At 53.0% G+C, this 1,071,821-nt stretch overlaps 5 protein-coding genes, 1 non-coding gene and 1 pseudogene across 37 annotated transcripts; 4 read left to right on the forward strand and 3 right to left on the reverse strand.

Annotated features, from left to right (window-relative positions):
• Window positions 1-1,850: 1,850 nt before the first annotated feature.
• DYNC2I1 (dynein 2 intermediate chain 1) lies at window positions 1,851-57,068 on the reverse strand. Of its 5 annotated transcripts, none has more exons than XM_067041713.1 (27): window positions 56,167-57,068; window positions 55,475-55,550; window positions 48,986-49,660; window positions 40,008-40,061; window positions 38,592-38,979; window positions 35,971-36,062; window positions 33,453-33,833; window positions 29,698-29,753; window positions 28,332-28,386; window positions 25,671-25,736; window positions 23,065-23,142; window positions 22,300-22,519; window positions 20,951-21,053; window positions 19,706-19,835; window positions 18,305-18,416; window positions 17,512-17,603; window positions 16,124-16,253; window positions 14,337-14,509; window positions 13,439-13,601; window positions 10,628-10,741; window positions 10,469-10,530; window positions 10,023-10,074; window positions 8,880-8,940; window positions 6,106-6,205; window positions 5,834-5,965; window positions 3,987-4,210; window positions 1,851-2,351 (listed from the first exon to the last, which is right to left on the reverse strand). In XM_067041713.1, the coding sequence occupies exons 3-27, from the start codon at window positions 48,998-49,000 to the stop codon at window positions 2,177-2,179; spliced, it is 3,228 nt and encodes a 1,075-aa protein (XP_066897814.1). In that variant the 5' UTR covers window positions 49,001-49,660; window positions 55,475-55,550; window positions 56,167-57,068; the 3' UTR covers window positions 1,851-2,176. The 5 variants fall into 5 exon arrangements, with proteins under 5 accessions (XP_066897814.1, XP_066897815.1, XP_066897816.1 ...); XM_067041714.1 differs by having other exon boundaries at window positions 56,551-56,706; XM_067041715.1 differs by lacking the exons at window positions 55,475-55,550; window positions 56,167-57,068 and having other exon boundaries at window positions 33,482-33,833; window positions 48,986-49,167.
• An 84-nt stretch (window positions 57,069-57,152) lies between these two features.
• On the forward strand, window positions 57,153-132,050 carry ESYT2 (extended synaptotagmin 2). 8 transcript variants are annotated; one of them, XM_067041723.1, is made up of 24 exons: window positions 57,153-57,544; window positions 84,594-84,635; window positions 85,480-85,614; window positions 87,933-88,009; window positions 92,146-92,218; window positions 92,465-92,554; window positions 99,366-99,421; window positions 103,345-103,465; window positions 105,490-105,666; window positions 106,507-106,589; window positions 108,024-108,072; window positions 109,153-109,242; window positions 109,667-109,762; window positions 111,285-111,386; window positions 114,678-114,740; window positions 119,565-119,639; window positions 120,742-120,828; window positions 122,471-122,620; window positions 123,844-124,232; window positions 125,581-125,679; window positions 127,041-127,172; window positions 128,390-128,495; window positions 128,864-128,913; window positions 129,002-132,050. In XM_067041723.1, the coding sequence occupies exons 1-24, from the start codon at window positions 57,242-57,244 to the stop codon at window positions 129,045-129,047; spliced, it is 2,691 nt and encodes an 896-aa protein (XP_066897824.1). In that variant the 5' UTR covers window positions 57,153-57,241; the 3' UTR covers window positions 129,048-132,050. The 8 variants fall into 8 exon arrangements, with proteins under 8 accessions (XP_066897824.1, XP_058930645.1, XP_066897819.1 ...); XM_067041722.1 differs by lacking the exon at window positions 57,153-57,544 and adding an exon at window positions 58,090-58,153; XM_067041718.1 differs by lacking the exon at window positions 128,864-128,913 and having other exon boundaries at window positions 57,211-57,544.
• A 9,381-nt stretch (window positions 132,051-141,431) lies between these two features.
• NCAPG2 (non-SMC condensin II complex subunit G2) lies at window positions 141,432-204,200 on the forward strand. 2 transcript variants are annotated; one of them, XM_067041725.1, is made up of 28 exons: window positions 141,432-141,546; window positions 143,821-143,940; window positions 145,550-145,738; window positions 146,274-146,388; window positions 147,856-148,010; window positions 149,634-149,768; window positions 152,472-152,566; window positions 154,914-154,983; window positions 157,560-157,646; window positions 160,272-160,367; window positions 161,007-161,132; window positions 166,120-166,299; window positions 167,603-167,755; window positions 171,908-172,130; window positions 172,346-172,443; window positions 175,209-175,382; window positions 177,287-177,357; window positions 178,323-178,476; window positions 178,573-178,746; window positions 179,444-179,560; window positions 179,646-179,786; window positions 185,957-186,056; window positions 189,918-190,105; window positions 191,228-191,368; window positions 192,906-193,009; window positions 193,856-193,956; window positions 195,087-195,186; window positions 203,738-204,200. In XM_067041725.1, the coding sequence occupies exons 2-28, from the start codon at window positions 143,863-143,865 to the stop codon at window positions 203,787-203,789; spliced, it is 3,417 nt and encodes a 1,138-aa protein (XP_066897826.1). In that variant the 5' UTR covers window positions 141,432-141,546; window positions 143,821-143,862; the 3' UTR covers window positions 203,790-204,200. The 2 variants fall into 2 exon arrangements, with proteins under 2 accessions (XP_066897826.1, XP_058930642.1); XM_059074659.2 differs by having other exon boundaries at window positions 172,346-172,449; window positions 203,738-204,199.
• On the forward strand, window positions 153,450-153,556 carry LOC131763109 (U6 spliceosomal RNA). Its single transcript, XR_009337510.1, has one exon. It is a non-coding gene; the product is annotated as a U6 spliceosomal RNA (small nuclear RNA).
• Window positions 204,201-209,093: 4,893 nt separating the features above from the next.
• On the forward strand, window positions 209,094-906,327 carry PTPRN2 (protein tyrosine phosphatase receptor type N2). Of its 7 annotated transcripts, XM_067041726.1 has the most exons (24): window positions 209,096-209,281; window positions 280,959-281,009; window positions 382,065-382,178; window positions 445,854-445,956; window positions 453,624-453,783; window positions 466,781-467,138; window positions 479,098-479,316; window positions 480,964-481,004; window positions 482,021-482,400; window positions 495,733-495,819; window positions 502,058-502,137; window positions 657,792-657,856; window positions 795,610-795,822; window positions 816,316-816,510; window positions 844,563-844,710; window positions 858,103-858,176; window positions 864,707-864,784; window positions 875,183-875,302; window positions 876,437-876,603; window positions 881,549-881,602; window positions 883,898-883,962; window positions 897,469-897,542; window positions 904,282-904,349; window positions 904,599-906,327. In XM_067041726.1, the coding sequence occupies exons 1-24, from the start codon at window positions 209,173-209,175 to the stop codon at window positions 904,615-904,617; spliced, it is 3,042 nt and encodes a 1,013-aa protein (XP_066897827.1). In that variant the 5' UTR covers window positions 209,096-209,172; the 3' UTR covers window positions 904,618-906,327. The 7 variants fall into 7 exon arrangements, with proteins under 7 accessions (XP_066897830.1, XP_066897829.1, XP_066897828.1 ...); XM_067041728.1 differs by lacking the exon at window positions 495,733-495,819 and having other exon boundaries at window positions 209,095-209,281; XM_067041727.1 differs by lacking the exon at window positions 904,599-906,327 and having other exon boundaries at window positions 209,095-209,281; window positions 904,282-904,353.
• Window positions 635,452-636,019, reverse strand: LOC131762844 (NEDD8 pseudogene; annotated as a pseudogene).
• Window positions 906,328-957,324: 50,997 nt separating the features above from the next.
• Window positions 957,325-1,029,775, reverse strand: DNAJB6 (DnaJ heat shock protein family (Hsp40) member B6). 14 transcript variants are annotated; one of them, XR_010842020.1, is made up of 12 exons: window positions 1,029,334-1,029,493; window positions 1,011,860-1,011,951; window positions 1,009,625-1,009,734; window positions 1,007,422-1,007,481; window positions 1,006,484-1,006,594; window positions 996,021-996,152; window positions 994,490-994,631; window positions 993,947-994,017; window positions 979,006-979,221; window positions 959,958-960,086; window positions 958,144-958,323; window positions 957,886-958,049 (listed from the first exon to the last, which is right to left on the reverse strand). XR_010842020.1 is itself a non-coding variant. In XM_059074672.2 (11 exons), the coding sequence occupies exons 2-10, from the start codon at window positions 1,011,922-1,011,924 to the stop codon at window positions 959,998-960,000; spliced, it is 996 nt and encodes a 331-aa protein (XP_058930655.1). In that variant the 5' UTR covers window positions 1,011,925-1,011,951; window positions 1,029,334-1,029,493; the 3' UTR covers window positions 957,325-958,323; window positions 959,958-959,997. The 14 variants fall into 14 exon arrangements, 13 of the variants coding, with proteins under 13 accessions (XP_058930655.1, XP_066897836.1, XP_066897837.1 ...); XM_059074672.2 differs by having other exon boundaries at window positions 957,325-958,323; XM_067041735.1 differs by having other exon boundaries at window positions 957,886-958,284.
• Window positions 1,029,776-1,071,821: the final 42,046 nt, after the last annotated feature.

Here is a 1,071,821-nt window from a genome sequence, read left to right on the forward strand (position 1 = left end):
AGAAGATGTGGTACATATATACAATGGAATATTACTCAGCCATAAAAAGGAATGAAATTGGGTCATTTATAGAGACGTGGATGGACGCAGAGTCTGTCATACAGAGTGAAGTAATCCAGAAAGAGAAAAACAAATACCATATATTAATGCATATACGGAATGTGCAATCTAGAAAAATAGTATAGATGAACCTATTTGTGGGGCAGGAACAGAGATGTAGACGTAGAGAATGGACCTGTGGACACAGTGGGGAAGGGGAAGGTGGGACGAATTGGGACATCAGGATTGACATACACACTACCATGTGTAAAAGAGACGGCTAGTGGGAACCTGCTGTATAGCACAGGGAAATCAGCTTGGTGCTCTCTGATGACCTACATGGGGGGGAAAGGGGGGCAGGGAGGTGCAAGAGGGAGGGGATGTATGTATACCTACAGCTGATTCACTTCATTGTACGGCAGAAACTAACACAACATTGTAAAGCAATTTTACTCCAATTAAAAAAAAACGGTAATATCTCATTTTATAATTTTAAGATAGTACCATCATATTTAAGAGAATTCTTCTATTCTAACCACTGTACATAAATTAAATAATCCCAATGGATTTAGAGGTTCCGGTCAGTTCGGCTCAGCCCAGTTCGCACAGCCCAGTGGAGCTGGCCTTGCGGGAGGCTGCTGCTGACCCGGGCAGTGGAGCGGACGCCGGGGCTCCGGGGTCGGTCCCGTGTGGCGGTCCGCGCGACCAGGCCCCAGTCTCTGAGGGGAGAGGGGGGCGGGGAGCGTCCCCTGCACGGGGGTCGCCCTCTCCGGCCTCTGCTTTGCACTGTTCACTTCCACCCGTTTCAGACTCTGTTGGTTCCCTGGGAATTGACACGACAACGACGTGACACGACACGACACTCTCATTTGCTGTTTCCCGGGACCGGTCGCGCGGAAGGAGCAAAGGCTTCGGCGGGCGGGTCCGCATGTCCCGAGGACGGAGCCCAAACCTGGGTGGACAGGACCTTGGACCGGACCTGCGAGAAACCCTCGGGGAGCCGCTGGGGTGGGGGGCGGCCACGAGGTGCTCCCACGAACGTCACCCACGGGAGGCACCCACTGGACACCGTCCAGTTGAGCGCCTGGACTCCCGACACCACCCGACCCCTCTTTCCCCCGCGGCACTGGGCAGGAGGCGTGCTGGGCGGCGGGCTCCAGTGGCACAGGACGCGAGCACAGGGGGCCCGCGTGGACCCCACGGTGGGCGGTCAGCGCCCGACGCCTCCCAGCCCACAGGTCGCGTTGCCCAGGTCCTGGTCCTTGGCGGGATCTGGGCAGCGCCGCAGTTCTGAGGTGTAGGCAGGGCGCAGCATCCTACGAGGACGATGGGAAGTTTAGGGACTCATGAGAAACTCGGTGAGCGGCGCCGGGTGCTGGCCTGCTGAGGGGGCCCCAGGCCCTAGGAGCCTGACTGTTCTCTGCCTGGTCCCACTTCAGGCATGAAACTGTCCCATCGCTGGCGAAGCAGCAGCCACATGTGGCCCAGAGAGAACAAACCTGCCCCCCACTGAACGCTCACCTGTCACTGTGTCAGTGACACTGGGTGTAGGCAAAGGCCATCACCCCAGAATTCTCCTGCCCTTAAATCCCTATAACTATACAATTAAGAGGATTTATATATTTGCATCTTTAGACAAAACTAATTTTTAGTAATAAAGCATAGTGCAAATGTGTCTAAACAGACATCCCAACATTACCAGCAGAAGTCCAACAAGGTATTAAAGAAACACAGGTGGGAGGTCATTTCAGCAGAGTCAGTCCTTCAATTTAAACCTGTGAATATGTCATTTTACATATGACTAAGAAAACTGTTCATTAAATACATTTTTATTTGGATTGGTTAAAAATGTACTAATAAATGTTACAATATTTTAAAGCTGCTCTGGAAATCAGTAGAAATATTCTTGGAAAAGAGCATCCTACCTGGCTCTCTGTTGCCTTTTAAATTCAGTATACCCTAAAATGTCTGCTGTTTCCATTCAAAAATAGTAATTTATCTATGGCATACTGAAGTGACATTCTTGAAAAATGAACTCTGGACAGACACACGCTTTCAAATATCTACACGAATGTACACCCATCAGCTGTAAGTAACATCGGGGTCACCGCACGGCTTCCTCGCGGTGTCCCACCACCTACAGGGCTTCCCGCAGCAGCAGCCGCAGCCTCTGCAGCTCATCACCCACCGGGGCCACCCACTCCCGCCGCAGGTACTGGACATCCACGTCACCCGAGGCTCTGGCCAGCACCAGGGCCAGGAAGCCACTGCGGGTCTCCTCTGCTTCACCCACGACAGTCATGGCCACCAGCCTGAAATCGAGAAGCACATGCCGTGTGATCGTGCGTCTCCCAACTACCCCCCTGCCCAGGGGGAAGCAGGAGGAAGCGAAGCGCTGAAAACACAGGGGCTAAGTGCTCCCTGACATCAGTGTGGGGATGATTTTGTGGATCTGACTCCAAAAGCAAAGGCAACAGAAGCAAGCAGGTGGGGATACTAAGCAGCTTCCGCACAGCAAAAGGAACCAGAAACAAAAGGAAAGGGCAACCCACAGAATGGGAGAAAATATTTGCCAATCATACATCTGTTAGGGGCTTAATAACCAAAACATAAAGATCTCATACAACTCAATAGCAAAAAAACCAAGCAATCCAATTATAAAATGGGCAGAAGATCTAAATAGAAATTTTTCCAAAGAAGACACACAGACGGCCGACAGACAAGTGAAAAGATGCTCAGCATCACTAATCACCAGGGAAATGCACATCAGAACCACAGGGAGCTATCACCTCACACCTGTCAGAATGACCATCATCAAAAAGATAAGAAACAACAAATGCTGGAGAGGGTGTGGAGAAAAGGGAGCCCTGCTGCACTGTTGGTGGGCATGTAAATTGGTGCAGACACAATGGAGAACAGTGTGGAGGTTTCTCAAGAATTAAAAATACAGCCACCATACAATCCAGCAATTCCACTCCTGGGTACTTATCCAAAGAAAATGAAGCCACTATCTCAAAGAGACATCTGCACTCCCATGTCCAATGCAGCATTATTCACAAGAGCCAAGACATGGAAACAACCTAAGTGTCCATCAAGGGATGAATGGATAAATAATATGTTATATATATATATATGTGTGTGTATGTGTACATACATATAGATAAATATCCATATACATGTGGAATATTACTCAGCCATAAAAAAGGAAATCCATTTGTGACAACATGGATGGGCCTTGAGGGCATTATGCTGAGTGACATAAGCCAGGCAGAGAAGGACAAACACTGTGTGATCTCACTTCTGTGTGAAACCCCACCTCCACCCTGCGCGCGCGCACACACACGTGCGCACACACGTGCGCACACACACACACACACACACCAGGCTCACAGACGGAAAACAGACTGGTGGTTGCCAAAGGAAGGGGGTGGGGCGTGGACCAAACGGACGGAGGGGTACAAGCTTCCAGTTATAAAATGAACAAGCGTGGGACATAGTGTACACGTGGCAACTATGGTTAATGACAGCATGTTGCATATTTGAAAGTTGATGAGAGTAAATATTAAAAGTTCTCATCACAAGAAAAAACTTCCGGAACTATGTAAGGTGACAGACGTATCATAAGACAATATATACAAACTTCGCATCATTATGTTGTGCACCTGAAACCAGTATATTTTACATTAATTATACCTCAATATAAATAAATAAATGATAGATAACATAATTCTTTGATCCTTAGACTGTTCTGGACTAAATATGAAATAAACACACTTTAAAGTGGTTTTTTAAGATCACTCAAATGTATAAATATAAAACTAATATTTAAATATAAATAACCATACTTTAAAGTATGGTGGCCTTTAAATCAAGTAAGAAAGATCATCAGTGATGCTTCTGCAAAAAAATCACCTAGGAGGGCTCATCCTGAGTTTCATCAGACTTACCTGTCCGGAGAGATGGGCTGTTTGGCGACAGGACCCAAATCGCTCTCCAGGAGGTCCCAAATATACACACAGGATGTGTCGTCCTGGACCAGGAACACAGCCGGTCTCGTCAAGGACCACTGCAGGCCAACGACGGCACGGCCGTGGGTGCTCTTGTCCCACTGCAGGAGCGGGTGCTCGGCCGTCAGCTGGTGCAGCCTGATGCTCCCGTCAGAACAGCCGGCCTGGGGGAGGTGGGGAAACCTTATCACAGTTCTTTTCTCTTTTTTACTCAAGCTCAGTAGCCAAGGAAAATTTTCAGAACATCAGCGTTTTTTGTTGTACAGCAAAAATATTTGGTTTATATTTTGTTTTCCAAACATAAAATCGTAACATTAAATCTTGTCCTCACAAATCACAAAGGTGAGCGTTTGGAGATTCTGATACACTTTGTACCCCCTGCCCCTCCCCAAAAGGGCTAATAATCGGTGAATTCAGTGAACATATAAATAGGTGTTTATTTTTAACAAAGCTAAATATTGCTGATTCAAGTATAGGACATTAAGATTGGCAAGACTGACGTCTTTTTTAAAAAAATCACATATATTTGCACATATAATACGGCTTTACATTCCTTTTGGATTGAAATTTCCATAAAACAAAACGCAGCTGGCCTAGTAAAAGACTAAATGTTTAGCCTAGGAAAAGGAAACTTAATTCCTTTTTACTCAATATATTTAGTTCTTCACATACTGAAGCTTTCAAAAACAGCAGAGGCCAGATATAGCAATCTTGAAAGCTTCTAAAGTAAAGGAACAGATTTATGCATGATAGAGCCAGGTGCCCACTGTTGGGAGGGTGGGGGGGACCCTGGGCCGGCCCGGGACTAGGGTGTGCATGCGACGCCAGGTGGGTGGTGAGTAGATGGAGACCAGAGGAAATCTCGGTGTCGTGTCCTGTACACAAGCACTTCTGACTGCCCAGGCCGTGGTTTCTAGGTATTTTTCTCCTAACGGGAGCCCGGACTCCTTGGAGAAATGGCTGATCCTGAGGGTTCCTGTGCCAGAAAGCAAAGAGAGGCTCCCGGAACGAGCCAGAACCACTTCCGGGGACCCCTTCCCCTGGGGGGAGCCTCTGAGCAGCGGAATAAATGCAGGCAGTGAATCTGAGACGCACTGAGGACAGCGAAAAGCCTCGTGTCCCTGTTTAGACAAGAAATACACACGAAGGAGGAAAGGCGGTCTTCCACCCAGCGACGGCTGCCGCGGAATTCACGACAGGCCCGCAGAACCCGCCTGGTGGCCGGCACGGGGCGTGAGATGCAGCAGCAGCTCAGGGTGTGTGCGTCTCCCCGAGGCCGGCCGGTCAGACGGGGAGGGGCCCAGGGTCAGGAAAGGACGCCCAGGCCCTCTGTGTGGTGCTGAGGCCGGTCCCAGGTGAGGCAGTGAGGAGCCACGGTGACTGGACGGGACGCGTGGCCTGGGCCGCTCGTGGCTGCTCACGAAGGACGCCGTCGGGACAGTCGTGGGCTTGCACGCAGACCCGCAGAGAGCAGGACTGACTCGGGCCGGCCTGGGCCACAGGAGACCGACACCCAGCCCCTGGGGTGGGGCGTCCTGGCCTGGCAAGTGTGTCACTGTGCGCTCGGGATGGTGCGGGGCGAGGGGGAATGCTCCGTGCCGCCCCTGTGACTTGTCTACAGGCCGAAAATGACGTCAGACTAAAACGTCTGAAGAAGAGCCAGACAACAGCCTCACGGAATGAGCTGTGCTGACCACACGATGGGACTTCAGGAGACCAGACCCAAGTGCCGTAGATCCCAGCAGACGCCGCAAAAGAATCGGTGCTTAAAAAGCAGGCGTTCTTACCAGGAATATTGGTTCTCCAAACGGTGAACAGTCAATCACGTTCACCCTCACCGGCCTCATGCCCTGCTGCTGGGGCCTGAACAACCTGGGAGAGACCCTCCCGTCTGGTCTGGTGCCCTGGCCGATGACGCCCTGAAGGGAGAGCAAGGAGGGAACCAGGTGGGGTAAAGGCCTTATTCTTGAAACAATTTAACCAACATTCTGATTCAAGCAAACAGTAAGTTTATCTCCAACGAAGATACTTACAGAATGAAATCTAGACCATTACTCACCATGTCTGTGCCAACAACAAAGCGATTAGGGTCTGAAGGCAGAAATTTAAGGTTCAGGGTTTGTGTGGACCCCCAAAATTCATAACCTTTACGGGAAAGGCTGGAAAACAGCAAAGATGAACAGACGGGCAGCCTTGAAACTGTCAGGGCAGAGAAGACACTCAACACCGTCACCTGCCATCTGCCACTGGACGCGCTTCTAGTTCCTTTCCCTTCGGTCACCAGGCTCCGGGCAGCCCCTTCAGCCCACCCTCCTGCTCACTCATTCTTTCTTCTACTGTCTAACCCACTCTTCCGTTCACAGACTGAAATTTCAGAGACAACAGTTCCATTTCTAGAAACGTCTTTCTGACTGCACAACTCTCTCTCGAACCCTGGTGGGCGTCCCTCACACGGCAGCGTCCGTGACCCTCGCCGTGAGCCTGGCCGTGGACATGCCCGCGCGCAGGCGGCTGTCCCGCTGCTGACAGCCCCCGGGCACTGGTCTGCCCCACACTCACTCCTCAGCTGCGGACCCCTGACCGCACCCCGACTCGGCTTCTGGGATTCTCCCGCTGGAAGGGCAGTGCGTCCCAGGGTCCCCGGCAGGGCTCAGCTCCAGCTCGCTGCCCAGCAGGCCGGACACGTCCCTGGTCCCCACGGGAGCCAGCTCCCAGCCCCCCCACCACCCAAAAGCCTGCAGGCTGACGTCAAGCTCCACCCTTACTCTGGCACTTTCCTCTCCTTTTTAAAAGACTGTATGTAGTGTGTTGTTGGTTTTTTACCTTGCACAGCGTTTGCATCGAAACAACCAGGGCCCAGGGCTGCTCCTGCCACGCTGCCCCCGGTCCCAGGTCGGGGATCTGGCCCCTCAGTCTCCCCTCTCTTCTTACCTCCGGCTGAGATCCCCGCCTCGGGGCCCGCTGCCCTGGTCACCTCCACGCCGGGCCGACCGGGTCCTGCCCCTCCCACCCCCAGGCCCCCTCCTCCCCGCGGTCCCCAGCCGCACGGTGCCCCTCAGCTGAGCTGGACATCTGGGCGAGAGGCAGGCTCTCCCCGGTTCCGGGAACCAGCCGGCCACCAGGTGTGCTCAATCCTACCCTTTACTGAGCCCGGCCCTCCATCCCCACGAGTGCCACGTGGTTCAGACTCTCATCTCGGACCTCGATCCATCCCCACGGCAGCTCCTGAAGCTCTACCCGAGTCCCCTCCTCTGTCCCAAGCTTACACTGTTGCCAAGTTCATGGTTCTAAACTGCAAACAAGACACGCCCCTCCTTACGCAGAGTTCCGAGATGAGTCCCCGTCCCCTTCGAGAGAACTGTCTGAACCCTCGGCGCGGCGGGCCTCCTCAGGGTCAGGCCACCGACTCTAGCCCTCTCCTGACAGCAAACCTACTGGCAGGTCGGAAACCGGCGGCACCTTCATGCCCCTGGGCCTCCTCTGCCCGGGGAGGCTCCCTGACTCTCCTCTCGCCCCCGTCCCACGGCCGTCCCTCCTCCGAGCCCACACTCCGCGGGGCTCCCCCCCCCGCACTTCCCATGTGTGCCGAGCCACGGGGATGAGGGAGGAGACGTGCCACCAGGCCACGCTCAGGGGAGGCCCTGCTGCCCCAGGGGCCAGGGGCACTTCAGCCAAGGTCCCCCTCCTCCCCAGGACGCCCGTGTTCAGGGCCGAGGGAGGGAGGCTCAGGCCTGGCCGGGGGGCCTGCCTCTCAGCACAGCCCCCTCGCCGCCACCCCTGCCAGCCCCCCTCTGCCAGACGCCGACCCCAAGGCTGCAGCGGCTACTGGTCACTTGTCTGCGCTCAAGGGCCCTCCCTGAGGGAAGAGGCACCACGAGGCAGCCGGTAGAACACACTCCGCTCGGCAAGTGTGCGGATACGGTCTGGACGGATGTTTGTTACACCCGGAGCTAGGGGAGGCACTGCCACGCATTTAGCGGGGAAAACCCAACATCAGCTACGGGTGACACTTTCCTTTAAAGAGCATACAGTTAAGTACAGGAGAGACTTATAGTTAAAAGATAAATGCAATGCATGGTATGAAGTGATACGGCCATAATGGAGACGAGAATGGAACGGTCTCACAGAAATTCAGTGAGAGGTCAGAGGGTCACCGCGGTGGGGTCTGCAGAGCATCAGATGAGTTTTTTCAAACATAACTCACTCCTTGTCATAATTATACTGAAATCAACGGCAGGTGATTTACAATCATGAAGCATGTATGAATTCATGGATACAACCCAGAGGTGTTCTGTCTGATGAGGAAAAGTCAGGCTAATATCAAAGCGTTTTCCAGGGTAAATCACAGGCTGATAGCTAGGCCCTGACTGCGGTGAAAAGATGAGAAAAGACATCTTCGGGAAATAAATTAACATGAAATATATAAATACCACAAACAATATTCATACATCTAAGACTTTTACATCATGTTATCTGAGTAAAAACAGAAACCTAATTTCTAAATAAAACTTTCATACCAATGTTTCTAGTTCCTGAAACTTGTCTATTTAACTTCAGGGTTGTATCAAAACTGGATGAAAAAGAGTCAAATCGTTCCAACTCATAAGATAGAAAATATTTTAATCAAAGAAAAATGTTAGCTCTATACCAGGCAATTGCATTTATTACTTTGATTCATTAATAATAAACTAAGTGGCAGATAAACTATTTAGCAAAAATACAATGGGAGAAGTTAGGGTGCTTCAGTGCCAGCCCGGCCGTGCCTTATTACCTGACACTATTTCCTCCCGTGGGAGACGGGGCTTTGTGAGCAGGGATGCGGCACAGACCTACCTGTCGCTCAGCTGAACCGCGGCGCTGTGCACCAACTTTATCCTCCCTCCAGGCAGTAACCCTACAGACAGAGAGACCAGAAACAAATGACCTCTTAATACAAGTTAACCAAAATCCAATTACATTTGCCTGGAGTTATTTCTCATTGCTTTTTAAATATCTGTGTTAGGAAATAATATAAAAATGCAGATTGATGAAGAGTGTCCTGTCCCTCACGCAGGGGAGGTTCCTGCAATTGCCTTCGGATATGAATTAAGAATTTGCAGTTCAGGGCCTTACAGGAAGAGGGTTGGTGGAATCAATATCAAAACGCCTTTACATTTTTAGATTTGATTTAAAAAGGGAAGTACGCTTAAGCAAAAAAAGAAGAAAATCAATATTTAACAAACCTCCAATTCCCCATAGAAACCCTCTCCTGTAAACGTCCACCCGCGCCGGTTTCGGTTCCCCATGCAGGTGGGGAGGCCGCCGCAGGCCCCTCTAGCCCCGTCCTGCCCTGCCGGATGTCCTACACCCACGGCAGCCCCGGCTCACAGGGAGCAGAGCGGATGCTACACGAAGACGAGGCTGAGAAGAGAGGCCCCTCAGGATGGTTTCCACCGCGTCCTTTCTCCAGGAGAGCGGGGGGGGGTCCACAGCACCGGCCCCTCCTCATTTCAAGAAGTCAGAGTGACTCTGGTCCTATTTTCTGGCTGGCTCTACGGGGGTGCCCCCGGCCCAAACAAGGTGAAGGGGCCGGTCATTAAATAAGTGGCTGGAGCTGCTGAGGAAGTGCAGGCGGGCAGCCCCTCGGTGCCCCAAGCCCAGGGCATCGGGACAGCAGACTGCCGGCCGCAGAGCCACCCTCCACCCCGCCCCGGTGGCTCCAGACTCAGAGGTCTTGGGAGGGGGTCACACACACCCAGGCCTTAGACACCGAGTCTCGGGGACGCCCTCAGGGACCACAGGGCAGGCGACACACACTAGCCTCCAGTGACAAGAGCGTCAGGGGCCTGTTCAACAGCCGACAGGTTATAAAATACACAACTTCATCTTCATTTTCCATGCAGTTAATTACTGATTCTTCAAAGCGGTCATCGGTATCTTTCATCTTTATTGATTTTAGAAACCGTTGATTAAACTCAGTTTTTATTTAATAGTTACCTAAGTCACTTATTGCACCTGCAGTATCTGCCTTTGCTAATTCAACCACCACCTGAAATAGAACACTGAAGATGAATATCGACAAGTGTAATGATCGTGAAACAGTCTAAGCAAAGCGTAGCTCTAATTAAGACAGCATGTTACATCACGCACTAAAAATTTAATTGCTCCAGAAAAAAGACTAGTGTTTAAAAGTTATAAATCCCCGTCTTCGACCTGTTTCTCTGCACTCTGTGACCGGTCAATGCCCTGTGCAACCTCTGGCCCGGACACTGCTCCCCTTTTGCTCCCACAGGCATTCCCAGCAAGCCTGTCTCGTCCTGGTTTCCCCGCCGTAGCCGACTGCATGGTCACCCCTGCTCCGCACGCGTCTCCCCCGCCACCCCGACCACAGACCACCGACAGCCACGCAAACCCTGGGGCGAGCGCTCGCACGTCCGACTCACCCACACGTTGAGAACCCCACTCTCGTCCAAGGAAGCGACGTGGAAGGATCGGCCGGCTGGCTCTAGTGAAGACAGAACCGGGGAAGGGCCGGCTCACAACCAGGAAACCACGTCTCACAACTTGAGCTTGGGATTTTACGGAAGTGAAGGGTCACGTACCTTCTTGGGTAGAAAAAGGTGAAAGCACACAGCTCTGTCTTTTGCAGACAGACCCTGCGATGGGCTCTATTGCCTGGAGGGGACTGCGGTGGTTTACAGACGTCAGGACACCGTCTGGGGATGAAAAGCACAGGCACCACATGCACGCAGTGAGTCGTGGAGTACAGTTAACATTGTGCAGGGACAGGCACATCTTCCCAAAGCACAAGGCCACGCGGACCACAGTGAAAGGACACGGGCCGTGGCTCTCAGCATCACCGAGGAGCGGAGGCCACAGAGCTCGTCACACCTGTGAGAAGGGAGGCAGCAGGCACGAGGATGGACAGAGCGGGTGGGGGGCCTCCCCAGCTGCAGGGGGGCGGGGGGCTCACGGCCAGAGCAGCCCCGGGAACGGGCAGTAAGGAGCCGCGGAGCGGCAGGCTCCCTGCCACCAAGGGCAGCGCCTTTAAAGAAACGACACCTCACAGTCCAACGGAACAGAGCTCCTCTGACCCGGCATATCCGCCTACAAAATGCCCAGGAGTAGAAAAGAACAGACAGACTCCACACAAAGCTACCGAAGGAACTCGAGAGAAAATGCAAATGAAAGCATTTCAGCCCATGAAAATTCTCCCTCCAAAAAACAAGCATGAAACACAAGACCAAAATCCAACACTCCAAACTACATCACATCTCTTCAAAAATACATTTGGAAATGTATTTAAAGCACATAAACAAACAAAAACACCTGGAATCAGAAACCCAGAACAAAAATGGATTAAAAAACATCAAGAAGGAAAATGAGAGTTAGGGCTGAACTCAGGAAATAAACTGAAGAAAAAGACAAAAACGGTCACAGGAATGAAGAATAAGTGACAGGGTTTCAGATTCAATGAACTTGAGGGAGGCCCACTGAGGAAGGGGTGTCCTCCGGACGTGAGGTTACTGAAACTTTGAAGGTTTTAATGACAATGTTTAGATGGCAAAAGAAAATGAAGGCAGCGTGTTAATGAAGTAATTAAGTTTAAAAACTTAAGAGTTTTAGTGTTTTGATTAAACACTGTGGTGAATTCAAAGGTTAATTAGTAATATCAGCAGCACTTAGAAAATGCATTCTTTTTTTTTTGCGGTACGCGGGCCTCTCACTGCTGCGGCCTCTCCCGTTGCGGAGCACAGGCTCCGGACGCGCAGGCTCAGTGGCCATGGTTCACGGGCCCAGCCGCTCCGCGGCACGTGGGATCTTCCCGGACCGGGGCACGAACCCGTGTCCCCTGCATCGGCAGGCGGACTCTCAACCACCGCGCCACCAGGGAAGCCCAGAAAATGCACATTCTTAAAAGATATCTTTTCTAACAGCATCAAACCCATAATGTACCTATAAACTCATACATTCTCAATAGTGGCAATTTCACCCCCAAAGGGGCAAAAATTGGTTGTTGGGAGACAAAAGAAACCCTGACCTTTTAGGTATAAAACACAGATGTACTCAGAGAACGTAAAGAGATATGCAGTATATGTGCGGTGCTCCAGGCGGGGGCGATCAGGCTACTTGGTTAAGAGAAGGAGGCACATCCAACACGCCTGACCCAAGACTGTGTCCAGAGCACACGAGGCCTCGAACGACGCAACAGTAAGAAGCGACAAATCAATTTACAAAGGCATGAAAGACCTAAACACACCCCACTGAAGACAGACAGCAAATAAGCACCTGGAGACACTCTGCATCCCGTGTCCTCAGGGAAACACAAAATAAAACCTCGAGACACACTCGCACCCACCAGAAAGGCAGGAAGTCTGCCGGCCCCGCTGATGAGGACGTGCAGCCTGTGGCGCCTGGGATGCAGGCTCCAGTCCTGACCGCCAGCCACGGGAATTAACCGGGAATTAACCAGGAGCCCGCGAGCCCGCCCGCCCGCCAGCGGGCGCAAAACCCACATGGTGCCCAGCAGAGGACCCTGCCCAGAGGAGGAGGGGTGACGTTCTGAGCCCCGCACAGCCGTGACCGCAGGCACGTCTCCTGAAGGGACGGAGGCCAGGCTTGAAGGTCTGGGCCCCACAGGGTCCCATCACTTGCCTTCTGAGAAGTTAAAACTACAGAGAAAAAGCTGATCCTGGGAATCGTGAGGACGGGAAGATGCAAAGCCAGCTGGGGTGGGGGGGTGTCCCTGGGCGGGAACCGGGAGAAGAACGGTGAGAAGAGTCAGGTCTGCGTGCAGGCCCTGCCCCGAGGTCAGCGTGCTCACGGACGAGCCTCCCACCCCTGAGTGCCGGCAGGTGGGCAGAGACGGGTGCCGAACAGGTCTCGTCCACAGCGCACTGAGAGAAAACTCCAGAACGTAAGTGCCGACCCAGCGGCGGGGTGGTGGTCGCGCTTGTCCTTGTTTGTGGTTATGGCTGTGGTTGCTTGTGGTTGTGATTGGCGGTGGCAGCAGCCGCATGGCATGAAGTATTCACAGGAGTCTAACTAGGGGTCCTGGCAGCTCCAGTGGTTCTGGTTCCTTCGACCCCCGGGAGGCCACTACTTCTCTCCTTCAGCCTCCAGCGGGGCTGTCGGAGCCACAGGAGCGCACACACACCAACACACCTCAGACTGGTTTAGAGCTGGGCGTCACCTCGCTGAGGACCTGAAGCCCCCAGAGTTCACAGGACGGAGCACTCCCGTCACCGCTGCCGCTGCCCGAGCAGCTGCAGGAAGGAGGCTGTCTCTCCTTTTTAGCACAGGGCTCTTTTGCTCTTAGGTCAGAGCCGCCCTCTGGGTGACCCGCATGAACAATGCAAAGGGGTTTCGCGGCTGCTCCAGAAGACCCTGGGCTGGCGGGCAGCGTCACTGACCGGTGGAAAAGGTTGCGGTCCTGAACGTCCAGAAGCACCCGCTCAGCTTCACGTAACGATGGAGCCTGGCATCTTCCCTCAGATCCCACACGACCACCGAGCCGTGCACGGTCCCAGCAAACAGCAAGAAGGCTTTAAAGGGGCTAAAGCAGCAGCACGTGACCTAGAAAGACGCACAGAAAGCCGGAGGCTGACAAGTGGAGGCACCGGTGCCCGTGGACCTTCCACCTGGAAGCCGAGGGCGTCTGCGTGCCGCCTCCCCGGGTGACGGGAGGGACGGCGGCTGCGGGGAGTGGCCATGGTGCCTCCATTCAGCCCCATCAGGGGGCCAGGAAGGGCTGAGCCCTCCTGCCACTTAATTTACATCCTGCATCACAGTAAGTTGTTATTTCCAAGCCCCCAAAACTGATACCCATAGAAGTTACCCTTCTCCACAGCTTTGGAGGAGATCGACAGCTTGAGGTCAAGGAGCACATGACGAGAAACACACGTGTAAAAGGGCAGCTCTCCCACTGTACCCGCGTGGTCATCACCCCACAGCCCCGCTAACCAGGGGCAGGAAACGCACGAGGCCAAGGACTTGGAAAATCTCAGGCACGTTAAGAAACCTCTACAATATCTGGAGCAACTGGAGTGAGCCGGGAAGCATGCTCCTGGGATCCCAGGGGTGCCAGAGCCAGTGTTTCCATTGAGTCACAGCCACGACGGTGCTGAACGCCAGGGACTGAGAGGCTGCGGTAACCCGGCCCCTCCGTCGAGCTGGTCCTTCCCACTAGGAGTTTCTGCACCTCGTCACCCTGCACACAGCTGGGGCGGCAGGGACAGAAAGCAGAGGCCGTGGAAGCCCTCCTGGTGCCTGCCCTCCGCGAGTAACACGCACGGCTCTCCCGGGCTGTACCTTCGACTCGCATATCAGGACCTTCTGGGGCCCCGACGGCTGCCAGATGTCCCACACGCAGAGCACGTATCTGCCATCCAGCAGGGGCGCGAAGGCTTTCCCAGGTCGCCCGTGCACAGACACCACCATCCGCCTCTGAACCGGAGAGGCATGCAGGTAGGATACTCTCCGGTCTGAGGATAAGACAAGAAAAATATTTCTGCATTTAGTGATCTGCCAGAATCCACGTTAAACTAACATACTTAAGATTATTCAGATACATTTCAGCTTAATGAAGAAATAAACATGGTCTTTCGAAGATGCCCGCACCTGAAATCGGGGTTTGGACAAATGGCCAAGCTCGACCTGAAAACATCCAAGTTGGCCTCATTTGCTAGAAGCCACCCTCCTCCGTTCGCGGCACAAAGCGGCCTGGGACTCCGCTGTCCATCAGCTACTCCCACGGGCCTGTGGGAGCGGAGGTGACCTGGGTGGGGCGTCACAGCTGCCCCATCAGTGCCTCCTCCTCCGGCAACGGGACCCTGCCTGACACCCATCTTCCTCCTGACATCTGTCCCTCAGACACACTGTCTGTTCCCCTCGTTCGGTCCACTTACAGAGGCAGGATTTCTGTCTGTCTGCCCACTGTGGCTCCAAGGCCTGGGACACTGTAGACACTCCTGCGTATCTGTGGAACCCAGAGAAGAATGAGTGGGCCACCAGCACTGCACATTTCCTGGCGACGGTGGCATCGAGCGGACTCTGTGAGGGTCCCGTGTCACTCCCTCGGAGCTCAGATCCAGGACCAGGCCCAGGTCAAGGACACCTGCCATCCCAAGCTCCTCTCCCGTTAACTCAAAACTCACTTTACTAAAACAAAACACAAGAAAAACCTCCAATCTGCCCACACTCGGAACTAAGGGGCAAGTCCCGGACGGCACCTGTGCATCTTCTGTCTCTAACTGAGGGTTCTGGAACAAGCACAACCCGGCCCCCAGCCCCGGCTCTGTGAAGCCACCATCACTCAACAGCTCCTGGAGGAAAGGACTGCTTTAATTCCTCTCTCTTGGGCTGCAGGGGGAGGTGGTGGTGTGGACAGCTGTATTTTGAATGCTATAGATGCAATGATTTATTGTTTTTCTAATAGGATGACTCTTACCTTTTAAAAACAAAAATACCCTCAAACAACATGAGTTTTTAAGATTAACAATGCCATTTGTGCTAATGGTCAGTGCAGAGGTACGGATACGAATCTAGATCTCTACAGCAGGCAGGACAGAGGAACTTCTAGAACAAGCGGCATCAATGCACCGGGTCACGCAGGCCCAGAAGCACCCAGCAGAGATGACTGCGGGGCCCCTGCACTCCTCGCCCTTCTCCACGCAGACCAGGACCATGGTTGCCACCCAAGCCCTCACCAGCCGCTTGTTTTAAAAGCAAGGAGGCGACTCGCTTAAGCGATTTACACTTGGTCATGCACACGCAGTTTGATTCGTTTATGACCACATGCAGTTACACTCCACGTGTGATGACACGGGCTTCACTTCGGTAGATTTTACGCTCTGTAACCATGGGTCAGCTTAGATGTCAGTCGTGTTGGGCTGAGTTAGCCACATGACTCCCACCTGGACGCCCCCCCGCTGCTCCCACTGGCCCGCTGCCCACGAGCGCCCGTCACGCCTGTAACGCGCACGCGAGTCTGCAGGAGCTGAACCTCCGCTCTCTGTTCGACAGTCCCCCTTAACACAGGGTGTGACAGTACAAGGGCCACCATCTCAACGCCCACGTTCACACTGAGGGCCGCTTACTTTGAAGGAACGGCAAGCTGGTGTCCAGCTGCGCGGAGCTGTCGCTGAAACGCAGGGTGCGGTCCTGCGCCCGGGGTGTCCAGATGGGCTCCAACGCCACCCGATCCTCTTCAAGCAAAACCGCAATCACCTTTCAAAGACACACGAGCAGTCCTTCTTGAACACTCTCAAGTGGACTCATTTTACAAGATAAAACAAAGCACGACCTAATCTTACCTGTTTCTGAAAATAACTGCCTAAGTCCAAGACGTCATATAAACGGACAGAATGAAATTATTTTGTCCTTTCCACACAATAATAGAAACTACCAGGTAAAGTTCCATTCATGTAAACTCCAGAGCCATTATTTAACACTGGATGTCATTTTTCATAGTAAACCTTTTGCTAAAATAACAGGAGTGGGCAAAGGGACCCTCCAGCTTTTCTAGAAGAAACAGGGGCATGGAAGTGCCACCTACAGCACCACGTGCCGCTCACCGGACTGCGGTGAGGACCCAGTGTGACTGCAAATCGCCGTCACTACCCTCATGGGTCGTGGGTCACGCTCAGGACGACAACGGGGACGAGAAAGGCGAGGTGGGCTCAGGAGAGGCGCCCGCCGAGAACAGGAGGGACGGGGTGGGAGGCCCAGCAGTGAGATGAAGCTCTCCGACCCCCGGCCGCCCACCCTTCCTCCTCCAGCCCACCTTTCCCCCACGTCACCCGGCACCCGAGCGTGTGAACTCTCACTGAGGGCGGCTGACTTCACGTGCAAGTGTGTGAAAGCACGGTCGCATCTCGTAAAGCACAGACTCTCCGTGACGCAGCTCGGAGACCACCACCAGGCGTCCAGCACGGGGCTGAGGACAGGCTCGTTCTGAATCTACATGTCAGGTTCACGTGTATTATACTTATCGGTGCTCTGGACTTGAATTCTGAGCTGACGTGGAAACAACACAAGACCACTGAAGAAACACAAACGCCGACCTTACGCCTGCTGGTGCTGAGAAACATTACTGATCCTCTTCCTCCAGGGACTCACATGGAAATACCCGTGGCGGGACCAGGGCGGTGACCGCGGTTTGCTTTGACATAACTGAGGGGCGGGTGGTGGGGCTCAAGAGGTGAAGGGCTGCAAGCTGGGACCTCTGAAGCACGCGGCGGCCACCTGCCGCCCCTCGACCTTTGTATGGACTTCGAAGATTTCCATAAGCAGTTTTTAAAGTCACGAGTTTACTAGTGTCAAATACCCTAGATGTGTGCTCACCTCGCCGACTTTGTATGTCTGTCTTTTAGTCTATGTTCATTTTAAAATGCAAGCAACCAACATGACAGTACAGAATCCAAACACACAGACAGGGCCTGCAGCCACAGAAGCTGCTGGGGTCCCTGCCCAGGGCAGAGCGCACCTGGCAGGCGGCCCGGAGGAAGTTGCACAGGCGGGGCGTGTTGACCTTCGGGACGACGGCGGCAGCAGCAAGGGGGCCGCTCTGCTCACTCCCTGAAAAACAGCACACGTGAAACCAGCCAGCGTGACTCTCACGGTCACGGTCGCACACGTCAAAAGGCGTACGAGCGAACCAGGAGCCCTGGAGGGGAAGCCGGGGGCTCCCATCTCATCCTCTAGATCCCCTCCTGATTTCTCAGGAGTCTGTAAACAGAATCCTACTTAAAGCATCAGTTTATCATGTACGTGTTACATTTAGGTGTGTTATTTTCTTAGGATGAGGTTCTTCCCCGAGGAAAGGGAGTAACAGAGGTGATTCCTCAGAGTGAACAATCCACCAGTAAAGCAATATTTAGCACGTAAATAACCAAGGAGAACCCAGGGCAAGCAGAACTGCATATTCCAGGGGCTTCCATCTGTCTTGATGGGACATACCTGGAAAATGTACTTAAAGAAGAAACTTCTCTAAGAATGAGCACAGACTACCCCGAATTAAGAGCAGAGAGTGTTCTAGAAGCCCATCTGCAAAGTGCCGGTTTGGCGTGTGGGCTCTTTCCTTTCTGTTTAGGAACAAGTGTTGTGAACCCTGATCAGGGCCCAGCCCAGGCCTCCAGCTCTGCACAGGTGCTAAGGGTGGTGTTTGGAAGAGCTCTGGTGTTTGCACAGTCACGTGGTGACAACCACCCTCGAGACAGAGGAAAGAACAAGAAAGGGAGTAAACACAACCCCCAGGGTCGAGAGCAGAGGCTGGTTACCCCCAGACACAGCCGCGCCTTCCCCCGGGTGCTGGGTCCACACTTCCTGAGTCTCAACCTCTTCAGTCTGGACGTCCCTGTCCACGTTATCTTCATTATACTGAACATAGGCCTGAAAAACAAAGCTGGGCTGAATTCGCTTTGGATCTCAACCTCAGAGCCATTTCTCATTACTGAAAACAGCTAACAATTTTTAAGTTAATGATGACAGTCTTCTAGTTTGTCAAAAGTAAGCATCACGGCATAAATAACAATCATGCAAAGACTGGTTGTGTCTTAAATGTTTTATAAATATGGGCCTAAATTTCAAAAGTGTTTTCAAAAAGTCACAACAAACAATTCAGCTGTGGTTTGAAAATACGATGGACCTAGTCCACCAACACCCTATTCTCTTAGAACATAGCAGCTTTGCAAAACCAGACACACATTTATTTATTTCAAAAATGTACATGCTTCAGTAAAGACAGTTTTGACACTAATAGCTTTAAGATGAGGAAAACAAGCAAAGGAGTTAAGATAGTCTGCTCAAGGTCAGAGTGAGTCAGCTGCAAAGCCAGGGTTAATCAGTCAGCTTCTTAAACTCCCTCCTGTGACCTTCTCCCCAGTGCAAGATTACTAACTGCTATATCCAAGAGCATGTTGCTAGGTGCACTGTGGGGACAGAGGAAAAATGTCCCAGGAGATCCCTGACGCCAAGACTTCACTACCTTGGGAGGTGGACTGTCACACAGTCAACAACTGGAAGCACTACAGGGAAAGACAGGGCTGTGTGGGACGTACTGTAGCAACCCTGGAGCCAGAGGACACGCAGTGTCAGTCACCAGGGAGGGGTCACCTAGTTGCCTAGAGGGCGGGAGAAGGACAAAGAGCAACCGGCAGGTGGATGGCGGGAGAGGCTGGGTGGCCTAAGCCAGGTAATGGAGAAAAACAGGTAGATGACAAAGGGACCTGGCAGGAAGGAGCCACAGGCAGGTGAGGGGGGCCTGGCACAGGGCGACCTTGAGAGGAGGGTGAGGAGAATGGAACAGGCAGGAGGGGTGCTGAGGTGAGCCCAGTGTCTTGGGATTTGGGAGGCACTCGGTCGCTGATCTTGGAGTCCCTACGTGTAGGAACATACGTGCAGGGCTCGGAGGCAGTGCAGGATGCTACAGCCCCACAGGAAGCCAAGCAAGTGATCCGAGGTGACGTCCTGGTGACCTTCAGTAAACCCCCCCTACTCGGGGTTGTCCTCGGGGCTTGGGAGCGACCCACATCCGGGCCCCGGAGCCTCCAGGTGACGAGCACGTGACGTCTGCGTCCCTCACCACCCCCCCCAGGCCGAACGTCCGGAACAGGACACAGCGCCACACAGATTCCTGCCGACGCGCTGTACCCACACTCGGTGGATAACCGTGTACTCGCCTGCTTGGCGTTTTTCTTCCCGAAGTTTCTGATGTACGTGTCGTACTCGTTCACTGGTGGGAGGTCCAGGAGGGAGAAGGTGAAGGAGAAGTCCAGGTCGATAAGCCGGAGCAGCTTTGTACTGCGTGTCCTGGAAACAAGATGACGTGACGTCAACCGCGTGCACAGGGAAGCGTGGGCCAGGGGAGGGGGAGCCTCACGAGGAGCTGGCGGCTCCGGCCAAGGCGCTCGCGACGTCCTGTCCCGGTGGGAGCCTGAGATATTAACAGTCGCTAAGGTGGGGGCTCCCGCGTGGACAGTGAGGCCGCGGGGCTGAACCCCGACCGTGCTGTCGTGCCCTCAGGTCCCCGTCCCAGCTGCCCGCCGCCCAGCCCGCTCTGAGAGACTGAGCCCTGGCCCCTCCCGAGGGACACGTCCAGCCGGGTGAGCTCCTGTCCACCCTGACCCCGCCTGCATCGGATAAGACGCTGGAATAGCCGTGCTGCTGCAGAGGTGGGCGGTCGTGAGACCGGGGAGGGAAAGCCCGCTCCCGCCAGCGCGTCTCCCTGGCTGATCCCACTCTCTCTACATCTACGGCATCCGTCGCAGATCTGCGTGGACTCTTGCACCTACTCCCAGATTGTACTGCGTTTAGTACAGCAGACCACGGGCTGAGATTCTGTTCTCCACTTTCATGAATCTAGGAATTTTGCAAATTTCCGAGTTCACAGTCATGCAAGCTTGGAGTCTGACGCCTGGTGGCCCTGGCTGTTCAGAGCTCACATTCACCTCCACCAGAGGTCAACCTGGAGCCTGTGTTTCGTCGTCTACATAACTGGCCTGCGGCACCCACGGAGGACACCAACACAGGAGGCACAGCGCCCGGGCACCCGATGGCAGGGCCAGTGTGGGACTCAGCTGCCTCACGAGAGAAACGGGGCACTGGCTCTGAGTGACGCCAACCACAGGTGCAGGCTGGGCCAGGCCGGCTCTTCGCTCACGGGTTCCTGTGACCCTGCCACAGCCGTGACGTGGGGGCTCCCAGGGCCCCCAGAACTAACACCAATGCCAGGGCTGAGCTTGTCAACAGCACAGCACGCCCGCACCAGGACACAACACCTGGACACAGGGAAACGGAGCACAAATGAAATCACGTGCCTGAACGCCAGCAGGGAAAACAAAACAAGAGCTAATTTTTAAGGGTACGCTGAAGAAAAGTGTATTAAAACTCCCTAATTCCTTCTGCAAAGTTCCCAACACACCTACTTTTGCTTAAGGGCCTGAGTCCGACTCTTCTGGCGGCGTGAGGCTGTCGCAAAGTCCAGGAAAATCCCACAAGCAACGGTTTCAGAGGGGGAAACGTCTGCAGCTGCACACACACAAAAAGCATTTTCGTGACACTGAAACGTTCCTTCAAGCAAAAGAAATCAAGAGTAAACCAACTAGAAGCATGCAAACCAATTAGGTTCAGTAAGGTCTTTACACATAACCAGTGCTAAACATCTTCTACGAGCATTTGCGAACCACTCCAGCTACCGCCATCTAAAACTTTCAGCAACAAAGCAAAACTTCCTACACATGTGCCAATCACACCACGTTTAGAAATATTTAAGAATACATATACAAGGCAGTCCTCCACTCCCGCCCCACTCTCCCCCTCCCCCTCCAAAAAGTGTGTCCTCTGGAAAGGGAGTTGAGATGTGAATGCACAAAACAACTGAAGAACAGAGACAGATGCAAGTTAATGCTGGATCAGCCACTCACTGTGGCAGAGAGAAAACAGGCAGACGCGGGCAGGGGATCGTCAGGTCACAGGGTGCAGAGGTCGTTGGCCTGGTGACCCACCAGCAACTGCCGAAAGCTCCCACCAGGACAGACAGCTCGGGCCCTCACCCTCCCACGCAGACAGCCTCCGTTGCCTCTATCCCCCAAGGATTTCTGTGCTTCCGTGCAGACTGACTCCGTCTTTGTCTACACATTTCAGTTGTATCTTACACTCTGTCTTCTCATTCCTCTTGGAAACAGGTCTGAACTCCTGCAAAGAGCGTGCCCTCTCCTGCCGTCTTGCAGCTTTATCAGACCCACCAGGCACAGCCGGGTCCCTGCCAGGGCACCCGCCTGGAGGCCGCGAGCAGGCTGCTGACCGAGCGCCTCCTGTTTCTCGTCCCTCAGAACACCTGGCACTCTGGACAGTCAGGAGCGTTTATGACAAGAACTCTCCTGCCCTGACAAGTAACCCTATCATACCCAGATGCCAAGAACTTTTGAGCAAAATACATTTCCCATCTCCTGAAGAAAATCACTGGGAGAGGACAGCTCCCCGGGAAACAGACCCTGCGCGCCACGCTGCCCCCCCGACACGCCCGGGCCTCCTGCCGACCCTCACGTTCCCCTGTCAGAAAAACAGCAGCCTGTGCAGCTGATGGACGACGCGGCGCAGGGAAGGGGCGGGGCTGTGCCCAGGCCCCCCGCGCTGAGCAGGAAGCCCCCGCAGCGCCGCTTCCTAACATGAGCCTCCACAGGCGTCCCCAGGGCCCCGAGCACCTGCCGGGCGCCGTCACGGGGCGGAAGGGCTGGGGGCGACGCGGGACCGGCCTGCGCTCACGTATACGTACCCGGCCCCGGCCCCATGCCACGCTCTGTCCGGCCTCGCTTCTCAAACAGCTTCGAGAACAGCTCGCCGACCCGCTCGTTTTCTGCGTGGATGGCCTTCTGAACTTCCTGTACCTCCCTCCTTCGGGCCAGAGGAAGCTCTCCCGCTGTCTCTCCTGATTCAGGCTCACACGCAACATCGTCATTGTCACCGTCACAGACCTCAAAGTCACCCTCGTGGTCCTGCAAACAGGAGCAGACACGCACACAGGACAAAACGCACTCATTGTAGCTCAGGGTGACTTCTACAGCTCACAGATCTCAACATCCTTGAATCACAGATCTGTATGAACTGCTGTGTTTGTTTTTCTGCATCTGTATAAACTCTACAGAACTACGTACACTGAGAGCTCTGAATGAACCATGATGTGCAAACGCCTTTGTGCTGAGAATGGAAGTGTATGTGCAGGTAAACACGTGTGCTACATGTATACTCCGTGTAGACGTACACACATATATGCATACACACGTGCACATATACGTACACATTTGATTGCGTTTGATTGCAGTGCACTAACAATAGCTTAAATAGAAAAACTACTTAATTACGTCATATGGGTCAGCATATAGACATATGGTAGACATATAGCAAACTTTTTATAGGTGCCAGACCCAAATCAAACAGCTATGGAGTATTGAGAGCAATAAAAAGAGAAAAAAACTATTAAGTTACTGATTTTAGAACAAATTATATTTAAGCTGAGAAAATTTTAAATTTTTACACCTACTTCAAAATCATCTTCAAAACTGGCTGCATATTCATCAGCTCCAGCATTTTCTAAATCAATGTCTTCCTTTTCAATTTCCTAGAGGTAGAAATCAAACATATAATTAAAATATTCAATCATAAGTTGACGCTTGCAAATAGGTTGGGAAAATACATGTTTTCTCAGATTCACTTGATGTTGCTAATTTTAAAATGCAAATATTTATAAAACTAACATAACCTAATTACAACTCTTAAAGAAATACTCTAACTTATAAGTATAGCCAGAAAGAGAAAACAGTGAACAATCATCATATTCTTTTTGGGAAACCTCTATAATTCTGATGGCTAAAGACAAAAGGTGTGGTACTTCCCTGGTGGCGCAGTGGTTTAGAATCCTCCTGCCGATGCAGGGGACACAGGTTCGAGCCCCGGTCCGGGAAGATCCCACATGCCACGGAGCAGCTAAGCCCATGCGCCACAGCTACTGAGCCTGCGCTCTAGAGCACGCGAGCCACAACCACTGAAGCCCGTGTGCCACAACTACTGCAGCCCGTGCACCTAGAGCCCGTGCTCCACAAGAAGAGAAGCCAACACAATGAGAAGCCCGTGCACCACAATGAAGAGTAGCCTCCGCTTGCCACAACTAGAGAAAGCCCAACGCAGCCAAAAAAAAAAACCAATGGAACAAAATTTGAAAAAGAGAAAAAGAGAGAAGGTATTAGACAAATAACCCACAGACCGGCACTCAGCACTGCCTTCCGCACTGTGCCTCTCACCCATGATCACAGCCCGGTATCTGCAGTTAAGAACAGACACATACACACACGCGCTCAAGCACACGCCAGCCAGGTCCTGTGTGACCCACCACAGCTGCAGTGATCAGGACGAGCCCACGGCCCTGCCCCACAGCAAGCAGATGGGCTGTTCTGCCCCTGGCCCGGCCATCACTGACCACCGCCAGCCTCCGTCTCTCCCCTGAAGTCTGAGTAAGTCCTGCAGTGGACGTGTGCTCAGTCGTGCTCTGCAGGTCTGGGGAGCCGCACGTGTCACGCTCAGGCCAACCCCTCTGGGTCTGAGGGATGAGGAAGAGGGTGCCGGGAAGACGTCCCAGGTCCCCAGGCCAGGAGGTGGCAGAAATGATATACAGGTTCAGGAAACTCACACTTGCCCCCAAGGCTGTTCCTTCTCTTGTCCACCTCTGCTCCCCCTCGCCCGATTTACTGGTGACACGGTACCTCCACCGTGCACAAGCCTACACACCAGGAGCCTGCCGGGACCCCACTCTCCCCACCCGCCAGCCGGCCCTCCGCCCCAACCCTGCCACCCCCCAGCCTAGCCCCTACTGTCCCTGCCATGTCCCCTCTCGTGCCCTCGGAGTTCAGAGACAAGCTTCTGAGCAGGAAATCTGACCACGCCACACCTGCTTCATACCCACACAGCTCCCCGGCACCCGCGCCAGACACCCCAAGCACCACAAATTCAATCACCGAAGGGGCTTCGTCTCCATCCAAGAGGAAGAAACAAAACATGCCTGGCGCCGGCAGGCAGGACAGACGTGGGGGAGGTGAGACCCGCCCGCAGGGCTGGTGAAGAGGCGGGCACTGCTGATCTGCCCAGGGGCAAGGAGGCGGCTTGCAGGCTTTCGGGTTTCAAGCAAGACAGATGCTGGGGTGGAGAGCAGAGGGTGAGCCTGGGGGGCGTGGACCACCCAGGAGGGGTCCAACAAGCTCGGGGCTCAGGAGGGAGGCGGCGAGGGCTTCGTCTTCTCTCCAGAACCTAGTGCCCTGCTGTGTGCTGACCGAGGCCAGGAAGTCGGCGATCGGAGCCGCAGAGGAGCCAGCTGGGCCTCAAGGTGGACACTGGGTTGTGACCCCGGGGGTGAGGACGTGGCCCTGCGGGCCCGGAGGACCGACAAGGTGCTTGGGGCACATCGTCATACAGAGTCGCTGCGTGTTGCGCGAGCGACACGCCACGTGCGTGATACCAAGAAACAGGACCCTGCTGACTGAGAAGAGAAACTGAGACAAACATCATGCGGGAGTTTTAGGCAGAACTCACAGCATCGCAAGCTCACCACGCGCCGACAACTCATCGCTCGGCAAACAGCCACGGCCTCACGGTGCCCAGGGCGCCTGTCAGGGGCAGACAGGAGGACGGTGCCGAGAGAGTGTGCCTCCACCTCCCACGGGGGCCCTGAGCAGGCCGCCTTCTGCTCCACCCCCAGTTTTGGAGAGAGTGCCTTGGTGTCACCGATGGCCTCTTACAGGAGGAGAGGGCCGTTTCCTTTGCCTCTGGTTTGGCTTTTATTTCTGAAAGTTATCTGCTACGTGGAATATGTCTCACTGACGACGGCCTGAATTGTGTCTCTGTTCAGTTTCTTCCACGCTCCCCAGACCTGCTTTCAACACAGATCAACAGCGAGAAGGCTGAGGACTCCGCCAGCCCGTGCTCCTCAGGAAGCCACACACCAGAGGGCGGCGCGGGGCAAACACGCACCTCCCCCTCTGTCCTAACGTCCTGCTGCCGAAAAGGAGGAGGGATCACCCCCAGAAAACACACCGCAAGAGCCGGGACACGAGCAACAGCGCACGTTGGGACGGAAGCACAGACACGTCCTCTCCTTACCAAGGCCTCTTGGCTCCCTCGCCTCCGGGCCAGCTTCCACGCCGAGGGGCCCTCTTCGTGGCCGTGCTGGGGGACAGAGCATAGCTGGTCAGCGTGGAGGGACGGAGGGAGGGTCCCAGGGCAGCCACAGGGACCATCCCCATCCCATGGGGATGCAGGTCCCGGCTCAGAGGTGCACTGGCCGTGCGACTTCACACAGGAACTCGGCCTCTCTGGGCCTCGGTTTTCTCTTCCAAGAAACGGTGAGAACTGTGAACCTTCTTCCTTGTGCCAGTGAGGTGGCAGGTAAAACGGGAGAAGCTGGCCATCCCGCTGTGGTCACTGGCCCCAGGAAGGCACAGCTCTCAGACGTCACTGCCCAAAACCATTTGGTGCAAAAGAGTGGGGAGTGCACGGCGTATCACCATGAAGAAAATGAGCAGTTTTCCCTGTGTCCAGAAAATCATTCTGGCATATTGTGGGCTCTCCATAAACGCTGAAGAGTGTTGATGCCAAAAAATATATGACCCAATCATAAGCCAGAATGAGCTGGCAAACATCTTCAAAATCACTTCTGGGCTCACTTAGAGGGAAAAGACATCACATATTTTGCTCCTTTGGCAAAAAAAAAAAAAAAGCATGTAAAATGTCTCATTCATAATTTTTTATATCAGTTACATGTTGAAAGAATAATATTTCAGAAATGTTGGATTATATACATTATTCAAATTAATTTTATGTTTCTTTTTTAAGGTGACTATCAAAAATTTAAAATTACAAATGTGGCTCACATTGTAACAATGCTAACACTTACCAAAAAAATTGGGAGACAGAAGGAAAACATTAAAAACTATATATTTTCATCCAATGATTCCAGTTCAAGAAATTCAGGGCTTCCCTGGTGGCACAGTGGTTAAGAATCTGCCTGCCAGGCTTCCCTGGTGGCGCAGTGGTTGAGAGTCTGCCTGCCGATGCAGGGGACGCAGGTTCGTGCCCCGGTCCTGGAAGATCCCACGTGCCACAGAACAGCTAAGCCCATGTGCCACAACTACTGAGCCTGTTCTCCAGAGCCTGAGAGCCACAACTACTGAAGCCCGCAGGCCTAGAGCCCGTGCTCCACAACAAGAGTAGCCACCGCAATGAGAAGCCTGCACACCACAACAAAGAGTAGCCCCCGCTCACCACGGCTAGAGAAGCTCACGTGCAGCAATGAAGACCCAGCGCAGCCAAAAATAAATCATAAAATAAAATAAATAAAAGCCCTTCTCTAAAAAAAAAAAGAAAGAAATTAATTTACCCTCGAAAAGTAGGAGGGAGATCTGTATCATTAGAACTGGAGGGGTTTCCACAACAAATTAGGAAAAACAGTATATGCTGCATGGGGTGTATGTGTATATAAAACAGAAAAAAAGGCATTCAAATCCCCCAAATATATATATCAAAATAGGACTGTGAAAGATAATATAGAAAAAAAGATTATGTGGGGAGAATTATTTGTAAGGCTAACTTTTTTTTCTAAGGTGTGGCTACAGCTAGACAGTAAGGGATCCAACCACTGCCCCGAAATGAATGAATAAAACATCCTCACATCAAACAACACATGCTGCATGACCTGATTTATGAAAGATTACTGTGCTTTTGGGTATGTATATGGGATAAAGACCTGTAAAGACATGGCACAAGATGCTAAGGACAGGTATCTCACAGGCCAGGGTTTCAGACAACTATCAGAGAAAGAAAACGACTATTCTTCACAAGGAACAAAAGCCAAAATCTGCTTGCCACATTATCTGTAATAAAACAAAAGCCAAGGAAGTGGTTTGATAATAATTTTAACACCATAGTATACAATTCTAGAGATACTAAATAATCATTACGAAGACTCTTCTGATGATAATTATGAAAATGGTATAAAAGATGAAGACTGGGAGTTGTGGTGTCCTGAGTGACACCATATCACCGACACGTGCTTCTCGAGTATATACACATGCGCGCACACACACGTGCTCGCACACCTAGTCCAGAACGTGAAACAACTACGTAAGGAGCGGGGCCGTGAGGGCGTCAGTGATAATAACAAATGTTTGACAGGATTAGCCAGTGAGGTCATCTGAGCCTGGGTCGCTTTGTGGAGAGATTTTCTACACTAACACAATTTTGTTGCTAACCACAGATCTACTCAGACTTTGTTTCTTCTTGAGGCAATTTCACCAATTTATATTTTCCAGGAATTTCCCTTTCATCCAAATTGTCTAATCTGTTAGCATGAAATGCTGTCATTCTATTAGTGAAAGTGGGTGCTAAAGTCTCAATCACTGTTGAATTTTCTATTTCTCCCTTTAATTCTGTCAGTTTTTGCTTCTCGTATTTTGTGTCTCTTTTGTGAGGTGCATGTTCATTTATAATTGTCACATCTTCCTGCAAGCTAATTATTTTATTACTACCATACGTTCCTCCCCCTCTAGTCCAGCCACTCAAGCTCTGTTCCAGCTGCTGTTTGATGGCTTACCTTGTCCATCTTTTTACTTTTAATCCATTTGAGTCTTTTAATCTAAAATGTATCTCTTATGTGCCTCCTGGAATCGCCACTCAAATAAGCCATCTGCAAACATGGCCCGCCCTCGGGGTCTGAGTCGCAGGACCACACCCACTGCATAACAGAATCTGTGTGAAGTGTCTTACCTTCCTTCTGGAGTCTTTATGGTTCCCATTATTCCTCTCTAAATTCTCTGCATGCCTAGGAAGCAAATATGATCAAAATCAAAATTAATTTTAAACGAAGACTTGAAAATTTAAACACTGACATCCCAGTGAAGGCTCAGCAATTGATATGATTAAGAATGGCAGTAGTTTGGCATATTTGCAAAGCATGCTATATTAGAACTATGAATACTAAATCCTTTTTTAAACTATTTTTACTATTTCAGCAGTAGTACAAGATAGGAAATATCTTCAGTAGAGAGAGAAGAAACTATGTGTTTTAACAAACTTGTGTTTGTGTATAAATCTATATCCTTATAAGTGTTCTAGAATATTCCTGTAATTTTATTAGAGAAGCTCTCAAATGTTATTTTGTGTTTAGTATAATATTTGTATTTCCAAAAGAAAGATTTATCTTGAAATATGTTCTACTCTTTAATCATATTTTATATGTTTACCCGGGACCTAAAATAAAGGCTTTCAAAATTGCAAGTTGATTCTCAATTTTTGTAACTTACATTCATACCAATTCAATACAGCATGTGTTTAAAAACATACAGAACTAGGCAAAAGCTTCACTGTGCATTCCAGCAGATCTGCAATATAAAATCCAGGGATCTGCACCCCCAGGTTTAAGTACTAACTTTGCTCAACTTGTAAGAATTTGGGCAAGGCGTTTAGCCTGAGTCTCCCTGATCTGCGAAAAAGAATTACCAAATATAGTTGTCACAAAGAACAAATTATAACCCAGAGCGCATATACAAAATGAGGGTTTACACACAAACTCTAACCTGTAATCTTCCTAAACCGCACAAAATAGGTATCATCTGAGCTTCACCAGAAAAGATGAGGCTCCAAAGGGCCACCCAACATCCCAGGGAAGATGCAGATGTGCAGTGGCCAGGCCAACACCCTTGCCTTTGTCTGACTTGCAAACACTGGGCAGTGGGGGTCTGCAGGCATGTCTGCGCTCAGCGTTTAGGGGACGTGAACCACAGGCCGGTAAAAGGTGCCCAACAGCCCACCTGCAGAGGCTCTCCCCTCGCAAAGCGGAGACTCCCAAGCGAGTCGGTCCCCCAGGTGAGGGCGGATGGTCTAATGCTGCATGAGCAAGTATGTAAAAGGCAGAACAGGACTAATGATTCATTGATATAACAAGCTTCCAAGCTCCACGAGTACACCCAAAATACAATTTAGAGGGCTTGCACTGAGAGTAAATGAGGTGTACCTATAATTTATTCTCACTTACTGGCCCTGATCAGGCCCAACAAGAAAAGTTCGTTTTGAAGCACTGTGTGAGAACTGTGCTGTGAACAGAATAATCAAGCAGAGGACCAGCCTTCCTTACCGGCCTCCGGTCCCATCGCTCTTCGAACTTGCGCCGCGATTTCTGCGGTCACCATTCTATCAAAAAAAATTCCACAACCATTAATTAGTATATCATAACGAATGAACCACAATTAGTGAGCTCTGTAAAAGAAGTCACAGGCTCAAAATTTATCAAGAATATCGATGTTACAGGCATCTCTGAACATAACCGTTTTTACAAAACCTCTCTTCAGTCAATAAGGGACTTGACATAAGGGAGATGAATGAGGTACACCAAAAGGCAGTTATTTGTTACCTGAGTAATGTTACCCAAGTAAAAGAAACGTATACTTATCAATTTCAAGTAAATTTCAGAAAAAACACGCTTTCAAACTCTAAACTTGCAAAAACATATGGAACGTGGCTATTTCACAAATCCATGCACCTATAGAAAAAAATTTTAATGACCTTCTCTTGAATTAAGTGAATTTTTAAAAACAAAAGTAAGATCAACGTAGGAAGGTAGGTCGTTTGAAAAGAGAGCCATCTGCTGAATAAGCCCTGGCCAGAAACATGCTTGGAGGGAGGGGCTGAGGCCACCCTGTGACAGGAGGGTGCGGGGAGGCGGCCCCACACCTCCCCAGGGCGGTGGGGCTCCAGACTGGGGTGATCCATGAAAAGCAGAGCGGAGCAGAAGAAGGGCCAGCAAGCAGGGCAAGGAGCAAACGCCTTAAAAACGTTAAAACTATTCAAACACTTTCTGTGACCAATAAATTTTACTTTTAGGAAATTATTCCTAGAAAACAATCAGATATGTATTAAGAGTTTCGATCTGTCATCACAGAATAATTTATAATATCAAAAAAATTACTGACCTTAATGTTCGATATTAGGCTACCTGTAAATAAATGAGGTTATGACCACAACAGAATACCAGACAGTTATTAAACGTCCCAGTGTTAAAAAAGTGTTTCCCAGAATAAAAAGAAAAAAGAGCGTAATTCCAATTTTGCATTTTTAGAAAGCTCACTTATGTACAGGAAAAGGACTGCAACTAAATACACACATATTACAAAATGGATGATCTCTGAGTCTGGGGTCATGGGTAATTTTTACTTTTTTTTCTTCCTGTATTAAAATAATCTTTCCAAAATCAATTAGAAAGAAGTATAATTACATGTTTAACAGGAAGAACAGTCTGGCATCAGTCTATAAAATAGAGTGGAATGGAAAAAGAATTCAATCGGGAGTGCTAGGTAGGAAAAAAATATGATTTAATGGCTATCTAGATATAAAAAAGGAGAAAAAGTAATCAGGTTAATAGTAAGAAATAAATTTAAGTGAAAAAGGAGAGCCAGCACTGGTGGGGCCTGGACCCAGGCTGCACGTGGGCTCAGGTGACACAGCAGGGAGGGCCACCCCATCGGCACAATCCCTGGTTCCAGCTGCATGGGCTGGTGGGCAGGCTTCTGCGCTAGAAGCAGAGGTTCACAGAACATGCGGAGTCGCCTGCCCAGGAGCCCAGGAGCAGAGCAGCACTCGAGGTTCAGGGGATGGCAGCGCCCCAGGTCACGCTGGGTTCTTCCACTAAAGAAGTCAGGCTTGGTCAATGACCTCTAGAAGGCACTCGTTGTATTTATTATACTTAATCACACCCTCTCCATCCCTAATCAAACACTGCAGCAGGCACACATTAAAAGACACATGGAATGAAAGGAATGAATCAGAATTCGTATAAAGTGAGCGCCTGCTCAGGAGAGCACACCCCCCCGGGAGCAGTGTCCGTTCCCGCCTGCCATCCTGGCATCATTAGTACCAGTGCTCCCTGCGCTTTACGGTCACCTCAGCGATAATTACGCCCATCACCAGCCTAACACAGTAACCAAGCTGCAAAGCGTGTTCTGAGCACCTGAAGCCAATGCAAAGAAAATGCTAATTATACGCTGCTCACCAATCACTCCTGACGCTATTCTGTCACCTACTCATTTCTTTATTTCTCTACTGCATGGCTTCTGCGATGGAATGCAAGCCCCATGGAAATGAGAACCTTTGTTCTGTTCACAGCTGTGCCCTTAGCACCTAGAACCGTGGCCGGCACACTGCGGCCCGTCAATAAATATGAACAAATTGGCTAAAAAGGAAGTTTGTCAACCATGCTGGGACTGACATTATGTTAACCCTTATGTAGGAGCAGTGCTGAAGGCATAGGTTTTATAAAGAGGCAGAATAATGTTCTTTGTGGGACGACGTCGTATATCCACCTTTAATGAAAGCCAAAGGTATACACATGACATGTCTAAGAGAGGTGTTTCTGTGGGGAATGAAGCACGTCCTTTCTAGTAACTAAAGTTGATCAAGGGAATATAAAATAGGCAGGTTCAATAAAATGCTAGCGGTAGGATCTAGAAGGTGGAAATTCTGTCAACTCTGCTGGATGTTTGAAAATGTTCTTAATAAAATGTTGGGAGAAAACCCTGAAAAGGTTTTGATCTATGGAAAGAGATGCAAAAGACAAGGGGAATAAACACCTGTCCATGAGGGTCTCGTGCTCAGTCACCGGCCCTCTGCCTGTTGACAAGTCTGTGGTGAGGAACATGAACACGCCGTGTGGCTGATCCAAGGCAGCCCTGGGGCTCAGACCGCGTGTGTGTGTACGTGTGACACACGGTGCTGTCCTAGAGCTGCTGAGAAGCACGACCCACGTCCCGGGCCAAAGGAGGGCAGTGGGCTGTGGGCGACACAGCGGGCTCTGGTCCCGCTGCAAAGAAAGGTGCGGTAGAGGCACTGGGGCTGCAGGCGCAGGATCAACTGGGGGGTCATGAGGACAGGTGGCACCCACAGAGGGTTCTCGGGATCTCCTAACACAGATGTTCCTCCATGAAGACATTTTCATGGACAAGCACTAGCCCATCCCAAGTCCCAGGCTTTGGATGAGCCGCCCACCCTCTGCTGCAGAGGCCCGGGGCTCACAGGGGACCTCCCGGCCCTCACGGGGGGACAGCTTCCATGTGGAAGGCAGCAAATGGGGGGAATGGGCTCACGCCCACTTCAGTCCGGAAACACAGAGCAGCACAAAATGCAGACACAAGAACAGATACACCAAAATGACTGCAGGAAAATATTAAGCAATTACAGTCATTATATGTGGAAGGGAGATCAGACCCTCTGCCATCAACAGTTCTATTTTTGTGTTTTGTTTTTTTTGCAAACTTAAACTACCAACTCCGGTTGAAACGTTTTGCTAAATTATTCCCTTAATTTCCACTTTAAAAAATATCAGTTTCTTTTTTAATGTTAAATTTCAAAATGTTATGATAGATTTCTGAATATATGTTAAAAGTACATTCACAGGGACTTCCCCGGTGGTGCAGTGGTTAAGAATCTGCCTGCCAATGCAGGGGACACGGGTTCGAGCCCTGGTCCAGGAAGATCCCACATGCCGCGGAGCAACTAAGCCCGTGCGCCACAACTACCGAGACTGCGCTCTAGAGCCCACAAGCCACAACTACTGAGCCCACGAGCCACAACCACTGAAGCCTGCGCACCTAGAGCCCGTGCTCCGCAGCAAAGAGAAGCCACTGCAGTGAGAAGCCCATGCACTGCAACGAAGAGTAGCTCCCGCTCGCCGCAACTACAGAAAGCCTGCGTGCAGCAACGAAGAACCAGTGCAACCAAAAATAAATAAATAAATAAATTTATAAAAAGTATGTATATATTCACAATATAATCCAAAGCCTCCACTTCACACCTCCCAGAAGGTCAGTAATCTCCACACACTGATCACGTAATACACACCTGACGCACATTTTCACCACGGTCACTACCTTTAGGCAACGAGCCCATCGCCTGGCCGCGCTCAGACGTGCCTTTCTCTCGGGAGCTGGACGCGCCCGGAAGCGGTACCTTGGCCTCGCCCCTCCCGTGCTGCTGCTCCTCCGCCTCGTCCACGCGGAAGCCTTCCTTACGGCGGTGTTCTTTACGCCGTTCTGCCCCTTCCTTGTCAGAGAACGAGTGGCTTTTTTCTTTTGAATACTTCTCTCTTTTCTCCCTTGTGCTGCTTTTTTCTCGATGTTTCTTTTCTCTGTCTGGCTCTTTCTGCTTCCTGTGTCGTCTTTCACCTTCTTCTTTATAGAGCCAATACTTGAGAGGATTGTCTTTGCTGTCACCATACTGCAACTTTGGACGTGACATTGAAAAACACATGAGTGTGTAAAACAGACGCCTGCTGTCTTAGATACACATTACAGCAGACACAAGGGAAGACACAGAGCTCCCCTGGCTCTCGCTCCCCTGTCCTGCCGCGGGCACCCTCCCATACTCACCTGGCGACGGGAAAGGAAACCGCACGGACCACACACGCGCGCACACACACACACACACACACACACACACACACAGACAACAGACACTGCAGCCGGCAGCCTCGCCCTAAGGAGGAGCGTGTCCCAATTCCTCTGCGTGGTGGACACCCTCGCCTTTCCTGCCGCCCTCCCCTCGACTCCCCTCCCCTCGACTCCCCTCCCTTCGACTCCCCTCCCCTCGACTCCCCCGCGTCCTGAGCGCTACCAACATGCAAGGCCCTCCTGAGAGAGCCATGTGACTCGTCTGGAAGGACATCGGCTTCCGTGGGCGCACACTGCGCCTCTATTCGTGGCACACAGCCCACACGTCTGCCCCCACCCGCAGGGAGATGGTTCAGCCATCCCTGCATTCCCCCAAGCCCCCAGGGATGTCCAGTGACCACGGGTGCCGAGGCCACAAGGCAGCGAGCTGCAAGCTTGTACAGTGGGTCACGAGCGCCCGGTTCGGGGAGCATGACCAGCACGTCTCAACAGGACCCAAACTGAACCGTCCTTCTCCGTTCACTCAGGGCCTCCTCCGCCTCTGTTCCCCGTGGTTCCATCCCCTCCAGCCCCCACCTGCTCTGCTCATGGCCACCAGGATAACCTTCCCAAAGAGAAACGTGGAGAAGCTGCTCAGGTGTGAAGTTAGATTCCTGCACACCTGTCACAGACTGAATTCTAAGGGAATTAAAGATTTACCGTTAAAAAATTATGAGGACCCAGAACAAAACACAGGTGTCTCCTGACATGACACCAGTGTGGGGAAGAGGGCTCTCCAAGCATCACAACAACAACAGGAATAAGGAAAGACAGACCTGACTACCTTAGAACTTTAAACTTCCTTACAAAAATAACGATTGCACAGTAAAACAAACAGAACACTGACATATATAACTAGCAGAGAGTTCATCTTTAAAGTACTCTTAAAGTTAACAATACACCCCACTAGACAAGTAGGCAGACATACACAGGTAGTAACTAATAACAGGACAATAAACCCTTTTATAAAATGCCCTTTGGGGACTTCCCTGGTGGTCCAGTGGATAAGACTCTGTGCTCCCAATGCAGGGGGCCCAGGTTCGATCCCTGGTCGGGGAAATACATATCACATGCATGCCGCAACTAAGAGTTACATGCCACAGCTAAGGAGCCAGTGAGCCACAGCTAAGGAGCCTACCTGCTGCAACTAAGACCCAGCACAACCAAATAAATAAATAAATAAAAATAAGTATTTTTTAAAAATGCCCTGTGCTTCTGAATCAAATTAGCAAAAGTTCAAAATTATGATAATGCCCAGTTGCTATTTAGGACATGGAGAATCACACTCTGATGATATGAACAATTACAGTCTAATGTAAAACAAATGGGGTAACACTTATTTTGATCTAGCAAGTTCACTTCCAGAAATTAATCATAAGGAAATAATTATGAATAAAAGCAAAATGTTTGCACCATGGATGTCTTTACAATACAAGAAAAATTTAGAAGCAACGTAAGTATCCAAAAAAAAGCAGATGTCTCCAGAAAACATCACTGAATACTGTATTATGCAGCCATTAAAATACTATAGAGAGATATGATAGCTTAGAAAAAATATTCAAAATGTATTAAACAGTTATAAAACAGTAAAAATCCAACTTAAGAAAATAAAGTTTCTATGTACATATCCAAACACATACACATATATGAATATATGTACATAAACCTATAGGACATATATCTAAACATTATCAGTAATTATGTTTTTTATTTTTTCTCTTATTATTATTTGCATTTTGTAAATTTTCCAAGATAACCAAGGTTTACTCTTGGAATCGGAGAAACACACTTGCCTGTGAGAACTTAGTGCCTGAGAACTGTCTTAGGTCTTAGATTCTGTTTTACAGTATTTTCCAGAAGCCCTCTAACGCCCCTGCCTGAGCGCCCTAAGCTTTGCAGCTGAAGCCCCTCCCAGGCCTCGCCCTGCATACCTTTCTTTCTCGGTATCTTCTTTCTCTCTCCTCATCTCCTCTCTCAGAGTCTTCATCTCTCCGTTCCCCCTCTGCAATTCTTGCTTTACTTACTACAAAAATAAAATGGACTTTTAACCTTCTCAAACTTTAGCACATCAAAAATATCTTCTAACATCCTACTGCAGTCTTTACTGTAGATATCACACAGTAACACATATGAAAACATATTCTTTAATTAAAATATTCTCCAATCTCAAGAATGGAAAGTTCTAGAATCTAAACTTAAAATGGAATAAAGAAGAAGGAAACCTGGAAAGCGTGTCAGAGGAACGTCTGGGAACCCAAGAGGGGCCCCAGCCCAAACACAGGCATTTGGAGCTCCTGCCCTGAACTGAGATGCTCAGGGAAGCAAAGTCCAGTCCAGCTGGGCAGACTGTTTCATTCATCTGCAGGAAAAAGCCGGCTTCGGATGACTGGGGGTCTGCCCCCTGCCCCGGGTCTCCCACAGCCCCGCTGCCTGGGGCACATGGATGCAGGAGGCCCTGTGATGCAGGTGGGTGCACCCACCCCACCCCACCCCATGATCTCTCCCTGCCACAGAGGAACCCAATAGAGCCACCTCAGTCACTGGTGACGCCTGCAGCCCCATTCAGTAGTGAAAAACTAGACTTTCACTTCTGAATTTGCACCAAGTTATTAGGCTTAAAACTAAAAGAATCCACATTTTTAAAGGTGAGGACAAAATTCAACATACAGAGATCATCGAAGCAAAGTTCATTCACTCCAAAAGTATTCACCAAACCTGACCACTTTCTAGGAGCCTGGGGTACAAGAGATCAAAATAACAGGTGGGGGTCGCCTGGGGGGAGACAGGAGTGAAGGCTGGTTCTGAGAGACTGGAAGAGAAAGAGTGGGGAGTCAGGATGATCCCCAGGATTTCTGACCTAAGGAAGGAAGGGAGGGCCCGGGGATGCAGGGGAGACACAGAGGAGACGAGGGAGAGGCATGGAAACAGCCAGGGGAGGAGGGAGGACCCTCAGAGTCTGGCTGTGCAGTGAGTCTCTCCAGAGCAGCCCACTCAACACCACACTGAAAGACCACATCAGGCAGCAGACCAAAGGACTCATCTGAAACCAAGACAGACTGTATTACTAAAAAGTACCAGGCTTCCCTGGGGGCACAGTGGTTAGGAGTCCACCTGCCAGTGCAGGGGACATGGATGCGAGCCCCGGTCCAGGAAGATCCCACAAGCCGTGGAGCAACTAAGCCTGTGCACCACAACTACTGAGCCTGTGCTCTAGAGCCCATGAGCCACAACTACTGAGCCCGTGCACCACAACTACTGAGCCCACATGCCACAGCTACTGAAGCCCACATGCCTAGAGCCCACAAGCCACAACTACTGAGCCCATGTGCCACAGCTACTGAGCCCATGTGCCATAGCTACTGAAGCCCAGAAGGCTAGAGCCCGCGGGCCACAACTACTGAGCCCACGAGCCACAACTACTGAGCCCGTGTGCCACAGCTACTGAACCTGCGCTCTAGAGCCCGCACGCCACAATTACTGAGCCCGCGTGCCACAGCTACTGAAGCCCGCACACCTACAGCCCATGAGCCACAACTACTGAGCCCATGTGCCACAACTACTGAGCCTGTGTGCCACAACTACTGAAGCCCACGTGCCACAACTACTGAGCCTGCGTGCCTAGAGCCCATGCTCTGCAACAAGAGAAGCCACTGCGGTGAGAAGTCCACGCAGAGGAACGAAGAGTAGCCACTGCCCGCCACAACTAGAGAAAGCCTGCGCACAGCAACAAAGACCCAATGCAGCCATAAATAAATAAATAAATAAATTTTTAAAATAAAAAATTTAATTTAATTTAAAAATACCAAGAACATCAAAATAATAATCCTAAAGAGAGGCAATGGATAGTAAGGTAGTCAGCGTTAAACTTAATTCGAGATAACCCTCTTAACCTCAGCCCTGCCCCAGCACTCGGCCCGGCAGAGATGCACACTCAGGTCCTCGGGGCCTGAGCCCCTGCACAGGAGGGACACATGCCAACAGGGACCACGAACCGAGGTCTTGGTCCCATCGTGTTCACAGCCTGAGGATTCTGAGAGTCACTGCACGCTCTTCTCACACGTGCTCCTTTTTTGTTTATGTTGGCCAGTTTGAATGTTTTTATAGGAAGCAGACACTATTTGCATAATAAAAAATAATGAAGATACTTATTTCCATTTTGGGGAGGAAAAAGTATGTACCTCTACGTTAGAATTCCTAGGAATTTGGACAAATAATATTTAAATACGGCTTAAATCTGACACTTTTGAGGAATTCTTTTTTATCAAAGAGCATTATTTTTGTTTATTTACAACGTGGACTGCTATCTATTGAGGTAATAAACCTAAAATATATTTCAATAGTAAAACTCCAGCAAATCATGAGAAAACTGTTACTCCTTTGTTCACTGAAATGAATTTTTTAAAAATCCGAAAGAGAAGAGTGCAAAGCGCACACGCGCGCACCACCGGGGCCTCAACTTCACAGCCAAAGCCGAGAGCTTCATAAAAACCAGGAGAGAAAAGCAGCGGGGAGGGGACACCTCCACGGAGGAAAGGGCCCCCGAGACACAGACCTGCCCGCCGGCGCTCGGGCCGGTCGCGGTCGCGGCCCAGCAGGCTGGGGTGCACGGCCATCTGCCTCAGCTCCTCCAGCCGCGCCCGGCCGCTCTCGCGCTCCTTCCCCCGGCCGTGGGGCTTCTCCGCGCCCCGCGCCCGGTGTTTCTCCTTTGGCCAGCCCGTGTCCCTCATGCTGTCCCGCGGCCTGTCCATGTCCCTGTCCCCGCGGGCGCGCTCCCTGGCAGCCTGGCCGTCCCTCTCGGCCGCGCTCTCTCGGTACTCGGCGTCACGGGCTGGGGCGCCGGCTCTGCGCTCTTTGCGGTCCGTCCGGTCCACCTCCGACTCCCTCCGCGTCTTCCCGGCTCTGGGCCTCGTCGCTTCCGTGGGACTGGCTGATGGAGCGGCCTGCACAAGAGAAGGACAGCGCGTCTCTAAACCCAGGCTCACGCTCACTGAAGGGCCCTAAGAAGCCCTGACGCCAACTGCTCCCCGACCCGGCAGAACGGGCCGGGACGCAGACTCTGGAACCCGCAGAGGCGGGGTCCGCTTGGCAGCCCGTGCCTGGCAAGGCGTCCACTCACAGGGACATCCCCGTGGGCTGGCAAATGAAACCTAAAGTGCTACGCGGGTCGGAAGGAAAAGAAAGGGGCTGCTGAGGCTGGGCGGGAAAGTCTCCAGGCCACAATCCGCCGGGGCCCCCCTCAAGGAACAAGGACCCGCGTCGGAAACTCTCAGGAGGTCTTTCTTTGGCCATGCTGCGCAGCGTGCAGGACCTTAGTTCCATCACCAAGGATGGAACCCGAGCCCCCAGCACTGGAAGCACGGAGTCTGAAACCCCGCCGGACCACCGCGGAAGCCCCTCAGGAGGTCTTGATTGCAACCCCTCAGCCCCACACACACATGCACACAGACCACACACGCACACATACGCGCACACGCACTCACACACTCACAAGGCCCGAGCTCTGAACGCTGACAGGAGCCCGACTGGTGGGAGGATGGGCCGAGCTGGGACGGAAAACCCGATCCAAGAGGGTTCCAGAGCTAAATTAACCACATGGCTTTATCTGTGCGTCAAACCACCTCTGAAATGAGCCACGTGTAAGCAAAGTTGTGCAGAGCTGAGAACCTGGAAACACTGTGCAAGATTACCATCCAGGGTCCAAACAGACCCCAACTCAAATCTTTAAAATACATTACCCAGGGCTGCCCTGGTGGCGCAGTGGTGGAGAGTCCGCCTGCCGGTGCAGGGTACGCGGCTTCGTGCCCGGGTCCGGGAGGATCCCACGCGCCGCGGAGCGGCTGGGCCCGTGAGCCGTGGCCGCTGAGCCTGCGCGTCCGGAGCCTGTGCTCCGCAATGGGAGAGGCCACGACAGTGAGAGGCCCGCGTACCGCAAAATAAATAAATAAATAAATAAAATAAAATACATTACCCAAAGGTGTTTTCTGAGCTCATCTTCTTTCCAAGTATCATCTTTGGTTCTTCTCTAAAAAGAAAAGCATAGAGTTAGAATTTTTAAAGTTTAAAGTATCTAATTTTTTATGCTCCAGTGAGCTGCTTTTTCATCAGACCATTTTAGTCAACGGCAATCCTCGGTAGGCCAGAAATAACTCTCTATCTACAGGAATAAAAGGCAATACGAACACCGATTTTTAAATCACCCACAAGTGATCACAGGCTACCATATTCTTGCTGCTCTGAGGCTCGGGCCCACCACAGGCACCCAGCCCCACCTCCCCTCGGTGGACTCAGGGCGGACTCCCCGGTGGGATCTGTGCCGGGCAGGTGCCTCTTCAGGTGCTAAGAGCACACAAGCCCACAACACGGGGCTCCGGCCACGTGCACGGGGTGATAAATAACAAAACCCACCAAGGATGGTTTCCCATAGGGAACAAGATAAATCTACCGCGACTACCTCATTTCCCTTTGAGAAACTCTGCCTTAAGGGCACAAATACAGGGCGATTCGGTGTGTTTAAAATTTAAAGCAAATGGAGTACAAGTGAAAATGAAAACATATTCACGGATCAGCCACCAAAAATTTTCCTGTTGATGTGAAAATGAGGGAAGCAGAAAAAAATTCACAACAGCTCATAAACACTCTAAGGAGAAATAAATAAAAAGCAACCAGGTCAAGAATCTACCAAAGTACAACCAGAAAGTGCATCAGGCTCTGCTGTCACCAGAACACGTATTCTTTTCTGATAAATTGGTCGATTTAACAAAAGGGGTCCACAGTAAGACATGGTGAAGATGGTCGGCGGCAGTTAGCATAGCTATAACCTGCAGCTGCTGAACTTTAAAATGTTTTCTCTCTCAAGTTAACTGCTCTTTAGAGAGGTTTAATGTGTGACTGTTTCCAACGGCCCAAACCCAACAGAGCATGCACTGCTTGTGGAGCGGGTAGCCTCTGTGACAAGTGTGTGTGTGGGAAACGGAGCTCTTAACGGCTGTGATTGTATTACTGAGGCCAATAGAGTAAAAACACCTGAAGGCAACAGAGCACCAGAGGCCCCAGGACTTCCCAGCCGCCTCTTCGTTTTCACCAACAAAAACCCAGCTTCGGGCTTTACTTCATCCTGAAGCTTTTCTTTCTTTCCTTTCTTTTTTCTCTTTTAAATTGTTTAAGCTGTAAAATGACACAGAGCTCCTGTGCCATCACAACCCCATGTGTCACACGTATCCCCAGAAACTCCACGCACACCCCGTGTACACACGTGAGACCACAGCACTTCAGACCAGGAGCCCCTGCCCTGTGCCATCCATTCAGCCAGGGTCCTGCCCTGTGAGGCAGGGAGGCAGGCAAGTAAATTAAAATTGACACTCCAAGTAGGCAGGTAGCATTTCCTCCTGGGAGAGGAATAAACCCCACCCTGAAAACAAAAGAAAACCCCAGGAGAGCTGCCTGAACAGCAGAACCTCCAACCTCCTTATCTAAGGGTACCCTAAATACAGACATACCCCTCCCACTTACCTGTATATATAGGTATATACGTGTTCACGCTGCTCCATGTCCTCCCTGATCCAATCACACGACATAGCTCTGCAGTGAACACTCCTTATATAATCACCATATCATAACTGATGACAAACCGACATAATAATGGAGGGATCCCAGTTCAGGCAACAAAAGCGGTGGCCATTGAGGATCTGGTCTCAGACACGAACCTGCACCACTGAGAGCTTGAACTTTTCCTGAACGGCACCAGACCCAAGAACACTACCCGTCATCAGAACAGCACCTGCCAGCTGCAAGGACCACAACCAAGCCCTCACTTCTTCCAAGCTCCAATGATAATTCTTGACAAACAACTCATGTAGCTACCCGTTTTGCCTTTATAAGCCTCCCTCACTTTGCAGCTGAGAGAACACAGTTCAAGAGCTTGAATCTGCGTCTCCCAGGCTGCAGTCATAACAAACGCCAAATAAACACGTTTTTATCTCAATCAAGTCTCCATTTCTAAACTGTTGGTTAACACAACGTTTAAAACATCCTATAGACAAATCACAGAAAACTTAAGTTACGGAATAACTTATGAAAATGTAGAGAGATTGGTTCAAGATGGCAGAGTAGAAGGACGTGCTCTCACTCCCTCTTGTGAGAACACCGGAATCACAAATAACTGCTGAACAACCATCGACAGGAAGACACTGGAACTCACCAAAAAAGATACCCCACATCCAAAGACAAAGGAGAAGCCACAATGAGACAGTAGGAGGGGCGCAATCACAATAAAATCAAATCCCATAACTGCTGGGTGGGTGACTCACAAACTGGAGAACACTTAGACCACAGAAGTCCACCCACTGGAGTGAAGGTTCTGAGCCCCACGTCAGGCTTCCCAACCTGGGGGTCCGGCAACAGGAGGAGGAATTCCTAGAGAATCAGACTTTGAAGCCTAGTGGGAATTGACTGCAAGACTTCGACAGGACTGGGGGAAACAGAGACTCCACTCTTGGAGGACACACACAGAGTAGTGTGCACATAGGGACCCAGGGGAAGGAGCAGTGACCCCATAGGAGACTGAAGCAGACCTACCTGCTAGTGTTGGATGGTATCCTGCACAGTTAGGGGGTGGCTCTGTCTCACCATGAGGACAAGGACACTGGCAGCAGAAGTTCCGGGAAGTACTTCCTGGCATGAGCCCTCGCAGAGTCCGCCATTAGCCCCACCAAAGAGCCCAGGTAGGCTCCAGTGTTGGGTCGCCTCAGGCTAAACAACCAACAGGGAGGGGACACAGCCCCATCCATCAGCAGAAAAGCCAATTAAAGTTTTACTGAGCTCTGCACACCAGAGCAACAGTCAGCTCTACCCACCACCAGTCCCTCCCGTCACGAAACTTGCACAAGACTCTTAGATAGCTTCATCCTCCAGAGGGCAGACATCAGAAGCAAGAAGAACTACAATCCTGCAGCCTGTGGAACAAAAATCACGTTCACAGAAAGATAGACAAGATGAAAAGGCAGAGGGCTATGTACCAGATGAAGGAACAAGATAAAAACCCAGAAATACAACTAAATGAAGTGGAGATAGGCAACCTTCCAGAAACGGAATTCAGAATAATGATAGTAAAGATGATCCATCTTTATAACAATTATAAAGATTGGAGGCAAAGATCGAGAAGATGCAAGAAATGTTTAACAAAGATCTAGAAGAATTAAAGAACAAACAGAGATGAACAATACAATAACTGAAATGAAAAATACACAAGAAGGAATCAATAGCAGAATAACTGAGGCAGAAGAACGGATAAGTGACCTGCAAGACAAAATGGTGGAATTCACTGCTGCGGAACAGAATAAAGAAAAAAGAATGAAAAGAAATGAAGACAGCCTAAGAGAATTCTGGGACAACATTAAACACAACAACACTCGCATTATAGGGGTCCCAGAAGGAGAAGAGAGAGAGAAAGGACCCGAGAAAATATTTGAAGAGATTATAGTCAAAAACTTCCCTATCATGGGAAAGGAAATAGCCACCCAATTTCAGGAAGCACAGAGAGTCCCAGGCAGGGTAAACCAAAGGAGAAACACACTGAGACACATAATAATCAAACTGGCAAAAATTAAAGACAAAGAAAACTTACTGAAAGCAGCAAGGGTAAAACGGCATATAACATACAAGGGAACTCCCATAAGGTTAACAGCTGATTTCTCAGCAGAAACTCTACAAGCCAAACTCCCATAAGGTTAACAGCTGATTTCTCAGCAGAAACTCTACAAGCCAGAAGGGAGTGGCATGATATACTTAAAGTGATGAAAGGGAAGAACATACAACCAAGATTACTCTACCCAGCAAGGATCTCATTCAGATTTGAAGGAGTAATCAAATGTTTTACAGACAAGCAAAAGCTAAGAGAATTCAGCACCACCAAACCAGCTCTACAACAAATGCTAAAGGAACTTCTCTAAGTGGGAAACACAAGAGAAGAAAAGGACCTACAAAAACAAACCCAAAACAATTAAGAAAATAGTCATAGGAACATACATATCGATAATTACCTTAAACGTGAATGGATTAAATGCTCCAACTAAAAGACACAGGCCTGCTGAATGGATACAAAAACAAGACTCATATATATGCTGTCTACAACAGACCCACTTCATACCTAGGGACACATACAGACTGAAAGCGAAGGGATGGAAAAAGATATTCCATGCAAATGGAAATTAAAGGAAAGGTGGAGTAGCTATACTCATATCAGAAAAAAATAGACTTTAAAATAAAGAATGTTACAAGAGACAAGGAAGGACACTACATAATGATCAAGGGAACAATCTAAGAAGAAGATATAACAATTATAAATATATATGCACCCAACATCGGAGCACCTCAATACATAAGGCAACTGCTAACAGCTATAAAAGAGGAAAGCGACAGTAACACAATAATAGTGGGGGACTTCAACACCTCACACCAATGGACAGATCATCCAAACAGAAAATTAAATAAGGAAACACAAGCTTTAAATGACACAATAGACCACATAGATTTACTTGATATTTATAAGACATTCCAGCCAAAAACAGCAGATTACACTTTCTTCTCAAGTGCGCACGGAACATTCTCCAGGATAGATCATATCTTGGGTCATAAATCAAGCCTCAGTAAATTTAAGAAAATTAAAATCATATCAAGCATCTTTTCTGACCACAACACTATGAGATTAGAAATCAATTACAGGGCAAAAAACGTAAAAAACACAAACACATGGAGACTAAACAATACGTTACTAAATAACCAAGAGATCACTAAAGAGATCAAAGAGGAAATCAAAAAATGCCTAGAGACAAATGACAATGAAAACACGACGATCCAAAAACCTATGGGATGCAGCAAAAGCAGTTCTAAGAGGGAAGTTTATAGCTATATGAGCATTCCTCAAGAAACAAGAAAAATCTCAAATAAACAATCTAACCTTACACCTAAAGGAACTAGAGAAAGAAGAACAAACAAAACCCAAAGTTAGCAGAAGGAAATAAATCATAAAGATCAGAGCAGAAATAAATGAAATAGAAACAAAGAAAGCAATAGCAAGGATCAATAAAACTAAAAGCTGGTTCTTTGAGAAGATAAGGAAAATTGATAAACCATTAGGCCGACTCATCAAGAAAAAGAGGGAGAGGACTCAAATCAATAAAATTAGAAATGAAAAAGGAGAAGTTACAACAGACACCTCAGAAATACAAAGTATCCTAAGAGACTACAACAAGCAACTCTATGCCAATAAAATGGACAACCTGGAAGAAATGGACAAATTCTTAGAAAGGTATAACCTCCCAAGACTGAACCAAAAAGAAACAGAAAATATGAACAGACCAATCAAAAGTAATGAAATTGAAACTGTGATTAAAAATCTTCCAACAAACAAAAGTCCAGGACCAGATGGCTTCACAGGTGAATTCTATCAAACATTTAGAGAAGAGCTAACACCTGTACTTCTCAAACTCTTCCAAAAAATTGCAGAGGCAGGAACACTCCCAAACTCATTCTGTGAGGCCACCATCACCCTGATACCAAAAGATACTACAAAAAATTACAGACCAATATCACTGATGAATATAGATGCAATAATCCTCAACAAAATACTAACAAACAGAATCCAACAGCACATTAAAAGGATCATACACCATGATCAAGTGGGATTTATCCCAGGGATCCAAGGATTCTTCAATATACACAAATCAATCAATGTGATACACCATATTAACAAATTGAAGAATAAAAACCATATGATCATCTCAATAGAGGCAGAAAAGCTTTTGACAAAATTCAACACCCATTTATGATAAAAACTCTCCAGAAAGCAGGTATAGAGGGAACCTACCTCAACATAATAAAGGCCATATATGACAAACCCACAGCAAACATCATTCTCAATGGTGAAAAACTGAAAGCATTTCCTCTAAGATCAGGAACAAAACAAGGATGTCACCTCTCACCACTATTATTCAACATAGTTATGGAAGTCCTAGCCACGGCAATCAGAGAAGAAAAAGAAATAAAAGGAATACAAATTGGAAAAGAAGAAGTAAAACTGTCACTGTTTGCAGATGACATGATACCATATAGAGAGAATCCTAAAGATGCCACCAGAAAACTACTAGAACTAATCAATGAATTTGGTAAAGTTGCAGGATACAAAATTAATGCACAGAAATCTCTGGCATTCTTATACACTAATGATGAAAAATCTGAAAGAGAAATTAAGGAAACACTCCCATTTACCATTGCAACAAAAAGAATAAAATACCTAGGAATAAACCTACCTAAGGAGACAAAAGATGTGTATGCAGAAAACTATAAGACACTGAGGAAAGAAATTAAAGATGATACAAACAGATGGAGATATATACCATGTTCTTAGATTGGAAAAATCAATATTGTGAAAATGACTATAATACCCAAAGCAATCTCCAGATTCAATGCAATCCCTATCAAATTACCAATGGCATTTTTTACAGAACTAGAACAAAAAAATCTTAAAATCTGTATGGAGACACAAAAGACCCTGAATAGCCAAAGCAGTCTTGAGGGAAAAAAACGGAGCTGGAGGAATCAGACTCCCTAACTTCAGACTATACTACGAAGCTACAGTAATCAAGTCAATATGGTACTGGAACAAAAACAGAAATATAGATCAATGGAACAAGATAGAAAGCCCAGAGATAAACCCACGCACCTATGGTCAACTAATCTATGACAAAGGAGGCAAGGATATACAATGGAGAAAAGGCAGTCTCTGCAATAAGTGGTGCTGGGAAAACTGGACAGCTACATATAAAAGAATGAAATGAGAACACTCCCTAACACCATACACAAAAACAAACTCAAAATGGATTCGAGACCTAAATGTAAGACCGGACACTATAAAACTCTTAGAGGAAAACATAGGAAGAACACTCTTTGACATAAACCAGAGCAAGATCTTTTGTGATCCACCTCCTAGAGTAATGGAAATAAAAACAAAAATAAATGGGACCTAATGAAACTTAAAAGCTTTTGCACAGCAAATGAAACCATAAACAAGATGAAAAGACAACCCTCAAAATGGGAGAAAATATTTTCAAACAAATCAACGGACAAAGGATTAATCTCCAAAATATATAAACTCATGCAGCTGAATATTAAAAAAACAAACAACCCAATCCAAAAATGGGTAGAAGACCTAAATAGACATTTCTCCAAAGAAGACATAAAGATAGCCAAGAGGCACATGAAAAGCTGCTCAACATCACTAATAGAGAAATGCAAATCAAAACTACAATGAGGTATCACCTCACACCAGTTAGAATGGGCATCGTCAGTAAATCTACAAACAATGAATGCTGGAGAGGGTGTGGAGAAAAGGGAACCCACTTGCACTTTGGTGGGAATGTAAATTGACACAGCCACTATAGAGAACAGTGTGGAGGTTCCTTAAAAAACTGAAAATAGAATTACCATATGACCCAGCAATCCCACTACTAGGCATATACACTGAGAAAACCATAATTCAAAAAGACACATGCCCCCCAACGTTCATTGCAGCACTGTTTACAACAGCCAGGACAGGGAAGCAACCTAAGTGTCCATCAACAGATAAACGGATAAAGAAGATGTGGTACATATATACAATGGAATATTACTCAGCCATAAAAAGGAATGAAATTGAGTCATGTGTAGAGACGTGGATGGATCTAGAGACTGCCATACAGAGTGAAGTAAGTCAGAAAGAGAAAAATAAATACCGTATATTAACGCATATATATGGAACCGAGAAAAATGGTACAGATGAACTGGTTTACAGGGCAGAAGTTGAGACACAGAAGTAGAGAACAAACATACGGTCACCAGGGGGGGAAAGCGGTGGGGTGTGTGTGTGTGTGATGAATTGGGAGATTGGTATTGACATGTATACACTGATGTGTATAAAATGGATGACTACTGGTAACTGACTATACTGCTGAACTGAATGAATAAGCATTTTCAGAACTCTAATGGAAAACTGATGAATTCATAAAAGTGCTAACAAAGGATCAAGATAAAAAAATTAATTACATGGGACTTAGTGAACTGATGAGGATGATTATAATTTTTGTGACTTTATGTTTGAATAAAAAAAAATCCCACAAGGACTCAGAGGCAAAAAATATACAAATCAATTTTCACTGCAAAGTAAAAGAGCTTGTTACAGTGGAGGATGACTGGACTGAATGTCAATATTATGACGTAGTATGAGTGTGTTTCGTGTTTGGTAATTGCAATCATTGCTGCTTTTGTTGTGGTCATCCATTTACAACGCTTGGTGTCACTTTATTTGTCTCTTGTAAAAATAAAATACTGTGTGTGTGTGTGTGTGTGTGTGTGTGTGAGAAAAATAAAATAAAATATATGACTACTAAGAACCTGCTGTATAAAAAAATAAATAAAATAAAATTCAAAAATTAAAAAAAAAAAAAAAAAAGGAAAAAATGTAAGGGGCCGGTGTAGAAGATGACAGCGGTCAGGAAGTTGGTGAGCTTAAAAATAAATGGAGGTTAGCCAGGGCACTAACTTCCTAATCCATATTATTAACATTATAAAAGTGTATGATAGGGGGAAAAAAAGGAATAGGAGGGAAGGTACGAAGAAACGCATGCAAACTAAATTCCTCGTCTTTTAGCGGGAATCCACAGACAAGCAGAACGACTACAGTTCACAGTTAGTGAGTTAATAACACCATTCTACGCACTTTTATTTGTGGAACCTCACCCAATAATCCTACTAGTACTGTCCCGATTTATTCGCTGGGAAATAGACACGTCGGTAACCTTCCCACGGTCGCACGCGCAGCCAGAATTTCAGTCCCGGCCCTGATGCGACCTCCGCCCGCGAGGAGGTGGACGGTCCCGGCGGGGACGGGCCTCGCCGCGCGGCGTTCACACCCACCTTCCCGGACTCCATCGCCGCGCGCCGGACCGGGCGGCCGCGCTGCCCTCAGCAGGGCCAGGCCCCGGGAGGAGACGCCCAGGTTCCCGCACCCTTGGCCGAGCCGGCGTCCCGCCTCCTAGCAACCGGCAAGCTGGACAGACGAGCGCCAAGCGACCGTCGGCCCAGCGTGCCCCGCGGCCGCCCCCATCGCGCCTGCGCCTCCCCGCCTCCTGGCAACTGGTAGGAGCAGCGGAGCGCAGAGCAATCGCCGGACCGGCATGCCCCGCGGCGCGCCTGCGCCTCCCCGCCTTCCAGCAACAGACAGGCGGGGCAGCGGAGCGCCGAGCGACCGCCACCCTGGGTCTACCGGGAGGCCCAAAGGAAGCGGGGGGAGGTGCAGAAGGAGGCTGAACGCTGCGGGGACTCCCGCCGGGTGGGTTGTGTTGTTCGGGGGTGCGCGGTCTCCCGTCTGGTGCGAGGCCCGGCGGTGCTCGGGGCGGGGAAGGAGCCGGGCTGAGGCCGCGGGCTGCCGGCAGGACCGGAGCTGCAGCAGGGAAGCAGGCAGACCCGCCTTTCGAAGCGGAAGCGGAGGGAGCTTTCCTTCCGCGTAGGCTCTCGATCCTCGAATTACTTTGCCCGTGGCTGTCGTTTGGTAGGACACACTCTGCAGGATTGATAGGCATCACAAAGTATCTGAAAAAGTGTTGAAAAACGCAGTTTTTATACAAATCAAGAGACGAGAGGACTGAAATACTAAGACACATGGTCTGCATCTCACACTTATTTTACCACAACTGTTTTCTTTAAAGCTTAAAATAAAAGCCAGCCTTAAACATGCAAGGCTGGAGAGGTGTGGGTCCCACTCCGTTGATGCACGTTATAACTGACATTTAGCCCTGATTCTGCAAACTGTTTCGCGTTTGTTTAGCCTGCAAATGTTACTTAGAAAAGATTCCGCTTACCGTTTTCACACGAGAGAGAGAAAGAAGGCTCTCAAATCGTGTGCTAAAGAGCACATCGGTGAGCGTGTTATTAGGGGTCTGTGCTTTTGATGTCATGGTTTTCCTGTAGACACACTATTTTGCAGACGTTGTGTTTTTGAGTCACATACTATTACGGTTTATGGATCAATCTACTTTCTGCGGATATAAAAGCCATTTACTCAGCTCCTTGCCTTAGAGAAGTTAATAACAGAGCCAATCGTCCTTTTATATTTAATTGTGCTCTGGTTTTGGAGTTTCCACTACTACCTTTTTCATTTTCACTCAGCAGGGCTTAGGAAGAACCAAACAAGAAAGGAGAGTAGGAAAGGTAATTTCAGTGATAGCTATGATTTATTTAGGAACTGCTCCAAAGGAAGCACCAAACTGAAACCTTCCCCTTGGTAATTCATTTAATTCTCATAGCGTCCCTGTGAGATAGGCATGTTACTGTTTTTCAGATGAGGAGACTGAGGGCCAGAAAGAGTAATTCAGTTGCCTAAACTCAGAAAGCTAGGGTGGGGGATTGTGTGACGCTAAAGTCCATTCTCTTAACCACTGGGTCACTCTCTGTCAGCTGTGAAAACAGCTCATATTGGGAAAGCTTCAGACTTGACTAATGACAAAGTCATCAGCCACAGTATTAGATTAAGTCACGGACACGCACGCTGTATGAATGAGCTGGGCTTGGCCCTGGAACCCTCGGACTCCTTCTCCTTCCCCTCCCGAGTGCAGTCAAAACTCGTGTCAAGATGTGTCTTGAGTCTCTTCCTCATTTTTTTCCACTCCAGCCCCACCAATCCATCCTCCGTTGCAGGCAGCAATCCAACAGGTGACTCACCTCCCTGCTTCTGTCTCCACCTGCCTCTCACTCGGTGGCACTCTTTTGTCACCAAACAGAATGATTTAGGGTTCCCCAAATGCACCATATTCACAGGCTATCTCCTCTCTCTCACCATCCCCACAATATTTGCCGAAAAAAATGTCAATAGAGGAAGTTAAAACAATCTCTCCTTGGACTTCTTAAAACAATTATTTTCTAAGTAGCTTATTTGCCAATCACATTTTATCTGGTGATGTTTCTTCTATCATCTTTATTCAATAGATGACTCACAAGTTCATTTGATGACATGGGGACTGTTAGAGTGCTGGAGACATAAATAAAACACTGCCTGGACCTCTAGTCGCTCATAATCGCCAGGAGCGAGAAATATGCAAACAATTATTAAATAATGTGAAAGTGTAAGAGCTACTCTTAAAATGCAGTGCGTGAGGAAGTGGCAAAGTGTGCCTGGAGGAGAGGAATGAGAATGGGAATGGCCTCATTTCAGGTGGACCTTGAAGCACAAAAAACCCAGGCAGAGACCTGCAGAGAACATCTTAGGGGAAAAGAAATATGGTGCAAGTGCAGAGGGAGGGAGAGGTTTGGAGAGTTTAGGAAATGTAATAATTGTATCTGTAACAGTGCTGTCCAGTAGAAATATAATACGGACCACAGGGGTTATTATAAATTACCTAGTAGCCACATCTTAAGAAGTGAAAGGGGCTTCCCTGGGGGCACAGTGGTTAAGAGTCCGCCTGCCAATGTAGGTGACACGGGTTCGAGCCCTGGTCTGGGAAGATCCCACGTGCCGCGGAGCAACTAAGCCCGTGCGCCACAACTACTGAGCCTGCGCTCTAGAGCCTGCGAGCCACAACTACTGAGCCCACGTGCCTAGAGCCCGTGCTCCGCAACAACAAAAGCCACCGCAATGAGAAGCCCACGCACCACAACGAAGAGTATAGCTCCCGCTCGACACAACTAGAGAAAGCCCACGCGCAACGAAGACCCAACGCAGCCAAAAATTAAAATTAATTAATTTAAAATAATAATTTTTAAAAAGTGAAAAACAGATAAAATCAAATTTAATAAAATATTTAACCAAATATATACAAAATATTATCATTTTGTCATATAAAATATATTTACAATATTGAGTTGTTTTATACTTTTTTAATACTGGCCTCGAAATCCGTTGTGTATTTTGTACTGACAACACACCTCAGTTCAGACTGGCCCCGTTTCCTGGGCTCACAGCCCCACGTGGCCAATGGCTTCCACACTGGGCAGTGCAGGTCAGAACACCTGACCACCAGGGATGTCCCTGCAGAGGACCTTTAATTTCACAGCAGAAGCAAAAGAAACAGTTCATAAGCAGGGAAGAGATTCAATCAAATCTGCATTTTATATTGGCCATTTGATAGAAATAGGGACTTTACAATTTTCCAAATAATTTCAAATTTAGAGAAAATATTTGAGTACAAAAGTCTCCATCACCCAGATCATACAGCATGTGCTTCCACTCGCCTGTCCCTGTCTCACATTTATCATCTATCTACACACACACTTACCCATCATCACTGGTCTTTCTCTGAGTCATTTGACAAAGAGCTTCAGATATGATTACTCATCACCCTGAAATACTCCAGTGCCTATTTCCCCAAAACAAGGACAGCCCCTGCTCTACAACCCTCCCAGTCCAGAGGTAAAGATTGATACAACTCTGTTGTCTAATGCACAGACTGTCCTCCAAATATTTCTTTTCCTCTGTGGCCCAGATCTCACTTGGGAACAGACATTGCATGTAGTTGTGTCTCTACAGTTTCCTGTGATCTGGGGTAATTACAGTTCCTCAGTAAGAAAACAGGGGCCCCTAACACTTCACCTGTCCAGTGAGCCCCCAGGCCACACCTGGATCAAGCTTTCTGGCAGAAACGCCCCGACATGCTGCTCTACTCCTCTCAGCTTGTGGAGTCAGGACGCAAAATCCCAACGTGTCCCCAGCCCGCTGGCAATATGCAGCTGGGTCACTCCTGCCAGCTTTTCCCTTTGGGATTGACGAGTAGCTAGTAGCAGTTATTAAAACCTCCACCTACCATCCTTAGCTTCCACTGATAACTCACTCCAGTCCTACGATGACTGCTAAATGGCGATTTTCTGCTTCTGTCACTCCAGTGATTTATTTAGCATGCATTCCTCACTTGCTCATTCACCTACATCGGTATGGACTCGTGGGTTCCTGTTTTACTCACTGGGTTGTGATCTGCCAACATCATCCTTGATTTTGCTGGTCAAATTATCCCAGATTTAATCAGTGGGCACCCCTCCCGTTGCCTCCTATGTCCTTTGGCATCATGTGATTCTTTGATAATTTTCTTACTTTCTGGCACAACAAAATATTTCAGGCTCATCTTGTACTTTCACTGCTCCAGCCCTGAAGTCAATTGTTTCTCAGAAGATCCCTGGCTCCTTTTGCTGGAGAATGATATTTAGAAGCGAGATCTGGAAACTACATGTACATCTACCTGTACACTTACATCAAAACACACGAGTTCATACTCCCTCCAACTCCAATCCAACACCTCAGGGCTCTTTCCAGCCTCCCCCTTTGCATGCTATGAGATCTCCAACAGCAAGAAGCCTGAATTGCATTATCCTGGGTAATGCATTATCCTTGCGTTATCCAGTGTATGTGTCTATTTGCCAGTATAACCAGGCTGACTGGTCACCAGTACTAGGCCTAACACTGTCGCCTCCATGCTGGGGAGCAAAGGTCTCTAGGGAGCTTTTTAAGAGGGCAAAGGTTAAAGCGATACCAATCAATTAAGAAAACGTTGTAGTAATCTGGGCAAGCAAGCAAGGACCAAGCTTTTCCTGATTCCTCTAGTTGCACAGCAAAGAGACCCACTAGGGTGGCTCAGGTAAAGAATGTGTGATTGTGTCACCAAAGAAGCATCTGAGAAAAAGGAACAGGAGTCTTGATGAGTCTGGGAAAAATGAGACTCGCTGGTAGTGCCGACTAAAAATTGTCGCTCTCCATCTGCCTCTACAAAGATGAGGTCACCAGCTACTGCAGTCGCTGGCCTTCCACACACCCTCAAAGGAGTTCAGGGCAGAGATCAGGAATGAGGCCCTCGGTGCTCTGGGAAAACTGGCAGAACAGGTCTTCAGATAGTTAAGATATTTTCGGGAGACCATGTTATGAGCCCAATTTCTTGCGCCTTCTCATAGCTAGAAAAGCACTAAAATCATCAACAGAGACGTCTGCCCCTCGTGGCTAGCAGCCACCTCTGACAAAGCGTGTGCTCGATTGCGTGCACCTCCTTCACCAAAATCACACATATACTGAACAAACTCCGTCCCCTGCCTGGCCCGTTGTTTGGAGCTGTTCCTCAGAACAACTGGAGAGGCTGTCTCCTAGGCTATGGTCCTCATTTTGCCCCCAGTAAAACTGAACTCACAACTCTCACTTTGTGCATTTTTTTTCAGTCGACAGTAGCATGAAAGGAAGGGAGGTGGACTGTGCCCCTCCCCTCTGCACTGAAACCCATGTAGAGGTGCTGGGGAAGGAGCTAGGACAGGGAGAGGGGAAGAGGTGGACGAAGGGTTGATAAGGCCCAGTCCTAGGCAGGAGGGGATCTAAAACAAAGCAGAACGGATTGAACTTAAACTGAAGGCAGCACTTTTCTCTGAAACTAGAAAGGAGGAGTGCAGAGGCTGAACTTTTACAGTTCCGCACTGGAGCACTCACAGTGACGCTCTTCTTTCCTCTGAGAAAGCAGTGCCTTTCATTGGAGATTTGTCTGCAGAGAAGGTAAGGAAAGAGGTAACATGAAGAAGTCACAGGAGATTGGGGTATAGAGTAAAATGTTAGCAAAAACCTAAGAACTAGGCCAGGCCTGCCATTAGACTCAGCAAAGAATGAGATGGGTTCTGCCTGGCTGGGAAGTGGCCGGAATTTCAGTGGGGTCACAAAGGCAGCAGAGGCTGGAGGCTGATTGCTGCATAGCATGGGCCTGTCTCTTCAGTGTATTTTGCATCCCTAGACCCCCCAGGTCAAATGCTTTATCACAGACATGAGGGATTTCTTCTGTGGCTCATGTTCACCCAACTCTTTACCTATAGGATGTGATTCTACAGCTTTTTAGAGGAAGGATCGCAAGAAAGAAAGGCTCATGCTTCTTCCTGTGTTAACAAGGCAGCTACTTGTTTTGAGGTTGCAACTTGGTCTTGAGTGAAAGGTGGCATTAGAGCTTTAAGCTGTTGCGTAGCAAAAGGGGTAAGAATCACCATTTTACATATTTGCAACTCACATAATGTAATTTGAGGGAAGGAAAACCATTCCGTTCCTTGCTTGTGGTTTAGTGCCCTTGCCCAGAGTTGAGTGTTCTAGCCCCTGGAGCAGTGTTTATGAGATTATATATTTATAGATGTATCTCCATAGCCACACACACATATATGCATACATAATTACATACAGACTCACAGATGAGGTGAGGGGAGGTATCCTTTATTCATTCAGTACCTGCTGTGCCAGGCACTGTGCTAGCATGAAGATATGATGATACACATGATACAGTTCTTGCCCTCATAGACTTAAAGCCTAGTTGAATGATTAATGAGACTTTGGCAAAGTTACCAACGCACGCAGATGCTTCCCTTCCACTGCCCCCAAAAGTTCAGGGGAGCAGCAAGTCTTTCACTTACTGCGTCTAACAGGGCTGTGATTGCAGTTGTCTTCAGCTGGTGGTCCTCTTCATCTTTCAGCCTTTCACTCTGCTGTCTGCACAGCAAAATGGTCTGTGGGATATCACTGTTTTGTCCTTAAAATGGCAGTCTTTGCCCCTGCAACTACTGCACAGTTATCATTATTCCAGAATCCCTACAATATGGCAGGGAAGGGCCCATGTGACATGAACACATCCACCAAGAACTTTAAAACATGTAAGCATGCTATATTTCTCTCCAGTAGTCCCTGCCCCTCCTAAAGATGATCATGCAAGGCTCCCAGTAACGTAAAGATGTGAAGAGCGGGCTTCCCTGGTGGCGCAGTGGTTGAGAGTCCGCCTGCCGATGCAGGGGACGCGGGTTCGTGCCCCGGTCCGGGAGGATCCCGCATGCCGCGGAGCGGCTGGGCCCGTGGGCCGTGGCCGCTGGGCCTGTGCGTCCGGAGCCTGTGCTCCGCAGCGGGAGAGGCCACGGCAGTGAGAGGCCCACATACCACAAAAAAAAAAAAAAAAAAAAGATGTGAAGAGCAAGAGAGGGGAAAAAAACTAGCCCTATTGTTACAAACTGAATTTAAATATCCTTGAAACTCACTTAATATGCTTAAAAAACTTAACTAGGCTATCCTCTGCAACTATTTGGCTTTAAGGAAACTATAAAATATATATAATTACCCTGAGTTTAGTGGAAAGCAAAGCGATCAAGAGCTGTCTGTGCGTCTAGAAGCGATTCAGAAATCGCGGGCAGGATGTCAGCGCCCGCAGCAGAAGCTCTCAGGCAGGGACAGCATCCTGCTTAGTGAGCGGGCGCTGGGTCCCCGCTGTCCCGCCGGGCGAGGACAGTTCCTGTCCCATGCGCACACAGGGGCCTATCTCGCGCGCTCCTCAAGCCTCCAGAACCACTGAGAGAGTTCCATCAGGAAAACGTCTGCACGCTGTGGGGGTCTCAGCACAGCCGGGGCCCCACACAACCACTCGGATTTTCTAACAGCTTGGACGTGCCTTTAACAGCGACACCCTAAAACTTGGCAAGTGTAGCGCAAACTCAGGAGCGCGTACTTCTCCTTCCACAGCAGCCCTGCACGAACCGCTACCAAGGTGACGGGGCGAGCTGAGCCCTCTCCGCCCGGGGGTTCCGTCCCAGGAGCCGACCCTCGCCAGCCACAGACCCCACCCCTTGCAGCCTCACACCCTGCGGCCAGTGAGTTCCGCGCTGTGACGTCCACGCACGCCCCGCCCACACTCGCCTCATGGGCGCCCCGCCCTGCATGTGGACGTCCACGCAGGACCCGCCCACCTCGCCTCATCGGCGCTCCGCCCGCCGGCGCGACGACGTCACAAGGTCCCGATCCACCCGCCTCAGGGGCGCTCGGCCAGGCCTGTGGGGTGACACCCACGCCGGCCTCGCCCACCCTGTGGCAGTGGCGCCCTGCCCGTCCGCGCGATGACGCCACACACCAGTCCCGCGCACCCGCCTTCGCGGCGCTCCCGGGTCCTGTGGGATGATGTCCCACGCTGGCCCCGTCCACCCAACATTGGCCGCGCCCAGGCCCGGGGCCACGCCCGACTGCCGCAGTAGAAGCCCCCGACCCCTCGCCGCTGCCGCCCCGCCCGGCGTGCTGACGTCGCACGGCGCCGCGGGCGGAAGCGCGGGCGGGCAGGGCGACTGCGTTGTCCCCTCAGAGAGGCGCTGGCGGGCGGGCTGAGGCGCGTCGTCCCGGAGCGGGCTGGAGCGCTGCGCGGCGGGGCGATGAGCGGCGCCCGGGCCCCGGGCCCCGAGGCCGGCGCCGAACCCCCCGGCGCGGCGCTGAGCGTGGACGTGGCGGGGCTGGTGGCGCAGTTGGCGCGCAGTTTCGCGCTGCTGCTGCCGGTGTACGCGCTGGGCTACCTGGGCCTGAGCTTCAGCTGGGTGCTACTGGCGCTCGGGCTGCTCGTGTGGTGCCGCAGGAGCCGCGGCCTCAAGGCCACCCGTCTGTGCCGCGCGCTGGCGCTGCTGGAGGACGAGGAGCGCGCCGTGCGCCTGGGGGTGCGCGCCTGCGACCTGCCGGCCTGGGTGAGTGGGCGCAGCGGACCCCGACACGCCCCCGGCCCTGACCTTCCTGTCCGCCACGAACCCGCAGGGTCAGGCGTCCCCGCCCGCCCCAAGTCCCGCCGGGTCTGGGGTCCGCTTACGCCCCAGCCCACCCGCCCACGTTGGGGCGTCCTGACCAGGGGCGGCACGTCTGCCTGGGTGGGCGCCGGCGTCGGGCCTGGTCCTGTGTACCTTGCGGGGCCTCGCCGCTGTCGCCGGGCCCAGCCGCCCGACCGCTCTCGGCCCTCGAACCCCTTTGGGTTGGCTCCTTCCCTCCGCCGCGCGGGTCCCGTGCAGGGCCGCACAGGTGAGGCGCTGTGTGCGCTGTCCTGCCTTAGCCACGTCGTCACGCCTCGCTGTGCGGTGCCGTGACTCTCGCCTGCGGAATGTTAGCTCGCGGCCGCCGGGTGCCCTGCGCGGGCCTGGACGCCACTCCCTGCCCCCTGCGGAAACGGCGGCCAGCGGTGTGGGGAGAAGGGCGGTTTCCTCCTTGCCTGCGAAGTCTCAGCCGTTCTTGGTGGTTTCAGGCACAGTTGAGGAGCAGTGGGGGCGGGGAATCCCCCAGAAGATTTGCTGGTACGATGATTGGAGGTGTGTTCCAGTTCTTTGGAAGTAACGTTGTAAGCTGAGTAATTTTTATGTAGGGTGAACTTGAATCCCAGGTGAATTTGGGGGTGGGTGGGGCAGGCGTGGTATTGATCGTTTGTGCCCCAAGTGGTTCTCTGCATATTTTATTTAGGCAGCGTGGAAACTAACGGAGTTGGCTCCCTCTTTCTTTCTTAACCGTGAGTTGGTGCCAGAGTTTCAGACGGTAGGAAATAGTGCTTGTTTTAAGATAAATGATGCTCCTGTTAGGCTTGATGTAAGCTTCTCGGGAAGATGGCCAGCCAGTGAGTTTCAAAAGGGTTGTTTTCTCTTAGAGGAGAAAAGGGCTTGGAGTACGATCCCTGTTTCCAGTCAGAAGACACTTGTGAAGCAAGGCATGGAGTGCATGACACAAGGCAAACAGGTTGCAAAGCAGGAGTGCCCACGGCCAGGAGGAACTCAATGGCTACTGCCTTGTGGTGACAAGTTGCAATTGCAGTAAGAACCTCACCGTCAGGGACTTGGGAAATTTAAAATTCCGTCAGTACGGGGTGGACTTGTGGCACAGGACTACTTGGAACAATCACAGTAACCAGCGTGGTGTAGCTTTTTGCCAGAAGCAGGAAAGAGGAGAGTGGTGTAGAAAACGGGAACTCAGTAACGGAGGTGCGAAAAGCCAGGAGCAGAGGTGCACTTTGGAAACGCAGAAGGGCTTTCAAGTGGTGTCTGGTATCTTGTGTCACACCGAATTAAGTGATTCCAGAAAGTAACAGAGAGTAGGGGCATTACCAAAACAGCAGACATAATCAGGGCAGAGATTCACAGAAACGGGGTGCTGACATTCATAGATGCTTGGTTATGGAGCAGTTGGCTAACATCAAATTTGCTTGTAAAAGCTGTGAAATGCACACTATTTTCACATAATGAATTAACAAGTATCGTTGTTACCATATTGAAGGACAGGGCAAATTATTATGATTATTTTTAGCAGAAGAAAAGGGTGATTAGCCAAAGCTTCCTTCCTTGGGTTTCTCCTCAGTGTGACTTAAACTCATGAACCGTGGTGTTCATCTTGTACAGTAAGGAATTTATGTTTTTTCCAAAATTTTTCACTTGTTCATTCTAAATTTGTGTTTGTGCTCATGTCACACACAGATACATACTTAAATGTGCCTGTATTGCTTAGAAAACTGCTGTGAGGACTCACACGAAACTTGATGTGATCATATCCAGGAAAAGCACTAGGAATCTGGGGTTTGAGGCAGATTTTTTTAATACTTTTTAAAATTGTAGTACCCATGTGTTGTTTTCACGACAAAACCAGTGAATTACACTGTCTAGAAGTGGACTGCTGTCCTGCTGTAGCCAGGGAGCCCGTGCATAAGAAGAGTTAAGTTTTCTGTATCAGTAGTTCTTTGAGTTTTACTGTACATACTTAGGTTCTTGGGGTTCAGAACTTTGGGCTTATATTTCGCTTTGAACAACATATGTTTGTACGGATTTCATAATGTGTCATTGACAGCTGTGATTGACAGCAGGGTAGAAACAGCAAAACTAAGGTGGTGCTCACTTTCTAACCTCACTTTTGAATATGTTCACTGACAATTTTTCTTCTATTTAGTAAAGTAAAAATTTATATTGGCTGTAAAATGAGATGATTAAAAAATATGAATACTTGGAGAAAAAATACATATACTGTTTCAAATTAAGGCTATTAGGATATGAAAAATGGCTCTCAACGTGATAATTCTGTAAGACCTTGATCCTGCAGCTTTAATGTATACCACATTACTATTCATTCTTTACTCTCTCCCCACCCCCCATCAAACAGCCTGCAGGTTTGAGTTGATAGATTGAGGACTGGCCTTTTTGTTGTACCAGTGGTCTCCCCTTGTGAATTGGGCCCTGTAAAATTAGACTATGGTTGAAGAATATTGTTGAAGAGTTTTTATAGATGTGAGTAGGGGTGATTGTCATTGCTATTTTTGTTTATTTGAAAAATTAGAACTTGATGTGAAGTGTGTCCTTTTCCTGCTTTCACTACTGCCAATAAATGCTGATTCCATGGCTGCAAATAAGTAGAGACCCAAACCTGTCATAAACAACAACTGGTCTTTTATTCCTCTAATACTTTGATGATTGAGATTTAAAGCATAGTGAACTTCTGTGTTCTGCTGTTTTTATTATTATGCACCAGCTTTTCTTGGGAGAGCTTTCTTCCCATGGTTCTTCTGGTAAGTTCAGGAGAATTTAACTCTAGCCAAAATTTAATATGTATAGGCTAAGAACCAAATGGACAAAAAAAAAGAATACACTTTGGTCTCATGTAAAGGAAGGGCAAGTACTTTTATTCTCAGTGTTAATCATTGACTTATAGTTTAAAAAATTTTTGTGAACACTTGTAACAGACTTGTGGCTAAATCAGGATCCACAGTTTAGCTGTTTATAAAATACATACGTTGATCCTGTGAAGAACCGATTATGAACAACTGACTCGTAAGTTAGTGTTCTCCTTAGGCCTGGTGAACCTCTTACCTATTTTCTCTGTGGGTTTTCATGATTTCTACATTGGTTGCAACATTTAAACTTGAATGATATCACAGACATTGTGAGTAGATTAAAAACCATTGAATTGTACACTTTATTTTTTATTTTTATTTTTTTAAAATGAAATTTTTCTCTGCTTCTTTATACTTGCTTTTCATTCTGTCTACAATTAATGTATACTATACATTTTTTCTTTTTTTTTTGGCTGCATTGGGTCTTCGTTGCTGTGCGCAGGCTCCTCTAGTTGCAGCGAGTGGGGGCTACTCTTCGTTGCGGTGCGCGGGCTTCTCACTGCGGTGGCTTCTCTTGTTGTGGAGCACCTGCTCTAGGCGCACGGGCTTCAGAAGTTGTGGCACGTGGGCTCAGTAGCTGTGGCTCGCCGGCTCTAGAGCACAGGCTCCGTATTTGTGGTGCACGTGCTTCGTTGCTCCGCAGCATGTGGTATCTTCCCAGAGCAGGGCTCAAACCCGTGTCCCCTGCATTGGCAGGCAGATTCTTAACCACTGCACCACCAGGGAAGTCCCTACTATACTTTTAAAAGCAGAAAAGATGCCGAGATTCAGATGTCCCTCTCGTCCGGTCCCTGTTCGGGCGCCACTTGCCGCCATCCGCGGCGGGTCCTCAAAGTGCAGCAACAATCGACGAGAGAGGGTAGGGAACTGAAGGCACCAAGGTATGGGATCAGAAGGGCACAAGCAACTGATGGTTGCAAGGCTGAATTGTACACTTTAAATGAGTGAATTGTATGGTATCTAAATTATATCTCAGTGCTGTTAAAAATATTATAGACATTGAATTTCTTTTAAAAATAAAGAAGTTTAACAGGTGAACAGTTATAGTACAAAGTAAGCCATACAAACCTCCTTGCTTATGGAATTCCAGCTAAACTGATATAATTTTTAAAAATTATTGTTCCAATATAAATTTGGAGACATTTACATTTTAAAGAATATTTAATGAAAGTTGGAGGGCTTATGAATGAAAAAAGTAACTAAATATTTTTACCTTAAACCTAATGTTACCTTATGCATTGATACTACATTAGCTAAACAAACAAATTGTGCTTCAAAGATATATATAGCCTAAATGTGTGTTTTTTGTGAGTTATTCTAAACTCTTACTTTAATTCAAGTACTGATATGTAATTACAATGTATTTGGGAAATTTAACCTATAAATTGGTTTGTTTTCTATAAATGTATCCTATCATAGCATTATTTAATTTATTTTTTCAAAGGCCCACTTTAAAAAAAAAATTTAAATTTTTATTTATTTATTTGGCTCCACCACTCGGCATGAAGGATCTTAGTTCCCTCACCAGGGATTGAACCTATGCTCCCTGCAGTGGAAGCTTGGAGTCCTAACCACTGGACTGCCAGGGAATTCCCCATAGCATGATTTTAAAATGTACTATTTGTAGTCTTTTGCGTTTTGTTATGTTTTGTTAAATCATTACCTTTTTTAGTTTCCATGACAGTGCTGCCTCAGATGAATTTTCCTTCCCCATTTAAAGATCTGAGGACCCACTACAGAAGTGTTAGAGGTCACCTTGCCTTCATGTGTGTACTTACTTCCCGGTAGATATGAGGTGGGGTGTGATGGCCGAAGAGTGCCCGGGTGGGTCAGAAGGTGGTCAGTGGTGGGGGCGTGCATATAGACACACTAAAGGACATTGAAGAATAAGTGGGAACAGCAAGATAAAAGTGCAGGTTTGGGAAATCAGGCATCTCGGGGTGAAAGTATCAGAGCGCAGTAGGACAGCAACATGGGTACCTGGGCCCTGCCATCGCGAGGGAGCCGTAATGAAGGTGAGGAACTGTCAGCTGGGCCCAGGGGTGAGGAGTAGAGCTGGTCAGACTGGGGCCGGGCCACCTCTCAGGGCAGCACTCGCATTTCTCAGGGAGACCTGGCGTGTTTGGACATAGGAGGAGGGGGACATTGTGATGTACTCAGAACCAATTTGTGAAGTCAGAAAGTGGAAGCTCCTGTGCAGTGCCGATTACTGCTGGACTGCCCTGCTCTACACCCTTGAGGTCTCTGGAGACGCCTGTCCACCTTCCCCAAATAGACTGTTTTATTTTACTTTGAAGAGTCTTACTGTGCCATAAACACTGCGTCATCCCCTGCTCTTTTGAAACTGGGTGGGCATAGTTCTTACATAAACATTGTCAGTAGTTGTGTTGCATGGAACCATTTTTCCATTTAACATGTTTTATTCACAAGTTTTCTCATGGTCTTTTGCCCTCTTAGTGGTTTTTCTTTCTTAATTTTTTTTTTCCTTAACTGTTAAAAAAATGTCCTGTAAATTTTTTAAAGAAAACCATCTATTTTGGTGAATCTTTCCTAGAGTAGATTTTAAGGAACAAGCCCAGCTTACGTGCAGGGATCAAAAATGAGCGTTCATTGATTCATCTATTCACTCAGCCAGTATTTATTGGACCTTTCCAGTGTTCCAGGAACTGTGTTAGGTGATGAGTTAGACAAGGCCTCAAACTCAAAAATTTACTAGCTGGTGATAACACAAATCTAGGGATAATCCTAGTTTTAGTCATAGTATGCACTGGTAGTTTTTTTCTTTTTTTTAAATAAAAATAATACATATTCATTTTTGTTAAATCCAAAAAAAGTATATAAAAACATTATTCATAATTCCAAATCACCCATCATAGTAGTTGGTAAAAACTATAACAACTTTGAATGGAATTGTTACTGTGTATTCATCTATTTGTACTGATAAACCATACTAAAATTCATTTGTTCAGAAAAATATGGTTTAGTGTTTAAAAGTTTTCTAGACTCTTAGCTATATGTGGAAAAAGAAAGGCAGACCTTTATTAGGTCTTTCACTTGGTGAAATGGTATTTTTTTTTTTTTTTTTGCGGTGTGCGGGCCTCTCACAGCTGTGGCCTTTCCCGTTGCGGAGCACAGGCTCCAGACACTCAGGCTCAGCCGCTCTGCTGCATGTGGAATCTTCCCGGACCGGGGCACGAACCCGTGTCCCCTGCATCGGCAGGCGGACTCTCAACCACTGCGTCACCAGGGAAGCCCTGTTCATTAAAAAAAAAAAAACTGTGCCTTTTAGAGCATTTTGTACATTTATTGAAGTAATAGCTCAACTCTTTAAATCAGTGTATTGTAAAAGATTTTACTGATAAGGATCAAAACTTTTTTCGAGGGTTTGTAGGTCTAGCTGTGCATATAAGTTCAGTTTTATGCTATCCTGTCTTTCCTATTTTGTGAAAGGCAGTCTTATGATTACTCATAGTGGACGTGTCTGAGACCTGTAGTTCAGTATCTGGTGTCTTTTAAAAATAAATAAATTAATTAATTCATTTATGGCTGCGTTGGGTCTTCATTGCTTTTGTGGGCTTCTCATTGTGGTGGCTTCTCTTGTTGTGGGGCATGGGCTCTAGGCACCCGGGCTTCAGTAGTTGTGGCACGTGGGCTCAGTAGTTGTGGCTTGTGGGCTCTAGAGCTCAGGCTCAGTAGTTGTGGCGCATGGGCTTAGTAGCTCCGCAGCATGTGGGATCTTCCCAGGCCAGGGCTCGCACCCGTGTCCCTTGCATTGGCAGGCAGATTCTTAACCACTGAGCCACCAGAGAAGCCCTATCTGGTCTTTTTAATGGACTATAGCAGGATGTCCAGAGGAAAGTATCAATGCAGAGTAACAGTACATCTTAAGTGCACCCTATGTGTCAGCAGCAGTGATTCCCTTTTTTAAAAAATGCCATTGTTGTACCTGGTGACTACACTTGAGAATGGGTGATAACCACACAAATGGCAGATGTGGAAGTACTAGTAAGGAAGTTTTTATTATGCTTTCTTTTTTATTATTTGTAAAAATGTCATTGAAGTTGAGCTTGAAGTTCTTTTGTTTGTTCAATCACTTAGTGAACTTATCTTTCTGCTTTTAATGAACATGCAGTCGTGTTTGCCTTTATTTCTTATGTTATGGCTAGACAGGTTTTAAAAGCATGATATTTCTGGTATGAAAAGAACACTTGGGCTTCCCTGGTGACGCAGTGGTTGGGAGTCCGCCTGCCAGTGTAGGGGACACGGGTTCGTGCCCCGGTCCTGGAAGATCCCACATGCCGTGGAGCGGCTGGGCCCGTGAGCCATGGCCACTGAGCCTGCGTGTCCAGAGCCTGTGCTCCATAACGGGAGAGGCCACAACAGTGGCCACAACAGTTTGCCCGCGTACCGCAAAAAAAAAAAAAAGTACACTTGCTCATTGTAGAACATTTCAAGCTTTGGAGAATGAAAAGGAAAAAAGCTACCTGCAATCCTACTAACCAGTGATAGCCGTTATTAACGTTTCGGTGATTTTCTGAATCTTTAGTATGTCTGGAGGTATGTGGATGTTGTATTTGCCTACACTAAGTATTATGTTGTGGACGTTATGTCATTATTCTTCAGAAATATGACTCGTTTTTTGCAGTAGTGTCTATTTCATTTAAATTATGTCTGGTGGACAGAGTCCAAAAATCAGATTGTTAGTTACTATATGTTGAGAAAAGGTAAAACTGGAGTTTGAGATATTTAATTTCTACTCTTTTCAGGTTATAAAAGATTATTTGCTTGAACTATTTGTCAAATTGTCCAGGATATATGAACTATTTTTGAACTCATAAGAGTAGCATGATAATTTTATAAACAGAAGTCTAGCTTTAGGGGGCCAGTGTTTGTTTTTGAATGGTATGGTGTTAAAATAAGCACAGTAGATTTATCCAGATTCCCTCTTACGTAAGTAACCTTTGGAAGAAGAGAGTTCTCCCACGCAGAGTCGCTCTTCCAGTGGCTTTTCTTCCTGTCTGCTGTGTTGGGATGTGAGAGTTGGTTAAGTTGAAGTCATGGCTTTGTGTAGCACAGTGTTGAGATTGCTGTCTGGAGATTGCTGGAAGGCTCACTGCATTGTCCTTGATCTCGTCTGAAAACAGCAGCCGCATGATTGGTGTCGTCAGTGTCACTTGGCAGCCCTTGGGCACTGAGTGATGTGGGCCACCCTCGTGGGTACCCATGTCACACGTGCCGGCCTGGCTGCTTGGGCACACACTCGAGAAGCAGGCTCTGGATCTGATAGATGTAGGTTCCTGTCTGAGACCCACCCACTCCCAACTCCGTGCACTTGGGCCAGTTGGTCATACCTTTTAGAACCTTAGTTTCCTCATCATTAGGTGGGCATTGAAATGAGCCCGACTCTGTGTTGTGGTTGTGAGGCTGGAATGAAGAGAGGCCCAGGGATGTGGCAGAGGTGGCTAGTGGTGAGGTTGGAATGAAGAGAGGCCCAGGGATGTGCCGGGGGTGGCTAGTGCTGCCCTGGTTAGTGATCCCAGCGCTGATGCTTCCTTTCAGCTGCACTGGTGCCAACGGCCAGCTGCCTGCTGCCTGCGGCGCTCCTCTGACTCACCTTGCCACCTCCTCCCCACTTCAGCCGGAGCTTCTCTTTTACTGTGGTTTGTTTATCTGATGTGTTGCTAAGAATTTATCTACCATAATGCTTTGTTGTTAGTCACATTCTAAAGTATTCCATGTAATTTCTTTCTCTTTTTCTCTGTATCTCCCTGGAGTAATTACCCCTCATCCTTGCTGCTTCTTCCTTAAAATAAATTCTGTCCTGAGCTTGTGGTTAATCTCTCCTTGCTCTGCTTGCATCAGCTGCCCTGATGCAGTAGATAATCGTAGTTAGTTCCATTATGACAGTATCATGTTGTAAAATTTTTAAATTCTTGTAGTCATTTCTTTCCTCTTGTGAATAAGTGTTGCTTAGTGACTAAAGTGGGGATTTGAAAATGTTTATCCTATTTCTGGGTCAGTTGTAATAGTTTAATTTAACCTATTTTAGATGTGGAGTTGTTTTCCTTCCCTTTGTATCCGAGGGGTTGAGATATGTTTTAGGTTTCCCAGAGGACGGCGGATCTGCAGAAGATAAATCCAGTAATGTGGGAAGAGAACGTTGTCCATTGTCCATTTTTATTTCAATAAAATTAAATGACATACAATTAACTATTCAGTGTCATTTAGTACCTTCACAGTTTTGTGCAACCATCCTGCCATAAATATTACACTGGAGTACATGTTATATACTGGTTTTTGGGTCTGCCACTCATTCTGAGATACCAGCATGAGATTGCTAAAATTATTCATCTGAGTGATACTTGTACCTTCTGTTTTCTTACAAAACTTTGCTTACATATTTGTTATATCATTTAGTTAAGTATACTTAGTCCTGTAATTGTGTGTAGGATCAGGAGTTTGAAGACAGGGACTTTATATCTGCCATAGCATCTAACAGTATTTGCATGGAGTTTGCACAGTAAACCTAGTGAGTTGTTGGAACACTGAGCTACTAATTGTTTGTTTTATTAGGAGTGTCTATACCCAATTATAAATTGTCATATAATGCCTGTGTTGCCATTATTACACATATTTGAGGTGAGCTGCCTACTGAGATCATTAATTTATTTCATTTGTGCTATAAACATTTAAATGCCTAGCAAGCAAATGCATAAGATCTGTTAACACTAAGTTAATGTCTGAGTACTGGGTTTTTAAAACCAAAAAGCCAAGTGTAATCTGAAACGAAAATGAGAATACAGTCTCAAGTTTTTCACATACATAAAGAAAGGTCTTGAAATTTATCCAGAGCTGTTAGAAAGTGTTGATTTTACTTAGTAGCTTGAATCAGATTGTGGTTTTATATTGGGTGAAATGGAGTGAACACTGCTGTATGTACAAAGGACGGTTTTATTTTATTTATTTATTTATTTTTTGCTTTACGCAGGCCTCTCACTGTTGTGGCCTCTCCCGTTGTGGAGCACAGGCTCTGGACACGCAGGCTCAGTGGCCATGGCTCACGGGCCCAGCCGCTCCGCGGCATGCGGGATCCTCCCGGACCGGGGCATGAATCCGCGTCCCCTGCATTGGCAGGTGGATTTTCAACTACTGCGCCACCAGGGAAGCCCTGAAGGATGGTTTTAACAGGAATTATCTGTAGATTGTATTTCATAGTGGATGGTGCAAGAGGGGAAAGGTAAAGCTCGTCTTTGCTTGCTGCTTGCGCTGGGGCCACTGTAAGAAAACGTGGCAAACTTGGTGGCTTAAAAAACACAAATTTATCATTTGCAATTCTGGAGGCTAAAAGTCTGGAATCAGTTCCTTTGGGCTGAAACCAAGGGATTAGCAGGGCTGTGCTCCTGGAGGACTTTCCTAGCTTCTGGAGCTGCGTTCCTGGGCTCATGGCCCTTCTGCACCTTGAAAGCCAGCAGCTGCTTCGATCATCACGGCACCTTCTGTTTTCTTCCTGTGTTAATTCTGCCTCTGCTTCCTCTTGAAAGGATAGGTATGATTGCATTAGGGCCCACCCAGGTGATGCAGGATAATTTCCCAACTCAAGATCCTTAATTGATCACATCTGCAAAGTCCTTGTTTTGTCTCATAAGGCAACACTCACAGGTTCTAGGGAGCAGGACATGGATATCTCTTGAAGGGCCACCAGCACTGCGCTACATCTTGGAGTACTCAGGAGCCAAGGTGGCTGAACACAGTGATGACGGCTCAGCTTTGTTTCATCAGTTCTGAAAGGCACTTTCCCTCCACTTAACATCTCTGATCTCAGATTCATCTCACAACCGCGTGTGATTCAGTTAGTGTACTCTTTCCTTCTTAGTGGCACAAAAGTGGTGGTGTGTCTTATAATTGATCATTTCTTGGATTCAACACTGTGGCTGTTCCCTTTTTTTGCCATAGCCCTGTGCCTGAGAGTTCCATGTGGTTTTGGAGAGGCAAATGGGGGAGAGAGAGGAGCTGAGCTATTGGATGAAGGGCGGCCCACTTGGGCCAAAGTGTTTGCATTGGGAGATGAGGAGAGGCTCCCGGGGAGGGGCCTTATGCTGTGTGAGGGCAGGAGTTTGGGCTTGATCTGGATGACGCCTGGAAAACACCAAAACATTTAAAAGAGTGGTGTGTCCCAATTTTAAAAAGGCATGTGTAGCAAGGTAAATCTGGCAGTGATGTCCAGGTGGACTGAGGGCACTGAGTGGTGGCCAGATCCAAGCACAAGAAAGGAAGGAGTCACACTGGGAGGATCTGATGGAGTCACACTGGGAGGGAGGGAGGAAAGGGGCAGGATGCGAGAGTAAAAGGTGACTCCAGGTTACTTGCTTGGCTCCTGGGTGAGGACATGATGATATTTGCCAAGAATGATTCTATAGGAACAGTAGTTTGGAGGCCTAGAGATAAGGATGGGAAATTGTTAATGTTGTTTTATAAACATTGAGTTTAAGAACCCTAAGGGAGTTCCAAGAGGAATTATAGAAACAGCAGCCAGCGGCTGGTAGGTGAGATCTGGGGGACACACCCAGACACTTCCAGTTCCTAGGTGACAGGTGGCTGAGATCATGCTTGAAGTGGAGAAATGGAGAAAGCATGTGTAGACAGCATAACAAGACCAGAGGGCCCAGGACAGACCTTTGCACTCTGGAGGAAATCAGGGGATGGAAAATGAGGGGAGGGAATTCCCTGGTGGTCCAGTGGTTAGGATTCAGCGCTTTCACTGCTGTGGCCCAGGTTCAGTCCCTGGTTGGAGAATTAAGATCCTGCAAGCCGCAGTGTGGCCAAAGCAAAGAAAAAGAAAGAAAGAAAATGAGGGAAATGGTTCATTCATTCAGTGCTCACTGTGTGCAGGTTCTCTTCCAAGCACTCTGCGTAGACACCTGTTACCCTCATTTTACAGGTGAGGGGACAGACCACCCTGACACTTATCTTTGGTCTCAGGGCAGAGTTGGAACTGGGAAGTCTCTTGGTGGTGAGGAAGAAACTGGGGATTAGACATTGTCTAATCTAGTTATTTTGTTAATTTCTACTTTTCAGAGGAGGAGGCTAGGGCCCAGGGGTTCAGCGGTCACCGTAGTCACACAGAACTGGAGGCATTTCCGGGCTGGGGTCTTGTCCCTGCCGGCCACGCCCTCTCCACTGCCCCTCAGCCCAGCTCACTTGGTTATACAGTGTTAGCCTAGCTGTCTCAAGTATCGTGTTAGGGTAGGCTGTCAATGTTTTCAGTCTCTATAATTGGGACAAGTCCTTTTTCCGTTTCCAAGTTTTTGTCTGGGATCATTTTCTTCCTGCCTGAAAAACTCACTTTAATATTTCTTTTAATGAAAGTTGGACAGTAACAATTTTTCTCAATTTGTGTTCATTTACAGAAAAATCAAGCAGAGTTCCCATATCCCACCTGCATCTAATTTCTTATATTAGCGTCTTGCATTAGTGTGGTACATTTGTTGTAATTATTGAACCAGTGTTTATACATTATTAAGTTCCCAGTTTATATTAGGAGTCTCTCCTTGTTTGTAGAATAGTTTCACTGCCCCTGCCCCCCCCACCCCCCCTAGTCTTCCCTCCTCCCCATCCTCAAACCTTCTGGGTGGCCACTGATCTTTTTACTGTCTGTAGTTTTGCCTTTTCCAGAATGTCAGAGAGTTGGAATCATACACTGTGTAGCATTTTCACATTGGCTTCTTTCTCTTAGCAACATGCATTTAAGAGTCCTTGTTTTTTCTTGGCTTAAGAGTTCATTTCTTTTATTTTTATTTCAATAAAATTAAATAACATACAATTAACTGTTCAGTGTCATTTAGTACCTTCACAGTTTTGTGCAACCATCACCTTTGTCTGGTCCCCCAAATTTTCATCTCCCCAAAAGAAACCCTGTATCCTTGAGCAGTCTCTCCCAATTCACCTGCACCCACATGAAACCACAAATTTGCTTTCTGTCTCTATGATTTTACATATTCTGGATATTTCATATAAATGGAATCATTACAATATGTGACCTTTTGTGTCTGGCTTATTTCACTTAGCATAACATTTTTAAGATTTTACCCTGTAACATGCTTTGTTTCTTTTTTTATGGCTGAATAATGTTCCATTGTATAGATGTACCCCAATTTGTTTATCCATTCATCCTTGGAAGAACTTTTTGGGTTGTTTCTGTCTTTCTGAGTTGTTTCTGTGCTATTATGAGTAGTGTTGTGAACATTCATATACAAATTTTTGTTTGAATACCTGTGTTTAGTTTTGTAGGGTATATACCTAGAAGTGGAATTGATGGGTTTAACTTTTTGCAGAGCTGCCAAACTGTTTTCCATAATAGTGGGAATATTTTATATTCTCACCAGCGATATAAGAAGGTTCCAATTTCTGCTGATGCTTGCCAACACTTGTTATTTTCTGTTTTTTGATTCTGAGTCATCATAGTGGGTGTGAAGTGGTGTCTCATGGTGGGTTTGACTTGCATTCCCTGATGACTTATATGCATTTCCTCTCAGCTCCACATTTAGTGAGATTTTTTTGGTAGCTCGAAATTGGCCATGGCGGGAATATTTACACCCTGGAAGTTGGCAGTCTCAAAGAATTGGTTGTGAACACGTGCTGGCTATACCACTGCTCTGAACAATGTTTGTTCCCCTCCTTCAGAGAGGGTGCACCCCAATCTCTAAAGGCAGAAGGGGAACAGATCACCTTAACCTAGTAGGGTTTGAGCTGGCCTGAGGGTGGGTAGCAGGGAAAAGCTCTCTCTGTTCTGGACCCATCCATGCTTAGGGTTCCATCCAACAGAGGCTGTAACTGAAGACCTGCCCTGTTGACCGAGTGCCCCCTCAGTCCACCTCAGAGTCCAGGCCATGCTTTCTCAGTGCAGTAAAAGCTCTATTTTGCTTTTATAGGCTAGCTTCTTGCCCTAATAGCTCAAGAATTTGACAAATGCCTGAAGGGAAACTCAGCTGGCTTCACCTTCCCCTCCCAGGATCTGGGCTCTCAAGTCCGGTCACTCAGCTGACCCGAACTCCAGTTCCTGTCTCCCTGCTCTGGTGAGGTTTCTGTAAGCTCAGCTGGCTTCTTAGCCACATTTCTCTGGATTTCTCAACCTCTGGTACCACAGCCATGGGGGAAAAATAGCCACAGAATGTCACACCATTGCCTTGCGGGGGCTTCTGCCCTGTGTTTTCATCGTTCATGCCTTGAGCCGCCCAGTGTCCTCTCGTGGGCTGGTGAGCGGGTCTCATCTGGCTGTTCTCAGCAGAATGGGTTGCTGCAAGTGCTCTGATCATCATAGCTGGAAGCCAGTATTATTTTTAGGGAAAAATAGATTTGAACTCCTAGTGTAGTTCCCGGTGAAAGTTAGGAGAACAGATACTTCCTGTTGTTGAGTGTACACTTTGGAGGGAGAATGGGGAGATAGGTTTAGGAGAAAGAGGGCAGGTGTTGAGTGTTACTTGTATAATTAATTTCAAAATGTTTCCCTGGGTAAATGTTTTAAGTTTAGGTGGGTTTCATGGTTTTGGGCGTTTGTTGCTATTATTGTTGCTTTCAGGAAAATACTATTACTGTTAAACACAACGTGTGAGGTGATTTTTAAATTTTAAGCAGTGGAGCTTGAAGTAAACAGTTATAGAAAAATTCCAGTTAAGGCTTCACTTATTTTACCTGTGAAATGTCACCTGACAAGTCAGGTAAACTCTGGAAATACCTGTGCAACATGACCGTGTAGTGAACTTGTCTTTTTATGAGTGGTGAGTATTATTTGTTTCATTCATTTTATACTTTATAGCTTCAGCCTGAAAACACTGGGAGTGTTATAAATAGAGGAGAAAAAAGGTTTTGAAAAATGGATTTTAAAACTTTTCACAAGAGCCCCCTTCCTGTATAAGGAGGGGCAGGAAATCTGGCGGCCCCACGGGACAGTTTGGCCCAGCACTGCCTCAGGGACCCCAGGAGTTGGCCTGGTGCAGGCTTTAGATCTGGAGTCCGAGGCCAGTCTCAGTGTGGCCACCCATGCTCCATGGCCAGTGCCTACCTCGTGGGACTCAGACTCTTCACCCGCAAAGTGGTGAGGAAGTGCAGTGATTGATCTGTGGGGTCCCTGCAAGCTCTTAACAATAAAACAAAAAGTGAGCCAGGAGCTGGACCTTAAGTGAGGGGTGGGGGCAGGCAGAGTAGCGTACATGACGTGAGAAACTGCTCTGAAGTGGGCAGTGAATGTTGAATAGGGTAGAGGAGACTGAAGCAAGAGATTGGGTGGGAAGGAGTAGGTTGCAGGAGGGACACATAAGCACTGGTCGTTAAATACACTATATCATACGATAGGGCAGTTTATTCACGGAATTTTATGGCCTCACCAAATATTTTGGTTCCGATGTTTATATATAGGTTTTTAATTTCATAAATCATTTGGGGCCCACAATGGCATGACTCTGCTCTTCCTTCATCAGTGAGTGGCCCAGGGGCCCTTTAAGGCCAAATACATCACTAATGTGTCCTTGTTTGTTGGCTTATTGACTAACAGCTCTGAATTGAGCTACTAGTTTACCTCGAGGCCACTGGAGTTACTTATTTGGTCTGTTATTATTTGGGGAAATATCTGATCCACACGAGTGCAGATACTACACGATCCGCGTTTGGTTGGGACCGAGGATACAGAGGGCTGACTCTAGATTATATGTAGATTTTTGGCAGCGCAGAGGGTCAGCTTGCCTAACTCCCGAGCTGTTCAAGGGTCAACTGTATACAATTCAGTGTTTTTGGTATATTCACAGGATTGTGTAACCATCACCAAAATCAAATTTTATAATAGAATGTGTTTGTCCATATGCACTAGCACTCATTCTCCATTCCCTCTACATTCCTCATGCCAACGCTGGGCAACCACTAGTCCACTTTCTGTCTCAAGGCTTCCCTGTTCTGGACATCCCATGCACATGGAATCAGACAGTATGAGGTCTCTGTGGCTTTGACTACCTGTGTGATAGATGATAGAGATTGGTAGATAGGTGATAGAAAATGAGAGAGGTGACATGATTAATAGATACAATGGTGATGGATTGATAGATCGATGACACCCCATCTATCTCCTGCTGTGATGTTGTACTGTAGCTGTATAAGATATAACCATTGGGGGAGTCTGGGTGAGGTGCACACAGGGGCTTTCTGTGCACTTTCGCAATATCTGTAATTTCAAAAGAAAAAAGTTTTGAGGGTGATCTTGTGATCTAATTATTTGTTTCTATATAGAGGTATGCATTTATAGTAAGTAAACTAGTGGGTTTCTAGGAAGAATTGGGAGAGAGTGTGGGCTTTGATCAAGAGATGTGCAAAAATTTTTGTAATTTTTTCCCGAGGTGTACCTTGTTATTATTTACTCTCTTGTATGGAAAACTAAGAAAGATAGTGTAAGCCATAGTGTTTCTCCCTGGATCATCACTGTAACACCAAAACTGAAGGGTTTCTTCTCTGTTTTTGTTGTTGTTTTAGGTATTTCTGTATTGCATGATTACAGTTAATGACAAACAAGCACTATGGGGGATGTACTGGAACCTTGGTCTCAAACACCCAGTAAAGATAAATGATTATATTCAGGAAAAATGTCGGAATGTTTTCAAGTGCCTGATTACCTATTGTTTCTCCATTGCATACAAATAAAGGAATAAAAGGAGAAAACAAGAAGATTTTAGGTTGGTAAATTTCTCTGACTTCGTTCTCATAACTTTTGATATATTTACTGTCTGTGTGAGAGAATAAAAGTAAGCTTTTAGAAATATCGTATAAGCGTATTTCTTTTTTCTTTACTGTAAATCAAAAGATTTATTCATAGCTTTTCTGAATTGCTTTAAAAAAACAAAACCAAAATAAACATTCCCCCCAAAAAAACTCCCACACAGATTCTTTCCAGTATAATTTCTCAGAACTCTTAAGATTTTGCCACACATTACAATGGTAGTTTTTCCCCAGGATAATTCTGTAGGTTTGAAATACGGCAGAAAGTCACTGTATGTTAAAGTTCATTTATAGGGTTGCTTTTTCTCCTTAGAAGAGTATTTTAAAATTTAATAAATATTACATGGTACTAAGCCTATTTCTTGAAAATGGAAAATTCACAGTAAAATTTCAAACGTGATGTGACTTTTGATTCCATGTAAATGTTTGGTAAACCTGTCAGTTCTGTAATCTGTAAATTTAATCCCAACTTAACAGTCTCATACTTCCTCCTTCCTTCCCTCCCTCCCTCCCTTCCACTTTCCCCTCCCCTCCCTCTGCTCCCCTTTTTTATAATAGAACAAAGCTGGGTGGATCCCACATAGTACACAGAATGTGTGCAGTTAATTCAGTGCTACAATTACATCTCTATCTTCTTGTCCATCCCAGTCAAGACCTAAGTTTGTAAATTTGAATAGTAGGATTGGAACTTAAAATAAAAAACAGGGCTTCCCTGGTGGCGCAGTGGTTGAGAGTCCGTCTGCCGATGCAGGGGACACGGGTTCGTGCCCCGGTCCGGGAAGATCCCACATGCCGCGGAGCGGCTGGGCCCGTGAGCCATGGCCGCTGAGCCTGCACATCTGGAGCCTGTGCTCCACAACGGGAGAGGCCCACGTACCGCAAAAAATAAAAAAAATAAAAAACAACCAGATTTTCTTATGTGTTTAGTGAGGGAGATGAGAAGACGTGTTTTCTATTCTTGGACTCATTTCAGTTTATGAGATTGATATATCTCATGCCAAAACCTCAACTTTAAATCAAGACTGTCAAATAATTTCCTTGTGTGATTTTTTTTTTCTTTTAACAGTTACAGAAAGAATGTCTAAATGACTTTAGAATTTTGTTAAAATATACTTCAATACTTTGAAAACTACCATAAACATGCATCTATATGTAAGGCATTAAATAAATCTCTTGGCATTAGTATTTGATGAAGGGATGTCTAATTGTTCTGCTGGGTAGAAGTTAGATGTATCCTTCTTTTGACCCTGCCACTGACTCTTAGTCCTGGTTTAAATTTTCTTTTCATTCTATGCATGCACTGAAATTTAAGTCCACCTTCAAAAATAAATGGATGGATGAATAGTATATCTAACATAGCAGATAGATTATAGAAAGTCTCATAGTAACATTCCATTTTAGGGAATTAGAAGTAAGAATTGGTTTTCACATAATTTGGACAACTTTGTTAGTTATAGAAGGTATGCTGGGATAAGCCTAGCTCCACGTGGCATGCGGGATCTTAGTTCCCCAACCAGGGATCAGACCTGTGCCCCCTGCAGTGAAAGTGCAGAATCCTAACCACTGGGCCACCAGGGATTCCTCAAGGCTGGCTTTTTAAAAAATTTATTTTAGGCTGTGTTAGGTCTTTGTTGCTGCCCGCGGGCTTTCTCTGCTTGCGGTGAGCGACTCTTCATTGTGGTGCGCGGGCTTCTCATTGCAGTGGCTTCTCGTTGCAGAGCACGGGCTCTAGGCGCGTGGGCTTCAGTGGTTGTGGCTCGCGGGCTCGAGCGCAGGCTCAGTAGTTGTGGCGCACTGGATTAGTTGCTCCGCAGCATGTGGGATCTTCCTGGACCAGGGCTCAAATCCATGTCCCTTGCATTGGCAGGCAGATTCTTAACCACTGCGCCACCAGGGAAGCCTCCAAGGCTAGCTTTTAAATTTTTATTTTACTGTTTACCGATTTGCAAAATAGTGGTCATTTATATAACAAAGAAATAGTAAAATTGGGCGATAAACATGCTCTAAACAAGCATTTGTCAACAGTTGTATATAATTATTTCCCCTCTCCTGCCACCTCTGCCATCCTTGAGCCAGGAAGAGCCTCGGGTCCACGAGCTGTGGCTCTCCACTGTGGTTTCAGCCATCTTTCCTCTTGTCAGCAGCCAGTTCTTAGAAATGACAGAAGAAAGCAACAAATTTACCCTCACTCTGGTGGTTTGTAGTGAGCAAGTAGGAGAGGTCCGATCACTCCCTACCTGTGGGTTCAGGTAAAGACGGCAGGAACAGTAGTGCTTCTTCAGACTCCCTAGTGAAATTTCTCATGAACAAAAAAGCACCTTGGAGAGAATTTTGAAAGTGTTTCCTGGTAAGAAAGGCCTTAAACAAATGGCTTTTCCAGTTTTATTTTAATGTCTTTGTACTACAGTGTTCTTCTTGGTGTATCAAATCACCCTGTTACACAGTAATCAAAGTCTACATAAAGCTGGTAACAAACACTGGGAAAATTGTAATGCTGTGGATGTTGAAAAATATAAATTGCTGTATTTGCTGTGTGAATTAATTCATTGCCTACTTTTTATGTACACTAGAAATAGATAAATCCAGTTATTTTGTGCAATTTCTTTTTACCATCCAATGGAGTAATTTGGCCATACTGTTAACCATTTGATAGAGGTTCTAAGAGAAACGTTCCTCTCTCACCTTTTTAGCTTTGAATACTTTCGTCTTTATAGAGTAGTATTAGGAGGAAGCATCCCAGTATTTTAGAAAACATATCCTATCAAGACTTCTTGATCCTATTTTTCCAATTTCCATGCATACTGAGTCTCTGGAGAAGGTGGGAGGTGGCAGATTGGAATTGGGGTTGTGAGGAAAGACGGAGATGATTTAATGGGTAAAGCAATTTTAATGTAAAACAGTCGGAGGGCACAAATTTATGTTGGTGCCAGTTTACATTTGAGTCATTTTCTCCTGACATGCTCACCAGCCAGTCTTGAGGAATGCCCAGAGCTCCCCCCTGCGGGGCCACAAAGAGGTAGCATGGATGCTGCAAGATGCTGGTGGCTTAACATTGCAACTTGGAAGTCTTGTCCAATGTCAGTATTTATTAGTGTTTCTAATGATTTTTTCCCATCATAATTACATAGCATGAAGAAATTGTAAGAGGCTTTCCTCTAAGCCCCATACAGATGCTTCCAGGTCCCCCTAGTTTACCTCAGCAGACTGTATACACATGGTTTTCTGTGTCCGTCATGATTGGAAAGCACTGGCATAGAGAGCTGTAGATGGCCGGTTTACCCAAGGTCAAGAGAGTGAGAACGACTCTCCCATCGTTGACAGCAGCTCCCAAATCCTGGGTTCTCCAGGGAGTCCTATATGTTGGAACCTTGGACTTGCTTTGAATTTTTCTAAGGGCAATTTTAACTGTCTGTGCGTCTTTCCTTTCCCATTTGCATTGATTTTAAGACTAATCCATATGCAGACAAAGGAACATTAAACATTTGAAGCTTTCTAGTTAGTCTCTCCCCAGCCTGTGAACTCTTTGAATGCAGTCAGGTCTGTTTAAGTAAACTGCAGTGTACTTACAGATGAAGGTAGTGTTGATTGCTTAAAGACTTCCTGAAAAAAGTTTCTGTTGTGAGAGGATTAAGTACAGGCTTCTCATGGTTTCATAGAACCTGTGGTTCGACTGTCCTAGTCTTGTCTCATCTATTCTTTTTTTTTTTTTTTTTTTTTTTTTAGTGTCTTAAAAAACACAGTTTTTATTTCTCATAGTTGTGTGGGTTGATGGGGTTCAATTGGCCCATTCTTCCTCGGCCATGCCTCATCTATTCTTATTTTTGAGATGTGTTAATTTTAGACAGGAAAACAAAACTCCTGCTTAGATCTTTTCAGCTTGTGGACTTAGGTAGAACTCTTCGCATAGTGCAGGAAGATTGGTGTTTGGGGATCGACAAGAGCGGGTGTCACTCTGGTGTGCTGGGTGACCGGTGAGGTAGCGCCTGGAGGGCCGGCTGCCCAGCGGGGACCTCTTCTGGGCTCCAGGGCACACTCTGAGCAGCTGTCCCAGATGAAGTGAATTCTGCCACTGGGATTTTTGATGTTGGCCTTTTAGTTTTTGGTTTTTTTTGAGACACTGCCTAAAAGAATGTAGAAATGAGCAAAGCTCAAATCCTTCTTGGAGTAAGGAAGAATATGAACAAGTGAACTTGATTGGGCAGTTTACTATTTGAAGTTTAATGACATTTGGTTTCTAAAATGATCATTTTATCCATTATCTTTTGTATTTTACTTAGACATTAAATCAGTAATGCGTCAGGTGAAATAGATATGTTATCTTCACCTGTATTTCCCAGACATTGACTACCTTATTTTAGATTTCTAAAATAAAGGGATGGGTTAATTTACACTGCGTGTCCCACCGCCACTAGAGGAGGTGGGATTTCAGCAGGACTCCCTGCACCCGCACTTCGTGTAGTTGCCTTAGACTGAGCGGGGACGTTTGCACAAGGGCCAGCTATTAGCAGGGTCTTCAAGGGGAATTCTGTTTAAAGAAGACAGTTCCTCTGTTTAGCTTCAGTTCTAAACATTATCCCGTGTTCAGAAGTGGGTGAAATATGATTTAAGTAGAAAATTTTAGCTATGTATAAATTTGTTCCATCTTTTATACTTTAGGGAGGACTTTAGAGCCCTGTGGGTCTGGGCCTCTTTCCTCTAGCTCACTTATTCCCCTGTGATTTTAACAAATTATCCTTTGGGTGAGCCTGTTTCCTCATCTGTTAGGTGGGGCGTTAACTGTGGACAAGGTGGTTCTGAGGATCAAACAAGACATTGTCTGTAGGTAGGATTCTGGCACACAGCCAGTGCTCTGCCTTTTGTATTTGGTTTATTTTTTCTAAACAACTTTGATAATATCAATAATCATATTAGAATCCAAAATATGCCTTTGTTCTTTTTAAAGAAAAGATTTAAAAAGATTTCTTGGGTAGTGTCAACTCTTAAAAATAATCAAAATTTCAGTACTCATACAATGGTTATTTCTAGTTTGTAAAGATACTATGAATAATAAATATGAAAACTTGTTTCATAATTAGACTTGTAGAGGAGATTTGAGTGGGTTTTTTTGATGTTGTTTTGTTTTTTAGGTTTTGTTTTTCAGCTAAAAAATTAGATTTGAAACCGAAGGACATGTGTTCATCATTCCTGCATGCCTTAGGAACACATTTTGTATTTTCCCTGTACCTCTCTACCTTTCTCTGCGATGTTTTTGCTACTTTAAATTCTGTTTTATGGAACATAAACAAATGTTTATGAATATGTATTAGTGAGAAGCAGATTTTCGACTTAGTGAACAGAATTAAAATTTGGTAACAGATTTACTGTCTTCAATTTCGATATTTTCTTTTTCTTTGGCACTTTGAAACTATCCCTTACAAATTAAAAACCTCAGAATTATTGAATGTCCTGGGATTCTCCACTAAGAGATGCCTTGACTTTCAGAATTCATCTCACATAAACTTCAGTGATGTGAGCCAGTTCACTTGTACTAGAAGCCTTCTTGTGCAGATGGTTTCTCTGCCGTCTCCTCTGGTAGTTCCAGAATACATTTCCTCAAATATTAATCTTACATAATTTCCCTCCTGAAAACTCCAGCGTTGACCCATTGCCAGTAGAACAAAATCCACACTCCTTTGCGTGGCACAGAAGGCACTTCAGGCTGGCTTTGACCTGATTTTTCAGCTTCAGCATCTACCATTCCTCCCTTCTCTTAATCCAGCCATAGTAACTTGCATGCACCATTATTTCTGCTTAGCGTATTCTCTTTGCATGGCAAACCCCAGCTAACCCTTTCAAACCCATCTCACGTACTGTCTTCCTGAGTCTCTCGTGGATTCTTGGAGGCAGCATCAGACCCTCCCCAGCCCTCACTGTTCTTTCTTCCTAGGCTGGTGGTCATACCTCTCCATGACCATCCACCCGCCAGCATGAGCCTCTCAAGGACAGGACCACGTCCAATTCCGTGTCATGTCCCTGGCTTTAGGCACAGAGCCAGACCCAACTAACTGCTCGAAAAATGGCTTCTTCAGCCTGTTTTTCAAAAAAAAACCACTCTATACGTTTGCGGTAGATTAAAGCACAGTGACGAAAATGCAGTAACAGAATCAGAATTCACACCAGGCGAATTGTATTTCTGTCCTGGTGCATGATGGTGAGTAGAGAAGCTCTATTATTACATGTAGGTGACTCGTGGGACTGGTGTGTGTCTTGCCTTAGGTGTGACAGGATGAATAGGAATTGCTGGTGTACTGGCAGACCTAACTTGAGAAATACCGGTGAACTTAGAGAAATCAAATACTGTTAGGGAAGGCGAGTATTTCATTTTGGAATATTTTTTACAGGAGTCATTATTGTTTTTGGTTTAAAGTGTTTGTTTCAACATAGTTGTACTTTACCTTTAAAACTTGATGATTCAGGAAAAAAAATTTTCAAGTCAGATTTGGAGTAGATTACTTGTTATAAGAGTGTCTTGTTTCTAAGTATCATTTTTGCTAATACAATTAAAATGTAGTTTGTGAAAATTGTCACATAATTTTAGTCATTTATTTTATAAAGTAATACTTCTGTGTTAGAAAATTCTTAGTTTTAATCGTAAATTACAATAATAACTAGAAAAGTAGTTTATGTTTCTTACAAGTAATTCAAACATATAGAAATAGAGGAAAATATAAAAGCCTCATTCCCCTCCTTGTATTTTTTTAAAATTAATTAATTATTTTTTGGCTGCACTGGGTCTTCGTTGCTGCATGCAGGCTTTCTCTAGCTGCGGAGAGCGGGGGCTGCTCTTCGTTGCGGTGCTCGGGCTTCTCATTGCGGTGGCTTCTCTTGTTGTAGAGCACGGGCTCTAGGCGTGCGGGCTCAGTAGTTGTGGCTCGCAGGCTCTAGAGCACAGGCTCAGTAGTTGTGTCCCACAGGCTTAGTTGCTCCGTGGCTTGTGGGATCTTCCCAGACCAGGGCTCAAACCTGTGTCCCCTGCATTGGCAGGAGGATTCTTAACCAGTGCACCACCAGGGAAGTCCCCTCCTTGTATTGCAAACTTTTTCTGTACATTTATAAACTTGTATAACTTATTTAAAAGTATATGCACACATACAAACATAACAGTATTTTTAAGAATATATGGCCTCGGGCTTCCCTGGTGGTGCAGTGGTTGAGAGTCCGCCTGCTGATGCAGGGCACACGGGTTTGTGCCCCAGTCCGGGAAGATCCCACATGCCGCGGAGCGGCTGGGCCCGTGAGCCATGGCCGCTGAGCCTGCGCGTCCGGAGCCTGTGCTCCGCAACGGGAGAGGCCACAACAGTGAGAGGCCCGTGTACCGCAAAAAAAAAAAAAAAAAAGAATATATGGCCTCTATTAATAAATTTTCATTAATTGGAAAGTCTGGCAATGTTTTCTATTACCAAACATATTAGTTTCTTGTAATGCTTTAATTGAAAGTAGAAGTTCCTTTGATGGTATTTGCACACATGAATTTGGTACGACGTACCGACTGGGAGAGAGAGGGACTAACGTGGGCCCAGCTGGTAAATTAAATCACTTATTTGGTATCAATAGGAATTCTCTGATGCTGGGAAGATTAGAAAGGAACCACTTAAGTGTGCCAAGGATTTTAAGAGTTGGACTTGGAGGCAGGAGGTGAGGGTCTGCCCCTGCCCATGGTTGTGTAACTCGAGGCCTGTCTGCATGGTTGTGGTGGTGGCTGCGAGGATGGCTGGGCATATTCCCAAACAGGAGCAGAGTGGGGTCCCCTCCAGTGGGGCTGCACTGGGCGCTGGGCAGGGTTGGGGGGCTTGATTCCACCTAGGGCTCTTCTCGTGTGCTCGTTTCTTCTACCCTGTCCCGTTCTTCCCCGGGCAACAGTGTTTTAAGTTTTTGTTCATTTTTTATTAAAAATTTTTTAGTGTACCCCCCCCCCCACCCCGAGATGAATGGTAGCCAGTTGTACCTGCTTTTCTCTATTTGTACTTTCACTTAAAAATAAATCCTGGGAGTTATTCCACAGCAAGTATTCAAACAATTCTGGAAATCGCTGCTGTGGAGCCCCTTCCCACTCCTGTAGCTGCGCAGCACTTCAAGTGTGAGTGCAGCGTCTGTTCCACCCCGCGATCCTGGCCGCTCCTGCCACGGGCAGTGCTGTTGCACGCATCATCTTTCTAGAAGACATTCTCAGAAATGCAATTTCTGTGTCAGCAATTGGTGGTTGGGTGGTTGGATGCACATGGAATTTTGTCATTACTACTTACTAATTCGTGTTGATGGATACTAGCTCTTTCCTAGGAAGGAGTTTGAACGTTGAGTGAAACCAGTCTTAAATCGCTCTCTTCTTAGTCTTGGGTGGAACACTGGGTCTGGTAACAGTGTTTTATTGTCAACTGCTATTGTGTTTGCTGAACTTTGCCATTAGCTGTTTGAGGATTTGTGTAACCTCTGGAATATAGACGAATCACTATTAAACACAAAATCTTCTACTTCTGGCTGGCTCTCAGGACCTCGTACATTTAAGGCATGGAATCGGAGTTTCGGGCTCTACTGTGATCGGAGTGTGTCCTCCTGAGGGCTCGGTGAGCTCCGCGTACTTTCCACACCGCTTAGCAGCAGAGTGGCCAAGAGCTTGAGCAGACCGGTCCGGGGTTTGTCCCTGTCTGTCACTAGCAGCCACCCTGTACGTTTGTGGTAGTGTAGTTCAGGTGTGTAGTGAGAATTAACTCAGATACTACGTGCGTGACCAGCTTAGCACAGAACCTGCTGCGTAGATAGCAGTTTGTACGCAGTAAGTGGTAGTTACTTGTATTATTTTACACAGCATAGTTTGTAGCTTAGGCATGCCGCCCTCACTGATCTTCCAGAAACCTAGTTCAGGGGAGATTTACAATCTGTCCGTCGGCCTTCCCTCTGCATCGGCCGTCCCTTGGTGTCTGCTCCTCTGAACCTTTCAGCTGAAAGGCCTTGAACAGAGCTCGCCCTCATCAGCCACCTCATGCCACGGTCTGATCCTCTTGTGGCCTAGCCCAGCTAGTCTGGTAAGCCCTCCAGCTCTGCCCACCCCCAGGCCCAAATGCCTCCTGCCTTTTGGGGGGAGAGTGCAGTCCAGTTCCCTTGCGGTCGAACCTCTGCAGTGACAGCCTCCAGATCTGAACAAGCTTCGCCAGCAGTCCTTTCCTGAGTCTTTGCTTCTTGAGCGTCATCTTTCTCAACTCTTGAGCCTTTTCTTCATTCTGGAAGGCTGCTATCCATTTGGTTTTGTTCCAGGATGGATTCAAACTGACTTAATTTAGAAAAACTTATTTGTCATGCTAGCCCACCCTCGGGTTCAAGCAAATTAAAAATCCTGCAGCGTAAAGGAGTAGTTCTGCTCGGGCATGTGGACGTGGGGCAGCTGGAACCTGCTGTGGCCTCTCCGTGAAGCTGTGTGACCACAACAGACATGATGACGGTGGCCTCTCCAACCTGGACCTGGCTGCTTCCGGCACCATTCCGTGGTTTGCGCTTAGAGGCCAAGCCTGAGAGTGGAGTTGGTCCTCAAAGAGGCATCTTGGGGACACCCCACCCCACAGTAATATTCCCTGACCAGCTCCTCTCAGCCAGAGGATGGGGTGGGGCTTGTCTTTTACTGGCTACAGTATCTGTGTTACTTAGGAAGGTAGGTGTGGCAGTTCCAGACCACGTCCCAGTCGCGGGTACAAACCTGCCTGAGATGCATCGTGCAGCTGTGCCAGAACTGCAGTTTTCAGGATTAGTGTGGCCAGCGTGTTCTTTCTTAGAGGGGTGGGGGAGTATGGAGCATTTCTCAGAGGAGAACTCCCTGCCCAAAACAGCTTTAGCTTTTTTCTGCAGGGGTTGTTTTAACACCAAGTAGGTTTTTTCCTACCTCTGTGCTTATTTTCTCCAGTATACAGGCCCCATCATAGGAAAACCATTAGAATTCTCATCCTCATGTGGGAGATGGTGTGGAGAGGAGCTGAACATGGAAGATTTGTGCCGGCTCCTTTGGGCCAGAAGGGGAGGGAAAGGTGGGCTTCTGAGGCTCTGAGCCTAGGTGCTGCAGGCAGCGGCCGTGCTGGTGGCGAAGGAGGAGCTTGAGACTGTGCGCTCCGGGAGCCCCTCGGCCCAGCGGCGAGGTGGGCAAGGGCTTCGGAGTGTCCTTAGAGCGTGGAGAGCCAGGGCCGCGCGATTCTGTGTTGGGCTTCCCAGCGGTGGGCTTGAACAGCATTATACAAACAGTAGATATACAGGAAGAATACTAAATGGCCTGCGTGGCGTTTTACTTAAGAGTTGTCAGGAGATTGTAAGTCGTGTGTGTGTTTTTCTCTTAGGTTCATTTTCCAGACACTGAAAGAGCAGAATGGCTAAATAAGGTAAGAGAAGAATACTGAACACCAGATATCAGTAGGAATGAGAGGATGACATGCCATATTTCCGTATTTGGGGATTTGGACGCTGACAGTATGTGTACGCATTTGGACTTAGCGGGTTGGCTTCTGCTCTCAAAGAACTCAGTCATAACTGAGACATTCCTTGTCCTTTTCTAAACAGTGCAGACTGTTTATTTGACATGAGAAAGTTAATGATATATTCATAGTTGGATGTTTGGTCCTGTGTCTTCTTTCCTGATCAGCTACTGCTCAGATCTCTTTTATGATAGTCATAAGCGAAAATTTTGGAACATTATTGTGAAGAGGGAAATAACTTCCAAGAAATCTAGTGGTAGATAATAATCTTTTTTTTAAAGGTTATGTTTTGAGATCATTATACTTTGAAGTAGATTTCTTTTATCTCTATGTTTTATATATCCTTAGAGTTATATAGTAAAAACTAATGTGAATAATGATTACCCAAAAAGTAATCACTAGAAGTTAGTCCGTTGTTAAAGAAAACTCATTAATGTTGAGAATGATACAGTTTTAGAAAGTTTTTTAGCAGTGAGTTGAAATCACAGGATTTTCTGACTTTTTAGCAATGATTAAATGTGCTGATATGATTAAACAGCATATTTAACTAGAATAACTAATTCCTGCAGCATATTGGTTGGTTAATCAATAGTTTACTGTTGTAATACATTTTTAAATTTTAGGTGTATAGCAAAAAGGATGCTTCCCCCTTTGCTTTTCAAAAATTCTGGTAAACTATAGGAGCATAATTTTCCATGATGACTTTAGTACTATACCATCTTGTTTAACCTGAGCTCTTTCTCCTTTTCAGACTGTAAAACACATGTGGCCTTTTATTTGCCAATTTATAGAGAAGTTATTTCGAGAAACCATAGAGCCGGCCGTGCGGGGAGCACACACCCACCTCAGCACCTTCAGCTTCACGAGGGTTGACGTGGGGCAGCAGGTTTGTTTCTTCCTAAGTGTTCTCACCTGTGCACAACTGAAAAGAATGGTAAACTCCCTGAGACTGTCTCTAGAGAAAGCTGCTTTGCGGAGGGCTGGCAGTGTGTGCGGTCCTCCCTAGGTCTGCCTCCCACGGGGCCCTCTCCTCCTCTGCTGGGGCCTCGCCTCGTTCGTCCACTGTGGTCTCTCAGCCAGTCCAGGTCCGTCGGAGGTCCCCTCTGCCCCACGTTCTCCTGTTAGAATTACCTTTGTACAGCTTTCTACCATCTGTCCTGCTGTGTAAACTCACTAAGGATGATGAGACCGACCCGAGCTGGAGGCGCCTGCTCCACCACAGCGTTTATAACAGCAGCTCAGGCTCCAGTGCTGGGCTTGCGGTGTGGCGGTAGTGACACGGGGGAAGGGAAAGGTAGGCTTTGTTGTTGGCATCACATTATATACAAAAGAAAGTCACTAATTCCAACACAAGACCACCCTTAAGGGCAAGTTTCCTTTTTTATTTTTTTAAGTCAGTGTTTACAATAATTAGCAACAGTTGAAGGTAATATTTTTTCTGTTGAGGTGTAATTGACACATAACATAGCATTAGTTTCAAGGTAACATTGTTTTTTTGCCTAATAAAAACTGGGAGTTCAGTAGTACTTTTAAGCTCACACACCAGGACAGAGCCCAACAACCCACTCTCACCACGCACGGCGTCCCGATGTCTGTGCTTCAGCCTGTTGGGGTGCTACTGAGTGTGGCTGAGGACCATCTGACCCCCATCCATGTCACCGCCCCCAGACTCATTGCCATCCCACACCCCCCAGGCTGTCAGTCACCTTTCCCCATCAAGGCCCATTTTCTGTGGGCAGAGAATGCTCCTTCTCTGCCGCGGTGCCTCAGGTGTGTGTGTCCTGCCGAGCTGTGATGTGCAGGCCGTTTGCCTGCTTGGCCGCGAGGTCTGCAACACGCTGCAAGTCGGGGTGTGGGCATCCTTTTGTTTGGGCACACTGGGCCGGCACAGGACCACCATGGGACACTACCTTTAATTTTCACATTACCTCAGTCACCTCAAACGATCACGACAGGTGGGAAGACACAGCTACAAGCTAGAATGCACGTGACTGTGAAGGGTGGGTGGTGACTAGCTTAGGCCTCGACAGCCGTGTACGGTCTCTGAGGCGCATCCTTCCCCTGCCTGCCCCTTCTCCGGCCCTACAGTCACTGTCTCCCTCTGGCTGGCGTTTGTGTCTCCCAGAGTCAGGTAAGCTCATGCTTGTGCAGATCTGGAATTCTCGCTGCAGCTGGGTTTGTCTCAGGAAGAATTACGTTCGTGTTTCACATGTGCTTCAGTTTGATGCTACGTAAGATCATCGTCGGAGGAGACGGCAGGAATGCAGTAGTGCGGGTTCAGTAGGGGAGCTTGGCGTCGCCGTGGCTGCATGGACCTCTTTTGGGCACACAGGACCTGGGCTGTTTGATTGAAGGGACAGAAGAGAGGGGCAGGAGAGCCCGAGCAGAAAAGCCCGGGACCTGGGACGGTAGGAAGTGTAGACGTAGAGTTTCTCCTGCGGCTGGTTGAGGAATAAGGTTTCAGGACACCCACACTGTCAGAGTGAGCAGTAAGACTCCAGAGGTCCGGTAGTTCTTCAGCTTGAGTTTTTCATGCTCAAATGTCATGTTGAAAGCTTTCTTAGGAGGGGTCTCAAATCACTTAATGGGAAAAAGGTTTTGAAATGATGTTGAAATATAGCATTTATTGTAGGTCTGCCTTTTCTTTTTACAGAGTCATTTGATTGTGACCTTGCAGCATGTATTAGGTGTTGAAAATATAGCTAGTATTTTGATTCACTCAAAAGTCCCATTTTTATTAAAATCTTAAGAAAAGGAAAATTATGACATAAAGAAGGAAATGAAAGGAAGTTATATTTTAAACAATTAGTAAGGATGGAGTAGAGGGAAAGGGTCAAAGTCATCTGGAAGAGACAAGGGCCTAAGGGTCCTGGGAAGGAGCGAAGCCGGGTCATAGTGGAGCTGTGTCTGTGGCCCCTGAGCACCTGCTGTGCCAGGCCGTGCTCCTCGACCCTCATGGTCCTGTGTCCTGTAGCCTCACTGTCGCCCATGTGGAGCTGCCCTCCTGACCATGTTTTACAGATGAGAACACTGAGGGACGGAGCTTTAACAACTTGCTGGAGGTGAAACAGCTAGTACCTTGTGAAGCAGAGTTTTCACTCCTGTGGCCTGGTGCTGAAGCTCCTTGTCTCAGCTCTGCCGTGTCACAGGGCTTGGTTTTCTTTCACCCTTCTTACGTTTTCAGTAAGCCAGTTCTTGTTTCAGCCCCTCAGGATCAATGGTGTTAAGGTGTATACTGAAAATGTGGACAAAAGGCAAATTATTTTGGACCTTCAGATTAGGTAAGTTTGTATTTATGTCATAGTTAATGATGCGTGATGTCACTTAGCTGTACCCATAAGGTGGAGGATATAATGAGCACATTTCTTTACCTGCTGTTTGATGGAATTGGACTAACTTCTTGTTGAAGACCTAAATTTATTCACTTTCATAAAACATGTTAAATAAAAGAAAGTAAAGGCACTACAAGAAAATAAAATGACAGGCCCATATCCCTTGTGAACATTGGTGCCACAATCCTCAAGAAAGTGCTAGCAAACTGAATTCAGCAACATAGTAAAAGGATTATACACCGTGACCAAGAGGGATTTATTCCTGGGATGCAAGGATGGTTCAACATAAGAAAAGTGATCAGTGTAATACCCCACATTAACAGAATGAAGGGGGAAAAAACCCTGCATGATTATCTCAGTTGATGCAGAAAAAGCATTTGGTGAAATTCAACACACTTTCACGATAAAAACACTTAAACAGGGGCTTCCCTGGTGGCGCAGTGGTTGAGAGTCCGCCTGCCGATGCAGGAGACACGGGTTCGTGCCCTGGTCCGGGAGGATCCCACATGCCGCGGAGCAACTAAGCCCGTGAGCCATGGCCGCTGGGCCTGTGCGTCCGGAGCCTGTGCTCCGCAACGGGAGAGGCCACAACAGTGAGAGGCCCGCATACCGAAAAAAAAAAAAAAAAAAAAAAACACTTAAACAAGAAACAGACAGAAACTGCTTCAGCATAATAAAAGGCATATATTCCCAGCAAGCGGCATGCTCAGTGGTGAAAGACTGAAACCTTTTCCTCTGAGATCAGGAACAAGAGGGGGATGCCCGCTTTTACCGCTACTGTTCAACATGGTACTGGAAGTTCTTTTAGAGCAATTAGGTATGAAGGAAGCGAAGTGAATGGCATACAAGCTGGAAAGGAGGAAGTAAAATTATCTTTGTACACAGGTAATATGATCTGTGTAGAAAACCTGAAAGATTCCAACCAAAAAAAAGCTTTTAGAACTAGTAAATGAATTTTTAGCAAAGTAGAAGGATACAAAATCAATGCAAAAAAAATATCATTTGCATTCTATACACTAACAACGAGCAATCCAAAAAGGAAATTAAGAAAACAATTTCATTTACAATAGAAACAGAAAGAATAAAATACTTAGAAATTAACTTAACCAAGGAGGTAGAAGACTTGTACAATGAAAACTACAGAACATTGCTGTAAGAAATTAAAGAACACATAAATACATAGAGATACATCCCATGTTTGTGGTTTGGAAGACTTAATATTGATAAAAGTCAACACTAAAAGCAATCTGTAGAAGCAGTGTAATCCATATAATCATATCTGATAAGGGATTGAGATCCAGAATGTATAATGACCTCCTACAACTCAACAGCAACAAAAAAACAAATAACCTGATTCAGAAATGAGCAAAGGACTTGAATAGACATTTCTCCAAAGAAGATACACAAGTGGACACAGGCACATGAAAGGGTGCTCAACATCACTATTAATCAGGGAGAAGCAAACCCAGACTACAGTGGATGCCGCCTCACACCTATCAGGATGGCACTTATCAGAAAACAGATCAGTGAGGATGTGCAGAAATTGGAACCCCTGTGCACTGATGACGGGAATGTAAAAGGTACAGTTGCTATAGAAACAGAATAGTTGTTCCTCAAAAAATTAAACAATTACTATATGACCCAGCACTTCCATTTCTGGTTACATACCCAAAAGAATTGAAAACAAGGTCTCAAAGAGGTGTTTGTGTACTTGTGTTCATAGCAGCTATATTCCCAATAGCTAAAACATGGAAGCAACCCAGGTGTTCATTGACTGTTGAATAGGTAAGCAAGGTGTGTTATGTGCATACAGTAGAGTATCATTCAGCCTTTATAAAGAAGGAAATCCTGCAGTGTGTAGTGTCCATCCTGCTACAACAGGGATGAACCTTGAGGACATTATGCTAAATGAAATAGGATAGTCACGAAAAGGCACATCCTGTCTGATTCCACTCATGTGAGGCCCCCAGAGGAGTCAGAATTACAGAGACAGAAAGTAGGATGAAGGCTGCAGGGGACTGGGGGAGGCCGGATCAGAAGTCGCTCTTTAATGGGTATAGAATTTCAGTTTTGCAGGATGCAGAGTTCTGGAAGTGATGGTGATGGTTGCACAGTAATCTGAATGTGCTTGATGCCACTGAGCCGTGCACTTAAAAATGGTTGCGATGGTAATTTTATGTATATTTTACCACAATAAGAAATAATTGGGAAAAAAATTTCTTAGGAGTCTGCCAGGTGCCTTGCCTGCATGGTAGAGAGGTTTTCTCTGGCTCTTGTCTTCACTGTTCGTGAGCCTTTTTTTTTTTTGCTGTCTTATTGACTGCCAAGATTCCGGCTTTCCCTGAGGCCCCGGCCCAGCTGTGTGCAGGCCGCTGCTGAGCTGCTGACTGACACGTGGCTTCGCAGGGTTTGGTTTGTTGTTTTGGCTAAGGATTTTATTTTATCATGTCATCTTTGAGCTTCTAAAGTGTATTAATATAGTAAATGAACAGTCAGTACCAATTACCTTTATTCTAGAAGGGAGCATAGAATGTTGTGATGATGTAATACGGAAAACTCTGCGTCTTTAACATATTTGGAACTACCGCAAACGCTGCTGCCATCAGTGCAGTAAAAGAGGAAGCTCCGCGTATGTCTTCGGGTCAGCTGCACCCCGGAAGGGCTGTCCACTAGGCTGAGGATGAGCTTCAGGAGCGTGGGAACCTTGTTCTCTTGTTCCGGCACCCAGGGAGCACTTCATACACGTTCATTAAATAAACACTGGAATGAATCTGCTACCGGACGCCATTTTGAAGATGCAGCCTGGCTTTTGTGGTTTCAGCAGACATGACAGCATACTCAAGTTATGCAGCTCAGATATTTATGTCCCTAAAAAGTCTGCATTCTGCTTTTTCCTGTGTTCCAGATAGGGACCGTAACTAGGTTACTGGCCGTGGAGTTGGGGAAGGAGTAATTGAGAGCTATGAGGAAATAAATGATCAAGTCTTACTGTGTGTGGGCAAAAACCTGTTGCTCGCCGTCTGCCTCTACAAGGGTGAGGCCACCAGCCACTGCAGTTGCTGACCTTCCACACACCCTGAAAGGAGTTCAGGGCAGAGATCAGGAATGAGGCCCTCTGTGCTCTGGGAAAACTGGCGGAACAGGTCTTCAGATAGATATATTCAGAAGACGATGTTATGAGCCCAATTTCTTGCATCTTCTCATAGCTAGAAAAGCACTGCTATCATTAACTCAGATGTCTGCCCCTCGTGGCTAGCAGCAACTTTCTGCCAAAATGTGTGCTTGACTGTACGTCCCCCCTTCACCAAAAGAACCTACAGGTATTGACTTTTACATCAAGACTGTGAATATTGGAAGACTTTCATCGCAGATGCCTTTTGTCACTATTTTGCTCATGTGCTTAGACAATCTCTCATGGTTATCAAATTGCCTCCTGATGCTCCAACGCAGGAGTGGGAAGTCCTTCTTCCAAGAGTCAAGGGTGGGAGTCGAATCATTCGGATCCCACGCAAAACGTAGTGGATGTGCCATGTTCATAGTAAAGATGGGTGCAAGTCTTACATTCAGCATCATGCTGTATTCATGTTTGTTTCACATTAATGATTGCAAAGACTTAATCGTTGAGTAAAATTGATACCTCAGATGGATGTAATGTCTTTAACCTTTGACAACAGAGGGCCTTGAGCACTGCTAGTTTCCTCAGTACAGGGAGCTTGGGCACAGCATTCATTTGTGGTGAAATATAATCTCAGCAATTTTTATGTTTTAAACAAGCATAGTTGTTTATAAAACCAATGAAAACAACGCTCCATCAAGAGATTGCTCCAGAGGCTGCACTTTGAGAAGTGACATTTATACCAAGGCCTCTGGCCAGGCTGCCTGCCTTGCCACCCGTGTGGTGGTACTGACTGGTGTCAGTGACCGCTCCAGCGCAGGCACTAGAACACTCTGGCACGGCCAGGCTACAGGTTACAGCTTTGCCTACAGTCTAGTCCTGGTTGCTTTACTATCATTGTATTCAGATTATATAGCTTGCAGGTCTGTGGTGATTAAGAAAATGTAATACAGAACTTTTTCTTTGCTAGTTTTGTAGGAAATTGTGAGATTGATTTGGAGATCAAGCGATATTTTTGTAGAGCTGGTGTGCAAAGTATACAGGTAAGGTTTTTTTAAGTTTCATAGTCTTCTCAAGTTCTCTGTGCTCTATTCAGAAAGAAAATCATGAGGTTTTTATTAACTTAGAATTTCTTTGAAGTTAAGGTTTTGTTTATAGGTTATGCTTGAGAGAAACCTGAAGTCAGATGCTCAGGAATCACTGAGAGGATCCTGCATCCTCCTTCTTGAGTCTGTAACGGCCTGTGGAACTGTTTTCTGTTAACGTTTTGGTTTCCCATTTGAATTTAGATTCATGGTACAATGCGGGTGATCCTGGAACCACTGATTGGAGACATGCCCTTAGTGGGAGCTTTGTCTATCTTCTTCCTTAGGAAGCCAGTAAGTCAATGTTTATATCATTCTTTTCTTCCCATTCACTGACAAGAATGTGTACGTATCGAAGAATAGGCGGAGTGGAGAAAAAGAGCTTAACTCACTTTATTCCCTTTGGTGCATGAATCCTGCGTGCTTTCATCTCTTTGTGCCTTAACAGAGGGCTTCACATCTCTCGATAGACAACTTTTTTCCTCATTATAAAAATAATATGTTTGCTGCAGAAAATTTGAAAGCAGACCTTAGAAAGTATAGGTTGTAACTAACATTCAGCGCCTATCACTGAGTATGATATATATTTACTCATTCTGTCCTCATAGCTCGGTAGTTAAATACTGACACAAAATACTTTTGCCGACCAGGACCTGAGAGTTTGATTTGTCCAAGTCACAAAACCAGTAAGTCTGGGGATCTGCACCTGGACCTGCCCTGATCGGCAGAGTTGCTACCCTCATACTCACCCTAAGTCTCCCTGCAGCCCCCCACCGCCCCCCGCCACCACCACCATTGCCTGCCTCTCAGGCTGTGTTGAATGAAGCACACAGTATGCTGTGTTTTTAAGAGTCACAAAGATTAATTTTGACTAAATTATATTTTAACATTTGGATAAACCATGACATTATTATTTCACATTCCATTTTTGGTTATAAGTCGTCAATACTTATTACTCATTATTAGCCACAAAAGTAAGACAACAAACATGTCACCTACCTAGACTCTCCCTCACTGAGACCCTTTCTTCTCACCGAGGCCTCTCCCCTCATTGAGACTGTCCATCCTCACCTGGGTGGCTGCATTCCTACAAGGCTCCTCATCTGGGCTTCTGCAGCCTCTGCTTGGCTTCCTGCCTTGGCTCTGTCCTCAGTGGACTTCACTGCTAGGGGTCTTGCCCCGGCACACTGACCCACCAGGGGCCGGCTCTCACTTGCAGACGGTCATCTGTCCAGTGCGGTGGTAGTACCACCCCCACCCGCTCCCCCATCGTCCCTTCCACCTACCTCCTTCTCCCTCCCTCCTCTCCCAGAATGCTGCCCTTCCCAGGACACGGGCAGCCAGGTTCCCTCCTTGTCCCTGTGCCTCGTAGCACACTTCTTAATCTTTGGAAGCCACAGCCATATCTGTCTCCATACAGTCCAGTAAAGGTCTGATGAATGAATGGATCTGTTTCTCAGATACCTCTTCACAGTGTGCCGTTTTTGTAACCTGTGATGAGCCCTTTCTGGAGGTGTCATTAACATCATCTGTACTGTAAAATGGGGATATTCATTTGTATAATTTGATTCAAATAACTTAATACAAATTATTGTTGCTGGGTTTTAAAATACAAGTTTATCTATACCAAACAAGTGGTACTTTTCTGAATAAAAACATAAGAAGTAAGTGTCATAATTTTTTGTTACCACTAAAATTATTATTCTCATTTGCTTTTTATTGCTTAAATAATTGGCTTATTTTGAACGTATCTTAATGACACAAAACATGGTAAAATTCGAAAGCTATTAAGGAACATCTGTGTTAAATTTTTATTTATTAAAATTTTGAGAAATGAAGAAATCCGTAAAAGATTCAAAATTCATGGGTTTTTTTTTTTCCCACATACAAGTTGTTGAAAAGACAGTATGTTTAAAAAAATTCCTTCATTAATGAATACAAAAAAACTAATCCTTAGCAAGTTGATAAGTATTTTTAGTTTGCAGGGAAATTTTAACAATTTAAAGAAAGAGGTTTTTTTTTTCAGCTCAGAATGTAACAAAATCCAAATCTTTAAATCTTCCTCAAAACTATGTACTATTCTTCATTGGTTCTTTCTTAGGTATACTTAGTTTAAAAATAACATTGTAGGGACTTCCCTGGTGGTCCAGTGGTTTGGACTTCATGCTTCCACTGTAGGGGGACTGACCAGGGACTGAACCTGGTCAGGGAACTAGGATCCCACAAGCCGTGCAGCCAAAAAATAAAAAATAACATTATAATATTAATTTCCAAATGAAAATTTAGTACTCAGAAAAGCAGGATGAGGCTGTGAAAGGTTGAGGATCACTTGTATCCTTATTTGGTGAATTACAGTCGCCAAGCACAGGCTTCAGAGAAAAGGGACTTTTTCAGTCACTTTCATCTGGAAAATGTAAGAGCAGAATTCCCTGCTGGCTGCCAAGTCCTTCCTCACCCCAGTGAAAAACAGAAAGATTTGGGGTTTTGACTATCCAAATGATTTAGAAGCATGGCAACCTTTAGAAGAATATGAAATTTTCACATGTTTTTTTGCTCGTTGATTTGTTTACATTAGTTCTGTTAATGTGCTACTTGTTTTTAAAAAAAATAACCACAGGTGTCTGCAGTGCTGACCTCGTTGAGCACAGTGGAGGCAGGGTGGATGTACTGTCCCCTTAGTGACAGACGTGAGCGCCACACAGCCTCACTTCCGCTCCCCGTTCTTTCTCTCCTTTGAACTGAGTGCTTTGAACAAATTACCATCTTCTCTCAGTATCCACAGGGGATTGGTTCCAGGACTCCCATGGACCAAAATCCGTGGGTGCTCAAGTTCCTTATTAAATGGCGTAGCATTTGTACATAACCTAACCACATCCTCTCGTATCCTTTAAATCATCTCTAGATCACTTATAACACCTAGTACGGTGTAAATTCTGTGTAAATAGTTGAAAGTCCAATGTAAATAGTTGCCCTAGTGCAGCAGATTCAAATTTTGCTTTTTGGAACTTCTGGAATTTTTTCTTTCCGAATACTTTTGATCCGTGTTTGGTTGAATCTGAGGAGACGGAACTGGAACCCTCAGATACGGAGGCCCAACTGTATTTAATTTCTGTAAGCCTCAGTTTCCCCATTGGTAACATGGGGAGTACACTAATACCTCTCTCAAAAGATTGGAGGTGACAACTAAATGTGAAACACTTGGTATAGCACCTGGCACATAGTGAGTCTTCAGATGTTTCAGAAATTAAATAGTTTCCTATGCGTAAGGTTAACATTCTGGTGTGGTCCCGACAGCAGAGGTTGAGCACTGATAAGCACAGAAGCTTGGGTTAAGGTTCTGGTACGAGCCAGGGTGACCTCCTCTCTGCCCTTGGACGTGTCCCAGGGAAGTGGTGGCCACCCCCTCACGCTAACTTGACAGTTGTTGGGATTGCCTCTGGCATACACTCTTAAGGGTGTTTCAGAATCCTTAGGTCATTTTTAGGTTTGTCTCAGGAGTATGGACTAGAGTAGACTCAGTCAGGAGGTCCTTTCCAGAACTTCTCCAGGAGATGGTCTGGGGCTCACTCTGAACATGTTTATCCTAAAGGGGTCCTCCCAGCTAGCAAAGGACATGCCTGCTGAGTCTTTGATCCAGAGATTGAGTTTCTTCATCTATAAAATGGAAATAACATCTTCCTTTTAGAGTGATGTGAAAAGAAATTGAATCCTACTAGCTAGGACTCCAGCAATTGAGGTACCTTAAGCAAAGGAAGGGGGAGAAGGGGGAGCTTTATTTTAAAACAAAATGAGCATATATCGCTGTCTCATGAAACCCATGCAGGGGCTGCAGTTGGGAGTCAGGAACAGGACGGGATGTGGAGTGTGGACCCCGTGGCCACTGTCTCTTGTGCCTGTTCTGCCTCAGCTTCGTTCTTCTCTCACCCTGAGGCCAGCCTCCTCTGGTCCTTCAGGCCAAGGCCAGAAACACTGGCTGCCGGTGCCCCCAGGAGTGAGCCTCCCAATCTTCCCTCGGTCCTTGCCTGCCCTATTCCAGCTGCATCAGATACAGACCCTTAACCCTGAGACCAGGAGTAGGAAGGTTGCAGCATTCGAACGAGGCTCCCAGAAACTGATTCCTGCAGCCCTGCGTGGGAGGCTGCCATGAGGGGGTGAGGCAGGGCTGGGCTGGCAGGTCCGTGGAGCCCACTGGACGGAAGAGGCCCAGTCTTAGGCCACACATTAAGCCACTGGGGAGTTTGTAGCTGTTTATCCCGCCAGGTGTTCTCTGCATTTCTTGGATCCGGGGTTTGATATCTTTCATCATTTTGGAGCGTCTTGCCCCACCACCATTGTTGTGGTGCTCTTTCAGTGGCCCTGCCCCTTCCCTGTGACTCTGTCTTTGGAAGGTCTTGTGCAGGAGAGAGTGTCACACCTGCCCCCAGCAGTACTGGTCTCTCTGGTCAATGCATAGAGGGTGAATTCTGTTCCTGTCCTCTGAGTGGCTGTGGGCCCTCGCCTCTGGAAGGCAGGGCTTCTGCCTTTCCTGCAGCAGCTGTGCTCTCCCGGGCCCGCCCTATTTCTGTGGATTTCACAGGGTTTACTCTGGCTCTCCTGCTCTGGGACGGCCCTGTCACCTCAGCTCTCCATACATCCAGGAGTGACGCTTTTCCCAGTTTTCTACATCCCAAGTGAAAGCTGGAAGTCCTAGGAGCTTTAAGACATAAGAAAAATATTCGTGACCTTGACCACCAGCCCAAATCAGAAAATTCAGAAACTCTGGAGAAGGGCGGAGCCACCAGTCTGTTTTGTTTTGTTTTTAAATATTTATTTTCTTTTTTGCTGCATCCGGTCTTATTTGTGGCACGCGGCCTCCTCCTTGTGCCGCGCGGACGTCTCTCTAGTTGTGGCGCACGTGCTCAGTAGTTGTGGTGCACGTGCTCAGTAGTAGTGGCACGCAGGCTTCGTTGCTCCGCTGCATGTGGGATCTTAGTTCCCTGGCCAGGGATTGAACCCGCGTCCCCTGCTTTGGAAGACGGATTCTTAACCACCGGACCACCAGGGGAGTCTCCACCAGTCCGCTTGTAACAGACTTCCTGTGTAGGACGCCTGGCGTGTCATCAGTGCTGAAATGAGCAGTGGCTGTTGCCGACTCTCCCGCAACCCGCAGATGGCATAGAGGGCAGCCGGCTGAGGTTCCTGTGAACACATGCTGCGCTGGTGGGGTTCCAGTTGCAATGTGCCCACCTTACTCACTGTTCCTCGGCAGCCCAAAGAGCTGATTTCCTGTCCTTTGGAAGCACATCTCACTGGTTCTTCAGTTTCCCGAAAGGAGATCCCAGTCATCCAGACTTGGGGGAGGGCAGGCACTAATTTTAGCTGCTTTCCCGAAGCGCTGCCTGGATCTGCCCCTCCTGGTGGCTCCCCGCTGTGTCCTCCCTCCCGCCGCCCTCACACCTGTCCACCTGCTCACACGCTTGCTGTCGTCCTCCCACACATGGTTACTCATACTCCTCTCCCACCCCCTCAGCTTGGCTCTTCTGTCCCCTGGCCAGCTCCCCCTTCAGGGCCTTGAACGTGGAGGCCCTTCTGGGGCCTTCTTTCTTTTCTTTTTTTTTTTTTTTTTTGTGGTACGTGGGCCTCTCACTGTTGTGGCCTCTCCCGTTGCGGAGCACAGGCTCCAGACGCGCAGGCTCAGCGGCCACGGCTCACGGGCCCAACCGCGGATGTGGGATCTTCCCAGACCGGGGCATGAACCCGCGTCCCCTGCATCGGCAGGCGGACTCTCAACCACTGCGCCACCAGGGAAGCCCTGGGGCCTTCTTTCTTGCATTCAGATCTCTTCTTTTCAAACTCACCTGAGTCTGTCCTTCCATGCATTCTGCCCCTGCCTCCCAGGCATTTTGTTTCTCTGAATTTGGGTAGCATTCAGGTTTATCTTATCATTTTGAAAAGGGTCCTGCAAGTAGGCCCTCTGTCCCCTGAGAGTTTGTAATCTAGTTATAGTCCCTTCCAGGTGACCGCCCTTTGGGAGGGCCTTTGAGGGCTTCTTTACTCCTGATTCAGCAGGGTGCCCCAGGCTCATGTTAACAGTTTTTGCCCCAGACCTGGAATCAGCCATTTCTTCAAAATCCCCTGTTCCTTTTAGTGGAAAATGCATTTAGAGATCGTTGTCAGGGTGCTAGGGAGTCTTAGGGAGGTTAGTGTTTCGGGACTTTATTAAAGTTGTTGCTTTTGAGTTTTGCTCTGTCCCAAAGAATCTTGACCCTTCCAGTTCATATTTACAACCACCTACTCCCCAGCTTCGTCACTCCAGCTATATGGGCAATAGAGGTCATGCAGTTTCACTTCGCATCTTCTACAGTATAAAGCACAAGTAATTTCATTATGTGCAGTATCCATCTTGACAGTCCACATCCGTTTAATAGAATCTCAGCCAAGTATATAGGAATTATTCTAAGATAAATACCAACGAGAAAAATGAGCAAAAAAATCCAGATGTTGAATGAATGAATGGAACATGTCCCACTAATATCAGGAATATGCAGATGGAAACAGTGATAAAGTACCATTCTTTAACTGCCGGATAGACTGATTTTTAATATAGGTGTAAAATATGATTTTTAATAGGGTGTAAATAAAGGACATTTTATACAGTTTTGACGGGAATGTAAGTTTGTATAATATTAGGGCTATTAGGGCAATTATGTAGCATCTATCAACATAAAAAATGAGCATGTATCTTTGACAGAATTTCCACTTTTTGAATGCTAGTCTCCATCCATGTGTATGTAACAACACGTGTGTACAAAGATACTCACTGATTCATTACTTAAAATAAAAGAGAAATTGTAAATATTCTAAGTGCTCATCAATAGGAGGATGGGTATATCAATAGTTATGATTTTACTGGAGTAAATTATGACATCAAAAGAACAAAACAAGAACAGGCAAGGTATCTATACCAACAAGGGACAACAGCCTTGATGTTTTACAAAGTGAAAAACAAGGTATAGGACAGTATTATGTACTAACCCATTTCATTTATAAAGAAACAAACCTGCATGATTTGATATAATTGGAAATAATTTGCATACTTAATATTTTTGCCCTTTTTTTAAAACAGCTTTTAGAAATTAATTGGACAGGACTGACTAATCTTCTCGATATCCCCGGATTGAAGTAAGTACTCTGTCCTGTCCTGTGGGTAGCTTGCTGGTGGTGTCACGTGTGTCTCCAGTGTCGCGAAGACGACACGGATGTTTGAGAGCTGTGTCTTCTGAGCAGAGTCCATGCTTTCTGGGCGGGCTCTCTTGGGCTCTGGTGGTGTTGCCCCGTCTGAGGCTCTGGGTCAGAGCTGCATGAGAGCCCTGTTAGGGCTAGATGGAGCCTTTTCATTAGTCATGAGGTAGGTGTCTTTCCAGTTTTGGTGTTTTAATATCCCAGAAAATTAAAGAAAACTTTAAAAAGTTTTAAGCTTATATGTTTCAAAACTATCCCTTTCTGGAATCTTTTCAAGCTGTGCTGTGCCTTCCCTTTCTGCCTTCTGTGCCTTGACCCACTCCTCCGTGGAGGGGTAGGTGTCAGCCCTGGACCTGGGAGCTGCATCGTGTGGCTGGGAGGCCCTCATTGTTCCGTGTGCTCTAGTGTCTGAAACACGAGGAAACCTTCCACCACGAGCATGTGAAGCCCTTCAGGGCCTGTCCCGCCTGTGAGAGAAGTGAGGCTTCCTAGTCGCCTCACAGTCCATCTGTCCTCCAAGGTGGAAGGCGGTGGTGGCAGATCTGTCAGCCACCACTGAGCAGGAAGGTCTGAGGCCGCAGCCGCCAAGCCTGGTTTCACTGTTGCATTTGAAGGTTAAAGTGTGTTGCTTGTTGGTTAGAGTTCCATATGTTTCTAGTGGACACTGCTAATCTGTGGGGGAGTTTTCCCCCTAAAATAGCTTAAAAATGGAATTATGAAAGCCTTGGTTTCAATCTGTTTTTTTCTCTCCCCGTGTATTTGTTTATGCCCTTGAAATGGCCATTAGAAAGAATTTTATTTTGTTTCATTATCAGGGAAAAATTAAGACTGCACTGAGGCATAGTCATAACAATAGAAGTCTTTTTTAGGTGCTGTGGTTTTATTAGATATAGAAAAATACTGTTATCTTTAATAGGTTTTTGGAACGAAAGGACCACTTTAAAAGAGTTTTGTTAAAGTGTTGATTAGGATTCTTGCTTGCAACAACAAACCCAACTTACCTGGTCTTCATTAAGTGAGTAAGTAATTGAGTAAACAAATACTGTTTTTTAGAGACAGTCTATTCACTCACCCGACAAATGGGTACGGAGTGCCTGCTGTGAGTGCCAGCCGTGGCCGTGAGCAGAGTGGAGACTGCACCCTCGGCTGGTGTCACCGAGAGCCCTGCGGCCCTGTTGGGTAGCCAGGCACAGCCAGGTGCTGGCATCCACAGGACGGCTCCTGACTCTGCTTTTCTGTATGTGGCTTTGTTGCCAGGCAGGCTCTTGCTGTGAAGTAGCAGCTTCTAGCTTCTATTCCGCACGCTCAGCAACCTCAGTCGGAAACAGAACCTTTTCCCACGAGTTCCAGCAAAAGTTCTAGGGTTGACTTCTGTTTGTCTACCTGTCCTTGGACAGACTCTCCTGGTTCTGAGGATCAGATTGGGCCTTGTGCCCACGCTGAGAGGAGGCAGAGAAGTGCTTGAAGAAGCTCCAGTGAAGGGGGGCGGGGGGCGCCCCAAGGAAGGGCTCCAGAAGTTGGAAGAGAGGGTGATGCTTAGCTGGCAAAAACGACAAATCCCTGCTGTCGCTTAGTGTAGAAGAGTGTGGTCTGCTTTCCTCCCCTCTGCGTCGTGGGAGGGTTTGTGGAGCATCTGCCCTTCAGGCCGTGTTGTGCTGGCTCCCTGTAGAGAGCCAGAGGGTGGGCTCTGCTGCGTAAGCCTGCAGCGCAGCTGGGGGTCAGTCCCAGATCGTTCAGTTAGAAGGGAGAGATGCATGCATGCTCGCACGACGCACACGTACAAATACAGCGCCATTTCATTGCGTGATTTTATATGAAGGCAGGCTCTTTTTGTATAGTAATAACTTCCGGCTGTTGTTTTCTATGTGGGTTTTCATATATACAATATATAAAACCTATTCTTCTATATTCATTATGTATAGGATTGCATTTATCATTAAAAGTATCAATATATACTCATATATTAGAAATACAGACGGAAATAGACACACCATTCAAAAATGAGACTGGTATAAAAGGGATATGGTAAAATACCCCTTTTAAATTATATATATTTATATATGATACATAATTATGTAAATTTTATGTGATACAATATACGCATATCTACTTAACATAAAACTTGGGCTACTGTTTCTCAAAGATTTGTCAAACAACTCACAGCTGTGGCAAGCCTTGTCTTATAAAAATAGATATTTAATAACTTTGAATCTAACATAATGAAATCTTGCTGCAAGCTTTACAAAATGAACATCTACATGCTCTATCCATTGACTACAAAACAGAATCCAAGGTATTATAAAGTAGCAGTGATGCCTGAATCAGTTTACTGTACCACAGATTTTAGCTGTCCTTACCATTTTTCAATGAAGAGCCATAACCTGAGTGTTGAAGGGATGAGGGTTGTGACAGAAACAGAAGTAGGGTGATGAGCAGGGTCGGTTCCAAAGGACCAGGGGGGTGGGACACAGTGGAAGCTGTTCTGTGTGCTGAGCCCCGGCGTAGTCAGGACGAGCGGCCCTGGGGATGCCCGGCCCCATGTGGGAGCCCGCAGATGGGGCCGCCTAGCTGAGCCTTGTGCTGGCACCGTAGGGTTAGAGAGAGAGAGGTGAGGCGGTGGCCGACCACCATAGCAGCTAAGGGGTTCTTGAAACATTGATGTCATCAGTGAGGGGTCTTCTGTTTCGACAGATTTTTCAATATAAACAAAACTGGTACTTCTGCAGGGAAATGCCTGAGGTAAGACTATGCTTGGTATTGATGCTTTGAAGGGCCACCTCATCCTCTGCTTGGTGAACACTGATCCAGTGTCTGCCGGCTTAGACCCTCTGAGTCCCCCTGGACTGTTAGCGCTTGAGTAACTGACCTCTTCAGCAGCAGAGTGGAGCTGTGTGTGGGTGTGTGCTTTGTCTTCTGCCCATGTTGGACTGAAAGGTGCTGCGCTGAGGTTCCGCATCTAGGCCTTGCATTTGGACCCCCAACCTGGAGTGAGGCTCAGTTACCACTCAGTGAATGATGGTACTTTCACTGTGTCCCAGTGGATGTTCCGTGTTTAGTTACTTTACATCTGCGTGTTCATAATGTTAATATGAGAAGTACTGGCAAGAAGTAAGGTTCTTTTAAAACTTTGCGCTTCTGGCTAAAGGTGTTCTTCTATAGCAATGAAACTTGGTTTACGTATGCCTTCAAAAGTGCTGTCACACATACGTTGCTTGATTCTCACATTTACACCAAAGAATAGACAAAAAGCATATTGAAAGTACATTTGTTTCTTTAGCCTCCACAGTTTTATTCTTGCTACTGAGATCTCTGTGCAGTGGTGTATAGTATTTCAAATTGATTACAGTATTCAGTACCCAAATAAAGTGTGAAGAAGGAATGAACTGTAAATTCCTTTACTTCATTGGGACCTCTGCATATTTATCAGGAAAGATAAATTTAATGTAATAAACATGGAATGAGTAAATAAATGGATGCTTGTTTTGGTATTCTTTGTACTTTTATGGGTGTTTGAAATAGTTTATGTTTAAAAAAAGAAATTTATTTAAATGTATATTACTTATTCAATATTAAATCAATGATAAAGTTATGTGGAAATGTATGAGACGTTATTTAGGACATTGTGAAATATAGCCAGAATAGTATCTTGTGTTCTCAGAATAAATCACACATAATTGTCACTGTAGCAGTACTGCATCTAAAGTATTAAACTGCTGGCTTTAAATACTGTGTTAGAGGGATTAGCTCTGTGCTGTCAGTGGGATATTGTGTCATGTCTATGCTAAGTTCACTGTTAACAGGCGATAACTAGTACTGAAGTGTCTGATAGTTGATTGGTTTGTTTTTTACCTCCCACCTAACAGTGGTTTGTCAGATACTATCATTTTGGACATAATATCAAACTACCTGGTGCTTCCCAACCGAATCACGGTTCCTCTCGTCAGCGAAGTTCAAATAGCACAGTTGCGGTTTCCTATACCAAAGGTAAGCATCCGTTCATTAACACTTACAGACAGACTGGAGGAACTCTTCACATACCTGGGTGTTGTGACTTCTTGTATTTCTCCTAACAGCAGCCTTGCCACGTGGATCTTGATGCAGTAAAGGTGGTCTGTCCTGCCCTGTTCCTTAGGAGATTGGCCAAGGGGCATCTGACCGAAAACTTTCAGAGGCTTGAGGACAGTTCTTAAACCTCAGCTGTGAACCTCAGAGCTGCTCATAGGGATTTAATTCTGCAGATATCATTGCAAGTTGTAAAGGACAGCTATGACAACGTATTTATTGTCTCAGAAAGCACTTCCTATTTGTATGTATCAAGATGTAACAGTTCAGCCTAAGCTGGGAGCGTTGTACAAGCCTCCCCTCAGATAGGACAGAACGGGCATCTTTGGGGTCATTCAGTGAGGGATGTGGCAGGCGAGGCGTTAGTGTTACAGCTGCCGTGGGTGGGATGGGAGGGCACGGCTGGGGCTGAGTCACAGCCCTGGGGTTAGGCAGCAACTTCACTTTGGGAGTATATTCCTTGGTGTGTCTGGGCTGCAGTTTCTTCATCTGTAAGCTGGGGTGATGCCCTGCACACAGAGGCGGGTCACACATATTGGAGTCACCTTCCTTCCAGTAAACTAAACAACCTCAGTCTGAGACTGTGAGAGCCTGCTGGCCAAGGACGTGGAATCCTCTGCTGGGCACAGAGCTGGAGGGTTGGCCCCAGTTAGCAAGGGCTTCTCCCCCCTGGGCTTCACCCCACCCGTCTGGTCTGACCGACCTTGGGCTCCAGAAGTGGAGTGGGCAGCCTGTCACATGGTGTCTGGTCCTAGTTCAGTGTTTGTTTCCTGAAGTAGAAGTGGCCAGCCTTCCCCACTGCCCATTACTCTTTCTAGATAAATTCGATCTCAGTGTACAAACCAACAAACGTGCATGAGCATTCCTGTATTTTTTGAAGTAACAACACCCCAGTCATTCAGGCCCAAATTAGATACGTTGTTGGCATTCAGCAGATGTGATGGGGCACCACGTATGAGACAGGGATGTCTTTTTTCCTTAACTTAGGGTTCTCATCTCTGGAGACGCAGGCCTGCCTTTCCACATAGAAGGCCCCATGCTCCTAGGCCATTAGGCTTTGTGTTCTCTGAGTACAGGGGACCATCTAAGCCTGCCCGGACCCAACCTCCCTGCTGCTCAGATACGTTTGTTGCCACATTATCTAAGCTTTAGACCTGTGAAAATATAAGCGGGAGATTTTGTTTTGTTATGGTTTTAAAAGCGTATTTATCTGTAAAAATGTCTATCTTTCTGTGCTGATTGGTTCAGAAATATTACCTGGTAATTTTTTTAAAAAGTGTTTTGTGGTGTAGAATGCTGCCCTCCAAAAGGTAACTTTACAGGTTGTATTTGCCTTGAAAGAAATATGAGTGGAGGTTTTTTATTTTATCAATTAAACAACATTTTTTGGAAAAGATAGCTATGTTAAGTCTGAGTCATATGTATCTCAGATTTTCAGTTTCCTATCCATAAAATAGGTTTGATGACAGTATTTCATAGGATTGTTGTAAAAATTAAGTGAAGTAATTGGAAAGTAATTGCATATCAAGGACTTAGGAACAGTGTCGTGCATCCTGTAGTGCCAGTTATCACTAGTTATCACTGCAGTTACCACTAATGTCACTACTACCGAAACACAGGACTGTTTGGTGACCCATTAGGCCCTGTGCCATCTGACCTCCTGCCGTCCTGCCCTGCCCACGTTGGGCTCCTGGGGTCCCTGGGACACAGTGCCGCTCTGGGACCCCCCGTCCCAGGAGAAGTCTGCAAGAGGTGGTGACTCACGCCAGCTCCTCCTGTCTCTGGCTGCAGTCAGACCCCTGGGACCCCGTCATGCTGCTCCTGAGCATCACGTGTTTGCCCTTTTTGCTCAGGGAGGAGGAGCTGCCTGTTCCCTGTGCACAGGCTTCACTCCGTGTCTGTTGGGTGAGCCCGTGAGCAGTCTGCTCTGTCTTCCTTCTTTCCAGGGTGTCCTGAGGATACACTTTATTGAAGCTCAGGATCTTCAAGGAAAAGACACTTACCTTAAGGGACTTGTCAAGGGGAAGTCAGACCCCTATGGAGTGATTCGAGTTGGCAACCAAATCTTCCAAAGCAAGGTCATCAAGGAGAACCTCAGTCCAAAGTGGAACGAGGTGTACGAGGTGAGGGAGTGAGTGCTGCTGCTGTCCCCCCCTCCACATTCCTGTTCCACGCCTGCTGAGGGGTCGCGATGTGCTAAGTTCAGGGTAATCTCAATTCTCTTTGCTTTCATTTTCCATTTTTAAAACTAGTGTACCTTGTATCCCTCCCTCACACAAAACTGTAAACCTTAATCGCATCAAGCTATCACAGTCAATAATTAGCTCTTAATACATATAAACATATTCCCAAATGAGGTTGATTATTTACTGTTTTGTAAATTTTCATGTAATACATCTGGACCTCTCTACGTGTCAATAAATATAGCCGTTCACTTGAGTAGGTAACCATCATGTTTTTACTCAGATCTGGGCTTTGGGGTTCATTGTAACCAGTGCTGTATGAGCGTCGTGGGTTTTCTGCATTTGGCCAAGTTTTCCCCAGATTACGCTCCTCAGAGTGGAATTGCTGCATCACAAGGTATGCAGTTTGGAAAGAACTGAGAGGTGGTGCAGTTTATACCCCATCAGCTTCCCATCCTCCCAGCCCGGTCTGTTGCCAAATCTGTCAATCTCGGAGTGGTGGTGAGTGGGGCGCTTGCGGCCACCCTGCAGCCAGCACTGACCGGGGCCGCTGCCGGAGTGGAGAGACATCCAAGCTTGTGGCCCCCGGTAACTGGGGACAAGTGCAGTGGCCCGTGGCCGTGTGCGCAGATATTTCACAGGGACCCTGCCATCCAGAAGTGTGTCGGGCCCGGCAGTGGGGACCTCAGTGCCGTGCAGCTGCTGCCGCTGACTGCAGCCACGTACTCAGTAGACACGATACTAGTGAACGTGGGATAACTGTGAGCTGCTACCTTTCAGGCTCTGGTCTATGAACATCCCGGACAGGAATTAGAGATCGAGCTCTTTGACGAAGACCCAGACAAGGACGACTTCCTCGGAAGGTAAGTCTTTCGTGACGAGGCGAGCGTAAAGTCTTTTCCTTTGGTGATCACTGTTAAGTGTGTACTATAACTTCAGAAACAGGATTATGTACACGTCATGTGTATCTTAAAATGGCTCTTAGGTGTAGCGTTGCTTCGCCTTAGATTGCTTAAAACACGTTTTGTTCCTAAAACATTCACATTTAAGTAAGAAAAGGAAAGCTGTTAGATCTGTGTCAGTCATAGCAGCCGCATGTTGCTATTCACATTAAATGGATTAAAGTTAAGCAAAATTTAAAATTCACCTTCTTAGTTGTGCTGCCCCACTTTAAGTGCTCAGTAGCCACGCCTGGCCCCAAATCCAGCCCAGCTCTCCAGCCTTTACACCACACAGGCGGGGGTGCTCTAGGTTATAGAAACAGGTTTTTAAACTTTTGGTTTGATATTGGGTTATGGGGGTGGGGAGTAGATAGTAATTTATATTGTGCCTATATACTGGAAAAGCAAATATTGACTTGTTTGCTTAAATTGAACAACCTGTACAGCTGAAAAAAGTATTAAAAAACACACTGTAGCCTAATCTTTATTATTTAACTGAATTTCTTGTGGCAAAAAAGATATATAAGGATAGATGACATTGGACAGGTCTGGCTTCATCAGGAACGGCCTGTGTGTTAGGCTGTGACCTCAGAATTCATTCATGAGACAGTTTGATGAGGAGCAACCCAAAGATTTCAAGCAAGGCAGTGAACAGGTCAGACTTGCATTCCAGCACAGACACTGTTAGGTTATCAGGGGTTGAGACTGGGGACTGGCGTCCTTCTGGAGGCTATTGGAATAGATCAGGAGAGAGGTGTCAGGTCTGAGCTGGGGCAGAGAGGAGGGGTGGCTGCAGAATAAGGGGATGTCATCGTTCCATCCTGGTCGTCTCTGGCTCGGGGCGCCGGCTCCGCGCTCCCAGCAGTGCAGGATTATGGGGGGCAATGGAACTGGCTGTCGGGGGCTATGCTGAGCACGAGGCAGAGGCCTCTGCAGCCACAGAGACGCTGGTCAGAGCCGAGGAGCGAGCCTGGGAAGGCGGTCTCGGCCTAACTGGGCGCGCAGGAGGCTGAGCCGGAGCGGTGGGCAGCAGCCCAGGGAGAGCGTGCCGGACCCAGGGCGGACTGTGCCTGCACAGCTGGGCTGCGTGTGAGCAGCTCCGTGTGGGGAAGAGCAGCCCTCCCGGCTCCGACGGCAGCTGTGCCTCGCGGGGTGCTCCCCTCCCTGCTCTTCCCGCCCTCGCTGCACTCTCGTGGGTGGAGCCCTGGGGAGGCTTTTGGAGGAAGTCCGTTTCTTGGTAAACTAGCATTTTGCTGCATTTCTGGAGTACTTTTTCATAGACTAATGCTTAAGGTTATTTCAGTTGTAAGAAGTGTGTTTCTGTGTTCTAAAGTTGTTGTATTGTTATTTCTATAGTCTTATGATTGATCTTATTGAAGTTGAAAAGGAGCGCCTTTTAGATGAAGTAAGTTTCCTTTGAGTATTGTTCTATTTCATGAGTGTTGACAGAACACCTGCTACCACTGCCACCTGATGGTCTGAGAACTTAACATCCGCTCACAGACGTTGAGGACTTAGGCCTTCTAGTAACAGCAGAGTGAAAAGAAGTCAGCACCTACCAGACACTTGAAATTCCTGAGGATCCAAACACACACCAACTTTGTTTCAGGCAGGCATGCTCTCCTTCGGAGTCAGGGCAGAATCTGGGAGAAACTCCCCAATAACAGGCATTCTAAAGATAGTTGGAGTTCACAGCAGAGCTGGCACAGTGCAGTTGATGAGAAATTGTCCCATGAAAGATACCCACAAATACAGTGTGAATTGACAGCAACAGACGTACTTCAAGCAAGATATTGCTATCAGAATAAAAAGGATAAAAAAGGAAGTTTGTGGTGGCTTCTAAAAGATGGGTAAGATTTGCATAAGTGAAGCATAATTAACCAAATCACTGCTGAGATCTGCTTTCAAAGTAACATGTTTCCCTTCCCGTGCACATCAGCACACACTCAACGGGTATCTGCAGTTTATCATGTTGTTGTGTGCTGGCTACTGTGGGCAGTGCCGGGCAGAGCAGACAAAGGCTTGCACTCGGGGCAGTCTCTTCTTAATACTGAGTGTTTGGGGACCATCCTCGATTAATTGCTTTGTGGCTTTTAAGCTGAAACAAGTGTATACTAATTATTAGTATATAGTGATGAGGAAAAACAGGCCTGTTAACGTGTCTGATATTGAAATTCAGACTTGGGATCAATGTTATAGTCTCTCTTGGCCCATAAATTCTACGGAAGTCCATACGTAAAAGCCTGACAGTGTTGGGTGGTATAAGAGGACACTTGAGTCCTTGCGTGTGAGTCGGGGCTGGAATTGGGAATCAGTGAGTTAACACGCGAAGCGGCCACTGCTGTCAGTGTCTGGGGCCGGCAGCTGGTTCTCAGGCCTGGAGCTAAAGGTGGCAGGACTCGGGCCTTCTGCATTTGTGGAGACTGTTCAGTGTGCATGTCTGATCCAGGAGGACTTTGGCTGAACTGTCTTGCTTTCTCTGCAGTGGTTCACCCTGGACGAGGTCCTCAGAGGAAAGCTGCACTTGAAACTGGAGTGGCTCACTCTCATGCCAGACGCTTCAAACCTCGAGAAGGTGCTGGATGGGGTCCCGTGACAGCCTGTACTCCTGATCGCTAAGATTAGTACCTTTAAACTGTGCTGCAGCTCACTTAAAAATAAATAACAGCAATAATTTTGACTCCTGTGCTGTAGATCACTACAGTAGCATCAGGGATAAATTAGAGATAATGGAATTTTACAGGTCATTCTCACCTGTTTTATGAGATCTTTAAATTTTGCGCTTGATTATTATATAGGGATTTGAGGAGCCACAGGTCACCTGAGTGCTTCATTTGATTGATCTGAATAGAATCTTATGTTCATTCTCTCCGTATTGCGTATATCAGATGCTTATTTCTCCACTTCTCTTATTTTATTGAGGATTATAGACATAATCAGGAAGAAATAGTCAGGAACCTTGGAAACCCACCTGCTGAAGCTTTTTCCTTTCCTTGCAGGTGCTGACAGACATCAGAGCTGACAAAGATCAAGCCAATGACGGGCTGTCCTCCGCGCTGCTCATCTTGTACTTGGACTCAGCCAGGAACCTCCCGGTAGGTGCCTCCGCGAGAGCCCACCGGGTGCTCGTTTCCTGGCAGTGGATCCAGCTGTGTTCAGCCGTGCCCACGCCGTGTCCCCATGCTTGTTGCCGTGTTTTCACTTCACTCCAGTCCAAGAGAGCAGCAGTGGAGAGGGTTACATGTGCGTTTCCTCCATGAGTGTAATTTTATGTTTACATCTTTTTGGTTTATCCAGGATGGTCAGAATTAACTTACATGTTTTAAGAAAAAATCTCCAGTACATAGGAAAAGAATACACCTAGTAGTTAGAGAAGAAGATTTTCTGTAGAGAATCACTAATTATTAAAATTTAGTGCCTAGAGATGAAAATTGTACCCCTTTGGCGTCATCCTGGAAGTAGCACAGCCGGGTGACGGGGCAGTGTCAGGAGAGCCCTGTACGCGGCTTCTGGCCCAGAGCAGCGCTCCTCCTCACAGGCCTTGGAGCCATTCCGCTCTTAGAAAAAGTGTCAAGGACAGCTTTTATAGGTAACGACTAGAAGCGTGGAGAAGGGTCGATCGAGCCCCGGCGGGATGCTCGCCTCCACACTGAGGGTGGTGTGCTCCTGATCAGTGTTTGTCCGTTTGATGATGTGCCCGTTCGCTTGTTCAGTAGATGGCCTTTCTTGTTCCATTGCACTGTTGGAGGCCAGTTTCGTTGAAAGGAAGACAACTACCTCCAGATGAAGGGTGCTTCCTCCTGAAATGATACTGCTTCCAGGTCACCCAAGTGCACCTGTAGACAGTCCCCCAGGGTGTGTCCTTGGTGCGGGTGGACGTATGGGCATCTCACCTCACTGTGATCGCACCATGCTGTTCCTTTACCTCGTGAAATGCACACCCTGGTTCTGTTTAGCACCTCTCAAGGGTTTAAAATTGCATTACTTGGGCTTTGCTCACAAGCAAAGTCAGTGTATTTTGGGCATCTCTATGTTTTCTTTAAAGTTTTTAACGATTAAAATCTGATCATGTATTTTTTTCATATTGGGAAGACGTAACAATTGTGTGTGTAAGTGTATATAATTGTACTCTTTCTTTCAGTGAAGGTTTAACCTTTCTGCAGAATTACTTGTATGGTAGAACTTTTTGCTTTTAACCACAATAATGTTTTAAAGTCTTTCATAATGCCTGATGGAAGTGAATTTGTTGTGTATTTTAGGATATAGAGGAAAGTAGTAGGGAATTGGCCTCTCTTTAGAACTGTGTGTTTTGTCACATTAAATTAAAATTGAATCATGTCATGTAAGCAAAAGACAGACAGAAAGAAAAGTGATTGTACTAACCTTCTGTTAAAAGGGCACTTTGTGCATGAAGTATGTTCTGGCCGTCAAAGGCAAAGGATCTTTACAAAACCACTGCCCGGTTGGGCCTGTTTCCATGGGAGTGCGTGCCGTCTCCTAGGTGTCTGCGTGATTCTTTGACTCTGCCTGTTGCATCCTGGTTATTAGTGCTCTTGTGCCTTCATTGACCACAATCCGCCATTCTTTGCTTTCTTCTCCCATTTCCATTTTCCCAAGAGTATCTACGAGGGAAACTTTGGGTGTGGCTACTTAAAAGAGAGGCGAGCGTCGGGACTAGTGTTTTGTGAAAATACTGCCTCAGTCTGTAGAGCACTATTTGTGAGTTCCCAGTGTTCTTCCTTCCTCTGTTTGGTGGAGACTGCTGGAATGTGGACTGGAACTGTAATGCCATCTGCCCAGTGGTGGAATGACATGCATGCTTTTTCAGTTTCTTGCATGATTTCAGTTACTGGGCATGTTTCTTTCGTGCTTGTTTTGTGAATCGTAACACTGCTGTAACTAATATTGGTGACTGCATCTGATACCGAGGTGGACAAACCCCATGAGCCATGGAGGAGCCTTGGGCTCTGACGCTGCTCCTGGCCCTTAAAATATTAAAAAAAAAAAAAAAAAAAACCATCTGAGGAAAAAGTAATGAAGTCATAATGATTAAAATGGATTTTCTTATGGTTCATCTCAGTGTGAGATGTAAGTATTTCTTAGCAAGCTTTCAAAAAACTTCCTTAAATCTACTTTCTCCTCCTGACCAAACACAGAAGTGTCAGAGCTTGGCTTTCCATGAAGTCCCCTGTGGCCTTGGGGACAGTCAATGAAGACAGAAACTCACTGCTGCCCTGAAAACGCACCTTCTCCCTCCCCATTTAACCAGAGCTCCTAGGGTGAAAAAAACATGTTGAGTTTATGATTCACTTCTTTTAAGGAACTTAAAGAATTTCCTAGGGTGGATAATTGAGCATTTCTGCCTTTATCTGGGAAGCTGATTTTCATCTCATATGTTTCCCTGAGACCTTGCTCTGGTGCCTTGATTCCTGGCACTGTTCTTGGTCCTTTTAGCAGTTATTTTCACTTGCTTTGGGGTCAGAGAAAGCCACCGATGGCTTAGTCATTAGTCTATTAGTCTAGAAACTAATTATTGAATTAATTCAATAACTAGTGAGATTCTTAAAGTTCATTTGTTTCATTTTAATTTGTTATTTCTATTTCCGCATGCCTTCTCAGTTTATTCTTATTTAAAAAATAAAAAAGAAGGGGGAGAGCAAAACTGAAAGAGTAGGCATTTTGACCCATTTTATAGATGAGGACAGTCAAGCCCCTGAAGAGTGGGTGAGCTGCTGTTGTGTCTCCTCACATCCCCTGCCCACCTGCTGGGAGGTCAGAATGAGGGCAGTCATGCATATCAGCAGCTGTTTTCTGTCACTTCCAGGTGTTTCCTAGTGGAAATCTGTGTTGTAAGCTGCTGTAAATGACAGTCTTGCTCAGCTGCATGAGTTACTGTTTTCTCTAGCCACTTCTTTTAAAGGAAATATTTCTGAACTTGTGTCAGGATTTTTAAAATTGCTTTGTAATATTTAGCTAAGATGTGGCTGGGTTATCCAAACTAACTTTCCTCCCACATTACCAAAACCACATGCTCTGCTTGATGATTCAGGTATAGGAATCAACAAAATGTCCTACAAAATAAATTCGAATAGATTGATCACTTTTCTCCCCTTTGATTGTCAGTGTGAAGTGGGATCAGTTGTCAGTTGTCCCTAAAGGCTGAGCCTGTTGCTATTTCCGTAGAGGTTTTGGGCTGCTGCCAGCCCGTCACTCTCTTACCTTCTGCTGCTGAAAACTCTCTTCATGGTCAGCCTCACCCGTGCATTTCCACCAGTGGTCCCGTCTGGAAGCCTCAGCACAGCAGGACTTTCTCCCAAGCTGGGAATGCCCTCTTTATCCTGTGGCCTTAGCACTCGGCCTCCTCCTCTTGGCCAGAGGAATGAGAGGGTGATTTCTGACCCCCGGAGGCCAGCTTCAGACCCTGAGGCCTACATGACCACATGCATTTCCCAGGTACTTTCCAAGGGCTCTGCGTGCATAGCTCATTGAGTCTCAGGCTGGCAGGGTCCTTTCTCAGATGAGGCGCTGAGATCAGAGACCCAGGGTTGCCACTAGGAAGCCACAGAGCCGGGATCTGAGCACAGCTGTGTGACCCAGAGCCCACATTTTCCACCCTCCTGTCTGGTCCATCCTTGTATAAAGTGAATTTGTTATCACTTCATGAAGTTTGTAAGTTCATAGTGCTGTATATGGAGTTTATCTGAGGGGCGTGGTGTTTGCACTGATGTCCACTTTATACATAAAAACGTTGGCTGTATAACATGGAGACCCTTGGATGTGATGCTTCTAGGTGCTCTGTGAAAGTGATTTTAGCTCTCAGTTTAAAAAAATGCAGGTTACTGTTACTGCCCCCGCTTACAGTGAGCAGCCCCAGAGTGGACGGTGCAGTGATGTCTGGAGGTCCCACGCTGGGCCCTCACTGAGCGCACCTGAGCAGCCTGATCTGTCTCACCCCAGGCCGGTGCGGCTTCCCACGCCCACGCTCACGCTCACAGGCTCCTCTTGCACCCCTAACACCCACCTTGGCTTCTCTCTTTGTTTCACTTCACTTGATGCACTTTGAATAACATGTGCACAGTACAGGTCACTTCCATACAAAGTTAGCTACAGGAGAGGTTCCTTGATGCCCGCAGATTGTCCGTCCTTACAGCTCAGGGCACCAGTTCCCAGCCCGGCCTGGCCCCACCCTCTAGGGGCATCTGCTGGGGCTGGTGTTTCAGGCTGCTTCATAAAGAATAGAATTCAATTTGCAGTTAATTACAACTAAAGTGATCAAGTTTTTCATCTTAAATGTTTATCCTCAAAGGATCTTGCAAAACAACTCAGTCTTGCCCTTTTGAGGGCAAGAAAGTAATGAGTTTTTAAAAGTCAATAAAAGTAGGACATAAAACCTGTAAGAATAGAACTTTAAAGCGAGGAGGAACTTTTGAGGTGATCTAATCAGCCTCTGCATTTTGTGCTTGGAAAAGCATGGGGGACAAAATAGATCAGGTCCCGTCTCTGCTGTGGTTTTCCACTAGAAGGTAAAGTTCAGAAGGAGGAAAAGTAGGATTTGGTGTTATAGGATATGATTTGGTTTGAGAGCAGTTGGGGCATCTGTGGCCCATTCATTTGTACTTCAGATAAAACCTTTAGGTTAATTATGGTTGATATTTTAGGGGTTTGTTCAAGCAAAGGATAGTAAATAGAACCCTTTCCTCAAGTTTCACTCTTGGATTTTTCAAATCCCAAAGACAAGAGGGGTGGGGGAGGAAAAGAATAGTAATCATAGAGGGAAAGGAAATATGTTTTGATATTTATAAAGGTTTAGTCTAAGATAAAATCTTGGGCATAAAGGATACTTTTACAAATGATTTAGACTGTTTCTTTGTGTAATTCTTGGTGGTTTTTGTTTAAAGATTTTGTTGTTGTTGTTGTTTTCGTAAATTTTCATGTCATTAACCTTAACATAAACTCCTCATTGCATGTTTTATTAACCCTTGGTGTATTCATTTTCTTCTGACTTGAAAGAGTAACCCATTAGAATTTAACCCTGATGTCTTGAAGAAGGCTGCAATTCAGAAAGCTTTAAAGGTAAACTAATAGTTTTCCCTTCGGAAGTTAATTAAAACATATTGAAAGAGATGATGCTCTAACCTTTATCGGTTTATTGACAAATTCTTCCCAAAGTAATAGAGTAATTACTTGTTTAGTTGTGGAGAGCCTACTTTTGTTGTCAAAGAATTAGTAGTTAGAAGAATTTAAGTCGATTTTGATGATAAATTTTACAAAATACCAATATGGTAAATTAGACTTCTGTCCTGTTGGTCTTAGGCAGCAATATCTAAGGTGGTTTTAAATCATCTGTACTTTAAATGGATTTGAATTTGTGAAAATAGTGAAATAGAAGTTCTGTTTAAAATCTTAACCAGTTTTTAGATTATGATTAAAACGTCTGCCCGATGCACTGTGACTTTCCATTTAAAAAAATCACCTCTTCCAATATGCTGAGTCAGGGCTGTCTCTGAGTCAGTGACCTCGTGGCTGGCTTTTGGTGCTGCTAGTTTGGGTGAGAGATCTTTTAAGAAGCTTTAAATCTCATTAAATGAGGTATATTGAAAACTAAGCTCCACTCCCGAAAACGACATGACCATGTATTTTCTGGCTAAATTGTAAAGGTTTTCTGTGACTTACAAATGTTTTATTATTTTTTTCTAATTTCTTTGAGCATTTTAGACTTAAATATTTTGGGGGTTGAGGGGTTAAGTGTAGTTGCTTTAAGAAAATTCTGTCCAAAGGAATCAGGAATGGTTTTTAATCAGTTTCATCCAGAAGAATAAGTTATATTTCAAAAGTGAGGAAGACTAGCATTCTGCTTTGATGCGGTATTTAGTAAGCCCTTAACCCCACCCCACACTGAGGAGGTGAGGTGGACCACTCCTTTGGAGTACTAGTTAGTTAGCAGAGTAGTCGAAATACCTGTTCAGATAGAAAGCCCAGAGATAAACCCATGCACATATGGTCACCTTATCTTTGATAAAGGAGGGAAGGACATACAGTGGAGAAAAGACAGCCTCTTCAATAAGTGGTGCTGGGAAACCTGGACAGCTGCATGTAAAAGAATGAAATTAGAACACTCCCTAACATCATACACAAAAATAAACTCAAAATGGGTTAAAGACCTAAATGTAAGGCCAGACACTAAAAAACTCTTAGAGGAAAACATAGGCAGAACACTCTATGACATAAATCACAGCAAGATCCTTTTTGACCCACCTCCTAGAGAAATGGAAATCACAACAAACAAATGGGACCTAGTGAAACTTAAAAGCTTTTGCACAATATTTTCTCCCGAAAATATTTGCAAATGAAGCAACTGACAAAGGATTAATCTGCAAAATTTACAAGCAGCTCATGCAGCTCAATATCAAAAAAACAAACAACTCAATCCAAAATTAGGCAGAAGAGCTAAATAGACATTTCTTCAAAGAAGATATACAGATGGCCAAGAAACACATGGAAGGATGCTCAACATCACTAATCATTAGAGAAATGCAAATCACAACTACAATGAGGTATCACCTCGCACCAGTCAGAATGGCCATCATCAAAAAATCTACAAGCAATAAATGCTGGAGAGGGTGTGGAGAAGAGGGAACCCTCTTGCACTGTTGGTGGGAATGTAAATTGATACAGCCACTATGGAGAACAGTATGGAGGTTCCTTAAAAAACTACAAATAGAACTACCATCCGACCCAGCAATGCCACTACTGGGCATATACCCTGAGAAAACCATCATTCAAAAAGAGTCATGTACCACAGTGTTCATTGCAGCTCTATTTACAATAGCCAGGACGTGGAAGCAACCTAAGTGTCCACTGACAGATGAATGGATAAAGAAGACGTGGCACACATATACAATGGAATATTACTCAGCCATAAAAAGAAACGAAATTGAGTTGTTTTAGTGAGGTGGATGGACCTAGAGACTGTCACACAGAGTGAAGTAAGTCAGAAAGAGAAAAATAAATACCGTATGCTAACACATATATATGGAATCTTTAAAAAAAAAAGAGTTCTGAAGAATGTAGGGGCAGGACAGGAATAAAGATGCAGCCGTAGAGAATGGACTTGAGGACACAGGGAGGGGGGAAGGGTAAGCTGTGACAAAGTGAGATAGTGGCATGGACATATATACACAGCCAAATGTAAAATAGCTAGCTAGTGGGAAGCAGCCGCATAGCACAGGGAGATCAGCTCCGTGCTTTGTGACCACCTAGAGGGGTGGGATAGGGAGGGTGGGAGGGGGGAGACGCAAGAGGGAGGGGATATGGGGATATATGTATACGTTTAGCTGATTCATTTTGTTATAAAGCAGAAACTAACACACCATTGTAAAACAGTTATTCTCCAATAAACATGTTTTAAAAAAAAACGAAATACCTGATCTTCACCAGAACACTGGGAGGAATCATAGCCATAGCCTTCGCTCACCATTTCTTTGATATCTGAAGATTATTGACCCACGGAGCGTGATGGTTAGAATGAAGGCTCTCCAGTTAGGCTAGACTGTCTGGGCTTGAATCCCAGCACAACTGCTTGTCAGTGGGACCTGCAGCAGGCTGCTGGGTCCTCCCTGGTTTGTTACTCAGAGTGGTAGTGATTTCTGTTCTGTGTGGGAGTGTTGGGTACGTTAACTAAGTACATGCGTGTAAAAGTGCCCAGTGTAGTGAGCATAATTTGTATATTTTTAATTGCTATTATATTATTTAAGCCTTACAGCTGAGTTCTGGAAATGGTATTATGCCCATTTTATAGGTATGAAAACTGAGGTTCAAATAAATACGTAGATCTCAGTAATCAAGTGGTAAAAAGCTAAGATTTAAATTCAACAGTCTGACTTAAACGCTTACACTTTCATTATACCTTGTGTGTCTTACTTGTGCTGATGCATTTTGAATATTGCATCCTGATAGAGAACTTAGTCACCGATTTAACCTTGTTTCATAGAATCCAAAACATCATTCATTTTAGGATGCAGGTTTCGCATCCACGGGTTAAACCAACCGAGGATCGAAAATACCCTGAAAAAATCTATAGAAAGTTCCAAACAGCAGCGTTACATTGTGTTTACAACTACTTACATAGCATTTACACTTTATTAGGTATTATATGTAATCTGGAGATGACTTAAATTATACGGAGGATAATTTTATATATGGGTCATTTTATATATGGGATTTGTGCATCCTCGGATTTTGGTATCCTGGGGTGTCTTGGAACCAGCCTCCCACAGATGCTGAGGGGGGACGACTGTACACCATTTTAGACTTAGGATAAACATAGATTTTTATCATGTCACATGCACACACAAAAGGAAAATATAAGCAAAATAAATTGATGAAGGCAGTGATAACTACCACTCTACTGTAATCTGCCCCAAAACAGGCACTTCAAGTCCTCAATTTTAAGTTTCATTTTGTTTTCAGAGATGTTAGAAAGTTTAAAAGGCGGGGGGGGGGTGGGGGTGGGGGGGGGAGATGGGGGGTATATTGAAACTGATGAGCTACAGTAAATCTCTAGGAATGAATGGCTACTTTTTCAGAGATTTAAGTAAGTGTATTAGTTAAACTCAGCTTCTGTATCAAAGACTCAAGAGTAGCAGTAGCTTAAGTAAAGACAGAAGTTTATTTCCCTTGGATGTTGCAGAATTCTGGCCTGTGGCTTTGTGGTGCTCAATGCCTCCAGCCGGAAGCGGGGCAAAGCAAAGGCCAGACCCCCCCAGACTGTTACAGGGCCACACCTGACTACAGGGGAGATTCGGAAATAGAATCCGTGTCACAGAGGATTTGTGCTCAGCTGTGACTCTAGGACTCTCGTGTTAAAGGAAGAAGGAGAAATGGATTTAGGGGGGAAATGAGTATTCTCCCACGGTAGTCTGTAGCCTTGGATTTTTTTTTTTTAACAGTGTTTATTTCATTTTGCAGAATTCATTCACATCAGAAAGATGAACCAGAAACTAGGTTATCGCAGTAGGTTTGGACTAGTAATATTTTATTCCAATAATCATGAATTTCCTCTGTCATTGTTGCAGTGTTGAGGATTGACTCTAAAATTATTTAACTTAAAAACATTTTGTGACCTTCTAATTAATTTCCACTAACACAAATATTTAACAGCATCTTCTCGTGGGGCTAAGTTATAAATAAACCTCATGTCCCGTATATGTTGCATTTTACTATGTATTCTTCTATCAGCTGTCTGTGCTAAAGTATGCTTCTTACCATTTTTCCTTATTCCTGAATTTTTCTCATTGCATTTGTATCTGCTTAAATGCGATTTAGATTGACGTTTATTCTTCCAGTCAAAATTACTTAGCAGCTGGTAAGCAAGGTTTGATAATCTGATAGCTACATGTTTGAACAGAAGATACTAAATTAAGAATGTAAAAATGTGCCTCTGACACGTTATTATTTTTACGATTCCAACCAGAAGACTGTTCTGAATCACACACTCTCACATTTGTCCTTCCTGTGCTTTTCTGTTTCCATTTGTTGCACTTTATTCATTTTGTTACCCTGGTAAAATAAGTTTTGAGAGCTGGAATTAACATTAAAGATTTTCGGAAGATTCCATTTTTCCAAAGTTGCTTGCTTTAAAAAATAAAAGACCTTAACATTTTGAAATTGTTTGCAAATACACGTTTTCTTGATTTGTTTTATGTAGATACAATTATGGCTTTGGGGTGTGTTAGCAATTAATTGTTTTCCAGTTAAATTGTGCCTAGATACTCCCTGTAACTGAAGTATCAGAAGTAAATAGAAATGACTGTTAATATAAGCCAATAATTCCATTTTTAGTAATCCCCATTTCAAGATGTGTTTATTGATTTTTATCTGTTTTTTGTTTTTGGATAGTCAGGGAAGAAAATAAACAGCAACCCAAATCCTCTTGTCCAAATGTCAGTTGGTCACAAGGCCCAGGAGAGCAAGGTAAGGCACCGACAGTCTGACTGGGGCTCCCTGTGACCGTGCTGTCACTGTCACCAGTTGGGGGTGGTGTAGGCATCAAGACCATTGATTTACGAGTCTTTTGTTTTCTCAGATCAGTTGTTTGATAACCAGCTATTTAATTTGGTATCAAATATATTCATTTAAAAGTAACATTAAAAAGTGACATGAATATGTTAATTATGCTTTTGCTTGATTTCATGGGTAGATGACATGGGACAAATTCTGAGTTTCCTTTGAATGTCCTATTAATATTTTGTTGAAAAGACAACCAGCAGTGCACAGTAAGTCCCCTACATACGAACGAGTTTCTTTCTGAGAGTGAGTTCGTAAGTCCAATTTGTTCGTTAAGTCCCACAGAGTTAGCCTAGGGTACCCAGCTAACACAATCGGCTATATATAGTACTGTACTGTAATAGGCTTATAATACTCTTCACACAAATAGTACATAAAACACAAACACAAAAAATAAAACATTTTTAATCTTACAGTACAGTACCTTGAAAAGTACAGTAGTACAGTCCAACAGCTGGCCTCCAGCGGCTGGCGTCGAGTGAATGGGCAGGAAGAGTTACCGACTGGAGGGGGAGAGGAGGGGCCGTCAGCAGTAGGAGACGGAGGGCAGGCTGCAGTCACTCACGCCGCCGCTGATGGCACAGGTTCTGGTTCCTCTCTGCAACCGATACACATTCGCGTCTCTCAAAGTTCACAGCTTGAAGGTTCATATGTGCGGGACTTATGCAACAAATATGATTCGATTCAAAAATTGAGAGAGGGCATTGCTGTTGCTGTAATATGTGCTACTTTCAGGAAACATTTCAGGAATTCCTCCCTTTTTTAAACTGCTAACCATTAATCTAGGAAACTTCCTGACGTGCAGCACTCCGCTGGCCTGGGGAGGTCTCGGAGTGAGGACCACACATGCAGATGGCACATTGTCATGGGGGCTGGGACCCGGGCTGGGAGCTGCTGGCAGGTCATCCGCTGACACACTCCGGATTCCAAGTGCGGTACTCGATAAACACAGTGTGGTAGTGCTTTTCCACAGAAAATATACCGAGCTGATTTTGGATATTTCTTTCAGATTCGGTACAAAACCAATGAACCTGTGTGGGAGGAAAACTTCACTTTCTTCATTCACAATCCCAAGCGCCAGGAGCTCGAGGTGGAGGTAAGTGATTTGCATGTTTACGTGGTTGTGTTTGTATCTGTGTGTCACATAGTCAACACAGGGAGAACCGCCACTGTGGGCCCACCAGGTGTGTTCATATCCTAAGTGTCGTGCGGGGGGCGGTCAGTTTTTAATTTTCAACTTTTGACTGACTGTTACTGGCGTCCAGAGGTGCAGTGGGTGTTGATGTTCACATGTTGGCACCACTGTCAGCCCTGCTGGACGTGCTTATTCTAGTCGCTTCCGTGTGGATACCTCAGGGTACTGCTCGTAATGACACCTCCCTTCCTGTTCCTTCCTTGCTGCCAGCCCGGCCTCTGCGTCAGTGGACACCTTTGCCTCCTTCCAGACCCTCAGGGCAAAGCCTTTGTGTTTCACTTCCTTCTACTCCTGTTGGTTTGCTGAGTGTTTTCGTCCTGAATGGGTGTTGAATGTTGTCAGAGACTTTTCTACAAGTATTGAGATGATCACGTGATTTTCCTTTTGTAAGTTTGTAAATATGGTGAAATGCAGTGTTGACTTTTAAATCTTAAATCTTGCAAACATTTACTGGTTTTCAAGATTTAACATGAGAAAACCTTGCAAACAAACCTTTATTTGGGCATGACCCCACTTGTGATGTAGTATTCTTTTTATGTGTTCAATTTAATTTGCTAAAATTTTAAGAACTTTTGCATCATAAGTAAGCAATAAGGGTATATTGTGCCACACAGAGAACTAGAGCCATTATTTTGTAATAACTTTAAATGGAGTACAGTCTATAAAGTTAATGAATCACTTTTATATACCTGAAACTAATATACTATTATGAAACTAATATACTATTATAAAGTGTACTTCAATTTTTAAAAAAGAATAAGATGGGATAACCTTTAAAGAATTTTTGCACTCCTCTTAAAATAATCTATAGTAACTGGACCTTGGATTTAAAAAACATAATTTTTAACATTCTGAAACTTAGTTACTATCTCATTAAAAAATGCTTTTGCGATTACAGTTTAAAAAATAAGCAATCAGGCTGTTCGGTTTTCACGTGTAGTTAACTTATTTGATCATTGCTGTAGAGCCTTTGAAACCACCAAAGTTCTTGCTCCTTTTGGTTAAACTACCTGTATCGCAGCAACCTAACAGGAGTAATTCCTGTTGCAGAGGCAAAGCTGAAGGTTATTATTCAGGAGGCAGAAATTGTCATGCAGTTAAAGCAGATATTGTACATTTTGAGTAGAGGTCTTAAACTTAGAAGTTGGGTCTTCTCCATGAACAAGTGTCACCACTAGAACTTGGCACACCACTAGGCATGTGTATTGTCACCGTTTTCACAGGACTGAAGACATTTCCTTCTGATCTTCAGATTTGTGTGGACTGCTGCCTCTCAGCTCAGGATCCTTGTAATGGATTCCTCGAGCGGAGTTTTCTCTTTTTCGTGCTCATTATGACTGTGTGATTGGGAGATGACAGGCCCTGTGACATGGCTACGCTGTAGCATCACTTGTTGCAATGTTCTGAGTCTCCCTGAGGGGGTTTCCTACTGCGTTGTGCATGGCGACAGGACGTAGAAGGAGGTGGCCGAAGATGGGGTTTGGGGCCTCCCTGCGTGTTCTGTCTCCGTCCCCAGCGCTGAGCGCTCTGTCGTGTTTGGCAGGTGAAAGATGAGCAGCACCAGTGTTGCCTGGGGAGCCTGAGGATCCCTCTCAGCCAGCTGCTCACCTGCGAGGACATGACCCTGAACCAGCGGTTCCAGCTCGGTGACTCAGGCCCCAACAGCTCGCTGAAGATGAAGCTCGCCCTCCGGGTACTGCCGTCTCCAGAGCGTGGCTGGGGGAAGGGTCCTGGGTGGGCAGTGTTTGGTGCCCACGGTGCTGGACGCAGGGCACGGATGACAGGAAGGTGCTCTATGGGGAGTGTGAGTTTTCACATTGCTGCTGGCTGTGTAGCTCAGGGGAGAGATGACCAGGGCTTGGACTCCGACACTGACAGCAGCAGTGTTTCCAGGTTGCGTGAGCAGGCCTGGAATTGTTCCTTGGGCTTTCACGTGAATCCCGCCAGCCTTTTTTTTTTTTTTTAATCCTTTTGTCCAGAAAGTATTGCTATCTGGATCAATAAAGTTTTCTGCTAATATTAAATTTTCAAAGGTCATTCAGAAAAGAGACTTTAAAAAAACTCTGCAAGACAGTAGAGATTACAGGAAAAATATTGTCCAAAATAGACGATGATTCATTTGTAAGTACCTAAGGAAATACTGAAAACTGGCAAACATATGGGAAAATGCTAAAACTCTCTAATTTTTAAAATGCAAATTAAAATGCAGAACCAGCTTTTTTTTAAAGTAAAACAAACTTAAGTCCGTGGAAGGTGTGGTGGAAACGGCCTCCTTGTGCCTGGTCACAGCCTTTCCAGAAGGGACTTCAGTGTCTTCAGTTGTAAATCACAGAGCCCTTTCTCTGGAAACCTGACTCCTGGTAATAACACAGAACTGGGGGTGTTGGCTGCAGCTTTACTGGGTGAAAGCGGGAAGAAGCTTCAGGCTGTCGGGGTGACCCCCAGTGCGGGGTGTTGACTGCTCGGGGACATGTGCACACTCCAAGCTAATGTGAAAGGAAGCGGAGCGGGGAGGTGTTGCTCCCATGTCAGCCCTAGGAGTCCGGCAGCCTCTCCCTTCCCCGGTCGCTGGTGGAGACGGTAGGACAGGGGTCAGTGTAGGATGGGGTTTGTGGCTCAGGCTCTGCCACTGTCAAGCTGTCACCACTGTGCAGAAGAGTGGCCAGGAGGAGGCTGGAAAGAGATGCACAGAAGTGATGCTTCCACCACGCGGTGCTGTGATGGTCACCTGCGTGTGCCTTTTTCTACACTTTCTGTAATATGGTCAGGATAGCTGAACAGAGAGGCTAGATTGTTTTTCATGTTTTGTGCCAAGCTTTAAAGAAACGTTTGCAAATGAGTATCTCTGAAGCTGTTCATGTATGAGGCTGTTACCAGTGTCACCCGTTTTAATTTTGTATCTGTTTTCCCCTGTAGGTACTCCACCTTGAAAAGCAAGAAAGGTCTCCAGACCACCAGCACTCAGCTCAAGTAAAGCGACCCTCTGTTTCCAAGGAAGGGAGAAAAATATCTGTCAGGTCTCAGATGTCTGCATCGCCAGGCACTGGTGACAGCAGCACAGCCCCATCCACGCCGGTCATCGGGGGCTGCGATAATAAGCCAGGTGTGGAAGAGAGAGCCCAGCCTGCAGAGGCCAGCCCGCAGGGGCCGCGGGACCTGGGCAGAAGCGCCTCCAGCCTCCAGGCCGGCAGCACTGGCTCCCCCAGCCATGTCTCTGCCAAGGAGCCCACCCCAAGCATCGCCTCAGACATCTCGCTGCCCGTTGCCACACAGGAGCTGCGACAGAGGCTGCGGCAGCTTGAGAAGTAACTAGACACCCCTTGCTCTTGCTGATTCGGCGCATGACCCGCGGGCTGCAGGGAGGGAACGCGGTCCTAAGCCAAACAGCTTTCAGGCAGTGTGGCCCTTTCGCTCACCGAGCCTTTGGCTTTCAAAGTAAACCTGCCATTTTCCATTACCTGGTATTTGGCTTATTTAAAGCTTAAGGACAGTGTGTGTGTGGGGGGGATCCTCAGCCCAGGAAGGCAGAGTCTAAAGCTGACCTGACGCTGAAAGGCTTGGTGGAAGCTGAACACGTTTGTCGCATGAGAACAGGCCCTGCTCTTTCATGCTTGGCCCCCACCCGTTTCACCGCCCAGTGGGTTTGTCTGTATGTGGATGTTTGTGTGGATTTCTCATTTATGCCCCGTGAGTCACGGGCGTGCCCGTGGTTTCCTTAGATAAGGACAAAGTCTGCAGTTACCTAAGCTTCCGACGTAAGCCTTTTCCTCTCAGCAGGGGGAGTGGGTTGCCCTTTGGGGCGGTCTCCTCTTTGCTGCCCTGTGGTGTGCTGAGCACGGAGCAGAGGCCGGGGTGTGGAGCCTGTGGCCCGGGGCTCAGCGGGGGCAGACGACCATAACCCATCGCAGAGCAGCTCTCCTCATGGCTGCGATTTCGGGAGAAAGGAAGCAGTCCCTCTCTCTCCCTTGCTCTAGAAAGAGATAGAATTTTAAAAAGCCAGTTTTTCTCAGGAGCTAAATTTGGGGAGAAACCGAGAAGATCTCAGAGCTGAGTGAGAGCCGTCATTGGTTGTCCTGGAGCTGGTGCCTCAGCCTGAGACGGGGATGGAGGGGAGGGGGTGTGACCTCATCAGATGACCCGTGAGGTGCACAGCAAGGGGCTCAGAAAGGAGCGCAGGTTTGGGCAGTTCTAGGGTAGACATAGCTTCAGAAACGCTGAAGAGTTGATGTTTGTAAGGAGACACCTGTGTTTTGTTTTGTTTTTTTTGCGGTACGCGGGCCTCTCACTGTTGTGGCCTCTCCCGTTGCGGAGCACAGGCTCCGGACGCACAGGCTCCATGGCATGTGGGATCTTCCCGGACCGGGGCACGAACCCGCGTCCCCTGCATCGGCAGGCGGACTCTCAACCACTGTGCCACCAGGGAAGCCCAAGACACCTGTGTCTTTTTTTTTCACTTTGGGCCGTGGTTTTTTGTAGTTGGGTTATACTGAACCCTCGGATGAAGTATGAATCCAGCTGGTCCGTTTATACCCAGAAGTTCAGACTAGGTTCACGTTCGTGGGTACCGTGTTTCCCTCTGTCCGAGTGAATGAACGTGCTCACAGCCTCTGTGCTGTCTGAGGACTGTTCTCACTCTCGGCTTTGTTTCCCCAGTGGGACGACCCTGGGACAGTCCCCGCTGGGGCAGATCCAGCTGACCGTCCGGCACAGCTCGCAGAGGAACAAGCTGGTGGTGGTCGTGCACTCCTGCAGGTGGGCCAGGCTCTCGGCTCTCGCGTCACAGACAGCAGTTTGTTTCGTTTACAGACCAGAGCAAGTAGGCGATATTGCAATTAGATACTGTAGTCCTGTTCTTCAGGTTCTTAACCTTGTTTCATAACATTTTCTGTTACTAACCGTTTTGGTTGCTTTGTAACACTCCCTTAAACTGCCGTATTGTTTATAAAACATTCCCTATGGTTGAATGTTTAGAACACGATAATAAGCATAGTTTTCTTTTATTGAAGTGTCTTTTGGGGATTCAGTTTCCAGGAGTAGATTTATAACAGTTCAGAGAATGCAGGCAAGCCGGTGGGATAGTGACAGGAACAGCTGTAGTAGTTCGTGCAGAGCAGACGAGCTCTTTTCCCCACAAGCAGGATGGTTTGTACTGATTCAGTAAACGTAACGTGATATGATGGTGTTGCTTCAGTTTGTATTTGATGAATGATGATGGTGTGGAGCTGATTATTTTCCTTTATGTGACTTGACTGTCTCACTAGTAGCTGTGATGTAAATATGTGATATAAATATTTGGATGTTATAAAAAGGTGTGGAAACAGGAAAGTAAAATTAGTAATGTTTATAAACATGATTATATAAATGTCAAGTTCGCTTCACCACCTATTTATTGAGCACCTTCTATGTTCCTGCTGCCGAGATAATTACTGTGTGAGATTCCGGAGCAGCAGTCTGACTCAGAGGACTCTCCCTCATGCGCTTTCGGTCCATCAGCAAGTGAACAGTTGGAAGGGGTTGCAGGGACAGCTGACCCTTGAACAGCGTGGGTTTGAGCGGCATGGCTCCACCTGCACGTGGAGCTTTTCAGTAGCAAATGCCACCACCCTACATGATTTGCAGTTGGTTGACTCCAAGGATGCGGAACCATGTATGCGGAGGGTTGGAGCCCTTAACCTCCACGTGGTTCAAGGGTCGGCTGTAATTAAATACTAACGTGTTTGGCCCAGTTTTCCGAGGACAAGAGCAGCGTGAAGCTGCATGAAGGAGGTGGGCCTGCGTCTGTGAAGCGTTCAGGTGGACAAAGGGCAGAGGGTGGGGTCTGTGGCCTGAGCAGGAGCCGGGGAGGGGCCTCCCACGTGGCTGACGGCGTCCCCTCACCGGGAGGGGACAGTGAGGCAACGTGGAAAGGTGATTCTATGCGGGTCAGAATATCCCCCAAACCCTGGGCGCAGGAAATGGGGCAGGGGCCACCTCTGCAGAGCCGCTGAACGAAGTGCGTGTGGGAAGAAGGCAGTCCCGGGATACAAGTAAAACCAGGCAGTGAGTTCCAGTGTGGAGCTCCTTGTCATTTTACTAGATTCTAATACCGAGCATTCTCTGGTCTGTGTTATAAGAAATCTCATTGCCTTCTCCGAAGACGGCTCTGATCCCTACGTCCGCCTGTATTTGTTACCAGACAAGAGGAGGTCAGGAAGGAGAAAAACACACGTGTCAAAGAAAACGCTGAACCCCGTGTTTGATCAGAGGTATGCGTCCACTCAGTGGGGTAGACAGTTGTGTTCACCACTCAGGGAAGGCCTCGTGGTGCCTTGGAATGACTGAGGCATTGGAATGACTCCTTCCTGGGACCTGTCCGGCTGATGCTGAACATAATTCAGATCTTCCCCTGAAAAGTTGAGTCGGGGTTGCTTCTTCAGTACTGTTTTAACATTAAATACGCAAATAATCATCATTACACTTCCAACAATTACACATGTTTGCGAGCACCTTGTCAGGTGCTGGCGGCGGAGCGACCATTTGTAAAGACAAACATTCCATTCCCAGAGATGTGAAAAACGCCTCCCGAAGAGCGTCGTAAACTTGTTAACGTAAATAAATAAATAGGCATTTGAGCTTCACATCGTGAATCCTCAGGCCACACTCCACCAGCCTTGGCCTGTGCACATGTGGGGAAATAGTAAGTCAAAAGATGTTGATATCCATTAACTCAGTTACTAGTCTCTTCACATCATGGTTTCTCACCAGTGACTTTTTTTACACGGAGATGAGAAACCGATGGACAGGCACCCGGTCCTGGTGTGGGTGTCTGGCTCAGCCACAGCCTCTAAGAGTTCCTGCAAACCTCGGATTCAGGCTGCTCGCTCTTGGGAAGGCCGGCCACGTCCATGTGTCCCCGCGTCCCCATGAGGCCTCCGACCTTGTCCTCTGCTTTGCCAGCTTCGCTTCTGGAGGCTTTTGTCCTGCAGCATCCGGCTTCAGCCGCCAGAAGGTGCCTGCAGATCCCCTCCTCTGTGAGGCTGCTTCTCGGACACCCCACTTCTGTTCACTTGCAGGCTTGGAGCTCACTCTCTTTGGGGGAGCGGACTGGCCTGGGTTCCCCAGTGTGTCGCACGCCATGGCCCACGTTTTACACTGGGAGTCAGGCGTCGTGTCCACACGGGGGAGCCACAGGGTCAGCCTTTTGCATGTTTAGGATTCCAGTCTCCTCTTACGTTTGGAGAATAATGGAAAAAAAAAACTTTGAGTCTTCCTGAAGGACGAGGCCCCACGTGGTGACGTAGGCTGCGCTGGCCCTTCCTGAAGGGCCAGGTCCAAACATCTAGCAGGAGATATCAGTTTTATAATAAAAAATGAACATCGCATTTGGAATGGTCTCATAAGCAGCAGTGTTATTTTTTAGTTACAGTAAAACAGAGCAAAATTATGGAGAAATTTAAGGATAATGCTCTTTTTTCCACTTCAGCTTTGATTTCAGTGTCTCGTTGCCGGACGTGCAGAGGAGAACCTTGGACGTGGCCGTGAAGAACAGCGGTGGCTTCCTGTCCAAAGACAAAGGGCTTCTCGGCAAAGTAAGTTCGAAAAAATAGAAAAATCCTATGCTTTGTAAAAGTTAAACACTTAACCCAGAGTACTCTTTTTAGACTAGATTTATGTACGTGGATAATCCACGTCAGCTAAGCTGCTGTGTGAGTGGTTTGTGAGCCAGTATCGATGTGAATTATCCCCCCTGGTACTTTGTGATAACTTACTGTCAAGACTGTTGGATACAGGAAGGGCCTCTTGGGTATAATTGACCGTATAGGTCATGGGTGGATCATAAGGGTAGAAAAGTTGGAAAGTGAGAGGCTGAAAGTGAGGGAGAGTGTGTTGCCCGAGAAGATCAGAAGCGATGGTGAGAGGCCTGAAACCCACTGTTGCAGGCCTTTTCTCACCACAGGTCCTGGTCGGTCTGGCATCTGAAGAACTCGCCAAAGGCTGGACCCAGTGGTGAGTGCCCCCCAACAGACAGATGCAGAGCCCCGTGCGTCCATTCAGGAGCGCTTCCCCTGTGACCGCGTGTCTTCCTGTGTCTCAGGTACGACCTCACGGAGGATGGGACGAGGCCCCACGTGGTGACGTAGGCTGCGCTGGCCGAGGAGCCCCCCCGCTGTATCCACCAGTCCCGTGCTGACATGCAGCCCACACAGACGCACCCATGCTCTTTTTATAATCTCATATACTTGGTTACTTGTCCCTTAGTGGTTTTCTAAAACATTGACGTTTTAGGCGTATTTGGCCTTTATTAGCATTAAGTTTTGTATGTTTAATTTCCTCTAGTGTTTGACCAGTTTTTTCGGCGTGTATAGGATAGTGGTCAACCGTTGTGTGCATAAAGCTGTATGTCAGTTGTCTCTCCTAGGAAGCCGATATATGGTTGTGCTTTTTTATTGCTTTGTTTTGTATATCACTGAGGTGCACTATGCTGTGTAAATAGACTATTTTTTATAATCTCTACATGCTGGTTTGAATTCAGAAGAAAATGGATCAAGGAAATATATATTTTTTTTCTTCTAAAACTTATTAAATTCTTATGATAAATAACCGTTTTTGTCTCTGCAGGAAAAAGCTCTCAGTGACCTATTTTGTGCTGTTTCTTTTTAAAAAGAAAAGCTGAAAGTATATTTCTTCCCATTATGAATGATGAAAGAATGTATTCAAAGTATTTACACTTTCATAAATACAAAGATGTATTATTGAGAAGTCAGTTGAAGTGCTTATAAGGAAAAATGTCATAGAACTAACTGAGTTATATAAAATATTAAGAGAGTTGTCATGGTTCATAAATCATAGTGCATTAATCTGAAATTTCTTACATAAAATGGAATGTCTTAAGTTTATTTCTAGTTGCTTGTTGTAACTTATTCATGAAACAGTGCAGATACATAATCATACTTTTCCTGAAATGTAATACAGATGGATTTTAAATGTTAGCAGTTAGTCTGTTGTGAAATTTACAGTGTTTTTCAGCCCGAAAAGAAAGATGAACGAACTCACGTTGTCCCCGTAGAGGCTGTGAGGTGGGTCGGGGTGAGTAGCTAGGAAGTTGCGGCGGGAGCTGATGCCGGCCCGTGATCGTCAGCGTGACGCACACAGAGGACAGAGCCCCCGAGCCGGCGCCAGCCACCAGCGCAGCCCCCGGCTTCCGGCACAGCGGCTGCTGGTTGTAAAGAGCCCCCTGCTGGGTTTCCTCACGTTATGCCATGACTGACCTCAGTATTGGGATATTGTTATACAACTTTTATTGGGGAATATTTTTCTTCTTAGATTATGAAAAGCATGTTTTTAGATACTTAAAGGCCCCAAGCCTCTTAGGAGGTGAGGCTCCATAGCCGTGTGGTAGCTGTGCATGCCCCGAACACAGGGTGCATGTGTGCAGAAAGAGCTTTAAGGATTCTAAGGCATGTGATGCAAATGACTTCCTTAGCCAGAGGGCACCCTACAGTTCTGTAGTAATCCTGGGGGAAATAGAGCTGTGAGATTGAAGACCTCACTAGGGCCCCGCCGCGGACTGACTCCTGGGCGTGACCGGCCTGCGCAAGTGCCTGTGTGGCTCCTGCCCTCTGGCAGGTTTCCGTTGTGTCCGCCGCACACTTCGAACCCTGGGTCTGCGTGTGATGGGGCCTGTAGCCTTGCAGGACGCCTCACGCGGTCGTGCAGACCCGGTGCTCTCGCAGCTTCCTGGGTCATGAAGCTTCTCCGCAGCCCCAGCAGAGACTATCTCCTCTGTCAGCGTGGGAGGGCATTACGAAAGTGGTGACACTCAGGGGTGTGTGCTCGGGAAACACCTAACTCTGGTGTTTCAGCAGCGTGAGGAAGACAGGTAATTTCTAAATCTTGTTACCTGCCCGTCGTATTAGATCTTTGGAGATTTTTTAAAAATTAGGTTTGTTGTGGGAATTCCCTGGTGGTCTAGCTGTTAGGACTTGACGCTCGCACTGCAGGGGCCTGGGTTCGATCCCCGGCCAGGGAACTAAGATCCCACAAGCCATGTGGTGCAGCCAAAAAAACAAAAAAAGTTTGTTGCAGGGCTTCTGGCAGTTGTCCGCAGCCTTTTCGGCACCAGGGACCGGTTTCGTGGAAGACAGTTTTTCCGTGGGGTGGGGGAAGATGGCTCAGGCGGTAACGCCAGCGCTGGGGAGCGGGCCGCAAGTGAAGCTTCGCTCGCTCGCCCGCCTGCCGGCCGCTCACCTTCTGCGGTGCGCCCCGCTTCCTAACCGGTCCTCCTCCCGGGGGTTGGGGACCCCTGGCTCCTGGCGTATTTCTTAAGACAGGAGAAACACTCACTGAAATGTAGCCTACCAGTGATTTCTACCAACATCCCCAGCTTTTGGGTTTTGTAGCCACGTGGTTCACCTCTTCAGTGTGTATTTTACATGGTGGAATACTTTAGTTAAGCACGTAAGCAAAACAAATGCCGTGACAAAGCCAGTTAGCAGCATGACGCCCACCCTCTGTGTGGACGGTGGGGCTGGACACAGAGCCAGCAGCCGGCTGCATTCTCTTTGAAAGGAAAGGGATGATTCTAAGGTCACTGAAATACCTCCCAGGTAGGAGTCTGTCTTGATGGCCGATGGGTGTTTTGGGAACCTCTTGTGTCCAGCTGGGCAGCTGAGAATCAGTATCAGGCCAGACCCCCGGCGGGGCTCCCGGATCCTGGCGATGGACACTCCGTGCTCAAAACCTTCATGGCCGGTGGTTCTGAATAATTGATTCATCTCGGAAAAGGGAACTTTAGCTTTTCTACCTTGAGCCCAACCAATGGAGGGGAAATTAGTGTTGGTTAATTTGAATTGTTACTTTGTTGCTTATCCTGTGCCTTAAAGTAGGAAGTGTGAGGAGCCTTGCAGCTGAATTCACCACAGTTTATTCCTCATCCAGAGGTCAGCCCTCCTTTGTCAAGCACTGAAGCCAAATGCAGTTAGCGCGTGTGTTTATATTGTGGTTGTTGCTTTAACTCCAGTCTTGCTGGATGGCCTGCTGCGGCTGGAACACAGCAGAGGGTTTATTGTAGAATGCCCTTTCCGCTCAACTAATTTTACACGACAGCGCATGTGTTTATTCAATAAAACTTTCCTGTTAGCTCACTTGTGATTTGTTCTTCCTTTGTCTTTTGGAGTAAAATTTTTAGTGTGGAACCGGATAATTTGAAAAGTGGTTACAGTATAGTATTTATATTTGCTAGTTGTGAATTCTTTCATTTTCAAAAGAACTACCTCAGAGCACTGATATTACTCCTCTTGTTTCCATCTTAATTTGACTATTCTCTGCCTACCTCAGACTCTGAGTTTTGAAAACAGCTCTTCTGAAAGATAATCATGAGTAGATAAAACAGTCTTCAAAACCAGAGCACTGAGAAGTAATGGAAGAGGGTCTGGTTTGAACAGGTGGAGGGGAACCACTAGAGGTGCCACTGCTGTTGGCGTCCCCTGCCGATGGTCGGGGTGACTGAGGCGAGGCTCAAGAGTCCAGCGTCCGCTTCCCTGTTAATCAGCTCACTCAGCACCATCACAGTAGCATAATCCCGGTTTAGCTTTATTTAAAACCATTAACCGCCTGGACTATAAGTGTCCAAAGCAGAGGTTACGTGGGTGTTATTTAAATCTTTTCCAATTGTTTATCATTGTTCCTAGCACACAGTTGGTGAATAAATATCAGTTGAATAAAGGATGAATAAACCTGGCAGACCTTAAATAACATTAATTTGTCCTAACAAGTTTCCATTTAAGGAAAGGTAGACACCTATTGATAGTTCTTAGTTCTGGCTAAAGAGAAAGGTACTGGTAAACATAGTAAAGAGTACACCCTATTGAGACAAAGGCCATAGTATGAGAAATAATTGTCTGAGAAACAATTGAGGCAGAAAAGAGGGAAATGAGCCAGGAAGTTTTGTCTGTATTTAGTGTTAATCTGGAAATCCTGGGCAATACGATAGGGAAAGAAAAAGATTATACATTTTGTATTGGGAAAGAAGGTCATTTTCAAATACGAGATTGCCTACGTGAAAAACCTACGAACATCATCTGAAAACTTTTGAGTTGAACAAGTATTTAATAAAGGGTCAGTTATAAAAACATACAAATTTCTGTGGTTTATATACTAATATTGATAGCGACTAGAAAATATAATGGAAAAAATCATACAGCAGCCCTGGAACTCCAATAGCAGTGAAAACCTGCAGCGATTGGGAGCGGGCAGCGTGGGTTCAGCGCTCCCCGAGAGCCCCGCCCCCAGAGAAATGCCACTGTTTGGCTCAGCTGGCTCCTGGGGAAACCATGTGGAAAACAATCAGTGGCAGTGGTTTAACACAGCAGGTCCCTGGGGTGGCGGTACATGTTGGGACAACAGGAGGCTGACCAAAACATTTAAAAGGGAAACCTGGGATTGATGTCCAAAAGGGGCTTGGGAAAACTGGCATTCCTGGGGCTCTAGAAAGATGTGCACGTGCAGGGCTGTGCACGTGTCCAGGAAAGGCCCGTGCGAGTGGGCCCGGACCTGTCACCTCCAGCTGGTGTTGAGGCACCGTGCAAGCAGGAGGTGAAGGCTGAGGCAGAGGTGCTGACCGCCTGATGGGATGTGAAAACAGACCCCTCTCCGCGCGCGCACGCGCACACGCACACACACACACACACACACCAGCCCTCAGGAGATACTGGGAGACGAGTCCAAAGTACTAGAGAGACCTCTGCCCAGTCACTAGCTGACCAGGTCGGCTAACTGAGCAGAGACTTCAGAGGCAGCACAGAGCAAAGGATATAGCTTTTAGGGGACTCATCCAAGAAGGTTACTAAGAGAAAAATATCTAAGTCGGTGGGGAGGTCTCTTACAGCATTGCCACAGTATTATTTTAAATGTTCGGTTTTCAACAACAACAGAACATGAGACATTCATGGAAACAGGATAGTATGGGCCACACACGGGGAAAAAGCAGTCATGAAAAGTGCCCCCAGGAAGCCCAGATGTAAGTAGACAGAGACCTTAAATCAGCTGTTATGTAAGTATGTTCAAAGAAAACCGTGTCCAAAGAATTCACGGAAAGTATGAGAGTGATTTTCAGCAAAATAGAGAATGGCAATAAAGACAAATTATCAAAAGGAAATTAAAATTCTGGAGTTTAAAATACAGTAAGTGTAATGTACATTTCACTAAAGTTCAACAATAGATTTGAGCAGACAGAAGAATCAGCAAACTTGAAGATGAGTCACTGAGACGATCTCATCTGAGGACAAAAAGAACAGAATGAAGAAGAATGAACAGGGCACCAATTTAACACACAGTGAAGTCCCAGAGGGGACGGGGGGGCAGGGCCAGAAATTACATTTAGGAGATGATGGGCAAGCATGCGGGGATTTGACGGAAAACGTTACACATTAAAGAAGCTCAGTGGACTCCAGGTGGGATAAACTTAGGCCCACGCCAGGCACGTTTCAGCCAAAGGGTGGAAAGTCAATCTTAGACCATCTCCCACAAGGATTCCTCGATGAGATACTGCTGACTGCTCACCTGAAACCACAGAGGACGGGCCGGGGGTGACGATGCAATGTGGTGGAAGAGCCCCACCTCCAACAAGACTCCTTCAGAATGAAGGAGGGTGTGGGTGTCCCCAGGTTCTCTTTTTTCACTGTTGCTGGCCCACCTGCCTTGTAAGAACCACTAAAGGGGCAGATGTCTCTGCATCCATACATCTCGTTAGATGTCCCCTTGTTTCTACCTGGAGTGGCCCAGGGGCTAAGAGCGAGGCTCCCAGTCAGACATCACCCACGCTCAACCCGCACCCGCCCCACGTGACCTGGAGCAAGTGCTTCGTACATGCATGCAGGAGTGGACACGCATATGTGTGTTGCGTGTACATGTTGAGTGTGCATACATAAGCCTAGTATTGTGCGTGTGCATGCACATGTGAATATGTGCTTGTGTGCATATGCATGTTGTGTGCACGTGTGTATGTGTGAGTATGCACATGTATGTTTAGCTCCTCCAAGACCATCTTCTCAAACCCAGGGTCCCAGCCTGGATCCCCCTGAAAGTAGAGCCTAAGGCGAGGCTTGGGTGCATGTGGTTATTCGGAATGTGGGCCTGTGAGGGAAACTGTTTTTTGTTCCAGTCTCTGAAACAGTTTGCATAAGATAGTGATCATCTGTTTCTTAAAAATTTGGTGAAATTTGCCTATAAAAATTTCTGAGCCTGATGTCTTTTAAGAGGATTTTGATTACCCATTCATTTTAACATTTTGTATTAGTTTATTTTCAATTTCTTATCAAATCAGTTTTGAAGATTACCTCATGCTTTCCAATTTATTGGAAAACTATTTCTTTTGTTTGTTTGTTTTTTGGTTTTTTTTGTGGTACGCGGGCCTCTCTCACTGTTGTGGCCTCTCCCATTGCGGAGCACAGGCTCCGGACACGCAGGCTGAGCGGCCATGGCTCACGGGCCCAGCCGCTCCGCGGCATGTGGGATCTTCCCGGACCGGGACACGAACCCGCGTCCCCTGCATCGGCAGGCGGACTCTCAGCCACTGCGCCACCAGGGAAGCCCTTGAAAACTATTTCTTATGAATTTAATATCTCTATTATATTTGTAGTTGCATCTCCTTTTAATTTCCTAACATTGTTTGTGTGTACCTTCTACTTTTTTCTTGACTAGACTTGCTAGAAATCCATTTATCTTACTAGTTTTGTAAAGACTTTGTTTATTATTATGTCAATTGTTTTGTTTTTGTATTAAATTCTGCTCTTGCCTCCCTTTCTGTCTTCTTTGGTTTACAGAGTTGAACATCAAACTTATTTTCCATCTTTCTTTTAAAACAATTAAATTCATTTAAGGCTAGAAATTTTACCCTACATCCTGCTCCAGCCTCACCTCCCAAGTTTTGGTAAGTACACACTTTCATCTAAATCTAGGCGTGTTCTAATTTCTACTGAGATTTACTCTTTATTCCTTGAGTTCCGTAGAACTCAAGGAGTAAGTTTCAAAGCATGATGCCCCCCCCCCTTTTTGGTGTTGGTTTTGAATTTAATTGGCACTGAGGTCAGAGAAGATGTCTACACGACATTGATTCTTTGGGGGGAGATTGAGCTCACCTCCTTGCCCCTGTCTTTGCCCTCCTGGCCCCTGGTCCAGAGCAAGTCTGAAAGGACGTTCGGAGACCCCACTCTGTGGGGAGAGTTGAGATTTTGAGATAGCAGTTCCTGCGACCAAATGAGAGGGACTTGACGTGGCTGCTGGTCGGGAGCTGTGTCTGGGTCCGTGGCTCCTGTGCCAGAGGCACTGGGTTTTGAGCCTTTCTGCTGCTTTTCCCGGGCAGGTGGGTCTGCCTGGCCCTTGGCTGCAAGCAGAGAGCCCAGACATGGTCTCGGTCCTCCGTGGGGCACGGCCAGCCCACCTGCCCGAGGAACCACACTTGCTGCGCCTGTCTGTCCGTGGCCTGCACCCCTGTGGCCTCAGGACCTTGTTGTGCATTCCTGTTGCATTTATGCTTCACTGGCACAGAGATGCATTTTCGGTTTTCTCTGTTTGCATCCTGTCTCCCGTAGCCTCTAGGAGCACGGGGAGTGCGCAGAAGCGCGCACTTCCCGCGCGTGGTAACCACAGCGCTCCCCTCTGTGTCCTCCTGTGGGAAAGGAGTCACCTGGCGTCCTGGGCTGGTGACTGACGCCCCTCTCCCTCAGGAGCCTTGGGCCCTCCAGGTGGCGCTGCCACCACTGTGATACCTCGCGGCTTTTAAAGGTTCCCTAAGGAGCCATTTCATTCATTTCTGCGTGTATTAGAGCCAGAAGGAGCCGCTAGTTGTTACAGCTCTGCCTCCCATTTTCCAGGCGAGGAGCCAGGCTCTCAAAGAAAATGATTTGCCCAGTATTTCGTAGCCAATTTTCCAGAGCCAAGTAAGCCCTGCCAGCGTGTTTTACAGGCATCTCAGTATGACAAACTTGCCGAATAAGGAGGCTTCTTCTAAACTAGAGGTATAGCCAAATCTAAATACAACAAAATACTTGCAGTAAAATTATTCTTACAGGATTAAATGGGTCGATGGCCCATTACTTCAGTTATCATTTTACTAAACTATCTCAATATCACAAAAATATTTAGACCATCCCATGAATTTAATTATTCAGTAGCAGCCAATAATTAGTTTCTTTACTTTTTCACAAATGGACTTGTAGGAAAATATCCAATAGAAATAAGATAAACAGAGTATATGGTATGAAGTGATTTAACAAGATAGATAGTTAATGTTAATTTGGATAAGACAAGACTAACCTCTGAGCCGTTTACTGTAGGTGCTCTTAACGTGTGTATTCCTGGAAAAGGCTGTGAAAGGCAGTCCTCACTCTCATGCAGACAAAACGCTGTGCAGAGGGCTCTGCTCCTGACTAAGGGGTCCGAGTCAAGTATTTCATAGAAATTGCTGGCAGATGTAGCTGAGCGTGAGTGACACGTGGAGGAGCCCCCGTAGAAACAGCAGTGCTCAGGGGCCCCTTTCCCACCTCCCGGGAACCGGCCGCCCCGTGCATCTGCTGTGCAGTGAGAGAAGCAGACACAAAATGCCACACAGCGTGTGATTCCTAGGAAATGTCCAGACCAGGCAGATCCGCAGTGGCCTTGGGGCCAGCTCGTGTTCCTGCCTTCTCAACACTCTCCCCTGGGCCCCTGGGTGCACGTGGGACCCGTCCCCACCTCCAGAGAGCCTGAGCGGGCTGGTCTGGGGAGGCCCAGGCTGGGTGTCAAGGACTCCGGGGTGATTGTGGTGTGACTCAGGGGTGAGAAGTACTGTTGCCGGGTGCGGCTCCCTTCCGGAGGCGTCCTCAACGTCCTGCTGCCCGTGAGCGCTGCCCAGGGGTGTGGGCCGTGCAGATACTCCCACACCAGCCCTGCGTTCCCACCCCGCTTAACTCGGATTCGAATCCCCAGCGTGGCACATCTGTGTTGGTACTCACGCTGGTGAAATTTGTTTATCACAGCCTTATTGAGGTACAATTCATGTGCTATAAAATTTGCCCTTTTAAAGTGTACGATTCACTGGTTTTTAGTATGTTCATGAGGTTGTGTGCAACCGTCACCACTGTCTGATCTCAGTTCATTTTCATCGCCCAGAAGGAACCCTGCACCCAGTAGCAGTCACCCCCGTCTCTGGCAGCCCCTGGCAACCCCGAACCCACCTTCTGTCTGTGGATCTGCCTGTTCCGGACATTTGGTACAAATGGAATCACTCTGTACGGCCCTTTGTGTCTGCTTCTCTCACTGGGCGTGGCGTCTGCAAGCTCGCCCACGTTGTAGCCTTTGTCAGAACTTGGTTCCCTCCAAGGCTGAAGAATAGCCCACGGCCTGGATGCACCCGTCTTGTTTGCCCATTTGTCTGTCGGTGGGCGCTGGGTTGTGCCCCCACCTTTGGCGGTGCACACTTTGAGGGGACAGTGATCACGTCCTGTGTTGGACGTCTGGCTGGGAAGGATGCTGGCAGGGTGCCTTCCCCCACCCAGGCCACGCTCGCTCACTGTGGGCTCAGCACTATTGGTTCTATGCTCGCGCCACTCCGGTTTCCTCTTTCTCCATGTTTTCTGCGATCGACTTCTAACCTGCCCATTAGGATCACCTGGGGATCCTAATACTAGTTAAAAACACTAATGCTCCCGCTCTGTCCCCCAATCAGTCTGACTTCATTGGTCTGCACAGGTCTGGGTTCACGGTCTCATAAGCAGCTCACTAAATTCCAAGCTGCAGCGGGGCTGAGCATGCTTTGCTTGGGCCGTCTATCTCGCTCTCCTCTGAGTTACCCATGCAGGAGAACCTACCCCGCCCCCAGCTCTGCGGTGGTCTCCCCGGGAAAAGCTGCCCCGCGCCCAGAGCCGGGAGGAAGGCGAAGGCAGGCAGATCCTTTCCCCTCAGCTTCCCAAGGTCATCAGGGCAGGCGGGCGTGCAAATGGTGCCTTCAGAGCGGCGCTGTCTTCCCGCTTCCCCTGCTCCCCGGCGTTTCCCTCGGGTCTCTCAGTCTGGGGCCCAGTCCCCAGGGTAGGGCAAGGGTAGGCCTCAGGCTTCCAGTTCCTTCTGCTTTTGCTTTCACTGTGGTTCAAATACATCCACGTTTCCCAACCTCAAACTTTTACGGACAGAGACAGTGCAGTATAAAATCACAGAAGGAAGGACGTGTTTCTGCACGTGCCTCCTCTTTAGCCCCGAGCCCGCCCCCTTTGGGCTGTGGCTTCAGAACCGCCTTGTTTTTATCACTTTCTACCCAGGAGACAGGACCACGTTAGAGTGGACACGGAGATGGAAAAAGGGAGGAAGGGGAGCAGGTTCGGCGCCCGGGGTGGGGGGTGAGCGCACGCAGCCCGTCGGGGGTGCAGGCAGCTGTGGGTTCCGACGCGGGAGTGGACGCCTAGGACGGGGTGACCGGCTCCAGAGTGAAGAGGGGGGCCTGAGCTGGGGCGAGGCATTCGGGGACTGCAGGGGAGCCGGGGCTGCGCGGAAAGGCGGCGGGGTGGGGGGAGGCGGAGGGGCGCGCTAACCGCTAACCGCCCGGGGACACGGCCGGCCTCTCCATGCGCCCGGTGGGGCCCTCCGGCCTCACTGCCGCAAGCTTCCTGACAGCCCAGGACCACCCCCAAAGGCTCTGCTTTCATGTTGTTGAAATGACAGTATTTTTGATCTCATGGGTTTAATGAGGCGCGTTAAGTTCATGCCACCTGTTTGTTTTCATTTTTGCTAGCGAGGTCGCTGGGGTCACAGCTGCAGCTGTGGCTCCCGTCATTTTGCCATCGGACAGCACTGGACCGGGCCGGCGGTGACCACCCTCCCCCTCCCCAGGCCGCCAGTTAGTCCAGAGTCCCCTCCGGACGTTTCCAGCCTGAGGGAAGGCAGCTGCAGGGCTGCATCCTCACAGAGAGCGGCCGGGGAGGAGCAGACGGGGTTTTGCTGGCGAGGGCCTGGGGGTTCCAGGGCACAACGGAAGGATTTCTGACGTTGGGGTGGGTGGGGAAGGGCTGGCACGGGGCCTCGTGGGGACCGGGGCTGGGGGGTGGGCTGCAGCTTTGCGTGGCGGCCGGCTTGAACAGGGCGGGGGTCCAGGGCAACTGCATCACAGCCAGGCCCTCACAGCAAATCCCAAAGCCTCAGGACACGGGGTGATGGGCTCACGCGGGACCCCTGGGGACAGTCTTCCTCCAGGCCCTGACTCCAGGTGGAGGACAGGCCTGGGGTGAGCCTGGGGCCTTTGTTCCTTGACCCTGGTGTCCGAGTGGGCCCATGGCCCCCATCTTAGAGATGCATTCTGTATTCCTCAGCAGTTTATAAACAGTTCCCCAGGCTTTTCCAACACAGTTCATTCTGATTTGGCTGATTGGCTTAACGGTGAGGCCTGGATTTATGGATCGGATTGTTTCCATAAACTGAGTGAGTGCAATCTGCAGCTCTTCAAGGTGTGGGAGAAACATAAAGCAAGCAATAGAAGATTTTATTTAAAAAAATTGTATTGGAAAAAGTGCTTTGAAATAAAAGAGTAACTGATATAATTAATAGTAATTCAATGTGTCTGGCTGAAGGTTTTTTGGAAACCGAGAAATGATTTTAAGTGACTGGATAAAAATTCTTTTTGAAATTCAGGTGGTTTCCAAGTCTTTGAACAAAAATTGAAGGAAAGCGCAATCAAGTTATTAGCTGATACAAGTTAAATTCAAAGAAATTGATGATAGATCAGTATGTGATTTTTGGCATTTTATTAAAATACATTCAAGGAATAGGGTACATTGCTATTAATTTTTTTTCATTTCTGTCTGTTTTTGGTGTGAATAAGATTTCTCAGTATTTACATCTATAAACATAAAAAATCAGAATAGAATATTATTAGAAACATAAATTGATTGAAAAAATAGTCTTAACCATAGCATTAAGAGGTGTGTTTCAACAAAATTTTAGTTTTATATTTGATAAGTACATATCAAATTTATAATCAGTTTATATGGCTTTGATCTATTTGTATCCCTAATTTAAAAAAGTGTGAATCTAGAGCATTTTGGTCACGAGATATTAAATATGTATCTGTATATACGTATATATATTTATTTATATATATATTTGCTGGAGACATGGTCCATAGAAGCTGCGTAGCAAAAGTAGATACTACGTTAGGACAGAATTATGTGGGAAACGTGGAATTGACATATGCGTTCACGAACACTCGTCCAATTGCTAGAGAATTCAGACGTCACTTGATATATATAAAGGATGATGTCACAGTTTTATTTTGAGTCACTCTTTATGTCAGAGATTGCATCCATTTCACTCATTTAAGGCAAGACAAATTTTGATGTCAGACTAAAAAATGTCCGGATCCGAGCTCGCGTGTAAGAGGCGGGGCCCGGGCCCGGGCCCGGGAGTGGTGGGCCTTGGGGGAGGGGCTACGGTCGGGGCGGGGCTCGGGCGCGGACTGGGAGGCGGGGGCGCGCGCCCTCCGGAGGCCCCGCCCAGACGCTTCCAGTTCTCGCGAGAGCGGCGTGTGGTGACGCGCGGGCGGGCGGAGCGCGTCGAGGGCGCCGGCGGGCGGGTTTGAATCTGGTCCGAACGCGGGAAACTGCGGGTCCCGGGGACGAGGTGAGCGCTGCGGTGCCGGCCTGCGAAGGGCTTGGGGCAAGGGACCGGGAAACAGCGGGGTCGGGCAGGTCGGGCCCCTAGCACAGCAGCCTCCGCATGGGCCGTGATCTGAGCCCGCGGCCCGGCTGGCGGCTCTTGAGGTGGCCGAGGAGGTGGGCACCGGGGCCAGGAGCGCGCCACGCTCTGCGCTTTCCCTCCAGGACTGAATTTAGGGGATATGCAACCTGGCCCTGGGGCTGACAGCGGACAGGACCCCCAGCCTGGGCTGGGAACTGACCCCGTATGGGACCCTCTGAGCCCTGGACCTAGGACTGACCCCAGACAGGACCCCCCGAGCCCTGGACCTGGGACTGACCCCAGACAGGAGCCCCCGAGCCCTGGACCGAGGGCTGACACCGGACAGGACCCGCGACTGACCCCACACAGGACCCCCTGAGCCCTGGACCTGGGACTGACCTCAGAGATCAGTTCCCTGAGCCTCCGTGCTGTGGGAAACCTGTCCTCAAGTATCTCTCCTACGTCTGAGATGAATGGTTTGCTCCAGGTGACGAGGGTTTTCCATGGTGACAGTGTGACAGGGATGTCTTTTTAATGCTCATCTTAATTCAGTGCCAGCCCTCCTGTGTGGAGAGCACAGTGCCATGGGACGGTCGCTGCATGGTGGGGTGATCTCTCACCTAGAAGGTAGCTCTGGCTGGAAGGGTGAGGTCTTGTGCACATAGTAGCGCGTCACTTTGAGAGAGAAAGAGATGGCGCGTAAGGGAAGAAATTAGTAACCCTTGAAGAACTACAGTCAGAGAGACAGTGGGGAGTGTGACAATAAGTCTGGTAGTCTAGTGGCCGTGGGTTACTGTGGTTAAGACCAACATGCCAGGAATTATACTTGGAAATAGAGCACAGCAGAAAAGTTAGCAGAATCACAAAAAATCAAGGACGGTCCCCAGTTTAAGGTATATGATTCCCTGCAGTTGTTTGCACCTTTTTGGAATATTGTTTATTTAAACTCCTGAGTTGGTACTAGCCATTATCACTCATCAGGCTTTTTGCTGGTGGCCCTCCTGCCCGCTTAGCCAGTCGCAAGTTATGCTCATAGCTCAGGCATCTGAGTTGAGGGATGCGGTTGCCACACTTCAGTGGTACTTATGTGGAGAAGTTATTTTCTATCCTTGTTGGTTTAATTTAAATGCTAAGATCTTGGGGTTCTGTATTTAAGATGACTCTATCCCCATAATTATTGCCGTTGGTACCAATAATTTTCCATATTGCTCTCCTTATGACTGCAGGAGGTTTTCACTTATTTTTAAAGTGAGCGTCCTGTTACATACGTGTATGTTCCATCGTTTTGCTTTTACTTCATTGGGCTGATGTCTTTCAAACCGGGGACTGCTAGCACTAGGTGGTGTGAATGGAAAATAGGATTCGTTAGGGGAAACACGGGCAGGGAGGCAGGTTGCACACAGTCCCTGAGCTCCGGCCCCGCAGGGGTGGGCAGGAGTGCGCTGTGTCGAGAGCTCCTGATGCGCACCCTAACAAGCTCCCAGGTGACCCCGGGCCATGCTCTGCATAACAGTGTGCCTGCAACAGGGATTTTCTTGACGGAGGAGGTGCTCCAGGAAGGGAGAGTCTTCAGGATTTGGCAGCTGGGCTTGGTCTGCTCTGCGCTGACTCAGACCCGAAGGAGCATGCTGCGAAGGTGCTGAAAGGGGGAGGAGGGGAGCCTCCTAGAGCTGTTGGGGCTCTCTTTCCTTAGCTGATAACTTCGTTAACATTCGAAAGAAACATGCTGTTATGCTGATACTATTCTCAGTAGAGAAAATATGGAAGTTTTTTTTTTTTAATTAATTTTTATTGCAGTATAGTTGATTTACAATGTTGGGTTAGTTTCTGCTGTACAGCAAAGTGAATCAATTATACATATACATATGTCCACTCTTTTTTAGATTCTTTTCCCATATAGATCATTACAGAGTACTGAGTAGAGTTCCTTGTGCTATATAGTAGGTTCTTATTAGTTATCCGTTTTATACATAGTAGTGTGTCTATATCAATCCAAGTCTCCCAGTTTATCCCTCCCTCCCCTTTCTCCCTTGGTAGGGAAGTTATTTTTTAGATATTATAACTTGTTTATGTCAGAATATTGTTAGAAACTGTCTATCATAGGTGGTACAGGGATTTTCTTGCAGTTTTGGATACTAACTAATGTACCAAATTACATCTTGTAGGAAGAGGTATATTTGCGAACGCAAGTTTCAATATGATTGTGTTTTTTACTAGGGTTACAGAATAAATGCCATATGAAAAACAGTTTGATCTGCCATGGAAAAACGTGAGACATTTGTACAAGCAGTGTCTAAGGAGCTGATTGGAGAATTTTTGCAATTCATTCAACTTGATGTAAGTTTTATGTTTGTGACTGTTAATGTAAGACATTTTCCTAAAATCATTATATTCACAAATGAAATATAGTCATCTCAGTGAATCCGTAGGGACCGAGGTTTATTTAAAAAAGTAACACAAAACTATACTCAAATAGACCTGCTGATGGGCAACTACTCCCAGATGGTATTCCCTCCTTTCTTTGAAGAGGGTTGCTGTAAGGATGCTAAGTGGTGTAACGCAGTGTGCTTCTAATTACTTAAGTCTTTATTGACCTCTTGCTACGTGCGTGGCACAGTGAGGAAGACATCCTTTTTGTCCTTGGTTGTCTCCCGGGTTGTGGTGGATTCAGGCGTGAAACTACAGCAGGGTAAGGGCTAAGCTGGGACAAGCCTGGGGAGGGACAGGGTAGTTTTATCAGGGATCTGAATGGGCTGCGTGGAGACTGGGGGGGAGAATTGTGGACAAAAGGGAAAGACAGAGCCCCTTGAGCAGCTCTGGTGAGCGTCCTGAGAGAGGTGGCTGGTGGGATTAGGATGGAGAAGTGGCCTTGGAGGGCCCTGGGGGGCTGCCCTGCCCCCTGCCTAGTGAGGAGCCCTGCTAGTTCCCACCTGCCCCTCCTCTCCAGCGTTCTTAGTCTTCTCGTATTCTTTTTGCATCATTGGAGAGTCAGTTGCAGGCCATGTCTCATTATCCCTCAGTATTTCCCTGGGTTTTCCTAGAACATAGACACTGTCCTGTAGAGTCACAGTAAAACCTTCAAAGAGGGAGCTGGACTGTCACCTGCAGGGTGTTTGCAGGTCTTTTTGCCCAGTCCCGTGTCATGCTCTGTGCTCCGCTGTCTGACTTAATGGTCTCTTTAATCCAGAGAGTTTCACAGCATCCCTTTTCATGACTGATGGTCTTGAGAAGTGCAGGCAGCAGTTCTGTGGTCTGTCCTTCCTTTACCCTTGTTTGATGATGTGGTTAAGTTTGTTTATGCGTTTTGGAAGAACAGCGTACATAAGTGGTGTTATGAGCTCCTCACTGGGTAGCAGTAGTTGATGATTCTTGCCTGAATCGATTATTACTATGATAGCTACAAAATTGTGATTTCCCAGTCCCATATTGCTTCTGTATTTATTCGTTGCTATTATCAGTATGGCCTCATTGATTCTTATCTTATTCAAAGGGTTATTATCCCTTACTGTTGCTATTTTGGTGCTCAGATTTTACCAGATTGGATTCAGGGACAAAGTCATGGCCCGAGTTAGGTTGGAGACCAGAAACTTAGCATGCAGTCCTTGGCGTGGATGCGTTATGATCGTTGTTGCTTTTGCTATTACTTTAGCTACAGCATACTTTTGTAACCTAATTATAGACGTGGAGATGGTGGACATCGGGATGGATTCATTTCAGGGAGGGTTTTTGCTAAGTGGGTGAAGATTAGTTTAGCAGGACTGACTAGGGGGAGGAGGAATCTGCTACTTTCTGTCTGATAACCCCTTTACTTTTCCCTTTTAAGAATGGACTTTGAAACCTACAGCCAAACTCTTGAACTTGTAACTAAGTTAGTGCATAAAGTTTTCCCCAAGGATAGAACTAATTATTTGTATTTGGAGTGTAACTGTTGCTATTTATTTTGCAGAAAGATGCTTCTGACCCTTTCAACTTAAGTGAATTGCTAGATGAATTGTCAAGGAAACAGAAAGAAGAGCTATGGCAAAGACTCAGGAAGTTATTAACAGATGTGTTGGTGGAGAGCCCGGTGGACGGGTGGCAACCAGTGGAAGCCCCCAGTGAAGGCAGTATGGAAACAGAGCAGGGGTCAAAAATGGTAGCACTGGTCTTTCAAAAATCAATTTCCTTTTTCTTTGTTAAAAAATAATTGTTTTGGGGCTTCCCTGGTGGCGCAGTGGTTGAGCGTCCGCCTGCCGATGCAGGGGACACGGGTTCGTGCCCCGGTCCGGGAAGATCCCACGTGCCGCGGAGCGGCTGGGCCCGTGAGCCATGGCCGTTGAGCCTGCACGTCCGGAGCCTATGCTCCGCAACGAGAGAGGCCACAACAGTGAGAGGTCCTCATACTAGAAAAAAAAAAAAAAAAATGTGTTTTGTGTATAATTGAATTTAAAAATTTAAAGGTAGAAGTCAAGAATATCCGAAGGCTGTTTAATGTAGCTATACCCTTTTCTGATCCTAGCACCATTAATCTAGTATTCAGTGTTGCTGTTTCAGACTGCTGACTTGTGTTCAGCTTTAATTCACTTTTTTAGAATAAGTGTCAAATATGGCTTGATTTTCTTTTACGTTTAAAAATTAAACTTTAAGTTGATTTTAATTTACTTGTACTCTGATTTTTTTTTCATTTATAGAAAAAAAACATAGAAATAATTCATGCAATTACATCTGTGATTCTTGCTTCTGTGTCTGTTATAAATGAAAGTGAGAATTATGAAGCCTTACTGGAGTGTGCTGTTATATTAAATGGTAAGTTGACTTAGCTACAGTGTGGCGTGTGTATGAGTGGTGTCTGAGTGACACTTAGACACCTTAGTGGTACAAGGGAGCCCTCAGCAGTGGAGAAGCAGAACTTTGCAGTCAAGCTCTTGTACTTCAGCTAAAAAAAAATGAGCAAAAGAGCATTCTTTTAGGGGCTATCCTGAGTAATTATTTAACGTAAGCCACATATAAATGTTTCACATGGTGAAAATGTGCGTTACTGAGCAACTGACTGCTGTTTAGGGGCTTTTAGAGATGTCTTATTTGACCTTCAGGACCAAGGATAAGAGCTGATAAAGGGGAAGCAGTCTGATGATAAATTTCTCAGCTAGCGATTACTGCGACATTTCAAGTTAGCCCAGCATTTGTGACATTGCATGTTTTTCTTTAAGTATATTATGAACATGACCTGAGGAATAATTGTTGACTCTTAGGGAAGTTTTACTATAGTAATATTTATATCATAGTACTTTTCAAATTTTAACTAAACTATAAAACTGTAGTTATTAATTTAGTGGGAACACTAGTCTGAATTAATGAGAAGATCTGATTTTGTAATATTATATGTGTAAAATTATAGATATAAAAGATGCAAAAGTAACTTTTAGTAATGTTCTTTAAGAAAAATATCCCAAGTACCCTCACTTCCACTGTGTGAATCTGATAAGTTCCATGTGACAGATTCTCAGCGCCACTTGGTTTATGTATCTGTTTAGTATGCTGTTTTATTAAGAATTCTTGTGTTGAAATAATGTGTCTTATTAAGAAGTTACCCTAATCAGTATGAAAGTAGCTCCCAAATGCTTGTGGGTGTTACCACCAGCTTATCTTCAGTCTCCCTACATGCTTAATAAAAGGATGAGCGCTAGTATTGTGCATCAATCCCCATTAATTCAGGAATTCTACCTCAGAGTAATGGCATTCGGATGTCTGTGGATTACAGTTATGAGCACATTATCAGTATTTAAAATTAGCTCTTGAGCTCTTCTGTTAATAACAGTACTGTAGCTTTTGTATTCATTATAATAGTTGCTTTTACTGTTTTTCACCAGTGAGCCAGAACTTGAGGCCAACAGACTGAGGGATGGTTGTAGTGTGTTGCTGGTTACTAGGCGGGGCCTTGCTCTACTGCTGAGTGTTGCCCTGGGTGTCTCTACGCTCAGATTTGGAGCCCAGTGTCTGCCTCTGGTAGATTAGGAGTTTGGACAATAGGCCCTCTCTGGGTCTTCCAGCTCTAAAATTCTCGGTTCTATTGGGTCTGCTTTTACAACAGTGGAAGACAATTTTTTAATTAACACCATTTGTTTCCCATAAATAATGTGTACAAATCTTTGGCCAGTTAAACATAAACTAATATTTGCTTGGCAAAGCTTTTAAGTCATAGTGCTCTACACGGTTGAATATGGACTAACACTGGTTCACTTTACTCATCGCGCAATGACTGCTCCATCGTAGGTATTTTGTATGCGCTACCTGAGTCTGAACGAGAGCTCCAGGGCTCCATCCAGGATCTGTGTGTGATGTGGTGGGAGAGAGGCCTGCCTGCCAAGGAGGACATGGGGAAGACTGCTTTCGTCATGCTGCTGAGGAGAAGTCTCAAGACGAAAACAGTGTGTTTGCTTTCTAAAGTACATGCTGCGTGTTTTACTTGAAAGTGCAGGTGTTTATACCAGTCAGTAATTGTGCTTGCTTGCGAGAGGCCTGGCCCAGTGGCTTCAGTTAGGGTTTTGCCCTGGAGGGTGTTCAGAGGCGGGCAGTCGAGCATGGGCAGAGGCTCCACGCGTGGTCGTACGCAGGCTTCCTCCCCGCCTTCCTCGGCATGTGGCCTTTGAGAGGCTGTCCCCTGGTGGGGATCGCTCAGGGAAGGACAGAGGGGGTGGGGTGGTCAGGGAGGGCCTGCAGACCCGAGGGGGCGCTGGGCAGGAGGGTAGCCAGTGTGGGGCTGTGGAGGCCTGAGGAAGCTTCAGCGGGGCCATGGAGGGCATGGTGAGGGTTGGGTGTAACTTGGGCTGTTTCTCATCCTTCAGTCTTTGGTATACAATTCAGAAATCCAGAAAAAGAGCAGTATTTTTCCCTGATCAAACAACGGCAGGTACTTATGTTCATCTTAGAAAATTGGGCAAATGAAGAAGAGGGAAAATGAGGAAGAGAGAAATCGTCCATAATCCCACAGCCAAGGTGACCCTTGTGATTCTAGGGATCTTTGGGGATTTCTCTTTGACCGCCCGCCTCACATCTTTACTTACTTGTCACAGCTTCCTACAAAGGCACCTACAAAGTGAAATTTGTAGGTCAGTGGCTTTGAACTTGGAGCTCTTGGTACGCAATTGCCAACAGCTTTCTATAAAGCTCCCAGCTGGTCACGTTCTTACCACCCATGGGAGAGTCCGTCTCACTGTGGCCTCCCAGGAGCAGTCAGTTTTATGGCAGAAAAGAATCTTTTTGGCTATGTCCTCAGCTAGTGCTCTGACTTTCTCTGCTGGCCATAGGAGTGATTTGAAAAATCCTCGTTTGGACTTCTCTGGTGGTGCAGTGGTTGAGAGTCCGCCTGCCGATGCAGGGGACACGGGTTCGTGCCCCGGTCCGGGAAGGTCCCACATGCCGCGGAGCGGCTGGGCCTGTGAGCCGTGGCCGCTGCGCCTGCGCGTCCGGAGCCTGTGCTCCGCAACGGGAGAGGCCACAGCAGTGAGAGGCCCGCGTACCACAAAAAAAAAAAAAAAATCCTGGTTTGTGTCAGAACTTAGCCTTAAGCCATCATTGGTTTGCCTTTTTAAAATCCATTTTTCACTGCCCTTTTTGTTCAGCTTTTAAATCAAGACTCTATTTAACGTCTTCCTTATGTTCTACACCTGTGCCTTTACCACAGTAGCCGCTAGCCACACAGGACCATTTACATTTCAAGTTAAGACAGTTAAAGATTTGTTTCCTCGGTGGCACCAGTCCCATGTCAGTTGCTCCATAGTCTGGCGTGGCTGATGCTCCACACCGGTCAGCATAGACTCCTCCTCGTCGCACAGAACTGGTGAACAGCACTGTCTATCAGCACCTCTGCTTGCTTTTGCCTAGGTTTTAAGAAAATGTTCTCTAGAGCTCCATTTGCAAATTTTAAGATGTTTTCTCTTGTCATTATTTCTTTTTTTGATGATATAAATAGCCTCATAGTTATTTTGAAATGCGACCTTACCGTTTATAAAAGAAAAACTCAGACGTTTTTCTTTTCATGTCATTCCCAGGGTGCAGACATCTGTCGGCTCTGGAGTATCCATCAGGCTTTATATTGCTTTGATTACGATTTGGAGGAAAGTAGAGAAATTAAAGACATGCTGCTTGAGTGCTTCATAAATGTTAATTACATCAGAAAAGAAGAGGTAAATGTTTGTTCTTTTTTGGTGTGTTTGTGAACTGCTTTTTAATGGAAGCTTTTCTTATGTTCATGTGTTTGCTGTTTGCATCATGCTCAGTGTATTAATAAAAGAGTCAGCTTAACTATCAAGAGCTATTGTATTTTTTGCAATTCATTTTTATTGCATGGCAGTGTTAAGCAAACGTTTTTCAAGTCCTTGCGTATTTCATCATTAAATCAGAAGGTAACAGGTGGCTGTGTGAATCCTGGGGGAACCATGATTGCATTTTAAATTAAAAATGAGTAAAAATAGGTTGAGCAAGCACTTCCGCATGGATCTGACCCTCTGCCCTAATTCCAGGTTAATTGGCATATAACTCAAACCCATCATCACACAGTATTCTTGGTTTCTTTTTCCTACCCATCCAATAAATCCAAAGAGAGAATTCCGGCCCAGTGCTACATTGTCCACTGGTGGTGACTCCCACATGTGGCTATTGAGCAAGCTCGTGAAATATGGCCAGTCCAGTTGTGGCCTTGAGTGAAAAGTACACACGAATTTGAAACTTAATACAGGAAAAGAATGTTAAATATCCCACTAATAATTTTTATATGTTTATTGCATATTTAAATGATATTTTGGGTATATTGGACTACGTAAATATATTATTAAAGTTAATCTAATCTTTTTTACTTTTATTAATGTGGCTACCAGAGGATTAAAAATTGCAGAGTGGCTTGTCTGGTTCTCTTGGACAAGTTAGTCTGTTGTCTTAGAAGTTTTCTGTAGTTGTTGTAGATCGACTGTATTTCCATGCCGGGGATGCAAAGCACATTTTTAAAATTATAGAATGGAGCCTTCTTCTGATTACTGTGGCCTGGCAGACCTGATTGGAGGCAAAAGGAGGCAGTTGTCACCCCCCGCAAGGATGTGTGGGGAAGGACCTCCCAGAGGAGGGGAGGGCCTAAATGAAGAGTTCGCTCAAGGTTTCACCCTCCTAGCTGGCCAGGGGAGCGAAGGATTTGACCCAGTTTGCCCACTCCCCACGCACAGTCTCTGCTGGCGAGGTTAAAGGGCTGTACCGGATGACTGGTCACACTGGCCAAGACCTTCAGCTCTCGGGGTCAGAAAGGCTGTGTTCAGACCCCTGTTTGTCCACTGAGTAGGTGGTGACCTTGATCACACTCCTTTGAATCTCAGTATTTCTTTCTGTAGAATAGGAACAGCAGGTGCCCTCCCGCAGGATTCCCTTGAGCGGCACACGAGGCCATTCATAGAGCTTTTAGTGCCTGCAGGACAGGAAGTGCCCTGACTGTGCTCTTGCTACTCTCCCATCATCATTGTTGGGAAGACGCTGGATGCATGGCCTCTGCCCTGAGTATCCCAGGGTGGGTGTGAAATTTGGGAGAGTAAAGACGTTAAGAGTGGATTCAGATAAATAAACTTTATTTATATTGACTTATACATAGCAGTGGATGAAGCGTGCTTGTCTCACACATACATATGTGCAGGTGTAGACATAAATATACACGTGTGTGTCTTAAAGCTCTCTCCTTTTTTAAATTCATGTGCTCTTTTGAATTTAAGATATTGAAACTTAGTTTCCTAATCAGTCATTAATTTGGTCATGTCAGTTTCCAGTCATTCTTGGTAAACAGTAAATCTCTTCTATACTCTACTGGCAAGTTACTTACAGTAAATACTTTTTTTTTTTTTTTTTAAATTTATTTGGCTGCATTGGGTCGTAGTTTCCACAGGCGGGATCTTCATTGCCACATGTGGGATCTTTAGTTGCGGCATGCATGTGGGATCTAGTTCCCCGACCAGGGATTGAACCTGGGCCCCCTGCATTGGGAGCACAGAGTCCTAGCCACTGGACCACCAGGGAAGTCCCAGTAAATACTTTTTAAAAAACTTACCTGTTGCAAGCATGGTGACCCTGCCTTTTGTATCAGAGTGTGTTGTGCGTCTGTAGGACTCCAGACACTGGTGTGCTGGTGAGCAGTGAGGTGATGGTGCCCTGCACAGGGAAACTCTGGGCAGATGTATTTTATTACCCCCGGAGAGAGTAAATATAATCTTTCTTTTTAGGTTCACATGTGTAATCTAGTAGTATGCATAAAAATTAATATTACATGGTATATGTATGACATTTATAACTACATAAAATATTTGGGGACTATATGTATTTGAAAATTCTACCTTGGCAAATACTTAGCCTCTTAACTTCACAAGCCCTCGGTTTTGTCTTTTATAAAAGATGAAATGAAGTGACGTTCAGTTCCATTCCTACCCCAAGATGCTAAATTTCAAGCATTCTTTGATTTTCGGTTGTGGAGACATCAGGACAGAGCCAGAGTGAAGCGCTGATGCACCGTTTAGCTTGCCTGCTGGGCTGTCGGGTCGCTCTCTGGGTCACCGTGTGGTCGGACAGGAGTAGCTCAGAGGCGCCTGCGGCCCGCCCTCCACGGGGAGCCTCCCACCTGCTGCTGCCCAGCTCAGTCCCTCTCGGCTCCCGCCGCCGTCCCCACGCGGCACTGCCACCCGAGCACTGTGCCGAGCGCAGCTTCAGTGTGTGCATTCTAACTTAGAAGTACGGACGCTTCCTTGTTGGGTGTGGCAAACCTTAGTGTTACTACACTTTCAAAGAACGTTTGTTTTTTGGTTCCTGGGAACTTTTTCTTTGGTTGCAATTTTAACATTCTATTCTCTTTTTTTAATTTATAGGGGAGAAGATTTCTTAGTTCTCTCTTCAACTGGAACATAAATTTCATTAAAATGATCCATGGGACCATTAAAAACCAGTTACAGGGATTACAAAAGTAAGTATTAAGGGTAATTAATATTTTGTGCTTAGTGTGGTTTTGAAAGCTTCTATGTGACCTGACTTTTAAATTATATTAATGTATTAGAAGCTTTAAAAATTATCTCTTAAACTGTTACTTATTATGTACTGTTGTATCACTGGATATTTTTTTTCCTTGCTATAGGAAACCATTTTTTTCCCGTAGTGACACTGAAATTAAGATTTGACTTTGTGGTAGTTCTTTACATAGTCCAATTATTTACCAGTTAAATTTCAGCTTCAATCATAGTAAAGCCCGTGTCACTAGCACTTCTGATACCTTTGGACGTAATGTGCGCCGTGCGATTTCCTGTGGACTGAGCTCTGTGCTGGGCGGGAAGAGCCCTGGGGAGGGGCTGGGAAGATGCTCTTGCCCGGGCTCCCAGCCCCTGGGCCCTGACAACACTGGGCGCTGTCTGCTGGATTCACGGCCAAGTGCTCGATCTGCTCCGGGGCTGAAGGAGGCTGCATTTTATTTATTTATTTATTATTCATTTCTAATTAATTAATTATTGGCTGCATTGGGTCTTTTGCTGCACATGGGCTTTCTCTAGTTGCGGCGAGCGGGGGCTACTCTTCTTTGTGGTGCGTGGGCTTCTCGTTGCGGTGGCTTCTCTTGTTGCGGAGCAGGGGCTCTAGGCACATGGGCTTCAGTAGTTGTGGCACACAAGCTCAGTAGTTGTGGCTCTCGGGCTCTAGAGCACAGGCTCAGTAGTTGTGGTGCATGGGCTTATTTGCTCCGCGGCATGTGGGATCTTCTCGGACCAGGGCTCAAACCGGTGTCCCCTGCACTGGCAGGCAGATTCTTAACCACTGCACCACCAGGGAAGCCCGAGGCTGCATTTTAAAACCGAATCCTTGTGTTTGCTTTGGCAGCACATATACTAAAATTGGAACGATACAGAGAAGATTAGCATGGCCCCTGTGCAAGGATGACACCCAAATTCGTGAAGTGTTCCATATTTTTTACAGATTGCCAACAAACACATGAAAGGATGCTCAACAACAGTAATCATTAGAGAAATGCACATCAAAACTACAGTGAGTTTATCACCTCACACCAGTCAGAATGGCCATCATCAAAAAATCTACAGGGCTTCCCTGGTGGCGCAGTGGTTGAGAGTCCGCCTGCCAATGCTAGGGATGCAGGTTCGTGCCCAGGTCTGGGAAGATCCCACGTGCCGCGGAGCGGTTGGGCCCGTGAGCCATGGCCGCTGAGCCTGCGAGTCCGGAGCCTGTGTTCCGCAACGGGAGAGGCCACAACAGTGAGAGGCCCGTGTACTGCAAAAAAAAAAAAAAAAAAAAAATCTACAAACAATAAATGCTGGACAGGGTGTGGAGAAAAGGGAACCCTCTTGCACTATTGATGGGAATGTAAATTGATACAGCCGCTATGGAGAACAGTATGGAGGTTCCTTAAAAAACTACAAATAGAACTACCATACAACCCAGCAATGCCACTACTGGGCATATACCCTGAGAAAACCATCATTCAAATAGAGTCATGTACCACAATGTTCATTGCAGCTCTATTTACAATAGCCAGGACATGGACGCAAGCTAAGTGTCCATCGACAGATAAATGGATAAAGAAGATGTGGCACATATATACAATGGAATATTACTCAGCCATAAAAAGAAACAAAATTGAGTTATTTGTAGTGAGGTGGATGGACCTAGAGACTGTCATACAGAGTGAAGTAAGTCAGAGAGGAGAAAAACAAATACCGTATGCTAACACTTATATATGGAATCTAAAAAAAAAAAAAAAAGAAATACCGAATCCTCAAACTCTTGAGGTGGGCCTGGTTATGTCAATGTAAGTATTGAGCTGGGATGTGATTCGGATCTCTGATTGTTTACTAGAATGCTTTCTCCTTTTCCTTCATTTGCAGAATATTTGGGTTGAACCTGCAGATTTTCCTAATTATGATTTAAGTCAGCCCTGGTATTTTATGGCTCCCTGTACCTAAGCGAATTAGTCCGAAAAGTCCAAAATGACTTCAATTCAAAAAGTGTACTTATATTTAAAGGTCTTTTACTTAAGAATTTGGTTCTGGGCTATGTGTCATAGTTTTATAGGAAATAGTAAAGTTCTGGGGAAGCCTGACTGAGAAGGAAGAAATGGTTTGACATTTCAGTCCTCCTTCTCCGGACTTTTGTTTTCTACTTTCTGCTGCAGGTGGATAACATATCTCTGCTTTGCAAAGCCCTAGTCCAAAGCAGTTTCTTCTTCCCTAGGAGAGGAGAGTTCCTGAAATGATATACATTAAAAATATAATTCTTCTGACTTGCATTAAAATATTTTGATTTTTTTCTTTTAGATCTTTGATGGTACACATTGCAGAAGTTTATTTCAGAGCTTGGAAAAAGGCTTCAGGGAAAATATTAGAGGTATTTCCTTTTCGTCTTATGAAATGTTAACACGTTTTTATTGTGTTCTGGTTACTGAATAAGTAGCTACCGTAAGTAGGGCCATTTGAAACCTGTGCCGATGCTTGTCTGTCACGCTGCAGCCCACGGTGAGTGTCCTCCACGCGCACACAGGGTCACGTCCGTTCCCGAGCACAGCCTCAAGGTGCCCGGGACTCACTGTGCGTGTATTTTGAGCAGAATCAAGACTTCTGCCCCAGGCGTTTTGGCAGCTCTAGACCTGTAGTGCCCAGCCGCATGTGGCTGCCGGGCCTCTGAAACGTGGCCAGTCCAAACTGAGATGGGCTGTAAATGTAAGAAACTCACCAGACTTGGAAGACAGTGTGGAAAAAGAAGAATGTAAAATATCCCATGGTTATTTTAAAAAGAATATTGGGGCTTCCCTGGTGGCGCAGTGGTTGAGAATCCGCCTGCCGATGCAGGGGACGCGGGTTCGTGCCCCGGTCCGGGAAGATCCCACGTGCCGCGGAGCAGCTGGGCCCGTGAGCCGTGGCCGCTGAGCCTGCGCGTCCGGAGCCTGTGCTCCGCAACGGGAGAGGCCGCAACAGTGAGAGAGGCCCGCGTACCACAAAAAAAAAAAAAAAAGAATATTGATTGCATGTTGAAATGATGGTGCGTTGGATATATTGGGCTAATCAAACTATAGTATTAAAACAAGTTTACCTTTTTCTTTTTCCGTTTGTGATGTGGCCTCTAGAAAGTTTAGGGTTGTGTCTGTAGCTTGCGTTCTGTCTCTTCTGGCCAGTGCTCCTCGGGACCCTCAGGCTGCCTCTTCAGCAACATCATTTGAGAATTTAAAGACTGTGTTTGAAGACAGCTAGCCTTTAATGACTATAGCACCTACCTTCTGGCTGTGCAATTCACAGTCACGATTAAACATTCACAGGCTCTTTGGGAAAAAAATCAAAAGAAAGTGTCTTTGTCTGATATCCCTTATGTTTTTCTCATGCAGGTTCTTAGATGTGTTTTTTTCCTTCTGAGGGGAACATTTTTACTCTTAAGTCATAAAGGGGTCTTTCCTCCTGGGGGAGCAGGCCCTGGACTGGTGGGGGTGGGGAGAGGGGAGGTTAACCACCGGATGTTTGGAGTTTATTTCTGCCCACGCTGCTCTCCTTCCCAGCTTAAGCTTTGGTTACCTGTGCTGGGCTCTGTCACTGACATCTACTTCTAGAAAACTAAAACTTACCACTTCTATTCCCCTGTTGACGACTTGTAGAATAGTTTAACAGTGTATAATTTTGGGGGGAAATGGCAGAAGTGGGACATTGTTATGCATTTTTTTGCATTGCTTTATTACTGCATGAAACTTGTTCACAGAAAGGAGTATTTTGTTCCCCTTTTCTCCAATAGTGGTTTAAAAAATAGGAGTTTGTAATTTAAAATTTAATTTTGACTAGATCTGTACCAAATTAGTACTAGCAATTTGTACTTCTCAGTTTCACTCCCTTCCCTCTCTTCCCTCTGTCCCTTCAAGTTTTTAAAGCAAATTCCAGACGTGACACTTTACTTATATGTACTTCAGTATGCGTCTCTAAAAAGTATGGTTATACAGTGCCATTATCATACTTCACAAAATTAACAATTCCTGGGTATTTAAAAAATTAATTGGGTCCTATTTAAATTTCTCTGCTTTGTTTAAAAAATGTCTTTTTATAGTTTTTTTGGAATCAGGATCCCACAAGTCTCCCAATGGCATTTGCTTGTTACAGCATTCAAATCTCTTAGAGCGTTCTTCCCTCTTCTCTTTACAAACAGACGTCTGCCACTGATACTGCTGAAAAGCCTGGGTCAGTGGCAGGGTGTCCGCGTTCTGGTAGTTAGCGCTCAGGGCTCAACTTTTGTGGCCCCGACACTTGACTGGCAGTGCCGCGTGTCTCCTATGTCGTCTCAAGTCAGACAGTTCAAAGTTAATGGAGGAGAGGTAAAAATGTCAATAGCAAGTGTTCCTTATATCCTTCCCTAAAACCATGGAATCCTGGGTATGGAAGCAGAATGCAGGCTAACACACCGGGCCTTCACTGCCCTGGCTTGAAGGAGGAGCTGCCCACATCCCTGCCCCTGCCCCGCCCCTCTCTGCGGCAGCCCTGAAAGGTGGTGTTTTGGTTCAGTTTGGAATCATGGCCCCCACCTTAGAGGTAGTTCATTGTCAGTTCTCGGGGTGGGGCTCTTGGAACATATCCAGTCTTCTGAGATTATCAGGATGACTCAGCAGAGGGCGCTGCCCGGTCCCTTTTAGTCTCTGAGCCCTGTCTGGCTTGAACCAGGCTCCAGTGCCCTGCTATTTAGCACAAATGTGATATTTCATCAAACAAGACAAAGGAAACTAAAAGTTCTCTTTGGTATATGAAGATGAAAGGAATTCTAAGAGGTGTAGACTTAAAGTCGAAAAGCTCTGATGAAAGGATCCAGGCTTTTTCCCTCATGAAATAGAAGATGAACAGATCAAACGGTCCTTTTGTGCTTTAACGGCTATACTGCCTGTCCTGCCGTCTGTGGGAATGCGCTCACCAGGTTCTCGCCTTGGGGTGTCGTTGCAGGCCATCGAAAACGGCTGCATCCAGGACTTCTTGTACCACGGGGTCCACCTTCCTCGGAAGTCTCCGGTGCACGCCAAAGTGCGCGAGGTGAGCCACACTCTCACGGCACTTTTGAAAATCATGCCTCATCTTCTTTGTTTTCAGATAATTGTGTTTGTGAGATTGTGTTAAGCTCTCACAGGCATCCGTTAAAAGGATTTCTCAGAATCTTGATACTTGGAACCTGGGACTTTTACCCTGCCACCAAAGTTTTGATTAGGAAAACAAAGGTCTACTGTTAAGACGTCAGAACTTTATTCAAACAACTTTAATTTATTCGACATAAAAATGTATAGAATCATCACTTCCTTACTGCCACTACCACTGTTTTCAAAAAAAGAGGCTATTCAAGATTATTGTTTGTTATTTACTCTCACACATTACATTTCCACTTTGTATTCTGCAAACCAAATTGAGTAAATGTTTTGATAGTTTCTCTTGATGCAATTTTATTTTTAAAAGGTCGTCTCAGAATTTGGATATGGATTTTATCCTCATGTTGTACATGATCTGACTAAACAAGACTCTGCTGTCAGTGTGGTTATTGTACTGATAGGAGTTGGCTAATCACAGTGATCCTGGAGAAGGAACTGGAAGGTCTGGTCTGTGGTGTTGATCAGTGTCCTAATCCAGGGGCGACGCCTTCTCTGCTTTCTGTTAGTTTTGGCAACTGTGTGTCAAGCTAAGGGAAGAAAGGCTACCTCTTTACTTTTTTGTATAGTGAAACTATTATTTGTAGGACGTACATGTACTAATTATATTAAGTTTGAATGGACAAAAACCATTTCTTTTATGTTTTTGATGATTTACTTTGCATTATCCAAAGATAAAGAACCAGGGATAAATATACCCACGTGCCCCTTCCACCCCCACAGCACACACACAATCCCAGGTGCTTCGTAAGCTGTAGGACAGTTGGGGTCACGTCCTTCATGTGTATGATTTGGCGTTTCAGATTCTATGTAATGGTCAGGAATAACGTCATGTTAAACTGTACAGATGTGTGATGTAGTTGCTTCACTCTTGAACCAAATAACTAAAGACTTTTTCATAACTGATTTTCTGCTGTGATAGTGTGAGTGATTAAGGTGTTGTAAGTGTAGGTATCATCATTTGTTAAATTTATGGAAAAATGAACAGAAGGAATTGAAAGGCAGACTATTAGATTTCACTTTTCAAATGAAATGTATTTCTGGACTCCCAAGTAATTGTTCCTACTGCTTATAACACATTATAGCTTCGTTTTCAAATCCTTTTTTCGATAAATGTCAAATTTACCTGATAAGTCATTTTATTGCTATATTGAAAGAAGCTTCAGGAAATACCTTAGGAGTCATTTGAAAGTAAGAAATCGTCATATTGTTGATGAAAATCTAAAATTAGGTAGTAGAAAAGGTTGCACAACTCTGAATATACTAAAACCCACTGAACTATACACTTTAAAAGAGTGACTTTTATGGTATGTGAATTGTATCTCAGTACAGCTGTTTAAAAGCTTTCTATGAAGTGAGTATACCATTGATAACAAATTAATATTGTACACAGAAAAACAAATGATAGACTAAAATCTCCTAAATGAAAAATTAGCAAATCAGAAAAAAATAATCCCCAGATTGTAGTTATTTTAGGGCAAAATTGATTCAAGTGTGCTTAAAGTATAATCTGTAGTTTTATAGCCTAACTTAAAAATTTTTTCCATTTTTCATTCATATAATTTTAGCTCCAAGAGTTGTGAATTAGGGAAAAAGGCAACATTGATTGTTGTTGGGGACAGGAGTCCGTGAAGAGTTGCCGGAAGATTCTGGCTGGTTAAAAAGGGAGTAGAAGAGAACAAAGGGATGGAGCTAAAAGAGCAGTGTGTTTTCTGGTTATCCTTAAGTTTGGGGATGTACTTGACATCTAAGTTAGGTTTCTACTGGAGGGAAGGATCACTAGGCAGTGACACCTATTTGAGATAAAGTCACCCCTCGGGATCTGCAGGGGATTGAGTACCAAATGCACGGATGCTCCAGGGCCTTATACATCCTCGTAAACTTTACATCACCTCTAGATTACTTACAGTAACTAATACAGTGTAAATAGTTGTAAATACTATGTAACTATTATGTAAATAGTTGCTAGTAAGCAGCAAATTCAAGTTTTGCTTTGAAACTTTCTGGAATTTTTTTTTTTCCAAATATTTTCTATCCAGGCTTGGTTGAATCCACAGATACAGAATCTGTGGATATGAAGGGCTGACCGTATATCCTGTTTTTGAATGCCCAGTATAGGTTCTTAAAACAAAAGACGGTTGTAGCCAGTGCATTGTAGAACCAGAACGGGTTGTAGAAAGCACTTAGGCTGACTCCTTTTTCATTTGACCCTGAAGGTCAGAGGTGTAAGTGACTTTTTATGAGGTTTTGTGGCTACTGGTAGAAGAGTAGAAGCCGGAACCCAAACCTTTGTACAGCCCAAGGCCGTGGGTCTTTCTCTCCACCATCGATGGCTTTTGCATGATTTCCATGTTCCGTGCTGTCAGCATGTCTTTCCACTGTGGTTCCTGTTAGAAAGAATTGTCAAGACTTATGAATAAGGTGCAGCCTATGCTCCCTGTTGTTTCCTCAAAGTAGGATCTTAAATGCTTTTTTGAAAACACCAATGTTACCATTCTTTTCTTCTTTTCTTGGCTCTTAGGTGCTGAGTTATTTTCATCGTCAAAAGGAAGTTCGGCAGGGAGTGGAAGAGATGCTTTACAGATTATATAAGCCCATCCTTTGGAGAGGATTAAAGGTACACCTCTTAAATAGTCTCTCTCTGTTGAGAATGCTAATTATGCTTTTGAGCTTAACATACTCTAATTCAGAATTGCAGTAAGGCACTAAAAGTAAGACTCGAGGCTGGGAATGCTGTGAGATTTTGGGTGAATATTTTATTCTTTTATTAGAAGCATTTCTTAAATTGGGAATCTGAATTGGTTTAGTGCGGGCTGCACAGCTGGAAGGAGGGTAGTCATGCTAAGTCAACCGGCAGAGCTGGGCTGAACCGTCCTGGTCCTCAGGACCTCCTGCTGGTGACCGGGGGACAAGGTGACGGCTCTCTGAGGAGCGGTCAGATGAGCACACGGGGAATTTTCAACATAGGTGACTCTGCTGTTGGGAGCGGGCCATGATGGTCACTGTTTTTTAATGACACAAGATGGGCTTTGAAGCAAGGAAGCATCTTTTAGTATCTGTCGACGTGGAGCTGGGCGTTCAGCTTCTCTTAAGGAAGGTCTCACAAGTTTGGTTAGTTTAAACGTTACAGTTGTCTTTAATTTGTAGATAAGTCTGTATTGAGACACCAGAAGCATTACTTTAGGAATTCTACACTGAAGCCTTTGAATGTCAGCTCTTTCTTTGGATTCTGAAACTCTTCTTTCAACTATTCCAGGCCAGAAACTCGGAAGTCCGGTCCAATGCTGCACTGCTGTTTGTTGAAGCCTTTCCTGTTAGGGATCCAAACTTTAATGCCATTGAGATGGATAGCGAAATTCAGAAACAATTTGAAGAACTCTATGTATGTATTTCGTGTGGTGGAGCTCCTTACGCCTTCAGCTCTGTCTGGGCCTCGTGTGGGTCCTGGCCATACCCCCGTAACTGCCCTGTGCTGACCCCAGATGGCAAGCTTTCCAGATCTTGACATTCTTCAAGGAAATCCGTTCTCTCCCTGGTACCTTCTGTGACAGTGTGGACTCGTAGTCTGTTTCCTCTTCGTCGCAGTCTCCTTTAGAACATCTAATCGTTTATTGTGTGTAGTTATAAGCGTCTTACATGTATCCCTGTCGCCCCAGCAGAGAGACAGTGTAACAGGGGTGAGGACAGACCACAGGTTTGATTCCCTCCCTCGTTTGATAGCTGTGAAACTCTGGGCAAGTTTGGGCACTGACTTTTCTGTCTTTATCTGTGAAGCGGGCATGGTGATAGTGCCTGCTGTAAAGTGGTGTGGCAGCGTCGTGAACAAACACACACTGGTTATGTTTTAAGGCACGTAACGCCTGTTGCAATGGATTTTCTTCAGATGACTGATTTTTCAAATGAGATGTTAGGACATCAGGATGCGACATTTATTTCCAAGGGGTATCTCGAATCTTTTCACCTGGTGGGATAGTGTGAGCCTCTGCTTCTTTCTCTACAGCCCTTTACATTTGCAGGGTCTCCTGACACAAGCTAAGAAATATTACTTATTGTCCTAGTTAGTAGAATAATATTTTAGGAAGTGATAGCAAAAATGCCACGATAATGATGGTTACCCATAGCAGTCCTAAAAACTTCCTTTGGTTTGTTTGTTTTCTGATCTCCTATGAAAAATCTCAGACATGCAGAAAGTTGCAATAATAGGATAATGAGTATGTGTCTACTTACCTCTTCACATGCATTCACATACATGCATTCACATATACATGCATAAACACCCAGCCACACACCCAGCCACACACACCCCTAAAATGAACAGTCATTCGTATTTTGCCATGTGTGCCTCATCTACATGTATGTTTATTTACAAGTCCCTTTGAGGATCATGGTTAATTTTGTGGAAAGATGTTGTTGGGCAAACCAAAACTAGATTTTGGTAGCTTTTAGCCATAAAACTATGAAAAAAACTTTTGCTCTTTTTAACGCAGGTGTCCAATCTATGAACCACCTCTGTTTTTGCCTGAGTGTGTAAGTCTCTGCATCTGAATGCAAAGATGGAGTGTGTGGCGGTGGCCCAGCTACCACCCCTCCTACGTTGGACCCGTTGTGTTACTTGCCTACAGCGATTGCTTGGCCCCAGCTGCTGACCTGACCGTATACGAAGAAGACGTTGCGGGACTGGGGTCACCTGTCAGCCCGCAGATGGCACTTTGTACAGTGATTTAGCGTGGGGTCAGGCATTTTGTTCTGAATGCCAGTTCCCACTTAATAAGTCTGATCTCGTTCCAATTACTTAATCTCTCTCTAGTCCTGGTTCTTCTTTAAAACTGGGAATAATATTTTATAGGATTGTGTTGAGGTTTCAGTGAAAATCTGTGTATAAAGCATTTAGCTCAATCCCTAGCCCTAAGATGACAGTGGTTATGACTGTACAAAAGGACATTAAAATATGTAAAGGGTTGTAACTGTCGCACAGAGTCCTCTATAACGCAGAACAGTCTATATTCGGATTAATCATTGTTAGTTTTGTATTTGTTTTATTAACTATTTAAAAAATAAAAATTATTGCATGCTATTTTGTTCGAATTTAAGGAAAGAAAAACACTAAAAGATTGTCGAAGTCACTTAAGTGTTTTTTTTTTTTTTCAGAACAAGAAATATTATATTCTAAATAATTCCTTTAAATTTAAAAAATGGTAGGTTGTAGAAAACATTGACGTTATGGTTATTTTTTAAAGTTGCATATGTCTTAGTGGAGATAGGGTTATGTTTTTCAAGTAGCAAAACTTAGTCAACAATCTCAGAAGAATGAGATGTCACTGTCAAAACAGATTTGAAACAGCAGTAACAGAGTTTCCACTCTAAGTCTTGTTTGGGATGAAAACTGACAGGGAAAGGCTCATGTGTAAGCAGCAGGTCCTCTGGAAGCCTGGTCACCTTCGGGGGTGCAGTGGACGTGTTGAGGGGGCGATGGTAGCCGGTGAGCGAGAGAACCGAGAGAGTCTCGGTGGGTCCTACCGTGCCGCAGGGCATCCTTGGGGAGGCAGGTGCCTCTAACTGTTTGAGCCCTAAAACATTCTTTATTTTTCTGTGACAGTTTACAGTTGGTCCAGGTCGAGAATCTTGTATTCAAAAGCATTTTATTCCAGGACTGCCAAAATATTTTGTATTGTTTTCTGGTGTCGAGGGTATCTGAAACTTTTAAGGATGTTTTTCTTTATCTTTTGATTTTTTTCTGCTGCTGTAGCGTGAAATTCAGTCCATTGGTTTGGATCTTAGACAAAGGAGATCTTCTTAATCTTTTTCTTTTCTACTTTCCAGTGTCTGTTTGTTCCTGACTTCTAGGAAGCAGGGCAATGTAGTAGTTAAGTTAGTAATGATAGTAGTTAAGAGCAGGAGTTGTTTCTGTAGAGGACCAGACAGAAGTGATTTTAGGTCTGCGGGCCACGTGGTCACAGCTGTTGTGTCACAGCTGTTCCGTCTGCCGCTGTGGCACAAAGGCGGCCACACGTGTACCGGGAGGAGCAGGGGTGGCTTGTTACAGTGAAACCGACCCACAGACGCCAGAGTGTGAATTCCATGTAATAGTCTCGTGTCACAGACAATTTTTCCTTTTTCCAACCATTCAGGAGTGAAAAACCATTCTCACGCCCTGTGGACCACACAGGGCCTGGCATGGGCCAGTCTGGCCTGCGGGTTGGCGGCGAGTTCATGACGCTGCTGGATCAGGGCCTGAGTAGGTGGCAGCGAGTCTTGTGGGGTGGACGGGGTAGGGGGAGTCCAGGAAGTGAGGGCAGCGTTGACCCCGTGTCCTGCAGGCTTTCTGCTCTGCTGTTTCTCCAGCTGGAGTGGAGTGGAGGGAGGCCTTGTTGGAGGTGGCAGATCGAGGCCTCCATGCATGCCTGTGGTTTGGGAGGTGAGGTGCAGTGGTTCTCCTCATAGAAACCGCTTTACGAGTCAAGTGCCCTCATCTTGGTGACAGCATGATTGATTGGAGACACAGATGTGGCCCTGACTCCTGTGGGACTGTGTGTTGCAAGGTGATTATCCAGAATTATTTCTGAGGAATAATGTTGGAAGTAATTCATAGAAAACAAAAGCCTTAAAACCTGTGAATTCCTAATGTTCTCTTCTGTTTCTTATTCTATTTATTTTATCTTTTTTCCTCGCTCTTTTTTTCCTCAAGTGACCTGTCGTCTTCACTTTTCCATCCCTAGTTTGAATAAAGGATTGGGTTGAAGAGGCAGCTGGCCTGGGTTTTCTCTGGTAGTGCAGAGCTGAGTATTAGTAGCTTCTTCCTTGTCTGCTGAGTTGGCCACGGTTTTGCATCCATGCACAGGGCTTGTCAGAAGACGGGGCTCCCCTTGGGCTCTGCGTGAGGAACAGGCCAGCTGGTGTGCACCGCCCCGGGTGGGGAGGGAGGGGTCTTTCCTGCTGCGTGGCATCCTCTCCTTTCTTCTTTCTCGTGGAGGTTTTGGAGTTACTGCTGGCTCTCCTGTGCACCTGGCCCCCAGCGTCCGTTTCGAGACCTTCCCGGCAGGTCGCTTACGCCCGAGCTGCCCTGTGTCCGCCGAGTCCTGGCCCTGGGCTGGGGCTGGTCTGAGCTCTGTGTGGGCTCAGCAGGGCCCGCCTGCAGCCCTCTGCCTTGCGGTACGTGGAGCGGCCCCTTGCTTGCTCTTTCCCGCAGGACCCCTTGGTGTTTGCAACACCGCCGGGGAGGAGAGGAAGGAAGGAGAGGAAGGAAGGTCCCCAGCTGGACCTTCTTTTGGTCTAGTAGTGGAGTAAGGATTATTTTTGTTTTTAAACTTGGAATTAGAAAGTTTCACACGTAGCAGTAGAGGCCTTGTACAGTGAACCCCACGTGCCCCCAGACGGTCCCGGTGATACTGACCTGGGCCCACTTGGTTTCTTCTCCCCTGTTTTGAAGCAGATCTGAGCAAGCATTTCCACTCTAATTACTTCAGTAGGTGTCCCTAAAAGACAGGGGCCCTTTTGTAAAGCATAATCCTACCACTGGCACAACGAAAGTAAGATGAGTCGTGATTCTTTGATGTCATCAAATGTCCAGTCATTGTTTTTCAGTGACATTTCAGTGATGTTTTTTCCAGTTCTGTTTGAGTCTGTGTCCGGATGAGACCTGTGGTGGGTCGGCCAGTGTGTGTTCATCTCTTAGACGAGCCGTTCCCCCGTAGCAGGCACCCCTTCTCCCTCTCCCTTTTGTTCTTTCTATCTTGCTTGCTTTTGTTGTTGTTGAGGAAGCCCGATTATTCTCTCATTTCCCCCAGAGCCCAGCCTGCCTGTCCCTGATACGTGCCTCTGCCCTTTGTATTTCCTGTAAGTTGGTTAAACAGAGAGTTGACTGGGGTCACGTGTGTTGTGTTAGATGCTCCACGGCTGTCGTGTCCGTCCATCGGGGGTGCATAATGTCGTCGCCACTTATGTTGCTAGCAACCCCAGACGCCCGCTGCCTGGATCGGTTCTTTACAAGCAGGGTCCCTTTATTCTGGGCTTAGTGCATTACAGCATTTTGGAAATTCATGAGAGTGGTTTAATAGGGTTGCGTCTCACAGGACTGACCGAAGTCCCTGAGCGTCCCTCTGCGTGGCGGGGCCTGTGTCGGGGGCCCTGCTGTCAGCAGAGTCCTGCAGACGGGGTTGGCAAGTAAGGTACCACCGGCGTCTGGATGTCCTCCTTAAACACTCGGCTGCAGAAGCGACAAGAAACTGAAGATCCCCGAGTCTGTGTGTGACTCTATGACTTGAAACGGCTGTTAGGTTGTGACTTCCCACTGTGCCCGCATGTAAAGCCAGTATTGATAAAAAGTGAACTAATTTAAGATAATTAAGGCTTTTTCCCTCTTGTACTTATAGAGCCTTTTAGAAGATCCCTATCCGATGGTCCGTTCCACAGGGATCCTTGGTGTTTGTAAAATAACTTCCAAATACTGGGAGATGTTGCCTCCGACCATTCTTATTGACCTTCTCAAGAAAGTAACTGAGGAACTGGCATTTGATACAAGCTCTGCTGACGTGCGCTGTTCTGTCTTTAAGGTAAGGTTTTACATGATATAAGCAATGCCTATTTATTGTAGAATAGTTCTCAAATACAGAGAAAGAATAATTTAAAAATCACCCAGGGCCTTCCCTGGTGGCGCAGTGGTGAAGAGTCTGCCTGCCAATGCAGGGGACCACGGGTTCGTGCCCCGGTCCAGGAAGATCCCACGTGCCGCGGAGCGGCTGGGCCTGTGAGCCATGGCCACTGAGCCTGCGCGTCCGGAGCCTGTGCTCCACAACGGGAGAGGCCCGCGTACTGCAAAAAAATTAAAAAAAAAAAAAAAAAAAAAAAAAAAAAAAAACGAAAAAATAAAAATCACCCATAGCCCTACTCCATAAATATAGCATTATTGACATTTTCGTTGTAGATCCAAAGTAACCTTTTAAAAAAACAAAAGTGTTTTCTAAAAAAATAGTCTACTTGAAATAATACTAGTTTTTAGTGTATGTGTTGGGGGGAGGGCATAGTGTTTTAGAGTAGTAGCTGCATGTATTTAAAATTTTTTAACGTTATTATACATTAGAGTGGGCTTTTAGTGTGTACTGTGTGTACTTTAAATGAGAACTTACAAAAATATTCTTTGTCCGTCATCCAGTTTCAGCAGTTCTCAGGGTACATCCACTCTTGTTTCACTGTAGCTGCATCCGTCACCCCACACACACCATTACTTTGACGCAAATCCAGGACATTTATCAGCTCATCTGTAAATATTTCAGTGTGATCTTTAAAATATAAAGTCTCTTATAAATGTATATCCTAACAGCTGGAAAGAGAAGGTGGTGGGGTGCATCAGCTCTTCAGACATGCGTTTCTGGTCTGAGCTTGGGCCGGTCTCTTGGGCGCCCGCGTGAGGTGTGGGCACAGCCGCGCGGGCCCTGTGCCCCTCGTTTTCATGCAGCGTCGAGTCAGGAAGTACAGGGAATCTGTGGGATGTTAAGAGAACCTAAAAGGACTCTTGGACTCCAGCTTTGGGGCCTCTCCACCCGGGTCCTCTGGTTTCTTTCAACTCTAATAAAACCCTTTAAAGTGTAGTTCAGAGGAAGCACTGAACAATTATTTCGTAACCGCTTCAATCGTGTTTGAATGAAGCAAGGGGTGAGCTGATTCTCAGGCACGGAAGCCATACTAATTCATTAAAATATGCTTTTTATATGAAGAGGTGTTAGAAAGGAGGTATTTTCTGTGGGTATGTGTATTTCACTAGTAGTTTTAGTAAAGATGGAATTGAATTTTTCTTACCTGAACTTTTCGTGGTTTATGTTCTAATTTTGAACTGTTTATCTTTCTCCTTTCTTGTAGTGCCTGCCGATAATTTTGGATAATAAATTAAGCCACCCGTTATTAGAGCAACTTTTGCCAACGTTAAAGTACTGTCTCCATGACAATTCGGAGAAAGTGAGAGTGGCTTTTGTTGATATGCTGCTGAAAGTTAAGGCTGTGAGGGCTGCTAAGGTAAGGTGAACAGAGGTTTTCTTACTTAAGACACGAAATAAATAAGTACATTTATTTTCAACAACAAAAAGACAAAGCAGTTTTAATTCCAAGAGTTTCAGTGACTGCATTTTAAACCATTTGGTGTCTGGTATATTCTACTAGTTGTTTGTGTCGTAAAATTTTATTTGTTTTGTCAATGTATGTTTTCTTTTTGAAAGACATTAATGCAAGCAGCCGCCACCTTAAATTATATTTTTATCCTATACATGAAAGTTTTTGTTGAAATATTTAAATGTTTGGCACACAGTAAGCACTTAAAATATTACTTGAGAAAATGGTGAGCATGAGACCCCCATCCCCCCACATTTTCAGAAGGAAGCAAGGAGGTATTTGTTGATTTGTGTGCATTTTGGTGTAAACTACTGAGGGGAGAGTGTTTTCCCTTAACTCTAGTTCTGTTCAGCTTTTGGCTAAAAATGTTAGTTATAAGGTTCTGCATTATTATTTGCTAACACTGAATTTTCTTCTCTGCACAGTAGCTCTCTGAAATTTACTTTAAAGTGCTGTTTGTGTCGAGGCCCCGGATTTGGAAACAAGCTGACACGTCGGTCAGCGTAGGGTCAGCGCATGGCCCTGGGGTGCACTCGTGCCAGGAAATGCTTCCATGCGGCCACAGAGAGGAGCGCACTTAGGAGGAAGGGCCGCTCAGCGAGGCGTGTGGGAGCGAGTGCAGACGAGCTGCAGGGTCTGCCGGCTCCGTAGGACGGGGAACATATGTGTGCATTTGCTCAGCTACGGCTCACACATCCCTGGGAGAAAACAGGAACTCGGCACCAGTCTCTGAGGCGAGGGGAGGGGACTGGATGTCTAGAGACAGGGTGCTGGGGAGGCCTTAGCACTGCAGAGGTTACGCATTATTTTACGCTTTTCAAATTCTGAACTGTGAACTTTTTTCATGAGAAAAATGGAATATTTTACATGGCCCACGTGGTACAGATACCCCACGTCACGCCCAGTCATACTGCCTTGGTACGTTTGTTGAAAATCAGTTGCTTGTGTGTGGTCTCTTTCCGGGCTCTGCCTGTCCCTGCTCAGGCCAGGCCGCACTTCCGAGCCCACTGCACCTTTGCAGGAAGTCGTGCGGTGTGTGTCCTCCCGCTCTGCTCCTCTTTCAGGGTTCTTGGTGGTTTGGGGCCTTTGTATTTCCATATGAAGTGTAGAATCGGCGCGTCAATTTTGTTAACCAAAAGGCTGGCTGCAGTTTTGGTTGGATTTGTTATAACAGCCTGTTGAAAGTGTAGTTCTGAATCTGAAACGGGAGTTTCTGCTTAGTGTTTGGTTTGAAGTGTGCACCTGCTCGCAGAGGATCGCCGAGGTGATGGCTGGGGAGGCAGTGGACAGAGCAGGTGCTCTGAGGTTTGTGGGTCTTCCCAGGAGAACAGGGAAGACCTGGACAACATGTCTGACTGGAGAGTTTGGGGTTCGGGGGAGCAGCAAGGGCAGAAGAGGAAGAGGGTGCTTCTTTCATGTCAGCCCTTGGCTTGCACAGCAAGGCAGAGCGCGATTTAGCTGTGAAATCTCTGCAAAGGTTTGTTATGGGCGCACCAGCTCATTCTCCTTGGAAATCAAGGTCAGAGATTGACAGGCCTGTGGAGGGGCAGCTAACAGGAAGGGGGGCTGATCGTCCAGCAGGTTGGAGTGACAGGCAGTGTGCCACTGCGCTGTCTGGCGCCGGCCGTGCTTGTGTTAGTGGCGCACGTTGGCACAGCCTGGCCTCCTACACATTGCTTTGAAGGAGCGAGGGCTGCACCTCTTTACTTTCCTTGGTGAGCGCTGGCAGGGCTGCACTCAGGATCTAGGAGCCACATCTGCTTTGCAAAGGCCCTGGGCACGATGACATGGTAGAGAATTAAAGCTGATTAGATGAAATTATGTCCTGTGGCCAAGGGGCAGTTACCAGCTTAGTTAATTAGGCTTCTGTTTATAATTTTCATTGTCAGTGCTAGGAGTTTCAAGTTGTTTACTGTTTGTTTTGAAATTCTACATGTTTAGTACTGTATACCTGAGATTTAGGCCAAATCAACAGTTACTAATATTGAAACATCATTATTTTTAAAAATGGGGGTTTCTTAATATGCAGTTATTTTAAAATTTATTTTATTTATTTTATTTTTGGCCACATTGGGTCTCCGTTGCCGCGCACGGGCTTTCTCTAGTTGCGGCGAGCAGGGGCTACTCTTCACTGCGGTACGCGGGCTTCTCATTGCGGTGGCTTCTCTTGTTGCGGAGAACGGGCTCTAGGCGCACGGCTTCAGTGGTTGTGGCTCGCGGGCTCTAGAGCGCAGGCTCAGTAGTTGTGGCGCACGGGCTCTAGAGCACAGGCTCAGTAGTTGTGGCGCACGGGCTTAGTTGCTCCCCGGCATGTGGGATCTTCCCGGACCAGGGCTTGAACCCGTGTCCCCTGCATTGGCAGGTGGATTCTTAACCGCTGCGCCACCAGGGAAGCCCCTATGCAATTATTTTTAACATTAGGAATGAAACACCAGTTAGCAATTTTGTTTATGGTCTTGTCTGATGTTAATATCAACCTGTGGGTAATAATGGTTAGATAAAATAAAACCTCAGGTAATTGAAGAACCCTAAACTAATCAGAATTGTTCTTCATTTTATTTTAGAAAAAGTGAATCAAAGAAAAATAGGTTAAGATGGGGAGTTTCTCGAAAGGCAGACTTGCGGGGAATGTTCACTGCAAGAAAAACCTGTGGAACCTCGGCATTTGGTGTAAGTGCCGATCGCTAGTTTCCGTTCAAGGTCGTCTGGTCTCCACGAGGGCTCAGGAGCCAACCTTTTCAATGTGAAAACCCTCTCTTTTAGGCACTGCCCCTCGATCCAGTCTCAGTGCTGTGACCTACAGTGTTTCTTGGGTATATTGGTTTCAGCAGGTCTGAACTCTGCGAGGTCTTGAGGCTTGAGAAGGCCCTGCTCTCCTGAGTGCCTCGGTTTCCCTCTTGGGATCTGTCTGTCGCTGTGCCGGCCGCTCCAGGGTCGACACTCAGCTGGTGGCATGGCTGTCGGGCGGCACTTGTCTTTACTACAGTGACAATTTCAGAAACATCAAGTGTGCGCGTGGAAGTGTTCCGGGAGCATCTGGGGGAACAGTCGTAGTGTTGGATGCTCAGACATTTCCTCGGGAGAGGGGGAGTGTGTTTGTCTGAATGCGCGAGGTCCTTCTGACCTGGAGGCTGGACGGAGGTGTCGTGGGAGTGAGGACGGGGCCAGGCGGGCAGCTGGCGGGGGGCGGTCCCTGGGTGGGGGTGGGAGGGGGAGGAGGCGACCGGGGAGCATACTTAAGTGCTGATGAGAAAGGTCCCCTGGAAGTCCTGGAGAAAGGGGACGGTCATGAGAACCAGGTCCTTGAGGAAGGTCTGTGTCAGTGGTGCTGTCCCCTTTACCCAGATGAGCGTTGAGTGTTTGCACAAGTGACAGAGACAGGATTTGAACACCGCACCGTCAGAGTCTATTTTATTTCCATTATTCTGTGGTGTTTCCCCTTGTTTTGAATCTCTTGCTGAGAAGTTCGGCCCTTTTCTGTGGGCAGTGGACGACTTTCATGTTTTTTCGCTGCCGGGCAGCATGACAGTCCTACCGTGTGCAGGTGTGGGCAGTGGCTGTGAGGCGGCTGGAGGAGGCCTGCGGCCAGCGGGGCAGCACCGAGGAGAGGGCGGGAGGGGTGACCGTGAGGGGCGCCCCTGTGTCCGAGGTGGGAAACCGGGGACTCGCTTTAGCTTTCTGTGCCAAGCCTGTCGTAGGTGTTTAAGTTCGCTTTTCATATTAATGGGCCCAAAGTTGTGGTGTTTTAGGAAATTTTAAAATTATTAGACTGATAATCAAAGCTGTCATTTGAGGGTCCGCTGAGGGTCCTGATGGATTATATTAGTCCCAGCAGCCTTGTGCTTCTATCTGCCTTACGTGTCAGTGCTTTTTAAAATATGGCTTTATTTTAATTTGTCTACAGAAGTGTCACAGATTCTGGTATAATCATTTGGGAGGAATTTCCTTGAATGTAAAAATTATTCCTTTTTGATTATACTCTGGAAATTTTGCTTGGAATGTGTTCAGGGTTGCAGGAACGACTGATGGTTTCCTTCTGCACATGTGCTTTATCCACAGTTTTGGAAAATATGCCCCATGGAGCACATTCTGGTCCGTCTGGAGTCGGACTCTCTGCCCGTCACTCGGCGCCTGGTGGGCCTTATCTTCAACTCCTTCCTGCCCGTCAACCAGCCCGAGGAGGTGTGGTGCGAGCGCTGCGTGACGCTGCTGCAGATGAACCATGCGGCTGCGCGGAGGTTCTACCAGCACGCGCACGAGCACACGGCCTGCACCAACATAGGTGCCCCGCCCCGCCCCGTCGCCCCGCCCCGCCCCGTCGCCCCGCCGCCCCGTCGCTCCGCGTCGTGAGCCTGGCGTGTTTGCTTTGAGCTCAGAGGGGTTCTTAATGAGTTCCCGTAAAGTAACACTTTAATTATTGGGGATTATAGTTTCACTGTTAGAAAATTTTGTTGCAGAAACACGTAAATTAATTATTGGTTGTCTTACACATTTTAGCAAAGCTGATTCATGTGATTCGCCACTGCTTGAACGCCTGCATCCGGAGGGCTCTGAGTGCATGCGGGGAGGGCGATGAGGAGCAGGGGAAGGAGAACGTGAGCGTGAGTCGAGCCGCCGCCAGGCGCCTCCTTGGGGCCACGGGGCCGGGGTCGGGGCCACGGGGTCAGGGAATGGGGCCACGGGGTCAGGGAACGGGGCCGGGGACCGGGACGGGTGCTCTTCCCGCGGGAGAAGGGCAGGGCAGCGAGACACAGGTGGTATTTCCACAAGCTGTTACCTTAGCGATATTTTTATTTTCCATTTATTCCTTTAGTACTGATACCTCACCTAGTTATTTTGGAGGATCATAAGCAGTTTTCTAGAAAGAATTTCTGTGTACCCTTTGTAGTTCACTGTGGAGTTTGAGTAGGATTTAATACAAAGGAAAAATTGTTATTGGTGACACTCTTTTCCCAGTTTTCTTCACCTTAAGCTTCTGTATATTTTAATTCGACCTGGGGTTGGCACAGGTGGGTTGGGTCTGGACGTTACCGTATTTTACAACTAGATGGGTGGTGGCGCTCTTAAGGATTTATTCACCGCCACTGCCCTAAGATTCTACTAGAAACGTCATGGGGTTAAATTTTTGGGAATGAGCTTTATTTAGAATTGTCTTTGAAAAAGTAATTTATCAAGGAAGCTATACAGCTGGTATTTCTTCAGAATCCAAAATGAGCAATTATATCATTAAAAAAGGAACATTTAAGACTTAGACACGTATTACTTATAAGCAGTATCTTAAGCTTATAAACAAACTCTCATGCTTCTGTGTACCTCTAAAGTAAAAATTTTGGGTAGTTTTGTGGTGCTATGTAGATTAGGAAACTGGCCTTTAAAAGAAAGTCACAAGATGTTGAATATACTTCCAATTAAAACCAAAAAAAAAAATGGAAATCACAGAAGATAGTTTTGCCCATTTGATGAAACGTGGTGCACGCTGGCTGCAGGGTGAGGCTCCTGCGCGGTCCGGCCACCCCTGCCTCCGCGTCCACGCCCTGGATGCAGGCCCTCGGCCCGTGAGAGCCAGGAGCCGACAGGGTCGCCCCGCGCTGAGGCTGGGGCTGCACCGGCGGGCTGTTTGTGGGGCTCAGTCGGCCTGCCCCTGGGGGGGCTGGGGGGAGCACTCCCCGGACCCCCCCGCCCCCCGCTTCAGCATTCCCTCTCCTGTCTGTCCACTGGGGTAGAAGGGGGAGGAGAGAGAAGAGCCTGATGTCGTCTTAACGGCTGAGTCTGCCTAGCAGATCCATCAGTTCACAGGCCTTGTTCAGCCTGGGCTTAGGAAACCCTCAGCTGGGCACATCTGGAGCTGGTTCTGCTTTCTTGGTGGGATTTGAGTTCCTCTTTTCAGGGTTTTCCCCTCAGTATATGGGGTTGGGTGGGCAGGATTTTTTAGGAAAGTGATCCTGTAACTTTAGAAACCCTCACTGGGATGCCAGCTCCAGGCTCACGGGGCCCTGCGCCTCTGGACCACCCCTTCACACTCGTGCTGATGGATGGTGGAGGTGGTTTCGCCAAAAAGCAAAAACTGTTACAGTTCTTAAATACTGAAGGAACCCTCCACTGCCTTAATGAACCTAGACATTATTGAGAAAGCTTGCACTTTACCACATTTTAGGTCAGTTTCTGTACCGTTAGAAAACACAAGGTTTAGAAATATGTAGCTCTGTTGTAACCAGTAGTAGAAAAAAATACAATTTGCCGTCTGGATATTGTCATTCTAAGAATATTTAATGGCTAAAAGCATAATTTTTTGAATTGGTTCTTTTAGCGTTTCACATTGCTATCTACTAAAAATCTCTGCTTTCTGCTTAATGAAATCTGACTTAGGAACTTAGCATATTTTTGTAAAGGAGAAGTGGTGGCTTTCTCAGGGTACTTTAATGATAACAGTGCTATGCTAATCATTAGAATGTAAAAAGTAAAATTAAATACAGATTGAAGTTTTGTCGATTTGTTATCTATATGATTCTCATAGTAGTGTCTAAGCTTTTAGTAGTTTCATTGCTTTTTAAATTTAGCCATGTCATTCCAGGTATTTAGTGCCTATTGAAAAGTCTAACTTTATGTAGCAACTACTTTTGTTTTTTCTGTGTGCCCTCATTAATTAATTTGTTCGCTGTATATTTTCCCATTACATCTGAGTAGCACAAAAATACCAACACCTGAAATGAATCCTGCTTTGCATCTCAAGGTAGCCCCTTAGGGCTTCCCTGGTGGCACAGTGGTTGAGAGTCCGCCTGCCGATGCAGGGCACATGGGTTCAAGCCCCAGTCCGGGAAGATCCCACGTGCCGCGGAGCGGCTGGGCCAGTGAGCCGTGGCCGCTGAGCCTGCGCGTCCGGAGCCTGTGCTCCGCAACGGGAGAGGCCACAGCAGTGAGAGGCCCGCGTAACGCAAAAAAATAAAAAAAATTAAAAAAAAAAAAAAAAGGTAGCCCCTTCCAGGAAGTGGCCTATGTGGCAAGTTGTCAGTTTGTCACAGTCACCGGACAGGGCTGGCATCTGAAGTGCAGTGCGCGCAGGCGAGCGTGTGGTGCTGGGGAGGCGGCCCCACCCCTCTGCGCAGACAAGGAAGGATTCGCTAGAAAACACTCAGGCACCTGGTGCTGTCAGTCCCTGCGAGCCCACAAACCAGAGCAGCCCACGGTCGAGGGGGAGTTGATCCCATCAAACATCACACCACCGTCTTAGGGCTTCTGTCTGCCTCTCCTTCCATCTCTGCCTTAGGTCTGGAATTCTGAGATGTGCTTTTAGACACAGTGCTGTTCTCTTGAGAGTTATTATGACTTGATTCTTTCACAGTACAATTTTTTTGTATCTTAGACCCTGGACCAAACGCTGTCAATAAGCGATGCCGCGTCCATGGCGGGTTTGTTAGAGATCGTTGTGATTCTTTGGAGAAGCATTCACAGGAGTATGGAGAATAACAAAGAGGCCAAAGTGTACACCGTTAGCAAGTTCGCCTCTATGCTGCCAGAGTACATGAAAGCGTTTAAGGTAAGATGGGCCACCCTGCTAAAGCAGGTGCGCCAGGTCACGTTTGTGCAGGACCAGCCTCTGGACCTGCTCCTCATCTGCAGAGTCGGGGGCTGAGCCACCTCCCACCCTGCAGGACGCTCGGCCTCTCTCCCTTCACGGGGTGAGGCTGCGTGTCCTCCAGCCTCCATCCCAGCACCCAGAGACTTGTCTGGGGGAGCACTGGTTTTCTATCTCTAATGGTCTGACACTATTTTAGAATCTGGTTTGATTTGCTGGGAATTGAGAAAGAGGAGTCTGTGAACATCAAGATGTAGTAGCACCTTGGTTTTGGGGGCAATTTTAGGCATTTGACGGCATCCGGCAAGCACATGTTTCTGAAGTATCTGAGTTGTGTCTGTGTTATTGAGACAGACAGAACTGTGTGCGTAACTTCTGTTTGGAGGAAGGAAACCTCCTCATTCCTTGACTTTCTGTTTCTGAGCAAAAGACATATTTCAAAACCAATGGAAATAAAAACTGCTATGTAGAAATGCAAATTTATTCCTAATTATGAAGAAAGTGTGGCTTAAATATAGAAAGGTCATAGGTCTTATGAATCACCCTTCTCTTGGTAAATTTTACTTTTGGTTCTTCTACAACTGCTTATGTGACCTTGGACCTCTTAGCTTTTCTGAGCCGTATTTCTGTGACTGTTATGTCTCCGAGCTCCATCCTGCCTCTGAAATGCAGACGTGACCTGTCTGTGAAGGTAAATAATCGAGGCTGCCCAAGTCACTAGGACATTTCAAAGCTCAGCTAATCACATGGGGTTGAGAATTAGAAGATAAACACAGAGGCCATAGGATACTGGACAGGTGAACAGTGCAGCCTGGGTGTGTCCAGGAAAAGGGAGGTGGTGAATTAAGTCTTTAATCCCGAATTATTCTGGCCAGAGAGCTCTCTGCCCTCAGTGCCTCCCAGAACCCTGTGGTCGGCCCATAAGTGGGTAAGGCATCTATCTGTAAGCCATACGTGAAGTAGAATCAGGAGTAGCTGCCAACCGACTGTTGTAACATCAAGAAAACATTTTCTTTATTGGGCGTCGGGGGTGAGGGTGGGTTCACTCTGACTGAATGCAGGTTAATTACAGGCCAGATTGTGACATTGCACCTATTTCTGTTTCATGTATATGTTCAGGAAAATTGTTTCTTTTCCTTTTAGGGCCCATCTTCCTTCATCCTCTCATCCAACCAAGGGTATTTCTTATTAAGTGATCTTGATGGAGTCTGGTCTGTCTGCTCTGTTACTGTGATAATACTAGTGGTGGTGATGTAGCTGCAGTGGGGCCCGAGGTGGCTTCCTCATTTGGTTCCTGCCAAAGCCCCGCCCCCAGAGACCAGCCCTTCTCCGTGTGTTGTCCCAGCTGGTTGGGGTGTGGGATCTCATGGGACTTGGGTTTGGCCAGGTAGCTCCATTGCACTGCACTATCTTCCTAAGGTGTTCTGATTATTTTACTTGGCGACTTTTCTGACTAGTTTCATTCCCTTGAGTTTTATACTCAGGACACACTGAGTGTATAGAGTTGGTTTTTTTTTTTCCTTTCATCGGTATTGTTTTTCAAATACCAGTCGGTGCCTTGACAGCAAGGACTTTTGTCTATTCTGGTTACTGCTGTATTCCGAGGATCTCGTGGTACACGGTAGGTGCTTAATAAATATTTGCTCAAATAATTCATCACAGAAAGTAGTAAAGTGTCCTCTAAAAGTTTGAGAAGACTTATCAAACCTAATGCTCCCCAAGGGGTTAAGTCTTCCTGTTGTGTGTTGAGAGCATCGCTCCAATTCCTACCAAGCAGCTTTGAAAACGGGCTCCTGGGAGTCGTGGGGCCCTCAGGATCCCATTGTTTACGTCCCCTGTTGCTGTGTGTCTTTTCATGCTTTCAGGATGATCGCTGCAAGACCCCTCTGGCCGTGCTGGCCTCCCTGATGCCGGCCTCGGCTGTGCCCGCCTTCAGGTGCCCGCCCTCTCCGTGTGCTCCTGGTCTCACTTGGTGACGGCTGCGTGACCTTCAAGCCCCCAGTGCTGTGCTCCCTGCCCCTGGCCTCCTCCTGCGTGGCAGGGAGAGCAGGGGATGTGGCTTCCAGGGCTCCGGGACTGCTGAGGGACACAGGAAGCCACCACGGGAAACTGAGAGTCTGGCGTTGTTCAAGTGCCAGATGGTGAGACGTGAGCCATCCCGCCGTCCACCATGGAGCCTTGGCCACACGTGACTCTGAGTGCTTAGAATGTGGAGGCTGGGTTGGGGCGAGCTGTGTGTGCATCCTGGTGTGATGCAGACTCGGGGACCTGGTGTGAAAGAGGGATGTAACATGTTTCATCAGTAGTTTTCTACAGTGACCACATCTTAAAGGATGTTGCGGGTAGGCTGGGCTAAATAAGATACATGATTGAAATTAATCTTGCCTTTTTAGACGTGGCTACTAGAACCTTTATCATGACACACGTGGCCTGCTTTTGTGGCTCACATTGTGTTTTTTATTGGGCAGTGTTGCGCTAGGTTGTTGGTTATTAGCTCAGTAAAAATTACTTATTTTTATTCATATTTATAAAAAAAGAGAACGTTTTGATGCTAAACAGAAAGTACTGTCCCCAGATTATGGATCTTTACTCTAGAGTCTGACAGAGGCAACACAAACAAAAGGCCAGAGTTTGTAAGTGCCTGGTGTGTCCTCGGTGCCTCACATCTAGGGGCCCCTGATGCTGCTTTCAGAGTCAGCATTTTGTACTGGACCTTGTCCTGCGTAGTAACTGTGGGAAAACAGTGTCTTTTTCCTGCGGTGGAGAACGTCTGAGAGTTCCCACGATAGGAAGGGCTTATGTACCCTCAGCTTTTAGCTTCTTCATTTTCTCCGCCTTTTAGAAATGTGAGAAATTGCTGTTGAGATATTAGATATGATTTTATATATGTGGCATTTTCAGCTGTGGTGTGATTTCCACACTAAGAAACCAAGAGGAGGGAACAGCTGACAAGAGCTACTGTATTCTGTTAGACTGTCTCTGCTCCTGGGGGCAAGTGGGACACATCCTGGAGCTCATCTGTGACTCGCTGCCGGTAGAGCAGCCTCAGAGCCAGGTACACCTGTGTTATTTTTAAAGTTTGCTGAAGGAGGGAAGCTGGGTGCCAGAACTCCCGTGCTCTCCTGCTATGCGCCTCTCTCTGCGCTTTCAGGGTAACTCTGCATCTAAGCGGAAAGTGCGGGTCCAGGACCCGCGCCCAGTCAAACCCGGGCTGGCGCTGGTCTACATTGAGTACTTGCTGACCCACCCGAAGAATCGCGAGTGCCTGCTTTCCGCGCCCCAGAAGAAACTGAACCGTCTTTTGAAAGCCCTTGAAACATCCAAGGTAACTTTGTAGAACAGATGCAGATGCCGTGGAAGTTGAGTGATAGGGTAAGGTCTAAGATTTCCACATTTATAGTGTAAAATTTTCACCTGGGGGTGGGCTGGGACTGGGGTGAACACTTCCAGGCCCTGGTCTTTCTAGCAAGTCGTGTTCAGAGCCCAGTGTCCTGTTGAGTCCAACTCTGAGGGTGAGCTGGTCTGTGGGAACGGGCCCGACGGCAGGAAGGCTGCCCGCCACCCCAGGTCCCCTTGCTCTAGCCCTGCTCATCGACGAGGGAATTCTAGCCCCCTGAGTCCCGGGCAGGCTTTTCTAGGGCCCTTTGGAGAGCGAGTCCTGTGAATTTCCCATCTCCTCTCCCCCTCCTGGCTCTTCGGCCGTCTCCTCCGGGCCAGCCCTCGGAAGCAGCCTGTTACTGCACTGCTGCCAGAGGCTCCCACCTATCAGCACCAGACGTCGGATGTCGGCAGGGTGGAGTGGGGAGCGGGGGCTGCAGGGGGCAGGGGCTGGACGAGCTTGATCCTGAGGGCTCCTTGAGCCGCACCTATGGAAAGTTGTCTTCTTGTCCCTTTACGGGAGGCTTGGAGGAGGGAGGACACTCGCCCTGCTGCTCTGGCAGCCCTCTCCCGGTGCAGCTGTGTCCTCACCTCATGCCTGCCTGCTGAGCCGGAACCTGACCTGCAGATGTCCTGTTTCACAGGTGGATCTGGAATCGCTTTTGCAGTCACCAGGTGGGAGCCCTCACCACCTGAGTGAAGGCACTGCCCTGCAAGCCTTCAGCCTCCACTGTCGGTTGAGTATCCATCTTCAGCACAAGGTGCATCTGCCAGCTTGGGTCAGAGCACGGGGCGTATCGGCGCAGCGGCTCTGTGACTAACCTGTCTTCTGTTGTTGTTGGACAGTCCTGCTCAGAAGGCAAAGTTTACCTGTCCACTTTGGAAGACACTGGGTTTTGGTTAGAAAGCAAAGTTTTATCTTTTATACAAGATCAAGAAGAAGAATATCTGAAGCTTCACAGGGTCGTTTATCAACAGATTATCCAGGTAAGATGTCTTAAGACACAGAAACCCTTCTCCAAATTGTGATGTGCTTCCGGGTTTTATTTTCTAATTTAAAGCTGTAACTTTAGTCAGTAGTGCTGCTCTTCTGAAACACTTACAGTGGCATCTGACTATCTAGAGTTTATCTTTTATTTTGTATGTTTATTTATTTATTTTTTTCTTAGTAGTCATCCATTTTATACACATCAGTATATACATGTCAATCCCAATCCCGCAATTCATCCTCCCACCCCGCCCCACCCCCGCCCCGCCGCTTTCCCCCCTTGGTGTCCATACGTTTGTTCTCTGCATCTGTGTCTCAGTTTCTGCCCTGCAAACCAGTTCATCTGTACCATTTTTCTAGGTTCCACATGTATGCGTTAACATACGATATTTGTTTTTCGCTTTCTGACTTGCTTCACTCTGTGTGACAGTCTCTAGATCCATCCACCTCACTACAAATAACTCAATTTCGTTCCTTTTTATGGCTGAGTAATATTCCATTGTATATATGTACCACATCTTCTTTATCCATTCGTCTGTCGATGGGCATTTAGGTTGCTTCCATGACCTGGCTGTTGTAAATAATGCTGCAGTGAACGTTGGGGTGCATGTGTCTTTCTGAATTATGGTTTTCTCAGGGTATATGCCCAGTAGTGGGATTGCTGGGTCGTATGGTAGTTCTATTTTAAATTTTTTAAGGAACCTCCATACTGTTCTCAAGAGTGGCTGTATCAACTTTGCTGGGTCGTATGGTAGTTCTCTATTTTTAGTTTTTTAAGGAACCTCCATACTGTTCTCCAGAGTGGCTGTATCAACTTACATTCTCACCAACAGAGCAAGGGGGTTCCCTTTTCTCCACACCCTCTCCAGCATTTGTTCCTTGTAGATTTTCTGATGATGCCCATTCTAACTGGTGTGAGGTGATACCTCATTGTAGTTTTGATTTGCATTTCTCTAATAATTAGTGATGTTGAGCAGCTTTCCATGTGCTTCTTGGCCATCTGTGTGTCTTCTTTGGAGAAATGTCTATTTAGGTCTTCTGCCCATTTTTGGATTGGGTTATTTGTTTTTTTAATATTCAGCTGCATGAGCTGTTTATATATTTTGGAGATTAATCCTTTGTCCGATGATTCATTTGCAAATATTTTCTCCCATTCTGAGGGTTGTGTTTTTGTCTTGTTTATGGTTTCCTTTGCTCTGCAAAAGCTTTTAAGTTTCATTAGGTCCCATTGATTTTTATTTTTGTTTTCATTAATCTAGGAGGTGGATCGAAAAATATCTTGCTGTGTTTAATGTCACAGAGTGTTCTTCCTATGTTTTCCTCTAAGAGTTTTATAGTGCCCCGTCTTACATTTAGGTCTCTAATCCATTTTGAGTTTATTTTTGTGTATGGTGTTAGGGAGTGTTCTAATTTCATTCTTTTACATGTAGCTGTCCAGTTTTCCCAGCACCACTTATTGAAGAGACTGTCTTTTCTCCATTGTATATCCTTGCCTCCTTTGTCATAGATTAGTTGACCATGGATGCGTGGGTTTATCTCTGGGCTTTCTATCCAGTTCCATTGATCTATGTTTCTGTTTTTGTGCCAGTACCATATTGTCTTGATTACTGTAGCTTTGTAGTACAGTCTGAAGTCAGGGAATCTGATTCCAGCTCCTTTTTTTCTCCTGAAGACTGCTTTGACTCTTCCAGGTCTTTTGTGTCTCCATACAAATTTTAAGATTTTTGTTCTAGTTCTGTAAAAAATGTGATTGGTAATTTGATAGGGATTGCATTGAATCTGTAGATTGCTTTGGGTAATATAGCCATTTTCACAGTATTGATTCTTCCAATCCAAGAACATGATATATATATATCCATCTGTTGGTATCATCTTTAATTTCGTTCATCAGTGTCTTATAGTTTTCTGCATGCAGGTCTTTTGTCTCCCTCAGTAGGTTTATTCCTAGGTATTTTATTCTTTTTATGCAGTGGTAAATGGGAGTGTTTCCTTAATTTCTCTTTCAGATTTTTCATCATTAGTGTATAGGAATGCAAGAGATTTCTGTGCATTAATTTTGTATCCTGCAACTTTACCAAATTCATTGATTAGCTCTAGTAGTTTTCTGGTAGCATCTTTGGGATTCTCTATGTATAGTATCATGTCATCTGCAAACAGTGACAGTTTTACTTCTTCTTTTCCAATTTGTATTCCTTTTATTTCTTTTTCTTCTCTGATTGCTGTGGCTAGGACTTCCAAAACTCTGTTGAATAATAGTGGTGAGAGTGGACATCCTTGTCTTGTTCCTGATCTTAGAGGAAATGCTTTCAGTTTTTCACCATTGAGAATGATGTTTGCTTTGGGTTTGTCATATATAGCCTTTATTATGTTGAGGTAGGTTCCCTCTATGCCCACTTTCTGGAGAGTTTTTATCATAAATCGGTGTTGAATTTTGTCAAAAGCTTTTTCTGTATTTATTGAGATGATCATAATGTTTTTATTCTTCAGTTTGTTAATATGCTGTATCACATTGATTGATTTGCATATATTGAAGAATCCTTGCATCCCTGGTATAACTCTCACTTGATCATGGTGTATGATCTTTTTAATGTGTTGTTGGATTCTCTTTGCTGGTATTTTGTTGAGGATTCTTACATCTATATTCATCAGTGATCTTGGTCTGTAATTTTCTGTTTTTGTAGTGTCTTTGTCTGGTTTTGGTATCAGGGTGATGGTGGCCTCATAGAATGAGTTTGGGAGTGTTCGTTCCTCTGCAATTTTGGGGGAAGAGTTTGAGAAGGATGGGTGTTAGCTCTTCTCTAAATGTTTGATAGAATTCATCTGTGAAGCCATCTGGTCCTGGACTTTTGTTTGTTGGAAGATTTTTTTTTTTAAACAAATTTGTAAATATCCAAATTTCTTTTTTTTTAAATTAATTAATTTATTTTGGCTGTGTTGGGTCTTCGTTTCTGTGCGAGGGCTTTCTCTAGTTGTGGCAAGTGGGGACCGCTCTTCATCGTGGTGCGCAGGCCTCTCACCATTCGCGGCCTCTCTTGTTGCAGAGCACAGGCTCCAGACGCGCAGGCTCAGTCGTTGTGGCTCACAGGCCTAGTTGCTCCGTGGCATGTGGGATCTTCCCAGACCAGGGTTCGAACCCGTGTCCCCTGCATTAGCAGGCAGATTCTCAACCACTGCGCCACCAGGGAAGTCCCTGTTGGAAGATTTTTAATCACAGTTTCCATTTCATTACTTGTGATTGGTCTGTTCATATTTTCTGTTTCTTCCTGGTTCAGTCTTGAAAGGTTATACCTTTCTAAGAATTTGTCCATTTCTTTCAGGTTGTCCATTTTACTGGCCTAGAGTTGCTTGTAGTAGTCTCTTAGGATGCTTTGTATTTCTGTGGTGTGTGTTGTAACTTCTCCTTTTTCATTTCTAATTTTATTGATTTGAGTCCTCTCCCTCTTTTTCTTGATGAATCTGGCTAATGGTTTTTCAATTTTGTTTATCTTATCGAAAAAACAGGTTTTAGTTTTATTTGACCTTTGCTTTGTGTTTTTTGTTTCTATTTCATTTATTTCTGGTCTGATCTTTATGATTTCTTTCCTTCTGCTAACTTTGCCTTTTGTTTGTTCTCTTTTCTGTAGTTCCTTAAGGTGTAAGGTTAGATTGTTTATTTGAGATTTTTTTGTTTCTTGAGGTAGGCTTGTATAGCTATAAACTTCCTTCATAGAACTGCTTTTGCTGCATCCCACAGGTTTTGGATCGTCGTGTTTTCATTGTCATTTGTCTCTAGGTATCTTTTGATTTCCTCTTTGATTTCTTCAGTGATCTCTTGGTTATTTAGTAATGTATTGTTTAGCCTCTGTGTGTCTGTGTTTTTTACGTTTTTTTTCCCTGTAATTGATTTATAATCGCATAGCGTTGTGGTCAGAAAAGATGCTTGGTAAGATTCCAATTTTCTTAAATTTACTGAGGCTTGTTTTGTGACCCAAGATGTGATTTCTCCTGGAGAATGTTCCATGCACACTTGAGAAGAAAGTGTATTCTGCTGTTTTTCGATAGAATGTCCTATAAATAGCAATTAAATCTATCTGGTCTATTGTGTCATTTAAAGCTTGTGTTTCCTTATTAGTTTTCTTTTTTTTTTTTTTTTTTTTTTGCGGGCCTCTCACTGTTGTGTCCTCTCCCGTTGTGGAGCACAGGCTCCGGACGCGCAGGCTCAGCGGCCATGGCTCACGGGCCCAGCCGCTCCGCGGCATGTGGAATCTTCCCAGACCGGGGCACGAACCCGTGTCCCCTGCATTGGCAGGCGGATTCTCAACCACTGTGCCACCAGGGAAGCCCCTTATTAGTTTTCTGTTTAGATGATCTGTCCATTGGTATAAGTGAGGTGTTAAAGTCCCCCACTATTTTTTGTCAGTTTCCTTTTATAGCTGTTAGCAGTTCGTTGCCTTATGTATTGAGGTGCTCTTTATGTTGGGTGCATATATATTTATAATTGTTAAATCTTCTTAGATTGATCCCTTGATCATTACGTAGTGTCCTTCCTTGTCTCTTGTAACATTCTTTATTTTAAAGTCTATTTTATCTGATATAAGTATTGCTACTCCAGCTTTCTTTTGATTTCCATTTGCATGAAATATCTTTTTCCATCCCCTCACTTTCAGTCTGTATGTGTCCCTAGGTCTGAGGTGGGTCTCTTGTAGACAGCATATATATGAGTCTTGTTTTTGTATCCATTCAGCAAACCTGTGTCTTTTGGTTGGAGTATTTAATCTATTCATGTTTAAGGTAATTATCGATATGTATGTTCCTATGACCATTTTCTTAATTGTTTTGGGTTTGTTTTTGTAGGTCCTTTTCTTCTCTTGTGTTTCCCACTTAGAGAAGTTCCTTTAGCATTTGTTGTAGAGCTGGTTTGGTGGTGCTGAATTCTCTTAGCTTTTGCTTCTCTGGAAAGTTTTTGATTTCTCCTTCGAATCTGAATGAGATCCTTGCCGGGTAGAGTAATCTTGGTTGTAGGTTCTTCCCTTTCATCACTTTAAGTATATCGTGGCACTCCCTTCTGGCTTGTGGAGTTTCTGCTGAGAAATCAGCCGTTAACCTTATGGGAGTTCCCTTGTATGTTATTTGTCATTTTTCCCTTTCTGCTTTCAATAAGTTTTCTTTGTCTTTAGTTTTTGCCAATTTGATTACTATGTGTCTCAGCATGTTTCTCCTTGCATTTATCCTGTATAGGACTCTGCTTCCTGGACTTGGGTGGCTATTTCCTTTCCCATGTTAGGGAAGTTTTTGACTATAATCTCTTCAAATATTTTCTCAGGTCCTTTCTCTCTCTCTCCTCCTTATGGGACCTGTATAATGTGAATATTGTTGCGTTTAACGTTGTCCCAGAGTTCTCTTAGGCTGTCTTCATTTTTTTTCATTCTTTTTTCTTTATTCTGTTCCACAGCAGTGAATTCCACCATTCTGTCTTTCAGGTCACTTATCCATTCTTCTGCCTCAGTTATTCTGCTATTGATTCCTTCTAGTGTATTTTTCATTTTAGTTATTGTATTGTTCATCTCTGTTTGTTTGTTCTTTAATTCTTCTAGATCTTTGTTAAACATTTCTTGCATCTTCTCAATCTTTGCCTCCTTTCTTTTTCTGAGGTCCTGGATCATCTTCACTGTCATTATTCTGAATTCTTTTTCTGGAAGGTTGCCTATCTCCACTTCATTTAGTTGTTGTTCTGGGGTTTTATCTTGTTCCTTCATCTGGTACATAGCCCTCTGCCTTTTCATCTTGTCTGTCTTTCTGTGAATGTGGTTTTTGTTCCACAGGCTGCAGGATTGTAGTTCTTTTTGCTTCCGTTGTCTGCCCTCTGCTGGATGAGGCTGTCTTAGAGTTTATCTTTTTACAAAGCATAAACTGCATAATTTTAATGTAATTTGACACACTGCACGTAACACATGTTCAGTAATGTTTTTGGAATTACATAAAATGTGTTTCTAGATTTCTTATGGAAAGAGAAATGAGAATTAATGTATCTTTATGGAAATTCCTTTTTAAACATCTTTGTAGACATCTGCTTTATGAGACCCCTAGTGGTACCCTTAGATATTAGGAGCTTTACCATCTGGATGTCCCCTCTTGTCTCTTCTGTGGCCTTTGTTGGGAAATCACATCATCATGTCTACCTCTCTTACAGACCTACCTGACTGTGTGCAAGGATGTCATTGTGGTCGGCCTTGGTGACTGTATGTTTCAGACACAGCTTTTACAGCGGAGCCTGGGAATCATGCAAACAGGTACTTTGTTTATTAAAGGACTAGTTTAGAGCAACTAGCAGTCAGAACCAGCCCCTCTCTCGCTCCGTCACTTCGTTGGTCAGGACTCTCGTCTGTAATTGATAGATGTGTAGCACAAGCTAGCTTACACCAAAAGAGGAATTAACAGGCTGAGGCAGCCGGGAAGTTCAGAGGTGTTTCTGGCCTCGGGCGTGACCAAGTGCAGAGTTTCTGGCAAGGTCTTGGGATTCTCCTCCGGTGGTTTGTGTGACTGCGGCTGCTTTGCTGTGTGGTCGCCAGCAGGGCCCCAGCCTGTCTGCTCCCTGTCATCGTCTGCGTGCAAGTCAGGAGCTGTTCAGTGTCGTCCCCCCCGCCCCCGAGACCACTGGGAAGTTGCTGTCACCCCAAGGACAGAATCCCTGGTAGCTAATACCATGGCGTCCACACAAGTTAAATGTGTTCAGTGAGTGAGTGAGAAGTTGGCCTTCTTCCAGGTGGGCTGGGCTTAGGGATTATCTGGAGCATCACATCCAGGGGGGCCGGGCCAGATCCTTGCAGCCCTGTCTCATTGTGGGTGGACCCGGGATGCCTCCTCTGCCTTGAGTCATGGGCTGGCTGAGAAGGGCACCGCTGGGCTGTGAGCCCTGCCTGCCGCCTCCCTGGGGCAGCCGAGTCGGCACAGAACACCCCGATGCTACAGTTGGTTCTTCCTGAGATCCCTAGAAGCTTGGAAATGCATAATTTGAATTTCTTTAAGCCTAAATATTTGCTAAAAGAGATTGAAAATATCATCATTTACCAAATTCAACATTAAATTTGCAGTTAGCGGGGCTTCCCTGGTGGCGCAGTGGTTGAGAGTCCGCCTGCCGATGCAGGAGACACGGGTTCGTGCCCCGGTCCGGGAAGATCCCACATGCCGCGGAGCGGCTGGGCCCGTGAGCCGTGGCCGCTGAGCCTGCGCGTCCGGAGCCTGTGCCCCGCAACGGGAGAGGCCACAACAGTGAGAGGCCCGCGTACCGCAATAAAAAAAAAAAAAAAAAAAAATTTGCAGTTAGCTCTCTGGGGTCTTTTGCTGTAGTCTTGAGTATCGTCGTGCGGACCCTGGGGAAGTCTTGGCCACAAGCCCCACAGCTTCTTTCTTTCATGGTCTGCCCCTGAGGTTGGCACTTGGCCTGCATGGGAGCTGGGGTGGCAGTCACTGTGCTCTGCTGTCTCAAGTGCACGTGTCCTTCATCTGTAATTACAAGCAAGATTTTATATTATTTGGCTACAGTATCCACAAAGACTAAATATTAAATAGAACAAATGTTTTTTGTTTTAAAATCTAACTTTTTCCTTTGTTTAAGTCTTTATAACTCTCACTTTCTATTTTGAAAATAGCGTTTTAAACTTAAGCTTAATGATTGAAACATTAAACACTATTTGCATTTTTAAACTCAATTTATCATTTAAGAATGATTTTCCCCTAAGGATTGAATCTATTTTTAGTATTTATAAAATTTTCCAAGGAGCTAATAAGAATTTTAGATCTCCAGTGTAGCCAGTAAGCTACTGACCTTACCTTCAACCAAGCTGAAATGATCTTTGTATTTATACATTCTAACAATTGGGATTTCCCAGGGGAGAATCAACTGTGTGCTCATTCTTTGTAGTCCTGTTGCAAACAGGATTATACTTTGCAGTTTTGCTAGGTAAGCTCAGAGTCTGTTCTCTGGACTTGTTCTACTTGAAAGAGTCCTAATAGAACATTTAAATTTAAAACTCAGTCACCTTTATGTTATTAACATTTGAGTGTGGTGTTCTCCATGCTGAAACGTGTATTCTGGAAGAGACGTCCTTGAATACAGCTGAGTTCCCACACATAACCCAGATGTAAACAGCTCAGTTCACAAAAATGCAGGTGTTTCTGCTATAACGCAACATGTGTGTTTTGAAAAACTCTGTGTGTTCTGCAAAATCAGGCACTGGAAGTGACAGGGCTTGTGAGAGAAGATGCCTGCGGTGGCCTGTGGGCCGGTGCCGCTTGACCGCACCAGGAAATGATAATGCCCCAAAAGTAATTAGCACGGCTACGAGGAAGGTTGAATTCCTAATAAGTAAATATTACAGTAGATAATGGGCTTTGTGGTCAGTGCAAAGGTAAAGGGGGATTGATGGGGACCACAGCCTCCTGTGCAGAGCTGGGCAGGAGGGGCTGGCAGGACAGCACAGCCGTCGGAGACAGAAAGGGGCCTGGGTCCACGGGGTTCTCCGTGGCTACTGCCCTGGGCTGGGCTAGTGAGCGTCTCTTTGCGTACAGACTGATGGTGGCCTGAGATGCTGACCGTCAGTGCTGGGCCGACGTGACCCCCAGCTTAGCCATCCCTGTGCACTTGTCACTCTAGGGAAGCAAGAACTTCCAAAGTGAGGGCCTTCTGTTTCCCATAGCTGCAAATCCTGACCTACCTTAGTAACTTATCATAGTTTACTTAACCACTACCTATCTATAGTTGGTTATAACGCACATATGGCTTGAATATAATGAAATAACTTTCAGTTAAAACTTTCAACATTTCAGGTTTTTGTCAGTAGTAAAGACACTATTTAGTGTGAGGTTCTCCCACTGCACCAGGACCTTGAGGGCGGATGCAAGGGGACAGGCCCCCTTGTCCTCAGAGCCCCGTCACCCTCAGCGTGTTGGCCTCTGCTGAGCTGCTGCCTCACTGTCTGCTTCACTGAAATGACTGATACGTGGAGAATGTATCTCTCTGCCTTCTTCTAGATACAGAGATTTGTTTCTTGAAAGTTTCTGTTAAGTTTGCAAAGACTCTCCAAACTTTGTGTTGATTCTGGCAGTGCCGTACACCTTTTGAGGGGCAAACTCAGCTGGAACATGACCATTTCTTTTACTTACTTTAGTAGATAAATTTGGATTTGGGGTTAGTTTCTTATTTCTGTCTCAAGCAGAACTTATATTTCTATTAATCTCTTTCATAAATCAAGGAGCTTCCCTATTAGGGCCACATGATTCCTATGTAAGGTAGGAGAGGTCATAACGCTTTGTCCCCTAGATACTAATCTTTTTTAACGAGGAACATTATTTCTGTGCTTTTCTATGTGACAGGTTTTTTAAAAAATATACATGTATAGTTTATATAGTATATACTTTTAAATGTACATAAGGAAGAATCATGGTTCCGGCCCAGTCCAGCAGGGATGCAGCGCTGCATACAGACCTGAAGGTTAGTCAGTGCTGGGCAGCGCAAGGAGCAGCCTGGGTGCAGCGTGGGGCAGGGGCCCGGGAGGGCGTGGCCGCTGGCTCTGTTTGCAGCGCCGCTCACAGGCCAGTCTGGGTAGAAACAAAAAAGAACATTGAAGGTCCTCGGGATGAGTTGTAGAATTGCGTTCACACTGTGAGAACATTTTACCAAATCGTTGCCACACAGGAAAGGAGAGAAAGACACCAACAAACTACACAGTGTTGGGGGTTTAACAGAGTCGGCCTCAGAGATTCTTAGGTCATAGTTGGAAAGCTCGAGGGCCTGTCCTCTCGGACCTGTCAGCGACGTCACCATCGTGTAAGAAAGTAAGACACATCCTCCACACAGGTGTTCCGGGAACCACGTGTCCACACGTGTCCACACAGAGGTAATTGCTTCCTAGTGCCTGAGCCAGGTGGGCTGTTACTGTTATTGAAGGCATTGCCTTTATAAATTTAATAAAAGGAGCAAGTCGTAGGTACGTATGTCTGTTAGATTTTATATTAATCTGACCAACCTGGTATTGCCTCACCAGTAACACTCTCTTTTAAGTTACCGTAATATACGTGTGTTAAGTGAAAAATGTAAAAATTTCAACTAAATTGTGTGATTAAATAACTGATTTTTTCAACTTTCTTTCCAGTGAAGGGATTCTTTTATGTTTCCTTACTTCTTGGCATTCTGAAAGAGGTAACCAGAAGCTCCTTGACGCAGAAAGCAGATTCAGAGAAAGAAGTCTCAACGTTGTTTGATTTGGTGCAGAGAGTATTTCAGCAAATGTTGGAATGTATGGCGCGGAGCTTCAGGAAGCAACCAGAAGAAGGCTTGCAGGTACTGGCGCCTCCCCAGGGCGGGACAGAGGAACTAGAGGGACAGCACCCAGCTGGTGGACCAGGGTGCGCGGAGCCAGGCGTGCTCACATGCTGGGGCCGTCGGGTGGCGAGAGGTGCCACACAGGCCGGAAGTGGCTGCCAGCTGCCACCTTCAGCTGGTGCTGCCCGCCCTCTCCCTGGGGTGGAGGGAGGCCAGGGGCCCACCTTGGGCCCCCGGTCTGGGGACAGTGTTGGTGTGTTCAGGTCAGTAGGCCAGCGGCCCGCGAGCTCCTCTGCCCAGCAGGACAGAAGCAGAGCATGAATACAGTAGCTCGTGAGTGCCCAGCTGTTAGTAGTAGTAGAGATTTAAAAAATGCTTAAATGGGAGGATGTTTATGAACTATGGAAACTTTCAATTTTATCCTGTTTTAGCTGGCAGAGGTAATTGAAGGTTTTTGGCCATATTTTCTGTAGCCTAGCTCATATTTGAGTTAATTTGAAATAGTCCTGTTTTTTTTTTTTTTTTTTGTGGTACGCAGGCCTCTCACTGTTGTGGCCTCTCCCGCTGTGGAGCACAGGCTCCGGACACGCAGGCCCAGTGGCCATGGCTCACGGGCCCAGCCGCTCCGCGGCGCGTGGGATCCTCCCGGACCGGGGCACGAACCCGTATCCCCTGCATCGGCAGGCGGACTCTCAACCACTGCGCCACCAGAGAAGCCCAATAGTCCTGTTTTTGATGAGTTGGTTCAAGTGTCTGTGATCTATTTACGGAATTTGTGCCAAAACTTTTTTCTTTTCTCACCATTGTCTGTGCAGCTTCATTCAGAACACGTGGCCTCATAGTGGGTGTCTTCCCTTAATGTCAGTGATGTTTCTTCATCTTCCCTTTTGAAAACTTTATTAACGTTACTGATACTCCTATTCTTGGGGATTTTTCTTTGCTCTGGGGAAGGAGTGTCACAAAGGTCCTTCCTGGCGGGCTTCAGTCCTGTGTGTCGCCTGCTGGTCGTGGTGCCCGTCAGCTGCAGAGGGGAGGGCAGGCAGGTGAAACGGGCCCCAGGCCCCCGGGGGCCGCAGGAGGGGGCCTCATTCTTGCAAGTGGTCTTTTAAGCGCTGACAATGACTGATGTGTTTCTCGTAGCTCCTTTATTTTGTTCAGACTCCTCTGCATGAATTTATCAGCACCGTGCAGTCCTGGCACGTGGACACGCCTGTCCACCGGGGCGTGCTCACCACTCTGATTGCCGCGTCCGTGGCCGAGATGAGTCACCGGCTCCGAAAGGTGAAGTGTGTTGTCCTGAAACTGCTGTGTCTCGTTTTGACTATTCAAGAGGCTGCTTTTGGCTGGCAGCACATTTTTATGTTTTTCCAAGTATCTTTTCAGAACTCAGGTGTAGCGGGAGGTCTGCTTCTCCCGCAGCTCTGCCTCACGGTTCCGTGGCTGGTTTGTGCTTAGAATCATGTGACCGTGGGGGGAAACGTGCTAAGGATGTTGTCGTTCTTCTTTAAAACCAAGCTGCTCCTTGCATCTTGAATACTTCTTGTTGCCATATTTTAGAGGTTTAAGCGAGTTGATACATTTCTTAAGATTCCCCTCTCCTGGCAAGCAAAGGTGGCCATGGTCAGTGGTTAGCAGCGTGCACGACTGCTCTTGGGCTGAGTTTCTGGAATAATTCACATCTCTGCCTGCCTTGCTATACATAAGCCTTACTTTTCTTTTTCTTTTAAGCATAGGAAATTTGAACCTCTGATATCAGTTTAAACAGATAGTTTGTTTGCCCCTGCTCTATAAAGGACTGGCCGTTTTCCTAGCAGTAGCCTATTTTATATGATTAGCCTACTTGGTTCAAGATTGACATAATCAGGATGGTAATTCAGGTCACAACAAAAACCACTATTTCATGGCATGGAATCCTGGTGGTAGCAAGTGAGGGCGTGGAAGAATGCCTTAAGATAGTTAAATAATTTTTCTCAGTATGTTTTCTCAGCATGAAAAGCTGAAATCTGATAGGAGATAATCATTGAAATATACAAATGCAAACATATAATTTGTATAAATTTTGAATTATAAAACCAGAAATATAAAAAATGTTGACAAAATTCTGAGACATTAATAGAATTTAAGGCCCTGCTGAAAGCTTGAAGGGAGGTCATTTTGGTTTAGGAGCGTGATTCCTGGACTATACACAGCACGAGAACTGGAAGCTTTTCAGGCCTGTGAGCTGCATAGCTGATGACGATGAATCCGTCAATGACCTGTGGGCCTTCATGGCCCACTGTCTGTTTTTGTAAATAAACATATTGGAAAAAAAAACAAAACAAAAAAACCCCTTACATTGGAACATGACCAAGCCCATTTATTTACCTTTTTTCTACGGCTGCTTTGTGCTGTATGTAACAGCAGAACTGAGTAGTCGTGGCAGAGATGGTTTTGCCCACAAAGCTGAAAATATTTACTCTTTAAATATTTACTATTTTACTACTTTATAGAAAAAGTTTGAGTTGAGAAAACCTGATCTGGACTAATAAGAGTAATGAGTTGTTTGCTTAGTTTAGAAACACTTTCTTTACAGAAGGTAATCTAATTAAAGGGTGTTGACAGAAGGCTTGTTGAGTGACATGTCTTCTTTCTTCTCTCCAGTTGATTGAGACCACTGTGTATAGTAATAGGTTAATCATAATTATGGTAGGCATTGCAGCAATTAATAAAAATCATTGTTTTGAGTTCCTGGAAGAAAACCCAGGGAAGTGTAAAATGAGTGATTAGCGCAGTCTCAGTCTCAGTTCATGTTACTGACTTTACTTTTTTTTTTTTTTAGGTTTCTGATAGCAAAGAGCTTACTCCCCCAGAAGGTCTTTCAGCCCTTCCACCGTTTTCAAGGTGTTTAATAGGAATAATAATAAAATCTCCCAACGTAGTCAGGTAATCCCTTTTTCTTTGCTGTTCTCTTAATCCTGTTGTGGCTGTAAGCTCTCAGTAACTTTAGCTCTATTCCTTTTACTCTCACCATTTCTCAAAAGTGCATTTTTTCCTAAGAGAAAAACATTCCATACAATTCCCTCTCATTTTATCAGAGATTAAAAATATCAGCATTATACTTATACAAAGTGAAATTCTAACTTTCTGAAAGATATTTTCATCCAAATAGTCTCTGGTTATGCTTTATCGTAACTACAGTTCATTTAGAGGGAAACATTTAAAATTTTAATGTCACTGAAATACTTCCTACAAGGGACACTTTCAGAACACTTGACTTGGGTAAATGCCATGCGATTTTCATTCGGCACACAGCTGTTCCTCATCTCTCCATGCTGTGTGTCACCTGACCTGCTCCTAGGGTCTCTTGTGGCACATGCAGGGCTGGTGGGCTACGAAAGGGATAGTTTTGCAGATACCTGATACCTGTGGAATTTTAATAGTAGGTATATGTTCCTTGAAAACTTCAAAAAGCATTGTTTTTAACAGCTGTGAATTATCTTTCAGTAGCATTTCAAATCTTTCTTGTGGGCGTTACGAGTATGCAGAGTGGCTTTATTCACTAACCAGAGCAACCCTGTTCTCTTTCTAGCAACGCCTTCTGATTTTAGTGTCTCACCTGTATGATCTGGCACGCTTACAGCGAAGTGTATGGGAAGAGTTCAGTCAGCTTCCCGTGTTACCTAAAAACTAGAATTCATGGTGGTTGATGAATCTTGGCGATATTTCTCTTTCTACAAAGTATTAAGGTATACTATAGAGGAATTTCAGTTGTTTTTTACTTTCTTGCAGGTCATTTTTAGATGAGTTGAAGGCATGTGTTATTTCTGATGATATTGAAGGCATCGTGTGTCTCACAGCGGTTACGCACATTATCTTGGTTATTAATAAAGGTTGGTTAAATTTTCTATGGTATCGTCTGGGACATTGCTGGGTGCATCTTACACAGAACTGTTGTGGAATGTTTGGGAGTGAATCCCCTGCTAGTTGGGCTCTCACGGCACTTTCCCCCAAGCTCTCCACGCGCTGCACGTGTGCCGTCTGTCTGGGAGTCTGCCATGTAGCTGCCCTGTACCAGCTTGAATAATGGTAGCTTCTTAATGCAGCTCCTGTCCACTTTCCCCACTGGACCCATTACATCTCCCTCTCTGTGCCTTAGACTAAATTTCTATTGATTTGTCATTTATTACCTTTGTCATGTACATTTTAAAATCTGAATTCATTTTTGCTAATGATGGTGTGTTTTGGTATTAATATTTAATGTATCTGTCTTTTGCTTAGCTTTAACTGTGCCTATTCTGGGTATCCCAGCCAGTTGAAATAGTATTGGAAAAATAATTGGAGATACCTATGAAATGCTTACCTAAGTGTAAAATATGGTAATGTCCCTGCAGATGGACTACTGTTAAGTTTCTATATTTTTTGACCAGTTTAACTAATGTTGAAATTATTTTCTAAGATGTTATTCATAGAGTGTTCCTCTCAAAACAAGCTTTCCCCATAAGCATGAATGCATAGTATGGCTGTAGATTCATGACAGGCATTTGTAACTAGTTTGACAAAGCATCAGGAAAGACTTGCCTGGGGCAGTGTGTCCTGGGGAGACGTCCGTCCGCAGGAAGAGGGACGTCCTCCATGTGGACGGTGTGAGGCTGGAGGTTGGGGTGCAGACGACCGCTGTGTAGTTAATAGGTACTTAAATATTTGCCAAACAGATGATGGCTCTGAAATGTGTTAGTTCCGTTACTGTTGAAGGTGTTGGTGAGCATCAGGTCTGGTGGCATGGACAGAACTCACGGATCACGGCCTCGGGAACGACCTCAGAGCCAATGAGGCGTTTTGTAATCACTCACTGGATCTTCTAACATCCCTGTAAAGGGATCATTACTGTTCCGCAGGTCAATATATGCACTGACTCAGAGGGGAGGGGAGGAGGCTCTGTCTTACTGAAATTGAACCTGCATTGACAAGAGTGTGTGTGCTTTTTGTGTGGTTGTGTTCAATATTTTTCTGTCTTTAACAGGTAAACATAAGAGTTCAAAAGTGATGGGTGTTGCAGCTACTGTTCACAGAAAACTGAAGACCTTCATGGAAATTACTTTGGAAGAGGATAGCTTGGAAAGGTAAAGCACTAGATACCCACCAGGTGTGATTATCTGAACACTGCTAGTTATTCCTTAGGTATGTTTTAGATCACGTTTTCATTGCTGCTAGTTACAGCCAGGTAGAAACTGGGGATTGAAGGGATAGAAGTGTTTCTGTTGGCAAGACCCCTTGAGCATATGTTTTAATTACTTCCTCATTCTGTCTTTAAAAACAAAAACAAAACTGTCACTTGCAAGATTCTGCCCTAGAAAAGGAAGGGTGTACAAACTCATTCTATATGGTTTTATTTTATTTTATTTTTTATCTTTTATTTATTTATCTTTGGCTGTGTCGGATCTTAGTTGCAGCACGTGGGATCTTTCCTTGCGGGCTTCTCTCTAGTTGTGGTGCACGGGCTCCAGAGCGCGTGGGCTCAGTAGTTGTGGTGCGTGGGCTTAGCTGCTCCGTGACATGTGGGGTCTTAGTTCCCCGACCAGGGATCGAACCTGTGGCCTCTGCATTGGAAGGCAGATTCTTAAGCACTGGACCACCAGGGAAGTCCCATCATTCTATATGGTTTTAAACCTAGACAAATTATATTTGGTGGTTTGCTGTATTTTTGAAACCATGAACATTCATTCCTGGGTTATAATTACCAGTTTACAAGTATCCATGTTGGCAATGGGAAAGGTCCCTCCAGAGACTGAAGAAATATGCACTGTTTTCTACTTTCCAGGTAGCCTGTTGCTGCTGCAGGGACTGCTGTCTAAGAATGTGTTCATTGGGCTATTTTTCCAGCCAAGGTGTTTTTGCTGCTGTATAATGTTTTTGACATGCTGTGCAATTTCCTGTAGATTCTTTTCTGAATTGTGTTTGACTCTCAGACCAGCCACAGAAATAGTGTTTTTCCTGCTGTTTTCTGAACACCATACAGTTAAGTGTTACAGAGCTTTGAACCAGGTAATTCATTTTATATATGCCTGGGAAATAAGCCACTTTCCATAGGTACTTTCTCCTTTGGAGAAAGGCTTTCAAAATCCTAAATTGCTAACTTATGAACAAGGACAGTTTTATCTCTTCCTTACCAATCTGTATACCTTTCTTTCCTTGTCTTATTGCATTAGCTAGGGCTTCTGGTACAATGTTGAAAAGGAGTGGTGAAAGGACATACTTGTCTTGTACATGATCTTAGTGGGAGAGCTTCCCATTTCTCACCATTAAGCACAGTGTTAGCTGTAGATATTCTTTATCACGTTGAGGAAGTTCCCCTCTATTCCTAATTTACAGATAGTTCTTATCATAGTGGATGTTGGATCTTGTCAAATGCTTTTTCTGTATCTACTGACAGGGTCATAGGATTTTTCTTCTTTAGCCTGTTGATGTGGAAGGTTACATTAGTTGATTTTCAGATGTTGAGCCAGCCTTGCATACCTGGGATAAATCCCACTCGGTCATGGTGTATAATTTTTTAATACAATGTTGGGTTTAATTTGCTAATATTTTATTAAGTATTTTTTGCATCTATGCTCATGAGTGAGATTGTTTTGTAGTTATTTTTTCTTGTAATGTCTTTGTCTGATTTGCTACTAGGGAATTGCTAGCCTCATAGAATGACTTAGGAAGTATTCCTTCCCTTCTTCTGTCTTCTGAAAGAGACTGTAAAGAATTGGTATAGCTTCTTTCTCAAATATTTGGTTAGAATTCACCAGTGAATCCATCTGGGTCTGGTGCTTTCTACTTTGGAAGGTTATTAATTATTGACTCAATTTTTTTTAATAGATACCTATTCAGATTGTCTGTTTCTTCTTGAGTTAGTTTTGGCAGATTGTGCCTTTCAAGGATTTGGTCCATTTCATCTAGGTTGTCAACTTTGTGGATATAGTATTCCTTAATTGTCTGTTTTTTAATGTCCATGGGATCTGTAGTGATGTACTCTCTTTCATTTCTGATATTAGTAATTTGTGTCCTCTTTTTTTTTTTTTTCCCAGCCTGGCTAGAGGCTTATTGGTTTTATTGATCTTTTAAAAGAACCAGCTTTTGGTTTCATTGATTTTCTCTATTAATTTCTGTTTTTCTAATTTTTATTATTTCTTTTCTTTTGCCTGCTTCGGATTTAATTTGCTCTTTTAAAATTTTTCTGGTTTCCGGAAGCCTAGATTACTGATTTTAGATGTTTCTTCCTTTCTAATAGTCAGTGCTGTAAATTACCCTCTAAGCACTGCTTTTCTGCATGGCACAAGTTTTGATGTTATGTTTTCATTTAGTTAAAAATATTTTAAAATTTCTCTTGAGATTTCTTCTTTGCCGCATGTGTTCTTTAGAAGTGTGTTATTTAGGGCTTCCCTGGTGGCGCAGTGGTTGAGAGTCCACCCGCCGATGCAGCGGACACAGGTTCGTGCCCTGGTCTGGGAGGATCCCACATGCCACGGAGCGGCTGGGCCCGTGAGCCGTGGCCGCTGAGCCTGTGCATCCGGAGCCTGTGCTCCGCAACGGGAGAGGCCACAACAGTGACAGGCCCGTGAACCGCAAAAAAAAAAAGAAGTGTGTTATTGAATCTCTCAATTTTACAGTTATTCTTCTGCTATTGATCTCTAGTTTAATGTCTGAGAGAAGACATTGTATGGGTTTCTGTTCTTTTAAATTTATTAAGGTGTGTTTTATGGCCTAATATGTGAGCTATCTTGGTGAATGTTCCATGAGATCTTGAGAAGAATGTGCGTTGTGCTGTTGTAGGGTGAAGGAATCTGTAAATGTCAGTTGTATCCTGTTGGTTGATGGTGTTGAGTTCAGCTTGTCCTTACTAATTTTCTGCCTGCTGGATCTGTCCTTTTTTTTTTTTTTTTTGGTGCTAGGCAGGCCTCTCACTGCTGTGGCCTCTCCCGTCGCGGAGCACAGGCTCCGGACGCGCAGGCGCAGCGGCCATGGCTCACGGGCCCAGCCGCTCCGCAGCGCGTGGGATCCTCCTGGACCGGGGCGCGAACCCGCGTCCCCCGCGTCGGCAGGCGGACTCCCAACCACTGCGCCACCGGGGAAGCCCGATCTGTCCATTTTTGACAGAGGGGTTTTCCTTTATATATTTTGTAATCCTGATATTAGGAGCGTATGATTTTAGACCTATTATATCTTTTTGATGGATTGACCCTTTTATTTTTATGAGGGGCCCCGCTTCTTCTCCAGTAACGCTTTGCTCCGTAGAAGCCATTTTGTCAGGTATGAAGACGGCTCCTCAGCCTCCGTCAGTGAGCGTTTCTGGAGCGTTCGTGGTGTCTTCGTCAGGAGGCGGAAACCCCACAGTGACGGCACAGTGTAAGCTCCAAGTCAGGAGCTCCCATCAGGGCGCTGGTGCAATGGACGGGGGCTCGTGAGGGTCGCGCGAACTGTGAAGGGTGGGGGAGCGGCGGATGCGAGCAGCACGACCCCTAGGGAGGACGCATACCCCAGGCTGAGCCTCTCCCGGGGTGGGGAAGTCCTGAGGCCTCCGGGGGGACCGCTGGCTGCCCAGCCTCCAGGGGGCGGGGCCCGTCCATGGGGAGGTGCGGGGGGAGCTGCTGAGCCCACGAGCCCCCCACGGGTCAGGCAGCCGCCCCGTGGGGCCTGGGTGCTGCCTCTGCTGCCCGCGCCCCCCGCAGAAGGCTGGGTCTTGTGGGAAGCCCTCCGGCGCCCCTGCTGCCGGGGCTGGCGCTGTGCCTCATGAGCCCCAGCGGGGCCCTGGAGCGGGGGCTTGCTCGTCCGCGAGCCAAGGACATGCGTTCGATTACAGGCTTTACTGCAGAGACTGTTGACTATTTCCTATGCAGTTTAGGAAGGGTCTTTGAGGGAGAAACCCAACAGACTCTAGGGTTACGAACTTGTTTAATTTCTAGGTATGTGAGGAAGAGGGAAGTGAACTTCTAATCTGGAGGAAACTGAGGAGTGTTCGTATGTTTCTGAAAACACAGCTCAGTGCAAATACTAAATAAGGCCCTCAGAATTACAAACTAGGTGAATAATAGGTTATTGTCATGGGACATGGTCATAACCTCGGAAATGCAAGCATTTTACAAGATTTCTCTGTTAGAAATACCATCTGTAAGGACAGTTTTTTGGAAGAGAATGGTATGAACTGCTCTGAGGGTGTAAGGAAAGAGGGACGTTTGCACTTGTACAGAGGTTCAAGGCGAGTACTTGAATTGTGTTAGTTACATTGACAGAAAAAAAGGCCTTAGAAGTTCGGAACTTACTCCATGGAAAAGAAAAGGATATTCATAGAAATTAAATGCAGGGCATGTAATATTTTGTTTCTTCATTGTTTCTACAACTATGTAGTTTTCTGTGCTAAGGTGATACACAGATGGCAAGAAACAGTTCTTGCCTTTAAGGAGGAAACATCCTAAAAAAGTAAATAGGTAGAGACTGAAATACTGGCTTCTTACTTAAATATGCAAGAAGCACACTGTACAAAAACCAGTGTCTGGAAAATAAAAAAAAAAGAAGAACCTAAAAAAAAATTGATGAAACAAAAAAAATCAATCTAATGGAAGATAAGCAGTTAAGATTTAAGACTCTATTTTAGAATATTATTTATTTTTGTTGGCATAGTGGCGTTAAGGCAAGTCTGCATCTTTAAGACTCTTGGGACCCTTTGGTCCAATGAATATTTTAGGAAACGGGGCATTAATTTAGAAGTGAATGTTTTCTTAACAAATACACTAGCTTTCTCTGTAGCAGGGTTATTAGTATTTTGTTGACTGGTCTGTTGGGTGCTGTCTCATTGCACTCTCAGTGCCTCACCTGGCATAGCGCTCTGTAAATTCTGTAAATTGTGTAAACCAGACTGTTTTCTCAGGAGCAACAGCATGCATTCACCAATGCACTCATGCATTTAAGTGTCAAAGAGTGTCACCTTTAATACTTTCGTACATAGTATATGAGGGGCTTCTCTGGTGGCGCAGCGGTTGAGTCCGCCTGCCGATGCAGGGGACACGGGTTCGTGCCCCGGTCCGGGAAGATCCCACGTGCCGCGGGGCGGCTGGGCCCGTGAGCCGTGGCCGCTGAACCTGCGCGTCCAGAGCCTGTGCTCCGCAACGGGAGAGGCCACAACAGTGAGAGGCCCACGTAACGCAAAAAAAAAAACCAAAAACAAAAACATAGTATATGAGTAGCACTATAATTAGAGATTATTTCTTAAGGTTTGTGTTATATCATGAATTTTTCCCACTAAGTGAACTGGAATCATATTATAAGCAAGCTCTAATTACCAGCATTAACTGTGTTTTGGCAGCTTTGGTGGTGTGTGTGCATCCCCAGCGTTAAACCTTGTGATTAGACTTGAAGCAAAGGAGTTCCCTGAAACAGTGGCCTCTTTTTTATTATCAAGTATTGATACGTAATATCACCTTATTCCACTGCATGTAATTTTCATAGTCTTTTAAAAAAATGAATTTGAGGCTGGATGCTTTTTGTAGCTCATGTAGAAGCATGCATCAAAACCTAGGGACCTTGGTGTGGATAATTAAAAACTACTCGTAAATAAAACCCTTCTTTAATTAGAAAACATACGTTGCTTATCTTACCGATTGTTTTTCTCCAAAGGCTGATATTGTGCCTCTCCTGTGTTGGCGTCTCCAGCCGTGAGCACGGCCGACCTCGGGCCGTAGGAGCTGGAGGTGGGCGGGTCGTGGGGAATCAGAGCCCAGTGGGCGACATGGGGGACCCTGGAGCAGGGCTGCCACTGTCCCTTCCAGCTCTGCGATTGTGTGCTCATTTATTTTGCCCCTTAATCATTCTGGTCCCTCTGGTCTACACAGTGTATCCAACCCTCTCCCCAGGTAATAGGAGAGTGTGGCCAAAGTCACAGGAGAGCGGAAGAGCTTGTTGGCATCCGAGCCCCGTGGGGTAGAGTCAGAGGCCTGGCTTGCACCCACCGCACCTTTGCTGATGCTGGGGTCCCAGGCAGGTTGCTTTGCCTCTCAGCCTCGGTTTCTGGCCTTGGAAGGAGAAGTCAGGTTGCCCGGCAGCCCGGGACTGGCCTGGTGCTCGGTTCAGAGGTGACCAGAGTCTCAGACTGGACTTAGGCCAGCATGAGAGGCTGATTACCCTTTAGTAAGTAATTTAATAAGTCCTTTTGCCAAGGTAACCTAACATTTTTCTTTAAGGGTTTTAAAATTCTTACATAAGGAGACAATATTTTTGAGTGATTACAAATAAGTCTTAGATTCTGGGGCGTTGGTGACTTACCGTGTCCTGTGTCCCTCTGTCTCGTTTCCTGGGTGGGACAGTGCTCCCTCCCTCTGGCCACCAGGGGGCTGGGGCCTGGCTGGCATGTCGGCCCTTGCAAGCGTCCTAGCCTATGGCTCTCGAAGAGCTGATGCAGAAGGGTGGTGCCGTCGGGCACTGATGCCGGGAGACCGGAAGGGATGGGGAGCGTCCGAGTCTCCTGGCGCTTCTCCGGATGCAGACACCTGCTCGCTGCTGTGATGGGGCGGCTTCCGTAGGCTTCGTGCTTCCCACCGTCTGACGTCTCTGCTCAGCCTGAGGCGTCCGTGGGGCGCAGACAAAACATGACTGCACACGTGCGGCAGTGGAGCGGTGAGAGAGAAACAGGACAACTGTTAGTAAAGCAGCAGTGCTGGGCCAGCCAGACCCTTAATGACAAGAGTCTTCAAAGAAAAATCAATCGTAGCCCAAAAGAATGATCTGGAACTAAAAACCTTTGAGTTGGAAACATTGCTGAGGCACTGGAGCCTCAGCTCCCAGGTGGTCCAGAAGGTCGCCGTGGAGGGTGCCCCCGAGCAGGACAGACACCGATGAGGAGGGTCCTGGGGGAAGCAGACCAGGGAGAGACCCAGGGAAGCAGCGATCCAGCCGCCGACGGGAGAGGATTTCCTGGAGCCAAAGAGATACGCAATTTTAAAGATTCATTTTTTGTTCTTGTTTCTTTTTTGTTTCTTTTTTTCTTTTGAAGATGTTGGGGGTAGGAGTTTATTAATTTATTTATTTTGGCTGTGTTGGGTCTTCGTTTCTGTGCAAGGGCTTTCTCTAGTTGTGGCAAGCGGGGGCCTCTCACTATCGCGGCCTCTCTTGTTGTGGAGCCCAGGCTCCAGACGCACAGGCTCAGTAATTGTGGCTCACGGGCCCAGTTGCTCTGCGGCATGTGGGATCCTCCCAGACCAGGGCTCGAACCCGTGTCCCCTGCATTAGCAGGCAGATTCTCTACCACTGTGCCACGTGGGACACCCTGTTGTTGTTTCTTTAACTAAAGTTTAGATGGGACTGATGAAAAAATATCACACATAAGTCTGAATAAAATTCCTGAATTTTGAGACAAAGAGAAAAATATGAAAACTTTTCTGGATCTGTGTTGGCTCCTACGGGGCCCCTTGTGACGAGTGGAACAAGTGAGTGTGACTCGAGATGTGGCCCAGGTGTGAGGACCCACAGGCTCTGCGGCTGGTGTGCAGAAGGGCTGTGAGATACGTTGGTGATGTTTTTGTGTTGGTTACAGGTTGACTTATTTTGGTGTGTGGGGTTAAATACAATACACTGTTGACTCTTGGACAGCACAGGTCTGAACTGTGTGGACCCACTTAAATGCAGACATTTTCCATAGTAAATAGCCCAGGACTGCACCGTCGTCGTTGGGTGACTCTGCGGGTGCAGAACCGCAGATATGGAAGAGCTGCATTCCCAGAGGGCCCACTAAGTTATCCGCAGATTTTCAACTTTGTGGAGGGTCGCGTTGCCCCAAACCCCTGCGTCGTTCAAGGGCCAACTGTCTTAAGACGAATTTCCCCCATTCTTTTCACCTCTTTGAACGTGGCTACTAGAAAATGTAAAGTTACCCCATGCTTGGGTTGATACTGGACAGGGCAGGACACGGGCAGACCTGAGTGCCCACAACAGCTCCAGGCTGAAGAGTGAATCAAGCTGAGAGGCCGTTTGGGATAAAGGTTGAGGTTTGTCTTGGCAGGAATTCAAAGGTTGGCTGGCCCGCACACCCTCTGAGGGGAGCTCGGGGGATGGAGAAGGAGGGGAAGTGGGTGCCGGGCTGCCCAGCCAGTCTCGCCGGGGGACAGGTGTGCAGGGGGTGGGATGAGAAAGTGAGGTGTGTGTGCGTGTGCAGGAAGCGAGTGAGCATGCTCGCAACAGTGCGTCATGGGGGTTAATGGTTGTCGTTTACCTTGTGCTCTCGCGAAGGAGGGAGACGAGCTAGCGATTGTGGGCGTGGGAAGAGGGGGCGTCCGGCCGTACCCGTGAGCCTGCCGTGCGTCTGCGCAGCAGTCTGGATCCTCCTAGAGGAGAGTCCTTGTGAGTGAAAGAGGAAGCACGGCCAGGCGAGCACCTTTCACTGAGAGGGTCTTCTGTTCGTGTTCCTTGGGGACAGAGGACGCCTCCGGTCACGGATGGTTCTGTCCGTGTGCCGTGTGTCGCGCTAAGGTTTCTGCTGATGGCGATCCATAAAGCTCCATTTACCTTTGAGAAACAGCGATTACTTCAGTTTTCTCTTTAAGTGTACTCTGTTGCAAACCATTTTTAGATTTATTCTGTGAAATGTAAATTTGCATGATTCAGTCACATTTTTCGGTAGCTAATTCTTTCTCTGTGTTTCAGGTTTCTCTATGAATCATCATCAAGAACTTTGGGAGCACTTTTGAATTCATAACCAAGCCAACATCTTGGCCATTAAAAATAGAGAAAAAGGACTTGCAGCAAGCTAGATGAATGTGTATTTTCCTAGTGTTTATAATGTTAATAACCCATATAGTAGAGAAGGGGTAGGATTTATTTTGGGGTGGGTATGAGTAGAAAACTCAAAGGTTCTTACATTTTTGCCCAGCGCCTGCATAAATGATATATTTATGTAACAGGCTCCAGGTATGAATGGTGCAGAAACCCACAGTGCAAAGAAAAAAAAAAGACACCTTTCTAGCAAACCCAGTTGTTTTAAAAATGACCTTTATATATAATATTGCTTGCAAGCTATGAGTAATAAAGCAATGACAACACCTGTTTGTCTACTTGATTTAAAAATATTAGTACAAGTTCTCCCCTGTAGGAACGAGGGCTGAGTTCTGGGCGGGCCTGCCTTTCTACCAGGGGCAGAGGTGTAAAGCGCAGGGAGCGCGGCTGGGTGGGTGCGGGGAGAAGGGAAGGGCCACACGCGGGGCCCTGTGGCTGTGAGTGCCAGGACACAGATCCAGTCATGCAGCCTGAAGCTGAACCACCTTTTCTTTCCGAGAGCTGTCCCGGCTGACGGAGGACTGGCCCCCGGCTCCCTGGCTGCATCGTCCTGCGTCACCACCCCCGTTGCCAGAGTCTCCACGTTCAGATCCCGACGACCACGGCCCAGGTCGAGGCCGTCAGCATCCTGCCGCCTGGGGTGCTGCTTCAAACGCACGCATGTTCTGTCTCAGCCCCCCAGCAGGAAGGAAAGAAGTGCCAATGTCTCAGTGCCTCTGTTTCTCGAAGAAGGTGCCTAAATGGACTGTGCACCGTGGTCGTGAGCATTTGGCGCGAGGTTTTACCGAGGGATATCCGAGGACTGGGAGGTGGGGGGTTGATTACTTAGCTGGTTTTGAACATAAAGCTATCTAAACATCTTTGCTAATTAACTAAGCCGTACTTTGTATTGGTGAATTTTTTTTTTTCTTTTTTGCCCTTTCCTTGTTTGATTTAGTTTCAAGAATAGGCAAGCCTCATAAAATGAACTGAGGAGTGTTCTGTCTTTTGGTATTCCTGGAAGAGTTTGTGCAAGATGAGAAGTAGTTCCTTGGATTCGTTGTAGCACTCTAAAATGGAGCTTGGCGTTTGTTTCCCTTTGTGGGAAGAGGTTAATTGGCTTTTTAATTTACATGTACGTTTTTAGGATAGTCGGGTTTTCTTTTATCTTGTGTCAAACTTGATGGGTGAAATAATCCAATTTGTGAAAAAATATAATTCCATTTTTATTGGGTCAAAATAGTTCAGACCCTCCTGCTGTAGGCATACACCCTAGAGAAGTCCCTACACATGTGCACGGGGGACCAAGCGGGCTGCTCAGATGCGGAGTGGTGGGGCGCCGGGGCTTCACGAGGGGAGCAGGTTTAAGGCACGCAGAACTGAACGCTGTATCGCCGACGCTTGCGTGTGTGATGACAGTGTGGCAGAAGAGGAAAGAATAAAGACGCGCCTCCAGTCTAGTCCCCCCCACCCCTTCCTGCCCACCCACTCACAAAGCCCTCCGCTCCGTCATCACACACGGAGTAGAAGCAGGGTCTCCTGGCGAACAGGCAAGGGTCCCTTCGTGGGGTGGGCAGGGGGTCTCCATTCCCAGTGGGGAGGCCCTCCTTGAGATTTCCATCCTCCAGGTCTCCAGAATCCTCTCAGTGTCCTGCAATTGAATGTTCACCCTGATTCCTCCAAGCTTTGGGGTGCAGCTCCTCCCTCCCCGCTCTGGGCTGTGCCCTGGAGTCAGGCGGCACTCGGTGTGGGACAGAGCTGTCACCCCGGGGAGAAAAAGGGAGGCACGGTGTACTCGGGAGTAGGGGGTGGCGGGCGATGTCCCTGTGCTGAGTGAGGGCAGCCACGTGGGGTCCTGGCCTCTGCAGCAGTGGGATGGGGAGCCCTCTAGAAGGGGCTCCGTGAACGTCACAGGCTAGCAGCCGAGGGCCCATTAGAGGCCCCTTTCCTTGGGGTCTGGCAGCCCACTTTCCCTCCTGGGTGGAACTGGGGCCATCAGATGTCCTGATCAAGTGGAAATCCAATGGGCATTCCAGCCTAGCACACCGGGCGTCCACCGACATGAGGACACAGGCGGTGCTGCTGACGCGGTAAAATCCTCGGCATCTGTGTCTGAGCCTGTCTGCCGCCGGCTCCCACGCCCACTGCCCCAGTTGAATCACCTGCCGCTGGGCAGTTTTTTTCAGCACAGAGAGTGGCAGCCCAGCTCCCCCATTTTGAATACTTTCTGGTCCTAATGAGATGTCACAGATATTCTGGTCAGCCCCGAGGTAATCCAGAGCACTGACAGTCAAAACCATCAGGTTTGCCAACGGTTTGACCTGTCACCACTCAGGAGCAGGAAGGCCGCAGAGCTGGTGCACACAGGGCTGGGATTTGAGCCCCACCTGTGTCCTCGTTGGGAGTTTCGCTCTGCTCCCCCCTCAGGTGGACAGGAGGCCCCTGAAGGGACACATGGCTCAAGGGTCTTGAAAATCTCCTTGAAAGAGTCATTCCTTGACCTGTGGCTGCAACTATGTTCTCACCGTGAGCCACAGGATGGCATCACATACAGACCCTGGCATGCTACGGCTGCCTACCGTACGTATCGGCAAGGGTGACAGTAACGGACTGAATGATTTCGTAAGGAGAAAGGCACAAAGCATCAATCCATGCAGGAGGCACCCAGGCCCCACGCACAGGGCTCAGGGAGGAATAAGCATGTGTTTGGGTTTGAATGCCGTGCACACAGTGGACAGATCCATGTGTCTCCGTGCCTTGTGCAGCATTCAGACATGTTCTCACCCACGCATACAGACACGCTCCTGTGTACACACACGCACACGTGCGTGTCGGGGCCCAGCACTGGGGATTCCCACCATATGCCCACGTACCCGGCCGGAACTCGGGAAAGGGCCGTGCACAGCCCTCCCGCCCATCAGAAATCTGGGCTGCCTCTGGAACGGCCCTGTCCTTCCCGCGTGAGATTTCCTTTCCTTCCTTCCTCACGCTCCAGTTCTCCCCCCGTGAGCGTCCTCTGTCCCGTCAACAGAACTCGGCCGCGTGGCAGGCAAAGCAGAGGCCAGCACGCTCTGCTCGGCTCCGAGCCGGGCAACCTCCTGCACCTCCTTGTGGGTTTTGTGCTTCCCCCCACACCCTGTTGCTACGATTTCCTTGCGGTCCCTCCTGTGCCTCTGGTTCCCCACTTTCCCTTTCTGGGGTGTTGCCCTCTGACTGTGCTGTGACTGACAGAGTCCTGGAGCTGGGGCCCAGGGGTGACGCAGGACGTGGTTCCGGAAGCCACCGTCAGCAGCAGCCAGGCAAATAAGGAAAGAACGAAACCCTCCGGGCTCTTCCTGGGGCCCGTGTATCTATCGATGCCCGGGAAGGAGCCCCACAGCCCCAAGCGGCAACAGTCCTGCAGGGCGCGGGCTCAGGAGGGGCCTGGCTCCTCTGGGTCCTTCACCAAGGCCAACCTGTAAATGCCCTCGGATTTGCCTGTCAGGCAGGTATCTGACGACGGAGACCTGCGTCTACAAGAGGTGGATTTAGGCCCTTCGGTATCACACGGACTGACGTTGCTGGGCGGTTTCCCGCCCCTCCCTCGTGCTTCTGAATCTCTTAACAGCCTGTCATGAATGAGCTCTACCTTCTAGCCCACCCCGGTCTTATTCCCTGTCTTTTCCTGTTGTTTCCGGCAGCAAACGTATCACCAGTCAGCTCTGTGGACATCAGAGGACAGACGTCCTGTCAGCCTCAGGCCTTCACCGGGGTGGGTCTCATGCCCAGAGCGCACGTTTGGGGTCAGCCCCATGGGCTTCCATTGCGGATGGCGGGGTGCTCAGCGTGGCTGAGGAATGAGCCTCTTGGAGCCTTTCTCAGACGAGTCTGGGGCTGAATCATCTCAGCAGTGCGTCCACTCCGGGAGGCTCGTATGCTTTGAGGGGAGAGCAGCATGGTGCTAACGCAGGTCTGGCTGCGGGGAAAAACGCAATGAACAAGTCGTGCCCTGAAAAGCCCACTCGCCAATGCTTTTCCCCAACCGATGGGCCACCCTTTGTGGGGTGCAGCAGGAGGAGGAAAGGGTGCCGTGGGACCACGATGGATGGTGGCGGCTGCCGCATCCTGGGGAGGGACGGTTCCCCACAGGGTGGACAGCGCTTTCTCTGGGGGGCGGTCCCCTGGGCCGTTGGGCCAAAGAGAAGATAAAACTCCCCACCCACCTGCCTGCTAGGCCAGGAGACAGGAGGAGGAAGTGTTCGCAGGTGCTGCGGCACGGAGGGTGCCAAGCAGGGTCGGGGGGTGGACGGGCCTGGGGTCTGTGGGACAGTCAGGCCCAGTGTTTAGTTCCACATGCAGGTGGGCTGGCCGAGCTGTCACCCCCAGCCCCAGCGTCTGGGCAGCCCAGCCTTTTCTGGGGTGGAGAGGCCGCAGGAAGCCTGCCTGGATGAGGGCCCGGCAGGAGTAGGCACAGCTGACCCTGGGGTCCGCCACACCAGCCAGCAGAGAGGGGTGACTGAGGGGATCAGCCAGGGTAGGGTGCGGGGGACACCCAGCTCAGCCCCGCACACGCACACACACCCCTCCTCTCTCACACACACACAGCCCCCATCTGCTGAGGGACCCCGCGCTATGCCCAGGTCTTCAGGGAGTGGGAGTCTCCTGGGGAGGAACGCAAGGGCCCCAGCGCCCCTTGCTGGACACTCGGACGGTGGCCCGTGGAGGGCGGGCTACAGGGAGCAGGGAAGGACCCCCGCTGACCCCACCTCAGGGCAGGGTCCCCACTGTGGAATCCTGGCCCCGCTGGCTGGAGTTCAGGGCCGCAGGCCCTGTCCCCGCTGACCCCGCAGGTTAGGCTCCTCCAGCCCCTCCTTCCCAGACTGAGGACCCCCCACACCCGCAGACCCTGCGCGGCTGCAGCCCCTTCCTGGGGAGGCCCGCACTGCCCGCTGCAGGTGCGCTTCCGACTCAGGCCGTGGGCCGGCGTGGGGTACGGGGTGGGCGGGGGCTGGGCGCCCGCAGGGGCAGAGGTGTCGAGGAAGCCGTGGGACGCAGGCGGACCAGGGAGGCTCGGCTGCCACAGGGCAGCAGGTGGCCAGGGGCGGGGCACGGGGTGCTGGGCGCCCGCGAAGACGCGGCGGGGTTGGGGGCCAGGAAAACCGGAACACGTTTCGCGGACCGCGCCCCGCGGGGGGCGGGGAGGGGCGTGGCCGGCGGGCGGACGCGCGGCGTGTCGGGGGCGGGGCCGGGCGTGTCTGGGCGGGGCCGGCGGCGCTGTCCGGTGCTGAAGCCGCGGCAGCGCCGGGAGCGCGGGGAGGGGCGGCCGCCATGGACTGAGGGCCGCCGACATGGGGCCGCCGCTCGCGCTCCTGCTGCTGCTGCTGCTGCTGCTGCTGCTGCCGCGCGCCCCGCCCGCCGCCCCCGCGCCCCGCGCCCGCCCGCTCCCGGGGCTGCTCGGTGAGTGGGGGTCGGGTCTGGGTCGAGGTGGGGGAGGGGCTCCCGTGTGACTGAGGGGAGCGGCGGAGGGCCCCGAGTGGGGGCGGGGGTTCTTGGTGCGAGAAGGCGGTGTCGGGGGCGCCTGGGAAATGAGGGGCGAGGGGGAGGAGGTGAGGGAGGGCCGCGCGGGCGTCGCGGGTTTGCGGCCCCCTCGGTTTGCGGCCCCCGGCGGGCGCGGGGCGGTGGGAGCGCGCTCTGCGTGGGCGACCCCGCGTGGTCGTGCCGCGTGCGCCGCGGGCCGCACCGGGGGGCGGGCGGGGCGCCCGGGGGCGCGCTGGGCCTTCTCTCTCCCGGCCTCGGTCCCCCGCGGGGTCCTCCCCGCCCCGCGCGGCCTCCTCCCCGCCGCCGGCGCTCGCAGCCGCACGGACATTTTCCTCCCGTGACGGGCGTGGGGGGGCGAGGGTGGGGGAGCAACCCGAATCGCCTTCCTGCAGGCGTGGCCTTTGACCCTCCGCCCCGGGAGCAGTCGGGCCCCTCCCAACCGCCGCGCTCATCTTTGTGTGCAGGAGGCCTTCTACCCGCCGGCGTGCCCGCGGCTTCGAGGCCGGAATAAAAGCTGCCGCAAGACTGAGCGCAAATCCAGGGCCAGGGTGGTGGAGGGGGGCCTCGCTCCGCCGCCCGCCCCGCCGCCTCCTGCCTCTGGTCTCCTTGGGCTTCGCTGTCCCAGGCAAACGGAAACTGCAGCGAGCGGTCTCCCCAGACTCCTCGCTAATGCGGCCACTTGCCCCGAGTCCCTCCCTGCTTTCCGGGTCTCCACACGCACTCCCTGGCCTGGTGGGCCGCGTGGCACAGTTGGAGGCAGAGCTGGGTCCGGGAGGAGGTCCTCGCCTGCCGGGGTGGAGTCCTGGGGTGGAAGGCTGTGTCGGGTTGGCCACATCCTGGGGTCCTGTTGTCAGAGTCACCTCGGGCCCTGGGGGCGCTCCACGCACAGGTGAGCCCTGCCAGGGGAGCCCTGCTTGGGGAGGCTTCGGGGCCTGGCTCACTCTGCCTTGAGCTCCAGGACCTTGCCCCGGATCAGCAGCAAAGGCCTAGCTGCACGCCGGTCTGCTCTTGCTGGGTTGTTCCCTCCTTTGTCGGGCCGGAACTGGCATATCTCCTCACGTGAGAGCTGTTTGCTCAGCTCGCCAGACGCCACCCTCTACATACACACACGGTCAGGGAGAGCCAGGCCAGCTGACACTGGCCACGCAGTGTTGCAGGGAAGGCAACAGCTTCTACGAGATGAAGGGGAGGCTGGTCCCCGACTACTCTCTTTCCGTTGTCATTGCCAGTTCATAGCATTTTTCAGAAATCGTAGAGAAAGGAGGAAGTGGGGAGGTGGGTGGTAGCTGAGGCAGGGAGCAGGGAAAACCCAGGGCCGGACACATGTGAAGAGAAGAGAATTGCTAAGCTGCCCAGGACTGCACTGCCCGAGACAGCAGCGGAGTTCCGGCTACAAGCAAAGTCGAGTCGTATAACTGAGAAGGGGTGACTTATTCCCCCTCTGTTCACGATGTGGCCCAAGGGAGCCTTCTGGATGCAGTCTTGATGCGGGACAACATTAGGGGCCCAGACGTTGTTAGAACTGTCTCAGGGACTCCTGGTGATCCGTTTAACCTGCTGTATCCAGGGATGATTGGACACTGCCATGGCAGTGTATACAGGTAGTGAGATAGAAGTGTGGTCTTCCCATCTGGGGCCCCAACCTGGGGCTGCATGTAGCTGTGTCTACCTGTGTACGCTCCCAATGTTCTGTTCACCCAGCCTCATGTCCGCGCGCCGTCCTCACCAGAGGGCTGCTGCCTTATCCTCAGGATTCACGTACACAGTCTCCAGAAAGTGCACGGATGAGCTACTATGTTTCTCTTTCTCAGCCATCTGGATCTTGTTTGTTAGCGGTCACGCCAACTACAGTGTTCCAAATAATGATGGACAGGGAAAGATGCACCCAGAGACCTTTGATCTGGCCCCAACCATGTCACTTGTACCTATTTGTTTACTTAGCTCTTCACACTCAACTTCACGTTAAGGCCTGTACAACACATGGTTCAAGGAGATAACACGTTTTTGCTCCTCACTTGCACCATAAAATTGTAGGTTAGAATGAAGGGTCAAATGTCACCAAGACCTAAGACCAGTTCTTTTTGCACCAGATGCCTTGCCTTGAGCGAGGGGCCTCTTCACATTTAGACAGTGAAGGAGCTCTTGTTGAAACCCTGGGTTGACAAAACTACCATGTGTGAGTTTAACTCCATTGCTCTGAGCCACATGCCATGGCGAGGCCTTATTTCCACGGCAGGCAGCCGATGGCAGCTTCCCACTGACAGTGGATGTCGCACCTCTCCCTTTCTCTTCAGTGCACCCTTTCCACCTTAATCACTTTAGCTTCCTGACCTTGCACCACCCATGCTGCCCATGTCTTTCTGGTGCAAAAGGCTCCCTTATGGCACATGGTGTCCCTTTGTTTGCGACACTATTATCAGAGCTGAATGGGGCAGGAATAAGGCACCCCTTCTCAATGATGTGACTCAACTTATTTGTAGCTGGAACACCGTTGCTGTGTCGGGCGTTGTTGTGTCGGGCAGCTGAGTGATTCTCTTCGTGTAAGTCCGTCTTTGGGTTTTCCTTCTCCCTCCTCTGCCTTTCCCGGTGATTTTCCTATGTCCTTTTGTTCAGGTGCTCAGTACTTTTTCCATAAGGCTGATGCGAACGTGAGCCTTTTGTCTTCAAGCCATTCTTCAGTTACAGGGAGGCCAGTTTGTGAACCTGCTTCGGCAGCCTCCACTGCCGGAGGGCAGTCATGTTAAAGATGCTCCTCTTTTGCTAAAGAAAAATGAATTTCCTTTGCCAAAGGACAGAGTCAATCTTTCGTGCAAATTTTGCTTGGAGAATCCAAAGTCAGACCTACCCAGTGCACCTGGCTTTGAAGATGGGCGCCTGTTTCCTTTTTCTCCTTTGTTTTTGCCTCTCGATTTGCCCACACGCATTTTTCATTCACTAGTGAGCCGGCAAGGAGCTGAGGAGAGAGCTGCTCGGAGCAGGAGTCGGCTTGCTTTGTCACCTAGATGGCTTGATGTTTACTTTTACATCAGCATCCTTCCTGCCGCAAAAGCACAAATCCACCTTTGCTTCTTGGGGTCCGGAGCTGTTGATTTTGTTGGTTGTATGGTGATGAGCAGCCTGCCCCTCCCCCCGAGAGAGCCCTGCTGCCTTCTCTCTGGCTGTGGCCTCTCTCTGCCTGTTGTTTCCTCCTCCTCCTCTGGCTCCTGCAGCCTCAGGTGCTGGTTGATGTCCCCATGCAGGATTGGGGCACAGGGAAAACCCCAGGCTTCCGGGAAAGGGAGGTGCCAGACAGTGGGCTCACCTAGGGTGGAACTGTGGTGCAGCTGTGTCCTGTGTCCAGAGACGGCAGTTAAATGTGTCAGACTCAGGAGGAATGTGTAGGAATTACAGAGGTTTTGTAGATGGCTTCCTCTCTGTGCTAAGCTTAGCTGTGCATCTCAGCATCTCGCATCTCTTCTTTTAAAAGCTGATCTCGTTTTGCACCTGGTTACCAAGATCACCATCAGTGGTACCCACCAAGGAGGTGCAGGGGGTGTGCTGATTTCGTAGTAGTCTGCTTTCTACTTTCCTCTCGGTGGTGGTGCTGGTCTCCGCTGATAAATTTTGTACGCCATGAAATGTGCAGACTAGTTGGATTCCTGGCTTCCCGTGAAGAAGGGCTGTAGCAGCGCAGTGAATCTGCAGCTCAGGCAGGATGGAACCCAGGGCTCATCACCCCAGGGCACATGTTTTGATGAACTCTGTGGCAGTCGTTGGTTCTTTTATGTGATAATAATTTATGCATTCTGAGTTTATTTTGTTCTGTGTTTTACATGCAATATTACCTAACTTGAAAATGCTGTTATTCATCCACTTTTCTTAGCATTTCTGAAAGTTAGGAATATGGGGTGAGGACGTGGAGTGAAGTATGGAGAGATGGGGTCAGCTGAGCTGTCATTATGCATGGTCTTATTAAAAAGGGTTTCCATTACCACGACCTCTTGGAGCATTACCTTAGAATTTCAAGATATTTTATGAAAGGGTGTTTGTAACTAAATGTGATCCAAACTAAAAAGAACCCTCTGGCTTTGGGTGGTAGATATTTAAGATATGCCTGGTTATGTGCAAATATTGCTAGTTTAAGGATTCTTTATGTGTGGAGAGGCAATAAAAAGCTTAAGAAGTGGACAAAAACGGTTTTCATCTAGCTGTATCCCAGTAGACGCAGGCCCGGTGAGGCTCAGCTAACTAAGAACCTATCTTATCTCTTCTGACAAGACGTTCCATTTCCTGAGAAAGCAAACAGTTGAATTCATGGCAGATAACTCTCTGTGCCACATAAAAGCACCTGGCAGCTGTTTTCACATTAGTCTAAATTGACCTTCGTAAATGTAGACCCAGCTGGACATATTTTTCAAATCTTGGTTGATAGGAGGCCAGAGAACTGGAGGAGCAGAAAACAGTCAACGCCCTTTTCTTCTGGCTGGAAACAGAGTTTGTGGAAGGAAGAAGGAAACTTTTTCTTTTAGCTTGTGCTCTCTCTAACAACTTGGCCATGATCACTACTTACGTATCTAGGGCAGGAAGTGAAAAGAGGTGCGGTTCTCCTGGAAACACTCACGGCCACATGTTAAGTGACATTTTCGTTTGTTAGTTGTGGTAAGTGGGTGACTCCCATGTTAGCCGGAGAAACTGAACTTTGGGCTAGAGGTGCTGACGCGTGAAACATCAGGGCCTATAATACGGCCTCCGTGTGTGATGTGCAGAAATAAGGAAGCTGTTGAGGGTTTTGTGATGATCGCTTGGCATTACCTCTCCTGTGTGGAGGTGGGTAAGAGGGCATTTGGTTGACTTATTTTGTGTTTATCTGTTCTCTCCAGTCGTATTGACTGTGATTCAGAAAACACAAACACACGCCCTCTCAGCCTGTGTGGCTAGTAATGGTTTCCGTGAGGGCAGTTGGAGGGTGTGATGGGCTGGAAAACAGATTAGGGTGATTTCTCTTTTTAATTTAATTAAAAGTGATCACAGTGAAATGGAGTTTTCCTTTTGGTATATGGTTCTACGTACAGATTCCAGTGACAGGAGGTAGCACAGTTCCATAGCCCCAGCAGTGCCCCGTGCCCTCCTCCCTCTGTCCCTTGAACCCTGGCAACCCCTGGAGCACTCTACATGTGGTTACGTGTGCGACCCCGAATAGCTTTGACAGGTAAGCGTTTCTATCTCCATTTCACAGATGGGAACACGGAGACTTGGAGTGGCTAAGAAGCACGCTGTAGGACGCCCAGTGCTGGGATTGGGTCCGGGGTCTCTGACCTTTTCCAGCAGATGACCCCGGGATGGGGCAGGGACACCTCTGTAGGATGCAGGTCCCAGCAGAAGGGTTCTATGTGCTGTTAGAACTCGTCCCTCCAATTGCACAAGAACAAGGACATCTGGGGCGGGGGACATTGATATTCCACACTGGGATTTGTTCTGAGTGTCAGATTCAATTATTTGGTTAGCTGTTCTGGGGAATTTTGATGTTTGGAAATGGATGACTTGTTTCTGGACACCTTTAGCCTTCCCAGGATGGCAGGAGTGCAAGTGCCACCGTAGCATTCACAGATTGATGTGTCCATAAACTCTGTTCAGAATGCCTCTGGGTTTCCATCAGATTTTTAAAATGTAGTAATACAAACACCAAAGGAGCTAGCTCTCATTTGAGACTTGTTACACCAAACAGTGTACTTCGGAGTAAGGCATGAAGGAGGGATTACTTTCATAAGAAAAACTTAAGAGTAGGTTCAGTCTAAGCTTGACATTTAGAGTGGCAGACAGGCAAGGGATGGGGGTTCTGGTCACTCGAGATTCTTCCCTGAGCTGTGCTGGCAGGTGAGAGAATGAAGCTTCCCTCATGTGACGTGAGCAGTCTGTGTCACCGTGCGGTCCTAAAAGCCCGTTTTGCAATGTCCTCTGTACAGTACAAAGGGTGTGTTTAGAAGTTTGTGGGGCGGAAGGAATTTTCAGAAGAAAGGCTGACCTGGCTGCCATAGGGAAGAGGACTTTACATTAAAGTGCAAGTCAGTTCTGACTCTAGCAGTGAAATATAGTCAACCTGTAAATGGATGGAGCAGCCACTAAAGTTGGCCCTGGGAGGCTGATGCTTTTTCCATCTGGGGCTGTGGCTTTAATCCAGCTCAGAGCAGTAATTAACCTGAGGTACGGCTCGAAGCCAACTCAGTGATATGTATGTTCTCTGAAATAGCTGGTATTTTAATGGCACCAGACGAGGCAGACCAGCGAATGAAAGCAGTTTCTCCATGGTGGGTGGGAATGGGAATCTGGAGAAGAAGCGGCGCAAGTTGCCGTCCCCCAGCCTTCCCCTCTCAAGCCATCTTCTGTCCTGCAAAGGCACGTCGCTTTTACCAAAAGATACTTCGGGTCTTCTTGAATCTCCTTTTCTGTTTTTGCCTGAAAATAGGCCGAGGTTCAGATCACCAGACTTCCATCTGAGTTAAGTGTTGCCTAAGCAAAACACAGGGAAGTCCCAGGGTCAGCTCCGGGAGACCGAGGCCCAGCCTTGTGACTGAGCCTCCCCCGCCTCACACCTGCCTCCCCGGGGCGTCCTGGTCCCGGATTCCATGACATGGTCCACGTTGAACCAAGAGAGGGTTCTGGTAGTTTCCAAACACGTGGTGGGGACTGAGTGGATATGGGTCCAGGACACAAATTACATGAGAAAAGATACCATTTCAGGGGGCACGTGACTGAGGGCCTGCCTCATGTTTCCATCTGGTAACCTTTACCGTTTGCACGCACAGTAGGGGTCAAGAGAAATGAAAGTACTTCACCTAAACCACTCTGAATTTATACCACGAGAAAAATACCAAATTCTTTGTGTTTTTGAGAAGATTTTATGAGACGGTGGGAGAGCCCTTGGTAATGGCAGTCCTAATTGTAACCCTGCTTGTTTTTAGAAGCTCCAGGTTTCTCCAGCTTGGTGGCCAGACAGGGTGGAATATTGTTATTATTGAAAACAGTGTGACTTTGCTGAGTCCCAAGTCTCAGCCGAATTGACTACTGAGGTTTTTGCAAAAGCATTACCATTTAAAATAGTAATATTGGGACTTCCCTGGCTGCCCAGTGGTTAGGATTCCGTACTTTTGCTGCAGAGGGCCTGGGTTTGATCCTTGGTCAGTGAACTAAGATCCCACAAGCCTTGTGGCACGGCCAAACAAAAAAACCCCCAGAGTCATATGATTTATGTTTCTTATAAGCATATTTTAAAAAGTCACCAGCCCAACTAGAATGCATTCCTCATTATATTGTAACAATGAGAACAAATAATGGTGATAACACATCTGCAGGTTATGTCATCCCTTCAAAGAGCTTAAGGCCCTTGAATAAAAGAAAGAGGGCTTAAATAAGTCATACGAATTCTTACACGTTTGAGTGGAGAGTGTAATAAAAACGGATGGTCCATACTCTTTTTCAAACACAGTAAACACTTTCTTTTAAATAATATTTAACTATTTGATATTTGATAAATGCAGAAATCAGAGCACTTTTGGGGGGTATATTTGACATGCCTAGTTGGCACTGTTTTTAAGCGTCTGGAGTTTTGTCTCGTCACCGAAGCATAAACATGTTTGACGGTAGAGACTGAAGGCCTCACGTATCTTGTAGAAGCGTTGGGGGCCACGCGCGGCACTCGGGACCCAACGTGCTGAGCATGTCTGCCTTCTGCGCCTGACACAGGATACGGCGGCCGCCCTGCGAGGGCACCGCACGCAGCGTCCACGGCAGCCCCTTAGTGCCCGGTTCTCGTGGAGAGAGGGCTCCCCCAGCGCAGGGCTCCCGAGTCCACCGCCGCCTGCGCCGCGCGCCTGGGGATGTTCTGTGCCGCACGATCTGTCGGAGAAGAGGCCGCCGCGGTGACCATAGCGCGCAGCGGGGGCCTCGCTGCCCCCGGGGTCCGACTCCGCTGTGTCTCTGCTGTGGGACCTGGGCTCAGGCCTTCGGATCTGGGGCCCGGGGTGCGTGGTCCTGGCACCACCAAGTCCCCTCTGGTGTCCGGCGGTCACTGCAGGCTGCCCCTCTCTGCTTGCCTGTGTGGCGCTGCGGGCCGCCCCCCCCGCCCCCCGCTCTCCCGAGGGGAGCTGTCGGATTCCGGCTGCGGGGTATCTGCTGGGCGCTGGTCAGTGCCCCGTTCCTGTGCTTTGCTCCCCAGTTCACCCTTTCTCCCCGCAGCCTTTCTCTCGGAGGAAGGATGCCGGGGACGGGCGCTCCCCTCGCTCTCGCCTGCTTGTCGTCAGGCTCCTCAGGTACTGGGGACCCGGCCCACCGGTGGGGCGGTGGGAGGTTGGGAGCCGAGCTGGCTGTCTTCCACCTGCCTGACCGTTTCTGCCAGGGACGAGCCCCGGGGCCCTGCAGGTGAGCTCGTGTGGCCCGTGGCTCGCCGCCCCGCCCAGAACCCTCCCCCCGGGAAGGTCCGACTTTGCCCCCGTCCGCGGTCCCTGGTCTCCACTCCAGGAGCTCACTCCCAACGCTCTCCAGGCTGCACCGCGCTCCCGTCCTCGCCGGGGGGCCGCCGCGCATCCCTCCCCAGAGGAGGCTCCAGCGCACGTCTGTGGGGAGGGGAGGCAGAGGTGCCAGCGGGGTGTCCCGTGGGGTGTCCCGTGGGGAGCAGATGGCGAGGCTGGGATCCTGGTGGAGCCCTCCTGGAGGGGCACGTCCTGGGCCTCGCCCAGCAACGACTCCACGTGCTTCGCGCAACTTCTGTGTCACACCCGGGGCCTGTAGTATGCTTTAAAAAAAGGCTTTTGGCAGAGTGTAGGTGGACTAGGGAAACTGGTATCAGAAGCCAAGGCTTCCAACTCCTGCAGAACCAGGTGTGGGCTGGATTTCTCTCTGACAGGAGCCAGGCAGGATGCCTGTGCAGGGCGGCCCAGCCCCCGGCTGTGCCAGCGTCTGTTTCCCCGGTAGTGGCCATGCCAGGCCTTCGGTCTCCTGTTTGCTTTTGTCTTGTTTGGGGCAAGCACTTCAAAGGGCACGTCAAGTGCGGATGCTGAAAGCCCAGAGAATGCTCTTTTACATGAGTTTTTCATCACTGGGAGTTTAAGCAGGAGGAAGCATTTGGATGACATGAGTAAAGAAACCTTTTTTAAGTGGGCAAATTATTTTTCAGAATAAAGATTAGATTCTTAGTTTAGTCTACTGGGAAGCCGAATTACTTGTTTTCTATCTGTGACAATTTCTTTTTTAAAAAAAATTTTTGCATTTTATTTTATTTTTTTATACAGCAGGTTCTTATTGGTTATCCATTTTATACACATCAGTGTCTACACGTCACACCCAGTCTCCCATTTCATCCCCACCCCACCCCACCCCCGCCGCTGCTTTCCCCCTTTGGTGTCCATACGTTTGTTCTCTACGTCTGTGTCTCAGTTTCTGCCCTGCAAACCAGTTCATCTGTACCATTTTTCTAGGTTCCACATGTACGCGTTAATATACGATATTTGTTTTTCTCTTTCTGACTTACTTCACCCTGTATGACAGTCTCTAGATCCAGCCACGTCTCTACAAATGACCCAATTTCATTCCTTTTTATGGCTGAGTAATATTCCATTGTATGTATGTACCACGTCTTTTTTATCCATTCGTCTGTCGATGGACATTTAGGTTGCTTCCATGACCTGGCTATTGTAAATACTGCTGCAGTGAGGGGTGCATGTGTCTTTCTGAATTATGGTTTCCTCTGGGTATATGCCCAGTGGTGGGATTGCTGGGTCATATGGTAGTTCTATTTTTAGTTTTTTAAGGAACCTCCATACTGTTCTCCATAGTGGCTGTATCAATTTACATTCCCACCGACAGTGCAAGAGGGTTCCCTTTTCTCCACACCCTCTCCAGCATTTGTTGTTTGTAGATTTTCTGATGATGCCCATTCTAACTGGTGTGAGGTGATACCTCATTGTAGTTTTGATTTGCGTTTCTCTAATAATTAGTGACGTTGAGCAGCTTTTCATGTGCTTCTTGGCCATATGTATGTCTTCTTTGGAGATATGTCTATTTAGGTCTTCTGCCCATTTTTGGATTGGGTTGTTTGTTTTTTTAATATTGAGCTGCATGAGCTGTTTATATATTTTGGAGATTAATCCTTTGTCCATTCATTTGTTTGCAAATATTTTCTCCCATTCTGAGAGCTGTCTTTTCATCTTGTTTATGGTTTCCTTTGCTGTGCAAAGGTTTTAAGTTTCATTAGGTCCCATTTGTTTATTTTTGTTTTTATTTCCTTTACTGTAGGAGGTGGATCAAAAAGGATCTTGCTGTGATTTATGTGAAAGAGTGTCCTTCTGCTAACTTTGGGTTTTGTTTGTTCTTCTTTCTCTAGTTCCTTTAGGTGTAAGGTTAGATTGTTTGTTTGAGATTTTTCTTGTTTCTCGAAGTAGGCTTGTGTAGCTATAAACTTCCCTCTTAGAACTGCTTTGGCTGCATCCCATAGGTTTTGAATCGCCGTGTTTTCATTGTCATTTGTCTCTAGGTATTTTTTGATTTCCTCTTTGATTTCTTCAGTGATCTCTTGGTTATTTAGTAATGCACTGTTTAACCTCCATGTGTCTATGTGTTTTTTACTTTTTTTCCCCTGTAATTTATTTCTAATCTCATAGTGTTGTGGTCAGAGAAGATGCTTGATATGATTTCAGTTTTCTTAAGTTTACTGAGGCTTGATTTATGACCCAAGAGGTGATCTATCCTGGAGAACGTTCTGTGCGCACTTGAGAAGAAAGTGTAATTTGCTGTTTTTGGATGGAATGTTCTATAAATATCAAATCTATCTGGTCTATTTTGTCATTTAAAGCTTGTGTTTCCTTATTAGTTTTCTGTTTAGATGATCTGTCCATTGGTGTAAGTGAGGTGTTCAAGTCCCCCACTATTATTGTGTTACTGTCGATTTCCTCTTTTAGAGCTGTTAGCAGTTGCCTTAGGTATTGAGGTGCTCCTATGTTGGGTGCATATATATTTATAATTGTTATATCTTCTTATTGGATTGATCCCTTGATCATTATGTAGTGTCCTTCCTTGTCTCTTGTAACATTCTTTATTTTAAAGTCTATTTTATCTGATATGAGTATAGCTACTCCAGCTTTCTTTTGAGTTCCATTTGCATGGAATATCTTTTTCCATTCCCTCGCTTTTAGTCTGCATGTGTCCCTAGGTCTGAAGTGGGTCTCTTGTAGACAGCATATATATGAGTCTTGTTTTTGTATCCATTCAGCAAGCCTGTGTCTTTTAGTTGGAGCATTTAATCCATTCACGTTTAAGGTAATTATCGATATATATGTTCCTATGACCATTTTCTCAATTGTTTTGGGTTTGTTTTTGTAGGTCCTTTTCTTCTCTTGTGTTTCCCACTTAGAGAAGTTCCTTTAGCATTTGTTGTAGAGCTGGTTTGGTGGTGCTGAATTCTCTTAGCTTTTGCTTGTCTGGAAAGTTTTTGATTTCTCCTTCGAATCTGAATGAGATCCTTGCTGGGTAGAGTAATCTTGGTTGTAGGTTCTTCCCTTTCATCACTTTAAGTATATCATGCCACTCCCTTCTGGCTTGTAGAGTTTCTGCTGAGAAATCAGCTGTTAATCTTATGGGAGTTCCCTTGTACGTTATTTGTCATTTTTCCCTTCCTGCTTTCAATAAGTTTTCTTTGTCTTTAGTTTTTGCCAATTTGATTATTATGTGTCTCGGCATGTTTCTCCTTTGGTTTATCCTGATGGGACTCTCTGCGCTTCCTGGACTTGGGTGGCTATTTCCTTTCCCATGTTAGGGAATTTTTCAACTATAATCTCTTCAAATATTTTCTCAGGTCCTTTCTCTTTCTTTTCTCCTTCTGGGACCCGTATAATGCGAATATTGTTGCGTTTAATGTTGTCCCAGAGTTCTCTTAGGCTGTCTTCATTTCTTTTCATTCTTTTTTCTTTATTCTGTTCCACAGCAGTGAATTCCACCATTCTGTCTTGCAGGTCACTTATCTGTTCTCTGCCTCAGTTATTCTGGTATTGATTCCTTCTAGTGTATTTTTCATTTCATTTATTGTATTGTTCATCTCTGTTTGTTTGCTCTTTAATTCTTCTAGATCTTTGTTAAACATTTCTTGCATCTTCTCAATCTTTGCCTCCATTCGTTCTCGGTCCTGGGTCATCTTCACTATCATTATTCTGAATTCTTTTTCTGGAAGGTTGCCTATCTCCACTTCATTTAGTTGTTTTTCTGGGGTTTTATCTTGTTCCTTCATCTGGTACATAGCCCTCTGCTTTTTCATCTAGTCTGTCTTTCTGTGAATGTGGTTTTTGTTCCACAGCCTGCAGGATTGTAGTTCTTCTTGCTTCTGCTGTCTACCCTCTGGTGGATGAGGCTGTCTAAGAGTCCTGTGCAAGTTTCGTGACAGGAGGGACTGGTGGTGGGTAGAGCTGACTGTTGCTCTGGTGCGTAGAGCTCAGTAAAACTTTTAATCTGCTTGTCTGCTGATGGGTGGGGCTGGGTTCCCTCCCTGTTGGTTGTTTGGCCTGAGGCGACCCAACACTGGAGCCTACCTGGGCTCTTTGGTGGGGCTAATGGTGGACTCTGGGAGGGCTCACGCCAGGAAGTACTTCCCGGAACTTCTGCTGCCAGTGTCCTTGTCCTCATGGTGAGACAGAGCCACCCCCTAACTGTGCAGGAGACCGTCCAACACTAGCAGGTAGGTCTGCTTCAGTCTCCTATGGGGTCACTGCTCCCTCCCCTGGATCCTGATGTGCACATTACTCTGTGTGTTCCCTCCAAGAGTGGAGTCTCTGTTTCCCCCAGTCCTGTCGAAGTCCTGCAATCAATTCCCACTAGGCTTCAAAGTCTGATTCTCTAGGAATTCCTCCTCCCGTGGCCGGACCCCCAGGTTGGGAAGCCTGACGTGGGGCTCAGAACCTTCACTCCAGTGGGTGGACTTCTGTGGTCTAAGTGTTCTCCAGTTTGTGAGTCACCCACCCAGCAGTTACGGGATTTGATTTTACTGTGATTGCACCGCTCCTACAATCTCATTGTGGCTTCTCCTTTGTCTTTGGATGTGGGGTATCTTTTTTGGTGAGTTCCAGTGTCTTCCTGTCGATGGTTGTTCAGCAGTTCGTTGTGATTCCGGTGTTCTCACAAGAGGGAGTGAGAGCACGTCCTTCTACTCTGCCATCTTGAACCAATCTCTGTGATAATTTCTAATGGTTGTTTATTCCTAACATATCATAATGAACTTAGATTTTAATTTACCCTCATCATAGAAGATGTGGACGCACATATTCAGATGTATAACCAAGATGGTGTAAATGACATTGCTGGTGTGCTGAAAACCATTGTATGGAATTCGTATGACAACCAAATGTCTAGGAGAATGGACCAATGCAATATCAAAGGAACGTCTGGGAATGAAAACCTTGTTAATAAAAAATATAGTTAAGTGTGTATGGGATAAAGAGTATCAATACTTAGCAATGAAACTAGATCCTGCTTGGTTACATCTGTTTTGTCTCTGAGAAGAAGTAATTCTGAAAGAATATCTTGATTTAGTGCTATTCTGAGAAGATAAAAATGTGCAGTCGAGCTGAAAATTTGTATATTTATGTAGATATGCCTGTTGTTATTCTCCAAAGGTTTTGAGGGAGTGAAATGTAGATGTAGAACCCATTTTAGGGCGCTAGGAGACTGCATTATTGACATATCAGTCCATTAATGAAGCAGTCTATTGGTGATGTTAAAAAGTGATATGTTTGGTCTACATTGATACTGTTGAAGAATATGTAGCATTGGTTTAATGATTAAATGTTTCCCTTAGGAAAGAACATCAGCTTCCCAGGGTACATTTAAAGTCAAACACCGGGAAAGAAAGAACGTTCCAGATTGTTGGAGGTGATCTTACATAAAATAAGATGTTTCACAAAGAATGTAGAAGATTAAATGGGTACTAACTCCAGTATCAAAGCCTTATTTTGAAAGATTCGATGTGGGTATGGGTGTAGGTATTCCAAATGGTGTAATAGTTCCTCCAGTATATCAAAGGCTGCTGCTTTGCTGTGTAAAATGAATGAAGGGGGAAGAGTATGTCCTTTGGAAAAAGGCAGTGGGTGGTTTTAACTTTCCCCTGGACAAGGGGGTGTGCAGTGCCTTTATGTAACCCAGTGGTTCTCCACTGGGCTCTCAACTGTCTTGGTGACATTTTTGGTTGTCCCAGCTGGGGTGGGAGGTGTGCTGCTGCTGGGACCTCTAGAGAGGGGGCTGAGATGCTGAACGAATGTCCTGCAGTGCACAGGATGCCCCCACCCCGGAGGACTGGCCAGAAGGTCAGCCGGGCTGGCTGAGGAGCCCCGATGCAGATGGGGGGTGCTGGGGAGGAGTTGCTGTCTGTGTGCTTACCTGCAGGAGAGGGAGAGGAGGGCTGATGGGGGTGGCAGAATAAAGTGTAACAGAAAGAAGTCTTGTCTCCTCTGCATGCCCTCCAGTTCTGGTGCAGTGACCAGGGACCGCCCCGAGAATCTGACCCTGTCACTGTTCTGCTGGAAACCTCACCTCATGGACGTGGCCCACGCCATGTGTATGTGTACATGTAGAGGTATACACGTATGTGTATACATATTTGCAAATTATCTACATGCTCTGCTGAACTAATGCTTATTATAAAACAAATTAAAAATAAATTTAAAAGAATGAGAGATTAAACATTGCCAATGATTAATTATTATTGTCGAAGGTACAAAAACTTTTTGTACTCACTAAAATTATTAATATTGTTTCAGATGCTTACTTTTTAAATGTCTTTTCAATCTCAGAGGCTTCAGGGTGTAACTACTGTCTCAAGGCACAACATGCAGTTAGAACAGTGTCCACCATTAATGATAATATATGTAAATCCATATTTGAAAAAGTCTGGAGGATGATTTTTAATTTTTTGACTGCTTTCTTGCTGGGTCTGATTGAATTGCCGTTCCTTTGACCTCATGGTGTCTGAAGAGCTCCCACTAGGAGAAGTATCAGCTCACCCCATTTTCTGTGTTAGTGTCATCAGTAACAACCCGTGGTTTCTTTGCAAGAATCCCTTCAAATCTGATTCATGTTGTGTTTAGTTAAAATGGATCATAAGTCACGTCACCGGGCACACGTGAGCAGCAGCACGTTGAGAGGACCAGTGGAGGGTGGCCCACCCTCCTTCACGAGGACTCACGGGCCTGTTTGCCGCGGACCTCGGGCGGCTGCAGAGTGAGCCCATATATCAGAAACACTTAGTTTTACGTCAGTGTAATGGTGGGCATATCTGAATATATACACTCAGTCGTATTTGCTGGATAAATGAATGAGCCAATTATAGACTTTCAGAGCTGGAAAAGATGCCCTGGTCCAGTTTCATCAATTTATAAATAACTTCTAAGTAAGGAGATTCAGACATGGGGATGTGGTGATCACGAAGCCTCCCAGACTGACCCAGACAGAGCCTGAGGAGGGATACGGGGGGTTCTCTTGGTCTGAAAGTCTTCTCGGGCACAATAAACATAGTCATGAAGTGTGGGCGAGCACTTGCTGGAAGTCGGGACACTGGCCCAGTTATTCTTCCAGACTCCCTTCCAGTTACTCTGGGATTGGACTCCTTATTTTCAAAAGTGATACTGGGGGTTTCCCTGGTGGCGCAGTGGTTAAGAATCCGCCTGCCAGTGCAGGGGACACGGGTTCGATCCCTGGTTGGGGAAGATCCCATGTGCCGTGGAGCGACTAAGCCCGTGCCCCACAACTACTGAGCCTGTGCTCAAGAGCCCACGAGCCACAACTGCTGAGCCCATGTGCCACAACTACTGAAGCCCGCATGCCTAGAGCCCGTGCTCTGCAACAAGAGAAGCCACTGCAATGAGAAGCCCGCGCACCGCAACGAAGGGTAGCCCCCGCTCTCCGCAGCTAGAGAAAGCCCGAGTGCAGTAACGAAGACCCAATGCAGCACCCCCGCAAAAAAAAAGAATAACTATTTTTCACAAATATAGATAATCTTATTTTGAAAACTTCTTGACTATCTGAACATCTCTTCTGGCCTCATCAGCGCCCAGCGTTGATGTTTTGTGCATTTCTAGGAAGCAGATGCCCTTTGTGGTTCCCACCCCACTTCCCTGGGTTGGCATAAAAAGCCAGTGAAACACAAAGGACTGTTGATTATCTGATGACTAATTCCCATCAACTAGTTTTATAAAAGTGGGGCGAGGGAAGGGAATACATTTCTACATTATAAGCATCAGATTTTCTTGCTACTATTCATTATGCATCACTCTAACCTCCAGAATAACACTTTATAAAATTCAGATTCTCATTCTAAGAACATTTCAAAATGAGTGAATGACTAGTCTTCAGCTTAGAAAATGTCAGGAAGTGAGGTTTGCTTATTCAGTTGGAAAAAAATGTAAATCACTCAGAAAATATAAACTCACATGTGGGAGCTTCCTCTACCGGCACCAAGCAGTGGGCTGATTAACCCATGCCATGCTCTCATCTTCATTTAGAAACCACCATTTTCACGTCAGCCTAATTGCTTTCTCCTGAAGACCAAAGCTAAAGCTATTTCAATGCCAAAGATTCCAGAGGGAGTTCTGTGTCCATTAGTGGTGGACTGAGGCGCTGGACTAACCCACTAGAACACGAGAATCTGGACAAGGGGTAGGAGATGGAAAAAGAATCAGAGTGAAGAGTTAGGGGTGGACGGATCAGAACATCAGCCAGTTCTGGGGAGGGCTCCCTACTTCCCAGGCAGGGGTCCCTGGAGTGTCTCTGAGGTGCCATTTGGGACCCAGTGGGCTGTGGACAAGAAACGGTTCAATGGAGAGAGGACAGGCCTCACCGGGACGGAGGTCCGGCTGCGAACCATCTTATCCTGGCTGGATAAGGCTATCGGGGCCCTCAGTCCTTAGTCACCAGACAGAAGCCAGAACCAGGCTTCTCTGGAGGAAGGCGACATCCTTAGAGCTTAGAGGTAGCGCCACAGTTCACATCTGTGCCCAGGACTAAACTAAACGACAGTCCACCCTTGAATGGCATGGGTTTGAACTGTGTGAATCCACTTACATGTGGGTTTTTTTCAATTAATACGTTACACTACAATCTGTGGTTGTTTGAATCAATGGATGAGGAACCACAGATACAGAGGCCCAAACGTGGGACTTGAGCATCCGTGGATTTTGGTATCCATGGTGGGTCTTGGACCCAATCCCCCATGGATACCAAGGGACAGTGGTACATTTTGAGGAAAATTCATATCCTTTGTCAGGTTTCTCTATTCTCATGAACAAAAAGTGTCAGTTTTCCTCTGAACTATACACTTAGCCATGTAGAAAAACCTCTTACCGCTGCAGTGGACTGAGCACGTACTGTGTGCCAGGCCCTATACTGGGCACTGGGCATGCAAACACAAACAAATCAGTGTCTCCCTGCCCTCCAGAACCTTCCCTGCCTTCCCGAACTGTTACCACACTAGGTTCAACCAAAATGCTGAGATGCTGAGGTTGGCAGCAAAGAGGGTTTATTTGCAAGGCAGTCCTCTCCGAAGGCAAGGGGCTCGGGGGTATCTATGGGATAAGAAATAAAGAAGGAGGGCGGTCCGAAGCCTGGGAAGCATGGGGAGGGTGGGGAAAGGTGTTTGGGAAAAGGGGCGGGAATTGTAGCTCTGCGCAGGTGTAACTGGGCTACAGGCCTCTGCATGTTCAAAAGGTCTCTGAGGGGACACTCACGCAGGCCCAGTTGGAGGGTTGGTGGTCCTGTCTCAACCAGCTCAGCTCAAACTAGGCGCAGCTGATTCCAAGTTCCTGGAAAACAACTCAGGCAAACATCTTATTGTTTAGTCTACGTGCTGCTTGGAGGACATGCAGATCTTAAAACGTGTTTTAAAACTGGATTAGTGAAGGTGGGTGAAATGGATCTGACTAAGTACCCATGGTTTCAGAGCCTTCCCTGTTCCCAGAAGCTTCCCTGCTTCCAGAAGATCACCAGGGCCTCTTTCCTGTAAATTCCCTAGTGCTTGTCATATAACGGAATTTTATTAAGTTAATTCACTTAATAACTGGAGAATTTTTCATGCCACATACATATTGTTGGTTTGGGAAGTCCTTATCTGGAAAGGGCTTCCCATGTGAGAAGACCTTCATGTGTAAGTACTACATTTTTTTATTCCATGGATATTTATTTTGTTGTGTTTCCTAATTCCTGCCAGGAAATGGAAGTAGCACTTACGAAGTTGACGTTTACCTTTTGGGACCCTGAAGAAATAGATGTTTCCCGTGTTTTCCATTAGCTGCGCTGAGGAGCGTGGGCCTTACTAAAAAATAACAACAGCCAAAAGAAACAAAAATCCCAAGCCCTGCAGCAGGCGGAATAAACGAAGTGAAAGAGGGACCCGATTAGAACCGGAAGACTCTGCAGGTGGAGTGTCAGGTCCGGCTTGAAAACACACCTTGCAGAACGCTTTTGTATGAACGTGGGGGCCCCAGGGCGGGCATTTGGAAAGGCAGGGCTCCTGTGTCCTGGCCTTCCTCCGCACCTCCTCGCCCTTCATGGCCTCTGTGATTTGTTGTCTGGGCCCTTTGGGGGTTTGCCTGGGTAGCTGCTGGGGTGAGAGAAGAGAGCTCTGCTGTAAATCCCTAACAGAGGAGCCGTCCCTAAAAAGATATAAACGTCTCAGCTTCTGCGCTATGAATTGTTTCCTTAGCCACGAACTACCATTGACCTCAGTCTAGCAGTTTATAAAGTGTTCCGTGTATCAGCACTGAGTGGCTAAAAGGTGACCCATCCTCTTTAGGTGCCTCTGCTGACTGGCGGTGAGTTCAAGGGCCTGTAAGGATATTCTCTATTTCTCTGCTCTGCGCTCTCTGCATGGCTTGTGTTTGGAATTGACCTTCGGCTTCTCTGGGCTGTGTCCTAAATTAACAACTAGGAAAAACTGAAAGTGAAGTGTTTGTGGAAAGGAAATGAGAGTGAGAAGGAAGGGTTCTTGTCTAGATTTGCACACTTGGTGGTGTCAGCAGGGGTGTGAGCGCTCAGTTGTCTTGTCCTGACCGCACAGGCCGACGTGTGATGCTCGGCGAGTCGTGACCTTCTGGTCCCACGGCCCAGGCTGTGAGTGGACAGCATCGGAATCTGCGGTAGATTTGTAGCCCGGAGTTGTGAGCTTCCTCTCTTTGACGGCTCTGGTTTGACTCAGAGGCTGCCCCTGTTTCCAGTACGTGGGGCTCCAGGTCTTGGGGCAGCACCCCTGTGATAAGACCTGGCGGAGCAGCCCGGGTCCTGAGACCCGAAGACAGTGAAGCCAGAGAGGGAGGCAGGGGTCAGGGCAGACCCGGGCCTCCTGCTTTATGAGTGAAATGCCCTGGAAACGGGGCTCATCACACACTGTTTGCAGCTCTGGGGCAGGAAGGCAACAGTACTCTGAGCAGCGGCTTCCTTATCTTTTTTTTTTTTTTTTTTTTTTTTTTTTTTTTTGCGGTATGCGGGCCTCTCACTGTTGTGGCCTCTCCCGTTGCGGAGCACAGGCTCCGGACGCACAGGCTCAGCGGCCATGGCTCACGGGCTTAGTTGCTCCGCGGCATGTGGGATCTTCCTGGACCAGGGCACGAACCCGTGTCCCCTGCATCGGCAGGCGGATTCTCAACCACTGCGCCACCAGGGAAGCCCCTTCCTTATCTTTTGAAGCGGGCTTTCCCCATCGCTCTTGTCCTGGCCTTCCGCGTTTGCGGGCCTGGTGCTCTGAATTTTCTGACAGGTGAGGTGCAAGGTGGCATTGGCGGGCTTAGAATTCAGACCGACCATGTGTGCTTGCTGCTGGCAGGAAGGGGGACAGCAGCATGGTTTTGGCCAGTGGGAAGGATGGCCGGCACCTGAGGGCCTTCACAGACGGTGCGGCCACCACGGTGTCCTGGGTCTCTCGAGAGGACCCCTCCTCTGTAGCGAGAATGGCGGAGGTGTCAGCATCAAGTGGGCCTCTCCTAGTCCTCCTCCTGCCGGACAGGGTGATTCTATTTCTCCTGCCACTGTCAACAGCCAGGCACATTGTCCGTGGGCAGCGAGCTTAGGTGGGTGCGTGCGCGCACACACACACACCATTCAGTGTTCCCCGGTGAAGATCCAGTTCTTGGAAGTCAGTCCACACTCCCTTACAAAGCCCTATTTATAGCCCGAAACCTTGAGAGGTCGGGGGCCGTGCGCCCCGGGAGTGACAGCCGTGGGTCATTTCCCCTGGGCTGCCCCGAGGACCGGGTCTGAGCACCTGGTGGGGTGGAGCAGACCTGACGTCCCTGGTGCCAGAGGGACGACAAGTGACTCGTTTCCATCAGGTCAGATCTATTCACTTCGAAAGACTTAAAAAATTTTATTATATTCTCTCTTTTTTTGTTAGTGATGTTTCTTTTAAGAAGTGATTGTGGTAGCAGGTGGTTGTGTTTTTTTCTCTAAGCATTTTAAAATTGGAACTGTAAAGATTTGGCAACTTTGTATCAGTTCCCCAAATTTGAAAAAAATGGTTACTAGTTTGCAGGATTAAAAGAATACAAACGGCTATTTTAAGGAATGTTTATTTTTTGCAATTTCAGTTTTATTGAGATACAGCTGACATACAGCACTGTGTAAGTTTAAGGTGTACAGCATAATGACTTGAGTTACATATATTGTGAAGTGATTACAGTAAGTTTAGTTAACATCCATCATATAGATAACAAAAAAAAAGGAATAAGAAAAAAATGTTTTTTTCCCTGTGATGAGAACTTTTAAGATCTATTCTCTCAACAACTTTCAAAAACACCACACAGCAGTGCTTCCTAAGGTCAGTGCGTTGAAGCAGTATTTCTGTGAAGTGTGACAGGTGAATGATCTGCTCCAGAAGCATTTGTTTAGGTATTTGTGGTAAGTATCCCAAATTGTGCAGTGTAAGTCAGGCCTATGATCGACACCAATATTTGAAGATCTCCTTTCCCTGCAGATTCCCTCGGTATGTTGGAAAAAGGAAATCTAGACTAAAAGTTGTTTTTTCTCCCAGACCAAGGACCCCAGAAGGAGTTATTTAATGTCCCTATCATTAAATTATCTGTGAGTAACAGAAAAAAAGTCAGAGGTTTCACGATATTATGAGTGACCAAATTACCTACTTCCTCTGGACTTCAGCTTCCCTGTCTATATACATGTAATAAGGAAGTTGAACTCGATATATGTATAGTATAGAACTTATAAACACTAGTTTTTGATAAGTGAAGGGAGTCACCTCTCCTGCACCCGTCTGTGGCAGAGGCACGGGCGTCGCCAGCAGCGGGCGGCTCGGCTCTGTGTCCAGGATGACCTGCATACCCACCCTGCACATCTGGGCTGGGGCGTGGCGCCTGGTCCTGGGCCGGGACCTTTCCAGAGCCACCCCTTCCCCGAGAGCCCCCGTGTCTCTGCTCCTCCTCTTCGGAGCGCTTTCAGCATGAAGTGCCCGCCTCTCGCCTCCGTCCTGGAGGCCGTCCTTCCCCCAGAACTTTCATTGGTTAATCAACTTGGATGTTGGGTTGCTGGCTTTGTGGGGTGGGCCAGGCCGCTCAGCACAGGGCAGGAACGTGTGCGTGTGTCAGATAATGAGCGAGCCTGCAGGTCTGGCGGGTGCCCACGGAGCCTCAGCCCTGACATTTTACATCGCCGTAATGAAAAGCCTTCCTAAAATAAATGCTGCTCGGGTAACGTCTGATCTATTCTGTTTGGAGGGGGGAAATGCAACCCGTAGGCACAGCGGCCTCAGCCAGCCTGTTTGTCACAGTGACAGGACAGCCTGGCGAGAGCTCCGGAGTCTTCAGGCCTAGAAGAGATGGGAGTAAACACCATCAATATCCAGGGAAGCACAGGGCAAGAGACATTTCCTTCATTCAGCTGGATGAAGGCCATTTGGCTTCCGTTAATTTTTGATCACTTTCACGGTTTCAGTGTTTGCTAACGGACCGGCCATGAATAGGACCGTCTGGTCACCTGCGAAGACCAGGGGAGTTCTGCCCTCCTCCCACCAGGAGAAAACCGTGAAGATGAAAATCCTTTGCTCCTTTGGAGACGTTTGAAGGAAGGAAACCCAGAAGCTCAGGAAGGACCCCAGTTTTGCTAGTCCAGGGCCCCCACCTTTGAAGGTCACAAGCACAGGAATCAGGTGTCCTGGAGTTAAAGGCCGGGGCTGCCCGTGCTGGGCGACTGGCTGGGGCTGAGGAAGGGAGGCGGGCGGTGGGGCTGCGCGCTGACCCGGACAGGGCTCTGCAGCGTCACGGGTGACCCCCCGTCTGATGTTCTTGTCTTGAAGACTTGAGGACCTAGCGGGACCTTCTGACGGCCGTGGTTGATCTTCAGCGGCTTCAAAACGGTTTATAATCCCAGGGAGAGGTTTTCAAGAGGAGGAAATGGCTCAGACGAAGGAAACTTCTTAGGGGATGGTGCTGTGGTGGATGCCCGGGTGGGGGTCACGTGAGGAGGAGGCCCTTAACCCCTCCGTGCTCAGTCCGCTGTCCTGTGAGGGGGACTTGGTGCTGAGGCAGGAGTTGCATTGTTGCCGTTTGTTGTGCGGAGTCCTGACATGACAGAGCAGCGGCAGGGCCCCCAGTGGCCAGGTGTCTGCTCCCAGGGGCTCCACCTGGACTCTCGGCTGAGGCCGGGGAAGTCTGGCGTCCAGTTAGGGGCCCTCCCCACACTGGACTTCCAAGGGAAGCTGCACTTCCGTGGACATGGCCATTTAGTGCCGGGCCAGGTGGAGCCCGATGGCCCGTGGGGTGGAGATGACCGGTTGGGTGGGGGTGGCTCTTGGCCATCTGCAAAGCTCCCCTTCCGGATGGCTGGATTGGAAAGTTGCTTACTTAGCTGTTTTGACAATCTGTGTCATGTAGCCACAAATATTGCCTGTATGAACTGCATATTTGCAAGTAAAAGTTAACCATCTAAAAGTTAACCCTCGCTACATGTACAGTCAGATTCTGTTCCTCAGACCGGATGCAGCGTGGGCCACCTTCTGTCCTGGGAACCTCGTGGTTTTAGAAAGGGGGAGCCTCATGCCTGTTTGGTCAGGCCTCGCATCTCTCCCCATGATACGGGGTTCCAAGCCCTGCACAGCCCCAGGGCTGCGGCAGACAGGACGGGGCTTGGACCTGGGTCTCCCTGTGGTTTCTCCCGAATGCAGATCCCACAGAGAAGCAAGCACTTGCACACAGGCACTATGTGGGCCCCACTTGCTCCACGCCTCAGGTCTTCTTGGGTTTGCACTTGCTTCTCCTTGCTCCAGCAAGACCCTCATTCTCCTTCATGTTCCTGGCTGATTTAGGTCATGGAGCCTTTCCTGGGGCTAAAGGATTGGCGGCCTGCTGCCTGAGCTGGTGCTCTCTGGGCCTTACCTGCCCTCTAAACAAACATGTGCCAGGTGAAGCTAAAGCAAAAGGGTTCTAAACGGAGATGGGGGACACAGTGGGAGGTGAGGGGATCAGGGCAGGTGCCCCCAGGGGTGCTCAGCTGGGACGGGGCAGGGCAGGAGCCTGGCAGCCACACACAGCCTGGCTCCCTGCTGACTTGTCCCCCTGGGCTTGGGTGCTACTCATGTTCTTGTTCGGTCTCCAAGCCTCACACAGCACTGGGGTGACTGGCGGGGGCATGGGTGCCCCACCCTCATGCCCTCTTGGTGGGAGTAGAGTTGCTTCAGCTTTTGCAATGATGTTTGTGCAAGGATCTTCACTGCTGCATTTTTCTGTTACGAAAGGATACTAGAGGGACTCCCCTGGTGGTGCAGTGGTTAAGAATCCACCTGCCAATGCAGGAGACACGGGTTCGAGCCCTGGTCCGGGAGGATCCCACATGCCGCGGAGCAACTAAGCCCGTGTGCCACAACTACTGAGCCTGCGCTCTAGAGCCCGCGAGCCACAACTACTGAGCCCTCCTGCCACAACTACTGAAGCCCATGCTCCTAGAGCCTGTTCTCCTCAACAAAGAGAAGCCACTGCAGTGAGAAGCCCACACACCACAACGAAGAGTAGCCCCCGCTCGCCGTAACTAGAGAAAGCCCGCGCGCAACAACAAAGACCCAACACAGCCAAAAATAAATAAATAAATAAATTTAAAAAAGAAAAGGATACTAGAAACAACTTACTTTTTCATAATACGCGACTGGTTAAATGTATGCTCTATTCATACCACAGAATCTGCAGCTGTTGGAAAGAATGAGGTGGATGAGTCTTTGGAGCTTTGGCGAATGATACGCGGAGTAACAACCAGCCCCCATGGAGAGCTTGCTGTGCGCCTGGCGCTGCTCTGCCCTGCACCCTGGTCATCTTGCTTAGTCCTTGCGACAGCCCTGTGATGGAGGGGCGATCCTGATGCACGCTTCATAGACACACTCAGGCACTGTGGCTTTGGGCCCGAGTTCTTAACCATGATAGTAAATAGCCAGGTGTAAAGCACGACCCCATTGGCAGGTTTTAAATATATATACATATGGCCTGTAAATAGCAAAGACTGTTCATTAAAAAATAGGAATCTTATGAAAGATGTCACCGTCTTTTCAAAGCTTATTGGGGGATGAGATGTAGGGAGGTGAGACTGGGCCTCTAGAGTCCCCCAGGGTCTCAGGCCCCCTTCTCCTTTCCCTGCCACACTTGGGCCTGCTTCAGGCCACGGGGCTCGCAGAAGGGGTGTGGCCCAAGCTGACAAGGATGCCCAAATGTTGGAGACAGGAACGCACGTCCGGTGCTCCCGTGCAAGCCGCCGGGAGCAGCTGAATGCTGTGTGATTAGCTCCATTCGGGAGAGGCGTTCGTTGTAATCAAGTTGTATTTCCAAGGGTTTGCAGCCCAGTTGTTTTTCCAGCTTGCACCAGCTGGGTGTTGGCACTGCCTCACCCAAACTTCAGATTACGAAACATCACGGCCAATTTGCAAACTGCTATAAGAATAAGCCTTACATTTCATTATGTTTTTGGTTCTTCCTGATGCACCCTGTGTCTGTTATGTTTGAATCCTTCCTGTGTCGAACTTCAGGAAAAGGGCATTGGTGAATAGTTATTGCTGGATGATCAGTCAGTGATTCTGCCTTTTCTAAGAGGCCACTTCAGGATACAGCGCCCTCCCCCCCCCCATGCTGCCCCCAGGACTTTAGCTGTGAGTTTGCAGTTGTGCCTTGGTGGCAGGGATTTCAGCTCTCGGGTCACCCCATGCTGGGGGCGCCTTCTACCTTGCCTGCATGAGGCAGAGGGGGCTCTCTGTGCGTGAGGGTTTGGCCATGGTGGGCAATTCCTCTGCAGCGAGGAGGACCACTCCCTGCCCCAGGAAACAACTGCTGTGGGAAATACCGAGCTACCAGTGTTTCCAACCCAAGCTTGGGTCCACTCACCAGACGCGCAGCAAAGCCAGTCTACTGACATGCGGTTGTAATGCAGGGAAATAACAGTGTTTACTGCAGGGCCAAGCATGGAGAACAGGCAGCTAGTGCTCAGAAGACCCAAACTCCCTGATGGCTTTCAGGGAAGGGTTTTAAAGACAAGGTAAGAGAGAGGGTCACAGGGTGTGTGATCAGCTCGTGCACAATTCTCTGATTGGTTGGTGTTTTGGAAATCTCAGTCATCAACCCTCTGGTTCTAACTGGTCTGGAGTCTGTGGGCTGGTGGTCAGCAGTTAACTTCTTCCACCTGGTGGGAGTTTCCATATCTGCAAAACAGCTCAAGGATATGGCTCAGGACATTATCTATAGCCCTTGGGAAGGAACTGAAGGTCGTTGACTTCGTTTTATGGCTAAACTCTTATTTTGTCTTGCTTGACTGTTTTTCTTTGTTTCTGCACTTTCTCATTTTGCTCTTTGGAACTTGGGGAGGGCCTAGGTGGCTAAGCCTTTTTCATAAATGAGGTGGGGGACACAAGGGGGGTGGTCTGTCCCCAGGAAGGCCCCTCAGGGTCCTGTTTGGTATCACCAGCCTCTGCCATCCACTGATGCTGAGACAGATCAGGGAGAGATCCTGTGCTTTTGAAGGACATGGTACTCAGTATAAAGAAGGCTTTTTATACTTTTTATACTTTGGCTCGGTATTTAGTTAATCTACTCCATCCACATATGTGATTTTGAGCGGGGTCCCACCGCGTTCTGGCGCGGGCCCTCTGCAGCGTTCATCACGTTGTCGATCCTGGATTCCTGCTGCAGGCCTTCCAGCCCCGTGTAACCGGTGGGATTGGCGGTACAACAGAGGACGTGCTTCGTGAATTATTGAGCCGGTGGTAACTGAAGAGCTTCCGTCTCACGGTGTCCGTCAGCACACTGTCCTTCCTCAGGCCTCCGCGCAAGTGCCAGAACGTGCGGGGAGGATTGGAGGGACTGCTGTCAGCGCTAAATGACTGTTTATACGGGAGACTTTACCCTAACGCTGGCTTTGTCTGTGGGAGGTGGAGGGGGTGGCCTAATGCAGACAGGCTCCGGGTGCGACCGTGTTGACTTGGATTTTGTTTGCTGTTGTTGCCAATTTCATGATCACGTCCCGTGCGAAGGGAAAGTGGAGCCCGGCTCTACAGCCTCCCCCCACTCAGAAGACGGGGCTGGAAGTCACGCACGCCCCCTAGAAGACTCGTGTCCATTGGCCTCTCTGCTGACGCCCTTGGCGCTAGGTTTGTGGTCGCAGGTCTCACCCTGCTGAAATGTGTCCGTGGAGACTTCTGCCTGTGGGCGACCTTCAGGCTCCTTTCTCAGTGACCACGCTCACCCAAACCGTGGAGTCCCAGCCGAGCTTGGGCAGCGGGGAAACCAGTGTGATTGCGGGCGTGGCATGTAAGCCACACGTAAGCAGCATCTGGTCTCACATAGGTTCTCGAACCGAGAGGTGATTGAGTCACTGGGGGTGGTGTTAGAATGCGGCTGCAGGTTTGCACCCTCTGGGGCCACACTTAGAACGTGAGGTCCGAATCACCGTTGAAGCAGTGGGCTAAGCAAGGAACCCCATGTTGCTTGGGGATCCCGAGAAAGTTTGCTTTAAAAGAGAGAAATGAAATAACACTAAAACTTGCTGGACCACTTGGTCTTTTCTTTAGAAAGTCTGGTGTGCTCAAATAAAGCACACAGATATTGGAGGTTGCCCACGGTCAGCAGAAGCAGAAAGGAAGGGCTGAGAGCCCCTCCCCAAACAGCTGTCAGGGGCTCGTTATCTCTCAGACCTGAGGCACTTTGCTCTTCTATAGCAGTAGGTGTCGCAAATTTGTAAGTTTGAAAAATACCCTGAAGTGTTCATCAGAACTGTCGTGTTGTTCCTTTTGGAACCTTTGCGGTGTTCTGGCTTCAGGGAACTACGGCAAAGCTTGACACATGCCCCGATCCTCATAATCTTTCTGAAGTTTTGAGATGTATTGACTTGGTCAAGTTTACAAGGGGGAGAATTAGTAAAACTAAAACCCAGGGCTCCTGACGCCCAGACCTGGGCCTTTCACCACTCAGCTCCCATTCATGGAACGCCTAAGTGTGCGGGGATTTTACTGACAAGCGTCACAGTGAGCCTTCTTGACGTGGATGAAGGGGAGCGTTGAGCGGAAGCTGGCAGCTGCACTTGAGTCCTTCAGGGCAGGGCACTTCTGGGAGTGAGAGGCGCCATCACCGGCGGTTTCACTGCGGTTGGGCAGCACTGCGTGGTGTGGCCAGGCCCCATGGTTTTGTCCACTTGCTCCAAGGCCAGCTGTGTTATGGGGCTTCAAAGGTCCACTGTTTCCTCTAGCACTTCCTTGACAACAGCATCCGGGGAACAAACCCGGGGGAAGTCACAGCACCTGCCAGAGGCCGTGCAGGGCCCGAGAGGCAGGGCGGCACACTTGCTGGGGCATGGCGTGGGACCTGGGGTCGGGGTCACCTGGTGCCGCAGGGGCCTCTGTGGGGGACCCTGGGTGCAGAGGGGCAGGAGCCGCAGCAGCCCGTGTCTAGGGTAGAGCGAGGACGGCCTCCTTTTGAATCACCACCATTGCCCGTGTTCTCCCCGGAAGCCCCGTAGCCGGTGGGCTCCACGCGGACGTGGATGAGTAGTGGCGGGCCTTCCCCCGGGCCTGCACGGCGAGCGTCCGAGCAGGGCTTTATCTGCGGGGCGCCGGGCAGGGGCGGGCTGCCCGGCGCCTCTGCCGGCCTTAAATTCGGCTCAGTGCTGTTGTCGTAACTGACGCCAGGCACGCGTTTTGTGCCCTCTGGGTTTCCTTCCACTGGAGTCTGTAGATCTGCTGGCCTTCGTGAATCTGCTGCCCTTGCATTATTTGCGGAGGAATTGGATCCACGGAGAAAGTTCCTGGGGGAGGAGCGACAAGTGTTGGTCGTGGGTCTCTCCCTTCCGAGAGCACACCCGAGGTAAACGGACAGTTTCATTCAGGGACCATGGCTTTCCCAGGGGGTCGATTAGCCTTTACGTTTGTTGCTGCGGACGGTGCGTGGAGCCAAATACAGCCCTTGACAAGTGTCTACAAAACGCTGTGGATGGGCCAGGGCTGTGGGTAGACTTACGGTTGACGGCTCTGAAGGTGGACAGAGAACGTTAGGGTGCAGCGTTGGGGTGAACTCGGTGTTCCCAGAGCTCTGCATTAAGGGTCCTCCGTTTCCAAGGTGAATCTGCCGTCTGACCCATTAGAAGACCGCTCTGAGGGGCTTGGGTGTTCCAGAAAAGGAAGCAAAAATAAACCAATAGGAAGAAAGTTAATTTGCCTGCACAGAAGTGAACGCCCTGGGATGTCTGCTGTGCGGTGAGCAGGACGGGGGACTCTGAGGTCCGCGGAGGGGAGAGCGGGCGGTTCTGTGAATTTCCGGGCTGCTTAGCGGCCTGCCTGCCTGCACTTGCTTGGTGGCCTTGCCCTGGGGGAGGAGGGCTCTGGACACGCCTGGGCCTCTTTCCCGCTCAGCCCGTGACCACCCACCGCACACGCGTCCTGGGGAATGATGGTGTGACCAAGTGGCCGCGACGGTGGGAGACACACAGGAGCGCTTCTCAAGCCCACACCCTCCCGGCTGCTGGCACGGGGGGGCACTGGTGGGGGGTGACAGCTGGGGCTTCCATGCAAGGTCATTCTGGCCTATCTCCTTCTTCCGCATTGGCCCTCTGAGCACGTCAGAGATAATTCATTTCTCCGGGGACAGGCTGCCTCTGTCCAACGAGCACGTGCTTTCAGAGAGTGACACTTGGAGGGCAGCCAGCTGGACTCCTCCAGGGGTATTTATGTGTTGCTGGCAGCGATTTGTTAAAAGGTCCAAAGGTGTGCTCAAAGCTTGTGCTGCAGGAACCCCCATCTCTGATGCAGGTGGGACTCTCAAGATGCTGGAATGTTCTCTGTATGTGGAACTGAAGCCAGGTCCTCTGTGCCTCTTACCCAAGGGGGTGCAGTCAATGGCTGAGACTCCTTTTTGCTTTCTCACTCCAGGAGGACATACCCAGTCCCCAGATTTCCTCATTTCTTGTCACTGTGCCCTGTTGGCATCTCAGAGTTCCCCTAGAACATGACGCAGGCTGGCCTGAGCCTCTGGCTGTGTTGCTGTCCAGTTTGCTGTGGGCTCTCCCTGTGTGGTGGTGACGAGCTCAGGCTTGGCTCTCCTGATCTACTGGACATTGTGGTAGGACCAGGAATTCCTGCGAGAGTAAGTGGGTGACATGCGCCTTGTAAGTCTACATTTCTGAGTCTCAGTTTCCTCAAATGTGAAACGGGCAGCGCAGTGCCTAACCCATAGGGCTGGGAGGAGTAAATGAAATAACGTGGAGCACGTGGAACGCTGATGGCACTCAGTGGTCTAAATTTATCTCTGTCCTCTCACTCAGCAAAAGCTGGTCAGCTGGGGCTCAGTTGCCAGCTGCTCGGGGTCAAACATTTTGGCAGAGGCCCAGAGTGCACATGTTCCAATTAAAATGTAAATGCTTTGCTAACAGAGGTGACACAGTTATGTCTTAACATTAAAGTGAGTGCTGAGCTTCCTGGCAGACAAAGCAAAACCAAAAACTCATCAGATCACACGATTTCTATTCGCCGATCAAAGGAAGCTTCGCAAAGACATTGAACGTGCACCTTTGTTTTGGCAAAGGCCCCACCCCGGGCATGGGAACCACCTTTGAGCTTCTCGTGGGAAAGAGTTCACTGAAGTGACCTCAGGTCAGAGCTGGGCCCTGAGTGGGAGAAGTGCATCCAGCCGCACAGAGAAGGACAGGGCGCCAGAGGTCCAGGTCCAGCATCACCGTCCCGCTGCTGCGTCTAGCGGAGCTTGCGTGGCTCAGGTGTGTGTGGGCGTCTGACCGGGCTTGGTCTCCAGCTGTAACTGCTGCTGAGTTATGTCTTGTAAAATCGGAGGGTCTTGAAGGAAAAGGGGGCGCGATGAGGCCCGGAGGGGACAGCATTCGGGAGCAGCAGAGAACCCGCTGGTCGCCTGCTCCTTGACCGTGGCTCCTTGCTTCCCCTCGGGGGCTCTTGTGTGGGGTCTGCACCACTGCAGTAGCTGGTGCAAGGGCTCAAGAAGCAGTCCCCTGGCTATGTTTCGAAATGGCCCCAATTTGAGGCCCCACAGATGCCTCTCTGTGATGGAAGGTGACCGTGTCAGTCCTGGGAAGGGTTTAGGGAAGAGGAGGAAATGACACGTGACTTTTACTTGGAAGGAGGGTTGATGTAGGCACGAGAGGTTTTCTGGGCTTTGCGTGTGTTCTAAGCGGTTTCTTTGGAAGATAGAGTTTGATGGAAGCACCGACATGGCCAGTGGCTGCACCCCACCTGCCCCCGCTTCGGACCTTCGTCGGCTCCACCCGGCGTTGCCTCGGGGTTGCCAGGGGCCCGGGAAGGCTGGCAGTGGAACGATGCGGGCACCGCCTGCTCCTCTCGCACCTTCTGGAAACATCCTCACGTGGGTCCCCGTGACGTGACCAAGGCCAGGCGGGAAGCAGGATGGTGGTTCCCCCCAAAAGCCAGACGTTTCTATGTGTCTAACTGCCCCTCGATGTTACTCAGCTGGGTAGGGGGTTAGGTACTGAGATTTGCGGAGTTAAACTCTTCCTGTTTGCTTTTTTAAAGTTAAAAAAATCATGTTAAGTAAAATCTGAGAAAAAGAGGAAACCATCAAATTCCCAAAGCTGACTGGATAATGAGGCTGCTGGCTCCAGCAGTGACAGACAACAGCCAAGTGTCTCTGGTGGAAACGGGCTTTCTGACCGTGACACACTGAGCTGCGTGGCAGGGCTCCGCACGCTTCGGACGGCGCTCGTCTGGGCTTGGTGATTGTTCTGCGTGGGTTTGTGGGGGAAGGCGGAGCCCCCCAGGGTCGCATCTCTGCACAGCCCCACCCTTAGTGTGCCAGGCTCACAGCAAGCCCCTCGGTGGATGACGACACAGCCACGGCCCTCACACGCCTCCCCGAATCTCGGGACCTGGCGTGACGAGCTGGGCTCTGGTGCCTGGTGAGGAGCACCCCTCAGGGAAGGAGAGAGTTCCCCCCCCGACCTGTGGAGGTTGGAGGTGGGTAGGGCTCCAGGTACGTCAGCCACAGTCCTGGCTGCATTTTTGGCAAAGGACTGGGAAGCTGTTAGCTAGGAACTAAAACTGGCTCTTCAAGTTAAGGACTGGGTGAAGGACACCAAAGATCTACCCTGCAGGGTATCCAAATGTTTCCTTCTGATGAACCCTCTGAGGTCACATACAGATTCAGCCTGGGAGGGTTTGTCCCCTCCCCCTGTGGCAATGCTCAACCCCACAATCACAAGGCAAGGCAAGCTGGGGCTCAGGCCTGTGTGCAGGGCTCCGAATGTTGGTCTGTGTTAAGTATTTCCTGGCACTCACTGCGTTTGCAATTAGGCCTCACACATAAGTAAAGTGTGGTTTTGGATAATGCTGAATTAAATGTAAGATCATGTTTGTATCTGCACGTGCCAAAGTGCAAATATTATAATTTCAAATGTTCTGCCATCTTGGCAGGAGGTTTTTTTTTTTTTTTTAAAGATGATGCAGTTACCCTCAATCCTGTTTTTCCATCACATACCAGGGTGTTTTTAGTTATCATAAGAAGGGAAATAAAATACAAAAAAAGAAATCGAGCTATTTGTGGCATGCTGACCTTTCTGAGGGTTTTATGAAACCGAAACAGTGATGAGAGGGATAGAGTGAGTGGCTTTGCTCTGGCTCTATGCGTTTCTTCGCCGACCTTCCCGAGCGGCCTCCGCGGGCTGTCAGGGTGCAGAGGGCTGTGCCCGGTGAGGCCGACGGCAAAGCTCCCACCTTCCCTGCTCAGGGCTCTGCTGTGGCTGGTGGCCGACAGCAGCTCTTCCCTCAGCTCCCTGGGTCTCAGTTTTCCTGTTTGAGAAGTGAATGGATTGAACAGACCAGTATTTTTTTTTTTTTTTTTTTTGCGGTACGCGGGCCTCTCACTGTCGTAGCCTCTCCCGTTGCGGAGCGCAGGCTCCGGACGCGCAGGCTCAGCGGCCACGGCTCACGGGCCCAGCCGCTCCGCGGCGCGTGGGATCCTCCCGGACCGGGGCACGAACCCGCGTCCCCTGCACTGGCAGGCGGACTCCCAACCACTGTGCCACCAGGGAAGCCCCCAGACCAGTATTTTTAAAGTGGGAGAATCTTTTCTTCAAACGCAATTTGACAAAAGCGTTCACTAGGAAAGCATGCGCATTGTTCTGGGCCGTGCAGGGGCTGTGGAGGGGCCCTGGCCCTCACCCACCGCGGGTCGCCTCCCGGCAGTGCCCGCCCAGCAGTGACCTTCAGAGCTTGGGGATCGGCGAGCCTGGATCTGCCGTGAGGGCCCGGGTCCCCTGTTCCTGGAGGCTTCAGAGCAAAGCCTCGATAAATAAAGAAGGAGCCGTCCTCTACACACAGAACCCAAAGGCACAGATCTGTCGTCAGCATGTATTAGCGTTGTATAAAACGTAATTTTAGAGATTTCCATCATTAATATCTGAAGAAGAAAAAGAAGGCTTGCAGGCTTTCTGACAGACAGAGTGGGGTTTCGCATGGAGCTGAAGGGCAGCGGGGCTGGCGCGGCGGTTCCTCCCCGGCTGCGTGGGAAAGCGGCCGTGGGCAGCCGGCTGCTCTGCGCTCTGGTCTGTCCGCCCCAAGAGCGACACTCCCTCACAGAGCCAGAGGACCGCCCGCCGGCGAGTGTGGGTGTGGCTCTTTGATGCCCCAGAAAAATGCCCCAGAGAAGTCAGTATGAAGTAACAAAAATAAGGGAGCTGGTTTCTTGGGACTGATGAAAGATCTGGAAAACATGTCCAGTTTTATTTTTTAAAAGAATGTAGCTAAAGCCAGACAGACACATTTTTTGGTCTCCTATTCTTCCTTAGGGACCTTACGTTTTTTATATATATACATATATATATGTATATGTATATATAATATGTATATAACATTTATATATATATAAATGTTAGTAATTAGCATATTAATTGGTAGTTTGAAAGTGGATGCTTGTAATAAAGCAGTGTTTGTGGTCTCAAGTAGGTTAGACCAGTTTGCTTCATAAATCAATTTAACAAACCACACCTTAGCAACAATCCTAAATTCTGTGCAAATGCCGTGTGGGAGTGAAGCCTTGCTCTTTCTTTGTGTTCTTCTGTCTTTCTTTTAGTTTCTCCAAGTTGGCCCCCTTCCCCTTCTGACGCGGTCTCCTTTTGTAGCACTGCAGCCCTTTTTCATTCTCAGCTGTGGCAAGCTTTAGCAAGTATTTCGATGTTCTTCAATTCACTTAGCTAAATCTTAAAAAAAATTACCTACTGTTCACAACTTGGTAGAATTATAGCCAGATTTCGCAGAGAGCTTGTGAAATGGCAGCCAGATGGCCGTTCAGTCTGAGTCTTACTCTGGAAACCGTAGCAGGTTTTCTGTCTTGATGACGTTCTGTGTGCGAGCTCACCTGGCTTGGGGGCCCGACACCCCGTTTGTGGCAGCAACGCTTGTGTCACACAGTGGGATGGAAGGAGGGGGCACCCAACCCTGGGGTGCATTGGGGCAGGACTGGGCAGGACTGAGTGAGTAACTGCTGCTTTTCTGGTGTTTGGACTTGAATTTTAGAAAACAAGTTGTGCTTGCAGTGCTTCTGGGCAGATCAAATCCGGTGGGTTACCTGCTGTCGCAGCCCTGACTCTCAGGACAATGCTGCCTGCCAAGCACCAGCTAAGGCTGTAGGCACTTCAGGTGGCACATGGTGACGGAAAGCCCGACAGGAGCCCACGAATGTCACTTCGACATTTACAACAAAACTCTGCCCTCCATCTTCCAGAGGAGACGCTGGCATATGAAGTACCATAGTGCCAGGCACTCTGACGGTATGGTTTACTCGGGTATTTTGTGACCTTACAACCAGGATCAGACCTGGATTCCAGTCCCAGCACCAGTTATTGGCTGTGCAGCCTCAGATCATTTAACCTCTCAGAGCCTCAGTTTCCCCATCTGCAGAATGGGAACTTCTATTGCTGGCTGTTGTGAGGATTAAATGAGGTCATTTATGGAAAGCACTCTGTGGTTGGAACTCAAGAAATACTTGATAGGGACTTCCCTGGTGGCGCAGTGGTTAAGAGTCCGCCTGCCAATGCAGGGGACACGGGTTCGAGCTCTGGTCCGGGAAGATCCCACATGCCGCGGAGCAACTAAGCCCGTGCACCACAACTACTGAGCCTGCGCTCTAGAGCCCACGAGCCACAACTACTGAAGCCCACATGCCTTGCGCGACAAGAGAAGCCACCGCAATGAGGAGCCCGCGCACCGCAACGAAGAGCAGCCCCCGCCCTCCGCAGCTAGAGAAAGCCCGCGTGCAGCAATGAAGACCCAACGCAGCCAAAAAAAAGGGAAATACCTGATAAATGTGACGTACTATCACTAGATGTCAGATGGCCATAACTGAAGGTGTAACCTTGTAGATAGATGCGGGCACATGATACTTGTTTGGTTGATCTGGATGGAAGGAAAAACTCGTGAGATTTTAAGGGTGGAAGAGGCATCAGTGGTGGGTAGGTGTTTGAGCACCCCCAGGGTGCACAGGGAGGCCTGGGGCCACCACATCACTGCCCCGAAGTCCCAGGGTCTGTGCTGCCTCCATCCTGGAGAAGGGAGGGCGCTGTGCCAGATGTCCCCGAGCCCTGCACTTGCCAGCCCTCCTCAGGGCACGGTGGGGAGGGGCGCCCTCCTTAGAAATCCCACCGCACGCAAGCCCTGTTCCCTGGATGATGGAGGGGGCATGCAGCCCAGCTCCTCACCCACGAGGCTCCACCTGCGGACATGCCTTGTGTTGTAGACTCAGGCAGGGAGCCAAGTGCCTTCGCAGCCCCAGGGACACTTGGCTGGCAGCCTGAGCTCCAGGCCGAGTCGTCTGTTTGAGGATGATGTCAGTGACTTAGGAGGCTGAGGCCCTCTGCAGGGAGACAGCAGGTGATGCTGAAGTGGACCCCGCAGTGTGAAGGACCAGCATGGAAAGGCGGACTAGGGCAGGCCCCGGGCAGCCAGACGAAGTGCAGCTGCAGCGGGGGCGGAGTGCCCATGGGCACAGCTACACGCAGGCTGTGGTCCTGCCACACCAGGCTCCGTCACATTTACCCCAGCCTGTGGCCCGGCGGCGGGCGCTGCGGGCACTGCAGGTTCAGGCACAGATGGTGCAGACAGAGGGGCCCCGCCCAGATGGAGAAGCCGCTGCCCTGACCCTGCACCGGAGGCGCCGTTCTCTCCAGTCACACATCACGGCTGTGCCCCCTCCTCCTCCTCAGGGGTGGCCCTTGGATGGAGATGCCTTCTCTTCCCTACCCCAGAGGCTGGAGCTGAGTGCACTCCTGGGTCCTCAGTCAGGGTGAGCTCTGTAGACTCACCGGGAGTCTGCAGTGAGACCACAGAGAGACGGGAGCCGTGTCGGCCAGCTTCAGGGCTCCCACTTGTGGTGCTGAGCTGCTCACACGTACATCTCTGTGGAAATAAAACGCTTGCTTTTTTGTTTTGTTTTGTTTTTAAAGCCTTTGAGTAATTAGTGTATGAGACTGAAGTAGGACTTTTTTTCTTAAACCCATACACTTAAAACAATTATTTATTTATTTATTTTTGGCTGCATTGGGTCTTTGTTGCTGCGCACAGACTTTCTCTAGTTGTGGCGAGCGGGGGCTACTCTTCGTTGCAGAGCACGGGCTTCTCATTACGGTGGCCTCTCTTGTCGCGGAGCACGGGCTCTAGGCGCGCGGGCTTCAGTAGTTGTGGCGTGCGGGCTCAGTAGTTGTGGCTCGTGGGCTCTAGAGTGCAGGCTCAGTAGTTGTGGCGCATGGGCTTAGTTGCTCCGCGGCACGTGGGATCTTCCCGGACCAGGGCTTGAACCCGTGTCCCCTGCATTGGCAGGCGGATTCTTAACCACTGCGCCACCAGGGAAGCCCGAAATACTTGCTTTTAAAGGAGCAAACCCCAGGGTGTTTAAAGCAGGCCCCTTGCCAGTTTGGGGGGGTAAATCTATGTTAATTAAATGTGCACAACCAATATTACTATTAGTTGTGGCTAAAAGCACTGAAAATGTGAATAAGATAAATAGTAAGTCCACACCTTAGTTCATTTGAGTATAAATTTCGAACGATTCTCAGGCTCATTTGAATTCACAGTCATAGTTTTAGATGCAATTTGGAGAAATAGTTCATGGGAAAATGTGCCGGTTTACTAGCTCATCACCAGTGTAGGTCTTTGCAGTGTCTAGCTATGCAGAATTACAGCTCACAGCCAGGAGCATTATTTTTCTTGGGACATTTCTGAATCTGTAATTTAGTTCCCTGCAGAGCTTTGGGAAGGAAAAGGGTGATCACCCCACTGGGTTTGGAAAGACTGGCCTGCAGGGGTGGGCCTAGGTTTGGGAGTGAGACGTAAGGTAGCAGGGCACCCAGGTTGCCGCCCCCTCTGTTTGCTCACCTCTAAAATGGGAGTAGAATGCTCCCATTGAGTACTCGACTCAATGCTGAATTGAGTAGAAATTCATGTAATTGTTTGAATTACGAGATGATGAGGTAAAGCACTGGACTCAGTGCCCACACGTGGTCAGTGTTCACAAATGCCAGCAGCCATTCTTCCCAGGCCCAGCCTGGCCTTTCTGCCTGGTATCCTCCTTTTGAACCATGCAGTGGACACAGGCATGTCCAGCAGGTTCAGAGCAGCAGAGGGCCTGCTCTCGTCTTCACTGCTTAGGCAACGACGAGGTCCACCTATGGGATTCCAGGGAGCACTGCAGAGCTTATGGAATCGGTCACATCTATTAATTGAAGCAAATATGTGTGAGCCGTGCTGGACTCCTGGAGACCTGCGCATCATGACCGTGGCATGTCGCTCTTGTCCTCTGGGAACTCGAAGTCGTGCCCTGATTGGTGTGGAACACACAGGACAGTCAGACACAGATGCGAGGTGTCCACTAGTGGGATTCCACAGGACGACTTCAGCACAGGAACGATGCGTGGCTAGGAGGGAAACCACTGAAAATAAATGTTTATAATTGCTCTCATCACTCACTTGGTAAACAAAAGAAGACCCTTAAAAACAGTTTCAAAATGAGATGTGGTTCACAGTCCTGGCCGTGTGCTTTGTGAAGTGTGAAAAGAAAGCAACTTAATGGGGCTCCCTAAAAAACTGACACTGATCCAGAACTGCCTGCACTGTGGTGTTTAGTCTCTGTCCAAAGCAGACTTTCACCATCGCCCCAGGGGGAATATGAAATTCCCTGGTGTTTTTAGTCATTGCAGCTCTTGGAAAGCCAGAGTTTTGCTTCCAAAGCTAGAAGAAATAAATTATGAGCAAAACCAATTATTTTCTCTCACCAGCTCTAAAATGACGGCTTTTCAGCATTTTGAAAAGTTCTGCTAGAATTTGAAACCACAAATTAAATTTATGAGGTTCAGGTGAAACTAGGAAATGTAACAAGGGAAAGAACATTTGTAAACAAAAATGAAGAAGAGACGGTCATTGATCAGAGAGCTAAATAAGGACTTAAGCTGAGAGTGCTGTCAGGCGAAACTGTTGGTGTAAGGGCGACGTAGCCCAGTATTCAGATTTTTATGCAAGAAATAGAGTTCGGCAGAGGGGCCCAGAGCAGGCTGGTTGCTTTGCTGGCAGGACGTGGCCTGGTGTTCTCTGTCTTTCCAGGGGTGCTGTCTGCTCTCCTCATCCTGCTCAAGCCACAGGCTGGGCTCGCGTCCTGGCAGCTCCCTGGCTAGTGGCCCTGGTCCACTGGCAACGGGAACCCAGCAGGCACTGAGAAAGGGCAGGGGTGTCTGGGGTTTCTTCCTCGGACCCCTCCCAGTTGGCCCTGTCCCGGGTCTGCAGGTCACTGCCCCCCCAGCGTCTTCATCTTCTGGGGCCTTGGACGCTGACCAGGAGCTCCCGCGGAGCCCCAGTGGTTCCTTGCGTCCTCCACACACCCGTGTAAGTGGTCCCTCTATTAAACCCTCTCCACGTGATCTTACTTTGGCTGAGCCATCTGTCTTAGTCCCTCTGGGCTTCTGCGACACAATACCATGGACTGGGCGGCTTAAACAGCAGGCACTTGCTTCTCATACTTCCGGAGGCTGGGAGTCCAAGGTCAGGGCGAAGGTGCTGCACATCTTATCCGGTGAGAGGTCTCTTCCTGGCTTGCGGACAGCCGCCTTCTCGCTGTGTCCTCATGTGATGGAGAGGGGAGGGAGAAGCAAGCCGTCAAGATTTTTCCTACAAGGGCACCAATCCCACCATGAGGCGCCCTCCTCAGACCCAGTCCTCACCTCCTGACGGTTATCACCTGGGGGACTAGGGCTTCAACATGAATTTGGGGCACACAGCTGTGCTGGCCGCAGCTCGGCTGTCTCTTCTCCTCCCTGAGGTCTGCTCAGTTCCAAGTTCCGGCTCAGTTGGCGGTAGAGCTGGAAGCCCACGACGAGTCGACTGCCCAGCTGGTCTCATACGTACCTGGTGCAGAAAACAGATGTCACCCAAGCAGGCTCACTTATTTTGTTTCTTCTTGTTGTTTATTTGTTTTTCCTGACAGTGTCATCAACGTTATGAACCCATCAATGCCTCAAAGGTAAAATCTTCAATTTCACTCGGCAAGCTTGTTTACCCATCCTTATCTGGACCCTGAGCCGGGGTGAAGATTTCCAGCAAACCTTAACGAGCGTTTCAGACCTCCCTATTTTAATTTTCATGTCGAATTTATTATTTTAATTGATTGGGTCAGTGAAACTTTGGACACTGCATCACCGCAACCACAACAAAAGTTGATTGGGGGCTGGGATGGATGTGTAGTTGCTTTAGAAGATCCTAGCTTGTGAGTGTCAACTGAAATCTTATTTTCCCTGTTCATCTTACCTAGGGCTTGGCCTTCTAGATTATTCATTTTTGAAGTGTTTTTCTGAAATAAAAATAACACAGGATCATGGTGGAAAATTTAGACCTTCTGTAAAGAATGAAGACGAGAAAAGTGATACTACCAAGTATAGCCCCTGTATTAAGATTTGCCATCCTTCCCTCCTGTGTGTCCCGCGTGTCCAGTGCCTGGTGTGGACCCATAACCGCCCCAGGCCCTGGGCTCCGGGCAGGGACAGCTGTGCTGCGGTGGACGTCCTGGAGCTGCCGCTGCACTTCTGAGAGGGGCCCTGCCCGTCCTTCGTCCTCGCGGCCTGGCGCGTCCGGGAGCTGCAGGGCCACTGCCCAGGCTGCCCGCCACAGCCCCTGCCGGGACAGCCGGTCGGAATGCACGGCTGGAAAAAACCACGGTCACGGCCGTGCTTGACGTACAAGTTGTACCCCGTTTTCTTCACTTTGCATTATGTAAGCAGAAACCTCTTTAGAACCTCATTTTTAATGTTTGCCTGAGTATTTTCATACGTTTTGAATAAATAACCACCTGAATTCCGTGAGAGGGAGTCACCTGTGCCATGATCTGGTCCCCAGGGAAGCCCTAATCACCCCTCCGGCTTTCTCTCTTTTGTGAAATGTGCATTTGACAGCCGTTCAGCTGCTGAAGGCAAGGTTTCAAGTGCAGTTATGTATGGGGAGAGAGGCAAAGCCAGGCTCCCAAGTCAACTGTTGTGCAGGTTCTCCCCGGCGCCCACAAGGTAGGCATCGCCCGACCCCCATTTCACAGAAAGGAGAACCGAGGCACAGTCGGTGTAAATAACCTGCCCAGGCTCTCACGGCTGGAAGAGCTGGCGTGGGGGGTTAAATCAGGTCCATTTGGCCGAAGCCCACGGTTCCCCACGGTTCTGTGTTGCCGCAAGTATCAGAGACCAAAGCTACTGTTTTCTTTGACAAGACTGTGGAAGGAACACGAACTGCCTTTTCTACAGGGTAACTTGGAACTGAGACCCTTCCTCGGATTAGCTGAGTACGAGTCACAGGAGTGAAGCCCCTGCGTAGCTGACCCTTCCAGGTTGGGAATCGCTGGGGTGACGGTGCAGTAGGAGCGGGGCCTCGAGCAGCCTGTGGGTGTCTCAGACCCCGAGGGTGTGGCGTGGGGCCTGAGCTCTGAGAGGGGCTTCTGTTCCGAGCCGACAAGTCCCGCCTCCAACGCTGGCGCCTTCTGTGGCTCAGCCCGTGGGTGGCCTCTCGACGCCCGTCTGCCCGGAGCGTGCAGAGTGGGAACCGGTGCGCGGTCTCTGCTGACCCAGCAGCACGTCTCTGTGGATAAGCTGCCTGGAGCCACGAAGCAGGTGCAGAGCGTCTTGTCCCCAGAGCTGAGATCAGACGCTGCGCTGGGAAGGCGACCAGCGAGCCACACCCCTGAGCTCTGGCCAGGACGGTGAGGGCCAGCGTGGCAGAGCCGGCTGTCCCGGCAGGGGCTGTGGCGGGCAGCCTGGGCAGTGGCCCTGCAGCTCCCGGACGCGCCAGGCCGTGAGGACAAAGGACGGGCAGGGCCCCTCTCAGAAGTGCAGCTGCAGCTCCAGGACGTCCACCGCAGCACAGCTGTCCCTGCCCGGAGCCCAGGGGCTGGGGCGGCTATGGGTCCACACCAGGCACTGGACACGCGGGACAGGCAGGGACACAGCCTCCAGGCACGTCTGGGTGAGGCTTCCCTCCAGCAAGGCCCGCCAGCAGGGGCAGCCTGGGACTCAGGCAGCGGGAGGGTTAGCGTTGCCCTATTGCTTGTGTTCTGTTCGGTTCATTCGGCGTCCGTGTCTTGACGGGAGATCCCTGGGACTCTGTGGAGAGCCCATCGGGGCGCCTTGGAGAGCTTGGTAAAGGCTTCGTGGCGGGGAAAACAGCACCCATTGTAGGTGGGGGCTTTCATCATCAATGGGCTGATTGACATTGGCCTGTTCTCCGTTCGCCTGTGAGCCTCGGCGCTCCCGTGCATCTGCAGGCTGGAAACTAGCCGGGTTGGGGTGAACTTGGCCCTTTTTCCTTCCGGCTTTGTGGTCTGTGTGCGGTTTTAACGCAGCAAAAACCTATTTTAAGAACAAAATAAGCAATGTTTTATTTCTGGTGGAATGAGAGGACTCAGACTGCTGTGGCCTTTTGCTCCCATGTTCTGGAGAACAGCCAGCCGGGACACCTGGGCTGTCACGCTTACCTAGGCGCTCACACCTGGGCTCTCACCTAAGATCTCACGCCTGGGCCGCACACCCAGGTAAATGTGTAGGCAGCCGCTTTGCACTGGGGAGCTCAAGCTTGCAGGTGATTCTGCAGGGGCAGGGACGGTGCTGTCTGTCTTACGGTGTTACTTGGCGTCACGTATGAGTGGGCGCATGTTTATGTAAGAGTGATAGGAAGTGCACTCCTGCACAGTTGTATCCCTTTACTCTCTACCCGAGGGTCGGGCAGCAGGTGGTGGAACTGAGGCTGGTGTTTGAAGTTGGTTTCATGGGATACACTTTTCTTAAGTTATTTCTCCGAAGGTGGTATTTTAATGGTTCATTGCTTTTATTTTTTTCCCGAACTCTCTGAAGGCTGTGCACCTCTTGGCCAGGACAGTTTATTTTTATCTGCTGTTTTCCAGGAGGCTGTTTGTAAAGTGTAGCTTCCACTCACCCGCAGTGGCTTTGTGGGGAGCCTTTGCCTGCTGCTCCCCTGGGGCCTCTGTGAGTGGGGGGATGGGGGTGGGAGGCTGGGCCTGGGCTGGGCGCTGTGGGGTGTGGCTGGGGGTGCGGCGACGAGTGGGTGGGGGCGTCCCTGGGCCCGCGGTTTGACCTCGGCTCACAGACATGCATCAGGACTTTTTCCTGCCCCCGCGATCGCGATCGTTCCCGGAGTGGCTGCCACCCGTGGGTGTGACTAGACTGTCACAGACCTGAGCAGGGTTCCGGGCCGGCCTCCTGAGCGCTCCTGCCGCGGGATGTCTCTGGTTTGGAGCACAGTCTTTTTTTTTTTTAACATCTTTATTGGAGAACAGTTGCTTTACAATGATGTGTTAGTTTCTGCTGTATAACAAACTGAATCAGCTATATGTGTACGTATATCCCCATATCCCCTCCCTCTTGCGTCTCCCTCCCGCCCTCCCTATCCAACGCCTCTAGGTGGTCACAGAGCACCGAGCTGATCTCCCTGTGCTATGCGGCTGCTTCCCACTAGCTATCTATTTTACATTTGGTGGTGTATATATGTCCATGCCACTCTCTCACTTTGTCACAGCTTACCCTTCCCCCTCCCCGTGTCCTCAAGTCCGTTCTCTACGTCTGCATCTTTATTACTGTCCTGCCCCTGGGTTCTTCAGAACTTTTTTTTTTTTTTTAATTCCATATATAAGTGTTAGCATACGGTATTTGTTTTTCTCTTTCTGACTTACTTCACTCTGTATGACAGTCTCTAGGTCCATCCACCTCATTACAAATAACTCAGTTTCGTTTCTTTTTATGGCTGAGTAATATTCCATTGTATATACGTGCCACATCTTCTTTATCCATTCATTTGTCGATGGACACTTAGGTTGCTTCCATGTCCTGGCTATTGTAAACAGAGCTGCAATGAAGATTGTGGTACATGACTCTTTTTGAATGATGGTTTTCTCAGGGTATATGCCCAGTAGTGGGATTGCTGGGTCGTATGGTAGTTCTATTTTTAGTTTTTTAAGAAACCTCCATATTTTTCTCCAGAGTGGCTGTATCAATTTACATTCTCACCAACAGTGCAAGAGGGTTCCGTTTTCTCCACACCCTCTCCAGCATTTATTGTTTGTAGATTTTTTTTGATGATGGCCATTCTGATTGGTGTGAGGTGATACCTCATTGTAGTTTTGGTTTGCATTTCTTTAATAATTAGTGATGTTGAGCAGCTTTTCATGTGTTTGTTGGCAATCTGTATATCTTCTTGGGAGAAATGTCTGTTCAGGTCTTCTGCCCATTTTTGGATTGGGTTGTTTGTTTTTTTGATATTGAGCTGTATGAGCTGCTTGTATGTTTTGGAGATTAATCCTTTGTCCGTTGCTTCGTTTGCAAATATTTTTTCCCATTCTGAGGGTTGTCTTTTTGTCTTGTTTATGGTTTCCTTTGCTGTGCAAAAGCTTTTAAGTTTCATTAGGTCCCATTTGTTTATTTTTGTTTTTATTTCCATTTCTCTAGGAGGTGGATCAAAAAGGACCTTGCTGTGATTTATGTCATAGCATGTCCTGCCTATGTTTTCCTCAAAGAGTTTGATAGTGTCTGGCCTTACATTTAGGTCTTTAATTCATTTTGAGTTTATTTTTGGGTATGGTGTTAGGGAGTGTTCTAATTTCATTCTTTTACATGTAGCTGTCCAGTTTTCCCAGCACTACTTATTGAAGAGGCTGTCTTTCTCCATTGTATGTTCTTGCCTCCTTTATCAAAGATAAGGTGACCATATGTTTGTGGGTTTATCTCTGGGCTTTCTATCCTGTTCTATTGATCTATGTTTCTGTTTTTGTGCCAGTACCATACTGTTTTGATGACTGTAGCTTTGTAGTATAGTCTGAAGTCAGGGAGCCTGATTCCTCCAGCTCTGTTTTTCTTTCTCAAGATTGATTTGGCTATTCAGGGTCTTTTGTGTTTCCATACAAATTGCGAAATTTTTTGTTATAGTTCTGTGAAAAATACCTTTGGTAGTTTGATAGGGATTGCATTGAATCTGTAGATTGCTTTGGGTAGTATAGTCATTATCAAAATGTTGATTCTTCCAATCCAAGGCCATGGTATATCTCCCCATCTGTTTGTATCGTCTTTAACTTCTTTCATCAGTGTTTTATAGTTTTCTGCATACAGGTCTTTTGTCTCCTTAGGTAGGTTTATTCTTAGGTATTTTATTCTTTTTGTTGCAGTGGTAAATGGGAGTGTTTCCTTAATTTTTCTTTCAAATTTTTCGTCATTAGTGTATAGGAATGCAAAAGATTTCTGTGCATTAATTTTGTATCGTGCTACTTTACCAAATTCATTGATTAGCTCTAGTAGTTTTCTGGTAGCATCTTTAGGATTCTCTATGTATAGTATCATGCCATCTGCAAACGGTGACAGTTTTACTTCTTCTTTTCCAATTTGGATTCCTTTTATTTCTTTTTCTTCTCTGATTGCTGTGGCTAAAACTTCCAAAACTATGTTGAATAATAGTGGTGAGAGTGGACATCCTTGTCTTGTTCCTGATCTTAGAGGAAATGGTTTCAGTTTTTCACCATTGAGAACGATGTTGGCTGTGGGTTTGTCATATATGGCCTTTATTATGTTGATGTAGGTTCCCTCTATGCCCACTTTCTGGAGAGTTTTTATCATAAATGGGTGTTGAATTTTGTCAAAAGCTTTTTCTGCCTCTATTGAGATGATCATATGGTTTTTATCCTTCAGTTTGTTAATATGGTGTATCACATTGATTGATTTCCATATACTGAGGAATCCTTCCATTCCTGGGATAAACCCCACTTGATTATGGTGCATGATCCTTTTAATGTGCTGTTGGATTCTGTTTGCTAGTATTTTGTTGAGGATTTTTGCATCTATGTCCATCAGTGATATTGGCCTGTAGTTTTCTTTTTTTGTGACATCTTTGTCTGGTTTTGGTATCAGAGTGATGGTGGCCTCGTAGAATGAGTTTGGGAGTGTTCCTCCCTCTGTTGTATTTTGGAAGAGTTTGAGAAGGATAGGTGTTAGCTTTTCTCTAAATGTTTGATAGAATTCGCCTGTGAAGCTTTCTGGAGCTATCCTGGACTTTTGTTTGTTGGAAGATTTTCAATCACAGTTTCAATTTCAGTGTTTGTGATTAGTCTGTTTATATTTTCTATCTCTTCCTGGTTCAGTCTCAGAAGGTTGTGCTTTTCTAAGAATTTGTCTATTTCTTCCAGGTTGTCCATTTTATTGGCATATAGTTGCTTGTAGTAATCTCTCATGATGCTTTGTATTTCTGCAGTGTCAGTTGTTACTTCTTTTTCATTTCTCTTTTCTTTTCTTTTCTTTTCTTTTTTTTTTTTGGCTGTATGCGGGCCTCTCACTGTTGTGGCCTCTCCTGCTGCAGAGCACAGGCTCCGGATGTGCAGGCTCAGCGGCCGTGGCTCACGGGCCCAGCCGCTCTGCGGCACGTGGGATCCTCCTGGACCGGGGCACAAACTTGCATCCCCTGCATCGTCAGGTGGACTCTCAACCACTGCGCCACCAGGGAAGCCCCTTTTTCATTTCTTATTCTGTTGATTTGAGTCTTCTCCCTTTTTTTCTTGATGAGTCAGGCTAATGGCTTATCAATTTTGCTTACCTTCTCAAAGAACCACCTTTTAGTTTTATTGATCTTTGCAGCTGTTTCATTCATTTATTTTTCATTTATTTCTGATCTGATCTTTTTTTAAAAAAATACTTATTTATTTATTTATTTATTTTTGGCTGTGTTGGGTCTTCGTTTCTGTCTGCAAGCTTTCTCTAGTTGTGGCGAGCAGGGGCTACTCTACATCGTGGTGCACAGGCTTCTCATTGTCATGGCTTCTCTTGTTGTGGAGTACAGGCTCCACACATGCAGGCTCAGTATTTGTGGCTCATGGGCTTAATTGCTCCACGGCATGTGGGATCTTCCCAGACCAGGGCTCAAACCCATGTCCTCTGCATTGGCAGGCAGAATCTTAACCACTGAGCCACCAGGGAAGCCCCTCTGATCTGATCTTTAGATTTCTTTCCTTCTGGTAACTTTGAGGCTTTTTTGTTCTTCTTTCTCTAATTGCTTTAGGTGTAAGGTTAGGTTGTTTGAGATTTTTCTTGTTTCTTGAGGTAGGATTGTATTGCTATAAACTTCCCTCTTAGAACTGCTTCTGCTGCATCCCATAGGTTTTGGGTCATTGTGTTTTCATTGTCATTTGTTGCTAGCTATCTTTTGATTTCTTCTTTGATTTCTTCAGTGATCTCTTGGTTATTTAGTAGTGTATTGTTTAGCTTCTGTGTATTTGTATTTTTTACAGTTTTTTTTTTCCTGTAATTGATAGGTAGTCTTATAGCATTGTGGTCGGAAAAGATACTTGATACGATTTCAGTTTTCTTAAGTTTACCGAGTCTTGATTTGTGACCCAAGATATAATCTGTCCTGGAGAATGTTCCATGAGCACTTGAGAAGGAAGTGTATTCTGTTGTTTTTGTCCTGTAAATATCAATTAAGTCTATCTTGTTTAATGTCTCATTTAGAGCTCATGTTTTCTTATATTTTTTCATGTTGGATGATCTGTCCATTGGTGAAAGTGGGGTGTTAAAGTCCCCTGCTATTATTGTGTTACTGTTGATTCCCACTTTTATGGCTGTTAGCATTTGCCTCATGTATTGAGGTGCTCCTATGTTGGGTGCATAAGTATTTACAATTGTTATATCTTCTTCTTGGGTTGATCCCTTGATCATTATGTAGTGTCCTTCTTTGTCTCTTGTAATAGTCTTTATTTTAAAGTCTATTTTGTCTGATATGAGAATTGCTACTCTAGCTTTCTTTTGATTTCCATTTGCATGGAATATCTATTTCCATCCCCTCACTTTCAGTCTGTATGTGTCCCTAGGTCTGAAGTGGGTCTCTTGTAGACAGCATATATACGGGTCTTGTTTTTGTATCCATTCAGCCAGTCTGTGTCTTTTGGTTGGAGCATTTAATCCATTTACATTTTAAAAAATAAATTTATTTATTGTATTTATTTTGGGCTGCGTTGGGTCTTTGTTGCCTTGTGCGGGCTTTTTCTAGTTGCGGCGAGCAGGGTCTACTCTTTGTTGCAGTGCATGGGCTTCTCATTGAGGTTGCTTCTCTTGTTGCGGAGCAGGGGCTCTAGGTGCACAGGCTTCAGTAGTTGTGGCACAGGGGCTCAGTAGTTGTGGTGCACAGGCTTAGTTGCTCCTTAGCATGTGGAATCTTCCTGGTCCAGGGCTCAAACCTGTGTCCCCTGCACTGGCAGGCAGATTCTTAACCACTGTGCCACAAGGGAAGTTCTTATCCATTTACATTTTAGGTAATTATTGATATATATGTTCCTATTACCATCTTCTAAATTGTTTTGGGTTTGTTTTTGTAGGTGTTTTACTTCTCTTGTGTTTCCTGCCTAGAGAAGTTCCTTTAGCATTTGCTGTAAAGCTGGTTTGGTGGTGCTGAATTCTCTTAACTTTTGCTTGTCTGTAAAGGTTTTAATTTCCCTGCCGAATCTGGATGAGATCCTTGCTGGGTAGAGTAATCTTGGTTGTAGGTTTTTCCCTTTCATCACTTTAAATATGTCCTGCCACTCCCTTCTGGCTTGCAGAGTTTCTGCTGAAAGATCAGCTGTTAACCTTATGGGGATTCCCTTGTATGTTATTTGTTGTTTTTTCCCTTGCTGCTTTTAATATTTTTTTTCTTTGTATTTAATTGATAGTTTGATTACTATGTGTCTTGGCATGTTTCTCTTGGATTTATCCTGTATGGGACTGTCTGCACTTCCTGGACTTGATTGACTATTTCCTTTCCCATATTAGGGAAGTTTTCAACTATAATCTCTTCTAACATTTTCTCACACCCTTTCTTTTTCTCTTCTTCTGGGATCTGTATAATTCGGATGTTGGTGCATTTAGTGTTGTCCCAGAGGACTCTAACACTGTCCTCAATTCTTCTCATTCTTTTTTTCTTTATTCTTCTCTGCAGTAGTTATTTCCCCTATTTTATCTTCCAGGCCACTTATCCGTTCTTCTGCCTCAGTTATTCTGCTATTGATTCCTTCTAGAGAATTTTTAATTTCGTTTATTGCGTTGTTCATTATTATTTGTTTGCTCTTTAGTTCTTCTGTGTCCTTGTTAAACGTTTCTTGTATTTTCTCCATTCTATTTCCAAGATTTTGGATAATCTTTACTATCATTATTCTGAATTCTTTTTCAGGTAGACTGCCTATTTCCTCTTCATTTATTTGGTCTGGTGGGTTTTTACCTTGCTCTTTCATCTGCTGCGTATTTCTCTGTCTTCTCATTTTGTTTAATTCACTGTGGTTGGGGTCTCCTTTTCGCAGGCTGCAGGTTCATAATCCCTGTTGTTTTTGGTGTCTGCCCCCAGTGGGTGAGGTTGGTTCAGTGGCTTGTGAGGCTTCCTGGTGGAGGGAACGGTGCCTGTGTTCTGGTTGGTGCAGCTGGATCTTGTCTTTCTGGTGGGCAGGGCTGTGTCTGGTGGTGTGTTTTGGGGTGTCTGTGGACTTAGTATGATTTTAGGCAGCCTCTCTGCAAACGGGTGGGTTTGTGTTCCTGTCTTGCTAGTTGTTTGGCAGGGGGCATGCAGCGCTGGAGTCTGCTGGCTGTTGAGTGGAGATCTCTGGGAGAGCTCTTAGCGTTGAGATGGAGGTCTCTGGGAGATCTCTCGCTGATTGATATTACGTGGGGCCAGGAGGTGTCTGGTGGTCCAATGTCCTGGACTCCCATCTCCCACCTCAGAGGCTCAGTCAGGCCTGACACCAGGCTGGAGCACCAAGACCCTGTCAGCCACACGGCTCAGAGGAAAAGGGAGGAAAAAAAGGAAAATAATTTTTTAAAAAAATATTTAAAAAATAAAAAAAGAAGAGAGCAACCAAACCAATAAACAAACCCACCAATGATAACAAGCGCTAAAGACTATACTAAGTAAACATAAAAATCAAAGAAAGCACATTGGGAGGTCAAGTGTGCTCCCTGCACTTTACATGGAGTCTGAAGATCATGAGATCCATGGAGCCCAATGAGATGGTGCCGGAGATCAGTCAGATACTGCAAGAAATCAGCCGTGGGTGGGAGCTGAGCTGCTGTGGGTGCATGGCCCATCCTCGAGAGGACTTTGTGCAGTGGAAGATGGAGGTGTGCAACCTTCCTGGCCTTCACTCACGGGGTTCAAATAAGAGGATATCCGGCGTCTCTATGACCTTCGAAAGCATAGTCTCCAAGTTAACTGGCAGCTCAAAGGACGGCCATGGGGCCACTGGGGAGACCAGAGGAGAGGACCCTGGCCAGAGCTGCAGGCTGGCCGCTCCCCCACACCCGGGTGAACTTCCGAGGCTAGACTGTTACCCCACCACCGGCATTTCTCCTCTTCAGTGCTCTTCTCCATCCTGTCTTCCATGTTTGTGGGGAGGGGAAATGACTCGGTAGGAATAAACACAATAAAAAAAAAAATCAGAAGTCAGTCTCAGACAGCAAACCCCAATCTACAGTTGCTCTCAAAGTCCACCGCCTCGGTTTTGGGATGATTCGTTGTCTATTCAGGTATTCCACCGATGCAGGGTATGGTCAGGTTGATTGTGGAGATTTAATCCGCTGCTCCTGAGGCTGCACGGAGAGATTTCCCTTTCTCTTCTCTGTTCGCACAGCTCCCGGGGTTCAGCTTTGGACTTGGCCCCGCCTCTGCGTGTAGGTCGCCAGAGGGTGTCTGTTCTTCGCTCAGACAGGACGGGGTTAAAGGAGCCGCTGATTCGGGGGCTCTGGCTCACTCAGGCCGGGAGGAGGGAGGGGTACGGAGGCGGGGTGAGCCTGCGGCGGCAGAGACCGGCGTGACGTTGCACCAGCCCGAGGCGCGCCGTGTGTTCTCCCGGGGAAGCTGTCCTTGGATCCCGGGACCCCGGCAGTGGTGGGTGGCACAGGCTCCCGGGAGGGGCGGTGTGGAGAGTGACCTGTGCTCGCACACGGGCCTGCCCCTTGGTGGTGGCAGCAGCAGCCTCAGCGTCTCATGCCCGTCTCGGGGGTCCACGCTGATGGCCGCGGCTCACGCCCGTCTCTGGGGCTCCTTTACGCGGTGCCCTTAATCCCCTCTCCTCACGCACCAGGAAGCGAAGAGGGAGGAAAAGGTTTCTTGCCTCTTCGGCAGGTCCAGACCTTTTCCCGGAGTCCCTCCCGGCCAGCTGTGTTGCACTAACCCCTTCAGGCTGTGTTCGCGCCGCCAACTCCAGGCCTCTCCCTGCGATCCGACCGAAGCCCGAGCCTCAGCTCCCGGCCCCTGACCTGTCCCAGTGGGGGAGCAGACAAGCCTCTCGGGCTGGTGAGTGCTGGTCGGCACCGATCCTCTGTGCGGGAATCTCTCCGCTTTGCCCTCAGCACCCCTGTGGCTGCGCTCTCCTCCGCGGCTCCGAAGCTCCCCGCCTCCACCCGCAAAGGGGCTTCCTAGTGTGTGGACTTCTTTCCTCCTTCACGGCTCCCTCCCACTGGTGCAGGGCCCGTCCCCATTCCTTTGCTTCTGTTTATTCTTTTTTCTTTGCCCTACCCAGGTACGTGGGGAGTTTCTTGCCTTTGGGGAGGTCTGAGGTCTTCTGCCAGCGTTCGGTGGGTGTTCTGTAGGAGTTGTTCCACGTGTAGATGTATTTCTGATGTATCTGTGGGGAGGAAGGCGATCTCCGCGTCTCGCTGCTCCGCCGTCTTGAAGGTCCTCCCACAGTCTTGTTTTTGATGTGTCTTTTAGTTTGTTGTTGGCCTTTTGGTGGCAACTAGAGTTCATGTGAATTCCAACGACGAACTTCCATCTGGCGGCAACGCTGACTTTTCTTTGAGGAAAAATGAGAGGGAAATGAGCTCTGTCTGCAACTCTAAGGCTCCTTATCGGTTTTCCCTTTATTTTTTCCTTTTTAAATTAAAACAGCTGGAACACAGAACAACTGCAAGTTCTTTGACTTCTGGGTTCTGCTTGTGCCACTCAAGGAAATATTGGTGCTTAAACCACAGAGACTCGATTGTAAATATCTTGCGTGTGCACATAAAGTTGGTTGTTCCTTTGTGCATTTCCCCTCCCCCAACACATGCCCTCACACGCACGTGCACACGTGCATTTATGTTTCAAGGTGACTTGCCCACTCGATCACCCACTACCACCATAACACCCACACTGTTCTGAGTGAACAGAGGCTGCGTCAGGAACTGTAGGGGCTACACCACCCTCAGAAAGGGTGAAGAAATGGGGGTTTGGGTGGTAAAATACACCTCAGGAGCGTGATGTTCTTTTTGCTTTGCTACCAACTCTTCACGGTGGGTAATTCCAACCCTGGCTCTGCTTTTCCATACATTTGCTTAAACCTGCACACACACCCTGCCCACACACATGCACCCATACTCACCGCGTGCACGCGCGCATGCACACACACACACACACACACACACACCCGCACTCCCTGTGGCTGTGTCCCTGCCTTTCTCTCCCGACTCTCGCTGTCAGCCCAGGGGAGGTCTCCCGCCCTCTCCTTGCACCCCTTTCTCTTACCCTCCTCCTCATTTACACTGTGAGCTGCACAGCGCCCCTCATAGCCAGTAAATGTGAGAACAGCGCCATTGATTCAACCCATTGTGAGGAAAAAGGGTAAGATGACGAGAGCTGAAGTTCAAGGTGGAGTGAGCCGTGTGCCAAGCGTTGGGGACTTGCGTTCGCCCAGAAGGTTCAGCAGGACCCCCGAATCTCTGCCCTGGTCCTCAGCCTGTTCTCCCTGAACTGTCTTCCTCAGGTTCTCGAATCAGCACTCAGTACGAATAAACATTTGTTGGGGGTTCAATTCAATTGTTTTTGCTTAATTATTGTTACAAAGAGCTGGTTTTCCATTACTTTTTATTGCAAATATGTAGTATTTAAAGTGTATTTTGGGGGCTTCCCTGGTGGCGCAGTGGTTGAGAATCCGCCTGCCGATGCAGGAGACACGGGTTCGTGCCCCGGTCTGGGAAGATCCCATGTGCCGCGGAGCAGCTGGGCCCGTGAGCCATGGCCTCTGAGCCTGCGCGTCCGGAGCCTGTGCTCCGCGGCGGGAGGGGCCACAGCAGTGAGAGGCCCGCGTAACACACACACAAAAAATAATAATAAAAAATAAATAAATAAATAAATAAATAAAGTGTATTTTGGATTAAACAGGTTTCGTGGCAGATCACTAGTTCTGAGCTCCAACTATGTGACTGAACTCTACTTCTTTGTTGGGGACAGTATGTCCTTTGTGCTCTCTGTTTCCTTCTTGGCTGCAACACAACCTCTGAGGGGTGTGCTTGCGCGTGTGTGCGCGCGTGTGTGAAGGGGCTGGGGAAATGACGGGAGCTCGTTCCATGTTTCTGCTCAGTTCCTTACCTGCCTCCTTGGCTCCCTTTGGCCAAATGGTCGGGAGCCCCATGGAGACGCTGAGTGGTGTAAGAGTGCGTCTCCAGGGGTGAGAGGCCCCCTCCCACGTTTGCATGTCCTCACGTCCGTCAGAGCCGCTTGCTGTGCAGCTTCCCACTGCCGCCCCCCCCCATCTGATTCCCTTTCAGCCAGAAGACACAAAACCCCTGACATAGAGGACTCAGGTCGTTCCAAAGGCCCGCGGCCCCTTCGGGAAAAGTGAACTTGCAGTCATATCCAGGTGCGGTGCTGTGAGCATCCACGTCCGTCCCAGCGTCAGCTCTCAGTCATCCGTCCGCGGATTACCTGCGGGGAGGTCCGCGCTCCTGCCCGGCTCCTCCTGGGCATTTCCACTTTGTTTCTGCTTGCCTGGTGGGCAGATGAAGGTGTAGGCGGGGCTGGTTTCTCTGAGGCCTCTCTCCTTGGTGTGCAGCTGGATGTCTTCTCCCCGTGTCCTCACGTGGTCACCCCGTGTGTGTCTGTGTCCTGATCTCCTTTTCTTATCAGGACACCAGCCATGTTGGATCAGGACCCACTCACGACCCATGGTTTTAACTTAATCACCTCCTTAAAGACCCGCATCTCCAAATGCAGTCACATCCTGAGGTCCTGGGGTCAGGACTTAAACATACAAACGTTGGGGGACACGGCTCAGCCTGTCGCACCCATACATAGGAAACGAGGTCAGGAATGCAGGAGGACAGAGTCAGTTTTCCGAGCCCTGGTGAGGCCCCCAGAAGTGGAGAAGCAGGAGACAGAGGAAGGGCGAGGCCAGAGCCAGGTGGGTTCAGAGGCCTCTCAGCAGCGGCAGGAGGGGAGACACTTTCTCCCGTATCGGCGGGTGACTTTCAGGAGCGCGAGTCTTGCCGGATCACCTCTGGGGCATCGCGTGGGAAAGCCCCTCTGGGCTCTCGGGGACTCTGCATCTGGGCAGCTACATACCCCGGGGAACCCCCTCTCCCTCCAGCAGAGCCTGCGCCCCTGGTGCTGGCAGGCGTGCGACTGCTGTTGCAGGAAGTCACGTCTCTGCGCCCGTGTCTGTCTGGGGCCCCGCTCAGAAGTTTCCAGAAGTTGTGACCCCCTCAGGGACTCAAGGACACGCTTCCTTGCCCAAAAACCCGTGCAAGCCTGGCACAGGAGGGCCGTGTCTGTGCCTTTTGCAGAGCAGTGGGTCCCGAGCAGGGCCTGGGTTGGGGACCTGCAGGCTGCGTGGGGAGCCACGTGAGGAGAGGGCGCTGCTGCTGGGCCCTGAGGAGCCTCCGGTTTCACACCACGGAGCTGTGGGCCCTGAGGTGAGGCCCGGTGTCAGGGTGGTTCTCGGGGCACTGTGTCTCCGCGGGGCTCCCTGGAGGCCTTCTGTGAGCCACGGCCTCGGGCTTAGGAGACGTGCTGGTGGGGAGCGATCAGAAGAGCGTTTGCCTGAGACTGGGGGCAGGATGAAGGCACCTGCCTTCACGGGGGGCCTCTTGGAGGAGTCCGCGCTCACGGGTACATGCATCTCTGAAGCTCCTGTCATGCACGGAATTACGCTAAGTAAGGATTACGCGTTGCGGCGGTTAGCCTTCAGGGCCCTGAGGACCCGTAGCTGAGGCTCTTCTCAGCAGGGACAGTAGAGCAGGTAGTGCTGCTTCCGGAGAACAGACACCCTGGGCTGGCGGGGAGGCCGACTCCCGGCAGCTGCAGAGAAGCAGAGCTTGGAGTGGAGGAAGTTCAGTCTGCGTGTCTGAGATTCCTTTTCCTCTTTCCTTTCTAAGCCCGTAAGGGGCCCAGGGGCCAAGCGGGCAGGGAGAGGGTCAGTGATCCGAGGTCTCAAAGTGGGAGCTTCTCCTGGGGCCGGCGGGAAGAAGCGCATTCCAGATCCCCGGAGTAGCGTGTACCAAAGCATGGAGGATGCGGCTGCTCAGAGCTGCAGGCAGCGGGGCTGCGGGGGAGGCGGGAGTGGGTGGCGACAACAGACCCCACGAAAGGGCCCTGTGGCTTTTTATAGGCCCCGTCACTGGAGGGCTCTCTGCACTGGATGCAGTTCGTTTGGTGTCGTAGAAAGTTTCTGGTTGCAGAGAGAAGAGCTAGAAGGGCGGTGGCTTAAAGCAGAGGGACTAGTTAGTAGGCTGTTGAGGCAGAGGATGGGGGGTGGATGCGAGAGGAGGCGGAAGAGGGGCTTTTAGCAGATGCAGCCGACGTGGGCGTGGGTGTCACTGGTGAGTGAGCCGGGGCAGCGGATGAGGAGTCCAGCATGGGACCACCCAGGAAGTGCTGCTCGTGCCACAGAGGTGACAGTGTCCACAGAAGCTCGATTGTGCATCTGGAGCTCTTGCAAGAGTTTGGACATGTGTTTAGGACTCAGCACTGATGCAGGCCGTCCATGTGGAGAGGGGCCCGGCGAGGAGTGTAAAATGTGAGAGGACAGAGCCCCCAGTGAAAGCTGGGTAGACGCGGGTGTGTCGGGGGTGTGGAGAAGGGCCCCGGGAGGGCCGGGAGGGCCGGGACGGCCGGCTGCAGGAACGGGGAGAGCCGCTCAGGCCGGCAGGGCGGCGCGGCGGGCACCGGCGCAGGAGCCGGGCAGGCGGCGATGGAAAAGCCGTCGGAGGCCGCGGGCGCCGTGGGGGCAGCAGGTGAACAGAGTGGGAGGAGGTTCTTCCTCGTGTCCAGACGCTGTTACTTAACAATTAAACCCGTGGGAGGGAGCAAATCCGCGCGCGCCAAGTGCCGCTGCAGAGCCGGCGGCGGCGGCGGCCTCCTCCCCGGGCGCGCTCAGCGCCGCCTTGGCGCACTGGCCGCTGCCGCGCTTCCCGGTCATCTTCCGTGCTTTCAACGTTCCCCGAAGGTTATCTGGACAAGAAGCGGTACCGCGGTGTAAACTGAAGTGACACCGGTGGCTGGTTTCCTTTGCTTCGGGTGCTTTTCCTCGCACTGTCTCCTCAGAGCTTTCGTGGTGAGAGAAGGCAGGCCCGGCTGGGTCACCAAACCAGCCGCGCCAGCGGGACTTAGGCGGGTCGGCGGTCGTCGTTCCGGGAGGCGTCGGCCATGTGGTCACGCTTGTGACGTCGTTTTCTGTCCCTATTTTCCTTTTAGAAAATATTGTATCAACTTTGAAAGGTAAGTTTCAGAGGGAAATAAATATCTTTTAACCTTGAAATTCCACAGAAACTGTTCTTGTTTTCTTTTTAATGACACAGATTAGGGCAGATCTGTCCTCTACTACTTTCTTTTCATAAATATTTTCCAAATCTTTCATCAGCTTTCAGTGAGGAAGAAGCAAACTCAAGCAGACAGCTGCTTCCACATTGGTGGGTGCTGTGTTCGGGTGTCGGCGGTGTGTTTGCGTGTCGGCGGGTTGGAAAGTGTTTGGAAAGTGCGTTTGGTTCCTGCCTGTGTTTCCTTTGACCACCCTCCGGGCACAGGGGAGGAGGGGTGGCTGTTACACACATGTGAGTTCTTGCCGATGAAATGATGACTCTTCTGTCCGTCGGAGCCCTCATCTTGTCCTGGGGTGCGGTGGTGTGTTGTGTCCCTTGGGGACACCCACAGCTGGACACGGCTGAGACTGTCTCCTCTGGGGCCACGTGGGCTTAACGACTTCGCCAGCGCGAAGCGGCACTGTGCCAGGCCACCCTGCTGGGGCTCACAGCCCCGAAGGCCCCCCCGACTGGCTCCCACCCATTATTCCAGGCTCTTCCCACCAGCTGTGTGTCCTGTGCGTGAGCCCTCCCCATTTACTGGTATGTGTTCAAGAGAGCTCAGCCCGGAAGCCCCGACATGGCTGGGGTGGGGTAAGGAAACCCTCGGGGACAGAGGAAGGCTTAGGGCCTGTCGAGTAGCCCTTCTTGGAATCAGTCTTAGGCGGAGCATCGGGAAGGTAATGTGGTCACAGCTCCTCTGTTCAGGATATGTGTTGTTCAATTCAAGGTTTGTTGACACAGGGTTCTGGGCATTTTAAAGATGAGCCAGACCTTCTGGTTTTCTTGGGGTGATGTGCTGAGCGAGTGAGCAGTCAAAACCACTTTCAAACTGTGAAGAAATCAGGATCGCTTCCTCAACTTCTTTTATCCAGTGACTTTTTGTAAATCCAGTAACTGATAACCTGTAGAATGTTTCATACTACAAAGGCAGTAACCTTGAAAAACACAGATTCACAGAAAAGAAGAAAATAAAATGGCAGTATGTTCCCACTGCCAACGTAGGAGCCTGCTGTGGACTTCAGTGCCACCTTTACGCCCTTTCTGTTTATAGCTAGCTTCTTACAACTTAACATAGCGTAAGCCTGTTATTATGTTAAGGAATATTAACTTATAGAATGTTTGGTGGTTTCGTATATTCCATTGTGTGGCTGTTACTATATATGTGTATGTGTGTGTGTATATATGTATATATATTTTAAATTTATTTAAAAACAACTTTTTAAAAGAACAGTTTAAGATTTACAGAAAAACTGTGCCAATGGTACAGAGAATTCCCGTATACCCCACACCCAGTTTCTCCTTATTAACATCTTACACTAGTACATATATTTGTTACAATTAATGAACCACTATTGACATGTTACTGTTAGCTAAATTCCACACTTCATTCAAATTTCTTTAGTTTTCCTCAGTGTCCTTTTTCTGCTCCAGGAGCCCCTCCGGGTACCATGTTACGTTAGTCGTCAAGTCTCCTTAGGCTGCTCTTGGCCATGACGTTTCCTCAGGCTCCCCTTGTTTTTGGTGACCTTGACCTTGAGGAGTGCTGGGCAGATATTTTGTAGAATGTCCCTCGGTTTGGCTTTGTTGATGTTTTTCTCATGATTACACCGGGGTTACGAGTTTCTGGGAGGAAGACCACAGAGGTAAATGCTGTTCTTGTTACATTACGTCAAGGGCACGTGCTATCAAGATGACTTATCCCCGTTGACGTGGACCTTGATCTCCTGGCTGCGGTGTGTTTGCCAGCTGTGTCCATGTGAAGTGACTCTTTCCCCTCCCACACTGTGCGCTTTGGAAGGGAGCCGCTATGCACCGCCCACATCTAAGGGGTGGGAGCCGTGCTCCCCTCCTCGAGGTGGAAAGTCTACACAGTTATTTGGAGTTTTCCTGCACAGGAGATTTGTCTCTTTTCCTCATTTATTTATTCACTAATTTCTTTTTTTTTCTTTTTTTTTGGCGGTACGCGGGCCTCTCACTGTTGCGGCCTCTCCCATTGCGGAGCGCAGGCTCCGGACGTGCAGGCTCCGCCGCCATGGCTCACGGGCCCAGCTGCTCTGCGGCATGTGGGATCCTCCTGGACCGGGGCACGAACCCATGTTCCCTGCATCGGCAGGCGGACTCTCAACCGCTGTGCCACCAGGGAAGCCCCACTAATTTCTTTTATACTTTGGATAATAATCCACTACTACTTTATTTTTTTGGCTCAGATTTTTCCAGCTTTGGTCATTAGGAGCTATTTCAGTTGGCTCTCTTTGAATACTTCCATCTATATGGCTGTTTTTTTGAGCACTTCCTTACTTTCTGGCACTACTTGATGCTCTAGGCTCATCTGGTGTGTTTCCTGCCCAAATCTTAGAATTAGCCATTTCTCTAAGGAATCTTGATGCCTTTTATTTGTGAGTGGGATTAGAAGCCAGGATCTGAGCACTAGGTGTGCTCATTGCTACTGTGGTGTCATTGCTTGTGGACGTCTTAGCTAACAGCGTGAGGAGTCACATGTGCGTGCACTAATCATACTTATAAATATTTCTGTCTGTGACCATCTGTATCTGTATCAGGCTAAACAGCAGCTCTTATCAGTGTCTCCAACCCTAGTTCATTGCCACAGGGGTCCTTCTGTCTCCTGCCTTTGCTTCTGTAGTCTCCAGCTCCCACAGTGAGAGATCCGGCCCCCACCAACTGCCATCTGTTGACTTAATTGTTGGATTTCAGTGTCAGAACTGCTAGTCTGTGCTCCTGGTGGAACTTTATCAACTAGAACACAGAGCTCAAGCACAGTCGCTTTTGCCAGTAGTTTTGCAGGCGCTCCTCATTCCCAGAGTTACTTAGGTCAGCACCTTTCCCCCAGCCCCTGAGAGGTGGGGGTTTCTCGCGTCTGTAACACGGTTAGAGTCTTCTGTCATACAGTCTTCGTTCCATCCCGGGCTCCTCCTGCCGCACTCTTGATTGTGGGTTAAATTTGCATACATTTAGGTTCATCTTTGTGCTGTAAGTTCAGTGGGCTTCAACAGGCATGTAGAGTCACGTGTCCACAATCACGGAGAAGTTTCACTGCTCAAACAGTGCTCTGCGCTTCACCCAGTCAGCCCTCTCTCCCTGGACCCCTGGAAACCACTGATCTCTTTCCTGTCTCCATAGTTTTACCTTTTCCAGCATTTTCAGACTGGCTTCTTTCACTTACGGGCGCCTTCTTTTTCAATACTGTGATAATGACCCTGCTCCGCCCAGGGGCCCGGTGCGCAGAGGCTCCCACCCCCGTGCTTGCGCTGGTCCCCTGGCGCCGCAGAGACATGCTGCTTGGCACACGTGCGGGGACTCGGCGTGTGATCCGTGGGGCGAGGCTGGGCGGCGAGACTTGCCCGTGGGAGTTTTCCTTTCTCTTCAGCAAGGCCGTGGGTGTCTGTTGAGGTGTGTTTAGGGGACATGGGCAGCACCCTGTTTGTATGGTCTTTCACGTGGCTACAAGATGTGCACGGTTTAGAAGAGTTGGAGGAACAGATCATTCTGTGATCTGTGGGTTCTCGTACCTTCTGAATTCTACGTAAATGGATGTAACCGCCACGTCCATACCTCAGTGTGTAGCCTTTGTGCAGCCACTTAGGTGGAATCACAGAACCGTGCCGCTCTCCGTGGGCCCGGGGGCGGGGCGAGCCGGGGGATGCTGACCCTGGACATGGGCCTTGAGGCGCCGCCGCCGTCCTGGCGCATCAACTCGCTCCACCGCCTCTTTGTTTTTTGAGGCCAGGCGGAAATGAAGAGAAAACGTGTTAGAGGGTAGGGAGGAAGGAGGCTCTGCAGTGATTTGCACCCAAGCAGAGGGTGTGGAGTCACAGACACCAGAAGAAAAATTAACCTGGCGTTTTCTGCTGCCCCCAAGTCCTAGGCAACTGTTTTCAACCTTTCGACTTGAGAAAAACACATTGAAAACCGTGCATCAACGGCACATCTTATGCTGGTGAGATTCTCTGCAAACTGCATACGGCCTCACATGTGCGAGAGAGTAAGGCTTGTCGTGGGAGGGCTCACAGACAGCAAAGTGCCTCGGTTCTCATGGCTACTGCTGCCCTGTGCACAGCGACAGGGACCTATCACTTTCTCATTAGGTAACTGTCTCTGAAAAGAATCCAGTCGCATTCTATCAAAGTGTTCTTTGTATCCTTTCTGGTGGCTTTTCACATTCCCATCTGATCTACTCATGATTGTCTTTCTCTTGTTCCTTCTCCTCCTCATTTTTCTAAGAATGTGGTTGCTTCTTCTACATGGAATTCCAGTGTTTTTCATCAAATGGGAGAATTTCCGATGTCTCTGAACTGCTTTACTGTTACCACAGGAAAGAAAGAGCCTGGGCTAGAACAGAAGGGGGAGTTACAGCGGATGCGAAGAAGGGTAGAATTTTCTTTTTATAATGAAATCTTAGAAAACATAAAATAACCTTATTCTGAACGTGTGAGACTGAGAAGGGGGGAGTTGGAGGGCGTGAGGCTCTCATGGGGTGAGAGTTGGAGAAATCACTCACTTATTACTGAGTAAATGCAGCAGAACTTTTAGTTCCTCTCTACTGAGCACCTGCTCTGGGTTGAGTAAGCGAAGCAAACTTTCGTCAGCGCACCGGGGACATCCGAGTTATTCTGTGTCACGGGGGCTGCGGGGGACCCCAGAGGGAGAAGCTGAGATGCAGAGTCATCGCATTGAAAACATCCAGCGTTCCCTCTGAGAACCCGGCCCAGAGGAATGTTCCCTAGCAGGCACAGGACAGGGCACATTTTCTGGCCTATGCCCTTGACGCTTTGGAGATGGAGGCCCTGAAACGTGACTGGTGGTGGGTCATCATCACCGACGGGAGGTACGCAGGTGCACTTCCCTTAGTGGCTTCTGGGGATGGGTCTCTGTATTTCACTTGTGTCTGTCTGTGTGGCCCATAAGCGACCTTGAATGGGTGCTTGCTGAGTGGAATTGCAATTTAAGACGCCCCTAGTTGCTCACAGCTAGGCATGGAGAAGGAGGTGGGCACGTCACCCATCCCTTCCCCTGTGCAAACCTGTAGGCAGCTCTGCTGGCGTGTCACTGTCAGTTCTCGCCATGTGTGGCCACCCAGGGCCTCAGGCCAACCTGCCAGCACCAGACAAAGACAGGGCTCATCACATTTTCCTCGCGGCACCCTGCCCACGAGCTCAGCCATGCCTGCTGGATGCTGGCTGGCAGTTTGCCTTTTCCTATAGTGTGTTGTCGGCAGAACCCATAATATAGATGTAAATGAGGCCGTGGAGACTAGAAAGAAGGAAAAGAAATCTTGAGAGTTGATTTCCCCCCTCATGCAGTTCTGGTCCTGCTTTTTGAAACAGCACTCAACTTTGGTTTTGTGTCACCTTGACCTTTTAACTCGGCTTGATAGAAGGGGGAAATGGGTTGGCTGTTGGGCCCATGAACGGAATCACAGGGGTGACTCCGTGAGGTTCATGCAGCCCCTCCTGGGCGGGGGTCAGGCTGGCGCACTGACCACAGTCCTGCTTCCTTCTCTGGAGGGAGAGTCCCGGGCCCGCCGCACAGGGTCAAACAGCTGTGGCAAATGCAGAAAGAAGGCTCGTAGGGGCATTCGCTGCAAGCTTTTACCAGCCGCGTTGGTGGTTAGCCAGCCCTGGACATGGCCCCAGGCCCAGTGCAGAACTCAGTTGACCCTGCCTGTCCAAGACTTAGATATAGATGGGAAGGACGGACTGGTTTATTAAATCTGCACAGGATGCAGAGGGGAGGGCTGGAGAGAAGCTGGAATTGCACAGGCAGAGTCCAGAAGATTTAGGCTGCGGCTACGACAAGTGTGACTTCCCACGAGGATGAGGACAGAGTCCTGTTCTGGGGTCGAGAGGTCAGTGGTGGGAATGGCCCAGGACGGTCCAGGCTGGGTGGCTCAGCAGTGAATGTGGAAAAAAACCAGCTTGTGTTCTGCGGTGAACTTGGAGTCCATGGCGTCCTGGGACCCTGGAAAGGCCCACATGCTCTTGGGCAGTGCAGTCCGGGTTTGGGGGCGTGTGGCTGCCCCTGTGTGAACTGTGCTGGGGCCGTGAGGCCACCTGACGTAGGCGAGGCCAGCCTTGCTCTCCCTGCCAGCTCTGAGCGGCGCCCCGAGGACCGTGCTGGGCCTGGCTGCTGTGGAGTCCCACGGGGGTGGCTGCGTCCCTCGGGCTGTGTTCGGGAGGTGTCCTGTCTTGGTTCCCGCCTGTTTTTTCAAGCCCAGTTTCTAACCTCCTTTTGGTCCCATGAGCAATCGGCTTTCCTTCTAAGGGACTGGGGCCAGCTCATTTTTCTGTAAAATAATTGAGGCTTTTCAGGCCCATGGTGTCTGTCACAGGTATTGAGCTCAGCTGTTGTAGGAGAGAAGCAGCCATAGATGAGGTGTAAGCAGGGGGGTGGGCTGTGTCCCAGTAGCGCTTTACCTGCACAAGCGTGTGGCTGTGCTTTGCGTGCCCCGGGCACCCTGAAGCTCCTGGGGCTCCTCTCTCTGACCCCCAGGTGGCTTGATGGGCTCCGGCTCTGGTGAGGGGAGGGGAGAGGCGGAACCGGGGAGAGGCGGAACCGGGGAGAGGCGTGTCCACCGCTGCAGGTGGCCTGTCGCTCCTGGTCTCTTTTCACTCCTGAACTGTGTGCCTCACTGGAGACGGGGATAGACGAGAGCAGGGAAGGTAGACTGAAACCTTGTCAGCTCACGTTTTTCAAGTGTCATGGCCCCAACCCTTTCTGAATAAAGCGTATTAACGTACCGTGGCCTGTGTCCTATGAGATGTCATTGCCAACTGGACGCTGCTCGTTCATATCACTAGGACACAGTTTTCAGTCATTTTTCTTCTCTGTTCTACTATGTAATCTGGACCTACTGTGGACAGCAGGATGCAGGAGATCAAGGATGCTGAACTACAACAAGTTAAAGAGGAGGACAAAAGCAATTACTGCTCAGATTCACCCAGACCCTCTTCCTAGCCCTTCATCCCCATCCTCTGTAGTGTGTCTGCGTGTCCCCAGTACTTCAGGTGTCAGTGGTAAAAGGATGTGCAGAGACAGTTGTCTGTTTGGGATTTCACGTTTGCATGAAGATTACACTTAGCACCATGCTGCTTCTGTGGACAAGTGCTCACAAATAGCAAACATTCTTATCTCATCATTTAAAAACAAAACCAGAAAATCATCTGAAAAACACGTCTGATGTTTTTGAGCTCGTAGTGTGAGAATTCTAAACATCAAGCCATAGGAGCACTTCTTGCCTTTTAATCCTGATGAAAAAAATATATAAATACGCATCTATCTTCAAATGAAACCTAAGATACTCATACATGTTAGTTGATGTATGAATTTTTTCTTTCATAGCTAATACAAAATAATTTGAATAAGGCATGTCACTTGATGCTTGGGAAAATACAGAATTTGGATCCAAAAAATGAATCATAAAGAGTTTGTTCAATTTACTTTATAATACAATCTTTAATAATATGCTGATTCAGAACTTATTGATTTATTTTTGGGAGGCGATGCTGCTATTTATTTATTTATTTGGCTTCGTTGGGTCTTCGTTGCTGCACGCAGGTTTTCTCTATTTGTGGTGAGCGGGGGGCTACTCTGTTGCGGTGCATGGGCTTCTTATTGCTATGGCTTCTCTTGTTGCGGAGCACGGGCTCTAGGCGCATGGGCTTAGTAGTTGTGGCACGTGGGCTGTAGAGTGCAGGCTCAGTAGTTGTGGTGTGTGGGCTCAGTAGTTGTGGCTCGTGGGCTCTAGAGCGCAGGCTCAGTAGTTGTGGTGCACGGGCTTAGTTGCTCCACGGCCTGTGGGATCTTCCCGGACCAGGGATCGAACCCGTGTCCCCTGCATTGGCAGGCGGATTCTTAACAACTGAGCCACTGGGGAAGTCCTAAAAATTTTAAATTAAAATTATTTCTACATGTTGTGCCCTTGCTTCTTGTTGGAAATGCAGAAACTTGGGATCCACTCTGGCCTCAGGAATCAACATGGCATTTTATCAGGACCCCGGTTGATTCATGGGCACTAAAGTTTGAGAACTGTGTGTTCTATCATGTGACGATGGCAAAATAAGATCGATTTCCTAAGGAGTGTCCTGAGATTTTATGTGACTATCTAGGGGCCCCGTGCATCAGGAATGGCTGAGAAACTGAACTAATCTTTCCCTCTTTCACCTGAGACCCGAGGCAGCCCAGCACTGCGACAGTCCCCAGGCCATGCATCCAGCCCATCCGCGGAAGGCGGAAGGCTGGGTCTGCAGCGCACGTGCACCATACCCGCAGCCCTACTTTTGTCTGATCTCCGTCAGTTGTTCTCACTTCCACGCTGTTCTTTCACGGGGAGCTGCTGTGTTTGGCCTGGCTCGTGACTGCGCCAGTTGGGGGGGGGTCTCTGGGGTTCCATTTCTTTCTCCTAATGCAGTGTGTATTTGCACCCTCAGTATTTGACATTCAAGGCTCCTTGTTAAATATTTTTTTCAAAGCTTTTCTTTAACTTTGTATCTATGGAAACAAGGTTAGAAATGCTTTGTAAATCCAAAAGAATAATTCAGCAAATACCCTTTTTGGGGAAAATATTATTGCATTTCAGAAAACCTGTCTGGGAACAAAAAGCAAAGAGACAGTTAAAATGCCACTCAGAATACACCTGGAGCGGGAATGCATGGGGCTGATGTTACTGAACCCGGTGCGCTTTGCCCACCGTGCAGCAAGACGCCCAGGTGTGCAGCAGAGAGGGGTTCGCTTGGCCGTGGGGTGGGAGGTGTGGCCCTGGCAGAGCCCACATCTAACAACCTGGGAAGGTGAAGGTGGATGTACAGGACGTGAGGACGAGGGCTGCCACCCCTGAGCCGCGGGCTGGCTGCAGGGCTTTGTTCCTATCTCCGCCCCTGCACCGTCCCTTTTGTGGACAGAGACATGCTGGTGGACGGCTGCACACAGCAGAGGTGATGCCCGCCCCCCTCTCTCCAAGGGGAGGACGGGCCTGTGACGGGAGCTGCTTCTCCTTCTGGGGCGTCCTGGGGGGCGGGCAGCCCCGCTCCTCCCTCTCCCCCCTTTCCTCCCCACTCTCTTTGAGGTAAGCGCCAGTTTCGGATTACGCAGCCCCTGGGCTGGTGCCCTTTAATCTCCTGCTTGCTTTTCAGGGTCTTGTTCCAAGAGAAGTGGGTTTTTAATGTGGAAGTGGTTTTCTGTTGCTGCCTGGACACCCTGCCCTGAAACATTTTTGCCTTTGATCTGATGGAAACATCCAGGCACAGCACAGTGGACGCAGGGGACCTCGTGGTTTGTGTGGTCTGTGCCTGGGGCGCGGTGACGTTGACAGTAGTGCCGGGGGCAGGGAACCCACCCCCTCACCTCGGAGAAGACCGAGTGGAGCTGGCCCGTCCGCTTCCCCTTTGGGACATTAGAGATGAAGACGGCTTTAAAGAGAACCTCTCTTCACTCTTACGCCGTCGTTGCTAATGTAGTTCCTAGAAAAGGGCATAACGTGACCCCCAGAATTCAGGGTTTCAAGCCCTTCGTGTTTCTGTGGGGGAGACAATGAGAAGTTGATGAGGGGCGGCCGGCGCCGGTGCTGCCGCGGTCACGTACCCGGGGCCGGGAGCAGCGCGCACTGTGCCTGGGCGTCTGGTGCGGTCCGGAAGAAGCCAGGGGAAGGCGGGGTTTCTGTCACGTGACCTTGCCGTAGCTGTTTACGTTGTGACGTCCGCCGTGCGCCCCGTACCAGAGCCAGTACGGCTGTGGCGTAAAACTCCGTCGCAGACGCCATGGCCACGAGGGGTTGAGTGTCTGTCCTGAGAGGCTGCCTTCCGTGCTCGCACGACTCCGTCCGCCCCGTGTGTGTGGCAATGGGGGCAGCACTGGGGCTTCGCCGGGTTCCAGCCTCGACGTGGGCCGCGTGGAGAGCGGCTCGGGCGAGGGTGAGTGCGTGCGTGCAGGCCCCCGCCGCGGGCCTGAGGGAGATACGCACAGCCTGGTGAAGAAGCAGGTGACGGCCTGGGCCCCGCGGTCCACGTGACCGCCGTCTCTGGTATCGCCCAGCCCCAGCTGACAGCCCGGCTCCTGCTCCAGACGCCAGCTCCATTCAGCCCGGCTTGACAGGCGTCTGTGAAATGGGCCTAATGCCGGACTCGGAGCTGCCTGTGCACCCCTGCGGCCGTCAGGGAGGGAGCCGGGCTGGGCCTTCCCCCCTGCCTCCTTGGCGGGGCTTCTCTGCTCTTTTAGGAGGCGGCCCCCCGGCTGGAGAGCCCGGCAGTCGTGGTGGGAGAGGGGCCTGTCGCCCCCCGGCCCACCAGCCGCCCCTGCCCTGGACCTCTGCCCCGTCAGGAGGGGCACCACCTGCTGCCGAGTGGGCCGGCCAGGCACTCGAGAGACGTCGGGCCCCGGGCGTGGACGGTCACGGGATGAGGGTGGTACGCGCTTTACCACAGGCCTTGTCCCTGTCACGTGTGTTCTGACACCACGTTTCCCAGTAAAGGGCACGGCTGAATCGGAAGAGCCACGTGCTGAGTGTGGACGCCTCACGTGTGGAAGCTCTCGTCCGGCTCCCTTTGGCAGCAGAGGAGCGGCCCCTCCCACGTGGGCTCGCCCGACTCACCAGGCGCCGGCCCTGCTCCCGGGAGGGCCTGGCGGGGGACAAGCAGGGCGACCCCCGCGCGCGGGGCACTAAGAGGAGCCGCGGGCGTCCCAGGGACCCCAGAGCCATCCCGGCCGTCCTGGCACTCGCCGGGGAGGTGGCCCTCAGGACCCACAGCCGCAGGGGCCCCCTAGCCTGCAGGCACTGCGCTGGCAGGGCCTGCACCGCTGCCCCTCGGGTCCAGGGGCTCCCAGCTCGGTTCAGGCACGAACCTTCGTGTTCCAAGGTCACACATACGCAGCTTCTGGGTTGCTGCTGCTTAGACACGTAGAGCCAAGGAGTAGCTCCCGGGAAAAGAGAAATGGTCCAAATGAGTGGAGAAGGAGCTAAGTATGACAAGTCAATACCAAAACCAAAGCCTGAAAAATTCACCAGCCCCAAATCGCTGTCTGCCCATCTGCCGGGCTTTCCTGGGGCGCCACCAGGTGGGGCGCTGCTCCTGCGCTGGTTTCCCCTGGTTTCCTCTGGTTTCCTCAGCTTCTGCTTCGAGACCGGCCTCAGGCCGGTGCCTCGGTGCTCAGCTCACAGGGACGGGGTCTGCCACAACTTCCCGTGTCTGCAGGGGCTGAAACCCCGAGTCCTGCTCTCTGTGAGCGGCTTCCCGTCCCTTCCTGCCGGGCTGCGGGCTGCTCCTGGGGCGCTGGGGCAGTGTGTCGGGGCCAGGAGCAGAGCCGAGGCAGGCGCGTCGCCGTAAGGGAGGAGCGCGCGGCTGCAGGGCCTCTCCGAGGGTGTCGGGGGCCCTCTTGCCCTCCCTCCAGATGGCAGGTCCCTGAATAACACACAGACTGTCCTCTCCTTCCCCCAGATCTGCTCTGCACGCACAGGAGAGAAGGGCTGCAGGTGAAGGGGGAGGAGTGTAGGAGTGAAGGCCAAGGCCTGGCCGCGCCGCTCCATCAGCTGGAAGTCCGGTGGCCTCGCCCCTGCCTCTCTCTGCTCAGGTGACCTTGGTGAACACACACCCTCTTACCCGGAACAGCGTGGAATAGTGGGGAAGAGCATCTCTGGGGCAGGGACAAACCAGGCTTTTGGCTGTGGACATATTGTTCACCTTTTTGGGGCCTGGTTTTCCTCATCTATGAAATGGGAATCAGTGCATTGCAGGGTCATCGTAGGACTCAACACAGTGTACAGAAGGCACAGGTCAGTGTTCAGCTGGCAAGCTCAGGAGCGCAACTGTACAAGGTAGCGGTAAGGTCGCTACATTGTATTGTACTTGGGACAAGTGACAAAGTAACGGAAATCCACGGATGAGAAGACATTTTGTGGAAAGTTGCCACTGGGAAAAGGAGGACATACTTGTCATTAACACACGCCATGTAGTCCTTGTGCTGCCTGGATATCGCCGTAGTTGTATCGGCTATGATACTAAACCATTCTTGGCTTAGTAGCATTATCAGCTCTCAGTTATTATTTTTTTTTTTTTGCGGTACGCGGGCCTCTCACTGTTGTGGCCTCTCCCGTTGCGGAGCGCAGGCTCCGGACGCGCAGGCCCAGCGGCCACGGCTCACAGGCCCAGCCGCTCCGCGGCACGTGGGATCTTCCCGGACCGGGGCACGAAGCCGTGACCCCTGCATCGGCAGGTGGACTCTTGACCACTGCGCCACCAGGGAAGCCCTCAGCACTCAGTTTTAACAACATTGGGTGAGACTCCTCTTGGTTTCTGAGAGTCTTCCTCTGACCTTGTAGAAGATCCCAAATCACTGCTCTTGTTCTTGTGGTCCATCTGAGAGGGAAACTATTTTATTTCTGGTGAGAGAGTTCACTTTACATTCAGCTTTTTCTTACATTATTCAGTCACAAAACCTCTGTATTATGTTAGTGCATGTTTATGTCTGTCTCAGAACTTTTGCAGAAGCCCTGAGGAAGGGGAGGGAGTTCTTTTAATTCTGGTTTGTCAGGCGAGAAGACCAGACCCAGGTGGGTGAATGGCTCCACTGTGGCTGGTTGGAATGGAGGTGATGGAGTTGGCGGGGCGGGGCCTCTGGCCGCTGCAGCAGAGTCCCACCTGCAGGGACCCCCAGGAGTGGAAGGGACAGGTTGGGGGCAGGTGAGGGTGAGTCTCCAATCGACAGGGCGGCGGGGTCCGGCTCACATGGACTGTTTCCACCACAAAATACAGAACCCTTTCTGAACGCCTCTTGGGAGTGGTGGGGTATGAGAGGCAGAGCCAGCCTGGCTCCTCTCAGAAGAGCTGGATCCATTTTGATTCTGAAAAGGATAAGAAAAAAGAGGCACCAAGATGGTGAAACTGTACCTCTCAGTATTCAGAGAAAGTAAAGAGGAAGGAGATTTTGAACTAAAAAAGCTCAGGAGGGGCTTCCCTGGTGGCGCAGTGGTTGAGAGTCCGCCTGCCGATGCAGGGAACACGGGTTCGTGCCCCGGTCCGGGAGGATCCCACGTGCCGCGGAGCGGCTGGGCCCGTGAGCCGTGGCCGCTGAGCCTGCGCGTCCGGAGCCTGTGCTCCTCAACGGAAGAGGCCACGACAGTGAGAGGCCCGCGTACCAAAAAAAGCAAAACAAAACAAATGCTCAGGAGTGTGTGTGTGTGTGCGTGTGTGTGTGTGTGTGCGTGCACTCCTTGTCTTCATGGACAGTGTGGACCATACCCTTAAGTCAGGAGTTCCAGTCTGAGCACTGGGCCCCAGGGGATTTAGGGTAGATGGCCGGCTGTGGCTTTATTCATGGATTTAACTCTTGCCTTCAGAGCGGCATTTGGACCCGAGACCATCCATGCACTTGACCTGAGGTAGCAGCGTGAGTGGTGACCACCCAGGGTGAGGGGGCAGTGCCGACCTGGGGACGGGACTCTGTCCCAACCAAGCGCTGTCAGACAGATGTCTCTTTCCTTCTCTCTTGATGGTTTATGGCTGATACTTAAAATGAAATATGGTCTTTCTTAATTTTAGTGCAAATAACAACACAAGTAAATTAGCAGTCAAATTATCATGCTGCCTGGCTGGGTGAGACGTGCACAGCACTTGCAGCTCTGGCTGTAAATAACTTGACGTGCTGCCGGTGGAGGTCTCTCTGACGCATTTTCTCTAGCTCCCTGGGGTAGAGCAAGCCAGGTGGACACTGATAGCACACTGGCGTTACCAGGTTGGGATTCAAGAGTGAGTCGTGATGCACATCCCGTTCAGATCGCATCTCACTGTCAGCTGTGATTAGAGCAGGGCGGGAAGCGAATAAAGCATTTTCCTGATGCCTTTTCTAGCAGTGTCACCTGCCGCTTCCACGTGACAAGGACAGAGTTCTTACTGTGAGCGAGTCTCTGGCCCGAGCTGTGCGGCCGCCCTTGCCCCTCTGTCCTGCCTTCCTCCGAGGTCTTCTGCGATCGTCCTGGGCAGTAATGGAGAGCAGCCTCCCCCTGAGGGCCAGGGCCGTGGGAGGGGCAGCCGCGGCCCCGGTCCCGGCCCCGGGCTTCTCGCGAGACCCTTGGCGGTTGCTTCTGGTCACCCGGCCGAGGGCGTCTCCCTCTGGGTGAATGAACAGAGCCTTAGCAGTCGGCTAACCTGGCCCTGATTTCAGCGCTCACGATGCTGAGACCAGAGGGGCCAGGTGACCTCCTCGAGGTCACTGATTTGGGGGGAACCAGACTGGACTCAGTCTCCCTAAGTCTCCCTGTGCCAGGCTGTCTCGGGGGGCATTCACGCAGCTTCCCTCTTAGGGTGTTTTCCCCCTGTTCCGCCCTCGGCCTGGCTCTGGAGGGAGGGAGGAGTGGGACAGGAGGCAGCAGCTGCGAGAAGAGGGGAACTGAACACTGGGGTCAGCTCACGGTAAAGGAGGCGTTGAAAGTAGACTACAAGAGAAGTGCTGTTTCTCATGAGGTCATGAGGTTTCAGGAAGATGGAACCTCTGCTTAGAGCTGAGGCCCAGGGCGGTGTCCAGCTTGCTGTGGGTCTGCGCCCTGGGCCTGCCTCTTAGGGCTTCTCCTCTGGAACGAGGGCACTGTAAGGTCCGGCTCTTAAAGTTGTCACAAGGGCAGGGTGAGACTCCTTATTCTCACGAATTTGGGCAGTTCCCTCCTCTGTGAGACTCTCTTCCTTGGTTCTGGGACCGTATTTTGCATCCTCTGTGGATCCGGGTTCTGGGCCTTCCTCAGTCCTTATCTGTGTAAAGGAATGAGTGCTTCAGCTGTAGCATCTTAGAGCAATTCCCCGATTGGAAACTTTACAGTGACCCTGGGGGTGAGTCCCTTGAGATTAATAACTGCCTCTATTTGTCATCCTCTGTCACTCACCTGTTTACTCTGGAGCACCTGCTGTTCGCCAGACACACGGGTGGCCATTCGAGAAATGGTAGAGGATAAACACATACATTTCTGTGGCTCCTCACCTTGAGAATCTCATATTCAGCGAAGTTATGCCCTTAAGTTGACATCACAGTACAATGTGGAGAGTCCTACAGCGGATGCCTGCGCACAGCTGATTGGCCAGCCTAGTCAAGGGGTTTCCAGGGGGCACTGTTCACCTGGGTCTGAGTGGGTAAATAGGAGCTTGTCAGTTGGAGGAACAGGAGTGCAGGCATTAGGCTTTGAAAGCAGCGTGTTCTCTGCGTTGCTGAAGGGCGCGTGTGTTCAGAATATACGTGGCGTTTGTTGGCTCCCGGCCCCCGCGGGGGCAGGTGTGATTGTAGCGTGGGGGCCCTGAGGACCGCTCTGACTCCTGTTCCCCTTGTTCACACCCTCAGCTGACCGGATCACCCCACCGGGGATGGATTTTCTCTTGCCTTCTCCCTGCCTCGCAGATGTACTGGAATGCAGGGCGGGAGGTCCACCTTCTGTGCCCTTCCCCCGCCCCCCGCTCGCGGGTAAACTTGTCTGGCGTCGCACTCACCTCACGTTCTGGCCTCTTTATGGAGCGCGTGCCGTTCTCCCTCCTCTTTCTCCATTCCTTGGCCACAAACGCAGGCTGCCTGTCCACTTCGGGCGTGCACGTAGGGGGTGTTAGGATGTTTGAGAGAGGGACCCAGAGGCGCTGCCCGGATGATGATATGCTCACAGAGCCCTGTGGGCCTGGCCCTGACGGGGAGCCTGCCACGGAGGTGTCTGCCTGAAGGGCCCACCCACGCGCTCCCTCTCCTGCTAACCAGGAAGGTCCCCTCGGGCACATGGCCCCTCCTTGTTGCCAGGAGGGACAGGATGATTGTGATCATCCTGACGGCGAAGCTGGGCCCGCGTTTATTCCCTCTCACTGACTCAAGCCGGGGGCATGTTGTTCTGGCTTCCAGATGATGCCACATCATCTCAAAAAGGCCGAACCCACAGAGCCCGTGCAGGTCTGCACTGTTTCTCTGGGACGCAGGAGTCAGCAGATGCCCTGGCCCCGAGGGCTGCATTGCTCGTCTTGAGGCTCTGACTCCTTTCTCCTTTGTGTTTCCTCCCCAGGCTGCTTATTCGAGGATGGCCTGTGCACACCCTCTGAGACCTGCGTGAACGGTAAGTGCTGGTGCCACCGGACACGTGGCTGAGGGTCTGGGTTTGCCTCTATACCACCAACCCACTGTGACTCCAAGAGTGGCTTCACTGGGTGGAGCGAAGGCTCTGGCTGAGGCTGATTTTGTTTGATTCTTCCGAAGAGCGTCGTGGAGCTGGAACTTCTCTGGACACTACTAACAAGAGAGAAAATGGAAAACGAATGGAAGTAGAACAGGTTTCTTTCTATGAACGTATGTTTATGTGTCCGTATCTTTATCTGTACCTGTATCCCAGTATTTTAAGCTGATTCCTGAGAAGCTTTGCAACAGTAAAGCTGTTGATTTGTATTTAAAAGAAGTTACAGGTGATTATGCTCGGACTAGTGTCAATGAAAGTAGTGAAGGCTTCATGAAGCTAGAATTCCCGAGTAAGGCTGGTTGATGTGGGGACTCTCAAGTTCTTCCCATCTTTCCTCTAACGCAGCTTCATCCTTTCGGCCCCCTCTTTTCCTCTCTTATTAGGTGGAGAAGAAGACGTCTGGTGCTTTGTGTTTTCAGGTAGGGCTTGTAGCCCACAAGCGGGGGACCTAAAATACCAGAGCAGGGTGTCTTCCCAGGCCCGGGCTCTGGAGCCTTTGCTCAGAGGGGCCGCCCCTCAGAAGAAGAGCCAGTGTCTTGTTTGATGGGCAGCAGACCCAGGCAATGCACACATTGATTGTGGCCCAGCATGAGGCGGGTTCTCTTCTCCCTCACTGCCCGTCCCCGTCGTTAGATTATGCGTGTGTTTGGGGTGGATTTTGTGCCTGCCTGGATCCCGCCGGAGGCGCTCACCACCTGACACAGGCGTTCGGGCTCCACCCGGCTCTCTGTGCAACACAGGGCTCGTGGGTGGACCTGACTTGGGAGGCCGTGCGGCCCTGGGACCCTTCTGTCCAGTGCAGTGAGGCCCTCGGGGTGAAGGGGCCTCTGCCTGACCTTCGCTGAGCTCACTGGTCTTTGCCAGGCCCACGGGGTCACTGTTGAGGGGCTGAAGGTCAAACACCAAGTGCGCCAGGCGTTCCGGGGTGAGTAAGTCCTGGGTCGGAGAGCGTGGATTTCAGGGCTGGGAACAACTTTATGCCCGTGTCCCGGCAGCTCGCGTGCCCTAGGGACGAACTGCTGAAGGGCTGGATGGTTCGGTTTCCTGTCTTTGCTGGGGGTGCGGGGGTTCTGTTCAATCATGACAAGCGGAGGCCTCAGCTGGGGTGTGGCCTCTGTGACCAGAGCTGTCCCGGTTTGCGATGCTGCAGGGCTGTCCGGCCTGAGTGCCTTGGGGTGCAACCTCGCGCGGCCGGGCCTCTCTCTGGGTCCCACTGTGGCTTCTTGCAACGGCACCTCCTGAAGCTTTTATTTGGAGGCAGCTTTAAAAATAATTTTATTTAAAAAATATGTCATCTGCCCTGACTTGGTGAAGTTGGATTATAAAGGAAACAGGTGTGCCTGTTTAATTTAATGGAGACTAGGGTGGCACCAGCAGGATAAAAGCTGTAGCTCTGTTCCCTCCCCTTTCTCCTTGACAAAAAGCAGGCCTGGAAGTCACAGCTCTTCTCAGAGGCTTTCCTTCCCTAACCCCAACTGGCCTCCCTGGCGTGGTATTACATTAACATTATATAGCATAATAGCTTTGAGTTCTTTGGAAAAGGAAAGCAATTTAAATGTAAGTATAAACACACAGGCCTTGATTTATGGATACAGACAATATTTGATATGTTCTCTAGTACGGTTAAGAGCCGGCTGTGAAATGGCAGAGTGGGGTGATAGGCAGTAACGAAAAGAGGTGCTGTCCTGGATCTGTGCTTCCCACGAGTGACTGCATGATTCAGCCTGGCAGCAGCTGGATGTGGGCCAGAGAGGTGTGGCCTGGCAGCCAGGACACCACAGGGGCTGGTGTGTGGAGTCCAGAATGTTCTGCGATCAGACTCGGTTCCTCCCTCCCTCCCTCCCTCCCTCTCTCCCTCTCTCTCTCTCTCTCTCTCTCTCTCTCCCCCCCCCAACTCTCCCTCCCCCTCCCCCTCCCCCTCCCCATCTCCCTCTCCCTCTCCCTCTCCCTCCCCTCCCTCCGCCCTGTCTCCCTCTCTTCTCTTCTCCCTTTTCTTGGGATACAGGTAGAAATATATGGTCCTACTAACCTTATATATATTTTCAAAAAGCCTAACAGGCCTTGTTAAGCACAATTAAAATGCTTACATGGAATAAGATACTTTATAAAGAAAAGTCAAAAGAAACAGATTCACCTCCTCACATCTATTATGATGGCTACTATAAAGAAACAAAACCCAGAAAATTAAAAATGTTGTCAGGCATGTGGAGAAATTGGATCCCTTGTACACTGTTGGTGGGAATGTAAAATAGTATAGCTGCTGTGGAAGAGAGTATGGTGTTTCCTCAAAAAATTAAAAATAAAGTACCAATATGATCCAACAATTCTACTTCTGGGTATATACTCGAAAGAAAGGAAAACAGGGACTCAGATATTTGTACCTCCCAGTTTACAGCAATGTTACTCACAGTAGCCAGGAAGCAACCCAGCTGTCCACTGATGTGAATGGATAAACAAAATGTAGCTCATCCATACACTGGAATGTTATCCAGCCTGAAAAAGCAGGGAAGTTCTGACACGTGTTACAGCATGGATGAACCCGGAGAGCATGATGCTGAGTGAAATAAACCAGTCACAAAAGGACAAATACTTAATGATTCCACTCATGTGAAGTCCCAAGAGGAATAGATTAATAGAGACAGAAAGTAGAATGGGTCGGGGGTACCAGGGGCTGGGAAGGGGGATGGGGAGTCGTGTTCAGTGGGGACAGAGCTTCCGTTTGGGAAGATGAGAAAGTTCTCAAGATGGATGGTTGTGATGTTGCATAGCAGTGTGGATGTACTTAATGCCACTGAACTGTACACTGAAAACTGGGTAAGATGGCACATAGTATGTAAATTTTGCCACAATTATAAAAAAGATAAACAGATTGGGAAAACCATTAGCAACATGGCAGACCAAGGGTTTGGATTCTTAACTACAAAGAACTCTTACACATTATAAGAAAAAGGCAAAGAATTCCATAGGAAGGTGGGTGAAGATGTGAATAGTAATTTACAGAAGAGGAAATGAAAAAGGCCCACATACTATGTGAAAATATGTTAACCTTCAATAGTAATGAAGGAAATATAATTATAAACCACACTCATCCGATTGCTAAAAACTGAAAGATGAATAACATCCACTGCTGGTGAGAACACAGGGAAATGGGCACTGATGTACTTTGCTGGTCAGTATGTTTGGTGACATTCTTTCAGAATGTAATCTGGTAATATTTACCAAATGAAAAATACACTGATAATTTGATTTATTTTTGAGATTCACACATATAAAAGCAAAGGCATCCAACAGTATTTATAGTGGCAAAAACCCATGACAGCCATAAGTCCAGTGCTGTGGGAATGGTTTATGGTAATGGTTTCATAAATTATGGTGGATCTATGGTGTGAAATATTACAAAGATACTTAAAAATGAGTAAAATGTCTATTTTCTGACCAGGAAAATGTCCATTATATAGTAAGTAGAAAAAGTAAGTTGCAGAGCAGTGGTTATAATATGATGTAATTTTCTGGGAAAGCCCATCTATGTATCTGCATTTCCCCCTCCCTGTAATGACCAGGAAGAAGGGTGTGAAAAGGACCACTGGTATCTTTTTGGGGAACTAGAGACAGTTTGGAGTGGGTGTGTATGGGGGGGGATCATTAACTTACGTTTAAGTACTTTTGCATTGTTTCATTTATTAAAGCAATCATGCGTTACTTTTGTAATAAAACTAATCTTATAAAGACATTTCAGAGTCTGATTTAGAAAGGCAGATCTTGGACTTCCCTGGTGGCACAGTGGTTAAGAATCTGCCTGCCAATGCAGGGGACACGGGTTCGAGCCCTGGTCTGGGAAGATCCCACATGCCGCAGAGCAACTAAGCCCGTGTGCCACAACTACTGAGCCTGCGCTCAGCAACAAGAGAAGCCACCGCAATGAGAAGCTGGCACACGCAACAAAGAGTAGCCCCCGCTCACCGCAGCTAGAGGAAGCCCACGTGCAGCAACAAAGACCCAGCACAGCCAAAAATAAATAAATAAGTTTGTAACAAAAGAAAAGAAAGGCAGGTCTGGTTAAGGCCTGCTGCCTTGGGTGCTGCCTGTGCAGGCCAGGACTCTAGCCAAGCCCCTAGCTCCCATGCAGAGGGCAGCCCCGGGGGAGGCGTGAGACCCCATTCTGGCCTCAGATGGAAGCTTCTTGGTGGCAATGTCTTGGGTGTCTGAGGTGTGGGCAGGAGGACAGGTGGTACCTGATGGTCTTCAGGTGGGTTAGCACTGGGTGGGCAACTGGGCGAGAACCTGGGCACAGAACAGCCCCTAAGTCCAGCGATATGCACTAGAGGGGCCAGAGGTGGAGGAGCAAACGCTGGGGCTGGGGAGGGGACCTCTAGGACGGCCGCCTAGCTCCCCTAAGCAGCATCCATTGTCACAGCAAGAGCCTCACCGGGCCCGGCTGGGCCGGCGGGCCTCCGAACCTGGAAGAGGCCTGGGGTGAGGTCCCAGGCCACCCACTGCCTCTTTCTTGAGTTGGCCCTTCTGGGGTCTCAGAAATGCAGCTGCCGGCCCTCCCCAGCACAGGCCCCTGGGCCCCGAGCATGTGAAGGAAGCGTCTTCCCTCCTCCCTCCCTTTTTCCTGCTTTTCCTTCTAAAGCTTTCTTGAGGTCTGAAAGAAGCAGACCAAATCAGTATTTTTGTTGGAAGCTCAGAACATTTTTCTTTTTTTTTTTCATTTTCGTGTTTAGCGACCACAAGCTGGGTTTGTCAGCTGCTGGTTGTGATCTACTGGCGTACCCAGCATGCCATGGCAAATTTGATAAACGGAGCTATTCTGTTTTATTGCACTGGAAAAAATAGAATAATAAGATGCTTTAATTTGACAACTCAGAGACTATGAAAAAGTACAGTCAGTTTGAAAAGGAGATTAGGTAACAGCAATAAAATCAACGCCGTATGAGTCATGGGCCACCCGGAGAGCCTGAAAAGGCCCATGTGATCTGGACATTCTGAGGCCGCTGGCTGAGGAGACTCTGCCCTTGGCCGCGGCTGGCTCTGTGCCGAGGGGCTGCTCCGAGGGCGGGCTCAGCATCCTGGCTCTTAAGGCCGATTTCCGGAGCTTAATGGGATTTCCATGGAATGGCTTTACAAAATCCACTTTGTGAGAACCATTTTCACCACCTTTCAGGGAGGTGATGCTCCTGTTGTGGCTACTGCTGTTTAGGTAATAAAAGCAGCACTGAGGAGTGATCAGATTACTGGTTCTTCACTTGACAGTAATATCCTGATCGGGCTTCTAGACTCCAAGGAGGTAGAGTCTGATAATAGTTTTGTCTGGATAAGTCTCACGTTCATGGTGCTATAAATCTTGGATAAAGATGTTGAGGACATGGATCGTTTTATCAGCAAGATGTAGAGGCCAAGTCTGTGGGTTTTGGTCTTCACCGGTGGGCCATTCTCTTGCTTCTCTTGGGCTATTCCAATTCCTGAAGCATGCTCTTGGGAGTTAAGCTGCAGTGTTTGCATGTCGGCCTCTGCGCAAGGCCCTGGGGGTGTGTCTGAGGAGGTCCTTGTGCTGGGCAATGAGGGCCGGTGGCCAGTCACCCCTCCTCTTGTCCACTTTCCCACAGAAGCCCTCGCTGAGCTTGCTGTGGTGGAGGCTACCGATGAGACCAATCACGCGGCTCCAAAGGATCAGGAAGAAATTGAGGATTTGCATATTCTGAAGTCCGGCAGTTTGGGGGCAGCCCTGGTGCTTTCTGTGATCCACGTTGCTCTGGGTTCACTGAGCAGGATTTTCCTTGAAAAATTCCTGAATCCTGGGAGAGAAGTTGTGTCCTTCTGTCTGTAGTTTGCCCAGATGGAGGGGCCGCCATTTGTAACCTGGGGGAGTTTTCTAGTATCCTGGGAGTCCATTTGTCTGCATCAGAGAAGCGATTCCTTTAAGGAAGCACAGTTCTCCTGCTGTGTCCTCGGCCATTCAGTCTTATCTCCTCACTTCACTGTGCCCTCAGTTCTTGATGAGGTCCTGCCCTTTCCGTGGAGAAGGGGCTTGGGGAAGATGGTGTATCCCGGCCGCAGGAGAGCTTTGTGCGTGGAGGAGCCCCCTCCTGGGGGGTGAGCCCCAAGTGGTGTCGCGGCCACTTCCCAATGAGCGGCTGCTTTTGCCATGACCACCCGGGTCCAGAGGGAAGTCTCAGTCCCTGCAGCAGAGCCACAGACTGCACGCATACCCGAGCTGGCCCGGGTCACTGAGCTATGGGAATGTTGTCATCGCAGCGCGCCTCGGCCTTGGCCGGCTGACCAGGGAGTGAACAGGTGCAGTGGTTGCCTGCCCTTGAGGTTTCCCCGCCTTCCCCGAGCAGAGACGTGAACGTGCCCCGCTGGGTGTGCGCGCGTTCCCACGCCTCTACTGGGAGCGCATCCCGCGCTCCGGTGCCCCTTCTGGACCCCCGCCCTCTTTCTCCTTCTTGATTTCTGTAGTCATTTCCTCCCACTTTCCTTCTTTTAATAGAGACGGGCTCATATTAAAAAGTTTGAAAAGCAGAAAATATGAGGAAAGTAGAAGTCACTGCCCAGGGAAAACCTCTGTGTTAATAGTTTAATGGAATTTCTCCAGCCTTTTTTCAAACTGTGCAGATTTTTGCATAGTCACCAGCATATTAAACCTATAGTTTTGTATCCTGAGCAGTTAATAGTCTAAACCTGCATTTTCTGATGCTACGAATAACTGTTTGCAGACCTTCTCTTTTATAGCTGCCTAATATTTGAATCGTGTGTGTGTAACATAACTTTAAAGGGCATTTCCATGGTTTTTAATATTTAGGATACACCCGCTGTTGTTTAAATTAATGTAAGTATCATAGCAAAGAAGAGCTTTGTGCCTAAGGTTTTCGGTAGTCTTTTCCTAGAATATATTCTCACAGCCAGAGTACTGACTGGGCCATGGTCTGTGGGGCTTTGGAGGCTCGCGGCGTGTGCTGGCAAACCGGTTTCTGTCACGCGGTCTTGACTTGTGCCCCCACGGCAGGCGTGAAAGCAAACATCTCACTTCTCAGCCGAAGCACGATCTTTTAAAAATCTTTGCAAATTTGATTTCCTTTTTTCTTTATATATGGAGTAGTTGATAATTAGACTTTCAGAATTTATTTTTAGGATATAACATCTGTTTTTTGACTGTTTCCCATTTCGAGTTATTGGCCATGGAATCAAATGTACTTTCAAAAAATTTGGAAACCTGCTTTCCTAATATTTAGTCTACCTATGGGATTACACCTAGACTGTCTTTTCTGTAATCTGTTCCAGGATGACATAATCTCTTTCTCTCAAGAGTCACTTTTGGAACACTTACATTTGTTCTCTAATGGCCAAAATTATTTCAGTTTGCTCTTTAAAGTTGTCCTTCTCGTCTGTCGCCCTAGATCTAAGGGGCCCCTCGTGCACAGCGACCCCCAGCCCTGCCAGCTCTCCGTCTGCAGTATCTTCTGATTGTCTGGTTTTCATGCCCACAAGGACCCGTGCTGCTGCTTTGCTGCGTTTCACTCCTGACTGGTGGGCCTGCCCCGCCTCCCCTCCGCCTCCGTGCGACCCACCTGCTTCGGCTGTGGTCCTCAGTGCCTCTCTTCCCACAGAGTTGCGTCTAGACCCCTACGGCCAGTGCGAGCTTTTGAGGTCACTTGTCACGTGGCTGCCGCCGCCGGGTACCTTTAAGGTGACCTCCCGTCACCGGGTTGCCTTCCGCGTTGTCCTTGAGCTCCTTCCTTTCCCGGGCCCTCTTCCCTCGTCCAGACCGCCCCCCCCCCCAACCCCGCCTTCCTCCTGCGTTCCTGCACCCGCTGATCTTTCCCTCCTGCTCTTCACCAAAACACCTACCTTGTCCTGCCACGGATCTCAGTGCCTGGAGTTTTCTTTAACTTCCCTTCTGGGCTGAAGTTTTTCGAGGAGTCTTGAAGTACTGCCTTTCCTCTGCTAGGGGTCTGCTATCATGGGCATGCAGAAAGCATTTACTGATTTCTGGACAGTTTGCATCCAGACATGGAGGCCTGTTGGAGATGAACAGTGGCGGTCCATTGAGTGAGGGGTCCTTTCCTGATCCATGCAGTTGCTGGGAGCACAGCACTTCCTCTTCAAGGACATGCCCTGGGCCCGCGGGGGGCGCTCGTCTGCTGGCATTGGTCGTGGGGTTAGCGCCCAGAGCACCCCTGCCCACCCACCCGCCTCCTCGCCTCTCTCGTGGGTTTCTGCCCAGCAGTGCCCACCTGCCTTGGCCCCTGCTGGCCTGGCCTCCTCTCTTTCTGCCCCCAGCTGCGACCTCCATCCTGGCCACGGACAGGCACCGCGCACGGGCTAAGTTGCTGTGCCGAGTCGGGGCCTCACTTGGACTCGCTGCTGGTTGGGGTGACCCACAGGACTTGCGCTCGTCCCAGAAAAGGTATTTCTGGAACCTGCTCAGGGGCCTGCCTGCCGCCTGGGACCAGACCCTACCACGGGTGTGAGCGCGGGTCCTGCAGGCTGTGGATGGGGAAGCAGAGGGGGTGGGGCTTGGAGAGGCTGGCCAAGTGCGGCTGGACGCAGCGGTCGGCGGGGGAGACGGGGGGGCCTCCTCTCCCCCACCCCCCGCTGCAGGGTCTGCCTCTGCCCTCAACAGCCCTCCCATACCCCCTGCTCCAGCATTGGATGCCGTTTTACGCGTCTCTTGAGCTTTAAGGAGAGAAAGTAGGGCTCCCCATCCAAGCTCAGTTTGTCCCGCTGGAGGGTTTTCATGTGACACGTGACCCCAAGGCGAGTCCTCTGCAAGCAGCATCTGGATGTAGCTGCATCCACACCTGCTGCGTGGACCAGGCTGCTGCCCGCCTGTGATCGGAGGGGCAGCGGCAGGTGGGGCTAACCTGCCCTCCTTCTCATACAGCCTCGAGGGTTCTGGGTGGAGAGCGTAGGGCCATTCTGGTCGTCCACGGGCGTCCCTGGTGACGGGGAAGAAATGAGGGGATGCCCACATCTGAGTCGGTGCGTTTGAGAACCAGAGCTGTGCAACGAGGGGCTGTGCTCCTGTAAAAGTCTGTCCAGAGCCCTTGAAACTTACAGAAAGGACGCATTACTGAGGGCGAAGATGTTTGTCTGTTTTAGTTTTGCTTCAATGGAGAGTTTGGCACCTTTTCCTGAGCCAACAACATGCTTACTTATGTGTGTTGGTTTAAAGCTGAATAGCTGTTTGGAGGGTAGAAAATGGGAACCAAATATGTATTACCCATAAAATGTAAATGGCGATGGTTTCCAGAACTTTCTAGTGTACCAGTTTTTGCAGAGACATACTGTCAGGTAGTAAAGCACTCCCAGAGTCCTTAAGAAGGATACCATGCTGTGAAGCTTATTTAAAACAAAGCTTATGAGAAGTAAAATTGTGTCTTTTGTCATTTTCTAGTGGACATACACCATTTAATTGAATGTTAGTGATGACACCAAAAATCTCCTCTTCCAGGAAGTCTTCCTGGTTGATTTAGAACCCCCTCCTCCTCTTCCCTGAGCAGGGTGCATGTGCGCACCTCTCTCACCACAAGCTCCGAGGTCGGGGGCCAGTGTGTCACCTGACACACGGGCGTCGTCTGTGGCAGTTGGCAGAGTGAAGGGGAGATTGTTGGAGATCGAGGAGGAAACGGCAAAGTCTAATTTTGCATTGGGTCACAGCGTGTAAATTCTCACTGCTTATGTTCACATCTGTTGAGTGGATTTTTAAAAATAAAGACTATTTTTCCTGATTATAACTTATAAAATCCGGAAATAAACAAAAGAATAAAGGACACAGTAAAAATTCCCCCGAAGATAACACCACAGCTCCATTCTGTTTCTTCCATTTAAGCAATTCTCTTTTCTCTTTCTCAAGTTTTCACACCGTGCATGGTGTGTGCACACAGGACAGTGGGCAGCGGTCAGCACTCGGCTCCCGTGAGAAGCAGAGCATCACTGTTACTCCTGAGCCCACTTCTGCATTATTGTGATGATAGAAGATGGCAGCAAAGTCTTACTGTATAAAAAAGGAAAACGTTAGTTCCTGGAGTATTTACCTGCTTTTCTCTTTTTGGCTTATCGTGTATTGATTCAAAGTGGATTATACTGATAATAACTTGGATACATTCTCATTAAAAATGAGCAGTTTGAAAATATGTAGAATAAAACGTGAAGCGTTTTCTCCACACCCCCTCGTCCACCACATCTCAGCCCACCGAGAGGCAACGGCTTTTACCAGTTGCTGTGCGCCCTGCCAGACTGTTTCCCGTGTACGATGATGTGGAACGTGCCCGGCGTTTCCTCAGGAAAAAGATCTAGCAAGGAGCATGCCTGAACGGTCTCACCGCCTTTGTCCGGTGCTGGGATGGAGCCGTCTGTGTCATCCGAGGCTGCTCTGTGGGCAGGACCACGGCCCCAGCTGCAGCCCCGGAGCCCAGAGGTGTGGGACTGCATCCCTCGGCATGGCCGGGAGGCTTGTTCCGCTCCCAGATCCCAATTAATCAAAACTCAGAGGGAATGGGAATTAATTACTGAGTTAAATGGTGTGAAGCAGAGTTTAATTTGGCATGTTAACAGGAGAAGAAATGCAATTTTGAGCCTCACGTGAATGACTGGAGATGAGTTAAAATTGATTCTGCTCCATTTGCGTGCCCGCCGCACGCACACGCATGCTCAGAGCGCAGGCACGACCGGAGGCGCCCAGGCTGGGCTCCTGCAGGGGAGGCGGGAGGGGCAGACCCGGGCTTCTCTCTCCTCCTCTTGCCCCCTTGCAGCTCGGGAAGCAGGAAGCTGCACCTGGAAGTGACCCACTTTCTTCCTCTCCGCTCCAGGGCGGTTGGCAGGTCACCAGGCAGCAGTCATGTTCGCACTCCCCTTCCCCTTAGCGGCTCTGGGCCCTGAATTTCCAGGGAGATACGGGCCGCTTCTTCCTGCACCTGGGCTGGAAGTGGGGGGGGGGATTAAAAGACATTCATATGTGGGAAGCTGAGGACTCTGCTTCTTTGCGTCTTCATGGGGCGCCGCGTCAGCATCATCGATGCGACCCTAATGTGTCGTATCTGGTGTGGCTTTGTAACTACAGTAATCAATACTGGGAAACGACAGGGGTGTTTAATTCTGAATAAACAGTGAGAGGGTACACGTGCCCGGGAGTGAAAGTGTAGCTTCAGGCCCAGCTGTCTGTGGTCTTCCCTTGAGTCAGGGCGTTAAGGAGGCAGAGTCCTGGGGTTCGTCCCTGCACAGCATGGTTCTGAGCGTGCCGGTCGGCGCACCTCTTCCCCAGCAGACTGCCCGACGGCGCCCGACGGGCCTCGCTTAGCCTGTCCTGGGCGCCCTCCGCCAGACTCGGTTAGGCTCAGCTGAGTGCACCCAACTCCTTGGAATTTCGGGGTAAGGGTCCAAGGCCCCGTGCCGCGTCCCCTGCTCCCCGGGCACAGAGGTGACCTGCTGCAGTTCCCAGTTGCCTGATCATCGCGCGTCCACAGGGAACAGTTAAGCTGTCCCCCTGGGGGCCGTCGCCTCACCAGGCCTCTCCAGGACGTCCTCCGGCAGGACTCACCCTCCAGCCAAGCAGCCCGTCCTCCCGCCGGAGCCCCGCTGCCGCCTTGCCTACCCATCCTCAGGTGTCGCCCGCCGGGGGTCTTCGCCTGCACTTGGTGGGTCCCCCCCAAGGAGGGACGAACAGGAATGTGAGGAGGTGCCTCCATTTTACAGACGGACCAGTGGCTTTGAGGACAGCGCCCCAGCTGGGGATGTGTGCGTGTATGAAGGCGCTCTTGCAATATTCTTCCCTTTTGTCCCTGTTTCTAGATTGATTTACCAGTTACTCAAATTAACCCTTCAAAATCTCTAATTGCGAAGACAGTAGAGGATAATGAATCACCTAGTAGATGAAGCCTATTTTCAGGTTTCCTGTTATATCCAAACCAGAGCTGTTGAGGGCTTTCTCTGGGAGAAAGTTAACTCGAAGGGCCAGTTATGGACAGTGTCTCTTACAGGGTCCAGGGTCCATGGATCCGCCGGTGATCTCGGTGTGTAATAGCTTCTTGATGAATGAGCAGGTTCCATGTGAGGAGTCCGGAGGCCCTGTGTCTCTTCCCCTGGGATCAGGGTTTGCTGTGATGAACGGCCAGCTGCCAGTGGGCAGCGCTGCCTGGCTGTGCAGGTGGGCGGGGGCTGAGGGGGTGGGAACCCACATTCGCACCCCGGCACCCGCGCTCACCAGGGCTTCCTTTCTGGCCTGAGTCTCTGCTACTTTGTTTATGCTGCCTTTGGGTTTGGGTCTTGTGAGTACTAGATCTTGTGCCTGCCTAAGAATGTCAGCAATGTAAAGAGGAGAGCTATTGTACAGGAGCATCTGGGGCCTGCGTGGAATGACTTAAGCCAAGTAGATTATATCAGAGCCAAGAAGTGTCACTATTTGAGGTTTATATTGGACTGGTATTTGCTCTGCAGTTTTTTTTCTTTTCCTTTCAAGTGCCTAAAACATTTGGTTTTAAAGATATTTATGGCAACCTGTTTTTTTCTACATTAATATTTAAAACAACGTTTTTTTTTCAGTTTATCATTGTCAGCTGTTAGATAGTTGGTTGGTCTGAGCTGTCTTTGGAAGCCAAGATTGGAGTTTTAATGAGCTCGTTTCAAACCACCCTGGATTTCCTGAGCCTACGACTGTGCCCTTCTCTGGAGCCCTGCACCTGGGGATGCATTTTTGCACTTTAGGAAGCATCCCCTGCTCGGAGTTGGGAACCCTTTCCTCTCCCCGGCCCCATCCGGTCGCCATGGTGATTATAAACGTGTCACCGGTGGGGGCAGGGCTGCAGCAGTGTGGTCCAGTCTGCAAGGTGCGGCCTTCTCCCCGCTGCAGCAGCCCCCGCTGGGCGCAGACCACGTGGTTGCATTCGCCCTGTCTGCTGTGGGGCGGGATCGGCCCAGCTCCACGCAGCTGTCCCAGGAGTGGGCTCCCGCCTGCCGGCCCTGGGGACGCCCACACCGCAAAACAGCTCCTTACGGACACAGTTTCTTCAGGGGACGGACGTGGGTTGGCGGCGGGAAGTTAAAGCTTTAACGTATTCGTGGGTGCTCCTTCTCTGTTAGTAGGGCTCTGAGTCTAGAGTCGCTGCGGTCCTGAGAGAGATGTGCTACGTCCTCGTTCGGATTTGGTTCATTTTGCTGGAGGCCTTGGAAGAGATTGGGAGCTGGCGTTGGGGGTCACGAGCTGTTGATGTTTTCAGCCACGACCAGAGACTAGATGAGCAAAATTTTATACTAAACTTGAGTTCTAGAGATGATACATTTTAAAACCCTTTTTTTTTTCTTTTTTGATCTCTAGGTAACCATGTGGGGACTAACTTCAGTGGTTCAGCCAGCGGTATGTTGGTAAATGTTCAACAACCAGCTCTGGCCGGGGGTGTGTTGATTTGCTGCCAGTTTCCACGGCCTAAATGTTGCCCCTGGGCTGATTTCCGGCCAGCCGGCTCCACCACAGGGGCGTTGGGCAGACACACGACGGTCAGCTCTCAGGAGCCGGGCCGCCCCAGGGTGAGCCTCTGTTTCAGAGGTGCCGCCTGCCCGTCCTGGGACCCTTGGGCACACAGGTTCCGCAGGGGCGGCTCTGTTGAGTGTCAGTTGACGGCTGCGTGACGGCAGAGGTCTCTGCTACCCTCAAACTCGGGTGATTTTCACGAGGTCAAGCTTGGCGTGGGGTTGTTTTGAAACATGTCCTGCCTGGTCTGTTCCCCGGGCTCAGAGCTTGTGACAGAGTCCAAGTGGGTTAATGCCCCACATGTGTCTTCTGTCATTGAAAACAGGGTTACACGGTAACAATGTGTTTGCATTGGGTTATGTACTTTTCTGGGTGTTTTCACACGTTACCTTCTTGGATTTCTGCACTGTTCCCGAGCGATTCTTTTCTCCTGAGATAATTTCGTTCTCGTTTAACAGGTGGTAAACTTGGTCACTTAGATGTTACACTGGGTGAATGCGGCAGAATCTAGACCCAGGGGTGGCCCAGTGTGCCTCCATGCGAGCCCATCATTTGCTTCCCGCAGCTGCACAGAGCACGGGGGCACCTCCATCGTGGGCCTTCAGGGGGCGAGTTCTCGCTTTGCTACTTGTGAACCCCTCATGATGCTGGCAAAAGTGAGGAAATGGTGGCTTATGGTGAGACGGGTGTTGAGGTGAGAATAACCGCGTGGCGAGCACCTTTGCAGGAGCCGGGGCGGCCGCTGGCGGCACCAGCTGGGCGAGCTGGTGACTGGTGGGTGTCTGTTTGCTCTGAAGACAGCTTCCAGTGACAGAAGGAGCCACGAGTCTCACGCTCACCCAAACCCTGGAGAAATCCTGGGCCAGGGTACCCATCAGCTGAGAGGCTCTTGGTTGCTGTCTTTGTCGTGAATAAGAGAAAACCATCTGTGGAGGGGCCTCCCCTTGATTCATCTGGCTCGAAATCAATTTTGTTAATGGGTTTTATACTTGTTCTCAGCATTGGGAGAAATCCCAGAGACTGGAAACTGGGGGTGCTGCGTGTGGGTGAGACCCTGTGGAAATCAGGCCGTGGCCGGCCTGTGGGCTTTCTTAGGAGGGCGGGGGCGGGAGACGGAGGCTGGCCCTGTGGCCAAGGAGAAGGTTCTGCTTTCGTCTCCACGGAGAAGGTTCACCGCCTCAGCCATCTTCCACCATGGGGGAGGGCTCTTCCTCAGCTTCCTGCTGTGAGGTTTGACAGGAGGACCGTTTGCTTTTCTGTTTTCTTCCTCCATTTTGGAAAAAAAATAACAGCTCTGATTTTTGCTTAGAATAGAACTGATCCTCTAAGAGTGCTTGGAGAGAAAGAGAGGGAAAAGCGTGATTGCCTGAAGGGCTCTCAGGGGTAGAACTGGGCTGGACTGGCCTCAGGCCCCCCAGACCTCCCACTGCTCTGGGTCTGTAGAAGTCAGGCCAGATCAAGGTCAAGAGTCCAGGTTTTTGAACAGCGTAATGTGGTGAAGAGATTGGAAGTAGTACAAGATTAATGGATGCATTAGAATAGTGATTACCCGGGCTGTGGTCCAGGCGGGGACCGGCCTTACCAAGATGACCAGGGTTTTGTGTCCTTGAGGGGCCAATCTGACAGAGTTGGGGCGGGGGTCTGGTCACCATGCAGGTCCTGGCCCCTCCCTGCAGTGCTGCCCTGTCCTCAAGAAGTCCCTGGCTGCCCGGTGGGCTCACCTGAGGCTGGAGCAGACCCTCCCCACCGCCATGCCTCTCTGCCCACCACCAACAGGCAGCCCACCCCTTCCTAAATTCTGTGTGATGCATAAAAATCCCCCGAGGTACGCACTCAGGGTGGTGTGTCTCCCTCTCTGTATGCTACACCCCCAGGTAACGTGGGGTTCTGAGCTTGCTCTCCACCTGGGCCGTGCGCACCGCCCGTCACCTCGGCCCTCTCTGGCCCACACCTCCTGCCTCAGACCTTTGTTCCTCTGTTGCTGAGTCCTGTTCTGTCGATGAGTGGGCCGTGTTTGGGTTGTTTCCAGTGTTTGGCTGTCGTAGGAAGGCTGCTGTGAACACCCTGTGTGGGTGGAGGAGGAGGAGGTAGGGCTTGTCTTGGGGTGCCTACCTGGGAAGTTCCCCTGAGTCTGGTTACTTGAGATTCTGGTAAGATGCAGAAATGTAAGAAATGAAAATAAAGAAATAAAAGACAGATTATCCCACGTGCCACTAGGAAAACACACAGTTAGGAAAACACACAATAGGATTGCCTACTGGTCAGTCTTAGTTCTTCAGCAAAATGGAATAAATTTTATGTTCCCAGTTGAAATGAAACACCATGACCTTATTTGATATAACCTATGTCCAAATGGAATTCTTCCATCTCTACTTTATTACTTTCCAATATGTCGGACCTTATTATGATGGTAGGAAAAATCCCTGTTCCTTATGTTTTCCTTTGGCTAGAGTTTCTCTCTCACTTGCCGAGTGGCCTGAACAAATTCTATATGGCAACTGACCTGGTAGGATTCTGTTGTTCTTGTTTCAGTGAACAGAAATGCACTCGAGCATTATCGAGACCCCCGTGGGTCGTGGGGTAGGGGCGGGGGCCAGTTGTCAGCCTCACATGTCCAGATCCCAAGTCATCAGAGCCCTATCTTTAGTCTGATTGTCTCTGGCCTCTGTGGACTTCAACCACCAAGTCACGTTTCTCCTTCTGGCCCAGTCAGGTTGGGGGTTGGGGAGTCTTGAGATGCTTACACCCATTGTCTCAGCAGGGTGGTGGGCTCTTCTCTGCCACAAACAAAGGTGCATCAACAATTTGTATTTTGTTTATTCACTCTTTAAAAGGAATCACAAACAAAACAACTAGACCCAAACTTTACACATTTGGGGTCTGCTCACTGTGGATTAATGTTTTCATTTTCTTAATCTGAAAGCCCGATGCCATTGATTCATCTGGCACGTGCGCGCGTGCGCCGTCATTGACACAGCGTGGTCATGATATCGGAAGCACGAGCATATTGGACTGAAAGTCAGAAAACTGAAAGTCAGAAAGTCAGAAAATTGGACTGAAAGTCAGCCAGTCTAGGCTCTACCAGCAGACATTTCCTTGACTTTCTATTTAAGTGAATTCTCCATGGAAGGAGCCAGTTTTCTCACCTGTAAAATGAGGAGTTTGGCTACATCAGGGGTTACAAACCGTGGCTGCCCATTAGAAACACCTGGAAGCTTTTAAACAACTGATGGCCAGGCGTCGCCTCGCATAGTCGAATCAGAATTGGGGAGGGGGCGATCGGCATCGGTGTTCTTTCTTTTTCTTCTTTTCTTATTTTTTTTTAAGCTCCCTGAAGTGATTCTAATGCACAGTCATAGTTGAGAACCACTGGGCCAGATGATTTCTAAGAAACCTTCCAACCCTAAAAATTCCATGCCATCTACACTAAAATGCCAGCTGTGCTTTGTGCAGCAGAGCCAAAGGTATGGAGAGGGAGTTCAGTCTCCTCATTATTGCTTGTATAGTTTGTTAGAAAGAACATCATTAGCATAGAAGATATTTCTCTGTGGACATGCAAATCAATGCAAATGACTAATCTGACATTTAAGAAATTGCAGGTTGCAGCACAAAACTGTCTTAGGTAAATAACCCTAGTCCAATTAGTTGACAGTATTCTATACTTCGTTATTAAGGATATTTGTCAAAACACAGAAGACTGTAAAAATGCTACAAAATATTATTAATACCTGCACAGTGTTTTACAATTTATGGGAGATTTCATATACTTTATTTCACTTGAGCCACAACATTCCAGTTGCACCCTAGACTGACTACTTGTCTGGCTGTTTGGTCAGGTAGAACTAGGGCAGGGCATCAAGGAAAGCAGGCATGTAGACAGTTGGCAACAGCTCAGTACAGCCCAGCCCAACAAGGCCAGATCCGGGGTGGGGGCGACCAGGTCTTTGGCTGTAGAGTTACTTAAGTTTTGGAGGCCAGTGACTTACGCACATGCCATGTAAAGTGAGGGTGTGAATTCTGCATTTGCTTTATGTGCCGTCCTTTTTGTTGCTGCACAGATGCAGATGCATCATGCAACAGAAAGACCGCCGGGCGAGAGGGCAGGGGATCTGGGTTCAGGGTCTGCAAGTGGGTCCCCAGGTGAGCAGCTTAGCACATGTGACCCTGGGAGCTCTATGCTGTAGACTCAGGAGGTCAGAGACCATGTGCCCAAGTCCAGCAGGTGCCTGGCATGTGACTGGGTCTTAGCAGGCATCTACAGGAGGCCATGTATTAGGGCAGTGTCTGGCGTGTGGCATCTGTCACCAGTCTGGATGCTAGTTATGGCTTACGGTCTCTCTGCCCCTGGAATGTGAGCTGAATGGGCAGGGTCTTGACTGTCTGGCTAATTGATGTTTCTGGGCATCTACAACAGTGCCCACTGCAGGGCTGGCCGAAGTAGAGGTCAGCATTTACTTTGTGTTTATGGGACATGGTGCTTTTAACTTTCCCTCAGTTAACTTTATCAAAGCAACGTATAGACGTAGTTTGGAACACTCAAGTAACGCGAGGTTCCAATAAGAGCGGAACAGCCGGCCCCCTCCCCAGGCTGCCTGTCCAGGGAGCATCTCCTGGCCGTCCAGTCTGCGGTCTGGCAGGTGCCTCTGTGTATTCACGCTGTGCACTTCCACCCTCGGTCACCGTGGTCCCTTGGTTCCTGTTGTAACAGAGCAGGACCCTGTGGGGCCTTCCCAGGACAGACCCCCCCCCCATGTCCTCTGCCTGCCTTTTGTCTGTAGGAAAACTTTAAAGAATAAACTTAAATAATTTAATCAGAGAAGTCAGAAAATGCAGAAGCAAAGGAAAACAGTGAAACAAGCAAAATAATAATAGTTTAGCTGTTGAAGTCAAGGCCCTGCAGTTCCTCCTTAGGGCCGCAGATCATATTCTGAGCCACGTCCTGTGAGCTGCTTTGTAGATCCTGAAGCGCCCCCACTAGGTTCACTACGTGACGACCAGATGTAGCCGTGACACAAGCTGCCACAGTTCCGAGAACTGGCCTTGAGGAAACAGCAGCAAACTGCCCTGGACCTGAAGCCTAACTGTATTAAAACAATCGAGAGGACGCCGGGCGGACCGTTGCACGAGCAATTTCAAGGTGGCCCTGGGAGCTGTCCGAGCTGCCCCGCCATGTGTCCCAGCAGCGGGGCAGGGCGGACAGGCCGCAGGCGTCCCGCGAGGTGGGGGATGGAGCCAGGAAATCGTCGTGTTCCCCACCCAGCCCCGCCCCGAGGTGGGAGATTCCTCTTGTAATTCCTCCGCGACTCCTTGAGGGTCACACACGGGCTTCTTGGGATCAGGCTGAGCCCCTGTGGAGCGGCGCTGCCCCACCGAGGGGCAGGGCGCCTGGCCGGGCGGGCACGCGGGGCCGGTTCACGCAGCACGCAGTGGGGAGTGTTTCGGGCCTGACAGCTCTCTCGCCGGTTCTCGGGGTCCCGGCGGGGCACGGGGCCTCACGCCCGCCTGGCCAGCTGCTGGGAGTGCCCGAGCCCTGGACGGCCAGGTGTCCTCGGACCCCTGCTGGGCCCTCTCGCAGGTCTCAGAGGTGCTGCCCCGGGGAGCAGGGGCGAGTACCGCCCTGCATGCAGCCCGTGGGCAAAGCCAGCTGCTGGGGCACCGCTCGTGGGCAGCCCTGCGTGCAGACAGCGTGACCCTCCCCGCGACCGCGCCTGGCCGAACGGGCATGAGGCGGTCCCCGCATGACCTGCCTGAGCTCCCCAGAAAACGAAACGGAGCCGTCCGTTCTCACATCCACGCCGCGGTGCCCTCAGATCCTGGTTATCCAGGGCGCGGAGAACCCCGAGTCATGACGCAGCGTTATCTCATGTTTAAGTGTAGGTGCTTTATAGCACCTCATAAAATGTAAGTTAATCTACTAAATAAACATTGTCAGTGACAGTGAGGATGGCGTGGAAAAAGGCTGGATACTTGAGTAGAGATGGATCCAGTCAAACTCGATGAAAAATTTCCACAGATATTCCTCTGGGCAGAAGTCGGTTAAAAAAGGCATAATACAGACTAATAATTACTAAAAGTCATTCAAGAGTGATTCTTATTCTGCGCAATCCTGTTCTCAATTTTAACTGATTCCCTTAAGATCAAAGTTTTTAAAAATGTACTTCGGTTTTCTCCTTCCTTTCCTTTATCCCACGACAGGGTCCCTCTCCAGTCGCGGGTAGAGGCGGTCAGCCTGCCCTGCAGGGTGAGGCCTTGCTCCCCGGGACCCCGTGCCTGCCGGGCGGGAGTCACAGCGAGTCCCTGAGGGCTGCGGTGTTGGCGCGGTGGCCTGTAGGCATGGATTATTTTAAGCAAAATGTGCTGCCTGGTAAGGCCCAAAGCGCAGAGTTTTATGGAGGTTCTATTTATTTTCCATTCTAAAAGCAATATTCTTCATTAAAGAAAAATTGGGAGGAAGACGAGCCCGTGGTCCTGTCACCTGAGACAACTTAGTTTTTATCTCTTTTTTTCTGTGTTTTTCCTACATTTGGACACGTTTTATGCATTTATAAACATATTGTTACTATAATTCTCTTTTGAATTTATACATTATGTATTTTCCTATCTAATTCATTCTCTTCCTAAATATAACCTTTAAAAGAGTAATAGTTTTGGGCCCTAAAATTAATATCAAAATCACAATCCCTCTTTACTGCTTAGGAAATCCCATTTGTTCATTAGTTCATTCACTCACCGTTTTGTGAAGGGACTTTCATTTATGAGTGTCAGTGCCAGAAACTGACTGGAGCTGGGGTTTCACACCACCCTAAGCATGCAGGGATGTGGGAAGGCAGACATCTGAATAATGGTAATGGGAAAACACTCTCCCACCCCAAAGATGGAGCATCTAATCCCACCTCGTCGTGGGAGAACAGGAAGGTCCAGGCTCACAGGTTTAAGGATGAGTAGCATTGTGGAGAGAGAGAAAAAATTCTAGGCAAGAGTTACTAAGTTTTTCCAGCTGGTTTAAATGTCGCCTTTTCTCTGAATCTTCCCTGATCTTTCCTGGTGGTTGTTTGTACCCATTTTCCTCCCCCACGGGGAAGGGAAGTTTTTGTATCACCCGTGACCCAGTGCTGGCACATGTGAAGCGTCAGTGTGTTTAGTCCATTTGGCGACACTGACCGTCTTCACTTACGCAGTGTGAGGAGAAGGGAGGCTTTCCCGTGGGCTCAGCTGCTGTCCAGACGGACCTGCATCTCCAGGAGGGCTGCGTGTGGTACCGCTGCCCGCCCATCCGTATATGTGTGCATACGCGTGGGGGGGCTTTGCCTTAAGAAGTCTGTTTTAGAAGAAATGAACAGTAGAGAGCAAGTTATTACAGTGACATTGTTTATAAAAATACCACCTTTCTATCTAACTTCCAAAGCATTGATAAATCCAGTGGTAATTAAGCAGCTTTGGAGCATAACACACAGAAAACCTTCAAATTCTCTATTACAAAACAGCATTGGTACAAAAAGCTGTAAAAGATAGCCCACAGTCAAAAAAATCACAGTACAGTACCCCTCAAACAGTCTTATACACATCCTAAATAAAATATTACCAACATAATCCAGTAGCACATGAGAAGAATACTATGTCAGAGTCAGTTGGGGCTCATTCCAAGAATGAAGAATAAGTCCATAGCAAGGAGTTAATATGACTTACCATATTAATAGGTTAAAGGGGGAAATACATGTATTTATTTGCAGCGTACCAAAGTGAGATTTGAGAACCTTTAACATCTATTCTTTAACATGATAAGATTTATAGGTAGATAGACTGAGTGTCAAAACCCAGCTTAACTACGTAGATTTCAGCATCCACATGTATGTGCATACCAGCTGTACACGTGACTTTAGTGCTGACACTGAGCACGGCGTCAACAGCACCAGCCCAGGGCTCTCAGCCTTGCCTCTCATGAATGTGACCTGGGGGCATTCAGGGGCTTCCGTTGTCTTCATTCTGGTCCAGATCAATGGAATCAGAGTTTCTGTATTAGCTAATCACATAAATGTGAAAAACATAAGAGGTATAAAACCAAAAGGAAGAGACAACCTGATCAGTGTTTTCAAATGATATGATTATTTACCTGGAAAACCTCAGTGAACCCATGCGAGAACTACTGACAGTATTCAGTGGGGTGACCGGCTACATGATTAATATAGAAATGAAGAATTTTCCTAAATACCAACAATCAACAGAAGACACAGTGGAAGAAAGCAACAATGAAAGAAGTTAAACCATCTGGGAATAATCTGAAGAATGTGCAGGTCGTTTATGAAAAGCCCCTCAGGTTCTGCTGAGCAAGTTTCTGCTTCTGAGTGGGATGCCCAGTCTGCAGCAGACCCATTTTACCTTAAAATGAATAGAAAAGCTGGATAAAGTAGAGAAAACTTCCAGCAGAAGACACCATGGAGTTACAAAGACAGCCAGGTCTTGAAGTGCCAGGGCCACAGGAAGAGGAGCCAGTTGAGGCCAATAAATAATCGATGCTCTCAGAGGGATGGCAAGAGAGAAAGCAGACACTCAGAAGCAGTTTTGTGGACTTCTGGGGGCTGGAGGGCTGTGGTTCAGGGCCTGCCAAAGTGCGGGGAGCCTGGCGGGCAAGCTAGACTTTCAGTCAGGGCCCCTGAAAGGCCGTGAGTACAGCGGGAGAACCGCGGATGGAAAATGGCCCAGTCTCTCAGCCCAGCCCAGCCCACGATGCATCCAGGCCCTTTGCCCTGCACCGCTGGCTGCGGAAGCTGAAGAAAAGCCCTGTGTGGGGTAAGATACCAGTGAGAGCCTATTCCACTGTTCACACACGCTGGGTCAGCATTTGGTCAAAACTGCCTCGCATGTCAAGTGACAGGACTGAGAGAAGACAGGCAGACGGTACAGGCAGATGCGAAGTGGTGCAGGTATCGAAGTCATCAGCCTTTGACACTGAAATAACAATGATTCAGGTGTTTGAAGCAATAGTTGATAAGTGGAGAATTTCAGAGAAGTACAATCAGCAGAAAAGAACCACGTGGAAATTCTAGCCCTGAAAAATGCATGTACTGGATTTAGGAGCATAATCAATGGGTTTAATAGCAGATCAGACCTAGTGGAAGTGGGACTGAGTGAAGGAGGTCAGAAGACCATATCCAGAGAGAATAAAGGATGGAAAATATAGAGAGAGGAAGAGACCCATGAGCACTGTAAGGAGGTAGCTTACTGTGAATTACAGTCCACAGAGGGGAGGACACGGAGAATGGGCAGGAGCAGGGTTTGAAGGGGGGACACCAGGAGGTTTCCAAAACGTGGGAAAAACGTCAAACAAACGTTCAAGAAGCACCACGAATCCCAAGAAGAATATGCCCGCGTGCCCACCTGCGCACACGCGTGCGCGCACACACACGCACTCCGGGAACAGTATAGTGAAGTTGTTGAAAATACAAATTTAAAAAAGCCAGAAAGGCCAGAGAAAAGACGTGTAACCTCAGAGGCTCTAAGAAGGCTTCAGGGAAAATGGCAGTGGGTCCCAGGTCTTCCTCTTTTCCTGCATTCGTGCCCTCTGCCAAGCAGCTCTCGTTACAGATGGTGCCTGTTCCCCGCTGCCTTATTCTGGACCCAGCTGCTGGCTCACCCTGGTCAGCCAGACGAGGATGGAATAATGAGGTCCTGACACGGGGGCCTCTCTTGCTTCTCCAGCGTTGTCGTGAAGCTATGACTGAGCCACCCCCTGGCCCCAAAGGAGGAGGAGGGTCACCAGGAGCACAGCCACCCCTAGCTGACCCCTAGCTCATTCACAGACTGATGCGAAATTGCCTGTGGTTGTTGCTTTCAGCCCAGGGGTTTTGGGAGTGTTTCCTTATGCAGTTGACAGCAGCTTTGACAGAGTTGAGGGTGGCTAGAAGATAATAGAATGATATCTTTAAAGAACTGAAAGAAAATAACTGCCAAACGGAACTTCTATACCCAGAGGAAGTATCCTTCTAAAAGGAAAGGGAAATTATGACATTTTCAGGCCATCAAAAAAAAAAAAAAAAAAAAAAAAAAAAGAGAGAGAGAGAGAATTTATTGCTGGCTGGCCTGCCTAGAGAACCACCACCAGGAGGTCTTCAGGCAGAAAGTTTGTGACCCCAGAGGCAGCAGAGGGAGAAGGGCATGGAGGCATTGGGGAAGGCGCGTACACAGCCAGTCTGGACTCTACCAAACTCAGGCTACAAAGGGGCGAATTGCTGGGAAGACAGTACTTCTGGGTAGGAAGGTTTGACATGATAGCGTATCAGTTCTTTCTGAATTAACCTTGATGTTTAAGTGAGCACAACAAAACATTAACAAAATTTCTTTTGAAACTGAGCAAACTAGTTTTAAAGTTCATGTTGAGAAGTCATGGGAAGGTCGTGAAGCAGGGAAGTTGTACGGGGGCCGTCGACCATCCCACACCTGGCGCTCTGAGATGATGGAGTATTTACACCCGAGTGGCCGTGATCATGAACAGACAGACGGATTGAAGGAAAAGAATAGAAAGCCTAGAAATAGACCCAATGCATATGAGTATTTAGTATATGATAATGATGACATTTAAAATCAGTGGGGAAAGATGTATTATTCAATAATGATTTGGGGACAACTGGCCTGACATTTGGAAAATATATAGCTGGATCCCTCCCAAATTTCTTACCCCAAAATAAAATCCAGATGGCTCAAAGACGTAAAAGTATAATGGGACTTTATAAGTACTAGAAGAAAACTTGGGGGAATTTTTAATAATTTTGACAGGGAATTAATTTTATAAAGCAAGACAGAAAGCCCAATATCTAAGAAAATGTAAAATGCACGTCCTTTTAGCTCAGCAGGCCTACTCCCATGAAAGTCCATGATGAATATGCTTAAGTATGTTTGTAAAGAATTAAATGTAGAATGATTCTTTGAAAAATTGGAATAGAAAAAAAGCATGAGCATCCTAACTATCCTTCAAGTTATGGTTTATCCGCAAGACGGAGTGGTATATGTGCAGATATAGAAAGATCTGAAGATATTTTGAATGAAGATGCAGAACAGCTGGAATCCATATTAGAAAGAATGAAATTGGACCTAATTTCTTTCATATCGGTCAACTCCTATATACTTAAGTGAAAACTGTTTTTAGATGAGAACATAACATTTTCATGACCTCAGAGTAGATAACGTTTTTGAAACAGGATTTAAAAAACACCAACCACAGAGTAAAAGATTCATAATTTCAGCTACATTAAAATCAAGAACCTCTCTTAATAAAGACAGAGTTAAGACAAGCGACAGTCTTGGGAGAAGGTGAAGTACGTGCACCCAGAAAAGGCCTCACGGTCAGTAACATAAAGACTCCCAACGAATCTTTAAGGAAGAGGCAGACAACCAAGAAAAAATTGGAGAAACACTTGAGCAGGAACTTCTAAGGAGGAAACGCAGGGACACGAATGTATAAGATGGTGTTCAACCCGGTTATTGAATCAGAGAATGAAAGGGAACCACGTGACACACAGTGGACCACTGACTAGATGGTCAGGAACTCCAAGTCCGCCAGTTCTGGGTGCTGCTGAGAATGCAGAGCACGAGAACGCTGGCCTGGTGGTGGAATAAACACCACCCGAGCTCCAGCAGGTCCCTGGATGGCGGCAGGCAGCGCCCTGGGGCGCCGAAGACGCGCCCGCAACAACGTTCATGAGTGGGGTTGTGTGTTAGCTTCCGGTCTGGAAATCCTCAAATGTACTTCAGGGGCAGAAGAGATGAAATAAATATTTCATACAAAATCTATGTATTTTGTATATTGTATGAATATTTTTCATATTCACGAATGTAAGCTGAATATACTGTATATTTGTTACATTCGTACAACAGGAACATCCCACAGCAGTGAAATTGAACAAACCATGATGACCTGGATCACATATAAAACTGAGTGAAAGAAGGAAGGCACGAGAGATTCCATGCCATGCGCGTCCAGTTCTAAGAAGGGGAAGACTAGAGTACACAGCGGCCACCTGGGCAGGTGTGCTCGGCGAGGGGGCTTCTGGCTGCTGCAGGATTATATTTCTGGACCTGGGGAGTGATCCTATGAACATTCACTTAATAATTGTTTGTTATATATTTTTGTGCACATTTCTCTATGTTCATTACATTTCACAGGAAGACTGAAAAAAAATGCAGGAAGAAATCCCTGTTGTGTTTAACCCATGTGTGTGTGTCCTCATGTGTGGGAAGACAGTCTCTGAAGGATGCCAAGAATCAGCTGGCATCTGTAGGTTGGGGGACTGGAATAGGAAGAAAATTTATATTCCATTGTTAATTCTTCTTTATTAATTTTTTAAATGAAAAAAGAAAAAACTCATCTTAGGCTTCTACGGTGCATGTGAAAACCCTACAATTTCAAAAAAATTCACCAACATGCAGCTTTTCGGAGACCGTATCTAGTTTGTTCAGATACGAGGGACGCGGGGCAGGGCGAGGCTTGGGCGCGCGCGCTGGGGCTGCCCCTGGTGATGTTTCTGCTGCGGCTCGAGGAGAGCTGCTGCCCAGGTGGGGCGTGAAGGCACCATCTGCTTAAAAGTTCTGCTTGTGGCAGAACTTTTGGCACGTGTCCTGAAGGCCGTAATGTGCAGGTGTGATCATTCCGACAGGGAGGCAGGTGTGCCCGGTGTGGACTCAGGCCCCCCTCCCCCTGGAGGGAGGACGCTTCCACCCGAGCATCCACTGTGCTCATTTCAGCGCCCTGCGCCTCCTAACTTCTGCGCTGTCCGGAGTGCCCTGTCTTCCCTCGTTTTCACCAAATGAAACAATTTATTTAAAAGCCCTCCTGTTTCAGCGTGTTCAGCAGACAGTAATTAATATCTTTCCCATTCAGCGATAGTTTGTACCTAAGTTTCCCTTCTTGCGGAAGAAAAAATTAAACTCAAGGATATGCTTGTGATTTCATTCTATAAAGTGGCAAAACTTAAGAAATGAAGGGTAGAGTCATCCTCAACGTGAACGTTGCTTCAAAAGCTGCGATTGGCTGGGGGTCACTGACAAATGACAAGATTGCCATTTTAAGAACAAGTTCCGGCTCTGAGGCGGGAGGGGAGCTGGGGCTTCAGCGCCGGGCCCAGCGGCTGGAGGCCAGACTCACCACGCACACCGCTCTCTTTTGAAAGGGTAAGAAAAAGAAGAGGAAGAGAAACTACAGGAATCTACATCAGTTTGGAACTGAACCTGTAATGTCTCCAACGTCTGCCTGTTCATATTTTTAATGGATTAAAATTTCAAAAAAGGACCAGAAAGCAGAACAAACATAGAGTATGGGAATATTAGCCAGACAAAAGCACAGAAGAATGGAATGAAAGACAAACCACACTGAAGTGCAAAATTGGACAAGTGTTGCCATTAAAGACAATGTGAACAATCATCTGCAGACTTGGATATGGGAGTGCACAGGTTCAAGAACCCCTCTACAGGCACATCAGGCCAAAGCTCAGTACGCTGGGTCCTTCTTTGCCGCTGTGTGCCGAAGGTAAAGTGGGAAGAAATACTAGGTCTTGAAGGGAGCTGACTGAAGTGATGAAATACATGGGCAGTATAGCCTGTGGTGAAAGAGAAAAAGATTTTAATTCTTTTGTTCCGAGGTGAATGTTTATAACTTGGACGTGAGATTACAAAGCCATGAAGCAGCATACTAAATGAAAGGATGGTTCTTTGATTCTTACAGATTTTCAAGGAGAATAGAGATTGTGATCTTTTAAAGGATTTGTGTACGTTTTATACTTTTTCTAAAGTGGAAATTGGGGCCTAATCTCTTTATGCTCCTTGAAGAATTGTGGTTCTGTGAAGTTTGCTTAACTTTCTTCCGTCACATTCTTTTTAACTTTATGTTCTTCAGAATAATTTCATGAGCTTAATTTGGCCTCATAAATACGTTTCTTCTAATGGGAAAGGAATACATTGATGGGAAACAAGAGGAGGGTTATGTAGGTAGTTACAATTCCCATGGTAAATGAATATATGGACCTTCTCTGTAACAAATCAGTGTTCTGTGAATTTGGTAGGTCTATGGCAGGCTATTAGGGCCTAATAAACCCTTCAATCGTGGAAAAAAAGACTTGAAACTGAGGTAATTAACTCTAAGACTTTTAAGGACACGGATATATGCCACCAAAGGAAATCTGTGCATGCAGATAATCTGGGATTTGCAAATATAAGCTATGTTATTCACTATTACCTTACATTGGTTCTTGGATACTGTTGAGGAGACGTGTTGACCTTGGCATATTAGCAATGCCCAAAATGCAACACAACTAACTTAACAAAATGCAACTAGCTATATGGATTATTATTAATAGAATCATTGCTATGGGCACTAATTAAGATGAAAATTAATTTCATGACCTGGTATAAGAAAACATCTGATCACATAAATTGTCACCATTCTAGAAGACTTTGCCTTAAGAAGCCACATCTTTAAAAGGGTGGGAATAAACCACCGTATAAACATTGTTGATCCTAGCTATCTAGTCATTGTCCTTGAATACATATTAAATGCTTATGATACTTCACATGACGTATGGTAGGGCTAACAGTGATGCAGAGGTACTACTTAGAATGCTTTTTCAAGATCTTTATTTCAACTAAGTGGAAACCTAAGGAAATTTTGTACTGTATTATCACAATAAACTTTTCTGCACACGCAAAAAAAAAAAAGAGTAGCAAGCTCCGAAAGGCCGCAACATCGTGGGTGCAGCGCTCCCTTTCCTGACGGAGCGGCGGGAGGCGGCGTGTCTTGGCCGCCCAGCTTATTGCCAAGCGCGCCCTGTCCTGTGACTTCGGCCACGGCCCACTGTCACCCTGCGGCGCTGAGGACCAGTGATGCGCGCTCCTCGCTTTGCCGCCTGCCTGGCTGCCTGTCCTCACCTGTGTCACTGCTCGACTCGGGCGTCCAGGTGACCCCAGGAGATGGCTGTGAGCATAGGAGAGAGACACACAGATGTCCTCCTTTCCTACTCCTTGCTCTGGAGTGTACATCACGGCAGCAAGACACCGGAACACTGGTCACGTCAGCAATTCCACCGCCTGCAAAAGGCTGGGAAGAGGAAGTGCTCCGTAAACAGGTGTAACGTGAATGAATCGGCAATGATCTTCCTCTTGTGTCACCAAAGGCTGTTGAAAGCAGAGTGGAACCACGTGGCTGGCTTCGGGAGCCCCTCTCTCTTCAGACCCCTGGAGAGAACGTGCTCCTGTGTGAACTGCCTTTCTGCGGGTGATCATGTGGGCAGTGCACACGCCCACCAGCCTGACTGTTGACAGACGCACAGCCAGGAACAGTCTCCCCAGAACCCAGCCCAGGGCTCTCCCTGGGACACAGCTGCCCGAGGATGGCTCCCGGGTGGGCCACCTGGTGCCCTCTGTTGCCTCCCAGCCTCCCCTCTAGACGGTTGAGTTTGTTTGAGACCAGGCTGCGTAACAGGCAGCATGACTTCATCATACGGTGTCTTTCCTGTAAGCAGACGTATGGGTCCAGTGCTGAACGGAAGGAGACGAGGTGAGACCAGGGCTTGAGTGAAGAGGGGCCGCCTGTCGGCACCAGCCCTCAGGCCCCCCGAGTGAGCGCCTTCTCAGCTTAGGCCAGATCCTCCCTGCTGCGTGGGCGATGATCTTGCCAGATAAACCCGAGTTTATTCCGAGTGACGTGGATAAAGTTGATGAGTCGATGTGCAGTGAGCGAGAGGGAGAAGGGAGGTGGCAGATACGGGCTGCAGTCGCTGTGGAACCGCAGGAGCGGGGTCTCCCTGCTTGTGTGTCTGGAGGGGGCACTAGGGGGCGTGGGCCCTTGCACGCAAGCACAGTGCTCTTGTCTACGTTTCTGCCTCCGTTAGAGCGTCGTTTCAGGTTGGCCCTAGCTCTGCTGTCTTCCTTTTAATACCAATTATAACATGATTTTGAAAAGAAGATACTTTAGGAATAAAAGGGGGTTTCGTATTCCTGTTTGCTGGGAAAATCGCAAAAGGTTACTTGATTACAAAGATGGATGAAAGGCCACAAGTTACATGACTGCTGAAAACAGCATGACTTGCTAATGGTTTCATTAAGATGCTCTAGATGCAGTGGTCAGGCTGCTGAGATGCAGGGGACAGAGCTCTCAGCTTCATGCTGGTCTGCTTTCCCACGTTGACGGTGATGTGGGTGAGTTCAGAAAGGACCGAGCAAAAGCCTAAGCCCTCAGCGCTTTCACTGCTACAACTTGAAACCTCTTAGTTCAGTCCCGCTCAGCTGGCAGTGCCCTGCGTGTCTCTGTCCATGGGCACCGGCCCCGTGGGCTCACCCCTCCTTCGTGACCTCGGGGACGTTGCTGTCCCTGGGGACGGTGATTCCCTTTGCCACGCCCCAGGTGGTGCGGTTCCCTTTGGAGCCTTGCTGTTTGGGGATCAGGAGGTGAACGGTGCGAGTCACGGTGGAGCTGGCACTGGCCCTTCTGCGCGGGGGCGAAGGGGGAGGACCGATCGTCGGGTCCCTGTGGCTCTCCAGCCAGCGTGCTTTTGAAGCGACACTCATTTGAGCAAACCGAGCGTGTCATGAAAGTGTCTGTTGGAAGCTGTGGTCCTGTCAGCTCAGCCGGCGCTCACAGCTCTGGAAGATTCCTGTGAGTCGAGTGTGTGAGCTCAGCTTTGGACTGGGGTAAGTTTCTCTTACTGGAGACATGCCGCCCACCCCCATGACCTGGGCGACGCGGGGTTCCTGCTTGTTCCCCTGCACTGCTTAGTTGGGAGGAGAGAAGAGAGGGAGCTGGTTTGTTTCCCCTTCTGCGTGAAGGTTCCTGGACCGTGAACTTGCCCCGTGGGTTGCCAGGAGGTGTGGGGGAGGGTGCAGGGTCAGGCGACTCCTGGTCACCTGGGTTTCAGTCCTGCGCACCACGGCGCGCCCACGTGTCTCTCCCCGACTGCGGACACCCAGAGCGTCCCCCCCGGGTCCTGAAAACTAGTCCCCTCGTTCACGAGAGCTTGAAGCGCGGGCGAGTGCGGCCGTGTGCGGCCGTGTGTAGTGGTGGAACCAGCCCCAGGCTGACCGGGCGGGCCTGTGAGGCTGTGACCTCCTGCCCAGATGCAGAGGCCAGAGCTCCTTCCCTGGGGGCTCCGCCCTGGACGCCCCCCCACCCCCCCCCCCCGACAGCGGGAAGCACAGCAGCTCAGGCCAGGGGCGGGACTGGTCTCCTGCTTCTCGGCACCAGGGGGAGGAAGGGGATGGGGGAGGAGGGTCACCTGAGGGGGAGGGTCACGGCGTTTCTGCCCACGGCCTGGGAGGCAGCGGTCAGCAGGACGACATGACGTCTGTCCCGGGCGTGCAGCTCTCGGGCGGATGTAAGATCAGCTTCAGAGGAGGTCACTGTGCAGTAGCTGAAGCTCCGGCTGGGCCGGGACAAGGGAAGGAGGGAACGACCGCAGCCTGCGTCTCTCTAGGGAAGGGATGGCCGAGTAAGGGGTGCCGGAGGGCCGGCCTCCAGGGCTTTCCACGGGAGGCCCAGCAGCAGGGCTGGTGTGGAGCTTGGCTGCAGGCCTGCCCTGGGCAGCTGTCCCCGGCCTTCGGCCCCAGGGCACCTCCCAGCAGACCCCTCTCTTCTTTAGCACCGGCCAGTGCGGCGGGTGGGAGGAGGGTGGTGCCTGATGGCGACGACGGGCACCTCAGAGTCCGGGAGGCGCGGCGTGCGATGCGGGGAGACGGGTGCCCCTCCAGGAGCGCTTCGCGTGCCCCACCCCCGAAGGCTGCCAGCTGCCCCACCTGGACGGGCCCCGCGGGGCCCCGCCGAGCGTTGGGCTCTCACGGTACCGGGTGCTCTGCCGTGGGGACCGTCTCGGCTGAGTGGCACTTGTAGGAAGGGACCCTGTGGGCGCCCTCAAGGGAAGAGGGTGGCCCGCCCCGAGGGGACAAGTGGCCGCCATGCCCAGCGAGGAGGAACTCGCCTGAGTGTGGCCTGCCTTCCTCCCCTCCCCCAGGGCCCGCCGGGCAGCTGGAAGCGACACAGGCGCTCAGAATAACGAGCTCCCCTGCATGGTTAACCGGGTGGGCAGGAGCAGGCCCACAGCTCTTAAAGATCAGTCCTCCATGGACTCGCTTTATCCTTTCGGAATACATTGTTTGTGTATCGATTTGATATAACCCACCCCCGCCCCCGGATTCACGGACAGCGCAGGCAAGAGGAGGTGACTCTGAACAAAGCCTTAGGTGCCCTTTGCTGAAGGTTCGCCCTTCGGGCTGTGGCTGCAGCCACAGGTGAGCATCTGGGAGGAACTGCGGTGTTGGAGCATGCTCTGCGCGTGGATGCTTTCCGTCCCCACCTGTCCAGTGATCTGGCACCCCTCAGGTGGGAAGAGGGGTTGGTTCTGTGCTTGTTGACCAGGATTAAACGGAGCAGAAGGTAGTAAAAGAAAGAGGTACAGCTATGTCCCTGAAAGGGCTCTGTCCTGCTTTTATACTTACCTTTCTGGAAAGCCTTTGACATTTTGTATTTTAAAAAATTTCTTTTAACTGACGAATGTGGTCAGTTTGCTTTGGGCTCCTTTCCTCTTCTTATCTCCCATGATTTGGGAAAAATGGAAGTAGATGGAATCTGTTTTAATTTTTCCCAAAATTGAAAGGTATTATTTAATTTTTTGATGAAAAGGAAATATAAGGCTATTTCCTTTCATACCTTTTTCATATACGCATTTCCCATAATATTTCCCATAATTATTCCCATAATTAAAGCATATATGCAATAAAAAAAGAAATATGCTAGATGGTGGACCTTTGGGTTGTACAGAAAGGTGTAAGGAATAAAACAAAAATCACACACTTATTATCCTAAAACCCCAAAATAATCATCATGAAGGACACTTCGGTGAATAGCCTTTCAGATGCTTTTCTGGCACAAAAACGGAATCCTGTAGTTCTGCAAATTTTTCTTGTCACTTTATCAAAATACAGACTCTCTTATCCCAGTTTGCTGAGTCATATTCCACTGGTGGGTACTGACAGGCAGTGCCCATTGTAGGGAAGTGCTGTTATGTCTTTAACTAATTCTCTAGTGATGAAAACTTAGCTTTCAGTGTTCTGTTTCAGCCCCTTTAACCCCTTCATTATCATATGAAGATATTCTCAGCTCAGGTTTGGGGAATCCATTACTTTCAGTTTTTTGTTTTTTGTTTTCTTAAACCATGTCAGGTGCTCAGAGAATGGTCTTCTGGTCACCAGCACCACCACCATCATCATCATCCATGTTGAGTAAATCTGGCTGGAGCTATGTTAACACCCTGAAAGTGCCCGTATGAAATCTGTGACCTTTCACAGGCACCAAGGCCTCCAGTATAGGGCCTTTCTGGAGAGTGTTGAGCTCTTGGGGGCTGGACCTGGAGGTGTTTGGCATCTGACTGTCAAGCCCGTGGAGCATGTGTTTGAGGTGGTGTCTTTGCCTACAAGGAGACAGTTTCTAGTGTGGTTCTCCACCTCTGCGGCTGTGGCCACCCAGGCTATCCTGGTGGGGTTAATGCATCGGTCTCTGTTCTTACAACTGAGCTTGGGGGGAGTGTCTGATCAGAAGTGGTGACACATTAGAGTGAGAGGCCAGGAAGTTGGTAGGACCCAGTAGGACTCATGTGAGCACATAGAAATGAAGCTATTTTCTAAGTGATTTAATTAGTTATGTCCAGGAAATGCAGGTGGTGTCTCGGAATGACATTATAGAACCTGAAACCAGCTTTCGCTTGGTGTTTTCCTCAATGGGTCTGGTCAGTCCCAGTTACTCCCAGGACTCAGTATTTCCACTTTGCAAAATGAGTTCCGAAAGACCTAGCCTCCCTGTGAACATTGTGAGATGTACCACCTCAAATAAGCCCAGAAGGGTCTGCAGACCCTGTAGTCCTGTTGTTGGTCTTTGAAAGACATGTCTTGCAATTAGAGCAAAATTATTTCTGTGTCCTACACTTTCTATAACTAATGTATTTAATATATAATATCTATATTAATATACACTAAGAATTCACATTGAAAGAATGAGAGATGGGATAGAATAAGGGTTGGCAAACTGTAAATTATCAGATGATAAATATTTTGGTTTTGAAGGCCATGTAAGGTCACTGTCTCCTCCTTCTCCATTTCCTCCACCTCCTTTTTCTTCTTCCCTTTAAAAATGTAAAAATCATCCTTAGTGTAGAGGCCCTATAAGGAGAGGTCAAGGGCAGGGTTGGGGCTGAGGGCTCTAGCTTGCTGACCCTGGTCAGAGTCTCTCCCACGAAGTTACTGGTAGCCAAAGTTCTACTGAGCCCCATGTTACTCAGCTGTACATCCAGCTCAACCAGAGTTTTAAAGGATGGTTTCACACAGCAAGTATTCATATTTGTCAATTTCCAAGAAAATTTACAAGAATCAGAAATGAACTACAGACTTCTCCTCTTGGCCATGATGAGCAAGTTTGCAGCAGATCAGATTTCCTGCCGAGAACAGCTAGAAAACCTGGATAAAATACATAGGACGTCTGTTTGAAGGCATTGGGCAGCTTCTAAAGCAGCCAGGACTTAAGAGGCCAAGATCCCACAGAGAAGGGGCCAGAGGAGGACTGGTGCTGTGCTTCTGGGGAGAAGAGGCTGAGAAACTAGGCAGGGGTTGTGGGGAAGAGGCATGGAAGAGAGCAAGAAACCAGTAGGGCATCCTGCCATGTCACACAGTTGTGAAGTCCTGTAGCTCGCAAAGAGAAATAGGTACAGAGAAGAGAGGCCAGGGCCTGTGGCTCTCTCCTTCCAGGTTTTTGCCCAGTTATTGGGTTGCAGGGCTAAAGTCTGATCAGAAAGGAACAGAGAAGCAGAGCAGAATTTTTGGCAGTCTCATATATCCAAAGAGACAAGACTGGAGTTCAAGGACTTCTAAGGAGGAGAGGTCATAGCCCACACCCAGGCCTCAGTTGAGACTCCTGATGAGTTGCACCCCAGGCGTGTGTGTGTGACCCCAAGGTAGAATGGCCCTTGACAAGATGACAGTCCTGTCTTGTTGGCTTAGTCCTTGACTGGATTAAGTGACCTGCCCCTGGTCTGGCTGCCTAACCAAGGAGGAAGGTAAGGAGATAAAATGACCCAGAGCTGCTGTAGTTTCATACATGATATCTGGCATTCAGTTGTCAAGAATGAATGACCAAAACCAATCACAAAAATAGGTGATAGAAGGATGTCCACACACAGTTACTGTACTTATCACACTTAAATTTTAACATAACTCTGAATGATATGTCCAAGAAAATAGATGACAAGATGTAAACTTTTACTGAAGGAATGGATTCTAGAAGTAAAAGAATCAAATGGAAATACTTGGACTGGATTGAGGAACTTCATGATGGTGTAACAGAAGATTGGACACAGCAGAAGAGGGGATCAGTGAACTGGAAGTAGGTCAGAAGGAAATAACCAGGCAGAGCAAACTGATAAAAACTACAGGAAAGAGTGTATGAGACAAATGGGATATGTTGGAAGGTTTGCTATACATGTAACTGGAGTCACAGAATAGGAAAGAAAATGGTGCAGAAGCAATACTTGAGGAGGTAATGTCTCAGATTTCTTTCCAAAACTGAAGAAAGACACCGAAACTTGGATTTTAAAAGATTTACTAAATAGCCATTTTGCAGGTAAAAAAGGTTGAATAAAGGCAGTGTTTTATGGTTCAGCCCCATAGAATGAATATAAAGAAAACCACACCTCTGAAGACTGTAGTAAAATTAGTAAAAACTAAAGTTGAAGAGAAAATCTGGAAAGCAACATTACATTCTGTTAGTTTTACATTCCATTCCATAGTTTCTGTTCTGTTTGAACAGAAACTGTGGAAACCAGAAGGCAGTGTAAAGACAATTCTGACGTGGTGAGAGAAAGAGCTCTCAGCCTAGACATAGAGTATTCTCTGAAATTATTGTTCAGATATAAAGGTGGCGTAATTATACGTCGAGACAAACAGAGCTGAGAGACTCCATCAGGAGAAGACATATAAAGGGAGTTCTGCTGACAGCGGGATGTGAAAATGAGGAGGTTCAGGAAGGAGTGGGGAGGGGCCGGTGGCAAACACACGCAGACATGGGCCTCATGGGAGGTAAGGTGTCCTCAGGTTCTAGCACCACCTGGGACATGATGACCATGCCGCACTGTAGTGAGTCAGGGACCATGTTGTAATTCTAAGGAGACCACAGAAAGAACAGCTAGCAAGCTGAGAAGGGAAAAAGGAATAATAGAAGTACTCAATCCAAAAGAAGGCAATAAGAGAGAGAAAAAAAGGATACCTAGAGCAGGTGGGACAAATAAAAAACAGTGATAAGGTGGTAGGTGCAAACCCCAATACACCAATAGTTGTGTTGAAAATAAATGGGCTAAATATTTCAATTGAAAGTTAAAGATTGTCATTGAAAAACAAAACCCTTTTGTATGTTGCTGATTACCACTTTAAACTCAGGGATATAAAAGATTGAAAACAAAAGAATGGAAGAGGATACCATGAAAATACTCACCTAAGGAGAGCTGGCATAGCTATACTAAAATACAAGCAGATTTTAAGGTAGGAAGCATTTTTAGAGTTAAAAAGCTCATAATAAAACATGAGGGTCAGTCTGCCAGGAACATGCAGTAATTATGCATTTGATGCCCCTGATGATATAACTTCAAAATACATAAAGCAAAAATTGAGAGAACCAAAGGTAGAAAAAAATGTATAATTAACAGATTTTAGCGTATTTCTGTAAATAACTGGTAGAACAAATGGAGCAAAAAATAATCCATGAAGATAAGAAGATCTGAAGAACAGGATGAATGCACCTGACCTAACAGACTCATGTAGAACCCTGCACCCATCCAAATAGAATACACACTCTTTTCAAATGTATGTGGAATATTATCAAAATTGATCAGATGTTGGGCAAAAAAAATTTCTAAAGATTGAAATCACTCACAGTAGTTCTATGACTTAAGGAATTAAGCTGGAAATCAATAAAGATAAGTAGAAAATCCCTAAATGTTTGGAAATTAAGCAGTACTCTTCTAAATACCCTGTATATCAAAGAAGAAATATCAATAGAAATTAGAAAATATCTTGAGCTGAATAATAATGAAAACACAACATTGTAAGATTTGTGGGATACAGCTAAAGCTATGGTTGGAAGGAAATTATGATCTTAAATGCTTTATTAGAAAAGAAGAAAAGTTAAAAATAAATAATTTAAGTATACATCTTAAGAATTTAGAAAAAGAGCAGGAAATTTAACTTAAAAAAAGAAAACAGAGGAAGGAAATAATAAAGAACAAAACATACTGTAGTAGAAAAGAGATGTACAGCAGAGAGAATGCAAAGCCAATAGTTGGTTCTTTAAAAAGATTTTGATGTTTATTTCTGGCAAGACTAATCAACAGGGCTTCCCTGGTGGCACAGTGGTTAAGAATCCTCCTGCCAACGCAGGGGACACAGGTTTGAGCCCTGGTCCGGGAAGATCCCACACGCCGTGGAGCAACTAAGCCTGTGCACCACAACTACTGAGCCTGTGCTCTAGAGCCCGCGAGCCACAACTACTGAGCCCACGCACCACAACTACTGAAGCCCGTGCGCCTAGAGCCCGTGCTCCGCAACAAGAGAAGCCACCACAGTAAGAAGCCCGCGCACCGCAACGAAGAGTAGCCCCCACTCGCCACAACTAGAGAAAGCCTGCGCGCAGCAACGAGGACCCAACGCAGCCAGAAATAAATAAATAAAATAAATTTTAAAAAAGACTGATCAGCAAAAGAGAGAAGGACCAAATCACCAATATCAGGAATTAAAAAGTGGACATCACTATAGATCCTACAGACATTAATAAGACAATGAGGGAATATTGTGAACAACTTTTGCCTGTAAATTCAGATAAAGTGGCAAAGCTAGGTATATAAACTCTTCCCCCGTGATTCAGCAGTTTCACTCCTAGGTAAATATTCCCAACAGAAATGCATACTTAATTGTACAAAGGACATATACAAAGATGTTGCATATCTGTGAAAGCTGAACATATTTATCTCTTATGGTCCAGTAATTCCACTCCAATTATATGCCCAGCAGATGGTGACCGAGTGGGGCAGCGCGTGCTCTGGATTATGGGTCTGTGTCTGAGCGTGTTCGTTCATTCTGTGAAAGCCGTCAGGCTGGGCGCTTCTCATTTGTGCACTCTTTGGAATGCATGTTATATTTTAATAAAAAGTGGTTTGTTTTCATACCACTTTAAACATATGCCAGGGGCCTTAAAATATATTGTCTCAGCTGAAACTCACAAAGAACCTTCATAGGAGCAGAGCCCGCACTAGCTTACAGTCCGTGCCGTATCATGGGAACCTACTCTCGCATCTGCTTGCGTTTTAGCGAAAAGCCTGTAACTTTAATGAAATACCAGGAAATGAGTCTGCCTGCATCTTTTCACATATTTGCACGCTGATTGTTCTGCCCTAGAGCATTTTTTCTCAGACAGGACTCTGCTGTTTGGAAGGCTGTTTGTGCACATCTGAGCGCTGGGTGAGCCGAGCCACAGGTAGCCAGGACTCCAGGCCAGGAACGGGTGAGCCTGTGGGGACTGGGTGGACCTAAGACATCTGTAGAGCTGAGGAGCTGGATGGTGGGAAAACCACGGGAGCCAGCGAGCACTGGGGGCTCCCATCAGCCTCCCACCTGTGCTCTCTGCCCACACAGCTTTCCCTGGGGTTTCCTGGTGCCCCATTTCTTCACGGGTCTGCTAGAATGTGCCATGGCTCCGCTTTAAACCTGCCCTTCCTGGAGACCCTGGGGCGCCCGCGCTGTGGAGGAAAGTTTGAAACTCAGTCCTGGGTGCTCTTGGCGCTGACGACCAAGGGCCCGGGGAGCCGCTCAGTCGGGCGTCCGTCGCCCGTGGACAGAGTATTCTCCAGGAGCAGAGCAGTTGTGAGAGCGTTACGAGTTAGTAACTAAAAGAGCCAGAGCTAGGAGTCAAAGCCTTGAGTGCAAGCCCCGGCTTTGTTGTCGACCAGCTGTGTGCCCCAGAGGGAGCCGTCGCCCTGTTAGAATTTGTCAAGCGCTCTCTCTCGCCTGCAGTGAGGGGTGCTGGCACCAGGGGGCCGGGCACACAGCGGCCGATGATGGCAGGTCAGCTTGTTTCACCGTAATAGCTCCTTTTATTGCTGTAAATTCCCATTGCTGTAAAAGAAAATAGCTGTCTCTATTGGAAAGAATTCTGAAAGAAGTGACTAAATAAAATATAAATACATGGGCGGAACTTTCTGAGCAAGATCAGGATGATAGTTGTAATCAAGTTGTAACTCCCTTCCTGTTGGATTTTGTTTGCTGCCCGGCCCTGCAAATCTGCCACAGTCCACTCAGAGGACGTGTGCTAACTGGGAATGACCTTCCTATGCAAAGGAGAGGCATGGTGGAGTAACCAGGAGCAGAGGGTGGCTGCTGTGTGCCATTAAAGTGACGTTTATGAAGAGCTTTCTAAGGACAAAAGGAGCTTCTTGTGGCGTAATGCTGAGTGAAAAAGGAAACTGTACAAGTGTACAAATAACGTGACCTCAACTATGTGAAGAAAGCCTGAATGGAAAGAAAAGGAACTGAGCCAGCTGTTAACAGCAATTCCTCAGATTGGTGGGGTTGTGAATACTTTTACTTTTCTTCTTTACAGTTTTCTGTGTGTGAACAAAAATTCTTTAAAAGGACAACCTTTGACAGGACTTTTAGGAAAGGCTTCCTTAAGGCTCTCACCACCTCTCTCTCTTTCTGAGCCATAGGGAATGGACCCTTTTTCTCTTGGATGCTCTGTGAATTGCACTGCATCTTGTATGCACTTACCACCTTACGCTACCCTATTTGAAAAATGACTTTCTTTCACTTTGGCCTAAAGCGAAGTGTTCCAGCTCCCGTGTCCCTCTCTTAGGAGCCGGTTTCATATGTGGCCCCAGGTTAGAGATGGGTTTGTTGGGTTCCATAACACCTTCTTTTGAACACTTGGTTATAGGTTAAGAGAACCACTGAAATTTGGAGACTAAGCGGAACTTAAGGTCTAGGCAGAATTAGATACTGAGGCATCAGCCTCTCTCCTGATAGCACATCAGACAGGACTTTTTCAGTGTATCATTCCAGGTTCTTAGCTGCAACCAGCAGGTGGGATCTGCTCTCCGAAGCCCTTTTCCCACATACTTCTAGCAGCAGGCAGCACGGCCCGAGGGGGTGCCTGTCTGCCTCCACCCAGCCTCCCTCCTGTGTGGCGTCTCTAGCCCGCACCCGCTCTGTGTGGATCTGGACCTCTCCCTTTTCCCCTGCTGTGTCCGCTTGGTCACCTAGTGTGTCCAGCCCACCTTCCCAAGAGCACCTCTCTGATCCCAGGCTCACACTGACAAAGCCTCTGACAAAGCGTCTCCTCTGCACCCCGAGCGCTTGCACATACCCCTGGGTCATTGCCTGCCTCGTGACATTTTGTTGTAATGGCATATTTGCACCTCTCTCTCTCTCTCTCTCTCTCTCTCTCTCTCTCTCTCTCTCTCTCTCTCTCTCTCTCAGCTGCTGTATTGTGCGGTTTCCAGAGATGCAGAATACACTCTGTGCGTGTGCGTGTGCGTGCAGATATTTATCTTAAGGGACCGGCTCCTGTGTCTGTGGGACTGGCCAGTCCATACTCCGAGCGGCAGGCCTGAGGCTGCAAAGCCCCGGCAGGAGGCAGGCTTGAGGCAGAATTCCCGCTTCTCAGGAAACCTCTGTCCCTGCTCTCCAGGCCTTCAGACGAATGGATGAGGCCCAGCACGTTGTGGAGGGCCCTTTACTTACGGTCAGCGGATTGTGGATGGTAATCACATCCACAGAAACCTTCACAGCCACACCTAGGTTAGGGTCTGTTTAAAGAGCCAGTGCGGCGGGGGCGGGCTGGACCTGCACAGGACCGCGCGGGAGCCCCTCCAGTTGCCCGGGGCGTACAGGGCTGTGTACAAGCGCTGCGCTCACGCCCTGCTCTCAGCCCTGCTCCTGCTGGAGGAGGTCTCCTGACAGTGGCGTCGCACTTGCAGACGTGTGTGCAGTCTGTCCTGTGTGCTCGGCGTGTGCTTACACGTGCTGAGACCCGTTGAGAACGGAATCAGGAGGGTCGGTTCTTTAGTCATCTCTGTCTCCGGCGGTCCTGGACCCTCTGCTCCCATGCAGGATATGCCCGTAGGTGCTCTGAGCCGAGGTTCCAATCACAGACTCAGGAGCAGCAAAGCGTTCGGGGCGGCTTCTGACAGTGTTCCCCTACTTTGCCCCTTGACTGAGTCCTTTACAGCTGAGAGGCGTCCATGCGACTTGCTGTTTTGCCCCTGCTTTTCTTCCGCTTCCCAAAGCCGAGTGGAGAACAAGAAGCCCGGTCGGGAGAAAGGGCGATGCCGCACACCCTGCTGCCCGGGCCGTGGGCTCCACGTGGGCGGGGACTGAGTGAAGGTCACAGGGCCCCCTGGGCCACGCGCACGTGTGCACCTGCGCTCGGGAGAACCGTTCAGCACCGCGGGGTGGGAGAGCCGAGCAGGGGTCAGCGTCACCTTCCTCACTGACAAAGTGCCAGTGAGAGGAAAGTGTGAGAACGAAGTGAAACAGTGCAGCCTGCTGAGCACAGGCTCAGTGCTGCTTTCTGATTAGATTCCAGCTTGGCCCTAATCCTCGGTCAGGTCTCTGCTTCCCGTTTCCTCATCTGGAAGAGGAGGGGTCAGACAGGCCCGTTTCTACGACCCCCGGGACAGTCCTGGGGCTCAGTGAGGCCTCGGGGGTCCAGGGAGGTCCTCAGGGCCTCGCCACCCGGTGCTGGACATCCTGCGGATTTGCTGAGGCCCCGCCAGCCTGCAGCCCGGGGTGAGGGGTGCCTGTGGCTCCCCCACCCCTCCCCTCTGGGCCGCTCGTCTGAGTGTTTCCCAAAGGCTCGCTTCATCCAGCTGACCCTGCTTGGCCTTTCCTTTGTTACCTTAACAAGTGCCGGTTTTGAGACGCATTTGCACGTGAGGGGCACTAGCCTCCGGTTTTCTTTCCTCACTGCTTCGGGCCCCTGAGCAGAGCAAGGGGCCTGTGGTCCTGTTCCGTCCGGGGCGGCGGTTTGCGCCGTCGCCTCCTCTCTCGTTTCTTCTTTGGGGACAGTCAGGAGCTGTTCTGTCCTCACTGCTGCCGCGCAGGGAGTGTGGGGCGGAGGGCTCCAGGCCGGCGGGCTCGGGAGTGACCAGCCCGAATCAGCACCGCCCGGAGCCTGAGTCGGCCACGGGCCCGCAGGCAGGGCTGCAGGTCACGGCCGTGCAGGTGGCACCTGCTGCTTCGCGTTGCGGTGGGGGGGGGGGCTTTTCTTTTGTTTTCCATCTTTTTTTTTTTTTTTTTCTTTTTTTTTTTGTGGTACGCGGGCCTCTCACTGTCGTGGCCTCTCCCGTTGTGGAGCGCAGGCTCCAGACGCGCAGCCTCAGCGGCCATGGCTCACGGGCCCAGCCGCTCTGCGGCACGTGGGATCTTCCCGGACCGGGACACGAACCCGTGACCCCTGCATCGGCAGGCGGATTCTCAACCACTGCGCCACCAGAGAAGCCCCTGTTTTCCATCTTCCTTTGCTTTTCCTTTCTTTGAGACGTGCAAGAGTAAGTGTATGTCTGTGACGTGAGAACCGGCAGCATGCAGTGTCCCGCCCGTGCCTGCGTCCGGGGCTGTGGCTCAGGAAATGAGAGGCTGCTTGGCAGCTGCCGGTGGCGGCTGGCGGGGCCCTCACTGCAGGCACTCCAAGTCTCCCCCAGCCGAGGGGGCCGGAGTGCAGGCCCGACCCTCTCTCTCCCACTGCAGGGTGCCGTCTGTGAAGCAGCCCGCCTGGGACTGGGAGTCTGTGCATTTTTACATGTTGTGGGTTCTTCTTGGGTGCGGGTGGGTTTCCTTGGAGACGGGCTCTGTCACGGCTTCCATCTTGGAGGCAAGATTCAGTAACTTGTGAAATTAATGCATTCCTGTCAATTTGCATTTGAATGACACGTTTCTGTAGGTGTTCTTTGAATGGTGGATTTTATTGAAGTATTTCTGTGATGAACCCTGATTGCTAATGAGCAAACTTCCTCTTTAACAGTGAAGTGGCCTCCCTCTCAGCCCCTCTCTGGAGATGATTTTACAGATCTGACAATGAAGGAAAGGAAACCTAACTGTTGAGAGTTAAGACAAACTTTGTTTTTTTATACCCAATAGTAATTCTCTATTCCCTCACAGCTATTGATGAATATGTGGCGTAAGTGTTTGATCGCTTCTTCTAAATGTAAAAGGTTTCAATTTCAGTTATATCCCACGTATATCAAACAGAGCATATGGCCCTCAACGCAGCACAGAACATGTTGGAGAGAAAACCAGCGACTTGCTCCACATTCAGCTTCATTTTTCTTTCACTTTCATGGAAACCATAGATTGTTTCTGTGTTTCAGATCAAACATGTTTTTGAGCAAAGAGTACATTACCCAGCTGTCCTAAAAGCCATTACTCGTCACTGTTCAAATTTAATCCAAGCCATCTGTTACACTTCTTTCTCTGCATTTATTTTTGAGGCACATCGCAGGAAAGCTGCTTCTTGACATATCTCACTTGGAGAAGTTACAAAAAGGAAAATATGTCAGAAACTTTAGGTATCGTTTTGTCAACGCATTTTTGCATAAATAATTAAGTTATATTTCACTTAGGGTTCCGAAACCCAGTGCTGTTGCCCCAACTTAGAAATAAATTTGAAGACTCCATGAAACAAAACACATCTTATATTTCTTAATGGGGTGGGTCTCAATAATATGCAACAGGTTAAATTCTTCCTTTTAAGTGTGATTCTGTTGAAATTTCTATCTGAAGACTTGAGACTGAATGGTAATTAGTGTGTAATGTATATACTAGTGTATTCGTAATTGATCGTGTACCTGATAAATGGGTGTAACTGGTCTGTTTTTATTCTGAAGCCTGAAATAAAGATCTGAGCCTCAGGGGCTTAAGGAGGTATGCGTCATCTCTCCAGAAATGAACTTGAGCTCAGTCGTGTCATCAGATGACCTTGGCGGAACTGGGCGAGTGGTTGCCTCCTGCATCGGCTTTGGAAACGACGGGAGGATGAGGGTGAGGTTCTCCGCACGGCTCTGCTGGAACCTGGGCTGTTTCCTTCCCCGGGGCTGCAGTCCCTGTGGTTTCCCGCTCTGTGACTCAGCCACACTGGGGATGTGGACCCGTCTCATTAACCAGGACAGGGAGGACGTGAGTGCCCGGGTCACGACGGCTGCCGTGGTATTACACGCTCCAGGACGGGATGTGGGACGAGGGAGATGGAATCTGTTTTTCTGGAAGCCCGTGTGGTTTAGAGTGAAGACATTGTTTTCCTGATTCACGTCCGTGACAGCCTGTGTCTTTGGGAGGGAAGAAAAGCACAGGAGCCGCACCTCCGTGTGTAAATTGATTGTATTACATTGGTTACGTCTCCCCTTCCTGGAAGTACCTCTCGAACTGAGAGCAAAAGACAGCTTTGCAGGTGTGCTGCTCTCCTTTGCCTTCGAGGAGGAGGGGAAGCTTGTGCGGACCCTCTGCCGAGAGAGGTCCTGGGCTGAACCCTCAGGAGGGCAGGCCAAGGGCCCGAGCTCTGAAGGGAGCCCCTGGGCACGCAGGGGGTGAGGAGGCCGCGGGATCCGCCGCGGGTAGGCCGTGGGCCTGCTCCTCCGATGGCTGTGTCTGAGCCCCAGCAAGGCCGTCGCCGTGCCGTGCCATGGACTCCTTGCCTGCCTTGGGAAGGAAGGCCGACAGTGGCTGTATCGGGAGCGAGGTGGCTCTCGCCGTTCTTTGCCCTCTTGCCGAGTGCTCAGACCCAACCTGGCGGAACCCGTTACGATGTGGCTTATTCCCACTTAGGCCTGGAGGTGGGACGCATGAAATCATGTGCAGAGAGCACGACAGTCGCTCACGCTCGGCCAGTGTTTGCTGAGTAAATGGCAGAGGTGGTAAACGTCTGTACAGCCCGCTGCACGCTCTGCTTCCGGTGGGCTCCGTCTCACCACTGGCTCGCCCAGGCCTCCCTCCGGAGGGCCTTTGAAACAGAGACCACCACCTGCCTCTGGACTCGGAGGTGGTGGAGGGATGGAAAGCTGAGCTTCTGGAGACATTAAAACATTATTTCTAAGCAGCCTCAGAAGTCTCTTGGTGGGGAACATTGGTACAGGAAGGAAACCGTGGGCTTGTTAATTGGGCCGTTTACCCTCACATATCATTTTAATTCCGGTCGGCAGTACGCTGCCAACTGGCCTCTTGGCATGAAGCGGAAGAGGAAGGTCTGCACCGATCAGTATCAATCCCTGAGGAATAATGATTGGGAAGGAAAGAGCTGACGCGCATCTGACTTGCCGCTTTAACAGTGTTTTTGTGAAGCTGTGCACTTTAAGGGCTCCCTGATGCACTTGATAAAGACTTCCTAAGTCTATGATTATTCATTAAAGCAGCGAATGGATCCTGGCGTGTACTGTATGTAATGTTTGCAAAACAGCCATTTCCTAAAGTGGGGCCTTCTTGGCCAGAAGGACTTCCTGTTAGAAAATAATGATCAGGCCTGTGCTGTCCTGCCGGTAACATTTTGGGAAGATGGATGTGCCCGGAGGTGCTCACGCTGGTCAGGCAGAGGAAGCAGGCTGCCCAAGACACAGGCTTTTAGGCCGGACGTCCCTCTCCACGCCTGGCGGCGATGCTGTGGCTGTGCTGAGCAACGTGCTCGAACGCGGAGGGCACTCACGAGACCAGGGCCCACGGTCCCCACTCGGCACGGAGGCGCAGGACCCAGACGAGGCCCCGCCAGGCTAACCCGGGACTCAGGACCACTAACCACCAGCGCGGAAAATTACGGTGGTTCCGGCACCGTTACATTTTTTTGGTAAAAAAATGAAGGAGTCTCTTAATGCTGGTTATGTGTGTATAAATGGAAACAGAAACATAGATGTTGATTGAATGCATGTAACTTAAAACGTCAGACACATTGAGGGTCAGCCGTCTTAAGTCTGGTTCCAGCAGTGCTTCCTTCTTGCGTTACAACTTGTGAGAAGGAGGGGGCAGCTGTTCTACGACTTGGCGACTCGTCCTGCACCTTTCTGAGTTTAGCTCAGCTTCCAGTGTTCTATCCTTTGAATGTCCGACCTCGTGAAATATCTCCGAGTGTTCCTCGCTGTGAGCGTTGCTGCCGGCATCACCTCCCCCACGCCGCCCTTTTCCTCACAACCACATCCCTCATTTATGTGGATGAATGGCCTTCGCCCCCTTCCTGGGGCCCCGAGTCCGGTCCCGCAGACCGTGGCCGGCTCCCCGTGCCCTGGTCAGCTGCCTGCTCCGGGACTCAGATTTCACTTCCAGCCCTACCTGCTGTTCCTCTCTCTGCTGCACTCCTGTCTTCCCTGGTCAGTTGTCTGTCTCGATGACCCGTTTCTGCGAAATGTTCTGTGGTTTGTCTCCGGGAGCCAGGGCGCCAGCACGCCTGTGTGCTTCGCTGACAGACTTTGGAGGAAGAGCCGTGAGTGGTGACTGGTCACGATGCAGATCTGTCACGTACGCGGCGATTCGTGGACTGAGGACCTGGCAGCAGACTTTGTCCTTTAGGCGACCGTGACAGTTACCGTCCTGTGGGAACTGAAGCGTGAGCGTGTGCCTGGGGACGGCGCTGTGTCACGAAACGAGGAGGTGCAGCCGGCACGGCCATCAGCCCGTCACAGACAGCAGGGCCTCGGACCCGGCGATTACCGAGTGGAACCGAACTCTGGTTTCTGGGCCCCAAGGCAAACCTGCCAGGTCGTGTACATGCGTGGAAACGCTCTCAGGCAACTCTGACGTGCAGTCAGCTTTGGGGGACACTGACAGGCAGGGTTCGGTGTCCACGAAGGCCCGCCACAGTCAGGCGTGGCAGAGAAGCAGGCCAGGCTCGGTCCGCAGTGTTGCTGCAGAGGGCGGCCTCGCCGAGATGGAGGCCAGGAGGCTGGCCCAGGGCGTGGCCCAGAGAGCACTCCGGCGGGCTGGGAGGCGCACCTGTGGGGAGGTCAGCTGACTTTGGGTGGGGGGCCCCGACCTCCGTGGGTGAGTCCTTGCCGAGGGCCCAAGGTGGGCAGTGTAAGCCTGGGAGTTGGTGTCCCCCCCGCCATGGACTCTAGTGGATCCGCAGGTGGCCGAGTGTCCCAGTGTGAAGTGACGGCGCTTTGAGCAGTATAAGGCGAGGGACTCAGTGCTGTTCTCTGACGGCGGCCGTTGCTACCAGGGGACTCGCCTCGTGGGAACCAGAAGGGGACGCATGGGGTGCCTTCCTCAGGCGCGCTTGGCCCCCGGGACAGACCGAGGGTGATGACGGCAGAGCTCCTGGTGCCCTGGCGGGAACAGGGGAGAGACTGCCGGGCCCCCGCAGGAGCTGGGGCTCTGAGCACAGTCCACGGGCCGTGCAGAGCCCCATCCGAGGTGGGGGGCCGACAGCAGCCCCTGCTGCCGTCCTGCAAAGGGGACACTGACATCCGCCAGCCTGGTAGAGAAATAGACTCTGTAATTTAAAAAAGAATGAGCTTTGTCACTCCGGACAGGAGAGTTTATTAACAGGCAGTGCACGAATGAGTGCCAGGCTCCAGGCCTGAGGACAGCAGTTGGTATTAGAAGGTATTGAGCGATGATGACAAGTGCAGGCTTCCCGGCAGCGGCTAATCCGAGACATGTCGAGCCCCGAGGGACGGTTCCTGATCGCACCAGCACTGCTGCGAGTTCCTCCCTCGCGGCTCAGGCCCGTGGCTCCTGGTCCTGAGATGGACACGCCCGGAAACACGTGGTTGCACACGGGGCCGAGAACATAGGGCAGGCGTTTCAAGGGGCAGGTCCCTCGGGGGCTCTTGCTGAGCTGCGTCCCTCCCAACCTTGGGGAGACCAGGGAAGTGTGACCGTTGAACCCAAGCCTGCAGGGGGCTTTGAGGGACCCCTTGGCGAGCTGAAGTAGTTCCCGCAGACGCCGAGGACTGGGCCTGTGGAGTGAGGTCTCCCCCCAACCCCCAGGGCAGGACAAGCTGCTGTGGCTGTGGCTTCCTGTGGCCCCATGTGCCGTGTGGAAGGGAGAGACGGTGAGGGTCCGGAAGGGCACGGAGACCTCGGTGGGGTGTGGTCGGGTGGAAGCAGGAGGCCTGCGGCCGCCTGAGAGGAGCTCGGGGCTGACCGGCTTCAGGCGGAGGCCCGGGGCTGCGCACGTCTCCCGGCGGGGTCGGAAGAGACAGGCCCTGTGGAAACGCGCGTGAAACTCGGGGAGCTTTGATCACGGTGATGCTCTGTGTTCCCTGGTTCCCCCACCTCCCTGGGGTCCATCTGGTGTCCGCTCCGTGAGAGGCTGAGCTGCATGTGAGACACAGTTGGGTCCTCGCCTCGGGGAGCCGGCCAGTGAAGAGGAAACTCTGCCCAGACCCCCGGCCTCCTCCCTGTGCTCCGTGTGCATCTCTTCTTTTGCAAGGACCCCAGGCATTGGGTTCTGGGCCCACCCTAAATCCAGGATGAACTCATCTTGAGGTCCCTAACTGATAGCATCTGCAGAGACCTTGTTTCCAAGTACTGTCGAGTTCTGAGTGGACATGCATTTTGTGGGAACTCTGCAACCCATCACAGGACCCTATTCCCAAAAGGGTGAAAAGCCACGGGCGTTTTTGCTCTCACTTTAGGGCCGAGGAAACGGCTGCTCGGAGAGGATGGTCTCGCTCAAAAGCTTCAGCTGATTCGGGATGCCCTGGGAGCCTCTGCCCCCTGGTGCCCACAGGGCCTCAGAATCCCGGAGCTTTGGCAGGAAGGAACCTTGGCTGGAGCTGGAGGTCAGCTTAGAGAACGTCCACTCCGTCACCTTCCTTCTGCAGAAGTTTGGGGTTGGCTGGGTAACACCGGCAGGACCGTGATGGACCCCGCTGCTGTGACCTCCGTCTGTCCTCCTCCCTCACCGCACCCCCCGCAAAAGGAAACCACGTGCGTGTCCTCATCGCTCTTGATGAGGCTGATGCTCTGGGGATGGGGAAGGAGCTGCAGGAAGAGAATGGGGCTCCTGGGTGGGCATGTGCCTTGGTCTGTGCCTGGAGCTGGGACCAGAGGGCATCGGTGCCACAGAGGTGGGCTGCGTGTTTCTTAACCAGCGCTAGAGAGGGAGGGTGTCCAGAGACCTCGGTGCATCAGCAAGTACTCTCGAGTTCTGCTTGCAGCCCCTGGAAGATTTCGAGGGCGAAGTCCAGACCCTGGGGGGAGTCAGGAAACCGCTCTGGAGGCGAGGTGAGCATCTGGGTGGGAACCACGTGGGTTCCCTGGGGACTTGGGAAAGCAGGTGCATGGCATCTACTCGGAAAGGCACCAGCTTTCTTTTTAATACTGGATTTTTGGACAGGTGATGTCAACACATTTTTCTTAGCTCTTTACTTCAGTCTTAAAATACTCCTCAGATCCTGCAGGAAATATTCAGAATGTCTGCACGTTTGTAAGACCGCCCTGCTCCCCAAGCCTTGGGCGGGCGAGGTCTAAAACCAGCCAGGAGTTACCTGCTTTTGGGGCCTCCCGTCAGGCCCTCACCGGGTCAGCTCTCCAGTGCTTCCTCATCTGCGGGGACCGCTGTCCGCTCTCTGGACATCTCCTATGTTTGGAACGATGCTCTGTGGGCTTCCGCACTTTGCAAGCGGACGAGCCTTGGTCCTGCGGATGAGGGCTTCCTGTCCGGCCCAACGTGGCGGCAGCGGCTTCAGCACAGAGGCCGGGGGGAAGCGCTGCCTGACCCCATCTAGTCCAGCCTCCGCCCAGCGTCTCTCTTCTTGGAAAGGAGGTCCAGCGGCTGAATCTTGGCGAATCCAGCTTAGAAACAGAGCCCCCCACGTGGAGAGCAGCCACGTCATCTCCTTCCAGAGCTGCGACAGGGTTTATTACTGATGACTCCGTGAGGGCCACGGCCTGAGCCGCCTCCTCAGGTGTCACGACTTGTGTCGAGGTCGGCGGGTTTTCCCTTCTCAGCCGGGGTGGCCCTGCTCATTTCTTCAGAAGCCGCAGTAGCCCAGACATCCAGGGCCTGGCTGGAGCCGCAGGGGCGTCGACCCGGCGCAGGCCGGGTCAGGAGGAGGGCCCGCCGCGGGGGTGGGTGAGGGAAGTGGGGGGCTCCAGCTGCAAATGCCGACGGCTGGGTCTGCAGGATCCCCCTCTGACCACGCCAGATGCTGGGCGTGCTGGCACCTCCCCAGCCGGTCATGGTGTTACCAGCCCTGCAGCCTGTGGTAACTGAGATCCAGCCTTGCCTGCAGAGCGGGGGCTGCACTCCTGCCTTGGTGAGATTCGCACCGGGCTCTGGGTTCCCCGCTGTTCTCACTGCCTTCCAGGTTCACAACCAGGAAAGGAGCGGATGGGGTCAAGCCAGGCTTTTGAGGGCAGCAGGCACTTGGATCATTTCAGCACGAAATACAAATGTCCACAGTCACGTTAGGAGACGGTGGGGTGTCTGTCCAGTGTCAGGCGCCCCGCTGGCCTCTGGGGTGACCCGGCCATCGCCGTCCAGCGGGGCTGCCGAGGAACGTGGCAGGACGGCCCAGCGCTGAATGTGGACAGTAGGACTGGCCTCAGGTACCACAGTGGCCGGCAGGGAAGCAAGCTCCGCACGGCCTGTGACGGCGGGGACGTGAGCCCTGGGAGCCGCGATGGCGTCGCCGCAGGAGTGGGCGTCACCCAGGAGGAGGAGTGGCGGCAGGGAGAGAGACACTGGGCCCTGGGGCCACGGCGCACGTCCAGGGAACCGAAAGCGTCCCCTGAGGCCGGAAAGGAAACCTGGGATGGACGGACGCTCTTCCACGCCTGGAGATGCCCCTGGTTCATCTGTGAGACGGGAATCACTCCTGGGGTGCAGCAGAAAGTGGATTCGATGGTGCTTGGTGAGGGGGCAGGGGTGATGACCCTTTGATGCGTTTTACAAATTAAAGAGGGTAAAGTTATTACCAGAATGGGTGGCAAATATGGGAATTAACTTTGTTTCTTTTAGGGTAACATTTCCAGTAACGGAGTTTCAAACTGTGTTTGGAATCTGTAGGCACAGACAAGCAAACACACACACATGTTACTGGGGAGGTGCCATGTCTGTGTTACAGGTATTTTATATAAACATATTTGACTTTGACCAACTTTGAAATTTCGATTGGGCCTCCCGTCTTCTCCGTGGGTTACAGTTACCACCGCAGTCAGATTGAAGGGGGTGGGTACTCGTATGTTTGAGTGTATTTCTGCAAACTCAGGGGAAACACATATACCATGACATCACCTTTTCTTATGACTTGGAGTTTTCTGAGCCCACTGAATTGCCCATTTTATTAATTTAATTTTGACACACACGGTAATAAGTATCACTTTGCAGAAGGCAGTGATGAATATCTACTTTCTCCTAATCTCACTCCTGTGAGAGGCTCCCGAACGCCCAGCCTCTGTATTTGCGGCTCTCCCTGGAGGAGAGAGGTCTCCTGGGTGGTGCCCGCCGGGACTGACTGCTTCCCCCTCCTCTGCTTGTTAATTTCTGTCTGAGAGGCTCCACTGGGCGCGGAGCTGCTCCAGTCCGGCTGTTAAGAAGCTGCGGCCCAGGAACAGGAAAATCATGCCTTATTCTTTTGGTTCATTAAAATGAAAAAGGCATAAAGATGTGCTCTGAATAATTTCTTTATTATTTTATTAACATTTTTGACTGCCTCTGGTGGTGTTTGCTTTCAGCCCCAAAGAAGAGGTGAAGATGTGTCTTGATTGTATGTGTGTTTAGATCACGGAGTGAGAGACCACCAGATGTCAGTGTAACTTAGGGTGAAATCTCGAGGCCGTGTTGCTCTGTCAGGGGGTCTCTGCTGACCCGAAATCGGGAACTTTGGGGACCGTGCACACGGCCCTGCAAGGACTCGAGTCGTGGAGAGTTGCTGTCACCCCTGCTGAGTTTCTAGTCCACCTCCTTTGCTCTCAGCAGCACGGTGCTCCAGATCACGAGGGCGGCCCCCGAATCAGGGCCAGGGGGGTTCAGTCTGGGTCTCGGGGTCTTTGTCTGAACTTTGACCTCCTCAGAGATGCTCCCCGCCCCCCGAATCAGTTTTCACTCCAGGGCCCTTGCTTACAGCCCGAGGGTGTACAGGCCTGTCGAGGGTGCGTGGGCTCCTTTTCTTTCCAGGGCTGTGGCTGAGTATTAACTCTGGGTGAACCCCTGTGCTCTGTATGCTTTGTCCAATTCATATTTATAAGTTTCTCTCCACATTTCGTAGTTGAGGGAAGTGAAATAAAGTCACTGATCTGTCCGGTTCAGAACCTTGTTGTCTAGGCTCTGATTGCTCTCAGGTGAGAGAAACAAAACTAGCTGAAACACAAACCTAAAAGAGACCCCCCACACACATCAGGAGCGTGTGTCGAGTACAGAAGGTGTTCGCGGAAACCGGGTGAGGAAGTAGCCAGCTGCTTGTTCAGCAGGACGGTGGGTGAGAAAGTGGCCTCCTGAGGGCCACCGGCAGGACAGGTCCTGGGAGAGGAGTCCAGGCTCAGGCAGGAAGCCGCGGAGGGAGCGAGCGGGGTCCCGACGGGGGCTGGCAGCCGGACCTCTGCGGGAGCTGCTGCCCTGGCCACCGGGGGGCGGGTGGTGAAGCCCCTCAGGGCAAGCGGCGTCCCCCTCCGGGTCACAGGGGCCGCCCTGTGGTTCCCCATCTCAGCCGGCCATCTCAGGAGCCCTGTCATCCTCGGCCTCAGTACACAGCCTCCCCGCTTTGCCGTTACAGAGGTTTTCCAGGCTTTCTAAGGAGAGGCTTCACAGAGGAGTTTCACTTTCTCAAGCATGGGAAGAGCGCAAATTTGGTTGAGTTCAGAAAAGTAGGTTCTGAGTACGTTCAGGGAAATACTGGCTACCACGTAACTGGATAAATCTTATTCTGCAGTAGGGAGAATTGTGTAGGTAAAACACTATTTATTACAAACTCTTGCCGTTTGTGGCCCGTCACCTGCCAATTAGGAGGACGGATCAGACGCCTGCAGCTTGTTTCGTGTCCCTGTTCAGCGCAGCGCCAAGCAGACGTTTCCCGCAGAGGTGTGTTTTGGAGAGGCGAGCTTCGCAGAGGTTTGGATTAGGAAGTCCTCAGGCCTTCTGGACCAAGCTTTGCTTTACAGCCAGAGGCTCCAAAACCTCCGTGGCCACGTCCAGCCTTCACTTCAGCGTCTGTTGTTCGATTGTTCTGTAGTTCGACGCTAGCATCAGGCATCACATTTATAGTCAGGAAATTTGACATTTAAAATTCTTGAGGGGACAGTGCACTCTGAGCAAGTGACTTTTATAAAATTAATGTTTGTTTCTTATTGACACAGTGATGGCTTTTAACCTAGAAAGTTCAGAGGATACAAATGATCGATAAGAAGAAGGTCTAGGTCACGCCAGTATTCTATTACTGTCCTGTCAGTATTTTTCTTTGGTAGGTGCGTGAGTATTCGTAAAAGTGAAATCATCATGTACTTTGTGACTTCTAACCTGCATTTAAAATTTTGTTACCTTGATTAGTTGAATTTTTACGTTCAGCTAAGAGGTAAAGCAAATATCCATTTCCTCCCTTTCAACAGTTGTTGATTTTTCCAAAGTGTGTTATCCTAGCATCAGCTTCAGAACTCCGGCGAATCGAAATGAGGTCTCGTTCAAAGGGACTTCGGTGGGCGTAGGGCTCCTCCAAGCGGGTTGTGGCCAGTGTGTGTGATTCTCAACCTGCCACGTCGCCCTCACCCCAGTTAGTCTATTCAAGTGTATCTCTCCGTACTGAACGAATCCTCTGTCTGGAGTTTGGGCCTCACGTGCACTTACTACTGGGCCCTGGTTCTCAACCTGCTGCCCGGGAGAACTGCCTGGCAGCCTGACTCATCGTCTGGGGCCTGGTCTAATCGACCTGCACCTCCCCATAAAAGCCCTCAGTGGACGCCCACGTCCAGCCAGGATGGAGAAGGACTGCTCTAGCTCATACCCTGGGATGATTTTTTAAAAATCGTACAAGAAAGGAACTACCATTTTTGTGTCACTGGCTTCTTTGGCTTAAGAGGTGGCTTCTTTGGACCTCTGTTAGCGGAGGCCCGCCGGCCCGGGCTCTGCGCTTGGCCCTTTGCTGCTGCAGGCCTGTCCCTGTCACGTGGCTGGATGTGCTTTGCCTCACACGCACAGATCGTGAAAGGCACCACGGCGCCTTCGTGGGGCTTTTACCGAAACTCCTGAGCTGCCTCCAAACCGTCTAATCAGGAAGGGGTGTAAGTCCATGCTGGCCGCCTCGGGACATCCTGAGATGTGGGAGGTGTACAGGGGACAGAGCGCCAGGAGGTCTCCAGGGCCCGCACGCTTGGAGAGCAGCACAAGATCAGGAGGCACTGAAGAGCAAAGCGGACCAAGAAGTAGCTGACCTCCGCGTCCTGTCACAGCTGAGCTGTGCCCCAAGGCCACATGCTGAAGCCCGATCCCCGGGCGCCGCAGAACGTGATGGTTACTTGTGGCAGCGTTGTTGAGAATGTTATGCGGTGAGGTGAGTCATTAGGGTGGGCCCTACTCGCGCGTCACAGGTGTCCTTGTAAGGGGAGGGGTGGCCATGTGAGGACACAGGGAGGAGATAGCCGTCTACGTGCCAAGCAGAGAGGCCCCAGGAGAGACCAGCCTCCAGGAGTGAGGAAGTGCCCTTCCACTTTTCTAAGCCATCCGGTCTGAGGGACTTGGCTGTGGAAACTGATACAGGTCCTATCTCCTTAGCTGGGACTCAGCCGCTGCCCTCTCTGGGGCTCTCGTCGGCCTTCTCCAGGGCTCAGAAGCTGCCGCAGCTGCCTTTGCATCTCTGGCTCCAGACTTGCCCCTTTTCTCACCCACTAGCTCTCAGCTTCCCCGCCCCCAAAACCAAAAAACTCAACTTTCCATTCGAGCGCCAGATGGAAAAAAAATGCTCATTTGGTCTTTGCCCAGAAGCAGCCTCTTTTTTTCTCCTGAAAAATCAGTCCAGCCTGTCTTGAGCGACAAGACTAGGAGAGCCTGTGCACTTTTCTTGGGAGTAAAAACAGTGTCTTGACAGGGTTGCCACATCCATGCGGGTTTGATGGGAGCTAGTTTTCAGTCTAATCGCAGAGTGTCTTTAAACACGTGCATGCAGAGGCGAGTATTTTGGGAGGAAGGACATGTAGCAGATGAGGCAGCTGGGCCGGCCCCGGAGTCTCCGCGGCCCGGGTTGCGCCTGCCTTGAAAAGACAGGAGTGGGGAAGTCTGCCTTGAATCTCGAGTCACAGGCTGTGCCAGGACACCAGGAAGAGGCAGCAGCCACGTGTGTCCCCACACATCCCTCAGGTCTGTCCGGTGAAGGACTGAGCCCTGGTTATGGGAGCCCGAGCGGAGGACCAAGGATAATCCCTCCAAGGCTGGGCCTTGAGAAGCCCTAGCTCGGCTCTGCCTGTTTGCTGTTTGGTGCAGGATCCCAATTTCTCTTTTCTGCTCAATCGCTGCAAGCCCTGAGATTAACCCGGAACGTGCAGCCGTCAGGAGGAAACGCCAGTGGCCTACCACAACCCCGTGGAAAGGAGCGTTTCCCTTTGCATGTGTCCAGTGGCCTGGGGTGCACGCAGCACTCGGAACAGAGTGCCACGTCCGCTTGGTGGGCAGAGACGTGGGGCGGAAGGTGTAATTTCCCTCTTCACACCCGGAGTTCTTTTTCTGCTTCGGATGGCGCCTCGCGCCAGCGCTGCGCGTGTTGACACGTTCGGGGGGCTCAGGTGGACTGACGTGAATAGACGCCGTAATGATAACCTGCCGGACGGCCAGTGGGATGGAGGCCACAACTAGGTAGTCGGGTGGCAGAGGAGCATCTGGTTCCTGCTTGTCTGCAGGGACTGTGAAGGTGGTCAGGGGAAAGGAATTTGGCGGTGGGTCGACCATCGGCCCTCCTAATCGAAGCCCTGCTCGCGGGACCTGGAAGTTGCGGGAGGGAGAATGGGGACTCGGCACGCTGTACCGCACAGCCAGCGACCACCGCGCCGGCTGGGCTGTCACGCTGGAGGGCCAGGCCGCCAGCACGCTGTGCCACGGGGGCGGTGCGTGGCAGGGAAGCCTTTAGGAGGGAACTTCATCGTTTGTTTTGCACAGTTTACCAGCTAACCCGAACCTGGCCATGAGGGAGTCAGGTGTGCTGCAGGGAATGGCGCTAACGATAGGCAGGCTTTTGTGAAGGACAATTACTTGTTCCCTCAGGAAGGACCCGGTGCCTTAATTATATCTGCAGTTACGAGATGTGACAATTCTGACCAATGTCGGTGCAAGGACACAAATACCAGGGAAGCTCAGGCAGGTTGTTATTCCCCGCCCGCCCCTCGGTTGTGCAGAGGGAGTGGTAGTTCACTCCCAGTAAAGAGAGATTAGAGTCATTACAGGACTGATTGGAAATTACTAATGGGGTGTCTGTCCACAAAGGACCCAACTAGATTCCATTTAATCACATGCAAAAATTGTCCAGGGCTGTTCAGCAGTAACTCAAGTCTGAGGACCCTGGGAGGATTGCAAGTTCAACTGAGGGGTACGTTTTATAAAAACAAACAGGGGGGTCGGGGATGGTGAAGCAGGAGGCACCCCAGTCTGTCTTCCGCCTGGACAGCAGCTGTGCTGGCAGACTCTCGGATGTAACCGTTTTGAGCTCTGGGGCCTCTTGAAGGCTCGCACTTTCCAGGAGAAGCCTTGGGCGGTCATTGTGGTTAACTTTGGTCATTTTCAGCTCTTAGTGCAGTTGCCGCTGCCCACCCCCCGCCCCAGCCCCACAGCAGGTGTGTTCCTGGAGCAGCCTGCACACTGACTGGGAGGGAAGCAAGACCTTGTCCTCCAAGTACTGGGGATCTGTGCTCTGCTCACGCCTCTGCTTCTGATCGCAGAGGTGAGCACTAAGCCCACGGTGGCCTCTGCCGTGGCACTTCCCCCGTTGTCACATGACCCTCCCCTCCGGCTGGAGAGTCACTTCCAGGGGGTTTAAAAAGTCGGCATCGTTCTCGTCACCCCTTCATTTTTCACTTTTCCCCCTTTGGGAGCCAGATGGTAAAGACTAGGATATTAAAAACAACTGCATATATGGGGAAAATTAGAAAGCGACTAGGCATGCCCAGGGAAAGGCCCCAAAGAGACCTAAGAAGACATTAAGTTTAGACCTCAGGCTGATCCTCAGCCTAGAGCCACCTGACAATCAAAATAACAATAACAAACCCCAGCAGGCCCTGGGAAGGGGGGAGAATTTGATTTCCAGACTCACCACATTATTAGATTCAAATGTCCAGTGTTCAGTAACAACAAAAAATCACAAGGCATACAAAGAAGTGGGAAAGTATGGCCCAGTCGAAGGAAAAATCCCAACAGAATTTGTCCTGAAAAAAAGCCTAATGGCAAAGGTCTTTAAAACAACTGTCTTAAAGATACTTACAGAACTAAAGAAAGATGTGGGGAAAGTCAAGGAAACAATATGTGAGCAAAATGGAAATATTGATAAAGAAAAAACTTAAAAAGAGATCAGAAAGAAATTCTAGAAAAAATACGATCTATTGCTATTTGCAACAACATGGATGGACCTTAACGGTGTTATGCTAAGTGAAGTAAGTCAGAAGGAGAAAGACTAATGCTGTATGATCTCAGTAATATGTGGAATCTAAAAACAAACAAATAAATGAACACATCAAACAAGAATGAACATGTAGATACAGAGAACAGAGTAGTGGTTAGCAGAAGGGAAGGGACAGTGGGTAGGAGGGCAAAATGGGGGAAGGGGATCAACTGTATGGGGATGGTTGTATGGTGGTGAGCATGTTGGAGGGTATACCAAAACGGAAACATAATGTTGTACACATGAAACCTACATAATGTTATAAACCACTGTTACCTCAATTTAAAAAAAAAGAAATTCTGGAGCTGAAAAGAACTACAGTAAGTGAAATGAAAAATTAAGTAGAAGGATCCAAATTCAGATTTGAGTGGGCAGAAGAAAAGGTCAGTGAACTTGAAGGTAGGATAATGGAAATCAAGTCTGAGGAACAAAAAGAAAAAAGATTGAAGAAAAGTGAACAGAGACTAAGTGGGTCAGATATGCCCTGTGGGATTCCCAGAAGGAGAAGAGAGAGAGAGAAAGGGGCAGAGTGAATATTTGAAGAAATACTGGCTGAAAACTTCCCAAATTTGTTGAAAGGCATGAATATAAACATCCAAGAAGTTCAATGGACTCCAATAAGATGAACTCAAAGAGACCCACACCAGGACACATTATAATCAGACTTTCAAAAGCCAAAGACAAGGAGTAAATCTTGAAAGCAGCAAGAGGAGAAGCGAATCATCACATACAATGACCTGAATAAGATTACCAGCAGATCTCTCATCAGAAATTTTGGAGGTCTGAAAGCAGTGGGCTGACATTATTAAGTGCTAAAAGAAAAAAAATTAACCAAGAATCCTATATCCAGCAAAAACGTCCTTAAAAGTGAAGAATAAATCAGGACATTCCCAGATAAACAAAAGCTGAGGGAGCTTGTGACCACTAGACCTGCCCTTCAAGAAATGCTCAAGGGAGCCCTGCAGGTGAGATGAAAGGGCACCAAACAGTGCCTCCAAGCGATTTAAGAGACTAGTACATTTAAAGGAAAAAAAATTAGTGCAAAAGCCAGCCTTACTGTAGCTTTGGTTTGTAACTTCAAATCTCATTTTCTACATGATTTAGTGGACTGATGCATTTAAAATAATTATTATTTGTGTTTTGGGGCACACAGTGTATAAGGATGTAATTTTGTGACATCAACAACTGAAAGGTGTGGAGATGGAGCTGTAAAGGAGCAGAATTTTTGTATGTTATTGAAGTTAGGTGCTATGAGTTCAAATTAGAGTGTGATAACTGTAGGATGTTAAATGTAATCCACATAGTAAACACCAAAGAATTGCTATAGAACACACACAAAAGGAAATTAAGAAGGCATTTAAATATTTCACTCAAAAAATCAGCCAAGCATAAAAGAAGACGGAAATGAGGAAACAAAAAGCTATGGGGCAGGGCTTCCCTGGTGGCGCAGTGGTTGAGAGTCCACCTGCCGATGCAGGGGACACGGGTCCGTGCCCCGGTCCGGGAAGATTCCCACATGCCGTGGAACAGCTGGGCCCGTGAGCCGTGGTCGCTGGGCCTACGCATCTGGAGCCTGTGCTCTGCAACGGGAGAGGCCACAGCAGTGAGAAGCCTGCGTACCACAAAAAAAAAAAAAAGCTATGGCGCATATAGAAAACAAAGAGCAAAATGATAGAAGGAAGTCCCTCCTTGTAGTAATTGCTTTAAATGTAAATGGACTAATAAATGTTCCAATCAAAAGACAGAGCTTGGCAGACTGGATAACAGCACGTGATCCCACTACGTGCTGTCTACAGGGGACACAAAGAGACGAAAGACTGAAGTGGTGAAAGACTGATGGCTGCTATGAAAAAGGAAACAGGTGTTGGTGAGGTTGTGAGGAAAGTGGAGCCCTCGTGCACTCGTGGTGGCAATGTAAATTGGTGCAGCCATTGTGGGAAACAGGGTGGAGTTTCCTCAAAAAACTAAAAATAGAACTACCATATTTATTGGAAGAAAACAGAAACACAAATTCAGAAAGATATCTGCATTCCCATGTTCATTGCAGCGTTACTTACGATAGATAAATGTGGACGCAACCCAGGTGTCCATCAATAAATGAATGAACAAAATGTGGTCCATCTATACAATGACCTATTATTCAACCTTAAAGAGGAAGGAAATTCTACAATATGATACATGGATGAACCTTGAAGGCATCGTGCTCAGTGGGATAAGCCAGTCCCCAAAGGACAAGTACTGTGAGGTGCCTGGGGGAGTCACATTCACAGACACTGAAAGCAGGTGGCAGGGGCTGGGGGCTGGGGAGTGCGTGTTCAGTGCGGACAATTTCAGTTTATAAGATGAAGAAGTTATGGGGGTGGAGGTGGCGATGGCTGCACGACAGTGTGAAGGTACTTAATGCCGCTGAGCTGTGCACTTAAAGGTGGTTAAGGTGGTAGATTTTTTGTTATGTGTATTTTAACACAGTAAAAAAAAGAAAAACAACAGAATCAATGATGCCATTGTACGGTGCTGAGATATTCAGGTTTTGAGGGCAGATTTTGATGAACTGTGAAGGTAACAAGCCGTTAGGGATGGAATGGGTTTATTCTTCTTGGTCTGCTACAAGAATCACGACCGACGGGGCCTTAAATCTCAGTGGTTTCGGGTGTCTGGTCATTCATGGCCAAGATGTATGGCCAGACGGAGGAGGGGAGAGCATGAGTGAGGCCGCCTAACTGGTCCTGCCAAGCGCAGCGCCCCAGCTGGACGTGGTGATGGGCAGCGGCCGTCAGTGATCAGCCTTGCACGCTGTCCTCCTTTCCTAGAGGGAGAAGCCTTGTGCCGAGGCCCTTGAGGATTCCGGGGGCGCCAGTCCGCCGTGCCTCCTGCCTGTAAAATGGGGCAACAAGAGGGGCCTTCAGAGATGGCCCGAGGCTGCCCTGGCCCCGATTCCAGTCTTGCCAGAGGTGAAAGGGAGCAAGCCGGCCACACGCAGGAGCTCGCTGTACCCGAGCGCAGGCGACATCACACCCGCGACGCCGCAGACTCGTGGACACTGTCAGCTGCTCTGGGTGCGACTCAGCCCTGGAAGGTGGGGCCGGGGTTTCCTGAACTCACCCTTCCCGAGCCGGCTAAACTGGGCCTCGTTTCTCTCCTTTGAGACGGACGTGGCGCGTCTACCTCCCGGGGACCTTTCTGACTGGGCTGAGCGTGTGTGAAGAACCGAGGCACAGAGATCCACCCAGAGGGGGAGCCGTGGGGTCGCGCCCTTTGTTCAGGTCCAGGAGGTGGAGAGCCTGCCTCTGGCACGGCACGCACCGCCCCCCGCTTCCCGGCTGCTTCTTGGTCAGACACGTGTGCTGTGGACGCCACACCCACCCATCCCTCCATCTCTGGCGGCGTCAGACCTTGAGCGAGTCGGCCTCAGGAGGAGTGTCACGACCCTAGCCCTCCGCCTCTGGAGGAGGCTTTACTTTTATCCCAGAGTGTGGGCTGAGCCCCTGCACATAGGAGGTTGGGATACAGCCCTGCCGCAACATCGGTGTCGGGCGCTGCGGTGCATGGACTCCTGCAGGACACTTGGATTCTCACTGATTTACACTCTCCAGAGTGGGGGGTGCGGGTGCTCTAGCACAGACCCCACAGCACAGCTGCCCGCGCCTGGGGGTCCCGGTGACCTTCCGGCTGGATGCGTCTTCCCGCCTGAACAGACGGGCGTGGGCTGCACCGAGGCCCCGGCCTCCCCAGCAGGGAGAACCCAAGACAGCCCTGCGCGTCCAGGCCCTGACCTGCTGCTTGCCGGTCCCGACGTCAGTAAGGTCGTGGTGGCGGCTCTCCGCGGCGGGTCTCTGGGATTCTCCCAAGCTTCTCGGTCTCCTGGCCGTTGACGGAGCGAGTGCTGACTCCGCCGACATCCCCAGCTCCTCTCTATCCCCAGCACTGTGCCTTTCTCAAGCCCTGTTGGACACCGACCAGATCCTCTTTTCTCAAGTGTTGCTGACTTTACCGAAGGCGGGGACCAAGGCAGACATCCCACAAGACGACTCGCACGTCCCAGTTCTTAGGCTCCCGTGTCCATCCCTGTGTGGGGCGGGGTGTCTGCTGTCTCCCGGGTTCCATCAGTGCAACCACTGGACTTTCTCATGGTCTGCCTCTCGGCTCCTTCAAGCCATGTCTTAGCTATTCTTTCCTCCTCTAAAATACATCAAGGAGGGCTTCCCTGGTGGCACAGTGGTTGGGAGTCCGCCTGCCGATGCAGGGGACACGGGTTCGTGCCCCGGTCCGGGAGGATCCCACGTGCCGCGGAGCGGCTGGGCCCGTGAGCCATGGCCGTTGAGCCTGCGCGTCCGGAGCCTGTGCTCTGCAACGGGAGAGGCCACAACGGTGAGAGGCCCGCGTACTGCAAAAAACAAAACAAAACAAAAAACACAAAACATCAAGGTATTTTACTGACTGTACTTTTTCCGCAAGATTTTGCCGTTGGCTGTTAAGCCAACACTTCTCCCCCTACTCGTGACTTTCTAGTAGAATGCAGACACAACTGTGACACGGGTACCAGGGACCCCACCTTCACACACACCCCAGGGCCTAGCCCCTCCAGGTCACTGCCTTCACTCCTCGGCGCCGTGAGGGTCCAGCTGCTTCCGTTGTGGGAGCGGAACGGGAAATGAGCTCCCGGCTTATTTTCTCCTCTGTGGAGGGTTTAAAGACTTGTCATTGTAGAAGAATGGGAAGCAGCAGCGTGGAAACAACAAAGGAGGAATAAGTCTCAGGTCTCACGCCTTCCTCTACCGCACCAGGAAGGAGCCTGGCTCTGCCTGTCTCTGGTCCTTGTTTCTGAACAACCGTCAGAACCTCACGAGTCCCAAGAACCCTCAGGCCACTTAGGATCATTGCTGCCAGCTGCACACCCATCCCCGTGGAAGGTTTCCTGCTTTCCCTTGTTATTCCCTGTCTCTCAGTGGATGCAGAGAGCACCCCTCATGGTGATGCACCTTTGGGTCGGCAGAGGCTGGAGGAGGACACATGGGCAGTTTGGAGGAAATCCAGTTTGACTGCTTGCTCAGCTTTTACTCACAAAGGGAGAATATCCCACATCCAGGGTATTTTTCATAGCATCTGGGGAGGGAAGGAGAGGGATGGGGGTTATTGGTTGGTGTTTGAGGAGCTCACCCAGAGCCAGACTGCCCCCGGACACCTGTCCTGGCTGGCGTGGCCAGTGTGGCTGGTATGGCCGGCATGGCACTGGCAGTGCCTCTGTGTGTGTCCAGGACACTTTGTGGTGTGAAACTCCGTGGAACTTGAAGCCCAACCCTGGTCAGGTGCTTCAGGGGTTATGAACAAACACATCCCATCTGCGTTTGTGGCTGGAGGGGTGGCCACCAAGTCTTCTGGCTCCTGGGGTGAGTCTCAGCTGCTGGAGAGATGCAGCCCACAGTGCAGACTGGGAGCTCACGGGGACGCTGACTTCCGACCATTCTTCGCTTGGGTCTTAATTGAAGCCAGAGACCAGAGGTTAACGCAGTTCCTTTGTTTTCATCGGATTTGCATCGACCTGACCCATGCAACATTATGATGTCAAGATGGCTTTGAATACCAGAGAAATTGACTTGAGTGATTATAAAGGGATCCCGTTGATTTTTATGGGTCTTATTTTGTTGTGGTGATAAAAGAGATTTTTCTGTCAGGTTTTTGAGGAGCTGTATGTCTGATAAAGCATACAGCGATACAACAACAACAACAACAAAAATCTGCACAAACCCCAAGTGTGGAGATAATAGGAAAGCATGAATTTTGGTTACAGATGCCTGTTCCGTCCATGCAGGTAGCGCCTGGATTCATGCTCCTATTCAAAATGTGATGGGGTGGCTCCAGATGTAGGGAAGACATTGCTTTCAAAAGCAATATTGATCAGTTAAGCTTTTCCTTTGGGCAAAATTCATGACATTTATGGGGTCAACATTAAGCTTGGTTGTGTTAAGTAGAATGTCTAAGATTAAGTTTCAGGCTATCAGAAAGGGCAGTGGATACATTTTTAGAATTTCTTTCCTGTTTGGACTTTATTTCTTGGATTATTTACATAAAAGCATCTATCACATATAAAAGGTATTTACTTACTCTAGTTAACCCCCAGTATGAAAGGGAGCACAGGAGCCGTGTAGATATAGTGGAAGTGTTGCAATCAAAGCAGATTTTTTATATCCAGGTAGTTTGACAAAAACCACCTAGAGACACTTGCAGAGATGCACCAGCCCCAACCCCTTCGAGGGCGCGGCCCCATCTGCGATCCTTTGAGACTGGACATGCAGGGGACTAATAAGCCCTGCTCCCCGCCCCTCTTGCTGTAGGAGCCCCGACCAATGGCCAACGAAGGGGGTACCCCAGCTACCGCCTCTTTGGGTGGCATGATTCTGAGGCGTGTGGTCACTTTAGCGCCCAGGGTTTCCCCGTGGGGTCAGGCTCCAGGCACCCACAGTGATAACTGGCTTGACAGTGCCTCTGCTGTTGTAAGCCTGCACTTTCCTCGTCCCGCTGTTCCAGTACCAGTATTTCTTATTTTGGGGTCTGCTTCTGGGGGAACAGAAACAAGGACAAAATTTGCCCAGTGAAACAGCTCAGTGGGATTGCTCGTACGGGCACCACCGTCCGCAACTCCAGGTGCAGACAGCTCCCAGTCAGCTGCTTGTTGCCTCATCATGAAACACGAGCAGGCAGCCCAGGATCACCGGACACTTATAGAAAACCTGTAAGAAAGGACAGGAGTCCAAACAAACACATGGAAGAAGACAATGAAAAATAAACAGAGGCTGAAAACTAAGCAAACACATGGGACTTTTACAACTACAGGAAAAATGAAAAAGTATGAGAAAGGGATACGAATCACGGTATATTACATGGCCTAGCTGGGAACAGCATTTACAAAGTGATAATATTGCAATTATAATAGAATATTGACCTAATGAAAATTACATATAACTGAAGTGGGACAGTAGGGTGTGTGTGTGTGTGTGTGTGTGTGTGTGTGTGTGTGTGCGTGTGTGTGTGAGAGAGAGAGAGAGAGAGAGAGAGAGAGAGGTGGGGGGCGGAGAGAGAGGGAGGGAGGGAGAGAGAGAATGTTGGAAGCAGTGCTGTGTGATAGAGAAGGCAGGCCCCATCTCCCAAAGTAGGAAGTCAACAGGTAACCCTAAATCTGAAGAAATGAGAAAGGGCGACGTGAATGTGACGTTCAGAGAGACGGAGATGAAAACCGAAAGAGTCAATTAATTGTTGAAAGCGCTTGACTCCGAGGGGTAGGAAGAGGTGAGGGTAAGAGGGTTAGAGATTTGCTGGTTTTCCTAACAAGACTTAGACCTTTCAGACTACACTGTGTATGGCGTTAAAAAATAAACCCTAAGATAAGAGGCGAGAGTTACAGCCTTTAGAAGCGCAGCAACCAAACCCAAACAATTTATGTACTTCTTCCGCCCTTTGTCCCAGCAGACGCGTTCACCAGCCTCTGCCATCGCCAGGGATAGGTGGGTGGGTGTCACGGACCCGACCTTCCTCCTGCGGCCGAGCAGTCCGGGCCGCAGAGCCAGCTGGGCCCTGAGGAGATGGGTGGCCAGTCCTCAGCGCCCGGCCTCGGAAGGCTGTCTGGGGAAGGACAGCCTAGTGACGGGACATCTCCCACTCCAGATGGGAGAATCAGATCTAGCACTTACTGGGCACTGTCAGTTTTTCTGTCACACGAGTTCTGGAACCATGCAGTCAGTACGCAGAGGACACTTTGAGCGGAATGCGCTGGCTTATGGACGGTGAATGACGTTTTGTACTGTGGTCGGACATTTCCAGACAGGTTTCTGAGTTTGACTGCTTCCCCCAGGACCACAGGAATATATAAAAGTGTCCCCACTGAAGCATCTCTGAAGCGTCTGAGCCCCCTGACCTGAAGGTGAGGCCTCATTTCCCTTTGCAGTCCTCAGCCTAGGCTTCAGTGAGTGGCCGTCGTCTCCCCACCCCCACCCACCAGCACCACGTGCACTGGCCACTTCACGTTTGCAGGCCCTCTGCGCCATCCTGCCCCCCAGACGGCACCATCCTGCTGGTGCATTTCCAGGGGCGCTTCGTTTGGTCAGCTTGGCACGTGTGTCTGTATATTCAAGTAGTTGCTCTTATTCTGTGGTTATACTTGTGTTCTATATTTGTTTCTTGCTCCCTTTTGGTTGAAATACCTCAAGAGGCCTTTCTTCTCTTGAGGGTGGAGGAACGCAGCCCGGATAGAGGCTCAGTGGTATGGCAGTTGGTTCACTGGTGGCAGGACTGAGGCCCTACCCCGAGCTCTGGGGTTCTGAGACCAGTGTGGTGATTTCATCCCGTTTCTTCCCCTAAAGTCTACTGCTGGGAGGCCCGGCTGCAAACTGCTGGAAGGATGTGAGGGGCTCAGATGGTGTGGCCCGCGGGCCCCCAGCTCTCTGGGGCAGAGCCCTGTTTCATCCCCACTCCGAAGCAGGGACACGACGAGCTGTTCCTCTGGGAAGGTGGGCAAGGGTGCCGGGACCTGAGAGACGCGGGGGCTGCAGGACCACCTAGAGCCGGTGCCGGTGCTCAGCACCCACCTCGCTGCCCCAGTGAGCGCACGCTCCGAGGGCAGGTCCGAGGAGGGGTCCCGCCGCTGGCTGTCCTTACGTCATGGGGGCCCTCGTGGGCGCCTGTGCGGCTGCGGGAGGTCTGCGGGGCGGGGGGTCCCGGCAGCCCCTGTTAGTAGGACCAGCTCAGAGCGGGGTTTTCTGCAGGGCCCAGGTCCAGTCCTGACCCCGCCTCTGGAAGCGGAGCCCATGTCTCTGGCCCGGCACTCGGGCCGTGAGTCTCTCTAAAGCTTGCTGGGCTTGGGAATTACGCAGGGAAGGGAAAAAGCAGAAGTCTGAGCTTCAGAGTGCAGGCAGAGTGTGGGCCAGGGAGGGGGCACAGCAGGAGGCTTTTCGGGGTCAGTGAGGAGACTGGAGCCCCTTCGCTGGAACGGGGCGCGCGCGTCCAGGGGAGGCGTGTTGGAATGCGTCCCGAAGCCGGCTCAGCTGCCTGTCCGTCACCCTTTCCTTGGGGTTTCAGCTCTTTGGGGGCTGTTTCTGGGCTCCCGCCGTGTTGTTTTGGGCGCTGCTGCCCACACCGCAGACAGAACACCGCAGACAGCGGTGTTCTTTCCCGCTGTCTGCGGCTGGAGGGCGAGGATGGGACGACCCGCGTGGCGTGGAGGTCTCACCCTTTCGGTGCCCGTTTCTGAAGGACTTTTGGTTTCGGGCCATTCTGCACGTTTGAAAGTAAACATATACATAGTAGCCATTACCCCACACAGTACTTTCATTCTGTGTTTCTTTTTTTGGTGAAAAAGCTCAAAAGGCCTTTGATACCGACAGTGAGAGGAACAGCCCCAGTGGGGTGCAGCATCTCCCCTGGAAGAGGGGCCCTCAGCCCAGTGGGCCTGGTGACCTGCCCCGTGACCCTGAGCAGTGTCCTCAGGCTGTCCCCAGAGCAATCTAGGGGCAGCATTTGACCTCCTCCTCTGCCTGAGAACTCGGGTAGCCAGGTCGCAGTGCAGGGAGGCCGAGGCCAGCCTGAACGTGAAGAGCACCTGGGAGCGAATGGCCCCCCCCGCCCTGCTCACCTTGGACTCACTGGAACCACCTGGGTGGTTGAAACTATCCGCTCCTGGGCTCTTCGCCAGAGGGTCTGGGTGGTCTGGGTGGGCCCGAGACGGGGACCTGCCTTCACCCCTGCGAAAGCCCGGAGCGGGGAGCCGAGTTCCCTTCTCCCTGCAGCCCTGGGGAACCAGCCCACGCCTCCCTCACCTGCTGTCCCCGCTCTGGAGGGAGGGCACTGAGGGGCAGGCTCACCTGGACCTGGGGGGCGGCTCCCCACACCTCCCGTAGCAGGTGCGGGGCTGTGCCCGGGGTTTGGGTTGAGGCCTCTCTTGGATGCCATCTTGTGACCGCTTTGGGGTACTGCAACCCTCCCGCTGGAGCCAGGATCCCACAAAATTGGGCAGAATTAATTCCACCCTGGCGCCTGGAAGGGGGAGTGGACATCAAGGACGACCCCCCAGATGAAAACAGAGGCTGCTTACCTGGAGCCGGCTGCAGCAGGCCGGGGCGGGGATGCTTCCTGGGGGCAAAGGGGAGGTGGCAGGTCTGGGGGCTGCAGGGAGGCGCAACCGGGAGCCGCGTACCACGCGGCGTTAGGGAAACCAGGGCTTCCTCCGGGGTCCTGACCGAGCGGGACCCAGTCCTGGCTGCTCGGGCCGCGTCCCTGAGCCCGTGCAGCCTCTGCCCGAGGGCTGAGCTTGATGCCGAGGCTGCAGGTCTTAGAAAGCTGGGGGAGGAGCAGCCCCCAGCACCCGTCCGCTGCGTCTGTCCTCCACGGCCTTCGCGGCTCTTCCTCGAGAAGGGGAAGGTTTGACGTTTATTCTTCTCCTCCTGTAGGAAGGTTTCTCTGCTCGCTCAGCTCACCTCTGTCTCACCCGCCCCCTCGGCTTTGGGGGCCCGCAGCAGGTGGTGGGCGGCACCTCTGGGGCAGGGGCTCAGGTCCCGAGCAGCCCCGGTCCCAGCTCAGCCCGGTCCCGGAGGCAGCGACCGCGAAGACCCCGCCCCCAGGGTCCCCGCCTGCAGGGCCCCCGCCGCTCTGAACGGGGCCGCCGGGCCTTCACCTGGAAGATTCCTCCTTGCCTCTGGGCCTGACCCTAACCCGCTGGCCCTCCCAGAGCCGTCACTCCCCCGTCCTGGGGGAAGGACGACGGTGGCGTTTGATGGTTGGGGATGAGTGGGGAGAAGGGAGGCTGTGGGGGGCGCCTCGTACCTTTCCCAAGAAGCCAGTACGCGATGTGCGATGTGCCGGTGCAGCGCTGGGAAGCCCACCCTCACGGAGAGGCCTCCTTTCCACCCGCACCCACCTGGCCTCCGCCCATCGCACCCCCGGACTCTCGCCCCTCGTGGGGGGTCTCGGGGGGCATCAGCGCCAACCACGTTTATCAGAAGGCCCCTTTTCCTGGGGGGTGGTCAGATGTTTCTCATCATACAATGAGCCATCTTGTCCCCTAGTCTGGTGATTTTTGCTCCAGGAAGAGCAGGGGGCACCCTGCTGTGGGTGGAGGTCCTTGCCAGAGCTGGGCCACCTCCTGATGGGGCCCAACAGGCGGAGTCCCAGAGGAGGGGCTTCGGCTCAGAGACTGGAGCTGGACCTGGATTTCAGGAGTGGTAACGACTGGCCAGGAGAGGGCGCTTCTTCCGCAATCGGAGGCTCTGCCAGAGCAGCATCCCTGCCCAGAAAGCTTTGCAGAAGCAGACGTTGAAGCCTGGGTGTCCCTGTGTCCTTAAAGGAAGAGCAGCCATGGGGTAGGGCCTTTGGATAAGAAGTCTTTGTTTGGGCTTGTAATTGGCAGTTTTACATTTGAGCTTTGAAGTGTAGCAGCTGCTTCAACCCTCATAGGCGCGAGTAGCAAGCTAGCCTGTGGTTGGAATATTGCGGCCCCACGCACTCCGGGGATGTGCTCAGTGGTTTGCAGCACAGGCACTGAGACCTGCGGGAAGCCCACGGCGTAGACGGCGAGGGCACAGCGCGGTTTTCCAGCTGCCTTTCCTCCTGTCTCTTGCAGCCTCCTCTTCCTTTTGCACGACGTGAGTACAAGCACACTGCACTGGGTGAGGCTTAGGAGCAGAGTGGACGCGGGCGGCAGGAAGTGGGTGACTCTGTGGCCGCAGAGGCCCCAGGGCAGCGCCCGGCCGGGCGAGTGATACACGGCCCTGAGGACGCTCCGGCTCGCCGGGCTCCCCCCGTGAAATGAGGCTGTCGGTACCCAGGCTCCGAGTGCTGGGTCTCTGTTAACTTAAGTCACATCTCGCAGGGATAGAGAGAGGAAGGCCCAGGGGTTCTGGGGTCCCACATCGCACGGAGGAGGAGTTCCTCTCTGCTGTCACCCTCCAGCCCGTCCAGCTGTTGGTTCCGCTTGGCACTTTCTCTGAAGGCGAGCCCATTTTCCATAAAGCAAATTAGTTTGCCTTGACTTTTCCGTGGTCCCTGCCTCCAAATAACTTCTTAGGAAGGACGTGTTCCCTGCTTCTCCAGGGCTGCGAGGCGCGCTCAGCAGGCTGAGCTGAGCTGAGCTGAGCTGCAGGACCCGTCAGAGAAACAGGACAAGACCCAGGGTGGATGATGCCCTGGTGTCCGGGTGGAACCGTGTTTGCACACATTTCAGTGCATCTGGCAGCGAGCGGGGTGATGGGGGTGTGGCTAGGGAAGGAGGCCTGTGGGGACAGTGGGTTTGAATGGAAGTGGCTGAGAGTTGACTCGCTTTTAGAGACTTGACCCCTCTTAGGCCCCATCTGGTCTTGGGAAGGGATGTAAAGGGCGTCGTTACCCAGCCCCTGGAAGGGGAAGCAGGGGCCCCGTGGCTGCAGGGGGGAGGCTGGTCTCCAGGGTGCACTGCCTTGACCAGAGGTGCCCTGCCCAGTCTCCTGTGTTTGAGACGTATCCATGAAGACGTCACAGCCTTGCCCGAAGACCTCTTGACTCCTACCTCTTTTCTGCCCAACAGCCCCCACTTGTGAAAAAGAAGAGACCTGGTGAGGAGGAGGGAAGAAAGCGGGAGGGGAGGGTGGGTTATCACTCGCTCTTTGTGTCCTGGGGGCTGTAAGGCACATAACAGATGGACAGACGGGTGTCGAATGCAAACCCTTACCACGCCTTCAGGACCACAGAGAGGCCAGGGCCCTGTTCTGGAGCCAGAACCCAGAATTAGGTTTGTGAATAAGGCGTCTCTTCATTTTAGGTGTGATTTTCCTATGGGTCTATCTCACAGATCCTGTTACTTAGAATTTACTTAACGAGAGGAGTGTTTGTTTCATGGCCCGGAATCGGAGCTGTGACTGTTGGCATTTACCTCCGTATCCGTGTGAGGGGCCGTGGGTCCGCGTTACCTATCCCTCAGTGACAGAGGCTCGGCGGAGGTGCCACCACAGGAGAAGGTGCACCTCGTCTCTCTCCTAACGGACTTGCGCTTTGGAGCTTAAACCCGAAGGAACGGAATGTTGCAGCCAAGTGTGCTTTACTTCGTGCGGTTGATGAATGCAGCCATGTGTCATCCACAGGTTTTCTAACGTGTACTGATTATATCAGCAGAAACAGCTTTGTGAAAAGTGGGTGTGTTGTGTTTTATTTGTTTAGGAATCACTAACTGAAACGTGGGCCAGGCCTCGGGTGCGTCGGCAGGTCCTCCCCAGGTGTCGGCCTCCGGTTTCCCTGTGTTCCTGCAACTCGTGTCCCCGAACACCAAGTCCCAGGGGCCTCCTGGGCCGTGCGTGGGCAGCATCACCCTCCGCCTTCTTCTCCTGTTGGGCTAAGACCCCGCCCTTAGGTTCCAGTCACCCTTGGGGGAAACCCATCCCTTCAGACCTACCACGGCTGAGCCCAGCGCTGGGGGTGGGAGTAAAACGAAGTTCGGTGGAATCTCTGTGTGCTGTGACAGGAAAATACTGCAGGTCTCTTTCTGTGAGCTCACGGAGGTAACGTTGTAGGGCGCGTGAGGCTCACAGTAAAACTGAGTGGACCGGGCAGAGTTCCCACGCGTGGCAGCCCCGCCGGCGTCACCGTCCCGCGTCAGCGTGGCCGCTCGGCGTCATGATCTGTCACAATCAGAGCGAGGCCCAGTGTGACCCCCGGGCTGCGCGGGGTCTGGTCTTTGTCCTGGTCCCCGACTCGCAGCCCCTGAGACGCTGGCCCCTCTGAGTGACAAATGAGAGTCTCTTGTACACTGATGCGGCGGCGGGCGTCTGGGACCCAGGATGGCTTCAGGATGGGACTGGTCCCCAGAAAGATCAGGACATGATTAGAGGAGTGGAACTTTCAGCCCCACTCTGACCTCCAGGGGAGGAGAGGGGCCGCCGGTTGGATCAGTCGCCAGTGGCCAGCGGTTTAATCAGTCGTGCCTGTGTAATGGAACAGCAGAAGCCCCTAAAACCCCTTAAACGACTGCGCTCAGAGAGCTTCGGGCTGGTGAAACACAGAGGGCCGGGAGGCTGGGCACCCTGAGGGCATGGAAGTTCCACCCCACCCCCTGCATCGGGCGGTTCCTGAGTTGTGTCCTTTATAATAAACCAGTAACCAGAGGGAGCAAAGTGTTTCCCAGAGTTCCACGGGCCACGCTGGCAAATTACCAGAGCTGCAGAGGGGTTGGTGGGAACCCGCGGTTTCTCAGAAGAGTGGGTACCCGGGACACGGAGCTGGCGTCGGAAGCGGGGGTGGCCTCTGGGACTGAACCTGTGACCTGGGGGTCCGCACTAATGCCCGTGTGAGTGTCAGATTTGGGTTAAATTGTTAGACGTCCAGTCGGTGGCGGGGAGTCGGGGGACTGGGCTTGGAAGAGATGCCACGTTTGGTGTTGGGGGGGGCCTCAGGCTGTGCTTCCTGCAATAAAGGAAAACTTAGACATGATCGTGTGTGTTTCAATGCAAGTTACTTGTTGACGGATACAGTCCTCATCTACGCGTCTTGGTTTGGGGAGAGTTTTATGAACATGTGGAAAAACCACCTTGTAAACACACCTGGGTCTCCGCGAACAACTCGGAAGGAGGGTAGGGCCAGGGTGTGGGCTGACCGTCCTGGAAGAATCCATTAGTTGGATTTTTTTTGTTTTGTTTTGTTTTGTTTTGTTTGTTTTTTGCGGTACGCGGGCCTCTCACTGTTGCGGTCTCTCCCGTTGCAGAGCACAGGCTCCGGACGCGCAGGCTCAGCGGCCACGGCTCACGGGCCCAGCCGCTCCGCGGCACGTGGGATCCTCCCGGACCGGGGCACGAACCCGCGTCCCCCCGCATCGGCAGGCGGACTCTCAACCGCTGCGCCACCAGGGAAGCCCCATTAGTTGGATTTTTGTGATCAATTTAGTAATAGATATTGTTGGGGGAAAATTAAAAAACACTCATAAAACCATAGTGGAAGATGGAAAACTATGGAAAACGATGAATTATGGGTGAGCGAGCGACAAAGGAGCACATTATGTGCCTTCTGGTCTCCAAATCGTTCTTTTGCTTATTTTTACTGCATGAGTAATTAAGTATAAACATTAGTTTATATTTATATTAACTAATGTTTGTATTTAATTATCCCTGTAATACATCTTGCTATAGAAACATGACAAACAGGGAAAAACAGTGATCATCTTTGTGCCAAACATGGCAGTAGCTGGAGGTGTGATTCTCACCACCTGAGACTTAGGACCCGAGTGCTGGGATGGGTACCACCTCCTGCGATCGTTGGCAGGTCATAGCTTTACACTGGGCGACGACGGGTTGCTTTTCTTACAGGTAAATACTGAGGCCTGAGGGAGTGTTTAATCCAGGGCTGAGGCTGAATCGCATCTCCAAGGACACATCTGACCAGATTCTCGGGAGTGAACCCGTTATAGTGTCTGAGGGTCCCCTGGGTGGCCACCCCATCAGATGGGAAAGAATACGCTGGAAGGAAGGGCTGCCCTGGGGAAGCAGAGCGGTCCACGCCCAGACCCCGTGGAGCAGGACCCACCGCCCCGCCAAGCAAGTGCAGGCAAAGTGCAGGGATGGAATTTGTCCATCCAATCCGGGGGCAGAAACCCGTGATACGGACAATTCAGAGCACACTTCACTTTGGGAGCAGATTTTGATAAGAAATAGGTGATTTGAGTTTTCAGGAGGACGGCCTCAAGTTGCTCTTCAGTTCAGAGGAGTTGTAACCCTGGCCCTGCCTGTCTTGGGCACAAGCCCGAGGAAAGGGGGGACAGGGCGTAGGACTTCCTGGGGAGCGGGGGGCTGCCCAGAGATGCCACCTCAGTATCTCAGTGTCACCCCAGCATGGCAGGGCCACTTGGTTTGGCCACTGTTACCTGAATGAAAGAGGATGTTTTCTGAAGCTTGAAAATTAAAGATGAAATGGTTGGCATTCTAATCACTGAGAAAAATGATACTATGGTCTCGATTACCTGATCTTCAGTTAACTAGGATGTTGTCTGTTTGCCGAGGCGAATGTGTGTCTTTGAATTCGATTACCTCCGAAGAGCTCTCTCTGGTTGCAGTGCCGCAAGATATTTTTCACAGAAATAAAGACAGACGTCAAATTCTACTGTGGTTGTTTTGTGTTGACCTTTAAGTCCCTTCAAAGCTGAACTTCCATCAGAGCAAATTTTCATGGGTGCAATCAGAAAAATTTCTCTGTGGCATCTTGCCTTAATTATAAAGGGACGAGACAGAATTGGCTGGGACTCTGGTCTCCGGAGCTGCCCCCCCAGGACTTTATATCAAAGCAGCTTTTGTTATCGCGGGTCTGAAGTAGTGGTGGCGTACACAGAAGACGTTTAGGTCCTTCTTTGTGTTACCAGAAGGAATGAATTGTCTCCTCTTTACCGTTCGGGGAACCCAGGGCACTCGTGGGGAGTGGGGAACAGAAAACTCAGAGGAAGGAAACGCCGTCCGGGACGCTGCGGTTCCGGTGGGACCCAGTCCAGCGAGCTCTGCTGCCGTCTGGACGTGCCGTCCCCACACGGCTTGGTTGTCCTCCGAGGATTGTCACTTCAGTGCCTGTGCCTTGGTGCCTGGTACGTGAAGGCGTATTCCAGAGTTAAATATCATTGTTTTTTTTTTTTTTGTAAATTAAATTTATTTTAAACGTACAGATACAGAGTTTGAGGTGATTTGGGATGAGGTGAAGGTTCTCTTTGCTCACGAACCCCCTTCCGGCCTGACGGCCCCTCTGGGGTGGCCTCCGCAATCCAGAGCTCACCCGGACTCGGCTCCGGAGGTGCTTCCGCCGCCGCGGGGACCTCTGACTGCTGGTGACCCTCCCCCTCACCGCAGACAGCAGCGCGGTGGGAAGAGCCTTTGCAACTTGGATCATGGCTCCCGCAGCCCTAAGAGGGGCTTTTCCTGCCCGTGGTCCCTGCAGCCTGGGTGCCTGTTCTCGGCGGTGTCTCCCGAGCTTGTGCTGCTGGGAGCGCCTTCCTGGTCTCCGGGCTGCCACGAGCCCTGGAGATCAGTGGACTCCTCTGCTTTGGAATGTGTGGGTGCAGACCCCCGGCGGCCTTCTCCTTCACCTCCAAACGCTGCTCTCTGGGGGCCGTCAGCGGGCTCCGGCGTGTCCGGTGAGGCTGAATGAGAAGGCGGAAGGCGGGGCAGGCGGCACACGTGGGTCACCCGTGCAGGACGCGTGTGGATGATCAGCGACAGAGGCAGGGGGCACCGAGGGTGAGTCCTCGGAGTCTGCTGTTTGCCGCGGTCTCTTATCTGAAAAAGCACTATGCGCTTAGTTTAAAATGTTGTTCTTGTCTCCAAAAATGCTAGGAGTCAAGAGTTCTCAACCGAAAGTAACACTACGAGATAGGGGGCCTCTTCAAACCAGGGCTTCAAGCAAAGCCAGATCCCTTCTGTGCACTCAGACTTCCTGGATCAATGCATTTCTCACACGTCAAAGGATTGAAAAAATGTTAATGGCCACGCTTGTTAGTGCCTCTGCATGTTACAAGGCCTCCGAGCATGTGCTGTGCCCACCTCACCCTGGTCCTGCTGTCTGGGTCTCTCGGGGGCACTTCTCTAAGCTCGAGCTCTGGCACTTGACTGAGTTGATGCCCGTTTTCCCTGACCGCGAAGAGGCCTTCCTTTGCCCCACTGTTTGGATGACTCTATTTAGAGTGTTATCTTGACATTTGAACTTCAAATTAAATTTCTGACACTGGTGGGTTAGCTTTAAAATCACTTCTTGGATTCCCTGCAGGATATTTAGCGTCTTTGACTCCATGTAATGAGGGAGAACCGAGAGCACGTGCAGTGGCTAAACTCTCCACCTCGCTGCGGTGGCGCGATCGGTCGGCGCGTAGTACTTACACGACAAACCCTCCGCGTTGCCCGGGCAGCTCCAGAGGGCGGGGAGGGAGCTCTTCTCGAGACGCTTGTACTTTAAGACTTAAGTACGTGCACTCTTCTGTTGTGTTGGTAGGAGCGATGCTATTAACGTCACTGTGTGCTCGTAAGCAGACACTGGCCCCGTAGATCGCACCAGACAGATGCGCGCAGGACTGGAAGAGAAGTGCCTGACTCCATGTGCACCTTTTGCCTCTGAGCACTTTTTTCAAGTGAGTTGAAAAAATAATTCTTCAAAGCAGTTTAATAAGAATTTTACGTTAGGTCTGCCTTTTGAGCTCTTGTCAGATGTTCAATTCAGGAGGTATGTCTTCAAGGAAACCCTGGCATATTAACATACACGTTAATATTCCCTAGGCAGCACGTGATGATAAACATTAATGGATTATAAGGAGATTGAAGGGGGTGTGTATCATTTATTAATGCACCACGGGAGAACAGAACGAGAGAAAACGTTCTTTCCTCAGAAGAAAGATTCTCTTCCGTGGTATTTCCTGAGGAGAGGAGGGGGCCGGTGGGCAGCTAGCACTTCTAGAGGACTTGGCTGTTCGGTGCGGTTTCGCCTACGTTGGGCTCGCAGGGTCCTAACCCGGGGAGCCGCGGGGCTGCTGTGCAACCCCAGTGTCTGTGACCCCAGCCTGGGCCCGTCAGTCCTGGGGCTCGGCCCAGGTTCCTGTCCTCCTTCGCGGCTCTGAGGGCCGTCCAGGCTGTCCACCCCCGGGGCTGGAGCCTGGGCTCAGCGCCGTCTGGGGGGCGGGCGCTCGGAGGGACGGCTGGTGAGGGCAGAGCCCGCACCCGCCTGACCTTCCGGGCTGCGCCTCGCAGCCCACGTCCCTGAGCCCGTCGCGAAGCGCCGCTGTCACCCCCCGGAGCCTGTCTTTGGAACCGTGACGCTTTTCTCCCCGCCGGCGGCCACTGGAGTTCCAGGCTCGACCTGGCTTTCCCAGGGTGCTGAGCTCTTCCCTCCCCTCCCCTCCCCTCCCCTCCCCTCCCCTCCCCTCCCCTCCCCTCCTCGCTCCTCCTGTTCTGCTTTCTTCTTCTTCTTTCCTTTCCTCCTTGCCTCCCTCCTGTCCTGCTTTCAACAGTGTTTTTTGAGCAAATACTGTTTGCTGAGCCCTGTCCCTGCCCCTGAGCCCAGCTGAGCCGAGGCCTTCAGTAAAGGTCAGAGGTCCAAGGTCGGGCGGAGCAGTGGAGTCGCGTCTCCGCCCCCAACGCCCCCACCTTTGACCCCTCACCCCGGGCCCCTCCAGCTCCTCCTCCGGGTGCTGCCCGGGGAGTCCCGGGTGCCGGCCGCTTCCCGCCCCAGCCCCTCGGGGGCGCCCCTGTTGTTCTTACTGGGAGATGAGCCCGTAGGGGCCGTGGCTCTCCCGCTTCAGCGCCCGTGGGCGGTCGGAAAGCGGGGCCCGCCTGGGGCCAGGGCCGCCTCTGTCCTAGACTTGACCCCTCCCGCCCCCGGCTGCGGGCAGGGCCCCAGCCTCACCCCATGGCCCTTGTTAACTGTCTTCTTCGATGCGCTCCACGAGGGCAGGGGTGTAGCCACGTGAGCTCTTGGTGAATGTTTACTGGTAAATGAACTCACAGCCGAGAGGGCTTCGGAGCCCAGAGTTCCCTGCGTTCTATTAAAGTCCCGCAAGTAGCTTAACGCCATCACCTTCGTCATAATGGCCGCCATCACAGTTTTGGTGAGAAGCTCTGTGATCGTTTTGTGTGTATTATTTCAGCTATTCCTGACAACAGTGCCGTGAGGGTAGGTGGTACTATTATCCTAACTTACTGATTACAAAACCTCTTTGCTGAAGCACTTGTCCAAGCCCACACAACCAGAAGACCCTCAGGTCCACAGTTCTACCCGGGCCCCAACGCCCAGGTTTCGCGTCCTTGCTTTGAAAGCGTGGAGGTGCCACGGCAGGCTACCTGCGTGAGGGCTCTGGGGCCGGGTAGACGGGGGTGGGGGGAGAGGATGCGGCGCCACTCCGGCCTGGGCGCAGGTCTGTGGGATGGGGGGCTGCGCGCCGCACTGGCGCCTCCTGCCCAGCCTTCAGAGCTTCCTGTTTCTGTGGGGAGCGCCAGGCTTCCTGCAGCAGGCGGGCGTCCGACGCGGGACGGGCGGGTGAGGGGTCATCACGCACTGGGCTGGGGCGTGGAGCCCGACGGCTGGATGAAGTGGCAGCACCGCAGTCAAGGTCTGTGGGGTTGCCGGCGGTAGCCTCCCAGAGTGGCCGGCGTGTCTCATGTACCGAAGTCGGGTTTGCCTGGGTGATCGTGGCTGTGACTTGCACACAAGCGTCATCCTGTGGTGCCCGTCTCAGTGGCTCCCGTTTACCACCGAGTGGCGCTCTGTCTACAGGCGCACAGATTCTGTTTATGGATACAGCATCTGCTTTCCTGTTGACGGACACGTCCGCTTTCATGTTCGGTTATGAATGAAGCGCCTTGGAACATTCTCGTACAGTTATTTTTATGGACATGTTTTCATTCCTCCCGGGCAGATACCTAGGAGTGGAATTGCTGGGTTACCGGGTAGGTGTGTGTTTATCTTATAAGAAACTGCATGTTGTTCCCCAAAGTGGCTTTCTACCCCGTTTTACTAGGAACGTGGGAGCCGGTCACTCTGCATCCCGGCCAGCATCTCAGCTTCCGTTTGCCACGTCCCTCTGGGTGTAGCTCCGCATCTCAGCAAGAGCTTGGGGTCAGAGAGGTCAGCGTTTGGAACCCAGCTCTTCCCAGAACTGCTGCTGGGACCTTGGGCGAATCACTCAGGCTCTGAGCTGGCTTCCCCTCTGTGAGATGCGGATGGTGGCACGCCCGTCAGGGGAAAGGGGTCAGTTGTGTGGAGCAGCCGCAAGTCCCCTGTCGTCACTGTTTGTCCCGGGTGCAGCCCACGGTCCTAGCGCGCTGGTTCAGCTCAGCGCCGCGCGCGGAAGCGTCTCCTCCCTCATCCCCTGTTTCCGAGGTCCTCAGGGGCCACCTGGGGCAAGGCCGACTGTGGCCTTGGGCAGGAGGCAGGCCACACGGAGGGGGGACCTCTGGGTTCAGAGGGGCCCTGGCCTCTCCCATGCAAAGCTGTTCCTCCTTCAAGTCTCACTTGCTGGGAATTGGCTCCGCTGCAGTGTAACCCTCCATTTCAGAGATGGATGGATCACATCAGCCCAACGGAAAACAGCAATCTCGAAACCAAAACAACCAAATACCTGCGCCAGGAGAGACAGACTTGACTTAATTCTGCGGTAGCCGGTGTAGCTTTTCCTCCGAAGAGGTAGATGGAGTAAAAGAACTCTCAGTAAATATGTGTTTGTCACGGAAATGGCCCCGCCGCCTCTGAGCCCACTCGTTTACTAAAAGGCAACATTTTCCTTTAAATCAATCTAACTTGCCTTGCTGAAGATAAATGTACTTCAGGACATGCCGGGTGGTGCTGTGGAGGTCAGAGCGGTCATCCTCGGCCGGGACAGGAGCGCCTCCGAGCCCTCGGCAAACCCGCGAGCAGACTGCAGCGGGAGTTTCGCGTCGGGGGTCGTCCAGAGCAGGCCGGGCCGCGGCCCCGTCTTCAGTCTGGGGCTCCATTTGCATCAGGTGATTCTTCAGTGCACGGGCGTTAGGATGGGGCCACAGGGCTTCCGTTGCGGTTTCGTAGAAGCTGTGTTAACATTCCCTTCCAGACCGAGCCGCCTTGGTTCATACCTGCACAGGTTTCTTGTGCGCGACAGTCCTGGATTCCGATGCCACTGGGTGAGCTCTCTGTGTCGAGTGCTGGCCGGGTGGAGCGGCCGCCTTCATTTCCAGCGGGGCTGTTAGCAAAGGCACCCTGAGGCGGCCCGTGCAGGGCCGGGGCCGCGGGGCTCGGCTGAGCTGAGGCTGCCGGGCACGTGGGCCGTCTGGAGGGCAGAGGGGCCCCGCTCTCCCTCACCGCATTTCCTCTGGCTTTGCTTTGCTTAGCAATGTCACCTCCTGCGCTTAAAAATAACACAAACTGTGTAAAAACCGGAAGAAATGGCAGGTGGGCTTTCCCAGGAGGATGTTGAGAGGGCGCTCGCAGGGGGCCCGGGCTGGGGGCCGGGCAGGTGGTCGCTCAGGCCACCGGCGGCTCAGCCTCGGGCAGGGCGCCGGGGCCCCTTCCGAGCTGGCCCGAGCTGGCTGGACGCGGTGGCCCCGGGACGCAGTGCCCTGAGCGCCGCGCTTCCAGGCGCTCAGCACAGGCCCGGGCGCCCTTCACACGCGCGCCACGCTGGGTTCCTAGTATTTCAGGCTTGTTCTAGTTTTCACTTCTTGTGCTGAGAAAGTGTGGTTTTCCTTTTGTGAACTTTAGCGGTGAAGGTTGTTTCAGGTATTTTATCCTGAATGTCGATTATATTCTTTACATGGTTTAATAACATGGTAAATCTTTATGAGATTAAATTGGTTCTCCCCTTTGCTTGCTTTTTTGCTTGGAAGACTTTCTCCTTCTAAGATCTGATGACTAGTCACCTAATTTTTTTCTAGTTTTTTAAAAGGTTTTATTTTATTCTATTTAATCTATCTCTAGTTTGCTGTCGGGGTAAACTGAGAACTTACCCTGGCAACACAGACCTCGTTTCATGCCTCTGTTTCCTTCCTATGTAGCTGGTCATGTCAAGGTTATTCCTGGGTATTTAAATTTGTGATTTACTTTTGTGAATGAGATTATTTTTCTCCATTACATTTTCTAAATGGTAATTCCTTGTATATTTTTAACTTTTGTCTTACAATGGGCTGCTTTACCAAGACTCTGTAATTTTAATATTTCATTTAATTCTTCGTAACTCAAAAAAGTTACATATAAGGACTTTAAAATCATTATTAATTTAATGTGGTATTTAGTAAACTCTTCGATCTTCAGACTAGACCCTTTGGTCCTGAAAGGCTTCCTGACTTACCACCTTGATTTTGCTTCCTTTCCACTCACCTGGTTTCCTCTTCCGCCTCTTCCTTTATCCCCTTCCTCTTCCCCTTCCCTTTCCTCTTCTTGGCATTTATCCTGAAGCTGGCTCTCATTCTCAGTCTTCTTTGTATGTCACCTTCTTCACCACAATTCCCAGCACTTTGTTTTGCAGGTTAACATAGTTTTTATTTTTCCATGTCTGGCTTCCATGTGACCGATTGGATTTTCCATGGGGACAGTTCTGTCTTGTGAGTCTGTGATCCAGACTCTCCATTATTGCTTCTCTCCCCATACTTTTTCTTATCAAACTTTGTTTTTTCTGTTTTTCATTGAATTCCCTTTACATCTGGCCTGTTGTGCTATTATCTCCTTTCTTTTTTAAAAAAACATTTATTTATTTTTGGCTGCGTTGGGTCTTCGTTGCTGTGCGCAGGCTTTCTCTAGTTGTGGCGAGCGGGGGCTGCTCTTCGTTGCGGTGCGCGGGCTTTTCGTTGCGGTGGCTTCTCTTGTCGCTGAGCATGGGCTCTAGGCATATGGGCTTCAGTAGTTGTGGCTCGTGGGCTCTAGAGCGCAGGCTCAGTAGTTGTGGCTCACGGGCTTAGTTGCTCCGCGGCATGTGGGATCTTCCCGGACCTGGGCACGAACCCGTGTCCCCTGCATCAGCAGGCAGATTCTTAACCACTGCGCCACCAGGGAAGTCCCTCTGATAGTAATTTTAAAAAATGTTTTTCTTGCACCATCCATGCAGGTTTACCTTTTTTGTGTTACAGAATTATTTTTCAGCCCTCACGTTCTTGTTTTTGGTGTCTGATGTTGTTTGTGGCTGTTGATAACTATTTTTTACCCTTGCACGAGGAAGCATATATTCAGGCTGATGTTTGCCCAGAACAGGATGCGTGGGCCTCCTGGGTACAGGTGGAGAGACGTGTCCTTGCGGCTGGGCAGTGGGGCTGCCTCTTCCCGAAGCCTGTGGTGGCCGGTTTCTCTCTTGGCCCCGCCAGGCGGGGGCGTCCTGCTCCTGCTCCTGCCCCTGGCTGCTGGCCGGGCGTGGAGGGCTTGGTCCTCGGATACTGGGTCGTGAGGTAGCTGTTCCCGTGCACAAGCTGCAAGTTCACGTCCTCTTTCTTCTTCACCTTTGTCCCACACGCTTCTGTCCTAGAGTTGTAGTTCCCATGAGGACACAGGGGTGGAGAAACCGGACCTGCAGGTTCCCTGTGGCCTACGCACAGGCTCCTCGCCTCCTTCTGGGTGAACTTGCCTTTCCTGGAGACTCACAGGGACTCTTCTGAGCAGAGTCAGCTCCCCGGGCCCTGCAGTGGTCCTTTGCAAGTCCCAAGAAGAAGAAGACAGATCTTTGCAGCAATGGTGCGTGTGCGCTGCTGCAGCAGGAACACCCACCAGAAATCAGGAAAGGAACGGCTTCGCTCTCGCTTTCCTTGGCACGTCCTCAGTTCTTTTCAAGGTTTATTTCTATTTGCAAACCCTGGAAACAGAAATCAGTTATGTGGCAGCAGCTTTGGGATCTCTGGTGACCAGAGGCAAAGAGAAAAATCCAGGGGCAGGACCCCCGGCTGTGAATGACGACTGGTTTAGCAGGAAGGTGCCCTTGAAGCAGACCCACCAAACGTGGCAGGAGAACCACCCGTGATGGCGTGGCCTCCCGTCCTTCAAACAGCATGGGTGCCGGTCGCTGGAGATGCCTCCCTGGCGCCGTGTGAGGGAAACAAGCAGTGTCGTGCTCGTTCAGGGTTGCCATGGCGATTCCTCATTATCGTCAAGCGGGGGTGGGGGGGGGGAGAGCCGTGCGTGGCGTACTGGCAGTTTATGTGTGTCCTGCTGCTGCTTCCAGTAGTGATTGTACTCGTGTGTGTGCAGTGCACCCATTCAAGAAGGGATCCTTCCAGCTGCAGGAGCTCACGCCAGGACGCACGCCCGGGCCCTGGGTGGGCACAGGCTCCTGGTGCCGGGTGCACACACCTCGACCTGCACCCCTACCCTGGAGAATAAATACAGAGATGTTCCTCATCGCACCGTTTGTGGTATAGGAGGGAGGGAGAGACAGTCCACTGCTTTTTCACGCACACACACTGTGTAGACCCGGGCTTTGAAAATATATGCCTCTCATTTCTGTAAACATTCTTAAACACAAAATGTTTATCATGCACTCTCTGTAGAAAATCAATATGCAAACCTGAAGCCCAAAACAAAACCAACGGGCTTCCCTGGTGGCGCAGTGGTTGAGAATCCGCCTGCCGATGCAGGGGACACGGGTTCGTGCCCCGGTCCGGGAAGATCCCACGTGCCGCGGAACGGCTGGGCCCGTGAGCCATGGCCGCTGAGCCTGCGCGTCCGGAGCCTGTGCTCCGCAACGGGAGAGGCCACAGCAGTGAGACGCCCGCATATCACATACAAAAAAAACAAAAAAAACAAAACCAACACCTCACATTTGCAAATGGTTATTCTTTTTCTATAGAATCAAAAGGAATTTTTCTTAAATAACTGAATATTCTCTACAAACTGAGGCCCATAAATATATCATCAGTCTTAATGTGATGATTTGCATGCAATAGTGACGTTCTTTGAGACTTTAAGAATTTAGGACACTTTATTAGATCTGCCAGTCTCACCCTGTTGTTGTAGCTGTAATGTGGTGGCGAGCAGAGGAGCAGCTGAGGGCGTGCTGGTCGTTGGACAGCGGCCGATGAAGCGCGGAGCCCGGTGCGTGCGCCCCGCTGTCTTGGTGAGCGAGCCGCGGGCTCCCTGAGCTACGACGGACGTGCTGATGTCTGGCGAGGTCCGCGCTCCGAGTGCTCCACGCACTTTAGAGAAAGGTCTGAATATTTTAAAACTTTCGCCCAGATTGCAAAATTGTCCTTTAGAAAGAGCGTGCCCCACTTACACGCTCCCCAACAGTAATTATTTGGTTTTAAAATGGATGAGGCTGAACGTTCAGCAAACAGCAGCGGCCAGAACCATCACCACACGAAACCTTTGCCGCCCCTTTGGGCAAAACCACTGTGTTGCTCTCGTTTGCACCTCCTTCATTAGAGGTGAAGAAAAGAATGTTTTTCTCCCGTGTGTGTGTGTGTGTCTGTGTGTGTGTGTGTGTGTGTGTGTGCGGGTGTGTGTGTGCTCTTTGCCCCAGCCTTCCTCTGGCCCATCCATCCCTGTTGCCTGATCCCTTGGGGGGGGGTCCTGACGTTTGGTGACAGCCGCTTGGCTGTAGTCTGGCTGTGCCTCTGTGTTCTTGGTGAGCAGAGGAACACCGCTGCCCCTGCAGCGCCCTTGGAAGAGCTTGGGGACGGGGGGCGGGGCGGGAGGTACCTCAACTTTCTCACCTCTCCAGTCTGGGACTGGGTTCTAAAGTGCATAACAGAAAAGGTATGGTTCAGGTGGCACATGTGAAGGGTGACCTATACTCAGGGAGCGAGGGGAGAAGCCGTGGGCGAGAGGGGAGCGGGGCCTGAGCCCCGGCAGGGAGGTGGGGATCCCAGCAGGAGTGGCCCAGAGGTCAGGGCCAGTGCAAGAGGCCAGGCGGGCTGCACAGCCCAGGCCAGGCATGGTTCTGCGGCGCCGCTGTCAACACGGCACTGGTTGCGCCGGCTTGAGATGCCCCGGAGGGCCCGAGTCTGTGCCAGAGCCCCGGTGACTGAACGTGGGCAGGGAATGCCCCGGGAGCCTCCTGTGCGAGGCCCGCGTGAGGTCAACTGTGGAGCCAGTGGGGACACTAGGGTCCAACCTCTCAGTGCCTTCACGTCCGTACCTGCTTCAGGATCCACCTGTAAGGTCACCTGGTCTGACTTTCCCCGGATGGCTCCGGGCTGCCTGGGCAGTACCTGAGCTGAAGTCAGGTGGTGCCATGTTGTAAAGTCTTGAGAACCTGCTGTCTGTCTCCTGTGGCTACTGTGGTCTCAGAGTCTGAGAATTAGAGCCCAGACTCTGTGAGGATTCTGTCAGCGGTGCCAGCAGTGTCTTGGGTGTGGGTGGACACTAGGGTCCACGCCCCCATCTGAGGGACCCTCTGTTGAGTGTGGTCTCGGTGAGGCCCCACTAGATGTGGTGCCCTCGGCGCCCTACTTCTGCATGTGTCCCAGGTCTTGGGTTCCGAGAGGACACCCTATCTATTAGTGCAGTTACTTGATATTAAAACTGTCAGAGAAAGGAAAGCGATTTCATCAGGACCTCAGCTAATGAGAGCTGGCTGCACTTTCCTTTCCTTAGGCATCTGGGCTCTTGCAGGGCTGCCATTCTTAATCATATTTTAATTTTCAGATAAATTACTTTCATTATCCTTTCATTTCCTTTACCATGTGTGCATCACTGCTCATTAATGTTTGTCAGCTCTTCTCTGAGCTTGGTTTTTAAATAGCCATGGCTGCAGCGCAGTAATTAAGGATGGTCCGTGTTTGCTTCATAGGAATTACTATTTTTTAGTCTTTGAGAAAACGACGTAGAGAGTTGCTGGAATTGGTCCTTTTGATGGAAACCTGTGAAGGCCATGTGAGGACAGGGACTGTCCTTGACCTTGTCTGGAGGAGGCTCCTGGGTCCAGCTGGCTCTTCATCAGGAGGTCCGTCTGGGGACTGGCAGGGAGCAGGCTGGCTGTCAGCCTCACCAGAGATCTCTTTGCCAACAGGAAACCAAATGAAGTTGTTTTTGTAAATCCACTATTTAAGAAAACTCATCCAGGACTTCCCTGGTGGTCCACGGGTTACGACTTCACCTTCCAATGCAGGGGGTGTGGGTTCGATCCCTGGTCGGGGAGCTAAGATCCCACGTGCCTCGCGGCCAAAAAACCAAGACATAAACCAGAAACAATATTGTAACAAATTCAATAAAGGCTTTAAAAATGATCCACATCAAAAAAAAAAAAAATCTTAAAAAAATATAAATAAAAAACCTCATCCACCCAGGAGCTGATCTGGTTCAAATCAAAACCAAGACACTTTCAAGTTAAATCATGGGCTCTTTCACTGAACATGCTTGTCTCTAATGAGGTCTTGGGGTCTGATGATGCGTTTTGACCCACACGTGGACGGCTTTGGCCCATGAGGTTCTGGATTGCGGGCCCCGGGGAGTAGCGCTGCTTCTCCCTTATCTCTGGGCAGCTCTCTGACCATCACTTCACGCCACCTCGAATTTACAGCCCGGTGAGTCTGCAGGCCTGTGTGCCATCACCCTCCTCCAAGTGGGGCGCTTCTCTCTCCCGCTCGGTTTCCCATTCATTCGCCGAGTCTCTCATTGCTCTTTTAGAAATGCGGTGAAATATACATAACATAAAATTTACCATTTATTTTAACCTTTGGGTCCGTAATTCTGTGGCATCCAGCACATTCACATTGTTGTGCGGCTATCACCACCGTCATCTCCAGAAGTTTCTCATCTTCCCAAATTAAAACTCCGTCCTCATTAAACACAACTCCCCCTGCCACCACCCACCCCCCCGAGCCGCTGGGACCCACCATCTACTTTCTGTCTGTATGAATTTGATCACTGTCGGTGCTCATATACGTGGAATCATACAGTATTTGTCCTTCTATTGTAGCAGCTGTCAGGATTTCTTTCCTTTTTCAGGCTGCATCATGGGTGGACCATATTTTGTTTATCTGTTCATCCATCAGTGGACACTTGAGTTGCTTCCTGGCTGCTGTGAACATGCAGGTACAAATATCTCTTCACGTCCCTGCTTTCGATTTTGGTACCTTATTATTAAGTAGTTTCCATGGGCCAAGCATTCTGGTAAGTGGGACCCACCTTCCCTACTGCAAGGGGACAGGTGGGCCAGTGATGGTTCCAGAATGCAGGGCTCACTGGACACCGGGGAGCGTAGGCGATGCCGGGGGTCGGAGGGGCCAGGAGATTGAGTCCTGGGGGGGTGGGGAGCCGATTCCCAGCTGCATGGACTGGACCCCGGGATGTGGAGAGCGTCCTGGGACTGTTGGGAGGGGTGAGGTGAAACAGGGGCCTCCAGTACAGCAGGTCCCACTGCCCCCCCGGTGAGCGCGCAGAGCGCTGAGGGAGGGGAGACCAGGGCCCTGGAGCCCCCGGCCCTGCACTTTCAGCGTCGGGAGGGTGAGGGTGAGGGTGAGGGTGAGGTCGTCTCCAGGATGCACCCTAACACATTCCCTGAGCGCGTGGGGCCTCGCTGGGTCTGGGGGGAGGAGCGCCCACACACGCATCGCCATCCCAGGAGAGCTGGGCTCCTGGCGGGCCAGAGGGCGGGACCCTGAGGCGAGGCTCCGGCCTGGGGTCTGCTCCCCCCGGACCCCGCTGAGGGGAAGGCTGGTGGCCACAGAGCCACCCTCCCCAGTGCGCCTCTCCAGCCACTCGGTCCTCCTTCCACCAGCTTGAGGACAGAGCTGGGAGCAAGGCGGGGAGAGCGTCTCAGTGGGTTTGACCTTGGCTGGGGCATCCTCCTGAGGCTCGAGCCAGGGGCAGGCCCTCTGGGCTTCCCAGACTCGGGGCTGTGAGTGGCTCGGCCGGGTGCCCCTGGGCTGGAGGGCATATATGTGGGTGACTCAGCGTGCGGGACCTTCCATTCTGAGGAGCTGCCTCTGTCTGTGAGAGTGGAGGGGGCAGGGAAGTGGGGAGGGGAAGAGGAGGGGGGGGAGAAAGAGGGGGAAGGGGAGAGGGATCCTTATGATAAACCTGGGTATGGACAAGTCCCCTCCTCCCTCCCCTCCCTCCCCCCCTCCCCCTCCCCTCTCTTCCCTCCTTCTCTCTCCCCCCTCCCTCCCCCCTCCCCCTCCCCTCCCTCCCCCTCTCTCCTCCTCCCTCCCCTCCCCTCCCTCCCCCTCCCCTCTCTTCCCTCCCTCCCCTCCCTCCCCCCCTCCCCTCCCCTCCCTCCCCTCCCCCTCCCTCCCCCTCTCTCCTCCTCCCTCCCCTCCCCTCCCTCCCCTTCTCTCCTCCTCCCTCCCCTCCCCTCCCTCCCCCTCCCCTCTCTTCCCTCCCTCCCCTCCCTCCCCCCTCCCCTCCCCTCCCTCCCCTCCCCCTCCCTCCCCCTCTCTCCTCCTCCCTCCCCTCCCCTCCCTCCCCTTCTCTCCTCCTCCCTCCCCTCCCCTCCCTCCCCCTCCCTCTCCCTCCCTCCCCCCTCCCCCTCCCCTCTCTTCCCTCCTTCTCCCTCCCTCCCCCTCCCTCCCCTCCCTCCCCCCTCCCCCTTCCCTCCCTCCCCTCCCCCTCCCTCCCCTCCCCCTCCTTCCCCCTCTCTCCTCCTCCCTCCCCTCCCCTCCCTCCCCCCTCTCTCCTCCTCCCTCCCCTCCCCTCCCTCCCCCTCCCTCTCCCTCCCTCTCTCTGGAAGGTGGGCGAGACCCTTTGCAGTAGGTGGAACAGGAGTGGGTGCAGAGGCAAGTGAAGGATGGCTGTTTTTGAGTAACTGTCACTGTCCAGATGCGATGAGGGCTAACAGATTCCCACATAATGTGCTATTTTTGTTCAGTGCTGCTCCCAGCCCTCAGCACCAGGCCCTTCTGGTTTTCTCTGTATAGTCAGTGGAGCAGTCCGGGCTGATAAGAGAGGCGGCCCGGCTCCCAGGCAGCGGGCTGGGCCAGAGGGCTGGTGACGGGAGATCAGCTGCCTCAGATACACCGCCTTGCCTCCTGCTGCTTTTTGTCTGTGCGCCCAGGACAGAGGGCGGCAAACCCGAAAGCCCACGGAGGTTTGCGTGGGATCCGAGCTCCCGAAATGGAGTTTGCTGAGTGCCTTGGAGCCAGCCTTGGGCGGGTCTCTCTGCCAGGAGGAGCCTGGCCTCCCAGGACCTGGAGGTGGGGCTGGCGGGCTGGTTAATCCTGTTGCCTCCAAGAAAAGAAGGGAAACACCGTGCAAGCTCCAAAGCCTGGCCGGTGTGTCAGCCCCCGAGAGCTTGCAGCCGAGGCCTGCAGCTCTGCAGATCGGGCGGGCGCAGTCAGTGGTTTGGTGTTTGCTTCTTCATCTTTTAATTGTCTTTCTTCCAGTAAATGCCCCTTTTAGTGTAGTTGAGACCCCGCCGGCGTCTGGGAGCCGTCTTCCTGCGCACAAGCCCCGCGTCCGCTCCACTCCGCCTCTGCCCTTGAATCTTGGCTTTTATTTCCTGGTTGTTCGTGAAAGAACGTGGAATTTTAGAATTGGAAGAGAGGTTCAGATCATTTGGTTCCTGTTATTTTCAGAAACAAACCAACAAAATTCAAACCCCAAACCCCTGACGACCAGGGCGGCTGAGCGCAGGGCGAAAGTCGCACGGTCCTCTGGCTCCTCCAGGCTGGGCTCCCGAAGGTGCTTCCTGCTTCCCAGCAGCGATTTCGAGGGTGACGTGATGCATTTTGGTTGGTCTACGTGAACGTTCTCTCCCCGGGACAGTCCATCTAACTTCTCCATAGAAAATGCAAAGACAGTTTGGCTATTAGAAATCGTACTTTAGCTTTTTTTTTATCATGTTTCCACTTGTCCACATATCTGACCCCTAGAGAAGACGTGAGGCTCCATCTCTATCTCTGCATTTTCTTCTCCGCGAGGCTGGTGCGCGTTGAGACAGCCCTCTTATTCGCTCACTTAGAGGCATGCCTTGGGCCTGTGTTGCAGGCCAGCACCGGGTTTGTGCTAGAATTCTGGTCGCCTTTCCGTTGGAGTTCACTATCATGATTTTTAATGATGTTCTGCTTTCCTCTGACGACGTCAACAACAAAAGTAAGGCAGCAGCAAAGAGCTGTAGCGTGAGTCGGATGAGTTTGGAGTTGAAATGGGAAATCCTAGCCGAGAAACAGAGGGAAGCAGACGTGTGCTGCCCTCAGCGGTCAGCCTGCCTTGCTGAGTCTTACATTCGCCTGGAGTCCCCAGCATGTGGGAGAAAAGGGGCAAAACAATAGGCTGGATGCGGTTTTCTAAAAAACATAACCGTTCACATACGAGGTGAAACAAAGAGGGACGAGTGGCTGAGAGTCCGGGGAGGGTTTTATCAGCAATTCAGCAGTCAAACCGGCTTTGCCGTCCTTATGCTGAAAATGACCATCTTTTACATTAGCCGTCTTGTATGCCAACGGTGAGGATTTTAATAATTTATTGAACTGCCGCAGAGGCAGAGCCACAAAGACGTTTGGCACGGGTGTGTGTGTGTGTGAAACAGTGTGAAACAATTTTCCACCATAAAAAAAGATTGGACTTAAGGCTCAATGGCTGTGACCTCAGTCCTGAGAGTGAGATGCCTGGAGGCTGGTCAGTGCTGGGTCCTGGAAGCTGGGCAGCGGCCGAGGGGCCGAGCTTCCCCCGTCGGGAGCCGGCTTCCTCTCCACGCTCTCAGGGGCCACAGGCGCGGCACTCCTCTCCGCCTAGAGTCCTCTGGATTTCGTCCCCTGCGGCCGCCGGTGTGGACAGCAATCCCCGTGGCGTCCAGCTGGTGGACGCTGGATCTTGAGAGTGGCTGAGCAGCTCTGCAAAGCCTGGTGCTTTGGGGACCGGCACGAACCTCGGCGCGCCTGGTGCTCTCGGGCCGAGGCCCCCCGGCTGCTAGGGGGCCGCACCACGCGGGTCTCTGGCTGTGGCGGCCGCCTCTGTTCAGCTCTCTGTTCGGACACAAGTGGACAGGTGGGCCCAGTGCAGGGAGGGGCAGGTCCTGGCGGGGGGCTGGCTGCCACTCTCAGAAGGGGTGAAGGTGAGCAGTTCCTGCTCTCAGAACAGCTGCAGTGCAGAGGCTCCCGGGGCCCCACGGGCTTTCACGTAAGCCCAGAGCGTTCGAACCAGAATGGATCTTGGAAAATATCTGATTCAGCTGTTGTGTTTTAGGAACTGAGGCGCAGAGAAGGGAAGTTGCATGCCCGGGGTTGCACAGCAGGCTGGCGGCAAAGCTAGGACTGGAGCCTGTTTCCAGCTATTGTCTCCTCGCCCTCCAGTAGAACTCAGGTGTGAGGCAGACGCAGCCCTTCAGGCCTGAAGCGAGCATGAACTGCAGCTTCAACGTGGTACTCAGCAGTGTGGAAGCCATCCGACCTGGATCTTCTTAGGACTTAGCCCAAAGCTGGGTGTTGTCTTTCCACCCAGACCTTAAATTTTACTCTGTTGTCACCTGCTGATGGAAAACCGAGGGCACCAAAGCATCAGACCAGGGCCAAGGGTGAGGGTGGCTGCAGGCGGCGCGCGTCCTGGTGGTGAGCGGGGGGCGGGGGTGGGGCAAGGACAGAGGCGACCCGGGCAGGTCGCCCAGCCCCTCAGGACTTCGGCCTTCCAGTCTGTAGGACGAAGGGGCCTGAATACAATACACGCCACTGCTCTCTTCAGCTCTGGTTTAAAAAAACCCTGTGTATTCCAGAATCCCAGGGTGTGGGGTCTGTGGGCTGAGGCGTGGAGGCGCAGCCGCTGGGGCGCGAGCATCGGGCAGGTGGCCAGGCCGGGGTCCAGCCATGCTGGGAAGAGAGCAGAGGCCAGAAAGACGGAGGAAGCAGCTCAGGAATGTTAGCGCCTCCACTGGGGACCTGTTGCTGCCCCCGCGTAGACCATCCGATTCCAGCAACTGGAAGCCATCCTTCATGATGCTGAGTTGGGTGTTCTTTGCAGGAAGGGCTGAGCTTTGGAGGCTCAGGTGTGATTTGGCTTTGACGGTCAGTGCTGTGCTCAGAATCCCAGATGCCAGCTCCCACCGGCTGGCTCTGAGGTCCAGAACTTTCTGTGCCGGAGCCCCAAACACTTGGGTCTTCAGCAGTCGGAAGTCCCTAAGGAGTTTAGCTGCAGCCGGGCGTGGTTGGCGACCTTGCACAGACCCGGCCCCGCCTTGGTTCTCGGTGATCACCGGGAGGCGGTGGCCGGCCTGTTCTAAGGGAAGCACCGCGCAGAGCTGGCGGTGGGGTCAGCGGAGGAGGCTCCCAGCGTCTGGGGGTCCTGTGCACCCTCCCCTCGGCTCTCTGCGCGGCAGGAGCCTAAACCACCTCTGAGGAAAGCCTCCAGGTCACGTGGACGGCCTTCCACGTCGGGGTCCGGCTGTGCGGGGGCAGCCCCGGGGGAAGGGGTGGCAGGGCCCCCGCCGGCCCGTGGCACCCACCAGGCTGCTGGCTCTGCCCTCTCCCACCTCCCCAGTGCGTTCCTGAGGCCATTCCCCCCGGAAAAGTGCGATGCCCCCCGGGGTCCCCAAAAGGTAGCTTTGGTTTTGTTTAATGGGATCCCTGTGCATCCTGGAAGCTGGTTCTGATGGTTTCTGGTTGCCTCAGCATGAGGTTGCACAGTTCACACCTGCGGGTGGTTGGGTCAGCAGCTGACAGGCGTCTCTCATCCCAGGGTCCCGCTGGGAGGAGGGTCCAGGGCACCAGGGCCCAAGCGAAGCCAGAGAAGTGTTTCCTGACTGGCTGGGGGCTCTCCCCAGGCCTCCGCCTCCCCGTGTGTGTCCTGGGATCCCTCCAGAAGCGGGCCTGCTGAGCCATGCAGTGATTCTACATTTAAGGTTTTGAGGGACTTGCATACTTTCCACAGCGGCTGCACCTCTGTACATTCCCAGCGACACTGCACAGGGCCTAGTTGTGTAGATTGTTTGCTTTCGGAAGAAAAATCGTGTTTGTCTTGATACTTTACGTAGAATGTTAGTTTCTTAAGATCCGGGTTCCTTCGAGCTCTCCGTTCTGTCAGACGCTGAGGGTGTCCGTGAGTCACGGCGACTATCGGACGCTTTGCCTTTGATTTTGTTTCCTTGGGAAACGTGGGAGCAGCTGAGCAGTGAGGACGCTCTGGCCTCATCCAGCCCTCAGCCTTGAGCTGAGCTGGGAGTGCCGGCGTGGCAGGGCTGACCGCAGGGCTGGGGGCAGCACCGGTCTGTGGGTCCCTGTTTCAATCGGGGGAGCCCCAGCTGCCTCGGTAACCCCGCGTCTGGGCGGTCACCATGGTGGAGCTGCCCTCGCTCGCCTCAGCCCGGTGGGTGGGAGGTGCCGCCTCCAGGATGGCCACGTGCAGGGGTGGGGAACGACCTCCTGAAGGCCGTGGACGCGTCCTGTGGCCGGGGGCGACGTGGCCGAGGCACGGAGTCCACAGAGAGCTGTCGCTGGTGCCCGCTGGCTACAGGAGCCACGTGCTGGCCAGCCTCCTTTCTCCTCCCGTCCTGGATGTGGGCTCAGGCAGTCCCAATGGCGAGGGCCCTTGAGCTGCCCGAGCCTGGGGCAGCTGGCCCTGCTCCCCACGCCCTGGCTGGGTGCTGCTGTCACAGCCGCGTGAGAGAGCTGGTGGGACGGTGGTAAAGAGCATGGGAGCCGGAGCCAGCCTGCCACTTCCCGTGTGACCTGCGGCAACTCACTCAACCTGTCTGGGCCCTAGTTTTCCCGACAGAGAAAGGGGACCGTGATAGCTTAGACCACTGAGGACTGTCATAGGATTAACCGGGTCGAGTGTGTCAGAATGGGGCCTGGCACTCTGCAACCATCCGTAAACGTTCACTCCTATTTTGAGAGTTGACATACACGGGACCACAGGGATTTTAGAGAACAAGACACTCCATCACTGCAGCGTAACTATGACAACCGCGTTTTCTGTGTCAAAAACGGGGATCACGTTCTGAAAGGAGGCTTGTGCTCTGCTGATGCGAGACAGCGCAGGGAGGCCATTTGGAGGATCCCGGCTGGACCCGCAGGCATTACGGTGGGCGCTGAGGCTGTAACTTTGGGTGACTCCCGACCGTCTGTGTGAAGTGGGCTGACGGGGCCCATGTGCGGCACGTCGCTGGGAGCGTACGGCTGGCGCTCGATGAGTTGTTACAAGTAAAATGCTCAGGAAAGTGCGCGGATGGGAGCGGGCTCTGCTCTTGGCCGTCTTCGCGCTCTCCCCGTGTGGGCAGCCTGGCCTCTGCTTGGCTGTGCCCTGACCCCCAGCCCGGCCCCTTGGCCTGGGGCTCCGTACCAAGTTTACCTTCCTGGACCTCCTTCCACTTTGAGGGGTGGGGAAATGGACCCCTGGCATTTACAGAAGGGGTGGTGGGGTATCACCACCTCCTGAGCCCGGGGGCCTGAGGCCAGTGGGCAACTGAGGACAGCTCAGGCCGCTGTCCGTCCCCGGCCCTGCCATGCACACGCTGCCCCATCCCAGGAGCCTGGAATTGCGCTCCCCGAGAATAGAAACAATGTTATAGCTTCGTTGCAGAAATGTATGTGGAGGATATTTCATCAATTCAAAGAAGTTTTTTCTCTTCTCCAAAATACCTGGGGAGGGCTTTTTTCTTGCTGCTGCACCCCTGGGTGCAGAGCCCTGGGGCTCTGAGAGAGCAGTGGGCTCCTTCCTGTGCCACGATAGTGGAAGAGGTCCTGTGGGATCAAGGGGAGCCCTGCGCAGCGCGGTGCAGAGGCCCAGGCTTCCTTGCAGGGCAGCTTCCACCTGGAGGGGTGGGTGGGGAAAAGCCTGGGGTTCGGAGGGGTCCCAGAAGGGGAATCAGGAAAGAATGAAAGGGTGCTCCAGCCTGGAACATCAGGGCACTGGCGCCTGGGGCTCCCCGGGCTGGCCTGCGAGCCTAGTGCAGGTGGCCGTCTACAGACGGGGAGACGACTCTGCCTGGCCGTGGACTCTGCAATGGGGGAGTGCAGAGCCTGGCTTTGCTTCTCCAGGGGCGAGGGGTGTGTGTGCCTGAGGCCTGATTAACAGGCCGCGGGCTTGGTGCTGAGGGGGCAGGGAGGCCTCTGCAGTGGGGCCCCTTGGTGTGGCCTGTGCTTGGCACTTCCTCTGTGATGACAGCTGTCCCGCCCGGCGTGAGGGGCGCCTCCAATCTAGAGGGGAGGGCACGGGTGCCCTCGGCCCGTCAGGCTGAGCCTGCGCTCTGAGCACCCACGGGGTCTCCCGCAGGGCCCCGCACCGTGAGGTGCGCCCGCGTCCCTATAGCCCGGGGTCCGAGGCCCCAGGCTGGCCGAGGTGGAGCCGCGAGCGCGGGGAAGGTGAGGCTCGTGCGCATGCGCCCCGCCCTGGGGAGCGCTCTGCCGGGAGAGGCCGGCCGGGTCGGTGCGCCCGGTGCCGAGGGGGACGCAGCACAGGGTCGGCGGCGTGGGAAGGCTCCCAGCTGCTCTAATGCGTGTGCACGGGAGTGTGTGCGAGCCTGTGTGTGTCTTGCTGCCCCGCCTCCCTAGTCCCAGCGGCTGGCGCGGGTGCGGCGGGGGCAGAGCTGCGGCCGCGGCTGCCGAGGACCCGGCGCTGCATGCGGGGCGGAGCCGTGAGGGGCCCCTGTTGCCGCTTTGTCCTTCCTGCCACCTTCCCGCTGGGAGAGGGAACAAGCAGGCCGTCTTACCAAGTGTGACGGGCAGCTCTGCGTGGGCGGAGCGCGCAGCAGGCGTGGCCCGCGGGCGGGGCGTGTGCCGGGTCCCCTGAAGGTGCCGCCGGAGCCCTGCCATTTCTGAGCCAGGGTTAAATTCCAAAGGCCTGGGAGGCCCGTGGCCTCGCCTGCTGTGCCTGCCTGCCCTGCCCTGGGCTGCTGTAGACAGATTGCCTGCCCTGCCCTGGGCTGCTGTAGACAGATTTCTGTTGTTACTCTCTTCCCACGGCTGGTCCCCTCACGAGGAGCATGAACGTGAGTTTGGTGCCTACTGTATACAGTGTTTCGAGGACCTGCATGATGGCACAGCATGTGATCACCTGTGGTTGTAGAAAGGAGCAAGGCTGGTGCCCACGCGGGCCTCGTGGCCTTCCTTGTGAGGGAAGGACCCTGCCTGTTCTTCCCTCACAAGGAATTCTGACACAGATGACTCATGTTATGTCTCTCACCGGCCCCATAATTACTTTACAGCCACCTCTGGTGCACCCTCATTTTCAAAGACTTTATAATTGTGGCACCTTTCCTGCCTGTCTCTTCTTGCTCCAAAATCAAGAACATTGATTTTGAGGTTTCCAGGGAACCAAGATAACACGTTTACACATGTGTGTTATGTACGCGCATAAACTAGTCACACAATCACTGAGCAGCTGTGTACGTTGCAATAATTTGTAAATGTGTCCTCAGCTAATTAGCCCACTTTGAGAGTCGAGGTTAGGTGATCGCATCGTCTTTATTAATCCCACGTCCTATGATCTCTTCCCAAAGAGATAATGAAGAAATGTAAAAAAGACATATAGCAAACAAAAACAGGCAAAGACCTTAGAAAAGGAGGAAAGAGGATGGAATATTACGGGAGCAAAGAAAATATTTACTTCACTGAAATGAACAGTACCAAAGCCTGCACAACTGAGAAACGTTGGTAACCTGACAGGAGCCACCTGGTGGGCCCAGGCAGAGAGGGTCCTGGGAGGTGGAAGGCAGTCCATCCCAGCGCTGGGGTCTGGGGCGGGGGTCCTCCCGTGGTCTCAGGATAAAGGTGGCAGTGAAACCGGGGGTGACTGTTCTCAGCAGGTGCACGATTAGGTTCCATAGGCTTTTTTCTTAGAAGGTCCTTTAACGCGAGCCCGAGGCACATCACTGAGTGTCTCGGGGAGCCTAAACCGACTTGTTCCAGCCCACGGCTGCCCACTGGCCTGACCTGATGGTTCTGGGTCGTTCTCTGAGACACCCAGCACGCAGCAGTCCCTGAAAGCCACGGCATCTTGAGGGTGAAGGCTCAGCATCTCCACGTGTCCCTCCCCCAGGCAGAGGTCCACTAGGCCCCCCTTCTCCACGTGTGAGGCTGGGAAATGGATGTGCTCGGGGGGAGCCAGCACCTGAGCCTGACAGTATGAGCGGGGAGGGGGCGTGGTGTTGGCTGAGAAAATATGGGGACACGTGCTCCCCGTCTGCTGTCCCCACCGTGACCCCTTCTGTTTTGCCTCAGTGATTCGGGTCCTTAATCCAGCCAGGTCATCTGCTGGGAGTTGAAGACTTCTAAATCTACGTGAGATTAGGGTTCTAGCTAGTGGTGTTATACATTTCTCTGGGCATCTCTGTTTTATTCCTGGCGAATGGAGAAACACCAGGTAATCAGATACAGATATTTATTTAATGCACAGTGGCTGCAGGGTGCAGTGTCAGACGCTTGCGAGGTTTAAGAGGTGGGAGCTGTGACGCCTGCCTTCTGGGAGCTCGGGCACTCCTGGACCAGAGAAGTATGTTGGTGCCCAAGGGTTGGGGGGTGAGGGGGGTCCTGTCGACATGGAGATGTGAGTGCACGTGTGTGCACAGACGTGCGGTGGTGAGGCTGGCACCACATGCAGTCCCACCTTCTCAGGGGGAAGTGGCCTGGAAAGCTGGTCCGGGAGGAGGGCCTTGGGATGGGCCTGCATAGGTATTGAGGACACAGTGATGGTTACGAGTGAAAATGACTTTTGCCTGTAGAAACGGTGCTCCGAGGAGAGCTGGTGAAAACAGATGAACAGACAATATTAAACAAGCAGTTGTTTCACATTCTTCCAAAAATCCAACGCAAAAATTGTTAATGTTTTCCCTTTCCGGTGGAAGAAATCTGCCTCCCAGTTCTAGGTGACTGAGAATCAGAGGGTCTCGGAACAGAGCCTTTGCTCCCGGAGCTTCCGGTCGGTGGTGCTTGCTTGGCTGGGAGATGGCCACCTGCTCTCTCGGGGCCTCAGGCGTCCCTCGCGTCCCTGTCTTCAGGCCCATCCAGTCCCCGTCCGCAGAGGCGGCGGGGCCCAGCCTTCTCCTCCGCAGAGTGGACGGGGGATGTGGGGACGGCCTCGGGGTTCCGCTGAGTTCCCCGAGTTCGGGAAGTTCAAGTCCATGCCTGCACCTGTGCTTGCTGTGCTCACCTCCCACAGAGGTCTGGGGGCTGACTTCCCTGGAAGAACGCACTCTCGCTCCCCTGGAGGCCCGTGGGCAGTGCTCGGGGCCAGTGGCCGTCAGGAGGCTGCTGCTGTTTCCCCACCTCCGCCGGCCAGCCTCAAGCGGCCTTTGTTGCCGCTTTGGAGAAACGCGCGTGCTATGAGCCGCCTCTCACAACACCGCCGTGAGCCCGGGGCCTCTCTGGGACGCAGACACGGGGGTGGGACCATCCTGTCCTGCGGGCTCGCCTCCGAAAAGGCCACGGGTCCGTCTAGCTCTTCCATCTCCACCACCCTCGCTGAGCCACCCCCTCTGCACGGGCAGCCCCCTTCAGCCCCGTGGCTTCCGGCAGAGAGCGGCCCCTGTCTGCAAGGCCCTGGCAGCCTCCTGCAGCCCCCGGAGGAAGGCCGAGCCCTCGCCGCGCCCTCACGGCCGCCTTGCCTGCCCACTTGCTCCAGCCTTGGAGCTCTGTCCCTCTTGGTCCCGGAGCCCCGGTGGCCAGGCGCGTCCTTCCCGCTGCAGGTCCAGCTCCCCAGCCTGCAGGGCCTCGCCAGCCCCGCGCGGGCCAGCCCGTTCCTTAGACGCCGCTCCTCTGGGGCCTCTGCCTGTGGCGCGGGGCTGGTGCCCCTTCTTCGTGCTGTCCTCGTAGCCTGTCCACCGCGGCCCACGTCACAGTTAGAGGTGAATAAGTTGCGTGTACTTAGTGCTGTGTGGCCACCTGCCCTGAGAGCAGAGCCGTGCTTGTCCGTCTTTGCTCCGAGTGCACGTCCCACGGCTGTGCTGCCTGTTGGTCCGGCGGGACGTTAGAGCAGGGCCATCATGTCCGGGCGTCGGGGGCAGCACAGAGCAGTGCGCACGGGGACGAGTCCACTCATTGGAGAGGGAAGGGGCCTCACAGGCTCGCTGTGGACACGGGACCGGACATGCTCAGAGGTGTGCCGACGAGAGTGTACGCCGCCCTCCGGCGGAAGCGGAGAAAGCAGCAGTGAAGTTGTTTGTTGAGGAATAAGTGAGGGAACCAGGTTTCTGGGACAGAGGTGTTAGAAACATCTGCTTCTGGGATGAGTTTAGAGGTTGGAAGAGCAGCTTCCTTGTTCTTTTTTTTTTTTTTTGCCGTACGTGGGCCTCTCACTGTTGCGGCCTCTCCCGCTGCGGAGCGCAGGCTCAGCGGCCACGGCTCACGGGCCCAGCCGCTCCGCGGCACGTGGGATCTTCCCGGACCGGGGCACGAACCCGTGTCCCCTGCATTGGCAGGCGGATTCTCTACCACTGCGCCACCAGGGAAGCCTGCTTCCTTGTTCTTGTGGTGAGTTTGGCCGTTTAACAAATCTTAGAGGCTGTGTGTATCTATACACACATACATACACGTGGGCACCAATGCACACACGTTATACACATAAACATGTACGTACACAGTAGACACGTATACACCCATACACACATGGAGGTAGACACATATACATACACATGTACACATATACACACATTCATGTACATATACACAACACACATCTACATATGCCTACACACATTTGCAGGCATGAAAACACGCACATATATGTAGATACACAGTACATAGCACACACATGCGTGTACACTTATACCTTGGTGTCCTTTAAATATGGTGGTAAAGATGAACGACGTTGTTGAAAAATGCGTTGGGTAAAACAATAATGAGCACAGCACACCTACTAGAACAGCCAGAACCCAGACGCTGACATCGCCAAATGCCGGCGAGGGTGTGGAACAGCAGGAACCCTCACTGCTGGTGGGAACGCACATGGTGCAGCCACGGGGGACGAAAGTTTGGTGGTTAGTTACAAAACGAAGCAGACTCTTACCACAGGATCCAGCCATTGTGCTCCTTGGCATTTGCCCAGAGGAGCTGAAAACATGTCCACGTGAAAACCTGCATATGGATGTTTATAGCAGGTTTATTCATAACCGCCCAAACCTGGACGTAACCAAGATGTCCTTTGGTAGGTGAATGGGTGAATAAACGGTGGTGCATCCAGGCAATGGAATAGTATTCAGTGGTCATAAGAAATGGCTGTCGAGCCTCAAAAAGACATGGAGGAAGCTTCAATGAATATGACCGAGTGAAAGCAGCCAGTCTGAGCAGGCTGTATTCTGTATGATTCCAGCCATATGACATTCTGGACAAGGCAAATTTATGGAGCCGGTGAAAAACATCACTGGTTGCTGGTGTCAGGGAGGACGGGGGGATGAACGGGGGGGCACAGAAGAATTCTAGGGCAGTGAGAATACTCTGTGTGACGCTGTGGGAGTGGATACAAGTCTTTATACATTTTTTCAAGCCCGTAGAAGTACAGCACCGAGAGTGAACCCCAGCGTGGGTTCCGTATGGTTGATGGTGTGTCAGTGTAGGTTCGTCAACTGTAACAAATGTACCATTTGATGGGAGTGTTGATAATGGGGGGGCTGTGCATGCAAGGGGGCAGCAGGTTTACGGGGAGTCTGTGTACCTTCCTCTTAATTTTGCTGTGAACCCAACACTGCTCTGAAAAATAAAGTCTATTAATTAAAAAAAGCTACTGGGGACAGTGTCTCTACCTCATCAGCATGGCTAGAGTCTAGGGGCAAAGAGCATCCAGGGTTAGCTTTCAGACAATCCGAACAATTAAATTATTAGCGAAAACTACTTCTAAAAGCACAAACAATATTATGTACCATGTTATCTATAGTCTAAATATATGTTTAAAAGAAAGGTTTCAAGAAAATCTGATGAATATTTTTCTCAGAATATATTGACAACGTCGTACACCACACATCAAATTTAAAGAATGACGCCATTACCCTGTAGAAGGGAAATAATTTACTTGGAATTCTCCCAAACGGAGAGGAAATTGTCTTTGCCCGTCTTCCTCTGTGACAACCTGGGTGATGGGGTGCTCCCTGCAGGAAGCGGCTCTCAGACACGCCCCCGGAAGCAGGGCTCCCCGCGGGCGCTCAGCTGGTCGCGGATACGGGCCTGATTTCTCTGCCTGCGGCTCAGCTCAGCTACTGACCCCTCCCCGACCAGCCTGGGTTTCTCATCTTTAAAACGTTGGGTTGGACCGTTTTAATGCTCCTTCCGTTCCCGGGTTTCAAGATGTTTCCATTTGAAGAGGGAAGTGAAAGTTCCGGGCGTGTCCTGAAGGGTTCTCACTTTTCTCTCCTCGCCCAGCACCCCACGCACGCCACCCACGGGCGTGGAGTTCTTTGCGTGAAACAGAAGCAGAGAACAGGGACCCTTACGGTCTGTGTGCCAGCCGAGCAGACCGTGCACCTTGCTGGGGGCTGGCAGTGGGGAGGAGACCCTCCCTCCGAGGCGACTGTCCCCGATCACCGGTGGCAGTTGGGTTAATTTCAGCGGCGCTCGCCGGGGGGTGGGGCAGAGGCTGAGGGTTGAACTCCTCACGTGGCCGTCCTCTTCCTGCTCCCAGCAGCCCGGCAGCCCGGCAGGCCGCCTCCTGGATTCTCTGGGCTTTGCAGAGGCCCACGGAAATCCAGGAGGTGCTTGCGAGAGGACACGTAACGATGATTCTCCGCTGCCCACGTGGGGCCGTCCGCCTCAAGCACATGTGGGATATCCGAGCAGCAGTTACTGATCAGCCTGGCGCCGGGCAAATGTGCTTCTGCTAATTAAACTGGTTGCATTTGAAAGGCAGTGAACAATGGAAGTGCTTTCCCCCTGCGCCCAGCCTGACGCTGTAGATGCCACCCTGGGTGAGGCCCTGGGTCCTGAATTAGCCTTCTGTACCCAAGGCGGTGATTTGAATGTTTGAACCCCCATAGGGAGCTTGTCTCAAAGTGAACAATTCGCTGAATAAAGACTAATTAGGTTCTAAACTAATTAGAAGGTGCGGTTGGAAAAGATGTTGATGAGCAGAGTCTGTCATTTCAGACAAATAGGACAGAGCAGGGTAATGGGTCCCCATGAATATCTCACTGCTCCTGGAGCCCCCCCTTCCTCACTGCGTTCTGAGGAGGCCGCCTGGAAGCCAGCCCTGCCGGGGCTCCATGGCCCCCGCCACCAGCGCCTCCTGCAGCCTGGCACTTATGTTCCTAGGCGCCCTGTTTCTCATCTGGAAGACCAGCCCTGAATACTATTGACCTTTTGGTCACTGGGCAGGCAGGAGCAAAGCTTCACATCAAAAGTGTGAACGTCTCCGGTGGCAAATGACAAAAAGGCGGGGGCTGGGCAGGGAGGGCTGGAAAATCGACTAGAAACCCGAACTACGCGGGACTCAGCCTTTGCGTCTGTGGTCTCCACGATGGCCTGCTTTTCACTTAAAACACTGTTACTTTGCAGGTGCTTCTGATGCCGGCAGCTCCTCGGAGCGTCGCCGCGGGGCGTGGCCGGGGCTTCCTGGCCGCCTGTCTCTCTCCTCTCTTAGCTGACCTGCCTCCCTTTGTTGCAGACGGAGCGTTTGGACGGTGTCAGGAGTCTCCGGCCGTAGACGTGCATCACTACGAAGTGCCGCCAGGGGTCCTGCAGCACCTGACAGCCACCCTGCAGGCGCTCTCCCACACAGGTACGCGGGCCTGGGCCCAATCCGCGTCCTGGCGCTGGGCCAGCGGCCGCTGCGGCGCCAGGTGCTCAGCAGACATGTTGCTTCTTCTTAAGAACCCTCGGCCTCTTAGGTGGTGGGGAGTTAGAAAAGGGCCGAGCCAGCCAGCGTGTGATGGGCGGAGGGCAGGTGGCCTGGGTCCCTCCTGGGTGAGCAGGTGGTCCCGGCAGCCGTGGCCGGCGCTGTGGGGCAGTGAGGGTGGGGGGGCGGCCGTGTGTGTCGTAGCGACCGTGCCGCCGGAGCCCCATTCCTAGGGTCCCAGCCGAGCCGCCCGGCTGCTCGGTGGCCCACGGTCGAGCGTGCAGTCTTGAATGAGGCCCAGGAGCAGGCTGGGGGCAGCTTCGTCGGGAGAGGCGTTTTCTGCAGAGGGTGAACCCTGAGGGTCCGCACTGAGATTCACCTGCCGCGGCCTCCCCGGGCTCCTGCAGCATCGGGTCTGCCGTGGACCCCCCTAGCGTAGGCGTCTCACCCGGGCACGTGGGGCCGTGGCTGCCTCCTGCCCACAGTGTCCTCAGTGTCCCGGTGCGAGCCTGTGAGACGAAAGGCGATCAGGGCCCCGGAGCCCCGGACGGCGCCGAGGGCTGGAGCGCTGACACGTGGCGGCATGGCTGTCCTGGCCCGTGAGAGCGGGCTTTCTTGGATGAGCGCCCCCGCGGTGGGGGGAGCAGGTGCCGTGGGCTGGGCCACCCGTTCCAGCAGAGAAGACGTTTGGCGGCGGCAGCAGGCGGCCCCATGCGGGTCCCTTCGTGGAGCCCGCCGCCGTCCGCGGACGGGCGTGGGGTCGTCACCCTCCTTGGTGGCGGCACACACCTCTGCAGAGTCCCTCCGGGAACGGGGTGTTGCTTTCGGTCTGTGATGCCATAAGTGGAAACTGTGGCGGGTGGTGGTCTTAAGTGGAGGTACTTTGAGTGCCTTTCCCACGTGATACCCTCACTCCGCAGGTCAGGGGACGGGGTGGGGATTCTGGCAGCCGCGGAGTGTGTGCGTTCCAGAGCCGGGGAGTAACCGCAGGATGGCTTTGCTCACCTGCCCCATAAGCCCCTCTGTGCCTGGCGAGCCTTGGTGACGTTTTGGGTCTTCTGGTATTACTGTCAGTTGAGGGCCAGTGTCCAGCGGTCACTGAAGAGTCTGCTGATGTCCTTTTCCTCAGTGCACAGCTGCCCCGGTAGAAGGCTGCAGGTCCCTTTTGGAGGCTGGGGGAGAGATGAACAGGATAGCGTCTGGCTCGTGTAGCAGTCTTTCCTCCAGGGGGCCTGCTCCCACCCATCCTTCGAGGAGCTCTGGTCTGTGACATGGAGTTTCCAAGTGTGGAAACTGGTGGAGGGGCTGTGACTATTTTGGCGATTCAGTAGATGTAGAACTTTCCTGCTGGTGCAGGTCCCTGGATGCTGGCGGAAAGCCCATCTCGTCCAGCTCTAGGAACACTGCCAGCAGCAGCTAACCAATGCCGCAGGCCTCATGGGCCACTTTCTTCTGATAAGCGCTCGGTGGTGACCACATCCCCTTCTCTTTGGTACTTAAGTGCCCCCACTTGGCCCCTGACTTCCCAAGGCCCCATCATCCTGGTGCATCAGGGGTCCCAGATGAATGGAAGCTGCTCCCAGTGTATTCCTGACACGTGCGGGCGTCACCGTGAGCTCTTCGAGGATGCTGGGACCCGTGAACTTATTTCTCGTGCCCTCTGGACCCTCCTGGGGTCACTGGCAGGTCGATTGTGCTGATCTCGCTAAGCCTTTGGGCACATGCCTCTGTCACGTAAAAAGGGAGTTCTGGTGTTTCCACTTCACTTCAGTAGGGACCTTGTGTCCCTATTTATGTCAACCAGCGGTGGAGACTGCTGGAGCCGTTGGCCGGAGAATCTGTGCTTAGGGGCCCATATCAGTGAACTCCGCCGGGTCCAATCTCTCTTCATTCCACCCTGACCTCACACCCTGAAGATCCATCCCCACGTGTGTTTCTGTTGCTACAAATTGGCAACATCATGCAATTCTTTCATGTGCTTTGCACTCTCTCTGTGGCCGTGCCTCACCCTCTGGGCCTGCTGGGCCTGCCATGCAGATGTGGGTTGAGATGCACAGAGAGGTGGAGGGTCAGCGGGGCAGCAAGGCCACCAGCTGGGGGGCATTCGAGGTTCCTCCTGAGAGGAAGGGGTGCTTCTCCTGGCAGAGCAGTTTTGAGCATTCAGCGTCCCAGCTTGGTCAGGATGTGTCCGTGTATCCCCGTCGCAGTCCCCCGTGCCTGTTCCCAGCGCTGTTACAAGGCCGCTGGGGATCCAGCGTGTGTCGCGGTTCAATCTCACGGGGTCAGACCGTGAAGTCATTTCGAAGGGAGCTCGAGACATACGGAGAGCACTTCATGGAGGAGGCAAAGCATAGCGGAAAATAAGTTTTTAAGTTAGTAGAGTTCATCGTTTTGAGCAGCTTTACATTTACAGAGAGGTAGAGCAGAGCGAGGAGGGCGTTTGCACGCGCCCCTCCCCCGCTTCAGGAGGTTTTCTCCATTATCAGCGTCTGGCTGGGGTGGTACGTTGACTGCAACTGCTGGGTCCATACGGATACATTATCATCTACTAACATCCACAGTTTACATCAGGGTGAACTTTCTGTTGTGTACGTTCTGCGGGTGTTGACCGACGTGTAATGTCATGCATCTGCCATCATGGAATTGCAGAGAGTAGTTTCACTGCCCCCCAAAGCTTGTGTGCCCCACCTGTACACCCCTCCCCTCCCGCCAATCCTTGGCAGCCACTCATCTTTTTTTTTTTTTTTTTTTTTTTTTCCGGTACACGGGCCTCTCACTGCCGTGGCCTCTCCCATTGCGGAGCACAGGCTCCGGACGCGCAGGCGCAGCGGCCACGGCTCACGGGCCCAGCCGCTCCGCGGCACGTGGGATCTTCCCGGACCGGGGCACGAACCCGCGTCCCCTGCGTCGGCAGGCGGACTCCCAACCACTGCGCCACCGGGGAAGCCCGCCACTCATCTTTTAACTGCCTTTTCCAGAATGTCATATAGTTGGGATCATACAGTATGTAACCTTTTCAGATTGGCTTCTCTCAGTTAGTCATATGCTTTGAAGTTTCTTCCATGACTTTTCAAGGCTTGACGGCTTGTTTCTTTTTAGCGCCGAATAATATTCCATTGTCTGAGTGGACCAACTTATGTATCAGTTGACCTACTGAAAGACATCTTTGTTGCTTGCAAGTGTTGGCAGTTATGAATAAGCTGCTATAAACGTCTGTAGGCAGGGTTGTGTGGACATGAGTTTTCGGCACCTTTGGGTAAATACCGAGGAGTGTGATTGCTGGGTCGTTTGGTGAGAGCACGTTTAGTTTCGTGATTAACTGCCTGCGTGTCTCCTGGCAGCGGGTGTGGAGGGGAGGGGAGTTACTACACCTCTCTGAGGGGCAGTTTCTTCGTCTGGTAAATGTGGATGATCAAACAGGGCTGTTGTGAAGGTCAAACGCTGAAATCAAGTAAAATATTTTAAACCCTTTTATAAACGTAAGTATTTCCAAGTGTTAAATATTATTTATTTGACACTCTGTTTCTAATTTATGGAGCTATCACACAGATCATACCCACCTATTTTTTTTCCAGTGGAATTATTGCAAAGTTTCTGCTAAGTTGGTTAGCTCTGTGCATCAGTTCAAATGCCAGAAAAACAGCCATTTTCCGAGGGATGAGGATATGTTCTAGTTCTTTCCTTAGCACAGTGGTGACGATGATGATCATAACACAGGTCCGCTCGCTGACCGACGAGCGCGGCTGTGCCCTATGGGAGCCAGTCTGGAGGTTCCCCGTGATCACGATGCAAGGGGACAGGCGGGAAGGACAGTCGGGGCCTGGAGCCGCATTCCTGTCCTTCCTGAGCCCAACTCAGTCCCTCCCTGAACACCTGGTCCCTCCCGGGAACACCCCGTTTTTAAGCTGATTCCCCCGCCAGTCCTGAGCGGGTTGCGCTCGGCGTCTCGCGAGCCCTGTGGCGCCTCGCACAGAAGCTGGAGGACTTCTTTGGGGCTTGGGGTCCTGGCTGGGGGCGTGTTTTAGCGTTTGCTGCTGGTGGCTCTTTGCTGCTAGGCCACCAGAGGGCATGTCTGAGTGACTGGACAGGCCCATGGCGTTGCGCTCTATTAGTTTGTACCTGGTGGCACGTTGTGTCTCCTTCTGTCTTAGCGGCAGTGGAGGACTTGCCCTAGTAAGCCTGGAGGTGTAGGCGTGAAATAAGGTTTTATAGGCTAGGTTGAAAAGAAGCATCATGGGGACATTTGTGCTCTCCTCGGCTGCTTGTTCTAGTACTTTCTGGACATGATTCTGTGTTTCTCCCTGGGCCGCTCCGCCGGCTAATGCTGCAGCTCTCTGTGCTGCCCTCCCCCTCCCTGGGCGGCTGAGGCCAGGACTCCTTCTCTGCCTCTCCCCTCCCTGGCCAGCACGCTGGAGGTGGCGGCCCCGGGCCTTCCGGGTAGACTCCCCTCCAGACTGCCCACCGTCCTTGGGTGTGGGGGTCCGTGTCTGGAGGTCAGGCCTGCAGATGTTGTGGGGTGTGATGATGGATCTTGGGGAAAATCATCATCCAACTGGAGAGCCTGACGGCTGGGACTCATGTTTTTACCCTCTCGTGCGGAAAATTACAGGATCCAGCCTCCCTGCCGTCTCGCAGCCTCGGCAGCCGCGTCCACGGCAGAGACGGCTGCGAGTTGCTATTGGTACTGCCCGGCCTCATCACGGCCCCTCCGCAGAGATGAGGGTCTGCTCTCAGAGACGGACGGCAGCTCGCCGCAGGGCCTTCCTCTTGAAGAAGAAAGGGAAAATGCGGTTTAACTGTGCAACTTGCTTCTTCAGTGTAAATACATACGTCAAGGAGCAGAATGTGTTCACTTTTATTCACTATCCTTGTCTCCTGCAGGAAGCAATGTTTCATGGGTGGACACATTGTTCTCTCGTGTATTATTTTTTTTAAAGATTTTTAGGAATTTCATGTAAAGTCTGAAACATTTATATTAACGTATTTTCATACAAATAACCCAAAGAAACTTTAGTATTAGTTGTTTTTTAAAAATTTTTAAATATAATTTTATTTATTTTTTTATACAGCAGGTTCTTCTTAGTCATCAATTTTATACACATCAGTGTCTAGATGTCAATCCCAATCTCCCAGTTCAGCACACCACCATCCCCACCCCCCCGCGGCTTTCCCCGCTGTGGTGTCCATACGTTTGTTCTCTACATCTGTGTCTCAGCTTTTGCCCTGCAAACCGGTTCATCTGTACCATTTCTCTAGGTTCCACATACATGTGTTAATACACGATATTTGTTTTTCTCTTTCTGACTTGCTTCACTCTGTATGACAGTCTCTAGATCCAGCCACGTCTCTACAAATGACCCAATTTCGTTCCTTTTTATGGCTGAGTAATATTCCATTGTATATATGTACCACATCTTCTTTATCCACTCGTCTGTCGATGGGCATTTAGGTTGCTTCCATGACCTGGCTGTTGTAAATACTGCTGCAGTGAACATTGGGGTGCATGTGTCTTTTTGAATTGTGGTTTCCTCTGGGTATATGCCCGGTAGTGGCATTGCTGGGTCATATGGGAATTCTATTTTTAGTTTTTAAAGGAACCTCCATACTGTTCTCCATAGTGGCTGTATCAATTTACATTCCCGCAAATAGTGCAAGAGGATTCCCTTTTCTCCACACCCTCTCCAGCATTTGTTGTTTGTAGATTTTCTGATGATGTCCATTCTAACTGGTGTGAGGTGATACCTCATTGTAGTATTGGTTTGCATTTCTCTAATAATTAGTGATGTTGAGCAGCTTTTCATGTGCTTCTTGGCCATCTGTATGTCTTCTTTGGAGAAATGTCTATTTAGGTCTTCTGCCCATTTTTGGGTTGGGTTTTTTTTTTTTTAATATTCGGCTTTATGAGCTGTTTATATATTTTGGAGATGAATCCTTTGTCCATTGATTTGCTTGCAAATATTTTCTCCCATTCTGAGGGCTGTCTTTTCGTCTTGTTTATAGTTTCCTTTGCTGTGCAAAAGCTTTTAAGTTTCATTAGGTCCCATTTGTTTATTTTTGTTTTTATTTCCTTTACTGTAGGAGGTGGATCAAAAAGGATCTTGCTGTGATTTATGTGAAAGAGTGTCCTTCTGCTAACTTTGGGTTTTGTTTGTTCTTCTTTCTCTACTTCCTTTAGGTGTAAGGTTAGATTGTTTATTTGAGATTTTTGTTTCTTTTTTTTTTTTTTTTGCGATACGCAGGCCTCTCACTGTTGTAGCCTCTCCCATTGCAGAGCACAGGCTGCGGAGGCTCAGGCTCAGCGGCCATGCCTCACGGGCCCAGCCGCTCCGCGGGGCATATGGGATCTTCCCGGACCGGGGCACGAACCCGTGTCCCCTGCATCGGCAGGCGGACTCTCAATCACTGCGCCACCAGGGAAGCCCTTTTCTTGTTTCTTGAGGTAGGCTTGTATAGCTATAAACTTCCCTCTTAGAACTGCTTTGGCCACATCCCATAGGTTTTAGATCGCCGTGTTTTCATTGTCATTTGTCTCTAGGTATTTTTTTATTTCCTCTTTGATTTCTTCAGTGATCTCTTGGTTATTTAGTAACGCACTGTTTAACCTCCATGTGTCTATGTGTTTTTTACTTTTTTCTCCCTGTAATTCATTTCTAATCTCATAGTGTTGTGGTCAGAGAAGATGCTTGATATGATTTCAGTTTTCTTAAGTTTACTGAGGCTTGATTTATGACCCAAGATGTGATCTATCCTGGAGAACGTTCTGTGTGCACTTGAGAAGAAAGTGTAATCTGCTGTTTTTGGATGGAATGTCCTATAAATATCAAATCTATCTGGTCTGTTGTGTCATTTAAAGCTTGTGTTTCCTTATGAATTTTCTGTTTGGATGATCTGTCCATTGGTGTAAGTGAGGTGTTCAAGTCCCCCACTATTATTGTGTTACTGTCGATTTCCTCTTTTAGAGCTGTTAGCAGTTGCCTTAGGTATTGAGGTGCTCCGATGTTAGGTGTATATATATTTATAATTGTTATATCTTCTTCTTGGATTGATCCCTTGATCATTATGTAGTGTCCTTCCTTGTCTCTTGTAACATTCTTTATTTTAAAGTCTATTTTATCTGATATGAGTATAGCTACTCCAGCTTTCTTTTGATTTCCATTTGCATGGAATATCTTTTTCTATCCCTCGCTTTTAGTCTGCATGTGTCCCTAGGTCTGAAGTGGGTCTCTTGTAGACAGCATATATATGAGTCTTGTTTTTGTATCCATTCAGCAAGCCTGTGTCTTTTAGTTGGAGCATTTAATCCATTCAAGTTTAAGATAATTATCAATATGTATGTTCCTATGACCATTTTCTCAATTGTTTTGGGTTTGTTTTTGTAGGTCCTTTTCTTCTCTTGTATTTCCCACTTAGAGAAGTTCCTTTAGCATTTGTTGTAGAGCTGGTTTGGTGGTGCTGAATTCTCTTAGCTTTTGCTTGTCTGTAAAGTTTTTGATTTCTCCTTCGAATCTGAATGAGATCCTTGCCGGGTAGAGTAATCTTGGTTGTAGGTTCTTCCCTTTCATCACTTTAAGTATATCGTGGCACTCCCTTCTGGCTTGTAGAGTTTCTGCTGAGAAATCAGCTGTTAATCTTATGGGAGTTCCCTTGTATGTTATTTGTTGTTTTTCCCTTGCTGCTTTCAATAAGTTTTCTTTGTCTTTAATTTTTGCCAATTTGATTATTATGTGTCTCGGCATGTTTCTCCTTTGGTTTATCCTGATGGGACTCTCTGCGCTTCCTGGACTTGGGTGGCTATTTCCTTTCCCATGTTAGGGAAGTTTTCGACTATAATCTCTTCAAATATTTTCTCAGGTCCTTTCTCCCTCTTTTCTCCTTCTGGGACCCATATAATGCAAATGTTGTTGCGTTTAATGTTGTCCCAGAGTTCTCTTAGGCTGTCTTCATTTTTTTTCATTATTCTGTTCCGCAGCAGTGAATTCCACCATTCTGTCTTTCAGATCACTTATCCATTCTTCTGCCTCAGTTATTCTGGTATTGATTCCTTCTAGTGTATTTTTCATTTCAGTTATTGTATTGTTCATCTCTGTTTGTTTGTTCCTTAATTCTTCTAGATCTTTGTTAAACATTTCTTGCATCTTCTAGATCTTTGCCTCCATTTGTTCTCGGTCCTGGATCATCTTCACTATCATTATTTTGAATTCTTTTTCTGGAAGGTTGATCTGGTACATAGCCCTCTGCCTTTTCATCTTGTGTATCTTTCTGTGAATGTGGTTTTTGTTCCACAGGCTGCAGGATTGTAGTTCTTCTTGCTTCTGCTGTCTGCCCTCTGGTGGATGAAGCTCTCTAAGAGGCTTGTGTAAGTTTCCTCATGTATTAAATTAAAAAGAATACATTTCCCTTATTCTGACAAGCCATTAAAATTCAGCATATAAATGTCACTCTTTGGCACATGATTTCCTGTCATGGAAACATCTATGGATTTATTTCCTGGCAAGAGTCCCCTGGGGTATTGAGCTGTATGTCAAAAGCAAAAAACAAAAAAAAGCAAAAATTAGCAATCTGACGCAATGTCGCATTTCCCTAAAAGAGAATTAAAAGAGATCCCCTAATCATATGGAATGGAACGTGGGAAACCAGCGTGGGCTGCACAGGTGGTCATTCGGGCCGAGACTCGGCTCCCGTGCGGCAGCAACCTTGGCTCCAGTGACGTGCACTCACTCACCTGTTGGCTGCTGTTGGAACACCTGCCCTGTGCCCTTAGAAACTGGGGTCACCCCTTCTTGCTGGGGTCCAGCCAAGGCCACCAGCCCGAGCTCCAGGTGGGCTCGCGCTGTGGGGTGGAGGGGAGCACGTGAGGATGGGTCCTGGTCACGAAGTGACACTTGCCCTTCACAGGATTACGTGATGTCCAGCTGGACGTTCACTCCTGCTGGAAATATGGCCCAGGCACCAGCAAGGGTGGACGGCAAGTGGAGGGGAGATAGAGGTGGTGAAGGGTCCTCCGTTCTCGCAGCCCCCTTGCCCACCCTGCACCCAGGGTGCTTCTAACTTCTCCATATTCTAGGCCGTTTCTGTGAAAGGAACTCCTGTTAAACCACCTGCTTCCCAGATAACCAACTTGAGCTTCAAAGTTCAGTTTTAAACAGGCCCACGTGGCGGGCAGGCAGCAGTTTTGGGGTTTAGGTGCCGTGTGGTAAGGGGGCAACGAGGCCAGGGCTGGGTCCCACCAACCCCTCCCCTGGGTGGCGCTGTAGCCTCACACAGCTCGGCTTTGAGGAGCCTCAGTGACCACTAAGGGACATTGTTTCTGCATTTGAGTTTCTGTGAGGCTTTTAAGGGCCCAGGGCCCAGCACACTACCCAGCACAGGGCAGGATTCCTTTGGCGGCAGAGAAGAGCACTGACCGGACCCCAGACAGAGGAAAGATTGTGGTTTCTGGAGGCGGGTGGTGAAGCAGACCACGCAGGTCATGGCTGCTGGGGGGTGTCACCCGTCCAGTGTCAGAAGCCACTCCTTTTGGTGGGGGGCCCTGAGGGTCACCTGTGTGCTGGGGCCTCCTGCAGTTTATCTCCAGCATGGCCTCCGCCCGGCTCCAGACCCAGTCAGCTGGAAAGGAGCACGCACCAGAAGGGGACCGTTCGTTCCGTTCACACCCCTTCCCAAACCTGCGTGTCTCAGTCTTTGCTCGTTCGCGTAAACGTCCTCAGCATCCACCACCTCGCCCGCGACACCGGCTCTCTACCTCACCTGTCCTGGCCGCCTGTCTCCCCTCCTCACCCCGCCTGCCGGCCCACGATACACCCTCTGCTTCTTTTTGGGGTGGGCTCTTATTCTGGAATTTTCCATTCCAATGTCACGCATCCCGGTGAAGTAAAGCGTCCGTCTTGGCTTTGCTCTCCTCTCTGACACCGTTACTTTTGGATGTTGTGTGTGAGGAGCTCTGAGGGCCTGGCTGTGGTTGTTCGCTGCTGCACTGGCACCCCTGGCGCCTGGTGAGCAGTAGGTGTCTTGTTGGACAGGTGCATCCTGACTCCACAGGAAACCTGCACAGCGGGGAAGGCGTGGCCACACAGGGACAGGCCATTCCCTGACCGCGAGCCAGGACATCTGAGGCTCATCTCCAACATCAGCTAGCTGTAGGGTCCCATCACTAAGGCCTCTTGCCTTTTAAGACTCTTTTAAATCATTTTATTGTAAAATGAAACACAGACACAGAAAATTGTACACAACCTGTACGTGTGTGTGTACACACACATGTAAACACACATGCGTTTATATATATCCTCATGAATTCATTCTGATATTTCTAATTCAAATTAGGACTACAAAGTTTATGTAACACTTTCTTTTTTTTTTTTTTTTTTTTTTTTTTTTTTTTTGCGGTACGCGGGCCTCTCACTGCTGTGGCCTCTCCCGTTGCGGAGCACAGGCTCCGGACGCGCAGGCTCAGCGGCCATGGCTCACGGGCCCAGCCGCTCCGCGGCACGTGGGATCTTCCCGGACCGGGGCACGAACCCGCGTCCCCTGCATCGGCAGGCGGACTCTCAACCACTGCGCCACCAGGGAAGCCCAACACTTTTAATATTATATTTAAATTTCCTTTCTTCCACAGTGAGAATGGTGGTTTTCCAGGGGACAAGGAATGGTGCCATAATATTGCCTTAGTGTATGCTACTTTGCACAGGCAACAGCCTCAGAAACAATATGAAGACTATCTCTTCCAGCTGCTAGTGCTGAGAACAGTTACCGATTGCCTTTGCTTATGCCCCCTCTGCATTTGCGCATTTGTTATCCCATTTGTTTTTATAGTTGTGTCTGTTTCCCTTAGTGCCGGGTCTTGTGGTGAGCGTGTGCTGTAACCTCGCCGTGACCCTCATCTGATCCCGAGTCCCCGAGGAGCTGTATGTCACTGCCCACTGCTCCTTTCTGGCCTGCTTTCCCATTGTCTGTAGTGATGTTATTCTGTTTCTTCTTTTTCGTCTCCTCCTGGTAACTTTTTATGGGATTTGATGCCTGCAATTTTTCGTTGCTCTTAGTTTCCCTGAACGTTTAGAAGGAGGCTGGGTTTCTAAAGCTTTTCTAACTCTGTGGAGCTCTCCCTTCTGTGCTTTTTTTTTTTTTTTTTTTTTGGTGCAGTGTCACAAAGCATGTGGCAGGTTACTTCTTTTTATATATTATTGTGGTAGAATTGACGTGCCACAGACGAACTCTTTGGAAGTGTACAGTTCAGTAGTTTTTAGTATGTTCATGACGTTGTTCATCACCACTAGCCTTTATCAGAAAAGAAACCTCAAAGATGACTCAGGGGCTTCCCTGGTGGCGCAGTGGTTGAGAATCCGCCTGCCGATGCAGGAGACACGGGTTCGTGCCCTGGTCCGGGAAGATCCCACATGCCGCGGAGCAACTAAGCCCGTGAGCCATGGCCGCTAGGCCTGCGCGTCCGGAGCCTGTGCTCCGCAACGGGAGAGGCCACAACAGTGAGAGGCCCGCATACCGCAAAAAAAAAAAAAAAAAAAAAAAAGATGACTCAGGACCCACTCGCTCTTCCCGTGCATGCCCCGCCCCCAACTCCTAGCCACCACTGATCTAGTGTCCCTCTTAATGGATTTGCCTGTTTTGGACATTTCATATAACTGAGTTCATACAAACGTGGGCTTCTTGTGTCTAGCTTTCTTTTCCTCGGCATCATGTTTTCAAGTTGCGTTCGTTCTGCAGCATGTATCAGTACTGTGTTCCTTGTTAAGGCTGAATAATATTCTGTTGCCTGGATATACCACATTTTGTTTATCCATTCATCGGTTGGTGGACATTTGAATCGTTCTGTTTTTGGCCATTATGAACAGTATTGTTATGAGTACTCAGTACAAGTTTTTGGGACAACATAGGTTTTCAATTCTTTTGGGTATTTACCTAGAGTGGAATTTCTGGGTCATATATAGTAACTTTATACTTGTTTTATGACCTAAAATATGGTTTCTCTCTAAGAATATTCCATGTGCGTTTGAAAAGAATATGTATTTTGCTGTGTTGTGCGGTGTGTTCTGTAATGTCTGTTAGGTCTAGTTGGTTTGCAGTGTCGTCCAAGTCCTCTGTTTTCTTGCTGGTCTTTTCTTTAGTTGCTCTATCCATTATTGAAAGTGTGGTATTGAAATCTCTGACTCTTATTGTCTATTTCTCCCTTCGATTCTGACAGTTTTTCTTTTCGTACATTGGAGCTCGGTTGTTAGGTGCCTACATATTTATAATTATTATACTTTCTTGGTAGATTGACCTTTTATCTCTAGCAACACCTTTGGTCTTAAAGTTGATTGCATCTAATATTAGTATAGACACTCCAGTTCTTTTTTGGTTATTATTTTTAAAAATATTTATTTATTTATTTATTTGGTTGCACTGGTTCTTATTTGTGGCAGGCAGGGGCTCCCTAGTTGTGGCATGTGAATGCTTCACTGCGGCATGCATGTGGGATCTAGTTCCCCCACCAGGAATTGAATCCAGGCCCTGTGCACTGGGAGCACGGAGGCTCATCCACTGCGCCACCAGGGATGTCCCTGGTTACTATGTAATGACATTTCTTTTTTCATCCTTTTAATTTCAACTATCTGTGTCTTTGAAAATAAAATGTGCTTCTCATAGCATATACTTGGATCATGCTTTCAAAGTCTATTCTACCAATCTTTGACTTTTACTTGGAATATTTAACCCATTTACATTAATGCAATTACTGATTAGGTAGGATTTATGTCTTCTGTTTTGCTATTTGTTTTTCTGTTTAATGCTTTTTGGTTTTTGGTTTTTATATTCCTCCGTTACTGTCTTCTTTTGTTTAATAGTTATCTTCTAGTGTATCATTTAAAATTCCTTGTCATTATATTAATTTTTTACAATTTTTTTAGTGCTTGCCCTGGGGATTACAATTAATATCTTAATTTATAACATCTAATTTATATTAATACAACTCGATTTCAATAGTATACAAAAACTTTATTCATGTATTTCTTCTATCCCTCCTCCTTTTTGCTGTTATTGTCACACAAATTATATTTTTATACATTATGTATCTCTCAACACAGATTTATAATTATTGCCTTATGTAGCTGCTTTTAACTCAGAAGCAAATAAAAGGTTAGATACACAAAATACATTTATTCTGTTGTTTATGTTTACACACATAGTTACCTTTTCTTGTGCTTGTTATTTCTTCATTTGGATGTGAGTTATTATCTAGTTTCCTTTTGTTTTTGTCTGAAGTACTTCCTTAGGCATTTCCTTTAGAGAAGGTTTGCTAACGATGGATTCTCTGTTTTTGTTTGTCTTCATTTTTGAAAGATAGTTTTGCTGGATATAGAATTCTTGGTTGACAGTCTTTCTTTTAAGATTTTCAATGTGTCATCTCACTGCCTGTGGCTTCCACAGTTTCTGATGAAAAGTGAGTTGTTAATATTGTTGGGGATCCATTGTATGGGATGAGTTGCTTCTCTCTTGCTGCTTTCAAGATTCTCACTCTGGCTTTTGTCAGTTTGATGCTGATGTGTCTACATGTGGATCTCTGACTTTTTCCTACTTCGGATTTCTTAAGCTTATCGGATGTGCTGATTCATAGTTTTCATCGAATTTGGGGAGTTTAGGTCATTGTGTCTTTAAGTATTCTTTCTGGCCCATCTCTCTTTCTCCTCCTTCTGAGACTTCTGTTATGTGTATGTTGGTGTATCTGATGACGTTTCATAGGCTCTGTTCGTTTTTCGTCATTCTTTTTTCTTTCTGTTCCTCAGACTGGATGATCTCAACTGATTATCCTCAAGATTGCTGATTCTTTCTCTGCCTGCTCAGATCTGCTGTTCAGCTCTTCTAGTGGACTTTTCATTTCAGTTATTATAATTTTTAACTGAAGAATTTCTATTTTTTAAATATTATTTTTACCTCTTTATTGGTATTTTCTATTTGATGACACGTTGTTCTCATTCTCTCCATGAGTTCTTTAGACGTGGTATCCTTCAGTGTTTTGAACATATTTAAAATAGCTCATGTAAAGTCTCTGTCTAGTAAGTTCAATATCCAGTTTCTCAGGGACAGTTTTTATTGGTTGTTTTCCTCCTCTATGTATGGAGCATACTTTCTTTCTTTCTTTTTTTTTTTTTTTCCTAACAAAGAAAATGTGTTCTTATTGACGATTACAGTGACTCACTAAGATTCAGGAGTAGAATACACTTTCATTTTTTAAGATCACTGGGGGACTTCCCTGGCAGTACAGTGCTTAAGACTCCACGCTTCCAGAGCAGGGGATGCGGGCTTGATCCCTGGAGAATCGAGATCCCACATCCCTCATGGCGTGGAGGAGCATACTCTCTTGTTTCTTTGCAGGTCCCCAAAATTTCCATTGAAAACTGGATATTTTAAATGATACAGCATGGCAGCTCTAGAAATCGGGACTTCCCCCTACTCAAGGTTTGTTGTTGTTGTTACTATTTGTTATTGTCTATTTGTTTAGTGACTCTGGTAAACTAACGCTGTAAAGTCTGTACTCTCTGTTGTGTGTGGCCACTGAAGTCTTGGCTCAGCTAACTTAGTGGTCAGATCATGACTCTACTGGTTTCCTTAAACACCTGGAATCAGTAAGTCTCTAGGCTTTGCTGAAGGTTCTATATGTGCACACCCTCAACACTCAGCCAGGCAGCTGAGAGCTCTTCCTTGGGCTTTGCTTCCCACTGGCTGCTCAGAGCCTCAAGGGCATCCGGAGGTGAGCACTGGGGGTCTTCTCGTGTTTTTCCTGAGCACATGCGCAGCCCTGGGCATGCGTGTGGCCATCCAGATTCCCAGGATTGTGGGAGAGCTCTGCAAATCCCCTGTGGATATCTCATTCCTGAGGTTTTCCTAACAGATTCTTGGTTCGTCTCTTGTTTGCCCCAACTGTTAACCCCCACCTGAGGCAGCTGAGACGTTCAACATGCCTCTAAATGTTTTCAACAACTGCCCCGGGGGACGAGGCTTTCACACATGATGAGCTGTGAGTCAGATTAAATAAAGACAAGTCGGGTCTTCTAGGGAACCACAGCCGGGTCAGATAGTGACGGTCTTCTGGCAGTGAGGCTTTGAGGAGCTCCAGCCTGTCCTGCCGTTTCCCATGGCTGCCAGGCTTCTGTTTTCACTGTGATTGTGGCTGTGCATTTCCAGGCTGTGGTGGAGGTGGAGAAGGTGATGGAAATAGGGCAAGCTACCAAGCCAGGAAGTTCACCGTTCTTACTGAGAATCAGTCATCTTTCTTGAGTAAATGCTTCCCCCAGATTCCTGCCAGCCTTGATTTCCAGAGTTTTGAAAAAGTTGATTCTGACCGTCTTTGTTTTTCTCACTGTTTTTATGAAGGGCTGCCATTTTACTGATGCCCAGAGTTCGCTTCTTGGGCTTCCTTGTCTCTAGTCCTCTTTCTGCATATTGTCTTGGGGTTACCTGTCCTTGGAGATAACTTCACTTATATTTGATATAAATGTGGTCCTGGGTTTTGCTCACCACCTGGTTGCTATGTCTACTTTTATGTGGCAGTTGGGGATTATCTAAAGCATTGCAGCCGTGGCCACATCCATCTTCCCAGAATTAACTGATCACTCAACCAACTTCTGTCCTCTCTCTCTCTGTATATATATGAGGCTATATATATATATATATATCCTCTCTCTTCTGTCTGACATGGAAATGAATGCCTATTTCATCTGTTGCCCTTTCCTTGTTGAAAACATCCATTGCATTACTCTGCACTGAAGGAAGTGAGCTGCTCTGCCTTCAGAGCAGCAGTTTCAGCCCTGGCACCACACTAACATAACTTGGGAAGCCTCAAAAAAGAGGATGTCTGAGCCTTATCCCCCAAAGATTCTAACTTGAATGGTTTCACATGGGGCCTGCCGTCTGCATCTCTTAAACATTCCCCAGGTGATGCCAGTGTCTGAATATCTCTTTTCCTATAAAATGGGACTAAGAGTCTCTGAATTACCTAAAACTTGTTTTAAATACAAGCATACGAATTACTTTCTCCCTACGAGTGTCTTAAATTTTTTATCTGAATGTTTTAAGATTTTCACATTGCACGTTTGACATCATTTTAACCCTATACAGTAAGTTAATATGATATATTTTGTTATAATTTTCAAATAATAACACGGAATAGCAATACTCAGTATAGTATAGGAGAGTATAATTTTAAATAGTTATAATTTCAATATTCCACCCATGCTTTCTTTTTGCTGTAAGAGGAATGCACCTTTTTATTTAGTACATTAAAAAAAAACCAGAGGCACAAAGGATGTTCCCAGTGTCACTTAGTTGGTGCAGAGCTGAGGTTAGAACTCCCAACAGCAGAGTGTAGAACAGTAGTTCTCAAAATTCTGATCTCAGGAACCCTTCATACTATTAAAAATTATTGAAGACCCCAAAGAGCTTCTGCATTTTTGTGGGTTAGTGCTATCTGCGTTTACTGTTTTAGAAAGTTAAAATTGAGAAAATTTTAAAAAGCTGTTTTTAATTCCGTTTAAAATAAAAATAGTCATAATAAACTTGTTACATAATAACCATAGTAACTCTGTCTTCCAAAACATTTTTTAAAATGTGCTAAGTGTTATGTTTTTGTTTCGTTTTAATTTTTTTGCATATTTCTTTAATGTTTGCCTCAAGAGAAAACAGTTGGGTACTCATATCTGCTTCTGCACTGATTCTAGGCAATTTCCACCCACGTAGCCTCTGGAAAATTCCAGCGTAAGAGAAAATAAAATGAAAAGGATAAATAGTGCCTTAGTATTTTATGAAAATAATTTTGACCTAATGCCCACCTTAGAGCCTCAGGACCCATGGAGGCCCTCAGGCCACACTCTAAGAACCGCTGTAGAGAGAGAAGGGGGTGGGTTTGGAGTCAGGAGGAAGCATCAGCTCCAGCTGTGCCCCGAGCGGGCCACGTCAGCTCGGCACACACGCTGTGACAGTACCTAAGCTCTCCTGGTTTCCATTTCCTACCTGTGGGGTGCAGGCAGCACCCCACGCCTTTGGTCGGGCGCGCTGGAACCAGACACTGAAACAGAGGTTTGCTGCGGTCAGGTCCTTGGAGAGTGCCCAGGGCATAACACCTGTGCAGGTGATGGGAGGCCGGTTGGGCCGAGGGGGGCCTCGAGGGCGATGCCGCGCAGGAGGTACCGGGCGGAGCCCAGAGGAGCTCTGGGTCTGGAGCTGGGCTCAACCTTCGGAGGTGCCCCCATGGGGGCACGGGGCTGGGCCTCTGTGCCCAACGAGGTCCAGGGCCCTGGGCTACGCTCTGCCAGGAGGAGGCTAGGGGAGGTGACCTGGGGAGAGGCCGTTCCCCGTGGCTGCGGGAACGGAGCAGACAGGGCTCCAGCTGAGAGCTTGCCGGCCTGCCCGCGTCCGAGGCCGAGCCCCGGGGAGGCATGTGTGCGGCACGAGCGCACCCCACAGCCTCTGCGGGGAGTTCCGTCGTTTCTCAGACGCACTTCGTGTTCACATCTGAACACCCCTGAGATCAGGGGTGCATCGTACATCCATGGCACGCCGTCATGTATCCGGCAACATTTTGGCTTTTTCTTAGCAACACTGAAGTGATGGTCTGTCTCAAAATCAAACTTTCTTAGCATGGATGAAATACAGTAACACCGTCTCACAGGGTTGTTCCGATGCCAGGTGACGCGGGTGGTGCCGTTCACCGAGTGCTCAGGAAGTGCTGGAGCCCTTTGTCACCCACACTGAGTTACGGAGAGCCTTCCCTTCCACGTGGACGTGCTCAGCTCACGCCGGAGTGAGCTGGGCGGCCGGGGAGGAGGACTGGGCGTCCTCAGCGGATGGACTGCTGGCTGGGTGTGACCATTCTGTGGGTCAGTTATGACTCGAGAGCATATCCTGTCTCAGGGGCTAAAACGATAAATCAGAATTGGGTACTGTGGTTAACTGCTTGGGATTCTGAATATACACATTTGTCCAGCTTTTTACAGTTGGGTGCAAACTAGCACAAGCAGATAGGAAAAGGAAGGTGGGGTTGTGGAGCCTCCCGGCAGGGAGCCCAGAAGCCGCCCTGAGCAGGGGCTGGCACGCTGTCCCCGTGCGGGCTCCGGAAGGGCAGGCCCAGCGCTGGGGAAGCGCAGGAGCTAAGGCAGCACACGTTCCCTCCACGCCGCCCCTCCGCCGACTCTGGTGTTTTTATTTGCTGTTCCACGTCATTCTAAGTCAAGAAAAAGTAAGAAATTAGTAGCACCGACTTTTACCATTTGTCTTTATATCGTGCCATTCTGGTTTTAAATGCAAGTATAAGAGCATTTAATGCCCACGCAAAGTCATCAGAATTATCCGTCTCCTATTTCATGGCTCGAACGTGCATACGTGCTGCCCGTGTTAGCCGGCGGAGACGCTGCTCTTTTCACTTCTCGGTGCCGACACGTCCCACCAAGCCCGCCTTCGGCTCCCCGATGGATACCAGGACCGAGGGAGAGGAACTTTGGCCGCCCTATCGTCCGTCTCCTTCCCTGTCGTCATTCAGCATAGGTGGCCGGGAATTCGGGGAAGTGGCGGGAATCAGAAAGCATGTGACGGGGCTCCCCTTGCCTGTGTTTCTCGGAACACCGCTGCTTGCTTTCTGTGTGCGAAGCGAGTCCTGGGCGGAGGCGAGCTCGTCTCCGGGGACCCCCTGGGATCTGCGTTGAGGGCGTCTCCGAGTTGATGTGTGAGCGGGCCAGGAAGGGCGGCAGGCAGGCGGACGGGGCACCCGACATGCCTACAAAACGCGAGTTCGGAGATGAAGTTGACAGTTTCAGGACGGGGCGGCAGAGGAGGGGAGCGAACGGAGCTCCTGTGCGCGTGGAGCTGTGTTCTGTCCGCGAGGCTGGGTGGTACGAGAGGGACCTCGGTGTGTGGCTGACGGCCTCGCCCCGAGCGGGTCGCGGCCAACGTCCCCTCCTGCCCCAGTCATCCACCCAAGCAGTCGCCGGGCTCGTGTCTCTGTGAAAGTGAGCTTCTGCCCTGGCCCACCTCGTGATTGCAGAGGCAGTGTCTGTGGTTCAGAGTGACCGCAGTTGCTTGCAGCCGAAACGTCCCAGGTTTCTACGTAGAACACAAATCCTGTTGACTGTCGGACGTCGGGGGAATGTATTTCTGGGAGGAATGGGAGCTTGTGCCGCCCTCCTGACCCCATGAGCCCCGGGATGCTGCCTCCGGGAAAGGCCTCTGTGGGACAGGCCTGCACTTTGACCGAGGCTTTGGAAACTGGCCTGTGTAGCTGGGGCGGAGCCCGGGGAAGCCAGGCCTGGGGCGTGGGCCTGGGGGTGTGCACCCAAAGACCCGCCCGTGGAAGGCAGACGAGGGGAGGTGAGAGACCAGAGGGGGCACCGTGAGGGTCGCTCTGGCCGGGTCGGAAGGCGGGAGGGACTGAAAGTGGAACCGCAGAGGACCACGGGCACCCCGCCAGCGGGCCGCGGCGAGGCTGCCCTGAGGACGCACCTGTGCCGTGCGCCCCGAGAGCATGTGGGGCGGCTTCCAGGCGTCCGAGTGCCTGCATCTCCCCGAGGAGGCGGGGGGCTGCGCGCCCTGCCCCCCGGGGGCGCCTTCCGAGGGCTGCAGGGTGAGGCTCGGGCTGCGAGACGGGCCCTCCACACGGCGGAGAGAAGGGTGACGTCCGCTCGTCGCCGGGCGCGTCCCCCAAGCTCAGCCTGGCCGGAGCCCCTCTCCGGGCTCTTCCCGTTGCTGCACTTTTCTCCATGCTGTGTTGTCACGGGCCCCGTTTCCCTGGAGCGGGTTTGTGCTTTTTGTCGCCCTCACGTCTGGCATTCACGTGGGTGGGTGGGTGGGTTTGCTTCCACGCCCTGCCCCTCCCACCCTGCGCGGTGCCTGACACAGGAGGTCCCCGGGTACAGACGCCAGCAGCGGGGACAGTGGAGTGGCTTCTGTCCTCCTCCGGGGCTTTTCCTCCCTCATCTCCCTGGGTGGGAACGAGGCGCTCCTCTTACAGCGTGTTCACGCCTCATTTTAGTTAGAGCTCTTGATCGTTCGATTCTACCGGAGAGGGTGAAATCGTGACACCACCGGGCAGGTGGCGGGGCCTTTTGGTCTCGAATCCCGCACTCCTGCCCCTTCGCACTGAGGGCCACGCGGAAGGGACTTGGCCTTTTCCTTTGTTTTGTTCCTGAAAGACTACAAAAGTTATCAAACAGAAATCAGCACCCAATTCAGAAGCTGGCCCTGGTCCCCCTGTCGCATGTGGTCTGCACCACGAGGTACGTGAGGCCCGCCCGGGCGGCCCGGAAGCAGCTCCCACAAGCCGCACTGAGCCAGCGGCGTCCCGAGTCACGGCCTCGTGGAGCTGTGTGTTCATTGCAGTCGCCGATCCACGTGTTTACTAACACGTTAAGGGGGCGCCTCGAGTGTGAGAGGGAAGAAGCCCAGGCCAGACTTCCGGGGAGCCGCTGTCACGCTGGAAAGGAGGCGCACAGTCAGGGGAACTGACAGCCGGCAAACAGGAGGTACAGGCGTCGACGCCCTCGGAGGGGGCGCTCCCCACGCCGGTCACACTGGACGGACTGGCGTTCTCACAAAGACACCCGCCTGCAGGGCTGGGGCTCCTTCACGCGGCGGCCTGGACGCCACAGAGACCAAGGCGAGGGGAGCGCCACCAGCCACAGGGAGGTGTGCAGCCAGCCAGCCGTCTGTACTCACGTGCTCATCCTATAAACCTCCAAAGCGGAAACGCCGCTTAGTGGACGGCGTCTGCACACAGCCCTGGTCGGGGTCAGGCCCCTGCCTCTCCCTCTGAGCCCAGGCCTGGCCCGAGAGGCCCCCGTCCCTGCTTTCCACGGGAGCTGCTCTGGCAGCTTGGGAAAATGCCCCGGGACGGATGAGGCAGGGCAGGCTGCCGCCTGCCAAGTCCCCGTGCCTCCTGGTTTCCGTGCATCTCTGCCGTCTGTTCCCTTCTCATTAAATTCTTGGTACGAGGGCCCGTGCTGGCGGTGTCGGCGGAGGGGGCTGCGGCCTGGGCGGGAAGCTGGGGGCCAGCCCGCGCCCCTGCCGGGCCGAGCTCACCCGCTGCTCCTTCCCGATGGGGCCCCGCTGGGGTGCCCGGCAGGGGCTGAGGATCCCAGGCCGCTGCTTGCGTGGGGACCAAGCGCAGCCCTCGCTCTGTTAGAACGGGCGGCCCTGGGCCACGCGGAGGCGTGTCTGGTGCTGCCGAGCCTCACAGGCCGCCTCTGTCTGCCCGCTGCCTCCCCCGGCAGCCTTCCCTGGTTTGCGGCCCCGAGCTCTCCTCCCTCCAGCTCCCCGCCCGCCTCCACGCCCCGCGCCCTGACCTCCGTGGGAACAGTGCACACCGGGTGCCTTTAACTCGGGCTTCAAACTGCAGGAAGGAGGAGGGATTGCGACAGGAGAGACTGGAGAGGATGCTGAGGGGAGGCTCATCCCCCAACGGGTTGACCCCGAGTTCCGCGCAGGCGGGGGGAGCAGGGCACCCCCTCCCCCACCCCGAGGGCCCTGCGGCGCGGGAGGCACCGGGGCGGGGCCGGTCACGGGGCCGGAAGGGCCTGCTTTTCCTGGCTTTGCCCCTTGGGCTTGTAAGAGCCCCCCGGCCTGAAGTGCGAAGGTCTGTGTGTGGGGAGGAGACGCCGTAAGTTCGGGGGACAAGACCGCTGCCTGAGCGCGGGTGTGGGCACAGGTCTTCTGAGCCCGAAAGAGGTTCCCGGCTTTCTGAGTTTTCACACGTGTTGCCGGTGGGAGTGGGTGGCCGTGGGAGAAGGCCCAAATGTGGAGGTGACGTGGGCCCTGCTGATGGGATTGGCCCGGCCACCAGCTCCTGGCGTGTTTGTGCTGCGCCCTCCTGCAGGGCCGCGAGCTCGGCCCAGGTCCACCTTGCGAGGCTGACGTGCTCAGACTCAACGCACGGGGTGGCACGGGAGCCGGAGCCTTCAGGAGTCAGTTCCCCAGAAGCACTTCAAAGCTTAGCCAGCAATCTGCCAGATATCCTTGGGTGACGTGATTTGCCCTGGAGTAACGTGTGTTCTTTTGAAAAGTTAACTTTCTGTTAAACGAGTTAGGACGGGGTAGTGTGTTTTAGTCTGGCTCCTTCCGGAGGCGGCGGGGTGAGCATCACTGTCCTCTGTTAATGAGCCACCTCACGTTGGTTTCAAAACTAGTGTTGCCCTCGAACGGATCCAGGTGTGAAACGTCTGAGAATGGTCATCTCCGAAGGAGGTTCCTCGGAGATTATATGCTGATGCTGACTAAGCGACCTCTGCTATAACGGCCCTGCGGGGACTCCCCTTTGAGAATGTGACCGGAGACTCGTGTGTCTACTGGAATGGTCGTTGAAAGCAGAACACTTTATATGTGGAAAAAATATGTGGAGAGTTTTAGAACGTCTAAATGTGCTTTGGAGTTAAATACAACAATCAGGAAGGTTTTTGGTGAGAAACAACATTATGCAACCAAAAAACTGGACTATTTACGTGTAGCTATGAAGACAGTTCCTGAAGGAAGGTCTTGAAGTTATTCTGAAGGTTGGCATTTCTCGGTGAGTGTTCATGCGCCCCTTTCTCAGAGGACTGTGTTTATCAGGACGCTTCTGTAGAACCGCTGAGATCCCAGAGGCAGATGGAAGCCACACTTTCCTGACTTCGGATCTGCGACAGGCTGGAAGCCCTGACTCAAACGAGATCCCAGGAAGAAATCACCCACTAGGATGAGCCAGAAGAAGCAACAGATAAAAGAATTGGACTCTCAGAATAGAAATAATGGAATAGGCTGAAAGAGGCTGCCTATTTACTGTTTGAAACAATTAAGGAAATAATGCAAGCAACAATAAAAATGCAACAGAATGAAAAAGGAATGAGAGGTTAAAACAAAATTACCAGAACTTATGGAAATAGAAAATACGGTCCTGCTAACTAGAAACTCTGTGACTGGATTAGACAGTTGGTCAGACGCCCCCCCCATAAAGTGAGGGTTATTGAGCTGCAGCGTGGATCTGAATACGTGACCCAAAGTGCAGTGTCAAGGGCAACAGGGATGGAAAACGTGCAGGGACAGGCAAGGGATGGAAGGTCTGCATGGCATCACGTGCACGTTCCTGGAGGGGAGGGGAGGGTGCAGGAGAGGCGGTACTTGAAGGAGTGGCCACGGAGCTCCCAGAAGTGCAAGGAGGCGCGAGGCTGCGTGGGTTCCCAGCAGGGTGTCGCAAACTGGAAAGTCAAGGTCGGACACGTCGCAGTGGGTCGGTGGAAGACCAGAGTCCAAGAGAAGAGACAAAATATGTGAGAAGGGACAATATTTAGATTGCACCTTTCGCAACAGCAAGGAAGGCAGGGAACGGTGGGTAGTCTTCCAGATCCTGAGAAAAGATAATTGGCACCAGGAATCGTACGTCCACTAAAGTATAATTTAAAAAGCAAAGGGATAAGTAACAAATGGAAACTGAGTTTCCCACTAACAACTAAAGGAACTTCTAAAGCGTGGGCTTCAGGAGGGACACAGATCCCCCAAAAGATACAGAAGTACAAACCGTAGGGGAGCGAGACCAGAAGAGATGGAAGTGTTGTGATGGACAGCGTTTGTGTGTGGGCACAGGAAAGTGCAGAGCACAGCGCAGGCAGGACGGGGACTCCGTGACACGCGGCCCGGCAAACGTCAGTGTCCAGCGCGTAAAGAACACGCATAAGTCAGGAAGAAATAAAGGCTGCCCAGGCTCACTAGACATCAGAGAAGTTGAAGCTAAAAATCACAAGATGTTATTTCCTTAACTGTAAGATTGGAAAAAATGAAAGACTCTCGCAATCCCAAGTGTTGGCCAGATTCCAGGGCAAATTGGACATTCTTAGCACAGCTGATGAAACCATTTTCAATGCTGTTTCGGCAACAACAACAAAAATGATATCATGAAAGTCCTACATTGAAGCTCTTCCGTTTGTAGTTATTCACTCCGGGTGTCCTGGGCACTAGGAAGCCTGTGCCTGAAGTCATGTCACATCCATCTTAACAGCAATCAAATGGGAGTTCCCCGAACACCCATCAACCAGAGAGCGATTCGCCACCACAGAGTAATCGCCGCCAACCACCCGGAGGCACACGCATCAGCACGTCTGCGTCTCACAAGCGAGGAGGGCAGGTAGCGCACAGAACGCACGGAGGTGGAGAGCGGGCACGTGAAGTCAGAGAGAGAGGCCATACCGTGCGCCGCTGAGAACTCACGCGTGCAGCGACCATGTGGGCGGCGTGGGGAGTCGGGTACGGCGGTAGGACGGTTGCCAGCTCCGGCGGGGCGAAGAGACGGGCACAGCCAGAGAGGGATTTTGCTGTCGGAGTGTTTTGTATCCTCCGTAAGTCAGTGGTGTGAACAGCCTCTTCATCCCTTTGTGACCCCCCCGCCGGAACGTTTCATAATAGATTACGTAATAAAAAGGCCAACAGAGCAAGCAAAAGACAGAAAGAAGGAAGTAATGAAGAAAAGAGCAGAAAATGAGAAATAGATGGAAAAGGCAAGCATCAGGAAAACAAACGAAAAACCACGTAAGACAGACCTCTGTGTAACCAACAACGGTAACAAAAGGGCATAAATATGCAATTATTGGGGAAAAAAGGGAGCATCACGATAGGTGAGCTGAGTTTAAAAATCGCAAGAGAACCCTATGAACAATTCTGAGAAATGTGAAAAGATGACATAGAAAACTATAAAACAGTAAAAGTTTTATAAAAAGGCTCAAAAAAGGTCACTTTTGAATTAGCCTACAATCGTTAAAAAATCACATTCCTAAATTTTCAAGCAGTTGTTTTTGTAGGTTCGGTGAGCATCATCTACATTCATAGGGGAAAATCCGTTCTGCCCCAAAGTACCCTATTGAGCTGGCGCCCCACACCGGGGACCGGCCCCCAGCGGTGACGGGGCGCCTCCGCCGGACGCCGCTCTGGCCTGGCCAGGGGTGCACGGGGAAATCTAAACTTCGCCAGAGCTTCTGCGAGCCTAAACACTGACCATCACCTCCTGTTTGGTAAGAGTTCCCCGGAACTGTAGTTTCTTCTAGGTCCATATTTACTTGTAACATTTCCTTGCTGGCTCTAAAGAACCCCTCCTCGTTGGTGAGTTTTGCAATCAAAGAGAAATGAGGGCCTTAATTAAATGAAGACCCTTTCCAAGACAAATGCCTTGTCTGTCTCTAAAGAAGTCGAAAGGATGGTCGAAGGAGCTCGTGGTGTCCTGGGCTGAGGGTGCTGAACTGAAAGGAAAGACAGTGTCCCAAACGAATGCCACAGCTACAACATCGACATTGCGCGGGGGGCTTCTGAAAGCATTCTTGGCAGATTTCCTTTGAACAGGAGCTCCCCTGGTACATTTCCGAATTGGTTTCCAGATTCTGACACCAGGGCAGACACGTGAAAGCCAGAGAGTTCGCAGCTAAACGTTGATCAGCCTGGAATGAGGAGAGAACAGCCCTGTGGTTAGAACAGAAAATACGATTTGTTGCTAAAGCTCGCTTGCCCGGACGCTTGGAGCTGTGGTCCTGGAAACTGCACGTCCCGCATCTGCTCCTCTGGGACGCGACTCTGAGGGAACGGGTCTTGCTTTGCACGTTGCATTTTCAGCACCTCCTCTTCAGGAGCAGAATAAACAGTAAGACATGTGTCTTTGGATGTGGAGAGCTCGTATTCCCTGTGACATCCGAGGACTCCCAGCACCTTGCCGTCTGGCCGGCACTCGCCGGGCCCCCAGCCTGGCCTTTTGGGGTCTCAGCGGCACGAATGTGAGGAGGACCGCACGGCGCAGGTGCGTGGCCTCTGGGCCACAGACCACACGCTCCGCCCCGCGAGCTGCTGCAGGAAGATGGACAGCGGTCACGGGCCGATGGGCCGAGAGGGCGTAGATCAGTCAACACGGGTCACCCTCCGATCATTTAGCTGCCTAACCACCTCTGTCATGTATCTGAGAGTCGACAGTATGATGATTTGTAACTGGCACCGGCTGTCCGTGAACAAGCTGGTTGTCGTGGAGATGCAGGAAGGGGCTGACAGGGCAGGTGTCGTGGACGCCCCGCGTCTGGTCTCAGCCGGGCAGGCAGCCCAGCGGGGGCGCGGCGCAGCCAGCTTCTCCACCCCGGGGGCCCCCGCCGCCGGCTTCCTCCACGGCCCCTTCTTACCAGGTTCTCCCCGTCCCGTCGCAGGCCCCAGGTGGCTCCTCCAACTGTCAGAGAGACGCGGGCACGTTTCCGAGGCCACAGTCTGTCTTTCTGGAGCCGATGGCTGGTATGGCACGACTTACTCTCACCGCAGAGGCGGTGCAGAAAAGGGAGCTCTGTCACCCTTAGGTGACACAGGCTGGGGTGCCGTTAGCTGGCACCAGGGCGACCCTTTACTTCACACGGAAGACTTCGAATATGGGAACCAGAAATGCAGACAAAGACCTCCCACGAAGAGTTACCACTTGGGGGCAAACCACAGACATTCTTATTCACATGTATTTGAGAGGCAAATTTTTCTCTTTTAGGAGATGCCTAGGTATCTCTGTAGGTTCAAGGAGTATTGACAGACTGTGTACTACTCTTATAATTAAAACTAGATTTCTGAACTTTGAACACTCTCAAAGCTTACATTTTTTTCTGATGCAAACTAGAGATTTTTGCTTTTTAATTTTAAAGTACGCGGTCGGGTAGGTTTCATCTGCGCTAAAGTTTCATAAGCTGAAGCCTCGGTTCAGGGCACTGCTGAGCATTAATGGCGCGGCTGAATCGGAAGGCAGGCGGGCATCTGCCTTTGAACGACCTGGTGTGGGGGGGCTTCGTGTCAGACACGGCAGAGCCTTCACCCTCAGGAGAATTGGATGGAGCAACAGAGGTGGAAATTGAGACCTCTAGCAACCTGGAAGCTTCCCAGACGCACTGAAAACCTGCGTTTCTGAGAACAGCAGGAAGGTGGGGAGAGGGTATCCATTTATGGATACCGTTCATGGGCTGTGTGGGCTGTAATTCTGTCCTAAACCTCACTAAGAGCTCTGTGGGTCATGGAGACCACCAGGCTTTCATTCTTTGAAATAATTCGCATTACAGGCTTGTGTCTTAGTTGCCTTGTCAAATAAAAGCCTTTAGCCTCGTGTGGGCAGATAATTACAAATGGATTTCTGGACCTCTCATTTTGGAAATGGTTTCTGCCCTCCTCCTCTTCTTTCTCTTCCTCTTACGTCTCTCTCTTCCCCAGCTAAACTTTGTGGTCTTGTAGGGTTCTGGGGGTGTTAGCTGGCCATATGAGTAGATGGCAAAGCTATACGAAGAAGTCACTTTTATTTGAACTCAGGAATTGAGTTACAAAGTGCAGGAACACTGGTGCCGAGAGAGAATTCCTTTTAACACTGTCTTCAGCCGCTGAAGGACTATTACTGACCAGAAAGCAATAAACCAGGCAGCCGGTGGTGCCGGCAGGGTCCAGCGTCCCTCACAGCTGCTCTGGGATGTGTTCTTGACACTGAACTCTATTTTACTCAACCTGGCGAATCTCAAGTTTCAGAACAAAAAGCAGGTGGATAAACACCTTTTGTAAAACGTGAGGAGCCACAACCACAAGCTAGTTTATTCACCAAAACCAAGTGGGGGAATTGGAGGGCCCCAGACCTTAGCCTGAAAAAACAAAATAAAACAAAGTGAAAATAAACACACTCCAGTAAATGAAATCTCCATTATTTCCCCGATCTGCAAATATGTGCAGCTCTGTTCCTGACTCTGCCTAGAGCCCTCAGGCATGAGGAGAGGACGGTCGGCCGTGGTCAATCGTGCAAAGTAACGCGGCTGGACCCACGGCAGGGTCGACAGGACGGATGGCGGGTGTGCTCAGAGGACCCTGACAGGTGGGTGGGGCTGCTGCCAGCCTTGTGGGGGGGGGGGAGGGCAGTGGAGACGCCTCTCCTCCCCCCGCAGTTCTGAACCCCCTCCCCGTCCGGGAAGCACTTCCTGCTCAGCTGGTCACCTCCTCCCCCGCCGAGTCCCCGCTGCCTTAGGAATCAGACGCCCTTTGAAGACTTTGCAGGGGCTCCCATGTCCATCAGCCACCATTTCTGGAATGTTCCAGGGTTACTGGACACGGAGATGGGCCTCTCTAGACCCTCTCTCTGGAAGTTCGCCATCGAGCAGAGAAGGCTGGTGACAAGGGCACGACGCTCCGTGGGCCCAGTGGGAGGTGGTCTTCCTGGCCGTCACGGGCCAATCGCGCCGTCTCTCCCTGCGCACCCGCCAGGAGCCGGTCTGGTTCACTCGACCCGCGCTGTAGACAGCAGTGCACGCTGACCCCGCTGCCGCCAGGGGAGCCCGGGCCTGCCCTTCCGCCCCTTCTGCGCGGACACGGTCCCCCGGCGGAGGACCCGAGCGCCCTCCTCAGCCCCAGGGCCTCTGCCCCTCCCCCACCGTCCCCGCGGGAGCGTGACCCTCACGGGGACGCCCACACTCAGCACGTCGGAAACACCTTATGTTTTCAGTGGAGCGCCAATAGGACAGGGTCCAAGAGTTCAAAACCCAGACCACAAACGAACAAAAATCAAAGCGGAATTACGGAGCTGGCTGGCGGTTCGTCGGGGGATGTCGTCACCCTGTGGATTGCTCCAGGGCGATGGCGTCGGCGTGGACAGAGACGGCCACGTGGCGCGGCGTGGGTGGGGGACGGGTGCGGGCAGAGGACGGGCTGCGTGTTCACGCCCTGTGGGGTGCTGCTGTGTGGCGCACGTGCAGTAGCGGCGCTCACAGGTACTCACGGCTGCCCACTCGGGGCCCTCGCCTGTTTGCTCAGGAACGTTCTGGCAGAGGAGCAGGATGGGAGTTCGCACGGGGAGGTGGAGGGAGGTGCCAGCCAGGAGGAGGCGAGCCCTAGGGGGTGGGGGGGTACAGAGAGAAGTACCTGGTATTCTAGGAAAGGCCACGATGAGTTGAGAGTCTTCCTAAGTGGTCACGAGGAAACGCACGGCCGGGTACCGAGCATCAGTACGGCGGGCGGTGGGGTCCCTGGGAGAACGGCCCTTCCACCTGCTGCAGCCTGACTGGGTGAGAAGGCGTGGAGCCGTCCGGGCCTCGGTCTCCCTGTCGGTACTCGGGGAACGTGTGCGAGGGAATTTGAGTGTTGATAGTGGAAATGCAGTGACCTCAAAACAGAGCTATGATCACCTCTCTAAAGCATGTTTTAAACGTATAATTGACTACCATATGATCTGCTTTTGATTTTCTTAAAGTCAAAAATGTCTTAAAAGCAGGAGGATCATTTTGAAGAACGTGCGGTCCGTTTTCGTGTTTGCTCCTCCAGGACACGGCAGTGAAGATGGAGACAATTAGAGTGCGTTTCGGTGGAGTGTCTCACCTTTTCTGCTGTCCTGGGTGCTCCGGGGTCCTCTGCGGGGAGTGGGCTCCGTGGGAGGGGCCTGTGGTCAGGCAGTAGCCCTGAGTGTGGCTCTGCCTCCGGGGGAGGGCGGGGCCCGAGGAGGCAACCTCCCCTTCGTCCCCGAGCAGGACGCGGCTGGGGTCTTCCTGTGCTGAACGTAAAAGCGCAGTCGCGGGTGCCGGTACCCCTGCTGCCGCCGGGCGCACAGCCGCCTGCGCCCTCCTCCTGGCCGCCTGCCCTTCTTTTCTGTGTTCCTTCCGTCGGGGTGTTTTCCTCCCTGAGTCTGGGGGTCGGGGAGAGGCGGGGAGGCCCTCACTTCCGTTGTGTTGTCCACTTTAACGCTCAACGCGTCTCACAAGGTAAGTGTGGCTTCCCCAGGTCCGCAGCTGCGGCCGCAGCCGTAGGAAGGGTCAGGCCCGCGCCCGGGGCTTTGGGCCTGTGAACGCCGGGTCTGCAGTCCCTGCCCACACTCCGTGCCCGCAGCCCAGTCATAACTGCGTCTGTGCTCACTCCGAAGCCCCCCACCGTGTTCGCAAGTCATCTGCTTCACCTTACGTTTCAAAACCAAAATGTACTTTCCCCTCCACTTTTGGTGAGTCATGTTCCGAAGACGACGGGACGAGACACGTGACTCAGCTGTGGTTTTTAGGGTTCTGTGCTGCTTATGCTGGGTGAGAATCTGTCGAGAAATAGCAGAACAGGTGTCCTGAAGCTTTCTTGGGCAGATGCCTATTTCTTCTGTTTTGCTGCTTTGAAAGAGACAAGAGCCGCCCCTGAGGGTGGTTGGATTGGGAACCACAGGCCCTGTGTCAACAGGCTGGGTCGGACCGTACAGAACCATTCAGGGGAGACTCCTGAGCCTCGCTAGTCTGAGCCGGAGCCCCCCTCAGAGGGCAGCAGCCCCTCAGACCAATCCAGAGGGAGTCCTCACCCCGGTCAGGTGTGCACTTTCCATGAGGCCACAAAGTCTGGGAGACCATGGCTGGGCTTTGCAGCCCTTGAAACCATAAATCCCCTTGTTCTGTTAGCAAAAACGAGCTGTGTGGGATTGGGGCATCTGAGACCATGGGAGCCTGAAGAAAATGGTCAGGGTTTCTGTGGGTTTTACCTGTTACTGATTCACAAGCCTGCGTGGAGAGCTGTCTTTGCCAGGAGCGCGGATTGGGGGCTGTGGCCCTGAAGGACTTCGGCTTCCAAGACAGGGTTCCTGTGTCCCTCAGGGGATGTGGTGGGAAGAAAAGCCAGTCCTCTCACGCCAGGACCTGGGCTTCAGCTCCGCCCCCTCCCCCTGTCCCTCAAGTGTGTCGGGTTAGGGGTGTCGAGCACCGGAGGCTCGAGGTCGGGCAGGTGGTGCTTTGAGGGTGACGATTCCCGGCCAAGCTCGAGGTCGGCTGGTGACCCCGTTCTCCGTGAAAAGGCAGTGGGCTCGCACGTGTGTTCTTACGTGGGATCTGTGTGCCGCTGCGGCGTCTGCGGGCCACACGGGGTTCTACGCGAAGGGCGCGCGGCCCACGTGCGGTCGGCTGCTCTGAGGAGCGCGCGGTCCTCACGCGGCCCCTCTGCTCCGCACGCTGTCGTGTCCCGTCCCCGTTAGGCCTGGCTTTTCACTCCTTAAATGCTCTCCGCAAAAAATGCTTCCATTGTTCGACGTTCGGGAAAATTTAAAAATGGATAATATGACCCTCGAAGGAAAGAGGTCTGTGATGTTCCCTCGTTGAGTTAATGAACCCGCTCCAAGGATCCGGGGGTGGAGGAGCCCGGAGTCCGTCCACGCGGCGTCCTCACGTGCCTTCTTTTGTCATCCGTTCGTCATTTTATCTCCTGCTTCTCATTGTATCTGCTCTTTCCTCTCTCGATAAACCCCTGCTCTTTCGAGCTTTATCTCAGTACCACAGTGAAAGGTCTTCAAAGAGCTAGTTTCAAAAGCATCCTGTGGAGAGAGCCAATTAGATACATGCAAATGGCTTGGGGGGAGGCTGGAGTGATTGGGGTCACGAGAGCTCCTGGAACTTCCAAGTGGAGCGTGGAAGCCGGGGCACCGCAGCCCCGCCCCTACCTCCTCCACAGAGTGTCAGAGCCCCACGGCCTGCAGGGGCCCCATCCTGTCCTGCGCGGGGCCTCCCCTCCCCAGCGGGCAGGGTGTCTCCAGCAGCCACTTGGCACATTGGAAGACACAGCACCAGCTCTCTGAGTTCCAGCGTCTGCGCGGGCCCCTGATCCGGGAGGCTGCGATCCAGGACCTGTGGATTCCAGTGCGGACGCCGGACTGGGCGGACACGACAGAGCCTGGACGTTCCCCGGGGCAGGAGCTCCGCCAGCCCTGCCCAGCTTCGTGTGCTGCACGCGGGGAGGTCCTGCTTGCTGAAGTCTGGTCCAGCCAGGAGGAGGGCCTCACGGAGCCCAGTGACTGATTCAGTGGTGGGATTTGACCTCGAGCCCCTCTTTTCTGGGGGAGGCGACCCAGCGGGAGGCAGGTCGTTCCCGCTACTTCATCCGAGAGAAGTTGCATCTGGGAGGGGTGTCCCGTCCTTCTGGACGGGAACACCTCCCTCCTCACCTCACCTCCTCGGTGAGGCTGGGCGAGCGGCCCTGGGCCCCCAGGGAGGCTCTGAATCCCACACACTTCTCTCTCTGGGGGGGCCACACCCTTCTCGAGGGCGAGGAAGCAGCCACCCCGGTCCCTCCCGGCCGCAGGCTGTCTCCTCTGTCCTGGGAGACCTGGCCTGGAGGTGGCTGCCCGCGGAGGTGCCCCGAGTAGGGGCCCAGCCCTGGCAAGGCAGCAGGATGTAGCACCTTGCTTCTCACCAAAGAGCAAAAGTCAGTCACAGTTACATGCCGTCAGCTAGTTTAAGTTATTAATGGTGGTGAAATAATGTGTCTATTCAGCAAGGAATCTGTCATAATTTCTAGTAATTGAAAGTAATTTTTTAGCAATTAAATCCTAATTTAGTGCATTTTCTGGGTGCTGCCTTTTTTCAAGGGGTGCCTCTGAGTTGTATTATTGGGTCCTTTCTCCAGGCACTTTGTTCAGTAAAATTTGATGGGTGAGATATTTGGGGGAGCAAAATAACCGTAGCCTTGGAAGCGAAGTCAGAATAAAGGGTTGATCTGGCTAACACAAGGCTGCGTTTTCCGAGGGTGTCAAAGATGTGTGCCCGCCCCATCTTCCCCACTGAGTGCCCCCCCTCCGGGTTTGTTCAGAGTCACTTACAGGAGACGGGTCTGGTGAAGAGCCCCAGAACGGGGCCAGCCCTCGGACCAGTGTCCAGGGGCCGCGTCCTACCCACCCGCTCGCTGGGCCCCAGGACACAGGCCAGGGCGGCCGCCGGCCCTCTCGACAGCCAGGCTGGAGCCAGGGCAGCGCAGGACACAGATGCTGCCGCACAGGCTCCAGTCTTCTTGTTTACTTCTTCCTTTAACTTCCCGAACCGAACTCTCGACTCAGCAGGCAGGGTGCTGGGGGAGAGCCGGGGCCAGCACGGGCGGGAGACTCTGGCCGCACCAGGGTGACTTCCTCATGGTGGGCTTGCCTGTGGACGGCAGGCAGGAGACCATTTTGTCCACCCGAGAGGGGAAGCTGATAAAATCTGCCACCTCCTTTGTCAAGTGGCAGATAAATATTCTGAGTAAATTCTTCAGAAATTAAATGAGTTGGGTTCATCTGGGACCCTTGCAAATTAGTCATTTTAACTGTGCGTGACTTCTGTGTCCTGGGTGGTAATTGAAACTCGAATGTGGTTCCTGGCCTCCCGTGTTTATTTTCTGTCGGGAACGGTGGGACCAGCAGCTAGAAACCAGAGCTGCAAGGTGACCGTGGTTACACACATTTCTCCAGGGCCAACCGGGACTGGGGTGACCCCCCCCCACCGCCCCTCCCGGACGGCAGCCCTGCTCACACCGTACCTGCGGTGCCCTGCGCTGGGGCCGAGGGCCGCCCCCGCCCCTCGCAGCTGCCGCCGTCCACGCCGTCCCACGCGTGCCCGGGCTTCCTGTCCTCCGTCCTCCTCCTGTCACTCAGATTCCTTTGACAAATCTGCAAGCCCCTCCCGGCCTGGTGGCCTGAGCTCCTCAGGCCCAAGTCCACAGCCACTGCCGAAAGTGACGGGAGGGTCACGCGCGGCTCACGTGGTGGGGCTTAGCCTTCTCAGACCCGAGCCCTCTGTGTGTGCGGTATTTTGTCATTGTCCCCTTTACCACCCTGAAATAATAATAGCACCTCAACACAGGAATTTTGAAAAATGAAATGCTGTGCTAGAAAGGACAAGCAGGGGAAAGGCGAGTGACGGTAAAGCACCACAGGCTTTGATCTGTGCGCCCCGTGCAGATCGCAGGGCCGGCGTGCGCCTCTGGGTGACGTGGGGCCCAGCACTGGGTCCGAGTTATACCAAGGGCCCCGTGAATGACGAGCAGACGCATGAAAATACGTTCTGGAAGCCGCAGTCCTGCCCCAGGTCTCCAAAGGGGACCAGGACCCGGAGGCACACTCTGCGGCGGGTCCTTCCAGGTCCTGCCTCCTGGCGGCCGGGGGAACCCGAGAGCTGAGGCGGGCGGTGTCCCCGGAGGGGCTGGGCGAGGCCGAGCTGCGCGGCCCAGCGGGGAGGAGGGCCAGATACCCCGTCTCCTCCTGCCTGCCCTCTGCTTGCGGGCCTGATGCCGAGACCCAGCTCCCAGGCCGAGGTGGGCCGCTCCCCGAGGACCAGGCAGCAGCAGCGGTTCACTGAGTGAGTGTCTGGGAGCCACACCAGCCAGAGGGCCTCCGAGCTGTGGAGGAGCCGTGGCGCCCAGCCCGTTTCCCGGGTCGTTTGTTGGGGGAGCCCAGGGCACCGACCTTTCCAGCTTACCTGCCAGCATCTCTCAGGCAGAGCGGTCTGGGTGGAAGGAAGCGGGGCGGTAGGTCCCCTTTCTGCAGACGTCACCAGAGGGAACAGAGAGCCAGCCGCCCGTGCCCTCCACCCGAGCAAGGGGGAGAGAGGGGAGCAGGGGGAGGGCTCACAGCCGCTCCGTGGCCCTGGCCTCGGACCCTACGCGGCAGCGCAGGCCTTCTTTTCTGGGCAGCACCTGCCGTGTGCCCGGCGCACAGTGGGGCCTGGCCCTCCTGCTGCAGGCCCGAGCTGGCCCCAGGCTGAGGGGAAGTGCCCTCCTGCGGGCGCGTGTCCGTTCGGTCCTAACTCAGGTCTGGGTTGACGCATTTAACACCCCTGCTTCCTCTGCCGGGTGAGCGGCCTGGACCCAGAGGCTCCGCTGGGAGGGAGGCGTCCAGCTCTGTGTGTTCACCGCGAACGTGCTGAGGTCACTTTGTCACGGTAGCATCACCGAAACCTAACGTGGAGGAGATTCAGTCTAGAAACTAGAAACAACTCATAATGCTGCTGCGTGATGGTTGGAACAGAAGCTTGGCGTTCATGGTGGATATATACTAAGATTCTTGTGAATGCCAGCATTGGCCAGTTAAGTCTGTGACAGCACATAATGTCCTCCTTAAGATGGTAAAAACATAATTTAAGAAACTAAGGAAAATTTCAGAGCCTCAATGGTTCTACATGAATAGGACTAAGGAAGTTAATAAAGATACGGAAATATGGCCGCTAAACTAAGCCGTGTCACATTGGTACCTTACTCGGTACAGTGAGGTGACTCGCCCCCTGCAGCGATGCGGCCGAGAGCAAGGTGTGTCGAGGTTGGTTCCACGCGTGCGGATGGGTGGAGGTGATTACGGTGATGAGACGTACAGTGCGTCGGGGTGAAGTCCCGACCAGGAGTTGGGGAAGAGCTCCTGACTTCACAGATCAGCCGGGTCACCAGGAAGCGGACAGGGCAGGGCAGGAGGAGGGGGAGAACAGGGCAGACAGCACGGGCGTCGGGGGCGGGCCGTCCTCCAGAGCGAGTTCTCTCCTCTCCCCGCGCTGATCATTGCCTGATCTGGAGCGGTTTGGGGGCTCGGTGGACTAGTGCTGCTGGCGGAGTCAGCTGGGGCGCCCTGGGGGACGCGACCGGCGGGGGCGACCGGCGGGGGCACGTGTTACGTCCTCCGCCCGTCGGCCTGACTGCTCTCCCCTTGGCCAGTCCTCCGCCCCCTCCGGTTAGCGCTCTCCGTCACGCTCATCCACGTCTAGGACGCCCTCACCGGACACTTGTGAGCTGCACGTCACCGCTCCACGAAGGAGATCCAGCAAAGTCAGGTGTCATCGCAGAGGGCTCCCTGGCCCACGGCAGCTCTCTCAGACTTCCTGGCTCCTGGCGCTCAGAGGTTTCCGCCCTTGTGACGCTGGCTCGTGTCCGGACTCCAATTTCCCCCCGCGGTGCGCCGTGTGTAGCGTGTGGCGGTGGGACCACGTGCGGGTGGACAGCGAGAGGAGTACAGTGGGGACGGGGAAGGGCGTCCTGACCTTGGGGTGCAGGGACTGGATCTTCTGGGCAAACCCGTCGCGTGTCTTTGGTAAGCGAGGTCTTCAGTATGTTTACCTAGAGAGCAGTCAGGCAGGGGATGTGAGGGCCGGGCGTGAGCGGGGACCACACCTGAGCCCTGCGGGGTCCGCTGTAAAGAGCTGGCGGCGGTCACCCTGACCTTCCCGAAAACAGACCCGAGACACGCAGCACACACTTTCGAACCACTGCACTTTTCGGGCCTGGCCACTGCCTTCAGTGACCGCGTCCCCAGGCGTTCCCTGCTCGGCTCTTGACTTGCCCACGGGCTGACCTGTGTCACTGGCCGGCGTGGCTGCTGCTGACCCCCTGCCCGCACCTCAGGGTCTGCCGTGTTGCCCTGAAGATCCTTCCGGCTGCAGCACTAATGCCCCAAATGCACTCAGCTGGGCCAGTGGTCTGTGTGTCACCAGCTCCCCAGGTGTTTAAGTGACGGGTGGGTGGAGGCCACTGCACCAGCTTTCGTATGACTTTTGCAGCAGGGGAGGGGAGGAGATGTTACAGAGCAGGAAATAATATTTCTGGCACCACTAATGTAAAGAAGTGCCCAGAGCCCTGCCTCGGAGACGGGAAAAGCAAGAGCCAGGTACGGCTGGTCGCAGAGGCTGGACGTCGTTTGCTGCCCTTGGGTCGCACACAGCCCGGGCGCTAAGAAGTGCTCACGCTTGAAGTCATTTACGCAGTGATTTAACTTTGACCTTAACTTACTTATGGAAGGAGGACGTTAACTTATGCAAGGAAAGGGAGAGAAAGGACCACAGGATTTTGGACATCTTTGTCCAGAGAGGGCAGGTGGGGGCTCAGCTCTGACCGAAGCAGACCCCCCAGTCTGCTGCCATCAGTTCTCTGAGAGCCGGCCACACCGACAGGCCTGTGCTGCCCGCCAGGCTCTGGCTTCACCACCGTTAGCGTGAGGGGTCCCGACGGAGCCCCCCCACCTCCTCGTGTGTCCCCGCGGCTCCAGGATGGAGGACCCCTGTGCCGAGGGGGCTCTGGCACCTGGTGCCTTGTGGCGGGAGGGCATTGCCCACGGTCACTGCTGACACACTTGCTCGGCTCCTGAAGACACTGAGACGGGGAGCGGGCCCTCCCGGGTGTGTCCGGCGAGGTCGGTGTCCCGCGCGTGAGCGGCTCTGCGCCGGCGGGTGCTGACCGCCGGGGAGTGTGGCCCGTGGTCTGGCGAGAAGCCGGCGTTGCCCTCCTGGGTCTTTGTGGTTCCTTCCTGATTAAGCACTTGGCGAGACCACAGCAAGGTGTCAACGTTTCTGAACCTCGTAAATGAAAGAGCTCCCTGAATGTCAGGTGGAAGCTGCGGCAGGTGTAGCAGCTGTATAATGTATAAATCATTAGAAGGGGGCTTGGGAGTAGGCGAGGCATTTTTGCTGCAGCTCCTCTGCCCTTTAGCAGCAAAGGAAGTGGAAAAAAGCTGCACGTGTCCGACGCAGAGGGGAGCAGGCTGGGTGCGGCGGCGCGGAGTCCGAAGGGCAGGCCCCCCGGCAGCGGCCCCCCGGCAGCGGCCTGATTAACAGACGTTTGAAGAATGCCACCGCTCGTCGTGACAGTTGGAGCCTATCTTCTTCCCTCTCGTTTGGCCAATGGATGAGAATTTTAGAAATCTGGCATAATTGAACTCCATCTTTTTTTTTCTTAAATGATGTTTTTCTTTCTGGCCGCACCACGCAGCAGGTGGGAGCTTAGCTCCCCGACCAGAGATCGGACCCGCACCCCTTGCCTCGGAAGCGTGGCGTCTTAACCAGTGGACCGCCAGGGAAGTCCCTGGACCCCATCTTGTAATGGTGTCACTTGACGACGGTACTTGGAGTGACTGAGCTGACTGTGAATTCGCCCTTCAGAGATAACAGAGCTTCGCCTCCGCTCCGATTGCAGGCGCAGTGTCGCTCCAGCCGCCGAGTCTGTGGCGCCTTCCCCACACCTCCCCTCAGTCGCGCAGGGTCACAGTCACTCTCCCGCGTGGTTTCCTTTGGCCACACGTCACGGAGCCAGGAAGGTGCCCGCGGCCCCAGATGCACCAGCTCTGCGCCCCGCCGTCCCCAGGGCGGCTTGGGACCTGACAGAATGTTCTGGCTCCTCCCCCTTCCTTGTCCCCCCACTCGCCTTTCCCCAGGAATGTTGGGGAGCCAGGCAGGAGGTGAGCGCGGCCTGCGTGTGGCCCCTGCGTCCGTCTTCGTGGAGCCCAGGCCCGGCCGCTGACAGTGACCGTGGTGACGGTGATGGTGACCGGGGGCGAGCGTAACGCTGTCTTCCTTCAGGACCGTTCCCGGGTGAACAGTGCTGGGTTTGGGACACGTGTATCCCTCCCACCCCCCAGAGAGAGCACGGGCAGCCCAGCTCGCTCAGGCTCGGAAGGCGCGCCCCAGCGTGGGGAGGGCCTCGCGCCTCCGCTGAACTCTTCCTCCGGGAGGAGCGCCGCCTCCGCCCTTCCGGCCCCGGGGCCACCTGGCAGCCAAGGAGACGTGTGACTCAGTGCAAAGGCCTTGGCAGGACCGCAGCTCGGCTCCGGGAGGAGCCAGTGCTCAGGGCAGGGCCCTTTGGAGAGGTGTCTGGACCGCCGCCCAGCTTCTCATGCCTCCCGACCACCAGTGTTCGTGGCGCCCGCTGCGAGCGGGTGCGGCTTTCCCGGGCCGTCTGTGCCGCCGCCTGGCCAGGGCCACGTGTGCCGGGGTGACGGGAGCCCCCGGGTCCGCCTTGCCCCGCCATGCGGACAGCAGGCCGCCCAGAGGATGGGAAGCCCAAGCCCAAGCAGGCGAACAGTGTTTGGCGCCCGCCTTGGGGCCGCCTGGAGGGTAGCCAGGGCGGGTGTGGAACCAAGGCCAGTGGGGTCTCAGCTGAGACCGCCGCCCGCAAGCCTCTGAGGAGTCACCGCAGAGCGCCCCCCCCCCGCCATGGTCAGGAACAGCGCCCCCTGGTGGGGGAGGGCTGCGCTGAGCACATGGGAGAGCGACCCCCAGGCCGGGGCTCGCAGAGCAGAGAAACCGAGGTTTGCAAGGAGGCACGTAGAGGGAGACGGTGTCTTGTCTGCCCCGCAGGTGAGAGGGCGGAGCAGGGGCTGTCTACACACGGGGAGAAGCAGGAGGAAAGAAGCAAAGTTTGGGACCTGAAGCACCTCCCAAGATTTTGAGGGAAGTGCCCAGAGTGGACGGGGCTCTGGCGTGGACATGACACTGGCTGGGTGGCGGTCACGCTGTGGAGAGGGTGTGCTGGGCACCGTTCCAGGGCTTTCTACCAGGAAGGCACGTAGCATAAGCCCACCTTTAGAGTTCAGGAGTTTGCAGCACCCAGCTGAAAAATGGGTTGGAGCTCTGGTGAGGAAAGGGGTCCTGGGGAGAAGCCCCGGCCCCCACCCCTCCTGTCCTCCCGTCCTGACAAGGGGATCTGGAACCATGTCAGGTGTCCATCCGGAGGCGGCCCCTCTGGCCTGGACTGTTGCAGTAGCCCCGGAAATCACCCCTCCTGCTGTTCTCGCCTGCCGAAGTCTCTGCACAGGACCTGCTGGGCAGCCTTCCTGCTGGGAGCAGGGCCCAGAGAGGCCCTGGTGCTCTGAGAATTATGAGAGTCCAACGCCAGGCGGTGGAGACTTTGCAGTGCACTGCATGCAGTAAGAGCCCAGCAGGTAAACACGCCTCTAGTCGGACGCGACTTCGCACATGAAGGGTAGCAGTGCCCAAAGCTAACTCTGCAAGTCTGGATTTCCGTGCCTGTGTTTTGTTTCCTCTGCTGAATTGGGTGGTTTTATTCCCAGAGTGGGAGGCAGCTGTCACCCCTGAGCAGATGAGCACTGACCACACAGGATGCAGTTACTGACCAGTGCCAGCGACGTCAGGAGGGTCGGAAGGTAGGAGCGAGTCACGCCTGGACCACCCGGCCTCCTTCCACATCGCCCTTCCCAGGGCGCAAAACGTGAACGTCGGTGGCTAAGTGGGGAGGCCAGACCTGGTCTAACTCCAGGGAGGGAAAGTCAGCACCGGTCAGCTGGTCAGTGGGCTGCAGGTCGCCGTTAGTCGAGTGAACAGGCGCAGGATGTGCTGGGAAAACATTGCCGTTGGGTCAGCGGTCCTCGAGAATGTCTGTGGAATCAGTGTGACCGGACACGGTGCAGGGAGAGGCACCGAGCTGGATGGCGGGGTCCTGGCAACAGGGCGTGTGCCGTGTGTACGCATGTGTTAACGTGTGTCTGTGTATGTATGTGCACACTTGAGTATGTGGCTGTGTGTGCACGGGTGGCTGTGTGCACACACGCACGTGAGTGTGTGTGTAGGTCAGGGGAGCAGGGCGGGGAGGCGGGAGAGCCCAGGGCGCTCTGGGGCAGTCATTTCAGCCGTGGGCCTGAGGAGGCAGCCCCTCCTCTGTCAGGCAGCAGGTCTCGGGCTCTGAGGCCCTGGGGCCCTCGGTGCTGCCGGCCTGGGAGCAGGGGGCCCGGGACTCCTGGGGCAGGACGTGAACTGTGGTGCGGTTTGGGGTTTGAGGCCGTGCATGCCCCGGAAGTCCTGAGAGCTACATGCAGAATTGGCTTGCCCTGAAATTGTGGGAAACCCACCGGCATGTTCAAAATGCAGCAGACCCGTTTCCTGAGCACGTCTCCACAACCTGGAGGTCACATCTGAAAGGCGTCCGTGTGTCCTCGTCTGTCTGGGGTGCTGGCGCCTGCATCTCCGGGGCATGGCCTGTGTCTAGGGGCCCGTCTCGCTGCTTTGTCTCTCCCACCTCGGCGTTCCGCTCAGGCCAGGCTGCTGGGGTCCTGAGCTCCCAGCCGAGAGCTGCTGCCCCTGCCTCACTGCCCCTGCACCCCATGCCCCACACGCCCCTTGGCCTTGGCCCAGTGCTCCTGGGACGTGCCCGGGCCTCCTGCAGGGGCCACGTGGTGTGCGCGGGCAAACGAGCGTCTCTCAGGTCCGCGTGCTGTCACTCTTTTCTGGGCGACGTTTACCTCAATCCTGGGGGCTCCCTTGTGCCCTGCGCCTTCCTGGGCCACCTCTTCTGCTCCGGCCTCGCCCACCCGGGGCTGGGGTGAGGGAGCTGCCCGGCTGGCACAGCTTCCCCCTTGCGCTGCATCTTCTGGGCCGTAGGGGGAGAGCCTGCTTTGTCCTTCTCTCCGGGCCACCATCTCTGCCACTTACAGAAACGTGAGCCGTCCAGGTTGGGCCGGTGGTTACGTGGGTCAGATGCCAGGTCCCCCTTGGAATGAAGCTGCTCAGAGGACCGACTCCTGCTCTCACACCGCGGGTGCCGGACCGCTGAGCTGACGCCTGAGTTGCCGCCTCGGCTCTGCCGTCTGCCCGTGGCTCACGCGAGGCTGAGCCGCCTTCTTGGCCTCGCTGTTCCCTGCCCGAGCTGCTGACAGGCGCCCTCCCACGTTTTAGCCTGTGGCTTTCCCCAGACTGCTTTTCCTTCTCAGAGTTCAGGAGAAAGAAACTGCATCTGCACCTGCCAGTATCACTTTTCTGTGAAGGTGCTGAGTGCTGCTTCGCGGGCAGGGATTTTAACCTTATCCTAACAATTTGAACGTCGACAGGATACAGTGCTGCGGGTGTTTTGTTTTGGAGGTTGTGGGAGCATACACTTTGGATTTTATAGCCCTTCCAGGCTCTATCCAAATAGATGATTTTCCTGGGCCTTTAGAAAAAGTCATATCCAGCTGGGCTCGTGGCTTCTTAACCATGATTTATGAATGTATGCATCGTGATATATTACGGACAAATTATCTATGAAGCAAAGTTTTGTGCATAAAACCTTATTTCTCCATGGGATTATTTAATAAAGTTTGAGCAGTGCTGAGAAGGCAGCCTTGCAGGCCCTGATATGAAATGCTTTGTTAAGCCTGCGGTGGATGCGGGCAGGCAGCCCATGGCAGCATCCTGGCTCCGGGGTCCTCACGTTGGTAATTCGCTCAGCTTTGCTGAGTTTAGACTGTCTGGTGGCTGCACAGGTGTGAGCCTCCGAGCCCCACGGATGGGCAGACAGGCATCTCGTCCATCAGGCATACAGGCACTCTGTCCCCGTTTTCAGGCTCGAATGCCCCACACATGCACACATGTGCACACGTGCACATGTACCTGCACACACGCACACGCATGCAAATGTGCACACAAACACACCAGCATACACGTGCACACGCAGTTGTGTCCGCTCCCTGGCAGAGGCTGAAAGGGCACGTTACCCGCCTCCCAGAGCGGGAGGGGTGGGGTCCACAGGGAGGGGTCGCCCCGCCCCCCTTGGGCTCTTCCGTGCCAGGCGTGGAAGTGTTTGTGCCGCGCAGTGGCCGGGATGGTAGAAACACTCTTCTCCAGCTTCCGAGCGAGATGTTCCAGCCGTTGGTGAAGACATACTTAGGAGGCTGTCGCGGTGGTCCATGTAGGTTCCTCCCAGCGACTGAGGGGTGTTGGGACCTCACTGCCCTTTCCCGTAGTGCGGTGGGGGCTGCAGGAGCCACTGAGGGACCAGGGACACCCGTCTCCTGCGCTGCCTTCCCGCCTGCTCGCTCGCACGCACCTCAGCGGCCACCCTTGCTGTCCAGACGCCAGCTGTCACGCGTTTATGCTCTCACAGCCTCTGCCCGAGCACCTTCTACTCCCAGAAGTCTCTCCACAGGTTCTGCTCCTACCAGACTGGGTTTGCGAGAGGCTTCTGACTTGATAGAATCTTCAGCATCAGAGAGAAGAGGCATCAAGGAGCCTTTCAGAGCAGCGTGTGTGCTTCAAGGCCTGGCTGTGCAGGTGGCTGCCTGGAGGCCCCCCGGGCTGCGTGCCCCACTGGGTCTCCTGTCCCGCCTGTGCCTCCTTCCCTCCATGTTAGAGCTGTTTCGTTGGCGTCACTCCCTCCACAGCGTCTCTTTATGGGACCGGGACGTCCAGCAGGGTGCTGTCCGCCCACCAGTCAGCACTGCATGCACCCCTGTGCCCGCTCACTCTCACGGCCATGGCTTCTGGTTTACGGGTCACGTGAAACCACACCTCCACGTGTTTCCCCACAGCTTAACAATATGAACAACAAGCAGCAAAAACAGACAAATAAGAGTCAGAAAAACCACAGGTGTAGGCAGTCCTCGAGAAGCCTGGTGATCCCACAGAAGGGGAGCCGCTCAGGCTCACTCCTCATCCTCCCAGAAATGGGTGTGGGAGTCTTACCTGAGCTGCTACGAGGGTGTCCCTTTGGGCGGAGATGCAGGGGTGCAGAGCAGAAGGGCGGTGAACGCACAGACTCACGTCTCTGCAGCGACCGGTAGAAATCCAATCGATGTCGACAACGGGCAAAGGAAAGTCATCTGTGAGGACTGGAGCAGGAGGGAGGCCCACAGAGAAGAGGGTCCCCATGGGCAGCCTCCCTTCTGGTTCCTCACCAGTCTGCACGCAGAGGAGGGGCTGCAGGGGAGATGCTGGGCCACAGGTGGGGAAGCTGCTGGCCGGCATTTCCGGAAGAGTCTGAGGCTTGGGTGGGTTTGGGAAAAGGTGCTAAGGCAGAGAGAGTGGAGAAGATGCCAGGCAGGACATTCAGCAAAGCTGCACCCGGAACATCAAGTGAGAAAGAATCAAGTGGATTGATAAACCTACTTGAAGACAAATTGTACGTGGCGTCTCTCAACAAATGGCTGGTTTCCTGAAGTAGGGTTAGTGCTCCAGCTGGAAAGGAAAAACTTCCCCATAAATAACTCTTAGATGGCAAAGAATAAAAAATGCATTACATTCAACACTGGTGGGGTACGGCTAAAGCAGCACTCAGAGGAAAAGCCATGGCCTTTACCACCCACATTACAGGCAGGAGTGCTTCTAGCCAAAAGGAAGGAAATCCAACAGTGGGTTGAGCAATACAGGTAGTTCTGACCTGTCCACACAAGGAAGTTGGAAGTAGATGTCTGTGAACTGGTCCATGATATTGGCTCAGACCTAGATTCATTGTCTGTGCTCCAGAGTTCTCAGCACATTAGCTCTTCTTTCTCAAACTGCTCACCCCTGTCCTTGTTACCTACTGACCCCAAATGTCTCCTGCATTCCAGGCACCGTATTTGTAATGAAAGAGGGAGGACCAGAGACAAAAGGAATTTTCCTTGAGTGGCTCTTTCCTTTTACAGCAAATGAAGTAATTTCTACCCCAGCCCAGCACACCCTCCCTGGGTGGACTCCTGTCTTTTTCAGTGGCCAGAACTGGTCACCACCGACCCCCAAGGCATGTGGTCACCTCTTCTAGCCTTGACAGGAGTAGTAAGGGATGGCCCAGGTTGGCCATGCATGGTGTCCCCATGATGTCTGACATAGAAAGGGTGGGGTAAATGAGTGAAGCATCGAGTCAAGAAGTTAGAAGAAGAACAAGACACACTCAGGAAAGCATAAGAAGTAAACGAAGACAAAGAAGATGAAGCAGAAATTAACGGATTAAATATGGAAAGTCAGTAAAATAGACAAATAATGTTAAGTGCCAGCTATTTAGGAGAAAAGGAGAACAAGAATATAAACAACGTGCCAGCTAATCAAGAAAGAAAGAGTGATAACACAAATACACAGAATTAGATGCAAAAAAGACCAATCATTAAAACAGAGAAAAAGTGAGTACTTTGTAAAAGCATGCAAATACATTTAAAATCGGAATGAAGTAAATTCTTTTAAAAGAAAAGTTATTAAATCTGATCGCAGAAGGTGAGGGCTACCTAAACAGACTGCTGGTATTGGGAGAGAGATCAGTTCTACAACCAACCCCACCCACCACCCATGAAGTAACCGGCTAGTTGGTTTCAGAGGTAAATTATTTCAAATCTTCAAGAAATGGATAATTTCAGTGCTGTGTGAGCTATTCCAGAATACAGATAAATATTGAAGGTTTTCAAGTTAAGCATCATGCTTCATAGCTTATTAGAAAACCAAAGGAGAGCCCAGAAATAGACTAAAATACATATGGAATTTCAGTCTAATAAAGATAGATTTTTAAATCAATAGGAAGAAGACAGATTGTTCAATAAACTGTGTTCTAATTGTTTGGGGAGAAAAGTATATTTGAGTTCTTATTTCTTTCATCAAAAATAAATTCCAAATGCATCAATAATTTAAATAAAAGTAATATAAAAAAGTTATAGAAGCAAGCATGGGTGAACTTGATTTATGTCCTGGGAGCCCTTTTTAATTGTGATGCAAATCTAAGAAGCCATAAATGGAAAGAGTGATAAATTTGACTATACAAAACTTAAAACAAGTTGAATGGAAAAAATATTATAAGAAAAGCTGCGAGACACGTGGGGCTGGCAGGAGCTAAACCTTTATGTACTTTTCATCTCCTACAAACAGGTGTGAAGAGCATAAACGAGTGATTGAGAAATGGCCCACGCTGCGCGCATGCTTCTCCCCTCCTGCTCCCGGCCTCACACCTCCCGGACCACACACTCAGGGCCTCAGCAGGCTGGCTAGGCCCCCTCCCCACCTGCTCCCCTCCGAAGGCGGCAGGCAGCCCCGCGCTAGGTCCCGCTCTCCCCCGACTCGCCCTGACCGTCTAACCCACACACTTCCTTGTCGGCTCGTCCGAAGCATCTCTTGTTCTGACCCCGTGTCCAGGCTAGACCCCAGGGAGCCTCCTTGCCCTGACGGCTGGGCCGTGGGGGGCAGCCGTGTGTGGACCTGCTCTGCTCTGGAAGGAGGGCCTGTCTTCTGTTTACACCCGCCTCTGATCCGCCTTGACCTCCTGCCCCCAGACTCCCGGGACTTCGGGTCCGCTGTGCCGCGACGCAGCCCAGCCCCAGCCTGGGCTCTGCCAGGCGTTCCCGAAGGAGGTGTGAGGCCTGCGTTTCTCCGCCTGGATCGGATCCTCTAGGGCATCCTGAGCAGGAGGGGCTCAGCAGGGCCTATTGTCAAGGGTTAGGAGCGCCGCCCGTTCTAGCAAGAGGGCTCCCGGTCCCCAAGTCCCCGGCTGCAGCTTGGCCATGTACCTAGCCACGCAGCACGGGGAACGTGCCGTCAGGGACGGAGGACGGAGCCTCGGTCAGCTGTGGTTCTCACGAGGGCAGAGGGGGCTGGGCGCGGGCTCGCCGAGGCGGCGCCGGGCTCCTGGGACCACGGCGCCGCTTGGATCCGCGCCTGCCGACTGGAAGGTCCTTGAAGGCTGGCTGTGGCGGCCGTGGCTGGGGCTACGCGGCACAGCCCCCGTGTCTCCTGCAGGGCAGCCCCACCCCGCTGCCAGCCCACCCCCCGCTCCTCCCGCGGGAGCGCCGCATGCTGCGTCCCAAGGGGACCAGGGCCCTCGGATGAGATGAAGCATCACCGCCGACTCGCTGGCGGCCGGGGCTGCAGCGTCCAAAGTGGAGACCGGGCAGAACGGCGCCGCAGCGACTGTCCCAACACGTCGTGTTCCAGCGGGTGACGTGAGGCGGTGGCGCTGAGAACGGTCCGATGGCAGGGGCGCGCAGCCCCACGGAGGCCGGGTGCGGGGGCAGAGCAGGCCCGGAGCCGCTGGGGGGGCCGGCCGGCCGGGCAGGCGGGGAGGGGACGCGCGCGCACGCGCACACGCACACGCAGCCGCCCGGCGCCCGAGCCCCGGCCCACGCTCTGCTCCGCTGCCCTGGGCGGTGCCGGGCGGATCCGCCTCGTCTCCAGCCCCTCGTGCTGATGGCTGACGTGCCCCCCATAAGGAAGAGGACCTCCCTGCTCTGAGATCCGGGGGTCTCCTCTCGAGGCTACCCTGGGCGTGAACCCTCTTCTCGAGGAGCTTGGCGCTTCGGGGTGAACACATTCAAACGGGGCGGGTCTGTGTGTCTGTGTTGCTTTTGTGGTGTGACCTGCGGGACGCTGGTGGGAAGGGTCAGAGAGGCCCCAATATTTCTCCCAAGTATGCTTGGGTGGAACCCCATTATTGGTGTTCTTCTGGTGGGGAAATCATAGCCTTGAGTGGGTTCTTTTAAGAAAAGCATACCCCTGCGTCTCTGTGTATATGCACGTGTGCACGTGTGTGTACCCCAGCAGGCCTGCGTGGGCGGCTAGTTGTGAGGGGCTGGAGGTTCTGGCACCCTGGGTGCCAGGAAGGGACAGGAGCCCCACAGAAGGAGAGGCTGGGAGGACGGTGTGCAGAGGATGCCGAGGGAACAGCCTGAGCCCTTATTTTACCCCCTTTACAGTTTTTTCCTGGGACGAGCCCACATCTCGGATGTTTCTCTGTGACTCTACGATTCATATTTCTTATTTGTTTTCAGGTCTGTTTTGCCAGACAAAGCAGGTTTGTCTATGAAATAAATTTCAGGGCTCAAGGAAGTTGAAGTACTTGGTTTTCCAGGAGCAAAAGTGACTGCCATTGCCCCCTGTCCCGTGGGGAGTTAAACCCACACCCTCTCCATCCTTAATGTGGGGTCAAAGGCCATCAGCGTCTCCGGGAAGCAGAGGGTCTGCGCTCCTCTGAAGACAACAGTGGCGCTTAGTGTCCGGCTAGGTACTCGCCGGGGCCGTTCGTCTTCGCCCAGTATGTGTGTGAACCTCTGCGGTGTCGTTTCAAGAGTTGGTCCACCCTTCTTTGAGCCATTTTCTCAGTGTCTGCCTCTTTCTGGAGCATTTTTAACACTGGGCGCCTTTGTTCGGGGAAGTCCCAGATCCAAGCTGCGGACCCAGCAGCCGCCAAGGGCAGGAACAGGGTCAGCAGGCAGGCCGTCCTGTGCTGACCGGGGCGGGGGCACCGTGTCCTGGCTCCGTGCAGCGTTCTTTGTAGAAGGGACACACACGACCGTAACCACCAAGGGGGACCCGCCAAGAATGGGGCTAGGCGGCTTGCGTTCGGCGCACCCCTTTCTCCTTTCGAGGAGAAGGTCCTGGGACAGGAGCTGGCTGACAACTAGCTAACCGAACTGCTCACTGATGACCGATGCCCAGGCCCCGCTCCGGTTGCCAGCTCGGCTGGGGCCGCTTCAGCCACACACGCCCGGGCCTGGGCCGCCCAGACAGTGAAACGGCCGAGGTGGGTCTGCACGATCCAGTCGGTTTAACAGGAGCAAAGAACACACGCGTTTATTTCAAGGTCTCCCAGTGTTAGCGCACAACACATACTTAAAGCGCTTGGAAATAAAAGGTAGAAGAGTTCCGGTTTGATTTGTTCAGCACAGTTAATTCCCGCTCAACGGAATCGTGCCTCCCCCTTTGTCTCTGGTTCTTGGCTCGCGAGGGGGAGTAAAGAATGGTGGACCAAACTGGCTCTTACCCGGCAGGTCTCAGCTCAGGGAAGAAGGAGCCGACCGCCCTGAACGAACGGTGTCCTTCTGGGAAGCAGGTCTGTTTGCCCAGCGTCTAAGCCGCCTCCTCTCTGGCTGGCGCTGTGGCAGGGCCGGAGTCGAGGGCAGGCGGCGGCCCCGGCCTGGGTCTGCGCATCGCCCACGTCCTTTAGGGAGCTTGGGCTGTTTTCTGTCCAACGCTCGACCTCGCTGGATTAACTGTCTAGCCCTTCTCGATTTCGGCGCTCAGCTGTGACCGCACCCCAAGATCCGTCCCGGTCTGTGAGGCCACGGGGCCTCCCCGGAGCCCCTGCCTGGGGCTGGGGTTGGGGCTTGCGTCCCCCGAGAGGGTTGGTTGGGGGATATGCGACGGCTGGGGGACGCGAGTCCCCTTTGCCCGTTGTAACCAGGGCAGAGGTGAGGCAGGGGCGCAGAGGCTTACTTTGCTAATTGAACACATTCTGTCTCATTCTGCTGTGGCTCTGGGTAGGAGCCCAGGCTGGGCTGAAACAGCAAGCGTTCACTGCTCACCATCTGCAGGCCAGAAGTCCAAGGTCAGGGCGCCGCAGGTACGTGTCTGGTGGTGAGGACACTGATTTTGTTCTGCAGGTGATCTCTCAGGGCCGAGAGGGAGCGAGAGTCTCTTCCTCTTCTTCTGAGGGCACTGATCTCACCAGGGGGGCTTCACCCTCAAGACTACATCCAACCCTCAACTCCTCCCAGGAGCATCCCCTGGGGGCTGGGCTTCAGCTCATGGATTCTGAGGGACACAAGCCCGCAGCCGATGCACCTTGTATTTCCCTTCATCGCTCACCTCAAGGAACCTGCCTCCGGCTCATCAGGACCCCGCACGGGTTCGCACTGTCGTTTCCACACGCTGGTGCCCTTTCCCCCTTCCTTTAAGTGCTGACTTTAATTTTTGTGGGGTATTTATATTTTGCTACCTGTACCCAGAGGCTAGGAGAAATGTGCATTTTAAGTAACTCTAATAAATAAATCCATCAATCTGTGGATGCAGCCTAACCCGGATTACCCATTTTTAATGTGTCCTGATGTCACACAGTCTTGTGTCATCACCGGAGGTAGCATCACGCAGTATTTATGCTCACAGGTGGAGAAGGCGTCTCGGAAGATCTCGCTGCTGCCACCCTTGTCGGTTTGTGCCTCGATGTAGCTGGGAATCCTGTTTCCTGCGAGGGGCTTTCGCCGGGGCGGGGAGGTCAGGCAGGCACCTACCCTGAGGGTGCTCGTGGCGCAAGGTGGATGGTAGCAAGGACTGAGCATTAGGTCCGCCGTGTGTGCTGTGCCCACTGCTTCCTGTGCCGCCTCGTGAGTCCTGCCAACAGCCCTGTGGATCCGGCCAGGTCTCGGGAGAACAGCGCCCAGGGCGTGTGAGCGGGTCGCACTGCCGTGAATTTGGACGTGCGGAATTCCACTCCGTATCCACCAGACTCGATCCAGCCCGAGAGGCGCCCTCAGCCCGGTTCTTCCTGAGGAGACTCTGTTCTGTTTCGAGGCATCTGCTCGGGTGAAGGCTCTGCGGCGACGCAGGTGGGGGCGGGGCGCGGCTCTCTGACCAGCTAAAATCCGTCAAGGCCGCGGGCCACAGCACTCAGTCCCTTAACCGAGCTCATTCTGAAACAGTGCGCCCACCAGGAGCTTCCTGTGGGGCAGGCGCCCGAGCTCTTCTCGCGCGGGGCCCCCCAGGATGCGTGGGAATAGCTGGGAGGTGGGGCTCTCCTGGCCTCTTTGAAAGACGACTTCCGGTCACGTGGGTTCTCCCTGCCCACATTACACGTTTTCCGTAGATACCCCGGTTACAGGACAGCAGCATTCCAGGTGTAAATGAAACACATTTTGTCTACTTTTAATGCTTGAGGCAAACTTGAGCCGGTCCTCTTACATATGAGGAACCTGGTCACCTGAATGGGTGATGTCACTGCCTGGAACAGGCAGACTGAGGGCGGTGGGGCTTCCTCCCCCTCTTCCTCCCCCTCCCCTCCCCCTCCCCCTCCCCTCCCCTCCCCCTCCCCTTCTCCCCCCTCCCCTCCCCCTCCCCTTCTCCCCCCCACCCCCCTCCCCTTCTCCCTCCCACCCCCTCCCCTTCTCCCCCCCACCCCCAGCACCCACTCCACATTTGTTATATCAGCCACACACAGGCTCAGAGAAAGTTCAGTTCCTGTTAAAACACACACGCACACACATGCGAGCACACGCTCACATGCACACACGCACACACGCACATCAAACAACACAGTGTCTGTGGGTGTTCCGCGTCTCTTTCCGGCTCCTGTTGGTACCCTGTAAGCAAGACCCGTTTGTGGGAAATTTCAGCTTCTGCTTCAGTTCAGTGCCTTGGCTTTTTCCCTTTTCATTTGTTTCTACTTTGAGGTACTTTTGTGCTGCCCCCTGCCCTAAAGCATCATTTTGAAATTTAGTTTCATTTTCTGCACTTCTGAGTTAAGAAATACAAGCCCTTATGGAAGTTCTTCCAAGTCCCAGGGAGGACGCCACGTCGGAGGGGACCAGGAAGGTTTGTCTGAACCCGAGATGCCCTTTGTCTGGATGGGGCCTCGACTCTCCCTCCTGACTGAGCAGGAGCCACCGTGCGAGTCCCTGGGAAGGAGGCCACTTGCTCTCTGCCCAGGGCTGGGTGCTGCCGCCATGGTCAGAGGGGAACGTGGGCCGTGGCGGGAGAAGAGAGAGAAGGAGGGAGGGCGGGCGGTGACAGGTGCCATCTGAGCGGCAGGGGTCAGGGCTCAGTGGATGCTGTGGAGGAGGTACTTAGTCCTCAGCAGTATTTAGTCCTCAGCGGAGACAGCTGCTGAGCAGGTACTTAGCACTCAGTAGCACTTAATCCTCCATAGCGAAAGCAACAAGACAAGCAGCTTAGTGAAAACCCTGTGTGAGACACCACATCTTGTGTCCGAGACATTTCAGATCGCGGTGCTGCTGGAGCCTTGCGGGCCCCTTTTCTCTCAGGTCCACATGCATTTTTAGGAACATCGAAGCTGTATCATCTCCTTGGCTTTAAAAAATGTTCCGGGGCTTCCCTAGTGGCGCAGTGGTTGAGAATCCGCCTGCTGATGCAGGGGACGCGGGTTCGTGCCCCGGTCCGGGAGGATCCCACATGCCGCAGAGCGGCTGGGCCTGTGAGCCATGGCCGCTGAGCCTGCGCGTCTGGAGCCTGTGCTCCACAAAGGGAGAGGCCACAGCAGTGAGAGGCCCACGTACCACCAAAAAAAAAAAAAAAAGTTCCGAAATATTTTCCTACTCAGTAAGCACTTGAGGGGCCCTGAAGCTATGATTTCTCATCAGGGGAACTGTGGGCCATAGAATGTTACTTTAAAATCAGTCACAAGATTCTGGTAGAATCCTTCCTCGGTGGACCAAGACCAGAGGGGTAAGAATTTCAGGAAACAGTATCATTATGGTGAGTTTGGGCGGGGTGACTTGTACTTTGAAGTCTGTATCGAGGGCAGTGAAAGATTTTAAGTAAAAGGTGGAGTCCACCAACAGTCTGTTACGAAAGGAAATATTGCCCAGGCAGCCTGGTGATGGAAAGAATTGATCAAATCCCATGAGCTGGAAAACTGTGAAGGCTCCATCATCAAGGTAGACCTGCATGCTTGCCGGCCCTCAGCCCAGAGACCACCGTTATGAGGGCTCTAGCCCGAGGGTGCCTGCGTGAGACTGTGCCTGCCAGCGCCACAGATGTGCTTGGGGTCTCCTGGTTTGGAAGTGACATGCGAAGAGTTCCTGGGCTCGCACGGGGCCCTCCCCCAGGCTGTCAGCCTGCACTCCCTCCCTGCTGCCTTCGTGAGTGGTTGAGAATAAGGACTTTATCTCAGTCATTTGATGGAGTTTTTCTCATTTGCTGTTAGAAAATGTGGTTCCCCGCTGAACGGGTCTTCAGCAGAGTAATAGGCTCCGCTAAGTGCAGAGTTTGAAGGAGATGCAGCCTTTCATCACACCGCCTTTCTGGTATGGCTGTGTTGGGGGTTTTTATTTCATAGCATTGAATACGGTTCCTTGCTCTACCTCCCTTCTCATTCATGCTTGTTTAAAAGACCAATTTGCTGGTTTTATGTCCGTGTGACTCCCCCTTTTTCTCGTATATTCCCCAGTCATTTTACTGGGCCTGTTAACAGGGAGAAGTGGAGTTACCCTAACCCGGTTTCCTCTGTGTCCACCTGAGCCGGCAGCCTCAGAGACGGACGCGCCGCTAGTCCCACCGAAGGTGCGCGGGAGCCCGCCTGGCCCCCTGAACTTCCCGCTGGTGCTTTTCCCTCTTGCTTGGAATGCGCAGCTCCGGCCGCAGGGACCCTGTCCTTCCCCGGCGATTGCAGACGGCCTGCTCGTCGGGTCAGACTCTCCAGCTGCGCGTTGCCACTGCACCCTCTCCCCACGAGCCGGTGCCTGTGGTTAGTGAGGCCGCGTCAGCAGGCGGCCGGGGGAGACTCGGGGCCTGCTGTCACCTCGCCGGGTGGCGCCTGCGCCTCGTCTCTGCCACGTCCAGCAGTGGCAACGTGAGTCTCACTTTGTGCACGCGCCAGGCAGTCGCTAGGAGAGCCGTGTGAAGTGACTCAGACATCATCTGACGTGTCCTTATTCGGGAACGGAAGTCTGCGGTGATATGAGGGTGGTCGCTGGGAACCATGGAGCAGCCCCGGGGACAGTCAGGTCCCGTGTTGACCCGGCAGTAGTGAAAATGGGCAAGAGCGCTCGCCGGTGCCCCGCACATCCTGACGGGGTGCAGGTGTTGCAAGGAGCGAAATAAAGCATCAGCCTTAGGAAGGGATGGAGGATGGGAGGGGAGAGGGGGGAGGGGGAGAGAGGGGAGGGGGAGAGGGGGGAGGGGGAGAGAGGGGAGGGGGGAGGGGGAGAGGGAGGGAGGGGAACGGGAGGGGAGGGAGGGAGGAGGGGAGAGTGGAGAGGGAGGAGGAGGAGGGGAGAGGAGGGAGGGGGAGAGGAGGGAGGGGGAAGGGAGAGGAGGGAAGGAGGGCAGGGAGGAGGGGAGGGGAGGGAGGGAGGAGGGTGAGGGAGAGGAGGAGGGGAGGGGAGGGAGGGAGGAGGGGAGAGTGGAGGAGGGAGGGGAGAGGAGGGAAGGAGGCGAGGGAGGAGGGAAGGAGGGGAGGGAGGAGGGGTGAGTGGAGAGGGAGGAGGGGGAGGGGGAGGGAGGAGGGGAGGAGGGAGGGAGGGAGGGAGAGGAGGGAGGAGGGGGAGGGGAGGGGGGGAGGGGAGGGAGGAGGGGAGGGAGAGGAGAACCGGGCTCCAGGGCTCACTGCGAGGGTCGTGGCTGCAGCAGTGTTTCTGTGTCGCTCCAGTAAAGCGGACTTGCTCATTCTTGTCTGGACGGTGTGGTTTGCAAGTCCTGTGAGGCCAACACACTCCCCCTTGTGAAGTTTCCTGATATCCGGGGGAAGGCATGGACGACCTACTGCTTTGTGACTGACGGCAGAGGAGATGGTGGCCTCACGGGGGGTCTCCGAGCACCTGCAGCCTCTTCCAGGAGGGGTGCGATGCGGCCTGGGCTCAGCATCAGGCGACCCGTGGACAGATGCTGCGTGGGGTCTGCACCTGGTGTCACAGCACTGCCCCGCCTCTGTCCCACATCCCATGTCACTGGGTCCCCTGATTTTGTGGCCTCTTCCAGGGTCCTTTGATACTCAAGGCCTGCGGTAGAGGCCCTCTCACTGCTAAACCACTCGTTGGAATTCGAAGGCTGGCTGCTCATGTCGCCAGTGGAGCTCATGTCGGGGGTCGGGCAGGGGAGCCCCCAGCTGGCCCCCTCCTGGGGGGCTTGCAATACAATAGGGAGGAAGTTCCCATTAAAGAATGGGGGGAAAGGGAGTCACAGGGCGATGAGTCAGAAACCTGAACTCTAGATAAGATGGTTTCCGGCAAACAGGACTCCCGGTCAGACTCGTGTCGGCTTGACAGCGACGGTGACTCGGGAGGAAGAACGCACTTGCAGTGGGCAGGTGGGCCACACAGGCCCTTGGGGTGACCTCCTTGCCCTGCCTGAGTCCTGCCATGCTGTGCTTTTGCTGCCAGATAAACCCACTTTCTGTTTTTTAAAAATATTTTAATTTTTTAAATTTATTTTTGGCTGTGTTGGGTCTTTGTTGTCGCGCGGGCTTTTCTCTAGTTGCGGCGAGCAGGGGCTACCCTTCGTTGTGGTGCGTGGGCTTCTCATTGCGGTGGCTTCTCGCTGCAGAGCGTGGGCTCTAGGTGCGCGGGCTCAGTAGTTGTGGTGCACGGGCTCAGTAGTTATGGCACGTGGGCTCAGTTGTTCTGCGGCATGAGGGATCTTCCCGGGGCTCGAACCCGTGTCCCCTGCGTTGGCAGGCGGATTCTTAACCACTGACCCCCTGGGGAAGTCTCCATTTTCTTTTAAATTGATGAACAGGGTTTGCTTGGCCAGGGAAACTCAGGCAGGCTGCTTCCCTGACTCCTGGGAACCTTCAGGTGGAAAGTTATTTGCTACCAGGTGGGATGAATAACTTATTTACAACCAAGTCAATGAATAAGTTGATTATCACAGTTTTCAATGTGAAAATGAAGTGTGAATATATAATAACAAGACTGATTTCTTGTATGGTTTGTAAGTTGTCTCTGAAAACAGTTTTCAAAGGGGCAGAGAGAATCATCTTGACCATATGGCACCATCTTTGAAAGTCCTGGATGTGGAGGTTCCAGCCTGACTTACTACTTCCTGCAGTACCTTGATATCCTCCCCAACTATGAAGACCTGAGTTACACCCGCTCAGGGCCTTAACTGTGGCGCCTCTGACCCGGGGTTCCCTGGTCTGCAGGCCAGGCTCACGCCCCCAGCCTCAGGGATGCGCTGAGTCTGGACCCTCCTCACGAAGGAGAACTGGCTGAGGCCTATGGTCACCTTACGTGTCTTGTTGAGAAAACGCCCCTTTCTACCTGGGCTCATCCTCCGTACCATTCCCAGGTGACTCCTCACTGCGGGCTACGGAGCGCTTTGCTCCCCTCCAGGGACACGCAGCTCCTGCCAAGGGGTGGCCTCCAGGGGCCTCTACCGCCGTGTCTTCCCAGGAGCCCAGACGCTGCCGGCGCTGCTGTCGCCCCAAAACCTGCTTTTGCCGCTGAGGGCCACCCTCTATGGGTTCCCAGTTCCCTGTGAGGTCTGCCCTCTGTGAGGTCCCCGCTCCCCTGTGAGGTCCCCTCTCCTCTGTAAGGTTCCCTGTCTGTGAGATGCCCTGTCTGTGTTGTCCCCCCTCTACGAGGTCCCCTCTCCTCTGTAAGGTTCCCCTTCTGTGAGCTCCCCCCTCCACTGTGACGTCCCCCCTCTGTGAGGTCCCCCCTCCCCTCTGAGGTCCCCCCTCCCCTCTGAGGTCCCCCCTCCCCTGTGAGCTCCCCTCTCTTCTGTGAGGTCCCCCTCTTCCCTGTGAGCTCCCCTCTCCTTTGTGAGGTCCCCCCTCCCCTATTAGGTCTCCTTTCCTCTGTGAGGTCCCCTCTCCTCTGTAAGGTTCCCCTTCTGTGAGCTCCCCCCTCCCCTGTGACGTCCCCCCCTCTGTGAGTTCCCCCCTCCCTTCTGAGTTCCCCCCTTCCCTGTGAGCTCCCCTCTCCCCTGTGAGGTCCCCCCTTCCCTATTAGGTCTCCTTTCCTCTGTGAGGTTCCCTCTCCTCTGTGAGTTCCCCCCTCCCCTCTGAGGTCCCCTCTCCTCTGTAAGGTTCCCCTTCTGTGAGCTCCCCCCCCATGAGGTCTGTCTGCCTCCTTCAGGATTTTCTGTTCCTTGTGGTGCAGCTGGCAGCCTTTGACCTCACCTGCCCCTTTACTCTCCCTGGACGTGCAGCTCAGGCCACCCGCACTACAAGTCCTGGAGAGCCCAACCTCATACTTGAATTTTTACAACTCTTACCAAATGCTTTTTGCCTTCTCTCTACTATCTTTAACTCATTATTCACAAATCATAAGGATTAAAACAGGAAGTACTTAGAAGAGTGCCTGGCTCATGGGTAGATATTTTTATTGTTTTAAAATTAAAAAAATTTTTTCATATTGTTATTTTTTCAAATTTCTAAGACATAGTTGGATATTTTTGTCCTACTCAGAACTTTTGTTTGTTTGTTTGTTTTTTCCGGTACGTGGGCCTCTCACCGTTGTGGCCTCTCCCGTTGCGGAGCACAGGCTCCGGACGCGCAGGCTCAGCGGCCACGGCTCACGGGCCCAGCCGCTCCGCGGCGAGTGGGATCTTCCCGGACCGGGGCTCGAACCCGTGTCCCCTGCATCGGCAGGCGGACTCTCCACCACTGCGCCGCCAGGGAAGCCCCACTCAGAACGTTTTTAAGGCTCCGTGCTGCATGCAGAAAATGCCAGCCCTTCCTTGTGTGGTGTCCAGAGCCTCCTGTGGCCTCGCAGCAAGCCTCCACCCCCGTCTGCCCGCTCGCTGGACTCGCACCATCACCAACCATGTCAAGCCCTGCCCTGGCGCACCATAGCCGTTTTGGATTGGCTTTTTCACTCGGCAGAATGTTCTGGAGATTCATCCAGGTTGTGGCGGTGTCTGTAGTCCCTCCCTGTTACTCCCGGAGTCGTTTTCACTGCTGAGTACTAGTCCGTGGTGTGGATGGACCTGTTTGTTTAACCCTCACTCACTGGATGGCATCTGGGCTCTTTCTCGTTTGGGGGTATTAAAAATGAAACCGCGATAAACATTTGTTTGCAAGTTTTTGTGTGAACGTAGGTCTTCGTTTCTCTGGAATCAGTGGCCAGGGGTTCAACTGCTCGGTTGTATGATGTGCGTGTTTAATTTTAAAGAAACTGCCAAACTGTTTAGAGTGGCTGTACCATTTTTCAATCCCACTAGAAATGTAACAGCGGCCCAGTTTCTCCAGATCCTCGGCAGAATTTGGTGTTGCCACGAGTTTTAATTTTAGTCCTTCTGAGAGGTGCGTAGTGATATTTCATTGTGTGTTTAATTTCCATTGGCCTGATGGCTAGTGATGTGGAACACCTTTCTGTGTGCTTATTGGCCATCTGTACGTCCTCTTCGATGAACTGTCTCCTCATGTCTTTCGCCCATTTTATAAGTGGATTTTTTAATGTTTGATTCTGAGTGCTCTGTATACTCCAGACAGTAGCCACTTGTTGGATATGTAGTTGGAATTATTTTCTCCCACTCTGTCTGGCTTTTCCTCCTCTTAATAGGACCTTTCACACAGCAAAAGTTTTTAATTTTGATGAGATCTAGTTTATCAATTTTTCTTTCTATGGATGATGTTTGGTGTCAAGTCTAAGAACTTATTGCTTAGCCATAGGTTCTAAAGATTTTCATTTTTCTAGTCCCCTATAATTTTTACTGTTTTATATTTTACATTTACATCCATGACCTGTTTGGGCTACTTTTTGTGTAAAAACCATGAAACCTGTGTCGAGGTTCCTGGTGTTGCCCCTGGATGCTCAATTGCTCCAGCACTATTTGTTGAAACGGCAATTCTTCAACCATTAAGTTCCTTTTGCACTTTTGTCAAAAATCTGCTGGGTGTTTCTGTGTGGCTCTGTTTCTGGGTTCTCTGTCTTGTTCTGTTGATCTCTTTGCCTCTCCTTCCACCAGTGCTACACAGCCTTGAATACTGTGCCTATTAATAAGACAATAGGTATAGAATTATTAGGTAGAATGATAACTCCTGCTTCATTCTTCTTTTTCCAAATTGTTTAAAGTTCTCTAGTTCCTTTTCTGTTCCACATAAATTTCTTGTCTGTATCTACAAAGAATTTTTCTGGGATTCTGATAGGAATTGTGTTAAACTTGTTTATCAATTTGGGGAGAGTTTACATCATTATTATGCTGCGATTTCCAGTCCATGAACACATTATGTCTATCATTTATTTAGATCTTTGATTTCTTTCATCAACATTGTGTAGTTTTCAGTGCACATGTTTTATTAGATTTATACCTAAATATTTTACTTCGTGAGTGACTGTAAATATTTTAGTTTCAATGTGTTCATAGCTAATATAGAAAAATAATTTAGGAGTTTTTTTGTAGATTCATTGGAATTTTCCATGTGGAAAATTATGTCCTCTGGAAATAGGTACAGTTTTATTTCTTCTTTCTTCATCTGCATGACTTTTATTTCCTTATATTGCCCTATTGCACTGTTGAGAACTTTTGGCTCTGTTGAGTAAAAGTGGTGCAAGAGGACATCCTTACCTTTTTCCTGATTGTAGTGGGAAAGCTTCTAGCTTCTCACCGTTAAGTATGATGTTAGCTGTAAGGCTTGTGTAGATGTTCATTGCCAAGTCAATGAGTTCCTCTCAATTTCTATATTTGTGAGAATATCCATCATGAAAAGGTGTTGAATTAATTGATTGATTTTGGATTAAACCAGTCTTGCATCCCTGGAATAAACCTCATGATGTACCATTATTTTTATATATCACTGGATTTTATATGCTAATATTATGGTATGGACTTTTATGTCAGTATTCACGAGGGATATTGGTATGTAGGTTTCTTTTTCTCTTTTTTTGGTAGTCTTTGTCTGCTTTTGGTATCAGGTTAATATTAGCTACATAAAATTAATTGGAAACTATTTCCTCCTTTTCTGTTTTCCAGAAGGAATTGTGTAGAATTCATATTAATTCTTCCTTAAATGTTTGGTAGAATTATCCAGTGAAACCATCTGGGTCCGGAAATATCTTTTTTGGGAGGTTTTAAATTATGAATTCAATTTTCATAATGGTTATAGAGCTATCAAATTATCTATTTCATATTGGATGAGTTGTAGTAGTTTGTGTTTTTCGAAGAATGGGTCCATTTCATCTAAGTTGCTATGTTGATGTGTGTAGACTTGTTTGTTCCCTTATGAGGTCTGCAGGGTCTGTACTGATGTCTTCTGTTTCGTTGCTGATATTGATAATTTGTGACTGGTCTCTCTTTTTCATTGTCAGTCTTGCTAGACGTTTGCCAATTTTACTGATCTTTTCAGGAAAGCAGCTTTTGTTTTCACTGATTTCTCTATTTTTTTAATTTCAATTTTGTTGATTTCTGCTCTTTATTATTTCCTTCCTTCTACTTGCTTTGGGTTTATTTTGCTCTCCTTTTTCTAGTTTCTTCATGTGGGAATTTAGATGATTGATTTGAGACTTTGTCTAATGTAAGTATTTAGTGCTAAAAATTTCACTTACTGCAGCTTTCACTGTGCCCCACAAATTTCGATATGTTGTATTTTCATTTTCACTCAGTTCAGTGTATTTTTCCCCTTGGATTCTCTTTGATCTGTGGCTTGTTTAGAAGTGTTGTTTAAGTTCCAAGTGTTTGGAGACTTTTCTTGTTATATTTATGTTATTGATTTCTAGTTTGACTCCACTGTGATTGGAGAACATACTCTGAATGATTTTGATTCTTTTCACGTTGCTGAGTTTTATTTATGTTCCATGATATGGTCCACTTTAATTGGATGAAGATGCACATGTTTAGGAGGGTAATGGGGATGATGACAATGTAGAAACTTTTGTCAGTTTCTGCTTCTCATATCTGCAGCTCTGTTGCTTGGTGTGTATACATTTAGGATTGCTATATCTTCTTGGCAGATTTACCCTTTTATCATATTACGTCTCTGTCCCTGGTAATTTTGTTTGTTATGAATACTAATTTATCTACTATTACGATAGCCACTGCTGCTTGTCTTTAATTAATAATATATCTTTTTTTATCCTTTAACTTCAACTTGAAAGCTGGAGTGAGTTTCTTATAAACAGCATATGTTTGGGTCATGCATTTTTAATCCACTCAATCGATGTTTGTCTTCACTGGTATATTTAGCCCATTTATATTTAATGTAATTATTGATTTGTTAAGACTTAAACTCATATTACTTTTTTTGTTCTATTTGTTCTGTTTTTGTCTGTATTTTTCCTGCATTCCTTTAGGTTATGTTAACCGTTTTTTACAAATCCATTTTGATTTATCTGTATTGTTTTTGAGTGTATCTCTTGATAGCCTTTTTAGTAGTTGGTATAGATAGTACATACATTATATATAACTATCATAGTTTACTGGTGTCATCATTTTACCATTTTGAGTGGAGTATAGAAACCTTACCTCCTTTTATGGTTTTCCCCGTTTATTATAATTATTTTAAATATTTCCTCTACGTATATTTAGAAGCACATCAGACAATGTTATCATGTTTGTTTCAACTGTCAAACATAATTTAGAAAGCTCAGAAGAAGGAAAGCTTATCGTATTTACTCATACCTTTACTTTTCATGCTCTTTTTCCGTCTTGATGTTCCAAGTTTCTTCTATCATCACCTTTCTATTTAGAGAAGTTCATATAGCATTTCTTTTGGGTTAGGTCTGCTGGCAAAGTATACTCATTTTCATTTATCTGAGAATGTCTTCATTTCCCTGTCATTCCTGAACAATGTTTTCACCAGGTATCTGGATTGGTAGACTTTCAGGATTCTGAATTGACAGCTTTTTCTTTCAGAACTTTCATGTGGCCTCTGTGGTTTCTGATGAGAAATCCTCTGTCATTTGAATTATGTTCCCCTCATAGGTAAGGTGTCATTTCCCTGGCTACTGTTAATATTTTCTTCTTTGCATAGAGTCTTAAGAAGTATAATTATTATGTGCCTTGGAGGAGATTTGGGTTTATCCCATCTGGGGTCGTCAGCTTCTGGAATCTATAGGTTTATATCTCTTGCCAAAACTGAGAAATTTTCAGCCATCATTTTTTCGAGTACCTTTTCAGCCCTGCCTTCTTTCTCCTCTCCTTCTGGGATTCTGATGACATGAAAGTTAGATCTTTTGTTATAGCCCCACAACCCAGAGGCTCTGTCCCTTTTTTTTTTTTTCAGACTGTCTTCTCTCTATTCTTGAAATTGGGTGATTTCTATTGTTCTCTCTTCCAGCTCACTGATTCTTCTCTCCGTCCCTTCCATCCTTCTATTAAGTGCGTGCAGTGAGCTGCTTATTTTGGTTATTGTATTTTTAAATTATAACATTTTCACTTTTATTTTTTTAATATTTGTGTCTTTATTGAGGCTTCCGATTTTTACCATGGCTGCCTTATAGTCTTTGTCGGGTAAGGCTGCCATCTCAGTTCTGGTGTTTGCTGATTGTCTTTTTTCCTTCAGTCTGAGGTTTTCTTGGTTTTGGTAAGAGTGGTTTTCTGTTGAAACCTGGGCAGTTTTGTATTATGTTATGAGTCTCCAGATCTCATTTAAACTTGTGTTTTAACTGGCTTTTTCTGGCACTGCTCTGCTGGGGTAGGGGGGCTCTCCTGCTGGCAATGGAGGTCGAAGCCCAGGTTCCCCACCTGGTCTCTGCTGGCACCTGAGGGAGTGTTCTTGTCCTCACTGCTGGGCAGCAGGAAGGTGGGAGTCTGAACTCCACACACGGTCTCCACTGGCACACCAGGGGGTGGTTACCACCCAGTGGGGAGGGAAGTCCCCCTCCCCTCTTGGCTGCTCTGATGACACTGGCATGGTCACTCTGGCCTCACAAGGGAGGATGCCGGGGCTCCCTCTCGGCCCCTGTGGTGTTTGGCGGGAGTAGAGCTAGACCGTCTGCAGTGTGCGCTCTGTCGCTTCTCTCCGGGCCTCTGACCAGAGAGACGTGACCTCAGCTGGGCCTCGTCGGCACCGGCGTCGGTGGCTGATTCAGTTCCAAGTCTGAGGTCACAGCCTAAGGGAACCCCAGGGGGCCCAGCACCTGTTTCTTGGGTCCCTGGGTCCCTGGCCGGTCTCCTTTCTACACGGCACAGCCTTCCACACGTATGGTTTCCAGGTATTGGCTGTACCTGATGGGAAGAGTGTCTTCTCATCTTTCAGACCCGGACCCTCTCTTCCCAGGGTTTTACCTCCTCTGACTGGCCTTGGAGAGAACTTCATGGAGGACGTCTAGGCCCCCAGACCTACACATCCCTTTGTTTTTCTACCCAAGTGCCCAGTCCCTGCCTTCTCCCAGGAGAGTTGAGAGATGTGGGCTGGGGTTCAGGGCTCCCCTCACGGCCCGTACAGACCACCTCTATCAGGTGGCCGCCTGCTGCAACGGGGGCCTCCTCACAGACCTCAGAGTTAGCACAGCTTAGATTTCTGTGCTCTTTAGATAAAAACATTACTGAAGTTCTGTTATTTAAATTTTAAAAATGATTTTTTTTTCACAGAAAGTTCTTTTTGCGCTCGTGATTTTTTCTGTTTCCTGGTGGATATTGACATGAAGACCATCCTTTAGGGAATGATGTGGTTAAACCGTGCCTGTTTTCTGAGTCTGCAGTGCTAGATGTTATGCTAATATTGCAGATGTGCTTCCAATTGCGAATACTCCTGGGAATGGACCGATAATAGCCACACAAACACATTTCACGTGGGGTGTTTTCTAGTTGCTTTTGGTGAATGGAACAGACTTGCTTATTATTAAGCACATTGAGTCCTAAAGTAAGGGTAACGGTACCAGCGGGGCTGGGTCTCCCTGCAGGGACCTCTCTCGAAATGTCATGTCGAAAACTGAGCTGCTTGCTGGTTGCTGTGGATGCAGCCGGGGCGGGGGTGGGGGGAGGCGAACTCCCCCACGGCTCCCACTTTGGATAATGCCCTCGGACCTTCTGAGATTCAGAACTATTCCAACTGCTTGAATCTTGCCACTTGTAAATTTTTAAAAAACGTTAGATTTGCATTTGAAAAAATATTCAAGTGTGTTCATGAAGGCAGCTTATGCCTAAGAGCCGTTCTTTTAATTCCACCCAGAATATGTGTTCTCAGCGAGTCCTGGACCTTCTTGTACCGCACTCACACACACACACAAACAAGCACAGCGGTCCTGATTTGAAGATTTTGGTAATGTGTTTTTGTACAGGGCATAAAAATATATCTCTGTAATTACATGATATTTAGTGATTAGATAATTATGGATAATTGCATGGGGTAGTTCTAAGTGCTAAAGTGTTACCATAAGATCTAAAATGTACAAATTGCATAATAATTATTCTTAGGGGTTATTTGGTAATTCTGAGCATAATTATCATGTGATCTGCAGTGCATGTAATTAATACATAATCACATGGATTTTGCCTTCATAACTACTTCGCCCTTGTTATAAAGCTCTTTGTCATAACATTTGAGTATAAATATAATGTAATTGGCTCCCAGATACAGTACATTAAGCCCGGTGATAATTGCTTTCACAGTAACAATAGCCCTTATTTCACTTCGAGCGTGTGGCTCTTAAGCAGGGCGGGGCTGCGACGAACAAATCGCCGGGACGTGGAGGCAGCAGCGGGCAGGCAGAGTGGCGCTGAGTGGTGGCCATTAGGCGCGCGTCTGGGTGAGGAGTGCCTTTGCTGTGACCAGACGTTTCCAGGTAGAAGAGTTTGCATCTTTGACTTGGAGCCTCTCCTGTAACGGCAGCGCACGCCCCTGCCCAGCAGCAGCCGGCCCCTGCATATGGCAAAGCACCCACCGCGTTTCAGGCGGAGGAGCCGCAGAGGGCTGGAATTTCTGTAAGGAGAAGATCTGGTAAACAACTGTAGTGAGCAGGACCTTGCCCGCCGGATGCCATTGTGGGAGAGCACCGCGACCGGCAGCGGCTACTCGGAGCCGGAAACGGGAGCCGGAAACGGGAGCCCTGGCTCGACTTCCGTGTCCTTAACGCAGTTCCTGCGACTCTCCCCGCAGGTCTCACGTGGCAGGATGACTACACCCAGCACGTGATGGCACGGGAGCTCGCCGGCCTTCCCCAGACCTCCCCGCGACGCCCTGAGGCCTCCAGCCCAGCCAGGTAAAGTGGACTTGGTGTATGGCTCTTCGCTGGCGGCCCTTTGCCCTGTTTCACGTAGCAAAGTACCCTGTCTTTCTGTGTAGACGTTCCAGGAAGTCGGAATGTGTGTAAGGAGCAGGAGGGACTTCCTCCCCGCATGGGGTCCTGGCCCCAGGGGAAGGGTGCATGGGAGTGACCCGCCCACAAGGGGCCGTTCTCACTGACGGACGTGCCCAAAGGTCCTCCCCACCTTCCCGAGACCCTCAGAAGGTCTGCATCTTCAGAGCCTTGGTTGAAAGCAGAGAAGTCAGTAATTCTCACTTCCCAGTAAGAACTTATGTTCACTTTAGTACGAAAAGCAAATTAAACCGTGAAAGGCGTGCCGTTCCCCAAACACGGCAGCCGTGTGAGCTGGATTCATTCCACCTCGTCCTCTCTGCACACGTGCGGAGGTGCAGACGCCTTGCCCACTTGTGCGGGGGTGGGGGACACAGACCCCGGCCGGTGAGGACTTGGTCCACAGAGAGCCCGGCGCGGGCCGCCTTGACCCCCAGCCGGCGTTTATAAAACAGGGAGACGACCTTCCCCCACGGCTTCGCTTGGAAGTCCACTCTTCCCTCAGAGAGTGAGTTTTCTCTGTCCGTAGCCTCAGTTAAAATAATCTCAGTGACAGAAACATCCGCCGTCTGCCTTCCTGCCCGTGCTGTCGAGCCGAGGAAGCAGCTAAGCCACCAGGTCCTGCAGGATTAAATGCACCAAACGTGAAAACACGTTCACCGTGGCGGCTCTCTCACTGGCCAGACCGTGAGTTTCTTGAGGGTAGGAGCTGTCCTTTGTCTTTCTTGCTGGAATACTGAGCTTTAACAAGGAGAACGCGCCACTGTAGTCTGTTCTGTAAAAACGAAACACAAAAACCAAAGTCAGGCTATCCTGAATTTCCATTTTCATCTGGGTGGGTTCAGACTCTTCACGCTGGTCTTTCAGTGACATTTGGGCATTTCAGCACCGCCTGCTGCTCCTTGCCTCCTGGGGAAGATGTACCTGAGTGGGGTGCACTGTCCCAGACAACCTTGAACTCCGCTGAGTAGGCCAAAGGGCAGAGGAATAGGAGAATTGGGAAGACCGAGCAGGAACAACTCTTTACGTAGAGTCTAGACAGTCAGCACGTATATGGCGGAAAGAGCGTTTCCAGAGAGAACAGCCCTGAGAAATCAGACACGGTGAGTCCACGGACAAACACCTAGGTCACCGCGTTCTTACCAGCGTTAATATTGTCATTTAAAATAATTGTCCATTTGTTATGAAAAATGGTTACTTCGCTTTTTTAGATTACAAGTGAGATTAAAAGTTTAAAAATACACATATGTAGAGATTGGAATTCTCTATATGGATTTCCTGTGCATGATCTTTGTCCATATACAAAGTATTTTTTGTATTTTTCTGCTTGGTTTCTTTCTGCATAGTCTTTATATTTAAGGCTAGCAACTCTTCGCATACCATATTTTATAGAAGTAGCTTTCTGGTCTGTTCTGTAGTTGGCACGAGGTACAGTTGCCAGCGGAAAGGGAGCTCATGGCCCTCTCGAGGTGGGAGTTCTAATTTCTTCCTTGAGGGTGTTAATTCCCTCCCCCCTCGGCCGCTCTGCCCTGGAGAGATGGGCTTCCTGGGCGGCACCAGCAGGTCCTTGGCCTTGGGCTGGGTGGGTTTGGCCGTGGCGCACCCCCGGCTGGGAGGGCGGGAAGGCATCGCACCCACGGCTCTGCCAGGGTCCTGGCTGCTTGGAGCCCCGCTGTGACCCTTTAACTCCTCCTCCGTAGACCCAGCCCTTCTCCACCGTTAGCCTGTCAGTTCTCTTGGTCCTGCTCTGTCTTTGCGAACGGTTCCTTTATTAAACTGCCGGATGTCCCATTTGGAGATGCCATGTGTCCTGTGGGGCTCCTGCCTGGTGACAGGAATCCTGGTCACCCACCCTCTTCTTCCTCAGCTTTTGTCAAGGTTATAGGATCGTCATGATACACACAGAATAGTTTTCCTTCTTTTCAAAAACCTTCTGCAAAACTTTCTTTAGTGTTGAAATTGTCTGCTGCCTGGTATATATTTTTAAATGATCTTTATTTGTAGGTAAATCTCATAACACTTTCATTGTCTTCTGAGATTATTGGTGAAATATGCTCACGGGTTTTACATTTTTGCAGAGAACTATTATCCTTCTCATAGGGATTTACAAATTAGTTAACTTAGTGTGAGTCACAGTACTGTATTATAATTTAAAAAATCATTCACCATATGTGTAATTATCACACCTTTGCTATTGATTTTTCTCTTTACCCTTTTAACACAATTTAAAAAAAATAATTATCTCTTGGCCTTTTCTCTTTCTACCATTCTTAGACTTATTGTTTTTATGAAACTTCTTGAGCTGAAAGTTTTGTTCTTATTTTTATTTATTCATTGTTAAAAAGCAGTGAAATCACTTAAGGCTATGCATTCGCCTATGAGCGTGGTTTTGGCATCATCCTATAATGTTGATGGGCTCATTTGCTTTTGTTCTAAATTATCTGTAATTGTAATTTTATATCCTTTGGGGGCAGTAAGTGTAGGCTCTTTCCTTTGTTCATGTTTATGTGCTCTTGTTTTTAGACTTTAAATCAGTGTCTAGTTTTATTGCATTTTAGTTAGAGAATGTGCCATGTTCAATTTTTACTTTTTAGAAATGTGGGGTTCTCTTTGTGGCCTAGTTTATACCGTACTTTCATTAATTTTCAGCGGATACTTCAAAAAACTACTGTATCCACTATTTACAGAGTACAGATTTTTATATATAGTTTATAATCATATATAAAATTTATAATTACATATAAATATAAATTATATTACTCAAAATCAAATATCCTTATTTATATTTTTATTTATTGAAACTTCTCAGACAAAAATTATTTCCATAAATTTTCCTTCCATTTTTAACATATTTTGCTTTACACGCTGTGGGTTCTGACGTTCAGCCCATACGCGCTCACAGCATTTCTTCTTCACTGTGGATCGTCACACCTGCTGCCGTTTTTAAATGGAGACTTCATCATCTTTAGTGCTTTTTGTCTTGATCCCACTTTTCTAAAATCGGTATTACCATTCCTGTGTTCTCTCTGTTTTGCTGTCTAATTAATCCTTTAAAATTCTGCCCTTTGGAGTCTCTTATTTTGCATGCAGCATTTATAAACAATATTAGGTGGCATTTTTTACAGCCCCTCTGGCCAGAGATGCCTGATTTCTCTGCTTTCTTTCTTTCCCTCTCTGGCCTGTGACTGGTTCACTTTCATCATCTTTAGTGTTTGTAACTATGTATCTTACTTCAAATTCAGTCCACAGTCATCACCTTTAGGCTTTCCAGGCAGCTTTTGAAGTGACAGGTCTGAGTCACTATTTTAATGGAGGAATCCCACCTTCGGACCCCCCACCCCCTTCCCAGGGCATCCCTGGCGCCTGGCACATGCCGTGTACAGGTGGGTGTCCGGCCCGGAGCTGTTGACTAAAGAAGGAAGGAAGGAAGGAAGGGTCTTGTGACACTTTTGTTTATTACGTGGGTGACCACACCGACCAAGAATCCTGCCTGACCTTCATTCCACAGGGTACTTCCAGAGCTTTCTGCACCCCGTAGATGTGTGAATATCCACAGTCAGCAATCTTGGGACAGGACGGGTGACCTTAAAAGAGATTAAGGAGCTGGCCCCAAACCAGTGACCCATTCAGGAGGTAGCAGTGAGCTCAGAGTGTGGTGTCAGGACGCCCAGCCCCAGTCTTGAGGGGAGCAAAGCAGGCACTGCCTGAGAGCCGGGAAGAGGCAAAGCCGTGTCGTGGGTGCTGCGTGCGGGACAGACGCCGGGAGCCTGGGGACACCCTCTGCTGAGGCCCCTGATGGCCAGAACAGATGGGGGTGGGGTGGGCAGCAATGCTGTGGAGGACTTGACTGAGCCGTGAGTTCGGTTTACGTGAGAAGTAAAATGGCACCGAAATGATCGTTAGGCAAGGTTGGGATTACGGAGAAAGGAGCGAGAGCCGGGTCACTGTGTGCTCTTTGCAAAGACTCTGTTTATAATTCGGATTTTCTTTTTCCTGAGCACATTGGGTGACAACTTAGAGCATCCCATGTTGCTGGAGCCTTGAAGGTCAGTGCGAGGAAGTGGGAAAGGGACCAGTGGAGACCGATATGTAGGGACTACATGCTTAATCTTTTGAGGTAGAAAATGTACATTTAGAAAGTTTTGACCTACTTCAAGCCGAACGACAGGGCAAAGGTCAGTCTGAGAGCTAATTGCTACAGTGTCACACACACAGAGATGGACGCTCTCTTCGCTGCTGTAACGTGTTACAGTGTCACAAACAATCCTCCAGCAGCGGACACGCGGGGAAGATGAATAAGACAATTTAAAGACACGTTCATGAGGTGGGTCTATCTGCGTTGATTAGCAGTTAGTGAGAAAAATAGATAAAGTACCAGAAAAGTAAATTGACTTCAGTTAAATTACACACAGAACATGAAATTTCATCCATTAAAAAATGGTCAAGGAAGCTGTAGCCATGATTTGAGATGCAAAGAACCGTGCAGCTCCTGATCATTTATATGCCTATTAAGTCTGAGCCAGTGTAACTTGAAAAGGCATCAGAAATAAAAACAGGACAGTTTTATCAATCGCAATAATTAAACACAAATGTGAAGATTTTCTGTAAGTCCCAGCTTTTGTGAAATACGTACAGATATCAAACCCCTAACGTTAGTGATCTGTTCTTGAAGATCAGACTTTCTGCGTGGAAACACTAGCCGGGAGCCTGTTCTCCGTTACTCCAAGTGGGAAGTCTACAAAGAGGTACACACCCGCCTAAAACCCCAGTACATTCCCTAAATCACAGTAAAGACCCACATATAAGGAACAGATTGTCATGTTTGGATATAAAATACTTAAAACATTGTTTCCTGGTCCCTGAAAGTGGATATGGTTGTTAGCAAACAGGCACTTTATTTGTAGTAACACAGCCTCACCCAACATCTGCAAAACACACAGGCACACACAGATCCACACGGACACACACATACATCGACACACACGCACAGATAAATACATATACACACCCAGGCGCATATAGACACACAGACACACACACACACATGCAGACATGCACGGACACACACAGAGACGCACGCAGACGTACCCTCCTAGACACGCATGCAGGCACGCACGCGCGGTGACCCCATCCTCGGTCACTGCAGACGCCCCGTTGCCATCAGGACGGAGGTCGCTTCCGTTACAGAGCACCGCTCTCACTGTCGGATTGCAGCAGAGTGCCCGGATCAGCCTGGGGGACAGGACGCTGTCCTGGACCTGAAGAGGCCACGGACGTCCTGTCCCCATGAGGCGTGAGTGTGGACGGGGCCGCTGTGACCCTAGATCCCCGACTGGGAAGGAAGCTCGGTTTTATTTGTCTGCTTTCCGGGCGCAGCCAGAGCTGGCTTCGCCACGTGACGCAGTGATGCGACGGGGCTCGGTCCCCTCAGCGGGGTGACGGAGCAGGGATTCTTCTTCCTCAGCTTGTCGTCTGAGACGACACCAGGCCGGTGGGGCTGCAGACCCGAGCCCGTCGGGATCCTGACCTGGGGCACCCAGGGAGCTTGTCTCGCCTGGGTCCTGAGCTGCGCGGGACACGGGCTCCGGTGTGCAGCGGAGGAGAGGCCGGGCAGCCGCAGTAACAGAGGTTCCGGAGCCCTGAGCCTCCTGGGCCCAAGGCTGGCACACATCTTCCGAGGTGACCTGGGCAGGCCGGGTGGCCCCCTCCGGGCACAGGCCGTGGGCTGTCTTCTGGCTACAGCGAGAGGCGGCGGCCGAACAGGGAGCCAGCCCTGCGGTGCTGGACGCGGCCCTGCTCTCAGCTCCCAGGCTGTGGGTAGCCGCAGTCTGCACGCTTCCTCTGGCCCTCCGCCCGCGCTTACGGCCTTTCCGTCCCGACCTCCCCCACCCGACCCAGGCCGGGGAGCCGCAGCACGTCAGAACACCTCCTCTTCTACAATTATCATGGCTTTTATCACATTTGGTACATTTGTAAATAAAAGTGAAGATCAAAAGCCATGTCTCTCCAAGTACAAAGTCAGAGAAAGCCTGGGAATAAACGAAGAAAACAGCGAATGCGTCCTTGTCCTTCACGTGTGCCGAAACCACACATCAACGGCGTGTAAGCTCTGCCTCTTCCGGTGGTCTGCGATATTCTTGTTCACATCTAGGGCACTTCCGGCGGTTAATACAAGAGGAAACAAACTTAAAACCCCATATTTACTTACATGAAGATCAGATGAGTTTAGTAGGGGAGAAAACCCCACGTGCATCGTATGTAAACATCGGGGAGGCCTGTGGGTAGTTATTTATGGTTCGCAAACCACCGGACGCTCGTTGAGCCCCGGCGCAGAGCACAACTCGAGGTCCTGTGCAGCCCGGCTCTTTCCCCACAGACAGTGTCTGTGCTTGTCAGAGAGTTTGACAGGGACTGAGTGCTGTGCTTCATGTCATTTTAAAAGTGCGTTTTCTTAAAAGGAAAAGAAAACAAGACATGTTGTTTCCAAGTAAGTTCATAATCTGCATCACTGCCGTTCACCACAATAATCAGTTTGTTTTCCTGAGTTCACTCCCAGTGATAAACGATTTTAGTCACAGAGACGCTGGACTGACGCTGGAAAAGTGCCATCTGAGGGGTCAGCGGTGGGAAAGGCTACGGTCGTAACGCCAACTCGGTGTCACCCCAGAGCCTACCGGGTGTTTCCAAGCTCGCTCTTTCAGTGGATGCTGTTTTCAGTGCCGACGGTGACTTGGGCTCCGTGCAGGTTCTGGGCAGAGCAACGAGACAGAGAAACCCACGAGAACAAGGCCCCTCCTTCCAAGCGGCCTCTCGGGGTCGCTTCCTGCCTTTTGCGGTCCTCGGGCCCATCCTGCAAAGCTGGAGGTCTTTCTCATGACGTCACCCTGGCGCCAGCCCTCTAGCCCCTCTTCCTCTTCTGAGGACCTCGTGGTCACAGTGGGGGACCGGGAGGGCCCCCCACCTTAGGGTCAGCTGAGTAGCAAGCTGATGCCACCCGCTTCGCCCCCCGCCACGCCGTGCCGCGGAGCCCCGCGCGGTCACAGCTTCCAGGAGTCGGGGTGTGTCGTCGTGAGCGCGACCCCCTCACGCGGTGTGTCCGTTCTCCGTCCCTCTGCACGTGGGGGCGTGGGGGGGCGCTGGTTGAGGTGGTGGGGCCCAGAGCAAGTGGATGGTAGGACCAGGGCTCTCCAGCAGCCCCTCCCCACGCTGAGGAAACCCCTCTGCCGCTCAGATTCTTGCTGGACTTGAGTAAGTGGCAGCTGTTTTCCCCCATTCTAGTTCGTCTCCTGTCCCCGGTGGTCGGGGGCGGTTCTTGAGAACATACTTCAGGGCTGGCGCTCTGCTCAGGGTCACTCACCAAGTCCGCACAGCGTCCGGCCGCCAGGCTCGGGGCGCGTGGGAGTTTCCAGCTGCAGTTGGCGAGGGCAGCGGGGGCCGGGCCCTTGCCGCCCGGCCTGACACCCGGGTCCCCACGTGGTCCCCGCACTACCCTCCTGCGCCGTGGCGGCGTCTGGCAGCGGAATCAACGCCACGCCCCGTGGACGGGCTCACGCTCTCCTTTTGCTTTGCAGGAGCTCAAAGCACAGTGTCCCGGACAAGCGGAGCCTCAGCCTGGAGGGCGACGTGCTGGCCGAGGCCCTTCAGCGCTACCTGCCCTACCTGGAGGCCCTGTCCCAGGCCGCCGGCCCTGATGTGCTCCCCGGGCTGAAGCCGGACAGGCCGCCGGCCCAGGTGACCCTCGGAGCCCCTCTCTGGTCTGGGGTGTGTCTGCCCCTGCTGGGGGCTTCCTCCGGGCACGCACAGGGAGTGTTGCCTAAGGCTGTGACATCACTGGGCTTTTCTCCTGTGGCTCGGGCTAGCGGCGGGGGGGGGCGGGCGGGGAGAGACGGGGTGCATCTCCACCCTTTCGGGAGGACCTGCGCTTACCGCCCGGACCCGGGACCCGGCTGCGGGGTGGACAGCAGGAAGCCGGTGGGTACAGGGTGGGCGGCCATCCTGGTTGCCCGAGACTGTCCTGGCGTCGGCACTGAGGTCCTGTGTCCCAGGGCGGCTCTCCTTACGCACCCTGCCCTCGGGGACGCCCTGTGCGCGCCAGCCGTCAGGTCCTCAGCGCAGGTTCATTCTGTACCAAGGCCAGTCTGCTCTAGAGCCATCCAGGACCCGAAGCCCTTTGAAAAGAACAGTTGATAGAAACGATGAGAAATCTCATAACTTTCTAGATGGGAAAGTATGCATGATTTTATGACAACCGGTTAAACCAGAGTTGCCAGCTGTTGACTAGCCTAGAAGAGACGGGTCCAGAAGTGGTGTCCAGAGCCGGAGGCCCTCGTGCATCTCGAGGGTGGACTTTGGGGAAAGCGTGGAAGTCCGGGGGCTCTGGGTGCCTTGGGCATTCGGTAGCCACAATCACGCTTCCTCTCTGCGGAAGGTTAGCTCCGCCGATGGGATTTGAGACACTTTTCTTTCTAAGCCTGATGCCGTGCCGGAAGACGGATGAAAGCCCGGGACGCTTTGCTCCTCTCACAGCCCCCAGATTCATCCCGAGGCGGCGTGGCCCTGGGACACCGGGGGAGCGATTCGGGCCACGCCTTCACTCGCTCTCCTGTCACTTCAGCCAGCTCTGGGCTGGATGTTGGGTGGCACCCACATGGTGGCCGTGCAGGGTGGCTGAGCTCGGTTAGCTCCCTGGACCAAGAGTGGCCTGAAATCAGCCGGAGGGGCCTGAGTGGCCCCCTGACTCTCCGCCACGCTCGACTGCTGTCCGTGCCCTCGAGACGCGGGAATTGGGAATAAGCTGCAGCACGTGTAGGGACGTGTTGACGGTGGGGTCTTTGAGCCTCCGGGAGGTGCTGTGGTGGCGCAGGGGAGCAGCTGACGCGGCTCCGGGGGCAGACGTGCCTTCCAGCCGCTCTCGGGCCCTCACACTGATCCGGGGAACTTGGCGCAGAGCCCTTCCAGCCCTGAGTCGTGCACACGGTGGGCCCAGCCCTGGGCGAGTTCTCCAAGCGCCTTCCCCACCGTAGGAGAAAGGTGACTGCTGTCTTTGCCAGGACCGTTCATTCCTCCCGGAGCTGTACCCTCGGGCGCTGGGCTGCCTCGGAGAGGAGTGATCGCATCCTGACCTGCTCTCCCTTTCAGGAAACAAAATGGCTGTCCCTGCTCTTGTCCAGCGTTCCATCAGCAACGGCCACCGTCCGTCAAGTTTGCCCTCCGTAATCTTTAAAACTCCACCCAGTGGAATTGACCACGCCCCGGGGGCCTGCCGGACGGTGCCGGTTTGTGTCTGCTGCGCCATCATAATTACTAACAGGCCCCTTTTCCCTCTCAGAGATGTCCAGTTTGAATAATGAATTCTGTGGCCATCTCACCACACAGCGGTTTCAGCATAACAGTCACAAGGGTTATTCGAAAATGAGCACTTGGTGGCATTTTGGCTTTAGGCATTTTTATCCTGTTAAGATAGATGCTTCTCAATATTTAAAAATGCACGGAAACCTAGAACTCATTATTGTCTCTGCCCGGAGTTTAAATGAGGAGAAAGCTCTTCATCATCTCTCTAATAGACCGAGACAGGCTGAGGTGCAAGAAGCTCTTCGTGCAGACTTTTGCCAGGGGTCTGGGCAGTGTTTTCTGATCCCCTCTGCTCTCGGTGGATGAAATATTTTAGTTGGAAATGTAAGCTTTCTACACCGATGATCTTTCAAGGTGTGCAACCAATTTGCAATGAATTATTTTATGAATCATCTTTTCTATGTATGTGTCATCAAAAATCTAGCTGTTGGGGCTTCCCTGGTGGCGCGGCGGTTGAGAGTCCGCCTGCCGATGCAGGGGACGCGGGATCGTGCCCCGGTCTGGGAAGATCCCACGTGCCGCGGAGCGGCTGGGCCCGTGAGCCATGGCCACTGAGCCTGCGTGTCCGGAGCCTGTGCTCCGCAGCGGGAGAGGCCACAACAGTGAGAGGCCCACGTATCGCAGGAAAAAAAAAAAAAATCTGGCTGTCATAGGCAGAGAAATGCTGTGAACTTACCATCTTGAGAGGTTTAGTACTAGTTACGTCCTGACAGAAGCCCGAGGGAGTAAAAGCAGAGTCCTCTTAGACAGAACCGCCTGCCCCAAACCCTGACACACAGCTGTGCCCTTATCGTCACCAAATCAGTGCACTTGCTGCTTCTGCATTGTTAGTGGTGGCAACCAGCTCCCACTTTTATCAACCACAGTAGGGCTGGTTCATTACAGAAAACATTGTAGGTCCCAGTTTATTCTATGCTTTGGAGGAGGTTGAAACTGAAATTCATCATTTGGAAATACCACAAATTAACTGATTTATTTGGAATCCTTGTTTTATGCATTTTTATTGTGCAAGAAACTGTGCTAGGTGCTGGGGTTTTACATTCCTGCCCTCTAGGATTTTACAGTCTCACTGAATGAGGGAGACACAAAGATACATTTAAAAGCAGAGCAGGTGCTGTAATGGAGGGAAGGCTGAACTTGAACCAGATGGGCACATGGGGTCAGGGGCTTCCCAGGGGCTGGGCGTTGGAAGAACAACCAGAGGTCAGCAGTTGAAGATGTTCAGATGAACGCAAAGTGCAGAATGTCGAGAGATCACCCCAGTCTACGCTGACAGCAGGAATAAGCCAAGTGAGCTACTAAACCATAGCCTTCAAGACAAAAACCAGAACCCAGAAGGCTAGGATACAGAGAAACCTGAATGAACTAAGTTCAGAAAGTGATGAGCTCATTCTAGGGGAGAAAAGACCACAGCACAGCTGCTTTCCCACAGGCAGGAACCACAGTGGGGAGAGGAAGAAGGCAGCCTCGGTTTTTTTTTTTTTTTTTTTTTTAAATGAATTTCTCACATTATTATTATTTTTATTATTTTTTAAGAAGATGTTGGAGGTAGGAGTTAATTAACTGATTTATTTTTGCTGTGTTGGGTTTTCATTTCTGGGCGAGGGCTTTCTCTAGTTGTGGCAAGCGGGGGCCACTCTTCATCATGGTGCGCGGGCCTCTCACTGTCGCGGCCTCTCTTGTTGCGGAGCACAGGCTCCAGACGCGCAGGCTCAGTGGTTGTGGCTCACGGCCCTAGTTGCTCCGTGGCATGTGGGATCCTCCCAGACCAGGGCTCGAACCCGTGTCCCCTGCATTAGCAGGCAGATTCTCAACCACTGCACCACCAGGGAAGCCCCAGCCTCGGTTTCAAGGACTGTTGGCAGTGGAGACTGACGCGAGGGTAGAGTCCAGAGGCAGGCTGCACGGAGCACTGAGCACTGCAGATGGGACACTGGAGGATGGGAGAAGGGGACAAGGGCCGACAGATGTCCTTCCAAGGAACTCCAGGCCTCTCTGAGCACACCTCAGCCCTCCGAAGGCTTGGGATGAGGCTGCATGGTGGCGAAAGGTCTGTGAATAGCATGCAGAAAGCCAGGAAAAGAAGTTTTCAGCAACTCACAACGGTATTGGGCTGTGAATCAGAGAGAGCTCCCCTGGTTCAGAAAACTGGCGGCTGTGTCTGCAAAGCATGAAGCGATCCTCAGAGCTGCACTGGGGCTTGGGTCTGAGCCCTGCTGAAGCAAAGGCCCCAGTCCTGCCCTCACCATTACTGTAGTCCGTAGTGACCGAACCCGACTTCCTCTGCAGCAGAATCCACACCGGCTTCAATGACAGATTTCATGGACTCGGCCTCCACATCCGCAGACTGAGACAAGAAGGGCCACTCCGCTTTCTAGGGTTAAGTATCATTTATGTCATTCTCCATTACTCTTTTTTTTTTTTCTTTCAGTACGCGGGCCTCTCACCGCTGTGGCCTCTCCCGTCGTGGAGCACAGGCTCCGGACGCGCAGGCTCAGCGGCCATGGCTCATGGGCCCAGCCGCTCCGTGGCATGTGGGATCCTCCCGGACCGGGGCACAAACCCGCGTCCCCTGCATCGGCGGGCGGACTCGCAACCACTGCGCCACCAGGGAAGCCCTCCATTACTGTTAAACAAAATTTCCAGCGTACAATAAAAAATTGGGAGACACATGAAGGAACAAGAAAATGTCACTCTTGGTCAAGAGAGTAAAGAGTTGATAGCAGAAGATCCAGGTATGACTCATTCATTGGGATTATTGGAAAAGGTTATCTTAATAATTAGGATAAATATGTTAAATGATTGAGTGGGAGAGGTGAAAAAGCATAAACGAACAAGTGGAAAATTGTAGCAGAGAGATGGAAACAGTAAAAAAGAACCAAATGGAGATGCTAGAAATTAAAGTAATAAGATCAGAAGTAAAGAATTCATTTGAGGAGCTTAATGATAGACTAGACACAGTAGAGGGAAGAATCAGTGAATTTCAAGTCAGCTCAATAGAAGCGATCAACAGTGAAACAAAAAGAACATATTGTAGGGCTTCCCTGGTGGCACAGTGGTTAAGAATCCACTGGCCAATGCAGGGGACACGGGTTCCAGACCTGGTCCAGTGAGATCCCACATGCTGCGGAGCAACTAAGCCCATGTGCCACAACTACTGAGCCTGCTCTCTAGAGCCCTGAGCCACAACTAAAGAGCCTGTGCGCCACAACGACTGAAACCTGTGCACCTAGAGCCCATGCTCCGTAACAAGAGAAGCCACCACAATGAGAAGACTGCGCACTGCAATGAAGAGTAGCCCCCACTCGCCGCAGCTAGAGAAAGCCCACACGCAGCAATGAAGACCAAACTCAGTCAAAAATTTTAAAAAATAAATTTATTTTAAAAAAGATTATATTGTAAAACAGAGTGCAAAATGGAACAGAACATCCAAGATACATGGTGCAATTTCAAATAACTCTAACACAAGTATAATTGGAATCCTAGAAGGGAAAGAGAAAGAGAATGAGGCAGAAGAAATATTTAAAGAAATAATGGCTGGGGTTTTTCCAAAATTGACAAAACTTATCAAAACATAGATCCAAGAAGCTTAGTGAACCTCAAGCAAGATAAATACAAATCTAGGCATATCATAATCAAATTGGGGGAAAACCAAAGATAAAGAGGAAATCTTAAAGGTATCCTCAGGGGAAAAAAGACCTCTTACATCTAGGGGAATGATTATACGAATGGAGTCTTACTTCTCATTAGGAGACCATAAAACAATGGAAGGACATCCTTAAAGTACTGAAAAGGATGAAAAGACCAAACAAATTCTGTCAATTTAGACTTCTATATTGTTCGAAACTGTAGGTGAAACAGGAAGAATCTGTGTCTGGAAGACTCATACTCCAGAAATGCTAAAAGAAGTTCTTTAGCTTAAAGAAAAATGATATCATATAGAAGCCATTATCTACAAAGGGGATGAAAAGAACCATAAATGGTAAATTTGCAAGTAAATATAAAAGATACACACACATAACATATATAAATTTTTGGATAAAAGCTATTGGATATTTAAAGCAAAATAATAAAAATGTATTGTGAGGTTTTTAGCTTACGTGGAAAAAAATACATAACAACAGGACCACAAAGAGTAGGTAGGGGGGCTTCCCTGGTGGCGCAGTGGTTGAGAGTCCGCCTGCTGATGCAGGGGACACGGGTTCGTGCCCCGGTCTGGGAAGATCCCATGTGCCTCAGAGCAGCTGGGCCCGTGAGCCATGGCCGCTGAGCCTGCGCGTCCGGAGCCTGTGCTTCGCAATGGGAGAGGCCACAACAGTGAGAGGCCCGCGTACCGCAAAAAAAAAAAAAAAAAGAGTAGGTAGGAATACTGTAATTATACTGTTGTAACTTTTTGTTGATTTGTGAAGTTCTGTGATATTATTTGAAGGTAGACTGTGATAAATTACACACATTATAATTTTTACAGCAACCATTTTTAAAAATAGGCAAAAATAGGTATAACTGAAGGTCAATTCAGAGATAAAATGGAATGCTAAAAATGCTTCATTTATCTATAGGAAGGAAAGCAAGGAGTAAGAGAGGAAGAAAGATCAGATGGGTTGAATATAAAGCAAATATCAAGAAAGTAGAATTAAATCCATCCATATAAATAATTATATTAAATACAAATGGATTAAGCCCTTCAAATAAAAAGCAGAGATGTTCAATCTGAATAAAAATAAAAAACAAGCTTCAACTCTATTCTACTAAAGCCAAAGCACATGAAATAGAAAGACATATGTAGGTTGAAAGCGAAAGTATGGAAAATATACACAATGGAATCTCTAAATATAAGAAAACTGGTGTGACTATATTGATATTAAAGTACACTTCAAGACAAATAGTCTTGTTAGATATAGAGATGTTTTATAATGAGTAAATGGTTAATTCGTTAAGATGACATAGAAATCTTTTTATGAACCTAATGTCAGAGCCTCAAATACATAAAGCAAAAATATGAAACTATTAAAGAGAAATGTACAAGTCCACAATCATTTTTAGAGATTTCAACTTTCCTCTCTCAGTAACTGATTATACAAACAGATTAAATATCAGTAAGGATATAGAAGATTTGAACACCACCATCAACCAACTTAACCTAATTGATATTTATAGAATGATACACCTAAAAACTGATGAATAAACATTATTTTCAAGTACACATAGAGTATTTCCCAAGATGGATCATATGCTGAGCTGTAAAGTAAGTCTCGACAAATGTCAAAGGATCAAAATCATACAGAGAATGATATTAAAAGAAGAGAAAACTACAGGTGATTATCTCAGAAATACAGAAACAAAATTTCTAGACAAATCAAATCCAACAATATAAAAAAATAATAATACATCATGATCAAGGGAGATTTATTCCAGAAATGCAGGGCTGGTTACATCTGAAAATTAATCAGTACCACTTACCATATTAACAAGGAAGAGAAAGGCTATATGATAGTCTCAAAAGAAAAAGCACTTGATAAAAGCCAACATCATGATAGAGACCTACAGCTGACACCATACTGAATGAGGAAGACTGAATGCTTTCCACTTCAGATCTGGAATTCCACAAGAATGTCTGCTTTACCTCTTCTGTGCAACATTGCCCTGGAGGGCCTAGCTTGTGCAATAAAGCAAGAAAAAGGGAATAAAAGACATCCAGATTACGAGGTCATTTTTGTAGAAAATTTGGTGGAATCTACAAAAAAGCTACTAAGACAAATAAGTGAGTGTGGAAATGCTGTGGAATGCAGAGTAAATATACAAAAATCAATTGCATTTCTATATACCAGCAATAATTAGGTATTGGAATTATAAAAATATCATTTGTAATAGCATCAAATATTATGAAACAACTAGACGTAATCTAACAAAAATATGTGTAAGGCTTTAAACGTTGAAAGTTTTAAAACATTGAGGAGAGTGATTAAAGACGACCTACTTTCGTGGAGATACACACCGTGACGATGTGGGGAAAGGCTCAGCAGCGCTAAGGCGGCAGTTTCCCCCAAACTGTTCTGTAGACGTGACACCTCTGTTTACAGAGGGAAACTGAGGCTGACAAAGACAGAGTGAAATGTTCACTTTCAGATGTTTAATTGGTGGTAGAGCTGAAATCAGGGCCCTGGAATTCTTGTTCAACTTTTTCATGTTTGTTTTTTAAGCCAAAAAGAAGGTCCCCAAGTTGCCTTCTTGGAACCCAGTTGAGCACAGTTCTGTATTTTCCATCAGCCAGCCTGCAGGATGGGCCTGCTTCTCTGTGGCACTGCCTGAAGCCAGGCCTGGGGCCAGATCCAGCTCTGCCCCTACTCGCCAGAGATCCTGTCTCCTTATCCACAAAATGAGGAGTCTGCAGACACCAAAATGTCATGTCTGTTGAGAGGGTCAAAAAGAAGTAAAAACACATAAAGCCAAAGAATGGCGCGGCTCTGGCACTCAGAGCCCACCACCCACGTCGTGATCGTTATCCTGAGGCCTTCCAGGTGGACAGTGCAGGCAGCTGACCTGTCGCCCCACGCCTCGTGCTCACCCAGGCTGGACAGGAGAGCGGACTGCAACTCTGCTTCAGTCCATCCCCTTTGCTTTCTGCTTGCGGGCATGAGGGTGTGGGGTGCGGCTGCTGCAAAGGACAAGATGCAAAGCGGGAGGGGTGCACGGTGGAGCAGAGGTGATGGAGCAGGAAGGCAGTGTGCCAAGGGGTGACGAGAAACCACACGTGCCTCCTGTCATCAGCCGTCCCTGTAGACCAGTTCCAAGCTACATAATGGAGCATCATTTGCAGATGTACATAACTTAACGTCCACGCTTCGTACTGCTGTCAACTTGCTACACAATTCACTGATCCTGTGGCTTAGAACTTAACACCTCTTCAACCTCAGAGTTTTGTGAACTCTGCAAACTGGGGACTGATTTTTCTAACTGATAGTTCTGTATCTGAGCAGCAGATAGTGTAGCTGTTGTGGTCAAAGGTAGACCAGTGTGAGGCTCCTCTGAACGCAGAAATGTTTTTGTCCTGGGGACGGTGCTGTCAGTAAGAATGACACCTCCAATCTCCTGCCCCTGAACGTGGGCGGGTAGCTTAGAGCCTGAACAGGACTGAGCAGTGACAACCTCCCCACCGTGTGGAGACAGAGGGAGACAGAACCGTTTGCCAGAATTGCGCTCTCCGGCCCGAGCCCAGGAAGGCAGAGCAAGCCGACGCCCGCTCTCCACTCAGGAGCCGGAGGTGAGGGTCGCCGAGAGCCGCCCCCAGCCGCCCAGTCTTGCCGCCTCCCCCAGCATCGTGGCGCCGTCTCATTAGGAAGCCTGTGGACGGCCCCGCCGCCGTGTGCTCTGTCGCGCCGGCAGCGAGCGTGCCTTGATCAATGTGCTCGTCAATGCTGCCTTCGGGCTGTGAGACAGACTGCAGGGAATGTGGCTTATGTGGTCGAAAGATGGCTCCGTCTGGGTTTCCTAATTCGTTCTGGACCCTTGGTGACCACGAGTGACCAGTGTATAGACAAAAGTCTCATCCACTCGGTGTCTGCTGGCAGCTGGGACTCTGAGGGCCTGCAGTCTGAACTCAGAATTGTGCACCCTGGGGCCGGGCAGGTGTATCTCCCCGAGAGGAGCCTTTCAGCTCTAGTGCCCAGGCCCTGGCATAGCTGGGAGCCGGGGGGCCATGCAGGCAGGGGATGTGATGCAGGCTGTGGCTCTAGGACGTGTGTCATCGGCTCCAGGAAGCTGCCCCGATTTCCCCAGCTCATCAGGATCACTTCCTTCCAGACTCCGTATCACCTCACCTCTTTGATGTACTTTCCATCATAGTTACTAATGTCTATGACTTAACTCCCATTTCAGTCTGCAGGCGGTTTGAGGCATCCTTCCCCCGCAGAACGTAGAATGCGGTCCAGAGCTCGGCGCACAGCAGCAGTAGCGGTTGCGACGCTGCTGGTGGCGGTGCTGCTTGATGGCAGCGGCGCTCACGCTGACTGCTGTTTAGCCAGCGCCCTCCTCTGAGCCGTGTGCTCAACTAGGCACCTATACTGTCCCGAATACAACTGCTTCAAGAAAAAAAAGGACCCCCCCCCCCGCCACGCCCGGTTTTGCAGGAGCAAAAGTGGAGCTCAGAGAGGTTAGAAAGTTATGAAGGTTATGCAGAGCTGTGCTGACAGGACTGGGCCAGGCCCCCAACCGAGCCTCCGGTCCCCGTGGTTCGCTCGGCAGACCCTCGTGGGATGTGCAGGGAGTGGACCTGCGCCATCGCGTGGGGCACGGTGCGCTGGCGAACGGCGTCGCAGTACCTTCCAGAAGGTTGGCAGCAGCGCTCCGCTGCTTCACACACACGACGCAGACCACACCGACGACACGCAAACTGGGCTTGTACGACGCACCGTATGAAGCGTTAATGGGCCAGAAGCGGCTGGGCCGTGTGCTGCAAGTCGGCCAGTCCTCACGCCTTTCAAAGTGCCAGTCTCCAGAGCGGGGCAGCTGTAGTCATAGCAAGTTTTCAGCATTATCTTGGGAAATCTGACGTCATAGGTCTGTTGAACCGAAGTTTAAAGCATCTTCAGAATAGGGGTGCGGAAACGCGTTGTAGAATTTTAGGCTCAGAGGTGAACGTGGAACAGAGTCCGCTTGGACGGCTCCCTCAGGACTGTCGCTCCGGTACCCGCTGCCCCAAAGGAAATGCAGCTGCGAGACGGGCCAGTGAGTGACAGCTGCCAGCCGTTAGTAGGCTAGCAGAAAGCCACTAGTAAGGAGGAGCTGCTCGCGCTTCTGTGTCAGGTGCTACGGCCGTCATCCCCATTTTACAGGTGACTTCGAGGTTAAATAACTCGTCAAGGCAAAGGTCACTAAGCAGCAGAGGTGAGATCCCAGCCCGGGCGGCCTCGCCCAGAGTCCGGCTCTCTCTACCTGCTCACTCCGTCCGGGTAGGAAGCCTCAAAGGGGAAGCGACCGAGAGGATACTTTCCTCGCTGCTCCCCCCCGACCCCAGGCTCTGGGTGGCCTGGGCACCCTCAGCCAGGGCCGCGGTAAGCTCTCCCACTCTCAGGGGACCCGGGCTCACCTGTGAAAACGGAAGTGGTTTTTTTTTTTAATTACTTTTACAGTCTGCCTACCGAAACATCCTTTTCCCCTCTTCGCCGTAATTTGGCTCAGAGCATTAAAGACCTCGCACAGATTGTTTACCCTGGTCCACCGCGCAGATCGCACTCGGCACTGATTGTCTGCGCCGCGTGCAGCTGCGTCCGCCACCCGAGCTCTGCACTCGACTGTAATGAAAGGCCCTTTGAGTAGAAGGTGCATTCGCAGCAAAGAGGGTCGGTGCCCGTGGCACTGTAATGAGGCTCTCGGAGGCCGTCCCAGCCCCCAGCGCTGGGGCCCGACCAGGTGTTCGGAGACAGCCTTTCTCCACGGAAGTTCAGGCTGAACTTAAGATTGACACTTACACCCAATTTGTGCAAAACTGCTGGAGGGGCTATTTGTTGTGGAGGCATCCTCTCTCTCTCTCTCTCTCCTGAATCTTACTTTTTCTCTTCTAAAGGAAAAGCAGTTGATTTCAGCCAGCACTTGAACAGAGTTATACAATTTGGACGACAACTAAAATCACATCATTTAGAAATTAAAACAATCTTAGAGATAATAACCAATCTCCTTTGACAGAAGAAAACCGAGTGTCAAAAGGTCAGGTGACTTGCCCAAGCTCATATGTGAGAAAGGAAAGCAGCACTCATGTCAACCCCCGTTTCCTGCTCCAGGCTTGCTACGTGAAAATCTATCCTGCAAGGCTGAACCCAAATATTTTAAAAAACAGACAGATTTGGGAGTCTGAACCACTGTCTTAAATTCAGTGACGGCTGCACATCTTAACTAGATCCCCAAGTATGTACCCACTGACTAAACCCTGATCTGTGCCCCAAGGGAGGTGCATGTAGAAGATAGCAACGGGCAAGATTTTAAAAGTTTATGGTCCTTGCACCCAGAGAAAAACCATGAAAGCAGCCCCGAGTCATCTCCAAGTGGGCAATTACTGTTTGTCCATGAAGTTCCGACGGTGCCATCGTCAGAGGAAGAGCACTGCGATTTCTCACGTTTTTACACTTGTCCCAGACGTGAGGAAACATGGGCCTTGTTCCGTCTAGTGGGCAAAACAACATGTGACGAGATCATGTCCGGGCAACGTTTACTAAACGAGTGAGGAGGGAAAGTGGGCGGAGGCTGAGGGAAAGGCCATGGATTCGACATCATCCGTAAAACAAGAGGCCCTGGCAGCTTCACGGGCCAGAATACCGCGGTTAAAAGGACCGGGTGGACGTAAAAGGGATTCGAGGGATCAGTACAGGCAGGAGCTGGAGTGACATGAAAACCGTCAGACAAAGGAGAGAGTCAGTCGCGGGGGAAGCTACTCTGTGGGTGTACAGCACCCAGCCGTGCAGGCAGAGGGCTTGGGTAGACGGTCCCCGCAGAAGGCATGAGCACGTGAGAAGGGGCTCTGCACCACTCAACCGGCAGACCTACAGGAGCACCCTCACCACTGCATGGCTGTGTCAAAGGAAGACAGCTATCCCGTGAAATACAAAACAGTAAGTGGAGAAATGCAGCCCCCCCACGCTGCCGGCGCCGTGACAGCGGTGCAGCCACGCAGGAGGACGTTTTGGCGGCTCCTGGACGGTTCGTGCAGAGCTGACCACTGCCCAGCTCGCCACGCCCAGGCACGTGCCCGGGACACATGAAAACGTAGGTCCACACAGAGGCTCGTGCACGAAGGTTCACAGCAGCGTTATTCCAACGGCCCCAAAATGGAAACAACCAGAGGTTCACCGGCTGAGGAATGAAGAAACCAAAATGTGCTCTGCCCTTAATCAGAATCATTTTCAGTCATGCAAAGGAATTTGGCAGCGACGTGCTACAACACGGATGCACCTTGGTATAATCATGCTCATCGAAAGGAGCCAGACACAGGGGCCCCATTGTGATTCTGTTTACATGAAATGTCCAAAATAGGCAAATTCATGGAGAAGGGAGGTAGATGAGCGGTTGCCCGGGGCGTGGGGCGGGGAGGAGGAATGGGAATGGGGTGATAAAGTGTTCTGTATCAGGCGGTGTTTGCACCGCTCTGTGGATCTACTAAAGACACGGAATGGGGTGAATCTCATGGCGTGTGAACTGTGTTTCAACAAAGCTGTTATGAAAAGAACACTGTGGGAGGAATGTGGACGTGGGACCCGGCCCGTCGGTGAATTAATCCGTGGTGCCTGTTTGGGGTGCTGTTTGGCGCCTGGAGGTCCAGACCCGGCGCCACTTCAGGGCCTGCCCGTCGATGGGCGCTCACCTGCTGTTTGTCCCCCGGCCCCTGCAGGGTGAGGACCCCCCGGCCGACAGCGTGCTGACCTTCGTGGCCCGGACGTCCGCCCTGACCTACGCCCCCGCGTCCCGGGCCAATTTCCCCGGGGACCGCCCGCTTCGCACGCTCCGCCGGCTCCAGCCAGACGAGCTCAGCCCCAAGGTGGCCGGCGGTGCGGACAGGCAGAGTCTGGTCGCCGCGCTGGGTGCCTACGCGGCCCGGAAGCCCCCCGCGCCCCCCAGGGACGGCGACCCCGCACCCCGCAACCTCGTGCGCGCGCCCTGGCGAGAGCCCAGGGTCCTTTCGGCCCCGGCGGACCCCCGGAAATGGGCCTCGCCTCCGGACCCCGGGGACGCCCTGGGCACGGACGACGGTGAGTACCCTTTGCGCGCTTCTCGTCGGCTCGTTTCCGTCTCTCGGGCGGCTGCCCAGGCCGGGCCTCCGAGGCTCCGTCCACGCGCCCCAGGCGCCCCCGCGAGGGGAGGGGCCGAGGGGTGGGAGGGGCCTTCGGTCAGCTGGGGGAGGCGCCCTCGCGTTTAGCTCCCGCTGCCCCGACAGTCTCGCTATTTCAGGACTTCACTGGTGGAGGTGATGAGGGAACACGACTCTCAGGCCAAAGCGGGCCCCGCCCAGCGTTTGGCGAATTGAATATAAACGGCTTCCGAGTCCACGGCCCTTGCCTGTCGTCTCCGCCTCTCCGCTCCTGCGGTCAGACTCAGGCCCGGCTCCTTGGCCTACGGGCGTTTGCTGGTCCGCATGAGGCCGGCCTGAATCCAGCGCTGCCGCCGGTGCCGTGAGTGTGCTTGGGCCCTCGAGGCCGCCGCCTCGGCCCTTGACGGGAGTCTCCCCTGCTGCGGTCGCCCCACGGGAGGAGGGCTCTTGGCCGGTCCTATAGCCTCTGTAAGATGCCCAAGGGCCTCATCTGTTTTCTAACAGCCTGTCCCTAAGACCGTAAAATATAAAGTGCGGTTTCGATAAAATATGACTTCTCCTTTGAAGAGATACAAATAATAACATCAAGCGGGGAACAGATTAAGAAAATATGGAGTGTCTGCTCCCATTATCGCTCCCTGTCTGTAAGTGGAGGCTTGATCGGGGCTGCTCTGGTGGGGCTCTTCGGGGAACACGCTCTGAAGATGCCGTCTCCGCTCTCCAGTGACCCTCATTACCGGCATCATTTGGCTGGCGCTTTCTCCTGTGCTACGTTGCAGTGTTGCTTATCTTTTTGTATATATTGTCTTCCCAGTTGCGCTGTGTGCTTTGAAGAGTCATGTAAAATGTTAGTCTCAGAGCAAACAGAGAGACTTGTAGGATGAATGCCCACACGTGCGTTGCCGGGCTCCTCTCGCTACTTCTGTGACCCCCTCCTCCCCTACGCTGACTGTCAGACTTCACCTGTCACACTTCAGTATTGCACTGCCAGAGATACGACTCTTGAATAAACCTAACCAACAGCTTTATCCCATGTTAAACTTCATACTGATGTCTTCATATCACCAGATATCTATGTTTAAATTTCTCACTGGTAAATTTTCTTTACAGTCAGTTCTTTGAAGGCAGGATCCAAAGACGGTCCACTGAATTGGTGGACGTACCTGTTAAGCCCCTTTTAAGCCAAAAAAGCTTTCTCCTCCCCCTTTTATTCCCTTGCATCATTTTTTAAAAAAATATTGTTTCAGGTGTACAACATTTTAGTTTGACATCTGTATACACTACAGTGATCACCATCAAAGGTCTAATTACCATCCATCTCCATACAGCTGACTTCTTCACCCATTTTGCCCCCATCAACCCCTTCCTCTCTGGTAATCACTAATCTGTTCCCTGTATCTGTGAGGTTTTGCTTTATTTTGCTCCTTTATTTTAGACCCCACATGTGAGTGAAATCATACGGTATTTGTCTTTCTCTGTCCAACTTATCTCACTAGCTTAATACCCTCTAGGTCCATCCATGTTGTAGCAAATGGCAGAATTTCATTCTTTTTCATGACTGAGTAATGTTCCATTGTATATATGTATGTACCACATCTTTTTTTTTTTTAAGATTTTTTTTTTTGACGTGGACCATTTTTTTTAAGTCTTTACTGAATTTGCTACAATATTGCTTCTGTTTTATGTTTTGGTTCTTTGGCCCTGAGGCATGTGGGATCTTAGTTCCCCTACCAGGGATCGAACCTGTACCCTCTGCATCGGAAGGTGAAGTCTTAACCACTGGACTGCCAGGGAAGTCCCACCACATCTTCTTTATCCATTCTGTTGATGGATACTTAGGATGCTTCCATATCTTGGCTATTGGCAATGAACATGGGGGTGCATATATCTTTTTGAATTAGTGTTTTTGTTTTCTTTGGATAAGTACCCAAGAGTGGAATTGCTGGATCATGTGGTAGTTCTGTTTTTAATTTCTTGAGGAATCTCCATACTCTTTTCCCAAGTGGCTGCACCAATTTACATTCCCACCAATAGTGCACGAGGGTTCCCTTTTCTCCACATTCTGTCCAACATTTGTTATTTCTTGTCTTTTCGACAATAGCTATTCTGACAGGTGATATCAATGAGGCGATATTTCACTGTGCTTTTGCTTTGCATTTCTCTGATGATGAGTGATGTTGAGCATCTTTTCCTGTGCCTGTTGGTCATCTGTATGTCTTCCTTGAAAAATGTCTATTCAGATCCTCAGCCCATTTTTTAATCAGGTTTTTGGCTTTTTGTCATTGAGTTGTATGAGTTCTTTTTATATCTTGGCTATTAGCCCCTTGTTATTATATGCTTTTCGGGTCTCTTCTCCTATTCAGTAGGGAGCCTTTTCATTTTGATGATGGTTTTCTTGGCTGTGCAGAAGCTTTTTAGTTTGATGCAGCCCCATTTGTTTCTGTTTTGCATTTGCTTCCCTTGCTTTTTGTGTCAGGTCCACAAAAACATCTCTAAGATCCATGTCAGTGAGGTTACTGTGTATGTTTTCTTCTAGGAATTTCATGGTTTCAGGTCTCACGTTCAAGTCTTTAATTCATTTTAAGTTAATTTTTGTGTATGGGGTAAGATTGTAGTCTAGTTTCATTCTTTGACATGTGGCTGTTCAGTTTTCCCAACACTATTTATTGAAGAGACTGCCTTTTCTCCACTGTATGTTCTTGCCTCCCCTATTGTAGATTAATTCACCAGATAAGGGTGGGCTTATTGCTGGGATCTCAGTTCTGTTCCATTGATCTATGTGTGTGTTTTTGTGCAGTACCATGCTGTTTTATAACTGAGGCTTTGTAGTATAGTCTGAAGTCAGGGGGCTTGATGCCTTCAGCTTTGTTCTTCTTTCTCAATATTGTTTTGGATATTCAGGGTCTTCTGTAGTTTTACAGATTTTAGAATGATTTGTTGTAGTTCTGTGAAGTATGCCATTGGAATTTTGATAGAGATTGCAGTGAATCTGTAAATTGCTTGGGGTAGTATGGACATCTTCACAATATTAATTCTTCTAATCCATGAACAAGGAATGATGACCTCTCTGGGTAGAGAATTCTTGGTTGGAAGTTTTTTCCTTTCAGCACTTTGAATATGTCATGCCACTTCTTTCTGGCCTGCAAACTTTCTGCTAAAAAATCTGCCGATAGCCTCACGGGGGTTCCCTTGTATGGAACAAGTTGTTTTTCTCTTGCTGCTTTTAGGATTCTCTTTATCCTTAACTTTTACCGTTTTAATTATAATGTGTCTTGGTATGTGTCTCTTTGGGTTCATCTTCTTCAGTACCCTATGGGCTTCCGGGACCTGGATGTCTGTTTCCTTCCCCAGGTTAGGGAACTTTTCAGCCACTATTTCTTCTAATAATTTTTCTGGCCCTTTCTCTCTCTCCCTTCTCCTTCTGGGGTCCCCGTAAAGCAAATGTTATCTCGCTTGATGTTTTCCCATAGGTCTTTTAAAATATCTTCACTTTCTAAGTTCTTTTTTGTTTTGCCGCTCTGAGTTCCACTGCTTTGTCTTCCAGCTGCTGATGCGTCTTCTGCCTTATCCAGCCTGCTGCTGAAACCCTCTAGTGCATTTTTCTGTTCAGTCATAACTTCTGTTTGGTAGTTTCTTATCATTTCTGTCCCTTTGTTAAGTTCTGGCTGTGTTCATCCATTCTCCTTCTGGGTTCAGTGAGCATCTTTATGACCATTATATGAAACTCTTTATCAGCTGAGTTGCTTTTCTCTATTTCGTTTAGTTCTTTTTCAGAGGTTTATGTCTTGTTCTTTTGATTGGAACATGTTCCTTTGTCTCCTTATTTTGCCTAACTCTCTGTGTCTGTCTCTCTGTGTTAGGTGTATCAGCTACCTCTCCCAGTCTTGAGGAGTGGCTTTTGTAGGAGACATCCTGTGGGGCTCAGAGGTGCCATCCCACTGGCCACCGGAGCCGGGGGCTCAAGGGGTGTGCCCGTGTGGGGCACCTGCCCTCCTGTTGTGGCGAGGTCAGGGTTGCGGAGGGGCGCTGGCGGGTGGGGTTATCGCCTGACTGGTCGCGAGCCCTGCTGTGGTGCGGGGGTGGCAGCGCTCCTGGCAGGGTGCTACCAGGTTAGGTGGTGGTTTCCACAATGGCTCCTGCAGTGTCTCAGTCCCTGGGGAGCACCCCACGTGGTCCCTGTTTCTCCAGCAGGTACTTCAAGACTAGTAAGTGGGTCTCCTTCCTCTGTGATCCAGGTGCCTTGCAGTCAGGCACGTTTGCGTTGGTTTTGAGTCAAGTGAGTCTGCACGAGGGTCCCTGAAGAGCGACTTTCCCATGCTCTGTAGTTCTGCAGTTTCCTTAGATGTGTTTCCGGTTGGTTTTCAGAGCCAGGTGTTTGGGGGGCTCATCTCTCCTGTGCAGGATCTAGGGGCTGGAGAGCCTCCCGTGGAGCTCATACCCCTCGCTCCTCAGAGGAGGGGTTCATCCCTCTGTGACCCTTCACGGTTTGTGGCTCGCCGTGGCTGTGAGTTTTCTCTTGGCGAGACCAGCTCTCTGCTTTCCTGCCTGTTGATGCTGTCCTGTTACCCGTGTCCTGGCCTTTCCCGACTGCACCCCAAAGAGGACGTGTACTTGTTCCCCTGTTCCACGCGTCCTGTGAACGAGGAGCTCGGAGATGTGACCGTCGGGTTCAGCGTTTGGCAAGAAGCGTCCGGGGGGCAGCGACCTTCTGCGAGGGAGACGCTACCTCCCTGCGTCTCGTGAGCGTCCAGCAGCCCCGGCCACGTAACCTTCCCGGCACATTTCACCTTGACTGCTTGGAAAGTGCTCGATCCCTCAACAAGAGGAGCTTACGTCACCCTACCCCACCTCGAGGGAAGCCCTCGCAGGGCTGTGCTTTTCCCTGGAACACGTCTCACGGTCTGACGTGTGCACTTGCAGGTATTTGATAAACGTTTGTCTCCGCTTGTAGACCATCGGCTGAAGGAAGCCGGCAAACTGCGCTTCTTTTCTCACATTTGCACCCAGGGCTCAGCGTGTGCCTTGCAGGGTGTTTGCTGAGCGGATGAATGGTGTCGTTTGCTCTTCACGTCAACCACGAAAGATGGTGTTATCGTCAACCTCGTTTTCCTGATGAGGAAACTACAGCTTGAGATGGCAGGTGATAGCACTTGTCCCAAAGTCAGATCACTTAAGGCAGAGTGGATGGAAGCTTTTAAGAACCAACTGTCTAAAATGCAGATTTAAACACAATGTGCTTTGTTTCTCGGGCCAGTTGGTCCTGGACTCCAATGTTTTAAATGGCCATTCAGCTCCAAATTCTAGCTTTCTCTGACTATTCATTGTGTGCAGTGTTGTGTGCTGAGCCTTTAGGGGTAGCAGAGGAGTAGAGAAGGGTCACCTGCGGGAGGCAGGGGTGTCAGCCAGGGCTGGAAGGAGGAAGGGTTCTCTTCTTACATAGTGAAAAAGGACAAGGCAAGAAAAGACCAACCTTCTCTGAAGCCGCAGAGCTTCCCGGGGTTACCTGTCCAGACCAGTCACAGACAGGCCATTCCACACCACTCACCCCCGGAAAACTGCCCCTGCCGTTCGGTCTAACATCCTTCAGAGCCTCGGGGAGTGTTCGGGTAGATTCAGTGAGCCGCGAGCACAGGATCCCTAGGAAGGCGCAAGGACGCAGCAGCCCTGTCCTCAAAACCCAGTTTCACCTTGAAAGCACCAGCGAGAAAGTCAGAAGGGAGGCCCAGAGGGCCAGGGTGTGTGACCTCCCCGGGGGCGCAGCCCCGGAGAGCTGGCTGTGCCGGGCACCCGAAGGGTGTAGAGTGCGGGGGACAGAGACGTGGGCGATTCAGAGAGTGGCTGCCCTTCTGCAGGACGGTCGAGACCAATGTGTAGCCCTCGGGGCTCATGAAAACCCACCCATCCCTGCTCCCGAATAAGTAAATCAGGCCACGGACTTCACGTGCATGGCAAATGTTCATTTGGTAAAAACTTAGAAAAGAGACCCTCTTCCTTCATTTATTCATTATGTACACCTTGTCGCCTTTGAAAAAGCTTTAATTCACATAAAGTTAAAAGACCAGCGTGCAGTAGGATAGTGGCAAGGGCAGACGACAAAGCGTGAAGTGTGGGATTCAGACGCGGCTGGTCCAGCTTCTCCCGTCCAGGACGCCGTGTCTCGGGTTGTGGCCCGGCCGGGAGCGCTCCTCGGTTGCTCTGCATTCTGTGATCCGTCCTCGATGGAAGTCAGAACGTGTAAAGGATTATTTGTGGTGCTTCTTACCAGCTGCAGGAGGAGGAAACGGTTACCATGCAAAACCAGAATAACAGGCGTGCAGAAAGAAGAAACCAAGTCACCTTTGCTCTCATCGCCAGCAGGCGTGTGCTGTGAGCCGCGGGTGCACCTGTCCGTGCCGCGTGCGCGTTTGCGAGGGCACGCACCGCATGGCTGACCCGGGCTGTGGCCATGCGCAGCTGCTGCCCCCCTTTCCCGTGTCCCTTCAGGGCGTTCGCCAGCGCTCTCTCTTCCTCCGTCTCTGGGTTAAAATTCAGGCACGTCCCGGGAACTCCCGTCACTCTTAGGTAATAAAAAGTGCGAGGCCACTTTTGTATTTAAATTTTTAAAAATTGTGGTAAATACACATTGGTTTGGCTCTGATCATAGACTGAGCTCCTGTCTGCAGCACTGCAGTGTGAAGCGTGCACACCTGGGCATCTGCCATCCAACCTGGGCTGCGGGGAGGGAGTTCGGCAGCTCTCACATTCAGAGGGCGTTTCCACGAATGGGACCCAGATGCCTTGCTGATTCAGCCCATTTCGTTAATGTAGACAGATTGCAGGGGCTGCCCCGGGCAGCCCTTCCTGGGAGGTTTCCTGCTGTGGTCTGCATTTGCCACGCAGCACGTGTCTAGGCTGCTCCCGGGTGCAGTAATGGTGATGACGAGGGTGATGAGGGTGGTACTGGCGATAACGGTGATGGCGGTGACGTGTGTGTTTGTACGTGCCTAAACTGTGTGCTTTCATGGACACGTGGTGATCAAGGCACTCAGGAGCAGAAACTGTTGTGTATGATTCGCGTCCTCTTTGTGAAAGCAGATTTGTGTGAGGTTAACTGCACACCATTGCTTATTCTCTAAAGCTTGTAGCATTTGTCTGGGGGACCCTATTAAGACATATAATTTCTGTAGGTCAGGCCTGCAGCAGTTGTTCATGGGAGCTGATCTCCTACTCCGGGCCTTACATATTTGATGTCCTGACATTTCGTGTAATTGCTCCGCTAGAGCCCACTTGGCACATTGAAAGCTACTTAAAATGTCATTATAAGCCGGCCGGATCTCGGAATTACACGGTGCGGCAGCCGGAACAGAGCGTCTCGCTTTGATGTGTGTGGTGTTTGACTGTGCTCCGCGCCAGGGTCCCTCTTCAGGCCACCGGGGCCGGCTAGACTCTTTAAAGAGGATTTCCCCGTTTCTGCTCGTCTTCAGGTGACTGACAGCGCGTGCCTCTGAGCTGACTCACTGGTCAACAGCACTGACGCGGGAGGTGATCGCTAACGCGAGTTAATTGCTCTCCTCCTAAGTGGCCCAGCCGCTTAGCATCTACCAGTGTATACCTGTGGGTGTTTTAGTTATTTTTCACTAATGGTAATCTGAAGAGTTTCTTTTTGGGGTGAGAGGAGACAATTTTAGGAATTACATTCTATTACACCATTTTGAAGATGGATGTTTCTCGTTATAGTCAGAGGGGCCCACGGAAAGTCTCTCCTGTTCTCTGGTCTTTATCTTAAAGAACACGAGTGTTTTCACACTGCAGGTCTATTTCTGCTCTTCCCTCCAAATAAGGAGAACAGAGCAGAGGGAAGTTAACGGAAAGGACATGAGGTAACCGTAGGGAGGGTTTCTCTGAGTTATTAAATGTCAGCACAGATGATTGGAGGAGGGGCACAGTTTCCCCTTAGCTATTTGGTTATTAGACGTGGTGGACGGTCTATACCTTTGATTTCATTTTCTCAGTAACCCCTTCAAGTGGGAGTAAGTGACCCATCTACACAGACGGGCCCCGAGACTGGAGCCTGGGTGTGGCTGGCTGCAGAGCACCCTTTCTCCAAAAGACCGTGACCCCCTGTTGGTGGTGGGTCTTTTAGGATTTCTGGTCTGACTTGCCCTGTGTTTGACCAGCGTTCTTCCTGCCCTGGGTTGCATAAAACAAAACATCGCCCGGTGGGATGCTTTGAGGGGCTGACGAGAGCCTCCACCCCTGCCCAGGCTCCCCCAACGTTGGGAGCTGACCTCACACAGCTCCTCCAGCTTTGCTGTCTGTTGTCACCCACCTGGGCTCTGTTCCGTCCCCTGAACCTCACATCTGGTCCATCTGGACCTGCCATAGAAACACACATGGGCTCCCGCCAGCTCTACCGGCTGTACCTCCATCCCCAGCTGGGTTCCTGCAGGAGCCTCCTCCGGCCTCCCTGCTCTGACCTTGTCTCAAGCCTTCAGGCCTCTTAAAATTGTAAACCAGATGATGACTCACTGCTCAAAACCCAGCAAGGGCTTCTCATCTCACTCAGCAAAAATCCAGGTCCTTTTCACGGTCTGAGAACCCTGTAAAATGCCCCCGACTTCACAGCCCCCTTGCTGCTCCAGGTCACCCACTCTGGCCACCTTTCTGTCCTTCTGGTGCCTCTGCCCCAGGGCCTTTGCACTTGCCGTCTCCTCTGCCCACAGAGCGTTTCCTTAAGATAGTCCCTGGGCTCAGGACTTCCCTTCTTCGGGTCTCTGAGCTTCTCTCTGACAATCCTGTGTAACACAGCATCCGCCCTCCCCGCTGCCCCATCCTCCACACCCTGGATTATTGTTCCCACAGCCTCATCACCACCGGACGTTGTATGTGTTTGTTTTTAAGTGTTTATTTTCTGTTTCTTCTACTATAGATGAATGTTCTGTGCGAGCAAGTGCTTTGCTAACTGCATCATTCCTGCACCTTGACAGGTGGCTGAGCATGGAAAACGTGCAGCGAGCATTTGTGGAAGGAAGGAAAGGACGAAGGGTGGAGGAGAGCTCCCGCTCTTGAGCTCTGCTCTTTAGGTTTGGGACCCTCTGGGAGGCCTGAATCTCTCACTGTTATGCACCTCCCTCATGACCTGGAGTGTGTGTCTCCCACCCAGGCAGCCTGAGAGCAGCTGGGGGGGGAGGGACAAAAGGGTCACGGGGCGGCGACAGACCCTGGCCCCCTGCACGGAGGTGGGCACCAGGGAGTCGGGAGACGCTGACGTGGCCGCCCACAGGCCCGGCCGTGCCCAGGAGAGTCTGCCTGCTTCAGCCACAGTTCAGTCCGCGGCCGACTTGCTACCCAGGCTCTGAGCTGTCACCCTGAGACCCGTGTGCCCCCGTGCGCATCACGGTTCTAGCACAGTAATCCCACCGGTCCTGCTCCCAAGTCTGGAATCGGAGAGAAGTGGACTCTTGGAAGGAAACGTTCTGGACCCCCTTGAAACGGGCCGACAGCGCGACTCAGGGCCTTAACTTGGTGGTGAAACATCCTCGCAGGGCACAGTCGGGGCAGGGAGTCCACCTCTTGGGCCCTCGTTAGGAGGGACACAGCGTTGCATTGAGGATGGTCCAGCGGAGAAGAGGAGCAGGTCCTCGGTGAGCCATGGCCCTCGGGGATGGAACCTTCTCCTCAGCCGAACTTCCTGGTTAAGTCTGCATTCCGCAGAAACACATTTTGGATTCAACGCTTGTTAAGAAACGTCTCGTAAATGTACTGCTCCATTTCCTGCCTTGGTCGGGGTCCTGGGACGCCATGGTGGGTCCTGCGGTGCTCTGGCCCCTGGCAGGGACCACGCCTGCAGGGGCCCAGCCTCGGCCTCTAGTTTCAGGGCGTTGCGTTTCCTCACCCTTCACGCCATGGCTGCGACAGTACAGACCACTGAAAGGCGATGTGTTTATAATGCTAGAGGCTTAATAAACAGCTAGGTGTTGTTTTTCTTACTGTTTACTCTACCTTAGTTTTTCTCTTTTCTACGAAGCAACATGTGCCCTTTGTCAGACCAGAAAAGCAGGAATTCTGTGTGTGGTTAGAATCCCTCAAACCTTCAGCCTCCTGCGCCGTTCTGTGTCACGCATGCTTCTCTGTGTTTGTGCAGTGTTTCTGTTTATGAGGAAGTGAGAAATATTTTTCCAGCTTCACTGCTGGAAGTTTTTTCCTTTGTTTTGTTTTGCTTTTTTTTTGCGGTAAGTGGGCCTCTCACTGTTGTGGCCTCTCCCATTGCGGAGCGCAGGCTCAGCGGCCATGGCTTACGGGCCCAGCCGCTCCGCGGCACGTGGGATCCTCCCGGACCGGGGCTCGAACCCGCATCCCCCGCGTCAGCAGGCGGACTCCCAACCACTGCGCCACCAGGGAAGCCCTGGAAGTTATTTTTAAGGCAAGCGCTTGGTCCCTAAACGTGCCTACGGGGCTGTGGGGGGAGGGGTGCAGGGGGGCAGAGCCCTCCCCAGGGGCTCAGGTCGGGCTGAAGGACCGCAGAGGCAGCAGCCAGCGGCAAGCCCATCCGCCTGCATCTCCTTCCACGGGAAGCTGTTTCAAAGTTCAGCTTTTATTACTGTTAGGTGTGGCGAGACCAGCAGATCAGGAGCGGGTTATCATGAGAAAGGTCGTTTCCCAGAGGCGGGGGCCACGCAGGGAAGCGCCAGGCTGGTGACAGGGCAGACGGAGGGGCGCTGTAGGCGGGGCCTTTCTGTGGGTTCGCAGGAAGGAGCAGGCACGGCAGGGCCGGCCGGTGTGAATAATGTCAGCCGCTCCGGGGCGGAGGGGCGGCCCCTAGTTGTTGGGACCTGGGCCCGGGGTGCGCAGGGCAGGCGGCCAGTGGCCTCGGGGCGGGGTGGGGCTCTGGGTTGGTCGGTGGGCATTTGGAAGCGTTTGCTGTCTGTACACGTGGGCGGCCCCGGGAACGTCCGTCTCTCTGGGATCAGCAAGGCCCAGAGGTCAGAGCCTCAGGAGCTCCTGGCTGACACGGAATCAAGGCCGGGGCTGTCACCACCGTGCGGCCAACCTTGTGGGGGGCTCCGGCCCCCCACTGCTTTCCAGCCTGCAGAGCTTTTCCTAGCATCTCCTGCACTGCAGGCCCAGGGTGAGGGAGCATCACAACTCTTTTCCTTTTAATAATATGAAAATGTCTTTCTTCCACTCTCACGTTTCAAGGGTATTTTCACTGTATAATCTGGACTTCTGAATTGTCTTTTCGTGGTTCAGATGCATCCCTCATATGTAAATGACCCAGTGTGTAATTATGTCTCATGTCACGTATGTCATGCTTACAGGGCGCTGGGTGTGTCCTGGGGCCGCCGCCCTCCTGGCCCCGCCTCTGGCTGATTTAACATCTTTTCTGCCTTGGTTTTCTGTGCGGCCTTGTGAGCTTGGCTGTCAGAGGCCGCCGTGTGGTTCTCTTTAATTCTTCTTGAGGTTTACCGAGTGCCTCGAACCTCTGAGTTAATGCTCTTCACCAATTTGGGGGAATTTGTGGAGATTTCCTTCTTTTCTTTGTCCCCTTCTCTCTCTCCTTTCCCTCTCAGATCCAGTCACGCTCGTGATGCCTGATGTTGGGCCACGTTGCCGAGGTCTGTCCAGTCCGTTCTCCCTGTTCCACGGATGATAATCGTTTCCATTATTTGTCCTCAGATTCACCAGCTCCCTGTCCTCCGTCATCCAATCTGCGGTTAAGCCCATCCAGTGAGCTTGTACATTTCGAATACTGAACTCTTCACTTGCGGATTCCATTTGGCTCTTTTTTGCTCCCGTCCCTCTGCTGTGCTCAGCAGGTGCCGCCCGTCTGCCCCTGCGTGTAGCCGCCCCTCTGCATCCTTGTATCCTTGTTCTAACGCTGTCCCTTGTCTCGGTTTGTCTGTTTTGTGTGTGCCGTCTAGGGGCACGTGTTCAGGCTCTGCTGAAGGACCTGCGGAAGCGCCCGGGCAGCGTGGAGGGTCTGAGCGCCCTGGACGTGGCCGAGGCAGCCCGTGCCATAGCGAGCGCGATGCCAGGCGGGGGCGCGGAAGGGGAGCAGGACGGCGCCGGGAGAGGCGGCGGAGGGCCGAGAGGGCAGGCGGGCCGCTCGGGTGCCGCGCGCCGCAGAGACGGCCCGCCAGGTGAGCGCCTCCCGGCCGCTCGCCCGCGTGTGCACGTGGCGCGCTGTGCGGTGTTCTTTCTGCTGCGAGGTGGGATTCGTGTTAATGATTTGTGTCTGTCTGAACTTTTGCCTCTGGAAGCCTCCTTCGCAGGCTGAGCCTTCCAGAGCATTTATGCTGAAGGGCGAGTTGCTCTCTGGAGGAGAGGGGCTGTGATGCCTCCACGTGAGGTTCCGGGTGAGCAAAAACAGGAGAGAGAGAAAGAGGTTTCATCCGGATTGTGTGAGTGAGTACGTGGAGGCAAATATTTGAATAATGAAGTGAAAGAGGTTCATTCAAATGTTTGTTTGAGGCTCACGTCAGCCTCTGAGGCTGCTCCAGGGAGACAGCAGAGATCCCCACACCCCGGCACACGCCCACTGGCGCGCATACTGACACACACAGTCACACACACACGCAGAGACACGCTCACACCCCAGCACGTGCACACACACACACACAGACATGCTCACACCCCAGCACGTGCACACACACACACACACAGACACGCTCACACCCCAGCACGTGCACACACACAGACATGCTCACACCCCAGCACATGCACACACACAGACACGCAGAGACACGCTCACACCCCAGCACGTGCACACACACACACACACAGACATGCTCACACCCCAGCACATGCACACACTCACACACACAGACACGCTCACACCCCAGCACGTGCACACACACAGACATGCTCACACCCCAGCACATGCACACACACACACAGACACGCAGAGACACGCTCACACCCCAGCACGTGCACACACACACAGACACGCTCACACCCCAGCACGTGCACACACACAGACACGCTCACACCCCAGCACGTGCACACTCACACACACGCTTACACACCCCAACCCACTCACACATACACACACCCACAAACAGCCACCAGGGAACCCTGGGCGAGGGCCGAGCAGGGCAGGCCCCGTCTCCGCTGCCTGAGTGCTTCTCAAAGGCGTGGAAGCTACATTAAAGAGCTAACGCAGTGCGCTGCACACAGTATGCACCCAGGAACATGCCAGGTGAAAGGTGCACGTCTCTCCCTCCTCTGCGGGTTGGGACAAGGCTTGCCTGGAAGCTCGAAGCATGGCTTGACTGACGCAGGAAGCGATGCTGGGTTGCTACTCGGACGAGATGGTCTGGGGGGCGATGGTCCCTGTCCCGGGGCTGGGAGGGTCTGCGGGAGCACAGGAGCCACACACTGACTCCTGCATGTGTCTTTAGAGGAGTGGCCACCACAGGAAAATAACCAGTCCATGGGCATCTCGGCGTGAGCTGTGTGGGTTCGACACTTCACTTTCCTTTTTTGTAACCGCCCACTGCTCCTGGCTCAGCGGCTCTTTCTTGCCCTGAGCTATCGGACGGATAACACGTGGTTCCCTGGAACCGGCATCGTGACTGACTGACTTCGTGTCTGAGTTAGCGTGTCACCCCTCCTCTGTCGTGAACTTTATGGAGCGCCATCCCTGTACTGTAAGCGGAGGCTTCGTTGTCGCGGGAATGAGGCCGGTGTCATCGTGCCTGACCCATGCAGTGGTCACGCTGTACGTCCTGTGACCTTTGTGCTGATGTTCTGGACCGGGATTTTGATGAACCTCATGTCTTTCACAGATCACAGAGTGCGAGACGGCGGTGCAGGAGTTTACCAGGAGGTAAGGTGGGGCGTGTCCGGGTCCTGTGAAACCCAGAGTCACGTTAGTTTTCTTGTCCATAGTTTGGCAAACGTACATGAAATACAAAATAATTTTTTCCAGAAAAAGATAGAAAAACCCTCATAATCTCAAATTAATATTCCTCAGAACGCCCCCCCCAGGGAAACGGGAGGGTAACACCGCGTGATAAGACTGCGCAGCCACTTTGTGTCGTTGAGGTCATCCCGCGTGTCCTGGTCTCCGAGGTTCACTTACCGGACATTCACACCCGCGGTGCTGTCCGTGCTGGTCTCCGCCAGCCATACGTGGCTGCGTGAACTTCAGTCCATTACAATTAAGTCAGTCAGAATTCAGTTCCCCAGCTGTGCCAGCCACACATCCCATGCTCCCTAGTAACTGGGGGGGACGGGGAGATCACTGCTCCTCCCTCGTTGCCAAGGGTCCCCTCGACAGTGCTGGTCCAGAGGGGTCTGGCAAAGGCTGGGACATGGACGATGCCTGCCCACGGGGCCGTTCGCTGGTTTTCCCTGTTGAAGAACCTTTGCTCATTTGTATTAGCCTTAAGGATGCAGAAAATCAATTCATAAGCAATGGCAGTGATGAGGTTGTACGAAACTCTATTTTGTGGGTGGAAAAGAAGAATTTCTGGTTAGTACTGCTCTTGTCAGATTATGTTAGGGGTTCCTGGTTCAGTGCCTGTTAGCAAGTGGTGAAGAAAACACCAACAATTCTTTTAAATGTCCATCAGAAATAAAAAATGGAGGGTTCGGCTCTCCTAGTTGTGGAGGGAGCGTGGGGTCTGGGGACGCGTTTCCTAATTCGGGGCGCGCAGGGAGAGGCCAGCAGAGCTTGGGGTCTCCAGACGACGTGCATTCGGCCAGACCCCGAATTCGCCCTGTGCGGCCCGCTCCCAGCCCCAGGCTCAACCATGCCGACGCACGCTCCCCTGAGAGCCCAGTGCTGACGGCTTCTCTGTGACTTGGGGCACATTCTTACGCTGCTTTCCTTTCTGCCAGGTCAGCCGCTTGGGCGTCAAGCTCGGGGACCTCCTGCGGCGTCCTGGGTCTCCATTCCTGCCCGGAGCCCCCCGTCTTGCCGGGTCCTTCAAGACGGAGATCAAGAAATCGGAGGACCCCGAGGCCTCCCCGTCTTCAGAGGAGGATCGTGTTGGGGTGGAGAACATAAAGAGCCAGACCTACTCCAAGGAGCTGCTGCACAGGCCACCGCACCCGGAGCCGGGGCCGGGCGGGCTTGGGGCGTCGCAGCTCCGGGCTCCGGCGGCCCCGCGGGAGGACCAGCGCCCTGGCGCCGGGGCCTGGGGACCCCCCGACCGAGGCCTGCGGCTGGAAGTCCAGCCTCCCCAGGAGGAGTACGGCTACATTGTGACGGAAAACGAGTGAGTGGGAGCTTTTCATCTCTCCATGGGGGAGATCCCGGCCCTGCACAGGCTGGGGAAACGCTTTCATTTTTCTCCCCGTCTTCACCTGGAGGTGGAGGGTGGGCATCCCTGGTCTTGCAGGTGTGGGAGGGCAGCCAGGAGCCAGCCGTCCCCCTGACCCTGTGTTCTGGACCGGGAACCCGAGCTTGACGGTGATTCTCCACCAAACAAACCCCAAACAAAGCCCTGCCCGGCTCCTTGGTCCTGGCCCCATCACCTGCAGCTCAGACCACAGGGTGCCTGTTGGAGCTGGAGCTGGGGTGTCTCAGGCAGGACGGGTGGTGCAGGGGGTGCCCCGGGCAGCCCACGTTGGCTAGAACTCCGGAAGCTTCAAGTCGTCCATATACTATAGGGTACGAGTCACTCTTCAGAGGGAAGAACGTGCCGCACACCGTGGAGTGTTCTGTCCTCCCCTTAACTTTGTGCTGAGCGTAACAAGGGACAGAATCAAGTGCCATGTGCCCGGCAAGTGACAAGTGGTCGGCCCTGCTCTTCAGGTCATCCCACTAACGAATCTGACGTTTGACGCTTTGTCACGGTGTGTTTTCTTCATGGAATGGAAGCGGGGATTCCAAGGGAAAGCACGTCGGTCTGGCCGCACGCACAGGCGTGCGTGCGTGTGCAGGCGTGTGCACACGTCCACCCGCGGTTTTGCTTCTGTGTCATCCTGTGCCTCTGGTCCGGCGTCGAGTGTGCTTTAGTGGTTACTCCCCGTGGGGCGGGGGCTACGTCGGGGCGGGAACCGTCCCTCCTGCTGACTCCGCGGCCTCTGCTCCGCTCTCACCTCCGCGCGTGTTCACCGTCACTGCGCTGCACGCGGCAAACGCCGCCTGTGCCACAGACACAGGCCCTGTGTCAAGGCCCCGTGAGACTGAAGACGGTGTTCTCTCCTGGGCTGGGAGGCATCCGCAGCAATGGCGCCTCGTTTCTGCAGCCTTTTCATGAAGATGCGCCTGCCCGTTCTGGCCTCCAAACCTCCGGGCCGTGTTCCTCGCACCGTGTCTGCCTTGTGCCCCTCTGCTCAGAACTGGAGCTCCTGCTGGGTGTGCCGGAGTCACGCGTGACACGGAGCGCACGGGGCCTGGAGGGTGTGCCGGAGTCACGCGCGACACGGAGCGCACGGGGCCTGCTGGGTGTGCCGGAGTCACGCGCGACATGGAGCGCACGGGGCCTGCTGGGTGTGCCGGAGTCACGCGTGACACGGAGCGCATGGGGCCTGGAGGGCGCTGTTGAGTCAGAGCCTTCCCGCCGTCTCTGTTGCGCAGTCTGACCCGTGCTGTGGGTTTTCCCTTTCTCAGCAAACGGCACTGTCGTGTGTGCGCGTGTGTGACGTGTACTGTATGTTTATGTCTGTGTGTATCTGTGTTGTGTGCACGTCTGTGTATATTTGTGTATGTGTGCATGTATGTATACATGGGTGTACATGGGTGTTGTGTGTGTGCATATGCGTGTCTGTATGTGTGCATGTGTGTGTGCGTATGTGTCCCTGTGTGTGTGTGTGTGTGGATGTGTCTGTGTGCATCTCTGTGTTGTGTGTGTGTGTGTGTGGTCACTGGAGGGACCACTGTGCAGCTGCTCTGAGCACCTTTCCTCCCACCAGGATGTCCTGATGCCCAAGGGCTGGTCCCCGGCGCAGGGCACGGGGCTGCTCCTGTCTGGGGCCTGGGGCTCAGCTGTGCACAAAGGAGACTGCGGCCCCGTGAAAGTGCTGGGAAAGGATTCTGATCATTGGGAAGACTTTTCGAGTCCACGTGCACAACGGAGAACAGAGGACGATGAACTTAGAGCAGGACCATCCAGGCCTACCGTCCTCGGCATCACGGGAAACCCAGCGTGAGTGGACGACGCATGGATGGAGGGAGACCCACCTCGTCGGGTGACTCCTCTTGTCCTTGCTGACTTTCCTATGACACGAAGCCACTTCTGAGGGCTTCTTCTGTGCGTCCAGAGTTCATTTTCCTGAGGGCTTTTCCTTGGCCTCACCTTTGGAGCCTGAACATTTACCTGCTACAAGCACGCGTTAAAGAAAAAGAGCATTATCTTATCTTGGCTGATTTCCCATCTTCTCTTTTGCTGTTTCCGTCGGATGGAAGATCTGTGGTGCAGCCGACAGCTTTACGTCCGGAACTCTCTGTGTATCACAGGGGAGACATGCTCCAGAAGCTTCTCCCACCCTCCCTCCACGGACAGATGGAGCTTTCTGCCTCTGCCCTCAGATTAACTGGTCATTTGGGATCCTCTGGGGCAAGATTTCACCAGATCTCAGTTTAAGCCTTAACGGATCAACTATTGACTGACAAGAATCCGACACTATTCTTTGTCTTTTCTTTATTTTTAGAAAAGTGACTTTTGTATGTTTGGTTCTTCCTAAAAGAAGGCGCTCAGGCAGCCCAGCGCCGTCTCCTCCCTGACATCGGCAGGGGAGGCGCGGCTGGCCTCGCTCGGACATTTCCTGATGGCGCGGCTGACCTCGCTCGGACATTTCCTGATGGCGCGGCTGACCTCGCTCGGACATTTCCTGACGGCCGGGGCTATAGTTTAATCCTTTGCCGCTTACATTGTCAACCTCTTTCCAAACTGGATGGATTATTCAAGACGCGTGAAGGGCAGGGCAGCCATCCCAGGTCCTCCAAGGACGATTTAAAAGTTATTTCAAGTTAGATTGACAGGAAGTGACCACAGGATGGAGGCTGCATGTGAAGCAGAGGGGACTGGTCACCTGTCAGCAGAGGCCAAACCGCCTTTACAGCCGAAAAACTGGGAGCTATGCGGCGCGCTGGGCAGGGATGCCCTCCTGAGGAGACGAGCCCTCGTGTCCTACGGGGACCTGTTCCTGTACAAGGGCCGTCCGAGCCGCGCACACCAACTTTGGGGAAGTAAACCCTCGGCGTGAGCGCATGCAGCAGCCCCCGCGCCCCCACCGACCACCTGGAACCCCCAAGGTGGGGCGGGGCCCGGGTCCCGCTGGTGGCTGCGCCCTGGGGCTCGGTGGAGAGGGCGCGGTGGAGAGGGCGGGAATCCCACGGCGGCGGCGCGGGAACGCGCGGGGGGCGCGCTCAGCAGACCCGTGCGTTGGCCGCGGCGGTCACTGCGGGGAGGCCGCCCCCCGGAAGAAGCGGTGCGCAGGCCCGTGGGTGGGGGAGGCTGTCAGGAGGGCGCCGAGGGGAGGGGCGTCGGGCCGCGCGCTGCAACCCCCTCCTCCGGGCAAGGGTAGCGCCTGGGCCGGCGAGTCCGGAAGAAGGGGCGGCGTTTGGCACCATTGGGGAGCGTCTGCCGCCCCAGGCCCGAGCGCTAGGCTGCCCGCCGGCCGCGCCGGCCCGGGTACCGCCCTCCTGCCCTCGACGCCTGCCGCTCGGAGCCCTCGGGGGTGCCCGCCCGCCCTCCGCCATCCATCACCGCAGTGGGAAGCCGCGTGCCCTGGGCTCGCCAGCGCCGCAGCCAGGGCGGCAGGGTGGGGGGGCTCCCGGGGCTCCCGCTCCGCGGAGGGGTTGTCCTGCCCTGGTCGCCCTGCGCCCTCCACCCCTCCCCGCCCCGCCCGAGCAGCCCCTCGGAGTTCACGTGGCTGCTTCTGTGCTCGTGGGCAGCCGGGCGCGGGGCCTGCCCATCTCTGCGGCTTTTCCCTCCCTTGCTGGAGAAGCGAGGCCCCCGGAATGTCTGGGGGGCGTTCTGTGTACTCGGCGCCGCTCTCGGGCCGTGTCTCGATGACGTGTTCAGGAGGTGTGGCCGCGTGTCTGTGCGGAACCCTTCCCGGACAGCCCTCCCGTGACACCATCCGTCCTTCGGTCTGTTTGTCTTGAAAGACGGTCTTTGGTGTGATGGGGTCACTATCACTTGAGACTGGGAAAGGGGAGATAGCCTTAAGGAGTAAAAATAATCATTTTTTTGCGTATGAAAAAATGGTAAGAAAAAGAAACAAAAGGTATCCCAAATCTACAATTCTTGACTGCTTAGTTGGTAGTTCTGGGGACTGTCAGGGAGAAGAGCGGTGAGCAGTGGTCTCCCAGCCCCAGACGGTGTCCCAGTTCGGACTCGGCTGCTTCCTGCCGGCCTTTCTGGACTTGGTGCCCCAGCTGTGAAACGGGACGAGTGTTGAGGACCCGCAATGACCGAGACACAGGAGGCGCAAAAGGGCGGAGATCCAGGCGTAACGCCGTGTAATCCTTCCCCTGAGTCAGTCGTACGTGTCTCCTCCGTTCGGCTCGGTGGGGTGTTTTGAAATTCAGCCGAGGAAAGTACAAAAGTAGGCTGTGAGATTCAGAACCCCGGGCTGGGGCTTCCCTGGTGGCGCAGTGGTTGAGAATCCGCCTGCCGATGCAGGGGACACGGGTTCGTGCCCCGATCCGGGAAGATCCCACGTGCCGCGGAGCGGCTGGGCCCGTGAGCCATGGCCGCTGCGCCTGCGCGTCCGGAGCCTGTGCTCCGCAACGGGAGACGCCACAACAGTGAGAGGCCCGTGTACCACACACACAAAAAAACAAACAAAAAAAAGCACCCCGGGCTGTCTGTGTTCTTAATGAAGATGTAAGCAGTGTTAGCCGGGTGGGTCCCCAAGCCCACAAAGTAAAGAACCTCCCGATCCCGTGTCACAGCTCGAACCAGATCTTTACCTGTAAACGTCTCACCCCTGGCCCAGCTCTCTCCACGTCGCTCTCCTCGTACTGGTTACGGGAGCCCAGGGACTGAACTCGACGGTGCTCAGCCCACCCCGGCCCGCTTCCTCTGCCGTCACCTGGGATGTGGTGCCTCCCTCCTCGCCCCCAGCTGCCCAGCTCCTCCTCCTAGTCCAGGAGACACTGCCCACGCTGACACTGACATTTCCACGCCAGCCCTGCCCCTGCAGGACCCCTCCCAGGTCTCCCCGCATCCCCTCCAAACTTCCTCCCCAGGAGAGCGCTCCGTAGCCTAAACCTGACCGTGTCATTCTGTCCCTGACGACCCAGGCCTGGGCCCTGCGGCTCCGTTTCCCTCCCCAGCCTGCTTCCTTTCCGCTCTGGAATGTGTGGGGTCCTGACGGGAGGCCTTGGGTTTGCTCCTCGCCCAGCACGCTCAGATGCCACCTCCTCCAGGCAGCTCTCCTTGGTCAGGGTCCCTCCTCCAGGGCGCCGCCCTCCCCTCAGAACTTTACACTCATACCTATACCTACGTCTGTACCTCTGTGCTGGGGGAGTAAGGGACAGGGTGAGGAGGGGCTTCCGGAAGCCGAGGCCTCCACTCGAGGATCGGCCCGCTGGGGGCGGGCTTTGCGGAAATTCTTAGGAAAAGGGATGTAACTGATGTGAGAGTCCCTCCCGGGGCAGTTTGCGGATCCGATGGTAGCAGAAACCCAAAGTCACAGGACTGAGTCTTTAAAAGCACCGGTGACAAGGCTTTTGCCTCTAAACAGAGGTTCTACTTAGAAAGCCCTCCCAGGGTCAGTTCACAGCCCTACATCTACATCCTCTGTGCTGATTTAAGGGAGCCTGGGGGTCACGAGGATAACCTGCCGGTGGCCGCGCTCCAGGGGCCTGGGCGCTGTCCCCATGGCCTCAGCTCGAGGGCCTGGGCATCCTGGGTGACAAGATGCAGCCACGGAGTCCCCTGTCCGACAGGCCTCCCTGGCTGTCAGTTTCGTATTTTTAACGAGGCAGCAGATTTGTGTTTGCTTTTCCCTATGCAGAATTTTGAACACATACAAGAGCGAGACACTGACCCAGGCCCAGCGCCCCAGAGGCCGGCCCCGCCCACCTACTTCCAGCTCTCCTCCTCCTTTGAAACAAATCCCACTTATACTGTCTTAGAAGCATTTCATGAAATATCTTTAAAACAGAGGGATTCTTTCTTTTTAACATACCGTAATGCCATATCACACCTACAGAAGACCCCAAATCCCTTAATACTATCAAATACGTAGTTTGTGTTCAAATTTCCAGTTGTCACATCAGTGTCAGAACTTTGTTTTCGTTTATTAGCTTGTTGACTCGGGATCCAAATAAGGCGACACCTTGCAGGTGGCTCTTTGGTCTGCGATGGCTTGGAATCTGCAGGCTCACGTTTGCTGAGGTTATAGGGCCGTGTTGGATTTTGATGTCTGCTATTGGCTGGAATTCTAGAACTGGAGGATATTTCACACTTGCCTGGCCTCTAACCATGGCGGTAGACGAAGTGAGAAAATGCCATAAAAGTGCAAATATGATGGGTGTTGAAAACAATTTCAGTGCCTCTCTGGCCCAACGCCTTCCAGGTCAGCTTGGCCATGTCTAGCTGCCCAGAAGGTGCCAGAAGGAACGATGGTGCCAGGGGACCCTTATGGCCTCTGACTGTGAGCCCCCTTCCCGCATGGGATCCGAGATGTGTTGGTGGTGGGTGGGGCCGGGAGGGGAAGGAAGTCCAGCCCACACCGAGCAGGCCTGGGACCTGGCCCTCCAGCCTCTCTCTGCCGTATGGTTGTCCTCAGAGGCCGACTCCTACCGCCTGGCCCTACAGCTCAGCCTGGGGGTGCGGAACGCAGGAAGCTCTGGTGACGTGGGGACTCTGCTCTCGTCTAGCCATGAGGACCTGTACCTGTACGTATGTGTCTGCAGCTGCACCTGCACCTGCGTGGAGACCTACGTCTGTACGCCTACATCTGTGTCGTCTGCTTAGGTCTGTGTCAGCTGTATCTGTGTACCTATGTCTACACCTACATTTATCTGTATCTACGTCCATATCTGTGTCTGCATCTCTACACCTACAGGTAAACCTACACTCATACCTATACCTACGTCTGTACCTCTGTACATCTCACATCTGCGTCATCTGTTTATGTCTATATCTGTCTGTCTACGTCTACAGCTACCCCTAACCGATACCTACACCTATATATCTATACCTACACCTGTATCATCTACATCTACATCCATATCTGTATCTACGCAGCCCACCAGCTGCTTTGCTGTTGGATTTCCATGATCCTCGGGGAAGCTTAGCTTTTTGTCTTGAGCGATGCCCTGAAATTCCACAGTAATCCCCACAGACCTTCATACCCTAACACCTGCAATTGATTTTTTGCAGTGTTGTCTGTGTTATAAATGGGCCAAGACTTGAATCTGTCAAAAGTTAAGCAGTTTAAATTCCACTCCTACATGTGAAGGAGTAGGAAAGAGGGAGAAAAATATGAAAAGATGAGATTTGCCCTGCTGTCAAAATAGTAGTAAGTCTGCAAGTGAATAATGAAGCCAGAGGGAAAAGGAAAAATGGAATAAAAACCCCAACAGTATCCAGAGGAGACTCAGTTGGGGCACATAGACTAACACAGAACGATGACTTTAAAAAGTTTTACGAGAACGCTAGCCGTGGATACCGGTTGCGTCGGAGCTGGTTTCAGGCTTCAGATGAGCTTGCAGGGCCCCTGCGTGGAGCTCTGCAGGGGCAGGCGGGTGTGGTGGCGCGAGCCAAGGCCCCGCCAGCGTCAGGAGGCGCCTGGGCAGCTGAGGGGCTGCGATGAGGCTGGAGGACGGGCAGTGAGCGCTGAGGTCCTCCCCAGCAGACTAAGGACGGCCCTGCAGGCGCCGGGGGGGGGGGGGTTTGGCGAGGTCAGGGTCCGCTCTCCTGGATCCTCTGCTGCCGTGGAGGAGGGATAAGGGGACCTGCGGTGGACGGAGGAGCCCGGCCGGTGGGCGTGCTGGCCGCCGGCGCCGTGCCCGCCTCGCTCTCTGTGCCACGGGCATCGTCTGTGCTGTGACCTGGGCTGGCAGCTGCGCCACGACTGCTGGGGTGAGGAGTCCGCCCTGGCGAGGTCTGGGGTCGGCCTCGGGGGCGTGGGGGTGGGGCGGGGGAGCCGGCAGAGGGCCGCCTGCCGCTTCTCGCCGCGGGGCTGCGCTGACGGAGGCCGTGGGCCCCCAGGAGGCTTGGTGGAGGATCCCCACATGTGGGCGCCGCTGGAGGCTAGGGCCGCAGGAGGGGGGCTCCCGGGAGGAGATGTTCGCTCCCTCCCCCAACTCCTCCCGGACCCTGCTCCGCGCTCCGCTGTGTGGGACACACGGCGTGTCTGGGTTGCGTGGAGTGTCTTGGAAGCAGGTGAGAATGACCATCTCGAGAGATGTAGAAAAAGCATTTGACAAAATCCAACTTCCTTTTATGATGAAAGCTCTCAAAAAAGCGGGCATAGCGGGAACATACCTCAAGGTAGAAAAGGCCGTGTATGACAGACCCGCAGGTAACATCATACTCAACGGTGAAAAGCTGAAAGCTTTTTCTCTTAGATCGTGTTACTATTGACTTTTGTTTTGTGGTCACCACGAGGCTTACATAAAACATCTTATATTTCCAGGTCTCTTTTAAGTGGATAGCAACTTAACTTTGCGTGCAAAAGCTTTGCATTTTTATGTTTTTGATGTCAATGCACTTTTTATAAAGGTGACACTCTAAGACGTTGTATACTTAGATTTGTATTAAGCAGTTGGCAAATTTTTTTTTTTCCTGGAGAATAAAATTGTTTGGGAGAATATATTTCTTCAAATATATTATGGAGAACATATTTGTTAAAATTTTGAATATATTTATGACGAGACGCACAGCCTCATCTTGATGTTAAAAAACACTAAGTTGTTAGCGTACAACAGTTTTTTATCTATTGCTGATTTACCTGGGAAGAGTTGATGGTTGTTAGCAGTTTTTAGCAAGAGTAATTCAGTGTTGTCAGGGACTCGAGGTGAATTTGCCTGTGCCCTGCGATGCCCGGGAGCTCAGCCCTCACCGGAGCTCAGTGTGTCTGCCCAGATCGTCGTAGGCTCACTCACTCCGCTCTGAAAAACGGGGCCTTCCTTCGACTCCTGCAGGGAAAGCGGTGGCGCCAGACTGGAGTTGGGGTCTTGAGTCACTGTGGTGCCGGCGGCGGTGTCCTCCTCAGAAGCGTCTCTTCTCTGCATCGGGGAGAATTCCTGTGGGTTAGCAGAAATTTTAACTACCTTATAGGATTATTTAAAAAGATAAACATCATTATTTGTTATAATGATGGGTACAGATAACTAGAATAATTGGTGAATCCCGTGAAAATCTCATTTTACTGATTGACTTCAAGTATCATCTCATCAAAAAAAATTGTATCAAGGTTGACTCGTCTTCATTTTGTGATCCATCACTCATTTGGTTCCCAACCTTTGGTGAATTTTCAAATAAACAGTGAAATGTTCGCAGTGAGGGAGTGAAGCAGCAGAAGCACAGTCGGCTCTTGGACGCAGAGTCCTAGACGTGAACGTGGGGCCGGCGGGAGCATCCCGCCCCAGCGCCGCATCCCGTTCTCAGCTAGGTTTCGTGCGTCTCGTAAGTAAGGGACGACAGCACTTGGAAAAATATGACCGGGAGAGGTTATGGGCGCAGACGCTCTTCAGTCTGGTTGGGCTAAAATCCAAGCAGAGGTGCAGCAGTCGCGGGGCTCACCCCACAGTCGGGCAGCCGACATCCCAGCGTTAACTTGACATTTTCCGTTTCCATCTTTCTTTGGGGATTTACTAGCATGATCTTGGGCCAGGGATTTAATTTCCCGAGTCTCAGTTTCCACCTCTCTCAAGTGAGGTTAATACAGGACCTTCCTCCCAGGTCTTTTGTGAGCAGTGAATGAGATAATTTCCATGGAGTCACGCGTGGCCGAGGGCGCAGGGGCACCTTCCAGAAGTTTCCACCGGTCCCAATCTTTCTGACCTTTACGCTGTTTTCACTAGTCTTTATTCTCAGAGTGGCCTGCAAAGCTCCCTCGTGACCTCCTCATTTTGGCCCCTTCCTCCGGTCCAGCAGTGATTTAGGACACCGTGGCCACCGTGGGGCTGTGCGTGTGGCCATCAGGCTCTCCTGAAAGTGGGGCGCGGCCGCCCCTCAGCGGGCTTCCATCGAGGTCAGGATGCGGACGCAGTGCACTTCCCCTGTTTCGCTGCTTTAGTAGCTCCCAGCAGCAGCCTCGTTTAACTCGGTTAAACAGCAGGAACGTGTGGCTTCAGAAAGGAAGTGCCTTAGTGAGGAGGCCAGGCCCGACCGTGGACAGGAAATCCTTCCCGCCGACAACCAGGCAGGCAGGGGACCCCACGGCCGCTGCTGGCTCTGACCTCGAGCTGCTGAAAGCGCCCCCACCCGTCTCTTCCAGGCGGTGCTGGGCGTCCAGGTAATCAGGGTGGCAGCTGTCACAGGCGGGCCCATGAAGCTGCACGTGCTGTATCCGTCCGTTGATTTTTGAAATGAACTCCAGCTGTTTTCTAAGGAAGTTCAGACCATGAAATGACAGCTGATGGCCACACAGTTTAAAAATAAAACAGAAACAATTGCGTGCTCGTTTTGAGTACAGTCGGCACCCTCTCGTTTGTCCGACTTGCGCAAGAGCGGAGCCGCTGTTGTCCTGAGCCATTTGCCCTGCCTGCCCGGAGCCGCGACAGCGAGACGGGAGGGGCTGACGGGGTCACCGCGCGGCTCTGGTCATCGAGGTGTCTCCTCGGAGAGCAAGCCGGCCTCTGAAAACATTCTGGGCTGGCGAACTTCATCATTAGCTTCAAGGCTGTTTTAGATAATCTTGTAATGGAGGAAAATGTTCACCTTCTGGGCTGTGAGGGTGGAAGAAGGCAGGGCCAGGAGGCTCACGGTGGGCCTGACATCCACAAGGCCGGAGGCGCCGGACTCCGCATCTCCCTACGTTACCCCTTGTTGAAGAGAAGCTAGGAAACGGGGTTCGTGGAATCTCGTAGCAAGCTGGTCGGGAAGTTGGTTTGTGTCTGGCAGGGGCGTAGGCTTTGGAGAGAAAAGAAAAGGATAAGAGCTGGTCACGCCCTCAGCAAGCCTGCAGCTCGTGGACAGAGACAGGACCGAAACACGCGAAATCCTCAGAGACCTTTGAAAATAAGTGGCGTGCTGGGCGGCTTTGAGTCAACGTGCAGAGAGAGGTTCAGGGAAAGGAGGGAGCCTCGCGGCCTTAGGGGTGAGAGCAGGTGGGGCCTGATTGGTGGCCAGGACTGGGCGGGGGCAGGGCCCTGTCTTCCTGACGCCGGCCCGTAGGACCCGTCCCCCCTCTGATGTGGCGGGATTTCTCCTGCGCACTGAGCTGGCGCTGTGGCCAGCACCGACCGCTCGCTCGAGACCCGTCCCCGGCACCAGGGCACAGGTGCCCGCGGGGCTGCCGTGCAGCCAGGCCCGTCCCCGCGCGGAGCTCAGGGCCCCAGCAGCCTCCGTGTAGACGCGGACGCGCTCGAGCGCCGGGCGGGCTGACGGGCGGCCCCTGGCAGGGGGAGCGACGAGGCGCGCTCAGCGGGGCTCCGCGTGGACTCCTTTCCCAGCGGAGCTGCCCTGGTGGGGCTGAGACGCCGGCTCTGAGAGGGGTCCCCGGGATTGCAGGAGTGAGGGGGCTGGAAAAGGGCCCGTGTCTGCACCACATGCACACACACCTCTTTAAAAGCATTCTTATTTTAAAAGCCCATAACGTGAGAGCCTCTGGAGAGCGTGTTTGGGAGGTTTGGGGGGCTCGTCCACCCTTGATGGGAGGGTCCCCAGCCCTGAGGGCCACTTCCTCAGGAAGCAGGATGGTGGGGGGGCAGCCCCTCAGCTGCAGCCCGGGACCGACCTCTCCTTCCTCACCTTACGAAGAAGGGCTTGGAGGTCGGGGAGGGTTTGGAGTCACCAGCAGGGGTGTGGGAGCGGGCCTGGCACAGTCGGTAAAAGTGTCCCCGCCCCAAAATCACATTCCAGCTCCTTCGCTGGGCTGGCGGCCCCGTCTCCCCCCAGAGAAGAGGTGGGTGTAGCACTTGGCGCCACCGGGGGCGGCGTGCCTCCCAGCCCGGACCCGCCGCCAGCTCGTGGGGGGACTGGCTGATCGCGGCCTCCGAGCGCTTCCTCCACGGGGTGACGGCATCTTCCGAGGGACGCGGCGGTCAGCCTGGGAACCTCGGAGCGGTCGCCCCCAGTCCTGCCGCTGCGCCTGCTTCCCTGCACCTCCTCGGGGCACGGAGGCGTCGGGCACCGTCCCCCGACGCCAGCCGACCCCGCGGTCTGTGACGACGTGTCGATGCGGGGATTCTGCCTCTGCCCTTCCCGAGGCGTCGCGCTCGCCCGTGTTCGCGCTCACCTGCTCCTCCCTCCTGCCCGGCCCCCGCCTCTGGGAGCCCCCTTGGTTCCTTCTCGTGCCCTGCGCCCCCGCTGGCTCCTGGGGTCACGCGGTCCTGGGACGGCCCACCGAGCGCCCCCTGCGTGTTCACCGCCGTCCTCTCACACGGTGCTGCCGGGGCTTCTGCCCCCCTCCGCGGGGGGCGGGGGGGCACGGGGGCTTGGCACCTGGGTCCTCAAGGTCGTCCCCTGGGCGGGTCTGTGTCCCGACCTCCTCTTGCCACGGGGACCCCGGGGGTGGGGGATGCGGAACCACCTGGTGACCTCACAGGCCCTGTTTCCGCGTGAGGCCACATTCGGAGGTTCCGGGTTTACGACGTGAAGGTGTGCATTTTCGGTGACACGGTGCAACCCCCAACGACACGGTCCCTTTCTCTTGTTGGTGACTTTGCTGCTTGTGTCCCCACTTGGATATAAAGCCCAAGAAGCAGCTCAGTGTTGGTTGCTGAATTTCCCGGGTGGCGCCCAGCACCCAGTGGCTTTCTTGCACGTTTGCTGAATGAATGAATGAGCGATAGGCTGGAGCGAAAATCCCAGCTGTCGATGGTGCTCCCGTAACCGCAGGCGAGTTCTCCTCTGAAGGGCCCTGACGGGCTTCCACGGGCAGCGCCTGGGGTGCGAGACAGGCTGGGCTCAGGGACCTGAGTCACACGTGCTGCTGGAGGTGCCCCCCTGGGGACGCTGGCCTCGCCGGGGGTCCGAGGCTCCGTGCTGTAGCACCTGAGCCCCTCTGGGGAGTTGCTGCTGCTGGGCTGTCCTGCCATCCTTAGAAGTGTGACTTTTCAGCATCCTCCCTGGCGCATAACTCATTTTAGAAATGAATCCGAATCCATTTAAAGACGTGCGTTTCCTCCGTACGTCTGACGCCCCTCCTGAACTTGGATTCCCGGCCTGTGCTCCTCCACCACCCTCTCCCCCGCCCCGCCCCCCCGCTGAGATGAGCCAGTTGCTGGTTCCTGGGCCCGTCACACCCCCCTAACAACCCCATCCGCGTTGTATTGTCGGTCTTCTTGCTGGAAAATGCAGGTGCTTCATCGCGGCTGGGGAGGCCCCTGCTCCCGGGGGCCTGCAGCCCAGCCCCGATGTGACGGGGGTATAGCCAGGGCAGTTCTCCGAGCAGGGCCGGAGGGTGGGCTGCGGGGTCCCTGCTCCTCGGGTGTGACAAGCCCACCGCGTAACCCTGTGCTCTCCCCGCAGCCCGCTGAGCCCAGAGAAGGGGACGGAGGTGCTGGAGGACGTGGCGCGTCTCCTGGACATGCCGGCGGGTGTCTTCTCGGACATCGCGTGAGTGTGGGCGGGGCCCTGGGCGTCTTCTCCGTCTGGTGGGTCCACCGTGAGCTTGTGGGGTTTGTTAATTGTGTCACAGAGCAACTGGTGAGGGAAGAAGAGGAAGGAAAGGCCCGGCGGGGTGCAGGTTGGTTCTGTAGGCGCAGCTGAAGCCCGAACGTCGTCAGGACTCTAACCCCCTGAAAGAACCCCGCCCCAGGCTTCAGGTCCCCCCGCCGCACCAGGAACCACCCAGGAGGCCCTAGACCGTCGGGAAGGGCTGGCCCCGCAGGCGGGCCAGGGCCTCGGGGATGGTGCCGCAGCTAAGGAAGCTCTTCTGACAGCTCTGCGCACGTGGTGGTCCACGGGGACGGTCATCGCTACACAAATGTTTACCGAGCCCCGAGTGCCGGGGTGGAGCGGAGAGCAGGCGGGGGTCCTGCCCTGGGGAGCTGAGCTTCCAGCAGAGGTGGACACGTAGACAGAGCCGGAGAAGGTCAGGCGCCTTCTGTCCCGTCCCCGCGAACAGAGGGGTGAGGCCAAGAGGGAGGAACCTGGGGCAGGAGGCCCCACCCACAGGGGGGACACCCACATGGGAGGGCCACGCGGCCACGGGAGCCTGGCAGGAGCCCAGGTGGCCTTGGTCCCAGTGTTGGAGCCACCGCGGATGTTCTCCGGGAAAGCGTCTTTCCGGCCTCACGGAGAACAAGCTACAGGGGACCCAAGCGGAGCCCCAGTGCCGTGGGGCTGCTGCGGTCTCCGGTGACGGGCTGTGGCCTCTGAGCGGGAGGGGCGGGTGCGAGACGAGTCACCCACCGGCAGACGGTCCATTTCTGTGTTCCGTTAAGCCACGCGCGGGCCCCCGAAGCCACTTGTGTTCCTATCTGTAACATCAAGGGTCCTTTACAGTCGTCCTTTGTCAGGTCGCTTTGATTGGCTGTGCGTCCGGCTCCGCTCCTGTGTGCGGGCCCTCCAGGAGGGTTTGGTCATCACACTCAGGCCCTGCAGTGGGAGGGCCTCACGCAGCCCAGCGGGGAGCCGTTCCCGCTGACCGTGGCCGCTTCCACAGGCCCTTTGGCCCCGTCACGGTCTCCGCGTGGCCCAGTAAGCAGGACAGACGGCCTGACCCCGAGGTCCTGACTGTTCCCTTCAAAGAGGAGGAGGGGCTCCCTGGAGCTTCCTGCCCCGTTCCTGGCTCCCATGGGCAGCTCCCCTGGGCCGCACACACCACTGGGTCCCCACGGGCTTGGCCACTAAGGACCCAGCTCAGGTCCAGGGGTCCCTGCCGCGTGTCTGCGTAAGCACACCTGGCACGCTGACCGCACGGCGTGGGTGCATGTTACACACACGCATGACGGAACGAGTGATGGCTCAGGCGGGTCTGGCACCCCAGATGGTCCCCCAGTGCCACTGCACCCCTCCCTCTGTAGAGGGGACATTGAATGTGGCCCAGGGCTGAGGGAGGGAGTGGGTACCTCCTTCATCAAAGGCAAGAACGTCCTGTGTGAACTCTAAGGGCCTCAAGTACCGGGCAGAGGGGTCCTGAGACGGGAGCGTCCAGCAGCAGCTGGCGGCCTGCAGTACTAGGAGACCGTCCTCGCGGCTCAGCAGTAATCGCCCGAGTCAGCTCCAGAGTGGGACTCCTTAGGCCCACGCGGGGCTGCGTTGACTGAACCTTCATTATCTTCCTAAAGCAAAACCCTCCTGTGGTGACCAGGCAGCAGACAGAAGGCAGAGGTCGCAGCCCCAGGCTGTTTCCTGGAGACGTGCCCTTTGCTGCCCCCCTGCCGCCCCTTGTCTCTGAGAAACCTTCCAGATGGGACGGAGGCCGGGGCTGCCCCCCGACTGCTGCCACGGGGGGCTTTGAGGGAGGGTTGGAGAGGAAAGGGAGTTGTGGGAAGTGGTGTCAGTCCTGGGGGGCTCCAGTGGGGGGGCTCGGGCCCTGGGGGGCTTTAGGAGGCGCTGTCTGGCCTGCCTGGCCCCCCTCTCTGGCCCCTCACCTGGGTCTGCGCCTCAGTCCTCGGCTCAGTTCCTCCAGGTTTGGAGACTCTGGGGACACAGGTGTCCTGGGGGGCTTTCCGGGCTCGGAAGCTGGGCCGCTTCCCAGAACAGCTCTTTAGTAGATATCACCTGCCGGTCTCTTTCCTGCTCAGGGAACGGGGGCTTCTGACTTCCCGGGGCCATGCTGGAGCCCGCTCTTTCAGCCTTTGGGAGTCGGGTCCAGGGCTCTCGCGTGAGTAAACCCCTGGGCGGCCCTTTCCCCGCAGCCTCGCCCGGCCCTGGAGCCCCCCGTCTGCCCTCGAGTCTGCTTCTTGGTGCCCAAGCCTCTTGGGAGCCCCTGTCCTGCCCAGTTAACGCTCGTCTCGCACCGCTGAATATTTAATGCTGTATGTGGTCTGCGGGGGTGTGTGGTGTCCCGTGTCGCATATGCACGTCCTGTGTGTCGCCCCCAGGACCCGGCACGTGAGGACGCGCGCCCGCTGCGGGGGGGGGCGGGGCGGGGCGCTGGGGGGCGACCGCGTGGCCACAGCACTGGGGCCTGCGTGCCGCGGGCGCTCTCAGGGCTGGTCACCGTTGCAGGAGAGGAAAGGAGTCTGCCCCACAAAGCGGCACTTCCAGGATTGTCTGCATTTTTATGGAAGTACTAGTTCTGCTTAATATGTTTTGTTAATGGTTATGTAGCTGTCAAGCAGATTTCATTATTTCTTATTACATCATTAGAGGCCATTAAAACGGCATCAGCATACTGGTGTAATTATGCCGGCAGACGCGCGAGGACCGCAGTTGTGATTTTATAATCGAATCGTGGCTGTCCGAGGCCGTGCTGATGGATGCGGCTGCTCTGGGCTCTTAGTCAGGTGGGCGGTGCTGCGGGGCCGCGCAGACGCCCAGCCAGTGGGGGCTTCAGCCGAGCCGGCGGACCAGCTCAGGGAGCGCGGGCGCCAGCCTCCTCCCGGGTCCCCCTTCGGATCCCTTCGTGAGTCCTCCTGAGGCAAGAATCGGTGTGACCTCCCTTCCGCGTGGTCGACGTGCTGACGGAGGGAGGTTCCCGAAGGCGCAGCGGGAATTCACAGCCCGACACGGCCGCGAGGTCCTGTGCACAGGCCAGGTCAGCCGGACCCCGCGGGAGCCCGGCGAGGACGCGGCCCCCCGTCCCGTGCCCACCGCCGCCCCTCCACACCTCCCTCCCCATGTGAGGACCCCTGCAGGTCTGGAGGATTCTGGAAGACGTGTTTCAGTTTCCTGGAGCAGAGACGGTACCTATTTGCCTCCTGTCTTGTTTCCCCGGCGACTTGCCAGAACTGCCCGTTTTACAGCTGGGCGAACCGAGGCCTCGGAGGCTAAAAGGCTCAGCAGGGTGACAGATGGTGACGCAGGACGCGGCTGTGCGGTGGAGACTCTGTGCAGAGGCTTTCACATCCCCGCGCATTCGAGCAGGTGCTGGGCAGGGAGCGCCTGAGCTCACGTCGTGTTCGGCCATAAGGGGTTGGATGTGCTGCGTGCAGCGGGGTGACCCTTCCCTCGCTGGTGCCAGGGCCGTCACAGCCCAGGTGTCAGGTAGGGAGTTGGTGACGGCAACACGGACCCTCCATTCAGGGTGTGCTTCCCACGCTAGGCGGTCCCAGGGTCACGGCGGTGCATCCCGGGGTCACATGTGTGCATCGCAGGGACATGTGTGTGGCGTCCTGGAAGGAAGGCAGGCCCTGGTGCCTGTCGGCCTCTCCCGCTGGTCCCGCAAGTGTTGGGGCAGGTGAACAACCCCTGAGTGCTCCGTCTTTGGGAAACCGGGGACGTCCTGTGATCTTTAGAGAAAAGCGTCGGCCCCTGAGGGAAGATTAGATTCGGGGGATCCCACGTGCCTGGAACCCCGCGGACGTGGTTTAGGTTAGAAACGTCACAGAAACCACACGTAAACCCAGAGTCGTGCTGTGCGGATCTGTCGTTGGTGCTCTTTGCCGGTGGGTGTGGACTGCTCGTGTTAGAACGACTTTCTCTCAGGTTTGGAAGCAGTTGCACGCAGATGCCATGACTCAGTCCCAGACGTAGCCCCGTCGTCCGCACGCGTGTAAGGCGCCGGCGGGAAGTGTCGTCACACGAGTGATCCGTAAAATAACTAACGTTCGGTTCAAGCACAGACATCAGGCGGTCGCTGCACTTGCTAGAAGGTCCCAGACCAACGGTTGTCAGAGCGTTTGGGGAAGTGGGGCTGGAACTGAGAGGGCGTGGGACCCGATTCCCACGGCGAGGGGGGAAGACACCGCGGCAGGAAGTCTCCAGGGGCCAGGGAGCCTCCCTTGTCCACCCCGGGAGCATCCAGCAGGGACCGGGGAGAGGTTTGCTGCGTTTCTGCAGACCCTGGGGCCTGGGGGATCCACGGAGGATGCTACATGTGACGTGGGCGGAGGGTCAGACAAGTCCTCCGGGTGCCACACACGGGGGTGGGGGCGGGACCCGGGAAGGCTCGGCTCGGCCGCCACAGCGGGGGTGGAGAGGGAGGGTGGCGCTGCTGCAGGACATGGTGATGTTTCTTGTACAGGGAGGTGACCGGGAGGCCCCGTGGCTGGACGAGCCACCAGAGCTGTGGGCGCCACGGCAGGAGCTGCTTCAGGAGCGCTCGCTGCGCTTGCGAGGCCCAGGCTCCTGGGTGGAAGGTCCGACAGCAGAGGCGCTGGAACGACGGCCATGCTACCCCTGGGGGCTCTGCAGTTCCCTCTGCAGAGGGCCCGGCCGGCCAGGGAGCTGGGCCAGAGGCCACCCGAGGGACAGGACCGGAGCGAGACCAGGGGTCACGAGTGGAGGTGGCCCCGGAATGCCGAGAAGCCCCGAGGTTCGTGGAGGCGGGGTCTGAGCTCCCACGACCTGGAGCGGCGGGCCGGCCTCTGGATGACGCGCCTGGGAAGGAGGGGAGGGGACACAGTGGATGCCAAGGAGGTGGCAGGTGGCACGCGCCTGACTCGGTGGTTTGGTTCCCGCTAGCGGCGTTTCTGAGAGCGTCGCTGGACTTTCCACGTAACTCTTCTCAAGCCTGGTCCCTTTCACTTGAGTCTCACTCTCGTGCACTTTTCCTTACATCACTCTTACTAGGAGTGCCTTTGAAATGATCTTGCCGTAGACGCTGGAGTTGGCGTGGAGTGGGTGGGAGGCCCGGCGGGGGGCAGGGCCGGGTTAGAACACGCAGGTGTGGGGCGGCCTGGCAGTGTCTGGGGAGGTGCAGGGTGGCGTCACCTGTGGCTCAGCTGGGCTCCCTTTAAGGGAGGACAGCCCTTGGGTCCTCGGGGTCCTCGTCGTAAATGGAGGCGACCGCGCCTGCTGTGCTGGAGGGGTTAAACACGATACACGCGACACCCCCGTGCGCACGGAGGTTCGGCAGATGGCAGGCACGTGGTTTTGTTCTCGGTGGTGGTATTTGGTGGTTGAATCTGTGCATCCCGGTAAGATTCCATGGCATCAGCGAGGAAGGCCCAGCCCCTGGACCAGGCGAGGGCAGTCGAACCGAACGCGGAGCCTGTCGTGGGGAACCTCGCCGATCACCAAGAAGAGCAGCTGCCTTGCCGGGGGGGCATCCTGACGGCCAGGGGCTCCTGGAAACCGCACGTGTGACGGGAAGGGCCACCCCCGAGCCGCCCGCGCCCTTCCGGCCCCCTCGACGCCCGCTCCTGGGGGTTGTCCGGGAGATGCGGAGCTGGGACGCTCCTGACGGAGGCGGCCTCCCTGCCGCCCTTCAGACGAATCAGTTGTTAAAAGGGGGATGTACTTTTCAAAGTCAAGTGCAACCCAGTATTTAAAAAGGTTTGAAAGATTTTGACAACTCCTGTCTGGCACTCCCCCGCCAGTTATGGTTTTACTGAGTAGTTCTAAAGATTTCAATGAGTTTTTTAAACAGTTCCTTTCAAGAGCATTTTAAAAATACCTGTCTCTTCCCTTCCTGCTTTTGGTTCCTGCGGCTCCCTTGGGAACAAAATACTGAAAACAGTTTCCATAACAATTTTTTTTTTCCCTTGCAAGAATAGCTGCTTGTTATTGTTGGCTATTGGGGTTGATTTGAATTTTCTGTAAGAGCCCTGCCGCGTGTGCGTTAGAAAAGCGAAACCTGTGGATGGAATTCCTGGAATCTGGGGACAGAGTCACAGTGACCCCGCAAAGCCAGCCCCGCGGAGGTCGCGTGCGGAGGAGCAACGCCTGGGGTGCGTGTAGCCTTCAGGGAAGAGGCCCGTGTGCTGAGTGGTTCTCACGCCTGTTAAACCATCTCTTCCAGGGTCTCGGGACCAGCGGTGACCTTCAGGGTGCGCGCCAACGCCCAGAACGTGACGGCGGCGGACGCCGCGAAGGCGGCAGGTGAGGCTGCTTCCGCGCAAGCGCACGCGCCCACCCGGGCAGGGGAGGGGGGGGGCCGGCTGCTCAGAACCCCGATGCTCATCGGGTGGGGCCCGGAGGGGAGCGGCTGGCCTCCGGAGGGGGTGGGGACCGCACCGCTCGCTCGGAGAGAGGGCGGTGTAGGGGCGATAGAGGGCGGTGTAGGGGCGGGGCTCCGGCCCCCCGCCATGACCCCGTGTGGACAAAACGACGCGCTTGTGCTTTGAGGTTGTCCGTCCCGTCCCAGCCCAGCAGCTCACACGGGCTTCACCGTGCCCGCCCGGCCCACGAGAGCACGGGACGAAGGTCTGAGCAGCCCAGTGCTTGACCTCGGCGTCCCTCTTAGAGCCCAGCCCGTCACCCGCTCACGCATTTTGAGATCTTCTGGGGGGTCCGGCGTGTGCTTGGTGTCTGTCACTGAATGAAAAACGCAAAGCGCAGAACGTGGGGTGCGTACGAAGGCTGCGTTCCCCTGCACCCCACGTTTGTTTTCAGCTACTGAAAGCTTTGTGTAAAATGTACAGTCTTTCCGCCCAGTAAGAAAAATACAGGAAACGTAACAGAACCTGAGCCTGATGGTTTCCAGTAACTCAGTGGGAAGGACTCTCGCGCTTTAGGGTCGCTTGTAAGCGCCGTGGCTGAATGCGCCGCCCCAGACGCAGCAGCAGATGACGCTTTGCTTCAGCCAATCCTGTATGTGGCTAAATACATGAACTATTTTTAATGAAGCTTACATTTTCAGCCCAATGTACAATGCAGCACGGTATTTTGGCTGATTTAGAGATCTGGACATTTAGCTCTCGTCAATTGAGGTGTCATCTTATGGCGTCATTAACTTAAAGTGTCTTCATCCAGTGGCGGTAAACGGGGCATAAAAATAGCTGTAGCGTTAGACCTAAACAGTCTCCAAGGGATTCCACTCGCCCAAGAACCGCCAAGAGTCGAGAGCCGCTGCAACACGCAGGAGGTTTATTAGAAGCCGATGCATCGGGGTTCCCTGGTCCTCACGCAGGAGGCCGATGAGGAACCCCCAAAAGCGGAATCACACACATTTTATAGGTTTATTTTACTCATAGGGTGGGTACATCTGGAGTTTTGTAATGATTGGGTAAACGGGGTGACCTTTAAATTGATTGGCTTAGGCATTCTTGCCTGTTTTTGCGGTTCGGGCCTGTCCTGTTTTTCAAGCCTTTTTCTTATAAGGGTGCGTCCTGTCCCTTTCTCGGAATTGTTTATGCCCAAAGGGACACTCCAGTATCTTATCTACACCTGCCAGCTGAACAGCCCCAAAAGTTCTAGTTATCGATAGGGAAGTGGGGATGGTGGGGATGTGAGTACAGTTGAGGCCTTACAGTAACACCCTGTTTGGTAGAACAAACTGTAGGTCTTCTCTATTTCGGTTGCTGTTGGCTTTTCCTTGTAGGATATTTCGGTGCCCTTAGGAACTCTGATTTGCTGAAAGGAGTGATTTGGGGAACAGAACTTTCGGTTAAAGAAGAATTCCTTGCGGAGTTGTACTACTTCCCAGAAACCTGGCAGATCTAAGCCTGTGGAGAGCTGACGCGCACGCCCCCGGCCCACGTGCCTCCCAGGCTTCATTTCACTGTGAGGGGTGGAGCTCGGGGTCCAGCTGAGCGGGGCAGCCTAGTGGGTCCCGGAGAGAGGAAGTCAGCAGATTCCATTCTAAACACTCTGCTGGCCGAAAAGGAGCGGGATTCCGTGTTCATGGCTTCGCTGTGTGTGACCACGGGCTCTCTTTCCCTGCACAGCACCCATTTTATGGTCCTCGTTCCTCAGCGTAAGAGATTATTGAATATATTTAAGACCAGATCAGTTATCACGTTTTTACCCAGAAATGCATTAACAGTTGTTCCATAATTGACAATTCATCCCAGTACTGGGAAGTAATACTTTCAAAATTGGATTTGCTGGAACTTAAGGATGCTCTGAATGGAATAAAAGGGAATGAAGTCTTTTTATCGTTTAGAATTGTGACAATATATTCATGACGGCATTTCATTTATTTTATTGCTTTCTGTGGGAAATGAGGTTGATTATTTGAAGTCTGGTTCCTTGGTCATTTTAAATGTGTTCACGTCAGGTACCGAGGGGGAAACTGCACATGCAGTTTGAGTGTCGTATCAACAACCCTGTAAACACTCAAATTTCTGAGTTACGTTTTCGTGAACCCGCGTAGCTGTGCCAGCCAGGGTGTTTCTTGCTTGTGCAAAATGGATGACATACGCGCATAGTTTAAAAACTTCGTTTCCTTTGTATTTTAAATAATTTCATGATGTTATGGATGTACCTCATGCTATACAGGGAAAAGATTACGGAGAAGAGTCTGTGACCATAGGATCTGAGCGTTTAGCTGCAGAAATGCCAAACTGTAGTGGCACCTCGACCCCGGCCACCTTGAGGGCAGGTTTGCTGCCACCAGGAGAAGCAGCGTCCTCCAGTGCGGGGTCCACGTAGGGGTGCACGTGATCCCGTGTTATCAGGAAGAGTTTGAGCTTAGAAGGACGTTTTGTGGCTCCAGTTTGAGAAGATGATGTGGAATGTTACTAGCGTCGTTGCGGCAGTGTGGGCGGGGCCGGCAGGATGGGCCGCGTGCAGAGCCCACGCACAGCCTTCCGCCCGCGTGTCGGCGCCCCTGCAGACCCCGGGACCGTTTGCCCCTGCTTCTCGCCGTGGGGCTTCCTGGCGCTGCGCTGTGCGCCCCTCTTGTTACCAACGAAGGGAGACGTGACCCTGTGATGGAGTTCAAAGGGCATTTCCTTTGCCTGTTCTGCACAGGGTGGTACAGAACTTAATGAAGAGTCGTGTAGCTGATGACACGTCTGTCCCCATCAGACGTGGTCCGTGTTTGTCCTGAAAGGTGGATGCGGTGGGTTTCCTAATACGGGTGGTTCTTTCCTGGGCATTAATTAGTGAACTTGGGCGTGGACGTCAGGTGTGAGGGAACAGTGGTTCCCGGGAGGCGCTTCCTGCGTTCAGAGGGCACAGAGGAAACTGGTGGTTACGTTCGGTCTTCGTGGCCACGTCATCTAGGCAAACTGAGCAGGACAGAAAAATCCTTTGCTCGCTCTTTGTTTTCTCGGTGGCTTATCTTGAAGTGGCGTATTTCTAGCCCGGGTGTACGTCTCCCTTCAGGGAGGATGTGATTGATTGCCTTTAGAGGAAGCACGCGCTTTGCCCCCCGCGCCCCGCAGAGACGCCTGCCCCGTGGCCCCCGGGTCCGTGGCCTCTTGTGTGCGCGGCGCGTGCCTCCCGCCCTGAGGTCGGCCCTGTCTGCCACCCGCCCGGGTTCTTTTCAGCCTCGGCTCCTCTTTGCTGGGGTGTTCGACTCATGACTGTCCGGCAGGTGATGGGCTTGGTTCAGCGGCTTGTCTCCCTTGGATCTTAGCACCACCGGCTGCGTCCTGTCTGATCCAAGCTCTGGCCTCAGCACTCGGCTTCCATTCTAACTCTGGGCTCATTTCAAGTACCACACGTGATTTTAAATCCCAGCATCTCCCCTTCGGAGAATGATGCATTTAAACTCTGTCGGGTGCGGGCCCAGGGCTGAGAACCGGGACAGCTGGACGCCAAGACCCACCCGGGACGGTGAGCTCTGCGCAGCCTCTGGGTGAAAGGGGCAGGCACGTCCTTGTGCAAAGTGCGACGCCGTCGCTCCTGGGAGAAGGGAGTGACCCCTGCTGTGATGGCCACGCAGCGCAACCGTCTGGACGGCCGACCAGGCTTCTCCCTGACGGGAGCAGCACACGAGGCCCGGGCCACGGGGACATCGCAGAGCCCGGCTTTCGGAGGAGGGGACGCCTCGCCTGGGTGCTTGTTGGGGGGCTCTGAGGACCAGCGTGGGCGCCAGGTGGGCTGGAGGGGAGAAGGGGGCCGTGCAAGGGGCAGCCACGGGGCCGGGCGGGGCCGGCAGCTTGACTCTCACCCGACTCAACTCGGGGCGGCGCCTTTGGGTCCGTGAGAAGGGCTCAGCGAGTTCATGGCGGCTTGTGGGGTCAGCGCTGCCTTCCTGACACCCAAGGGGCTTGGCCAGTGGCCCAGGTGCCCGCACCTGCACGAGGAATCCCGGAACAAGGAGGCTGCTGGCCCGGGGGAGGAGGGGCTCCTTGCTGCAGCGCCAGCCGCACACACAGTTTCCCCCGACGGCCCGGCCTGCTTGCCGTGGTCACACCTTCTGTTCTCGCCTGGGACACAGTGCCTGGACCTGTGAGTGTGGGTGGGCAGCTGTGTGTATAGGTGCCCGAAACTGGTTTTGCGCCCAGAGTGCTTTCATTGTGATTGAGAGACCGGAATACATGTTAGAGGGACTGCTGAGCCCTGGAGCTGGAAAGAAGGCTGTGCTTTTTCAACAAGACTGAGGAAGATGCTCCGGAAATGCACAGCCCAGCTGCTAAGAAACCGTGCTCTTCTGCCGGTGAGTGGGACACCTGTTGAAAGCTGGTAAGCGCCACAGCCTATAGGGACTCTCATCTTCTCCAGGACGTAACGTGCAAGAATCGGAGGATTTTTTTTTTGCGGTACGCGGGCGTCTCACCGCTGCGGCCCCTCCCGTTGCGGAGCACAGGCTCCGGACGCGCAGGCTCAGTGGCCACGGCTCACGGGCCCAGCCGCTCCGCGACACGTGGGATCTTCCCGGACCGGGGCACAAACCCGCGTCCCCTGCATCGGCAGGCGGACTCCCAACCGCTGCGCCACCAGGGAAGCCCCGGAGGATTTTTTAGGTGAAAGAGAGGTCGGGGTGCCTCCTGACCTGTGCCTTGTGACACAGATGAGAAACACGGGCCAGGGCGGCGGTGGGCTCATGGTGGGACGCGGGGAGCCTGCGGGTTCCGCTGACCAGCCCGTGGCAGCAGGCGGTGAGTGGCCTGGTCTCAGCTCTCCAGGCAGTTCTGGCGCGGTCGCCTCGTGGCCTCGGTCGGGTTCCAGGTCGAGGGCCCGTGAGGCCTGGCTGAACCTCGGCGGCCACCAGCGACTGGCAGGGGCCCTGCAGGGTCAGCTCACCTGCTCCTCCAGTCCAGCAGGCGGGTGGGCAGATGTGGCGCCCGAGGATGGAAGCGGGAAAAGATGGGCAGGGAACCGGCTGGGCGTCTGGGGGCTCGGCAAGGGTCTCGGACTCCAACAGGGCGATTCCGGAAAAGAAACTGAGTAAGTTTCCAGCTCTGTCTGTTGTGTGTCCCGTGTTGTTACCTAGAAGGGACGAGCTTGCTTTATTTCGCTGAATGGGTAGACTGTGTTTCCAAAGCAAAGTGCACGACAGAGGCCCGTCCTCCCGCTGGCCGTCGGATGCACCCTCCGTGTCTGCCATCCGGGAACGAGGCTCATCTGGGCCGGGGGTCGCCACGGCCGAGTGAACGTTCCCCCTCTGCAGAGGGAATGTGGCCCGGAGCCCCTGCTTTGAAGGGTGCTTGTGCTTTTCCTGAGGGTGAGAAAGGAGTCTAAAGACAGCACGGTCCTCACGCCTGTTCGGAAGGCAGCAGGGGTGGTGACGGCTTCATCCTGGATGGATTCACGACCAGCTGCAGGACACACGTCGGGTGGAAAGATACCCCTCTTGCTCCTGGAAAAAGTGAATCTATTAAGTCAGGACACGCTGTCACTGGGGGATATTTCAGTTTTTGGAGAACTCAGCTCAAGAAGTTCCTGTGATAACAGTTGGGGCTGTTCCCTCCTCATACTTACGTGAAGACAGAATCTGCTTCTGTTCGGATAGACTTGGAGACCTGTCTGCCGACCAATCTCTTGTCTCAGCCTTGGTCCCAGAAAGGTATTTTCTGGCTTCTTTTGGGCACCCCCTCCCACGGCTACAGCCCCCAGCAGAGTGGACGGGAGGCTGAGACCAGGCGTTTTCAGGGCACGGGCCTCACTTTCCTCCTGGGATCTGGCTGGCTGCCCCGGAGTTGGATGCGGTCCAGAGCCGAGGGCTGTTCGTGGGCACCTGTCAGTGTCAGAACCAAATGCCGACACGATGCGATCCTGCAAAGGCAGAGTCGGGACGCGGGTGGAGTCCAGAGCTTGGGGGTCCCGGGGGGCCAGACCCACGCGGGTTCTGGAAGCTGTCAGCATTGGCCGGGGCTGGGTGTGCGAGGGTGGAAATGTGGACCCGGGCTGGCCTGCTCACTCCCTGGCCACACGCGAGTGCAGAACCGCAGAGTGGGAAGGGGCCGGCTTAGCTTCGAGGTGTCCACGCCGAGGACTTCTACGTTCTGTCGTCTCTGGGGTCGAGGCCTCTCGTGGAGCTGCTTTGAGTCGAGGCCGGGGCGGCCAAGTGCCAGGCCCTGTGCCGGCAGTGGGGATGCTGGGGTGACGGAACAGAGACTGGGCTCCGGTGAAGTGCGGCCCAGCGGGGGAGACGGAGGAGGAGGACGTAGATGTGCAGCGCGATGTCATACGGCGTGGCGCGGGGCAGTGCGACATGCTCTACCGTGTAGTCCGTCCGGTAAGACGCCACGGGTCATGCAGGCTCGCGTCGTGTGCACTGTCACTTGATGTAATTTCGTCATTTCGTAATTATTTGATATCGCCTGACATCGTACAGTACCTGACGTAGCCTGATGTGGTGTGTGGTACGTCGTAGCGTAGCGTTACACGTAGCAGTACGAGGTAACACACTGTAAGACAGGACACCGCACGACACAGCACCTCAGGGAACGCGGAGCGGTCTGAAGAGAAACCAGGCAGGCACGGGCGCTGGACGGGTCGCGACGGGAGCTGGTTTAAATGGTGGCCAGACAAGGCCCCGGGCGGCCGTGGAGACAGAAGCCGAGGCGGCGGCGGCTCGGCTTCCGCGTACGGGCGCCGGGATGTCTGCCTCTCTGGTCGGGGGCCTGGATCTGGGAGTTGGCGACACGATGCCCTGCACGACCCTGGAGTCTGTTTGTGGTTGTCAAGGTGGGTTTTGTAGTCTCACGCCTACAAGCCCCGTTTCCTTCCTTCCTTCTCCTTCTCCTTCCATCTCTCTGCTCTATGCCGGTACCAGGAGTCACAGAGAACCAGACAGAACAGGTCTTGTTCCCTCCAAGCCTGGTGTCTACTGGGGAGAGAGACATTGTGGCCCAGACAGCCTGAGGGGGCAGGGAGGTCTTCCTGGAGGAGGCGTCCCGGGGGAGCACTGGGGGTCACGAGGGGGAGTGATGGACACAGAGCTGCAGTTTTAATTGTGACACATGACACTTCTGAAAGCTCCCGGCTTCAGCTCAGGGGATGTGTGGGGAGACGAGGTGCGCTAGAGCTGTCTGTGTGGTCCAGAGGGACATGCGGCATGGATGGGGACACGGCGACGTCGTGGGTGAGGTCACAGGAGCCCTGGGGACACGTTTACTGGACCTGGTGTATGATGACGGTGCTGGGTGTGCGAGAAGCGTCCAGGCTGAGGGCACCAGATTTTCTGGCTGGGTCACCCGGGCAGAGGGGGCATTTGCCGGGCGTTTGGGGTGGGGGGGTGGGGACAGAAAGCACTCAGGACAGGACAACGTGTTATGGGGACGCGGTAAGTGCGGTTTGGCCCATGTGCGTCTGGGGCCCCGAGTCTCCAAGAGTGACACATGCAGGTGCAGTTGGAGAGAAGCGGCCCCAGCAGCCCTGAGCTGGGCAGGTGCCACCTGAGCAGCTGCTGTCTGCGGAGAGCAGACTTCTCGGTCACACGGAGCCCTTTGACCTATGACCCAGCCCTCTGGGGCCCTCTGACCTCAGACGGGCTGCTCCACGCTAAGTCCCAGTGGGCTCGTGTGAAAATGACGCAGGAACCCTGATCTGCAGGACAGTCGAGTGCTGGGGAAGTGGGTGTTCAGGAGCAGGCCCGGCACGCGGGTCCCCAGTGGGCAGTGTCCTGTGAGCTGCCCCTGGGGTGTGGCCGCCAGACTCCTTCCCTACACGTGGGCCTCCCGCTCCACTGCCGCAGCCCTCGGCCCCGGGGGCCAGTGCTGATCTCAGCGGTCGGGGCACAGCCGGCCGCCCTTGGAGGGGGTGACCGCCACGTGCAGGGCTCAGGTGGACGCCGTGTCCAGTGATGGGGCTCCGGCCCCTGGCGACATGCAGAGGACACGCGCTGCTGTCCCTTTGTCCTCCCGCTTAGTGGGTGTCCAAGACCCCGGTCCTCCCAAGTCACACAACTGGCCCCACGGTCGATCGTTGTGACACTTCGTCGGCACGTGAACGCTGTTCCTCCTCATCTCAGCACGAACCTGAGCGTCTCTGTGCCTAAGTGGAAGGTGGCTGGTTTTAAAAATAGGGCTGTGGCCGCAGCGCAAGACAGGCACCCGCGGGAGGAGACGTGGTGACAGCACGGGCGGGCCACCCGGCCGCGTGCGGGGAGGGACAGTGTGGCCCGTGCCTGGGGCCTCCTTCCGCAGTTTCCAGCGGCCCCCTGGCCCCGGCCGCACAGCTGGGCGAGCGCAGTGTGTCCGAGCCGCCTCCCCGGGGCTCTCTGGCTGCACCAGTCCCCATGGCAACGGCGGAGAGCGCGGAACAGCGGAGCAGCCATGAACGTGTTTCCCTGTTTCTGCGGGCCGGCTGCTCCAGGTGGGGTCTGAGTGGAGGCTCCCAGCCCAGCCCCTCCCCGGGCCCCATGATGCTGGGTGGGTAAGCCTGGAGCCCCGCGCAGACCTGGGGGCCTCCTTCCTCCTGGGTGGCCGTCGGACCAGCTCTACGGCCAAGCTCAGGTCTTTGACACTTGAGGTGTCCTGATGCTATAATTTCAGAGGCCCTGTGACGCCTAAGTGTTGAACAGATTCTTCCCACGAGCCCTTCGGTGTCTGAGCCCCTCACCGTTTCTCCTAGACACACCTGCAGCATGTAGCCCCTCCGCACACCTGGCAGCCGCGGGCGGTCACCTGCCTGGCCCAGGGCAGGTCCCGCAGATGCTGGTATCAGGAGAGGCACCTGTCGCCGCAGGACAGAGGACGGTCAGGCGCCTAGAGCTCCCTGCAGTGGGGTGGGCTGGGGCCTGGCTTCGTCTGTTGGCACTTGGGCAGGAAGCCCTTGGAAACTGGTGGGGACGTTTGTCCCAGGCAGGTCTCGCTGTTAGCAGGCCGCTGAGGCCAGCGCTGCCTTCCCGGGCTTGTTTCCCGCCCGCTTGGCCGTTTTCCTCCTGCGCAGGGACACTGAGGCTCCAATGGCCCATTCTTGAAAATGAGCCCCGAATTACAGGGCACGCCGGTACCTGAGGTCCATCTGGTTTACGAGCGACGTTGGAACCCCAAGTCCATCTGATTCACAGGGGATGTTGGTACCCCGAGTCCCTCTGGCCCTGAGACACAAGTCTGGAAAGGGCGCCGTGTGCATCGTGGAGCTGCGGTAACTCCGCGGGTGGCTGCGTTACGGGGCAGCAGCCCTTGGGGTGATGCTGAATATGTGACGTGCAAATCAGCCAGCGAGCCAAAGGCTCCGCGGGATGGCGCGTGCGCCCGGCTGGAGCCGCTCCCACGGCCCTCTCTGCGCGGAGAGGAGCTTGCCCCACACGGTGGGCCCCGACTTCCAGGCGAGCTGGCCGTAGGATCGCCCGCAAGCTAAGAGCCGGTCAGCACGGGCTCCAGTCCCAGCCCGGCCCGGCGTCCCCTCCGCTCTTTCCTGGCAGCCAAAGTTGGGGACGCAGACCCGCAAGAGTGGGGACGAGGGTTCAGAGCTGAGTCCCAGCCCCCCGCCTGCCGCTCCGTCGTGCGTGGCGGCTCCTTCTCTGTGCGACGGGACTGATAGTTATGCCCCTGGGGTCGCCGTGGGGTTAAGCAACGGAGGAGGAGTTTGGTGTGAGTGAAACTTCGCTTCCACAGGGCTGGCAGGCTGCTGCCACCGCCCGCCTTGGATTTCTGTCGGCTTTGCGTGCCCGGAGTGCGTGGTGTTCTCCGCGTGGCCGGGGCCGCGTTGGTGCATCGTGGGCTTGGACGGAGGGGAACCGGCCGTGTGTGAGGGTTGTGGGAGGATGACAGGCTGATGGGACCATTGCGTGGTCACTGAACGTGGACCCCGGTCTTCCTGGAGGGGGAGGGAGGTGTGTGGCCACCGTCTGCCCCGGACTCCCTTCCGCTCGAGGACCGAGGCCCGCAGCGTGAGGGCACAGCCTCGGCGTGGACGGTCGCCCAGGGGAAGGCAGCTCGGGAAGGGCGCCCGCGGGCTCGATGCCCTTGTGCTGATTAAGGTGGTTGTACAATTCCTCCTTTTCCATTTAAAGGCGGTTTGCTCTCTGTCAACACCTTGTCTCATTACAATTGCAAAGCATGAAAAAGCAAATTCAAAATGAAAAGTCTTCAGCAAAAGCAATGATAGGATTCCCTCCCACAGGACAAAATGGTGCAAATAAAGTCTTGCCAACGTCACCACCAAACCGACATCCCCAAACTGCCCCTCGAGGAGGTGACGCAAGCTGCCACTTGTTGGAGAAAACTTGGTCACGATGAGCGAACGCAGACGTCCTGGCTGGACGGCGGCGAGCCGCATCCCGTAGGTGGTCGCCCAGGTGCAGTGCTTTGTTTAACCCTGTGACTGTTGAGAATGACAGTGACACCATCAGCGGGGCCTTCCTGCAGGGGTTGCTGTTTCACCTCTCTTTGCTGCAGAGCTTGGAGCAGGGATGCTCTGTGCTGGGCCCTTCGTGATTTTAGGCACCTCGGCAGAGACAAGCAAACCACGGGGCAGCAAGGTCGGCACCCGTGGCGTTTCCCCGGCTTCCTCATTTCCTCCTCCTGCCAGCGAGGGAGTGAAAGGAAAGGGCACCGCCTGCTTGCCAGGGCCCTGCCCGGGTGCTGCCCGGGACCCCGCAGCCCACTCCCCCTGCGGACGCAGCCCAGCCCTTCACGTACCTCCACTGGCTCCTCCTCCAGACCCCGCACTGCCCTTCCTGCATCTCCCAGCCCCGCCTCTTCCCCGGACCCCGGACCCCGGATCCACACCAGCTCAGCAGGAAGCCTCCCAGTCCGCCCCTCGCTGCCCCCTCGACCCGCTAGGCCTCTCCCTCCTCCCCCGGGGGCAGCCCTCGGCCAGGCTGGCTTCCCGCGGCTCCTGGGCAAAGCACGGTTGGCGCCCAGCCAGGCTCCCGCGTCTGCGTCTGGCTGGCAGCTCTCACTTCCACGCAGGGGAGCCGTGTGGCACAATGACGGCGTGGCCCCGAAGGCCGCACGCTTCACGCCGTGGCCCTTTGCAGAGTCCGAGGACGGTGCTTTTCAGCGCGTGGTTCCCAGAGCGACCACATCAGTACCGACTGAGGACTTGTTCCAAGTGCCAGTTCCTGGGCCCCAGATGTCCTGAAGCCCGTACTCTGGGGAGGCGGCACCGTCCGTGTTGGAACCAGCCCCGCAGGGGCTGCTGTGATGCAGGCACCTGAGAACCTCTGGCTGTTGTAGACAGACACCCCCAGACGCCCACCTGAGTCTGCAGAGGTCTCCAGACCCGCCAGCCGCTGGGGCTTTGCCCGTGAAGGGGCGCAGACGGTGTCTGTGGGCGGCGGGAACGGCGATGTGCACAGAAGGAAAATGTGGGCGCTTGAAATGTGCGCGCCCTGTTTCAGGAGCGGCCCTAAACGGGGGAGTCCCGATTTGAAAGTGCGTTTATGGCGGTTTCATTTACGCGGAAGTAGAAACTTCACCCTGACGCTCCTCCCATGCCCCGCCCATCTGGACGCACGTCTGACTGTCCGGGCCGCCCCAGTGCTTCTGCGCTGGCTTTGCTGCTGGCGGAGGAGATGGGAACAAGCCCGCTCTCTCCGCAACTCCGAGGTCATCGTCTGAAGCGATGACTGCTCCCCTGTGACGCTTCCCAGGACGAGGGGGAAGAGGCCGGAGGATCTGCTGGCCGCTTCCCGCTGGTCAGCCTTAGGGACCTGCTACGGGGTCTGGTGGCCAGCGTGACCCGGGCCCGCTCGGCTCCCGTCACCGGCTCGTTCTTGCAGCAGCCCGAAGTCCCAACAGGGCAGGCATCTCCGGGAGGCGGCCCACTGGGTGAGAGCTGAGACCACTCAGAGCCCTAGAAGCAACCTTAACCTTAACGTCTTCCTGTGGAAAGTCATTTTTTTGTGTTTCGCGATGTTTTGGAACGTCTCCACCGCACTTTGTAAACGCCTCACGTGTCCACCTGAAAGTCAGGACCCCATTCAGTGCTCAGAGGGTCTTTCTAGGTTGAAGAACTTGGGAGACATTCGGAGATGCCTGCAGAAGAAGCGCAGCCCCAGCTGCCCGAGCCCAGCCCCCTTGGGACGCACGCCTAGTTAAGGCTCTTTCCCACCTGGAGCCAGAAAGGCGGACCCCTCGGGAAGGAGCGGGGAAAAGCACCTGGCTCAGAACTCGGCCACCTGGGTTGGGCTGGAACCTGAGGGTGGAGCGAGCTGCCCTCACGCGAGTCCTCCTTCTTCTCGACTTTAAAGAAACATTTGCAGGAACCAAATGATCATGTAACTTTCTTCTAAAAGAATACAGAGAGGCACTGACATTCTCATGCTCTGGGCTAATTTCCATGCTAAATATGAAGTGTCTCATCATTTAAGAAAAGTCAGATTTCGTTTATCTGTAATTAAATCCAGAATGTGTTATCATTTGAAGGCCCTCGTGGATTTTCAACTTCGTTGTTCTAAAAATGAATTGAGTGAGGGACTCCCCTGGCGGTCCAGTGGTTAGGACGCCGCACTTCCACCGCAGGGGGTGCGGGTTCCATCCCTGGTCGGGGACCCAGGTCCCGCGTGCCCCGTGGCGCGGCCAAAAAAGAAAAAAAAAAATGAACGAGTGAAACGGTTCCCAGCGCCAGTTTAATGAATGGCTCCACTTGCTGCACTGTCCACCCATCGTGGAAACAAGGGTCCCGAAGGGTCCGTGGACTTGACCTGCGGCTGTGCTGTTGCCGTGACCCCGTCCGCCCCGCGCACAGCGCCGCTGGCAGACACCGTCCTCACGAGGCACGGCTGGCGGCCTCGGTGCCTCGTCAGACACTTAACCTGAGCCTCACCTCCACGCGGCCAGAACACCACTGGGGGACAGCTGGCGCTGGAGGCCTGAGTGCCGAGGGTGGCTCACCAGCCGCGCCTAGAGGTTGCCCAAGACGTGTCCCCGCTGGCCTCTTGAGCACCCTTTCTGGACGGACCGCCGCGAGGAGCCCTCGTGGGGACGGCACACAGCGGCCGCTTAGGGAGCTTCTCTGCGGCGCTCCGCCGGGAGGCTCCGCGATATGCCTCGGAGCGCGCGGCCGGGGTGAAGGCTGCGTCCCGGGCAGCTCTCGGGATTCCCGCCGGGAGGCGCTGGGAGTCACTGAAGCCACTGCTCCTCTTCGCCCTGACCGCCGACCGCCCGGAGCCTCACGCTTGGACCCCGTGCCCACGCGCTTGCCGTCTCCCACCCGGGAGCATGTCGTTTACTGTTGCCTGTCACGTGTCATGTCTGTTGTATCCTGCCTTGCTGTGTCCCATCCTGCATTGCTGTTTCACACCGTGTCCTGCTGAGTCGCGTCACTGCACCGAGCTCCTTGGGAGCTGCTTTCCATCCCCTCGGAAGCAGGCGGAGCATCGGCCATCACTGCCGTTTGCTGCTTGTGTCCCACGTGGACCGTCTGTCCTGACTCTCTGGGGGACACCAGACAGCCTGCGGTTCTGTGGACGGCCACGCGCACAGGGTCACGAGGACCCCATCCAGCTGCGCTTGGAGGACAGTGCGACGGACCGGCAGTCAGTCCCGCTCACGGGAGGGGACCTTCCAGCTCCCTGCCCATAACCGGCAGGTGTCCCCCAGCAGATGGCCTTCGGGGCGTCACTGCAGCGGGTGGGGTCACGGTCATGTGGAGGAAGACGGTGTCATGGAGAAAAGGGTTGTTCTGAGAAAGATGGAGCCATTGGCATCCTTCAGATACAGTGAGCAGGCAGCTCTGTGTGGACGGCTGTCCGTGTGGACGGCTGTCCGTGTGGACGGCTCTCTGTGTGGACGGCTCTTTGTGCCGATGGCTCTCTGTGTGCACGGCTCTCTGTGTGGACGGCTCTGTGTGTAGATGACTGTCCGGGTGGACGGCTAAGCAGTGATTCTGAGCGGAAGCAAACGAGGCCCCCGGCGCAGAGCCGCCCCCGGCAGCACAGTCATTGCTGGGTGTCTTGTCGCCCGGGCCCCTTAGATTGCCCGCACACACCACACGCAGGTGAGAGCGTGGCGCAGGCGCCTGTGTTATTTTTCTCTCACACCCGGAGCCGAGCTGTGGCCGCGGGGCCAGGAAGCGGGCCTGGCCGAGCGTCGCACAGAACGACGACGCCGGCCTCCGCAGATCAGTGGTCGTGGCGGACGCACGCCTTGCTTCGTGGACTTCCAAACGCTCGTCTGAAGAGAGGAGGTCCGTCTCAAATCACACAAAAGTTGCGTGATTCTGGCTGGAGAAATGGATGTGGTGGGATCGGAGCCTTGACCGAGGCCCGTGCGGGTTGGACTGGAGCAGGGGCGTCTCCGGCTCCTTCTGGGATTGCCAGCGGGGGAGCCAAGCGGGCGAGGGCGTGCAAAAGGGAGAGAGGAAACGTGGGTCCCGGCCGCGGACGGAGGCGCGGCGATGCGGCTGCCCGCCTCGCACGTGGCGCGGGTGAGGCCGGCGGGCTGTGTGGCCCCCGGACCCCAGTCGCACCTGCGGTCAGAGGAGCTCTGAGGCTGCCGAGCAGCGCCTGCAGCCCCGGCACCTGACCAACGGCCCCGTCTCACCTGGGTGTAGAGACATCAGGCGGTTCCCACCTTCCCTGGTGCAAACATTGACTTGTGAACCATCGGGAGACAATTCGAAGGGTGTCTATGAGGTGACACCTGTCAGCCAGCCTGTCTGGTTGACCGTAGTCGCTGGAAAAGGGTGCTTCGAATCAGAAAGAAAGTGGGCCTTGGGGGCCTTAAGTCCTGACCCCACCTGGGGCACAGGGCAGGAACGTGTGCTGAAAACAAATCCAAGAGAGACTTTTATGAAGTGGTTTTCCCCACACTTTCCCAGGACGACGGGCGCTGAGAGAGCAGCACGGCCCCTTGGGCGCGGCCCACAAGGCCGGCCCGCCCCATCCTCGAGCGTCTGTCTGTAGGAGACACACATCTCACCGCCGAGGGGCTGTGATTTACGGAGCATCTGTGAGGAGACCTACCGAGTCTGCAGGAGGAGGGCCTCCCTTTGCCTCGAGATGAGTGGGGTTTGAAGGTGTTGACAGAGCCAGTGAAGGAGGGTGGCCATTCCAGGCAGAGAGCAGGCAGGAGAGGGCAGGACCCCGTGCAGAGATGCGACCCGGGCCACAGGGGCCCGCGGAGGCAGGGTGGCTGGATCGAGGCTGCAAGGAAGGCAGGGCCGGGCGGTGCCGGTTAGAAGCATCCGGCTGGCGGCCGACCGCCACGGGGGCTGCCGAGCGGGCGGAGGCGCGGAAACCAGGGCCTCCCCTGGACTGGTTGGCGCTCGGGGCACGGACGCAGGCAGCTGGTGACCCAGTGGGATTTGAGGGCCTGGACGGAGGGACAGAAACGTCAGGGGTGAATGGCTCGCAGGATCCCAGCTCTGTCACCTGGCCGCATCCAGGTGGAGGTGTGAGTCGGGGGTGCAGAGTCTGTCCCCGCTGCTCCCCGGGGGGCCTCCTGTGGATGCTGGAGATCTGGGCTGCCGGCAGGCCTGTCCCACCAGCCACGGGAAGGTGTTCGGAAATGCTTGCAGGATAAATACTGCGTCTCGGAGAGTAATTTAATGTTTGTAAGACCCCGGACTCGGGCAGCTTCGCGGACGTGAGCCCCGCACGGTCCCCGTGGGAAGGCCCGCTCTCCCCCGACGTGCCCTTTTTCTGTGGCCGCCCTGGCGTGGGGCACACGCCCCTCCGGAGGGGGCTCTTCCCGATGCTCCTGTGCGTGGGGCCGCCCACCGCCATCCCCGCTGGGGCGGCCGGCTTCCTCTTGGCTCTCAGGACTGGAGCTCTGCCGAGTCAGCGCCGTGTGGGCCACAGGTCCTGTGGGGCAGTGGTTCCGTCCCACCAGGGCACCTCCACCTCCAGGGACCCCAGATCTGAGCCCCCCTCCATCCAGTGACTCTGGAAAGGCACCTCCTCCCCACAGGATCCCACTCTCTCTCTGGAGTTTCCTTAAATGTTCCACAGTTGGTTTAAACACTATGTAAATGAAGAGAAACTTTCTTACGTGCAGCCTCCAGAACACGCCTGTTACATTTAAATGTCTTTCTTTTACCACACTAAACAGATCGAGTCCCTGTAACAGTTTGTAATAGAACACACAGGGAAGTTTGTTCCCCATTTGGTCGCGACACCCCTCGCCCTTTGGAGCGCTGCGCATTGAGCGTAGGATGCTGCAGTGGGTCCTGAACGTGTTCTCTTTTTCTCTTTCTCGAACAAGCTGCTTTCTTGTAGTCCACACTAAGTGGAGGCCTTCCCCCAGGAGGCATCCCGGTGTCACAGCCCTAATGAGGAGACGCAGAGCCCCCGCCCCGCTTTTCCTGCTCCTCTGGGAAGCCGCCGACGTCGCCGCAGCGGTGGCTCCGACCCCGCGGGCGCTCCTCCGTCGGGTCCCGTGGCGCGTCTGCCCCGTCGTGAGCTTTTCCACGGTCTGAGCTCCTCCGACGCCCGCTGTCTGCTCCCTGAGATTCTGTCCCAGGCAGACCTTGTGGGTGAGGTTATGGGAACCGCCTCTAGTGACGTGATGCGAGGTGGAAAGGGCAGCCCCCCCAGACGACGTGGTGGGGAAAAAGCAGAACTTCTGTGTTGCCGTGCGGCCGCGGTCAGGGCTCCGAGGAGGGCGCTGCTCGGCAGAGCCCCTGCCGCGAGGCTGATGGGGACGGCGGCCGGCCGGGCGCTCACAGCCCCACGCCCTCCGTCCCCGGCCGGCGGCAGCCCCCCCGGCCGAGAGCGGGGCCCGCCAGGTCCCCCGCGTACGGCAAGGAGGTGAAGAACAGACCGACGCGTCCCCTGGGTCCCGATGTTTCTGATGGTGAACGGCTGAACCGTTTCATTGTTTTAAGAATGTCCTGCCATCACCCACAGACTCCATAGTCATTACTTTTGGAGGAATCCAGGGAGGGCCCTCGGTCCGTCCTTAACTTTCAAAGCCCAATTTCCAGACAGTTTTTGGTCCCTTCTGAAGAGAAGGGCAGGAGCCAAGGAACAAGAGCCGGGGCTGTCGGAGGAGGTCACTGATTAGATGCTGCACGTAATCAACGTGAGCGCGCGCTCGACACAAAGGCCCCTCGCGGGAGTCGGTCCGTGTTAGTTTAATCCTGCCGTTGAAGAGAGCACCGTCTGTCTGAACAGCCTCTCGACCTCACTGCGCGGGACCCTCTCTGGGTCAGAGGCCGAGTGTCCGTCAGCCCACGAGCTCATCTGAGGTGACAGCCTCCGACGCAGACGGGGCCCCTCCCGTCGAGGGCCCCTCGTCAGAGGCAGAGGCCCGCGTGCGTGCTCACCCCTCCCCTCGGGCGTGAGTGACGCCAGCGAGTAGCCGCCCTCCCACGGGGCCGGGCTTTCATTCATCGCAGACTGGAACTTCGGCCTTTGTGCTTCGAGCCGCGGTGCCTGCAACGCTGCTCACCAGGCTGGCAGCGTTGTCTGTGTAGGTTCAGTGTGTGTTTTGACGTGTAAATTTACACGAGGCATATTTAATCAGCCACAGTGATATGCTAATTGGATTCATCTGTGAACTGAATAAGAAACACATTTGAAGAAAAATGAGGTGAACTTATTACCAGCTGAGACGCTTTGTAATCAGTGCTGTGCGTCATCAGAACGCGGAAAGGTCAAGTTGCCAGGTATTTGTGGGGACTGGGCTGCCCCAGTTCAGGTCGGCTGTTTTCCTCCTTCCGTGAAACGCAGCGTGACTTGCGAACCCTCAGCAGGGCCGTGTCACTGTCCTGGGTGCTGATTTTTTTTTTTTTAACATCTTTACTGGAGTATAATTACTTTACAATGGTGTGTCAGTTTCTGCTTTATAACAGAGTGAATCAGCTATACATATACCTGTGTTCCCAAATCTCTTCCCTCTTGCATCTGCCTCCCGCCTGCCCTCCCTACCCCACCCCTCTAGGTGGTCACAGAGCACCGAGCTGACCTCCCTGTGCTATGCGAGCTGACCTCCCTGTGCTATGCGGCCGCAGGAGCCCTGGGGGCACCCGACACCAGGGCAACCCGTGAATCCATTGTGGGTGTGTGAGTGTGTGACCGTGGGTGTGAGCGTGCAAAACACAAGATGAGTGTGCAAGCGCGTATGTGCGTGTTGGGCGTGTGTGCAGGGGCCTGCGTGCAGCGTGAGAGCACGGTGCAAAGCGTGGGCGTGAGCGTTCAAACACGGGCGTGCGAGCATGCGGACACGAGTGCAGGTGTGGGGGCTGTGCCGGCACAAGCACGCAGGCACGAAGAAGTGGAGGGGAGGGTACGTCCCCGGCCTGTCCCCAGCGTCACACCGGACCCCAGGCGCTGAGCTTTGCCCAGAGCACCGGACGGGGCCCCCGCCCGCCCCCCACGTGCACAGCGCTGTCAGAGCCTGGGGCCCCCCGTGGGGAAACGGCTCCCGGCTCCCTGGTGACAGCGCGCTGCCCTCGCTCCCCCAAACACACCCTCTGAGGCGCCGCCAGCCGTGGTCGCCCTGCTCACCGTCGCCCCTGCGTCTCATCCTCTAGCTGGAGCCGGTGGGGGGAGGCTGGAGCTCTCCGGCGCGAGGACCGCTGGGCGCCCCGCTGGGGGCGCAGCATCTCGGGGGTCCGCCCTCCTCTCTGTCCTGCAGACGCTCACTGGGGGCGGGTACTTCCCGGACTGTTCCCTGCGGGGGTGGCTTTTGTAAATGCAGCAGCGGGTGGAGTGAAACTTACCCGGTGAAGCAGCGATGGACGGAGACAGGGCTGGCGGGGCCTCTGGGCTGTCAAGCGTCTTTTTGTAGGAGCAGAGGTGCAAGAGGGACGAAGAGGCTTTTCCTTGGCAGTGGCAGGTCCTCGAGGAACCGGGAGCAGGCGGGAGGGACAGAATGGGATGGGGTCCTCCCCGCTCCCCAGCCAGGGGTGCCTCTGAACCCTGTGGGGAAGGGAGCCCAGCCTGGCTGCAGAGACGAGGCCGCGACAGGACCGCGGGCACCGGGAAGGTGTGCGCGCCTGGGGAAGCTGGAGGCCATGGATGCAGGCGTGGGGCCTCTGGGTGGTGAGGAAGCCCCGGGGAAAAGCCTCGGAGCCTGTCCGTGAGCCCCCAGAGGACCCAGAACAGCAGGAGCTTCCGGGGGTGGATGGCTTCAGGCCTGCTCGTGTGAATCGTCAAATCAGGGCAGAGTTGACTTCGGCTTACTTTTGCTGGTCAAGCGAGGGGGCGCCGAGCTAAGGAGGCGTGAAGCGCAGCAGCGCCCGCGGGCAGTAAGGACGGGGCGTGGAGTAGAGGCTCCACTCGGTGACGGACGGTTCTTCTTTGCCTCGAAGAGAAGAGAGAAGAGGAATCCACGCAAACCTGCACGCGGAGAGCGGTTCTGCTCTTCAGAGTAATTCTACCAACAGTTCCAACTGTGACTTTTCTTAGGTGACGCAAGCGGCGGTTTGGTTGGACACATCTTTCCGGGCGTGTGCTCCTGGTCAGGGCACCCACCGGTCGTTCGCAATGGGTTGGTGTCCTCTGTTCTTTAACTTCTGGGGCCCCGAAGGTGGCCGAGCACCGAGTGTCTGCCAGGCAGCGAGGGGCAGCCCCGGGCTGGTGTGCGGGAACTCGGGGGTCAGCTGTGGGTCTGAGCTCAGGGCCCGGCCTCTGGCCTCGGGGTTGACACAGCCGTTCGAGGGCCTCAACGAGGAGGTGAGGAGACAGGGCAGCGTCCACCGGGAGAGCGAAAGCCACGGGAGCTGAGACGGGGTGGCCAGGAGGCGGCGGGGCCGGCCAGCCGAGGACGGAGGAGCCGGGCAGGCGGAGGCCCGTCCCCGGAGCAGCCGAGGCCCCGGGCGGGGCCGCTCGGGAGGGGCCTGGTGGGGGGACGGGCAGGACGTGGCGGGTCTGGGGCACTGGAGAGGGGGGCGGGCGGGGGCCTGCCTTCCCTGCTTCGTCCTCCCGGGGCCCTGACCCCGGCACAGCCGCCCTCTGTGCCCCTGCAGTGCTGGTGCCGGGATGCCCAGGTGGCCCCTGTGTCTGGCGAAGAGTCCAGCCGTGTGCACGTGGCCCCTTGTCCCGGCTCTGGCTCCCTCTCAGACCTGCCTCCACCCCCAGCACCACCTGCATCCTGCCGGGCGCCCGCCCTGGTGCCGCCTGCGCCGCGGGGCTGCGTGTCCCCGCCTGGACCCCGGCAGGCTGGACACTCGGCCCTTCTTTTCCTGGGGCTACGACGGCGTCACTGGTCAAGGTGCGCGTCCCCCGTCGTCCTCTCGGACCGAAGGCCTCTGAGGGGGACGGAGGCCCCTCGTCGGCCTCGGCCCACCGAGCCGTTCGTGCTGCTCGGCCCCCACGCGGTCCTTCCGACTGCCCGCTACTCCGCCACCGCTGACCCCGCCCGGAGGGCAGCTGGCGCCGCAGAGGTGCCGCGTGCGGAGCAGGCGCCGCGACACTGCCCGGTTGCAGGGGGGTCGGTGTGGGTCAGCCACGTGTCGGGCCCCACCCCGGCTGGGGGCCGCCCTCTCCTGCTCGGTTGTAGCCTGACGGCCTGTCTGTCTGCCGATGCAGGCGGATCCAGGCTAAATTAGAAAGCAGCCTCGCCGGGTTGGGACGGCCTTCTCGCAAGTCGGCGGGACGGACGCCCAGCCGCAGGGGCACGGAGGCCAGGGCTCAGTCTGTAGGTGGCGGGTGAGGGATCATGGCTGAGAAACTCACGCCCAGTTAAGGAGGCGCAGGAGCCCCTCGAGGTGGGCGCTCCCCTGCTCTGCCGCCTAATCCAGGGGCACCAGGTGCCCACATCCTGCGGTGTCGGTGGGGTTTACGTCATTACCGCGGGGACAGTGTCAGGAACGTGCTCGCAGGTAAGTCCAGGACGTACTGAGTTACCTGAAGGGCAGCTCTTGGAAAGGCAGTGTCGGCCCCCGGGGTTTAGGTTTGGCCCCCGGGTCTGTTGCTAACCCGTTGTGTTAGTTGACACTGACTAGCTGTGCGATGATTACTAGCTGCTTTGCTCTCTCAATTCCTCAGGCCCCTAGTTAGAAAACAGGAGGTGTCTGCTAAGTGACCTCTGGAATCTCTGCCGCAGACGGAAGGATGCTCTGAATCCAGGGCGTGTCCACACCCCGCACTCACCTCCCCGCTTTCCCTCGAGCATCCACCCTGCCTCTGCTTCTCCTCTCCACGTGCATATTCAGTGTCGGCCCAGGCCAGCAGCACCAGGGCATTCAGGATGCAAAGCCCGCATTTACCTGCACAGCCAGGGTCTTTGCCACTGGAAAGTGGAAATCTGATGAATGCAAACATCTTCCCAATTTACTTTTTTTAAAGGAAATAAGCTATTTCTGCAGCCGCCTGGAGCCGCCTGACGCAGAGAATGACTTAGCTCTGCTTGTCGCTGCTGTGTCCTCTCCAGAAACAGATGCGGGGGCTGCACGTAACGTGCCTGTTGTCCAAAAAGCCCTTGACTTTTTTAACGGAATCGGATCCCCGTCCCCAGCTGTACCTTTGGATGGTTTCAGCATAAATTCCCGTTGGTTTCGGGGTCGATGCACGTGTGTAGGCTCAGCACAGGGAGGTTTAACAGAGCCCTTTTTGTTTTCAATATGGTAAGTTTGCTTAAAAACCATCCAGCGGGGACCCCCTCTGCTGCTGCCCTGCTCCTCCTCTCAGCTTCCAGCTGCTCTGTGGAGAATGCAAGAGCGCCCTGCGTCCCCTCCTCGGTGTTCCGTGTGATTCGGCCGAACCCCTGGAGGCTTGTGTGCGGCACGGGCGTCTTTCCCAGGCGCCTGGCACCCGGCCTCCACCACCCAGGCCGGTCGCATCGTGGTCACCCGGGGCCGCCGTCAACTCCGCTGCCCCCGTGCCCCTTGCCCTCCGCTGCCGAATTTGGTTTTACAATGACTCGGGGTCCCGAGCCCCTGCTCCCCCAGGCCTCCTCCCCACCGGGTCTCCCATGACACCGGCTGTGCTTCCCTCCCAGGCCCCCGACCGCTGGTCTCCCTCTGGGGCTGCAAGTAGTTTAGACCCGGCGCCCTGTTTAGTAGGAACTGGAAAGACACACGTGTTGAAAAGCTGCTTTGCTTTGTTATTTTTCCAGTTTCTGCACAGGTGAGGCATCTACAGGGGGAGGATGAGGGCCAGACACCAATGAAACGGATAATAAGAGCGGCCCCGGCCCCTCCCCCTCTCTTTCCGGTTCCTCACTCTTCATCTCGTCAAGTGCTCCCTAGATAAGCCAGTTTAATAATTTCTCTCCTGTTTTCTGTGCCACTCAATCATTTTTTATTTAACCAAAGACTGCTTTGGACATCTCATGGGCTGTTGGTTTATAAAATCCTATAACTCAGATAAAGTGTTTTAAAATTTTCTGATCTTAAGCATCCTGCAGGGTTGCTTTGGGGGTTAATTAATTTTATGAACATTGCACGTGCCGCGGTGTGGGACAGGCGTGTGAGACGCAGTGTCGGCGGCGGGTCTGCCCTCGCCCGTGGCCTCCTCACCATTCCCTCTGTCCCCGTAGGTGCTCGGCGCACCTTTCGGGGGGGAAGTAAGTTAACCTTGCACATTCCACGAGGGCTGTGCGGCCTGTGTGTGAGCCCTGTGAGGCAGCAGGCGTCTTCCCGGGTCGCGTGTCCGCCTTCAGAATCTCTTGGCGTGTTTAATTGCGTCTTCCTTTAACACAGACATCTTTCTCTTGACATTGACCTTCCAGAAGGCTTCTAACAGGTAATATCTATACAGGAAGACCCCCAAACCATGTGATTAATAAGAGCTTTGCAAGATAGAAGCATTAATAAAGGAGCTAGACGTGGCTTGAAGGCAATCTGTCTTTTCAAACACGAGCTTAGTCATGGGTAGGAAAGGATGTTATTGAGAAGAGCCTCGTGACAAAGGGTTAGGAAAAGCTGAGAGCTGACCTTAAACGAACCAAATCCACATAAATTTATTTCCTTTTTCTGGACCTAAGTGCTCAGGTCTCTGTCTGGCCAGAGGTTTTCCAAGACAATAAATATTGACTATTTGTAGCTTTCGATTGTTTCTTTATATTAATGGTATTAAGAACTACTTGGGAACAAGCAGTCAACGATTTTTATCCAGATAGTGTATTTTTATTTTTGTTTTCCATGTTTCTTAATAATGAGTTGGTCCATTTCAACCTCCCAGACTTTCTTCCTGCTCCTTGCACATTCCAGGCAAGCTCCCCCAGGGGCGTACGCTCGTGCCTCCCTGAAGCCTGCAGTTATTTCCCTCCATATTTGCATTGTTTCTTTTTAATTTATTTAAAAATTTTTTATTTATTATTTTTAAAAATTTTTAAATTTTTTATTTTTTTAAACATCTTTATTGGAGTGTAACTGTTTTACAATGGTGTGTTAGTTTCTGCTTTACAACAAAGTGAATCAGTTATACATATACATATGTTCCCATATCTCCTCCCTCTTGCGTCTCCCTCCCTCCCTCCCCTCTAGGTGGTCACAAAGCACAGAGCTGATCAGCTCGATGCATTGTTTCTTTATGTAGATTCTCGTTCCTTACCTACGTCACTTTCCTTCTCTCTAAGGAACTTCTTTCAACATTTCTTTCAAGGCAGATCAGCGGTTGACAAACTCGCTCATTTTTCTTCTATCAGAAAAAGTCTCTATTTCTCCTTCACTTTGGAAGGATCCAGAATTGATAGGTTGGTGTGTGTGCTTTTTCTTTCGCACATTAAATGTTTAATTCCGTTCCCTTCTTGCTCACGTGGTTTCTGAAACAAAGTCGGTGTCAGTCTGTCCTTGCTCCTCTGTAGCTGCTTCTCCCTGTGGCTCATTCACGATCTTCTCTGTCTGTGGTGTTGTGTAGTTTGAATACGATGTCACAGGTACAGACTTGGTGGGAAGTTCTCGGGCTCGGTGCTCTCCGAGCTTCCTGGACGCGTGCGTCACTCATGTGGAACGTTTTCAGCCATCGTGTCTTCAGTTGTTTCTTCTCCTTTTGGTTTTCCCATCACACAAGGTGCACCTTTTGCAGCTCCCTCACGTTCCTGGGTAACCTCCTCTGTCTTTTTCACTCTCCGCAGAGCGGTTTCGGGGCCTCTTCCTCAGCCCTGACCAGCCTAGGCCTTCACCGTTTCTGCTCCAGTGTTCCAGTTTCTAGCATCTCTTTCCCATTCCTTCACCGTTTCTGCTCCAGTGTTCCAGTTTCTAGCATCTCTTTCCCATTCCTTCACCGTTTCTGCTCCAGTATTCCAGTTTCTAGCATCTCTTTCCCATTCCTTCACCATTTCTGCTCCAGTGTTCCAGTTTCTAGCATCTCTTTCCGATTCCTTCTGAGCGGTTCCATTTCTCTACTTACACTACCCATCTGCTGTTACATGCTGTCCATTTTCTCTGTTAGCAGGTCTTCGCACATTGATCACAATGATTTAATATCCCTGGTCTGATCACCCCCAGTCTGTGTTCTGTCTTGAGTCCGAGTCTGGTTCTGATCTCACTTTGCCTCTTCAGGCAGTGATTTTTGTTTCTGTTTTGTTTTGTTTGCCTTTGAATATGCTCTGTGATTTATTTGTTGCTGAAGGCCAGGCACGATGTATGGGGAAAAGGAACCGGGGTACATGGGCCGTCTGTGCGAGGTTCTGTCTCTCTCTGGCTGTGAGTCAAGCAGTGTTTACTGTGACCATAAGAATCAGAGGCTAGTAGTTTCTCAGTTTGTTTAGTCTCCTCTGTCCTCTTTGGGTTTCCCTAGAGACTTCTTCTTAAACGAAGTCTGAGAGGCTCAGTTCGTTACCCGTTACTGCGCAGAAGGCCTGCGATGCGGTGGTGAGGCGCGGAAGGAGGGGCCCAGCCCCTGGTCTGTGGTCGGGTCTCAGTCCTCAGCGAGCCTGGGCCGTGCCCGTCGCACACGCTTCTCAGTGTTTCTCTCCCTTAAGTGAGCGTGAAGTCTAGAGGGGCCTGGAATTGGGAACACGTACATATCGTTTATGTCTTATAAGTGGTGCATGCAGAGTATTTGCAGTGTATTATATGTGCTGCATTATACATGCATCATAAACGCCATATGCGTTTTATACGTTACATAAATGTACACAGTTGACTCTTGAACGATGTGAGACTTAGGGTGCCAACCCGCCACACAGGCACGAAAATCTGAGTGTAACTTTACAGTCGGTCCGTCACATCTGCGGTTCCACATCCGTGATGAAACCAACCACAGTCCCGTAGTATTTACTACTGAAAAAACCCATGCAGTTCAAACCAGTGTTGTTCAAGGGTCAACTGTATTACATTAAAATATATAAATATAATTATTTACATACAAATGTTATATATTTTTATATATGGTATAATATTTGGTAATATAATCTTATAATATATTTGAATACTAATACTTTTTCAGTTCATTATATATGTAACCAAGTTAGAGATATAGCTTATCTTTTATCTTTTGTATGGTATCTTTTTATTGCATAGAATTTAAAAATTAACCTCATCAAGTTTATCAGTATTTTTCTTTATAATGTTTTACTTTATGTATATGCATGGAATATTACTCAGCCATAAAAAGAAGGAAACCCTGCCATTTGCAACAATATAATCAAGTTTGAGAGTATTCTGCTAAGTGAAATAAGTCAGACAGAGAAAGACAATTACTGTATAATCTCTCCTCCATGTGGAATTTTAAAACACCAAACCCACGGAAACGGAGAGTCAATTGGTGTTTCCCAGGGCGGGGGTGGGGAAGCCACGAGATGGTCAAAGAGCGCAGATTTTCACTTAGAGGATGAGAAGGTGTTGGAAACCTGGTGCCAGCCTGGTGACTGTGTGGTCAGTAACAGGAAAGTTGCTGAGCGGAGATGTAAACATTCCCACCACACACACACAGTAACGGTGTGAGGTGGTGCACGTGTTAACTAACCTCATTGCGGTCCTCATTTCACGGTGTATCCGCGTAGCAAGTCATCACATTCTACACCTTAACTTACACAGTGTTACGTGCCATTTGTATCTCAATAAAGCTAGAAACATAATAAACATTAGTTCAACTGCAAACAAGGTAAAATTATTTTATAGTTGGTTGCTCCTGGTATGTAGGCACACGGTTTTGTATTTTGACCTTGTGTCTTTCATCCTTAAAAAAAACAATCTCATATTAGTTATACTTGTTTGATTATAGATTCTCTTAGCATTTTCATAGGTGTATCATCTACAGTGAATATTTGCTGTCTTCCTTTCTAATCCTACATATCTTGTCATTTTTCTTATTTTATTAAGTTATCTGGGGTCCTCTGTATAGTGTTAAATAAAAGGAGTGATGTTAGACCCATCAGTTTTTCAGTATTTCATTTTGCCGAGGATGATGTTTGCTGAATGATTTTACTAGAAAACCTTTATTGAACTAAGGAAGTTGTATTCCTAGTTTTTAAATTTTTAAAAATTTTGAAAGGATGAAATGCTTATTCTTGATCTCTGAGATGTTATTGGGTCTTTTCTCTCTTTAGCTCTTAGGAAAGCAGATGACATTGACAGACTTCCCGCTGTAGAGGCACGTTTGCAATTACGTTAGACCCTTTTTGGTTATGAAGTTTTGTTGATTTCCTTTGTTGGATTCAGTTGCTAATATTTTTTGAGAAGTGAAATTCACTTGTTTTTCTTTCTCATATTTTTGTTGTCCAATTTTAGTATCAAGGTGGCTCTTGACTACAGGAAAATCTCTGTAAGACAGGGAATAGCTGATGCTATGGGTGCCGGGAGTCTCCTGGGAGCCGAATTCCGACACCGTTTAATGTTGTGAGAATAGTCAGGTTCTGTTCTCTGCAGTTCAGTTTTGGAACTTTGTATTTTTTCCTGAAAATGATTCATTTCATTTATGTTTTCCAAGTATGTTTATATTGTTCATAATTTTATCTTGTGGCTTTGTGACTCTCTGCTGTGTATATTGTCGCAACCCTTTTCCATTCCTAACATTATTTATTTTTGCTTCTTTTCCTTCCTGATAATCTTGATTAGATGTCTTCCGAGTTTAGTAGACTTTTCAATTGAGCAGCTTCTGGCTTTTTGTCAAGGTTCTCTGTTGTTTTCCTTTTCATTAATTTCTGCTGTTACGGTGTCTTTCAGATGATTACATTGTCTCCATTTCTTATGGCATTAATTCTCTTGTTGGCCTTTTTTGAAAAATTTTGCCAACATTGCCTCATTATGGATCATTTTCTATGTGGTTTATAATTTTCATTGTAAACTTATCTTCGATGTCTCCCTTCCTCTTGGGAGAGCCATATGGAAGACCCAGGAACTCTAAGTGTGGGAAACGTTCCTCCAAAGTGGTTTTAAGGAGAGTGATCCCAGTTGGCGTGTTAAGTACACAGGAGTTGTACTGTATTAGGGTTTGACACCCTGTATGATGCAGACTCTTGATCTCTCTTGCCCACGAGAGAGATTTTTGTTTCCATCCAGGGTCTGAAGACAAGGCATCCTGCCCCTCGCCCCAGCGAGGGCAGGCCGTTCTGACCCACTCGCACGCCAAGGCAGCGGTTCCGTCCCTCGTGTGGGTGCCAGGACCCGTGTCTGCGTGCCCCGCCTGTCAGAAACCACCCCACCCATTGCCGTGCTTGCTTGTGGCTTGAGCTTTGGGTTTCTCTGTTTGGGGGCATCGGGGGTTTTCTTCCCAGGTTAGTAGTGGATCAAAATCTTTGTCCCATTTTACTTGACACGCTTATGCATCAGACAGGCAGCAGTGTCCATGTTGTTTTTGCCATGTTTGCTTCAGCCTGAAGTTCCTCTTGACTCTTTAAAGTTCTGTGATAAGATGCTTGTTGATTATGAAATTAAGAGTATTGGAAAGTGCACATTTTGGCCACATGGCTGCTTATAAAGACAACCGCACGTCAGATTTCCTAGACAATCAGACCTCAGACTGTCGCTCCTCCTGCGCGCAGACGTACTGGACGGGCCACGTGTTCTGAACTGGAGTTCCAAAAACGTGGTAACTGTAGTTACGAGAAGAACTGCTGAATCGATCCCAGTTTTCAGTGAGAGCGTTTCGTCCACCGTGGGTGTGAGGAGGGTTCCGTGTGGAGCGGAGGCCGGCAGGCAGGTGGCCGTGTGCACCGCATGCCACCAGCTCTCGGAGGCTGGGGGCCGCTCTGCGGAGCACGGCCCCGTCCTGTCATCTGGTCTCCACGCCGACAGGCCAGGCCTCTGCTGGGGCCCAGACGGTGTCGTGGGTTCTGGAGTGGGGAGGGGGAAGGAGCCGGGGCAGGTGAGGGGGCCAGGGCCCCCCAACTCTGGATCCGGGTCTGGTGGGGCCTCCTGTCGGTCCCCCTGTGTGTCCCTCTCCTGCTGGGGTGCGGAGAACGGCTGAGCCGCAGGCGTCACAGACCGGATGCTGGGCGAGGCTGCCGTGGACCTGGCCCTGCTACTCAGCCGGTCACTGCTCCACGGCCCTCGCTCTCCCCTCCCCGGAGGGGAGCTGGGTCCCGAGCCTCACGCCCGGCCTCCCCGAGCCTCACGGCGCCAGGTCCCGCCTCGCCCAGAACTGTCTGGCCTCCAGCCCGGGCTCCCGTGCTGCTCTCAGCCCGGCACTGGACCTGCAGCTTGGCCAGCTGCCTCCGTGAATCCTTCCCAGGAGAAGCACTGAACAGATGTGTCCCGAGAGGCAACTCACAGAGGCTTCTCACGAGGAGATGGGCCCCCTCGTCTGCGGAGCCGAGCGATCGGAGACGGTCCGCCTCTGCTGTGCCGGGGCCAGCTCCCCGGCCCGTCCTTGGAGAGGTCGGGGTGGGGGTGTGACGAGGTCACTGCCCCCCAGGCCACGTTGGGCACGCGGCCCCCCAGGTCCAGAGTTCTGCTCCGTCCTGTCATTAGCGCTGCCGGCCCTCCGCGTGTCACCCCGAATGACCGGCGGGAGACGGATGCCTGCTTCTCTGTGGATGTACATCCAGCATACGTAGGGCCTCTTTGCGTGGACAGTCGTACAGACTCAGCCCCCCGCATTCGTGCCCTTTATCCTAAATGTCCCTAAATGTCCCTAATAGTCTGAGCCTCGCAGGATCCAGTCTAATTCTAATGCGTGAACAGCGGCCAGATGTGCCCTCAGCTGCTCTGCGTGTGATTCAAAACTTCGCAACCTGCCTTTTCTACTCTGGCATTCATCTCTTCAGACTCAACAGTTATTCATTACGGACTCTCTTCCTTTAATTTGCTTTACCTTACCTGTGCCTTCCTCTGAACTTTATTTTAATTCTGAGATACACACACACACACACACACACACACAATTAACACACAAATATGACTCACACACATGCACAGGCCACTACACTGATTTGGTTGCTTGATTTGCTACCATGCCATAATACCGCCCCAATATTGAAACTTTCTGCTGTTTTCCTCTAGAAATAATGATGGCTCAAATTAAGTGTGAGGTGATCCCAGCACCTGGAGAGCCAGAATATGACTTGACGTTGAAGTTACTTCAGCAGCATTTCTGATGCCTCAGGGACACACACACGGCTGCGGCGCTGCCGCCGCCTTAAGGGACAGGACAGGCCCGACTTGTCCGAGATCCTCGTGTCTTGCCCTGTGTCCGAATGAGTTTTAGAAGGATTATTTTGGTAAATATTTAAACGACAGACACTCATAAGGCCTTCTTTAAACGACGAAATACATGCTTTTAGCTGATTGATTCATAGAGCTACACTTTAAGCGGTTTGTAAGTGGACTGTAAATTCATGCATCTGCCTGGGATTATGTCCTCTTGGGGGCCAAGAGCAGTCACCTGTTAGGCGGCCCCGTGGGTTCCTTGTGCGCACGATGGCGTCTCCTGCCTGAGTTTGGGGAGTGTCCGGTGGCGTCACTTTTCCCTGCTGATGTACCGAGGCAGGTGGCACGGAATGGGGTGGTGACAGCACCCCGTCCTGGGCTCCCTCCGGGTCCCTCTCGCCCTAGGAGGACCTGCTCTCTCAGGCGTCACACCGCGCTCACGGGGCGGGGGTGCAGGGGGGGCCTGGAGACGCGGCCTGCCCCGCCCCGCCCTCCCTGACCGAAGCATCTCGAGCCCCAGGAGAGGCAGTACTTACAGAAGGCGGTGAGGACAGCCAGCTCAGTCGCCCCGGCGCAAGCAGCAGAGGGGCTGAGAAGCTCGGCGGTTTCGGTGGGGTTGGCGCCGCAGCCTCCCCGGGGCGCGTGTCCTGCAGTTTCGCTGCGGCGGTGTTACCAGGGCCCCCCGTGTCGCTGCTGTGAAGACCTCCGCCCAGGTGCCGGCCCTCTTCTCGGTACGGTCGACCCTGTCTCCCCCACTTCGCCTCTCATGCTATCTAGTGGCTCCTGGCCTCTCTCCCTCTTCCTTTTTTTAAAAACAAATGAAGAGCAACATCCACTGAGGACTCCAGCACATTTTGAAGGTGTGTGAGGATGCCATTTCTACAAAATATACTCTGCCTGTCCTTCACTTATTTTTTCTAAAGTCAGAAGAAGCATTAATTTCCCAATTCCTGAATATGCATTGATATTATGAGTTTTCATTTACAAAATAAACATAAAGCAGCGTAAAGGGCTTTTTTTCACACTCTCATTTGTGGACAATATTTTATCACAAAGTGATGGCATTTGGTGCAAACACACTGGTCATAAGTGAATATCTTATTATACTGAAGGGCGTTTCTGTGACTTTACTGTTTGTTGCTCTACCCTTGGTGAGACCTGTCGTTCCCTGAAAACAAAATAGACCCCAAACGTCAAACGTGGGAGCCTCTGAGTGCAGGAAGGCAAGAAAATTCCGAAAGGTGTAATGTAAAATTTACCATCCTGGAGTTGGTGTTTGTGTCATTGCAGGATCAACACCGGTCAGATCACACAGTCTTCCAGAACAGATGTTTGGCTCTGCTTTTAAGTTTTATAACAGCTGGGCAGACAAGGAAAACATTAAAGAAGGCAGTGGTTCAGTGACCAAGCCACGTTGTTTCCGCGTTCTCCACCCGCACCTGGCTGAATGAAACACATTACCTTGGATCTTCAGCATATGTTGCAAATTACTAGATGGTGTTATTTAATGTGATTCCTTGTCTTCTCTTCGCAACTTAGCAACCACAGGTTGGAAAGGAAGGATGGCCTCTGGAAGAGAGCCGCGGAGGGCCGAGAGGAGACCCCGGTGCGGCCCGACCTGGCCGGCGGCTTGGTGGGGAGGAGGGGCTGCCGGGCTGTGCTGGTCCCTCGGCACCGAAGCAGCAGCACAAGCTGGTGGCTGAAAACTGCAGAAACGGTGGTCTCACCGCCCGTGGGCGCCGGCCGGGCCAGGCTCTCCGCAGGCTCCTCTTCCGGGTTCTGGGGCTGCCGCGCCCCTGGGGTCCCCCGGGGGGAGAGGCATCACCCCGCCCCCCGTCCATTCACGTGCTGTCCTCCCTGTCTGCGTCCAGACTTCCCACTTGCACGAGGAGACCGTCATACTGGGGCAGGCCCACCCTGTAACCTCGTCTTAACTTGCTCACCCCTGTGAAGACCCCGTTTGCACATGAGGTCCCGTCACAGGGCCTGGCACTTAAGCCCAGCGCGTCTCCTTGGGGCCACGAGCGCGCAGTGTCGGCCGCGCCCTTTCCCGGAGCCGGGCTCTGGGTCGTGGGTTCGCCTCACAGGCCTCTCGGGTCTGCCCCGTCCCTGCGACTTGCCTCCTTGGGGCGATTCACGTCTGTCCTGTTTCACCTTTCAAAGTAACCAGTCCTGATTGGCAGGTGAAGCCCCAGCGTGCAGCCCCGCCTCGGAACCGGCCATGGTGGGTGCTTCCTGCCCGTCCTCCGGCGGTAACCCTGGTTGGGTGCCGCTGCGGCTCGGGAAAGTGTTTCTTTCAACCTAACACGGTATTGTTATCGTTCTAACTTCTGTGCATGTCTCCTCGCTACGTGGCTTCGGCTGTCTTTGGAATCGGTACCCTCCTGGCTCACACACATCACGTCCTCCGGGTTTTGTCGGGTGTCTGACTGCTTCGTGGCGGGCGGGGGGAGGAGAGGTTCGGGGGTCGTGGCGGGGGGGGAGGAGAGGTTCGGGGGTCGTGGCGGGTGGGGGGAGGAGAGGTTCGGGGGTCGTGGCGGGCGGGGGTGGAGGAGAGGTTCGGGGTCGTGGCGGGCGGGGGGAGGAGAGGTTCGGGGGTCGTGGCGGGCGGGGGGTGAGGAGAGGTTCGGGGGTCGTGGCGGGGGGTGAGGAGAGGTTCGGGGGTCGTGGCGGGGGGGGAGGAGAGGTTAGGACGGCTGCTTTCACGGGGTTGAGGTATTTTCAACCAGGTGGTCTTTGCAGCGTGGGCAGGGCTGTGGTCCTCACCCCCTTCAGGGGTCCTGGTCTCCTGCGCAGGAAGGGGGTCTGGCTTCCCCTCATCCTGCTCTGCGCTGCTCCCCTTCTGTGGACTGTGATTCTCCCCTGACGGTGCTGACTCGGTCCTTGTTGCCCGCCCAGTTTTCACGGGGCTGGCCCCTCTGTCCCTCGCGCGGTGACCCTGGGGCAGGACGCCCAGCTCTGGTGGGAGGACAGCCCGTGAATCAGTGTTTCAGAAGATGCAGGGCCTTCTTCCTAGGGTTGCTGTTCAAAACTATTTTTTCCTTCCAAAACCATAGTCTTCCCCCCACCCCCCAGTTAACATCCATTAATTTCATTCACTTCTCTTTCCCTTGTTCCTCAGTTTCCTTTGATGCCACCATCACCTCTTTGCAGTTCAGGCTCGTTGGTATTCTGGTTGTGGTTTCCTTGCCTCTTTCTTCTCCTTCTCTCTCTTATCTAAATGGCTCTCTCCCAACATTTGGGAGAGACAGACCGGTCGGTCCTTGGTGCTGCTTTATAGAGTGCCTTCTCTGTACTTTTCTTTCAATTTTTTAGCTCCTTCTTTGGTTTTCTCCTCCTTCTTTTCTCCTCGAGCAGATTTTTCACCTGTCTTGTTCATATAGGTTTTGCAAGTTGACTGGCATTCAAAACAGTGTCGACATAATCTGAGCCCCAGAGATTTCAGGAAAAAATTGTGTGAACGCTGGGCCGTGGGTGGGGCTGCTTGTTACGTGGTGCAGCCCTGCCTTGGGCACCCAGGTCCACCTGGTAGAATCGCTGTCTATGGGCTCCTCGTGCGCCACGCGGCCCCTGGAGGAGAGGGCGGGCGTGTCGTCAGACCTCTTTTTATGGAAAACACCACGAGGTCAGCCTGGAGTTGAGTGTGTGGAACCACCTGTGTGGCTGGGCAAAGCACTCAGGGGATGCAGGTGCTGCGCTGTAGGGTCTCAGAGGGGCAGGTCCAGAACAAAGGCAGCTGTGGTCCCGGGGCCTCTGGTTGGGAGTTTCCGCTGCTTCTGTGTCAGGAGCCCTTGGTGCACCTGCTAGCAGTGAATGGGCTCTTTGTCTCTAACTGGTAGATTCCTTTAGCTTATGATCACATAGGAAGTGCAACCATCAGGACGTTAACACGTGTTTGGGCGAGAGAACGGAAGGAATTTGAGCCAGTGCTGAGACCAGATGAGTCTCTCCTCTGAACGGGGTCTGCCCGGCTCAGTTCCGCCAAGGCGCTGCCCCGAGGGGTCCTGCCCACGTCCGCGCAGAGCACAGCCCCACCACCCTGACCTGACTGCCAGCCAGAAACCGCTACACGTTCTTCAGAAGAGCCCGGGTCACCGGGCCGGGTCATCTTTGGAATGTTGTGCCCGTGTCAGTTCAGTAATCCCTAGTGTTTTACCTGCAAATTAATATTCTGGGAGACGTATCAGTAGCAGTGCTGTGGGTTCTGTGATTTCCCCTAAATGAGCACGTGCTCTGGATGAAACCACGACATCTAAATGTCGCGTCGGCCGCTCAGCCCTCCTGCACGCGACCCCCGGCTTCCATCCGAGCCCAGCCCTGTGCCGCTGAGACGGGCAGGCGTGCGCGGAGCTGCACGGCAGCAAGAGAGGCTTGCAGGACGCTGCTTCCCCTGGACCGTGCCCGCCTTGGGAGGTTCACGATCACGGTGCGTTAACACCCCCAGCCTGTTACAGAGGGAGCCAAAGGCAAAGATAAGACCCAGACCAGGGAAGGAAGCGCCGGAGCAGATCCGCCCTGGCTCCGTGTCGGCCGCCTGGCCCAGGGGCTGCTTTCTGCTCTGTGTCCGCTGCTGCCGCACGCCTCATGGCAAAGCCTTTGTGGAAGAGCTTGAGTTTTTGCTCTGTGTTTTCTTCTGCTTCTGAATCTCACCTGCCGAGACCCCGCCGATCAGCTGAGTAGGGAGATGCGAGCACAGGGGCCGAGAGCATCCCAGCGGGTCCCCTGTGCATCTCAGCCCCAGTGGGGTGTTTTGCCACCTATACCTGCTCTGTGCGTTGGCCTCGGCCGGGTGTGGACGGCAGGCTGAAGCTCCGTGTCTGAAATCTGACCCAGTTTCCGGGGTGCACTGGCCGCAGGAGGGGGAGCCTCAGGAGCCACTGGTGTGCCCTCAGGGGTGGGAGCTCAGACACCAGGCCACGCGTGCACCTTGGGGACCCCGGCCTGCATTTCTTAAGTGTTAAGAATGCTTTTCAGCTAACGGGGCAGGCGAGGTGCGCTTGGTTGCATCGTGCCTGCGCGGCCGTCTCCGTCCACACGGGCGGCGGGCGGGCGAGGGCCGCCCTGCCTCTTCTGGAATCAGGCCTTCCACCCCCTCCCCAGACAGTGACGCTCGCCTGCGTCCCTCGGGGGCACAGTCACTCTGACCCTGGTGCCCCGACCCCCTTGGAAGGGAAATCTAACCTGACGGCCACAAAGCCACACAACCACCACCGACTAAGCAGGCCAGCACCCTGCAGCCCCCAAGCCCACTAAAGCTTTCTGTTTTTAGGTAAAAGCTGCTGTTTATTGAGAACCTACTGTGTGATGACATTTGTCCAGATACAAACGGCAGAAGCAGGGAGCACGTGGGGAGGCACCTGGCGGTGCTCAGCGCCCGAGGTCAGGGACACCTTAGTATGGGTGGCCTTCCTCAGCCCGGCCACAGGCCAGCGGGCTCGCGCCCCCGTGGCCCGAAGGGGACCTCCTCTTCTTTGTGCACTTGTCTCGCTTCTGCCGCACAGCCGGGGACGGGCGGGTCCAGAGCCTGTCCCGGTCACCCTGTTAGCACAGGGCTGCACCTGGGGCATTGCTGGGCTCACAGATGCAGGATGCGTGTCCGCGGGAAGGCTGGGGTTAGGTCACGTTATTGTGCCCTTTTCAGTGGCCACAGGCGGTCTTCCGGCAGTGTTTTTTCTTTCAAACATTTAAATGCACACGTCTCCCTGGATCTTTAAACTGCAGAGCCACCGCCTGATGATTTCGGTCGAGGGGACTATTCAGGGCAGCTGTTAGCTGTGCTTGTGATGGATCTGCTTCTCGGAGTGAACGGACTGTGGTTTGCCCAGACCAACCAGTCAGCTAGGTCAGACCCCCCACAAAGGGCCTGGGTGCATCGCGCCGCTGGCAGCGAGGATTCCGAGCTCCATGGCCCTCAGCTTCTCGGGGGTGCACGCGGGCATTTGGACGGAACCCGAGAATGGCCCTCACGCTTCAAGGGGAATTGACACGCTGCTGGACACAAGCACTTAGCAGTTCTGTTCGCAGCATCAGCTGGCGCCTGCCAAGGAAAAAACCCCAGCGCCGCGCTCTTTGCAAGCGTGTGTGCATGTGCACGCCTGAGTGCGCGCGTGCGTGTGTGTGCGCGTGCACACGTGTGTCAGGGAGCGAGAGGGAGTGACTCGAGGGGCAAGGGTGGCCTGGTGAACACCCGGGACGTGAAGGCTTGCATCCTGATGTCGAGATTTGCCGCGGTAATAATTTCACGTTAAAGACGCGGGTATCCACGGGACGCGAGGTCGGGAGCGTCACGTCCACGGCCGTCTTTGCCGTGGTAAATAAACATGGCTCCACTGGCGCAGATCACGGGGCGGAGGAGGAGCCGGCCAGGATCACGCCGCCCTCTGCCCTCCGCTCCCCACGGTGAGTGGGCACAGGCGTGGGGCGTGCGCCTTTGCAAAGTTACTCTGAGTTACTCAAGAGCCCAGAAATAGAAAAAAATGTGAGTGTTACTTACCACAGAGAAAAGTACGCACGTCCAAGGGAGAAGCCCAGCGGCCCTCCGCGGAAATCCGAGGGGGCTTGGCCAGGACGCGGTGCTGGAGCCAGCAGCCATCCTGGGAGCCGGAGGATGAGGCCGCGCCCTCGCGAGTGGGCCCCGGGGACGGCTTTGCACAGTGGCCGACGCAGTGAACGCTGGTAATCGGCAAGAGGTCGCAAGGAAACAGCAGCAGTTTCTGCAGATGGACCTCGGCTTGCCACCGGCGGGCTTTCGGCTGTGGTGTTATTTATCAGGGGTGAACCTGCACTGAGAATCCAGCCCGGAGACGCAGGTGCCTCTGCTGCGAGCCGCTCCTCTGGGCCCCTCCCCTGCCTTCTCGACCAGCTCTCTGGGGGCGAAGACGGCAGGCGGCCTGGGGTGGAAACTCTGCTCCGAGGGCTCACATTCTGGCTCAGCCCTTCAGGACTGCCGTACCAGAACCCGTCCTGCGCGCAGACAGCAGGAGTTTGCTCTCGCCTGTCCTCCTGGGGTCCCTTCTGAGGGCACTGATCCCTCGCGAAGGCCCCACCGCCTGCTCTCTCAGCCTCTGGGAGTGAGGCTTCAGCACGGGTCTGGGGGGATGCAGGCAGGCCAGTGGGCGGTGCCCTGCCCCGGGGGGCGCTCAGGGGGCAGCTGCCCTCCTGCCTGAAGTCTCCCCAGGACCCGGGCCTTGTGAATGGGTCACACGCGGAGCCAGCCGCCCCCCGACACGACGCTGGGCGCCTCCCCCGCAGAGAGAAGTGCGTTGCGGGTTCGGCCGCTGTTCCACCAGCGGACCCCTTTCAGGACAGGACTGGCTGGAAGGGGGAGGTGCCACCGGAGGCCCTGTGATGGGAGAGGGTTGGGAGGAGGGGCTGCGCTCCGCGATGGGAAGCTTCTGAGTCACTGGAGCCGGAGGAGCCGTCACGCCCGGCGAACCTTCCCCAGGCACCCCCACGCCTGGCCTGCTCTCCAGCGCCAGCTCCGGAGACGCGGCGTCCTCTCCCTGCTCCTGCAGACGTTGCTTGCCTCCCGGTGCAAACCCAAGGCTGACGGGTTCAGGAGCCCGTCACCTGTCGGGTGCCACGGAGTAGAGGCCACGCGGACTGTGTGTTCAGTCCCCTGTGGTGCCCGCAGCCGGGGGGTGAGGCCGGACCACGGAGACCGACGGCCCCCTCCCCCCGTCCCTCCTTCCCCCGGGGCACCTTGCGAGACCGCTCGCTCGGTTTGGGTTTAACTCCAGAACAGATGTTGGCAAACTCTGGCCCATGAACTGGCCGCCAGGTTTTATAAATACAGCTTTTGGTGGAACTAGTTTTGTTATTAGACGCGTCAGTCTCCAGGGCTGCTGTAACCACCACAGACTGGGCGGCTTAAACAACAGAGATTTATTTTTTCAGAGTCCCGGAGGCTGGAAGCCGGAGGTGAGGGTGTCAGCAGGGTGGGTTCCTCCTGAGGCCTCTGTGCTCAGGTGCCCTCCTTCCCGCTGCGTCCCAGAGATCATCCATCTATGCGTGCACTTCACTCTCTCTTCCTGTGTCCAGATCTCCTCTTCTTACAGGGACACCAGCCATACTGCGTTAGGGCCCATCCTAACAGCTTCATTTTAACTTAATCACCCCTCTAAAGGCCCTGTCTCCAAATAAGTCACAGTCTGATATACTGGGGGCAAGGGCTTCGGCATGTCAATTTCGGGGGGACACAGTTCAGCCCGTGAGATCAGAGTTAGCAGTTAAAAATATAGGACAACAGTTAAGTTTCAGATAAATAGCAAGTTGTGCATAGGAAATACTTACTCTAAAAAATGAAATTCTAGTTTAACTGGAAAGCTTACCTGACAGCCCTAATTTGAACCTAGTCATACCCATTCGTGTATATTTTGCCTGTGACTGTTTTCATGTTACAGTGGCTTGAATGAGTTGAAGCCAACCCCAATTCCTTTTAAAGTTCCCATGAAAAATTAGCCACCGCCCTGGGAGAAGGATGTGGAATTTGTAACTACATCCCAGGACCAGGGCTTTGAGCACAGTACAGAAGCTGAAACAGCACATCAGAGTTAAAAGTCTGTCCCCCTAGACATTCGGTGTTGAATCTGTGTTGACTTAAAACCTCCAAAGACCCGAGACTGTATAATTGGGAGCGGGATCTATATTCCGTATCAATTACCTATATATCCTTCTGTCTGTTTTCCTTAAGGACTTCCTAATATTCTCTTTCTTAATATGTAGTTGTTTGAGGTCATCATCGATTGTCTCGTCCTGAATTAGAAAAGGGTTGTCTGTCGGTCATTATTGTGATTTTTTTCTTTCTTTCCCTTCTTACTTGCCGTTTTCATTCAAGGCTTTTGAACTTGTTTTCCTATAATCACAGTGGCTTGAATCTCATCCAACTCCTTCCTAATACCTGCTGTGTCCTAACAAAGTAAACACAGGTGTTTAAAACTTGAGAAGGCAAAGGATGTCAACAAATTGGAGGGAATTCAGAGAAAAGCACAGAAGTGGTTAAGCGGCTGGAAGATTTACTTGGGAGAAGAGTGCAAAGGAGCTAAGTGTGTTTGCCTTGGAAAAGCAGTGAGCAAGGTGGGGCGGAAGTGCAGCGGAGAACTTCGAGTGTGACGATCCCAGGAGAGAGGATTATTTTAGGGCTGCAGAGGAATTTAATGACCGAGAGAGAGGCGCCCTTTGACCCAAGGTCGATGGAGGAAGGTCTTCTGTGAAGTTGGGTCCAGCGGAGGGGAAGGCGGAGGTGGGGAGAGACCAGATGCTGCAGGAAGTGAGGTGGTGGGCGGGTAACGGCCATGTTGAGCGACGCCCCATCCCCCGTCGGCTCCTGAAGGCCGTAGGGGACCTTCTGCCCCTTGTGTCCAGCAGAGTGCAGCTTCTCGGTGGCCTCTGGCTGGACGTGGCTCCTCCCCGTCTCCATCCCTCCTTCCATTTGAGAATCTGTTTCTGCCAAGGTCCTGGGAGCGTCAGCGAGCCGGGGTTTGGGGGCCTCACCAGCCACGTCAGACGTCACCACGCCGCGCCGATTTCACCTCCAGGATGACCCTGGAGTCTGTTGCGGCCGCTCGGCTGCCGACTGCATCCCCAGTGCAGGCCCTTCACGTGCCCCTGACCCAGTGCTGACCCGTCCCTCGCCAGGTCGGAGCCCCCGGCGGCCGCTGGACGCAGACAGAGCCCGCGGGCCTTCCGGCTGTCCCTGCCTCGCCCCACAGGCTCCCGCAGCCACACACGTGCTTCTCACCCAGGCTCTGCCCCTGGAGGTCTCCTGCCTGGAACGGCCCCCCACCCCTCCCCTGGGTGAGACCCGGAGAGGCGCAGCCGAGGGCGCCGCCCTGGGCCCCGCGTCCTCGCCGTGTCTCTCGCGTGGCACCCGGGAAGGGGTTACGATGCAGGAACGGAGTCGCCCTGAGCTGTGGTGATAACAGTACGATGTTCTAGGTAGGAGAGGGAAGCGCTGGACCCTCAGGGATGCCCCTCGGTCCCAACCACACCAAACAAGGGCGGGGCCCCAGCCCCCCAGCCCCGGGCCCTCCGGGAGGAGGAGGAGGAGGGTGACACTGCAGTCCAGGGTCAGCGTGGTATCGGGGTCCCTGGTGGCGCCGGGCAGCGGCCGGGACGTGAGGCGTGGAGCCCAACCTGCCGGAGGTGGCCTGGCGAGGCCGGGGGACGCTGCGAGCACAGCAGAGCTCCCGTGCCCGGCCGGCCTGAGGCTGGCGCCTACGGCAGCAGGGCGGACCTCCGGGGCCGCTGCGCCGGGCAGGGCTCCTCCTGCACGTCAGGCTCCGCCGCTTGGTTCCCAGCTGACCGGGCCTGCGGACGTGTTTAGTGGGCCTGTGACGGGGGCAGATGAGACCCGCACGCCCTCTCCCATCAGATGATTGTCACTAACTGCTGAGGTTGTTGGCCAAACACACGTCTTCTGTTCCAGGGGCTCGCAAGAAATTCTGGTTTCTCTGTTTGCTGATATTTAAGCTCCCTCTCTCATCCTTGGAATTCTTTAGCGGAAGGAGTCTAAGGAGGAAAAAGGAGTCATTGTATAAACAAGCTGAATCTGTCAGTAGGTCCTGAAGGCTGAGTGTTTTGCTGCGTCCTGCTCTCCAGCCAGGGGTCTGTCCTCCGTGGCCCTCCGACCCCTGTTGCGTCTTCACCCCAGCTCCTGTGTCCACACCTAGAGGAGAGGGGGGCTTACAGACACTCACCGTCTCCCTGCTTCCCTCAGGTACCCCGTGTCCGATCCATATGCTGTTCATTTACAATGCTCATTATCTGATATTTCTACACTGAAAATACTCGGCACAAGATAAATATTACATGGTAACGAACACGTCGTTACGACAACAGAGAGCCCTAGAATCAGGAGAGCTTCCCTTGAGTCTGGGACCCATGTGGCATCTTGTCTGCGCGTCAGGATGACCCTTGGCCCTTGAGCTTGTCCCTGGGAGCTGCACTGTGGGTGCGACACTGGCACCGGGCCCTCCTGGTGTTTCTACCCACAGCTCAGAGGGATCCAGAGCCGCTTCCCTCATCCCGTGTCACGTGCGGTCGTGCTCATGTTTAACGTATTCGACCTCGTATTTTAGCGAATTAATTTCGCTTGATTTATACATTCCTTACAGTCTTTAAGATATTTTTCATTTTTAATGTAATTTTACGAATTGAGCTATAGCTGATGTACAACATTATATACTTCAGGTGTACAACATAGTGACTCACAATTTTTAAAGGTTATCCTCCATGTATAGTTATTATAAAATATAGGCTATATTCCCTGTGCTGTACAATATATTCTTGTAGCTTATTTGTTTTATACACAGTAGTTTGTACCTCTTAATTTCCTATCCCTCTGTTGCCCCTCCCCCCTCCCCTCCCCCCACTGGTAACCACTAGTTTGTTCTCTAGATCTGTGAGTCTGCTTCTTTTTTGTTATATTCACCAATTTGTTGTATTTTTTAGAATCCACGTATAAGTGATATTGTACAGTGTTTGTCTTTCTCTGTCTGACTTATTTCACTTAGCAGAATAGTCTCCAGGCCCATCCATGTTGCTGCAGATGGCAAAATTTTATTCTTTTTATAGCTGCATAATATTCCATTGTTTATACATACCCCACATCTTTATCCATTCATCTGTTCTTGGACACTTAGGTTGCCTCCATGTCTTGGCTGTTGTAGGTAGTGCTGTTGTGAACATTGGGGTGCATGTGCCTTTTCAAATTAGTGTTTTCATTTTCTTCAGACAGATACCCAGGAGTGGAATTGCTGGATCATATATTAACTCTATTTCTATTTGTTTGAGGAACCTCCATACTGTTCTCCATAGTGGCTGTATCAATTTACATTCCCACCGACAGTGCAGGAGGGTTCCCTTTTCTCCACACTCTCCAGCATTTGTTATTTGTAGACTTTTTTGATGATGGCCATTCTGACAGGAATGAGGTGATATCTCATTGTGGTTTTGAATTGCATTTCTCTGATGATTAGTGATGTATAGCATCTTTTCATGTGCTTGTTGGACATCTGTATGTCTTTTTTGGAAAAATGTCTATTCAGCTCTTCTGCCCATTTTTTAATTGGGTTCTTTGTTTTTTTGAGTGTGTAAGTATGAGTTGTTTATGCATTTAGGATATTAACCCCTTATTGGTCATACCATTTGGAAATATTTTCTCCCATTCAGTAGATTGTCTTTTCGTTTTGTTGGTGGTTTCCTTTGCTGTACAAAAGCTTTTACGTTTAACTAGGTCCTATTTGTTTATTTTTGCTTTTATTTCCTTTGCCTTAGGAGACAGATCCAAAACATATTGCCATCATTTATGTCAAAGGGTGTTCTGCCTATTTTCTTCTGGGAGTTTGATGGTTTCTAGTCTTACATTTAGGTATTTAATCCATTTTGAGTTTCTTATATATATGGTATTAGAAAAAGTTCTAATTTCATTCTTTTACATGTAGCTGTCCAGTTTTCCCAGCACCACTTGCTGAAGAGACTGTCTTTTCTCCACTGTGTATTCTTGCCTCCTTTATCGTAGATTAATTGACCATAAGTGTCTGAGTTTATTTCTGGGCTTTCTATCCTGTTCCATTGATCTATGTGTCTGTTTTCGTGCCAGTACCGTACTGTTTTGATTACTGTAGTTTTGTAGTATAGTCTGAAGTCAGGGAGCATGATACCACCAGCTCTGTTCTTCCTTCTCCAGGTTGTTTTGGCTATTCAGGGTCTTTTGTGTTTCCATATAAATTTTAAAATTTTTTGTTCTATTTCTGTGAAAAAATACCACTGGTATTTTGCTAGGGATTGCATTGAATCTGTAGATTGTCTTGGGTATTATAGTCAATTTAACAATATTAATTTTTCCAATCCATGAACACAGTATATCTTTCCATCTGTCTGTGTTGTCTTCAGCTTCTTTCATCAGTGTCTTATAGTTTTCTGAGTACAGGTCTTTTACATCCTTAGATAATGTTTTTTCCCCAGGTATTTTATTTTTTGGATGTGGTTGTAAATAAGATGGTTTCCTTAGTTTCTCATTCTGATAGTTCATTGTTAGTGTACAGAAATGGAGCAGATTTCTGTATATTAATTTTGTATCCTGCAAATTTACCAAATTCATTGATGAGATCTAGTAGTTTTTTTGGTGGCATCTTTAGAATACTCTATGTATAATATCATGTCATCTGCAAACACAGTTTTACTTCTTCCATTCAAATTTGGATTCCTTTTATTTGTTAATCTTGTCTGATTGCTGTGGCTAGGACTTCCAAAACTATGTTGAATAAAAGTGGTGAGACTGGGCATCCTCTTCTCGTTCCTCATCTTTGAGGAAATGCTTTCAGTTTTTCATTGTTGAGTATGATATTAGCTGTGGGACTATCCTAAATGGCCTTGATTTTGTGAGGTATGTCCCCTCTATACCCACATTCTGGAGAGTTTTTATCATAAATAGATGTAAATAGATATTGAATCTTGTTACAAGCTTTCCCTGCATCTATTGAGATTATTGTCGTATGGTTTTTATTCTTCAGTTTATTAATGTGGTATATCACATGGATTGATTTACAGATATTGAAAAATCCTTGCATTCCCGAGATAAATCCCACTTGACCATGGTGAAAGATCCTTTAAATGTATTGTTGGATTTGGTTTGCTAAGATTTTGTTGACGATTTTTTCATCTACATTCATCAGTAATGTTGGCCTGTAATTTTTTTTCTTTCTTTTTTTTCTTTTGTGATACCTTTGACGGGTTTTGATATCAGGGTGATGCTGGCCCCAGAAGGTGTTTGAAAGCATTCCTTCCTCTGTAATTTTTTGGAGTAGTCTGAGAAGGAGAGGCGTTAACTCTTTTCTAAATGTTTGATAGAATTCACCTTTGAAACTATCTGGTTTGTTTCTTGGGAGTTTTGTGGGTTGTTTTTTTTGCGGTACGCAGGCCTCTCACTGTTGTGGCCTCTCCCGTTGCGGAGCACAGGCTCCGGATGTGCAGGCTCGGCGGCCACGGCCCACGGGCCCAGCCGCTCTGTGGCATGTGGGACCCTCCCGGACCGGGGCACGAACCCACCCGTGTCCCCTGCCTCAGCAGGTGGACTCTCAACCGCTGCGCCACCAGGGAAGCCCTCTTGGGAGTTTTAAAAATTACTAATTCAATTTCATTACTGGTAATTGGTCTGTTCATATTTGCTATTTCTTCCTGATTCAGTTTTGGGAGATTGTACAATCTAGGAATTTGTCCATTTCTTCTAGGTTGTCTACTTTCTTGGCATATCATTGTTTGCAATAGACTCTTATGATCCTGTGTATTTCTATGGTGTAGGTTGTAACTTCTCCTTTTCCATTTCTGATTTTATTGATTGGGGCCCTCTTTTTTTTTTTTTTGATGAGTCTGGCTAAAGTTTTTTCAATTTTGTTTATTTTTTCAAAGAACCAGCTCTTATTTTCATTGATCTTTTTATTGTTTTTTGTTTTGCGTTTTTTTTTTAAAGTTTCTATTATATTTACTTCTGCTCTGATTTTATGATTTATTTCCTTCTACTAACTTTGAGTTTTTCTTACTTTTCTAATTCCTTTAGGTATAGTGTTATGTTGTTTATTGGAGATTTTTCTTGTTTTCTGAGATAACCTTTATCACTATAAACTTCCCTCTTAGAGATGCTTTTGCTGTGTCCCATAGATTTTGGATCATTGTGTTTTTGTTTTCATTTGTCTCCAGGTATTTTTTTTATTTCCTCTTTGATTTCTTCAGTGATACATTAGGTGTTTTGTAGCATATTGTTTAGCCTCCACGTGTCTTGAGTTTTTTTGCAGTTTTTTCTCTTGCAGTTGATTTCTAGTCTCACAGCATTGTGATCAGAAAAGATGCTTGATATGATTTTAATCTTTTAAAATTTATGGAGACTTGTTTTATGGCCTAGCATGTTATCTATCCTGGAGAATGTTTCATATGCACATGAAAAGAATGTGTATTCTGTTGCTTTTGGATGGAATATAGATATCAATTAAGTCCATTTGGTCTAATGTGTCATTTAAGGCCTGTGTTTCCTTATTGATTGTCTGTCTGGATGTTCTGTCCATTGATGTGAGTGGGTGTTGAAGTCCCTAGTATTACTGTGTTACTGGCAATTTTTCCCTTTATGTCTGTTAATATTTTCTTTACGTATTTAGGCGCTCCTATGTTGGTTGCATATATATTTACAATTGTTATATCTTCTTGGATTGATCCCTTGATCATTTTTTAGTGTCCTTCTTTGTCTCTTGTAACAGTCTTTGTTTTAAAGACTATTTTGTCTGATATAAGTATTGCTACCCTGGCTTTCTTTTGATTTCCATTTGCATAGAATACCTCTTTCCATCCCCTCACTTTCAGTCTGTGTGTGTCTTTAGATCTGAAGTGAGTCTCTTGTAGACAACATATATATGGGTCTTGTTTTTGTGTCCATTCAGCCAGTTTGTGTCTTTTGGTTGGAGCATTTAGTCCATTCACAATTAAAGTAATTATTGATATGTATGTTCTTATTGCCATGTTGGTAATTGTTTGGGGGTTATTTTTATAGTTCTTTTTTGTTCCTTTCTTCTTCTTTCATTCTCTTTCTTGTGATTTGATGACTGTTTTTAGTGTTATATTTGGATTCCTTTCTCTTTTTATGCGTGTGTATCTATTATAGACTTTTGGTTTGTGGTTACATGAGCCATCAATTTATATAGTGATTGTTTTAAGTTGCTACTTCTTAATTTCAAATGCATTTTAACAACCCTGCATTTGTGCTCTCTTCCCCTCTTGGTTACTGTCTTTGGTATCATATTTTACATCTAACTGTTTTGTTTGTCTCTTAACTACTTGTGTGGATATAAATGAGTTTACTACTTTTGTCTTTTAACCTTAAGAGCTTTGTGTGCGGATGATTTACTACCTTCACTGTATATTTGCACTTATCGATGAACTTTTTCCTTTTATAATTTTTGTGTTTCTAGTTGTGGCCTTTTCTTTTTTGTTTAGAGAAGTCCCTTTAGCATTTCTTATAAAGCTGGTTTGCTGATGCTGAATCTTTTAACTTCTGCTTGTCTGTAAAACTGTTGGTCTCTCCATCAAATCTGAACGAGAACCTAGCCTAGCAGAATACTATTGGTTGTAGGTTTTTCCCTTTCATCATTTTAAATATGCAGAGGCTGCCTGTCACTGGTTGGTGGGGCCAGGTCATGAGGCAGCTGGCTGTGGAACCGCAGGGGGCCTGGGGGCTAGTACTGGTTCACTGGTGGGCAGAGTTGGGGTCCGGGATACCTTGGGGCTTGTGCCTACCCACTAGTGGGTGAAGCCAGGTCCTGGGGCTAGTGCCGGCCCACTGGCGAGCAATGCCAGGTCCTGGGATCCGCCTGCAATGTCCGGGGGTATTGGACCCCTGGCAGGTGGGTCCAGTTCCTGACACAGACGACTGCGGGATCTACCTTGTCGCAGAGTTTGCGTTGGCCCAGCTGGTGGGTGGACCGAGTCTCCTGGCTAGAGCAGGCTCATGGATACACAGAGCCAGGGATTCTGGGGCTGGGGGCTGCCCCCTGGTGGTTGGGGCCGGGGCCCAGGGTCTCTGGCTGCAGGGCCCTGGGGGTCCGAGGTCTGTTGCCTGTGTCCTGGGGTGTGGGGCTAGGTCCTGAGCCCTTTGGTGGGCAGGGCCATGGCCAAGGGCAGCTGTGGGCTCCGGGGTCTGAAGGCAGCCTTTCTGCTGGTGTGTGGGGCTGTGTTCCTGCCTGGCTGGTTGCTCGGCCTGGGGCGTCCCTGTACCGGCGCCGACATGCTGACAGTGGGGCCGGCCCCGGTGCTAATGAGCTAGAGGGAGGGCTCCACGGCGGCTCTTGCCTGCTCCCGTGTCCACGCGGCAGAACGCGCTCTCAAGGCGGCTGTGCCGGCGTCTCTTCCCCAGGCGGAGCTGCGGTCGCCTCCCGCCTCCTGTGGGCTTGCCCAGATCGGCGGGTGTGTCTAACCCAGGCTCCTTTCAAATTACTACTCCTGCCCTGGCTCCCTGAGCTGTGAGATTCTGTGTGCGCCCTTGAAGAGTGAAGCCCCTATTTCTCTCAGCCCTCTGGTCCTCCGGAAAGTAAGAGCCACTGGCCTTCAAAGCCAAACATTCTGGGGGCTCGTCTTCCCGGCGCAGGACCCCAGGCTGGGGAGCCCGATGTGGGGCTCGGTCCCCTCCTTCCTTCGGGAGGATCTCTGCAGTTGTAATTACTCTCCCATTTGTGGGTCACCCTCCCAGGGGTATGGGATTTGACTATATTGTGACTCCGCCCCTCCTACCCTTCTCATTGTGGGTCCTTCTTTATATCTTTAGTTGTAGAAGATCTTTTCTGGTAGCTTTCAGTCTTGTTCGTCATTAGGTGTTCTGTAAATAGTTGTAATTTTGATGTGAGAGGAGGTGAGCCCAGGGTCTTTGGCCGACCTTTCTCTACGTTTCTTACATTCTCAAAGGGAAACCAATTGAACCTTTGAGTAGAGATGGCTTCTACCAAACATGGTGATGTCACAACACGTGGGACAAAGCTCCCACAGAGCTCTTCCGCAGGGACAGACTCTTCCGAAGAAAATTTCAAGTCCAAGGCACATTGTATGTCACAGACTACGAAATCTTCGAGCCTTACAGAGTCGTACAAAGTAAACATCGAAGTGTCTCCTCACCCAGGAGTTACAGTGCCACGTAGGTCCCATCAGAGTGCACGCGGCCCTCGGTGCGGCCGTGCCGTGGGAGTGACACCTTTACAGCCGCAGGGCCCTGTCTGACGGTCGGGTGGCCGCCCCTCGCAGGTGCTTCTCCAGCCTCCGCGCCTGTGGTGGGCGTGCACGCCTCCCAGTCGCCCTCCAGTTCCAGCGCTCCCTCGAAGGGGAACTGGGCTGCCCCTCCCCTTTGCCTTCACCACCTGTTGTGAACGTCTGCAGAGCCTTCTCCACCGAGGCCAGATAATCGGAATTTCGCAGGAACCCTCCCAAGGGCTCTGGGCTGGTGGTGGCCGCACCTGGCCAGAGCCCACGTCGTAGGGACACTGGGGAGGGTGTGCTGTCCCTCGGGGCCGGTCCCACCGAAGGGACGGGCTCGGGGCAGAGACTCGAGCCCCCGTACCTCGTGTGTCCGCAGCGATGTGGCTGCGGTGAGAAACGGGAAGACGGGAACAGACTCTCTGAGAGGCAGTTTGTCGGCACAGGTGAGTCACGTCTGTGTCCCACCGTGCGTGGCTGGTCGGCTGGCCGATCAGGTGCTGGCGTGTGCTTAGAAACGACAGTGGGGTCAGGCACGGGGCAGAGCTGGTGTGGGTGGGCCCTGGGGGCTCCGGCGTGAGGGCAGGATGGCCGTCACTCAAGTTGGGGGTGCCGTGGGGCTGTGTCCCCCACACCTTCCTTCCCCAGCCACCTCCGTGGCCTTCTTTTTTCTCGGATTTATTGAGGAATCGTTGACAAGGAACGTTATAACGTATGATGATGATTTGCTCTACGTATGCGTTGTGAAGCTGTTCCCCAAACCAAGTTCACTAGCACATCCCTGCTGGTTAGTTAGTTACCTCTTTTCCCCTTTTTTTGGTGAGAATGCTCGAGTCTAGCCTCTTGTTAGCCCATTTCAGGGTCACGACACGGTGTTACTAGCCACAGTCTCCACGCTGCACGTCGCATCCTCAGAACACGCACTGCGGGGGCCTGTTGCCCGGCTGCTGGGAGGAGGGTAACCCCTCAGCCAGCCCTTTTCTTGGCTGCTGGCTTCTTCCTCGATTACTGCCCATGCATTTTAACAGGAACTTAGGCAGAATCGGGGCAGTTTACTTTGAGAAATGAGGAAAAGAACAGAAATTCCTCTGAAGCACTTGAAAACCAAACCTAACCCAAACGTGAGCGCCCCTAACAGCACTGCTTCTGCCTGCAGCCCTGGGGTGGCACCGGCGCAGTCAGGAGACCTGGGGGAGGGAGCCCTCTGTGCCCCGGGCCTGGGTCCTTACCCCCGCGGAGGTCCCCACCGGGTCCCCGGCCTGGCTGTCGGGTGCTGACTCCATCCGGTTCTCAGGACGTTCCTTCTCCGTGACGGGAGGACGGACCCTCTGATGTTCCCTGTTGCGAAAATCAACAGTGGATAATTATCGTGACCTTTCTTCTCTAACCAGTTTAAGCCACGCTCGTCAGGAAGTGCTGGCGTTCATTTGCAAATGCCCCTTTCTGTGATCTTCAGGCAGCAAATTCATTTCAGGAGGCACCATCCTGCCCTTTGCCATAGTGTTTGTTAACGTTATTAATCTGATTTCAGTAAAAATTATCCTTTATATTGCTTCCCACATATGCACATTTTTCCCTTTAAAGCTGGGAGGTTCTACCAAATGCTGTGTTTTCCTCTCCTGCAAAGATATACGCGGCTGTTTTAACACAGATTAGTCCAAGTGCAATAGGGAGGCACTGTAGGTGGTGAAATTCACTTATCATTTGTATGATTAGTTTCACCTTGTAGCTGTGTCTCCGAAAATGCAATTAACAGTTTCATATTCAGCTTAGCCAGCTTTTATTTCTGCTGCGTGCTGTGCTGCATTTGCATCATAAAAAAAAACCTAATTGGTAAACACAGTCTTGCGGGCTTCTCTGCAATCCACCCAGTTCTCTTCACGTTAATTGGCTCAGCTTCAACACACACTGGATGGAATTTCAAAGGCTGCTGCAGATGAGAGAGCTTGCCAGCACTTGTGTTTCACAGGACCGACTCCAAGGAGACTGGGGGAAAGTATTTTAAATTAATGCGGAATACCGGCAACTCTCTTGTCCGGTAGTTGCCATGGAAACCATTTTGTCTGCTAATCTGACGGGGGTGTGTGTGTTTACTGGGATTCGTCCCTAATGACCTTCAGAGAGGAAGTGGGCTCTGAGGGCCCAGTGCCCTCCGCCGCTGAGGGAGGACCCCCTGGGCCACTTCTGTGCCTCTCGGCCACATCCTTTCCCTGCCCCAGCTCAGCCCGGGAGCGCACTACCCTTCTGCACGCGTGTGACCCCAGGCGGCGGCGCTGCGGGCAGAGACGCACACGTGCCACGTGGGGACGCGGTTCCCTGTGCAGGAGCGTCACCCGCCGTCCCCTCCTGTCCACCTCCCTACTCGTGAGCCTTTCACAGCATCAGATGGCGCCTTAGAGATAAGCTGGGTTTTTCTTTCTCTCAGAGAAATGCTGGTTGTTGGCTTGAATGGACAAGGTCTTGGAAGCAGTTCTTGTTCCTCGAGTAGGGGGCCATCCTGTGCGACTCGCGTGCCGCATGCTTTCCGTGGAAGCTCACAGAGGCTGAGCGGCTGGGGCGACAGTCCACTCAGGGTCATTCCCTGCATACAGCCTGTGAGGCGCTCAGAACTTGCCCAGTGACAGGAGGTTCCACTAGCCTTGAAATTAGACCCTGTTTTCTCTGCTCTCCTCCTCCTCCCCCTCCCCCCTCCCCCTCCCCCCTCCCCTCCCCCTCCTCCTAGATCCTAGACGCTGGCTGCTCTGTGTTAATTACCAGGCCCTAAGGAATAGATGTTTCCCTTACTGTTTACCCTGAGGGCTGTCAGGTAATCGTAATAGACATATTTGTTATTTGTTTTGAATTCCTATAAATAGCTATTTGCTTGATGGCAGAAAAAAGGGAAGAAAGACCCCATATGTTCAGCTTCCTTTGAAAGTGGATTCTAAATATGTAGATGAAGAGCAAGGGACTGGGGGGGGGGATGGGTGCAGGAAGCAGGTGTTCCTCCCTGTGGCGAGCGGGTGAGAGTGAAAGGAATTGTAAGACAGGGTCATAGTGCAAGGACGCGGAACCAGGCCGAATCCAAACTGAGCAAACAGGGGTCTCCAGCACCCGAGCTTCCCCATCAGACGCTGAAGGCGGTGCCTCCCACCCCAGCTCTCCAGGAGACACAGTTCACGCTTCGATCCTGTCCTCTCTCCCACTTGTCACAAACTTTCTAAAAGTACCTTGAATACTTCTTTATCAATAGACTGGGAATTCTCTCATTTTAGTGTTTAGGTTAGGAATAAAATGAACAAATGAGGACAAAGGAGAAAAGGCAACAAGATATTATGGTTTAGAGAAACTCGAAGATGAGCAATCAAGTCACTGGACCCAACACGGAACACAGACGGGGTGTGGACTGGCGCTCAGCCGTGCTTGCAAGGACAGGTCAGCTAAGTGCTTGAGCTTCCTGGGCATTTGGAGCTACAATCTTCTGCTCTGTCCAAGCCGCCAATTTCAGCTATCTACTTTTCCCTGTGGGATTTTCAAGATAAAAGGGAAGAAAAAGAGAAACAAATGAGAGAGTAGAAGAGGAAGAGAGACTGAAAAGTTTATATTATGTTAAAAGTTAGGAACTGAAAGTAAGTTTTTTTAATTTAAAAAAGAGATTTCAGGGAAAACAATAGCCTTAACTCTATTTTGAAACAAAGGGAAAGATAGATGAATAGAGGTAGATAATGGATGGATGGATGACAAATGGATGATGATGATGGATGGTGATTGACGGACGTATGATGGATGGATGGGTGATGGGTGACGGACGGATAGATTGGATGGATGGTGGTTGGTTGGATGATGGATGTGTGGATGGTAGATTGAGGGATGGATGGTGGATGGATGAATGGATGGTACGTGAACGTATGGATGGATGGGTGGATGATGGATTAATGGTGATGGACAGGTGAATGGATGGATGATTGATGGATGGATAATGGATGGATGGTGGGTGGGTGGATAGATGAATGGATGGAAGATAGTGGATGAAAGGAACATGTACAGCAGTGGCCAACACCCCTACAGATCCTGCCTAATGGAATGTTAGCTTGGAAACTTGACCAATCTGCTCGGGAGCTGACTGGCTGAAAGAGAAGGCCTTGGGCTATGATTCTGAAGTGGAATTCAGGGAAGAGTTTTCCTTCAAGGAGCATGCCGTTCCGCTGATGGGAGCCTTGGTGTGCTGGAGCATGAGTGGTAACGTTAATTTTTCTCGTCTGGCTAAGTTTTTGGCAACCCCATGCATTTCTTCCTCTCCAGTGGAGCAGCCCAAGAACAGATCCTGATCTCCATCGTGAGCATCATGGGTTGAAAATGCAGGCGGTTATGAACAACGAGCCCTGCAGATGGGCATTTCCCTCAGAGCACTGCAGGTGTACATGCTCCTCTGAACCACATGTGAGGACAAACGTAAAAGGGCCTGGCCCACTGTCTGTGGGGGGAAGACGGGTACAGAAACTGTTCTAAGTCTCTGATCACTGTGGCTGAATGTTGGTGCACCACCAAATCCCAGATGCTGAAATCTTAACCCCTGGTGAGACATTAGGAGGTGAGGCCTTTGGGGGTGATGAAGTCATGAGGGTGGAGCCCTCTTGATGGGATTAGTGCCCTTAAAAAAGAGAAAGGGGGCTTCCCTGGTGGCGCAGTGGTTGAGAATCTGCCTGCTAATGCAGGGGACACGGGTTCGAGCCCCGGTCTGGGAGGATCCCACATGCCGCGGAGCAACTAGGCCCGTGAGCCACAACTACTGAGCCTGCGCATCTGGAGCCTGTGCTCCGCAACAAGAGAGGCCGCGATAGGGAGAGGCTCGTGCACCGCGATGAAGAGCGGCCCTCGCCTGTCCCAACTAGAGAAGGCCCTCGCACAGAAACGAAGACCCGACACAGCAAAAATAAATTAATTAATAAACTCCTACCCCCAACATCTTCTTTAAAAAAAAAGAGAGAAAGGTATATGAGATCATTCTTTCCCTAGAGCGAGAGAGTGTACAGTGAGAGGACAACCATCTGTAAGCCAGGAGGAGGACCTTCACTCTAACCCTGGCAATGCTGGCACCAGACCGCAGACGTCCAGACTCCAGAACCCTGAGGAGTGAGTACTCATCTGTGGTTTAAGCCGCCCGCCTGCGGTCCCGTTAGAGCAGCCGAGCTGACAGATGCTGATCCTCCGTTTATTTGTCCCTCCTCGCCACCATGTCACATCCAGAATGCTGTGCCCTGGCGCCGAGCACGTTTAAACTGCCGCACCCCCACACGGTGCTCTGAGCCCAGCTTCTCTCGTCTTCTTCCTTGGTCATAGAACCGTAGTTGAGTTTGGGCACGTGCCTCACCCCAGAGTAAAACCTACATTCCCCAGCCTCCCCTTCATCTAGGGGAGGCTGCTTGACAAAGTCCTGGCCGGTTGGCATCAGCCAGAGTGTTCTGCACACATTCTTTGTTCCTCCCTCATTTCCGTGTCTTATTCCCATTTCTAGAGTGTAGATGTGATGGCTGGAACTGATGCCACACCACGTTCCATGAGGTGACTTGGGAATTGAGGCCATAAAACAAGAGCAGCAAGAGAGGGAAAGGAGGGCTCACAAACCCAAGCCCACATATTAGCCCTGAACTGCCAACTTCCAAGTTTTATGTGAGAGACAGTCTGCTATGTTGTTACTTGGGTCTCTCCTGTCACTTGCAGCCCAAGTCAGTGCTAGCAGAGACCAGAGACGGCATGTGACTTTAGCTGATGTGGGTGTAAATGGAACCCCACTCACCCCACCCCAAGCTGATTACCTGATACACCTTAAAAAATCCACCTTCTACATTTTGTGAATTTTGGTATTTCTTCCATGGGGATTTATTATCCCTTACTTTATAATTTTCTACTCTGGTTAACTAAACACCATAGTGTTTTTTTGAAACATTCTGCCTAAATTCTGCAGGCTTTCTTGCATCTGGACTTACTGGGTATGACATTATCATTCTGTCCTCTGCGTATCACACGTGGTCACAGGTGTTTCTTCCTTCTTCCTCCATTTATCCACTCACACACCTAGCAGATGTTTTTAAACATCCTCTCTGTAAAAACTGTATATAAAACACTATGAAAAATACACAGCTGTGGGCCCTGCCCTCTATGCTCCTACAATCTGTTAGGGAAGGTTCTAGAAAAGGAACAGTTATCTCATAATTACACAATAAATGACTGTATACAAAGCAGAAATTTGAGTGACTTTCTTAATAATCTTGAGTTCATCCACATGAGTAAAGGGCTTCTGTTCATTGTCCCAGGTAGAGTCTGAAATCCTTTGTAAGTTATGAAATGGCTATTTTTGCTCTCTTATTGTTACAGTTTTCTAAAAAGGAAGGGAGGGAGGGAGGAAGGGAGGAAGGAGGAAGGGAGAGAAAATGAAAGAAAAAAATTCTACACTATGATTAGATTGAGAAAGAGCTGGAAAAGGCACCTTACTGTAAAATAATTACCTATGACCAACTAAACCAGTCTTTAGCCATTTTGAGTTTATTTTTCGTGTATGGTGTGAGGGAGGGTTCTAACTTCATTGATTTACCTGCGGCTGTCCAGCTTTCCCAACACCACTTGCTGAAGGGACTGTCTTTTCTCCATCGTATATTCTTGCCTCCTTTTTGGAAGATTAATTGACCATAGGTGTGTGGGTTTATTTCTGGGCTCTCTATTCTCTTCCACTGACCATATATCCACTTCTGTGCCAATACCATGCTGTTTTTTAAAATTTATTTATCTAATTTATTTATTTTTGGCTGTGTTGGGTCTCTGTTGCTGTGCGCGAGCTTTCTCTAGTTGTGGTGAGCAGAGGCTACTCTTCATTGTGGTGCACAGGCTTCTCATTGAGGTGGCTTCTCTTGTTGTGGAGCACGGGCTCTAGGCACACAGGCTTCAGTAGTTGTGGCACGTGGGCTAAGTAGTTGTGGCTCGCCGGCTCTAGAGTTGTGGTGCACAGACTTAGTTGCTCCGGGATATGTGGGATCTTCCTGGACCAGGGCTCAAACCCATGTCCCCTGCATTGGTAGGCGGATTCTTAACCACTGTGCCACCAGGGACGTCCTACCACACTGTTTTGATTACTGTAGCTTTGTAGTATTGTCTGAAGTCTGGGAGGGTTATGCTTCCAGCCTTGTCCTTTTTCCTCAGGATTGCTTTGGCAATTCTGAGTCTTTTGTGTTTCCATATCAATTTTAGGAATATTTGTTCTATCTGTGAAAAATGTCATGGGTAATTTGATAGGGGTCACATTAAATCTGTAGATTGCTTTGGGTGGTATGGCCATTTTAACAATATTAATTCTTCCAATCCAAGAGCATGGGATATCTTTCCATTTCTTTGAATCATCTTCAATTTCCTTTATCAATGTTTTATAGTTCTCAGCATATAAGTCTTTCACCTCCTTGATCAGCTTTATTCCTAAGTATTTTATTTATTTTTTGATGCAATTTTAAAAGGGATTTTTTTTTTACTTTCCCTTTCTGATATTTCATTGTTAGTATAAAGACATGCAACCAATTTCTGTATGTTAATCTTGTATCCTGTTACCTTGCTGAATTTATCAGTTTTAGTAGTTGTTGTGTGAAGTCTTTAGGGTTTTCTATATATATAATCGTGTTGTCTGCATATAATGACAATTTTACCTCTTCTCTTCCAATTTGGATACCTTTTATTTCTTCTTCTTATCTGATTGCTGTGGCTAGGATTTCCAATACTATGTTGAATAGAAATGGTGAGAGTGGGCAACTTTGTTTTGTTCCAGATTTTAGCAGGAAGCCTTTCAGCTTTTCACCAATGAGTATTATGTTGGCTGTGGGTTTGTCATAAATAGCTTTTATTATGTTGAGATATGTTCCTTCTATACCCACTTTGGTAAGAGTTTTTATCATGAGTGGATGATGAAGTTTATCAAATGCTTTTTCTGCATTTATTGAGATGATTGCATGGATTTTGTCTTTTCTTTTGTTGATGTGGTGTATCACATTCATTGATTTGCTTATGTTGAACCATCCTTGTGACCCTGGAATGAATCCAATCTGATTGTGGTGTATGATCTTTTTTTATCTGTTGTTGGATTCAGTTTGCTAATATTTTGTTGAGAATTTTTGCATGTATGTTCAACAAGGATATTGGCCTGGGGCTTCCCTGGTGGCTCAGTGGTTGAGAGTCTGCCTGCCGATGCAGGGGACACGGGTTCATGCCCCAGTCCGGGAAGATCCCACATGCCACGGAGCAACTAGGCCCATGAGCCATGGTCACTGAGCCTGCGCGTCCAGAGCCTGTGCTCCGCAACAGGAGAGGCCACAACAGTGAGAGGCCCATGTACTGAAAAAAAAAAAAAAAAAAAAGAGAGAGAGAGATTGGCCTGTAGTTTTCTTTATTGGTAGTGTCTTTGTTTGGTTTTGGTATTGGGGTGATGGTGGCTTCATAGAATGACTTTGGAAGTGTTCCCTCCTCTTCAGTCTTTTGGAAGAGTTTGCGAAGGATTGGTATAAGTTCTTCTTTGTATGTTTGGTAGAATTCCCCAGTGAGGCCATCTGGTCCTGGACTTTTGTTTTTTTTGTTTTTATTACAGATTATTTTTCACTTCTAGTGATCAGTCTGTTCAAATTATTTCTTCTTGCTTCAGTTTTGGTGGACTATATATTTCTAGAGACTTGTCCATTTCTTCTAAGTTGTCCACTTTGTTGGCATATAATTATTCATAGCATTCTCTTATGGGTTTTTGTATTTCTGTGGTACCAGTTGTGATTTCCCCTCTTTCATTTCTTATTTTAATTATTTGGATTCTCTCTCTTTCCTTCTTAGGGAGCATGGCCAGAGGTTTGTCAGTTTTGTTTCTCTTTTCAAAGAACCAGCTCTTGGTCTTATTGATTTTTTTCTATTGTTTATTAATCTCTATTTTATTTATTTCCTCTCTTTATTATTTCCTTCCTTCTGCTGACTTTAGGTTTTGTTTGTTCTTCTTTTTCTATTTCTTTTAGGTGGTGGGTTAGGTTGTTTGAGATTTTTCTTGTTTTTTGAGGAAGGCCTGTATTGCTATGAACTTTCCTCTAAGAATTGCTTTTGCTGCATCCTGTAGATATTGTATGGTTGTGTTTGTTTTGTATTCTTTAATTTTACTTCTCTTGGCTCACATCTTTTTATGAACCGAAGCATCATAATATGTCCTTAGCCTACTCTGTACTTTTCTGTTACCGGATGCAGTTATTCTGGTCGTGATGATGATCTGATTGTTCAGGGATCTCTTAAACATGTTCTCCCTCTTCTGATTGGAAGATGATTTGAACTGGGATGGAACCAAACACATATACACCTGTGACTGAGGGTATTAATACTTTAAAAAAAACATTCCAGTAAAGGATTTCAGAAACAAAGATAACAGAGAAGAGCTTCTATCAACTCTTAATGGTAATTGGGAGATAGAGACTATGGTGCTGTTCTTTTATAAAACTCCCCATCTTTTAAGCATCATGGGAAAGCAGAGGCCACTGTGAGAGTCATTTTCAATGTCACACAGAGGCCCATTCTGTTTTCTTTAGCAATGACATGCAGGCGGGATCTTGTGTTGGTAAAGACACCATGGAAATCCCATAATGAACATCTTTGATCATTTTCAAGGACACCTTTTACTGTCACATTCCATGATCCCACCTGTGTTCGTAAATTGGTGAACGTCTAAACTCTTCTGTGTGTAGAAGTGGGTTTTATTCAAAGCAGAACGATGCTCTTAAAGTAGGGAAGTTCCTTCCCTTCCACAGCCACATGGAACCATTTGGAACAGGGGCAGCAACCTCCTTGTCCCACAGTGTCTCAGGCCTTGGGTTTGGCACCAAAAGCACCGTGCTATATATGAAATAAGGACTCTGAATCATCAAGAACAAATTAGTCTCTGTTCATTCTACCAGGCTTAAGGCATCAGAGAAATAAGCAATACTTCTACAAAATAGACCTCCATTTTAAACCTCTCAAATGAGCGCTTATGTAGGTATGTTTTAAGTTACCCTGGAAATACATTTTTCTGGAATGACTTTTATCTAATTAATGCTAGATGAATGAGGTGCTACCGTATCTTCTCTGAAACCTGAATTTTTCTGTGGTTTTCAATATTTGCAAGACTCTTCCATTGCCTGTTACCTGCACGCGTGGAGGTCACCGTGAAATGGAATTGGCACCAACCTCTGTCCCCCACTTTAACCACTGATCTTGGGATTCTTACTTTTTCAAGTATGGGAAAGATGTTGTGTGTGTAACTGATGGGGAAAACACCCAATGCTGTTAATTCAACTTTAAAAATCGAGGGTTTGTGTATCTGTGGGTCCATTTTAGGCATCTGTGGACCAGGGGGTGAGTGCTGAGCCGGCGGGTACACCTGTGAGTGAGCAAAGGCTTTTCACCCCAGGCCCCTCTGCTCTTGGGGAGCAGACAGACACGCCCCCGAGCCCTGTTGAGACTTCGCCCTGAGGACCAGTGGGGATGGCCATGCACAGGGCGGGATGGGAGACAGCAGTGCAGACGGGAGGAAGTCTCTGCCAGAGGCACAGGTGTGCAGCGAACGGGGAGGACGGGGAGGTGGGGAAGCGGCCCCGCTGGGGCTGGGGGACGGCGTCTCCGCAGCAGGATGAGCTGGTGCGGAAGGGCGGGGTTGGACAAGGGCATGGGATTCCGGAAATGGCCCCACGTAGCTCATTCGTGAAGAACGTGGAGCATCCGGGAAGCGTCCCTTTCGTGGGGAGGGTGTCAGCGGCGGTGCTCACGATTGCGGGTTGGAGCCTCACGTGCCTGCTGCCACTTGGGGAGTCTTCCCTGCGAGGGACACCCCATCCACTGCTCTTCTCAGCCAGGTAGAGCTGAACCCGGCGGACACTGGAGAAGGGGGGCTGGGGCTCCAGGGTGCATGGTGGGCGCTTGGGGGTGCCAGGCTTGTGGACAGAATTGCTTTTGGTCAGAATTTAAATGTGTCCTGATACTCAGTACAGCGCCAGGGTTTTCACATAAGTGGGAAAATTTGGCTCGTCTATGATTTTTGGTTAAGAATACCCAGCTATCGTTAAGACTCACGGCCTCATCGTTGGAAACTTTTTAATCTTGTGTATTTTACTGTGCCGTTGCTTCAAACCACATCGTCACCATTCCCCTCATGGGTGGGTTCCGCTCTCCATGCAGAATTGACTTTATCTGCCTTTAAAATAAAATGGAAACTTTTCCACGGACAGAGCGAGTAACTGTGTAAGGTGGAGGCTCGTTGGCACAGAACTTAGACCAGCAGCGCGGTGAACGGAATGAATTTTGAGGGTGCGACGTGCCTCAGAGCGGCTGGCCCACGCTGGCTGGGTACGGATTTGGTGACTCATGCAGGTGTTTTCGAGTCCAGCCTGGAGAGCGGCTGTAAAGCGGCTGAGACACTGCGCAGGGCGCGAGTGCCCGGCGCTCCGGGCGAGCGAGGGCAATTCCTCCAACTCCACGAGGACCCGTCCTGCGGGAAGGCCTGTCGTGCTGGGCTCCGAGGTCCTCGGGGCCCGAGAGGAGAGGCTCTGTGCCTGTAACTTCAGAAGAAGGTCACGGGTCGCTGTTTGTGGTAAAATTCCCGGAACATCAAACATTTACGTATCACGTTTACTACGTACGTGCTTAAGAGTGGAAACACTTACAGCGACTAGACCCTGAGAACAACGTACCCGTGAGACAGGAGAGTGCAGGAGGAGGAGCGGCGTGGAAGCTGCGTTTACATTCTGGACATTTGCTGAGCGCCTGCAGTGCCCCAGGCGTTGTGCAGAGGTGGGCAAGGAAGAGGCTCTGGCTCTGAAGCCTCACAGCCCCGAGTGGAGGCGTCTCCTCGGCTGCAGGCTTCGCTGTCAGGGTGCAGTCTGTAAAATAAATAAAAGTCAGCGGAAGACAAAACAAGTCATAAACTTTCCTTTGATGGTTGGGCAGCCTGTAGGATATTCCGAAGGCATCGCAGTGGAAGGTGGAACGTTTCAGACCCGGGTTGCAGGAGGGGCAGAGCTGGACGTGCGCGCGGGCCGGGTGGCCGGCCCCCTGCTCGGGGCTCCCAGCCCCTCTCTGTCTTGAGGATGAAACCAGGAAGGGCCAGGACCCCATGTCTCCCCTCTGTGCTCTCAGGAGGAGTTCTGGTTGGGGTCATCCCTGTCTGGTCCGTTCGTTCCTCAGAACTCAGCGCACACACGTCGCGCACCTTCCTCTTTCTCTGCCTCGTATCTTGCGCAGCTGTGCCTCTTCCTCCCAAGCCCACGACGGTTCCTTTCGGCTCCTTACGGGCCGCGTCAGGCCCCGCCGGACCAGGACGCGCTGAGTCACTGCGGTTTTCGGTCGGCTTACTGCGGGGGGCCCGTCTCGAGGTCTCTGACCTCCGCCCTCAGCGGGGCCTCCAGTGGCCAGTGGGCTCACGCGAGGCTGGAGAGGAGCCAGGGGAGCCTTAGCACGGGACCCGCTGCCCCTACACGCAGGCCAACTCCGCTGCCTTGACTCCCCGGATCTTTCCGGTTATGGCTGAACCGTGTGTCCCTGAAATTTGTAGGTTGAGGTCCCCAAGCCCAGTGTCCCGGGATGGGACTGTATTGGGGGTTGGGGTCTTTAAAGAGGTGCTTGAGATGAGCTCATACGGCTGGGCCCTGATCCAGTCTGACTGGCGTCTTTCTGCGAAGAGGAAATGTGGACACACAGACACGAGGGGTGCACACAGAGGGCCAGCCACGCGAGCAGGACACGGGGAGAAGACGGTGTCCACGCACCACGGAGAGGCCTCAGGAGGAGGCAGCCTGCCCACACCCTGATCTCGGCTTCCGGCCGCCAGGATGTGAGGCGATGTTTCTGTCATTTGAGTGTCAGCCTGTGAGGGGGTGTCACCCCCTGTGAGGGGGTGACGAGGGACCCACCCACACGGCACAGATTGCACCTGGGGGCCATCCCAGCCGAGACCGCGGGGCAGCCTTGGATTCTCAGGCTCGTGTCTCTGATACCTGCGACCTTCAGTGACAGGGAGGCCCACGGTCGGCATCCCTCTCTACAGTGACCCGAACAAGTCGGTCTGACCGCGCCTCCTGTCCCGATGAGGATGTGCAGGTCTCACGGGACAGCCGACTGCCCGGCGCTGCAGCCTGGCTTCTGCACCAGTTGCAGGAACCACTTTAAAAGAGAAGTGAGACCCTCGGAGAAGCAAGGGGCACAGAGCAGGGAAGAATGTTCTAGAAAGGGAGCGTGAATGACGAAAACGGTCGCACCGGGGACCTCCCTGGCGGTCCAGCGGTTAAGACTTTGCGCTCCCAACGCAGGGGGTCCGAGCTGGATCCCAGGTCCCTGGTCGGGGAACTAAGACCCCACGTACTGCAGCTAAGCCCGTGCGCCGCGGCCAAGACCCAGCTCAGCCAAGATAAATAAATAATAAATTAAAATAATTTTTTTTTAAAAAACAGCCTCATCAAAGACAGCTTTTTCCTTCTCTACGCTTTGCCCGGGACCACTCCTCGCTGGGGCTTAGGCAGCGGGTGAGCTCCGAGAGGCGGGCACGACAGGAGGAAGCCGCGCTTCAGGAGCCGAGGGAGCCTCCACGTCCGACTCCAGACCCCTCAGTGCTGGAGCCACGCCGAGCACGGGGCGAGCAGAGACCTGGACTTCTCTCTCTCGAAAGGAAAAGCGCGCTGGACGCAGCCACTGCCCAGAAAACGTAGTGCTGTCGTCGTTTTCTCAGGTGCGCGGCCGCCGCGGGCCGGGCACACCCACGCCGGGCAGGACGCGCCCCGCGGAGCAGGGCCCGCGGGAACCCAGGCGGGGGCAGCTGCCGCCTGCGGGGCCCGGAGGACGCGACCCTGGGGGCTCCTCGGGGCGGTCAGGGCCAGGCTTTCCCTCTAGCGGTTGCTTCCGGGACGGGCGCCAGCTGCGGGTACCTGCGCGGAGGCACGTTTGAACCGGCTGCGCCCCAGCCCGAGGTTCCCGGCCCAGACGCGCCCCCGGGGCACAGGGTGTCTGCGCGGCCGCTGCTGGGCTGCTCGGGGCGCCGCTCCGAGCTGCGTCTGTGCCACCCGGCCCGCTCGCCCCTCTCCGGCTCCCTGAAAGGCGGCGTGAGCGCCCGGCGGCCTCCCATCCTGTTTCCATGGCTGAAGGGGCCCCATTAGCTGCTCTGTGTTTCCGTCAGCGTGGGATCCCTGGATTCCAGACGTGACTTACTGACCTTTCTCTCCGCATTTGCTAGAAGAAATCAACGGAGACAACAATAGTGACCTGTCTGCGTTCGTTACCATAAGCTGCAGTGACCTTAAGAAGAGGCCTGAGAGCCTAGGCTCCCGGCACTCACGGCGGCCTGGACACCGGACGCCTCTCCTCCCCTTTCCATCTGGAGATCGGGCTGCTTCCAAGGAAACGGGAAACTGATTGATTCTCACATTTTGTTTATGAGACCATTAGCATTTCTGCAGCACGTCTTATGCTCCTAGAGGCCCTAAAGCCATCATCACGAGTATCTCTGTTGTGAGAAAAACAGAAATAAGCTTTTTTTTTTCCGGTACGCGGGCCTCTCACTGCTGTGGCCTCTCCCGTTGCGGAGCACAGGCTCCGAACGCGCAGGCTCAGCGGCCACGGCTCACGGGCCCAGCCGCTCCGCGACACGTGGGATCTTCCCGGACCAGGGCACGAACTCGTGTCCCCTGCATGGGCAGGTGGACTCCCAACCACTGCGCCACCAGGGAAGCCCGGAAATAAGCATTTTAAAGATAAAATTTGGTGGAGTGGAGGTAACGCTTCTCAAACCGTTATTTGAAAATGAACTCAGAGTCAGGGTGAAATTTACATTTATTTGCTTGAAGGACACGGTTTAATAAAGCCTCCAGGAGTAATATATTGTCACGAATTTTTTTAAATGGAAGCAAATTTAGGGAGAGCAGAAAGCCACGGTCCTGAAATTAAACTGTCCGCAAAGTGACACAATTTGCCCATTTCTATTATCTCAGAGAAATATTAGGAAACAAGCAGCAAACCATAGTGAAAACCAATCTTGAGGTTTAATCCCTTTGCGTGTGTGTCAGGTAGGGCATCAGTCATAGCCGAGGACTGCATACAACCCTTTAATAAGAGACCCTTGGTTGACTTTACCTTTGCTACTGAGCAGCGGCCCCCCCAGAGGAGGCAGAGGCCGGCGGCGAGGTGTAGGTGGGGATCCCGGGTGCGGTCGGAGCCCATCTCACCTGGTGCGAAGGTTCTCCTGGGGACAGATGGGGCGAGCGGACCTTTCCAGAAGACGCACAGAGACGGCTCGAGCCCGCCGAAACCCCGCATATTATCTCAAGCAGAAACATCACTACTGCTCTCTTTTTGGGGTGATAACATCCGACATCCATTCTTCACCCCCAGATTGGGCACTGGAAGCATTACTAGAGCAATTTGTGCCTTTCCCACGGCTCCAGGCCCAGGGCTTTTTACATGAGGAACTAAAACCCTGCTTCCATTCGGACCCACTTGATTCTGGCTCAGTAGAGATTTTCCCGAACTCGGGGAAATGAGAAACATTGGCTGGGGATTGAGGTGCTGACGAGTTTGGTGTAATATATGACAGTAAGTAGCAAATGAGTTCCGCGGTTTATAGAATTGTAAATGAAGTTTCTGATTAAGTCGGCAGCACGAAATTAATAGATACTCTCAAAGTAATCAGACAAGCAAGCTATTCTTTAAACAGGAGAGAGATGGAAAACTGTGCTGCGTTGTCAGTGACCTCGGACGTCTGGGAAGGGAAGGGCCGGGCCCAGAGGGGAGGCCGCCGCCCCCTGCGGGGGCTCCGAGCCACGCTCGGCCGGAGAGACGGAGTCTGCCCTGCGTTGGTCAGCTGCTCTGACAGCCCACGACCCCGGGAGGGCGGCCCAGCTGCCACAACGGGCACCTCCTGGGCCACCGACCCCCATCGGTGACTAGTGAGGGGAGGGCGCCCAGGCCTGGCTCCGCGCTCAGGTGGGAGCATCTCTGAGGCCCATGGGCTGGCAGAGGCCTTCCAGGGCCTGACCCAGTTGGCCCTCTCCCTCCCCCGTCCCTTCCTCTCGCTCCGCGCGGCCCCTGTGCAGACCTCCAGGCGCCGCTCTGAACAACCGCAGGACCTCGAGCACATGGCCCGCATCACTGTCCTCCTCTTCGCTCTTCAGCAGGCTGTGAGCTCCCGGAAGGGGGCTGGGCAGGAGACCCCTTTTCCTACACCCTGCATGTTTGTACGGGTTTGGTCTGGGCCTCTCGTGCTACGTGGTGATTTCAGGGCTTTCTTCATGCACGTCGTCTGTGCGTTTGTTTGGCATCTTTAAGCGGTCTGAGTGCCGCCTGCTGTGTGAAGCATCGTCCACCGAGAGGCTGCAGTGTCCGGCGTTCTCGCCGCCACCATCTAACACCAGCCTCTTAACCGGTCACCCTGAACCCGGTACCCCTTCCACTCTCCAGGTACTGGTTCCTGCGCCTTCTGTCCCCAACTGAGTCGTTGCTTAAGACAGCTGCCCCAGAGTGAGTGAGCGAGCGAGTGAGTGGGTGAGTTTGTGAGCGAGTGAGTGACGCAGCAGCACAGAGCTCGCACGGGCCGGATGCTGCCTCCATGATTTGGGCTCTCCCCGTGGCGCGTGGTCTCAGCTCAGCCCTAGACGTGACCACTCCTGCTCGGGTGGCCGGGCAGCCTGGCCCCAGAGGGCCAGTTCCTACATCATTTCCCGTAAGGGTGTGAGCGAGGAAGAGGCTCCCACCTCGCCCCGTGCTTACAGTGGGCGTGCCCCGTGGCTCCTGATCTTATGCAGAGGGAAATGGCACCAAATGTTTCTTAGCAGGAAGCTCACGGCCCATGTCTTTATTTATAAGTCCCCGTCCTGGTAGTTGGAGACCATTTACCTAGTTTATGGTGTTTATCTGGTTTCTGAATCCACGGTGCCAGGACGTTTGTGTTCAGACTGTCTGAGATGTGATACAACCCACGGTGTCTTTCAGAAAGGTCTGGTTCCGGGTGAGATATGGCTGCAAATACGACCGAATCTCTAGAAGGCCTGCCGCCTAAGCACATGAACAATTTTACAGATCTTTTACGGCGGTAGTGCATGTTTAGGATAGACTCAGAATTACATCACGGAAGTGGTTGAACTCTCATCAGTGCTTGAAACAGCTCGTAGCCCACCAGTTACAGCGCTGCCTACATCTCCTTGCAAGGTCAAAGCACCCAGCAAGGATGGGAGTCAGCCCTGCAAGCCGTCCGTCCCCAAGGAAATGGCCTTGGCTTCGGCTGCCCCTGTTTCCAAATTCTGGCTTTGGTTTGAGTAGCTGTGTGAGCTGAGAAAAATCATGTAGGCCTCTGAGCTTCAGATGCCGTACTCGTCTAGCCGACTCTAGGTTCTGCGTCTCAGGGTCGACCGTGTAAGGTGCGCAGAGCACAGTCGAAATAGCAGGCTGCTCCTTGTGGGGCGGAGGGAGGGACAAGGGACAGGAGGAAGATCAGCGCACCGGCAGGGGCTCTCGGCACGGCGGCCGGCACCTTCGCACAGGGCCCCTGCTTCCCGGGTCGCTGGCCTCCGCACCCACCTGCCTGCCTGGTTAGGACTGTGAACTGATGACTCACCTTCCTCTTTAATTCTAGTTGTTCCCCAGTTGTAGCCTGAGGTTACCCTATGGCTGTAGAAGACAGTTTATCAGTGAGGCGAGCACTTAATTGTCAAAAAGTAGGAAACGGGCCAAAGTTCATCAGGTAAACCCTGAGCTCAGATACGGGCGCCCCTCACCCCCAGGTCACAGCCCGCGAGCCTTACCGATGCGCCGACACACGGGGTGACCGTGCCCCTCCCCCCCCGCGTGGGCTCCTTCCCCGCCGCCGGCACAGGTCGAGCCCAGACCCCTCCCAGGCCCCCCGGCCCGCCCGGCCCAGCCTCACGGAGGCCCGGGGAGGAGAGCGCAATAGGCCGGCGGCCTGTGGAGGTGGCGGGGCCTCAGCCCACGAGAACCGGCCTCCTTTGGGAGACAGGTGGTGAAGATGGCGCTGGTCCTCTGAAAGGAAGACGAGGGAGGACAAGCCCACCCGACCCCCGAGGCCTGAGCAGGAGCACGCGTGAACGGGCGGCCGTGGCTCTGGGGCACGAGGCAGGTGCCTGGCAGGGACGCGGGGTGGCGGGGCAGGGGAGAGAGGGGCAGCGGTGCCAGGCGTGGTGCCGCCGTGGCCCGTCGCCCTCGGGGGCCCGGGCCGTCCCACAGAGCCCGGTGGGACAGGCGGGAGACGGCCAGTGCACGGGAACGCACCTCGTGGGTGGGGCGCAGCCCGGGAATCGGGACGGGAACCCTCGCTCGCTGAGCTCCATGTGCAGGGCTGGGCCGTGCGTCTCCGTCGGGCCGCGCACTTGCCGTCCCAGTGAGCCGTCCTCAGCTCCATGTCCCCGGGAGCCGGCCGTTTCCGCCCAGACCTCTGTCCCCGCCGGAGCCTGGAGGATCCGACCCCGCAGAGCCTGGGCTGTAATTCTGGGAGGATGCCGTGGCCCCTTTCCTGTGCTGCAGATGGACCCAGGTGGACCACTGGGTCCAACAGTGAAAAAGGCGGAGAAGGGTGGGAGGCATGCCCGGCGCCCACAGCTTACGGGCTTTCAGCACTAAGTGTGTCATTCACCTAATTCTCACCTGTTCCACTCCTCCCCCCAAACCGCTAAACGTAGCTGCGTCTCACGCCCCGCCCTCCGTAGAGGCCGCGCTTCCCATTGGTCAGCGGCGCCCACGTGCTGCAGACGCGGCGCCCCCGTGCAACACGTGCCGCCTGGCCGCCGTGTCCAGAGCGCCGTTCAGGACAACGTCTGTCACGTGGTCCCACCGTCCAGCAGGAAGCCTCTCGCCACAGGCGGCTCTTAGGTACCGGCCGTGTGGCTGCTCGGCCGGAGGGACTGAATTCTTACTTTACTGTAGCCGCGTGTGGGTTGTGGCTCCCCGAACGAATAGGACAGGCCCTGAGGTTCGGTTCTATACAGTGAACAGTTTGGAGCTAAGATTGTGGACGGAAAGTGTTAGAGCTTCACCAGCCGGCTGCCTGCACCGGTGGACCCACTGGACTTGGCTGTCTCCTCTCCCTGTCCTGAGGAAGGAGGAGGTGAGGGAGGGAGAGGAGGGGGAAGGGAAGGGGAGGAAGCCGGAGGGGGAGGGAGGGGGAGGAGGGGCCTGCACAGGACTCTGGGGAGGGTGGACAGGTCGAGTCAGGCACCTCGCGCTTTGTCTCCACCGGGGGAAGTGAGTTGCCTGCAGAGCCACGGATGTGTAGGGCCCGAGTTCTCACCCAGGACTTCCTGGTATCCAGTGTTGTTGTCATTGTTTTGACGTTTGATGGTAAAGCCTGGGTGACTTCCGGGGTCCAGGGGAAAACTCTCAGCTCAGAACTGGAAACAGATACCCCAGCTCCTAAAAGGCCATTTTACAGGGGGTTTTACCCATGAAGAAACTGGGTTTTCTGAATGTTGGGATCCTTTTAGGCAGCTTCATCGCCAGGCTCCTGATCAGATGAACAAATAATGAATCAAAACGTTAAGCCGAAGTCGCCGCTTCTCAGCCGCCACAGGTAGTTCATCACCCTGAACGGCGTAGACACAAAAACGGTTTTCAACATCGTCTCGCAGCCCACCCGTGGGAGAGAAAGCCTCAGAGATGCTGGGTTCTCAGCGTCGGGGCAGATTGTTGAAGCAGGTCAGTGACTTTGGAGACAAAAAGGTTTAATCATTTTTCTTTCCCAGTAGCCCCTATTTTCATAGGGTTTGGGGGCCAGTCCCTGCCAGGTACCCAGAGTACCCCAACCTCGCCAGCCCTCAGCTTCGCCTAAAACAAAAGATAGAGCAACTGGTGGGAACGCTGGCCTGCCTTTTGCCTTGGGATAAAGGTTGAGCTCTCCTGCTTTCCCGCTCGGAAGGCAGAGGACTGAGCTGTGGCACAGCTCTGCGAGTCCCACCCGGCGGACCGCTCCGGGCTCCCTCGTGTAATGGGCCAAAGACGTGCTGCTCTAATTCAGACCAGAATCGGCTGTGAGTCCTGTATGATCTTTCTTTCTTTCTTTCTTTCTTTTTTAACATCTTTATTGGAGTATAATTGCTTTACAATGGTGTGTTAGTTTCTGCTGTGTAACAAAGTGAATCAGCTATACGTATATTTATATCCCCATATCCCCTCCCTCTTGCGTCTCCCTCCCACCCTCCCTATCCCAGCCCTCTAGGTGGTCACAAAGCATCGAGCTGATCTCCCTGTGCTATGTGGCTGCTTCCCACTAGCTCTCTGTTTTACATTTGGTCGTGTATATATGTCCAAGCCACTCTCTCACTACGTCCCAGCTCACCATTCCCCCTCCCTGAGTCCTCAAGTCCATGCTCTATGTCTGTGTCTTTATTCCGGTCCTGCCCCTAGGTTCTTCAGAACCTTTTTTTTTTTTTTTTTTTTTAGATTCCATATATATGTGTTAGCGTACAGTATTTATTTTTCTCTTTCTGACTTACTTCACTCTCTATGACAGTCTGTAGGTCCATCCATCTCACTACAAATAACTCAATTTTGTTTTCTTTTATAGCTGAGTAATATTCCATTGTATATGTGTGCCACATCTTCTTTATCCATTCATCTGTCAGTGGACACTTAGGTTGCTTCCACGTCCTGGCTATTGTAAATAGAGCTGCAATGAACACTGTGGTACATGACTCTTTTTGAATGATGGTTTTCTCAGGGTATGTGCCCAGTAGTGGCATTGCTGGGTTGTATGGTAGTTCTGTTTGTAGTTCTTTAAGGAACCGCCATACTGTTCTCCAGAGTGGCTGTATCAATTTACATTTCCACCCACAGTGCAAGAGGGTTCCCTTTTCTCCACACCCTCTCCAGCATTTATTGCTTGTAGATTGTTTGATGATGGCCATTCTGACTGGTGTGAGGTGATACCTCATTGTAGTTTTGATTTGCATTTCTCTAATGACTAGTGATGTTGAGCATCCTTTCATGTGTTCGTTGGCAATCTGTTGTACAATCTTTCTAATGCCCCCATTTCATCGGAACATCTGCTCAGGCCGGGGAAGCTGGCTGGAATTCATGACAAGCTCTCCAGGGCTGAGCCCGGGGTCACAACAGCGTTCCAGGCTGGGCCTCTGGAAGCCAGGAGTCGTTGAAGGGGAGGTGAGGGGCAGCCAGTCCTGACCCCATGGCCGGGGTGGCTCTTCCCGGGGTCTCTCATACCCCCTCCGCCCCACCCCCTGCAGTCCCGCCAACCTCCCTTTCAGCCCTGGCATTACTGCCCCTTCCTCGGGGGAGCCCCCAGCCCCAGACGGCTCCCGGCCTCCCCATCACTCTCCTTCCCGGGACCTCCCATGGGGACTCTGAGGTCAGCTGTTTCTTGTCTCCCCTCTAAATAGAAGCCACCTGAGGCCCAAGCTCCTTCCACTGGCTCACCAGTTATTGGGGCAGAACAGTCGGGGGGGGGCGAGGGGGCCACAAGTGGCTGCCTCCCAGGGCCCCTGGCCGGTCCTCGTAATCAGGACCAAAGCTGCGGCTGCCCAGGCGCGCGCGCAGGACACTGGGGGCCGAGAGGCCACGGACGGGGCTCATCCCGCAGACGGCGGCGTCCCGGCGGAGAGGCCGAGGTTCTCGTTTGGGTCTGGGCGCTTCCCCAGCAGCCTTTCCCCTTGAATCTGACTGAGTTGACTTTGCAGCCAACAGCCAGGCAGAGCCACTCGCCCGAGAAAGGGGCCGGAAGGCGTGGAGGTTCACCAGCCCCTGCTCCCCCCCCACTGTAACACAGTGTTCTGTGAGGAACGAGCGTGGTCACTCCTCCCAGGGGGAGGAGTTCTCAGGGGCCTGAGCCACCCGGAGCCCTTGGCACGGCACGGGGTGCCCCGGGGGGCAGCTGGGGCCCAGGTCCCTCCCAGCGGCGCAGGAGCAACTGAGGCATCGGGGCCGCCCCACGGGCACTGGGGACCTGATGCGGAGCCCAGAGGGCTCCAAGGACGTGGCAGGTGCTGGGGAAGCTCAGGCCCCTCCCGTGCCTGTGGTTCTGTTCGTGGTTCGGCCGTGGCCAGGGGACGGGAGGGCTCAGGCAGAGAGAGGACACACGATGTCCACACGCGAAAATCTGCGTCAGTAGTGGGTGACCCACACCAAAGCCGTCCGTGGAACCAATGGGTTTCCTCTCATCTTAACCAGAATTTTGAAAGATGGTCTAATTTTAAAATTATTTTTCCTGCAACTTGAGTCTATGCCAGAGAAATCAGGTCTCGGTGGGTGACCTTTCTTCTGTGCACCGAGGGGCGAGCAGGCAGATCCCGTCCTCCCATCGGGGACTGGAGCCCTGCACGCAGGGCGGACCCCAAATCCTGCGGGTTAGGCTTCGGGTTCAGGTTCGGGTCAGCTTGTGCCTTCTGGATTCCCTGACACTTTGGGCTTGCTGCCCTACAGGAATTTGGGGTCAGGGTCCCAGACATCAGAATATGTTTAGTAAATGGCAGTTGAATCGAGGCAGGCAATTTCACAGTGCAGATGGGCGTTTTTATCTCCCAGATGTGGCCAGACTGGCCAGTCAGGCCCCGGGGGAGGCAGACGGGAATAAAACGGGGCAGAAGCAGTAGGACCCAACTCAGCGTTTCCAGGTCGGGAGACTGACCTGTGATGTGCGGGAGGGGTGGCCGTGGAGACCTGGAACCACTGGTCAGAGGCCGGCCCAGCCCCAATGTCCCGCGCTCCTGCGCCCTGAATTCTTCTGGGACTGGCTTTCTGTCAGCTTGTTTGTTTTGCATCAATTTGAAGGACAAAAACACTGGGAAACTTCATGGGGCTTCTTACTGGAATAAATGAGACAGGAAACGGGGGAGGGTGTCATTGCCTCCCAGGAACGCTGGCTGCTGTGGTCAGAGAGGTGTCCCCTGCCCCGAAGCTGTGATCACTTTCCCTCTAGAAGCAGAAGACTATTGGAGGCCCGGGGAGTGTTGCCACCAATAAAATATTTACAGAGGATGGAGCCAACATTGGAATATGAGGTCTGTTCTACTGCTTTCAGAGCAACGCCTAACATGCTATTTGACAATATCACGACCCTGACGATAAATATTCAGGTCACATTTGTTGTGTAAACTGTAGCCGTGCATGTGAACTTGGGGCAGTGAAACAACGGCTGTGCGTGTGGTGACGTGTGACATGCGACCCGGGGACTGTCACCGAGGCCACCTTCTTTTCATCTCCCACCAGCCCTGGACACTTTGGGGGATAGTCCTCTGGCTTTGCTCAGGCCCACATCCTCCCATCCCCTTAGTGGACCGCACTGGTCCGCAGCTGGAAATTTGGATTTCTGCTCTGGAACGACCCGGTCCCCCCGGTGCGGGGCCAGCCGTGGGTCCGTCCCCCAGGGCTCCCTGGCGGCCCTGGAGCCTCCCCAGGCCTCCCACCCCCTCTGCACGCGGGAGTGGTAGGGTTGGGGAGGAAATGGCTCTTCTTGGCGGGGGGCTGTGATTCTTTAGGCAGGCAGGTGATTAAAATGGCATCTTTCCTGAGAAGTTAGGGGAGCCTTGGGGGTTTCCTGCTCTGCTTTCTCTTCCGCAGCCCCAGGTCCTGGGTGGGTACATCATGGAAATTACTTTTCTGAAAGGAGAAGAGAATTGACATCCGCAGTGAGCACGTCAGCTCTGCCCCAGCTCGGGGATGGGCTCGTAGGTCTTTTCCTCCGCAGATGCTGGTTGCTGCTCAGATACTAATATTATTTAATGTCAAGTCGTACCACCTAGGAAAAAAGTCTATTTTCCTCTGTGTCCTTGGGCTTAATCTTAAGCTGGACTGGTACAGTGATATGGGAAGCCTGCCATACAGAGAAATCTGAGTGTGTTTACGTGTGCTGGAAAACCTTTCGAATAGCCCGTGATGTACTGTGGGAAGAGCGAGTCCGAGCCGGCGGTCAGGAAACGGCCGCTGCGATACACGGCCTGGTGGAGGCACGTGGGGATGCTCGCGGAGGGAGCCGGGTGCTGGCGGCGCCGCGGCCCCGGTAAGGGAGCCCTGCCTCCCTGGGCGAGGCGGCTCCTCTGTGGGGAACTGCCGACTCCCGGTCTGTTTATTCTCCTTCAAGGATGCCCGTGTGGAAGATACAGAAAGTACCTTGCGACGCTTCCTAAATGAAGACGTTGAGGGGTCATTTTATTATTCAGTGTTCATTCTTAACGCTTAGCCGTTTGCAGTGATTAAGCCTAGACACTGGAGACGCCTAACAATTATCTGGAAACCACACGACACTGATGGGCTGTGATCCCAGGGTCCTCAGGCTCCTGGTCTAGCTTGGCCTCCGTCTCTGGCCTCTGCTCTGGGCACACCCTCAGCTGAGAGCTGAGCCTCCCTCGACGGGTGTCTTCCAGGGCAAGTCGGGTCTGGCTTCTATTTTAGTTTCTGTGCGCTGTGTAACGTGAGAAAACCTCGCAATGTGAGCTGCGATTTCACCAGGACTGTGTGGAATGAAAGGGCCGCGAGGTCTTCCTGACGGACCCCGTGTCCTGCCTCCCCTGGACCGCTCAGCCTCCCACCCCAACTGCTCAGACGGGGCGGCGGCCAAGGGCGCCAGGCCTGCGACCCCCGACTCCACACCCTCACGTGGGCCGGCGGTCGGGATCAGCTCCAGACCCTTCTTACTCGTTAGCATGACCCGCCCTCTTGTGGAAGGACGGGTCCTTCAGTAAAATACGGTAAAATTCAGTAAAACACAACAGTATTTTACTGTTGTTGTTGTTTTAAGTTATCGTAACGCTATGTTTTGTTTTCATTGTTCTCATCGTTAGGATCACCTTCTCGTAGCAGCGATGCTGGTGTTCGTTTACAATAGTGATGTATACACTTTTCTTATAATGCTAATGTATTCAGTTAAAGAGTGAGACTAGGGACTTCCCCGGCGGTCCAGAGGTGAAAAATCCGCCTTCCAATGCAGGGGATGCGGGTTGGATCCCTGGTCCGGGAACTGAGATCCCACGTGCCGCAGGGCAACTAAGCCCGCGTGCCACAACTACTGAGCTCACGCGCCTCAACTAGAGTCCGCGTGCCACAAACTACAGAGCCCACGCGCTCTGGACCCCGCGCGCCACAACTAGAGAAGGGAGAAAACCCACGCGCCACAACTAGAGAGGAACCCACGCACTATGACGAAGAGCCCGCTCCACAATGAGAGATCGACACGCCTCAACAAAGACCCCGCGTGTCACAACTAAGACCCGACGCAGCCAAAAATAAATAAATAAGTAAATAAATCTTTAAATAAATAAATAAAAAGCGAGACTTTAAGGGAATTCCCTGGCGGTCCAGTGGTTAGGACTCTGCTTCTACTGTAGGGGGCACGGGTTCAATCCCTGGTTGGGGAAATGGTACCCTGTGTGCCATGACACCCCCAAAAAAGTGAGACTTGCAAAGACCTCCTGTACATAATAGCTCAGGTGGCTGGCGACAGGCCTGGGGACACCGTCCACTAGTTTGTTGTAAACGCCAATCCTAGTCTCCCGAGTGCCCGTCGATGTGCCGTGACCACGGGCACCTCTCTGGGCCTCAGCCTCTGTGTCTCTAGAATGAAGAAATTGGACGAGCTGATCCCTCTGGCCTTTATCTGCTCCAAAGTTCCATGATTTTAAAGCCGTCCAAAGCTAACCGCCACCACTTGGCAGTTTTGCCTGAGACTTCATGGTAGAAACTGCAAGCTGCTTACCAGGTGATAACTTATCAAATGGTTTGAGACTCTGGGGTGCCTCCTGCACAGCCTCCCTGCCCCCCCGCCGTGTGATGGCCCGGGGCTGTGGATTAGAGCATCTCATAGCTCCTCAAGCTGAGAAGCGGAGATGGTGGGGTCACAGCCCCACCCCGCCCCCGCCGCCTGCTTGGGGCCGGTATATGAGGATTCTCGTCTTTCTCTTGTCAGGACTGGAGTCAGTTGTCACATTTCAGCTCCAAATGCCCCAGGGAGGGCCTCATTCAAGGGTGATTTCCGAGGAGCTTGGAGGAGGCTAGTCAGGAATCCTCGCTGATGGACCAGGTGGGGTGTCTGGCTTGCTTTTCTTGCTCTCAGTTTTTGGGCTGATGGCTTCTTACCTACACCTCTCCCAGCACTTTTCTGGCTTTGCAATATGCAGAAGACACGTGCTGTGTCCCATACAGAAGAAAAATAGAAGAAGGATAGAGCCTTCAAGACCACAGTGATGGATCTGAGGGTGACTGAACCTTCAACACTATACATACTCCTTTCCAGCCAAGGGCTTCTACAGCATAACTGCATTTCTCATCTCTAATCACTAGTGCTGCATGTCAGTATCTTTTATTTCTTTCCCATTCTGAGTGACACAGTGTGATATGTCTAATGACAACTAGAACAAATTCTGGTAATGAGGTCACCTTGGGCCTGTATTACTGTCTGACTGCTGTTTTCCATAGAAATTATTTATAAAAGCACCCCACGTGCTCAGAATAACTTCCTCTACATAAGTGTGGGTGTTGACAGGCAGATATGTTAAAACTTGCAAGATACAAATGGCTTGCTTTGGCCTCTCTAGTTTAGAGCTGTAAATTGGTCTATAATGAGACAGCTTCTGCTTTCATCGCAAGGAAAGAGTGATTGGTTGTGATTAAGTTATTTAGTTTCCTTTAGACGCAGGCTTCTTATGCAGAACGTACTGAGTGGTTTAAACGTAAATCGGGCCCAGGACATCTTATTAATTTTTTAAAAGGGAGTTTTTAGTGAACATATACGACGTTTCCAGAATTGTAGAAAGAATTGTCGTCGAGGTGGGTGTCCGGGAGGAGACAGAGGGAGGCCGTGGGGACCTGCGGAGATGGGCAGGACTTGGGACGGAGAGGCGTGGGCCTTTCAGAAAGGAGCGTGTCTTGGGCGCGGGAGGGGCTGTGGACCGGGAACGAGCCTGGAGAATGTGGGGCAGGGGAGGCTGTGAGGGGCTGTGACGGAGACCCCGAGGGCTCGAGCCGGGGAGCGGTGGCACGGGGCTGGGGGGCTGGGGCCTGAGTGCAGTCCAGGCTTGAGAGTAACGAACGCGGACGTGAGCGCTGGACCTGCCGCATTGTACCTCTGGGAGCCGTCCCGGGCAGGTAGAGGGTACGCGTGACACCGCTCTCGAGTGGGGGGAGACGGGCTGCAGATAGACTGGGGGGAGGCCAGAGCCGTGGAGAAGGGGTCAGGAGGACCCTGCTGCTTCCAAGCGGGTCACATAGCGTGGGTACTAATGCTGATGAGGGCAGCCATCTCCAGGGACCTGGGCTGCAGGCCGGAAACCCTGAGGCCCAGGCCCTCCCTGCTGGGTCTGGGGGCCATATCCGGGGCTCCACATGTGCACCCCAGGTTCTCAGACTCCCAGCCAGAGCAGGTGGTCTCTGTCACATGGAGCTTAGGCTTGGGGGGAGTACCCAGAGGCAAGTGACGCTCTTTTAGAGGAAGCTATCCTCACTTGGACACCACCTTCCGGATAATGAGGGAGCACGGAGCTATAATACAGACATGCAGTGCTGATGGCTGAATCCACGGCTTACCTTTGTTTGTACTCGGCTACACAAGTGCCTGTAAATCAGCTCTGTGTTCTAATCTTGAGGGCCACGCTGGCGCCTGCTGAGCTAGTGACCTTTGCCATGACCCCTGACATTCCCAGTCCTCACTCGCAAACAGCCCATCCCGCTGCAGCAGTCACATGGAGATGGTCAGGGCCAGTCACATGGAGATGGTCAGGGCCGTGCTCAGCCCGTGTCTGTGTGCAGACACTCACGTGTGTGGGCACCTCAGGCCCGCGTGTGCGCGCGCGCGCACACACACACACGCTCACAGGCTGGCTGCCTCTTGCTGGGATGCAGGCCCCCTGGGAACCATGTGGATGTGTGGCTGGAGGCCCTTTGCTCTTGGGAAGGTAGTGAATGGGTGAAGAGGCACATCCTTCAAAACCGTGTTTCAACCTCTGGCTGCGTCAGAGTCACCTGGAGGGTTTGTGAGAACAGTGATTACTCCTGTCTCCTCCACCATGATTCCTTAGGTTCTGGTGGGCCTGTAATTTGCACTTCTAACAATTCCCAGGTGACGCCTGGTCTAGGGGCTACACTTGGAGGACCTTTGCTTTAAGAAACCCGTGAAGAATTGCCTCCTTTGATAGGGGAGCTACAGTTACATCAACTTGAGGTCTTCAGTTCATAACTGTGCCATTCTGAAAGTATTGTCAATTAATTAACTTGGACACAGATCACACGTAATACCCAAAGGTAATTCTAGAGCAAGCCTTGCTTCTGCAATGGATATAGGTCCTGATAAGTTATGCACCAATAGGATTTTAGAATATTGGATCATTAAGTCATTTGGTGTACTGATACTTTTTAATTTGGTAAAACTGGATTTTTAAAAAATAAAGAAAGAAATGGAAGAACTCCCTAGTTAAATAAAGCCAAAGGGAAAATTTTCTTTTTAAAAAAAGAAAATTACTATTTTTTAGAAAGAAGTTGTCATTATTTAAAAATCTCTTTTATCTGTGACTGGAGTCAGATTTTTTTTGTTTTAAAGTTTATGAGCTGTGAGCTTATCCCAGTGAGCTCCATCTGTACTGGAGTAGACGTCTGTCCACCACAGGAAGTTTCCCCATTTTCCACCAGCACACCACTGTCTCAGTGGCGCTCCCGGTACACCTCTGTCTGCAGGTCCTCCTCTGAATCTGTGTGAAGACCAAGGAAAGGAGGGGCTCTTGCAGGGTCCGAGGTCACTCCTGGGGTAAAGCCAGTTTGTCCAGTGGACATTGGTGCATGTCTTCTGCATGTTCCTCATCTAAACTTCTTGCCAGAGGACAGAAGGGGAGGATGGCGGTCAGGTCCGTGCATCCCGGGCGTGCATGGGGCGCCGGGCTCAAGTGGCCCTCCCTGACCCCACCGACCTCAGCATGTCTCTTCCTGCTTCTCAGGTCGGCTGCAGTTGTGGGAAGATCTTCATCTGTGTTATTTGTACAAACTCAGAAATGACACCTCCTGCAGGTGAAGTCCTTGCAGAAGAGAATCTCTTCATTTTCCTTTCAATCCAAAAAGCCCAGTGTAGAAATTACTGTTTTTAAAACATCTCCTATTTTATCTATGATTGGAGTCAGATTTTTGTATGTTTTAAAAATGTATTAGCTGGGCCCCAGGGAATATTAATCGGTGTGAGCTCTCCCAGAGGTCCTCATCTTGGCACCAAGACCCGGCTCCACCCAACTGCCTGCCAGCTCCAGTGCTGGATGTCTCAGGCCAAACAACCAGCAAGACAGGAACACAGCCCCACCCATCAACTAAAATGAGATGACAGAGGAATATGTTACAGAAAAGGAGCAAGACCAAATAAATGAAGAGGAAATAGGCAATTTACCTGAAAAAGAATTCAGAGTAATGATAGTAAAGATGATCCAAAATCTCAGAAATAGAACAGAGGCATGGATCGAGAAAATACACAAAATGTTTAACAAGGACCTAGAAGAACTAAAGAACAAACAATGATGAACAACATGATAACTGAAATGAAAAATACACTAGAAGGAATCAATAGCAGAATAACTGAGGCAAAGAACAGATAAGTGAGCTGGAAGATAGAATGGTGGAAATAACTGCCAAGGAGCAGAATAAAGAAAAAAGAATGAACAGAAGTGAGGACAGTCTCAGAGACCTCTGGGGCAGCATTAAACAGCATTTGATTATAGGGGTCCCAGAAGAAGAAGAGAAAGAGAAATGGTATGAGAAAATATTTGAAGAGATTACAGTGGAAAACTTCCCTAACATGGGAAAGCAAGTAGCCACCCAAATCCAGGAAACACAGAAGGTCCCATACAGGATAAACCCAAGGAGAAACATGGTGAGGCACATATTAATCAAACTAACAAAAATTAAATTCAAAGAAAAAATAGTAAAAGCAGCAAGGGAAAAGCAACAGATAACATACAAGGGAATCCCCATAAGGTCATCAGCTGATTTTTCAGCAGAAACTCTGCAGGCAAGAAGGGAGTGTCAGGATATATTTAAAGTGATGAAAGGGAAAAATCTACAACCAAGATTACCCTACTCAGCAAGGATATCATTCAGATTCAACAGAGAAGTCAAAAGCTTTACAGAGAAGTCAAAAGCTTTACAGACAAGCAAAAGCTAAGAGAATTCAGCACAACCAAACCAGCTTACAGCAAATCTAAAGGAACTCCTTTGGGCAGAAAACATAAGAGAAGAAAAAGACCTACAGAAACAAACCCAAAACAATTAAGAAAATAGTAATAGGAGCATACATATTGATAACTACCTTAAATGTAAATGGATTAAATGTTCCAACCAAAAGACACAGACTGGCTGAATGGATGCAAAACCAAGACCCATATATATGCTGTCTACAAGAGACCCACTTCAGACCTAGGGACACATACAGACTGAAAGTGAGGGGGTGGAAAAAGATATTCCATGCAAATGGAAATCAAAAGAAAGCGGAGTAGCAGTTCTCATATCAGGCAAAATAGACTTAAAAAGAAAGACTATTACAAAAGACAAAGAAGGACACTACATAATGATCAAGGGATCAATCCAAGAAGAAGATACGACAATTGTAAATATTTATGCACCCAACATAAGAGCACCTCAATACATAAGGCAAATGCTAACAGCCATAAAAGGGGAAATCAACAGTAACACAATAATAGTGGGGAACTTTGACACCCCACTTAAACCAATGGACAGAGCATCCAGACAGAAAGCTAATAAGGAAACAAACTTTAACTGACACATTAGACCAGATAAACTTAATTGATATCTATAGGACATTCTATACGAAAGCAGCAGAATACACTTTCTTCTCAAGTGCACACAAAACATTCTCCTGGATAGATCACATCTGGGGTCACAGATTAAGCCTTGGTAGATTTAAGAAAATTGAAATTGTATAAAGCATCTTTTCCGACCACAAATGCTATAAGATTAGAAATCAATTACAGGAAAAAAAATCTGTAAAGAACACAACACATGGAGGCTAAACAATATGCTGCTAAATAACCAAGAGATCACTGAAGAAATCAAAGGGGAAATTAAAAAAATACCTAGAAACAAATGACAATGAAAACACAACGACCCAAAACCTATGGGATGTAGCAAAAGCAGTTCTAACAGGGAAGTTTATAGCAATACAATCCTACCTCAAGAAACAAGAAACACCTCAAATAAACAACCTAACCTTACACCTAAAGCAACTAAACAAAGAATACCAAACAAAACCCAAATCTAGTAGAAGGAAAGAAATCATAAAAATCAGAGTGGAAATAAATGAAATAGAAATGAAGATAATAATAGCAAAGATCAATGAAACTCAAAGCTGGTTCTTTGAGAAGATAAGCAAAATCAATAAACCTTTAGCCAGACTCACCAAGAAAAAAAAGGAGAGGACTCAAATCAATAAAACTAGAAGTGAGAAAGGAGAAATTAAAACACTGCAGAAATACAAAGGATCATTAGAGACTTCTACAAGCAACTATATGCCAATAAAATGGACAACCTAGAAGAAATGGAAAATTCTTAGAAAGGTATAACCTTCTAAGACTGAACCAGGAAGAAATAGAAAATATGAACAGACCAATCACAAGTAATGAAATTGAAACTGTGATTGATAATCTTCCAACGAACAAAAGTCCAGGACCAGATGGCTTCACAGGCAAATTCTATCAAACATTTAGAGAAGCGCTAACACCCATCCTTCTCAAACTCTTCCAAAAAATTACAGAGGAAGGAACCCTCCTATACTCATTCTATGAGGCCACCATCACCCTGATACCAAAACCAGACAAAGATATCACACAAAAAAGAAAATTACAGACCAATATCACTGATGAATATAGATGCAAAAATCCTCAACAAAATACTAGCAAACAGAAACCAACAACACATTAAAAGGACCATATGCCATGATCAAGTGGGATTTATCCCAGGGATGCAAGTATTCTTCAATGTATGCCAATCAGTCAATGTGATACAACACATTAACAAACTGAAGAATAAAAACCATACAGTCATCTCAATAGATGCAGAAAAAGCTTTTGACAAAATTCAACACCCATTTATGATAAAAACTCCAGAAAGTGCACATAGAGGGCACCTACCTTAACATAATAAAGGCCATATAGCCATATATGACAAAACCACAGCAAACATCATTCTTAATGGTGAAAACTGAAAGCATTTCCTCTAAGGTCAGGAACAAGATAAGGATGTCCTCTCTCACCACTATTATTCAACATAGTTTTGGAAGTCCTAGCCACAGCAATCAGAGAAGACCAAGAAATGAAAGAAATTCAAATTGGAAAAGAAGAAGTAAAACTGTCACTGTTTGCAGATGACATGATACTATACATATAAAATCCTAAAGATGCCACCAGAAAACTACTGGTGCTAATCAATGAATTTGGTAAGGTTGCGGAATACAAAATTAATGCACAGAAATCTCTTGCATTGCTATACACTAGCAACAAAAGATCAGAAAGAGAAATTACGGAAACAATCCCATTTACCACTGCAACAAAAAGACTAAAATACCTAGGAATAAACCTACTTAAGGAGGCGAAAGACCTGTACTCAGAAAACTATAAGATATGATGAAATTAGTCAAAAATGACACAAACAGATGGAGAGATATACCACTGTTCTTGGAAGAATCAATATTGTGAAAATGACTGTATTACCCAAGGCAATCTACAGATTCAATGCAATCCCTATCAAATTACCAATGGCATTTTTCAAAGAAGTAGAACAAAAAATTTTACACTTTTATGGAAACAGAAAAGACCCTGAATAGCCAAAGCAATATTAAGAAAGGAAACAGAGCTGGAGGAATCAGGCTTGCTGACTTCAGTATCTACTACAAAGCTACAGTAATCAAGACAGTATGGTACTGGCACAAAAACAGAAACATAGATCAATGGAGCAGGATAGAAAGCCCAGAGATAAACCTACATACCTGTGGTCAACTAGTCTATGACAAAGGAAGCAAGAATATACAGTGGAGTAAAAACAATCTCTTCAATAAGTGGTGCTGGGAAGACTGGACAGGTACATGTAAAAGAATGAAATTAGAACACTCCTAACACCATACACAAAAATAAACTCAGAATGGATTAAAGACCTAAATGTAAGCCCGGACACTATAAAACTCTTAGAGGAAAACTCTTTGCCATAAATCACAGCAAGATCTTTTTGACCCACCTCCTAGAGTAATGAAAATAAAAACAAAAATAAACAAATGGGACCTACTGAAACTTAAAAACTTTTGCCCAGCAAAGGAAACCATAAACAAGATGAAATGACAACTCTCAGAATGGGAGAAAATATTTGCAAATGAAGCAACTGACAAGGGATTAATCTCCAAAATATACAAACAGGTCATACAGCTCAATATCAAAAAAACAAACAACCCAATCAAAAAATGGGTGGAAGACCTAAATAGATATTTCTCCAAAGAAGACATACAGATGGCCAAGAGGCACATGAAAAGATGCTCGACATCACTAATCAGAGAAATGCAAATCAAAACTACAGTAGGGTATCACCTCACACCAGTCAGAATGGCCATCATCAAAAAATCTACAAACAGTAAATGCCGGAGAGGGTGTGGAGGAAAGGGAACCCTTTTGCACTGTTGGTGGGAATGTAAACTGGTACAGCCACTATGGAGAACAGTATGGATGTTCCTTAAAAAACTAAAAATAGAATTACCATATGACCCAGCAATGCCACTCCTGGGCATATACCCAGAGAAAACCATAATTCAAAAAGATACATGCACCCCAATGTTCACTGCAGCACTATATGCAATAGCCAGGACATGGAAGCAACCTAAAAGTCCATCAACAGAGGAATGGATAAAGAATATCCATATATTCTTTGTGGTACATATATACAATGGAATACTACTCAGCTATAAAAAGGAACAAAAGTGGGTCATTTGTAGAGACCTGGATGGACCTAGAGTCTGTCATACAGAGTGAAGTAAGTCAGAAAGAGAAAAACAAATATATGTTAACGCATATACGTGGAATCTAGGAAAATGGTACAGATGAGAACCTGTTTGCAAAGCAGAAATAGACACAAACATAGAGAACAAATTTATGGACACCAAGGAGGGGAAGAGGGGTGTGATGAATTGGGAGATTGGGATTGACATGTACACACTACTGTGTACAAAAAAGATAACTAATGAGAACCTACTGTATAGCACAGGGAACTCTACACAATGCTCTGTGGTGACCTAAATGGGAAGGAAATCCAAAAAGGAGGGGATATATTATACATATCGCTGATTCACTTTGCTGTACAGCAGAAACTAACACAACACTGTAAAGCAACTATACTCCAATTTAAAAATTTTTTTAATGTATTAGCTGGTTTGTTAACCTCAGAAAAGTAGATGCTGGTCAGTTGTGTCACTGCCTTGCTCTCAGCTCCCCGGGTGGAGGGGAGGCCACCTGTCTCTCGGGGTCACTATAGCCTCAGTGCTGACCCTCACATGCGACGAAAGAGCTGCTCAGGCCTAGGAGTCTCCCTTCCCCCTCTGCAAAGAGCTAGGGTAGTTTAATGTGGCCTTTGAGAAAACTTGACTGCATTTCTAAGATTTCTGAAGAATAGTTTTCCCTGGAATAAAAAGAGTGTGTGGTTTAAGGACTTTCCTACCCAGAGGCAGAGATACTGGATAACTGTCAGTGTCCAGCTTCACCCACTGGTCTAAGAGTCACAGACTGAAGAAAAGAAATACCCTGATCACTGTGTTACCAAGTCCCACCTTTTGCAGGAAGATCTCAGTGATGTGCGAATACACTCATCATTTTCAACACTGCTGAATTTTTACCAGGTTATCAAAATGTGATGGCCATTGAACTTTAATGAGAGTAGGGTACATTACAGAGGCTAAGGGATGTTCAATAGTGACCTTTACAACCCTTTCTGGAAGCTTTTTTTCATTCATTAAGGAATATACTGTATCCGTTATCTGATGCTGTATAATGAGTTACCCCATACTTGACAGCTTAAAACAACAAGCATGTATTATCCCACAGAGATCATTTCTGTGGGCCGGAAACCCAGGGGCCGCTGAGCCAGATGGTCCTGGCTCAGAGCCTCTTAGGAGACTCACCAAGCTGTGGGCCTAGGCTGGAGTCTCACCCGAGGGCTTGACCAGGGCAGAGGATCTGCTTCCGAAGTGGCACCTTCACACACCTGCTGGCCGAAGGCCATGGTTCCTCACCGCACAAACCTCTCCAGAGGGATGCCCGTGGCAGGGCAGCCAGCTGCCCCAGGAGCAAGTGATCCAAGAGAGAAACAGAGCTACAGGGAAGCCCAGCACCCTTTGCGACCTAATCTCTTCCGTTTTATTCTATTCATTGGACATGAGGTTTTAAGTCCAGGGCACACTCCAGAGGAGGGGACTTTGGCTCCACCTCTTGAAGGGAGCAGCATCGAGCAATTTGTGGACATCGTAAAAACTCCACACATACCGATAATAAAGAAAGGAGCTAAAAAGGTAATACTCCACTGCAGTCAGGCTGCCTGGGTTAAGATGCTGGCTTTTCTACACATTGACCAAGTAACCCAGACAAGTTACCTCAGTTTCTACACCTACAAAATGTGGGTTAGGATAGTACCTCCTTCATAGGATTTTGACGAGTTAAATATGATGTAAGAACTTAGAATAATGACTAGTACGTAGCAAACACTCAGCAAGACAGTGTTGCTACTAACATCTTCATCACCATCATCACCATCACCACCATCATCACCACCATCACCACCATCACCACCATCACCACCACCACCATCATCACCACCATCACCACCATCACCACCACCATCACCACCATCACCACCATCACCACCATCACCACCATCACCATCATCACCACCATCACCATCACCACCATCATCACCACCATCACCACCATCATCACCACCACCACCACCATCACCACCATCACCACCATCACCACCACCATCACCACCATCACCACCATCACCATCATCACCACCATCACCACCATCACCACCACCACCATCACCACCATCACTACCATCATCATCACCACCATCACCATCACCTCCATCATCATCACCATCATCACCATCATCACCATCATCACCACCATCACCATCACTACCATCATCATCACCACCACCATCATCACCATCACCATCATCACCACCACATCATTATCACCATCATCACCACCATTATCATCATCACCAGCATCAGCACCACCATTACCATCATCACCACTCTCACCATCATCATTACCACCATTTCTGTTCTTATTGCTGCTTCAGCCACAACTATGCAAAGAGTGTTTTCTCAGATGTTTATAGTTTTAAAGAGTGGTGGTTTTTCCAGAGAAAACCAAGGATAATATTTTTTTTAACTATACTTTATAGTTAATGTGTCTTTCTGTTGGGAGTTTTTTTCTCTGCTTACATAAGTAATGTTCCGTTATCTCCTTTGAGTATTTCAAATCTTTGAATTTTTTTTTCTTTTTTATCCATTCAACAGACATTCATTGGCCACCTACTGTGTACCGGGTCCTGTGGTAGATTCTTAGCGTACAAAGAAAAAGAAATGGTCTCTTCTGCTCAGGCACTCATAGGGCCACGGGGGTGGTAAACACATAAGCCCAACAGTTGGGGTGCACTGGGGACTCGAGAAGGAATAACCCCAAGCACATGTGGTTCATTTTCTGGCTGTAGCAGCATCCTAGCTGGGTAAGCGTGAGCAAGCCACCATGCTTCCCCGACCTTCAGGCCCCTTGTGTGTAATAGAGCAGAGACGTGCAGCCTCACCGGGCGCTCGTGAAGATGAGAGTGTCTCAGAGCACGGAGCCAGGCCCACCCTGAGGCTCCGTCCCTAGTGGCTGTGCCGCAGGGGCATGGAGAGAGCACGATGGTGGTTCCGCAGAGCGAGCATTGACCTCATCGAGTATGGAACACTGCTTTGCGCCCTGAGAGAAGTGGGAGGCAAGGGCAGGAGGGCATATTTGAAGAAAGAGTGAAAAAGCGTGTGGTTCCGGAGGGAATCCGGGAAGGCTGAAGAATTCTCTCCTGTTTTATAAAGCGTCAGCCCTTGAAAATGTATGCGGCATGATCCACTCTCAGCTTTGAGAGAAGTTTGGCTCCGGTTTCTGTGTTTCTGGGTCTGTGACTTTGGGGTTTTGTTCAAGTTGCCGAAATTAATACCTTCCTATTATTCTCACAAACGTCATAGCTGTGGGCCTGAAGGAACAGCTGCCTTGCTGGGAACTCGGCACACTGGAGCTCAGAGCCTTCTCGGGAGTGAAGGACTCGGAGCGCCAGCCCGCATTTTCCCCGACGGTCCGTGATTTCTCCATGTTGGGGAAGGATTTTGATCTGTATTGTCTAGGAGGAGAGGCTTGGCCCCTTCAAAGGAAGGTCAAGAAAAATGTGATGAATGTAACAAGTTACTGTCCTGTGCACACCCGACACGGACCGACTCCGCGAGCCTTTCCCAGCTGAGCTGCTGGAGGAGCAGGCAGGGAAGGCATGGAGCTTCGTCAGGGGAGACGGGACCAGACAGAAGCGGGAAACCCCAGGGCTGCCTGCAGCCTCCCGCGGGCATCCGTCCATCCCTTTTATCCCAAACAGGGGTAACAGTGAAAACCCACTGGAAGCACCATTCACCTCCCTTTAAAAACCTGTCTGGCGTTGAATCTGTGGGTGACACGCCGGTCTCCACTCGCCGGGGTCTGCGGCCGGTCACCTGCCTCCCCCTCCCCCGCTGCCCTCCCGTCCCCCCCCCGAGGGCCCTGAGCCCTGTCACTGATGTGTCAGCCCCAGAGCCCCTCGGCAGGACTTTCCCTGCTCCGATGTCTCAGACAGCGCCCCCCCACCCTGCTGATCAACCCCCTTACTCGGTTCAGAGCCGTGTCAGGCTCTGAAATTGTCTTATTCAGTTATTGATCTGCTCTCTGACGATCGGAGGTGCTGCTGACGGGGAGTTCGGTGCCACCTGCCCACGGGGCGCACGTGCCCTCGCAGCTGTGCTTGATCAATGCACCTTCGTTAATTAGTCCACTGATTGATTAGGTGCCAGGACTGTTGCCTCTGGTTCATGTCCTTGAATCTGTTTCATTTTCCTTAACTGCTAACAGTTTTTGATTGAAACTGTTACTGTTAGTAATTATATGTGCCTTTGAAATTTGGTGAAATCTGTAGCAGTTCATAACATGTCAGTGACCTTTGTTAACGACCTCTGACTTGATTCAACTCACTTTTCTTACCCTAAGTCTGGCTTTGGTGACTCTGGAGCTTAAGCAAAAACATATATATTATCTAATGACTTTGTAAAATGCTCCCCACCACCATGCCATTTACTCTAAACTAGGTAAAATGGGTTTAGATGCCTTTAAAAACAAAAGATTCGAGTTATTATTAATTTGTATCTTAACATTTTATCTTAATTGTCTGGTGTAAGAATGTTGAGCTCACATTATCAGGCGCTTGAATCGTATTCGGGGCATCACTTAGATGGTCTGGAAGACACGGGGTGGAGGAAACGGGTCCTGGGCGCTGTGAGGAAGTGACAGTACGTGCACTGTGGACCCAGGGGAAGGCAGGGTTTGTAGCATCCTGTGGAGGTGCCGCCAGCACTGGACACTGACTCCCGGCCGGGCCTCTCCAGAGACCTGGGAGGAGAAGGCGGCCACTGGGAAGACGGTGAGGGCAGAGACGCAGGACCAGGGAGCTAGACGGCAGGGCGCTCGCGGCGGGGCGCATGCGGGGACATTGAGGAGAGGCTGGAAGCGGAGCCGTGGCTCCCGGGCTGTGCGGTTCATACCGAAGCGGTAGGGGCACCTTTGATCAGGAAGGCGTGAGGGTCGGAGCTGCGTTTCGGAGCGGCGGCTCCCCAGCGGAGCAAGGGAGCAGGAGGGCAGCTGGGAAGGCCGCCTTTCGTCAGGAGGGGAGGCTTCACCCCCCACCGCCCCGCCGGCCTCAAGTGGCCAGGACGATGGAGGCTCAGGCCATCCGGGGGCCCCCGCCGCCGAGCCCCACGTCTGGGCCTCTCTGCCCGTGCCCCCTCGGTGTCTCACGTCGGCCCAGGAGCACCGCACTGGAGCCTTTCCCTGCTTCCCCGCCCTCTGTGCTGCGCGTCTGTTCTGCCGCGGCTCTGACGCCCTGCGTCATGCGCTCAGGCCTCTGGCGTCTTTGTCTCCGTCTTGTCTGTGAGCCCCTCTGGACGGGAGCCATCTCAGCGTTGCTGGTGCCGGGCACACACCAGGCGCCGGGACATGTGAAAGAAGGGCAGTGGAAATGGGTGAACTCAGATGAAAAAGGCCCAGAGGGTTTCAGTTCTGAGGCCTTGGAGCTGCATGTGGCCTTCAGGGGGGCGGCCTGGGCCTGCACTGCTGAGTGGTCCCTCAAAGAGGGCGGGGGCTCGGGAGAGGACGCGGGGAAGGTGCTTGGAAATGGCGTTGGGCACAGTGGCAGGACGGGGTCGGGGGAGCGCCGAAGCCCGGGCACAAGATGCAGAGTCAGGACCCGGGGGGAGGGGGAGCCAGAGCCGGTGAGGAGCCCCAGACAGAGGGCGTCTGGCTGGTGGAGGGTGGAGGGGATGTCCAGGCTGGGTCTGCCCGCCCGCCAGCCCCGAGGGGGCTGCGTGTTTCCGGAGCCGTGCAGGCCGTCGCGGGCCCTGCGCCCTGGTTTCCTCCTTCAGATGGGCCTGTTCCTTCTCCTTTGCCCCCAGGGCCTGCCTCCCAGCAGGTGGGAACGAATGAAAGGGGTTCTCACACTCAGGACGTCGAGGCACCGCAGGCCCGCCCCTGCCGGCCAGGTGCTCCCCTGTGCCCTGTGCAGGGGCCCCGCCCGCCTGGGCACCGAGGCCTCCCAGGATGTCCTCCCTCGGCCCCGGAGCTTCTCGGTCATCAGACAGCCGGCTCCCCCCGCAAGCTCTGCCCGCCCTTCCCCATCCCCTGGGGTCGGGGTCCCGCCCCAAGGAGCCAGATCTCTGGCGGCTGAAACCACACGTCCCTCTGACGTCGCGGCATCTGAGGGCAGGGCTGAGTGGGAGGCGCCCCGACTCTCTGTCCACGAAGGGCCTCGTCCTCGGACCTTCGCTCCGTCTCCAAAGCAGACGCCCCGGGTCCTGCCGCCTCACGCAGGTCGGCCGCGCAGGCCCAGGGCCCACTCCGCAGGGCGGCCTCGGGGGAGTGCCCGCAGGTCCGGGCCCGAGGTTGGCCGCACTGGGCTGGTCTCCGGGGCATGCCCGTCGGAAGACCCGAGGGCGGCCGAGGCTTCCTGAGAAGCCGGGGCGCTGGGCTCCAGTGTGAAGAGCGGCCGCGGGGTCTGGCTATGCGTGTGTCCTTCAGTGATTATGCACGGAAAAGCCGCCAAAGGCTCTTAGTGCAGCTGGCGCGTCACCCTCCGAAATGTATTTCCGGTTTCTCTTCTTCACCTTCTTTTCAAAACAAATTGTTTTATCTTTGTTTTCTTATTTTCCATTGGCATTAAAAATAAATACAGATTTGAAAAAGCTTAACAACGGTTTTTATCATCTTACACGCTTGCACCTGCCCATGACCTGGAAGCTGGCCATTCGATATTTAAGGAAACCGTTGTAGCTTTGAGCGAGACCCAGGGGCAGCCTCCCAGCACCCTCGGCTGTTGCAGACCGGTTGCTCGTTCGTTATGAAATAAGTGGTGCCCAACGGTTATTACATCTCTCACGGGGACCCCGGCCCCATGCAAGTCTTCTCTGTAAAGCCTATGGTTATTTTGTAAAGTTTCTAAATGATGTGCAGCCTCCCGCCTTATCTGCAGGGGACTGGTTCCTAGAGCCCCTGTGGATGTCTGAGACGGATGGTGGTACCTACCCCACATATACTATGTTTCTCCTGTGTGCACACCTGTGACACAGTTTAAATTGTAAAATAGGCACAGCAAGGGTTTAACGGCAATAACTAGATACGTGTGTCCATCCTATCGGCCCACTAGCCAAAGGAGGCCAGGCAGGGCTGTCCTGTTGGAAGCCTGCTACCCACTCCTTGACCCCAAAGCAGGTTTGGGGCTCGGGCGTCCATCCCACTCTGCTGCCCGGGGTGCAGCTCTGCGGGGCCCCCGTTCTCGTGCTATGACATCCCGGGGGTTTCCCCAGAGGGACCACAGCCTGCCTCTGCGGTCTGGATGGCGTCGGCCTACTCTTTCTCGTCCTGGGTGTTTGTCAGGCGGTTCCGGGTTCGCCCTCTAAGATCCGGGGCATGACTCGCTCATTTCCGGTGCCTCTGAGGGTCTGTCATCCCTAAAAAAACGCGCATATGAAAGACGCGCATAGGACCAGCAGAGAAAAGAAATGGGCTGATTGACGTGGCTTCTGACACGGCTTTTGTGAGGGCTGTGGCATGCCATTTGCTGGGGACCCTCTTGTAATGACGCCTCTGCATTGCAGCTGTGTGGCCCCGTGACACGCTCCTCTCTGCACCTCGACAGCCAAACGCCAGTCATTGGGGAAAATTGTGCTCCTGAATGAGGTGGCATGCAATTTATCGTCTGCAAATTGAATGCGTACCTTGAGTGGTAAAAAAGGTGTTTTCTGTACCTTGATATAAGTTTGCATATCAATTTCTGCCTTCGTGTATATCAGTCACGTACACTGAGCGTGTGTCTCTGTGAATCATCCTCCTTTATTTCACTGCAGTGTTTACTACACATTTTTTAACTGCTTCTGTACCTATGAAGTTAATAAATTAAAGTCCAGGAAAAGGTGTTTTCAGTCTACAGCTCCCTTGGGGAGTTCGGTCCCAGCAGCCAGTGTGGCCGCAGGGGGTGGAGCCTGGACCACCTTGCCGGGGCTTTCCTCAGCGGACACCGATAGGGTGTGTGTTTCTTTCCTCCCTGATTTTCTTCTTTATCGGCTCGGGATTTGTGTCTTAATCAAAGTGTACAAGGAACGTGCTTAATCGTAAGGCATGGTGACACTTTTACAAGACGCTCCAGTTAATTAATGTGGCATTGCTGCGGAATGTTGCAGGAGTGCCTGCGATTTTCCATTTACGCCAAATGAGTTTGCTGTGATTAATGTTGTCACAGGAAATACCAGAGGAATTAATAATGATTAGGCCATTACTTCCAAGTGGTGCTGAAAACTCAGAGATCTTTACTCATTACAGCAAGAGCTTTCAAAAAATCCACCAACTTGAGTGTCTCTGTTCTGAGTGTACAATCTGAACTTGGTGAACTTGAGTGAAACAAGTCCCCGGACTTACCAGCTGGCGTTTGGTTTCCGATTCCTTTTTCTCCCAGAAGCACTCAAATTTGGGATCCTGATGGGTCAGAAGAACGTAAGTTTTTTGAGGGGTTGACGTGTGAAAATCCATTTATTCATCTCAAAAAACATTAAATGCAAATTCAAGTGTTTATTGTGCGCGAGGCCCTGCGTTAGGTATTCAGGGGACGCAGAGTTGAACATGACATGGTCCCTTTTTGGGGGGCACAAGGAGGAAGCACCACACACAAGATAAGTGAGGGCCACGTGGCACAGAAGCTGAGATGGAGACGCCCGGGGCGAGGCGGGGGGCCGGGGTGACCCCCCACGATTGTCTCGGGGCCTATAGGACAGAAGAAACTTCTCCTGCTTCCAGCGATGGCGGGGAGTTTGCCAGGCGGATGAGCCCGAAGGCTGCCTGGAGTTTGATGTCTTCAGGGCAGGACGACCTGGACGTGGCCTGGGAAGGGCCCTGCACAGCAGGTGGAGCCGGGAACGGCCAGAGGGTGCGCTGCAGAGGCAGCGCGGCTGCCACGGGGGCTGAGCTGCGGCCCCTCCGAACGGGGGCAGAAACCACGGGGACAAGCACCGAAGGGGGTGTGCCCACCGCGCAGCCGCCCCGTGTGGCCGAGAGCAGACGCCGCGGCCGCTGTGCCGGGACCTCCAAGCTGCCGTCCCGGGCGCCCGCCTGGGCTGCGAGCACCGTCTGAACTCGGTGGGTGGGGTTGGGAGGGGGCAGCGTGCGGGCAGGGACGGCCACCCAGACATCGGGCGGACGGGGCTCCACGCTCGGGCCTGGAGGCACCGGCTCACCGGCCGCTCGCTGCCCAAGCCCGCCTGGGCTCGCTTCTCCTCGTAACATCGTGTCCTTGGTCGGCAGTGGAGACGGGGACTCCCTGCCCGCGGCGACCGTCACCTCCTGGGCAGTCAGGGTGGGGACCCTGGGCAGAGGGCCTGGGGCTCGGCCCGCGTCTCCCCGGCTCTGCTCTCTCTGGGCGTGTGCGTTGAGCTCTGGGAGCCCCTGCGGCAGAGGTGGCGAATTCGCTGAAACCACCCCCAGATTATGATTCCCCTGCTGTGCGCCCTCCTCGGAAGAGCTGAGTGGGTCCGGCCGTGACCGCACAGAGTGTTACTGGAGGTTGTGTGCTTCCGGGCCCAGCCCTGCGTCCGCGGTCGCCCAGGCGGCCGTTTCCACGGACCGCCACCCATTCACGGCCTCCCGTCCTGGCCCTCTCCCTTCAGCCCCGCGGGGACCCCTCACTGCTCCGCAGACCTGCGCCCCCAGCCCTCTCGGCACCGACGAGCTCCAGGCCGTGTTTATGGACATTTCCACTGGGTGCCTCCCCGCCGCCGTCTGTGCGATCCGCCTGAAACCTGACCCGCCAGGGTTCCGGGGCTGCTCCAGGAACCCTTTCCAACTGGCCACTGGAGCCCCGGGGCTGCCCGCTCCGGTCCCCGCATGCAGGCCACATTCTCAGACCTTCCTTCCAAGCCTCTCTCCTCTCTATCCGTGCTTCCTCGTTTCCATGGTTACCACCTGGTCCCTAGAGATCTCCTCAGGCGGTCTGATGAAATGCAGGCAGTGCCGGCCCCAGCGCTGGCCGGTCAGTGCCCACCCACCCAGGGCAGACCTTCCCTGCTGTGATTCCACTTCAGCCCGAAACAGCCCAGGGCTGGACAGTGGGGACCCGACGGGGACGGGGGACGGTGGGCAGCCCTGATGCGCCTCTTCTTGGCGGGGTTGTGTAGACACATCATTTAGCCTGGATTAAAAGATTAAACAAGAACAGATTGAAAAGGGAGATGACCATGCGGCTTACGGGACAGGGTGGTCTGTCGCTTGTTCGCGGCAGCTTCCTCCGAGCTCGGGAAGGAGGCGTCTCCCCAGGGCGGCCTCCCTCGAGGGCCGGGCAGGGACTCGGCTGCCGCTGGCTTGAACTCCCCGGGATGTGACAGCAGCTCCCGCCAGAGCATCTGTTTGACGTCCTCCTGGCACCTCGTGTCTTCTTCTTTCTTTCTTTCTTCACTATATGCGTGGAAATAAATAAGTGAAATGACATCAGGGATTCACCTGGAAAAACAAGACAACACAACTGCTAGGCTACATCCTGAGGCCTAGGTCCTCCGTCTCTGCTGATGGCCCTGGACACACAGAGCTGGAGAGTCGGGGGAGGGCCCGGGAGGGCCTGGGCCAGCCTCCAGCCTCCGAGAAAGAGGAGAAATGGAGGCCAAGAAAGTCACGCGCTTCTCTGAGAACTCGAAACTTCCATGGGCTCTGATCACCCTGACCCCAAATCACAGTCACCTTGGAGAAGCCCCGGCTTCTGAGGCCCGGTTAGCACCTCTGGAAACGGGAACGGGCTGGCCCCCTGCCCCTGCCCTCACGCGCAACCCCGCCCTCCCGATTATCCACTCGAGAAGCCCCTGGGAGCCAAGCGTCTTCTCAGGCCCACCGCGCAGCCAACGCCCTCAACTGCCGTGAGCTCCGTGCTGACCACGGCCCACAGCCCGGCCTGTTCTGCTGTAGGAGAGTCGGTGCCAGCATCTGGGGTGCGGCCCAGACCCCCGCCCACGGAGCATGCTGAGGGTGGGTGGAACCACGCCTCCGAAGACCTTCTGTGTCCTCCACCGTGTCCGGGCCTTAGAGATGAGGGCTGGGCCTGTGATGCCGACTTCTCACGGTTAAGTTGAGTTCAGCGGTGTAAGGGGGACAGAGGTGCTTTGTAAACCACGGAAGGTCAGGCAACTGTTTTTAATCTGCCTTTGAGGGCACCCACCCAGGCCGGGAGGGCACCCCTGCCCGACAGTTCGCTGCCCCTGGTCCTGGGTGTCCGAGGCGTTAAACACGCATGCTCTGAATGATGTGGCGTTAAAACTCTTGGAGCTGACCGTCCTGTAAAAGAGCTGACCCGGCGAGCCCCGGCCCCCACCCCCCACCTTATATCTCATTTACGCAGCTTAGAATCATACGTCGCCTCGGTGGCTGCTGGTTTGGGGCCTTGTAAAACAGAGGGCGCATCTGAAATTAGGTGCTTCGGTGGAGGAGGCGACGTGCGTCCTTTATTATTTGTGGTTGGCTTTATTTTTCCTGATAATTCAGCCCAAGGCAAGTTTGTCTTCTCCACAGGAGGCAGGCTGCTGCTGTTCCTTTCCCTTTGCATCCCCTCCCTCGTTCCTTTGTCCTGCCTCCTCTCTGCGTCCAGCAGCTTTGGGGGCGTAACTGACACAGTAAACGGCGGGTCTCCTCCTAAACAGCCGGCTCGCTTGCAAGCGGCGGGCACCCTGCGCCTGCGCCCACCTGCAGACGCCTCGGCCCACAGCCCCGCTGCCCAGCGTCCAGTCCCAGCCGATCCTCTGCCTTTCAAAGGTCTAACAGACGGGAGCGGCTCACGTTGTCACCACGGTTCCCGCTACACGAGTGGGGCTCGGCTCCGCACAGAGGTTTCACGGCCCTTCCCCATCCGGTCTGCGGTCCGCGTGTCCCTGAGGCCCTGGTGGCGTGAAGCTCGGTGGGTAATCGAGGGGGCAGAGAGAGGGCAGGCCACCTGGCGCTCATCACCTCCGAGGGGCCGTGTGTACTTGACCCCCAGGCTCTGTCTCACGCCTGGAGGAACGACTGTCCACTGAATAACAAGCCCCCACTGCCGTGGGCGGGTGAACAGGAGGGTGCCGCGTGGCTGCCCGCCTCCGTTCCGGGGGATCAGGACCCTGCGCTCAGGGACCGCCAGCGCGTCTGCTCTGTCCACGAAATGCCCTCTCGCTCTGGGTGGGAGAAGCACCTCGCCGGCGCCCTCCTCCTGATCGCCGGGAGCCGAGAGCGGGTGCCCACGCGCGGCGCGTGGGACTCCGCGGGGGTGATTCAGGCGGGGCCCCGTGATCGGGCTCTTGCCCCCAGGCCAGCATGCGCTCCGGGCGCCGTACAGGTGCGGGGGCAGCCGCGGAGGAGGCCCCGAGAGATGCAGCCTCGCTTTGTGGTGAATTTGTTAGGGCGTGAACACACGTTCAAACCCGGGACTTTTTGAATTCGGGCCTTTTTGGGAAGGCTGCCGAGGAGGATGGTAAGAAGCAGAGGAGGAGGAGGGGAGATGTTATCAGGGACCAGGCCGCAGACCTCTTCTTGCCAGGAAAGCCGCCGGGCCACGGCCACGCAGAGCTGCCCCGCGAGTAACAGACAGAACGTGCTTGCAGACTCATTCCAGATTTTATAGGCACCGAGTGACTCTTCTCGAGAGCCGGCGCGTTGCTGTGGCTCTCGTGTTGGCAGCGGGCCTCCAGGTGAACTGGCTCTCCTGTCACCTGCCTGTGAGTTATCCCGACCTCCCTGTCTCCGTGGTGGTGAAACCACGAGGCTAGGACCCTCACACGTGGCCCAGTAGAGGCCGTTCCCCAGGCTTTGCCAAGGTCCCAGCACGCGGGAGGGATTCAGGGCCGGTGGAGGTGCTGGGGGTGTGGATTTTCTGTGGTCTTCCGTAGGAGATGTTTTGGGAAGTGTGCTTTAAGTTTTTGGTAATTAGGGGCCTCCTGTTTTTAAAGCTCGGAAATCCCCAGAAAGACATAAAGTAAGACTCTGTTATCTGAGCATCAGAGGGGTGTGGGGTGGAGCCCCGCGGCGACGTGCGCACGGAAGAGAATGGAGAGAACGAAGGTGATCAACCACGACTCCATCCTCTGAGAGCTGGAAACCTCCCTGGGCCCTGATCGCCCCTAGCTCTGAATCACAGGGACCCACCAGCCTGAAGACCAGGGGCGTGGGGTGAGTTGAGTGGGACCCAGAGTCATCACGGGTGTGGGGGGGAAACACCCCAACTTTCCAGGCGGGGCTGACTTTGATCCGAACGCTGGCTTCGCCACTTTTAACCGTGTGAACCTGGGGGAGTTACCTGACCTTCACTGTGGGATGTGTGTCCGTGCCGTCGCAGCTCATCCAGTCCCAGCCTGGCCGTCTGTGAGACACACCTGCACTTCGTGTGCCCTCAAGAGAAGGGCTCCCGTTCCCGAACTGTCTTGCCATTGACAGTAAGATGCATCTTGAGTGCAGAGACGTTAAAATGTGAAAAGCCGCAAGTCGGAAGTGATGAGGTGTGACGGTGCTTGTCTCCCGTGTGAGTGCTATGTAAGCATTTAGCGCAGAGGGGGCGCTTGCAGGATACCAGCTCCTGTTCCGCATCCCCCACGAGTCCACCCCCTTTCTCTAAAGTTCCTCCACGGAGCTCATTTTCCGGGTTTTAGCAGGTGACGCCTGAACTTCCTGTTGCGTGAAGACGTGTCGCCTACGGTTGGGGTGACCGCATGTCCAGTTTCGGGGGGACAGTCCTGGCTCACCGCTGGGCAGCACCCACGCTCAAAGGTCCCCTCTTTGCAAGATGCATCGTATTGTGACCTGACTTGCAGAGAACAAAGGGCCAGCAAACCCAATCCCAGACCCACACGTGTGGTTAAGAAACAGGCAAGAGGAGGACGGTCACAGAGCGCACGTGGCGACAGGCCGCCAGGGCTGGCGGAGGTGGGGCAGCCGAAGGGGGCGGGACAGTCGCGCTGGGACGGAGGCAGCTGCATCCCAGGCTGGTGTGGCTGGAAGCGGCTCCCGGTGGGGAAGACGGTCGGCTCTGGACTTGGAGGGCGTCAGGGGGAGACACACCCAAGGCCACTGTGTCCTGCCCAGGGTCGCTGACTGGACCCTTTGGCCAGGCTAACTGACGGCCAGCGCGGAAAGCTTCAAATGCAGTCAGTTTAACTCCAAATTGATTAATTCCTCGCAAGGCCAAGCTGTCCTCAGCTTTTACTGTCTTGACTGATTCAAGCGACCCCTTCATTTTTGTAGTGGCCCGAACCACAGGTTACAGCCAGCAAGCATCTTAATGTCGAAACGGCCGTCCTCTTGCTGCTCTCAGGGATCATCTAGGAAGATTTTAAAATTGATTTTACTTTATTTTTATTTACTTATTTGGAGAACAGTTGACTTACAGTGTTGTGTTAGTTTCTGCTCTACAGCAGAGTGACTCAGGTATACATACGTATGTATATTCTTTTTCATGTTGTTTTCCATTATAGGTCACTACAGGATATTAAATACGGTTCTTTGTGCTATAGAGTAGGACCTTGCTGGTTATCTATTTTACATATAGCAGTGTGTATATCTTTGTCCCAAACTCCTAATTTATCCCCCCACCCTTCCCCTTTGGTAACCGTGAGTTTCTTTTCTATGTCTGTGAGTCTGTTTCTGTTTTGTATGTAAGTTCACTTATGTCACATTTTAGATTCCACATGTAAGTGATATCATATGGTATTTATCTTTCTCTGTCTGGCTTACTTCACTCAGCCTGATAATCTCCAGGTCCATTCTCGTTGCTACGCACGGCACTTTTTCATTCTTTTGTCATGGCTGAGTAGTGTCCCATTGTATGTATGTGCCACATCTTCTTTACCCATTCGTCTGTCGATGGACACGTAGGTTGCTTCCATGTCTTGGCTACTGTAAATAGTGCTGCACTGAACATTGGGGTGCAGGTATTTTTTCGAATTAGAGTTTCCTCTGGATGCCCGGGAGTGGGATTGCTGGATCATATGGCAGCTATAGTTTTTTAAGGAACCTCCATACTCTTTTCCACAGTGGTTGCACAAATTTGCATTCCCACCAACAGTGCAGGAGGGCTCCCTTTTCTCCACACCCTCTCCTTCCGGCATTTATTCTTCGTTGACTTTTTTGAATGATGGCCGCTCTGACTGGGGTGAGGCGATGGATGCCTCATTGTGGTTTTGATTTGCATTAGAGATGCTGAGCATCTTTTCATGTGCCTGTTGGCCATCTGAGTATCTTCTTTGGAGAAATGTGTATTTAGGTCATCTGCCCATTATTTTGATTGGGTTGTTTGGTTTTTGAGTTTTGTGTTTGTTTTTGAGTTGTCAGAGCTGTTCGTATATTCTGGAAATTAAGCCCTTGTCAGGCACATCATTTGCAAATATTTTCTCGCGGTCTGTGTGTTGTCTTTGGTTTTGCTTATGGTTTCCTTTGCTGTGCCAAAGCTTACAGGTTTGATTAGGCCCCATGTGTTTATTCTTGCTTCTACTTCTATAGCTTTGGGACTCTGACCTAAGAAAACGTTGGTATGGTTTATGCCACAGAATGTTTTGCTTATGTTCTCTTCCAGGAGTTTTACGACGTCCTATCTTATATGTAAGTCTTTAAGCCATTTTGAGTTTATTTTTTGTGTATCTTGTCAGGGACTGTTCTAATTTCATTGATTTTCTGCGGCTGTCCAGCTGGGGAAGATTTTTTAAATGCAGATGTCCGGACCCCAAACTCATGAACCGGGCTGCAGGCGGTGGAGTTCAGCTTCTGCACCCCAAACTCTCAAGTGACCCCACTGTGTGCGCAGGCTGGAGCCCGGGCTAGTCTGGCGTCCTCGCAGGACGAGGACGTTGAGGAGCCTGGCGCTGGGGCCCAGGGGGTGGGCGGGGAGCCAGCCCGGCACTCGGCACTCCGCCCCCAGTGCTGCGGGGAGGTGGGCAGGCGCGGCGAGGGAACGCCGGGAGAGGGTGAGTCCCTCCCGAATGATAGTTGCCTAAACCGCCTCTTACGGATGCGGAGTAAGATCTGTTAAGAGTAGTCTCTTCACTTAAAAATATATATTGTTCAAACTTAACCGGGGCGAATAACATATGAATAAGATTTAATCATAGAAATTACATTTCATCAACATGGCAATCACTGCTGTCAAATTGGAAAGGTACATGGAAACCACTTAGTGACTAGAATTAACACTGATCTGGCCTCTTCATCGTGGACTTTCTCTCCTGGTGCTAAATGAAGTGGTCTTGGCTGTAAAAGGCGCCATGCACTTTGGTTGTGAGTGTGAGGCCCTGACCAAAGGTCAGGTGTCAGGACTTGTGCCCCAAGACAGAGCTGTTCTCAGGCAAGGCTGTGAGCGGATTCTTTATGTTTATGGCACACATTCCCGGAGGAAATGTGAAGTAATTAAATCTAAGCTAATGGGCTATTTAGCAACTGAACTGATGTCTTTAACGTGTATCCCATATAATTCTTTTTGAGAACTGAGTCTTAACCACAGCCATGGTGCTTAAAGAGAAATAATACAACTGAATCGATTCTTAATTATTTCAGTCCTAGAACACAGCATGCCTTCAATAAGTGAAATCCACAGATGGCTCCAGAGCCTTGTATCTGAGGTCCCGATAACTCATCTCCCCTTTCCCGGGGACAGACTTGTTTCTCGTCCGCTCCCCGCTGGACTCAGCGGTGGAGCCTGTGCGCCCGTCTGTGCTGCAGCGCTGGCCGTGGGGCCACACTTACACTCACGCGGCCTGGGGGGTGCGGGTGGGTATTAACTGAAGACGCCTGCATCCGCCTGCCATCCTGGGGGGGGCACATCACGCCCGCTTTGCAGACAGAGCCCGGGACCTGTCTGCCCCCCCACTCCACACGCTGCCAGGTGGTTTGTCACCGTCACATGTGGTTCACCCGACCCCATGGTCCACACAGCAGACGGTCCCCAGACTGGACGGTTTTAGCTGTCCTGAAACGGGGCCCCTCACGTGAACCTCCGTAAATCCCTTCGGGCCGTGGCTGTGACGGTTCCTGACGCCTCAGTCGTGAACTTGCCCCACAGCATCAGTAGCAAGAGGTCGGTCAGGAACCTTCCTCTTCCAGGGGCTGCCATCCAGATCGCTTCCTGGAGATCCCTTCTCTCCCGTCACAGATGTTTATCGAGTTCCCAGCCTGGGCTGGACTCCGGAAAGGCTTTCAGTTCTTTTGGGTAAATACTCAGAAGTGTAAGCGCTGGGCCATATGGTAATTCAATCATTTCAGTGATTTCAATACTTTTTGAGGAACCACCATACTGTTTTACATAGTGGCTGCGTGGTTTTACATTCCCACAAGCGAGGGTTTTAATTTCTCCACACCTTTGCTAACACGTATTATTTTCTGGGCTTTTTGGGTAATAGTCATCCAAAGGGGTATGAGGTGGTATCTCATTGTGGTTTTGATTTGCATTTTTCCTAATGATTGGTGATGTTGAGCTTCATTTCATGTGTTAATGACCACTTATATATCTTCTTTGGAGAAATATCTCTTCAAATCTTTTGCCCATTTTTAAATTCTTTTTTTTTTAATTGAGCCTCAGAGTTCTTGATATATTCCATATACTAATCTCTTACAAGATATGTGATTTGAAAGTATTTCTCCCATTCTTTGGTTACCTTTTTACTTTCTTGATGATGTCCTTTAATGTGCAAACGGTTTTAATTTTCATAAAGTCTGATTTACTCTTTTATTGTTTTGTTACCTCTGCTTTTGATGTCATATCCAAGAAATCATTGCTAAATCCAATGTCATGAAGATTTCCTCCTATGTTTTCTTCTGAGAGTTTTACAGTTTTACCTCTTACAGTTAGGTCTTTGACCAAACTTGATTTCATTTTTGTGTATTATGTAAGGTACAGGTTCAACTTTATCCTTTTGCGTGTGGATATAAACGTGTCCCAGCACCATTTGTTGAAAAGATTGTTCTTTCCCCAGTGAATGGTCTTGGCACACTTGTCAAAAGTTATTTGATCATACATGTGAGAGTTTAATTCTGGGCTCTCTATTCTATTCCATTGTTCTGTATTTCTGTCTTTACTCCAGTATCACGTTTCTTTAATTACTGCTGCTTTATTGTAAGTTTCAAAACCAGGAAGTCTGAGTCCTCCAATTTTGTTATTCTTTTCCAAGTTTGTTTTGGCTATTCAGGGTCTTTTGAGATTCCATATAAATTTTAGGATGGATGTTTTTCATAAATGGAGCACTGCAAAAAGTGGGGGCATTGCAAGGAATGTCATTGGGATTTTGATAGGGATTGCATTGAATCTGTAGATTGCTTTGGGTACTATTGACATGTTAACACTATTAAATATCACAATCCATGAACATGGGATGTCTTTCTTTTAAAATCTCTTTCAGCAACATTTTGTAGTTTTCACCATATAATCTTTCACCTCCTTGGTTAAGTTTATTCTTAAGTATTTTATTTTTTGATGCTGTTGTAATTGGAATTGTTTTTTTTTAATTTCCTTTTCAGATTTTTTCATTGTTAGTGTATAGGAACACAGCTGATTTTTGCATGTTTATATTGTATCCTGCAACTTTGTTGAATTCGTGTTATTAGTTCTAAAAATTTTCTGTGGAATTTTAAGGTTTTTCTACATAGAGGATCATGTCACCTGAAAACACAGCTAATCTTACTTCTTCCTTTCCAATTTAGATGCCTTTTACTTCTTTTTCTTACCTGATTGCTCTGGCTAGAATGTTCAATACTGTGTTGAATAGAAGTGGTAAAAACAAGGATTCTTGTCTTTTTCTTGGTCTTGGAGAAAAGCTTTCGTCTTTTACCACCGAGTATGCCGTTTGCTGTGGGTTTTCATATTTGGCCTTTTGGTTGAAGTCGTTTACTTCTACTCCTAGTTTGCTGAGTGTTGTTCTTTTTTTTTTTTTTTTTTAACATGAAAGGGTGTTGAATTTTTTCAAATGTTTCTTTTGCATCAATTGAGATGATCTTGTAATTTTTTCCCCCTCTTTGTTTTCTTAAAGCATTTTATTACATTGATCAATTTTTGTATGTAGAACCATCCTGAAATTCCAGGAATAAATCCCACTTGGTCATAGTGTATAATTCTTTTAATACCCCACTAAGTTATGTTTGCTAACATGTTGTTGAGGATTTATACATCAATATTTTTAAGGGATATTGATTTATATTTTTCTTCTCTTGCAGTGTCTTTTTTTGGCTTTGGTATCAGGATAATGTTGACTTCATAGAATGAGTTAGAGAGTGTTCCTTACTTTTTATTTTTTTGGAAGAGTTTGGTGTTAATTCTTCTTCAAATGTTTAAATATGATCCAGGGCTTTTATGTGTTGAGAGGTTTTTGATGAATGATTCAGTATTTTTACTAGTTGTATGTCAGTTCATATTTTCTACCTCTTCATGATTTAGTCTTGCTAGGTTGTCTGCCTAGGAATTTGTCTGTAGTACTCTCTTGTAATACTTTTTTTTTCTTAGCATACTTTGAAAGTGTCAAATATTACTATTTTAAAGCATTACTTAATTTGATTTTTTTCATCTTTTATCCAAATGTATTATAAATATTTTTCTCTAGAGATTATTTCACCGTACTCTGATGTGGGGAGCATTGCCCTCTGGGGAATGTGCCATTAAGACCCTCATAAGCCTCAGGGCCCGATTGTACTCTCCTTGGTATGCATCCTGGACTTTATGGTATGAACGTAAAAAAGGAGATGGCCTTTGGCCAGATCGCTCCAGGGACCTGCTCAGTTACTGGGAGTCCCTGGTTGTTCCCTAAAGCTGGGAAAAGCAACCCTGGAGGGGAAATTGGTGCCTTTGTGGAACAAGCGATAGACCCACTGATGCAGATAAGGTGGCGACTAAGCCTAAGATGGAAGACTAGTTCCATAGAACAATGACTATGCAAAGTCCCTGCTTTACAATGTCTATGCGAAGTCCCTGCTTTAGGGGTATATAGATGGCTATGCTCTGCTGTTAAATTTGCCTTGCAACCATCAGTTGTCTGTGCCCTTCTGATCCCACACCTTGGTGCTTTCCGTTCCCTACCCCCTCTCGTCGATTGTTGCTGCACTTCGAGGACCCGCCGCGGCTGGCGGCACTCTGATGCTTATTTCATTCGATAAATATACTGCCTTTTAAGTCTCTTATCCTCTCACTGCCTAGTATGTAGTTTGCGGGCTTCCCCTGTACGGATTAATACTCCAGCTGCCATGTGGCACGCAAGCACATTACAGGGGTGCAGTTGCGATGCTGGTTATGCTGTATTGGGGGAGATGGTGCTGTGTGCGGGCGCCGCCATTCTGGGATGGGAGCGCCAAGAGCGCCTGCAGAGACCTACAGCCCCCCGTGTCGTCCTCGTGTCCCCTACCAGTGCTGTGAGGGGGTCAAAAGTGCAGAACCCCCAGAGCGGTTTACAGACTCCGCCCACCTCTCCGCTTGCTCCCTGGATGTCAGCGTCAGACAGTCGTGTTCTCGGAGTGGCCGCTTGCCCTGCTCTCACCCCATGGAGGACATTCCCTGTCGTCTTCCGTCCCGTTCCTCTCTGGGGGACCTTCACAAAAAACAGAGCCCGCTCAGACACAGGGCTTTACAATGGTGCGGATAAGGTGCTCCAGCCAGGGTGCACATTTAGATGGTCCCTTTGCTCTGTGACAATAAACAAATTCTTTTTGTGCATTTCTGACGTGAGTCAGTCACGCAGATTAATTCCAACTCTCAGGCCCAGGAGCCAAAAGACAGCAGGCCCTGTGTATGAAAATGTATCCTCCGGGAAAGTAAGATTTTTATTACAAACTGAAGCAGTGGGCTTCCCTGGCGGCGCAGTGGTTAAGAGTCCGCCTGCCGATGCAGGGGACGCGGGTTCGTGTCCCGGTCCAGGAGGATCCCACGTGCCGCGGAGCGGCTGGGCCCGTGAGCCGTGGCCGCTGCGCCTGCGCGTCTGGAGCCTGTGCTCCGCAATGGGAGAGGCCACAGCAGCGAGAGGCCCGCGTACCGCAAAAAAAAAAAAAAAAAAAAAACACAGAACAAAAGTGAAGCAGTGACCCAGGACACTTGGCCGCCTCTGTGGGCCTCTCACGCTCGTGGCGTCTCAGCGCCTTGCAGTCATTGCTCCCTCGCGGGCTCGGAGCTGCGGCCTCTCTTACCTTATTCCCTTGTTTATGAAACGCACGTCACGGCTAAAGTCTGAAATCAGGCTGAGGCCCGGGGCAGGCGGAGCACAGAGGGCCCAGCACTCACACGTGTGCTCGTCACACCGCGCTCACGGTCGTTAGCGCCCGAGGACTGCGTGGTGTCTCTCAAACCAGGAGCCCCGCCTGTCACAGACTCACGGACCGAGACTGAGGAACAGCGTGTTGATGGCGGTTCAAACAGAATCTGTCCATCGATGTCCTGCTGACCTGCCCCGTGACCCCGGCCGTGGGCAGGAGCCACCGCTGCCCGACAGGAGCCCGGCCCGCAGCCCACAGGCTCTGCTGCATCTCCGACAGGTCGCACGTGTCGACGCGCAGCGGCCCGCGTCCGCCGCTCTGGCTCCGCGCTGCCAGCACTACGACTCCGAGACCCCCAGGGAAGCGCTTAGCTTCAACCCAGCGGTTCCCTCGCGTTTCTCACGAAACGGCCGCCTAGCCGTGTACTGACCGCCAGCATGAGGAACGATAAAACGTGCCACCAGCACAGCACAGATGCATCGCAGGGCTCGGGGCACACGATGTCCCAGCAGCTGATGTCGGGATTAGGGAGCACGCTTGCCACAACTTGCATGTTTCCTTCTTGGCCTCCCGGGTTCCTGCTCACCCGAGTCTCCTTAGAAATATGCAAAGGCCACTTTCTGTTGCTGACAATTGCACCAATTTGGGGGCTTTCTCAGAGGTGTTCTTTCGGAGTCTCCTGCCTGTGCCTCACGTGCCGGGAGCGTGCTGCGCTGCTGACCGCGGCACTGGGACTAGAGGGGGACCCGGAGTCGCACGGTCCCTCGGGGCCTCCCGGTCAGCCCCCCTGTGCCCAGCTGCCGTGCTGACCTTACCCTTCCCGTCTCTCTTTTCTGAGTTGCGCCCTGCCACTTAAAACCAGGCTGAGCAGGGGTGGTCTAAAGCAGAGATATGACTGGAGCCCGTGTCTTCCTTCCAGTGCTCGAGGGACCCCCACCGTGCACTGTCGGAAGCAGTCGCGGTGCAGGACCAGGTGGGGACGTGCTGCTCTCCTCCAGAGACCTGAGACTGGCTGCTGATGCTCTCCCGGCTTTTGCCTTTAGAGAAGTTGATGTGGTTTAGAAATTACTGGCAAGGCCTCCTCGTCCACTGATTAGATCTACAAGTAGCCCTGTGCAGGGAAGATGTGAGCCTGTCTCACGTTCTGTGACAGGTTTCCAGCTGCAAGGAATTTTAAGTATCACAAACACGATGTAGCTTTGGCTGTACTACTTAGAATTGCTTTTCTCCACCAAAGTACTTACGATCTGGCGTAAATTCAGGATATTGATTGCCAAAGAAAGGTTGCCTAATCGGTAGTGAGCTGTATACCAGGATAGAAAATTCCAGGCTTTTCTCAGTTACCTGGAGCTCACACCAGAGCAGCATTTGTATGTGTGCTGTTCCAGTGCACGAGTGGCCTCGGAGAATCGATATTTCTGGAATATAGTGTGGAGGTTGTTCCTCTCACAGAGAAAAGAGATTTATTTACACTGACCCAGCAGCACTCCGCCTCATCCCTGGGCAGAATGTGAAATCGAACAAAGAAGCAGTGCTTTGTCAAGTTTAAGGAGAATGCCAGAAACTCCCCAATTTTTATATTTTAAATCTATTATTTTGCTGTATTATTCTTATTTCTTTTAAAAGATGATTTAGTAGAAGTAGACATAATTTACTGTAAAGCACATGGGATATATAAACCCATCGCCTGACTTGGTTCCAGAGATTCAGAAGGAACTGGTCTGGGTCCCCCCAGGGGCTCAGAGTGTGACCTCCCCCCGACTGGCACACAGGTGCCGTGGGCCCCCTGGGGGCTCCGAAAGCCCCCCCTCTGGTCCCCACCTCTCCTCACATCTTCGTCTTGACATCCCTGGCCTCCCCTTGCCCCCACTATCTAAAGGTCCTTCAGGCAATTAGGAATGAACTAACAATTTAAGATCAAATGTGTAGCATTCACTTTTTAGCCCAGAAACTGAAACTGGTTCACTGTTGCTGGAACCTCCACTAATGCGACATTTAAGAAAAATACTAACCCTTTGAACTGCCTTTTAAGAGCGTCCTCTGGGTGAAGCTGCTCCTGTGAGCAGGCGCCTTCAAAGGGTAGCATCTGCGGCTCAGGGAAAGGGGAAAACATTCAAACCAGGGGTTTCTGCTTCAAAATGCTGATTTTCCTGTATTCCTCCAGCGTTGCTTTGTGACATCCCCTTCTCAGCGCTGTCACGGCCCCTTCATTCCTCTGTCTCTCCGTAAATCTCTTCCCCGGGCCAGTCCTACGTCTGAGCCCTGCTTCCTGCCCGGCGCCTGGACCTCAGCATGGTACGCGGGCTACACGTCCGTCCACAGCTGCCCTCAGACCTTCTGAGGACCAGGCTGTGGACAGGAGCTGGACCACTTCTGCAGGCCCGGAACAGATCGGAGCGGGGTGGGGGCGGAGAACCAGAGCTCAGTGGTGCAAGCAGGTGGGTCCTACCCCGAAAGACACGGCCATGGCAGGTGGTGTCACAGGGCAGCTGCAGCGTCAGACCGACCAGACCATCCTTCCACTTATGTTGGCGCCCCGTGGAAGGGGAAAGACCAGGCTGGACGCTGGGGTCCCTCAGACAGGGCTCTGGGACGTCGTAAAGGGTTTATGGGGCAGCGGTGATGGCGGAGATGTGACGGAAACTCAGGTTGCAGCGTGGGTGCAGGTAGAGACCCTCAGATCAGGATCCGGTGGCACAAAGTTGGACGGATTCCTGAGTCCCCAGGCTGGGCTCTCCGTCCGGGTCAGCAGGTGCGCGTGCCCTGCGCGCTCGCCCGGCGTCTCCGCGCGGCTCCCCGTGTGCTGGAGCGGGTGGCAGGCCCCCGGGGAGGCTCCCATCTGGTCTCGTCCCCCCCTGAGCTCTGGGCGTGGGGCCCTCCCGGCTGCGGTCACAGCCAACACCGCACGCGCTCAGGACCGCGTTCACGCACCTGAGGGGTGGCCGCGAACGTCACGTCAGACCTGACCGCACCGCTAACACAGGAATCGCCGGAGACTCCGCTGGGAGGAAAGCCCAGGTTCCGGAGCATCCGGGGATCTACTTTGAGTGTCACCCGTCGGTCCCCTGGGCTCTAAGTTTTGCCTGCCGTCTTCCATATGCCCAAGGGGGCCGAGTGAGGCCCAGGCAGCGAGCGTCCCAGGGGAGCTCTGGCCGGAGGTGCCTTCTCTTCTTTCAGCTCCGCAGCTCAGCCTCGGTTCTGTTCTGCGGTTTGACCCTCGAGGGTCGCGGGCGGCCGAGGAAGAGCGGCACAGGCGTGGGGCGGTCAGCCGTGAGCTTTGGAGACACATGGCAACAAAGCACAAAACGAGACCCGACCTGCAGGATGCAGAACAGGGCGTCTGGAGAAACAGAATCAGACCCATCGACGCTCAGGATGAGAGCACCAGCGGGGGATGGGCCGGAGACGCATGTGCAGCAGCCGCGACCCTCGTCAGCTGAGCGGGCGGACTTGGGCCCACCCAAGGTTGGACGGACACACGGACCGGAGGGAACTGGGGGGTCACAGGCAGGAAACGGGGAGGCACAAAGGGAGGCAGACCCTGAGGCACCAGCACCAGGGGTGACGGAACCCGGAAGGCATCTGAAACCAGAAAACCTGCCTGAAGACCAGGGAGCCAGGAGCTGGGCTTAGTTCATTATTTCGATTAAATGAGAGTCAGTGAGGAGTGGAACATCTCTACTTTTTTCCCCGTTGAGAGGCTGTGACAGTGTGTCTGTGCCCCTTCCAGCGTTAGGAGTGTGTCAGAGTGACGGTAGGTGGACCTCGGTGGAAGCCCTGTTATTCGTGAGGCGCCCAGGCCTCGCCCGTCCTTCTTAGGACATGAGCTGAGCTTCTCCAGACCAAGATGAGGAAGTCAGAATAAAAAACACACAGGTGCCCAGGCAGAGCCCCCTGGGGTTGGTTTACTGCTTTTACGCATCCCCGGTAACATGTTAATTGTGCGTTTCCTTTGCTTTGGAGAGGTTCTTTGTAAACCTAGCAAAATTAGTAAGATCCTAATTTCCTGCAGGTTTTGATTGAAAGAGGTTTTATGTGTCCGTTTCAGACAACGGGCCACCCTTGCCTGACGTTTACTAAACTGGGCACCAGTGTGTGTTTCATCCCTGACTCAGAGAACGTGATTTGGAATATGATTGTTGACCAGTCCAAGGGGCCGGAGACCGGAACACGGGGAGGGTCTTCTGTCCCGGGGGCCTCCCGTGACGCACACGTGCTCTCCACGCGGGGTTGTGAGCCGCAGACGCCGGCAACAGCCGCCCCGGGTGAAGCTAAACTATAGCAAGTGGAGGCCAGGCTCCAGGTTACGCCTTGTGAAGAGCTGGCAGGCCATCGACGCACAGGGATTCCTTCTCGTCGTGTTGTTCGTACGCGAGGGGCCCTCGCTTCGTCGGCAGGCAGGGAACCGCGACTCTCCGGGCCCCCACGGCCCCGGCGGCGTCATCGCTGGAGCTCTCAAGTGTCCCCCACCCGGCTCTGCCAGCGACACAGTCCATCCTGCCACCACGCCCGCCCCACTTCGGTTCACGACTCCGAAGTGGAAAACAAAGGGGCCGGCTCACAGCGGAGCCCACGTGCCCTCTGTAAAGCAGCTCCAGGGGGCCTCCGGCTCCACGAGGAGGGGTGCCCACCATGGCGGAAACAAAATCGAAATAACAACGAATGCAGGAATACGAGAGAAACGGGAGCTCCCAGACCAAACTGCCGGCCAACACCAACAAAGATAAGCCAAGCGTGAGTCTGAACGTCGGAGCGGAGACGGGCCAGTTACAAGGGTCCCGGCAGCGGCCTGCGTTCATTCAAGTGTTCGTTCCTTCGGAAATAACTCGGTCGGGAGGCCGTGCTTGCTGCTGGCATTGACTCCGTTGGGGGCGCGGGACGAGAGCACAGGAGCACAGAGCTCCACAGTCTGCAGGAAGGATGCCAGACAGACACTGATGGTACAGTATACACACAGCGTGGCCTTAGAATCTCATCTGTCCTGACATAAACTTGAAACATTTATTATGATGTTTTTACCAAGATATAAAATGTTGGTGACCCACAAGCTAAATAAGAAATATATCAACCCACGGTCTCGGGATTCTAGTGCAACCTTTTAAAACCTTTCTGCCAAGTTGAACTCAGTCTGTCGAAAGGCTGAAAGTCAGCTGGCGGGGCCCGGAGTCTGCATTGTAACAGAGCCGGGAGGAGCCCCCAGACGGACTGGGCACTGGAAACCTGGCCGGGCTCAGGGCTGGGGAGGCTCTGGACACAGCCCGGCCCCCTCCTGGGTCCCTCTCCTCAGGCATCTGTCATGGGCTTCAGATAAGCCTAGTGTCCGGGGGCCGAGGAGTGAGGGCCCCTGCCCAGTGGGGGACAGATGTGTAAACAGTCCGTTTTGTTTTTAAGGTTTGGATGGAACGTGGGCTCAGAGGAGACAGTGGTCCAGGTCACCAGCTGGAGGGCAGAGGGGTGACCCCTGCACCCCAAAGGTCGGACATGTGGGTACCCACCCGCTGTCCTGGCAGCCCAGGCAGGGGGTTGTGAACGGAGCTGTGCCCGTGCCCCCAACCCCCACGGCTCTGATTTGGTGGCCCAGGGAGAGCCCTGGGATTAGGACATCCTGACGGCCCGTAGCAGACACAGGCCGTCAGAGCCCAGCGGCCACAAGGCAGCCCCAGGGACGTGGTGGGTTTCCGGATGAGAGAGACCAGTTTGGCGTTTCCGGGTGGGCGGGTGTGGAGGCAGCTCAGGCCCGAGAGCGGTGGTGAGGACAGAGGCCCGGGGGCGGGCGGGGCAGACTGAGGGGCCGAGGACCTGGACGTACCCAGGGAGGGGCCGGGGGGTGGGGACGCGGACGGTCCCTCCTCGAATGGGGCGTCCAGTCCGGCTGGCAGGGGGCCCCGTCAGCGCCCCCCGAGCCCCGCAGGGCCCTCCAAGGCCTCCGTGACTCGTAGAGACTGGAAAGCGCCCAAACCACCCGCAGACACCATCTCCCCGCGTTCCTGAACCTTCCGGAATCCCTTTCAGTGGAGAGCAAACCCCTGTGCTTCTCAGTAAAAGAGGAAAGGCTTACTGACGCTCTCACCCCCAGGCGTGACCCTTGGGTCCGCAGAGGCCAGCAGGGAGGGCTCGGGCTGGGGTCTCTGCCCCGGGGTGGGGAGGAGCCCGGGGGTCGTTCCCCGCGGTTTTCACACGGAACATGTTTCTCCACACTTGGTGCTGGTGTTTGCGCGTGAGTCTTTGTCACGTAAAGTAGCCTGAGAGCAGCTGGCCGTGCTCCGGCCTTCGCCAGAGGGACCCTGTCCACATCCACCGAACCCGCTGGCCAGGCAGCGGCCACTTGCTCGGCTTTGGGGGTGGATGGAAACGGGCGAGGTTCGGGCTCTTGGCACCTTGCCTGGTGCCTTTCGTCTTACACACGGGGCAAGCGGAACGCTGCTTGGGTGGGCCTGTGCTGAGCCCCCTGCCCCCGTGACCCCCGTTTCTCTCCACCCTGTCCAGCTCATTGTTCCCCCCGACCTGCACCCTCGCCTTCTGTCTCAGTCCGGAGCCCGATTCCCGTCCAGTGTGAGGAGGGGCGAGCCATGCCCTGTACCCGAGGCTGAGCTCTGACGGCCCGGCGGGCCCCAGGGCCCAGCTCTGGGCGGGTCCCTGCGCGCCCCGCGTGTGGTCCGGCCTGACGGCCCCCGTGGACCGGCCGCCGAGGGTGCTTCAGGAGGTCACTCAGAACTGTGCTCCTGGCAGAGCCGCCCGTCCTAGAAAGGGCTGTCGGCGGCCTCTCGTGCAGCCGGGAAGGGAGAAATCTAGAGTGCCTGTGGGCTTCCAGCGTTTTATTTAAACGGGACGCCCAGCCCTGTAGCAGATTGAAGAGCAAACGCCCGACGTGCACGTGTGGACTTAACACTGAACAGCCCCTCCGCCTGCAAATCCCAGAGGCTGGGAGCCTCCGGGGCAGCAGCAGAGCAATGGAGCTCGGGGCGGGACAGAGCGGCGAGCAGGAGGCAGAGCCCCGTGGGAGCCCTCTCGGCACGAGGACTTCACCCCGCACTTCAAGCTTCCACGGTCTGGCGGGCTGACGAGTTTGCAGAGGTGCTGCCAGGTCTCCGGCCGTGGACGGAGGGACCCGTCAGGAGAGCTGTCGTTGAAGTGCTCCTGCCTGGCTGAGAGGTCAGCGGGGGGCTGGACGCGAGAGGGGGTCTGCCGCGGGCTGCTTCCACCGGTGACCGGGCCGCACCCTCTGCACGGGTAGCCCCCGAGGTCACTTCCTGAGGGCGGAGGGGACCCCGCCGCTGTGCCCTACTTCACCTCCACGCGGACCCTCCGTGCAGTCCTGCCGGGCCCCTCGCGGTCCCCACCAGGCTCAGCCGCGTCCCCGCGTTCTTGCTCTGCTCGTGTTCTTCCGCGCCGGGAGATTCTCGGCACCCCACGAGGCCCCAGGCCGTCGAGCGAGCGGGAGCGCTCCCTGCCCTGAACCCTCGCAGCGTTCGTCTTCCGCCGCTCTGGGTTGCTACTTGTCTGTTTAAGCGTCACCGGTTTTGTCTCCTCCACAAAACCGTGGGCTCCGTCAGGACAAGGCCCGCGTCTTAGTCTCTGCAGCGCGCACACCCCGACACAGCAGCTGTCACGGAGCTGTGCAGCAGGCGGCCCGGCGTGCGGCCCCGCCCTCACCCACGGCTCGCGACGCCCGCAGCCTCCACGCCGGGCTCCGTCAACGACTGCTGATGCCCAGTGATTTGTGTCCCCGCCTCCCAGGCCCCCTGCAGCCCCCCAGCTGCCCTGGAAACGGCAAAGCCCGGCCGTCCTCCTTACACCCACCTGCTGCCCCCCCCCTCCAGTGACCACGCGGCCTGTGCCTCACTGTCTCAGCCAGGCCTCCCTGACCCCTGACCCAGGGTGGCACTTCCTACCCCGTTCCCTCCCCTGACCTCCTCCTTTACGTCCATCACCAGTTTGGTTTTAATTTTATTGTCTGCGTCCCCTGCTAGGACGTCGTCTCCATCAAAGATTTTGTCTGTCTTGTTCCCTGAGGGAGCCAGGAGCCCCGGGTGGCGCCCAGGGCATGGACCACGGGCAGTGGGCCTGGTGGACGTGGACCCCCCGTTGTGTCCGGAAAACCTGTCGAATGTGCCGCGTGCCCCACGTTGCTATAGGAACCAGGCCAGTCACCTTCTTATATTTAAACGTAAGACTTCAAACGCTGTGAATGTGTCTTAGATATTTGTAAGGAAATAGTTGTAGAAGAAAAAGTGAGAATTTTGAATATAATCGCTCTCCCCCGTCTCTGTAGCTTCCAAGTATATTGACTCCGAGTGAAGGGAATCTTGTCAGATGAACATAATTTGTAGGAAAAGTATAGGATTTGGTTTCCAGGTTTCCTGCACCCTCCCTAGGGTGAGTGTATCAGGGAACATTTCCAAGAAGGGCCTGCCTGCCTGCCTTCTTGGTGGCTTCAGAGCAGCTGATCTCTTCAATCTTGTTTTTACAACCAACGTCAGTCACAAAGGCAGAGAAATCCAGAGTGACCTGGTCCTCGGGGAGGCGAGCATGGACAGGGCCACCCGGCACCTCTGTCCCTCTGTCCTTCAGCGGCCGTTCACCGAGGGCTCCAGGGCCTGGCCTGGCCCGGGGCTGTGAGGGCGACAAAGCTTGTCAGCAGTGGTCAAAGGTGGCCCTTCCAGAACCTCCTCACAACGGGGGAGCCGCAACCTGCAAAGGAACCGGTGCAAGGAGACAGGACAGGGGTCCGCTGCTCTCTGAGCTTGAAGTGCTGGCATGGGACGGTGGGGGCCGTGACCCCTCCTGCGGCTGGAGGTGCCGGCAGGCTGACCCTCACGGCCACTGTGTGGCCAGCAGTGTGGGTCACTCGGTGATGTCACCGTGCTCACCGGTGCCGCCGACAGATTTTCTCAGGCCAGGCACCAAGGTGGAGACACCGCAGATGAGGAGTACGGCCCCGTCCATGCTCTTAAAACACCCGTAATCCACAGCAGCAAATATATGGGAAGCAGATAAGTGCAGCACAGCTAAATTGATGAAGTCTTTAAAAAAAACTGAGCTTAAATTCACATAGCATGAGCTTGACCATTTTTAAGTGAACGATTCAGTGGCGTTTGGTACGTTCCCAGTGATGTGCCTCCAGCCCCTGTCTGCTCACTAAACATGCGCCATCCAAGGTGCACCCTCTCACTTCCAACTTCTGTGTGTCTTTGCATCTAACGTGGGTCTCTCATAGACAGCATACGGTTGGATCAGACTTAAAAAAAAGAAATCTATTCTGCTAGTCTGTCTTTTAATTTTCGAATTTAATTCCTTTGCATTTAAAGTAATTTCTGACAAGGAAGGGCTTACTTCTTCCAGTTTGCTATGTTTTCCTCTATATTGTACATGGTTTCTGTTCCTCAGTTCCTCCTCGTTTTGTTTTTGATTGATTGATTTTAGTCTACCATTTTGATTCCCTTCTCATTCCTTCTCTGTAAAATTTTTAGTTGCTTTTTTTTTAGTGGTTATCATGGGTATTACAATGAACATCCCATATTTGTGGCAATCTATTTTGAAATAATACCAAATTAATTTCAGAAGCTCCTGTACAGCTGCTCACCCAACTTTACGTTATTGTCACAAGTTACCTCTTCATCGTCCCATGCCCATCGACATGGATTTATAAGTATTGTGTTATCCATGCATCTGCTTTTAGATCGATTAGGAAACAGAAGAGGACGTACAAACCCAAAAAACAATGACACTGGGTTTCATATTTTATCTACGCACTGATTTGATTTCTTTGTACAGCCTCGGGTCACTGTGTACTTTTCTTCCATGCCAGCCTCACTGACTCCCTTTAGCATTTATCGTAGAGCAGGTCGACTAGCAACAGATTCCTTCAGTTTTTGCTTATCTGGAAATGTCTTAATTTCATCTTCATTTTCAGAGGATAGTTTTGCCAGATATAGAATTCTTGGTTGACAGGGTTTTTTTTCTTTTAGCACGTTAAGTATGTCATCCCATTGCCTTCAGGCCTCCATGATTTCTGATGAGAAGTCAGGTCTCTGTCTCACTGAGGCTCCCTTGTACATGACAAGTCGCTTCTCTCTTGCTGCTTTCACGATTCTCTGTCACAGTTTGACTAGGATGTGTCAGCGTGGGTCTCTTTGAATTTATTCTGTGTGAAGTTAATGGAGCTTTTTGGATATGTACATTTACATTTGTCACCAAATGTGGGACGTTATTGGCCATTATCTCTTCTAAGACTACCTCCGCTCCTTTCTCTCTGTTCCTGTGGGGACTCCCATAATGCATATGTTGGTGTGCTTGGTGCTGGGCACAGGTCCCCAAATGTGGGGCTTCCTCAGGAACAGTTTCTCCAATTGCTTTTTCACTCGTGAATCAGCCATACTTTCCTGTTTCTTTGTATGCCTCATAGGTTGTTGTTTTTTAAGAACTGGACTTAACTAAATATTATAATGTGGGAACTCTGGAAATCAGGTTCTTTCTTTTCCCCAGGGTTTGCTGGTGTTGATTGTTGAGGGCTGTGCTCATCCATTTGTTTAGTGACTTTTCCAAACTCTTTTTGCAAAGACTGTATTCCTTGCCATGTATGGTCCCTGCAGTCTGTTTCCTTCTCTTCACAGTCAGCCAGTAACCTGACAGAGATTACCTTGAATGCTTGAAGCTAAGAGAGGGATTGCAGATGGGCTCTGAGCTGGCCACTCCGTCACTCAGCCAGGCCACCCATAGCTCCTCACTTCTTGCTTGTGCAGAGTACAAAGGTCCGCTGGAGGTGTGAGCCCAGTATCCCCACAGCTCTTCTCTGGGATGAGTCCGGCCCTCGGCACGCGTGTTGCACTCCGGACCCCCCGGGACATGCCTCAGCCCTTCAAAGCCCCCGTTCCCCAAGAACATCCTCTCAGCCTCCCCCGTCCCCAGCTTTCCGGTCTCTCTGCTGCTTGGCCAGCTCTTGCTCCAAGGGGTCACAGCCAGGATATCTCTTTAAATGCTTTCAGCAGATGCTTTCCAGAAAGCCGGTCCAGCTAAAGGAAGGTTACACTCTGTACTGGTCCCTCAGGGAATCAGTACAGGTCAATACACACGACCACCGTTTTTTGAGAATGAGGTCAGTATAGCCTCCTGCTACCAGCAAGTCACACTGGGAAAGGAGGCCACCATCCCCATGGCCCCTGTCAAGTTTGGGAGCCAAGGGTAATAGATGGGTAACCAAAAATGCCACAGTGCCTTCTTACCAAATTTAGTAATCGCTTTCTCCTTTGAACACTCCCTTGGTCCTCTGGTTGCTATAAGTTTGTTTCTAGTGTGCGAGATTTCTGAAAGGTTGATTCTGTCTGTTTTTGTGACCTTAGTGGTCATTTCGGTGGAGGGACAGTCCTTGAAGACACCCACTCCACCACCACCATGGTGCCGTCAGTCTGATAAAAGCCCGTCTTGGAAGAAAATCTCTGTAACAGACCCCTCAGCCCTACCCACCTCCCCCCCCCCACCCGGGCGCACCGGCAGCTCTGCTGGGCGGTTCCTGGTTATGCCGACGGCGTCGGGCCCTGAGCCCCTGCGTCCCTCTGGCTGAACGAGCCCATTCGGTCCATGTCCAAGGTGGGTCAGGGCTGCTCAGCGGTTAACTCCTCGAAGACCCTCGGAGGATGAGGCATGAGAGCTGACGGATAAACACGCTGCTTCTCTGGCCCTCAGACAGTTCTGGGGCACACTCCGGAGTCCCGCAGAGGACCCTCCAGCATCCATCACCTTTGTCTGCTCCCTCCCTCCCCAGTCCCACCTCCTCACCCCCGAAGCTCTCTCCTGGGATCGCCTCCCAGACAAACCGCACGGACCCACATCCTGATTCCAGGATCTGTTTCTGTGGAAGGCGTTTAATCCACGGAAGTGCCACGGTGTGTGGAGTCAGCCTTGGCCGCCGCTCCGCAGAGGCGCCGGCGGCTGGGGCGGCAGGCGGTGGCCTGTGCCTGTCCCTCAAGGTTAGGACCCACCGCTGCTGGCTGTGGGCCTCAACATTGGGTTAGAGTTAGTAATTAAGAGCTTCTCATTTGTGTACAGATGTGTCACAGTGGTGAAGTGCAGAATCCTTGCCTCGGGACAGAAATACGCATGTGTGAAACGGTGTGGAAAAAAGTGGTTTATGGTGTTCTTGGTGTCCATGGTCTCACTCGGTGTGTGAGCAAGTCTTCCAGCCGAACCTCCCGGGTGAGGAAAACTTGCTCCCTAAGGACGAGCTGGGTCTTACCCTTTTTTTTTTGGAGTGTCTTCTTGGAAAAAAGATCTATAAAAGCTCTCATGAGGCCTTCCCTGGTGGCGCAGTGGTTAAGAATCCGCCTGCCAATGCAGGGGACACGGGTTCGAGCCCTGGTCTGGGAAGATCCCACGTGCCGCGGAGCAACTAAGCCCGTGTGCCACAACTACTGAGCCTGCGCTCTAGAGCCCGCGAGCCACAACTGCTGAAGCCCGCACGCCTAGAGCCCATGCTCTGCAACAAGAGAAGCCACCGCAACAAAGAGTAGCCCCCGCTCGCCACAACTAGAGAAAGCCCACCTGCAGCAATGAAGACCCAACGCGGCCAAATAAATAAATATATGTATTTATTTTAAAAATAAATTAAAAAGCTCTCATGAGTCATGAGCCACTGACGAGACTTCAGAAAGCTGGTTTGGTTATTTTACAGGAGCAGAAGGTTGGAGAACGTTTCTCCACTTCCCTGGAAGTGAGTTTGGGAGCAGCTAAGTGCTCGCTCTGTGGTTCTGAGAAATGATTCAAGGGCTTCTCCCCGCTTTTCTCCTGCTCCTGTCCCCACGTTCAGAAGCGAGCCCGGGGTTGCGGAGGTCCCAGCAGGGCGCCGTGTCCTGCTCCTCCTGGTGTGCTGGGAGCTGCACCCCTGCCCTGAGCCCCGGCTTAGCCTGGGGCCTGGCAGCGGGGAGCCTCGGGCTTCTGGTGGGGAGGGCAGGGGCCCCCGAGTGGAGACAAGCCCACCCGCAGTCGCACACTTTTCTGGTGGCTTTTCTTAGCTGTGCGCCTGATGTGGCAACCACAGCATGTGGACAGAACCAAATGGGAGCTGGTGGCGTGCCTGGGAGACCCGGGGCAGAAAGGGGCACCTGAACCCATTCGGGGGGCCCCTAGTCTCAGCTCCCCCTCCCCACTCTCTGCTCCCGCTGACGGGCGCCCCGTTCCACACCCAGCCTGGGCCGCGGCCACAGCCCTGGGCTGCGGGGAGCCGTCAGTGGGGCTCATTCGGAGCCCGGTTCCGGCTGGTCCTCCCCTGGTGGCTCAGGACGGCGGGCAGCTGTACCGTCACGCGACAGGGCTTGGTGTCTTAGGGACGTGTCCTCTTGACAGGAGCCTCCAAGGGCACAGACGCCACTGTGGAGCTTGTGAGGGTGCCATCCGCGCAGGGGTCCGGGCAGGAGGCGAGAGGGGGTGGGGGCAACGCGGCCCCTCCGGCTGATTCTCCTGCCGTCGGCACGTTCTGCCCGCAGAGGCTTCTGACCCTCGGTGAGTTCCGTGCAGACGTACTCACAGCACTTAGCGGAACCCGCGGCCGGTCCCTAGGGCCGCGCTGGCCCCGAGCTCCCCGGACGACGGCGAGATGCTCTAGATCGTGCCGCCAACGTGGCAGCCGCTGCTTAGGCTACTGAGCAGTTCGAGTGTGGCTAGTGTGGCCGAGGAGCTTAATTTTGACTCCAGTCGGCGTCGCGTGCACCCGTGGGGCTCCCGAGGGAGTGGTGAGGCCCTGGGCGCTCCCGGCTCCGCTCCGGGTGCCCTCGCGGTCTCGAGGACCCGGCTCATTCGCCTTTAGTGCCCGTGTGGCCGTCCTGACCCGGCAGTTGTTTCTCGTCGGCTAGATCCGTAGATTTAAAAACTCTCCGTTTCACTATTAGAGGTTAGATCATCCCGCATAACGAGTTGGAGCCCCCCCAAAAGGTGGTTGTTTGCATTAAAAAGAGACCGTGCTCAGCGGGCCAGCAAGACGATGGGTCTCTGATATTAAACAGAACGTGGGGAGGAGGGTTTCTTGCAGTTCCAGCACTCTGGCACAGCCCAGACATTTACTGTTTAACGTATTGCTGTGGTAGGTCTGATGCTGAACGTGGTAGCGTCTGGTGCAAGACAGACCTGGGTCCGCATCCTGCCTTTGCATCTTGCGTGTGGCGGCCCCCCGGGTCCCTCCTCCCCATCCGACGGGAAGGGGCAGCGTCCGATCCCCACGCCCGGCACGTGGTGGGGCGTGGAGGGCGGCCGTGCCTGGCGGCCTCTTTCTCATACCTGACCCTCCCCTCTCCCGAGCAGACGCGGCTGAGCGATCGCCTGAGGCCTGTGGCCGGCGGTCACCCCAGGAAACCAAGCGTCCCCGAGACCCGCCGGGTGGGACGTCACTCACCCACTCAGCACTGCACCCACACCCTTCTCCTCCACGGCTCCCTGTTCCCCTGCATTTTCACCTTCGTTCACGTGGGATTTTCCACGCAGCGGGTGCTCCAGTTTTTCTGAAACTGCAACTGTCCAGAACAGAGGACGCCTTTCCTCAGACGCGGTCGCGTGCTTTCGGCAGCCTGAGTGGCCAGCAGCCGGGGGCTGCCCGCCGTCCGGAGCCTCTGTCCCACGCGGAGAGCGGCTCCCGCCTTTGAACGGCTGCGGTCACGCTGGACGGGAAAACGTGGCACAGCCCCGCCGTGCGTTTGGCCTCAGATCTGAAGGCTCCGTACGTCACGCTGTTTCCAGATTCTAGCTCGACGTCGTCAGAGGAAAGCGAAGCAAGGGAGAGAGGACAGGGGACGTGTCCAACAGTAACTCAGTGCCCCGGTCACCCCCGCGGTTGTGGTCGGGGCTGAGGAGCCCCGGTCGCTGCCAGGCTCCCGCCGTCGGGTGGCGGAGGACGGATGGGGGGGAGGGCACAGCGCAGGGCCGCTCAGGCCGCCTCTGCAGCCCTCTGTGAGCGTGGGTCCGTCCACCCCCTCGCAGCTCCGTGGGCTCGGGACTCGCTCACCCCAGAGCCAGAGGCCAGCCTCGCTCCCAGCGGTGAACAGACTCGGGGGCCGGTCTGGAGCGGAAGCTTTGGACTAATGAGCCCACCCGGCCGCTCTCTGCCTTTTTGAACGTTGTCGCCCGAGTGTACGAGGTGGAAGCCCTCCGTCCGGTGCCTCGCGCCCGGGTCACCCTAGAGCATTGGGAAAGCGAGGCCACCAGAGCCGCACCGCAGATGGCCGTCTCCTCTCGCCAGACCCTTGGGTCGGGCTCCACCGTATAGACGATGGGGAGCCCAGTGTGGCCACACGAGCTGCTCCAAAGCTCGAAGATAAGCATATTCTCATACCTTTTCACCTCCTCGTGAAATCCTCAGATCCCCTCACACTCCGGAAGCAAGAGGTCCTGCAACCCCCTCCTCACTCACCTGCGTGTGGTGAGTGCTCTCCATTCGTGGTGTCACTCCTGTTCAGGACCTGCAACAGTGGCACTCACAGAGGACCTCAGCTCTTTAGATGTGGAACGAGTGTCAAGATAGCCTCAGGCCTGAACCTCTGCCCTAAGGTACACGGAGCACCAGGAGGCCTTCCTGGAGAAGGTGCCTGGGATGGGTTCTGAAAGATGAGGAGGAATTACTCAAGTAAAGGAGGTCAGCGTGGGGGTGAGAGAGGCAAACACGTGCCAAAGGTCCAAAAGTGAACGAGAACAGGTGCGCTGAAGAAAATGCAGGTGATGGGGCCTGGTGGGAGGGCAGCCGAGAGATGGGGTCATGGCGGGGGGCAGCCTGAAGGACTCGTTCATCGGGAGAGCGCGCTGTGCTCCCCGAGGACTCGGAAGTTCTCGGAGGGAGTGAGAGGCCTTGGAGGGGCCCCGCCCAGGGTTTCGTGTGGTCAGACTTGCGATTTACAGGTCTCAGTCTGGCTTCAGAGCCAGAAGAGGTGTCGGAAGTGAGGATTGCTGGCATTAGGAGAGCAGCGAGGAGTCTGTGTGACATCCGGGAAGGCAGAGGTGTCGTGGCTGGGGAGGAAAAGCGGGGTGATCGGAGAGCAATTAGTAGGAAGTTCAGTGGGATCTGGTGACACGACTGGGTGTGGGGAGGAGGAAAGGGAGCAGCTTCACAGGTCCCGGGGCGTCGTGTGGAGGCAGCAACACCCGCGGGGCCTGTGATCGCGTGTGTTACGTCCCCGGGAAGACAGAGAGCTTGGCCCAGTAAATCTGTCTTGTTTTGTTTTGTTTTTAATTAGTTGCAGCAAAATACCTTTTCAGACTTTGATGTAGTAGCATCATGGAAGTAGTAAGATTCAGTGATGACCATTAAGCATCCCTGTACAAGAAACCGTGGTGACGAGTTAAAGTAAAAAGAATATGCGTTTACTTTAGTTGTAGACATACGATTAGCTCACTTTTGGATTGCAACACGTCCATGTCAAAATAGTGTTGGTGCACATTCTAGGGATAACTGAACAGCTCTAGAAAAAGAGAAACAGATAATAGTGAATGCAGATAGTGGTAACTCACGGTTATTTCTAATTTAAAAAGCAACTAATAGGTGTAACTAGGTTTCTATGATGTCCATTCAAAATGTCCAGTATACAATCAAAAAATTACTAAACATGTGAAGAAGCAGGAAAATGTGCCCCAAAATGAAAAAAGAAAGAAAGAAAGTAGTCAACAGACACAAACTCTGAGATAAACCAGGCAGGGACTTTAAAACAACTATCACAAATATGTCCAAAAACTTAAAAGGAAAATATGGTCATAATGATTGGATACATGGGGAAACTCAGCAGAAAAATGAAGACCGTGCAAAACACCACGTAGAAATTTTAGAAAACAAAAGTACATGTAAAATTTTTTAAAGTCACTGGATGGACTTAACTACAGATTCAAGACTGCAGAATAAAGGATTGGCAAATGTGAAGAAAGACCAATAGAAAATATCCAATCTGAAGAACAGAGAAAAACAGTGAAAAAAATACACAGAGCCAAGGTGATATGTAGGACGCTATCAGGTGGTCTAACACTCATGTAAGAGGGATCCCAGAGGAGGAAGAAGAGAGATGGAATGGGACGCGGGGAAAAGAAAGAATGTACGCGCCCCCCTCCAAATCTGTGAGAAAAGCAGCTCAGAGAACTCCATGCAGGATAAATGACAAGAGAACCAGCTAAGAACATCACAGTCCAACTAAGATGTCTAAGATAGAAAATCTTAAAAAAAAAGAAAAGCCACTGGGAAGAGAGACACATTGCTTTCTGAGGAGCAGTGACATGGATGGCAGGTGACTTCATTTCACACCAAAAACAGTAGAGGCCAGAAGACAACTTAACATCTTTAAAGTTCTGCAAGAGGGAGGAAAAGTCAACCCAGAGTTTTATATCCATCAAAGATATTCTTCCAAATAGGGTGAAAAAGAAGCATTTTCATGACAGCTCATCATGAGAGAATCTGCAGGTTTGGACCATAACTCTCCAAATGCCAAAGGAAGCTCTCTCACTGAAGGGTGGACCCAGCAAGCGGAGACCCAGCTCTGCAGGAAGGATGGGGCGCCCAGGAAGTGGCAGGTTCTCGGTGGTGCAGAGCAGAGCTCGGGATGCAGTGGGGAGGAGAGTGAGGTGACCCTGCAGTGGAGCGGGAAGGGTCCCACACGTGATGGTGCCATGCTCGTCTGCTGCCCCGGGAAGAGGCCACAGACCAAAGCGACTCTGGGCAGGTGGGGGCGGAGGAGACGGAGAGGGGAACCTGCAGAGACCGCAGTCACATGCCTGTCCCATGCACACGACAGCAGCAGAGACTGAGGCGCAGACGACTCGTCTGCTCAGACCCCTCCCCTCCTCCCTGGTTACTCCAGGGAAGGGAGAGTAAAAGGCACGTCTCGCATCCGACATCCATAGCTATTAATACCTAAAATCTCCTCACATTTGATATTCTTTATAGTAAAATCAAATAAATCTTGATAGTGCTTGATCCAGACAAGGATCACCAGTGCCTGTGAAGATGAGTGGGTACAATTCTGAGGGATAACAGGGGGGATCTCGCCACAGGTATTAACGCCAGCGGGAACACGGTGACGTTTACATGGCGAGACCTGGCCGATGCCACCCTAGCACGTTACGCACGTCCACAGCACCTGCCGTGCTGAGGAACAGGGAGCACCCCCGCCCCTTGCTGCACGCCCTTCTGCAGCCTTCTTGCCAAAGTGCGAAACTTGCCTCTCAGACAAACTGGAATAGAGGGACACAGTGTGAAATAACTGGCTGGCACATGGTAGAAATATCAATATCAATATTAATATTATGAGAGACAAGGAAACACTGAGAACTTGTTCTTAATTAGAGGTGGTTAAAGAGACACGACCACCCAATGGGATGCGCGATCCAGCCTTTATCTTGTCATAGAAAATGTTATCGGGATAATTGGACAAATCCAAATAAATTCTATTGATTAGATAGTGGTACCATATCAGTGTTAATTTCATGATCTCGATAATTGTACTACGATTATGTAGGAGAATGCCTTTGTTTTTGGAAAATACACACCGAAGTTTTTAGGGCTAAAGGGATATCATGTCTGCAACTGCCTCTCGATTGGTTAAGAATAATAAAATAAAATATAAGTGTAAATATAAATATATAGAGAGGTTGGCAGGAAGAATACAGTGTGATAAAATATTGTAGGAATCTGGATGAAGGGCTTACAGGATTCTAATGCGATATTCGTACAACTTTTCGGTAAATCTGACATATTGCAAAATAACATGTAGCAATAGAAAACCAAGGCCAACCTAAACCAGTTTGCTAACAGTGGAACTGATGAATTCCCATTTTAGGCACCTGCTTCTGCAGTTGGCCCTCGGTATCCACAGGGGACTGGTTCCAGGACCGCTTGCTGGGAGCGGATACACAGATGCTCAAGTCCCTTGTAGTATTTGTGTATAATCTGTGCACATCCTCCAGTACACTTTAACTCATCTCTAGGTCACTTATAACACCTAACACAATGTAAGCACTATGTAACTAGTTGCTGGTGCGTGGCAAATTCAAGGTTGCTTTTTGGAAATTTCTGGAATTCTTTTCAAATATTTTTGATCCTTGGTTGGTTAAATCTGCAGATGCAGAACCCACAGATATGGAGGGCCAACTGTATACAGTAGGAGCTCTGGAACGTTGCTGAGCACGGGGTCAGAATCAGTGGTAAACTCCAGGCATTTACTGAATTTAGTTTACCAAAGCTAACCTTCTAACAATTTGCTGTAAAGAGCCCTCAGTCATATATAAAAACCAGAGTTTATGGAATTATCCATAAGATGTTGAAAAGGACTTGCATTTTTGGATTCATTCATGACCCACTGAGATGCCTGTCAAGTTCCCCCAGTGGCCGTGGAGTTGGTGTGAGAAGGAGTGCTTTCAGCCCAAACAGATGCCTGCCTGGGCCTCTGTAAACAGGGGAGACAGACAGTCCAGCTCCCGTTTAAGCTGCCTTTCTCTAAGTGTTCAGCATTTACTTGGAAGAAGCCTGGGTGCTGTGTGGAGAGCAGAGACCGCTGTTGCCCTGGCAGTTAGCTCAGGCCCCAAACTTGCACGCCCTCCCCAGCAGAACGAAACCTCTTTCCTGGACCTGCCTTTTAGAAAGAGCATTGACTGTTACTTGAGCGTCACCCTCTGGAGACCTCGTCCCTCGCCTCCAGCATCTGGTCAGTCGGGATCCGTACGGATAAGCAGCAGAGCCTAGTGTAAGGCAGCAAATTCCTTCCGAGAGGTGTTGGTCGGATCCGAGGCCTGCCGGGAGAGCTCCGGAACCAGGCCCTACAGCCTGGGAGACACTGAGACCATGTCCTCGAGCCGTGGCCGCTCATGTTTACACCACGGCGTCTAGAGACCCCCTCTGGCTGTAGCCCCTGCAGCTGTCAGAATAGTGCTGTTTCCTCTGCTCCCAGCCCTGGTCCATGCAGGGGGCCGGCCTTGGCCCCTGCACCCTCGCCATCCGGCTGGGGAGAAAGCCATCGTCTGGGTCAGCATCCGGGCTTGTGTGCGGGAAGCTGCCCTCTGCCTCCTGCCAAAAGAAGTGTCTAAACACAGGAAGGCAAGCAGATACGTGGGCGACCAAAAGACTTAATATTCGCACTGACATAGACATTTCCTCCACAAGTAGCCGTGTCCCGTGCGCAGCGCTGGGAGACACACGCTGGTTCTCTGTCTCGCGCGCGTCCGAGGACGTGGCCTCCCCGTGGGCGAGGCCGCCCCGGGAAGGTGTCCAGCGCCTCTGCCCCTTGGTGCGTGTCGCCCAGGCAAAAGCCCCTTCAGAAGGAACGCCGTCGGAACGGACGCCGCCGGCCCTCAGCCGCGTGGGAGAGCACGGAGCGCGTTGCAAGCACTTCAGCCGCGTGACGTGCGTGAGGCCGCCCAAGACGTTCCGGGCGAGGATTCCGACCCACGGAGGAGCGCAGAGCAGGGACCCCGCGCCGAACGCGGCGGTGTCCGGAGAGCCGTCAGGGCCGCTGGGTTGCAAGGCGTTTGTGATCGCATGTTAAAAAATCAGACCCGCTTTAAGGGCTTCCGTTGAACACGGCGTATGCTATGACTAGTTCAGAATTGCGGTCGAGGGGGCACGAGGAAGCGTTTTCGAGAAGGTGCGGCGTCCGCCGGGCGCCGGGACGCATCCCTCCGCGCACGCGCCCCGGGCTCCCCGCCCCCGCCCCCGCCCCCGCCCCGCGGGCCGCCTGCGCGCAGCCGTCTGGGTTCACCCGGGGCAGCTGCAAAGGCGGTGCGATTCCCCGATCCGTCCCCGGGCTCGTGCGGCGGCACCGTTACCGCCCGTCTGTGGCCGCAGCTCCCGGGCTAAGCCTCTGAGCTGGGACGCGGGCCCGGCCGCCCGGGGGAGCTCCTCACCGGCCCAGGCGGACGTGGGGCGGCGGGTGGGCACCCCTAGGACACGGGGGCAGGGAAGCCTGCATCCAGGTCTTCTGAGGAAGCTGGCCTCTGGCGCGATGCATTTCCACGTGTGGGGGGTGGCAGAGCCTCCGGGGCAAGAGGGGTCCGAGCACCGTGAACCAATGTGTTTAGGGAGGGCAGGGCTGCCCCGCGCGGCCGGGACTCCACGCGGCAGATGTGGAAGAGGGGGCGTTCCACGTGTAAAACGTGACCAGCCCCGGGGCCAACAGTGGCGGCTCTTAGAGCGTGACCGGGAAACCGTCTGCGGCTTCATCTCAAGAGGAGCAAAAGCTGAGGCCCAGAGGCTTCAGGAGACGTGCGCCCAGTGATGGGGGGCGCCCCCTAGAGAACTGGCCTTTGGGTCTCCTGAACCCCAGCCAGGGTCCCCACCAACGAAGCAGGAAAGAGCAGGGGTGTCGGACAACGGAGTGATTGTGTTAACCGACCGGGCTTCTTGACGTTACCCAGTCAATAGAAATTGACTAGAGGCCACACGAGGAACTCAGGCCAGGCTGTATTGGGGCCCCTGCTGCAGCGGGGGCAGTGAGAACACACAGCGGGTTCCCTTGCTTGCGCGCTTCCCCGCGCCGAGGGGCGAGCTCGTTCCTTATACGGGGTGAGGGTAGGGGTGTGTCCAGGGGAGCCAGAGGCGCGGCTTAGGTGCTTTGCCCACCCCTCTGGCGGTGGTGTGTGCAGGGGGCATGCGCAGTTCCCTGCCTTTGCTCCGGGCTCTTCAAAAGTGGCAGTTGGGTTTTTTGGTCTCCTTGTATCTTTGGGGTTTAGAATTTGCCCCAGCTGCTCGTGCATGCAGTTATTTTTAGTCGCCTACAGTTTCTCTGTATTTTGCTGCTCAAGGAGAGGTGTGTCCAGGTGCAAGCATTGCAGCAGTACAGCAACGAGTCCCGGGTCCCAGCCCGTCTCAGTTGGAGCGGAGGGGCCTGGCTATGGGGCTGAACGATGTGCAGCAGGAACCATGGGGTGGAAGGAAGGCTTTTGCTCACCAGTACCCTTCAGCAAGTCACCTGTGTTTCTGGGTCTCGGTTTTCCTGTCTCTAGGCAGCTGTGTTGGGTCACTTCCTCCTGCTCCACATTATGGGACACTCTGGGGAAGCTGAACTGTGAACTGACTGAGCCTTGTCCTCCTCTGCAGGCAGAGCATGTGGATGGTGGATGCATGGATGGATGGATGGACGGACGGATGGATGGGTGGATGGACGGATGGAGGGAGGGATGGATGGACGGATGGTAGGTGGATGGCTGGATGGATAGATGGAGGGATGGATGATGGGTAAATAGACACAGAGATAATAGATGGTAGACATACAGATGCAAAGATAGATGTAATAAATAAATGTAAATTAAATCCAATCATTTGTGTCACAAATGTACTCAATAGCTTAATAAATTCTGTCCCAATATGCCATAATTATAGTGCATATATTGAAAATTATGACAAAAGTACAAAATACGTTTTGTGGGGAAATAATCCTCTCATCCTTGGGAGAAGAGGTTTTATAATTACTCAGAGTAAGAGAAGTCTGATGAAGAATGCTTTGAATAGCTGCCCTTTTTCCCTCTACAGTTTCCTTTTTTAAATATGATGAATTCATTTCTTCTTGATTCTTTTTTTTTTTTAGCATCTTTATTGGAGTATAATTGCTTTACAATGGTGTGTTAGTTTCTGCTGTATAACAAAGTGAATCAGCTATACATATATATATATCCCCGTATCCCCTCCCTCTTGCGTCTCCCTCCCGCCTTCCCTATCCCACCCCTCTAGGTGGTCACAGAGCACCGAGCTGCTCTCCCTGTGCACTGATTCTTTTAATTTAAGGTGGGACGATTAGGTGCTAGCTTTCTGCGGCCTCCACGCAGGAGCTTGCTAGAAATGCAGGATCTCCTGAGTCAGAATCTGCATTTTAACAAGATCCCAGGTGGCCCCTATGCACATACGGCTCTAGAAGCACCGCCCAGGGTGTCTCATGGCTCCCACTTGCCTCCCGGGGGGCAGTCACTCACACCCCAGCCCCCAGCCACAGAGACGGGGCCCATCCGGCAGCTCCAGAGCGGAGCCCAGGCTGGCCTGAGTGGTGCAGGGCCCGGCAGGAGCAGAGCCCTTCGCTGGCTGCTCTGACAGCAGCGTCGGGCACAGCAGACACAGGCGATTAGATGTTCGGGATCCAGAAGACTCTGGGAGAGATTCAGCCCAGTAAAGTGAGATCTGGCCCACGGGGCCCTACATTCTGAGGGCCTGTCAACGTCTGTATTTGCCCTTTGAACTTTGGCTGCAATGCTTTCATCGCCTAAGACAGTGAGAATCGCGCATCTTCATTAGGTGAAGCTGGGTAGCTGGACAGTTGAGTCAGGCGCTGGAGGCTTCCTGCTCCACCCTCAGTGTCCTGACGCAGAGGGCTTCTTAGCCCTGGCGTCACCCGAATACACCAGAGGCACCCTCTCCAAGCCTGGGGAGTCTACACTCTGTCTTCTTTGGGGCTCAAGAATGGAAATTGCCATCATGGGGTCAGGGACACCTCTGTTGGCTCTGACTCGGGGCCACACTTGGGGCCTTCGTAAGCAGGTCCCTGTGAACGGGGCCTCGGAGGCCCTCCTGGGACAGGGGTCCCGGGTCAGAGCCATGTTCAGAGGAGCGGTTGCCTCTGCCCGATGCTGCTCGCCTTGTCAGCTGCAGTGGAAGAGGACGCCTCCGCTCTGAACCCAGGACGCTTCCTTGCCGTGCTTCGGCCCAGAGTTCCTCCTGTCGGGGAAACGGAGGAGGAAAGGGAGGGTGTTTCCCATGAGCAGCCCCTTAGGAAGCCCCGCGGATTCCCCGACCCGCTTCGTGCTCTTGTCCTGTCCCTGTGAGGCGGGTCCCCGCTGAGACGGGAGAACACTCAGGACTGTTGGCTGCTCTGAGCCCCCCGCCCCTCCCCTTTGTGATGAGGTTTCCAGCCCCCTCCGTTCCCGGCGGTCCTTCCCTCCATGGGCCACGGGGGCCTTAAGAGGTGCCATCAGAATTGAAGACCAGGGCTTCCCTGGTGGCTCAGTGGTGGAGAGTCCGCCTGCCGATGCAGGGCACACGCGTTCGTGCCCCGGTCCGGGAGGATCCCACGTGCCGCGGAGCGGCTGGGCCCGTGAGCCGTGGCCGCTGAGCCTGCGCGTCCGGAACCTGTGCTCCGCAATGGGAGGGGCCGCAGCAGTGAGAGGCCCGCGTACTGGAAAAAAAAAAAAAAAAGAATTGAAGACCAAATTCAGGTGGTTTGTCTTAACCTAGAGGCAGTCGCTTTATCCTTTGCCATCCCCTCTCATTGGCCTGACAATCAGCAGTTCTAGCCGTCAGGGCCCTTTGCAGAAGGGATGGCCTCTCTGAGTTTCTGGCGTCTTGTCCATCGATTCGGGGGACGGGATTCAGGTCCTCTGAGGTCTGCCTTTGCCCCAAACAATGTGCACAGACTTCAGAGCTTGGTTCTGCCCTCAGTTTGGACCAGCTGGCACATGGGGAAGATGTGGACGATGTCCTTTGCGTTTCCAGCCAAGAGTGGGTGCATGTCCCGCGCTCCGCCGCCTCTGAAGAACTGGCTGGCCTCCCCCTGGGACTTCCCGCGCGGGGGCGGGTCCGGCGCCCGTCTCGCCCTGCCCCCCCGGACACGCCCAGCTGGTCTTTTCTCCATCACAGCAATGAATCGCCAGCTTCGCCCACCACACCCACGCTGGCTCGTAGGAAGGTTCCCGGTGGCGTATCTGATTTTTATAGCTTGGGGTTAGAAGAACTCCCCAGTGGAACCGCTCTAATATTGCGCTCTGCAGGGTGTCGGAATAAAGATGAAAAACCCAGAGTGATGTTTTATTTATAGACCTGCTTTGAAACACACACCATTTAGGCTAAATTTTATGTGAAGCCCCGGTGACAAATAAATGTGTCCGTCTGAGTCAACAGTCTCTGGGGTCTTTATTAACATTGCTTTAAGGAGAGAGGAATTTTTTAACTGCCGGTGAGCGGAAACCACGGAGATGGCTGGGCCCAGGGCCGGTCGATACTGCTGGCGTCACTCGTGATAGATATTTTCATTTTGCTCTGAAGCAGAGGAGACAGATGCTTGTAAGCGAGGGGCCTTGTGGATGAGCTGTGTTATTTGTGACTTGGGGAAGCCGTCAGTTGAAATGTCGGCGGTACTTTCCCTGCTCAGCTGAGTCCAGTGCTGCACCCACAGGACGCTGGCCTCACACGGTTTCGAAGGGAAGGACTTAACCTGACACTGACGCTGCCTCCTGGCCCCAGCGAGAGGAGCTCCCAGAGCGAGAGTGACGGGGCGAGGCCATCTCCAGCTGAGACAAGGTCACCACACCTGAATCAGCACCTGGCTGTGGGCACGGGTCTCCCCACCCATAACTCTATCTGCAACCCCAATTTTGCAGAGTTGGTTGGACGCTCCTCCACCGGCCTCTCGGGCTGCAGGACTGTGGCCCGGACGTCTGTTTTCTTCTTTGCTGCAGGCCAGCACGCGCAAGGGCCGCAGGGCGCAGGGCGAGGCGCCAGCCAGAGCTTAGCCTTCTGCGCGGCGCCTCTCCCCTCTGCCCGGTCGCCCCCGGTTTTAAGGAATTAAAAATCCCATATTTGAGATGTTAGACACAGAACACCAGTCAGCTGAGTTGGAATATGATCATCACTCTTCAAAATTCTCCTGAACTGTCCTGTGCGGGACCATCTTTGGAGGAGAGGATGCCCTTTTCCTAAAGTTCTTTTTTTTTTCTTTTTTTTTTTTGCGGTACGCGGGCCTCTCACTGTCGTGGCCTCTCCCGTTGTGGAGCGCAGGCTCCGGACGCGCAGCCTCAGCGGCCACGGCTCACGGGCCCAGCCGCTCCGCGGCACGTGGGATCTTCCCGGACCGGGACACGAACCCGTGACCCCTGCATCGGCAGGCGGACTCTCAACCACTGCGCCACCAGGGAAGCCCTCCTAAAGTTCTTAAGACACTGAGCATCTGCCCAGGGCCGTCTACGCTTCAGACAAAAGCAGCTGACTCCTCACTTTGCTTTTAGAGCAGCTGTCCGTTTACAGAAAGACGGTCGAAAGCGGAGAGAGTTCCCCGTACGAACGTGTTTGCCGGCCCTCCCCACGGCGCCCCTGTGGCCAACACCTGGCTCCGGCTGTACACAGGTTGCCTTGAGGAGCCACCACTTACACATGATTATCGACTGAAGCCCCCAGTTTACATCAGGGTCACTCCTGGTGCTGCACGTTCTGTGGGTTTTGACAAGTGTGTGATGTCATGTCTCCGCTATTACGGGCTGCGTCGAGTAGCCAGTGCCCTGCCGATCCTCTGTGCCCCACCCGTTCGTTCCTGCCCTTCTCCCCTAACCTCTGGCCACCACTGATCGTTCCACCGTCTCCATCGTTTTGTCCCTTCCAGAATGTCACATAGTCAGAATCACACAGTGTGCAGCCTTTTCAGATTGGCTTCTTTCACTTAGCAAAGTGCATTTAAGGTTCCTCCATGCCTTTTCATGGCTTGATAGCTCATTAATTTTTAGCGCTGAGTACTATTCCATTGTCTGGATGGGACGTCGTTTATTTGTCCCTTCACCTGCTGAAGGAGATCTTGGTTGCTTCCAAGTTTTAGCAATTATGAATAAAGCTGCCATAAACATCCAGACGCAGGTTTTGTGTGTGGACATAGTTTTCAGCTCCTTTTTGTGAATATCAAGGAGCGTGATTGCTAGATCGTATGGTAAGATTATGTGTAGTTTTGTAGTTAACTGCCAAACTGTCTTCCGAAGTGGCTGCACCACTTTGCGTTCCCACCAGCAGTGACGAGAGCTCCTGTTGCTCCACATCCTCGTCAGCATTTGGTGGTGTCAGTGTTTAAATTTTGGCCGTTCCAGTAGGTATGTAGTGGTATCTCATTGTTTTAAGTTGCATTTCCCTGTTGACATGTGATGTGGGCATCTTTTCATATTTCAATTCTTCTAACCCCAAGCTATAAAAATCAGATAAGCCACCGGGAACCTTTGCTGAGGTGTCTGTTCAGATCTTTTGCCCACTTTAAAAAAAAAAAGTATTTATTTATTTGGCTGTGCCTGGTCTTAGTTGCGGCACCTGGGATCTTTGTTGTGGCATGCGGGATCTTTAGTTGCGGCATGTGGGATCAAGTTCCCTGACAAGGGATCGGACCGGGGCCCCCTGCATTGGGAGCGTGGAGTCTTAGCCACTGGACCACCAGGGAAGTCCCTGCCCACTTTTAACTGGGTTGTTTGTTTTCTTACCGTTGAGTTTTAAAAGTCCTCTGTATACATTTTTAATGTATTTGTATATATTTAGCATATATACACATCCTTGGTCAGATACATCTTTTGAAATATTTTCTAGCTTGTCTTACCATTGTCTTTTGCAGAGCAGAAGTCTCTAATTGCAACAAGGTCCCATTTACAGATTGTGTTTTTCATGCTGTGTCTAAAAAGTCATCACCAAGCCCCAGATCCCCTAGATTTTCTCCTCTGTTATCGTCTGGAAGTTATTTAGTTTTGCAATTTACATTTTCATCTAATATTGGATTAACTTCTGTGCAAGGTGTGGGGTCTGTGCCCAGATCCACCCTCTGCTTCTGGACGGCGGCTGCCCCGGCACCACCTTTTAGGCGCTGGCCTCCCACCGCGAGCTGCCGTGGCTGCTTTGTCAGAGGTCAGTCGGCCCCACCTGTGCAGCTCTGACTTGCAAACGTAGGGATGAGATGGAGCTTCCACTCACGAGCTCCTGGAGTGCCAGCACCTGCACCCTGTGTCCACAGTGTCGCACTGAAAGGGAAGAAGAAACAGGCGGGGCCGTTAGCTCACAAGCCACGGGCCACCGCGCTGGAGGCGAGCTCCCCGGCTGCCCTCGGCTGTCGGCGTTTCCCGGTCGTGGAGGTTCTGGCCCCAAATGCTCACTCCGCGGGCCTCTGCGCCGGCCGCAGCCCTGTGAGGGGCCGGCCAGGGGTCGTTCTCTCCTTGGAGTCTCAAAGGTGTTCCTGAGCCGAACCTGGGTCCCTTCACCTGTGCGCAGTAAAGCCAATCTACTGACGCCAGGTTGTGGTGGAGGAAGGCGCAGTGTCTATCGCAGGCGCCAAGTAAGGCGTCCAGGCAGCTGGTGCTTAAGAGACCCGAACTCCCCGCAGGCTCACAGGGAAAGGTTTTTAAACACGGGGTGAGGGAGAGGCTTGCAGGGTGTGTGATCGGCTCATGGACGTTCTGATTGACTGGTGGTGAGGTAGTTGGGGGTCGACATCCCTAACTTTCTGGTTCCAGCCGGTCTGGGGTCTACGTGCTTGTGGGCGGCGTGCAGTCAACTTCTTCTACCTGGCGGGGGTTTCAGTCTCTGCAAAACAGCTCCAAGGGCACGGCTCAGAATAGTATCTTGAGGAGGAACCCTCAAGATAATATTCTACCCTTGAGGAGGAACCAAAGGTCCTTGACTTTGTTCAATGGCTAAACTATTATCATTTTGTCCTGCTTGACTGTTTTCCTTTCTTTCTGCATTTTCTCCCTTCTCTGATTGAATTTACTCTTTGACTAAAGTTTCTCGACAGACAAAAGGCAGGCGGAGGACAGTGGGTAGAGGTCTGTTCTGGAAAAAGTCCCCGTAGGGTCCTGCTCGGTCACAAAGCCACTTTGCTTCCTCAAAGTCTGGGCCTCATGCTTTTCCTGAAAGAAGTTTCTTTGACAGTCTTTTCTATTTCTTCATAGTTTCCCTCTTCACACTTTGCCGGTTTAGTCATTTATATTTTCTTTATTCATAATTCGATTCCTTAAGAGTTCCAAATTTTTATACACTAAGCAGTGTCATCAGCTTGTAACTCTTAAATTTCCACTGTATCTGTGGTTATGTTTCCTTTTTCATTAACTTTTGGTAATTTTGGGATGAGAGGTATCTTATTTTTCCCCATATTAGACTTCTAGTAAGAGTTTTTCTGTTTTTTTTCCCCCTGAAATCAAGCTCTTGGCTTTATTCATCAATCCTGTTTCCCTTGTATGGTTTACTAATTTATATTTTTATAACTTATTTCTATTTCTTCCCTCAAGTTTTTTTTTTTTTTTTTTTTTTTTTTTTTTTGTGGTACGTGGGCCTCTCACTGTCGTGGCCTCTCCCGTTGCGGGGCACAGGCTCCGGACGCGCAGGCTCAGCGGCCATGGCTCACAGGCCCAGCCGCTCCGCAGCATGTGGGATCTTCCCGGACCGGGGCACGAACCCATATCCCCTGCATCGGCAGGCGGATTCTCAACCACTGCGCCACCAGGGAAGCCCTTCCCTCAAGTTTTAACTATTTTACTTTTGACTCCTTAATTCAAATGCCTGGTTTGCTGTGTTCATTATTTCTTATGTGACAGTGAAAGCATGGGTGGTGCACACCCACCATGATGGGGGCGCTCTGGCACCTCCACAGTTCAGATTTACAGAGTTCTCACATCATTATTTTCTAAATATTCTGTAATCACAGTTTAGATTTATTCTCTAATCTAAGAATTATTGAAGAGTGTACTTTTCAATGCCCAACTGATTGGAGAGTTTTATTTTCTGTTGTTCTTGATTTCTAATTTTATTAGGTTATGATTAGAGATGCAATCTGTATAATTTTTACTCTTTGGAAATCGTGAAGGCCTTCTCTGAGGCCCAATATCTGATCAGTTATGACGTTGTTTCTAGCTCATGGAGTCTGACCAATTGCTGCTGAATTATCTTTATTAATTAGGTTGTTAAGACTCTCTTGTATGTCCCCCCATGTGGGTTAGGGAGACTAGTTTCAAATCTGGCCTGTCATTTACCAGCTGTGTGACGTGACCTGCCCTGTAAACCTCAGGCCTCCTCATCGGTGCCCTGGGGCAGCGGAAGGCACCTGCCCCAGAGGCCACTGTGAGGGTGTCTTGTGCATGCAAAGTGCTGGGCTCGGCTCCCAGGGTGACGTAAATAGTCAGCAAGGGTTTCTGTCTGCCGAGCCTGCGAGGCATGTCTGCTCTTCTTTATTAATTTCAAAGTTTTGTTTTATTTCTTGGCACATGCTGGTTCATGAATACTATACGTTCATTTTGGATTTCTTTTTTGTTTGTTTTTTGGGTGGGGGGAGGTTTGCCATTTTTTTCATTTTATTATTATTTTTAACATCTTTATTGGAGTATAATTGCTTTACAACGTTGTGTTAGTTTCTGCTGTATAACAAAGTGAATCAGCTATATGTATACATATATCCCCATATCCCCTCCCTCTTGCATATCCCTCCCACCCTCCCTATCCCACCCCTGTAGGTGGTCACACAGCACTGAGCTGATCTCCCTGTGCAATGCAGCTGCTTCCCACTAGCTATTTTACATTTGGTAGTGTATATATGTCAATGCTACTGTCTCACTTCATCTCAGCTTACCCTTCCCCCTACCCGTGTCCTCAAGTCCATTCTCTACATCTGCATCTTTATTGCTGTTCTGCCACTAGGTTCCTCAGAACCTTTTTTTTTTTTCAGATTCCATATATATGTGTTAGCACACGGTATTTGTTTTTCTCCTTCTGACTTACTTCACTCTGTATGACAGACTCCAGGTCCATCCACCTCAGTACAAATAGTTCAATTTCATTACTTTTAATGGCTGAGTAATATTCCATTGTATATATGTGCCACATCTTCTTTATCTATTCATCTGTCGATGGACGGTTAGGTTGATTCCACGTCCTGGCTGTTGTAAATGGTGCTGCAGTGAACGTTGAGGTACATGACTCTTTTTGAATTATGGTTTTCTCAGGGTATATGCCCAGTAGTGGGATTGCCAGGTCATATGCTAGTACTATTTTTAATATTTTAAGGAACCTCCATACTGTTCTCCAGAGTGGCTGTATCAATTTACATTCCCACCAACAGTGCAAGAGGCTTCCCTTTTCTCCACACCCTCTCCGGCATTTATTGTTTGTAGATTTTTTAATGATGGCCATTCTGACTGGTGTGAGGTGATACCTCGTTGTAGTTTTGATTTGCATTTCTCTAATGATTAGTGATGTTGAGCATTCTTTCATGTATTTGTTGGCAATCTGTATATCTTCTTTGGAGAAATTTTTATTTAGGTTTTCTGCCAATTTTTTTTTTTGAGGCCAGGAAATATTTTATTGACAACCAGGGACATAGCCATTAACAGAGGGAAGCACACAGGACTGCAAACTAAAACCCAATAGCCAGCAAGGCTCCTTTGGGCCAGGAACACTGCATCTTGGGGTCCTCACAGTCTCCCACCAACGGACACGCAAGACTGGGCATCCAGGAGAAGGGGCAGTGGCTCTAGTGTCCCACAGTGTGAGAGGATACATGATGCCTCATAATGAGTGACAGGGCAAGGATGTGAAATGGGGGGGGGGTCCATCACTGCCTAAGACCACCTCCTCCTCTCAGAGCCAATACCAGGTGGAGGACTGAACCACCTAGTATCTTGTAGTCAGCTGCTGTCTTCTCATCGTTCATCTGTTTACCACTGTAGATGAGCCGCTGCTGTTGTGGGGGGATTCCCTCTTTCTCCTCCACACGCTCCTTAATTCGCTTCACCTTGTCTGTGGGTTCAATGTCAATCTCAATCTCCTTACCGGTCAGCGTCTTCACTTTAATTAGCATCTTCTTCCAGGTTTGGGGCTGCACACAGATAAATTGCTGCTTCCACCGCTGAGATTGCCGATTCAGCTCCCCAGCACTCAGCCTGTGGGAGTCACTTCTTCAGCCTGTGGGAGTCACTTCTCTGCCCATTTTTTAATTGGATTATTTGTTTTTTTGATATTGCACTGCATGAGCTGCTTGTATATTTTGGAGGTTAATCCTTTGTCAGTTACTTCATTTGCAAATATTTTCTCCCATTCTGAGGGTTGTCTTTTCATCTTGTTTGTGGTTTCCTTTGCTGTGCAAAAGCTTTTAAGTTTCATTAGGTCCCATTTATTTTTGTTTTTATTTCCATTTCTCTATGAGAGAGGTCAAAAAGGATCTTGCTATGTTTTATGTCATAGATTGTTCTGCCTATGTTTTCCTCAAAGAGTTTTATAGTGTCCGGCCTTACATTTAGGTCTTTAATCAATTTTGAGTTTATTTTTGTATATGGTGCTAGGGAGTGTTCTAATTTCATTCTTTTACATGTAGCTGTCCAGTTTTCCCAGCACCACTTATTGAAGAGGCTGTCTTTACTCCATTGTATATTCTTTCCTCCTTTATCAAAGATAAGGTGACCATATGTGCATGGGTTTATCTCTGGGCTTTCTATCCTGTTCCATTGATCTATATTTCTATTTTTGTGCCAGTACCATACTGTCTTGATGACTGTAGCTTTGTAGTATACTCTGAAGTCAGGGAGCCTGATTCCTCCAACTGTTTTTCTTTCTCAAGATTGCATTGGCTATTTGGGGTCTTTTGTGTTTCCATACAAATTGTGAATTTTTTTGTTCTATTTCTGTGAAAAATGCCATTGGTAGTTTGATAGGGATTGCATTGAATCTATAGATTGCTTTGGGTAGTAGAGTCATTTTCACAATGTTGATTCTTCCAATCCAAGAACATGGTATATCTCTCCATCTGTTTGTATTGTCTTTAATTTCTTTCATCAGTATCTTATAGTTTTCTGCGTACACGTCTTTTGTCTCCGTAGGTAGGTTTATTCCTAGGTATTTTATTCTTTTTGTTGAAATGGCTAATGAGAGTGTTTCCTTAATTTCTCTTTCAGATTTTTCATCATTAGTATATAGGAATGCAAGAGATTTCTGTGCATTAATTTTGTATCCTGCTACTTTACCAAATTCATTGATTAGCTCTAGCAGTTTTCTGGTAGCATCTTTAGGATTCTCTATGCATAGTATCATGTCATCTGCAAACAGTGACAGTTTTACTTCTTTTCCAATTTGTATTCCTTTTATTTCTTTTTCTTCTCTGATTGCTTAGGCTATAACTTCCAAAACTATGTTGAATAATAGCAGTGAGAGTGGGCAACCTTATCTTGTTCCTGATCTTAGAGGAAATGGTTTCAGGTTTTCACCATTGAGAGCGATGTTTGCTGTGGGTTTGTCATATATGGCCTTTATTATGTTGAGGTAGGTTCCCTCTATGCATACTTTCTGGAGAGTTTTTATCATAAATGGGTGTTGAATTTTGTCAAAAGCTTTTTCTGCATCTATTTAGATTATCATATGGTTTTTATCCTTCAGTTTGTTAATATGGTGTATCACATTGATTGATTTGTGTATATTGAAGAATCCTTGCATTCCTCAGATTAACCCCACTTGATCATAGTGTATGAGCCTTTTAATGTGCTGTTGGATTCTTTTTGCTAGTATTTTGTTGAGGATTTTTGCATCTATGTTCATCAGTGATATTGGCCTGTAGTTTTCTTTTTTGTGACATCTTTGTCTGGTTTTGGCATCAGGGTGATGGTAGCCTCGTAGAATGAGTTTGGGAGTGTTCCTCCCTCTACTATATTTTGGAAGAGTTTGAGAAGGATAGATGTTAGCTTTTCTCTAAATGTTTGATAGAATTCACCTGTTAAGCCATCTGGTCCTGGACTTTTGTTTGTTGGAAGATTTTTAATCACAGTTTCAATTTCAGTGCTTGTGATTGGTCTGTTTATATTTTCTATTTCTTCCTGGTTCAGTCTCGGAAGGCTGTGCTTTTCTAAGAATTTGTCCATTTCTTCCAGGTTGTCCATTTTATTGGCATAGAGTTGCTTGTAGTAATCTCTCATGATCCTTTGTATTTCTGCAATGTCAGTTTTTACTTCTCCTTTTTCATTTCTAATTCTGTTGATTTGAGTCTTCTCCCTTTTATTCTTGATGAGTCTGGCTAATGTTTTATCAATTTTGTTTATCTTTTCAAAGAACCAACTTTTAGATTTATTGATCTTTGCTATTGTTTCCTTCATTTCCCTGTCATTTATTTCTGATCTGATCTTTATGAATTCTTTCCTTCTGCTAAGTTTGGGGTTTTTTGTTCTTTCTCTGATTGCTTTAGGTGTAAGATTAGGTTGTTTATTTGAAATTTTTCTTGTTTTTTGAGGTAGGATTGTATTGCTATAAACTTCTCTCTTAGAACTACTTTCGCTGCATCCCATAGATTTGGGGTCATTGTGTTTTCTTTGTCATTTGTTTCTAGGTATTTTTTGATTTTCTCTTTGATTTCTTCAGTGATCTCTCAGTTTTTTAGTAGCATATTGTTTAGCCTCCATGTGTTTGTGTTTTTTACAGTTTTTTTTCCTGTAATTGATATATAGTCTCATAGCATTGTGGTCGGAAAAGATACTTGATAGGTTTTCAGTTTTCTTAAATTTACCAAGGCTTGATTTGTGACCCAAGATATCATCTATCCTGGAGGATGTTCCATGAGAACTGGAGAAGAAATTGTATTCTTTGGTTTTTGGATGGAATGTCCTATAAATATCAATTAAGTCCATCTTGTTTAATGTGTCATTTAAAGCTTCTGTTTCCTTATTTATTTTCATTTTGGATGATCTGTCCATTGGTGAAAGTGGGGTGTTAAAGTCCCGTACTATTATTGTGTTACTATTGATTTCCCCTTTTATGGCTGTTAGCATTTGCCTTATGTATTGAGGTGTTCCTATGTTGGGTGCATAAATATTTACAATTGTTATATCTTCTTCTTAGATTGATCCCTTGATCATTATGTAGTGTCCTTCTTTGTCTCTTGTAATAGACTTTATTTTAAAGTCTCTTTTGTCTGATATGAGAATTGCTACTCCAGCTTTCTTTTGATTTCCATTTGCATGGAATATCTTTTTCCATCATCTTACTTTCAGTCTGTATGTGTCCCTAGGTCTGAAGTGGGTCTCTTGTAAACAGCATATATAGGTTTTGTGTTTATATCCATTCAGCCAGTTTGTGTCTTTTGGTTGGAACATTTAATCCATTTACATTTAAGGTAATTATCACTATGTATGTTCCTATTACCATTTTCTTAATTGTTTGGGGTTTGTTATTGTAGGTCTTTTCCTTCTCTTGAGCTTCCTGCCTAGAGAAGTTCCTTTAGCATTTGTTGTAAAGCTGGTTTGGTGGTGCTGAATTCTCTTAACTTTTTCATGTCTGTAAAGGTTTTAATTTCTCCGTCGAATCTGAATGACATCCCTGCTGGGTAGAGTAATCTTGGTTGTAGGTTTTTCCCTTTCATCACTTTAAATATGTCCTGCCACTCCCTTCTTGCCTGCAGAGTTTCTGCTGAAAGATCAGCCATTAACCTTATGGGGATTCCCTTTGATGTTATTTGTTGCTTTTCCCTTGCTGCTTTTAATATTTTTTCTTTGTATTTAGTTTTTGATAGTTTGATTACTATGTGTCTTGGCATGTTTCTCCTTGGATTTATCCTGTATGGGATTCTCTGTGCTTCCTGGACTTGATTGGCTATCTCCTTTCCCATGTTAGGGAAGTTTTCAACTATAATCTCTTCAAATATTTTCTCAGACCCTTTCTTTTCCTCTTCTTCTTCTGGGACCCCTATAATTCAAATGTTGGTGCATTTAATGTTGTCCCAGAGGTCTCTGAGACTGTCCTCAATTCTTTTCATTCTTTTTTCTTTATTCTGCTCTGCAGTAGTTATTTCCACTATTTTATCTTCCAGGTCACTTATCCGTTCTTCTGCCTCAGTTATTCTGCTATTGATCCCTTCTAGAGTATTTTGAATTTCATTTATTGTGTTGTTCATCATTATTTGACCCTTAGTTCTTCTATGTCCTTGTTAAACCTTTGTTGTAATTTCTCCATTCTATTTCCAGTATTTTGGATCATCTTTACTATCATTACTCTGAATTCGTTTTCAGGTAGACTGCCTATTTCCTCTTCATTTGTTTTGTCTGGTGGGTTTTTCCTTGCTCCTTCATCTGCTGTGTATTTCTTTGTCTTTTCATTTTGTTTGACTTACTGTGTTTGGGGTCTCCTTTTAGCGGGCTGCAGGTTCATAGTTTTTGATGTCTGTCCCCAGTTGGTTAGGTTGGTTCAATGTCTTGTGTAGGCTTCCTGGAGGAGGGGATTGGTGCCTGTGTTCTGGTGGGTCGGGCTGAATCTTGTCTTTCTGGTGAGCAGGACTGCATCCGGTGGTGTGTTTTGGGGTATCTGTGAACTTAGTATGATTTTAGGCAGCCTCTGTGCTAATGGGTGGGGTTGTGTTCCTGTCTTGCTAGTTGTTTGGCATGGGGCATCCAGCACTGTAGCTTTGCTGGCCGTTGGGTGGAGCTGGGTCTTAGCATTTAGGCAGAGACCTCTGGGAGAGCTCTCGCCAACTGATATTACGTGGGGCCGGGAGGTCAATGGTGGTCCAGTGTCCTGAACTCGGCTCTCCTACCTCAGAGGCTGAGGCCTGACGCCAGGCCATAGCACCAAGACCCTATTAGCCACACAGCTCACAAGAAAAGGGAGAAAAAAAGAAGGAAATAAATAAATGAATTAAATAAAATTATTAAAATAAAAAAGTTTTTTAATTACTAAAATAAGAAAATAAAAAGTTTAAAAAAAGAGAGCAACCAAACCAGTAAACAAATATACCAATGATAATAAACTCTAAATACTAAGCTAAGATAAACATAAAACCAGAAACAAATTAGATGCAGAAAGCAAACCCCAATCTACAGTTGCTCTCAAAGTCCACCGCCTCAGTTTTGGGATGATTCGTTGTTTATTCAGGTTTTCCACAGATGCAGGCACATCAGGTTGATTGTGGAGATTTAATCCGCTGCTCCTGAGGCTCCTGGGAGAGGTTTCCCTTTCTCTTCTCTGCTCGCACAGCTCCCGGGGTTCTGCTTTGGATGTGGCCCCGCCTCTGCGTGTAGGTCGCCTGAGGGCGTCTGCTCTTCACTCAGACAGGACGGGGTTAAAGGAGCGGCTGATTCGGGGGCTCTGGCTCACTCAGGCCGGGGGGAGGGAGGGGCACGGATGCGGGGCGAGCCCGCGGCAGCAGAGGCCGGCGTGACATTGCACCAGCCCAAGGCGCGCCGTGTGTTCTCCCGGGGAAGTTGTCCCTGGATCCCGGGACCCTGGCGGAGGCGGGCTGCACAGGCTGCCGGGAGGGGCGGTGTGGAGAGTGACCTGCGCTCGCACACGGGCTTCTTGGCGGCGGCAGCAGCAGCCTTAGCATCTCATGCCCGTCTCGGGGGTCCGCGCTGATAGCCGCGGCTGGCACCCGTCTCTGGAGCTTGTTTAGGCCATGCTCTGAATCTCCTCTCCTCACACACCCCGAAACAATGGTCTCTTGCCTCTTCGGCAGCTCCAGACTTCTCCCGGACTCCCTCCCGGCCAGCCGTGGCGCACTAACCCCTGCAGGCTGTGTTCACGCCGCCAACCCCAGTCCTCTCCCTGCGATCCGACCTAAGCCCGAGCCTCAGCTCCCGGCCCCGCCCGCCCTGTGGGTGAGCAGACGAGCCTCTCGGGCTGGTGAGTGCCGGTCGGCACCGATCCTCTGAGCGGGAATCTCTCTACTTTGCCCTCCGCACCCCTGTGGCTGCGCTCTCCTCCGCGGCTCAGAAGCCTCCCCCCTCCGCCACCCACAGTCTCCACCCGCGAAGGGGCTCCTAGTGTGTGGACATCTTTCCTCCTTCACGGCTCCCTCCCACTGGTGCAGGGCCCGTCCCTATTCTTTTGTCTCTGTTTTTTCTTTTGCCCTACCCAGGTACGTGGGCAATGTCTTGCCTTTTGGGAGGTCTGAGGTCCTCTGCCAGCGTTCAGTAGGTGTTCTGTAGGCGTTGTTCCACATGTAGTTGTATTTTTGATGTATTTGTGAGGAGGAAGGTGATCTCCACGTCTCACTGCTCCACCATCTTAAAGGTCCCCCCTGGATTTGTTTTAACATTAATATACAATTACCTTATTTATTTCACTTTAAAAAAATTGTACATTATCTTGATGTTAATGCCATGACCACTTCTTCATTTCTGTTTATATGTACCTCATGTTTTCCTACCCTTGCAATTTTTAATCTTTTTGAACTGCTGTGTTGTACATGTGTTTTCTGTAGGTAACATATAGTTTGGCCTGAGTGAGAGAATCTGTCCAAATAGTATAATTTAACCTATTTACATGTATTGTCATAATGATATATATTTTAATTTATCATCTTGTTTTATGCTTTCCACTTTCGATGCTTCCTTCCTGTTTCTTTTTATTGTCTTTTGCTGTGTAGATTGTGTTAGTTTTATGTTGTTCTCAAGTGAGTTGGAGATGATACTCACTATTTTATGTTCTTCAGACTTTTCAAAAACAATTTGGATCTGCATACTTCTAATTATCAACTTCAGGAATTAAACTAATTATCTCCCCTTAAGAGGGCATTGAGGACCTCTGACCACCCATATTTTATAACATGGAGGCCTGATTAACTTCATGCTCACCTTATGAAAAGCATGCCTTTACCAGTGTCTGTGCTAATAGCTTTATTTAAAAAAGTATAAGAAAACTCAGAACCTAAAACTGCGACAGTGTGTCTGGAAGGCGGCTTTTGCAGGGGTAGGTTGGAGGCCTTATGGCTGAGATGCATCAGAAAATGTGTTGATGAGGAATGTGGCTGTTTAGATGCCTTTTAATAAGAGCAGCTTTGTCAGATGTCACTGAAACTTGCTTCAGGAAAGCCAATTACACGGCGAAATTGGTGGAAAATCTTATTATTAAGCTCCTAGTCCTTGCTCTACCTGCTTACTTTAATGTCTAGAGATAAACGATAAGAAGACAAATTTCCATCTCTCCTAAGCACCAGGGTCCCCCCCTCCCCCGTCACTTTTATTGAACTAGCAGTTTGCCAGGATCCACGCATGGAAAATTGCTGAAGATAAACACTGTAGTTTAAATTCCTCCCGGCAACCAGGCAGACCGGAAAAAATCATTTGAACAAATTGAAAACTGAAATGTTGATGTCAGATATTGAATTAATATAAGTGAGATTGAAACAATATCTAATTAAAATAATTTGAAGAACGAGTTGGAAACGGAAGCTGACGTAGCTTTTACCAGCTTGTCACTGTTGTCGCGTCGCGGTGAAGCTCTGTCCTCACCGAAGCCCAGCCCGCTCTCGGGAGACTTCGCGGGACACCAGGCAGATAAAAGCCTCCTATATTCACTCAGTCGGGCTGGAAGACAAGGCCTGAAGGACATTTCTGGGGACCACGGGCGGAGGTCTGACACACTGGCCTCTGTTTCCAAGGGAGGATGGCTCTCAGACGTGCATTTCTGCGTTTGAGGCTGGACGCGTTCAGTGCTTCGCTTCACACGGGCAGTAAGGAGGGAAGGGGCAGGCTTGGAAGGCAGAGTGGTGAGGCCGCTCCCCGCTGCAGGGACCCCACGAGCGGGCAGGATGCGCGGCCCGGGGGTGTGCGGGGCGTCGTGCTCTGGTGCTGAGCGAAGGCTCCGAGGATGGGGTACCACGCCGCTCTCTGGATGCAGACGGGGCAGCACCTGGTGTGTCTTTCCTGCTCCTCTCACAGCTGCTTCGGGACCGTCCGTGCCTCTCTGCTTATGAACCAAGGATGACGGGAGGGGAGCCGTTTGTGGCGTTGAAAAGCGCACTTCTTCGTGATCCCGGGCGTCCTGAAGCAGAAGACGGTCTGGAGTCCGGACGCCTGCCTGTAGCGCCTATAGCCACACCGAGGGCCTCGGGGAGGAAGCGCACGTCCACCCGTCTTTGAGCCAGGGCGCTCTGGGGTGTCCCGCAGCCCCAGGCTGCTCCCTGGGGCCGAGGCGTCTGCAGGACCCTGCCAGTTGTGGGTGGAGGGACCTCGACCGGGCTCTGGCCGCACCAAGAGGAGTTACTGATGCTCCATCTTACAATCCCAACAGGAGTCCCTACAACAGATTGCACAAAAACGTTGAATAATCTGACGCTTTTTTTTTTTTTTTTTTTTTTTTTGCGGTATGCGGGCCTCTCACTGTTGTGGCCTCTCCCGTTGCGGAGCACAGGCTCCAGACGCGCAGGCCTAGCGGCCATGGCTCACGGGCTTAGTTGCTCCGCGGCATGTGGGATCTTCCCGGACCAGGGCATGAACCCGTGTCTCCTGCATCGGCAGGCGGATTCTCAACCACTGCGCCACCAGGGAAGCCCTGACGCTTTTATACCCACACGTACATACAGGTACAAGACATTGCTGATCACCTGACGTCTTACGCACCCCATGCGTATCATTCCCCCACATTTTGCTCAAGCTCACTTAAGCCTGGAGCAGTGGGGGGTGGGGTGGCTGGTGTTTCCCTGCTTCACCAGTGCACTGAGAGAACTAGATACTGGGACTGATCCTCATTCAGAAAACAAGCAAAAATGCCAGAATATGAAGATAAAAAGAGACCATTTTAAACAAATTTGGTATCTGGCAACATTGAAATCCTTAGAGATCCCAATTAAGTGAAAGCAGGAGCCTGGGACGTAAGGGAGAGTAATGTGGACCTTTATCTCGAGGGTAGTTTCCAAACCAGGTGAACTTGCACTTTAGCATTCATGACTCCATAGACTGTGGAGGACACAGGAGGAAGACCCAGGGTGAGACTAACGCAGTGAGGCTGGTGAGGACCCGCCACAAGCAGCCAGGACTACCTCCAAACCACAGGGGGTGACAGCAACCCCTGACTGCCCCGTTTGACCCTGAGGATGGGAACTGCCTGTTTCCTGAGTTGTCACTGGGTATGGGGCTGGCACTGGGCACTTGCAGCCCCACAGGAGTGTGCCGTCTGCCTGCACAACCCCTGGTCACCCCAAACCCCAAGCACACAATTCAGTTTAAACTGGTCCCAAGTTGGCAGGGATTCCAGAAGCCTGGAAGAAGGAAATGCAGATCCTTTGAAGGAATCCTCCATTTTCTCTGCCCTCAAAGGATTCCCACAGTTAAAATCCCGAGAAATAGGAATTTCAGAACATGCTGGAGAATAAGGCACCATGAGAAAGGTCACCTGAAAGCATGGACAGAGTGAAACCTCAGACCCTGACTAGTAGACACGGAACATGAATTCGAGACTCATGGTCTGTTTAGAGGAATGCAAGAGAGAGAAAAAAATATGACCTAAAAATGTCATATTAAAAATGACCATTTTTGTCTTAAAAGTGACCCAAACTACTTTTTAAAAGAACAGAATTTTTTAAATGAAAGATACAATTATAGACATTTTAAACGCAGGAGGTGAGTTTAATGGCAGATTAAATCTGGTTGAAGAGGGAATTAGTGAACTAAAAGATAGAACTGAATAAATTATCCAGGATGCAGCCTAGAGAGAGAGAAAGAAATGGAAAATATGAAAAGAAAAAAGGTAAGTATTCCTAGAACACAAAGGAAGAAAATCGTTTATACACTTACTAGGAGTTCCAGAAGAAAGCAGAAAGTGGTCAAGCTGGCAATGTTTGAAGATATAATGGCTGAAAAAGCCTGTCACTGATGGAAGACACCAGTCCTCAGATTCAAGAAGTCTATTAGAGTGAAAACAATTCCACACGTAGGTTCATAACAGTGACACTGCAGGACACCCAAGACAAAGAGAGGATCTGAACAGCAACCGAGGAGAAAGACAAGTGATACAGGAAGGAATGAGACTTTGATTCATGGCTGATTTCTCAGCAGCCAAAATGAAACAGATGACAGGAGAGTAGTGTCTTCCTATTACTGAAGGGAAATTGTTGTCCACTTGGAATTGTACCAAGAGACAGCATCTTTCAAAAATGAGGGCTTAAGAGAAAATAAGGTTGAACAATGATACTTTATTTTAAAAAAAAAAGAATTTGTCACCAAGAGGTTCTCATTTAAGTTAACTCTAAAAGATTTACTACAAGCAAAAGAAAATAACCCCATAAGGAAGACCTTGAGTGCAGAAGGACTAATGAGCAAAGGAAACAGTAAATGTGGGAATGCAGCTAAACAAAATACACTGTTTGAAATAATAACGGTTTGTGAGGCCAAAACAAGGGAGGATTGAAATAGTGATCATGAAAGCAATAGTATTTAAACTGACATCACTTAGGGTCTTTGTAACGTTTAGGAAGAGAGCATAGATCTTTACTAACATGACCGTTTGCTACTTGTGGGTAATATAGTCTCTGGGAAACCATTGAAAAATAGAAATAGGGAATATAACTTTCAAACATAAAGATAACAGAGGGTGCTAGAAATAAATTCAAATATGTCAGAAATCACAATAAATGTAAGTGAACAAAAGTTCCAGTAAAAAACAGAGATTTATAGACTGGAAAAAATATATAGGTATATGTTCTTTTTGAGACATAGGTAAAAGAACATAAAAAGATACATATATATATATGTATATATATATAGAGAGAGAGGGAGATAATATATATCAAAATGGAAATTTAAAAAATATAATCAATAATAATGGATAATAGAAATAGTGAAGTATATTTTAATACCCTGAAGGATATTTTAATACTTGGGAGTTTGCTTTAAAAGCAGAAACTTGAGAGACGTTTATTGCTTCAACTGTTCATATTAGAAAAAAAAAACAAGACTTAAATTAATTAAGTTTTTAATTTAAGAGTTAGAAAAAGAACAATGGCATAAACCCAAGTAAAGTGGAAGGAAGGAAATAAAAAAGATAAAAGGAGAACTGACTGAAATAGAGAACAAATATAAAACAGGATAAGCAAAGCAAAATATTTCTTCTTGGAAAAAACTGGTAAAATTGAAAAATCTCTACCATAAATGGTCAAGATAAAAGAGAGAGAAAGCAAAAACTATATTGGGAATTAAAAGTGGAATGTAAATAAAGATGCTTTCGTGTATAAAAGGATAGCAAGAGGGTGAACAATGTGGTGATAGTTTATTTGAAAATTTAGATAACATAACCAAAATGAAGAAATAGAAAACTTTAATAGTCCTATAACCAAAGAAGAAATTGAGTTTAGAGGTAAATGTCTTCCCGTGAAGGAAATGCCAGGCCCACGTATTTTATAAGTACACGTTCCTTCTACACATTCAAATAAACCGTGTCTTACACGAAACATCCCAGGCTCCTCAACTCATGAGTTAGGATAACCCTGATATCAAACTCGACAATGACAGTGCAAGGAAGAGAAATGGATGGATTTCCTTCAAAAACCCAGATACACAAACTAAACCAAATATAAGGAATTAAATCTAACAATTTATTTTTAAAATACATCATGAACAATGTAAGGTCCAATATTAGAAAGATAATGAATGTAACCTACCACATGCATAGATTAAAGAAGAAAAATCATGTGGTTGTCTGGGTAGATGTCGATGAAAACATTTGCTAAAAGTTAGCATTCATTCATAAAAAAATGCTTAGTAAAGTAGGATGAGTTTGTTAACTTGATTTTAAAATCCTACAGAAACATCATACTTGATAGTGAAACATTGAAAATATCCCCTTTAGCACCAGAAATCAGACAAAGATGTGTGCATCCACTCCGTTTATGAAGTGTTTTACGGGAGGGTCCCGTCAACTTGCGGTAAAGCAGGAAAAGAAAAGAGAAGGTGGGGTTAGAAAGGAGGAAACAAACCCATTACTTTTTATAAGCCATCTCGTTATTTACTCAGAAACACAAAGGAAAATCCAGATAAATTAGTCAGATATTTGAGGGGTTGCTATATATGAAATCATGTGCAAAAATCAATTGGATTTTTATACTTTAAAAAGTTAGAAAATATAGTTTTTAAAATGATAATTGTTTACCATAGAATGAAAAAGAGGTACCAGGAATAAATATTTTTATATTCAAGACCTTTACGGAGAAAATTACAAAACTTAATTGAAAGATGTGAAAGAAGGCTTTAACACCTGGGAAGATTTACCTGCTCACAGGTTGAGAATAATGATGTTAATTCTCCCAAACCTCCAGATTCAATACAATTTTAACAAAAATCTCAGAAGATTTTTTTATTGTTTTATTTTTTTATATTTATCTGGAAACTTGACAGTCTGATTCTGAAGTGTATTAGAAAATGCAAAGAGCCAGAACTGGCAGGGCACCCCTGCAGGAAAGCAGGGGGTTGAGAGGCTGCTGTGCTGTGATGCAGCGGGTACCAGGTACTGGGACGTGTGAGATGGGGCGGGTCTGGGCGCACAGAGACTGGGGGACCCCGAGCCCAGGAGGCCGGGAAGTGGGCCCTCCTGTGGAGTTGCTTGCTGATGGAGTTGGCATTGCAGACTGGAGGGAAGAAGGGCCTTCTCTGTAAATTGTGTGGCAAAAACTAGGTGTCTGCTTAGAATACAACTTCTCCTCATCCACAAAATCAGCTCCCAGAGGTAGGACTCCCCTATGAAGGGCAAATCTTAAAGCTTTTAGAAGAAAATATACAATGATATCTTTATGATCTTGGGGTAGAGGAGAATTTTTTAAACAAGATACCCGAAGTGCAAACCTTAAAGAAAATGATAAATTAGACTGTATTAAAATTAGGAAATGTGAAATAAGCCAAATCACAAACTGGATAAGGCAGTAACACATGTAGCTGACCAGTATTCGTGTGCAGACTGTCTCAAGACCCCCTACAAAGCAATAAGAAAAAGACAAACAGCCCAACAGAAAAATGGGCAACAAAACACCACAAGAATCTCATATAAGAGGAAGCAGGAATGGTGAACGAGCCCGCAAGGTGCTCGACCCGATCAGGAATGGGAGACACACACATTGAAAGCACCAGGAGATACAATGTAACAGCCAGCAAATGGGCAAAAATGTTTATCTACAAACTGGTGAGGATCTGGAGCCGGAGGAATGCTTGTGAGCTGATGGCAGGCATGTAAATTGGTGAAATCACCTTGGGACTCTATGTCCTAGCGATTCTACTGGAGAGCATCCTCTCCACCTGCCTGGAGACGGGCAGGGATGCTCGCGGCCACACCATTTGAGAGGCAGGTGAAGAAGAAACAGGCCCGTGGTCCCCTTGATTGGACAATTGACTGGAAAAGTCAGTTAGGATGTGCTGAATGTATTCATGCAGCCAGAGAGCAGTGAAAACACACAAACCACCGCCAGCGCAAGACCCAGTCGGGCCTCAGAAACGCCAGGGTCAGCACAAGAAGCAAGTTGGAGGAGGACCTGTCTGACGATGTTTCATCTCATTAAATTCAGACCCAGCAAAAGCAAACACTGTGCACGTGTGTGCGAGAAAGTCTGCAGAAAAGGAAACCGTCATCCCAGAATTCAGAGGAGTTACTACGTCTGATGGGGAGGACTGGGTAGGGCCATGATGGATGCTCCGAGTATCAGATGCAATTGAAACGCTGCATTTCTTTTGCAGAGGGTGGGTGACTGGGCGTTTGCTGTCTTATTATTCTTTATAACCCATATATATTTTATAAAATGTCTACTCTTTAATTAAATACCGATATAAAATATTGATAGTTTTGAATTACAAATTAACAAAACAATATTTCTAACAGTCAAGAGAACGTCCCCATGAGTCGACAAGGGAGATGCTTTCCAGGAACCTGTGACACACATTTAAACATGTGGTGTATTTCATACTGACATAAACCAATACGCGTTTATTTTATCTCTTTATCAACAATGTTGCTCTTTTCTCTCTCAGCACGGGGAGCCTTGGGTGATGTGGAAACGAGCCCTGTTGCATCGTGTAAGTGTCAGGTGGCGTCTCCTCAAAACAGAAACCCTTTTAGGAAGCCAGAGGGCGCTGCGGCCCCTGATGGGGAGGTGCCCGGAGGCCCGCCTCTGGTGCCAGGCCTCACCGCGGGCACGGGACACAGTGACGCAGGCTCTTTGGGGACGGCCAGCTCCGCCCCCTTTGGAGACCAGGCTGAAGGTGCAGAGGAAGCTGCTGTAACTTCCGTCTGCAACACTCGCCCGCCCTCCTCCTTCCCTCCCTGGGAACGAAGCCTTAAGCGCTGGCTCTGGTTTCGGTATAAGCAGTTGTGCTCCGGGATTATTTTAATTCTTTCTGACAGTTAGCAGAATCCAATCCGCAGATGTCGTGGCAGCACGCTACTGTAGGGGACTCAACGTAAAGTGACGGACAGAGGACTCGCGGGGCCGCACTGTCACGGGCGGGGCTGCGACCACAAGAGCCGCCAAGCGCCCTCCTGCGGCCGCTCGGCCGGGTCTGGACGGCCAGTCCCGCGTGGGCGGCGTCACACTCGGGCGGCGGGTGCGCGTGGGACGCGGGAAGCCTGAGCCGAGGAGCCTGAGGACGTGCGCGCTGCGTGCAAGCTGGAGCCAGAGCTCACGGCGGGGCGGGGGGAGACCCTCCGTCGTGAGGCTGCCGTCCAGCAGGCATCCCCGGACTTTTCTGGGTCGACGCTTTATTCAAAAACTGGAACCGTGGGTGTGGAAAAGCTCCCCGCAACACACACACATATGTGTGACGGTGATAACCTGGTCATGGTAAGAGTAACGGGGCGGAAAACACCCGTAGGGCCTGAGTTCGCGTGTTCGTTCTACGCATCACGTCCCGGTTCTCTCGGTAAACAGATCCCGAACGCCTCCTGTGTGCTGACGCTGTCCTAAGCCTGAGCCCACCCTGCCTCATGGGAATGTCCTGTCTGTTGAGCTACGTTCTAGGCAGGAAAGCACATAAGTAAGCGCACATTCTGTGGGCTGGGGATAATGGCTCTGGGGAAAAGTAAAGCCGGGCGGGGAGGGGAGGACCACACGGGTGAGGGGCGATTTGATACTGGGTGGAAATAAGGTGACTTTAAACCAAGACGTGGAGGAGGCGAGTCATGTGGACCCAGGCGCCCAGGGAGCAAACGGCAAGTGCAAAGGCCCTGGGGCAGGAGCGCCCCTCCCCACCCCTGGGAATGCTCAGACTGGAAGGAGCACCGCAGCGGTGGTCGGGGGTGCCAGCAGGGCGGCGCCACCTGAGCGTGAAGACCTTGCACCTGTGGCAGGAACCTGATACTTGACCACGAGTGAGGGGTGCCCCCAGGAGAGGATGGTGTGACCAACTCGCATTGTCGCGGGGCCACTGGGCCGCCCCGGTGCTGGGGAGCCGGGCGGAGCGCAAAGCAAGGCCCCGCGCTGGGTTTCTGATCGTGAAAAGTCTGCATCAGGCTAACGGGCTGTTGGCATTCCGCCTCTGTACTTGGAAAACATATATTCGTAGCGAAAAAATGTTTAAATATGCATAAAGCTATGGGTTTTGTTTCTGAAAACCAGCCAACTATAACAGGCAGCTGGATTGAATTATTATCTTGCATGTTTGGGTGTTGTCTTAACGAGTTAGCAGAGTTTGGGTGGCTAATGAGTTAAAGCATACACAATCCCTAAATTATAGCGCATTTATTTATAAATGTACTTTCTTCCCTTTGTTTCACAAAATCACTGATAATATTGTTTAAAGAACATTTTCGTAAAATCCATGCATTTAGACAGAAATGATCCAGCTGTAATTGTACACAGTATATAAAATGCGAAAGTATTTTCATCAGAAATATAAAATACGTATGAAATTGCAAATTAAATTTATATACTTTCAAAAAGGCGTTTTTTAAAAAAATTCAAAATGAACTATTATCGTTATAGAACAAAATATAATTAATAAACAGCAAAACTTTAACTCTAAAGTATTTAAATAAAGCTGAATTTTTCATTGTATTTTTTGAAAATGTAATCAAATTGTAGTTATTTTTATAAAAATACGTGCAGTTTAGCTTCAGTATGCATCCGGTGGCCGACGGGATGAACCAGGAGCATAATTTGTGGCGTTCCATCCACACCGACATCCGGGAAAACTGGTAGCCAACAGGTGTCATTCCAGTTGCAAAATGCTTTTCCGCCGCTGCAGGTACCGCGACGGTCCGTGAAAACTTGCAGAACAGCAAACCGAGATGCAGGGAAACTCGAGAGTTGGGCGTGCGGCCCCGCTGGGAAACGGGGCCTCTTCAGGCGCGAACCCTTTGCTTTCTGGCTGAGAGGCAGGTTTGACAAGTTAATTAATTTCTGTCTCCTCTCTGCCCGCCCCCGCCCTGCACTCCTTCCCGCCCCGCCCTTCAGACCCTCCCCGGCCCCTCCTCCGCTCAAAACCCTGGCGGCGTTAGGTGGCAGCAGCGTGTTGCCCAGAGGACACGAGGGTGTGCAGCTCAGCCAGGGTGGCCCTGTTGATGACGGGGTCAGCACCTCGGCTCGGGTCCTACCGGGGCCCTGTCCCCTCACCCTGCGGGTCTGCAGGGCACAAGCTGCCAGGGCCCCTGGGATATGGGCCTCAGTGCGGCCAAGCCCGAAGCGGGGGCTCGGCCCGGTGCCTTCCGCCTGTCCTCGGGCAGGTGTCGGGCAGCTCACCTCTGGTCCTGGGAGGACCGCTGCTCATGTGGCCGCCTGCTCTGAAACACCCCCTTGGCTCCGAGAGCAAGAAGGGGAGGTGCGGGCAAGGTTGCCCAGAGCGCCAGTGAGGGGCCAGGCACCTGGAGCACCGGGGTCAGCCTTCTCTCAAGCCTGCTCCCCTTCCCAGGGCTGAGTTCAGGCCCACAGGTTCCCAGCAGGTGGGAGCGTCTATGGGAGGGTCGAGTCTCGTCCCGGGCTGGTGACCGGAGGCCGTGCGATTTCAATAAGGCTGATCCCAGGGCGTGGGGGACAGTGGGTCCAGTCAGTGGCCCCCGAACGGTCTGGACTGTCCACTGCTGCAGACGCCTCTGGGTGGCACCAGGTGCAGAACGGAGGCATGTCTCTTAGGGTGGAAACACGCAGGGGATGCAGACCGGTACCCCAGGAGCAGTGCTTTTGGCTCTGCCAGAAGCCGGCTCCACCCTTTCCCTAAGGACCCCAGCCCCCTGGTGTCCGCCCTCGTGCCTTCGAATGGGCCGCGGCCGTTAAGTTGTCCCTGGAGCAATTTAGATCACAGAAGAGACTTCTGCACACCCTTCCAGGTTAAAATCACGAGGATAAAGAAAGAGGCAAAATTATTCCACTGTAGCTACGTGTTTAAATTATATGGAATGCTGCATAAATTGTCAAGTGCGGAGAATTATTCTGATAAATTAAAATACTAATTAAATAGGCGATTGCAGAATTTTGAGAACATTGTAGGGTTCTGTTCCTCCAGGTAATTTGCATATCCTTCATCTAGTGAATTTAATTTTAAAGGACTTCTTTTTGTGTCTGGAAACCCTTTTTGTCTCCCGTGAAGATAGGAATGGGCTTTATGCATTGTTCTCGCCTTTATTAAAGCAGCTCCTCCCGGGGTCTCTCAGTCCTGGCCTGCTGGCGGCTCACGCCCACCAGCTCGGGGTCTGCATTTGGTCGTGAAAATATCTTGGAGCCGACATTCGACAGAACATGTAGCCACAGCAAAGCTTTTCTTTTCCCCCTCAAAGGCCTCAGCAAAGCCTGAAAAAGTGGCAGTGAGTTTCACGCCCCGGTGGAGGGTGAAGCTGCAGTTAAACGTGTTTGCAGAGAGAAGGAGTGGTTGCTGGCCGGGAGGGGAGCACGGGGGTTGGTGCCCGTGAACCAAGTCTGAATGCCTGCTGGAGGTCACGGCGTACATCTGGGTGAGGGATACGACATACGAACGTATGCGATCCAGTCCCGCTGAGCGGAAGGGGTGGGTGAGAGGAAGTCCGTGCAGCCGTGCAGGGAAGTCTCCGAGGAAGTATACACAGTGGTGAATGATGCTGGGGAAGATCCCGGAACGGCCTGAGAGTTACAAAATGCGCTCAAGACTGCTGGGCTGGTTGCTCTTTCAGGTCAATTTGAGCTAAAATAAATAAATATAGATAAACAAAAAAAAAAAAACCCTAAAAGGGCTGTGCTTAAGATAAATTGTGTACCTTTCACACATGCTGGAAAAAAAGGCACCATTACAGCGTCTCTCTTTGGCCACCATCCCCACCAATGAGAAATTTCAAAGAACGAGAAAATTAAATGAAGAGCGAGACAGGCTCTATTGAAAAGGACTTGATGCCCGAGACTGAGAAGTTTGCAAAAGAGCACGAAACCACAAGCAGTGGGTTGAAGTCCCACGGACGCGCCCGTGCCAGCCGCCAAGGGGACTTGCAGGCGTGGCTGGAAGCCGCATCAGCCCTCTCTGCGGGGGTTCTCGGCTGAGGGCAGGAAGATGGGGGGCCCTGGGTGGGTTCTCGGAGGCCCCCAGCTCCAGGCAGCTCCTCGGGGCACTGTCGCCCTCCGCACGAGGACGGAGGTGGACCGGAGGTGGAAGCAAAGGGGGCACGATCCACGACTCCGGCTCGAGCTGTTAGGAGGTGCCACGGCCTCAGGGGGCTCCCACGGGCATCACGGCAGAGGCTCCTCGTGTAAAGAGCCCCTGGTGGGGACACAGCCTCAGCGAGAGATGCAGAAGGTTTATGCTGTCCTTGGAAAATACAAGGGCACACGGGCAAAGTGGGGTTTTGGGGGCAGATTCACCACCCGCTGAACGACCGCTGCTACAGGGCAGAACCTGTGCGTCGATGCAAAGCCGAACAGTGGTGACCGGTCCTCCCCGCGGGGTGCTGCTCCCGGGTCTGCCCTTGGGGGGGGGTGCGCCCGCGTGTGAGCGCCGCCCACGCGTGCGGTTATTTGGAGGAGGTCCACTTTGGCGGGGGGGGGGGGCGGTGCTTAACACCCGGCGTCATGTGAGGAACATAATAGGATCGAAGGATGGAGCAGACGTTGCAAATCGAAAGAGAATGGGGACAGGCGTGGCGTCCTGACTCGGGTGACAGCGGTGGGCCTCCTGCCCCGCCTAATCCATCACACCTGCGGAACGCGTGACACTCCCGGGACTCCCGTAGCGGTTAATGGAGTGACCGCGAGGACAGCGATCCCTCGTGCTGATGCTGGAGGGACGAGGTCACGTCCGGGCCGCGTTCCGGTGGGTCCCGGACGCCCTGACTGCCCGCAGGACACACCTCCAGCACGTGCGTCCCATCCGTCCCAGGGCTTTCGTTTCTCAGGGACAGTTCCGTGCAGTGCTGTGTCAGTTCTCAGTGACAAACCCTTAACGGACGCAACCCCTTGTCGGCACGAGTCGGGGTCCCTGGGCTCCCTGGCCGGACCCTCAGGCAGGACGTGGACCCCGAGAGGCGGTCAGCCCGGAGGGTGCGCAGTGGCCGCACTTAGGGACGGGTCACCGTGAGGGTGAAATGACATCACTTTCCAAGGCGACGCCCATGGTTTTCCGAGGATGATGCCGCCATCAGGAACGTTGCTCAGGTAGGCTCTGGGGTGACTTTCCAACCAGCTGATGCCCCTTCTAGAAGTTTCTGCTTTGTCCGAGGTGCCCATGGGAAATTTTCTGGTAGAAACGAGGATGCGTGTCTTCCCTCCGCAGCCTCTGAGGCCGTGAGCTGAGGTCGGTCAACAGTGGGCCCCATTCCCACGACGGTGGCTGGAACAGCCCGACTGCAGACGTGTTCCGATGCGGGGAAATACGCATTTTAGAATCGAGGAAACGTGACATGTTAAGACCTAGACTCTGAGTAGAAACAAAGTACCGTACGTATGGGGCTGGAGCCAGCTGGCCCGGTTACCGGGGCTCGTTTTTACTTTCTCAGGAATTTTCTGAGCCGGTTATTAAGCACAGCCATTATGAAAAATGAAGTTTTACACACTTGCAGTCAATTACGTTAAAGACAAAGGGCCTCGATACCCAGCCAGTGGCCTGTACATTTCACCACCACCGGGCGCTGCGGCGCCCCTGCCCCTCCGCACCCGACTCGGGGGCCCGGAGCTGTGTTCCCAAGGGGAGCGGTCGGGGGCGTGTCCGGCAGGGAAGCGGCTGCCGGGGCCTGGGGCGAGGAGCCAGCCCAGACCCTGGACTGGCCGGTGGCAGTGGTTCTTGGGGGTCGCAGGGAAGCTGTGCTGAGACGTGTGGAACGGGGACAGGGCCCGGGCACAGAACCTTCTGCACAGCCTCGGGGGCGGAGGACGGGGCGGAGGACGGGGCTTCGGGCAGCAAGCAAGGCCCACAGTCACCTCGGGGCTCCGCGGGCTCGCGCAGGACACAGCCAGGACCTGTCCCTCGTCCCTCAGGCCCGTGCCCGCAGCCGTAACACTGCCCGCCCGGCGGGGACCCATGGCGGCCGAGCCTCAGGTGTCTCCACCTGGCCTTCCCAGCAGGTTTGCTGACCCCTGGACTGGGTCCTCTGCATCTTACTGCCCGGCTGGTTTGTTCATTCCCGAGCCTGGAATGCCTGTCGCTTCTCGGCAGCGATAGTGGAGTACTTTTAATTTCCATCCTTACTTTGTGCTTTGTGTCCCTCAGCCTATTGAAGACTCGCGATTATCCCCAAGGAGACTGTCATTCAGCAAAATGCCTCCTTTGTTCACAGGGGAACATGAAAATCAATCGCTTTATACTCTATCTCTGCAGAATATTCTCCTCCATTCAAGGTCTACCTTTGGGCCCCTGCCCCCTCGCTGCCCCTCTGCACTCCCAGCTTAGAGGCTCTTAAAGTGCTGGTGCTCTAACCCCAGGTTGGCGTCTGCCCCACCCCACCCCACCCCACCCCACCCCCGCCCCAGTGCATGCATAATTACCTAAATGTGAGAAAGAACATTGGTTTGTTCAAAGGAAAACTTTCTACCAGACGATGAGAGAGCCCCAGGGGCGGGGGAGGCAGGCCATGGCAGGATCCGGTTTGTATCCCTCTGCAAGATATAATTTCATTACCCAAGACTAACGTAGGTGTTTTACAATAAGAGGTGAAAGTAATTGCTATTTTCTTGCTCTCTCGTTCTGCATTCATCACAGTTGCAAGGCGCTCTCCCTTCTTAGGGTTTGCAATAAAATCTATTTTTTCTGGTTTTCATTTCCAAAATGACAGGGGCTTTATCCGAAAGAATACTTCTACAGAATCGTAAGCCAAGGTCAATTGCTTTGTGACACACTTCGTCTCCAAGAGGTGGGGACTGCGGGTTTGCCGTGCGGGCATCGGGATTAACTGGGCTTCCTCTCCGGCTGCTAATGGTTTCCAGGGCTCAGTCCGCTTGGTCTGACACGGAGGGTCATTTATTCTCGGAGCGTCTTCCTCCCTCTAAGTCAGGAGCAAACTAGGATGAGGGTTGATTGTGGTGGAGGCCAACTATTATAGGATGTTCTCCTGGGGCAGGAGGAAGAGGGGTACAGCAGCTCCCAGGACTCACGGAGCGAAGGCGCAGTTCCGTCCTGCCTGCTAGCGAGTCTGTGTTGTGAGCGCGGAACGCTTGTGAATGAAACCCAGTTGCCAATGATTGTATACTTGTAACCATCGTATCGTTGGAAAGTGAGGCTCTACAGTTTGCAAAGCAGGTCTGCCCACCATTTCTCAACCAGTCTTCACAAGGATGCTGTGAACGTCCTATGGACGCTCTGTGGGCAAATCTGGAGGGACTCACGTCCTGGCCCTGCATCTGCTGGCCCCTCGGTGGGGAGCCCCCTGCCCCGCTTTCCGCCCCAGGCTTCTCCACAGCACCCGTTAAGATGGCGATGGGGCGATGGAAGTGTCTGCGGGGGGAGATGCTCAGGGTGTCCGGAGAACGCTTGCCTCTCAAAGCTGACCGCTTACTTCTTAATCTCCCCTGACAGTTGACAACAAGGACCAACTGGAAAAAATGTCTGGACTGAGAGTTCTTCAGACCGGAGTCGGCTCGGTGAGTAGCCGCGGGCAGTGTGGTCCGGGCGGCCTGGTGGGCTCGGGCCGGGGGCAGAGGTCCGTCGGCGCCAGGCGGGGGCTGTGGTGGCGGGGCCCCCGGCGTCTGGGCCGGGTTAGTCCTCCCGTCCCGTCGGCGGAAGTGCTGATGTGCTGTGCCAGGCTCGTCTGACGCTGTGTGATTGCCTTTGAAATCGTGGCTCGGTGTCTCCCCGAGAAAAAGCGGTCATGGCTAAGGAAACGTTGGATCCTTCGGAAACGTGCACTTCCTCCTTCAGATGATTCTCAGTTGCTGAGTCTCTATAGCAGGAGAGGTTGCTCTTTCCTCTGGGTCTGGTGGGCACACTTGTCTTCCTTGTTGAAGACGTGTTCGGGGTGGGATGGGAGAGGAGGATGACGGCTGATAAATTTAATGACCCTCGGAGGCGTCGTCGTGCTGGCCTCAGAAGCAGGTACTTGACCAAACTCTCCATCAGCAATTAGAGCCGATGGCACTCAGCCCCAGGCCCTGGCGGACGCCTGAGCCCCATATCGCGGGCAATTAATGAACTGTACGCACGACGGCGGACGCGACTCCTCTCGGGGGTGGTTGTCTGTGCTCGCGCGTCTGAAATCCCAGATTTCACGGCACCCGCCGTGACAGTAATTAACTAGTAAGGGCGCTTATTTACGACGCTCCTCGCCCAGGGCGGAGGTGCCCCCACGGAGCCACTCGAAGGCCAGCCGCTGGCTTTGGGGGAGGCTCCGCGCGGCCGTCACGCGTCCCGGCTCTTGAAATAAGAACTTGTTTAGTGGCTGGTCCTCCGCAGACGGAGCCTCCAGCTCCGCAGGCAGCGGGCGGGCGCCTTGCCAGGGCGCCTCGCAGCGGACACTGGCCTTGAAGTCACCGTGTTCCCAGCACGCGGCGGGCACGGCGCCGACAGGAAGCTCGGTGACCGCAGACTCATCAGAGCACGGGGCTGGGTTGATGAGGCTTTGACAGTTGAGGAAATCCTGGTCTTTTCTCCCGAAACTTACAGTAACTTTGGCGGCCAGAGAGGGGGAGGGGGATGCCGGGAGTCTGTGGGTCCCTAAGACCCTCTGTACCCCATGGGGTGCAGTGACTGCTGGCGGGAAGGGCCAGAGGGCTCGGAGGATCCAGGCCCACGACGGGAGGTTCTGATCCGCGGCCACTGCCCTCCCCCTCGTCCCTCGGCCTCAGCAGGTGTCCCTCCTGCAAGAGCAGCCCTGGTGCCCAGCGGCTGGGGGCAAATCCAGACTGACTCGGGTTAGGGCGTGTGGTGCTCCGGGGTCAGAGGGAGCTCAGGCGCTGGTCCTAACCCTAACCCCTCCCTGTGCGTGTTCTGTGGAAGTGGGCTGGGCCGCCCTGGAGCAGAGGACAGGCAGGGCCAGGGGTGGGAGATGCAGAGCCCGGGACTGGGAGATGCCTGGAGCCACCCGGTCCTCCACCCGCCCCGCGGTTGCGGTTCCTGGGCAGCGGGGAGGGTGGAGGCCGTGTGTTAGGACTTTGCAGACTCATCTCACTGGAGGCCACAGGCACAGATCCCAGAGGGGGGTGCTCACTGCCCACGACCCTCCTCGCGCCCAGCAGGCAGCGCCCAGCGCACGCACACACGTCCGCGCCGTCTGTGACCTGCCGCCTGCATCCCTGCACGGAGACCTGCGACCCCTCGGGGAGCCCACACCCCTCCCTCCGGGGACGGCGCCCCCCACGGCCTCCTTCCCGTCCTCTCTCCTGCGTCGCCACCGCTCCGTCGTCCTGGCCCCATCCGGTCAGCACACAGATACGCTCCGGTGTTTCCCGATTCACTAAAGCGAAGGCTCCCGGGACGCTGGTCTCACCGCGTCCGCGCTCTCACCTCCCACTGGCTCCGTCTCCTTCATCGCAAGACTACCCCCACGTGTGTCCCTATCCCTCGTGCGGACGGACACGTCGGCACCTGTGTGCTCCTGACACCCGGCCGGGCCTGGTCCCCGCTGTCCACCGGACGGTCCACCGCCTGTGGCCCCAGGACCTCAGTTGCCGGCCCATCTGCAGTGGTCACCATCCTGAGCGTTGCCCACTGACCTCCTTCTGAAGCCCGGCTGCGCTGAGTGCCTCTCTCTGTGGGATTTGCGTCTCCCCAAGGCCATGGCCTTTATATCATTTGTATGATGATGACCCCAGAGTCTACCTGCAGCCGGGCCCATTCGCTGTGTTCCAGGCGCGCACAGCCGCTGACCCCTGCCTTTCTGTCCTTGGAGACCCGTGACGCATTCCCCGAGCCTGGGCAAAGCAGGGCTCTTAATGTCCCACCACCACCTGGCTCTGCCCCCGGCTCCTGGGCTCAGAAGTGAAGGCTGGTGACGTGCTGTCCAGGAACTTTGAGCCTGGGCTGCTCTCGGCCTGTCTGTGAAGATGACGGCCTAACCTCAGAGGGGCATCCTCTGCCTGTTCCAGGCGCCCGTCTCACGTCGGGGCAGGAGGTCCCGCCTAGACTGGGGGCGGGAGGCGGGGGGGCACAGGGCAGAGCAGAACCCCAGCTGCACCCCTCCCGCATTCTCATCGAGTCTGATCCGCTTCCTCTCTGGTCCCCAGGTGGCCAGGAGCCTGACCTCACCCTCCCCGGTGGCAGAAAACGGCCACCTCCCAGGCCATTTATTGATACTTCAGTCGCCGATTGAAACGTGGCAGTGAGAGGCCTGCCCACCCTGGCTCTCCCTGAGCCGCCTTTGTCTTCTTAGGGCCCCAGGGGTTTCCTTGGTCCACGCAGACCAGCTCTCCCGTCTCCTGTCCTCTTCCACGTGGCAGTTTTCCATTTCAAAAGGCAGTTTTGCTGTCAGTTTTGCAGTTGTCTGAGGTCATCTGATGGGTCCTCAAGCCCAGAACCCACATCCCATGCAGCTTTGCCTGACCAGTCTCCAGTCCGGATGGAGGGAAGGAGCATTTGTATATTTGGAGTGAGTTTTGGATCGTGAAAACGGGAGGAGAGAGATTTTTTAAAAGCTAACAATACTTCTTTTTCTAATTATAATTGCCTCCTGCAGTATTGAGCCTGATTTTGATGCTTCTGATTTTCTTTGAAACGTACTTGATATGAATGTCTCTGCTAATTCCTGACTCTGGAAAGTGAAGCAGAGTTTGATTCCTCGAAATCTAACAGCATTTACCGAACGTCTCCCCGCTGCTTGTGATTCAACATGTGATGACATATAGCGGAATTAAAACCTTTTAAGCCAAATGGAAATATCTCAAAACAAAATTTAAAGGAAAGGAACAGACTACAGTAGACACACACGTTCCTGACAGATTGGTGGTATTTTGACGTATTTCAAAATCTAATTTCTGATATCTTGAAAGTATTCACATTTTTTCAGATGAATAAAGTCATGTTTCTTCCAAAGGGAAATTATGATATTACCAAGAGAAACTCACATATTTGGAAGAAAAATAGATGATTGTCCCCAGGCGAGCATTTCCATGAGTATGGCTTCCAAGGTGTATCTGAAGTAAGTCATGACTTCCTAAGTTCTTGATAGTGTGATAAGCGCAGTGTGATTAACGAGTAACCTGCCCACGTTTCAGCGGGAGTCTCAGTGCGGCCGCAGGGGGCTCGGGGCTTCGACACGGAGGGCCAGAAGCGGCGCGTTCCGGGTGCAGACACCCCGATCGGCCCCGGACGGGCTGCCTCCCGGGCAAAGTCAGGCAGGAGGGGACAGTCCTCCACGCAGGTTCTGGAAGAGGAGGAGGTTTTCCTGGACCCATTGAGGGTCCTCGGCTCCACAAGGTAAACGGGTGAAGACAGAAAACAGGAGCAAAGCAGCGCCTTCATTTAATCTGAGTTTCACGGGACACGTAAGGGAGTGAAGCCTGCAGACGTGGGTAGACCGGGCGCCTTCCGCTGGGTTGGTGGGGAGGGCCGGGGGCGTGGGGACCCGAGGTGGGTCTGCAGCAAACCGGGTGCAGGACGGGCGCAGCTCCCACGAGGGTCTCGGGCCTGCTTCGGGGAGCAGAGGGTGGACGGGTGGGAGACACCTTCGGCCAAGGTGTCGTGTTTGGGGCAGTGTGTCCTGCACCCACCACTCAAGCCGTGGGATGTCAGACCTGGTTTCAGGTACTTCAAGGAGCCCTGGGCTTCCAGCGCTCTGCGCTACGGGGGCAGGAGGCCGTGGAGCCCCAGCAAATCGCCATCCATATGCTGGTTTAAGCCACTGAGCTTCCCTTGCCTCAGTCACTGTGTGAGGTCCTGGGTAGGATTTTGTCCAAAGAAAGGACTTTCGTGGCCAAGACTGTGTCCATCCGCAGAGAGTCCACGAATCCACGGTCCTGCTCCTCCCGCCACAAATCGGGGCGACTTCGTTGTGCGACGTGTGTGTCGGTGGGCGTGTGTGCCTGACAGCCGACCCGTGAGACCGCGCAGGTGGGACGGGGCTCCGTGACGGGCGTCTGAGAAAATGGCTCGTTTCCTCCGCAAACCCCGCTTGCTCGTCGCCCGTCTGCGGGAAGGGGTGCTGCTGCTTCAACGAGCGTGATCCAAAGCTGGGCCCAGTGCCTGAGGGATTTCTGAGAGCAACTGGGCATCACACGTCAGTGGGCGGAGAAACGCAGGCGGGGACGGCCCGAGTCACGGGCACCCTCGGGGGAGCGAGTGTGCAGCCGAGTCCCCGGAGACCCGACCGCGGGTCCGGCTGGACTCGGGGGATGACTTGACGTCGAGGGCCCTTTGCCGAGGTGTGAAGAAGGCACCGAGTAACCCCACCCCCAGCGAAGACGGCGGGACGGAGCTCCGCGCGGTCGCCAGGTCGAGGGGAAGCCGTCGCCCCCGCGTGTCGCTTTCCACGCGTGCATGGAGCCAGCACCTGCCTTTAGCGCGCTTAGTAAACGCCAGCAGGTGTGCAGTCGGGACTCACAGGCGATGGGGCCCTTGGCTTGCGGGAGCGCGTCGTGGCCGTGTCAGCGGTGACTGGCCCTCGGGCCGGGGGCGCGGATGGGTTGGCGGGGAGGCAGGAAGCCCCGTGGCAGCTGGGGGCGGGGGCGCGGACGCGTCGGGGGGCCCTGCGGTGAGGACCTGCGGGTACCCTGTAACGCCCCGGCATCCAGTCCGAAGCCTCATCCTTGCAAGTGGTTACAGAGGTGCTTACGGGTAATAGTCTTGGTTCTTTAGTAAAATCAAAAGCGCTAACACTTAAACTCGACTCTTAGAAAGCAGCATGACAGCGGGAACCTATTGCTTTAAAAAAACTTACCCTTCAGATCAGTAATCATACTCCCAGAATTTTATCTTAAGAGTATCATTCACCAGCTAAGAAAAGGAAAAAACAAAGCTTTGGAAAAACCAAAACTGACCTAAGTATAAAACACAGGAGGGTGGGCCTCCCTGGTGGCGCAGCAGTTGAGAGTCCACCTGCCGATGCAGGGGACGCGGGTTCGTACCCCGGTGCGGGAGGATCCCACATGCCGTGACACCTCTGAAATTAAGGGCAGCTGTGAAAACTGTCTGTGCCCACAGATCCGGGCTGGAGGACCAGGTGCAAATGTGAGGTCAGCTCTAGAACGGGGTTGGTGGGATTATAAGCGAGTTCTCTGCTTTTCCAAAATTTTTGTTAGTACCATTTTTTAACTTTTTATTTTGAAATCATTATAGATTCACTGGAAGTTGCAAAGACGGTATAGAGGTGTCCGTGTACACTTCACCAAGTCTCCCCTGTGGTTACATCCACATAGTATTAGGACGAGAGTCAAACTGGGAGATGGATATCGGTTCAACGTGTGTGTATAGTTCTTTGTCGTTTTATCTTCAATACCATTTTTTAGTTTTAATAAAGAAAAAAACATGCAACCAAAGTAACTGAGCACATACTCGCTTTTAAATAAGTGAGGACGCGAGAGGAAACACCACCATGTGTGAGCGTGGTGTGGCTCCCAGGTGGCTGTAGAGAATGTTTCAAATAACTTGAGTCATCACATATGTATGTGATGCTGTGTCTGTATGCACAAGCAGGACGCAACAAGTAATTGAAAATATCCTGGGCTTAGGTCAAGACCCATGTCTGGAAATTCAGGAGAAAGAGCCCTGCTGTGTGTGGACAGCAGAGGGGCAGGAGAGGCCTGGCGGATTCCCACCTGACGCCCCGGGCAGGCGCAGAGCTGTGACGGGTGGAGGATGGGTCTTGGCAGATAGAGACAGAGCCGTGGACTCAAGAGTGCGTGAAGGAGGAGTCGGTGGTGTTTGCAGCTAAGTGTAACGAATAAGGCAGAGACGGCGTCGGAGCTGACAGGGTCTCTTGGGTAAAGACTCCGAGTTGAGTTTGAGGTGATGCCGGCTGTTCCCAAGTGCGCTCTGGAGCCGTAAGGACTCCGGGGATCCTCGGCGGGGCTGCCATCCACCCTGCACCCCGGCGGCTCCCACACCCCTGCCAGCCTCAGGCCGGCTGTGCCCACAGGGCAGAAGGTGGGCACCAGCGGCCACCCGGGGCGAGGGGTGTCCTCAGCCCCCAAGGACCCTGCCCTGTGCCCGTCCACGTGGGCTCTGGCTTCTCGGCGTTGTAATTGTGAGTCCATCCCCGTATTTTATTGGAATCTGTGTTTCTAGACAGAGAACACTGATCTTTTTTCTTCTCAATGCAAAATGCACATCAGTCCTAAGAGAAGCTTGCTTACTTGTCAGTATTCCTAATATGTGTTTGAAAAGGGAAATCTGCATGAAATTGCATTAAAATATTTGCAGCGGCCTGTCCGAAGCTGCCCCAGGATTCCCCACGTGGGGCTGAGATGTCATGATAGAGGTCAAAGTTCGGGGGCAGCCATACGGCCCCTTCCGTGGTGACACATCCCCACCTCTGCTGGCTGGGCCCCCTCGGAGCTCAGCACCCTCCGCCCGGTGCAGCCGTAGCCACCGCTCTTCACACCCTTCTCTTATTTCTCGAAAGTGAAGAAAATGACACGAAAGTACGTTCGGTATAATTAACTGCACTTGACATATTGACAAATACGCGTTTATTATGAAACGGCGTCCTTTTCTTCTGAAATGCTATATAAACCAGCCTGTCACGCGGGCGTCTTTTCAGTACTTTTCGTGATTTAAAGCGGGCGAGGTGCCGTGTGATGAGGTAGTTGCTATAGTGACAGATTCGATTTTTATTCAATATCAAGGTAAATAGTCACGGAAGATGAAATAAGTATCGTCTGCCTGTGGCAGCAGCAGCTCAGGTGTCCCCCCACCCCCGTTTCTGACATTTCAGCCATGTTTTTCTAGGAAGTGCGTGATGTGTGTCTCCTTGCCCGGCGTGGCCATGGTCCTGCTGGGACTGGACGGTCGTCCCCCTGAGACCGGAGGGGCCGTCCGTCTCAATGACGTGTGAGCAGCTTCTGCCACGCAGCCGGGTAGCGTGGAGTCAGAAGTTAATTTCCGTGTAAAAAGCTGGGCTCTGGAGACGCTCATAAGAGCCCTAGGAATGTAATATTCCAGAAACCCCTTTTCAACCCTCAGCCCGTAAGACTTGGAATTGCTTGAAAGAGGGTGGAGACAATTAGAGGCAGGCACACAGGGCAGACCCCTCCCCGCTGCCCAGCTTCCGACGGAGCAGCGGAGGTGCCGGCGCGCCGGGCTCGGCCGGGCCGTCCTGGGCGCCCCACGCGCACCCCCTCCAGGGTCCCGCCAGGCGGACACGCTTCACGGATGCGGAACCAGGCACAGAGGAGTTCAGGTTGGAAACCCCCCTCCAGGTGGTCACCTCCAGAGCCGGGGCCTCGTCCCTGAATCGAGCCCGGGGCTCGCCGGCCTTGCAATCGGAGAGTCTTGAGTTCTGCCTTTTAGTGAAAGGCTCCCAGAGGCTCCCGTCACGTGGAGATGCGCCCACTGGACGGTCATCCTCAGAGTTGGCTTCCGGGCTCCGGCCCACAGAGGCCTGGCCTCCTGGACGCCCCACACCAGCCGCCAACGCGTCCTTGAACTCTTGCCTGAGATTCCCGTGGGGGAGGGTGAACCGGAGGTGCGTCAGCCTTCAGGAGCCGCAGGAACCCGGGGCTCAGGCCCACCCTAATGACCTCACTGTGACTTGATGCTGTCTGTAAAGGTCGCATCCAGAAGTCCCGGGGGTCAGGACCCCACTTTATCCACGCTGAGCGGGGACGCGGCTCGGCCCGTAGCAGGCCGGCGGAGGACGGTGCTTTCGGAACCTTCTGCCCCCCCGCCACCCCCAACACCGGGGATCCCGGAGTCAGGGGACGGGGGAGCCGCTCCGGGCGGCTTGCCGAGGGAGAGGTGTGCGTCACCCAGGGCTCCCCCGTCCCCTCCCTCCTGCCCAGCTCCTCTGTGCCGTTCCCCGGAGTGTGCTGCGTGCTGCGAGTTCAGGTCTGTCTCTCAGCCTGTGAGCTCCGGAGTGAGCCCCATGTGTGTCTCTGTCGCCCGGTGCCTCCTGACACGTGGCCGGAACCCAGTAACCCCTGGTTGGGACGGTGAAGCGTGAGCCCTGGGCTGCAGGGGGACCCCCCACCCTGGCACACGCCGATTCGTTGTGCTGGCTTCTTCCTGGGTCACTCGGCTGCTCTCCTGGTGCTTCGGAACCTCCGTGAAAGCTGCGTTGCTCTGGAAGAGGTTTCCTCCTGACCCGGGCCCGCTTTCTCTGTCACCCTTGACATAACAGAGGCCCCCTCTTCTGTGTTGGCCCCAAGGCAGCTGTGGCCCTTCTTTCTCTGACTCTGAGGACCCCGGGCCCCATCTCCATGACAACGGATACGAATCCCGTAATTGCTGATTTGAATACTTCCCCTCTGCTTTATCCGTGAGTGAAAATAAAAAGGCTGTTTGCACCCATGTGAAATAATTAGTAACCAGTGTAACACAAAATACAACCAAGTGCCAAATTTAAAATAATCTCACTTTGAAACAGATATGCAGCCAGTGCCATGGTGGCGAGCACGGCAGGGGTGGGTGCGGTTTATCAAGGTGGTCCCCACCTCTCCTGCAGTGAGGACGGGGCCCACCACACAGGCGTCTCCTTGAAACTGGGCCTCGTTCCTCAGCATACCTGGCACCGGCAAGGCCGCTGGCGTTTCACCAGCAGCCAAATGCCTCAGCCCGCACCTTCGCAGAGTGGTTACAGGTGGCAAGGGTGGCAGGTGCTGGAACGGTGGCCCCAGGCCGGGGCTCGGTCCTGGGCAGCATCCGTGGAGCTCAGAGGTCCCGTGGGCCCAGCCGTACCACCACCCCCTTCACCTGGACTCCGGGGCGCAGTGCCCTCTCTGTGGCTCCACTCCAGCCCTGAGATCGGTCCACGAAACCCACCCTCCCTGGGGCCACGAGCTCCTGTGATGTCTCTGCATCCCTCCCAAATGGGACCCCATGTCACCGCAGGGGTAGCATCTGCAGGACCGGCCTCGTGACCTGCCCCTGTCCTGCGGGGCTGCCCTCAGCCCTGGGGTCCTGCTGCCCAGCAGTCGCTCGCCCAGACCGGGCCACCACTGGCCTGGGCGTCAGGGTCCCAGGGCTTCTGCAACAAAGCGCCACAAACTGGGGGCTTAAAACAACAGAAATGCGCTCTTTCTCAGTCCTGAGGCCAGATGTCCAGAATCCAGGTGTCGCAGGGCCACGCACCTTCGGGGGCTCCAGGGGAGGGTCCTTCCCGCCTCTTCCTGCTCCTGGGGCTGCCGCGTTTTCAGCGGCGTCTCTCCAGCCTCCGCCCCATCCTCTCGGCCTCCTGTGCGTCTCCTCTTTTGAGGACGTGGGCCATGTTGGATTAGGGCCACCCGGCCCCGCCGCGGCCTCATCTTAACTAGATCGCGTCTACAAAGACCCTGTTGCCGAGTAAGGCTCCTTCCCAGGACTGCGGGTTAGGAGGTGCACACAGCTTCCCAGGAGACACCGTGTGGCCCTCAACACCGGAATATCGCAGGTGTCATCCGAGCACCGGGAGCGATCATCAACTGACCTACAGCTGAATCTCTCCTTTTGGGGTTACCGTGCCTTGCTCGCCTGACTCGTAAACAGAGTTCGCCTTTCTAGCCACATGGGTTTCCCGGTTAACAGTCGAGTTTGACTGAATGGGCCTCAGGCTACTTTGGGTCCCCTCCTCCCCAGGCCCCCCCGCACGCGCACGCGCACGCGCCCCAGGCCCGCCCACCGTCTGCCGTGCGTGAGCTGTGGCGGGCAGGTCGGGGCTGAGGAAGGAGACGGACTAATGTCCACGTCCGGGGTTGGGGCTGTGACTGAACCCGCCTGTCCTGTTGGACTTCACTGGGTGAGAAGGGCATGGAAGCGCCTCACTTACAGGCCTCTCCGATGATTGCGTATTTTCAAGAAAACATGAGAAGTAGACGATTTGTTATTTTCATACAATGAGCTCATTCTCACTGTAGTGTCACACTGTTGTCTTTTTCTCAAGATTCCTGGAAGTTGAAATCCCTGAGTTGCACCCCTGAGGCGCGTTGGCACCCGCTGTACTCCGCGAATAGGACGTATTTTTAAACTGGGTGGTAGGTTAACTGCACACGTAGAATTTTCACCTGCAGAGTTCACGAGGCAAGCGCGAGACCCTAATTTCCCAACTTCCGTGTACGCGACGCCTGCTCGAGCCTGGCGGGGCCCACGGTCGCCTCGGGAAGTGCCCTCGGGGGCGGCAGGGGCCCTCGGTCCGGTCTCGGGGTCACAGGTGCCTCCTCGGTGCCTCCAGACGTTCCTGCTTCCTGAGCCCCCGGCACCGCCGGGCGGGTGGCGGCTCAGCACCTGGAGACAAGGCGGGCGGTCCCGCCCCACACAGGGCCCCTCCGGGTGCCGAACCTGGACCAGAGCCCGGGGGCTGTCCTTCCGGCACCTGGACGGCCCTTCCCGTCCGCTGGACGCGCCTCACAGCCACTCCTAGGGGACCCGCGGGACAGCAGGTACAGGGAGAGCCCCTCCCTGGGGTGGTGACCCCAGGCTGCTCGCGGAGAGGCGGGGCCGCCAACTCTTCGTCAGTCTGTCCGCACAGACTTCACCTTCTTGCTGTGGAACGAACGCTCAGAGGCAAGTTAGGCTTCTGTGTGCGCAAAGCCTGAAGCACAGCTCTGTTTTTGGAGTGAGAGCATATAACGCAAACAGCAGTGTTCTAGGAGGTGACGTTCTTCCCCTGCCAAGCGCTGGGGCTTAATGCGGCACTGAAAACATCTAATTCTCTCCCGTTCCCGGGGGAACACCGCCTGCGATCACGCAGAGGGGTGGCCAGGGCTGGGTGTCTCCATGCCACCTGCGCTGGTTTCCTAGGACGGCCTCAGGGAGTCCCGCAGTTGGGCCAAAACGGACACCCATCGTCCTGATGGCTGGGATCTGCCACCCAGGCATCGGCCGGTCAGTCCCTCCTGTGCCTCTCTCCTCGGGCACACGTGCCACCTTCTCCCTGTGTCCTCGCGCGGCCGTCCCTCTGTGTGTGTCTGTGTCCTGGCCTCCTCTTCTTACCAGGACACCAGTCACGGTGGACCCGGGCCCACCCATGACCTCACCTTACGTTAATTGTCTCCTTAAAGGCTCATCTCCAAATGCAGTCAGATCCTGAGGTCCTGGGGTTAAGGCTTCAGCGTATGAACTGGGGGGACACGGCTCAGTCCCTAACACTGACCCTAACCCTAGGGTTAGTTTCACAGGATCACCCTTGGACGACTCAGCTTCTAAGAACTATACGCGTCCTGTGCTCCACGCCATGCCAGGCAGTAGCTGAAAAAGTGAAGGGTTCTACATGCCAGTCAGGGACGTAAACACTGTAAATAAATACAATGTAGGGTGTATGGTTAGAAGCATAATGGAATAGTCTTGGCCAAAACCCCATCAAATCCGTGGTTCGACCTGGGACACCAGTCACAGCACTAAAGTAGCAGCTACCACGGGTGTCGATAAACGACTGTCCCCGTTGCCGGTGGGCGTTCGGCTGAGAGGGCCGGCCGTGCTCGCCGCTGGCCGCGCCCCCAGGGCGGTTTCGCAGGGCAGCTGTGTCTCGGGATGTGAGGACCGGGGCGCGACGCAGACGCTCCCCTCCGCCGGGGTGAGGGGGCAGTGAAAACTTGCTAACGTTGAGACGGTATCAGTGGTGTTGCCATTTTATTTATTTGGCAAAGGGCGTCTGTTTCTCTGGCACATTTTCTTTTGGGTGTGCAGCAGGCCGACTAAAGGATTTGCTGTAGAGTTTACCTGGGGGTGTCAGCGGCGCTTTGTGGCGTTGCCCTTTGGCAGCAGCGTAGAAGGGCCTGCTGGTTAAACTGCTAATTTACAGATCTTCTCTAAGTGAACGCAAACAAACTGTGCGCCTCAAAGCCCTGCTAATATACAATGTTCAATTTTTAATTTCCAGTCCATCGTAGATTATGGGAATGAAAAACAATATTTAATCCCTCGTTAACACATGGATAAGAGGAAGCTGTCATTTTCGACCAGACAATAACGGGATTATCTCAAGAACTGTCAGTTTATGTGAAAACATTATGTTGCCCAAATTTTCATAAAAATTAGCAGTGGATAATATTCAAGATCAGAGCAATGGAAAGAGGGAAGTCTGCATTCATGGTAATAAATATTCATACTTGTCTGCTCAGGAGATGAAAATCTAATCAAGGGGCTATTGATGCGCTGGCTTTTTTTTTTTTTTTTAACCAAGACGTTTCATCTAAATTGGGTTTGATATGGAAATTCGTCTCGCTGGAGTCCTGCAGGCCTCACGGGGCAGGGTGTCCGCTGGGTCAGGTATCGCCCTGGCACGGGCCGCTGGCGTCCACCTCCACCTGAGCAGTGGCCGTTACCAACGGCTCACGCCGCTCCGCGTCCTCCGCATGTAACGTGTGGAGTGTTTGGGGCTCTCCCTCCCTGTTTTAAAGAAAAAACAACATCATTTCATGCCCGTTAACTCGTAGCTACTGCAGGGTTAAACACCGTCTGTGTCTTTGCTCTTGTTGACAATTACCATAAATCAGAAGACACTCTGCATGAGGCTTAATGACATATGAATGACTTTAAAAAGAAAAGATGGTGACTGCAGGACGCTGCTTTGTGTGTGTGTCCCTGCGATTTCCTCGAAGGCTGTGCTTTTCCCGACCCGTCAGCAGGCGTCGGCCCGCGAGGACCTGCCGCCGTCCCGTGCCACCTGGCCTTCCGTGCACGTGGCAGGCGAGCGGTGCGCGGCGTCCTCCAGCGCCGGGCCAGCAGCCGAAACCCCGTGTCAGTCAGGGCTCCCGAGAGAAGCAGCTGGCCGTCGATTCTGAGGCCGGAGCGCCCTGTCTCCAGGGTGGAGGTCCCGGGCAGCTGGTGGTGTCCGTTCCGGTCCAGAGACCCAAAGGCCAAAGCCCAGACGCCGGCCCAGGAGAGGGTCCGAGTGACGGGGGCGGGGGGAACTCTCCGCCGACTGTGGTCCTCGAAGGGGAACTTGGTGTAACTGGGGTTATTTGTGGTGGTGCTAATAGGAATTCTGCTCTTTCAAGGAAAGGGATAATTTGCCACAGGAAAAAAAAAGAAAAGAGTATTGGATTTAGACGCACTTCTGGCGATGCCGCCACCCCAGCCCCACTGCTCGCTAATTCCGTCTCCTCGGGGTCGGGGGAGAGTTTGCGGGATGTTGATCCAGAGGAAGCGCCCCAGAAACGCAGCGGGAGAGGACTCAGCATAATTGGCAAGTGGTCCCCGCAGCAGGAGGGACCAGAGAGGAATTTCGGATGAAGTCCCTGGGCACTCGTTCTCTGGGTGTGGTTCGTCCAGACGTTACCATGGAGGAGGGATACCCGGGACGGCAGGGCGAGTGAGCCAGCAGGAATCAGGATCCTAACCCCGACCTGGTGGGGAGGAGCCATAGCGGGTGTCTCCCCAGACGAGGACCAGCTTCCGTTCTCCGCAGCCGTGGCCGAGGCGCCCTCCTCCTCCCGGTGGGGAGCAAGCCTGGCCTCTCCTGACCTCTCCTCCCCGCGGGGTGGCCGCGGCTGCACCACTAGGGTCACACACCCCTGTATCCAGAGTCAAAGGGGCCCTAAGGTGAGGGGGCGCCCCATCCACGGCGAGCTGGCAGGACTCTACCAGGACCTGAGGAGGGGGCCAGAGGGACAGGGTAGACGTGTCCAAGCTCTGTCTTCGGGGAAACCCGGCTTTCCAGAACTAAGGCTCCCGGGACTGCGCTCAAGTCTGGGGGTGGAAGGAGTTGCGGGCGCTTATCCTCTCGCGCTGGCGCCACGGCCGCAGATAGGTGACATGCGACCTTCAGCAAGGTCATCAGAAATCGCTAGCTTGTATCTTCCCCTCTTCTGCTGTAGACACTTGAAGCCGGGGGGAGGAGGGGCTCCCCCAGTGCCTGTGGAAGACCTGCCTGCTGTCTGGTTTCCTCGGGCTTGAGGAACTAAAGGCTCCGGGAGAGCACGTGGGACCCACCAGCAGCCCGGACGGGAAACCCACAACGGGTCAGCCGGGGGCCGCAGGGCACGGGCGCTGCCCTGCTGCGAGGGGCTCCTGCACGTAACCCCGGTCTTCCGTTTATCCGTGTGCGTGTGTGCGCACGTGAGAGCGTGCTGCGTGCACGCAGACCCGGGCCGCTCTGGAAGCCTGCGGGGCCGTGCTCCCCACTTTCTCCTGGTGCCCTGCTCCCAGCCTGTCTGCCGGGGGCTCAGAAGTTTGCTGATGGAGGCGCAGTCAGGTGGGCCTGCGGCTTCTCTAAAATTGAAAGTCTCTGTTAGGGAAAACTGGGAATTCCTTGAGGGAAAAGTGGTTGTGAACATTTCGGAAGCAAGAAGGACACCGTGCGCTGGTGGGGACACGCGAGCCGCGTCGGAGCTGGAGGCCGCGGGGCGGGAGCTGCAGGCCGGGGGGTTAGAGGACTACAGGAGGTTCACGTGCCTGATGGACGCGGGTGGATGTTGGCGCAGCGCTGAAAGCAGTGGGACCTTGCATTCCAGGCAGGTGGGCAGCAGCCTGTCCCGTTGGGCCTGGGAGAGGGGGGAAGGGGGAGCCCGGGGGTGCCGGGGGTCGGGGAGGGCTGGAGCCGCGGGGCTGGGCGGGGAGAGAGCGCAGGGTGGCCCGCCACGCGACCCGACGGCCGCTCAGACGCGCACGTGCTGGGTTGGCGGGCGGGTGGCCCCTTAGTTCCCCTGGTCACCCCTCTCCTCAGGCCCCGTAGCTGGACACGGGCTGCCGAGGACCCTGGGATTTTGTGGAAGTCTGGATTTGGGGGCGGGTGGGCGGCCAGGCCAGGAGGAGGGGAGAGACCACCGTGGTGTGAATCAGGGAAGAAGTTAACCTGTGGAGCCCAGGCCGAGGCCAGGGGGAGGGACGTGTCCAGAGGCCCCAGACAGTCGGCACTCGACGGCACGGTCCGCGTTAGTGTGCGCACGTGTGCTCCGGCATGCGTTTAAGGGAACTTTAACGCTCTGACGTTCCGGCAGCCGTGGAACATGTTCCCCGGTGAAGTCCCGGAGGAGCTCGAGGACTCAGTGACGGGAGGGGATGTGGGTGAGTCATGCGGTGAAGCGGGGCTGCTCCCTGAGGCCTGGGTGCGGATGGGGCAGCGCCCCTGCGGGCGCTCTATGCACCCCCCCCAGCAGATCGGCCCAGAGCCGCCCCCGGGCAGTTCTCACCCGTCACCGAGGCAGGAGCGCCGACGCCCGGCACAGGCTCTGAGCCCGCCCGGGGCCTGGGGTTCAGGGGCCGGGGGCCCGGGTCTCAGCAGGTGGGAGCAGAGGGGAACCATCCCCACCTCACAGTCAGCCTCGAGGGTTCCTCCTGGGGGCGCCGTGTGACCATGGTGTCTTGCGCAGCCCAGGGCACCGTGTGGCACATACCAGCCCCTGGGGCTGCCCCCCTCGGATCCCGCTGGGGGGGCCCCGGCTGGGGGACGTTCTTGGCATCTTGGAGCCTGGCTGAGCTGTTCCCCACCATCTGGCATCAACAAGCGCGACGGCACGTCCACCCGCTGGCCTCGCAGAGAGACCGGCTATGAAATACTAGGCAAGGCCAGCGGGCGCGGCACAGGGCTGGTGGCCGAGGGCAGACGGCTCCGCCCCGAGGGGCCGCGAGGCTGGCAGGAGGGGGGCTCCAGGAGAGCAGCGCGGCCCGTCCACGGCCCCCGGGGCGGACCTGGCGTGTTCGTCCCGATTCTGTCCTTTCTCTGAGTTCATCCAACACTTAGAGCTGTCACCTCGGTCTGTGACACATTTGTCTGCTAACTGAGGGAAAATGTAAACTGCTTGGTCTTTACTTCGGCACTGAGTGGGGAGCCCCGGACCTCTCTTGTCAGTTGAAACAGTTCACGGGATTCCACGTGAAAAAGGGACAACTGAGGCGGCGAGTCCCTGGCCCAGACCCCGACTCCCGGCAGAGGCTCCGGGCCCTTCACAGGCCTCCTGGGCGTCCATGGGCCGGGCTGGGCGCCCGGCAGGTGCGCAGAGCGCTCATCCGGGCCCCAGAAAAGCGGAGGCGCCGGGAAACGTTCCTAGAAACGATCTGGTGTCTCGGTGAAAGACCTCGTACCCCTTCTGAAACCTAATATGTCTACTTTATAACTGCGTGCGTGCTGTGTGCCGCGGCGGTGCTGGGAGTCCGCGACCTTGATTTCGACGTCTTTACGAGGCTTGGCTTGGCCCTGCGCGGGGCCTGGTGCGAAAGCAGCGGGGGTTGTGGCGGGCGTGGTGACCGGGGCTCCCACGGCTCCCTGGGGACGCCGGGCCGGCGGTAGAGTCGTGCCGGCCCTGCTCCCTCGCCACCGGGAGGGGACGTGGGGCGGACGACCCTGGAGGAGTCGTCGGGTGCACCAGCGCTTGCTCGCGGCCCCCGCGGGACGCGTTTGCCTCCCGGCCCGTGCGCTGAGCCCTCGGTTACCTCCGCGGGGGCTCCTGGGTGCCGTCCCCTGAGCGACCCCAGGAGGTGGTGGCATGTGTGTCCTCGCCCTGCTGTTGCAGACACTGCAGGCTGTGTCCCGCACGCCCCTGGGCTCCGGGCCGCTGAGCTTCAAACCGATCCATGCGCCAACGGGACCCGAACCCCCGCGGGTCTGGGTGGGGCCGGCCCCCCGCCCCCAGCCTCCCCGCCAGCCCGCTTCGCCTTGCACAGGCCTGTTCAGTCTCCGTAGCTGTTGGTCTGTGAGATCCATTCATGCCGATTGACGGGGATCCGGTCCGTCCTTCCGGCCCTGGCGTCAGGTTCCAGGTTAAATCCAAGTCTCAGCTAATCCATCCACCCTGAGGACGGTCCAGCTGTCCCACGGTGTCACGAGCGGGGCTGTGATGGCGTCTCTCTGGGCACGGGAGCTGTGGCTTCTCAGGATGCGCGGACGGAGAGGGGTGGGTTCCAGGGGAGGCCTCCACGCGGAGCTGGTGGCCCCGCTGCAAACCCTGACGCTGCTGCTCACGGGCGGTGGGACTGCATTGAGGCGGGAGCCTCGGCGAGTGACGGTCCTCCTTGTCATTGCGGGGACGGAGGGGTGCACGCGGTGGGGACGAGGGCAGAGGTGGTGGGCACCGTGTGCGCGTGCGTGTGTTTTATCTGTGTGTGCACGTGTATATATGTGTACGTGTATAGTATTGGGTATCATGTAGAGTATATGTGTATGTGTATAGTATGTACATGTGAATACGTGTACAGTGTGTGTGTATGTGTGTAACCTGCCTCTGTGTGGTATGGATGTGTGTGTGTATATTGTGTTATACCTGCATGTTTGCGTGTTTTATGTGGGTATAGTGTATATATGTGCATGCGTGTGTACGTGTATTTTATGTGTGTATTTATGTGTATGAATTGTGTGCACGTGTGTTGTACATATAGTGTACATACATACAGTGTGTGTGTGTACGTGTATAGTGCGTGTGTGTGTGTATACATGTGTAGTGTGTGTGTGAGTGTGTACAACGTAATTTCCTTTTCGCCAGTTTACTGACACAGAGGTACGTCAGACCAGGGGGACCAGAGCCTCCGTTTGTCCTAAGTATTTAACTCGAGCCCACGAGCAGCTGCCCCGGTCCCTGCGGTTGGAGCGTGTCCATCACTGAAGCAGTGTTTGTATAAAAGGAAAAGAAACAAAGAGCAGCAGAAGCGACGCCTGCAGCCCCGAGCGTCTAGCCTCTGCTCTCAGGGTGTCAACGCAGAAGCAGAGGCCGTGTTCTGAGGAGGCAGAGGCGGGTGCGCCTCCTGTGATGCTGGCTGTGAGGGTGGCCTGTGGGGAGGGCCCACTGAGGCGATTCACACGTGTGTTCTCCAGAACCCTGGTTCTGTACAAGACCTTCAGGCAAGGGGGTCGTGGCTCTGCAGTTATGCTGGGTGATGTCCCACCCGGGGCTCCTCGACCGCCACTTTTTCGGCTGAAAGTCCTCGGCGGAGTTTAAACGATCACCTGACCTCTGGTGCCCACCGCGACCAGAGCACTGAGGGTTTCTGGAGTCAGGAGTGACCCCAGGGACCGGGCACCCCGCCTTCTTGTGAGGACAGCCCATCTGCCTGGAGCCCCATCACTTGCCTTCCAGCTTCCTCACTGCGGCATTTGTTTTCTGGGCATTTACGCTTGGCCCCCGGCCCGCACGCACTGCCGGGCTGGGAGAGGCGGGAGTGACTTTCACGGCTGAGGTTGCAAAGCTCTGCCCATCGCCACCCTTGTGCCCCCAGGACCCGCGTCTGAACAATGCACATCCTAAATGCCAGCTCTGTAGATCCTTCTTACAGAGCATTTTATGGTGGATGAGAGGCCCTGGCGCCTTTTTTTTTTTTTTTTTTTTTTTTTTTTTTGCCAATTTGTGAGTATTAAATATTCATTCCTTCATCTCATAAGCATTTTGTTAACCTCAGGAACCATGGAGCCACACACACCGGAGGCTTCATCCTCAATGCTTTTCAAGGCAAGGCAACATCTGAGTACCAATTTCTGTTCTGAAAATAGAGGTGAATTTAAAGATGAAAAGTCACAGATCCTGCCCTCAGTTACCTTATAATCTAGTGGGAGAAATATGATGAATGCATAACAATTAGACAAGTCAACAGTGTTGTGATGAATTAGCATATGTGAAACAAACAAGAAATTCTCTGTGTTCAGAAAAGACTCCGGGGGCAGGGACTCTAGTCCCTCGATGGAACTTCGGAACAGAGAAGGTGCTTAAGCTGCTGTGGACAGTCACATCCTGTCCCATGAAAAGACGTGTGAAGTCCGTGCCCCCGGGACTCAGAATGCCCCCTTTTGGGGGGCTAGGGTGTCTCCAGTGTCGCTATTTCAGTTGAGACGAGGCCATGCTGGGGCAGGTGGGCCCTTAATCCAGCGCGGCCGTGCGCTTAGAAAGGGGACAGCACCTGGACCAGGCAGAGGCCGCAGGAGGCCCCCCCCCCCCCCAGGGACCTCGTGGGGTGGGAGATGGCAGCCCTGCCACATCCTGACCTCGGGCTTCGGCCTCCAGACTCTGAGAGAATAAGTTTCCGTTGTTCTGGGCGCTCGGTGTGCGGTGACGAGCGAGGGCCGCCCCGGGGGCTGACGCAGCTGCGTGTCAGTGCGACGCAAGGTGTCCGGGCAGAGACGGGGGACGGACGGCAACCGGGGGTCCCCGGGAGCTGATGAGGAAGCCGGTCTGGAGCCCAGCACCGGCCCAGGGAGACGGTAGGAGATGGGGCCGCTCCGGTGGAGCCGTGCCGAGACCGAGGCCGACCCCTGGACGGACGCGGGAGTAGAGGCCTGGTCCCCCCAGGCGCCCATCAGAGCACCTGCCCCTGCTCCCAGCAGGACACTGGCCTCCCACGCGTGGACCGCCACCGCCCCCCGACCAAGTCACACCCGACGGCTTCCAGGCAGTTGTCTAGTTTTATCAGCTTCACTCACCCGAAGAATACGAGACTTCAGCGCGTGGGCCTCACGGGGGTGTCCTCTCCGCTGCGAGGAGGGGCTCTGCTTCCCGTGTGGCGGCTCCTCCGGGGCCCCTTTAAGAGAGAAGAGGTGCGCTCCCCCTCGTCTCCTCGGCTGCCTCCAAGGAGCCGCGTTTCATTTATCCTCCTCTTGATTTTTAATTAACTTTAGGCTGGTCCAGCTGTGCCTGTTCTAGACTCCAATTTTGACAACTATTGACTGAATTGCCTGGTCAGTTCCATGAAAAAATAAAAATGAGCCCAACCAGCCGGGTGCTGACTGAATCGACCGGCCCACGCAGCCAAACGGCTTCTCCAGCCACCTGGTTCCAGATGCCACGAATGCGTTCGGTTGCCTTATTTAAAGCTTGTGCATTTATATAAATGTAAAGGACGGTCTGCTCTCTGCCCACAGAGTAATTGTCTAGCTCTATCACCTAATTATCTCAACACGGTTAGCGATTGAGATATTAAAGCAGAAGATTAGGTATTAAAAGCGTCGTTAAAACACAGAGATGAGATTTGCATAGATGATGTCTGATTCCAAACGGGAAATGCGTTCACAGAGGACGCGGTTAGATATCGAGCCCCAGCTTGCAAAATCCGCACAGGAGCACAGGTGAAAATTCGTGACTACGTCCACAACAGGAACTCTGCCGTCTTTTAAAAAGTTGCACTGCTGTGGATGTCCCAGAAGTGCTGGTTGATGAGACAGCTGGCGGATTCTGTTTGCAGCACATGGTCCAGCCCTGGAGAGGGATCAGGGGGAGGGTGGGGCAGGGCAGCCGCTCCGCGGTCATGTCCACACCCTCCGGAGAGGCGACCTGTCGCGGCCCTGGGCCTCGTGAGTCCCGGGGCGGCCTGACCCCGCGGTGCCCCCTCCCGCAGGCGCCAGGCACACGCCGAGCCGGCCGGGGGGGCCCTCCTTACAGGGCACGTGAGGAGGCAGCCTCCTCACAGCGGGGTGCCAGGGAAGAGCCGCTGCCCAGCCTGCAACCATCACCCAAAGCCGGGACGTGGACGTGACCCCGGGTTGTGCTGCTGCTTGGGTGGACGCCCCCAACCCTGCCGCCGAGGACTGCTTCCCCACGAAGGCTGGCCTCTCACCGGCCTTGTCGCTGGGCGAAATGCCAAGTGGACTTACCGAGGGTCTGAGGGTCTGGGCCCGGAACAGCGCTGACCGCACCGCGATGTGCGCACTTTGCGACCCTCCGGAGGGAAGATGTAAAGGAGATCAATCAGTCCAACAGAGCAGACAGAATCCCTCATAACAGCCACGCTCTTTGGCCAAAAAAATGTCTTAAAATTGGAAGAACTGTGCGCGAAGTAACTGCCGTGGCTGAAAAAATACTTCAGAAAGATTCTGGGGTGAAGTTACAGAATTTACAGCACATGTGAAATCCATTCCCTAAATTATTCACAGCAATAACTTAATCTCATATATTTAATGTATTTTAAGGCTTTATAAACTTTATAAGAACAAGACCTCTAAACTACTGTAGAACCTTTGTAAGAAGTTTTGTAATAAAACAGGGAGAAACCAGAAAGCGTGTGCCCCACAAGTTTGCTCGTTATGTGGCAAAATATTCTAAGAGAGTTGAAGGGCCGTTTGAACCCGTGTCCACAGCATGTGTCCACAGGTGCTGACCTGGGTGGATATGGGATGCTTCCCAGAAAACGTCCGCAGATGAGATAAACCTTCAGAGCGAAAGAGGCATTCGGAACTATTTCCCTTCCTGTGGGATACCTCACAGCTTCCAGAGCCATTCAAACAAGTATCAAAATAATATTGGATTTAGACCTTCAAATATGTTTCGGACAAAATATAAACCCAATCTTGGCAAAAATAATGAAGCCTACACAACCATGTGACTGTCACCGATGTGTGTTTTAGAGCAAAATGATCGCCACACCATCACGTAAGCGGCCTCTCCGGCCGCGGAGCACAGGCTCCGGACGCGCAGGCTCAGTGGCCACGGCTCACGGGCCCAGCCGCTCCGCGGCACGTGGGATCCTCCCGGACCGGGGCACGAACCCGCGTCCCCCGCATCGGCAGGCGGACTCCCAACCACTGTGCCACCAGGGAAGCCCGGGAGTTACTTTTAAATGTTGTTTATTTCATCTTTTTCTCGTCCTTTAAAAGTTATTTAATAAATTCTCTACGATGTACACCATGTATTAGGACAATAGTAGATGGATATGTTGCCAATAAATCAGTAAATATTGGCAGGTGTTCAAAAGTTATAGAAAGAGAACATTTTAAAGCAGAGCCAGGTGACTGATGGTGATTTGAGGGCTGGAATTTTTTTTTTTCTCGTTCATCCCTATCTCTGCTGTTTCTCAAAAAAATGCTGACCTTTGTGATTGCGAGGCCTCCGACCTGCATCACCTTGGGGGCAAAGGTAAGCGTCCCGCCAGGCCCGGCTCCCTCTCTTCTCAGCGCGGCCCCGGTGGCCGTCGGCACAGCATCCTGCGTCGTCCCCAGTCGGGGCCTCTCCCGTCTTCCCTCCCGGGGAAGCCACACTTGGACCCCCGGACTGACTGTATCTGGGTCAGTCCACGCAGAGAGTTTGCATATCAAGTCCACGTGCAAACCATGGTCCCGGCCTCCCAGGTCCACAGTCCAGGCCCAGAAGTAGCCCCGCAGGCCCAGGACACCGGAGACTTGCCCCAGGGCTCCTGCCCTTGTTTGGCTATAGCGTGCTCGCGGTGGGGACCCTGGGACACCTCCTTCCCCGGCATCAGGTCTGTAGCTCGGGAGATGGAGCAGGCAAGGCAGCTTTGGTCGATGGTCTGGCTTGGGTGGTCACGGTCAGCGGGTTCCGGGTTCTGTCTGACTCAGGCCAGGCAGCGCGAGGCCTGCCGCCCAGCAGACGGCCCGGGGCTCTGATCTCATGGGACCACGGCTCTCAGCCCACCTGCCTGCGTGGACGCCTGCAACATCAGTGCTGGACCAGGCCCCCCAGGCTTCGCTGTCCAGAACGTTCCGCGGGGCTCAGAGCTCTCCTCTGACCTTTCCTCGGCCTCTGTGTCTCCCGCTGGCCCGCGGGGCGCCCGCTCTGCTCTCAGCGCCGTCCACAGAGCCGCTCCGGGGGACTCACGGGCACACCTCCAGCACAGAGGAGGGTGGGGTCCCGTGGTCCCCACCCAGGCGGCCTCAGTGCCACGTCCTGGTCCCACCGTGAGGACCAGAGGGCTCCGTGGCCTGACACCGGCCCAGCCTGCGCCCCGCAGCTTCCCCGGGGATGTGGGCAGGTCCCACCCGTACCTCCCAGCCTGCCATGCAGCCCAGAGATGAGCCCGGGTTTCCGCATGCGGGACCTCACCTCTTCCTTCAAAGACATCAGGGGATTTGAAGGTACTCTCTGAACTTTTGCACAACCAAGAAGCGCCCGGTCCCTCTGGTCTCTGCAGGACGCTGCTGTCTCCTGGGCTGAATAGCGAGCAGGAGCAGGCGACATTGGAAGGGGCTTGTCCCAGAGGCTCCACCCAGGCCTCCCTCCCTCCCGGGCCAGCCGGCACCTGCTGGGCCCTGACCCGGAGCGGCGAAGGGGGAGGAAGGTGGTGTCTCCACACTTCCCAAGGCTGCTGGGACGGCCGCAGACCCGGAGGGTTAAGCACAGACGTGTATCTCTCACACCCGGAGCCCGGGATCTGGGGTCCAGGTGAGCGCAGGGCCGGGTCCTCCAGAGGCTTCTCTCCTTGCCGTGTAGATGCCGTCTTCTCCCGTGTCCTCACGTGGCCGTCGCTCTGTGTGTGTCTGTGTCCTGATCTCCTCTTCTTATAAGGACACAGTCCTCTGGGCTCAGGGCCCACCCGTGACCCCGTAACCTGATTACCTCTGCAAAGACCCTCCTCCAAGTGCATTCTGAGGTCCTGGGGGTTAGGACTCAACACGTGATTTGGGGACACAATTCAGCCCTAACATGTGGGAAGTGATGTCTCCTTTTCAAGACCAGTTTCCCTGCAAACACCAGAGGATGGAACTCTCTCCACACATTTCTGTTATTGTTGATGGAAACGCCCGTTTTGTCGTGAAAGAACTTCCGGGGAGAGCTCCGGCCCCTCCTTTTCTCTGTCTGATCTTCCAGGCCTGTTTCTGATAAAGCATCACCAAGGAGACGCAGCCGTGACAAAGGGCCGCCTGCCCGTCGGGAAGGGCTTAGGGTGTTGACTGGAGGATTTTCCACTTCACATTTACACAGAGTCAGACACAAAGGCGCTGAGTGAAGTGCGTGGGGAAGAGGGGCAGACAAAGCACAGGCCCTTTTCCTGGACTGCAGCCCCGTCCCCGGGGTTAGAGGCTCCCCGCTCTCCTTCCTTCCTGGGCTGATCTTAAAGGAAACGCGCCTCCCTCCCGGCCCCCGCGCTTGGCACGCGGTGGGTAGCCCCGCTGCCTTGGGTCTGTGGCCTCCCTGCCACGCGGGAATAAATTCCCCCCAGGAGAGCCAGGCAGGGCTCTCCCCCAGGCCCCCTGGCCATTCCTCGTCTTGCTCTCCTGGGCGAGCCCCTCTCTGCCCCTTGCGCCTGGCGGGCGGGGGATGGACTGTGGGTGGGGTCCTGGGCGGGAAGGCTGCTGCCCCCGGGGTCCCCCCCCCGAGGATGGGGACACCTTCCTTCCAAAATAAACGCTTCTCGTGTGGGCCTGGGGAGGAATGACCCTCCAAACCCGGCCGGCTAGCGTGACCCATTCTGAACGGTTCGTTGGGTCATCGGTAGCATCCGCGTCGCTCCCCGTAGCTTTTAAGGAAAAGCGGGAGAAAATCTGAACAGTCTGACCTGCCCTTCGTGAGCAGCGACAGCCCCACAAGAGAAGCTGATTTCAACGTGGAGCTTAAAAGTAATCATCCGGGGGGGAGGAGACGGCTTGGTGCGGAAACCACGAGATTAACACTTCTTGATCCGCGTACGGCCTCGCCGCCTGAATGTTGTTAATAAACGTATCTCAGTGTAAGTGGGGCTCCCTGTACATTCTTAAGTCATGGGTTGCTTAATACTTGTTTTCGTAATTGTTTTCAACAGAGATACACAAATTAACTCTTTTTTAAAATATGGTGGTGCCTTGGACTGAGAGCTGATGTAATTGGGCAAAGAGGCTGCTAACATTTAGACGTTTTTTTAACAAAATAATCTCCTTAGAAATACAACGTTCCTTAGTTCTGTCACTGTGATGCGGGGATACTTTTAGCATATTTTAAACATCTGGACACAGAGGTGGGCACCATCTTAAGCAAACTCAACCCTGAAGCCTGATATAACTCTGTACTGCAGTTTTCAGCACCGCATAAACTCCACACAGAGGTTCTTGTTTTTGTTTTGTCCTTACCAGGCAGGTATGCGTCACATCTAGAATGTAATTCCGATAACTGTGTCCCCTCCCAGTCTTTGGGGGAAATGTGTGTCGTCTAGAGTGAGCCCGGAAGGCGGGTGCGTGCACCAGCGACACAAGGGCAGAAGATTTTGTTCAATTACAAATACGAGGCGTTGAGGTTTTGTGCCAAAGAAGAGAACATTTGCAACATAGGCGTCTTGCTTCTCGTGTAAAAGAGAATCCAGTGCGTCAGAGGATCGGAGGACACGTGAGTCTTGCCTGAGAGGTCCCCACGGCCTGATCGCTTCCCGGGTCTGGTCTGGTTCCTTGTTGGAAGTCACTGGTGGTGGCCGACACCTCCTGCCCGGGGCAGGAAGGAGGGCGCAGCCGGGTGTGGACCCGCGGGCTGGGCACTGCCTCCTCAGGGTGGGCTCTTCTGCCGTGACCCAGCCTGGCTCGAGCAGATTCTGGACTGGGAAGCCCCTGGACAGAAGAATTGCTCCTAGCACGCGGAATCAGGGCCAGGGACGGCCAGAGGTGGGCGTCAGGGAGCTTCAGTCCGTTTCGGTTTGTGGTTAAAAAACAAAGGCGCGTTTTTACTCATGACCTGTATTTGTGTGAATTTTCAAATGCGTGTTGTGATTGATTATGTTGAGAAGTTAAGGGATGGTTTAGATTCTTAGCCGATACTCGTTTTATGACTTAAATAGCACATGCGCTTGTTAAGCCTCACCTGCCACCCCGTAGTGGGTGGGACCCCAAATGGCCTCACTAAAGGGATGATTAAAAGGCCCTGGTTAAAGAGCCCTCCTCGGGGGTGGTCAGGACCAGCGGCCACCGGTGTTCACTGGGGCGAAGGGCAGGGGCGGCCAGGATGCCTCGGGCCTCGGCAGGTCCTCCATCCTCGTCCTCGGCTCTGCGTCGCCTCAGCGCCCTCGCCCTGCGCCTGCGTGAACTCACCTTGCTTTGGGCAAATCAAGAAGAGTAAAGCTCTGAAACCCCTAATTCACAGAACATTTCAGAGGTGACCATTCACTTTCCTGAAAGAAAAGCATTCTACACGGCTGCGCGGCGAGAACGTGCGCCCAGGTGTCTGCCTGCCGCTACGGGGAGGGTCCACCGCCCCCGGCCTGGGATCTAGACCTCGTTGTCTCTGGAGAAACTGGGGGTCTGGGGCCCCCACAGCCCCTCAGTGGACCCCTATTGAAGGAACGTGAAGCCAGGCCCGGTGGGTTGAGCAGGGAAGACTCTGGACGCCGTGCCGGATGTCTGTCTTCCTCCCGCCTGCCTCCCTCTGCGCGTGCTTCTTTCTCTCTCGTTCCCTTCCTTCAACTTCCCTGCGGTAGCCCAGCCGGGAAAGCCTTGCGTGGGGCTCACACATTGAGCTGCTGTGGAACACCAGGGGCCCCACGTGGGAAATGGCCAGCAGTGGTTCCATCACCGTTAGAGAGTAGCATTGTCTCTATTTATTAGGAATTTTCCCTTTCCCTCCATAAAATATTTCCAAGCACATTTGATCTATAATTTATTTAAACCAAGGGCATTTGAGTAGAAGGTGGTATAAACTAAAACAAGGAGAGTTTAAACGTGTCGGTTCCTGGAGGGCAGTCCGAGGTGCAGGGGGCTCCCCCGTGGTCTGTGCCTTCCCTCCCTCCCCAGACAGACCCAGCTCTCATCGGGGCCCCGCCCCGTGGCCAGGAGAGGGCGTCCCCGCCTCCCTGGAGTCGGCCACCTGAGATCTGACCCCGAGGCCGCGTGGACGTCCCATCAGCGCGGACGGACCCTGCATGGGGATGAACGCATCCCCCGTGGCCGCCAGGACAGGACAGACAGCAGGCCTCCAGCCGGCGTCTAAGACGGCCAGAGAGCTTGGGGCGGAAGCCAGGAGTGAGGCCGAGCGGATGGAGGGGAATGCCGGCTGCCCCTCCCGGCCCTGGCTTGTTCTGTGCAGGAGAGAGTTGACCACGTGGGCTCCAGCCCGCTCGACAGAGGTTTCCCGCTACGTGCATCTGAAACAGCCCTGAGCCATGCCTGGATCTAAACGACGGCCAGCCCGGGCTGCTCATTCTCGAGTGCAGGGCCCGCTGCGGGCGGGGATTCCGACGGGGGGGTGGGGCTGGCCTGCCTCAGGATTCAGCTGTGTGACCTGGAGCAGATAGGTAGCCTCTCCGGACCTCCGGCCTCCTGCACTCCTCCTCCCAGCCCGCCCCACCTCCCCCAGACCCAGTGGGGACCCTCACGTCCGAAGGTTTTAGCTTGGGAAGGGAGCCAGAGAATCACCCGGTCGCCTCTGAGACCCCACCCCGTGTTCAGGGTGCGGACTCGGGCGTAGAAGCCCTGGGGTTCTGGAAGCCAGCCGAGCGGACCTGCCCACGGGCCTCATCCCTGGACCTGCAGCTGGGCCGGAATGTGGGGCTGGGGTCAGAGTCCACGTCGGGGGCTGTGCGTGTCCAGCCTCCTTCCCTCCGTCTCAGCGCGGCTGGGGCCTAGCCAGTTAGGGGCGGGCCTGGGCTTCACGGTCGCCCCGGCCGGTGTGTGTGCCGCGGGTAGCCAGGAGGCCCGGGGCCGGGCATGGCCGTCGGAGGGCCGACCGCAGCGTGGCCCCGAGACATGCGTCGTCGTCCCGCGGTTTGGAGGCTGGGGACGCTGCTGACGCCCTCCCGGGGGGGTCGGGACTGTGCTCTCCCCTGTAAGCGGGCGGCTGTGACCCACAGGGCCGGGCCCCGCCCGTGAAATAGCGGGAGCTCCCATAAGGGTCCCGTCTGTCCCCGTAGGCTGACCCGTCCTCCGTGATCACCCCTGCCGTGCTGGGCCCAGGCTGCGCCCCGCGGACCGGAGGCGGGGGCTCCCCGGCTGTGCTGGCCTCGCAGTCGCGGCGGGACCCCGCCTGCTCACGCTGTCGCCAGGGCGAGGCCCAGGGCCTGTGTCTCGGGAGCCCCGCCTGCTCGCGGCCCCCAGCTTCGCCCTCACGCCCCCCGGGCCGCCCTGAAGGAGACCTGGGCTGTTTAGGGTCCACTGAGAACCCGACTCTTCTCGCAGTAAATTAAGAGGCTCTCCGTTTTCGAGATCAGTTTTCTACCCTTTACCTAATTTCCTAGGACGCAGACTTGAGTCATAATTGGAAGCTTCTGAAGAGCCCTTTCCGTGATTCCCGCTTTGTCTTGTAAAACTCCCGGCAGCTCCTGGTCTAAGTGTCCTCGCTGCCCGGGGACGGCGGACAGGAGCCCTCGTTCTGCCTCGGGGACCTCGAGTTTCTCCTCCTGCCTTGAGACGCCCGCCCACCTCCCCACTTTCCAAGAGTGTCTTGGGAGGCCCAGGGGACCCTCCTCGAGTCTAATCACATTTTATTACCCTTTTCCTCGCGGCTTGTGCTCCCCTAGGTTCAGAGCGGCGGTATTGGGACGTTTTCCGGTGTTTCCTTTGAAGCGTTCACAATTGCGTGCTCGCATTTAGGCTGCCATTTGCCCGCGGTTGGTTCCTACGTGCTGAGGAAAGCAGGCCCAGCCAGGCCTTCTTCTTCCCCGTGTGGCCCTCCCGTGCGTGGCCCTCCCTGCCCTCCGGCCCGTGGTGCCACCGCCACGCCCTCGCGTGTCTGGGGTCCTTCCCCTCCCCCTCCCCCAGCACCCACGTGGGGTCCTGCGGCTGGACACTGAGGCCCCGGGTGTCGTCCCCCACCTTGGCCGTCAGGTGGTCTCTGTTCGTGGGCCGTGCGGCCGTGAACACACGTGACACAGAGCTGCGTGTGTCCCCGGGAGAAGCCTCAGAAACATGAAGCAAATGGAAAAAAAAGGCAAGTTTCAGCAGCGTGCATACGAGAGTGACCATTTTGTGTGTCACCTCTACGAGGCGTGGGACACGGGAGCCGCGCAGGCCGGGCCTCGTGAGTCCGCCTCCTGCTCCTCCCATGGCTGGCTGTGCACCTTCTCTAGGTGGAAAACTGTCCACTTGAAAAAGAGGAAAGAGAACCTCTTGGTCCTTCTTTGTCTTTCTTGATGAACATGCCCTCGTGTCCAGGTCCCCGCCTCTCGCCTGTCTGGTTTGACGGAGTCCAGGTGTCCGCTCTCCTGTGGGGTGGGTGGGAAAGCCGGGCCCCTGCGGGACCACCCGCTGGACCACCGTCCGAACCCGCAAGAACATGACAATCACAGCAAAACAGGAGAAACAGAGCCCGTGGGGTGCATGGCCGCGGCAGGAGTTGGGGGTGACCCGTCCTGGCCCAGCGTCTGCTCCCGGGGGTCACGGCTCCCCCCTCTGGCCCCCGACCCTCCACCGGCGAGTCCCCCGCCCTTCGGCCGGCAGCTCTTCCCCGGCATCAAAGGGACCTGGCGCGGAGACACTGTGACCCGGGAGTCTGGAGAGGATGCCGTCACCAGCCCGCCTCTCCTCGCCCCTCCCCTCTTTATCAACAAATCTCCGCCCGTCCAGTCCGTGCGCAGACCTCGGCGGAGATGATCAGCACCGAGGCAGGGGTTGATTTTTAAACTACGCGTACGAAGCGGGGAGCTGTGTGTCAGCCTGTTGTGGAGCGTTTAAGGAGAAGCCCGAGGGCGGCCACGTGTGTTAACACTCCCTCAGCAACCAGCCCCCAGAACGCGGCTGTTCTCGCCTGACGTCACCCACCCCCACGGCGGGGGTGGGGTGGGGGGGGCGGCCTTCAGGGCCCAGGGAAGGGGGTGCTGCAGGAAGGTGACCTTGACCCGCGGGAGCGCTGCAGGTGGAGGCAGGTGGGTGCAAACCCAGGAAGCAGCGCGCCACCCGGCGCCGGCGCGCCACCCCCTGGGGACGATTAATTCATTAGCGCCCGAGCCAGCCTGCGCTGTTTCCTTGTAATCACACCCACCTCACACACTTGCTTTTGAAGACATTAATTGCATGATTAGTTTTATGATTTTTTCTGATTACCAATTAAGTTACCTTTTTTTGTATTTCATACATGCCATTACGGTTTACAGTGCAGCTTTTTAAATTTCTCACCCAGCGGGGGACCTCACACATTTGAAGGCTACATTATCCACTGAATAAACAGAGAGAGTTTAATTTTCTGGGCGAAGTATCGGCGTGGACCTGGGAAGGCGATGTTTCAGATATTATGCGATCAGGAGTGACGTTTAATTTTACAGGGGAGACATCTTGGTTTTCGCTGTCACGACGGTGCCCGCGGAGCGTGACCTTAGCGCCGCGTGGGGACCCAGCGAGAGGCTCCGGGGTCTGCCGCGGACGGAGTGCCGCGCCCCCTTCTCTGAACGGTGCTGCGGCCCCTGTCCTCCTTTCTGCGCGGCTGCTCCCACCCCGCTGACCGCGTGCCTGTTGGCGGTGGGTGCCCTGCCCCGGAGACCCGGCGGCCGCCGCCCCAGGCAGGGAGCCGCCCGCACCCACCCCACGGCACCCACCGGGCAGGCGCCCGCGAGGTCGGGGACGAGGCGGCAGACCAGCCAGGCTCCGGCGGCTGCTCGCAAAACGGCCTTCGGGCCCTTGGTGTCCTGTCCGCTCCGAAATCTCCCCCTTCCCGCAGGAGAAGAGGCGCAGATAGATGTGTAACCAGCGGGCAGGCAGGGGGACACGACGCCTCCCTGGGTGCACTGAAGATTCTACGAGCGGGGTCGTGCGGGAGGGAGGTTAACCGTGCGGTTTAGCGGCATCGACTCCCAGCTCCGAGCACCAAGGGGCCGCAGAATAATGCCGTTCACAGTATCGTGTGTGGGTTGGAGACCTTCGTGTTGATTTTAAATGTACGTGTGGGTCCGGTGCTCTGAGGGCCAGGCCGCCCGGCAGGGGAAGCTGCTGGAGGTCTGAGGTAGTTCTAATTGGATGTGGCTGCAGGAGGAGAGAGTTCCAATTCCGATGTTGAGCCTTAAAAGTATCAGCTTGACAGAGCTCTGCATTCTGGCGGAGGGAGAGGGAGGGGACCACAAAAGGGGAGGAAGGCCCCTGGGAGCCCCTGCGTGCCGCGGGCACCCCGGGGGCTGGAAGCCCGCCGAGAAAGCGCCAAATGGAAGGTGCCCACGATAACAGGGAGGGCGGCTGCACCTCAAGCTGCAGTTTTTCCTGAAGAGTAGGAAAAATTGTGGGGTTTCTTGGGTAACACTTACTTACTCCTGGCTTCCCTCCGTAACCAAACTCTCTCTCTCGAACGCCGGCTGGGCCCATGTACAGCCCTGAGTGATGTGTGAGCCGGCCGGCTCTGTCACGGAGGTGACAGGGGCACAAAGGTCCCCTGGGGGCAGGGTTCTCGGGCTCAGCGACCCCTCCCTCCCCGGCCTGGGAGTCAGTACCGCTCCCGTATACTTGCGGCTCCCTCTAAGGCTAATTTAGGGCTTCTAATTCAGGGGTACTGGGAGGAGCCACCGTGTGGAGTGGACGCGGGAGGGGAGGGAGGCTCCCCCCAAGTTTTAAATGAAACGGGTTTCATTTAAAACCCAAGTACAATACTGTAAGTTAAAAAATCTATCAGGAGGGCTTCCCTGGTGGCGCAGCAGTTGAGAATCCGCCTGCCGATGCAGGGGACACGGGTTCGTGCCCCGGTCCGGGAGGATCCCACGTGCCGCGGAGCGGCTGGGCCCGTGAGCCATGGCCGCTGAGCCTGCGCGTCCGGAGCCTGTGCTCCGCAACGGGAGAGGCCACAGCGGTGAGAGGCCCGCGTACCGAAAAAAAAAAAAAAAAAAAAAAAAAACTCTATCAGGAGAAGAGGACAGTCCCGTCAGCCGGCCTTGAGCTGTCCCGAGGCCCCAGCTGGTGCCTGTGCGGGGCTTTGTCCTGAGTGGGCAGCTGTCCGACCAACTCCCCCAGAGTCGTGGAAGCACAGGAAGGTTGAACGTGGCCCAGACGCTTCGGGACCCTGCAGTCCATCCAGAAAACATCCACATGAAGCTACAGGTTCCTGTCGTGCGGGCCGAAAGCTTTCCTGGTGACGGCCGAGCTGCTTTCCGCCCAGCCCACGTCACCGGGCTTTAGGTCGGCCGCCGGAAGGGACCCGGTCTGACCGCTGCGCAGGGGCGAGCAGGATCCGGGGGGGGCACAGCTGCTCCGCAGGACCCCGGACCAGGCCCGCCCCTCCTCCGCGGCTCCCCTCACCGCGCTCAAGCGGAGGGGAGCGTGACCCGGAGGGCGGGGGCGCCGGGCCGGCCAGACCAGCAGCAGAGGGGCGGAGGCACAGCAGAGCCCCCTTGGCTCAGCGTGTTCGTCCGGAACGGAGTCCAAACCGGGCCCTCCTCCCACTCGGCGCTGCCCTCTGACCCTGGGAGACCCGGGGTCCCCACGCCCCGCCGTCCCCCCGGGGCCGGTCCCCTCCTGGCCACCCCGCCTGGAGCCGGGAAGTATCAGTACTCACAAATGCCTGCTGCTGGGTGAAGGAAAATGAGTCTGGGACAGAGAGGCAGCCCCGCTGGGCGGTGACACCCTCACACCCCACACAGACACACTCACAGTCACACAAGAGTGCGTGAAAGCCCCTGGCTTCCGGAGACTCGCACAGTGTGACCGGGTTAGCGCCACCAGAGGTGGCTTCAGGAAGGCGGTGGATGCTCGTGGCTCGAGGGAGGGAGGGAGGGAGGGATTTGCACAGACATCGGAAGGGGCAGGTACGTGCCAGGAAACACTTTCACGCGTGGGCTTGGCACGTGCGGGATAAGATGTGTGGGACCCGGCCCCGTGCCTGCGGCTCCCGGTCTAACGGGTGGACAGACGCACACCCTTGGCCTTGCGGTTTGGGGCGGCCCGTGCTTAGAAGTGCGGCCTGTGGGCAGCGTGTGGACAGCAGGAGCGGGTCCCCACGTCACAGAGGAGACCTCTGCTCTGGGCCTGGGGCTCGGTAGGGTTTGCCGACCAGGCCTGGCCCAGGAGGACACACACACAGGGCAAGAGAGGCTGAACCAGGCTGCAGCCGGGGCTGGGGGCATCACTGGTCTGTGTCCAGGGGAGAGCCAACCGCCTGCCCTAGCGGCGGTCCCCTCCCCTGCTCCTGTGAAACCCTCTGCTTGGCTGGCTCCTGCGGCTCCACATCCGGCCACCTCCTCCCTTAGCCTCTGCGTCCCTCAGGGGCGCAAATACGTCCTAGCCATCCTTAAACCCCAGGAGCGCACCTTAAACCTGGCCCACGGTACGCTGCAAGTGGAAGTTCTCCTGGTCGGATGGACAGGTGGATGGAGGGTGGAGGATGCGGACGTGGCGGATGGATGGGGGACGGGCGGGTGATGGGTGGGTAAGTGGGTGGATGGTCAGACGGATAGACCGGTGGGTGGGTGGGTGATCGGGTTGTCAGAGGAAGGAATAACCACACAAGCAAATGCAGCTTTGGTGACAGTATTGGAAAGGCTCTGAGGAGATAAAAAGGGTCCCCAGGCCAGTACATTGCGTCATGACATGGGGCATAGGGTGCTTTCTACATCTTCAAAGTCAGGAAATGCATGTTTTTGTGAAAACGCGTGTTTTATTGTATTGAATACTTGTATGGAAAACTTAGAAAATGCAATAAAACAATAAAGTGACAATAAAATAAAGTCCCTAATATTCTAGTAAGCCACCCAGATTTGCTCATGAGTTGGTATTTCTTTTAGAAATGTGTATGATACACACTTCACAGAGAGTTTTATCTGGCTTTTTACTCCGCGTGTTGGGCATTATCAACGGTCTTTAGAACGTTACTCTTAGGAGCCATAATTTATCCATTAACCAGTCTGCTCTTGCTGAACGTTTAGGTTGTTTCCAGAACTTCACTTTTCTAAATCTTGCAGCAATTACAGTCCTTATACATAAGTTTGATCTATGTGACTAATTTCTTTAGGACACGTTCCTAGAAATTTAACTACTGTGTCAAGAGGTGCACAGTCTCTTGGTTCTTATTATCCAGTGGAGCCGCTGTCTCCCCAGATCCCAGGACGTCCAGGAAGGTGGTGCATCTGATGGGCTCTTAGCAGCACTGAGACGGCCATTCAGCTGGCGTTGCTGGCATTCTTTAAGGCAAATTATGGCGTCTTTTCACTGCGTTAATTTGTGGGTTTGAACTCTTGTAACGGCAAAAACACACGTTCTGATGCTGGACCACGAATTGTCCTGCTTCTGGGAGCGATCTGCTCAGAACCCTTTGTCGTCTCTCTTCCTCGTGGCAAACGTCCTGGGGTCTCTGCATCTCAGTTTCTTTGTTGTAAGTGTTTGAAGTGCAGAATATGAAGCTTTGGTGCATTCAAATATATTTGTCATTTCCTTTCAGATTTTCACCAGTTGGCTGTCACGTTCAGAGAGTTCTTGATCGTTCTGTGGTCAGTTCAATAGTAATTTTTTCCTTTCGTTTTTTTAATGGTTCATGCTGTTCCAGTTAATCTCTTAACTCATCTGGATCATCTTGGGTTGCCGTCGTCATATATTGTGAAGTGAGGGATACACATGGATTTTTTTTCCCCCAAATAGACCCTCCTTTGTTGAGTGACCCGTCATTGGCCCGGTGATTTGCAGCATTTCCTGCAGCTGTGTCATTAATTTTGCCTAAAACAAGGCTGCCCGGTGGAGAGATCTGCTGAATCCTTCTGTAGAGCCTTGTGATTTTCACACCGGCGTCTTCTCAGACCTGGAGACTCTTCTTCGAGTCTCCTCTTGCTCCTCCTGGAAATCCTGGCCTCCTGCCCAGTTACGCCAGGCCTCCGGGGCCCTGCAGCGACGCCCTCCCCATGCTGGGGCAGTGCTTCCCACCCGCGTGAACCCCAGCTGACCGTCTCCACTTCCTTTTGCCTTGTCTCCATCGCCCAGGCCCGCTCTTTGCCTTCCTGACTGTGTCCCTGCTTTGCTCGCATCTCACCCCGTGTTCAGTCACAGCCTGGGCCTCTGCCCCACGCCGTGCAGACCGCGGCTCCGCCAGAGGCCAGCGCGGCTGTCCCGGGTCTAGAACGTTCCTCCAGACACCCCGGCGCTGGTTCTTGCCTCGGCTCCTGGCTGTTCCCAGGTGGAGACCCGTCCTTCTGGTCACTCCTGAGCTCCGGCCCTTGTCCTGTGCTCTGGAAGAGTCCCCTCCCCAGACGCATTGCTCGCTTGGGGGTGGGGAGGACACCCGTTTGCAGCAGGAAGGCCCCCGTTTCCAAGGCAGGTTTGGTCAGCCTTCCTGATGATAAAATCCACCAACTTGATGAGTTTTGACAACCACGTACAGCTTTGCGCCCTGATCCAGACCTAGAACTTTCCCAAGCCCCTCGAGGCCCTCTCCCTACCCCCCCGCCGGGGCTCTGGCCACCACCGATTTACTTTCTTTACTCTAGTCCTGCCTGTTGTGGAATTTCGTAAAAGTGGAAGCATGTGGGATCCAGTCTTTTGTTTCTGGGGTTTTCCGTGGGGCAGGTGCCGGGCGCTCCCCTCCTCTGAGCAGAGGCTGAGGGCCAGCCGGCAGCCTGTGCCCCTCCTCCCTGTGCCTCCAAGCCAATGAGGAGCAGCGGGGGAGGGGGCTGGACACCCCCTGCCTTCCACATGACGTCAGAGGCCCTGCAACCCTCCGGCCCGGCTCCCCGGGCCCAGCGAGACGCGATCCTGAGCCCCCAGGCCGGCTGTCTGCAGGTTGGCACTGGTTGGGTGCTGCCAGAGAGCAACAGCGAGGCCACGAGGCCGTATTTACACACGACTCACACTTAGTGGGTTGTCTGGGGGGTTTTCTTTAATTTTTATTGGAGCATAGTTGCTTTATAATGTTGTGTTAGTTTCTGCTGCACAGCAAGGTACATCAGCTATGCATATACACATATCCCCTCTTTTTTGGATTTCCTTCCCATTTAGGTCACCACAGAGCACTGAGTAGAGTTCCCTGAGCTATACAGCAGGTTCTCATTAGTTATCTATTTTATACATAGTATATATGTACGTAGTGTATATACGTCAATCCCAGTCTCCCAATTCATCCCACCCCCGCTTCCCCTCTTGGTAGCCATACGTTTGTTCTCTACATCTGTGTCTCTATCTCTGCTTTATAAATAAGACTGCCTATACCAATTTTTTCAGATTCCACATATATGTGTTGATATATGGTATTTGTTTTTCTCTTTCTGACTGACTTCACTCTGTATGGCAGTCTCTAGGAGGAATCAGTCTCCTTGACTTCAGACTATACTACAAAGCTACAGTCATCGGGACAGTATGGTACTGGCACAAAAACAGACACATAGATCAATGGAACAGGATAGAAAGCCCAGAGATAAACTCACAGACCTATAGTCACCTTATCTTTGATAAAGGAGGCCAGAATATACAATGGAGCAAAGACAGCCTCGTCAATAAGTGGTGCTGGAAACCCGGACAGGTACATGTAAAAGAATGAAATTAGAACACTCCCTAACACCATACACAAAAATAAACTCAAAATGGATTAAAAACCTAAATGTAAGACCAGACAACACTATAAAACTCTTAGAGGCAGAGGTAGGCAGAACACTCTATAACATAAACCACAGCAGGATCCTTTTTGACCCACCTCCTAGAGTAAGGGAAATAAAAATAAACAAATGGGACCTAATGAAACTTAAATGCTTTTGCCCAGCAAAGGAAACCATAAACAAGACGAAAAGCCAACCCTCACGCTTAATGCCTCTTCTGGGCCGTTACACCAAGGGTAGTGACGCGTTTACAGGATGCCCTGGGTCATGAGAATAAGCCAGGCTCGTCTCAGCAGCTCTTTCCTCCTGGGATGGGGCTTCTCGGCCAACAAGGGTCTCCCATCCTCTGAGCTGCATCACCAAGGCTGTCCCTGTGCCTCCGACACTCCTGGCTCCTTGTGGGGAGTGGCCAAGCTGAGCCCCCGGGCCCAATCCCGTGACCAGTAGAGCTGGGGATACAGGGCGGGAGGGTCCAGAACCTCAGTGGGAGCCCACCCTCCACCCCTCTGGGCTCCAGGCGGAGGGAGGGTGTGAGGCTGCAGGAGCAGCGCCAAGTCCCATCCACTTTCCTGAGCACAGGCGTTCTTCAGGGACAGTGGAAAATGGAATTGTCAGGTCTGCCCACTTTCTGCCCTGATTTGGCTCACGAATACCTGCTGCTTTATGGAGCTGAGCGACTTGTTAGTCCTAAAGTTTCCATAAGGAAGAGTTTGACCAGAAGAAATGTGAAATACTGATTTCTATCTGGAAAGAGATCCAGGTGTATCGGTTAAAAGCACCCACGGCCAATCATCATCTCCAGCCCTGCACCCGGATCCCGGGTCCGCCGTCATGTCCGTCCGTCCGCCACCCCCGCTTGAGGCCCCTCCCTCTGGACCTCAGGACAGATACCTCCGTCCGCCTTCCTGCTGAGGATTCTGGTGACGGGTGTTGTCCTGACGACGCATCCGCTTTCTCACCGCCACATTTGAATTTACCCCAGAGCTCGGGTTCTCTGCGGCTGCTTTTACTACTCAGAGGAGAGCGGGTCCAGGTTCAGAAACATCAGGCTGGGCCTCCAGCAACAAAAGAGCTTCCAAATCAACCCCAGAGTCCTGCTCAAAACATGTGTTTTTGCGAACTGCCACAGACTGTGCACTTGCCCTCGCACCCTGCCACTCCCCACGTCACTGGTCTCCTTTGTGTTCTTCCGTTTCCTTCTTCCTTTTTTTTTTTCTTTTTTTCTTTTTTTGCGGTACGCGGGCCTCTCACTGCCGTGGCCTCTCCCTTTGCGGAGCGCAGGCTCCGGACACGCAGGCCCAGCGGCCGCGGCTCACGGGCCCAGCCGCTCCGCGGCACGTGGGATCCTCCCGGACCGGGGCACGAACCCGCGTCCCCTGCATCGGCAGGCGGACTCGCAACCACTGCGCCACCAGGGAAGCCCCCTTCCTTTTTGTTTTTAATGGCGATTTTTGTGCTATCTGCAGACAAGTGCGGTAAGTCTCTGGGTTTCAGGAGAGCTTGAGAGCATTCACCAGTTGGGCAAAATACGGATCAAACTTGGACATGGCGGGGACACCTGTCAGCTCAGCTGAGCCCCTGAACTTCCTTGGCTTCCACCTGCTGCTCAAATACATATTTAAAATAAAAACAAACGTCTTCCGTCTCCAGTTTACAAAGATGCAGCCATCCTTAACAGCCCAAAATGGATTAGAGCCGCTGCATCAGCAGAGCCCACTTAGCAAAGTGTGGAACAGTCGTGGCACAAGGTAATTTGCAAAATGCAGTCGCCTCTGATCAATCTGAAATAATCCGCCTGTTTATAAAACAGAACATAAGAGGCGGCTCCGAGCCTGACGCCAGTTACGCTGCTAACATGGTTTTAAAGTGGCTCCCAAACCCCACTCCTGGGGGCTGGCCAAGCATCAGTGTCGCCTGGCAGGCTCGGATGTTCTCTTTCTGGGGCGGCTGGAGGAGCATTAATCACATGGTCGTGGGAGCCGTTTCCATCCTCGGGAATTGACGGAGGCGCCAGCCACCAAGCACCACTACCATCCTGCCTGGCCACGGTGCCCGTACAAAGGCCAGCAGGAGCCCGAAGCTCTCCTCCCACTTTGCCCGCGAGCACAGCCCGCCGCAGGGGTGAGTGTCCGTGCCCCCTTTCGGGACTCCGCTGGATCCAACCTTGACCCTCACTGTGCTTCAGGTTCAATTCCGGCTCTGCAAAGGGCTCCCTCCAAGGAGCAGCAACAGCTGCCTCGTGGGACGAACTGTGTGTTCCAACGTGTGACACCTGTAAGGGGACGTGAGCCTGGGGGCTGCACCCGTACCTTCCTGGGCCTCTGTTCCAGCCCCGAAGCCGAGAGGAACTCAGGAGAGGACATTCGTTTCTCAGGGAGGTTTCCTGAGGGCCGAGTGTCTTCCCAAGTCTGACCTGGTGAAGGCGGCTCTGGCCCCTCCAGGTTCCCCTACACTCTCTCCCCGTCCCCCCACCCCATCCCCTCGGTGCCATGGGGTGAGGACTGATTCCCGCCCGTCCCCAGGAGAGCTCCCAACATCCAAGCCCTTTAGAGCTCTTCCCTCAAAGCATCAGTCTGCACCGTCAGACGCTTTGAAGAAACAACAGGAAAGCCAGGGAGAGGGCCGACGAGAAGCAGGAGACGGGGCCCCCGAGGCGGGTACCCCAGCCGTCCCTACGGTGGTGGCCTCTGGCCCGCGCTGTCATAGGACGTGAGGCCGTGCCCAGCCCCTCCTCCCCCACCAGCCGGGCTCACGGCAAAAAGGAGGAGTCTTTCTGCATGTTTCTCCTTTTACCCTCGATTTTATTTTGCGAATTTCAAACTTGCAGACGAGCTGAAAGAGGAGTAGAGTCAACACCCGTCACTGTTCATCTAGATTCACCGGTCGTTAGCAGCTACCCTGTCACTCATCTGCTACCTGGATGAGACTGTTGAAAGTATGTTCCAGACATGCGACTCCACCGTGAAGTACGTTTGTAAACGCGCGTCTTCTTCTACAGCATCCCCCGAAGTACAGCATCGAGGCCGTCGTGTTACTTAACACGGTTCGTGGGCACATTCCCCCGCCTTGTCCCAATTACATTACCCATAGCTACTCTTTCACCTTTGATCCAGAGTCCAATCAAGGCGCAATGCTGCTTCCTGGTGTCACACCTCCTTAATTTTCTTTATTCTGGAACACTCTTCTTACCGTCTAATTCTGTTTTATTTTTAGTCGTTCCTAATATAGCGGTTTTTAAAGACACGGGGCCAGCTGTCCCGTGAAATACGTCTTGATCTACGTTTGTCTGACTGTCCGCCGGGGCTCAGGTTCCGAGGAAAGGTTTGGGCGAGAGCCCTGCCCACGTGGGTCTGCGCGTGCCTCCCGGGGCGCCACGTCAGGAGGTGGATGGCGTGAGTTCCCCCAGGTTTGGGCGGCGCCGCGTGGACCTCCTGGGGAGGGTGGGGTCCAGCACGTTGCTCCACTAGGAAGGGACCTTCTCTGCTTGGTAATTAACCAGTAACCTTGGAGATACTTTGGGACGGTGGGACCTCCCTGGTGCCCGGCTACCTTTCCCCAGGCGCCTCTTGTTTCTGGCCAAGCGGGGAAACATTACGTGGAGCAGGCCGGGCACTGCCTGTGCGGCCCTGAGGTTCTCAGTGGCGTCTCCGGAGGCCGTGCAGGCACAGAGGTGCCAGCACCTCGTCTCACGGAGGCTGGAGCTGTCGTGGGGCCAAGAAGGCAGGACGCTGAGGGGACCGGCCAGTGAAAGTGGGAGGAGTGTCGCAGACCGGCGCGCTGGGGTCTAGAAGGCACGGCGCTTTGGAGACAGAGGGGAGAGTGCCTGTCCGGGCGCATCTCGGGCGAGGAGGGGCTCCAAGGGGCAGAGGACAGACACCGCCATACTACAGAGGGCAGATGTCTGGACGGCATGGCCTTTGCCGAGGGCTGGGTGTGCGCCTCCCAAGTCAGTGTCCTTGGCCAGGTGCTCGAAGGGGACCAGACAGGCCCTTCTGGGGGAGCCCTGGGACGCGGCTCTCCTCCCCGCCGTCCCGTCGGGGCCTGGGCGCTTCAGCGATGCCTCCCTCAAGCAAGGGCCTGCGGTAAAGCCTCTTCCAGGCCCCACTGTGCAGGCAGCATGGCTCAGAGGCGTGGTCCTTTTCAAGTTTTTGAATGAGGCCTCCGTAAACGTAACTTGCCACCAGAGTTCCCTGTTAGTCTTGCTAGAGCCCCTGAACAGCGGAGCTTTCCTGCCGCTTAACGGCCCTCCTTTGGGGACACCCTGTGGGGCGCGGGATCACCGGGGTGGATCTCACGCCCCGGGCACGTGAGGCCTCGCCCACTCACACGTGCTCACGTGTGTGCCTGAGGGCAGCGTGACCACGGAAGGGCCTCCAGATCGTGGCCTGATTGATGGGGAAAAGCTCTGTCTGTCATTTTAAAAGACATCTACTTACCAGCCAACTTCGTGAATCTCCGTAAAATGTGGTCTTTCTTTTGCGCGCCAACAAATTCAGGGTGTGGGTAGCACCTGTCCGAACAATTGCTTTGGGAATGGCGTCCTTACATGTTTGCTTTTGACTTCAAATGGCTTCTCTTTGTAGAAGGCAGTTTATTACGGATGCTTCAAAATACACTTCTAAGGCAACACATTTCGCCGTCCTTATCAAACATGTGTTACGTATTTCAAAATTCAGTGGCTCACGAGGATGCAGGGCTCGGTTGCACCTCACGCATCAGGAGAGCAACGTGTGGGGAGGCTCTCCGAACACATTTGAAATTAAAATAGTGTTGAGTCTCGAGATGAGGATGTAATCAGTTTCCCTTAGAAAGTTATGAAAACTGAGACGCAGGGAGAAATGTGCTTTGAAGAAACAGTGATGCCGTCTTGTATGGATTCATGACTCGAAGCCCCTGCCCCTGGAGGTGAGGTTCACAGCGCTGCCCGAGCCCCTCTCCGTGGCGTGGATGCATCTCCCGCTGCTGTCCCTCCCTTCACCTGACTCGGGCATAATCAGGAGTCCCTGACCCAGGAGCTTCCCCTGTAACCGGTCAGCTGTTTGGCAGGAAGCTGGTACCTGCCATCGAGTGAAGTTTGCATGGTTTTGTTTAACTTCTCGTAAGCACACGTTTGGCTCAAGTTTTCACATCCGCAGTAACCAGAACCTCCGCCCGGCGTCCGCCTGAGCTCTGGGCCACCTCCGCTCACTTTTCCTTCGCTCCACCCCCTGGGGCTGGCAGGGCTGCGGGTCTGAGAGGTGGCGGACGGGCCAGGAGCGGGTGGACACGGGCTCATCTCCTGCTTGGGCTCTCTCGCTTCACACACCGGCTCCTTGATCTGCTTGGACTCTGACGTGAGTCACCGAAACCCAGATCGTGTCCAAACGCAGATGCGGTCCAAGGCAAAGAGAAGACCCCTCAGTATCCAGATGGGTCAGAAAGGGAGGCTGGGGCTCTGCAGGGGTTTGTAAAGAGGCTGACTCAGCCCGGCCGGGATGGTGCCGCAGGTCCAGGGAGGTCTCGGTGGTGCCCGTGGTCTGTCCCGGGGCTCGAGGCGTCTCCCACGGACGGCAGCCGCTCTGATCAGGCCCCGTCTGCCAGGGAACCCGAGCGGCTACCCCGGGGACCCACGCCATGGGAGCTTGCTGATGCATGAGTGAGGGAGGGGAGGGGGGAGGACGGACGTGCTGGCTCTTTATTCACGGGTTTTCATGGGTGGAGAACGTCATCAACAGGTTATCGGCGTGTCCGCGTGTGCGCTGCCGCAGCCCTGTTGCCGGGAGGAGTAGCAGGCCTCCTGGGTCTGCATCCCGTGCCCCCCGTGCTGGGGGTCTCGGCGGCTCCCAGCGCTCAGGACCTGGAAGTGCGGTTTATGCTTCAGGAAACCCGCTAAAATGCTCCAAACAAGGCGGCCAGCCTCCGGCTCTCCACCTCGGACTCTCTGAAACCAAGGTCTCTGGTTCGGAGCAGCCGTGACCGCTTCTCTGTGCTGCCCACGGGGAGCCCTGCGGCCGCGCCGGAGTCAGTGGTCGGAGGCTGGGAGGTCGCGCCCGTCTCTCAGATGTGGGGTCCGAGGCCCGGAGGAGCTGCCGTCGCCGCTCAGCGTCCCTCGGAAGGGGTCCCACGTGCACGGCCTTCACCTGGGCGGGTCCTGCCGGCAGGAGCGGACTGCACCTGAACCCCTTTGGCCGGATTACCCCCCCGCCAGCCTGGGTCTGTCTCTTCCGTCAGCTCTGGGTGAGGCCGCAGGGCCACTGCAGGGTGGGAGGCCCCTTCTCTCCCGCCCCCTCATCTTGCAGGAGCCGGAGCTGCACTGCAGCGCGCGAGGGGAAGGACAGCCCTCGCCTCAGTTTGTGGGAGACGTTGTGATGATTAGAGGCTGGGTTTTCTTCTAACCCAGAGAATCAGGCTGCTCCCAACTCTTGTCTGAATCTGGGGAAGCTTAACCTAAGGAAGGAGGGAAATCAGGCCCTAACGTGCTTTGTGGTGGGTGCCTTGCTAAGAATAAGCACCTGTTCTGGTTTTGCTCTCTCGGTGGTTTCTTTTCATGCTTCCTCTCTGACTAACATGAATAGGGGCCTCACGTGGTCTTAAGTCTTCCCCTGAAACGGGGGCAGTAGGAGAAGAAACGAGGTGGGCGGGAAAACGCCCGAGAGGCGCGGAACCAGCTTCTAGACGCTTCCTGGCCTGCACAGCGGCTGTCTACCCGGATGATCGCCGCCGGGTTCCCCCCAGAATTTCTTACCGCGCTTCCTACCCATGGGGCTTCTGGCATCACGGGCCGTCTGAACGTCTCCCCCAGAGCCGTCTGAACGTGGGGTGTCTTCTGAAATAATCCTGAGAAAGCAGTAGCCCAAACCGCAGTGGCAGGGTGGGTGGCCCGGGGCCTGGGTTCCTGCATGTCAGGGGGTCCTTGGGAAAGCCGCCTGGCCGTCCTCATCCTGCGGTGCCCGGTGCCTGGACACTGGCTTGGGGGTCAGGGCACATTCCCGAAGCCGCCAACAAGCCCCCTGCATGCACCGTCCTTCCTGGCCCTGTAAGTTCCGAGGACACCCCGACCTCTGCAGGGAAGGACTTGACGCCTGTCGGAGCCCCGGGCCCGCCCTCTGCTTGGCCCCGATCTGAGCCCCGCCCGTGGAAAGGGAGCCTGGGCTCTCGCCCTTCATGCAAAGATGGGGCCCCCTCTCGAGACGCTGGAAGATAAAATCAGGCTTATGGGGACACACAGAGGGCGTTACAGGCAGTCTCCAGGGACAGGTAATTCCAGAAAACCATGGAACCCTTGACTACTACTAAGATAAGGGGATTTTTATATTTTAGAAACGTTTGTACAGGTGTCAGAGTTCGGCTTGGCATGGCGTTTGCAGATGAAAACTCACAGCCAGCCTGCCTGCTCAGACAGCACCCTCAGAAGTCAGGACAGCGCCGCGTTCGGACCAGGCCCTCCGTCTTGGGGGATACCCGTTGGCAGCGTTGCTGGAGACATGGGCGCACGTCTTTCAAATGCTCGCGGGGTCCCGTGCTCGGAGCTGCCTGTGGGGTAACGCGTGTTCTAGAACAGGTGCAGTGACCCCTCCGCAGGCCGTCGGGGGAGCCGGCCTTTGCTGCGAGTCCCTGCATGTCCAGCGGGTGCCCCTCACTCTGCGGGACACCCGGGTCCCTACCCGGCTGCGAGCGGGACGCTGCCTCCTACTTCCGCCGGCTCCCGTCTCCCCGCAGGGTGGGGTCCTCACCTGGAAAAGGGCAAGATCGAGGCCTGCGTGCCGCGCGGGAGGCGCCTGGCTCAGGGCACGTCTACGCAGCGTGCGCTGTGATTGCTGTGCTCACCTGCAGGGTGTCCTCATCCCTACGTGTGCCCCGAAGGCAGGGCCACGTCAACCCTCCTACACGCAAGCGAGCAGGTGGAAAATGGAAACAAGGGACGCGGAGCTCCGCCAGAGAAAAACGTGCTCCTGGTGACGGTGTCCACACCTACACGGTGCACAGCTGGGAGCTCTGCCCAGGGAAGCCTTCTCCGGTGCTCAGAGCCTGCAGATCCCCGAACGGCTCCAGGCAGCAGGAGAGACGGCAGGAGGCGGGCAGGCGGGTGGGGCCCGGCCCAGCTGCGCACAGAGACACAGGTGCACGTGGGGACCCATCTTCCTGATGGCACGCTGGCCCCGCGAGCCTCCCTCGTTCAAAGGTGTGATTCAGAAGCTGACTTGGCGTTCTGGCGTGTTTGAGAGGATAACCCGTTTACTGGCAAACTCACGTTTATTAGTCGGGATTAGTGTGACTGACTGGGACAGAAAACCCAAAATAATAGCAGCTTAAACAACTCGAAATTTATTTTCATCTCCCGGGGAGGAAAACGTCCAGAGGCAGGCAGTCCAAGAACCGTGTGGCATCTAAGGTAACAGAGGCCCTTCCCCTCGCGTCGTGTCGCCGCCACACCCTCAGCACGTGACTCCCTCCTCGTGGCCCAAGCTGGCTGCCAGACTCCCGCCATCCGTCCGCATCCCAGCAGCCGTGACAGTGGAGTGGTGAAGAAGCACACACGCACCGTGAGACACTACCTGGAGGAAGTATTGGCAGAAGCTCCCAGGGGAGTGGCTGGGAGGTGGAAGCGTGAGTCTGGGCAGTCGTGTGTCCAGCTAAGGCCCAGGGGTTCCAGGAAATCAAGAAGTGGCAGGTGTGACGTGAAAATCTCACTTCAGGGTGGCGCTCTGGCGACCCCGCCCAGGCTCCCTCGCGGTTCCGGGGCTGGGTCACCTAAGGCAGGTCACCTGCTTTTTCTGGGGCCGTGAATCCTCTTCCTCAGACCGCTTTTCAGCCCGCCCGCCCGCTGACCTCTGGGGAGACAGGAAAGGAAGACAGCGCTGGTTTGTCTCCTGGCCCCGCCCAGGCCTGGGCAGGAGCTGAGAGGTGCAGCCTGCACCCCGTCCCAACAGGAGCCGGGCCCACCTGAGCCTTTGAGTTATTCGAGCATCTTCACCCTCGAGGAGGAGCTTGATGTGATCAAAACCGAGTCCCAGGACATCAGCCCCAGCCGGTTAAGGGGGACCGGACAGCAGGGCTTTGAACAGTTCTCGGGAAGCCGGCCAGTGGGTGAAGGAAACTCCGGAGACTTACTCGTCCCGGGGGCCTGATGACCCACCCAATAACCGTAGGTGGTGGGGCCTCAGGGACGCAACTTCCAAACCACCGTGTCCCCAGAGGATGAAGACACCAGGGTGCCGGGGCTCCAGCTCCAGACGGGGTCTCCCATCAGGAGCGAAAGGTGGGTGGAGCCCAGGGCACAGGTGCAGCCAGAGCAGCCACTGGGGGTCCCAGCGCGGGTGCCAGCGGCTCCTTGACAAGAGACCGGACTCTGAGTCTGAGGCAGGGAGTCTCTTGACACCAAAGATAATCTTGTAAACGTTAATCAGGATTTCTCAACTTTGTTTGGCTAATCGTTTATTTTTCCAGGCTTTTATATTTTAGGTATTCATACACTGTTTAGGTTTTTATTAAGTATTTTATTTATTTATTTTTAAAGTTATTTATTTATTTACGGGCTGCATTGAATCTTTGTTGCCGCGCGCGGGCTTTCTCTAGTTGCGGCTAGCAGGGGCTACTGTTCGTTGAAGTGCGCGGGCTTCTCATTGTGGTGGCTTCTCCTGTTGCGGAGCACGGGCTCTAGGCATGCAGACTTCAGTAGTTGTGGCACACGGGCTCAGTAGTTGTGGCTCGCGGGCTCTAGAGCGCAGTCTCAGTAGTTGTGGCGCACGGGCTTAGCTGCTCCGCGGCGTGTGGGATCTTCCGGGACCAGGGCTGGAACCTGTGTCCCCTGCCTTGGCAGGCGGATTCTTAACCACTGTGCCGCCAGGGAAGCCCCTATTAAGTATTTTAGATAAATGTTAGCTCTCTTTTGTACAACGTGGGTTCTCAATGGAAGTTTGGATCGCTGCACGCATGGGAAGATGGATGGGTGGGGGTGGATGGAGGGATGGATGACCGTATGGACAGACGAACAGGCAGATGGACAGCTAGGTTGGTGGGTGTGTGACTAGTGGACGGGGACTCCTGGAGGGATTTGCCTGAGTGAAGAGAAAGTCGGAGGCCAAGGGCGCGCGTGTGAGCCCTGTGCCGCTGGGAAAGGAGACTGAGGGGCGAGCAGAGCAGAGCACCCAGCACGGCCTTGCTGCGCCCGCGGAGATGTCGCCCGCGGAGCCACCGCCCGCGGAGCCGCCGCCCGCACACCCTCCAGGAGGGCTCCGGCCCCACGGGGAAGGCAGCTCCGCGCAGACGGTCAGCACGTGGTGAGCAGGGGGCTCCCCTGGACACCCCCGGGGTCTCAGCCCCATACGTGCAGACCCTCTGCTCGTGTGAAGCCCAGGCTTCCTGGGCTCTGCCGCCCTCTGTCCCCCGGAGCTGGGTCGGGGCGAGGGACGCGGACGAGAAGGGCGTGGTGGGGTGGGGAGGCCGGCCCGGCTGCGGCGCGAGTCCACACGGGCAGCTGCGGCCCCCGTGTGGGCGGCTGGTCCCCCAGGGCGCCCGGCTGGAGGGGCAGCCGTGCGGCAAGCAGGGTCGTGAAGGAACGCGTGGGCATCAGCGTGTGCGTGTAAGTGTGTGCTCACACACGCGTGAGCGAGCGAGGCCGCCTTCGCACCGGTGTCGTCGCCCTGTGTCCCCGCACCGCGTCCCCTCTGCGTGTCCCAATGTCCCTTTTCATAGGCACTGGTGACGTGGGGCCAGGGCCCACCTGGGGCAGCTCACTGCAACTTGATCGTCTGCAGAGGCCCTGTTTCCCACATGAGGTCACAGTCACTGGCCCGGGGGTTAGAAATGCCACATCTTTTGAGGGGACACAGTTTAGCCCACGACACCCATGGACACTGGCTTTTGCGCCTTGGTGACAGTTTTTCTCCAAGCTGATCCATCTGCTGGCTCTGCTGGGAGTTAAATGCCTGAGTCTCGCGCTGTTTTGTGACCCCAAACCAGTTTGAAGATTTTTTCATTTCTCATTTTTGGAACAATGGAATTCCCGTGGGTGTGGGACTGGGGGTCTGAGGGTGGCGATGGTGAGGGAGGGGCACCTGGGCAGGACCCTAACCCCACCCGAGACCCCGCCCTCCTCTCCGCCAGCCCTGGCCCCTCTCAGGTCCCTGTCTGCACTGTCACCTCCTCCTCCCCTCCCGTCAAACCCTCGGCGCGTCCAGCACAGTCCAGAGCACGTCACGTGAATTTGGCGCTACTTGGGGGCCGCTGACGGGCCGCCCTTCCCCCCCAGGGATGAGCACACTCTGTGCTGCATAGATCTGCTCTGGGAGGCGCGGGGCCGGCACGGGGTCCGAGGGCGTGCCCTCCTCTGCCCGCTGGACCGAGGGGAAGCTGGGGGGGGGGCGGTCCTGAGGAGGTCGCAGGCTGCAGCTCTCCAGCTACGCCTGCCAGTGGCTCCGGTGCCCCTCGCTCACGGTGGTGCCCTGGGCCCAGCTCGCATCCCCCCACCTGCCCGCACCTCGAAAGCCACGTGCCGCCTCTCCCACCCGGGCACCACAGAGCTCGTCGTAAACAACAAGCAGTGGAAACCCAGGACCATCTGGCCCGAGTTACAGGGGCTGCAGGGAGAACTTAGACCGGCGTGTTCAGTAAATATTAGACAATCTCGTGAGAGTTCCAGCCAAGCGACTCTGAATTTCAGGGGCCGCTCCCATCACGGGGGAGGAGCAGGGCCTTGCGGTAGCAGCTGTGGAGCAGTTACTGTGAAAACACGCACATTAGCTGTCCACAGACCAGACCTAACTTTAAAACGGAGCTGATCCTTGCTCCGTGGAACAAGTTATGTCCATTATATTTGTTTGCAAAGAAGATTTTCATTAAATATTTTTTAACAAAGAATCCGCTTAAGGCTTCCCTGGTGGCGCGGCGGTTGAGAGTCCGCCTGCCGATGCAGGGAACACGGGTTCGTGCCCCAGTCCGGGAGGATCCCACGTGCAGCGGAGCGGCTGGGCCTGTGAGCCATGGCCGCTGAGCCTGCGCGTCCGGAGCCTGTGCTCCGCAACGGGAGAGGCCACGGCAGTGAGAGGCCCGCGTACCGCAAAAAAACCAACAAACAAACAAACAAAGAATCCCCTTGGCGTCGGAAGCCTTTGTGCGTGCAAGTTGCTGAGGTGCCGGTCAGCCCGGGACATGCCGCACCCCCGGCCTGTCCCCAGCCCGGCCGGGGCCCTCTCCGCACTGGGGGGCCTCTGACACCAAACCCGTCGACTGTTTGCTGAGTCACAGTCCGCAGGATGACCTTACACGTCCGGACGTGCGAGGCGGCCTGAGAAGCTGGAAGGTGGAATACGGAAGTCTGCAGACCATGCCAGGCCTTCGGGCGACAGCGGGACGTGAGGTCTTCACAGCCACGAAGATGCGAGCGCAGCCGTGGGAGATGGGGCGGAGCCGAGCCCTGAGCTCAGAGACGCTCCCCACCCTCCCCTGGCCCTAAAGCAGCCCCCGTGTGACCCCTGCTCAGACACGTCATGAAAGGCCTTTTGGCGGGGGCAGTGGGGATGCTTTCACGGGAGGGGTGGCGGGCCACCGGGCTGCAGACGTCGCCACCTCCTCCGGGGGCGCCTGCCCGGGTTTGCATCACCCCCGCGCCCTGCGCCTCCCCAGGGGGAACCATGAGGCCCCAGGGGGCCCTGGGCATCTCCAGCCACCGCTCTGGACCCGTGGACGCGGCTCCTCCGTCACCTCGTCATGAGGCTGTGGTCCTCCGTCCTGGCGCTTCTGCAGAGGCACCTTTCCACCTCTGTGTGGCCTCTCTCCGTACCGTCTCACATTGCCATGGGCAACGAGACAGAATGGAAGAAAACCTGGGTCCTGCGCTGGCCTGGGTCTCACCAGTGGTTGCTGGCAGACGAGGCCAACCCGGGGCGCGTCCAGGTGCGGGAGCCTCTCTGATGAGCGGGGTCCGGTCCTCGCCCCGTATGAGCCTGCCCGCGGCGCCTTTCAGACCCAGCGCCTGCCACCCCTGCAGGGGCACCTTGCTCCCCGGCTCAGCCCCCGGCCGGGTCTGCCCCTCCCGTCCTGCCCAGCGCTCGGCCCCGTGCGGTCAGCACAGGGCCCGGGGGGTTGGGACCCCATCTGCCGAGTCCCAGGCCAGTTTTCAGAGCCCCTACATGGCCTCGCTTGTTGGAAGCCTCCCGTCTCCCAGCTCCTACAGAAAGTGTCCTGCAGAGGCTGCTTGCACGGGCTGAGATTTTCCTGGAAAGAAAATGAACTAAAACAGACGGCCGTGCTGCAGAAGTCCCAGGCGGGATGAGCTGAGCTGAGCACCCCCGGGAGGCCCCGCAGTTGGTGCCGAGACAGAGGGGCCAACGGCCACATGGGGAAGGTGGGCAGCCCCACCACCCTGAGGCTGTGATCCTTAACGCTGTCTAACCACCGAGTGATGCAGGATCCTCATGGGACATTCAGAGAGTCCCGCAGGCCACGAGGACAAGGAAAGTCACCTGTCCCCCTGCCCCACAGGAAGCGGCATCGCCTTCCTCCTGGGGCATCTCCCTGGACTTTGTGTGTGTGTGTGTGTGTGCGGTACGCGGGCCTCTCACCGCTGTGTGTGCGCGGTACGCGGGCCTCTCACTGTCGTGGCCTCTCCCGTTGCAGAGCACAGGCTCCGGACGCGCAGGCTCAGCGGCCACGGCTCACGGGCCGTGGGATCCTCTCGGACCGGGAGGCTGCACACGTGTCCTCTGTCTCAGGTGGGAGGAGAGGGGGCGGCCTCGTTCCCACAGGTCCTGGAGCCTGGGCGGGACGATGGCAGGAGAGAAGGTGGGACCCAGGCCTCCCGCCAGGCCTGCCTCTCAGCACACAGATGGGCGTTGGCTCGTTAAGTCGGGAGCAACACAGAAGCAGGGCTTACCTCCTGCAGGTGGAGAAAGTGGGTTTGGAAAGTGAACCTAAGCCGCTTGGATCTCCGCTCGGGAAGCTGTCCCTGGGGAAGACCCAGGCCTCACAGCCTGAATCTCAGGGCTTCGGAGCACGTGAAATGCTGGTCCGTACACACAGCTCCTCCAACTCGAGGCCTGTTGGCATTTACCACGGAGCAGGTGCTTCTGGTGCGTCCCCTACGCAGTGGCCGGCACCGCAGACACTACGCGCTCTGACAGGGCTGGGCTGGGCTGGGGGGGCAGCCACGGGCCGTGTCTCGCCCTTAAGCTCGGAATTCTCAAGACAAGCTCGAGGCAGCTGCCCCGGTACGCGGTGCCGCGCCAACGGTAACAGGAAGGCACGAACATTTGCTTTTTACTGAGGTATAATTGACGTGGCACGTCGTGTCAGTTTCAGGTGTAAATGTAACGATTCGCTGTTTGTATGCATGAAGCTTCGGGGTAAAATTAATTTGATACGAACTAAAACATACATAGTTGTATTAGAGGGCAGATTGCAAAACGCCGCGCCGCCTTTTCAGACGAAGGATGGAACCGCACAGCCGCGTCCCACACAGCCCCGAGCCCCGGACGGGCCGCTCCGTGCGAGAGTGGAAGCGGGCCGGCGGGCCGGGGTCCGCGGCGCCGCCAAGCAGCCCTGGGCCCCGCGGGCGTCCGGCTCCCGAGGGTCTGCCCGTGGCTCCCGTACTGTGGACGGCCGCCCGGGGGCATCCGGGGGCGTCTGTGCCAGAACCGTCCCGTGCCTGTCGGCAGCCTACCCGGAAACCGTTCAGAGCATCCCTCTTGGATTTAACCGGTAACAGGGAGGCTGCTAGGCTCTGACTCGGCAAAACTCACAAGACGTGACGCTGAGCCTCTCCGCCCCTCCACCGGCAGCGTTTCTCCGCGTCACCCCGGGGGAGCCCTCCCCGCACGGCGCTGCGGGAGCGGGAAGGCAGCGTCACGACGTGGCCGGAGTCCCCCTCTGGCCCTGCTGCCCCCTCGGGCCCCTCCAGCCCCCCTTGTCCTGCTGCCCCACGAGCTGCTTTCCCAGCGGCCTCCCCAGCCCCAGCCCGGGCTCTGCCTTCCGCGTGGGGACCGCGAGTTCACGGTCCAGGGCGCGCAAGTCGGAGGTCACGGGGTCGGGGGCCATGCTGCCGAGAGAGTCCAGGGAGCCTGCCTTCCTGCCCCGCCCAGCCTCGGGGTGGCCGGCCGGGGGGCTCCCTCCAGTCTCTGCTTCGGCCTCACGTGGCCTTCTCCCTGTGTGTCCCTCCTCGTAAGGACACCAGTCCTCTCGGATCAGGGCCTGCTGTGACGGCCCCATCCTAACAAACGTCCCCTGCAAAGAACCCCTCTCCACGCAAGATCCGTTCACAGGGACCCGGGTTAGGATGCCGACCTAGGTTTTGGGGGACACGGTGCCATCCACACGGTCCTCTGAAGTCCAAGCCTCTCGTCCCATGGGGAGCCGCCCATCTGGACCCCAGTCCGGCCCACCTCGTTCCCGCACTGCCCGCTTAGACATGGCGCCCCACCTGCCCTGAATCATAAAACACCTGGTCCTCTGCTGCATCTTCTCTTTAAACTGGCTCAGGTCTGAAAAATCTAAGCAGGAGTGTCCATGAAATCATGTTTCTGACACACCGATATGTTTTCCTGATACGTGTTAAAAAAAGCACATATTTGAAAAAAATTGTCCACGTTCTACCTAAAACCGACATCCCATACTTCAGGAAATACGAGTGGTGGTAGCTGCTGAATGTCTAAAATGTGAGCCCTCTTAGGCAACAGCTGCGCTTCGTCAGAAGCTCGTTCCACAAAGGTGTTTCCAGGGGTGGCCGTTCCAGGCCCAGGGTTTGTCCAGTGGGAGGAGACTTGGGGGCCCATGAACTGTTTGTTCCATGGGCCATGAGCTCTGGGACCAAACAGACCTGGCTCAGACCCTAGCTCTGCCCTCCCTAACTTGAGGGGCTCGGCTTAGGGTACGGAACCTCTCTCAGCGTCAGTTTGCTCATCTGAGCAGTGTTTGTGCGCGTGTGTGTGTGTGTGTGTGTGTGTGTGTGTGTGTGTGTATAGATGATATACATGCACATCTATACATATACACTTCTACACATACACACATATATACATATATGCAAGTATACACAGACACACACCTATACATTTGCACACCTGTGCACATATACATCTTTATACGTGCATATACACACATCTGTATGCATATACATGTGTACACATGTGCAGGTGTACATTTACACACACTTGCATGCGTACACATATATACACGTGTGTACACACACATTTATCCACATGTGCATACATACACGCAGACATACATATAAACATACACCCACGTGTACGCATTTTTCACGGCTTCTGCTCTCCAGCATGTGCTCCTCCCCGCGTGGGGAAACAGGTGGCCCTCCGTGGGCCCTGGGACAGCCACAGTGACCGACACATACCACGCGGGCTCTGCCGTCGCCTGGAGTGCGCGCTGAGGCCTTGGCTCCCAACTGGACGTGATCTCACCGTCTGGGAGCCCTGGGGTCCCCAGCGTTCTGGAGCCCATGGTGTCCTCACAGGTGGCAGAACAGGTCAGAACTCACCAGGCGCATCTGGGCCCTCCTGGCCCTTGTGAACAAAGCCCCGCTCTCCAGGGCCCTCTGTGCGTGGCGCCCACGGTGGGATCACCCGCGGCCTCTGACCACTGCTGCTTCCCTCACGGTTTAATTACTTCCCTTCCACCTTTGCCAAATATGGTTCTTTTACTAAAGTTACATCGTTGCGCTAATTAATTAAGATTTCTCTCTTAAATATTAGCCATGTTGCGTCCTGCCCCCCCGCCCCCCGGTGAACGAGGCCAGGAGACCTTTCAGCTGACAATTCTGCTGAACCTTAAATGCCAAGCTTTGCACGTCTGATGCATGTTCCGTGCGTCTGATTTTCCTCCCTGCTGCCCATTGAAATGCTTGGCGTGTTTTCAAATCTTATTTCTTCTTTTCCCATCTCCCTGAATTTTATACTCGCCTAATTTATAAGAAAAATGTGCTTTGAACTTTCAAGTAGGATGTTGGAGAATAAGCCATCTTTCATTCTTGATAAGCTGACATCCTTTTCCTTTTCTTTAAACCTTGAATTGCTGATATTTTATTTATTTTTTTCTTCACTTCTTAACAAAACAAGAAGGTCTTTAAAAGACCTTCCGCGTGTGGGAGGGAAATTAATAATTATTATTAAAGAGGGAGAGCTGATCCTTAATTCTTAATGGAATTTGCATTTTTCTGGAATTCGTGGAAAACATATCTGAGTGTGTGGGCACGGCCGTCGGCTGCGTCCTGCGGTTTTGCTGTGGTTTTCAGGAGCTGAAGGGAAGGGCTCTTGGTAGTTAGCGCTCCACATGCCCCCACCACCCTGCGATAATTTGGCCAACAGGACCCTCTGGTCACTCTGACAGCCAGGACAGCGGAAGCCAGTATGAGGACAGAGAGCATGAATCACAAGACCAACAGCGGGGAGAAAACAATCCCTCACCTGGATGAGGCCCCGGCCTGGGGCTGCGGGTGGGACTGGGGAGGGGGTGGCATCAGAGCTCTCAGCAAAAAAACACCACTGCAAGGAGTCAGGTCTTCACGTTCTGACTGAATGATGGCTGTTGGTCTCTTCCATCACCTACTGGCCACCTGGTAGGGTCAGAAGGGCAGGAGGGAGAAGGGTGTGTGTGTGTGTGTGTGTGTGTGTGTGTGTGTGTGTGTGTGTACACCTACACGTATCATGATCTCATCATGCGCCATTTAGTTGGGAACATAAAATTCCCTCTGGGAGCAATTCCCAGTAAGTATCAACTTGTTTCATGACCTGGGAAATTCATCTTTTCTGACCTTTGTAGCTGGGCACTACCAAGCTATGACACTGCAGCCTCTTCTAGTGGGGCCAGTGTGTACTTGACGAGGCTCTATGGACTATTTGGAGACCAAGGGCTTGAGCTTGCTTCTTAGGGAATCCCAGACTGCAAGTTCTAAATTTCCCATAATGAGGTCTTTTATTTCAACTTTCTGTAGGTTAAGGATACATCAATATTACCCACTCTTGCACCTATTTATACCAAGTGATTTCAATAGCTCCTCTCAAGGGGCTTTTAGAAAATGTTTATTTCACTGTCGAAGGAAAATGTGAGTTGGCAATGGAGAAATTACACCAAAAGAAACAGTTGGCATGTTTTGCTCTGATGAAAAACCTGCCCGGAATGCAATTAAAGATCCTGCAACAGCTTTTGATCTCAGAATACATTACAAAGCTCTGGTAATCTAAACAGTGTGGCACTGGCATAAGAACAGACCCACAGGTCAATGGAACAGAATAGAGAGCCTGGAAATAAACCCACATGTATATGGTTGACTCACATTCTACAAGGGTGCCAAAGACAGTCTCTTCGATAAATGGTGTTAGGAAAACTGGATATCCGTGTGGAAAAGAATGAAACTGGACCCCTATCTTTTACCATACATAAAAATCAACTCAGAGTGGGTTGCAGGTTTAAACATAAGACATAAAACTGTACAAGTCCTAGAGGAAAACAGAGGAGAGCTTCCTGACATTTGGCTTGACAGTGATGTCCTGGATATGACACCAAAAGCTCAAGTAACAAAAGCAAAAATAGACAAGTGGGATTACATCAAACTAAGATGCTTCTGCACAGCAAAGGAAACAATCAACAGAGTGAAAAGGCAACCTGCTGAATGGGAGAAAATATTATCATATATCTGATAAGGGGTTAGTATCCAAAATATATAAGGAACTCCTACAACTCAGTAGCAAAATAATAATCATAATAATCTGATTTTAAAATGAGCAAAGCACCTGACTAGATACTTCTCCAAAGAAAACATAGAAATGGCCAACAGGTGTATGAAAAGATGCCCAACATTACTAATTATCAGGGAAATGCAAATTAAAACCACAATGAGATACCACCTCATACCTGTTAGGGTGGCTATTATCCAAATGAAAAGAGATAACAAGTGTTGGCGAGAATGTGGAGACATTGGAACTCTTGTGCACTCTCGGTGGGAATGCAGAATGGTACAAAATATTGCAAAATGTGTATGTTCCTAAAAAAACTAAAAATAGAACTGCCATAAAATCCAGCGGTTCCACTTATGCGTATTTATTCAAAGGAATTGAAATCAGGATCTTGAAGAGCTGTCTGCACCCCCGTGCCCATTGCAGCATTATTCTCAAAAGCCAAAATATGGAAGCATCAACAGGTGAACAAATAAAGAGAACGTGGTGTTCCCATGCAGTGGACTATGATTCAGCCTTCAAAGAAGGCAGTCCGTGACAACATGCTGACATGTTGTGACAAGGTGACAACATGGCTGGACCCTGGAGGGTGTGATGCTGCGTGAAATAAGCCAGTCACAGGACAGATACGCCTGATTCCACTTCCGTGAAGTATCCAAAACAGTCAGACTCACAGAAGCAGAAGGTAGAAGGGTGGTGGCGGGGGCTGAGGGGAGGACACGGGAGTTAGTGGTCAGTGGTGTAAAGTCTCAATTATGAAGACGGACGAGTTCCAGAGACCTGCCGTGCGACCCTGAACCTGTGGTTAATGGCACTTAACACGTGCTAAGCAGACAGATCCCGGGTTCCGTGTCCTCGCGACACAGGGGCGGGGCCGCGGAAGGGGGCGGAGTCGGAGGGAAGCCAGGCGCTGGCTTTGAGCGGGGCGAGGGAACCCGGAAGCCAGTCCCAGAAGCTGAGAGAGTGAAACCAGCCCCGCAGTTTCTGCCCAGCAAAGCCATCTGAGACTTCTGGCCTCCAAGACTAGGTGAGAATAACTATACAACAGTGATAAAAGCGTGCACGTTTCCATTAAGGCCGGCTTTGGAGGGTATCCGTGCACCTTCCGTGCCCTTCACCTGAGCCGCTGGGGCCCTTTTGTGTCCCAGGCGACGCAGTGACACCCACCTTGCATGGGGGCATCAACCGCCACTCCTCCTCCTGTGAATCCTCCCCAAATAGCATTTGGCAGTGATAATACCGTGTCCATCGAGTGTCCCCGGAGTCAATAATCGTTTGTGCGCCTTTAAAACATGCACTCCTTCCTTCTTCCAGGAGAATATTGGCTTTCGAGCAGGCTAAAAATATGTGTTTTTTACTACACCCTGTCACCCACAGATTTCTCAGCCCGGTGGGGCAGAAATGGGGATCTGTGCCGTTTGCATGTGGAGTTCGACATTTAAAAAATCTGTGCGGCTCCTTCCCCGGGGCAGCCTGGCATCTCTCCCTCCAGTGGATTAATGAGTCACTCTCACGACGCGTTCACGACGGAAGGAGCCCAATGAATGAATCACCACGGTCCTCTCTGGAGAGGAGGAGACAGTGCTCACTAAGTGGTGCTGTTTATTCTGATTCACTGTTGTTGCTCCAGACCACGGGGAAGCTGGGAGACTGACGTGGGAGGGGCACCGGCGGAGTCAACGACACTTCAGTATCTGAGGTTGGGATCTGGTTCTGACACCGCTCAGCAGCGGGCTGATTGCTCCTCGGCCCTGAAAATCAACCCGTCCCTGAAATGCCTGCATCTCACAGCCCGTGAGTTTCCGGATGAGGGTGTCAGGTTGCTGTGTTCGACTCTGAGACACCCAGGGTGTTTCCTGCAGAAATTGTTGTTGGAAAACTGTCACCTTACAGAAGCCTGTTGTACGGAGCTGTCTTCTGCTTTGATTGTCAACCAGAGGCTGACCCACCTGTGCTTGGCCAAAACCAACCTTGGCGTTGGCGGGGTGAAGATTCCGTGTGAGGGGACACTCTGTACCCCGAATGTCAGCTGCAGACCTGGGTGTTGTGTCACTGCAGCATGAACAGACATGGCTGCAAATACGTCTCAAAGCTTCTCCAAGGAGACTCCAGCCCAACAAACTTGGACCCGGGTTTCAACCCCATAGCCACTGGATTGTGTTTTCTCTCTGAAGCTTTGAAGAAACCAAATTGTAGCCTGAAATTTGTAGGGCTCTGGGGCTGTTCCATCACTCCTTTCAGTTGCCAGGATCTCACCTCTGCTCTTATTAGCAACCAGAGCCTGGAAACTTCTGGACCTGGGCCAGAACTTCTTGGGACAGAGTGGAATAATGGCGCTCCTGGGGGCTTTAAAACAGAAGAATGGCCCCTTAAAGACACTCAGGTTGAAGACAGACAAGTCTACCATGGAAATCCAGAAGCTGTTGAAGGATGTGAAAGAGAGCAGTCCCCCAGTGGCGACTGAATGCCATAATGCCGGAACACCCGGGTCCTCATGGTGTGACTTCCTTTCCCGAACACCCCGAGATAACTCTCTCGCGTGTGCCCGGAGGGGGCCGTCTGAGAGCTCTAAGACATCTCATTAATGAAGACCAGAGCATCAAAATGTTAATTACTGGGTCAAATGTAGAATTGAGCACCGGCTTTTCGCTCTCTGGTTTCTGGTAAATTCCACACAAGTCACATACCCACTCGATGTTAAAATGTTCTCTCTCACCAGGATTTTAAAAAGCACAGTGCTTTGAAAAAAAGAAAACAAACTGAACTTTGTTCAGTTTCCAGTTTGGAGTCACTTCTGCCGGCACCACATGATCACGAGAGACGCACAAATCGCACTGTAACGCCACCGTGAGGGTAAAATGTGAACTGGATGTTCATATTTTAAAGGGGTTTTTTTTAAGTCCTCTCTTTAACAAGGTATTGATGAAATTTAAAGTGAACCGGGGAGAGCAGGGAAGCCGGTCTGTTTCACAGAGCGTCTACACCGGGCAACCCCACAGGGGCAGTGCTGCCGGGTGCCAGGTGCCTTCAAAGGAGTGGGGGGGGGCAGGTGGGGACACACCAGGTGAGCCTACCTGGCCGTGTAACTCACATTCTAAACGGGCAGACGGGTGCGGTTATTTCAGATAATGAGCGGTTCAAAGAAAATAGAACAGTGGTGACTCAGAGGCTGCCTGCAGCGGGCGCCCCCCGGCCAGGGCGACGGGAAGCAGCCCCTGCCCCCGGCGAAGAGCAGGCTGGGAGGCACGTCGGGTCTGCCCGGGCGCAGCGGGGACCCAAGGCAGGTGGCCCGCGGGACGCAGCCGCAGGCCGCCAGGCTCGCCCAGCACCGAGAGGCTTTGGGTTCTGTCCCAACAGGATGAGGGCAAGGCGGTGGTCAGCTAGCAGAGGGACATGTTTAAACTGTTGTTAGACCTGAACGGTCTCCGAGGGATTCCACTCGCCCAAGAACCGCCAAGAGTCGAGAGTCGCTGCAACACGCAAGAGGTTTATTAGGAGCCGGTGCACCGGGGTTCCTTGGTCCTCACGCAGGAGGCCGAAGAGGAACCCCCCCCCCCAAGCGGAATCACATACATTTTATAGCTTTCATTTTTCATTATGCAAAGTGTGGATATATCAAGGGTTTTTTTTCTCATTGGTTTGTTTGTTCCGGACCGGAGTGGGGACTTGGCTCTACTTCCTTGATTGGTTGGCTGTCGGATGCCTACTTTACATTTTCGTGTTTTTGTGGTGGGGGGTTGAGTCACATGAGTTATGGTTGGCTAGGGCGACCTTTAAACTCTTTGGCTTAATCATTCTTATCACCCGCCATACTTGTTTGCTCAGAACGGTTTCTGCCCAGGGGGGACGTTCCAGTATCTTATTGCCAGCCGAAAAAAAGCTCAAAGCTCAAAAGTATCGATAGGGAAGTAGGGGTGTAAGTATAGTTAAGGCCCTACACTGTGACTTTGAAAGATCAGCGGCGTTCCACCTCCGGGGCGGAGTGCAGGACACGGCAGGTTCGCGGCGGTGGCGCTGTGGGCCAGCCTGGGCTGAGGACGGGCAGGACACGGCGGGCGCACGTTGGACGGGGCCGAGCGACTGCCCAGCAGAGAACGGGGGGCCCCGAGGCCGGGCTGCCCTCCTCTCGGCTCGGATGAGGCTGGAACCTGTCGTCCCCCTCCCGCCGCGGGCTCCACGCTCCGGACCGGCGAGGGGCGGACCCCAGGGCCCCCTGAGCACGTCCCGTCGGGCAGCCCGGAGCCCTCGCGCCTCTGAGTCAGGCCTCCGAGCGGGACCCCAGGCCTTTCCCCTCCTCCTCCCACATCCAACCCAGCGGACCTCCCGGGAGTCTCACACGCGTGTGTCGGCCCAAGTGCATCGGTGCCGGGCAGCCTGGGGGTCAGCAGCTCGGTCGAGGGCTGGATCGCAGCCCCCGGATGGACAGGCGGGTCTCGTCCTGCAGCGGGGGCCAGCAGGCGGGGAACGGGTCCTTGCTCTTCTCTGGGTGGATCTGGATGCGCCCCCGCTGCAGGCGCTGCCGGGCGGGCATGGCCGGCGGGGCTTGCGGCCACTGCCGGCCTCTCGGCCGGTGAAGGGAGGGCGTCCTTGCGTGGTGACACAGCACAGGCGGGAGAGCTTCTCCCGGAGCCCGAGCAGCCGTCACGTCTTCACCTGCTCGTCCTCCGACCTCGGTCTCCCCTGCGATAAACGGGAGCGACGGTGGCCATCTCAGAGGCTGGCAGTAAAATTGACAGGCGTTCCCGTGTGGCCGTGTGGAGCCTGAGCCCCGGCAGCCCCTGCAGCCCCCTGATCGGGCCGGTCACCTGCAACAACACCAAGTAGAGAAGAGTCTGTCCTACTTTACAGCCTCAGGGTTTTTCACGTCAACAGGCCCAGAGCTGCCGGTTCATGAACCTTTGGGTTTCCCTTGTAGAAGCAGCAGCCATGTCTGCGGCTGAGGGTTAAAATGCCTTAGTTATCTATTTTACGTTTGGTGGTGTATATATACACCACCAAACGTAGAATAGCTAGCTAGTGGGAAGCAGCCGCATAGCACAGGGAGATCAGCTCGGTGCTTTGTGACCACCTAGAGGGGTGGGATAGGGAGAGAGGGAGGGAGGGAGATGCAAGAGGGAGGGGATATGGGGATATATGTATATGTATAACTGATCCACTTTGTTATACAGCAGAAACTAACACACCATTGTAAAGCAATTATACTCCCATAAAGATGTTAAAAAAAAATGCCTTAGTTGACGTTCTACTCGGGGCCTAAACGCCCCAAAGAAAGGCTGTCATCCTCGTAAATCAGGTGAGCCATCAGCAGATAGGAAAATGACGTGCTTGGCATGTCTGTGGCCGTCAGGAAGGTTCGGTGGGAAAGAAAAAAGCCATGAACGCTTCATCGGTACTTGTGGAGAGAAGATAGCCTAGAGACTGATGTTCGGTCCTGGGTCTGAGGAGGAGATTTACGTAATTCAGATAGAGAACCCGTGGGACTTGGCATTCCCCGTAACTTGGGGGACACCTTCTTTCCCAGCTGGAATGTGTGCTCACTGGTTCCCAGGCTGTGCTGGCCGCTGGGCTGCGGCAGGGACGTGGGCTGCGGGGCTGGGGGCTGCGTGCACTTTGGGCCCCGGCCGACCCGCCCTCGGTCACCCTGCGGACTGCACGTGGCACCAGCCCTTCCGGTGCCCGTGCTGTGTCACCCGCTGTCACTATGCTGCCTTAGACGAAGCAGGATTTCTCAGCGGGTCAGAGAGGCTGTCCTCCTCTCCGCTTGGTTCCCCGAGTGCTGTGTTCCCATCTCCCTGTGTCAGGGGTGTGAGGGCAGCAGCCACGACCCCGCTGGGAGCCTCTTGCCCTTTGTCCTTTGCCCTGGGCGGTGCCTCGGCGCCTCGGCCCGGAAGCCTCACCCAGCAGGTCTCACTTACATCAGTGGGCTAGCCCCCGAGGCCTCTGGGGGCTCACCCTTGTTAGTGGGCGATGGACCGGTCGCCCCCAGGATGGGTGGCCTGTGCGGGACCGAGCGCCCCCCGAGGGGTCCCCAGATCCTTCCCGTCTGGGACTCAGCCCCAACTCTGAAGGCTCGGGGGCTGGTGGAGCTGGGCAGCGTCAGCGAGGCCCGCGGGGGGCTTGGCGCCCGGGCTGCCGGGCGGCGTGTGTGCTGGCCAGCCTTGGCAGGAGGTCCTGGTGGAGAGCACGGCACCAGCAGGACAGGGCAGCTCCTTCTCGTCCTCAGGAAGAACGTCGATCGCTCTCAAATGACTTGTTCCTGAGGAAGAACAGTGTCACCGCCGGCTGCAAAGCCTGGGCTGTGGCGAGTGAGCGCTGAGTCACTGGTTGATTGAGTGGCTGTGAGTCTGTACGTGTCCCTAGGTCTGCAGTGGGCCTCTCGTAGGCAGCATACGTACGGGTCTTGTTCTTGTGTCCATTCAGCCAGTCTGTGTCTTTTGGCTGGAGCATTTAATCCATTTACATTTAAGGTAATTATCGATAGGTATGTTCCTATGGCCATTTTCGTAATTGTTTGGGGTTTGGTTTTGTAGGTCTTTTTTTCTTCCCTTCCTCTTTTGCTCACTTCTCTTGTGTTTCTTGCCTAGAGAAGTTACTTTAGCCTTTGTTGCAAAGCTGGTTTGCTGGTGCTGAATTCTTTTAGCTTTTGCTCGTCCGTAAAGCTTTTGATTTCTCCATCAAATCTGAATGAGAGCTGGATAGAGTATTGTTTGTTCTAGGGAGTGGCTCTGAGTCTTAATCTGGGGGCAAGGGGAGCTGTAGGTCCCTTTGATGAAATTTATGGTCTCTTGTAGGAAAATGTACAAACGAAACTCTGCATATGGTCTTGGGAGTTACAGGAATCCCTGAAGTTCACCCCTGAGTCTCCTGGCCCCCAGGTGAAGCCCAGAGCAGGATGGGGGTTTAGTTTCCCGCGGTTATGAGCTCACCGCACAGTGAGAGGGCCGCACTGCCCCCGGCGCCCCGCTACCAGTACTGGGGACTCAGAACGCAGTGCAGGGATCACAGGCCTGCCCGGTGCTCTCCGGGGGCTGAGGCCACCCGGCTCTGCCTGGCACTCAGGCGCTTGTGCACTGGCCGCCTTGGGGAGGGGTAGCACCTGCAGGCAGGGGACGCCGGGGTGGGCGGCTGGGCACCTGCTACGAGCCCAGGGAAGCCGGCTGTGCGGTGGAGAAACACCCGTCAGCGCAGACCCGGGAACCCATCCTGTCCAGTCACCGCGGCACCCGAGAGGCACCCAGTCACCCTGCCAAGGGCTCTCCCAGGGCTCTGCGGATGCCCTCCACGGCCTCTGCTTCCCACGGCAGCTGTGCTCCCGGCCCCGTGCTGGGAGCCGGGCGGCGGGCCCCTGGCACCGCCCAGCGGGGGTCTACACGTGGGCCGGCCCCTCCCATGAGGCCGAGGGGCTGGGGCAGCAGGTGGGACAGGGCTCTACGGAGGAGCCGGGCATCTGGCCTCGCGTGAACCAGGGGACCTCGCACCGGCCGGAACAGCCTACCCCAAGGGACGCCCCCACCCTTTTTTTTTTAACATCTTTATTGGAGTACAGTTGCTTTACAATGATGTGTTAGTTTCTGCTGTACGACAAAGCGAATCGGCTATATGTGTACGTATATCCCCATATCCCCTCCCTCTTGCGTCTCCCTCCCTGTCCCACGCCTCTAGGTGGTCACAGAGCACCGAGCTGATCTCCCTGTGCTGTGCGGCTGCTTCCCACTAGCGATCTATTTTACGTTTGGTGGTGTATATGTGTCCGTGCCACTCTCTCACTTTGTCCCAGCTCGCCCTTCCCCCTCCCCGTGTCCTCAAGTCCGTGCTCTAGGTCTGCGTCTCCATTCCCGCCTTACCCCTGGGTACTTCATGACGTTTTTTTTTCTTAGATTCCATATACATGTGTTAGCACACTTCTTTTGGGAACTCCTCCCACCTGCGCCCCTGTGCTGGGGAGCCGGGAGGAGCGGCCTGTGCTGCAGCAGAGCAGCTGGGGAAGGAGTGAGAGGGGAGCTGCTGCTGCCCGCTTGGCTCCCGGGCGGCTGCCTGGGAAGTTTAGACAGAACCCAGCCCCTCCCTGGCCTTGGGGCCCTGGCGGCCAGGCCTGGAAGCCTTTCTAGGGAGACGGGTGGGGCTGAGCTTTTGCAGGACAATGACAGGCAGGGCTGTCAAGTGCTTTGTGATTCTGCTTGTGTTATTTCAAAGAGGTTTCAGCTGGGAAAGGTGCCTGAGGAGAAAGGTAACACCACTCGGCTGGTGGGGCGGGGCGGGGGGGGGGGGTCCCACAACCCACAGCAGATTTCTTTTTTTTTCAGGCTGGGTGTTTTTCATGCTCCTTGGGCTACTTTGGAATAAATAACATGATAAAAAAAATATACAGGGCTTCCCTGGTGGCGCAGCGGTTGAGAGTCAGCCTGCTGACGCGGGGGGCGCGGGTTCGAGCCCCGGTCCGGGAAGATCCCACATGCCGCAGAGCGGCTGGGCCCGTGAGCCACGGCCACTGAGCCTGCGCGTCCGGAGCCTGTGCTCCGCAACGGGAGAGGCCACAGCGGTGAGAGGCCCGCGTACCGCAAAAAAAAAAAAAAAAAAGCATCAGGCACCGATTTCTCCTTTTCTGGTTTTCCTGTGTGTTCACATCAGCAATGCGGAAGTGAAATCCCAGCACACGAACGGAGCAGACACAGAGCCGACGGTCCTGGGGTTAAAGTGCCCCCTGTCGCTCCCGGGGCCAGGAAGGGTTCCTATCGTCACACTCACCCCAAAGCAGCGCAGCCGCAAAGAATACGGACGACACAACGGCTTCTCGGGGGAGACAGCTCACCGCCACCACAGGCGTGTGATCTGTCCCCCTGGTGCCCCAGCACCTACGGGCAGCTTGGGCCAGCCTGGCTCTGGGTGGGGTGGCCGGGACCACGGGGGGTGGAGCTGGGACGGGAGGGGAGGGGACTCAGAGCAGGGAGGTGCGAGCCCCCTCGGTTGCGAGGCCCGGGGCCAGGAAGCCCAGAGTAGCCCCGAGACGCTGCCCGGCGGGTGCCCTCCCCGCAGACTGTGCCGCAGACACACGCCGACCCCGGAGATGGGGGAGCTGCGTCCGGGGCCCCCTCCGCTCCCTGTCTCCGTCCTGCTAGCCGCGGGCACCGCAGGCCTGGAGGATGTTGGGGCACCCGGGGCGGCTCAGAAGCTCCCAGAGCCTTGACCTTGGGCCTGGTTGCCAGGCAGCAAGGCTGTGGCCGTGGAGTCAGGAGAGGCAGATGAGTTTCCCCGTCTCCAGTGGGAGGGGCCCTGCTTCAACGCCTGCAGGAAGGAGGGGGACGAGGGGGTGGCCCCCCCGCACGCGCCGTGGCCCGGACTGCACAGGGGTGCCCTTTCTCCTCCACTCCGTGCTGCCAGACAGGTCCTGTCAACCCCGGGCACAGTGAGGGCGCCGAGGCCCCGAGAGATTGGGTACATTTCTGAAGATTAGGTGGCTGGAAGCGCCGACGCCAGGGCCGGAGCCAAGGCCTGTCCGCCTCCGACGTGGACCCGCGGCCTCCAAGGGGCTTTCGGGGACCAAGCCGTTCCCCAGGCACTGCCCTCCACGGCCAGCCCCGGGCGTATGCGGGAAGGTGCCGCCTTCATCTCTCTGGCCCCCTCACGATGCTCCCGGCCCGTGGTGGGCGGTCTTAAAGGCTCTAGAATAAACGACAAGCAAATTCACAGAGAGCAGGAAGGAGAAACAAACAAGCCAACAGAGGCCAAGCGGCCCGGCGCAGGGCGGGGGATGAGGACAGCGTCTGTGGTCACGTGCGTTCTCAGACGCCCTGGTGGGTTCAGGCTAGGCATCCGCGCAAAGGCCACCTTGCGGGGGAGGCGAGTGCGTGGCCTCCGTGGGACGGCGGGAGGCCTGCCGGCCAAGACGGGGCCGTGGACGTGCCCCTGGGCTCAGACGCCGGGGCCCAGCGACCCCGCAGTGACGGTGTGTCCTCGAGCCTGGGGCTGCTGACAGCACGTGAGACCCCAAGGAAGCCACGGCTCGGTCTCCGAGCAGGACAGCGGTCTCTCGCTCCTCCTAGCTCAGGGGGGCTTATGGGAATCTCACGGGGATCCAACTACACGTGCCCCTCCCATCCACCTCCCCAAGAGAAACCAAAACGGAGGTGTCGGAGGTAGGACCCTCGGAGCCCTGCCTGCCCCAGATTTCTGTGATGCTGTGATTTTCATACACTTGAACGATTCAAGAGTGAAATTCTACCCGCAGAAACACAAGTGTCTGCAGCACTAGCACGAAAGAGGAGCCCGGGGAGCCCCCAGATGGAAACAGCACCACCGTCACCTCTGAGCTGGAGACTGAGGTCTGCAGTCTCACATCAAGTACCAGTTAAACTTCTCCAGAAAACCTTGCAGTTTTTATGAATATGTGACACTCACTTTCAGTAAACACAGTGCTTGGCTGTGCAAATGTAACTGCAGACGTGCAGCTGGGCGCTGTCCCCAAGGCCCCAGAGAGCAGCTCACAGGCACACCCCACCTCCACCCGGCGTGGCACAAAGGGCTTCCATTAATTTGAGCCCCCAAAAACCCTACAAGATATATAGAAAATTCATCTCGTTTATTTAAGCTCATCACTGTTGATTAATCCCAAACCGAAGTCCCTCGGCTCTGCTTTAGAAAGAAGTGATGGGTTTTAAAACTGCATCAGTGGCCGCGTGAGCATGACAGAGAAATTGATCCGCCCCATCGAGCTCTGCGGTCAAAACGGAGTGTTCATTGATTTCTTATGTTAAATCGCCAGCAATGCTTTAAAATGTAAAGCTCACGGGTAAGAAGTGCCCAAGCTCCTGCGGTCATTGAAAAGCACAGGCTCCCGGACCCGCTGCTCTCCCGGTGGGAGGTCACGCCTCCCAGGGCCCCGCACACCTGAGGCCGCACATCCTGATGCGGGAGCAGAGAGGGCTCCGGCGGGCTTGGCAGGTAGAGGGGCGAGCTTCAATCATTCGTTCAAATGCTGCCCTGTGAGCACCTGGCATTCCCCAGGTCCTCCTGGCGGGCTTGGAGGTTGGGAGAAGCACAGAGATCTCACAGCCGCCCGGATGCTCTGGGGAGCCGAGCCCTGGCCGGACCCCTTCTCCAGCCCGAGAACCCCCCGCTGTGCTGAAGTTCAGACCTGGCCTGGCACGGGTGCGGGGTCTGCCCCCAGCCCGCATGCAGCCCCCTCTCCCTGTGCCCCCACAGACAGCCCGGGAGAGGGAACACCTCTGTAGGGGGAGGTTAAGGCACTGGCCGGGGGCTGGCCTGGGATGGTGACGCAGTGCCCCCTACCCCGCAGCACCTCTGAGCCTCTCCCTCGGTGCGTGGGCTCCGCCGTGAGCCTCAGGAAAGCAGAGGATGTGGGCCGTGCTCGGCTGCCCGGGGGGCGGGTGGGAGGTGAGGCCGCGGTGCAGAGCAGGTAGCCTGCGGGAGCCCCAGACGGGGAGGGGGTCCGGGGGGTGCCCCTGCCAACTTCGACTGGGGGACGTGGAACAAGGCAAGTGTGGGCAGGCGGGCAGCAGGGGAGGGCACTCTTGGGTGTAAGGCCTGTTTCAAAGGTCAGGGCTCCGAGAAAGGTGACCTGGCAACAGAAAGCTCCTAGAATAATAATCTGGGTTTCCAGCAAAACCAAGAATTGTCGAAGTTCTGAGCAAGGTTACAGCTAATACTCCTTTTGTTGCCGAATTAACTTAAAAGCCAAGAAGGTCTTGGTTGAAAGGCTGTTTATCTGAAAATAAAGCCCGAGGGGCGGCTCTAGCTCTTCTTGTCCCCGTGAGCTGGGGCCGGTGTGAAACTCAGGTTTGGAGGGAGGAGGAGAAAGCGTTCGTGGAATCTTGGCCCCTGAGCCCAGCAGGCAGACAGACGCCTTGGGACCCGAGGGAGGGGCCGCCTGCCCCGGGACCGACCGTCGCGCCCTTGGGGCCGGCGCCCCCCAGGCTGCTGCGTCCGCGCGCATCCTGGCCTTGAAGCCACACTCGGTGCCACCTCGGCTGTTCCGCAAAGGCAGGCAGTGTCTCTGCACACACGGCCACCTCCCCCGAGCGGGACCTGCCATCCGCACGGCTCACACCGCTCCTTTACCTGAGCCAGGCGGGCACTTGTCCTTTTCAGCTTCTCTGTGGCTCGAACACTATCAAAAAGCATAAACAGAAGGAGAAGATGAGCACACACCTTTCACCCTCCCTCACAGTCAGACTCCTCGGAGTGTGTGACGCTCTGAGGGCCTCACCCCGCGACCCCCACGCACCGCAGCCCCCAGAAGCAAACACTGGGATGCGTGTCTGGGCTCCCTCCGTGCATACAGGGCTCAAATACGTCGGTTTGGGTCATTGTTTCTTGTTAGATTTTGTTGTTTTGTTTTCAAAAGTGAGATTGGCCCTTGGCTGTTGTTCCATGATTCGCTTAAAAGACTTACCAACAAGCAATCACGTTCGGATCTTTCCCAGTGAGAACCTAGAGACGCATCTCCTTGTTGAGAACGAAACATTGAAATACCCTCAATGATGGCTTGTTTCCTATTTGTTTATTTGCTGTTGCAGGCAATGCTGGAGTTACTGTTCTTGGACAGATATATGCATTTGTGCTCTAAGTTTTGTAAATTAGAGGACAAGAAATGGGATTTTTTTGCTCATAGAGTATGTGCATTTTTATTGCCAAATTACCCTCCAAAAGGGCTTTACCAGTTTATACACATCATAGAAGTATACGGGGAAAAAAGATATTATCAAGCTTTTTAACTTTTGCCAGTGCGGTAGGCAAAATATCGTTTAGTGTTGATTTTGTAATTATTACAAAGGTGAGCGTCTTTTCACGCGCTAATTTCCCCTCCATGTCTTCTGCGATTTAACTCGGTCATAATCGGTGCTCACTTTTCTTTCATTGTTTTCTTTACTGATTGGTAGAAGCCATTTGCACATTGGAAACAGTACTCTTTTAAGACTTACGGATTTGTAAGAATGGCTTAGGTTTTGTGACAGTCTAGCCCCAAGATAAGTATTTTACACTTCTTTCTAATTGCTTTGTAGTTCATTGTTTCTTACATTTAGATTTTGAGCCATCCAATTTTTCACGTGGAATGTGGCAGGAATCTCACTTTATTTTCTTACAAAAGGATACTTCCTTTTCCCAATTGTATGCATTGGATGATTCCTTCATCACCCATTGGTGTGAAATGCCACCTTTATCACGCAATTCCCTGGTGTGATGAGCTCTGTTTCTGGACAATCTATTTTATCCCACTGATCCAGACGCTGGTTCTGATGCCCGCCTGATGCCACCTCGGTATTTGATTACGAACTTTAATGTCCGCATCTGCAGAGCAAGTTGTCCACCCCTCCCCTCAACGTCTTGGCTGTTCCTACACATTTATGCCTCTAAGACCTGAACCCAAGTGATCTTTCAGAACCAGCTTATCAAGTCACACACGAGACTAGGTCCTAATCAGGATTCTCATCACGAATGTGTTGAAATTATATGTTCTCTGTAATGACTGGCTTTTCACCACCGCGAGTCTTTCAGTCCAGCAGTGTAATTAATTTTTCCATTTTTGAAGGACTTGCTTCAAGTGTTTCAGCAAAGCTTTGTGTTTTCTTCATAGACAACCCACCTCGCCTGGGTTTCTCTGGTTGCTGTTGCTGTGGGCGAGATTTTTGCCCAGCTCGGTTTCTTCCCGGACAGAGCGGCAGAGAGACGCCCTGGACTGGATGTCACCTCGCCCACTGGTCACGCTGGTTCCCGTCAGCGCCAGCATGTCTGGTGGGGCCTTGGGGGCTCTCCGGATGCCCAGTTGTACCTCCCCAAATAGTCACTTCGTAGTTTTCGATGTTCACGTGAGTGTCATCACACGGCAGTGGCTTGAACCGGTGCGTGGCGCGTGCAGTGCCCCCTGGTGACGCCCACTCGTGGTCCCCGAGGCCCCACGGCCCCGCGCCGGCTTCCCGGTTACACCCCAAGTCACGGGAGGAAGGAACTGCTTCCCCGCCCCTCCACCCCAACCCTGCGTGGCGCCACCCGGTTGTAAGCGCCTGAGAGCGGTGAGAGCCGTGTGATTTCTGAACGCCACAGGTAAGATGACTGCTGCCAGGAAGCCTGGAACACGCGTGCACCCCCGGACCCTCGAGGCGGCCGTGGAGCGCGGTGGTGCCGGCCGACCCCTAACTCTGCGGGCACCCGTGTCGTGAGCTCGGCCTGTTCCGGCGGCCGTGGGGTCAGTGTGGCAGACGTCCGGGGTGGACTGAGGGCGAGGCAGCAGGAGAGGAGGAGGGGCCGGACTTGAGGGTCCTCAGGGGACCCAGCAGGGCTCAGAGGGGGACCAGAGGGTGGGGTGAAGTCGAGGCAGGACGGGGGGACGGGGGACCCTGAGGGAGGGGCTGGCGGGGGGCTGGCGGGGCGGACGTGCCCGCTGTGGACCAGGTGCAGCTGGCCATCCACGTGGGGCTCGGGCCGCCTGGGTCCGAGCATGTGGGGTGGCAAAGTCACGTGCCCGGAGAGCCGGGGGAGGTCGGTGGGAGGCGGGGGACAGGCCCGGGAGCGTCAGAAAGGAAGGAGGTGGGGAAGGACCTCCGGGAGGTGGCAGGAGGCGAGGTCAGGCCCTGCTCGGGGCAGCCCAGGCTGGTGACCCGGACGCGCGGCCTACACGCAGGGACGCGGGACCGGGGACGCGGGGACACGGGCCGCCAGCGCTGCGCCTTGTTCTGCTAACCCGAGCCGCGGCACCTGGGCCACGGATCCCTTTGAACCTCGGTCCCCGCTGAGCCGATCCTCCTGGTCACCACGGTTTGGGTTTCAATCTGATCCCAGAGGCTTGGGGTCCTGAATTCTGCCACCAGTGAGCCAGCTGTCCTGAGGGTGGAAGGCACCCCAAATGCTGAAATCCCCCAGCCAGCCTCCTCGGGCCAAGGAGGGCCCTGGGAAACGGAGCCTCCATCTCAGCGCCGTCCGGGGACCGGTCAGCCCCCCTCCGTCCTGTTGGTGGCCGTGCAGTTGTTCCTCAGGAGAACTTTCATGGCCGTGCCGGGTTGTCCCAGCCGCCTGCAGGCCCCCGGAGAACCCCGGCCCTCCCTGGCTGGTCCGCTGAGCAGGAGGGCTTTGCCCGCACCCCGAGGGGCACGGGGCCCACTGAGTGCCGGGCAGACCCTCGTCAGCAGGGGCCGGGCACCTGACTTCCCATATCAAGGAGTCACCGACCCTCCAGGAGTATCAGCCACTCGCTTTCATTTTCGACGTAGCATTGCTACCGAAACTCAAGAGGTGTCCTCATCAAGTCGGAGCCACGGTTATATTTAAGGCTTGCGTCCTGGTGACCGAAAAAAGGAAGTTTTGCGTTCAAGTGGCATCTGCTGGAGGGGCCCAAGACCCCGGGGAGGGCCCGTCCGAGGCCCTGACGAGGCAGACGGGCGCTGTCCTCAAACACGGCATCGATTCAGGCCGGGGCTCTGCATGAGCGATTCGGTCCGTTTCCGGGCGAGCTGGGAGTTGAGTGCAGCAGACCGACCGGAGGCTGGTCCAGTGGACTGGCTGTTGCCTGCGTGGTCGTGGTTCGCAGAAGGGCGGCGGCATAAAAGCGCCGAGTGGTTGGTTCCCGGAGGGACTCCGAGACCCGCGCTCCAGTGTCGGCTCCAACCCGCCATCTGGAGCGAAACGGGGAGCTTCGGTTTTGACGCTCCCGTTGTTTCCCTCGTCCGTCCTTCACGAGGTCGTCAGAACGTGGGTCACCCCCGGATGCTGCGGTTTTTACCAGCGTCTGCTTCGTTCCCTTTAAGCTTTTGTTCCGTGACTTTTAATTCCTCAGGTGGTCCTTGTTGGAGTTGATTGTTACTCTCATTTGGTTTGAGTTCGGCTGTTCTGTAGCATGCTGTGATGATTTGTCTAGAGGTACTTTAACACTGTAAAAGTCGATCGTGTATCGATATTATTGATCAAAACAGTCTCCTCGGTGGTGGTTGAAAAGAACCAACTTTTAGGTAGACACTGCATTCTCCTTTTCCTTTACATCCAAAGCTAAAGGGGAAAGTAAAGAACAGTAAGCATATTTCCACGTACGTTTCAAGGTCCCATTTTGGGTATCGCACGTGAATTGATTATCGGAGATTTACTGTCGCTTGTAAGCGGAGCTGTGTTTCACGCTGCGATGCAAGCGCAGGCAGTCGTGTCCCAGGAAGAGAAGGGCTGGCCGGGCCCGAAACGCAGGTCGAGATGCTGCTTTAGGTCTGAGCCTGTGGGCCGTGGGCCTGGACGCTAAGGGAGCCTCCTGCCAGCGCTTCCCAAGAGGCAGGACCAGCCGGGCAGGCCCTGCTTTGCTGCCCCAGTCGTCAGTTTGGGGCCTGACGTACCTGGGACGTGGGGAGCCTGCGGAGGGGCGGCGGCCCCTGCCAGGAAGTCCCACGATGCCCCCATCGAGTTTGCGACGCTGCTGTTTCCGACAAGGATTCATGGATCTGTTTGCTCTTGAAGGGAGGCAGCCGTCCTCTCTGCTGTGCTGTGCGTTGTGGAGAGAGACCGGGGGGAAATATCGGGAAGAGAAGGGGAAGGAGGGCATCAGAGAGGCCCCGAGTGCCGGGCCGTCCTCCAGCAGCAGTGTCCTGCGGGTGCTCCGGGGGGAGGCGGCCCCTGCAGCCTGCCTCTCCTTTCCAAAGAGCAGGCCGTCGGGTTCTCCTCTAGGAAGGCCCACACCGTCCCGTTGCTTCCGGCTCTGGGCCTGGGCTTCTTCTCAAAGATGGAGTCAGACTTCACAGCCTCTCTTTCCTTTATGTGGAACGTTTTTTACTTCTTCAGGCTCCTCCCTTCCATCCGTAAAGAATTCCTTCAGATGAGGGGCGGGGGGCTTCCGGCGAGTGCGCTAGCGGCAGCGGGTGAGGGGGCTCGGCCGGGAGCTGCCCCCGCTGGGCAGTCTCTGGCGGAGGGGGCCGCAGGCTCTCAGGACCGCGGGCGCTTCTTCGTCACAGGCGGAGGAGGGACCCTTGGCAGCGGGGTCCGACGGACAGCACCCAGCCCCCTAAGCCGGTGCCGTGGGGGGCACAGGACACCCTGGGTATAGTAGCCTTGCTGAAGATGTTTCACCCGAAGCCAGTAATGAGGAAACAGGCAGACAGACCCAAATGACTGTTTTCGCACTAGACACGCCTACGTGTCCCCCGGGTCGGGGGAGGCGGGTGTCCCCGGGGCCTTTGCTTCCCTTTCCCAGGGCAGGAATTTCCCAGGCACCCGCAGAGAAGGGCCAGCTCGTGAATGCTCATAGCAGGTTCAAGAGTGAGGGCTCCAAACGACCTTTAAAAATCTTCACAAACACCCTTGAAGTGGTCCCTCTCCATTCGTGTTTACAAATGAGGAGGGGTGTGTATGTGTGAAAATAGGGAAAAAACCTAGAAAAAAAAATGTACAAAAATATCCATAGGCATAAGTAGCTTATGTTCATGATACCTTTCTGTAGTTTTCAGTTTTTCTTTTTCAATCAAAAGGAAATGGCTTGGGCTTCCCTGGTGGCGCAGTGGTTGAGAGTCCGCCTGCCGATGCAGGGGACGCGGGTTCGTGCCCTGGTCCGGGAGGATCCCACGTGCCGCGGAGCGGCTGGGCCCGTGAGCCATGGCCACTGGGCCTGTGCGTCCGGAGCCTGTGCTCTTCAGCGGGAGAGGCCACAACAGTGAGAGGCCCGCGTACCGCAAAAAAAAAAAAAAAAAAAAAAGAAAGGAAACGGCTTACTGTGAAAGCCACGTTCAGTGCCCTTACTTGGCAGCTGCGCTGCACTTGTGCGCGGCCGGGCTGAGACCACCCCTCCCCCAGGAGGGCGGGCGGCTTGGCGCTGCCGACCGGCTGGAGCCCAGAGCTGTGCCCGGTGAGTCTGCACACGCGTCCAAAGAGAAGCGCCTGCCTCTTACAGAACGTGAGCTGGGAAAGCTCCTGGACGGCGCGCCACGGTGACTCCACGCTGTGGAGCCGCAGAGCGCACGGTGCCCCCAGGACGCGCCCGGGGTCGGTGCCCGGGGGGGATGGCTGAGCTCAGGTCCGCCTGCGCCCCCCTCCTCCCCTCGTGGTTGCATCTTCCTCTGGAAGTTCTGCCTTCACTCAGGGTCTTCCGGCAAAACCTTCCCCAGACCCTCCATCTCTGTCAAGTGCCAGCAAGCCGTCTCGGCAGGTGCCTCACGGAGGAGCACTTGTGTTTAGGTATCAGACCCTTAAGCTGAGCAAACGTGACATGTTCTAAGCATTTATCAGGCTGGGGACCCCCTTCGTGAAGAAGGCAGAAGAGGGGCAGGAGATGACCAATGATGTTAAAAAATGCGCCGTGGTGGTTTCTCAGTGGTAGCTCGGCTAACCTTGAGGGAGAGGGGTTTGCTTTGTGGTGGGAGGTGAAGGAAACGGGGCTTCTGCTGAAGTAAAGCTCAAGCCAGAGTGCATGGACGCCTGCTAACCTTTGACCCTGACTTGACTGGGTCTCCACACTGTCTCCTGCTCTCAGCTCCAAGAGCCTCCACCCGGCACCCCTGCACACGGGTCTGTCCCCGTGCCGGGAGCTGGGCTCTCAGGGGGAGGACGCCCAGGAAGACGGGACACGGTGTGTCCACCGAGCCCAGGCTACGGCCCCAGGAGCTGCTCGAAGGCTCCTTGCTACCAGTGCGTCCGGGGTCTGGAGAAACGCTAGTGAAACCAAACCCCTGTTGCCGCACCGATTGCACTCGCTCTCCCCCAGCCCCGGTTTGCAGAGGGCGGGGTTGACGCTGTGCTAGAGAAGCACTGAGACTAGGGCGGTGCTGCGGGCAGGCCAGTGGCTGCCGGCCTCCCTCCCGCCATGCCTGCGACTTAGACCCTGGGAGGAAGGCAGCCCCCGTCTCGTTTCAGTAAAGGGTGTAAAGGGAAGCTAACGCGCGGAGACTCACGCGTCTGGGCCTCGAGGCCATCGTGCTGCCCGCGGACCCGCGTGTGGCGGAGCATCTGCTCCGGGGCCGGGTACCGGGGGGCTCAGAGATGCCGCATTTCATCCCCGCCCCATGCCCAGCCTTCATGGCGTGTGTGCCAGGGATGGTGGCCCTGCCTGGGGACACAGATAACGGAGGCGGCCTGGCCCCCGGGCGCTCCCTCCCAGACTGTGAGGCGGAGAGCAGGCAGGTCACTCAGTGTGGTGTGGCCATTTCCCAAAGTACTTTAGAGCCCAAGGAGCGAACCGCGATCGTGACAGACTGTGCAAAAGCAGGGCTCGGCGTTCTCCGAGCTCTGAACCTCCCCTCCCCCTCTCCCCACTTTTGTCTGCCTTTTTCTGTAGGGAGTTTTTGTGAGCATGCACTTTCAATGAATGTCAAAAGGTCGTCCACGTTATAGCCTAAAAACTCAATGGCGTGATGTGTGAGACCTCTCAGGGATGTTACAAGACGGGGACACCCCAATGAATGCATCTCTAGGGGTGGACATGCAGTAGAGAAAATACTTCTTATCCAGCCAGCAAAGTACAGCAGGCCCAAGTGAAGGGTGTTAGAGAGACAGAGAAAGCAGGCTGTGGGCCCGGCAGAAACTCCTGCTCCTTTGGGTCTCTTCCGCACAATCCCCTTTTCAATTCAGAGTTCTTGGCGTGTTCCACGCAGGGCGTAGCAGCTCGAAGCGGTGACGAGTCCTCACCGAGAGGGAGGAGAAGCAGACGGGCAGGAAACGGGGTGGGGTGCGGGCCCGCAAGACGTGGGTGCACAGAGTTGGAGGAAGCTGGTTAGGGCCCCTCCAGCCCCACTCACACCTCCCAGGACCACCACCCTCCCTGGGATCAGCCCTGGGACCCTCCACCGCACCCGGTGCTCGGCTCCCGGCTTCCCAGACGCCAAAGACACCGCAGCCCCCTCCTCCTCCGGGTCCAGACTCTGCGTCTCACTCGCTCCCTCTGGGCGGGAGGCGGAGGCCTGGGTGGGGCGGCCAGAGGCCAGCTCTGCGGACCGGACCGTCTCTCACGGTTAGCGGCTAGCCTCACGCCCGTCACCCCGGCCTGACCTCCGTGAGGCAGGAGCACGGAAGGTGGCAGCCCTGTTATAGGTTATAAATGGAAACTCCTTGCACAACCAAGAAGTACAGCTTCAGTAACCTCAGGCCTTGTCAGTGAGCAGAATGCCATTTGGAATCACAGCCAGCCTGGAAGGGCAGGTGCTCCGACCTGGGGGCCCCGCCAGGTGAGACAGCGGGCCTGGCCTGGCCTGGGTCCTGAAACCCACTCAGGAGATGGCCCAGCCAAGGACCCGTGGCCTCTGTCCTCCAGCTGCAGCCTCGCCTGCTATGTGACACCAGGCGCTGTGGGAACACCTCCTGGAGGCCACACGGCCCCTCCCCCTCCTCCCTCCCCCACTCCTCCTCCATCCCCCACTCCATCCATCCCCCCTCCTCCCTCCCCCTCCCCCTCCTCCAAGCCCCCTCCATCCATCCCCCCTCCCCCTCCCCCTCCCCCTCCTCCCTCCCCCTCCCCCTCCTCCCTCCCCCTCCATCCATCCCCCCTCCTCCCTCCCCATCCCCCATCCCCCCAACTCGAAGCTGAGGGTCATGCTGCCCCCGGGAGGGGGAGAAGATGTGACGAGGCCCCTGCCCACCCCTCCAGGAGCCCACGTCCCATGGTGGCGCCTCCATTAGAGAGCTGGATCTGGGTGAACATCCAGAGGGGCGAGTCTGACTGCTGTAAGTGCGTCCCCGGGACCCGATGGCTCCCGAGCCTGGAGGAGATGCTCCCCATCCCTGGGAGCCCCGGAGTCATGGTTTTGCGAGCTCGGGCCCTCCCGGAGCTCACGGTCATGACTGGCCGTCTTCCTACAGCTGCAGGCGAGTTCTCCCGAAGCCCCGGGGCCGCGTGATCCCTTGAGTTGCTCACGGATCTGTAGTTTTGGCAGAGGTGGTGGGGCTGGGCCTCGGGCGGGCCCCCGACCAGGGCTGGAGGGGTCACTCCCGAGATGGCGGGTTCACACGGCTGTGGCAGGTGGGGCGGCAGTCGGCTGGCAGCGACGCCCGGCTGCCGACCAGGAGCCTCAGCTCCTACCCAGGGCGCTGCCTCCCCGGGGTGGCCTGGGCTTCCGCACAGAATGGAGGGGAGAGACCCAGGGATGGACCTCGAACCCCTTGAGCCTGGACCCCGACGCCAGGCACTGCGGGTGTCACTCCTGCTGTGTCCGCTGGGGATACAGAGGCCTCATGTCTGGGTCGGGGGTGTCGGGGGACGAGTCACCCTTCGGTCCCCCCGACAGTGGAATAACCCCCGAGCGCCCTGCAGCTGTGCGCAGGCTGTGCCAGCCACGCCTCTCTGCCCTGACAGGGCTGCCCGGGGTGGCGTGTCACGGGAAGAGCGTAGGGGACTCTCTCTCAGAGCTGTTCGGCCCCTGGGGCGCTGCAGAGTGTCTCTGCCCAGTGTCTCCCCGGAGCAAGTGTCCGCAAAAACCCACAGACCACTGGAGGGAATGAGAAGCCACCAGCCTGGCAGCCGCCGTGGCCCTCATGGTGGAACCTGAAGACGGGGAATCTGCTCAGAAGTGCTTAACTGAGAAGATGTGGTTCCTCTGTGTGTCGCTGTTAAGAATACTTCATTAGCATCATCATTAAGCAAAAGTCGTTCGTCACAGTGACATCATGTGTCTGTGACTGATGCGTTTAAACCAGTTCTATCTCTGTAAACCCTGCTCTGGAGCTAAGCTTCGTTGTAACACACTTCGGAAATTAAATTACTGGATTAAACAGATAGAATTAGGGCACAGGATCGCACATCTAAATTACACTCTGTGTGGGGAAAGGAGTGAAAAGCCTTTTTTCCTGAGTCTCTCTACACTTCCCCCCTCAAAAGAAGCCGTGACCTACAACCGCACAGTTTGTGGCTGCAGAGTCTTTGCGAAAAGCTCTGAAGTGGATTAGGCCTCTGCGTCACCCCTCTCGACTTGGGGTCCCTGGGTCAGACAGCACCTGAGCCTCTCCCCAAACCATCGTGGCATCTTATTTCCTTGACTTCTTTGGAGGGCGCTTCAAAATCAACCTGTAGAACCTGCCTGGGCCACCACTGAGGACGTTCTCCGTGGAGTCACGTCAGTTGATGTGCATTGTCCAGACAGATGTTGCGGATCACGTGGCTGATTATTTCTGGTTTTCACTCTGGCCTCCGGGAAGCTCGGGGTCAAGCCCACAGGTCAGTTTCAGCAGCCAGAGGGGACGTACAGCCTGCAGGTCTGCAATCTAATCTCCCGCCAGGATTTTTTCCTTTCTTATTTTTATCAATATTTTCCCTGGACGTGTTTTTTTTCGTTTCCATATTTTTCCACTTCATCATCTGTATTCTTTTGGGTTTTTGTAGACTAGGAAAAGATACAAATAAATTTTAGTGCACAACTAAATGGATAAATAAGTAAACATATAAAATGTTGGCTTTCGTTGTATGAGGAGTTTGGAGGATCAGATACACGTTATACCTTTAATATCTTGTGACATGGGTGTGAAATTAATGCTGTGTGAGGAGCATACTTTGTGTTTATTCATTCGACAAGTAATTTACTGTGTGTCGACTCCACCCCGGGCCCGGGTGACGATGGCCAGGTCCCGGCTTAGCGTCTGGCGGAAGGGACGGCCTTCACTGTGGGACGAGGTGCCCTTGCCCAGACGCACGGAGGCCAGGAAGGTAGCACGGGGGTGGAGGAGGGGTGCGGGACGGGGCTCTAGAAGAAGAAACGGCCACCACGGAGGCTGTGGCAGCGGGAAACGCAGCCCTTCCCGAAGGAATGGCCGAGGAGGCGAAGCCCAGAAACCGCGGAGGGTCCTCGCGGGTCAGAGTGTGGACTTCTCAGGCCGTGCTGGGCATTCAGGGTCTTCACCCCAAAAGCAGCGGTAAACCATTGCAAGCTTAAGGGAGGCCGGGCAACACGATCTGATATGAGTTTCCAGACCGTCCCCGGTCTTGGGAAGAGCAAACTGGGGCGGGAGGGTGGAGGAGCGGAGGCGGGGCCGGGTGGGTTGGTGCGGAGGCTCCATGTTGAAGACGCAGCAGCCGGCAGGCCCTGGGGAGGAGCCGGGGAGACGGGAGTCAGGGAGACCCTGGAGGGGGGACCCCACGTGCAGGAGGCACTCATGGCTCTGTTTGGCTGGCTGGAATCCGAGGGAAGGTGTCGAGCGTGGAGCCCAGCACACGGACCCCAGGAACCCGTGACCCGGCTGAACCCACGGGGTCTTCCGTGCCCACCTCCGCGAAGGCCTGTCGTGTGTCAGGGACCCAGCGGGGCCTGTGGGAGCAAAATCCCCAGACGTTTGCAGCTTGACTGACGTTCACCCCTTGGCGTGGTTGGGATACACGTTCGAGGTTGCAGGTTTGCAGGCCTCCTGGTTGCACGTCTGCTTAGGCTCCTGTCCCACCTGGAGGCCGACAGCTCCGGGGCGCACAGCGGGGCTGGCGGCGGGCGGGCAGGGAGGCTGCGGAGGCCTTTGTTGCGGGGCTGCTGGCGGCTCACTAGCACGGCCCCCCACCCCCGGCCGGATTAGCAGTAATTAAACTGTGAAATCAGACCAGGGCCGTGAGCCCAGACACCACACCAGGCTGTCGAGAGCAACCGCGGGGGATAAATCACCGGCCCGTGCCCTGCATCCCCCTTGGCACGGGCAGGGCAGGCGGGAGCCAGGATAATGAGGACATTCAGCGTCTCCTCCAGAGTGGACGCGGGCAGCGAGCTCGCCAAGCGTTGTCATGACGATGACGGGGCACCGGCGAGCGCTCCCTCCCGCTCTCCGTGCTTAATGAAGACGACCGTGGAAAGCCGTGCCAACGCCGGGCCACGCTGTGTGCCGACGGGCACACGCAGCCTCTCGCCCGACGGCCCCGCGCAGCGTGACGGTAACTGTGCCCTGACAGACGGGGCCGCGATGCCGGGGAACGTCTGCCTCGGGCAGGGGTGAGTCCGCTGAGCAGCCCCAGCCGACGAGACCCCGCTTTGTTCTCCGACACCTCGGTAGGTGGTCTTGGCCTGTGGGTGCCAGAAACATCTCTAGCCACTTTCCACTGTTTACTGAAGAAAAGACGCTGTAATTAAAGTGAAAACTGCTCCCTCAGCAGAACCGATGAGATCAAGATAAATGAAAATGTTTTTTAAACTTTTAAGGAAATCAGTATCACTTTCAGATTATTTTTCCTGTGGGGTGATGTTTTTAGTTTTGTTTTTTTTTTTCAGCTGCCTGTCTCGCCGGACTGAAACATTTGGGCTGGGCTGGGCCGGGCCGGGGCCGGGCCGGGGTTGTCACTGGCCCTGGCACGTCATCGCCGCCACCACCACCCCGCCCCTCCCAAGCGCCTCCGGCTTGTTACCGTCGCGGCACCTCGTGGAGATGAGCCCCGCAAGGCTGAGGGCACACGTTTGCGTGGCCGGGCTCGGCGGGCCTCCGGGCCATGGCCGCGCCCTGCCACTGCTCTCTAGTCACTTCTTGGCCTGTGGACATAGCGGGTTGTGCTCTGCACGTGGGCGCCGAGCTGCCGTGGACGCTCGGGTGGCACAGACACGTGCAAATGAGCCTTTCGGAGGAGCAAACGGCCACTCACTTACTGTAAAATGAACTCACCGGACCATCCTCCGAGCGTGTCCTGTGGCCTGGACTTGACGTTCTGGCCATTTAGGCATTTCACAGAGATGCACAAAGAGAGGCTGTACCTTGTTCACAAGATCCCTCGCTCACAGTTAGTATAATAGTTGGGCTCTCGGGTGGCGTCCGCCCTCCCAGCGTCTGGTTTGGGTGTGTCTGGGAGGACGGCGCTGGGGCCACGCCGGCGTCTGTGACTCCGGAGAGCACCTCTCTGCACGCGCCCGAGGGTCCCTGACGCCCCAGCTGAGCCCCCGTCAGGTCCTCCCTGCCTGTCCACGGTGCTGCAACTTGCTGCTTCCTGTGCGGTCCCTTCCCGTCCGTATTTCTAAATACGCACGAGCCAGCGACGCCAGCGCTGCAGCCCAGGTCAGGAACTGACGTGCGATGATTGAGAACAAAGCGGAGCCTGAATCTGAAGGCCTGGCTGAGCCCGGCCCCGTCATTCAGTGGGTGCCCTGACACTCACCACCCCTGGAGCTGGGTTTCCTTTTTTGATCCATCTTTATCGGAGCAGAGTTGTTTTACGAGGCTGTGTCAGTTTCTGCTGTGCAGGAAAGTACGTCAGTCACACGTATACATGCATCCCCTCTTCTTTAGATTTCCTTCCCATTTAGGTCGCCACAGAGCACTGAGTAGAGTTCCCTGAGCTATACAGCAGGTTCTCATCAGTTACCTGTTTTATACGTGGTATCGATAGTGTATGTATGTCACTCCCCATCTCCCAGTCCATCCCCTCCCGCTCTCCCCCCTTGGTGTCCATACGTTTGTTCTCTACATTTGTGTCTCTCTTTCTGCTTTGCCAATAAGTTCATCTGTACCATTTTTCTAGATTCCACATATATGCGATATTGTGCGATATTTCTCTGTCTGACTTACTTCACTCTGTATGACAGTCCCTGGGTCCATCCGTGCCTCTGCAAGCGGCACTATTTCGTGGACCTGGGTTTCCTGACTCGTAGGTGTGAGCGTGAATGATCCCCGGCTCCGGTGTCCCATCAGGCGGCACCCGCGAGGGCTTCCCGAACGTTTCTATGCAAAAGCACTCTGAGACGCGTAGATTTAGGGCAGGTTAAGGTGGGAGAGGGAAGGAGTTCACTCGGAGGAAGCAGGTGCCGTGGACGGTCAGTCTCATGGTTAAAAAGCAAACCCTAGGGAGAGACCGGAGCCCCTCCCTCGTTGCTCGGGCCTCAGCGTTCCCGCTGTGGTTGTGAGGTCAGAGGGTGGACGTGTGTGAAGCGATCTGTAAGCTGACCCTGGCGGGGATGCCACGTCAGGCTCGCGACCTTTGAACGGCTGAGCAGGCGGTGCCCGTCGTGCCCCCGCTGTAAACACGGGAGGGGCATCCCTGACGCAAGGCGCCTCGCCTCCGACGGGAAGTGGCGGCGGGGACTCACATCGCACGTCGACCCGCTCCCCGCCGCGCCCCCCAGGGCCACAGGTCTGCACCCGCGTCCGGGCTCCAGCGCGGGGGGAGCCGGGCGTGGACCAGGGAGGGGCATTCCGGTGCCACGAACCCCATGAGCAGATTCCAGGGCGAGTCGGAGCCACAGGGCTGACCCCTGTGTCACCGCGGCGGCAGCAGGGGAGGGTCATTGGTGCAGAGGCTGAGGAGGCTGAGGCTGCGGGGCGGTGGTCGGGGGGCCTCGCAGGGTCAGCGGCAAATCCCCCTGAGTCACTGAGCTCCGAGCGCCCTCCACTCAGCTACGCCTCCCCTGTGAACTGGGGTGAGAACAGGGCCCACAGCACAGGGTCTTGGTGAGCGACCCCAGGTCCCACGTGAGCCCTCGGGACAGAGCCTGGGACACGCGCTCTCGGTGGAAGCGACAGCAAGTCCCCTGGAGGAGAAGGTCCCGCAGAGCCCGGGTTCTGTTCCACTGTTGTGTCTGCCGTGAGCTGTTTGTTGGCTGGCTGGCTGGCTGGCTGGCTGATTAGACGGAGGCTAAATAACCACTCTGTGCTAGATGGGATGGCGCTGCCTCTCTGGGACGCCGCCGGTCTGTCTGGGCCAGACCCACGAGGCTGACGTGGGCTTTCCGAGGCCGGGAACACGTGGACGGCCTCCCCATCCCCGTTCCTGGTTCAGAACGACCCACCTTCTCCCCCCAGTGGCTGCGGGAGCCCTGGGGACCCGTGTCCGCCCCTCGGTGAGAAGGGGCGGCCAGACCACACATGTCCTGAGTGCAGGCAGGCCCAGGGGCAGCGTGGGTCCCGAGGGGGCTGCGGGCCCGGCGGCGCAGGGAGCCAGGGGCCCGAGAGCAGCCCCACGGCGTTCAGCAGCAGGGCCGGACGCAGCTTCCTGGGGGCAGGGACAGAAACTCCCCGCGCCCAGGATCGGAGAGCATCGCCCCTCGGCCGACGGTTTCAGGCACAGGAAGACACCCGGGGCCGGGCCGGGCCAGGTGCCCTGGGGCCCAAAGAAGATGCCCACAGCCGTGATTCTGGGGGAGGGGCGGTGAGTCTGTCCCCTTGACTGGGGTGGGGCTGGGGTGGCGGTGACAGGCGGGGAGGCAAGGGCACAGGGCTCCCAGAGGCTGGTCCTCTGACGGTGCCCGAGGCCCTCACGCACGGGCGTGGGGACGGTCCTCACCTCGTGTCGGGTAATAGTGAGCGGGCAGCGGCCACGGCCGGGCGAGACGCCGCTGGCCTTGCTGAGGCCCCACAGCAGGCTCCGTGCCAGGGCAGGGGAGGCAGCTGGGTCCAGAGCCTGGCGCCCCGGGCGTGCGGGCGTCCCACGCGGAGGGCGGAGTCCCCACCTGCAGACAGCCGGCCTCTCGGCCCCTCGGAGGGGGCCGTTAGGTGCATCTGCAGCGTCCCGCTGCACAACTTTCTCATCTTCCCAGATTGTAACCCCGCCCCCGTTAAACGCTGACTCCCCAGCCCCTCCCCCAGCCCCGTGCTGCCCCCTCCACTTTCCGTGTCTGTGACTCCGAGCCCTCCGAGGCCCTCACAGAAGTGGGGCCGCACAGGTCTTCTCCGGTGGTGACTGGCTGATCCCACGCGGCGTAACGTCCTGACGGCTCCTCCGTGTTGTAGCGGGCATCGGGATGTCCTGCCTTTTTAAGACTGGATCGTGGCTGGGCCACATTCTGTTTATGCCTCAGCGGACCCTTGGGTTGTCTCTACCTCATTCTTGTGAACGATGCTGCGAAGACCAGGGGTGCACGCAGATCTCGGAGCCCCTGGCGTCGGTCCTTCTGGGTGAGTGCCTAGACCTGGGGCTGCTGAGTCCCAGGCGGCTGCTCAGTTGCCTGAGGCCGCGCCACACTGTTCGCCACTGTGTCTGCACCAAGTTACAGTCCCACCGGCGCTGCACAAGGGCTCCAGGCTCTCCGCAGCCTCGCCAGCACTTGGATTTCCTGTTGTTTCTGTTAAATTACGACCTTGCTGGTGGGCGAGCTCGCAGCCTCTCTTGACCACGGCCGCTTCATCCCGAGGGGTTGTGACTAAGGCCACGCCACGCTCGGGGCACCGCGGGGTTCAGCCGAGCGTGAGAGAGCTCGGGGGCAGGTCACAGGTCAGATTAGGTGGTAGGTGTTGTGGTTTCTCTGAGATGCGGGCGGGCTGGTGCAAGCCGGGGCTGCACCGGGTGGAACCAGCTCCCAGCGAGCACGGCCGAGGAGGGAGAGCCCCAGGCCGAGCAGGGAGCCGGGGTGCAGCCCACCGCGGCCCCTTACCACGGCCCCCCGCCGACCGGGGACCCCTGCGCTCCCACACGGGCCTGCTGCCCCCGGGCCGAGGAGGGGGGACAGCGGGGGCAGCCCTCCCCCCCCCCGGCGCAAATCTGTCCCCCACGGGGCTCCCCACCCTCCTGCCCTTGGCGACTCCGCGTGGCAGGAGTGAGGACTTGCCACCAGCCATGGCCAGCCGAGTGAAAAATTAGTTCCTAATGAAGAGAAATCAGCCGACCAAGCGCTAAGCCCTTAAGCAGACTTTCATCTGCGGCAAAGAGCCCTCTCGGAGGGTTGGGTGCCGACCTGCGGGCCGGGAGGGGGGCCTGGGGGCCGTGGGAAGGGCGGCCGCCCCGGCCACCAGACCTGCTCCAGCCCGGCCGGCTGGCTGTGCTCCGGGCGACAGTTGGGCCACAGTTACAGCGACTGGCCGCTGGCCACCTCCTCTCCAGCCGCAAGAGCCGAGCCTCCAGGCGTCACGGCGCCTTTGTGCACGTAGGAGGCGCTCCTTTGCTGGGAAACGGGGGAAAGAAGGATGAGGAGGGCCCCCGCCGGCTCCGACCCCCCCGCTCCCCGTCCAGGTGCCCTGGTAACAGGCAGGTATCCCAGGACGTCCGGGGGCGAGGGGTGAGGCCGGGCCGGGGGCCCGGATAGGCCAGGGCAGGGGAGCCGCCACTGCTTTCCTCCTCCACGGTGTTCTTGTGTCGGCCCCGGGTCCGGATGACGGTCAGTTCAGGAGCCAGACCTGCTGTGGTTCTGTGTGCGTCATGAGCATTTAGGAAGCCGGGGTCATGCGTGTTTCGTAGGAGTCAAGGCCCAGGGCTGCCCCCCGAGCACGCAGAGTTCGTCTCTCTGTGGGAGCCCGGGTCACAGCCTCACCAGGGCCCTGCCCTGCGTGACCCCGCTGCAGCCCGCGTCACTGGGGGATGGGGGTGAGTTCCTGAGCCGCCGGCAGACGGGAGGTGACCCCGACTGGTAGGGGGGTTGTGGCAGTTCAGCGCACACGTGGGGGCACCTGGGTCAGAAAGTGGTGGCTCTGGGCACAGCCGTGTGGCCCCTCCCCACGCCCAGGCTTGTGGCGGGCCGTGTCTTATGTCCCCAAGGCGGCTGCACAGCAGAATGACTGACGCTTGTCCAACAATGAAGGGACGGTGAAGATCACCCGGGCGGGGGCGGGGCGGGGGCTGAGAGCGCCCCACTTTGCCAACCTGGCCTCAAGAAATGATGGTCCCCACTGGTGCTGCCAATGCGGACACGCAGGAGGCCTGCACAGCCATCCGACCGAGGCCCGCCCAGAGCCCAGGGGCGTGGGAAGCCTGGGCCCGGACGGGTGCCCCCTGCGGGGTGAGCCTGCCCACGCGCGGTGGCCTCGTTCCAAAGCACACGCGCACCCTCGGCTAGGATGGCTGCCCAGGTACCCACCATTTGAAACAGCATTTTTGGTTTTGTTTTTTATTGGTACGCGGGCCTCTCACCGTCGTGGCCTCTCCCGTCGCGGAGCACAGGCTCCGGACGCGCAGGCCCAGCGGCCACGGCTCACGGGCCCAGCCGCCCTGCGGCACGTGGGATCCTCCCGGACCGGGGCACGAACCCGTGTCCCCTGCATCGGCAGGCGGACTCTCAACCGCTGCGCCACCAGGGAAGCCCAAAACAGCATTTTTTAAAACCTCCAGGTCACAAGCCTAGAGCTTGCAGATCTGAGTGCCAAAGTCATCGACCAATAAAGCACAGCGTTGAAAATGAAGGGTGTCCAGGCGGAGCCGGGCCCACTCCTATGGAGAGCCGTCGCTGTCCTGGCTTCCACCGGAAGGAGGCATTTGAAAGGGGAGCACCGCGTTCTTTAAGGTCCGGCTTTCAGCTCTGCGTGATGAGTGGGGCTGTAGAGGTGCTGACGGAAGCTGGGTAAAGACCGGGGCCGGCCTGCAGGTGCAGAGCCGCCGCATCTGGGGCGAAGCCACAGACCTCCCCGCGTTGCCCCAAATGTGCGTTTCTGCCCGGAACGCTGGCAACACCAGGGAGGGTGTGGCTGTCAACCCCGCTCGGCCTTTCTGCAGGAGCCTACGCTAGTCGAGCAGAGAAGACACAGCAGCCCAAACCCGACCCGAGACCCCCACCTCCAGTCCCCAGAGCGGAAGGGGGCGGAGGGGCCAGAGAGGGGGAGCCCCGTCAGTCCCAAAGGCTTCTCGTTATAACCGGTTTTTTAGACCCAAGGAGGACATCAAAATTAGTCCACGTGACTTGTGTAACTTTGAACGCGCGACATAAATTCTAAGTGCAAAAATCCCAGAACGATTCATTCCTTCGGTTGTTCCACAAGGACCTCACGACAGGAGTGAAGGGGCGCCTGGCCGGAGGCAGGGGCCCAGCTCAGGCCGCCCAGCTGGAGCAGAACCGCTGGACGGGATAGGAAACGGGGATCTGCCGTCGGGGACCGGGGTCGGGGAGGGGCGGAGGCGTGGCAGCTGCGGCCCTGCGTCTGGTGGGTGCTGAGCCCCTGCAGGGCAGGCGGCCAGCAGGAAGCGCTAGAGGCCGCAGCGGCCCCGGCCTCCTCTCCCTGCGTCTGAGCCGCTGACAATGACCATGGCGTGGGCGTGCCGGAGAGACGGGACTCGGGGCCGAGGCAGGGCGTCTGCGCTGCGCCCGTGCGTGGGGCTGCCCGGCCCTCCCGGCACAGAGGGGCCACCTCGCCTCGCTGGTTCCCCCCGGCCCTGTGCAGGGTCACCACAGGGAGCGTGTCTGGGGCCTCGTCCCGGCCGAGCAGGGGCGCCGCCCGCCGTGGGGCCCCGGGCCGTCCGCTTAGCCTCCCGGTGGCCGCATCCTATGTGGAGACGGGCCCTCCCGGCCCTCCCGGCAGCTGGGATCCAGGGAGACCCAGGGGGAGGGCACCCAGGGCTCCCGAGGGCGGGTGGCCTGAGCTGCTGTGACGACTCGCGGGCGTCCGTGTTCAGATCCGGTCTTCATTGGTCTGTATTCCGCGGTCAGCGGAGGAGACCTCTCCCCGCTCCTCCCTCAGACCCGCCGTGGTGCCACACCCGGGTCTCTCCGCCTCAGGGTATCGGCCCTACAGGCCGTGCCCGCTTGACTCCAGGGGCTGAGTTCAGGCAACGTCCAGCAGGTGGCCGCCTGAGAGACTGGACCAGAGAGGTCCCTTAGGGCCGCCCGGGGACCCCGCTGCCTGGGCTCCGGGGTCTTGGATACGGGGGCGGGGCCGGGTCCCCTGAGACCCTGTTTCAAGCCCAGTCACGCGGCCTCTACTTGAAGGTCTCTGCGACAATCTGCTTGTAGAGCAAAGGGGTCTTCGGGTAATTATTTCCTTTATTCCTTGAAATACGTTTTGCAAGTTTAGAGTTTCTTTGAATAATACAGCGATGAGGGGGATTCTTAAAAACACACGCACATTATTTAGAAAACAACCTAATCCACGAGTGAAACGTCCCGTGTCTCTCCTCTCCTCCACGGGCGACGTGATGGCCACCTTTAGAAGACGTGAAGCACACCTGCTCTGACGCAGGTCACGTCCCAGGCCCAGTCGACGTTCCGAGTGCCGCGACGTCACACCTGTCCGTCCCTCTCCCATCTCCCAGGTGGCCGGGGGCTCGTGCGGAGCTCAGCCCGGCTCCCACGCCCGCCTGGCCCCCCGTGCTGCCTGCAGCCACGCTGGGGATGCCGAGTGGTCACGCCTGGGGCGGGGGGGGGGGGCGGGGGGGGCGGGGTCCCTCCCTGAAACCTCCTTCGGGGCCTGGCCTTCCTGTGTCTAGTTGAGTGAACGCTGTCCCCACAAAGAGGCCGCTTCAGTCGTGGGCACCTGTGTGTCCCGCCCGGAAGGTTCACGGCCCGCGCCCTTGGGGTCTCCTTGCCCTTGTTCTGCTGGCGTCTCCCGGTTTCCTGCCCGGAGCCCCGTGCCTGCCTGCCCGCTGGCGTCCTGCCCCCTCCCTGGCCCTGGACCACGACGGACTCCCCCAGCTGACCCGTCCTTGGAGAGCTTTGCACACGCAGGCTCCTGGGCTCTCGCGGCGGCCACCTCCTCTGTCTGAACCGTTGACTAGCCGCTCGGCCCATTCCACACTGGCACGAGAATAATGGAGTGTTGGAGAAGCTGTTTCTCCTTTCTCTTGAGCGCTTCCTCATCGTCAGGAGCAGAGGCTGATTTTTCTCCTTTTTTTTTTTGCCTCCCTTCTCCCGACACATTGTCCTCGTGGCTCCTGTGAGCTACGGCCTTGGCCGCTGTTGGTTGTGTGGCTGTGTGCTCACAGCTTCCCAGGTCTTTCCGGTCTGATCGCTGTGGTGGCTCTGGGGTCCTCACGCGGTGGCAGTGACATCATTACGATTACAGCTCCCCCACAAGCAGGACAGAGCCAGGGCCCTGACCCAGAGCCAGCCAGCCACCGCGGCCAAAGTGTACTCATGTATGGAAACTCCTTCTCGGAAATACCACTTCTCCAGAGAATTCCACCTAAACACACACACACGCACACACTGCTACTTTCTAATGTAAATAAGTCTTATCTTGGCACTACATTTTGTACCATTTTTCACACGGGTATTTTGCTTAAAGCTATTCTCGTGTGGCCGCACAAATCCTGCCCGTAATCTGCCAGAGCAGCCAGCCGCTAAGCGCCACGCTGTTTTACGTCCGCGGTGCTCACCCCTGACGCTGCCTGGCGGCTTGGGCATAAGACCCGACCATGGGAAGCAGTCCTGAAAATAGAAAATTCTCCCATTTTTCTGATGGTCGAATGCAGATGATTCCACTTGACGAAACTCACCCACAAACCCAAAGCCGTAAATATGAGGCTCTGAAGTTTGAGGAGCTTCTCAAGGGAAGGTCCTTTGTAATATACCCTCATCAGCACTCTAGCACTAAATGACCATTTAAAAATAACAAAATCCATCAGAAGTCATTTGAATTACATTTTTTCTCGTTTCCTCAACATTTGGAAGGTATGAGCTTCCCGGGTAAGTGTCTTTCCAGCTTGCATAATCAAAAATGTCCGTGTTTGTGTTTTCCGCAAAGAATTTTTTGAAGTAACACTTCATAATGTTAGACCTTGTTTCCATGGAAGCAAACCCCACTGCAGACTTTCCATCACGGAGCTTAATTTCAGTGCACCTTAAGAGTTTGTTCCAATTTTTATCTGAAGTGGTCAGCAGGCCCCAAGGGGCCTGTTTCCAGGCCTGGACAGACACCAGGGTCCTCGTCCAGCGGACCTCGTCCAGAGCGGGCGGCGCTTCCCTGACCAGCCTGAGCTCGGGGGACCCCGGAGAACAGGCTGCCCACCAGGCACCGCTCTTCCTAAACCTGGAGGGTGTAGGCCGAGGGGCCTGTACTGCCCTCACCGTCGGCCCTGACCCCCCCGGGTTTGTCTGCTCCTGACCTCGTGGCCCCATCAGCCTGCCCTCTCCCAGCGCCCAGTCACAGACCCAGTGGGTGTCAGGAGGCTGGAGGGCGAGGCTTTCCAAGGATGGGCGTCAACTGGTGTAGAGCCCTAGGGTCGGGGGGAGGCAGCCGGCTGGAGGGAGCGCTCAGCCGCAGCGGACATGTGCGCGCAGGGGGCTGAGTCAGGGCCTGACCGCTGGCTGGAGCTGCTCCTGGCCTCCGAGGAGCCCACGGTGTGAGCCGGAGGGGAGCAGCGCAGTGACAGGGCGGAGGTGAACGCCCACATCAGCAATCGCAAAGCAGGAGACGGGCCAGCCGAGGAACTGCCTGGCCCAGACCGGAGAGGTGGCCTCTCCCGAAACAGGACGGCCAGCAGCTGGGACGTCCACCCGGGTTCTGATGGAACAGGGTCAGCTGGTCACGTTATATGGGCTTTTTCTAGGGCCTTCTGCTTCTGATGGCACGAGGGGGGAACAGGCTGGCAGAAACATGAACTGATGTGCAGCAAACGGTACTTGTGTTCATATGTTGTGAGAGCCCAGAGCAAAGGGTCCTTGAAGACACCGTCGGCAGCGATTTTATCACCGCGGGTCTATGTTGCACATCAGCTCACTCGGAGATGAGCCTGCAGTTCTCTCGGGGGCACCACAGGGAGGCCGCGTGCTCTGGGGGCTCCGCACGTCCCCACAGGCCTGGCAGGGCCGCCCACGGGGGGGTCGGTCCGCCTCGCCCTGACCGGAAACGGGGAGAGCCACCCTGCGTGCCGGCACCGCTGGCCCCGGCAGAAGCCGTCTGGGCCCGCGTCCCTAGCAGGACTTCCGCGATGACCAGCGTGTGAGCCGAGGCCCAGGGCCTTCTGAGTGACGGCTGGGCTTCGTCCCCGGCCCCGAGGAGGCGCCGTCTCATCTCTGGTCACCGTGTTTCCAGTGAGATGAGTCGCTGCCTTTGACTGTTGTTCTTTCGTCCTAAAATACTGTAGAAACCTATCAGAGCCGGCAGTCCAGGCAGGAGAGGAAAGGTCTGGACACCAGCAACAAGAGCAGCGTGACTGCGCCTGAACTGGGGTTTAGACCAAGCGGGCATCTGCGGTGGGTCAAAGGTAGCGTTCGATGAGGCAGGGCGTGGAGGGCAGGGCCCGTGCAGGCCGAGGGCGGGGCGGCTGCCCCAGGAGGGGCCCGGCGGGCAGGCTGAGGCCGCAGAGAAGCCGGGCCTGGCCTCTGGAACTCGGAGGGGCTGGAAGCGGCTGGGCGCAGGGTTACATTCACAGGAGCCCCCGTGTCGCTGGAGCAGCACCTGGGCGTCCGGCCGCCACCACCCCCGCCTTGTCGGGGACGCCCAACCTCTCGCCATCCCGCTGGACTGGCCGCTTTGGTGTCTCTGCCCTGGAGACAGGGCAGCCCCACGGAGCGGGAGCTGCAGAGGGTGTGGCCACGGGGTTCAGAAGGTCCGGGGAGGAGACGCAGGCCCAGCGCGGCGCCAGCGTCTGCAGCTCAGAGCCTGGAGGCTGGACTTGGTTCCAGCTCGTCTGGCCCACGCGGGGCAGGACGTCTCTCAAGGCCTCATTCTCCGGGATGATTTCAGGTCCCCGCGGGTGCGCGGCGCTAGTCCGTCCACGTCAAGGAGCAGAGCTGTGTGCAGGTTGGGGGCCCCTTTACCTCCCCCCATCTCACCCCCCAATCCTTCCTCCTTCTCTCGTCTGTTCCTTCTCCCTCCTTCCTCCTCAGGCCTCTTTCTAGGGCAGGAATGTGTTCAAGCCACTTTCTCCCCACGGGAAAGGGTCCCCCCTCCTTGTGGGGGTACGGAAAACAAAGGGCAGTTACTGCGTGGCTCTTCTCCACCCGCATTTACGGACGCCCACGTCGGCGGTGGAGCAGAGACAGGGAAGAATCTTCTGCACTGAGATCTCATCTATTCCAGCAGCCGCGTCTGGTCTGCACCTTTGCAGAGACCCTCCCCTGAAAGTAGATGGAAGGCCCGGCCCCCGCCCCCCGTCCGAGGTCTCGGAAAGGGCGCGAGAGGAGGTGCAGCAATTAACCACTCAGAAGAGCTGTCGGCCTCGCGCGCACACCCTCAGCCGCGTGATGCCTCCGTGCGAAATTATATCTGACATTTAATTTAAATGCACGGAGCTTTCATTCAGAAGTAAAGCCGGCCGCCGAGGCCGGGGTGCTGCCGGTGTGGATTTCTTTCTCTCCGCCCGCTCTCCTCGCTGACCCGGCCTCACCTTCCCCGGCGCATGCAGCTGTCTCTTTACTCTGGGCGCCCAGGGCTTCCCTGCGCCTGGCGGAACGTCTCCATTTGCAGTCTGTAACCGAGAAAGAAATCAGTTCCGCGGGCTGCTGCTGCGCCCGCCCCCGCGCCATTAGTGGGCGTGTGGAAGGCTGTCTGCTCTGGCGCCTTCAGAATCAGGAGAGTTCCAGCTCGGGGGGATTTACCGGGGGCGGGGGGGTGTGGGGGGTGGAGTACTTATCGGTGAGTCATTTATTTAGGGAGTCTCCGTCCAGGAACCCTTTCCATGCAGACGTGAGACGTGGTGCGGAGCGCTCCCGTCCAGCAGGACGAGCCGATGCCCGCACCCCGAACCCCCTGCCCCGCTCGCGTGTCACGGGCAGACAGCATCTCTGCAGGTTGGATCCTGCTTGGTCTGGACGTCTCAGAACACTCGCGTTCTGGCTGCTTCTAAACCAGTCGACTGAGGATTCCAGCCCCCGGCATATTTAAGCAGATCCCTCTTAAGAGGTGGTGCGGTTCTTGGCCGCGGAGCCAGGGGAGAGGATGCGCTGGGAGCCATAGGCGTTTGTTTAGCTGCCAGAACCTGTTTGCAAAAGAAATGGAGACGTACCCCAGTCAATTCCAGATGAACTGGGGTGCGTTCCAGGGAAGGGGAGGGGGTCTAGGGCCCCCCCGGCTCTCCTCCTCCCCTTGCCGTGCCGGAGCCCCCAGGGCGGGAGGAAGGAGCATCAGCAGCTGTGAGGTGCCCGCACCCTGAGCTGGTCTCCCAGGGCAGGTCACCTGTTGGCGGCTGAGCGACGCCCCTCTTCTGGACCCCAGTGACGGCCTCGGGGAGGAGGTGAGGGGGAGGACACTCTCTGAGGAGGCAGAAGCCCTTCTCACTCATCCCCCCGCTCAGGGCTCAGCAGGCCCCCGGGGCGCCCTTAGCGTTGCATTCACAACCACCGGAACCCCCAGCCCTGGGGCGCGCGGGTCGCGGGCACCGTGGATAAGCTGAGACCCAAGGGTGGATGGCTCAGCCGAGACCACGGACGAATGAGCAGCAGAGGTGTTTGCCGGGGGCAGTGGGGGGCACCTGGGCCTCGCGCACCTCTCTGGGCGGGTCCCGCGGGCCATGTGGGGGAGGCCATCGTCTTACAACGGTGTTGGCGCCTCCCCGGGAAGCGGGTGGTCTGCTTAGACGGCGACAGCGAAACACCACGGCCTGGCGGCTTCCCCGTCTGATGGGGCCCCGGGCTCACAGGTGGCCTTTGCTGGGCGCAGCTCCCGGCGCGTCTCCGTGAAGGACACTCACCCTATCGGGCCGGGCCGCCCTCAAGGCCTCACTCGGCTGTAATTAGAGGCCTCGTCTCCGACGCCGGCACGCTGGGGTCTGGGCTTCCACACGTGAACTTGGGGAGACATGAGCCTCGGCCCGTAGCAGGTGCCTCATGGAAACCCCCAGCTGCTGGGAGGAGCCGTCACGTCTGCAGTTCAGGGTCTCTGCTCCTCTCGGAGGCCCACGCCGGGCCCCTCTCCTCCCGACGCGGCAGCGCGTGGCCCCGAAGCCCTGGTTCCTCCCTCGCCGTCCCGCTAACGTCCCTCTGCCACCAGGGACGCGAAGCCCGTGTGCCGGCGCCCGCACCGGCCTGGGGAGTCCGTTGTTGGCGAGCCCAGAGAAAGAGCGTCTCTTGAAGCAGTTAATAGATTTGCTGGATTCTGTAACCCTTTTGTGACGCTGGAGTTTCACCTGCAAGCCATTGGGCCTTGCAGCCCGCAGAGCCTCTCCGTGCCGGGAGCCTCAGCGCTGCACTTCCTCCACCAAGTCCTGGGCAGGGTCTGGGGAGTCTGGGGTCCTCAGGGACCCACGGGCGTAGCGGTTTTCAGCGAGTTACCTGGTCGGGCACCACCTGAGCCACTGTGGAAGCCCAGCCCCACGCACCTTCGTTTGCTGAGGCTCCGGCCACCACGGCAGCCCCCCCAGGCTCACCCGTCGCTGGAGGGGCCCCTCCCTCACATCACAGCCAACCCCCCGCCCCAAGACAGGGACGGGCCCTGGCTGGAAACACGTGGTTCCTCCGAGCCCCGGATCCTGGTCCCAGAGTCCTTGCGGGTGTGGCGGGGGCGAGGGGGCAGGGTTTGAATGCTTCCTGGGGGCTTGTTTCCAGCAGGTTAAAATGGGGCCTTTCCTCTCGCCGGGGCAGGGCTCCTCACTTCCCCTGCGTCACCCCCCGGCCAGGGGAGCAGCCGTTGGCGGCTTCGTGCATCAAGATCGCTGATTACGACCCCGCGGACCGGGGGTCAGGGTGGGCCGCCGGGCCCTGCGTGCCGCCCTGTGGGAGCAGGAACGGCGGGGCCCTCGCTGCCTGGGGAGCCCCCGAGGGCGCCCACAGAGACCCACGCCACCTCGCCTCCTCTGCCGGGCCATGGTGCGGGGAAACGAGGGGCCGGGGAACGCGAGCTCTGCCCGGCCGCGGTCCGTCCCCTTCCCCAACCGTCCTCCTGCTCCGCGGGGAGACAGCCGGTGTCTGGGGTCTGGAGGGCCAGCTTCACGGGAGAAATTCCTCTCCAAGCATATGAGCTACTGTGCCGACCCGGGTGTCCAGGGACAGAAGCAGGCGGGGGTCGGGGGCCCCCGTCTCTTCCCCGCGCGACGCTAGACGGCACGGCCCACGGTGTGTCCTCGGGGACGCGGGACAGCGCTCGGCCCGGCCCCCTCACACGTAGCGTCGGGGCCGGAAGCACCGGGGGCGCACGAGGACCGTGTGGCCCGAGGTGGGGGACACTCAGCCCGGGCCCCCCGGAGGCCCCGGGAGGGGAGGGGGCCGCGCGACACAGCGAGGGCCCGGGAGCGGGCCCCAGACCATCCAGCCAGAGGCGCGCAGCGCGCCGGTCCTGCCTGCGCGTGAGTGAGGACAGCGGAGCAGCTTCCCAGCCCCGCCTGATTCCGGGTAAACCGGGCGGGCGGGCTGCCTGCCGCCGCGTGTCCTCTCTCCTGGGTGCTCTGAGGCGCTCCACACGTCCAGACGTGCAAAGGGCAGACTTCCATCGTCTTCTAAGGTTCGAGAGCAGGCCTATCTCACATCTTAAACGGAGGCTGTAGATGGCTGCGGTACCATACATAGCTCTACTTACGTGTTAAAGAATTCGTTGTACTATTTCAGTATGAAATGGGACCTGGGCATGTTTACAGAAGAGCCATTTACCGTCCCCGGAGTGGATCTCCCGCTGTTGCCACGGCATCCACATAATGGCCCCGATGGTGAGCATGGGGGCCAGGTTCGCTAAAGTACTAGACTGGGGACCCCAGTCACCCGCATTTAGGTGGATATTCCAATATCTTCCGTTTCTTTGAATTCCAAACCCTTTAAATCCAAATCGGCATCCAGGAACGCTTTTCCGAGCTCCGCCCCTGACCCTGGGATGTCCCACTCCACCCCCGTCTCAGTGCCCTCTGTCTGTTCCGTCAGCCGGAACTGCTTCTCAGCCAGTCGCGTGTGCTTGTCCCTCCTCCACCAGACTTCACTGACACGTGCAGTAAACGTTTGCTGGACTAAGGCCTCGGCACAAAAGCAGAAAGTATCCAAACAGCATCAAACGTTAGTTCTCCCCTGCGGTCAGAGGTGCAGCCCAGAGAGCAGGCAAACGGAGCCGGGGCCTGACTTGCCATCGAGCGGTGCTCCGGCCGCGCGTGGGGGCAGGTTAGCATCTCCTTAGCATCCTGGCCGGGGCCTGACTTGCCATCGAGCGGTGCTCCGGCCGCGCGTGGACACACAGCGCGGCAGGGGCTCACGGTCCCCACCGGGGCCAGTGGGGAGGGCAGGTTAGCATCTCCTTAGCATCCTGGCCGGGGCCTTGCCGGAACCTAACTCGGTCGGCCAGGAAATAGTCATCTCACCTAAGCTTGAAGGAGGGTGGGTGATGGAAGCAGGGCCGTGTGAACCATCCCTCCCGAAGCCACTGGGCGGGTGGGCGGTATTGTTCTCAGTCAGGCTCTGGGCTCGAGCCCCTCCAGAGGCAACACCTTCCCAGCAAAACAGGACGAGGAGGATATTTTAGGGGACTGGCGTTTTTCATTTGCCCCCCACCAGCTGGCCACGGGACCGCTCTGCTGGGCCAAGAACCCCACCATGTCGTGGGAAGAGTGAGGGGCTTCTAGAGCCACGGCTGCAGAACATGCTTCCGTGGTTGTCTAGTGGCCTATCTGCGGCTGAGTCCCCGACAGTGACCTGGTAGGTTCGCGTCTCATACGCTATGAGAACCTACCGTCTCGGAGAAAATGTTAAACGGAGAAATGTGTAAGTTATAGTATACCTACTTCCAGCAAAAGGAGTTAAGGCGGCTCACCAGTAAAAGAAAAGCGTGTCTGTGTGTACAGTGTGGTCAAACTAAAGGGGTAGAAAGTCTGTGGAGGAAGGGGGCCTGTGGGCCAGCAGAAAAGCACCCTTAAAATACGTGTGTGAACAAACACAGAGATAAGAAGTCAGTAGAGGACACTGCGGCTGTACAAAGTGGAAGCGCGCGGGTGGGCCAGTGGGCCAGCTCCACCTGGCACCTGCTGAGCCCTCACTTCTAGATGGGAAAGACGCTGCTGGGAATGGCGTTGTCTGTGGCCGGAGGCCACCGGCGGGCGTTCCCCCTGGAGCCTCGTGCAGAGACTGGGCGTGTATGTGGACGAGCCCAGACCTTGTGTTGTCACTTCTGAGCCGTCCGGCGACACCAGAGCACATCCCACAAAAACCAGCATGGCGGCCCCAGGGAGGAGTTGTTTGCACAGTGACTGAAATCGCCATCTTCCTTGTCCAGTGTCGGATTCCGCGATAGCCTTGAGGGTTGGCACGTGGAGCAGAGCTCAGGGCTCTGAGTCGGCCCTGGGCCGCGAGGCCAGGGCCACGTCAGTGACCGCAGGCCGCAGAAGGGCTGTCACGGCCTCCAAATGCTCCACGCAGCTTCTAGTCCCTCCTTTAGGCTTTTTACGGGAGCCCGTCTTTCCTCCCCTGAGGAGAAGAATAGGATGGGATGCAGGGGCTCTAGGGGTAACGTGAGGGCCACCTTCCCCGGGGTGAAGGGCTCGGCGTGGATCCCTCCCCAGAGCCGTTCGGGGCTCGGGCAGTGGACGTAGGAGGTCAGGGATGACGGGGACAGGAGGCCGGGCCACCGACGAGGGTGCGCACGTTTTGTAAGTTTCCCTGGGGCAGGGCCGGGCAGCGTTACAGCCGCTGCTGCTTCCGTTTGCTTTGAGCTGCTGCGATTTCGGGGAAGGAAGCTTCAGACCCGGCTGAGAAGCCGGGACTTGGGCTCTAAGCCCGGGCGCGTCTCGGTCCCGTGTGACCTCAGGCAAGTCGAGTCTCCCACTGGGCTTTGCTGCTTCTCCTCCACCGTATTTTACAAAGTGAGACGTGTCCCCATGTCACGGGGACTCGGGGACAAGACGTGAACCCTTGTGCGCAAAGTGCTCAGAGCTCCCTGCAATGAGGACACGGCCTGAGTTGGAGGCGCCGATGAAAACAATAACCTAATGCAAAATTAACCTTAAACTCGGACTTCGGGGCCCGTCCCTTTCCTCTGCTCCCCTCTCTCTGCTCTTCACTCCTTGCACCCTTCCTCCAAGCCGAAGTTGACCAGGGCCAGAGCAGACGTCTGGCTGAACGGTCCTCTTTTGACTCGGGAACATCTGAAAAATCCGGTTGCCTTCCCACTTCGTGTAATTAAAACGACAGCACTAAACCAGAAGAGGAGTCGTGAAACGGCCCAGGCTTCTCTGCGTTGCTGCGAGGACGGTGACTTGGATGCTCAGCACATCACATACCAGGCGACTGGGTCCTAAGCGTCAGCTGGGGCCGCCTCGTGGGAGGCGGCGCTGGTCACCCCGGCAACACCCCCGGTGGCTGCAGACAGAGCCCCGTCCAGCACCCGCTGCTCCGCTCGTCCTCTTGTGTCGGATTCAGGGCAGGGGAGATGCTCCCCGGGGGCCCGAGGACTTCCACAGACCACGGAACATCCGGGCACCCCGGACCTGCTTCTGTGATGCCCGGGCAGGCAAACCCCGTGCCAACAGCAGCCCCCAGCCCCGCCCCTGGTACCTCCTCTCTTCTCTCCAGGTGGTTCGTCCTGCCACGTTAGGGTCCACGTGCGCTGACCGTGTGACGCCCGCCTTCCCGCGGCCCTGCGGGTGCCAACTGCGATTGACACGTGGGTCATGGGCTTGTGGTTAGCTGGCTATGCCAGCCTTATCCTAATCAGTGCAAATAAACGATTAATAAATAGATTTTTTTAAGAAATACAGTACCAAGAGGGCTTAATATTGTTTAAAAGTGAAAGCACTCCTGACAAAATAAAGATTTTAAAGGACAGTCCAGACCAGTGAGGCCCTTTGGGGCCTCGGATATGAATGAGTCCGAGACATGGCCCTTGACAGCAGCCTCCCAGAAGGCACGTGTGAGCAGGGCCCCGACCGAGGGCCGGGGGGGCCCAGGGTGAAGAAGGGCTGGTGGCAGGGCCTTCTCCTCTCTGGCCTGTGACCCTGAGCCTTCTGGGCCACCGAGAGTCTCCTGGAGCCCCCGTCACTGGCCTCAGACGCGGCCGCTCCCTGCTGGTGGGGGCGTGTGTAGCTTAACACACGATGTCCTGGTTCACAGGCGGGCCTGCTCCAGACGTTCCAGCCGGCGATGCGGGGACTCGGTGTATTTTGCCCTGGAAATCACACGCAGCTCTTCAGCCGGGACACTGAGTGCGCCTAGAGACGAGCGCCCAGGTCCCGTGCTTAGCACGCCGCCATACAGGGAAACACGGGGTCCTTTCCGTCAGCTCCAACTTGGGACCGCAGAACCAGAACGGGAACGCCGACCCCGAGTGGGAGTCAAGGGGCCCTGGAACCTGCCCGCGGGGCTTCTGCTTCACAGGACCCAACGGCCCGGGGGGCCCCCCCTCTAGAGCTGGAACATCACAGGGACAGGGCAGCGGCTGCATGCCCCGCACGCCCCCTCCGTGGGCAGGTGCCAGGGCGCCGTCGCTCTGAGTGCAGGACACTGCCAGCCACCAGGCTGTGGGGTAACCCTTCGGGGACCCCGGCCCGGCTGTAACTGGGAGAAGCCTTGCCAGGCTATCCGGCGAAGGGAAAATGTACCAAGATAAAAACCGCGAGCCAGGGCTCCCCTGGTGGCGCAGTGGTTGAGAATCCGCCTGCCGATGCAGGAGACACCGGTTCGAGCCCTGGTCCGGGAAGATCCCACATGCCGCGGAGCAACTGGGCCCGTGAGCCACAACTACTGAGCCTGCGCGTCTGGAGCCTGCGCTCCGCACCAAGAGAGGCCGCGATAGTGAGAGGCCCGCGCACCGCGATGAAGAGTGGCCCCCGCTCGCCACAACTGGAGAGAGCCCTCGCACGCAACGAAGACCCAACGCAGCCAAAAATAAATAAATAAATAAATCCTTCCCTCTAAAAAAGAAAAAAAACCCAAACAAACCCGAGCCACTTAAGTGTGTGCTGAGGCTTCATGAAATTCTTGTGAAATTAACTTTGTAATGAACACGTGGTGCGCGCATAGCTGGACCCAGGGCCTTAGCTCACTTGTGTTTGTCCGCACTTCTGTGTGACTGTCTGCTAGGCTTTCCTCTCAGTGAGGGGATGTGTCACCCTGGGGGCTCCTGCGGCCTCCGGAAAGGGCAATGAGAGCCAAAGCAAATTTATTCTACCCTTTAAGAATGTCACCTCCCTGTTTCACCAGGACAGAGAGCAGCCTTTTGTTTGTGGAGAGAAAGAGCTGCTGCCCCTCGGCCCCGAGACCAGTATGTGTCCAGCCTGGCATGGGTAGAATTATGTCCTTTTTGATTTTTTTCTCTCGAAGTGGAGGGAACTGCACGTAAAGTAGAGAACGGAAGATGTTGCAAAACGTGGCTCTCGTGGTCCCAAGGGGATGCCAGACACCCTCTCACCCAAAGGCGGACACTGCATCCCTAGAGCTGCCCAATGCCCAGTGCACCCTTTGTCTCCGTCAGCTCGGGCTGCCGTGTAACAAACACCACAGACGTGTATTGTCTCACAGCGCTGAGGCTGGAGGCCCCAGATGCAGGTGCGGGCTCGGTTGGTTTCTCCTGGGGCCTCTCTCCTTGACTTGCAGGCGGCCACCTTCTCGCTTGCTCTCACGTGGTTGTCCCTCTGGGCACATGCAGAGAGGGGGAGATCTCTGGCGTATCTCTTCCTCTTCTTACACTGACCCCAGTCCTATCAGAGCAGGACCCACCCTGGTCACCTCATTTGACCGCAGTTATCTTCTTAAAGGCCTTGTCTGTGAACACGACCACATTGGGGGGGGGACACAGTCCAGTCTGTGGCACCTTCTGACACAGCAGGGCCAGAGCTACATCCGCAGTCCTGTGCGGGTTTAAGCCTGGGGCGTGCCGGCCGTCTAGCTGGTATCCCATCCCCTTGCAAGGGAAGGAGAAGGGGAGGCCTGGAGTCCATGAGATTTACCACCTAAGAGGCCCTCCTGGCAGTGCACGGGGCTCCCGACCCTGCAGACCCAGGTCATAGCCTGGTCTCCACCCGTTTCTCCCGCAGCTCAGGATCCAAGAACAGGGCAACGAGGCCATCTCGGACTCCCCCGGGAGACCCCTACGGTGAGCTCTCTGCAGAATGGCGCCCTCACCTCCCGCGCTGAGCTGCCTGGGGGGACGCAGAACATCCGCCCCCTGAGACAGCTTGATGAGTAGCTGATCGTTATCGACACCGTCCGAGATCCAAACGTCTCCCAGAGTCATGACGATCCGCGTGTTTGTTGGGAATTAACTCAGCTGATGCTTCTTTGGACAAACAGAGGAACAGAGGGACCCTTCATTCCCAGCACTTGCTGTGCGTCTTCCGTGTAAAAGACATCAAGATCGGGCATCAGAACACACACCTCTGCCCTGAGAAGTTACATTGTGTTCTGTGAATTCAAGTGTTACGAGGTCACTCGACCCCTTCATATTTCTTCAAAATATTTTTTTTCACTAGACTTTCATTTATTTAGCCCCAGCTGCTCCTTTCTTTTGAACTCCCCCGTCATTTCCGAGGGGTGGGCTCAAAGCCTTATTCTCGAAACCGGTCCACACGTGCTCTGTGCCTTGGTCTCCTGCTCAGGTGGGCGGGGCCCAGGTAGGGCAGGTTGCCGGGAGAGGTGAATCCCCTCCGACCTCTCCGTCGCCCGGGGCGCTGCACAGATGGCACAGAGAGCCTGCCTGGGCCCCCACGGCCAAGGGGACGCCCTCACCCACCGACTCGGCCGCACCCAGTAGCCACAGCTCGGGGAGGGGGGAGGCGGGCCAAACCCAGCCAAGGCTTGTCCAGCTGGTCTGTCTGCCCGTCCGGGTGCGGGGGGGGGAACGGCGCTCGGCAAGAGGTTTCCTGTAGTACGTGAAACTCGTGGCTGTTCCACCGAGGCCGCTGGAGAATGCCGCAAACGAGGCGCCCATCACAGGGTCGGAGGCTGCCAGCACCCCCCCCGGGGCCGCCCTGCGCCCATGGCTCCGACCAAGGCCCAGCGAGGTGGACGCACGTGAGACGCAGCGGGCCCCCCCGGCACCGTGTGTCAGAACCACGGCTGGTGGGCGGATGCGACCCCCCCGACGGGCAGTACGTGGCTGATCGCAGGGTCGCGCATACCCACCTCCTGAGAGCAGCCGGAGCGGCCGGGGTGGGGGCGCCGGCGGCTCCCAGCTTGGCTCTGCCCCCAGCTGGCCAGCCCCACGTCCCGCACCCCCAGCCGTGACGTGCGTGGGGCTGGGTGACTGGCAGGGGCGGCCCTGGTAGCTCCGGATCATCATGAGGGTTTCGCGGTGTCGTGTCCAAGCCAGGTGGAACGGCCGTACCCCAGATGTAAGCGTGGCCCTGGGACGCTCAGTGAGACGGGAGCAGCGTTAAGAATAGAAAGCCGTTTACTCAGGGCGTGTCGGCTGAGCCACCGGTTAGTCAGTCATTGGGATGTTGTTAAAACATTTGTACGCCTCTGGGCCTGAAGGTGCTGAGAGGTCGTCTCCGCCGCGAAGCCGAGGAGCCGAGACTCCGCTATGAACGGTGCCTCTCTCCTTAAAGTACACGTGTTACTGAAGCGGGTTATCGATCTCCTGTAGGGACTGTGGCGTGTCCTCCTGCGATAAACATTCACGGCGCGCTCCCCGTGCATCCGCCGCCGTGCCCAGTGCCGGGGACAGAAAGGAGGGTGAGAGAGTCTCTGTGCCCGAGGACATCCCGCTAACTTACTCCTTCCTTCAGTAAGTTTCCGCCGAGCGCCTGTTACGCGCCCGACGCCGCCCCGGCAGCTGCGCAGCTCACGGTGCGGACGAAGGGGCGCAGCCCGGTGCGACCCGGCTGCCGTAGGTGGGGACCAGTGAGGTCAGGGCCGCACCCTTGAGGCACCGCGCTGGGCGTGGTGGGCGGGGCATCACCACGTCACCTGGACGCAGCTTGCAGGCCGAGGCGGTGCACGCGCACGTGGACTTGGAGAAGCCCGGGACCCTCGGTAAGGGCGATGACCGCCTCCGGACCACACCTCAGCCCCGCACGGGCACACCCTTCTCCCTGGAGTGACCTCGGCACCTCAGGGAAGGTAAACAGGGTTGACACCTCGGCAAGGGGATCAGTGCGGGAGGCGGGGCCTTGGCTTCAGCGCCCTCCGCAGGGAACGGCCCCCCAGGACACGGCTGGGGGCTCTGCCGGGCTCAGCGGGGCCCCGTCACGTTTACCACGGGGGAAGTTCAGCTCCCCGTCCCCGCTGCCCAGAAGGGGAGGCCTCCCAGACAGTCATCACACGTCACAGGAGTTGTTCTGAGTTCGGTCTGTAAGGTGAGCGCAAACTGCTCCGGTGGTAGCACGGGTGACCCTGGGTCCGGGGTCGGGTGTCCGCTGTGGCCGCAGCCCCTGGACCTCGGTGGTGGGTGTGGGAGAGAGAGGGCTGAGCTCAGGCCCTGAGGTTGCAGACTAGAACCCAGGCCTGTGGGGCTCTGTTCCCTGCCTGCTTAGAATGCTGTGTGCACGGGGCATTCACTACACGACAGGGCCGTTTGGGTTGTAATGTAAAAATAACTTCCCCAAACCTTCCAATGAAACTGACCTTCGAGGAAGAAGGACACGTTTATCTTGACGCTCCGAACACCTTTGGGAGACAGGCAGCCTCTTTAATACGAGTCGTTTGTTTTCTCCTGAAAGAAAGACAGAGGGGGGAGAGGCAGAGACAGAGAGAGGGAGAGCCCGGGGACCCTGCGCCCCTGCTCTCCTGGCGCCACCCCCAGGGCACCTGGACCCGCCGTTGGGGCTGGTCGGGCGTAGGGGCCCCGCACCCTGCTGTTCCAGCCCACGGGCTGAAGGCACCACGTCTGTTCTCACCCGTCACGGTCTCGGGGCCAGCTCAGCGCCTGGCTTACAAGGTCACTGGGTGTAAAGGTCCCGTCTACTCTCGAACCTTCTGAGTCTGCCCTTTAAACAAACGGCAGTGTTTACACGAGTTTTAGCAGCGGAAACCTTTCTGCAAAAAGCAGCTTTCTAGGAATTCCAATACACGACAGAGTTCAAGGCTCAGCTGGGGTCCAGGCAGGCGTCCAGCCCCCGAGCCCTGGGCCAGTGTGCAAACTCCAGTCACGGTTCTGGAAAATAGTGCTCTGGGCTTCCAGGTGCCCCTAAAGAAATCTGCACCAAAAGATTAGCATCTTCAATTTCTTCTTCCTTCAAGTACGTGGAAATTTAAAATTGGGTGGAGGGAAAAATAAAATACTCTATGTTATGTGTAATGAAGCTTCTACCCCGTCAAAGTAATTAGTGACCTTCCGCCTTTTATAGTCTCCTCCCTGTTTATTTTATTTATTTATTTTTTTTTTTTGCGGTACGCGGGCCTCTCACTGTTGCGGCCTCTCCCGTTGCGGAGCACAGGCTCCGGACGCGCAGGCGCAGTGGCCACGGCTCACGGGCCCAGCTGCTCCGCGGCATGTGGGATCCTCCTGGACCGGGGCACGAACCCGTGTCTCCTGCATCGGCAGGCGGACCCTCAACCACTGCGCCACCAGGGAAGCCCCTCCCTGTTTATTTTCATTTCCCGATGTTATCGCCTGGATTCCAGAGGCCAGGGAGCCGCCCAGAATCTGCCACCTGCGCTCTGGGGCAGCCTCTCTGTGCGGCGCGCTCGCGTGTGAGGCTCAGACCTCATCACGCTGTGCTGGACGCCCACCCCTGACGGACGGGACCTCTGCCAGGCTGGGCCGTCCTGGTCTCCTGGGAAGGTTCATGGGGGCAGAGCCGAGACCAAGGTGTCAGCACTCCAGACATGCTGGGGTCGGGGGCTTTGGGGGCCCGGGCCAGGCTGGGGGATTCACCCCTTTTTGTTCCAATTTCATTAACCTCATATAAGAAGCAGGTGAAAGCAATTTATACAAATCCTTTTTTCAATCGTGTAAGACTTTCACCTTTTGATAACAGGCAGCCTGCCCGAGGGCGGAGCCGCACACAGGCAAATTGTGAGACCAGTTTAAAATTTGCGCTCCCTTTTTTCCCCCCCCACTTCTTCAAAAGCTTCTCCGAGGATAAGATAAGGGTATAATCCCTTCGTTTGGTACAAATGTTTCAAGACTTTGTGTTTCTACAAATCCAATTTGAATTAGCCTTGAACTTTAAAGCTGTTTTGTCGGCTGGACCGAAGGACATCATGTGACACGTATAATGGACAGCAACGGACAGCCTCCTTCCCCCCTCCTGACCCCCAGCCGGACACGCCGGGAAGACCATCCAGAGGCAGATGTCACAGCTTCAGAAAGCCACAGTGCTTGTCTCTTTTCAACAAAGACTTGGCTAAGCTTCCCTCCCCGTGGCCCTGAGTCTGACAGCGTAGCAGCTGCCCCGCCCTCAGACGCACCTGGGCCAACCTTGGCACCGTCGGAAGGTCACTGGACGCTGACAGGCTGGCACAGACCCTGCGCCCTCTGCTTCTCACGTAGTCGGCTCTGCCCGTCCTTGCCTGGGCCCCTGGCAGGGCAGAGAGAGGGCGCCTCCACTTGGGGGGCGGTAGCCGCCCATCACGGGACTTCACTCCAGGACACTCCCCGGGTGCCCATGGGGTCCCAGGCGCCACGCGGGAGCCTGTGTGAGCCTCAGACGTGGCCAGAGTGAGGCCCACGGGGCAGGACAAGGCCAGAGCTGGACTGAGCGGAGGCCCCGGCACTGGCGGGAGGGTGGCCCACCGGGTGCAGGAGACACCCAGATACCCAGGCAGCAGCCCCGCAGCACCAGGGGTCTGACCCAGGGGGTTCACGGGACTGCACGTGGGCAGAGGCCGGGCAGCAGGTCTGCCGCAAGGGCCTCCCAGCTCACCGCCCCCAACTTCACTCATGTTCGTGGGCCTCTCAAGACTTTGCCAGGAGTGGGTCATCCCTAGAAGCTCTGCAGGTTAGATTTTTTTCCCCACTATTACATCCTTTTTTTTTTTTTAAGTTGCGATAAAATATACGTAACCTAAAATTTACCATTTTAACCATTTTCAGCTACAGCTCCGTGGCCTCAAATACATTCACATTGCCGGGCAGCCATTGCCACCGCCACGTCCAGAATTCTTCATTTCACGAAACTGAAACCTGTCCGCATTAACAGACTGACTCCCTGCCCCCGGCGCCCCTTCTCCTTTCTGTCTCGGAGGACCTCGTATGAGTAGAATCATGCAATATTTGGCCTCTTGTGACTGGCTCATTTCACGGGGCACAGTGTCCTCAAGGTTCACCCGCAGTGTAGCAGGTGACAGAATTTACTTCCTTTTTAAGGCGGAATCGTGTTCCATTGTCTGTATGTATCCCATTTTGTTTATCCATCATCTGTAGACGGACCCTTGAGCTGCTTCCATCTTTTGGTTATTGTGAATAATGCTGTTGTGAACTTGGGTGTACTAGGATCTCTTTGGGTCCCTGTTTTCAGTTATTTTCAGTATATAGTGAGAGGTGGAATCGCTGGACGGTGTGGTAATTCTATGTTTAAGTTTGTGAAGAATCACCAAGCTGTTTCCCGCGGTGGCTGCACCAGTTTACATTCCCGTCAGCAGTGCATGAAGAGTCTAATTTCGCCACATTCTCCCCGAGTTTTATTATTTTCTGTTTTATCTTATAGTAGCCATTCTGATGGATGTGAGGTGGAGTCTCCTTGTGACTTTGATTTGCATTTTCCTGATGACTGCCGACAGCACAGCATCTTTGTATGTGCTGATCGGCCATTTGTGTACCTTTCAACTCTATTTTTGAACAGGGTTGTTTCGTTTTTTGGTAGTCGAGTTGTAGGAGTTCTTTATTCTGGATATTAATTCCCTATTAGATATGTGATTTGCAATTATTTTTACTTATTCTGTGGGGTGTCTTTTCACTCTCTCAGTGGCATCCTTTGATTGACGCACAAAAGTTTTTAAGTTTGATGAAGTCAAGTTTATCTATTTTTTCCTTTCGTTGCCTGTGCTTTTGGTGTCGTATGCAAGAAATCGTGACCAAATCCAATGTTATGAAGATCTTCCCCCATGTTTTCTTCTAACGGCCTTGTAGTTTTTCCTCTTACCTTTAGGCATTTGATCCATTTTGAGTTCATGGTTATATCGGGTGTGAGGTGAGGGGCCAGCTTGGTTCTTTTGCATGTGGGTGTCCAGTTTTCCCGACACAATTTCTTGAGAAGACTATCCTTCCCCTCAAAGGTTTTTTAAAAGTCAGTTTGTTTCTGTATAATATATGGGGAAAAAACAGGTAATTTTTAAGTAAAAGAGTTTTATTTCAGGTTGGTACATTTTTTAAAAAACGATATTATAAAATTAATTTAATATTATCTTATAAATAGTGATAATATATAAAGCCGAATTTTGACTGCCCTGCCTAACACATGTCTCATGCTATTCAATTGGCTTTAAATTAATTACGTAAGAAAAAGTATAATTCATGAAAAGTCAACTTGACAATAATATAGCATGTTTAGTTTGGGAACTGAATACATATTAAAATGTAAATTGAAGTTTAACTAGGTGTTATGACTCCAATAATAGACAAAAAAAATGCTTTAATGACCTGATATTTGAAAATTCTTTCTTTTTCAATTAAAAAATGGTATATTTTCATAATTTCTATGTTTTACTTATGCATTACAAGATAAAGTGAAAAGCTTCAGGCCATTTGCAAGGCGGCCTTTGCAAATAAACACACTTCAGTTGTGGGCGGTCTGAATTCTTAGTAAAGTAAAAGCCAGGTTGGCCATAGCCGCCTGGAGCTTCAGCTCTGAGCGTGTCCCTGCAGTGGGGGCTGAGGCGCGGGAAGGGGCCTTGGGAGCCGGCACCACCGGCGGGCGACGCGCAGAGGCTCTGGGAGCGCATCTTTCCAGGCCCCGCCTGCAGCCGGTTCTGCATCCTGGGCGCCGACTTCCCTGCCTGCCCCTCAGTGGAAAAGCGGAAAGTTTAGGGCTTCCCTGGTGGCGCAGTGGTTGAGAGTCCGCCTGCCGATGCAGGAGACACGGGTTCGTGCCCCGGTCCGGGAAGATCCCACATGACGCGGAGCAACTAAGCCCGTGAGCCATGGCCGCTAGGCCTGCGTGTCCGGAGCCTGTGCTCCACAACGGGAGAGGCCACAACAGTTAGAGGCCCGCGTACCGCAAAAAAAAAAGCGGAAAGTTTAGAGCTTGGAAATGTGTGAACCTCCCGCGCTGGCCGCGGCAGCGTAAAGGCCAAGATGGGCTCTGGGGGAGGACGGTGTCTGACGGGGACGGAGCCGGCGGGCCAGGCAGGGACACGGGAGGGACGAAGGGGCCTGGGAACGAAAGCAGCAGGACGGGACGAGGGGCTGGGTGCGGGTTAGGAGGGCAGAGGTCAAGGTGCTGGTTTGGGACTCACGCCACCGGCCACGCGGGGCTGAGTAGGGGGTGCCTGGACCCTGTGAGGATGAGCCCGCGACGCCAGGGGAGACGCCCGGCCCGAGGCGGGAACCAGAGAGTGAATGAACTTGGGGCGCTCAGGGGCCGGAAGCCATGGGCGGAGACCGGGGGGGCCGGCCACTGACGGGGGCTCCCAGTCCAGGCCCAGCGCCGTGGTCCCCTCCCCAGAGCCTAGCTTTCCGCTTGATCCAGTGACCCATCCTTGAGAGAGGCTCTCTGAGCCCCGCCTCATGGACCAGGAGGGTCTCTGCAGAGCTCGAGTGCAGTGTAGACAGCGGATGTGACCCACGTCTGGCGACGTGTCTGACAGGTGGGGACAAGGACGGTGCGTGTGTTTGCGGCCGGCGCCTTGGTCCCACAGCTGTTCCCCGAGCATCTTCCAGGGGCCTTTCAAGTCGGCGAAGCTGGTCCAGCCCACGCCACACCCGCTAGACCAAAGCAGGGGAGCCCCTCCTGAGTTTCCCCTCATCCCTCCCGACCCGTCCCTCCACAAGGCCGCGTCCTGAGCCCCCAGACACCCGCGGCCACGGGCACTCGCGCACAGCCTCTCCCCGATGCCCCAGGAGGTGAGGGGTGCCTTCCTGCTGAGGACCCTGACCCCGCAGTGGCTCCTGAGCTCGCAGGGCACAGCCCGGGCCTCGTCACGGCCTTGCTCGAGGACCCTGGGCTGCCAAGCACGGACGGGGTCCCCACTGGGGGCTGCCTGCTGTCCCTGGCACCTCACGTCTCTCGGCCTCCCTAACCTTGCTCGCCCCCCGAACTTCTGCAATAAAGGGGGTTTGTGGCCGCAGGCCGGGTCATCCAGAGCCCAGGGGCCTTGGAGCGGGACGGCGCCACCCCCTCGGCTGGAGGGCGGCTGGGGACGAGGCTCACCCCGCGGGCGGCGGGTCCCTGCCCGGGCGTCTCCCCGCAGCTCTGGGCCGCAGGGCCGAGCTCTTCCGCGTGTGTGTGGACCTGACGGGAGCGCGGGCGACCTCCCTGCAGACATGGGGTCCGGGGTGCCAGTGGAGACCAGCCCACGGAGGGGCCCTGATGGCAGCAGGGGCCTGTGATGAGAGCCCCTGACATGGGCGGCCTCTCGGAAGACGCCAGAGGGGCCTCGGGAGGGCGGGGTCGCCACCTGCCCCACGGCCGCCCCCGGAGATGCGCGTTTGGGGCGGTCCAGTGACCTTTGACCTGCATATCTGGGGAGGCCAGAAAACGTGCATGTTACTTGGACGGGAAAACGCGTCTGTCCCTGTCTAACCTGAGGGGAGTGACCGCTGCGGTCACAGACACCGGGACAGGTGAGGAGGTGAGGTGCCCGGGCTGCGTGCCCGTCTCGGGTCCCCACCTCGGGGGCCAGCGTGGCCTCAGCCTGGAGCTGGGCAGCTCGCAGACGAAGGGACGGGGCAGGGGGGACCTGCCCAGGAGGCACGGGTCACCTGTGCTCGCATTTCGGGGAGGGGAGGACAGCCCACCAAGTCCCTCTAGGAGAGCCTGAGGGTGAGACAGGCCGCGTGTCCCCTGACGCATAGGAGGAAGCCAGCTCGTGGGGCCGAGAGGGACAGGCCCAGACTCATGGGACGGTGCGGGATGGCCCCGGTCCCTGGGCCTCTGCTCCGTGAACCTTGCCCCCGCCTGTGACGCGGCCCCGGGGAGGGTGGCATTGACGGGGGGACCAGGACCCCACATGGAGAGCTGAGCCCCTGGGGCCTCGGGCCAGGATCCCTGGCACGTCATCGTGAGAAGCTGAGGCTCAGGCACCTTCACCTCACGTCCTCTCAACCTGGGGGTCCCACTGGGCCCCACCTGTCAAGATCGTACACCGTGATTCATGAGTCAACGTTCTGAAAAAATGTCCAACCGAATATTTCCTGCTTTTGGTCATTCTTTCTTACTTTAGTTTCCTTCTGTGGGCTTTTCAAACCAAGGAAACTTCTGGGGGTTGGGGGGAGGTTACATATTAAAAGGTTTAAGTTTTATCTATTTATATAAATTTATTTATTTTTATTTATTTATTTTTGGCTGCATTGGGTCTTCGTTGCTGCGCGCGGGCTTTCTCTAGTTGTGGCGAGCGGGGGCTACTCTTTGTTGTGGTGCGCGGGCTTCTCATTGCTGTGGCTTCTCCTGTTGCGGAGCACGGGCTCTAGGCGCACAGGCTTCAGTAGTTGTGGCTCGTGGGCTCTAGAGCGCAGGCTCAGTAGTTGTGGCATGTGGGCTTCATAGTTGTGGTTCATGGGCTCTAGAGCGCAGGCTCAGTCGTTGTGGCACGTGGGCTTCAGTAGTTGTGGCTCGCGGGCTCTAGAGCGCAGGCTCAGTCATTGTGGCGCACGGGCTTAGTTGCTCTGCGGCATGTGGGGTCTTCCCAGACCAGGGCTCGAACCTGTGTCTCCTGCACTGGCAGGCGGTTCCCAACCACTGTGCCACCAGGGAAGCCCCGGGTTAAATTTTAAATAACTAAATAAACCATTTTCATTTAGGAATTCCAGCACTAAACCACTTGCAGAATTTCAGTTGACTATTACTGTGGATTTTCAGCTGGCTGTACGCATCACAAAATTACTCAATAAATAGGCACATGCTAGAGAGATTTTTTTTCTCTGCCTGGATCTTTATCCCGGAGCTGCTGTAACAAGGTGCCACAAACTCGGTGACTTAAAAAAACAGAGATCAATTCTCTTACAGTAATGGAGGCTAAGTTTGTGATCAAGGTTTGCAATCAGCAGGGCCAAGCTCTCTGAAAGCTGTAGAAGATGATCATATGGGGTTTTTTGTTTGTTTTTGTGGTGAGAACGCTTCAGATCTACTCTCTTGGCAAATTTCAAGTATTTAGTACAATATCATTAACTATACCATGCTGTACATTCGATCCTCAGCCCTTAATCACTTATAACTAAACTTTGTACCTATTGACAGGCAGCTCCCATATTTCCCCACCCACACCCTCGACAACCATTCTACTCTCTGTTTCTGTGAGTTTGATTTTTTTTTTGATTCCACATATTAAAGCCATCATATGGTATTTGCCTTTGTCTGATTTATTTCACTTAACCATAATGCCCTCAAAGTCTATCTATATTGTTGCAAATGGCATTATCTCATTCTTTTTTATGGCTGAGTAATATTCCACTGTATATACATACCACATCTTCTTTATCCATTCGTCTGTCAATGGACACGTAAGTTGTTTCCATGTCTTGGCTATTGTAAATAGTGCTGCTGTGAACATTGGGGTGCATGTGTCTTTTCAAATTCTTCAGATATATGCCCAGGAGTGGGATTGCTGGATCCTATGGTGGCTCTATTTTTACTTTCTTGAGGAACCTCCATACTGCTCTCCATGGTGGCTGCACCAATTTACATTGCCACCAGCAGTGCAGGAGGCTCCCTTTTCTCCACGTCCTCACCAACACTTGGTATTTGTTGTCTTTTTGATGGCAGTCATTCTGGCAAACGTGAGGTGGTATCTCATTGTGCTTTTGATTTGCATTTCCCTGATGATGAGTGATGTTCAGCGTCTTTTCATTTGCCTGTTGGCCATCGGTATGTCTCCTTTGGAGAAGTGTCTGTGCAGAAGGCTCCTCCCTTGTCTCTGCGGTTTTGGGGGCTTCTGGCTGTCCCTGGCCTGACAGTGAGTCACTCCCGTCCCACCTCCACCAACACTTGGCGCTCTCCCTGTGTGTCTGACCTTCTTCTTATAAGGACGCCAGTCGTATTGAATTAGGGGCCACCCTTTGACTTGATCCGAACGACACGTGCAACCATCTTGTTTCCAAAAAGGTTAGAGTCTGAAGCGCTGGCATGTCTTGGTCCATCCAGGCTGCTGTAACAAAAAAATAGACTAAGTGGTTTAAACATCCACCATTTATTTCTTATGATTCTGAAGGCCAGAAGTCTGAGACAGAGTTGCCAGCAGATCCGGCACCTGGTGGGGGCCGGCTTCCTGGTTCACAGACGGCCGTCTTCTCGCCGTGTCCTCACGCGGAGGAAGAAATGAGAGAGCTCTCCGGGGTCCCTTCCTTAAGGGCACTGACCCCGTCACAGGGGCTCCACCCTCCTGACCTAAACACCTCCCAAAGGCACCATCACACTGGGGGTTAGGATTTCAACAGATGAATTTGGGGGGTGATACAAACTCAGTCCGTAACTTGGGAGTTGGGACTTCAGCATTTCTCTGTCTGAAGATGACACAGTTGAACCCATAACACCACCCGAGGGTGCTGTTTCCTTTTGCATGAGAGAGAGAGACCTTCATTCACGCATTCTGATAGTTCTGTATTGTTCTCAGATGGGCGGGAAGGGTAGGTCCCAGCCGCTCACCAGTGCTGCCCTCCCCACAGCCCGAACCTCACTCTGGACCCAAGGACACCCAGCTGGGTAACAGCCAAGGATGCAGGCAGGGTGGACTGCCTGGCCTGCTGGACAGTGAGCATATCTGGAACCGGCCACTTTGGGAACGGCCCCTGCGGTCCCGGGTGGCCGATGAGAAGTCAGTCCTATAAGTGGACATCTGACCCCCAGCCAAAGGCATTATTCTCTCCTCTAAGATCCAAAAGAGTCTGTCAGTAGTTTACCTGTTATAGCATTCATCACATGTTCCACGTGTTGGGGTCATTTATGTTGACGGCAGTCTACCTACCTCCCTAGGCGAAAAGACCCTCAGAAAGGCAACTATGTCTCTCTTGTGTTTAGGGCCCTCGCGGCACAATGGAGCACGTTGCACTTACAAGGTCTCGAAAGTTCTTGATGAACAGACACTAATGGATTAGTTAGCTAACGTGAGACCTTCTCAGTAATAGGGCTAACATACCTCTTGGTCCGGTTAGACTGTAGATTAACGAAGCCTCTGAGAAATGGGGGAAATAAAAGGGGGTTCCAGAAGGCGAGATATGGAAGAAGATTTTCTTGGGGGAGGAGGTTCTGTAGCAGCCTCCCTGCTCACACCACCAACACGGAGGGATTTGGAGGAAGTTGACTCACATGTCGCCATGCTCTAACACCTCGGTGTGTTTGCCTCTCAAAACAGAGGAGGGGGTCACGCCAGAGGACCTGCCACTGTCCAGCGTGACAGAAGAGGGACAAAAACAGAGAATAAGCCTCAATACCTGATGAGTGTCCTGAATTCTCATTCTGAAAATATTCTCGTTAACCCCCCAAAAAGTTTTCTTCCGTCGACCTGCTCCAACCTCTTTGCGTGGCCATTCCCGTGGTCTCACCGCTGCTGTCTTAGGGGGAAACTTGTTCCTGCAGCTTCCAGGCCTGTCAGTGTGGTCTGGGCTCCGCCTCTGTTTCCCTGAAGCTCCGAAACGCCGAGAGGCAGACAGGAAGGGGGAAGTGGTCCCACGTCCCCAGAGAGGGGGCCGGGAGGCCCCAGCCTAGTTGCTGAGGTCGGTCAGGACTGAAGAACACGCGGAAGCGCCTCTTTGGGAAGAGAGAGGGCAGCGCTTGCCTTCCACCCCACGGGGCTCTGGGCTCCCCTGGAGAGCCTGAGCCCCTAGCTGGAGTGGAGACTGGGGGGGACACAGGCTTACAGAGGACTGGACTGAAAACCGGGAACCCTGACTGCCGGTGGGCCAGGAGGCGGGGGCCCCCAGGACCTCAGGGCGCCCAGGACCCAGGTCAGGAGGGTTTCTGCTCGGGGGAGAAACTCCATCAGAAGGAACTGGGGGGCTTCCCTGGTGGCGCAGTGGTTGAGAGTCCGCCTGCCGATGCAGGGGACGCGGGTTCGAGCCCCGGTCCGGGAAGATCCCACGCGCCGCGGAGCGGCTGGGCCCGTGAGCCGTGGCCGCTGAGCCTGCGCGTCCGGAGCCTGTGCTCCGCAACGGGAGAGGCCACAACAGTGAGAGGCCCGCGTACCGCAAAAAAAAAAAAAAAAAAAAAAAAAAAAAAAAAAAAAAAAAAAGAAGGAACTGGGGACTCTGGTTTCGGCTGCAGAACCGCGTGGGCAGACAGGCCAGGGGAGGGGCACCGTGTACGCGTGGTGGGGGTACCTCCTTGGGACCCCTGAGGGTCGGGACATCCCGCAGGAGGGCGAGGCCCAGAGAGCACCACCCAGCAGGTCAGAGGCCAGGACGAGGAGGAGGGGTGCCTGCCTGGAGGAGGAAGGAAGCCGGAAGCTCGGGTGGGTGTGGAGGCCTGAGTGCACAGAGATCACAGGTCGGGGGCCGCCGGCCGGACTACGAAAGGACAGACCGCTTCGCACTGTCCCCGGGGACCGCAGCACTGGCGCGCCACCCAGGAGTCACCCGGAGCAGAGAGACAGAACCCGCGGGGAGGCCCCGGCCCCGCAGAGGAGAGCTCTCGCCCCGCGTGCAGTGCCTTGAGTGACCGTGTGTTTGTAGCCGGGTCTGTACCCGTCTCTCAGGGAAGGTCAGCGCGGGAAGACGCCCTCAGAATCCCTGTTGTATGTGGCACGTAAAGGCGGCACGATGAGTTGTTTTCAAAAATAGCCTCCCTTCCTACGAGTGATTATTTGTAGATTTAGCTGATAGTTCAGAAACACTGCACTCATTGGACACGTTCGTTCAGATTATTCTGATTTTATCATTCTTCCCAAATCCCACGTTTATTGCAGATTTGTTTATCCTCTGCTGCCGCCTCCCTCGGTGTGGTGGGGAGAGATTACAAAGGGTCATTTATAAGAGGTTAGAAAAGAGCGGTCACCCCACAAGAGTCAGGCAGAGCAGCCTCTCGCCCGAGGTGAGGCGTGGATCTGGGGGAGGCGCGTGGGGTCCTGGTGGCCGCCAGTGTGGGGGACAGCAGTGGGTGACGTGTGTGTCGTGGCCGCTGACGAATGGCTTCGCGTCAGCACCTTAAAGCCCCGTGCGGTGCTTTGGCACCTGGAGGCTCCGAGCAGGACATACGGGTGAGGCCGAGGGGACGGGGCCACAGCCCCTGGGAGGCCGGGCTGCGCCGTCCACGGGAGGTGACCGGGGTCCTGCAGGGGCTGGGCAGAGGGGTCCAGGTGGTCGTCCCCGCGGACGCTCACGGGCCGAGGGCCCGAACAGGCAGCCTCCTGCGCGGCGTCCCCCGAGACGGTGACGTCAGGCCGCGGGTGCAGGTCCAGCGCAGCCGTGAGGCCAGGATGGGGTGCGGGCCGTGCCAGCGCTGGTGACCGGACCCTCCCGCGCCCACGCAGAGCAGCTCGGCACTGCGGGCGGGTGACACTGACCGGCCAGCCGGCTGTGCTCACAGACACACACGGGCGTCACTTCCGCCGACGCCGAGAAGGCCCTGATCTCCAGTCCGGTGGAAGCACGGCACTTACACGTGGGCAGTGTGGCCAGCGTGTCCCTCCATCGGCGGCTTTCTTGTGTGGGACCTCAGGGTCCCCCGACGGGGTCTTTGCCCGTCACCCCTCCTGTGGGCTCTGCCAGGGCTGTCGGGTCCGCACAGGCTCCTGGGGTTGTGGTCTTTGTCCCTTGTTCTAGAGGCAGCTGGTGTCTCAGACAGGTTTGGTTGAACAAGAAAGCTCAGCTCGTCTGAGACTCTCCCCCGGAGTCCTGCAAGCCTGCTCCTCCCGTGGCACCGCCTGTCACTCGCCGCTTCGCCTGCGGGGCCCTTACCCTCTTGGGGTGTGATCACGGCCGTCCCGGTCCTGGAGGCTGGCCTCCTCCCACCTCGGCAGGAGCCGCCGGGAAGGCAGGAGCCCCCCAGACGGCAGGGCCGCGTCCCCCGAGCCCACGCGCCCCTCGGCCTCGCTGGCTCCCGGCGGATTTGCTGGGAGTTGCTGTCGTCGGCGTCCGGGGCCGGTGGTTCCCGGAGTGGCTGCGAGTCAGGACATCCGAGGGGAAGGACCGGATACCGAGGCAGGGCCTGTACTGTAACTGCCGGTCGCTGTTCAGGCCACAGCTGGGCTCGGCAGGACCCGGAACCAGCTAGCAGAAGGCTGTGCGCCGGGCAGACCCCGTGGGGCTCGGCCCACTCCTCGGACCTGCGCCAGCAGCCTTAGGTCTCTGCTCCCCACCCACCCTGTCCCTTCTCCTGTCCCGCTTCCTTCGGGGCCTTTGCAGCAGGGGAACGCGTGTCCCGAGGACCTGGCGGCCGGGACCCACGCACAGACCCCAGGCTGCCCCACCCTCACCGGGCTCCAGCCCCCGACCCACCCCGGCGCCCGCGTGCGTGTCCGCTGTCCCCGAGGCCGTCCCGTCACGGACCCGCCACCTGGCCTCTGGCTTCACGATGTGCGTCTCCCAACCTGCGGGGAGACAGCTCTCGGCAAAGGCCGTCGTGAGCGGGTTCACTCATTGGGACGGAGGTGGCGCGAAAGGCCGCAGATGCAGATGTGGAAGGGGGAGGCGTGGTGTCTCCAGGAGAAGCTCGCCAGGCCGGGTGACGTGTTTCCCTGGGAAGCGGGTTCCGTGCCGTCGCCCGTCTGAATGCTCCCGTGAGAGCCCACGCTGGCTTTCCTAGGGCTTCAGGATGTTGATTTTCTGAGGAAGAAAATAGTTTGAACGTTGCACTCAATAGCACTTATGTACCACAGTTTCTAAAGTCATGATTTTTCCCACTTATTTTAAGCCTGGTTGGGTGTCCTTCTCATGTCCCCAAGCCAGCCTCGTGCCTACAGCTGGTTCTCCCTGTGGAAGGGGTCACGTCTCTCTCGGGACCACCAGCGAGGTTTCCTGGGGTGGCCCCAGCCCGCCCTGCGGGAAGGAGGAGGGACCACTCTGATCGTTGTGGCCTGAGTCGTGAGGCCAGCCGGAGCCAACAGTCAATGAAACACACCCACGTCTAACCGGCCTAGCACACCGGTGGCGACAATAACAGTCAATGAAACACACCCACGTCTAACCGGCCTTCCACACCGGTGGCGACAGTAACAATCAATGAAACACACCCACGTCTAACCGACCTAGCACACCGGTGGCGACAATAACAGTCAATGAAACACACCCACGTCTAACCGGCCTAGCACACCGGTGGCGACAGTAAAAATCAATGAAACACACCGACGTCTAACAGACCTAGCACACCGGTGGCGACAATAACAGTCAATGAAACACACCGACGTCTAACCAACCTAGCACACCGGTAGCAACAGTAACAGTCAATGAAAACACACCCACATTTAACCGACCTACCACACCGGTAGCGACAGTAACAGTCAATGAAGACAACTAGGTGTTTTTCTCCCCCGAGAGAAGTGCTGAAGAAATTGTCAGCGCACGACAACAACAGAAGTCTGGTAGGATTAAAAACACGCCTGGTTTCATCTTCCAGGGGACGTGGATGACCAGGATTTACTCCTTATGGGCTGGTAAAAGAGGTCCATCTCATCAATTCTGTCATTTTGCTAAAGATGGGAGTCTCATTCCCTGCCGACACCCCCCCCCCCCGTCTAGAAGTTTAGCAACAGAGCGCCAGCTTTGTCCCCCCGAGTGCGGTCAGCGGCCATCTCCTCTCTTCTGGGAGCTTGGCTTCCCAGGGGGCCTGGGTGTCTTCCGGAGGCTCGGGCTCTGTGCTCCTCATGGGACCAGGCCTCCCTGCTCACCGCCAGCCCTCCTCGCCTTGAGGGACAGCCGAGCCCCTCACGACAGGACCAGAAACTCTTGGGGACAGTGCTGGAAAAATAAGTATGTGTGTGTGTCTCTTAAGCAGAGTCTATTTTTTCCTCCTCTTGGACGCCCAGAGATCCTATATCTCCCAGGCTCCCTTGCAGCTATGTGTGCCCACGGGCATCCACTCAGCCCGCGGAACGCGGCAGAAGCGACCTACACGATTCCCGTGACGGCCTCTAACGGTCTCCCCGCAGTCCGCATTCCGTCTCTTTCTGGGTCAGCCGTTTGGAGGGGGAGCCAGGGAGGGTGCCGAGGCCCCGTGGGGCTGTGCAGCCAAGACACAGGAGGAGTCTGGTTCCCTGGGGGAATGAGCAGGGACGGTCCGCACCACGACTGACGTGCCCTGGACAGCACAGGGAGGAAAGAAGTCTTTAGTGGGCAGGTGCACTGAGATTTTGAAGTTGCTGGAGCAGTTGGTCTACTTTGACGACTCTCTCCCTCAAGTAGAAAAATGGGACTTAGTCCCAGTTTTCTACCCTCTCACCTCTTACATGTCATTTTAATAATACGTCTATTTTAGCACCTAAATATATTTCTTCTCTTTCCCACTGTCCCTATTGCCATGCCTTAATTCAGGTCCTAATAATCCTGCCTCAGAATTATTGGGAGAAATAAGTTTTGAGGAGCACATAATCATACCTTCACGTGTGTGAAAGGCCACGCGGGAGAGATGGGGATCACGTTTGTTCTGAACATTCCAGAAAGCACAGCCAGAACTGGCTGGGGCAAGTGGAGGGAGCTCACACTTGAGCCCAGGGGCCCACGGCCCCAAAGCTGCCTGGCTCCCCCAGCGTGGGGCTGCTCAGTGGCTCCGGCCCACAGAGTCCAGCACCCTCTGGCCCGGTGCCTGCCGCTACCAACCCGGGATCGCAGCTCCTTCCCCTTCTCAGTTTCCTTTGGGAGCCTGGAGCTTGCTTCCCACGTAGCCCCCCTCCCTCCCTTCTCCTCTGCCCCAGCGCCCCCCTCCTCCGCCCCCGCAGCCGGCCCCTCTCCTGACTCCCCCGACTCCGGCCAGCCCTGACTCCGCAGCTGGAGAGCTTGCCCGGAGCCCTGGCCCCACGGCCTCGCCTCCCAGGTGAGCAGACCCTGCCGACGTCTTCTTTGTTCACTTCTGGTGATTTTCCCCTCTGGGTTTTCATTGTCCCTCCTTGAATTCTAGCGTCCCAGGATGCCCCAGCCCAATTAGGGACAGGGCTGCGTTCTGCCCCCTGGGACTTCTAGAGCCTGCACGGTCAGGGGGGATCTGAATAGAAGGAGGTGACATTTAGCTCCGGGAGCAGGTGTGTGAGATCCTAAGCTCTACACCCCCGTGGCTGCACTGCTATGGATGAGACCCCTGAGGAAGCGGAGGCTAGACGCGACCAGAGAGATGCCCTCTGTGGAGGGGACAGAGGGTCGCTGGCCTTCCCACCACCGCGTCTCCTAGATCTCTGAGAAACCCAGCTGTCGTGTCTGTTAGAGAGAATTTTCTAGCCCAGCACACCGCCTTCCATGCCTCACGCGTGCGTTTAGCTCCTTGCAGGAGGAGAGGGGCTAAAAGAAGAGTCAGAGGTCAAAATCGTCTTTGTAATTTTCTGGGAAATAAAATTGAGCGGCTCCGTCCAGACCTGTCAGGTTAGGAGCGTTTATACCGAATGTCCGTGACGTCTGTGATCACGCCCGCCACGCGGAGGCTGCGGAGCGTCTCGTGCAACCCCGGCAAACAGACCTGGCTCCGTCCGCAGCGGGACTCGGCTCGGGGCAGCAGCTCCCTCTGGCACGTGGCCTCCCTCCGTCGGAGGAGGTGGGGTTGCAGGGGACCCTCCCGGGCCCGCTCAGCACCCAGCCGCGGGTGGCCTCTCATCGCCCTGAAAGGGGTGCCGGTTCTCAGGGTGACAGTTAATCTCTATCCAGGACCCTGTGTGAGAGCCAGACTCTGGCAGAGAAGATGAACGGAAGAACACTTCCAGCTCTTGATGATCATTTTTATTGACCCCCACTTGATTTGTTGTTAAATTGTGACTATGACCCATAACATGTCTGAAAGAAAGGATAAAGATATTATATACCTATGGGCGATTACACTGCATTCTTTGGTTTATGGAGCTCTAAGTCGCACAGAGAGAATTTTCCATCACAAGGCATCTTCATGGCTGATGTGAAGCGTCGAATCCGAAACTGCTTGAGAACACACGTAATGGCAGAGAGCGCGCTTCGACTGAGCTTCTGTGGCCACACACGGGAGGCGCGCCTGGGGACGACGACCGTCCCGGGCCCCTCGCAGGGCCCCTCGCACGGGCTCGACGCACCGTCTCCCGGGGGCCCGCGGGCCGCCCCTGAGGAGCCCCCGCAGTGACCCTGGCAGACACGCCGGAGGGGCACGGGCGAGGGCGGATCACAGACGGCACTGTCTCGAGGGGAAGGGGAGGAAGCCTCACGCGATGGGGAGACCAGGCGTGGGGCGGGGGGAGCCGTGCAGTCAGGGGGCACGACCCCAGCGGGGAAGGCCTGGCTTTCAGGGGAAGCCGGCCGCAGAGCCCGAGGACGGCCGGCCGCCACTCCCCTCGGCTCCTACAGAGTCAGGGTCAGCGTCCGAGGCACTGTGGTTCCCCCACCTTTTCAGCGACAGTTGCTAAGATCGGATGACCACGAGGATTTCATCTTGGAGAATAAAAAGCAAAGGTCTTAGATCTCTCGCTGGTACTTTGTTTCTGAAGTTGCATGAGGAGCTCTGGGTCTGCTGCTGTTGGAAGGAGGAGTTACCTGCTGCCACGGCCAATGCACAGGGACCGGGAGCCTCCGGGATTCTGTCCAAACGCAGCTGTCTACTGTCGCCGCCACCGCGTGGCGTCCAGGGGGTGTGGTTTGGACACGCTCCCCACAGTGACCTGCACCGGGCAGTGGGGCCTCGCTCTGTGCCTCTGGCCTGTCCCCGGATCTGGGGAGACACGACTTACTGCTCAGGGACCCATCACCCACCAGATGCACGTGCACAGGGAGCGAGAAGCATTAGCCGCCACGCCCTCGGGGACGCTCGGCCACGCTGCACTTCCGTGTGCTTGTCTGGAAAACAGAGGTGATAACAGATCTGACCACAAAGGGTCATCGTCCGCTTTAAGGAAGACGCCTCGTGCAGCGCCCGTGGGCTGGGACGTTGGCACAGAGTTCATGGCTCACAAGCGTGGTCAGGGCAGGTTCCGGTCGGGAAAGGGCTGTTCTTAGACGGCAGGTATTTAACTTTGAGAGTGACAAGAGCGATGGAACGGACACGCTAAACCCCAGTAAATGCAGCCATCACCAGGACCCTGGACTCCAAGATCTGCCCGTCCACGTGCTTTCCCAAGAGGAGCTAGTGCACTGACCTGAGATCTCCTCTCCTCCTCCCTCCGCGTGGCCCCAGGAGAAGCTGCCAGACCAGGAGGTGCAGGGGAGCAGGGGGCTCACCGAAGCTGAGGTGACACCTCCTTCCCAGTTCAGACACTCGGTGTCTGCATACAGCTGGGCTGGTGCACCCCCCTTTATTGCAGATGATTTTTCCTCTTTGTATTTTTATTACTGAACTGTAACTCCTTAAACTACAGCTTCAGCATTTGTCTGAACACAGGATTTCCATTTGCCTCCATGGAAATGAAGGTGGAGCCCACACAGCGGAGAAAATGAGAACAACAAGTAGCGAGAGCCGCCCGGCTCTGACCTCCGCCCTCCTCCATGGCCGGGCCTCTCTTCTGACCCTTCCCGCAAGCCCGCGAGGCGAGCGCCCCTCGCTCGGGTGAGGGTCAGGACCCTTTCTCTAAAGCGCCGCGCTGGGTGGCCCTGGGCCTCGTAACGCGGGCAGGACTTTCTCGGCGGGCAGCACTGAACGTAAGAGAGGTGACCGTCCTGCTCACCTGAACCCCACGCAGGACGGCGACAGGAGTCCCAGTTCGAAAACGAGCAGCCGTTGAGCTGGACGCCAGGTGAGCTCTTCAGAGGGACGTGGACCCCGTCGTGATGAGGAGCTGGCACGGTTGCTGCACTCGGCCGCACCAGTATTACGGAGAGAGGAAAGGAGATTTGCGAGAGGTCGCTCCAGCCGACGGCTCTCCGGGCACCCGACGTCGAGGGGGGAGGATGTGGAGGGCCTGGCCCCTGGCGTCCAGCGTGATGGGCGGGCCGGGGACGGCTGCTGGGAGTCGGGCAGTGACAGGGCTCGACCTGCAGGGACAGCCAGCCTGCGTGGACCAGGACTTGCGGAGAGGCAGCCTTCTCAGCGGGGACCCGCAAACGGGCGTCGGGGGACGGTCCGTCTGGGGACACGCCCAGTCGGCCTCTTCCAGCCTCCAGCAGCGGCTGGACTTTGCCTCCAGGGCCTCCTGACGCTGTCGCTGTCCTTTGCGGCACAGCAGTGCCCGAAGTCGGCGTCTGCAGAGCGCGGCTGTGGGCCCGGCCCGGCTCACCGCTCTGGGGGTCCGGAGCGCTGGCCCCGCTCCCGAGGACACCGTTCCTGTCACCGGGCGGCCGGCTCCCCGGGGGCCGGGAAGGCGTGTCACCTCCTCCTTGGAGCAGCTCCCATCACTGTGCCGGATTTCATCCACTGGAGTCGAGTCCCCGGGTCCAGCCCCCCCGCCCCGGGCTGCCCGCGGCACTGGCGGCTCAGGATGAAGGGGTCCGGCGGGCCTCCGGTGACTTTCCACAGGCAGACTCACGAGGAGTTTCAGTTTCCCCGTTTCCCAAACTTCCTGGAATGCAGTTAATATTCTTTTCTTTTTAAATTTTAGTCCATGGCCAGTCCTCTCCTGGGACCTGTCCCGTTTCCCAGTAGCAGCGGCTGGGGACAGCGATTCCGGCCACGCGGGGTGTCGAGGCCCCTGGCTTCCCGTGGGCACCCCGTCCCCGTCCGCAGGCAAAGAGTGGAGGGCAGATATTTCTGAAGTGGCGCAGTTGCTCTTTTCTGGTTGTGTGGATTGCCGTAGCAGTCGTTGGACAGCAGTCGGTCTTTTAAAGGCCCAGCTGTTTAGAGGTGATAAAGGGAGGACACCGCGAACTGAGCAAGTGTGCCCTTCCCACTGTCAGAACTGGCCGTCGGGGAACGCTGCTGCTTTCCATCCCTTAACCGGGAAGTCCCCGAGGAAGGATGGGACCCAGGCATCAACAGACTTGGTCGAGCTTCAGGCGGTCTTCTCAGTGCTGGATGCCCTGGCCAACAAATAGAGCCATCTTCACATTTATCAAACTGCTGGACCACCGCCGAGAAATTGTTTGCTCCGTAGGGTAAAGGACTCTGAGACTCTCTCGTCTTACAGATGCCCAGGACATAAATCGAACCGCACGTGTCTCTACATACACTAAAGCCACGATACAAGGCCTTGCCGAGGCCTCCCAGTCGCAGGGCAAGCCAGCGGCCTGGGGCCCTCACCGCAGCCGGGCCGCGCCTGGCATCTGCCGGGGTGGGGTGGTGTGGGGGGGGCGATGGCCCCAACTGGAGGCAGGAGGCCTTGCACGCCAGGGCGGTTGGGTAGGAGGACACGGAGCCTCTGCCCACTGTGGACCTTCCCGCGTGTGAGCGCAGGGCCCGTGCCGCCGGCTCCAGAGCCCATCCTGCCTAAGAGCCCTGCCCTCCCGGGAGAGGGGCCGCGCGGGACCGTCTGCGCCGCTGGGGCCCCGGATGCGGTGGCGGAGGCCGGGGGCCGCATCCGAGGGAGCGAGGTCGGGCGCGTGAAGTGGCATCTGTGCGCCGATTCTGCGGTGGCCGGTGCCAGAGTGACAGGAACGGTAAAGCTCGTAAGGTGCCTGCAATCTCGTTTCATAGAAGACTGAGACCGAGTGCCAGCTGTCTTTTGCAGAGACGGTTATTATTATTGAGTGAACAGTAATTACTCTTACGGGGAGGCTGGGAGGAGCCAATGGTGTCCTCACGGCTCCCCCGGAGCTCGCAGGGTCTGTGGGGAGAGACTGAGTTCTCCCCGTAAAGCGGCGTGTGTGCGCGTGTGCGTGCGTGTGTGCGCGCGCACGCTTACCGATGTTCTAGCCTTGACCAGCTTGGGACACTTAGTTTGCCTCTCAAAATTTTGGTTTTCTCATCTGTGAAAATAGAAACAGCAACGCACAAATCTGGGGCTTCTGGGGGGCCTCCAGGGGCTCCGTGAGCCCCATGAGCCCCACGCGGAAAGGCGGCAGACAGGGCTGAGCCCTGCTCATCGTGGTGTCCTCTCCCCGTGCGCACAAGCACGCACACGTATGTGAGGCGGCACGTGTCAGGTGCTGTATGCACTTGTGTACAAGATATGTGTGTACGTGTGTGTGAGATGATGTGTGAGAGAGGATGCGTGTTCACATGGGAGGTGACGTGTGTACATGTATGTGAGAGGACTGCGTGCCTGTGACATGGCTGACACGTGTTGTAGACAGCGTGTGACTGTGTGAGGTGGTGTGTGCCTGGAGGTGAGACGGCGATGTGTGCACATGTTTGTGAGAGGTTGACAAATCTGTAGCACCCAGTTATTCTGAAGGCAAGGGATTCAACATAGGGTTTCAAACAAGAAACTTTGAGCTGAGAGCCCAGGGGCTGGGGGGAGCAGCGTCGGGGCGGGGGTTCTTAGATGAGGAGCCAGTACCGGCGGCCGACACGGGGACCTGGCGTGGGCAGCCAGGAAGCAGTGTGCTCCGAACGCGCCAGCTTGGTTGGTTGGAGGAAAGGGAGCCAACCTTCGACGGATCTGGGGAGGAGTTGGTGCAGGTCATAGTGAGAAAAGAAGGGGGTTAAATGGATTGAGGCGAGGACCCCGAGGACACGGGGCCCAGGACGAGCCTGCAGTGGGGCAGGTGGGCCCAGGAGTGAGGTCAGAGCACATCGTGGCCTGAAAGAAGGGACAGACCTGATCACAGGAGGACGAAGGATAAGAAAGCCTCTAGCCTCACCCCAAAGAAGGACATTCAGCACAGAGAGGCTGTTGTCATGGAAACCGGGACACCCAACCGAAGAGAAGGAACTGAGTCTATTCTGAACATGCTGAGCCCACAGGGCCTCTTATTCTCCCGACTGTCACCTGGGGAAGCCACCCTTCTCCCCACCATGCCAGTGTGGCCGCCACACTTAGGCACTGCTTTTGTAAATGGCCTTTTAAAAATTATTCTTAATGGTCAGAAGTGATCTTTCTTTAAAGGTTTATTTTATTCTTAAAAATACCCACGAGCCATGTGGAAATAAGAACAGTGAAATAGGGGGTGGGCAGGTTAAATGATAGGGTCTTGGAGGAATCAGAAGTACAAAATGGTTAGAAAACGTAAAACGAGATTTCTAGTTTTGTCTGAGCATATCTCCAGATAATTCTGAATGAGAACTTCTAATATGACAGAGAAAGGTCGAAGTAAATATGTAACTTCCTAAGGTGTTTGAACTGAAAAATCTCAGCAGACTCTCTCTCTATATATATATACACACACACACATATATATACACATATATATACACATATATAGTAGTTTTGCAAGAATTTTAAACGCTGTCTCAGTATATGGTAGCGCCCTATGTAAGATTGTCTGCTAATTTGTACCCTACTCTCTAAAATGTGAATGCACATAACGCCGCACCCACAGAGAAGATTCAGCCGTTTTCTATTCGGCTGGCTCTTTGGCAGTTATGGGTGAAATTCCTACGGCATTCTGAAGGGCCATTACTGGACTTCTTAGAGTGACAGCTAACCCTGAACCTTCTGGGATAGCTCCGTGTTGTGTCAGAATGACAAGCCGCTGGCTCTTTCCAGAAACTTTGTCCCCATTAGATCTCAATACTTGTACACATGTTTGCAATGTAAAATCAGAAAATATCACTTTATAGTGATTCCCCTTCTGTAGGCTTCAGGTGCTAAGCCAAACTTGTCAGGCTGTGACAATTTTACATTTAATGGGAGCCTATTTTCATACATTAAAGCATACGTCAGTGTTTTCCTTAAAAGTATATGTGAACGGGAGAAAGCGGAAATGCATAATTATGAAATAAACGTTTGCTTGAATTGTTGTTCTACTTTTAATTCCAAAGCAATTTCAGGAAAACGACTTTACAGACAATTATAGTGGACATGTACTATGTAATTGACAAAGTATGCGAAAGCACTTTTAACCCAAAAAGAGAGAGAACCCACACATTCTTCGTAGCACGATTGTGTTTCTTCTGTAGGTAACGGCCTGATTTAGCCATTTTCAAAAAAGTTAGATTCTTGTTCAAGTGATAATGAGTCTTTCTTGCAAACATTTGCCCTAAGGAATTTTAGCTCAGTTTTGTGAAGAAGAATAAAATCTAGTCATGAACATACAATATATTCACTATACTGGACATCGGTTATTAAATATATATTTTATAGCATTACTTTGTAAATAATAAAAGGTTAGATCTTTACAAAGAGGGAAATTGAAAGTAATACATCTTCTAGACTCTAGAATCTAGAGAATAAAAAACAAATTAAACTGCAGGGAGACTGCTCTGTTTGTAAACATCTGTCCGTATGAAGAGTTTTTCAGAATGCTACTTTTAATGGACAAACCATTAATAGTAATAATCAGGCTTTGAAGCTTTTCTTGTCCTTACAGGAATTGTAATTTCAAAGTTTGAAAAAGAAAATCTAAAAAAAATTCCTACGTATTTGCTAACCAATCCTTCAAGCATAAATTCTTGCCGAAATACATTTTTTGATTTTAATACAATGGTTTCACGTGATCCTGTTAAGCCATTGGAGGGAGTAGCAACTCTATTTCATAATAGAGTTCCTATTTTTGTATTTTGAAAATTCTAGATCAATCTGAATATGAGCCAAGATGAGAATAATAGAAGCTGAATTACGTTGGTGATTTTCTTTCTGTTTTGAGGAAAGAATTCACATTCTTCTTGAAATAAAGTAAAATATTTGAACCAATAATTTTATTATTTCTCCATTCCTCTCAGTTTTAAAGATTTTATAGCAATATGTTGAAGTTGCTAAAGTGTCACCCCAGTTGGTGAATTTGACTGTCCTGCTTCCAATAGGCAAGGGAGACTGGTGAGGAATCTACCCAAATGCAGCCCCTCTTGTTGCAACGGGCTTGGCTTCTGTCTCCATGAATGAGGACTTGTCATTAGTGTCTAAAACTCTTCCACATATTTTCCTTGAAAATAGTGCTCCTCACAACTAATGCAGTTCAACTGAGTCATCGATACTGACCTGTGCAGGCATCCTTTTTAGAAAATTATCTCAGTGACAGTTACTATTTCACTAGGAGGTTGACCATTAAAGCATCTTGCTTTTCAAAATTCATTCATTGATATAAAATGTTATTTTCTTCAACATTATATCGGTATGAAAACACAGTATGCACATAGCTACAATATGAAAAGGATCAAATTACATTTTTATAATTTAAAATCATTTTTATAAATGGATTTACAAATCAAAAGTATTTTCAATATAATTCATGTACCATTATATTTTTTAAACAAAATTGATTCAGATTTTCTGAAATCAAGCAAGTATCCCAGAAGGTCTTTTTGCCACTTTCTGTCTTACCATAATATTGAAAATTCCTGACCTAGGTGTTGTTTTGCTTTATAATAACCATGTTTCCCATGACAGTCTTTCTGTATTTTGTTTTAAAATACATTTTCTCTGATAATTTAGTGCATTGAAAATTTATTCTAATCAGTTACATGAGTGATCTATAACAGTTTGCTGCTCCCTAAGTTGAAAATGAGATATTTAACACAGAACATTAGGTTTTACACATAACAAATGTGAACTGCACTTTAAAAGAAGTCTTAGCAAGATCAACATATCATTTTAAACTATTTAAGTTGTTTAGATAATTTGTAGGTCTTGGTGAATTTTACGTACACTTCTTATTCATCAGCTAAACAATCCTAACTTCTATATGAATAATATACGCATCATATATAAATGATTTCAATCAACAGGCCTCTCAAAAACATTTTGCATCACCTTTAAAAGTTTTCTCTGAAAATGTCATTGAAATTGTAAATTGAAATTTATTACTAAATGAAGTCTAAGCTCTCACGACACACAAAAAATCCTAACAGCATCATTCATTCTCCAAGATGTTAGCTGAACCTAGCCCTACATTATTGTCAAAACACTTTCCCACTAAAGTGTTCGTAAGAATTAAAAGACAGATACATTTTTCCTGCCCTGGATGTAAGAAAGAATTTTTAAATAAAGGGAAATAGAATGAAAATCTGGCGGATTAATTTATCAGTTTCTGGAACAGACTAGAAGGATCAGAACCTAAAATACAAATACATTCTTTTCATGAATTTCCTGGGCAACGCGTTCATCTTTAAGCTCTGAGAGTGAGGGTTCCGGACTCAGCCGCCGCGCGTCCTGGGGGGGCGGGGAGGAAGGCGTGGGAGGACTTGACAAGCCCCTACCCCATGAAGAAGACAGTGTGTGGTGTGCACCAAGGCGTGGGTGAGAAAACAGACTTTTCTGCTCATAAAAACCTGCACTCAGGGTTCAAGGCCCTTCTGTTTAAAAAGTGACCACAGGCGAACTTGAACTGTGCCACCCACCCTTCCTGAACGCACAAGAAAGACGGGGCATTACATTCAGATTACATCGGGAATGTGCTGCTTTTTTGAGGCTGGAAGTGAAACCCTTTGGGACAACCGAAAAACTAGCTAAACAAGATGAGTGTATTTGCTTATTATTATTTAACATGTCATATCGTGTTTGTATGGAAAGCAGGGCAGTGTCTGACTTCGAGCTGCACGCCCCCTCTGGGGTCGCCGACCCTCTGACCGCCCCCAGGGGCCCTGGACGACGCGGCTGTCTGTCGTAGAGCCAGGGTGGCCGCGTGGGGTCCGCGCCACCTTGGTGACTGAGGGGCCGGGCCGGGCCTCCCCGCGGGCCGCTCCCCTGGCCATCCGAGCAGGGTCCTCACGGCCGGTTGTGGCTCCCGGCGGTCGAGGGCAAGGAAAGTGAGAGGGGCGCGCAGCGGGCGGCCGGCCGGCCGGGAGGGTGCCCGGCGCCGCCCCGCGGATTGGGAGCTCGCGCAGGTTCCCCTCCAGCGCGGGCGAGCGGGCCGGACGCTGCCCGAGGCGGCGCGGTCCCCGGCCCCGCGAGCCCCGCTGCCCCCGCGCCAACGCCAGGTGCGCCCGGCGGACCCCCGGCCAGCGGGGAGGGAGGCGCCGCGCTGGGTCTCCGTGAAGATGCGCCGACCGCGCTCACTCCCGCCGAGTCCCAGGGCCCTGTTAGCAAGGCAGGCGGGCCGACAGCGAGGGCCGGGCGCCCAGGTGCCCCCCGGGGCCGAGCGCGGGGCCTGGGCACGTCGCCCCTGCCCTCCCTGTGCCTGGCGCGGCGTCCCCTGGCCGCCCGGGGTCCGCAGCACCTCAGAAAAGACCGGCCCTCCCCTCCCTGGAAGGACGTCCCTGTCCCCGGCCCCCAGCGTCCTGCGAGCCCCCCACGCGGGCTGAGGCGGCCCGGGAGCCCACTCCCCCGCACACAGACGAGCGCGCGCGCGCACAGGCGGTTGCTATGGAGAGGCCGGTTCCCAGCCCGGCTGAGGGCGGCAGGTCCCCTCCGCAGGCCTCCCTCCCCGCCGGCCTCTGTCCGCAGTCCTGCCCCCTCCCCCCGCCGGGGCTCTCCGGGGCCCCTCGCGCCTCCTCCCCTTCCCCCTCCTCTTTCCAGGAGGCCCCGGGCCCCCCGGGGGGCAGCAGGGAGGGACAGCCAGTCGGGTCCTGGTCCCCAGGTGGCGCGGGGCGTGGGCTCCGGGGATGGAGGCCCGGCGGCTGGGCAGAGGACAGGGGGTCTGTAGGCCGTGACCCGGCGCGGGGACGCGAGAGCAGGGCTGGCTCCCGCTCCTGGCCTGCCGGCCGTCCGCGAGCGGGGTGCGCCCTGGTGGCTCGCTGGAGTGGAGCCGCGGTCCCCCCTGGCCGCCCCGGAACCGAGTTTCCCCTCGAGCTTCTCGAAGCCCGGCGAAGCGGCCAGCAGGCCTCCAGCCGCCGCAAGCTCGGGCCGCTCAGGCCTACGGAGCCCGGGCTCTCGGAAGCGCTCGACTCCCGGCCCCTAGAAACTGCGGATGCGAGTAGATCTCAGCTTAGGCCTTCGGTCAGAGGAAGCGAGTCCTTCGGACACTTTAGACGGAGGCAAGCACTTCGCAGGCAGCCGTGCCCGGAGCCCTGGCCCGGGGCGGGGGGTGGGGGCGGGCGGGCAGGCACTTCTGTTTCCGAGAGGCAAGCGCGACGGCGGGGACCCGGGGCGCGGGGCAGGTCTGGGGGCCGCGCCCGGGGGAAGGGAGGGGGAAGCGCGCGAGCTCGCCCGCGGGGCCGACCGGGCCGGGGGCAGAGGGGCGTCGGGCGAGGAGGGGCCGCCCTGCTCCCGCGGGTCGCCGTCTCCAGCTGTCCCGAGCGCGGGAACAATGGGGAGGCGGTGGAGAGGCGGACTGGGAGGGGGGCGCCGGGTTTCCAGAAAAGGAGAGACTAAAGAGCCCTCCGCAGACTGTCATCTGCATGTGACAAGATCTCCCCCCGCTCTTTTCTTTCTTCCCCTTGTGCCTGCAGCTGTGGGCCTCGAGAGCGCATTGTACGCACAGATGTTGGGTTTCAGCTCTCGCTCTGGGCTGCTCGGCGGGGGGCGCCGCGCACCGGGGGTGCCCCGACCTGTGGCTGCGACCAGGGGTCCAGAGCTGGGAGCGGGGAGAGTGGGGGAGACAGGGCGGGGGGGGGGGCGCGTGTCCGCGGGAAGCCGCTCACCAGGCCCAGCCGGTCTGGTCGCCCCCGCAGGCCCCTGCTTGGCCTCGGGCGCCGCCGGCCCTACTCAGAGTCGCGCCCTGGGCCCGCGCCTGGGGTCGGGGAGCTTCGGGAGGAGCGAGCGACTAGCAGCTGAGAGCGCGGCCTGCAACCCCGCTCCGCTCCTGCTGCGGGGCAGTGGGCCGGGCCGGGCCTTTGACCTGGGGAAGCGAGGACGCAGCTCGATTCCTTCGTTTCCCCACCATCTCTTTCCGACGTTTTGGGCTGGCGGCCCGCATTTCGCCTGGATCAAATGGTTACAAAGTTCTCAGTAGTTCCTGCGTCCGGCAAGGCGCTTTGTAGGCGCCTTCGAGACCTAAACACTCGAGCGGGACTCCTATAAGGGGCGGGGGCGGGGGCATTTACTCGCTGATTTGCCCGGCGTCGTTGGCCAGCTTCAATTTGGAAAGGGAGCAAAAGGCCCCCAGGGCAAAAGTGTCAAAACTAACTCGGAAGAAGGATGTGTCCTGAGTTTTTCTCTTGCAAAGAGTTTCCACGCCACCCCTCCCACAGCAGAGGTCACAGCAGGGCCGTGCAGGTTGACATTTCTTGCCGTGTCCCCTCTCTCCCGGGTGCTACCCTGAACTTGCCCAGTCTGAAGTGCGACTCGAACGATGAAAGAGAGGCTGAAAAGAAAGAAAAGGCGAAGGCCCGGGCTGCCGCGCTGTACAAATGACTGACAAAGCCGATGTCCATTCATAGTCTCGGGCGGGAGAGGGTGTTTGGAGAGCCGCGGCCCCTTAGCCAATTGCTGTCAGCAACCTGTGTGTGTGGGGGGGGGGGGGGGAACGACATCGCTATAGCAACCGGTGGCTGGGCCGCGAGCCGCGCCGCCGCCGGCCGGGTGCGCGCCGGGCCGGATATAAGGCGGGGCGCGGCGGCCGCGCTGGATGGAGCTGCGCGCGCGGCCGGTGGCCCTGCGGGGACCGTCCCGCGCCCACCCTCTCCGCGCCCTGACGCGAGCGCCTTGCCCTGGGGCCGGGCCCCGGCGGGGCGCACAGAGCCCGGCCGAGCGGCGGAGCAGAGCTGCGGGCACCGAACCGGTGCGGCCGCCGCCACGGCCCGTGGAGCTGCGGCGCGCGGCACCTTTGTCTCCGCCGGCTGCCGGAGAAGTTTGTGGTCAGAGCAGGATGGCCCCGCTCGTCTGTGGCTCCGGCCCAGGGAAAAAGGCTGACGGCCGTGATGGCGCCGCCGCTGCCCGCGCCCGCCGCGCCCCGAGGCCGTTTGGCCGGGCACACGTCGTCCTCTCCTCCGGCTTGGGCGCCTGGCGCCCGCCCCGCTGCAGGTAACGAGGGGCGCGGGGCCGGGGCGTGGGCACTGGCGGGGCCTTAGAAGGGACAGGGGCCGGGTTGGGGGCCGGAGGGAGCGGGAGAGACCCACCGAGGGCATCGCCAAGGCATGTCGGTGGCGCGGCGAGGAACCGGAGCCTGGTAAGGGTGGAGGGTGCGCGCGGGGCGGGGGGCGGGGGCGGGGGTGGGGTGAGGGGCTCGGATGGGCGACCTGGGCGTCGGAAAGCCCCGTCCGGGGGCCGACTGACTCGCAGCAGAGGCTGCCTGTCGAGTGCTCTGTTTGGCTGGGGAGTCTGCGTCTGAGGTCATCCCCCAAGTGGGTCAGGGGTGGACATCCTGGTGACCCGGTCGGTGGCGGTCCCACCCCAGAGCTCCCCGCAGAGACCGCCGGGGCTGGGCTGGGGCCACTGCCTCTCGGACTCCGCATCGCCAGCCGCTCCGGGCGGTTCGGAGCAGCAGGAGGGCGGGGACGGGGGCGGGGGTCGCAGATGGGGAGGGTTGTGGGGAAAGAGGAAGGACAGGATGAGCAGCCGGCGTGGAAAGGACCCAGCGTGGGAGCATTTTCCTCGCAGCCCGTTTTGGGGCGCTCTCCGCCCTCCTTACCGGGGCCGGAGCGCGCCTCTGTGCTGTCGAGGCGTCCCAGTTAGAGGGTGCTGGGTGGGCACCCAGGAAGGAGAGTGCCAGGGGCAGGTGGGGCCGCGTGTGAGGGTGCAGCGTTCTCTGAACTCCCCGGTCCGGCGGAGGACGCCTCCGAGCGGCCACCTCCCCTCCCCCAAAGGAACCTGCGCGGTCTGGGCGCCCTCCCCGGCGGGGCGGCCGCGCGCTTGCCAGAGAAACTTCTGACGCGGAGCTGTTGGAAGGAGGGACTTTATTTATTGACTACCTGTGTGGTTCTGAACTGGGACTTGCCTCGGGGTTTTAGAGAAGCCTCGGTCGGGGCGGTCGGGCGGACCCCCGAGCTAGAGGGTGAAACCTCAGCAGAAGAGACCTTGTAGAGCCGAGACGGACTCCGCCCTTTTGTGTCACCAGTGCCCAGAGGTCGCTCCACGCTGGACGGCTGGGGGTGTCTGCCACAGTCACCGGTGCCTACTGCACCCCCAAACGCACAGCCGGAGGGTGGCCAGGAGCCATCGGCCGCAGCGGGCACGGTGACCCCGCCAAAAGCCCAGCTCCCCGGCCCCCGCCCCCGCGTCCTCCTGCTCTGGGGTCCAGTGGCCCCGCCAAGTCCGCAGACAGCGGCCCCTGGTCGGCACCGGGGAGCCGCCCCGCCTGGGGTCAAGGGCGCTGCGGGGCCCAGTGGTCTTCGGCAAACCGGCCTTCTCTGGACGAATGCGAACGGAAGTGCGAGGCGGTGAAGGTTTGCGTGCAGGAGGGAGACGGACGCTCCCGTCTCTTTATCAGCCCCGGAGGGGCCGCCCGCACGCAGCTAAGCACACCCCGCTTGGCTCCCGAGACGGGCGGCGAGGTGAGAGGCAGGGGGCCCGTGCGGCTCCGCGGGGCCCGGGGTGGGCGGGCGTCGTTGGGCACACGGATCCTTGCCCCGCGGCCGGCGCGCTTGGTGGCGGGAGGGGCCGGGCCTCGCGCACTGTCCCCGCGGGGAGCGGGCTGCGGCCGCCCGGGGACCCCTCCGCGCTGTGGATGCCGCGGCTCCCAGGAACCCTCGGCCCTTTGTGTCCGGCGCCGCGGTCCGATCTTTCCCACCTCGGTGCGGGTCGCGTACACAGGAGAAAGGCGGGAGGGACTGGGAACGCGAAGTGAGACAGCCGGGGCCTGTCGAGGGGGAGGGGCCGCAAACGGCCGTGCGCCCCCGGGACCCGCGCTCGGAGCGGCGCCGCGGCAGGGTCCTGACCCGCGACGCCGGGCGAGCCTCCCGGAGGCGGCTTCTAAGCCTCCGCGAAGGGGAGAAGCGGAAATCGCAGTGCTGAGGAGGGCTTGCTTCTTGCGGAGGGAAAACTCCTTCCAGAGCACGGGCGACCCAAGGGACGCCTGACCCCGGGGGCGCGCGCCCGGGCCTGGGCGGGCCGCGAGGCGACCGTCCGCTTCCGCAGCGCGGGCCCCCGGCCGCGCTTCAAGCTTATTGGTCGGGTTTGAGTTTGGATGCGATAAACATGCCGACGGAGCCTGAGAGGTGGCCGGGCCACGTCGGTCCCTTCTCGGAGGGTCGCCCTCTGTTTTCCTCCGAGACAATTTGCTGCTTATCAAGCTCTGCTAAAAATTAGTTCACACGGGGGTGTTTTTCCTACTTTAAACATAAATATCGTAAATCTTCCCTGGCACCTGAAAAAAGAGTATTTCCCCAAAACTGATCTTCTAGGAGTGCTTAAAGATGCAAACAGACAATTTATAATCTTTTGTGTATTTACTTTTATGCCTATGCCTGAACAAAACCTCACAAATAGGCCATTTTAAAATAGCGTATCCCCATTTTATTTTCATTGAGGTTTATATTTAAGAATAATTGTTTCTTGGAGATTGTTTTCTTTTGCCCATATAAGCTTTTTTTTTTTTTTTTTTTTTTGGCTACTTGAATGGCAGATTTGCAAGTACAATTTCATCTGCACAAACGAACAATAGCCTTCAGCTGCACAAAGGATTCCTCCCACCCTGAATTCAGACCGCAATGCCTCTTGCTCTGATAATAGCTTCTGAAAAGATTTTGTAATGCAGAGAATTAATACATGATTATTTCTGCCTGACTTCTCTCATTTATTAGAATTCTGTGGCCAGTTCCAAATTAAAAATAGTTCAGTTAACAGCTTTTAAAAATACTTTTAAAATATTTTAAGACACACCCCCCCCCAATATTTTTAAGTTTGGTCATTCCTGTGGCCTGAAAGCTGTTAAAAATTTTGATCAGCTTTAAAGTGATAGTTACTATATCTTAGTAAATATATTTTAGTAAACTCAGCATGAAATTTCCAAATAATTCTAAGATGATTCATCTGGGAAACCAAAGACAGACTTGTTTTTAACCATTCATTAGTAGTCTCTAAAATTAATTTCTAAATTTTACAGAGAAAAAGATCTTTACAATTATAGTAACATAAAAGTGCAGAGGGACACGGGATAAGGCTGGGTTTGCAAATCAAATTCTTTAGAAATGATGCAGATGAAAACATCAACGATATGAGAAGTTTAGCATCAATGAAATTGCTGCATGCCTGTGCCCATAAGTTTTTGGGTACAAGTGTGTTTTAAAATTGAAGTCAGTGATTTAGATAATGAATCACTCTTGCTAACTGGTTGCATAGCACAGCCTTAGAAAACTGCTCAATTTTTCTACCCGTCAACAAATATTTTTACCATCAAGTTTTATATTTGTGTGGCTGCCTCATTTCTCACAATCAAGTTTGGGTATACAATGTTCTTTTTTCTTCTTTCTTCTTTTATTTTAGGCTTACCACGTGGACAGCTTTAAAAAAAAAAGTTTTGAAGGTATTTTGCCATAAATGGCAAAGAAGATAAAGGAAGCCCCATGCACCTTCACTTATAAGCACAGATCAAAATAGTTTAAATAGGTCAGGACAATGTCTGCAGATTCTAAGAGCAATTCCACTGATTGCCTCTGTGGTCACAGATGCATTTCAAATCACAGCTTTTGCAATATTTTATATTCTAAGTTCAAGGAGCTGCAGGTGGAGATGGTTGAGTGGAAGAAATATGCAATGTGCTTCAGTTTACTCTCGATGCATCTAACCTGATATAAAGTTGACTTACTCTTCCTGATTATTATAAAAATCATACTTTTCCTGCTTCTGCAACTTAGCATTAAGCTTGTATATGTGTCGCCTACACCCTGGGGTACACAGACACCCCGTGCTCCCTGTGTGACCAGGCTGCTTCCTCCGCCTTCCCCCTCACCCCTCCCCTGCTCCAAACTTTCCAGGGGGTGGGGGGAGCTGCCACTGTACAGAAGGAGGCGGCCTGACTGTAAATGTCAAAGTCATAAATATTTAAACATTATTTTCTTTCAATTTCAAGTCAAGACTGACAAGGTGCCTCTAATTAGTGGAGGGCTCTCGGCAGGGCTCAGCCCCAGGACAAGACTGCGGGAAAGCACCTGTAGTTACAGCCTCTCGGCCTGGGGGAGCAGGGACCCAGGCCACTCCTGGGCAGGACAGAGGGTCAGACTCACTTTTAAGCAAAGGCACCCATTGCTTTCTCTTAAATCTCCTGGTTAGCAGGGGTCCCTTAAGATTTTTTTTTAACTCTACAATAAAGAAAGGATATACAATAATCATAGTTATTTAAACTCAATCACGGTGCCGAGGACGGAGTTCACGATCTTTAATTTTTTTTTTTTAAGTATAAATTTTTGTTTCTTCCGGGATTCCTCAGTCCCGCCTTGCAGCCAAGAGTTTTTCCTCCCCGCTTGACCCTCCCGACAGCACTAGGTAGGGCGCTGGAGTCATTGTGGGCGCCCCAAGGAAGAGCGGCTTTTCGGGTTGCAACCGAGGTGCCCTGGGGCCAGCGAGAGGCAGCATTCCCAGCCGGGCCCGAAGACCCTGCGGCCTCAGCGGCACAGTGGTCCAAACCTGCGCGTCCCTCTCTGTCCCCAACAGGCTTCCTTCCTCTCCTGGTCAGATCCCTCCTCGCCCGACCGCCCCCTCTGTCCAGGCCCCTCCGTGACCCGGACCTTGCCCTCCCCAGCCTCAGCAGACCCCTCTCCTGGCTGCGGCGGGAGGACCACTGCCACCCCTTCCCCGCGGGGCAGCTCCGGCCCAGGCGGCTGGGAGCTGGACGGGACCGTGGAAAGTGGGACTCAGTGGGCGTGGGGTCCCGTCCTCTTCCCCGGTTCCCCGGGAGCATCTGGGACCCAGCGGGGGCCGCGCGGCTGGCCGGAGACAGAGCGGGGCCCACGGAGGCGGGACCGGGCAGTCACTCTCCTTGACACTTTTCTTTGACCTCTGGGTAAACTCCGAGCACTGCGTGAGGGGAGGCCGGGCAGGTCCCTTTCCGCCCCCCGCCCCCCGGCCGAGCGCAGCGTCGCGGCACGGTGACCGTCGGTTTCCGGCAAAACGGGCCGAGCCGGCCGGGCGGAGACGCTTAGGCTGCCGGGCCTCCCTCCCTGGGGAGCGCCCCGCGGGGCCTCTCTGCCGCCCCAGACCCGGGCCCGGGTAACGTGCAGGCGCGCCGCCGTCCTCCCTCGGGGGCCCCTGCGCGTTCACGGCCGCCCACCCGGAACCGAGCGACAGCCGGGCTACGCTGGGCCGCTTACCCAGCGAGACCCCGCGCCTGGGCCGGACCCCGCTCAGGTCCCCGGTCCTCGGCGCGCCGGCGCCCGCCCGTCGGCCGCGCACTGAGGCGGCGGCCACCCGCCGAGGCGCTGCGCGCCCCCTCGGAGCCCGGCTGGTCACCGCGCGCGTGTGCGCCTCACGTCGCGGGGCAGGAGCGTCCGGGAAGTCCCCGTGCCCGGGCGCGGTCAGCCACGTGGGCGCGCGGGGGCCCCGCCACGCCCGGACGGGCTCCCCCGGGGGGGGGCGGAGTGGGGGGCGCCGGGACGGCTGGGGGCGCCGAGCGGGGGGCTAGCGGGGCGGGCCCCCCCCCCGCCGCCGGCCGCGCGCCCTCCTTTGTTGTCCCCGCTCGTCCGCGGAGCCCAGGAGCGCTAGCGGGGGGAGGGGCGCATCGGCGGGGGGGGAACCCGGGCGGCCTCTCAGGGGAGCGTCCCGGGCCGGAGGGCTTGCAGAGGGGCGCGCTCCCCGGGAGCCGGGCGCGGGCGGACGGGCGCGAGCCACCTGCACCGCGCGGGGCCCGAGGAGCCGGGTCCCTCCGGTTTATTTCTGCGGCGCGGCCTGTCGCCGCGCGGGGCGGGGACCCGGGGCCGGCGGCCGGCAGCCCTCCGGGCCACTTCTTTCTGGGCCGGGGAGGGAGGGGGGAGGGGAGGGTGGGCGAGGATGGCGAGGGTCTCCCGCCCGCCGCTCCCGCCAGGCCGAGGCCCGCGCGCACCGGCCCCACCGCCCGGGGGCTCCGCGCCCCGCTCGCCCCACCGCCCGCGCGTCCCGGCTCCTCCCCCGACCCCTCCCCCCGCGCCCCCGTCCCTCCCGCCGCTGGCGGACCTGCTGTCCTCCTCGGAGCCTCGCATCCAGGCAAGAAAATCCGGCGTCTTTTCTCATTTCACCCGCGTTTCCATTAACCCGGTCCCGGCACCAGCTAATCCGCGGCACCGAAGGCAAAAGGAGTCTAATTAATGACCAGCTTTTCCAGTCAGGACCGGCGATAATTGCTTTGGTGGCCTTTATGATTACAAGATAAAAATGGCCCGGCCTGACATAAGAGGCCCTGTGTACACTCGGAGACAGGAGGAAATGAAGAGTTGGGAGGCTGAATACGGAGCAGAAAATTACTAATAGAAGAGAGATAATGAATAGGCCGGCCAGGCATTCATGGGGAAAAATCCATTTTGTTACCACGCGAAATTAGGTGGTGGAAAGGAGTTTGCTAATTGTTCTCATCTTGTAGCAACCAGGGCTGGGGCGGGGGCGTGCATTTCTATTCATTCCCCGAGTAATTGCGGAAGGGTGTGCTGGCCGGAGTCTCCATCGTCCCTTGGCGTTTTCAATTGTTGCTGATATTCCTTATAATGAAGCTAATGAGGGCGAGCACTGGGCAACTTTCTGCGCGTGGAGACTCGTGCAACGCACCGAAAGGATGTTCTTACCCACCCCCCCGCCCCCCCTCCCCCCCTCCCCCGCGAAGCAGGAGAATCCGAAGGACCTGGGCTCCCTTACCTTTCACCCGCCGAGAAGCGCGCTCCTGGACCCTAGCGCGCCCCTGTCTCGCAGCTCCTTTCAAGGAGAAGTGCCGAGGTGCGAAGTGCGGGGGTCTGTGCGTGGTGCATACGCGGCCCAGGTCCGAGGTCTGTTCGAGGGGACGAGGGCACGTGCCTTGGAGGGCGAGCGGACGGGCTTCCGGGATGGCAGCTCCCTGCAATATATCCAAGAACATTAGCCTGCCGCTTCACAGAACCAGGCTCGCTGGCTGGACTTCGGTTGGTACTCTTTTACCCACAGCAGGAGCTAGGCACCCCCATGCGATCGCTCCACGCCAGCCCCACCGTTTGTGAAGCATCCCCTCCCCTCATACCTCTTTAGGAGGGACGAGGGCCTTATTTTACTTAAGGCAGTGAATTAGCTGCCAAATACTTTATATCGTTAAGTTTGAAAAAGCGGCGGCCGTTTAAGGACAAACAAAAGTGATGCCTCTGCTGACTTTCCTTGCGAAAACATTGCCGTCTGTGGTGCTTCTGGTCCGAGGGCTGCTTTTCTGGATCGCCTCCTGTTGTTGTTTCAGTGCCAGCCCAGAGCTTTACGTTTTAGGTTGCGTTTGGAAGGGATGGTTTTCAGGACTCATGATTTGCTGGGTGGTAACCTGCCCCCTCTCCTGTTCTGCAGAAAAGCAAACCCAAGCTCCTGCCTCACCAGGCAGAACGAGAGGACTCGACCAAGTTCATCGCGCTCACCCTGGTCTCCATCGTGGCCATCGTGGCGGTCCTGCTGGCGTCCGGCGTCATCTACTGCCTACGACACAGCTCTCGGTACAGGCTGAAGGAGAAGCTCTCGGGACCTGGGGGCGACCCGGACCCCGACGCCACCAACGCCTACCAGGTAAAAAGAGACTTTTCTAAGTGCTGTTTCAATTCCATTCACCCCTGGAATGGACGGATTGTTGAAGTCGTCTCTGGCCCCTCCCCCATTCCCAGCAGTTGTTCATTTGTTCATAGTTTGGGTTCTTGTGTGATGACGATTTGAAACTTCTCATTAGCATTCATGTAAATACCTTGAAACCCTAGTTTCCCTGCTCTAAATTAATCTTACGCCGTTCTGGAATGGTCTCGTGTTAGCTGTGAAAGCGGGCTGCTAATTAGAAATGTGAAAAAAGTATAATACATGAATTATGTATTATCTGTTATCTTTCTTAGTTTGGTCCACTATTAATAAAAAATGCCAGAGCTGCAAGATAAATTGGTGGTGTAGATGTATGAAGATGTCTCTTAAATCATCGACTTCCTCGGGGTCTTATGTGAAAAGATCCTCTGACCTGATCTGTTGCCACCTTCGCTGTTATGTGGGTGAAGTGGCATCTGAGGCTGACAGATGAAAAGTCAACCAAGGATGTCTTCAGGAGAGCAGTGGTGGAGCCAAGCACTGGTGATGCAGAAACAGTCCAGACACACCTGGAAAAAAATTGGAACCAATGAGACTGAGGGGAGGAGGTTCAGACGAAATTGGACAGTAAAAAAAATTCACAGAATGTTTGGGAGGTCCGTAGCACACACTCCAGATTTAATAATGTTCTGTAATGAAAACACATCTTCATGCAAGCCCAGAATATATACCAGTCAGGGCATTTGATTTCTTCTAACATAAACTATAATGCAACTCCAAGTATATTTTCCCATTTGGGAAGGTAATTTACTTAATCATCGTTTTTTGAAGTTCAGTCGATACATTTTGTAAAAGATTTTTCTCCCGTTGGAGTCGAGTCTTTGTTTTCTTAAGTCACATGACTGTGATATGGAATATGTCGTGTAAATAATGCGTCCTGTTTTACAGTCACGTCTATAAGTATTATCATTCTGTCATCACAGTTGCACTGCTGGGGGGCTGCTCAGGCTCTTTCTAGAACACCCCCCACCCCAGGAGCTTGTCTGAGAGCCACCCTGACCCTGTCTCACATGAGGTGCTGGGATGAACTGATAGAATCGCTCTGCTTAAGAGAGACCAGAAAGTACTATTTTCCCTACTTCAAAACTCTTGGTGGTGGTGTTGAATGAAGAAAACCTCTGGTTTTCTGGAGGGGGTCAGAAGCCTGGTCAGTATGATCTTTTCTTATAAAGAAACAGCAACTTCAGATGTGTGGGAGATGGCATTTCAGGGGCTAGCTTTGCTTCAAAGCAAAAGAAAAAGCACATTTGAAGAAGCAGCTTGGGAAAAAATGTCACACGAACTCGTAAGAATTTATCCAGAAATTCTATTGAGCAAGACCAGCGTAGGCGTCTGGGTCCTTCTGGGCCAAGCCTGTGCCGGGACATAAATAAATGATCACACTGGTTCTGTTAGGTGTGTGAGAGATGGCAGATCGTATGGGCGGAGGTTTGTAGAAAGCGCGGCATCCTTTGATATGCTTTGAAATTCGCATATAAAATATTGATAGAATGGAAAGGTTGGACTTGCATGCAGAAGTGACTAATTCTGACAAAAGTGCAGGTTGCAAATGCACACTTAGGACTGAATTTGTGATAATTAACAGAAAAAAAAGCTTCCCAGTGACAGCTCTAATTAATAGTATCTGTAATTAAAATCACGCCTGCCCTTCCAGCAGGAAAATTGTTTGAATTTCTTGGAGTGACCTTTTTATGTGGTTCCTCCTGGGGGCATGGTGGTTAAGTTGATATTGATTTTATAATGAGCTCTGGTTTGTTTAATAAGAATCTGTAAGCCAGACAATAAATGAAATGTGTGCTTTTCTTCAATCCAGATTAATACTAATAATTTTTTTAAAAGGTGGGGGGAGAACACAGAAAAGAACTTTTCCTTTAAAAATAGGACCTAGGAAAATTTGGAAATGAAATTATTGTAAAGATTTTCTGGTGGGCTTAGTTTTGAAATTACTGCAGGACACCCTTGTGGGAACTACTTTGATTAAATGTGGAGCTTTGCCCCCTCAAAGTGGACTGTTTACCGGTGAGAACATGCCGGCACTGGGCTGTCGTGCTGTTTTGATTTGTTTTTAGCAGAACACACTCAGCGAATGGGGATAAGGAGGTCATGATTTTTAGCTCTCCATTTAGCTGAGTCATGGATTAAGGACTTGTAAGAGTGTAGTTACGCGTAGAAGACTGTACATTTGTAAACGAAGCAGTTATTCACTCATTCATGTATCCATACTTGGTTAGGTTTTTCTATAACTGCCACGGAGACCCCCTTCAAGTGTAAAAACCGGTCTGAAAAGTTTTTTTAAAGTGTTTCAAGCACGAAACAATAATTTTAGGACAGTATCTTGTTGCTTCCACGCTCTGTTTTCAAATCCTTGGACTTCTGCACTTTGCTAATTCTACAGTACAGGTGAGGTTATGGATTACCTCAGCGTAATTCTCATCAAGGGGTTACAAGGAAAATTGAACAATTTAATATTATGCTTTATTTCATGGGGACATGATGGAAATATTCAATTCATTTTATAAAGTGTCTGAAGGAGAAAAAGAGTACAGTGTACGTATAGAAGTAAGTGAGGGGCCTAGGAAAGGTGGAATGGTAGGTGGCAGTGTCATAGGTTTTACTGATACTAGCATATGAGGTCACCCTTTAAACGAAAGACCCAAGTGTTCTCATGCAGGAAGGATGCAGGGCACAGGCCTTGGGAGAGAGGAGAGGGGAGGGGAGGGGAGGGGAGGCTCGGGGCTGGAGGTCTGCAGGAGGGACTGGGTGCTTCTTCCCAGACGGCCAGAGAGGCCACGTGTCCTAATTAAACTGCACAGCAGTGGTGGTGGTGCCAGATTCTTCTAGAGGGAAGGCGCTTGCGTGGTTGGCCCTTCATATAAAGCTCTGGTCGGCGTCTTCCAGTATCCATCCCCTGCGGTCCCTGGTGGTCCGGGCCGTGCCCCTGCGTGCTCGCAATCCGTGGTTTGGGGTTTGAGGTTCCGGCGGACTCATGGAGGGTTCCTGAAAAATCAGAGGGCTTTTCATAAATTGTTTCCAAACAGTGAAGTAGTTCGCATTATTAGCTTCGAAGGCAAACACGTTTAAACATTTTTTTTCTCTTCTCCCTTAAAATAGAACTATCTCGTAGACAGAGTTAGCGTTTTAAAGATTCTTAGTTAGTTTACACGTGTAAGTGTGTGATATTTTCGTTTGCTTTACCTATTGGACAATCACATCTTTCCTAATAGACTCATATTTTAACACTTAACAAGATATCAATTTCACCAGGTAACCCATCAAAGTTTAATTTGCTCAAACTTGAAAGATTTGGGTATGTTAACTCGTAGAAGAACTGAAATCCGTCTTTAAAGGTCATGTTTTAATGGAATTCTGCTGCCAAACGTTTCCCCATTGTTTTAGTAAATGTTATTTTTGTCCTCTACATAGAGCAACATAATGTCTTTGGATTAAGTCTGTATTTCCTGATCTGAAAAGCCCATTTCTTTACTTTTACTCCTGTTGCCCCCGGTCGGCCTGTCCCGTGACACGTATGTTGTATGCACACGTGAGCGTGTATTTACACACACGCACTACCCAAGGGCATCCGGCAGGCTTGTGAGGCGAGGCTCCCGGCACATTCTGCGTCCTGTCACGTCGCTGTCCTACTTCTGTGCACGGGGATTGGGTAAAACTGCGCAGAAACACGCTGTTAGATGATGAGAAGGCGTCCCCGCCTTTCTCTCCTCGAGTCTCTTTGAATGTTGAGTCCGTGTCTCTGAGGCTTTGATCATCGCAGAGCAGCAGCCACTCCCCTTCCCCACGTGAGGGCACAGGCTCCTGCGGAATTTCCGGCGAGGCCTCTTTTGATGGTTTGTCTCCCAATACCCACAGGCTCCCTGGGTATCTGGGGGCCTTTGGAACCAGACCCAGAGGAGAGGAAGCAGCCAGGAGGGCTCCCTGTCGAGGGGCGCCCTGTAGAGAGCCGCCCGGGGGCCCAGACTCGTCAGGAAACGACGGCCACCGTCCCCTCACCCCAACTCAGGCTGACGCACCCGGGAGCCCAGAGGCCCCCTGTCCTCGCGCCTGGGAGCAAGGAGAGCCGGGCTGTCAAAGAGAGGGCAGGTCCCAAGTAACCTGTTCCGGCCTTTGATTCAGGGGCCCTTCTAGGTAAATCTCCCCTGCTTGGCGTAGCACTCGGCACAGAAATCTTTCCCAGTTGAGGTGGAAAACAGTGAATTCCTGGGGTATACTTGATCCACCACCAGTTTCTACCATAGCCCTTCCCATTTCAGTCAGCCGTGCATCTTACAGGGCCTTGCCCTGGCTTTACGTTTAAATTCTCAGGTCAAAATACTGTTGTGTGCAAATTTCCAATAAGCAAAATCTGTCCTGCTTCAAAAGTGGAAGGGTTCCCTGAAATGCTATTAAAGAACATTTCTTTCTGTGATAACCTAGTTGAGCCTGAGAACTGGAATTTTTCGGGTTTTGCCTTTGCAGAAGTAGCTGGCAGTACCAACATCCACAGGCAGAATTCACTCGAAACTTTCCCAATTCTGATCGGCTTTGCCAAGGGGGTGCATTGTCAGGTAGAAGCCCGGCTGCTGAAGACGAGGCCCGGGGCCTTCCTGCCTCCGCAACCCCCAGACAGGCCTGGGCTCCCCTGTACTTTAAGTCACGCCATGCTCGTCAAGGCAGCCTTGTGAGAACGAAGACTTGCTCACTTTTTGGGTAATGAGAGCAAAGGGACCTGTCTGCCTCGAGCGTTTCCGGGACCTGCTTTTTGTCTGTGTGTTCAATGTCAGGGGGTCAGTATCAGGGCCAACAAGCTGTTCTGCAAGCTCCGTCAAACCTTCCGGATACCTTTCTACTCTGGGTGTGAATGTGTTTCTGGAAGACCTGAATGTGTAGCATGTTCTTCTCATAAATCTTAAATTTTCTAACATGTGGTTTTTCCAGAAGCAGCGGCTCCATGCTCGTTCTCTGGTTTCTGTGCAACACGTTCCTCAAAAATAGCTCCTGAGATTTGGAAACAGATCTTCTAGGGGAGGCCGAAGTCTGGAAAGATTGCCAAAGAAATATCTAAACATGTAAAGAAAACACGTTGCCGTCCTAATATAGCAGCCACTTCCCTGATCAGACAATGATAATTAGATCAGACTTAATTAAAAATAACAGACCCCTCAGTGAGATATGTTGAAAATAAAAGACTGGAGCATCTAGTACGAAGATTTCTGAGGCCTGGATTCTGCGGTTTCTTCTGGATCCTGCGTTACTTATCCTGGTCTGTTTTCATTTTCCTGGTGTGTCAGCAGATGTGGATTTTACTCAAATAAGTGTTTCTCAGGGCTGGCCAGGAAGTTACGTCTGGGAAGCGGGGGCAGCAGGGGGGCTTATCTTCCCTCCTCTGTGTCCGGCGACTTTTCCCAGGTCCTCCCATTTTGTTCCGTCACAGCCAAGGGAAGAAAGTGTGTCCGAGAGGGAGGTCTGGTCCTCACCGGCTGCTAGGTGGGGGACGGTTTGGGGGGTGATGAGGGGAGGTGCATCCTTTCAATCGACCTCAATACGGGGAATGTTCTAGTCTGCCTTGCCCACTCGCTGTCAGAATCAGAGGACGCGTCCACCTTGCAGAAGCCAGAGGAGCAGCCCGGGTGGTGCCCTGGGCCCGGGAAGACCCCCTGAGCGTCCCTGCCCTCCGCCGCCAGCTACAGGCTCCCGCCAAGCGACGCCCACGGAGGTGCTTCGAAAGCCACCTCTGGCCACTGGTGCACACCGCGTGGCCGCTCCACACAAGCAGGGCTCATCGCACACGTGGAGGAGTGGCATGGGGTAGGCCGTGACCCCTCCCCGGCCCCGCCGCCGCCTTCCTCCTCGCGGAGGGAGACTTAGGAAGAGTCGGCATCGTTTCTCTGCTCCGCTGATGATTTCATTTGCCGTAAACCCACACGAAGCCCTAGTAAGCAGCACGTCTCAGAGTGACCAAGAGGCAGTTGGCGCGGCGTGGACATCAAACGCTGCAGGGTCACGGGGAGGAGGGCAAAGCCCGCCGGCGGGTGGAGGAGGTGTGGCGGACCCACAGAGATGGGCCCCCAGGTGGACGGGGGCGTGCCAGGCGGGAGGATGAGCTCAGACCCGGTATTCTCGTGGCTGTGGCCATGGACCCAGGAAGCGTGGACCTGTGGAGCAGGGCCTGGAGGCAGGAAAGCTGGGCGGGGCTGCAGGGACAGTGCGGGGGGAGGGGGGGACCCTGCCGAGGTCCCAGGAGGCCCCTCCCACCCTGAGTGTCCTCTGAGGCCGGGGCAGCCTCTCCATCGCCCAGAGCGGCTCCGTGAACCACGGCTCCTCGTCGCGTCCATGCCTGTCTTCCTAGTCTCTTTCCCTTTTGCTACACTTTCCACTTTTTAAATTTCTGTCTCTCCCAATGTTTAAGTTCGTTCAAGCTCGTGCTTCGCGCCCTCGTGACATCGGCTGGAACTTGGGCCGAGCCCTCCTCTGAGCCCAGCTCTCCTCACCACAAGATGGGAAGGAAGGAGCTTTGTACTCTTCCCTGGGCTCTTGAAGGTCAGAGAAGGTCGTGGAGGGGCCAGTGCGTCTCACATCTAAGTTCTGTTTAAGGGGCCGCTGTTTGTGGTGACAGCGGTGCCCGGGTGTGCCTGTCGGTGGGTGTGGGATTCGTCTCAGCTGCTCGGCTCTGGGCCCGGCCCTCCCAGCCCAAGTGTGCATTTCTGGCCTCCTCGCCTTTGCACGGGCTGCTTTCTCTCCATCAGGCCCTGGTCCGGAGACGCAGGCGCGTTTTCTAAGTGAAAACTTGGCACGTGCAGTCTGCAAAGAAAGCAGTGTACCTCTAGGGAAAACCGGAGAGAAACCTGGAGATCTGGGCCGTTCTAGGAAATCCAGTCATCATGGGGAAGGCCAGGTGTGGGGACAACGTTCCAGGGACTTCTGTGGAGCCCTTCTCCCCCGTCTGTCCAGGACCAGAGATCGGTCAGGTCATCAGCCCACTGTCTGGAGAGGAAGGTGGACTTGGGCTGCGAATTGGGGTCTAGGCCACCCTGTCAGAAGGAGCCCTCGCTCCCCGCCCCCCAGGCCCGCCCTAGTACGAGTGTCGCCCCTGCCCGGTTGAGGGGCGCAGCTTGGGCGCCCCTTGGGGAGGGAGGTAGCCTGTGTGCGGCCAGGTGGCCCTGGAGACCCGCTGCCGTCGGCTTCTCGGAGAGGACGCAGGGCCACCCTGCGAGGTGGGCTTTGGGAGGAGAAGCCTGAGGCAGTAAAGGCAAGTGTGGAAAATGGATTGAACGGGGATGTAGACCAGAATGGTAGGAGGCGGGGAAGGAATTCTGCAAGGCAGGTAGTCAGACACCCAGGGCCACTGTAAGTGAGCGAGACGGCTCTCTGCCAACCCATCTCCCCTTCCGAGGGCTTGTCTCCCACCTTCTTTAGCTCCCGCGCCCGTTTCCCCCGGGAGGGCGTTTGTCCCCAGGAAGAGGTGACGGCACCTCCCCGGAGGCCCCTTCAACCAGAGCCCAGCTCTCTGCGGGCGGCGTACGCGGACCACGGCCCGGGGCAGGCCGCCCTGAGCGGAGGCCCACAGACCCGTCCGGTGCCTGCGCCCGGAGGCCGGCCCGACGGCACTCCACTCTCACGCACCCCCGATGGGCGACGTCCACTCTCAGGCGGACTTGATGGGCACCAGGGGACGTCTCTGTGCCGCGTGGCATCACCTGCGGTGAAACGCACTAGCCTGTCAAAAATGGCCGAGCCCGGCTCCGAGCACAGCGCGGACCTGGCATACAAGAGGCTGAGAGATTACAGAAGGCGGTCAGAGGAGGAAAGACGGCTCGGACCTTCAGAGGCACCAGGAGTCGCGAGTTTAGAGGAGGGAGAGCTTCCGAAAGAGCAAGTGCACGGCCCAGCCCAGGAGCAGCGGGAGGTGACAGCAGTTTCCGGGCGTCAGAGGGGGGACATCTAGGGACGCGGGGGAGGAGGACAACTCGAGCCCGAGCCCCCGGTGCAGGCCGTCTCTCCCACCCAGGGACAGGCTGGACGTCAGCACCGCTTGCTCCCGAGGCCCCTTTGGCTTGGAGTCTCTGTGCCTCGGCCCCGGGACCGCCCCGCCCTTCTCCCCACCCCTGGCCGGCAGCTGCCCCGGCCTGGGTGTGGCCCCCGGAGCCTGCATCTGTGTCTGCATCCCTGTGGGCACGCGGGTAACCCCTGGGGAATGAACACCTCAGAGAGCCTCGGGGAGGCTGCGTGGCTGAAATCAGAACTCTTCCAGAAAGTGTTTTTTGCAGAATTTATTTCTTCCAACGATAGAGTCACAGTTTCTGAAACAATAGGGGCAGAAGGGAACTTTATTTCCCATTGGAGTTTACAGGCAGGACCGGCTCACACTGGGTTAGGCGTGTGCTTGAGACAAGCAGCTCTGTGACGGGCCCCCGCGAGCCTGGGGTGGTCAGGGAGGGCTTCCCAGAGAAGGTGAGCGAGGGTCTCAGACGGGGAGAAGTGGAGGCAGGGGTGCCCGGGAGAGGATGGAGCAGAGAAAGCCAGACGGCTGGGCAACAAACAGATGTCTTCTTGGAGCGGAAGCCTGTGTTGAGGAGAGAGAGGCGATGGGGAAGCTTGAACCCAGATCTGAGAGGGTCACGGACAAGTGGAATAGAGGGAGTTTCGGGAACCAGGCAAGGGTTTGTCTGTGCTGCATGCGTGGCTATGCAGCGTGAGTCACTTTTTCAGGGACAGCACAGTAACGGAGCCTGTGCCATTAGAGAAGCTGTGTAACAGTGTTTCTCTTCCCCATGTGATTGACTGTTCTTAAACTTTGTTGCTCAAAATATGTAAAGTCTCCATTGGGGTTTCCTGCTTTGGAAGACTTGCTGATAATTAAAAATGGAATCTTGGTAGGTTATTTCTCTTATTAGGTGTCTGGGTATGTTTGTATGTGTCTGTGTTTGTGATTATGTGGAGAGTAGGAAAAGGAAGATTCACAAATGATTACATCAGGAAGTCAGTCCAGATGCTTTAAAACGCACAGTTCTCTAGGGTGTTTGAGGGTTAGGGACACGAAGCACAGGTTTCAACTTGGATTGACTCTGTGATGTTTAATCGCAAATCAGCTAGAAGAGTTTGTGTGACAGATGCGGGATTATTAGGTGCACAGGCTGTTGGTGTCAGTGTGTAACTAGATGTAAATCATCCAATTAAAGTTTAAAATTTTGGATTTGCTCTATAGGTAAGCATTTCATCATTTTCATCTTTTTTCTAAAGCCAGTGAAGCAGAATGGCCGACAAAGGAATATTTTTTAAATTACATCTTTCATAAGCCGGCACGACACGCACTTTAACTAGAACCCAAGAGGGTCTTGAGTGGGAGGAAATCAAATGCAGATTTGTCTGTAAAACAGTCATCAGTGGGCAGGGAGGTTACAGCTAGTTCACCTGTTTCAGGATTATCTTCCCCACCCTGGCCTCCCTTTCCTCCCCCACCTTCAGGAAGAAAAATACTGAGTTCAGTGACCACAGATTTGAAATTGAAACGTGAGGGAGAAAACTAGGGGGAAAAATATCTCAGATTCTTTTGTCGGTTGCTTTTGAACTGCCTCTTTTCTGACCTTGGACCCTGTGTTTCCCGGACGATGACTGTGAAATGGTGCTTTTTTTTTTTTTTTTTTTTTTTTTTTGCGGTACGCGGGCCTCTCACCGCTGTGGCCTCTCCCATTGCGGAGCACAGGCTCCGGACGCGCAGGCTCAGCGGCCACGGCTCACGGGCCCAGCCGCTCCGCGGCACGTGGGATCCTCCCGGACCGGGGCACGAACCCCGTGTCTCCCGCGTCGGCAGGCAGACTCTCGACCACTGCGCCGCCAGGGAAGCCCGAAATGGTGCATTTCAGTTCTGCCTGCTCCCCACCACCCGCTCCTGGCAGCCCCGGCTTCTAGAGGTGGATTTCTCAGGCAGGGTCTACAGATTTCACATCAACTCCGAAGAGAGGCAGCAAAGCAGAGCTGGTGCCCTGCATGCGACAGACGGCTCTGGTCCCCCAGCCAGCAGTGTCCTGAGTGTCCACTTGCTGTTGGATCCTCTCCCAGCCCCCCTCCTGAGCAGCACAGACCCCCCCACACACCTCGCTGGTTTTACTCGAGGGCCATTGCCAGCGCGGACTTGCTGTGGAAGTTCGGCACCTGTCCCCTTTTGGTGCTAGGTGACGGATTTTGCAGGCCTCCGAGGTCAGAGCCCTCATCTCACAGCTGGGGAAACTGAGCTACGACAGACTGAAAGTGACTTGCCCACGGTCACCCAGCTCATCCGCGGTGAAGCCCCCAGACCCGGGTCTTCAGAGCCCCGTGTGTCGTGCAGCAGGATCGCCACTGACGGCGGCTTCCGGTGGAGTGATTGGGTCCCGGAGTGATGTGCGCTTGTTTCTGAGAAACAGAGGCAGCTGCTTCCTACCCCTCCGCCGCGCCCCGGCCCTGCCCTTTGCCTTGATGAGGCGGCGGCCGCAGAAAGAGGAGCTCTGAGTACCTTTTGTGCTCCTGGCTGGTCCGCGTCGTCCCTGGACTCACCCTGTGTGCTTCTGTCTCGGAACCTTTGTGCAGAGACCTCGGCCCATGTTCTGAGAGCCCCCCACCTGCTTTATTCTCCAGAGCGTCCCATCTGTCCGCCAGCCCGGACCCTACACCCTCCGCCCGCCCGGTGTGGGCCCCCCCCCGAGACCCCTCTCCAGTGCCCTGGAATTACCCTTCACACCTGGAGGCACTTTCGCATCGGGGGCTGAGACAGACCTGGGTTCGGAGCTCGGCTTGTTCCTTACCCGGCGTGTCCTCCTGGAAGGCGAGGACGTCTCCCGAAACGCCGGGTCGGTAGAAGGACCACGCCGCACCCGCAGGGACCTCTCGGTGCTCAAGAAAAGCTAACTGACACGTGAATCTAAGGTATCGATACGAGAGGAGCTGGTTGGGGGAAGCGTTTAGAACTCTCGCGAAAGCCGTCATCCTTGATTTCCAGCGTCCAGGGGAGCGCCGCGCGCAGGGAGTGTTGAGCTCTGCAGATGTGGACCGAAGTGATGACCGGAGATGAGGATTCAGTATCGTCTGAGCAAGAAGAAAACTAGGAAGGTGACAAAAGTCTCCCACAGAAAACAGCGGCTGATGCTCTTAGGCCACGTCAGGCCCAGGCTGCTCTGAAGAGGCGGGCGGTTTATTTCCACCTGACTTGGCTATTTTTAACCGTCTGAATACGAAGCATGCAACTGACAAGCGGGTGCACACAGGTGGGGCCGCCCCAAGCCACCTTTGCTCACAGAGGCCGAGCTGAACTTCGGGGACCCTCGAAGCACCGTTGTCTGGTGAGTCGTCCAGCGCAGGAGGCCAGGTGTTTACTGCTTTATTTGTCTTATGGATGGCGGCCCTGCCAGGGGGCTTGGAGCTGGACCGGAGCCCTCCTGTGACAGCTGGGGTCTCGCAGGCGTTGTGTGTCAGACACGCTCTGCCCTGGGTCTCAGATTCCAACTTTCGGCCGAAGCGTTAAAGGTTATTAGGGAATCCACGGGAACTCCGGGTTAGCGTGGGGGGGGCGGGGGGGGATGCTCACTGGAGTCTGTGTTTGTGTTGTCACAGTTCTTTCCCGATTCCACCCTGAGTTTATCAGGGGCACAGCAGACAGAGCGTGTCTCAGGTCGGAGAGGACAGACGGGCCTTAGGTGGGGTGCGGGGGCACCTGGTCCACGGTGGGCGCGTCCGATTCGTTCTGGAGGAAGTCCGCGCGCTTAGTAACGCACCTTCCAAGCCCCCCCCCCTTCCGGCAACACGCGGCTGCAAGTTTCGCGACGGTGCACGCTGTGCTGTAAAGCTCTGGAGAGCGAGGACACTCCGGGGCTGCCGGCTTGGGCTCACGAACGGCCTCCCAGCCCCGCCTGGTGTGAGCAGGAAGCCTCGGCCTCCGGCCGCGGGGCCCGATTCCAGCTCCCGCAGCATCTCGGCCGCTGCCCAGGGCTGGGGACCTGGTCCCCTAGGGGCTGCTGGCCGCACGTGATGCCCACCGGTGAGCGGGCGTCTGGCGAAGCCCCCCCGATCTGTGCTGGACGCCGAGGCAGACACGGAACAGGAAAGTGACTGCCGTCCCCAGTTCGGGGGCTGAGAGGCCGTCCGCGTGGCGGTGACTGGAGAGCAGGACAGGGCTGGGAGGGGACAGACGGGGTCAGTGTCCTGGGCCCGGCTTTGTGACGGTAGACTGTTCCAGATTCAGAAGCCGGCTGAACATAACGTTCACCTCTCGTGGTTGAAATGTGTCTGTAACTTTTATTTTGCGAAGACATTTACGAGATGGGAGCAGTTACTCGATGTGGCTTGGTAAATAAACACGGCTGGCCGTGGAGCCGTCCCGGGCAGTTGACGGACGCCGTGGGACCTGGCGCTTTAACGCAGCTGCGGTCCGGCCGGAGGAGCCTGGGTTTGCGGCCGAAGCCGTCACCAGGGTGTCGGGGTGCGGGTGAGGCTGCCACATCCCTCGTTAAAGGTCAGAATGAGCACCGCGCCCTCCCCGGAGGCTCTGGAACCCGGCCCAGGGTCTGCCGTGGAGGAGTGCCTCTCCCCTGCGTGTGCCACATGGGGTCCCACCGTGGAAAGGTGAACGCTATCTGGGCATCCCTGAGCAGCCTGGAGGAGGTGGTGAAGAGCGTCCCAGGACGGGTGGTGGCGACCCCGTGACACACGCCAGTGACGGGGAGACGGGCTGGGCGCCGAGCGCCCCATCCTGGGAGCCGGAGCCGGGCTGGGCCGGCCCGAGGACGGCCGCCCGGCGCACCTGCTGCGGCTCTGACCTCCGGGGGCGCGTCCTCTGCTCCTTACCCAGAAATGGCCATGTTCCCGTGGCCCCCGGTCCCTTAGGAGGCGGCCCCGGGACCCCGGGACCCCGGGGAGAGCCGTCCCAGGGCACCGAATATGCGCCCATGTTTACTCCCCGGGCCGGCACTGGGCAGGTGAGCTGCTCGCAGTGCGAACGTTCATGAAAAATCCCTCCCATAAGCTGCTTCACGAGTCCCCGGTTCTGCGCTCACAGGCGCCCCGCTGGCCTCGAAGGCCAGGCCGTCCCGTCCGCGGCACGCTCGGTGTGCGGTCACAGCTGTGGGGGGAGAGCCGGCTGGTCAGACGAGGCTTTGCTTTTCTTCCCGTGCTTCTTCTTGACGGGCCGTTCCTGGCCTCTGACCGTCCGGGATGCTTTCCCCCAGACGTTTCACTCAAGTTTAATCATATTCAGTGTAGCATTTGCTGTATTTTAAACATACCTTGTATGGGTTTGGTTTTTTTGTGTTTTGTTTTTTTTGTTTTTTACAAAAATAATGCTTCCTCACTTTAGGGAATACAGATGAGCAAAATAAAAAGTAAGGTAAACAGCACCCGTCCCCCACCACGAGGGGCCTTCCCGGGGCGTCTACCGCAGCGCTGTGTTCACCGCCGCCTCCGAGGGTCTGCGTGGCTCCTCGCTGTCGCCGCGGCTCTGTGGCCGCCATCGGTGCCCTGCGAGCCTCCCAGGGAGGCCGCTCCTTTTGAGCATTTTCTCCGCCTGGAGAGTAATTGCCCGCCCCCCGCCCGCCCCCTAATGAACCCATTTCGCTTTCTCCCCGGCTTTGTGCATCCTGCTTTGGTTTTGCCCTGGGACCACTAATTACGCTCCCCAAATAACCCTAAAAACGCGGCCGCCTTTGTGTGCGCACTCAGGCCGTCCACTGCTTTGTTCCCGTTGTTCCTTGAAAGGTACAAAGAAAGAGGTTTTTCTCGAGCCTGTGGAGTCCTGTCTATCCTTCGGCAGAATCTGGGGACGGCGAGTCTTTTCTCTCAGAGTGAGTCCCACTCTGCAACCTCCCCCATCAGACGAAGATTCGAGAGATGAGACGTGTGCTTGTCTCACACATTTGTTGTTATGTGTATGGACGGATTTCTTCTGCCGGAGTCCTAGTCAACCTACTTTGCAAATTGTGTTACAAACAACCACGAGACACTTGGAGACTCTGCAGACACATCCCAGGGCCTGGGCTCCGTCAGCAACAGAGAAGCAGGCAGCTTTACAGAAAATGATGACAGCGCTTCAGAACATGCTGTGTGATCCTGTTTTCTTAGCCTGCATCCTTGTACCCTAAGGACTGCCTCTGAAAATGCGGACTCTCGGGCTTAAACAGGTCCCGCGCTGTCTCTCCTCTGTGGACCTGCCCCTGATCTGGGGCGGCCAGCAGGGCTGGCGTGTCTGCTGCGCTGGCCGTGGCGGGACCTGCGGGACACATCCCCAGCGGCACCAACACGGGTGATCCACATTTTCTTGATGGAGAGTTTGTGCTCCTGTCTCACCACTTTTGACCAACGAGGAGCCGTGTGGATATTTTAAGATAGTGGGGCACAGGCTTCACGTGTTTATTTTGTGACCGAGCATCTGAATTTAGGGGGGCTGTGAAAATGCCGTTCTTTTCTCCTTAGAAACTTCTAAACTCTGCGTTCCCCGGGAAGGGAGGGGAGAGATTCTTCTTGCTAAAGACAGCAGTCGGTCGGCAAACTGGGTTCCACGCGGCCCTCGGTGCCACGGACGGCAGAGTGACGGCCCAAGCGGATCCGCGCCTTTCAGGTCTGGTGCCCTGGGAGCAGGACCTCACCTGGTGTCCCGACTCCCTTCCCACACCCGTCTGCAGACGGGGAAGCTCGGCAGGGAGGCTGCGTCCAGCGGAAGGAAGGTGTGGACGGGGGTCGCGTGCTGGCCTCACGCCCAGCACTGTGTTAACCGCTTCACACGTTCGCTCTTGGAATTCTCCCAGCAGCCGTGTGCAGCCGTCTGCCATCCCCACCCCACAGATTAGGAAACTGAGGCGCTCAGGCAACTTGTCCAAAGTCACGCAGCTCCTAAGGGGCTGAGCCGGGATTCGGACCCGGGTGATCTGGGCCCGAGTCCTTGTCTGGACCCAGGACGCACGGCATGGACCAGGGTCTGTCTTGGGTGGCGTCCTCTCCCACCGATGGATTTCATCTTCTCCCTGGGACTTGTTCCTAAGACACAGATGGCCCTAGAACACCTGCTTCCCGAGAGTAGGGGCCCCTCCATCCCTGGCGGTACAGACGTGGGCTCAGCAGCAGAATCGCAGCGTCTCCCCATGACTGTGCGAGCGTCCCCGTCGGGAGCCTGGGGTGACTCGCGTCTGTGTTCCTCAGTGATGTTCTCCACACCTGCGAGGGCCCAGACGCTAAAAAGGCACAGCCACACTGAGATGAGCCACCTCTCCGGAGTGGCCCGAGGCCCCTCTTTAGAGACAGACGTCCTGAAAACCGAAGCACCACGGCCCCCAAATAAGTGATTTCCCTTCTGCTGTCGGAAAACGACCTTCTTCTCATTCACACACACGCGTTGGTTTTTTTTTCTTTCCCGCTGAAGTGTAGGCACTGGATGAGAAAACAGACTTGGCCAAACTCCTGGTGGGAGCGGTTTGTGACCCAGGGCACCGGCTCACAGCCCGAGTGAGCCCTCGGGTGGGAGAGGCGCCCCACGTCTGCGGGTGCAGCCCAGAGGGTGTCTGGCTCTGTGCTCGGCGGCTGGTGGTCTGCAACGGCGGACGGGGCACACGCTGAGCAAAGAGCCGTTCGAAGGGAAGCCACGGGTGGCTGGGTGGCCCCACGGGTAGGTCTGCCTCTTGGTCGCTGGGTTATACGTGCATCTCTCGCTACACGAGGATCGTACTCGTGTTTATATCAACTCCAGGTCATCAAGCTGAACGCTCAGGGTCATTTTTACAAAAGGAGTGCCGTCCTAGATCATAAGCAAAGTCATTTTTTAATTAAAGGCGAGTTAGTCTGGATCTTAAACACCTTAAAAGACCTTTTCCAGTGGAGGGGCTGCACCTCTTTGTCCAGCCAAGGAAAGACTATTTATTTGCCCAACTCTCCTCCGTGCTCAGGACGAGGCCCCGCTGAGGACGCGCTGCATCTGTAAAGTTGAAGGGAGTTACGATTTCAGTGAATTTGCACCTTAATGAGCACGTTTTGGGGTTCCGCGACCTAACCCGGGGATTTGGTTTTCCGGGTGTGGATTCAGCCCTACCTGCTTGCCGCCGGGATTATAAGTTAGGAAAAGTTAACACATAAGTCTCCAGGTTCCTGTCAGAGCAGGCCGTGTCGTTCGTTTAGCGCTGTCAGTTACCTTTTGCTCAAATGAGGTGCCCCCCACGGACGATCACAGCTCTGAACGCTAAGCTGCCTCCACGGGGCATTACTTACAGGGGGTTGATCCGGTTGATGGTGGTGTGTATCCCCTGATGACAGGAGCGTCCTGTCCTGCCCTGCGGGGCCCCTATCGGTAATAGATGCAGGCAGTAGGCCCAGGGAAGTGCTTTGACCTGATAGCTGTTCCCTGTGTGGTGGGAACTTCAAATTACATTTAAAATAAATGTTTAAGCCCAGCCCGTGGCTCAGAGGGGTCAGTGGAATCCTGCCTGCATCCTTGCCCTGAGGGCTGCGGATGCCTTTCTAGGGAGAGATGAGACTTTTAAACGAAGAACGAGGCCCACAGGGTCACCGTCTGGTCTGGGGAGGAGAGAGGCACGGAAGCAAGAGCTCCCTGGTTAAACGCGTGGCTGACGGCCCTCCCGAGAGGTTCAGATCTGCGGGGCATGGGCTGAGACGTCCCCACAAAGCCATAAAGCTGAGGGATTTCAAAACTATCCAGCTAGCGTCCTGGCCAGACCATTGCTAAGTCAGGTAGTAATGTTCTAAAAAGAAGTTCATTTTTCCTTAGAAATTTCAAAGTAATAGTGCAGAGCACGGACAAAGCGTAGAATTTCTGTGGTTAATTTAGAAGCTGTGGTCAAACCTAAAGGACTAATTTTAAAGGCCACCTACAGTGACTCCCCCAGGGATTTCTGCATCTCTTTGCAGCCTGCCTGCCTCTCCGGGGACACCTGGAGAGTCCTGTGACAGGGCAAGGAGGGTGACATAGCAGGAGGCAGGGGAGGAGGGTAGGATGCGTGTCCAGACGTGAGAGCTCAGGGCTCGGGGTCGGGCAGCGGCCACAGGGACGTGGAGGGACTCTGCCTGGTACCAAGCAGAACAAGCCATGATTGAAGATTGACCCGGGCCCCTTCCTCAGGCAGCAGGACCGCTGTGTCTCCTCCTGAAGGGCACGGTCGTCCGACTCGGGCGGCTCAGACCACACCACTTTTGAGTGATCCCTGTTTTTGTCACAAACACTTAGGTCTGGCCTTCTTGCGTTGAGCTCAAGGGCAGCAGTGGAGGCGGACCCTCTGCCACCTTGCAGTCCAGGCGTGTGTGCGGCCTGGCTCCCCCAGCCCTGTTGTTCTGAAGCCAGTGGAGGCTCTGGCCCTGCTCCGGCGCCCCAACTGCTGCTCGTGCTACAGCCTAATCTGAGCCAGACGCCGTTCAACCCATGTCTCAGATCAGGACGATGAGGCTCGGACCCCCGCCTCGCGGAGTGCGGCAGGCAGACTCCCGTGGGCGAGCCGAGCTGCGGGCTGAAGGGACCAGGAAAACTTCAGCCACGGCCACGAGCCACGCTGCCTCAGCCACCGGCGCGGTGCAGAGAGATGCCAGCCGCAGGTGAACGGTTTGCAGATGGGAGCACGTGGCGCAGGCCTGGCCCACCCCCCCTCCCCGGCGTCCCTGCGCAGCCCGGGGACCTTCCCTCTGCACAGGCAAAGCGCCATCACCCGGGCTGCCGGCCTCCGGGGCTTCCTCTCTCCAGTCAAGGCACCGATATTCAGCATTGTTTACCGTTGGAAATGGGGGTGACCGATTTTTCTTGGATCCTTACTGCAGCTTTTTTTTTTTTTTTTTTGCGGTACGCGGGCCTCTCACTGCTGTGGCCCCTCCCGTCGCGGAGCACAGGCTCCGGACGCGCAGGCGCAGCGGCCACGGCTCACGGGCCCAGCCGCCCCGCGGCACGTGGGATCTTCCCGGACCGGGGCTCGAACCCGCGTCCCCCGCATCGGCGGGCGGACTCTCGACCGCTGCACCGCCAGAGAAGCCCCGCAGCTTTTTTTATTTTTAAAAAACAAAGACCCACAAGGGGAAGCTGCCCGCAGCAGCCGCGGGAAGAGTGCTGGGCCTGAGTCACAGGTTCAGTCCCAGGGGACCACCAGACACCTGCGAGGCCTTCACCGAGCCTGCAAATCAGTCCTAATCATCTAGCAAATGAGGAGGTCTGAGTGGACGCTCTGTGGGCACCTCCACCGCTAAAATTCTTGCTTCCTTTAGAAGTATCTTTGAACTCGCCAAGCCGTCGAGAATTTGCTCTGGTTTAAAGAACTGTTCTTCTCTTCACTGCACCAGTACCTCTACCGTTGCACTGATTAACTATGGGACCTCGTGGCAGGCACTGCACCGGGCATCTCACACACGTGAACCCTTTTCATCCTCTGTGCTGTCCTGTCACTTCCATCTTTAAGTGACAGCACACAGGCCTGGGGGCCTTGAGTGCCCGACCCAAGTTCACATAAGGTCTGGTGGCGCGAGGGCCCCGCCCAGGGCTCTCCACTCTCCACGGGGACCGAAGAGGGACAGGAATCCAGGCTTGGCCGTCCCTCTTCCTGCTGGGCACCTCCACGGGCAGACTCCCAGCTGCTCTGAGGTTTTGCTTTTCAGAGGGTGAATCTCAAACATCTCACATCTTCTTCCCCAGAGGAGCCCGTTCTTGGAGGACATTTTCTGAGCTCTCTTAGCCTTAGCTCATCGGACCTGTTCTTCTGGGTGAACGACACGAAACCCCAGAAATTACCGCAGAAACATGTTTTGGTGCGCGTTCCCAAAGTCAGGTAATGTTCCACGTGCGTAAGTGGGAAATCAGCGAGACACGGACTTGGTTCCTAGTATCATCTGCCTTCTTACGATCACCCGTTGTGTCTGGGTTTCTTTTTGTTTTTAAGATTCTGAGGAAACGTGGGTGGAATTTCAAACAGATTTGTTGTTTCGAAACCGTGTGAAATTCCTGAGCCCTGGACAGGGAGGGCCGGCAGGGAGACCCCGCCCTCACCGCTGGCCCTTTTTTCTTCTAGTTCGTCTTTTCCGCGTGCACACGATGATCCCCGTCCCCAGGGGCTCTAGCGGGGCTGGGGGTTCACGCCCAAAGCGCCTGAGCCGCCCTCCGACCTGGGGAAGAGCCGGCACCGCGTCCCCGGGGAGAGCGAGCCCTCAGCGGCCTCACGACGACCCTTAGTGGCCAGTAAGCGGCAGCCGCGTGAGAGGTCAGGAAGCGGGGACCAGCCCCGTGGCCGAGGCCTCGCCCGCGGGAGTTGAGAGGCCGGTGGCACGCGGCGCTGGTTGGGCAGGCGGCACCAGGTGAAGAGCAAGGGGCGTGGGGGACCCTCAGCTCTCCGCCGAGTCCTTTCTCCCCTGAACAAGTTTTCAACTCTCGAGCGCAGATGCTCTTGTAAACTTCTTCTTGACGTCGTTTTGTTTGACGGCTCGGGTGACAGTGGCGTGCTCCCTGGGCAGAGGCTGGGAGTCACCAAATCGTGACTGTTGAATTCTCCCCAAGGGTGCTCGGTTGCTCCGAAGTGGCGGGAGCAGGGCGTCCGGCTGAGTCTCCCGGGGGCTGGGTGACGGCCAGGACCTGAGTCTGGTGGCTGCAGGGCCACAGGCGTGGACGGGCCTCCCCGGCCAGGCTGGTCACGCGTGCCTGTACGAGGCAGCCCGGGACTCTGCACTGAGCCAGCCGAGCTCCGTCGGGCGAGGGGCTCGTCCGTCAGGCCCCGTGTCTGGTGTCCGCCCAGCGGGGCCGCGTTCCCCATCCACCCTGCACTTTCCCTCTCGTATGCGCTTCTCTAGATTCCCTCCCGTGTGGGCTTTACCAGTTGGAGTGACGTTCTGAGAACAAGGAGAACCAAAAAGGGGGGTTTTTTCTGTAAACATCCCGACCCTGGTACCAATTTCTGTATTTCAGTCCACAGTGTAAAATCCCTCCCCTCCCACCTGCGCCCACATTCTGATAAGGAAGGTGCCTGAGTTAGTGCACGTGACATAGCATTCTGAGGGTCCAGGGAGGCCAGAGCTGGCCCAGCGGCCCCTTCTGAATCTGTGCGTGTATCTGTGTGTCTCTGTGTGCGTATCTGTGTGTGTCTGTGTATCTGTTTATATCTGTGTGTGTCTCTGTGTGTCTCTGTGTACGTGTGTATGTATCTGCGTGTGTCCATAGCGTATCTCTCTGTGTGTCTCCGTGTGGTGTGTGTGTATCTGTGTGTATCTTTGTGTGTGTATCTGTAGCGTATCCATGTGTGTGTATCTGTGTGGTGTGTGTGTATCTGTGTACATCTGTGTGTCTGTGCATCTGTGTATCTGTGTCGGAGGTGTGTGTGTCTACTGTGTATGTACCCGTGTATGTCTCTGTGTGGCGCGTGTACATCTGTGCGTGGTCACGGGTGGATCCCGTCGGCCCTGGCCCTGGGGACGCAGGTGGGGAGGCTCTGACCGGCGACCGCTGTCTTGCAGGAGCTGTGCCGGCAGCGCATGGCCGCGCGCCCGTCCGAGCGCCCGGAGACCGCGCACACGTCCCGCGTCAGCAGCGTGTCCTCCCAGTTCAGCGACGGGCCGATGCCCAGCCCCTCTGCGCGGGGCAGCACCTCGTCCTGGTCGGAGGAGCCCGTGCAGCCCAACATGGACATCTCCACCGGCCATATGGTCCTGGTAAGGCTGTGCCCTCCGCGCGGGGTTGGCAGGGAGTGGCCGCGAGAGGCTTGGGGGCCCAGCTCCCTAGCATGTGGCCCGAGGCGGCAGGAGGAGGGCACCCCACGTCCAGCCCCTCTGCCCAGGGCCCCCCGAGGGAGCGTCGTCCCGGCTCCGCACAGAACCCTCGGCCTCCACCCTGGAAATGCGCGTGGGTGAGCGCCCGGCCCGACTGCAGACGCGCCCCCAACTCACAGAGCAGCCTTGGGGTGAATGCACGTCGCTCACAGGCTGCTTCACGTTAAAAGCGACGTGGGAGGGGTCAGCTGCTTTGTATGCCCTTCAGAGGCCCTGTCGGGTGCAGAAGCCTCCCAGGCAGGGAGCCCTCTCCCAGCACGAACCCGCCCCCTGCCCGTGCTGGAGCACGTGGTGCTTGACGCGTGATTACCGTCCAGGTTTTATCAGGAGGGTTTGTTCACAACTCAGCACTTCTCGCTGTGCGGACGAGTGCTGACGGCCGCGTGGACACCGCCCTCCCAGGTCTCCAGGCCACGGGCCTCTCTCTCCCTGTTCAGTGACCGTCACACAGGCCGTAGTCTCTCCTACTGGGGGTGGGGCTTCGGGTGACAAGGGCAGAGCCCGAGTCACTACCCCCGGAGCAGCGGGGCTCTCGTGGATCAGGGGAGAGTTTCCACTGCGCGGCTAACTTCCCAGGAAGGGGAAGGGACCGGGAAGGCCAGTGTCTTGGTCCCTTCTGGCGGCTTGAACAGACACTTAATTAACTCTCTGTCTGGAGGCTGGAAGGCTGAGATGGAGGCCCAGCGGATCCGGGGTCCGGTGGGAGCCCGAGTCCTGGCTCACAGACGGCAGCTTCTCACCACGTCCTCACGTGTGGGAGGGGCAGGGAGCTCTGTGGGGTCTCATCAGGGCACGGACCCCGTCGTGAGGGCCCTAGCTTCTCACCACGTCCTCACGTGTGGGAGGGGCAGGGAGCTCTGTGGGGTCTCATCAGGGCACGGACCCCGTCGTGAGGGCCCTAGCTTCTCACCACGTCCTCACGTGTGGGAGGGGCAGGGAGCTCTGTGGGGTCTCATCAGGGCACGGACCCCGTCGTGAGGGCCCTAGCTTCTCACCACGTCCTCACGTGTGGGAGGGGCAGGGAGCTCTGTGGGGTCTCATCAGGGCGCGGACCCCGTCGTGAGGGCCCTAGCTTCTCACCACGTCCTCACGTGTGGGAGGGGCAGGGAGCTCTGTGGGGTCTCATCAGGGCACGGACCCCGTCGTGAGGGCCCTGGCTTCTCACCACGTCCTCACGTGTGGGAGGGGCAGGGAGCTCTGTGGGGTCTCATCAGGGCACGGACCCCGTCGTGAGGGCCCTGGCTTCTCACCACGTCCTCACGTGTGGGAGGGGCAGGGAGCTCTGTGGGGTCTCATCAGGGCACGGACCCCGTCGTGAGGGCCCTGGCTTCTCACCACGTCCTCACGTGTGGGAGGGGCAGGGAGCTCTGTGGGGTCTCATCAGGGCACGGACCCCGTCGTGAGGGCCCTGGCTTCTCACCACGTCCTCACGTGTGGGAGGGGCAGGGAGCTCTGTGGGGTCTCATCAGGGCACGGACCCCGTCGTGAGGGCCCTAGCTTCTCACCACGTCCTCACGTGTGGGAGGGGCAGGGAGCTCTGTGGGGTCTCATCAGGGCACGGACCCCGTCGTGAGGGCCCTGGCTCGTGACGCCATCACCTCGGGGGTTAGGATGCCACATGAGAATGTGGGAGGACCCAGACAGTCACCCCAGAGCAGCTGGGAAACCACGTCCGCGCTGAAGAGCCTCAGTGTGGAGCCTGGAGGGGGGTCTGGGGGCGCCCCCAGGACGCTGGGGGGTGGAGGCGCCCACTCCCGGGGTGTCCGATCCGGGGGCAGGAGGCACAGGTGCCAGACGTGGGGACCGAGGGGCACAGCAGAGACAACAGACGAGGGAAGCCGAAGTCGAGGGGTTCAGCTCGGCCGATCGGTGCGGCTGAGCTGACGTCTCCCTCCGGCTCCTCCCCGCGCGGACGTGGACGGGGGGCCGGGGAGGAAACGCGCGGCGCTCCCAAGGCCCCACTGTGGTCGCGTGCGGCTGGGGCCTGAGCCCCAGGGTCGCGGTTTCCGGGGGAGACGGCGCGTCGCTCAAGTTGCAGACGTGTGCTGCCGTCCTACTGCGCGCCCACAGCCAGGAACTCGGAAGGAACCTCTTCTCCGGACAGACAACAGTTACGTTAGTTCAGAGCTGACTTTCTAGAGAACGTTTCAGCGTGCGTCCCTTTGAGAAAAGGAAACTCCACCGATCTCAGCCGGATTTCTAATGAGATTCGGTTTGGGGGCCAACACGTCAGCCAGGTGCGTTTATCTGACAAGTTGGTGCGGGGGGAGGTGCATTTCGAGAGCCTTTATCATATTCTGGTATCTTTATATGTCAAGACGACTGAGCTACAGCTTGACGGTATCTCACCTCCAAATGGGACGTGGACACACTGTAGTTTTCGTGGTACACTGTGTTTTGCGGTACCCATGTGTGGTGGCCGATGCGACAGGGAGACCGGTGGGGGCCTCTCAGCTGAAGTCCCTGCCCTGCAGAGCTGACCCGCCGTCCGCGGGCCACCCCGCGGCCGAGCCTCACGCGAGCGTCCCCCGGGCGATGGCGGCGACACAGTTTCCAAACCCACGGCCACCGCCGACCAACTCAGAAACCTGCGGGCGCTTGGCCGCCCGCTGGACTCAAGGCTTCTTCTTGTTAACCGACCGACGCTTCATTTGAATTGGGGTCGCTGGCTACTCCTCCTGACTGAGTGGGGAGCAGGTGCCGGGCACCAGGGAGAGGGTCCAGCTCAGCCACGGGGACCCCACTGAGCACGCCCCAGCGTCTGGCCCTCGCGCCCCAGTCCTGTTTGCTGCCCTCTCACCCACGTACAGAGGGGTTTTCTCAGCCCCACCGTCGTCTTCGGCCCCCCGTACGGGACCCCGAGGTGTGGAGACGGGGCAGGAGGGAGCCCTGCTTGGCATTTTTACACCTTCTCATCCACGAAAGCAAGTAAAATGGCTCGTCTTTTAGGCTCCAAAACTGCTTCCCTTTCTCACGGGAAAGGCCACGGGACCCGTTCAGCCGGACCAGAGCCACGTTCGCAGGGCCTGTCTTGTTACTGGCACGTGGTTGCTGGCTTCCCCTCTGCCAGGGCTGCAGCGAAGCCGCCTGCGCCGGACCTCGGGACACACGGGAGCCCCGACCTCCGGACCCATGCAGGCCACAGGGAGACCGGCGTGTGGCGCTCAGCCATCCGGCCCCGTCAGGACCATTCCCGGTCATCAGACAGCCGCCTCGGCCGTCTCCCTGAACCACGCGCCGAGGCTTCAGAGGCCCCGGGGTAAGTTATGCAGAGCCCAGGCAAGTCCCAGGAGCCCACCTTTCCTGATGCTTAGCTGCTCCCGTGAACGTCACACCGATGTGACATTTCGAGCTAAAGACGTGGTGGAACCGACAGCAGAGCTACTCACGTTTGGACAGCGGGGTGGAAGCAAGGAGTAGCTCGGGCGGCCAGTGCGCAGAGCTGGAACGTTCTCCTTGGCGGAGGACGGGGGTGCCTTGCAAGGAATGAGTGGTTCGGGAAGCTGAAAAGCCAACGGCCGACCTGTCGCTGGAGGACGGTCGGAGGGCTGACCTGGGGAGGCGCCCTCAGCCCGAGCGCCGCCCCCTCCCGCTGTCGCGCCGCCCACTGCAGTGTCACGTTGGGTTACACGCTGTGGCTTCACGCGGGGAGCCGTGGTACAGAACTCTGGGAACCGACGTTGCTCCTAGGGGTGAGCAGAATTCGCCCTCCCCTGGAAAGGAGGCAGGGCTTTCCGTGGGAGAAGGAGGGTCTCCAGCTGGCGGGAGGCCGCAGGCCGCTGTGCAGATGACAAAGGCGCCGCCACCAGCCCAACTGCTCCGGGCGGTCTTCACGGCGGAGGAGGCCGAGTGTAGCTTAACTGCAGGGAGGGACCTGATTACCGCTGAGCCAGGGATCCCAGCCAGGAGGACGAGACAGAGGAAGGGGCCAGGGAAGCAGGTGTTGACTGAGGCCTAGAGGCACTGAGGTCTCAGGGACGCGAGTGTCGGCCGGTGCCGGGAAGTGGGGAGGGGGAGGTCCTGGCAGCTGCCCAGTGGAGATGTGGGAAGGGGCAGGGCCGGCCATCGAGGGCCCCTCCTCCCAGGAGCCACGCCCTCCCGCCGAGACCAGCACGGCCTCCCCGAGCTGCCAGGGCCCGAGGGGTCGATCTGGAGGTGGAGCATCCCGCTGACGGCACGGACACTGCGGCCCCAGAAACCGGGGCGAAGCTAGGAAGCTTAGCTGTTTCCTGGTCCCATGTCCCTGACAAATCCCTCGACCTCCGTTTTCTCATCCCCAAGACGGGCTTAGTAATAGCGCCTCCTGCGGGGTCCCTGTGAGGGTTAAACGAGACAGAGTGTGAGATACTGCACCTGTGGAACCTACAGTTGTAACGATTAAGGCCGAAAGGATCACGGCAAAAAAATGGAACCAGTTCTCCTTTGATGAAACTAAGGGGAAAGGGGCCTCCACAGGGAAAATGTCACATGCCCTGGAAACCGCAGCCCCCGGGCACACAGTGAGGGTGCTTTGGGGGATTTGCAAGCCCAGGAAGGGGGTGCCCGGGGGGCTGTGCCTGACAGGCTCCCCAAGCCATGCGGTGCCCAGGCCTGGGGCGAGGTAGGAGCCCCCGGACGTTTGTAGAAGGAACGACGTCACCGGGAGAGGAGGGAGACAGGAAGGGAAACACCCTCAGCTGTGAACCTGGTCGGCTTCTGAAGACACGTTTTCCAAGGCCACGTGGCCAGGTCTGACCAGGCTCAGAGCGGAGCTCTGGAAACAGGTGGCCTCGTTCCAGTGACTCAGTGGAACTGTTAGCAACATCGTGGTGTTTTACATACGGTGCGGGACTCGGCTTCTTAAGAACTGCCGTCCATCCTTTTGAAAGCTAAAGGATCACGTTTGAACTTATCCTTCGAAAGGACCTGTTTCTAGAGCACGTTTGTTTTCAGAGGCTGGCATGGCAGCTTTGTGGGTGGTGTCAAGAGCAGGTGGCCGTCCCGGTTCCTCGGAAGCCAGCCGCTGGTCACAGAGGCGGCGCGTGGCACGCGGCTGTGTAGACGGAGGGGCCACGCCTTCATCCAAGTTGAAGGTGAGGGTATGGACTGGATCTTTGCATCCCCTTTATTCTTGCAAAATATGATACAACAGGAGCGAGCGTCACTGACCATCTATGTAACAGCACTGTCCTAAGAAACCATGAAGTAGGAACTGGTTTTGGCCCATTTCACAGATGTAGACAAGAAAACCAAGAGCAGTGATGTAAACACCTGAAAAATGGGAAGTTACCACGTTGCGAAATGTGACCAAGCCTCCCCATCGTCACAGAAGGGAGGAAACCTACAGAGGCAGAAGTGTTCGGTGACAGACAGCTGCTCTGGACCTGCGAAGGGTGAAGGATGCTTTGTCCACGAAGGAGACAGGCCACCTCAGAGCTCACGGCCCAACCCGCAGGGCTCGTGGCCTCTCCACGGTGTCCGCCTCCTGCGCTCCTTGATCGTTGGACTTTTGCACTGAGTGATCACTCTCATTTTATCTGGCACCAGCCTCCTTCGCTGGTATTTTTATACCCACGGGTATGGTAAGTTAAATGCGTAACCAGGAAGTGACGTCTCCTCCCAGAGGCCGAGGGTCTGCTTCGGGGGGCGGGGGCGACCCCGTTTGCTTTGTCTTTAAATCCGGCACCTATATTTCCCAAAAGAGTGTCGCCCAGGGTCCTTGCCGCACGCCCTGGTCCTGCTCTCTGTGACCCGAATGTGCGTCTGAGGCTCAGCTGGCCGCTGTCCTCATGGTGAGGGTGCCGGGGCCGCCGAGAAGTTGACACGGTGGCCGGGCTTCCTCCGGCCGTGTGCCTGCTCGCGGGTGTCAGGTCCAGCTGAGCCGGGGTCTGCCTGCCGCCGTAGGAGCCACGCGCAGGCACCCGGAGCTCTGAGGTGCTGCCCTCCGTGGTCTGCGCTTCGAGGAGCACGAACTTGTGTGGAAGCTGTTTCCTGCCACGTGAACCCTGCCTGAGGCTGCGACAGAAGCCCTCCTGGGAGTAAAATGGCTCAAATGCATCAGACGCCAGGCCGTCGGCCGCCAGCCCTCCCACAACTTCGGGGACGGCCACGGGAAGCCTTACAGGCCAGCCCCGCGGGGCGTGTGGTCAGAGGTCCAGGGCTGCACTTACTGTCCAGGGCAGGGCGACGGGGCGGGAGGTGACGGAGTCAAGGCCAGAGGAGGGTGCGCGCACTCGGGTGGGCTGCCGCTGGGGTCACGCGGTGAGCCCGAGTCCCGTTCCCGTGGAATTGATCTGACCCCCGAGGGCGGCCCAGGCCTCGGCCGGGCCCGAACCCAGAGTTCCCACGTCGGAGCGGCTTGGGGCTTTCGTAGAGCCCCCCGCGTCTGTGCGTTTGCTCACCCCGGGCACTACCTCTGCGGCCCGGAAACACCTGCCGTCGAGGTGAGCTTGGGGGCCAGAACCGGTCGGCACCCGCTTCCGACTGCTCACGGGCCCTCAGGTTCCAGGAGGACCCACGGCTACTCGGACAGGACAGCTCTGCGCGCGTGTGTGTGCGCGGTGCCCAGCGTGTGTCTGGCACACGGTAGGCGTTTAAGGCGTCCTCGGGACCCTTCCTCTGCCTCCTGGGAGCTCTTGGGTGGCCGCCCACCTCCGTACTCACTGGAGGGTTAGTCATCCAGCAGTTCCCAGGCTGAGAGCAACGTCTAGCTCTAAATCCTGCATCTTCTTAAACCATGCTTGTGTGACCCCAGCCCTGGCCCACAGGCAACACTGTTACCAGGGACCACACCCGGCCCCTCGCGTGACACCGCGTCTCGGAGACACAGCTCCACGCGAGCGGCCGTGACTCTGCTCATCTTAACGGGCTAGATTATTCTGTCGTCCGACGTATGGTAACTCATCTATTGTATGCTGGCAAAGGTCTCGTAGGCAATTCTCAAACTTGGCCACCGCCGCACCACAGCACGTGATGGTAAAAATAACGGTAGGTTGGATTTCTGGAAGAACCTAGGTCTTGTTGTTTATTTGGCGAGGCATCGCCAAGTTTCCTGCCAGAGCGTTTGACTAACCGATGCTCCCACCAGCTACGCAGAAAATGGCACTGTATCCCCAGACCCTCCTGAGGCTCGGGCGCTGGCCGGCTTTGATCTTCCACTGGTGAGTGGAAATGCTATTTCAAAGTCGTTTCGTTTACGTTTCTCTAGCCCTGTGTGACTTTTCGTAATTTGGGGAGCCATTTATTGTTCCCTCCAAGAATGGTTTTCGAAGTGTCCCGCGGGGATGCCCACCCAGGGGTAGGAGTTCTCCGTGTTACACGGCACCAACCGCGGATGCCCACGCGAGTTTACTAACGTGGTGTCGGAAGGAAACTAGCTCACCCTTGTCTGTCTTCCGGGCCCAGTGATTAGCCCACGTGTGAGAGTTAGCTGTGGACTCAGAGAGCTGGCCGGCAGCCCCTCCCGAGGGCCCTGGCCGCTGGGGTGCAGCCTGTGTTGAGGGGCTGTGATCGTGTCTACCGCCCACACTTGGCCGGCCCCTCGGCACCGGGGCTCCTCTGGCATCTGCAACGTCCGTGACTCTTGACGCTTTGCTGTTGATACAAGGCAGCGAGTACCGTTTCCACTGCCCGGTCTTGGGGGGTGCAGAACTACTTATTATATTTTTGGTGAGGGATGTAACTTGCCATGTTATTTTTTAAAATCCGACTTATCGTTGAACGTGCTAGAATGATGACAGAATGGTGTCCTTGCGCGCTAGACCTTCTGCTGGAGAGAAGATAGGGTAAGGTGGAGTGTAAGATCAAGCATCCGGTTGGTATTTGTTGAGTTAGATGGAAGAATCAGACACCAAATTTGGTAGTAAGTCTGTGAGTTCATGTTTCCGAGGGGAAAACACTGAAACTGGTGTCCAAATAGCACTTGGAAAGTGTCCGTTCATACATATGAACAGGAAATGTTTCCTGAGTGCCTGGTGGCCTACTGGGACCCCCCCCTCAAATAAACCTGACGGGGTGCCCAGAAAGGAGGCTGCATTCTTCCAGCCCATCGGGCTCCTCTTGGGAACTGAGAGACAGCAGTGTCAGTCCAGACCCCGGGCAGGATGATCTGATTGTTCACGTACAGACTCGTGTGCAAAATTAATAGTCTATAACATGTAGCGTTTGAAATTGCACTAAACCATAGGGTTTCGCCAATAATTCGTCAGTGGACCAAACTTCTGCTCACCTTTCTATGCTTGGCATCTGGCACAGCTCTTGGACATAGGGGGTTTGCAGTAGAAGTTTCCCGAGTTCCTGAGTGAGGTCGATGGTCGGAGTGTGACCCCTGAGAAGTTTTCGATCTACCTGAAATGAGGAGGGGGGCGTGGCTAGAATACACTAGGCTCAGCCAAGTGCCAATCACGTTCCTTTGCCGGGAGACGTCTCCGTCCTGGGGGGCCTGGTCAGGGAGGAGGAGCTGACCTGGAGCGGGCAGGAGACGGCAGGAAAGGTCACAGCTCCTCCAGGAACCCTGATTCTGCTCACAGGGTGAGAGTCCGTGGGAGAAACAGGACACGCACGCAGCCTCGAGTGGCTGTGACCCTGAGCCAGACGCTGGGCGGCTGGGGCGCCAGCATGAGGGGCGGTGTTCCATCCGTGGGTGGCCACTGTAGCTTCTTTTTATTTTTTTTTTCTGCTGCTGTACGCGGGCCTCTCACTGCCGTGGCCTCTCCCGCTGCAGAGCACGGGCTCCGGACGCGCAGGCTCAGCGGCCATGGCTCACGGGCCCAGCCGCTCCGCGGCATGTGGGATCCTCCCGGACCGGGGCACGAACCCGCGTCCCTCGCACCGGCGGGCGGACCCCCAACCACTGCGCCACCAGCGAAGCCCCCACTGCAGCTTCTTGAACGAGGAAAATGGCACCCGGTTATTCGTTTGTTCGCTCACTTGAGCGCATGTGCCGGAGGGTGAGGGCATTGGTGACGGGAGGGAACCGAGTGGGTGGCGACGACCGTCCTCTGAGGTTCTCCCTTCCGGAGTCAGAGGGGAGGGGCCCGGAGACGCTCTGACGAAAGGCGGTCCCAGATCCAGAGGCTGCCCCCCGGGTGACAGCTGGGCTGGCTCAGAACCGTCCCCGCGGGCTTCCCCACCCGCAAAGCGCGAGGGCCTACGAAGCCCACGTGACCGCGCGGTCGCTGGGGAAGGGGAGCCGCTCGGCCTCTGCGGTGCTGTCCCCACGTCCTCAGCTAGAGATGCTGGAGGTGAGGTGCCAGTGTCACGCTGTGCCTGTGGCCTCGCTCCCTAACCGCTGCGGGGCTGACCGCACTGGCCTCATCCCCTCTTTCCCCGCCACTGGCTCAGCAGGTGTAATTTCGTAAGTGTCCTGACCATTTTGACGCGCAGAGCTCTGCCCTCCTCCCAAGTAAACTCAGAATCTCTGACTCTGAACCCGGCATCTCCCTCTGACACACGTATTGCCATTGCCCGGTATTTTAGTTTCACCTTAACATTTATACCCTTAAATTAACCGTTTTTATTACTGATTTTCGTGGTCAGCACTCGTTCAGATTGACTGTTGTTTGTTTTCATCACCATCGCGCCTTACTTCTCAGCTCTTTGTTGGGATTAAAATCTCCTCTTTTCCCAAACTGTATCCTTCCTTCAGTCTTTTAATAGGAAAGTCTCCCTGTCTTTGTCTGAAAATGTCTTTAATTAATCCTCACACATGCATGATAGATTAGACAAGGATCAAATTCTAGTTGATTTTCTCTCATTACTTTAAAAATACTATTTTCTTGCCTTTGATGCCATAGCTGTTGAAAAGGCTGTTTGTTGCTGGTCCAGGGGCTGTTCCTTCATGGGTCCTCTTACTTTCTTCCTGAATTCTACACCTCTGTTGTTCTGGAACTTCTTTGTGCCTTGTCTTGGTGCGGACCTATTTTATTATATACGGTTTTTTTGCCGGGCAGGGAGGGGTTGTTTTTTAGTTCGTTTTGTTTTTGGCTCAGGACTTAACTATGATTCCTGAATCAGAGAATTGCTGGCTTCCATCAATTCTAGAAAATGACAAACCATTTACAGTTTAAATCTGACTGTCTTCCATTCTCTCAGTTCTCTCCTCTAGTGGAAAATGTTGGGCGTTCTTTTACTCTCCCTTCCATATTTTCTCTCTCTGTCCCTGTGCTCTGCATTACAGGGAATTTCCTCAGACAGACCTGTCATCTAGTCTGCCTTGTTTCTCTTCAGCAGAGTCTAGTCTACTGTGTAATCCACCCATTGTGTCTGTAATCTCCAGGAGTACATTTTTCATTTGCAGCTGTTCTGTTACTCTTTTTTAAATCTGTCTGCTGTGTTGTTCTGGTCTTACATTGTCAATCCTCCTTGAATACCTTCAGTTCTTAGAAATGTAGCATTGGGTTGTTTCCATCTAATACTTCTATTTTCTAAGTTCCTATGAATCGAAACCTGCTCTTGGGTATGCTTGCCGTCTGGTGGGTTCTGTGATTTCGGATTAAAAGCTCCTCATAAGTGGGGCTCTGTCTCTCGGAATTCTGTGTTATCCTCCAAAGAGAGGTTTTGAGATTGATATTCTAGCCACTCCAGGCTGTCATTAAACCAGGACCATCTTTACATCAGCTCCCCACTCAGAGATTCCCAGATGATGTCTGTATTGTCAATCTGACCCTCAATCCCAGGGGAGGCCCAGGGTCCAGAACTCTTCCCATCTTGAATTCACGTGGAGACAGGTAAGCTTTCTTGCGGCCTGAACAAACGTTTTCACTGACGGCGTGGTCTCCTGAGGGTCCTGGTCCGTGTGTGGCCTCACATCCGGCCCCCTGACTCCTGCATGCCGGATTTCCCTAAGGCCCCACGTGGACGGTGGAAGCCCAGATCCCGGGGCTGGGGTACAGGAAGTCATTTGGCCCTGCCCCCTCCCTCAAAGGCTTGAGCGACTTCAGGCCACGTGCCTCCCTCTTCACGTAGATTCCTGGGGACTTCCCTTAGTTTTGTGAAAGGCAGACCGTGCCGTTTACACAGCGTCTCTAGACATCCTATAGAGGAGGCCCCTCAGTCTACCCCGTTCTTCTTGTCTCCGGGCACGTGAGACTCATCGCAGGTTAAACACAGTGCAGATGCTGCCGCCAGTTCCTTCCATGTCCCCTTGACAGCCGTATCTGAGACCCAGCTTCATGTTCTGCATAACAAAGACACACACCTCAAGGTGGGTCCCTGGGATCAAAGAGGGTGAGCAGCCACCTCGTTCAGGCCAGTTCCCACACGTCCCTTTTGTACGGGGGCAAAGGGGTCGCCTCGCTTCAGGAAGTGCCCGCACACCTGTGTGTGCGGCATAAGCTGTCGGTGGGCGTGCATCGACGGCTACCTTGGTCAGCGGGCAGGTGGGCAGGTGAGCGGAGCCCAAAGGCTATCGGGGCGGGTCTAGCCACGGAGAAACTCCGGTGGTGCGCGTTGTGCAGTGGTGATCAAGGCGGCTGTCGGGAGGGGTGGGCACCCGTTCTGCAGCTGGGTTGTGCTGGAATGGAAGAGCGGGATGGGTGACAGCTGATAGCCCTCCCGCTCCACCCATCACACCTTGAGAGCCCGTGGGCGTGTAATTTGGACAGCTCGCAATATGATTGGCAGCTGAGCCGGGGAGAGGTGAAGCATACATTTGACAGTCTTCTCTCTCAACTTTTCAGCCTAAAAAGTGAAAATAATTTTCGATGGATCGACTCTTCTCTCTGCTACTTTGAACCCCCCATTTCGAAGCAACTGCACAAAGAACACTCGTCAGCTGCTGCCGGCCGCTGTAGCTGACTATTGAATCTTCCTTTTCCCTTTTTCTTCACTGTATTTTAGCTATTTCGCTGCCGGTTGGGAGGTCTGGGAAAAGAGAGGAGGTGGCCATCTAGGCTTCATTCCCTTTTAACAGTTTTGGTTGGTGAAGGGAAGATACGTTCTGGGGTCTTGTATGAGCTTTTCCTGTTTTGCTGCCGTTTCTCTTCCCCCATTTTCGTATTATTGCTCACGAGCACGTAGCCTGTTAGTTTTAGGAAATTAAAAACCAAACATTCTACTTCCAAAGGGCGCTTTTAGAACGTCTGCAAATATTTTCTAATAATGTGCTGTAGAAATCCAGAATTTCCCATATGGATATGGAAGAGAACATTCGTGCCCGTGTTGCTGCCCTAGGTAACCTTTACTGCCCTCGCTGGAATTCTTTGTTCTTCCTAAAAACTTCATCAGAAAATCATAATGAGTACATCATTGGTACAGAACAGAAAAGGCTGCTGCTAAGAAAAGACCTACTGCTTTGTGGTTCGCGAGGTGCTCTCTGTGTGTTGCTAGGCAACCGTCCCTCCTCCTTCCTCTTCCTGAAAGGTTTCCCTGTTAAACTGCTGTCGTCATCTTGCGAGTGAAAATTGTCTCCTCTGGGCTTTTTCATGTCAGCTGGGTGATAGTGGAGGTGTTGGGTCTTAGAGAGAATCTGCTCTTGGAATTGTGACTCGGAATTGGCCACTTGAATTTTGTAGGTGGCCATCTGGTTGGGGAGGCATGGGTGGATGGCCCTTTAAACACATGGAGCTGCTGGTACACACATAGAGAAACATTATTCAACACTGCTTTTCAAGAAGATCTTCAGGAAACACTGCCCGAGTCACTGAACACGACAGTGAAAATGTAAATGGTTTCTTCATCGCTCAACTTCTTGTCTGGGGGGGTTACCCATCAGGTATCACCCCTCCCCCACACGCTAGGGGTAGCAGGGAGGTCGATTTGGAGATTCTTTTGTCTCCTAGAGTTTGCTTCTGTATTAGAAGATCTTTGAGGGTTGTTTATCTTAAAACTGCATTGTGTCATGATTCTTTTTTCCTCTTATTTCCTATCAACTCTGGAATCTAAGGTTGGTCTCCAACTGCATTTTGGACATTAATGGAATTTCTGAATAACTCATGGCTGAAAGTATGTTTCAAAAAGACACGATTGAGGTTGGAATCAAATTCTTATTTTCTCATTTGTATAAAGACTTTTTATTAACCTATATTAATAAAAATCTGTTGTGAAACTAATATTTGCAAATGCATTTTTACATACTGTCTGAGTAATTTATAAAAAGTAAACAGAAACGTAGCTTTAGCGAGACAGTTTACTTCTCTAGTTAAACTATTCTGATTTCTCTTCCACATCAAAGTCTCAGAAACGTTAACTTTTCTTTGTAAAGGTTAACATTGGCTTCTGCACTCAACCATCTATAGACAAACTTTGATTATCCAAAGAAGAGAGGATTTAATTATTGTTAGGCACAGAGGTTTACAATGGATGAGAAATGATTTAGGAGAGTTCAAACTATTCAGAATGATTGGGGTTTATCTCTTCATCTTTCTCACAGTTTCTTCTCAGTTTTCCAGTGTTTTCCGTTTATCTATAAAGATGAGTATATCGTTGGTAGGAATAAGACAACTTAATAGTAATTTTTTGTTTGATAAACAGCTATTTCAGGCGTTTAAAATGCCATGGATAGACATCTTAAACTGCTAAAAGGCAGAAATTAGTAGAAATATCACAAACTTGAACTAATTTTTCTTTAGACTTGTGTTAATGGAAGTAGCTGCAGCCTGGCAGACTGATATTTAAAATCACCACATTATCAATTGTGAGGGTTTTTTTTTTTTTTTTTTTTTTTTTTACTGTTTGTAGACCAAAAGTACAAAAAGAAGAGAAGCACACAAAAGATATTTGGTAAAGGCAGGTGGTCTGGATGAATAATGCTTCTTTCATTAACATATTTCCCATATTAACTGTATAATTAATTGTACATAGCCAAGGGAAGCTATGGAAATTGCATTTTGAGATGTATCAAAGCTGCCTTATGCTTCAGACTTCCATGCAATTTACCGTTAATGAATCCAGAGATGGGAGCCTCAAATCTATAATTATTACTTACTATTTGAATGACAAGCAAAGAATTTTATCAGCAGAGTTTTAAATGAAATGGGATTAGCCGCTAATGTTGAAATTGTTCATCTTATGAAAATAATTTTGAAGAAAATGTTTTAGTGGAAAGAGAGGTCTGAGGAAAGCATTTGCCATTAAAATAGCCATTTTCCAATACTCCATAAGAATCTGTCCACGTTTGACAGCAGGGTGCAAATATTTTTGAAAGCGAATGAATATTTTATAGGCTCCAGAGCTGCTCACGCATCCCAGGAATAGATTATGCAGTATCCCCAAACATCCTGGCGAAGGTGAGAGGGTTGGTAAGGTAGCCAGAGTAAAAAGCGAGGCAGAAAAAATACAATATATGAGAGTATTCTGCAAGAAATTAAAATTTGTTTAGTAGCATGGAAGTCTGCCTTTCCCCCTGCCGAGTGCTCGTTCGATTTAAGATCGTAAACGGTAAATATTGTTGAAGAAGACTGTAAATCGAAGCCCTGAGACCCGTTTTTCCACAAGGGTTTCATTGGCAGAGCTTCCGTGGTTCCTTGTCTCTCAAGGTGACCCTGGCGGTTACTTAAGCCCGCGTGTCCACCGTGCAGCCTTGGCCTTGGCTCCGGGGCTGAGCCAGAGGCCGCGGGAGCTCAGCCTCTCCTCCAGGCAGGGTTCAGCGGGTGGCGCACCCTTCATCCATCCAGGAAGTGTCTCTTGAACACCTAGGCCGTGCAGGCTCCGCACCAGATGCTGGAGAGGCCACGAGGGGTAAAACAACGGGTGCACTGACAGCGCCTGGAAACGCACCTTACCTTTATTTCTTTGTCCTGGTTTTTCCCACTGAGCTGATGGCAGGGACTGAAATACCCAGCTTATAACGTCACCCAGGTAGAGCCCGGTGTCCTGTGAACAGGGGAAAAGCAGCGTTCAGATTTCCAGAAGCTCCGGAAGGTCGGTCTGGCAGGGACGTCGCTTTTAGGGCCCGGGGCGGATCGCACGCGTGCCCTGGGCTCACGGCCCTGCCGGAGCCCCACGCAGGCTGGAGACAGCAGCTGGGCGCAAGCTCCGGGCGGTTCTCGGGGAGCGCTGGGCTCCCTCCCGCGCGGCCCCCAAGGAGAGCGAGCGGCTGCTGACACCTGTACGGGTGTGCGCTCTTGTCGTGTCTTAAAAGTCCTCGTGTTCTCAAACCTAGGATCGTCTCGGTTTCCTCTGAATGTGTCTGAATGCACTGGGCCTATGTTCCTCCAATGCGCGACTCTCTCAGAGGCTGTTTTTGTGTCATCTGGGAACCAGTCCGTGATTGCTGTGGGGATGTAAGACGTGCAGCCCAGGTGGTCTGAAAGAGCTGATCGGTTCTTTCCGACCCGCGGGGGAGAATTTGCTCCCGGCACCGTGACTGGCTACTTCGTGCTCCTGACGTGACTGCGTTTGTGTTTGGAGGTGCACACGTGCTCGCACACCTTTGTATCTCAACAGCTGCCTTATTTGTGTAAGTATATCTAAACATTCCACCTTGGTGTAGTCGTTCGCTTGATTTTACGTAGTAAGTTTGGGTTAAGCTCTTGGCTGGTAGTTTTCTGTAGAACAGCTAAGATAAAAACTAGTCTCATCAAATATCTGAACATTTCATCCAGGTAACAAAGCGTGAAGATTGTTAGAAATATCAGGGCTGTTGATGGAATTTTCAGATTTCTAGCCAGATTTTTGACTTCCGGTGAATGTAGGCTGTGACCTTGTTTCTGAGATGAAACCTTTGCTCACCGTGGTTGGGGGTTCAGACAGTTACTACGTTTGCAGACGTTTAGGAGGATAAGGAAGATCGGGCTGGATAACGAAATGAGCAGGATCCGTATCAAACCAACTCAAATCCCCTAATTTGCTCTGTGAGCAAATCCTGGCGGTGCTCTGCCTGCACTGTTGTTACCCGACTCCCAGCCCCTGAGCTCCCTCGCGGGAACGTCCAGCTGGTGTCCTCAGTCAGTCCCTGCCCGGAGCTGGCGTGACCTTTTCAAAGCGTCTTTATCGTCACGTGCCTCTTGTGCGTGAAGCTCCCTGCGGGCTTCACGTTGCTCTTGAAATAAGCCTCAGGCCCCTCCCTGTATGAAAGCCGCCCCGGCTTTCAAGCTCCCGTGGCCCCGGCCACCCTGGCCTCCTCTCTGATTCAGAACTGCTGCACCCATTCCCCCCCCGCCCCCAGGACCTTCTCTCTCCTGGAACACACCCACCGTCCTCTGCGCCTCCGGCCCTTCCCGTCTTTCAGGAGGGACCTCCCTTCCTGGACTCCTCAACCGCCCTCCACCCCAGTCGCCTTTACGTTGTTGTTTTACATCCTCTTACCACTTTTACTGTTGTCTGAAGTTATCTTTCTAAATTCTGTCTAGCTACTGGTGTGTGGTCTGTTCTCCAGCTACAGCATCAGCCCCGTGAGGACAGTGTTTCCGACCAGCTGCCTGCTGGGTCCTCAGAACATAAGACACCCCCAGCTCATATGATATGCTTTCGATGAAGTTAGTTGAATGAACAAATAAATGGCCAAACCCACCAGCAAATGAGCGGGAGTCTGAAATAATGCTGCAACTCTTACCTCTCTCTTCCACAAGTAGAGGCGGAATCCAGGTTTCACTCATAATGCCAGGCCAACCTCTTTTGTCTTCAATTTAAATATAAATAGCTGTACATTTATGGATGTAGGGTATAAGTCTCTTAATTATTTCCCATTGCTTATAAGTATTCACCTTTGTATTTTGCCTATGTGCATATGACCTTAATTTTTAAGATGTTAAATAAGATAATAAGGTTCATCAAATTGCTCATTTAAAATTCTTGGAGCTTCTTGAAAATGACAGCCCGAAAATACGAAGTGAAGTTATTGTTGTTACTATTATCGCGTGGCTTCTCTCTCAGCATTTCTGCAGAAGACCTTCGTCACGCTCTCCTACGCAACACACCCGAAATTATATCGCACTGAAGCACCCAGCATGAAACAAACTCTCCGTAGTGTAAAAGAACGAGCCTTTCCCTTATTTAGGAAGAGGAGGTGGTAAGGACAAAATTACTTATTTTTTAAAGTTTACTAATCAGAACATTTCTGGAACAGAATGTGTCCATTATTAACATTTCCCACCAGGGTTTCAGTTGTAAGTCTTCATAAAATTGTGATTTTCCTTTTCCATAAATCTATAAATTAAGTCGAGTGCGGGTCACAGAGAGATTCGATGAGCACGTGACTTAGTGCACGAGGGCCCGTGAGAGCATCTCTCACAGGCACAGCCCTCCGTGGAGATGACCCGGAGGCTAGGCTCAGGGGTTCCTGACCCCAGGAAACACCCCGCAGGTCATTCAGAAAACTCTCTGTTACAGTCGGTATGCTTTCTCCGCAGTCTGGACCCTTCTAGATGTAGAGTACCAAACCTCAAAATGATTATAATAAAAATACAGTAATTGAAGATTCCAATTAGTTGAGCTCTACTAAAGAGAGATGTAACTAGCTTTCATGTCCTCTTAACTCACTGCTTTGCGAGGCGTTGCCTTTTCCTTCTCATCGCGCTTCCAAAAGCAGATGGGGTGCATGCCCGCCCCGTCCCGGTGCCACACAGGAGCAAAGGAACTTGCGCTCGGGGAAACTGTCCCAGCAGTACTTTGTAGAAACACGTGGTATTCTTTAAGGCAGGGGTCCCCAACCCGTGGGCCACAGACCAGTACGTACCAGTCCGTGGCTTGTTGGGGACTGGGCCGCACAGCGGGAGGCGAGCGGCGGGCGAGCGAGCGGAGCTTCACCTGTATTTACAGCCGCTCCGCGTCGCTCGCATGACCGCCTGAGCTCCACCTGCCGTCGGATCAGCGGCGGCACGAGATTGTTACAGGAGCGCGGACCCTGCTGTGAAGTGCGCGTGCGAGGGATCCGGGTCGCGCTCCTCGCGAGAATCCAGCGCCTGATGATCCGAGGGGGGCTGAGGCGGTGACGCCGTGACGCCAGCGCTGGGGCGTGGCTGCAGATAGAGACGATCGTTAGCGGAGGGGCGTGACTGCACAGAGACCGTCAGAAGTGAATCGCTTGCCGACTCCTATCAGAGCCTGTCCGTGAGCGCCAGGTGACAACAAGCTCAGGGCGCCCACTGATTCTGCATTAACGTGAGTGGTATAATTACGTCATTATACGTTACAATGTAATAATAATAGACGTGAAGCGCACAGTAAATGTAATGCCCCAACCCCATCCGTGGAAAAACTGTCTTCCACGAAACTGGTCCCTGGCGCCAAAAAGGTTGGGGACCGCTGCTTTGAAGCTTCTGTTTGTTTTCTTAGCTCCTCCACGTATTTCATTTTTCAACTAGAGAAAGGATTTTAAACAAAACAAGATAATCCACGGTTCACAGCCTCCAAAACAGCGCAGCGTATTCTGTTCCTCCTTCTATGCTGCTTCTCTGTCCTGGGCGTTTCCTTGCTCACCGTCTCCGCCTAAAATGAGTGTTAAGTTGGGAACTTTCTCTTAAAGGCTTCGCATTCGGAAGCGTAGGAACTCTTCTCTACTAGTTTAACAATTTAAAACCTCTATCCCTGCACAGCCTGCTTGGTTACCACACAAAGAACGGGAGCGCGTTTCTAACTCACACTGAGACAGCGTGAGAACAGTTTTCAGGGGTCGCCGGGCCTGCAAAGATTCTACGCGGTCTTCAGAACAGCTCAGCTTGAGAAACAGGGCTTTCAGAGGAAGGATTTGGAAGAACCGGCACTGATTCACACTTATCAGTGAAGCCAATTCTGCTGCCCAGGCCGGGGGCTTTTGCTGGTCAATTGCATCTGCTTTTAACCACGTCCCGATTCACCAGGATAAGGGAAGCGGATTGCCCACTGCAAGTTCACGTGCGAGTGTTTCCTCCTCAAAAACAAACTTCCACGGAGGTGATACCTCAAATGTAATAAGAAGAGAAAAGACCGCGTGACGGTCTTTCATTTATTCTTTCGAATTCCTCTGCTCCTCTTCCCACTCCTTTAGGCTTAGTTCACACGACCCAGAGGCTCGGTTCCAAACAGTGCCGACTTCCAAGTGGCCCCACGCTGCCAACGCAGGCCCGTGCGCTGAGCGGACCTGGTCTGGGTCTGCGGGTTTCCTTTTTTTTTTTTTTTTTTTTTAATGTGATGTGTGCATAGCTGCTCTGCATCTTAAGTTCCTCGTCTGAAGGCGATAAAGCGGTGCGTGTTTAACTAACTGTCTGGTGAGACCAGGAGCCCCACGACAGGTGAGACGTTGGGCAGGTGTGAGAACAGAGGGTGAGTCACCGGGTGCGGAGCTTCACTTGTTACTTTTATTGCAGTCAGATGGTGTTTCGGATACAATTGTATGGTTTCTGATTCCATTTCAAGCAAATCTTTCCTAAGCTAAGAGACAGCAAAACTACCCTCTGATCATTTAACCGTATCTCTCCTTCCTTGAGCTTGAACGGATTACTTTGAATTTCTAATTCCAAATATCTTAGCCTGCCTGATGCATAATATTAATAAATAACATTTAAAATATGCCAGATGCAGCAAACTATAGACAACCAAAGTACCTTTTTCATCAAGCAGTTTGCTCTTCCTGCGTCTCTGTGTCCATGTGTGCTAAGCCCAGACAATTAACCCCATCTAATTTCTCCTTTCATCGTTTCATATTTTTTGCTTGGAATTTAAACGTCTTACTTTCGGAATTCAAACATGTAGCATAAACATTTCCCTTTAATGTATTAATGAAGACGGGTGACAATGTTTATTTTTGAAGCAAAAAAGGTCATCATGTCCCCAGATGGCAGCAGAAGCAGCTTACTGCTGCTTTTAAAAGCATTCATCTAACTCTACCTGATTTTTTTGTTTGTTTTCTGTTTTGTTTTGTTTTGTTTTTGCCGTACGCGGGCCTCTCACTGTTGTGGCCTCTCCCGTTGCGGAGCACAGGCTCCAGACGCGCGGGCTCAGCGGCCATGGCTCACGGGCCCAGCCGCTCTGCGGCACATGGGACCCTCCCGGACCGGGGCACGAACCCGCGTCCCCTGCATCGGCAGTCAGACTCTCAACCACTGCGCCACCACAGAAGCCCACTCTACCTGATTTTAAAGCACCAACCTATGGTCCCCTCACAAGGAAAGGAAACGTAAATGGCTGTATTCTTATTCTAGCAAAAGGGTTGATTGTTGTAATAGGCACCCAAACAGAGAAGGGAATAAAGACAACGCTTTCCTAATAATAACTGGATCATCCAAAAACGCACCTTCCTTTACTACACCTGCTCCTCAGCGGAAGAAGCTTGTTTCTGGCAGCATCATTGTGAAATGAACTTTCACTGGGACAGTTTCTACTTGTTTCATGTCTGAAGACTCACAAAGCAATATAAGTCTCCAAAGATCTGTGCGGACACGGTTTGGTGCTGACGTTACTGGTTTCCGTCTGTACTGATCAATGAGACATGGCGCTAACTGGATCTTAGTTTTGCTTGTTTTCAGCAAACGGTCCGCCATCCTTTTGAGTTCTAGTGTTTTGTGTTAAAAGCTGATTTTCATTATTCTCTTTAATAAGTCCTCTTGCCCCTCCCAGTATGTCAGCCTCTCATCGCTAGCGGTAAGAGATGCCAGAACACATCATTTCTGTGCCTTTTAGCAGAGCTAACACCGTGTTGTCCACCCGGGCTCTCGCGGCCACTCCACGTGGGTTTGGCTGAGCACTTTGGCAGCCGGGATCCCAGCTCTGCGGGCTGGATTCAAACGAACTTGCACAGCTCTCCGGACCCATCCTCCCAGCATTCGGAGGCAGACGGCAGCACGCCTGTCCTGCAGCACGGAGGCGGCCAGGGGGCCACGGAGCCAGGTGCCCTCGGCTGTTCTTAGAGCAGTCGTGGTCCGAAGCCCTTGTTGCATGTGGTGAAATAGAAGATTTTAGTAAGTGGGATTCTTTCCTTGTGACCCTGAAAACTGATCCTTGATGTTGACGCTAGCAAAATGGTGCCCGCGAAACAGTCCAGATCCCGACATGATCCGAGGTGCCAGGGCAGAGCCCCACACGGCATCACGAGCTCTTTCCACACCAGAAATCAGCAGCTCAACTTCACGTCCGTCATCTCCTAAACTGGCATTTCCAGTGACTCTCCCCGAGACTGGTCAGGAAACTCCTCCCTCTTAAACCAGCGATGAGAAGCACATAGAAGGGACGAGCTCCAGGACCGGCCCGGATCCACGCCATGAGGAACCTGCGGGTTTGTTAGGAGGACCACTGTCCCTTGTGAATCAGAAGCAGTGTTGAAACCACGAACTGTGTACTTAGTGGCATTGCTTCTCATCTCCTTAACAGTATCCAGGAAGTCTGAACACACCGACAACAACGTCTGTCCACGGCGACGCCCCTCAAATTCTACACTCAAGCTGCGGTGGTCGGTGGCTGCTATTTGTGGAGACTTAACGTATCGTATTTCATTAGATGATGGTAAATGTCCCCAGAACTGTGTAGTCACAGAATATAGAAGAGACATTAAGAGATTTTCTAATGGGAATCACCATCTCTTCCATCTGTATATACTTTATAGTTACAAGGTATAGTTGATACATTAGCTCAGTCAAGCGTCAGAACCACCTTAGAAATACGTACTATGATTCCCGTTTTTACGTAGCAGTAAATTAAGGGTCAGTGAGATTGGATGGTTTGCCCAAAAAGTTGTAGTGTGGGGACCAAACCTTTTTGTTTATCACATTGTTAAGAAGTCTTTCAAAATCAAGCCGAATGCCTTCTCCATTTTATTAGAGTTGCCTCCCTACTGGCAAAGCCCCCTTAGGCATTTGCAAAGACTCTGTGAGTGATGCTGGGTAAGATTACCCTCCCAAGGATAGAGAGTGCTCCTGTGATTAACACAACTCTGTTATGCTCCGTAATCCAAGTGCCCCGTAGCCCTAGGAATTGCTTTATTGACCTGAAGATGCTGACAGTTTGATCAGAAAACAGTGCAGAATACGTTTGAGTGATATTAACAAATTGGGGACCCGGGTCTCCACCGTATAATGGCGGTAATGCTTCTGTTCCCCAGGTGTGGGATCCTGTGCAAAATGACCCCGTTAAACGTGGAAGCCAGTGGTGGGCTCCACACGCGAGGGCATTTCCTGAAACGTCATCAGGTGGCACACGCTCCTCCTGGCCCGGAAACTGTTGGTCATTTTCCTACCCAAACGGTCTAATCGTGTGGCCTAGAAAAAGGGATGTGAGCTGGGGAGCTGGAAGGATGAAGTCAGAAATGAGAGGCCGACGAAAGAGGAAAACCTTAGGCTGGGTCAGCAGCTCCTAAAACAGGTCTTGTGGGCTTCCCTGGTGGCGCAGTGGTTGGGAGTCCGCCTGCTGATGCAGGGGACACGGGTTCGTGCCCCGGTCCGGGAGGATCCCACGTGCCGCGGAGCGGCTGGGCCCGTGAGCCGTGGCCGCTGCGCCTGCGCGTCCGGAGCCTGTGCTCCGCAACGGGAGAGGCCACGACAGCGAGAGGCCCGCGTACCGCAAAAAAAAAAAAAAAAAAACAGGTCTTGTGAAAGCTGACGCCACCCTCAGGGAGCAAGAAACTCGGCGGAAATGCAGGCCCATCTTCGGCCTGCTGTAAAGGATGATGCTGTGTGGTCGGGGGTCACGGGGTCAGCGGCAGCCGGTTTGGCTGCAAACTTGGAAAACCCATATTCTGAAACCTCGGGATATGGGGATTATCGTTACGCAAGTACATCAAACCTAGGCCCTTGAAAAGTAGCGCGATTCAAGAAGGTTTTAGGAACCTTTGCACTCAGGTCTCATGTGGAATTAGCTCGAGTGAGATTCCCCTGACGGACTCCAGGAGCATGGAAACACCACGCTGTGTGCTTCCAGCCAAGAACCCTTGGGAATCCCCAGCCCATCACCCAAAATCTAGCTGAGTGTAGTGAGTAAGTCTTCAAGATTAAAGACTGACTGACCTCCAAACGTTCTTTAAGAACCGGGGTAGCTGTCCTGACTCACCTGTATAAGCTCTTCCAGTTGAACCCACTGGTGCTGGGCCCTGACTCCGCTCGACAGAGGTCTTCTGAATGTACCTGGCGGGGGGCCCCCTTCACCAGGCCGACCCCCCTACAGTGCTGGCGGTTCGTCGTGCTCCGCTCTGTGTACCCCAGAGCTGCCTCTGTGCACGGTGATGGTGTTGGGATAAGACGGGTCCCTGACCCCCAGGAGCTCACAGCCCATGGGGAAGACAGGCTTCTTACGCTAATGACAGCGCGTGGAACGCGCCCGGTGAGGGCCACTCGTTGAGGGCACAGGAGTCCACAGAAGCGTCTCAGGGAGACAGCGCCACACCTGGACCCTGAGGACGGTTAAGACCAAACAGGGGGAGAGTCTGGGAGAAGCGCTTTCTGACCTGGGGCTGCTCCTCCAAGTCTGTGAGACCGCCGTGACCTTGGGGCTGTCACTGGAACGTCAGGACGTGGAACCACCCATTCGACATGACCTGTGAAGCTGTTTGTTGGCTAACTCCGAAAGGAAGAAGGCAGCAGGAGATACTTAATGAAACTCCGAAAGGAAGAAGGCAGCGGAAATAGTTAATGAAACGTTCCAAAGCCCTTTGGTACTTTTGGGGCAGTTTTTCCAAGTTTCAGAAGATTCAATGGCAAACTTTTGGGCATGACAGTCATCAATATACAATTTTTATCTGGAACACACATTTCTTATAGAATTTTCCAGGCTATGATCAATCATTCGACACATATTGACGGCATGCTAAGTGCTTGGAACACGGGCCCTGCCCTGAACGAGTGATCTCATGAGAGGAGGAGGGCCTGGTGCCCACAAAGCAGACTGGGACCCACGTCGCAGAAATGCAGTTTCTAAACTAGTGTCTGAGGCGGGGGCGGGGGGGGTTGTAGGAAAGCAGGATCCGAGAAGGCGGTGATGGGTGTGAAGGAGGGGGACGCATCTGTACTGACCTGCACTTCTGGGTAGATCCGTGACAGAGCAATCGGCGTGAAGAAAGCGTCCAGAATGGTGGTGACGGGGGAGGGTTCAAACAGTGGGACGTGTTCTTACTGGGACGGGAGCAGCGGGTTAGTAAAGTGAGGTCTGGACAAAGGACAATGCCATCTGGGCACCACTGGTGGCTTTTGAAGCTGGTGGTCTTGTGACCAGAAATGCCAGCCTGCGAAGGAGCCAGAAAGGGGATGTGTGAGGGAGGATGGAGGAGGCGGCCACGGCAGCAGGAGGACACCAGCAGTTCTGTGTCTATAAGACCCTCATCTCAGCATCTTTTCAACTTAAATAAGAAAATTCTATAATACTGATGTCGTCCAAAGCTTAAGCAACGGTTGTCAGAACAGAAAAAAAAAAAAAAAAGCAGCTCACACATGTGCCAGAAATGGTGGAGTTTATCACAGGCCTTAACTGTTTAGCTCCAGGTGGAGAAGTTATCAGCAGCTTCTGTTTTCATTCTGCTTTCCTTCATTTTCTACATGTGCTATTTATGGAATAAAAAGTTAGTTTGTTTTTTTTTAAAAAAAAAACTAAGCCCTCCTCCCATTCCTACCACGCACACCTCCTCACACACACACACACACACACACACACACACACACACACACGTTAAATGAAAGTATTTTAAATGTCAGCTTTTAGAACACCTACAGTCTGGGGGAAGAACGTTCATAGCGTTTAAATTTCGTGTTAACTTACCTAATTATTCCAGGAGGCGATGGTGTCTGGGGAGGATCACTACACCTGTTCTCACATCCTTGAGGCGAAGGGGCCTCATAGTACTGAGTTATGGAGGCAGGTTTTGTATTTGTGTAAAACACGTTATTTTACTACCAAGGCCTAGCTTCCTGCCAGACAACATGAAACATACTCTCATGTCTCAGAAGAAAAACATCTAATCCACAAACATAAAGAGCAAAAGCTCCTCAGACGTGGATGGGAATTATGTCCAGTTGATACAGTGAATGATGTTTTGTAAAAAATACTAATGGAAAAACAAAGAACAGGTCAAATTGAAATGACCGGAGCAGGGCAAACACGGACTATTGTAGTAATACACGCTGAGAGGATGAAAAATTTATCTCAGTTTTAATATAATCAAGTGTATCTTTAGATGAGTTAATTCCCAATGAAAAAAAAGTAATAATGTTCATAACTACCATTTCTTCCCCGTGTCACTCAAGCCTGCATACTAGAGTCCCAGTGTATACTTCTCGCCATAAATTTAGAAATTCAAGTGAACTTGCAGCATGATTTCACTTTCCATGGTTAAGGTAAATGTGAACATTTAAACAGCTGCAGTTTACAGGAATTAAGATAATATCTGATGCCCCTTTCGCGGACGGCATTTGAGACCTGATTAAACCTGCCACGGTTTATCATTTTAGAATCCATCACATTTTATTGAAAGAAGCTCATTCGTTCATGATGGATTTTGTGAACAGAGGATTTTCCAAAGAAAAGTGAGGCTCCCAAGTCATTTTGCCAGGAACCGTTTCACATCCATTTGTAAGACTGTGCATTAACGAGCCTTGGGGAAAGTAACCACAGAAGCACTGAGACTGTGCACTTTACCCGGAACCACCCCTCCTTCCCGGGGACCCCCCACACACCGTATTTTAAGCTGGATAATAAGCTAGTTGGTATTTCCCCAAACTTAAGCGTCATCCTTATTAGGGTAACTTCGGTTCAGGAAATGTGTATCTGACTTTCCATAACAATTGTCCCCAAAGAAAGCAGAGTCTGTGTTTACATTTTCTACATTGTGCTCTTCAGTCTGCTGCTTCCACACCCAAAGAAACCCATGAGCTGTGTGGGCACCAGGGGCTGGCAGTGGCCGGGGACTTAGAACTGCTGCGACCTTCCTGTTCCTGATGAGGCTGAGCTTCCGAGGTTCGTGGTCTGTCCCTGAAAAGGGGTTCATGGCCACGGTTCCCAGTCTTCTGCATGAAAGGCCATCTGCTGGTTCCCTAAGCGGCCGGAGCAGGGGGCTGAGGGATATGTGACCATCACCCAGGGCCCCGTCGCTGGCCCTCCCGGAGCCACACCTGCCAGGGGGGCCCGAGGGTGACTTCTCCCCTGGAACGTCGCCCCCCGGGCACCCGGCTTCCGAGCTCTGGTTCAGCTCACACACACGGACACACACACTAGTCGGACCAACATGGATAGAGTCGGTGTTTGTTGAGTGAATAATACAAAACAGTTCAAGTCGCTGTAGTCAACACTCCCCTGAGAAGCACGGCTGTCTGGTGGAGTTTCCTTCCTTTCCTCGTGCCTCTGTGTCCCCCGGAGCGGGTGCCGATGAGCCGGGCGGCCAAGGGCAGTGGGGGGGTGACCCGAGCCGGGCGGCCAGCTGGATTGAGCGGGACGAGGGGGCTGACGGAGGGGTCGGGGTCACGTGGAACGGGTGTAAGCTTTGGCTGGACACCCGCGTGCCTGACCGCTGGAGACCTGGCCTCGTGCGTGCATGTTTCATTTTGCTGGGCGGGCGGGCATATTTGAAAACCCACAAGCACGATGTTAGAGGATGAGACCGCTATTTCCTTTGGGCACAATAAAGCCACCCGGGTGGGTCCTTTGAAATGCTTTTCCTCAAAATCAGTAATTTCTGGACTGAACAGATCAATAAGGTGAGCAGGCAGGCCTGGCTTAGGAGCGTTTGTGGAGGGAACGTCCTGGAGGCCTTTGTTTCCCCATCCAGTTCTCCTAGCATCGCTGCCAACAGACGCGAGTGCCTGACAAATTAAGATCAGAGCAGCTGTGGGTCAAATACTTGGTTTGTTGTTTTTGTTTTTGAACGCTGCCGGCCACGTGACGCTGTACGCAGCAGAGCAGCCCAGCGTCTTCAATGCATCACCCCCGGTGGGTTCGGAAAAGCCAGCCAATTTCTAGAAAAATGACTTCTGTGCCAACGGAAGCGGGAGCGGGGCCAGCCCTAGCGAAGGCCCCGTCGAGCTCCCTGCCCTCGAATGCGTGGCGAGTGTGGCAGCGTTATCGGCGCCGCCGGTGACACCTGTGCTCCCTCCCTGCACCGGCGCCTGTGCGCGTAGTCGGCCCTCATCTGGGGACTGAACGGCAGCCGTGGTGCCGGGCAGGGTCCCCACCCCTCCTGGCTGTCCCCACCGGGACCCCTGGCTGAGCGCCCGGCCCAGGCTCTGGAGGATCTTGGGAGGGTGTGGTTTCCGTTTCTGTCCAAGAGAAACCCCTTGGACACGAGTTTGCTCGGATACATACGATAGTTTTCAAACAGTGTGTTCCGTAGTTTTCACTGAAAATATTTCAAGCAATTATTGCAACATAGTATCTGTTGGTAACCAGTGGTTCTCTGAGATGGGGAAAAAGAAAATGAGACTGAGTGCAGAGCGTGACTTACTGAGATGCCTTCTCAGGCTGAAGTTACCAACAAACACGTTTCTGTTGGCCCTGTTTTTTAACCCAGCTCCAGCTTGCTTCCTCCGTGTCGCACGGTGGTAGCTGCTTCGTGTATCTGAGCACGGTCCTCCTGTACGTGTTTCCCAGCACAGAGGCAGGGCCTGCAGACCCGGCTCCCAAACCTCCCTCACTCCTTCCTTCAGAGCCTGGATGCCCCAGGCAGACATTCAGGGCCCCGCGGCTCTGTCCCCGGCCGCACCGGACAGACCTGCGCGCGTGCCTGCCCCTCCCCCGCGCCGTGTGCAACCTCTCCCCACAAAGTGCGGCGCCGTAAGCCGCCCGGACTGCGCCCGTCCCGTGACCTCGCTCCTGGCTGGACGCCCAGCCCCGCTTGGGGCTGGCGCATCAGACCTGGTCCGCGGTGTGTGCGTCTGTTTTCACGGTCGCTGGGTGTTCTCACCGCCCCCCTCGGCACCGCGGTAAACGCGTCGTGACCACCTTTGAACCAGCCACCAAACCACGGGGCAGCCTTTGCCGCACCCCCTGCGTCTGGTTAGTCCTCGGCCCTGTACCAGGCCCCGAGCCGGCCCTGCCCCCCTTCAGCGGGGGAGCTGGGGGCTGCACCCCACGGGCCGCCCGGCGTCCCCGTCACCGCCAGGGCCCGCGCCCCTGACCCCCGCTCTCTGTTCCAGGCCTACATGGAGGACCACCTGAAGAACAAGAACCGCCTGCAGAAGGAGTGGGAGGCGCTGTGCGCCTACCAGGCCGAGCCCAGCAGCTCGCTCGCCGCCCAGAGGCAGGAGAACGTGCCCAAGAACCGCTGCCCCGCAGTGCTGACCTGTACGTACCGCCCGGGGCTCTGGCCGGGAGGGCGGCTGGCGGCGGTGGGCGTGGGCTGCACTCGCCCCCGGGGCTCCCCGCTGCGCTTGCGCGGCTGCAGCGCCCTCCCCTCCTGCCCCTCTGCCCTCTCTTCCGGCGAACGTCCTCTCGCTTTATTTATTTTTATTTTATTGAAGTGTAGTTGATTTACAATGTCATGTTAGTTTCAGATGTGCAGCGAAGTGATTTAGTGATACATGGATAGATAGATAAGTAGATAGATGATAGATAATAGATGGATGATTGATAGATAATAGGTAGATAGATAGATGATAGATGATAGGTAGATAGATAGATGATAGATAATAGGTAGATAGATAGGTAGATAGATGATAGGTAGATAGGTAGATAGATAATAGATGATAGGTAGATAGATAGATGATAGATAGGTACATAGATAATAGATAGATAGATGATAGATAGATGATAGATAATAGGTAGATAGATAGATAGGTAGATAGATAGATGATAGGTAGATAGGTAGATAGATAATAGATGATAGATAGATAGGTAGGTAGATAGATAGGTAGGTAGATAGATAGATAGATGATAGATAGATATTCTTTTTCAGGTTATTTTCCCTTGTAGGTTATTGCAAAATACTGAGTCGAGTTCCCTGTGCTCGACAGCAGGTCCTTGTTGGTGATCTATTTTATACATGGCAGTGTGTACATGTCAATCCCATGCTCCTAATTTATCCCCCCACCTTCCCCTCTGGTAAGCATAAGTGTGTTTTCTATGTCTGTGGGTCTGTTTCTGTTTTGTAAATAAGTTCATTTGTGTCGTATTTTAGATTCCACATGTAAGCGATATCATATGGCATTTGTCTTGCTCTGTTTGAGTTACTTCACTTAGTATGATGATGTCTGGGTCCATCCATTCGTCTCACGTAAAGGGCAGGGAGACCACCACCCTTTGAGCCGGCCCCCGACCCCAGCCTCGACACACAGAACCGTTCCTTCCTGTCGGCCTCGCGGCCGAGTCCTGGAACCACGGGTGGGACATACAGGTGCCAGCGAGCACTTGCCGTCGCTCTGGGGTTTGAGGCTCGTTTCTGAGCCCTCGGAGCCTCATCCTCACCTGTACTTGGGCCCGCACCGTCGTCCTTGAACGCTTGGGGCCACGAGGAGTTGACAGGCCGTCACGTGGGCCGGGCAGGCTGTGGGCACAGCGTGAGCAGAGACACAGGTGCCCCAGCAGCCTTCAACCCGACGGTGTGTCACCAACATCTCCAGGAGTCACTGCCGGGCGATGGGGACACAGGAAGGTACCAGCCCTGCAGTCTCACACTGTGCGAGGTGACAGGTGACCTACAGGTGCGGAGGCCCATGGAGGACTAAAGAGAGGGGCAGGCCAAGCCTGCATCTTTGCCACCCACCTGCAGCTCCTTTCCTCCTGTCACTTAACTAGAGACACCAGCCTCCTGTGTCCCGGCCGGGTCCAGGCCGCTCTGGGCTCTGGTTACTACACAGCCCCCTGCAGGAGGAGGGGGTCTGGGGAGTGTCTGTGACCGAAGCGTCTGACGTAAATGCCGAGCGCACGAGTGACTGCCTCGGTGATGGAAGACGGGAGAGGCGTGTGCAGGCCTCCCGCACGACACGAGGAACTCTGCGGGCTGACAGACGTTTTCTAGGGCTCGGCGAAGCCACGCTGGGTCTCACAGGCAAGACAGGTCCGCTCGCAGGGAAGCATGCCCGGGGTCACAAGCCCCGTCCCAGCCCTGTGGAGCCAGTGGGGGACCAGCCTGGCACCGCCCAAAGGCGCGGCCCTGGCCTGGGAGACGCAGCAGCGGGCGTTCTATCCCGTAGCCGGTGGCAGCGACGCCGTGCCTGCTCACGGGACCGCGAGAGCAGAGATACAGCCCTGCGCTGCTTTGGACCCTGGCCTGCGAATTACACACCCTTGTAAAATCTTAACACGCTGCTTCTGGGTGTACGTTCTTTCTGTTTAGTCAGTGTTCAGACTAGTTCTGTGATGTCTGAGGGCCTTTTCCCTAAAGAGCTCTAAAAGCAGGCGCTGTTGCAGTTTATAGGTTTTGTATTTAGAAGAAAAGCCGGTAACGGACTCATATTTGTTAAGCCCCTACTTGGGCCACGAGCTGCTGACAGACACTGGGTCATCCATCCAGCCAGGCTCGGCCACCGTCCTCAGAGAGGACCCAGATGAGAGGGCGCAGGGGGGCTCCAACCACACCCTAAATAATGAGGTATTGGGGGCAAGCAGACCGCCAGCCTGGGTCCAGAGTGCCCCCAGGCCTGGAGGCTTCCTCGGGTGTCAGGCCCCGTAGGGTACATACATACTCAAGTTCAAAGCATCCCTTCCACGGAGCCAGCCACGGCACGGCACATCCCCGTCCACGCGCCCTGCAGCCCGGCCGGCCGCTGGGCTCCGTCTGTGCCGAGTCAGCGGCGGGTCCACAGGCCAGGACCCCGGGCACATAGCGCATCCTGTCTTCAGCCTTGGGGGTGGTGCTTCGGCCCCGCGGGGACCAGGGCCCCGGAGCCCTTGGACCAGAGCCTCAGGCCTGCCATACGTGGGCCGGAGACAGGGCTCTGAAGAGGAAGCGCCTTCTTGGCTGGACTCTGGCCCTGGGCGTTAGAGAGAGGCCACCGTTCTTGGCCGGCATGGCCGTCCCAGAGCCTGACCTAGGTTCTCGCCCATCCGGGGTCCTGCAGGAAGTCGGGGCCAGTACCCTGCAGAGACGAGGGGGCAGACGGGGCCTCCCCGGACGCGCAGGTCCAGTCCCAGCAAGTGTGTCCCCACCTTTATCCTCCACCCTGCCGCCTCCTTAACGTTTAGAGGCAAGCCTGTCGTCAGATCTCCACCGGCACCCCTTCCCAGGCAGGACCCTCAGGGGACGGCATCACTTAAACTCTTGTTGGCCTCGCCAAACTCCACCAGGGAGAACCGCCGCCTCTTCCTGAAACCTGCTGCGGATTGTCTGGCTGTTCACTCCTTATGGCACAGAAACGGTCCGTGACGGAGCGTAGGGTGTTGACAGGGTGGCCTCCACGCGCCCCGCTCCCCGAAGCCGACGTCGACGGCCCGGGGGACGGTGGGGTGCTCGCGACAGCGATGTGTGTCCGACGCGCCCCCCCGCAGCACCCACCCATGTCGCTCAGCCTCGCTCAGGGCTCGGGATGGAAACCGCGGGGCCGTCTCTCTCTGCATTTGCTCCTTTTGCCGTATCCTCTCCCGTCACCTGCGGCGAGGCCCCTCGTTTCTGGATCTGACGGTACCGGCCCACTCTGCACCCCCACCCCTGGCTGGACCCCGCCTTCCTGCCTCTACTTCCCCCCCCGAAGCAGCTCTGCTCCTGCCCCGCTTCTCCTCATGTCCATCCTCCACCCGGGAGAGGGGAGTTATTGCCTGGCTCCCTGGTCGGCGTCCCCCCGGCCGGGCCACCCACCTGGACCCCGCCCAGTCCGGCAGCGTGCAGGCTCCCCTCCTTCCAACCACTCCACGCCTTTGCTCGTCTGCTGCCCCCGAAACGTCTCTCCCCCGACCTCCCCCAACACGAGGGCCGTTCCAGCTGAGGCTGGAAGATGTCCCAGTTGGCAGTTTGGTGGGAAATTCAAAAGCGGCCGGGCTAGCGACTTTCCCATCCCTGACAGCCCAGAGATTCTAGCTACAAGTGAATTGTCTTTCAAAGGAGAAGGCAACAGCATTCATGAGATGTTGGCTGGCACTGTGCTAGGTCTAATTATATAGCTCAGAAGTTTAAGGAATTTAATTTGTAAATTCTATTTTTTTTTTGCCTTTTTAAAAGGAATTATGCAATATTCCGCTCATCTGTTTTTTTAATTAAAAACAGGAATATGATGCTATTTTGGTGTGCCATCTTAAACAGAAAAATGTTTGTGATTCTGAGTTATAATAACAAGAGAGAGACATAGAGACACGGGAATACTTAGAGATGAAACCAGAGAGAATGTAAAGCCGAAGACACAGGTACGTGAAGAGGGACACAGAAGGATTTGTGGTGCCGTGTCTTGCAGTTCAGCTTTTTAGGGCATTGCTGCTGACCCAGCTCACAGCTCGGCCCCCAGCCTTGCCTGGCAGATGGGCCGGGTGAGGGTCACAGCGGCTCTGGCCCGGCTCTTCCCGGGAGCCACATCACCTGGTGGCACCAGGCTTCGGCCACGTGTGACAGAAAGGTCAGCGGCCAGGCTGAGCACATTGAGTGCGGCCCGCGAGCGCCCCGGGCCTGCCCCGCAACCCTCCTGCCTCTCCCTGCCGGGTGTTGGAGTTCGAGCCCTGGTGCCCCGTGCTGGTGGGACACCACCCCTCTTTGTGCTTTTGTGGACTCACCTGAGACTTTTTGAGTCGGGAACACGAACACGGATTTCGAACTCCCACAGAAGGAGCGTCTAAAATACATCCAAGGCCCACGGTACTTGACAAAACATCGCTTCCCTTGAAACACACAGAAAACAATCTATTGCCAGACAGACCTTTGGTTTACATTTTTTCCCAACTCCCAGCAGAGTCCCGCAGTGAGTATTCTGGTTTAGCCACATCTGAGTGACCTGCTTAGCCTCTAGCCATCAGTCGTGGGAAATTCTCCTGAATCCAACAAGCAAGCAGGATTTTCTTCCCCTCACATAAAACGGCTGCGCGGGAAAGTTAAGGGTCCAGATAAGTTGCTGACTTGGCTGGCTTTCTGTCACTCCCTTTCTTCGGCCTCAGAACCAGCTGAGTAGCTGCCTCTGGATATGGGAAGGTTGTAGGTGTGTTGGTGGCGACAAGAAGCTACCAGCAAATTCTGTGAAGGCTTTTCCTTTGCTACATCACAGCAGAAGCTGGGCTGCCTGAGACTGAAGAGCTTTTAAGGACTTGGGGAGGAGGCAGAGGTCACGTTTCAGAAGCGCCCGGGCCTTCCCGTGGGGCTGTGCACGTGCGGAGCCTCTGGAGATAGGTCCCTGGGCTGTGGGCGCGCCCCGCCGGAGCCTCCCAGGGCAGAAGGGGCTGCTTGCGGGCTGGGGGCCGTGCCACTGTCTGCACAATTCACCACTCAGGTTCAGCTTCTGCCCTCTCTTCACTCCTTTCCTTGAAGCTGGGCCACTGGATGTGGATGTGGATGTGTCTTACACTGGATGTGTAAGACATCCAACCTCCTGTCGCCCGGTATCTGTGCTTCTCACCGTCCCATTCCGATGCTGCTTGCAGAGGCGGGGGCCGGGGCTGGGCCCCTCTTCTGGGCCCGCTCTGCTTTCTGCACCCGGAGGCCGATCACAGCCTTCAGAAGAGCCGCGACGGGCTGTGTTTCCTCCTTGACCCGGACGTCCCCAGTTCCCCTTCATCGTGCAATGGGCACAGCACAGGGCCCAGCCCCGAGCCGTCCACCCTCATACAGAGTTGAGCTCTGCGTTCACTGCCGATAAACGGATCTTTGTTCAAAGTCAAGGGGAGTCCGACTCCTGATCGCCACGGTCACCCTCAGCCTTTTGCCATCCGCACATCTTATAAACGTGTTTTACCTGCCTTCGAGCCATGGACAGAGCCACATTCGACAGGATGAATACAGGGCGCTGCCTGACAAGGCCCCCCTCAGGCTGACTCGGATCCAGGAAGGAACGTTCCAGTGGCTGCTCTGTGAGCCCCTCTTGGCCTGCCGCCCGTGCAGCCCAGGAGACGCCTGCACCCGGCCAGGGGTGCAAATGTCCCGTTTACATGGTCACCCAAGAGTCTGGAGCCAGAGGTGAGCCGGGGCGTCGGGGGGCAACGTGCCTTGCCCCTTGCCCCCTGCCCTCCTGACCCCGGGGGATTCCTTGCCGGCCAGTCCAGAGGCACTTTGCAGAGAAGCAGTGTCGCCAGCTTGGCATGATTTCCCCCCCCACGCACTTTTTATTGCAAAAGTTTTGAAACCCTTGGGTTGAAATGATAATTTGATGATCGCCTGTATTCCCACCAGCTATAGACTCCACACACCTGCCGTTCCATATTTTGCCTTTTTTGTGTGATCAGCGTGTGTGCTTTACTTCTTTACTGGCTGAACTATTTCAAAGTGGGGTTTAGGCATCATGACGTCTAAATACGTTAGCCTGTGTCTCCTAAAAGTAAAGACCTTCTCCTACGTAACTACGACCCCATTGTGTGACTAAGAAAAGCAGTAATCCCCTGTTAGCCGCTAATTCCTGTCCATCTTCCAACGCCCCAAAATATTCCGAATTATATTGTCTACAGCAGCTTGTTAACTAGGATGCAATCAAGGTTCATAACTGCCTTTTGGACTTTGTGTCTCTCTAGCCTTTGTAACTTGAGAACAACCCCCTTGGTTTTCCTACGTGACTTGCCCCTAATAAGCTCCTCTTCTCCTGGCGGCCACCCTCCCTCGAAACTTTCACAAGCTCTCCAGTCAGGAGGCTGGCCTGGTCCTTGGGAAGCTGACTGCCTGGTTCCCAGAGCCGCTATTTCCCCGCTTCTGGTCACGCAGCCGAGACCCAGAGGCCCAGGGACGCAGTGAGGTCGAAACCGGCCGCGTCCAGACTGCATCCCCAGGACACACCATAGACGTGGCCAGCACCCACTGCAGCTGCACCCAGGGGACTCGCGGAACCTGTCCTGGTCACGGGACCAGAGAACAGAACCTGCCCGTGAACATCGTCCGCCTAGGGCATCTGTCGACCCCCTAACTATCTCCTCTCTGTCCTTGCTGGCTTGAAAAGGTATTCTCTGATAGAGATGGCCACGGCGAAACTGTAATTGAATAGATTTTCTGTTTGGTATCTACCAAAATGACTTCATCTACACCAGACGGAGGCTTCGTTCGCTTTAAAGAAACACAGGTGCACAGACTCTCCTGTTATCCCCTGTGTATTTTGCACCATCCCACTCGGGACGTCAGCCTCTCTGATGATCCTGGTTTACGCGCGCGCTTCCGTGCTTCGTGTGTGATCTTTTACGTGGCGGACCACCCTGGTTTCTTTAGATGTCTGTTCCTCGTCTTCTCACTCAGGATATTACCACTGTGTCATCACAACTCTGACGTTTAGGGCCTCCCATCCCTTTGGCTCGGCGCCCTTTCGGAGTCTCTGGAACAAAATTCCCTCCTCTGGTTATGTGTTAAATGCCTAGCATCCTCTTTCTTGGCAACTCAAAACTTTAAGACGGTTTGGCCGCTGTTCTCTCAAGGTTGCCGTCAGCTGAGCAATTCCTTCCTTGTTAGAGTTCAGTTCAGACGCGTAGCAATACGAGCCTGGGTCCCCGTCAGGTGCTGTGACCGCCAGCTGAAGGTGACACCCGTGCCCACCCTCCGTCCACCCTTGGTCGCCACAGATGGAGGCCAGGGTTGCTTTCTGGTGACAACATTGTGTGCTCAATAGAACACAGACTTTTGTCACCTGCTTTCAACATGTGTGAGCTGCCCCCGACGGGGGCCCTCCGAGGCCACGCCCTTTGCCGTCTGTGTCCGGCCCTCCTCGGCTCGGCGGGGGGTGCGAGTGGGGCTGCAGGTCCTCGCTCAGAGCAGATGCGTAACTGAGGCCCGTTGATTGATGGTCTCTGGGTAGAGCGGTGCAGATGGCGCCGTTTTGCTTGGTTGGTGCCTGTGCTCTTATTATGCAGAGTTATTCTTGTGTGTGTGCGCGACACGGGTGCTGCCAGCAAACAATTGCACGCCGTGCCGCATGCCGTCCTGCCCTCCAGGCACGGGGACGGTGCCCTGGTGTCACCGCCGCACCCGCCATGGCCCAGGGCTGGGTCCCAGAGCCTCTTCCCGTGCAGTCGCCGGGGCTGCTGGGACCTCTCTGCAGAACTACCCTCCCCCCGCTTCCCCTCCCCCTCCCCCCCCGCTTCCCCTCCCCCTCCCCCCCCCGCTTCCCCTCCCTCTCCCAGGTTCATGAGGGACCACCTCACGCCTATTGGCTAATCTTCTCATAGAAAGCTAACTTTTTTTAGCCGGTAGGAACGTTCTGCTCATCTCGGTCCGCCTCCTCATTGAAGACATGGGGAACTGGAAGGCGTTGGACGCGTGGAGAGGGCAGACAGGGCGTCGTGAGAAAGCCGGGCCCGGACGGAGCCTCGACTCCGGGGGCGGGGCGTCCAGGCCACACAGCTGTGTCCTCACCGCCTGGAGGCCGGCGTCCAGGGCAAGGCTGGCCCCTCAGGGCTCCGAGGGGGTGTCTGTCCCAGGCCTTCTCCTCGGCCTTTGTGTCTGCACGTCATCCTTCCTCCGCCTGTGTCTGCTTCCAAACTCCCCCTTTTATAAGGATGCCAGGCACGGGCCGAGGCCCCCCCATACACCCGTGTTGTCGCGCCATCCCCTCTGTGCAGACCCACCTCCAAGTAAGGCCACATCCCGAGGTCCCGGGAGCTAGTGCACCCACACATCTTTTTTTGGGGAGACACAATCCAACCTTCGACACCAGGCGCCCCTGGACGGCTCAGTGGTCGGCAGGGCGGAGCCAGGCCACTAGCTGAAACCTTTGGAGCCTGTTCCTGCTTGGCACAGAGGGACCGTTTCCTTGCAGATGCTGAGCAGCAAGGCTAGAACAGGGGCTCCTGCCCTGCTCCAGCCCCTGCCACCCACCTATATGGTCACTCACCCGCCGAGCTGGGTGGCGATCCTATTTGGGGATTGCTTTTTGAGAAATCCGCAGAGATGCTGGTGAAGCTAAGAAATGAGACACGAGGTGAAGTCTTCAGACCCCGTTTCCGGCCACGCGTGTGCCTCCGGGACCTGCTTCGGGCGTGTTTGGAGCCGGGAAGCTAGCCGTGAGCCTCTGGCTGTGGGCCGTCCCCTGCAGGGCGGCTTCCTGGGTGGGGACGGAACCAGCCTGTCTTCTTGCCGCCGTGGGTGCTGGCAGGTGTGCCGACCCTGGGCCCCAGACGCCCCGGTCTGCCCGGCGCTGAGCCACGGAGGCGCAGAGCGGGAGTGTCTGCTTTCCTCCTTAAACGGTTGATGGTCCTGTGGTTTGAGGCGTGGGTCTCTTCACGAGAGCAGAGCCCTTGCTCACGGGCTCCCCGAGGAAGGGGCGCTGGCGGCAAGAGGTGGGAGCCAAACTCCAAGGAGGACTCAGCGCCTCCGAGCGAGAGTGCTTCACGCTCACGCCGTCATCCTCCAGTTCCCGGGTCCTACCCTTAGCTTCTCAGAGTCCTGGAGCAGACGCGATACAAACGTTTATGGCTTTGCCTCAGCCGTGACAAGGCCAAGTCAACGAAGACGTTTCCAGGTGTCACTGTCTGGGAACGCGAGACCGGCGTTAACAGCTGGTGGAGAAGTTCAGGTGGTGGTTGCGGTTTGCTAAGCCGTCAGGGGACCCAGGAAGTTCAGGAGGGAGGTGCTGGCGCCATTTGTGAGCACAGCCCGCTGTGCGGGGTCTCCGTGAGCGACTCCGAGCCTCTATCCAGGCAGAGTGCTGCCCCATCCCAGACGCCCCGCATCTTTGCACCAGCCGTACCCTCCAAGTAGAGAAAACGCCATCGCCCAATGTACTGGTTTCATCTCAGTCTTAACAGAAAATTGAGACAAGCCGCAGGGCCCCAGGAGAATATCGACAGACCATTCGGATGAAGAAATCGGCATGGCGGGTGCCACTGTCAGCTCACGGCTTCTGCAGATGCCTAACTCGCGTTACCGCCAGCAGTATCAGTGACTTCGTCTATCAGGGGAGTGAAGACTGTTGACTCATAAACGTATCAGTCCACTCAGACAGCGTGAGGGACACGATCAGGGAGGCTGAGGAAGCGCTGTCCTTAAAGATCCGTGTTAGGAGATGGTGTCGCAGGCGGGGGAGGCCTCCCCACACCCTCCTTGGGTGGCTTCTGGTGGAACGTGGGCACGGGCTACGCACGGCACGGGCTAGAAGGAGGCCTGAATGGCGAAGCCGCCGCGTCCTCCAAAGCCTCCCTCTCTCCGAGGCGCCTTTGCCCTAGTCTTACTGAAGAAGCAATTGCAGACCTTACTCCTTCTGTTGGCAGTTATGAAAATCATCCTGTATTTACTGACAACTCATCCTGTACCACACAATGAGTTTTGCCAGTTCGGCTGGCTTTTTGTCAGTTAGGTGTGTGTCCCTCTGTCATCTTGAACTTGTTCCTAACTCCCTTTTGCTCTCTGCCAGGCCTCATGTGAGCACGTTATAGAAGCCATTTATCACAACAAGCCTGTGAGTTAGATATCGTTATCCTACATTTTAGAGGACAAATCTGACACTTTAAGATATTGAATCATGTACCCAAATATCACCAGGCTAGCAGGTGGCCAGGCTGGGTCAAGCCTGGACCCTTAGCTCTGTGGTCTTTGCCAAGTCAATTACTTGATGTTTTAGAGCCTTAGTTTCTTCAGCCTAAATGGGAAAATGGACTCTATTCTGCCTATGGCACAGTGTTCCAGGAAGAAGGAGGATAATACATGTGAAACATTAGGACAGGTAGAATGCTACAGAAATTCAAAGCACTGTTCTTAAACACGGGAACAGTACACAATAAATTCTTCAGGGGTTCAGAAAAGGAACAGGCACAGAGGGTTAATTCAGCAAGTTTCTTCTTAACAGGTGTTTTTCTCCTTCCCTCCTCGATAAAATTTACTACTGTGGATCTTATGAGAGGAGAATAACTGGGTTATAGAGCCAGGTACAGCGGGAAGACACTACCTGAATTTCCTTGTTTCCTGGCTTCTGAGTGAAGTCTCAGAAATCTGAGATCTTGAAGGACACACCCAGCTCTTAATTAAAATGTAAGGCTGCAGTTGTAAAAATTCTTGCTCTGTGGTGTGTGTTTGTAACGGGGAAGACAAAGGAACGGTATTCAGCCGATCCACAGAGGAGAGAGGGGGGGTTATTTGTTCAGGAGCCCGGGCCTGGCTTCGCCTCCACCCCGCTTGTTGACCTTGAGTGAGTCAGTATCCTGCCAGGCAGCCGTGTCTGCCCTGTGCATCACAGAGAATACAAGCAGCCACCCCCAGAACAGCAATAGTGAACCACAAAATAGTGGAGACTTGCCCGGCCGAGCGAAATGTCCACTGGACCGTCCCTGCTACATCAGCCTACCCTCTGCCGGACTCTGGCCCTTCTGACATGGCCCCCGGTGTTTCAGGGGGAGGTCCAAGATGGTCCCACACACACAAAAAAAGTTCACTGTTAATTTTTAAATCAACACATTGCTGCAATAGCAAATGCGTGATGGGAAGGTAGAGCTCTGAGCTCTGGAAGCCCTCGTCCCGGGCTCGGTGGCCTCTTGGAAAGAGTGCCCCGCGGGGGTGAAGGTGGCTGGACCGGTACCCGCACGGATGCACGATGCTGTGAGCTGTCCTCACAGCAAGCTTAGGCTCCGTCCCTGCTCAAAACCATTTTTCCCATTGACCGTCGGGGCTCCGGCTCACCGAGACTCCCAAACTGAAGACACGTTTCCTTGATTTTCCGACTGGAAAACCCAGCTGGCACTTGTTTATTTACCGAGCCTGGTTGCCTGCAGGGCCCCTTGGAGGTGAGAGGGGCCTGGCAGCCCCCCAGTCCTGGGCCTGTTCAGTGCGACCAGGGGGGCCACCGTGCTCTGGGTGTGCTCGGCGCCCTCTGAAGCTCCGGGCCCTTCTCCGTGGTTCCCTCCATCGCGATGGCCAGCAGCCCTGCCCTGGGTCATGGGTTCTCAGACACTGGGAGCAGGCCAATTGCTGCTGTTAGCAACACCTGAAGTGGGCTTGTGGAGAATATTTGCAGTGAGGGGGGCTCCTGGGAGACCCTCGGCGACCCTTCAGAATCAGCTAGAAGCCCTGCTCTGTGTATCCAGGCTTCAGCGTGCGGGCAGAGGCAAGGTCCCCACTCAGAGAAGGGCCCGGCTTCCGAGCGGCTCGCACCGTCCACCATCGCTGGCTTTGATGTGTCTGGACGCCCCCGCCCCACACACACTGAGAAACTGGGCCTCTTGAACTTCACTTCGGGGTGAGTGTTTGTGGCGCTTTGGAATGTCAGAGTTGCCCGGCTTTTCTCGTGGCTTTTATTTCAACTTCCTGCCACAGCCAGTGTTCAGTCTCTCCGGAACAAGTCTGTGGAGGACCCCGAAGCCATTGAGTCCAGGGGACTTTAGAATCGCTGGTCACACCTTAGCGGGGGCTTTGGCAGCTGCCATTGTGTAAACACACCTTCAGAACACGCTCCACAGCGTCTGGCCCGTGTCACCTGTGCTCAGCTAAACATGTCAGGCGCGAACCCCTTCCCCGTCTCTAGATGTTTCTTACCTGTCTTGTCTCTACTGGGAAAAAGGCAACGTTAATACCTCAGTGAGACGGATAGGATGGCATCCAGCCTCCGGTGGATGATACCTTCCAAGTTCAATGAGTTTAGGCCTCGCCAAGTTTCCCAAGCCCCAGAACTGTTTAAAACAAAAAATAAGAAAATAAGTAAAATCTCCCAGAGAAAGGAAAGAAACACAAACCACAGCAAAGCCCCCGTGCGTGCTCTGCTGACCCCACTGCTGAGCTGCTTGCAGGGTTGGGAGCGGGAAGTGGGGAGGCGCGGCTGCAACGCCGGGAATCTGGACTTGGGGTAACACACTCACCACCATGGAAACCCTCAGCTCCAGGGCTGCAGCCGGGCCGGGCTGTTTTCTCAGCAGCAGCAGGTGGTGTGGGGGCCGCTGGAAGGCCTTCCCTGCCGCACAAGGTGATGGAGCTCGGCGCTTCCCATTTTCAAGTTCGCACCTTGCGGAGGAAGGGGAGGAAAGGTGGGAGAGGCGGGGACTCTCCGGGGTGCCCTGCTGTCCGCGACGTCTCCTGAAAACAGGCAGAGAGCCGTCGCTGGCTGCAGAAGGTTGGTTACTCCAGAACCAAAGTTAGGGATGATTCCCATGGTAAACACGTTAAGCTGTGGCCGGTCACGTGTCCTTAATCCCCACTGAAGCGTCTGGTTGCAACCCTCGTCAAATTGTCTTGCCCGTTTTAGGCACGTTTCCGGGTCGGTGAGTTTCCCGCGTGAACGCTGCTGCCCGCAGCCTCTTCCGCTGCATTTTCTTTTGCTCTTTTCTCCTTGTAAAGTTACATTCTTGTAATTGCGAGTATTTCGCCTTTTCTAGACGACAAAATTGTATGTACTGAATGATGGTCTAATAGCGTAATGTTTACCGTGTTGACGTCTATTTTCTCTGTGTTACCAAATGCGTGTTACTTAAAGGCAAACACTACATGGTAAGCTACTGCCGAGGAGCGCCCAGCCTTGGCATTGGAACTTGACACAAGAAAAGCACGAGGTTCCCTGCGCACCCTGGCGCTCCGCTTCGCGGGCTGCAGGACCCTCGGTGGGGGGGGGGGGGGAGGGAGGGAGGGCGGAGGCGCGTAGAGGGCCTTCAGCAGGACCCGGGGGCGGGGGCGGCCCTGGATGACACCCCGCACGGGTTAACGCTCTGCTTTGGGGCTTGCAGACGACCACTCCCGGATCCGGCTGAAATCAGAGAACAGCCACAGCAGCTCTGACTACATCAACGCCAGCCCCATCGTGAGTACCGCCCGCCACCCACCAAGGCTCCCGGGGGCAGGGGGCGGGAGCGGGCCGGCCGGGCGCTCGTTCCGTAGCTGATAGCCAGTCTGTCTCCACCGGGTAACCAGCCTCCACCAGCTAACTAACCTCTGCCAGGTAACTAGCCTCCGCCAGGTGCCAGGGCTGGCGCTCTGCCCCCCTGCCCACTCCTGACGGCTCGGTCCCCAGGCGGGGCTGAGCCCCCGGCAAAGGGAACGTGGCGCCGGGGTGCTGAGCCTGGTCGCCCCAGGGGCCCAGCAGCAGCGCCCTGGCGAGTTACTGCCGGAACCCGTGACTTCGGGGAAATTCGTAGCTGGTTGTGTAAAGGGTTCCTAGGCCCACTCGTTCCCTGTTCGGGGGAAACAGGAGAAACCAGACCCAAACGTGGCACGTGTCGAAGTGATGGGTGACGTGGAAGCAGGTCGGAAACTGCTGGTTGGTCTCGTCCGGTCTTCCCAGCGGGCGGGGTCTTCCCTTCGAGGGAGGCGGTGCGGCAGCGCGTCTCCGGGCGGCAGGTGTGATGGAGGAGGGGCGGAGGGTCTCCGTCCTGAGACCTTCTGGCCGGCAGGTGTACCCAGCCTCCGGAGACCTGCTCACGGCCCCGGCCTGCAGCTTCCCAGCGGCGTCCGCCCTGCACCCGGGGAGGGGCCTCAGGGGAAAGTCGGGGGCCGCCCCAGGGGAGAGAAGAGGGGCTGCCAGGTGGGGTGAGTGCGGGTCAGTGGCCGGTGGGAGGAAGCTGCCGGGGGTTCTCAGGGTGCGTGGTGGGCGCACCTGGGCCCGCAGCAGAGTGGCAGGAGCAGGTGGGGCTGTGTCCCCCAGAAACCGTGGTTCTTGACGCTGGTCTTCGGGGAGCATCAGGACACCAAGTTCTCACATCGGCTTCAGTCAAACACGGGCGCGTAGGACGCAGCACGTCCCGGGCCTCCGGCGCTCTAAGGTTATGGGGGAGGGCGGAGGGGGCCGGGCGGGCCTGGGTCACCTCGACAGCCCCTGCTGTCCTCAGTGGTGACCCTGGATGAGACAGTTCGCCGTCTGATCGCAAGCAGAACCGCTGATAGTAGACTGCTGTCATCGTGGCGGTTCCGTTTATTTCAGTGCATCTGCCGTACAAACCTTATTATTAGGACTCCAGTGCGCCGTGGGTCAGCCCCCTTTCCCGACACCTCACAACCACACAGCGAGGGCACAGTGTGACACACTAGCGGTGCGAAAGGGATTCAGAGGGAAGCGTCTTGTCTGCACCCGTCCGAGCTCAGGCCTTTGTTTCTGGGGTTATTTTTAAGGAGTCACTCCTTTCCCTCCAGCAGAGTAGACCTCAAACATTGGCTCCGGCTGTGCTCAGGGGCCTAACTGGAGCCGTTCAATCAGTCTTTCTCAATAAACACACTTGTTGAGTTCGCTATTTTTCCATCAATTCTAAATTCAAAAAACCAAGCCAAAGCCCCACTGATTTACGCATCTCTTATCCGCTGAGGGTGGGCTTTGTAGCTGCCTGGACTTGGTCCCTACACAGGGTCATGGTGATGGTCTGTAAGAAGGGAAAGATCTGCCTTCTTGCCGCTGGGCTCCTTCCCTGGGATGAACCACGTGACAGGGCCAGAATGAGCAATAAAACAATTCTTTTCACGCCTCAGAGACGGGCGTTCAGTGATGGCGGGTGCCTGACTCCTCCCCATTTTATGGGTTCTGGCTTCCAGACATCAGAGCTATTTCAGGCTTAAGTTAGGACTCAGTGAGGACAGGGTGCTGGTGAGAAACCGCATCTCTCCCAGAAGCCGCCCACCAGCAGCCCCACCCTCCTGTGCCTTCCCTGTCTCTCTCTCTTTTTTTTCTTTTTTTTTTTTTTGCGGTACGCGGGCCTCTCACTGTTGTGGCCTCTCCTGCTGCGGAGCACAGGCTCCGGACGCGCAGGCTCAGCGGCCACGGCTCACGGGCCCAGCCGCTCCGCGGCACGTGGGATCCTCCCGGACCGGGGCACAAACCCGCGTCCCCTGAATCGCAGGCGGACTCTCAACTGCCGCGCCACCAGGGAAGCGCCCCTGTCTCTCTCTTGTTGGTGGAAATTCAGAACAGCCTCTCAGGCTTGACGGGGCAGGGACTTGGGTCAGAAGGGGAGGCCAGGAGAGACAAGTGATTTTTCGGTGTCTTTTATGTTTTCCTTTTATTTCATGCCACAGTTCTTTTTTGTGCACATTTGGGTTGGAAGCATGAACTAGAAGAAATCCTCGGTACCTCTTCCTGAAAGGACCGAAGGTCTGATGCTAATGAGCTTCCTAGCAGAATTGAGTGAGAAGCTTACAGTGAGAGCCCAAGAAGCCCGTGGCCGTGCAGAGTGAACTACAATAACTACGTCCGTCACGTTTGTACTTAGTCCTCATTCAAGTTCAGGAACGCCACATCCAGTAGTAAATAATGTGCAGCCTCTGCTCTGAGATCAGAGGTCATGAAAGTAAATAGGCACTCTGCTTCCCCGCATGGGGTGTCTGCGGGAGAACTCCACCAGCCGTCCTGGAGCTCGGTCACTGTCAGGCGCGGACTGAGGGGTGGCGGACGTTAGCACAGCAGCACACGAGTCCCCTTAGCGGGGACGAGTCTGAACGTGCCGGCAACACTTGGAAGTAAACTTACTCTTCATTTCTCCGCTTGTTAAGGGGGGAAATTGTTTCATTTTTCAACTCAGAATGCGTTGAACAACTTTAAGTAGATACAGACTGACTCTTCAGAAAAGGATGGCTGCTCAGATGCCCTGAACATCGTAAGAAATTGGCCAAATATGGGGGCCAATTCCTTGGTTTTCAGATTTACAAGCAACTATCTATATGTGTATAATTATGATTTATAGCCAATACTTTCCCTAAATAAATCTCAACTCATAAGAATATGAAAAAAGAAGCCAGACTCTCCCCCACTGATTTTACTAATGCTACAATTTCCCAGCAAACTCGCACATTAAGACTTAGTATCTGGAAAAGTGACTTGAAAACTCGGGCTTGATGTTCTCTTGTATTTAAGAAAACATCTGTGAAATTTGCTTTACATGTTAGGAAAAGCAGGTGTAAGGTGGGCAGACAGGAATACAGGAAGATAACCTGAGTGAGATTGCAGGGTAGGAGACGTGACCCCCGTGACCCCCCACCAGAGGCTGGCCCAGACCTCCCCTGAGACTTTGGGCCACCAGGTGGTCCGGGGGCAGTACCGGCCCTGCCCTCCCCTGCTCACCGGCCGGCAGCCCCCCTGCCAGCCACCCTTCAAGGCTTCAGAACACAGGTGCCCTGGTCTTAATACGCTGAAGGCTTGGTTTTTAGGATGAGTTCCGTTTGGAACATTGGGGAAGTGTTGCTACATTTTTTAATGCGGATTTTAGAACTAGTTACTCACGGTCATTTATAACTGTCATTCCAGAGCTTGAACCAAATCGCTAGGGTTTTTTTTTAACTGTGCATTTAGAAACTCATAGGGATATACCATGCGGGCACCCTTGCTCATGTGGCGTCTTCATACAAGACTCGGTCTGCCACGTGAACAGTAGACTGAACACGAACTTTGGGGGTCTACTTTTCCTGAAAAAAAATCCCAGAGTCCCAGAGCTAAAGGGCCCGTAGAGACCAGGTCCTGCCTCCCCGCCCCCGCCGCACCCATTTCACAGACACTGAGACTGAGGCCAGAGGCCCTGACTTCATTCGCAGTGCTGGAGCTTGTGTTTGTAGTCACAACAGTCCTACAGGTGAGAAGTACACTACAGAGAAATGGGAAACAAGGAAGGACGGGGGAAGGTTCAGCTCAGGTGTCCGCAGCAGCCGGCGCGCACCCCCACAAGGCGCCGGCGGTGGAGGCGGCGTCACCCACCGCGCTGGGTCGGCGGCCAGAGCTCGCGATGGGGAAGCCGTGTCCGTGGAAAGTGACGCCATTCCTCTAGTTATGCTCATCCCGCCTGGGAGATCTTAAGTGTAGTAAGACTTCGGTGCGTGTAGTTAAATGTTTGCTTTACTTTCATTCACCCAGAGCCGCACCGAGCTGGGCTGAGGCTGCCGCGGCCTTACCTCTGCCACACGCACGGAGCACTTCCGCCCAGAATTATTTTCTGCCCAACGGGATGTGCACGGCCTGAGGCGATGGTGGCGGTCGTCTCAGTCACGGTTCAGCGGGGGCCGCGTCACCGCTCCGTGACCGCTTACTGCCGTCCGAGGGGCAGCCACGCGGCGCAGCCAAGGGGGAGGGGGTGACGGGCCGCGGAGCGCCCCCCGCCCCCTCAGCCCTAGCCCCACGCCCTCCGGTCCGCTCTCGGGTTGAGCAGCGGATGGAGAAGATGGGAACACCGTGACGTCCAGACCTCCCGCAACGGGGGGCCTCACGTACCCTCCCGAAGCCCTGCTCCGATTCTTACTTGCAATCACATATTTCTCATTGTGAAAGCCGCTCGATGTGCTGGGTTGGACGTACTAACGATTTTAAAACGTGTTGCTCTCTGACTTGCTTTGGACAAAAAAGCACACTTGAAAAGGAGGTGGGGTTTTACTTGTCATGCGGAGCTATTTGCAGGGAAGAGATAGGGGTCTCCGTAAATAGCTGTCACCCCCAACAAATGCATATTTCGAACATAAAACGCCTTACTTCTGCCAAGCCTCTCCCGTTGCGGAGCACAGGCTCCAGACGCGCAAGCTCAGCGGCCACGGCTCACGGGCCCAGCCGCTCCGCAGCACGTGGGATCCTCCCGGACCAGGGCACGAACCCGTGTCCCCTGCATCAGCAGGCAGACTCTCAACCACTGCGCCACCAGGGAAGCCCTCTACTGGAACATTTTAATCGGGGCTCTCGGCTACAGAGTAACGTAATTTTACCTGTATTGTGTGTTGTGCATTTCCGGTTTCAGTTGCGAATCTCACTAAATTCGGTGCACAAAAGGCGTTTTTTTCCTGCCCCTCCAGCCCCCAGCTAGCGTCAGACGTTGTTCTGTTCCAGTAACTTACACCTGTTCTTCTGCGCTCTTTCCCTCTTTCGTGGCGCACATAATTATAAGGTGCGCTGGGGGCGTCCTTTCACGCTGGCAGCCGCCGGCCCCGAAAGTGTTGAAGGGCGGGCGACGCGGGAGGATTCACTGGATTCGTGTTCAGGCGGACGCGATTCACGCAGGCTCTTCTCAAACCCAGACTCGGAGGGGGCTTTCAGGTGACCCGGGGCTTCCAGCTGACAGCTGACGTCCTCACGTGTCGCCGCAGAATCGTGTGTGGTTGCACCCTCTGTGCGTTTCACTGTATTGGGAGATGTATTCTTAGCAAGTACCTTTAAGTGCAGAGCATTTTAAATCTTGCATCACACGCTGGTGTCAAAGGCATAGAAACGGGTGCTGGATGGGTAAGAATGAAGGATCCTGTACAGTCTGATAAGTGAGCAACCACCTGCCACCAAGGGGAGACCCGCCCACTGTCTCCTGGGGGAGGCCTCCGCGGTCCCCAAGGGGCTGACAGCAAGGACGTCTTTGCTAACACCTCGCCTGGTCCCTCCCTGTCCCCTTGGGATGCCAGCGTGAGGGGAGAGAGCCCCGTCCGTCTGATTTAATCCTGTTTGCTTCTCCAGGCTTCGTTCTCATGTTCTTTTTTTTCTGCTTAGTCAGTCTTTGAATTAGATGTTGTAATGAAGGCCTTTTAAGCCAAACTTCCTCTCTCAAAGCCAGCAGGCTGCATTCGGACAGAGATCACCTAGCCAGGAAACCCACCACGGCATTCTCCTTTGTTTGGTTTCGGGCCTCGCCTGGCGAGGTGGAGAGAGACTAGGGACTCAGCTGCTGGAGGGCTGGGCGGCGTGTGCCGCGCTGGCTCTCAGACCCCAGGAGGGCTCTGGGCCCGAGCCCCTTTCGGGATAAAGAGAAACAAGCCCCCGCGGGAGGGGAGTAACTCACCCTGGGAGGCATTGTTGCTGGATCCCCCCAGGCCCCGGCAGCGCCCCTGCCCTCTACCCAGCACAGCGCCCTCGGTGCTAACCTCGGCCGCGTTACCTCGAGCCCCGTGCGTGGCCAGTGGTGGCCGTGGAGCCCGCGCCTACCGGCTGAACTCCTCTGCGATCGCACGCGTCCGCGGACGGGTCGCTGTGTTGGTGGCCTGGGTGCCGCCCTGGGTGCCGCCCTGGGTGCCCTCGCTTTGTCCCCACCACCCTGCCTAGCGCGGCCTGTGCGTGGGTTAACGCTCTGGCGTCTGGTCTCCGGGTCACTGGCCTCTGTTCCTACCGACGCTGCTCAGTTATCTCCGTCCCGGGGTAAGGAAAACATTCAACCCCAATCGCCAGGCTCCTGGCGCCGGGGAGCCCCAGGCCCCGCCTAAAACGCAGGCGGGTTGGAGTCAGGAGGGGCCGTGGGGTGGAGCGGTGGGGTCTCCCGCTCCGCAGACGTGTGGGTCGAAGGCTGGGACTGTCAGCCCAGGACACGCCGCGCCCCCCCCCCCCCCAGCCGGCCCTTCACTGCCTGGCTCTTCACCAGCTCTTCAACTCATCTTTCTTCTGCGGTCTTGTCTCCGCAGATGGACCACGACCCCAGGAAGCCCGCGTACATCGCCACCCAAGGACCGCTGCCCGCGACCGTGGCTGACTTCTGGCAGGTGAATCTTTTTACATTAAATTTTGTTCTGAAAATAAGAACTTAATACATTGATCGTGAATAACGCCTTGGATTCAGTTAAGCCAATTCAGATTTGTTTACAGGTGTTCATCAGATGTTCCTTGATCCCAGAATTTATATGAGCCCTTTCATATTTTTTTATTATCAATCTTTTTTTTCCAAAACTTGAGTGTGAAAAATTCCCTTTGAGAGATTTAATACTCTCTCCCGTTGCGGAGCACAGGCTCCAGACGTGCAGGCTCAGCGGCCACGGCTCACGGGCCCAGCCGCTCCGCGGCACGTGGGATCTTCCCACACCAGGGCACGAACCCGCGTCCCCTGCATCAGCAGGCGGACTCTCAACCGCTGCGCCACCAGGGAAGCCCAGATTTAATACTTTAAAGACTCTTACCTGTTTAGCCACTTTCCTTTAGCCACTTTATTTTATGAACTATAAAGAAATAACAAATGTTTAAATTATTGTATTTTATTCAAACGTATCTCTTGTCTATAGTTTTAATTTTATGACGGTAAAAGATGGTGCTCAGATTAGAGTCTCTCTCCTTGTGGATACTCTGTAATGATGCATTTTACAGGCCAGGCTGGTCTCTTTCTTTTCACTCAGCAAAATCCTGTACACTCAGACCAGGCTCAGACGTTGAGAACTCGCGTCAACATTGGCCAGTACGAGGAAACTCAGGAGGCCAGTGGGCTTCGCTCTCCAGCCCCCTCTCTTTTTCCCCAGTGCCCACAGCGTGGCAGAGCTCCGTAGGAGCAGCTCTCGGAAGGTGGCGCCGTGGGGTGCGCGCGTGAGGTCGCGTCATTGCTCGGCGGCTATAACAACCCCCTCCTGTGTGTCGGGCACGTCGGGTGTCCCCAGAACTGGTATGAAGGGCCCCCTGAGGACGAGATGAGGAAGATGTGCCTTCTGGGTCCCGGGGCGCCGGTGATGATGGGGCCGGGGCGGCGTGTGGTCCACAGAGCTGGGCTGTTCGGGTCCCGTGGCCACGCCGTCTCTAAGCCAGTCGTTCCTCCTGACGGGGGCCTAGCTGGAGCTAGAAGATTCCTTGTTCCCCGCTCCCTGTGGTCTGACCGTCGCTTTGCCAACTTTCCAGTCGACCCTCTCCTGACTCTCCACCCCTGGGAGGGACAGTGTTCCTCTCCACCCTTGAGAACGGTCTCTGCGGGCTTTTCCGGACAGTCAGGAAGGGATCCGGGATTTGCTGAGTGTGCCAGTGCTGTTTGCCTTGTGAGCGTGTCAATGCACAGGTGTCAGCACCCCCCGTTCCCAGGCAAGACAAGCGAGCATCGGGGAGGTTACAAAGCTCACCCAGCAAGTAGGAAACCAAGACTGGACACGTCTGCGTGGCGCTGCTCTTTCATGGTGGCTTCACGCTATTAGAAAAAAAAGACCGAGCTGAACCCTGTGATCGTGGCCTAGAGCCATCAGGCTGTGGCATGAGGACAGTCTTGAGGACAAGCTGTTCCCCCCCGCCTCGAGGGCTGAGTCTCCTCCCCGTTACAGCTGACCTGCCGAGAGGTCACGCAGCCCCGGCGGAGCCGCTCCAGGAGGGGAGCTTGGGGCCCGGGCCCGGGGGTCTTCCTCACGCCACGCGGAGCTGTGTTCCTGAGCTGTGAGCCTGCTGGCCGTGGCTCGGCCCGCAGAGCGCCGCCGGAGTCCCGTGGAGGCCCGGGGTCCGCCCAGCCACCTTCCCGGCCAACCCCCGGCTCCTTGTGCTTAGACAAGCAGAATAAAGAAAACCCCGAGTCGTGTGGCACAATAAGGGACCCACGGAGTCCCACTATCGCCACAGCTTCTACTGCGCTTTGACCCACCATATCCCAATGTGCACGGTTACAAGGGGGCGTGCAGTGCCCCCAAGGAGGGGAAGTTTCTTTTTTATCAACTTCAGGTCCCGGTTGTAACTTCACGCGAGAAAGCTTCTCTTGCCGACAGAGTCACAAGTTCCTGGGGGCGTATAGACGCTCGGCGTGGTCACCGCTCACATCCGTGGACCACTTACCGTGGACCAGGCCCTGTGTCGGGGGTTTCATACGTTCTGTCCTATAATCTTGGCAGTCCGCGAGACTAGAGGCTCATACTCTGCCCCAGCTCACGTGGCTAGTACACAGGAGCACTGGTACGTTTTCCTCTCTGCTTATTCCAAGTAGTTGCCATTGTTGGGGACAATTCATTCTGTCAGTACTTATAATCAGTATTTGTCAGTATTTATACTGACAGGTATTTGTCAGTATTTATAATAGTGGGATTCTAGAGCATTTATGGAGGTCGGATATCAAGGAGCATACGTTCTCGAAGTGGAAAGAAGATATCCCTAAATGACACAGCTGGAGAAAAGCATTAAGGTGAGGTGAAGTGCGAGATACTTTGAGACACAGCCAGCATTTATCAAACTGTCCGGGAAACACTGGCACCCCTCAACGTGGGTGCAGATACTCTGTGGCCAACAGGCTGGCCCTCCCGGGGTGTCTGGGGCTCGGCAGCCCGTCACAGCCTGGGAGCCGTCCTGCAGCAGAAAGACCTGCCTGACTTTGTCTCCTCCACCGCCCTTGGGAGAGACGCCGTGGTCTCCACACCCGGCCTCAGGGCGTCCGGATGCAGGCAGAACACAGTGAAGAGGTGTCGGCCTCGGGACGGAGGGCACTTCGCCGCTGGTGATTGGCTTCCTAGCACAGTCACATTGCTTGCGTTGGCCTCTAAATCATATTCTAGAAGGGGGCATCTAGCAAGCATGGCTCTTTATTAATAACTCACTAAGGTCACAGGCTCGACACCCTCAAACATGCCAAGTCCAGCTTCCCCCACCACCTCGGGCTCAGCAGAAAGCGCGAGGAGGAGACAACGCCGGCCTTTAAAACTTCTTGCAGAACTTCTCAAAAGCTACAGTGGAGTGCAAGCTCTTTTAGGAATAGAACCTGATTAGAAACATAAGAAGTTTCCTGTGTCAAAGACAATAGGCTGAACAGAAACCTCTGAGTAAGGGCTCATGTCTCATCGCGTCGTGTGGATTCATGGCCTTTGATAAGTTTTGACCCAGGAACTCAGCACCTGTTACAGAAACTATCGAAGCGTCTTCCTTTTATGTGAGCTCTTGGGTGCTGCTCTGACGCCCCTCCCAGGGAGGAGCTCACGGGGGCTTATTCTGTGTCTGTGGTGAGCAAATTCCCATAGGAAAGGCCCCTGTGCGGCGGGTTTGTGCGAACGGCAGGGCGCCCTTTCCCGCGGCGCCGTGGGGCCCAGGCTGGGAGCTGAAGATAGCAGGTTATTCCTTCTCCTGTTTCCAAACGAGGCCACGTTCACAGGTTCGTGGATGTGACTTTGGGGGACATTATTCCACCCAATACGATGCCAAAGAGGAGAACAGACACTAAGCCCCGAACGTGGCAGCGTCGCAACAGGACGTGTGGCCGCAGCAGGAGGCCGCGGGGCGGGCAGGTGGGCGGAGGACGCCCAGGGATCCCAAACGACTCCCCCAAATCCACGCGGCAGCTGCAGGCGGGTTTCAGACGGGATCTGTGTGCCCCGAAATGCTTCTTACTGCCCCACTGGCCTTAAAGTGAGGAGGGGGCGGTGACTGGGCAGGTGTGTCTCCGTGAAGAGGAGAGAAAGGCCGTCCTCTCGCGGGCCAGCCCCCTGCTGTGACGGAGGGGACGGGGTGCCTCCCCTCCAGGCACAGAGGTTGTGAGCCACAGCCTCCAGGTGCGCGTGTGCACGTGCGTGTGTGTGTCCAAGGCTAGAACTGGGGGAAGGCTTCTCCAGGAGCCGAGGTTTCCCTGCAAGGAGGGGAGGCCTGCACACCTGCCGGGAGCCAGGCCCGCTGGGCTCACACACGGGATCCAGGTGCCTCGGGAGCTTGGGGACAGCCTTCCCGGAGAAGAGCGGCCTCTGGGCTGTGAGCAGGGAGGGAGGACGAGCCCCGGGCGCAGGCTGCCCGGCCCTGAGCTGTGCAGGCGGGCATCACCCATTGGTCCTGGAGCTGCTCCGGCCACGCCCCCGGCCACGCCCCCGGCCCTACCGTCCCACCCCCGCGTCCCAAGGAGCCCCATCCATGTGGGCCGTGGGCTGTCTGCCGTCTCTCCTTATGTATTTTCGGACAAAGCAGAAGTTCAGGCAGCGCGGTGGCTGATTCCGGCGCGTGAGGACCGTCTGTGGGCGTGGACCCTACAGTCGGCGAGCGAGGCCCCCACCCGGCCGGCGGCGCCTGAGCTCAGGGCCGGGGCCCCTCCGGGGCAGGGACTGGTGGCCGTTCCCCGCTCACTGGGGGCTGGGTGAGGGGAGACACTCTAGAATTTCCAGCCTTGCCCACCTTGCTTGACAAATTTCTTGGTAACTTTCAGACAGAATCAGAGGCTGCGGAGCTGGGCCACAGACTCCAAGGCCAAGGCCTGCTGAGGTCAGCAGCAATTCAGCTGGTGCCCAATTAGTGTCGACATTTATTATTAGGAGTAGTATCGTTTTACCAAGAAAACAGTCCACCTGTTGATTTCTGCTTCCCACTTTCTGAAAGTATATTCTGCTATGAAGTCTTAACTGGGGAAGGTGAACTTTTCCAAACAGACGGGCTTGAGTTAAATATGAGTGTTTTTATTCTGTAGCAGCCATCAGTCCTTGTTCTCAGGGTGGTCGAGGAAAAACCCGAGCGAAGTGCCGTGGAAGAGACTGACGGAGCATAAAGATTTTTCCTCCGGGGACTTACTGCGCAGGGGGGTGAAGCAGAGATGCAGTAGAAAGGTCATGACGAATTGCAGGAGTGAGCCGTGCGCCGGGGCCACGCTGGGTCCAGCAGACGGGGAGCCGGGAGGTGGCAGCCCCGTTTCCGTAGCTCGCCCGGGCTCCCACCTCTGGGCAGGTCCGCTGACAGGTGACTGCTTTACAGCCAGCGTCACCCAAGCCCCCAGGAGCCTAGCCTGGAACACCCAGAGGTGACCCTCGCCGGGTGCGCCCGTGCAGACACCCCATTGCCCCCCAGTGGGCAGGTCGCCTGGTCACATCAGGGCTCGTGATGTCCGGGTGTTCCAAGAGGCGGGACCCGGAGCAGGAGGACGCCCTCCAGTCCCTGTCCCTCGGCTCACGCTGAGTCACTGCTGGAGGTTCATGGCCCTGGGCAGCCAACGACAGGGAGGAGGAGGATTTGCAGATTCTACTGATCCTGCAGCGTTCAGAGATTGTGGTCAGAGAAATGTACTCAGGAGCCCTGTGAACTTTGATGTTAAAGCACATTATTTGAATAAATTAAAGGAATGCAGGAGTTGAGGACAGTGACTTTCTTAGGAAAAACCTGATCTTCCATTTCCATGAGTTCACAAGTACTTTAACCACATGCCCTAGATTTTCCAGGATACTTTACTTCAAATATTGAGTCTGGTTGAATTCTCCGTACATGAATTCACACACCTTTAAAGATAAAAGGACACTTTCGTCAGAGCATCTCGTGTAAACGTGGGTTCGGAGACCATGCTCTGAGCAGCCGCACACGGTCGCCTATGGTGAGCCCAGCAGCGCGCCCTCGCGCCAGGCACGTGACAGAGCCTGAGCTCAGGCTCCGGTAAAAACCACAGCCTGAGTTTCCTGTTTAACTGGTTTTTATGGACCTCAGCTGAAAACTCTTTGCTTTTCTGTGTAATACTGCTTCCTTAGTCTGTCTTTCCTTTCTTCTTTTTTCTTTCTTTGCTTCTTTCTCCCCCTCCTCCTTCTCTTGATTCACAAGTGGATCTGATGCATTTACATCAGGTCCTGATTTTGAAAAGAAAGATGGCAGCCTAAGTGGCTCTTTTTTTTACCTAAGAAGTCAACGTGCATATTAAATTTGAAACACAAACACAGGCCAGGGAGCTGTAAGTGACGCCAAGGAACAAGAGTCCCGGGCCCAGGTGGCCCCCATACAGTCAAATACCTGACACAAACACCTCCGCAGCAACTGCACGAAGTCCGGATAAACGGGCAGCTTGGCCTGTGAGTGGCCTCACTGTGGAAATGCTTAAAGGGCCACGCCAGCCACACCCGCCTCTGCTCGACACACAAGCAGGCTGTTCTGTCTTTGCAAAGGAGCTCTTGCTCGATCCCAGTGAAATGGCAAAAGCATCTCTCATGTAGACGGTTCCTCCTTCTCGCTGGTGGAAAACATCCAGAGGTGGCTGCTGCAGTTGATCCAGAATCGAGACTGGCTTGGGCTCAGTTCGGATCTTAATAGCTGGGAGATGCCGTCCTCCCCGCTCAGCCCTTCCTGGGGGTCAGCATTTAATATGGGCTTTGCTACCATTACCTCAGGGTTTTATCTCCAAGGGAGGCCCCTGCCGACAGCTTTGTTTACTGAGAAGCAAACCAGGTGGGTGTGAGTCACGCATGGAAGATGTAATCAAGATTTCATCACCTTCATCCTCACGTAGCCAGACCGCCGCCCCCAGCCTTCACAGTTTGACTCAGGGCCTGTGATCGGGTAGCCAAAGCAGACCAGAGCCTGGAAAGGCTTAATGGCGCGTTTCTTACGACCGTCCTCTGGACAGGGCGAGAGCGGGGCTGGGGGTCTGCACTGCAAAAGGTGCCGTAGACGCTGCTGTTTTTCTTCTTTAACAGATTTCAGAGCACGTGGTTACAGCTGATTGACATAAAATGCAAGGGCTCCTAGACCTCTTTGAGTCCTTATCGTTTTCAAGTTTGTCAGCATCCTCATTGCCAGACTTAAGCCGATCTCCGCTCAACCTTTGAAAAGATGGCAACGGAAATGGGTCGTGCGGCGGGGCGGCAAGGACGCTCGGCCTGGTCTGGAGGAAAGCCGCCCCACTTCCTGCGGTGGCAGCTGCAGTGGGCGGGCAGACAGTGCATGTGCTTCAAAAAAACCCCACTTTTCTGTGCACTGAGCAAGTCCTAGGAGCACTTCTGCCAGGCAAGCCTTTGACAGAATTTTCTTTTGAGTTCTCTTTTTACGGAACTATTCAAATGATCTCTTTGTAAGATATGTACTGTTTTCAACTAAGCATCGACTGTAATAAATCACTTTGCCAGATGCCTTGGAGGTAGAAATGGCAACCAGACAAGGCTCTAGTCTTCAAGGAGATGACAATCTGCTAGCAGAAAGTGGTGCCAACACAGACGAGACCGGCACAAGGTGGAAAGGGGCTCATCACGAGAGATCCAGGTAAAGGGAGGAGAAGCTTCCTGCCCGCAGAGACCAGGGTGCTTTGTGGAAGCAACCCCGGCCTTTTACCCATGCAGGTGGATTTGTCTTGCTTTTAATCGGGTCTCAGTGGGGCTTTGAAAGAGTTTCGTTTGCTAAACACTCGGTGCTCAAGAAAGACTTGGAATGAAGAGACGCTGTAGTTTCTTTCCATCTGCTCCAATTAGCTTAATATGAGGAACTTGGAGCTGTGGATGATTGGGGGCTGGAGAAGAGGGCAGGCGCCAGCGAGTGTGTATTCCTTTCCAGGGGCTGCCCTAACACATTTCCACAGACTGGGTGGCTCAAAACAGTAGAAGTGTATTGTCTCAGTTCTAGAAGAAAGGAAGTCCAAAATCCAGGTCCCGGCAGGGCTGCTCTCCCTCGGGAGCTCTGAGAGGAGGACCTTCCAGCTTTTAGGGGCCCCGGGTGTCCCTGGCGGCGTCTCCCCAGTCCCGGCCCGTGTTCACACGGTGTTCCCCTCCTCTTGTGTTGGATTTGGACCCACCCTAACGGAGCACAACCTCGTCTTTTCAATTCTGTGACGTATGCAGAGACCCTCTTTCCAAATAAGGCCGCGTTCACAGGTGCCAGGGGTTAAGACGTCAGCATGTCTTTTCGGGGTTGCAAAGAGCAATATGGTGTTTGTTTTTTAACCAACAATCTGTAAACTCCTCAGCTGCATCAAGCTGCCTCCAGAGTATGTATCTCACGTCGCTCGGGCCAGCGGTCTGGGCCGCGGCTGCCGCGCGTCAACTTTTCCGCTCGCCTGGGTCCGGTGGCCGTGAACAGGCTCCCGGGCTCAGCTGCGTCAGCTGCGTCCTCGTCACGCGTTCCTTCTCGGGGTGGCCTCCGCGTGCTCCTCGGGGCTGGGAGCACAGGCTTGGGTGGCGGGGTGTAGCTGGAGTGTTTTATGACCGCCCAGGACCTCGGAGACGGCCACCCCGACCCCTGTGGCACCACCACCAGTGAGGGAGTCGGTGGGGGCATTGTCACCACCGGGGGTCCCGTCACGCCCCCAACCCCTGCGTGCGGGGCGATAAGGTGCCTTCGGGGTGGGCTTCCCTGGCCTGTGCTGGTGCGTTCTAGGAGAAGCTCACGGAAAGGGGGGGCATTTCCGGCTCTTCTCCAGACGCAGCACCAGGGACTTATCCTCAGGATCCCGCACGTAAGGCCACGTTTAATCCACGTTGACAGCTCTCCTCTGACCCAGGGCTGACAGCACCTGCTTCCTGTTCGGGAAGAGGAACCCACTTTATGCCAGTAAAGGACTGTTATGGCCCGGACCTCTCTCCCCACCCCTGCCGTGGCCTCTGATGTCCTGACCCGTGCTAGGTGCCCAAGAAATGTGCCCAGTGAACCAGGAGATGAGCACACATGCTGTGTTGTCTGACGCTTAACCAAAGGGAAAGTGCTAGGAAGCACCATTTCTGGTATTCAACCATCGCTCTCTAATTCAGCAAAGCCCTGCTTCAGTGGACTACAGCAAGATCAGGTAGGGAATCGGGGTCGTTATTTACTTCCTCGAAGAGAAAAATGTAGTAGGTTTCTCAAAGATTGGGCACAGAAATCGCGTCTTCCTCGGGCCGGGCACGACCGTGCAAAACCAAGCCAAGGAAGAGGGCGGGAGTGCGTCTCCCGTTCAGAAACGGAGCCTGCTCAGCTGGGGTTTCCACCTGATCCTGTGTTCCCTCCGAAACCCGCCGCAGCTTTCCCGGTGTGCTCGGGGGGGGGGGGGCGGCTGGCCAGGCAGCACGGTGGGAGACCGGAAAAGGTGGCTACCGCCCCGCACGCAGGCTCAGGCCACACGGGCAGGGCTGGCGGAGTGGGAACCCGCCCTGTGACGCTGGTGCCCACGTGGGCTGAGACGGGTTTGATTTAGTCAGTTCCCCTGTCTGCTTTCACACAGCGACCTCGAAAGAAATATTATCCCCAGGAGTGCCTCTGGGGTTTTGTTCGTTTAAATTATTTCATTTGGATTCACTCTTAACCAAACCTTCAGAGAGCCAGGCGGGGCCCCAGGCGGACGGACCTGGGTGGGGGAGGGCCTTCCTAACGCCACTCACGGGGGATATACAAGCAGAGCCTCGATGATGAGTTTACGGCCTGGATCATTGTATTTTTATTACACTCATAAAATCTGTGTTTCTCTTCATTTTCGTAATGGTTTCACTAGGCTTCTGCACCTTCTCAAGGCACATTAAACTGCTACGTGTTAGGAGGACAGATCAGCGGGTAGGTCTGGACGCCTGAGAAGCTGAGAGCAGGGCGCTGGCTTTGAATTCTCATCTGTTGTTGGATTTGCACTAAAGAGAAGGAAAGCATGTGGGTTTGCGCGTCATTCACGTTTATGTGGGCTTTTTTTGTAAACACTGTAGCGAGTCCCCTTGAATTCCACTATAAATGATACACAAAGAGGGGCCTGAAGAATATTGACTATTTCTGTCCCTGACGTTTAACCCATAGAATCAGTGATTTTAGCAAAGATGCTCCACGCACGTAGGCTCATGGCCACAAAGTTGTGAGTTTTGTCTGAAAAGAAGCCAAGTCCGAGAGCCTTTGTGTCTTTGCCATGTCTGGTGTTTAAACGTGCGTCTGTTTGTTTCTTGTGTCTCGGAGCTGGTTTTGGTGTGGCTGTTATGGATGATTAAGTCAGCTTGGGGTGCACTTTCCTTTGGGCAGTATTGCTATATTTTGGTAAAAGGCAACGAAATGCCGGTGGGGACTCGTGGCTGTAACGCACCTGGGAAGGAATACTTTCAGGGCTGCTTCCGATAAGATGGCAGCTCCACAAAGCAAACTGTTTGTCTAGTTGCACAAATAATGACAAGTACTGGAAGACGAGCACGTCCGCTAGTTTCTGTTTGTGTCCCACGGAGAAGTGGTGTGTCCGAGTCAGGCCAGCCAACCCGCTGTGGGACCAGTCACCTGTCTGTCCTGCGTTACAGACCAAAACGGGGGGAGCCAGGCAGCTGAACGTACAATTGAGGAGGTTTTACAAGGTGTGGAACGAGTTTACTAGATTCTTTTTTTTAATATTCCATGGAACGTGCAAATTATGGGGCCAGCATATTCAGAGATGCAGAAACAGCTGCAGAGTCGACTGTCTAATGAAAAGGAAATAAATTTCCTGTGCACGGAATAGGTTTGGACTGTGTCTCGGGGGCACTAACTACGTGTGTCATGGGCCTCAGCCACTCACGCCGGTCTCTGTCCATCTGCAGATGGTGTGGGAGAGCGGCTGTGTGGTCATCGTCATGCTGGCCCCCCTCTCGGAGAACGGTGTCAGGCAGTGTTACCACTACTGGCCGGACGAGGGCTCCAACCTCTACCACGTCTACGAGGTACTTCCCCGGGTGGCCGCCGGGGGCCGTGGGCTTGGGGGCCGTGGGCTGTGGCGGGCACTGGCGGGCCTGCCCTGTGCGGTCGCCGGCCGCTGTCCCTTGAAGCCTTGCTGTGCAGTCGGTCCTCATAGGAGGTGTCCCCAGGCCCGTGGTCAACAGGCACCAAGACCCTCCAGACATCTATGCCACGGGGACTCTGGCAGAAATGGTTTTCATTTTTTTAATTTTATGGATCCAAATTTGGACAGGAAGGACCAAAAAATGACCTCACTGGGTGGTCAGTTGAGCCTGGTTCTGGATAACAGGCCCCTAGTGGGTCCGTTTCCAGAAAGAAGCCTCTGTTGACGCTGTCCCTAATTCTCAGCCTCCCGCCTGCAGCCCAGGCCCTGATGCTCTCCGGTGGTCTGTGTCCGCAGTGCTTGGCCTTTTTATCTGAGGGTCCCCTGCAGGCAGGCTCATTTCTCCTGCTGGATTTTTGCCCACATCAAGAAGGAACTAAGGAAACTCGGGCAGTTAAACCAGTACTGGAGTGTGTCCTTTGAGCCTGTTTTGCATTAAAACTATACAGAAGGCCAAAGTCCCACAGCAGGACCCACGTTAGAAGCACAGAGGTTCCCCCTAAGCCGGTCGTGGCCTTGGGGTCCCTGCCCTGGGCTTCCAAGCTCAGGGCCCAGCAGCATCTGTGTAGGCCTTTGGTTTCCTCTTTTGCTACAGCCAGGTGGTGGGTGCCTCCCTGATGACGTGTCAGTGAGGGTGGAACCTTGTGTGGCGTTTTTGCTCAAAAGTGTAATTTTTCTCTGGTGATTTTTGTTGAAGGTTTATATGGCTTAGAAAAGACAGAAACTGGAACCGTTTGGATTGTAACAGGTTTTTCCAATAATTTGACTATTATGCCCCAGAGTGACCTTAAAAAAAACACAAAAACCACCAAGTGATCTTCTGTGTAAACTCTGTTGAAATTGGGAAGGTAGGCGGGGCTGCTCGCCGGCACCCCCCGCCCGCCATGTGCCCCCGTGGTCCCCACCCCTCTCTCTGCAATGTGGCTCTGCGCTCAGCCGAGCTGGGCCCCCAGCCAACGCCTGTTTCTGCGCGCACACACACACACACACCCCCGTCCGCTCTCCCCCCGCCCAGGTGCATCTGGTCTCCGAGCACATCTGGTGCGAGGATTTCCTCGTGAGGAGCTTTTATCTGAAGAACCTTCAAACCAACGAGACTCGCACGGTGACGCAGTTCCACTTCCTGAGCTGGTATGACCAGGGAGTGCCTTCCTCCACGAGGTCCCTTCTGGATTTCCGCAGGTAAGACCCACGGCCCGCCGGCGGGGTAGCGTGCTGAGTGCGGACGCAGAGAGAAGGGGTTTCTTGGGTCCGTGGGGCCGTTTGCTGTAAGACGTGCCGTCTGCTAATATTTGTATGTTATAAATCTATTTGTGTTGTGTAGAGGGGAGGGGAGGGGAGATTATGTTAACTCACACGTTAATTGTAAGACGCTTTCTAGCTTCAGAGGTGTTAAAATGTGAGGGGGGAGCGGGCATCTTAGAATTGTGGAAATGTGGTCATTGTTCTCGATGAGATTCTTCACGTGGTGAAGGATCCCAGGGCGTGAATTTCTCAGGACCGCGGTGAAGAAAGCCCAGAGTTTTGGTTTGGGTGCTCAGCCGGTGCGCTGTGGTGATGAGAGCTAGGCCCAGATTCTGAAATGGGTGACCTTGGATGAACACCTAAACGTGTATTTGTGGTGCAGTTTGGAAGCTGACAGTTTAAAAATATCTAGAGAGAAAAATGAAGGTGTCGAAGGCCCCCCGTAACCACGTTCTGAGCTTTCTAGAACCTCCCTAACGTTTAGCTGATTGGAAACCTAGCAAGTATGGAAAAAACAGATAAATATTCAAAGCAAGGAATTAGAGAATAAAGGCAAAACGCTCTTTAAACCACGTTAATTGCACGTGTTCGTAAAGTGATTTGTATCTGAAAAAAGTCACAGATACGTAACTCGAGGGAGGTCGAAACGGCGTGTTGTCATAAAGATGGGGTTTCAGGCATAACTCTGGATTTCTTGAATTTGTGTTACAGATTCTGAAGGTTATTTTGATACTGTTTCTTCTGCCTTTTAGCCCACTTTGAAAAACAAAACAGATTTCTTTATTTGAATAGCCCTGTGTGTTAAATAGCACGTGAAACGGCTCCAGCAGAGACGCGAGTTTGGCGTCTCACCTGTCGCCCTGTCCCCCCCCCCAGGGAGGCAGAGGGCGCGAGCAGCAGGGGGTCCTGGGCGCTCTTGGACAGACCCACTCCATCCCCATTGCCTGGCCACATTACTTACCTTTCCTTAATGCGAATTTATTTCTAAAAATCTTACTTAGGGCACCTTTCCTGAGATAGACTCTTCAAAACACAGTCGTTACTGGCAAAATGGATGCGGCTACCCACACGGCCGCTGCCGTCTCGGTGCTCGGCCAGTGTGTCTGTACAGATAGGCACATGGGCGTGTCTCTAGCTCCGTATCCATATATGGAGTTGGACAATACAGAACCAACCCTCTGCGCTTTCAGTTCGTGAGGAAGAAAAATCTGATTCCCCAAATTCCCTTCCCCCCCCGCAGAGTCCCCGGAGACAGGGCCCGAGAAGGTTTCGGTAAATAAAAAGGAACGCGAACCCCCAGACCCGGTTTTGAGCCTCTCGTTAGGGAGAAAGCTGTCCCGCCCTCACTAGCGGACAAGGTTGCTCTCGTGCACCACCTGGGCCGCTGGTATGATCGCGTTCTCAGCGCGCATCGCGCTCAGACACGGATCGCTGCTCTGTGGTTCTCTGTGTCAAGCAGCCCCCCCAGGTGTCAGCCATCGGGAGGCGAGCCGGCTTCTGAAGACACTGGTCATTTCAATGCAGCGGGGGCGGCTCGGCTCCCTCTGAACAATAGACCCGCGTTCGTTCCCGCTCTGGCCGAGCGCGTTCTTCGTCAGACACCGAGATGTGTAATTAAATATTTCTGGCGCCCAGAGGGAGCACATTTACACTTTAAAGAGAAACTGCTAAGCTAAGAGATAATTAGCATCACATGTGAGGGCTCTGCTGTAGAAGAATTCTCTCTCTCTGCTACTCTCTCACTCCTGGCTGTGTGCAATGACATCCACTAACGCTGCTCCCTGTAAAAATGGACAACCCTTACTTTGCCAGCTAATGAGCGGTGGCCAGTGTCATTTTTGTGATGTTGCAGCTAGTAATATGAGCCCAGTTGCATAGTCACAAAAGTGATCATTGGAAACTGTGACTGTACTGCAGGGACAGAGTGGGAAGCCCCCTTTCTGAGCCTCTAACGACCTCTGACCTTTGCTTGCTGTTGGTTGCATGGCGGTTCCTTCTCACTCAGTGACCCATGGGTCGGTTTGTATTACTAACCGTTCTTTCTCGGTGAATGCCTCCTGTTGCAGTATATACGATATCCATTTTACTCAATGTTTGCGGCCTCTTGCTTACTGATGATTTGTTCCAGTAAAGTAAAACCAGACAGCTGTGCATTGCTCATCTTCATGAATAATCCGCATCTCTCTCTCGGGTCGACCAGATGAACGCTTTGGTGGACTGTGTGATGCTTCTGCTTTTCTCCTTGTGATGCTTTATGTGGTAATAATACAAGTACCTGGTTCTGTGTAAATAAAATTCTAAACCATGGCAGCACACTGGGTTTCCGCTCGCACCTCCTCGATTGCTTGTGGCTGCTTGTTAATAGGTTTAGCACAGGGAGGGGCCGGCGTGGATATTAAAAATCACAGTGAAACCTTCTTGGGTCCTGCCGAGGCAGCCAGTCACAACCCGCTGGAGGAAAGAACATTTTAAACGTGTCGTACGGTAGAGACCAGAATTGCAGTCTGGAGAAGCAAGTCACAGCCAAAAGAGCCAGTAATTTGCTTTTTAGCCACATTTCTTAGCCAGGGAGGCGATTCCTACCGCGTTTGGCCAAAGGGGGCCTGACCAGCTAACTGTGTATGCGGAGCACTGCTGGTCTACCGTCGCCTCGTATGCTGTTCTCCCCTGAAACCAGCACGTTTCAAAGAAGGGTATCTTGGTGGCGTTGTGTTTATTTCTTCTTCAATGTACCTTTTTTGTGCTTGGCCCCATCAGAAAAAATGAGCAAAACGGGGGGATTGACCAAAAGTTGAGAAACACAGACAGGCCTGGCAGGTAGGCAATATAACAGGGTGTTGGAGGTGCCGAGCTGAGGTGGTTCACACCTAAAAATTCCGTGGCTGAGAAACGTCCAGGAGAAAGTTCTGTTTGAAGGTGCAAAAGCCTGTAAAAGTAGAGCCACCCCGGCTCTGGTCTCACGGACAAGCAAGCTCCGTTCTGCGCACACACACACATACACGCACGCACGCACGCACACACAGCGCGTGCATCAGGCCTGGACACACATGCACGTGCACACGCACACACACACACACACGGCCTTTATTGGGCTGGCGGGCTCCGCACCGCTCACACTGGAGACAAGTCCTTGGGGCCTGGCATCTATTTTGTTGGAGCTAAGGCTCACCGTTGCCTTGACAACCTGAGTCGAGAATGGGAGGTTTTAGAAGGAGGAGCCGGTAGATCTCTTTTCCAATCTCTTATTCTCAAAGGGCCAAGAACTTTCCAGGGATCCTGGCACAGACGTTCCCTCAACTTAATCACTTCCCCTTTCCTCTCCCCTAAACCCTAACACCAGGGTGTAGGTCAAAAGCAAGGATAGGCTCCAGCAGAAGCTGTGCCGTGGCCGCGAGGATGCAGGACAGCCTGTTGCACCCGGGTTTCTGGGTCCTCACCTCCCAGGCTCTCCGAGGCCCGGGCTTGAAGGCTGGCTTTCAGCCGGGGAGCAGCCACGGGGCACGCGCGCTGCCCCGCTGGCCCCGGGCGTGGCCGTCTCCAGGCACGTCTCACCTGCACGGCACGGCCACCTCCTGCTACTTCCCTCGTGCTGTTCTGGGGGTGGAGTCTCCCTTCAGCAGCGCCTGTTCTGTTCACTCCATAGCAGAAGTAGGAAAGCAACACTGCTCTGACATTTGGGCCATAGGTGTCATTTTATGTGACATTAAAATACCCACTCAGCTCACCCATCAGCTACTGCACTCGACTCCCTCCCAATCCCACACCGTCTCAGGGGTTTGTAGCAAAAGAACCCGCTGATTGCATTTCTACTTCCAACTATTTCCATGCCGAGCAGACAAGCCTTTGCAGAGAAATGTGACATTTTCCCATTTCCGGCACGAAGAAAAAGATTCTTCGCTACTGTCATTCTTTTTAAAATTTTACTTCACGTCTTACATCACAGAAATTCACATTCGCAGCACATTTCAGAGCACACCCCCCCTCACACATTTTTTCCCTCCAATTAACCAAAATTCTGTCTTTAATTTTCTTTATTTAGAAGATTTTACTGAGAATTTGGATATAATTTGTAAACATGATTAGTTGTTTCACTGCATTACAAAAAATATCAAGCTTATACAGTGAATTTCCTAGCAGTGCTCTGTAGTGATTTAGGATTTGGTTACAAAATCTTAATCTACTCTTCTTGTTAATTTTCATGAATTCTGACCTAAAATCTGCACAACCGAGTTGTTTTAAACATAATCAACGCTTCTTGTTAATTTTCATAAATTCTAACCTAAAATCTGCATAAACAAGTTGTTTTAAACATAATCAGATTTGTAAAAATGGAAATATGTGTCTTGGACATAATTGAGGCTTCTCTGTAATTTAGATATCCTCACAAAACTGACAGATCAAGAAGTGTCTTTAAGATGCTGTTTTGAGACATCACGGTAATGTTTCATTCCAATGTGATGTCTAGACTGTAAGAAATTCGGAGTGTAAATTGCAAAACTCAAACATTTAAGTGAAGAATCTAGACATATCGCAACAACAACGGAAGTAAAATTAACGAGAGCAACCAAGAGGAGGGAGGAGGGGGGAGGAAGGCTCCAACTGATGGATCCGTTGACCTCAGGCCAGAGTTCATACTTGTGAAGGGATAAAGAAAACTGTGAAAATGTAAGAATTGTTTTCAAAGCTCTGTTTAATAATTTAATATTGAAAAGAAAAATAAACCTTTGAAAATGTGTGCATAATTTTGATCTTCTTTGTCAAAACAGGCTATTGCAAAATGATGTCCAAGAGACGGTCTGTTTGCTTTGGCGTATGGGTTGTTTGGATGGCTGCTACAGAGTCTAGTACATAATCATAACTTCTGTGTCTCTCTTTATTTCAGAAAAGTAAACAAGTGCTACAGGGGCCGTTCTTGTCCAATAATTGTCCACTGCAGGCAAGTACAACTTTTAACCTGGATTAAGAAGTGTTCACTACCTCAAAAGTAACCACTATTAAATATAGGAACTGAACCTCCCGATTGCTTAATAAGTATATCTAACTGGTACTTCTAAAGGAAACCGAGGATATAAACTTGTTTTGTCTTAAACCATCCTGGGACTGCTGCACAGATGCTCTGAGACGGTGTGCGTGGTGCGTGGAGGGGTCTCGGCCCAGCACACCTTGCAGACATTTGGAACCGTCGCAGAGGCTGGGGCCAGTTATGAACGGGACAGACCTGGAATCAAACGAGCGGCCTTCGGGTGAAAGCTCAGTGGCTCAAGTGTCCTCGAGTGGGTTCCCCCCCACCAAGAAGAAAGATCCACTCGAAGAAAACTCCCTCCGAGGGTGAGCTCTCCCCCGAGCTCCCTACCCACCTATTTTGGTGAAGAAGTGTGCTCCATTGTCTAGAACTGTCTTGCAGAGGACTCCTTTCTGCCTGGGGTAAAAAGGAGTCAGGCCTCCAAAGCTCAAACACCAAGTCTGTCCATTCAGTCAAGAAGTCTGTGCGTGCACCTGCGTGAGTGTGTGTGTGGGGTGTGGAATTCGTGTGTGCCTGTGTGTGTGCGCACCTCCGTGTGTGTGTGTCTCTGTGGGTGTGGAATTCGTGTGTGCACGTGCATGAGTGTGTCTGAGCGTGTGGGTGTGGAATTCGTGTGCCTGTGTGTGCGTGTGTGTCTGAGTGTGTGGGTGTGGAATTCGTGTGTGCCTGTGTGTGCACCTGCGTGAGTGTGTGTGTCTGAGTGTGTGGGTGTGGAATTCGTGTGTGCCTGCCTGTGTGCGTGCACCTGCGTGAGTGTGTGTGTGGGGGGGGGTGTGGAACGTGAGTGTGTGAGTGTTTCTGTGTCGGTCCACGAGAGAGGAGGAGGAGCACAGAGTATGGTCTGTATCCTCGAGAACTGGCCCAGAACACCTCTGACCCACCCGTGGAGCACAGCCCTCTCCAGTCCTGAGGCAGATCTGGGCGGAGCTGTGTGATGTGAGCTGAAGGGAACCGAGGAAACCCTCGGCCACACCAGGTCACCCGGGCGTCGGCCACACCGGCGTGGCGGCATCCCCGCCTCTGGAGCGCGGCGCGCACAGCGCGATGCGGAATCATTCTCTTTCCAACCGAGGCTTTTCCCACCGTTTGTCTGAGAAACACGTTGCGGCCAAACTCAGTGACTCTTGGCTGTGAGAGGATAACTGACAGGCTTCCGGGCCGCCGGCCGGCCCACGGGTCCGAGACTGAGAGCACGGCCACACGGCTCCCCGAGTCCTGGAATGGAGGCGCTGCTCTTCTCCTTAAGTTGGCCGATCCTGCCAGGAGTGTACTTGTGAACAGCATCCTCTGACTCACCGGCTGCCCGAGGGCGTGAGCACAGCCTGCCTGACCTGAGGGCCATCTCGGGGCACATGATGCGGGAGGAGGGGCGCAGGGCTGCTCCCTCCTGGAAGAGGCACCTTCCTTTCCTCGCACCGGCTACCGTCGAGCCACAATTCAGAACGTGTTTACAGCTCTCGTCCAGGTGGTGCTTATTCCCGTTACAGCTGGGGGACGAGGGGGGATGAAGAGAGGCTCTGTTGAAGTGGCGGGGGACATGTGCACCCCGCTCCTGAGAGGGACGGACAGACGGCCCCCCGAGGGTGTGGACACACGAGACCTGCACCTGCCCTTCTTCCCCGCTCACAGCCGGCCTCTTGGAGACACTTTGAATACAAATGCCATCAACTCTGACACTGCCAGGCATTTCTTTATTTCATTTTATTTCTGACAAAATTTGCTGCATCTTTGACCAAAGAGGGGAGAAAAAAGGAAGAAAGGAACAAATCAACACAGGCACAATAGCTAATCCGCACCGCTATTAGCTCAGGGCTGAAAGCTCTCCAGTCTCCTCCTCCTCCCCCCTCTTCCCCCTCCCTCTTCTCTTCCTCCTTCTCCGCCTCCCCTTCCCCTCCCCTCCCCTCCTCTTCCTCCTCCTCCCCCTCCCCCTCCCCTCCTCTTCCTCCTCCTCCCCCTCCACATCCCCCTCCCCCTCTCTTCCTCCATCCCCTCCCCTCCTCCTCCTCCCCCTCCATTCCCATCCTCCTCCCCTCTCCCACCCTGACCCCCCTCACCCCCTTTCTTTCTCTTCCTATCCAGTTCTCCACCCTGCCCTCCTCTCCCCTCGCGGGCCCCCCTTGAGCACAGAGGGAAGATGCCATCGTTGGCGTGTGGGGAGTGGGGACAGCACGGTGCGTTGTGTCCTCATCTCTCTCCTTCTGTTGACAGTGACGGCGCGGGCAGGAGCGGCACCTACATCCTGATCGACATGGTTCTCAATAAGATGGCCAAAGGTAAGACTCGGAGCGGGGCTGCTTTGTTGTGCCTCAGAGCCGGATGGGGTTGCCATGGCAACCCCGGGGTGCGGCAGTCGCAGAGAGCCTCGGGGAAAATTAGCCTGTTGTCCCTTCCCTGAGTCGCAGGAAAGCTGTTTGCAGCAAGCACGTTCATTTCTAAGGTTCCTCCTTTGTCACCTCCTCCGCCCGGGGTCGCACACTGGACTCGGCGCACGGTAGGTGATGGGTGCGTGCTCGCTGAGGATGTCCTGTGTTAATTAACATCAGGAGTGAGGAGAAGGCAGCCCTGATCTTTCAGTGTTTCGGCAGCTCAGAATAGCCTTAGACAAATCCTCCCTGTGATTAACGCTATATTTGCAAAATTCAGAGCCACCTAAAATCTCCCGTAGTGATTGTCTCTACGATAGGTCACCTTTGGATGCCCTTTGTAACATCGTTTCAGCCCATGAATCGCTCTCCGTGGTCCTGGGCCTTTCCCTGCTAAAGACAGCGTCCGGGGACTTGGGCCTAGAGTGCTGTGAGCTGAGCACAGACCTGGGATGAGTTCACGGCTTGGGTGGAGTTTAACCCATGAGAGTGCAGGGACCAAACGGGGCTGGCAGCTCCGCAGGTGTGGTCCACAGAACAAACCCGTGAGGTGTCCCCTTAGAGGCCAGAGCGCTCTCCATAGTCAAGGGGGAGAAGATTCTCTCGGACCCGCCTCTGGGAGAACCACGCACAGGTCAGCAGGGAGACCCTAACCTGACCTGAAAAGGCACTTCCTTGTTCTTGAGATGCCTGTCAGCCTCCAGGGAGCTTGGGAAGGAAACACTGGGATGAGCGACATCTTACGGTCTCCTTCCCACCTGTGAAAACGTCTTCCTCTCTACATTGACACACACGCACACGTGTGTTCTTAGCTAGGGCGCCCACCTGCCAGGACACCCCCCCTTCATCCTTTACCTGGCAATAAGAGCAGGCGCTGACTATAGAAATGGGTTTCTAGGGCTTCCCTGGTGGCGCGGTGGTTGAGAGTCTGACTGCCGATGCGGGGGACGCGGGTTCGTGCCCCGGTCCTGGAGGGTCTCACATGCCGCGGAGCGGCTGGGCCCGTGAGCCATGGCCGCTGAGCCTGGGCGTCCCGGAGCAACGGGAGAGGCCACAACAGTGAGAGGCCCGCGTACCGCAAAAAAAAAAAAAAAGAAATGCGCTTCTATACATTGTCACACAACTGTCAGCAGCTATGAAATAGGCATCTTTCTTACTCCATTTCTCCTGGTTAAAAGAAAAACAGAACACATCTTTAGCCCAAGGACATCGATGTGTGAGGATAAAGTAATAGCCATTGTGTTACACACAAGGACTAGAGAGCTTGAGCAAGTTACGAGCCCTACAGCTAGTCAGCATATGACTAGCCGGGGCCCAGGACCGGCCCCCCTCGGTGCCGCAGGCTCCCTGCCGGCTCCGGGGGGCGGGGGAGGTGAGGCCGGGGTGCGGGACAGTGGGCCGGGCGCGCACCACCAGAGACCGTATTTCACGCCCTGAAGTAGCTCCGAGCTGTGATGTGCAAACAAAGAAACAACGAAGCAAATGCAAATGCCCTGATGGCGCTTTTAATGACTTGTCTTAAAAGCTAACTTTTCTGTTGGAAAGGTCATTTGTTCCCCGTCCACTAATGCCGCTGTGTCCCTTGGACTGTATCTGTCTCTTCATTTGCAAACGCACAGTCACTACTAGCGCGCGCGGCCCACAGCGGAATTCCTGCTTCTTCCGCATCCTCCTGCTTCCCTGTCTGCTGTCACGCGTGGCGCTTCCCCGTCTGTCAAACCAAATGCCTTCCGAGAATGCAGATCCCCTTGCGTGTCTGAGGTGCCGCCTTTGTGTGTAAGCAAGTGCCACAGGAACCCACTGGGTATACACCGTGTGGCGTGGCGTCCGGCCCGTCCCAAGGACAGGGGCCCCAGCGGTCCCGGTCCCGGGTGTCCACCCAACAGGTGTGAGGGCACCTGGAGCGGGACAGTGCCACAGCCGCGGGGGCGGGGCCGACTCCCATCCCGGCTGCCCCCCACACCCGCCGGCCGCTGGGCCCGAGGTGCCTGCCCCCCCGGCCTGCCAAATCCCACTTGAGGCTCGGCGGTGGCAATGGTGCGAGCCCAGCCATGTGGAACTGGCCCGGGAGGGCGGTCTCCGGGCTCTTTCAGAGATTGGTCACCCCTCGTCCTGCTCCTGAGCTGCTCGCCTCTGCCCAGGGGCCCGCGCTGTGAAATCCCCTGACCCGGGGCCCAGGCTGCAGTCTCGGGACAGATCAAAGGGCAGGGCGGCCCCTCGGCCTGCGAGGTGGGCCTTTCCCAGGCCGCCCCGGCGAGCGGCCGCCGGGGTTTTGTTCGGGGCCAGGCTCGCGGGGCCGGGCAGCCAGGGCCACCTTTGTCTGGCCTGAGAAGCCGGAGGCCCGTGCTCCCGGCCCGCGTTCATCAAATGATCAAAGGCTCTGGGCCTGGACACGAAAGCTTTCTTCCCGTTTCCTTTTCTTAGAGGAATGAATTGCAGGAGGACCGAAGAATGCTTCTCCCAAGCTCTCCTGCAGCCCGGCGCCTGCGTCGGCCCTGGGCTCTGAGGCTGGCCGGGGACACTCGGGCAGCCCAGCCTGCCACAGCCTGGAGCACACGGGCTTCGGGGAGTCAAGCCTTTGGTACGGCAGGAATCCTACGGGGCTTTCGGCACTGTCTGGTCTGTCAGCAAGCAGACAGGATGCGCTTTGAAGTCTGAGTTGGGGGGCTGGTTCTCTGCCCGCGTCTGTGGCGGGAAAGTCAGGGGTCAACCTGTAAAATTCTTCCACGCGTTCTTCCTGTGGCTGCGAACACGTGTCTAACCCAGGGTTAATATTTGGGGTCAGAATCCGGGTTTGGTAGCGTTCCTCTCTCACCTGGGGACTCAGCTCAAACGTAGCAATGTTGGTTTTGCAGCCGAGATATTTTCCGAGCTTGCGCCTTTTACATTTTTGTCCGTGACCTCTCTTTGCCCAGGGTTTTTCATATTTCACCACCATTTTTCAAACAAATGGAGAGCGCCAGGCGGATGGTGGGGCTTCCCAAGGATCACATGTGCCGGGTCACCCGGAGGTGGCCTCACCGGCTGTCCCTCACTGGGGGCCGCGGAGGAAGCCCCACCTCTGGGAAGCTGGCCGTGCCACCCTGAGCCTCCTGGCTCCTGGGGTGTCCGCAGGCCCAGACTGTCCTGGGAGGCCAGTTCCTTTGGTTTGGCAGGAGCTGCAGGACTGGGATTTCATTGTGTGACGTGGAGTGCCAGCCCGAGTCAGCAGGCGCGCCCGGAGACGCCTTTTAAGCTCGCGTCGGCCGCGAGCTCGTCCTGAGTGGTCTCGGCACGGAGCGTGAAGGGACGTCCAGTGCCCGCGTGGCCATCTGTCCAGCTCCTGGTCTCCACCCTCAGGAGGCTCATCATCTTTACTATTTCCCTGTCACATCTCCTCGTACAAGGGGACGTATAATCGCCGTCGCACCTCCTGTCTCCGTGAAATTGACAGCTCTTGGGACCTCATATGAGTAGAATCAGACAGTCTGTGTCCTTCTGTGCCTGGCGTATGTCACTGAGCATCGTGTCCTCAAGGTTCACCGTGTTGAAGCCAGTGGCAGGATTTCCTTCCTGGTTGAGGCTGAATGGCGTCCATCGCAGGGGCGGGGCCACAGGTAGCTTACCCGTCATCCATCTGCAGACAACTCGGGTTGCTTCCACCTTTCAGCTGTTGAATTAACGCTACTTTGATCATGGGTGTGCAAACATCTCTTTGAGCTTCTGCCTTCAATTCTTTTGGCGTATACACCCAGTGTGGAATTGCTGGATCGTGTGGTAGTTTTATTTCTGATTTCTTGAGGACCCTCTGTACCGTTATTTTCCATTCCCACCAATGGTGCATAAGGAAGGGCTCCAGTTCGCCACACCCGCTTCAACACGCGTGTCACTTTCTGCGGTTTGGGTAGTAGCCATCCTCATGGCTGTGAAGAAGCATCTTGCTGTGGTTTTGCTTTGCATTTTCCTAAGGACTAGAGATGTTGAGCATCTTTTCGTGTGTGTGTCGACCATTTGGATATTTTCTTTGGAGAAGTGTCTATTCAAGTTCTTGGCCCATTTTCTAATTGGGCTTTTTGGTTTTTTTGTTGTTGTTGAGGTGTAGGAGTTCTTTATATATTGTGAATATTAGACCCTTATCAGATGTGTGATGTGCAAATATTTTCTCCCATTCTGGGTGGAGTAACACTTCGTGGCTCCTCGAACTTTTAAAACCCAGCACTCCCCCAGCGCTGCGCTGCTCAGGGCATTAGCCACTAGCCGCGTGTGGCAACTTACATGGTAAGGCTGAAACGCTGACCACGTGCCGGGCGCCCCGATAACACAGGTGCCGGTGGCTGCCCCACGGGCGGTGCGGACGGCAGGCCCGCCCTCGCGGCAAGTCCCGTTGGCCGGCTGTGCTCCCGGGAGCAGGGCCGCAGGTGGTCCACGTGTGTCCGGTCCTCCGTCGCTTGTGTCTCTCGGCCCCGCTCCCGCCGTCCCTCCCTCTGTGGCCTTGGGCTGGGCTCCCCGCTGGCTCCTGTGCCCGCCTCTCCTGCACACAGCGGTCGGCGGGGTGTCACAGACAGATCTCGGGAGGCCCCGCGTGCTCGCAGCCCCTCCCTCTGGGCCGCGCCGGCTCCTTCCTACAGAACCCGGCCCTGGTCTGCGGGGGACGTGCCCCCCGGTCCCTTTCCCCACTCGTGGGCCCTGCTGTCCCCCTCGGCCACCATCGCGGTATCGTTCCTCCTTTTGGCAAATACGGGCAGAGCCACAGAAGTGCCCTTCCAGCCTAGCACTTACTGAGGACCCAGAGTGCGTGGTGAACAAGGGAAACGGCCTGGCCTCCTGGGCTTTACACGCCATGGAGAGAAGCCGGCGGTGGCTGCAGCTTGTGACTCGGGGCGGCGAGCACCGGTGAGGCCCCGGGACGCAGGGGCGGCAGCGGGGGGGCGCTTCGCCCCACGCCTGTCACAGAGCCCCGTACGCGTCTGTAGCCCAGTCCTCACAGCCCCAAGGGGCCCTGAGGGCTCACTTACTCCGACACTTGGCTGCAAACTGAGGAGGCAGATCCCCGGAGGTTTGGTGACCTGCCGGAAGGCATCCAGCTGGCCAGGCTGATGCGGAGCCCTGGTCTTTCTGCAAATGGCAGAGCCCAAGAGGTTAGGGGGCAGCACTGCAGAGGCACGGCCAGGCTGCGCGGTCCAGGGACAGGGGCGGAGCAGGTAGCTGGGTCTGTTAGGGCCGCAGCAGAAACTCCCCCAGGGAGGGAGGGGAGACAGAGGTCAGACCACGGGGACCTGGAACCGCAGGCTCGCTGACTCGGATCCATCTGGAGCCGCAGGGGAAGGAGAAGGTACAGCGGGTCCCGGCAGGATCGACTTGGTGCCGCTGGATTCGAGGGCTGGAGCGGGCAGGACCCCAGGGGTCTATGTGCACAGGGGTCTGCACAGAGGGCCGAGCCCGCTCCTGGCCATGGCCGTGCATGTGGACGGCGCTTCTACAGACAAGACTGACTGGGAAGAAGCAGGCTGCGAAGAACAGGGCACGTTGAGGGGGAAACGTCTTGGTTTCATGTCTGGCTGAAGCATGAAAACCTGAAGACCCAGCAGAAAATGAATTCTATGGGCCAGTCTGCCTTCAGCGTCACTTCCAGGTGGTGACGACTTGTCTTCAGCTCATGCGGGTTTCAGGCTGAAAAAAGTGTCCAGAACAGGGTGGGGTGGGGAGGCCTTTCCTTTAGTTGGAGAAATTGTGTCCCATGAGATGACAGGTGGATATTTCTTCCCTTGTCTGTTCATCTGGCCAGTTGGAGCTGAGACTCGTGGGGTGGGGACAGGGGTCCCGGGAGCAGTATCACAGGGGGTGTGACCCAGGCCCAGGTGGCACAATAGACAAGGGACTAATAGGAGAGAAGCGAGACAAAATGGGACCAGTTGTTCCTGGAAAACATCCGAAGCCCATCTTATCCGGGTCCTCTTGTGAACCACATTGCAGCCCGTAATCCCACACTTTGCTTCCTAAATGGTCTCTGTCCTGTGGATCACCCCTGGGCAGGTAAAGCTGACAGTTCTGTGCTCTCTCTGACCTGCCGATGGGCGGACGGGGGCCCCGTGCACTTCGGAGCCACAGGGGGCCCTCCTGGCCGGTGTGGAACCCCCATGCATCCCGTGGGTCAGATCTGCTCACGTGGCTCCTCCTCCCTCCTGACTCACCCGTGGACACGGCCTCACGTGGCCGATGAGAAGCCGGGAGACCTGGCTGGACCCCACGCGACGCCGGTCCGGGGCCGTCCCTCCCATGCGCACTTCCCTTTGCCCGGATGGGCGACAGCCAGCTCCTCACCCAGGTTTTCCTCTCTCTTGTCCCCAAACGCAGACTGGCCCCCGACCCTGTCCCCGTGAGCGTCGCCACCGTCTGTCCTGCTGGCCCCTGGCAGGCCTGGCTGGCCACGTCGGGCAGTATCGCCACAGCTTGGAGGCCACAAGACTCCTTCAGCATCACTGGCTGCCCGCTGCCCCAGAGTCTCCCAACCCCGGAGACCCCGGAGGCCCAGCAAAGCTGCCGTGGCCCCTCTCAGCAGCAGCTCACGGCTCCTCCCCAGACGGTGAGGGTCCGTCCCCTCTCCTGCCAAAGACCCCTCGTGCCTCCCTGGTGGCAGGAGGTCCCCAAGCACAGCAACCCTGGTCGCGGGGCAGTGACGGCTCAAACCCTGTTAAGTAGGACCCCGAGGCCTGTGCCCTGGCCGGGTGCACGCGGCGCTGAGGACCGCGCCTCTGTCACTTGGCATTACTGACCCTCCCGGAGAACCCGGCCACGGTTGCGTGAGCTTGTGTCAGGACGTTCTGTGACAAGCGCTGGCGTCTGTGCTGTCCTTACGACCTCGCGGTGCCCGATGAGGCCCCCGGACCCTGCCTCTCCTTTCATGGGCGGAGACGGTGCGAGGAATCCAAGGAACGTGGCCCCTGTGCTGCCGTCAGCTGAGTGACTAAGTAGCGCCGTTCCCGGCCAGGCCATGGGGCCGGCCGCACCCTCAGTTTCTGAACCAGACATAGACTCGGGGGCCGAGCTGGGCGGAGGGGCACGGAGAGCCCTCGATGGGGGTTTTGTGAGTGGCTGAGGGTCCAGCTCCCCTGGAGCACGTGCCCCTCGGTTCAAGGGTAACAAGGGCCCAGCCCCTCGGGGCGGCCATCGGTCCCACGAGGCCCGGCCGCCCGCCCTCCTGCCCCCTGTGCTCTGATCATGTGGGGACTCAGGAGTGTGTCCGTGGCCCCAAGTGCAAGATCCTGGGTGACACGGGAGGGCCGCCTCAGAGCCCCCCTCCTCCCCTGAGCCTCCCGCGTCATTAAGGGCTTGGTGGGCTCCCCAGCCTCTGCCCTGCAGCCGCAGACACATCACCCGACGGCCCACCCCTCGTCCGCCTCGTAACTCTGACCTGTCCGCTGAGGACCCGAGCGGGTCCTGGGGCTTGCGCGTCCTGCATGGCTCCTCGTCACGTGGGTGGGACCGGGAGGTAGTGAGGTGCCGGCCAGCAGCTTCCCACGCACGCGCTGTGCCGCGACGCAAGCGCTCTTCTACGACGCAAGCGCTGTGCCGTGACGCACGCGCTGTGCCGCGACGCACGCGCTGTGCCGCGGCGCCCGCCTCCCCGGGGCGGGTGGTGATCTGAACGGCGTGCTCGTGGAGGCCTCTCGGGCTGCTCGTGGCCGTCGCGTCCACCTCTTCTTCACAAGTTTAACGGCCGCCCCTTCCCGACGCGCTCTCCTTTAACCACTGCGCGCTCGCATGCACCTGGGTGCGGGGTTGTTCCCGGCGCTGATGCTGCCGGTACCCGCGCGGCGTCACACACACTCTGGCGCCTCGCTGAATGAACATCGCAGGACGCGTCACACAATCCCGTCACCTCCTGGAACGGAAGTGATGGCAGCTTCACAGGCGATACACCCAGTCCTGCTTTTGTTTACTTGTATTTTTTTATAAAGATTTGCAGGCATCCCAGCTTCTCCTGAAAAATGATTTCGAATTTGTTTTTAAAAACATGAAAAATACCTAGTTTGTTTGGGTTCTGAGATACTTGATTTTCAAGTGAATGTGATGCTAATTGGTCTCCTTTGATCCCAGTGAAACCTTGTGAAAGGGAGATGATCCTTAATCTAGAAAGCCAGCAAAAAAGTCTTCCTTTTTAATTCTGATAAATCTTCAGTCGATTCAGAGCATCCAGAAACATGAACTAGAAACTGCTCGGCACGGAAGACCCAGGACAGAGTGTGCGTGGGCACCATGGGCGAGTGTGTGGGAACGTGCCCACGTGTGTGCACAGGGGGAGGCCAGGGTCTGGAGGTGGCACCTGCACCCAGAGACACCCAGAGGTGGGGGGAGGGCTGCCTTCCGGCTGTGGTGCCCCCTGACTCGCGGCGTCTGGGGTCAAGGCTCGGTCATCCTGTTGGCCCAGAGGGAGCCCCAGCGGTGACATCCAGCGCGGCCGATGACAGGGGTGAGGCTCGCGCTGTCCCTGCCCGTCCCTGCTCAGCCCTTCCTTCCCAAAGGGAGCTCAGCCGAAGACCACAGGCTCTCGGGACCCAGCTCGGCGCTCAGACAGCTCTGCCTTCGTCCTGGAGCATAGGCACTGCCCCCCCACTGCTCCTTGCGGGCTCATGACCGCCACCGCTCTTCCTTCGTCCCTCTAAGTGTTTAGCAGAGCTTTCCTCAGTTCTCCCAGAGGGTGGAATTGAGACAATTTCTTCCGGCAAAATAAAGGCCTTTCTCTCTTGTGCACTTGATGCATGATGGCTTTTTTTTTTTTTTTTACAAGAAAAAAGGGTACATTGCTTCCCTGCAGTTTGCAAAACCTTCTGGGTAAAAAGCTCTGTAACAAAATGTATTTGTTTATTACGTGATGTTGCTGAGGACGCTGTGGACGCAGAAGGACGGGGAGAGACAAGGGCGCTTCTCGACCGTGAGCCGCGGCCACACCGCCCAAACCCGAGAGGCCCGCGCCCCATCCACTAGCCAGCAGTCACCAGGAGAAGTCAGAGCAAGCCTTGTAGGAGGCACCAGTGGCCCGTTTGCTTGGCTTTCTTTCACGTTGAATTGATTCTCGCATCCTAAAAAACCGTTTTAATATTGCTAATACTAATGTTCTTTTAATGTTTCTTGTTTGATGGCGAATGCCTTTAAATCTGAAGCTTAAAAGCCTCTGTTGTCTTAAAAATGTATTTAACCAATAATGTGAACTTCGGAGCCAACGGCCCCCCAAGCACGCTGGGAAGCCGCAGCGGCGGCCCTTCGTGCGTGCTGGTCGGTGCTTGGGGTGGCGCCGGGCCAGCGCCTCTCAGGAGCCCGCCAGCCACTCCAGCCTCGAGTCTGCAGCACGCCTGCTGGGTCACCGGTGCCAGGAAAGACGGGTCAGACTGACTCACGATCGCCCTGTGCGGTGCTGGGCCCAAATGCACAGGCTGCCTCTGCCTACGTTGTAAGTTCACGGAATCACCAGCTTAAAGCGACCGCAGGATGACTTAAATAAGCACATACGTTCCTCTCGTATCCGAATAGCGGTGATGCTTCTCAAACAGAAAATGCCAGAAACCTCTCCCTGAAATCACACCCCGTCTTCTGAATGGGTTTTATCTGCATCTGTTGTAATGAATTCCTCAACTATTCACATGCTTTTCGACCTGAGCACCGCACCTCATGTGTCTGTTCGCCTGGACCTCGACGTGATCAGCAAAATGGGATTTGTAGAGAGCATTCTCCATTTTAAAAGCACTAGAGGGAGCTTCCTAGCTTTTTGGGGGATTTAAATAAATCCTTTTACCTTCAGTAAAGGTATAAGGTGAGGAAGGACACACACCTCTCCCTCCAGCCCCGAGGCTCTGGTTTATAAACGCAGACTGTGGGTCTCATGCACCTCAGGGTCACCAGGGTGCTTGGGGTCACAACAGGATGCAGGGCCGAGCCTCCCCGCCCCTCGTAAAAGATCCCGCGCATGCGTTCTATGAAAACTTCTCTCTCTACACGCGCTTCAGATAGCCAACTCTCCTCGGCCCTGACGCGCAGGGAGACAGCGGCCATCCACACGGGACCACTGATTCTACCGGATAAATCCGTTACTTCTCTATTTTCAGCGCTGTACGTTCTGTAAGCTTTACCTTGACTGCCTCCGCTGTTGAGTCTTGGCTTCAGGCTAAGCGCGATCTGAGACGTGGTCCCCGGGCGCTTGGCGTTCTCCAGACCCCGTCTAGGGAAAACCTCAGTAGGCTTTCTCCTTCCTCTTTCTCACGTCCTCTGTCAGCAAGTCGTCCGAAGCAGCGTGCAGTGAAGAGAGAGGTTTCGTCCGTAGCACCTGATGGGAGCGTCACCCACGGAGCTGCCTTCGGAGGGGACCTGCGCGGGGCCCCAGGCGGAGCCCTGCAGTCGCTCCAGGGTGACGGGGGAGGGACGGGGGGTTCGGGCCTTCATGCCGCCTCTCTTGCTCAGACTAGCCGTTCGGAAGAAAAGGGCTGTTGAAAGAGCCTCTCAAACCGGTTTCCAGGACTAAAGACGCTGCCCCGAGCAACCTTAAAAAGTGGGGGATGAAGTCTGGACCCCTCAGGATTGTGTTTTTAAAGGACCGGGATCGCGTCTGAGCCGATGAATCAGACTCTACTCCACACCTCGTTCTCCCGGCGTCCACGGAGCGGGGGGACAGAGCTGCCCAGAGATGGCACTTCTCCCAGAAGGCTCCGTTCACAGAACCTGCGGGGTCCCACGCACCGAGCATCTAACCCGTTCTGTGCGTCGCGCGCTCCCCACGCACTCACTCGCGGCTCCCCACGAGGCCCCCCCGGCGCTCTGCTCCCGCTGGAGCTTCGCGCCCGCCCCGGACGCTCCCAGCTGGAGTCTTCGGTGTCCAGCCCACAGTCGGGCCCCTTCACGCCTGGAATTAAACTGCAGCAACGGCCCCGTGCTGCGTCCACAGGGGCCACCCTGGCCAGGCAGCTGGGTGTTTCTGGGGGGACGAGAACTCGGGTCTCAGGGGTGGGGCTCCCCCCTCCCTTGCGTAGGACTTCACTCTCTTAAGGCAAACCTGTGGTTTGGAGAAGCCCATTTCTGTGTTCCTTTGGGGAGATGAGGAAGCAGGTTCCTGGGCCACTCGGGGGGCCCCCCTCATAGCTCCTCTTTCACCCACTGTTTCAGGCTGTTCTGGACTCACAGCTTCCCCCCAAAACAAGACTGTACATCTTGTGACCTTGTCAGCTTTTGAAAACTTCTGATACCTTCAGAGGAGCCTTCAGGCAAACGGAAGGAGACCCTGTCTTCCGCCTGGACGAGTTCCTCGGCGGATCCCCCCAGAAAGAAAGACTTCTTAGAAAGACTTTGATTGAAGGGTTGGGGGGGCTTGGGGCCCTCCCATACCCGACGGAGGGCGTTCATTGTCTGGAAGGACGGCCAGCTTAGATGGGGTGAGCTCGTGCCACACTGTCCCCCCACCTCGAGGCACTCGGACTGGCCACCGTGCTGGCCGGGGGGCGGCCAGCCCGGATCCTGGCCCCCCAGTCTCAGCGGCTTACTGCCGGATTCCCAGTACTCGTGGCAGCTTCCCTGATGCGAGCACAGCACCTGCTTGGAAGGTGTTTCCTCCCAGCCGCCCCCACCTTCCCTCCAGCCGCCAGCCCCTCCCACTTCAGGCACCCTCTCCCCGAGACGGCGTGCGGTCCCCCCACCTTCCCTCCCACCTCATCCGTGTCCCCAGCGGCATCTCCCTGCCACTCGGCAAAAGGCGCTGGCGGCTCAGCTGTCACCCACGTGGGCCTCAGGCCTCCAGGGTGAACCAGAGCACCAAGGCTGCCGCGGCCTTGGACGTTTCCAGGCGGGCCTCCCGGCTCCCGACCAAGGGCAGGGCTGTGCACACGCAGGTGTGACAGAAGTGGGACACCAGAGCCGTCCTGGTGGCCACCAGCCCATCTCGCTTCCACGTCTGGGCCCGATGAGCACGGCTACCTGCCCTGCGTGACCGGGACAAGCCCCAGTTTCCCCTGAACAGGGGGTGGTGACAGTTCTGGCGCCGTGAGACAAAATGCTGCGCGTGACATGCACCTACCACGGGTTGGTGGGGGGGTCCCGGCCGACTTCAGAGGTGCGCCCCGCCCAGGCCCCCGGCACGCGACGGGATTGCACGGCAGACGTGAGATGCTCCCCTCTGAACTGTAAGAAGGTCGCGAGCTTGGGACCCGGTCTCGTTCGTTGTCCAGCTACCAGAGGACCTAGCAAGATGGAAAAGCAAGAATATATGCGGAATCCGTAAGGCTACGTTTTTAAACTCAAATGGTATTATTTCTGTGGCACCCAAGTCACCCGGTGTCAGGTGGGTGCGTCTGTAGGAGGGGATCTAGGCCCCACGACTAACCCGCGAGCACATGAGGCGTCCTCACCTTTTCTTAACGTTTGGAACACTCACTTGTAACAGGCGGGGAGCGCTGCCTTTAGAAGCCAATACTTAGCTGTATAAGATGAGTGAGTCTAATTTTTCATTTCTCTAAATAAAAATCCTATGCAATAGAAATTAAAGTTTATATGCTACTTCCTATGACTTAAAACATTGTTGGGGGGCTTCCCTGGTGGCGCAGTGGTTGAGAGTCCGCCTGCCGATGCAGGGGACACGGGTTCGCACCCCGGTCCGGGAGGATCCCACGTGCCGCGGAGCAGCTGGGCCCGTGAGCCGTGGCTGCTGAGCCTGTGCGTCCGGAGCCTGTGCTCCGCAACGGGAAGAGGCCGCAGCAGTGAGAGGCCCGCGTACCGCAAAAAAAAAAAAAAAAAAAATTGTTGGGGGGAGTTCCCTGGCGGTCCAGCGGTTAAGCCTTCGCCTTCCAGTGCAGGAGGTGCGGGTTCGATCCCTGGTCGGGGAATTAAGATCCCACATGCCTCACAGCCAAAAAACCAAAACGTGATATGGGAAGCAATATTGTAAGAAATTCAATGAAAACTTTAAAAATGGTTGGTGCACATCAAAAATATCATTAAAAAAGAATTCTTGGGCATTCCCTGGTGGCCTGGTGGCCTAGTGGTTAGGATTCCGGGCTTTCACGGCTGTGGCCCGGGTTCAATCCCTGGTCGGGGAACCGAGATCCCGCAAGCCGTGCGGCACAGCCAAAAAAAATAAAAGTCTTAAAATGCCACCAAAAAAAAAAAAAAAAAACCCAACAATCAAGAAAGCCTTAGTCCCTCCTGACGACAGCTTGCTGTGGGTATCTACATAGGCATCTGATAACATTTTTCAGCCCAGCCTTCTTGAATCAATGCTAATGAAAGCCACCGTGCCCTGTTTTCTTGTGTGAACCCGAAATTGCCTGCCAGGCGGGCAGCTGAGGCACGACTGTCATTGTCATTTGGCCGCTGAGCCCCGAGGGACCCCAGCAGCAGGCGAGGGACGCGGAGCGCGGATTGTCTTGGGCCTGAACTCAGCCCAATTTGTGTTTGTTGCAGGCGCTAAAGAGATCGACATTGCCGCGACGCTGGAGCACCTGAGGGACCAGAGGCCACGCATGGTTCAGACAAAGGTACCGTCGGCCGGTCCTCGGGGCCGCCAGCGCTTTGCGGGGGCGGGTCTTTGTGTGGAGGTTTTCTCGAGAGGAGCGAGGGTCAGGCCGGCTGGCCTCCTCCCAGGCCGGGGCCGCACGGGGCAGGGCGCGGGCAGCCCCTCCCTGCAGGGTCGAGGGCAGCTCCGGCAGCAGCCGGACATTTCGGCCTAAGCAGATGCAGTCAGATCTCAGGCCCTGGGAACTCTCCCTGGGCCAGATCTGGGGAGGGAGGGAGCACGTTGCAGTTTTACCGTCAGAGGTCGGTGATAAACGGCGGCGCCCCTGCACGGAATGTTCCGTGTTCGTGCAACACTCTGCTCACCTCCCGCGTTTCCAGCTCCCACAGCTGCAGCTCTGCCGTGCGGTCATCAGGACCGTGGTCACCAGGATGTCCCCAGGTGCTGCTGGGTCCCTGAGTAGCTCGCGTGCATACTTATTAAAAAGGCCAGGTTTGCAGCACAAGGAACAAAGACAAAAGATTCCCGGTTGGCCTTGGGTTAACCAGAGCTAGAAACAGGTCACTGTGATGACCCGCTCTCTCAGCATTGCGGAAATATCTGTGTCCAACCACAAACGCTCCCACACATCCTGCAGCCATAAAATACAGAACCTCGTCCTTCTCGGCGCAGTCCCGACTCTCCGACGCCGTTAGCGCCTCCACCAAAGGCCAAAAATCACGCGAGACGCCCTTGCAAAATCACTGCCTTACACTTGAGGAGACTTGAAGTTATCATAAGCTCTCCTGTGAAATCAGGCTGGGTTGTGCTTTGGTGCCTGGTGGTGACGATTCTGGGACCCCAGTCGTCCTGCCTCGGGGTCTTACTGTCCCCCACAAAGGGCACGCAGTTCCTACGCCCTCCCTCCCTCTCTGTCACTATGAGAAACCAAGCAGGACAGTGCAGTGTCTGAGCCTGAGGGGAGAGAGAACAGTCTAAAAGCCAACCATTCGGTTGAGGAGGAAGAAGCCAAGAGCTGGTAAAGTCCGGCGAGCACACTTTGACCGTGCAGGTCATTTCAAGCCAGCCCTTTGGCTGGCTCTGCGTTGTCAAAGCCCCAAGCACCGAGGCAAAACCAACTTAATTCTTTTGTGGAATCAGTAACCTCTTCTAAGTAGGACCAGAGGAAACACTCAGTGGTCAGCATCTCTGCCCAACTCTGCCCTGTCCAGCTGGCGATCACAGCTGCCCTGCTCTTTTCCCGCATCTGGGGTGGGGCGGGGGGGTGGGCGGCTTGATGACACCAGCGCCGACAGCCCCACCGTCCCTCCGCTTTATTTCGGGCCCTAGAACGTGCGACATTGTCACCAGACCCTTATGTGGAATCTTATGTGAAAGTCACTGCACACTTTGTGATTTTTTGAAATCTGAAATTATTTCAGACCTGCAAAAACTTGCAGAAAAAATACAAGTAATTCCCGTGTGCCCTTCAGCAGCTTCCCACTGTTACACTTCATAAGCACAGGGAACAAGCGAGGCCAGGAAGCTGGCGCTGACTCGATGGCGCGAACTCACGTACGGGCCGCGTCAAACCTCCCAGGGACCTTTCTCTGGAGCAGGGGCCCGTCCAGGAGCGGCCCCACGGTGCGCTCACTGGTCACCCCCCCCTCCTCTGGTGGACAGCACCGCAGCCTTGAGGACCCGCCGGGTCTGGTTGTGTTTCTGTGGACTCTCTCTGGCTGGGGTGTGTCTGGAGCTCCCGTGATGGGGTCCGGGTGTGCGTCTTGAGAGGAGCATACCGGAAGAAGGCGTGTGTCCTCGCTGGAGAGGTGAGCTCGGCTCCTGGGCTCAGGGCGCGGCCGCCGGCCTTCCCCGCCGGCCACTCTTTCTCCGTCGGCAGTGGTGGCGTCCCGGGGAGAACTGGACCCTGCTCGCACCTGTTTGTTTGTGGTTCAGCTTGATCACACCGCAGTGCCGTCTCAGTGCCCCGTAGCCCACGGGTTTAGCGCCCGTGGGACTGGCCGTGCTGGGGGTAGTGGCCTGGTCATCCAGAAATGCGGGGTTGGTTCCCTGTCCTGGATGGTCTGGGCCCTACATGGCCACCGGCAGCTGCACAACTTCACACATCCCAGAACCAGGGCTGGGGCAGCAGGGGCGACTTAACAACCAGGAACGAAGAGCTGATTCTGTCTCTGGTCAAATCTGCCTTCCACGTCACGCCATTGACTGCTGTGTGGGTAACGCTCAGGACCCTAAGTTCAGACCCGTCTCTTCCCTCCTTGCGCCTGGGCCCCTCCCAGGCAGGCCCGTCCGCCCCGCAAGGGTACAAGGATCCTCAAAACACACGGACTCTGGGATGGATCTAGGCGAAGTTATTGAGAAGACGAATCTTCTCTCCAAAACAGAGAAAAAAGTGTCCTGACACATTACAAACCCCGTTCAGCCCTCTGTGGTCTGCAGCCCGTTGGCCGGGTCTCCCAGCCCTGCCTGGAGGAAGGGGCACTGCCCTGCGTTAGCGCCACGTACCTTACAGCCACTAACATTCCGATTTCTTTAAGTGACAAAGGGACACTAGTGGCCAGAGGATTGTGCCCCGACATCCTGGCGCTCCCAGGCGGCAGAGGCTGGGCAAGCTGTGGCCTCCTGTGTGCACGGGCTGCCCCGGACACCCGCCCTTCTCCTGGGGTGCGTGTGAGCTCTCCGAGGCTGCCGTGCGGAGAGTACAGAAATGCAGCTCCTGGGATCCCCGGGATAAGGCACAGTAACCACACAGGCGCCCCCGTTCTTTCTCCATCGATGGCTGCTCTGCCCAGCATCACTCCATGAAACAGCTTTCCCTAAAGTTCAAGTTAACACAAAGGTGGGACATTTCCTCAGACAAAACAGTGCCGTAAACCCGAGTGCTGTTTCCCACGAGCCACGAGAAGGTCGGCCACAGTCCGTTCATTTGAACCCATTTAGCCAAATCGCATCGTTTGAGCTGAATACAGTCAGAACAGGTAGTAAGCTCTGAGCTCGCTGAGGCTGGGGCCGGGGGCGGCCACGGAGCCCTGACGCCTAGCCGGGCGCAGAACTCCGTTAGGTTGTAAAAAGTCACAGAGAGCTGTGTTTGTTTCCACCCGGAAGCAAGCTCTCAGTCAAACCAACCGCGGATGCCTGGTGGACGGCTGTGCCCCATCAGACGCTCAGAGGACAGACCCAGCCCTGGGGGGTGGAGGCAGCACCAGGGCAAGAACCAAGAGGCCGTCCCGGGAGAGGTGTCACGTGGGTGTGTGACACTGTCCACGCGACCCCGTCACTGTACGTCCGTAACAGGCCCAGCAAAACGCTCATTTTTAGGAAGAGAGGTGAAATCAGGGGCTGCAGTTCAGAAGACGAGTAATGCTGTCCTCCGTGTGTGTCTTGTAAACAGACTCCTTCCTTCCCCTTCAGTGCATCTCCCGAAAGAAAGGTGCCCTTTTAATCAAAGGCCTTGACACTTGCTTTCCCACAATAAAATTTCCTTACAGTTGTCACTTAGAAATAAAAGCCATTCAACTCGTGTGTTCAGTCACCTCCAAGTAACGATGCCACGTTTGCCCCCTTGGGATACACACAGGTGTGTCCACGTGGCCTCCGTGCACTGCCCTCCCCCCCGTCCCGTTTCTTCACTTTGACTTCACCCCTTGTGTGTCCTGCTCCTCGGGTCCGTCCCTGACACCCCGACTCGCCTTCTTCCTGGAGGCGTGTTTACGCCTTCCGGTCTCTGTCTGTCTGTCTCTCCCTCTGTCTCTGTCTGTCTCTGTCTCTCCCTCTGTCTCTGTCTCTCTCTGTCTGTCTCTCCCTCTGTCTCTGTCTGTCTGTCTCTGTCCGTCTCTGTCTCTCCCTCTGTCCCTGTCTGCCTCTGTCTCTCTGTCTCTCTCTCTGTCTCTGTCTCTTCGTCCCTCTCTCTACTTCTGTCTCTCTGTCTCCCACCCTCCCCGTGCACACACACGTGCACACGGCACACGGGCCCTGCGCCCCGTCTCCGTCTCTGGTGTCCGAGGTCAGGGGTGGAGCTGGGAGAGGGCATTCCGTCCTGACCCCTTTTAGGGCCACACTGCCCCGTCCTGTGTGGACCCAGGGCTCGGACGCCGTGCCTCGGCCTCTCCTCACGCGGAGGGGCAGGGACCCCGGGAGAGACGGCGGACCGTGACCCGCGGGTCTCCTGTGTTTAGCGCTTCTTCCTGTTTAGAGCATCCCAGCCCTCCTTCTGATTTCCTATCCTTGCGCACCCGGTCAGCTCAGATGTTTTACAGCCAGGACGTTCCGAGTCCTCTCTGCTCAGATGGCTCTTGTCCTAAGCTTGAGTCTAGGCCAAAATGGTCATCTTGTCATTTACTGAATTTTATTCATTAAGTGCAGCTTCTGCCTGTTACGTTAACGGTTTTCTTAAAATACATTTCTATCTTAAAAGGACTTCAAACGCTGGGTCCTTCCCCGTTTCTGGCGTCCCCACCCGGGCGTCTCAGCTAAGGCGACGCTGCTCAAAATGCGGGCCACACACGGTCCCCACCCGTGACGGGGGAGCGGCTGGCGCCGGAGCCTCTTCCAGGATGACGGGCCAGGCGCTGTGGGCCCCTCTCACCGCGGTCCAGCCCCGAGGGCCCAGCCTTCAGGCTTTGCCGCCAGAGCCCTCTCGGCAGTTTAGCGGGGGGACCATGGCGCGGAGCCCGTTGACCTTTGTCCCCTCCGCCACCCGATCCCCCCGGCAGCGGCCTAGACTGCGCCTGCTTCCGCCGCACAGCCCGGCCCTCCGCGTGCTCCTGCGAACAGACAGTGTTTAAGTGATGACAGCCAAGACACAGGGGCAGCTCTGCCTCCGCCTTTGTCACTTCACGTGGTAGCAGAAACGTTGGCTTTCTTATTAGACGCTTTTCTATAAGGTAATTTACTTCTCTTTGGCACGGCGTGTTCTCCGGTGTCTTGCTGTATAAGCAAGGCCACAGTGCTTGTCTCTTGCTTGTCCATTTCTCCCTTTGAAGATAAGCTCTAGGGTGGATTCCCACATAAACACGCGTGTGAAATGTACAGTGAGATTCCCGCAGAGCCCCCTTCGTCTTTTCGCATTGTTGAGTCGTCACGAGACCTCGGTCTGCCCATCACCAAGTCCTCGTTTGGGAGGAGGCGCCCGATGGGGCCGCTCCCGTGTCTTGGACCAAGTCCTGCGCGTGACACAGCCCGCTGGCTGACCACTAGCTCCAGAGACAGCGGCGCGGGGCGGCTCCCCCAGGGCACGTCGGGCCTGGCGGCAGCAGGCCTGAGCGCCAGGCCTTGAGGGGAGGAGAGGGCCCAGTCCACGCAGGAACACGGTGCTGGGGTGCGCTGGGCCCACGTGGGCGCAGCTCCTGTTGCGCGGGCCGGGAGGCTCTTCCGCGAGAGGATCCGCCGTGTCCGTGGGAGGCTCGTGGCCGCCAGCAGAGGCTCCGAGTTAGAACCCGGCAGATCATCCCTTCAGGGGGTGATCAGGGGAACATGGGTGAGAAACTGGCCTTTGTCCCAAAGTGAGTGTTCAGTTAGGTTGACTCTCTGCTGTTTTATTTTTTTAGCTAGTTTATCTATTTATTTACTATCCATTTTTAAATTGTTATACAATTTTCGAGGTTACTTTCCACCTACAGTTATGACAGAGAACTGGCCTTATTCCCTGTGTTGTACGGTCCATCCTTGAGCCTGTCTGACCTCCAGTAGATGCAGCTATACCACTCCTCCACCCTGTGTCACCCCTCCCCTTCCACTGGCATCCACAAGTTCATTCTCTATAGACGTGAGTCTGCTTCTTTGTCGTCTGCTGTTTTAACTGGAGCTATTTTCTATGTTTCTATTACGTACTGGCCATTCAAAGTGGAAATTAATCATTCTTCTGGGCTTTGGACTCAAGTCTATTTATGACTTGAATTAACAAGTATTTAAGCCATCAATAGGGCTTTCCTTCATCAAAAATCCTTAACTTAGGTGATCATTTGCATAGTTCATTATTTTTGTGGCCTCTTTGGTGCAGTGGAGAGTGCTTGATACAACGACTTTTGAGTGGTCCACGCAGAGTCTGGGAGCAGGTGGTGGACCCGGGAGCCCGGGAAGCCCTGCGGGCGAGGTGGGCTCATCCGCTGTCTGCCGAGCCCTGGTCTCTGGGGGAGCGGACGGTCCCGACCCCCTGGACTCACCCCCTCGGTTTCTACCCAACAGTCCTGGCAGGTTTCGGCTGCACGAGAGGCGTGTCCGTCCGCGGTGCGCCGGCGTCTGTGAGCACGTGCGCGCGCGCGTCTCAGGTTGGGACGGTTGAGGGTGACACGAGGGTTCCCAGCAAACGGAGCGGAGTCGGGTTGAGCTGGGCGATGGGTGGATTTCCAGAGCAGCGAAAACACCACCCTTTACATCCTGAGGCCAGGGAACCCTGAGGGCTCGTGACTGTGGCCGTTTTCGTGGCCAGTCTAGGAAGGACCGGCAGCTGCATCCAGCCCCACCCGTCGGGGGCCCGCGCGTTGGGCGCTGCCCTCAGAAGGAGTCTGGCGGGGCGCGTGGAGCCTCAGGCGGCGGTTGCCCTGCTCGTGTGTCAGCCATAGAAAGTGAGACTTTCCCACGCGAGAAGCTCGTCCGCGTTGGGTCCTACCCTGCAAACCAGTGCCCTGCTCTCCTTTCCACGGAAATCTGCGACCTTTCCCTTTTCCTCCTAAGCAGTTTTCTTTCTGCAGCGTAACACACGGGAGCCCGGGGCTGGCGCGGGAGGGGCCCCCGCTCACACCCGCTTCCTTCTGTCCCCGCAGGAGCAGTTCGAGTTCGCGCTGACGGCCGTGGCCGAGGAGGTGAACGCCATCCTCAAAGCCTTTCCCCAGTGAGTGCACGTCCCGAGGCCCCGGGCAAAGCCGTCTGCGGTCACGGGACGACCTAACCGCGTCCCCCAGCGCAGCCGCCCCGCTGATCGGGTCCTTAAGACTCTGTAGTCAGTGCAGTTTAGCAGTTAAAATGTGTCTTTTAGTTCAACCAAACGATAATAAGGACAGATCTGTGGGAAGATGCAAGTAGGGAGGCAATCAGTTCATCTATTTTCACTTCCTTGAAAAAAATTTCTTTTTCCTTAAAGCACCCATCCGCGCCCTTAACCGCAATCATGTCGAACCGATGGCGCGGTCAGCGTGGTCCCCGGAGGAGAGCCGGCTCGTGACCTGTCACTTCCTGAAGGAGTGTCAGCCGTGCGGGGCGGGGCCCAGAGAGGCTGTAGGAGACTCAGTCGGCGTTTGTCTTGACAAGAGTTCATCACTGGAGACACCCGCGGCTTGTTCAGGAGCGAGGTGGACGGGACGGTGACGTTCTGCAGCTTTGGGGCAGATGCTAAGCAAGCCGTCCCAGCTCTTCGTTGGATCCCGGCTGCCCAGCACCCTCCCCGCCCAGCACCGAAGACAGCCCCTCCCGGCCTGCCACCTCCGAGGACGGGCAGGGCCGCCGGGGGCAAACGCCTTCCCACCCAGAGTGCCCGCTTCCAGGCCCGCCACCGCAGGGACGCCTCACCTGGGCAAGGTAGGGGGCGAGCCCCAAGCTCCAGACACGCGTTATGAACTACAAATAGGGATTTACACAGACGCCGCTAAACGCTTCCCTGCAGGGTGACCGAAATCAGAGGGGGCGCGGGGCAAAGCCGGGCACGCGGCGAGAGCTCCCGGAAGGCACCTGTGGTCCCCTCTCCGGGAAGGCTCGGGCCCTGCTGGCATCCAGAGAAGAGCAGGGGTGCTTTCACCACGGGAGGAACGCGGGGAGACCCACATTTTTTTTGCTTTTTACCTATGTGGGATCATAGCAGCCGGGGAAGGGCTGGCCTGGGCTACCCCCCAGGCCTCAGACTCCTCACCTCTTTGCCTGCCCCCTTGTCTGATGTCACAGAGACACGCACATCTAGCAACCATTTGGATTTGCCCAAATAGCACTTGAGCGCCGAACGTACCGCCCCCGCCCCGAAACAGAGAATGCACTTCCTTACGCTGAGGGTGCTTAAACATCTGGGAAGGTGTGCAGGCCGCTCTGGGTGTCGCTGGTCTCGTTTTAGGGAACAAGACGCTCCCCGGTAACCCTGGTACGTCTGCCTCCCGCGTTGCACACCGTTCTCTCCATCTTAAGTAGGCGTTACGTCTCAGAAGACAGTGGAATAGGGAGAGTGGCCGGCTGAGTGGGGGAGAAAAATGCCAAAAGATTATCTGTGTCTTTAAATGGCGGTGTCGTGTATATCTGCTTTAATAGCTATAATTTTTTCCCAACATTGTTTCTCTCTGGAATCTAAATAATTAATAGAAACTGGTTTATCTGGATATAGGACGCATATACCTACTTGTAATTTCTAACTTCTTACGTTTCTTCAGTGTGAGATATATAAATATATTTAATCGTGTCCGATTAAACTTCTGATTCCACATTTGAATGGTCATCATTTGGGATGAGAGAGCAGTTTTTTCCCATCCATCCTGTTTCCTGGAGGCGCAGGCATTTGGATTCCAGACACAACGTGTGTGCGTTCCGGAGAACTCTGTACTGAGCTGCTGTTTTATTTGCAGAGCTGGGTGTGTACCGGGGGGGTGTCGAGTGTCACTGAGATTTTATTCATTAAAAAGTGATTTTTTAAAAGAAGTGATTAAACAGGGGACTTGCCTGGCCGTCTAGTGGTTAAGACTCCACACTTCCACTGCAGGGGGTGTGGATTTGATCCCTGGTCGGGGAACTAAGATCCCGCATGCCGCACGGCGAGGCCAAAAAAATAAAAAATAAATAAAATGAAAATGAAAAGTGTTTTTAAAAAAGTGATTAAACAATCTCAGTCAAAAGAAGGGGAGTGGTCTGTGCTGTGTGTGTCCCTGTCCCCTCTTTCGTGCATGTCTGCCCAGGGAGTATCGGGGAGCGGCGGTGGCCCCGTCTTTGCTGCCTGCAGAGGAGAGGATGCCGTCCCAGGAGCCTCAAAACCGGAGAACACGCTGGGAGCAGTCAAACCCTGGCCGGGGAGGGACGGCGCTGCTGGGTGTGACCTGGCGGCTTCCCTCTCGTCCTCGGCTGGTCTGTCTCGGCTGGCGGTAGCAAGACACGTGGCCTGTGGTGTCCGACTAAATGCTGGTGTTTGTATCTCAAGAAATCAGACCCCCAATCTCAACCGATGGGCGTCCACTTACTTACACTCTGCTAGCTCTGCCTCACCAGCACCTCCTTGCCCGAGTCTGCTTCCGGTTAAAATCCTGCCCAGGCATCCAGGAAGCTTCTGCTTTCCGTGTGTTGGAAAGTTGCTGTCTCTGTTTCTTACAAGCGCACATAGCAATGGGTGACGCTTCTCGTGATAGACGCGTGTCAGAACCTGCGTGCGACGTAAAGATGCCCCTCCGGCCGGGAATATTGACGGACGGTGGGCAAAGTGGGCCTTGCCAACGTTGTGCGTAGGCAGCTCTAAAGACAGGTGGGGCGTGGAGGGATCTGTGTGAGCTGCGTGATCGCAGCTGAACCGGAGGGGGCGGAGGCCCGGGGCCACGCGGTCCACTCGGGGTCAGCGCAGGGGGTGCTGGGAATGCATGCAACCGGCACCAGTAAAAACGCACACAGCCTTCCCCGTCGTGGATGCCACAGAGCTAACGGCTCCTCGCAGGAGGCCGGCTTCGGTTTGGTGGGATTCCTGCGTCCGTGGCCGACCTGTGGTTCCAGCTTGAACACGGGCTGTCTTCACCTTAACAGGTGGTGTGGTCAGAACTGCCCTGCTCACCAGTGGCGCCAGCGACCTCTTTGTGGAGCTGGGTCGTGGTTCCGGGGCCTGGAGGAATCTGTCCTCTGTTTTCGTGCGCTGCTCAGATGTGACCCTTGTAGACGCCGCTCACGTTTAAGTCCAATCTGCATCATCGGTGTCTCTCCGGCCCTGACTTCAAGTCCAGACAATCAACCGGACAAAAGTAAAGCATTGACTTGTCATATTTGCTAATTTCTGTGATGTAAACACACCACGAGTGATTTTTTTTTTTGCGGTATGCGGGCCTCTCTCACTGTTGTGGCCTCCTCCCGTCGCGGAGCACAGGCTCCGGACGCGCAGGCTCGGCGGCCATGGCTCACGGGCCCAGCCGCTCCGCGGCACGTGGGATCCTCCCGGACCGGGGCACGAACCCGCGTCCCCCGCATCGGCAGGCGGACTCTCAACCGCTGCGCCACCAGGGAAGCCCACCATGAGTGATTTTAATGTGGACTCCCTAGATGAAAATGATTACACAAGAAAACAGCTACTAGAGTCGTGAGAGTGAAATGCAGTTCACACAATTAGGAAGCGATAAGTTTTGAGTATTCCTTACCTGTGTATCAATCTCATTTGTCAGTTAATATAATTGCATTTTAATAGTGGCTGTATTTAACAACGAGCTCATAAAATTCCTAAGAAGGTGACAGTCTACTCCTGCAAGTCCACACAAGCTGGCTGTGATGTGCGCCTGCCTCGGAGCCACAGAAGGGAGGGAGGAGTTTGAAGAAAGGCCGGCCCCACCGTCCAGCCAGAAGAAGACAGGCGCCGTCTGCCGGGCTAGGGCTGGCTCCCCACGCCCACGGGACACAGGGAGTCCTCGCTGAAAAGCGGGGTGAAAGTCTGATCCGACCCCAACAAAACCCTGAGCTCCCAACCTCAGTGGAGGCAAAACCACTTGGATGGACCACGTGCAACCCCCAGAGGAGACGCCCGAGTGACAATCAGCTCTTAATAAAACGTCACAAAGCGCAGGAGGAAATGGAGCGCCGTTGGCGAGGGTCACTGCTGTGAAGAACCGCGGTAACACGACAAGGGGAGATGGTAATAGGTTTAAGCATCTTAAATGGCAGCGAAGAAGAACCGCACGAAAGAGCAAGTGGCTTTGCAACAGAACCAACAAACACGGCAAGACAGAGTCATAGAAACAGAGAACAAACAGGTGGGTTGCCAGAGGGGAAGAAAGAGATGGGTGCAGGAGATCAGGAAGGACAAGCTTCCGGTTACAAAGTAAATGAGCCACAGGGATGAAATGGACGGCATGGGGGATGTCGTCAGGAACTAGGTGATGTCATCGTATGGTGACACACGGTAACCAGACATCCCGCGGTGATCATTCTGAAGTGTACAGGAATGTTGAATCGCTGTGTTGTGCAACAGGAGCTTACGTGGCGTTGAAGGTCAATTATACTCCAAAAACCAAAAGACTCGTAGAAAAAGAGATCAGATTTGTGGTTACCAGGGGCGGCAGGTGGGGGGAGAGGAAATTGGAGGAAGGCCGTCAAAAGGTACCCACTTCCAGTCATAAGGTAAAGGAGTACTAGGGGTGTGACGTACAACGTGAGAAGCGGAGTTAACACTGCTGTGTGCTGTAGAGGAGAGTTGCTAAGGGGGTAAACCTGACAGTTCTCATCACAAGGAAAAAAATACTTCTATTTCTTTTATTTTGTATCTACCCGAGATGAGGGATGTTCACTAAACTACTGCGGTCATCATTTCACGATGTACTTGAGTCAAAACATTACGCCACACGCCTTACACTTAGACCGTGCCGTTTGTAAATTGTATCTCGATAAAACTGGAAAGAAAAAGTAAAAGAACCCCACCACACTTTTTTAGAGGTGAAACCCAAGGGGAGCAGTTATTTGGGCACAGAGCATGTGCTGGGTGGCGGGGGGGTCTGACCATTCGCCTTTGCAACACCACGGGGCTTAACCGTCAGGCGATTTCGGGATGCGCTCCTATGAAATTGTTGCTTGAGACTAAGGTAAATTTTACAAGCGGTCAGATGCGATCTTACAAAGAGAAAACAAAAGCTCTACGTGTTGCAGTTCTATCAGCCAGGCAATTCACGGCGGGCTCAGTGCTTCTCTCCACAGTGACACCGTGAGTCTGTGTCGGGGCCGGAGCGGGTTCCCTGGAATTCCTGGAAAATGCACACATGGGCTCACATCCGCGCACCAGCTGGCCGATCAAGCCTTGTTAAAAATGCCTCGCTCCACTGGGAGTTGTGAGCCCTCGTGTGAGGACATGGTGGCCCCTGGGGCAGCCCACAACCTGACTCTACGAGCCTGGGCCCCTCCTTATCACACTCAACTCTGCTCTCAGCCTCCAGCCCCACCCACACGCCCACTAACTGCATCGTTTGTGCACCGCAGCCTGCCCTCGGGCGGGCATGGTAGACGCTCTTACGAACTCTCCATCCTCTCCTGAGACACCCCCCAGGTCACGGGGAGCCAGCACTGCCCTCTCCGCCCACACTGAGTCCATCTGCCACCTCGGCCTTGTGCCAGCTGAGGTCCCGCGGCCGGGGTTCAGGTCCCACCCCCGCGTCCACCCCGTGTCCTCACCGCTCCGTCTCCACGGCTGGGAGCAGCGTCTCCGCTGCAGGGTCCGAAGTGAACGCCGCGGGTGACAATCTTTCCCCCGGACCTCGGCCACAGCCTGGCCCACCGTCGAGGGCAGCCTCCAGGCCGCCGGGCTGGGCCCTGCCATGTGAGTCGATGCTGTTCATCTGCTTTACCGGGCGGTGTAAACTGATAGGATCCGTCTAAGAAGCTTTATTTTTCTTACACAATTAACGTCATACTTTTCAAAAGCCGTTTTGCTCCCTCTTTGTGCTCCCAGCCATCTCCCCCCCTCGCTCTTGCTTTCAAATGCGATCAACCACCACGTACGTCCCCAGGGCGAAATGACAGCAATATTACATGTAATCTGTGTTGTGTGCTTTATTAATCAAGTAGAACGCTAATAAAAAACCTTCATAATTAGTGGAATAGGCAGTAACTCAAAGCTGTTTCTTGGAATAGAAAGTTCGCATTGGATTTTACACTTTTGTCCCGAAACGACGGCTGGTTTTCGTTTATTCGGGGTATTTGTTTAGAGGCTGTTCCTCGCTGGTTCGGTCGCTCTGTTTATTAGACAAAACACATGGCGCGTGTCGCTCGTCCCCGTAGCTGAGTGTGGTGGGTGGATGTGGAGGCCGTTTCTGGACGGTGCTCTCGAGAGGCCAGGACCGCGCCCTCCCCTCCCACGGGGCCGTGGCTGCCTGTCCCCGGGGACGGGCCAGGCGGCGGTGGAGACTCGGTCCCGGGGGCAGGAAGGCGACGCGGTGAGGACCACCCGCAGGCACAGTCCCCTCTCATCGGGAACCTGAGCGGCACCGGAACGTCCCGAGTCCGCCCTGCACGGTCTCCGGGGACGCCGAGGGCTGGCGGGTTTGCTTCTGGCTCTGAGACGAGCCTGGCCCCCAGAGAGGCCCCCAGGCAGGAGGAGGCTGGTTCTCAGGGGAGAGAGACGGGACGGAGACGCCTGGTGGAGCAGCTGCCTCTCTCTGCCTCACCTTCGCTTTCACGCCTGCGGGGCTCACCCTTCCTCTGCTGGGGGACGTCTCTGTGCTCAGTCCCCCGTCTGTCCCCGTCTGTCTGTCTCTCTCTCTTCTCCCTCCTGGGGCGTCTGCGCCGAAGGAGTAACTTACACACAAGTCTTGGGGTTTGGAGTGGCACAGCTTCCAACTCAAAACCATTGTGTTTGAACCTTTCCTCCCATCTCCCTTTTATTTCCTGACATAATTATAATTACAATATAGTGGTAACTTGTTTAATTTCTCAGGTCACTGGAAACAGCTTCTCCCGTCCACGGATGCAGTTTTCTCAAGCCCTGCGTCCATCAGACCGACATTTTTTTTTTTTTTTTTTTGTGGTACGCGGGCCTCTCACTGCTGTGGCCTCTCCCGTCGCGGAGCGCAGGCTCCGGACGCGCAGGCGCAGCGGCCACGGCTCACGGGCCCAGCCGCTCCGCAGCACGTGGGATCCTCCCGGACCGGGGCACGAACCCGCGTCCCCTGCATCGGCAGGCGGACTCTCAACCGCTGCGCCACCAGGGAAGCCCTTGACCGACTTTTTAATAAGCCTGGCGGCCCGATACTTGGGGCTCTTTCTTTTCACCAGGAGCTGAACCACCCACGTCTGCTAACGTGGGAGCAGCTGAAGGGCGAAGCGGCAGCCTCTCGTGTCCTCATCCCCGGCCCCTGCCCGCAGCCTGAGCCCTTCGTTTGTCCCCACGTTTCGGCGGAAGGGGGGAATCGTCACCTCCTCGGCGGGAGGGCGGGGGCTCGGCCACGTCTCCAGCCCGGCCCCGGGCAGGCAGGCCCCCCTCACCCACCTCGGCCACACGAGCTCGGGGTCAGCTTCCTCCTGGGCCACTGGAGCCCCTGTGCCACCACCTGCCCACCTGGAGGCGCTACCCCCGCTCTGCTCATGAGCCGCCCAGACTGTTTCCTCCCCGGGCCTCGGAGGGCTTTATGCATCCTCTTTCTCTTTTCCTTTTCACGGTTCCTGCAGAGGAGAACCCACAGCAGCCTCCTGCAGGCAGAAAGCGCCCCTGCGGTGTCCACCGTGTGCCGGGCCGCGAGCAGGGGCTGCCGGGGGCCCTGGAGCCGGGCAGGCATGTGGCGGGCGTGAGGTCACCCCGCTCCTTGCCCAAGACGACAGCCGATGCCTTGCTTAATAGCGTTTGATAACTGTGTTTTGTAAGTTCAGATGTGTATTGTTCATTATCAGAAAACTTTATCACTGAGAAACAAGGAAATTTTTGAGAAGACTGAGAAACGAGGCTGTTTTGGTCAACTCCAAAGTCCTGAAATCAGGATTCATGGACGATTCCCCACAGTCTCGCAGCGAACGAGACCCAATGGAAGGCTTGGGGGCCCTGACGCCTCCAGGTCCAGGGGCTCAGTGTCTGGGAGGCCCAGGCTGGCTCTGCAGGGCTGGGGAGCACCCCGACGGGGGCTGCCAAGGGGCTGCGAGACCCCCGTTCAGAAGCTGACCTCACGGGAGACCTCCCCGCCGGGGATGGGGGAACGCTGGGGAGGACGGTGTTGGCGGGCGGGACGGGGTGCACACGTGCGTGCATGTGTGTCAGTGTGAGGAGGTGGAAAAGCAGCAGGGGAGGCCGGGTGGAGTGGCCCAGAAAAGAGGCCCTGGGGGCAGCAGTGGGGAGGGTCGGGGAGGCGCCAGGGAAAGCCGGGGCCCAGCGGAATCCGCGCAGAGCCAAGCGGGTAAGCGATGAGGAGGTAGGATTGGCCCCTGGGGCCACTGTGCTGGAGGCTGACAAGGCCTGCTGCGGTCAAGCTCCTTAGCAACCTGGACGACTCTTGGGCACCAGGGCAGCTGGTGTGCTGCATGCAGCCCGTGGGCCAGGCCTGGGCTTCAGCCCCACTTTGTCCCCTCAGCCAAGGGCCCTTGTGCAGTGCACAACATGCACAACTGCACTTGGGCGGCAGGAAGCAATGGTGCCTGGCTTGCTGCACACAAGGCTGAGCAGCAGGCGGCCAGGAGCTGATGGCACAGAGACCCCCCCCCCCCCGCCCCCGGCTGTCCAGGCTTGGGACACGGGGGCCCTGTCCAGCTGGGAGGGTCATGGGGAAGCCAAGGGGCAGATTCCAGGGCCCAGCTTACTGAGTTGGGGCCTGGGGGGGGAGCTGGGCATCTAGGGTTTGTTAACAAGTGCCGCAGGAGCGTCAGGGTCCGAGGTCTGGAGACACCTTCAGCCTCGGGCTTGGTGGGAACACGGGCGCGGAGAGAGCGCAAGCGACCAGGGGCGCACAGCCTGGGCCACGTTCCCCACCCCGTCACCCCTTCCCTGACCCCTCCACGTGTCCGTCTTTGCAAACTGCTCCAAGTTCTATTTTGGAACAAGATAAAAGACTGAAATAACACTTTGAGGCAACGCCCATCACAGAGAGAAGTCGGGCTCCAGAGACCACCTGACAGCCCCCGCCGCCAGTGTCTGCTGAGCATCCTCAAGTGACTTCTTTACCAAGAGCCAACCCCACAGCCCAGTCCTGTCCCCAAACCCAGAAGGGCTGAGAAGCAGATGGTAAATTCAGACAGACACGGATTTTGGTGCTTGTTCTGCGATCCTCAGGGACCAATCCCTCCCACACGCTCTCGTGCACCTGAAATGCCCCGTAAAGTCCCTGGAGCCTGGACCTGCGCCCCGACAGCCTCTGCGCCGTCCAGCTGCCATCCAGCCCTTACGAGGCCCCAGCCAGACTCCCGGAGGCCCCCTCGGTCCTCCCGTGTCTGTGGCGGCAGCTGCGACGTGCAGATGCCCAAGCGAACCGATGGGGTCTGCGGTGACCCCTCTTCCTTTCGTGCTCTGCCCCAACAAATCTGTGGGCTCGAGAGTAGAGGCCCACCCAGAGCCCCAGCGCCGTGCCCCCTGCGCCAGCTGCACAAACTCAAGCCGCCACCACTTCCCCAATGACTGCTGCGCGGCCTTGAAGTTATTTGTCTGCTGCTGCTTCTGTTCACTGGGCTGCTCCACACGAGGAGGCTTGGCGGGGGCGGGGGGGGGACCCAAAACCCAGGCACCTCTTGTCCCCTCCCCTTTCCTTCCCGAAGAGTTAGGGGAGCCAGCAGGCGGGGAGCGCCCAGCGTGGCGGAGCTTGAGGCAGAGCACTCCCCTGCCCGCCCTCTACGGGGCCTGGTGGCAGTGGCCCCGGGCTGAGACGGTGAGTTGGCTCTGGCGGAGCCGTTCTCGGTCAGGCTGGGGAATGGTGCGCACATGCCTCAGTTCCCAGAAGCGTCGTGCGTTGAATTTGTGTGAGCAGCCTGTTAACAGGGCGGCCCGACCACGCGACTCCCCCCGCTGTCTGTGCTCTGACGCTGAGCGCCCACCAAAGGCATCTCCGCACAGACCAGGAACCATCGCGGGGAAGGACCTCCTCGTGTTAACAGCCCGACAGCGAAGCCCCAAGGCTGGGACGCTGATGCATCGAAATCTTTGAAACGAAAGGTCAGGAAGGTGGTCCCGCCAAATTACCGAGTGCACCTGCAGGGAGACCCCTGCCCCATGAGCCCAAGAGGGGGAGCTTGTGGTTTCCCGGCTCCGGGCTCCCACAGTCGGGGGAGAAGTGATTATCACAGCATCTGAAAGGTCAGAAACCAGACGAAGGGCAGTGAAGTTTGACGCTGAGAAGTTTTACCAGCACCGTGAGCGTTTGGCCAAAGCCAGAAATGACTCCACCCTTCCACGCAACTTACTAAATTTTGATCTCAGTACCGGTACCCGAAGGGGCAGAGACATTTTGCGCAGGAGACAGAAGTAGCTTTAAAGGTCAACCTTCAAATTTAGTGTTAACAAAAACAGGAAATCAAAAGCGTTTTCTTTGATCTGAAGTAAAGGCGGAGTCCACAAGCCCTTGGCATGTTTGAGAGACGCCCGTCCTCTCCCGGCCGCCCTCGGCCGCCCTCGGCCTTCCAGGCCACACACCCCTCCCGCCCCAGCGAGACGCGGGTCACAGCTTATCAACCAGCAGGGGCAGAGGGGACTGGGGCGCAGGACCGCAGGGACTGTCCTGCAAGGAGGCCGTGGCGTCTGCCAGCCTGGGGGCCGGGGACCACTGACACTTAGGTGAACAGGCAGAGAACCAGTGGGAAAACTTCCGGGGGGGATATTACATCCTTTGGGGGAGGGGCCAAAAATATGCATAAAAATATGAATGATAACACGAGGCAGAGCAACAGAGAGCAAATTAGATCGTATGTAACATCTCTATAAAAATGTACGGTGCTTCCCTGGCGGCGCAGCGGTTGAGAGTCTGCCTGCCGATGCGGGGGACGCGGGTTCGTGCCCCGGTCCGGGAGGATCCCACGTGCCGCGGAGCGGCTGGGCCCGTGAGCCGTGGCCGCTGAGCCTGCACGTCCAGAGCCTGTGCTCCGCAGCGGGAGAGGCCGCGACGGTGAGAGGCCCGCGTACCGCAAAAACAAAAACAAAACAAAACAAAGTTTGGTGCACAAGTATAAAAGTAAGGCAAAGCCAAATCACGTTTAAGACTCTTCAATGACTTGCCTGTATTTAGAACGTCACAAACAATTCTAACTTGAGAATACTTCTCAGCTTTTGAGAACGAATGGAAAGCTGAAGGTTAACTGCAATTTCACAAATTCACAAATAGGAAAATGTCCAGATTGACATCCAATTAAGTCCAGAAAAATGTCACCTTTGGTTCAGATGTGAAACATACAGCGATTATGAGGAAAAGAAAACTATGAGGGACCAAAAGCCTCCTGCTTCCCACGGACCTGGGTCAGAGCAAAGGTTCTCTCGTGACAGACGTGTGACACGGGGACAGCAGACACGGGCCAGCGGCTGGCAGTGCCGAGATGTGGTTGCTTTGCTGCGCAAACGTCTTACAACTTTAATGCCGACTGCTTTGCTTTCTAATGATAAAGTTACAACTGCGGAATTACTGCTCCAAAGTGCTTTCCGTGACGGAGCTGTTCGGTTTCTGCTCAACGTGGACCACCTCTTATTATGATGTTTGGTCATAAGTCGTTTGGCCAGGAGGTATTTTTCTGTCCATCTGGTCAAAGCCCTGATGGACCCAGACTGTGACCTGACCTGCCAGGTTCCTCATGCCTTTGTCCACCCCCCCACCCCACGATGACCCCGGTTCCAGCAGATCCCGGGCAAGGCCAGCTATGAGCCGAGATGCACACAGAACACGTGTGTGGCTACAACACACCGCGCGGCGCCTGCAGCAGGGACCTGGGCCTGGAGGCGGCCGGGGAGGGTTTGGGAATGCGAGGAGGGGGAGGGAGGCAGGGAAGACCACCCAGGTCTGTGGTCTGGAGCCCCTACCCTGAGGCTTGCCCAGTCCTGGCCAGGAGCCGGAGAGGAGCCCCTGCTGGCGGTACCAGGGTTTGGGGTCCAGACATGAGATACGAGAGGGCTTCTTCCCACGCTGGGCCGGGAGGGCTGGGAAGCACCGTGAGCCCAGAGGAAGGTGGAGGCCGGAATCCGGGCCACGGTCCAAGCTCCATCTCCCAGACCACCCTGCGAGCTTCCTCCCACCGGCACCTCTGCACCCATCAGCCATCGCCGCGTAACAAACTTCCCAAACCCCACGACTTCCGACACAGCCACCACTTTACTGTCTCTCGTGACTCCGGTGCTCACTGGGCTCGACTACAGGTGTCACTGGGGTCTCTCGTGGGGCTGCAGTCAGGTGACAGCTGTGCCGGGATACGCCCGCAGCAGCCTTAGCCACCCTTCAGGGCTCTGCAGGGGGCTGCACTGAGGGACCTTCTGTGTGTCTCTCTCTGCCCCCACCCTGCCTGGCCCGGGGACAAGAGTGGACACCTCTGGTGACCCTCAGACTAGGAGGTGGTCTGCCCTAGAACAACCGGTCCCTGAGCAACTTCTCTTTTAATCTAAAAGCGGAGGGTGTCCTTTTGGTTTGGGAACAAAAAGTCGCCTTTCGTAAGTGCCTGGTTTGCGATCGGTTGCTAAAATTAAACCCTGTTCAGCATTTTTAGACTCCATAATTTTCAACTCAGGCCCTGTGATAAGTAGCCTGTTTTATTAGTTCAAAGAAAAACCTTGTCATATTTGTGCACGGGTTCCACTAGACTTTGCCCGTGTGTCACCGGCTCTCAGGGGACACGGTGGGAATGGCCTCTGTGGGCGTCAGGGCCGGGCCCTCAGGCGGCAGCAGGAGACCCGCTCTCCCCCCCCCCCGACCGCGGGGTGCCCGCGGGGCCGCCGGGACCCCGGGAAGCGCCCCCCGTTCACGTCCCCCTCCGCTGAGCCAGGGCCACTGCAGGCCCTGGAGACACCGCGGGCTGGGAGGGGTGAGGCCCGACTCCCCGGAGTGGGAGTGGGTAGAGGCAGGGACAGGAGCCGCCGGCCGCTGTGCGGGGGGCCCTACACGACTGTCCCCCAAGCAGGTGAGTTATCACCCCCCCCTCACCGACGGGGACACCGAGGCTAAGAGCGGGGCCCGCCCGAGGGCACACGGCCACTTGACGGGGCAGGTGTTCCGGCCGCCTGGCTCAGGAGCCGCCATCCTACCCCCAGGGGCTCGGATAAGAAGAGGGGCGGGGCCGGCGGGGATTCGAGCAGCGTGTAGGGCCCCAGCCTGGAAGTGAGGGTGGATGAGACCCGCCACGTGGCTCAAGTCTGGGGTTATAGCTTCGGAGGGGGAAGGAAGCAGGAGGGAGGTTCAGGAGGCCGGACAGCTCGTGGGCGGGGCCACCCAGAGAGCAGGGCGGGTCGTGCACTGCACAACTCCCGTCACGGCAATGTCGTGACCTGCCAGTTGCCCAGCCAGGCCCCGGCCCACAGCCGTCACTGCTGGCCAGGCGTGCGGGGAAGGCATCTCAGATGAGTCCGGCCTCCGTCTTCCAGATGAAGCGCCGGACGCCACGGAGAGAGGCACGTGGGCCCCGCGATACCCTGTGTAAACTGCTCACCCACAGAAACCGTGCAGGCATTATAACTCACTATTATTATTGTGGCTTTTTTAATTGAAGTAGAGCTGATTTACAATGTTGTGTTAGTTTCAGGCGTACAGCAAAGTGATTCAGTTATACATGTAAATATATATATATTCTTTTTCAGATTCTTCTCCATTATAGGTTATCACAAGGTATTGAGTCGAGTTCCCTGTGCTCTACAGTAGCTCCTTGTTGTTTATCTATTTTATATAAAGTAGTGTGTATATGTCAATCCCAAACTCCTAATGTATCCCTCCCCCATTGTTTTAATCTATCAGTACCACATTTGGGGGTGATTTGTCATGAGGAAGAAGAAAATAACAAAGAACTTCAGGAACCTGCAAGACCATATCACAAGATCAAACATTCATGCGACTGGAGCCAGACAAAGAGGAGAGCAGCAAGAGGGCAAAAAATACTTGAAGATCAATAGTAAAAAGATTCCAAAATTTGATGAAAGACATAATTTTACAGTTTCAAGAAACTCAAGGAGCCCCAAGCTGGACAAATGCAAAGAGAACTTGACCGAGTGAATTACAGTCAACCTGCCGTAATACCTTGAACACGTCTAGTGAGACTGACCCGCTCCGGAGAGGGAAGCGGGTTCAACCTGCCACCTCCTTGCATCCCTACTGCTGCTGTGGGTCCCAGGGACCCAGACGGTCACGGGCACCTTTAGGGCCAGGTCTGGAAGTGGCCTCCAGGACTTGGGCCCACCTTCTAGAGGCCAGAGGTCAGGGCCAGGCCCCACCCAAAGCCCTGGGGAGGCGGCGGGAGGTTGTGGGAAGACGCGGGTACCCTGAGCTCCCAGAGCGGGACCCGGCGGTGAACTCAGCAGAGAAGAGGTGTCCTTCGCTGGTCGTCTCTCCAGCCATGACTTCCTAATCACACCTGCCCTGCTGATCTGACCTCCGCATTCGGGGGAATCTCCGTCCATACAGAGTTGCTCCATTTCATTCTCCCCTTTCATCCCCTCTGAAAATTCAAAACCTCCCTAATTTTTGCTGAAAAGCTAACGATCATTTACACAGAGCGCAGTGAAGCCGTAAATCTGAAGGTGCGCCAGGCTTGTCCGTGGACCGGGGACGTGCCCCTCAAAAGCCCTTTGCTTCCAGACTGCCCTGCAGCATTGCCCAGCCCTTGCCCCGCAGACCCCTAATCCAACATCCTCCCTTTGCCCACGAGGGATCAAAACGCTTTTTAAAAATCTCATGCTACACCATGGCTTTTGGTTTTGTCCAATTCCTGATATTTCAGCAGTGTTGTTTCCTGCCACTAACGGTGCTTTTGAGCCAGCAACACCATAGGTGACATTGTCTCTGAAGGATATACATTCTGAATTTCAAACAACTGACTTTACTAAGACACTTGCGGTTTGGAAATAAGGCACCAGCTGCCTTTTAACTCTTTGGAAACTTGGGCTCCAAGTACAGTAAATGCAGTAACTTCCAGGCCCCCAGGCTGTTCATTTCACCAAAACGACCCATTTCCTGACCATTGCACCCAACAGAAGCTACTGTCGCCAAGGCCTCCAGGCCTCCAAGGCGCAGGTGCGAAGCCGTGAGGTAGCAACGTGCGGGTGTGCTCCTTCGCCTGGCACCGTCTCAGGCCCCACGGCTCCCTCAGAAGTCACAGCCTGGGGTCAGAAGCACCGAGTCAGTAAATGACCGGATTACGGGGAAGTCCCTGTAAACCACACAGCACTGAACCAATGCGAGGCCGCTGATAGTAAACAACTTGCCACGATCATCACGTTTGGTCCCAAAGCAACAGCAGGACCAAGGCTGAGGCAGCTTTTAAAAATGGAGTCCGAGGGCCTAGCAGTCGCCAGGTGCCCTCCGATGGAGTGAAGGGAGCACATTTGCCAAGGCCGCCGGAGGGCATCTTGCAACTGGCATACACACGTGTGCACACCGGTGCACAAATACACACGCACTGCGTGCACACACGTCTACAGACGTGTATTCACATGTAGGCATATGTATTCACACGCACACGAGGACATAGGGCCCAAAGGGACTGCATGACTTCCTAGGTTAAAACACAGGCAACATCTGGGAAAAGAGAGAGAACATTTCTAGAAATACGTTAGAATCCCGTAGACTTGGACTGCACACGATCTCTCACTTGGCCTGCAGCCGCCTTTCTCAACACGGAAGCTCCGCACGAGGAGGGCTGGCGGGTCAATGACACGTGTACACAGGAGACAGTCAGCTGTCGATTCTGCAGTGAAATCAGCTGTATGGACCAGCCAGCGGGAGCGACTCTGACCCTGCGAGGCCCCCAGACGGCTCGTGGGGCCGGTCGCCGCTCAGGAGAGGTCGGGACGTCCGCCGGACACAAGGGAAGCGGCTCTTATTCTGCACACGCAGGCCCGCCGTGCAGCGTGCCCTGCATTTCTCCCGCGGCCACGGCAGGCGGAGGCTCCGACAGGCGGGTGCGTGCCCTGCCCCGTCACAGAGGGGGCCAAGCACACACCCCGGCTGGAGCCAGGCGCGCCCGCTTAGAGCCGCTGCTGGTGACCTGATGCCGGGAGGAACGGAGATCTGGGTGGCTCCCAGGATCACCTCCCGCTACACCCCTGCACCAGCTGCCGAGTCACAGCTACTCTGCCACACGCGCGCTGACTCGGTAAAAGCATTTTTATCCAGATGCCTCCGGCTCCCAGGCCTTGTAGACAGAGCCAGCGACGAAGGCCGTGCAGGCTGACCTGGGCGGGCCGTGGTCTCCTGGCCCAGCACAACCGCACGGGGGGCCGGGTCTTTTCCTTTAGGGGAAGCTCACAGGTGCCTCGTTTGCTCACGTCCTCGGGGGGCTTGGTCTGATTTTGTGCAGAATCAAATCTCCGGGACTTCTGAGGGCCTAAGGCTTCTGCTGTCCCAGGACACGGAAAATCTGACCTGGAGCCTGGCCACACCTGCTCTTCTGTCACAAAGAAGACTAGGAACGTCGGCCTCCGTTTCCGGGAGCCCAAGGACACCGGCATCTGGAGCCTCCCCTGCTCCCCCTTAGCCCGGCTCACACCCGGACCAAGGCCAAGGCCACCGTGTCCCCACGCTATGCCGGCTAACACTGCACAGGGATTCCATTCTGCTGGGTGTCAGCTGCTGGAAGCCTCCCCCACCGGACTCTGAGGGTCACTTCCAGCGGAGGTCCAGCACCCCAGCCGTTTCTAATATTCTATGCAGGTTTTTTTGTTTTTCTGCTGCGGTTTTGCGTGGATCTGGTCAGACCAGGGCTGGGGACCGAGCCAGGGTGGGCACGGCTGCAAGAGTGGCCTCTGCACTCCCCAAGTCTGGGTTCTACGGCAGGTGAGTCAGACGTGATGGTTTTCAATGGCCACTGATCTTTCCTAATTTTACAGACAGTTTGGGGTTCATACAGGCCGGCGATTGCTCACAGGGTCAATGATGTGAGTCCATACCACAAACTGCGCCCATGAGGGATTCTCCCCGCTTCTCCCCAACAGTCCGCGCGGACCCCGTGTGGACCTCCCTTCTGTTTTCCCAACAGCATAAAGAGGGAGTGGGCCTGAGATCGACAGCAAAGCCGGGGGCACTGCCGCCAGTGTTTTCTGAGCTGCCGAGGTGCTTTCCAAGTGCAAGCCTGGGAGCCCCCGGGAGCCGGGCCTCTGGAGAGGCCGGGAAGGACCCCGGGGTTCACTCAGGCCGCCAAACGCTGGCTGGAGCCAGGGGCGCAGATACGCCCCCAGGAGGGCGGAGTTCCTCCTGTCGGGTGGAGAGGACCTCCCTCTCCCAGCCCCTGCCCTGCCCGCGGAGCCCGCCAGCCGGCCATCTCTCATCCCAGCTTCTGGGTGTGATAAAGAACTAGGGTTAGCAAACTAGGTGAGGAGAGGGCGTTTGGAAGTGACACCATGGTGACTGGTGCTGCTGATAAGCCTTCAGCCGGGAGAGTTCCCGCCCCCGCCCAACGCAGCCCTCCCGCCCCCGCCCCGCCCCCGGCCCCGCCCCCGGCCCCGCCCCCGCCGGCGGCTGCGAGGCCCACCCACCTGCGTCCCCTCCCCAGCCCGGCCTGTGCCCAGAGGCGGCTGCAGGCCTGCCTTCCAAGATTGGGTCTTTCTCCTCCCACCCTTCCCTGTCCCTCCTTCTCCCCAAATACGGCCGCGCTGCTCGTGACTCGGTCCCCGTTTCTCCCGTGAGCGTCTGTAAAAGCGGCCCCACTTTAGAGCGGTTCCCGTTAAGACACAACACATTTCATTCTAGGAGGGAAACGTGTCCAAACGACCAAAGGGTTTTTTCCTTTTAATTCATTGTAGGTAAGCACCTTCTCAGAGCAAAACGTTGGCCTGGCTGTAGTGAGAATTCAAAGGGAGATCAAGGGATCGATCCATGAAGAAGATATAACAATTGTAAATATTTATGCACCCAACATAGGAGCACCTCAATACATAAGGCAAATACTAACAGCCACAAAAGGGGAAATCGACAGTAACACAATCATAGTAGGGGACTTGAACACCCCACTTTCACCAATGGACAGATCATCCAAAATGAAAATAAATAAGGAAACACAAGCTTTAAATGATACATTACACAAGATGGACTTAATTGATATTTATAGGACATTCCATCCAAAAACAACAGAATACACATTTTTCTCAAGTGCTCATGGAACATTCTCCAGGATAGATCATATATTGGGTCACAAATCTAGCCTTGGCAAATTTAAGAAAATTGAAATCGTATCAAGTATCTTTTCCGACCACAACGCTATGAGACTAGATATCAATTACAGGAAAAGATCTGTAAAAAATACAAACACATGGAGGCTAAACAATACACTACTTAATAACGAAGTGATCACTGAAGAAATCAAAGAGGAAATCAAAAAATACTTAGAAACAAATGACAATGGAGACACGATGACCCAAAACCTATGGGATACAGCAAAAGCAGTTCTAAGAGGGAAGTTTATAGCAATACAATCATACCTTAAGAAACAGGAAACATCTCGAATAAGCAACCTAACTTTGCACTTAAAGCAATTAGAGAAAGAAGAACAAAAAAACCCCAAATTTAGCAGAAGGAAAGAAATCATAAAGATCAGATCAAAAATAAATGAAGAAGAAATGAAAGAAACAATAGCAAAGATCAATAAAACTAAAAGCTGGTTCTTTGAGAAGATAAATAAAATTGATAAACCATTAGCCAGACTCATCAAGAAGAAAAGGGAGAAGACTCAAATCAATAGAATTAGAAATGAAAAAGGAGATGTAACAACTGACTCTGCAGAAATACAAAAGATTATTAGAGATTACTACAAGCAACTCTATGGCAATAAAATGGACAACCTGGAAGAAATGGACAAATTCTTAGAAATGCACAACCTGCCAAGACTGAACCAGGAAGAAATAGAAAACATGAACAGACCAATCACAAGCACTGAAATTGAAACTGTGATTAAAAATCTTCCAACAAACAAAAGCCCAGGACCAGATGGCTTCACAGGCGAATTCTATCAAACATTTAGAGAAGAGCTAACACCTATCCTTCTGAAACTCTTCCAAAAGATAGCAGAGGGAGGAACACTCCCAAACTCATTCTACGAGGCCACCATCACCCTGATACCAAAACCAGACAAAGACGTCACAAAGAAAGAAAACTATAGGCCAATATCACTGATGAACATAGATGCAAAAATCCTCAACAAAATACTAGCAAACAGAATCCAACAGCACATTAAAAGGATCATACACCATGATCAAGTGGGGTTTATTCCAGGAATGCAAGGATTCTTCAATATATGCAAATCAATCAACGTGATACACCATATCAACAAACTGAAGGAGAAAAACCATATGATCATCTCAATAGATGCAGAGAAAGCTTTTGACAAAATTCAACACCCATTTATGATAAAAACCCTGCAGAAAGTAGGCATAGAGGGAACTTTCCTCAATATAATAAAGGCAATATATGACAAACCCACAGCCAGCATTGTTCTCAATGGTGAAAAACTGAAACCATTTCCACTAAGATCAGGAACAAGACAAGGTTGCCCACTCTCACCACTCTTATTCAACATAGTTTTGGAAGTTCTAGCCACAGCAATTAGAGAAAATAAAGAAATAAAAGGAATCCAAATAGGAAAAGAAGAAGTAAAGCTGTCACTGTTTGCAGATGACATGATACTATACATAGAGAATACTAAGGATGCTACCAGAAAACTACTAGAACTAATCAATGAATTTGGTAAAGTAGCAGGATACAAAGTTAATGCACAGAAATCTCTGGCATTCCTATACACTAATGATGAAAAATCTGAGAATGAAATTAAGAAAACACTCCCATTTACCATTGCAACAAAAAGAATAAAATATCTAGGAATAAACCTACCTAAGGAGACAAAAGACTTGTATGCAGAAAACTATAAGACACTGATGAAAGAAATTAAAGATGATACAAATAGGTGGAGAAATATACCATGTTCTTGGATTGGAAGAATCAACATAGTGAAAATGACTGTATTACCCAAAGCAATATACAGATTCAATGCAATCCCTATCAAATTGCCACTGGCATTTTTTACAGAACTAGAAAAAAGAATTTCACAATTTGTATGGAAACACAAAAGACCCCGAATAGCCAAAGCAATCTTGAGAATGAAAAATGGAGCTGGAGGAATCAGGCTCCCTGACTTCAGACTCTACTACAAGGCCACAGTAATCAAGACAGTATGGTGCTGGCACAAAAACAGAAATATAGATCAATGGAACAGGATAGAGAGCCCAGAGATAAACCCACACACATATGGTCACCTTATCTTTGATAAAGGAGGCAAGAATATACATTGGAGAAAAGACAGCCTCTTCAATAAGTGGTGTTGGGAAAACTGAACAGCTACCTGTAGAAGTATGAAATTAGAACACTCCCTAACACCACACACAAAAATAAACTCAAAATGGGTTAAAGACCTAAATGTAAGGCCAGACACTATCAAACTCTTAGAGGAAAACATAGGCAGAACACTCTATGACATAAATCACAGCAAGATCCTTTTTGACCCATCTCCTAGAGAAATGGAAATAAAAACAAAAATAAACAAATGGGATCTAATGAAACTTAAAAGCTTTTGCACAGCAAAGGATACCATAAACAAGACCAAAAGACAACCCTCAGAATGGGAGAAAATATTTGCAAATGAAGCAACTGACAAAGGATTAATATCCAAAATTTATAAGCAACTCATGCAGCTCAATAACAAAAAAACAAACAGCCCAATCCAAAAATGGGCAGAAGAACTAAATAGACATTTCTCCAAAGAAGATATACAGATTGCCAACAAACACATGAAAGAATGCTCAACATCATTAATCATTAGAGAAATGCAAATCAAAACTACAATGAGATATCATCTCACACCGGCCAGATTGGCCATCCTCAAAAACTCTAGAAACAATAAATGCTGGAGAGGCTGCGGAGAAAAGGGAACCCTATTGCACTGTTGGTGGGAATGTAAAATGATACAGCCACTATGGAGAACAGTATGGAGGTTCCTTAAAAAACTACAAATAGAACTACCATATGACCCAGCAATCCCACTACTGGGCATATACCCTGAGAAAACCATAATTCAAAAAGAGTCATGTACCAAAATGTTTATTGCAGCTCTATTTACGATAGCCAGGACATGGAAGCAACCTAAGTGTCCATCAACAGATGAATGGATAAGGAAGATGTGGCACATATATACAATGGAATATTACTCAGCCATAAAAAGAAATGAAACTGAGTTATTTGTGATGAGGTGGATAGACCTGGAATCTGTCATACAGAGTGAAGTAAGTCAGAAGGACAAAAACAAATACCGTATGCTAACACATATATATGGAATCTAAAAAAAAAATGTCATGAAGAGATTAGTGGTAGGAGGGAATAAAACACAGACCTACTAGAGCATGGACTTGAGGATATGGGGAGGGGGAAGGGTAAGCTGTGATGATGTGAGAGAGTGGCAGGGACATATACACACTACCAAATGTAAATTAGATAGCTAGTGGGAAGCTACAGCATAGCACAGGGAGTTCACCTCTGTACTTAGTGACCACCTAGAGGGGTGGGATAGGGAGGGTGGGAGGGAGGGTGACAAAAGAGGGAAGAGTTATGGGAACATATGTATATGTATAACTGATTCACTTTGTTGTAAAGGAGAAACTAACCCACTATTGTAAAACAGTTATACTCAAATAAAGATGTTAAAAAAAAAAAAAAAAAAAAAAAAAAAAAACCTGCAGAAAGTAGGCATAGAGGGAACATTCCTCAATATAATAAAGGCAATATATGACAAACCCACAGCCAGCATTGTTCTCAATGGTGAAAAACTGAAACCATTTCCACTAAGATCAGGAACAAGACAAGGTTGCCCACTCTCACCACTATTATTCAACATAGTTTTGGAAGTTCTAGCCACAGCAATTAGAGAAAATAAAGAAATAAAAGGAATCCTAATCGGAAAAGAAGAAGTAAAGCTGTCACTGTTTGCAGATGGCATGATACTATACATAGAGAATACTAAGGATGCTACCAGAAAACTACTAGAGCTAATCAATGAATTTGGTAAAGTAGCAGGATACAAAATTAATGCACAGAAATCTCTGGCATTCTTATACACTAATGATGAAAAATCTGAGAATGAAATTAAGAAAACAGTCCCATTTACCATTGCAACAAAAAGAATAAAATATCTAGGAATAAACCTACCTAAGGAGACAAAAGACTTGTATGCAGAAAACTATAAGACACTGATGAAAGAAATTAAAGATGATACAAATAGGTGGAGAAATATACCATGTTCTTGGATTGGAAGAATCAACATAGTGAAAATGACTGTATTACCCAAAGCAATCTACAGATTCAATGCAATTCCTATCAAATTACCTCTGGCATTTTTTACAGAACTAGAAAAAAGAATTTCACAATTTGTATGGAAACACAAAACACCCCGAATAGCCAAAGCAATCTTGAGAACGAAAAATGGAGCTGGAGGAATCAGGCTCCCTGACTTCAGACTATACTACAAGGCCACAGTAATCAAGACAGTATGGTACTGGCACAAAAACAAATATAGATCAATGGAACAGGATAGAAAGCCCAGAGATAAACCCACGCACATATGGTCACCTTATCTTTGATAAAGGAGGCAAGAATATACATTGGAGAAAAGACAGCCTCTTCAATAAGTGGTGCTGGGAAAACTGGACAGCTACACGTAAAAGAATGAAATTAGAACACTCCCTAACACCACACACAAAAATAAACTCAAAATGGGTTAAAGACCTAAATGTAAGGCCAGACACTATCAAACTCTTAGAGGAAAACATAGGCAGAACACTCTATGACATAAATCACAGCAAGATCCTTTTTGACCCATCTTCTAGAGAAATGGAAATAAAAATAAACAAATGGGACCTACTGAAACTTAAAAGCTTTTGCACAGCAAAGGATACCATAAACAAGACCAAAAGACAACCCTCAGAATGGGAGAAAACATTTGCAAATGAAGCAACTGACAAAGGATTAATATCCAAAATTTATAAGCAACTCATGCAGCTCAATAACAAAAAAACAAACAACCGAATCCAAAAATGGGCAGAAGAACTAAATAGACATTTCTCCAAAGAAGATATACAGATTGCCAACAAACACATGAAAGAATGCTCAACATCATTAATCATTAGAGAAATGCAAATCAAAACTACAATGAGATATCATCTCACACCGGCCAGATTGGCCATCCTCAAAAACTCTAGAAACAATAAATGCTGGAGAGGCTGCGGAGAAAAGGGAACCCTATTGCACTGTTGGTGGGAATGTAAAATGATACAGCCACTATGGAGAACAGTATGGAGGTTCCTTAAAAAACTACAAATAGAACTACCATATGACCCAGCAATCCCACTACTGGGCATATACCCTGAGAAAACCATAATTCAAAAAGAGTCATGTACCAAAATGTTTATTGCAGCTCTATTTACGATAGCCAGGACATGGAAGCAACCTATGTGTCCATCAACAGATGAATGGATAAGGAAGATGTGGCACATATATACAATGGAATATTACTCATCCATAAAAAGAAATGAAACTGAATTATTTGTAATGAGGTGGATAGACCTGGAGTCTGTCATACAGAGTGAAGTAAGTCAGAAGGATAAAAACAAATACCGTATGCTAACACATATATATGGAATCTAAAAAAAAAAAAAAAGTCATGAAGAGATTAGTGGTAGGATGGGAATAAAACACAGACCTACTAGAGCATGGACTTGAGGATATGGGGAGGGGGAAGGGTAAGCTGTGACGATGTGAGAGAGTGGCAGGGACATATACACACTACCAAATGTAAATTAGATAGCTAGTGGGAAGCTACAGCATAGCACAGGGAGTTCACCTTTGTGCTTTGTGACCACCTAGAGGGGTGGGATAGGGAGGGTGGGAGGGAGGGTGACAAAAGAGGGAAGAGTTATGGTAACATATGTATATGTATAACTGATTCACTTCGTTGTAAAGGAGAAACTAACACACTATTGTAAAACAGTTATACTCAAATAAAGATGTTAAAAAAATAATAATAATAATAATTAGAGAAAGAAGAACAAAAACCCCCCAAACTTAGCAGAAGGAAAGAAATCATAAAGATCAGATCCGAAATAAATGAAAAAGAAATGAAAGAAACAATAGCAAAGATCAATAAAACTAAAAGCTGGTTCTTTGAGAAGATAAATAAAATTGATAAACCATTAGCCAGACTCATCAAGAAGAAAAGGGAGAAGACTCAAATCAATAGAATTAGAAATGAAAAAGGAGATGTAACAACTGACACTGCAGAAATACAAACGATCATAGAGATCACTACAAGCAACTGTATGCCAATAAAGTGGACAACCTGGAAGAAATGGACCAATTCTTAGAAATGCACAACCTGCCAAGACTGAACCAGGAAGAAATAGAAAATATGAACAGACCAATCACAAGCACTGAAATTGAAACTGTGATTAAAAATCTTCCAACAAACAAAAGCCCAGGACCAGATGGCTTCACAGGCGAATTCTATCAAACATTTAGAGAAGAGCTAACACCTATCCTTCTCAAACTCTTCCAAAAGATAGCAGAGGGAGGAACACTCCCAAACTCATTCTATGAGGCCACCATCACCCTGATACCAAAACCAGGCAAAGACGTCACAAAGAAAGAAAACTACAGGCCAATATCACTGATGAACCTAGATGCAAAAATCCTCAACAAAATACTAGCAAACAGAATCCAGCAGCACATTAAAAGGATCATACACCATGATCAAGTGGGGTTTATTCCAGGAATGCAAGGATTCTTCATTATACGCAAATCAATCAACATGATACACCATATCAACAAACTGAAGAAGAAAAACCATATGATCATCTCAACAGATGCAGAGAAAGCTTTTGACAAAATTCAACACCCATTTATGATAAAAACTCTCCAGAAAGTAGGCATACAGGGAACTTTCCTCAACATAATAAAGGCCATATATGACAAACCCACAGCCAGCGTCGTTCTCAATGGTGAAAAACTGAAACCATTTCCACTAAGATCAGGAACAAGACAAGGTTGCCCACTCTCACCACTCTTATTCAACATAGTTTTGGAAGTTTTAGCCACAGCAATCAGAGAAGAAAAAGAAATAAAAGGAATCCAAATAGGAAAAGAAGAAGTAAAGCTGTCACTGTTTGCAGATGACATGATACTATACATAGAGAATCCTAAGGATGCTACCAGAAAACTACTAGAGCTAATCAATGAATTTGGTAAAGTAGCAGGATACAGAATTAATGCACAGAAATCTTTTGCACTCCTATACACTAATGATGAAAAATCTGAGAGTGAAATTAAGAAAACACTCCCATTTACCATTGCAACAAAAAGAATAAAATATCTAGGAATAAACCTACCTAAGGAGACAAAAGACTTGTATGCAGAAAACTATAAGACACTGATGGAAGAAATTAAAGATGATACAAATAGGTGGAGAAATATACCATGTTCTTGGATTGGAAGAATCAACATTGTGAAAATGACTCTACTACCCAAAGCAACCTACAGATTCAATGCAATCCCTGTCAAATTACCACTGGCATTTTTTACAGAACTAGAACAAAAATTTTCACAATTTGTATGGAAACACAAAAGACCCCGAATAGCCAAAGCAATCTTGAGAATGAAAAACGGAGCTGGAGGAATCAGGCTCCCTGACTTCAGACTATACTACAAGGCCACAGTAATCAAGACAGTATGGTGCTGGCACAAAAACAGAAATATAGATCAATGGAACAGGATAGAAAGCCCAGAGATAAACCCACGCACATATGGTCACCTTATCTTTGATAAAGGAGACAAGAATATACATTGGAGAAAAGACAGCCTCTTCAATAAGTGGTGCTGGGAAAACTGGACAGCTACACGTAAAAGAATGAAATTAGAACACTCCCTAACACCATACACAAAAATAAACTCAAAATGGGTTAAAGACCTAAATGTAAGGCCAGACACTATCAAACTCTTAGAGGAAAACATAGGCAGAACACTCTATGACATAAATCACAGCAAGATCCTTTTTGACCCATCTCCTAGAGAAATGGAAATAAAAACAAAAATAAACAAATGGGATCTAATGAAACTTAAAAGCTTTTGCACAGCAAAGGAAACCATAAACAAGACCAAAAGACAACCCTCAGAATGGGAGAAAATATTTGCAAATGAAGCAACTGACAAAGGATTAATATCCAAAATTTATAAGTAACACATGCAGCTCAATAACAAAAAAACAAACAACCCAATCCAAAAATGGGCAGAAGAACTAAATAGATATTTCTCCAAAGAAGATATACAGATTGCCAACAAACACATGAAAGAATGCTCAACATCACTAATCATTAGAGAAATGCAAATCAAAACTACAATGAGATATCATCTCACACCGGCCAGATTGGCCATCATCAAAAACTCTAGAAACAATAAATGCTGGAGAGGCTGCGGAGAAAAGGGAACCCTCCTGCACTGCTGGTGGGAATGTAAACTGATACAGCCACTATGGAGAACAGTATGGAGATTCCTTATAAAACTAAAATTAGAACTACCATACGATCCAGCAATCCCACTACTGGGCATATACACTGAGAAAAACCATAATTCAAAAAGAGTCATGTACCAAAATATTCATTGCAGCTCTATTTACGATAGCCAGGACATGGAAGCAAACTAAGTGTCCATGGACAGATGAATGGATAAAGAAGAGGTGGCACATATATACAATGGAATATTAATCAGCATTAAAAAGAAATGAAACAGTTATTTGTAATGAGGTGGATAGACCTGGAGTCTGTCATACAGAGTGAAGTCAGAAGGAGAAAAACAAATACCGTAGGCTAACACATATCTATGGACTCTAAGAAAAAAAAATGTCATGAAGAGATGAGTGGTAGGACGGGAATAAAACACAGCCCTACTAGAACATGGACTTGAGGATATGGGGAGGGGGAAGGGTAAGCTGTGACGATGTGAGAGAGTGGCAGGGACATATACACACTACCAAATGTAAAATAGATAGCTAGTGGGAAGCTGCAGCATAGCACAGGGAGTTCACCTCTGTGCTGTGTGACCACCTAGAGGGGTGGGATAGGGAGGGTGGGAGGGAGGGAGACGCAAGAGGGAAGAGATATGGGAACATATGTATATGTATAACTGATTCACTTTGTTGTAAAAAAAAACTAACACACTAGTGTAAAACAGTTATACTCCAATAAAGATGTTTAAAAAAAGAGAGAATTCAAAGGGAAATAAACAGTTCCTGCCTGTCAGAAAGTGACAGCAGAGGTCCCAGAGCAGGTCACCCAAAAGTGTCCTAAAATCTAAGGGAGGGGATTGGGCAGCAAAAGCACAGGAGTCCAGCCAGGGGGGTGCTCACTTGGGGAGAGATTCAAGCTGTTCCAGCAGCAGCGACCACGGGGGACGTGGGCGGACCTTGGATCAGAGCAGGGCACCGGCTCCAACAGGGAACAGGCTTGGAGGGGAGCTTGAACCCACATGCAGGCTTGGCATCAGGCTAAGGACCTAGAGTTTTCCTGGAGGCATCAGGAGCTGTCAAGGGGTCTACCCACAGACGACTGACACAGTAAACAAAGTGGCCTTGTGGGGCTGAGCCATCTTGACAAAGAAGAAGCAACACGGGTGGCCAGGTGGCCCACAGCTGAGAGGCTGGCGTGTCCCTCCCGCGAGCCACTGGCCCCCCAACCTGGGCAGTCCTCTCCCGAATGCCTTCCTCTGGGCCACCGAGACCCCCAAGGCCTTCACACATCTGCCCTGCCGGGGATGCCCTTGATCTCTACTCATTCATCCTCCTCTGCTCCAATATCGTTCCGGATAGCGCCAATTGAGTTATTTCACTATACTGACAACCTCTGCTCCCGGACTCACAGCGAGGCATCTCCCCCTGGTTCCTGGAAGGGCGGTCGAGTCTTGGGAAGCTCCTGGGGGTCCAGGCAGGGAGACTCACGTGCACTCGCGTGAGAAGCCTCGTCAAATGTGGTCCCTTCACGCAGAGGGGCTGCTGGGAGACTGACGGATCGTGCTGCGGGGAAGATGCGAACCCATCTGTCGATCGAATTACGACGACAAATAAAACAACGTGTGCGGGACCCTGTGCAGATTGAACAGCGTCCCCCGCGTCCACGGGGTGTCGCGACGTGGACAGAGATTCTGGGAACGGCTTCAGGCATCCGCCACAGGCGCCGTTTCCCTTTCCCAATTGGCTACATTTCCCCCGGAAAGCCTCCACATCAGCTGCTGATGCTACACACACGCTGGCCGGGTGTCCGTCCTCGCCCGAACTTCCCCCCGACCTGTAGCTACACGTGACTTTTCCACCTAAAACCCACCACACCCCGACTCTATGTGGCAAAGCTGAACATCTTCCCCGTAAGCCCCCCGTTTGCCTCCAAAGTAGAGGACACCCACAGAAAGTCTTCCTGGACTTCCCTCTCTGTCCCCCCGCCCTCCTCATCGCCCCCCATCCTGAATTCCTCCCGACCCCCTCCCTCCATCCGCACGCGGTCGCCTGGGGCCACCCTCTCGCTGCTGCTTCTGTGTTTACGGGGCACCCCGCCCTCACCGGCGCCCTCGGCCCCTAATCCACGTCCGTGCTGCCGTGGCTCCACCCTGCCAAGGGCAAATCCGATGGTGTCACTTCAGCGTCAGCGGCTCCCCGTCCCCTGATAAGTGCCTCCAAGGCCCGTCGCACCCTTCCTGCCGCCCCTCTGCCGCCCCCCCGCTCCCCGCTGCAGGCTGCGCTCCTCTCCTGCGGCGCACGGACCCTGCCTTCTTCCCTGTGTTCCTCGACGACGGCAGCACCCCACCCCCGCTCCGTCCAGGAACCCCTTTGCTACTGCTCCTTAAAGACGGGCCCAGTGCGGGGACTTCAGCCTCCCGGGCCCTGACACCCGCCAGCCGACCTCTCGTGCACCCGTCCCCGGGGCTTCCTTACGCCCCTCCCCCCATGAGGCTGTCAACTGCCTTAGGGCAGGATTCTCCCGTCCTTCTCGGCACCCTCAGAGCCTCGCACACGTGTCAGGCGGTCAGTGAATGTCTGCTGAGTGGGGGAAACCACGAGCTCCTCCCCTTCCCCGGGCTCTGACATCCACCGTCTTTACAATTCTTACTATTTCTATCCTGCCTTGTTCCAGAGGGGTCTAAGGATACTTGGATCAAAACTTCACGAAGGCCCATTTCCCGGGACTCCTGGATTAGCTAAGAGATCCAGAGGCTTAAAATGATAAATTCATCCATTCAACCAACAAATACGTATTCAGCGCTAAGTGCCGGGAATGCGTCCAGCTCCACGTCCTGCTTCACCCGAGACGTGCTCAGGAAGCTCAGGTTTCCTCACTGATTACGGGAGGTTCGGGTACGAGCAAAAACTACCCACGGTTTATACGTGATCCCAGGAGGAAGGTGGCAGGAAGTCTTTTATCCGTTCCTTGAAGAAGAGCTGCCGAAGACACCAGTTCTGTTTATCCCCACCTTGAATCCTGAGAACGCTTCCCAAGGAGACAGTCCATCCCAGACGGCAAACTCCCACGGAGACGTCAGCAACGCCAGCCAGGTGGGGGTGATGGGAGGGTCCTGGCGACCACCCGCCAGCTCCGGCATCCAGGGCTCAGGTTTATCGCCCGTGAAAGCGAGACCTGCACGGGATGCGCTCAAAGATCCTCCCATCTCTGGAATTCCGGGCTTCTGAAACTCTGCTCCCCAGGAGAGGGCAGGGGAGCCCACGTGGGTGGAGCTGCTTGTCTTAAAGCAAGCCGGCTAAGAGGGACGGGCGCGGCCTCTTTGAAGGGCTCGCCGTACAGGAGGGTCCAGGCAGGGGGCTGAGGGAGCAGAGGTCTCAAAGGACCCCGCTGACAGTGTCTGCTTTGTCCGTGCACTCATTCAGCACGCGTCTGTTGGGATACTTGCCGGAAAGCCACTGTGTGGACAGAGGGACACAGCAGCCGTGGGCAAGGCGGGCACAATCCTGCCCTGTCACGCTCAAGCACGGGGCAGGGAGAGTCCTCTCCGAGGCTGTGACGAAGCTGTGGAGGGGACCAAGCAGGCGGGGAGGCTGGGGCAACGGTGGACAAGGAGGACGCACGCGGCCGAGCCCACCTGGGGAACGGGGTGGGCTTCCCAGACGGAGGACGCGCCAGGTGCCAGGACCCAGAGGTGGGAGGGGAGGGGGCCCCTGAAGGGCACACGGTGCAGGTGCTGGGAAGCGGTCGGGCCCAGGACCGCCCTGACCGTGGAGGAGCTGCCGGCCGGGCGGTGGACGCGGTGAGCGGGGCTGTGGCTCGCGGGGACTCCAGCACGAATGTCAGCGTTCTGGCTTCAGCAGCTCAGCGGACGGCGTGGGGCTGCCGCGCGATGCCAGGTCCTAGAACAGTCTGGGAGGCCGCTTACCTCGGAGACAGAGAGCCTCCTCGGGCGCTTTATGTATGTATTTTTTGAAGCCAACCCAATTCTTAAAAAATATTTATTTATTCTTTGCCTGCGCCGGGTGTCAGTTGCAGCACGTGGGCTCTAGTTCCCTGGGCAGGGATCGAAAACCCGGGCCCCCGCATCGGGAGCGCGGCGCCTCACCCACTGGACCACCAGGGAAGTCCCCCCAGGCTCTCTTCCCACGAAAGGGCTGCCATATTCCCAGGGTTTTTTGCTCTCCGTGGGATCCGCCCTCGAGGAGAAAATGAGGCAAAGTTGGTGTTCGGTGGCCACCTCTCCCTCCTGCGGCCGGATGTACAGACAGCACAGGGAAGGCAGGAAGCCAGGACCGGCTGGAACCAGTCGGCCGGTCCCGCCCGCCCCGTCTCGTCCCAGGTTGCACCCTGCGTCCCGGGGTCTCCACCGTCAGGACCCTGGAGGCTCTGGCCCCAGCGCACCCCTGCAGCTGCTTGGCCTTTTCCTAACAGGGATGTGGTAGCACCTGGAGGGGTGCCCACGTGGGACCAGCCCTGACAGGGGAGAAGCAGGGGACCTCTGGGCTTGAGCACCGTGAGCAGACAGCGCCCCCCCACCGTGGGCCCAGGGCCTCCCCCACAAGCAGAGGCGAGCCAGGACCACCGAGCCAGGGAGGGCCCGCAGTCCCGCACCGGGCGCCCTCGCAGGTAGACCACTTGTGCCGTGAGACGCCAGCTGACCACTGCCTTAACACACCTCAAGGACACCTCCCAGCTCATCTTCTGGCCCCGGTCCCAGGACTGGAGGCTCATCAACTGTAATACTAGCCAATTTCATGTTGATCCTTAGCAAAATCCTAAAGCACTTTAGTAAATGACGGGCTGGGAGTATTCATGCTGTTAAAGAATATGCAGCATTTTACGAGCCCAGTGTTGCCTGATACCAGAACCAGGCAAAGACACCACAAGACAAGAAAACTACACAGCAATGTCTCGTGTGCATATGGACACACAACTTCTGAACAAAACACCAGCAGACTGAATCCAGCAACATATAAGAATTATGCACCCTGACCAAGTGGGATTTATCCCAGGGATGCAAGAGTGGTTGAAATCTGAAAATCAATGAAGGTAATACATCAAAACAATAGAATAAAAAGTAAAAACGACACGATCATCTCAACACATACAGAAGGAGCACTCGACAGACCCAAGATCTTTTCACGATAAAAACACTCAGCAAACCAGGAATAGAAGGGAAATCCCTCAACCCTACAAAGGGCATCTAAAGGAAAACCCACAGCTAATGTCACACTTCATCGTGCAAGTCTGAATGCTTTCCCCATAAGATCATGAAGACAAATGTCGACTCTCACCTGGCCATTCATAAATGTGCTGGGAGCTCTACCCAGGGCACTAAGGCAGGAAAAGGAAATAAAAGACGTCCACATGGGAAAGGTGACGTGATATGGTATGTACGAAATCCCAAGGAATCTGCTAAAAAACTATCACAATTAATAAGTTAGTTCAGCAAAAGAGTAGGATACAGGTCAATATATAAAAATCAATTATATGTCTATACACGTGCAATGAGGAATCTAAAACACGAAGTGATGAAAACAGTTACGTTCACAATAATATCAAGAAAAGTAAATTACTTATGAATAAATTTAACAGCTGAAACATGAAACACAGACTCTGGGAACAACAAAATATTGTTGAGAGAAATGAAGCTCTAAATAACGGGAAAGACATCCCATGTTCATGAATTGGAAGACGTAACACCGGGAAGGTGGAAGTATGCCCCAGGCTGACTGGCAGATTCACCTCGATCCCTACCAGAATCCCAGCTGACCTCCCTAAGGAAATTGAGAACCTGCTGTAGCAAGGGCTGCACTGGGGTGCACACGGAGTCCTGCACAGCTCTGAGGCCAGAAGTCTGCGGTCAGGTGGGCGAGTCTCACTCCCCCCAGCAGCTCTGAGGGCAGAGGCTTCCTTGCCTCTGCAGTCCTGGCAGGTCACAGATGCATCTCCCCAGTCCCTGCCCCCATTGCCAGGTGTCCCCTGCAGGTCTGCGTCTCCACTTTCCTCTATGGATGCCTGTATCGGACTGGGCCCCTCCTCCAGGATGCCCCCCCTCTTAACTCAGGGATAACTGCAGGACCCTGCTTCCAAGTACAGGGTCAGGACTTTAACATATGGGGGGGGGGTGGCCACAAAGTTCAGCCCCCAACTGGCCACAGGAATTTGCCTTTCCGACGCGTCTTATCGAATTCTCCTCCTTTGTCCTCGCAGGCACCGGTGGGAGGGAGGCTGCGTCACCTCGAAGCACCCGCCCTTCCACTGGCTGTGGTCCTGCTGTGTCCTGCTTTGTCTGCTTCGCCTTCGCGGATCTCTTTGTGCTTAACTTTTCAAGTTTTTCTTTTTGGTTTCATCAAACAATGTTCGCTGTACCAACGTCAAGCATCACACGTGCATTCTGACGGGTCTGCTCCCTACTCTGTATTGGAACTTGGACCTGGAATGTGCCCTAGGACGGATGTTTCAAGAATTAAGCGCCACCCTAAGGTGGAGGGACGACGCCACTCCTCCCGCCGCACCCGGGTGTCTGGGTAAGAGCGGGGGCCACCCGGACTTGCCGGATCAGAATGAAGGGAGGCAGCACCCTCAGTTCTATCAGCCCCCTGGGAGGCCTTGAGTAGACGCGGTGCCTCCCCAGTCTGGTCACCTCGTTTGGCTGCCTTTATCGCTCTGCGTCGGCCGTCCTGGGGAGGGGGGACCCTGCCCGCATCCCCTGCGCATCTCCTGCCCCCAGCACACACTGGGAACAGTTAGAGACGCTCCATCAAAGTATCTGTGGGCTGACAGCTCACAAGCGTGGAATGGTGCTGATAAAAACTTGCCTGGTCCATGACCACAGAGATGCTCTGATTGACAGCTCCCAGTGGGCTCTCCTCCCCCGAGGGCCTGCGCTTCTCCAGAAGCCGGTTCAGCCCCACCCCTCCTGGCGTTCACCCTGGTCACCTTGCCCCGGTAGGCGGTGGGGTGAGCTCTGGGTGCCTCTCAGGCTCCAGGGCAGCCGAGACTGACCTCCGTGAACTCCTCTCCGGTTCGCAGGCAGCGGCGAGCTCTCCCCAGGGAGGGTCTAGAATGGGCCTCCCCTCCCACCCGTGTGTCCCGAGATGCTGGGACCACAGGTGACACCGGTTCGGGCCCTGAGAGCAGCCGGCCCCAGGCAACAGAAGGAGACAGCCATCGGGGACTGTCCGCCCGGGAGCTCGGACAGGAGGGTGTGGTGGGCAAGATGGGGAAAAGGGACCTACGTTACGACAAAGGCTAGGACGCTGGCCCCAGATGTGGAGGGGACGTGAGCCCCCAGCTCGACTCGGGAGCTACAGAGAACAGGAGTTTTAACAGTTAAAAGGTTTAAAAGGTCATTATGCACATATCAGTAGAAAAGCAACAGGAATTCCTAATAGGAAGCAGCGGAAAAAACCCTCCTTCAATCACCATGGAAATCTCTGCTCATCACACACAATCATATTTAGTCATTAATAGACGTCGGCTAGACTGACATTTTGCGCATTCACCCCAATATACGTCGGGGACACTTCTGGCATTTAGTTTATCATTTGCATCAGCGTCTTCCACGGATTGACCGGCCCGACCCCAAAATCTCACACTGTCACTCATCATAAGTGAATTTATCAACGTGTACAGAATCGGAATACACATGAGAGTTTTGACTGTTTGCATATGAAATTACTTCATTCTCCACGCTTCAAAAAATTCAATTTTGCATAATAAATGATGATAAGGGCCGGTTGACAATTATATAGGTGGGACGAGGAGGAGGCAGTGATTGGAATTTCAATAGGCCTGTGAATGTATCTGGGGGTTGGCTAGGTAATCAGCACCCAGGCTGACTTGCTCCATTGTCGGGGGTTAGTACAAAGCCTTCAGCTCCTATTAGAGGCACCCTTTACTTAAACTGCAAATTGGCACAAAGCCTGTTGGCGCTTTCCTCTTGAGACACATCTCCAACTGACTTAGATGCACAGTCAGCCAGATATTAAAATTAATCAGGCTAGTATCTGAAGGCAGAGAAACAGCAGCCTGTCTCAGAAAAATCTTGCGGGGACACACACACACCCAGACACACACACACACACACACACACTCCACGGCCAGCCTTGCACAAAACACAAAGTCTGCCGTCACCTGCCGGTAGACCCTGCCCATGACACCCTGAGCGATCGGGTGTGGAATGATCACATCCAAGAAGGGGGAGCAGAGCTCGTTCTGGGTTTTTCCAAGGGCAGCCAGTCTCCCACCACAGGACAGGTTTGTGCTCAGACGGAAATGGGATTTTACATCTGATTACAATGGTTTCGGGACAGTGTTGCAATCTGGTTCATTAGGTAGATGTATCCCTCGTGTTCTAACCTAGCCACTGTATCCGCTGAAGGGCCCACAACAATTTCGCTGTCCCCTGCTGCTCTGCACCCCTCCGCCCATGTCAGGACGAGGCACAAGCACGGCAGATCCTCAGCAGCCACCGGAGGTTCCCGTCCTGACGGCGGGCGTCTGCCTGCTGGTCCCCTGGACACGGGGCACACGCAACGTCCGCAGCCGTCGTACAGACAGGGCTTTGGGAAAAAACTAACTTCAACTGCGATTAAAAAACAAATCCACACACCCTGTGTAATCCTAAGCTGTCCTTCCCATTGACCGTGTGTTGTCTGCAGAATTGAGTCGTATGTTCCTGCCTCAAAAAATTCCGGCGTTTTTCCCACTGATGTGTCTGCACATGGCAGCCCCCCAGAACGTGTGGCACTTCCTCAGCCGTGATGTTGCAGAGAGCGCTGGGCGTCCGTGCACCGAGCGTGACCTCAACCCCACCATCGGAGGGGCTCTTCCCTTTGGGTCTGCCCTCCCGATTCCTCCCAGACCCTGTGTGGAGCGACGGCCACTGTCATTCTCCACCGAGGGAAGTGGGAAATGAAGATTCTGGGAGAGGAAGCCCCCCCCCGCCAGCCCCTGACGGCCCGCCTGAACCTGCCACCGTCACCCCTCCCACCTCCGGGCGCTCGAGAGACTCCATCCCGAAGGGCGCACCCACCTGGCACACCTGCAACCTTGGTTTAAAAGGGGGCAAGTCTGGTTTAAACCACCTGCATCCCCTTGGATGTGGGCAGATCGTCACCAAATCCGCCTGATCCGAGAATCTCCCCGGAGAAGGGGGGGGGGACACACCCAGCTTCAGGATTTGGCTCTAGATTCATGAGAAACAAAATGTTACCATTTAAACCCTAAAGAACAAGGTGGAATTTATTGGAAACATGAATGACTTCTTAACAACTGGGTGTTAATTCCAGGAATATGGGACAGAAGGAGGTGAGGCAAACACAGAACATGATGGACCGTCCCAGAGGGCTTGAGTCTAATCCAGCCTGAGGAAGGGGGTCACATCTCCAGGTGCCTGTCAAACCCGAAGGGGCTGAGATAGTCCCGGTGGCCCTGCAGCAGCTCTCCCACCCTGCACACCAGCCCGGGAAAGGGCGGGCCCCGGCCCCAATGCTGGACGGCCGAGAATCTGGGTGAATCCAAGTTCGTGCTCGGGAGGAAGACCGGTCCCAAGACGCTGGACTCCACTGTGACCCCTCCCGGTGACCCCCTGGGCACAAGCCCGGTGTCTGGGGCTGTGTCTCCAGGGTGAACGCCGCTATCCATCTCCCACCCGTGTCCGTCTACACGACACCAAACACCGCAACAACCGGAGAGTCTCCCCTTCCATCCTGCACTGCCCTGCACCCATAGTTCCCAAACCTCATGACCCTCAAAGTCAGCCAGGGTGAACTGTGGTGAATTCTGGAGAAACACGTGAATTGGGCAACTCAGAACAGCGCTGGAGGGCACTAGGGCGCTCCTGTAAGGGTTTAATCCATGAGAAGAGGAGAAGACATTTGGACACCGAGGAGGAGGAACTTCTGGAAGCTGGAAAGCTCACCCACTCGTCCGAATGGACTCATCAGAGCGACGACTGCAGAACGCGACTCCCTCAGTGGGCGCAGTTGGTACAGAGGGGTGCGGTGGGTGTCAGGGTCTCTGGTGGGGTGCAGGGGGGGCAGTGCAGCTGTTTTCAAATCACAGACACTAGAAGTCTCGGGACTGAAGGCCGGGGGAAGGGCTGGAAGGCGGGGGCGGGGTGCTGCCCGCTGGATTCCCCAGGGAGCCGAGCAGGCAGGACATGTACGGGGGTGACCGTGGGGCCAGCGACCCTGAAAGGCAAGGGAGAGGCCGGCTACGTGCAGTCTCACTGGAGCCCCCGCCAGCCCAGCAGAAAGCAGTGGCGCCAGATGGCCCTGCAGAGCCGACGGGCGGGGCCGCACACACACGTGTGCACAGACACGTGTGCACAGACACGTGTGCACACACACACACACACACGCACAGCTGCGGCCCTGAGGGGCAGCGTTCTCAGCCGAGAACATTCCAGACGGGGCTGGGATGCGCCTGCCTTCCCCAGCGCTTCCTGTGCAGCAGCCCTCCACGCGGGAAGGGGTCCCCGCAGCACCCCCCGCCCCGGTCCAGCTGCACAGCTAAGAGCCCACCCTCCCCGACCCAGCTCAAGACAGCCTCACCCCAGGCAGGGCTACCCAGCGGTCTCTGGCCTGAGACACCAGGACCAGCTGAAGGCAGGGGCCAGCCCTGATGAAGGGGGCCGTCCACAAAAGCCTGCACACTGAGCTATGAAAGGCCTGGCCCTCAGCATCCGGACACAGAGCAGCAAGGCTCATACACCGAGCAAGACCGGGGCCCCTCTGCAAGGGCGCCGGCCTCCCGAGAAGGAGTCTGTATGGAAGGACTCGGAGGCCCCACTGAGAGACAGCCGGGACCTGCCCGAGCCAGCTGCGAAGAGCCTGACTCTAAAAACCACGCACATCCAGAGATGCCCAAGCTTGGGGGGTTTATTTATGGAACAGAAACTACAGGCAGAAGAAAACTTCATAGAAAATAGAAGTAGAATGTCCAGAGAGGGAAGAGAAAATATCACAGCCATGGGGTAAGAAAAGCAAGATGATATTTAAAACAAAAAAGAACAAAGAGTCGAAAAGAACTCCTGTGAAATAAAAGCTTTAATGGAACATTTGGAAGAAAAAGCTGAGGAATCACCCTAAGAGTAAAACGAAGAGCTGAGAACAGCAGGAAAGGGAAAGGCAGAGCCCAGCCTCAGTCGGGGTCTCAGGCGTGAGGAGGGAGGGCAGCGCAGGATGAGGCCATGGGGCCCCAGAGCACGCCCCCCCCCCCCCCCGCTCCACCACGCGCTGCACCCATGCCCGCACCAGGCGCCACCTGAGCAACACCCACGACAGATTCATCGCCTGAGCCTCCCTCCGAGACGGCACGTGTGCAACGGGCTCGGAGGGCGTCCTCGGCAGGGCCAAGCAGCCTTCCTCTCGCTTCTCTCTGTGCCCCAATGCGCGCTTGTAGGGGTCGTGACAGACGGGCCCTGAGTTAGCAGTGGTTGCACGCGGCCGCTGAGGACACTTGTGACATCATGTCACCCTCAGCCTTGAATACGTGTGCAGTTCTAGGCCTCCCGCGTGTGAACTGCTGGGTCCCTCACGCTGGTAGCCAGACGGCCGTCGGGCAAGAATCGAGAAGATTGTTGTATCTTTACAACAACGTTGAATGACATTTAATTGACTGAAGTGTTTTAAAATTAAATAAAATTCGAGATTTTTTAAAATAATTTTGATTTAAAGTTTTTTATATTTATTAATTCTAGTTTGCATTGAGCCTTTCAGATTTAAGAGAGAATTTTAACACTCTGGAACAAAAAGCTTTTTAGAAAACATGTATAATCTTAATATTTTAATTTTTCCATTTGCTTTAATTTACACTTTCAATTCAAATTTTATACACTGCACTATAACTACATTTTATGTTTCAGTTCTTTAAATCATAACTGTCAATAGACTATAAGCTCTGTGAAAAATATTATGAAATGACAATTAGTTATTCTGCTGAAGTAAAGGGAAGAAAAATAACTCTGTGGAATAAATATGTAACAATCTATAAATGATACTTGCCTCCTACGTCTCACCCAGAGAGCTCTGGGCCAGCAACAGATCCTCAGACACACTAAGTGGCCACGATTCATCCCTGACGTTGGCAAACTTCAGTTACAAAAGGCTTAACTGTCGATGTACCCCTTTGCTTTCGGCAAAGATGGAGGTGCATCTGTCAGGCAGGAGGGAGGATGCCCGGGTCTGTCGGTGTGTGGGGGTCCCCCTCCCTGGCACCCACCCGAGCCCCACACTCAGGAGGGGCAGGTCTCGGCTCTGGGCCGCCAGAGGCACAGCCGGGCAGCGGCTGCCCTGTCTCCTTGGAGACCCTGGGTCCACGTGTTCCTATTTCTCCCCTTCCCTCCCTCCTGCTTTTGTGACACCTGCAGACGTCAAGGGAGCCGGAGCCGACCCAGGGCCTCTGCAAAGCCCTCCAGGAAACGCTCCCTCAGGGGCTCTTGCCGGGAGCCTCAACTACTCCTATCGGACCTTGGGGGCACTCCCAGCGGGGCGTGGACCCTGCCCTCCCCCACCCCAAGCCTCAGGTGGAGCTCCTGGGGGGAGGGGCGGGGCGGGGTGGGGGAGGGGCAGGCGGCTCCTCCGGCTAAAGCGGCAGAAGGGAGCACGCGCTTCCCTGGACAAACGCGGCGCTGGGACTTGGGATTCTCTATAGAGCCAGCGATCCAGCAGCTAGGAGGGGGTGCCGGAGACGCCAGCCCTCCCCGACCCCCGGCAGGCGCAGGGCATCCCTGTCTGTGATGAAGCGGCAGCGGCCTCGCAGCCAGGCTGCCCAAGTCGGCTCCCTGCGTCCACAGGAGGGCACGGCCCCGCCGGGCAGGCTGCCTCGGGGGGAAAGGGTGCTGGGCTCCGAAGCCGCCTTTGGGCCTCGGGAGGCGCGGCCCCCGGGAAAGGCGTCGGGGGGCGGAGATGCGAGGGCCTGCGGGCCGACCCGGTGGCGCGGCCGCTGGAAACCCCGGAGAGGCCTGTCCCCTCTCGGAGTCGCGTGCTGGGGCCCTGACCCCAGGACCTCAGGATGTGCCTGCGTTCGGAGATGCGGGTCTCTAAAGAGGTGACGAAGGTAAAACCGTGGGTCATGGGTGGGCCCTGATCCCATACGACGGGTGTCCTTAGAAGGAGATCGAGACGCAGACCCGCACAGGGGGGCGGCGGTGTGAGCACACGGGGAGAAGACGGCGCCTACGCGGCGAGGAGAGAGGCTCAGCGTGGCACCCGGCGTCCCCTGCAGTCGCAGGCCGGTGTGAGAGCAGCACAGGGCCGACCCGAGGCCTGGACGTCACTGCCTGGTCCCAGCGGAAAAGGACTTGCACGGGGACCCAGGCCAGGTACCCTGGTCCCGGCGAGAACAGGACTTGCACCAGGGAGTCTCACAAAACCAACAGAGTTTAACTCCCACCTTGTGAAGACAGAGGTTCTGGAAAGCCTTTCTGCTAACAAATGCCTAGAAAGGCGTTTAAAATGATACAAGCACTACTCAGTGTTCTACTGAGGCACGAATGAGGCGGGGACGCCCGCAGCGGAGGGAGAGGGATACGCAGGAGGTGAGCCGCGCGGCGCCGAATGCACCTGCCAGCCGGGCCCCTCCTGCACCGGCGGCCACTCACGGCCAGAGCACGGGCCCGGGCCCTGAAAGACGGAGAAGCCAGGGCGTGAGGTCCGTTTGAGGGGACGCTCTACAAAACGTGCCTGGGCCTCTCCAGATGTCACTGTCACCGAAGGCGGGAAAGCAAGCCTGAATGAACTGTTCCGTTAGAAGGGAACCAATGAGCTGACTAGGCATGGAAACGAAGCAAGGCTTCATTGAATCTTTGATTTTAAACAGAACCGCAGGAAGTTACTGAGATAACTGCACAACTTGAGCTGCGGCTGGACGGCACGCGTATTGTAAGGTTTTACATTTCCTGCACACGATCATTTTACTGCGGTTATGCAGCACCTTGTCTTAAGAGATACATATTCCAATATTTAGAAGCATCATAATGTCCACATCTCACGAATGGTTTAGCCAATTAAAAACTACGCACCTAAAAAAATGGTACAAATGAACATATTTACAAAACAGAGAGTCACAGATGTAGAAAACAAACTTATGGTTACCAGGGGGAGAAGGGGTGGAGGGATAAATTGAGAGATTGGGATTGACATATACACACACTACGTATAAAATAGAGAACTAATAGGACCTACTGTAGAGCACAGGGAACTCTTCTCAATGCTCTGTAATGACCTATATGGGAAAAGAATTTTTTTTTAAAAAAAAAAGAGTGGATATATGTATGTGTATTACTGATTCATTTTGATGAACACTTGAAACTATTATAACACAACATTGTAAATCAACTATACTCCAACAAAAATTTAAAAAATAAAGACAGATGAGAGTTGAGCATAAAAATATAATAAAATATAGGGCATCTTTTATAATTTTTTAAAAACTACGCACCTGTGAGTAAACACACACATTAGGACGCGAGAGAACGGAGAGAGAGGTGAAACCAACGGAGTTAGCCCGGGCGAAGGTCATGAACGTGGTCTTTCTGCTATTGGGCAGCTTCCCTGTGGGTTTGCGATGTTTCCAAGTTGAAAAATGGAATAAGAGAATACAAACAAATAAAATTTAAAATTTAAAAGGAAGAAAGCACGTCGGTAGGAGACGGTGAAAAGCCAAAGAGACACAGCAGCAGAAGCCACGGGAACCCTGGTAAAAACCAGGGAGGAACTCAGAGAGACTTGACTGTAAGAAGCAATGATCGTAATAACTGTTAGTGTCGGCTTGTAAACAAAACGGAATTAAAATGTCAGATGAAAATAACACGGGAGAAGGGCAGGGGCCAGCAAAGTGAAGCCATCCCGAGGCCTGTGCGTTCAGAGGAGGAGGTGTCGCAGCAGGCGTGTGAGTCAGGCATCCTATTACCATGAAGGTAGCTCCAGAAGAACAGGAGTCCTGGAGGGGATAAAAAGAATAAAGGAACGTGATGGATGCAACAGCAAATAGTGCGGGAGGGGGAAAAAGCAAGGAAAGAAACATGATAAATAACACAAAATAAGATTGTAGAGAGAAATCCCAAATCTCAAGTTGGAGCTTAAAAAAAACAGATACAGTTTATAGGAACATGTCTAAAATGAAATGGTTTGAAAACCGAAAGTAAAGAAACGCAAAAAAATAAACCAGGCCTGTGCTGCACAGTGAAGACCGGGGATAGGAACCCCAAGCTTAGAACACGTGTTGCCCAGTCCCCCGAAAAGCACAGAGCCAGAGGGAGATCGGGGCCATTCCCAGAAGAGAGGAAGTGACTAAATCCCCCGAGACCAGAGCTGGGGGATCGGGTCGTAAAGAGGCGAGAGACGCTGACGGCACCCACTCCATGAGGGATGGGAAGGGGACGGAGGAAGGGACCCCGTCTGCACAGACACCAGCTCTCGTCCCTCCGTCCAAAGTGCACTCCTCTGCCAGCTTCGTCCACCCACCGCAGGCACTGCAGGCCGGACGCCAGGCCTTCCTCCCGGTCCAGCAGTGGGACGTCCCCCCCAGCTGGGTGTGTCCCGGGCCCTTCTCAACACGTGCAGGACCGGCTCTTGTGTCCCCCCCGACAAGGCCACGGCAGCCGTCGAGCTGCTCAGAGCCTGGCCCACGTCTTGGTCCCCGCGGCCCTGGGGTGCTGGGCTGGGCCCGCCTGCAGTCGGACAGGAGCCCACGTTCTCCGAGAACATCCACAGCACCTCCGCACCTTCAACCACCGGGTCTGACGCCGGCTCCTGAAACCTGCATGGAGGGGGTGTCAGCCCCAGGGGCCTCCACTCTCGGCGGCGTCCACGGCTCACCTCCGGTCCGCAGCCTGTGCTCTGCATGGCCAGAGGCTGCAAGGCAAGCATCGCCTCTCCAGGCCACAGAGCAGAGAGCTTAACACAAGACCGACCACACATTTCCCACCCTCGTCTCCATGGTGGCCGACGACACCCACTGGCTGCTCAGGCACCGGGACGTTCCTCTGAGCCCCTCCACCCTCAGGGGCCGCTTGCCCGGCCCGGGGCCGGCGGCTGCCACGGCAGCCCCCACTGGCCCGGACACCAGCCGCACCACCAGCGCCCTGTAACCCCCCGGAGGCCGGAGGCGCAGGCAGCCTGAGCCCTGGTCTTCCCGCCCCACAGACGGCGGGGACACAGCCGTCCAGCTTTCACGGACCAACAGCTGCCTCCTAAACATCCTGGGGGCTCCGGGGGCGAGAACTTCTGTCCTGGACTTCGGACTGAGGTGGCCGAGCCAGTGGGAAGCAGGAGACCGAGAACCCGGACCGAAGGGGGCGGCCCCAGGGGCAGCTGTCACCGGAGGGGTCGTCACCCCGCACCCCGCGTTCTGAGAGCAGCTCCAGCCGCGGTGCAGGGAAGGGGAGGCAAGAAGCCACTGCCGGCCCTTCCGTCAGGGTTTCGCGCAGCCGTCTGTTTTCTGGCCTGGAGAATTTCCGAGGATGCCGCAGACGTCCTCCTATTCAGAATCTTCTGTGACACGCGGAGGTGACTCCGTGTTGAGGGGGGAGCGCCGTCTCTGTGTCAGGGCGGAGACCGCCGAGAGGGAGCCGGCGGTGAGCGGTGTGAAGGACGCTCCCGTGGCCCTGCGGCTCCGGAGGGGAGCTCGGCGGACGGCCCCCAGGGGAAGCGAAGTGACAGGACACGGCCCGGGGGTCGGAGAAGGGACCGCAGACCCAGAGGAATCCTGCTGAGGACGGAGAGTCGGGCGGGTCCTAGAAGACGAGCAGGTTGGGGTCAACGAAGACAAGGCCAGGGCGCTAAGCAGAGGGCGGGCGGGCGGGCAGGGCTTCAGGAAGACAGGACGTGAGCCTGTGAGCTGGCGGGAGAGAGAGCCGGGCAAGTCAGGCCGGACGCCCCGGGACTTCAGCACGGCCGCTCCCCACGAGGGCCAGGCCGGCCTCTGGGAGGGATGGCGCCGTGTCAGGGGCTCAGCTTTGCTGTGGGCAGTGGCCAGATGGCCTTGGCCGTTTGGAGTCCACGCTGTGAGGCCCGTGGGCATTTATTCCCATGCCCACCGTGCGGGCAAAGCTCAGAGGCCACTGCTGGCAGGCGGTCTGGGCTTCTTGGTCCTCCTCCCGTGGGGGACGCTGTCCAGCGGCCGCTGCTCTGTGGCAGGGGGATCACACCTGGTGTCCACTCACACGTGTCCAGCCACCTTCCCAGCCCAGGCTCCTTTCCCAGTTTCCCGACCTGCCGCCCGTGGTCTACGCACGTCCAGACCTCGGGCCGCCTCCCCAGCGGGTGCTGACGGGTGCACGGGGGAAGCTCTACCATCGGCAGGAGCTCTCCTCCAGGTGGTCTCCGGAGGCCACCTCTGAGTCGGGCTGTTTGCAGACGTCCCTTTGGGGCCGGCACCCACAAGCCACGCAGAAGCATCCAGAACACGCCCGGCTTTTTCTTCCTCCTACCAGACAAGAGCCTACACTGGACCTTGGCCTGTGTGGCTGAGACCCACTGTGTGTATGGGGTCGGGGTGGAGGGCAGCCTCTGAAGCCAGCAGGAGTCGAGAGCAAGGTCCGTGCGAGGGGGTAGGTCGGCACCACCCTCGAGATCAAGGGGGCAAGTCGGCCCCCACCCTATCTCCTCCCCCCGGGTTCCCAGTCTGGGCCCTACTAGAAGCAGAGGGGGCTGTGGGCAGTGACGGCCAGCAGCGCGCGCGGCCGCTCGGGAAGCACAGAGCAGGCCGGGGCTTCCGGACCTCAATTTCCTTGTCTCGTTTGTGTCTTTGCTCTCGTGCAGGAGCCACGCCGCCCGTCTCCACTCCGCCCACTCCCCTTTAAGACGTGCTCGCGAGTCCTTGCTCTTCCCTGATGGAGGCAACGCAGCTGAGCAGGTCCTGGAGCTTCCCTGGTGGCCAGCTGTGTGACCTTGGACAAGTTACTCCACCTCTCTGTGCTTCAGCGCCTCACGGGCAAAACGGGGATAAGGGTGCCGGTGCTGGGAAGACGAAATAAAATATGCAAGGGACGCGCCAGTCAGGGCTCGACCCCAGGTGTCCGTGTCGAAGTCTCAGCCGTCCTGAGCCTGCCTGAGCCTGCCTGACGGAGGGCTGTCCTGGGAGATGACAAAGAGCCGTGTCACTAGTAGGGCCGCGTCCTGTGGGAACAGGAGGGGTGGGCTCAGCAGGAGCTGGCTGAGGACACGCCCCGCGGCTCAGCCCCTCGGAGGGACGAGGTGAAACCCAGGTGACCCTCGAGGGTGCCCCGGTGCGGAGAGTGGACCCAGACAGCCGGAGCGTGGACGGGGCCGAGGGGAGCAGGGGCCGACGCGGAAAATTAGACCAAGTAGGTGTCCCGTCATGTCCTGAAAGCTTGCTGGGCGTCTTCGTGACTCCGGCCTCCGGGCAGCGCCTCGGCGGCCGCGGGGGCCCCAGCCTCCCCTCCGCTAAAACCCTGTTCCTGGACGACACGTCCTCGACGTGAAACGCCCACACAGGTGGCTTCCTCGGGTGCCCAGGTGTCCCTGTGAACAGCACGTGGGTAGCTGGCAATTATCTGAGTCATCACATGGACGTCTAGCTTCATCGAGTCAACCGGAAGCGGCCCCGGATGCGGGCTCCCCTGCAGCCAGCCAGAGCCTCGGTCGGAAAGCCTCCCTTTCTTCGTGTCATCAGCTCTGCTAAGAAGACCCTTGGCCGTTCGGGCCACACGCGTAAGCCCGCCACACCCAGCCTGTCCGCGTCCTCCGGGCGTTTCCTGTGTGCTCCCCTCGTCTGGGTTGTGACGTGAGGTGCGATGCCCTCCCAGCGATCAGCCCGTTGCTCAGTGGGCCCGACAAGCCAGAGTGTCCGCGGAATTAATAAAGCATCAATAACCACTAGGAGCTGGTCATCCGAACGGAATCACTAGTTCCTGGAAGTGGCACTGATTTTACCTCGTGCAGAAGTGGAGGCGCTTCTGGCTTTGTTTCTGTTTCAGCTGAAGTGTCGCCTCTGCTAGCAGACGGGTTGAGTCTCCGTCCTGGGTGAGTTCTCCTTGGCATTTGTTTACCTGTCTGGTTTTTTGGGTTTTGTTTTATTTTTTCTTGTAAAGACACTGGATGGCACAAAACGTATTCTTATTCTTTAAAACGCCGTTTTCCCACAAGCCGCATCTGCATTAGACGTTCCCAAATAGAACCCTTCATGTTCCTCCAGCTCTGGGTGCTGTCAGCCCATCACACAAGTTCCACGAGCTGCAGGAACCCCTGGGGACTTCTGTCCCGCCTCCACCTTCCTCGGGGGGGAGGCCAGGCCGGCTGCACTCGCACAGCGACGGGAACCGGCTGGAGGAATCGGGGCGGCGGGGGAGCCACCTGCACGTATGCCTCCGTCACCTGGGATCTTGCTGCCGTCTTTTGATTAACCGCCTCCGTTTTCCCGCCTCTGTAGGTGGACGGGGGTGAGATCCAAGTCCCCCTGGCTTTTCTATTTTGCTGTCTTTCAAACTCTCAGACAACTGCTGTTACCAATGACTGTCTCTAGGTGACCCTGAGCAGAACAGGCGACCCATGGCTCTTCATTAAAACCGTCCCCGAAATTCTGAAAACCACACCCACCCACCATTCGCTCAACAAGAAGACGGAACAGATCAAACTTCAGACGCACCAACGTTCGGGAAGGAGTCTCAGTCGACCGCGCCACACTCATCTTCGGGGCCGTGCGTCTCTTTGAAATTCCTCGGCCAAGCCAGGCCTCGCTCAATAAACACTAATACGGGGGTGACAAATGTAATTTTCACCTAAACCGCTTTTCCATCGTTCTGGAATAAAGGCTTTGCCTCTTGGAAATAAAGTTCTTTTTCTCTCCTTTCTTCCTTGTGATAATTGTGGGTCTCTCTGCGGGGGTGAGAGACGACCTGCTGGCCGAGGCAGGTAATAACAGGTGTTTTCGCTGAGCTCAGCGCCTCTCCAGAAAACTGGCTTTTATCGTTTCGAGTGCTGAGCCCCGACGCCCACATGCCTCGCCTCCTGTGTCTGTGAGTCCGTCTGTCCTGGCGAAGCTCACCTCCTGCCTCCGAGGAAGGGCCCGGGCAGGGGAGCCGCGGGAACGTGGCGGGAACGTGCGTCTGGAGCGCAGGGTTCATGGTGGACCCTTCCCTCCCCGGGCAGGAGGGGTGTCTAAGCCTCAGGCAGTCACTCTGGAACACTCCCCTTCTTTATTATGGAGCACGCGGCCCTTAGATGCCGCTCAGAGCCCAGTGCCTGAGCAAGGCGGCAGGGAAGGGGCGGGCGGGGGGCCCAGCCCTCCGTCCCCCCGGTCCCCCTCTGTCCGCTACAGGCTGGGCACTGGGCAGCGCAGAGACCACCACGCAGACAGCATCTCAGCAACACAGGCCCCTGCGAACGCAACAGCCTCCGAAAAGGGCGCTAGGACCCTCTCCAACCCGAACGGATGGAGGGCGGGCCACGGCAGAGGCGTTCGCGGTCCACGCCCCGCGGAGGAGAGAAAGGCCCGGGTCTCCTCTGCCTCTGGGGCAGAGGTCCGGCGAGAGGGTGGAGGGAGAGATGGGTCCTAACTGCCCTGCCGGCTCCCGGCACCGCAGGCCCAGAGGAAAAGTGTCTCACATTCAGAAAATGCCACTTCTGGTGTTTATATCCCATTTTTGTCTCCGATCACACACACACAAAAGGATGCCCCCAAAGGGTCAGAGAGTTCAGTGAAAATCCTACAAGCTTTTCCAGAACAAATAACAGACACTGACCCCTGGCCCCCTCTTTGCATAAGAATTAACATCGGCAGCTCAGCCTCTCTAGTGGCAACTGGGTCTTCGTAAAAGCCAGCTTCTGATTTGAAACGCTGATTTCTTTTTTTCCTTAAGAAGCCAGAAGAAAAGGGGTGACTTGGAGCTCATCTGCATTACAGATCAGGCCTCTCGGAGAAAACCAACCATCCATAATTCATTACGTGTTCCCTGCAGGCCTGGAGGCTGCACCATCCTAGCAACGGAGTCCTGGCAACGCGGGCGCAGCCAATCCGGGCCGGGCTCCCCGCCCGCGGGAGAAGGGGCCGGTGACAGGACGTGGGCCTGCGCGTCTGCATCGGCTTTTTATGAACTATTACTCGGGAGGGAGGAGCGCGGGCTCGGGCTCCAGCAGGAGAACTGGAGCTGCGCAAAATATTAGCGAAAATCCGGGCACGACCTGGGTTTCCCGAAGAGCCGCGGTAGCTGCCATGCTAGCTGGTGGACGCGAAAGCCCGCGTTGCTACATTTAAAACAACACCATCTCTCACCAGCAAGCGGTTTTCACAAACATAATGTGACTTGCGACAAAGGCTCCCGACTGCCGACCTGCGAGAGAGCTCCGTCGGCACCCGGGGGGACGACGGCGGGAAAACAGCTTAGTCTGACCCTCTGTCTTCACCTTCGAGCCACAGCCTGGTTTCAGAGCCCTGCTGAGAAGCGCTCGTGGCCCCTTAACTGTCTGATACCCACCCCCAAGCCAGAACCACTCAGTGCCGACCCCTCGTCTGGGCTGGGCCTGCACCAACGCACGGACGTGGTACTACCCGCTCCCCGGGCCGGGAGAAACGCAGGTAAGGAGCCCCCGCTAAATCCAGAAGGTGGGAGTCCCGCCGCGGACGCGATGGGCTCATTTCGTCTTTCAGGACGACGCCCTCGCCGCAGCCAGTGACCGTCTGGTGTCCAGCTGTCTCTCGGCGGAGTACCGGCTAAGCTCACACCATGCAGTCCGCACCGGTTCTCTGGGAAGCACGAAGGGTTCTGTTTCAGCGTCAGCTCCGGACCCGGCAGCGGAACCTGGCTGTCGAGTCTTGCAGCTCCGAGCTTCCGAATCACACGCACAGACACCTTCTCCTCCTTCCCCTCGAAGGCATCGCAAGGATGTGTCGTCTACCGCGGCGGAGCATTCAGTGTGCCCGTCCCACGTGAAGCCACCCCAAGAAGCCGACCCAGCAGCCTCACGCTATAAACACCGCTTTTCCAAGGGTCCCGCGTCTGATGCCCTCCAGACGGGCATGCTGGCCGTGGAAGAGGCTCAGGGGAAACCTTCTGCATTTATCTTCTACCTGAATGAAGAGCTCATTGATCTGCACCGGATCTGGGGGCAGCCCAGAGCCCCTCACCGGCAGGCCTCTGTGTCCCGCAGGCCTGCGTGCGTAGCTCAGGCGCTGGGAGCGACGAAAAACTCTCTTTGCGGACGCTCCAAGCCATATCTGGGGACCCCTTGCCCTACGCTGAACTCTAGTGAACTGAATAAATTAGCAAGAGCCTGGGCAAGCTGCCAGGAAGAACGAGGGACCCGCAAGAGGCTCAAAGAGTCCACGTCCCACTAGAAAAAGCCCCTCTGGAAGGTGGGAGGGTCTCTCCTTTGAAACTGTCCTGAGAGTAGATCTCATGAGAGGTGATCCCCTCCCTCAATTCATGCCGATGGGTCTTCAAATATTACTGCAAAAATTATTCATCTCTGAAAAATAAGTGGTTTTTTTTTCTCTGTTGAAATGGGCGGTTTCCCATCAAGTCAAATGAAAACCTTCATTACCTTCAGTAATGATTTAGATTTAAAGCCACACTTATGTTTCTGCAGAGTTCAAGTGGGCTCCACCAAGCTCATCACGCTTTGAAGAAAAAAGCACACAAACACACTCAGAGACACTCACTGCAGTGGAAACGCAAGAGGCTGCAGGGGACACCGGTATACGGGACATGTGGCTATCTCTTCTGCCCTGCAATTAGTCACAAAGGAAGGAAGATCGTGTACAGCAGATCTGACCTTTGATTAACGTAACCCCAGGACCCTCTGGTCCGCGTGGCTGGAGGAGACACCGGCTTGCGAGGATGCTCTCGCCGTACCTGCCTCCTGCAGGCATCCTCTGGGGAAAAGCACCGGCTTTTAAAGGGCCACTGGGAGCACTAAATTCAAGTCAGTCTATTTGTTTTTCTCTCATATTGGTAAAAACTTAGAGTAGGAATCCAAAGATACCCGTTATCTTCAATAACTTTACACACTTCTCATTTATCACAATGCGTTCCCTAAAGAAGAAACAAAGACCCTGAAAACTGGGCAGCGACACAGCGCTCACCAGCCCCCTGTCACTATGAGATCACACAGTGAGCAGAGGGCTCGGACATGCTTGGTCCGTGACAAAACGTGGGGAAGGCGACCGTTCAAAGACAGGCCACAGCTCCCCAGAAAGGGTGAGCCTCACACTGGAAACCGCTCGCAGCCAAAGTCACCACTGCCCCCTTCCACCCGGTGACGGCAAACGGGGAACAGCAGGGCTTCTGCTACCCAGTTCCTGTTTCTCATCCACAGCCTGCAGGCCTGGCAACCACGGCCCGGCCCCCGGCCCCGCCCAGCTCAGCCGCGCCCGGTGAACTCCATCCCAAGGGGGCTCTGTGGCCCACGTGTATCACCTCCTTCGGCTTTTAGTGGCTGTGACACGTGTCCAGACGAGCCTGGACACCCCTGCCCCCAGAGAGAACCAGGCAAGGCCTTCTGTGTCGCCAGCTCTGCGCCCGCGCCTGATCTCAGGCACGCGAGCGCGGGCGCACACGCACACACACCACGTACGGGCACACACGCACGCACGCACACGCGTCTAATGCCTCGAGACGATCACGTCCGCAGCCTCGCGGGCCAGAGAGGGGGCCAGCAGGGCGTGCGGCTCCCGTCTTGGAAGCACGTTTCTGGGAGAACTGGCCATGTTCAGAGTGGTATCCACGTTGAGCTTTAACAAGGGCCAAGCACAAATGAACTTACGTAGAAAACAGGAACAGAGCCACAGACAGAAAACAAACTTCTGGTTACCAAAGGGGAAGCGGGGGGAGGGGTAAATCTGGCGTTTGGAATTAACAGATACACACTCCTAAATATAAAATAGATAACCAACGAGATCCTACTGTATAACACAAGGAACTATACTCAATGTTTAATAATAACCTATAAGGGCAAGGAATCTGAAAAAGTATATATATGTATGTATATGTATATCTATAACTGAATCACTGTGCTGGACACCTGAAACTAACACACTGTAAATCAACTCTAGTTCAATATAAAAATTTAAAAATCAGAAAAACAAGAACCAAGCACACTATAACACCTCCAAAGGACGGAAGGCTCTATAGCTATTCCCATGATGTCTTGAAAAGTGTTGATGATGTGAAAAACGACCAGGACACACACTCTTAAGTGGGAAGGAAGGACTCAAAACTGTGTCTACGTGAGGATTTCACTTTTGTTTCTAATGAAAGCTGTACGCACTCAAAATCTGTGAACTAGTCAGAGAACAGGCAGGAAATATTCTAAAGCTTTGACGACACTGATCTCTCAGTGATGGGTGATTAATGATTCTTACAGCCTTCCTCCAACTTTCCTGTGCTTTCCAGCTTCTCCTGAACGAGCATTTGTGTGACGGGGGTGGGGGGGGGGTGCCGTTAACCAAGGGCTGGGTGTGAGGAAACTTGCCTCGGTCAGAAAGTTCCAGAGATTATGGCCTGGTAGGGGGGTGGCGAGAGCCGCTTCTGGCGGATGCTGGGACTTTCAGAAGGACTGGGAACCAACGGGGGGGGCTGTGGCAGAAGGAGGAAAGCGGGCCACCGGGGGCCTTGGATCTCGGCACCGGCCCATCAAGCGCCCCACGGCCTTACCACCCCTCAGATTCTGCTAAGGAAAAGCAGCCTTGGGGTAATATCCCCGTCGGAGAAAGAGGCCGGTGGTGACCCCCCCATCAGCGCCTCCCCCAGAAGGAGAGGAAAAGGGTATCAGACAACACCGTCCCCCCACCCGAGAGGGGAAGTGACCCTCGCCGACCCTGCTCACAGGCAGCAATGTGACCGGTGATGCAGACACTGATTTCTTCCTTCAAAGGCACAAAGGGGGATGCACCGCCCAGGACGGTCCTGGCTCTTGTCCTCTTTCTCCTCCCGCTTCCCTCAGAGCCGACCCCCGGGGCCCAGGAGGAAGACTTCCTGCATCAGGACCGGAGGCCCCAGGAGCCTTTCCTCCCAAGACAGGCAGATGCTGGGATCCTAGACCCCACTTCCCACAGCCGCCCGGGACAGTGCCCTGTAAGGGGCCTCCCAGCACCCTGGGTGAGACTGGCTGGGCCAGGAAAGCTGAGAACATGACCCCTCGCCCTTGGCTCGGCAGGGGTTAGGGTTCAACAGAGGTCAAGGAAGGACTTCCCTGGTGGCGCAGTGGTTAAGAATCTGCCTGCCAACGCAGGGGACACGGGTTCGAGCCCTGGTCCGGGAGGATCCCACATGCCGCGGAGCAACTAAGCCCGTGCGCCACAACTACTGAGCCTGCGCTCTAGAGCCCGCGAGCCACAACTACTGAGCCCACACGCCTTGAGCCTGTGCCCCGCAACGAGAGAAGCCACCACAATGAGAAGCCCGCACACCGCAACGAAGAGTAGCCCCCGCTCGCTGCAGCTAGAGAAAGCCAGCGCGCAGCTACAAAGACCCAACGCAGCCAAAACTAAAAATAAATAAATTTATTTTTAAAAAAGAGAGAGAGAGGTGAAGGAGGACGGCGCCCGGGCCCCTGGCCTGCGCTGCGGGGGCCGCCCGCTGCCCCTCCGGACACCCCCGTCCCTCGGCCTCAATGAACAAGCTCACGCCGGGCAGAACTGCCAAGCCCACTTGAAGCAAGAATGAGTCTCAAAGTCTCTGACCTAGAAATCAGCACGAAGAGAGGGAAAAAAATTAAATAAAAAATCAAGGATGAGGCAGGGAATCAGGGGTGCCCGCGGGAGAGGCGTAATCAAGATGGAGCTGCAAATTGTGATGGTTTTGATTAAAGAACAAATTGCCAAGGAAGCCTCAGTAGCATCCGTGCTTCCTCCTCCTTAAGGGACACGGTCGTGCTCTGGCGGCTCTGAGCAGAGCAGGTGGGGGGGTGGGGGGTGACGAGGGCGGAGACGGGGGCAGCTGTGGGCCAGCCCCAGCTGAGTGCCGACGGTCCAGCATGTCCCCCCCCCAAGCCGATGTCACAGGGGCGGTGGCAGGTCACCCGCCACCTCCAGTTTCCTTGTCCAGAAAACGGAGGCAGTGAAAGCGTGCCTGCAGAGGTTTTTGTGAAGATCAAATGAGGTCACGTGTGCAAGAGGTTTACAGACAGCAAGTGCTGAGTGACCATGAGGCATTAGTAGTAGCACTAAAAGTGTGAAAAACAGGCATCTAGCAGACACGGAATTTCAGTTTGGGAGAAGTCTCAAAAAGTTGGGAGAGTGAACGGAGTTCTGACCGCCCTGGAATTTGCAGAGGAGGGTAGGGAGCTCATTCACTCATTAATTAAATATTTCACTGGACATGAAGTGACATGTAGCACCTCCAACGGTCAAAGTTCTAATATTTCAGTCTAAATTCACTCTGGAAGTCTTTGCAAGGTGAGAAAGCTAATCTGCAAATGGAAACACAAAGCCGAAAAGCTGGCCTGAGGATTCTAGGACCTGCGCACTTCATGTCGACCCCCCAGCAAAGTTCTAGACACTTCACAGATTGGGAGACTTATTTTATGAATATGCCTCATTTTATAAAGTCAGTATTACCCTGATACCAAAACCAGACAAAGATATCATGAGAAAACTACAAACCAATCTCTTCTGAACATGGACAACAAAATCCTGAACAAAATACTAGTAAACCACATCCAGCAACATAGAAAAAGAATCATACCCCATGACCACGTGGAGTTTATCCCAGGAACACAGGATTGGTTTAACATCCGAAAATCAATTAATGTAACACATCAGATGAACAGAATTAAAAACAAAAATCACATGATCATCTTATTTACTGAAAAACCATTTGACAAACACTAACACCCTTTCGTGATAAAAATACTCAAAAAAAAAACAACAACAACTAGGAATGCAAGGGAACTTCCTCCACTTGATAAAGGGCGTCTAGAAAAAACCCACAGCTGATATCACATGTGGTGAAAGGCTGCAGGCTCCCCTCCTAAGATCAGGATGAGACATGGGAGTCTGCTCTCACCACCACTACTGAACATCCTGCTGCAGGGTCAGGCCAGGGCAATATGACAAGAAAAGAAATAAGAGGCATCCAAACTGGAAAGGAAGAAATAAAACTCTATTTGCAAATGACATAATCTTGAACATAGAAAACCCTAAGAAATCACTCCAAAAGTACTACAACTAATGAATGAGTTCAACAAGGTTGTAGGATGCAAGATCAATATGCAAAATCAACTGTATTTCTGTACAACTGCAATGAGCAATCTGAAAATGAAATTAAGAAAACGATTCCATTCATAATAGCATTAAAAGAATAAAATACTTAGGAATACATTTAACAAAAAAATTCAAAACTTACACTCTGGGGCTTCCCTGGTGGCGCAGTGGTTGAGAGTCCACCTGCCGATGCAGGGGACACGGTTTCGTGGCCCGGTCTGGGAGGATCCCACATGCCGCGGAGCGGCTGAGCCAGTGAGGCTGCGTGTCTGGAGCCTGTGCTCTGCAACGGGAGAGGCCACAACAGTGAGAGGCCCGCGTACTGCAAAAAAAAAAAAAACTTACACTCTGAAACTACAAAACATTGTTGCAGGAAACTAAAGGTCTAAATAAATGGAATGCATCCCATGTTCATGGATCAGAAGACATAATATTGTTACAATGACAGTTCTCCCCAAACTCATCTACAGATTTGATGCAATCCCTGTAAGAATCCCAGCTGATATTTTTGTAGAAAATGAGAAGCTGATTTAATATTCATATGAAATTTCAAGGGACCCAGAATAGCCAAAACAGTTTCATTCCTGCCACTAGAACACAAGCAGCAGGGGATGAGTTTTCCCTGTGTGCCAGCACGGGCAGGGGTGCCCGAACCAACAGGAACCAGCGCCCCTACAGGACACCCGCTGATGACAGAGCTCCCCGAAAGGTGTGGGTATCTCCACCAGGGGACGCCGGCTGCCCCCTTGGTGGCACCCACAGCTCACGAGCAAAGAGGGGTGCAGAGGCTGCTTCCCGGCCACCTGACCCACCAAGCCCAGCCTCAGGTCCTGTAGTCAACCCCTCTCTGCCCCCTCACTCCCCCCCACCTCCATCTCTCTCTCTCTCTCTCTCCCTCCCTCCCTCCCTCTCTCTCTCATTACACTTTCCAAAGTAGCAGAAGGAGAGTGCAGGGCTGCCCCCAGACAGCTGACGAAAGCGACACGTGGTCCCTCAGGAACCCGGCCCCGCCCCTCCGCCCCTCCGCTCCCCCTCCCCGACGCCTCTGGCACCCACGCTGCTCCATCTGGGCCCCACGCTGCTCCATCTGGGCCCCCCGCTTCCCCACTGGAGTGACTGCACAGGACCCGAGACGGGCCGCCCACCCCCGGGCCACACCCGGCAGGAGTCCTGTCTCCAGCAAGTGACACTCGGGAACGTGTGCAGCGCCCGCTGGCAGTGACCGAGCACGGGGACGTAGCGGTGGTGACGGAATAACGCCCCCAGAGACATCCACCACTGAGCGCTGGAGCCTGCGGACCCCAGGCAAGGGGCCTCTGCTCTGCGACGGGAGGGGCCGAGGACGCTCCCCTGGAAGGCTGACAGCCTCCTCTGGCTGGGTGGGGGAGGCAGGAGTAGAGGCCGGGAGGTCGAGGCCAGCTTGCCGGGGGCCGCGGGGAAGCGCTAGGAGGAGCCAGGCGGCCTCTGGGGGCAAAGAGGGACCCCCGTCCCGGGGCTGCAGGACGGGACCAGCCGCAGCCTTGGCGTCCTCCTGCTGGAGACCTAGACTCCACGCGCCCGCTGGTGCAGCCGGGCCCCGACTCCTCGGCCACAGGCCTGCGAGGGGCACACGCGGCTGTGAGCTCAAGCTTCACGCAGTGAGGGGCGCGGGCCGACGTCAGGAAAGCGATCCCGCGCGAGCCGGGCAGGGTGGCGCGTGCTGGCCGTGTGGGCGTGAGAAGTCACCGTAACACCCCTGCTGAGGGCGCTTCTGGCGTGGGGATCGCTCCTCCATGAAAAGGTTTTTAAACCCCCGGGCCAGGCCCCACCCCAAGCCAGCCAGCGGCCACCTGGTGTGCCGGCTGCCGTGAGCCTGGGGCGCCCGGGGTGCACCTGTCCCCCCACCAGGGTCTGGAGGCCTGGCCAGCGTCCAGCCCTGCAGTCACTTCCCCAGGGGGCCCTGCCGGGGGCTCTTACCTGTCTCTGGCCCGGACCGTCTGTGGAGGTGAATGAGGACTCAGGAAGCCTGGGACAAGCGAAGCTGAGCTGGTCTCCAGACAGGATGCCGTGACGGGGGCTCCCCGGTGGGCAGCGCTGCTCCAGACCCTGTGCCGGGAGAAGATTCAGAGTCACCAGGAGCGAGAGCACGTTTTTTGTGTGCGCGTGCGCGTGTGCGTGCGTGTGCGTGCGTGTGCGTGCGTGTGCGCGTGCGTGCGTGCGCGCGCGCGGCTGAACTTTTGAGCCACGACTGTGACACATCAAGTGAACGTCTGACACCTGTTGCCGCTCACCAGGATGTGCTCTCCTGCACAAGTGGCCCCTCGTGGCAGATGGTGGACACAGGACACAAGGCACCTGTGGGCTCCCACTTCAGGGACCGTCTTGGAGAAGCCAGTGTCGTGGCTGATCAGGTCGGGGCAGATCTCTGCTTCCCTCTCACGGGCCCCCCACAGAGCGCCCACGGCATCAGCAGCTTATCCGGACGGGACTCCCCGGCCACTTCCCAGACGCGATCCGGCCGCACCCTCCCCTCCCCTCCACGCGCCAGGCTCCCCTGATGAGCTCCTGGCTGTTCCCAGGACCAAACACTCACCAAAGCGCAGAGACCCCCGTGTCATCCCAAAGCACGTTCCCTGGCGCATCACCGGGTAAACGTCCCCTCCCAAGGCGGCGGCTTCGAGGGCAGCACGTCTGGATGTGTAACGTGCGAAACTGCGTGTGCACACACAAGGCACGTGGACACAGGCTGGGACCGGCAGGGGCTGTGGGCGCCCCTCATCCAGGCAGCAGCGCAGCGAGAGATGCCGCGGTAAACCGAGGGCCTGGAGGTCAGCCCGGTCCTGCTCCTCCATCTCAGAGAGAAGCCTCCGGAACCATCCAGCAGTGACCACACCGGGACCCCGGTTCCCTGTCGCGACGGCGTGTCATCTGCAGCGCGCCTCCCCCAAGTGCACACCTCAAGCAGCCAAAGGCCAGTGTCGGGTTGACCCCCGAGGAGCGAGAGAACTTCGTACATGAAAGTGGACTGAGGGCTTCCCTGGGGGCGCAGTGGTTAAGAATCCGCCTGCCGATGCAGGGGACACGGGTTCGAGCCCTGGTCCGGGAAGATCCCACGTGCCGCGGAGCAACTAAGCCCGTGCGCCACAGCTACTGAAGCCCGTGCGCCACAACTACTGAGCCTGCGCTCTAGAGCCCACGAGCCACAACTACTGAAGCCCGCGCACCGCAACAAGAGAAGCCACCGCAACGAGAAGACAGCGCACCGCAACGAAGAGCAGCCCCTGCTCGCCGCAGCTAGAGAAAGCCCGCGGGCAGCAACGGAGACCCAACGCAGCCAAAGACAAATATATAATTTAAACAAACAAACAAACAAACAAAGTGGACCGATTTCAGCGGCGGCCGTCGGCTCGGACCAACCAGACAGATTTGATCAGAGACATGGTTGCACACCAGGGCTTTACGCTCTGCACGCCGTCCCCCAGGGACAGAAGTTCTCCCTCTGACCTTGAGGTGGGTTTCTTGGCTTCAGCCTCGTCTGTGTGCATTTCTGTGAAAAGCCTCGGGGCCCCCACCACCCCCAGACCCGTGTGCACCATGCAGCAAACATTCACGTCCTGGCTCCTGGCTTCAAGAGCAGCAGACGCTTTTACAGACGCTGGCTGTTCATACCTCCTCACCAGCTCCTTCCACACTGAAAAAAGAAGTGTTTTCAACAAAAACAACAAGGGAAAAAAGAGAAGACTCGTGAGTGCTGCCCGACAGACTCATTTGTCACAGCTTGTTTGCTGTAACATCGACGCATCGAAACAGAAACTGTTTCTGTGTCATCAGAACCACATTTAGGAAGGAGACAAGATTCTCAGTTTGGGGGAATTTCTGAAGCTGCTGGTACCCGTGGTCCTCATTAGTCACCACAGACGGCATGTGACAAAGGCGAGGCAGCCGGTGTCCCGGCAGCGTCCCTCCTGCCGGCTGGTCCAGATCACCTCCCAGCAGCTTGATCGCTTATTTCAAAGAAGATTCCTGTATTTGTTAACTTCAGCTGTCAATATTTTCTACGTTACCTATCATTCTGAGTGCTTTGTAAATGGCTCTTAAATGCAAAGAACATCTGGCAGGTGCCCCCCCGCACGCACACACACCCTTAACTACGCCCTGACTGAATACGTCAAGTCTCTGGTGATGTCTTAGACGTCAGACCCCGTGACTTCCTGTGGCAGCTATAATACATCACTATTCGTAGCAGATCTAAAACTCTTCGATTGCTGATCCGTGTCCCTAAAAGCGGTAATAATAAAATTAGATATTTCAGAGCAATGACCGTTTCATTCCAGGGATCTGATTTTATGAAAAACTTGCTTTGCCAGAGACCACAATTTACTTTTTACAGTTTTGTTTAACGATTTGACATTTGAAACATTCCCTAATTAATTCCAACTCTTTCTAAACTGGCCGTGGTAAATATAAACTGTGCTGGGGAGATCATAACGTCAGTTCTGGCAAATCCACAGCACAGCCGAAGGTTAGACCCACACGCGAGGAAACTCACTTCCACAGAGTAATGGGCACCGGGTCGGTCCTGTTATTCTGATCTGACAACAGACACTGCATTAAAAATATGTAAGCGGTAGAGATTGTATATAAAAAAATAGAATGCCAGAAATCTGCAGGCAGACTCTTACTCTGAAATGAAATCGGTTGCCTGGCTCTAATGAAAGGTATTTAGCTGGCAGATCTAACATTTATGTTCTCCCAAGAAGCTTGGACTTACAGAGAAGTATTTGTCAGTGCAGCTAAAAATGGAAAGAAAGTAGATTTAAGAGCACATAAACGGGGTGGGGAGATGCACTTTTCTAGACCACGCCTGTATTTCCGAGTCCCTAAATCTGGACGGTAGGGCAGTGTAACTGTTGCAGCCGCCCTCTAAACATCTGATTGGAGCCTCAGCTGGGGAAGGACTCCCAGCCCCCGACTGCCGCGAGGTTTTTACAACTACACGGAAGGACACTTGAAACCCCACGCTCACTGTCATACGCTGTCCTTCCAACGCAAACAATAAGCCCTTTAAGCCTAAGACTGAAGCTCACAAAGGAGTCACATAAATCGATTGACTTGCATCAAAATGGAAGCCAATCTATTAGAAGGATGTCGCTTCCTAGACTGGCTGGTGACCCCAGAGGTTTTCTTAGGTCCGAGGTTGGAGCAGGAGGTCGTTTTGAGGAAGAGGCTGCAGCAGGGCATGTCAGAGCACAGCACGTATTTCAAATTCCCCCCCGTGCGTTTTAAATGGGGACCGACGGGGAAGGGCGATGACTTCTCATGGGTGTTAATTAGGATTCTGGGGCAGTTCGGGTTCGACCGCTGCCTTCTTTCCCTTTGTTTTATTTCTTCCGTCAGCTTGTTTTTCACCTCGGTTTCAGTAACAGTCTGGTAGGGAGTAGAGGACGGGGAACGCTAGATGTCACCCTCTTTGACGTCACAAAGTGTCACATCACACTTAGGAACCAGGAAGACTTCCACTAGTTATCAGAAAGTTAAACCACACCTCGGAGAAATGACTCATTGTAAAAGTCAGGATTAATGAAACAGCTGCATGTTCGCACCAAGAGCTTCAAAAACAATTCTCCATCATCAAAAAATCTACGAACAATAAAAGCTGGAGAGGGCGTGGAGAAAAGGGAACCCTCTTGCACTGCTGGTGGGAATGTAAATTGATACAGTCACTGTGGAGAACAGTATGGAGGTTCCTTAAAAAACTAAAAATAGACCTACCATATGATACTGCAATTCCACTACTGGGCATATACCCAGAGAAAACCATAATCCAAAAAGAGTCATGTACCAAAATGTTCCCAGCAGCACTATTTTACAACAGCCAGGACATGGAAGCAACCTAAATGCCCATCGACAGACGAATGGATAAAGAAGATGTGGTACATACATACAATGGAATATTACTCAGCCATAAAAAGGAACAAAATGGGTCATTTGTAGAGACCTGGATGGACCTAGAGACTGTCATACAGAGTGAAGTAAGTCAGACAGAGAAAAATAAATATCGTATATGAACACACATATGTGGAATCTGAAAAAATTGGATAAACGATCTTATTTACAAAGCAGAAAGAGACACAAAGAGAACAAACGTATGGCTACCAAGGGGGAAGGTGGGGGTGGGATGGATTGGGAGACTGGGAATGACATGTATACACTACGTACATATATACTATGTATAAAATAGATAACTAATGAGAATCTGCTGTATAGCTCAGGGAACTCTACTCAGTGCTCTGTGGTGACCTAAATGGGAAGGAAATCCAAAAAAAGAGGAGATTTCTGTATACATATAGCTGATTCATTTTGCTGTACAGCAGAAACTAACAATATTGTAAAGCAACTATACTCCAATAAAAAAATTTTTTTTAATTCCAAGATGGTTTTTTTTCAAGGGCAGAGATGCAATGCCTCCCATTTGCTGCCAGGCAGCCGGGATGGCGGGGCTCTGGTGCAAGTTTGGGCAGGCCTGACGCTTCCTCCCCATCACCTACTAGTGGGGGACCAGTGCAGGCTTCGGCAGGTCATGGGATTATTTCAGCCAGAAGGTGCTAGAAATATTAACAACAGATTTTATTTTTCTCTATTAGCCCAGGAAACTACAAATTACAATTTGTCAGATGTTATTTGAGTGAAAGATACAGAAATGTTCTTGGTGTGTGAGTGTAGGAAAAAAATCTGGAGCTATTGATAGAGCCTAATTTTATCTTTTTTAAAGTTGTGTTCTTGTGAATCCTCTGACGTGTTATTTATAACATGATGAGACTAGATGGTAAATGTTGCACAAGAAAGGCTTCCAGCTCTCCAGTAAAGCTATTTTATTCCACTGAGGAGAGAGGAAACCACTCGGGTCCCCTCCCCCTCCAACTCACTTTAGCCTTGATTAAGTTCAACATTATTAAAGTTTAAGGACGACCGATTTACTCTACCACGTGCGCCTCTGTGCACGTATGTGCACGTATGCATGTGTGTGTGCAGGCGTGTGCGAGTATGTGTGCAGGTGTGCGTGTGTGCAGGTGTGTGTGGGTTGTGCGGGTGTGTGCACACGTGTGTGCAGGTGTGTACCGGTATGCATGTGCATGTGCAGATATGCATGTGCGTGTATGCGTGTGTGCAGGTATGCGTGTGCGTGTGTGCGGGCGTGTGCAGCCCCACGTGGAAGGGGGCAGAGGTGGGGCTCCTGTTCACAGTCCTGTTTTCCTTTATGGAGTCGCCCTCCTGTGGCCACAGAAAATATTGCACCATAAAAGGCTATCGCCACGCGGACCTTTCTCCTTGAAGACCCTGGCTAGGAAAAATTCCCTCTAAACTGTACAGACACACGGGAATCTTCAGAAAATATTTGCTGTGGGTTTTTAAAGTTGAGATGCTGAAGTGCTACGTCACAGAAACCGCACCCTAAGCTGAATCTCCCAGAGCAGCGCCCGCAGGCGATGGATGGATAGATGGACCGAGGGATGGATGGGGCCAGGGTGTGACCCAGGCTGTGGCGGCCACGCCCCCAGCTCCCGCCCGGGTTCCTCCCAGCACGTCTGAGCCTCAGGCATCCTCCCTGTCCTACAGGACGCCAGCCCCTGCACTGGGGCCACCCCAGCCCGCAAGACCAGGTCCTCAGCTAGATGGACGGCGTCTGCAAAGACCCGATTTCCTCACGGGTTCCGGGCTGGCACGTGGACCCCCTTGCCGGGGCGTGGGGTCTCCGGGAGCTGGGCGGCGGGGCCGGGCCGTCAGCCGTGGCCAGAGGCCGCAGGACGCTCGTGGCCTGACTGGTCCAGTGCCCGGCGGGCATCCTCGGCGCTGCCCTACACCCCAGTCCTCCCTCTGGACTCGTCTCCTGTGCAAGCGTCCTCCGGGCCTGCTCGGTGCCGCCCGAGGGTGGACGAGACGCTGGGGAGACGGCACCCCCCGCAGCGTCCAGGGATGACAGCCGAGGAGAGGGCGCTGGGGGCAGGACCCGCACCTGGAGCCGGGGTGAGCTGCCAGTGACAGGTGATCCCTGTCAAGTGACAAATGATCAAGTGACAGGTAGCAACTTCAAGGCTGCCAGAAGACACAGATGGCGCCAGTCCTGAAGCAGCGGCCATTTCCTGCAAGAGCGAGCGGGCGCCTGGGAAGTCACCCTGTCGCCACCCCCCCCCCCAATCCCCAGACCTGGTTCCTGCTGCTTCCGTGGTCCGAACTCAGGCCTGAGCTCAAAGGACCTGCTCTGACGTTGGGAGGGGCTTTCACGGGGCGAGGCTGCCCCGCCCACCATGGGCGGACGCGGTCCTCAGGGCAGGCCCATCGCTGGCCCATCGGGCGGGGAGCCTGAGCCTCGGGAGGCGGCAGAAGCCAGCCCGGTGCCCTCTCCTCCGGCCGGCCGTGTTCGGGCCAGGCCTGCTCTGCTGGGCTCAGCGCCGAGCCCAGACTCTGATCGTCCTGGAAGCTGCCCTGACCTGGCTCCTCCAGCCCGCTGCTCCCCGCCCTACTTGGCCCAGACCCTCCTTCCCTCAAGTACTCTTCACCTGGACCATCTGCCCGCCTCCACACACCGACACCCACCGACAACACTCCTCCAGCCCCCCGGCAGCAGACGCCCCTTCTCGGAGCTCCTCCTGCACTGTCTGAGCCCCCTGCCGGGATGGGGCCTGAGAAGGCAGGACCGGGGGTGACTCCTCTTGCCTGTGGACAGTGCATGTGGTCCCATCTGCGGGGCAGGCTGCAGCTCGTACAGCTATGCCCCCAACAAGCCTGCACACGCCAGACGCATGACTGGTATGCTCTGGATGGATGGGTGGATAATGGATGGATGATGGATGGATGGATGGATGGATGGTGGATGGATGGATGGATGGATGGATGGATGGATGGTGGATGGATGGATGGATAATGGATGGATAATGGATGGATGATGGATGGATGATGGATGGATGATAGATGGATGGATAATGGATGATGGATAATGGATGGATGATGGATGGATAATGGATGGATGATGGATGGTGGATGGATGGATAGGTGGATGGATGGATGGATGATGGATGGATGGATGATGGATGGATGATGGATGGATGGTGGATGGATGGATGGATGGGTGGATGGTGGATGGGTGAGTGGATGGATGGATGGGTGGATGGATGGATAATGGATGGATGATGGATGGTGGATGAATGGGTGGGTGGGTGGATGGGTGAGTGGATGGATGGATGGGTGGTTAGATGGATAATGGATGGATGGATAATGGATGATGGATGGCAGATGGATGGATGGATAGATGGGTGGATGGATGGATGGATGGGTGGGTGGATGGATGGATGGATAGATGGATGGATGGGTGGATGGATGGATGGTGGATGGATGGGTGGGTGGATGGATGGATGGATGGATGGATGGTGGATGGATGGATGGATGGATAATGGATGGATGATGGATGGATGGATGGATGATGGATGGATGGTGGATGGATGGATGGATGGGTGGGTGGATGGATGGATGGATGGGTGGGTGGATGGGTGAGTGGATGGATGGATGGGTGGATGGATGGATAATGGATGGATGATGGATGGATGATGGATGGTGGATGGATGGATGGGTGGATGGATGGATGGATGATGGGGGTGGGTGGGTAGACCAATCACCATTGGTGGCCCCTCCTCCACGATGGGAATCTGGAAGGAGCTGGCGGCAGAAGCTGGCCCAGGAAGGAAGAAGGGCAGCCTTGGGCCCGGCCTCTGCTGGTCACTGGAAGTTAGGCCTGCAATTCCTCCCACCTGTGCTACTCTGGGTCATGGGAGAGGCCGTGTTGTCTTCTCATCCCATCCATTCAGCCCTGTGAGCTTTTCCCAAAGGATTTTAACATCTCAGGGCCCTGATAACTAATGGACCTCCCTCTCACAGCACAGCACCCCAGCCCTCTGCAGTCTTTGCGGGGGGCCACGGTGCCCTCCTGAGGAAGGCAGTCCACAGGCCAGAGCTTCCTGCAGCGTCTCTGCCTCAGTCTCTGTCTCTGTCACACACACACACACACACACACACACACACACACACACACACACACACACACACACACACACACACACACACACACACACACACACACACACACACCAGGCCTAGCCCAGCACCCCAGGGTTACTCTGAGTCCTGGGATGACCCTTGGTGAAGTGCACATATCCCTCACAATCGCCCAGAGCGCCCTGGGATGCGGACAAAACACAGGAAAGATATCTGAGACTAAAAAGAGAAAGTAACTGGCCACCTTGGGTGTCCGAGGAGGAAGTCAGAAAACAAGCATTGTTCTGAGGACTGAAAAATAGGGAAAAGACACCGCACTTATCAGGCCTTTTCTGTACAAACTGCACTTCAGGGTCCCAGAGTGGGCTCGGGAAAACCCGCCTTCATAGAATTCCAGCTGAGAACACAGAGGGAGACCGTGGTGGACACTCAGAGGCAAAAGGAGAGGATGTCCAGGCTCTGGAGGGAGGATCTGGACCAGACAGACCGACGGGTGCCGAGTATTCCGTCCATTCAAACATACACTGCACGTGATGAAGACTCTTATCATAAATAGGCAACATAACCACAGAGGAGAAGGTGGTCTTGAGTGAAGCATGGTTTTAAAACATTACAAAAATCATTTTGAAAATGACTGGGAGTTTGATGGCATTGGGGAATTACTGTTAATTTTCTGAGGTGTGGTAATGGTATTGAGGTTGTGCGAAGAATGATATTTTTGGAGATGCATGTGAAGTATTTAAGAACAAAGTGTTTGATTTACTTTAAAATGGTCTGCAAATCACACACCCACACACGACTTTTCTGTAAGACAATCTCCCTGTTACCGAGTTAAAAAAGGAAAAGCCGAGTAGACCTCAGGATGCTCAGCTCCCCGGCAACTGGTACGTGAGGTGCCTGGAGCCAAGCACACACCCCCGACACCCTGGCGAAGTCGGTCCTGAGCCTTTTTCACCCTCAAAGCACCCGAGCTGGCTTGATAAAGCCCAGGCCGCCTATCTGGGCGTCACCCAGTGGGGAGATGGCTCAAGAGCCCCAGGGCCACTCCCGCCCGGTAGGGAATCGTAAAGAGGTGACGATGCTTCGGGGAAGCCATCTCCCCAGCACCCTGGAGACAGGCGAGCTGGCCCAGCTCTGCGCGAAACACCTCCGGTCGCGGCTGCGCACGACCAGGTAGGTCGGGGCGTACACCCCCCGTCAAACAGACACAGCTCAGAGCCCACCTCTCCTCTCTCTGTGGACATCAGGGGCCACAAGTGACATCCTGCGGTCTCCTCTGTAAAAGGACAGGGACACAGCCAGGTGCCGGACGGCCAGGAGTCCAGAGCACCTGGGTGTGTCCCATCCTGGGGGCATCGCAGCGCCAGCCCTACGAAGTCACATGACCCCCCTGTGGGCGGGCGGACCCCGATCTGGGTTCAGGGAGAACAAGGAAGGAGGCAGGGGCCTGCTGAGAGCCGCCCCAGGGACGGGCAGTGTCTCGGAGGCCTGGCCGGTGGACTGAGGGGCTCACCGCTGCCCGCAGCCCCGCCGCCCTCTCCTGCCAGGGCTCCCGCCAGGCCCGCCTCCACTCCAGACCCAGGCGCCTGGCCGACACCCACGCACGGCGTCAGCTTTCTCAGGAACGGGCAGATTCGTCGTCCTGGTCACCCAGGGCCACCCGGTCACCGTTTCAACAGCTACTTGGCCACAGAAACAATAATTTCTAAGCCACAAAACTGAATTGTTTGTCCACTAAGAATGAATGCTGTTGAGCAAGCGAAATCTATGAAAACCCCAGAGACAGAGGCCAGGAATCTGCTGACGCAGCGGCTGCCGACAGGCCCTGGCCGCCCCCCGTCAGGGGCCGCGCCAGGCGGGGAGGCACGCGGTGCCGGCGTCTCCTGCAGCCCCAGCCCCGCGCCCGGCACCCGCCGGCCATCCACACCGGCTGCTGGGAACGCGGCCTCACCCGCCAACCTGCCCCCGCCCCGGGGCTCCGGTCAGAGGTGCTGGACCCGCTCGTCGATGGCTCCACGTCTTCCTGGGGAAGAAGCCGGGAATTCGGATGAAACAAACGCTGAGCCGTTTCCCGACAAATATTCACGGCGTTGGGCTCAATCTGAGGAGCTGGGCGCCCGCCCGGCAGCGGCCTGGTCCAGGTGCCGAGCTGGACTAACCCTCTGCCCTCACGCGGCCTCTACCAAGAGTGGGTCTCTAGTTGGGCTGGTGGTAACCACGCCTGGTGAGACCTTAACACCCACCCCCGGGCCTGTCCTGCAGCCACCCGGGCAGACTCAGCCGAGAGCCAGGCGGATGCAGCAGGCGTGGGGAGCGGCCCAGGTGGCCCAGGCGCGGGCAAGAGTGCACGGAAAACCCAGCGGGGTCCCCGAGGGTGGTCAGGGGCAACGGGGCCCGTGCGAGCTGCAGGGGGCAGGGAGGCGGGCCCAGGAAGGGGCCCGGTGTCACACGTCCACCCAAAGCTACCAGGCTGCGGGCCACCCGAAACCGGGAGGCGGCGGCCCGAGGAGCTGAGCGCAGGCACCGAGCACCGGGCAGGGCCCCGAGCCACAGCGGCAGGAGCCCTGCGTCTCAGGCCCCCGCCAAGCCTCAGGTTCCTTGGTGCCCGAGACGCTCCGTGGGCCCGTCCACTCCTGCTGCCCCCCGACCCCCAGACAACGGGGCAGCCCTGCCAGGCACCGTGCGGGGAGGCGGGAGGTGACACAGCCCACGCCTCGCCAGGGGACGCGACGTTTCCCGAAGGGTCGGCCCCTCTGCTGCTTAGACATCAGCACGCAGGCCGGACGCAGCACAGCGGCAGCGACCCAAGCGTCCACCCCTCCGGGGACCGTGGTCACCCGCCACGGAATGTGATTCGGCCGAGAAATCTGACGCCCACGGCGACATGGATGCTGGGTGAGACAAGCCAGTCACAGGAGGACAAGCCCCCTGTGTGACCCCACTCCCACGAGGTCCTGGAGTCACCGAATCAGAGACAGAAAGAAGGACCGGGGGGGGGGGGGTGGCGGGGGGGGGGGCGGGCAGGAGGCATGTTTCACGGGGACACAGTTCGGGAAGATCAGATCAAGGGCTGGAACCGACGGTAGTGATGTTGGCCGAACCGTGACTGCGCTGAACGCCCCTGAGCTGTACAATGAAAAATGGTTAACACGGTCCGCTTTACGTCCTCTGTTTCACCAGGACTAAAACTCATGGCATCTTAGGCAGCTCACGGCAGAGCCGTGGACAGGCGGCAAAGGGGCCACGGCAGCCTCCCGCGAGTTTGCTCCTCCAAAGGCCGGGAGCCCGGGCACCCCCTCCTCAGCCACTTCATTCGTTTACTTCCTCAACATACGCGTATCCAGCAGCCTCCCGGCAAAGCACTGGGCTGGACGCTGGTGGCTGGGGAGGGTCCCCGGGCCAGGCGCCCCCCGCGCCGTCTCCACGATAAAGGCAGGGCTGTCGTGGTCTCCAGCTGTTGGCCAAGGCCGGGGCCCGGTGAGGGGGAGGCCAGCGGGTCCCGGGCATCTTTTGCTCACTCCAGGCTTCAACCCAAGCGGGAGCGGCTCCCGGGGCTGCGGGGAAGGGTCCCAAGGGACAGCCCCTCTGTGTGTGGGCGAAAGGCCTCTGGGCAGGCCCTGCGGGGCGGGGGCCGGCAGCCCGGACCTCTGCGTGGGACACGGGCCCCTGCTCTCAACCTGGGGTGGCGCGCCTGCGGCGTCCCCGGAGCTCACGGCAGTCACCTGGCTGAGAACACCGGCCGCCTCCCCCGGACGGCCTGCAATCCCGGGGGCTCCGTCCCCAGGTCCCAGGCCAGGCAAGCGTCAGCTCTTCCGTCCGCGAGGAGGGGGCCCCGCCGCACTGGTCACCTCCGGTGTGCTGTTCAGAGCTGCCCAGCTGCTCAGTGCCGGATACAGGGGGCGGCGTGGCAGGGCCAGAGCCACAGCCCCAGCGGTCCCCGTCCACTCTGGCCCCCAGCCATCCTCAGGTTCCCCGGACGACACCTGTGTGGCCCAGAGGGCGCTGCAGACCGGGGCGCGCCGGAGGGGTCCTCCAGGTGGGCAAGCGCAGACCAAACGACCCGAAAGTGTGGCCTCCGGGCGGCAGACTCAGATGCTGAGGAAGGAGAGAGGGGCCAGCGCCGGGGGAGGGGGCAGTCTCTGCTCCTATGGGGTGCAGAAGCTCCGCGGGAGCGCCCAGGGGTGACCAGGACCACCGGCGTGCGCAGAGGCGTGTCCCGGAGGCCGAGACCGGTGAGTCCCAGGCCTCCCTGCTGTCAAACGACCTTCAAAATAAAACCTCATTTTGGCAAAAGTGAAAGAAAGAAAAATCAGGCATGATTATTAATGCTATACGGCCCACTTTTTGAAGGCTCCAAACAAGAGTCTGGAAGTTTCCCTGTGGATGTTTCCATAGCATTTTCCTGGTTCAATGCTGCCCCATCAGGCTGGGGACGGCACACGGCACGTCCTATCAGAGTGCATGCGTCTCAGTTTGAACGTTTCTCACGTGAGCTTTGCAGCCCTTAACCCTCCTAACACAGGTGGAGAGGGGGCTCCAGCCCCACAAGCTCTGTGCCCACCCCTGGGCTGGTTTGGTCCTGCCCCCTCTCCTCTCCCCTCCCCTCCGAGGCGGGACCCACCCGCAGGCCTGCCCTCTTCACTCAGGAGCGGCCTGCAGGGCAGGGCTGTGTGGAGACGGATGCGGGGTCCCCAGCAGCTTGACGGCCACCGGGGCTCGGCCCCATGGCACGGACACCGTGTCCTATCCTGGGTGACCGGCCTTGAGGACCTGAAACCTTCCTGGCGTCGGGCCGGCCCTCCCCCTGGGTCCCCACAGCAGGGAAGCTCTGGGCTGTGAGCAGCTGAGCAGAACCGTGTCAGGGTGTCCTGCGTGGTGGTGGTCCCCACCCGGAGAGGCTCCCGCTCCTAGGAGTGACCCTCCTTTCATGGCCCCGGGACGTGACCACGGTCCTCGGCCACGACAGAGTCTGGAGGGGTGCCCGGTGCATCTCCGCGCCTCCCATGGTGTCGGCAAGGCCGCTCGTTTCGGACGTCGTAACTTCGGTGGCAATGTCTTCTTTAAAACAACATTTCCACCCTACAGTAATGCATCCCAGAATCCAGACTCTAGCCTCCAAAATATCACTCGATCTCTCATAACTGAAATGACAGAGAAGAACTACTTTTCTTTTTAATTACTAATAACTGACGTTTATAAACGATGGCAAGTGAGTGTCAGCCAGTAACGCTTACAGTTTATTTACGTGGGTAGCACTTAAAATCCGTTACGCTTTCATGGTTACATCGTCCACGCTAAGCATCAAACACGAGTCCACTCTTCCCCGAGTCCACACCAGCTTCCGACACAACCAGGTACACGGCGCAAACCGCACAGCCACCCGAGAACCGCACGCGCCAGCTCGCTCCCGGCACCCAAGCCCGCAGCTCGGCTGTGAAAGCTGTGCCCCCGGTACCCTGGCTCCGACCCTGCCGGGTGGAAGCTGCTGGCGTTTGAAAGTCCCATCCAAGCTTTCCACGGTGCCCTCGGTGCCCGGGGGCCAAGGGCAAGCGGACTCAGGCGGGCGCAGGAGTGAGAGGAGGGGCCCTGACAGCGGGCGGGGAGGGGGTTAAGGGCCTCGATCCTGCGGAGGAGTCGCTGCGGGAAGCTGGGAGACCCCAGCCCAAGGGAAGCGATCCTTCTGAAGGGGCCGGTGCTGGAGCCCATACCCGGCTCAGCGCCTGTGCTCAGTACCTCACGAGCTGCATGTGGGAGGGGCTCATCTGCTTCCCCCCACCCAGCCTGAGCCTAACCTAAGAGCCAGAGGTGCTACTACTGAACAGAATTTTGTAGATTCCTGTGTCCCCGCCAAAATCACTACGGATCCAAGGAAAGACGGGCTATTCGAGAAGATGAGAATTAAAACCATAAACGTTGAGGGGGCTGCACACCTCGAGCGGCCGGCCAGGTCACCGTGAAGGTCTGGCTCCCCCGAAACCGTAGAGAAGGTCACCCGGGGTCAGGAGTCACCTTTACGTCGCCCTGTGCTTAACTCGAGTCTAGATTCACACGCTCAGCGGCGGAACGAAGGCCGTGTTGCAAGCATGCGCGTGCCGTCAGAGCGCCACACGGCCAAAGCTGCAAGCATCCCCGCAGGTGTGCGTCAGGGAAGCGGGGCGGCCTCAGCCGCCCGGGGGATGCGCGGGCGCAGAGCCGGGGAAGCAGGCGCGGTCCGGCGGCTCCGTGTTCCCGCCCCCGGGCCCCGACCGGTGCGCCCCCAGCGTCCCCGGCGTCGAGCAGGTGTGGCACCTAGCGCGTGCGCGCAGCCCCTCGGCTGGGTGCCCGCTGCTCCGTGCGGCCCGTCTACGGGCGGCCCGCGGCCGACTTCTTCTTCTTCGACTCCTCTCTCTGCTTCTGCTTTTTCCTCTTGCCACCTTCTTTGAATCCTAAGGAAACAGGCGTGTGAAACACTGCAGGAGCAGCCGCGGACCCACTAAGAGGCAAACGTCTCTAGATATCCCCCCACTTGAAACAAACCAACCTCGCGATAGTTATGTATCCGCACTCCTATCTGCTCCACATCTAAGGCTCAACAAAAACATGGACGGACTTAAAACGTGGCGACGAAAACCTCTCACATGATCCGACCAGCATCCCAGCCCCGCGGGCCTGCCCATGATCTGTCCCCAGAACCCAGCCCCAGGTCACCTGGAGACAAGGCAGGGCAGGCTCCGCCTCGGGGGACGGGCCTCTCCGGGGCCCCCTCTGCAGGGAGAAGCCCAGCTGTTACAGGGTCCGGGGCTCAACCAATGCCCCACTCCACAACCTTTTCCCTGTGCCATGTGCCTGCCCGAAGCCGGGGGAGAGAAAGAGGCAGGTATGACCTGCTCACCCTCCGGAGATTTTGTCCAAAGAGCCAGAAGAGCTCCGGGTTATTTCTGCAAAAACAGCTCAGGGGCTTCCCTGGTGGCGCAGCGGTTGAGAGTCCACCTGCCGATGCAGGGGACGCGGGTTCGTGCCCCGGTCCGGGAAGGTCCCACATGCCGCGGAGCGGCTGGGCCCGTGAGCCATGGCCGCTGAGCCTGCACGTCCGGAGCCTGTGCTCCGCAACGGGAGAGGCCACAACAGTGAGAGGCCCTCGTACCGCAAAAAAAAAAAAAAAAAAAAAAAAACCAACCAAACAAACAAAAAACAGCTCAGGACGTTGTGCTGCGTTAGTCCACACAGACGTGGGTGGAGGAGCAGGATGCTGAATTTGTTAACAAAAGATCGTTTTGAATGGTCAGCCTAGAACCAGGCCAGGATCACTGCAGGCCTGTGACCTAATGCATGTGGGCCCCTAAGCCTGCTGAAAAGAGCACATAAAAGTATCCTCGAGATTTTAAATTATGAGGCAGGTGCCATTTTAGAACACAATCTCTCTCCAGACGGAACCCAGACCCGGTCTGTTCACGACACGCATGTGTCCACACAGAACCACCCCTGGGTGGGCCGGGCCCGGGGGGTCACTTAGATGGGCACCAACAGCCAACCGGGACCTGATGACGATGCCCGCTGGGGGCGGCGGGGGAAGCTGAGGACGCACACGTGCCTCCAACAGGACGAAGCTGCCGGGGCCTCCCGGCCTCACCACCGACGCGAACGCCCCGGGAATCCGCTCGCAGAGGGTGGAGGCTGGCGCGGTCCCCAGGCCTCTGCGGCCTGTGTCCTGCCTGCTCTCCCATCAGCACAGCCATCCAGGTCACGTGCTATACGGAAGCGGCCCTGACACGGGGGCCGCGGCGGGGGCCCTAGAGGTCCTCACGCCCGGCGCCCTCCTGCCGGACTCAGCTCCCTGCACAGTAAGTCAGAAGGAAGGAGAAGAAACACCTGCTAAAGCACCGCCCACGCACAGCAGCCCCGTCCCCGTGGCCAGAAGTCCCGCCTCTCAGCTGTCCCTTTCACACTCGACCACGACGACCGACCGCGGGGGCCGCGGGGGCCGCGGGGGCGCTGGGACCCTCTCCTGTCTCACACTCAGGCCCCGGCCCCGCCTCCACTCATGGATCGCCAAAGCCGGAAGGGGCCCCCGGGCGCACACCGGGCAGAGAGCCGGGAAGCTAAAGGATCAACGTTATCCTTTCATTGGTGAACTTCTTCTTCACGTTGAATAATTTTAATTTTCCTTTTCCACAGTTACACATTCTCGACAGACCTCCAGCGTGTGTGGAATCCATAAATGAAAAACACTAATCCTTTATCCACGTCTCGCTGTCTAATTTACGGGCTCCGAGAGGCGGGCAACGCGTCCTCTGAAACAAAGCCGGGCCGGTCACCCCGTCTCACAGCAGGTTAACAACATAGTGAATGCCGGCAACAAGGCACCGTCATGCTGAACACAGAACTCCCCCAGCTGCACCCTGAGCCTGAACCACACGGGCCGCCCCGTCAACACGGGAGGTCCTCCCAGGAGCAATCAAGCCCATGTTCTGCGGCCTGAGTGCAACGCAGACCAGAGCTCGTTTTTAGCCTAAAATCATCAGAACCCGCCAGCCCCGGGGGCACCTAGCCGGGCGACTGCTCACATGGCTGAAGCACCAAGTGGGGGCACCAGACATTTCGTAGGGAACCAAGCCCTTCACCACGTGCTTCTAAGAAAGCTGCCCGCGATGTGAAAGCCTGGCAGGAAGTCACGACCACGCGGGGCGCGCCCGCTGGAGGTGCAGGTGGGGCGGGGCGGGGCGGGGGCGGCGGGGCGGCCCGGGGGCGGCGGGGCGGCCCGGGGGGGCCCATCACTCTGCTCCCTGGAGGCCCTGACCCACTGGGCACCTAGCTTTGCCCCGTCACCCCAGCGGCCTTTTCCACTGAACCGGTTTTGGAGTCTTCCTCCCCCGCAGCTCTGTCATCTCTCGATAAGAAGTCAAATGAGCTCACTATAATCATGTAAAAAGCGTATCTTTAATTCTTTGGTGATTCATTGACACTCTTTTGAAAGCCTCGTAGCTTGATTTGAAACAAGGAAACAAACCACACACACAAAAAAAGAGGTGTGCTCCGCAGCGCCCAGCACTTGCCGGGCCAAGCCCTGGCCACCCGACATCACTGTGGAGTACGGGCAGGGAGCATTTGGCAAAAGCACAAGGCCAGGGCTTCCCTGGCGGCGCAGTGGTTGAGAGTCCGCCCGCCGATGCAGGGGACGCGGGTTCGTGCCCCGGTCCGGGAAGATCCCACACGCCGCGCGGCTGGGCCTGTGAGCCGTGGCCGCTGAGCCTGCGCGTCCGGAGCCTGTGCTCCGCGACGGGAGAGGCCACAGCGGTGAGAGGCCCGCGTACCGCAAAAAAAAAAAAAAAAAGAAAAGAAAAAGAAAAAGAAAAAAAAAAAGCACAAGGCCATTGCTCGCCCTCACGTGTAAGCATGTGCGGGGTTCGTAAGTCAACAGTTTCCCCACCTGGAAACCACACCTGGGAGGGACCTGATGGTAAAAACTGACAAAGCACAAGATTTCATAAAGAATTATTTTCTGATGATTCCCCAGCAGTGACTACTTTCCTTCCGTCCACACCCCTGGTCTCTGGTGCTCAGAGGCAGCTCAGGCCTTGCTGTGACCCCGGGTCCACTTCCTGTTCAGGAAGCCAGCTAGGTATCTAAACGAGGCTCCTGCAGGCAGGCCTGAGCCCGCACGCCTCACTCCTGGGAACTGGGATATTCCCACCCTGTTTAGACACCTAGGTTTATGGTCACCTTCCAACCAAAGGGATAACCCTTAGAGTCCCTGTTCAAATCGTATCTGTTCAGGGAAACTGAATCTACAACCCGGCCTCTCGCCAAGTCCAGCCAACCAGCGGTATCTCGGGGAAACATCCACAGGCCCAGTCAAGGCAGAACGAGTTTTTTCTGAATGCACACGGCCCTTCCAATCACCTCTATTCTTCTTTCAACTACCCAGGAAGAGGCTAACGTTTCCAAATGGTCCATGTGCCTTGGGTGGCACTGCTCCCCGGCAGCCGGTGGCCAGCTCTGTGCAGTCCCACGGGGCTCTGCACCCTGGCTCAGAACCCAGGACACCCGCCTTCCGGTGGGTGGATGGGACAAACCCCCGTCCTCCTCAAGACCCAAACACACACCCTGCTCCACATGAAAAGGGCCAAAAGGGGACTGAAGGGACAGAGCTCCCAACAGACAGTTCTGGGAGAAGAAAGGGATAGACCTCATCCTTTCAGTTCCCCGCGCAGACAATGCTTTAACCTCACGACGTACACCGAGACGCCACACGGAAACAAGGGGCCAAGGATTCCTCTTCCTCCACAACCTGCTGTGGTCAACCCGGCGACTTCCAGTGCTGAGGACCAAGACAGGCACAAACGCTTCAAACCCATGAGTCATTCAAACTAGACTGACATCAGCCTTTAGACTCAGCCAGGGTCAGCCTGCATGCACAGCCACGCTGTCAGAAGTAATCCAGAACTTTCCACAGGGAGCACACTTCAAAGGCCCATCTGGGCTCTAAGAAATTACAGGTTAAGAAGCTGGAAGAGGGCAGAGCGGGGTCTGGAGAAAGGGGGTCATGAAGCCTCAGTGCACCCAGAGGTGGGACACCTCCCCTGCGGTAAGGGTGGGTCAGCGCCCATCCACCTGACCACAGGACCCCTGGGGGCGCGTGTCAGGTTCTGCCTGTAACTCAATAGCAAGGCAGGGAGGCATGGCTGAAGCCACACGGCCCCCAGGAGAGGCTGGGCAGGCAGCCGCTCTGCGGGACCAGAGCCCAGCACGAAGCTGAAAGTTACACAAAGGGGCTCAGCTGCTGCCCAAGGCAACACACGGCATGCCGTGGTGGGAAACCGGCACCCCGCTTTAATGTGGGCTCCACGCGGCCTCCCCACACCCACCCGCCCGCCCGCCCGCCCGCCCGCCCATCAGGCCAGGACACAGCAACACAGGTGCCATCTCGGTCCTCGGGGGCCCCGGGAAGGCCGGGAGGCAGCCCCGCGGGGAGGCTCTGCGGCGGACCCCTCGTGCACACCTGCGGGGAACGCGGCCGGGGGCTCCCAGCTGCTGCTGGCCCGGTGCCGGCCTGGCTCGTCCTCGTCCTCACCCGGGGGGTGGGGCGCGTGTTTGGGCACAGAGGCTGGCCGGTGGGACTTCAGAGGGCGGGCACTGGTGCTGGCGGGCTGGCCGGGCAGCGCGTGCTGGCCTCGTCGCCGGCACTCCTCCACGAAGGCGTCCTCGTCAGCCACACCTGAAAGCAAAGGACGGAGACGGGCGTGAGCCGTGCGGCGGGAGGTCCTGGAGCGGGAGGAGAAGGCCCTTCACTCGCACCCTGCCGGCTCGAGCAGGGCAACGGATCTCCCGAGAGAGAACAGAGACCAAAGTAGCGTGAAAATCCAGTGACAGCGGCAGCTCCTCACCCCGCCCCCAGGGGATCAGCAGTGGATCCTGAAAGCCACCAGACCTTCAAGAGTGAGGGCTGGGCCCCCGTGACAAATTCACCCTCGCAATCGTCACAAGGGTGTCACCCCGGAGGAGTGGGCTCCGGGCCCGCCGTCGGTCTCTCTCTCAGGCAGCTGTAATGCCAGGACCTGCACAGACCTGCAGTGATGGAGGCAGCGGCCACCCTGCTTCCCGCCCACTCGTGCCACAGGGCGGCTCCAAGCTCTGGGCCGGGGACCCGCACGCACAGCCAAGAACATTTCTCATTGCTCTCCAGGTCGTGTTTCTCTTGGTCTTTTCAAAAACAGAAGTTTTGCACATTACCTGGATACTAGCAATAAAATGAAAAAAACGAATGATAACAGTCACCAAATAACTTCAAATTTCAATCTCTGGGGGGTTTTTCATCAGCAGTCATGCGGGGGGGTTGGCGGGGCCTAAGGGAAGGGCTGTCAGAAACCCAGTAGCAACGCAGGACACAACCCGTCTGCCGGGAGCAGCGACATCAGGCGGCAGCCTTCCTGTGCCTCAACAACCCCGCTCCCTGGACGGTGGGTAAGCCCGTCACACAAACCACGACGTCCAGGGCGCACGCCGCTGAGCTCCAAGCAGGTGACAGCGCGACCCAAGGCGCTCGCCCACTCGAGCTATTCCCCAGGCCGACCCTCCCTCCATCGCTGCCGGCCCCCGTAACCACGCCACCGCGGAGGACGACGGGCCTGCAGACGTGCTCCCTGCACGAAGACCTGCTCTCTCAGGAGGTGCGCGATTACAGTAGTTTCCGCGCCATTTACACGTCCCCGAGCGCCAAGTTCAGTGCTGGGTACAGGCATGGGGCCTGCCCTCCACTTCCTCCAGACGCCTGAGCTCAAGTACTGGCCCCGACCCGCTCACTGCAGCCTGCTCACCGCACCCCCACCACACCCCGCTCACCGCACCCCTGCTCACGGCACCCCCCACTCACCTGCGCCCACCGCACCCGTGCTCACGGCACCCCCTCTCCGCAGAGAATACCTCCTGACACGGCAAAGAAATACGGTGACCCCGGCGTGCATCTTAAGGCTCTCCACGCCCTGCAGGGCCTCTGACATTCCCAGCACGCTCGGCGCACGTGGCCTTGACCACCGTCACACCGGATGCCCACCCCTAGCAGTGCCCTGAGGACCTACGGCCACCATCACGGCGGCTCCTCTGAGTCACACGGACGCTGAGCTGAGGAAGCGGGCCCTGGGGGCTGCCATCACATCTGCTGCCGTCCCTCGAGCCGGGGCGCCCCTGTGCCCGCTGAGGGGGTGGTCGGGCACCGACTGGACGCAGGCTTCACTCGAGAGCAGCGCGCACCCAGAACACGCCTGTCTGAAGGAGGGAAGTGCGCGAGCGAGGGCCCCGGGGCAGGCCCAGGGCTGGGAGCACACAGGGCCGCTCCAGCCCCCGGGGGCCCTGCGGGCTCCAGACACAGGTATGACCCCCAAACCCACGAACCCCTCCCAGCGGAGGGGCCCCAAGGAGCCGCGGCTAATAAAACACCACCACGGCGACTTGACCTCAGAATCCGCACTGGACGCGGCAGCCGGGGAGCGTGGGCAGCCCCAGCAGGGCCGCACGGTCTTGCAGGCTCGCGGGCGGCCCCCGCAGTCAGGGAGCTCGGCCCCCAGCAGCCGGCCCTTCGCCGGCTCCAGACGCAACCGCGCCCAGTGGCTCCGACGTGACCTTAAGGATGACATGTCGCCCGCAGGTACAGCCCGAGCGTCCCAGATGCTGGACCACACACATCAGTGTGTCCACTCTGAGTGGCCGCGTGACCGCGACGGGCCTGGACGTGGTAGGGGTGGGCGTCCCAGGGGGTCCGGGCACCCCGGGGGCCGGCCCGCCGCTATGTTACTCACCTCACGTCAGCTCAAACCCACTGGGTCCCTGTCGGCCGCTCAGAAGGGACGGTGCCCCTGCCCCGTTCCGCTCAGGGAAACGCCGCCCGCAGGAGCGCACGGCGGCGAGCACAGACGACACTTACCTGCCGGACCGGGCGAGGCGGGCCGGTGAACGGAGGGCGCCGGCTGGGTCCCGCGCACGGCACGGCCGCTGCTCTGGCTCCCGGGCAGCCTTCAGTGGCGCCAGCGCACGGGGTGGCTCCCGCGGGACCCGCGTCGGCCCGGCGTGCCCCGGCTGCACACACCAGCCCGTCCCCAGGCCCCGGCCACCCCAGCTCTCGGGGCCGCTGGGTACGCTCTGTGTCTGCCATCTGGTTAGAGAATGGGACGGTCACTAAGACGTTACTCCTGGCCTTCTGGAACAAATCCCAGCACACAGCACAGAACACACTCCAGGCCTTCAGGGTCTGGTGACCTCCCCGAAGACCAGGACCCGCTGTGGGCGAAGGTGGGGACACTCTTGGGTCCTGGGGACCCCCTCCCCCGGCAGCCGTGCCTCTGCCTTGTCCCCTCCTGCCCCGGGCACGGCCGGCTCTGGCGAGGGGTTCGCACTGACCTGGTTGGCCCCCCACACCCCTCTCCCGGGCAAATCCCGGCACCCCCCACTTCCGGCCTCGCCTCGGCCAAGCCCCCTCCCTGCGGGCCCAGCCGCACCGTCTCTGGACCACGGATTGTCCAGGGGTGGACGCAGGGGCCACAGCTGAGAGCCGGACTCTCGGGCTTGGGCTCCGAGGCGAGCCCTTCAGAAGCTGCGACGGACACACAGCTGGGCGCCTCACTGTCCCACGAGCCGGCCCTGGTCGACAGCGTCACCTCTGCGCCCCCAGGCCCCCACCCCAACATCACGAGCCCAGAGGCCCTGGGGTCTGGAGCAGGATGATCAAGCCACAGACCCCACAAGGCTCCCCATAAAGCTCTTCCATGTCCCAAGTACCAGGAAAAGGAGTTGGGGAAAAGAAAGAAAGGTGGGTGTTGAGCAGCTCATCTGAGCCTTTCCGCTGGACACTTTCTGGAAGGACGCCCTCGGCGTGTTCATTCAAGCGCTCACCGTGAACCCACTGCACTCCACGCAGAGTAACAGCAGGCTCTGACAGACTGACAGAAAAGGAGGCCGCCACACCCAAAAGTGCAACCAGCTGCGGGCGACACAGGACCCCCTTGTCTGAGAAGACGAGCTGCTGCCGCCGCTGCTCTGAATGAGGACCATCAGCACGGTCACCTCCCGCCACCCCAGTGTTCAAGACGGTGCCGCCCTGCAGGGCCTGGCCTCACTGCACAGGCGGAGCGAGCGGACCGGTGCTACTCGCTGCGCCCCACGGCTCCTGAGCAAGAGACGAGAAGCCGAGGGGCACAGGAGGCTCGGCAGACGTGCGGCGCGCGAAGGAGCGCAGGCAGCCCCGGAGGGCAGGGGAGGAGGCCGTCCTGCCCCGACGCCAGCCCCCCGCTTTCCCCAGGCCCAGCTGCCGTCTCAGAACCGACACAGGCCTCTACCGCGTCTCCCCGCACCGCAGCCTGGCTCGCCCCGGGAGCTGACCTAACTGCTCCAGGACGCGGATGGTAGAGGTCTGTGAATGGCCCCCAGCGACTGTCACGTGCACCCCGAAGCCAGGCCCCGGAGACGCCCCTCGGGCCTGCTCCAGGGCAGCTCTGTCCGGGGCAGAGGTGGCTCTGCCTTCAGGGCAGACGGGACGCCGGGGCCAGGGGACGCGAGAGGCTCCGGGAAAAGCAGCACCGAGAGCTCCAGAGGCAGATGCAGCAAGAGCTGACGCCCGGGCGAGGGCTCCACAGAGGCCTTGCTGGCGGCCTCTCCTGCATCCGCTCTGATGGCTCCAGGGCTTCCCCGTCGTGCCGCCTGGGGCCCCTCGTTCTCACGGCATCCCTCACGCCCCGAGTCCTCCCGCAAGACCCGCCCCAGCTCCAAGGGCTTCGTCCGCCTGTGTCGGGGAGGCCCAGGGGGCTGGACCACGTGCCCCGTGACAGGGAACCACCACGCCTCTCCCTGAAGGCAGAGCAGAGCCCAGGATCTCCCACCCCTGCAGGTGTGGGCGTGGGGAGGGCCGAGCCGTCCTGTGCCACGCTCCGCCCTCAGACCCCTTCCTCCCCAGCCCCCAGCAAGGCACCCTCGGCTGTGGGACAGAACCACTGACGCAGCACATACACCTCGAGCCTCAAGGGCGTGGCACAGAGGCCGGGCCTTGGGCGAGGGGGTCCTGGGCGCGGAGAGGCAAGAGGCGGCCCGTCCTGGGGCCCGGCCGCCCCGGCTAAGCGTGTGGGGCCCTGATTTCAGACAGCAGGAGGGAGGGACTCACACCACCGGCCCAGCTCCATCCCAGGTTCAGAGGATGGGCTGTGAGTCCAGATGTGTGAGGAGACACCGCTGCCCCTAAGCCCCGTCGCCAAAACAACTCCTGGGCCCGTGGACCCCGACGCGGAGAGGAAGGTTCCCCAACGGCGCCCAGCACGGTGGACGCTGCCCGAGGCTCTCCTCGGCGAGACTCTCCTCCCTAAAGACAGGATCCCCCCGACACCCAGACGGCAGCCCACGTGCCTCCACCACCCGCCCCAGGAAACGCCTGCAGCCAAAGCTCCTACACTTTAAAGAAGGAGCCTTGGGCTCTGCGATGCTCAGTTGCTAAACTCAGCATCGGCCGGGACCCACTTTCAGGGAGGGGCGGGGGGGCCTTAGCACTCACAGGACCCCTCGTGCCTCCAGACCCCCCCAGGCCCCACGTGGATGGTGGGGTGGGGGCGTCCCAGGGCTGGCTCTTATCTGAACAAAAACCTTCTCCAAAACAAGCGCGCTGCCCACCAAGGGTCACGGGACGCCAAGTGCCACCGCACGGCAGACGCTTTGAGTCAGAGGAGGTGACAGCGCTGTCTAGCACCTGCTAAGGACAGGAGGGCGCACCCCGCCCATGAGGAGAGAGGGCCCCCACGCAGGCCACCCGCACCCGCCCTCAACGATCCACGCGGTGCCTCTCGGTACAACCTAAACTTCCAAGAGGTACCACCAAGAAGTGACGACTGCCACTCTCACCCCACCCCCCCACTCCCAACGTCACGCTTTCTGGAAGCCAACCACATCTGGGGCTTCCTTCTACAGCCTTTTCCAAAATTTCCACACGTTTCTGTTAACTGCTGAAACATTCCTCTTCCACCGAAAGTCGCTCATTGTTTCAGCAATTTACTATTTAAAGGCAAAACACATTACCTGAAGAAAAATAAGTAAGTCACATCCACTCTCACAACCCAAACAGAATTTACTGTTTTGGCATAATTTCTGCTAACCTTTTCCTCTGCAGAAATTAGCTAGTAACGCACATGAATTAACTAAAGCTTACGTGGGATACAAATCAAGCATCCTTTTCATTTGGGAAACAGAAAACATCCTGCCTTGTAGCTCCAAGTTACAGAACATTTCAAAACAAACCACAACGTGCCAGCGCCCCTGTGCCAAAGCTCGTTGAAGTCACCGAAGAACTATGAGGGGAATGTTCCAGCAGCCGTCCCACGTGCACAGCCACCAACCCAAACGCTCCACTTCTTTCCCCAAATGGAGTCCGAATGCGCAGTAGGAATGTGGCTGATAGCATGCAAATGAAAGCAAACTTCCTCATATAAAAACAGAAACACTTGTTTCCAAATACGTACAATCCAACAGGCCTCGGTTGCGGCTGCTGTTTTCTTCCCGTGAGGGGTCGGGGCAGGGGTTAATCCCACACTCCTTCCTGTCATGCATAACCACTGACACAAATGTAGATGACTCAGACACCCAAAAATGCATCACTGGCCCAAGAGAGGATTCAAATATTTAGGGCCTGATAAGGGCCTGGCACGTGTGATGCTGCCTTGCTCTCGGGGACCCGGTGCTGGACACACGCAAACGGAAAACCAGGACACGACGAGGCCCACGCAGATCAACGGCCGGAGGCCGCAGAGTCAAAAGCAGGGGCAGAGGCGAGGGAGAGGCGGCGTGCCGCTCCCGGGGTGGGGAGGAAAGCAAGGCACGGAAGCGCGCGGTGAAACCTCGGGAGGCGGCGGAGACCACGACGTGACTTGAGTGCGGCAGGGCAGGCGTCAAGGATGGGACGGGAGGCAGGAAGAGCGGGCACGCGGCCAAGTCTGAAAGCCCCTCGCAGGCGATTCTAAGCAGGGAGCAACTTAATTTTCGCTGCCAGATTGCGGGCAGGCAACCCGGTGACGACGCATTAGACAGACCATCGGACGGACCGAGAAGGAGGTCACGTGAAGGGGGGCCGAGCCAGGAGGGCCCCAGGCTCTGGCAGGAGGTGGGCGGCACCAGCTGTGCGCACACGGGAGGAACACAGACCGAGGGTAAAGGTCAAGGAGACAACAGCAGGAACTCTCCTGTCCAAGCCCCTCTGAACTTACGTCCTGCACAGAATCCACACCAAAGGGTCAAAAGCTCCCGTGAAAGGCCGGTGGGGTTGGGCTCCCCACCAGCACCACGGCGTGGGGCGTCCTCCGTGTTAACACCACAGAGGGTGGAGCCCCTTCACCTGCCCTGAGGCATGCGCCAGCCCCGCGCGCGCCCACCCGCCTCTCCCGGTGGGTTAAGACATCCCTCACTCGTTCGTCTGTGGGGACAGCTGCAGGGCAGGGCAGGGCAGCAACCTGCTCCCCAGAGGGGAGCTCCTGAGGCACCACAGCGCCCCGGGATGGAGGGCGTGGCCGGGCTCCGGAAAGTAGGGGTGTCACAGCTCTGGCCGACGGCGCCTGGAGCTCGGATCTCACCACCACACCCCCCCGGGGGCTATACGCTTCGAGAACAATCGCGACATGGAAACCCAGGGAGGCAGAGGCACAGCCAGCCTCCGCCCCGGCCTCCCGACGCCGGCCCGTCACTCTGCTCAGGAGCCGCCCAGCCCCAGGCCCGCGCTCCTCTGGCGGAGACCACCGTCTCTGGGGCCACGTGCTCGCGTGGCTGAAATACGCCCCGAGGGCAGCAGGGTAAGGGTCAGGGCCTATGGAGAGGAAGCAGGGGCGAGGGCTGTGTGCCGTCGGGGGCACTCCTACCACCCGCTCCATAAAGGACAAAGTGACGCTCTGATGCCCTGAGCACCCGCGGGACACAGGCCGGCCCTGAGGGGTGAGCCACCAGGCTTTCCTGCTCAGTCCTCACTCAGGCTGCAGGGACTGGACCGTGCGGCTGAAGCACGACTTCCGTCGAGATGACCGAAGGGGCTTCCCCGGTGGCGCAGTGGTTAGGAATCCGCCTGTCGATGCAGGGGACGCGGGCTCAAGCCCCGGTCCGGGAAGATCCCACGTGCCGCGGAGCGGCTGAGCCCGTGCGCCACAGTTACTGAAGACCTCGCACCTAGAGCCCGTGCTCTGCAACAAGAGAGGCCACTGCAGTGAGCAGTCCACGCACCGCAATGAAGAGCAGCCCCCGCTTGCCGCAACCAGAGAAAAGCCCGCGCGCAGCAACGAAGACCCAATGCAGCCAAAAAAAAAAAAAAAAAAAAAAAAAGACCAAAGGCTGTCGTAATAAGCAATAACTGAAATTAATCATCAAAAAGGATAAACATTCTAATTTTGGTAGGGTCTTATATTCACAAAATCTTATTTTCCTAAAGACACAGTTTAATCCACATAAAAATCTCAAGTGATTCTAGTTTCTCCTCAATGTTGACATCCGTTAAAGACTTATTTTAAAAGCATATTATGTAGACTAAGTGGCCATGAACTCGCAGTTGCTTCATCAAAGCACTCCAGCAGCGGGCACCGCGTGACAGAGCACAACCCCGGCCGAAAAGAAGACCCAAAGGACGAGAGAGCCCAGGTCCTGGACAGCCACGCGCTGCATGGGATTTAGCAGATACTAACGCTGGCGGGAAACCTGGGAGAAAGCTGGGAGTTTTTAACACATACAAACGTTCCAAGTAAATTAAAGAGGCAAACAGACATACAAGTGAAAGTACATGAAAGAAATATGAAAATTTTTTAGTTGTGGAACATGTAGGACATTAAACAAAAGGCCACCCCAAAACCACACAGTACGTCAAATGAACACGTGACAACTGAAAAGGAAAATCACTTTAACGGAGCAGGCAAAGGACTCATAAAACAGTGATGTAACAGGGGCCTGTGAAATCAGGGAACAACTGCAGAGAAACAGGGGTACCCACCAACAACAACCAAGAGGCTCCACCTCATCAGCAACCAGAAAAATGAATTTTCACACTTGCTAACAGACGGTACGGACAAGGACGTTGGTAGGCACATACTCTTTGTGGAAAGCAATTTATGACTACGAGCTTCAAATGCACACATTTCTCCACCCGACTATTCAACTTCTTCTAGGCACCCGATTCAGCAGGACTCCTCCTCCAAGGACACGCACGCCACGCCACGCCAACACCTCAACAATCACGGGAACAAAGGAGCGCCGAGGCTGCCCAGGCTGCACAAGACTCTCAGGCCAGAGCTGCGACGGGCGCCAGCGGCCCCGAGCACGGACCACGGGCTCGACGGCTGCCCCAGCCAGGCGCACGGGACCACAGCCGTTCCTGAAGCAGCTGGGCCCCAGACCCTGCCCGGCGGGCGGCCAGCAGCCAGTTCCAGGCCTCCACAGGACCCTTCCGCCGCACCCCTCAAACACACAGCAAGGGGCCGACTGCGCACGGTCCCCTCAGGCGGCCCGCGGGAAGGGGAAGCACAGACGTCACGCGCGGAGACTGCCTGGCCTGCCCGTCCGGTCCCGGATCCCGTGCTACCAGAGGCCTGGCCTCACCTCCAGCGCGCCTGTGTGTCAGGGGAGAGCCCTCGGCCTCGGCTCGGGGCCAACAGCAGCAAGCGCAGCCCGGCAGCCCGGCTGGGTGAAGGCTCCGGGCACCTCCTCACTGCCGCTGACCGAGGGGCGGCGGAGGGGAAAATGTTCCCCTGAAGTGGAGAGATGGCAGCAGGAAAGGGTAACTCTTCCCTCAAAGCAAATGCAAACCAGAGGGAGAGGAAGTTGTGCAAAGCCCAGGGGACAAAGGGGCTCTGGCTGCGCTGGGCTGGGAGGGGGGCACGGCCACGCCCCTGGGTGGTCCCCATCCTCCCCCTGGTGCAATCACAGGGGTGTATTTATCACCTCTTGGGTAAATGCAAGATATTCCTAGGAGCTCAGAAACATTTTTAATTAGGAGGAAATCCCACGTCATCCCATTTTTAAGTATAAACGACTTGAAGACGGGAAATCGTTTGGCGGTATTTTTTTTGGTATAACCAGAAAAGAGTGGTTTCTGAATGGGTGTCAGCTAACACTCCAGAGATGCTGGGGGTGGTCTTCATACACTGCGGTACACGGCGTGTCACAGCAACTGGCTACAACCCACCCACACACTTCAACGTGTCTTGAGTATCTTAAATGACGTCTATTCCCCACTGGCTTCGGCCTGACGCCGGCCGCCCCGGTCAGAACTCAGTGCCCTCGGACACCTGTGCTGGTGGTCGCCCAACCAGGTTCCCTAGTGAGTTGGCTAATACGTGTACGTATGCAGGTACAGTGCGTATGGTAGTAAACTGTGCAACAGCGGGACTCGGGGTGTAACAGCTTGTCCACGTTTGAAGATACTGGTACTTGACATCCTCTTAAGGAAATGCTACCTCCAGAATTTAAGCTGAAAAGTCACCGGCATCCCTGTTTCAAGAAGAACATCTACATGACTTTTTAGATTTTGGGTACGTACATACATTAAGAACTGTGTGCAACCTGGCATGTCCTGTGTACTGATCCTCAAAACAACCAATAAATCTCAATTATTGAAAAAAATTAGGGGAACAAGCCTCATATTAGTCTCTTAAGACTGTGGTCACGCTGTGCCCGCCTGCCCGCCTGCTGCGCCCACCTGGGGTGGAGGGGTGACCACCAGAACGTCGGGACGGCCCCTGGAAGGACCGAAGTCTGACCGCTACTTCCAGGAAGGCCTCCAAGAGGCCACTGCTCCCTCCCGGCCTCACTGCCTGCAGCATTGCCCGCAGGGGGTGCCACGCTGCCCTGCAGCTGAGTGGAGCTCCGCGAGGGCAGAGGACCCTCCGCACCCCACGGCAAGGAAATGCGGTCTTCTCTACGAGACAACGGGAGAAAGGACGCGACGCTGCTTCTGCCACAGCGTGCCCAGCTCTGGGTCCTAGAGCCCTGGGACGTGCTCCAGGTAAGAAAGTCCCGTTCTCGTGATGTCCTGCCGATGCCTTGAATACCTCTGGGGACCGGGACAGGACAAGGGAAGGGGTGGGGAGAACAGCGCGATGCTGCTGTGCTCTGCGTTCCTTTCAAGAAGCAAATCGATGCTACTGGGATAGAAGAGGACAAGTCACAAAAGCGGCTGTGCTCACCAGACTGCGGAACTTACCACCGCCACGGACTACTCAGCGGTCCGAAGAGCCAAGCAACGTCATAAACCGAACCAAGATGCACACCCCGCCCTCCCAAACCAGACCTGGGGGTTCTCAGTACACTCAGACTGGGAGGTACGGCGCTCCCAGGCTCCCAGGGCAGCGCTCCAGCGGCACAGTGGGAAGGGGCGCCGCGGCGTGACTCATACAGCAGATGCTTAGGGAATGCTGCCAGCACGGCGGGCCAGGGAGAAGCAGCAAGAAAACGGGCAAGCCCTGCCCTCGTGGGGTCTGCGTTCCCATGGCGGCTGGACTGCAGAAGAGGAGTCTTTGTCCCCTGAATGCTGGGGTCGGAGGGAAAAGGAGAAATAGCCATGGCCCTCCACAAAGTGCAGAACCCAGCCGGGTCCAAAACCTCAGTTAATGCCTTTGTACGCGGTTTGGTAAGAACAACTTACAGAGCGCACAAAGCAAGGAGCAAAGATTCACCCGAGCAAAGAGCAAGTGCCGGGTCTTCTGAGGCCCAATTCCACTTCTAACAAACAACACTCTCTCCAAAGTCCCGGCCGGGTCTAGTCTTTGGAAACCCATGACCACCATGATTTCTAGATTTCTGATTGACAGAGCAACAGCTGTTGTAACCTTCCCTCCTCTGACCTTTTCAAGTAGCAACATGAAATAACTATTTAGTCACCAAAAAAAAAAAAAAAGAAAAAAAGCTGTTTTATCCCATTTCAACTACTAGTCATACTCAGTACTAAATCTCCATCTAATTAACCCAATTCATCAGAATTGCAAGGAATAGCAGATTCAAAGGTGCTGAGACAAAAATCAAAAGTCATCCATGTGACCAGCTCTAAAAGCAAAAGCCTTAGACTGACTTGAAGGACGCAAGAAACAGTGACTGAGGAAGAATCTAATTATTTAAGCAAATGTTTCCAGACTTGCAGCATTAAACCACCCACTGTGAAAGTACCAATCACCTTGAAAATAACTCAAAGGGAGGCAGAATCTCGTACCTCATTTAAAAAAAAAAAAAAAAAGCCACTGGGTCATATAGTTCATATCAAGTGCTCAAACTCACTCCACAATTTTGTGCTTGAAAACCTCCTGAAATAGTAATAATTATCCCATTACTGAACTTGCGGATGGCTGACCACTGAGAAGCAATAGCAGAGACAATTAAATGAATTACAAATTACTGCTGGATTCTCTAAAAATAAAAATATTTTCATGTGATTATGTAGTGCTGAAAGGAGGAACAGGAGCGGTCCCTGAAGAGGCTGACGACAGCTAGTGGGTAACCAAGCGGGAATGGTGAGGTTTTAGGAGACAATAAACAAAGTGAAAACTGACTGGGAAGATGCTGTCCCACAAATAATGTCCCTGGAGCTTCCCCACATCTGTACTGAAGACTCCAGCAGGCCAGATACACAAGTTACAAGAGTAACTTCAGGTAAATCTAAAGCTATCTCTGCAAGGGCTTCCCTGGTGGCGCAGTGGTTGCGAGCCTGCCTGCCGATGCAGGGGACACGGGTTCGGGTCCCATTCCGGGAGGATCCCACGTGCCGCGGAGCGGCTGGGCCCGTGAGCCGTGGCCGCTGAGCCTGCGTGTCCAGAGCCTGTGCCCCGCAACGGGAGAGGCCACAACGGTGAGAGGCCCGTGTACCGCAAAAAATAAAAAAATAAAAAAATAAAGCTATCTCCGCAAACTTCTACAATGTGCCCTTTGTGGACCCTCAAGAGGAAGCAAGATGAGCTACCGGGGCAGGTGTGACCAGTGGTATCATCTGTATCACAAAGAAGCAGTAACTGGGCCGCTAAAAGCACACCTGGAACCTTTGGAACCTGAACCGAAAAGACAGGAATGAGGCAACCAGCCATCACTGAACTAGATCAAAGCAACGGAGGTGCAAACTACAGGGAACAAGAAAACAGAGCATTAAGTGAGAAAAGCACAGCACACTGCTACCCCCTCGAGACTGTGCTCCGGGGAACTAAACAGAAGACCTCCATCCTGAGCGACTGTTACAATAACCCCCCGAGCATGGGGGAAACGAGCGCACACAGGAGGCGAGAGCCCCGGCGGTGGGCTCGCCCACACAGTGGGCACCGGCAGTTTCTGGGGGGCTCAGTCTCTCGCTGCAAAGGCATTCAGGGCTACAGGGAGATTTTTTTTTTTTTTTTTTTTAATCAGAAAGTATAGGGACTGACAAATGACCAGACCTGTAACGTAAATTAAACGCTCTTGTTCCAAGTCACTCCGGATGTGGGTGATGCTACCAGTGCTGGAAACAACACTCACCTAACCATTCACCGCTGTTTCACAGCACACTGGCCTCAAGGCTGCAGAAACCAACCTGACTGCTTCCAAATACTCAGGGAACAAGACCCGACAGCAACAAGTTCTCTCTCCTAGTTAATTAACATTCCTATCAGGACACGTACAGAATAATGGCAATTTCCACAAGCGGGACTGGTGAATGTGTGACTGTGATGCTCCCCTCAAGAACCTGTCACCAGAAGAGGTTCAACTTCCACCTGCGCCCTCAAGTGGAGCGACCTGCTCACAACCGGGGCTGCGCTAGACCCGGCCGTCCCAGGACGTTCAGACGTGTAAAGCCAGGGTTCCAGTAAAACGCTCGCTTCCGGGGACACCAACAACTGCGGGCTGGACGAGGCTTCTCTTCAATCACCTGGTGTCCTGAGGGGCCACCGAGCCTGTTCTACCGAATGGTTCGTCCCACCCGTCAATGAAAAATACAATCTCCAAGCCAGGGAACTGGCAGCTGTTCCCGTGAGCTTCTCACTGAGCAACAGAGAAACCACCTCTCCAGGCAGCCACAACGAAAGCACACTTCCTGGCACTAGGGTTTCAGTTTGTGAAAGCAGATTCTACCATGCGGTTTCGCAGCGGGCGGTGTGCACACACCTCCTTCTCCACAGGCCCCGCGAGCTCAGGCGGCAGAGGCCCACGGAAGGCCCTCTCCTTGTCTTCCTTGGTCCAGCTGTCTTCCAACACCTACATTCAAGTTTGCAATGTCTTTTTTAACCCCTCCTTCTAGCAGTTTCACACTGCTTAGTCCCGAAACAAACTCGAGCGGGGCAGTATAAATACAATCCAACTCTTGTCTAATATTCCTCTGGCTGGAAGTCTAGTTATCAGTGGTTATCGTGATTGGAAAACGAAAGAAACATCTTTATCTTTGCCCACACCTGTATTGTTCCATGACTTTACTACGCACATTATCTTTAAATGAGCTGGCATCAAACATAACCTAGAGACCTACAACATATTCTGAAGAATGGAAAACTGGACAGCCGTTTCCTCCCTCACCAAAGAAATGTTCAATAAATTGCTAATCATTATTCAACACTGATAGGAAAATTTTCATACGCACTCCAAATACACCAAAGAACACACGTGACTGAAGTCCAGCATCGGCCTTAGTGACCAGACACAGCAGGAAAGGACTCTGGGAGCCCAGGCACCAAGTCTCTCACACACACACACACACACACACACACACACACACACACACACACAGGAGGCCTCGCCCCACTCAGGAAAGAATGCACCAAACACATTTGCATTTATTTTCTTTTTTTTTTTAAGCAAATGACAAAGACCCGGTTTACCAGCTTAACTTTTTAAACCTAAGCTTAACACGTTACATATTTAAACAATTGTCAAAACTTACTAAGTTGCCAGCATCATGCACAACTAGAAAACATCCTCAATTTATATTAAACCAGAAATGTATTACCATTAATGCATTAATATCTTTCACTACTAAATACTGAAAAAAACTGAAATTACTTTTGTGGAAGATTCGCCCTGGCGATGTTAACTTCACAGCAGGCTGACACTACTTGGCTCATGTTTCAAACACAATGGAAAAGCAGGTCCGTGCTGGTGTTAGTGTACGGAAGAGTCACGGCCACCTTGGATTACGTTTAATAAAAAAGCAAAGTGCATACAGAGATTTACAACAATTTTAAAGACAAAAAAAAAAAAAAAAAAAAAAAAAAAAAGGTCCTATTATGTGGTCCCAACAATAAACTCAAAAGTCTATGACAAGTAGGGCTCCGATGAGCTGTGTATAAATACTTTAGATTAAGTACAGTTACACTGAAAGTCGAGTTCATGTGAAATCTTCAAAAAAATGTTCCTGTCAATCCTCCCATGGCGCGCGCCAGAGGGAACGCTCTGCTGCGCACGTGCGGCGAGCTACTTGTTATCCAAGCGCAGCAGCTGCTCCTTACCATTTATCATCAAGGACTTCAGCTGGCCGTCTTCTTCGACTTCCACTCTCTCTTGACCATTCTCGACAATCCTGGAGGGGGGGAATAAGAGGCACTTTAAAATCTTGTTATCAAATACGTAAACATATATGTGAATATAAATTCGTATTTCTACAGGACTTGCCACAGATACACGTGCAACTACTCATTTTGTGGCTGAAGCCAAGCTGCTGAGGACAGACGTTTCTTAAAATGTGACAGTGAACCGGGCACAGGCACTTGCAGTCAGAGCGGCCACGGCTTCACTGTGGATGGCTTCCGTTTTTCCGGTCCAACACGCTACTACCCGTGAACGCGGCTCTAGATAAAGGTGGCGTCTAACATATAACGCCGAACGGAACTTCAGAAGGAAAAGCTCCACATCGGAGATTAGGATGCTCATGGTACCAGAGAGACTTACACACAACCCGTATGTCACACACTGGAGGGTGTGCAAAGAAAACGTGGCACCAGTGAAACACCACATCTACTCCTTAGAAATATGAACTAGAGAGATCACTGTACCTCTTTGTAGTGATTTTTCTGCCATTAACCACTTTAGTAGAAGTTGATACAGATTTGTAGTTGCCTATCCCACTGCCACCAAATGCCGTGGAAGAGAATGAAGTGAGGCCCCCGTGACCTAGTGAACCAAAGGAAGTGAATCCTGTACGAAAACAGGAAAGAGAGATTAGAGACTAGTACGTCCATTGTTCACTTAACGCACACGTTTTCATCAGAGCCACAGGGCAGGAGGAACCCCCCTCCCCCTTGACAAAGGGCTCTGCTGGGCTTCCCTGCACTTCACCCTACTGAAGGGGAGGCTACCTGGTGCCGTGCACCTCACAGGATTGCAGCCAATTTCCCACCACAGATGGGCAAACCCAACTTGCTCCTGACTTGCTCCTTGTAACTGTGATCACAGGGAATTAAAATCTGGATTATTAAAAAGCTGAAATAATTTTAGAAAGAATACCACAAAGAATTATCTGGAAAAGCATGGGTCTGCAGTTCACGGACTAATTCTCAATTACATGGTGATCAACTACGGACACCGACTTCCACAGCCACACCAAAGCAAAGCCAACTTCGATGCTGAGACGGCTTGCTTGTTGAAAGAACTTACCTACCTGTCCCACTCCAAAAGGTCCACATCACAGCACACGTCGCACACTCCCTAACAACTCTCCCTGAGGCTCCTTAAAGGTAAGGACTGTGTTCCACACACATTTCTTAAACGAAGTACTGCTGTGATATTTTTAACCAGCTCTATTTTATTCTCCCTTACACCTGAGCACATTACACGTCTAACGAAAGGATCTGCTGGACGGAAGCGCACCGACACTGCCCTGTGTAATCAAGTCCCGTCGGCATTTGAGGAGAAGAGCCCTCGCAGGTGGCCCTGTGTGGGGTGGCCTGTACAAGGAGCACAGCCAGCTCTCACCAGAGCATTTAAACAACAATGAGCGCCAGAACACAGCAGCTCCTCTGTTGAGAGGAACTGGGTGAGCTTCAAAGAAAAGCTAGGATTACAATTCTTCAGGTGAAACACAGGGTTGCATCAGGCCGTGCGCACGTGACTGCAGCTGGCGGCTAAGCTCCGTGTGGCCGGGCGAACACAAGTGACCACGCCTCACCCGGGGACTCAGCTGGGCTCCGGTCACACAGACCTCATTAAAGCCCCACCTCCTGACCCCACCTTGGACTCTCCCAAGAGAGTGGAATTTCTTTAACTGCTGAGGTTAGATAAAAAAGGACTTAGTGAGATTGTTCTAAGTGGGTTATTTCGCAGTTATTTATCTCAAAACACCTTACTCCTTTTAAACAGCAATTTCATTAAATGCTGGCCACCTTTAACAGTTAAGATCAGAAGTAGGTTTTCAAGTATAACATTCTTGGGAAGATCAGGAAAAAAATGTAGGTTACTAAGCACAGATTTTTACACATAAAAAATACTGGCAAATCTACTAAGCTGTTCTACCAAAAGGTATACACATACTGCAAAGTGCCCCAACTAGAAGAGCACTGCACTGATGTCTGATCAGACATTTAGTACCTGTATCAAAAGAAGAAAATCCCCCTCCAAAAGAGGGAAATCCACTGAAGGCGGAGAAAAACGACCCCGTGCCTCGGTTCCGGCTTCCGCGGGGGCCCCTTCGATTCCCAAAGAATTCCTCAAACGGGTCTTCTAAAAACAAACAAAAGTGCTTTGTGAAATCTTGATTCAATTTTGCTTTTTCACAGGAGAGCTTCAATAGGGTTAATGCCTTATGATACACTGTTCCATTAAGAACAAAAAACTTACCAAGAAATTACAACAATGAAGCCTATCTACAGAGCAGCCAAAAGTCCATCTAACCAGCAGTTTTACTTACTTGTTTAATGTAATTAAAGCTAGAATACGTCGGGGATTTACAACAAACAAACAAAAAAAACCCCACAACACTATACATATAAATATAAAACTCAAGGTCATTAATCTGCACTATAGACTTGGACAGAGAGCTGTTTTAACACCGCTTTTTACTGGAAGTTCTGGTAGACACTGTCCCAGCTGACACCATTTTAAAAAGGTTCGGATGATTTCACCCCTCAGTAGTCGTACTGCAAGGAGTCTGGGTTGCCTCCTCCAAAGTCATTCAGGAATAAAAACAAAAATGGATTTTTCTAACGTATTTTTACTTATAACGCAAGAGGACGCTGTAGCAAAGTGAGGCAAAATTTAACAGCTGGTGATTCTGGGCCAAGTGCTAAGGAATCCCTTTTACTTTTCTGTAAGCCTGACATCTCAAAAAAATTTTAGAAAGGATTAGCTGAAGTCAAACCTGAATAAATGTTAATCGGCAAACATTACATTACACTTGAATAGACAATTACTAACGTGACTAGGCATCGTATTACTACTGGACATACCACAATGCTCCTGGAAATAAAAATAAGATTAGCCTTGACCGTTTAGGGGCTTTTTGTGGTTGTTATTATCAATCAGTGAGCACCTACTGAAAACATGAATTATACAAACTTTTAAAAAAATTCACTGAGGGCTTCCCTGGTGGCGCAGTGGTTGAGAGTCCGCCTGCCGATGCAGGGGACGCAGGTTCATGCCCTGGTCCGGGAGGATCCCACGTGCCGCGGAGCAGCTGGGCCCGTGAGCCATGGCTGCTGGGCCTGCACGTCCGGAGCCTGTGCTCCGCGACGGGAGAGGCCACGGCAGTGAGAGGCCCGCATACCACAAAAAAAAAAAAAAAATCACTGAGGTTCTATGAAATTAATCAGCACTATACGTTTTTTTCGAGGAAACGGACATTCTTTAAGAAACAAAAACAAGGACTCCTGATGGATGAGTAAGCTAGAAATGCATGTCGGGGAAAGAAAAAAGCAGCCCATGACACACAAACTACAGAATCAGCACGGCATATTTTTAAGACAAGGCGAGAGTGACCAAAGCAGGAAGTTAACGCATTTGAGTAGTGAAATGAAAGAAATAAAAGTAAATAGAAAAGTGAACACACAGTGAGCAGGAAACCAAGCAGAAATTGAGATTCATGGTGCAGTCATGTTTACAGGCAAATGTGACCGGAGCAGCGTACCACAGCCCCAGGGTAACTGGCAGTGACCTGGAAGGATGTGTGAGAGGTTACGTGCGCTGTTGCTCACAGACCCCAAGGACTGACCAAGGGCCCGGCGAGGCCAAGGCAGCTGAAGGAATACTCGGAACGGGGCGAGGAAACGGGTGGCCAGACGACACGGCCACACGCGCCTAGGGCCCGCGCTCCGCAACGAAGGCAGCCCCCGCTCGCCGCAGCTACAGAAAGCCTGCGCTCAGCAACCAAGACCCAACGCGGCCAAAAATAAATAGTGTTTTTAAAAAGCAAAAGAAAGAAAGAAACCTACAAGGCCTCTCTTAAATAAGAGAGCTATGCAAAGTACACGAAGAAAGGCCTGAAGAAGCAAACGTTTAGAAAACCTGGTCCCTGGCGGCCTGCTGAGAGACCCAGAAAGAAGGAAGCGCTCGAGGGAGGAGGAAGGAACATGTGCACACAGAGACCAGGTCCACCGCCCCAAAGGGGCCCCGAGCCCCGGGCAGTGCTGGGCAAGGGCTGCTGCCGGGAATAAGAAAGCCCCAGGGCCTGCTGGTCTTACGCTTAATTCCCACGTTCCACAGTAAACGCCACCATTTTCAAACACAATTTTAAGAAATTCATTTACCGGCTACCTTGTGAGAACAGGGCTTACGGTCCCATTATTACCATATTTAGAAGTGTAAATAGAAAAATGAACCATAAACTTTATCTAGAGCTGGAGACGTTTTGTAAATTTCTTCAGACTTCATCCTGTTCAAATAAAATACAAGCATTCTATTTACTAAGTCACCTTTTTTACCTTATTATCATGGCCTACACACCTGCAATGACACATTCTCTATACATCCGATCTACAAGATGGCAGATAATTAACATTCTTATGTTACAACCACCCATGTTAAGACACACAAACGTAATGTAACAAGTACAGTCTAAACTCACAGCGCAGTAATTTTCTCTCTCAAGCAGTAGCCGTTAAGAAGAGTCTACAGGACCAGCTTTAGATTTTCACTACCCATATATGAATTCTTAAATGACGTGTTGTTCTGCACGCTCTAAAGTTTTATTTTACACTGAATCATGTTGTTTGCGTCCTTCTGCAATGTTCCTTTTATTACTGCTGTAACAGTTATGTTACAAAATAAGGTTCATACAGCAACTAAATCTTTAAAGGCTGTTCACAAGGCTTTTGAGACCAACTTAAACCAGTGTCCATGTGACACCACCACTAAACAGAGTGTTTTAATTTGTTTACATGAAGCTAAATTAAGCCTTCCATAATTATAAAATCACCTTCTTCAGAAGCGACTTCAAAAGACGGTTGAGTAGCATGTTGCAAGAATAAGGCCAGCCAGCTTTTCAATTACATTTTCATGTACTTTTGTGTTCTTTTATTTTTTAAATCTCTTATCTTGCATATTTTTCTATTATACAGCCTAAATATGACTTTCTACAATTCAAGTAGTCACCATATTTTAACGTGTAATTTCAGATATTACAGTTAACCCTAAAAATGAAAAGTCTCATCTGTAACAGTCATGGTGACACCAAAAAACATATTAAAAAGAAAATGTCATGATCGGAGTGATGTGTTGCTAACAGGTGCCACTGTGAGATCAGGCCACCCTTACTCAGAGCCTCCCATCACCGGTGCTGCTGGCTGGGGAGTGTGGGTCAGGAGCTTTTATGACCTTCAGCCCCCAAGCTAGACACAATTTTTAAAGACCCTTCAATCCAGCAATTAAATTCTACTTCAGGGAAATCAACTCATCAAACATGGAAATAACTTACTCTACTAAAGGAGTCCAAAGCATTTATAGTGAAAACTGAAACTTAACCTAATTTTCCAAAAGAGTAAATGAATGGAGAGCATGTTAAATGCAAGTATTTGAATGGTCATCAAGTTTACGCTTTAGAAAAAGGCAGAAGAGAACATATGTATATACGCACACACATCCCAACTATAATACCTGAAAAATGTTGACAGTGGACTTTCAATTGGTGGTAAGACAAAGGTTGATTCCCCCTCCCCACTTTTATCTCATTTACGTTTTCCAATTTCTTACGTTGAGTGTGTTATATTATTATTTTTGAGGTTAAAAGGGGCAAATACTGCCATTTACTTCAGAAGTAAGTTTTAATAAGACATGTCAACACAACCAAATATTCTACCAAGTACTTTTTTACTTTCACTCCCCCAGGGATACAGAACCACACAGCCGGCCGAGGTGCCTGATGGGCAAAGGGGATATGGACCAGGTGGAAGGAGGAAGTAGCTACAAACAGCAGCTACGACCACAGGCCCTCCTATAGAAACAAGGGTTGGAACCGCCGGGTATATTTCCTAATTTCGTTATGAAAACACTTTGTGCATACACGTTATTCATAAGTACTAAGCACAGCTTTGTTTTCTTGCCCCTTTTACCCCCTTATCACATCACATCACATCAAGTGCAGGCTTTGTTATCACAGTGTTTTCAGCTATGGGACATCAAGGAGAAAGGTAAGTTCAAGGACCTCACCTCCCATTTGGGAGAAAGGTTAGCGCATTCGGATTACATGCCGGACCGCCATCAGCCGTCGCGTTAGGCACGATTATGATCTTGCTATTGTCTCTCTTTGGAGATTAAACATGGTTTAAGGAGATAACGAGTGTGGGTGCCGATCTGGGAAGGAGTGGACAGCTTCCGTGTGTCAACCTGAAGGGGCCACAGCATCCCGCTATTGGGGGCGTCTCCGAGGGTGTTCTCGGGTGACATGACCGTTCACATCAGTAGGCCGAGTAGAGCAGCCTGGCCTCGCCCATGTGCGCGGGCCCCATCCCATCAGCTAAAGGGCTGAAAAGACCAACAGGCCAACCCTCCCCCCCTCCCCCAAACACAAGAGAACTCTCCTGCCTGATGGCTTCTGAACCGGAACACTGAGGCACTTCTAGCCTGATGGAGTCAAACTGGGACATCAGCTCTGCATATTTTGAAAGAGCCCATCTTCATAATCAAATGAGCCAATTCCTTATACTAAATTTCTTCAGAGAGAGATACAGAGATACACACCCTGTTGGATCTGTCTCTGTGGACAACCTAAATACATTCCTAAAAGACTTTCTAAATTCTGTATCCTTGGTCATTTTAGAATGGTCTTTACCCCGTAACAATGCTGTGCTGTGAGATACAAACATTACAGGAAACAGACACATGCCTATCCTATGATTTAACTCTTTCTTTTCAGTGCCATTGGCATCCTGGATCAAACACACCTCTACAACTTGGTAAGATCCTGCTCTTCCCTCAGAAGTACTAAACGCAATCAGTGAAGGTGATATTTGCAAAACACGAAACTGATCAACACCCTAAGTAACGCTGTCAAACTTACAACAAAAAATACACTGCACTGAATGGTGTTTAGTGCAAAACGGGACAAATGTTTACAAGCATACATACACAGAGGAAGACTTAAGGAAAAAACTAAGTGCAAAGACGTTTAGAGCCATACATTTTCTTAAAATTTTACCAAAATTCAGTCTCTGACAGAACAGTAACCACACCACAATGACTGGCTGAAACCAACTCAAGCCAAATACTGAAGTCCACACCAAACGCCCACAGAAGCAAAGCCAAGTGCCATGATTATGAGCACGCTTCCCTCCGCCCGAAGGAAACATTTCAGTGAACACAAAACCCAAGCAAGGGAGAGGCCTGCACTGGTGACTCCGGGCAGCAGCCGGTCCCTTCCTTATGGCTGCACACCATCAAGTCCCCAGGCACTCACAAGAAACTGCACAAAAAAGGGTAACACCATAAACTCGAAAAAGCATCCTGGGCATTTCAAACAAAGGAAAATCACACTGTACTACAGTTTCAAAGCTCAACTACAGCAACCCTTAGGACAGGGGCAACACTTGAAATTCAAAGGCCGAGAGGAGCAGACAGATTTCAACGTGCTCATCTCCCAGCTAATCCCAACACCACAAACAAAAACCAAAACACTCCTTTCACGCCAACATTTTAAAATGTTTTTGAAAAGAATCTGAAATAGAAACGGGAACAAATCAGAAACACAGCCATAGCGTGATACAAGGTTGGAGCCCTGGGGAGGACGGGTTTGGGCCACTTCTCCGTGGCTGAAGCAGCATCTGGGTGGTGCCTGGCACTAGGCAGTTAAGCAGATAATAAATATACGCCAAAGGAACATCGTACTTGCAACTTTGCATACGACTGTTTTGTTACAAAATGCAATTTCTAGTTACATCGCAGGTCTGGTAGGAGCACTGTATTTTCTAATGATTACAAAAATCTGTCCAAGCCGAGGATCCCAAATACACACACTGGACGCAAATCGTCCTATTTCAGATGCCAGCAGAGGTCTGGGGTTCCCTGAGACTCTCTGTCCCTCCCAGAAGGAGTCTGTGAGGGTCAGTGTGTGGCCCGTCTCGCCAGGGTGCCTCCTCTCTCTTGGTGCCACCCGTCCCCTCTCAAACCACTAGGGAGCCACCCGCCTAGCACTCTGCCCTCACCCCGCACCTGAGGCCGGGGGATCACAGCTCCAGGAGGAAGAGAAGGTGAGCAAGCCCTACACGGACGCGGGCAGCTCTGCCCTGGGAGGCCCCAGGAGCTCCATAAACCCTCAAGATCAACTCGTGACAGGTGCTGGCTTCCCCGGGGGAAGACGATCCGAACCTCACCGCTGCTGCTCTCGTGGCCCAGAAAACCACCGAGAGTGACCTTTTCAGGACACCCTTCCCCCCCACCACTGGGGCTGGGGCGGGGGCTGGGTCAGAGCCCCCCCAGCACGGCACCCGCCCTCACCCAACTGTCTTCAAATGCCTGCTCCCCGCTCCAAAGGGAGACTTCCCAGACGCGGACAGAGCCACCCTCCTGGCCTCCTGGCCACAGCACCCCTCCCCCAGCGTGGGGGGCCAGGGGCTCAACAGGGGCTTTGTAGTCACTTTAAGTCTCATGACAAGTGTTTTTCTTTTACCTCCTTCAGCAGGACGCTTCACACGCTGCCTGGTGTGGCCCTGAGGCCTTACTCCGTGCCGTGGAGCCGGGGCCCACGGGGACGGGGGCACGCTGGCCGCCGGGTCTCAGGCCCACCCGGGGGGGTCACCCTCCGGGCCCTGCCTCTCCCACATCCGGCTTCTCTCGGTGTGTCTAACTTCAAAGGCTTCCCCTTTCAAAATGTGCTCTTCCTAAACCGCAGGACAAGTCTTCACACATTACAGAGTGAACGGGGCCCCATCGAGGCGGCCTTCCTAACCCCCAGGCCAGTGACCGTGACCTCACGCGGGAAGCAGGGCCTCTGCAGACGATCCAGTTACAAGGAGCTCTCTCAGGTGGCCCTGATCCCATGTCACTAGTGTCCCTATAAAAAGGGACACTTGGACACGCAGAGGGAACATGATGTGAAGACACAGAAAGGACCATCTGAGGCCACCAGAAGCTGGAAGAGGCCTGGGGAGGGACCCAGCCAGGCCTCACCCGGTCTCAGGCTCCAACCTCGGGGTCTGCTGTTCCCGCCACTCAGACACCAGCACCGGCGCTGCCTCGGGCTGTGACACGGCTTCCCCGTGGAGGATGGCCTGCAGGGCGTCCCAGGCCCCACCATGCGTCTCCACTCGCCTCCACGACGGCCGCCAGGCACCAGCAGCAGGGAGTCTTTATTCCAGACACGCCGTGGGCAGGGAGTCGGCCCCCCGCTCACCGCACAGCCCGGGGGGCAGGAGCGGGGCCTCGAGCTCGGCCGCGTCCTCACCTCACACCCCTCGGGCCCCCGGGGGCCGCCTCACTGGAGGGGCTCCAGCTCCTCGCCCGCCGCCTCCTCGACCCTGGAGGAGGACACGACGACCGGCTCACAAGCCCCCAGGCCCGGCGGCGCCCCTCCCTCCGCAGCCCCGCCTGCCTGCGCTGCGCCCGCGCCCCTCCTCTCCCCTCCTCGGCCGGCTGGGTGCCCGTGCAGGAGCCGAGCCCGCGCAGATGGGACACGCACGCAGTGAACTCACTCTCGCCCTCGGGAAGAGGCTTTCGGTTTCAGAGCTTGGTTCTGGCTGTCCAACTAGAGGGTACAAGTCAGGAGAAATGCCTCCCAGACAGCATTTCCTGCTAGGCCTGTAATGGTCGGAGCTTTTCTACCGTCAAACCCCATCCTACGGAGTAACAGCATCCTTCAATAATAAACAAATGCAGGGATCGTCCGAATTCCCATCAGTGTGATCCCTCCTCATTACCTTTTCCAATCACCGCGCTCCGAGGGCCACCTGTGTGCGCGCTCCACGTCGGGGACAGTGCATCCTCCACGGCAGAGCCAGTCTTCGGCGTCTTAGAAACGGTTTCCCCTCCCTCTCTGGGAAGGCGCCTGTCAAGGAGGCTTGCGTCTACCTGCAGGCCCGCAGGCCCACGTCCTCTTCCCACCACATCACACTCCTTGCAGCGCTGCAGTCTGGGCAGCACCCCTCAGGCCTCAATCCTTCCCACCAGCTCTGGTTCTTCAAGTCTCCTCTCCTTTCGTCTGCGGAGTCTGAAGTCAGAGGGTTTTATACTCTGATAAACACCAAGCGAAGCTCAGAATGTCTCTTAACAGGTTTTGAGCTACTCCTTTTGGGTTTTTTTTGGAAAACAGGAGTGGAAAAAAGTCGGTCGTGTGAAAAATTAAGATGAAAAAATAACACACTACTATAAATGGACGTTATAAGCGGGTTGATTTGGATACTGAGAAACATCAACTAAATCGCTGCCAAAGCAGAAAATCCCCAACCCTACGTCCACTCAGATCGCACTGAACACACCGCCGTCGGGCCACCCTGTTACTTCATACATGCAGTAGCCATGGCGCAGATTCTCTTCCTGTGTGTAAACCCTGAGAGCCTGAAAATGGAAGTCACCTAGAGCACCTACAAGAACGGACTGGGCAAGAGATCACTGCCACACTAATCATGAGAAACACATGGGAAATGCCTAGTGCTCAACCGTAAGCAACGCAGTATCTCAAACAGAGGGCCTGAGAGTCTACATGTACAGGAAGACTAGGTCTCTCCTAAACGGGACTCTGAATCCAACGGAAGAAGTTTCCACCGTACGTCCTGCATCTGTAACTCTTCTGGGTGAATTACATATGCACACAAAGATTTCTTTATATACACAAATCTCAATTTAGAAGATGTGAAAATCAGTACTCATAATGGGTAAAAACCACGTTACTTAACTCATCCACATCTGATTATCATCTCTATCCCTTCTTTACTCTAGAAAGAGCGGCTCAAGGAAAATCATTTTTAATGAGAAATCTTGGCCCGTCAGATTTTTTTCCCAAGGAAAACAAAACCTGGCTACTGCTCAAGCACTAAGGGCCTCCCCCCTTGAGAAGCCCCGTAAGTGGTGAAGAAGCACGTGTGGGCCGCTGGCCACAGCCCTGGCGAGGGCAGCCTGCTCTGCCACCCCACCCCCCTCTCAGCTCGAGGTGGCAGAGACCGGGCCAATTTCACCCAGCACTGCCCTGTTCCCCCAAAATAACACATCTGGAGCTCACTAAAGGTTGTAATGAGACACAAGGTAATTTTAAGACGGGAAAGATCATTAAAAACTGTTTGTGTTTTTCTTACAGTAAGATATTTTACCAATATAAGGGAAAATTTTAAAAGGACATAATTATGTTTCATATCATATTTATAGGGAGCCTTCCCAATACATATTTCTGCTTATGGTAGTAGTAATTAATGCAAAAAAATGAAGTCTTCAAAAAAAGATGACACCGTCGTCTCCTCTCCCACCCCACTGGAACACTCCCCTGCTTAACTTCTGTTGCTACATTTACCCGTGAAAATGCTAATAGACACTAGTATACATACACACCTTTCCTCCATAAGCTACTTTCTTAAAAAGTAAAGCCATACACAGCAGTAAAATAATAAGAAAGCGCAGAAACTAACACAGCGTTGTAAAGCAATTATACGCCAAGAAAGACGCGAAAATAAATAAGGACAGCCTCTCCGAATCCCCACCTGAAATAAACTGAAGGACGGCGCCATGTAAAAGGCCCGACACCTACCAGACACGGCAGCGCCTTACTCCCCTCTTCGTGCCTGAGACGGGCAGGATCCACCGGTTCCCGTGTCAGCTGCAGACAGAACCGCTGTTCTTGTCTCCCTCCTGAGGGGCTGCAGGTGGCGTTCAGTCTTCTCAACCAGGCTCCAGGCAAGGAAGGGAGCAAACACAGGCTATGTCTCCCCCTCCAGGAGCCAAAGACAACAGTGGCCTCAGCAGCACACGCTGAATGAACCCTGACCTCTCGAGTCGCCCAGCACACCAGACGTTCCCGACACCAGACCCTAACGTGACTTCCCGACACTCTGCCTCTGGTCGGGCACCAGGACCCAGAGGTGCAGCGGATGGGAAACCCTCTCCTACGATGAAACAGCAGCTCCTTTGGCAAAGCTATTCTCTCAAAGATGAACATCTGTGATGCCTTGCTCTAGAGGTGTCCCTTCTTTCCCAAAACGGCAAACTCAATAGTACTAACACCACAATCAGAAAAACAAAAACAAGTTTAAAGATCAAATGTCTTCTGAACAATATCTGCCTCGATGCTTAGTGTTTTGAACCAGACCATTACACAGCAAATTCACACAGAATTCATTGTCCGACCAGGAACAGCATTTCTGAGCCCCCAGTGCCCACATCCTTCCCACTGCAGAGGTAGTTCATCGGAGCCAAACGCAGCCAAGGAAATGAGGACGTTAAAGCCTTTATTATGTAAACACGCAAGGTGTAAAATTCAGAAAAGTGTTCTGAAGGGAGAAGGAAAAGGGGCTTAATTAAACTCCTGTACTGCTCAGACAGCAAGTTTAAGGACAAGCTACAACCGTGATTAAACAGAACGGGTATGTCTGTCTTCGTGAGTCACGGACACATCATGTAACCAACGACCCAGATGATGAACTTACCAAAGAAGTCAAATGAAAATGGGTCCCTTCCACCAAAAAATTCCCTGAAGACGTCATCTGGGTTTCGGAATGTGAAGCCAAACTCAAAGGGACTGTCGAAGTGACTGCCACCTGCAGAAGCAAAAGCACAGCTCAGTTACGGCTTCCTGCTTGCAGCCGACACACAGTCACTTGTCCACAGAACATTACACTTCAATGTAAATCACGATCTAAAAAAGGAAAATGTTTCATAAACCTGAGGCTCTCTCAAGCCCTACCGAGATCAAAGCCACCTGAGCCCAGAGCTGGGAAATGTGCTTGGACATCAGTCCTGAGCTGCACACAGCGCCCGAGGACTGTCTCATCATCTCTAAATGTGTCATCAGCACACAACATTACACTATTTTTATTCTTTGTCGTGAAACTTCACGTAAGCCGAGCACATGAACACTCACTCATACGTGTGTACGGTCACTTTGGAGCGTGAATGTCCAAACGCCCACTGTGGAGCCGGCAGGACGGCAGATCACTGCAGGAACTTTTCATCAAAAATACACACGTCTAGGCCTCACCACCAGAGGCAGTTACTTTGGTGGTTATTTAGTTTTTCGAAAGAATCTGTTTCTTTAAACCCTAAGGGTATTTTGACACATCAGGTGCTGCTGCTCTCAGGGTACAAACTCACGACGACGTGAGGTTTTACAGTATTTCCTACCTACAAAACGTATACCAATATACACTTCCTAGTAAAACAAGAGATTTTTAATAAGCTTTTTCCATGTTACCAGTTTCTCCTTCCTTCCCCCAATCCAGCCCACCCTCCAGACTGCATCCGTATTTACTGAAACATGAGTGTCCAAGAGAAATAACACGCTGAACCCCCATAAGACCCTTTGCCATCAGACCACCCCCTCTTGTCACTACAAGGCCAAGAGAAAGACCAACGTGTACACACATACCTCCTCCACCACCGTTTAATCCTTCTTTGCCGTATTTGTCATAGATGTCCCGTTTTTTAGCTATAAATTTAAAAAGACAAGTCAGTAAAGACCAAGTTGTTCTTTTCCCTCAAAATTCAATAAGGTGTTTCCAAAGTTGTGGACCGAACGAAGATCGGCTGTGGTTCTCAATTTCCACGCTCAGTTTTAAAGAGCTAGGCCTCCCTTACTGTAGATGAACAGGTGAAGAGAGAACATCTAAGTGCCTCTCTCCCTTAAACACAACTCGAAACATCTTTAAATGCTGTGAAGTTTAAAACATTTATTTCACTCTACTGCTCACCGCGCCCATGCATACTACATCAAAACCCCACTAGAAAGTTGCAAAACGATTCCAACCCTAGACATGTACCTTCTTACTACAAAGTCCAACTGGGGGATAAGATCTGTGGCACAAAGAGAAACAGGACAGGGTCTTGGTGAGGGCAGAAAGGAGACGAAGTACATAACAGCCAGAGTAAGAGCCAACCCAAAGGCTACATACAGCTTAAGCACCCTGGTTTAAGGCAAGAGCCCACCCAAGCCTTGATGATGGTCTACTATCCCTGGTCATCTTACCACCTATGTTCTAGAATAAGAACAACTACGATGCAGCCCTGCTCAGACATACAGGTTCCTTTGCTACAAGATGTGTGTGCCCCTAAAATCTCATGTTCTACAAAATCGTGTGGTAAAACAACAGGGGTTTATGGGGGAAACAAGTGTAGAAGCAAACCATTTACAGCCAGTTTTTGGTAATCAGAGACTTGTAAGAACAGTAACTGTGTATCCGTGAAGGTAACTCCTGGGATTGAAGGCTGAATAAGAGAATGTGAAAAATACACTCCCTCTCACCAAAACAACAAAAACAAAAAAACAACTTTTTTTTTTTTTTTTTTTTTGTGGTACGCGGGCCTCTCACTGTTGTGGCCTCTCCCATTGCGGAGCGCAGGCTCCGGACGCGCAGGCTCAGCGGCCATGGCTCACGGGCCCAGCCGCTCTGCGGCATGTGGGATCTTCCCGGACCGGGGCACGAACCCGTGTCCCCTGCATCAGCAGGTGGATTCTCAACCACTGCGCCACCAGGGAAGCCCAAAAAAACAACATTTTTATGGGAGTTTAAAGGTTCTCTTTCTACCAAAAATCAAGCTTGACTTTAGTCCTCCGTTTTTCTGATGTTCCTGGTCCGTGAACTCCACAAACCTGGGAGTGCTGGATCAGCAGCACACAAACACCAGGACAATGACAATGGTAACAAGGACAAAAGTTCCTTGTGAAATAAGACGACTAGGCCTTCCTTCAAAATAAAGGGGGAGGGGTTGTTAGGACATAAGCAAGATGGTCCCATGTTAACACGGGTGTCAACACGGGGTGAGATGGTCAGCTGTCAACATGGGTGACGGTCACATGGAGCTGGCTCTAAAATCAGAACTCTCTTTTAACAGTGAACCTGGCCACACGTAGCGACACTTGAGGCAAAGGGTCCACCCCCTGTGGTCAGTGAGTCCGCCTCGACTTCTACCAGGCCCTCCAATACCTCTTCCTGGCAAGGTGGTGTCAGCAGTTTTCTCACAAGGTTCCATCCACAGTCTTCTCCCTACCACACGGCCCACACACAATGCTTCTCTTACCAGGAACCCAGGGAATCTATCTGGCTGACAGCTACCTTCCGCATGACCCCTGAAACTAAGCCAGCAGATCTGACTGTCAGTTCCATTCAATACCTAAGCTCTAGGCCTGGGAGGGAAACGTACAAGCTGCGAAGTCTGAACCTCAGCTGCACGCGCGATGCCTGATTTCCTGATACGCAGGAGATGCTTTCAAGCAGAAGCCAGCACATTCACACAGGGTGTTCATAGGGCAACGGGGATGAGAGATCACGACACTAACTACACAGGTGGCCTCCACCGCACCCACAGTGACCCAGACAGATTCCCGCGACCTGACCTGTCCCGTCAGTCCCCAGACCAGGGGGTCAGGACTGCTTTAAAAGAGCCACCCTAGGAGAAGTCTAGAGGCCAGGGTACCTCACAGCACTCACGGCTAACCCACCGAGTGGCTGCCAGGAACAGGAACGTCAAATGTGCACAAGCAGAACCTCCTTCCCGTTGTCCCACACCTCCCTCAGCCATCCCTCCCTCCGCAGGCCCTGGGGAGGGCACAGCCCCCATGCTGGGCTACTCACCGTCTGATAACACCTCATACGCCTCAGCTACTTGTTTGAATTTTCTCTCCGCTTCTTCTTTATTCTCAGGATTTTTATCTGGATGCCACTTCAGTGCCAGTTTCCTGTATCTTAAAAGGAGCAAAACGATACTGATCAATCCAATGTCCAGAAAGCCAGTGGGCTTTGAAACACACAAAAAAATGAGAGCTGCAAACTACTGAGATTAACCTTAGTCTCTACTGTGACATCTCCCTTTCTGCCAGAATGAATAAAAGGTTCTAAAATCGACAGCGTCATACGAACCCACGTCTAGAGATAAAAAAATGATTTTCAACCGTGTGCGGACCAGAGCGTGGGCAGCAAGCGCGCTCACGGAGCCCGGGCTGAGAGCGTGGAGCACGCGCACACACAGGCCTTGCTCCCTGAGGGGACGGAGCCCACGTGACTGTCCCTGCCCCTATGTCCCCATCGCCTGACCAGCCCGTCACTTTCACATCAGTGGGCGAAAGTGGGCCACTGGCCACGGCACAGTGGAATATGCCAGCACCTTTCACGACTTGAGATGTGAATTCAAGATTCACTTAAAGATTCCATGACCAAGGTCGGTCTGCTCCACGGTTCCAATTAACATTAACAAGTACATGCTTTCCAAATAACAAAAAAAACCTTTTTCTAATTAGCTACACATAAGCGGTGTACATTTCAGGAGGGGGTGGGGGGACATGAGACGGGGAGAGGGCGTGCTCCTTAAAAATCTAAGACTAGGATGCGAACCGAACAGTCCTTCTAACACTTGGCAAGTTATTAATGTAAAGCTGCTGTGGTTCAATTTAATTTCAGCATTTTAATCAAAAACCTGAGCTTAACTTATTAAAATCGGATTAAAGCTGCAATCTAATGATAAAACAGTACTTTATTATTAAATCATCGTGGACCTAACCATGCAGTAGCAGACCAAAACCCCTCAAGTACTACAAACCCTCCATTTAAAAAAAGACAAACCCTACAAAAGGAGAGAGAGAGAAAAAACAACTGTTTTGCACTAGCCTCCTGTGTGAAAGTGAAGAAATGTATGAGCATCCAGGAGGAGGTTCAATTATCTATGCCTTGGGAAAGACTGCGAGATTCCTTTAGATTCAAGGTGTAACAGCGAGGTAAGGGGTACCACGCGTTGCCTCTCCACTCCACCGCTTCAGTGACCCGGAGATGCCGTGCTTTCATCGTGTCCGGCACAACACAGGCAGGACTCTGCATCAGTTAATACACGTGCTGTGCACATGTCACATGCATTGAAGAGCAGTAGAATTACTTCCAACTGTACCCAGCTGTTCTTGCTTGTAACCGTGAGCAAGTGTGAGAAACCCCACAGCCCACTGGTGACACGGCTCTAAGGTACGTCCCTGGCCGCCTGGTCCCCGCTGTGTCCTGGCCAAGGTCTGACCCAGGGATATTCTGCAAGCAGCGTCAGGTACGCCCAACAGCAGTCAACCTGCTGAATAAGTTGAGCGTTTTTAAAAGAACAACCTGGTTCAAAAATCCTTCATTTCCATCTGCACACCTACCGAGTCTAGTGGTATAGACTTCATTAAGCCTTAAAAAGCTGGTTCCCGCAACGCAAACCGGAACCCGATTCCCTATTAGTCCAGGCTGCGGCATCAGTATGGAGCTAAACATCTGTCAACCTTCTGCTGTACGTTAACACTGAATTAAACTGATCCCAGTTTACCTTGAGAGCTGCCCGTGACCTGAGACCTGCCTCAGATGCCTCCCACGGGCCAGGCCCTGGTCACAAAGGCTCAGCAAGGACAGACAGCAGTGCTAGGCTCAAGCGTGAACGTGGGCCAGGACAGGGCCGCGCAACGGGGACCTTTAAGCAGCCACACCAAGGTGTTACGCTGACAACCCTGTGAGCACCAGGCAGCCCCACTTCCAGGCCCAGCGTCCAAGTTCTTTGGGCTGATTTCACACCCTCAGTAAGTTTCTGATCTAATTCCAGCAGAAACAGAATCCACTGTCCCAAGACAAAGTGACAGAGGAAACCAAGAGCCCTCTTCTCCCTGAATGACAGGTGGCAAGGTGGGCCTAGGTCTGAGGCAAAAGCTAACTTGTTAAATGCTGTCTAAAATTCAAACTAGACGGCAGCAGTCAGAGACTCACACCACCGGAAGTGCCGTTTCCAGGGGCAACATAAAGTCACACTGCGAATGACCAGCACACGAATGCACAGACTTACTCAGAAATACAATTACTTACGCCTTTTTAATATCCTCGGCTGAGGCATGTCTCTGCACGCCTAGAACTTCATAGTAATCGACCATGTTTTAACCGGCTGTTGGAAACGAGTCCTGCAATCAGAAACCCACGGTCAGTGATGAGACTGCAAGGCTGGGCTCACCTCGGGGGCAGGGGCGGACGGAGCAGGCGTGAGGGGTGTCGCCTTGCCTGGGCACTAACCACCAGCCTGCTGGGCCGGGGCCTCGTCTGGGAGCTGAATCCAAGGCTCACACCCTAAGACCCTTCCCGACGCAGGGAAAACAACGCTCTGAAACGAGCTAAGAATAGTCTCAACTAAATAAAACCGACAGGTGACTCTACACCAGCCTTGGGGCCCGCCGGCCACCAGCTGCCAGGCCCCTGTTGAGCAGCCCACAGCATCGGTCCCCTCCTCACGCCCTGCACTCCTGTGCCAGGCACTGGGCAAGCCCGCGGCCACCTGACAAACGTGCCGTCCCTGCCCTGGGGACGCTACATGGGAACGGCAGACACCTTTCCCAGCCGGGCCGCCCTCGCCAGTGACCAGCCAACACCCTCCCACGGCCCCCGGCTCTGACTCGGGGCTACTCCTGGGACTGTCCCTCCGGCCTCCCGTGCCCATCCGTCGGACATGAAAACAAACACTGTGCCCCTGCTGGCAGCCCCAGTGAGAGGGCACGCAAAGAGCAAGCCTTCAGGGGACGCCCGCGGTGCATCTCCCCATCACTACACGGCGCAGGAGGGCGAATCCCTGCCGCCTCCGCCTCCACCGCGAGGGTCGAGCCTCGGCTCCCACACACCGAACACAACCGACACATCTGCTCCCTCTTAAGATGTGAAGTCTAATGAATTTACTTGTCTACATCTAAGTCACCTCATCAAGCCAGTGACCAAAAACTTACATGAAACAGGCCTATTCCACACAAGAGTACAAAGTAACTTCACCCAATGAAGCAAAGTTCTTCTGTCAAGCAGCTGTGCTCAAAAGGGAAGCTAGGGGGCTTCCCTGGCGGTCCAGTGGGTAAGACTCCGCACTCCCAATGCAGGGGGCCCGGGTTCCATCCCTGGTCGGGGAACTAGATCCTGCGTGGCGCAACTAGGACCTGGCACAGCCGAAATAAATAAATATTAAACAAAACCAAACAAAAAAAACATTAGCATAGTTTTAAAAAAAAAAAAAACTGAAGCTAGGCTTTCAGTACCCTTCCCCCAAATTCCAGGATCAGCTTTTCAAATGCAGTGTTCTGACTGTAAACAAATACATGAGACCGCAACCTCCCGGAGGCCACCCTGCCGGGGTTACATAATGTCACAGCTGGGACACACCCCCGCGTCTCACACAGGATGCACGACTGTATCACACGCGTCTACCTTTCCACACTGGGAAGCGGCCCACGGTAAAAAAACATCTGCTACGTCAGGACTCGGCGCGGGGGGGGGGGGGGCGCACGCCAGCCTGGGCAGCCCCCGTCGGACGTTTACAGAGGGCTGTCCACACACAAGGGTCAGGAAGAAGCACTCACAGAGAAAAAAGCCCCTCCGTACCAGCCCGGGGACTCTGTGCAAAAAATAACTCAAAGATATCACAGGGGAATCAAAACAGAAACCCCTCCCTACCACCTCAAATCTCTAGAAATGTTAGATAAAAATCCAACAAACACATCCGAAGAGCCAGCTGAGCTGAAGCAGTTAAAGTGCCAGAAACAGAGAATTAACTACACCAAGAACGGTGATCCCGAGGGGGGCGGGGCTGTTGCTCTGTGCTTTCAGGGTGGGACTTGCTTCTGTGGCACTAATGGCTGCAATGAAAATCCGTAATTTAGGCTCCTCAAAAGGCTGTACCTGCAAGAAAGGGAGACGAGAAAAGCAGTCCACTGAACTGCAAGGGAGGGGGGGGAAAGGGAGCACCCCTGAGAATCAAAGCCTTAGCCTTGGAACTGCAGAATGGAACCCCTTTACCTTCATTAACCCGCAATGCTCCAAGCTCTCCAAAACCACCAAATACTATCCCAGGGTGGGGAGGCGAAAAGAGCTGTGCTAGAGAAACAAGTATCTCTGCAACCCACGTTGTGTATGTCTGACCGGTGTGGAGATCTTTCAATGCGCTACGGAGATCTAACGCCCAGCGTGGTGACTACCGCCAACAATACTGTCATATATTCAGAGTTGCTGAGATTGGATCTTAAACGTTCGCACCGCAAAAAGAAAAAAAAAAGTTAATTTCATAATGCGAGAGGTGTTAGCTAACTCAGGTGGCAATCACACTGCAAGACATAAATGACTCAAATAAACATGTCTGAAATCAATTATATCTCATTCTTTAAAATAAAAATTTAAAAATAAAATGTAACCTTATCAATGAGAGGGAGGAGTGCACAGGCATCTTTGTGAGAAAGCACAGAACAGGACTTTAAAAGTTTTTTAAATTTAACAAAACAGGTACAGTGGGTATAATTCTAAGTATTCTATAAACATTAACTCACTTAATTCAAATACTTTAGTAAAACGATAAGAAAGTTAAGATCAAAGATATCCTAAAATTGAATTTGGTTTATTTTTCCAGCTTCATCCAGATGCAGTTGACACACAACCTCATGTAACTTTAAGATGCACATCGTGCACCTTAATTTTATTAAAATTGAACTTTTTAAAAAAACTACAAATGACCTTTGAATAACATGGGTTTGAGCTGCACGAGTCCACTTGTATTCAGATTTTTTTCAATAAACATTGGTAAATTTTTTGGAGATTTGAAACAATCTGAAAAAACTCACAGAAGAACCATGCAGTCTGGAAATACTGAAAAAATTAAGAAAAAGTTAGGTAAACCACGAATGCAAAAGATATAATATAGATATAGACCAGTCCATCCTTACATAGGTATAAGGTGAGTGATATTTAATACAAAAGTAGTAACATTTTAGTTTTTGTTCTATAACCTTGCTTTCAAAGAATTACATAACCACACAGTATGTCTCTTATTAGCTGATCACAAGTGGGTTTTTAAAAATGTAACAATGTTTCCAATACTGTATTATGAATGAGTGTAATACTGTATGTCATAAAGGTTTCATGATTCATTCATTAGTGTATAGGCCAGGCTATCGTGAAGCAATCCTATCGATTACACTAGGCTACCATAAAGCAATCATGCTGCTGCTGTTTCATTATCGATGTACGAATTATCACAACTATAAACAAACGTGAAGTTCATTCACATTATCTTTTCATTTTTGTCACGTAGATACTGACAGACAATTTGTCTTGTAAAAATATGACGTAAACTTACGTTATCAATAAATACAATACTGTGAATGCAATTTCTCTTTTTCATGATTTTAATATCTTCTGTAGTTTACTGTAAGAATACAGCAATATAATACATATAACATACAAAGTACATGCCAATCAACTTTGTTATCGGTAAGGCTTCTGGTCAACAACAGACTACTACAAGAGTCACACACAGATTTTCAACTGCAAGGGCTCAGCACCCCTAAAGCCCCACGCTGCTCAAGGATCAACTGTGCACTCTTTCGAGAGACAAAAGAAAACTCAGACTCCTGGGGCAGGCAAGATGCACACGGCGGCCAGCCTGGAGGTGACCGCCCAGAAGAGCAGGCGAGCAGGAGCACAGCAACCTCACCTCACGTCTTCTGGAACCAAACGCCTGACCACTGGCAAGAACATCGCGACGCAGCAGAAGAGCAGCATCCCTGCGTCTGTACTTCAGAGGGCTAGTAACTCACGGTCTGTGGGTGTTTTCACTTTTGAGCTCCAGTCACTGCTGCACGGGGACCCCTTAGTGCCCAGCAGTGACAAAAAGGCGGGGAAACCTTACCAGACCACTGTCACCAGTGGGACAAGGAGAGAAGTCTCAGGATGAAGCTGCCCTCTCCTAACAGTTGAACCACTGCCTGAGCCACACGTGACCAGGTCACCGGGGTGTCAGACGCCACTGCTTACACATCTTTGCTCCCGGCTCAAAGCTCACGTCATCTCCTAAGCCCAATCGGTTTGTCCTGTATTTGCAATCATGTGCCAGTGCCTGCAGACACCGGTGGGCAAGAGCGAGGTCCTCAGGGCAGTCGGCGCAGACACGGCAAGATGGGCTTAGACTCGGCCACGCCCGCCAAGGGGTGAGCGCTGTGACCGCTTAACCACCTATCACACCCCCCGGGAAGACTCATCTGTCCCACAGGACCGTCACGGGGACTGAGGGAGCACGTGAGCGTCATGAATTAACAGCGCCTGGGACACAAGTCACACTCGGATGCTGGCCATCTTCTTCCTTTCTAAATGGAGACTCTACCCAAGAAGGAAACGCAGACGAACTGAGCGAGGCCCATCCGACGCCCAGTCTGCAGCCAACTGTGGACACAAACACTGCCTCCACTACAGTCCCGTCCAGCTCCAGCCAGCCCACCGCTTGAAGCTGGCTCCGACTTAACGTCAAGAGGAAAAGCCTCCCCAATTAACGGGCAACGCGCACATTCAGGGCTCACGCTGTTTGACTTCCCAAAGCCCTAGAGCACCCATGGGCTTTCCGGTTGTGGAGTCTCCTGGTCTGCCTACCTCCTGCCCACCTGCTCCCCTCAATCGGCCTGTGAATAAACAGTGGGAAGGCCGGGGGCTCAAAGCCCCCTTCTCACCCCACTCCTGTGTTTTCATCCACTCTGTTATTTAAATACCGTTTATGTAGCAATGATTCCCTAATGTTAGCTCCAATCGTAGATCTCACTTTGGCATTCAGACACAAACAGACAGATGGCTACTGACGTAGCCACTTGGACGTCTGACAAGACATCCCAAATAGAACATGACCAAATTTAACTCTCCGTCCTCCCCACTCCCACACCTGGCCTTTCCCTATTAATTCTACCCCAAGCTGCTTGGCTGGAAACCTTCACCATCATCACCGACACTGCGACAGCGCCACATACACACAACTAACTAATCCACGGTTCTGCCTGGTTTACCTGCAAAATACCTCAAACCCCTTCAACTTCTCTTGATCTTCAGTGGCACCAGATATCCTACTCTGAAATACTGTGGGAGCCTCTTCCTCACAGCCAAGATGAGCTCTAAATATGCAGATGATATCACAACAGACACTACCTACTGTCCAGCACCAAACAAACCAGCTCTAAAGGACGCTGTCAGCCCCCCTGGGGAGTCAGGGAATGACACGTCACTGCGCTGGCTAACGCTATAGGTCTGGGACAGCAAAGGTGCCAAATGAACCTAGGGTATGCTGTCAATCAAGAAAGTAAAGGGCCGGTCAAGAAAAACACGATTGTGGAACTGTGCCAGCTTGGAGGTGACTAAGAATAAATGATAACTAAGTGCCATCTGGGCTCCTGGACTGGTGTCTGTGGCAAGAAAAGAACTTTGGGGGGAAAACTGGTGGGATGTGAATAAAGTCTGTAGTTAACAGTACTGTACCAACATAATTTTTTAGTTTTGATAAACACCAGGGTTACATTTGTTATGTTAAGGAAAGCTAGGTAAAAGGTATACAGGAGGGCTTCCCTGGTGGCGCAGTGGCTGAGAGTCCGCCTGCCGATGCAGGGGACGTGGGTTCGTGCCCCGGTCCGGGAAGATCCCACGTGCCGCGGAGCGGCTGGGCCCGTGAGCCGTGGCTGCTGAGCCTGTGCGTCCGGAGCCTGTGCTCCGCAACGGGAGAGGCCACAACGGTGAGAGGCCCACGTACCACCAGGAAAAAAAAAAAAAAAAAAAAGGTATCCAGGAAAACTCCTGTACTATCTTCACAAGTCTTTTGTAAATATACAATGGTTTCAAAGTAAAAAGTTCAAAAGTCAGTCAAAAAGGGAAAAACGTGCAACCATGTCAAAATGACATCGGAGCAAAATTGATGAAACATCCACAGATCAGAAGGGATTCTGAGTATCAAAAAGGCTGCCATGCATTTTTTTCCTCCAGTTTTACTGAGGTATAACTGACATAGAGCACTATGCATGTTTAAGGTGCACAGTATGACAATTTGACTTACATACATCAGGAAATGATCGTCACCAGCTGTTTAGGGAACATCTATCACCTCATATAAATACAAAATAAAAGACACAGGAAAAGTATTTTTTCCTTGTGATGAAAACTCTTAGGATTTACTCAACTTTCACATATAACACACAGCAGTGTTAATCATATTTCTCATATTGCACATCAAATCCCTACTACTTATTTCTCTGTCGTGCATTTAAAGTACACATACCAGGGACTTCCCTGGGGGCCCAGTGATTAGGGCTCCGCGCTTCCACTGCAGGGAACTAAGGTCCTGCAAAGCCACAAGGCAGAGCCAAAAAAATAAATTTTTTAAAGCATACGTAACAGCAATTAAAAAAAAAAAAAAAAAGCATTTATTGCACTGCCTTTCCTATGCAAACTACATGTGAAACCAAATAGCTGATGAGCCAACCTTCTTTTTATAGATGAATTCCAGCAGACAAATGCAGAAGAAATGCCGGAATCTGAAAACACTATTATCGTGAAACCCCCGACACAGTGATTCTCAAAGCACAGACTTGGCCCAACAGTTTCAACCCGGTCCCGTTAAACAAAAATGATCTTTTAAGAAACCGAATTCAAACCACCTTCCCACTACAACAAACACTAATGAGTCCACACTTCCTCTGCCCCAACAGACTCTGGGAGCAGCCCTTAGTTCTGGACGGCTACTTCTTCCTCCTGAACAGTAGAGCCTGCAGAGAACTGTCCCTCGAGGTCCTTGTTCAGGTTACATAAGGCATATGAATTTCTCTTCCACACAGATGTCCTCAAACATTCAAGGGCTTTACCTTCATGCAGTTTTCACTCTCGAGGCTAATACAGCCTCACATTTCTTGGCAGTTAACTGCTAAGAACACTACCCCGGTCCCAGCCGAGAGCAAAAGCTCCAAAGCTGCAATTCCTTGGCGCCCAGAACCCAACACTGATAACGAGGACACGCCCCAGCCGTCACCAACAAAAAGTAAGACCACCATTGCCGCACTTCCCTCAACTCCCCTAGGAAACACCGGAACCCGAGGACCGACACAGACTTGGCTAAGCCGTGGTCTTTCTCAACCTGCGGTCACTGTCCTGCCTCCTATGACTCACTTTGTACGACTACGGCTCTTCAGACAGGTGAAGTTCACAGCTTTTGCCCATAAATTCCACCTTGGACATGGCGGCCCATCATCCCAAATGATCAACCCATCTGAATACCAATTACACCGTCAACGCATTCACTCTCAGTAAAAACAAGGATGTAATTCTGAGTGAATTTCACTATGTAAATTTAATACTGAAAACAATCATGGTACTCTTGGGACCAAGTCACCAAGTTTAGGAAAAGACAGACCTGTAAACAAGTTAGGCATATACAATTAAGAAAGTATGAACAGAGTGTCCGGGAGAGGTTATGGAGACAGTGGGGCAAAGAAAGAGGCTATGGAGTGAGTCAGCCTGCGCCTTCAAGCCCTGCTGTGAGGGCTCAAGTACTTGATGCTATGGACACTCTCCCTTATCAACACTATCTTTTTAGTATTCAACCGGTGCCAATAAGATTAACAAATTTTAATACAAACTCAAATTAAAATGTGCTCTGGAGACAATAAAGTGACAATACCCCAAGGTCTAGAAACAGAGGACCAAGTGAGATCCCTTATCCCAAGGATACCTCCTTGGAAACCTGAGAAGTCGGCCTCAGTACTGATCCCACAACCACCACCCTGCAGTGTCAGCCACAGATTAATTCACTTCTTGCTGCTTCCGAATAATCAGGCATAAAAGAAACAATCTAAGTTTTGCCAAAATCCATAGAAGGTTAATTGCATCCAAATTACTTCTGACTAACCCCGGAGTTTTACACAAAATAAAAAGCCACTAATGGGAATTTCCTGGCGGTCCACTGGTTAGCACTCCACGCTTTCACTGGTGGCCTGGCTTCAACCCCTCGTCAGGGAACTAAGATCCCGCAAGTGAAAAAAAAAACAATACAAAACAAAAAAGCCACTTACACACTCGTATCAGGAATTTCTCTATAGAATTCAGTATTTCTAAATATTTTAAGTGGCCGTCACCTAGCCCCTAACACTGGCCAAGCGTCCTCCTCCCCAGAGAAGACTGTACGGCTGGAGGATGAGTGAGAACCTGGACCCCCTCCCCCAACACCTCCAGTGTCCACGTCCGTCCCTGTCACCTCCATGCTCGGCTGGCACTACAGGGGACAGGAAACACCGCAGCACACGGGCCCTTGGGGGACTGAGACCAGTCGACCCGGCTCCCTTCTCAATCGCCCTTGGAGGGAGGGAGCAGCGTGCTTCCACACCCCGCACCCGGGGGTCAGCGCACCTCCCTCCGCCACGGTTTCTGTGACAGAACGCTGCGCGGAAACGCAGGCGCAGACTTTTTACAAAGCAGCGTCCACGAGCACTTCAGGCGGGGAACTGCTGCCGGCAAACGGCAAACACCACCGCAAACCGAGCTGCCTGACCCGCAAGCCAAACACAGTCACTTAACACCTACAGTCATTAAAACCAAACAGCACTGGAAACTCGGCCCCTCAGTCGCATGAGCCCCATTTCCAGTGCTCAGCCCCCAGTGTGACCGCTGGCACCCACCCTGGGAAGGACCAGCGTGCAACAGTTCTCACACCGACAGGGACGGTCCTAACAAAAACCGATGCAGACTTAAAGGGCACCTGGGTGAGGAGCGGGAAGGTGCTCCTTTCTAACAACGATCCAAGTTCTTAACTTCCCACTGACACCATCTACTGTATGTTAAGGAAGCTGGAGAAAACCAATGCTTTAGATTTTCAACTAAGAAAAAAAAGAATGTTTCTTAGGACTAGTTTGTTAATCTATGCAATTTCCAACAAAACAGGCCTAATCAAGTAAAAAAATTTTAACGCTGCCTCTTTAGTAAAGCCACTAACTAGCCTAATACCCACAGACCAAAAATAACTGCCTCTTGGGACTTCCCTGGCGCTTCCACTGTCGAGGGCACAGGTTCAATCCCTGGTCGGGGAACTAAGATCCCCGCAAGCCACACAACGCAGCCAAAAAAACAAAACAAAAACAAACCCTGCCTCTTCCAATAAATTTATTCGCCTTCAATGTTAGGAGTTTCAGAACACACACTCGGGTCTCATGGTACCTAAACTCACGTGCAGACCACGTGAGTAGAAAAGCATACACCTCCCCAGGATATGTGCACATACTTATTAATTATATACAGGCACCTCAAAGATACCGTGGGTTCGGCTCCAGACCACAATAAAGCCAATTAAGTGAGTCACACAAAGTTTTCTGGCTTCCCAGTGCATATAAAAGGTTACTTTACATTATACCTGTTCAGTGTGCAATAGTATTACCTCGAAAATAACAATGAATTTTTTAAAAACCTTTATTGCTAAAAAAAATGCTACGTATCATCTGAGCCCTCAGTATCTTTCTGCTGGTGGAGGATCTTGCCTCCATGCTGGTGGCTACATGGCCGTGGCAATTTCTTAAAACGAAGCCATGAAGTTTGCTGCATCAACTGACTCTTCCTTTCACAAGGATTCCCTGCAGCATGCAATGCTGCTTGGTAGCATTTTACCCTGAGCAGAACTTCTTTCAAACTTGGACTCAATCCTCTCGAATCCTGCTGCTGCCTCATCAACTAAGTTCATGTCCTATTTTAAATCCTTTGTTGTCACTTCCACAATCTTCACAGCGTCTTCACCAGCAGCAGATTCCATCTCAAGAAACCATTTTTCTTTTGCTCTCCATAAGCAGCAATGCTTTTCTGTGAAAGTTCATCCTGAGATTACTGCAATCCAGTCACATCTCAGGCTCCACTTATAATTCTAGTTCTCCTGCTGTTTCCACCACATCTACTGTTACTTCCTCCACTGAAGTCTTGAGCCCCTCCAAGTCATCCATAAAGGTTAGAATCAACTTCTTCCAAACTCCTGTGAACGTTGGTATTTTGACCTCTTCCCATGAATCATAAATGTTCTTAGTGGCATTTAGAATGGTGAATCCTTTCCAAAGGGTTTACAACTGACTCTGCCCAGGTCATCAGAGGAATCGCTATCTATGGCAGCCACAGCCTTACGAAATGTATTTCTTAAATAACAAGGCTTGAAAGTCAAAGTTATTCCTTGATCCGTGGGCTGTGGAATGGATGTTGTGTTAGCAAGCATGAAGACAACTGAACCTCACTGCACATCTCCATCAGAGCTCTTGCGTCACTGTCAAGGAGCAGTCGTTTTTTGAAATGAATCTCTTTTCTGAGCAGTGGGTCTCAACAGTGGGCCGCAACAGTGGCCTTAAAATGTACAGTATACCATGGTGTCAACAGAATCGCTGTCATCCAGGCTTTGTCGTTCCACGTACAGGGCCCAAGCAGAGTAGAACGAGCATAATCCTAAGGGCCCTACGATGTTTGGAATGGTAAAAAATCAGCACTGGCTTCAACTAAAGTCATCAGCTGGTTCAGCCCTAACAAGAGAGTCAGCCTGACCTTCGAAGCTTTGAAGCCAGGCATTGACTTCTCTCTACTATGAAAGTCCTAGTTGACATCTTTCAATAGAAGGCTCTTTTGTCTACATCCAAAATCTGTTGTTTCGTGTATCCGCTTTCATTAATGATCTTAGCTAGATCTTCTGGATAACTTGCTGTGGCTTCTACATCAGCACTTGCTGCTTCGCCTTGCACTTTTATGTTATGGAGACGGCTTCTTTCCTTAAACCTCGTGAGCCAACCTCTGCTGGCTTCAAGCTTTTCTTCTGCAGCTTCCTCACCTGTCTCAGCCTTCACAGACTTGAGGAGAGTCAGGGCCTTGCCTGCATTAGGCTTTGGCTTCAGGCAGTGTCGTGGCTGGTTTGTTCACCTGTTCAGACCACTGAAACTTTCTCCTCAACAGCAATTAGGCTGTGTTGCTTTCTTACCATTCGTGTGCTCACTGGAGCAGCACCTTAATCTCCTTCAAGAACGTTCCTTTGCCTTCACGACTTGGCTGTTTGGAGCAAGAGGCCTAGCCTTCAGCCTGTCAGCTTTCCACATGCCTTCCTCTCTCAGCTTCAGCATTTCTAGCTTTTGATTTAAACTGAGGGACATGCGACTCTTCCCTCACTTGAACGCTTGGAGGCCACTGAGGGTTATTAACTGGCCTAATTTCAATACTGTTGTGTCTCAGGAACAGGGAAGCCAGAGAAGGGCGAGAGAGATGGCGGGTTGGTGGAGCAGACAGAACACAAGCTGTCTTAGATGGGCGGGGTTTTTAGGGCCCCAAAACAATTACAACAGTAACATCAGAGATGACTGATCACCATAACATAATAATGAAAAAATCTGAAATATTGCGAGAATTACCAAAATGTGACCCAGAGATACAAAGTGAGCAAAAGCTGATGGAAAAACGGGGCCAACAGACTTGATCAATGCAGGGTTGCCACAAACTTTCAATTTGTAGAAAAGGCAGTATCTAAGAAGTGCAATAAAGGAAAGCGCTGTGAAACGAGGTCTGCCTGTACCTGAACTACTACTATGTACATCAAAACCAAAAATAAAATTATAAATGATGAAACTAAGAATACTTGTACGTACTTACCAAGCATTGTGGTTTCACATCATGATTAGCTAACATCTCAAGGTACACTGGAAGGAGGGAGCCTAGACAGTTTTCTTCACAACTGACAAAGAGGTGGTCGTTAACTGTAAACATCATCTCTCACGTGCAGTCGTTGCGTAGTCTTTGACCCCTTGACCAGTTTACTAATGCAGGTGTCCCCCTGCTTTTCCAGAGTTCTCTTTACAACACTTCATCTTTAAGAAAGACCCACGGGCTTCCCTGGTGGCGCAGCAGCTGAGAGTGCACCTGCCGATGCAGGGGACACGGGTCCGTGCCCCGGTCCGGGAAGATCCCACGTGCCGCGGAGCGGCTGGGCCCGTGAGCCATGGCCGCTGAGCCTGTGCTCCGAAACGGGAGAAGCCACAACGGTTAGAGGCCCGCGTACCGCAAAAAAAAAAAAAGGCCCACATTAATACCTTGTTTTTGCCAGCCCAAGAAATCCAAACAGGATTTTCACTTCCACAAAAAAAGGAAGAATTAGAGGCGGCGCCCACCCCATGGAGCGTGTCCGGATGGACGTGTAGTCAACTTAAAATGGCCAACTCAGTAGAAGCATTTACTTCCCCTCCTCCTGAAATATTCATAGAAGATTTTAAACAAGCACCTCAGGTGACAGACACAAATACCCATCTAGAGTGTAAGGTGCTCCACGATGAGTCAGCTCTAAGAACCCAAGTTTTTTCAACAGCTTAACTGGCCCCTTTTTTAAGTTATAAAATTTTTACTTTCATGAGTTATCTAAAGGAGAATTTCCAAGTCGTTACACATGCCCCACGTTCTTAACAACACTGAAAGAATATATGTTCCCTGTATTAAAAAACTAAATAAAATTCAAAAATTAAAAAAAAAAAGGAAGAATATATGTGCCCAACATGACTGTTGTGATTCTGAGACCTCTGGCTGCTCTGTCCCAAACCTTTCCCATCCACACAAACAAGCTGTGTAACTGGGCTAAACTGACCATCCTGGGACTTCCCCGGCGGTCCAGCGGTTACGACTCGACGCCTCTACTGCAGGGGGCATGGACTCGATCCCTGGTGGAGGACCTAAGATTCCCACATGCTGCACAGCGCAGCCAAATAAAAGATATAAAAATAGGGACTTCCCCGGGGGCGCAGTGAAGCCGCCGCGCTCCCAACGCAGGGGGCCCGGGTTTGATCCTGCTCAGGGAACTAGATCCCACACGCATGCCGCAACCAAGAGTTTGCATGCCACAACCAAGGAGCCCAGTTGCTGCAACCAAGGAGCCCTCGAGCCGCAACTAAGACGCGGCACAACCAAATAAGTATTTTGAAAAGATTGAACGATTTTAAAAATAACCATCTTTCCACCCAAGAGTCTGTTCTCAAATTATCTCTCCATCTAACGTCTAAGAAACCTTGCTCTGCTTGCAATAAAAATCCTCCTTCATTCCTTCCAAGAGACTCCATATTGAAAATGGAGCTGAAGGGGGAAAAACAACCTTCCTCCTTCCTGAAAGCTTTTCATTATTATCCACCCCATAGATCACTATTTATATTGCACACAGTTTTACAAAATGCGATTTGTCCATTGAAGACATTCTGTCTTTAGCTTAAAAAAAACAGCAAATCAAAATACTCATTACTTCTAACTTAGAAAAGGACAAATCTTAAAGTAAACCTCTTCATTTAAATGATGAATTCATGTTGTGACAAGAAACTAATCTTCTGCAATACTACTTGCTTAATGGAATAGAAGTAGGCAAGTTTAAAAGAAAATAAATGATAAACGTGGCCAAGTTTCCTACACGTCATTTCATTATCTGATGAACTCCCAGCACACACAGAGGTAGGGGGAGAAACAGAGGTGAACTACCAATCCTTATCACAGATCATCTACTTACAGTTCATTCTTACTCAATATGCCTTAAAGCATTCCTGAAACAAACAAGGGGGGGACTTCCCTGGTGCTCCAGTGGTTAAGAACCCACCTGCCAATGCAGGGGACACGGGTTCGTGCCCCGGTCCGGGAAGATCCCACATGCCACGGAGCAACTACTAAGCCCGTGCACCACAACTACTGAGCCTGCGCTCTAGAGCCCGCGAGCCACAACTACTGACTCCGCGTGCCTAGAGCCCGTGCTCCGCAACAAGAGAAGCCACCGCAATGAGAGGCCCGCGCACCGCAACGAAGAGTAGCCCCTGCTCGCCACAACTAGAGAAAGCCCGCGCGCAGCAAGGAAGACCCAATGCAGCCAAAAATAAATTTAAAAAAAAAAAAAAAAAAAAAACAAGGGAAGTTATTTCTTCTGCAACTCAGGATCCAAGACCATTCTTTCAACGGCAATCCTCACTTACCAGACGCGTGGAGGCATGACTAACTTCATTTCATTAAAATAATACGTGCCAAGTACTCAGTCCTGGTACTTGTGAACTGAATGTGTATGCTATCTGCATTTTTGCCCAACCTTCCTAAACTCTGGATTCCATTATCAACCACAGAGGGTAATCAGGGAACAGACAAACCGAGAAAAAGGATCCAATTCAACCAAGATTTTCTGAGTACTCTGGGTCCAGGACAATGCTATAGTCACAAAGGAACACAATTAAAATTCCAGGCCTGCCCAAAGGACCTCACAGGAGGGCCCCAGTGCACCATCACATGCACAAGGTAAGCTCTAAATGTCTTTCTTGGTAAAAGGCAGGATGAAAGTTTCAGAGTGCACAGAATCACAGGCTGCACGAGGAACTCACCATTCCAGGGACAACTGATCCTTGCAACTGAGCTTCGGAACCCTAAAATACCTGGAGTATTCTGACATACAGCTAGTAGTTCTACTGCCTCACGGCCATACGCAATGATTGGTGCTTTTTACTTAAAATGGGCGTAAGTCCTTACAAATTTTATACAGGACAACAGTTTTAAGAGAAAACCAAACTATGCCTTAATAATATAACTTCTGAAATAAAGTGAGGGATATAAATTAGAACCTTTTCTACTTTGATGTACATTGCAACCCTTCTAACTACTTTTGTTTTTTTCAGAAATTTCCCCCATCTTAAAAACCACGTATTTTTAAAAAAGATTTACTCAGTTCACAAACAAAAGTTTTATCCTCTGATCAAAGAATGGAAAAGGAGCAAACTCACACTCTAGAGCACACGCTCCAAAATTTACTGCTTTCTTAAATAGGATATTGAAACAAAAGGAAATCAACTGGTTTTTGTATGTCTCCCTAAAAATATAAAAATTTGAAAAACACATTATAATCTACAATAAAAGCATCAAATTTTTTTCTAGCTGACATATCCAGGAAGCCATTTTCTCCAATAAGGCTTCAAAATTGTCTTTCTATACATTACTCTTACCTTCACCTACTTCACTTTTCTTCATTTACCTCACTTTTTTCAAGTTTGAAGTTCTCTCAAATTCTGTTCACCCAAGAGAAACTACGGCACTTCTTAAATCTTGCCACTGATCCCATCCTAATTCACTGATAAGCCTGCAGTTAACCTGCTCTCGCCACTGGGTGGTGTCCTGGACAAATTTTAAGCAAAAGAGACTTTTAACACAGAACACTGTCCTAAATTCTAGATCATTTCCGAAGAAGTGAAAACAACAACAACAAAAAAAAAACATTTTTTCTAAAAATTCTTTAAAATATCAAAAGACTGATTGCATTCACTCAATCCTTACCAACAGACACCAGAAGTGACATTTAACCATCCTTTAAGCGTTAACCAAGGTAGCAGCTGACCTTGAACAAGCAGTCATACAGACTGCACCCCAGTGGAAGGCAAGAGATAACACCAACGTCACTAAGATGACACGCTCAGGATTATACTGCGATGCTGAAAAGTCGGACTGAAAATAACCGTGCCCGCTTCAAAACTAAAAAATGCACCGACCATTCCACCCCAAACTCGGTATTTGAGTTTGCTAGGCTGAAAACTGTCGTTGCTGTTGAGGAGTACAATTATATTTGTTTGGAACTGTCCAAAATAGAGCTGATACAAGGGAAAATGGTTCTACCCTGGGTTCTAACATCTAAAAAAATAATGGGTGTGCTTGAAGAGGTAAGCGATTGTATGCCACTGGTTGCAGGTATCCCACCACAATGCCCTACGCTGACTTAGTATTCAGAGTGTTACTCAAATAATATTCTCCACCCAGCCCTCCAGGTGAGTCTCTATCCTGCAACCAGAAATACTTTCCAAATCTACCACTTTGAGATCAAGAAAAATTTAAAACACCGATATTTTGAAGAGGATGCTGAACATATATCAAAGTCTTTGAAAGCCCTTAAATTCCCAACCTCCTAGTCTTGCACAGCACCACACAAAGCCTGCTTAGGCAAATCTCAAAAACCAACCTCTCATCCCCTTTTGTTCTCCTCCCACTTCCTGGCAAGTCATCCACACCTAGACAGAGCCAATTCATTCCCCAAATTCAAGACTCTGCATAACCCCCAAAATTCCACAGCTCAGCTCCCTGGATAGTATGCACAAAGGGCACTCATATTTCTACTACAGCCCGTACAAATACTCAACTCCTAAACCCACAGGAGCTAAAGTCTCTGGAAACAGGAACAGTCTGGATTAAACTTCCCAGACGGAATCCGGGGAGGCCGTGGTCTAGGGAGAGGGCGGAGAAAAGAAGTACAAAATGCCTTTCAGATATCATGAAAACATTTGCATATGTTTAACTACTAGAAAAAGAGTAAAACCTGAACGAGCAACACACAAGTTCAAATGCTGAGAGTTTGTTTCTCTTTCCTTTTTTGGTCATTCGGCCGAACTCTTCCACTAAGTCAATTACCTGCCTTAAAAAATTCTAGCCATGGGCTTCCCTGGTGGCGCAGTGGTTGCAAGTCCACCTGCCGATGCAAGGGACACGGGTTCGAGCCCCGGTCCAGGAGGATTCCACATGCCGCGGAGCGGCTGGGCCCGTGAGCCATGGCCGCTGAGCCTGCGCGTCCGGAGCCTGCGCTCCGCAACGGGAAAGACCACAGCAGTGAGAGGCCCGCGTACCGCAAAAATAAATAAATAAATAAGATTCTAGCCATAAAGTCTTACTGAGAATCCACAACGGAACTAAAAACGCTGAGAATACAAAGGGCGCCACTCAGTCCACCCTTCCCAGGCAGCCCCCCGAGTGCTGGTGAGATCTTTTCCCCACCGCCTTGTCCATTCCGCGTAGCCAGGAGAGGTACGCGTCCGAAGAGAGACCCACACGCTCTGAAAACGTTTCGCGAGACAACACAAGTTTGCAATTTCCACTTCCTGCGTCAGTTCTTTCCTTACTTGGGCAAAAGTTGATAGAAACTTCAACTATATAAACTGCGGTGCACCCCGAAGCGAAACCCAGCAAACTGGCTTTTTAAGTAAGCCGAAAGCCAGGCGTTTCATTTCCATCTCCGACACACTTCGGAGAAGCCAGCAGGGAGTTCCCGACACGCTGCCTCGCGTCCCCCGCCCGCTTCCCGGTCTCCGCACTAAGCAGCGCGGCCTCCCACAAGCCTCTACTCTTCCTGCACACCTACCTCCTCCTGGCTTCAGGGCAGTCTACGTGGGGCCTTAAAACCGAGTGAAAACCCAGCCTCCCACGCTGCAGCGCCGCCGCCCCCGCCCCCGCCCGCAACAACCGGCGCGCGGCCCGCAGGACGCTGGGAGGACAGGACCCCCCCCAGGACAGGGGGAGGGGCCCGGGGGAGGGGGCCTCGAGGGGCGAGTTGGACCCCGGCCCCACACGTGGCCCCCGGCCTGCCCCCCGCCTGCCCCCCGCGCCCCCGCGCCCGGTCTCACACCAAGCCCGGCCCCCGGCCCGCCGCGGCCACGGCCCGGGTCAGGTGGGCCGCCGGGCCCGCCCCCTCGGCCGCTGGCGGCCCTCACCGAGGACGCGGGAGCCAGCGGCGGAAGGCGCGGTGGAGCGGCGACCGGGGCTCCTCGGCTCCGACACAGCGGCGCGGTTGGCGGTGGCGGCTGGGCTGCGACGGTCCTCGCGCTTTCCTTTCTCTCCTTTCTCCAACAACAAACAGGAAGTGCGTCACGCGGCGGCGGCGGCGCAGCGACGACACTTCCGCCCGGCCCTGACGCCGCGCATGCGCCCCGCCCCGGCCGCCCCCTCCTTCCCGAAGGTTCTGCGCGGCCCGGGACGCGGCGGGCAGCGCGCGTGCGCAGTCGAGGCCCCGTCGCCCGCCGCCGTAGGGTCCTGTCGGTGGGTCAGCGCGGACGAGCGCGGATGGCGGGTGTCCCCGGGGCCCAAGGGGTGGGCCGCTGACCCGCCCTTCGCCTGGGCCCTTGGAGAGCCGAGGGGGCCGTGTGTCTTGTTCTTCCCATTTGAGATCAGAGACCGTATTTTGAGGAGCCGTTTCTTGTGTAAACCCTCCCTGTGTTACGCACCTACTTCTTAGCAGGTGACCAGCATGTGACCAGTTAGCGAAAGAAAACTGTTTACTCCGAGTCAATTCTCCGTTTCCTCCTTTGGTAGGTTATAGAAATCCCTGGTCAGGGGAAGCACAGCGGTGTTGGGTGTTAGCAACTCCTGGTGAAGCTGAGATGACCTCGGCGGGGCTGGAATTTCCTTCAGCGCCTGCGCACCTGGCTCCGCCGCACGCAACCCTACCTGCCAGCCGGTCCCCGGGGTTTTCTTTCCCTCCCGGGGTTGACAGTGCTGTCGTGTGACAGCTCACATTTAAATGAGTCCCCACTTAACGCAAGTGGGAGCTAACCTCGGAATGCAGGCAGCACAGAGACAGTGGAGTCTAAATAGTAGGCTAGACACAAATAGCTTGGTCTTCCTCCAAAAAATAAATATGTATTTATTAAAACAAATGCCAGTGCAGTGAGTTAACTGTGTCAGGAGAAAAACCAACCAGTACCAACAAGGCGTCTCTCGGCGTTCCGGGGGAACAAACACCCTGAAAATTAGATAATACTCCGTATTTAAGGAGCTCTTTGCGGACAACAGAGAAGATCTTCAAAGATTAAAGACTTATTCCAAAATTAGCGTTAGCCCAGATAGCGGTGCTGCTGGAAACTACTCCACTGGAAGTCGCTTCAACATGGAACCGCAAGGATATGATCTGGAGTGGAAGGCCTTTGGAGAGGCCTGGGGAGGCTGGTTGGCCTCGGAAAACAGTTGGAAAGGCCTTGGGCTGTTAACTGGCAGCCAAGGGAAGCCAGGCGATGACGAATCTGTGGTTTGCAGGATGTATGGAAGAGGAGGGAGCCTCTGTGACTTTGTTTCCTCATCTGTAAAATGGGGATAAAGGCTTCATGTGAAGGTTAATTGTATGTGCTTGGCTCCGTGCTTGGCACATAGAGATATTCAGTAAATCACAGCTCTTCTGTCATGGCCTCTCGGAGAAACTGATAAAAGGCATGGACTTCTCGCCAGCAAAACGTGAAAGTGATAGGAGAAAATCTGTAGACACAGGAGTGCGTGCACACACATCCTGCCAAGCCCACCTGTGAGTCCAGGAACCAAAGGTAAAGGTCCCGAATGACAGTTTAGCAATTACTGCTCTACTGCGAAATTTATCTTCGATGGAAGAATAACATTTGTAAAAAATTGCCCTGAGGCAATCAATGCAAGAACAGCGAAAGAAAGAGAAAAGTACATGCGAGGTTATTGATCACAACTTTGCAGGTAATCAGTTCCTCCTTTTATCAGGAAAACTCCGCAGGCCGTGAAAATGATGATAATAACGCCAGTTATACTTACCAACGCCCAGTGCGCCCAAGGCACACTACTGACATAACGATCCCGTTCTTGTAAAACCGTATTCGTGTGCGTGTGCGTGTGCGTGAACATATACATATAATTTTCCCTCTTTGCTTTTGAGTTCTTAGCTAAGACTCCCTATAATGAAAGACAGATACAGGAGAAAAACAAATGCAAGTTTATTAACAGGTACACCTCAGGTATACATGGGAGACACCAGGAAAATTTAGTAAACTCCAGGAGGGATCCAAGCCATCATTTTCAACACCATCTTCAAATAAAGACAAAGATGTTGGGCGAGGGGGAAGGGGGGAGGGGAACCAGTTAAGGGAGGTTCTAAGGCAAAGCACAGTAAACGAGGGTAAGGTTGTTATGCAGATTTCAGTCTGCTGCCTTCTCCATCCGGCTACAGAGGGGGAGATGTGTTAGAAATGGAGATTTCCCTTATTAATGTGAACTTCCCGACAAAAGGGTAGATTTCTACTCTGTTCTCAGAGTTTCTCCTGCTTCTGCAGTTTCTTTAAAAAAAAAAAAAAAGAATGGCTCAAAGCAATCGTTATGCCAAAGAGGCAAATCCTGGGATGGCATATTCTGCTACTTCAACCTAGACGCACAGAAAACTGGAAGAATACTCAATAATGAGTATTTCACGTAATTCTCACTTTCTTCTTTCTGATTTTAAGTATTGTTTGAACTTTTGTGTTACATATAAAACATTTTTATTTTATTTATTATTACTTTTCAAAACTAATAAAATCACGTTTATGAAGTTGAAACCGTGAGTCCTCCAGAACTCCGTAGTAGTGTGGCGTGAAGTGGTGAGAGATTGAAATACAGCGGAGAGATAAGCATGAGTGTATTTTCATTTCCCCATTTCATGCGCATACGTTGAACACCTACTGTATACCAGCACTATGCTGTTCCCCAGCCGCACGTAAAAGAAGGTGGGACTCTTTCCGTCCAGGACCTTCCTGTCCAGTGAGGAAGACTGGCCCATAAACCGGAGGTTCCAGGGCTGTGTAGCCAGAGCTATTAAGATCTAAGATTACAGCTTCCAGGCCCAGAGGAGAGACATCCAAACCAGGATGAGAATGAGGGCGCCGGGGAGGGGGGGACAGATCAAGAAAAGCATCTCAGAAGAGGCCAATCTTGAGTGAGTTTTGAAAGATAAGTAGGAATTAATTATTTGAAGCCCTGCGTGGATGGAGAGAATTCCAGACAGAGGAAACATTTCCAAGGGTAGCCAAGAACATAAATGAATGAATAAATAAATAAGTACATAGTGCTATTTTAAAAACTAAAGCTGCTCCACGTTGTAGGAATGGCAACAAGATTCTTACTTCAGAAGGAAAGCTCATCGACAAGGTCTAGAGGCAAGAGACGCAGACTGAAGGACCCGTGGTGGGTGAGACTTCTTTGCGGAGAAGAGCATCTTTGCAAAAGTTGTGACAGTTTTAACTGAAGAAGGTGGGCAAGACCGAAGGACTGGGGGTGGGGGAGGAGAGGCCTGAGAAGGGAGGAGCTCCGGAAGGGGCAGCCTTGCAGGAAGGGCCCAGCCTGGGGCCCAGGGGCCTGAGAAGCAGTGCTCCCGGGTGTCCAATTATAAAGCATTGTTTCCAAGCGCTTTCATTCCTTTTGTAACATCTCAGGTCTTCAGAAATGTTTATCAACCTTCACAGTCTGGTGGTATCTTTGTGTGTGTGAAAGGTAGCCTTGAGAAATGAAGGAGGGGACAGGGCCTGTGTGCAGGAGACCCTGTGGGCAGGGCCTGTGTGCAGTGACCACTGAACGGGTCTCAATCTGGGGACCCTAGAAGAGGAGCCCTGTGAGGGGACAGGTTCTGGACTTCTTGCAGTTACTTTAGAGGGAGACTCAAATTATTTAATTGGAAAATGAAAGGACACGGTGACTGTGAAGCCTTGGAAATGTTTCCGGGTTATAGAAGAAAAATCTTGAGCATCTGTGTTTGACTAGGTGTCGTGGGGCGAAGGAAAGGGGAAAGGAAAACTCAATTCCACCATGCGAAGGTTTTAACCAGGAGGAAGAGCCAGTCTGGGTGGAGGAGAGAGCGAGAGAGGATACTGGCCATGGGAGAAAGGTGACATTGTGGACCAGCTGAAAGTACCCAGCAGACATTGTCACCGGTTACCTGGGCCTTCGAAGACCTATCAAAGCTGCAAATCAAGGTTTAAGAGCCTCGTTGCTGTGGGAAAAGAAAGAGAAGCTGCGGGAACAGCAGGCAGTAGGGAGCCCCAGAAAACGGTGTGTGCTGCACTCAGAGAAGAAGGAATTTCCGAAAAGAGCTTGGTTAACATCATCAAGTGAAAAAAAAAAGAAAGGAGGAGAGCTGAGAAACATTCATGGTTCAAGTGTTGGTGGCCTTTGATGGAGTCATTGCAGGAGACTGGATTACAGAGGGGTGCTTTATGGGGAACCCAGGCAGCAGTCAGAAAGATTTGTCCCCAACAGAGAAGGGAAGAAAGGCAATACCCAGAAAGGGAAAGTCAAGTGAAGCCTTGGCGTTTACCTGGTTTTGTTGCGTTTGTTTGTGGTTGTTACCTTGAAGACACTTCTGCATGTTTCTAATCAAAGAGCCCACAGACAGGAAAGGAATTGATGATGCTGGAGAGAAAGAGAAAGTTAAAGTCATTCTCAAGGAGTCTGGAGGATTGGAACCCAGCATAAAGGTAGAGGAACTCACCTTGAAAAGGAGGGATTTATACCTTCCCTTCAAAACAGACGGGAAGTAAAGGAGGCACAGACAGAGGACTCAGATGTGGGGCTCCCTTCCTCAGCCCGCCCTCCACAGGGGAGGAAGGACACAGACGACTGCAGACAGCTGTGGGGAGCGTTTGGGATTCCAGGGCGCATTTAACACGTGTAAAGGGCAAGCGGTAGAGAAGGTCCTTAATCTCGAAAGATAAAGGAATGGGGGGAACTTGTTAACTCTGAAAGCTGTCACGCCGCCAGGCCTCGGGACACTTCAGGTCTTTGGGTGAGTGGGAAGGAGACAGAGTGCCAGCACCGAGACCCGAGAAGGGGTGCCGGCTGCTTTTACGTTGGGACCACGAGGACGTGATGCATAAACTTACCTTTCTGCCCTGCGTCCTCAGGATGCCCAATAAATCCTCGATGTTGACCATGCTGTGACTTAACCACGAGCCTCGTTTCCCTGTCTGTGAAATGGGAGTAATGATGGCTGCTGTACCTTGACCTTGCATGTGCCTTAGAACTTATAAAAGTAGTTCTTTGAGATCCCCAGATAAAAGGTATCACAACAGCACAAGATGTTGTATGAGAAATGTGCTATTTCACATACATATTTAGTGTACGTTTCTCTAATCAAAATGCCTTCAAAGCCCCTCAGGAACATGTGTCTGTCAAAAATCTCCACACCGGTCAGAATGGCCACCGTCAAGAAGTCTACAACCAATGCCAGAGAGGGTGTGGAGAAAAGGGAGCCCTCCCGCGCTGTCGGTAGGAATGTGTAAGTTGGTGCAGCCACTATGGAGAACAGTGCGGAGGTTCCTTTAAAAACTAAAAATAGAGCCACCATACGACCCAGCAATCCCACTCCTGAGCATATATCTGGACAAAACATAATTCAAAAAGATACATGCACCCCTATGTTCATTGCAGCACTGTTGACAATAGCCAAGACATGGAAGCAACCTAGATGTCCATCAACAGAAAAATGGATAAAGAAGATGTGGTACATATATGCAATGGAATACTACTCAGCCATAAAAAGAATGAAATAACGCCATTTATAGCAACATGGATGGACCTAGAGATTGTCATACTAAGTGAAGTAAGTCAGCCAGAGAAAGACAAATATCATATGGTATCGTATGATATACCATATGATATATGTATATATCATTTGTATTTTTAAATGATACAAATTAATTACAAAACAAATAAACTCACAGACGTAGAAGACAAACTTACGGTTACCAAAGGGGATGCGGGGGAGGGATACATTAGGAGTTTGCGATTAGCAGATACACACTCCTATATACTGATTTAAAACATATACAAAACAAGGGAACTATATTCAATATCTTGTAATAAACTATAATGGAAAATAATTTTTAAAAAGAATATAGATATATACAGGTATATATGTATAACCTGAAACTAACACAAAATTGTAAATCAACTCTACTTCAATTTTTAAAAATCTCAAAGGGTACCCCAGATTTTATCACCTTCAAAGAATCCTACCTAAATAAATGGTTTTAGATTTATAGATGTTTTAGATTTCCTGCCTTCAAAACAAGTTACCCACAGTTTGTATTAGACATAGTAGCTTAATTTCTGGTTAATCTAACACATTAAACAGAAACTTTCACTGTATTACAGAACTATTCAGTCCCACCTAAATGTATGTCCTTAGAAATCACTTTACCTTAACATCAAGACATGCTGCTAATTGGAAAAAAAGTAAACTGTGGAACAGTGTGAGCGCGCTGCTTTTTGTGTAAAAAGGGAAGAATGAGAACAGCTTGTACTTAGAAAAATCCAGAATCGGGGACTTCCCTGGCGGTCCAGTGATAAAGAATCCTCCTTACAATGCAGGGGACGCGGGTTTGATCCCTGGTCAGGAAACTAAGATCCCACGTGCCGCAGGGCAACGAAGCCCGCGTGCCACAACTACTGAGCTCGTGCACCTCAACTAGAGCCCGCGTGCCACAAACTACAGAGCCCACGCGCTCTTTACCCCGCGAGCCACAACTAGAGAAGGGAAAAAACCCACACGCCACAACTAGAGAGAAGCCCTCGCGCCACAACAAAGAGCCTGCACGCCGCAACTAAGACCCGACGCAGCCAAAAATAAAATAAACAAATTATTTAATTAAAAATAAATCTTAAAAAAACAAAACAAAACTCTAGAATCACACCCTGGACACTGGGCGTGGGGAGGAGACCCCAGAGGGAGGCGCCTGGGATAAAATGAGACTTTTCCCCGAATACTTTCTCTATTTAGAGCTGTAAACTATGCGAATGCATTACTTATTGAGACTTTTTCAAAACTAATTTAAAAATAAAACACCAAACAGGTAGATCTGTAGGAAACAACAAGGAACGAGTCCACAGGTACTGTTCAGCTCAGAACGTAATGCACCTATTTATTTGTAAAACTAATATGCACGGACTCCTGGAGAGAGGAGTGCTGGGGCTGGCATTTCTGTACTTAAATACTGTTTGAGTTTTTATGTGTATTTTGTTTTTCTTTAAAAAAGGATTAAAAAGAAGAACGCGGGGCTTCCCTGGTGGCGCAGCGGTTGGAAGTCCTCCTGCCGATGCAGGGGACGCGGGTTCATGCCCCGGTCCGGGAAGATCCCACGTGCCGCGGAGCGGCTGGGCCCGTGAGCCGTGGCCGCTGAGCCTGCGCGTCCGGAGCCTGTGCTCCGCAACGGGAGAGGCCACAGCAGTGAGAGGCCCACGTACCGCAAAAAAAAAAAAAAAAAAAAAAAGAACCCAGCATCTTAAGTAGCATGCTGTCCTCGCAGGTGACAACACTGGTCGCCTAGTGGCTTTGGTCCTACGGAGGAAAGGACAGCAGAAGGGCGTCCGTGAAGTGAGCTGCAGACTCAGTACATGCGTGTCCATATGTATGGAGAGAGGCAAAGGAGCCGTGGTGAAATGGTAAGAACTGATGCATCTAAGTGAAAAGTATAAAATATTCCTTCTACTGTTTGTTTTTTAACTTTTCTGTAGCTTATACATTTTGCACAAGATGAGGGTGCACAGGAGGAGGAAAGTACTGGCGGTTGTGGCCCTGGGGAGCAGAAGACCTGAGACGCAATCCGTCCACCTGGGCGTCTGAGTCTTGGGCAGTGAGAATGGATTCACGTCGAGGATAAACAGACCTGGGAAAAGAGGAGTCCCTGTGACTCCCGGGCCCGCGTCCCCACGTCTCACTCACGAAATGTCTGCTGTCAGCGGTATTGTACTTCCTGATTCAGGCAACAAAGTGTGCTTTGTCTGCCGACCCTGAAAAGTGGGCCACGCCCGCTCGTGGCACCCGTGCTGTGCAGCTTTGCACGGACTCGGGGCTCTTTAACCCGCACAAGCCACACTTTGCTCATTGTGAAATGAGCCGGGACGCTGCCTTCCCTGACATCCTCACAAACAGGCCTGTCCCACCTGAGCAGCTTTCCTTGAACGTGAAACACGCAGAGGACCAGCTCCCGTGAACCAGGACCCCACGGCCATGCTCGGTCCCTGTGGCAGGTAACGCCCCCCTCCCTCCCTCACGGAGAGACCGGAGCTCCTGCCAGGAAGGAGCCACCAGGCCTGCGTCCCAGGCCTCCCCAGGGTGTGCTCCTAAGCTCAGAACACCTGCCCAGCATGGAGACCAGGTGCTATCAGGTGAGGATCGTAGTGAGTGACGCTGCCCGGGAAACTCTTCCACTCACTGCAGGCAACACCCAGCACGGCTGTGGAGAGCCACAGAAAGACACTACATCCCAAACCTAGAAACAAAAGCCAGCCAGCGCTGAACATTCTCTCCAGGTCTTATTAATACCAATGGCTGAAGATGTGGTACATACACCCAATGCAATATCACTCAGCCGGAAAAAGAAATGAAATAACGCCATTTTCAACAACACGGATGGACCTAGAGTTTTGTTTTTTGTTTTGTTTTGTTTGTTTTTTGCCACACTGCGAGGCTTGTGGGATCTTAGTTCCCTGACAGGGATTGAACCCAGGCCCTTGGCAGTGGTCGCACCGAGTCCTAACCACTGGACCACCAGGGAATTCCCTGGACCTAGATGTTATCATACAAAGTAAGTCACACAGAGAAAGACAAATACCATATGATATCACTTATATGTGGAATCTAAAATACAACACAAATGAGCTTATTTACAAAGCAGAAACAGACTCACAGACATAGAAAACAAACTTATGGTTACCAAAGGGGAAAGGGGGAGATAGATTAGGAATTCGGGATTAACAGATAAACACGACTGTATATAAAATAGGTAAACAACAAGAACCTACTATATAGCATAGGGAACTATACTCAATCTCTTTTTTTTTTAAGTCTTTACTGAATATGTTACGATATTGTTTCTGTTTTATGTTTTGGTTTTTTGGCCGCGAGGCATGTGGGATCTTAGCTCCCAAACCAGGGATCGAACACGCACCCCCTGCATTGGAAGGCGAAGGCTTAACCGCTGGACCACCAGGGAAGTCCCTATAGTGAATATCTTGTAATAGCCTATAATGGAAAAGAATCTGAAAAGTATATATATGCATATATATATGTATAACTGAATCACTTTTCTCTACACCTGAAACATTGTAAATCAGCTATACTGCAAATTTTTTTTTTAAGATTTTTTTAAAAAACCAATGGCTTTTCTTTCATCCCTACCTGGCTGACCAATGCCATGGCAGTCAGAAATGATGCATTAGAGTAATTTAAGTGACAAAATATCCATAAGTGGCTTGTTATTTAGTTTATCGTGCTCAGCAACTGACCCGCATGTCGTTCGCAGCTCCAGTGACGTTCTTGGCAGGTGCTCAATAAATAGCCACCGGTTAGCGAATCCCAGAGTTCTGGGGCGGGGGGTGCGGTCCTGGAGAGCTTCAACCCTGAGATGAGATATATGCGGCTGGAGCTGCAGGAACAGTCAGGCTCACACCCCCACCCCGCCACTACTTACAATTTCAGAACTGTCGAGATCCATTGTAGGAATGCACTCCCCTTCCTCAAGCCCTGAAGGGTACGTTTTACAGATAAATTATACCTTATCTATAAATGAGCTCCTTCTGTGTTTGTAGTTTGCAGATGGATTTCTCTAGAATCAATGCAGCCAACTACACACAGCAATAAACAGAGTAACCACAATTTAAGCCCACTTGAATTATGTGAATTTGAAATAGTGATGTGATATATGGTAAATTTATTTTCTGCAAAGGTGCTGGGATAAATCAATAGGCAGAGGAGAGACTTTTAACAAATATTGGAACAACTGGATAGGCACTGAAAACAACCAAAACTTATCTCACACCAAACACAAACATGAACCCAAAAGACGTCACAGACCCAAATGTCAATCTAAAACTATAAAACTTCTAGAAGAAAACACAGGTGAAAATCTTTGAGACTTCCATAGGCAGAGATTATTTGTACAGACACAAAAAGCATTTGCCATAAAAGAAAAAAAATTGATAAACTGGATTCATTAAAAGTAAAAACTTTTGTTTTTCAAAAAGCACAGTTATGAAAGTGAAAAGACACGCCAGAGTGAGAGGAGTCCACCTCTGGGACAAAAATCCCCTGTTCACTGTTTACCACCTCACACCCTTTGGGATGGCTAAGTAGCCACTGCGGAAAATGGTATTCTAGGTCCTCAAAAAATTAAAAACAGAACTACCATGTGATCCAGCAACTCCAACTTGTGGGTATATACACAAAAGAATGGAAAGCACACACCGGTTAGAATGGGCATCAACAGAAAATCTACAAACAACAAATGCTGGAGAGGGTGTGGAGAAAAGGGAACCCTCTTGCTCTGTTGGTGGGAATGTAAAATGATACAGCCACTATGGAGAACAGTATGGAGGTTCCTTAAAAAACTACAAATAGAACTACCATCCGACCCAGCAATCCCACTCCTGGGCATAGACCCTGAGAAAACCATCATTCAAAAAGAGTCATGTACCACAATGTCCACTGCAGCTCTATTTATAATATCCAGGTCACGAAAGCAACCTAAATACTCATCAACAGACGAATGGATAAAGAAGGTGTGGTACATATATACAATGGATTATTACTCAGCTATAAAAATGAACGAAATTGGGTCATTTGTAGAGACGTGGATGGATCTAGAGACTGTCATACAGAGTGAAGTAAGTCAGAAAGAGAAAAACAAATATCGTATATTAACGCATACATGTGGAACCTAGAAAAATGGTACAGATGAACCGGTTTGCAAGGCAGAAATAGAGACACAGATGTAGAGAACAAATGTATGGACACCAAGGGGGGAAAGTGGTGGGGGTGGATGAATTGGGAGATTGGGAGTGACATGTATACACTTACATGTATAAAATAGATAACTAATAAGAACCCACTATATAAAAATAAATAAAATTAAAATTTAAAAAAGACTGGTAAGAGTCTGAAAAAGAAAAAAAAAAAAAAAGACTGGAAAGCAGGGTCTCGAGGAGATATTTGTACACCATGCTCGTGTAGCATTATTCACACTAGCCCAGAGGTGGAAGCAACCCAGTATCCATCGATAGATGATGGATAAACAAAGTGTGGTCCATCCCCACAATGGAATATGATTCAGCCATAAAAAGGAAGGACATTCTGTCACCTGCTACAACAGGGATGGACCTTGAGGATATTATACTCAGGGAAATGAGCCAGTCCCCAAAGACAAACACTATATGATTCACTTATATGAGGTCCCTGGGGTCATCAAATTCATAGACAGAAAGTAGATGGTGGGGGCCGGGCACTGGGGCAGGAGGACGGGGAGTGAGTGTTTACTGGGGACAGATTTTCCATTTTACAAGGTGAGTTATGGAGATGACGGTGGTGAGCGTATTTACTGCTCCGGAACTGTACCCTTAGAAATGGTTAACATGACAAAGTTTATGTTAAGTGTATTTTACCACAATAAAAGAGATGGGAGGGAAGGAAGTCTGACGTGTGATCTTTCAGGCAGACGGGAGGCAATCACACGGCCTTGTCCTAGGCTCGGACCCATCCTCCGTCCCTCTCGCTGGACTTCAACCCTCGCTCCGGAGCCGCCACTGTCGGCAGCCCGCCCATCCCTGCCCGGCCCCTGGGCAGCGCTGGCCAGGACTGGGGCAGGAGGCGGTGAGCCTGAAACAAAAGCCACCAGAGCTTCCCGGCGGGGCCGAGCTCCTGCAGGGTAACGAGACTCCCTCTTCTGGAAGCGCTCTGACTGTCAACTAATACGGTCAGGGTACGTGGGAGGAGGTGCAAGCGACAAAGGTTTCTCTGGAGGAGAGCCGGGCACCGGGGTGACTCAGAAGCCTGTGGGGCGACAGGACCGGTGGGGGGTCCCAGGGCCCAGGGCGCAGCCAGCCGGGTTCTTTTCCTTTCAGTCATGTATCCGTTTCTTTACTTAACCAGCACTTAGTGAACATTTATTATTTCCCATGTGTAGCAAGAAATGCAGAGCCGAGGACCAGCAGACCCCGCCGAGCGACCAGACGCGCACGCACTTCATTTTCTCCTACAGCTTGGAGCAAGCGGCCTCTGAGGCCGGAGGGGGACAATCTCGGTGTTTGGACTGAGCTCCTGAGTAAACTCAAGCCCGTCACCAAGGACGCGCTCCTGACCCTGCCCGCCGGATGCGCTGCGTCCCCTCTTTGGAATAACCCCCGGAGGAAAGTTTACTCGAAGAATGCATACAATTTAGGCCGCTGGGGGGGTTAATATGCTAATTTGTGCTTTGTTTTTAATCTTAATTCATCTGATAAATGTTCTCTCTCTCTTTTTTTTTCCTTTTGGCCGTGCTGCGCAGCATGTGGGATCTCAGTTCCGGGGGGGGGGGGGGATCAAGCGCACTGCACGTCCCCTGCCTTGGAAATGCAGAGTGTTGAGTCCCTGGGGTTTTAATTAAGTGCTAAAAGCGTACAAGGTCCCCGGCCAGCCCCTTCCACTTTCCTCTGTCACAGCACCGCTCCACCCCGGACCGGGTCTCTCCGACTTCCAGACGAGGAAACTGAGGCTCAGAGGCACAGCAGAGGGGTGCCCCAGGCAGCCTCCGGGTCCCGAGGACTGGAAAGAAGGGAGTGGGTTCCTGGAGGCGAGGCCTCCTCCAACAGAAGGTCGCCCCAAAGGAGTGGGATAAAGGACAGCAGCTCTGCCCCTTCACCTCAGAGCTCAGACCGGCTGCCGTAACTGAGAACACCCAGCCAAGCAGAAGAACAAGAGTGAAAGCTGCTGCTCTCAGAAAACTGCTGCCTTCGTCACGGTCCTTCTTAAACTCTGAGAAGGAAAACCAGAGTGAAAGAACACGCAGATTCTGTAACTGAAACTTGCCCAGATCCTCTGTTGCTCTTGAAAGCTTCTCCAACGCACGACCTCTCCAGCAAAATCCCCTGCGGAATGACAGGGGTTTCCAGCAAGCTAGCATACTCCCCTCACCCCCCCTATTATTTTGAAGCCCAGCTGAACCCAGAACAGGGCTGTCCAGGATTGAATGGAATCTATGGCCACAGGACAGAGCTTCTGCTTCCCCCGTATGCGGCCACCCAGCAAACGGAGCCCCCGAAACAGAGCCAAGTCTCCTGGGTCCCCCAAGGTTCGGGCAAGCAAACCCGGGCAGGCCCCCGGCACCCTCCCCCGTGCTCTAACGGACCGTCCCTTCAACACAGACCCTTCCCCACCGTCCTGAGTTCTTATTTAATCTTTCAGCCCCACAGGAAAATTGAAAAACGAATCAGATGAACACACAAACACTTCACCTCCATTCACCGGTTGCTGCCATTTCCCCATAGCTTTGGTCTCTCTTTTTCAGTTTTTGATGAACCATTTGAAAGCAGGTTACAGACACCCTGACATTTTGCCCCTAGATATTTTAGCATGTACGACCTCATAAGGAAAGTTTTCTCTGTAGCCTCAATACTGTCTGTCATCACTTATAAGAAAAGAAGCATGTATTCACGAATATAATCTAATATGTCATTGAGGGGGGCCAGAATAAGCCACCCCAAAATGCACCACTTGGTGTGGGGATAGTTTGAGCCAAGGGCAATTAAGATCCAGCAGACTCAGGAAAAACTTGTTACCGCTCCCTTAACTGCCTGAAAGAATTTAGATGGGGCCCAGCCCAGGAAAAGCACTCCTACCCAGATAACTTTTCCTATCGGTAAGGCTCATGTGCACGGCAGGGCAGACACCTATGCACCAAACACCTGCTCCCCTCCCCTTCCTGTGACTCATCTCCCTCCTCTTTGAAGCCGGGCTCCTGCCCCTTCTTCTTCGCTTAGGAGGGTGTAGACGCCTCAGCTGCCTGACTGCCTCCGAGTCTCTTATTTTTGTGGGACTCCCGCATGGACGAAATCCGTTTATCTGTTAATTCTTGTTAATCTGTTTTATGTCAGTTTAATGATTAGACCAGCCAATGAACCTAGAAAAGAAGGGAAAGATTTTCCCCCCAACAGAAGCCATTTTTAAACATCCCCAGCTGTCTCCAAAATGCCTTTCACTTTGTCTTTATGTCGAGGAGGAAGATGACCCCCGTCTGTGCGGGCGGGGCCAGCGTGGCGTGGGGCGGGCGTGCACGGAGGGGAAGAGGGCATTCTGGCGCTGGTGCCCGTGTGGGGGTCACCCCGGGTCAGCTCGGGCAGCACAGAAGGCCTGTTCCCTCCCTCTCTCTCCCCGTGTCCTCTGGGATGGATGGAAGGTGACCGTGCAGCCGCTACCCAGCACCTGGGCCTCCCGCACCCGGGACCCTGGAAATCAGCCCCTTTGCGGAGTCAACCCTGCCGGGCTTCTCCTTCCTCGGGGACCTCCGTCGGCATCGCTGCGCCTGAACCCTCCCAGTGCTGGCTGCCCCTCTGGCCGGCACCCACGGGCCGTGTCCAATCCCCGTGCCTTCCATGGCCTGAAGCACGTGGTAGGTCTCAGTGAGCATTTATGGACCCGGTGGGTGAATCAGTGCTGAGCACCTTCCCGGACCCAGAGGCTGGAGATGGTTGCACAAATGAGCCATAGGCTCATGGGCACACCCCCGCCTGAGAGACGCGGACAACCAGCCTGCGGCCCAAGAGAGCAACCCAGGCGGGAGGGGCCGTGCAGTGGGGCCCAGACAGCAGGTCAGCAAGGGGCAGCTGACGGGCAGCCTGCCGACCGGGTGGCGAAGGCCCCCTAGTCATGCCGGCCCTTAGGGGGTCAGGCTCCCGATGCCAAGCCCCCACGGGGAATGCAGGGGCCGGCTGGGGGCCCCTGCGACCCCCGGCCAGTGCCAGCCAGTCCCCTGTGTGGGCACAGACGGGAGAGCCCAGCCACACAGACTTCCCTAGTGCCTGTGTCCAGGGCTGGCTCGTTTCTGTGTTCTCTCCCTCGTCCCGTCTCCGGTTCATCCTCCAGGGGGCTCGGGGGACTGTCGGGTCACGAGCTGGCTCGTCTGCACCGTGCCACCGTCCTGGAAGAGAGAGTGGGGGGGCTCGGGGAGGATGCGAGCAGACGGTCAGCCTCCAGCAGCTCAGAGATGTTTAGAAATCAAGCTTCTCTGGCTGGGGTCGCAGGAGCCCCCCCAGCGCTTGGACAGCTGGGCCCCCAAAGCCCGCCAGAGGGACCCCGACGTGGGTGAGGGCACGTCCCCAAGCCCGACGACATCTTGTGCACCTGTGGAGGGCCGCCACCGCTAGCCACTGGCACAGGCCTGTGTTCTCCAGAAAGAGGGAAGGGCTGGCGAAGCCCACATCCACCTGGCTTCCTCACTGGACGCCGTCCAGCTGGCAGAGCCGTTCTGGAAAGACGGGACCCACGGCCGTCACCGAGGTGACATCGGAAAACCTCACACAGTGGAACGGATAAGAATGGCAACGTAGGACAGCCATACGCTCAGGGTGAAAAGAGGAGAGCTCTTGTTTGCCTTAACCTGCAACTTTCTTATCTTCAGAGCAAAACCAGCTGCAGGGGTGGAAAGTCAGGACCATCATGGCGTTCATCGTACCGCCCTCACTGTGAGTTTGCCAGGGGCCAGGTGGCTCTCTGTCCGGAGAAGGAAACCGTAACAAGGCCGCCCTTCCCTCTGCATCAGGTGACAGACTGACGTCACAATTACCTGACCTGACAGGTGAGAAAGCCCAGTGCGTCCGCCCCAGCTCTCCTGACCCCCAGCCGCCCGCTGGACTCGGTCCACATTCCTTTCCTTTCTACGTACAACGCACGTGGCTCTCAGCCGTTCTTAGGGCAGCTGCGCCCCTCGTCTCGTCTGCCTAGGCCTCCCTTCACTTGGCAAATACGGTATTAGCAGGGTTTGTGGGTCAGGACGATAGAGTCCGAGAAACAAAAAGCAACTGGACAGCGTTTAAGTACCTCCAGAGCCGAAGAGCTGCCGCTGTGTCAGCCACAGCCTCTGCGGGGCTGGCGTACCAGGGACCTTGGGAAGCGCTGGGATCCTCCTCTCCGGCTGCATCAGCTGGTGGGCCCCTCCCCCACCCTGACCGGGGTGGGCGGGGACTCCTGGTGCTTAGGGAACCCAGGGGTCTGGGATGGAGAACTCAGCCCAGCTGGGTTAGAAAATAATTGTCTCCAAGTGGATTTGTTCGAAACTGCAGTGCCCCAGTGACACTTTTTCCCCTTTGTTCCGTAGAATTAAACCCCGAGTTCCAGGTTCTTGGCCATTTAGGATGAAGACCGCGTCCCAGCTTGGCTCAGGCCAGTGGGGCAAGGTGCAGGGTAACACGGCAGATCGACAGCACTTTCTTTAAGATGCCCGAGACTCCGCGAGCAGGGCCTGGGCGTCTCCCTCCGGCCGCCCCCTGGCCGTGGGCTGCACCAGCCCCTGAGTCCCCGTTGCTCTCAGCTGACTCGGTCCGATTAACACAGCAGGAAGTACCTCAGAACCCCAAGAAAAGTCCCCATCAAGCGCAGAAACGGCAGAGAGACGCAGACCCCCCAGGGCGGCCGGCACAGGTGACAAGTGCTGGGGAAAAAGGACTGAAAACACCCTCCTGCCCACCCAGGAAATTAACCTGACAGGTGAACAAGCATCAAGCCAGAAGGGGCTGTGCGTCGGACACACAAGAGACGCTGTGAAGACAGAGCCGCCCGTCGGGAGCCGCAGGGACCCAGCCCTTGCTCGGGCAGCCTCTGCGGTTCGGAGGCAGAGGCGGCTCAGGGCAGCCCGGCTCCTCCCCGGCCTCCCTGAGCCGCGCGCTCCCTTCCCAGGCGGCTCCCTTTCCAAGAGGGGCTCCCAGGCCCTTGAGGAGTTGCCCCACAGCCGTGAGACTGCAAGGGGCTCACCGGCCCTTGCAAGATTTAGAAACCTTTGAAAGGCCAGAGAAAGAGCTTCTGAGAGAGTCTTACATATCAGGGGAAAATGTCAGGTTGGCAACTATATGTTTGGATCTGGAGATGGACCTGAGAACAGAATCGTCAGCGTGGAGGGCAGCGAAAGCCTTCGGCCTGGACGGCCCACCTGACCCAAGCCCTCCTCCCCGGCCCACCTGACCCAAGCCCTCCTCCCCGTTTAGACGCTGACAAAGGAGGAGAGGCAGGAAGGCCTCCTGGGCAGGAGGCTGAAGGGATAGACCAGGAGGGGGAGGGGGAGGGGAGGGGGAGGGGGAGGGGAGGGGGAGGGGGAGGGGAGGGGGAGGGGGAGGGGGAGGGGAGGGGGGGAGGGGAGGGGAGGGGAGGGGGAGGGGAGGGGTCGGGGGGGAGGGGAGGGGAGGGGTCGGGGGGAGGGGGAGGGGAGGGGAGGGGGGGGAGGGGGAGGGGACCCCCCCCCACGCTGGGCAGCCTGGGCTCAGAGACCAATCCTCTGAGGGTCCTGTCCTCTGGCATCAAAGGGTGAGGGCACATTGCTCCCCGAGGGGACACGCAGAGCACAGCAGGTGGTTACAGGGCGCCGGACACCGAGGGGTCGTCTCATGGAGACAGGGGCTCCAGCGGGAGGGGCCGGTGGCAGGAGGAAGGACGTGACTGGTTTCTGGGACCATCAGCGACATTCCGGAACACAGGGAGCGGGTGTCCCTGACCGAGATGAGCGTGTGGCCAAGTGACACTCCTGTCCGCTTAAGCCCAGGCCACCCGGAGCAGGAGAGCAGCTGTCCATGGCAGGGAAACAGCTTCAGAGAGCTCCCTCAGGGGGTGCTGTGACCGCATCGTGTCCTCAAAAAGACACAGGGGGGGGCTTCCCTGGTGGCGCTGTGGTTAAGAATCTGCCTGTCAGTGCAGCAGACACAGGTTTGAGCCCTGGTCCGGGAAGATCCCACATGCCGCGGAGCAGCTAAGCTCGTGCGCCACAACTACTGAGCCCACGTGCCACAACTACTGAAGCCCACGCACCTAGGGCCCGTGCTCCACAACAAGAGAAGCCACCGCAATGAGAAGCCCGCGCACCGCAACGAAGAGTAGCCCACGCTCGCCATAACTAGAGAAAGCCCGCGCGCAGCAACAAAGACCCAACGCAGCCAAAAATAAATAAATAAAATAATTAATTAATTTAAAAAAAAAAAAAAAAAAGACACGTGGAAGTCCTAACCCCTAGAACCTCCGAATGGGACCTTATTGGAAGACAAATGCGCTGCCCACGACTGACTGTTGGTTAAGGTGAGGTCATCGTGCAGAAGGACGGGTCCAGCCCAGTGACTGGAAGAGATGCAGACACACAGGTGACAACAGAGGCGGAGACAGGAGGGGTGTGGCCAGAGCTGAGAAGCGCCCAGGACCGTCAGCGACCCCCAGGCCAGAAGGGCTCTACCCGGACGCTCAGAGGGAATGCGGCCCAGCGGGCACCCTGGGCTCAGACTTCTGGCCCCAAACGGTGGGGAAATGAATCTCTGTGGCTCAGGCCACCCTGGCTGTGGGCCTCCGTGACAGCAGCCCTGGAAAGGAAGACAGAAGGCCAGGGAGCCAGTCTCTGTTCTGGACGGTTGGGCCCAGGGGTGACAAACCTCCCGGTGAAGGTCTTAACATCTGCCCTAAGCCAAGGAGATTTACACCCCTGACCCACGGCTGGCGCCCCGTCCCTGCCTGAGGGCCGGGGCTGAGCTCTGAGAGTTTCCTTTGTGTATCTGATGGTCGAGGCAAAAGGAATTTTAGCCAGACCATGAAGCACAAGTGCGTCGATTTCTCGGTTTTCTGGTCCTAAATCTGTTCAGTGCCGCCCGGGTGCAAGGTCAGGGAACCCTTCCACTGGGACAGCCGGCACCGAAGTGGGTACCCTTCCTGTCCCGTCGTCCCCCCCACTTCACACGCGGGGCCACCACCCGACATAAACACAGACTGGAGATTTTCAGACAAGCGAGCCAGGTTAAACCATGCGAGATTGCTATTAGGTCAAAAGCTGTCAAATGTTGGTCAAAATCTGTGAAATAAATTTGCCATTTTATAGATCAAAACCTGCCAAAGGTTGGCGACTCTGTTTGGTTCCATCTAATAAAGTGACTAAAATCTAAGCATGATTCAAAAAAGCAAAACAAAAACTTTAAATAATACACACTTGGGAAGTCCCTGGCAGTCCGGAGGTTAGGACGCCGTTCTTCCCCTGCTGAGGGCGCGGGTTCAATCCATAGTCCGGAACTAAGATCCCGCAAGCGGCGGCGCGGGGCGACCAGAAAGGAATACACACTTTACAGCAGGTCGAGAAACACAGAAGGTCGCTGAGCCGCTCGCTCTGACTCTCCTAACCCAGCCCTTCGCCTCTGCAGGTCCCGACTGCAGACCCTGCCCTGAAACACCTGCAGAGACCTCAGGCGAAGAACTAGTGTCCCTTCACTTCTGGCAGTTAATCTTTAAAATCCAAACAATAGCCAAGCATACAAAGAGGGGAGCAAAGAGGAAGCCAGTTACCAGCCTATCACACCTTATGCCAAACAAAACTCCCGTCAGCATTTTGAGGAACAAACCTCCTCTGCTTCCTCTGTGCTTACGAAACAAATACTTCATGTCAAGGAAGAAAAACGTTTCCTCTCCCCTCTTAGATTCTGCCATGGACTCCTGTGAATTAAAGTGACAAAAGACAAATTAGCGAGAGAAAAGATAGGTTTTCATTTGTCTAAGTATCTGCAGGAGAGTTCGCAGAATAATGAGACTTAAGGAGATCGAATCTGGGCCTTATTTCCTATCTTACCGAGGAAGGGGAGGGGCAAAGGCCTTTGCGGGCAAATGAACGACTTGTTGGAGGAGAAACGAGCCCTAACCCTAGCGCCCTGCCTTCTGGCTTCTCTCTGCTGGTGTGAGTCCATCTTCCTGGGTGGCAAAGCTCTGCGGAGGGGATTTACGACAGGCGAATTCTTTCGGGAGGCTCTGCTTTCCGGAAGAGCAGGGGAGCTCAGGAAAAGCAAACAGCGGTATGTATATTCTGGGTGCCTCCACGGTTCGACACAAACGACCTGCCACCCTGTGACGGCGCCTACATGCTCTACCATTCAATCCCGCATTGTGGACACCCTATCAGTTTCCCAGGGGCTGCTGTAACTAACTCCCGCGAGCTGGGAGGCCTAAACCAACAGACCTGTATCCTCACACAGTCCTGGAGGCCAGAAGTCCGGAATCAAGGTTGCTTCCTTCTGCGGGCTCTGAGGGGGCCTGGCCACGCCTCCTTTCCAGCTTCTGGCGGCTGCTGGCCATCCTTGTTATGCCTTTTTCTGTCTGTGTGTCTGTGCATCTGCACAGGGCCTGCTAAGGACAGCTGTGATTCTGTGATTTATAATAAACACACACATGGTCCTCCTCCACTTCTGGCACAGACCTCCTGAGACCCTTGGAATTTCCTATGTGACAGAGGACATGATATTCATAACAGACCCCTTTCAACCACACCTGGGCTCATGTGAATGAGGTGACTTCTGGAAACTCCCCAAGGATGGCCCGCGGAACCCACCAACTCATTAGGGGTCAGCCCCACCCTCCTGACCTCTGGGGAGTGGGAAGGGGCTGGAGGGTGAGCTCATCGCTAGCGGCCAATCATTTAATACATACAGCGAAGCCCCCCCACACGCAACGCTCACTGAAGGGCCTCCGAGAGCTTCCGGGCCGGTGAACGCATGGAGGCTCTAGGAGAGCGGGGCACCTCGAGCGGGTGGCGAAGTTCAGCGCCCCTTCCCCAAACCTGGCCTGTGCCTCTCTTCCATCTGGCTGTTCCCGGCTTGTATCCTTTACGGGAAACAGGTCATCTAGCAAGTCAACTGTTTTCCAGCATTCTGTGAGCTGCTCCAGCGAACTACTGAACTGGAGGAGGGCGTCTTGGGACCCTCGGATGTACAGCTGGTTAATCAGAGGCACAGGTGACAGCCTGGGCTCGAGCTTGGCATCTGTGGGGTGGGGGCCAGGTTTGAGTTAAACTGTAGGACACCCAGACTCTTGCATCTTCCACACATAGAAAAGCACTAAAATCTTTAACTTGAGATGTATGGTTTTGGGGATTAGCAGTAATCTTTTTTTTTTTTTGGCCACGCTGGGTGGCTTATGGGATCTTAGCTCCCCGACCAGGGGTTGAACACGGGCCACCGCAATGAAAGCGCCGAGTCCTAACCACTGGACCACCCAGGAGTTCCCATAATGAACATGCATTTCTGTATTATAGGAAATGGATTCAAAACTAGAAATAAAAATCAAAGTCAACACGAGAAAACAAAGACCCACAAGCAGACGAGCGAGGAAAACCACTCAGGACGCTCGCCCAGCTGTGATCAGAGGGCAGAGAACCCTCTCCAGGATCAGAGCGTGGCCACTTGCTGGCATCAGGCTTCCCAGAACCCATCCTTGTCTCTACCGACCGTTGCCGGGTGAGCGCAAACCCAGACAGACAGAAGCGTGTGGTCTTGTTGGTTGTTGCTCTTGAGTTTGTTTGGTTTCCAGAACAGCAGCTTTCTCCCGGGGCTGCGGAGAGGCTGGCGCGGTATCCCTGCCCCCAAAAGGAACCCACCTCCTTCTCCAGGGGACCGGGCAACGCCACGTCCTCGGACAAGGCCGGGTCAGCATCGACGGAGCTTGCTCGCCCTGACTTCCCCTCTCCCGGCCGCCTCGGGGATATCCCGCCTTTCTTCAAAGGCAGAGACTCCTGGACGTTTCCACTGAGGCTGTGCGTTAGGGGCTGAACTGTGCCCCCAGACTGTGTCACGTGCTGGAGCCCGAACGCCCAGCGCCTTGCAGGGGGGCTGTATCTGGAGACAGGTCTTCACAGGGTGATCAGGTGCAGATGAGTCATCAGGGTCCTCAGGTCAAGGGGGTGACCCTAACCCAACATGGCCGGTGTCCTTATACAAAGGGGACATTTGAACATGGAGACACAAACCGAGGGAGGGTGACGTGAGGACACAGGGAGAAGACGGCCGTACACAAGCCAGGCTGAGAAGAACGGAGTCTCCCTTCAAGCCTCAATTGGAACCAGCCTTGCTGACGACGCCTGGATCATCGGGGTTTCTGGCCTCCAGAACTGCGAGACAACCGACCTCTGTTGTTTATGCGGCCTGGCGTGGGGTCCTTCGTTGCAGCGGCCCTAGCCCCGCCGCTATCAGCAAAAAGCATAAGTGCTTTAAGCTCTTATGTTGTCCACTGAGTTCACATACACTTGTATTTTACTCCAGCATATACAGCTCTGTTGTTTGCAAATTAACAGTGATCTGAATCACTTAGTGGTTGGATTTCTCGTTGTTTGTCATATGGTTTTGCTAACCTCCTAATACAACGCCCAAACCTGTTAAATATTTTTCTTCAGACACACATCTCTCTGTTATAGTCTAACTTTATTGGATGTGGGTGTTTCCAACATCAGGTAATGACAGACCACCCCTTTCACTGTATCTATCCATCCTTTGTGTTTTTTAAAAATTTTATTCATTCATTTATTTACTTTTGGCTGCGTTGGGTCTTTTGCTGCTGCGCGCAGGCTTTCTCTAGTTGCAGCGAGCAGGGGCCACCCTGCGTTGTGGTGCGCGGGCTTCTCATTGTGGTGGCTTCTCTTGCTGTGGAGCACAGGCTTCAGGCACGCAGGCTTCAGTAGTTGTGGCTCGTGGGCTCTAGAGTGCACGTTCAGTAGTTGTGGCACACGGGCTTAGTTGCTGTGGGACCCGCAGCATGTGGAATCTTCCTGGACCAGGGCTCGAACCCGTGTCCCCTGCATTGGAAGGTGGATTCTTAACCACTGCACCACTAGGGAAGTCCCATCCTTTGTTAATCTACAAGTTTAACTCTAAGAGAACACACTTATCTCCACGTCCGAGTGACCCTATAGCTGTCCCCTACGAGCAGGAGGCAGGACCTGACCGAGAACATTCAGTGAAGGGCCACATAGTATCTTAGACCTTCTGGGCCCACACGTGGTCTCTGTTGTCTATTCTTCTTTGCTTGTTTTCTGCAACCCCTTATAAAGAGTATAAAAACTGTTCCTGGCTCCAGGGCCATACAAAAACTGTCTGACTACATTTAGTCCCAGGGCTGTAGCCACTGTCCCCATGACCGGAAACAGGATGGTGGAGGGTTTTTCTTGGGGGGGGGCGGGGTTGGGATCTTAGTTCCCCACCCAGGGATTGAACCCATGCCCCATGCAGTGGAAGTGTGGAGCCCTAACCACTGGACAGCCGGGAAGTCCCCTGGATTGTGGAGTTTTCTTTTATTTTATCTTTTCAAATTTAGTTAGTTAGTTAGTTAGTTTTGGCTGTGTTGGGTCTTTGTTGCTGCACAGGCTTTCTCTCTAGTTGCGGCGAGCGGGGGCTACTCTTCGTTGCGGCGCGCGGGCTTCTCATTGTGGTGGCTTATCTTGTTGCAGAGCACAGGCTCTAGGCGCGCGGGCTTCAGTAGTTGCAGCACGTGGGCTCAGTAGTTGTGGCGCACGGGCTCAGTTGCTCCGCGGCACGTGGGATCCTCCCAGACCAGGGCTTGAACCTGTGTCCCCTGCCTTGGCAGGCGGATTCTCAACCACTGCGCCACCAGGGAAGCCCCAATAGTGGAGTTCTAGTCTCTGAAGGGTCCACAAGGGTGACGCTGAGCAAATGCAATCAGAGAAGCACCCAGTGGAGGGAACTCGAGTGACAGAGATGCAGCCTGACACGTCAGGGTCCCCCTATATCGGTTGGTCCTTGTCCGGGGAGCCAGAGAGCTCGGGTGTAGCTCATCCTCTGGATGCGGCCAAGCTCTCATTCTCTGCAGGTGGAGCTCGGGGGCCTGCACTTAGGGAGCTCAAAGTGATGCTTGTCGAAAGAATGAATGAGTGAAATTCTAGTTGTTCTGCTGAGGACTCTACCAGGGAGATCCTGCGTGGTTTTCCTCCTTCCCACTCAGTGTTGTCCGTGTCCTGTCCTAAGCAGCTCTCGATGCGTCACTGGCCAGCACCTGCCTCTGTCAGGGTCAGGGGGTCCATTCACACGATGGCCAAAGCCGAGAACGGCAGGTCCGATGCAGCAGCAGCAGCTGACATGGCACCAAATATTTGTAAGAGCCTATCATTGAGTCATTTCCTATCTCTCTAACAAATAAATGATCATCAAGTATTGATGCGTTCAGTGAATTACAAAAGCAAAGCGTCCTGGCATTTGTTTGAAAGAAGGGCTAACTGTTCACAGGGAAACCTGTACACAAATGCTCACAGCACCTTGACTCATCAGAAATACATGCAGCAAAAAGGGATCAGCCCAGCTCCTTTCAGCTGGTGACCATTACACTAACCATGGACACGGCCCAGCAGTAAAAAGAAACGAACCGCAGATCCCATAGCCCTTGGGTGACTCTCCAGGGACATGGGCTGAATGAGTAGACAGGGCATCCCTATACGCCTACAGCTCCTCAAACCCCCAGAATTTCTGGAAAACGCTTCAGGGAAGGTAACTTTTGAATCCCACCCAAGGGTGGGGGCTGGCTGCCTGGAGAACCAGCTCTGTGAGTGGAGGGTGGAAATTTCCATCCCACACACCCCACGCCCTGCATGGACAGGGGGAAAGGCCAGAGTGCAAATCCATCACCAATGGCCAAGGAGCGAGCCAGTCATGCCTGTGTGATGAGGCCTCCATAAAAACCCCCAAAGGACTGGGCTCCGGTGTCCAGTTGGCGAGCAGATGAAGGCTGGGGACAGTGCATCTGGGTGGCAGGGAAGCTCCAAGCCCTGTGCCCACGCCTGGCCTGGGGGTGCCTGCATCTGACTGCACCCTTTATAATAAGTTGGAAATCTAGTAAGATCCTTTCCCTTATCTATCAGGGCCAGTGACCTCAGGCAGCCCAGCCAGCACCTGCCACGGGAGGACCACTGCCCCTCCTGGAAGGCAGGCTGGCACGGGGCCCAGACCTGCTCACGGCAGGCTCTCCAAAGTGCCATTTCCTGCCCCCCTACTTCTGACCCCCATGTTTGTTCTCATCTGCCCTTGCCTGCAGATATGTTTTTTATCTTTACTTTTGGATTTTTTCTTTTCTACTTTTTCTTATTGCAGTAAAATACTCATTACAAAATTTACCACTGTAACCAGTTTTAAGTGCACAGCTCAAGAGCATTAAGCATATTCACATTGTTGTGCAACCGTCATCGTCTCCAGAATTTCCAGAATTTTCTCATCTTCCCAAATTGAAACTCTGTCCCCATTAAACACGACTCCCCGTCCTCCTGCCCCAGCCCCTGGTGCCCCCACCATCTACTTTCTGACGACTCTAGGACCGCATATAAGTGGAACCAAACAATATTTTTCCTTTTGCTTCTGGCTTCTCTCCATGAGCATCTCGTCCTCATCGTTCATCTACACTGCAGCAGGTGTCAGGATTTCCTCCCTTGCTGAGGCTGAATAATTCGGGATTCATTGTTTAGACTCTTTCCCATGTGGCTCTTGCAACCCAAGGTGGGGCCCTGCTGGCTCCCCTTCTCCTTTACCCCCTGTAAGCCCGCCCGGTGCTGGGTCCAGGGCCCCCCTCCCAGACACTGCAGAATTCAACTCAGAATTCCCACTCTTGGGCCCCAAACAGGGGTGAGGCGCACTGCAAGGGATGATGAAACTACAAGTGACTCTTATCTGTCGCTCAGCTGCTCTGAGGGCTTTGCAGTTACACCCACTGCTCCCCTCAGCATCCGCATCCCAGGGCGGACGTGCCGTGGGGGCCCCTCTGCCAATGGGAGGCTTGGAGGCCAAGAGGTCTGGCCCTTCTCCTCCCCGGGGCACCCAGGCAACGCCCTCCTGGCCACAGGCACCCCAGGTAACCGGCTGGGCCCTGGGCGTTCACCCACCTTTGCTCTGGGAACACGTTGCCATTTTCACTGGGAGCCTTTGAGGCCTTGCTCAACAGGACCGATGGGGCGGGTGGCAGGCATGGAGCCCGCAGATGGGGCGATCGCTGGGGACAGAAGCCCCTTCAGGCCACCCTGGACCCTAAGGCTAGTTCTGCCCGGCGACACGCCCTGCCCGACGTCATGCCTGACTCCCGTCCCTCCCTTGGGCTCCAGCCGGCTCTGCCGCCGCCCACGGGCAGGAGGGCTCCAGCCCCCGGGGCCCTCCCTACCCCGGCCCAGGCGGCCATCCCCGCACACCTTCTCTGGCGGAGAAGCATCCCCCGGGCGCCCCTGGAGGAAACCCCCCGTGGGGCCGCCTTGCTAGGCCCGAGGCTGCTGCTGGTTACGCGTTTGCGCCCGTGAGCTGAGTCTGCCGTCTGGCGAGACAGAGGGACCATTCGGGGCCCAGGCAGGTCCGGAGCCGGAGGAGCAGCTCTTTCCCAGAGAGCGGGCCGCCAGGTTCCCAGGTGGAGGCCCGCAGGTGGGGAGACGACGAGGGCCGCAGGCAGGGCGGAAGGGCTTCTCAGGATTCCTGCCCTGCTCGGGGCCGCTCCCGGGGTCAGCACGAGCCCGCAGCAAGGCCGGCTTCCCCCCGCTTCGTCCAGGGCCGCCCTGCGACCCGGGACGTCACGGCCTCCTCTCTGCGTCTGAGCGAGCGAGCCCGGGGGGCGGCACGGGGGACCCGCCTTGACCGCCCAGCGGGCCTGGCCCCCAAATGCCCCTCCAGGGGACTGCCTAGCAGACGTACAGTTCACGTCAACTTACCGCTTGATCCCCTCGGCCCGTCTGTCAGGGGCCAAGTCCTGCGCGGGTCTCGGGTTTCTGCCCATTTTGTGACCGGGGACACCGGCTGCCTTTGCTTCCGGCCAGCCGTCTCTTCACGGTGCCTGAACAGCGCCAGCCTTGGTGACACAGGAGGACTTGCTGGGCACAGAGGTCAGCCGGCGCCACCCTGGTGCCCCGTGAGCCGGCAGGAGGGTGACGCCTCCGGCTCGTCCCAGGTCTGGTCACCCGGGTCAAGCACTGTCCTTTTGTTGTAAAACGCAGGCGTGTCCAGGGGAGGAAGTCTCAACGAACAAAAAGCACTTTCTCCTAAGAAGGCCCTTAACAAAAACAAGGAGGACAGTGTGGGCCCCCACGGGTTCCAGACGGACCAGCTGCCAGGACAGCAGGAGGGGCAGGGGAGCTCAGGTATGCCCAGAGGAAGGGCCAGCCCCGGGGCGTCCCTGTCCCTGAGCAGCCTGCAGAGGAGAGAGCGCCATCCACTTCGCACAGCTCCCGTGGGAAGCTGGGTCTTTAGTAAGCACTTTAGATTCTCTTTGTCAGCCCTGCCTGAGCCCGCTGCCTCAGCAGGACCGGTTGGTGGCCCCCAAGCCAGGGACACCACGCGAGTCCTGGCCAAAAGCAGCCTGCAGGGCGTCGAGGCGCCAGCACCAGGCCGGGCAGGGCCTCGTGGGCCTGAGGTCCCTGGTGGACCCGGCGGCACCCCACCCCCCACCCCCGCGCGGCCCCTGTGCTCTCAAAGCACCTCGGGTGACGGGCGTGGCTCCTCCTGGGGTCTGGTCCTGGTCTGGCCAGTGGTCAAACCTCCAGGGTCGGACACCCCAATGGATAAAAGGGGTGTGAGCGCCATGACCTGCGTCTGTAAAATCTACGCTGAGCGAAGCCCCATCAAGCTTGGAGCGGATGGGCGTTCCTTGCTTGACAATTTCAAAACCTAAGCTAAAGTGTTGTCCTCAAATTAAGAATTAATGTGCTAATAAATAGCCAAATTTGTTTTTTTAAGTCGATCTATATGTGAAATATCAATAAAGCCTACGTTTTTCATATTTTTTTTAAGAGTTAAATCTAAATAGAACCTCTCTTTTTCTCCCCGTGCCAAATAGATGTCTCAGTGCCCACTTGTTTGATTAACCCGAGAGGAGAACTGTTAGCCCCTGGACCAGGAGGGACCCAGGGAAAGGGCCCGCCCCCGGCCCCTGTGGCCACTCGGCTGCGCCCCAGCTGCCGGCCCACGCGGTGCTGGCCCTGGCGACCTGCTCATCAACTTGAGCCTGGCCAGCTAGTAGCTAAACCGGATCGAGACGCGTTTCCCCGAAGAACTTCCTTCCAGGCAGTTCTCAAGAAATACATATGTATTTCTGAATCCCAAGAGAAAGCAGTTGAGAAACTGGCACGACAGGAAAAAGGACTGTAATTGTTCTGCAAGAATTAGAACTTACTAATCAACACAAAGACGCCACCAGCTGGGGAAGCCCCTGGTGTCCAGTCAGAAGCTGGAAGTGCTGACGGTGGAGCGGCTCGTCTGGGAACCAGGGCTCTGGCTGGCGTGTGGGAGAGACGGGGCGGTGTTGCTCCAAGCTGCTGTCATGGTGTAAGAGGCGAGCGGGCCGGCGCTGCTGGCGGTGAGTCATTCCTGCACATAAAATCCACACCAGTCAGCACACACACACCCAGCGCTCTGTTCAAATCCTGCCAGACGTGTTGAGAAGTAGTGTACTTGGGAGGCCTTTGGTTCCCGGTCAGTGTTGGGTGTTAACCTCGCTGGCCGATCAAGCATCACATCACCCCAACACTCCCCGAGAATGTTCGAGGGTCTGCTGTGGGCTGTGGACCCTTGTAAGTGCGGCTAAACTTAATATTCCTTATTAAACGGAACTTTTTAGAGATCCGTAACGATGCAGAGAGTCTGAAAAATGGCGCAAGTATTTTAAGAAAGGTAAAAGAAATGAACTAAATCGTAGCATTTATTATTATATGTTTTCAAAACAGAAGAGGGAATTCCCTGGCTCTTTCACTGCTGAGGGCCTGGAATGATCCCTGGTCGGGGAACAAAAGATCCCACAAACCATGCGGCACAGCCACAAAAAATAAAAATAAAACAGAAAAGCCCCCAAACTTTTAACATGACCCTATCATAGGAAAATGATTCACTCGTTTTAACCAATCAATATCAGAGACATGGAAAGAAAGTGTTATAGAACAAACACAGACTAATTCATGATTTCAGGAATTCCTGATAATTATCAGGAATTCTGACTTCCATCCCGAGTCTTTATTTAAAATTTATTTTTTTAATTAATTTTTATTGGAGTACGGTTGCTTTGCAGGGCTGTGTTAGCCTCCACTGCACAACAGGATGACTCAGCCGTACACATACAAAAGGGGAGGTTTCCCCTCCCCTTTGGACTTCCCTCGCATTTAGGTCACCGCAGTGCGTTAGGTAGAGTTCCCTGTGCTCTACAGTGCGTTCCCATCAACTGTCTATTTTATACACAGTATCGATCATGCAAATGTGTCAATCCCAGTCTCCCAGTTCCTCCCAGCCCACCCCTTCCCCCTGGCGTCCATGCATTTGTCCTCTCCGCCCGCGTCTCATCAAACCCGTCAGGAATCTGGGATGAAGGACGGGCAGCCCGAGTCCATCACGACCCTCTTCCTCCTGTCCCTCCCCCGGCCCCAATCCTGCCCTCCCCCAGCTATATCGGGCCCCTTGTCCATTCAACAAACGTTTCTTGAACTCTGACGACGCCCGGGTCAGGGCCCTGGTATGCAGAGTCGGCGGACATGGGCCCCGCCTTCCAGGAGGTCACCCAGGCAGGGGGGCCGTGAGCGGGTGTTGAGAGCAGGATGGATTATCTACCGCTGCCCCGAGAAAGATGCCAAGGAGACGCACCAGGTAGGCTGGCCTGAGAGGAGGGTGCGTCCCAGGTGGGGCGGGTGGGAGCTCCGTGGAGGAAGGGCTGGAGGGAAGCAGGGGCGAGGTCAGCGCCGAGAGCTCCGGGCCTCCGGGGGACGCCCTCGCGGCACCACCTGCAGCCAGCCGGAAACGCCCGCCCCCTCCTCGCGGGCGGGGCTCTGGACGTCCACCCGCGTGCACAGCGCATGTGCGCGCACAATCAGAGCCGACGCCGTTAGGTCATCACGTCTGGCAGCCTGATTCACGTGGGGCGGCGCGCGCTGCCCGGGAACCTGGAGGGCGAGCGGCTGCCTGGCGAGGTCGGGGAGGTGCCCCTCCTCGTGCGGCCACCGTGGGAACAGCTGCCGTGCACGTGTCCAGGCTCAGCTCCACAGGGCCTCACAACAGGCCCGCGGGGGTCCCGCACCTGCCGGGTGGCGGCTGGGCCCGTGGCTCCCGCCGTGGGCGTGGCCCCGCTCCGGGGGCTGGTGGCAGCTCGCAGGCCTCCGCCAGCAGGGGTAGCCCTCCAGGCTGGGCGTCCCTGTCGTTCCCTGGGCCTTGTACCAGTTAGTGCCCCGTGGAGCATTTCCAAGGGCGTTCTGGCTACCCCCAGCCTCAGAGCCCCTCCCCGTCCCTGGCCCTGCTGGCCTCCAGCTCAGCCCCAGCGCCCCATCCCGTCCAACCCAGGCCCTCTGCGGCCCCAGCGCTCCCGGGGAGCCCCGAGAGTCCCGAGGGCCCAGGCTTTCCTCCTGGGAGGCTGGAGAGAGCTTCTCGAAGGTAGAGTCTGAGCTCTCAAGGACGGCGCTGGGCAAGGCATCTCTACCTGTGGGGCGTCCCACGTCGCAGGCATGCAGCTCATCGCAGGCGAGGACAAGGCGGCTGAGGGCATCAAGTGGTGGGGACAGTGCGGACAGGACGGGCGGGGCTATCCGTCTGGCTGGCTCCAAGCCCAGGCTCCTTCCCGAGGAGTGCATGGAAGGCAAACCCTCGCACACGGACCACCAGGACCCCTCTGCGCCCACGGCAGAGACCGTCCGAGGACGAGGGGCCTGCTTCCTGGCCTGGGTCCCTTCTCGGACAGGGTGTCGACTGGCCCCCTGGGCTCCGTCCCACAGCCTTGACCCTCCGGGAAGAAGAGGGTGTGATCCACTGGACCGACCTGGGGTCACAGGTCAGAGGATCTGATTCCTCAACAAATCTGGGGAGACGGGGGGAGGATCCCTCAGAATAAAGGATGTGAAAAACTCGCACCAGGAAAAGTGATGAACCGCACAGGGAAGAAGTTTCCAGAACAGTGGCGTGGCAGCTCCCAGGCAGAAGGCAGGGCTGCGGGGATGGCCCTCGGGCTCTGGGTGCTGAGGCGCCTGGCGCTGCCTGGCAGCCATTACCCCACACTGGCTTTGTAATGATTCACCAAGCCCCACGTCTGTGCTCCGGTTTGTAGCAAAGCGTTCTTATTCTCAAGGAGAGCTTTTACTGGGGGTCAGTGATAGCGGTGGGCGTGCAGGCAGGTGACCCGGTTACGGGGGGCAGATGAGTGGGCGGGCTCGGGGGGCGGCCCCTTCTAGCCACCACGCGCCCACACCAGGGCTCCGACGGCACAGCCGCTCGGGGCCTCCGGGCACACACCTCGGCTCGCGCAGAGGCTCCATGGCGAGGGAGCAAAGCCTGGGTCTCTGCGGCCCAGAGAGAGGAGGGTGCGTCGGCCCGCTCCTCCGCCTTGGTCCCCAGGCCTCCCTGCAGAGTCCAGCACGCCCCACCCGGGGCCTCTGGCCCCTGCGTCCCTCCTGCCGCCTGTCTGCACCCCCAGCTCTGCAGGCCCCCCAGACCCCTCCCTGCCCAGCGCATCTTGGAGGGGCAGCAAAGGGGTGACTCCCCAGGTCACGTTTCCACGTCCCCTGCTCTTTTCTTCCGCCCAGGCCTCCCCCGTACGGACTGAGCCTGCACACGGCGTCGTTCGCGAGGCCAGGGCCCGTCGCTGCAGGGACCAGAGGCTCCCAGCGCCCCTCGGGAGGGCCAGGAAGAGCAGCTCACAGACGGCCGTGAAGCCTGCCTGGGCGACCCGGAGCCGTCTCGAGGGCGGCGTCCAGTTGCCATGTGAGTCCTCGGGACAGGGGAGTGTGCGCCGTGGCCTGGGTGCAGGGGGTGCAGGGGACGACCCCCGCCCAGCCTGCAGCCCCCAGTGCTATCTGGAGGCGACTCAGGGGCCTGCCCTCTCTCCATGCGCAGCCCCGCCCTTCCAGGGCTGTGCTCACCTTCCTTCTTGTCTCCAGCCTCTAAGGCTCTGGCCCTTTGCCCCCAGGGCAGGGTTGGGGCGGAGGGCAGAGGACAGAGGTCAGAGGGCAGGGTCCACCCTGTCCCGAATGCTCTGTCCCAACCTCTGACCTTGGGCGGATGGCTTCTGCCCTCCGCTGCCCACCTCCGCCAGGCTGGGGCCCTCCTAGTCAGGCCAGCTTCCTTGCCCCCCAGACCCCGCCGTGACCCAGGGAGGACTGGGAAGGCGCCACGCAGCCCTGAGAGGCTGGCAGTGGGGCCGGTCAGCCTGGCCGCCACCCCGCCCGCCGGTGCGTCCCGTGCTGACTGGCGGATACACTGTGCTCCCCCTGCTCTGGCTGCCAGAGAAAACGCAGGACTCGGGGAGGTGGACCGCCCCGGCAAGCAATCTGGGGCCCCCTTGGGCTACGGGACGCTATTCACCGTCAGCCTGAAATTCCCCTCGCGCTGGTCTGGGGCGGCTGTGACCTCCCCGTGTGGGTTCCCGGGGCCCCGGTGGAGGGTCCGAGAAGCTGCGTTCTTCTCCACCCTCCTTTGCGCCACCTGCGCCGTCCTGTGGGGGAGAGGTGTTTGCACAGACGGCAGATCTCTTAATACGGCCGATGCTTTCGCTGAAGATGTGAGTAACTGAAACTAAGTCTTCAGTTACTTGAAAGATTAAATGTGTTCCACAAAGCCCACAGCCCAGCCTGGTGCCCCCCGTTCATAAAAACTGAATGTCGATGGCGTCCGAGAGCCGGCAGCCTCAGGGGAGGGTATCGGTTGGCAGGGTGAGACCTGAGATCAGGTGTCTCGGCCGTGAAGCGTTTAGACGCGCGGCCGCCCGTGCATCGGAGGGGCCGGGCCGCCTCCACCGCTCTGGGCTGCGGGGCGTCCCAGCCTGGAAGGCGGGTCACAGCCGCCATGCCTTTCACACACCTCATGTCAGGCTTCCCTTCCCCCACTGGTTGTGACAACCAAGAATGTCCCCAGCCGGCGCCAGATGTCTCCGGGGGTCACCGCAGAGCCTCTGGCCTAGCGGGAGAGACAGGCCAGCAGGTGGCAGGTGACGACATACCCGGCTCTGTGCGTGAGACGGCAGAGACCCCGTTGCACACACGTCTGGGGAGGCCACTTTCGTTGGGCCTTGGAGGAGCCTGGAGTGTCCCCTCCAAGGCCAGACCGAGCCACACTGTCCTTGGCGGTGGGACCCTTCCACGGGCCAGCCGGGCGCCCCCCCGGGAGTAACCCAGTGGAAATGCCGTCTTCGGGGCATAAACACCGAAGGAGGCACGGCCCGGCGGCTGGCCTGGTACAGGTGTCGCCTGAATGACCCGGGCCGCCGCCCTCGGGCCGGGACTGCCATCCGTGCTGACGCCGGTGCCCGGCGTGGTCACTAAAGAGCTCCGGGTTTCAGGGTGACCTCGGCCGGCGACTCTGCTCTCTGTGCCCGGCTTTGCTCCCCCGTCGAAGCGAGCCCCCTGCCCCCAAAGGCCTGTGACAAGCTGAGAGCAGCGCCTTGGGCAGGGGTGCTGCCCTGAGCGCCTGGGCCCCCCGCGGGCACTCTGCAGCTCCCCCTACCCGCGTCCCCAAGGCAGCCCGGCGGACCCCGGAAGCCCCTTCTCCCCAGATCCTTCCGGGGCTGCCCCGTCCCGCCTCAGTCCCTGCACGGCCACCCTCTGGCCCTCAGGTCTCACACTTCAGCATCCTTCACTGGGGAAGCTTCCTGACCCGAGAGGAGCCCAGGGCTGCCCTTGGTCTTCCTCCGTCCAGACCTGCAGCCCTGCCGCACGGTGTCTGCTTAGCTCAGTGCCCGGAGCCGGGCCGGGATAGGCGCTCGGGACATACTTACGGAATGGGGCACAAATAGGCAAACAGACGGGCCCTTCTGGGTGGGCTCCGGTGCTCGCACAGATGACGGGGCAGCCAGAGCCGTGCTCTGGGCCCCAAAGGAGCCCAGCGCCAGGCGTCCCACCGGCGGGGAGAGCAGCCCCCCAGGTCCCAGCGAGGTGCCCGCGGTCCCGCATGGGACCCAGCCCGGCCGCTACGTGACCAACCACGGCGACTGACGTTGGTGAGTCCATCTTCGGGCTCCGGGAACTGGCTTGGAAGGGAGGCTTCCAGGTAACACAGCGGCCGCCCAGTCAGATCGGAGTCCCAGATGAGCAGCAGATCGTCTCTCAGGGCAAAGCGCGTTCCACACGTTTCAAGGGCTGCGATGGTACGGCTCGTTGCTCACCTGCAGACCTAAGAGGGGCCCGCGTCTCCATGTGCCGTGCCCCGCAGCCCTGCTTGGAGGAGGGTTTCAGGTGGCGGCGTGCGGGGGCCAGGGAGTTCTATATAAATTATTATCACGTGAAAGAATCAATAGGCTCTTCGTGCCACATGCCTGTGCAGCGCTGATTTAGGAGCAGCTAAAATAACCGTGTGTGGTGAAGGGGTGGGGTGCGCGCTCGGACGGGAAGGCCGGGTCCCTGCTGCGGGCCGTGTGGGTCCCTGCCCCGAGCGCTGGCCCCTCACGGAGTGCCGGCTCGGAGGGCCTTTGAGCCGCAGGTCAGTGAGAGGCTCATTTTAGAACCAGGGAAACAGGCCCAGAAGAGTGAGGGGCGAAGAAACGACTTAAAAATTAAAGTCACCACCAAAGCAGTGTAGTAAGTGATACCAAAATATATCAGGGCCAGGACCTCCCTGGAGGTCCAGTGGTTAAGACTCCACATTCCGACTGCAGGGGACGTAGGTTCGATCCCTGGTCGAGGACTGAAGATCCCGCATGCCTCACGGCGTAGCCCCAAATATAGATACCTCAGGGCTGCCTGTGGTGGGCTGAATGGCGGCCCCAGAGGGCCTCAGGTCCCTCGTGCCCGAACCTGTGAATGTTACTTCATGCGGGAAAGTGGTGTCCCTCGGGACGGCCTCCCCGTCCAGGGCAGGACCAGCCGTGAGCAGTGTGGGCCCGTCCTCAGGTCTGCGAAGGGAGGTGGGTGAGGAGGCCAGATCCTATCCTCTGGCCTGTCCCCTGGCCTGTCCCGTCTGTCCTCTGGCCTGTCCCGTCTGTCCCCTGGCCTGGCCTGTCCTCTGGCCTGTCCCCTGGCCTGTCCTGTCTGTCCTCTGGCCTGTCCCATCTGTCCTCTGGCCTGTCCCCTGTCTGTCCCCTGTCTGTCCCATCTGTCCCATCCCCTGGCCTGTCCCATCTGTCCTGTCCCTGGCCTGACCCGTCTGTCCTCTGGCCTGTCCCGTCTGTCCCCTGGCCTGGCCTGTCCTCTGGCCTGTCCCCTGGCCTGTCCTGTCTGTCCCCTGTCCTGTCCCATCTGTCCTCTGGTCTGTCCCCTATCTGTCCTGTCTGTCCTCTGGCCTGTCCCATCTGTCCTCTGGTCTGTCTCCATCTGTCTCGTCTGTCCCCTGGCCTGTCCCGTCTGTCCTCTGGCCTGTCCCGTCTGTCCCCTATCTGTCCCCTGGCCTGTCCCATCTGTCCCCTGGCCTGTCCCGTCTGTCCTCTGGTCTGTCCCCTATCTGTTCCATCTGTCCCCTGGCCTGTCCCATCTGTCCTCTGGCCTGTCTCGTCTGTCCTCTGGCCTGTCCTCTGGCCTGTCCCCTGGCCTGTCCCGTCTGTCCCCTGGCCTGTCCCGTCTGTCCTCTGGCCTGTCCCCTATCTGTTCCGGCTGTCTCCGTTGGTCTTCCGCACACCCACACTGGGCTGAGGCTTCCCTCCCTTCAGGGGTCCCCTCCCTCCTGCTGCCATATTCCCAGGCTCTGGGGCTCTGGGCGCCCCAGGCCGGAGTTCAGGGAGTGTCTCCATCTGCATCACCCGCACGGGGCTCGGGTGGCCGGGGCGGCTGTGCTGGGCACGTAAGTGGGAAGTAGCATCTGGTCAGTGGTCCCACGTGCCAGGACTGAGGCCTGGGAAGGGGTTCGTCCAGCTCCACACCCCAACCCCCCGCCACCAGGCTGGCTCCGCAGGGGCAGGTGTGTGCATACACGTGTGCTCGCAAATGTGTGTACCTGTCCGTACGTTTGGGTGCTGTGTGTTTATGTGTGCTTGGGCCCGTGTGTGCTGTGTGCAGCCACAGCGGCCCCTGCTGGCCACACGGGGAACGGCGGCGTGTGACCCAGGCCGGGCGACCCAGGGGGGCTGGCGGTCCCAGGGAAAGGTGGGCTGGGTCTCCGTGCGGACGGTTTGGGGGACCCCGGAACTGGGACAGGGGCCGAGATAGCGGGCGCCGGCCCCAGGCTCCCCCTTGCCTCAGCGGGTCCCACAGAAGCAAAGCCAACGGCATGTTCTGGGGGGTCCAGGCTCATGCCACAGAGCACGGCACCTAGTGCAGGGAACTGTCCCCGGCACCTGACCCTGGGGTCTCCTCCTCCTGCCACGGTCAGCAGCCCTGCCTGGGGTGACAGAGTTCCTCTGGACCTGAGCCCGGGTTTTCGGATGCACCCAGTCCCAGCTCCGTCCAGAATTGCCCCGCACGCGTGGGCTCCCTTTTTATCCCGAAGCCCTTGTTTTCTGCGAGGCCGAGAAGCTGGGGACACGGGTGCACGTAGAGATGCCTCCCGGAGCTCAAGAACTGGGAGGCTTCCACTTCTAAGCCCTAAATCCTGAGCGTGAGCTGCGGGCAGTGGCCCCTCATGACCCCCGGCTCCTCTCCTTCCTGGCCCCGGCGTTTGTGCTTTTCCTCTCGTCTTTGCTCGCTGCCTCGCCTCCCTGGTGAAGCTGCAGGCGCGTGGGGGCCGCCAGGCCTGGTCCTACCCGCCGGGGCCGTAGCTGGGCTGTTCACCGGCCCTTGGCAAGGCCACTCTCAGCCTTCCTTCGGGTCCAGCCTGGGCTGGGCTCCCACCCGCTTCCCAAGCGGTGTCCGCGGGCAGCTGGGCGTGGCGCTCCCCTCAGCCATGGGCGTGGCCGAGCAGGGTTCCAGCAGTCCCGCGTGAGATGTGACCCGCCCCTCCGGCCATGGGTAATTAGCCGGGGTTGGACATCTCACCTGAGACAGGCCAAGGGCAGTCCTCCCGAGACTCGGCGGGCCCGGGGCGCAGAGCTCATCGCCCCCTCCTGGGCCCTGAGGGTCCGCTGGGAACCGGCCCTCCATCCCCGCGTCCCACACAAGCCGCCTTCCTGCTCCAGTGTCGGGAGCTGTGTCTCTGCCCCCATCAGAGTCGCCTCCAGGTGTCCCCCGACCCACGCGGGGAAGGAACGGTGGGCGTTGTCACGAGGCGCCCCCCTGGGGAGAGCCCTCTGTGAATCCTGGGCGCCTCGGTCCGCGTGGTGACGCCGACCCGCCGCAAGTACCACCGGGTCCTCGTTTACTGCGCCCAGACGCCGCGGGGCTCCCGACGCCCGCAGCAGGGCTCCGCGTCTTCCCGCCGAGCCAGCCCAACTCCGGGTCCATCCCTTCAGGGGCCCGGCCAGCGGTCCCTGCTCCCCGGAGCGCCCCCCCCCCAGCCCTGCGGTTGAAACCCCCCAGCCTCCTCAGAAGCCTGACCTGGCTTCTTGGCCAGAATCCCCTCCCGCCCCCGTGTCCCGGCGTGTGCAAGCCCCCCGGGCCGGGCTGCGTCCCCGCCGAGGGTCCGTCCAGTTCCAGGAGCGCCGGGAGGTGTGTACCGTCCCGCCAGCAGCCTGAAAACAGGGCAGGAGCATTTACGTCCCGACTGAAACCGGCAGACCCTTGCCCTCCCAGCCGGCTGCGACCCAGCCCCAGTCCCCCCGAGAGAGAGCAGGTTCTCCATGCCGCCTGTGGAGTCCCCGGGGGGCTCTGGGCGTGGACGGCGGGTGCGCAGACCACGTGTGCCCAGGAGGCCGGGCCGCACGGGCCGCGGTCTCGGGCCCAGACAGCCTGGCGGCTCGTGGAGCATCCTGGCTGCTGAGCCTTCGTGCCCGGGCCTGGGTGCCCCTCTCCGTGGGCCGGCCTGGGCCACTTCTGCACCCGCAGGCAGAGCATGTCAGGTGGGCTATGGGGGTGCTGTGTGTCCGCGTGACCGACCCGCTGAAACCGTGGCCGCTGGGCTCCGGTGAGCTTCCCTGGGCAGCCCTGCTCGTGCTGTGCGGCCCCCTGGCAGGGACCCCGGAGGCTGGCGCTGGCCCCTCTGGTCCCGCCGTGCGCCCCTCCCCCCGAGACCCTAATCTGCACCCTTCCCCGCGGTGAGCCCGGCCCCCTGAGGGTCCCGGGGGGTCAGGCCCGCCTGGGGCACCCTGGGCCGAGGAGAGGGGAAGGTGCCCGTGAGGTCCGTCCTGGCTGTGGGGTCGGAGACGCTCACCCGTCAGGAAGGCCATGCGTCTGGTCTGTAAGACGACAGCAATTACTTACCCAGATGGCCTGGGCCTCTTCTTCAGGTGACCACACTCCAGGATGAACGACTTTTCATTTGTCTGACCCTTTAAAAAGTAAAACATAAACCCCTCAACGTATTGATTTCACCGATGTTTCTTCTCTCATTCCCCGCCTCCCTCCCGCTGCCTCCTCTCCTTAGAGACAGCTGCGTCCACCCGGGCCAGGCGTGGCGCTAAGTGCTGGGGACGGCTGGGCACGGCCACCCGCTGTGCTGATGGAGCCGCCGGTTGCTGCACGTGCCGCTGGTGGGATCGCCCAGAGAAACAGGGCGACTCACGGCCAGGCCAGGCGGGGCCCACCTGTCGCGGTCACAGACCTGTTGTTGGGCTGCAGCTGCCCCCAGGGGACCACCCGCTGGATGCTGTGCGCCGTCGCGAATGAAGTCAGCACCGGGAGGGCAGGAAAGCCGCCCTGGCTGGACGGGTGGGGCTGCATAGCGTGGGGCAGCAGGCTCATTACCACGTGGGCAAAGGGTTCTGGTCCAGCCCAGTGATTCAGAATCTGAACATCTGTACAGACATTAACTTAACATTTACCTTGCTTAGCAAAAGCTAAATTCACAGGAAAACCCATCCATGTGACAAATGAGTGAGCACCTACTGTGTGCTAGGCTTTATTTTAGGAGCTTGGTGATGAAACTCATCATTCTAGGGGTGGGGAGAAAAAACAATAAATGAGTGAAATCCATACTGTATCAGACAGAATTAGTGCCACGGAGAGAGGTGTAAGTCAGGGAGCAGACAGGTTACCACTTTTAATACGGTGGGAAGGAAAAGTGACACTGGGCAAAGGGGCACCGGAAGGAAGCGAGGGGGCAGGTCAGCTGAGTGTCTGTGGGAAGAGCCTTCCCAGGGGAGGAGTGTGTGCAAAGGCCGTGAGGCCGGGGAGGAAATCAAGGCAGCCAGTGGAGCCCAGTTGGCAGGAGGGCGGGCGCTGAGTGCCGAATCCTCAGAGCTCCCGCTCTTCCTGAGCTGGAGACCCTGGAAAGTTCTGCCAGAGGAGCGGCAGGGGCTGATGTGGGACCAGGGACTTCCTTTGGCTCCGAGAAGAGACCGAAGGTTGGTGAGGTCGGGGGTGGGAGACACTTGGAGGCCACAACGGATCCAGGCAACCCCGAGGTGATGGCTTGGGACATGGAGGTGGCCGAGAAAGTGGCCAGGAGTCGTCAGCCTTCGCTGTGTCCTCAGGAGGGCTGGCAGGGGTGCAGCGTGGGATGCAGAGGTGGATGGGGGGTGCGGGGCAGTTCCTGCTGCAGCCACGAGGCCGTGGGCCGCACTCAGCTTCTGGAAGACCAGTCCCAGGGGCAGAGGCACCCGGCGGCCGCAGGTAGAGCCCGGCCCGGTGCACCCTGCAGGGGCCGAGATGCTTCAGCTGGGGGCAAAGCTCTGCTCCAGCAGCAGAGGGTCGGGACTTCCCAGCAGAGGGAACGGTTCCCTGGGCTGGAATGCTGTGTGGCTCCGCCTGGCAAGTTCTTTGCCTCTGCCTGGAGGTCTGGAGGTTATCTAATTGTTTTCCCATAATTACCTGGGAAGGGTTGCCTGGGATGCTTTCAAGACACAGACTTACGACCCCAGCACCAGGGAAAGGCTCGTCTTCAGGCAGGTTTGGGAAACACGGATGTGGTGGGGCCGCCTCATCTCACGGAGGGTCATCAAGACACCTGCTCCAGGCCACGCGGCCCCAACTTTCCACGCGCGGGCCCACCTTCCACGCTGCTCCGGTTTTCAGACGGCGTGGCAGCCTCTGCCTCTTAGAAAAACACGTGTAGTGGGGGGCGGTCGACCCCCCGGTTATGTCCATGGCCCAGTCCCTAGAACCACGAGGTGACTTCACTTGAAAGAAGGTCTCTGTAGATGTAACTTAGCTGAGGACCTGGAGGTGAGGTCATTCTGGGTCACGGGGGCTGATGCCAGTGGACAAACGTCCTTCCAGGAGAAAGACAGAGGGAGGTGGGACGCCGACAGAGGCGGTGGCGTATCCAGGACGTCGGGGCTGGGAGCCGGGGCCGGGAGGGGCGGGGCACAGGTGCCGCCCCACCCCGGGGCCTCTGATGCTCCATTTCAGACCTACGGCCTCCAGAGCCGCGAGAGGGTAAAAGTGCTGTCTGTCACGCCGTTTGTGGCACCGGGTTCCAGCAGCCAGAGGCAGCTAACGATGTCACATAACGGGAACGCCTTCAGACAGGCCCTCCCCCGGCTCGGGCTCTCACGGGTCCCTCCGGTTCCTGGCCCCTCGGCCACACAGCACTGGCCAGCACCTCGTGCTGCATCGGAGCCAGAGCTGCCGTAGGACGTCCCCAGCGGGCGCGCCGTCCTGATGCCGCCATCCTGAGCCAGGCCCAGCTCCTGCACCGAGCGCCGTGCTTGGACCGCCCGGCCGACCTCACACGCCCTCCGCAAGCGAAGTCCTCCCCTGTGGCTCTGGCCTCTGGGGGAGGCTCGTCAGAACCAGGAGGCCAGGGTGGGCGCCGGTCCCTGAACTGCAGCGCAGAGGAAGGTGAGCAGACCCTCAGCCCACCAAGTTTCCAAGGCGAAGAAGGCACCTCGGGAACGACACAGCGAGTCGCCATCTACACGTCCAAGCCGACAGCCGGGCAGCAGGCGACGGAGGAGGAGCCCAGCTGCAGAGCCGCGTCTGCAGGCGCGCGGACAAGCACCAGGCACAGCTACCACAACTACCCTTCACAGCGAGAGTGGGGGAAGGGAGAGGAGAGCGCGGAAGGGTGACTTTTCTGCCCGTCTCCGCAGAGGAAAAAGGAATGATGTAGCCTCCGGGCAACAATGTTATGATTATTCTAAAAATTGTTGTTTATTTTTTGGCTGCCTTGAGTCTTAGTCGCGGCACGCGGGATCGGCACGCGGGATCCTCGTTGTGGTGTGCATGCCGGCGTCTCTCTAGTTGTGGCGTGCAGGCTCAGTAGTTGTGGCGCGCGGGCTTAGTTGCTCCACACTGTGTGGGATCTTAGTTTCCCCGCCAGGGGTCGAACCGGTGTCCCCTGCATTGCAAGACGGATTCTTAACCACTGGACTGCCAGGGAAGTCCAGACGATGTTATTATTAAGGCACGAATGTCAAAATGTGACATTTGCAACCTGTGACATCAAACCACTTAAGTTAAAATAAGGTTATATTGGGTTTATAATATGTTGACATCAAAAGCTTGTTCACAACTCTCATCCAACGGGTATAATAACATCCTTGTGAAGCCAAAGTACAGGTTCCACGACTCTCCGAAAACAGAGCATCCGAGGAAACCCTTCCTGAGCTGAAAAGGCATGAGGCCAAGAAGCAGTTACCTGAGGACCCGTCCTGCTCATGGACGCACAGTCAATCGAGATGAGGCACAGGGGCTCACAGATACGGCTCACAGCTGGGGCGGCCTGATGCTGAGTGTGGTTTCGGGAAGGAGCTTGATGGGGCCGCTCTCACTGCTGGGGTGGGCGCTGCCTCTGTAACGCTCGCTGCAAAACACGCTGAGATTCTCCCTTTTCGCCTTTTTTTTGGGGGGGGGGGTGTAAAAGTGCCAATCCTCTTCAAATTTCTTTTGGTTAGCAAAACCGGGTACTGAAGTGAGTCCTTCTTAACGCGGTAGACCTGCATCTAGATTATACCCATTTCACAGACGTGTAAGCTGAGGCGCGAAGTACTCAGGCTAAGAACTCACAGAGTTTTCTGGAAGCAGAGACCTCTGGGTGGTCCGGGACGCTCGGAGGCCACAGGAGCCCCCGCCGGGCCTTGCCTCCATCCTCTCAGCTCTCACCCAACTTCCCACCTGGACCTGCTGGTCGCCCGGCCTCCAGTCGTCCACTCCGGCCACCACTGTGGTGCCACGAAGAAGCCTTTGGAAGCCAAGGTCGGGCTCAGCGACTCACCCTCTGTTTGGGGAGTGGGGGTGATTCCCCTAAAACAAATCTCAGGGGAGATCTGCTGACCTGTGTGGCGCAGACGTGGCTGTTACCTGGGGCACGGATTACTAAGCTACTGTACGTAACACTTGCAGACCGGGAGCAGAGGACTTTGCAAGGGGCGACTGTAGGAAGTCAGCTAAATATCACTGCGGGTAGTGGCCCGTTTAGGCTATAGCTCAAATACAGTTTCTACTTTATTTGCATTAATATGCACCTCTGGCTGTTTACCTTTCTTAAATATCAAATTACTTTCTTTCTTAAATATTAAATTACTTCCACCTCCGCACTCCCCTCTTCAGGAAGCTTGCCCCCGGCAGAGTCCGGCCTGTGCTCCAAGCCCACGAGCATCACAGGTCTGTGCGGGTCACACCGTGATCAGCACGTCTGCCTCTGACTGACCGCAGGCCTGGTCTGCCTGGGGCCACCTCACTGGGCCCCCGTGGTACCCAGAGCCGAGCCACGTAGACGCATAGCTGCCCCCGCGAGCCACGGAACCAACACATCGCCAGTAGCAAAGTGGCGCCAGGGCGGCGTGAGCACCGCGGTGTGACACCACCGCCCTCGT

The sequence above is a fragment of the Kogia breviceps genome, chromosome 9, assembly GCF_026419965.1.
Source record: "Kogia breviceps isolate mKogBre1 chromosome 9, mKogBre1 haplotype 1, whole genome shotgun sequence".
Classification (NCBI taxonomy): domain Eukaryota; kingdom Metazoa; phylum Chordata; class Mammalia; order Artiodactyla; family Physeteridae; genus Kogia; species Kogia breviceps.

Coding starts and splice junctions, on each gene's coding strand:
- NCAPG2 (XM_059074659.2), top strand. CDS start 143,863: ATGGAAAAACGTGAGACATTTGTACAAGCAGTGTCTAAGGAGCTGATT. Junction 178,477..178,572: donor TAGAGCAGCCTCAGAGCCAG/GTACACCTGTGT, acceptor CTGCGCTTTCAG/GGTAACTCTGCATCTAAGCG. Junction 179,787..185,956: donor TTTATCAACAGATTATCCAG/GTAAGATGTCTT, acceptor CCTCTCTTACAG/ACCTACCTGACTGTGTGCAA.
- PTPRN2 (XM_067041726.1), top strand. CDS start 209,173: ATGGGGCCGCCGCTCGCGCTCCTGCTGCTGCTGCTGCTGCTGCTGCTG. Junction 482,401..495,732: donor TACATTGTGACGGAAAACGA/GTGAGTGGGAGC, acceptor CTCTCCCCGCAG/CCCGCTGAGCCCAGAGAAGG. Junction 502,138..657,791: donor GGACGCCGCGAAGGCGGCAG/GTGAGGCTGCTT, acceptor CTCCCCTGACAG/TTGACAACAAGGACCAACTG.
- DYNC2I1 (XM_067041713.1), bottom strand. Junction 38,980..40,007: donor AGCTCAGAAAACACCTTTGG/GTAATGTATTTT, acceptor TCTCTTGTGCAG/GCCGCTCCATCAGCCAGTCC. Junction 33,834..35,970: donor GAAGATACCGAGAAAGAAAG/GTATGCAGGGCG, acceptor TCACGTCCAAAG/TTGCAGTATGGTGACAGCAA.
- DNAJB6 (XM_059074664.2), bottom strand. CDS start 1,011,924: ATGGTCGATTACTATGAAGTTCTAGGCGTGCAGAGACATGCCTCAGCC. Junction 994,632..996,020: donor ATTTTCTTCTTTTGATACAG/GTACTAAATGTC, acceptor GTTTTCGTACAG/GATTCACTTCCTTTGGTTCA. Junction 979,222..993,946: donor GAAGTCCTTGATGATAAATG/GTAAGGAGCAGC, acceptor CTTTGCTTTCAG/GTGTGGCTGACGAGGACGCC.
- ESYT2 (XM_067041723.1), top strand. CDS start 57,242: ATGAGCGGCGCCCGGGCCCCGGGCCCCGAGGCCGGCGCCGAACCCCCC. Junction 108,073..109,152: donor AGGAGCGCCTTTTAGATGAA/GTAAGTTTCCTT, acceptor CTTTCTCTGCAG/TGGTTCACCCTGGACGAGGT. Junction 122,621..123,843: donor AGATGAAGCTCGCCCTCCGG/GTACTGCCGTCT, acceptor TTTCCCCTGTAG/GTACTCCACCTTGAAAAGCA.